Source organism: Camelus bactrianus, chromosome 8, assembly GCF_048773025.1.
Source record: "Camelus bactrianus isolate YW-2024 breed Bactrian camel chromosome 8, ASM4877302v1, whole genome shotgun sequence".
Classification (NCBI taxonomy): Eukaryota; Metazoa; Chordata; class Mammalia; order Artiodactyla; family Camelidae; genus Camelus; species Camelus bactrianus.
Window position 1 is genome coordinate 86,596,209 of NC_133546.1, and position 1,153,433 is coordinate 87,749,641.

The window sequence follows — 1,153,433 nt, forward strand, 5'->3', positions numbered from 1 at the left end:
TTTTCACTTGCAAACTCCACTCCATACATATATATGGGGAGGTACTAGATCCAACTCGGTTTTACAGTGAAAACTGCAGGAACATCCAACAGGCACTAGGAAAAAGACTGAGATACCAGAGTAAAATTTTCTCCTGCAACACGTTCCCTTTGTGCTAGATGAACGAACGTCTCTCCACATGCTCAGTTCTGAGAGATAAGTGTGTGTGAAAGCCGTACTTCACCTAGCTTTTTCGGAACACAAAGTTTCTTTTCATTTTCAAACTCCACTCCATACATATATATGGGGAGGTACTAGCACCAACTCGGTTTTACAGTGAAAACTGCAGGAACGTAAAACCGGCACTAGGAAACAGACTGAGAAAACAGAGTAAAAGTTTCTCCTGCAAACCTTTCCCTTTGTGCTAGATGAACGAACGTCTCTCCACATGCTCAGTTCTGAGAGATAAGTGTGTGTGAAAGCCGTTCTTCAACTAGCTTGTTGGGAACACAATTTTCTTTTCACTTGCAGACTCCACTGCATACATATATTTGGGGAGGTACTAGCTCCAACTCGGTTTTACAGTGAAAACTGCAGGATCTTCAAACCTGCACTAGGAAACAGATTGAGAAACAAGAGTAAAAGTTTCTCCTGCAACCTGTTCCCTTTGTGCTAGATGAACGAACGTCTCTCCACATGCTCAGTTCTGAGAGATAAGTGTGTGTGAAAGCCGTCCTTCACCTAGCTTGTTGGGAACACAAAGTTTCTTTTCAGTTGCAAACTACACTCCATACATATATATGGGGACGTAATAGTTCCAACACGGTTTTTCTGTGGAATCTGCAGGAACTTCAAACCGGCACTTGGAAAGAGACTGAGAAACCAGAGTAAAAGTTTCCCCTGCAACCCGTTCCCTTTGTCCTAGATGAACGAACGTCTCTCCACATGCTCAGTTCAGAGAGAAAAGTGTGTATGAAAGCCGTTCTTCACCTAGCTTGTTGGGAACACAAAGTTTCTTTTCAGTTGCAAACTCCACTCCATACATATATATGGGGAGGTACTAGCTCCTACTCTGTTTTACAGTGAAACCTGCAGGATCTTCAAACCTGCACTAGGAAACAGACTGAGAAACCAGAGTAAAAGTTTCACCTGCACCCCTTTCATTTTGTGCTAGATGAACGAACGTCTCTCCACATGCTCAGTTCTGAGAGATATGTGTGTTTGAAAGCCGTCCTTCACCTAGCTTGTTGGGAACACAAAGTTACTTTTCAGTTGCAAATTCCACTCCAAACATATGTATGGGGACGTACTAGCTCCAAAACGGTTTTACTGTGGAATCTGCAGGAACTTCAAACCGGCACTAGGAAACAGACTGAGAAACCAGAGTAAAAGTTTCTCCTGCAACCCGTTCCTTTTGTGCTAGATGAACGAACGTCTCTCCACATGCCCATTTCTGAGAGATAAGTGTGTGTGAAAGCCGTGCTTCAACTAGTTTGTTGTGAACACAATTTTCTTTTCACTTGCAGACTCCACTGCATACATATATTTGGGGAGGTACTAGCTCCAACTCGGTTTTACAGTGCAAACTGCAGGAACTTCAAACCAGAAATAGGAAACAGACTGAGAAACCAGAGTAAAAGTTTCTCTTGCAACCCGTTCCTTTTGTGCTAGATGAACGAACGTCTCTCCACATGCTCAGTTCTGAGAGATAAGTGTGTGTGAAAGCCGTACTTCACCTAGCTTTTTCGGAACACAAAGTTTCTTTTCATTTTCAAACTCCACTCCATACATATATATGGGGAGGTACTAGCACCAACACGGTTTTACAGTGAAAACTGCAGGAACGTAAAACCGGCACTAGGAAACATACTGAGAAAACAGAGTAAAAGTTTCTCCTGCAACCCGTTCCCTTTGTGCTAGATGAACGAACGTCTCGCCACATGCTCAGTTCTGAGAGATAAGTGTGTGTGAAAGCCGTTCTTCAACTAGCTTGTTGGGAACACAATTTTCTTTTCATTTGCAGACTCCACTGCATACATATATTTGGGGAGGTACTAGCTCCAACTCGGTTTTACAGTGAAAACTGCAGGATCTTCAAACCTGCACTAGGAAACAGATTGAGAAACAAGAGTAAAAGTTTCTCCTGCAAACTGTTCCCTTTGTGCTAGATGAACGAACGTCTCTCCACATGCTCAGTTCTGAGAGATATGTGTGTGTGAAAGCCGTCCTTCACCTAGCTTGTTGGGAACACAAAGTTTCTTTTCAGTTGCAAACTCCACTCCATACATATATTTGGGGACGTAATAGTTCCAACACGGTTTTTCTGTGGAATCTGCAGGAACTTCAAACCGGCACTAGGAAACAGACTGAGAAACCAGAGAAATAATTTCTCCTGCATCCCGTTCCCCTTGTGCTAGATGAAAGAACGTCTCTCCACATGCTCAGTTCTGAGAGATAATTGTGTGTGAAAGCCGTCCTTCACCTAGCTTGTTGGGAACACAAAATTTCTTTTCAGTTGCAAACTCCACTCCATACATATATATGGGGATGTACTAGCTCCAACTCGGTTTTACAGTGAAACCTGCAGGATCTTCAAACCGGCACTAGGAAACAGACTGAGAAACCAGAGTAAAAGTTTCTCCTGCAACCCGTTCCCTTTGTGCTAGATGAACGAACGTCTCTCCACATGCTCAGTTCTGAGAGATAATTGTGTGTGAAAGCCGTCCTTCACCTAGCTTGTTGGGAACACAAAGATTATTTTCACTTGCAAACTCCACTCCATACATATATATGGGGACGTACAAGCTCCAACACGGTTTTACAGTGAAAACTGCAGGAAGTTCAAACCGTTACTAGGAAAAAGACTGAGAAACCAGAGTAAAAGTTTCTCCTACAACCTGTTCCCTTTGTGCTAGATGAACGAATGTCTCTCCACATGCTCAGTCCTGAGGGATAAGTGTGTGTGAAAGCCGTCCTTCACCTAGCTTGTTGGGAACACAAAGTTTCTTTTCACGTGCAAACTCCACTACATACATATATATGGGGAGGTACTAGCTTGAAATCGGTTTTTCAGTGAAAACTGTAGGAACTTCAAACCGGCACTAGGAAACAGACTGAGAAATCAGAGTAAAAGTTTCTCCTGCAACCCGTTCCCTTTTCCTAGATGAACGAAAGTCTCTCCACATGCTCAGTTCTGAGAGATAAGTGTGTGTGAAAGCCGTCCTTCACCTAGCTTGTTGGGAACACAAAGTTTCTTTTCACTTGCAAACTCCACTCCATACATATATATGGGGAGGTACTAGATCCAACTCGGTTTTACACTGAAAACTGCAGGAACATCCAACCGGCACTAGGAAAAAGACTGAGAAACCAGAGTAAAATTTTCTCCTGCAACACGTTCCATTTGTGCTAGATGAACGAACGTCTCTCCACATGCTCAGTTCTGAGAGATAAGTGTGTGTGAAAGCCGTACTTCACCTAGCTTTTTCGGAACACAAAGTTTCTTTTCATTTTCAAACTCCACTCCATACATATATATGGGGAGGTACTAGCACCAACTCGATTTTACAGTGAAAACTGCAGGAACGTAAAACCGGCACTAGGAAACAGACTGAGAAAACAGAGTAAAAGTTTCTCCTGCAACCCGTTCCCATTGTGCTAGATGAACGAACGTCTCTCCACATGCTCAGTTCTGAGAGATAAGTGTGTGTGAAAGCCGTTCTTCAACTAGCTTGTTGGGAACACAATTTTCTTTTCACTTGCAGACTCCACTGCATACATATATTTGGGGAGGTACTAGCTCCTACTCGGTTTTACAGTGAAAACTGCAGGAATTTCAAACCGGCACTAGGAAACAGACTGAGAAACCAGAGTAAAAGTTTCACCTGCAACCCTTTCATTTTGTGCTAGATGAACGAACGTCTCTCCACATGCTCAGTTCTGAGAGATATGTGTGTTTGAAAGCCGTCCTTCACCTAGCTTGTTGGGAACACAAAGTTACTTTTCAGTTGCAAATTCCACTCCACACATATGTATGGGGACGTACTAGCTCCAAAACGGTTTTACTGTGGAATCTGCAGGAACTTCAAACCGGCACTAGGAAACAGACTGAGAAACCTCAATAAAAGTTTCTCCTGCAATCCGTTCCATTTGTGCCAAATGAACGAACGTCTCTCCACACGTTCAGTTCTGAGAGATATGTGTGTGTGAAAGCCGTACTTCACTTAGCTTGTTGGGAACACAAAGTTTCGTTTCACTTGCAAACTCCACTCCATACATATATATGGGGAGGTACTAGCTCCAACTCGGATTTATAGTGAAAACTGCAGGAACTTCAAAAAGGCACTAGGAAACAGACTGAGAATCCCGAGTAAAAGTTTCTCCTTCAACCCGTTCCCTTTGTGCTAGATGAACGAACGTCTCTCCACATGCTCAGTTCTGAGAGATAAGTGTGTGAGAAAGCCGTACTTCACCTAGTTTGTTGGGAACACAAAGTTTCTTTTCACTTGCAAACTCCACTCCATACATATATATGGGGAGGTACTAGCTCCAACTCGGTTTTACAGTGCAAACTGCAGGAACTTCAAACCAGCAATAGGAAACAGACTGAGAAACCAGAGTAAAAGTTTCTCCTGCAACCCGTTCCTTTTGTGCTAGATGAACGAACGTCTCTCCACATGCTCATTTCTGAGAGATAAGTGTGTGTGAAAGCCGTGCTTCAACTAGCTTGATGGGAACACAATTTTCTTTTCATTTGCAGACTCCACTGCATACATATATTTGGGGAGGTACTAGCTCCAACTCGGTTTTACAGTGCAAACTGCAGGAACTTCAAACCAGAAATAGGAAACAGACTGAGAAACCAGAGTAAAAGTTTCTCCTGCAACCCGTTCCTTTTGTGCTAGATGAATGAACGTCTCTCCACATGCTCATTTCTGAGAGATAAGTGTGTGTGAAAGCGGAACTTCACCTAGCTTGTTATGAACACAAAGATTCTTTTCACTTGCAAACTCCACTCCATACATATATATGGGGAGGTACTAGATCCAACTCGGTTTTACAGTGAAAACTGCAGGAACATCCAACAGGCACTAGGAAAAAGACTGAGAAACCAGAGTAAAATTTTCTCCTGCAACACGTTCCCTTTGTGCTAGATGAACGAACGTCTCTCCACATGCTCAGTTCTGAGAGATAAGTGTGTGTGAAAGCCGTACTTCACCTAGCTTGTTATGAACACAAAGATTCTTTTCACTTGCAAACTCCACTCCATACATATATATGGGGAAGTACTAGCTCCAACTCGGTTTTACAGTGAAAACTGCAGGAATTTCAAACCGGCACTAGGAAACAGACTGAGAAACCAGAGTAAAAGTTTCTCCTGCAAACCTTTCATTTTGTGCTAGATGAACGAACGTCTCTCCACATGCTCAGTTCTGAGAGATATGTGTGTTTGAAAGCCGTCCTTCACCTAGCTTGTTGGGAACACAAAGTTACTTTTCAGTTGCAAATTCCACTCCACACATATGTATGGGGACGTACTAGCTCCAAAACGGTTTTACTGTGGAATCTGCAGGAACTTCAAACCGGCACTAGGAAACAGACTGAGAAACCTCAATAAAAGTTTCTCCTGCAATCCGTTCCATTTGTGCCAAATGAATGAACGTCTCTCCACACGTTCAGTTCTGAGAGATATGTGTGTGTGAAATCCGTACTTCACTTAGCTTGTTGGGAACACAAAGTTTCTTTTCACTTGCAAACTCCACTACATACATATATATGGGGAGGTACTAGCTTGAAATCGGTTTTTCAGTGAAAACTGTAGGAACTTCAAACCGGCACTAGGAAACAGACTGAGAAACCAGAGTAAATGTTTCTCCTGCAACCCGTTCCCTTTTCCTAGATGAACGAAAGTCTCTCCACATGCTCAGTTCTGAGAGATAAGTGTGTGTGAAAGCCGTCCTTCACCTAGCTTGTTGGGAACACAAAGTTTCTTTTCACTTGCAAACTCCACTCCATACATATATATGGGGAGGTACTAGATCCAACTCGGTTTTACAGTGAAAACTGCAGGAACATCCAACCGGCACTAGGAAAAAGACTGAGAAACCAGAGTAAAATTTTCTCCTGCAACACGTTCCCTTTGTGCTAGATGAACGAACGTCTCTCCACATGCTCAGTTCTGAGAGATAAGTGTGTGTGAAAGCCGTACTTCACCTAGCTTTTTCGGAACACAAAGTTTCTTTTCATTTTCAAACTCCACTCCATACATATATATGGGGAGGTACTAGCACCAACTCAGTTTTACAGTGAAAACTGCAGGAACGTAAAACCGGCACTAGGAAACAGACTGAGAAAACAGAGTAAAAGTTTCTCCTGCAACCCGTTCCCATTGTGCTAGATGAACGAACGTCTCTCCACATGCTCAGTTCTGAGAGATAAGTGTGTGTGAAAGCCGTTCTTCAACTAGCTTGTTGGGAACACAATTTTCTTTTCACTTGCAGACTCCACTGCATACATATATTTCGGGAGGTACTAGCTCCAACTCGGTTTTACAGTGAAAACTGCAGGATCTTCAAACCTGCACTAGGAAACAGATTGAGAAACAAGAGTAAAAGTTTCTCCTGCAACCTGTTCCCTTTGTGCTAGATGAACGAACGTCTCTCCACATGCTCAGTTCTGAGAGATAACTGTGTGTGAAAGCCGTCCTTCACCTAGCTTGTTGGGAACACAAAATTTCTTTTCAGTTGCAAACTCCACTCCATACATATATATGGGGAGGTACTAGCTCCAACTCGGTTTTACAGTGAAAACTGCAGGAACTTCAAACAGGCACTTGGAAAGAGACTGAGAAACCAGAGGAAAAGTTTCTCCTGCAACCCGTTCCCTTTGTGCTAGATGAACGAACGTCTCTCCACATGCTCAGTTCAGAGAGAAAAGTGTGTATGAAAGCCGTTCTTCACCTAGCTTGTTGGGAACACAAAGTTTCTTTTCAGTTGCAAACTCCACTCCATACATATATATGGGGAGGTACTAGCTCCTACTCGGTTTTACAGTGAAAACTGCAGGAATTTCAAACCGGCACTAGGAAACAGACTGAGAAACCAGAGTAAAAGTTTCACCTGCAACCCTTTCATTTTGTGCTAGATGAACGAACGTCTCTCCACATGCTCAGTTCTGAGAGATATGTGTGTTTGAAAGCCGTCCTTCACCTAGCTTGTTGGGAACACAAAGTTACTTTTCAGTTGCAAATTCCACTCCACACATATGTATGAGGACGTACTAGCTCCAAAACGGTTTTACTGTGGAATCTGCAGGAACTTCAAACCGGCACTAGGAAACAGACTGAGAAACCTCAATAATAGTTTCTCCTGCAATCCGTTCCATTTGTGCCAAATGAACGAACGTCTCTCCACACGTTCAGTTCTGAGAGATATGTGTGTGTGAAAGCCGTACTTCAATTAGCTTGTTGGGAACACAAAGTTTCGTTTCACTTGCAAACTCCAATCCATACATATATATGGGGAGGTACTAGCTCCAACTCGGATTTATAGTGAAAACTGCAGGAACTTCAAAAAGGCACTAGGAAACAGACTGAGAATCCCGAGTAAAAGTTTCTCCTTCAACCCGTTCCCTTTGTGCTAGATGAACGAACGTCTCTCCACATGCTCAGTTCTGAGAGATAAGTGTGTGTGAAAGCCGTTCTTCAACTAGCTTGTTGGGAACACAATTTTCTTTTCACTTGCAGACTCCACTGCATACATATATTTGGGGAGGTACTAGCTCCTACTCGGTTTTACAGTGAAAACTGCAGGAATTTCAAACCGGCACTAGGAAACAGACTGAGAAACCAGAGTAAAAGTTTCACCTGCAACCCTTTCATTTTGTGCTAGATGAACGAACGTCTCTCCACATGCTCAGTTCTGAGAGATATGTGTGTTTGAAAGCCGTCCTTCACCTAGCTTGTTGGGAACACAAAGTTACTTTTCAGTTGCAAATTCCACTCCACACATATGTATGGGGACGTACTAGCTCCAAAACGGTTTTACTGTGGAATCTGCAGGAACTTCAAACCGGCACTAGGAAACAGACTGAGAAACCTCAATAAAAGTTTCTCCTGCAATCCGTTCCATTTGTGCCAAATGAACGAACGTCTCTCCACACGTTCAGTTCTGAGAGATATGTGTGTGTGAAAGCCGTACTTCACTTAGCTTGTTGGGAACACAAAGTTTCGTTTCACTTGCAAACTCCACTCCATACATATATATGGGGAGGTACTAGCTCCAACTCGGATTTATAGTGAAAACTGCAGGAACTTCAAAAAGGCACTAGGAAACAGACTGAGAATCCCGAGTAAAAGTTTCTCCTTCAACCCGTTCCCTTTGTGCTAGATGAACGAACGTCTCTCCACATGCTCAGTTCTGAGAGATAAGTGTGTGAGAAAGCCGTACTTCACCTAGTTTGTTGGGAACACAAAGTTTCTTTTCACTTGCAAACTCCACTCCATACATATATATGGGGAGGTACTAGCTCCAACTCGGTTTTACAGTGCAAACTGCAGGAACTTCAAACCAGCAATAGGAAACAGACTGAGAAACCAGAGTAAAAGTTTCTCCTGCAACCCGTTCCTTTTGTGCTAGATGAACGAACGTCTCTCCACATGCTCATTTCTGAGAGATAAGTGTGTGTGAAAGCCGTGCTTCAACTAGCTTGATGGGAACACAATTTTCTTTTCATTTGCAGACTCCACTGCATACATATATTTGGGGAGGTACTAGCTCCAACTCGGTTTTACAGTGCAAACTGCAGGAACTTCAAACCAGAAATAGGAAACAGACTGAGAAACCAGAGTAAAAGTTTCTCCTGCAACCCGTTCCTTTTGTGCTAGATGAATGAACGTCTCTCCACATGCTCATTTCTGAGAGATAAGTGTGTGTGAAAGCGGAACTTCACCTAGCTTGTTATGAACACAAAGATTCTTTTCACTTGCAAACTCCACTCCATACATATATATGGGGAGGTACTAGATCCAACTCGGTTTTACAGTGAAAACTGCAGGAACATCCAACAGGCACTAGGAAAAAGACTGAGAAACCAGAGTAAAATTTTCTCCTGCAACACGTTCCCTTTGTGCTAGATGAACGAACGTCTCTCCACATGCTCAGTTCTGAGAGATAAGTGTGTGTGAAAGCCGTACTTCACCTAGCTTGTTATGAACACAAAGATTCTTTTCACTTGCAAACTCCACTCCATACATATATATGGGGAAGTACTAGCTCCAACTCGGTTTTACAGTGAAAACTGCAGGAATTTCAAACCGGCACTAGGAAACAGACTGAGAAACCAGAGTAAAAGTTTCTCCTGCAAACCTTTCATTTTGTGCTAGATGAACGAACGTCTCTCCACATGCTCAGTTCTGAGAGATATGTGTGTTTGAAAGCCGTCCTTCACCTAGCTTGTTGGGAACACAAAGTTACTTTTCAGTTGCAAATTCCACTCCACACATATGTATGGGGACGTACTAGCTCCAAAACGGTTTTACTGTGGAATCTGCAGGAACTTCAAACCGGCACTAGGAAACAGACTGAGAAACCTCAATAAAAGTTTCTCCTGCAATCCGTTCCATTTGTGCCAAATGAATGAACGTCTCTCCACACGTTCAGTTCTGAGAGATATGTGTGTGTGAAATCCGTACTTCACTTAGCTTGTTGGGAACACAAAGTTTCTTTTCACTTGCAAACTCCACTACATACATATATATGGGGAGGTACTAGCTTGAAATCGGTTTTTCAGTGAAAACTGTAGGAACTTCAAACCGGCACTAGGAAACAGACTGAGAAACCAGAGTAAATGTTTCTCCTGCAACCCGTTCCCTTTTCCTAGATGAACGAAAGTCTCTCCACATGCTCAGTTCTGAGAGATAAGTGTGTGTGAAAGCCGTCCTTCACCTAGCTTGTTGGGAACACAAAGTTTCTTTTCACTTGCAAACTCCACTCCATACATATATATGGGGAGGTACTAGATCCAACTCGGTTTTACAGTGAAAACTGCAGGAACATCCAACCGGCACTAGGAAAAAGACTGAGAAACCAGAGTAAAATTTTCTCCTGCAACACGTTCCCTTTGTGCTAGATGAACGAACGTCTCTCCACATGCTCAGTTCTGAGAGATAAGTGTGTGTGAAAGCCGTACTTCACCTAGCTTTTTCGGAACACAAAGTTTCTTTTCATTTTCAAACTCCACTCCATACATATATATGGGGAGGTACTAGCACCAACTCGGTTTTACAGTGAAAACTGCAGGAACGTAAAACCGGCACTAGGAAACAGACGGAGAAAACAGAGTAAAAGTTTCTCCTGCAACCCGTTCCCATTGTGCTAGATGAACGAACGTCTCTCCACATGCTCAGTTCTGAGAGATAAGTGTGTGTGAAAGCCGTTCTTCAACTAGCTTGTTGGGAACACAATTTTCTTTTCACTTGCAGACTCCACTGCATACATATATTTCGGGAGGTACTAGCTCCAACTCGGTTTTACAGTGAAAACTGCAGGATCTTCAAACCTGCACTAGGAAACAGATTGAGAAACAAGAGTAAAAGTTTCTCCTGCAACCTGTTCCCTTTGTGCTAGATGAACGAACGTCTCTCCACATGCTCAGTTCTGAGAGATAACTGTGTGTGAAAGCCGTCCTTCACCTAGCTTGTTGGGAACACAAAATTTCTTTTCAGTTGCAAACTCCACTCCATACATATATATGGGGAGGTACTAGCTCCAACTCGGTTTTACAGTGAAAACTGCAGGAACTTCAAACAGGCACTTGGAAAGAGACTGAGAAACCAGAGGAAAAGTTTCTCCTGCAACCCGTTCCCTTTGTGCTAGATGAACGAACGTCTCTCCACATGCTCAGTTCAGAGAGAAAAGTGTGTATGAAAGCCGTTCTTCACCTAGCTTGTTGGGAACACAAAGTTTCTTTTCAGTTGCAAACTCCACTCCATACATATATATGGGGAGGTACTAGCTCCTACTCGGTTTTACAGTGAAAACTGCAGGAATTTCAAACCGGCACTAGGAAACAGACTGAGAAACCAGAGTAAAAGTTTCACCTGCAACCCTTTCATTTTGTGCTAGATGAACGAACGTCTCTCCACATGCTCAGTTCTGAGAGATATGTGTGTTTGAAAGCCGTCCTTCACCTAGCTTGTTGGGAACACAAAGTTACTTTTCAGTTGCAAATTCCACTCCACACATATGTATGAGGACGTACTAGCTCCAAAACGGTTTTACTGTGGAATCTGCAGGAACTTCAAACCGGCACTAGGAAACAGACTGAGAAACCTCAATAATAGTTTCTCCTGCAATCCGTTCCATTTGTGCCAAATGAACGAACGTCTCTCCACACGTTCAGTTCTGAGAGATATGTGTGTGTGAAAGCCGTACTTCAATTAGCTTGTTGGGAACACAAAGTTTCGTTTCACTTGCAAACTCCAATCCATACATATATATGGGGAGGTACTAGCTCCAACTCGGATTTATAGTGAAAACTGCAGGAACTTCAAAAAGGCACTAGGAAACAGACTGAGAATCCCGAGTAAAAGTTTCTCCTTCAACCCGTTCCCTTTGTGCTAGATGAACGAACGTCTCTCCACATGCTCAGTTCTGAGAGATAAGTGTGTGTGAAAGCCGTCCTTCACATTGTTTGTTGGGAACACAAAGTTTCTTTTCACTTGCAAACTCCACTCCATACATATATATGGGGAGGTACTAGCTCCAACTCGGTTTTACAGTGCAAACTGCAGGAAATTCAAACCAGCAATAGGAAACAGACTGAGAAACCAGAGTAAAACTTTCTCCTGCAACCCGTTCCTTTTGTGCTAGATGAACGAACGACTCTCCACATGCTCATTTCTGAGAGATAAGTGTGTGTGAAAGCCGTGCTTCAACTAGCTTGTTGGGAACACAATTTTCTTTTCACTTGCAGAATCCACTGCATACATATATTTGGGGAGGTACTAGCTCCAACTCGGTTTTACAGTGCAAACTGCAGGAACTTCAAACCAGAAATAGGAAACAGACTGAGAAACCAGAGTAAAAGTTTCTCCTGCAACCCGTTCCTTTTGTGCTAGATGAATGAACGTCTCTCCACATGCTCATTTCTGAGAGACAAGTGTGTGTGAAAGCGGAACTTCACCTAGCTGGTTATGAACACAAAGTTTCTTTTCACTTGCAAACTCCACTCCATACATATATATGGGGAGGTACTAGATCCAACTCGGTTTTACAGTGAAAACTGCAGGAACATCCAACAGGCACTAGGAAAAAGACTGAGAAACCAGAGTAAAATTTTCTCCTGCAACACGTTCCCTTTGTGCTAGATGAACGAACGTCTCTCCACATGCTCAGTTCTGAGAGATAAGTGTGTGTGAAAGCCGTACTTCACCTAGCTTTTTCGGAACACAAAGTTTCTTTTCATTTTCAAACTCCACTCCATATATATATATGGGGAGGTACTAGCAGCAACTCGGTTTTCAAGTGAAAACTGCAGGAACGTAAAACCGGCAGTAGGAAACAGACTGAGAAAACAGAGAAAAAGTTTCTCCTGCAACCCGTTCCCTTTGTGCTAGATGAACGAACGTCTCTCCACATGCTCAGTTCTGAGAGATAAGTGTGTGTGAAAGCCGTTCTTCAACTAGCTTGTTGGGAACACAATTTTCTTTTCACTTGCAGACTCCACTGCATACATATATTTGGGGAGGTACTAGCTCCAACTCGGTTTTACAGTGAAAACTGCAGGATCTTCAAACCTGCACTAGGAAACAGATTGAGAAACAAGAGTAAAAGTTTCTCCTGCAACCTGTTCCCTTTGTGCTAGATGAACGAACGTCTCTCCACATGCTCAGTTCTGAGAGATAACTGTGTGTGAATGCCGTCCTTCACCTAGCTTGTTGGGAACACAAAATTTCTTTTCAGTTGCAAACTCCACTCCATACATATATATGGGAAGGTACTAGCTCCAGCTCGGTTTTACAGTGAAAACTGCAGGAACTTCAAACAGGCATTTGGAAAGAGACTGAGAAACCAGAGTAAAAGTTTCTCCTGCAAACCGTTCCCTTTGTGCTAGATGAACGAACGTCTCTCCACATGCTCAGTTCAGAGAGAAAATTGTGTATGAAAGCCGTTCTTCACCTAGCTTGTTTGGAACACAAAGTTTCTTTTCAGTTGCAAACTCCACTCCATACATATATGTGGGGAGGTACTAGCTCCTACTCGGTTTTACAGTGAAAACTGCAGGAACTTAAAACCGGCACTAGGAAACAGACTGAGAAACCAGAGTAAAAGTTTCTCCTGGAAACCTTTCATTTTGTGCTAGATGAACGAACGTCTCTCCACATGCTCAGTTCTGAGAGATATGTGTGTTTTAAATCCGTCCTTCACCTAGCTTGTTGGGAACACAAAGTTACTTTTCAGTTGCAAATTCCACACCACACATATGTATGGGGACGTACTAGCTCCAAAACGGTTTTACTGTGGAATCTGCAGGAACTTCAAACCGGCACTAGGAAACAGACTGAGAAACCTCAATAAAAGTTTCTCCTGCAATCCGTTCCATTTGTGCCAAATGAACGAACGTCTCTCCACACGTTCAGTTCTGAGAGATATGTGTGTGTGAAAGCCGTACTTCACTTAGCTTGTTGGGAACACAAAGTTTCGTTTCACTTGCAAACTCCACTCCATACATATATATGGGGAGGTACTAGCTCCAACACGGATTTACAGTGAAAACTGCAGGAACTTCAAAAAGGCACTAGGAAACAGACTGAGAATCCCGAGTAAAAGTTTCTCCTTCAACCCGTTCCCTTTGTGCTAGATGAACGAACGTCTCTCCACATGCTCATTTCTGAGAGATAAGTGTGTGTGAAAGCCGTCCTTCACCTAGCTTGTTGGGAACACAAAGTTTCTTTTCAGTAGCAAACTCCACTCCATACATATATATGGGGAGGTACTAGCTCCAACTCGGTTTTACAGTGAAAACTGCAGGAACTTAAAACCGGCACTAGGAAACAGACTGAGAAACCAGAGTAATAGTTTCTCCTGCAAACCGTTCCATTTGTGCTAGATGAACGAACGTCTCTCCACATGCTCAGTTCTCAGAGATAAGTGTGTGTGAAAGCCGTTCTTCACCTAGCTGGTTGGGAACACAAAGTTTCTTTTCACTTGCAGACTCCACTCCATACATATATTTGGGGAGGTACTAGCTCCAACTCGGTTTTACAGTGAAAACTGCAGGAACTTCAAACTTGCACTAGGAAACAGATTGAGAAACCAGAGTAAATGTTTCGCCTGCAACCAGTTCCCTTTGTGCTAGATGAATGAACGTCTCTCCACATGCTCAGATCTGAGAGATAAGTGTGTGTGAAAGCCGTCCTTCAACTAGCTTGTTGGGAAAACAAAGTTTCTTTTCAGTTTCCAACTCCACTCCATACATATATATGGGGAAGTACTAGCTCCAAATCGGTTTTATAGTGAAAAGTGCAGGAACTTCTAACCGGCACTAGGAAACAGACTGAGAAACCAGAGTAAAAGTTTCTCCTGCAACCCGTTCCATTTGTCCTAGATGAACGAACGTCTCTCCACATGCTCAGTTCTGAGAGATAAGTGTGTGTGAAAGCCGTCATTCACATACCTTGTTGGGAACACAAAGTTTCTTTTCACTTGCTATCTCCACTCCATACATATATATGGGGAGGTACTAGCTCCAACTCGGTTTTACAGTGAAAAGTGCAGGAACTTCAAACCGGCACTAGGAAACAGACTGAGAAACCAGAGTAAAAGTTTCTCCTGCAACCCGTTCCCTTTGTCCTAGATGAACGAACGTCTCTCCACATGCTCATTTCTGAGAGATATGTGTGTGTGAAAGCCGTTCTTCATGTAGCTGGTTGGGAACACAAAGTTTGTTTTCAGTTGCAAATTCAACTCCATACATATTTATTGGGAGGTACTAGCTAAAAATCGGTTTTACAGTGAATACTGAAGGATCTTCAAACCGGCACTAGGAAACAGACTGAGAAACCAGAGTAAAAGTTTCTCCAACTAACCTTTCCTTTGTGCTAGATGAACTAACGTCTCTCCACATGCTCAGTTCTGAGAGATATGTGTGTGTGAAAGCCGTCCTTCAACTAGCTTGTTGGGAAAACACAGTTTCATTTCACTTGCAAACTGCACTATATACATATATATGGGGAAGTACTAGCTCCAACTCTGTTTTACAGTGAAAACTGTAGGAACTTCAAACCGGCACTAGGAAACAGACTGAGAAACCAGAATAAAAGTTTTTCCTGCATACCCTTCCATTTGTGCCATATGAACGAACGTCTCTCCACATGCTCAGTTCTGAGAGATAAGTGTGTGTGAAATCCGTCCGTCACCTAGCTTGTTGGGAACACAAAGTTTCTTTTCACTTGCAAACTCCACCCGATACATATATATGGGGAGGTACTAGCTCCAACTCTGTTTTACAGTGAAAACTGCAGGAACTTCAAACCGGCACTAATAAACAGACTGACAAACCAGAGAAAAAGTTTCTCCTGCAACCCGTTCCCTTTTTGCTAGATGAATGAACGTCTCACCACATGCTCATTTCTGAGAGATAAGTGTGTGTGAAAGCAGAACTTCACCTAGCTTGTTGGGAACACAAAGTTTCTTTTCATTGCAAACTCCACTCCATGCATATATATGGGGAGGTTCTAGCTCAAACTCGGTTTTACAGTGAAAACTGCAGGAACATCCAACTGGCACTAGGAAAAAGACTGAGAATCCAGAGTAAAATTTTCTCCTGCAAAGCGTTCCCTTTGTGCTAGATGAACGAACGTCTCTCCACATGCTCAGTTCTGAGAGATAAGTGTGTGTGAAAGCCGTCCTTCACATAGCTTGTTCGGAACACAAAGTTTCCTTTCATTTGCAAACTCCACTCCATACATACATATGGGGAGGTACTAGCTCCAACTCGATTTTACAGTGAAAACTGCAGGAACTTAAAACCGGCACTAGGAAACAGACTGAGAAACCAGAGTAAAAGTTTCTCCTGCAACCCGTTCCCTTTGTGCTAGATGAACGAAAGTCTCTCCACATGCTCAGTTCTGAGAGATAAGTGTGTGTGAAAGCCGTTCTTCACCTAGCTTGTTGGGAACACAAAGTTTCTTTTCACTTGCAGACTCCACTCCATACATATATTTGGGGAGGTACTAGCCCCAACTCGGTTTTACAGTGAAAACTGCAGGAACTTCAAACCTGCACTAGGAAACAGATTGAGAATCCAGAGTAAAAGTTTCTCCTGCAACCAGTTCCCTTTGTGCTAGATGAACGAACGTCTCTCCACATGCTCAGTTCTGAGAGATAAGTGTGTGTGAAAGCCGTCCTTCACCTAGCTTGTTGGGAACACAAAGTTTCTTTTCAGTTTCCAAATCCACTCCATACATATATATGGGGATGTACTAGCTCCAACTCGGTTTTACAGTGAAATGTGCAGGAACTTCTAACCGGCACTAGGAAACAGACTGAGAAACCAGAGTAAAAGTTTCTCCTGCAACCCGTTCCATTTGTCCTAGATGAACGAACGTCTCTCCTCATGCTCAGTTCTGAGAGATAAGTGTGTGTGAAAGCCGTCCTTCACATAGCTTGTTGGGAACACAAAGTTTCTTTTCACTTGCTATCTCCACTCCATACATATATATGGGGTGGTACTAGCTCCAACTCGGTTTTACAGTGAAAAGTGCAGGAACTTTAAACCGGCACTAGGAAACAGACTGAGAAACCAGAGTAAAAGTTTCTCCAGCAACCCGTTCCCTTTGTCCTAGATGAACGAACGTCTCTCCACATGCTCAGTTCTGAGAGATATGTGTGTGTGAAAGCCATTCTTCATCTAGCTGGTTGGGAACACAAAGTTTGTTTTCAGTTGCAAATTCCACTCCATACACATTTATGAGGAGGTACTAGCTCCAACTCGGTTTTAAGTGAAAACTGCAGGCACTTCAAACTGGCAGTAGGAAACAGAATGGAAACCAGAGTAAAAGTTTCTCCTGCAACCCGTTCCCATTGTGCTAGATGAACGAACGTCTTTCCACATGCTCAGTTCTGAGAGATAAGTGTGTGTGAAATCCGTCCTTCACCTAGCTTGTTGGGAACTCAAAGTTACTTTTCAGTTGCAAACTCCACTCCATACATATTTATGGGGAGGTACTACCTCCAACTCCGTTTTACATTGAAAACTGCAGAATATTCAAACCGGCACTTGGAAACAGACTGAGAAACCAGAGTAAAATTTTCTCCTGCAACCCGTTTCCTTTGTGCTAGATGAACGAACGTCTCTCCACATGCTCAGTTCTGAGTGATAAGTGTGTGTGGAAGCCGTTTTCACATAGCTTGTTGGGATCACAAAGTTTCTTTTCAATTGCATACTCCACTCCTTACATATATATGGGGAGGTACTAGCTCCAACTCGGTTTTACAGTGAAAACTGCAGGAACTTCAAACCGGCACTAGGAAACAGACTGAGAAACCAGAGTAAAAGTTTCTCCTACAAACCGTTCATTTGTGCTAGATGAACTAACGTCTCTCCACATGCTCAGTTCTGAGAGATATGTGTGTGTGAAAGCCGTCCTTCAACAAGCTTGTTGGGAACACAAAGTTTCTTTTCACTTGCAAACTGCACTATATACATATATATGGGGAGATACAAGCTCCAACTAGGTTTTACTGTGAAAACTGCAGGAACTTCAAACCGGCACTAGGAAACATACTGAGAATCCAGAGTAAAAGTTTCTCCTGCAACCCGTTCCCTTTGTGCTAGATGAACGAACGTCTCTCCACATGCTCAGTTCTGAGAGATATGTGTGTGTTAATGCCGTCCTTCAACTAGCTTGTTAGGAACACAAAGTTTCTTTTCACATGCAAACTGCACAATATACATATATATGGGGAGATAAAAGCTCCAACACTGTTTTACAGTGAAAACTGCAGGAACTTCAAACCGGCACTAGGAAACAGACTGAGAAACCAGAGAAATAATTTCTCCTGCAATCCGTTCCCTTTGTGCTAGATGAAAGAAAGTCTTTCCACATGCTCAGTTCTGAGAGATAATTGTGTGTGAAAGCCGTCCTTCACCAAGCTTGTTGAGATCACAAAATTTCTTTTAAGTTGCAAATTCCATTCCATACATATATTTGGGGAGGTACTAGCTCCAACTCTGTTTTACAGTGAAAACTGCAGGAACTTCAAACAGGCACTTGGAAAGAGACTGAGAAACAAGAGTAAAAGTTTCCCCTGCCACCCGTTCCCTTTGTGCTAGATGAACGAACGTCTCTCCACATGCTCAGTTCAGAGAGATATGTGTGTGTGAAAGCCGTCCTTCAACTAGCTTGTTGGGAACACACAGTTTCATTTCACTTGCAAACTGCACTATATACATATATATGGGGAGGTTCTATCTCCAACTCTGTTTCACAGTGAAAACTGCAGGAACTTCAAACCGGCATTAGGAAACAGACAGAGAAACCAGAGAAATAATTTCTCCTGCAACCCGTTCCCTTTGTGCTAGATGAACGAACGTCTCTCCACATGCTCAGTTCTGAGAGATAAGTGTGTGTGAAAGCCGTCCTTCACCTAGCTTGTTGGGAACACAAAGTTTCTTTTCAGTTGCAAACTCCACTCCATACATATATATGGGGACGTAATAGTTCCAACACTTTTTTTCTGTGGAATCTGCTGGAACTTCAAACCGGCACTAGGAAACAGACTGAGAAACCAGAATAAAAGTTTTTCCTGCATCCCCTTCCATTTGTGCCATATGAACGAACGTCTCTCCACATGCTCAGTTCTGAGAGATAAGTGTGTGTGAAAGCCGTCCTTCACCTAGCTTGTTGGGAACACAAAGTTTCTTTTCAGTTGCAAACTACACTCCATACATATATATGGGGAGGTACTTGCTCCAACTCGGTTTTACAGTGAAAACTGCAGGAACATCAAACCGGCAGTAGGAAACAGACTAAGAAACCAGAGTAAAAGTTTCTCCTGCAACCCGTTCCATTTGTGATAGATGAACGAACGTCTCTACACATGCTCATTTCTGAGAGATAAGTGTGTGTGAAATCCGTCCGTCACCTAGCTTGTTGGGAACACAAAGTTTCTTTTCACTTGCAAACTCCACCCGATACATATATATGGGGAGGTACTAGCTCCAACTCTGTTTTACAGTGAAAACTGCAGGAACTTCAAACCGGCACTAGGAAACAGACTGACAAACAGAGTAAAAGTTTCTCCTGCAACCCGTTCCCTTTTTGCTAGATGAATGAACGTCTCACCACATGCTCATTTCTGAGAGATAAGTGTGTGTGAAAGCGGAACTTCACCAAGCTTGTTGGGAACACAAAGTTTCTTTTCACTTGCAAACTCCACTCCATAGATATATATGGGGAGGTTCTAGCTCAAACTCGGTTTTACATTGAAAACTGCAGGAACATCCAACTGGCACTAGGAAAAAGACTGAGAATCCAGAGTAAAATTTTCTCCTGCAAAGCGTTCCCTTTGTGCTAGATGAACGAACGTCTCTCCACATGCTCAGTTCTGAGAGATAAGTGTGTGTGAAAGCCGTCCTTCACATAGCTTGTACGGAACACAAAGTTTCTTTTCATTTGCAAACTCCACTCCATACATATATATGGGGAGGTAGTAGCTCCAACTCGATTTTACAGTGAAAACTGCAGGAACTTAAAACCGGCACTAGGAAACAGACTGAGAAACCAGAGTAAAAGTTTCTCCTGCAACCCGTTCCATTTGTGCTAGATGAACGATCGTCTCTCCACATGCTCAGTTCTGAGAGATAAGTGTGTGTGAAAGCCGTTCTTCACCTAGCTTGTTGGGAACACAAAGTTACTTTTCACTTGCAGACTCCACTCCATACATATATTTCGGGAGGTACTAGCCCCAACTCTGGTTTACAGTGAAAATTGCAGGAACTTCAAACCTGCCCTAGGAAACAGATTGAGAAACCAGAGTAAAAATTTCTCCTGCAACCTGTTCCCTTTGTGCTAGATGAACGAACGTCTCTCCACATGCTCAGTTCTGAGAGATAAGTGTGTGTGAAAGCCGTCCTTCACCTAGCTTGTTGGGAACACAAAGTTTCTTTTCAGTTTCCAACTCCATTCCATACATATATATGGGGAGGTACTAGCTCCAACTCGGTTTTACAATGAAATGTGCAGGAACTTCTAACCGGCACTAGGAAACAGACTGAGATACCAGAGTAAAAGTTTCTCCTGCAACCCGTTCCATTTGTCCTAGATGAACGAATGTCTCTCCACATGCTCAGTTCTGAGAGATAAGTGTGTGTGAAAGCCGTCCTTCACCTAGCTTGTTGGGAACACAAAGTTTCTTTTCATTTGCAAACTCCACTCCATACATATTTATGGGGAGGTACTACCTCCAACTCCGTTTTACATTGAAAACTGCAGGAAATTCAAACCGGCACTTGGAAACAGACTGAGAAACCAGGGTAAAATTTCTTCCTGCAACCCGTTCCCTTTGTGCTAGATGAACGAACGTCTCTCCACATGCTCAGTTCTGAGTGATAAGTCTGTGTGAAAGCCGTCTTTCACATAGCTTGTTGGGAACACAAAGTTTCTTTTCAGTTGCAATCTCCACTCCTTACATATACATGGGGAGGTACTAGCTCCAACTCGATTTTACAGTGAAAACTGCAGGAACTTAAAACCGGCACTAGGAAACAGACTGAGAAACCAGAGTAAAAGTTTCTCCAACAAACCTTTCCTTTGTGCTAGATGAACGAACGTCTCTACACATGCTCATTTCTGAGAGATAAGTGTGTGTGAAATCCGTCCGTCACCTAGCTTGTTGGGAACACAAAGTTTCTTTTCACTTGCAAATTCCACCCGATACATATATATGGGGAGGTACTAGCTCCAACTCTGTTTTACAGTGAAAACTGCAGGAACTTCAAACCGGCACTAGGAAACAGACTGACAAACCAGAGTAAAAGTTTCCCCTGCAACCCGTTCCCTTTTTGCTAGATGAATGAACGTCTCACCACATGCTCATTTCTGAGAGATAAGTGTGTGTTAAAGCGGAACTTCACCTAGCTTGTTGGGAACACAAAGTTTCTTTTCACTTGCAAACTCCACTCCATACATATATATGGGGAGGTTCTAGCTCAAACTCGGTTTTACAGTGAAAACTGCAGGAACATCCAACTGGCACTTGGAAAAAGACTGAGAATCCAGAGTAAAATTTTCTCCTGCAAAGCGTTCCCTTTGTGCTAGATGAACGAACGTCTCTCCACATTCTCAGTTCTGAGAGATAAGTGTGTGTGAAAGCCGTTCTTCACCTAGCTTGTTGGGAACACAAAGTTTCTTTTCACTTGCAGACTCCACTCCATACATATATTTGGGGAGGTACTAGCCCCAACTCGGGTTTACAGTGAAAACTGCAGGAACTTCAAACCTGCACTAGGAAACAGACTGAGAAACAAGAGTAAAAGTTTCTCCTGCAACCAGTTCCCTTTGTGCTAAATGAACGAACGTCTCTCCACATGCTCAGTTCTGAGAGATAAGTGTGTGTGAAAGCCGTCCTTCACCTAGCTTGTTGGGAACACAAAGTTTCTTTTCAGTTTCCAACTCCACTCCATACATATATATGGGGAGGTACTAGCTCCAACTCGGTTTTACAGTGAAATGTGCAGGAAATTCTAACCGGCACTAGGAAACATACTGAGAAACCAGAGTAAAAGTTTCTCCTGCAACCCGTTCCATTTGTCCTAGATGAACGAAGGTCTCTCCACATGCTCAATTCTGAGAGATAATTGTGTGTGAAAGCCGTCCTTCACATAGCTTGTTCGGAACACAAAGTTTCTTTTCACTTGCTATCTCCACTCCATACATATATATGGGGAGGTACTAGCTCCAACTCTGTTTTACAGTGAAAAGTGCAGGAACTTTAAACCTGCACTAGGAAACAGACTGAGAAACCAGTGTAAAAGTTTCTCCTGCAACCCGTTCCCTTTGTCCTAGATGAACGAACGTCTCTCCACATGCTCAGTTCTGAGAGATATGTGTGTGTGAAAGCCATTCTTCATCTAGCTGGTTGGGAACACAAAGTTTGTTTTCAGTTGCTAATTCCACTCCATACATATTTATGGGGAGGTACTAGCTCCAACTCGGTTTTAAGTGAAAACTGCAGGAACTTCAAACTGGCACTAGGAAACAGAATGAGAAACCAGAGTAAAAGTTTCTCCTGCAACCCATTCCCATTGTGCTAGATGAACGAACGTCTCTCTACATGCTCAGTTCTGAGAGATAAGTGTGTGTGAAAGCCGTCCTTCACCTAGCTTGTTGGGAAATCAAAGTTTCTTTTCAGTTGCAAACTCCACTCCATACATATTTATGGGGAGGTACTAGCTCCAACTCCGTTTTACATTGAAAACTGCAGGATATTCAAACCGGCACTTGGAAACAGACTGAGAAACCAGAGTAAAATTTTCTCCTGCAACCCGTTCCCTTTGTGCTAGATGAACGAACGTCTCTCCACATGCTCAGTTTTGAGAGATATGTGTGTGTTAATGCCGTCCTTCAACTACCTTGTTGGGAACACAAAGTTTCTTTTCACATGCAAACTGCACAATATACATATATATGGGTAGATAAAAGCTCCAACTCTGTTTTACAGTGAAAACTGCAGGAACTTCAAACCGGCACTAGGAAACAGACTGAGAAACCAGAGAAATAATTTCTCCTGCAATCCGTTCACTTTTTGCTAGATGAAAGAACGTCTTTCCACATGCTCAGTTCTGAGAGATAATTGTGTGTGAAAGCCGTCCTTCACCAAGCTTGTTGAGAACACAAAATTTCTTTTCAGTTGCAAACTCCACTCCATACATATATATGGGGAGGTACAAGCTCCAAATCGGTTTTACAGTGAAAACTGCAGGAACTTCAAACAGGCACTTGGAAAGAGACTGAGATACAAGAGTAAAAGTTTCCCCTGCAACCCGTTCCCTTTGTGCTAGATGAGCGAACGTCTCTCCACATGCTCAGTTCAGAGAGAAAAGTGTGTATGAAAGCCGTTCTTCACCTAGCTTGTTGGGAACACAAAGTTTCGTTTCACTTGCTAACTCCAGTCCATACATATATATGGGGAGGTACAAGCTCCAACTCGGCTTTACAGTGAAAACTGCAGCAACTTCAAACTGGCACTAGGAAACAGAATGAGTAACCAAAGAAATAGTTTCTCATGCAACCCGTTCCCTTTGTGCTAGATGAACGAACGTCTCTCCACATGCTCAGTTCTGAGAGATATGTGTGTGTGAAAGCCGTCCTTCAACTAGCTTGTTGGGAACACAAAGTTTCTTTTCACTTGCAAACTGCACTATATACATATATATGGGCTGATAGAAGCTAAAACTAAGTTTTACTGTGAAAACTGCAGGAACTTCAAACCGGCACTAGGAAACAGACTGAGAAACCAGAGTAAAAGTTTCTCCTGCAACCCGTTCCCTTTGTGCTAGATGAACGAACGTCTCTCCACATGCTCAGTTCTGAGAGATATGTGTGTGTTAATGACGTCCTTCAACTACCTTGTTGGGAACACAAAGTTTCTTTTCACATGCAAACTGCACAATATACATATATATGGGTAGATAAAAGCTCCAACTCGGTTTTACAGTGAAAACAGCAGGAACTTCAAACCGGCACTAGGAAACAGACTGAGAAACCAGAGAAATAATTTCTCCTGCAATCCGTTCCCTTTGTGCTAGATGAAAGAACGTCTTTCCACATGCTCAGTTCTGAGAGATAATTGTGTGTGAAAGCCGTCCTTCACCAAGCTTGTTGAGAACACAAAATTTCTTTTCAGTTGCAAACTCCACTCCATATATATATATGGGGAGGTACAAGCTCCAACTCGGTTTTACAGTGAAAACTGCAGGAACTTCAAACAGGCACTTGGAAAGAGACTGAGAAACAAGAGTAAAAGTTTCCCCTGCAACCCGTTCCCTTTGTGCTAGATGAACGAACGTCTCTCCACATGCTCAGTTCAGAGAGAAAAGTGTGTATGAAAGCCGTTCTTCACCTAGCTTGTTGGGAACACAAAGTTTCTTTTCAATTGCAAACTCCACTCCATACATATATATGGGGAGGTACTAGCTCCAACACTGTTTTACAGTGAAAACTGCAGGAACTTCAAACCGGCACTAGGAAACAGACTGAGAAACCAGAGTAAAAGTTTCTCCTGCAACCCGTTCCCTTTTTGCTAGATGAACGAACGTCTCTCCACATGCTCAGTTCTGAGAGATAAGTGTGTGTGAAAGCCGTCCTTCACCTAGCTTGTTGGGAACACAAAGATTATTTTCACTTGCAAACTCCACTCCATACATATATATGGGGACGTACTTGCTCCAACACGGTTTTACAGTGAAAACTGCAGGAACTTCAAACCGGTACTTGGAAACAGACTGAGAAACCAGAGTTAAAGTTTCTCCTGCAACCCGTTCCCTTTGTGCTAGATGAACGAACGTCTCTCCACATGCTCAGTTCTGAGAGGTAAATGTGTGTGAAAGCCGTCCTTCACCTAGCTAGTTGGGAACACAAAGATTCTTTTCAGATGCCAACTCCAATCCATACATATATATGGGGAGGTACAAACTCCAAATCGGTTTTACAGTGAAAACTGCAGGAACTTCAAACCGGCACTAGGAAACGGGCTGAGAAACCAGAATAAAACTTTCTCCTGCAACCCGTTCCATTTGTGCTAGATGAACGAACGTCTCTCCACATGCTCAGTTTTGAGTGATAATTGTGTGTGAAAGCCGTCCTTCACCTAGCTTGTTGGGAACACAAAGTTTCTTTTCAGTTGCAAACTCCACTCCATACATATATATGGGGAAGTACTAGCTCCTATTCGGTTTTACAGTGAAAACTGCAGGAATTTCAAACCGGCACTAGGAAACAGAATGAGAAACCAGAGTAAAAGTTTCTCCTGCAACCCGTTCCTTTTGTGCTAGATGAACGAAATTCTCTACACATGCTCAGTTCTGAGAGATAAGTGTGTGTGAAAGCCGTTCTTCACCCATCTTGTTGGGAACACAAAGTTTCGTTTCACTTGCAAACCCCACTCCTTACATATATATGGGGAGGTACTAGCTCCAACTCGGTTTTACAGTGAAAACTGCAGGAACTTCAAACCGGTACTAGGAAACAGACTGAGAAACCAGAGTAAAAGTTTCTTCTGCAACCCGTTCGCTTTGTGCTAGATGAACGAAAGTCTCTCCACATGCTCAGTTCTGAGAGATAAGTGTGTGTGAAAGCCGTCTTTCACCTAGCTTGTTGGGAACACAAAGTTTCTTTACAGTTGCAAACTCCACTCCATACATATATATGGGGACGTACTAGCTCCAACTCGGTTTTACAGTGAAAACTGCAGGAACATCAAACCGGCACTAGGAAACAGACTGAGAAACCAGAGTAAAAGTTTCTCCTGCAATCCGTTCCATTTTTGCTAGATGAACGAACGTCTCTCCACATGCTCATTTCTGAGAGATAAGTGTGTGTGAAAGTGGACCTTCACCTAGCTTGTTTTGAACACAAAGTTTCTTTTCACTTGCAAACTCCAATCCATACATATATATGGGGAGATACTAGATCCAAATCTGTTTTACAGTGAAAACTGCAGGAAATTCAAACCGGCACTAGGAAACAGACTGAGAAACCAGAGTAAAATTTCTCCTGCAAACCGTTCCCTTTGTGCTAGATGAACGAACGTCTCTCCACCTGCTCAGTTCTGAGAGATAAGTGTGTGTGAAAGCCGTCCTTCACCTATCTTGTTGGGAACACAAAGTTTCTTTTCAGTTGCAAACTCCACTCCATACATATATATGGGGACGTAATAGTTCCAACACGGTTTTTCTGTGGAATCTGCAGGAACTTCAAACCGGTTCTAGGAAACAGACTGAGAAACCAGAATAAAATTTTCTCCTGCAACCCGTTCCATTTGTGCCATATGAACGAACGTCTCTCCACATGCTCAGATCTGAGAGATAATTGTGTGTGAAAGCCGTCTTTCACATAGCTTGTTGGGATCACAAAGTTTCTTTTAAGTTGCAAACTCCACTCCTTACATATATATGGGTAGGTACTAGATCCAACTCGGTTTTACAGTGAAAACTGCAGGAACTTCAAACCGGCACTAGGAAACAGACTGAGAAACCAGAGTAAAAGTTTCTCCTACAAACCGTTACTTTGTGCTAGATGAACTAACGTCTCTCCACATGCTCAGTTCTGAGAGATATGTGTGTGTGAAAGCCGTCCTTCAACTAGCTTGTTGGGAACACAAAGTTTCTTTTCACTTGCAAACTGCACTATATACATATATATGGGCTGATACAAGCTCCAACTAGGTTTTACTGTGAAAACTGCAGGAACTTCAAACCGGCACTAGGAAACAGACTGAGAAACCAGAGTAAAATTTTCTCCTGCAACCCGTTCCCTTTGTGCTAGATGAACGAACGTCTCTCCACATGCTCAGTTCTGAGAGATATGTGTGTGTTAATGCCGTCCTTCAACTACCTTGTTGGGAACACAAAGTTTCTTTTCACATGCAAACTGCACAATATACATATATATGGGTAGATAAAAGCTCCAACTCTGTTTTACAGTGAAAACTGCAGGAACTTCAAACCGGCACTAGGAAACAGACTGAGAAACCAGAGAAATAATTTCTCCTGCAATCCGTTCCCTTTGTGCTAGATGAAAGAACGTCTTTCCACATGCTCAGTTCTGAGAGATAATTGTGTGTGAAAGCCGTCCTTCACCAAGCTTGTTGAGAACACAAAATTTCTTTTCAGTTGCAAACTCCACTCCATACATATATATGGGGAGGTACAAGCTCCAACTCGGTTTTACAGTGAAAACTGCAGGAACTTCAAACAGGCATTTGGAAAGAGACTGAGAAACAAGAGTAAAAGTTTCCCCTGCAAACCGTTCCCTTTGTGCTAGATGAACGAACGTCTCTCCACATGCTCAGTTCAGAGAGAAAAGTGTGTATGAAAGCCGTTCTTCACCTAGCTTGTTGGGAACACAAAGTTTCGTTTCACTTGCTAACTCCAGTCCATACATATATATGGGGAGGTACAAGCTCCAACTCGGCTTTACAGTGAAAACTGCAGGAACTTCAAACTGGCACTAGGAAACAGAATGAGTAACCAAAGTAATAGTTTCTCATGCAACCCATTCCCTTTGTGCTAGATGAACGAACGTCTCTCCACATGCTCAGTTCTGAGAGATAAGTGTGTGTGAAAGCCGTCCTTCACCTAGCTTGTTGGGAACACAAATTTACTTTTCAATTGCAAACTCCACTCCATACATATATATGGGGAGGTACTAGCTCCAACACGGTTTTACAGTGAAAACTGCAGGAACTTCAAACCGGCACTAGGAAACAGACTGAGAAACCAGAATAAAACTTTCTCTTGCAACCCGTTTCATTTGTGCTAGATGAACGAACGTCTCTCCACATGCTCAGTTCTGAGTGATAATTGTGTGTGAAAGCCGTCCTTCACCTAGCTTGTTGGGAACACAAAGTTCTTTTCAGTTGCAAACTCCACTCCATACATATATATGGGGAGGTACTAGCTCCTAATCGGCTTTACAGTGAAACCTGCAGGAATTTCAAACCGGCACTAGGAAACAAACTGAGAAACCAGAGTAAAAGTTTCTCCTGCAACCATTTCATTTTGTGCTAGATGAACGAACGTCTCTCCACATGCTCAGTTCTGAGAGATATGTGTGTGTGAAAGCCGTCCTTCACCTAGCTTGTTGGGAACACAAAGTTTCTTTTCAGTTGCAAACTCCACTCCATACATATATATGGGGAGGTACTATCTCCAACTCGGTTTTACAGTGAAAACTGCAGAAACTTCAAACCGGCAGTAGGAAACAGACTGAGAAACCAGAGTAAAATTTTCTCCTGCAACCCGTTCCATTTGTGCTAGATGAACGAACGTCTCTCCAAATGCTCAGATCAGAAAGATAACTGTGTGTGAAAGCTGTCCTTCACCTAGCTTGTTGGGAACACAAAGTATCTTTTCAGTTGCAAATTCCACTCCACATATATGTATGGGGACGTACTAGCTCCAACACGGATTTACTGTGGAATTTGCAGGAACTTCAAACCGGCACTAGGAAACAGACTGAGAAACCTGAATAAAAGTTTCTCCTGCAATCCGTTCCAATTGTGCCAAATGAACGAACGTCTCTCCACACGTTCAGTTCTGAGAGATAATTGTGTGTGAAAGCCGTCCTTCACCTAGCTTGTTGGGAACACAAAGTTTCTTTCCACTTGCAAACTCCACTCCATACATATATATGGGGAGGTACTAGCTCCAACACGGTTTTCCAGTGAAAACTGCAGGAACTTCAAAAAGGCACTAGGAAACAGACTGAGAATCCCGAGTAAAAGTTTCTCCTTCAACCCGTTCCCTTTGTGCTAGATGAACGAAAGTCTCTCCACATGCTCATTTCTGAGAGATAAGTGTGTTTGAAAGCCGTCTTTCACCTAGTTTGTTGGGAACACAAAGTTTCTTTTCACTTGCAAACTCCATTCCATACATATATATCGGGAGGTACTAGCTCCAACTCGGTTTTACAGAGCAAACTGCTGGAACTTCAAACCAGCCATAGGAAACAGACTGAGAAACCAGAGTAAAAGTTTCTCCTGCAACCCGTTCTTTTTGTGCTAGATGAACGAAAGTCTCTACAAATGCTCAGTTCTGAGAGATAAGTGTGTGTGAAAGCCGTGCTTCACCTAGCTTGTTGGGAACACAAAGTTTCTTTTCACTAGCAAACTCCACTACATACATATATATGGGGAGGTACTAGCTCCAACTCGGTTTTACAGTGAAAATTACAGGAACTACAAACAGGCACTAGGAAACAGACTGAGAATCCAGAGTAAAAGTTTCTCCTGCAACCCGCTCCCTTTGTGCTAGATGAACGAACGTCTCTCCACATGCACAGTTCTGAGAGTTAAGTGTGTGTGAAAGCCGTCCTTCCCCAAGCTTGTTGGGAACACAAAGTTTCTTTTCAGTTTCCAACTCCACTCCATACATATATATGGGGAGGTACTAGCTCCAACTCGGTTTTACAGTGATAACTGCAGGAACTTCTAACCGGCACCAGGAAACAGACTGAGAAACAAGAGTATAAGTTTCTCCTGCAACCCGTTACATTTGTCCTAGATGAACGAACGTCTCTCCACATGCTCAGTTCTGAGAGATAAGTGTGTGTGAAAGCCGTCCTTCACATAGCTTGTTGGGAACACAAAGTTTCTTTTCACTTGCTATCACCACTCCATACATATATATGGGGAGGTACAAGCTCCAACTCGTTTTTACAGTGAAAAGTGCAGGAACTTCAAACCGGCACTAGGAAACAGACTGAGAAACCAGAGTAATAGTTTCTGCTGCAACCCGTTCCCTTTGTCCTAGATGAACGAACGTCTCTCCACATGCTCAGTTCTGAGAGATATGTGTGTGTGAAAGCCGTTCTTCATCTAGCTGATTGGGAACACAAAGTTTGCTTTCAGTTGCAAATTCCAATCCATACATATTTATGGGGAGGTACTAGCTCCAACTCGGTTTTACAGTGAAAACTGCAGGAACTTCAAACTGGCACTAGGAAACAGACTGAGAAACCAGAGTAAAAGTTTCTCCTGCAACCCGTTCCCTTTGTGCTAGATGAACGAACGTCTCTCCACATGCTCAGTTCTGAGAGGTAAATGTGTGTGAAAGCCGTCCTTCACCTAGCTAGTTGGGAACACACAGATTCTTTTCAGATGCCAACTCCAATCCATACATATATATGGGGAGGTACAAACTCCAAATCGGTTTTACAGTGAAAACTGCAGGAACTTCAAACCGGCACTAGGAAACAGGCTGAGAAACCAGAATAAAACTTTCTCCTGCAACCCGTTCCATTTGTGCTAGATGAACGAACGTCTCTCCACATGCTCAGTTTTGAGTGATAATTGTGTGTGAAAGCCGTCCTTCACCTAGCTTGTTGGGAACACAAAGTTTCTTTTCAGTTGCAAACTCCACTCCATACATATATATGGGGAAGTACTAGCTCCTATTCGGTTTTACAGTGAAAACTGCAGGAATTTCAAACCGGCACTAGGAAACAGAATGAGAAACCAGAGTAAAAGTTTCTCCTGCAACCCGTTCCTTTTGTGCTAGATGAACGAAATTCTCTACACATGCTCAGTTCTGAGAGATAAGTGTGTGTGAAAGCCGTTCTTCACCCATCTTGTTGGGAACACAAAGTTTCGTTTCACTTGCAAACCCCACTCCTTACATATATATGGGGAGGTACTAGCTCCAACTCGGTTTTACAGTGAAAACTGCAGGAACTTCAAACCGGTACTAGGAAACAGACTGAGAAACCAGAGTAAAAGTTTCTTCTGCAACCCGTTCGCTTTGTGCTAGATGAACGAAAGTCTCTCCACATGCTCAGTTCTGAGAGATAAGTGTGTGTGAAAGCCGTCTTTCACCTAGCTTGTTGGGAACACAAAGTTTCTTTACAGTTGCAAACTCCACTCCATACATATATATGGGGACGTACTAGCTCCAACTCGGTTTTACAGTGAAAACTGCAGGAACATCAAACCGGCACTAGGAAACAGACTGAGAAACCAGAGTAAAAGTTTCTCCTGCAATCCGTTCCATTTTTGCTAGATGAACGAACGTCTCTCCACATGCTCATTTCTGAGAGATAAGTGTGTGTGAAAGTGGACCTTCACCTAGCTTGTTTTGAACACAAAGTTTCTTTTCACTTGCAAACTCCAATCCATACATATATATGGGGAGATACTAGATCCAAATCTGTTTTACAGTGAAAACTGCAGGAAATTCAAACCGGCACTAGGAAACAGACTGAGAAACCAGAGTAAAATTTCTCCTGCAAACCGTTCCCTTTGTGCTAGATGAACGAACGTCTCTCCACATGCTCAGTTCTGAGAGATAAGTGTGTGTGAAAGCCGTCCTTCACCTATCTTGTTGGGAACACAAATTTTCTTTTCAGTTGCAAACTCCACTCCATACATATATATGGGGACGTAATAGTTCCAACACGGTTTTTCTGTGGAATCTGCAGGAACTTCAAACCGGTTCTAGGAAACAGACTGAGAAACCAGAATAAAATTTTCTCCTGCAACCCGTTCCATTTGTGCCATATGAACGAACGTCTCTCCACATGCTCAGATCTGAGAGATAATTGTGTGTGAAAGCCGTCTTTCACATAGCTTGTTGGGATCACAAAGTTTCTTTTAAGTTGCAAACTCCACTCCTTACATATATATGGGTAGGTACTAGATCCAACTCGGTTTTACAGTGAAAACTGCAGGAACTTCAAACCGGCACTAGGAAACAGACTGAGAAACCAGAGTAAAAGTTTCTCCTACAAACCGTTACTTTGTGCTAGATGAACTAACGTCTCTCCACATGCTCAGTTCTGAGAGATATGTGTGTGTGAAAGCCGTCCTTCAACTAGCTTGTTGGGAACACAAAGTTTCTTTTCACTTGCAAACTGCACTATATACATATATATGGGCTGATACAAGCTCCAACTAGCTTTTACTGTGAAAACTGCAGGAACTTCAAACCGGCACTAGGAAACAGACTGAGAAACCAGAGTAAAATTTTCTCCTGCAACCCGTTCCCTTTGTGCTAGATGAACGAACGTCTCTCCACATGCTCAGTTCTGAGAGATATGTGTGTGTTAATGCCGTCCTTCAACTACCTTGTTGGGAACACAAAGTTTCTTTTCACATGCAAACTGCACAATATACATATATATGGGTAGATAAAAGCTCCAACTCTGTTTTACAGTGAAAACTGCAGGAACTTCAAACCGGCACTAGGAAACAGACTGAGAAACCAGAGAAATAATTTCTCCTGCAATCCGTTCCCTTTGTGCTAGATGAAAGAACGTCTTTCCACATGCTCAGTTCTGAGAGATAATTGTGTGTGAAAGCCGTCCTTCACCAAGCTTGTTGAGAACACAAAATTTCTTTTCAGTTGCAAACTCCACTCCATACATATATATGGGGAGGTACAAGCTCCAACTCGGTTTTACAGTGAAAACTGCAGGAACTTCAAACAGGCAATTGGAAAGAGACTGAGAAACAAGAGTAAAAGTTTCCCCTGCAACCCGTTCCCTTTGTGCTAGATGAACGAACGTCTCTCCACATGCTCAGTTCAGAGAGAAAAGTGTGTATGAAAGCCGTTCTTCACCTAGCTTGTTGGGAACACAAAGTTTCGTTTCATTTGCTAACTCCAGTCCATACATATATATGGGGAGGTACAAGCTCCAACTCGGCTTTACAGTGAAAACTGCAGGAACTTCAAACTGGCACTAGGAAACAGAATGAGTAACCAAAGTAATAGTTTCTCATGCAACCCATTCCCTTTGTACTAGATGAACGAACGTCTCTCCACATGCTCAGTTCTGAGAGATAAGTGTGTGTGAAAGCCGTCCTTCACCTAGCTTGTTGGGAACACAAATTTACTTTTCAATTGCAAACTCCACTCCATACATATATATGGGGAGGTACTAGCTCCAACTCGGTTTTACAGTGAAAACTGCAGGAACTTCAAACCGGCACTAGGAAAAAGACTGAGAAACCAGAGTAAAAGTTTCTCCTGCAACCCGTTCCCTTTTTGCTAGATGAACGAACGTCTCTCCACATGCTCAGTTCTGAGAGATAAGTGTGTGTGAAAGCCGTCCTTCACCTAGCTTGTTGGGAACAAAAAGATTATTTTCACTTGCAAACTCCACTCCATACATATATATGGGGACGTACTTGCTCCAACACGGTTTTACAGTGAAAACTGCAGGAACTTCAAACCGGCACTAGGAAACAGACTGAGAAACCAGAATAAAACTTTCTCTTGCAACCCGTTTCATTTGTGCTAGATGAACGAACGTCTCTCCACATGCTCAGTTCTGAGTGATAATTGTGTGTGAAAGCCGTCCTTCACCTAGCTTGTTGGGAACACAAAGTTCTTTTCAGTTGCAAACTCCACTCCATACATATATATGGGGAGGTACTAGCTCCTAATCGGCTTTACAGTGAAACCTGCAGGAATTTCAAACCGGCACTAGGAAACAGACTGAGAAACCAGAGTAAATGTTTCTCCTGCAACCATTTCATTTTGTGCTAGATGAACGAACGTCTCTCCACATGCTCAGTTCTGAGAGATATGTGTGTGTGAAAGCCGTCCTTCACCTAGCTTGTTGGGAACACAAAGTTTCTTTTCAGTTGCAAACTCCACTCCATACATATATATGGGGAGGTACTATCTCCAACTCGGTTTTACAGTGAAAACTGCAGAAACTTCAAACCGGCAGTAGGAAACAGACTGAGAAACCAGAGTAAAATTTTCTCCTGCAACCCGTTCCATTTGTGCTAGATGAACGAACGTCTCTCCAAATGCTCAGTTCAGAAAGATAACTGTGTGTGAAAGCTGTCCTTCACCTAGCTTGTTGGGAACACAAAGTATCTTTTCAGTTGCAAATTCCACTCCACACATATGTATGGGGACGTACTAGCTCCAACACGGATTTACTGTGGAATTTGCAGGAACTTCAAACCGGCACTAGGAAACAGACTGAGAAACCTGAATAAAAGTTTCTCCTGCAATCCGTTCCAATTGTGCCAAATGAACGAACGTCTCTCCACACGTTCAGTTCTGAGAGATAATTGTGTGTGAAAGCCGTCCTTCACCTAGCTTGTTGGGAACACAAAGTTTCTTTCCACTTGCAAACTCCACTCCATACATATATATGGGGAGGTACTAGCTCCAACACGGTTTTCCAGTGAAAACTGCAGGAACTTCTAAAGGCACTAGGAAACAGACTGAGAATCCCGAGTAAAAGTTTCTCCTTCAACCCGTTCCCTTTGTGCTAGATGAACGAACGTCTCTCCACATGCTCATTTCTTAGAGATAAGTGTGTTTGAAAGCCGTCTTTCACCTAGTTTGTTGGGAACACAAAGTTTCTTTTCACTTGCAAACTCCATTCCATACATATATATCGGGAGGTACTAGCTCCAACTCGGTTTTACAGAGCAAACTGCTGGAACTTCAAACCAGCAATAGGAAACAGACTGAGAAACCAGAGTAAAAGTTTCTCCTGCAACCCGTTCTTTTTGTGCTAGATGAACGAAAGTCTCTACAAATGCTCAGTTCTGAGAGATAAGTGTGTGTGAAAGCCGTGCTTCACCTAGCTTGTTGGGAACACAAAGTTTCTTTTCACTAGCAAACTCCACTACATACATATATATGGGGAGGTACTAGCTCCAACTCGGTTTTACAGTGAAAATTACAGGAACTACAAACAGGCACTAGGAAACAGACTGAGAATCCAGAGTAAAAGTTTCTCCTGCAACCCGCTCCCTTTGTGCTAGATGAACGAACGTCTCTCCACATGCACAGTTCTGAGAGTTAAGTGTGTGTGAAAGCCGTCCTTCCCCAAGCTTGTTGGGAACACAAAGTTTCTTTTCAGTTTCCAACTCCACTCCATACATATATATGGGGAGGTACTAGCTCCAACTCGGTTTTACAGTGATAACTGCAGGAACTTCTAACCGGCACCAGGAAACAGACTGAGAAACAAGAGTAAAAGTTTCTCCTGCAACCCGTTACATTTGTCCTAGATGAACGAACGTCTCTCCACATGCTCAGTTCTGAGAGATAAGTGTGTGTGAAAGCCGTCCTTCACATAGCTTGTTGGGAACACAAAGTTTCTTTTCACTTGCTATCACCATTCCATACATATATATGGGGAGGTACAAGCTCCAACTCGTTTTTACAGTGAAAAGTGCAGGAACTTCAAACCGGCACTAGGAAACAGACTGAGAAACCAGAGTAAAAGTTTCTGCTGCAACCCGTTCCCTTTGTCCTAGATGAACGAACGTCTCTCCACATGCTCAGTTCTGAGAGATATGTGTGTGTGAAAGCCGTTCTTCATCTAGCTGATTGGGAACACAAAGTTTGCTTTCAGTTGCAAATTCCAATCCATACATATTTATGGGGAGGTACTAGCTCCAACTCGGTTTTACAGTGAAAACTGCAGGAACTTCAAACTGGCACTAGGAAACAGACTGAGAAACCAGAGTAAAAGTTTCTCCTGCAACCAGTTCCCAATGTGCTAGATGAACGAACGTCTCTCCACATGGTCAGTTCTGAGAGATAAGTGTGTGTGAAAGCCGGCCTTCACTTAGCTTGTTGGGAACACAAAGTTTCTTTTCAGTTGCCAACTCCACTCCATACATATTTATGGGGAGGTACTAGCTCCAACTCCGTTTTACATTGAAACCTGCAGGAAATTCAAACCGGCACTTGGAAACAGACTGAGAAACCAGAGTAAAATTTTCTCCTGCAACCCGTTCCCTTTGTGCTAGATGAACGAACGTCTCTCCAAATGCTAAGTTCTGAGTGATATATGTGTGTGAAAGCCGTCTTTCAAATAGCTTGTTGGGATCACAAAGTTTCTTTTCAGTTGCAAACACCACTCCTTACATATATATGGGGAGGTACTAGCTGCAACTCGGTTTTACAGTGAAAACTGCAGGAACTTCAAACCGGCACTAGGAAACAGACTGAGAAACCAGAGTAAAAGTTTCTCCTGCAACCCGTTCCCTTTGTGCTAGATGAACGAACGTCTCTCCACATGCTCATTTCTGAGAGATAAGTGTGTGTGAAAGCCGTTCTTCACCTAGCTTGTTGGGAAGTCAAAGTTACTTTTCACTTGCTGATTCCACTCCATACATATATTTGAGTAGGTACTAGCTCCAACTGTGTTTTACAGTGAAAACTGCAGGAACTTCAAAATTGCACTAGGAAACAGATTGAGAAACCAGAGTAAATGTTTCTCCTGCAACCATTTCCCTTTGTGCTAGATGAACGAACTTCTCTCCACATGCTCAGTTTTGAGAGATAAGTGTGTGTGAAAGCCGTCCTTCACCTATCTTGTTGGGAACACAAAGTTTCTTTTCAGTTTCCAACTCCACTCCATACATATATATTTGGAGGTACTAGCTCCAACTCGGTTTTACAGTGAAAAGTGCAGGAACTTCTAACCGGCACTAGGAAACAGACTGAGAAACCAGAGTAAAAGTTTCTCCTACAAACCGTTCCTTTGTGCTAGATGAACTAACGTCTCTCCACATGCTCAGTTCTGAGAGATTTGTGTGTGTGAAAGCCGTCCTTCAACTAGCTTGTTGGGAACACAATGTTTCTTTTCACTTGCAAACTGCACTATATACATATATATGGGGAGATACAAGCTCCAACTCGGTTTTACAGTGAAAAGTGCAGGAACTTCAAACCGGCACTGGGAAACAGACTGAGAAACCAGAGAAATAATTTCTCCTGCACACCGTTCCCTTTGTGCTAGATGAACGAACGTCTCTCCACATGCTCAGTTCAGAGAGAAAAGTGTGTATGAAAGCCTTTATTCATCTAGCTTTGTTGGGAACACCGAGTTTCTTTTCATTTGTTAACTCCACTCCATACATATATATGGGGATGTACTAGCTCCATCTCGGCTTTACAGTGAAAACTGCAGGAACATCAAACTGGCACTAGGAAACAGACTGAGTAACCAAAGTAATAGTTTCTCATGCAACCCGTTCCCTTTGTGCTAGATGAACGAACACCTCTCCACATGCTCAGTTCGGAGAGATAAGTGTGTGTGAAAGCCGTCCTTCACCAACTTGTTGGGAACACAAATTTTCTTTTCAATTGCAAACTCCACTCCATACATATATATGGAGAGGTGCTAGCTCCAACTCGGTTTTACAGTGAAAACTGCAGGAACTTCAAACCGGCACTAGGAAACAGACTGAGAATCCAGAGTAAAAGTTTCTCCTGCAACCCGTTCCCTTTTTGCTAGATGAACGAACGTCTCTCCACATGCTCAGTTCTGAGAGATAAGTGTGTGTGAAAGCCGTCCTTCACCTAACTTGTTGGGATCACAAAGACTATTTTCACTTGCAAACTCCACTCCATACATATATATGCGTACGTCCTAGCTCCAACACTGTTTTACAGTGAAAACTGCAGGAACTTCAAACCGGTACTAGGAAACAGACTGAGAAACCAGAGATAAAGTTTCTCCTGCAAACCGTTCCCTTTGTGCTAGATGAACGAACGTCTCACCACATGCTCAGTTCTGAGAGATAAATGTGTGTGAAAGCCGTCCTTCACCTTGCTAGTTGGGAACACAAAGATTCTTTTCAGATGCAAACTCCACTCCATACATATATATGGGGAGGTACAAACTCCAAATCGGTTTTACAGTGAAAACTGCAGGAACTTCAAACCGGCACTAGGAAACGAACTGAGAAACCAGAATAAAACTTTCCCCTGCAACCCGTTCCATTTGTGCTAGATGAACGAACGTCTCTCCACATGGTCAGTTCTGAGTGATAATTGTGTGTGAAAGCCGTCCTTCACCTATCTTGTTGGGAACACAAAGTTTCGTTTCACTTGCAAACTCCACTCCATACATATATATGGGGAGGTACTAGCTCCAACTCGGTTTTACAGTGAAAACTGCAGGAACTTCAAAAATGCACTAGGAAACAGACTGAGAATCCCGAGTAAAAGTTTCTCCTTCAACCCGTTCCCTTTGTGCTAGATGAACGAACATCTCTCCACATGCTCATTTCCGAGAGATAAGTGTGTGTGAAAGCCGTACTTCACCCAGTTTGTTGGGAAAACAAAGTTTCTTTTCACTTGCAAACTCCACTCCATACATATCTATGGGGAGGTACTAGCTCCAACTCGGGTTTACAGTGCAAACTGCAGGAATTCAAACCAGCAATAGGAAACAGACTGAGAAACCAGAGTAATAGTTTCTCCTGCAACCCGTTCCTTTTGTGCTAGATGAAAGAACGTCTCTACACATGCTCAGTTCTGAGAGATAAGTGTGTGTGAAAGCCGTCCTTCACCTAGCTTGTTTGGAACACAAAGTTTCTTTTCACTTGCAAACTCCACTCCATAAATATATATGGTGAGGTACTAGCTCCAACTCGGTTTTACAGTGAAAACTGCAGGAACTTCAAACCGGCACTAGGAATCAGACTGAGAAACCAGAGTAAAATTTTCTCCTGCAACCCGTTCCCTTTGTGCTAGATGAAAGAAAGTCTCTCCACATGCTCAGTTCTGAGAGATAAGTGTGTGTGAAAGCCGTCCTTCACCTAGCTTGTTGGGAACACAAAGTTTCTTTACAGTTGCTATCTCCACTCCATACATATATATGGGGAGGTACTAGCTCCAACTCGGTTTTACAGTGAAAACTGCAGGAACATCAAACCGGCACTAGGAAACCTACTGAGTAACCAGAGTAAAAGTTTCTCCTGCAATCCGTTCCATTTGTGCTAGATGAACGAACGTCTCTCCACATGCTCATTTCTGAGAGATAAGTGTGTTTGAAAGCCGTCCTTCACCTAGCTTGTTGGGAACACAAAGTTTCTTTTCACTTGCAAACTCCACCCCATACATATATATAGGGAGGTAATAGCTCCAACTCCGTTTTACAGTGAAAACTGCAGGTACTTCAAAACGGCTCTAGGAAACCGACTGAGAAACCAGAGTAAAAGTTTCTCCTGCAACCCATTCCCTTTGTGCTAGATGAAAGAACGTCTCTCCACATGCTCAGTTCTGAGAGATAAGTGTGTGTGAAAGCGGACCTTCACCTAGGTTGTTGGGAACACAAAGTTTCTTTTCACTTGCAAACTCCACTCCATACATATATATGGGGAGATAATAGCTCCAAATCTGTTTTACAGTGAAAACTGCAGGAACTTCAAACCGGCACTAGGAAACAGACTGAGAAACCAGAGTAAAATTTCTCCTGCAACCCGTTCCCTTTGTGCTAGATGAACGAACGTCTCTCCACATGCTCAGTTCTGAGAGATAAGTGTGTGTGAAAGCCGTCCTTCACCTAGCTTGTTGGGAACACAAAGTTTCTTTTCAGTTGCAAACTCCACTCCATACATATATATGGGGACGTAATAGTTCCAACACGGTTTTTCTGTGGAATCTGCAGGAACTTCAAACCGGCACTAGGAAACAGACTGAGAAACCAGAGAAATAATTTCTCCTGCATCCCGTTCCCTTTGTGCTAGATGAAAGAACGTCTCTCCACATGCTCAGTTCTGAGAGATATTTGTGTGTGAAAGCCGTCCTTCACCTAGCTTGTTGGGAACACAAAATTTCTTTTCAGTTGCAAACTCCACTCCATACATATATATGGGGAGGTACTAGCTCCAACTCGGTTTTACAGTGAAACCTGCAGGATCTTCAAACCGGCACTAGGAAACAGACTGAGAAACCAGAGTAAAAGTTTCTCCTGCAACCCGTTCCCTTTGTGCTAGATGAACGAACGTCTCTCCACATGCTCAGTTCTGAGAGATAAGTGTGTGTGAAAGCCGTCCTTCACCTAGCTTGTTGGGAACACAAAGATTATTTTCACTTGCAAACTCCACTCCATACATATATATGGGGACGTACTAGCTCCAACACGGTTTTACAGTGAAAACTGCAGGAAGTTCAAACCGGTACTAGGAAAAAGACTGAGAAACCAGAGTAAAAGTTTCTTCTACAACCTGTTCCCTTTGTGCTAGATGAACGAATGTCTCTCCACATGCTCACTCCTGAGGGATAAGTGTGTGTGAAAGCCGTCCTTCACTTAGAATGTTGGGAACACAAAGTTTCTTTTCACTTGAAATCTCCACTCCATATATAAATATGGTGTGGTACAAGCTCCAACTCAGTTTTACAGTGAAAACTGCAGGAAATTCAAACTGGCACTAGGAAAAAGACTGAGAAACCAGAGTAAAAGTTTCTCCTGCAACCCGTTCCCTTTGTGCTAGATGAACGAACGTCTCTCCACATGCTCATTTCTGAGAGATATGTGTGTATGAAAGCCGTCCTTCACCTAGCTTGTTGGGAACACAAAGTTTCTTTTCACTTACAAACTCCACTCCATACATATATATGGGGAGGTACTTTCTCCAACTCATTTTTATAGTGAAAACTGCAGGAACTTCAAACCGGCACTAGGAAACAGACCTAGAAACTAGAGTAATACTTTCTCCTGCAACCCGATCCTTTTGTGCTAGATGAAAGAACGTCTCTACACATGCTCAGTTCTGAGAGATAAGTGTGTGTGAAAGCCGTCCTTCACCTAGCTTGTTGGGAACACAAAGTTTCTTTTCACTTGCAAACTCCACTCCATAAATATATATGGTGAGGTACTAGCTCCAACTCGGTTTACAGTGAAAAATGCAGGAACTTCAAACCGGCACTAGGAAACAGACTGAGAAACCAGAGTAAAAGTTTCTCCTGCAACCCGTTCCCTTTGTGCTAGATGAACGAAAGTCTCTCCACAGGCTCAGTTCTTAGAAATAAGTGTGTGTGAAAGCCGTCCTTCACCTAGCTTGTTGGGAACACAAAGTTTCTTTACAGTTGCAAACTCCACTCCATACATATATATGGGGAGGTACTAGCTCCAACTCTGTTTTACAGTGAAAACTGCAGGAACATCAAACCGGCACTAGGAAACCTACTGAGGAACCAGAGTAAAAGTTTCTCCTGCAATCCGTTCCATTTGTGCTAGATGAACGAACGTCTCTCCACATGCTCATTTCTGAGAGATAAGTGTGTTTGAAAGCCGTCCTTCACCTAGCTTGTTGGGAACACAAAGTTTCTTTTCACTTGCAAACTCCACCCCATACATATATATGGGGAGGTAATAGTTCCAACTCTGTTTTACAGTGAAAACTGCAGGTACTTCAAAACGGCACTAGGAAACAGACTGAGAAACCAGAGTAAAAGTTTCTCCTGCAACCCATTCCCTTTGTGCTAGATGAAAGAACGTCTCTCCACATGCTCAGTTCTGAGAGATAAGTGTGTGTGAAAGCGGACCTTCACCTAGCTTGTTGGGAACACAAAGTTTCTTTTCACTTGCAAACTCCACTCCATACATATATATGGGGAGATAATAGCTCCAACTCTGTTTTACAGTGAAAACTGCAGGAACTTCAAACCGGCACTAGGAAACAGACTGAGAAACCAGAGTAAAATTTCTCCTGCAACCCGTTCCCTTTGTGCTAGATGAACGAACGTCTCTCCACATGCTCAGTTCTGAGAGATAATTGTGTGTGAAAGCCGTCCTTCACCTAGCTTGTTGGGAACACAAAGTTTCTTTTCAGTTGCAAACTCCACTCCATACATATATATGGGGACGTAAAAGTTCCAACACGGTTTTTCTGTGGAATCTGCAGGATCTTCAAACCGGCACTAGGAAACAGACTGAGAAACCAGAGAAATAATTTCTCCTGCATCCCGTTCCCTTTGTGCTAGATGAAAGAACGTCTCTCCACATGCTCAGTTCTGAGAGATAATTGTGTGTGAAAGCCGTCCTTCACCTAGCTTGTTGGGAACACAAAATTTCTTTTCAGTTGCAAACTCCACTCCATACATATATATGGGGAGGTACTAGCTCCAACTCGGTTTTACAGTGAAACCTGCAGGATCTTCAAACCGGCACTAGGAAACAGACTGAGAAACCAGAGTAAAAGTTTCTCCTGCAACCCGTTCCCTTTGTGCTAGATGAACGAACGTCTCTCCACATGCTCAGTTCTGAGAGATAAGTGTGTGTGAAAGCCGTCCTTCACCTAGCTTGTTGGGAACACAAAGATTATTTTCACTTGCAAACTCCACTCCATACATATATATGGGGACGTACTAGCTCCAACACGGTTTTACAGTGAAAACTGCAGGAAGTTCAAACCGGTACTAGGAAAAAGACTGAGAAACCAGAGTAAAACTTTCTCCTACAACCTGTTCCCTTTGTGCTAGATGAACGAATGTCTCTCCACATGCTCACTCCTGAGGGATAAGTGTGTGTGAAAGCCGTCCTTCACTTAGATTGTTGGGAACACAAAGTTTATTTTCACTTGAAATCTCCACTCCATATATAAATATGGTGAGGTACAAGCTCCAACTCAGTTTTACAGTGAAAACTGCAGGAAATTCAAACAGGCACTAGGAAAAAGACTGAGAAACCAGAGTAAAAGTTTCTCCTGCAACCCGTTCCCTTTGTGCTAGATGAACGAACGTCTCTCCAAATGCTCATTTCTGAGAGATATGTGTGTGTGAAAGCCGTCCTTCACCTAGCTTGTTGGGAACACAAAGTTTCTTTTCACTTACAAACTCCACTCCATACATATATATGGGAAGGTACTTTCTCCAACTCTTTTTTATAGTGAAAACTGCAGGAACTTCAAACCGGCACTAGGAAACAGACTGAGAAACCAGAGTAATAGTTTCTCCTGCAACCCGTTCCTTTTGTGCTAGATGAAAGAAAGTCTCTACACATGCTCAGTTCTGAGAGATAAGTGTGTGTGAAAGCCGTCCTTCACCTAGCTTGTTGGGAACACAAAGTTTCTTTTCACTTGCAAACTCCACTCCATAAATATATATGGTGAGGTACTAGCTCCAACTCGGTTTTACAGTGAAAACTGCAGGAACTTCAAACCGGCACTAGGAAACCTACTGAGGAACCAGAGTAAAAGTTTCTCCTGCAATCCGTTCCATTTGTGCTAGATGAACGAACGTCTCTCCACATGCTCATTTCTGAGAGATAAGTGTGTTTGAAAGCCGTCCTTCACCTAGCTTGTTGGGAACACAAAGTTTCTTTTCACTTGCAAACTCCACCCCATACATATATATGGGGAGGTAATAGTTCCAACTCTGTTTTACAGTGAAAACTGCAGGTACTTCAAAACGGCACAAGGAAACAGACTGAGAAACCAGAGTAAAAGTTTCTCCTGCAACCCATTCCCTTTGTGCTAGATGAAAGAACGTCTCTCCACATGCTCAGTTCTGAGAGATAAGTGTGTGTGAAAGCGGACCTTCACCTAGCTTGTTGGGAACACAAAGTTTCTTTTCACTTGCAAACTCCACTCCATACATATATATGGGGAGATAATAGCTCCAACTCTGTTTTACAGTGAAAACTGCAGGAACTTCAAACCGGCACTAGGAAACAGACTGAGAAACCAGAGTAAAATTTCTCCTGCAACCCGTTCCCTTTGTGCTAGATGAACGAACGTCTCTCCACATGCTCAGTTCTGAGAGATAAGTGTGTGTGAAAGCCGTCCTTCACCTAGCTTGTTGGGAACACAAAGTTTCTTTTCAGTTGCAAACTCCACTCCATACATATATATGGGGACGTAAAAGTTCCAACACGGTTTTTCTGTGGAATCTGCAGGAACTTCAAACCGGCACTAGGAAACAGACTGAGAAACCAGAGAAATAATTTCTCCTGCATCCCGTTCCCTTTGTGCTAGATGAAAGAACGTCTCTCCACATGCTCAGTTCTGAGAGATAATTGTGTGTGAAAGCCGTCCTTCACCTAGCTTGTTGGGAACACAAAATTTCTTTTCAGTTGCAAACTCCACTCCATACATATATATGGGGAGGTACTAGCTCCAACTCGGTTTTACAGTGAAACCTGCAGGATCTTCAAACCGGCACTAGGAAACAGACTGAGAAACCAGAGTAAAAGATTCTCCTGCAACCCGTTCCCTTTGTGCTAGATGAACGAACGTCTCTCCACATGCTCAGTTCTGAGAGATAAGTGTGTGTGAAAGCCGTCCTTCACCTAGCTTGTTGGGAACTCAAAGATTATTTTCACTTGCAAACTCCACTCCATACATATATATGGGGACGTACTAGCTCCAACACGGTTTTACAGTGAAAACTGCAGGAAGTTCAAACCGGTACTAGGAAAAAGACTGAGAAACCAGAGTAAAAGTTTCTCCTACAACCTGTTCCCTTTGTGCTAGATGAACGAATGTCTCTCCACATGCTCACTCCTGAGGGATAAGTGTGTGTGAAAGCCGTCCTTCACTTAGATTGTTGGGAACACAAAGTTTATTTTCACTTGAAATCTCCACTCCATATATAAATATGGTGAGGTACAAGCTCCAACTCAGTTTTACAGTGAAAACTGCAGGAAATTCAAACCGGCACTAGGAAAAAGACTGAGAAACCAGAGTAAAAGTTTCTCCTGCAACCCGTTCCCTTTGTGCTAGATGAACGAACGTCTCTCCAAATGCTCATTTCTGAGAGATATGTGTGTGTGAAAGCCGTCCTTCACCTAGCTTGTTGGGAACACAAAGTTTCTTTACAGTTGCAAACTTCACTCCATACATATATATGGGGAGGTACTAGCTCCAACTCGGTTTTACAGTGAAAACTGCAGGAACATCAAACCGGCACTAGGAAACCTACTGAAGAACCAGAGTAAAAGTTTCTCCTGCAATCCGTTCCATTTGTGCTAGATGAAAGAACGTCTCTCCACATGCTCATTTCTGAGAGATAAGTGTGTTTGAAAGCCGTCCTTCACCTAGCTTGTTGGGAACACAAAGTTTCTTTTCACTTGCAAACTCCAATCCATACATATATATGGGGAGGTAATAGCTCCAACTCTGTTTTACAGTGAAAACTGCAGGAACTTCAAAACGGCACCAGGAAACAGACTGAGAAATAAGAGTAAATGTTTCTCCTGCAACCAATTCCCTTTGTGCTAGATGAAAGAACGTCTCTCCACATGCTCAGTTCTGAGAGATAAGTGTGTGTGAAAGCGGACCTTCACCTAGCTTGTTGGGAACACAAAGTTTCTTTTCACTTGCAAACTCCACTCCATACATATATATGGGGAGATAATAGCTCCAACTCTGTTTTACAGTGAAAACTGCAGGAACTTCAAACCGGCACTAGGAAACAGACTGAGAAACCAGAGTAATAGTTTCTCCTGCAACCCGTTCCTTTTGTGCTAGATGAAAGAAAGTCTCTACACATGCTCAGTTCTGAGAGATAAGTGTGTGTGAAAGCCGTCCTTCACCTAGCTTGTTGGGAACACAAAGTTTCTTTTCACTTGCAAACTCCACTCCATAAATATATATGGTGAGGTACTAGCTCCAACTCGGTTTTACAGTGAAAACTGCAGGAACTTCAAACCGGCACTAGGAAACAGACTGAGAAACCAGAGTAAAAGTTTCTCCTGCAACCCATTCCCTTTGTTCTAGATGAACGAAAGTCTCTCCACATGCTCAGTTCTTAGAAATAAGTGTGTGTGAAAGCCGTCCTTCACCTAGCTTGTTGGGAACACAAAGTTTCTTTACAGTTGCAAACTCCACTCCATACATATATATGGGGAGGTACTAGCTCCAACTCTGTTTTACAGTGAAAACTGCAGGAACATCAAACCGGCACTAGGAAACCTACTGAGGAACCAGAGTAAAAGTTTCTCCTGCAATCCGTTCCATTTGTGCTAGATGAACGAACGTCTCTCCACATGCTCATTTCTGAGAGATAAGTGTGTTTGAAAGCCGTCCTTCACCTAGCTTGTTGGGAACACAAAGTTTCTTTTCACTTGCAAACTCCACCCCATACATATATATGGGGAGGTAATAGTTCCAACTCTGTTTTACAGTGAAAACTGCAGGTACTTCAAAACGGCACTAGGAAACAGACTGAGAAACCAGAGTAAAAGTTTCTCCTGCAACCCATTCCCTTTGTGCTAGATGAAAGAACGTCTCTCCACATGCTCAGTTCTGAGAGATAAGTGTGTGTGAAAGCGGACCTTCACCTAGCTTGTTGGGAACACAAAGTTTCTTTTCACTTGCAAACTCCACTCCATACATATATATGGGGAGATAATAGCTCCAACTCTGTTTTACAGTGAAAACTGCAGGAACTTCAAACCGGCACTAGGAAACAGACTGAGAAACCAGAGTAAAATTTCTCCTGCAACCCGTTCCCTTTGTGCTAGATGAACGAACGTCTCTCCACATGCTCAGTTCTGAGAGATAAGTGTGTGTGAAAGCCGTCCTTCACCTAGCTTGTTGGGAACACAAAGTTTCTTTTCAGTTGCAAACTCCACTCCATACATATATATGGGGACGTAAAAGTTCCAACACGGTTTTTCTGTGGAATCTGCAGGAACTTCAAACCGGCACTAGGAAACAGACTGAGAAACCAGAGAAATAATTTCTCCTGCATCCCGTTCCCTTTGTGCTAGATGAAAGAACGTCTCTCCACATGCTCAGTTCTGAGAGATAATTGTGTGTGAAAGCCGTCCTTCACCTAGCTTGTTGGGAACACAAAATTTCTTTTCAGTTGCAAACTCCACTCCATACATATATATGGGGAGGTACTAGCTCCAACTCGGTTTTACAGTGAAACCTGCAGGATCTTCAAACCGGCACTAGGAAACAGACTGAGAAACCAGAGTAAAAGATTCTCCTGCAACCCGTTCCCTTTGTGCTAGATGAACGAACGTCTCTCCACATGCTCAGTTCAGAGAGATAAGTGTGTGTGAAAGCCGTCCTTCACCTAGCTTGTTGGGAACACAAAGATTATTTTCACTTGCAAACTCCACTCCATACATATATATGGGGACGTACTAGCTCCAACACGGTTTTACAGTGAAAACTGCAGGAAGTTCAAACCGGTACTAGGAAAAAGACTGAGAAACCAGAGTAAAAGTTTCTCCTACAACCTGTTCCCTTTGTGCTAGATGAACGAATGTCTCTCCACATGCTCACTCCTGAGGGGTAAGTGTGTGTGAAAGCCGTCCTTCACTTAGATTGTTGGGAACACAAAGTTTATTTTCACTTGAAATCTCCACTCCATATATAAATATGGTGAGGTACAAGCTCCAACTCAGTTTTACAGTGAAAACTGCAGGAAATTCAAACCGGCACTAGGAAAAAGACTGAGAAACCAGAGTAAAAGTTTCTCCTGCAACCCGTTCCCTTTGTGCTAGATGAACGAACGTCTCTCCAAATGCTCATTTCTGAGAGATATGTGTGTGTGAAAGCCGTCCTTCACCTAGCTTGTTGGGAACACAAAGTTTCTTTACAGTTGCAAACTTCACTCCATACATATATATGGGGAGGTACTAGCTCCAACTCGGTTTTACAGTGAAAACTGCAGGAACATCAAACCGGCACTAGGAAACCTACTGAAGAACCAGAGTAAAAGTTTCTCCTGCAATCCGTTCCATTTGTGCTAGATGAAAGAACGTCTCTCCACATGCTCATTTCTGAGAGATAAGTGTGTTTGAAAGCCGTCCTTCACCTAGCTTGTTGGGAACACAAAGTTTCTTTTCACTTGCAAACTCCAATCCATACATATATATGGGGAGGTAATAGCTCCAACTCTGTTTTACAGTGAAAACTGCAGGAACTTCAAAACGGCACTAGGAAACAGACTGAGAAATAAGAGTAAATGTATCTCCTGCAACCAATTCCCTTTGTGCTAGATGAAAGAACGTCTCTCCACATGCTCAGTTCTGAGAGATAAGTGTGTGTGAAAGCGGAACTTCACCTAGCTTGTTGGGAACACAAAGTTTCTTTTCACTTGCAAACTCCACTCCATACATATATATGGGGAGATAATAGCTCCAACTCTGTTTTACAGTGAAAACTGCAGGAACTTCAAACCGGCACTAGGAAACAGACTGAGAAACCAGAGTAAAATTTCTCCTGCAACCCGTTCCCTTTGTGCTAGATGAACGAACGTCTCTCCACATGCTCAGTTCTGAGAGATAAGTGTGTGTGAAAGCCGTCCTTCACCTAGCATGTTGGGAACACAAAGTTTCTTTTCAGTTGCAAACTCCACTCCATACATATATATGGGGACGTAATAGTTCCAACACGGTTTTTCTGTGGAATCTGCAGGAACTTCAAACCGGCACTAGGAAACAGACTGAGAAACCAGAGAAATAATTTCTCCTGCATTGTTCCCCTTGTGCTAGATGAAAGAACGTCTCTCCACATGCTCAGTTCTGAGAGATAATTGTGTGTGAAAGCCGTCCTTCACCTAGCTTGTTGGGAACACAAAATTTCTTTTCAGTTGCAAACTCCACTCCATACATATATATGGGGAGGTACTAGCTCCAACTCGGTTTTACAGTGAAACCTGCAGGATCTTCAAACCGGCACTAGGAAACAGACTGAGAAACCAGAGTAAAAGTTTCTCCTGCAACCCGTTCCCTTTGTGCTAGATGAACGAACGTCTCTCCACATGCTCAGTTCTGAGAGATAAGTGTGTGTGAAAGCCGTCCTTCACCTAGCTTGTTGGGAACACAAAGATTATTTTCACTTGCAAACTCCACTACATACATATATATGGGGAGGTACTAGCTCCAACTCGGTTTTACAGTGAAAACTGCAGGAAGTTCAAACCGGTACTAGGAAAAAGACTGAGAAACCAGAGTAAAAGTTTCTCCTACAACCTGTTCCCTTTGTGCTAGATGAACGAATGTCTCTCCACATGCTCAGTCCTGAGGGATAAGTGTGTGTGAAAGCCGTCCTTCACCTAGCTTGTTGGGAACACAAAGTTTCTTTTCACTTGCAAACTCCACTACATATATATATATGGGGAGGTACTAGCTTGAAATCGGTTTTTCAGTGAAAACTGTAGGAACTTCAAACCGGCACTAGGAAACAGACTGAGAAATCAGAGTAAAAGTTTCTCCTGCAACCCGTTCCCTTTTCCTAGATGAACGAAAGTCTCTCCACATGCTCAGTTCTGAGAGATAAGTGTGTGTGAAAGCCGTCCTTCACCTAGCTTGTTGGGAACACAAATTTTCTTTTCACTTGCAAACTCCACTCCATACATATATATGGGGAGGTACTAGATCCAACTCGGTTTTACAGTGAAAACTGCAGGAACATCCAACCGGCACTAGGAAAAAGACTGAGAAACCAGAGTAAAATTTTCTCCTGCAACACGTTCCCTTTGTGCTAGATGAACGAAAGTCTCTCCACATGCTCAGTTCTGAGAGATAAGTGTGTGTGAAAGCCGTACTTCACCTAGCTTTTTCGGAACACAAAGTTTCTTTTCATTTTCAAACTCCACTCCATACATATATATGGGGAGGTACTAGCACCAACTCGGTTTTACAGTGAAAACTGCAGGAACGTAAAACCGGCACTAGGAAACAGACTGAGAAAACAGAGTAAAAGTTTCTCCTGCAACACGTTCCCATTGTGCTAGATGAACGAACGTCTCTCCACATGCTCAGTTCTGAGAGATAAGTGTGTGTGAAAGCCGTTCTTCAACTAGCTTGTTGGGAACACAATTTTCTTTTCACTTGCAGACTCCACTGCATACATATATTTGGGGAGGTACTAGCTCCAACTCGGTTTTACAGTGAAAACTGCATGATCTTCAAACCTGCACTAGGAAACAGATTGAGAAACAAGAGTAAAAGTTTCTCCTGCAACCTGTTCCCTTTGTGCTAGATGAACGAACGTCCCTCCACATGCTCAGTTCTGAGAGATAACTGTGTGTGAAAGCCGCCCTTCACCTAGCTTGTTGGGAACACAAAATTTCTTTTCATTTGCAAACTCCACTCCATACATATATATGGGGAGGTACTAGCTCCAGCTCGGTTTTACAGTGAAAACTGCAGGAACTTCAAACAGGCACTTGGAAAGAGACTGAGAACCCAGAGTAAAAGTTTCTCCTGCAACCCGTTCCCTTTGTGCTAGATGAACGAACGTCTCTCCACATGCTCAGTTCAGAGAGAAAAGTGTGTATGAAAGCCGTTCTTCACCTAGCTTGTTGGGAACACAAAGTTTCTTTTCAGTTGCAAACTCCACTCCATACATATATATGGGGAGGTACTAGCTCCAACTCGGTTTTACAGTGAAAACTGCAGGATCTTCAAACCTGCACTAGGAAACAGATTGAGAAAGAAGAGTAAAAGTTTCTCTTGCAACCTGTTCCCTTTGTGCTAGATGAACGAACGTCTCTCCACATGCTCAGTTCTGAGAGATAACTGTGTGTGAAAGCCGCCCTTCACCTAGCTTGTTGGGAACACAAAATTTCTTTTCATTTGCAAACTCCACTCCATACATATATATGGGGAGGTACTAGCTCCAGCTCGGTTTTACAGTGAAAACTGCAGGAACTTCAAACAGGCACTTGGAAAGAGACTGAGAAACCAGAGTAAAAGTTTCTCCTGCAACCCGTTCCCTTTGTGCTAGATGAACGAACGTCTCTCCACATGCTCAGTTCAGAGAGAAAAGTGTGTATGAAAGCCGTTCTTCACCTAGCTTGTTGGGAACACAAAGTTTCTTTTCAGTTGCAAACTCCACTCCATACATATATATGGGGAGGTACTAGATCCTACTCGGTTTTACAGTGAAAACTGCAGGAATTTCAAACCGGAACTAGGAAACAGACTGAGAAACCAGAGTAAAAGTTTCACCTGCAACCCTTTCATTTTGTGCTAGATGAACGAACGTCTCTCCACATGCTCAGTTCTGAGAGATATGTGTGTTTGAAAGCCGTCCTTCACCTAGCTTGTTGGGAACACAAAGTTACTTTTCAGTTGCAAATTCCACTCCACACATATGTATGGGGACGTACTAGCTCCAAAACGGTTTTACTGTGGAATCTGCAGGAACTTCAAACCGGCACTAGGAAACAGACTGAGAAACCTCAATAAAAGTTTCTCCTGCAATCCGTTCCGTTTGTGCCAAATGAACGAACGTCTCTCCACACGTTCAGTTCTGAGAGATATGTGTGTGTGAAAGCCGTACTTCACTTAGCTTGTTGGGAACACAAAGTTTCGTTTCACTTGCAAACTCCACTCCATACATATATATGGGGAGGTACTAGCTCCAACACGGATTTATAGTGAAAACTGCAGGAACTTCAAAAAGGCACTAGGAAACAGACTGAGAATCCCGAGTAAAAGTTTCTCCTTCAACCCGTTCCCTTTGTGCTAGATGAACGAACGTCTCTCCACATGCTCAGTTCTGAGAGATAAGTGTGTGTGAAAGCCGTCCTTCACCTAGTTTGTTGGGAACACAAAGTTTCTTTTCACTTGCAAACTCCAATCCATACATATATATGGGGAGGTACTAGCTCCAACTCTGTTTTACAGTGCAAACTGCAGGAACTTGAAACCAGCAATAGGAAACAGACTGTGAAACCAGAGTAAATGTTTCTCCTGCAACCCGTTCCTTTTGTGCTAGATGAACGAACGTCTCTCCACATGCTCATTTCTGAGAGATAAGTGTGTGTGAAAGCCGTGCTTCAACGAGCTTGTTGGGAACACAATTTTCTTTTCACTTGCAGACTCCACTGCATACATATATTTGGGGAGGTACTAGCTCCAACTCGGTTTTACAGTGCAAACTGCAGGAACTTCAAACCAGAAATAGGAAACAGACTGAGAAACCAGAGTAAAAGTTTCTCCTGCAACCCGTTCCTTTTGTGCTAGATGAATGAACGTCTCTCCACATGCTCATTTCTGAGAGATAAGTGTGTGTAAAAGCGGTACTTCACCTAGCTTGTTATGAACACAAAGTTTCTTTTCACTTGCAAACTCCACTCCATACATATATATGGGGAGGTACTAGATCCAACTCGGTTTTACAGTGAAAACTGCAGGAACATCCAACAGGCACTAGGAAAAAACTGAGAAACCAGAGTAAAATTTTCTCCTGCAACACGTTCCCTTTGTGCTAGATGAACGAACGTCTCTCCACATGCTCAGTTCTGAGAGATAAGTGTGTGTGAAAGCCGTACTTCACCTAGCTTTTTCGGAACACAAATTTTCTTTTCATTTTCAAACTCCACTCCATACATATATATGGGGAGGTACTAGCACCAACTCGGTTTTACAGTGAAAACTGCAGGAACGTAAAACCGGCACTAGGAAACAGACTGAGAAAACAGAGTAAAAGTTTCTCCTGCAACACGTTCCCTTTGTGCTAGATGAACGAACGTCTCTCCACATGCTCAGTTCTGAGAGATAAGTGTGTGTGAAAGCCGTTCTTCAACTAGCTTGTTGGGAACACAATTTTCTTTTCACTTGCAGACTCCACTGCATACATATATTTGGGGAGGTACTAGCTCCAACTCGGTTTTACAGTGAAAACTGCAGGATCTTCAAACATGCACTAGGAAACAGATTGAGAAACAAGAGTAAAAGTTTCTCCTGCAACCTGTTCCCTTTGTGCTAGATGAACGAACGTCTCTCCACATGCTCAGTTCTGAGAGATAAGTGTGTGTGAAAGCCGTCCTTCACCTAGCTTGTTGGGAACACAAAGTTTCTTTTCAGTTGCAAACTCCACTCCATACATATATATGGGGACGTAATAGTTCCAACACGGTTTTTCTGTGGAATCTGCAGGAACTTCAAACCGGCACTAGGAAACAGACTGAGAAACCAGAGAAATAATTTCTCCTGCATCCCGATCCCCTTGTGCTAGATGAAAGAACGTCTCTCCACATGCTCAGTTCTGAGAGATAATTGTGTGTGAAAGCCGTCCTTCACCTAGCTTGTTGGGAACACAAAATTTCTTTTCAGTTGCAAACTCAACTCCATACATATATATGGGGAGGTACTAGCTCCAACTCTGTTTTACAGTGAAACCTGCAGGATCTTCAAACCGGCACTAGGAAACAGACTGAGAAACCAGAGTAAAAGTTTCTCCTGCAACCCGTTCCCTTTGTGCTAGATGAACGAACGTCTCTCCACATGCTCAGTTCTGAGAGATAAGTGTGTGTGAAAGCCGTCCTTCACCTAGCTTGTTGGGAACACAAAGATTATTTTCACTTGCAAACTCCACTCCATACATATATATGGGGACGTACTAGCTCCAACACGGTTTTACAGTGAAAACTGCAGGAAGTTCAAACCGGTACTAGGAAAAAGACTGAGAAACCAGAGTAAAAGTTTCTCCTACAACCTGTTCCCTTTGTGCTAGATGAACGAATGTCTCTCCACATGCTCAGTCCTGAGGGATAAGTGTGTGTGAAAGCCGTCCTTCACCTAGCTTGTTGGGAACACAAAGTTTCTTTTCACTTGCAAACTCCACTACATACATATATATGGGGAGGTACTAGCTCCAACTCGGATTTATAGTGAAAACTGCAGGAACTTCAAAAAGGCTCTAGGAAACAGACTGAGTATCCCGAGTAAAAGTTTCTCCTTCAACCCGTTCCCTTTGTGCTAGATGAACGAACGTCTCTCCACATGCTCAGTTCTGAGAGATAAGTGTGTGTGAAAGCCGTCCTTCACCTAGTTTGTTGGGAACACAAAGTTTCTTTTCACTTGCAAACTCCACTCCATACATATATATGGGGAGGTACTAGCTCCAACTCGGTTTTACAGTGCAAACTGCAGGAACTTCAAACCAGCAATAGGAAATAGACTGAGAAACCAGAGTAAAAGTTTCTCCTGCAACCCGTTCCTTTTGTGCTAGATGAACGAACGTCTTTCCACATGCTCATTTCTGAGAGATAAGTGTGTGTGAAAGCCGTGCTTCAACTAGTTTGTTGTGAACACAATTTTCTTTTCACTTGCAGACTCCACTGCATACATATATTTGGGGAGGTACTAGCTCCAACTCGGTTTTACAGTGCAAACTGCAGGAACTTCAAACCAGAAATAGGAAACAGACTGAGAAACCAGAGTAAAAGTTTCTCCTGCAACCCGTTCCTTTTGTGCTAGATGAATGAACGTCTCTCCACATGCTCAGTTCTGAGAGATAAGTGTGTGTGAAAGCCGTACTTCACCTAGCTTTTTCGGAACACAAAGTTTCTTTTCATTTTCAAACTCCACTCCATACATATATATGGGGAGGTACTAGCACCAACTCGGTTTTACAGTGAAAACTGCAGGAACGTAAAACCGGCACTAGGAAACAGACTGAGAAAACAGAGTAAAAGTTTCTCCTGCAACCCGTTCCCTTTGTGCTAGATGAACGAACGTCTCTCCACATGCTCAGTTCTGAGAGATAAGTGTGTGTGAAAGCCGTTCTTCAACTAGCTTGTTGGGAACACAATTTTCTTTTCACTTGCAGACTCCACTGCATACATATATTTGGGGAGGTACTAGCTCCAACTCGGTTTTACAGTGAAAACTGCAGGATCTTCAAACCTGCACTAGGAAACAGATTGAGAAACAAGAGTAAAAGTTTCTCCTGCAACCTCTTCCCTTTGTGCTAGATGAACGAACGTCTCTCCACATGCTCAGTTCTGAGAGATATGTGTGTGTGAAAGCCGTCCTTCACCTAGCTTGTTGGGAACACAAAGTTTCTTTTCAGTTGCAAACTTCACTCCATACATATATATGGGGACGTAATAGTTCCAACACGGTTTTTCTGTGGAATCTGCAGGAACTTCAAACCGGCACTAGGAAACAGACTGAGAAACCAGAGAAATAATTTCTCCTGCATCCCGTTAACCTTGTGCTAGATGAAAGAACGTCTCTCCACATGCTCAGTTCTGAGAGATAATTGTGTGTGAAAGCCGTCCTTCAACTAGCTTGTTGGGAACACAAAATTTCTTTTCAGTTGCAAACTCCACTCCATACATATATATGGGGAGGTACTAGCTCCAACTCGGTTTTACAGTGAAACCTGCAGGATCTTCTAACCGGCACTAGGAAACAGACTGAGAAACCAGAGTAAAAGTTTCTCCTGCAACCCGTTCCCTTTGTGCTAGATGAACGAACGTCTCTCCACACGCTCAGTTCTGAGAGATAAGTGTGTGTGAAAGCCGTCCTTCACCTAGCTTGTTGGGAACACAAAGATTATTTTCACTTGCAAACTCCACTCCATACATATATATGGGGACGTACTAGCTCCAACACGGTTTTACAGTGAAAACTGCAGGAATTTCAAACCGGTACTAGGAAAAAGACTGAGAAACCAGAGTAAAAGTTTCTCCTACAACCTGTTCCCTTTGTGTGAGATGAACGAATGTCTCTCCACATGCTCAGTCCTGAGGGATAAGTGTGTGTGAAAGCCGTCCTTCACCTAGCTTGTTGGGAACACAAAGTTTCTTTTCACGTGCAAACTCCACTACATACATATATATGGGGAGGTACTAGCTTGAAATCGGTTTTTCAGTGAAAACTGTAGGAACTTCAAACCGGCACTAGGAAACAGACTGAGAAATCAGAGTAAAAGTTTCTCCTGCAACCCGTTCCCTTTTCCTAGATGAACGAAAGTCTCTCCAAATGCTCAGTTCTGAGAGATAAATGTGTGTGAAAGCCGTCCTTCACCTAGCTTGTTGGGAACACAAAGTTTCTTTTCACTTGCAAACTCCACTCCACACATATGTATGGGGACGTACTAGCTCCAAAACGGTTTTACTGTGGAATCTGCAGGAACTTCAAACCGGCACTAGGAAACAGACTGAGAAACCTCAATAAAAGTTTCTCCTGCAATCCGTTCCATTTGTGCCAAATGAACGAACGTCTCTCCACACGTTCAGTTCTGAGAGATAAGTGTGTGTGAAAGCCGTCCTTCACCTAGCTTGTTGGGAACACAAAGATTATTTTCACTTGCAAACTCCACTCCATACATATATATGGGGACGTACTAGCTCCAACACGGTTTTACAGTGAAAACTGCAGGAATTTCAAACCGGTACTAGGAAAAAGACTGAGAAACCAGAGTAAAAGTTTCTCCTACAACCTGTTCCCTTTGTGTGAGATGAACGAATGTCTCTCCACATGCTCAGTCCTGAGGGATAAGTGTGTGTGAAAGCCGTCCTTCACCTAGCTTGTTGGGAACACAAAGTTTCTTTTCACGTGCAAACTCCACTACATACATATATATGGGGAGGTACTAGCTTGAAATCGGTTTTTCAGTGAAAACTGTAGGAACTTCAAACCGGCACTAGGAAACAGACTGAGAAATCAGAGTAAAAGTTTCTCCTGCAACCCGTTCCCTTTTCCTAGATGAACGAAAGTCTCTCCAAATGCTCAGTTCTGAGAGATAAATGTGTGTGAAAGCCGTCCTTCACCTAGCTTGTTGGGAACACAAAGTTTCTTTTCACTTGCAAACTCCACTCCACACATATGTATGGGGACGTACTAGCTCCAAAACGGTTTTACTGTGGAATCTGCAGGAACATCAAACCGGCACTAGGAAACAGACTGAGAAACCTCAATAAAAGTTTCTCCTGCAATCCGTTCCATTTGTGCCAAATGAACGAACGTCTCTCCACACGTTCAGTTCTGAGAGATATGTGTGTGTGAAAGCCGTACTTCACTTAGCTTGTTGGGAACACAAAGTTTCGTTTCACTTGCAAACTCCACTCCATACATATATATGGGGAGGTACTAGCTCCAACTCGGATTTATAGTGAAAACTGCAGGAACTTCAAAAAGGCTCTAGGAAACAGACTGAGTATCCCGAGTAAAAGTTTCTCCTTCAACCCGTTCCCTTTGTGCTAGATGAACGAACGTCTCTCCACATGCTCAGTTCTGAGAGATAATTGTGTGTGAAAGCCGTCCTTCACCTAGTTTGTTGGGAACACAAAGTTTCTTTTCACTTGCAAACTCCACTCCATACATATATATGGGGAGGTACTAGCTCCAACTCGGTTTTACAGTGCAAACTGCAGGAACTTCAAACCAGCAATAGGAAACAGACTGAGAAACCAGAGTAAAAGTTTCTCCTGCAACCCGTTCCTTTTGTGCTAGATGAACGAACGTCTCTCCACATGCTCATTTCTGAGAGATAAGTGTGTGTGAAAGCCGTGCTTCAACTAGTTTGTTGTGAACACAATTTTCTTTTCACTTGCAGACTCCACTGCATACATATATTTGGGGAGGTACTAGCTCCAACTCGGTTTTACAGTGCAAACTGCAGGAACTTCAAACCAGAAATAGGAAACAGACTGAGAAACCAGAGTAAAAGTTTCTCCTGCAACCCGTTCCTTTTGTGCTAGATGAATGAACGTCTCTCCACATGCTCATTTCTGAGAGATAAGTGTGTGTGAAAGCGGAACTTCACCTAACTTGTTATGAACACAAAGTTTCTTTTCACTTGCAAACTCCACTCCATACATATATATGGGGAGGTACTAGATCCAACTCGGTTTTACAGTGAAAACTGCAGGAACATCCAACAGGCACTAGGAAAAAGACTGAGAAACCAGAGTAAAATTTTCTCCTGCAACACGTTCCCTTTGTGCTAGATGAACGAACGTCTCTCCACATGCTCAGTTCTGAGAGATATGTGTGTGTGAAAGCCGTCCTTCACCTAGCTTGTTGGGAACACAAAGTTTCTTTTCAGTTGCAAACTCCACTCCATACATATATATGGGGACGTAATAGTTCCAACACGGTTTTTCTGTGGAATCTGCAGGAACTTCAAACCGGCACTAGGAAACAGACTGAGAAACCAGAGAAATAATTTCTCCTGCATCCCGTTAACCTTGTGCTAGATGAAAGAACGTCTCTCCACATGCTCAGTTCTGAGAGATAATTGTGTGTGAAAGCCGTCCTTCAACTAGCTTGTTGGGAACACAAAATTTCTTTTCAGTTGCAAACTCCACTCCATACATATATATGGGGAGGTACTAGCTCCAACTCGGTTTTACAGTGAAACCTGCAGGATCTTCAAACCGGCACTAGGAAACAGACTGAGAAACCAGAGTAAAAGTTTCTCCTGCAACCCGTTCCCTTTGTGCTAGATGAACGAACGTCTCTCCACATGCTCAGATCTGAGAGATAAGTGTGTGTGAAAGCCGTCCTTCACCTAGCTTGTTGGGAACACAAAGTTTCTTTTCACGTGCAAACTCCACTACATACATATATATGGGGAGGTACTAGCTCCAACTCTGTTTTACAGTGAAACCTGCAGGATCTTCAAACCGGCACTAGGAAACAGACTGAGAAATCAGAGTAAAAGTTTCTCCTGCAACCCGTTCCCTTTTCCTAGATGAACAAAAGTCTCTCCAAATGCTCAGTTCTGAGAGATAAATGTGTGTGAAAGCCGTCCTTCACCTAGCTTGTTGGGAACACAAAGTTTCTTTTCACTTGCAAACTCCACTCCATACATATATATGGGGAGGTACTAGATCCAACTCGGTTTTACACTGAAAACTGCAGGAACATCCAACCGGCACTAGGAAAAAGACTGAGAAACCAGAGTAAAATTTTCTCCTGCAACACGTTCCTTTTGTGCTAGATGAACGAACGTCTCTCCACATGCTCAGTTCTGAGAGATAAGTGTGTGTGAAAGCCGTACTTCACCTAGCTTTTTCGGAACACAAAGTTTCTTTTAATTTTCAAACTCCACTCCATACATATATATGGGGAGGTACTAGCACCAACTCGGTTTTACAGTGAAAACTGCAGGAACGTAAAACCGGCACTAGGAAACAGACTGAGAAAACAGAGTAAAAGTTTCTCCTGCAACCCGTTCCCATTGTGCTAGATGAACGAACGTCTCTCCACATGCTCAGTTCTGAGAGATAAGTGTGTGTGAAAGCCGTTCTTCAACTAGCTTGTTGGGAACACAATTTTCTTTTCACTTGCAGACTCCACTGCATACATATATTTGGGGAGGTACTAGCTCCTACTCGGTTTTACAGTGAAAACTGCAGGAATTTCAAATCGGCACTAGGAAACAGACTGAGAAACCAGAGTAAAATTTTCACCTGCAACCCTTTCATTTTGGGCTAGATGAGCGAACGTCTCTCCACATGCTCAGTTCTGAGAGATATGTGTGTTAGAAAGCCGTCCTTCACCTAGCTTGTTGGGAACACAAAGTTACTTTTCAGTTGCAAATTCCACTCCACACATATGTATGGGGACGTACTAGCTCCAAAACGGTTTTACTGTGGAATCTGCAGGAACTTCAAACCGGCACTAGGAAACAGACTGAGAAACCTCAATAAAAGTTTCTCCTGCAATCCGTTCCATTTGTGCCAAATGAACGAACGTCTCTCCACACGTTCAGTTCTGAGAGATATGTGTGTGTGAAAGCCGTACTTCACTTAGCTTGTTGGGAACACAAAGTTTCGTTTCACTTGCAAACTCCACTCCATACATATATATGGGGAGGTACTAGCTCCAACTCGGATTTATAGTGAAAACTGCAGGAACTTCAAAAAGGCACTAGGAAACAGACTGAGAATCCCGAGTAAAAGTTTCTCCTTCAACCCGTTCCCTTTGTGCTAGATGAACGAACGTCTCTCCACATGCTCAGTTCTGAGAGATAAGTGTGTGTGAAAGCCGTCCTTCACCTAGTTTGTTGGGAACACAAAGTTTCTTTTCACTTGCAAACTCCACTCCATACATATATATGGGGAGGTACTAGCTCCAACTCGGTTTTACAGTGCAAACTGCAGGAACTTCAAACCAGCAATAGGAAACAGACTGAGAAACCAGAGTAAAAGTTTCTCCTGCAACCCGTTCCTTTTGTGCTAGATGAATGAACGTCTCTCCACATGCTCATTTCTGAGAGATAAGTGTGTGTGAAAGCAGTGCTTCAACTAGCTTGTTGGGAACACAATTTTCTTTTCACTTGCAGACTCCACTGCATACATATATTTGGGGAGGTACTAGCTCCAACTCGGTTTTACAGTGCAAACTGCAGGAACTTCAAACCAGAAATAGGAAACACACTGAGAAACCAGAGTAAAAGTTTCTCCTGCAACCCGTTCCTTTTGTGCTAGATGAATGAACGTCTCTCCACATGCTCATTTCTGAGAGATAAGTGTGTGTGAAAGCGGAACTTCACCTAGCTTGTTATGAACACAAAGTTTCTTTTCACTTGCAAACTCCACTCCATACATATATATGGGGAGGTACTAGATCCAACTCGGTTTTACAGTGAAAACTGCAGGAACATCCAACAAGCACTAGGAAAAAGACTGAGAAAACAGAGTAAAATTTTCTCCTGCAACACGTTCCCTTTGTGCTAGATGAACGAACGTCTCTCCACATGCTCAGTTCTGAGAGATAAGTGTGTGTGAAAGCCGTACTTCACCTAGCTTTTTCGGAACACAAAGTTTCTTTTCATTTTCAAACTCCACTCCATACATATATATGGGGAGGTACTAGCACCAACTCGGTTTTACAGTGAAAACTGCAGGAACGTAAAACCGGCACTAGGAAACAGACTGAGAAAACAGAGTAAAAGTTTCTCCTGCAACCCGTTCCCTTTGTGCTAGATGAACGAACGTCTCTCCACATGCTCAGTTCTGAGAGATAAGTGTGTGTGAAAGCCGTTCTTCAACTAGCTTGTTGGGAACACAATTTTATTTTCACTTGCAGACTCCACTGCATACATATATTTGGGGAGGTACTAGCTCCAACTCGGTTTTACAGTGAAAACTGCAGGATCTTCAAACCTGCACTAGGAAACAGATTGAGAAACAAGAGTAAAAGTTTCTCCTGCAACCTGTTCCCTTTGTGCTAGATGAACGAACGTCTCTTCACATGCTCAGATCTGAGAGATATGTGTGTGTGAAAGCCGTCCTTCACCTAGCTTGTTGGGAACACAAAGTTTCTTTTCAGTTGCAAACTCCACTCCATACATATATATTGGGACGTAATAGTTCCAACACGGTTTTTCTGTGGAATCTGCAGGAACTTCAAACCGGCACTAGGAAACAGACTGAGAAACCAGAGAAATAATTTCTCCTGCATCCCGTTCCCCTTGTGCTAGATGAAAGAACGTCTCTCCACATGCTCAGTTCTGAGAGATAACTGTGTGTGAAAGCCGTCCTTCACCTAGCTTGTTGGGAACACAAAATTTCTTTTCAGTTGCAAACTCCACTCCATACATATATATGGGGAGGTACTAGCTCCAACTCGGTTTTACAGTGAAACCTGCAGGATCTTCAAACCGGCACTAGGAAACAGAATGAGAAACCAGAGTAAAAGTTTCTCCTGCAACCCGTTCCCTTTGTGCTAGATGAACGAACGTCTCTCCACATGCTCAGTTCTGAGAGATAAGTGTGTGTGAAAGCCGTCCTTCACCTAGCTTGTTGGGAACACAAAGATTATTTTCACTTGCAAACTCCACTCCATACATATATATGGGGACGTACTAGCTCCAACACGGTTTTACAGTGAAAACTGCAGGAAGTTCAAACCTGTACTAGGAAAAAGACTGAGAAACCAGAGTAAAAGTTTCTCCTACAACCTGTTCCCTTTGTGCTAGATGAACGAATGTCTCTCCACATGCTCAGTCCTGAGGGATAAGTGTGTGTGAAAGCCGTCCTTCACCTAGCTTGTTGGGAACACAAAGTTTCTTTTCACGTGCAAACTCCACTACATACATATATATGGGGAGGTACTAGCTTGAAATCGGTTTTTCAGTGAAAACTGTAGGAACTTCAAACCGGAACTAGGAAACAGACTGAGAAATCAGAGTAAAAGTTTCTCCTGCAACCCGTTCCCTTTTCCTAGATGAACGAAAGTCTCTCCACATGCTCAGTTCTGAGAGATAAGTGTGTGTGAAAGCCGTCCTTCACCTAGCTTGTTGGGAAAACAAAGTTTCTTTTCACTTGCAAACTCCACTCCATACATATATATGGGGAGGTACTAGATCCAACTCGGTTTTACACTGAAAACTGCAGGAACATCCAACCGGCACTAGGAAAAAGACTGAGAAACCAGAGTAAAATTTTCTCCTGCAACACGTTCCCTTTGTGCTAGATGAACGAACGTCTCTCCACATGCTCAGTTCTGAGAGATAAGTGTGTGTGAAAGCCGTACTTCACCTAGCTTTTTCGGAACACAAAGTTTCTTTTAATTTTCAAACTCCACTCCATACATATATATGGGGAGGTACTAGCACCAACTCGGTTTTACAGTGAAAACTGCAGGAACGTAAAAGCGGCACTAGGAAACAGACTGAGAAAACAGAGTAAAAGTTTCTCCTGCAACCCGTTCCCATTGTGCTAGATGAACGAACGTCTCTCCACATGCTCAGTTCTGAGAGATAAGTGTGTGTGAAAGCCGTTCTTCAACTAGCTTGTTGGGAACACAATTTTCTTTTCACTTGCAGACTCCACTGCATACATATATTTGGGGAGGTACTAGCTCCTACTCGGTTTTACAGTGAAAACTGCAGGAATTTCAAATCGGCACTAGGAAACAGACTGAGAAACCAGAGTAAAAGTTTCACCTGCAACTCTTTCATTTTGTGCTAGATGAACGAACGTCTCTCCACATGCTCAGTTCTGAGAGATATGTGTGTTTGAAAGCCATCCTTGACCTAGCTTGTTGGGAACACAAAGTTACTTTTCAGTTGCAAATTCCACTCCACACATATGTATGGGGACGTACTAGCTCCAAAACGGTTTTACTGTGGAATCTGCAGGAACTTCAAACCGGCACTAGGAAACAGACTGAGAAACCTCAATAAAAGTTTCTCCTGCAATCCGTTCCATTTGTGCCAAATGAACGAACTTCTCTCCACACGTTCAGTTCTGAGAGATATGTGTGTGTGAAAGCCGTACTTCACTTAGCTTGTTGGGAACACAAAGTTTCGTTTCACTTGCAAACTCCACTCCATACATATATATGGGGAGGTACTAGCTCCAACTCGGATTTATAGTGAAAACTGCAGGAACTTCAAAAAGGCACTAGGAAACAGACTGAGAATCCCGAGTAAAAGTTTCCCCTTCAACCCATTCCCTTTGTGCTAGATGAACGAACGTCTCTCCACATGCTCAGTTCTGAGAGATAAGTGTGTGAGAAAGCCGTCCTTCACCTAGTTTGTTGGGAACACAAAGTTTCTTTTCACTTGCAAACTCCACTCCATACATATATATGGGGAGGTACTAGCTCCAACTCGGTTTTACAGTGCAAACTGCAGGAACTTCAAACCAGCAATAGGAAACAGACTGAGAAACCAGAGTAAAAGTTTCTCCTGCAACCCGTTCCTTTTGTGCTAGATGAAAGAACGTCTCTCCACATGCTCATTTCTGAGAGATAAGTGTGTGTGAAAGCCGTGCTTCAACTAGCTTGTTGGGAACACAATTTTCTTTTCACTTGCAGACTCCACTGCATACATATATTTGGGGAGGTACTAGCTCCAACTCGGTTTTACAGTGCAAACTGCAGGAAATTCAAACCAGAAATAGGAAACAGACTGAGAAACCAGAGTAAAAGTTTCTCCTGCAACCCGTTCCTTTTGTGCTAGATGAATGAACGTCTCTCCACATGCTCATTTCTGAGAGATAAGTGTGTGTGAAAGCGGAACTTCACCTAGCTTGTTATGAACACAAAGTTTCTTTTCACTTGCAAACTCCACTCCATACATATATATGGGGAGGTACTAGATCCAACTCGGTTTTACAGTGAAAACTGCAGGAACATCCAACAGGCACTAGGAAAAAGACTGAGAAACCAGAGTAAAATTATCTCCTGCAACACGTTCCCTTTGTGCTAGATGAACGAACGTCTCTCCACATGCTCAGTTCTGAGAGATAAGTGTGTGTGAAAGCCGTACTTCACCTAGCTTTTTCGGAACACAAAGTTTCTTTTCATTTTCAAACTCCACTCCATACATATATATGGGGAGGTACTAGCACCAACTCGGTTTTACAGTGAAAACTGCAGGAACGTAAAACCGGCACTAGGAAACAGACTGAGAAAACAGAGTAAAAGTTTCTCCTGCAACCCGTTCCCTTTGTGCTAGATGAACGAACGTCTCTCCACATGCTCAGTTCTGAGAGATAAGTGTGTGTGAAAGCCGTTCTTCAACTAGCTTGTTGGGAACACAATTTTCTTTTCACTTGCAGACTCCACTGCATACATATATTTGGGGAGGTACTAGCTCCAACTCGGTTTTACAGTGAAAACTGCAGGATCTTCAAACCTGCACTAGGAAACAGATTGAGAAACCAGAGTAAAAGTTTCTCCTGCAACCTGTTCCCTTTGTGCTAGATGAACGAACGTCTCTCCACATGCTCAGTTCTGAGAGATAACTGTGTGTGAAAGCCGTCCTTCACCTAGCTTGTTGGGAACACAAAATTTCTTTTCAGTTGCAAACTCCACTCCATACATATATATGGGGAGGTACTAGCTCCAACTCGGTTTTACAGTGAAAACTGCAGGAACTTCAAACAGGCATTTGGAAAGAGACTGAGAAACCAGAGTAAAAGTTTCTCCTGCAACCCGTTCCCTTTCTGCTAGATGAACGAACGTCTCTCCACATGCTCAGTTCAGAGAGAAAATTGTGTATGAAAGCCGTTCTTCACCTAGCTTGTTGGGAACACAAAGTTTCTTTTCAGTTGCAAACTCCACTCCACACATATATATGGGGACGTACTAGCTCCCAAACGGTTTTACTGTGGAATCTGCAGGAACTTCAAACCGGCACTAGGAAACAGACTGAGAATCCTCAATAAAAGTTTCTCCTGCAATCCGTTCCATTTGTGCCAAATGAACGAACGTCTCTCCACACGTTCAGTTCTGAGAGATATGTGTGTGTGAAAGCCGTACTTCACTTAGCTTGTTGGGAACACAAAGTTTCGTTTCACTTGCAAACTCCACTCCATACATATATATGGGGAGGTACTAGCTCCAACTCGGATTTACAGTGAAAACTGCAGGAACTTCAAAAAGGCACTAGGAAACAGACTGAGAATCCCGAGTAAAAGTTTCTCCTTCAACCCGTTCCCTTTGTGCTAGATGAACGAACATCTCTACACATGCTCATTTCTGAGAGATAAGTGTGTGTGAAACCCGTCCTTCACCTAGTTTGTTGGGAACACAAAGTTTCTTTTCACTTGCAAACTCCACTCCATACATATATATGGGGAGGTACTAGCACCAACTCGGTTTTACAGTGAAAACTGCAGGAACGTAAAATCGGCACTAGGAAACAGACTCAGAAAACAGAGTAAAAGTTTCTCCTGCAACCCGTTCCCTTTGTGCTAGATGAACGAACGTCTCTCCACATGCTCAGTTCTGAGAGATAAGTGTGTGTGAAAGCCGTTCTTCAACTAGCTTGTTGGGAACACAATTTTCTTTTCACTTGCAGACTCCACTGCATACATATATTTGGGGAGGTACTAGCTCCAACTCGGTTTTACTGTGAAAACTGCAGGATCTTCAAACCTGCACTAGGAAACAGATTGAGAAACAAGAGTAAAAGTTTCTCCTGCAACCTGTTCCCTTTGTGCTAGATGAACGAACGTCCCTCCACATGCTCTGTTCTGAGAGATAACTGTGTGTGAAAGCCGTCCTTCACCTAGCTTGCTGGGAACACAAAATTTCTTTTCAGTTGCAAACTCCACTCCATACATATATATGGGGAGGTACTAGCTCCAACTCGGTTTTACATTGAAAACTGCAGGAACTTCAAACAGGCATTTGGAAAGAGACTGAGAAACCAGAGTAAAAGTTTCTCCTGCAACCCGTTCCCTTTGTGCTAGATGAACGAACGTCTCTCCACATGCTCAATTCAGAGAGAAAAGTGTGTATGAAACCCGTTCTTCACCTAGCTTGTTGGGAACACAAAGTTTCTTTTCAGTTGCAAACTCCACTCCATACATATATATGGGGAAGTACTAGCTCCAACTCGGTTTTACAGTGAAAACTGCAGGAATTTCAAACCGGCACTAGGAAACAGACTGAGAAACCAGAGTAAAAGTTTCTCCTGCAAACCTTTCATTTTGTGCTAGATGAACGAACGTCTCTCCACATGCTCAGTTCTGAGAGATATGTGTGCTTGAAAGCCGTCCTTCACCTAGCTTGTTGGGAACACAAAGTTACTTTTCAGTTGCAAATTCCACTCCACACATATGTATGGGGACGTACTAGTTCCAAAACGGTTTTACTGTGGAATCTGCAGGAACTTCAAACCGGCACTAGGAAACAGACTGAGAAACCTCAATAAAAGTTTCTCCTGCAATCCGTTCCATTTGTGCCAAATGAACGAACGTCTCTCCACACGTTCAGTTCTGAGAGATATGTGTGTGTGAAAGCCGTACTTCACTTAGCTTGTTGGGAACACAAAGTTTCTTTTCACTTGCAAACTCCACTACATACATATATATGGGGAGGTACTAGCTTGAAATCGGTTTTTCAGTGAAAACTGTAGGAACTTCAAACCGGCACTAGGAAACAGACTGAGAAACCAGAGTAAAAGTTTCTCCTGCAACCCGTTCCCTTTTCCTAGATGAACGAAAGTCTCTCCACATGCTCAGTTCTGAGAGATAAGTGTGTGTGAAAGCCGTCCTTCACCTAGCTTGTTGGGAACACAAAGTTTCTTTTCACTTGCAAACTCCACTCCATACATATATATGGGGAGGTACTAGATCCAACTCGGTTTTACAGTGAAAACTGCAGGAACATCCAACCGGCACTAGGAAAAAGACTGAGAAACCAGAGTAAAATTTTCTCCTGCAACAAGTTCCCTTTGTGCTAGATGAACGAACGTCTCTCCACATGCTCAGTTCTGAGAGATAAGTGTGTGTGAAAGCCGTACTTCACCTAGCTTTTTCGGAACACAAAGTTTCTTTTCATTTTCAAACTCCACTCCATACATATATATGGGGAGGTACTAGCACCAACTCGGTTTTACAGTGAAAACTGCAGGAACGTAAAACCGGCACTAGGAAACAGACTGAGAAAACAGAGTAAAAGTTTCTCCTGCAACCCGTTCCCATTGTGCTAGATGAACGAACGTCTCTCCACATGCTCAGTTCCTAGAGATATGTGTGTGTGAAAGCCGTCCTTCACCTAGCTGTTTGGGAACACAATTTTCTTTTCACTTGCAGACACCACTGCATACATATATTTGGGGAGGTACTAGCTCCAACTCGGTTTTACAGTGAAAACTGCAGGATCTTCAAACCTGCACTAGGAAACAGATTGAGAAACAAGAGTAAAAGTTTCTCCTGCAACCTGTTCCCTTTGTGCTAGATGAACGAACGTCTCTCCACATGCTCAGTTCTGAGAGATAACTGTGTGTGAAAGCCGTCCTTCACCTAGCTTGTTGGGAACACAAAATTTCTTTTCAGTTGCAAACTCCACTCCATACATATATATGGGGAGGTACTAGCTCCAAATCGGTTTTACAGTGAAAACTGCAGGAACTTCAAACAGGCACTTGGAAAGAGACTGAGAAACCAGAGTAAAAGTTTCTCCTGCAACCCGTTCCCTTTGTGCTAGATGAACGAACGTCTCTCCACATGCTCAGTTCAGAGAGAAAAGTGTGTATGAAAGCCGTTCTTCACCTAGCTTGTTGGGAACACAAAGTTTCTTTTCAGTTGCAAACTCCACTCCATACATATATATGGGGAGGTACTAGCTCCTACTCTGTTTTACAGTGAAAACTGCAGGAATTTCAAACCGGCACTAGGAAACAGACTGAGAAACCAGAGTAAAAGTTTCACCTGCAACCCTTTCATTTTGTGCTAGATGAACGAACGTCTCTCCACATGCTCAGTTCTGAGAGATATGTGTGTTTGAAAGCCGTCCTTCACCTAGCTTGTTGGGAACACAAAATTTCTTTTCAGTTGCAAACTCCACTCCATACATATATATGGGGAGGTACTAGCTCCAACTCGGTTTTACAGTGAAAACTGCAGGAACTTCAAACAGGCACTTGGAAAGAGACTGAGAAACCAGAGTAAAAGTTTCTCCTGCAACCCGTTCCCTTTGTGCTAGATGAACGAACGTCTCTCCACATGCTCAGTTCAGAGAGAAAAGTGTGTATGAAAGCCGTTCTTCACCTAGCTTGTTGGGAACACAAAGTTTCTTTTCAGTTGCAAACTCCACTCCATACATATATATGGGGAGGTACTAGCTCCTACTCTGTTTTACAGTGAAAACTGCAGGAATTTCAAACCGGCACTAGGAAACAGACTGAGAAACCAGAGTAAAAGTTTCACCTGCAACCCTTTCATTTTGTGCTAGATGAACGAACGTCTCTCCACATGCTCAGTTCTGAGAGATATGTGTGTTTGAAAGCCGTCCTTCAACTAGCTTGTTGGGAACACAAAGTTACTTTTCAGTTGCAAATTCCACTCCACACATATGTATGAGGACGTACTAGCTCCAAAACGGTTTTACTGTGGAATCAGCAGGAACTTCAAACCGGCACTAGGAAACAGACTGAGAAACCTCAATAAAAGTTTCTCCTGCAATCCGTTCCATTTGTGCCAAATGAACGAACGTCTCTCCACACGTTCAGTTCTGAGAGATATGTGTGTGTGAAAGCCGTACTTCAATTAGCTTGTTGGGAACACAAAGTTTCGTTTCACTTGCAAACTCCACTCCATACATATATATGGGGAGGTACTAGCTCCAACTCGAATTTATAGTGAAAACTGCAGGAACTTCAAAAAGGCACTAGGAAACAGACTGAGAATCCCGAGTAAAAGTTTCTCCTTCAACCCGTTCCCTTTGTGCTAGATGAACGAACGTCTCTCCACATGCTCAGTTCTGAGAGATAAGTGTGTGTGAAAGCCGTCCTTCACATAGTTTGTTGGGAACACAAAGTTTCTTTTCACTTGCAAACTCCACTCCATACATATATATGGGGAGGTACCAGCTCCAACTCGGTTTTACAGTGCAAACTGCTGGAACTTCAAACCAGCAATAGGAAACAGACTGAGAAACCAGAGTAAAACTTTCTCCTGCAACCCGTTCCTTTTGTGCTAGATGAACGAACGTCTCTCCACATGCTCATTTCTGAGAGATAAGTGTGTGTGAAAGCCGTGCTTCAACTAGCTTGTTGGGAACACAATTTTCTTTTCACTTGCAGACTCCACTGCATACATATATTTGGGGAGGTACTAGCTCCAACTCGGTTTTACAGTGCAAACTGCAGGAACTTCAAACCAGAAATAGGAAACAGACTGAGAAACCAGAGTAAAAGTTTCTCCTGCAACCCGTTCCTTTTGTGCTAGATGAATGAACGTCTCTCCACATGCTCATTTCTGAGAGATAAGTGTGTGTGAAAGCGGAACTTCACCTAGCTTGTTATGAACACAAAGTTTCTTTTCACTTGCAAACTCCACTCCATACATATATATGGGGAGGTACTAGATCCAACTCGGTTTTACAGTGAAAACTGCAGGAACATCCAACAGGCACTAGGAAAAAGACTGAGAAACCAGAGTAAAATTTTCTCCTGCAACACGTTCCCTTTGTGCTAGATGAACGAACGTCTCTCCACATGCTCAGTTCTGAGAGATAAGTGTGTGTGAAAGCCGTACTTCACCTAGCTTTTTCGGAACACAAAGTTTCTTTTCATTTTCAAACTCCACTCCATACATATATATGGGGAGGTACTAGCACCAACTCGGTTTTCAAGTGAAAACTGCAGGAACGTAAAACCGGCACTAGGAAACAGACTGAGAAAACAGAGAAAAAGTTTCTCCTGCAATCCGTTCCCTTTGTGCTAAATGAACGAACGTCTCTCCACATGCTCAGTTCTGAGAGATAAGTGTGTGTGAAAGCCGTTCTTCAACTAGCTTGTTGGGAACACAATTTTCTTTTAACTTGCAGACTCCACTGCATACATATATTTGGGGATGTACTAGCTCCAACTCGGTTTTACAGTGAAAACTGCAGGATCTTCAAACCTGCACTAGGAAACAGATTGAGAAACAAGAGTAAAAGTTTCTCCTGCAACCTGTTCCCTTTGTGCTAGATGAACGAACGTCTCTCCACATGCTCAGTTCTGAGAGATAACTGTGTGTGAAAGCCGTCCTTCACCTAGCTTGTTGGGAACACAAAATTTCTTTTCAGTTGCAAACTCCACTCCATACATATATATGGGTAGGTACTAGCTCCAGCTCGGTTTTACAGTGAAAACTGCAGGAACTTCAAACAGGCATTTGGAAAGAGACTGAGAAACCAGAGTAAAAGTTTCTCTTGCAACCCATTCCCTTTGTGCTAGATGAACGAACGTCTCTCCACATGCTCAGTTCAGAGAGAAAATTGTGTATGAAAGCCGTTCTTCACCTAGCTTGTTTGGAACACAAAGTTTCTTTTCAGTTGCAAACTCCACTCCATACATATATATGGGGAGGTACTAGCTCCTACTCGGTTTTACAGTGAAAACTGCAGGAATTTCAAACCGGCACTAGGAAACAGACTGAGAAACCAGAGTAAAAGTTTCTCCTGGAAACCTTTCATTTTGTGCTAGATGAACGAACGTCTCTCCACATGCTAAATTCTGAGAGATATGTGTGTTTGAAAGCCGTCCTTCACCTAGCTTGTTGGGAACACAAAGTTACTTTTCAGTTGCAAATTCCACTCCACACATATGTATGGGGACGTACTAGCTCCAAAACGGTTTTACTGTGGAATCTGCAGGAACTTCAAACCGGCACTAGGAAACAGACTGAGAAACCTCAATAAAAGTTTCTCCTGCAATCCGTTCCATTTGTGCCAAATGAACGAACGTCTCTCCACACGTTCAGTACTGAGAGATATGTGTGTGTGAAAGCCGTACTTCACTTAGCTTGTTGGGAACACAAAGTTTCGTTTCACTTGCAAACTCCACTCCATACATATATATGGGGAGGTACTAGCTACAACTCGGATTTACAGTGAAAACTGCAGGAACTTCAAAAAGGCACTAGGAAACAGACTGAGAATCCCGAGTAAAAGTTTCTCCTTCAACCCGTTCCCTTTGTGCTAGATGAACGAACGTCTCTCCACATGCTCATTTCTGAGAGATAAGTGTGTGTGAAAGCCGTCCTTCACCTAGTTTGTTGGGAACACAAAGTTACTTTTCACTTGCAAACTCCACTCCATACATATATATGGGGAGGTACTAGCACCAACTCGGTTTTACAGTGAAAACTGCAGGAACGTAAAATCGGCACTAGGAAACAGACTGAGAAAACAGAGTAAAAGTTTCTCCTGCAACCCGTTCCCTTTGTGCTAGATGAACGAACGTCTCTCCACATGCTCAGTTCTGAGAGATAAGTGTGTGTGAAAGCCGTTCTTCAACTAGCTTGTTGGGAACACAATTTTCTTTTCACTTGCAGACTCCACTGCATACATATATTTGGGGAGGTACTAGCTCCAACTCGGTTTTACAGTGAAAACTGCAGGATCTTCAAACCTGCACTAGGAAACAAATTGAGAAACAAGAGTAAAAGTTTCTCCTGCAACCTGTTCCCTTTGTGCTAGATGAACGAACGTCTCTCCACATGCTCAGTTCTGAGAGATAACTGTGTGTGAAAGCCGTCCTTCACCTAGCTTGTTGGGAACACAAAATTTCTTTTCAGTTGCAAACTCCACTCCATACATTTATATGGGGAGGTACTAGCTCCAACTCGGTTTTACAGTGAAAACTGCAGGAACTTCAAACAGGCATTTGGAAAGAGACTGAGAAACCAGAGTAAAAGTTTCTCCTGCAAACCTTTCATTTTGTGCTAGATGAACGAACGTCTCTCCACATGCTCATTTCTGAGAGATATGTGTGTTTGAAAGCCGTCCTTCACCTAGCTTGTTGGGAACACAAAGTTACTTTTCAGTTGCAAATTCCACTCCACACATATGTATGGGGACGTACTAGCTCCAAAACGGTTTTACTGTGGAATCTGCAGGAACTTCAAACCGGCACTAGGAAACAGACTGAGAAACCTCAATAAAAGTTTCTCCTGCAATCCGTTCCATTTGTGCCAAATGAACGAACGTCTCTCCACACGTTAAGTTCTGAGAGATAAGTGTGTGTGAAAGCCGTTCTTCATGTAGCTGGTTGGGAACACAAAGTTTGTTTTCAGTTGCTAATTCAACTCCATACATATTTATTGGGAGGTACTAGCTAAAAATCGGTTTTACAGTGAATACTGAAGGATCTTCAAACCGGCACTAGGAAACAGACTGAGAAACCAGAGTAAAAGTTTCTCCAACTAACCTTTCCTTTGTGCTAGATGAGCTAACGTCTCTCCACATGCTCAGTTCTGAGAGATATGTGTGTGTGAAAGCCGTCCTTCAACTAGCTTGTTGGGAAAACACAGTTTCATTTCACTTGCAAACTGCACTATATACATATATATGGGGAAGTACTAGCTCCAACTCTGTTTTACAGTGAAAACTGCAGGAACTTCAAACCGACATTAGGAAACAGACAGAGAAACCAGAGAAATAATTTCTCCTGCAAACCGTTCCCTTTGTGCTAGATGAACGAACGTCTCTCCACATGCACAGTTCTGAGAGATAAGTGTGTGTGAAAGCCGTCCTTCACCTAGCTTGTTGGGAACACAAAGTTTCTTTTCAGTTGCAAACTCCACTCCATACATATATATGGGGACGTAATAGTTCCAACACTGTTTTTCTGTGGAATCTGCTGGAACTTCAAACCGGCACTAGGAAACAGACTGAGAAACCAGAATAAAAGTTTTTCCTGCATCCCCTTCCATTTGTGCCATATGAACGAACGTCTCTCCACATGCTCAGTTCTGAGAGATATGTGTGTGTGAAATCCGTCCGTCACCTAGCTTGTTGGGAACACAAAGTTTCTTTTCACTTGCAAACTCCACCCGATACATATATATGGGGAGGTACTAGCTGCAACTCAGTTTTACAGTGAAAACTGCAGGAACTTCAAACCGGCACTAATAAACAGACTGACAAATCATAGTAAAAGTTTCTCCTGCAACCCGTTCCCTTTTTGCTAGATGAATGAACGTCTCACCACATGCTCATTTCTGAGAGATAAGTGTGTGTGAAAGCGGAACTTCACCTAGCTTGTTGGGAACACAAAGTTTCTTTTCATTGCAAACTCCACTCCATGCATATATATCGGGAGGTTCTAGCTCAAACTCGGTTTTACAGTGAAAACTGCAGGAACATCCAACTGGCACTAGGAAAAAGACTGAGAATCCAGAGTAAAATTTTCTCCTGCAAAGCGTTCCCTTTGTGCTAGATGAACGAACGTCTCTCCACATGCTCAGTTCTGAGAGATAAGTGTGTGTGAAAGCCGTCCTTCACATAGCTTGTTCGGAACACAAAGTTTCCTTTCATTTGCAAACTCCACTCCATACATATATATGGGGATGTACAAGCTCCAACTCGATTTTACAGTGAAAACTGCAGGAACTTAAAACCGGCACTAGGAAACAGACTGAGAAACCAGAGTAAAAGTTTCTCCTGCAACCCGTTCCCTTTGTGCTAGATGAACGAACGTCTCTCCACATGCTCAGTTCTGAGAGATAAGTGTGTGTGAAAGCCGTTCTTCACCTAGCTTGTTGGGAACACAAAGTTTCTTTTCACTTGCAGACTCCACTCCATACATTTATTTGGGGAGGTACTAGCCCCAACACGGTTTTACAGTGAAAACTGCAGGAACTTCAAACCTGCACTAGGAAACAGATTGAGAAACCAGAGTAAAAGTTTCTCCTGCAACCAGTTCCCTTTGTGCTAGATGAACGAACGTCTCTCCACATGCTCAGTTCTGACAGATAAGTGTGTGTGAAAGCCGTCCTTCACCTAGCTTGTTGGGAACACAAAGTTTCTTTTCAGTTTCCAAATCCACTCCATACATATATATGGGGATGTACTAGCTCCAACTCGGTTTTACAGTGAAATGTGCAGGAACTTCTAACCGGCACTAGGAAACAGACTGAGAAACCAGAGTAAAAGTTTCTCCTGCAACCCGTTCCATTTGTCCTAGATGAACGAACGTCTCTCCTCATGCTCAGTTCTGAGAGATAAGTGTGTGTGAAAGCCGTCCTTCACATAGCTTGTTGGGAACACAAAGTTTCTTTTCACTTGCTATCTCCACTCCATACATATATATGGGGAGGTACTAGCTCCAACTCGGTTTTACAGTGAAAAGTGCAGGAACATTAAACCGGCACTAGGAAACAGACTGAGAAACCAGAGTAAAAGTTTCTCCTGCAACCCGTTCCCTTTGTCCTATATGAACGAACGTCACTCCACATGCTCAGTTCTGAGAGATATGTGTGTGTGAAAGCCATTCTTCATCCAGCTGGTTGGGAACACAAAGTTTGTTTTCAGTTGCAAATTCCACTCCATACACATTTATGGGGAGGTACTAGCTCCAACTCGGTTTTAAGTGAAAACTGCAGGAACTTCAAACTGGCAGTAGGAAACAGAATGGAAACCAGAGTAAAAGTTTCTCCTGCAACCCGTTCCCATTGTGCTAGATGAACGAACGTCTTTCCACATGCTCAGTTCTGAGAGATATGTGTGTGTGAAAGCCGTCCTTCAACTAGCTTGTTGGGAACACAAAGTTTCTTTTCACTTGCAAACTGCACTATATACATATATATGGGGAGATACAAGCTCCAACTAGGTTTTACTGTGAAATCTGCAGGAACTTCAAACCGGCACTAGGAAACAGACTGAGAAACCAGAGTAAAAGTTTCTCCTGCAACCCGTTCCCTTTGTGCTAGATGAACGAACGTCTCTCCACATGCTCAGTTCTGAGAGATATGTGTGTGTTAATGCCGTCCTTCAACTAGCTTGTTAGGAACACAAAGTTTCTTTTCACATGCAAACTGCACAATATACATATATATGGGGAGATAAAAGCTCCAACTCTGTTTTACAGTGAAAACTGCAGGAACTTCAAACCGGCACTAGGAAACAGACTGAGAAACCAGAGAAATAATTTCTCCTGCAATCCGTTCCCTTTGTGCTAGATGAAAGAAAGTCTTTCCACATGCTCAGTTCTGAGAGATAATTGTGTGTGAAAGCCGTCCTTCACCAAGCTTGTTGAGATCACAAAATTTCTTTTAAGTTGCAAACTCCATTCCATACATATATTTGGGGAGGTACTAGCTCCAACCCTGTTTTACAGTGAAAACTGCAGGAACTTCAAACAGGCACTTGGAAAGAGACTGAGAAACAAGAGTAAAAGTTTCCCCTGCCACCCGTTCCCTTTGTGCTAGATGAACGAACGTCTCTCCACATGCTCAGTTCAGAGAGAAAAGTGTGTATGAAAGCCGTTCTTCACCTAGCTTGTTGGGAACACAAAGTTTCGTTTCACTTGCTAACTCCAGTCCATACATATATATGGGGAGGTACAAGCTCCAACTCGGCTTTACAGTGAAAACTGCAGGAACTTCAAACCGGCACTAGGAAACATACAGAGTAACCAAAGTAATAGTTTCTCATGCAACCCGTTCCCTTTGTGCTAGATGAACGAACGTCTCTCCACATGCTCAGTTCTGAGAGATAAGTGTGTGTGAAAGCCGGCCTTCACCTAGCTTGTTGGGAACACAAATTTTCTTTTCAATTGCAAACTCCACTCCATACATATATATGGGGAGGTACTAGCTCCAACTCGGTTTTACAGTGAAAACTGCAGGAACTTCAAACCGGTACTTGGAAACAGACTGAGAAACCAGAGTTAAAGTTTCTCCTGCAACCCGTTCCGTTTGTGCTAGATGAACGAACGTCTCTCCACATGCTCAGTTCTGAGAGATAAATGTGTGTGAAAGCCGTCCTTCATCTAGCTAGTTGGGAACACAAAGATTCTTTTCAGATGCAAACTCCAATCCATACATATATATGGGGAGGTACAAACTCCAAATCGGTTTTACAGTGAAAACTGCAGGAACTTCAAACCGGCACTAGGAAACAGACTGAGAAACCAGAATAAAACTTTCTCTTGCAACCCGTTCCATTTGTGCTAGATGAACGAACGTCTCTCCACATGCTCAGTTCTGAGTGATAATTGTGTGTGAAAGCCGTCCTTCACCTAGCTTTTTGGGAACACAAAGTTTCTTTTCAGTTGCAAACTCCACTCCATACATATATATGGGGAAATACTAGCTCCTATTCGGTTTTACATTGAAAACTGCCGGAATTTCAAACCGGCACTAGGAAACAGACTGAGAAACCAGACTAAAAGTTTCTCCTGCAACCCTTTCATTTTGTGCTAGATGAACGAACGTCTCTCCACATGCTCAGTTCTGAGAGATATGTGTGTGTGAAAGCCGTCCTTCACCTAGCTTGTTGGGAACACAATGTTTCTTTTCAGTTGCAAAATCCACTCCATACATATATATGGGGAGGTACTATCTCCAACTCCGTTTTACAGTGAAAAATGCAGAAACTTCATACCGTCACTAGGAAACAGACTGAAAAACTAGAGCAAATTTTCTCCTGCAACCCGTTCCCTTTGTGCTAGATGAACGAACGTCTCTCCAAATGCTCAGTTCAGAGAGATAAATGTGTGTGAAAGCCGTCCTTCACCTAGCTTGTTGGGAACACAAAGTATCTTTTCAGTTGCAAATTCCACTTCACACATATGTATGGGGACGTACTAGCTCCAAAACAGTTTTACTGTGGAATTTGCAGGAACTTCAAACCGGCACTAGGAAACAGACTGAGAAACCTGAATAAAAGTTTCTCCTGCACTCCGTTCCATTTGTGCCAATTGAACGAACGTCTCTCCACACGTTCAATTCTGAGAGAAAAATGTGTGTGAAAGCCGTCCTTCACCTAGCTTGTTGGGAACACAAAGTTTCGTTTCACTTGCAAACTCCACTCCATACATACATATGGGGAGGTACCAGCTCCAACTCGGTTTTACAGTGAAAATTGCAGGAACTTAAAACCGGCACTAGGAAACAGACTGAGAAACCAGAGTAATAGTTTCTCCTGCAACCCGTTCCCTTTGTGCTAGATGAACGAACGTCTCTCCACATGCTCAGTTCTGAGAGATAAGTGTGTGTAAAAGCAGTTCTTCACCTAGCTGGTTGGGAACACAAAGTTTCTTTTCACTTGCAGACTCCACTCCATACATATATTTGGGGAGGTACTAGCTCCAACTCGGTTTTACAGTGAAAACTGCAGGAACTTCAAACCTGCACTAGGAAACAGATTGAGAAACCAGAGTAAATGTTTCGCCTGCAACCAGTTCCCTTTGTGCTAGATGAACGAACGTCTCTCCACATGCTCAGTTCTGAGAGATAAGTGTGTGTGAAAGCCGTCCTACACCTAGCTTGTTGGGAACACAAAGTTTCTTTTCAGTTTCCAACTCCACTCCATACATATATATGGGGAGGTACTAGCTCCAACTCGGTTTTATAGTGAAAAGTGCAGGAACTTCTGACCGGCACTAGGAAACAGACTGAGAAACCAGAGTAAAAGTTTCTCCTGCAAACCGTTCCATTTGTCCTAGATGAACGAACGTCTCTCCACATGCTCAGTTCTGAGAGATAAGTGTGTGTGAAAGCCGTCCTTCACATACCTTGTTGGGAACACAAAGTTTCTTTTCACTTGCTATCTCCACTCCATACATATATATGGGGAGGTACAAGTTCCAACTCGGTTTTACAGTGAAAAGTGCAGGAACTTCAAACCGGCACTAAGAAACAGACTGAGAAACCAGAGTAAAAGTTTATCCTGCAACCCGTTCCCTTTGTCCTAGATGAACGAACGTCTCTCCACATGCTCATTTCTGAGAGATATGTGTGTGTGAAAGCCGTAATTCATGTAGCTGGTTGGGAACACAAAGTTTGTTTTCAGTTGCAAATTCAACTCCATACATATTTATTGGGAGGTACTAGCTAAAAATCGGTTTTACAGTGAATGCTGAAGGATCTTCAAACCGGCACTAGGAAACAGACTGAGAAACCAGAGTAAAAGTTTCCCCTGCAACACTTTCCCATTGTGCTAGATGAACGTACGTCTCTCCACATGCTCAGTTCTGAGAGATAAGTGTGTGTGAAAGCCGTCCTTCACCTAGCTTGTTGGGAACACAAAGTTTCTTTTCATTTGCAAACTCCACTCCATACATATTTATGGGGAGGTACTAGCTCCAACTCCGTTTTACATTGAAAACTGCAGGAAATTCAAACCGGCACTTGGAAACAGACTGAGAAACCAGAGTAAAAGTTTCCCCTGCAACACTTTCCCTTTGTGCTAGATGAACGAACGTCTCTCCACATGCTCAGTTCTGAGTGATAAGTCTGTGTGAAACCCGTCTTTCACATAGCTTGTTGGGAACACAAAGTTTCTTTTCAGTTGCAATCTCCACTCCTTACATATATATGGGGAGGTACTAGCTCCAACTCGATTTTACAGTGAAAACTGCAGGAACTTAAAACCGGCACTAGGAAACAGACTGAGAAACCAGAGTAAAAGTTTCTCCAACAAACCTTTCTTTGTGCTAGATGAACTAACGTCTCTCCACATGCTCAGTTCTGAGAGATATGTGTGTGTGAAAGCCGTTCTTCAACTAGCTTGTTGGGAACACACGGTTTCATTTCACTTGCAAACTGCACTATATACATATAAATGGGGAAGTACTAGCTCCAACTCTGTTTTACAGTGAAAATTGCAGGAACTTCAAACTGGCACTAGGAAACAGACTGAGAAACCAGAGTAAAAGTTTCTCCTGCAACCCGTACCCTTTGTGCTAGATGAACGAACGTCTCTCCACATGCTCAGTTCTGAGAGATATGTGTGTGTTAAAGCCGTCCTTCAACTAGCTTGTTGGGAACACAAAGTTTCTTTTCACATGCAAACTGCACAATATACATATATATGGGGAGATAAAAGCTCCAACTCTGTTTCACAGTGAAAACTGCAGGAACTTCAAACCGGCATTAGGAAACAGACAGAGAAACCAGAGAAATAATTTCACCTGCAAACCGTTCCCTTTGTGCTAGATGAACGAACGTCTCTCCACATGCTCAGTTCTGAGAGATAAGTGTGTGTGAAAGCCGTCCTTCACCTAGTTTGTTGGGAACACAAAGTTTCTTTTCAGTTGCAAAATCCACTCCATACATATATATGGGGACGTAAAAGTTCCAAAACTGTTTTTCTGTTGAATCTGCTGGAACTTCAAACCGGCACTAGGAAACAGACTGAGAAACCAGAATAAAAGTTTTTCCTGCATCCCCTTCCATTTGTGCCATATGAACGAACGTCTCTCCACATGCACAGTTCTGAGAGATAAGTGTGTGTGAAAGCCGTCCTTCACCTAGCTTGTTGGGAACACAAAGTTTCTTTTCAGTTGCAAACTCCACTCCATACATATATATGGGGAGGTACTTGCTCCAACTCGGTTTTACAGTGAAAACTGCAGGAACATCAAACCGGCAGTAGGAAACAGACTAAGAAACCAGAGTAAAAGTTTCTCCTGCAACCCGTTCCATTTGTGCTAGATGAACGAACGTCTCTACACATGCTCATTTCTGAGAGATAAGTGTGTGTGAAATCCGTCCGTCACCTAGCTTGTTGGGAACACAAAGTTTCTTTTCACTTGCAAACTCCACCCGATACATATATATGGGGAGGTACTAGCTCCAACTCTGTTTTACAGTGAAAACTGCAGGAACTTCAAACCGGCACTAGGAAACAGACTGACAAACCAGAGTAAAAGTTTCTCCTGCAACCCGTTCCCTTTTTGCTAGATGAATGAACGTCTCACCACATGCTCATTTCTGAGAGATAAGTGTGTGTGAAAGCGGAACTTCACCTAGCTTGTTGGGAACACAAAGTTTCTTTTCATTGCAAACTCCACTCCATGCATATATATGGGGAGGTTCTAGCTCAAACTCGGTTTTACAGTGAAAACTGCAGGAACATCCAACTGGCACTAGGAAAAAGACTGAGAATCCAGAGTAAAATTTTCCCCTGCAAAGCGTTCCCTTTGTGCTAGATGAACGAACGTCTCTCCACATGCTCAGTTCTGAGAGATAAGTGTGTGTGAAAGCCGTCCTTCACATAGCTTGTTCGGAACACAAAGTTTCTTTTCATTTGCAAACTCCACTCCATACATATATATGGGGAGGTACTAGCTCCAACTCGATTTTACAGTGAAAACTGCAGGAACTTAAAACCGGCACTAGGAAACAGACTGAGAAACCAGAGAAATAATTTCACCTACAAACCGTTCATTTGTGCTAGATGAACTAACGTCTCTCCACATGCTCAGTTCTGAGAGATATGTGTGTGTGAAAGCCGTCCTTCAACTAGCTTGTTGGGAACACACAGTTTCCTTTCACTTGCAAACTGCACTATATACATATATATGGGGAGGTACTAGCTCCAACTCTGTTTTACAGTGAAAACTGCAGGAACTTCAAACTGGCACTAGGAAACAGACTGAGAAACCAGAGTAAAAGTTTCTCCTGCAAACCGTTCCCTTTGTGCTAGATGAACGAACGTCTCTCCACATGCTCAGTTCTGAGAGATAAGTGTGTGTTAAAGCCGTCATTCACATAGCTTGTTCGGAACACAAAGTTTCTTTTCATTTGCAAACTCCACTCCATACATATATATGGGGAGGTACTAGCTCCAACTCGATTTTACAGTGAAAACTGCAGGAACTTAAAACCGGCACTAGGAAACAGACTGAGAAACCAGAGTAAAAGTTTCTCCTGCAACCCGTTCCCTTTGTGCTAGATGAACGAACGTCTCTCCACATGCTCAGTTCTGAGAGATAAGTGTGTGTGAAAGCCGTTCTTCACCTAGCTTGTTGGGAACACAAAGTTTCTTTTCACTTGCAGACTCCACTCCATACATATATTTGGGGAGGTACTAGCCCCAACTCGGTTTTACACTGAAAACTGCAGGAACTTCAAACCTGCACTAGGAAACATATTGAGAAACCAGAGAAAAAGTTTCTCCTGCAACCAGTTCCCTTTGTGCTAGATGAACGAACGTCTCTCCACATGCTCAGTTCTGAGAGATAAGTGTGTGTGAAAGCCGTCCTTCACCTAGCTTGTTGGGAACACAAAGTTTCTTTTCAGTTTCCAACTCCACTCCATACACATATATGGGGATGTACTAGCTCCAACTCGGTTTTACAGTGAAATGTGCAGGATCTTCTAAACGGCACTAGGAAACAGACTGAGAAACAAGTGTAAAAGTTTCTCCTGCAACCCGTTCCATTTGTCCTAGATGAACGAACGTCTCTCCACATGCTCAGTTCTGAGTGATAAGTGTGTGTGGAAGCCGTTTTCACATAGCTTGTTGGGATCACAAAGTTTCTTTTCAATTGCATACTCCACTCCTTACATATATATGGGGAGGTACTAGCTCCAACTCGGTTTTACAGTGAAAACTGCAGGAACTTCAAACCGGCACTAGGAAACAGACTGAGAAACCAGAGTAAAATTTTCTCCTACAAACCGTTCATTTGTGCTAGATGAACTAACGTCTCTCCACATGCTCAGTTCTGAGAGATATGTGTGTGTGAAAGCCGTCCTTCAAATAGCTTGTTGGGAACACAAAGTTTCTTTTCATTTGCAAACTCCACTCCATGCATATATATGGGGAGGTACTAGCTCCAACTCGGTTTTACAGTGAAAATTGCAGGAACTTAAAACCGGCACTAGGAAACAGACTGAGAAACCAGAGTAATAGTTTCTCCTGCAACCCGTTCCCTTTGTGCTAGATGAACGAACGTCTCTCCACATGCTCAGTTCTGAGAGATAAGTGTGTGTGAAAGCCGTTCTTCACCTAGCTGGTTGGGAACACAAAGTTTCTTTTCACTTGCAGACTCCACTCCATACATATATTTGGGGAGGTACCAGCTCCAACTCGGTTTTACAGTGAAAACTGCAGGAACTTCAAACCTGCACTAGGAAACAGATTGAGAAACCAGAGTAAAAGTTTCGCCTGCAACCATTTCCCTTTGTGCTAGATTAACGAACGTCTCTCCACATGCTCAGTTCTGAGAGATAAGTGTGTGTGAAAGCCGTCCTTCACCTAGCTTGTTGGGAACACAAAGTTTCTTTTCAGTTTCCAACTCCACTCCATACATATATATGGGGAGGTACTAGCTCCAACTCGGTTTTACAGTGAAAAGTGCAGGAACTTCTAACCGGCACTAGGAAACAGACTGAGAAACCAGAGTAAAAGTTTCTCCTGCAACCCGTTCCATTTGTCCTAGATGAACGAACGTCTCTCCACATGCTCATTTCTGAGAGATATGTGTGTGTGAAAGCCGTTCTTCATGTAGCTGGTTGGGAACACAAAGTTTGTTTTCAGTTGCAAATTCAACTCCATACATATTTATGGGGAGATACTAGCTCAAACTCCGTTTTACATTGAAAACTGCAGGAAATTCAAACCGGCACTTGGAAACAGACTGAGAAACCAGGGTAAAATTTCTTCCTGCAACCCGTTCCCTTTGTGCTAGATGAACGAACTTCTCTCCACATGCTCAGTTCTGAGTGATAAGTCTGTGTGAAAGCCGTCTTTCACATAGCTTGTTGGGAACACAAAGTTTCTTTTCAGTTGCAATCTCCACTCCTTACATATACATGGGGAGGTACTAGCTCCAACTCGATTTTACAGTGAAATCTGCAGGAACTTAAAACCGGCACTAGGAAACAGACTGAGAAACCAGAGTAAAAGTTTCTCCAACAAACCTTTCCTTTGTGCTAGATGAACTAACGTCTCTCCACATGCTCAGTTCTGAGAGATATGTGTGTGTGAAAGCCGTCCTTCAACTAGCTTGTTGGGAACACACAGTTTCATTTCACTTGCAAACTGCACTATATACATATATATGGGGAGGTACTAGCTCCAACTCTGTTTTACAGTGAAAACTGCAGGAACTTCAAACTGGCACTAGGAAACAGACTGAGAAACCAGAGTAAAAGTTTCTCCTGCAACCCGTTCCCTTTGTGCTAGATGAACGAACGTCTCTCCACATGCTCAGTTCTGAGAGATATGTGTGTGTTAAAGCCGTCCTTCAAGTAGCTTGTTGGGAACACAAAGTTTCTTTTCAAATGCAAACTGCACAATATACATATATATGGGGAGATAAAAGCTCCAACTCTGTTTCACAGTGAAAACTGCAGGAACTTCAAACCGGCATTAGGAAACAGACAGAGAAACCAGAGAAATAATTTCTCCTGCAACCCGTTCCCTTTGTGCTAGATGAACGAACGTCTCTCCACATGCTCAGTTCTGAGAGATAAGTGTGTGTGAAAGCCGTCCTTCACCTAGCTTGTTGGGAACACAAAGTTTCTTTTCAGTTGCAAACCCCACTCCATACATATATATGGGGACGTAATAGTTCCAACACTTTTTTCTGTGGAATCTGCTGGAGCTTCAAACCGGCACTAGGAAACAGACTGAGAAACCAGAATAAAAGTTTTTCCTGCATCCCCTTCCATTTGTGCCATATGAACGAACGTCTCTCCACATGCTCATTTCTGAGAAATAAGTGTGTGTGAAAGCCGTCCTTCACATAGCTTGTTGGGAACACAAAGTTTCTTTTCAGTTGCAAACTACACTCCATACATATATATGGGGAGGTACATGCTCCAACTCGGTTTTACAGTGAAAAATGCAGGAACATCAAACCGGCAGTAGGAAACAGACTAAGAAACCAGAGTAAAAGTTTCTCCTGCAACCCGTTCCATTTGTGCTAGATGAACGAACGTCTCTACACATGCTCATTTCTGAGAGATAAGTGTGTGTGAAATCCGTCCGTCACCTAGCTTGTTGGGAACACAAAGTTTCTTTTCACTTGCAAACTCCACCCGATACATATATATGGGGAGGTACTAGCTCCAACTCTGTTTTACAGTGAAAACTGCAGGAAATTCAAACCGGCACTAGGAAACAGACTGACAAACCACAGTAAAAGTTTCTCCTGCAACCCGTTCCCTTTTTGCTAAATGAATGAACGTCTCACCACATGCTCATTTCTGAGAGATAAGTGTGTGTGAAAGCGGAACTTCACCAAGCTTGTTGGGAACACAAAGTTTCTTTTCACTTGCAAACTCCACTCCATACATATATATGGGGAGGTTCTAGCTCAAACTCGGTTTTACAGTGAAAACTGCAGGAACATCCAACTGGCACTAGGAAAAAGACTGAGAATCCAGAGTAAAATTTTCTCCTGCAAAGCGTTCCCTTTGTGCTAGATGAATGAACGTCTCTCCACATGCTCAGTTCTGAGAGATAAGTGTGTGTGAAAGCCGTCCTTCACCTAGCTTGTTCGGAACACAAAGTTCCTTTTCATTTGCAAACTCCACTCCATAAATATATATGGGGAGGTAGTAGCTCCAACTCGATTTTACAGTGAAAACTGCAGGAACTTAAAACCGGCACTAGGAAACAGACTGAGAAACCAGAGTAAAAGTTTCTCCTGCAACCCGTTCCCTTTGTGCTAGATGAACGAACGTCTCTCCACATGCTCAGTTCTGAGAGATAAGTGTGTGTGAAAGCCGTTCTCCACCTAGCTTGTTGGGAACACAAAGTTTCTTTTCACTTGCAGACTCCTCTCCATACATATATTTGGGGAGGTACTAGCCCCAACTCGGGTTTACAGTGAAAACTGCAGGAACTTCAAACCTGCACTAGGAAACAGATTGAGAAACCAGAGTAAAAGTTTCTCCTGCAACCAGTTCCCTTTGTGCTAGATGAACGAACGTCTCTCCACATGCTCAGTTCTGAGAGATAAGTGTGTGTGAAAGCCGACCTTCACCTAGCTTGTTGGGAACACAAAGATTCTTTTCAGTTTCCAACTCCACTCCATACATATATATGGGGAGGTACTAGCTCCAACTCTGTTTTACAGTGAAATGTGCAGGAACTTCTAACCGGCACTAGGAAACAGACTGAGAAACCAGAGTAAAAGTTTCTCCAACAAACTTTTCCTTTGTGCTAGATGAACTAACGTCTCTCCACATGCTCAGTTCTGAGAGATATGTGTGTGTGAAAGCCGTCCTTCAACTAGCTTGTTGGGAACACACAGTTTCATTTTACTTGCAAACTGCACTATATATATATATATGGGGAGGTACTAGCTCCAACTCTGTTTTACAGTGAAAACTGCAGGAACTTCAAACTGGCACTAGGAAACAGACTGAGAAACCAGAGTAAAAGTTTCTCCTGCAACCCGTTCCCTTTGTGCTAGATGAACGAACGTCTCTCCACATGCTCAGTTCTGAGAGATATGTGTGTGTTAAATCCGTCCGTCACCTAGCTTGTTGGGAACACAAAGTTTCTTTTCACTTGCAAACTCCACCCGATACATATATATGGGGAAGTACTAGCTCCAACTCTGTTTTACAGTGAAAACTGCAGGAACTTCAAACCGGCACTAGGAAACAGACTGACAATCCAGAGTAAAAGTTTCTCCTGCAACTCGTTCCCTTTTTGCTAGATGAATGAACGTCTCACCACATGCTCATTTCTGAGTGATAAGTGTGTGTGAAAGCGGAACTTCACCTAGCTTGTTGGGAACACAAAGTTTCTTTTCACTTGCAAACTCCACTCCATACATATATATGGGGAGGTTCTAGCTCAAACTCGGTTTTACAGTGAAAACTGCAGGAACATCCAACTGGCACTAGGAAAAAGACTGAGAATCCAGAGTAAAATTTTCTCCTGCAAAGCGTTCCCTTTGTGCTAGATGAACGAACGTCTCTCCACATTCTCAGTTCTGAGAGATAAGTGTGTGTGAAAGCCGTCCTTCACATAGCTTGTTCGGAACACAAAGTTTCTTTTCATTTGCAAACTCCACTCCATACATATATATGGGGAGGTAGTAGCTCCAACTCGATTTTACAGTGAAAACTGCAGGAACTTTAAACCGGCACTAGGAAACAGACTGAGAAACCAGAGTAAAAGTTTCTCCTGCAACCCGTTCCCTTTGTCCTAGATGAACGAACGTCTCTCCACATGCTCAGTTCTGAGAGATATGAGTGTGTGAAAGCCATTCTTCATCTAGCTTGTTGGGAACACAAAGTTTGTTTTCAGTTGCAAATTGCACTCCATACATATTTATGGGGAGGTACTAGCTCCAACTCGGTTTTAAGTGAAAACTGCAGGAACTTCAAACAGGCACTAGGAAACAGAATGAGAAACCAGAGTAAAAGATTCTCCTGCAACCCGTTCCCATTGTGCTAGATGAACGAACGTCTCTCTACATGCTCAGTTCTGAGAGATAAGTGTGTGTGAAAGCCGTCCTTAACCTAGCTTGTTGGGAAATCAAAGTTTCTTTTCAGTTGCAAACTCCACTCCATACATATTTATGGGGAGGTACTAGCTCCAACTCCGTTTTACATTGAAAACTGCAGGATATTCAAACCGGCACTTGGAAACAGACTGAGAAACCAGAGTAAAATTTTCTCCTGCAACCCGTTCCCTTTGTGCTAGATGAACGAATGTCTCTCCACATGCTCAGTTCTGAGTGATAAGTGTGTGTGAAAGCCGTCTTTCACATAGCTTGTTGGGATCACAAAGTTTCTTTTCAGTTGCAAACTCCACTCCATATATAAATATGGTGAGGTACTAGCTCCAACTCGGTTTTACAGTGAAAACTGCAGGAAATTCAAACCGGCACTAGGAAACAGACTGAGAAACCAGAGTAAAAGTTTCTCCTACAACCCGTTCCCTTTGTGCTAGATGAACTAACGTCTCTCCACATGCTCAGTTCTGAGAGATATGTGTGTGTGAAAGCCGCCCTTCAACTAGCTTGTTGGGAACACAAAGTTTCTTTTCACTTGCAAACTGCACTATATACATATATATGGGGAGATACAAGCTCCAACTAGGTTTTACTGTGAAAACTGCAGGAACTTCAAACCGGCACTAGGAAACAGACTGAGAAACCAGAGTAAAAGTTTCTCCTGCAACCCGTTCCATTTGTGCTAGATGAAAGAACGTCTCTCCACATGCTCAGTTCTGAGAGATATGTGTGTGTTAATGCCGTCCTTCAACTACCTTGTTGGGAACACAAAGTTTCTTTTCACATGCAAACTGCAAAATATACATATATATGGGTAGATAAAAGCTCCAACTCTCTTTTACAGTGAAAACTGCAGGAACTTCAAACCGGCACTAGGAAACAGACTGAGAAACCAGAGAAATAATTTCTCCTGCAATCCGTTCCCTTTGTGCTAGATGAAAGAACGTCTTTCCACATGCTCAGTTCTGAGAGATAATTGTGTGTGAAAGCCGTCCTTCACCTAGCTTGTTGGGAACACAAAGTTTCTTTTCAGTTGCAAACTCCACTCCATACATATATATGGGGAAGTACTAGCTCCTATTCGGTTTTACAGTGAAAACTGCAGGAATTTCAAACCGGCACTAGGAAACAGACTGAGAAACCAGAGTAAAATTTTCTCCTGCAACCCGTTCCTTTTGTGCTAGATGAACGAAATTCTCTACACATGCTCAGTTCTGAGAGATAAGTGTGTGTGAAAGCCGTTCTTCACCTATCTTGTTGGGAACACAAAGTTTCGTTTCACTTGCAAACCCCACTCCTTACATATATAAGGGGAGGTACTAGCCCCAACTCGGTTTTACATTGAAAACTGCAGGAACTTCAAACCGGCACTAGGAAACAGACTGAGAAACCAGAGTAAAAGTTTCTTCTGCAACCCGTTCCCTTTGTGCTAGATGAACGAAAGTCTCTCCACATGCTCAGTTCTGAGAGATAAGTGTGTTTGAAAGCCGCCTTTCACCTAGCTTGTTGGGAACACAAAGTTTCTTTACAGTTGCAAACTCCACTCCATACATATATATGGGACGTACTAGCTCCAACTCGGTTTTACAGTGAAAACTGCAGGAACATCAAACCGGCACTAGGAAACAGACTGAGAAACCAGAGTAAAAGTTTCTCCTGCAATCCGTTCCATTTGTGCTAGATGAACGAACGTCTCTCCACATGCTCATTTCTGAGAGATAAGTTTGTGTGAAAGCCGTCCATCACCTAGCTTGTTGGGAACACAAAGTTTCTTTTCACTTGCAAACTCCAATCCATACATATATATGGGGAGATACTAGATCCAAATCTCTTTTACAGTGAAAACTGCAGGTACTTCAAAACGGCACTAGAAAACAGACTGAGAAACCAGAGTAAAAGTTTCTCCTGCAACCCATTCCCTTTGTGCTAGATGAAAGAACGTCTCTCCACATGCTCAGTTCTGAGAGATAAGTGTGTGTGAAAGCGGACCTTCACCTACCTTGTTGGGAACACAAAGTTTCTTTTCACTTGCAAACTCCACTCCATACATATATATGGGGAGATAAGAGCTCCAACTCTGTTTTACAGTGAAAACTGCAGGAAATTCAAACCGGTACTAGGAAACAGACTGAGAAACCAGAGTAAAAGTTTCTCCTGCAACCCGTTCCTTTGTGCTAGATGAACGAACGTCTCTCCACATGCTCAGTTCTGAGAGATAAGTGTGTGTGAAAGCCGTTCTTCACCTAGCTTGTTGGGAAGTCAAAGTTACTTTTCACTTGCAGATTCCACTCCATACATATATTTGAGTAGGTACTAGCTCCAACTCTGTTTTACAGTGAAAACTGCAGGAACTTCAAACTGCACTAGGAAACAGATTGAGAAACCAGAGTAAATGTTTCTCCTGCAACCATTTCCCTTTGTGCTAGATGAACGAACTTCTCTCCACATGCTCAGTTCCGAGAGATAAGTGTGTGTGAAAGCCGTCCTTCACCTATCTTGTTGAGAACACAAAGTTTCTTTTCAGTTTCCAACTCCACTCCATACATATATATGGGGAGGTACTAGCTCCAACTCGGTTTTACAGTGAAAAGTGCAGGAACTTCTAACCGGCACTAGGAAACAGACTGAGAAACCAGAGTAAAAGTTTCTCCTACAAACCGTTCCTTTGTGCTAGATGAACTAACGTCTCTCCACATGCTCAGTTCTGAGAGATATGTGTGTGTGAAAGCCGTCCTTCAACTAGCTTGTTGGGAACACAAAGTTTCTTTTCACTTGCAAACTGCACTATATACATATATATGGGGAGATACAAGCTCCAACTCGGTTTTACAGTGAAAACTGCAAGAACTTCAAACCGGCACTAGGAAACAGACTGAGAATCCAGAGAAATAATTTCTCCTGCAACCCGTTCCCTTTGTGCTAGATGAACGAAAGTCTCTCCACATGCTCAGTTCAGAGAGAAAAGTGTGTATGAAAGCCTTTATTCACCTAGCTTTGTTGGGAACACAGAGTTTCTTTTCATTTGCTAACTCCACTCCATACATATATATGGGGAGGTACTAGCTCCAACTCGGCTTTACAGTGAAAACTGCAGGAACTTCAAACTGGCACTAGGAAACAGACTGAGTAACCAAAGTAATAGTTTCTCATGCAACCCGTTCCCTTTGTGCTAGATGAACGAACACCTCTCCACATGCTCAGTTCTGAGAGTTAATGTGTGTGAAAGCCGTCCTTCACCAACTTGTTGGGAACACAAATTTTCTTTTCAATTGCAAACTCCACTCCATACATATATAGGGAGGTGCTAGCTCCAACTCGGTTTTACAGTGAAAACTGCAGGAACTTCAAACCGGCACTAGGAAACAGACTGAGAATCCAGAGTAAAAGTTTCTCCTGCAACCCGTTCCCTTTTTGCTAGATGAACGAACGTCTCTCCACATGCTCAGTTCTGAGAGATAAGTGTGTGTGAAAGCCGTCCTTCACCTAGCTTGTTGGGAACACAAAGATTATTTTCACTTGCAAACTCCACTCCATACATATATATGGGGACGTACTAGCTCCAACACGGTTTTACAGTGAAAACTGCAGGAAGTTCAAACCGGTACTAGGAAAAAGACTGAGAAACCAGAGTAAAAGTTTCTCCTATAACCTGTTCCCTTTGTGCTAGATGAACGAATGTCTCTCCACATGCTCACTCCTGAGGGATAAGTGTGTGTGAAAGCCGTCCTTCACTTAGATTGTTGGGAACACAAAGTTTCTTTTCACTTGCAATCTCCACTCCATATATAAATATGGTGAGGTACAAGCTCCAACTAAGTTTTACAGTGAAAACTGCAGGAAGTTCAAACCGGTACTAGGAAAAAGACTGAGAAACCAGAGTAAAAGTTTCTCCTACAACCCTTTCCCTTTGTGCTAGATGAACGAACGTCTCTCCACATGCTCATTTCTGAGAGATATGTGTGTGTGAAAGCCGTCCTTCACCTAGCTTGTTGGGAACACAAAGTTTCTTTTCAATTGCAAACTCCACTCCATACATATATATGGGGAGGTACTTCTCCAACTCTTTTTTATAGTGAAAACTGCAGGAACTTCAAACCGGCACTAGGAAACAGACTGAGAAACCAGAGTAATAGTTTCTCCTGCAACCCGTTCGTTTTGTGCTAGATGGAAGAACGTCTCTCCACATGCTCAGATCTGAGAGATAAGTGTGTGTGAAAGCCGTTCTTCACCTAGCTTGTTGGGAACTCAAAGATTATTTTCACTTGCAAACTCCACCCCATACATATATATGGGGACGTACTAGCTCCAACACGGTTTTACAGTGAAAACTGCAGGAAGTTCAAACCGGTACTAGGAAAAAGACTGAGAAACCAGAGTAAAAGTTTCTCCTACAACCTGTTCCCTTTGTGCTAGATGAACGAATGTCTCTCCACATGCTCAGTCCTGAGGGATAAGTGTGTGTGAAAGCCGTCCTTCACTTAGATTGTTGGGAACACAAAGTTTCTTTTCACTTGCAATCTCCACTCCATATATAAATATGGTGAGGTACAAGCTCCAACTCAGTTTTACAGTGAAAACTGCAGGAAATTCAAACCGGCACTAGGAAAAAGACTGAGAAACCAGAGTAAAAGTTTCTCCTGCAACCCGTTCCCTTTGTGCTAGATGAACGAACGTCTCTCCACATGCTCATTTCTGAGAGATATGTGTGTGTGAAAGCCGTCCTTCACCTAGCTTGTTGGGAACACAAAGTTTCTTTTCACTTACAAACACCACTCCATACATATATATGGGGAGGTACTTTCTCCAACTCTTTTTTATAGTGAAAACTGCAGGAACTTCAAACCGGCACTAGGAAACAGACTGAGAAACCAGAGAAAATTTCTCCTGCAACCCTATCCCTTTGTGCTTGATGAACGAACGTCTCTCCACATTCTCAGTTCTGAGAGATAAGTGTGTGTGACAGCAGTCCTTCACCTAGATTGTTGGGAACACAAAGTTTCTTTTCAGTTGCAAACTCCAATCCATACATATATATGGGGAAGTACTTGCTCCAACTTGGTTTTACAGTGAAAACTGCAGGAAATTCAAACCCGCTATAAGAAACAGACTGAGAAACCAGAGTAAAAGATTCTACTGCAAACCGTTCCATTTTTGCTAGATGAACGAACGTCTCTCCACATGCTCAGATCTGAGAGATAAGTGTGTGTGAAAGTCGTCCTTTACCTAGCTTGTTTTGAACACAAAGATTCTTTTCAGTTGCAAACTACACTCCATACATATATATGGGGTGGTACTAACTCCAACACGGTTTTACAGTGAAAACTGCAGGAACATCAAACCGGCACTAGGAAACAGACTGAGAAACCAGAGTAAAAGTTTCTCCTACAACCTTTTCCCTTTGTGCTAGATGAACGAATGTCTCTCCACATGCTCAATCCTGAGAGATAAGTGTGTGTGAAAGCCGTCCTTCACCTAGCTTGTTGGGAACACAAAGTTTCTTTTCAGTTGCAAACTCAACTCCATACATATATATGGGGAGGTACTAGCTCCAACTCGGTTTTACAGTGAAAACTGCAGGAACTTCAAACCGGCACTAGGAAACAGACTGAGAAACCAGAGTAAAAGTTTCTCCTGAAACCCGTTCCCTTTGTGCTAGGAGAACGAACGTCTCTCCACATGCTCAGTTCTGAGAGATAAGTGTGTGTGAAAGCCGTCCTTCACCTAGATTGTTGGGAACACAAAGATTCTTTTCACTTGCAAACTGCAATATATACATATATATGGGGAGGTACTAGCTCCAACTCGGTTTCACAGTGAAAACTGCAGGAACATCTAACCGGAACTAGGAAACAGATTGAGAAACAAGAGTAAAAGTTTCTCCTGCAACCTGTTCCCTTTGTGCTAGATGAACGAACGTCTCTCCACATGCTCAGTTCTGAGAGATAACTGTGTGTGAAAGCCGTCCTTCACCTAGCTTGTTGGGAACACAAAATTTCTTTTCAGTTGCAAACTCCACTCCATACATATATATGGGGAGGTACTAGCTCCAACTCGGTTTTACAGTGAAAACTGCAGGAACTTCAAACAGGCACTTGGAAAGAGACTGAGAAACCAGAGTAAAAGTTTCTCCTGCAACCCGTTCCCTTTGTGCTAGATGAACGAACGTCTCTCCACATGCTCAGTTCAGAGAGAAAAGTGTGTATGAAAGCCGTTCTTCACCTAGCTTGTTGGGAACACAAAGTTTCTTTTCAGTTGCAAACTCCACTCCATACATATATATGGGGAGGTACTAGCTCATACTCGGTTTTACAGTGAAAACTGCAGGAATTTCAAACCGGCAGTAGGAAACAGACTGAGAAACCAGAGTAAAAGTTTCACCTGCAACCCTTTCATTTTGTGCTAGATGAACGAACGTCTCTCCACATGCTCAGTTCTGAGAGATATGTGTGTTTGAAAGCCGTCCTTCACCTAGCTTGTTGGGAACACAAAGTTACTTTTCAGTTGCAAATTCCACTCCACACATATGTATGGGGACGTACTAGCTCCAAAACGGTTTTACTGTGGAATCTGCAGGAACTTCAAACCGGCACTAGGAAACAGACTGAGAAACCTCAATAAAAGTTTCTCCTGCAATCCGTTCCATTTGTGCCAAATGAACGAACGTCTCTCCACACGTTCAGTTCTGAGAGATATGTGTGTGTGAAAGCCGTACTTCACTTAGCTTGTTGGGAACACAAAGTTTCGTTTCACTTGCAAACTCCACTCCATACATATATATGGGGAGGTACTAGCTCCAACTCGGATTTACAGTGAAAACTGCAGGAACTTCAAAAAGGCACTAGGAAACAGACTGAGAATCCCGAGTAAAAGTTTCTCCTTCAACCCGTTCCCTTTGTGCTAGATGAACGAACGTCTCTCCACATGCTCATTTCTGAGAGATAAGTGTGTGTGAAAGCCGTCCTTCACCTAATTTGTTGGGAACACAAAATTTCTTTTCACTTGCAAACTCCATTACATACATATATATATGGGGATGTACTAGCTCCAACTCGGTTTTACAGTGCAAACTGCAGGAACTTCAAACCAGAAGTAGGAAACAGACTGAGAAACCAGAGTAAAAGTTTCTCCTGCAACCCGTTCCTTTTGTGCTAGATGAACGAACGTCTCTCCACATGCTCATTTCTGAGAGATAAGTGTGTGTGAAATCCGTTCTTCAACTAGCTTGTTGGGAACACAATTTTCTTTTCACTTGCAGACTCCACTGCATACATATATTTGGGGAGGTACTAGCTCCAACTCGGTTTTACAGTGCAAACTGCAGGAACTTCAAACAAGAAATAGGAAACAGACTGAGAAACCAGAGTAAAAGTTTCTCCTGCAACCCGTTCCTTTTGTGCTAGATGAATGAACGTCTCTCCACATGCTCATTTCTGAGAGATAAGTGTGTGTGAAAGCGGAACTTCACCTTGCTTGTTATGAACACAAAGTTTCTTTTCATTTGCAAACTCCACTCCATACATATATATGGGGAGGTACTAGATCCAACTCGGTTTTACAGTGAAAACTGCAGGAACATCCAACCGGCACTAGGAAAAAGACTGAGAAACCAGAGTAAAATTTTCTCCTGCAACCCGTTCCCTTTTTGCTAGATGAACGAACGTCTCTCCACATGCTCAGTTCAGAGAGAAAAGTGTGTATGAAAGCCGTTCTTCACCTAGCTTGTTGGGAACACAAAGTTTCTTTTCAGTTGCAAACTCCACTCCATACATATATATGGGGAGGTACTAGCTCATACTCGGTTTTACAGTGAAAACTGCTGGAATTTCAAACCGGCACTAGGAAACAGACTGAGAAACCAGAGTAAAAGTTTCACCTGCAACCCTTTCATTTTGTGCTAGATGAACGAACGTCTCTCCACATGCTCATTTCTGAGAGATATGTGTGTTTGAAAGCCGTCCTTCACCTAGCTTGTTGGGAACACAAAGTTACTTTTCAGTTGCAAATTCCAATCCACACATATGTATGGGGACGTACTAGCTCCAAAACGGTTTTACTGTGGAATCTGCAGGAACTTCAAACCGGCACTAGGAAACAGACTGAGAAACCTCAATAAAAGTTTCTCCTGCAATCCGTTCCATTTGTGCCAAATGAACGAACGTCTCTCCACACGTTCAGTTCTGAGAGATATGTGTGTGTGAAAGCCGTACTTCACTTAGCTTGTTGGGAACACAAAGTTTCGTTTCACTTGCAAACTCCACTCCATACATATATATGGGGAGGTACTAGCTCCAACTCGGATTTACAGTGAAAACTGCAGGAACTTCAAAAAGGCACTAGGAAACAGACTGAGAATCCCGAGTAAAAGTTTCTCCTTCAACCCGTTCCCTTTGTGCTAGATGAACGAACGTCTCTCCACATGCTCATTTCTGAGAGATAAGTGTGTGTGAAAGCCGTCCTTCACCTAGTTTGTTGGGAACACAAAATTTCTTTTCACTTGCAAACTCCACTAAATACATATATATATGGGGATGTACTAGCTCCAACTCGGTTTTATAGTGAAAAGTGCAGGATCTTCTAACCGGCACTAGGAAACAGACTGAGAAACCAGAGTAAAAGTTTCTCCTGCAACCCGTTCCATTTGTCCTAGATGAACGAACGTCTCTCCACATGCTCAGTTCTGAGAGATAAGTGTGTGTGAAAGCCGTCCTTCACCTAGCTTGTTAGGAACACAAAGTTTCTTTTCAGTTGCAAACTCCACTCCATACATATATATGGGGACGTAATAGTTCCAAAAGTGTTTTTCTGTGGAATTTGCTGGAACTTCAAACCGGCACTAGGAAACAGACTGAGAAACCAGAATAAAAGTTTTTCCTGCATCCCCTTCCATTTGTGCCATATGAACGAACGTCTCTCCACATGCTCAGTTCTGAGAGATAAATGTGTGTGAAATCCGTCCGTCACCTAGCTTGTTGGGAACACAAAGTTTCTTTTCACTTGCAAACTCCACCCGATACATATATATGGGGAGGTACTAGCTCCAACTCTATTTTACAGTGAAAACTGCAGGAACTTCAAACCGGCACTAGGAAACAGACTGACAAACCAGAGTAAAAGTTTCTCCTGCAACCCGTTCCCTTTTTTCTAGATGAATGAACGTCTCACCACATGCTCATTTCTGAGAGATAAGTGTGTGTGAAAGCGGAACTTCACCTAGCTTGTTGGGAACATAAAGTTTCTTTTCATTGCAAACTCCACTCCATGCATATATATGGGGAGGTTCTAGCTCAAACTCGGTTTTACAGTGAAAACTGCAGGAACATCCAAATGGCACTAGGAAAAAGACTGAGAATCCAGAGTAAAATTTTCTCCTGCAAAGCGTTCCGTTTGTGCTAGATGAACGAACGTCTCTCCACAGGCTCAGTTCTGAGAGATAAGTGTGTGTGAAAGCCGTCCTTCACATAGCTTGTTCGGAACACAAAGTTTCTTTTCATTTGCAAACTCCACTCCATACATATATTTGGGGAGGTACTAGACCCAACTCGGTTTTACAGTGAAAACTGCAGGAACTTCAAACCTGCACTAGGAAACAGATTGAGAAACCAGAGTAAAAGTTTCTCCTGCAACCAGTTCCCTTTGTGCTAGATGAACGAACGTCTCTCCACATGCTCAGTTCTGAGAGATAAGTGTGGGTGAAAGCCGTCCTTCACCTAGCTTGTTGGGAACACAAAGTTTCTTTTCAGTTTCCAACTCCACTCCATATATATATATGGGGATGTACTAGCTCCAACTCGGTTTTACAGTGAAATGTGCAGGAACTTCTAACCGGCACTAGGAAACAGACTGAGAAACCAGAGTAAAAGTTTCTCCTGCAACCCGTTCCATTTGTCCTAGATGAACGAACGTCTCTCCTCATGCTCAGTTCTGAGAGATAAGTGTGTGTGAAAGCCGTCCTTCACATAGCTTGTTGGGAACACAAAGTTTCTTTTCACTTGCTATCTCCACTCCATACATATATATGGGGAGGTACTAGCTCCAACTCGGTTTTACAGTGAAAAGTGCAGGAACTTTAAACCGGCACTAGGAAACAGACTGAGAAACCAGAGTAAAAGTTTCTCCTGCAACCCGTTCCCTTTGTCCTAGATGAACGAACGTCTCTCCACATGCTCAGTTCTGAGAGATATGTGTGTGTGAAAGCCATTCTTCATCTAGCTTTTTGGGAACACAAAGTTTGTTTTCAGTTGCAAATTCCACTCCATACATATTTATGGGGAGGTACTAGCTCCAACTCGGTTTTAAGTGAAAACTGTAGGAACTTCAAACTGGCAGTAGGAAACAGAATGGAAACCAGAGTAAAAGTTTCTCCTGCAACCCGTTCCCATTGTGCTAGATGAACGAACGTCTCTCCACATGCTCAGTTCTGAGAGATAAGTGTGTGTGAAATCCGTCCTTCACCTAGCTTGTTTGGAACTCAAAGTTTCTTTTCAGTTGCAAACTCCACTCCATACATATTTATGGGGAGGTACTAGCTCCAACTCCGTTTTACATTGAAAACTGCAGGATATTCAAACCGGCACTTAGAAACAGACTGAGAAACCAGAGTAAAATTTTCTCCTGCAACCCGTTCCCTTTGTGCTAGATGAACGAACGTCTCTCCACATGCTCAGTTCTGAGTGATAAGTGTGTGTGGAAGCCGTTTTCACATAGCTTGTTGGGATCACAAAGTTTCTTTTCAATTGCATACTCCACTCCTTACATATATATGGGGAGGTACTAGCTCCAACTCGGTTTTACAGTGAAAACTGCAGGAACTTAAAACCGGAACTAGGAAACAGACTGAGATACCAGAGTAAAAGTTTCTCCTGCAACCCGTTCCCTTTGTGCTAGATGAACGAACGTCTCTCCACATGCTCAGTTTTGAGAGATATGTGTGTGTTAATGCCGTCCTTCAACTAGCTTGTTGGGAACACAAAGTTTCTTCTCACATGCAAACTGCACAATATACATATATATGGGGAGATAAAAGCTCCAACTCTGTTTTACAGTGAAAACTGCAGGAACTTCAAACCGGCACTAGGAAACAGACTGAGAAACCAGAGAAATAATTTCTCCTGCAATCCGTTCCCTTTGTGCTAGATGAAAGAAAGTCTTTCCACATGCTCAGTTCTGAGAGATAATTGTGTGTGAAAGCCGTCCTTCACCAAGCTTGTTGAGAACACAAAATTTCTTTTAAGTTGCAAACTCCATTCCATACATATATTTGGGGAGGTACTAGCTCCAACTCTGTTTTACAGTGAAAACTGCAGGAACTTCAAACAGGCACTTGGAAAGAGACTGAGAAACAAGAGTAAAAGTTTCCCCTGCCACCCGTTCCCTTTGTGCTAGATGAACGAACGTCTCTCCACATGCTCAGTTCAGAGAGAAAAGTGTGTATGAAAGCCGTTCTTCACCTAGCTTGTTGGGAACACAAAGTTTCGTTTCACTTGCTAACTCCAGTCCATACATTTATATGGGGAGGTACAAGCTCCAACTCGGCTTTACAGTGAAAACTGCAGGAACTTCAAACCGGCACTAGGAAACAGACAGAGTAACCAAAGTAATAGTTTCTCATGCAACCCGTTCCCTTTGTGCTAGATGAACGAACGTCTCTCCACATGCTCAGTTCTGAGAGATATGTGTGTGTGAAAGCCGGCCTTCACCTAGCTTGTTGGGAACACAAATTTTCTTTTCAATTGCAAACTCCACTCCATACATATATATGGGGAGGTACTAGCTCCAACTCGGTTTTACAGTGAAAACTGCAGGAACTTCAAACCGGCACTAGGAAACAGACTGAGAAACCAGAGTAAAAGTTTCTCCTGCAACCCGTTCCCTTTTTGCTAGATGAACGAACGTCTCTCCACATGCTCAGTTCTGAGAGATAAGTGTGTGTGAAAGCCGTCCTTAACCTAGCTTGTTGGGAACACAAAAATTATTTTCACTTGCAAACTCCACTCCATACATATATATGGGGACGTACTAGCTCCAACACGGTTTTACAGTGAAAACTGCAGGAACTTCAAACCGGTACTTGGAAACAGACTGAGAAACCAGAGTTAAAGTTTCTCCTGCAACCCGTTCCCTTTGTGCTAGATGAACGAAAGTCTCTCCACATGCTCAGTTCTGAGAGATAAATGTGTGTGAAAGCCGTCCTTCACCTAGCTAGTTGGGAACACAAAGATTCTTTTCAGATGCAAACTCCAATCCATACATATATATGGGGAGGTACAAACTCCAAATCGGTTTTACAGTGAAAAATGCAGAAACTTCATACCGGCACTAGGAAACAGACTGAAAAACTAGAGTAAAATTTTCTCCTGCAACCCGTTCCCTTTGTGCTAGATGAACGAACGTCTCTCCAAATGCTCAGTTCAGAGAGATAAATGTGTGTGAAAGCCGTCCTTCACCTAGCTTGTTGGGAACACAAAGTATCTTTTCAGTTGCAAATTCCACTTCACACATATGTATGGGGACGTACTAGCTCCAACACGGTTTTACTGTGGAATTTGCAGGAACTTCAAACCGGCACTAGGAAACAGACTGAGAAACCTGAATAAAAGTTTACCCTGCAATCCGTTCCATTTGTGCCAATTGAACGAACGTCTCTCCACACGTTCAGTTCTGAGAGATAAATGTGTGTGAAAGCCGTCCTTCACCTAGCATGTTGGGAACACAAAGTTTCGTTTCACTTGCAAACTCCATTCCATACATTTATATGGGGAGGTACTAGCTCCAACTCGGTTTTACAGTGAAAACTGCAGGAACTTCAAACCGGTACTAGGAAACATATTGAGAAACCAGAGTAAATGTTTCGCCTGCAACCAGTTCCCTTTGTGCTAGATGAACGAACGTCTCTCCACATGCTCAGTTCTGAGAGATAAGTGTGTGTGAAAGCCGTCCTTCACCTAGCTTGTTGGGAACACAAAGTTTCTTTTCAGTTTCCAACTCCACTCCATACATATATATGGGGAGGTACTAGCTCCAACTCGGTTTTATAGTGAAAAATGCAGGAACTTCTAACTGGCACTAGGAAACAGACTGAGAAACCAGAGTAAAAGTTTCTCCTGCAACCCGTTCCATTTGTCCTAGATGAACGAACGTCTCTCCACATGCTCAGTTCTGAGAGATAAGTGTGTGTGAAAGCCGTCCTTCACTTACCTTGTTGGGAACACAAAGTTTCTTTTCACTTGCTATCTCCAATCCATACATATATATGGGGAGGTACTAGCTCCAACTCGGTTTTACAGTGAAAAGTGCAGGAACTTCAAACCGGCACTAGGAAACAGACTGAGAATCCAGAGTAAAAGTTTCTCCTGCAACCCGTTCCCTTTTTGCTAGATGAACGAACTTCTCTCCACATGCTCATTTCTGAGAGATATGTGTGTGTGAAAGCCGTACTTCATGTAGCTGGTTGGGAACACAATGTTTGTTTTCAGTTGCAAATTCAACTCCATACATATTTATTGGGAGGTACTAGCTAAAAATCGGTTTTACAGTGAATACTGAAGGATCTTCAAACCGGCACTAGGAAACAGACTGAGAAACCAGAGAAAAAGTTTCTCCTGCAACCCGTTCCCATTGTGGTAGATGAACGAACGTCTCTCCACATGCTCAGTTCTGATCGATAAGTGTGTGTGAAAGCCGTCCTTCACCTAGCTTGTTGGGAACACAAAGTTTCTTTTCATTTGCAAACTCCACTCCATACATATTTATGGGGAGGTACAAGCTCCAACTCCGTTTTACATTGAAAACTGCATTAAATACAAACCGGCACTTGGAAACAGACTGAGAAACCAGAGTAAAATTTTCTCCTGCAACCCGTTCCCTTTTTGCTAGATGAACGAACTTCTCTCCACATGCTCAGTTCTGAGAGATATGTGTGTGTGAAAGCCGTCCTTCAACTAGCTTGTTGGGAACACACGGTTTCATTTCACTTGCAAACTGCACTATATACATATATATGGGGAAGTACTAGCTCCAACTCTGTTTTACAGTGAAAACTGCAGGAACTTCAAACTGGCACTAGGAAACAGACTGAGAAACCAGAGTAAAAGTTTCTCCTGCAACCCGTTCCCTTTGTGCTAGATGAACGAACGTCTCTCCACATGGTCAGTTCTTAGAGATATGTGTGTGTTAAAGCCGTCCTTCAACTAGCTTGTTGGGAACACAAAGTTTCTTTTCACATGCAAACTGCACAATATACATATATATGGGGAGATAAAAGCTCCAACTCTGTTTCACAGTGAAAACTGCAGGAACTTCAAACCGGCATTAGGAAACAGACAGAGAAACCAGAGAAATAATTTCTCCTGCAAACCGTTCCCTTTGTGCTAGATGAACGAACGTCTCTCCACATGCTCATTTCTGAGAGATCAGTGTGTGTGAAATCCGTCCGTCACCTAGCTTGTTGGGAACACAAAGTTTCTTTTCACTTGCAAACTCCACCCAATACATATATATGGGGAGGTACTAGCTCCAACTCTGTTTTACAGTGAAAACTGCAGGAACTTCAAACGGGCACTAGGAAACAGACTGACAAACCAGAGTAAAAGTTTCTCCTGCAACCCGTTCCCTTTGTGCTAGATGAATGAACGTCTCACCACATGCTCATTTCTGAGAGATAAGTGTGTGTGAAAGCCGTCCTTCACCTAGCTTGTTGGGAACACAAAGTTTCTTTTCATTGCAAACTCCACTCCATGCATATATATGGGGAGGTTCTAGCTCAAACTCGGTTTTACAGTGAAAACTGCAGGAACATCCAACTGGCACTAGGAAAAAGACTGAGAATCCAGAGTAAAATTTTCCCCTGCAAAGCGTTCCCTTTGTGCTAGATGAACGAACGTCTCTCCACATGCTCAGTTCTGAGAGATAAGTGTGTGTGAAAGCCGTCCTTCACATAGCTTGTTCGGAACACAAAGTTTCTTTTCATTTGCAAACTCCACTCCATACATATATATGGGGAGGTACTAGCTCCAACTCGATTTTACAGTGAAAACTGCAGGAACTTCAAACCGGCACTAGGAAACAGACTGAGAAACCAGAGTAAAAGTTTCTCCTGCAACCCGTTCCCTTTGTGCTAGATGAACGAACGTCCCTCCACATGCTCAGTTCTGAGAGATATGTGTGTGTGAAAGCCATTCTTCATCTAGCTGGTTGGGAACACAAAGTTTGTTTTCAGTTGCAAATTCCACTCCATACATATTTATGGGGAGGTACTAGCTCCAACTCGGTTTTAAGTGAAAACTGCAGGAACTTCAAACTGGCACTAGGAAACAGAATGGAAACCAGAGTAAAAGTTTCTCCTGCAACCCGTTCCCATTGTGCTAGATGAACGAACGTCTCTCCACATGCTCAGTTCTGAGAGATAAGTGTGTGTGAAATCCGTCCTTCACCTAGCTTGTTGGGAACTCAAAGTTTCTTTTCAGTTGCAAACTCCACTCCATACATATTTATGGGGAGGTACTAGCTCCAACTCCGTTTTACACTGAAAACTGCAGGATATTCAAACCGGCACTTGGAAACAGACTGAGAAACCAGAGTAAAATTTTCTCCTGCAACCCGTTCCCTTTGTGCTAGATGAACGAACGTCTCTCCACATGCTCAGTTCTGAGTGATAAGTGTGTGTGGAAGCCGTTTTCACATAGCTTGTTGGGATCACAAAGTTTCTTTTCAATTGCATACTCCTCTCCTTACATATATATGGGGAGGTACTAGCTCCAACTCGGTTTTACAGTGAAAACTGCAGGAAATTCAAACCGTCACTAGGAAACAGACTGAGAAACCAGAGTAATAGTTTCTCCTGCAACCCGTTCCCTTTGTGCTAGAAGAACGAACGTCTCTCCACATGCTCAGTTCTGAGAGATAAGTGTGTGTGAAAGCCGTTCTTCAACTAGCTGGTTGGGAACACAAAATTTCTTTTCACTTGCAGACTCCAATCCATACATATATTTGGGGAGTTACTAGCTCCAACTCGATTTTACAGTGAAAAGTGCAGGAACTTCAAACCGGCACTAGGAAACAGACTGAGAAACCAGAGTAAAAGTTTATCCTGCAACCCGTTCCCTTTGTCCTAGATGAACGAACGTCTCTCCACATGCTCATTTCTGAGAGATATGTGTGTGTGAAAGCCGTTCTTCATGTAGCTGGTTGGGAACACAAAGTTTGTTTTCAGTTGCAAATTCAACTCCATACATATTTATGGGGAGGTACTAGCTCCAACTCCGTTTTACATTGAAAACTGCAGGAAATTCAAACCGGCACTTGGAAACAGACTGAGAAACCAGAGTAAAATTTTCTCCTGCAACCCGTTCCCTTTGTGCTAGATGAACGAACGTCTCTCCACATGCTCAGTTCTGAGTGATAAGTCTGTGTGAAACCCGTCTTTCACATAGCTTGTTGGGAACACAAAGTTTCTTTTCAGTTGCAATCTCCACTCCTTACATATATATGGGGAGGTACTAGCTCCAACTCGATTTTACAGTGAAAACTGCAGGAACTTAAAACCGGCACTAGGAAACAGACTGAGAAACCAGAGTAAAAGTTTCTCCAACAAACCTTTCCGTTGTGCTAGATGAACTAACGTCTCTCCACATGCTCAGTTCTGAGAGATATGTGTGTGTGAAAGCCGTCCTTCAACTAGCTTGTTGGGAAAACACGGTTTCATTTAACTTGCAAACTGCACTATATACATATATATGGGGAAGTACTAGCTCCAACTCTGTTTTACAGTGAAAACTGCAGGAACTTCAAACTGGCACAAGGAAACAGACTGAGAAACCAGAATAAAAGTTTCTCCCGCAACCCGTTCCCTTTGTGCTAGATGAACGAACGTCTCTCCACATGCTCAGTTCTGAGAGATATGTTTGTGTTAAAGCCGTCCTTCAACTAGCTTGTTGGGAACACAAAGTTTCTTTTCACATGCAAACTGCACAATATACATATATATGGGGAGATAAAAGCTCCAACTCTGTTTCACAGTGAAAACTGCAGGAACTTCAAACCGGCATTAGGAAACAGACAGAGAAACCAGAGAAATAATTTCTCCTGCAAACCGTTCCCTTTGTGCTAGATGAACGAACGTCTCTCCACATGCTCAGTTCTGAGAGATAAGTGTGTGTGAAAGCCGTCCTTCACCTAGCTTGTTGGGAACACAAAGTTTCTTTTCAGTTGCAAACTCCACTCCATACATATATATGGGGACGTAATAGTTCCAACACTGTTTTTCTGTGGAATCTGCTGGAACTTCAAACCGGCACTAGGAAACAGACTGAGAAACCAGAATAAAAGTTTCTCCTGCATCCCCTTCCATTTGTGCCATATGAACGAACGTCTCTCCACATGCTCAGTTCTGAGAGATAAGTGTGTGTGAAAGCCGTCCTTCACCTAGCTTGTTGGGAACACAAAGTTTCTTTTCAGTTGCAAACTCCACTCCATACATATATATGGGGAGGTACTTGCTCCAACTCGGTTTTACAGTGAAAACTGCAGGAACATCAAACCGGCAGTAGGAAACAGACTAAGAAACCAGAGTAAAAGTTTCACCTGCATACTGTTCCATTTGTGCTAGATGAACGAACGTCTCTACACATGCTCATTTCTGAGAGATAAGTGTGTGTGAAATCCGTCCGTCACCTAGCTTGTTGGGAACATAAAGTTTCTTTTCACTTGCAAACTCCACCCGATACATATATATGGGGAGGTACTAGCTCCAACTCTGTTTTACAGTGAAAACTGCAGGAACTTCAAACCGGCACTAGGAAACAGACTGACAAACCAGAGTAAAAGTTTCTCCTGCAACCCGTTCCCTTTTTGCTAGATGAATGAACGTCTCACCACATGCTCATTTCTGAGAGATAAGTGTGTGTGAAAGCGGAACTTCACCTAGCTTGTTGGGAACACAAAGTTTCTTTTCATTGCAAACTCCACTCCATGCATATATATGGGGAGGTTCTAGCTCAAACTCGGTTTTACAGTGAAAACTGCAGGAACATCCAACTGGCACTAGGAAAAAGACTGAGAATCCAGAGTAAAATTTTCCCCTGCAAAGCGTTCCCTTTGTGCTAGATGAACGAACGTCTCTCCACATGCTCAGTTCTGAGAGATAAGTGTGTGTGAAAGCCGTCCTTCACATAGCTTGTTCGGAACACAAAGTTTCTTTTCATTTGCAAACTCCACTTCATACATATATATGGGGAGGTACTAGCTCCAACTCGATTTTACAGTGAAAACTGCAGGAACTTAAAACCGGCACTAGGAAACAGACTGAGAAACCAGAGTAAAAGTTTCTCCTGCAACCCGTTCCCTTTGTGCTAGATGAACGAACGTCTCTCCACATGCTCAGTTCTGAGAGATAAGTGTGTGTGAAAGCCTTTCTTCACCTAGCTTGTTGGGAACACAAAGTTTCTTTTCACTTGCAGACTCCACTCCATACATATATTTGGGGAGGTACTAGCCCCAACTCGGTTTTACAGTGAAATGTGCAGGAACTTCTAACCGGCACTAGGAAACAGACTGAGAAACCAGAGTAAAAGTTTCTCCTGCAACCCGTTCCATTTGTCCTAGATGAACGAACGTCTCTCCACATGCTCAGTTCTGAGAGATAAGTGTGTGTGAAAGCCTTCCTTCACATAGCTTCTTGGGAACACAAAGTTTCTTTTCACTTGCTATCTCCACTCCATACATATATATGGGGAGGTACTAGCTCCAACTCTGTTTTACAGTGAAAAGTGCAGGAACTTTAATCCGGCACTAGGAAACAGACTGAGAAACCAGAGTAAAAGTTTCTCCTGCAACCCGTTCCCTTTGTCCAAGATGAACGAACGTCCCTCCACATGCTCAGTTCTGAGAGATATGTGTGTGTGAAAGCCATTCTTCATCTAGCTTGTTGGGAACTCAAAGTTTCTTTTCAGTTGCAAACTCCACTCCATACATATTTATGGGGAGGTACTAGCTCCAACTCCGTTTTACATTGAAAACTGCAGGATATTCAAACCGGCACTTGGAATCAGACTGAGAAACCAGAGTAAAATTTTCTCCTGCAACCCGTTCGCTTTGTGCTAGATGAACGAACGTCTCTCCACATGCTCAGTTCTGAGTGATAAGTGTGTGTGGAAGCCGTTTTCACATAGCTTGTTGGGATCACAAAGTTTCTTTTCAATTGCATACTCCACTCCTTACATATATATGGGGAGGTACTAGCTCCAACTCGGTTTTACAGTGAAAACTGCAGGAACTTCTAACCGGCACTAGGAAACAGACTGAGAAACCAGAGTAAAAGTTTCTCTACAAACCGTTCATTTGTGCTAGATGAACTAACGTCTCTCCACATGCTCAGTTCTGAGAGATATGTGTGTGTGAAAGCCGTCCTTCAACAAGCTTGTTGGGAACACAAAGTTTCTTTTCACTTGCAAACTGCACTATATACATATATATGGGGAGATACAAGCTCCAACTAGGTTTTACTGTGAAAACTGCAGGAACTTCAAACCGGCACTAGGAAACAGACTGAGAAACCAGAGTAATAGTTTCTCCTGCAACCCGTTCCCTTTGTGCTAGATGAACGAACGTCTCTCCACATGCTCAGTTCTGAGAGATATGTGTGTGTTAATGCCGTCCTTCAACTAGCTTGTTGGGAACACAAAGTTTCTTTTCACATGCAAACTGCACAATATACATATATATAGGGAGATAAAAGCTCCAACTCTGTTTTACAGTGAAAACTGCAGGAACTTCAAACCGGCACTAGGAAACAGACTGAGAAACCAGAGAAATAATTTCTCCTGCAATCCGTTCCCTTTGTGCTAGATGAAAGAACGTCTTTCCACATGCTAAGTTCTGAGAGATAATTGTGTGTGAAAGCCGTCCTTCACCAAGCTTGTTGAGAACACAAAATTTCTTTTAAGTTGCAAACACCATTCCATACATATATTTGGGGAGGTACTAGCTCCAACTCTGTTTTACAGTGAAAACTGCAGGAACTTCAAACAGGCACTTGGAAAGAGACTGAGAAACAAGAGTAAAAGTTTCCCCTGCCACCCGTTCCCTTTGTGCTAGATGAACGAACGTCTCTCCACATGCTCAGTTCAGAGAGGAAAGTGTGTATGAAAGCCGTTCTTCACCTAGCTTGTTGGGAACACAAAGTTTCGTTTCACTTGCTAACTCCAGTCCATACATATATACGGGGAGGTACAAGCTACAACTCGGCTTTACAGTGAAAACTGCAGGAACATCAAACCGGCATTAGGAAACAGACAGAGTAACCAAAGTAATAGTTTCTCATGCAATCCGTTCCCTTTGTGCTAGATGAACGAACGTCTCTCCACATGCTCAGTTCTGAGAGATATGTGTGTGTGAAAGCCGTCCTTCAGCTAGCTTGTTGGGAACACAATGTTTCTTTTCAGTTGCAAAATCCACTCCATACATATATATGGGGAGGTACTATCTCCAACTCGGTTTTACAGTGAAAAATGCAGAAACATCATACCGGCACTAGGAAACAGACTGAGAAACTAGAGTAAAATTTTCTCCTGCAACCCGTTCCCTTTGTGCTAGATGAACGAACTTCTCTCCAAATGCTCATTTCAGAGAGATAAATGTGTGTGAAAGCCGTCCTTCACCTAGCTTGTTGGGAACACAAAGTATCTTTTCAGTTGCAAATTCCACTTCACACATATGTATGGGGACGTAAAAGCTCCAACACGGTTTTACTGTGGAATTTGCAGGAACTTCAAACCGGCACTAGGAAACACACTGAGAAACCTGAATAAAAGTTTCTCCTGCAATCCGTTCCATTTGTGCCAAATGAACGAACGTCTCCCACACGTTCAGTTCTGAGAGATAAATGTGTGTGAAAGCCGTACTTCACCTAGCTTGTTGGGAACACAAAGTTTCGTTTCACTTGCAAACTCCACTCCATACATATATATGGGGAGGTACTAGCTCCAACTCGGTTTTACAGTGAAAACTGCAGGAACTTCAAACCGGTACTAGGAAACAGACTGAGAAACCAGAGTTAAAGTTTCTTCTGCAACCCGTTCCTTTTGTGCTAGATGAACGAATGTCTCTCCACATGCTCAGTTCTGAGAGATAAATGTGTGGGAAAGCCGTCCTTCACCTAGCTAGTTGGGAACACAAAGATTCTTTTCAGATGCAAACTCCACTCCATACATATATATGGGGAGGTACACACTCCAAATCGGTTTTACAGTGAAAACTGCAGGAACTTCAAACCGGCACTAGGAAACAGACTGAGAAACCAGAGTAAAAGTTTCTCCTGCAACCCGTTCCCTTTGTGCTAGATGAACGAACGTCTCTCCACATGCTCAGTTCTGAGAGATAAGTGTGTGTGAAAGCCGTCCTTCACCTAGCTTGTTGGGAACACAAAGTTTCTTTTCACTTGCAAACTCCACTCCATACATATATATGGGGAGATACTAGATCCAAATCTGTTTTACAGTGAAAACTGCAGGAACTTCAAACCGGCACTAGGAAACAGACTGAGAAACCAGAGTAAAATTTCTCCTGCAAACCGTTCCCTTTGTGCTAGATGAACGAACGTCTCTCCACATGCTCAGTTCTGAGAGATAAGTGTGTGTGAAAGCCGTCCTTCACCTAGCTTGTTGGGAACACAAAGTTACTTTTCAGTTGCAAACTCCACACCATACATATATATGGGGACGTAATAGTTCCAACACGGTTTTTCTGTGAAATCTGCAGGAACTTCAAACCGGCACTAGGAAACAGACTTAGAATCCAGAATAAAAGTTTCACCTGCAACCCGTTCCATTTGTGCCATATGAACGAACGTCTCTCCACATGCTCAGATCTGAGAGATAATTGTGTGTGAAAGCCGTCCTTCACCTATCTTGTTGTGAACACAAAGTTTCTTTTCAGTTGCAAACTCCACTCCATACATATATATGGGGAGGTAATAGCTCCAACTCTGTTTTACAGTGAAAACTGCAGGAACATCAAACCGGCACTAGGAAACAGACTGTGAAACCAGAGTAAAAGTTTCTCCTGCAACCCGTTCCCTTTGTGCTAGATGAACGAACGTCTCTCCACATGCTCAGTTCTGAGAGATAAGTGTGTGTGAAAGCGGACCTTCACCTAGCTTGTTGGGAACACAAAGTTTCTTTTCACTTGCAAACTCCACTCCATACATACATATGGGGAGATACTAGCTCCAAATCTATTTTACAGTGAAAACTGCAGGAACTTCAAACCGGCACTAGGAAACAGACTGAGAAACCAGAGTAAAAGTTTCTCCTGCAACCCGTTACATTTGTCCTAGATGAACGAACGTCTCTCCACATGCTCAGTTCTGAGAGATAAGTGTGTGTGAAAGCCGTCCTTCACATAGCTTGTTGGGAACACAAAGTTTCTTTTCACTTGCTATCTCCACTCCATACATATATATGGGGAGGTACAAGCTCCAACTCGGTTTTACAGTGAAAACTGCAGGAACTTCAAACTGGCACTAGGAAACAGACTGAGAAACCAGAGTAAACGTTTCTCCTGCAACCCGTTCCCATTGTGCTAGATGAACGAACGTCTCTCCACATGCTCAGTTCTGAGAGATAAGTGTGTGTGAAAGCCGTCCTTCAACTAGCTTGTTGGGAACACAAAGTTTCTTTTCAGTTGCAAACTCCACTCCATACATATTTAGGGGGAGGTACTAGCTCCAACTCCGTTTTACATTGAAAACTGCAGGAAATTCAAACCGGCACTTGGAAACAGACTGAGAAACCAGAGTAAAATTTTCTCCTGCAACCCGTTCTTTTTTGCTAGATGAACGAACGTCTCTCTAAATGCTAAGTTCTGAGTGATACGTGTGTGTGAAAGCCGACTTTCAAATAGCTTGTTGGGATCACAAAGTTTCTTTTCAGTTGCAAACACCACTCCTTACATATATATGGGGAGGTACTAGCTCCAACTCGGTTTTACAGTGAAAACTGCAGGAACTTCAAACCGGCACTAGGAAACAGACTGAGAAACCAGAGTAAAAGTTTCTCCTGCAACCCGTTCCCTTTGTGCTAGATGAACGAACGTCTCTTCACATGCTCACTTCTGAGAGATAAGTGTGTGTGAAAGCCGTTCTTCAACTAGCTTGTTGGGAACACAAAGTTTCTTTTCAGTTGCAAACTCCACTCCATACATATTTAGGGGGAGGTACTAGCTCCAACTCCGTTTTACATTGAAAACTGCAGGAAATTCAAACCGGCACTTGGAAACAGACTGAGAAACCAGAGTAAAATTTTCTCCTGCAACCCGTTCTTTTTTGCTAGATGAACGAACGTCTCTCTAAATGCTAAGTTCTGAGTGATACGTGTGTGTGAAAGCCGACTTTCAAATAGCTTGTTGGGATCACAAAGTTTCTTTTCAGTTGCAAACACCACTCCTTACATATATATGGGGAGGTACTAGCTCCAACTCGGTTTTACAGTGAAAACTGCAGGAACTTCAAACCGGCACTAGGAAACAGACTGAGAAACCAGAGTAAAAGTTTCTCCTGCAACCCGTTCCCTTTGTGCTAGATGAACGAACGTCTCTTCACATGCTCACTTCTGAGAGATAAGTGTGTGTGAAAGCCGTTCTTCACCAGCTTGTTGGGAACTCAAAGTTTCTTTTCACTTGCAGATTCCACTCCATACATATATTTGGGTAGGTACTAGCTCCAACTCGGTTTTACAGTGAAAACTGCAGGAACTTCAAACATGCACTAGGAAACAGATTGAGAACCAGAGTAATTGTTTCTCCTGCAACCATTTCCCTTTGTGCTAGATGAACGAACTTCTCTCCACATGCTCAGTTCTGAGAGATAAGTGTGTGTGAAAGCCGTCCTTCACCTAGCTTGTTGGGAACACAAAGTTTCTTTTCAGTTTCCAACCCCACTCCATACATTTATATGGGGAGGTACTAGCTCCAACTCGGTTTTACAGTGAAAACTGCAGGAACTTCAAACCAGCACTAGGAAACAGACTGAGAAACCAGAGTAAAAGTTTCTCCTGCAACCCGTTCTCTTTGTGCTAGATGAACGAACGTCTCTCCACATGCTCAGTTCTGAGAGATATGTGTGTGTTAAAGCCGTCCTTCAACTAGCTTGTTGGGAACACAAAGTTTCTTTTCACATGCAAACTGCACAATATACATATATATGGGGAGATAAAAGCTCCAACTCTCTTTTACAGTGAAAACAGCAGGAACTTCAAACCGGCACTAGGAAATAGACTGAGAAACCAGAGAAATAATTTCTCCTGCAACCCGTTCCCTTTGTGCTAGATGAACGAACGTCTCTCCACATGCTCAGTTCAGAGAGAAAAGTGTGTATGAAAGCCGTTATTCACCTAGCTTGTTGGGAACACAGAGTTTCTTTTCATTTGCTAACTCCACTCCATACATATATATGGGGAGGTACTAGCTCCAACTCGGTTTTACAGTGAAAACTGCAGGAACTTCAAACCGGCACTAGGAAACAGACTGAGAATCCAGAGTAAAAGTTTCTCCTGCAACCCGTTCCCTTTTTGCTAGATGAACGAACGTCTCTCCACATGCTCAGTTCTGAGAGATAAGTGTGTGTTAAAGCCGCCCTTCACCTAGCTTGTGGGATCACAAAGATTATTTTCACCTGCAAACTCCACTCCATACATTTATATGGGTACGTCCTAGCTCCAACACTGTTTTACAGTGAAAACTGCAGGAACTTCAAACCGGTACTAGGAAACAGACTGAGAAACCAGAGATAAAGTTTCTCCTGCAAACCGTTCCCTTTGTGCTAGATGAACGAAAGTCTCTCCACATGCTCAGTTCTGAGAGATAAATGTGTGTGAAAGCCGTCCTTCACCTTGCTAGTTGGGAACACAAAGATTCTTTTCAGATGCAAACTCCACTCCATACATATATATGGGAAGGTACAAACTCCAAATCGGTTTTACAGTGAAAACTGCAGGAACTTCAAACCGGCACTAGGAAACAGTCTGAGAAACCAGAATAAAACTTTCCCCTGCAACCCGTTCCATTTGTGCTAGATGAACGAACGTCTCTCCACATGCTCAGTTCTGAGTGATAATTGTGTGTGAAAGCCGTAGTTCAACAAGCTTGTTGGGAACACAAAGTTTCTTTTCAGTTGCAAACTCCACTCCATACATATATATAGGGAGGTATTAGCTCCTACTCGCTTTTACAGTGAAAACTGCAGGAATTTCAAACCGGCACTAAGAAACAGACTGAGAAACCAGAGTAAAAATTTCTCCTGCAACCCTTTCATTTTGTTCTAGATGAACGAACGTCTCTCCACATGCTAAGTTCTGAGTGATAAGTGTGTGTGAAAGCCGTCCTTCACCTAGCTTGTTGGGAACAGAAAGTTTCTTTTCAGTTGCAAATTCCACTCCACACATATGTATGGGGCGTACTATCTCCAACACGGTTTTACTGTGGAATCTGCAGGAATTTCAAACCGGCACTAGGAAACAGACTGAGAAACCTGAATAAAAGTTTCTCCTGCAATCCGTTCCATTTGTGCCAAATGAACGAACGTCTCTCCACACGTTAAGTTCTGAGTGATAAGTGTGTGTGAAAGCCGTACTTCACCTAGCTTGTTGGGAACACAAAGTTTCGTTTCACTTGCAAATTCCACTCCATACATATATATGGGGAGGTACTAGCTCCAACTCGGTTTTACAGTGAAAACTGCAGGAACTTCAAAAAGGCACTAGGAAACAGACTGAGAATCCCGAGTAAAAGTTTCTCCTTCAACCCGTTCCCTTTGTGCTAGATGAACGAACGTCTCTCCACATGCTCATTTCTGAGAGATAAGTGTGTGTGAAAGCCGTCCTTCACCTAGTTTGTTGGGAACACAAAGTTTCTTTTCACTTGCAAACTCCACTCCATACATATATATGGGGAGGTACTAGCTCCAACTCGGGTTTACAGTGCAAACTGCAGGAACTTCAAACCAGCAATAGGAAACAGACTGAGAAACCAGAGTAATAGTTTCTCCTGCAACCCGTTCCTTTTGTGCTAGATGAAAGAACGTCTCTACACATGCTCAGTTCTGAGAGATAAGTGCGCGTGAAAGCCGTCCTTTACCTAGCTTGTACGGAACACAAAGTTTCTTTTCACTTGCAATCTCCACCCCATACATATATATGGTGAGGTACTAGCTCCAACTCGGTTTTACAGTGAAAACTGCAGGAACTTCAAAACGGCACTAGGAAACAGACTGAGAAACCAGAGTAAAAGTTTCTCCTGCAACCCATTCCCTTTGTGCTAGATGAAAGAACGTCTCTCCACATGCTCAGTTCTCAGAGATAAGTGTGTGTGAAAGCGGAACTTCACCAATCTTGTTGGGAACACAAAGTTTCTTTTCACTTGCAAACTCCACTCCATACATATATATGGGGAGATAAGAGCTCCAACTCTGTTTTACAGTGAAAACTGCAGGAACATCAAACCGGCACTAGGAAACAGACTGAGAAACCAGAGTAAAATTTCTCCTGCAACCCGTTCCCTTTGTGCTAGATGAACGAACGTCTCTCCACATGCTCAGTTCTGAGATATAAGTGTGTGTGAAAGCCGTCCTTCACCTAGCTTGTTGGGAACACAAAGTTTCTTTTCAGTTGCAAACTCCACTCCATACATATATATGGGGACGTAATAGTTCCAACACGGTTTTTCTGTGGATTCTGCAGGAACTTCAAACCAGCACTAGGAAACAGACTGAGAAACCTGAGAAATAATTTCTCCTGCATCCCTTTCCCTTTGTGCTAGATGAAAGAACGTCTCTCCACATGCTCAATTCTGAGAGATAATTGTGTGTGAAAGCCGTCCTTCACCTAGCTTGTTGGGAACAGAAAATTTCTTTTCAGTTGCAAACTCCACTGCATACACATATATGGGGAGGTACTAGCTCCAACTCTGTTTTAAAGTGATACCTGCAGGATCTTCAAACCGGCACTAGGAAACAGACTGAGAAACCAGAGTAAAAGATTCTCCTGCAACCCGTTCCCCTTGTGCTAGATGAACGAACGTCTCTCCACATGCTCAGTTCTGAGAGATAAGTGTGTGTGAAAGCCGTCCTTCACCTAGCTTGTTGGGAACACAAAGGTTATATTCACTTGCAAACTCCACTCCATACATATATATGGGGACGTACTAGCTCCAACACGGTTTTACAGTGAAAACTGCAGGAACTTCAAAACGGCACTAGGAAACAGACTGAGAAACCAGAATAAAACTTACCCCTGCAACCCGTTCCATTTGTGCTAGATGAACGAACGTCTCTCCACATGCTCACTTCTGAGTGATAAGTGTGTGTGGAAGCCGTTTTCACATAGCTTGTTGGGATCACAAAGTTTCTTTTCAATTGCATACTCCTCTCCTTACATATATATGGGGAGGTACTAGCTCCAACTCGGTTTTACAGTGAAAACTGCAGGAAATTCAAACCGTCACTAGGAAACAGACTGAGAAACCAGAGTAATAGTTTCTCCTTCAACCCGTTCCCTTTGTGCTAGAAGAACGAACGTCTCTCCACATGCTCAGTTCTGAGAGATAAGTGTGTGTGAAAGCCGTTCTTCAACTAGCTGGTTGGGAACACAAAATTTCTTTTCACTTGCAGACTCCAATCCATACATATATTTGGGGAGTTACTAGCTCCAACTCGATTTTACAGTGAAAAGTGCAGGAACTTCAAACCGGCACTAGGAAACAGACTGAGAAACCAGAGTAAAAGTTTATCCTGCAACCCGTTCCCTTTGTCCTAGATGAACGAACGTCTCTCCACATGCTCATTTCTGAGAGATATGTGTGTGTGAAAGCCTTTCTTCATGTAGCTGGTTGGGAACACAAAGTTTGTTTTCAGTTGCAAATTCAACTCCATACATATTTATTGGGAGGTACTAGCTAAAAATCGGTTTTACAGTGAATACTGAAGGATCTTCAAACCGGCACTAGGAAACAGACTGAGAAACCAGAGTAAAAGTTTCTCCTGCAACCCGTTCCCATTGTGCTAGATGAACGAACGTCTCTCCACATGCTCAGTTCTGAGAGATAAGTGTGTGTGAAAGCCGTCCTTCACCTAGCTTGTTGGGAACACAAAGTTTCTTTTCATTTGCAAACTCCACTCCATACATATTTATGGGGAGGTACTAGCTCCAACTCCGTTTTACATTGAAAACTGCAGGATATTCAAACCGGCACTTGGAATCAGACTGAGAAACCAGAGTAAAATTTTCTCCTGCAACCCGTTCGCTTTGTGCTAGATGAACGAACGTCTCTCCACATGCTCAGTTCTGAGTGATAAGTCTGTGTGAAACCCGTCTTTCACATAGCTTGTTGGGAACACAAAGTTTCTTTTCAGTTGCAATCTCCACTCCTTACATATATATGGGGAGGTACTAGCTCCAACTCGATTTTACAGTGAAAACTGCAGGAACTTAAAACCGGCACTAGGAAACAGACTGAGAAACCAGAGTAAAAGTTTCTCCAACAAACCTTTCCGTTGTGCTAGATGAACTAACGTCTCTCCACATGCTCAGTTCTGAGAGATATGTGTGTGTGAAAGCCGTCCTTCAACTAGCTTGTAGGGAACACACGGTTTCATTTAACTTGCAAACTGCACTATATACATATATATGGGGAAGTACTAGCTCCAACTCTGTTTTACAGTGAAAACTGCAGGAACTTCAAACTGGCACAAGGAAACAGACTGAGAAACCAGAATAAAAGTTTCTCCCGCAACCCGTTCCCTTTGTGCTAGATGAACGAACGTCTCTCCACATGCTCAGTTGTTAGAGATATTTGTGTGTTAAAGCCGTCCTTCAACTAGCTTGTTGGGAACACAAAGTTTCTTTTCACATGCAAACTGCACAATATACATATATATGGGGAGATAAAAGCTCCAACTCTGTTTCACAGTGAAAACTGCAGGAACTTCAAACCGGCATTAGGAAACAGACAGAGAAACCAGAGAAATAATTTCTCCTGCAAACCGTTCCCTTTGTGCTAGATGAACGAACGTCTCTCCACATGCTCAGTTCTGAGAGATAAGTGTGTCTGAAAGCCGTCCTTCACCTAGCTTGTTGGGAACACAAAGTTTCTTTTCAGTTGCAAACTCCACTCCATACATATATATGGGGACGTAATAGTTCCAAAACTGTTTTTCTGTGGAATCTGCTGGAACTTCAAACTGGCACTAGGAAACAGACTGAGAAACCAGAATAAAAGTTTTTCCTGCATCCCCTTCCATTTGTGCCATATGAACGAACGTCTCTCCACATGCTCATTTCTGAGAGATAAGTGTGTGTGAAAGCCGTCCTTCACCTAGCTTGTTGGGAACACAAAGTTTCTTTTCAGTTGCAAACTCCACTCCATACATATATATGGGGAAGAACTTGCTCCAACTCGGTTTTACAGTGAAAACTGCAGGAACATCAAACCGGCAGTAGGAAACAGACTAAGAAACCAGAGTAAAAGTTTCTCCTGCAACCCGTTCCATTTGTGCTAGATGAACGAACGTCTCTACACATGCTCATTTCTGAGAGATAAGTGTGTGTGAAATCCGTCCATCACCTAGCTTGTTGGGAACACAAAGTTTCTTTTCACTTGCAAACTCCACCCGATACATATATATGGGGAGGTACTAGCTCCAACTCTGTTTTACAGTGAAAACTGCAGGAACTTCAAACCGGCACTAGGAAACAGACTGACAAACCAGAGTAAAAGTTTCTCCTGCAACCCGTTCCCTTTTTGCTAGATGAATGAACGTCTCACCACATGCTCATTTCTGAGAGATAAGTGTGTGTGAAAGCGGAACTTCACCTAGCTGGTTGGGAACACAAAGTTTCTTTTCATTGCAAACTCCACTCCATGCATATATATGGGGAGGTTCTAGCTCAAACTCGGTTTTACAGTGAAAACTGCAGGAACATCCAACTGGCACTAGGAAAAAGACTGAGAATCCAGAGTAAAATTTTCCCCTGCAAAGCGTTCCCTTTGTGCTAGATGAACGAACGTCTCTCCACATGCTCAGTTCTGAGAGATAAGTGTGTGTGAAAGCCGTCCTTCACATAGCTTGTTTGGAACACAAAGATTCTTTTCATTTGCAAACTCCACTCCATACATATATATGGGGAGGTACAAGCTCCAACTCGATTTTACAGTGAAAACTGCAGGAACTTAAAACCGGCACTAGGAAACAGACTGAGAAACCAGAGTAAAAGTTTCTCCTGCAACCCGTTCCCTTTGTGCTAGATGAACGAACGTCCCTCCACATGCTCAGTTCTGAGAGATATGTGTGTGTGAAAGCCATTCTTCATCTAGCTGGTTGGGAACACAAAGTTTGTTTTCAGTTGCAAATTCCACTCCATACATATTTATGGGGAGGTACTAGCTCCAACTCGGTTTTAAGTGAAAACTGCAGGAACTTCAAACTGGCACTAGGAAACAGAATGGAAACCAGAGTAAAAGTTTCTCCTGCAACCCGTTCCCATTGTGCTAGATGAACGAACGTCTCTCCACATGCTCAGTTCTGAGAGATAAGTGTGTGTGAAATCCGTCCTTCACCTAGCTTGTTGGGAACTCAAAGTTTCTTTTCAGTTGCAAACTCCACTCCATACATATTTATGGGGAGGTACTAGCTCCAACTCCGTTTTACATTGAAAACTGCAGGATATTCAAACCGGCACTTGGAAACAGACTGAGAAACCAGAGTAAAATTTTCTCCTGCAACCCGTTCCCTTTGTGCTAGATGAACGAACGTCTCTCCACATGCTCAGTTCTGAGTGATAAGTGTGTGTGGAAGCCGTTTTCACATAGCTTGTTGGGATCACAAAGATTCTTTTCAATTGCATACTCCACTCCTTACATATATATGGGGAGGTACTAGCTCCAACTCGGTTTTACAGTGAAAAGTGCAGGAAATTCTAACCGGCACTAGGAAACAGACTGAGAAACCAGAGTAAAAGTTTTTCCTGCAACCCGTTCCATTTGTCCTAGATGAACGAACGTCTCTCCACATGCTCAGTTCTGAGAGATATGTGTGTGTGAAAGCCGTCCTTCACATACCTTGTTGGGAACACCAAGTTTATTTTCACTTGCTATCTCCACTCCATACATATATATGGGGAAGTACTAGCTCCAACTCGGTTTTACAGTGAAAAGTGCAGGAACTTCAAACCGGCACTAGGAAACAGACTGAGAAACCAGAGTAAAAGTTTATCCTGCAACCCGTTCCCTTTGTCATAGATGAACGAACGTCTCTCCACATGCTCATTTCTGAGAGATATGTGTGTGTGAAAGCCGTTCTTCATGTAGCTGGTTGGGAACACAAAGTTTGTTTTCAGTTGCAAATTCAACTCCATACATATTTATTGGGAGGTACTAGCTAAAAATCGGTTTTACAGTGAATACTGAAGGATCTTCAAACCGGCACTAGGAATCAGACTGAGAAACCAGAGTTAAAGTTTCTCCTGCAACACGTTCCCATTGTGCTAGATGAACGAACGTCTCTCCACATGCTCAGTTCTGAGAGATAAGTGTGTGTGAAAGCCGTCCTTCACCTAGCTTGTTGGGAACACAAAGATTCTTTTCATTTGCAAACTCCACTCCATACAAATTTATGGGGAGGTACTAGCTCCAACTCCGTTTTACATTGAAAACTGCAGGAAATTCAAACCGGCACTTGGAAACAGACTGAGAAACCAGAGTAAAATTTTCTCCTGCAACCCGTTCCCTTTGTGCTAGATGAACGAACGTCTCTCCACATGCTCAGTTCTGAGTGATAAGTCTGTGTGAAACCCGTCTTTCACATACCTTGTTGGGAACACAAAGATTCTTTTCAGTTGCTATCTCCACTCCTTACATATATATGGGGAGGTACTAGCTCCAACTCGATTTTACAGTGAAAACTGCAGGAAATTAAAACCGTCACTATGAAACAGACTGAGAAACCAGAGTAAAAGTTTCTCAAACAAACCTTTCCTTTGTGCTAGATGAACTAACGTCTCTCCACATGCTCAGTTCTGAGAGATATGTGTGTGTGAAAGCCGTCCTTCAACTAGCTTGTTGGGAACACACGGTTTCATTTCATTTGCAAACTGCACTATATACATATATATAGGGAAGTACTAGCTCCAACTCTGTTTTACACTGAAAACTGCAGGAACTTCAAACTGGCACTTGGAAACAGACTGAGAAACCAGAGTAAAAGTTTCTCCTGCAACCCGTTCCCTTTGTGTTAGATGAACGAACGTCTCTCCACATGCTCAGTTCTGAGAGATATGTGTGTGTTAAAGCCGTACTTCAACTAGCTTGTTGGGAACACAAAGTTTCTTTTCACATGCAAACTGCACAATATACATATATATGGGGAGATAAAAGCTCCAAATCTGTTTCACAGTGAAAACTGCAGGAACTTCAAACCGGCATTAGGAAACAGACAGAGAAACCAGAGAAATAATTTCTCCTGCAAACCGTTCCCTTTGTGCTAGATGAACGAACGTCTCTCCACATGCTCAGTTCTGAGAGATAAGTGTGTGTGAAAGCCGTCCTTCACCTAGCTTGTTGGGAACACAAAGTTTCTTTTCAGTTGCAAACTCCACTCCATACATATATATGGGGACGTAATAGTTCCAACACTGTTTTTCTGTGGAATCTGCTGGAACTTCAAACCGGCACTAGGAAACAGACTGAGAAACCAGAATAAAAGTTTCTCCTGCATCCCCTTCCATTTGTGCCATATGAACGAACGTCTCTCCACATGCTCAGTTCTGAGAGATATGTGTGTGTGAAAGCCGTCCTTCACCTAGCTTGTTGGGAACACAAAGTTTCTTTTCAGTTGCAAACTCCACTCCATACATATATATGGGGAGGTACTTGCTCCACCTCGGTTTTACAGTGAAAACTGCAGGAACATCAAACCGGCAGTAGGAAACAGACTAAGAAACCAGAGTAAAAGTTTCACCTGCAAACCGTTCCATTTGTGCTAGATGAACGAACGTCTCTACACATGCTCATTTCTGAGAGATAAGTGTGTGTGAAATCCGTCCGTCACCTAGCTTGTTGGGAACACAAAGTTTCTTTTCACTTGCAAACTCCACCCGATACATATATATGGGGAGGTACTAGCTCCAACTCTGTTTTACAGTGAAAACTGCAGGAACTTCAAACCGGCACTAGGAAACAGACTGACAAACCAGAGTAAAAGTTTCTCCTGCAACCCGTTCCATTTTTGCTAGATGAATGAACGTCTCACCACATGCTCATTTCTGAGAGATAAGTGTGTGTGAAAGCGGAACTTCACCTAGCTTGTTGGGAACACAAAGTTTCTTTTCATTGCAAACTCCACTCCATGCATATATATGGGGAGGTTCTAGCTCAAACTCGGTTTTACAGTGAAAACTGCAGGAACATCCAACTGGCACTAGGAAAAGGACTGAGAATCCAGAGTAAAATTTTCCCCTGCAAAGCGTTCCCTTTGTGCTAGATGAACGAACGTCTCTCCACATGCTCAGTTCTGAGAGATAAGTGTGTGTGAAAGCCGTCCTTCACATAGCTTGTTCGGAACACAAAGTTTCTTTTCATTTGCAAACTCCACTCCATACATATATATGGGGAGGTACTAGCTCCAACTCGATTTTACAGTGAAAACTGCAGGAACTTAAAACCGGCACTAGGAAACAGACTGAGAAACCAGAGTAAAAGTTTCTCCTGCAACCCTTTCCCTTTGTGCTAGATGAACGAACGTCTCTCCACATGCTCAGTTCTGAGAGATAAGTGTGTGTGAAAGCCTTTCTTCACCTAGCTTGTTGGGAACACAAAGTTTCTTTTCACTTGCAGACTCCACTCCATACATATATTTGGGGAGGTACTAGCCCCAACTCGGTTTTACAGTGAAATGTGCAGGAACTTCTAACCAGCACTAGGAAACAGACTGAGAAACCAGAGTAAAACTTTCTCCTGCAACCCGTTCCATTTGTCCTAGATGAACGAACGTCTCTCCACATGCTCAGTTCTGAGAGATAAGTGTGTGTGAAAGCCTTCCTTCACATAGCTTCTTGGGAACACAAAGTTTCTTTTCACTTGCTATCTCCACTCCATACATATATATGGGGAGGTACTAGCTCCAACTCTGTTTTACAGTGAAAAGTGCAGGAACTTTAATCCGGCACTAGGAAACAGACTGAGAAACCAGAGTAAAAGTTTCTCCTGCAACCCGTTCCCTTTGTCCTAGATGAACGAACGTCCCTCCACATGCTCAGTTCTGAGAGATATGTGTGTGTGAAAGCCATTCTTCATCTAGCTTGTTGGGAACTCAAAGTTTCTTTTCAGTTGCAAACTCCACTCCATACATATTTATGGGGAGGTACTAGCTCCAACTCCGTTTTACATTGAAAACTGCAGGATATTCAAACCGGCACTTGGAATCAGACTGAGAAACCAGAGTAAAATTTTCTCCTGCAACCCGTTCGCTTTGTGCTAGATGAACTAACGTCTCTCCACATGCTCAGTTCTGAGAGATATGTGTGTGTTAATGCCGTCCTTCAACTAGCTTGTTGGGAACTCAAAGTTTCTTTTCACATGCAAACTGCACAATATACATATATATAGGGAGATAAAAGCTCCAACTCTGTTTTACAGTGAAAACTGCAGGAACTTCAAACAGGCACTTGGAAAGAGACTGAGAAACAAGAGTAAAAGTTTCCCCTGCCACCCGTTCCCTTTGTGCTAGATGAACGAACGTCTCTCCACATGCTCAGTTCAGAGAGGAAAGTGTGTATGAAAGCCGTTCTTCACCTAGCTTGTTGGGAACACAAAGTTTCGTTTCACTTGCTAACTCCAGTCCATACATATATACGGGGAGGTACAAGCTCCAGCTCGGCTTTACAGTGAAAACTGCAGGAACTTCAAACCGGCACTAGGAAACAGACAGAGTAACCAAAGTAATAGTTTCTCATGCAATCCGTTCCCTTTGTGCTAGATGAACGAACGTCTCTCCACATGCTCAGTTCTGAGAGATATGTGTGTGTGAAAGCCGTCCTTCAGCTAGCTTGTTGGGAACACAATGTTTCTTTTCAGTTGCAAAATCCACTCCATACATATATATGGGGAGGTACTATCTCCAACTCGGTTTTACAGTGAAAAATGCAGAAACATCATACCGGCACTAGGAAACAGACTGAGAAACTAGAGTAAAATTTTCTCCTGCAACCCGTTCCCTTTGTGCTAGATGAACGAACTTCTCTCCAAATGCTCATTTCAGAGAGATAAATGTGTGTGAAAGCCGTCCTTCACCTAGCTTGTTGGGAACACAAAGTATCTTTTCAGTTGCAAATTCCACTTCACACATATGTATGGGGACGTACAAGCTCCAACACGGTTTTACTGTGGAATTTGCAGGAACTTCAAACCGGCACTAGGAAACACACTGAGAAAACTGAATAAAAGTTTCTCCTGCAATCCGTTCCATTTGTGCCAAATGAACGAACGTCTCCCACACGTTCAGTTCTGAGAGATAAATGTGTGTGAAAGCCGTCCTTCACCTAGCTTGTTGGGAACACAAAGTTTCGTTTCACTTGCAAACTCCACTCCATACATATATATGGGGAGGTACTAGCTCCAACTCGGTTTTACAGTGAAAACTGCAGGAACTTCAAACCGGTACTAGGAAACACACTGAGAAACCAGAGTTAAAGTTTCTTCTGCAACCCGTTCCCTTTGTGCTAGATGAACGAATGTCTCTCCACATGCTCAGTTCTGAGAGATAAATGTGTGGGAAAGCCGTCCTTCACCTAGCTTGTTGGGAACACAAAGATTCTTTTCAGATGCAAAAACCACTCCATACATATATATGGGGAGGTACACACTCCAAATCGGTTTTACAGTGAAAACTGCAGGAACTTCAAACCGGCACTAGGAAACAGACTGAGAAACCAGAGTAAAAGTTTCTCCTGCAACCCGTTCCCTTTGTGCTAGATGAACGAACGTCTCTCCACATGCTCAGTTCTGAGAGATAAGTGTGTGTGAAAGCCGTCCTTCACCTAGCTTGTTGGGCACACAAAGTTTCTTTTCACTTGCAAACTCCACTCCATACATATATATGGGGAGATACTAGATCCAAATCTGTTTTACAGTGAAAACTGCAGGAACTTCAAACCGGCACTAGGAAACAGACTGAGAAACCAGAGTAAAATTTCTCCTGCAAACCGTTCCCTTTGTGCTAGATGAACGAACGTCTCTCCACATGCTCAGTTCTGAGAGATAAGTGTGTGTGAAAGCCGTCCTTCACCAAGCTTGTTGGGAACACAAAGTTACTTTTCAGTTGCAAACTCCACACCATACATATATATGGGGACGTAATAGTTCCAACACGGTTTTTCTGTGAAATCTGCAGGAACTTCAAACCGGCACTAGGAAACAGACTTAGAAACCAGAATAAAAGTTTCACCTGCAACCCGTTCCATTTGTGCCATATGAACGAACGTCTCTCCACATGCTCAGATCTGAGAGATAATTGTGTGTGAAAGCCGTCCTTCACCTATCTTGTTGTGAACACAAAGTTTCTTTTCAGTTGCAAACTCCACTCCATACATATATATGGGTAGGTACTTGCTCCAACTCGGTTTTACAGTGAAAACTGCAGGAACATCAAACCGGCAGTAGGAAACAAACTGAGAAACCAGAGTAAAAGTTTCTCCTGCAACCCGTTCCATTTGTGCTAGATGAACGAACGTCTCTACACATGCTCATTTCTGAGAGATAAGTGTGTGTGAAATCCGTCCTTCACATAGCTTGTTGGGAACACAAAGTTTCTTTTCACTTGCAAACTCCACCCCATACATATATATGGGGAGGTACAAGCTCCAACTCTGTTTTACAGTGAAAACTGCAGGAACTTCAAACCGGCACTAGGAAACAGACTGAGAAACCAGAGTAAAATTTCTCCTGAAACCCGTTCCATTTGTGCCATATGAACGAACTTCTCTCCACATGCTCATATCTGAGAGATAATTGTGTATGAAAGCCGTCCTTCACCTAGCTAGTTGGGAACACAAAGATTCTTTTCAGATGCAAACTCCAATCCATACACATATATGGGAAGGTACAAACCCCAAATCAGTTTTACAGTGAAAACTGCAGGAACTTCAAACCGGCACTAGGAAACAGACAGAGAAACCAGAATAAAACTTTCTCCTGCAACCCGTTTCATTTGTGCTAGATGAACGAACGTCTCTCCACATGCTCAGTTCTGAGTGATAATTGTGTGTGAAATCCGTCCTTCACATAGCTTGTTGGGAACACAAAGTTTCTTTTCACTTGCAAACTCCACCCCATACATATATATGGGGAGGTACAAGCTCCAACTCTGTTTTACAGTGAAAACTGCAGGAACTTCAAACCGGCACTAGGAAACAGACTGAGAAAACAGAGTAAATGTTTCTCCTGCAACCCGTTCCATTTGTGCCATATGAACGAACGTATCTCCACATGCTCAGATCTGAGAGATAATTGTGTGTGAAAGCCGTCTTTCACCTAGCTAGTTGGGAACACAAAGATTCTTTTCAGATGCAAACTCCAATCCATACATATATATGGGGAGGTACAAACTCCAAATCGGTTTTACAGTGAAAACTGCAGGAACTTCAAACCGGCACTAGGAAACAGACTGAGAAACCAGAATAATACTTTCTCCTTCAACCCGGTTCATTTGTGCTAGATGAACGAACGTCTCACCACATGCTCAGTTCTGAGTGATAATTGTGTGTGAAAGCCGTCCTTCACCTAGCTTGTTGGGAACACAAAGTTTCTTTTCAGTTGCAAACTCCACTCCATACAAATATATGGGGTGGTACTAGATCCTAATCGGTTTTACAGTGAAAACTGCAGGAATTTCAAACCTGCACTAGGAAACAGACTGAGAAACCAGAGTAAAAGTTTCCCCAGCAACCCTTTCATTTTTTGCTAGATGAACGAACGTCTCTCCACATGCTCAGTTCTGAGAGATATGTGTGTGTGAAAGCCGTCCTTCAACTTGCTTGTTGGGAAAACAAAGTAACTTTTCAGTTGCAAATTCCACTCCACACATATGTATGGGGACGTACTAGCTCCAACACGGTTTTACTGTGGAATTTGCAGGAACTTCAAACCGGCACTAGGAAACAGACTGAAAAACCTGAATAAAAGTTTCTCCTGCAATCCGTTCCATTTGTGCCAAATGAACGAACGTCTCTCCACACGTTCAATTCTGAGAGATAATTGTGTGTGAAAGCCGTTCTTCACCTAGCTTGTTGGGAACACAAAGTTTCTTTTCACTTGCAAACTCCACTCCATACATATATATGGGGAGGTACTAGCTCCAACTCGGTTTTACAGTGAAAATTGCAGGAACTTCAAAAAGGCACTAGGAAACAGACTGAGAATCCCGAGTAAAAGTTTCTCCTTCAACCCGTTCCCTTTGTGCTAGATGAACGAACGTCTCTCCACATGCTCATTTCTGAGAGATAAGTGTGTGTGAAAGCCGTATTTCACCTAGTTTGTTGGGAACACAAAGGTTATATTCACTTGCAAACTCCACTCCATACATATATATGGGGACGTACTAGCTCCAACACGGTTTTACAGTGAAAACTGCAGGAACTTCAAACCGGTACTAGGAAACAGACTAAGAAACCAGAGTTAAAGTTTCTCCTGCAAACCGTTCCCTTTGTGCTAGATGAACGAACGTCTCTCCACATGCTCAGTTCTGAGAGATAAATGTGTGTGAAAGCCGTCCTTCACCTTGCTAGTTGGGAACACAAAGATTCTTTTCAGATGCAAACTCCAATCCATATATATATATGGGGAGGTACAAACACCAAATCGGTTTTACAGTGAAAACTGCAGGAACTTCAAACCGGCACTAGGAAACAGACTGAGAAACCAGAATAAAACTTACCCCTGCAACCCGTTCCATTTGTGCTAGATGAACGAACGTCTCTCCACATGCTCACTTCTGAGTGATAAGTGTATTTGAAAGCCGTACTTCATCTAGCTTGTTGGGAACACAAAGATTCTTTTCAGTTGCAAACTCCACTCCATAAATATATATGGGGAGTTACTAGCTCCTACTCGGTTTTACAATGAAAACTGCAGGAACTTCAAACCGGCACTAGGAAACAGACTGAGAAACCAGAGTAAAAGTTTCTCCTGCAAACCTTTCATTTTGTGCTAGATGAACGAACGTCTCTCCACATGCTCAGTTCTGAGAGATATGTGTATTTGAAAGCCGTCCTTCACCTAGCTTGTTGGGAACACAAAGTTTCTTTTCAGTTGCAAACTCCACTCCATACATATATATGGGGAGGTACTGTCTCCAACACGGTTTTACAGTGAAAACTGCAGGAACTTCAAACCGGCACTAGGAAACAGACTGAGAAACCAGAGTAAAATTTTCTCCTGCAACCCGTTCCCTTTGTGCTAGATGAACGAACGTCTCTCCACATGCTCAGTTCAGAGAGATAACTGTGTGTGAAATCCGTCCTTCACATAGCTTGTTGGGAACACAAAGTTTCTTTTCAGTTGCAAATTCCACCCCACACATATGTATGGGGACGTACTAGCTCCAATACGGTTTTACTGTGGAATCTGCAGGAACTTCAAACGGGCACTAGGAAACAGACTGAGAAACCTGAATAAAAGTTTCTCCTGCAATCCTTTCCATTTGTGCCAAATGAACGAACGTCTCTCCACACGTTAAAGTCTGAGAGATAATTGTGTGTGAAAGCCGTCCTTCACCTAGCTTGTTGGGAACACAAAGTTTCGTTTCACTTGCAAACTCCACTCCATACATATATATGGGGAGGTACTAGCTCCAACTCGGTTTTACAGTGAAAATTGCAGGAACTTCAAAAAGGCTCTAGGAAACAGACTGAGAATCCCGAGTAAAAGTTTCTCCTTCACCCCGTTCCCTTTGTGCTAGATGAACGAACGTCTCTCCACATGCTCATTTCTGAGAGATAAGTGTGTGTGAAAGCCGTCCTTCACATAGTTTGTTGGGAACACAAATTTTCTTTTCACTTGCAAACTCCACTCCATACATATAAATGGGAAGGTACTAGCTCCAACTCGGTTTTACAATGCAACCTGCAGGAACTTCAAACCAGCAATAGGAAACAGACTGAGAAACCAGAGTAAAAGTTTCTCCTGCAACCCGTTCCTTTTGTGCTAGATGAACGAACATCTCTACACATGCTCAGTTCTGAGAGATAAGTGTGTGTGAAAGCCGTCTTTCACCTAGCTTGTTGGGAACACAAAGTTCCTTTTCACTTGCAAACTCCACTCCATACATATATATGGGGAGGTAATAGCTCCAACTCGGTTTTACAGTGAAAACTGCAGGAACTTCAAACCGGCACTAGGAAACAGACTGAGAAACCAGAGTAATAGTTTCTCCTGCAACCCGTTCCCTTTGTGCTAGATGAACGAACGTCTCTCCACATGCTCAGTTCTGAGATAAGTTTGTGTGAAAGCCGTCCTTCACATAGCTTGTTGGGAACACAAAGTTTCTTTACAGTTGCAAACTCCACTCCATACATATATATGGGGAGGTACTAGCTCCAACTCGGTTTTACAGGGAAAACTGCAGGAACATCAAACCGGCACTAGGAAACAGACTGAGAAACCGGAGTAAAAGTTTCTCCTGCAATCTGTTCCATTTGTGCTAGATGAACGAACGTCTCTACACTTGCCCATTTCTGAGAGATAAGTGTGTTTGAAAGCCGTCCTTCACCTAGCTTGCTGGGAACACAAAGTTTCTTTTCACTTGCAAACTCCACCCCATACATATATATGGGGAGGTACTAGCTCCAACTCTGTTTTACAGTGAAAACTGCAGGATTTTCAAAACGGCACTAGGAAACAGACTGAGAAACCACAGAAAAAGTTTCCCCTGCAACCCGTTCCTTTTGTGCTAGATGAACGTACGTCTCTCCACATGCTCAGTTCTGAGAGATAAGTGTGTGTGAAAGCGGACCTTCACCTAGCTTGTTGGGAACACAACGTTTCTTTACAGTTGCAAACTCCACTCCATACATATATATGGGGAGGTACTAGCTCCAACTCGGTTTTACAGTGAAAACTGCAGGAACATCAAACCGGCACTAGGAAACAGACTGAGAAACCAGAGTAAAAGTTTCTACAGCAATCTGTTCCATTTGTGCTAGATGAACGAACGTCTCTCCACATGCTCATTTCTGAGAGATAAGTGTGTTTTAAAGCCGTCCTTCACCTAGCTTGCTGGGAACACAAAGTTTCTTTTCACTTGCAAACACCATCCCATACATATATATATCGGGAGGTACTAGCTCCAACTCTGTTTTACAGTGAAAACTGCAGGAACTTCAAAACGGCACTAGGAAACAGACTGAGAAACCAGAGTAAAAGTTTCTCCTGCAACCCGTTCCCTTTGTGCTAGATGATAGAACGTCTCTCCACATGCTCAGTTCTGAGAGATAAGTGTGTGTGGAAGCCGTCCTTCACCTAGTTTGTTGGGAACACAAAGTTTCTTTTCACTTGCAAACTCCACTCCATACATATATATGGGTAGGTACTAGCTCCAACTCAGTTTTACAGTGCAACCTGCAGGAACTTCAAACCAGCAATAGGAAACAGACTGAGAAACCAGAGTAAAAGTTTCTCCTGCAACCCGTTCCTTTTGTGCTAGATGAACGAACATCTCTACACATGCTCAGTTCTGAGAGATAAGTGTGTGTGAAAGCCGTCCTTCACCTAGCTTGCTGGGAACACAAAGTTTCTTTTCACTTGCAAACTCCACCCCATACATATATATGGGGAGGTACTAGCTCCAACTCTGTTTTACAGTGAAAACTGCAGGATCTTCAAAACGGCACTAGGAAACAGACTGAGAAACCAGAGTAAAAGTTTCTCCTACAACCCGTTCCCTTTGTGCTAGATGAACGAACGTCTCTCCACATGCTCAGTTCTGAGAGATAAGTGTATGTGAAAGCGGACCTTCACCTAGCTTGTTGGGAACACAAAGTTTCTTTTCACTTGCAAACTCCACTCCATACATATATATGGGGAAATACTAGCTCGAACTCTGTTTTACAGTGAAAACTGCAGGAACTTCAAACCGGCACTAGGAAACAGACTTAGAAACCATAGTAAAATTTCTCCTGCAACCCGTTCCCTTTCTGCTAGATGAACGAAAGTCTCTCCACATGCTCAGTTCTGAGACATATGTGTGTGTGAAAGCCGTCCTTCACATAGCTTGTTGGGAACACAAAGTTTCTTTTCAGTTGCAAACTCCACTCCATACATATATATGGGGACGTACTAGCTCCAACACGGTTTTACAGTGAAAATTGCAGGAACTTCAAACCGGTACTAGGAAACAGACTGAGAAACCAGAGTTAAAGTTTCTCCTACAAACCGTTCCCTTTGTGCTAGATGAACGAACGTCTCTCCACATGCTCAGTTCTGAGAGATAAATGTGTGTGAAAGCCGCCCTTCACCTAGCTAGTTGGGAACACAAAGTTTCTTTTCAGATGCAAACTCCACTTCATACATATATATGGGGAGGTACAAACTCCAAATCGGTTTTACAGTGAAAACTGCAGGAACTTAAACCCGGCACTAGGAAACAGACTGAGAAACCAGAGTAAAAGTTTCTCCTGCAACCCTTTCATTTTGTGCTAGATGAACGAACGTCTCTCCACATGCTCATTTCTGAGAGATAAGTGTGTGTGGAAGCCGTCCTTCACCTAGTTTGTTGGGAACACAAAGTTTCTTTTCACTTGCAAACTCCACTCCGTACATATATATGGGGAGGTACTAGCTCCAAATCAGTTTTACAGTGAAAACTGCAGGAACTTCAAACCGGCACTAGGAAACAGACTGAGAAACCAGAGTATTAGTTTCTCCTGCAACCCGTTCCCTTTGTGCTAGATGAACGAACGTCTCTCCACATGCTCAGTTCTGAGAGATAAGTTTGTGTGAAATCCGTCCTTCACCTAGCTTGTTGGGAACACAAAGTTTCTTTACAGTTGCATACTCCACTCCATACATATATATGGGGAGGTACTAGCTCCAACTCGGTTTTACAGTGGAAACTGCAGGAACTTCAAACCGGCACTAGGAAACAGACTGAGAAACCAGAGTAAAAGTTTCTCCTGCAATCTGTTCCATTTGTGCTAGGTGAACGAACGTCTCTCCACATGCTCATTTCTGAGAGATAATTGTGTTTGAAAGCCGTACTTCACCTAGCTTGCTGGGAACACAAAGTTTCTTTTCACTTGCAAACTCCACCCCATACATATATATGGGGAGGTACTAGCTCCAACTCTGTTTTACAGTGAAAACTGCAGGAACTTCAAAACGGCACTTGGAAACAGACTGAGAAACCAGAGTAAAAGTTTCTCCTGCAACCCGTTCCCTTTTTGCTAGATGAACGAATGTCTCCCCACATGCTCAGTTCTGAGAGATAAGTGTGTGTGGAAGCCGTCCTTCACCTAGTTTGTTGGGAACACAAAGATTCTTTTCACTTGCAAACTCCACTCCATACATATATATGGGGAGGTACTAGCTCCAACTCAGTTTTACAGTGCAACCTGCAGGAACTTCAAACCAGCAATAGGAAACAGACTGAGATACCAGAGTAAAAGTTTCTCCTGCAATCCGTTCCTTTTCTGCTAGATGAACGAACATCTCTACACATGCTCAGTTCTGAGAGATAAGTGTGTGTGAAAGCCGTACTTCACCTAGCTTGTTGGGAACACAAAGTTTCTTTTCACTTGCAAACTCCACTAAATACATATATATGGGAAGGTACTAGCTCCAAATCAGTTTTACAGTGAAAACTGCAGGAACTTCAAACCGGCACTAGGAAACAGACTGAGAAACCAGAGTAATAGTTTCTCCAGCAACCCGTTCCCTTTGTGCTAGATGAACGAACGTCTCTCCACATGCTCAGTTCTGAGAGATAAGTGTGTGTGAAAGCCGTCCTTCACCTAGCTTGTTGGGAACACAAAGTTTCTTTACAGTTGCAAACTCCACTCCATACATGTATATGGGGAGGTACTAGCTCCAACTCGGTTTTACAGTGAAAACTGCAGGAACATCAAACCGGCACTAGGAAACAGACTGAGAAACCAGAGTAAAAGTTTCTCCAGCAATCTGTTCCATTTGTGCTAGATGAAAGAACGTCTCTCCACATGCTCATTTCTGAGAGATAAGTGTGTTTGAAAGCCGTCCTTCACCTAGCTTGCTGGGAACACAAAGTTTCTTTTCACTTGCAAACACCACCCCATACATATATATGGGGAGGAACTAGCTCCAACTCTGTTTGACAGTGAAAACTGCAGGAACTTCAAAACGGCACTAGGAAACAGACTGAGAAACCAGAGTAAAAGTTTCTCCTGCAACCCGTTCCCTTTGTGCTAGATGAACGAAAGTCTCTCCACATGCTCAGTTCTGAGAGATAAGTGTGTGTGTAAGCCGTCCTTCACCTAGTATGTTGGGAACACAAAGTTTCTTTTCACTTGCCAACTCCACTCCATACATATATATGGGGAGGTACTAGCTCCAACTCAGTTTTACAGTGCAACCTGCAGGAACTTCAAACAAGCAATAGGAAACAGACTGAGAAACCAGAGTAAAAGTTTCTCCTGCAACCCGTTCCTTTTGTGCTAGATGAACGAACATCTCTACACATGCTCAGTTTTGAGAGATAAGTGTGTATGAAAGCCGTAATTCACCTAGCTTGTTGGGAACACAAAGTTTCTTTTCACTTGCTAACTCCACTCCATATATATATATGGGGAGGTACAAGCTCCAACTCGGCTTTACAGTGAAAACTGCAGGAACTTCAAACTGGCACTAGGAAACAGACTGAGTAACCAAAGTAAAAGTTACTCCTGCAACCCTTTCCCTTTGTGCTAGATGAACGAACGTCTCTCCACATGCTCAGTTCTGAGAGATATGTTTGTGTGAAAGCCGTCCTTCACCTAGCTTGTTGGGAACACAAAGTTTCTTTACAGTTGCATACTCCACTCCATACATATATATGGGGAGGTACTAGCTCCAACTCGGTTTTACAGTGAAAACTGCAGGAACATCAAACCGGCACTAGGAAACAGACTGAGAAACCAGAGTAAAAGTTTCTCCTGCAATCTGTTCCATTTGTGCTAGATGAACGAACGTCTCTCCACATGCTCATTTCTGAGAGATAAGTGTGTTTGAAAGCCGTCCTTCACCTAGCTTGCTGGGAACACAAAGTTTCTTTTCACTTGCAAACCCCACCCCTTACATATATATGGGGAGGTACTAGCTCAAACTCTGTTTTACAGTGAAAACTGCAGGAACTTCAAAACGGCACTAGGAAACAGACTGAGAAACCAGAGTAAAAGTTTCCCCTGCAACCCGTTCCCTTTGTGCTAGATGAACGAACGTCTCTCCACATGCTCAGTTCTGACAGATAAGTGTGTGTGGAAGCCGTCCTTCACCTAGTTTGTTGGGAACACAAAGTTTCTTTTCACTTGCAAACTCCACTCCATACATATATATGGGGAGGTACTAGCTCCAACTCAGTTTTACAGTGCAACCTGCAGGAACTTCAAACCAGCAATAGGAAACAGACTGAGAAACCAGAGTAAAAGTTTCTCCTGCAACCCGTTCCTTTTGTGATAGATGAACGAACATCTCTACACATGCTCTGTTCTGAGAGATAAGTGTGTGTGAAAGCCGTTCTTCACCTAGCTTGTTGGGAACACAAAGTTTCTTTTCACATGCAAACTCCACTCCATACATATATATGGGGAGGTAATAGCTCCAACTAGGTTTTACAGTGAAAACTGCAGGAACTTCAAACCGGCACTAGGAAACAGACTGAGAAACCAGAGTAATAGTTTCTCCTGCAACCCGTTCCCTTTGTGCTAGATGAACGAACGTCTCTCCACATGCTCAGTTCTGAGAGATAAGTTTGTGTGAAAGCCGTTCTTCACCTAGCTTGTTGGGAACACAAAGTTTCTTTACAGTTGCAAACTCCACTCCATACATATATATGGGGAGGTACTAGCTCCTACTCGGGTTTACAGTGAAAACTGCAGGAACATCAAACCGGCACTAGGAAACAGACTGAGAAACCAGAGTAAAAGTTTCCCCTACAATCTGTTCCATTTGTGCTAGATGAACGAACGTCTCTACACATGCTCATTTCTGAGAGATAAGTGTGTTTGAAAGCCGTCCTTCACCTAGCTTGCTGGGAACACAAAGTTTCTTTTCACTTGCAAACTCCACCCCATTCATATATATGGGGAGGTACTAGCTCCAACTCTGTTTTACAGTGAAAACTGCAGGATCTTCAAAACGGCACTAGGAAACAGACTGAGAAACCAGAGTAAATGTTTCTCCTGCAACCCGTTCCTTTTGTGCTAGATGAACGAACATCTCTACACATGCTCAGTTCTGAGATATAAGTGTGTGTGAAAGCCGTCCTTCACCTAGCTTGTTGGTAACACAAAGTTTCTTTTCACTTGCAAATTCCACTCCATACATATATATGGGGAGGTAATAGCTCCAACTCGGTTTTACAGTGAAAACTGCAGGAACTTCAAACCGGCACTATGAAACAGACTGAAAAATCAGAGTAATAGTTTCTCCTGCAACCCGTTCCCTTTGTGCTAGATGAACGAACGTCTCTCCACATGCTCAGTTCTGAGAGATAACTTTGTGTGAAAGCCGTCCTTCACCTAGCTTGTTGGGAACACAAAGTTTCTTTACAGTTGCAAACTCCACTCCATACATATATATGGGGAGGTACTAGCTCCAACTCGGTTTTACAGTGAAAACTGCAGGAACATTCAAACCGGCACTAGGAAACAGACTGAGAAACCAGAGTAAAAGTTTCTCCTGCAATCTGTTCCATTTGTGCTAGATGAACGAACGTCTCTACACATGCTCATTTCTGAGAGATAAGTGCGTTTGAAAGCCGTCCTTCACCTAGCTTGCTGGGAACAATAAGTTTCTTTTCACTTGCAAACTCCACCCCATAAATATATATGGGGAGATGCTAGCTCCAACTCTGTTTTACAGTGAAAACTGCAGGATCTTCAAACCGGCACTAGGAAACAGACTGAGAAACCAGAGTAAAAGTTTCTCCTGCAACCCTTTCATTTTGTGCTAGATGAACGAAAGTCTCTCCACATGCTCATTTCTGAGAGATAAGTGTGTGTGGAAGCCGTCCTTCACCTAGTTTGTTGGGAACACAAAGTTTCTTTTCACTTGCAAACTCCACTCCATACATATATATGGGGAGGTACTAGCTCCAAATCAGTTTTACAGTGAAAACTGCAGGAACTTCAAACCGGCACTAGGAAACAGACTGAGAAACCAGAGTAATAGTTTCCCCTGCAACCCGTTCCCTTGTGCTAGATGAACGAACGTCTCTCCACATGCTCAGTTCTGAGAGATAAGTGTGTGTGAAAGCCGTCCTTCAACTAGCTTGTTGGGAACACAAAGTTTCTTTACAGTTGCAAACTCCACTCCATACATATATATGGGGAGGTACTAGCTCCAACTCGGTTTTACAGTGAAAACTGCAGGAACTTCAAAACGGCACTAGGAAACAGACTGAGAAACCATAGTAAAAGTTTCTCCTGCAACCCGTTCCCTTTGTGCTAGATGAACGAACGTCTCTCCACATGCTCAGTTCTGAGAGATAAGTGTGTGTGGAAGCCGTCCTTCACCTAGTTTGTTGGGAACACAAAGTTTCTTTTTACTTGCAAATTCCACTCCATACATATTTATGGGGAGGTACTAGCTCCAACTCTGTTTTACAGTGAAAACTGCAGGAACTTCAAACCGGCACTAGGAAAAAGAGTGAGAAACCAGAGTAAAACTTTCTCCTGCAAAACGTTCCGTTTGTGCTAGATGAATGAACGTCTCTCCACATGCTCATTTCTGAGGTATAAGTGTGTGTGAAAGCCGTCCTTCACCTAGCTTGTTGGGAACACAAAGTTTCTTTTCAATTGCAAACTCCATTCCATACATATATATGGGGAGGTAATAGCTCCAACTCTGTTTTACAGTGAAAACTGCAGGAACTTCAAAACGGCACTAGGAAACAAAGTGAGAAACCAGAGTAAAGATTCTCCTGCAACACGTTCCCTTTGTGCTAGATGAAAGAACGTCTCTCCACATGCTCATTTCTGAGAGATATGTGTGTGTGAAAGCCGTCATTCACCTAGCTTGTTGGGAACACAAAGTTTCCTTTCACTTGCTAACTCCACTCCATACATATATATGGGGAGTTACTAGCTCCAACTCGGCTTTACAGTGAAAACTGCAGGAACTTCAAACCGGCACTAGGAAACAGACTGAGTAACCAAAGTAAAAGTTTCTCCTGCAACCCGTTCCCTTTGTGCTAGATGAAAGAACGTCTCTCCACATGCTCAGTTCTGAGAGATAAGTGTGTGTGAAAGCCGTCCTTCACCTAGCTTGTTGGGAACACAAAGTTTCTTTACAGTTGCAAACTCCACTCCATACATATATATGGGGAGGTACTAGCTCCAACTCGGTTTTACAGTGAAAACTGCAGGAACATCAACCCGGCACTAGGAAACAGACTGAGAAACCAGAGTAAAAGTTTCTCCTGCAACCCGTTCCCTTTGTGCTAGATGAACGAACGTCTCTCCACATGCTCAGTTCTGAGAGATAAGTGTGTGTGAAAGCCGTCCTTCACCTAGCTTGTTGGGAACACAAAGTTTCTTTTCACTTGCAAACTCCACCCCACACATATATATGGGGAGGTACTAGCTCCAACTCTGTTTTGCAGTGAAAACTGCAGGAACTTCAAACCGGCACTAGGAAACAGACAGAGAAACCAGAGTAAAAGTTTTTCCTGCAACCCGTTCCCTTTGTGCTAGATGAATGAAAGTCTCTCCACATGCTCATTTCTGAGAGATAAGTGTGTGTGAAAGCGGAACTTCACCTAGCTTGTTGGGAACACAAAGTTTCTTTTCACTTGCAAACTCCACTCCATACATATATATGGGGAGGTTCTAGCTCAAACTCGGTTTTACAGTGAAAACTGCAGGAAGTTCAAACCGGCACTATGAAACAGACTGAGAATCCAGAGTAAAAGTTTCTCCTGCAACCCGTTCCCTTTGTGCTAGATGAACGAACGTCTCTCCACATGCTCAGTTCTGAGAGATAAGTGTGTGTGAAAGCCGTCCTTCACCTAGATTGTTGGGAACACAAAGTTTCTTTTCACTTGCAAATTCCACTCCATACATATATATGGGGAGGTACTAGCTCCAACTCTGTTTTACAGTGAAAACTGCAGGAACTTCAAACCGGCACTAGGAAACAGAGTGAGAAACTAGAGTAAAAGTTTCTCCTGCTACACGTTCCGTTTGAGCTAGATGAATGAACGTCTCTTCACATGCTCATTTCTGAGGGATAAGTGTGTGTGAAAGCCGTCCTTCACCTAGCTTGTTGGGAACACAAAGTTTCCTTTCACTTGCAAACTTCACTCCATACATATATATGGGGAGGTTCTAGCTCAAACTCGGTTTTACAGTGAAAACTGCAGGAACTTCAAACCGGCACTAGGAAAGAGATTGAGAATCCAGAGTAAAAGTTTCTCCTGCAACCTGTTCCCTTTGTGCTAGATGAACGAACGTCTCTCCACATGCTCAGTTCTGAGAGATAAGTGTGTGTGAAAGCCGTCCTTCACCTAGCTTGTTGGGAACACAAAGTTTCTTTTCAATTGCAAACTCCACTCCATACATATATATGGGGAGGTAATAGCTCCAAATCTGTTTTACAGTGAAAACTGCAGGAACTTCAAACCGGCACTAGGAAACAAAGTGAAAACCAGAGTAAAGATTCTCCTGCAACACGTTCCCTTTGTGCTAGATGAAAGAACGTCTATCCACATGCTCATTTCTGAGAGATATGTGTGTGTGAAAGCCGTCATTCACCTAGCTTGTTGGAAACACAAAATTTCCTTTCACTTGCAAACTCCACTCCATACATATATATGGGTAGGTACTAGCTCCAACTCGGTTTTACAGTGAAAACTGCAGGAACTTCAAACCGGCACTAGGAAACAGACTGAGAAACCAGAGTAAAAGTTTATCCTGCAAACCGTTCCCTTTGTGCTAGATGAACGAACGTCTCTCCACATGCTCAGTTCAGAGAGAAAAGTGTGTATGAAAGCCGTAATTCACCTAGCTTGTTGGGAACACAAAGTTTCTTTTCACTTGCTAACTCCACTCCATACATATATATGGGGAGTTACTAGCTCCAACTCGGCTTTACAGTGAAAACTGCAGGAACTTCAAACCAGCACTAGGAAACAGACTGAGTAACCAAAGTAAAAGTTTCTCCTGCAACCCGTTCCCTTTGTGCTAGATGAACGAACGTCTCTCCACATGCTCATTTCTGAGAGATAAGTGTGTGTGAAAGCCGTACTTCAACTAGCTTGTTGGGAACACAAATTTTCTTTTCAATTGCAAACTCCACTCCATACATATATATGGGAAGGTACTAGCTCCAACTCGGATTTACTGTGAAAACTGCAGGAACTTCAAACCGGCACTAGGAAACAGACTGAGATACCAGAGTAAAAGTTTCTCCTGCAAACCGTTCCTATTGTGCTAGATGAACGAACGTCTCTCCGCATGCTCAGTTCTGAGAGATATGTGTGTGTGAAAGCCGTCCTTCAACTAGCTTGTTGGGAACACAAAGTTTCTTTTTACTTGCAAACTCCACTCCATACATATATATGGGGAGGTTCTAGCTCCAACTCGGTTTTACAGTGAAAACTGCAGGAACTTCAAACCGGCACTAGGAAACAGACTGAGAATCCAGAGTAATAGTTTATCCTGCAAACCGTTCCCTTTGTGCTAGATGAACGAACGTCTCCCCACATGCTCAGTTCAGAGAGAAATGTGTGTATGAAAGCCGTTCTTCACCTAGCTTGTTGGGAACACAAAGTTTCTTTTCAATTGCTTACTCCACTCCATACATATATATAGGTAGATACTAGCACCAACTCGGCTTTACAGTGAAAACTGCAGGAACTTCAAACTGGCACTAGGAAACAGACTGAGTAACGAAAGTAAAAGTTTCTCCTGCAACCCGTTCCTTTTGTGCTAGATGAACGAACGTCTCTCCACATGCTCAGTTCTGAGAGATAAGTGTGTGTGAAAGCCGTTCTTCACCTAGCTTGTTGGGAACACAAATTTTCTTTTCAAGTGCAAACTCCTCTCCATACATATATATGGGAAGGTACTAGCTCCAACTCGGTTTTACAGTGAAAACTGCAGGAAATTCAAACCGGCACTAGGAAACAGACTGAGATACCAGAGTAACAGTTTCTCCTGCAACCCGTTCCTTTTGTGCTAGATGAACGAACGTCTCTCCACATGCTCAGTTCTGAGAGATAAGTGTGTGTGAAAGCCGTCCTTCAACTAGCTTGTTGGGAACACCAAGTTTCTTTTCACTTGCAAACTCCACTCCATACATATATATGGGGACGTACTTGCTCCAACACGGTTTTACAGTGAAAACTGCAGTAACTTCAAACCGGTACTAGGAAACAGACTTAGAAAACAGAGTAAAAGTTTCTCCTGCCACCCTTTCCCTTTGTGCTAGATGAACGAACGTCTCTCCACATGCTCAGTTCTGAGAGATAATTGTGTTTGAAAACCGTCCTTCACCTAGCTTGTTGGGAACACAAAGTTTCCTTTCACTTGCAAACTCCACTCCATACATATATATGGGGAGGTACTAGCTCCAACTCGGTTTTACAGTGAAAACTGCAGGAACGTAAAAACGGCACTAAGAAACAGACTGAGAAACCAGAGAAAAACTTGCTCCGTCAACTCATTCCCTTTGTGGTAGATGAACGAACGTCTCTCCACATGCTCAGTTCTGAGAGATATGTGTGTGTGAAAGCCGTCCTTCAACAAGCTTGTTGGGAACACAAAGTTTCTTTTCACTTGCAAACTCCACTCCATACATATATATGGGGAGGTACTAGCTCCAACTCGTTTTTACAGTGAAAACTGCTGGAACTTCAAACCGGCACTAGGAAACAGACTGAGAAACGAGAGAAAAAGTTTCTCCTGCAACCTGTTCCCTTTGTGCTAGATGAACGAACATCCCTCCACATGCTCAGATCTGAGAGATAAGTGTGTGTGAAAGCCGTACTTCACCTTGCTTGTTGGGAACACAAAGTTTCCTTTCACTTGCAAACTCCAGTCCATACATATATATGGGGAGGTACTATCTCCAACTCGGCTTTACAGTGAAAAGTGCAGGAACTTCAAACCGGCACTAGGAAACAGAATGAGAAACCAGAGTAAAAGATTCTCCTGCAAACCTTTCTCTTTGTGCTAGATGAACGAACGTCTTTCCACATACTCAGTTCTGAGACATAAGTGTGTGTGAAGCCGTCATTCACCTAGCTTGTTGGGAACACAAAGTTTCCTTTCACTTGCAAACTCCACTCCATACATATATATGGGGAGGTACTAGCTCCAACTCGGTTTTACAGTGAAAACTGCAGGAACTTAAAAACGGCACTAGGAAACAGACTGAGAAACCAGAGTAAAAGTTTCTCCTTCAACCCGTTCCCTTTGTGCTAGATGAACGAACGTCTCTCCACATGCTCAGTTCTGAGAGATAATTGTGTGTGAAAGCCGACCTTCACAAAGTTTGTTGGGAACACAAAGTTTTTTTCACTTGCAAAGTCCACTCCATACATATATTTGGGGAAGTTCTAACTCCAACTCTGTTTTACAGTGAAAACTGCAGGAACTTCAAACCGGCACTAGGAAACAGACTGAGAAACCAGAGTAAAAGTTTCTCCTGCAACCCGTTCCATTTGTGCTAGATGAACGAACGTCTCTCCACATGCTCAGTTCTGATAGATAAGTGTGTGTGAAAGCCGTCCTTCACCTAGCTTGTTGGGAACACAAAGTTTCTTTTCACTTGCAAACACCACTCCATACATATATATGCGGAGGTACTAGCTCCAACACTGTTTACAGTGAAAACTGCAGGAACTTCAAACCGGTACAAGGAAACAGACTTAAAAAACAGAGTAAAAATTTCTCCTGCCACCCGTTCCCTTTGTGCTAGATGAACTAACGTCTCTCCACATGCTCAGTTCTGAGAGATAAGTGTGTGTGAAAGCCGTCCTTCACCTTGCTTGTTGGGAACACAAAGTTTCCTTTCACTTGCAAACTCCAGGCCATACATATATATGGGGAGGTACTATCTCCAACTCGGTTTTACAGTGAAAACTGCAGGAACTTCCAACCGGCACTAGGAAACAGACTGAGAAACCAGAGTAAAAATTCTCCTGCAAACCGTTCCCTTTGTGCTAGATGAACGAACGTCTCTCCACATGCTCAGTTCTGAGAAATAAGTGTGTGTGAAAGCCGTCCTTCACCTTGCTTGTTGGGAACACAAAGTTTCCTTTCACTTGCAAACTCCAGTCCAAACATATATATGGGGAGGTACTATCTCCAACTCGGTTTTACAGTGAAAACTGCAGGAACTTCAAACCGGCTCTAGGAAACAGACTGAGAAACCAGAGTAACAGATTCTCCTGCAAAACGTTCCCTTTGTGCTAGATGAACGAAAGTCTCTCCACATGCTCAGTTCTGAGAGATATGTGTGTGTGAAAGCCGTACTTCAACTAGCTTGTTGGGAACACAAAGTTTCTTTTCACTTGCAAACTCCACTCCATACATATATATGAGGAGGTACTAGCTCCAACTCGTTTTTACAGTGAAAACTGCAGGAACTTCAAACCGGCACTAGGAAACAGACTGAGAATCCAGAGAAAAAGTTTCTGCTGCAACCTGTTCCTTTTGTGCTAGATGAATGAACGTCTCTCCACATGCTCAGTTCTGAGAGATAAGTGTGTGTGAAAGCCGTCCTTCACATTGCTTGTTGGGAACACAAAGTTTCCTTTCACTTGCAAACTCCACTCCATACATATATATGGGGAGGTACTAGCTCCAATTCGGTTTCACAGTGAAAACTGCAGGAACTTCAAAACGGCACTAGGAAACAGACTGAGAAACCAGAGTAAAAGTTTCTCCTGCAACTCATTCCCTTTGTGGTAGATGAACGAACGTCTCTCCACATGCTCAGTTCTGAGAGATATGTGTGTGCGAAAGCCGTCCTTCAAATAGCTTGTTGGGAACACAAAGTTTCTTTTCACTTGCAAACTCCACTCCATACATATATATGGGGAGGTACTAGCTCCAACTCGTTTTTATATTGAAAACTGCAGGAACTTCAAACCGGCACTAGGAAACAGACTGAGAAACCAGAGAAATAGTTTCTCCTGCAACCTGTTCCCTTTGTGCTAGATGAACGAACGTCTCTCCACATGCTCAGTTCTGAGAGATAAGTGTGTGTGAAAGCCGTCCTTCACCTTGCTTGTTGGGAACACAAAGATTCCTTTCACTTGCAAACTCCAGTCCATACATATATATGGGGAGGTACTATCTCCAACTCGGTTTTACAGTGAAAACTGCAGGAACTTCAAACCGGCACTAGGAAACAGACTGAGAAACCAGAGTAAAAATTCTCCTGCAAACCGTTCCCTTTGTGCTAGATGAACGAACGTCTCTCCACATGCTCAGTTCTGAGAAATAAGTGTGTGTGAAAGCCGTCCTTCACCTTGCTTGTTGGGAACACAAAGTTTCCTTTCACTTGCAAACTCCAGTCCAAACATATATATGGGGAGGTACTATCTCCAACTCGGTTTTACAGTGAAAACTGCAGGAACTTCAAACCGGCTCTAGGAAACAGACTGAGAAACCAGAGTAACAGATTCTCCTGCAAACCGTTCCCTTTGTGCTAGATGAACGAACGTCTCTCCACATGCTCAGTTCTGAGAGATATGTGTGTGTGAAAGCCGTCCTTCAACTAGCTTGTTGGGAACACAAAGTTTCTTTTCACTTGCAAACTCCACTCCATACATATATATGGGGAGGTACTAGCTCCAACTCGTTTTTACAGTGAAAACTGCAGGAACTTCAAACCGGCACTAGGAAACAGACTGAGAAACCCGAGTAAAAGTTTCTCCTGCAACCCGTTCCCTTTGTGCTAGATGAACGAACGTCTCTCCACATGCTCAGTTCTGATAGATAAGTGTGTGTGAAAGCCGTCCTTCACCTAGCTTGTTGGGAACACAAAGTTTCTTTTCACTTGCAAACACCACTCCATACATATATATGCGGAGGTACTAGCTCCAACACGGTTTTACAGTGAAAACTGCAGGAACTTCAAACCGGTACAAGGAAACAGACTTAAAAACCAGAGTAAAAATTTCCCCTGCCACCCGTTCCCTTTGTGCTAGATGAACGAACGTCTCTCCACATGCTCAGTTCTGAGAGATAAGTGTGTTTGAAAGCCGTCCTTCACCTAGCTTGTTGGGAACAGAAAGTTTCCTTTCACTAGCAAACTCCACTCCATACATATATATGGGGAGGTACTAGCTCCAACTCGGTTTTACAGTGAAAACTGCAGGAACATCAAAACGGCACTAGGAAACAGACTGAGAAACCAGAGTAAAAGTTTCTCCTGCAAATCATTCCCTTTGTGGTAGATGAACGAACGTCTCTCCACATGCACAGTTCTGAGAGATATGTGTGTGTGAAAGCCGTCCTTCAACTAGCTTGTTGGGAACACAAAGTTTCTTTTCACTTGCAAACTCCACTCCTTACATATATATGGGGAGGTACTAGCTCCAACTCGTTTTTACATTGAAAACTGCAGGAACTTCAAACCGGCACTAGGAAACAGACTGAGAAACCAGAGAAATAGTTTCTCCTGCAACCTGTTCCCTTTTTGCTAGATGAACGAACGTCTCTCCACATGCTCAGTTCTGAGAGATAAGTGTGTGTGAAAGCCGTCCTTCACCTTGGTTGTTGGGAACACAAAGTTTCCTTTCACTTGCAAACTCCAGTCCATACATATATATGGGGAGGTACTATCTCCAACTCGGTTTTACAGTGAAAACTGCAGGAACTTCAAACCGGCACTAGGAAACAGACTGAGAAACCAGAGTAAAAATTCTCCTGCAAACCGTTCCCTTTGTGCTAGATGAACGAACGTCTCTCCACATGCTCAGTTCTGAGAAATAAGTGTGTGTGAAAGCCGTCCTTCACCTTGCTTGTTGGGAACACAAAGTTTCCTTTCACTTGCAAACTCCAGTCCAAACATATATATGGGGAGGTACTGTCTCCAACTCGGTTTTACAGTGAAAACTTCAGGAACTTCAAACCGGCACTAGGAAACAGACTGAGAAACCAGAGTAAAAGTTTCTCCTGCAACTCATTCCCTTTGTGGTAGATGAACGAACGTCTCTCCACATGCTCAGTTCTGAGAGATATGTGTGTGTGAAAGCCGTCCTTCAACTAGCTTGTTGGGAACACAAAGTTTCTTTTCACTTGCAAACTCCACTCCATACATATATATGGGGAGGTACTAGCTCCAACACGTTTTTACAGTGAAAACTGCAGGAACTTCAAACCGGCACTAGGAAACAGACTGAGAAACCAGAGAAAAAGTTTCTCCTGCAACCTGTTCCATTTGTGCTAGATGAACGAACGTCTCTCCACATGCTCAGTTCTGAGAGATAAGTGTGTGTGAAAGCCGTTCTTCACCTTGCTTGTTGGGAACACAAAGTTTCCTTTCACTTGCAAACTCCAGTCCATACATATATATGGGGAGGTACTATCTCCAACTCGGTTTTACAGTGAAAACTGCAGGAACTTCAAACCGGCACTAGGAAACAGACTGAGAAACCAGAGTAAAAGATTCTCCTGCAAACCATTCCCTTTGTGCTAGATGAACAAACGTCTCTCCACATGCTCAGTTCTGAGAGATAAGTGTGTGTGAAATCCGTCCTTCACCTTGCTTGTTGGGAACACAAAGTTTCCTTTCACTTGCAAACTCCAGTCCATACATATATATGGGGAGGTACTATCTCCAACTCAGTTTTACAGTGAAAACTGCAGGAATATCAAAACGGCACTAGGAAACAGACTGAGAAAACAGAGTAACAGATTCTCCTGCAAACCGTTCCCATTGTGCTAGATGAACGAACGTCTCTCCACATGCTCAGTTCTGAGAGATATGTGTGTGTGAAAGCCGTACTTCAACTAGCTTGTTGGGAACACAAAGTTTCTTTTCACTTGCAAACTTCACTCCATACATATATATGAGGAGGTACTAGCTCCAACTCCTTTTTTCAGTGAAAACTGCAGGAACATCAAACCGGCACTAGGAAACAGACTGAGAATCCAGAGAAAAAGTTTCTCCTGCAACCTGTTCCTTTTGTGCTAGATGAATGAACGTCTCTCCACATGCTCAGTTCTGAGAGATAAGTGTGTGTGAAAGCCGTCCTTCACATTGCTTGTTGGGAACACAAAGTTTCCTTTCACTTGCAAACTCCACTCCATACATATATATGGGGAGGTACTAGCTCTAACTCGGTTTTACAGTGAAAACTGCAGGAACTTCAAAACGGCACTAGGAAACAGACTGAGAAACCAGAGTAAATGTTTCTCCTGCAACCCGTTCCCTTTGTGCTAGATGAACGAACGTCTCTCCACATGCTCAGTTCTGAGAGATAAGTGTGTGTGAAAGCCGACCTTCACAAATTTTGTTGGGAACACAAAGTTTTTTTCACTTGCAAACTCCACTCCATACATATATAAGGGTAGGTTCTAGCTCCAACTCTGTTTTACAGTGAAAACTGCAGGAACTTCAAACCGGCACTAGGAAACAGACTGAGAAACCAGAGTAAAAGTTTCTCCTGCAACCCTTTCCCTTTGTGCTAGATGAACGAACGTCTCTCCACATGCTCAGTTCTGAGAGATAAGTGTGTGTGAAAGCCGACCTTCACCTAGCTTGTTGGGAACAGAAAGATTCCTTTCACTTGCAAACTCCACTCCTTAAATATATATGGGGAGGTACTAGCTCCAACACGGTTTTACAGTGAAAACTGCAGGAACTTCAAAACGGCACTAGGAAACAGACTGAGAAACCAGAGTAAAAGTTTCTCCTGCAACCCGTTCCCTTTGTGCTAGATGAACGAACGTCTCTCCACATGCTCAGTTCTGAGAGATAAGTGTGTGTGAAAGCCGACCTTCACCAAGCTTGTTGGGAACACAAAGTTTCTTTTCACTTGCAAACTCCACTCCATACATATATATGGGGAGGTACTTGCTCCAACTCGGTTTTACAGTGAAAACTGCAGGAACTTCAAACCGGCACTAGGAAACAGACTGAGAAACCAGAGTAAATTTTCTCCTGCAAACCGTTCTCTTTGTGCTAGATGAAAGAACGTCTCTCCACATGCTCTGTTCTGAGAGATAAGTGTGTGTGAAAGCTGTCCTTCACCTAGCTTGTTGGGAACACAAAGTTTCATTTCACTTGCAAACTCCACTCCATACATATATATGGGGAGGTACTAGCTCCAAGTCGGTTTTACAGTGCAAACTGCAGGAACTTCAAACCGGCACTAGGAAACAGACTGAGAAACCAGAGTAAAAGTTTCTCCTGCAACCCGTTCCCTTTGTGCTAGATGAACGAACGTCTCTCCACATGCTCATTTCTGAGAGATAAGTGTGTGTGAAAGCCGTCCTTCACCTAGCTTGTTGGGAACACATAGTTTTTTTCACTTTCAAACTCCACTCCATACATATGTATGGGTTGGTACTAGCTCCAAATCGGTTTTAAAGTGAAAACTGAAGGAACTTCAAACCGGCACTAGGAAACAGACTGAGAAACCTGAGTAAAAGTTTCTCCTGCAACCCGTTCCCATTGTGCTAGATGAACGAACGTCTCTCCACATGCTCAGTTCTGAGAGATAAGTGTGTGTGAAAGCCGTCCTTCACCTAGCTTGTTGGGAACACAAAGTTTCTTTTCACTTGCAAACTCCAATCCATACATATATATGGGGAGGTACTAGCTCCAACTCGGTTTTACAGTGAAAACTGCAGGAACTTCAAACCAGCACTAGGAAATAGACTGAGAATCCAGAGTAAAAGTTTCTCCTGCAAACCGTTCCCTATGTGCTAGATGAACGAACGTCTCACCTCATGCTCAGTTCTGAGAGTTAAATGTGTGTGAAAGCCGTCCTTCACCTAGCTTGTTGGGAACACAAAGTTTTTTTCACTTGCAAACTCCACTCCATACATATATAAGGGGAGGTTCTAGCTCCAACTCTGTTTACAGTGAAAACTGCAGGAACTTCAAACCGGCACTAGGAAACAGACTGAGAAACCAGAGTAAAAGTTTCTCCTGCAACCCTTTCCCTTTGTGCTAGATGAACGAACGTCTCCCACATGCTCAGTTCTGATAGATAAGTGTGTGTGAAAGCCGCCTTCACCTAGCTTGTTGGGAACACAAAGTTTCTTTTCACTTGCAAACACCACTCCATACATATATATGCGGAGGTACTAGCTCCAACACTGTTTTACAGTGAAAACTGCAGGAACTTCAAACCGGCACTAGGAAACAAACTGAGAAACAAGAGTAAAAGTTTCTCCTGCAACCCGTTCCCTTTGTGCTAGATGAACGAAAGTCTATCCACATGCTCAGTTCTGAGAGATAAGTGTGTGTGAAAGCCGTCCTTCACCTAGCTTGTTGGGAACAGAAAGTTTCCTTTCACTTGCAAACTCCACTCCATACATATATATGGGGAGGTACTAGTTCCAACTCGGTTTTACAGTGAAAACTGAAGGAACTTCAAACCGGCACTAGGAAACAGACTCAGAATCCAGAGTAAAATATTCTCCTGCAACCCGTTCCCTTTGTGCTAGATGAACGAACGTCTCTCCACATGCTCAGTTCTGAGAGATAAGTGTGTGTGAAAGCCGTCCTTCAACTAGCTTGTTGGGAACACAAAGTTTCTTTTCACTTGCAAATTCCATTCCATACATATATATGGGGAGGTACTATCTCCAACTCGTTTTTACAGAGAAAGCTGCAGGAACTTCAAACCGGCACTAGGAAACAGACTGAGAAACCAGAGAAAACGTTTCTCCTGCAACCTTTTCCCTTTGTGCTAGATGAACGAACGTCTCTCCACATGCTCATTTCTGTGAGATAAGTGTGTGTGAAAGCCGTCCTTCACCTTGCTTGTTGGGAACACAATGTTTCCTTTCACTTGAAAACACCACTCCTTAAATATATATGGGGAGGTACTAGCTCCAACTCGGTTTTACAGTCAAAACTGCAGGAACTTCAAAACGGCACTAGGAAACAGACTGAGAAACCAGAGTAAAAGTTTCTCCTGCAACCCGTTCCCTTGGTGCTAGATGAACGAACGTCTCTCCACATGCTCAGTTCTGAGAGATAAGTGTGTGTGAAAGCCGACCTTCACCAAGCTTGTTGGGAACACAAAGTTTCTTTTCACTTGCAAACTCCAATCCATACATATATATAGGGAGGTACTAGGTCCAAGTCGGTTTTACAGTGAAAACTGCAGGAACTTCAAACCGGCACTAGGAAACAGACTGAGAAACCAGAGTAAATTTTCTCCTGCAAACCGTTCTCTTTGTGCTAGATGAAAGAACGTCTCTCCACATGCTCAGTTCTGAGAGATAAGTGTGTGTGAAAGCCGTCCTTCACCTAGCTTGTTGGGAACACAAAGTTTCATTTCACTTGCAAACTCCACTCCATACATATATATGGGGAGGTACCAGCTCCAAGTCGGTTTTACAGTGCAAACTGCAGGAACTTCAAACCGGCACTAGGAAACAGACTGAGAAACCAGAGTAAAAGTTTCTCCTGCAACCCGTTCCCTTTGTGCTAGATGAACGAACGTCTCTCCACATGCTCAGTTCTGAGAGATAAGTGTGTGTGAAAGCCGTCCTTCACCTAGCTTTTTGGGAACACAAAGTTTCTTTTCACTTGCAAACTCCACTCCATAGATATATATGGGGAGGTAGAAGCTCAAAGTCGGTTTTACAGTGAAAACTGCAGGAACTTCAAACCGGCACTAGGTAACAGACTGAAAAATCAGAGTAAAAGTTTCTCCTGCAAACTTTTCCCTTTGTGCTAGATGAACGAACGTCTCTCCACATGCTCAGTTCTGAGAGATAAGTGTTTGTGAAAGCCGTCCTTCACCTAGCTTGTTGGGAACACAAAGTTTCTTTTCACTTGCAAACTCCACTCCATACATATATATGGGGAGGTACTAGCTCCAACTCGGTTTTACAGTGAAAACTGCAGGAACTTCAAACCAGCACTAGGAAATAGACTGAGAAACCAGAGAAAAAGTTTCTCCTTCAACCCGTTCCATTTGTGCTAGATGAACGAACGTCTCTCCACAAGCTCAGTTCTGAGAGATAAGTGTGTGTGAAAGCCGTCCTTCACCTAGCTTGTTGGGAACACAAAGTTTCTTTTCACTTGCAAACTCCACTCCATACATATATATGGGGAGGTACTAGCTCCAAGTCGGTTTTACAGTGCAAACTGCAGGAACTTCAAACCGGCACTAGGAAACAGACTGAAAATCCAGAGTAAATGTTTCTCCTGCAACCCGTTCCCTTTGTGCTAGATGAACGAACGTCTCTCCACATGCTCAGTTCTGAGAGTTAAGTGTGTGTGAAAGCCGTCCTTCATATAGCTTGTTGGGAACACAAAGTTTCTTTTCACTTGCAATCTCCACTCCATACATATATATGGGGAGGTACTAGCTCCAACTCGGTTTTACAGTGAAAACTGCAGGAACTTCATACCGGCACTAGGAAACAGACTGAGAAACCAGAGTAAAAGTTTCCCCTTCAACCCGTTCCCTTTGTGCTAGATGAACGAACGTCTCTCCACATGCTCAGTTCTGAGAGATAAGTGTGTGTGAAAGCCGTCCTTCACCTAGCTTGTTGGGAACACAAAGTTTCTTTTCACTTCCAAACTCCACTCCATACATATATATGGGGAGGTACTAGCTCCAACTCGGTTTTACAGGGAAAACTGCAGAAAATTCAAACCGGCACTAGGAAACAGACTGAGAAACCAGAGTAAAAGTTTCTCCTGCAAACCGTTCCATTTGTGCTTGATGAACGAACGTCTCTCCACATGCTCAGTTCTGAGAGTTAAGTGTGTGTGAAAGCCGTCCTTCAACTAACTTGTTGGGAACACAAAGTTTCTTTTCACTTGCAAACCCCACTCCATACATATATATGGGGAGGTACTAGCTCCAACTCGGTTTTACTGTGCAAACTGCAGGAACTTCAAACCGGCACTAGGAAACAGACTGAGAAACCAGAGTAAAAGTTTCTCCTGCAACCCGTTCCATTTGTGCTAGATGAACGAACGTCTCTCCACATGCTCAGTTCTGAGAGATAAGTGTGTGTGAAAGCCGTCCTTCACATAGCTTGTTGGGAACACAAAGTTTCTTTTCACTTGCAAACTCGACTCCATATATATGTATGGGGAGGTACAAGCTCAAAGTCGGTTTTACAGTGAAAACTGCAGGAACTTCAAACCGGCACTAGGAAACAGACTGAAAAAACAGAGTAAAAGTTTCTCCTGCAACCCTTTCCCTTTGTGCTAGATGAACGAACGTCTCTCCACATGCTCATTTCTGAGAGATAACTGTGTGTGAAAGCCGTCCTTCACCTAGCTTGTTGGGAACACAAAGTTTCTTTTCACTTGCAAACTCCACTCCATACATATATATGGGGAGATACTAGCTCCAACTCGGTTTTACAGTGAAAACTGCAGGAACTTCAAACCAGCACTAGGAAATAGACTGAGAAACCAGAGAAAAAGTTTCTCCTTCAACCCGTTCCATTTGTGCTAGATGAACGAACGTCTCTCCACAAGCTCAGTTCTGAGAGATAAGTGTGTGTGAAAGCCGTCCTTCACCTAGCTTGTTGGGAACACAAAGTTTCTTTTCACTTGCAAACTTCACTCCATATATATATATGGGGAAGTACAAGCTCCATCACGGTTTTACAGTGAAAACTGCAGGAACTTCAGACCGGAACTAGGAAACAGACTGAGAAACCAGAGTAAAATTTTCTCCTGCAACCCGTTCCCTTTGTGCTAGATGAACGAACGTCTCTCCACATGCTCAGTTCTGAGAGATAAGTGTGTGTGAAAGCCGTCCTTCACCTAGCTTGTTGGGAACACAAAGTTTCTTTTCACTTGCAAACACCACTCCATACATATATTTGGGGAGGTACTAGCTCCAACTCGGTTTTACAGTGATAACTGCAGGAACTTCAAACCGGCACTAGGAAACAGACTGAGAATCCAGAGTAAATATTTCTCCTGCAACCCGTTCCATTTGTGCTAGATGAACGAACGTCTCTCCTCATGCTCAGTTCTGAGAGATATGTGTGTGTGAAGCCGTACTTCACCTAGCTTGTTGGGAACACAAAGTTTCTTTTCACTTGCAAACTCCACTCCATACATATATATGGGGAGGTACTAGCTCCAACTCGGTTTTACTGTGCAAACTGCAGGAACTTCAAACCGGCACTAGGAAACAGGCTGAGTAACCAGAGTAAATATTTCTCCTGCAACCCGTTCCATTTGTGCTAGATGAACGAACGTCTCTCCTCATGCTCAGTTCTGAGAGATATGTGTGTGTGAAGCCGTCATTCACCTAGCTTGTTGGGAACACAAAGTTTCTTTTCACTTGCAATCTCCACTCCATACATATATATGGGGAGGTACTAGCTCCAAAACGGTTTTACAGAGAAAACTGCAGGAAATTCATACCGGCACTAGGAAACAGACTGAGAAACCAGAGTAAAAGTTTCTCCTGCAACCCGTTCCCTTTGTGCTAGATGAACGAACGTCTCTCCACATGCTCAGTTCTGAGAGAGAATTGTGTGTGAAAGCCGTCCTTCACCTAGCTTGTTGGGAACACAAAGTTTCTTTTCACTTGCAAACTCCACTCCATACATATATATGGGGAGGTACTAGATCCAAGACTGTTTTACAGTGAAAACTGCAGGATTTTCAAACCGGCACTAGGAAACAGACTGAGAAACCAGAGTAAATTTTCTCCTGCAAATCGTTCTCATTGTGCTAGATGAAAGAACGTCTCTCCACATGCTCAATTCTGAGAGATAAGAGTGTGTGAAAGCCGTCCTTCACCTAGCTTGTGGGGAACACAAAGTTTCATTTCACTTGCAAAATCCACTCCATACATATATATGGGTAGGTACTAGCTCCAAGTCGGTTTTACAGTGCAAACTGCAGGAACTTCAAACCGGCACTAGGAAACAGACTAAGAAACCAGAGTAAAAGTTTCTCCTGCAACCCGTTCCCTTTGTGCTAGATGAACGAACGTCTCTCCACATGCTCAGTTCTGAGAGTTAAGTGTGTGTGAAAGCCGAACTTCACATAACTTGTTTGGAACACAAAGTTTCTTTTCACTTGCAAACTCCACTCCATACATATATATGGGTAGGTACTAGCTCCAACTCGGTTTTACAGTGAAAACTGCAGGAACTTCAAACCGGCACTAGGAAACAGACTGAAAAACCAGAGTAAAAGTTTCTCCTGCAACCCTTTCCCTTTGTGCTAGATGAACGAACGTCTCTCCACATGCTCCTTTCTGAGAGATAAGTGTGTGTGAAAGCCGTCCTTCACCTAGCTTGTTGGGAACACAAAGTTTCTTTTCACTTGCAAACTCCACTCCATACATATATATGGGGAGGTACAAGCTCCAACTCGGTTTTACAGTGAAAACTGCAGGAACTTCAAACCAGTACTAGGAAATAAACTTAGAAACCAGAGAAAAAGTTTCTCCTGCAACCCGTTCCATTTGTGCTAGATGAACGAACGTCTCTCCACAAGCTCAGATCTGAGAGATAAGTGTGTGTGAAAGCCGTCCTTCACCTAGCTTGTTGGGAACACAAAGTTTCTTTTCACTTGCAAACTCCACTCCATACATATATATGGGGAGGTACTAGCTCCAACTCGGTTTTACAGTGAAAACTGCAGGAACTTCAAACCAGCACTAGGAAATAGACTGAGAAACCAGAGAAAAAGTTTCTCCTGCAACCCGTTCCATTTGTGCTAGATGAACGAACGTCTCTCCACAAGCTCAGTTCTGAGAGATAAGTGTGTGTGAAAGCCGTCCTTCACCTAGCTTGTTGGGAACACAAAGTTTCTTTTCACTTGCAAACTCCACTCCATATATATATATGGGGAAGTACAAGCTCCATCACGGTTTTACAGTGAAAACTGCAGGAACTTCAGACCGGAACTAGGAAACAGACTGAGAAACCAGAGTAAAATTTTCTCCTGCAACCCGTTCCCTTTGTGCTAGATGAACGAACGTCTCTCCACACGCTCAGTTCTGAGAGATAAGTGTGTGTGAAAGCCGTCCTTCACCAAGCTTGTAGGGAACACAAAGTTTCTTTTCACTTGCAAACACCACTCCATACATATATTTGGGGAGGTACTAGCTCCAACTCGGTTTTACAGTGAAAACTGCAGGAAATTCAAACCGGCACTAGGAAACAGACTGAGAATCCAGAATAAATATTTCTCCTGCAACCCGTTCCATTTGTGCTAGATGAACGAACGTCTCTCCTCATGCTCAGTTCTGAGAGATATGTGTGTGTGAAGCCGTCCTTCACCTAGCTTGTTGGGAACACAAAGTTTCTTTTCACTTCCTATCTCCACTCCATACATATTTATGGGGAGGTACTAGCTCCAAAACGGTTTTACAGAGAAAACTGCAGGAAATTCATACCGGCACTAGGAAACAGACTGAGAAACCAGAGTAAAAGTTTCTCCTGCAACCCGTTCCCGTTGTGCTAGATGAACGAACGTCTCTCCACATGCTCAGTTCTGAGAGAGAAGTGTGTGTGAAAGCCGTCCTTCACCTAGCTTGTTGTGAACACAAAGTTTCTTTTCACTTGCAAACTCCACTCCATACATATATATGGGGAGGTACTAGCTCCAAGTCGGTTTTACAGTGAAAACTGCAGGATCTTCAAACCGGCACTAGGAAACAGACTGAGAAACCAGAGTAAATTTTCTCCTGCAAACCTTTCTCTTTGTGCTAGATGAAAGAACGTCTCTCCACATGCTCAGTTCTGAGAGATAAGAGTGTGTGAAAGCCGTCCTTCACCTAGCTTGTGGGGGACACAAAGTTTCATTTCACTTGCAAAATCCACTCCATACATATATATGGGGAGGTACTAGCTCCAAGTCGGTTTTACAGTGAAAACTGCAGGAACTTCAAACCGGCACTAGGAAACAGACTGAGAAACCAGAGTAAAAGTTTCCCCTGCAAACCGTTCCCTTTGTGCTAGATGAACGAACGTCTCTCCACATGCTCAGTTCTGAGAGATAAGTGTGTGTGAAAGCCGTTCTTCACCTAGCTTGTTGGGAACACATAGTTTTTTTCAATTTCAAACTCCACTCCATACATATGTATGGGTTAGTACTAGCTCCAAATCGGTTTTAAAGTGAAAACTGAAGGAACTTCAAACCGGCACTAGGAAACAGACTGAGAAACCAGAGTAAAATTTCTCCTGCAACCCGTTCCCATTGTGCTAGATGAACGAACGTCTCTCCACATGCTCAGTTCTGAGAGATAAGTGTGTGTGAAAGCCGTCCTTCACCTAGCATGTTGGGAATACAAAGTTTCTTTTCACTTACAAACTCCACTCCATACATATATATGGGGAGGTACTAGCTCCAACTCGGTTTTACAGTGAAAACTGCAGGAACTTCAGACCGGAACTAGGAAACAGACTGAGAAACCAGAGTAAAATTTTCTCCTGCAACCCGTTCCCTTTGTGCTAGATGAACGAACGTCTCTCCACATGCTCAGTTCTGAGAGATTAGTGTGTGTGAAAGCCGTCCTTCACCTAGCTTGTTGGGAACACAAAGTTTCTTTTCACTTGCAAACACCACTCCATACATATATTTGGGGAGGTACTAGCTCCAACTCGGTTTTACAGTGAAAACTGCAGGAACTTCAAACCGACACTAGGAAACAGACTGAGAATCCAGAGTAAATATTTCTCCTGCAACCCGTTCCATTTGTGCTAGATGAACGAACTTCTCTCCTCATGCTCAGTTCTGAGAGATATGTGTGTGTGAAGCCGTCCTTCACCAAGCTTGTTGGGAACACAAAGTTTCTTTTCACTTGCAAACTCCACTCCATACATATATATGGGGAGGTACTAGCTCCAAAACGGTTTTACAGTGAAAACTGCAGGATCTTCAAACCGGCACTAGGAAACAGACTGAGAAACCAGAGTAAATTTTCTCCTGCAAACCGTTCTCTTTGTGCTAGATGAAAGAACGTCTCTCCACATGCTCATTTCTGAGAGATAAGAGTGTGTGAAAGCCGTCCTTCACCCAGCTTGTGGGGAACACAAAGTTTCATTTCACTTGCAAAATACACTCCATACATATATATGGGGAGGTACTAGCTCCAAGTCGGTTTTACAGTGAAAACTGCAGGAACTTCAAACCGGCACTAGGAAACAGACTGAGAAACCAGAGTAAAAGTTTCTCCTGCAACCCGTTCCCTTTGTGCTAGATGAACGAACGTCTCTCCACATGCTCAGTTCTGAGAGATAAGTGGGTGTGAAAGCCGTTCTTCACCTAGCTTGTTGGGAACACATAGTTTTTTTCAATTTCAAACTCCACTCCATACATATGTATGGGTTGGTACTAGCTCCAAATCGGTTTTAAAGTGAAAACTGAAGGAACTTCAAACCGGCACTAGGAAATAGACTGAGAATCCAGAGTAAAAGTTTCTCCTGCAAACCGTTCCCTATGTGCTAGATGAACGAACGTCTCACCTCATGCTCAGTTCTGAGAGTTAAGTGTGTGTGAAAGCCGAACTTCACCTAACTTGTTTGGAACACAAAGTTTCTTTTCACTTGCAAACTACACTCCATACATATATATGGGTAGGTACTAGCTCCAACTCTGTTTTACAGGGAAAATTGCAGGAACTTCAAACCGGCACTAGGAAACAGACTGAGAATCCAGAGTAAATATTTCTCCTGCAACCCGTTCCATTTGTGCTAGATGAACGAACGTCTCTCCTCATGCTCAGTTCTGAGAGATATGTGTGTGTGAAGCCGTACTTCACCTAGCTTGTTGGGAACACAAAGTTTCTTTTCACTTGCAAAATCCACTCCATACATATATATGGGGAGTTACTAGCTCCAAGTCGGATTTACAGTGAAAACTGCAGGAACGTCAAACCGGCACTAGGAAACAGACTGAGAAACCAGAGTAAATGTTTCTCCTGCAAACCGTTCCCTTTGTGCTAGATGAACGAACGTCTCTCCACATGCTCAGTTCTGAGAGTTAAGTGTGTGTGAAAGCCGTCCTTCACCTAGCTTGTTGGGAACACAAAGTTTCTTTTCACTTGCAAACTCCACTCCATACATATATATGGGGAGGTACTAGCTCCAAATCTGTTTTACAGTGCAAACTGCAGGAACTTCAAACCGGCACTAGGAAACAGACTGAGAAACCAGAGTAAAAGTTTCTCCTGCAACCCGTTCCCTTTGTGCTAGATGAACGAACGTCTCTCCACATGCTCAGTTCTGAGAGATAAGTGTGTGTGAAAGCCGTCCTTCACCTAGCTTGTTGGGAACACAAAGTTTCTTTTCACTTGCAAACTCCACTCCATACATATATATGGGGAGGTACTAGCTCCAAGTCGGTTTTACAGTGCAAACTGCAGGAACTTCAAACCGGCAGTAGGAAACAGACTGAGAAACCAGAGTAAAAGTTTCCCTGCAACCCGTTCCCTTTGTGCTAGATGAACGAACGTCTCTCCAAATGCTCAGTTCTGAGAGATAAGTGTGTGTGAAAGCCGTCCTTCACCTAGCTTGTAGGGAACACAAAGTTTCTTTTCACTTGCAAACACCACTCCATACATATGTATGGGATGGTACAAGCTCCAACTCGGTTTTAAAGTGAAAACTGAAGGAACTTCAAACCGGCACTAGGAAACAGACTGAGAAACTAGAGTAAAAGTTTCTCCTGCAAACCGTTCCCTTTGTGCTAGATGAACGAACTTCTCTCAACATGCTCAGTTCTGAGAGATAAGTGTGTGTGAAAGCCGTCCTTCACCTAGCTTGTTGGGAACACATAGTTTTTTTCACTTTCAAACTCCACTCCATACATATGTATGGGTTGGTACTAGCTCCAAATCGGTTTTAAAGTGAAAACTGAAGGAACTTCAAACCGGCACTAGAAAACAGACTGAGAAACCAGAGTAAAAGTTTCTCCTGCAACCCGTTCCCATTGTGCTAGATGAACGAACGTCTCTCCACATGCTCAGTTCTGAGAGATAAGTGTGTGTGAAAGCCGTCCTTCACCTAACTTGTTGGGAACACAAAGTTTCATTTCACTTGCAAACTCCACTCCATACATATATATGGGGAGGTACTAGCTCCAAGTCGGTTTTACAGTGCAAATTGCAGGAACTTCAAACCGGCAGTAGGAAACAGACTGAGAAACCAGAGTAAGAGTTTCTCCTGCAACCCGTTCCCTTTGTGCTAGATGAACGAACGTCTCTCCACATGCTCAGTTCTGAGAGATAAGTATGTGTGAAAGCCGTCCTTCACCTAGCTTGTTGGGAACACAAAGTTTCTTTTCACTTGCAAACTCCACTCCATACATATATATGGGGAGGTACTAGCTCCAAGTCGGTTTTACAGTGCAAACTGCAGGAACTTCAAACCGGCAGTAGGAAACAGACTGAGAAACCAGAGTAAAAGTTTCCCTGCAACCCGTTCCCTTTGTGCTAGATGAACGAACGTCTCTCCAAATGCTCAGTTCTGAGAGATAAGTGTGTGTGAAAGCCGTCCTTCACCTAGCTTGTAGGGAACACAAAGTTTCTTTTCACTTGCAAACACCACTCCATACATATGTATGGGATGGTACAAGCTCCAACTCGGTTTTAAAGTGAAAACTGAAGGAACTTCAAACCGGCACTAGGAAACAGACTGAGAAACTAGAGAAAAAGTTTCTCCTGCAAACCGTTCCCTTTGTGCTAGATGAACGAACTTCTCTCAACATGCTCAGTTCTGAGAGATAAGTGTGTGTGAAAGCCGTCCTTCACCTAGCTTGTTGGGAACACATAGTTTTTTTCACTTTCAAACTCCACTCCATACATATGTATGGGTTGGTACTAGCTCCAAATCGGTTTTAAAGTGAAAACTGAAGGAACTTCAAACCGGCACTAGAAAACAGACTGAGAAACCAGAGTAAAAGTTTCTCCTGCAACCCGTTCCCATTGTGCTAGATGAACGAACGTCTCTCCACATGCTCAGTTCTGAGAGATAAGTGTGTGTGAAAGCCGTCCTTCACCTAGCTTGTTGGGAACACAAAGTTTCTTTTCACTTGCAAACTCCACTCCATACATATATATGGGGAGGTACTAGCTCCAACTCGGTTTTACAGTGAAAATTGCAGGAAATTCAAACCAGCACTAGGAAATAGACTGAGAATCCAGAGTAAAAGTTTCTCCTGCAAACCGTTCCCTATGTGCTAGATGAACGAACGTCTCACCTCATGCTCAGTTCTGAGAGTTAAGTGTGTGTGAAAGCCGAACTTCACCTAACTTGTTTGGAACACAAAGTTTCTTTTCACTTGCAAACTCCACTCCATACATATATATGGGTAGGTATTAGTTCCAACTCGGTTTTACAGGGAAAAATGCAGGAACTTCAAACCGGCACTAGGAAACAGACTGAGAATCCAGAGTAAATATTTCTCCTGCAACCCGTTCCATTTGTGCTAGATGAACGAACGTCTCTCCTCATGCTCAGTTCTGAGAGATATGTGTGTGTGAAGCCGTACTTCACCTAGCTTGTTGGGAACACAAAGTTTCTTTTCACTTGCAAAATCCACTCCATACATATATATGGGGAGTTACAAGCTCCAAGTCGGTTTTACAGTGAAAACTGCAGGAACGTCAAACCGGCACTAGGAAACAGACTGAGAAACCAGAGTAAATGTTTCTCCTGCAAACCGTTCCCTTTGTGCTAGATGAACGAACGTCTCTCCACATGCTAAGTTCTGAGAGATAAGTGTGTGTGAAAGCCGTCGTTCACCTAGCTTGTTGGGAACACAAAGTTTCTTTTCACTTGCAAACTCCACTCCATACATATATATGGGGAGGTACTAGCTCCAAATCTGTTTTACAGTGCATACTGCAGGAACTTCAAACCGGCACTAGGAAACAGACTGAGAAACCAGAGTAAAAGTTTCCCCTTCAACACGTTCCCTTTGTGCTAGATGAACGAACGTCTCTCCACATGCTCAGTTCTGAGAGATAAGTGTGTGTGAAAGCCGTCCTTCACCTAGCTTGTAGGGAACACAAAGTTTCTTTTCACTTGCAAACACCACTCCATACATATGTATGGGATGGTACAAGCTCCAACTCGGTTTTAAAGTGAAAACTGAAGGAACTTCAAACCGGCACTAGGAAACAGACTGAGAAACTAGAGTAAAAGTTTCTCCTGCAAACCGTTCCCTTTGTGCTAGATGAACGAACTTCTCTCCACATGCTCAGTTCTGAGAGATAAGTGTGTGTGAAAGCCGTCCTTCACCTAGCTTGTTGGGAACACATAGTTTTTTTCACTTTCAAACTCCACTCCATACATATGTATGGGTTGGTACTAGATCCAAATCGGTTTTAAAGTGAAAACTGAAGGAACTTCAAACCGGCACTAGAAAACAGACTGAGAAACCAGAGTAAAAGTTTCTCCTGCAACCCGTTCCCATTGTGCTAGATGAACGAACGTCTCTCCACATGCTCAGTTCTGAGAGATAAGTGTGTGTGAAAGCCGTCCTTCACTTAGCTTGTTGGGAACACAAAGTTTCTTTTCACTTGCAAACTCCACTCCATACATATATATGGGGAGGTACTAGCTCCAACTCGGTTTTACAGTGAAAACTGCAGGAACTTCAAACCAGCACTAGGAAATAGACTGAGAATCCAGAGAAAAAGATTCTCCTGCAAACCGTTCCCTATGAGCTAGATGAACGAACGTCTCACCTCATGCTCAGTTCTGAGAGTTAAGTGTGTGTGAAAGCCGAACTTCACCTAACTTGTTTGGAACACAAAGTTTCTTTTCACTTGGAAACTCCACTCCATACATATATATGGGTAGGTATTAGCTCCAACTCGGTTTTACAGGGAAAACTGCAGGAACTTCAAACCGGCACTAGGAAACAGACTGAGAATCCAGAGTAAATATTTCTCCTGCAACCCGTTCCATTTGTGCTAGATGAACGAACGTCTCTCCTCATGCTCAGTTCTGAGAGATATGTGTGTGTGAAGCCGTACTTCACCTAGCTTGTAGGGAACACAAAGTTTCTTTTCACTTGCAAACACCACTCCATACATATGTATGGGATGGTACAAGCTCCAACTCGGTTTTAAAGTGAAAACTGAAGGAACTTCAAACCGGCACTAGGAAACAGACTGAGAAACTAGAGTAAAAGTTTCTCCTGCAAACCGTTCCCTTTGTGCTAGATGAACGAACTTCTCTCAACATGCTCAGTTCTGAGAGATAAGTGTGTGTGAAAGCCGTCCTTCACCTAGCTTGTTGGGAACACATAGTTTTTTTCACTTTCAAACTCCACTCCATACATATGTATGGGTTGGTACTAGCTCCAAATCGGTTTTAAAGTGAAAACTGAAGGAACTTCAAACCGGCACTAGAAAACAGACTGAGAAACCAGAGTAAAAGTTTCTCCTGCAACCCGTTCCCATTGTGCTAGATGAACGAACGTCTCTCCACATGCTCAGTTCTGAGAGATAAGTGTGTGTGAAAGCCGTCCTTCACCTAGCTTGTTGGGAACACAAAGTTTCTTTTCACTTGCAAACTCCACTCCATACATATATATGGGGAGGTACTATCTCCAACACGGTTTTACAGTGAAAACTGCAGGAACTTCTTACCGGCACTAGGGAACAGACTGAGAAACCAGAGTAAAAGTTTCCCCTTCAACACGTTCCCTTTGTGCTAGATGAACGAAGGTCTCTCCACATGCTCAGTTCTGAGAGATAAGTGTGTGTGAAAGCCGTCCTTCACCTAGCTTGTAGGGAACACAAAGTTTCTTTTCACTTGCAAACACCACTCCATACATATGTATGGGATGGTACAAGCTCCAACTCGGTTTTAAAGTGAAAACTGAAGGAACTTCAAACCGGCACTAGGAAACAGACTGAGAAACTAGAGTAAAAGTTTCTCCTGCAAACCGTTCCCTTTGTGCTAGATGAACGAACTTCTCTCCACATGCTCAGTTCTGAGAGATAAGTGTGTGTGAAAGCCGTCCTTCACCTAGCTTGTTGGGAACACATAGTTTTTTTCACTTTCAAACTCCACTCCATACATATGTATGGGTTGGTACTAGAACCAAATCGGTTTTAAAGTGAAAACTGAAGGAACTTCAAACCGGCACTAGAAAACAGACTGAGAAACCAGAGTAAAATTTTCTCCTGCAACCCGTTCCCATTGTGCTAGATGAACGAACGTCTCTCCACATGCTCAGTTCTGAGAGATAAGTGTGTGTGAAAGCCGTCCTTCACTTAGCTTGTTGGGAACACAAAGTTTCTTTTCACTTGCAAACTCCACTCCATACATATATATGGGGAGGTACTAGCTCCAACTCGGTTTTACAGTGAAAACTGCAGGAACTTCAAACCAGCACTAGGAAATAGACTGAGAATCCAGAGAAAAAGATTCTCCTGCAAACCGTTCCCTATGTGCTAGATGAACGAACGTCTCACCTCATGCTCAGTTCTGAGAGTTAAGTGTGTGTGAAAGCAGAACTTCACCTAACTTGTTTGGAACACAAAGTTTCTTTTCACTTGGAAACTCCACTCCATACATATATATGGGTAGGTATTAGCTCCAACTCGGTTTTACAGGGAAAACTGCAGGAACTTCAAACCGGCACTAGGAAACAGACTGAGAATCCAGAGTAAATATTTCTCCTGCAACCCGTTCCATTTGTGCTAGATGAACGAACGTCTCTCCTCATGCTCAGTTCTGAGAGATATGTGTGTGTGAAGCCGTACTTCACCTAGCTTGTAGGGAACACAAAGTTTCTTTTCACTTGCAAACACCACTCCATACATATGTATGGGATGGTACAAGCTCCAACTCGGTTTTAAAGTGAAAACTGAAGGAACTTCAAACCGGCACTAGGAAACAGACTGAGAAACTAGAGTAAAAGTTTCTCCTGCAAACCGTTCCCTTTGTGCTAGATGAACGAACTTCTCTCAACATGCTCAGTTCTGAGAGATAAGTGTGTGTGAAAGCCGTCCTTCACCTAGCTTGTTGGGAACACATAGTTTTTTTCACTTTCAAACTCCACTCCATACATATGTATGGGTTGGTACTAGCTCCAAATCGGTTTTAAAGTGAAAACTGAAGGAACTTCAAACCGGCACTAGAAAACAGACTGAGAAACCAGAGTAAAAGTTTCTCCTGCAACCCGTTCCCATTGTGCTAGATGAACGAACGTCTCTCCACATGCTCAGTTCTGAGAGATAAGTGTGTGTGAAAGCCGTCCTTCACCTAGCTTGTTGGGAACACAAAGTTTCTTTTCACTTGCAAACTCCACTCCATACATATATAAGGGGAGGTACTAGCTCCAACTCGGTTTTACAGTGAAAATTGCAGGAACTTCAAACCAGCACTAGGAAATAGACTGAGAATCCAGAGTAAAAGTTTCTCATGCAAACCGTTCCCTATGTGCTAGATGAACGAACGTCTCACCTCATGCTCAGTTCTGAGAGTTAAGTGTGTGTGAAAGCCGAACTTCACCTAACTTGTTTGGAACACAAAGTTTCTTTTCACTTGCTAACTCCACTCCATACATATATATGGGTAGGTATTAGCTCCAACTCGGTTTTACAGGGAAAACTGCAGGAACTTCAAACCGGCACTAGGAAACAGACTGAGAATCCAGAGTAAATATTTCTCCTGCAACCCGTTCCATTTGTGCTAGATGAACGAACGTCTCTCCTCATGCTCAGTTCTGAGAGATATGTGTGTGTGAAGCCGTACTTCACCTAGCTTGTTGGGAACACAAAGTTTCTTTTCACTTGCAAAATCCACTCCATACATATATATGGGGAGTTACAAGCTCCAAGTCGGTTTTACAGTGATAACTGCAGGAACGTCAAACCGGCACTAGGAAACAGACTGAGAAACCAGAGTAAATGTTTCTCCTGCAAACCGTTCCCTTTGTGCTAGATGAACGAACGTCTCTCCACATGCTAAGTTCTGAGAGATAAGTGTGTGTGAAAGCCGTCCTTCACCTAGCTTGTTGGGAACACAAAGTTTCTTTTCACTTGCAAACTCCACTCCATACATATATATGGGGAGGTACTAGCTCCAACTCTGTTTTACAGTGCAAACTGCAGGAAATTCAAACCGGCACTAGGAAACAGACTGAGAAACCAGAGTAAAAGTTTCTCCTGCATCCCGTTCCCTTTGTGCTAGATGAACGAACGTCTCTCCACATGCTCAGTTCTGAGAGATAAGTGTGTGTGAAAGCCGTCCTTCACATAGCTTGTTGGGAACACAAAGTTTCTTTTCACTTGCAAACTCCACTCCATAGATATATATGGGGAGGTACTAGCTCCAAGTCGGTTTTACAGTGAAAACTGCAGGAACTTCAAACCGGCACTAGGAAACAGACTGAGAAACCAGAGTAAAAGTTTCTCCTGCAACCCGTTCCCTTTGTGCTAGATGAACGAACGTCTCTCCACATGCTCAGTTCTGAAAGAAAAGTGTGTGTGAATGCCGTCCTTCACCAGCTTATAGGGAACACAAAGTTTCTTTTCACTTGCAAACTCCACTCCATACATATATAAGGGATGGTACTAGCTCCAAATCGGTTTTAAAGTGAAAACTGAAGGAACTTCAAACCGGCACTAGGAAACAGACTGAGAAACCAGAGTAAAAGTTTCTCCTGCAACCCGTTCCCTTTGTGCTAGATGAACGAACGTCTCTCCACATGCTCAATTCTGAGAGATAAGTGTGTGTGAAAGCCGTCCTTCACCTAGCTTGTTGGGAACACAAAGTTACTTTCCACTTGCAAACTCCACTCCATACTTATATATGGGGAGGTACTAGCTCCAAGATGTTTTTACAGTGAAAACTGCAGGAACTTGAAACCGGCACTAGGAAACAGACTAAGAAACCAGAGTAAAAGTTTCTCCTGCAAACCGTTCCATATGTGCTAGATGAACGAACGTCTCTCCTCATGCTCAGTTCTGAGAGTTAATTGAGTGTGAAAGCCGAACTTAACCTAACTTGTTGGGAACACAAAGTTTCTTTTCAATTGCAAACTCCACTCCATACATATATATGGGGAGGTACTAGCTCCAAATCGGTTTTACAGTGAAAACTGCAGGACCTTCAAACCGGCACTAGGAAGCAGACTGAGAAACCAGAGTAAAAGTTTCCCCTGCAACCAGTTCCCTTTGTGCTAGATGAACGAACGTCTCTCCACATGCTCAGTTCTGAGAGATAAGTGTGTGTGAAAGCCGTCCTTCACCTAGCTTGTTGGGAACACAAAGTTTCTTTTCACTTGCAAACACCAATCCATACATATATATGGGGAGGTACTAGATCCAACTCGGTTTTACAGTGAAAACTGCAGGAACTTCAAACCGGCACTAGGAAACAGACTGAAAAACCAGAGTAAATGTTTCTCCTGCAACCCGTTCCCTTTGTGCTAGATGAACGAAAGTCTCTCCACATGCTCAGTTCTGAGAGATAATTGTGTGTGAAAGCCGTCCTTCACCTAGCTTGTTGGGAACACAAAGTTTCTTTTCACTTGCAAACTCCACTCCATACATATATATGGGGAGGTACTAGCTCCAACTCGGATTTACAGTGAAAACTGCAGGAACTTCAAACCGGCACTAGGAAACAGACTGAGAAACCAGAGTAAAAGTTCCTCCTGCAAACCGTTCCGTTTCTGCTAGATGAACGAACGTCTCTCCACATGCTCAGTTCTGAGAGATAAGTGTGTGTGAAAGCCGTCCTTCAACTAGCTTGTTGGGAACACAAAGTTTCTTTTCACTTGCAAACTCCACTCCATACATATATATGGGGAGGTACTATCTCCAACACGGTTTTACAGTGAAAACTGCAGGAACTTCTTACCGGCACTAGGGAACAGACTGAGAAACCAGAGAAAAAGTTTCCCCTTCAACACGTTCCCTTTGTGCTAGATGAACGAACGTCTCTCCACATGCTCAGTTCTGAGAGATAAGTGTGTGTGTAAGCCGTCCTTCACCTAGCTTGTAGGGAACACAAAGTTTCTTTTCACTTGCAAACACCACTCCATACATATGTATGGGATGGTACAAGCTCCAACTCGGTTTTAAAGTGAAAACTGAAGGAACTTCAAACCGGCACTAGGAAACAGACTGAGAAACTAGAGTAAAAGTTTCTCCTGCAAACCGTTCCCTTTGTGCTAGATGAACGAACTTCTCTCCACATGCTCAGTTCTGAGAGATAAGTGTGTGTGAAAGCCGTCCTTCACCTAGCTTGTTGGGAACACATAGTTTTTTTCACTTTCAAACTCCACTCCATACATATGTATGGGTTGGTACTAGATCCAAATCGGTTTTAAAGTGAAAACTGAAGGAACTTCAAACCGGCACTAGAAAACAGACTGAGAAACCAGAGTAAAAGTTTCTCCTGCAACCCGTTCCCATTGTGCTAGATGAACGAACGTCTCTCCACATGCTCAGTTCTGAGAGATAAGTGTGTGTGAAAGCCGTCCTTCACTTAGCTTGTTGGGAACACAAAGTTTCTTTTCAGTTGCAAACTCCACTCCATACATATATATGGGGAGGTACTAGCTCCAACTCGGTTTTACAGTGAAAACTGCAGGAACTTCAAACCAGCACTAGGAAATAGACTGAGAATCCAGAGTAAAAGATTCTCCTGCAAACCGTTCCCTATGTGCTAGATGAACGAACGTCTCACCTCATGCTCAGTTCTGAGAGTTAAGTGTGTGTGAAAGCCGAACTTCACCTAACTTGTTTGGAACACAAAGTTTCTTTTCACTTGGAAACTCCACTCCATACATATATATGGGTAGGTATTAGCTCCAACTCGGTTTTACAGGGAAAATTGCAGGAACTTCAAACCGGCACTAGGAAACAGACTGAGAATCCAGAGTAAATATTTCTCCTGCAACCCGTTCCATTTGTGCTAGATGAACGAACGTCTCTCCTCATGCTCAGTTCTGAGAGATATGTGTGTGTGAAGCCGTACTTCACCTAGCTTGTTGGGAACACAAAGTTTCTTTTCACTTGCAAAATCCACTCCATACATATATATGGTGTGTTACTAGCTCCAAGTCGGTTTTACAGTGAAAACTGCAGGAACGTCAAACCGGCACTAGGAAACAGACTGAGAAACCAGAGTAAATGTTTCTCCTGCAAACCGTTCCCTTTGTGCTAGTTGAACGAACATCTCTCCACATGCTAAGTTCTGAGAGGTAAGTGTGTGTGAAAGCCGTCCTTCACCTAGCTTGTTGGGAACACAAAGTTTCTTTTCACTTGCAAACTCCACTCCATACATATATATGGGGAGGTACTAGCTCCAACTCTGTTTTACAGTGCAAAATGCAGGAACTTCAAACCGGCACTAGGAAACAGACTGAGAAACCAGAGTAAAAGTTTCTCCTGCAACCCGTTCCCTTTGTGCTAGATGAACGAACGTCTCTCCACATGCTCAGTTCTGAAAAAAAGTGTGTGTGAATGCTGTCCTTCACCAGCTTATAGGGAACACAAAGTTTCTTTTCACTTGCAAACTCCACTCCATACATATATAAGGGATGGTACTAGCTCCAAATCGGTTTTAAAGTGAAAACTGAAGGAACTTCAAACCGGCACTAGGAAACAGACTGAGAAACCAGAGTAAAAGTTTCTCCTGCAACCCGTTCCCTTTGTGCTAGATGAACGAACGTCTCTCCACATGCTCAATTCTGAGAGATAAGTGTGTGTGAAAGCCGTCCTTCACCTAGCTTGTTAGGAACACAAAGTTACTTTTCACTTGCAAACTCCACTCCATAAATATATATGGGGAGGTACTAGCTCCAAGATGTTTTTACAGTGAAAACTGCAGGAACTTGAAACCGGCACTAGGAAACAGACTAAGAAACCAGAGTAAAAGTTTCTCCTGCAAACCGTTCCATATGTGCTAGATGAACGAACGTCTCTCCTCATGCTCAGTTCTGAGAGTTAATTGAGTGTGAAAGCCGAACTTAACCTAACTTGTTGGGAACACAAAGTTTCTTTTCACTTGCAAACTCCACTCCATACATATATATGGGGAGGTACTAGCTCCAACTCGGTTTTACAGTGAAAACTGCAGGACCTTCAAACCGGCACTAGGAAACAGACTGAGAAATCAGAGTAAAAGTTTCTCCTGCAACCCGTTCCCTTTGTGCTAGATGAACGAACGTCTCTCCACATGCTCAGTTCTGAGAGATAAGTGTGTGTGAAAGCCGTCCTTCACCTAGCTTGTTGGGAACACAAAGTTTCTTTCACTTGCAAACTCCACTCCATAGATATATATGGGGAGGTACTAGCTCCAAGTCGGTTTTACAGTGAAAACTGCAGGAACTTCAAACCGGCACTAGGAAACAGACTGAGAAACCAGAGTAAATGTTTCTCCTGCAACCCGTTCCCTTTGTGCTAGATGAACGAACGTCTCTCCACATGCTCAGTTCTGAGAGTAAAGTGTGTGTGAAAGCCGTCCTTCACCTAGCTTTTTGTGAACACAAAGTTTCTTTTCACTTGCAAACTCCACTCAATAGATATATATGGGGAGGTACTAGCTCCAAGTCTGTTTTACAGTGAAAACTGCAGGAATTTCAAACCGGCACTAGGAAACAGACTGAAAAACCAGAGTAAATGTTTCTCCTGCAACCCGTTCCCTTGTGCTAGATTAACGAACGTCTCTCCACATGCTCAGTTCTGAGAGATAAGTGTGTGTGAAAGCCGTCCTTCATCTAGCTTGTTGGGAACACAAAGTTTCTTTTCACTTGCAAACTCCATTCCATACATATATATGGGGAGGTACTAGCTCCAACTCGGTTTTACAGTGAAAACTGCAGGAACTTCAAACCGGCACTAGGAAACAGATTGAGAAACCAGAGTAAAAGTTCCTCCTGCAAACCGTTCCCTTAGTGCTAGATGAACGAACGTCTCTCCACATGCTCAGTTCTGAGAGATAAGTGTGTGTGAAAGCCGTCTTTCACCTAGCTTGTTGGGAACACAAAGTTTCTTTTCACTTGCAAACTCCACTCCATACATATATATGGGGAGGTACTATCTCCAACACGGTTTTACAGTGAAAACTGCAGGAACTTCATTACGGCACTAGGAAACAGACTGAGAAACCAGAGTAAAAGTTTCTCCTGCAACCCGTTCCCTTTGTGCTAGATGAACGAACGTCTCTCCACATGTTCAGTTCTGAGAGAGAAGTGTGTGTGAAAGCCGTCCTTCACCTAGCTTGTTGGGAACACAAAGTTTCTTACACTTGCAAACTCCACTCCATACATATATATTGGGGGGTACTAGCTCCAAGTCTGTTTCACAGTGAAATCTGCAGGAACATCAAACCGGCACTAGGAAACAGACTGAGAAACCAGAGTAAAAGTTTCTCCTACAACCCGTTCCCTTTGTGCTAGATGAAAGAACGTCTCTCCACATGCTCTGTTCTGAGAGATATGTGTGTGTGAAAGCCGTACTTCACCTAGCTTGTTGGGAACACAAAGTTTCATTTCACTTGCAAACTCCACTCCTTACATATATATGGGGAGGTACTACCTCCAAGTCGGTTTTACAGTGAAAACTGCAGGAACTTCAAACCGGCACTAGGAAACAGACTGAGAAACCAGAGTAAAAGTTTCTCCTGCAACCCGTTCCCTTTGTGCTAGATGAACGAACGTCTCTCCACATGCTCAGTTCTGAGAGATAAGTATGTGTGAAAGCCGTCCTTCACCTAGCCTGTTGGGAACACAAAGTTTCTTTTCACTTGCAAACTCCACTCCATACATATATATGGGGAGGTACTAGCTCCAAGTCGGTTTTACACTGCAAACTGCAGGAACTTCAAACCGGCAGTATGAAACAGACTGAGAAACCAGAGTAAAAGTTTCCCTGCAACCCGTTCCCTTTGTGCTAGATTAACGAACGTCTCTCCACATGCTCAGTTCTGAGAGATAAGTGTGTGTGAAAGCCGTCCTTCACCTAGCTTGTAGGGAACACAAAGTTTCTTTTCACTTGCAAACTCCATTCCATACATATATATGGGGAGGTACATGCTCCAACTCGGTTTTACAGTGAAAACTGCAGGAACTTCAAACCGGCACTAGGAAACAGATTGAGAAACCAGAGTAAAAGTTCCTCCTGCAAACCGTTCCCTTAGTGCTAGATGAACGAACGTCTCTCCACATGCTCAGTTCTGAGAGATAAGTGTGTGTGAAAGCCGTCTTTCACCTAGCTTGTTGGGAACACAAAGTTTCTTTTCACTTGCAAACTCCACTCCATACATATATATGGGGAGGTACTATCTCCAACACGGTTTTACAGTGAAAACTGCAGGAACTTCATTACGGCACTAGGAAACAGACTGAGAAACCAGAGTAAAAGTTTCTCCTGCAACCCGTTCCCTTTGTGCTAGATGAACGAACGTCTCTCCACATGCTCAGTTCTGAGAGATAAGTATGTGTGAAAGCCGTCCTTCACCTAGCTTGTAGGGAACACAAAGTTTCTTTTCAGTTGCAAACACCACTCCATACATATGTATGGGATGGTACTAGCTCCAACTCTGTTTTAAAGTGAAAACTGAAGGAACTTCAAACCGGCACTAGGAAACAGACTGAGAAACTAGAGTAAAAGTTTCTCCTGCAACCCGTTCCCTTTGTGCTAGATGAACGAACGTCTCTCCACATGCTCAGTTCTGAGAGATAATTATGTGTGAAAGCCGTCCTTCACCTAGCTTGTTGGGAACACAAAGTTTCTTTTCACTTCAAAATCCACTCCATACATATATATGGGGAGGTGCTAGCTCCAAGTCGGTTTTACAGTGCAAACTGCAGGAACTTCAAACCGGCACTAGGAAACAGACTGAGAAACCAGAGTAAAAGTTTCTCCTGCAACCCGTTCCCTTTTTGCTAGATGAACGAACGTCTCTCCACATGCTCAGTTCTGAGAGATAAGTGTGTGTGAAAGCCGCCCTTCACATAGCTTGTTGGGAACACAAAGTTTCTTTTCACTTGCAAACTCTACTCCTTAGATATATATGGGGAGGTACTAGCTCCAAGTCGGTTTTACAGTGAAAACTGCAGGAACTTCAAACCGGCACTAGGAAACAGACTGAAAAACCAGAGTAAATGTTTCTCCTGCAACCCGTTCCCTTTGTGCTAATTGAACGAACGTCTCTCCACATGCTCAGTTCTGAGAGTAAAGTGTGTGAAAGCCGTCCTTCAACTAGCTTGTTGGGAACACAAAGTTTCTTTTCAGTTGCAAACTCCACTCCATACATATATATGGGGAGGTACTAGCTCCAACTCGGTTTTACAGTGAAAACTGCAGGAACTTCAAACCGGCACTACGAAACAGACTGAGAAACCAGAGTAAAAGTTCCTCCTGCAAACCGTTCCATTTGTGCTAGATGAACGAACGTCTCTCCACATGCTCAGTTCTGAGAGAGAAGTGTGTGTGAAAGCCGTCCTTCACCTAGCTTGTTGGGAACACAAAGTTTCTTACACTTGCAAACTCCACTCCATACATATATATTGGGTGGTACTAGCTCCAAGTCTGTTTTACAGTGAAATCTGCAGGAACATCAAACCGGCACTAGGAAAGAGACTGAGAAACCAGAGTAAAAGTTTCTCCTGCAACCCGTTCCCTTTGTGCTAGATGAAAGAACGTCTCTCCACATGCTCTGTTCTGAGAGATATGTGTGTGTGAAAGCCGTCCTTCACCTAGCTTGTTGGGAACACAAAGTTTCATTTCACTTGCAAACTCCACTCCATACATATATATGGGGAGGTACTACCTCCAAGTCGGTTTTACAGTGATAACTGCAGGAACTTCAAACCGGCACTAGGAAACAGACTGAGAAACCAGAGTAAAAGTTTCTCCTGCAACCCGTTCCCTTTGTGCTAGATGAACGAACGTCTCTCCACATGCTCAGTTCTGAGAGATAAGTATGTGTGAAAGCCGTCCTTCACCTAGCTTGTTGGGAACACAAAGTTTCTTTTCACTTGCAAACTCCACTCCATACATATATATGGGGAGGTACTAGCTCCAAGTCGGTTTTACACTGCAAACTGCAGGAACTTCAAACCGGCAGTAGGAAACAGACTGAGAAACCAGAGTAAAAGTTTCCCTCCAACCCGTTCCCTTTGTGCTAGATGAACGAACGTCTCTCCACATGCTCAGTTCTGAGAGATAAGTGTGTGTGAAAGCCGTCCTTCACCTAGCTTGTAGGGAACGCAAAGTTTCTTTTCAGTTGCAAACACCACTCCATACATATGTATGGGATGTTACTAGCTCCAACTCGGTTTTAAATTGAAAACTGAAGGAACTTCAAACCGGCACTAGGAAACAGACTGAGAAACTAAAGTAAAATTTTCTCCTGCAACCCGTTCCCTTTGTGCTAGATGAACGAACGTCTCTCCACATGCTCAGTTCTGATAGATAATTATGTGTGAAAGCCGTCCTTCACCTAGCTTGTTGGGAACACAAAGTTTCTTTTCACTTGCAAAATCCACTCCATACATATATATGGGGAGGTGCTAGCTCCAAGTCGGTTTTACAGTGCAAACTGCAGGAACTTCAAACTGGCACTAGGAAACAGACTGAGAAACCAGAGTAAAAGTTTCACCTGCAACCCGTTCCCTTTGTGCTAGATGAACGAACGTCTCTCCACATGCTCAGTTCTGAGAGATAAGTATGTGTGAAAGCCGTCCTTCACTTAGCTTATAGGGAACACAAAGTTTCTTTTCACTTGCATACTCCACTCCATACATATATAAGGGATGGTACTAGCTCCAAATCGGTTTTAAAGTGAAAACTGAAGGAACTTCAAACCGGCACTAGGAAACAGACTGAGAAACCAGAGTAAAAGTTTCTCCTGCAACCCGTTCCCTTTGTGCTAGATGAACGAACGTCTCTCCACATGCTCAGTTCTGAGAGATAAGTGTGTGTGAAAGCCGTCCTTCACCTAGCTTGTTGGGAACACAAAGTTTCTTTTCACTTGCAAACTCCACTCCATACATATATATGGGGAGGTACTAGCTCCAAGATGTTTTTACAGTGAAAACTGCAGGAACTTGAAACCGGCACTAGGAAACAGACTAAGAAACCAGAGTAAAAGTTTCTCCTGCAAACCGTTCCATATGTGCTAGATGAACGAACGTCTCTCCACATGCTCAGTTCTGAGAGATAAGTGTGTGTGAAAGCCGTCCTTCACCTAGCTTGTTGGGAACACAAAGTTTCTTTTCACTTGCAAACTCCTCTCCATACATATATATGGGGAGGTACTATCTCCAACACGGTTTTACAGTGAAAACTGCAGAAACTTCATACCGGCACTAGAAAACAGACTGAGAAACCAGAGTAAAAGTTTCCCCTTCAACCCGTTCCCTTTGTGCTAGATGAACGAACGTCTCTCCACATGCTCAGTTCTGAGAGAGAAGTGTGTGTGAAAGCCGTCCTTCACCTAGCTTGTTGGGAACACAAAGTTTCTTACACTTGCAAACTCCACTCCATACATATATATTGGGTGGTACTAGCTCCAAGTCTGTTTTACAGTGAAATCTGCAGGAACATCAAACCGGCACTAGGAAAGAGACTGAGAAACCAGAGTAAAAGTTTCTCCTGCAACCCGTTCCCTTTGTGCTAGATGAAAGAACGTCTCTCCACATGCTCTGTTCTGAGAGATATGTGTGTGTGAAAGCCGTCCTTCACCTAGCTTGTTGGGAACACAAAGTTTCATTTCACTTTCAAACTCCACTCCATACATATATATGGGGAGGTACTACCTCCAAGTCGGTTTTACAGTGATAACTGCAGGAACTTCAAACCGGCACTAGGAAACAGACTGAGAAACCAGAGTAAAAGTTTCCCCTGCAACCCGTTCCCTTTGTGCTAGATGAACGAACGTCTCTCCACATGCTCAGTTCTGAGAGATAAGTATGTGTGAAAGCCGTCCTTCACCTAGCTTGTTGGGAACACAAAGTTTCTTTTCACTTGCAAACTCCACTCCATACATATATATGGGGAGGTACTAGCTCCAAGTCGGTTTTACACTGCAAACTGCAGGAACTTCAAACCGGCAGTAGGAAACAGACTGAGAAACCAGAGTAAAAGTTTCCCTGCAACCCGTTCCCTTTGTGCTAGATGAACGAACGTCTCTCCACATGCTCAGTTCTGAGAGATAAGTGTGTGTGAAAGCCGTCCTTCACCTAGCTTGTAGGGAACGCAAAGTTTCTTTTCAGTTGCAAACACCACTCCATACATATGTATGGGATGGTACTAGCTCCAACTCGGTTTTAAATTGAAAACTGAAGGAACTTCAAACCGGCACTAGGAAACAGACTGAGAAACTAAAGTAAAATTTTCTCCTGCAACCCGTTCCCTTTGTGCTAGATGAACGAACGTCTCTCCACATGCTCAGTTCTGATAGATAATTATGTGTGAAAGCCGTCCTTCACCTAGCTTGTTGGGAACACAAAGTTTCTTTTCACTTGCAAAATCCACTCCATACATATATATGGGGAGGTGCTAGCTCCAAGTCGGTTTTACAGTGCAAACTGCAGGAACTTCAAACTGGCACTAGGAAACAGACTGAGAAACCAGAGTAAAAGTTTCACCTGCAACCCGTTCCCTTTGTGCTAGATGAACGAACGTCTCTCCACATGCTCAGTTCTGAAAGAAAAGTGTGTGTGAAAGCCGTCCTTCACTTAGCTTATAGGGAACACAAAGTTTCTTTTCACTTGCATACTCCACTCCATACATATATAAGGGATGGTACTAGCTCCAAATCGGTTTTAAAGTGAAAACTGAAGGAACTTCAAACCGGCACTAGGAAACAGACTAAGAAACCAGAGTAAAAGTTTCTCCTGCAAACCGTTCCATATGTGCTAGATGAACGAACGTCTCTCCACATGCTCAGTTCTGAGAGATAAGTGTGTGTGAAAGCCGTCCTTCACCTAGCTTTTTGGGAACACAAAGTTTCTTTTCACTTGCAAAATCCACTCCATACATCTATAAGGGGAGGTACTAGCTCCAACAGGGTTTAACAGTGAAAACTGCAGGAATTTCAAACCGGCACTAGGAAACAGACTGAGAAACCAGAGTAAAATTTCTCCTGCAACCCTTTCCCTTTCTGCTAGATGAACGAATGTCTCTCCACATGCTCAGTTCTGAGAGATAAGTGTGTGTGAAAGTCGTCCTTCACCTAGCTTGTTGGGAACACAAAGTTCTTTTCACTTGCAAACTCCACTACATACATATATATGAGGAGGTACTAGCTCCAACTCGGTTTTACAGTGCAAACTGCAGGAACTTCAAACCGGCACTAGGAAACAGACTGAGAAACCAGAGTAAAAGTTTCCCCTGCAACCAGTTCCCTTTGTGCTAGATGAACGAACGTCTCTCCACATGCTCAGTTCTGAGAGATAAGTGTGTGTGAAAGCCGTCCTTCACCTAGCTTGTTGGGAACACAAAGTTTCTTTTCACTTGCAAACTCCAATCCATACATATATATGGGGAGGTACTAGCTCCAACTCGGTTTTACAGTGAAAACTGCAGGAACTTCAAACCGGCACAAGGAAACAGACTGAGAAACCAGAGTAAAAGTTTCTCCTGCAACCCGTTCCCTTTGTGCTAGATGAACGAACGTCTCTCCACATGCTCATTTCTGAGAGTAAAGTGTGTGTGAAAGCCGTCCTTCACCTAGATTGTTGGGAACATAAAGTTTCTTTTCACTTGCAAACTCCACTCCATACATATATATGAGGAGGTACTAGCTCCAACTCGGTTTTACAGTGCAAACTGCAGGAACTTCAAACCGGCACTAGGAAACAGACTGAGAAACCAGAGTAAAAGTTTCTCCTGCAACCCGTTCCATTTGTGCTAGATGAACGAACGTCTCTCCACATGCTCAGTTCTGAGAGATAATTGTGTGTGAAAGCCGTCCTTCACCTAGCTTGTTGGGAACACAAAGTTTCTTTTCACTTGCAAACTCCACTCCATACATATATATGGGGAGGTACTAGCTCCAACTCGGTTTTACAGGGAAAACTGCAGAAAGTTCAAACCGGCACTAGGAAACTGACTGAGAAACCAGAGTAAAAGTTTCTCCTGCAACCCGTTCCCTTTGTGCTAGATGAACGAAAGTCTCTCCACATGCTCAGTTCTGAGATTAAATTGTGTGTGAAAGCCGTCCTTCACCTAGCTTGTTGGGAACATAAAGTTTCTTTTCACTTGCAAACTCCACTACATACATATATATGAGGAGGTACTAGCTTCAACTCGGTTTTACAGTGCAAAATGCAGGAACTTCAAACCGGCACTAAGAAACAGACTGAGAAACCAGAGTAAAAGTTTCTCCTGCAACCCGTTCCCTTTGTGCTAGATGAACGAACGTCTCACAACATGCTCAGTTCTGAGAGATAAGTGTGTGTGAAAGCCGTCCTTCACCTAGCTTGTTGGGAACACAAAGTTTCTTTTCACTTGCAAACTCCACTCTATACATATGTAAGGGAGGTACTAGCTCCAACTCGGTTTTACAGTGAAAACTGCAGGAACTTCAAACCGGCACTAGGAAACAGACTGAGAAACCAGAGTAAAAGTTTCTCCTGCAACCCATTCCCTTTGTGCAAGATGAACGAACGTCTCTCCACATGCTCAATTCTGAGAGTAAAGTGTGTGTGAAAGCCGTCCTTCACCTAGCTTGTTGGGAACATAAAGTTTCTTTTCACTTACAAACTCCACTACATACATATATATGAGGAGGTACTAGCTTCAACTCGGTTTTACAGTGCAAAATGCATGAACTTCAAACCGGCACTAGGAAACAGACTGAGAAACCAGAGTAAAAGTTTCTCCTGCAACCCGTTCCCTTTGTGCTAGATGAACGAACGTCTCTCCACATGCTCAGTTCTGAGAGATAAGTGTGTGTGAAAGCCGTCCTTCACATAGCTTGTTGGGAACACAAAGTTTCTTTTCACTTGCCAATTCCACTCCATACATATATAAGGGGAGGTACTAGCTCCAACTCTGTTTTACAGGGAAAACTGCAGGAACTTCAAACCGGCACTAGAAAACAGACTGAGAAACCAGTGTAAAAGTTTCTCCTGCAACCCTTTCCCTTTGTGCTAGATGAACGAACGTCTCTCCACATGCTCAGTTCTGAGAGATAAGGGTGTGTGAAAGCCGTTCTTCACCTATCTTGTTGGGAACACAAAGCTTCTTTTCACTTGCAAACTCCACTCCATACATATATAAGGGGATGTACTAGCTCCAACTCTGTTTTACAGGGAAAACTGCAGGAAATTCAAACCGGCACTAGGAAACAGACTGAGAAACCAGAGTAAAAGTTTCCCCTGCAACCCTTTCCCTTTGTGCTAGATGAACGAACGTCACTCCACATGCTCAGTTCTGAGACATAAGTGTGTGTGAAAGCCGACCTTCACCTAGCTTGTTGGGAAAACAAAGTTTCTTTTCACATGCAAACCCCACTCCATATATATATATGGGAGGTACTAGCTCCAACTCGGTTTTACAGTGCAAACTGCAAGAACTTCCAACCGGCACTAGGAAACAGACTGAGAAACCAGAGTAAAAGTTTCTCCTGCAACCCGTTCCCTTAGTGCTAGATGAACGAACGTCTCTCCACATGCTCAGTTCTGAGAGATAAGTGTGTGTGAAAGCCGTCCTTCACCTAGCTTGTTGGGAACACAAAGTTTCTTTTCACTTGCAAACTCCACTCCATACATATATATGGGAGGTACTAGCTCCAACTCGGTTTTACAGTGAAAACTGCAGGAACTTCAAACCGGCACTAGGAAACAGACTGAGAAACCAGAGTAAAAGATTCTCCTGCAAACCATTCCCTTTGTGCTAGATGAACGAACGTCTCTCCACATGCTCAGTTCTGAGAGTAAAGTGTGTGTGAAAGCCGTCCTTAACATAGCTTGTTGGAAACATAAAGTTTCTTTTCACTTGCAAACTCCACTACATACATATATATGAGGAGGTACTAGCTCCAACTCGGTTTTACAGTGCAAACTGCAGGAACTTCAAACCGGCACTAGGAAACAGACTGAGAAACCAGAGTAAAAGTTTCTCCTGCAACCCTTTCCCTTTGTGCTAGATGAACGAACGTCTCTCCACATGCTCAGTTCTGAGAGATAAGTGTGTGTGAAAGCCGTCCTTAACATAGCTTGTTGGGAACACAAAGTTTCTTTTCACTTGCAAACTCCACTCCATACATATATAAGGGGAGGTACTAGCTCCAACTCTGTTTTACAGGGAAAACTGCAGGAAATTCAAACCGGCACTAGGAAACAGACTGAGAAACCAGAGTAAATGTTTCTCCTGCAACCCTTTCCCTTTGTGCTAGATGAACGAACGTCTCTCCACATGCTCAGTTCTGAGACATAAGTGTGTGTGAAAGCCGTCCTTCACCTAGCTTGTTGGGAATACAAAGTTTCTTTTCAATTGCAAACTCCACTCCATACATATATATGGGGAGGTACTAGCTCCAACTCGGTTTTACAGTGAAAACTGCAGGAAATTCAAACAGGCACTAGGAAACAGACTGAGAAACCAGAGTAAAAGTTTCTCCTTCAACCCTTTCCCTTTGTGCTATATGAACGAACGTCTCTCCACATGCTCAGTTCTGAGAGATAAGTGTGTGTGAAAGCCGTCCTTCACCTAGCTTGTTGGGAACACAAAGTTTCTTTTCACTTGCAAACTCCAATCCATACATATATATGGGGAGGTACTAGCTCCAAATCTGTTTTACAGGGAAAACTGCAGGAACTTCAAACCGGCACTAGGAAACAGACTGAGAAACCAGAGTAAAAGTTTCTCCTGCAACCCGTTCCCTTTGTGCTAGATGAACGAACGTCTCTCCACATGCTTAGTTCTGAGAGTTAAGTGTGTGTGAAAGCCGTCCTTCACCAAGCTAGTAGGGAACACAAAATTTCTTTTCACTTGCAAACTCCAATCCATACATATATATGTGGAGGTACTAACTCCAACTCGGTTTTACAGGGAAAATTGCAGGAACTTCAAACCGGCACTAGGATACAGACTGAGAAACCAGAGTAAAAGTTTCTACTGCTACCCGTTCCCTTTGTGCTAGATGAACGAACGTCTCTCCACATGCTTAGTTCTGAAAGATAAGTGTGTGTGAAAGCCGTCCTTCACCTAGCTGGTTGGGAACACAAAGTTTCTTTTCACTTGCAAACTCCACTCCATACATATATATGGGGAGGTACTAGCTCCAAGTCGGTTTTACAGTGAAAACTGCAGGAACTTCAAACCGGCACTAGGAAACAGACTGAGAAACCAGAATAAAAGTTCCTCCTGCAACCCGTTCCCTTTGTGCTAGATGAACGAACGTCTCTCCACATGCTCAGTTCTGAGAGATAAGTGTGTGTGGAAGCCGTCCTTCAACTAGCTTGTTGGGAACACAAAGTTTCTTTTCACTTGCAAACTCCACTCCATACATATATATGGGGAGGTACTAGCTCCAAGTCGGTTTTACAGTGAAAACTGCAGGAACTTCAAACCGGCACTAGGAAACAGACTGAGAAACCAGAGTAAAAGTTTCTCCTGCAACCCGCTCCCTTTGTGCAAGATGAACGAACGTCTCTCCACATGCTCAGTTCTGAGAGTTAATTGTGTGTGAAAGCCGTCCTTCACCTAGCTTGTTGGGAACACAAAGTTTGTTTTCACTTGCAAACTCCACTCCATACATATATATGGGGAGGTACTAGCTCCAACTCGGTTTTACAGTGCAAATTTCAGGAACTTCAAACCGGCACTAGGAAACAGACTGGGAAACCAGAGTAAAAGTTTCTCCTGCAACCCTTTCCTTTTGTGCTAGATGAACGAACGTCTCCCCACATGCTCAGTTCTGAGAGATAAGTGTGTGTGAAAGCCGTCCTTCACCTAGCTAGTTGGGAAAACAAAGTTTCTTTTCACATGCAAACTCCACTCCATACATATATATGGGAGGTACTAGCTCCAAGTCGGTTTTACTGTGCAATCTGCAGGAAATTCAAACCGGCACTAGGAAACAGACTGAGAAACCAGAGTAAAAATTTCTCCTGCAACCCGTTCCTTTTGTGCTAGATGAACGAACGTCTCTCCACATGCTCAGTTCTGAGAGATAAGTGTGTGTGAAAGCCGTCCTTCACCTAGCTTGTTGGGAACACAAAGTTTCTTTTCACTTGCAAACTCCACTCCATACATATATATGGGAGGTACTAGCTCCAAGTCGGTTTTACTGTGCAATCTGCAGGAAATTCAAACCGGCACTAGGAAACAGACTGAGAAACCAGAGTAAAAGTTTCTCCTGCAACACGTTCCCTTTTTGCTAGATGAACGAACGTCTCTCCACATGCTCAGTTCTGAGAGTTAAGTGTGTGTGAAAGCCGTACTTCACCTAGCTTGTTGGGAACATAAAGTTTCTTTTCACTTGCAAACTCCACTCCATACATATATATGGGGAGGTACTAGCTCCAACTCGGTTTTACAGTGCAAACTGCAGGAACTTCAAACCGGCACTAGGAAACAGACTGAGAAACCAGAGTAAAAGTTTCTCCTGCAACCCGTTCCCTTTGTGCTAGATGAACGAACGTCTCTCCACATGCTCAGTTCTGAGAGATAATTGTGTGTGAAAGCCGTCCTTCACCTAGCTTGTTGGGAACACAAAGTTTCTTTTCACTTGCAAACTCCACTCCATACATATATATGGGGAGGTACTAGCTCCAAGTCGGTTTTACATTGAAAACTGCAGGAACTTCAAACCGGCACTAGGAAACAGACTGAGAAACCAGAGTAAAAGTTTCTCATGCAACCCGTTCCCTTTGTGCTAGATGAACGAACGTCTCTCCACATGCTCAGTTCTGAGAGATAATTGTGTGTGAAAGCCGTCCTTCTCCTAGCTTGCTAGGAACACAAAGTTTCTTTTCACTTGCAAACTCCACTCCATACATATATATGGGAGGTACTAGCTCCAAGTCGGTTTTACTGTGCAATCTGCAAGAACTTCAAACCGGCACTAGGAAACAGACTGAGAAACCAGAGTAAAAGTTTCTCCTGCAACCCGTTCCCTTTGTGCTAGATGAACGAACGTCTCTCCACATGCTCAGTTCTGAGAGTTAAGTGTGTGTGAAAGCCGTACTTCACCTAGCTTGTTGGGAACATAAAGTTTCTTTTCACTTGCAAACTCCACTCCATACATATATATGGGGAGGTACTAGCTCCAAGTCGGTTTTACATTGAAATCTGCAGGAACTTCAAACCGGCAGTAGGAAACAGACTGAGAAACCAGAGTAAAGTTTCTCCTGCAACCCGTTCCCTTTGTGTTAGATGAACGAACGTCTCTCCACATGCTCAGTTCTGAGAGATAAGTGTGTGTGAAAGCCGTCCTTCTCCTAGCTTGCTGGGAACACAAAGTTTCTTTTCACTTGCAAATCCCACTCCATACATATATATGGGAGGTACTAGCTCCAAGTCGGTTTTACTGTGCAATCTGCAAGAACTTCAAACCGGCACTAGGAAACAGACTGAGAAACCAGAGTAAAAGTTTCTCCTGCAACCCGTTCCTTTTGTGCTAGATGAACGAACGTCTCTCCACATGCTCAGTTCTGAGAGATAAGTGTGTGTGAAAGCCGTCCTTCTCCTAGCTTGCTGGGAACACAAAGTTTCTTTTCACTTGCAAACTCCACTCCATACATATATATGGGAGGTACTAGCTCCAAGTCGGTTTTACTGTGCAATCTGCAAGAACTTCAAACCGGCACTAGGAAACAGACTGAGAAACCAGAGTAAAAGTTTCTCCTGCAACCCGTTCCCTTTGTGCTAGATGAACGAACGTCTCTCCACATGCTCAGTTCTGAGAGTTAAGTGTGTGTGAAAGCCGTACTTCACCTAGCTTGTTGGGAACATAAAGTTTCTTTTCACTTGCAAACTCCACTCCATACATATATATGGGGCGGTACAAGCTCCAACTCGGTTTTACAGTGAAAACTGCAGGAACTTCAAACAGGCACTAGGAAACAGACTGAGAAACCAGAGTAAAAGTTCCTCCTGCAACCCGTTCCCTTTGTGCTAGATGAACGAACGTCTCTCCACATGTTCAGTTCTGAGAGATAAGTGTGTGTGAAAGCCGTCCTTCACCTAGCATGTTGGGAACACAAAGTTTCTTTTCACTTGCAATCCTCACTCCATACATATGTATGGGGAGGTACTAGCTCCAACTCGGTTTTACAGGGAAAACTGCAGGAACTTCAAACCGGCACTAGGAAACAGACTGAGAAACCAGAGTAAAAGTTCCTCCTGCAACCCGTTCCCTTTGTGCTAGATGAACGAACGTCTCTCCACATGCTCAGTTCTGAGAGATAAGTGTGTGTGAAAGCCGTCCTTCACCTAGCTTGTTGGGAACACAAAGTTTCTTTTCACATGCAAACTCCACTCCATACATATATACGGGAGGTACTAGCTCCAACTAGGTTTTACAGTGAAAACTGCAGGAACTTCAAACCGGCACTAGGAAACAGACTGAGAAACCAGAGTAAAAGTTTCTCCTTCAACCCGTTCCCTTTGTGCTAGATGAACGAACGTCTCACCACATGCTCAGTTCTGAGAGATAAGTGTGTGTGAAAGCTGCCCTTCACCAAGCTTGTTGGGAACAAAAGTTTCTTTTCAATTGCAAACTCCAATACAAACATATATATGAGGAGGTACTAGCTCCAACTCGGTTTTACAGTGAAAACTGCAGGAACTTCAAACCGGCACTAGGAAACAGACTGAGAAACCAGAGTAAAAGTTTCTCCTGCAACCCGTTCCCTTTGTGCTAGATGAACGAACATCTCTCCACATGCTCAGTTCTGAGAGATAAGTGTGTGTGAAAGCCGTCCTTCACCTAGCTTGTTGGGAACACAAAGTTTCTTTTCAATTGCAAACTCCACTCCATACATATATATGGGGAGGTACTAGCTCCAACTCGGTTTTACAGTGAAAACTGCAGGAAATTCAAACAGGCACTAGGAAACAGACTGAGAAACCAGAGTAAAAGTTTCTCCTTCAATCCGTTCCCTTTGGGCTAGATGAACGAACGTCTCTCCACATGCTCAGTTCTGAGAGATAAGTGTGTGTGAAAGCCGTCCTTCACCTAGCTTGTTGGGAACACAAAGTTTCTTTTCACTTGCAAACTCCAATCCATACATATATATGGGGAGGTACTAGCTCCAAATCTGTTTTACAGGGAAAACTGCAGGAAATTCAAACCGGCACTAGGAAACAGACTGAGAAACCAGATTAAAAGTTTCTCCTGCAACCCGTTCCCTTTGTGCTAGATGAACGAACGTCTCTCCACATGCTCAGTTCTGAGAGATAATTGTGTGTGAAAGCCGTCCTTCACCTAGCTTGTTGGGAACACAAAGTTTCTTTTCACTTGCAAACTCCACTCCATACATATATATGGGGAGGTACTAGCTCCAAGTCGGTTTTACATTGAAAACTGCAGGAACTTCAAACCGGCACTAGGAAACAGACTGAGAAACCAGAGTAAAAGTTTCTCATGCAACCCGTTCCCTTTGTGCTAGATGAACGAACGTCTCTCCACATGCTCAGTTCTGAGAGATAATTGTGTGTGAAAGCCGTCCTTCTCCTAGCTTGCTGGGAACACAAAGTTTCTTTTCACTTGCAAACTCCACTCCATACATATATATGGGAGGTACTAGCTCCAAGTCGGTTTTACTGTGCAATCTGCAAGAACTTCAAACCGGCACTAGGAAACAGACTGAGAAACCAGAGTAAAAGTTTCTCCTGCAACCCGTTCCCTTTGTGCTAGATGAACGAACGTCTCTCCACATGCTCAGTTCTGAGAGTTAAGTGTGTGTGAAAGCCGTACTTCACCTAGCTTGTTGGGAACATAAAGTTTCTTTTCACTTGCAAACTCCACTCCATACAAATATATGGGGAGGTACTAGCTCCAAGTCGGTTTTACATTGAAATCTGCAGGAACTTCAAACCGGCAGTAGGAAACAGACTGAGAAACCAGAGTAAAGTTTCTCCTGCAACCCGTTCCCTTTGTGTTAGATGAACGAACGTCTCTCCACATGCTCAGTTCTGAGAGATAAGTGTGTGTGAAAGCCGTCCTTCTCCTAGCTTGCTGGGAACACAAAGTTTCTTTTCACTAGCAAATCCCACTCCATACATATATATGGGAGGTACTAGCTCCAAGTCGGTTTTACTGTGCAATCTGCAAGAACTTCAAACCGGCACTAGGAAACAGACTGAGAAACCAGAGTAAAAGTTTCTCCTGCAACCCGTTCCTTTTGTGCTAGATGAACGAACGTCTCTCCACATGCTCAGTTCTGAGAGATAAGTGTGTGTGAAAGCCGTCCTTCTCCTAGCTTGCTGGGAACACAAAGTTTCTTTTCACTTGCAAACTCCACTCCATACATATATATGGGAGGTACTAGCTCCAAGTCGGTTTTACTGTGCAATCTGCAAGAACTTCAAACCGGCACTAGGAAACAGACTGAGAAACCAGAGTAAAAGTTTCTCCTGCAACCCGTTCCCTTTGTGCTAGAAGAACGAACGTCTCTCCACATGCTCAGTTCTGAGAGTTAAGTGTGTGTGAAAGCCGTACTTCACCTAGCTTGTTGGGAACATAAAGTTTCTTTTCACTTGCAAACTCCACTCCATACATATATATGGGGAGGTACTAGCTCCAAGTCGGTTTTACATTGAAATCTGCAGGAACTTCAAACCGGCAGTAGGAAACAGACTGAGAAACCAGAGTAAAGTTTCTCCTGCAACCCGTTCCCTTTGTGTTAGATGAACGAACGTCTCTCCACATGCTCAGTTCTGAGAGATAAGTGTGTGTGAAAGCCGTACTTCACCTAGCTTGTTGGGAACACAAAGTTTCTTTTCACTTGCAAACTCCACTCCATACATATATATGGGGCGGTACAAGCTCCAACTCGGTTTTACAGTGAAAACTGCAGGAACTTCAAACCGGCACTAGGAAACAGACTGAGAAACCAGAGTAAAAGTTCCTCCTGCAACCCGTTCCCTTTGTGCTAGATGAACGAACGTCTCTCCACATGTTCAGTTCTGAGAGATAAGTGTGTGTGAAAGCCGTCCTTCACCTAGCTTGTTGGGAACACAAAGTTTCTTTTCACTTGCAATCCTCACTCCATACATATGTATGGGGAGGTACTAGCTCCAACTCGGTTTTACAGGGAAAACTGCAGGAACTTCAAACCAGCACTAGGAAACAGACTGAGAAACCAGAGTAAAAGTTCCTCCTGCAACCCGTTCCCTTTGTGCTAGATGAACGAACGTCTCTCCACATGCTCAGTTCTGAGAGATAAGTGTGTGTGAAAGCCGTCCTTCACCTAGCTTGTTGGGAACACAAAGTTTCTTTTCACATGCAAACTCCACTCCATACATATATATGGGAGGTACTAGCTCCAACTAGGTTTTACAGTGAAAACTGCAGGAACTTCAAACCGGCACTAGGAAACAGACTGAGAAACCAGAGTAAAAGTTTCTCCTTCAACCCGTTCCCTTTGTGCTAGATGAACGAACGTCTCACCACATGCTCAGTTCTGAGAGATAAGTGTGTGTGAAAGCTGCCCTTCACCAAGCTTGTTGGGAACAAAAGTTTCTTTTCAATTGCAAACTCCAATACACACATATATATGAGGAGGTACTAGCTCCAACTCGGTTTTACAGTGAAAACTGCAGGAACTTCAAACCGGCACTAGGAAACAGACTGAGAAACCAGAGTAAAAGTTTCTCCTGCAACCCGTTCCCTTTGTGCTAGATGAACGAACATCTCTCCACATGCTCAGTTCTGAGAGATAAGTGTGTGTGAAAGCCGTCCTTCACCTAGCTTGTTGGGAACACAAAGTTTCTTTTCAATTGCAAACTCCACTCCATACATATATATGGGGAGGTACTAGCTCCAACTCGGTTTTACAGTGAAAACTGCAGGAAATTCAAACAGGCACTAGGAAACAGACTGAGAAACCAGAGTAAAAGTTTCTCCTTCAACCCGTTGCCTTTGTGCTAGATGAACGAACGTCTCTCCACATGCTCAGTTCTGAGAGATAAGTGTGTGTGAAAGCCGTCCTTCACCTAGCTTGTTGGGAACACAAAGTTTCTTTTCACTTGCAAACTCCAATCCATACATATATATGGGGAGGTACTAGCTCCAAATCTGTTTTACAGGGAAAACTGCAGGAAATTCAAACCGGCACTAGGAAACAGACTGAGAAACCAGAGTAAAAGTTTCTCCTGCAACCCGTTCCCTTTGTGCTAGATGAACGAACGTCTCTCCACAGGCTCCGTTCTGAGAGATAAGTGTGTGTGAAAGCCGTCCTTCACCTAGCTAGTAGGGAACACAAAATTTCTTTTCACTTGCAAACTCCAATCCATACATATATATGTGGAGGTACTAACTCCAACTCGGTTTTACAGGGAAAACTGCAGGAACTTCAAACCGGCACTAGGATACAGACTGAGAAATCAGAGTAAAAGTTTCTACTGCTACCCGTTCCCTTTGTGCTAGATGAACGAACGTCTCTCCACATGCTTAGTTCTGAAAGATAAGTGTGTGTGAAAGCCGTCCTTCACCAAGCTGGTTGGGAACACAAAGTTTCTTTTCACTTGCAAACTCCACTCCATACATATATATGGGGAGGTACTAGCTCCAAGTCGGTTTTACAGTGTAAATTTCAGGAACTTCAAACCGGCACTAGGAAACAGCCTGGAAAACCAGAGTAAAAGTTTCTCCTGCAAACCTTTCCTTTTGTGCTAGATGAACGAACGTCTCCCCACATGCTCAGTTCTGAGAGATAAGTGTGTGTGAAAGCCGTCCTTCACCTACCTAGTTGGGAAAACAAAGTTTCTTTTCACTTGCAAACTCCACTCCATACATATATATGGGAGGTACTAGCTCCAAGTCGGTTTTACTGTGCAATCTGCAGTAAATTCAAACCGGCACTAGGAAACAGACTGAGAAACCAGAGTAAAAGTTTCTCCTGCAACCCGTTCCTTTTGTGCTAGATGAACGAACGTCTCTCCACATGCTCAGTTCTGAGAGATAAGTGTGTGTGAAAGCCGTCCTTCACCTAGCTTGTTGGGAACACAAATTTTCTTTTCACTTGCAAACTCCACTCCATACATATATATGGGAGGTACTAGCTCCAAGTCGGTTTTACTGTGCAATCTGCAGGAAATTCAAACCGGCACTAGGAAACAGACTGAGAAACCAGAGTAAAAGTTTCTCCTGCAACCCGTTCTCTTTTTGCTAGATGAACGAACGTCTCTCCACATGCTCAGTTCTGTGAGTTAAGTGTGTGTGAAAGCCGTACTTCACCTAGCTTGTTTGGAACATAAAGTTTCTTTTCACTTGCAAACTCCACTCCATACATATATATGGGGAGGTACTAGCTCCAACTCGGTTTTACAGTGCAAACTGCAGGAACTTCAAACCGGCACTAGGAAACAGACTGAGAAACCAGAGTAAAAGTTTCTCCTGCAACCCGTTCCCTTTGTGCTAGATGAACGAACGTCTCTCCACATGCTCAGTTCTGAGAGATAATTGTGTGTGAAAGCCGTCCTTCACCTAGCTTGTTGGGAACACAAAGTTTCTTTTCACTTGCAAACTCCACTCCATACATATATATGGGGAGGTACTAGCTCCAAGTCGGTTTTACATTGAAAACTGCAGGAACTTCAAACCGGCACTAGGAAACAGACTGAGAAACCAGAGTAAAAGTTTCTCATGCAACCCGTTCCCTTTGTGCTAGATGAACGAACGTCTCTCCACATGCTCAGTTCTGAGAGATAATTGTGTGTGAAAGCCGTCCTTCTCCTAGCTTGCTAGGAACACAAAGTTTCTTTTCACTTGCAAACTCCACTCCATACATATATATGGGAGGTACTAGCTCCAAGTCGGTTTTACTGTGCAATCTGCAAGAACTTCAAACCGGCACTAGGAAACAGACTGAGAAACCAGAGTAAAAGTTTCTCCTGCAACCCGTTCCCTTTGTGCTAGATGAACGAACGTCTCTCCACATGCTCAGTTCTGAGAGTTAAGTGTGTGTGAAAGCCGTACTTCACCTAGCTTGTTGGGAACATAAAGTTTCTTTTCACTTGCAAACTCCACTCCATACATATATATGGGGAGGTACTAGCTCCAAGTCGGTTTTACATTGAAATCTGCAGGAACTTCAAACCGGCAGTAGGAAACAGACTGAGAAACCAGAGTAAAGTTTCTCCTGCAACCCGTTCCCTTTGTGTTAGATGAACGAACGTCTCTCCACATGCTCAGTTCTGAGAGATAAGTGTGTGTGAAAGCCGTCCTTCTCCTAGCTTGCTGGGAACACAAAGTTTCTTTTCACTTGCAAATCCCACTCCATACATATATATGGGAGGTACTAGCTCCAAGTCGGTTTTACTGTGCAATCTGCAAGAACTTCAAACCGGCACTAGGAAACAGACTGAGAAACCAGAGTAAAAGTTTCTCCTGCAACCCGTTCCTTTTGTGCTAGATGAACGAACGTCTCTCCACATGCTCAGTTCTGAGAGATAAGTGTGTGTGAAAGCCGTCCTTCTCCTAGCTTGCTGGGAACACAAAGTTTCTTTTCACTTGCAAACTCCACTCCATACATATATATGGGAGGTACTAGCTCCAAGTCGGTTTTACTGTGCAATCTGCAAGAACTTCAAACCGGCACTAGGAAACAGACTGAGAAACCAGAGTAAAAGTTTCTCCTGCAACCCGTTCCCTTTGTGCTAGATGAACGAACGTCTCTCCACATGCTCAGTTCTGAGAGTTAAGTGTGTGTGAAAGCCGTACTTCACCTAGCTTGTTGGGAACATAAAGTTTCTTTTCACTTGCAAACTCCACTCCATACATATATATGGGGCGGTACAAGCTCCAACTCGGTTTTACAGTGAAAACTGCAGGAACTTCAAACAGGCACTAGGAAACAGACTGAGAAACCAGAGTAAAAGTTCCTCCTGCAACCCGTTCCCTTTGTGCTAGATGAACGAACGTCTCTCCACATGTTCAGTTCTGAGAGATAAGTGTGTGTGAAAGCCGTCCTTCACCTAGCTTGTTGGGAACACAAAGTTTCTTTTCACTTGCAATCCTCACTCCATACATATGTATGGGGAGGTACTAGCTCCAACTCGGTTTTACAGGGAAAACTGCAGGAACTTCAAACCGGCACTAGGAAACAGACTGAGAAACCAGAGTAAAAGTTCCTCCTGCAACCCGTTCCCTTTGTGCTAGATGAACGAACGTCTCTCCACATGCTCAGTTCTGAGAGATAAGTGTGTGTGAAAGCCGTCCTTCACCTAGCTTGTTGGGAACACAAAGTTTCTTTTCACATGCAAACTCCACTCCATACATATATACGGGAGGTACTAGCTCCAACTAGGTTTTACAGTGAAAACTGCAGGAACTTCAAACCGGCACTAGGAAACAGACTGAGAAACCAGAGTAAAAGTTTCTCCTTCAACCCGTTCCCTTTGTGCTAGATGAACGAACGTCTCACCACATGCTCAGTTCTGAGAGATAAGTGTGTGTGAAAGCTGCCCTTCACCAAGCTTGTTGGGAACAAAAGTTTCTTTTCAATTGCAAACTCCAATACAAACATATATATGAGGAGGTACTAGCTCCAACTCGGTTTTACAGTGAAAACTGCAGGAACTTCAAACCGGCACTAGGAAACAGACTGAGAAACCAGAGTAAAAGTTTCTCCTGCAACCCGTTCCCTTTGTGCTAGATGAACGAACATCTCTCCACATGCTCAGTTCTGAGAGATAAGTGTGTGTGAAAGCCGTCCTTCACCTAGCTTGTTGGGAACACAAAGTTTCTTTTCAATTGCAAACTCCACTCCATACATATATATGGGGAGGTACTAGCTCCAACTCGGTTTTACAGTGAAAACTGCAGGAAATTCAAACAGGCACTAGGAAACAGACTGAGAAACCAGAGTAAAAGTTTCTCCTTCAATCCGTTCCCTTTGGGCTAGATGAACGAACGTCTCTCCACATGCTCAGTTCTGAGAGATAAGTGTGTGTGAAAGCCGTCCTTCACCTAGCTTGTTGGGAACACAAAGTTTCTTTTCACTTGCAAACTCCAATCCATACATATATATGGGGAGGTACTAGCTCCAAATCTGTTTTACAGGGAAAACTGCAGGAAATTCAAACCGGCACTAGGAAACAGACTGAGAAACCAGATTAAAAGTTTCTCCTGCAACCCGTTCCCTTTGTGCTAGATGAACGAACGTCTCTCCACATGCTCAGTTCTGAGAGATAATTGTGTGTGAAAGCCGTCCTTCACCTAGCTTGTTGGGAACACAAAGTTTCTTTTCACTTGCAAACTCCACTCCATACATATATATGGGGAGGTACTAGCTCCAAGTCGGTTTTACATTGAAAACTGCAGGAACTTCAAACCGGCACTAGGAAACAGACTGAGAAACCAGAGTAAAAGTTTCTCATGCAACCCGTTCCCTTTGTGCTAGATGAACGAACGTCTCTCCACATGCTCAGTTCTGAGAGATAATTGTGTGTGAAAGCCGTCCTTCTCCTAGCTTGCTGGGAACACAAAGTTTCTTTTCACTTGCAAACTCCACTCCATACATATATATGGGAGGTACTAGCTCCAAGTCGGTTTTACTGTGCAATCTGCAAGAACTTCAAACCGGCACTAGGAAACAGACTGAGAAACCAGAGTAAAAGTTTCTCCTGCAACCCGTTCCCTTTGTGCTAGATGAACGAACGTCTCTCCACATGCTCAGTTCTGAGAGTTAAGTGTGTGTGAAAGCCGTACTTCACCTAGCTTGTTGGGAACATAAAGTTTCTTTTCACTTGCAAACTCCACTCCATACAAATATATGGGGAGGTACTAGCTCCAAGTCGGTTTTACATTGAAATCTGCAGGAACTTCAAACCGGCAGTAGGAAACAGACTGAGAAACCAGAGTAAAGTTTCTCCTGCAACCCGTTCCCTTTGTGTTAGATGAACGAACGTCTCTCCACATGCTCAGTTCTGAGAGATAAGTGTGTGTGAAAGCCGTCCTTCTCCTAGCTTGCTGGGAACACAAAGTTTCTTTTCACTAGCAAATCCCACTCCATACATATATATGGGAGGTACTAGCTCCAAGTCGGTTTTACTGTGCAATCTGCAAGAACTTCAAACCGGCACTAGGAAACAGACTGAGAAACCAGAGTAAAAGTTTCTCCTGCAACCCGTTCCTTTTGTGCTAGATGAACGAACGTCTCTCCACATGCTCAGTTCTGAGAGATAAGTGTGTGTGAAAGCCGTCCTTCTCCTAGCTTGCTGGGAACACAAAGTTTCTTTTCACTTGCAAACTCCACTCCATACATATATATGGGAGGTACTAGCTCCAAGTCGGTTTTACTGTGCAATCTGCAAGAACTTCAAACCGGCACTAGGAAACAGACTGAGAAACCAGAGTAAAAGTTTCTCCTGCAACCCGTTCCCTTTGTGCTAGAAGAACGAACGTCTCTCCACATGCTCAGTTCTGAGAGTTAAGTGTGTGTGAAAGCCGTACTTCACCTAGCTTGTTGGGAACATAAAGTTTCTTTTCACTTGCAAACTCCACTCCATACATATATATGGGGAGGTACTAGCTCCAAGTCGGTTTTACATTGAAATCTGCAGGAACTTCAAACCGGCAGTAGGAAACAGACTGAGAAACCAGAGTAAAGTTTCTCCTGCAACCCGTTCCCTTTGTGTTAGATGAACGAACGTCTCTCCACATGCTCAGTTCTGAGAGATAAGTGTGTGTGAAAGCCGTACTTCACCTAGCTTGTTGGGAACACAAAGTTTCTTTTCACTTGCAAACTCCACTCCATACATATATATGGGGCGGTACAAGCTCCAACTCGGTTTTACAGTGAAAACTGCAGGAACTTCAAACCGGCACTAGGAAACAGACTGAGAAACCAGAGTAAAAGTTCCTCCTGCAACCCGTTCCCTTTGTGCTAGATGAACGAACGTCTCTCCACATGTTCAGTTCTGAGAGATAAGTGTGTGTGAAAGCCGTCCTTCACCTAGCTTGTTGGGAACACAAAGTTTCTTTTCACTTGCAATCCTCACTCCATACATATGTATGGGGAGGTACTAGCTCCAACTCGGTTTTACAGGGAAAACTGCAGGAACTTCAAACCAGCACTAGGAAACAGACTGAGAAACCAGAGTAAAAGTTCCTCCTGCAACCCGTTCCCTTTGTGCTAGATGAACGAACGTCTCTCCACATGCTCAGTTCTGAGAGATAAGTGTGTGTGAAAGCCGTCCTTCACCTAGCTTGTTGGGAACACAAAGTTTCTTTTCACATGCAAACTCCACTCCATACATATATATGGGAGGTACTAGCTCCAACTAGGTTTTACAGTGAAAACTGCAGGAACTTCAAACCGGCACTAGGAAACAGACTGAGAAACCAGAGTAAAAGTTTCTCCTTCAACCCGTTCCCTTTGTGCTAGATGAACGAACGTCTCACCACATGCTCAGTTCTGAGAGATAAGTGTGTGTGAAAGCTGCCCTTCACCAAGCTTGTTGGGAACAAAAGTTTCTTTTCAATTGCAAACTCCAATACACACATATATATGAGGAGGTACTAGCTCCAACTCGGTTTTACAGTGAAAACTGCAGGAACTTCAAACCGGCACTAGGAAACAGACTGAGAAACCAGAGTAAAAGTTTCTCCTGCAACCCGTTCCCTTTGTGCTAGATGAACGAACATCTCTCCACATGCTCAGTTCTGAGAGATAAGTGTGTGTGAAAGCCGTCCTTCACCTAGCTTGTTGGGAACACAAAGTTTCTTTTCAATTGCAAACTCCACTCCATACATATATATGGGGAGGTACTAGCTCCAACTCGGTTTTACAGTGAAAACTGCAGGAAATTCAAACAGGCACTAGGAAACAGACTGAGAAACCAGAGTAAAAGTTTCTCCTTCAACCCGTTGCCTTTGTGCTAGATGAACGAACGTCTCTCCACATGCTCAGTTCTGAGAGATAAGTGTGTGTGAAAGCCGTCCTTCACCTAGCTTGTTGGGAACACAAAGTTTCTTTTCACTTGCAAACTCCAATCCATACATATATATGGGGAGGTACTAGCTCCAAATCTGTTTTACAGGGAAAACTGCAGGAAATTCAAACCGGCACTAGGAAACAGACTGAGAAACCAGAGTAAAAGTTTCTCCTGCAACCCGTTCCCTTTGTGCTAGATGAACGAACGTCTCTCCACAGGCTCCGTTCTGAGAGATAAGTGTGTGTGAAAGCCGTCCTTCACCTAGCTAGTAGGGAACACAAAATTTCTTTTCACTTGCAAACTCCAATCCATACATATATATGTGGAGGTACTAACTCCAACTCGGTTTTACAGGGAAAACTGCAGGAACTTCAAACCGGCACTAGGATACAGACTGAGAAATCAGAGTAAAAGTTTCTACTGCTACCCGTTCCCTTTGTGCTAGATGAACGAACGTCTCTCCACATGCTTAGTTCTGAAAGATAAGTGTGTGTGAAAGCCGTCCTTCACCAAGCTGGTTGGGAACACAAAGATTCTTTTCACTTGCAAACTCCACTCCATACATATATATGGGGAGGTACTAGCTCCAAGTCGGTTTTACAGTGTAAATTTCAGGAACTTCAAACCGGCACTAGGAAACAGCCTGGAAAACCAGAGTAAAAGTTTCTCCTGCAAACCTTTCCTTTTGTGCTAGATGAACGAACGTCTCCCCACATGCTCAGTTCTGAGAGATAAGTGTGTGTGAAAGCCGTCCTTCACCTACCTAGTTGGGAAAACAAAGTTTCTTTTCACTTGCAAACTCCACTCCATACATATATATGGGAGGTACTAGCTCCAAGTCGGTTTTACTGTGCAATCTGCAGGAAATTCAAACCGGCACTAGGAAACAGACTGAGAAACCAGAGTAAAAGTTTCTCCTGCAACCCGTTCCTTTTGTGCTAGATGAACGAACGTCTCTCCACATGCTCAGTTCTGAGAGATAAGTGTGTGTGAAAGCCGTCCTTCACCTAGCTTGTTGGGAACACAAATTTTCTTTTCACTTGCAAACTCCACTCCATACATATATATGGGAGGTACTAGCTCCAAGTCGGTTTTACTGTGCAATCTGCAGGAAATTCAAACCGGCACTAGGAAACAGACTGAGAAACCAGAGTAAAAGTTTCTCCTGCAACCCGTTCTCTTTTTGCTAGATGAACGAACGTCTCTCCACATGCTCAGTTCTGTGAGTTAAGTGTGTGTGAAAGCCGTACTTCACCTAGCTTGTTTGGAACATAAAGTTTCTTTTCACTTGCAAACTCCACTCCATACATATATATGGGGAGGTACTAGCTCCAACTCGGTTTTACAGTGCAAACTGCAGGAACTTCAAACCGGCACTAGGAAACAGACTGAGAAACCAGAGTAAAAGTTTCTCCTGCAACCCGTTCCCTTTGTGCTAGATGAACGAACGTCTCTCCACATGCTCAGTTCTGAGAGATAATTGTGTGTGAAAGCCGTCCTTCACCTAGCTTGTTGGGAACACAAAGTTTCTTTTCACTTGCAGACTCCACTCCATACATATATATGGGGAGGTACTAGCTCCAAGTCGGTTTTACATTGAAAACTGCAGTAACTTGAAACCGGCACTAGGAAACAGTCTGAGAAACCAGAGTAAAAGTTTCTCATGCAACCCGTTCCCTTTGTGCTAGATGAACGAACGTCTCTCCACATGCTCAGTTCTGAGAGATAAGTGTGTGTGAAAGCCGTCCTTCATCTCGCTTGTTGGGAACACAAAGTTTCTTTTCACTTGCAAACTCCACTCCATACATATATATGGTGTGGTACTAGCTCCAAATCTGTTTTACAGTGAAAACTGCAGGAACTTCAATCCGGCACTAGGAAACAGACTGAGAAACCAGAGTAAAAATTTCCCTTGCAACCCGTTCCCTTTGTGCTAGATGAACGAACGTCTCTCCACATGCTCAGTTCTGAGAGATATGTGTGTGTGAAAGCCGTCCTTCAACTAGCTTGTTGGGAACACAAAGTTTCTTTTCACTTGCAAACACCACTCCATACATTAGTATGGGGAGGTACTAGCTCCAACTCGGTTTTACAGGGAAAACTGCAGGAACTTCAAACCGGCACTAGGAAACAGACTGAGAAACCAGAGTAAAAGTTCCTCCTGCAACCGGTTCCCTTTGTGCTAGATGAACGAACGTCTCTCCACATGCTCAGTTCTGAGAGATAAGTGTGTGTGAAAGCCGTACTTCACCTAGCTTGTTGGGAACACAAAGTTTCTTTTCACTTGCAAACTCTACTCCATACATATATATGGGGAGGTACTAGCACCAAGTCGGTTTTACAGTGAAAACTGCAGGAACTTCAAACCGGCACTAGGAAACAGACTGAGAAACCAGAGTAAAAGTTCCTCCTGCAACCCGTTCCCTTTGTTCTAGATGAACGAACGTCTCTCCACATGCTCAGTTCTGAGAGATAAGTGTGTGTGAAAGCCGTCCTTCATCTCGCTTGTTGGGAACACAAAGTTTCTTTTCACTTGCAAACTCCACTCCATACATATATATGGTGAGGTACTAGCTCCAAATCTGTTTTACAGTGAAAACTGCAGGAACTTCAATCCGGCACTAGGAAACAGACTGAGAAACCAGAGTAAAAATTTCCCTTGCAACCCGTTCCCTTTGTGCTAGATGAACGAACGTCTCTCCACATGCTCAGTTCTGAGAGATAAGTGTGTGTGGAAGCCGTCCTTCAACTAGCTTGTTGGGAACACAAAGTTTCTTTTCACTTGCAAACACCACTCCATACATTAGTATGGGGAGGTACTAGCTCCAACTCGGGTTTACAGGGAAAACTGCAGGAACTTCAAACCGGCACTAGGAAACAGACTGAGAAACCAGAGTAATAGTTTCTCATGCAACCCGTTCCCTTTGTGCTAGATGAACGAACGTCTCTCCACATGCTCAGTTCTGAGAGATAAGTGTGTGTGAAAGCCGTACTTCACCTAGCTTGTTGGGAACACAAAGTTTCTTTTCACTTGCAAACTCCACTCCATACATATATATTGGGAGGTACTAGCTCAAACTCGGTTTTACAGTGAAAATTGCAGGAACTTCAAACCGGCACTAGGAAACAGACTGAGAAACCAGAGTAAAAGTTTCTCCTGCAACCCTTTCCCTTTCTGCTAGATGAACGAACGTCTCTCCACATGCTCAGTTCTGAGAGATAAGTGTGTGTGAATGCCGTCCTTCACCTAGATTGTTGGGAACACAAAGTTTCTTTTAACTAGCAAACTCCACTCCATACATATATATGGGGAGGTACTAGCTCCAAGTCGGTTTTACAGTGAAAACTGCAGGAACTTCAAACCGGCACTGGGAAACAGACTGAGAAACCAGAGTAAAAGTTCCTCCTGCAACCCGTTCCCTTTGTTCTAGATGAACGAACGTCTCTCCACATGCTCAGTTCTGAGAGATAAGTGTGTGTGAAAGCCGTCCTTCATCTAGCTTGTTGGGAACACAAAGTTTCTTTTCACTTGCAAACTCCACTCCATACATATATATGGGGAGGTACTAGCTCCAAATCTGTTTTACAGTGAAAACTGCAGGAACTTCAATCCGGCACTAGGAAACAGACTGAGAAACCAGAGAAAAAATTCCCCTGCAACCCGTTCCCTTTGTGCTAGATGTACGAACGTCTCTACACATGCTCAGTTCTGAGAGATAATTGTGTGTGAAAGCCGTGCTTCACCCAGCTTTTTGGGAACACAAAGTTTCTTTTCACTTGCAAACTCCACTCCATAAATATATATGGGGATGTACTAACTCCAACTCGGTTTTACAGTGCAAACTGCAGGAACTTCAAACCGGCACTAGGAAACAGACTGAGAAACCAGAGTAAAAGTTTCCACTGCAACCCGTTCCCTTTGTGCTAGATGAACGAACGTCTCTCCACATGCTCAGTTCTGAGAGATAAGTGTGTGTGAAAGCCGTCCTTCACCTAGCTTGTTGGGAACACAAAGTTTCTTTTCACTTGCAAACTCCACTCCATACATATATATGGGGAGGTACTAGCTCCAAGTCGGTTTTACAGTGAAAACTGCAGGAACTTCAAACCGGCACTAGGAAACAGACTGAGAAACCAGAGTAAAATTTTCTCCTGCAACCCGTTCCCTTTGAGCTAGATGAACGAACGACTCTCCACATGCTCAGTTCTGAGAGATAAGTGTGTGTGAAAGCCGTCCTTCACCTAGCTTGTTTGGAACACAAAGTTTCTTTTCATTTGCTAACTCCACTCCATACATATATACGGGGTTATAATAGCTCCAAATCGATTTTACAGTGCAAAATGCAGGAACTTCAAACCGGCACTAGGAAACAGACTGAGAAACCAGAGTAAAAGTTTCTCCTGCAACACTTTCCCTTTGTGCTAGATGAACGAACATCTCTCCACATGCTCAGTTCTGAGAGATAAGTGTGTGTGAAAGCCGTCCTTCACCTAGCTTGTTGGGAACACAAAGTTTCTTTTAACTAGCAAACTCCACTCCATACATATATATGGGGAGGTACTAGCTCCAAGACGGTTTTACAGTGAAAACTGCAGGAACTTCAAACCGGCACTAGGAAACAGACTGAGAAACCAGAGTAAAAGTTCCTCCTGCAACCCGTTCCCTTTGTTCTAGATGAACGAACGTCTCTCCACATGCTCAGTTCTGAGAGATAAGTGTGTGTGAAAGCCGTACTTCACCTAGCTTGTTGGGAACACAAAGTTTCTTTTCACTTGCAAACTCCACTCCATAAATATATATGGGGCGGTACTAGCTCCAACTCGGTTTTACAGTGAAAACTGCAGGAACTTCAAACCGGCACTAGGAAAAATACTGAGAAACCAGAGTAAAAGTTCCTCCTGCAACCCGTTCCCTTTGTGCTAGATGAACGAACGTCTCTCCACATGCTGTGTTCTAAGAGATAAGTGTGTGTGAAAGCCGTCCTTCAACTAGCTTGTTGGGAACACAAAGTTTCTTTTCACTTGCAAACACCACTCCATACATTAGTATGGGGAGGTACTAGCTCCAACTCGGTTTTACAGGGAAAACTGCAGGAACTTCAAACCGGCACTAGGAAACAGACTGAGAAACCAGAGTAAATGTTCCTCCTGCAACCCGTTCCCTTTGTGCTAGATGAACGAACGTCTCTCCACATGCTCAGTTCTGAGAGATAAGTGTGTGTGAAAGCCGTACTTCACCTAGCTTGTTGGGAACACAAAGTTTCTTTTCACTTGCAAACTCTACTCCATACATATATATGGGGAGGTACTAGCACCAAGTCGGTTTTACAGTGAAAACTGCAGGAAATTCAAACCGGCACTAGGAAACAGACTGAGAAACCAGAGTAAAATTTCTCCTGCAACCCGTTCCCTTTGTGCAAGATGAATGAACGTCTCTCCACATGCTCAGTTCTGAGAGTTAAGTGTGTGTGAAAGCCGTCCTTCACCTAGCTTGTTGGGAACACAAAGTTTGTTTTCACTTGCAAACTCCACTCCATACATATATATGGGGAGGTACTAGCTCAAACTCGGTTTTACATTGAAAATTGCAGGAACTTCAAACCGGCACTAGGAAACAGACTGAGAAACCAGAGTAAAAGTTTCTCCTGCAACCCTTTCCCTTTGTGCTAGATGAACGAACGTCTCTCCACATGCTCACTTCTGAGAGATAAGTGTGTGTGAATGCCGTCCTTCACCTAGATTGTTGGGAACACAAAGTTTCTTTTAACTAGCAAACTCCACTCCATACATATATATGGGGAGGTACTACCTCCAAGTCGGTTTTACAGTGAAAACTGCAGGAACTTCAAACCGGCACTAGGAAACAGACTGAGAAACCAGAGTAAAAGTTCCTCCTGCAAACCGTTCCCTTTGTTCTAGATGAACGAACGTCTCTCCACATGCTCAGTTCTGAGAGATAAGTGTGTGTGAAAGCCGTCCTTCATCTAGCTTGTTGGGAACACAAAGTTTCTTTTCACTTGCAAACTCCACTCCATACATATATATGGGGAGGTACTAGCTCCAAATCTGTTTTACAGTGAAAACTGCAGGAACTTCAATCCGGCACTAGGAAACAGACTGATAAACCAGAGAAAAAATTCCCCTGCAAACCGTTCCCTTTATGCTAGATGAACGAACGTCTCTACACATGCTCAGTTCTGAGAGATAAGTGTGTGTGAAAGCCGTCCTTCACCTAGCTTTTTGGGAACACAAAGTTTCTTTTCACTTGCAAACTCCACTCCATACATATATATGGGGAGGTACTAACTCCAACTCGGTTTTACTGTGCAAACTGCAGGAACTTCAAACCGGCACTACGAAACAGAATGAGAAACCAGAGTAAAAGTTTCCACTGCAACCCGTTCCCTTTGTGCTAGATGAACGAACGTCTCTCCTCATGCTCAGTTCTGAGAGATAAGTGTGTGTGAATGCCTTCGTTCACCTACCTTGTTGGGAACACAAAGATTCTTTTCACTTGCAAACTCTACTCCATACATATATATGGGGAGGTACTAGCTCCAAGTCGGTTTTACAGTGAAAACTGCAGGAACTTCAAACCGGCACTAGGAAACAGACTGAGAAACCAGAGTAAAAGTTTCTCCTGCAACCCGTTCCCTTTGTGCTAGATGAACGAACGACTCTCCACATGCTCAGTTCTGAGAGATAAGTGTGTGTGAAAGCCGTCCTTCACCTAGCTTGTTGGGAACACAAAGTTTCTTTTCATTTGCTAACTCCACTCCATACATATATATGGGGTTATAATAGCTCCAAATCGATTTTACAGTGCAAAATGCAGGAACTTCAAACCGGCACTAGGAAACAGACTGAGAAACCAGAGTAAAAGTTTCTCCTGCAACCCTTTCCCTTTGTGCTAGATGAACGAACATCTCTCCACATGCTCAGTTCTGAGAGATAAGTGTGTGTGAAAGCCGTCCTTCACCTAGCTTGTTGGGAACACAAAGTTTCTTTTAACTAGCAAACTCCACTCCATACATATATATGGGGAGGTACTAGCTCCAAGACGGTTTTACAGTGAAAACTGCAGGAACTTCAAACCGGCACTAGGAAACAGACTGAGAATCCAGAGTAAAAGTTCCTCCTGCAACCCGTTCCCTTTGATCTAGATGAACGAACGTCTCTCCACATGCTCAGTTCTGAGAGATAAGTGTGTGTGAAAGCCGTCCTTCATCTCGCTTGTTGGGAACACAAAGTTTCTTTTCACTTGCAAACTCCACTCCATACATATATATGGTGTGGTACTAGCTCCAAATCTGTTTTACAGTGAAAACTGCAGGAACTTCAATCCGGCACTAGGAAACAGACTGAGAAACCAGAGTAAAAATTTCCCTTGCAACCCGTTCCCTTTGTGCTAGATAAACGAACGTCTCTCCACATGCTCAGTTCTGAGAGATATGTGTGTGTGAAAGCCGTCCTTCAACTAGCTTGTTGGGAACACAAAGTTTCTTTTCACTTGCAAACACCACTCCATACATTAGTATGGGGAGGTACTAGCTCCAACTCGGTTTTACAGGGAAAACTGCAGGAACTTCAAACCGGCACTAGGAAACAGACTGAGAAACCAGAGTAAAAGTTCCTCCTGCAACCGGTTCCCTTTGTGCTAGATGAACGAACGTCTCTCCACATGCTCAGTTCTGAGAGATAAGTGTGTGTGAAAGCCGTACTTCACCTAGCTTGTTGGGAACACAAAGTTTCTTTTCACTTGCAAACTCTACTCCATACATATATATGGGGAGGTACTAGCACCAAGTCGGTTTTACAGTGAAAACTGCAGGAAATTCAAACCGGCACTAGGAAACAGACTGAGAAACCAGAGTAAAATTTCTCCTGCAACCCGTTCCCTTTGTGCAAGATGAATGAACGTCTCTCCACATGCTCAGTTCTGAGAGTTAAGTGTGTGTGAAAGCCGTCCTTCACCTAGCTTGTTGGGAACACAAAGTTTGTTTTCACTTGCAAACTCCACTCCATACATATATATGGGGAGGTACTAGCTCAAACTCGGTTTTACATTGAAAATTGCAGGAACTTCAAACCGGCACTAGGAAACAGACTGAGAAACCAGAGTAAAAGTTTCTCCTGCAACCCTTTCCCTTTGTGCTAGATGAACGAACGTCTCTCCACATGCTCACTTCTGAGAGATAAGTGTGTGTGAATGCCGTCCTTCACCTAGATTGTTGGGAACACAAAGTTTCTTTTAACTAGCAAACTCCACTCCATACATATATATGGGGAGGTACTAGCTCCAAGTCGGTTTTACAGTGAAAACTGCAGGAACTTCAAACCGGCACTAGGAAACAGACTGAGAAACCAGAGTAAAAGTTCCTCCTGCAAACCGTTCCCTTTGTTCTAGATGAACGAACGTCTCTCCACATGCTCAGTTCTGAGAGATAAGTGTGTGTGAAAGCCGTCCTTCATCTAGCTTGTTGGGAACACAAAGTTTCTTTTCACTTGCAAACTCCACTCCATACATATATATGGGGAGGTACTAGCTCCAAATCTGTTTTACAGTGAAAACTGCAGGAACTTCAATCCGGCACTAGGAAACAGACTGATAAACCAGAGAAAAAATTCCCCTGCAAACCGTTCCCTTTATGCTAGATGAACGAACGTCTCTACACATGCTCAGTTCTGAGAGATAAGTGTGTGTGAAAGCCGTCCTTCACCTAGCTTTTTGGGAACACAAAGTTTCTTTTCACTTGCAAACTCCACTCCATACATATATATGGGGAGGTACTAACTCCAACTCGGTTTTACTGTGCAAACTGCAGGAACTTCAAACCGGCACTACGAAACAGAATGAGAAACCAGAGTAAAAGTTTCCACTGCAACCCGTTCCCTTTGTGCTAGATGAACGAACGTCTCTCCTCATGCTCAGTTCTGAGAGATAAGTGTGTGTGAATGCCTTCGTTCACCTACCTTGTTGGGAACACAAAGATTCTTTTCACTTGCAAACTCTACTCCATACATATATATGGGGAGGTACTAGCTCCAAGTCGGTTTTACAGTGAAAACTGCAGGAACTTCAAACCGGCACTAGGAAACAGACTGAGAAACCAGAGTAAAAGTTTCTCCTGCAACCCGTTCCCTTTGTGCTAGATGAACGAACGACTCTCCACATGCTCAGTTCTGAGAGATAAGTGTGTGTGAAAGCCGTCCTTCACCTAGCTTGTTGGGAACACAAAGTTTCTTTTCATTTGCTAACTCCACTCCATACATATATATGGGGTTATAATAGCTCCAAATCGATTTTACAGTGCAAAATGCAGGAACTTCAAACCGGCACTAGGAAACAGACTGAGAAACCAGAGTAAAAGTTTCTCCTGCAACCCTTTCCCTTTGTGCTAGATGAACGAACATCTCTCCACATGCTCAGTTCTGAGAGATAAGTGTGTGTGAAAGCCGTCCTTCACCTAGCTTGTTGGGAACACAAAGTTTCTTTTAACTAGCAAACTCCACTCCATACATATATATGGGGAGGTACTAGCTCCAAGACGGTTTTACAGTGAAAACTGCAGGAACTTCAAACCGGCACTAGGAAACAGACTGAGAATCCAGAGTAAAAGTTCCTCCTGCAACCCGTTCCCTTTGATCTAGATGAACGAACGTCTCTCCACATGCTCAGTTCTGAGAGATAAGTGTGTGTGAAAGCCGTCCTTCATCTCGCTTGTTGGGAACACAAAGTTTCTTTTCACTTGCAAACTCCACTCCATACATATATATGGTGTGGTACTAGCTCCAAATCTGTTTTACAGTGAAAACTGCAGGAACTTCAATCCGGCACTAGGAAACAGACTGAGAAACCAGAGTAAAAATTTCCCTTGCAACCCGTTCCCTTTGTGCTAGATAAACGAACGTCTCTCCACATGCTCAGTTCTGAGAGATATGTGTGTGTGAAAGCCGTCCTTCAACTAGCTTGTTGGGAACACAAAGTTTCTTTTCACTTGCAAACACCACTCCATACATTAGTATGGGGAGGTACTAGCTCCAACTCGGTTTTACAGGGAAAACTGCAGGAACTTCAAACCGGCACTAGGAAACAGACTGAGAAACCAGAGTAAAAGTTCCTCCTGCAACCGGTTCCCTTTGTGCTAGATGAACGAACGTCTCTCCACATGCTCAGTTCTGAGAGATAAGTGTGTGTGAAAGCCGTACTTCACCTAGCTTGTTGGGAACACAAAGTTTCTTTTCACTTGCAAACTCTACTCCATACATATATATGGGGAGGTACTAGCACCAAGTCGGTTTTACAGTGAAAACTGCAGGAACTTCAAACCGGCACTAGGAAACAAACTGAGAAACCAGAGTAAAATTTCTCCTGTAACCCGTTCCCTTTTTGCAAGATGAACGAACGTCTCTCCACATGCTCAGTTCTGAGAGTTAAGTGTGTGTGAAAGCCGTCCTTCACCTAGCTTGTTGGGAACACAAAGTTTGTTTTCACTTGCAAACTCCACTCCATATATATATATGGGGAGGTACTAGCTCAAACTCGGTTTTACAGTGAAAATTGCAGGAACTTGAAACCGGCACTAGGAAACAGACTGAGAAACCAGAGTAAAAGTTTCTCCTGCAACCCTTTCCCTTTGTGCTAGATGAACGAACGTCTCTCCACATGCTCAGTTCTGAGAGATAAGTGTGTGTGAATGCCGTCCTTCACCTAGATTGTTGGGAACACAAAGTTTCTTTTATCTAGCAAACTCCACTCCATACATATATATGGGGATGTACTAGCTCCAAGTCGGTTTTACAGTGAAAACTGCAGGAACTTCAAACCGGCACTAGGAAACAGACTGAGAAACCAGAGTAAAAGTTCCTCCTGCAACCCGTTCCCATTGTTCTAGATGAACGAACGTCTCTACACATGCTCAGATCTCAGAGATAAGTGTGTTTGAAAGCCGTCCTTCACCTAGCTTTTTGGGAACACAAAGTTTCTTTTCACTTGCAAACTCCACTCCATACATATATATGGGGAGGTACTAACTCCAACTCGGTTTTACAGTGCAAACTGCAGGAACTTCAAACCGGCACTACGAAGCAGACTGAGAAACCAGAGTAAAAGTTTCCACTGCAACCCGTTCCCTTTGTGCTAGATGAACGAACGTCTCTCCACATGCTCAGTTCTGAGAGATAAGTGTGTGTGAAAGCCGTCCTTCACCTAGCTTGTTGGGAACACAAAGTTTCTTTTCACTTGCAAACTCCAATCCATACATATATATGGGGAGGTACTAGCTCCAAGTCGGTTTTACAGTGAAAACTGCAGGAACTTCAAACCGGCACTAGGAAACAGACTGAGAAACCAGAGTAAAAGTTTCTCCTGCAACCCGTTCCCTTTGTGCTAGATGAACGAACGTCTCTCCACATGCTCAGTTCTGAGAGATAAGTGTGTGTGAAAGCCGTCCTTCACCTAGCTTGTTGGGAACACAAAGTTTCTTTTCATTTGCTAACTCCACTCCATACATATATATGGGGTTATAATAGCTCAAAATCGATTTTACAGTGCAAAATGCAGGAACTTCAAACCGGCACTAGGAAACAGACTGAGAAACCAGAGTAAAAGTTTCTCCTGCAACCCTTTCCCTTTGTGCTAGATGAACGAACATCTCTCCACATGCTCAGTTCTGAGAGATAAGTGTGTGTGAAAGCCGTCCTTCACCTAGATTGTTGGGAACACAAAGTTTCTTTTAACTAGCAAACTCCACTCCATACATATATATGGGGTGGTACTAGCTCCAAGACGGTTTTACAGTGAAAACTGCAGGAACTTCAAACCGGCAGTAGGAAACAGACTGAGAAACCAGAGTAAAAGTTCCTCCTGCAACCCGTTCCCTTTGTTCTAGATGAACGAACGTCTCTCCACATGCTCAGTTCTGAGAGATAAGTGTGTGTGAAAGCCGTCCTTCATCTAACTTGTTGGGAACACAAAGTTTCTTTTCACTTGCAAATTCCACTCCATACATATATATGGGGAGGTACTAGCTTCAAAACTGTTTTACAGTGAAAACTGCAGGAACTTCAATCCGGCACTAGGAAACAGACTGAGAAACCAGAGAAAAATTTCCCCTGCAACCCGTTCCCTTTGTGCTAGATGAACGAACGTCTCTACACATGCTCAGTTCTGAGAGATAAGTGTGTTTGAAAGCCGTCCTTCACCTAGCTTTTTGGGAACACAAAGTTTCTTTTCACTTGCAAACTCCACTCCATACATATATATGGGGAGGTACTAACTCCAACTCGGTTTTACAGTGCAAACTGCAGGAAATTCAAACCGGCACTACGAAACAGACTGAGAAACCAGAGTAAAAGTTTCCACTGCAACCCGTTCCCTTTGTGCTAGATGAACGAATGTCTCTCCACATGCTCAGTTCTGAGAGATAAGTGTGTGTGAAAGCCGTCCTTCACCTTGCTTGTTGGGAACACAAAGTTTCTTTTCACTTGCAAATTCCACTCCATACATATATATGGGGAGGTACTAGCTCCAAGTCGGTTTTACAGTGAAAACTGCAGGAACTTCAAACCGGCACTAGGAAACAGACTGAGAAACCAGAGTAAAAGTTTCTCCTGCAACCCGTTCCCTTTGTGCTAGATGAAAGAACGACTCTCCACATGCTCAGTTCTGAGAGATAAGTGTGTGTGAAAGCCGTCCTTCACCTAGCTTGTTGGGATCACAAAGTTTCTTTTCATTAGCTAACTCCACTCCATACATATATATGGGGTTATAATAGCTCCAAATCGATTTTACAGTGCAAAATGCAGGAACTTCAAACCGGCACTAGGAAACAGACTGAGAAACCAGAGTTAAAGTTTCTCTTGCAACCCGTTCCCTTTGTGCTAGATGAACGAACTTCTCTCCACATGCTCAGTTCTGAGAGATAAATGTGTGTGAAAGCCGTACTTCACCTAGATTGTGGGGACACAAAGTTTCTTTTCACTTGCAAACTCCACTCCATACATATATATGGGGAAGTACTAGCTCCAACTCGGTTTTACAGTGAAAACTTCAGGATCTTCAAACCGGCACTAGGAAACAGACTGAGAAACCAGAGTAATTGTTTCTCCTGCAACCCGTTCCCTTTGTGCTAGATGAACGAACGTCTCTCCACATGCTCATTTCTGAGAGATAATTGTGTGTGAAAGCCGTCCTTCACATATCTTGTTGGAAACACAAAGTTTCTTTTCACTTGCAAACTCCACTCCATACATATATATGGGGAGGTACTAGCTCCAACTCGGTTTACCATTGAAAACTGCAGGAACTTCAAACCGGCACTAGGAATCAGACTGAGAAACCAGAGTAAAAGTTTCTCCTGCAACCCGTTCCCTTTGTGCTAGATGAACGAACGTCTCTCCACATGCTCAGTTCTGAGAGATAAGTGTGTGTGAAAGCCGTCCTTCACCTAGCTTGTTGGGAACACAAAGTTTCTTTTCACTTGCAAACTCCACTCCATACATATATATGGGGAGGTACAATCTCCAACTCGGTTTTACAGTGAATACTGCAGGAACTTCAAACCGGCACTAGGAAACAGACTCAGAATCCAGAGTAAAATATTCCCCTGCAACCCGTTCCCTTTGTGCTAGATGAACGAAATTCTATCCACATGCTCAATTCTGAGAGATAAGTGTGTGTGAAAGCCATCCTTCACCTAGCTTGTTGGGAACGCAAAGTTTCTTTTCACTTGCAAACTCCACTCCATACATATATATGGGGAGGTACTAGCTCCAACTCGGTTTTACAGTGCAAACTGCAGGTACTTCAAACCGGCACTAGGAAACAGACTGGGAAACCAGAGTAAAGTTTCTCCTGCAACCCGTTCCCTTTGTGCTAGATGAACGTACGTCTCTCCACATGCTGAGTTCTGAGAGATATGTGTGTGTGAAAGCCGTCCTTCACCTAGCTTGTTGGGAACACAAAGTTTCTTTTCACTTGCAAACTCCATTCCATACATATATATGTGGAGGTACTAGCTCCAACTCTGTTTTACAGTGAAAACTGCAGGAACTTCAAACCGGCACTAGGAAACAGACTGAGAAACCAGAGTAAATGTTTCTCCTGCAACCCGTTCCCTTTGTGCTAGATGAACGTACGTCTCTCCACATGCTCAGTTCTGAGAGATAAGTGTGTGTGAAAGCCGTCCTTCACCTAGCTTGTTGGGAACACAAAGTTTCTTTTCACTTGCAAACTCCAATCCATACATGTATATGGGGAGGTACTAGCACCAAGTCGGTTTTACAGTGAAAACTGCAGGAACTTCAAACCGGCACTAGGAAACAGACTGAGAATCCAGAGTAAAATTTCTCCTGTAACCCGTTCCCTTTTTGCAAGATGAACGAACGTCTCTCCACATGCTCAGTTCTGAGAGTTAAGTGTGTGTGAAAGCCGTCCTTCACCTAGCTTGTTGGGAACACAAAGTTTGTTTTCACTTGCAAACTCCACTCCATACATATATATGGGGAGGTACTAGCTCAAATTCGGTTTTACAGTGAAAATTGCAGGAACTTCAAACCGGCACTAGGAAACAGACTGAGAAACCAGAGTAAAAGTTTCTCCTGCAACCCTTTCCCTTTGTGCTAGATGAACGAACGTCTCTCCACATGCTCAGTTCTGAGAGATAAGTGTGTGTGAATGCCGTCCTTCACCTAGATTGTTGGGAACACAAAGTTTCTTTTCACTTGCAAACTCCACTCCATACATATATATGGGGAGGTACTAACTCCAACTCGGTTTTACAGTGCAAACTGCAGGAACTTCAAACCGGCACTACGAAGCAGACTGAGAAACCAGAGTAAAAGTTTCCACTGCAACCCGTTCCCTTTGTGCTAGATGAACGAACGTCTCTCCACATGCTCAGTTCTGAGAGATAAGTGTGTGTGAAAGCCGTCCTTCACCTAGCTTGTTGGGAACACAAAGTTTCTTTTCACTTGCAAACTCCAATCCATACATATATATGGGGAGGTACTAGCTCCAAGTCGGTTTTACAGTGAAAACTGCAGGAACTTCAAACCGGCACTAGGAAACAGACTGAGAAACCAGAGTAAAAGTTTCTCCTGCAACCCGTTCCCTTTGTGCTAGATGAACGAACGACTCTCCACATGCTCAGTTCTGAGAGATAAGTGTGTGTGAAAGCCATCCTTCACCTAGCTTGTTGGGAACACAAAGTTTCTTTTCATTTGCTAACTCCACTCCATACATATATATGGGGTTATAATAGCTCAAAATCGATTTTACAGTGCAAAATGCAGGAACTTCAAACCGGCACTAGGAAACAGACTGAGAAACCAGAGTAAAAGTTTCTCCTGCAACCCATTCCTTTTGTGCTAGATGAACGAACATCTCTCCACATGCTCAGTTCTGAGAGATAAGTGTGTGTGAAAGCCGTCCTTCACCTAGCTTGTTGGGAACACAAAGTTTCTTTTAACTAGCAAACTCCACTCCATACATATATATGGGGAGGTACTAGCTCCAAGACGGTTTTACAGTGAAAACTGCAGGAACTTCAAACCGGCACTAGGAAACAGACTGAGAAACCAGAGTAAAAGTTCCTCCTGCAACCCGTTCCCTTTGTTCTAGATGAACGAACGTCTCTCCACATGCTCAGTTCTGAGAGATAAGTGTGTGTGAAAGCCGTCCTTTATCTAACTTGTTGGGAACACAAAGTTTCTTTTCACTTGCAAATTCCACTCCATACATATATATGGGGAGGTACTAGCTTCAAAACTGTTTTACAGTGAAAACTGCAGGAACTTCAATCCGGCACTAGGAAACAGACTGAGAAACCAGAGAAAAATTTCCCCTGCAACCCGTTCCCTTTGTGCTAGATGAACGAACGTCTCTACACATGCTCTGTTCTGAGAGATAAGTGTGTTTGAAAGCCGTCCTTCACCTAGCTTTTTGGGAACACAAAGTTTCTTTTCACTTGCAAACTCCACTCCATACATATATATGGGGAGGTACTAACTCCAACTCGGTTTTACAGTGCAAACTGCAGGAACTTCAAACCGGCACTACGAAACAGACTGAGAAACCAGAGTAAAAGTTTCCACTGCAACCCGTTCCCTTTGTGCTAGATGAACGAATGTCTCTCCACATGCTCAGTTCTGAGAGATAAGTGTGTGTGAAAGCCGTCCTTCACCTAGCTTGTTGGGAACACAAAGTTTCTTTTCACTTGCAAATTCCACTCCATACATATATATGGGGAGGTACTAGCTCCAAGTCGGTTTTACAGTGAAAACTGCAGGAACTTCAAACCGGCACTAGGAAACAGACTGAGAAACCAGAGTAAAAGTTTCTCCTGCAACCCTTTCCCTTTGTGCTAGATGAACGAACATCTCTCCACATGCTCAGTTCTGAGAGATAAGTGTGTGTGAAAGCCGTCCTTCACCTAGCTTGTTGGGAACACAAAGTTTCTTTTAACTAGCAAACTCCACTCCATACATATATATGGGGAGGTACTAGCTCCAAGACCGTTTTACAGTGAAAACTGCAGGAACTTCAAACCGGCACTAGGAAACAGACTGAGAAACCAGAGTAAAAGTTCCTCCTGCAACCCGTTCCCTTTTTTCTAGATGAACGAACGTCTCTCCACATACTCAGTTCTGAGAGATAAGTGTGTGTGAAAGCCGTCCTTCATCTCGCTTGTTGGGAACACAAAGTTTCTTTTCACTTGCAAACTCCACTCCATACATATATATGGGGAGGTACTAGCCCCAAATCTGTTTTACAGTGCAAACTGCAGGAACTTCAAACTGGCACTAGGAAACAGACTGAGAAACCAGAGTAAAAGTTTCCACTGCAACCCGTTCCCTTTGTGCTAGATGAACGAACGTCTCTCCACATGCTCAGTTCTGAGAGAAAAGTGTGTGTGAAAGCCGTCCTTCACCTAGCTTGTTGGGAACACAAAGATTCTTTTCACTTGCAAACTCCACTCCAAACATATTTATGGGGAGCTACTAGCTCCAACTCGTTTTTACTGTGCAAACTGCAGGAACTTCAAAACGGCACAGGAAACAGACTGAGAAACCAGAGTAAAAGTTTCTCCTACAAAACTTTCCCTTTGTGCTAGATGAACGAACGTCTCTCCACATGCTCAGTCCTGAGAGATAAGTGTGTGTGAAAGCCGTCCTTCACCTATCTTGTTGGAAACACAAAGTTTCTTTTCACTTGCAAACTCCACTCCATACATATATATGGGGAGGTACTAGCTTCAACACGGTTTTACATTGAACACTGCAGGAACTTCAAACAGGCACTAGGAAACAGACTGAGAAACCAGAGTTAAAGTTTCTCTTGCAACCCGTTCCCTTTGTGCTAGATGAACGAACTTCTCTCCACATGCTCAGTTCTGAGAGATAAGTGTGTGTGAAAGCCGTACTTCATCTAGATTGTGGGGACACAAAGTTTCTTTTCACTTGCAAACTCCACTCCATACATATATATGGGGAGGTACTAGCTCCAACTCGGTTTTACAGTGCAAACTGCAGGTACTTCAAACCGGCACTAGGAAACAGACTGAGAAACCAGAGTAAAGTTTCTCCTGCAACCCGTTCCCTTTGTGCTAGATGAACGTACGTCTCTCCACATGCTCAGTTCTGAGAGATAAGTGTGTGTGAAAGCCGTCCTTCACCTAGCTTGTTGGGAACACAAAGTTTCTTTTCACTTGCAAACTCCAATCCATACATGTATATGGAGAGGTACTAGCTCCAACTCGGTTTTACAGTGAAAAATGCAGGAACTTCAAACCGGCACTAGGAAACAGACTGAGAAACCAGAGTAAAAGTTTCTCCTGCAACCCGTTCCCTTTGTGCTAGATGAACGAAAGTCTCTCCACATGCTCAGTTCTGAGAGATAAGTGTTTGTGAAAGCCGTCCTTCACCTAGCTTGTTGGGAACACAAAGTTTCTTTTCACTTGCAAACTCCATTCCATACATATATATGTGGAAGTACTAGCTCCAACTCTGTTTTACAGTGAAAACTGCAGGAACTTCAAACCGGCACTAGGAAACAGACTGAGAAACCAGAGTAAAAGTTACTCCTGCAACCCGTTCCCTTTGTGCTAGATGAACGAACGTCTCTCCACATGCTCATTTCTGAGAGATAATTGTGTGTGAAAGCCGTCCTTCACCTATCTTGTTGGAAACACAAAGTTTCTTTTCACTTGCAATCTCCACTCCATACATATATATGGGGAGGTACTAGCTTCAACCAGGTTTTACACTGAAAACTTCAGGAACTTCAAACCGGCACTAGGAAACAGACTGAGAAACCAGAGTAAAAGTTTCTCCTGCAACCCGTTCCCTTTGTGCTAGATGAACGAACGTCTCTCCACATGCTCAGTTCTGAGAGATAAGTGTGTGTGAAAGCCGTCCTTCACTTAGCTTGTTGGGAACACAAAGTTTCTTTTCACTTGCAAACTCCACTCCATACATATATATGGGGAGGTACTAGCTCCAACTCGGTTTTACAGTGAAAACTGCAGGAACTTCCAACCGGCACTAGGAAACAGACTGAGAAACCAGAGTAAAATTTCTCCTGCAACCCGTTCCCATTGTGCTAGATGAACGAACGTCTCCCCACATGCTCATTTCTGAGATATAATTGTGTGTGAAAGCCGTCCTTCACCTATCTTGTTGGAAACACAAAGTTTCTTTTCACTTGCAAACTCCACTCCATACATATATATGGGGAGGTACTAGCTCCAACTCGGTTTTACATTGAAAACTGCAGGAACTTCAAACCGGCACTAGGAAACAGACTGAGAAACCAGAGTAAAAGTTTCTCCTGCAACCCGTTCCCTTTGTGCTAGATGAACGAACGTCTCTCCACATGCTCAGTTCTGAGAGAAAAGTGTGTGTGAATGCCGTGCTTCACCTATCTTGTTTGGAACACAAAGTTTCTTTTCACTTGCAAACTCCACTCCATACATATATATGGGGTTATAATAGCTCCAACTCGGATTAACCGTGAAAACTGCAGGAACTTCAAACAGGCACTAGGAAACAGACTGAGAAACCAGAGTAAAAGTTTCTCCTGCAACCCATTCCCTTTGTGCTAGATGAACGAACGTCTCTCCACATGCTCAGTTCTGAGAGATAAGTGTGTGTGAAAGCCGTTCTTCACTAGCTTGTAGGGAACACAAAGTTTCTTTTCACTTGATAACTCCACTCCATACATATATATGGGGAGGTACTAGCTCCAACTCGGTTTTACAGTGAAAACTGCAGGAACTTCAAACCGGCACTAGGAAACAGACTGAGAAACCAGAGTAAAAGTTTCTCTTGCAACCCGTTCCCTTTGTGCTAGATGAACGAACGTCTCTCCACATGCTCATTTCTGAGAGATAATTGTGTGTGAAAGCCGTCCTTCATCTATCTTGTTGGAAACACAAAGTTTCTTTTAACTTGCAATCTCCACTCCATACATATATATGGGGAGGTACTAGCTTCAACCAGGTTTTACATTGAAAACTGCAGGAACTTCAAACCGGCACTAGGAAACAGACTGATAAACCAGAGTAAAAGTTTCTCCTGCAACCCGATCCCTTTGTGCTAGATGAAAGAACGTCTCTCCACATGCTAAGTTCTGAGAGATAAGTGAGTGTGAAAGCCGTCCTTCACTTAGCTTGATGGGAACACAAAGTTTCTTTTCACTTGCAAACTCCACTCCATACATATATATGGGGAGGTACTAGCTCCAACTCGGTTTTACACTGAAAAATGCAGGAACTTCCAACCGGCACTAGGAAACAGACTGAGAAACCAGAGTAAAAGTATCTCCTGCAACCCGTTCCCTTTGTGCTAGATGAACGAACGTCTCTCCACATGCTCAGTTCTGAGAGATAAGTGTGTGTGAAAGCCGTCCTTCACCTATCTTGTTGGGAACACAAAGTTTCTTTTCACTTGCAAACTCCACTCCATACATATATATGGGGAGGTACTAGCTCCAACTCGGTTTTACAGTGAAAAATGCAGGAACTTCAAACCGGCACTAGGAAACAGACTGAGAAACCAGAGTAAAAGTTTCTCCTGCAAACTGTTCCCTTTGTGCTAGATGAACGAACGTCTCTCCACATGCTCAGTTCTGAGAGATAAGTGTTTTTGAAAGCCGTCCTTCACCTAGCTTGTTGGGAACACAAAGTTTCTTTTCACTTCCAAACTCCAATCCATACATATATATGTGGAGGTACTAGCTTCAACTCGGTTTTACAGTGAAAACTGCAGGAACGTCAAACCGGCACTAGGAAACAGACTTAGAAACCAGAGTAAAAGTTTCTCCTGCAACGCGTTCCCTTTGTGCTAGATGAACGAACGTCTCTCCACATGCTCAGTTCTGACAGAAAAATGTGTGTGAAAGCCGTCCTTAACCTAGCTTGTTGGGAACACAAAGTTTCTTTTCACTTGCAAACTCCACTCCATACATTAGTATGGGGAGGTACTAGCTCCAACTCGGTTTTACAGGGAAAACTGCAGGAACTTCAAACCGGCACTAGGAAACAGACTGAGAAACCAGAGTAAAAGTTCCTCCTGCAACCCGTTCCCTTTGTGCTAGATGAACGAACATCTCTCCACATGCTCAGTTCTGAGAGATAAGTGTGTGTGAAAGCCGTACTTCACCTAGCTTGTTGGGAACACAAAGTTTCTTTTCACTTGCAAACTCTACTCCATACATATATATGGGGAGGTACTAGCACCAAGTCTGTTTTACAGTGAAAATTGCAGGAACTTCAAACCGGCACTAGGAAACAGACTGAGAAACCAGAGTAAAATTTCTCCTGCAACCCGTTCCCTTTGTGCAAGATGAACGAACGTCTCTCCACATGCTCAGTTCTGAGAGTTAAGTGTGTGTGAAAGCCGTCCTTCACCTAGCTTGTTGGGAACACAAAGTTTGTTTTCACTTGCAAACTCCACTCCATACATATATATGGGGAGGTACTAGCTCAAACTCGGTTTTACAGTGAAAATTGCAGGAACTTCAAACCGGCACTAGGAAACAGACTGAGAAACCAGAGTAAAAGTTTCTCCTGCAACCCTTTCCCTTTGTGCTAGATGAACGAACGTCTCTCCACATGCTCAGTTCTGAGAGATAAGTGTGTGTGAATGCCGTCCTTCACCTAGATTGTTGGGAACACAAAGTTTCTTTTAACTAGCAAACTCCACTCCATACATATATATGGGGAGGTACTAGCTCCAAGTCGGTTTTACAGTGAAAACTGCAGGAACTTCAAACCGGCACTAGGAAACAGACTGAGAAACCAGAGTAAAAGTTCCTACTGCAACCCGTTCCCTTTGTTCTAGATGAACGAACGTCTCTCCACATGCTCAGTTCTGAGAGATAAGTGTGTGTGAAAGCCGTCCTTCATCTAGCTTGTTGGGAACACAAAGTTTCTTTTCACTTGCAAACTCCACTCCATACATATATATGGGGAGGTACTAGCTCCAAATCTGTTTTACAGTGAAAACTGCAGGAACTTCAATCCGGCACTAGGAAACAGACTGAGAAACCAGAGAAAAAATTCCCCTGCAACCCGTTCCCTTTATGCTAGATGAACGAACGTCTCTACACATGCTCAGTTCTGAGAGATAAGTGTGTGTGAAAGCCGTCCTTCACCGAGCTTTTTGGGAACACAAAGTTTCTTTTCACTTGCAAACTCCACTCCATACATATATATGGGGAGGTACCAACTCCAACTCGGTTTTACAGTGCAAACTACAGGAACTTCAAACCGGCACTACGAAACAGACTGAGAAACCAGAGTAAAAGTTTCCACTGCAACCCGTTCCCTTTGTGCTAGATGAACGAACTTCTCTCCACATGCTCATTTCTGAGAGATAAGTGTGTGTGAATGCCTTCCTTCACCTAACTTGTTGGGAACACAAAGTTTCTTTTCACTTGCAAACTCTACTCCATACATATATATGGGGAGGTACTAGCTCCAAGTCGGTTTTACAGTGAAAACTGCAGGAACATCAAACCGGCACTAGGAAACAGACTGAGAAACCAGAGTAAAAGTTTCTCCTGCAACCCGTTCCCTTTGTGCTAGATGAACGAACGACTCTCCACATGCTCAGTTCTGAGAGATAAGTGTGTGTGAAAGCCGTCCTTCACCTAGCTTGTTGGGAACACAAAGTTTCTTTTCATTTGCTAACTCCACTCCATATATATATATGGGGTTATAATAGCTCCAAATCGATTTTACAGTGCAAAATGCAGGAACTTCAAACCGGCACTAGGAAAAAGACTGTGAAACCAGAGTAAAAGTTTCTCCTGTAACCCTTTCCCTTTGTGCTAGATGAACGAACGTCTCTCCACATGCTCAGTTCTGAGAGATAAGTGTGTGTGAAAGCCGTCCTTCAACTAACTTGTTGGGAACACAAAGTTTCTTTTCACTTGCAAACACCACTCCATACATTAGTATGGGGAGGTACTAGCTCCAACTCGGTTTTACAGGGAAAACTGCAGGAACTTCAAACCGGCACTAGGAAACAGACTGAGAAACCAGAGTAAAAGTTTCTCATGCAACCCGTTCCTTTTGTGCTAGATGAACGAACGTCTCTCCACATGCTCAGTTCTGAGAGATAAGTGTGTGTGAAAGCCGTACTTCACCTAGCTTGTTGGGAACACAAAGTTTCTTTTCACTTGCAAACTCCACTCCATAAATATATATGGGGCGGTACTAGCTCCAACTCGGTTTTACAGTGAAAACTGCAGGAACTTCAAACCGGCACTAGGAAAAATACTGAGAAACCAGAGTAAAAGTTCCTCCTGCAACCCGTTCCCTTTGTGCTAGATGAATGAACGTCTCTCCACATGCTCAGTTCTAAGAGATAAGTGTGTGTGAAAGCCGTCCTTCAACTAGCTTGTTGGGAACACAAAGTCTCTTTTCACTTGCAAACACCACTCCATACATTAGTATGGGGAGGTACTAGCTCCAACTCGGTTATACAGGGAAAACTGCAGGAACTTCAAACCGGCACTAGGAAACAGACTGAGAAACCAGAGTAAAAGTTCCTCCTGCAACCCGTTCCCTTTGTGCTAGATGAACGAAAGTCTCTCCACATGCTCAGTTCTGAGAGATAAGTGTGTGTGAAAGCCGTACTTCACCTAGCTTGTTGGGAACACAAAGTTTCTTTTCACTTGCAAACTCTACTCCATACATATATATGGGGAGGTACTAGCACCAAGTCGGTTTTACAGTGAAAACTGCAGGAACTTCAAACCGGCACTAGGAAACAGACTGAGAAACCAGAGTAAAAGTTCCTCCTGCAACCCGTTCCCTTTGTTCTAGATGAACGAACGTCTCTCCACATGCTCAGTTCTGAGAGATAAGTGTGTGTGAAAGCCGTCCTTCATCTATCTTGTTGGGAACACAAAGTTTCTTTTCACTTGCAAACTCCACTCCATACATATATATGGGGAGGTACTAACTCCAAATCTGTTTTACAGTGAAAACTGCAGGAACTTCAATCCGGCACTAGGAAACAAACTGAGAAACCAGAGAAAAATTTCCCCTGCAACCCGTTCCCTTTGTGCTAGATGAACGAACGTCTCTACACATGCTCAGTTCTGAGAGATAAGTGTGTTTGAAAGCCGTACTTCACCTAGCTTTTTGGGAACACAAAGTTTCTTTTCACTTGCAAACTCCACTCCATACATATATATGGGGAGGTACTAACTCCAACTCGGTTTTACAGTGCAAACTGCAGGAACTTCAAACCGACACTACGAAACAGACTGAGAAACCAGAGTAAAAGTTTCCACTGCAACCCGTTCCCTTTGTGCTAGATGAACGAACGTCTCTCCACATGCTCATTTCTGAGAGATAAGTGTGTGTGAAAGCCGTCCTTCACCTAGCTTGTTGGGAACACAAAGTTTCTTTTCACTTGCAAACTCCACTCCATACATATATATGGGGAGGTACTAGCTCCAAGTCGGTTTTACAGTGAAAACTGCAGGAACTTCAAACCGGCACTAGGAAACAGACTGAGAAACCAGAGTAAAAGTTTCTCCTGCAACCCGTTCCCTTTGTGCTAGATGAACGAACGACTCTCCACATGCTCAGTTCTGAGAGATAAGTGTGTGTGAAAGCCGTCCTTCACCTAGCTTGTTGGGAACACAAAGTTTCTTTTCATTTTCTAACTCCACTCCATACATATATATGGGGTTATAATAGCTCCAAATCGATTTTACAGTGCAAAATGCAGGAACTTCAAACCGGCACTAGGAAACAGACTGAGAAACCAGAGTAAAAGTTTCTCCTGCAACCCTTTCCTTTGTGCTAGATGAACGAACATCTCTCCACATGCTCTGTTCTGAGAGATAAGTGTGTGTGAAAGCCGTCCTTCACCTAGCTTGTTGGGAACACAAAGTTTCTTTTCACTTGCAAATTCCACTCCATACATATATATGGGGAGGTACTAGCTCCAAAACTGTTTTACAGTGAAAACTGCAGGAACTTCAATCCGGCACTAGGAAACAGACTGAGAAACCAGAGAAAAATTTCCCCTGCAACCCGTTCCCTTTGTGCTAGATGAACGAACGTCTCTACACATGCTCATTTCTGAGAGATAAGTGTGTTTGAAAGCCGTCCTTCACCTAGCTTTTTGGGAACACAAAGTTTCTTTTCACTTGCAAACTCCACTCCATATATATATATGGGGAGGTACTAACTCCAACTCGGTTTTACAGTGCAAACTGCAGGAACTTCAAACCGGCACTACGAAACAGACTGAGAAACCAGAGTAAAAGTTTCCAATGCAACCCGTTCCCTTTGTGCTAGATGAACGAATGTCTCTCCACATGCTCAGTTCTGAGAGATAAGTGTGTGTGAAAGCCGTCCTTCACCTAGCTTGTTGGGAACACAAAGTTTCTTTTCACTTGCAAACTCCACTCCATACATATATATGGGGAGGTACTAGCTCCAAGTCGGTTTTACAGTGAAAACTGCAGGAACTTCATACCGGCACTAGGAAACAGACTGAGAAACCAGAGTAAAAGTTTTTCCTGCAACCCGTTCCCTTTGTGCTAGATGAACGAACGACTCTCCACATACTCAGTTCTGAGAGATATGTGTGTGTGAAAGCCGTCCTTCATCTCGCTTGTTGGGAACACAAAGTTTCTTTTCACTTGCAAACTCCAATCCATACATATATATGGGGAGGTACTAGCTCCAAATCTGTTTTACAGTGCAAACTGCAGGAACTTCAAACTGGCACTAGGAAACAGACTGAGAAACCAGAGTAAAAGTTTCCACTGCAACCCGTTCCCTTTGTGCTAGATGAACGAACGTCTCTCCACATGCTCAGTTCTGAGAGATAAGTGTGTGTGAAAGCCGTCCTTCACCTAGCTTGTTGGGAACACAAAGTTTCTTTTCACTTGCAAACTCCTCTCCAAACATATTTATGGGGAGGTACTAGCTCCAACTCATTTTTACTGTGCAAACTGCAGGAACTTCAAAACGGCACAGGAAACAGACTGAGAAACCAGAGTAAAAGTTTCTCCTACAAAACTTTCCCTTTGTGCTAGATGAACGAACGTCTCTCCACATGCTCAGTTCTGAGAGATAAGTGTGTGTGAAAGCCGTCCTTCACCTAGCTTGTTGGGAACACAAAGTTTCTTTTCACTTGCTAACTCCACTCCATACATATATATGGGGTTATAATAGCTCCAAATCGATTTTACAGTGCAAAATGCAGGAACTTCAAACCGGCACTAGGAAACAGACTGTGAAACCAGAGTAAAAGTTTCTCCTGCAACCCGTTCCTTTTCTGCTAGATGAACGAACGTCTCTCCACATGCTCAGTACTGAGAGATAAGTGTGTGTGAAAGCCGTCCTTCACCTAGCTTGTTGGGAACACAAAGTTTCTTTTCACTTGCAAACTCCAATCCATACATATATATGGGGAGGTACTAGCACCAACTCGGTTTTACAGTGAAAACTGCAGGAAATTCAAAACGGCACTAGGAAACAGACTGAGAAACCAGAGTAAAAGTTTCCCCTGCAACCCGTTCCCTTTGTGCTAGATGAACGAACGTCTCTCCACATGCTCAGTTCTGAAAGATAAGTGTGTGTGAAAGCCGTCCTTCACCTAGCTTGTTGGGAACACAAAGTTTCTTTTCACTTGCAAACCCCACTCCATACATATGTATGGGGAGGTACTAGCTCCAACTCGGTTTTACAGTGCAAACTGCAGGAACTTCAAAACGGCACTAGGAAACAGACTGAGAAACCAGAGTAAAAGTTTCTCCTGCAACCCGTTCCCTTTGGGCTAGATGAACGAACGTCTCTCCACATGCTCAGTTCTGAGAGAGATGTGTGTGTGAAAGCCGTCCTTCACCTAGCTTTTTGGGAACACAAAGTTTCTTTTCACTTGCTATCTCCAATCCATACATATATATGGGTAGGTTCTAGCACCAACACGGTTTTACAGTGAAAACTGCAGGAACTTCAAACCGACACTCTGAAACAGACTGAGAAACCAGAGTAAAAGTTTCTCCTGCAACCCGTTCCCTTTGTGCTAGATGAACGAACGTCTATCCACATGCTCAGATCTGAGAGATAATTGTGTGTGAAAGCCGTCCTTCACCTAGCTTGTTGGGAACACAAAGTTTCTTTTCACTTGCAAACTCCACTCCATACATATATATGGGGAGGTACTAGCTCCAAGTCGGTTTTACAGTGAAAACTGCAGGAACTTCAAACCGGCACTAGGAAACAGACTGAGAAACCAGAGTAAAAGTTTCTCCTGCAAACCGTTCCCTTTGTGCTAGATGAACGAACGTCTCTCCACATGCTCAGTTCTGAGAGATAAGTGAGTGTGAAAGCCGTCATTCACCTAGCTTGTTGGGAACACAAGTCTCTTTTCACTTGCAAACTCCACTCCATATATATATATGGGGAGGTACTAGCTCCAACACTTTTTTACAGTGAAAAGTGCAGATACTTTAAACCGGCACTAGGAAACAGACTGAGAAACCAGAGTAAAAGTTTCTCCTGCAAACCGTTCCCTTTGTGCTAGATGAACGAACGTCTCTCGACATGCTCAGTTCTGAGAGATAAGTGTGTGTGAAAGCCGTCCTTCACCTATCTTGTTGGAAACACAAAGTTTCTTTTCACTTGCAAACTCCACTCCATACATATATATGGGGAGGTACTAACTTCAACACGGTTTTACATTGAACACTGCAGGAACTTCAAACAGGCACTAGGAAACAGACTGAGAAACCAGAGTAAAAGTTTCTCCTGCAACCCGATCCCTTTGTGCTAGATGAACGAACGTCTCTCCACATGCTCAGTTCTGAGAGATAAGTGTGTGTGAAAGCCGTCCTTCACCTAGCTTGTTGGGAACACAAAGTTTCTTTTCACTTGCAAACTCCACTCCATACATATATATGGGGAGGTACTAGCTCCAACTCGGTTTTACAGTGAAAACTGCAGGAAATTCCAACCGGCACTAGGAAACAGACTGAGAAACCAGAGTAATTGTTTCTCCTTCAACCCGTTCCCATTGTGCTAGATGAACGATCGTCTCCCCACATGCTCATTTCTGAGAGATAATTGTGTGTGAAAGCCGTCCTTCAACTATCTTGTTGGAAACACAAAGTTTCTTTTCACTTGCAAACTCCACTCCATACATATATATGGGGAGGTACAAGCTCCAACTCGGTTTTACATTGAAAACTGCAGGAACTTCAAACCGGCAATAGGAAACAGACTGAGAAACCAGAGTAAAATTTTCTCCTGCAACCCGTTCCCTTTGTGCTAGATGAACGAACGTCTCTCCACATGCTCAGTTCTGAGAGAAAAGTGTGTGTGAATGCCGTGCTTCACCTAGCTTGTTTGGAACACAAAGTTTCTTTTCACTTGCAAACTCCACTCCATACATATATATGGGGTTATAATAGCTCCAACTCGGTTAAACCGTGAAAACTGAAGGAACTTCAAACAGGCTCTAGGAAACAGACTGAGAAACCAGAGTAAAAGTTTCTACTGCAACCCATTCCCTTTGTGCTAGATGAACGAACGTCTCTCCACATGCTCAGTTCTGAGAGATAAGTGTGTGTGAAAGCCGTTCTTCACTAGCTTGTAGGGAACACAAAGTTTCTTTTCACTTGTTAACTCCACTCCATACATATATATGGGAGGTACTAGCTCCAACTCGGTTTTACAGTGAAAACTGCAGGAACTTGAAACCGGCACTAGGAAACAGACGGAGAAACCAGAGTAAAGGTTTCTACCGCAACCCGTTCCCTTTGTGCTAGATGAACGTACGTCTCTCCACATGCTCAGTTCTGAGAGATAAGTGTGTGTGAAAGCCGTCCTTCACCTAGCTTGTTGGGAACACAAAGTTTCTTTTCACTTGCAAACTCCAATCCATACATATATATGGGGAGGTACTAGCTCCAACTCGGTTTTACAGTGAAAAATGCAGGAACTTCAAACCGGCACTAGGAAACAGACTGAGAAACCAGAGTAAAAGTTTCTCCTGCAAACCGTTCCCTTTGTGCTAGATGAACGAACGTCTCTCCACATGCTCAGTCCTGAGAGATAAGTGTTTGTGAAAGCCGTCCTTCACCTAGCTTGTTGGGAACACAAAGTTTCTTTTCACTTGCAAACAACATTCCATACATATATATGTGGTGGTACTAGCTCCAACTCTGTTTTACAGTGAAAACTGCAGGAACTTCCAACCGGCACTAGGAAACAGACTGAGAAACCAGAGTAAAAGTTTCTCCTGCAACCCGTTCCCTTTGTGCTAGATGAACGAACGTCTCTCCACATGCTCATTTCTGAGAGATAATTGTGTGTGAAAGCCGTCCTTCACCTATCTTGTTGGAAACACAAAGTTTCTTTTAACTTGCAATCTCCACTCCATACATATATATGGGGAGGTACTAGCTTCAACCAGGTTTTACATTGAAAACTGCAGGAACTTCAAACCGGCACTAAGAAACAGACTGATAAACCAGAGTAAAAGTTTCTCCTGCAACCCGATCCCTTTGTGCTAGATGAACGAACGTCTCTCCACATGCTCAGTTCTGAGAGATAAGTGTGTGTGAAAGCCGTCCTTCATTAGCTTGATGGGAACACAAAGTTTCTTTTCATTTGCAAACTCCACTCCATACATATATATGGGGAGGTACTAGCTCCAACTCGGTTTTACAGTGAAAACTGCAGGAACTTCCAACCGGCACTAGGAAACAGACTGAGAAACCAGAGTAAAAGTATCTCCTGCAACCCGTTCCCTTTGTGCTAGATGAACGAACGTCTCTCCACATGCTCAGTTCTGAGAGATAAGTGTGTGTGAAAGCCGTCCTTCACCTAGCTTGTTGGGAACACAAAGTTTCTTTTCACTTGCAAACTCCACTCCATACATATATATGGGGAGGTACTAGCTCCAACTCGGTTTTACAGTGAAAAATGCAGGAAATTCAAACCGGCACTAGGAAACAGACTGAGAAACCAGAGTAAAAGTTTCTCCTGCAAACTGTTCCCTTTGTGCTAGATGAACGAACGTCTCTCCACATTCTCAGTTCTGAGAGATAAGTGTTTGTGAAAGCCGTCCTTCACCTAGCTTGTTGGGATCACAAAGTTTCTTTTCACTTCCAAACTCCAATCCATACATATATATGTGGAGGTACTAGCTCCAACTCGGTTTTACAGTGAAAACTGCAGGAACTTCAAACCGGCACTAGGAAACAGACTGAGAAACCAGAGTAAAAGTTTCTCCTGCAACACGTTCCCTTTGTGCTAGATGAACGAACGTCTCTCCACATGCTCAGTTCTGAGAGATAATTGTGTGTGAAAGCCGTCCTTCACCTATCTTGTTGGAAACACAAAGTTTCTTTTAACTTGCAATCTCCACTCCATACATATATATGGGGAGGTACTAGCTTCAACCAGGTTTTACACTGAAAACTTCAGGAACTTCAAACCGGCACTAGGAAACAGACTGAGAAACCAGAGTAAAAGTTTCTCCTGCAACCCGATCCCTTTGTGCTAGATGAACGAACGTCTCTCCACATGCTCAGTTCTGAGAGATAAGTGTGTGTGAAAGCCGTCCTTCACCTAGCTTGTTGGGAACACAAAGTTTCTTTTCACTTGCAAACTCCACTCCATACATATATATGGGGAGGTACTAGCTCCAACTCGGTTTTACAGTGAAAACTGCAGGAACTTCCAACCGGCACTAGGAAACAGACTGAGAAACCAGAGTAATTGTTTCTCCTTCAACCCGTTCCCATTGTGCTAGATGAACGAACGTCTCCCCACATGCTCATTTCTGAGAGATAATTGTGTGTGAAAGCCGTCCTTCAACTATCTTGTTGGAAACACAAAGTTTCTTTTCACTTGCAAACTCCACTCCATACATATATATGGGGAGGTACAAGCTCCAACTCGGTTTTACATTGAAAACTGCAGGAACTTCAAACCGGCAATAGGAAACAGACTGAGAAACCAGAGTAAAATTTTCTCCTGCAACCCGTTCCCTTTGTGCTAGATGAACGAACGTCTCTCCACATGCTCAGTTCTGAGAGAAAAGTGTGTGTGAATGCCGTGCTTCACCTAGCTTGTTTGGAACACAAAGTTTCTTTTCACTTGCAAACTCCACTCCATACATATATATGGGGTTATAATAGCTCCAACTCGGTTAAACCGTGAAAACTGAAGGAACTTCAAACAGGCTCTAGGAAACAGACTGAGAAACCAGAGTAAAAGTTTCTACTGCAACCCATTCCCTTTGTGCTAGATGAACGAACGTCTCTCCACATGCTCAGTTCTGAGAGATAAGTGTGTGTGAAAGCCGTTCTTCACTAGCTTGTAGGGAACACAAAGTTTCTTTTCACTTGTTAACTCCACTCCATACATATATATGGGAGGTACTAGCTCCAACTCGGTTTTACAGTGAAAACTGCAGGAACTTGAAACCGGCACTAGGAAACAGACGGAGAAACCAGAGTAAAGGTTTCTACCGCAACCCGTTCCCTTTGTGCTAGATGAACGTACGTCTCTCCACATGCTCAGTTCTGAGAGATAAGTGTGTGTGAAAGCCGTCCTTCACCTAGCTTGTTGGGAACACAAAGTTTCTTTTCACTTGCAAACTCCAATCCATACATATATATGGGGAGGTACTAGCTCCAACTCGGTTTTACAGTGAAAAATGCAGGAACTTCAAACCGGCACTAGGAAACAGACTGAGAAACCAGAGTAAAAGTTTCTCCTGCAAACCGTTCCCTTTGTGCTAGATGAACGAACGTCTCTCCACATGCTCAGTCCTGAGAGATAAGTGTTTGTGAAAGCCGTCCTTCACCTAGCTTGTTGGGAACACAAAGTTTCTTTTCACTTGCAAACAACATTCCATACATATATATGTGGTGGTACTAGCTCCAACTCTGTTTTACAGTGAAAACTGCAGGAACTTCCAACCGGCACTAGGAAACAGACTGAGAAACCAGAGTAAAAGTTTCTCCTGCAACCCGTTCCCTTTGTGCTAGATGAACGAACGTCTCTCCACATGCTCATTTCTGAGAGATAATTGTGTGTGAAAGCCGTCCTTCACCTATCTTGTTGGAAACACAAAGTTTCTTTTAACTTGCAATCTCCACTCCATACATATATATGGGGAGGTACTAGCTTCAACCAGGTTTTACATTGAAAACTGCAGGAACTTCAAACCGGCACTAGGAAACAGACTGATAAACCAGAGTAAAAGTTTCTCCTGCAACCCGATCCCTTTGTGCTAGATGAACGAACGTCTCTCCACATGCTCAGTTCTGAGAGATAAGTGTGTGTGAAAGCCGTCCTTCATTAGCTTGATGGGAACACAAAGTTTCTTTTCATTTGCAAACTCCACTCCATACATATATATGGGGAGGTACTAGCTCCAACTCGGTTTTACAGTGAAAACTGCAGGAACTTCCAACCGGCACTAGGAAACAGACTGAGAAACCAGAGTAAAAGTATCTCCTGCAACCCGTTCCCTTTGTGCTAGATGAACGAACGTCTCTCCACATGCTCAGTTCTGAGAGATAAGTGTGTGTGAAAGCCGTCCTTCACCTAGCTTGTTGGGAACACAAAGTTTCTTTTCACTTGCAAACTCCACTCCATACATATATATGGGGAGGTACTAGCTCCAACTCGGTTTTACAGTGAAAAATGCAGGAAATTCAAACCGGCACTAGGAAACAGACTGAGAAACCAGAGTAAAAGTTTCTCCTGCAAACTGTTCCCTTTGTGCTAGATGAACGAACGTCTCTCCACATGCTCAGTTCTGAGAGATAAGTGTTTGTGAAAGCCGTCCTTCACCTAGCTTGTTGGGATCACAAAGTTTCTTTTCACTTCCAAACTCCAATCCATACATATATATGTGGAGGTACTAGCTCCAACTCGGTTTTACAGTGAAAACTGCAGGAACTTCAAACCGGCACTAGGAAACAGACTGAGAAACCAGAGTAAAAGTTTCTCCTGCAACCCGTTCCCTTTGTGCTAGATGAACGAACGTCTCTCCACATGCTCAGTTCTGAGAGATACGTGTGTGTGAAAGCCGTCCTTCACCTAGCTTGTTGGGAACACAAAGTTTCTTTTCACTTGCAAACTCCACTCTTTACATATATATGGGAGGTACTAGCTCCAACTCGGTTTTACAGTGAAAACTGCAGGAAATTCAAACCTGCACTAGGAAACAGACTGAGAAACCAGAGTAAATGTTTCTCCTGCAAACCGTTCCATTTGTGCTAGATGAACGAACGTCTCTCCACATGCTCAGTTCTGAGAGATAAGTGTGTGTGAAACCCGTCCTTCACCTAGCTTGTTGGGAACACAAAGTTTCTTTTCACTTGCAAAATCCACTCCATACATATATATGGGGAGGTACTAGCTCCAACTCGGTTTTACAGTGAAAACTGCAGGAACTTCCAACCGGCACTAGGAAACAGACTGAGAAACCAGAGTAAAAGTATCTCCTGCAACCCGTTCCCTTTGTGCTAGATGAACGAACGTCTCTCCACATGCTCAGTTCTGAGAGATAAGTGTGTGTGAAAGCCGTCCTTCACCTAGCTTGTTGGGAACACAAAGTTTCTTTTCACTTGCAAACTCCACTCCATACATATATATGGGGAGGTACTAGCTCCAACTCGGTTTTACAGTGAAAAATGCAGGAAATTCAAACCGTCACTAGGAAACAGACTGAGAAACCAGAGTAAAAGTTTCTCCTGCAAACTGTTCCCTTTGTGCTAGATGAACGAACGTCTCTCCACATGCTCAGTTCTGAGAGATAAGTGTTTGTGAAAGCCGTCCTTCACCTAGCTTGTTGGGATCACAAAGTTTCTTTTCACTTCCAAACTCCAATCCATACATATATATGTGGAGGTACTAGCTCCAAATCGGTTTTACACTGAAAACTGCAGGAACTTCAAACCGGCACTAGGAAACAGACTGAGAAACCAGAGTAAAAGTTTCTCCTGCAACTCGTTCCCTTTATGTTAGATGAACTAACGTCTCTCCACATGCTCATTTTAGGGATTATTGTGTGTGAAAGCCGCCCTTCACCAAGCTTGTAGGGAACACCAAGTTTCTTTTCACTTGCAAACCACAATCCATACATATATATGGGGAGGTACTAGCTCCAAGTCGGTTTTACAGTGAAACCTGCAGGAATTTCAAACCGGCACTAGGAAACAGACTGAGAAACCAGAGTAAAAGTTTCTTCTGCAACCCGTTCCCTTTGTGCTAGATGAACGAACGTCTCTCCACATGCTCAGTTCTGAGAGATAAGTGTGTGTGAAAGCCGTCCTTCACCTAGCTTGTTGGGAACACAAAGTTTCTTTTCACTTGCAAACTCCACTACATACATATATATTCGGAGGTAGAAGCTCCAACTCGGTTTTACAATGAAAACTGCAGGAACTTCAAACCGGCACTAGGAAACAGACTGAGAAACCAGAGTAAAAGTTTCTCCTGCAACCCGTTCCCCTTGTGCTAGATGAACGAACGTCTCTCCACATGCTCATTTCTGAGAGATATGTGTGTGTGAAAGCCGTCCTTCACCTAGCTTGTTGGGAACACAAAGTATCTTTTCATTGCAAACTCCACTCCATACATATATATGGGGAGGTACTAGCTCCAACTCGGTTTTACAGGGAAAATTGCAGGAACTTCAAACCGGCACTAGGAAACAGACTGAGAAACCAGGGTAAAAGTTTCACCTGCAACCCGATCCCTTTGTGCTAGATGAACGAACGTCTCTCCACATGCTCAGTTCTGAGAGATATGTGTGTGTGAAAGCCGTCCTTCACCTAGCTTCTTGGGAACACAAAGTTTCTTTTCACTTGCAAACTCCACTCCATTCATATATATGGGGAGGTACTAGCTCCAACTCGATTTTACAGTGAAAACTGCAGGAACGTCAAACCGGCACTAGGAAACAGACTTAGAAACCAGAGTAAAAGTTTCTCCTGCAACGCGTTAACTTTGTGCTAGATGAACGAACGTCTTTCCACATGCTCAGTTCTGAGAGATAAATGTGTGTGAAAGCCGTCCTTCACCTAGCTTGTTGGGAACACAAAGTTTCTTTTCACTTTCCAACTCCAATACATACATATATATGGGGAGGTACTAGCTCCAACTTGGTTTTACAGTGAAAACTGCAGGAACTTCAAACCGGCACTAGGAAACAGACTGAGAAACCAGAGTAAAAGTTTCTCCTGCAACCCGTTCCTTTTGTGCTAGATGAACGAAGGTCTCTCCACATGCTCAGTTCTGAGAGATAAGTGTGTGTGAAAGCCGTCCTTCACCTAGCTTGTTGGGAACACAAAGTTTCTTTTCACTTGCAAACTCCACTCCATACATATATATGGGGAGGTACTAGCTCCAACTCGGTTTTACAGTGAAAACTGCAGGAACTTCAAACCGGCACTAGGAAACAGACTGAGAAACCAGAGTAAAAGTTTCTCCTGCAACCCGTTCCCTTTGTGCTAGATGAACGAACGTCTCTCCAAATGCTCAGTTCTGAGAGATAAGTGTGTGTGAAAACCGTCCTTCACCTAGCTTGTTTTGAACACAAAGTTTCTTTTCAATTGCAAACTCCACTCCATACATATATATGGGGAGGTACTAGCTCCAACTCGGTTTTACAGTGCAAACTGCAGGAACTTCAAACCGGCACTAGGAAACAGACTGAGAAACCAGAGTAAAAGTTTCTCCTGCAACACTTTCCCTTTGTGCTAGATGAACGAACGTCTCTCCACATGCTCAGTTCTGAGAGATAAGTGTGTGTGAAAGCCGTCCTTCACCTAGCTTGTTGGGAACACAAAGATTCTTTTCACTTGCAAACTCCACACCATACATATATATGGGGAGGTACTAGCTGCAACTCGGTTTTACAGTGAAAACTGCAGGAACTTCAAACCGGCACTAGGAAACAGACTGAGAAACCAGAGTAAAAGTTTCTCCTGCAACCCGTTCCATTTGTTCTAGATGAACGAACGTCTCTCCACATGCTGAGTTCTGAGAGATATTTGTGTGTGAAAGCCTTCCTTCACATAGTTTGTTGGAAACACAAAGTTTCTTTTCACTTGCAAACTCCACTCCATACATATATATGGGGAGGTACTAGCTCCAACTCGGTTTTACAGTGAAAACTGCAAGAAACTCAAACCGGCACCAGGAAACAGACTGAGAAACCAGAGTAAATGTTTCTCCTGCAAACCGTTCCCTTTGTGCTAGATGAACGAACGTCTCTCCACATGCTCAGTTCTGAGAGATAAGTGTGTGTGAAAGCCGTCCTTCACCTAGCTTGTTGGGAACACAAAGTTTCTTTTCACTTGCAAACGGCACTCCATACATATATATGGGGAAGTACTAGCTCCAACTCGGTTTTACAGTGAAAACTGCAGGAACTTCCAACCGGCACTAGGAAACAGACTGAGAAACCAGAGTAAAAGTTTCTCCTGCAACCCGTTCCCTTTGTGCTAGATGAACGAACGTCTCTCCACATGCTCAGTTCTGAGAGATAAGTGTGTGTGAAAGCCGTCCTTCACCTAGCTTGTTGGGAACACAAAGTTTCTTTTCACTAGCAAACTCCACTCCATACATATATATGGGGAGGTACTAGCTCCAACTCGGTTTTACAGTGAAAACTGCAGGAACTTCAAACCGGCACTAGGAAACAGACTGAGAAACCAGAGTAAAAGTTTCTCCAGCATCCCATTCCCTTTGTGCTAGATGAACGAACGTCTCTCCACATGCTAAGTTCTGAGAGATAAGTGTGTTTGAAAGCCGTCCTTCACCTAGCTTGTTGGGAACACAAAGTTTCTTTTCACTTGCAAACTCCACTCCATACATATATATGGGGAGGTACTAGCTCCAACTCGGTTTTACAGTGAAAAATGCAGGAAATTCAAACCGGCACTAGGAAACAGACTGAGAAACCAGAGTAAAAGTTTCTCCTGCAAACTGTTCCCTTTGTGCTAGATGAACGAACGTCTCTCCACATGCTCAGTTCTGAGAGATAAGTGTTTGTGAAAGCCGTCCTTCACCTAGCTTGTTGGGATCACAAAGTTTCTTTTCACTTCCAAACTCCAATCCATACATATATATGTGGAGGTACTAGCTCCAACTCGGTTTTACAGTGAAAACTGCAGGAACTTCAAACCGGCACTAGGAAACAGACTGAGAAACCAGAGTAAAAGTTTCTCCTGCAACCCGTTCCCTTTGTGCTAGATGAACGAACGTCTCTCCACATGCTCAGTTCTGAGAGATACGTGTGTGTGAAAGCCGTCCTTCACCTAGCTTGTTGGGAACACAAAGTTTCTTTTCACTTGCAAACTCCACTCTTTACATATATATGGGAGGTACTAGCTCCAACTCGGTTTTACAGTGAAAACTGCAGGAAATTCAAACCTGCACTAGGAAACAGACTGAGAAACCAGAGTAAATGTTTCTCCTGCAAACCGTTCCATTTGTGCTAGATGAACGAAAGTCTCTCCACATGCTCAGTTCTGAGAGATAAGTGTGTGTGAAAGCCGTCCTTCACCTAGCTTGTTGGGAACACAAAGTTTGTTTTCACTTGCAAACTCCACTCCATACATATATATGGGGAGGTACTAGCTCCAACTCGGTTTTACAGTGAAAACTGCAGGAACTTCCAACCGGCACTAGGAAACAGACTGAGAAACCAGAGTAAAAGTATCTCCTGCAAACCGTTCCCTTTGTGCTAGATGAACGAACGTCTCTCCACATGCTCAGTTCTGAGAGATAAGTGTGTGTGAAAGCCGTCCTTCACCTAGCTTGTTGGGAACACAAAGTTTCTTTTCACTTGCAAACTCCACTCCATACATATATATGGGGAGGTACTAGCTCCAACTCGGTTTTACAGTGAAAAATGCAGGAAATTCAAACCGGCACTAGGAAACAGACTGAGAAACCAGAGTAAAAGTTTCTCCTGCAAACTGTTCCCTTTGTGCTAGATGAACGAACGTCTCTCCACATGCTCAGTTCTGAGAGATAAGTGTGTGTGAAAGCCGTCCTTCACCTAGCTTGTTGGGAACACAAAGTTTCTTTTCACTTGCAAAATCCACTCCATACATATATATGGGAAGGTACTAGCTCCAACTCGGTTTTACAGTGAAAACTGCAGGAACTTCAAACCGGCACTAGGAAACAGACTGAGAAACCAGAGTAAAAGTTTCTCCTTCAACCCGTTCCCTTTGTGCTAGATGAACGAACTTATCACCACATGCTTAGTTCTGAGAGATAAGTGTGTGTGAAAGCCGTCCTTCACCTAGCTTGTTGGGAACACAAAGTTTCTTTTCACTTGCAAACTCCACTCCATACATATATATGGGGAGGTACTAGCTCCAACTCGGTTTTACAGTGAAAACTGCAGGAACTTCAAACCGGCACTAGAAAAAAGACTGAGAAACAAGAGTAAAAGTTTCTCCTGCAACTCGTTCCCTTTATGCTAGATGAACTAACGTCTCTCCACATGCTCATTTTAGGGATTATTGTGTGTGAAAGCCGCCCTTCACCAAGCTTGTAGGGAACACCAAGTTTCTTTTCACTTGCAAACCCCAATCCATACATATATATGGGGAGGTACTAGCTCCAAGTCGGTTTTACAGTGAAACCTGCAGGAACTTCAAACCGGCACTAGGAAACAGACTGAGAAACCAGAGTAAAAGTTTCTCCTGCAACCCGTTCCCTTTGTGCTAGATGAACGAACGTCTCTCCACATGCTCAGTTCTGAGAGATAAGTGTGTGTGAAAGCCGTCCTTCACCTAGCTTGTTGGGAACTCAAAGATTCTTTTCACTTGCAAACTCCACTACATACATATATATTCGGAGGTAGAAGCTCCAACTCGGTTTTACAATGAAAACTGCAGGAACTTCAAACCGGCACTAGGAAACAGACTGAGAAACCAGAGTAAAAGTTTCTCCTGCAACCCGTTCCCCTTGTGCTAGATGAACGAACGTCTCTCCACATGCTCATTTCTGAGAGATATGTGTGTGTGAAAGCCGTCCTTCACCTAGCTTGTTGGGAACACAAAGTATCTTTTCATTGCAAACTCCACTCCATACATATATATGGGGAGGTACTAGCTCCAACTCGGTTTTACAGGGAAAATTGCAGGAACTTCAAACCGGCACTAGGAAACAGACTGAGAAACCAGGGTAAAAGTTTCACCTGCAACCCGATCCCTTTGTGCTAGATGAACGAACGTCTCTCCACATGCTCAGTTCTGAGAGATATGTGTGTGTGAAAGCCGTCCTTCAACTAGATTGTTGGGAACACAAAGTTTCTTTTCACTTGCAAACTCCACTCCATTCATATATATGGGGAGGTACTAGCTCCAACTCGATTTTACAGTGAAAACTGCAGGAACGTCAAACAGGCACTAGGAAACAGACTTAGAAACCAGAGTAAAAGTTTCTCCTGCAACGCGTTAACTTTGTGCTAGATGAACGAACGTCTTTCCACATGCTCAGTTCTGAGAGATAAATGTGTGTGAAAGCCGTCCTTCACCTAGCTTGTTGGGAACACAAAGTTTCTTTTCACTTTCCAACTCCAATACATACATATATATGGGGAGGTACTAGCTCCAACTCGGTTTTACAGTGAAAACTGCAGGAACTTCAAACCGGCACTAGGTAACAGACTGAGAAACCAGAGTAAAAGTTTCTCCTGCAACCCGTTCCCTTTGTGCTAGATGAACGAACGTCTCTCCAAATGCTCAGTTCTGAGAGATAAGTGTGTGTGAAAACCGTCCTTCACCTAGCTTGTTTTGAACACAAAGTTTCTTTTCAATTGCAAACTCCACTCCATACATATATATGGGGAGGTACTAGCTCCAACTCGGTTTTACAGTGCAAAGTGCAGGAACTTCAAAACGGCACTAGGAAACAGACTGAGAAACCAGAGTAAAAGTTTCTCCTGCAAACCTTTCCCTTTGTGCTAGATGAACGAACGTCTCTCCACATGCACAGTTCTGAGAGATAAGTGTGTGTGAAAGCCGTCCTTCACCTAGCTTGTTGGGAACACAAAGATTCTTTTCACTTGCAAACTCCACACCATACATATATATGGGGAGGTACTAGCTGCAACTCGGTTTTACAGTGAAAACTGCAGGAACTTCAAACCGGCACTAGGAAACAGACTGAGAAACCAGAGTAAAAGTTTCTCCTGCAACCCGTTCCATTTGTTCTAGATGAACGAACGTCTCTCCACATGCTGAGTTCTGAGAGATAATTGTGTGTGAAAGCCTTCCTTCACCTAGTTTGTTGGAAACACAAAGTTTCTTTTCACTTGCAAACTCCACTCCATACATATATATGGGGAGGTACTAGCTCCAACTCGGTTTTACAGTGAAAACTGCAAGAAACTCAAACCGGCACCAGGAAACAGACTGAGAAACCAGAGTAAAAGTTTCTCCTGCAACCCGTTCCCTTTGTGCTAGATGAACGAACGTCTCTCCACATGCTCAGTTCTGAGAGATAAGTGTGTGTGAAAGCCGTCCTTCACCTAGCTTGTTGGGAACACAAAGTTTCTTTTCACTTGCAAACGGCACTCCATACATATATATGGGGAAGTACTAGCTCCAACTCGGTTTTACAGTGAAAACTGCAGGAACTTCCAACCGGCACTAGGAAACAGACTGAGAAACCAGAGTAAAAGTTTCTCCTGCAACCCGTTCCCTTTGTGCTAGATGAACGAACGTCTCTCCACATGCTCAGTTCTGAGAGATAAGTGTGTGTGAAAGCCGTCCTTCACCTAGCTTGTTGGGAACACAAAGTTTCTTTTCACTAGCAAACTCCACTCCATAAATATATATGGGGAGGTACTAGCTCCAACTCGGTTTTACAGTGAAAACTGCAGGAACTTCAAACCGGCACTAGGAAACAGACTGAGAAACCAGAGTAAAAGTTTCTCCAGCATCCCATTCCCTTTGTGCTAGATGAACGAACGTCTCTCCACATGCTCATTTCTGAGGGATTATTGTGTGTGAAAGCCGTCCTTCACCTAGCTTGTTGGGAACACCAAGTTTCTTTTCACTTGCAAACTCCAATCCATACATATATATGGGGAGGTACTAGCTCCAAGTCGGTTTTACATGAAAACTGCAGGAACTTCAAACCGGCACTAGGAAAAAGACTGAGAAACCAGAGTAAAAGTTTCTCCTGCAACCCGATCCCTTTGTTCTAGATGAACGAACGTCTCTCCACATGATCAGTTCTGAGAGATAAGTGTGTGTGAAAGCCGTCCTTCACCTAGCTTGTTGGGAACACAAAGTTTCTTTTCAATTGCAAACTCCACTCCATACATATATATTCGGAGGTAGAAGCTCCAACTCGATTTTACAATGAAAACGGCAGGAACTTCAAACCGGCACTAGGAAACAGACTGAGAAACCAGAGTAAAAGTTTCTCCTGCAACCCGTTCCCTTTGTGCTAGATGAACGAACGTCTCTCCACATGCTCAGTTCTGAGATATAAGTGTGTGTGAAAGCCGTCCTTCACCTAGCTTGTTGGGAACACAAAGATTCTTTTCACTTGCAAACTCCACACCACACATATATATGGGGAGGTACTAGCTGCAACTCGTTTTTACAGAGAAAACTGCAGGAACTTCAAACCGGCACTAGGAAACAGACTGAGAAACCAGAGTAAAAGTTTCTCCTGCAACCCGTTCCATTTGTTCTAGATGAACGAACGTCTCTCCACATGCTGAGTTCTGAGAGATAATTGTGTGTGAAAGCCGTCCTTCACCTAGCTTGTTGGGAACACAAAGTTTCTTTTCACTTGCAAACTCCACTCCATACATATATATGGGGAGGTACTAGCTCCAAGTCGGTTTTACAGTGAAAACTGCAGGAACTTCAAACCGGCACTAGGAAACATACTGAGAAACCAGAGTAAAAGTTTCTCCTGCAACCCGTTCCCTTTGTGCTAGATGAACGAACGTCTCTCCACATGCTCATTTCTGAGAGATAAGTGTGTGTGAAAGCCGTCCTTCCCCCAGCTTGTTGGGAACACAAAGTTTCTTTTCACTTGCAAACTCCACTCCATACATATATATGGGGATGTACTAGCTCCAACTCGGTTTTACACTGAAAAATGCAGGAACTTCCAACCGGCACTAGGAAACAGACTGAGAAACCAGAGTAAAAGTTTCTCCTGCAACCCGTTCCCTTTGTGCTAGATGAACGAACGTCTCTCCACATGCTCAGTTCTGAGAGATAAGTGTGTGTGAAAGCCGTCCTTCACCAAGCTTGTTGGGAACACAAAGTTTCTTTTCACTTGCAAATTCCACTCCATACATATATATGGGGAGGTACTAGCTCCAACTCGGTTTTACAGTGAAAACTGCAGGAACTTCAAATCGGCACTAGGAAACAGACTGAGAAACCAGAGTAAAAGTTTCTCCTGCAACCCGTTCCCTTTGTGCTAGATGAATGAACGTCTCTCCACATGCTCATTTCTGAGGGATTATTGTGTGTGAAAGCTGTCCTTCACCTAGCTTGTTGGGAACACGAAGTTTCTTTTCACTTGCAAACTCCACTCCATACATATATATGGGGAGGTACTAGCTCCAACTCGGTTTTACAGGGAAAACTGCAGGAACTTCAAACCGGCACTATGAAACAGACTGAGAAACCAGAGTAAAAGTTTCTCCTGCAACCCGTTCCATTTGTGCTAGATGAACGAACGTCTCTCCACATGCTCAGTTCTGAGAGTTAAGTGTGTGTGAAAGCCGTCCTTCACCTAGCTTGTTGGGAACACAAAGTTTCTTTTCACTTGCAAACTCCACTCCATACATATACATGGGGAGGTACTAGCTCCAACTCGATTTTACATTGAAAACTGCAGGAACTTCAAACCGGCACTAGGAAACAGACTGAGAAACCAGAGTAAAAGTTTCTCCTGCAACGCGTTCCCTTTGTGCTAGATGAACGAACGTCTCCCCACATGCTCAGTTCTGAGAGATAAATGTGTGTGAAAGCCGTCATTCACATAGCTTGTTGGGAACACAAAGTTTCTTTTCACTTGCAAACTCCACTCCATACATATATATGGGGAGGTACTAGCTCCAACTCGGTTTTACAGTGAAAACTGCAGGAACTTCAAACCGGCACTAGGAAACAGACTGAGAAACCAGAGTAAAAGTTTCTCCTGCAACCCGTTCCATTTGTTCTAGATGAACGAACGTCTCTCCACATGCTGAGTTCTGAGAGATAAGTGTGTGTGAAAGCCGTCCTTCACCTAGATTGTTGGGAACACAAAGTTTCTTTTCACTTGCTAACTCCACTCCATAAATATATAAGGGGAGGTATTAGGTCCAACTCGGTTTTACAGTGAAAACTGCAGGAACTTCAACCCGGCACTAGGAAACAGACTGAGAAACCAGAGTAAAAGTTTCTCCTGCAAACCATTCCATTTGTTCTAGATGAACGAACGTCTCTCCACATGCTGAGTTCTGAGAGATAATTATGTGTGAAAGGCGTCCTTCACCTAGCTTGTTGGAAACACAAAGTTTCTTTTCACTTGCAAACTCCACTCCATATATATATATCGGGAGGTACTAGCTCCAACTCGGTTTTACAGTGAAAAGTGCAGGAACTTCAAACCGGCACTAGGAAACAGACTGAGAATCCAGAGTAAAATTTCTCCTGCAACCCGTTCCCTTTGTGCTAGATGAACGAAAGTCTCTCCACATGCTCAGTTCTGAGAGATAATTGTGTGTGAAAGCCGTCCTTCACCTAGCTTGTTGGGAACACAAAGTTTCTTTTCACTTGCAAAATTCCACTCCATACATATATATGGGGAGGTACTAGCTCCAACTCGGTTTTACAGTGAAAACTGCAAGAAATTCAAACCGGCACTAGGAAACAGACTGAGAAACCAGAGTAAAAGTTTCTCCTGCAACCCGTTCCCTTTGTGCTAGATGAACGAACGTCTCTCCACATGCTCAGTTCTGAGAGATAAGTGTGTGTGAAAGTCGTCCTTTACCTAGCTTGTTGGGAACACAAAGTTTCTTTTCACTTGCAAACGGCACTCCATACATATATATGGGGAAGTACTAGCTCCAAATCTGTTTTACAGTGAAAACTGCAGGAACTTCCAACCGGCACTAAGAAACAGACTGAGAAACCAGTGTAAAAGTTTCCCCTTCAACCCGACCCTTTGTGCTAGATGAACGAACGTCTCTCCACATGCTCAGTTCTGATAGATATGTGTGTGTGAAAGCCGTCCTTCACCTAGCTTGTTGGGAACACAAAGTTTCTTTTCACTTGCAAACTCCACACCATACATATATATGGGGAGGTACTAGCTCCAACTCGATTTTACAGTGAAAACTGCAGGAACTTCAAACCGGCACTAGGAAACAGACTGAGAATCCAGAGTAAAAGTTTCTCCTGCAACCCGTTCCCTTTGTGCTAGATGAACGAACGTCTCTCCACATACTCAGTTCTGAGAGATATGTGTGTGTGAAAGCCGCCCTTCACCTAGCTTGTTGGGAACACAAAGTTTCTTTTCACTTGCAAACTCCACTCCATACATATATATGGGGAGGTACTAGCTCCAACTCGGTTTTACAGTGAAAACTGCAGGAACTTCAAACCGGCACTAGGAAACAGACTGAGAAACCAGAGTAAAAGTTTCTCCTGCAACCCGTTCCCTTTGTGCTAGATGAACGAACGTCTCTCCACATGCTGAGTTCTGAGAGATAAGTGTGTGTGAAAGCCGTCCTTCACCTAGATTGTTGGGAACACAAAGTTTCTTTTCACATGCAAACTCCACTCCATACATATATATGGGGAGGTACTAGCTCCAACTCGGTTTTACAGTGAAACTTGCAGGAATTTCAAACCGGCACTAGGAAACAGACTGGGAATCCAGAGAAATAGTTTCTCCTGCAACCCGTTCCCTTTGTGCTAGGTGAACGAACGTCTCTCCACATGCTCAGTTCTGAGAGATAAGTGTGTGTGAAAGCCGTCCTTCCCCTAGCTTGTTGGGAACACAAAGTTTCTTTTCACTTGCAAACTCCACTCCATACATATATATGGGGAGGTACTAGCTCCAACTCGGTTTTACAGTGAAAATTGCAGGAACTTCAAACCGGCACTAGGAAACAGACTGAGAAACCTGAGTAAAAGTTTCTCCTGCAACCCGTTCCATTTGTTCTGGATGAACGAACGTCTCTCCACATGCTGAGTTCTGAGAGATAAGTGTGTGTGAAAGCCGTCCTTCACCTAGATTGTTGGGAACACAAAGTTTCTTTTCACATGCAAACTCCACTCCATACATATATATGGGGAGGTACTAGCTCCAACTCGGTTTTACAGTGAAACTTGCAGGAATTTCAAACCGGCACTAGGAAACAGACTGGGAATCCAGAGAAATAGTTTCTCCTGCAACCCGTTCCCTTTGTGCTAGATGAACGAACGTCTCTCCACATGCTCATTTCTGAGAGATAAATGTGTGTGAAAGCCGTACTTCACCTAGCTTGTTGGGAACACAAAGTTTCTTTTCACTTGCAAACTCCACTCCATACATATATATGGGGAGGTACTAGCTCCAACTCGGTTTTACAGTGAAAACTGCAGGAACTTCAAACCGGCACTAGGAAACAGACTGAGAAACCAGAGTAAAAGTTTCTCCTGCAACCCGTTCCATTTGTTCTAGATGAACGAACGTCTCTCCACATGCTGAGTTCTGAGAGATAAGTGTGTGTGAAAGCCGTCCTTCACCTAGATTGTTGGGAACACAAAGTTTCTTTTCACATGCAAACTCCACTCCATACATATATATGGGTTGGTACTAGCTCCAACTCGGTTTTACAGTGAAACTTGCAGGAATTTCAAACCGGCACTAGGAAACAGACTGGGAATCCAGAGAAATAGTTTCTCCTGCAACCCGTTCCCTTTGTGCTAGATGAACGAACGTCTCTCCACATGCTCATTTCTGAGAGATAAATGTGTGTGAAAGCCGTACTTCACCTAGCTTGTTGGGAACACAAAGTTTCTTTTCACTTGCAAACTCCACTCCATAGATATATATGGGGAGGTACTAGCTCCAAGTCGGTTTTACAGTGAAAACTGCAGGAACTTCAAACCGGCACTAGGAAACATACTGAGAAACCAGAGTAAAAGATTCTCCTGCAAACCGTTCCCTTTGTGCTAGATGAACGAACGTCTCCCCACATGCTCAGTTCTGAGAGATAAATGTGTGTGAAAGCCGTCATTCACATAGCTTGTTGGGAATACAAAGTTTCTTTTCACTTGCAAACTCCACTCCATACATATATATGGGGAGGTACTAGCTCCAACTCGGTTTTACAGTGAAACCTGCAGGAACTTCAAATCGGCACTAGGAAACTGACTGAGAAACCAGAGTAAAAGTTTCTCCTGCAACCCGTTCCTTTTGTGCTAGATGAACGAACTTCTCTCCACATGCTCAGTTCTGAGAGATAAGTGTGTGTGAAAGCCGTCCTTCACCTAGCTTGTTGGGAACACAAAGTTTCTTTTCACTTGCAAACTCCACTCCATACATATATATGGGGAGGTACTAGCTCCAACTCGGTTTTACAGTGAAAACTGCAGGAACTTCAAACCGGCACTAGGAAACAGACTGAGAAACCAGAGTAAAAGTTTCTCCTGCAACCCGTTCCATTTGTTCTAGATGAACGAACGTCTCTCCACATGCTGAGTTCTGAGAGATAAGTGTGTGTGAAAGCCGTCCTTCACCTAGATTGTTGGGAACACAAAGTTTCTTTTCACTTGTTACTCCACTCCAAAAATATATAAGGGGAGGTATTAGGTCCAACTCGGTTTTACAGTGAAAACTGCAGGAACTTCAACCCGGCACTAGGAAACAGACTGAGAAACCAGAGTAAAAGTTTCTCCTGCAAACCGTTCCATTAGTTCTAGATGAACGAACGTCTCTCCACATGCTGAGTTCTGAGAGATAATTGTGTGTGAAAGGCGTCCTTCACTTGGCTTGTTGGAAACACAAAGTTTCTTTTCACTTGCAAACTCCACTCCATATATATATATGGGGAGGTACTAGCTCCAACTCGGTTTTACAGTGAAAAGTGCAGGAACTTCAAACCGGCACTAGGAAACAGACTGAGAATCCAGAGTAAAATTTCTCCTGCAACCCGTTCCCTTTGTGCTAGATGAACGAAAGTCTCTCCACATGCTCAGTTCTGAGAGATAATTGTGTGTGAAAGCCGTCCTTCACCTAGCTTGTTGGGAACACAAAGTTTCTTTTCACTTGCAAAATTCCACTCCATACATATATATGGGGAGGTACTAGCTCCAACTCGGTTTTACAGTGAAAACTGCAAGAAATTCAAACCGGCACTAGGAAACAGACTGAGAAACCAGAGTAAAAGTTTCTCCTGCAACCCGTTCCATTTGTTCTGGATGAACGAACGTCTCTCCACATGCTGAGTTCTGGGAGATAAGTGTGTGTGAAAGCCGTCCTTCACCTAGATTGTTGGGAACACAAAGTTTCTTTTCACATGCAAACTCCACTCCATACATATATATGGGGAGGTACTAGCTCCAATTCGGTTTTACAGTGAAACTTGCAGGAATTTCAAACCGGCACTAGGAAACAGACTGGGAATCCAGAGAAATAGTTTCCCCTGCAACCCGTTCCCTTTGTGCTAGATGAACGAACGTCTCTCCACATGCTCAGTTCTGAGGGATAAATGTGTGTGAAAGCCGTACTTCACCTAGCTTGTTGGGAACACAAAGTTTCTTTTCACTTGCAAACTCCACTCCATACATATATATGGGGAGGTACTAGCTCCAACTCGGTTTTACAGTGAAAACTGCAGGAACTTCAAACCGGCACTAGGAAACAGACTGAGAAACCAGAGTAAAAGTTTCTCCTGCAACCCGTTCCATTTGTTCTAGATGAACGAACGTCTCTCCACATGCTGAGTTCTGAGAGATAAGTGTGTGTGAAAGCCGTCCTTCACCTAGATTGTTGGGAACACAAAGTTTCTTTTCACATGCAAACTCCACTCCATACATATATATGGGGAGGTACTAGCTCCAACTCGGTTTTACAGTGAAACTTGCAGGAATTTCAAACCGGCACTAGGAAACAGACTGGGAATCCAGAGAAATAGTTTCTCCTGCAACCCGTTCCCTTTGTGCTAGATGAACGAACGTCTCTCCACATGCTCATTTCTGAGAGATAAATGTGTGTGAAAGCCGTACTTCACCTAGCTTGTTGGGAACACAAAGTTTCTTTTCACTTGCAAACTCCACTCCATAGATATATATGGGGAGGTACTAGCTCCAAGTCGGTTTTACAGTGAAAACTGCAGGATCTTCAAACCGGCACTAGGAAACATACTGAGAAACCAGAGTAAAAGTTTCTCCTGCAACCCGTTCCCTTTGTTCTAGATGAACGATCGTCTCTCCACATGCTCAGTTCTGAGAGATAAGTGTGTGTGAAAGCCGTCCTTCCCCTAGCTTGTTGGGAACACAAAGTTTCTTTTCACTTGCAAACTCCACTCCATACATATATATGGGGAGGTAATAGCTCCAACTCGGTTTTACAGTGAAAACTGCAGGAACTTCAAACCGGCACTAGGAAACAGACTGAGAAACCAGAGTAAAAGTTTCTCCTGCAACCCGTTCCATTTGTTCTAGATGAACGAACGTCTCTCCACATGCTGAGTTCTGAGAGATAAGTGTGCGTGAAAGCCGTCCTTCACCTAGATTGTTGGGAACACAAAGTTTCTTTTCACTTGCTAACTCCACTCCATAAATATATAAGGGGAGGTATTAGGTCCAACTCGGTTTTACAGTGAAAACTGCAGGAACTTCAACCCGGCACTAGGAAACAGACTGAGAAACCAGAGTAAAAGTTTCTCCTGCAAACCGTTCCATTTGTTCTAGATGAACGAACGTCTCTCCACATGCTGAGTTCTGAGATATAATTGTGTGTGAAAGGCGTCCTTCACCTAGCTTGTTGGAAACACAAATTTCTTTTCACTTGCAAACTCCACTCCATATATATATATGGGGAAGTACTAGCTCCAACTCGGTTTTACAGTTAAAAGTGCAGGAACTTCAAACCGGCACTAGGAAACAGACTGAGAATCCAGAGTAAAATTTCTCCTGCAACCCGTTCCCTTTGTGCTAGATGAACGAACGTCTCTCCACATGCTCATTTCTGAGAGATAAGTGTGTGTGAAAGCCGTCCTTCCCCCAGCTTGTTGGGAACACAAAGTTTCTTTTCACTTGCAAACTCCACTCCATACATATATATGGGGAGGTACTAGCTCCAACTCGGTTTTACAGTGAAAACTGCAGGAAATTTAAACCGGCACTAGGAAACAGACTGAGAAACCAGAGTATAAGTTTCTCCTGCAACCCGTTCCTTTGTGCTAGATGAACGAACGTCCCTCCACATGCTCAGTTCTGAGAGATAAGTGTGTGGGAAAGCCGTCCTTCACCTAGCTTGTTGGGAACACAAAGTTTCTTTTCACTTGCAAACTCCATTCCATAAATATATATGGGGAGGTTCTAGCTCCAACTCGATTTTACGGTGAAATCTGCAGGAACTTCAAACCGGCACTAAGAAACTGACTGAGAAACCAGAGTAAACGTTTCTCCTGCAACACGTTCCATTTGTGCTAGATGAACGAACGTCTCTCCACATGCTCAGTTCTGAGAGATAAGTGTGTGTGAAAGCCGTCCTTCACCTAGCTTGTTGGGAACACAAAGTTTCTTTTCACTTGCAAACTACAATCCATACATATATATGGGGAGGTTCTAGCTCCAACTCGGTTTTACAGTGAAAACAGCATTAACTTCAAACCGGCACTAGGAAACAGACTGAGAAACCAGAGTAAAAGTTTCTCCTGCAACCCGTTCCATTTGTTCTAGATGAACGAACGTCTCTCCACATGCTGAGTTCTGAGAGATAAGTGTGTGTGAAAGCCGTCCTTCACCTAGATTGTTGGGAACACAAAGTTTCTTTTCACATGCAAACTCCACTCCATACATATATATGGGGAGGTACTAGCTCCAACTCGGTTTTACAGTGAAACTTGCAGGAATTTCAAACCGGCACTAGGAAACAGACTGGGAATCCAGAGAAATAGTTTCTCCTGCAACCCGTTCCCTTTGTGCTAGATGAACGAACGTCTCTCCACATGCTCATTTCTGAGAGATAAATGTGTGTGAAAGCCGTACTTCACCTAGCTTGTTGGGAACACAAAGTTTCTTTTCACTTGCAAACTCCACTCCATAGATATATATGGGGAGGTACTAGCTCCAAGTCGGTTTTACAGTGAAAACTGCAGGAACTTCAAACCGGCACTAGGAAACATACTGAGAAACCAGAGTAAAAGTTTCTCCTGCAACCCGTTCCCTTTGTGCTAGATGAACGAACGTCTCTCCACATGCTCAGTTCTGAGAGATAAGTGTGTGTGAAAGCCGTCCTTCCCCTAGCTTGTTGGGAACACAAAGTTTCTTTTCACTTGCAAACTCCACTCCATACATATATATGGGGAGGTACTAGCTCCAAATCGGTTTTACAGTGAAAACTGCAGGAACTTCAAACCGGCACTAGGAAACAGACTGAGAAACCAGAGTAAAAGTTTCTCCTGCAACCCGTTCCATTTGTTCTAGATGAACGAACGTCTCTCCACATGCTGAGTTCTGAGAGATAAGTGTGTGTGAAAGCCGTCCTTCACCTAGATTGTTGGGAACACAAAGTTTCTTTTCACTTGCTAACTCCACTCCATAAATATATAAGGGGAGGTATTAGGTCCAACTCGGTTTTACAGTGAAAACTGCAGGAACTTCAACCCGGCACTAGGAAACAGACTGAGAAACCAGAGTAAAAGTTTCTCCTGCAAACCGTTCCAATTGTTCTAGATGAACGAACGTCTCTCCACATGCTGAGTTCTGAGATATAATTGTGTGTGAAAGGCGTCCTTCACCTAGCTTGTTGGAAACACAAAGTTTCTTTTCACTTGCAAACTCCACTCCATATATATATATGGGGAAGTACTAGCTCCAACTCGGTTTTACAGTGAAAAGTGCAGGAACTTCAAACCGGCACTAGGAAACAGACTGAGAATCCAGAGTAAAATTTCTCCTGCAACCCGTTCCCTTTGTGCTAGATGAACGAACGTCTCTCCACATGCTCATTTCTGAGAGATAAGTGTGTGTGAAAGCCGTCCTTCCCCCAGCTTGTTGGGAACACAAAGTTTCTTTTCACTTGCAAACTCCACTCCATACATATATATGGGGAGGTACTAGCTCCAACTCGGTTTTACAGTGAAAACTGCAGGAAATTTAAACCGGCACTAGGAAACAGACTGAGAAACCAGAGTAAAAGTTTCTCCTGCAACCCGTTCCTTTGTGCTAGATGAACGAACGTCCCTCCACATGCTCAGTTCTGAGAGATAAGTGTGTGTGAAAGCCGTCCTTCACCTAGCTTGTTGGGAACACAAAGTTTCTTTTCACTTGCAAACTCCACTCCATAAATATATATGGGGAGGTTCTAGCTCCAACTCGATTTTACGGTGAAATCTGCAGGAACTTCAAACCGGCACTAAGAAACTGACTGAGAAACCAGAGTAAACGTTTCTCCTGCAACACGTTCCATTTGTGCTAGATGAACGAACGTCTCTCCACATGCTCAGTTCTGAGAGATAAGTGTGTGTGAAAGCCGTCCTTCACATAGCTTGTTGGGAACACAAAGTTTCTTTTCACTTGCAAATTCCACTCCATACATATATATGGGGAGGTACTAGCTCCAACTCGGTTTTACAGTGAAAACTGCAGGAACTTCAAAACGGCACTAGGAAACAGACTGAGAAACCAGAGTAAAAGTTTCTCCTGCAACCCGTTCCCTTTGTGCTAGATGAACGAACGTCTCTCCACATGCTCATTTCTGAGAGAAAATTGTGTGTGAAAGCCGTCCTTCACCTAGCTTGTTGGAAACACAAAGTTTCTTTTCACATGCAAACTCCACTCCATACATATATATGGGGAGGTACTAGCTCCAACTCTGTTTTACAGTGAAACTTGCAGGAATTTCAAACCGGCACTAGGAAACAGACTGGGAATCCAGAGAAATAGTTTCTCCTGCAACCCGTTCCCTTTGTGCTAGATGAATGAACGTCTCTCCACATGCTCAGTTCTGAGAGATAAGTGTGTGTGAAAGTCGTCCTTTACCTAGCTTGTTGGGAACACAAAGTTTCTTTTCACTTGCAAACGGCACTCCATACATATATATGGGGAAGTACTAGCTCCAAATCTGTTTTACAGTGAAAACTGCAGGAACTTCCAACCGGCACTAAGAAACAGACTGAGAAACCAGTGTAAAAGTTTCCCCTTCAACCCGACCCTTTTTGCTAGATGAACGAAAGTCTCTCCACATGCTCAGTTCTGATAGATATGTGTGTGTGAAAGCCGTCCTTCACCTAGCTTGTTGGGAACACAAAGTTTCTTTTAACTTGCAAACTCCACACCATACATATATATGGGGAGGTACTAGCTCCAACTCGATTTTACAGTGAAAACTGCAGGAACTTCAAACCGGCACTAGGAAACAGACTGAGAATGCAGAGTAAAAGTTTCTCCTGCAACCCGTTCCCTTTGTGCTAAATGAACGAACGTCTCTCCACATACTCAGTTCTGAGAGATATGTGTGTGTGAAAGCCGCCCTTCACCTAGCTTGTTGGGAACACAAAGTTTCTTTTCAATTGCAAACTACACTCCATACATATATATGGGGAGGTACTAGCTCCAACTCGGTTTTACAGTGAAAACTGCAGGAAATTTAAACCGGCACTAGGAAACAGACTGAGAAACCAGAGTAAAAGTTTCTCCTGCAACCCGTTCCTTTGTGCTAGATGAACGAACGTCTCTCCACATGCTCAGTTCTGAGAGATAAGTGTGTGTGAAAGCCGTCCTTCACCTAGCTTGTTGGGAACACAAAGTTTCTTTTCACTTGCAAACTCCACTCCATAAATATATATGGGGAGGTTCTAGCTCCAACTCGATTTTACAGTGAAATCTGCAGGAACTTCAAACCGGCACTAAGAAACTGACTGAGAAACCAGAGTAAAAGTTTCTCCTGCAACCCGTTCCATTTGTGCTAGATGAACGAACGTCTCTCCACATGCTCAGTTCTGAGAGATAAGTGTTGTGAAAGCCGTCCTTCACCTAGCTTGTTGGGAACACAAAGTTTCTTTTCACTTGCAAACTACAATCCATACATATATATGGGGAGGTTCTAGCTCCAACTCGGTTTTACAGTGAAAACAGCATTAACTTCAAACCGGCACTAGGAAACAGACTGAGAAACCAGAGTAAAAGTTTCTCCTGCAACCCGTTCCCTTTGTGCTAAATGAACGAACGTCTCTCCACATGCTCAGTTCTGAGAGATAATTGTGTGTGAAAGCCGTCCTTCACATAGCTTGTTGGGAACACAAAGTTTCTTTTCACTTGCAAATTCCACTCCATACATATATATGGGGAGGTACTAGCTCCAACTCGGTTTTACAGTGAAAACTGCAGGATCTTCAAAACGGCACTAGGAAACAGACTGAGAAACCAGAGTAAAAGTTTCTCCTGCAACCCGTTCCCTTTTTGCTAGATGAACGAACGTCTCTCCACATGCTCATTTCTGAGAGAAAATTGTGTGTGAAAGCCGTCCTTCACCTAGCTTGTTGGAAACACAAAGTTTCTTTTCACTTGCAAACTCCACTTCATACATATATATGGGGAGGTACTAGCTCCAACTCGGTTTTACAGTGAAACCTGCAGGAATTTCAAACCGGCACTAGGAAACACACTGGGAATCCAGAGAAATAGTTTCTCCTGCAACCCGTTCCCTTTGTGCTAGATGAACGAACGTCTCTCCACATGCTCATTTCTGAGAGATAAATGTGTGTGAAAGCCGTACTTCACCTAGCTTGTTGGGAACACAAAGTTTCTTTTCACTTGCAAACTCCACTCCATAGATATATATGGGGAGGTACTAGCTCCAAGTCGGTTTTAAAGTGAAAACTGCAGGAAATTCAAACCGGCACTAGGAAACATACTGAGAAACCAGAGTAAAAGTTTCTCCTGCAACCCGTTCCCTTTGTGCTAGATGAACGAACGTCTCTCCACATGCTCATTTCTGAGAGATAAGTGTGTGTGAAAGCCGTCCTTCCCACAGCTTGTTGGGAACACAAAGTTTCTTTTCACTTGCAAACTCCACTCCATACATATATATGGGGAGGTACTAGCTCCAACTCGGTTTTACAGTGAAAACTGCAGGAAATTTATACCGGCACTAGGAAACAGACTGAGAAACCAGAGTAAAAGTTTCTCCTGCAACCCGTTCCTTTGTGCTAGATGAACGAACGTCCCTCCACATGCTCAGTTCTGAGAGATAAGTGTGTGTGAAAGCCGTCCTTCACCTAGCTTGTTGGGAACACAAAGTTTCTTTTCACTTGCAAACTCCACTCCATAAATATATATGGGGAGGTTCTAGCTCCAACTCGATTTTACGGTGAAATCTGCAGGAACTTCAAACCGGCACTAAGAAACTGACTGAGAAACCAGAGTAAAAGTTTCTCCTGCAACACGTTCCATTTGTGCTAGATGAACGAACGTCTCTCCACATGCTCAGTTCTGAGAGATAAGTGTGTGTGAAAGCCGTCCTTCACCTAGATTGTTGGGAACACAAAGTTTCTTTTCACTTGCTAACTCCACTCCATAAATATATAAGGGGAGGTATTAGGTCCAACTCGGTTTTACAGTGAAAACTGCAGGAACTTCAACCCGGCACTAGGAAACAGACTGAGAAACCAGAGTAAAAGTTTCTCCTGCAAACCGTTCCATTTGTTCTAGATGAACGAACGTCTCTCCACATGCTGAGTTCTGAGAGATAATTGTGTGTGAAAGGCGTCCTTCACCTAGCTTGTTGGAAACACAAAGTTTCTTTTCACTTGCAAACTCCACTCCATATATATATATGGGGAGGAACTAGCTCCAACTCGGTTTCACAGTGAAAAGTGCAGGAACTTCAAACCGGCACTATGAAACAGACTGAGAATCCAGAGTAAAATTTCTCCTGCAACCCGTTCCCTTTGTGCTAGATGAACGAACGTCTCTCCACATGCTCATTTCTGAGAGATAAATGTGTGTGAAAGCCGTCCTTCACCTAGCTTGTTGGAAACACAAAGTTTCTTTTCACTTGCAAACTCCACTTCATACATATATATGGGGAGGTACTAGCTCCAACTCGGTTTTACAGTGAAACCTGCAGGAATTTCAAACCGGCACTAGGAAACAGACTGGGAATCCAGAGAAATAGTTTCTCCTGCAACCCGTTCCCTTTGTGCTAGATGAACGAACGTCTCTCCACATGCTCATTTCTGAGAGATAAATGTGTGTGAAAGCCGTACTTCACCTAGCTTGTTGGGAACACAAAGTTTCTTTTCACTTGCAAACTCCACTCCATAGATATATATGGGGAGGTACTAGCTCCAAGTCGGTTTTACAGTGAAAACTGCAGGAAATTCAAACCGGCACTAGGAAACATACTGAGAAACCAGAGTAAAAGTTTCTCCTGCAACCCGTTCCCTTTGTGCTAGATGAACGAACGTCTCTCCACATGCTCATTTCTGAGAGATAAGTGTGTGTGAAAGCCGTCCTTCCCCCAGCTTGTTGGGAACACAAAGTTTCTTTTCACTTGCAAACTCCACTCCATACATATATATGGGGAGGTACTAGCTCCAACTCGGTTTTACAGTGAAAACTGCAGGAAATTTAAACCGGCACTAGGAAACAGACTGAGAAACCAGAGTAAAAGTTTCTCCTGCAACCCGTTCCTTTGTGCTAGATGAACGAACGTCCCTCCACATGCTCAGTTCTGAGAGATAAGTGTGTGTGAAAGCCGTCCTTCACCTAGCTTGTTGGGAACACAAAGTTTCTTTTCACTTGCAAACTCCACTCCATAAATATATATGGGGAGGTTCTAGCTCCAACTCGATTTTACGGTGAAATCTGCAGGAACTTCAAACCGGCACTAAGAAACTGACTGAGAAACCAGAGTAAAAGTTTCTCCTGCAACACGTTCCATTTGTGCTAGATGAACGAACGTCTCTCCACATGCTCAGTTCTGAGAGATAAGTGTGTGTGAAAGCCGTCCTTCACCTAGCTTGTTGGGAACACAAAGTTTCTTTTCACTTGCAAACTACAATCCATACATATATATGGGGAGGTTCTATCTCCAACTCGGTTTTACAGTGAAAACAGCATTAACTTCAAACCGGCACTAGGAAACAGACTGAGAAACCAGAGTAAAAGTTTCTCCTGCAACCCGTTCCCTTTGTGCTAGATGAACGAACGTCTCTCCACATGCTCAGTTCTGAGAGATAATTGTGTGTGAAAGCCGTCCTTCACATAGCTTGTTGGGAACACAAAGTTTCTTTTCACTTGCAAATTCCAGTCCATACATATATATGGGGAGGTACTAGCTCCAACTCGGTTTTACAGTGAAAACTGCAGGAACTTCAAAACGGCACTAGGAAACAGACTGAGAAACCAGAGTAAAAGTTTCTCCTGCAACCCGTTCCCTTTGTGCTAGATGAACGAACGTCTCTCCACATGCTCATTTCTGAGAGAAAATTGTGTGTGAAAGCCGTCCTTCACCTAGCTTGTTGGAAACACAAAGTTTCTTTTCACATGCAAACTCCACTCCATACATATATATGGAGAGGTACTAGCTCCAACTCGGTTTTACAGTGAAACTTGCAGGAATTTCAAACCGGCACTAGGAAACAGACTGGGAATCCAGAGAAATAGTTTCTCCTGCAACCCGTTCCCTTTGTGCTAGATGAACGAACGTCTCTCCACATGCTCATTTCTGAGAGATAAATGTGTGTGAAAGCCGTACTTCACCTAGCTTGTTGGGAACACAAAGTTTCTTTTCACTTGCAAACTCCACTCCATAGATATATATGGGTAGGTACTAGCTCCAAGTCGATTTTACAGTGAAAACTGCAGGAACTTCAAACCGGCACTAGGAAACATACTGAGAAACCAGAGTAAAAGTTTCTCCTGCAACCCGTTCCCTTTGTGCTAGATGAACGAACGTCTCTCCACATGCTCAGTTCTGAGAGATAAGTGTGTGTGAAAGCCGTCCTTCACCTAGCTTGTTGGGAACACAAAGTTTCTTTTCACTTGCAAACTCCACTCCATACATATATATGGGGAGGTACTAGCTCCAACTCGGTTTTACAGTGAAAACTGCAGGAACTTCAAACCGGCACTAGGAAACAGACTGAGAAACCAGAGTAAAAGTTTCTCCTGCAACCCGTTCCATTTGTTCTAGATGAACGAACGTCTCTCCACATGCTGAGTTCTGAGAGATAATTGTGTGTGAAAGCCGTCCTTCACCTAGATTGTTGGGAACACAAAGTTTCTTTTCACTTGCTAACTCCACTCCATAAATATATAAGGGGAGGTATTAGGTCCAACTCGGTTTTACAGTGAAAAATGCAGGAACTTCAACCCGGCACTAGGAAACAGACTGAGAAACCAGAGTAAAAGTTTCTCCTGCAAACCGTTCCATTTGTTCTAGATGAACGAACGTCTCTCCACATGCTGAGTTCTGAGAGATAATTGTGTGTGAAAGGCGTCCTTCACCTAGCTTGTTGGAAACACAAAGTTTCTTTTCACTTGCAAACTCCACTCCATATATATATATGGGGAGGAACTAGCTCCAACTCGGTTTTACAGTGAAAAGTGCAGGAACTTCAAACCGGCACTAGGAAACAGACTGAGAATCCAGAGTAAAATTTCGCCTGCAACCCGTTCCCTTTGTGCTAGATGAACGAACGTCTCTCCACATGCTCATTTCTGAGAGATAAATGTGTGTGAAAGCCGTACTTCACCTAGCTTGTTGGGAACACAAAGTTCCTTTTCACTTGCATACTCCACTCCATAGATATATATGGGGAGGTACTAGCTCCAAGTCGGTTTTACAGTGAAAACTGCAGGAACTTCAAACCGGCACTAGGAAACATACTGAGAAACCAGAGTAAAAGTTTCTAATGCAACCCGTTCCCTTTGTGCTAGATGAACGAACGTCTCTCCACATGCTCAGTTCTGAGAGATAAGTGTGTGTGAAAGCCGTCCTTCCCCTAGCTTGTTGGGAACACAAAGTTTCTTTTCACTTGCAAACTCCACTCCATACATATATATGGGGAGGTACTAGCTCCAACTCGGTTTTACTGTGAAAACTGCAGGAACTTCAAACCGGCACTAGGAAACAGACTGAGAAACCAGAGTAAAAGTTTCTCCTGCAACCCGTTCCATTTGTTCTAGATGAACGAACGTCTCTCCACATGCTGAGTTCTGAGAGATAAGTGTGTGTGAAAGCCGTCCTTCACCTAGATTGTTGGGAACACAAAGTTTCTTTTCACTTGCTAACCCCACTCCATAAATATATAAGGGGAGGTATTAGGTCCAACTCGGTTTTACAGTGAAAACTGCAGGAACTTCAACCCGGCACTAGGAAACAGACTGAGAAACCAGAGTAAAAGTTTCTCCTGCAAACCGTTCCATTTGTTCTAGATGAATGAACGTCTCTCCACATGCTGAGTTCTGAGAGATAATTGTGTGTGAAAGGCGTCCTTCACCTAGCTTGTTGGAAACACAAAGTTTCTTTTCACTTGCAAACTCCACTCCATATATATATATGGGGAGGTACTAGCTCCAACTCGGTTTTACAGTGAAAACTGCAGGAACTTCAAACCGGCACTAGGAAACAGACTGAGAATCCAGAGTAAAATTTCTCCTGCAACCCGTTCCCTTTGTGCTAGATGAACGAAAGTCTCTCCACATGCTCAGTTCTGAGAGATAATTGTGTGTGAAAGCCGTCCTTCACCTAGCTTGTTGGAAACACAAAGTTTCTTTTCACTTGCAAACTCCACTCCATATATATATATGGGGAGGTACTAGCTCCAACTCGGTTTTACATTGAAAACTGCAGGAAATTTAAACCGGCACTAGGAAACAGACTGAGAAACCAGAGTAAAAGTTTCTCCTGCAACCCGTTCCTTTGTGCTAGATGAACGAACGTCCCTCCACATGCTCAGTTCTGAGAGATAAGTGTGTGTGAAAGCCGTCCTTCACCTAGCTTGTTGGGAACACAAAGTTTCTTTTCACTTGCAAACTCCACTCCATAAATATATATGGGGAGGTTCTAGCTCCAACTCGATTTTACGGTGAAATCTGCAGGAACTTCAAACCGGCACTAAGAAACTGACTGAGAAACCAGAGTAAAAGTTTCTCCTGCAACACGTTCCATTTGTGCTAGATGAACGAACGTCTCTCCACATGCTCAGTTCTGAGAGATAAGTGTGTGTGAAAGCCGTCCTTCACCTAGCATGTTGGGAACACAAAGTTTCTTTTCACTTGCAAACTACAATCCATACATATATATGGGGAGGTTCTAGCTCCAACTCGGTTTTACAGTGAAAACAGCATTAACTTCAAACCGGCACTAGGAAACAGACTGAGAATCCAGAGTAAAAGTTTCTCCTGCAACCCGTTCCCTTTGTGCTAGATGAACGAACGTCTCTCCACATGCTCAGTTCTGAGAGATAATTGTGTGTGAAAGCCGTCCTTCACATAGATTGTTGGGAACACAAAGTTTCTTTTCACTTGCAAATTCCACTCCATACATATATATGGGGAGGTACTAGCTCCAACTCGGTTTTACAGTGAAAACTGCAGGAACTTCAAAACGGCACTAGGAAACAGACTGAGAAACCAGAGTAAAAGTTTCACCTGCAACCCGTTCCCTTTGTGCTAGATGAACGAACGTCTCTCCACATGCTCATTTCTGAGAGAAAATTGTGTGTGAAAGCCGTCCTTCACCTAGCTTGTTGGAAACACAAAGTTTCTTTTCACATGCAAACTCCACTCCATACATATATATGGGGAGGTACTAGCTCCAACTCGGTTTTACAGTGAAACTTGCTGGAATTTCAAACCGGCACTAGGAAACAGACTGGGAATCCAGAGAAATAGTTTCTCCTGCAACCCGTTCCCTTTGTGCTAGATGAACGAACGTCTCTCCACATGCTCATTTCTGAGAGATAAATGTGTGTGAAAGCCGTACTTCACCTAGCTTGTTGGGAACACAAAGTTTCTTTTCACTTGCAAACTCCACTCCATAGATATATATGGGGAGGTACTAGGTCCAAGTCGGTTTTACAGTGAAAACTGCAGGAACTTCAAACCGGCACTAGGAAACATACTGAGAAACCAGAGTAAAAGTTTCTCCTGCAACCCGTTCCCTTTGTGCTAGATGAACGAACGTCTCTCCACATGCTCAGTTCTGAGAGATAAGTGTGTGTGAAAGCCGTCCTTCCCCTAGCTTGTTGGGAACACAAAGTTTCTTTTCACTTGCAAACTCCACTCCATACATATATATGGGGAGGTACTAGCTCCAACTCGGTTTTACAGTGAAAACTGCAGGAACTTCAAACCGGCACTAGGAAACAGACTGAGAAACCAGAGTAAAAGTTTCTCCTGCAACCCGTTCCATTTGTTCTAGATGAACGAACGTCTCTCCACATGCTGAGTTCTGAGAGATAAGTGTGTGTGAAAGCCGTCCTTCACCTAGATTGTTGGGAACACAAAGTTTCTTTTCACTTGCTAACTCCACTCCATAAATATATAAGGGGAGGTATTAGGTCCAACTCGGTTTTACAGTGAAAACTGCAGGAACTTCAACCCGGCACTAGGAAACAGACTGAGAAACCAGAGTAAAAGTTTCTCCTGCAAACCGTTCCATTTGTTCTAGATGAACGAACGTCTCTCCACATGCTGAGTTCTGAGAGATAATTGTGTGTGAAAGGCGTCCTTCACCTAGCTTGTTGGAAACACAAAGTTTCTTTTCACTTGCAAACTCCACTCCATATATATATATGGGGAGGTACTAGCTCCAACTCGGTTTTACAGTGAAAAGTGCAGGAACTTCAAACCGGCACTAGGAAACAGACTGAGAATCCAGAGTAAAATTTCCCCTGCAACCCGTTCCCTTTGTGCTAGATGAACGAACGTCTCTCCACATGCTCATTTCTGAGAGATAAATGTGTGTGAAAGCCGTACTTCACCTAGCTTGTTGGGAACACAAAGTTTCTTTTCACTTGCAAACTCCACTCCATAGATATATATGGGGAGGTACTAGCTCCAAGTCGGTTTTACAGTGAAAACTGCAGGAACTTCAAACCGGCACTAGGAAACATACTGAGAAACCAGAGTAAAAGTTTCTCCTGCAACCCGTTCCCTTTGTGCTAGATGAACGAACGTCTCTCCACATGCTCAGTTCTGAGAGATAAGTGTGTGTGAAAGCCGTCCTTCCCCTAGCTTGTTGGGAACACAAAGTTTCTTTTCACTTGCAAACTCCACTCCATACATATATATGGGGAGGTACTAGCTCCAACTCGGTTTTACAGTGAAAACTGCAGGAACTTCAAACCGGCACTAGGAAACAGACTGAGAAACCAGAGTAAAAGTTTCTCCTGCAACCCGTTCCATTTGTTCTAGATGAACGAACGTCTCTCCACATGCTGAGTTCTGAGAGATAAGTGTGTGTGAAAGCCGTCCTTCACCTAGATTGTTGGGAACACAAAGTTTCTTTTCACTTGCTAACTCCACTCCATAAATATATAAGGGGAGGTATTAGGTCCAACACGGTTTTACAGTGAAAACTGCAGGAACTTCAACCCGGCACTAGGAAACAGACTGAGAAACCAGAGTAAAAGTTTCTCCTGCAAACCGTTCCATTTGTTCTAGATGAACGAACGTCTCTCCACATGCTGAGTTCTGAGAGATAATTGTGTGTGAAAGGCGTCCTTCACCTAGCTTGTTGGAAACACAAAGTTTCTTTCACTTGCAAACTCCACTCCATATATATATATGGGGAGGTACTAGCTCCAACTCGGTTTTACAGTGAAAAGTGCAGGAACTTCAAACCGGCACTAGGAAACAGACTGAGAATCCAGAGTAAAATTTCTCCTGCAACCCGTTCACTTTGTGCTAGATGAACGAAAGTCTCTCCACATGCTCAGTTCTGAGAGATAATTGTGTGTGAAAGCCGTCCTTCACCTAGCTTGTTGGGAACACAAAGTTTCTTTTCACTTGCAAAATTCCACTCCATACATATATATGGGGAGGTACTAGCTCCAAATCGGTTTTACAGTGAAAACTGCAAGAAATTCAAACCGGCACTAGGAAACAGACTGAGAAAACAGAGTAAAAGTTTCTCCTGCAACCCGTTCCCTTTGTGCTAGATGAACGAACGTCTCTCCACATGCTCAGTTCTGAGAGATAAGTGTGTGTGAAAGTCGTCCTTTACCTAGCTTGTTGGGAACACAAAGTTTCTTTTCACTTGCAAACGGCACTCCATACATATATATGGGGAAGTACTAGCTCCAAATCTGTTTTACAGTGAAAACTGCAGGAACTTCCAACCGGCACTAAGAAACAGACTGAGAAACCAGTGTAAAAGTTTCCCCTTCAACCCGACCCTTTGTGCTAGATGAACGAACGTCTCTCCACATGCTCAGTTCTGATAGATATCTGTGTGTGAAAGCCGTCCTTCACCTAGCTTGTTGGGAACACAAAGTTTCTTTTCTCTTGCAAACTCCACACCATACATATATATGGGGAGGTACTAGCTCCAACTCGATTTTACAGTGAAAACTGCAGGAACTTCAAACCGGCACTAGGAAACAGACTGAGAATCCAGAGTAAAAGTTTCTCCTGCAACCCGTTCCCTTTGTGCTAGATGAACGAACGTCTCTCCACATACTCAGTTCTGAGAGATATGTGTGTGTGAAAGCCGCCCTTCACCTAGCTTGTTGGGAACACAAAGTTTCTTTTCACTTGCAAACTCCACTCCATACATATATATGGGGAGGTACTAGCTCCAACTCGGTTTTACAGTGAAAACTGCAGGAAATTTAAACCGGCACTAGGAAACAGACTGAGAAACCAGAGTAAAAGTTTCTCCTGCAACCCGTTCCTTTGTGCTAGATGAACGAACGTCTCTCCACATGCTCAGTTCTGAGAGATAAGTGTGTGTGAAAGCCGTCCTTCACCTAGCTTGTTGGGAACACAAAGTTTCTTTTCACTTGCAAACTCCACTCCATAAATATATATGGGGAGGTTCTAGCTCCAACTCGATTTTACAGTGAAATCTGCAGGAACTTCAAACCGGCACTAAGAAACTGACTGAGAAACCAGAGTAAAAGTTTCTCTTGCAACCCGTTCCATTTGTGCTAGATGAACGAACGTCTCTCCACATGCTCAGTTCCGAGAGATAAGTGTGTGTGAAAGCCGTACTTCACCTAGCTTGTTGGGAACACAAAGTTTCTTTTCACTTGCAAACGGCACTCCATACATATATATGGGGAGGTACTAGCTCCAACTCGTTTTTACAGTGAAAACTGCAGGAACTTCCAACCGGCACTAGGAAACAGACTGAGAAACCAGAGTAAAAGTTTCTCCTGCAACCCGTTCCCTTTGTGCTAGGTGAACGAACGTCTCTCCACATGCTCAGTTCTGAGAGATAAGTGTGTGTGAAAGCCGTCCTTCACCTAGCTTGTTGGAACACAAAGTTTCTTTTCACTTGCAAACTCCACTCCATACATATATATGGGGAGGTACTAGCTCCAACTCGGTTTTACAGGGAAAACTGCAGGAACTTCAAACCGGCACTAGGAAAAAGACTGAGAAACCAGAGTAAAAGTTTCTCCTGCAACCCGTTCCCTTTGTGCTAGATGAACGAACGTCTCTCCACATGCTCATTTCTGAGGGATTATTGTGTGTGAAAGCCGTCCTTCACCTAGCTTGTTGGGAACACCAAGTTTCTTTTCACTTGCAAACTCCAATCCATACATATATATGCTGAGGTACTAGCTCCAAGTCGGTTTTACAGTGAAAACTGCAGGAACTTCAAACCGGCACTAGGAAACAGACTGAGAAACAAGAGTAAATGTTTCCCCCGCAACCCGTTCCCTTTGTGCTAGATGAACGAACGTCTCTCCAAATGCTCAGTTCTGACAGATAAGTGTGTGTGAAACCCGTCCTTCACCTAGCTTGTTGGGAACACAAAGTTTCTTTTCACTTGCAAACTCCACTCCATACATATATATGGGGAGGTACTAGCTCCAACTCGGTTTTACAGTGCAAACTGCAGGAACTTCAAACCGGCACTAGGAAACAGACTGAGAAACCAGAGTAAAAGTTTCTCCTGCAACCCGTTCCCTTTGTGCTAGATGAACGATCGTCTCTCCACATGCTCAGTTCTTAGAGATAAGTGTGTGTGAAAGCCGTCCTTCACCTAGCTTGTTGGGAACACAAAGTTTCTTTTCACTTGCAAATTCCACACCATACATATATATGGGGAGGTACTAGCTGCAACTCGGTTTTACAGAGAAAACTGCAGGAACTTCAAACCGGCACTAGGAAACAGACTGAGAAACCAGAGTAAAAGTTTCTCCTGCAACCCGTTCCATTTTTGCTAGATGAATGAACGTCTCTCCACATGCTCAGTTCTGAGAGATAATTGTGTGTGAAAGCCGTCCTTCACCTAGCTTGTTGGAAACACAAAGTTTCTTTTCACTTGCAAACTCCACTCCATACATATATATGGGGAGGTACTAGCTCCAAATCGGTTTTACAGTGAAAAGTGCAAGAAACTCAAACCGGCACTAGGAAACAGACTGAGAAACCAGAGTAAAAGTTTCTCCTGCATCCCGTTCCCTTTGTGCTAGATGAACGAACGTCTCTCCACATGCTCAGTTCCGAGAGATAAGTGTGTGTGAAAGCCGTACTTCACCTAGCTTGTTGGGAACACAAAGTTTCTTTTCACTTGCAAACGGCACTCCATACATATATATGGGGAGGTACTAGCTCCAACTCGTTTTTACAGTGAAAACTGCAGGAACTTCCAACCGGCACTAGGAAACAGACTGAGAAACCAGAGTAAAAGTTTCTCCTGCAACCCGTTCCCTTTGTGCTAGGTGAACGAACGTCTCTCCACATGCTCAGTTCTGAGAGATAAGTGTGTGTGAAAGCCGTCCTTCACCTAGCTTGGTGGGAACACAAAGTTTCTTTTCACTTGCAAACTCCACTCCATACATATATATGGGGAGGTACTAGCTCCAACTCGGTTTTACAGGGAAAACTGCAGGAACTTCAAACCGGCACTAGGAAACAGACTGAGAAACCAGAGTAAAAGTTTCTCCTGCAACCCGTTCCCTTTGTTCTAGATGAACGAACGTCTCTCCACATGCTCATTTCTGAGGGATTATTGTGTGTGAAAGCCGTCCTTCACCTAGCTTGTTGGGAACACCAAGTTTCTTTTCACTTGCAAACTCCAATCCATACATATATATGGTGAGGTACTAGCTCCAAGTCGGTTTTACTGTGAAAACTGCAGGAACTTCAAACCGGCACTAGGAAACAGACTGAGAAACCAGAGTAAAAGTTTCTCCCGCAAACCGTTCCCTTTGTGCTAGATGAACGAACGTCTCTCCAAATGCTCAGTTCTGAGAGATAAGTGTGTGTGAAACCCGTCCTTCACCTAGCTTGTTGGGAACACAAAGTTTCTTTTCACTTGCAAAACTCCACTCCATACATATATATGGGGAGGTACTAGCTCCAACTCGGTTTTACAGTGCAAACTGCAGGAACTTCAAACCGGCACTAGGAAACAGACTGAGAAACCAGAGTAAAAGTTTCTCCTGCAACCCGTTCCCTTTGTGCTAGATGAACGATCGTCTCTCCACATGCTCAGTTCTGAGAGATAAGTGTGTGTGAAAGCCGTCCTTCACCTAGCTTGTTGGGAACACAAAGATTCTTTTCACTTGCAAATTCCACACCATACATATATATGGGGAGGTACTAGCTGCAACTCGGTTTTACAGAGAAAACTGCAGGAACTTCAAACCGGCACTAGGAAACAGACTGAGAAACCAGAGTAAAAGTTTCTCCTGCAACCCGTTCCATTTGTTCTAGATGAACGAACGTCTCTCCACATGCTGAGTTCTGAGAGATAATTGTGTGTGAAAGCCGTCGTTCACCTAGCTTGTTGGGAACACAAAGTTTCTTTTCACTTGCAAACTCCACTCCATACATATATATGGGGAGGTACTAGCTCCAACTCGGTTTTACAGTGAAAACTGCAGGAACTTCAAACCGGCACTAGGAAACAGACTGAGAATCCAGAGTAAAAGTTTCTCCTGCAACCCGTTCCATTTGTGCTAGATGAACGAACGTCTCTCCACATGCTCAGTTCTGAGAGATAATTGTGTGTGAAAGCCGCCCTTCACCTAGCTTGTTGGAAACACAAAGTTTCTTTTCACTTGCAAACTCCACTCCATACATATATATGGGGATGTACTAGCTCCAAATCGGTTTTACAGTGAAAACTGCAAGAAACTCAAACCGGCACTAGGAAACAGACTGAGAAACCAGAGTAAAAGTTTCTCGTGCAACCCGTTCCATTTGTGCTAGATGAACGAACGTCTCTCCACATGCTCAGTTCCGAGAGATAAGTGTGTGTGAAAGCCGTACTTCACCTAGCTTGTTGGGAACACAAAGTTTCTTTTCACTTGCAAACGGCACTCCATACATATATATGGGGAGGTACTAGCTCCAACTCCTTTTTACAGTGAAAACTGCAGGAACTTCCAACCGGCACTAGGAAACAGACTGAGAAACCAGAGTAAAAGTTTCTCCTGCAACCCGTTCCCTTTGTGCTAGATGAACGAACGTCTCTCCACATGCTCAGTTCTGAGAGATAAGTGTGTGTGAAAGCCGTCCTTCACCTAGCTTGTTGGGAACACAAAGTTTCTTTTCACTTGCAAACTCACTCCATACATATATATGGGGAGGTACTAGCTCCAACTCGGTTTTACAGGGAAAACTGCAGGAAATTCAAACCGGCACTAGGAAACAGACTGAGAAACCAGAGTAAAAGTTTCTCCTGCAACCCGTTCCCTTTGTGCTAGATGAACGAACGTCTCTCCACATGCTCATTTCTGAGGGATTATTGTGTGTGAAAGCCGTCCTTCACCTAGCTTGTTGGGAACACCAAGTTTCTTTTCACTTGCAAACTCCAATCCATACATATATATGGGGAGGTACTAGCTCCAAGTCGGTTTTACATTGAAAACTGCAGGAACTTCAAACCGGCACTAGGAAACAGACTGAGAAACCAGAGTAAAAGTTTCTCCTGCAACCCGATCCCTTTGTGCTAGATGAACGAACGTCTCTCCACATGCTCAGTTCTGAGAGATAAGTGTGTGTGAAAGCCGTCCTTCACCTAGCTTGTTGGGAACACAAAGATTCTTTTCACTTGCAAATTCCACACCATACATATATATGGGGAGGTACTAGCTGCAACTCGGTTTTACAGAGAAAACTGCAGGAACTTCAAACCGGCACTAGGAAACAGACTGAGAAACCAGAGTAAAAGTTTCTCCTGCAACCCGTTCCATTTTTGCTAGATGAACGAACGTCTCTCCACATGCTCAGTTCTGAGAGATAATTGTGTGTGAAAGCCGTACTTCACCTAGCTTGTTGGAAACACAAAGTTTCTTTTCACTTGCAAACTCCACTCCATACATATATATGGGGAGGTACTAGCTCCAAATCGGTTTTACAGTGAAAACTGCAAGAAACTCAAACCGGCACTAGGAAACAGACTGAGAAACCAGAGTAAAAGTTTCTCCTGCATCCCGTTCCCTTTGTGCTAGATGAACGAACGTCTCTCCACATGCTCAGTTCCGAGAGATAAGTGTGTGTGAAAGCCGTACTTCACCTAGCTTGTTGGGAACACAAAGTTTCTTTTCACTTGCAAACGGCACTCCATACATATATATGGGGAGGTACTAGCTCCAACTCGTTTTTACAGTGAAAACTGCAGGAACTTCCAACCGGCACTAGGAAACAGACTGAGAAACCAGAGTAAAAGTTTCTCCTGCAACCCGTTCCCTTTGTGCTAGGTGAACGAACGTCTCTCCACATGCTCAGTTCTGAGAGATAAGTGTGTGTGAAAGCCGTCCTTCACCTAGCTTGTTGGGAACACAAAGTTTCTATTCAATTGCAAACTCCACTCCATACATATATATGGGGAGTTACTAGCTCCAACTCGGTTTTACAGGGAAAACTGCAGGAACTTCAAACCGGCACTAGGAAACAGACTGAGAAACCAGAGTAAAAGTTTCTCCTGCAACCCGTTCCCTTTGTGCTAGATGAACGAACGTCTCTCCACATGCTCATTTCTGAGGGATTATTGTGTGTGAAAGCCGTCCTTCACCTAGCTTGTTGGGAACACCAAGTTTCTTTTCACTTGCAAACTCCAATCCATACATATATATGGTGAGGTACTAGCTCCAAGTCGGTTTTACAGTGAAAACTGCAGGAACTTCAAACCGGCACTAGGAAACAGACTGAGAAACCAGAGTAAAAGTTTCTCCCGCAACCCGTTCCCTTTGTGCTAGATGAACGAACGTCTCTCCAAATGCTCAGTTCTGAGAGATAAGTGTGTGTGAAACCCGTCCTTCACCTAGCTTGTTGGGAACACAAAGTTTCTTTTCACTTGCAAACTCCACTCCATACATATATATGGGGAGGTACTAGCTCCAACTCGGTTTTACAGTGCAAACTGCAGGAACTTCAAACCGGCACTAGGAAACAGACTGAGAAACCAGAGTAAAAGTTTCTCCTGTAACCCGTTCCCTTTGTGCTAGATGAACGATCGTCTCTCCACATGCTCAGTTCTGAGGGATAAGTGTGTGTGAAAGCCGTCCTTCACCTAGCTTGTTGGGAACACAAAGATTCTTTTCACTTGCAAATTCCACACCATACATATATATAGGGAGGTACTAGCTGCAACTCGGTTTTACAGAGAAAACTGCAGGAACTTCAAACTGGCACTAGGAAACAGACTGAGAAACCAGAGTAAAAGTTTCTCCTGCAACCCGTTCCATTTGTTCTAGATGAACGAACGTCTCTCCACATGCTGAGTTCTGAGAGATAATTGTGTGTGAAAGCCGTCCTTCACCTAGCTTGTTGGGAACACAAAGTTTCTTTTCACTTGCAAACTCCACTCCATACATATATATGGGGAGGTACTAGCTCCAACTCGGTTTTACAGTGAAAACTGCAGGAACTTCAAACCGGCAATAGGAAACAGACTGAGAATCCAGAGTAAAAGTTTCTCCTGCAACCCGTTCCATTTGTGCTAGATGAACGAACGTCTCTCCACATGCTCAGTTCTGAGAGATAATTGTGTGTGAAAGCCGTCCTTCACCTAGCTTGTTGGAAACACAAAGTTTCTTTTCACTTGCAAACTCCACTCCATACATATATATGGGGATGTACTAGCTCCAAATCGGTTTTACAGTGAAAACTGCAAGAAACTCAAACCGGCACTAGGAAACAACTGAGAAACCAGAGTAAAAGTTTCTCCTGCAACCCGTTCCCTTTGTGCTAGATGAACGAACGTCTCTCCACATGCTCAGTTCCGAGAGATAAGTGTGTGTGAAAGCCGTACTTCATCTAGCTTATTGGGAACACAAAGTTTCTTTTCACTTGCAAACGGCACTCCATACATATATATGGGGAGGTACTAGCTCCAACTCCTTTTTACAGTGAAAACTGCAGGAACTTCCAACCGGCACTAGGAAACAGACTGAGAAACCAGAGTAAAAGTTTCTCCTGCAACCCGTTCCCTTTGTGCTAGATGAACGAACGTCTCTCCACATGCTCAGTTCTGAGAGATAAGTGTGTGTGAAAGCCGTCCTTCACCTAGCTTGTTGGGAACACAAAGTTTCTTTTCACTTGCAAACTCCACTCCATACATATAAATGGGGAGGTACTAGCTCCAACTCGGTTTTACAGGGAAAACTGCAGGAAATTCAAACCGGCACTAGGAAACAGACTGAGAAACCAGAGTAAAAGTTTCTCCTGCAACCCGTTCCTTTTGTGCTAGATGAACGAACTTCTCTCCACATGCTCATTTCTGAGAGATAAGTGTGTGTGAAATCCGTCCTACACCTAGCTTGTTGGGAACACAAAGTTTTTTTCACTTGCAAACACCACTCCATACATATATATGGGGAGGTACTAGCTCCAACTCGGTTTTACAGTGAAAACTGCAGGAACTTCAAACCGGCAGTAGGAAAGAGACTGAGAAACCAGAGTAAAAGTTTCTCCTGCAACCCGTTCCCTTTGTTCTAGATGAACGAACGTCTCTCTACATGCTCAGTTCTGAGAGATAATTGTGTGTGAAAGCCGTCCTTCACCTAGATTGTTGGGAACACAAAGTTTCTTTTCACTAGCTAACTCCACTCCATAAATATATAAGGGGAGGTATTAGGTCCAACTCGGTTTTACAGTGAAAACTGCAGGAACTTCAAACCGGCACTAGGAAACAGACTGAGAAACCAGAGAAAAGTTTCCCCTGCAACCCGTTCCATTTGTTCTAGATGAACGAACGTCTCTCCACATGCTGAGTTCTGAGAGATAATTGTGTGTTGAAGCCGTCCTTCACCTAGCTTGTTGGAAACACAAAGTTTCTTTTCACTTGCAAACTCCACTCCATATATATATATGGGGAGGTACTAGCTCCAACTCGGTTTTACAGTGAAAACTGCAGGAACTTCAAACCGGCACTAGGAAACAGACTGAGAATCCAGAGTAAAATTTCTCCTGCAACCCATTCCCTTTGTGCTAGATGAACGAACGTCTCTCCACATGCTCAGTTCTGAGAGATAATTGTGTGTGAAAGCCGTCCTTCACCTAGCTTGTTGGAAACACAAAGTTTCTTTTCACTTGCAAAACTCCACTCCATACATATATATGGGGAGGTACTAGCTCCAACTCGGTTTTACAGTGAAATCTGCAGGAACTTCAAACCGGCACTAGGAAACAGACTGAGAATCCAGAGTAAAAGTTTCTCCTGCAACCCGTTCCTTTTGTGCTGGATGAACGAACGTCTCTCCACATGCTCAGTTCTGAGAGATATGTGTGTGTGAAAGCCGCCCTTCACCTAGCTTGTTGGGAACACAAAGTTTCTTTTCACTTGCAAACTCCACACCATACATATATATGGGGAGGTACTATCTCCAACTCGGTTTTACAGTGCAAACTGCAGGAAATTCAAACCGGCACTAGGAAACAGACTGAGAATCCAGAGTAAAAGTTTCTCCTGCAACCCGTTCCCTTTGTGCTAGATGAACGAACGTCTCTCCACATGCTCAGTTCTGAGAGATATGTGTGTTTGAAATCCGTACTTCACCTAGCTTGTTGGGAACACAAAGTTTCTTTTCAATTGCAAACTCCACTCCATACATATATATGGGGAGGTACTAGCTCCAACTCGGTTTTACAGTGAAAACTGCAGGAACTTCAAAACGGCACTAGGAAACAGACTGAGAAACCAGAGTAAAAGTTTCTCCTGCAACCCGTTCTCTTTGTGCTAGATGAACGAACTTCTCTCCACATGCTAATTTCTGAGAGAAAATTGTGTGTGAAAGCCGTCCTTCACCTAGCTTGTTGGAAACACAAAGTTTCTTTTCACTTGCAAACTCCACTCCATACATATATATGGGGAGGTACTAGCTCCAACTCGGTTTTACAGTGAAAACTGCAGGAAATTTAAACCGGCACTAGGAAACAGACTGAGAAACCAGAGTAAAAGTTTCTCCTGCAACCCGTTCCTTTGTGCTAGATGAACGAACGTCTCTCCACATGCTCAGTTCTGAGAGATAAGTGTGTGTGAAAGCCGTACTTCACCTAGCATGTTGGGAACACAATGTTTCTTTTCACTTGCAAACTCCACTCCATAAATATATATGGGGAGGTACTAGCTCCAACTCGATTTTACAGTGAAATCTGCAGGAACTTCAAACCGGCACTAAGAAACTGACTGAGAAACCAGAGTAAAAGTTTCTCCTGCAACCCGTTCCATTTGTGCTAGATGAACGAACGTCTCTCCACATGCTCAGTTCTGAGAGATAAGTGTGTGTGAAAGCCGTCCTTCACCTAGCTTGTTGGGAACACAAAGTTTCTTTTCACTTGCAAACTACAATCCATACATATATATGGGGAAGTACTAGCTCCAACTCGGTTTTACAGTGAAAACTGCAGGAACTTCAAACCGGCACTAGGAAACAGACTGAGAAACCAGAGTAAAAGTTTCACCTGCAACCCGTTCCCTTTGTTCTAGATGAACGAACGTATCTCCTCATGCTCATTTCAGAGAGATAAATGTGTGTGAAAGCCGTCCTTCACCTAGATTGTTGGGAACACACAGTTTCTTTTCACTAGCTAACTCCACTCCATAAATATATAAGGGGAGGTATTAGGTCCAACTCGGTTTTACAGTGAAAACTGCAGGAACTTCAAACCGGCACTAGGAAACAGACTGAGAAACCAGAGTAAAAGTTTCCCCTGCAACCCGTTCCATTTGTTCTAAATGAACGAACGTCTCTCCACATGCTGAGTTCTGAGAGATAATTGTGTGTGAAAGCCGTCCTTCACCTAGCTTGTTGGAAACTCAAAGTTTCTTTTCTCTTGCAAACTCCACTCCGTATATATATATGGGTTGGTACTAGCTCCAACTCGGTTTTACAGTGAAAACTGCAGGAACTTCAAACCGGCACTAGGAAACAGACTGAGAAACCAGAGTAAAATTTCTCCTGCAATCCGTTCCCTTTGTGCTAGATGAACGAACGTCTCTCCACATGCTCAGTTCTGAGAGATAATTGTGTGTGAAAGCCGTCCTTCACCTAGCTTGTTGGAAACACAAAGTTTCTTTTCACTTGCAAAACTCCACTCCATACATATATATGGGTAGGTACTAGCTCCAACTCGGTTTTACAGTGAAAACTGCAAGAAATTCAAACCGGCACTAGGAAACAGACTGAGAAACCGGAGTAAAAGTTTCTCCTGCAACCCGTTCCCTTTGTGCTAGATGAACGAACGTCTCTCCACATGCTCAGTTCTGAGAGATAGTGTGTGTGAAAGCCGTCCTTTACCTAGCTTGTTGGGAACACAAAGTTTCTTTTCACTTGCAAACGGCACTCCATACATATATATGGGGAAGTACTAGCTCCAAATCTGTTTTACAGTGAAAACTGCAGGAACTTCCAACCGGCACTAGGAAACAGACTGAGAAACCAGTGTAAAAGTTTCCCCTTCAACCCGACCCTTTGTGCTAGATGAACGAACGTCTCTCCACATGCTCAGTTCTGAGAGATATGTGTGTGTGAAAGCCGCCCTTCACCTAGCTTGTTGGGAACACAAAGTTTCTTTTCACTTGCAAATTCCACACCATACATATATATGGGGAGGTACTATCTCCAACTCGGTTTTACAGTGCAAACTGCAGGAAATTCAAACCGGCACTAGGAAACAGACTGAGAATCCAGAGTAAAAGTTTCTCCTGCAACCCGTTCCCTTTGTGCTAGATGAACGAACGTCTCTCCATATGCTCAGTTCTGAGAGATATGTGTGTTTGAAATCCGTACTTCACCTAGCTTGTTGGGAACACAAAGTTTCTTTTCAATTGCAAACTCCACTCCATACATATATATGGGGAGGTACTAGCTCCAACTCGGTTTTACAGTGAAAACTGCAGGAACTTCAAAACGGCACTAGGAAACAGACTGAGAAACCAGAGTAAAAGTTTCTCCTGCAACCCGTTCTCTTTGTGCTAGATGAACGAACTTCTCTCCACATGCTCATTTCTGAGAGAAAATTGTGTGTGAAAGCCGTCCTTCACCTAGCTTGTTGGAAACACAAAGTTTCTTTTCACTTGCAAACTACAATCCATACATATATATGGGGAAGTACTAGCTCCAACTCGGTTTTACAGTGAAAACTGCAGGAACTTCAAACCGGCACTAGGAAACAGACTGAGAAACCAGAGTAAAAGTTTCACCTGCAACCCGTTCCCTTTGTTCTAGATGAACGAACGTCTCTCCTCATGCTCATTTCAGAGAGATAAATGTGTGTGAAAGCCGTCCTTCACCTAGATTGTTGGGAACACACAGTTTCTTTTCACTAGCTAACTCCACTCCATAAATATATAAGGGGAGGTATTAGGTCCAACTCGGTTTTACAGTGAAAACTGCAGGAACTTCAAACCGGCACTAGGAAACAGACTGAGAAACCAGAGTAAAAGTTTCCCCTGCAACCCGTTCCATTTGTTCTAAATGAACGAACGTCTCTCCACATGCTGAGTTCTGAGAGATAATTGTGTGTGAAAGCCGTCCTTCACCTAGCTTGTTGGAAACTCAAAGTTTCTTTTCTCTTGCAAACTCCACTCCGTATATATATATGGGTTGGTACTAGCTCCAACTCGGTTTTACAGTGAAAACTGCAGGAACTTCAAACCGGCACTAGGAAACAGACTGAGAAACCAGAGTAAAATTTCTCCTGCAATCCGTTCCCTTTGTGCTAGATGAACGAACGTCTCTCCACATGCTCAGTTCTGAGAGATAATTGTGTGTGAAAGCCGTCCTTCACCTAGCTTGTTGGAAACACAAAGTTTCTTTTCACTTGCAAAACTCCACTCCATACATATATATGGGTAGGTACTAGCTCCAACTCGGTTTTACAGTGAAAACTGCAAGAAATTCAAACCGGCACTAGGAAACAGACTGAGAAACCGGAGTAAAAGTTTCTCCTGCAACCCGTTCCCTTTGTGCTAGATGAACGAACGTCTCTCCACATGCTCAGTTCTGAGAGATAGTGTGTGTGAAAGCCGTCCTTTACCTAGCTTGTTGGGAACACAAAGTTTCTTTTCACTTGCAAACGGCACTCCATACATATATATGGGGAAGTACTAGCTCCAAATCTGTTTTACAGTGAAAACTGCAGGAACTTCCAACCGGCACTAGGAAACAGACTGAGAAACCAGTGTAAAAGTTTCCCCTTCAACCCGACCCTTTGTGCTAGATGAACGAACGTCTCTCCACATGCTCAGTTCTGAGAGATATGTGTGTGTGAAAGCCGCCCTTCACCTAGCTTGTTGGGAACACAAAGTTTCTTTTCACTTGCAAATTCCACACCATACATATATATGGGGAGGTACTATCTCCAACTCGGTTTTACAGTGCAAACTGCAGGAAATTCAAACCGGCACTAGGAAACAGACTGAGAATCCAGAGTAAAAGTTTCTCCTGCAACCCGTTCCCTTTGTGCTAGATGAACGAACGTCTCTCCATATGCTCAGTTCTGAGAGATATGTGTGTTTGAAATCCGTACTTCACCTAGCTTGTTGGGAACACAAAGTTTCTTTTCAATTGCAAACTCCACTCCATACATATATATGGGGAGGTACTAGCTCCAACTCGGTTTTACAGTGAAAACTGCAGGAACTTCAAAACGGCACTAGGAAACAGACTGAGAAACCAGAGTAAAAGTTTCTCCTGCAACCCGTTCTCTTTGTGCTAGATGAACGAACTTCTCTCCACATGCTCATTTCTGAGAGAAAATTGTGTGTGAAAGCCGTCCTTCACCTAGCTTGTTGGAAACACAAAGTTTCTTTCACTTGCAAACTCCACTCCATACATATATATGGGGAGGTAGTAGCTCCAACTCGGTTTTACAGTGAAAACTGCAGGAAATTTAAACCGGCACTAGGAAACAGACTGAGAAACCAGAGTAAAAGTTTCTCCTGCAACCCGTTCCTTTGTGCTAGATGAACGAACGTCTCTCCACATGCTCAGTTCTGAGAGATAAGTGTGTGTGAAAGCCGTCCTTCACCTAGCATGTTGGGAACACAAAGTTTCTTTTCACTTGCAAACTCCACTCCATAAATATATATGGGGAGGTACTAGCTCCAACTCGATTTTACAGTGAAATCTGCAGGAACTTCAAACCGGCACTAAGAAACTGACTGAGAAACCAGAGTAAAAGTTTCTCCTGCAACCCGTTCCATTTGTGCTAGATGAACGAACGTCTCTCCACATGCTCAGTTCTGAGAGATAAGTGTGTGTGAAAGCCGTCCTTCACCTAGCTTGTTGGGAACACAAAGTTTCTTTTCACTTGCAAACTACAATCCATACATATATATGGGGAGGTACTAGCTCCAACTCGGTTTTACAGTGAAAACTGCAGGAACTTCAAACCGGCACTAGGAAACAGACTGAGAAACCAGAGTAAAAGTTTCACCTGCAACCCGTTCCCTTTGTTCTAGATGAACGAACGTCTCTCCTCATGCTCATTTCAGAGAGATAAATGTGTGTGAAAGTCGTCCTTCACCTAGCTTGTTGGGAACACAAAGTTCCTTTTCACTTGCAAACTCCACACTATATATATATATGGGGAGGTACTAGCTCCAACTCTGTTTTACAGTGAATACTGCAGGAACTTCAAACCTGCACTAGGAAACAGACTGAGAAACCAGAGTAATAGTTTCTCCTGCAACCCATTCCATTTGTGCTAGATGAACGAACGTCTCTCCACATGCTCTGTTCTGAGAGAGATGTGTGTGTGAAAGCCGTATTTCACCTAGCTTGTTGGGAACACAAAGTTTATTTTCACTTGCAAACTCCACTCCATAAATATATATATGGGGAGGTACAAGCTCCAACTCGTTTTTACAGTGAAAACTGCTGGAACATCAAATCGGAAGTAGGAAACAGACTGAGAAACCAGAGTAAAAGTTTCTCCTGCAACCCGTTCCTTTTGTGCTAGATGAACGAACGTCTCTCCACATGCTCAGTTCTGAGAGATAAGTGTGTGTGAATGTCGTCCATCACCTAGCTTGTTGGGAACACAAAGTTTCTTTTCACTTGCAAACTCCACTCCATACATATATATGGGGAGGTACTAGCTCCAACTCTGTTTTACAGGGAAAACTGCAGGAACTTCAAAACGGCACTAGGAAACAGACTGAGAAACCAGAGTAAATTTTTCTCCTGCAACCCGTTCCCTTTTTGCTAGATGAACGAACGTCTCTCCACATGCTCAGTTCTGAGAGAGAATTGTGTGTGAAAGCCGTCCTTCACCTAGCTTGTTGGGAACACAGTTTCTTTTCACTTGCAAACTCCACTCAATACATATATATGGGGAGGTACTAGCTCCAACTCGGTTTTACAGTGAAAACTGCAGGAACTTCAAACCGGCACTAGGAAACAGACTGAGAAACCAGAGTAAAAGTTTCTCCTGCAACCCGTTCCCTTTGTGCTAGATGAACGAACGTCTCTCCACATGCTCAGTTCTGAGAGTGAAGTGTGTGTGAAAGCCGTCCTTCACCTAGCTTGTTGGGAACACAGAGATTCTTTTCAATTGCAAACTCCACTCCATACATATATATGGGGAGGTACTAGCTCCAACTCGGTTTTACAGTGAAAACTGCAGGAACTTCAAACCGGCACTAGGAAACAGACTGAGAAACCAGAGTAAAAGTTTCTCCTGCAACCCGTTCCCTTTGTGCTAGATGAACGAATGTCTCTCCACATGTTCAGTTCTGAGAGATAAGTGTGTGTGAAAGCCGTCTTTCACATAGCTTGTTGGGAACACAAAGTTTCTTTTCACTTGCAAACTCCACTCCATACATATATATGGGGAGGTACTAGCTCCAACACGGTTTTACAGGGAAAACTGCAGGAAATTCAAACCGGCACTAGGAAACAGACTGAGAAACCAGAGTAAAAGTTTCTCCTGCAACCCGTTCCCTTTTTGCTAGATGAACGAACGTCTCTCCACATGCTCAGTTCTGAGAGAGAATTGTGTGTGAAAGCCGTCCTTCACCTAGCTTGTTGGGAACACAGTTTCTTTTCACTTGCAAACTCCACTCCATACATATATATGGGGAGGTACTAGCTCCAACTCGGTTTTACAGTGAAAACTGCAGGAACTTCAAACCGGCACTAGGAAACAGACTGAGAAACCAGAGTAAAAGTTTCTCCTGCAACCCGTTCCGTTTGTGCTAAATGAACGAACGTCTCTCCACATGCTCAGTTCTGAGAGTTAAGTGTGTGTGAAAGCCGTACTTCACCTAGCTTGTTTGGAACACAAAGTTTCTTTTCACTTGCAAACTCCACTGCATACATATATATGGGGAGGTACTAGCTCCAACTCGGTTTTACAGTGAAAACTGCAGGAACTTCAAACCGGCACTAGGAAACAGACTGAGAAAACAGAGAAAAGTTTCCCCTGCAACCAGTTCCCCTTGTGCTAGATGAACGAACGTCTCTCCACATGCTCAGTTCTGAGAGAAAAGTGTGTGTGAAATCCGTCCTTCACCTTGCTTGTTGGGAGCACAAAATTTCTTTTTTCTTGCAAACTCCTCTCCATACATATATATGGTGAAGTACTAGGTCCAACTCGGTTTTACAGTGAAAACTGCAGGAACTTCAACCCGGCACTAGGAAACAGACTGAGAAACCAGAGTAAAAGTTTCTCCTGCAACACGTTCCATTTGTGCTAGATGAACGAACGTCTCTCCACATGCTCAGTTCTGAGAGATAAGTGTGTGTGATAGCCGTCCTTCAACTAGCTTTTTGGGAACACAAAGTTCCTTTTCACTTGCAATCTCCACTTTATACATATATATGGGTCGGTACTAGTTCCAACTCGGTATTACAGTGAAAACTGCAGGAACTTCAAACCGGCACTAGGAAACAGACTGAGAAGCCAGAGTAAAAGTTTCTCCTGCAACCCGTTCCCTTTGTGCTAGATGAACGAATGTCTCTCCACATGTTCAGTTCTGAGAGATAAGTGTGTGTGAAAGCCGTCTTTCACATAGCTTGTTGGAAACACAAAGTTTCTTTTCACTTGCAAACTCCACTCCATACATATATATGGGGAGGTACTAGCTCCAACTCGGTTTTACAGGGAAAACTGCAGGAACTTCAAAACGGCACTAGGAAACAGACTGAGAAACCAGAGTAAAAGTTTCTCCTGCAACCCGTTCCCTTTTTGCTAGATGAACGAACGTCTCTCCACATGCTCAGTTCTGAGAGAGAATTGTGTGTGAAAGCCGTCCTTCACCTAGCTTGTTGGGAACACAGTTTCTTTTCACTTGCAAACTCCACTCCATACATATATATGGGGAGGTACTAGCTCCAACTCGGTTTTACAGTGAAAATTGCAGGAACTTCAAACCGGCACTAGGAAACAGACTGAGAAACCAGAGTAAAAGTTTCTCCTGCAACCCGGTCCCTTTGTGCTAGATGAACGAACGTCTCTCCACATGCTCAGTTCTGAGAGTGAAGTGTGTGTGAAAGCCGTCCTTCACCTAGCTTGTTGGGAACACAGAGATTCTTTTCAATTGCAAACTCCACTCCATACATATATATGGGGAGGTACTAGCTCCAACTCGGTTTTACAGTGAAAACTGCAGGAACTTCAACCCGGCACTAGGAAACAGACTGAGAAACCAGAGTAAAAGTTTCTCCTGCAACCCGTTCCCTTTGCGCTAGATGAACGAATGTCTCTCCACATGTTCAGTTCTGAGAGATAAGTGTGTGTGAAAGCCGTCTTTCACATAGCTTGTTGGGAACACAAAGTTTCTTTTCACTTGCAAACTCCACTCCATACATATATATGGTGAGGTACAAACTCCAACTCGGTTTTACAGGGAAAACTGCAGGAACTTCAAAACGGCACTAGGAAACAGACTGAGAAACCAGAGTAAAAGTTTCTCCTGCAACCCGTTCCCTTTTTGCTAGATGAACGAACGTCTCTCCACATGCTCAGTTCTGAGAGAGAATTGTGTGTGAAAGCCGTCCTTCACCTAGCTTGTTGGGAACACAGTTTCTTTTCACTTGCAAACTCCACTCCATACATATATATGGGGAGGTACTAGCTCCAACTCGGTTTTACAGTGAAAACTGCAGGAACTTCAAACCGGCACTAGGAAACAGACTGAGAAACCAGAGTAAAAGTTTCTCCTGCAACCCGTTCCCTTTGTGCTAAATGAACGAACGTCTCTCCACATGCTCAGTTCTGAGAGTTAAGTGTGTGTGAAAGCCGTCCTTCACCTAGCTTGTTTGGAACACAAAGTTTCTTTTCAATTGCAAACTCCACTCCATACATATATATGGGGAGGTACTAGCTCCAAATCGGTTTTACAGTGAAAAATGCAGGAACTTCAAACCGGCACTAGGAAACAGACTGAGAAAACAGAGAAAAGTTTCCCCTGCAACCAGTTCCCCTTGTGCTAGATGAACGAACGTCTCTCCACATGCTCAGTTCTGAGAGAAAAGTGTGTGTGAAATCCGTCCTTCACCTTGCTTGTTGGGAACACAAAATTTCTTTTTTCTTGCAAACTCCACTCCATACATATATATGGGGAGTTACTAGCTCCAACTCGGTTTTACAGTGAAAACTGCAGGAACTTCAACCCGGCACTAGGAAACAGACTGAGAAACCAGAGTAAAAGTTTCTCCTGCAACACGTTCCATTTGTGCTAGATGAACGAACGTCTCTCCACATGCTCAGTTCTGAGAGATAAGTGTGTGTGATAGCCGTCCTTCAACTAGCTTTTTGGGAACACAAAGTTCCTTTTCACATGCAATCTCCACTTTATACATATATATGGGTCGGTACTAGTTCCAACTCGGTATTACAGTGAAAACTGCAGGAAATTCAAACCGGCACTAGGAAACAGACTGAGAAACCAGAGTAAAACTTTCTCCTGCAACCCGTTCCCTTTGTGCTAGATGCACGAAAGTCTCTCCACATGCTCAGTTCTGAGAGATACGTGTGTGTGAAAGCCGTACTTCACCTAGCTTGTTGGGAACACAAAGTTTCTTTACACTTGCAAAATCCACTGCATACATATATATGGGGAGGTACTAGCTCCAACTCGGTTTTACAGTGAAAACTGCAGGAACTTCAAACCGGCACTAGGAAACAGACTGAGAAAACAGAGAAAAGTTTCCCCTGCAACCAGTTCCCCTTGTGCTAGATGAACGAACGTCTCTCCACATGCTCAGTTCTGAGAGAAAAGTGTGTGTGAAATCCGTCCTTCACCTTGCTTGTTGGGAGCACAAAATTTCTTTTTTCTTGCAAACTCCTCTCCATACATATATATGGTGAAGTACTAGGTCCAACTCGGTTTTACAGTGAAAACTGCAGGAACTTCAACCCGGCACTAGGAAACAGACTGAGAAACCAGAGTAAAAGTTTCTCCTGCAACACGTTCCATTTGTGCTAGATGAACGAACGTCTCTCCACATGCTCAGTTCTGAGAGATAAGTGTGTGTGATAGCCGTCCTTCAACTAGCTTTTTGGGAACACAAAGTTCCTTTTCACTTGCAATCTCCACTTTATACATATATATGGGTCGGTACTAGTTCCAACTCGGTATTACAGTGAAAACTGCAGGAACTTCAAACCGGCACTAGGAAACAGACTGAGAAGCCAGAGTAAAAGTTTCTCCTGCAACCCGTTCCCTTTGTGCTAGATGAACGAATGTCTCTCCACATGTTCAGTTCTGAGAGATAAGTGTGTGTGAAAGCCGTCTTTCACATAGCTTGTTGGAAACACAAAGTTTCTTTTCACTTGCAAACTCCACTCCATACATATATATGGGGAGGTACTAGCTCCAACTCGGTTTTACAGGGAAAACTGCAGGAACTTCAAAACGGCACTAGGAAACAGACTGAGAAACCAGAGTAAAAGTTTCTCCTGCAACCCGTTCCCTTTTTGCTAGATGAACGAACGTCTCTCCACATGCTCAGTTCTGAGAGAGAATTGTGTGTGAAAGCCGTCCTTCACCTAGCTTGTTGGGAACACAGTTTCTTTTCACTTGCAAACTCCACTCCATACATATATATGGGGAGGTACTAGCTCCAACTCGGTTTTACAGTGAAAATTGCAGGAACTTCAAACCGGCACTAGGAAACAGACTGAGAAACCAGAGTAAAAGTTTCTCCTGCAACCCGGTCCCTTTGTGCTAGATGAACGAACGTCTCTCCACATGCTCAGTTCTGAGAGTGAAGTGTGTGTGAAAGCCGTCCTTCACCTAGCTTGTTGGGAACACAGAGATTCTTTTCAATTGCAAACTCCACTCCATACATATATATGGGGAGGTACTAGCTCCAACTCGGTTTTACAGTGAAAACTGCAGGAACTTCAACCCGGCACTAGGAAACAGACTGAGAAACCAGAGTAAAAGTTTCTCCTGCAACCCGTTCCCTTTGCGCTAGATGAACGAATGTCTCTCCACATGTTCAGTTCTGAGAGATAAGTGTGTGTGAAAGCCGTCTTTCACATAGCTTGTTGGGAACACAAAGTTTCTTTTCACTTGCAAACTCCACTCCATACATATATATGGTGAGGTACAAACTCCAACTCGGTTTTACAGGGAAAACTGCAGGAACTTCAAAACGGCACTAGGAAACAGACTGAGAAACCAGAGTAAAAGTTTCTCCTGCAACCCGTTCCCTTTTTGCTAGATGAACGAACGTCTCTCCACATGCTCAGTTCTGAGAGAGAATTGTGTGTGAAAGCCGTCCTTCACCTAGCTTGTTGGGAACACAGTTTCTTTTCACTTGCAAACTCCACTCCATACATATATATGGGGAGGTACTAGCTCCAACTCGGTTTTACAGTGAAAACTGCAGGAACTTCAAACCGGCACTAGGAAACAGACTGAGAAACCAGAGTAAAAGTTTCTCCTGCAACCCGTTCCCTTTGTGCTAAATGAACGAACGTCTCTCCACATGCTCAGTTCTGAGAGTTAAGTGTGTGTGAAAGCCGTCCTTCACCTAGCTTGTTTGGAACACAAAGTTTCTTTTCAATTGCAAACTCCACTCCATACATATATATGGGGAGGTACTAGCTCCAAATCGGTTTTACAGTGAAAAATGCAGGAACTTCAAACCGGCACTAGGAAACAGACTGAGAAAACAGAGAAAAGTTTCCCCTGCAACCAGTTCCCCTTGTGCTAGATGAACGAACGTCTCTCCACATGCTCAGTTCTGAGAGAAAAGTGTGTGTGAAATCCGTCCTTCACCTTGCTTGTTGGGAACACAAAATTTCTTTTTTCTTGCAAACTCCACTCCATACATATATATGGGGAGTTACTAGCTCCAACTCGGTTTTACAGTGAAAACTGCAGGAACTTCAACCCGGCACTAGGAAACAGACTGAGAAACCAGAGTAAAAGTTTCTCCTGCAACACGTTCCATTTGTGCTAGATGAACGAACGTCTCTCCACATGCTCAGTTCTGAGAGATAAGTGTGTGTGATAGCCGTCCTTCAACTAGCTTTTTGGGAACACAAAGTTCCTTTTCACATGCAATCTCCACTTTATACATATATATGGGTCGGTACTAGTTCCAACTCGGTATTACAGTGAAAACTGCAGGAAATTCAAACCGGCACTAGGAAACAGACTGAGAAACCAGAGTAAAACTTTCTCCTGCAACCCGTTCCCTTTGTGCTAGATGCACGAAAGTCTCTCCACATGCTCAGTTCTGAGAGATACGTGTGTGTGAAAGCCGTACTTCACCTAGCTTGTTGGGAACACAAAGTTTCTTTACACTTGCAAAATCCACTCAATACTTTTATATGGGGAGGTATTAGCTCCAACTCGGTTTTACAGTGAAAATTGCAGGAACTTCAAACCGGCACTAGGAAACAGACTGAGAAACCAGAGTAAAAGTTTCTCCTTCAACCCGTTCCCTTTGTGCTAGATGAACGAACGTCTCTCCACATGCTCAGTTCTGAGAGATAAGTGTGTGTGAAAGCCGTCCTTCACCTAGCTTGTTGGGAACACAGTTTCTTTTCACTTGCAAACTCCACTCCATACATATATATGGGGAGGTACTAGCTCCAACTCGGTTTTACAGTGAAAACTGCAGGAACTTCAAACCGGCACTAGGAAACAGACTGAGAAACCAGAGTAAAAGTTTCTCCTGCAACCCGTTCCCTTTGTGCTAGATGAACGAACGTCTCTCCACATGCTCAATTCTGAGAGTGAAGTGTGTGTGAAAGCCGTCCTTCACCTTGCTTGTTGGGAACACAGAGATTCTTTTCAATTGCAAACTCCACTCCATACATATATATGGGGAGGTACTAGCTCCAACTCGGTTTTACAGTGAAAACTGCAGGAACTTCAACCCGGCACTAGGAAACAGACTGAGAAACCAGAGTAAAAGTTTCTCCTGCAACCCGTTCCCTTTGTGCTAGATGAACGAATGTCTCTCCACATGTTCAGTTCTGAGAGAAAAGTGTGTGTGAAATCCGTCCTTCACCTTGCTTGTTGGGAACACAAAATTTCTTTTTTCTTGCAAACTCCACTCCATACATATATATGGGGAGGTACTAGCTCCAACTCGGTTTTACAGTGAAAACTGCAGGAACTTCAAACCGGCACTAGAAAACAGACTGAGAAACCAGAGTAAAAGTTTCTCCTGCAACACGTTCCATTTGTGCTAGATGAACGAACGTCTCTCCACATGCTCAGTTCTGAGAGATAAGTGTGTGTGATAGCCGTCCTTCAACTAGCTTTTTGGGAACACAAAGTTCCTTTTCACATGCAATCTCCACTTTATACATATATATGGGTCGGTACTAGTTCCAACTCGGTATTACAGTGAAAACTGCAGGAAATTCAAACCGGCACTAGGAAACAGACTGAGAAACCAGAGTAAAACTTTCTCCTGCAACCCGTTCCCTTTGTGCTAGATGCACGAAAGTCTCTCCACATGCTCAGTTCTGAGAGATACGTGTGTGTGAAAGCCGTACTTCACCTAGCTTGTTGGGAACACAAAGTTTCTTTACACTTGCAAAATCCACTCAATACTTTTATATGGGGAGGTATTAGCTCCAACTCGGTTTTACAGTGAAAATTGCAGGAACTTCAAACCGGCACTAGGAAACAGACTGAGAAACCAGAGTAAAAGTTTCTCCTGCAACCCGTTCCCTTTGTGCTAGATGAACGAACGTCTCTCCACATGCTCAGTTCTGAGAGATAAGTGTGTGTGAAAGCCGTCCTTCACCTAGCTTGTTGGGAACACAGTTTCTTTTCACTTGCAAACTCCACTCCATACATATATATGGGGAGGTACTAGCTCCAACTCGGTTTTACAGTGAAAACTGCAGGAACTTCAAACCGGCACTAGGAAACAGACTGAGAAACCAGAGTAAAAGTTTCTCCTGCAACCCGTTCCCTTTGTGCTAGATGAACGAACGTCTCTCCACATGCTCAGTTCTGAGAGTGAAGTGTGTGTGAAAGCCGTCCTTCACCTTGCTTGTTGGGAACACAGAGATTCTTTTCAATTGCAAACTCCACTCCATACATATATATGGGGAGGTACTAGCTCCAACTCGGTTTTACAGTGAAAACTGCAGGAACTTCAACCCGGCACTAGGAAACAGACTGAGAAACCAGAGTAAAAGTTTCTCCTGCAACCCGTTCCCTTTGTGCTAGATGAACGAATGTCTCTCCACATGTTCAGTTCTGAGAGAAAAGTGTGTGTGAAATCCGTCCTTCACCTTGCTTGTTGGGAACACAAAATTTCTTTTTTCTTGCAAACTCCACTCCATACATATATATGGGGAGGTACTAGCTCCAACTCGGTTTTACAGTGAAAACTGCAGGAACTTCAACCCGGCACTAGAAAACAGACTGAGAAACCAGAGTAAAAGTTTCTCCTGCAACACGTTCCATTTGTGCTAGATGAACGAACGTCTCTCCACATGCTCAGTTCTGAGAGATAAGTGTGTGTGATAGCCGTCCTTCAACTAGCTTTTTGGGAACACAAAGTTCCTTTTCACATGCAATCTCCACTTTATACATATATATGGGTCGGTACTAGTTCCAACTCGGTATTACAGTGAAAACTGCAGGAAATTCAAACCGGCACTAGGAAACAGACTGAGAAACCAGAGTAAAACTTTCTCCTGCAACCCGTTCCCTTTGTGCTAGATGCACGAAAGTCTCTCCACATGCTCAGTTCTGAGAGATACGTGTGTGTGAAAGCCGTACTTCACCTAGCTTGTTGGGAACACAAAGTTTCTTTACACTTGCAAAATCCACTCAATACTTTTATATGGGGAGGTATTAGCTCCAACTCGGTTTTACAGTGAAAATTGCAGGAACTTCAAACCGGCACTAGGAAACAGACTGAGAAACCAGAGTAAAAGTTTCTCCTGCAACCCGTTCCCTTTGTGCTAGATGAACGAACGTCTCTCCACATGCTCAGTTCTGAGAGATAAGTGTGTGTGAAAGCCGTCCTTCACCTAGCTTGTTGGGAACACAGTTTCTTTTCACTTGCAAACTCCACTCCATACATATATATGGGGAGGTACTAGCTCCAACTCGGTTTTACAGTGAAAACTGCAGGAACTTCAAACCGGCACTAGGAAACAGACTGAGAAACCAGAGTAAAAGTTTCTCCTGCAACCCGTTCCCTTTGTGCTAGATGAACGAACGTCTCTCCACATGCTCAGTTCTGAGAGTGAAGTGTGTGTGAAAGCCGTCCTTCACCTTGCTTGTTGGGAACACAGAGATTCTTTTCAATTGCAAACTCCACTCCATACATATATATGGGGAGGTACTAGCTCCAACTCGGTTTTACAGTGAAAACTGCAGGAACTTCAACCCGGCACTAGGAAACAGACTGAGAAACCAGAGTAAAAGTTTCTCCTGCAACCCGTTCCCTTTGTGCTAGATGAACGAATGTCTCTCCACATGTTCAGTTCTGAGAGAAAAGTGTGTGTGAAATCCGTCCTTCACCTTGCTTGTTGGGAACACAAAATTTCTTTTTTCTTGCAAACTCCACTCCATACATATATATGGGGAGGTACTAGCTCCAACTCGGTTTTACAGTGAAAACTGCAGGAACTTCAACCCGGCACTAGAAAACAGACTGAGAAACCAGAGTAAAAGTTTCTCCTGCAACACGTTCAATTTGTGCTAGATGAACGAACGTCTCTCCACATGCTCAGTTCTGAGAGATAAGTGTGTGTGATAGCCGTCCTTCAACTAGCTTTTTGGGAACACAAAGTTCCTTTTCACATGCAATCTCCACTTTATACATATATATGGGTCGGTACTAGTTCCAACTCGGTATTACAGTGAAAACTGCAGGAAATTCAAACCGGCACTAGGAAACAGACTGAGAAACCAGAGTAAAACTTTCTCCTGCAACCCGTTCCCTTTGTGCTAGATGCACGAAAGTCTCTCCACATGCTCAGTTCTGAGAGATACGTGTGTGTGAAAGCCGTACTTCACCTAGCTTGTTGGGAACACAAAGTTTCTTTACACTTGCAAAATCCACTCAATACTTTTATATGGGGAGGTATTAGCTCCAACTCGGTTTTACAGTGAAAATTGCAGGAACTTCAAACCGGCACTAGGAAACAGACTGAGAAACCAGAGTAAAAGTTTCTCCTGCAACCCGTTCCCTTTGTGTAAGATGAACGAACGTCTCTCCACATGCTCAGTTCTGAGAGAGAAGTGTGTGTGAAAGCCGTCCTTCACCTAGTTTGTTGGGAACACAAAGTTTCTTTTCAATTGCAAACTCCAATCCATACATATATATGGGGAGGTTCTAGCTCCAACTCGGTTTTACAGTGAAAACTGCAGGAACTTCAAACCGGCACTAGGAAACAGACTGAGAAACCAGAGTAAAAGTTTCTCCTGCAACCCGTTCCCTTTGTGCTAGATGAACGAACGTCTCTCCACATGCTCAGTTCTGAGAGATAAGTGTGTGTGAAAGCCGTCCTTCACCTAGCTTGTTGGGAACACAGTTTCTTTTCACTTGCAAACTCCACTCCATACATATATATGGGGAGGTACTAGCTCCAACTCGGTTTTACAGTGAAAACTGCAGGAACTTCAAACCGGCACTAGGAAACAGACTGAGAAACCAGAGTAAAAGTTTCTCCTGCAACCCGTTCCCTTTGTGCTAGATGAACGAACGTCTCTCCACATGCTAAGTTCTGAGAGTGATGTGTGTGTGAAAGCCGTCCTTCACCTAGCTTGTTGGGAACACAGAGATTCTTTTCAATTGCAAACTCCACTCCATACATATATATGGGGAGGTACTAGCTCCAACTCGGTTTTACAGTGAAAACTGCAGGAACTTCAACCCGGCACTAGGAAACAGACTGAGAAACCAGAGTAAAAGTTTCTCCTGCAACCCGTTCCCTTTGTGCTAGATGAACGAATGTCTCTCCACATGTTCAGTTCTGAGAGAAAAGTGTGTGTGAAATCCGTCCTTCACCTTGCTTGTTGGGAACACAAAATTTCTTTTTTCTTGCAAACTCCACTCCATACATATATATGGGGAGGTACTAGCTCCAACTCGGTTTTACAGTGAAAACTGCAGGAACTTCAAACCGGCACTAGAAAACAGACTGAGAAACCAGAGTAAAAGTTTCTCCTGCAACACGTTCCATTTTTGCTAGATGAACGAACGTCTCTCCACATGCTCAATTCTGAGAGAAAAGTGTGTGTGATAGCCGTACTTCAACTAGCTTTTTGGGAACACAAAGTTCCTTTTCACTTGCAATCTCCACTTTATACATATATATGGGTCGGTACTAGTTCCAACTCGGTATTACAGTGAAAACTGCAGGAACTTCAAACCGGCACTAGGAAACAGACTGAGAAACCAGAGTAAAAGTTTCTCCTGCAACCCGTTCCCTTTGTGCTAGATGAACGAACGTCTCTCCACATGCTCAGTTCTGAGAGAAAAGTGTTTGTGATAGCCGTCCTTCAACTAGCTTTTTGGGAACACAAAGTTCCTTTTCACTTGCAATCTCCACTTTATACATATATATGGGTCGGTACTAGTTCCAACTCGGTATTACAGTGAAAACTGCAGGAACTTCAAACCGGCACTAGGAAACAGACTGAGAAACCAGAGTAAAAGTTTCTCCTGCAACCCGTTCCCTTTGTGCTTGATGAACGAATGTCTCTCCACATGCTCAGTTCTGAGAGAGAATTGTGTGTGAATGCCGTCCTTCACCTAGCTTGTTGTGAACACAGTTTCTTTTCACTTGCAAACTCCACTCCATACATATATATGGGGAGGTACTAGCTCCAACTCGGTTTTACAGTGAGAACTGCAGGAACTTCAAACCGGCACTAGGAAACAGACTGAGAAACCAGAGTAAAAGTTTCTCCTGCAACCCGTTCCCTTTGTGCTAGATGAACGAACGTCTCTCCACATGCTCAGTTCTGAGAGTGAAGTGTGTGTGAAAGCCGTCCTTCACCTAGCTTGTTGGGAACACAGAGATTCTTTTCAATTGCAAACTTCACTCCATACATATATATGGGGAGGTACTAGCTCCAACTCGGTTTTACAGTGAAAACAGCAGGAACTTCAAACCGGCACTAGGAAACAGACTGAGAAACCAGAGTAAAAGTTTCTCCTGCAACCCGTTCCCTTTGTGCTAGATGAACGAATGTCTCTCCACATGTTCAGTTCTAAGAGATAAGTGTGTGTGAAAGCCGTCTTTCACATAGCTTGTTGGGAACACAAAGTTCTTTTCACTTGCAAACTCCACTCCATAAATATATATGGGGAGGTACTAGCTCCAACTCGGTTTTACAGGGAAAACTGCAGGAACTTCAAACCGGCACTAGGAAACAGACTGAGAAACCAGAGTAAAAGTTTCTCCTGCAACACGTTCCCTTTTTGCTAGATGAACGATCGTCTCTCCACATGCTCAGTTCTGAGAGAGAATTGTGTGTGAAAGCCGTCCTTCACCTAGCTTGTTGGGAACACAGTTTCTTTTCACTTGCAAACTCCACTCCATACATATATATGGGGAGGTACAAGCTCCAACTCGATTTTACAGTGAAAACTGCAGGAACTTCAAACCGGCACTAGGAAACAGACTGAGAAACCAGAGTAAAAGTTTCTCCTGCAACCCGTTCCCTTTGTGCTAAATGAACGAACGTCTCTCCACATGCTCAGTTCTGAGAGTTAAGTGTGTGTGAAAGCCGTCCTTCACCTAGCTTGTTTGGAACACAAAGTTTCTTTTCAATTGCAAACTCCACTCCATACATATATATGGGGAGGTACTAGCTCCAACTCGGTTTTACAGTGAAAAATGCAGGAACTTCAAACCGGCACTAGGAAACAGACTGAGAAACCAGAGAAAAGTTTCCCCTGCATCCAGTTCCCCTTGTGCTATATGAACGAACGTCTCTCCACATGCTCAGTTCTGAGAGAAAAGTGTGTGTGAAATCCGTCCTTCACCTTGCTTGTTGGGAACACAAAATTTCTTTTTTCTTGCAAACTCCACTCCATACATATATATGGGGAAGTACTAGCTCCAACTCGGTTTTACAGTGAAAACTGCAGGAACTTCAACCCGGCACTAGGAAACAGACTGAGAAACCAGAGTAAAACTTTCTCCTGCAACACGTTCCATTTGTGCTAGATGAACGAACGTCTCTCCACATGCTCAGTTCTGAGAGATAAGTGTGTGTGATAGCCGTCCTTCAACTAGCTTTTTGGGAACACAAAGTTCCTTTTCACATGCAATCTCCACTTTATACATATATATGGGTCGGTACTAGTTCCAACTCGGTATTACAGTGAAAACTGCAGGAAATTCAAACCGGCACTAGGAAACAGACTGAGAAACCAGAGTAAAACTTTCTCCTGCAACCCGTTCCCTTTGTGCTAGATGCACGAAAGTCTCTCCACATGCTCAGTTCTGAGAGATACGTGTGTGTGAAAGCCGTGCTTCACCTAGCTTGTTGGGAACACAAAGTTTCTTTACACTTGCAAAATCCACTCAATATTTTTATATGGGGAGGTATTAGCTCCAACTCGGTTTTACAGTGAAAATTGCAGGAAATTCAAACCGGCACTAGGAAACAGACTGAGAAACCAGAGTAAAAGTTTCTCCTGCAACCCGTTCCCTTTGTGTTAGATGAACGAACGTCTCTCCACATGCTCAGTTCTGAGAGATAAGTGTGTGTGAAAGCCGTCCTTCACCTAGTTTGTTGGGAACACAAAGTTTCTTTTCAATTGCAAACTCCAATCCATACATATATATGGGGAGGTTCTAGCTCCAACTCGGTTTTACAGTGAAAACTGCAGGAACTTCAAACCGGCACTAGGAAACAGACTGAGAAACCAGAGTAAAAGTTTCTCCTGCAACCCGTTCCCTTTGTGCTAGATGAACGAACGTCTCTCCACATGCTCAGTTCTGAGAGATAAGTGTGTGTGAAAGCCGTCCTTCACCTAGCTTGTTGGGAACACAAAGTTTCTTTTTAATTGCAAACTCCACTCCATACATATATATAGGGTGGTACTAGCTCCAACTCGGTTTTACAGTGAAAACTGCAGGAACTTCAAACCGGCACTAGGAAACAGACTGAGAAACCAGAGTAAAAGTTTCCCCTGCAACCCGTTCCCATTGTGCTAGATGAACGAACGTCTCTCCACATGCTCAGTTCTGAGAGATAAGTGTGTGTGAAAGCCGTCCTTCAACTAGCTTGTTGGGAACACAAAGTTTCTTTTCACTTGCAAACCCCACTCCATACATATATATGGGGAGGTACTAGCTCCAACTCGTTTTTACAGTGAAAACTGCAGGAACTTCAAACCGGCACTAGGAAACAGACTGAGAAACCAGAGTAAAAGTTTCTCCTGCAACCCGTTCCCTTTGTGCTAGATGAACGAACGTCTATCCACATGCTCAGTTCTGAGAGAGAATTGTGTGTGAAAGCCGTACTTCACCTAGCTTTTTGGGAACACAAAGTTTCTTTTCACTTGCAAACTCCACTCCATACATATATATGGGGAGATACAAGCTCCAACTCGTTTTTACAGTGAAAACTGCAGGAACTTCAAACCGGCACTAGGAAACAGACTGAGAAACCAGAGTAAAAGTTTCTCCTGCAACCCGTTCCCTTTGTGCTAGATGAACGAACGTCTCTCCACATGCTAAGTTCTGAGAGAGAAGTGTGTGTGAAAGCCGTGCTTCACCTAGCTTGTTCGGAACACAAAGTTGCTTTTCATTTGCAAACTCCACTCCATAAATATATATGGGGAGGTTCTAGCTCCAACTTGGTTTTAGAGTGAAAACTGCAGGAACTTCAAACCGGCACTAGGAAACAGACTGAGAAACCAGAGTAAAAGTTTCTCCTGCAACCCGTTCCCTTTGTGTTAGATGAACGAAAGTCTCTCCACATGCTGAGTTCTGAGAGATAAGTGTGTGTGAAAGCCGTCCTTCACCTAGCTTGTTGGGAACACAAAGTTGCTTTTCATTTGCAAACTCCACTCCATAAATATATATGGGGAGGTTCTAGCTCCAACTTGGTTTTACAGTGAAAACTGCAGGAACTTCAAACCGGCACTAGGAAACAGACTGAGAAACCAGAGTAAAAGTTTCTCCTGCAACCCGTTCCATTTGTGCTAGATGAACGAACGTCTCTCCACATGCTCAGTTCTGAGAGAGAAGTGTGTGTGAAAGCCGTCCTTCACCCAGCTTGTTGGGAACACAAAGTTTCTTTTCACTTGGAAACTCCATTCCATACATAAATATGGGGAGGTGCTAGCGCCAACTCGGTTTTACAGTGAAAACTGCAGGAACTTCAAACCGGCACTAGGGAACAGACTGAGAAACCAGAGTAAAAGTTTCTCCTGCAACCCGTTCCCTTTGTGCTAGATGAACGAACGTCTCTCCACATGCTCAGTTCTGAGAGATAAGTGTGTGTGAAAGCCGTCCTTCACCTAGCTTGTTGGGAACACAGAGATTCTTTTCAATTGCAAACTCCACTCCATACATATATATGGGGTGGTACTAGCACCAACTCGGTTTTACAGTGAAAACGGCAGGAACTTCAAACCGGCACTAGGAAACAGACTGAGAAACCAGAGTAAAAGTTTCCCCTGCAACCCGTTCCCATTGTGCTAGATGAACGAACGTCTCTCCACATGCTCAGTTCTGAGAGATAACTGTGTGTGAAAGCCGTCCTTCACCGAGGTTGTTGGGAACACAAAGTTTCTTTTCAATTGCAAACCCCACTTCATACATATATATGGGGAGGTACGAGCTCCAACTCGGTTTTACAGTGAAAACTGCAGGAAATTCAAACCGGCACTAGGAAACAGACTGAGAAACCAGAGTAAAATTTTCTCCTGCAACCCGTTCCTTTGTGCTAGATGAACGAACGTCTCTCCACATGCTCAGTTTGAAAGATACTTGTGTGTGAAAGCCATACTTCACCTAGCTTGTTGGGAACACAAACTTTCTTTTCACTTGCAAACTCCACTCCATACATTTATATGGGGAGGTACTAGCTCCAACTCGGTTTTACAGTGAAAATTGCAGGAACTTCAAACCGGCACTAGGAAACAGACTGAGAAACCAGAGTAAAAGTTTCTCCTGCAACCCGTTCCCTTTGTGCTAGATGAACGAACGTCTCTCCACATGCTCAGTTCTGAGAGATAAGTGTGTGTCAAAGCCGTCCTTCACCTAGCTTGTTGGGAACACAAAGTTTCTTTTCACTTGCAAACACCACTCCATACATATATATGGGGAGGAACTAGCTCCAACTCGGTTTTACAGTGAAAACTGCAGGAACTTCAACACGGCACTAGGAAACAGACTGAGAAACCAGAGTAAAAGTTTCTCCTGCAACCCGTTCCCTTTGTGCTAGATGAACGAACGTATCTCCACATGCTTAGTTCTGAGAGAGAAGTGTGTGTGAAAGCCGTCCTTCACCTAGCTTGTTGGGAACACAAAGTTTCTTTTCACTTTCAAACTCCATTCCATACATATATATGGGGAGGTACTAGCTCCAACTCGGTTTTACAGTGAAAACTGCAGGATCTTCAAACCGGCACTAGGAAACAGACTGAGAAACCAGAGTAAAAGTTTCCCTGCAACCCGTTCCCTTTGCGCTAGATGAACGAACGTCTCTCCACATGCTCAGTTCTGAGAGAAAAGTGTGTGTGAAAGCCGTCCTTCACCTAGCTTGTTGGGAACACAAAGTTTCTTTTCACTTGCAAACTCCACTCCATACATATATATGGGGAGGTACTAGCTCCAACTCGGTTTTACAGTGAAAAATGCAGGAACTTCAAACCGGCACTAGGAAACAGACTGAGAAACCAGAGTAAAAGTTTCTCCTGCAACCAGTTCCCTTTGTGCTAGATGAACGAACGTCTCTCCACATGCTCAGTTCTGAGAGAGAAGTGTGTGTGAAAGCCGTACTTCACCTAGCTTGTTGGGAACACAAAGTTTCTTTTCACTTGCAAACTCCACTCCATACATATATATGGGGAGGTACAATCTCCAACTCGTTTTTACAGTGAAAACTGCAGGAACTTCAAACCGGCACTAGGAAACAGACTGAGAGACCAGAGTAAAAGTTTCTCCTGCAACCCGTTCCCTTTGTGTTAGATGAACGAACGTCTCTCCACATGCTCAGTTCTGAGAGAGAAGTGTGTGTGAAAGCCGTCCTTCACCTAGCATGTTGGGAACACAAAGTTTCTTTTCACTTGCTAACTCCACTCCATACATATATATGGGGAGGTACTAGCTCCAACTCGGTTTTACAGTGAAAACTGCAGGAACTTCAAACCGGCACTAGGAAACAGACTGAGAAACCAGAGTAAAAGTTTCTCCTGCAACCCGTTCCCTTTGTGCTAGATGAACGAACGTCTCTTCACATGCTCAGTTCTGAGAGATATGTGTGTGTGAAAGCCGTCCTTCACATAGCTTGTTGGGAACACAAAGTTTCTTTTCACTTGCAAACTCCACTCCATACATATATATGGGGAGGTACTAGCTCCAACTCGGTTTTACAGTGCAAACTGCAGGAACTTCAAATCGGCACTAGGAAACAGACTGAGAAACCAGAGTAAAAGTTTCTCCTGCAACCCTTTCCCTTTGTGTTAGATGAACGAACGTCTCTCCACATGCTTAGTTCTGAGAGATAATTATGTGTGAAAGCCGTACTTCAACTAGCTTGTTGGGAACACAAAGTTTCTTTTCACCTGCAAACTCCACTCCATACATATATATGGGGAGGTACTAGCACCAACTCGGGTTTACAGTGAAAACTGCAGGAACTTCAAACCGGCACTAGTAAACAGACTGAGAAACCAGAGTAAAAGTTTCTCCTGCAACCCGTTCCCTTTGTGCTAGATGAACGAACGTCTCTCCACATGCTCAGTTCTGAGAGAGAAGTGTGTGTGAAAGCCGTCCTTCACCTAGCTTGTTGGGAACACAAAGTTTCTTTTCACTTGCAAACTCCACCCCATACATAAATATGGGGAGGTGCTAGCGCCAACTCGGTTTTACAGTGAAAACTGCAGGAACTTCAAAAAGGCACTAGGAAACAGACTGAGAAACCAGAGTAAAAGTTTCTCCTGCAACCCGTTCCCTTTGTGCTAGATGAACGAACATCTCTCCACATGCTCAGTTCTGAGAGAGAAGTGTGTGTGAAAGCCGTCCTTCACCTAGCTTGTTGGGAACACAAAGTTTCTTTTCACTTGCAAACTCCACTCCATACATATATATGGGGATGTGCTACTTCCAACTCGGTTTTAAAGTGCAAACTGCAGGAACTTCAAACCGGCACTAGGAAACAGGCTGAGAAACCAGAGTAAAAGTTTCTCCTGCAACCCTTTCCCTTTGTGCTAGATGAACGAACGTCTCTCCACATGCTCAGTTCTGAGAGATAAGTGTGTGTGAAAGCCGTCTTTAACCTAGCTTGTTGGGAACACAAAATTTCTTTCCACTTGCAAACTCCACTCCATACATATATATGGGGAGGTACTAGCTCAAACTCGGTTTTACAGTGAAAACTGCAGGTACTTCAAACCGGCACTAGGAAACAAACTGAGAATCCAGAGTAAAAGTTTCTCGTGCAACCCGTTCCCTTTGTGCTAGATGAACGAACGTCTCTCCACATGCTCATTTCTGAGAGATAAGTGTGTGTGAAAGCCGTTCTTCACCTAGCCTGTAGGGAACACAAAGATTCTTTTCAATTGCAAATTCCACTCCATACATATATATGGGGAGGAACTAACTCCAACTCGGTTTTACAGTGAAAACTGCAGGAACTTCAACCCGGCACTAGGAAACAGACTGAGAAACCAGAGTAAAAGTTTCTCCTGCAACCCGTTCCCTTTGTGCTAGATGAACGAACGTCTCTCCACATGCTCAGTTCTGAGAGATAAGTGTGTGTGAAAGCCGTCCTTCACCTAGCTTGTTGGGAACACAAAGTTTCTTTTCACTTGCAAACTCCACTACATACATATATATGGGGAGGTACTAGCTCCAACTCGGTTTTACAGTGAAACATACAGGAACTTCAAACCGGCACTAGGAAACAGACTGAGAAACCAGAGTAAAAGTTTCTCCTGCAACCCGTTCCCTTTGTTCTAGATGAACGAACGTCTATCCACATGCTCAGTTCTGAGAGAGAAGTGTGTGTGAAATCCGTACTTCACCTAGCTTGTTGGGAACACAAAGTTTCTTTTCACTTGCAAACTCCACTCAATAAATATATATGGGGAGGTACTAGCTCCAACTCGGTTTTACAGTGAAAAATGCAGGAAATTCAAACCGGCACTAGGAAACAGACTGAGAAACCAGAGTAAAAGTTTCTCCTGCAACCCGTTCCCTTTGTGCTAGATGAACGAACGTCTCTTCACATGCTCAGTTCTGAGGGATATGTTTGTGTGAAAGCCGTCCTTCACCTAGCTTGTTGGGAACACAAAGTTTCTTTTCACTTGCAAACTCCACTCCATACATATATATGGGGAGGTACTAGCTCCAACTCGGTTTTACAGTGCAAACTGCAGGAACTTCAAACCGGCTCTTGGAAACTGAGAAACCAGAGTAAAAGTTTCCCCTGCAACCCGTTCCCTTTGTGTTAGATGAACGAAAGTCTCTCCACATGCTGAGTTCTGAGAGATAAGTGTGTGTGAAAGCCGTCCTTCACCTAGCTTGTTGGGAACACAAAGTTTCTTTTCACTTGCAAACTCCACTCCATACATATATATGGGGAGGTACTAGCTCCAACTCGGTTTTACAGTGAAAACTGCAGGAACTTCAAACCGGCACTAGTAAACAGACTGAGAAACCAGAGTAAAATTTTCTCCTGCAACCCGTTCCTTTTGTGCTAGATGAACGAACGTCTCTCCACATGCTCAGTTCTGAGAGAGAAGTGTGTGTGTAAGCCGTCCTTCACCTAGCTTGTTGGGAACACAAAGTTTCTTTTCACTTGCAAACTCCACTCCATACATAAATATGGGGAGGTGCTAGCGCCAACTCGGTTTTACAGTGAAAACTGCAGGAACTTCAAACCGGCACTAGGAAACAGACTGAGAAACCAGAGTAAAAGTTTCTCCTGCAACCCGTTCCCTTTGTGCTAGATGAACGAACATCTCTCCACATGCTCAGTTCTGAGAGAGAAGTGTGTGTGAAAGCCGTTCTTCACCTAGCTTGTTGGGAACACAAAGTTTCTTTTCACTTGCACACTCCACTCCATTCATATATATGGGGAGGTGCTACCTCCAACTCGGTTTTACAGTGCAAACTGCAGGAACTTCAAACCGGCACTAGGAAACAGGCTGAGAAACCAGAGTAAAAGTTTCTCCTGCAACCCTTTCCTTTTGTGCTAGATGAACGAACGTCTCTCCACATGCTCAGTTCTGAGAGACAAGTGTGTGTGAAAGCCTTCCTTCACCTAGCTTGTAGGGAACACAAAGATTCTTTTCACTTGCAATCTCCACTCCATACATATATATGGGGAGGTACTAGCTCCAAATCGGTTTTACAGTGAAAACTGCAGGTACTTCAAACCGGCATTAGGAAACAGACTGAGAAACCAGAGTAAAAGTTTCTCCTGCAATCCGTTCCCTTTTTGCTAGATGAACGAACGTCTCTCCACATGCTCAGTTCTGAGAGATAAGTGTGTGTGAAAGCCGTCCTTCACCTAGCTTGTTGGGAACACAAAGTTTCTTTTCATTGCAAACTCCAATCCATACATATATATGGGGAGGTACTAGCTCCAACTCGGTTTTACAGTGAAAAATGCAGGTACTTCAAACCGGCACTAGGAAACAGACTGAGAAACAAGAAAAAATCTTTCTCTTGCAACCCGTTCCATTTGTGCTAGATGAATGTACGTCTCTCCACATGCTCAGTTCTGAGAGATAAGTGAGTGTGAAAGCCGTCCTTCACCCAGCTTGTTGGGAACACAAAGTTCCTTTTCACTTGCAAACTCCACTCCATACATATATATGGTGAGGTACTATCTCCAACTCGGTTTTACAGTGAAAACTGCAGGAACTTCAAACCGGCACTAGGAAAAAGACTGAGAAACCAGAGTAAAAGTTTCTACTGCAACCCGTTCCCTTTGTGCTAGATGAACGAAAGTCTCTCCACATGCTCAATTCTGAGATATAAGTGTGTGTGAAAGCCGTGCTTCACCTAGCTTGTTGGGAACACAAAGTTTCTTTTCAATTGCAAACTCCACTCCATACATATATATGGGGATGTACTAGCTCCAACTCTGTTTTACAGTGCAAACTGCATTCACTTTAAACCGGCACTAGGAAACAGACTGAGAAACCAGAGTAATAGTTTCTCCTGCTACCCGTTCCCTTTTTACTAGATGAACGAACGTCTTTCCACATGCTCAGTTCTGAGAGATAAGTGTGTGTGAAAGCCGTCCTTCACCTCGCTTGTTGGGAACACAAAGTTTCTTTTCAATTGCAAACTCCACTCTATACATATATATGGGGATGTACTAGCTCCAACTCGTTTTTACAGTGCAAACTGCAGGAACTTCAAACCGGCACTAGGAAACAGACTGAGAAACCAGAGAAAAAGTTTCTCCTGCAACCCGTTCCCTTTGTGCTAGATGAACGAAAGTCTCTCCACATGCTCATTTCTGAGAGATATGTGTGTGTGAATGCCGTCCTTCAACTAACTTGTTGGGAACACAAAGTTTCTTTTCATTTGCAAACTCCACTCCATACATATATATTTGGAGGTACAAGCTCCAAATCGGTTTTACAGTGAAAACGGCAGGAACATCAAACCGGCACTAGGAAACAGATGAGAAACCAGAGTAAAAGTTTCTCCTGTTACCCGTTCCATTTTTGCTACATGAATGAACGTCTCTCCACATGCTCAGTTCTGAGAGATAAGTGTGTGTGAAAGCCGTCCTTCACCTCGCTTGTTGGGAACACAAAGTTTCTTTTCAATTGCAAACTCCACTCCATACATATATATGGGGATGTACTAGCTCCAACTCGGTTTTACAGTGCAAACTGCAGGAACTTCAAACCGGCACTAGGAAACCGACTGAGAAACCAGAGTAAAGTTTCTCCTGCAAACCATTCCCTTTGTGCTAGATGAACGAAGGTCTCGCCACATGCTAATTTCTGAGAGATATGTGTGTGTGAAAGCCGTCCTTCACATAGCTTGTTGGGAACACAAAGTTTCTTTTCACTTGCAAACTCCACTCCATACATGTATATGGGGAGGTACAAGCTCCAACTCGCTTTTACAGTGAAAACTTCAGGAACATCAAACCGGCACTAGGAAACAGACTGAGAAATCAGAGTAAAAGTTTCTCCTGCAACCCGTTCCCTTTGTGCTACATGAACGAACTTCTCTCCACATGCTCAGTTCTGAGAGATAAGTGTGTGTGAAAGCCGTCCTTCACCTAGCTTGTTGGGAACACAAAGTTTCTTTTCACTTGCAAACTCCACTCCATACATATATATGGGGAGCTACTAGCTCCAACTCGGTTTTACAGTGAAAACTGCAGGAACTTCAAACCGGCACTAGGAAACAGACTGAGAAACCAGAGTAAAAGTTTCTACTGCAACCCGTTCCCTTTGTGCTAGATGAACGAACGTCTCTCCACATGCTCATTTCTGAGATATAAGTGTGTGTGAAAGCCGTCCTTCACCTAGCTTGTTAGGAACACAAAGATTCTTTTCACATGCAAACTCCACTCCATACATATATATGGGGAGGTATTAGCTCCAACTCGGTTTTACAGTGAAAACTGCAGAACTTCAAACCGGCACTAGGAAACAGACTGAGAAACCAGAGTAAAAGTTTCTCCTGCAACCCGTTCCCATTGTGCTAGATGAACGAACGTCTCTCCACATGCTCAGTTCTGAGATATAAGTGTGTGTGAAAGCCGTCCTTCACCTAGCTTGTTGGGAACACAAAGTTTCTTTTCACTTGCAAACTCCACTCCATACATATATATGGGGAGGTACTAGCTCCAACTCGGTTTTACAGTGAAAACTGCAGGAAATTCAAACCGGCACTAGGAAACAGACTGAGAAACCAGAGTAATAGTTTCTCCGGCCACCCGTTCCCATTTTTCTAGATGAACGAACGTCTCTCCACATGCTCAGTTCTGAGAGAAAAGTGTGTGTGAAAGCCGTCCTTCACATAGATTGTTGGGAACACAAAGTTTCTTTTCACTTGCAAACTCCACTCCATACATATATATGGGGAGGTACTAGCTCCAACTCGGTTTTACAGAGAAAACTGCAGGAACTTCAAACCGGCACTAGGAAACAGACTGAGAAACCAGAGTAAAAGTTTCTCCTGCAACCCGTTCCCTTTGTGCTAGATGAAAGAACGTCTCTCCACATGCTCATTTCTGAGAGATATGTCTGTGTGAATGCCGTCCTTCACCTAACTTGTTGGGAACACAAAGTTTCTTTTCATTTGCAAACTCCACTCCATACATATATATGGGGATGTACTAGCTCCAACTCGGTTTTACAGTGCAAACTGCAGGAACTTTAAACCGGCACTAGGAAACCGACTGAGAAACCAGAGTAAAGTTTCTCCTGCAACCCATTCCCTTTGTGCTAGATGAACGAACGTCTCTCCACATGCTCATTTCTGAGAGATATGTGTGTGTGAAAGCCGTCCTTCACATAGCTTGTTGGGAAAACAAAGTTTCTTTTCACTTGCAAACTCCACTCCATACATATATATGGGGAGGTACAAGCTCCAACTTGCTTTTACAGTGAAAACTGCAGGAACATCAAACCGGCACTAGGAAACAGACTGAGAAATCAGAGTAAAACTTTCTCCTGCAACCCGTTCCCTTTGTGCTAGATGAACGAACGTCTCTCCACATGCTCAGTTCTGAGATATAAGTGTGTGTGAAAGCCGTCCTTCACCTAGCTTGCTGGGAACACAAAGTTTCTTTTCACTTGCAAACTCCACTCCATACATATATATGGGGAGCTACTAGCTCCAACTCGGTTTTACAGTGAAAACTGCAGGAACTTCAAACCGGCACTAGGAAACAGACTGAGAAACCAGAGTAAAAGTTTCTACTGCAACCCGTTCCCTTTGTGCTAGATGAACGAACGTCTCTCCACATGCTCATTTCTGAGATATAAGTGTGTGTGAAAGCCGTCCTTCACCTAGCTTGTTGGGAACACAAAGATTCTTTTCACATGCAAACTCCACTCCATACATATATATGGGGAGGTATTAGCTCCAACTCGGTTTTACAGTGAAAACTGCAGGAACTTCAAACCGGCACTAGGAAGCAGACTGAGAATCCAGAGTAAAAGTTTCTCCTGCAACCCGTTCCCATTGTGCTAGATGAACGAACGTCTCTCCACATGCTCAGTTCTGAGAGATAAGTGTGTGTGAAAGCCGTCCTTCACCTAGCTTGTTGGGAACACAAAGTTTCTTTTCACTTGCATACTCCACTCCATATATATATATGGGGAGGTGCAGGCTCCAAATCGGTTTTACAGTGAAAACTGCAGGAACTTCAAACCGGCACTAGTAAACAGACTGAGAAACCAGAGTAAAAGTTTCTCCTGCAACCCGTTCCATTTGTGCTAGATGAACGAAAGTCTCTCCACATGCTCAGTTCTGAGATATAACTGTGTGTGAAAGCCGTCCTTCACCTAGCTTGTTGGGAACACAAAGTTTCTTTTCACTTGCAAACTCCACTCCATACATATATATGGGGAGGTACTAGCTCCAACTCGGTTTTACAGTGAAAACTGCAGGAAATTCAAACCGGCACTAGGAAACAGACTGAGAAACCAGAGTAATAGTTTCTCCGGCCACCCGTTCCCATTTTTCTAGATGAACGAACGTCTCTCCACATGCTCAGTTCTGAGAGAAAAGTGTGTGTGAAAGCCGTCCTTCACATAGCTTGTTGGGAACACAAAGTTTCTTTTCACTTGCAAACTCCACTCCATACATATATATGGGGAGGTACTAGCTCCAACTCGGTTTTACAGTGAAAACTGCAGGAACTTCAAACCGGCACTAGGAAACAGACTGAGAAACCAGAGTAATAGTTTCTCCTGCAACCCGTTCCCATTTTGCTAGATGAACGAACGTCTCTCCACATGCTCAGTTCTGAGAGATAAGTGTGTGTGAAAGCCGTCTTTCACCTAGCTTGTTGGGAACACAAAGTTTATTTTCACTTGCAAACTCCACTCCATACATATATATGGGGAGGTACTAGCTCCAAGTCGGTTTTACAGTGAAAACTGCAGGAACTCCTAACCGGCACTAGGAAACAGACTGAGAAACCAGAGTAAAAGTTTCTCCTCCAACCCGTTCCATTTGTGCTAGATGAACGAACGTCTCTCCACATGCTCATTTCTGAGAGATATGTGTGTGTGAAAGCCGTCCTTCACCTAGCTTGTTGGGAACACAAAGTTTCTTTTCACTTGCAAACTCCAATCCATACATATATATGGGGAGGTACTAGCTCCAACTCGGTTTTACAGTGAAAAATGCAGGAACTTCAAACCGGCACTAGGAAACAGACTGAGAAACCAGAGTAAAAGTTTCTCCTGCAACACGTTCCATTTGTGCTAGATGAACGAACGTCTCTCCACATGCTCAGTTCTGAGATATAAGTGTGTGTGAAAGCCGTCCTTCACCAAGCTTGTTGGGAACACAAAGTTTCTTTTCACTTGCAAACTCCACTCCATACATATATATGGGGAGGTTCTAGCTCCAAATCGGTTTTACAGTGAAAACTGCAGGAAATTCAAACCGGCACTAGGAAACAGACTGAGAATCCAGAGTAAAAGTTTCTCCTGCAACCCGTTCCCTTTGTGCTAGATGAACGAACGTCACTCCACATGCTCAGTTCTGAGAGATAAGTGTGTGTGAAAGCCGTCCTTCACCAAGCTTGTTGGGAACACAAAGATTCTTTTCACTTGCAAACTCAACTCCATACATATATATGGGGAGGTAATAGCTCCAACTCGATTTTACTGTGCAAACTGCAGGAACTTCATACAGGCACTAGGAAACAGACTGAGAAACCAGAGTAAAAGTTTCTCCTGCAACCCGTTCCCTTTGTGCAAAATGAACGAACGTCTCTCCACATGCTCAGTTGTGAGAGATAATTGTGTGGGAAAGCCGTCCTTCAGCTATCTTGTTGGGAATACAAAGTTTCTTTTCAATTGCAAACTCCAGTCCATACATATATAAGGGGTGGTACTATCTCCAACTCGGTTTTACAGTGAAAACTGCTGGAACTTCAAACCGGCACTAGGAAACAGACTGAGAAACCAGAGTAAAAGTTTCTCCTGCAACCCGTTCCCTTTGTGCTAGATGAACGAACGTCTCTCCACATGCTCAGTTCTGAGAGATAAGTGTGTGTGAAAGCCGTCCTTCACCTAGATTGTTGGGAACACAAAGTATCTTTTCACTTGCTAACCCCACTCCATATATATATATGGGGAGGTACTAGCTCCAACTCGGTTTTACAGTGAAAACTGCAGGAACTTCAAACCGGCACTAGGAAACAGACTGAGAAACCAGAGTAAAAGTTTCTCCTGCAAACCGTTCCCTTTGTCCTAGATGAACGAACGTCTCTCCACATGCGCAGTTCTGAGAGATAAGTGTGTGTGAAAGCCGTCCTTCACCTAGCTTGTTGGGAACACAAAGCTTCTTTTCACTTGCAAACTCCACTCTATAGATATATATGGGGAGGTACTAGCTCCAACTCGGTTTTACAGTGAAAACTGCAGGAACTTCAAACCGGCACTAGGAAACAGACTGAAAAACCAGAGTAAAAGTTTTTCCTGCAACCCGTTCCTTGTGTGCTAGATGAACGAACGTCTCTCCACATGCTCAGTTCTGAGAGATATGTGTGTGTGAAAGCCTTCCTTCACATAGCTTGGTGGGAACACAAAATTTCTTTTTACATGCAAACTCCACTCCATACATATATATGGGGAGGTACTAGCTCCAACTCTGTTTTACAGTGAAAACTGCAGGAACTTCAAACAGGCACTAGGAAACAGACTGAGAAACCAGAGTAAAATTTTCTCCTGCAAACCGTTCCTTTTTGCTAGATGAACGAACTTCTATATACATGCTAAGTTCTGAGAGATAAGAGTGTTGAAAGCCGTCCTTCACCTAGCTTGTTGGGAACACAAAGTTTCTTTTCACTTGCAAACTCCAGTCCATACATATATATGGAGAGGTACAAGCTCCAACTCGGTTTTACAGTGAAAACTGCAGGAACATCAAACCGGCACTAGGAAACAGACTGAGAAATCAGAGTAAAACTTTCTCCTGCAACCCGTTCCCTTTGTGCTAGATGAACGAACGTCTCTCCACATGCTCAGTTCTGAGATATAAGTGTGTGTGAAAGCCGTCCTTCACCTAGCTTGCTGGGAACACAAAGTTTCTTTTCACTTGCAAACTCCACTCCATACATATATATGGGGAGCTACTAGCTCCAACTCGGTTTTACAGTGAAAACTGCAGGAACTTCAAACCGGCACTAGGAAACAGACTGAGAAACCAGAGTAAAAGTTTCTACTGCAACCCGTTCCCTTTGTGCTAGATGAACGAACGTCTCTCCACATGCTCATTTCTGAGATATAAGTGTGTGTGAAAGCCGTCCTTCACCTAGCTTGTTGGGAACACAAAGATTCTTTTCACATGCAAACTCCACTCCATACATATATATGGGGAGGTATTAGCTCCAACTCGGTTTTACAGTGAAAACTGCAGGAACTTCAAACCGGCACTAGGAAGCAGACTGAGAATCCAGAGTAAAAGTTTCTCCTGCAACCCGTTCCCATTGTGCTAGATGAACGAACGTCTCTCCACATGCTCAGTTCTGAGAGATAAGTGTGTGTGAAAGCCGTCCTTCACCTAGCTTGTTGGGAACACAAAGTTTCTTTTCACTTGCATACTCCACTCCATATATATATATGGGGAGGTGCAGGCTCCAAATCGGTTTTACAGTGAAAACTGCAGGAACTTCAAACCGGCACTAGTAAACAGACTGAGAAACCAGAGTAAAAGTTTCTCCTGCAACCCGTTCCATTTGTGCTAGATGAACGAAAGTCTCTCCACATGCTCAGTTCTGAGATATAACTGTGTGTGAAAGCCGTCCTTCACCTAGCTTGTTGGGAACACAAAGTTTCTTTTCACTTGCAAACTCCACTCCATACATATATATGGGGAGGTACTAGCTCCAACTCGGTTTTACAGTGAAAACTGCAGGAAATTCAAACCGGCACTAGGAAACAGACTGAGAAACCAGAGTAATAGTTTCTCCGGCCACCCGTTCCCATTTTTCTAGATGAACGAACGTCTCTCCACATGCTCAGTTCTGAGAGAAAAGTGTGTGTGAAAGCCGTCCTTCACATAGCTTGTTGGGAACACAAAGTTTCTTTTCACTTGCAAACTCCACTCCATACATATATATGGGGAGGTACTAGCTCCAACTCGGTTTTACAGTGAAAACTGCAGGAACTTCAAACCGGCACTAGGAAACAGACTGAGAAACCAGAGTAATAGTTTCTCCTGCAACCCGTTCCCATTTTGCTAGATGAACGAACGTCTCTCCACATGCTCAGTTCTGAGAGATAAGTGTGTGTGAAAGCCGTCTTTCACCTAGCTTGTTGGGAACACAAAGTTTATTTTCACTTGCAAACTCCACTCCATACATATATATGGGGAGGTACTAGCTCCAAGTCGGTTTTACAGTGAAAACTGCAGGAACTCCTAACCGGCACTAGGAAACAGACTGAGAAACCAGAGTAAAAGTTTCTCCTCCAACCCGTTCCATTTGTGCTAGATGAACGAACGTCTCTCCACATGCTCATTTCTGAGAGATATGTGTGTGTGAAAGCCGTCCTTCACCTAGCTTGTTGGGAACACAAAGTTTCTTTTCACTTGCAAACTCCAATCCATACATATATATGGGGAGGTACTAGCTCCAACTCGGTTTTACAGTGAAAAATGCAGGAACTTCAAACCGGCACTAGGAAACAGACTGAGAAACCAGAGTAAAAGTTTCTCCTGCAACACGTTCCATTTGTGCTAGATGAACGAACGTCTCTCCACATGCTCAGTTCTGAGATATAAGTGTGTGTGAAAGCCGTCCTTCACCAAGCTTGTTGGGAACACAAAGTTTCTTTTCACTTGCAAACTCCACTCCATACATATATATGGGGAGGTTCTAGCTCCAAATCGGTTTTACAGTGAAAACTGCAGGAAATTCAAACCGGCACTAGGAAACAGACTGAGAATCCAGAGTAAAAGTTTCTCCTGCAACCCGTTCCCTTTGTGCTAGATGAACGAACGTCACTCCACATGCTCAGTTCTGAGAGATAAGTGTGTGTGAAAGCCGTCCTTCACCAAGCTTGTTGGGAACACAAAGATTCTTTTCACTTGCAAACTCAACTCCATACATATATATGGGGAGGTAATAGCTCCAACTCGATTTTACTGTGCAAACTGCAGGAACTTCATACAGGCACTAGGAAACAGACTGAGAAACCAGAGTAAAAGTTTCTCCTGCAACCCGTTCCCTTTGTGCAAAATGAACGAACGTCTCTCCACATGCTCAGTTGTGAGAGATAATTGTGTGGGAAAGCCGTCCTTCAGCTATCTTGTTGGGAATACAAAGTTTCTTTTCAATTGCAAACTCCAGTCCATACATATATAAGGGGTGGTACTATCTCCAACTCGGTTTTACAGTGAAAACTGCTGGAACTTCAAACCGGCACTAGGAAACAGACTGAGAAACCAGAGTAAAAGTTTCTCCTGCAACCCGTTCCCTTTGTGCTAGATGAACGAACGTCTCTCCACATGCTCAGTTCTGAGAGATAAGTGTGTGTGAAAGCCGTCCTTCACCTAGATTGTTGGGAACACAAAGTATCTTTTCACTTGCTAACCCCACTCCATATATATATATGGGGAGGTACTAGCTCCAACTCGGTTTTACAGTGAAAACTGCAGGAACTTCAAACCGGCACTAGGAAACAGACTGAGAAACCAGAGTAAAAGTTTCTCCTGCAAACCGTTCCCTTTGTCCTAGATGAACGAACGTCTCTCCACATGCGCAGTTCTGAGAGATAAGTGTGTGTGAAAGCCGTCCTTCACCTAGCTTGTTGGGAACACAAAGCTTCTTTTCACTTGCAAACTCCACTCTATAGATATATATGGGGAGGTACTAGCTCCAACTCGGTTTTACAGTGAAAACTGCAGGAACTTCAAACCGGCACTAGGAAACAGACTGAAAAACCAGAGTAAAAGTTTTTCCTGCAACCCGTTCCTTGTGTGCTAGATGAACGAACGTCTCTCCACATGCTCAGTTCTGAGAGATATGTGTGTGTGAAAGCCTTCCTTCACATAGCTTGGTGGGAACACAAAATTTCTTTTTACATGCAAACTCCACTCCATACATATATATGGGGAGGTACTAGCTCCAACTCTGTTTTACAGTGAAAACTGCAGGAACTTCAAACAGGCACTAGGAAACAGACTGAGAAACCAGAGTAAAATTTTCTCCTGCAAACCGTTCCTTTTTGCTAGATGAACGAACTTCTATATACATGCTAAGTTCTGAGAGATAAGAGTGTTGAAAGCCGTCCTTCACCTAGCTTGTTGGGAACACAAAGTTTCTTTTCACTTGCAAACTCCAGTCCATACATATATATGGAGAGGTACAAGCTCCAACTCGGTTTTACAGTGCAAACTACAGGAACTTCAAACCGGCACTAGGAAACAGACTGAGGAACCAGAGTAAAAGTTTCTCCTGCAACACGTTCCCTTTGTGCTAGATGAACGAACGTCTCTCCACATGCTAATTTCTGAGAGATAAGTGTGTGTGAAAGCCGTCCTTCACCTAGCTTGTTGGGAACAAAAGTTTTTTTCACTTGCAAAATCCACTCCATATATATATATGGGGAGGTACAAGCTCCAACTCGTTTTTACAGTGAAAAGTGCAGGAACTTCAAACCGGCACTAGGAAACAGACTGAGAAACCAGAGTAAAAGTTTCTCCTGCAACCCGTTCCCTTTGTGCTAGATGAACGAACGTCTCTCCACATGCTCAATTCTGAGAGATAAGTGTGTGTGAAAGCCGTCCTTCACCTAGCTTGTTGGGAACCCAAAGTTTCTTTTCAATTGCAAACTCCAGTCCTTACATATATATGGGGAGGTACAAGCTCCAAGACGGTTTTACAGTGAAAACTGCAGGAACTTCAAACCGGCACTAGGATGTAGACTGAGAAACCAGAGTAAAAGATTCTCCTGCAACCCGTTCCCTTTGTGCTAGATGAACGAACGTCTCTCCACATGCTCAGTTCTGAGAGATAAGTGTGTGTGAAAGCCGTACTTCACCTAGCTTGTTGGGAACACAAAGTTTCTTTTCACTTGCAAACTCCAGTCCATACATATATATTCGAAGGTACAAGCTCCAACTCGGTTTTACAGAGCAAACTGCAGGAACTTCAAACCGGCACTAGGAAACAGACTGAGAAACCAGAGTAAAAGTTTCTCCTGCAACCCGTTAACTTTGTGCTAGATGAACGAACGTCTCTCCACATGCTCAATTCTGAGAGATAAGTGTGTGTAAAAGCCGTCCTTCACCTAGCTTGTTGGGAAAACAAAGTTTCTTTTCACTTTCAAAATCCACTCCATACATATATATGGGGAGGTATTAGCTCCAACTCGGTTTTACAGTGAAAACTGCAGGAACTTCAAACCGGCACTAGGAAACAGACTGAGAAACCAGAGTAATAGTTTCTACTGCAACCCGTTCCCTTTGTGCTAGATGAACGAACGTCTCTCCACATGCTCAGTTCTGAGAGATAAGTGTTGTGAAAGCCGTCCTTCCCCTAGCTTGTTGGGAACACAAAGTTTCTTTTCACTTGCAAACTCCACTGCACACATATATATGGGGAGGTACTAGCTCCAACTCGGTTTTATAGTGCAAACTGCAGGAACTTCAAACCGGCACTAGGAATCAGACTGAGAAACCAGAGTAAAAGTTTTTCCTGCAACCCGTTCCCTTTGTGCTAGATGAACGAACGTCTCTCCACATGCTCAGATCTGAGAGATAAGTGTTGTGAAAGCCGTCCTTCACCTAGCTTGTTGGGAACACAAAGTTTCTTTTCACTTGCAAACTCCACTGCATACATATATATGGGGAGGTACTAGCTCCAACTCGGTTTTATAGTGCAAACTGCAGGAACTTCAAACCGGCACTAGGAATCAGACTGAGAAACCAGAGTAAAAGTTTTTCCTGCAAGCCGTTCCCTTTGTGCTAGATGAACGAACGTCTCTCCACATGCTCAGTTCTGAGAGATAAGTGTTGTGAAAGCCTTCCTTCACATAGCTTGTTGGGAACACAAAGTTTCTTTTTACTTGCAAACTCCACTCCATACATATATATTGGGAGGTACTAGCTCCAACTCGATTTTACATTGAAAACTGCAGGAACTTCAAACCGGCACTAGGAAACAGACTGAGAAACCAGAGTAAAAGTTTCTCCTGCAAACCGTTCCTTTTTGCTAGATGAACGAACTTCTCTACACATGCTCAGTTCTGAGAGATAAGTGTGTTGAAAGCCGTCCTTCACCTAGCTTGTTGGGAACACAAAGTTTCTTTTCACTTGCAAACACCAGTCCATACATATATATGGAGAGGTACAAGCTCCAACTCGGTTTTACAGTGCAAACTACAGGAACTTCAAACCAGCACTAGGAAACAACTGAGAAACCAGAGTAAAAGTTTCTCCTGCAACACGTTCCCTTTGTGCTAGATGAACGAACGTCTCTCCACATGCTCAGTTCTGAGAGATAAGTGTGTGTGAAAGCCGTCCTTCACCGAGCTTGTTGGGAACACAATGTTTTTTTCACTTGCAAACTCCACTCCATACATATATATGGGGAGGTACAAGCTCCAACTCGTTTTTACAGTGAAAAGTGCAGGAACTTCAAACCGGCACTAGGAAACAGACTGAGATACCAAGGTAAAAGTTTCTCCTGCAACCCGTTCCCTTTGTGCTAGATGAACGAACGTCTCTCCACAATCTCAATTCTGAGAGATAAGTGTGTGTGAAAGCCGTCCTTCACCTAGCTTGTTGGGAACCCAAAGATTCTTTTCAATTGCAAACTCCACTCCTTACATATATATGGGGAGGTAGAAGCTCCAACACGCTTTTACAGTGAAAACTGCAGGAACTTCAAACCGACACTAGGAAACAGACTGAGAAACCAGAGTAAAAGTTTCTCCTGCAACCCGTTCCCTATGTTCTAGATGAACGAACGTCTCTCCACATGCTCAGTTCTGAGAGATAAGTGTGTGTGAAAGCCGTACTTCACCTATCTTGTTGGGAACACAAAGTTTCTTTTCACTTGCAAACTCCAGTCCATACATATATATTCGGAGGTACAAGCTCCAACTCGGTTTTACAGTGCAAACTGCAGGAACTTCAAACCGGCACTAGGAAACAGACTGAGAAACCAGAGTAAAAGTTTCTCCTGCAACCCTTTAACTTTGTGCTAGATGAACGAACGTCTCTCCACATGCTCAATTCTGAGAGATAAGTGTGTGGGAAAGCCGTCCTTCACCTATCTTGTTGGGAATAGAAAGTTTCTTTTCAGTTTCAAACTCCACTCCATACATATATATGGGGAGGTATTAGCTCCAACTCGGTTTTACAGTGAAAAATGCAGGAACTTCAAACCGGCACTAGGAAACAGACTGAGAAACCAGAGAAAAAGTTTCTCCTGCAACCCGTTCCCTTTGTGCTAGATGAACGAACGTCTCTCCACATGCTCAGTTATGAGAGATAAGTGTTGTGAAAGCCGTCCTTCACCTAGCTTGTTGGGAACACAAAGTTTCTTTTCACTTGCAAACTCCACTGCATACATATATATGGGGAGGTACTAGCTCCAACTCGGTTTTATAGTGCAAACTGCAGGAACTTCAAACCGGCACTAGGAAACAGACTGAGAAACCAGAGTAAAAGTTTCTCCTGCAACCCTTTCCATTTGTGCTAGATGAACGAACGTCTCTCCACATGCTCAGTTCTGAGAGATAAGTGTTGTGAAAGCCGTCCTTCACCTAGCTTGTTGGGAACACAAAGATTCTTTTCAATTGCAAACTCCACTCCATACATATATATGGGGAGGTACTAGCTCCAACTCGGTATTACAGTGTAAACTGCAGGAACTTCAAACTGGCACTAGGAAACAGACTGAGATACCAGAGTAAAAGTTTCTCCTGCATCCCGTTCATTTTGTGCTAGATGAACGAACGTTTCTCCACATGCTCAGTTCTGAGAGATAAGTGTGTGTGAAAGCCGCCCTTCAACTAGCTTGTTGGGAACACAAAGATTCTTTTCACTTGGAAACTCCACTCCATACATATATATGGGGAGGTACTAGCTCCAACTCGGTTTTACAGTGAAAACTGCAGGAAATTCAAACCGGCACTAGGAAACAGACTGAGAAACCAGAGTAAAAGTTTCTCCTGAATCCGTTCCCTTTATGTAAGATGAACGAACGTCTCTCCACATGCTCAGTTCTGAGAGATAAGTGTGTGTGAAAGCCGTACTTCACCTAGCTTGTTGGGAACACAAACTTTCTTTTCACTTGCAAACTCCACTCCATACATATATATGGGGAGGTACTAGCTCCAACTCGGTTTTACAGTGAAAACTGCAGGAACTTCAAACTGGCACTAGGAAACAGACTGAGAAACCAGAGTAAAAGTTTCTCCTGCAACCCGTTCCCTTTGTGTTAGATGAACGAACGTCTCTCCACATGCTCAGTTCTGAGAGACAAGTGTGTGTGAATGCCGTCATTCACCTAGCTTTTTGGGAACACAAAGTTTATTTTCACTTGCAAACTCCACTCCATACAAATATATGGGGAGGTACAAGCTCCAACTCGGTTTTACAGTGAAAACTGCAGGAACATCAAAACGACACTAGGAAAATCTGAGAAACCAGAGTAAAAGTTTCTCCTGCAACCCGTTCCCTTTGTGCTAGATGAACAAACTTCTCTCCACATGCTGAGTTCTGAGAGATAAGTGTGTGTGAAAGCCTTCCTTCACCTAGCTTGTTGGGAACACAAAGTTTCTTTTCACTTGCAAACTCAACTCCATACATATATAAGGGGACGTACTAGCTCCAACTCGGTTTTACAGTGAAAACTGCAGGAACTTCAAACCGGCACTAGGAAACAGACTGAGACACCAGAGTAAAAGTTTCTCCTGCAACCCGTTCCCTTTGTGCTAGATGAACGAAAGTCTCTCCACATGCTAAGTTATGAGAGATAAGTGTGTGTAAAAGCCGTCCTTCACCTAGCTTGTTGGGAACACAAAGTTTCTTTTCACTTGCAAAATCCACTCCATACATATATATGGGGAGGTACTAGCTCCAAATCGGTTTTACAGTGAAAACTGCAGGAATTTCAAACCGGCACTAGGAAACAGACTGAGAAACCAGAGTAAAATTTCACCTGCAACCCGTTCCCATTTTGCTAGATGAACGAAAGTCTCTCCACATGCTCAGGTCTGAGAGATAAGTGTGTGTGAAAGCCGTCCTTCACCTAACTTGTTGGGAATACAAAGTTTCTTTTCACTTGCAAACTACAGTTAGTACATATATATGGGGAGGTACTAGCTCCAACTCGATTTTACAGTGAAAACTGCAGGAACTTCAAACCGGCACTAGGAAACAGACTGAGAAACCAGAGTAAAACTTTCTCCTGCAAACCGTTCCCTTTGTGCTAGATGAACGAACGTCTCTCCACATGCTCAGTTCTGAGAGATAAGTGTGTGTGAAAGCCATCCTTCACATAGCTTCTTGGGAACACAAAGTTTCTTTTCACTTGCACTCCCCACTCCATACATATATATGGGGAGGTACTAGCTCCAACTCGGTTTTACAGTGAAAACTGCAGGAACTTGTAACCGGCACTAGGAAACAGACTGAGACCCAGAGTAAAAGTTTCTCCTGCAACCCTTTCCCTTTTTGCTAGATGAACGAACGTCTCTCCACATGCTCAGTTCTGAGAGATAAGTGTGTGTGAAAGCCGTCCTTCACCTAGCTTGTTGGGAACACAAAGTTACTTTTCACTTGCAAACTCCACTCCATACATATATATGGGGAGGTACTAGCTCCAAATCGGTTTTACAGTGAAAACTGCAGGAACTTCAAAACGGCACTAGGGAACAGACTGAGAAACCAGAGTAAAATTTCACCTGCAACCCGTTCCCATTGTGCTAGATGAACGAAAGTCTCTCCACATGCTCAGGTCTGAGAGATAAGTGTGTGTGAAAGCCGTACTTAAAATAGCTTGTTGGGAACACAAAGTTTCTTTTCACTTGCAAACTCCAGTCCATACATATATATGGGGAGGTACTAGCTCCAACTCGGTTTTACAGTGAAAACTGCAGGAACTTCAAACCGGCACTAGGAAACAGACTGAGAAACCAGAGTAAAAGTTTCTCCTGCAACCCGTTCCCTTTGTGCTAGATGAACGAACGTCTCTCCACATGCTCAATTCTGAGAGATAAGTGTGTGTGAAAGCCGTCCTTCACCTAGCTTGTTGGGAACACAAAGTTTCTTTTCCCTTGCAAACTCCACTCCATACATATATATGGGGAGGTACTAGCTCCAACTCCGTTTTACTGTGTAAAATGCAGGAACTTCAAACCGGCACTATTAAACAGACTGAGATCCCAGAGTAAAAGTTTCTCCTGCAACCCGTTCAGTTTGTGCTAGATGAACGAAAGTCTCTCCACATGCTCAGTTCTGAGAGATAAGTGTGTGTGAAAGCCGCCTTCACCTAGCTTGTTGGGAACACAAAGTTTCTTTTCCCTTGCAAACTCCACTCCATACATATATATGGGGATTTACTAGCTCCAACTCCGTTTTACTGTGTAAAATGCAGGAACTTCAAACCGGCACTATTAAACAGACTGAGATCCCAGAGTAAAAGTTTCTCCTGCAACCCGTTCAGTTTGTGCTAGATGAACGAAAGTCTCTCCACATGCTCAGTTCTGAGAGATAAGTGTGTGTGAAAGCCGTCCTTCACCTAGCTTCTTGGGAACACAAAGTTTCTTTTCACTTGCACTCCCCACTCCATACATATATATGGGGAGGTACTAGCTCCAACTCGGTTTTACAGTGAAAACTGCAGGAACTTGTAACCGGCACTAGGAAACAGACTGAGACCCAGAGTAAAAGTTTCTCCTGCAACCCTTTCCCTTTTTGCTAGATGAACGAACGTCTCTCCACATGCTCAGTTCTGAGAGATAAGTGTGTGTGAAAGCCGTCCTTCACCTAGCTTGTTGGGAACACAAAGTTACTTTTCACTTGCAAACTCCACTCCATACATATATATGGGGAGGTACTAGCTCCAAATCGGTTTTACAGTGAAAACTGCAGGAACTTCAAAACGGCACTAGGAAACAGACTGAGAAACCAGAGTAAAATTTCACCTGCAACCCGTTCCCATTGTGCTAGATGAACGAAAGTCTCTCCACATGCTCAGGTCTGAGAGATAAGTGTGTGTGAAAGCCGTACTTAAACTAGCTTGTTGGGAACACAAAGTTTCTTTTCACTTGCAAACTCCAGTCCATACATATATATGGGGAGGTACTAGCTCCAACTCGGTTTTACAGTGAAAACTGCAGGAACTTCAAACCGGCACTAGGAAACAGACTGAGAAACCAGAGTAAAAGTTTCTCCTGCAACCCGTTCCCTTTGTGCTAGATGAACGAACGTCTCTCCACATGCTCAATTCTGAGAGATAAGTGTGTGTGAAAGCCGTCCTTCACCTAGCTTGTTGGGAACACAAAGTTTCTTTTCCCTTGCAAACTCCACTCCATACATATATATGGGGAGGTACTAGCTCCAACTCCGTTTTACTGTGTAAAATGCAGGTACTTCAAACCGGCACTATTAAACAGACTGAGATCCCAGAGTAAAAGTTTCTCCTGCAACCCGTTCAGTTTGTGCTAGATGAACGAAAGTCTCTCCACATGCTCAGTTCTGAGAGATAAGTGTGTGTGAAAGCCGTCCTTCACCTAGCTTGTTGGGAACACAAAGTTTCTTTTCCCTTGCAAACTCCACTCCATACATATATATGGGGATTTACTAGCTCCAACTCCGTTTTACTGTGTAAAATGCAGGAACTTCAAACCGGCACTATTAAACAGACTGAGATCCCAGAGTAAAAGTTTCTCCTGCAACCCGTTCAGTTTGTGCTAGATGAACGAAAGTCTCTCCACATGCTCAGTTCTGAGAGATAAGTGTGTGTGAAAGCCGTCCTTCACCTAGCTTGTTGGGAACACAAAGTTTCTTTTCACTTGCAAACTCCACTCCATACATATATATGGGGATTTACTAGCTCCAACTCGGTTTTACAGTGTAAAATGCAGGAACTTCAAACCGGCACTATTAAACAGACTGAGAACCCAGAGAAAAAGTTTCTCCTGCAACCCGTTCAGTTTGTGCTAGATGAACGAAAGTCTCTCCACATGCTCAGTTCTGAGAGATAAGTGTGTGTGAAAGCCGTCCTTCACCTAGCTTGTTGGGAACACAAACTTTCTTTTCACTTGCAAACTCCAGTCCATATGTATATATATAGGGAGGTACTAGCTCAAACTCGGTTTTACAGTGAAAACTGCAGGAAATTCAAAACGGCACTAGGAAAAAGACTGAGAAACCAGAGTAAAAGTTTCCCCTGCAACCCGTTCCCTTTGTGCTAGATGAACAAACTTCTCTCCACATGCTCAGTTCTGAGAGATAAGTGTGTGTGAAAGCCTTCCTTCACCTAGCTTGTTGGGAACACAAAGTTTCTTTTCACTTGCAAACTCCACTCCATACATATATATGGGGACGTACTAGCTCCAACTCGGTTTTACAGTGAAAAATGCAGGAACTTCAAACCGGCACTAGGAAACAGACTGAGATACCAGAGTAAAAGTTTCCCCTGCAAGACGTTCCCTTTGTGCTAGATGAACGAACGTCTCTCCACATGCTCAGTTCTGAGAGATAAGTGTGTGTGAAAGCCGTCCTTCACCTAGCTTGTTGGGAACACAAAGTTTCTTTTCCCTTGCAAACTCCACTCCATACATATATATGGGGATTTACTAGCTCCAACTCCGTTTTACTGTGTAAAATGCAGGAACTTCAAACCGGCACTATTAAACAGACTGAGATCCCAGAGTAAAAGTTTCTCCTGCAACCCGTTCAGTTTGTGCTAGATGAACGAAAGTCTCTCCACATGCTCAGTTCTGAGAGATAAGTGTGTGTGAAAGCCGTCCTTCACCTAGCTTGTTGGGAACACAAAGTTTCTTTTCACTTGCAAACTCCACTCCATACATATATATGGGGATTTACTAGCTCCAACTCGGTTTTACAGTGTAAAATGCAGGAACTTCAAACCGGCACTATTAAACAGACTGAGAACCCAGAGAAAAAGTTTCTCCTGCAACCCGTTCAGTTTGTGCTAGATGAACGAAAGTCTCTCCACATGCTCAGTTCTGAGAGATAAGTGTGTGTGAAAGCCGTCCTTCACCTAGCTTGTTGGGAACACAAACTTTCTTTTCACTTGCAAACTCCAGTCCATATGTATATATATAGGGAGGTACTAGCTCAAACTCGGTTTTACAGTGAAAACTGCAGGAAATTCAAAACGGCACTAGGAAAAAGACTGAGAAACCAGAGTAAAAGTTTCCCCTGCAACCCGTTCCCTTTGTGCTAGATGAACAAACTTCTCTACACATGCTCAGTTCTGAGAGATAAGTGTGTGTGAAAGCCTTCCTTCACCTAGCTTGTTGGGAACACAAAGTTTCTTTTCACTTGCAAACTCCACTCCATACATATATATGGGGACGTACTAGCTCCAACTCGGTTTTACAGTGAAAAATGCAGGAACTTCAAACCGGCACTAGGAAACAGACTGAGATACCAGAGTAAAAGTTTCCCCTGCAAGACGTTCCCTTTGTGCTAGATGAACGAAAGTCTCTCCAAATGCTAATTTATGAGAGATAAGTGTGTGTAAAAGCCGTCCTTCACCTAGCTTGTTGGGAACACAAAGTTTCTTTTCACTTGCAAACTCCACTCCATACATATATATGGGGAGGTACTAGCTCCAAATCCGTTTTACAGTGAAAACTGCAGGAACTTCAAACCGGCACTAGGAAACAGACTGAGAAACCAGAGTAAAATTTCACCTGCAAACGGTTCCCATTGTGCTAGATGAACGAAAGTCTCTCCACACGCTCAGGTCTGAGAGATAAGTGTTGTGAAAGCCGTCCTTCACCTAGCTTGTTGGGAACACAAAGTTTCTTTTCACTTGCAAACTCCACTCCATACATATATATGGGGAGGTACTAGCTCCAACTCGGTTTTATAGTGCAAACTGCAGGAAATTCAAACTGGCACTAGGAAACAGACTGAGAAACCATAGTAAAAGTTTCTCCTGCAACCCGTTCCCTTTGTGCTAGATGAACGAACGTCTCTCCACATGCTCAGTTCTGAGAGAAAATTGTGTGGGAAAGCCGTCCTTCACCAAGCTTGTTGGGAACACAAAGTTTCTTTTCACTTGCAATCCCCACTCCATAAAAATATATGGGGAAGTACTAGTTCCAACTCGGTTTTACAGTGAAAACTGCAGGAACTTGTAACCGGCACTAGGAAACAGACTGAGACCCAGAGTAATAGTTTCTCCTGCAACCCGTTCCGTTTTTGCTAGATGAACGAACGACTCTCCACATACTCAGTTCTGAGAGATAAGTGTGTGTGAAAGCCGTCCTTCACCTAGCTTGTTGGGAACACAAAGTTTATTTTCACTTGCAAACTCCACTCCATACATATATATGGGGAGGTACAAGCTCCAACTCGGTTTTACAGTGAAAACTGCAGGAACATCAAAACGGCACTAGGAAAAAGACTGAGAAACCAGAGTAAAAGTTTCTCCTGCAACCCGTTCCCTTTGTGCTAGATGAACGAACGTCTCTCCACATGCTCAGTTCTGAGAGATAATTGTGTGTGAAAGCCGTCCTTCACCTAGCTTCTTGGGAACACAAAGTTTCTTTTCACTTGCAAACTCCACTCCATACATATATATGGGGATTTACTAGCTCCAACTCGGTTTTACAGTGAAAAATGCAGGAACTTCAAACCGGCACTATTAAACAGACTGAGAACCCAGAGTAAAAGTTTCTCCTGCAACCCGTTCAGTTTGTGCTAGATGAACGAACGTCTCTCCACATGCTCAGTTCTGAGAGATAAGTGTGTGTGAAAGCCGTCCTTCACCTAGCTTGTTGGGATCACAAACTTTCTTTTCACTTGCAAACTCCAGTCCATATGTATATATATAGGGAGGTACTAGCTCAAACTCGGTTTTACAGAGAAAACTGCAGGAAATTCAAACTGGCACTAGGAAACAGACTGAGAAACCAGAGTAAAAGTTTCTCCTGCAACCCGTTCCCTTTGTGCTAGATGAACGAACGTCTCTCCACATGCTCAGTTCTGAGAGATAAGTGTGTGTGAAAGCCGTCCTTCACCTAGCTTGTTGGGAACACAAAGTTTCTTTTCACTTGAATTCCCCACTCCATACATATATATGGGGAAGTACTAGCTCCAACTCGGTTTTACAGTGAAAACTGCAGGAACTTGTAACCGGCACTAGGAAACAGACTGAGACCCAGAGTAAAAGTTTTTCCTGCAACCCGTTCCGTTTTTGCTAGATGAACGAACGTCTCTCCACATGCTCAGTTCTGAGAGATAAGTGTGTGTGAAAGCCGTCCTTCACCTAGCTTGTTGGGAACACAAACTTTCTTTTCACTTGCAAACTCCACTCCATACATATATATGGGGATTTACTAGCTCCAACTCGGTTTTACAGTGTAAAATGCAGGAACTTCAAACCGACACTATTAAACAGACTGAGATCCCAGAGTAAAAGTTTCCCCTGCAACCCGTTCATTTGTGCTAGATGAACGAAAGTCTCTCCACATGCTCAGTTCTGAGAGATAAGTGTGTTTGAAAGCCGTCCTTCACCTTGCTTATTGGGAACACAATCTTTCTTTTCACTTGCAAACTCCAGTCCATATGTATATATATAGGGAGGTACTAGCTCAAACTCGGTTTTACAGTGAAAACTGCAGGAAATTCACACTGGCACTAGGAAACAGACTGAGAAACCAGAGTAAAAGTTTCTCCTGCAACCCGTTCCCTTTGTGCTAGATGAACGAACGTCTCTCCACATGCTCAGTTCTGAGAGTTAAGTGTGTGTGAAAGCCGTCCTTCACCTAGCTTGTTGGGAACACAAACTTTCTTTTCACTTGCAAACTCCAGTCCATATGTATATATATAGGGAGGTACTAGCTCAAACTCGGTTTTACAGTGAAAACTGCAGGAACTTCAAAACGGCACTAGGAAACAGACTGAGACCCAGAGTAAAAGTTTCTCCTGCAACCCTTTCCCTTTTTGCTAGATGAACGAACGTCTCTCCACATGCTCAGTTCTGAGAGATAAGTGTGTGTGAAAGCCGTCCTTCACCTAGCTTGTTGGGAACACAAAGTTTCTTTTCACTTGCAAACTCCACTCCATACATATATATGGGGAGGTACTAGCTCCAAATCGGTTTTACAGTGAAAACTGCAGGAACTTCAAAACGGCACTAGGAAACAGACTGAGAAACCAGAGTAAAATTTCACCTGCCACCAGTTCCCATTGTGCTAGATGAACGAAAGTCTCTCCACATGCTCAGGTCTGAGAGATAAATGTGTGTGAAAGCCGTACTTAAACTAGCTTGTTGGGAACACAAAGTTTCTTTTCACTTGCAAACTCCAGTCCATACATATATATGGGGAGGTACTAGCTCCAACTCGGTTTTACAGTGAAAACTGCAGGAACTTCAAACCGGCACTAGGAAACAGACTGAGAAACCAGAGTAAAAGTTTCTCCTGCAACCCGTTCCCTTTGTGCTAGATGAACGAAAGTCTCTCCACATGCTCAGTTCTGAGAGATAAGTGTGTGTGAAAGCCGTCCTTCACCTAGCTTGTTGGGAACACAAAGTTTCTTTTCACTTGCAAACTCCACTCCATACATATATATGGGGATTTACTAGCTCCAACTCGGTTTTACAGTGTAAAATGCAGGAACTTCAAACCGGCACTATTAAACAGACTGAGATCCCAGAGTAAAAGTTTCTCCTGCAACCCGTTCAGTTTGTGCTAGATGAACGAAAGTCTCTCCACATGCTCAGTTCTGAGAGATAAGTGTGTGTGAAAGCCGTCCTTCACCAAGCTTGTTGGGAACACAAACTTTCTTTTCACTTGCAAACTCTAGTCCATATGTATATATATAGGGAGGTACTAGCTCAAACTCGGTTTTACAGTGAAAACTGCAGGAAATTCAAACTGGCACTAGGAAACAGACTGAGAAACCAGAGTAAAAGTTTCTCCTGCAACCCGTTCCTTTGTGCTAGATGAACGAACGTCTCTCCACATGCTCACTTCTGAGAGTTAATTGTGTGTGAAAGCCGTCCTTCACCTAGCTTGTTGGGAACACAAAGTTTCTTTTCACTTGCAAACTCCAGTCCATATTTATATATATAGGGAGGTACTAGCTGAAACTCGGTTTTACAGTGAAAACTGCAGGAAATTCAAAACGGCACTAGGAAAAAGACTGAGAAACCAGAGTAAAAGTTTCTCCTGCAACCTGTTCCCTTTGTGCTAGATGAACAAACTTCTCTCCACATGCTCAGTTGTGAGAGATAAGTGTGTGTGAAAGCCGTCATTCACCTAGCTTGTTGGGAACACAAAGTTTCTTTTCACTTGCAAACTCCACTCCATACATATATATGGGGAGGTACTAGCTCCAAATCGGTTTTACAGTGAAAACTGCAGGAACTTCAAAACGGCACTAGGAAACAGACTGAGAAACCAGAGTAAAATTTCACCTGCAACCCGTTCCCATTGTGCTAGATGAACGAAAGTCTCTCCACATGCTCAGGTCTGAGAGATAAGTGTGTGTGAAAGCCGTACTTAAATTAGCTTGTTGGGAACACAAAGTTTCTTTTCACTTGCAAACTCCAGTCCATACATATATATGGGGAGGTACTAGCTCCAACTCGGTTTTACAGTGAAAACTGCAGGAACTTCAAACCGGCACTAGGAAACAGACTGAGAAACCAGAGTAAAAGTTTCTCCTGCAACCCGTTCCCTTTGTGCTAGATGAACGAAAGTCTCTCCACATGCTCAGTTCTGAGAGATAAGTGTGTGTGAAAGCCGTCCTTCACCTAGCTTGTTGGGAACACAAAGTTTCTTTTCACTTGCAAACTCCACTCCATACATATATATGGGGATTTACTAGCTCCAACTCGGTTTTACAGTGTAAAATGCAGGAAATTCAAACCGGCACTATTAAACAGACTGAGATCCCAGAGTAAAAGTTTCTCCTGCAACCCGTTCAGTTTGTGTTAGATGAACGAAAGTCTCTCCACATGCTCAGTTCTGAGAGATAAGTGTGTGTGAAAGCCGTCCTTCACCTAGCTTGTTGGGAACACAATCTTTCTTTTCACTTGCAAACTCCAGTCCATATGTATATATATAGGGAGGTACTAGCTCAAACTCGGTTTTACAGTGAAAACTGCAGGAAATTCAAACTGGCACTAGGAAACAGACTGAGAAACCAGAGTAAAAGTTTCTCCTGCAACCCGTTCCCTTTGTGCTAGATGAACGAACGTCTCTCCACATGCTCAGTTCTGAGAGTTAAGTGTGTGTGAAAGCCGTCCTTCACCTAGCTTGTTGGGAACACAAAGTTTCTTTTCACTTGCAAACTCCAGTCCATATGTATATATATAGGGAGGTACTAGCTCAAACTCGGTTTTACAGTGAAAACTGCAGGAACTTCAAAACGGCACTAGGAAACAGACTGAGAAACCAGAGTAAAATTTCAACTTCAACCCGTTCCCATTGTGCTAGATGAACGAAAGTCTCTCCACATGCTCAGGTCTGAGAGATAAGTGTGTGTGAAAGCCGTACTTAAACTAGCTTGTTGGGAACACAAAGTTTCTTTTCACTTGCAAACTCCAGTCCATACATATATATGGGGAGGTACTAGCTCCAACTCGGTTTTACAGTGAAAACTGCAGGAACTTCAAACCGGCACTAGGAAACAGACTGAGAAACCAGAGTAAAAGTTTCTCCTGCAACCCGTTCCATTTGTGCTAGATGAACGAAAGTCTCTCCACATGCTCAGTTCTGAGAGATAAGTGTGTGTGAAAGCCGTCCTTCACCTAGCTTGTTGGGAACACAAAGTTTCTTTTCACTTGCAAACTCCACTCCATACATATATATGGGGATTTACTAGCTCCAACTCGTTTTTACAGTGTAAAATGCAGGAACTTCAAACCGGCACTATTAAACAGACTGAGAACCCAGAGTAAAAGTTTCTCCTGCAACCCGTTCAGTTTGTGCTAGATGAACGAAAGTCTCTCCACATGCTCAGTTCTGAGAGATAAGTGTGTGTGAAAGCCGTCTTTCACCTAGCTTGTTGGGAACACAAACTTTCTTTTCACTTGCAAACTCCAGTCCATATGTATATATATAGGGAGGTACTAGCTCAAACTCGGTTTTACAGTGAAAACTGCAGGAAATTCAAACTGGCACTAGGAAACAGACTGAGAAACCAGAGTAAAAGTTTCTCCTGCAACCCGTTCCCTTTGTGCTAGATGAACGAACGTCTCTCCACATGCTCACTTCTGAAGAGTTAAGTGTGTGTGAAAGCCGTCCTTCACCTAGCTTGTTGGGAACACAAAATTTCTTTTCACTTGCAAACTCCAGTCCATATGTATATATATAGGGAGGTACTAGCTCAAACTCGGTTTTACAGTGAAAACTGCAGGAAATTCAAAACGGCACTAGGAAAAAGACTGAGAAACCAGAGTAAAAGTTTCTCCTGCAACCCGTTCCCTTTGTGCTAGATGAACAAACTTCTCTCCACATGCTCAGTTCTGAGAGATAAGTGTGTGTGAAAGCCTTCCTTCACCTAGCTTGTTGGGAACACAAAGTTTCTTTTCACTTGCAAACTCCACTCCATACATATATATGGGGACGTACTATCTCCAACTCGGTTTTACAGTGAAAAATGCAGGAACTTCAAACTGGCACTAGGAAACAGACTGAGAAACCAGAGTAAAAGATTCTCCTGCAACCCGTTCCTTTGTGCTAGATGAACGAACGTCTCTCCACATGCTCACTTCTGAGAGTTAATTGTGTGTGAAAGCCGTCCTTCACCTAGCTTGTTGGGAACACAAAGTTTCTTTTCACTTGCAAACTCCAGTCCATATTTATATATATAGGGAGGTACTAGCTGAAACTCGGTTTTACAGTGAAAACTGCAGGAAATTCAAAACGGCACTAGGAAAAAGACTGAGAAACCAGAGTAAAAGTTTCTCCTGCAACCTGTTCCCTTTGTGCTAGATGAACAAACTTCTCTCCACATGCTCAGTTCTGAGAGATAAGTGTGTGTGAAAGCCGTCCTTCACCTAGCTTGTTGGGAACACAAAGTTTCTTTTCACTTGCAAACTCCACTCCATACATATATATGGGGAGGTACTAGCTCCAAATCGGTTTTACAGTGAAAACTGCAGGAACTTCAAAACGGCACTAGGAAACAGACTGAGAAACCAGAGTAAAATTTCACCTGCAACCCGTTCCCATGGTGCTAGATGAACGAAAGTCTCTCCACATGCTCAGGTCTGAGAGACAAGTGTGTGTGAAAGCCGTACTTAAATTAGCTTGTTGGGAACACAAAGTTTCTTTTCACTTGCAAACTCCAGTCCATACATATATATGGGGAGGTACTAGCTCCAACTCGGTTTTACAGTGAAAACTGCAGGAACTTCAAACCGGCACTAGGAAACAGACTGAGAAACCAGAGTAAAAGTTTCTCCTGCAACCCGTTCCCTTTGTGCTAGATGAACGAAAGTCTCTCCACATGCTCAGTTCTGAGAGATAAGTGTGTGTGAAAGCCGTCCTTCACCTAGCTTGTTGGGAACACAAAGTTTCTTTTCACTTGCAAACTCCACTCCATACATATATATGGGGATTTACTAGCTCCAACTCGGTTTTACAGTGTAAAATGCAGGAACTTCAAACCGGCACTATTAAACAGACTGAGATCCCAGAGTAAAAGTTTCTCCTGCAACCCGTTCAGTTTGTGTTAGATGAACGAAAGTCTCTCCACATGCTCAGTTCTGAGAGATAAGTGTGTGTGAAAGCCGTCCTTCACCTAGCTTGTTGGGAACACAATCTTTCTTTTCACTTGCAAACTCCAGTCCATATGTATATATATAGGGAGGTACTAGCTCAAACTCGGTTTTACAGTGAAAACTGCAGGAAATTCAAAACGGCACTAGGAAAAAGACTGAGAAACCAGAGTAAAAGTTTCTCCTGCAACCCGTTCCCTTTGTGCTAGATGAACAAACTTCTCTCCACATGCTCAGTTCTGAGAGATAAGTGTGTGTGAAAGCCTTCCTTCACCTAGCTTGTTGGGAACACAAAGTTTCTTTTCACTTGCAAACTCCACTCCATACATATATATGGGGACGTACTAGCTCCAACTCGGTTTTACAGTTAAAAATGCAGGAACTTCAAACCGGCACTAGGAAACAGACTGAGATACCAGAGTAAAAGTTTCCCCTTCAACCCGTTCCCTTTGTGCTAGACGAACGAAAGTCTCTCCACATGCTCAGTTCTGAGAGATAAGTGTGTGTGAAAGCCGTCCTTCACCTAGCTTGTTGGGAACACAAAGTTTCTTTTCACTTGCAAACTCCACTCCATACATATATATGGGGATTTACTAGCTCCAACTCGGTTTTACAGTGTAAAATGCAGGAACTTCAAACCGGCACTATTAAACAGACTGAGATCCCAGAGTAAAAGTTTCTCCTGCAACCCGTTCAGTTTGTGTTAGATGAACGAAAGTCTCTCCACATGCTCAGTTCTGAGAGATAAGTGTGTGTGAAAGCCGTCTTTCACCTAGCTTGTTGGGAACACAATCTTTCTTTTCACTTGCAAACTCCAGTCCATATGTATATATATAGGGAGGTACTAGCTCAAACTCGGTTTTACAGTGAAAACTGCAGGAAATTCAAACTGGCACTAGGAAACAGACTGAGAAACCAGAGTAAAAGTTTCTCCTGCAACCCGTTCACTTTGTGCTAGATGAACGAACGTCTCTCCACATGCTCAGTTCTGAGAGTTAAGTGTGTGTGAAAGCCGTCCTTCACCTAGCTTGTTGGGAACACAAAGTTTCTTTTCACTTGCAAACTCCAGTCCATATGTATATATATAGGGAGGAACTAGCTCAAACTCGGTTTTACAGTGAAAACTGCAGGAACTTCAAAACGGCACTAGGAAACAGACTGAGAAACCAGAGTAAAATTTCACCTTCAACCCGTTCCCATTGTGCTAGATGAACGAAAGTCTCTCCACATGCTCAGGTCTGAGAGATAAGTGTGTGTGAAAGCCGTACTTAAACTAGCTTGTTGGGAACACAAAGTTTCTTTTCACTTGCAAACTCCAGTCCATACATATATATGGGGAGGTACTAGCTCCAACTTGGTTTTACAGTGAAAACTGCAGGAACTTCAAACCGGCACTAGGAAACAGACTGAGAAACCAGAGTAAAAGTTTCTCCTGCAACCCGTTCCATTTGTGCTAGATGAACGAAAGTCTCTCCACATGCTCAGTTCTGAGAGTTAAGTGTGTGTGAAAGCCGTCCTTCACCTAGCTTGTTGGGAACACAAAGTTTCTTTTCACTTGCAAACTCCACTCCATACATATATATGGGGATTTACTAGCTCCAACTCGGTTTTACAGTGTAAAATGCAGGAACTTCAAACCGGCACTAGGAAACAGACTGAGATAACAGAGTAAAAGTTTCTCCTGCAACCCGTTCCCTTTGTGCTAGATGAACGAACGTCTCTCCACATGCTCACTTCTGAAGAGTTAAGTGTGTGTGAAAGCCGTCCTTCACCTAGCTTGTTGGGAACACAAAGTTTCTTTTCACTTGCAAACTCCACTCCATACATATATATGGGGAGGTACTAGCTCCAACTCGATTTTACAGTGAAAACTGCAGGAACTTCAAACCGGCACTAGGAAACAGACTGAGAACCCAGAGTAAAAGTTTCTCCTGCAACCCGTTCAGTTTGTGCTAGATGAACGAAAGTCTCTCCACATGCTCAGTTCTGAGAGATAAGTGTGTGTGAAAGCCGTCTTTCACCTAGCTTGTTGGGAACACAAAGTTTCTTTTCACTTGCAAACTCCAGTCCATATGTATATATATAGGGAGGTACTAGCTCAAACTCGGTTTTACAGTGAAAACTGCAGGAAATTCAAACTGGCACTAGGAAACAGACTGAGAAACCAGAGTAAAAGTTTCTCCTGCAACCCGTTCCCTTTGTGCTAGATGAACGAACGTCTCTCCACATGCTCACTTCTGAAGAGTTAAGTGTGTGTGAAAGCCGTCCTTCACCTAGCTTGTTGGGAACACAAAATTTCTTTTCACTTGCAAACTCCAGTCCATATGTATATATATAGGGAGGTACTAGCTCAAACTCGGTTTTACAGTGAAAACTGCAGGAAATTCAAAACGGCACTAGGAAAAAGACTGAGAAACCAGAGTAAATGTTTCTCCTGCAACCCGTTCCCTTTGTGCTAGATGAACAACTTCTCTCCACATGCTCAGTTCTGAGAGATAAGTGTGTGTGAAAGCCTTCCTTCACCTAGCTTGTTGGGAACACAAAGTTTCTTTTCACTTGCAAACTCCACTCCATACATATATATGGGGACGTACTAGCTCCAACTCGGTTTTACAGTGAAAAATGCAGGAACTTCAAACCGGCACTAGGAAACAGACTGAGATACCAGAGTAAAAGTTTCCCCTTCAACCCGTTCCCTTTGTGCTAGACGAACGAAAGTCTCTCCACATGCTAAGTTATGAGAGATAAGTGTGTGTAAAAGCCGTCCTTCACCTAGCTTGTTGGGAACACAAAGTTTCTTTTCACTTGCAAACTCCACTCCATACATATATATGGGGAGGTACTAGCTCCAACTCGATTTTACAGTGAAAACTGCAGGAACTTCAAACCGGCACTAGGAAACAGACTGAGAAACCAGAGTAAAAGTTTCTCCTGCAACCCGTTCCATTTGTGCTAGATGAACGAACGTCTCTCCACATGCTCAGTTCTGAGAGATAAGTGTTGTGAAAGCCGTCCTTCACCTAGCTTGTTGGGAACACAAAGTTTCTTTTCAATTGCAAACTCCACTCCATACATATATATGGGGAGGTACTAGCTCCAACTCGGTTTTATAGTGAAAACTGCAGGAACTTCAAAACGGCACTAGGAAACAGACTGAGATACCAGAGTAAAAGTTTCTCCTGCATCCCGTTCATTTTGTGCTAGATGAACGAACGTTTCTCCACATGCTCTGTTCTGAGAGATAAGTGTGTGTGAAAGCCGTACTTCAACTAGCTTGTTGGGAACACAAAGTTTCTTTTCACTTGGAAACTCCACTCCATACATATATATGGGGAGGTACTAGCTCCAACTCGGTTTTACAGTGAAAACTGCAGGAACTTCAAACCGGCACTAGGAAACAGACTGAGAAACCAGAGTAAATGTTTCTCCTACAACCGGTTCCCTTTGTGCTAAATGAACGAACGTCTCTCCACATGGTCAGTTCTGAGAGATAAGTGTGTGTGAAAGCCGTCCTTCACCTAGCTTGTTGGGAACACAAACTTTCTTTTCACATGCAAACTCCAGTCCATACTTATATATGGGGAGGTACTAGATCCAACTCGGTTTTACAGTGAAACCTGCAGGAACTTCAAACTGGCACTAGGAAACAGACTGAGAAACCAGAGTAAAAGTTTCTCCTGCAAACCGTTCCCTTTGTGTTAGATGAACGAACGTCTCTCCACATGCACAGTTCTGAGAGATAAGTGTGTGTGAAAGCCGTCCTTCACCTAACTTGTTGGGAATACAAAGTTTCTTTTCACTTGCAAACTACAGTTAGTACATATATATGGGGAGGTACTAGCTCCAACTCGATTTTACAGTGAAAACTGCAGGAACTTCAAACCGGCACTAGGAAACAGACTAAGAAACCAGAGTAAAACTTTCTCCTGCAAAACGTTCCCTTTGTGCTAGATGAACGAACGTCTCTCCACATGCTCAGTTCTGAGAGATAATTGTGTGTGAAAGCCGTCCTTCACATAGCTTTTGGGAACACAAAGTTTCTTTTCACTTGCACTCCCCACTCCATACATATATATGGGGAGGTACTAGCTCCAACTCGATTTTACAGTGAAAACTGCAGGAACTTGTAACCGGCACTAGGAAACAGACTGAGACCCAGAGTAAAAGTTTCTCCTGCAACCCTTTCCCTTTTTGCTAGATGAACGAACGTCTCTCCACATTCTCAGTTCTGAGAGATAAGTGTGTGTGAAAGCCGTCCTTCACCTAGCTTGTTGGGAAACAAAGTTTCTTTTCACTTTCAAACTCCACTCCATACATATATATGGGGAGGTACTATCTCCAAATCGGTTTTACAGTGAAAACTGCAGGAACTTCAAAACGGCACTAGGAAACAGACTGAGAAACCAGAGAAAAATTTCACCTGCAACCCGTTCCCATTGTGCTAGATGAACGAAAGTCTCTCCACATGCTGAGGTCTGAGAGATAAGTGTGTGTGAAAGCCGTACGTAAACTAGCTTGTTGGGAACACAAAGTTCCTTTTCACTTGCAAACTCCAGTCCATACATATATATGGGGAGGTACTAGCTCCAACTCGGTTTTACAGTGAAAACTGCAGGAACTTCAAACCGGCACTAGGAAACAGACTGAGAAACCAGAGTAAAAGTTTCTCCTGCAACCCGTTCCCTTTGTGCTAGATGAACGAAATTCTCTCCACATGCTCAGTTCTGAGAGATAAGTGTGTGTGAAAGCCGTCCTTCACCTAGCTTGTCGGGAACACAAAGTTTCTTTTCACTTGCAAACTCCACTCCATACATATATATGGGGATTTACTAGCTCCAACTCCGTTTTACTGTGTAAAATGCAGGAACTTCAAACCGGCACTATTAAACAGACTGAGATCCCAGAGTAAAAGTTTCTCCTGCAACCCGTTCAGTTTGTGCTAGATGAACGAAAGTCTCTCCACATGCTCAGTTCTGAGAGATAAGTGTGTGTGAAAGCAGTCCTTCACCTAGCTTGTTGGGAACACAAAGTTTCTTTTCACTTGCAAACTCCACTCCATACATATATATGGGGATTTACTAGCTCCAACTCGGTTTTACAGTGTAAAATGCAGGAACTTCAAACCGGCACTATTAAACAGACTGAGAACCCAGAGTAAAAGTTTCTCCTGCAACCCGTTCAGTTTGTGCTAGATGAACGAAAGTCTCTCCACATGCTCAGTTCTGAGAGATAAGTGTGTGTGAAAGCCGTCCTTCACCTAGCTTGTTGGGAACACAAACTTTCTTTTCACTTGCAAACTCCAGTCCATATGTATATATATATAGGGAGGTACTAGCTCAAACTCGGTTTTATAGTGAAAACTGCAGGAAATTCAAAACGGCACTAGGAAAAAGACTGAGAAACCAGAGTAAAAGTTTCCCCTGCAACCCGTTCCCTTTGTGCTAGATGAACAAACTTCTCTCCACATGCTCAGTTCTGAGAGATAAGTGTGTGTGAAAGCCTCCCTTCACCTAGCTTGTTGGGAACACAAAGTTTCTTTTCACTTGCAAACTCCACTCCATACATATATATGGGGACGTACTAGCTCCAACTCGGTTTTACAGTGAAAAATGCAGGAACTTCAAACCGGCACTAGGAAACAGACTGAGATACCAGAGTAAAAGTTTCCCCTGCAAACCGTTCCCTTTGTGCTAGATGAACGAAAGTCTCTCCACACGCTCAGGACTGAGAGATAAGTGTTGTGAAAGCCGTCCTTCACCTAGCTTGTTGAGAACACAAAGTTTCTTTTCACTTGCAAACTCCACTCCATACATATATATGGGGAGGTACTAGCTCCAACTCGGTTTTATAGTGCAAACTGCAGGAAATTCAAACTGGCACTAGGAAACAGACTGAGAAACCAGAGTAAAAGTTTCTCCTGCAACCAATTCCCTTTGTGCTAGATGAACGAACGTCTCTCCACATGCTCAGTTCTGAGAGATAATTGTGTGGGAAAGCCGTCCTTCACCAAGCTTGTTGGGAACACAAAGTTTCTTTTCACTTGCAATCCCCACTCCATAAAAATATATGGGGAAGTACTAGCTCCAACTCGGTTTTACATTGAAAACTGCAGGAACTTGTAACCGGCACTAGGAAACAGACTGAGACCCAGAGTAATAGTTTCTCCTGCAACCCGTTCCGTTTTTGCTAGATGAACGAACGTCTCTCCACATGCTCAGTTCTGAGAGATAAGTGTGTGTGAAAGCCGTCCTTCACCTAGCTTGTTGGGAACACAAAGTTTATTTTCACTTGCAAATTCCACTCCATACATATATATGGGGAGGTACAAGCTCCAACTCGGTTTTACAGTGAAAACTGCAGGAACATCAAAACGGCACTAGGAAAAAGACTGAGAAACCAGAGTAAAAGTTTCTCCTGCAACCCGTTCCCTTTGTGCTAGATGAACGAACGTCTATCCACATGCTCAGTTCTGAGAGATAATTGTGTGTGAAAGCCGTCCTTCACCTAGCTTCTTGGGAACACAAAGTTTCTTTTCACTTGCAAACTCCACTCCATACATATATATGGGGATTTACTAGCTCCAACTCGGTTTTACAGTGAAAAATGCAGGAACTTCAAACCGGCACTATTAAACAGACTGAGAACCCAGAGTAAAATTTCTCCTGCAACCCGTTCAGTTTGTGCTAGATGAACGAACGTCTCTCCACATGCTCAGTTCTGAGAGATAAGTGTGTGTGAAAGCCGTCCTTCACCTAGCTTGTTGGGAACACAAACTTTCTTTTCACTTGCAAACTCCAGTCCATATGTATATATATAGGGAGGTACTAGCTGAAACTCGGTTTTACAGAGAAAACTGCAGGAAATTCAAACTGGCACTAGGAAACAGACTGAGAAACCAGAGTAAAAGTTTCTCCTGCAACCCGTTCCCTTTGTGCTAGATGAACGAACGTCTCTCCACATGCTCAGTTCTGAGAAATAAGTGTGTGTGAAAGCCGTCCTTCACCTAGCTTGTTGGGAACACAAAGTTTCTTTTCACTTGCAAACTCCAGTCCATATGTATTTATATAGGGAGGTACTAGCTCAAACTCGGTTTTACAGTGAAAACTGCAGGAAATTCAAACTGGCACTAGGAAACAGACTGAGAAACCAGAGTAAAAGTTTCTCCTGCAACCCGTTCCCTTTGTGCTAGATGAACGAACGTCTCTCCACATGCTCAGTTCTGAGAGATAATTGTGTGGGAAAGCCGTCCTTCACCAAGCTTGTTGGGAACACAAAGTTTCTTTTCACTTGCAATCCCCACACCATACATATATATGGGGAAGTACTAGTTCCAACTCGGTTTTACAGTGAAAACTGCAGGAACTTGTAACCGGCACTAGGAAACAGACTGAGACCCAGAGTAAAAGTTTCTCCTGCAACCCGTTCCGTTTTTGCTAGATGAACGAACGTCTCTCCACATGCTCAGTTCTGAGAGATAAGTGTGTGTGAAAGCCGTCCTTCACCTAGCTTGTTGGGAACACAAAGTTTATTTTCACTTGCAAACTCCACTCCATACATATATATGGGGAGGTACAAGCTCCAACTCGGTTTTACAGTGAAAACTGCAGGAACATCAAAACGACACTAGGAAAATCTGAGAAACCAGAGTAAAAGTTTCTCCTGCAACCCGTTCCCTTTGTGCTAGATGAACAAACTTCTCTCCACATGCTCAGTTCTGAGAGATAAGTGTGTGTGAAAGCCTTCCTTCACCTAGCTTGTTGGGAACACAAAGATTCTTTTCACTTGCAATGTCAAGTCCATACATATATATGGGGACGTACTTGCTCCAACTCGGTTTTACAGTGAAAACTGCAGGAACTTCAAACCGGCACTAGGAAACAGTCTGAGATACCAGAGTAAAAGTTTCTCCTGCAAACCGTTCCTTTTGTGCTACATGAACGAAAGTCTCTCCACATGCTAAGTTATGAGAGATAAGTGTGTGTAAAAGCCGTCCTTCACCTAGCTTGTTGGGAACACAAAGTTTCTTTTCACTTGCAAACTCCACTCCATACATATATATGGGGAGGTACTAGCTCCAAATCGGTTTTACAGTGAAAACTGCAGGAATTTCAAACCGGCACTAGGAAACAGACTGAGAAACCAGAGTAAAATTTCACCTGCAACCCGTTCCCATTTTGCTAGATGAACGAAAGTCTCTCCACATGCTCAGGTCTGAGAGATAAGTGTTGTGAAAGCCGTCCTTCACCTAGCTTGTTGGGAACACAAAGTTTCTTTTAACTTGCAAACTCCACTCCATACATATATATGGGGAGGTACTAGCTCCAACTCGGTTTTATAGTGCAAACTGCAGGAACTTCAAACCGGCACTAGGAAACAGACTGAGATACCAGAGTAAAAGTTTCTCCTGCATCCCGTTCATTTTGTGCTAGATGAACGAACGTTTCTCCAAATGCTCAGTTCTGAGAGATAAGTGTGTGTGAAAGCCGTCCTTCAACTAGCTTGTTGGGAACACAAAGTTTCTTTTCACTTGGAAACTCCACTCCATACCTATATATGGGGAGGTACTAGCTCCAACTCGGTTTTACAGTGAAAACTGCAGGAAATTCACACCGGCACTAGGAAACAGACTGAGAAACCAGAGTAAAAGATTTTCCTGCAACCCGTTCCTTTGTGCTAGATGAACGAACGTCTCTCCACATGCTCAGTTCTGAGAGATAAGTGTGTGTGAAAGCCGTCCTTCACCTAACTTGTTGGGAATACAAAGTTTCTTTTCACTTGCAAACTACAGTTAGTACATATATATGGGGAGGTACTAGCTCCAACTCGATTTTACAGTGAAAACTGCAGGAACTTCAAACCGGCACTAGGAAACAGACTGAGAAACCAGAGTAAAACTTTCTCCTGCAAACCGTTCCCTTTGTGCTAGATGAACGAACGTCTCTCCACATGCTCAGTTCTGAGAGATAAGTGTGTGTGAAAGCCGTCCTTCACATAGCTTCTTGGGAACACAAAGTTTCTTTTCACTTGCACTCCCCACTCCATACATATATATGGGGAGGGACTAGCTCCAACTCGGTTTTACAGTGTAAAATGCAGGAACTTCAAACCGGCACTATTAAACAGACTGAGATCCCAGAGTAAAAGTTTCTCCTGCAACCCGTTCATTTGTGCTAGATGAACGAAAGTCTCTCCACATGCTCAGTTCTGAGAGATAAGTGTGTTTGAAAGCCGTCCTTCACCTAGCTTGTTGGGAACACAATCTTCCTTTTCACTTGCCAACTCCAGTCCATATGTATATATATAGGGAGGTACTAGCTCAAACTCGGTTTTACAGTGAAAACTGCAGGAAATTCAAACTGGCACTAGGAAACAGACTGAGAAACCAGAGTAAAAGTTTCCCCTGCAACCCGTTCCCTTTGTGCTAGATGAACGAACGTCTCTCCACATGCTCAGTTCTGAGAGATAAGTGTGTGTGAAAGCCGTCCTTCACCTAGCTTGTTGGGAACACAAAGTTTCTTTTCACTTGCAAACTCCAGCCCATATGTATATATATAGGGAGGTACTAGCTCAAACTCGGTTTTACAGTGTAAAATGCAGGAACTTCAAACCGGCACTATTAAACAGACTGAGATCCCAGAGTAAAAGTTTCTCCTGCAACCCGTTCATTTGTGCTAGATGAACGAAAGTCTCTCCACATGCTCAGTTCTGAGAGATAAGTGTGTTTGAAAGCCGTCCTTCACCTAGCTTGTTGGGAACACAATCTTCCTTTTCACTTGCCAACTCCAGTCCATATGTATATATATAGGGAGGTACTAGCTCAAACTCGGTTTTACAGTGAAAACTGCAGGAAATTCAAACTGGCACTAGGAAACAGACTGAGAAACCAGAGTAAAAGTTTCCCCTGCAACCCGTTCCATTTGTGCTAGATGAACGAACGTCTCTCCACATGCTCAGTTCTGAGAGATAAGTGTGTGTGAAAGCCGTCCTTCACCTAGCTTGTTGGGAACACAAAGTTTCTTTTCACATGCAAACTCCAGTCCATATGTATACATATAGGGAGGTACTAGCTCAAACTCGGTTTTACAGTGAAAACTGCAGGAACTTGTAACCGGCACTAGGAAACAGACTGAGACCCAGAGTAAAAGTTTCCCCTGCAAACCTTTCCTTTTTGCTAGATGAACGAACGTCTCTCCACATGCTCAGTTCTGAGAGATAAGTGTGTGTGAAAGCCGTCCTTCACCTAGCTTGTTGGGAACACAAAGTTTCTTTTCACTTGCAAACTCCACTCCATACATATATATGGGGAGGTACTAGCTCCAAATCGGTTTTACAGTGAAAACTGCAGGAACTTCAAAACGGCACTAGGAAACAGACTGAGAAACCAGAGTAAAATTTCACCTGCAACCCGTTCCCATTGTGCTAGATGAACGAAAGTCTCTCCACATGCTCAGGTCTGAGAGATAAATGTGTGTGAAAGCCGTACTTAAACTAGCTTGTTGGGAACACAAAGTTTCTTTTCACTTGCAAACTCCAGTCCATACATATATATGGGGAGGTACTAGCTCCAACTCGGTTTTACAGTGAAAACTGCAGGAACTTCAAACCGGCACTAGGAAACAGACTGAGAAACCAGAGTAAAAGTTTCTCCTGCAACCCGTTCCCTTTGTGCTAGATGAACGAAAGTCTCTCCACATGCTCAGTTCTGAGAGATAAGTGTGTGTGAAAGCCGTCCTTCACCTAGCTTGTTGGGAACACAAAGTTTCTTTTCACTTGCAAACTCCACTCCATACATATATATGGGGATTTACTAGCTCCAACTCGGTTTTACAGTGTAAAATGCAGGAACTTCAAACCGGCACTATTAAACAGACTGAGATCCCAGAGTAAAAGTTTCTCCTGCAACCCGTTCAGTTTGTGCTAGATGAACGAAAGTCTCTCCACATGCTCAGTTCTGAGAGATAAGTGTGTGTGAAAGCCGTCCTTCACCTAGCTTGTTGGGAACACAAACTTTCTTTTCACTTGCAAACTCCAGTCCATATGTATATATATAGGGAGGTACTAGCTCAAACTCGGTTTTACAGTGAAAACTGCAGGAAATTCAAACTGGCACTAGGAAACAGACTGAGACACCAGAGTAAAAGTTTCTCCTGCAACCCGTTCACTTTGTGCTAGATGAACGAACGTCTCTCCACATGCTCACTTCTGAGAGTTAATTGTGTGTGAAAGCCGTCCTTCACCTAGCTTGTTGGGAACACAAGGTTTCTTTTCACTTGCAAACTCAAGTCCATATTTATATATATAGGGAGGTACTAGCTGAAACTCGGTTTTACAGTGAAAACTGCAGGAAATTCAAAACGGCACTAGGAAAAAGACTGAGAAACCAGAGTAAAAGTTTCTCCTGCAACCTGTTCCCTTTGTGCTACATGAACAAACTTCTCTCCACATGCTCAGTTCTGAGAGATAAGTGTGTGTGAAAGCCGTCCTTCACCTAGCTTGTTGGGAACACAAAGTTTCTTTTCACTTGCAAACTCCACTCCATACATATATATGGGGAGGTACTAGCTCCAAATCGGTTTTACAGTGAAAACTGCAGGAACTTCAAAACGGCACTAGGAAACAGACTGAGAAACCAGAGTAAAATTTCACCTGCAACCCGTTCCCATTGTGATAGATGAACGAAAGTCTCTCCACATGCTCTGGTCTGAGAGATAAGTGTGTGTGAAAGCCGTACTTAAATTAGCTTGTTGGGAACACAAAGTTTCTTTTCACTTGCAAACTCCAGTCCATACATATATATGGGGAGGTACTAGCTCCAACTCGGTTTTACAGTGAAAACTGCAGGAACTTCAAACCGGCACTAGGAAACAGACTGAGAAACCAGAGTAAAAGTTTCTCCTGCAACCCGTTCCCTTTGTGCTAGATGAACGAATGTCTCTCCACATGCTCAGTTCTGAGAGATAAGTGTGTGTGAAAGCCGTCCTTCACCTAGCTTCTTGGGAACACAAAGTTTCTTTTCACTTGCAAACTCCACTCCATACATATATATGGGGATTTACTAGCTCCAACTCGGTTTTACAGTGAAATCTGCAGGAACTTCAAACCGGCACTATTAAACAGACTGAGATCCCAGAGTAAAAGTTTCTCCTGCAACCCGTTCAGTTTGTGCTAGATGAACGAAAGTCTCTCCACATGCTCAGTTCTGAGAGATAAGTGTGTGTGAAAGCCGTCCTTCACCTAGCTTGTTGGGAACACAATCTTTCTTTTCACTTGCAAACTCCAGTCCATATGTATATATATAGGGATGTACTAGCTCAAACTCGGTTTTACAGTGAAAACTGCAGGAAATTCAAACTGGCACTAGGAAACAGACTGAGAAACCAGAGTAAAAGTTTCTCCTGCAACCCGTTCCCTTTGTGCTAGATGAACGAACGTCTCTCCACATGCTCAGTTCTGAGAGTTAAGTGTGTGTGAAAGCCGTCCTTCACCTAGCTTGTTGGGAACACAAAGTTTCTTTTCAATTGCAAACTCCAGTCCATATGTATATATATAGGGAGGTACTAGCTCAAACTCGGTTTTACAGTGAAAACTGCAGGAACTTCAAAACGGCACTAGGAAACAGACTGAAAAACCAGAGTAAAATTTCACCTTCAACCCGTTCCCATTGTGCTAGATGAACGAAAGTCTCTCCACATGCTCTGGTCTGAGAGATAAGTGTGTGTGAAAGCCGTACTTAAACTAGCTTGTTGGGAACACAAAGTTTCTTTTCACTTGCAAACTCCAGTCCATACATATATATGGGGAGGTACTAGCTCCAACTCGGTTTTACAGTGAAAACTGCAGGAATTTCAAACCGGCACTAGGAAACAGACTGAGAAACCAGATTAAAAGTTTCTCCTGCAACCCGTTCCCTTTGTGCTAGATGAACGAAAGTCTCTCCACATGCTCAGTTCTGAGAGATAAGTGTGTGTGAAAGCCGTCCTTCACCTAGCTTGTTGGGAACACAAAGTTTCTTTTCACTTGCAAACTCCACTCCATACATATATATGGGGATTTACTAGCTCCAACTCGGTTTTACAGTGTAAAATGCAGGAACATCAAACCGGCACTGTTAAACAGACTGAGAACCCAGAGTAAAAGTTTCTCCTGCAACCCGTTCAGTTTGTGCTAGATGAACGAAAGTCTCTCCACATGCTCAGTTCTGAGAGATAAGTGTATGTGAAAGCCGTCTTTCACCTAGCTTGTTGGGAACACAAACTTTCTTTTCACTTGCAAACTCCAGTCCATATGTATATATATAGGGAGGTACTAGCTCAAACTCGGTTTTACAGTGAAAACTGCAGGAAATTCAAACTGGCACTAGGAAACAGACTGAGAAACCAGAGTAAAAGTTTCTCCTGCAACCCGTTCCCTTTGTGCTAGATGAACAAACTTCTCTCCACATGCTCAGTTCTGAGAGATAAGTGTGTGTGAAAGCCTTCCTTCACCTAGCTTGTTGGGAAGACAAAGTTTCTTTTCACTTGCAAACACCACTCCATACATATATATGGGGACGTACTAGCTCCAACTCGGTTTTACAGTGAAAAATGCAGGAACTTCAAACCGGCACTAGGAAACAGACTGAGATACCAGAGTAAAAGTTTCCCCTGCAACCCGTTCCCTTTGTGCTAGACGAACGAAAGTCTCTCCACATGCTAAGTTATGAGAGATAAGTGTGTGTAAAAGCCGTCCTTCACCTAGCTTGTTGGGAACACAAAGTTTCTTTTCACTTGCAAACTCCACTCCATACATATATATGGGGAGGTACTAGCTCCAAATCGGTTTTACAGTGAAAACTGCAGGAACTTCAAACCGGCACTAGGAAACAGACTGAGAAACCAGAGTAAAAGTTCCTCCTGCAACCCGTTCCATTTGTGCTAGATGAACGAACGTCTCTCCACATGCTCAGTTCTGAGAGATAAGTGTTGTGAAAGCCGTCCTTCACCTAGCTTGTTGGGAACACAAAGTTTCTTTTCAATTGCAAACTCCACTCCATACATATATATGGGGAGGTACTAGCTCCAACTCGGTTTTATAGTGAAAACTGCAGGAACTTCAAAACGGCACTAGGAAACAGACTGAGATACCAGAGTAAAAGTTTCTCCTGCATCCCGTTCATTTTGTGCTAGATGAACGAACGTTTCTCCACATGCTCTATTCTGAGAGATAAGTGTGTGTGAAAGCCGTACTTCAACTAGCTTGTTGGGAACACAAAGTTTCTTTTCACTTGGAAACTCCACTCCATACATATATATGGGGAGGTACTAGCTCCAACTCGGTTTTACAGTGAAAACTGCAGGAACTTCAAACCGGCACTAGGAAACAGACTGAGAAACCAGAGTAAATGTTTCTCCTGCAACCCGTTCCCTTTGTGCTAGATGAACGAACGTCTCTCCACATGGTCAGTTCTGAGAGATAAGTGTGTGTGAAAGCCGTACTTCACCTAGCTTGTTGGGAACACAAACTTTCTTTTCACTTGCAAACTCCAGTCCATACCTATATATGGGGAGGTACTAGCTCCAACTCGGTTTTACAGTGAAACCTGCAGGAACTTCAAACTGGCACTAGGAAACAGACTGAGAAACCAGAGTAAAAGTTTCTCCTGCAACCCGTTCCCTTTGTGTTAGATGAACGAACGTCTCTCCACATGCACAGTTCTGAGAGATAAGTGTGTGTGAAAGCCGTCCTTCACCTAACTTGTTGGGAATACAAAGTTTCTTTTCACTTGCAAACTATAGTTAGTACATATATATGGGGAGGTACTAGCTCCAACTCGATTTTACAGTGAAAACTGCAGGAACTTCAAACCGGCACTAGGAAACAGACTAAGAAAACAGAGTAAAACTTTCTCCTGCAAACCGTTCCCTTTGTGCTAGATGAACGAAAGTCTCTCCACATGCTCAGTTCTGAGAGATAAGTGTGTGTGAAAGCCGTCCTTCACATAGCTTCTTGGGAACACAAAGTTTCTTTTCACTTGCACTCCCCATTCCATACATATATATGGGGAGGTACTAGCTCCAACTCGGTTTTACAGTGAAAACTGCAGGAAATTGTAACCGGCACTAGGAAACAGACTGAGACCAAGAGTAAAAGTTTCTCCTGCAACCCTTTCCATTTTTGCTAGATGAACGAACGTCTTTCCACATGCTCAGTTCTGAGAGATAAGTGTGTGTGAAAGCCGTCCTTCACCTAGCTTGTTGGGAACACAAAGTTTCTTTTCACTTGCAAACTCCACTCCATACATATATATGGGGAGGTACTAGCTCCAAATCGGTTTTACAGTGAAAACTGCAGGAACTTCAAAACGGCACTAGGAAACAGACTGAGAAACCAGAGTAAAATTTCACCTGCAACCCGTTCCCATTGTGCTAGATGAACGAAAGTCTCTCCCATGCTCAGGTCTGAGAGATAAGTGTGTGTGAAAGCCGTACTTAAACTAGCTTGTTGGGAACACAAAGTTTCTTTTCACTTGCAAACTCCAGTCCATACATATATATGGGGAGGTACTAGCTCCAACTCGGTTTTACAGTGAAAACTGCAGGAACTTCAAACCGGCACTAGGAAACAGACTGAGAAACCAGAGTAAAAGTTTCTCCTGCAACCCGTTCCCTTTGTGCTAGATGAACGAAAGTCTCTCCACATGCTCAGTTCTAAGAGATAAGTGTGTGTGAAAGCCGTCCTTCACCTAGCTTGTTGGGAACACAAAGTTTCTTTTCACTTGCAAACTCCACTCCATACATATATATAGGGATTTACTAGCTCCAACTCCGTTTTACTGTGTAAAATGCAGGAACTTCAAACCGGCACTATTAAACAGACTGAGATCCCAGAGTAAAAGTTTATCCTGCAACCCGTTCAGTTTGTGCTAGATGAACGAAAGTCTCTCCACATGCTCAGTTCTGAGAGATAAGTGTGTGTGAAAGCCGTCCTTCACCTAGCTTGTTGGGAACACAAAGTTTCTTTTCACTTGCAAACTCCACTCCATACATATATATGGGGATTTACTAGCTCCAACTCGGTTTTACAGTGTAAAATGCAGGAACTTCAAACCGGCACTATTAAACAGACTGAGAACCCAGAGTAAAAGTTTCACCTGCAACCCGTTCAGATTGTGCTAGATGAACGAAAGTCTCTCCACATGCTCAGTTCTGAGAGATAAGTGTGTGTGAAAGCCGTCCTTCACCTAGCTTGTTGGGAACACAAACTTTCTTTTCACTTGCAAACTCCAGTCCATATGTATATATATAGGGAGGTACTAGCTCAAACTCGGTTTTATAGTGAAAACTGCAGGAAATTCAAAACGGCACTAGGAAAAATACTGAGAAACCAGAGTAAAAGTTTCCCCTGCAACCCGTTCCCTTTGTGCTAGATGAACAAACTTCTCTCCACATGCTCAGTTCTGAGAGATAAGTGTGTGTGAAAGCCTTCCTTCACCTAGCTTGTTGGGAACACAAAGTTTCTTTTCACTTGCAAACTCCACTCCATACATATATATGGGGACGTACTAGCTCCAACTCGGTTTTACAGTGAAAAATGCAGGAACTTCAAACCGGCACTAGGAAACAGACAGAGATACCAGAGTAAAATTTTCCCCTGCAAACCGTTCCCTTTGTGCTAGATGAACGAAAGTCTCTCCACATGCTAAGTTATGAGAGATAAGTGTGTGTAAAAGCCGTCCTTCACCTAGCTTGTTGGGAACACAAAGTTTCTTTTCACTTGCAAACTCCACTCCATACATATATATGGGGAGGTACTAGCTCCAAATCGGTTTTACAGTGAAAACTGCAGGAACTTCAAACCGGCACTAGGAAACAGACTGAGAAACCAGAGTAAAATTTCACCTGCAATCGGTTCCCATTGTGCTAGATGAACGAAAGTCTCTCCACACGCTCAGGTCTGAGAGATAAGTGTTGTGAAAGCCGTCCTTCACCTAGCTTGTTGGGAACACAAAGTTTCTTTTCACTTGCAAACTCCACTCCATACATATATATGGGGAGGTACTAGCTCCAACTCGGTTTTATAGTGCAAACTGCAGGAAATTCAAACTGGCACTAGGAAACAGACTGAGAAACCATAGTAAAAGTTTCTCCTGCAACCAATTCCCTTTGTGCTAGATGAACGAACGTCTCTCCACATGCTCAGTTCTGAGAGATAATTGTGTGGGAAAGCCGTCCTTCACCAAGCTTGTTGGGAACACAAAGTTTCTTTTCACTTGCAATCCCCACTCCATAAAAATATATGGGGAAGTACTAGCTCCAACTCGGTTTTACAGTGAAAACTGCAGGAACTTGTAACCGGCACTAGGAAACAGACTGAGACCCAGAGTAATAGTTTCTCCTGCAACCCGTTCCGTTTTTGCTAGATGAACGAACGTCTCTCCACATGCTCAGGTCTGAGAGATAAGTGTGTGTGAAAGCCGTCCTTCACCTAGCTTGTTGGGAACACAAAGTTTATTTTCACTTGCAAACTCCACTCCATACATATATATGGAGAGGTACAAGCTCCAACTCGGTTTTACAGTGAAAACTGCAGGAACATCAAAACGGCACTAGGAAAAAGACTGAGAAACCAGAGTAAAAGTTTCTCCTGCAACCCGTTCCCTTTGTGCTAGATGAACGAACGTCTCTCCACATGCTCAGTTCTGAGAGATAATTGTGTGTGAAAGCCGTCCTTCACCTAGCTTCTTGGGAACACAAAGTTTCTTTTCACTTGCAAACTCCACTCCATACATATATATGGGGATTTACTAGCTCCAACTCGGTTTTACAGTGAAAAATGCAGGAACTTCAAACCGGCACTATTAAACAGACTGAGAACCCAGAGTAAAAGTTTCTCCTGCAACCCGTTCAGTTTGTGCTAGATGAACGAACGTCTCTCCACATGCTCAGTTCTGAGAGATAAGTGTGTGTGAAAGCCGTCCTTCACCTAGCTTGTTGGGAACACAAACTTTCTTTTCACTTGCAAACTCCAGTCCATATGTATATATATAGGGAGGTACTAGCTGAAACTCGGTTTTACAGAGAAAACTGCAGGAAATTCAAACTGGCACTAGGAAACAGACTGAGAAACCAGAGTAAAAGTTTCTCCTGCAACCCGTTCCATTTGTGCTAGATGAACGAACGTCTCTCCACATGCTCAGTTCTGAGAGATAAGTGTGTGTGAAAGCCGTCCCTCACCTAGCTTGTTGGGAACACAAAGTTTCTTTTCACTTGCAAACTCCAGTCCATATGTATTTTTATAGGGAGGTAGTAGCTCAAACTCGGTTTTACAGTGAAAACTGCAGGAAATTCAAACTGGCACTAGGAAACAGACTGAGAAACCAGAGTAAAAGTTTCTCCTGCAACCCGTTCCCTTTGTGCTAGATGAACGAACGTCTCTCCACATGCTCAGTTCTGAGAGATAATTGTGTGGGAAAGCCGTCCTTCACCAAGCTTGTTGGGAACACAAAGTTTCTTTTCACTTGCAATCCCCACTCCATACATATATATGGGGAAGTACTAGCTCCAACTCGGTTTTACAGTGAAAACTGCAGGAACTTGTAACCGGCACTAGGAAACAGACTGAGACCCAGAGTAAAAGTTTCTCCTGCAACCCGTTCCGTTTTTGCTAGATGAACGAACGTCTCTCCACATGCTCAGTTCTGAGAGATAAGTGTGTGTGAAAGCCGTCCTTCACCTAGCTTGTTGGGAACACAAAGTTTATTTTCACTTGCAAACTCCACTCCATACATATATATGGGGAGGTACAAGCTCCAACTCGGTTTTACAGTGAAAACTGCAGGAACATCAAAACGACACTAGGAAAATCTGAGAAACCAGAGTAAAAGTTTCTCCTGCAACCCGTTCCCTTTGTGCTAGATGAACAAACTTCTCTCCACATGCTCAGTTCTGAGAGATAAGTGTGTGTGAAAGACTTCCTTCACCTAGCTTGTTGGGAACACAAAGTTTCTTTTCACTTGCAAACTCAACTCCATACATATATATGGGGACGTACTAGCTCCAACTCGGTTTTACAGTGAAAACTGCAGGAACTTCAAACCGGCACTAGGAAACAGACTGAGATACCAGAGAAAAAGTTTCTCCTGCAAACCGTTCCCTTTGTGCTACATGAATGAAAGTCTCTCCACATGCTAAGTTATGAGAGATAAGTGTGTGTAAAAGCCGTCCTTCACCTAGCTTGTTGGGAACACAAAGTTTCTTTTCACTTGCAAACTCCACTCCATACATATATATGGGGAGGTACTAGCTCCAAATCGGTTTTACAGTGAAAACTGCAGGAATTTCAAACCGGCACTAGGAAACAGACTGAGAAACCAGAGTAAAATTTCACCTGCAACCCGTTCCCATTTTGCTAGATGAACGAAAGTCTCTCCACATGCTCAGGTCTGAGAGATAAGTGTTGTGAAAGCCGTCCTTCACCTAGCTTGTTGGGAACACAAAGTTTCTTTTAACTTGCAAACTCCACTCCATACATATATATGGGGAGGTACTAGCTCCAACTCGGTTTTATAGTGCAAACTGCAGGAACTTCAAACCGGCACTAGGAAACAGACTGAGATACCAGAGTAAAAGTTTCTCCTGCATCCCGTTCATTTTGTGCTAGATGAACGAACGTTTCTCCAAATGCTCAGTTCTGATAGATAAGTGTGTGTGAAAGCCGTCCTTCAACTAGCTTGTTGGGAACACAAAGTTTCTTTTCACTTGGAAACTCCACTCCATACATATATATGGGGAGGTACTAGCTCCAACTCGGTTTTACAGTGAAAACTGCAGGAACTTCAAACCGGCACTAGGAAACAGACTGAGAAACCAGAGTAAAAGTTTCTCCTGCAACCCGTTCCTTTGTGCTAGATGAACGAACATCTCTCCACATGGTCAGTTCTGAGAGATAAGTGTGTGTGAAAGCCATACTTCACCTAGCTTGTTGGGAACACAAACTTTCTTTTCACTTGCAAACTCCACTCCATGCATATATATGGGGAGGTACTAGCTCCAACTCGGTTTTACAGTGAAACCTGCAGGAACTTCAAACTGGCACTAGGAAACAGACTGAGAAACCAGAGTAAAAGTTTATCCTGCAACCCGTTCCCTTTGTGTTAGATGAACGAACGTCTCTCCACATGCTCAGTTCTGAGAGATAAGTGTGTGTGAAAGCCGTCCTTCACATAACTTGTTGGGAATACAAAGTTTCTTTTCACTTGCAAACTACAGTTAGTACATATATATGGGGAGGTACTAGCTCCAACTCGATTTTACAGTGAAAACTGCAGGAACTTCAAACCGGCACTAGGAAACAGACTGAGAAACCAGAGTAAAACTTTCTCCTGCAAACCGTTCCCTTTGTGCTAGATGAAAGAACGTCTCTCCACATGCTCAGTTCTGAGAGATAAGTGTGTGTGAAAGCCGTCCTTCACATAGCTTCTTGGGAACACAAAGTTTCTTTTCACTTGCACTCCCCACTCCATACATATATATGGGGAGGTACTAGCTCCAACTCGATTTTACAGTGAAAACTGCAGGAACTTGTAACCGGCACTAGGAAACAGACTGAGACCCAGAGTAAAAGTTTCTCCTGCAACCCTTTCCCTTTTTGCTAGATGAACGAAAGTCTCTCCACATGCTCAGTTCTGAGAGATAAGTGTGTGTGAAAGCCGTCCTTCACCTAGCTTGTTGGGAACACAATCTTTCTTTTCACTTGCAAACTCCAGTCCATATGTATATATATAGGGAGGTACTAGCTCAAACTCGGTTTTACAGTGAAAACTGCAGGAAATTCAAACTGGCACTAGGAAACAGACTGAGAAACCAGAGTAAAAGTTTCTCCTGCAACCCGTTCCCTTTGTGCTAGATGAACGAACGTCTCTCCACATGCTCAGTTCTGAGAGTTAAGTGTGTGTGAAAGCCGTCCTTCACCTAGCTTGTTGGGAACACAAAGTTTCTTTTCACTTGCAAACTCCAGTCCATATGTATATATATAGGGAGGTACTAGCTCAAACTCGGTTTTACAGTGAAAACTGCAGGAACTTCAAAACGGCACTAGGAAACAGACTGAGACACAGAGTAAAAGTTTCTCCTGCAACCCTTTCCATTTTTGCTAGATGAACGAACGTCTCTCCACATGCTCAGTTCTGAGAGATAAGTGTGTGTGAAAGCCGTCCTTCACCTAGCTTGTTGGGAACACAAAGTTTCTTTTCACTTGCAAACTCCACTCCATACATATATATGGGGAGGTACTAGCTCCAAATCGGTTTTACAGTGAAAACTGCAGGAACTTCAAAACGGCACTAGGAAACAGACTGAGAAACCAGAGTTAAATTTCACCTGCAACCCGTTCCCATTGTGCTAGATGAACGAAAGTCTCTCCACATGCTCTGGTCTGAGAGATAAGTGTGTGTGAAAGCCGTACTTAAACTAGCTTGTTGGGAACACAAAGTTTCTTTTCACTTGCAAACTCCAGTCCATACATATATATGGGGAGGTACTAGCTCCAACCCGGTTTTACAGTGAAAACTGCAGGAACTTCAAACCGGCACTAGGAAACAGACTGAGAAACCAGAGTAAAAGTTTCTCCTGCAACCCGTTCCCTTTGTGCTAGATGAACGAAAGTCTCTCCACATGCTCAGTTCTGAGAGATAAGTGTGTGTGAAAGCCGTCCTTCACCTAGCTTGTTGGGAACACAAACTTTCTTTTCACTTGCAAACTCCAGTCCATATGTATATATATAGGGAGGTACTAGCTCAAACTCGGTTTTACAGTGAAAACTGCAGGAAATTCAAACTGGCACTAGGAAACAGACTGAGAAACCAGAGTAAAAGTTTCACCTGCAACCCGTTCCCTTTGTGCTAGATGAACGAACGTCTCTCCACATGCTCACTTCTGAGAGTTAATTGTGTGTGAAAGCCGTCCTTCACCTAGCTTGTTGGGAACACAAAGTTTCTTTTCACTTGCAAACTCCAGTCCATATTTATATATATAGGGAGGTACTAGCTCAAACTCGGTTTTACAGTGAAAACTGCAGGAAATTCAAAACGGCACTAGGAAAAAGACTGAGAAACCAGAGTAAAAGTTTCTCCTGCAACCTGTTCCCTTTGTGCTAGATGAACAAACTTCTCTCCACATGCTCAGTTCTGAGAGATAAGTGTGTGTGAAAGCCGTCCTTCACCTAGCTTGTTGGGAACACAAAGTTTCTTTTCACTTGCAAACTCCACTCCATACATATATATGGGGAGGTACTAGCTCCAAATCGGTTTTACAGTGAAAACTGCAGGAACTTCAATCCGGCACTAGGAAACAGACTGAGAAACCAGAGTAAAATTTCACCTGCAACCCGTTCCCATTGTGCTAGATGAACGAAAGTCTCTCCACATGCTCAGGTCTGAGAGATAAGTGTGTGTGAAAGCCGTACTTAAACTAGCTTGTTGGGAACACAAAGTTTTTTTTCACTTGCAAACTCCAGTCCATACATATATATGGGGAGGTACTAGCTCCAACTCGGTTTTACAGTGAAATCTGCAGGAACTTCAAACCGGCACTAGGAAACAGACTGAGAAACCAGAGTAAAAGTTTCTCCTGCAACCCGTTCCCTTTGTGCTAGATGAATGAAAGTCTCTCCACATGCTCAGTTCTGAGAGATAAGTGTGTGTGAAAGCCGTCCTTCACCTTGCTTGTTGGGAACACAAAGTTTCTTTTCACTTGCAAACTCCACTCCATACATATATATGGGGATTTACTAGCTCCAACTCGGTTTTACAGTGTAAAATGCAGGAACTTCAAACCGGCACTATTAAACAGACTGAGATCCCAGAGTAAAAGTTTCTCCTGCAACCCGTTCAGTTTGTGCTAGATGAACGAAAGTCTCTCCACATGCTCAGTTCTGAGAGATAAGTGTGTGTGAAAGCCGTCCTTCACCTAGCTTGTTGGGAACACAATCTTTCTTTTCACTTGCAAACTCCAGTCCATATGTATATATATAGGGAGGTACTAGCTCAAACTCGGTTTTACAGTGAAAACTGCAGGAAATTCAAACTGGCACTAGGAAACAGACTGAGAAACCAGAGTAAAAGTTTCTCCTGCAACCCGTTCCCTTTGTGCTAGATGAACGAACGTCTCTCCACATGCTCAGTTCTGAGAGTTAAGTGTGTGTGAAAGCCGTCCTTCACCTAGCTTGTTGGGAACACAAAGTTTCTTTTCACTTGCAAACTCCAGTCCATATGTATATATATAGGGAGGTACTAGCTCAAACTCGGTTTTACAGTGAAAACTGCAGGAAATTCAAACTGGCACTAGGAAACAGACTGAGAAACCAGAGTAAAAGTTTCTCCTGCAACCCGTTCCCTTTGTGCTAGATGAACGAACGTCTCTCCACATGCTCACTTCTGAAGAGTTAAGTGTGTGTGAAAGCCGTCTTTCACCTAGCTTGTTGGGAACACAAAGTTTCTTTTCACTTGCAAACTCCAGTCCATATGTATATATATAGGGAGGTACTAGCTCAAACTCGGTTTTACAGTGAAAACTGCAGGAAATTCAAAACGGCACTAGGAAAAAGACTGAGAAACCAGAGTAAAAGTTTCTCCTGCAACCCGTTCCCTTTGTGCTAGATGAACAAACTTCTCTCCACATGCTCAGTTCTGAGAGATAAGTGTGTGTGAAAGCCTTCCTTCACCTAGCTTGTTGGGAACACAAAGTTTCTTTTCACTTGCAAACTCCACTCCATACATATATATGGGGACGTACTAGCTCCAGCTCGGTTTTACAGTGAAAACTGCTGGAACTTCAAAACGGCACTAGGAAAGAGACTGAGAAACCAGAGTAAAAGTTTCTCCTGCAACCCGTTCCCTTTTTGCTAGATGAACGAACGTCTCTCCACATGCTCAGTTCTGAGAGATAAGTGTGTGTGAAAGCCGTCCTTCACTTAGCTTGTTGGGAACACAAAGTTTCTTTTCACTTGCAAACTCCAGTCCATACATATATATGGGGAGGTACTAGCTCCAACTCGGTTTTATAGAGAAAACTGCAGGAACTTTAAACCGGCACTAGGAAACAGACTGGAAACCAGAGTAAAAGTTTCACCTGCAACCCGTTCCCCTTGTGCTAGATGAACGAACGTCTCTCCACATGCTCAGTTCTGAGAGATAAGTGTTGTGAAAGCCGTCCTTCACCTATCTTGTTGGGAATACAAAGTTTCTTTTCACTTGCAAACTCCAATCCATACATATATATGGGGAAGTACTAGCTCCAACTCGGTTTTATAGTGAAAACTGCAGGAACTTTAAACCGGCACTAGGAAACAGACTGAGAAACCAGAGTAAATGTTTCTCCTGCAACCCGTTCCATTTGTGCTAGATGAACGAACGTCTCTCCACATGCTCAGTTCTGAGAGCTAAATGTTGTGAAAGCCGTCCTTCACCTAGCTTGTTGGGAACACAAAGTTTCTTTTCACTTGCAAACTCCAGTCCATATATATATGTGGGGAGGTTCTAGCTCCAACTCGGTTTTATAGGGAAAACTGCAGGAACTTCAAACCGGCACTAGGAAACAGACTGAGAAACCAGAGTAAAAGTTTCTCCTGCATCCCGTTTCCTTTGTGCTAGATGAACGAATGTCTCTCCACATGCTCACTTCTGAAGAGTTAAGTGTGTGTGAAAGCCGTCTTTCACCTAGCTTGTTGGGAACACAAAGTTTCTTTTCACTTGCAAACTCCAGTCCATATGTATATATATAGGGAGGTACTAGCTCAAACTCGGTTTTACAGTGAAAACTGCAGGAAATTCAAAACGGCACTAGGAAAAAGACTGAGAAACCAGAGTAAAAGTTTCTCCTGCAACCCGTTCCCTTTGTGCTAGATGAACAAACTTCTCTCCACATGCTCAGTTCTGAGAGATAAGTGTGTGTGAAAGCCTTCCTTCACCTAGCTTGTTGGGAACACAAAGTTTCTTTTCACTTGCAAACTCCACTCCATACATATATATGGGGACGTACTAGCTCCAGCTCGGTTTTACAGTGAAAAATGCTGGAACTTCAAACCGGCACTAGGAAACAGACTGAGATACCAGAGTAAAAGTTTCCCCTGCAACCCGTTCCCTTTGTGCTAGACGAACGAAAGTCTCTCCACATGCTAAGTTATGAGAGATAAGTGTGTGTAAAAGCCGTACTTCACCTAGCTTGTTGGGAACACAAAGTTTCTTTTCACTTGCAAACTCCACTCCATACATATATATGGGGAGGTACTAGCTCCAACTCGGTTTTACAGTGAAAACTGCAGGAACATCAAAACGGCACTAGGAAACAGACTGAGAAACCAGAGTAAAAGTTTCTCCTGCAACCCGTTCCCTTTGTGCTAGATGAACGAACGTCTCTCCACATGCTCACTTCTGAAGAGTTAAGTGTGTGTGAAAGCCGTCTTTCACCTAGCTTGTTGGGAACACAAAGTTTCTTTTCACTTGCAAACTCCAGTCCATATGTATATATATAGGGAGGTACTAGCTCAAACTCGGTTTTACAGTGAAAACTGCAGGAAATTCAAAACGGCACTAGGAAAAAGACTGAGAAACCAGAGTAAAAGTTTCTCCTGCAACCCGTTCCCTTTGTGCTAGATGAACAAACTTCTCTCCACATGCTCAGTTCTGAGAGATAAGTGTGTGTGAAAGCCTTCCTTCACCTAGCTTGTTGGGAACACAAAGTTTCTTTTCACTTGCAAACTCCACTCCATACATATATATGGGGACGTACTAGCTCCAGCTCGGTTTTACAGTGAAAAATGCTGGAACTTCAAACCGGCACTAGGAAACAGACTGAGATACCAGAGTAAAAGTTTCCCCTGCAACCCGTTCCCTTTGTGCTAGACGAACGAAAGTCTCTCCACATGCTAAGTTATGAGAGATAAGTGTGTGTAAAAGCCGTACTTCACCTAGCTTGTTGGGAACACAAAGTTTCTTTTCACTTGCAAACTCCACTCCATACATATATATGGGGAGGTACTAGCTCCAACTCGGTTTTACAGTGAAAACTGCAGGAACATCAAAACGGCACTAGGAAACAGACTGAGAAACCAGAGTAAAAGTTTCTCCTGCAACCCGTTCCCTTTGTGCTAGATGAACGAACGTCTCTCCACATGCTCAGTTCTGAGAGATAAGTGTGTGTGAAAGCCGTCCTTCACCTAGCTTGTTGGGAACACAAAGTTTATATTCACTTGCAAACTCCACTCCATACATATATATGGGGAGGTACAAGCTCCAACTCGGTTTTACAGTGAAAACTGCAGGAACATCAAAACGGCACTAGGAAAAAGACTGAGAAACCAGAGTAAAAGTTTCTCCTGCAACCCGTTCCCTTTGTGCTAGATGACCAAACTTCTCTCCACATGCTCAGTTCTGAGAGATAAGTGTTGTGAAAGCCGTCCTTCACCTAGCTTGTTGGGAACACAAAGTTTCTTTTCACTTGCAAACTCCACTCCATACATATATATGGGGAGGTACTAGCTCCAACTCGGTTTTACAGTGAAAACTGCAGGAACTTCAAACCGGCTCTAGGAAACAGACTGAGATACCAGGGTAAAAGTTTCTCCTGCAAACCGTTCCCTTTGTGCTAGATGAACGAAAGTCTCTCCACATGCTAAGTTATGAGAGATAAGTGTGTGTAAAAGCCGTACTTCACCTTGCTTGTTGGGAGCACAAAGTTTCTTTTCACTTGCAAACTCCACTCCATACATATATATGGGGAGGTACTAGCTCCAAATCGGTTTTACAGTGAAAACTGCAGGAAATTCAAACCGGCACTAGGAAACAGACTGAGAAACTAGAGTAAAATTTCACCTGCAACCCGTTCCCATTGTGCTAGATGAACGAAAGTCTCTCCACATGCTCAGGTCTGAGAGATAAGTGTGTGTGAAAGCTGTACTTAAACTAGCTTGTTGGGAACACAAAGTTTCTTTTCACTTGCAAACTCCAGTCCATACATGTATATGGGGAGGTACTAGCTCCAACTCGGTTTTACAGTGAAAACTGCAGGAACTTCAAACAGGCACTAGGAAACAGACTGAGAAACCAGAGTAAAAGTTTCTCCTGCAACCCGTTCCCTTTGTGCTAGATGAACGAAAGTCTCTCCACATGCTCAGTTCTGAGAGATAAGTGTGTGTGGAAGCCGTCCTTCACCTAGCTTGTTGGGAACACAAAGTTTCTTTTCCCTTGCAAACTCCACTCCATACATATATATGGGGAGGTACTAGATCCAACTCGGTTTTACAGTGAAAACTGCAGGAACTTCAAACCGGCACTAGGAACAGACTGAGAAACCAGAGTAAAATTTCTCCTGCAACCCGTTCCCTTTGTGCTAGATGAAGGAACGTCTCTCCACATGCTCAGTTCTGAGAGATAAGTGTGTGTGAAAGCCGTCCTTCACCTAGCTTGTTGGGAACACAAAGTTTCTTTTCACTTGCAAACTCCACTCCGTACATATATATGGGGAGGTACTAGCTCCAACTCGGTTTTACAGTGCAAATTGCAGGAACTTCAAACAGGCACTAGGAAACAGACTGAGAAACCAGAGTAAATGTTTCTCCTGCAACCCGTTCCCTTTGTGCTAAATGAACGAACGTCTCTCCACATGCTCATTTCTGAGAGATAATTGTGTGTGAAAGCCGTACTTCAAATAGCTTGTTGGGAACACAAAGTTTCTTTTCACTTGCAAACTCCACTCCATAGATATATATGGGGAGGTACTAGCTCCAACTCGGTTTTACAGTGAAAACTGCAGGAACTTCAAAAAGGCACTAGGAAACAGACTGTGAAACCAGAGTAAAATTTCACCTGCAACCCGTTCCCATTGTGCTAGATGAACGAAAGTCTCTCCACATGCTCAGTTCTGAGAGATAAGTGTGTGTGTAAGCCGTCCTTCACCTAGCTTGTTGGGAACACAAAGTTTCTTTTCACTTGCAAACTCCACTCCATACATATATATGGGGAGGTACTAGCTCCAACTCGGTTTTACAGTGAAAACTGCAGGAACTTCAAAACGGCACTAGGAACAGTCTGAGAAACCAGAGTAAAAGTTTCTCCTGCAACCCGTTCCCTTTGTGCTAGATGAAGGAACGTCTCTCCACATGCTCAGTTCTGAGAGATAAGTGTGTGTGAAAGCCGTCCTTCACCTAGCTTGTTGGGAACACAAAGTTACTTTTCACTTGCAAACTCCAATCCATACATATATATGGGGAGGTACTAGCTCCAACTCGGTTTTACAGTGCAAACTGCAGGAACTTCAAACAGGCACTAGGAAACAGACTGAGAAACCAGAGTAAAAGTTTCTCCTGCAAACCGTTCCATTTTTCTAGATGAACGAACTTCTCTACACATGCTCAGTTCTGAGAGATAAGTGTGTTGAAAGCCGACCTTAGACTAGCTTGTTGGGAACACAAAGTTTCTTTTCACTTGCAAACTCCAGTCCATACATATATATGGGGAGGACAAGCTCCAACTCGGTTTTACAGTTAAAACTGCAGGAACTTCAAACCGGCACTAGGAAACAGACTGAGAAACCAGAGTAAAAGTTTCTCCTGCAACACGTTCCCTTTGTGCTAGATGAACGAACGTCTCTCCACATGCTCAGTTCTGAGAGATAAGTGTGTGTGAAAGCCGTCCTTCACCTAGCTTGTTGGGAACACAAAGTTTTTTTCACTTGCAAACTCCACTCCATACTTATATATGGGGAGGTACAAGCTCCAACTCGTTTTTACAGTGAAAAGTGCAGGAAATTCAAACCGGAACTAGGAAACAGACTGAGAAACCAGAGTAAAAGATTCTCCTGCAACCCGTTCCCTTTGTGCTAGATGAACGAACGTCTCTCCACATGCTCAATTCTGAGAGATAAGTGTGTGTGAAGCCGTCCTTCACCTAGCTTGTTGGGAACACAAAGTTTCTTTTCAATTGCAAACTCCACTCCTTACATATATATGGGGAGGTACCAGCTCCAACACGGTTTTACAGTGAAAACTGCAGGAATTTCAATCCGGCACTAGGAAACAGACTGAGAAACCAGAGTAAAAGTTTCTCCTGCAACCCGATCCCTTTGTGCTAGATGAACGAACGTCTCTCCACATGCTCAGTTCTGATAGATTATTGTGTGTGAAAGCCGTCCTTCACCTATCTTGTTGGGAACACAAAGTTTCTTTTCACTTGCAAACTCCACTCCATACATATATATGGGGATTTACTAGCTCCAAATAGGTTTTACAGTGAAAAATGCAGGAACTTCAAACCGGCGCTAGGAAACAGACTGAGAGCCCAGAGTAAAAGTTTCTCCTGCAACCCGTTCCAAATATGCTAGATGAACGAACGTCTCTCCACATGCTCAGTTCTGAGAGATAAGTGTGTGTTAAAGCCGTCCTTCACCTAGCTTGTTGGGAACACAAACTTTCTTTTCACTTGCCAACTCCAGTCCATATGTATATATATGGAGGTACTAGCTCAAACTCGGTTTTACAGTGAAAACTGCAGGAAGTTCAAACTGGCACTAGGAAACAGACTGAGAAACCAGATTAAAAGTTTCTCCTGCAACCCGTTCCCTTTGTGCTAGATGAACGAACGTCTCTCCACATGCTCACTTCTGAGAGAAAAGTGTGTGTATGCCGTCCTTCACCTAGCTTGTTGGGAATACAAAGTTTCTTTTCTCTTGCAAACCCCACTCCATACATATATATGGGGAGGTACTAGCTCAAACTCGGTTTTACAGTGAAAATTGCAGGAACTTCAAACCGACACTAGGAAACAGACTGAGAAAGCAGAGTAAAAGTTTCTCCTGCAACCCGTTCCGTTTGTGCTAGATGAACGAACGTCACTCCACATGCTCAGTTCTGAGAGATATTTGTGTGGGAAAGCCGTTCTTCACAAAGATTGTTAGGAACACAAAGTTTCTTTTTACTTGCAATCCCCACTCCATACATATATATGGGGAAGTACTAGCTCCATCTCGGTTTTACAGTGAAAACTGCAGGAACTTGTAACCGGCACTAGGAAACAGACGGAGACCCAGAGTTAAAGTTTCTCCTGCAACCCTTTCCCTTTTTGCTAGATGAACGAACGTCTCTCCACATGCTCAGATCTGAGAGATAAGTGTGTGTGAAAGCCGTCCTTCAAATAGCTTGTTGGGAACACAAAGTTTATTTTCACTTGCAAACTCCACTCCATACATATATATGGGGAAGTACAAGCTCCAACTCGGTTTTACAGTGAAAACTGCAGGAACATCAAAACGGCACTAGGAAAAATACTGAGAAACCAGAGTAAAAGTTTCTCCTGCAACCCGTTCCCTTTGTGCTAGATGAACGAACGTCTCTCCACATGCTCAGTTCTGAGAGATAAGTGTGTGTGAAAGCCGTCCTTCACCTAGCTTGTTGGGAACACAAAGTTTCTTTTCAATTGCAAACTCCACTCCATACATATATATGGGGACGTACTAGCTCCAACTCGGTTTTACAGTGAAAACTGCAGGAAATTCAAACCGGCACTAGGAAACAAACTGAGATACCAGAGTAAAAGTTTCTCCTGCAACCCGCTCCCTTTGTGCTAGATGAACGAACGTCTCTCCACATGCTAAGTTATTAGAGATAAGTGTGTGTAAAAGCCGTACTTCACCTAGCTTGTTGGGAACACAAAGTTTCTTTTCACTTGCAAACTCCACTCCATACATATATATGGGGAGGTACTAGCTCCAAATCGGTTTTACAGTGAAAACTGCAGGAACTTCAAAACGGCACTAGGAAACAGACTGAGAAACCAGAGTAAAATTTCACCTGCAACCCGTTCCCATTGTGCTGGATGAACGAAAGTCTCTCCACATGCTCAGGTCTGAGAGATAAGTGTGTGTGAAAGCCGCACTTAAACTAGCTTGTTGGGAACACAAAGTTTTTTTTCACTTGCAAACTCCAGTCCATACATATATATGGGGAGGTACTAGCTCCAACTCGGTTTTACAGTGAAAACTGCAGGAACTTCAAACCGGCACTAGGAAACAGACTGAGAAACCAGAGTAAAAGTTTCTCCTGCAACCCGTTCCCTTTGTGCTAGATGAACGAACGTCTCTCCACATGCTCAGTTCTGAGAGATAAGTGTGTGTGAAAGCCGTCCTTCACCTAGCTTGTTGGGAACACAAAGTTTCTTTTCACTTGCAAACTCCACTCCATACATATATATGGGGAGGTACTAGCTCCAACTCGGTTTTACAGTGAAAACTGCAGGAACTTCAAACCGGCACTAGGAACAGACTGAGAAACCAGAGTAAAAGTTTCTACTGCAACCCGTTCCCTTTGTGCTAGATGAAGGAACGTCTCTCCACATGCTCAGTTCTGAGAGATAAGTGTGTGTGAAATCCGTACTTCACCTAGCTTGTTGGGAACACAAAGTTTCTTTTCACTTGCAAACCCCAATCCATACATATATATGGGGAGGTACTAGCTCCAACTAGGTTTTACAGTGAAAACTGCAGGAACTTCAAACAGGCACTAGGAAACAGACTGAGAAACCAGAGTAAATGTATCTCCTGCAACCCGTTCCCTTTGTGCTAAATGAAAGAACGTCTCTCCACATGCTCATTTCTGAGAGATAAGTGTGTGTGAAATCCGTACTTCACCTAGCTTGTTGGGAACACAAAGTTTCTTTTCACTTGCAAACTCCAATCCATACATATATATGGGGAGGTACTAGCTCCAACTCGGTTTTACAGTGCAAACTGCAGGAACTTCAAACAGGCACTAGGAAACACACTGAGAAACCAGAGAAAAAGTTTCTCCTGCAACCCGTTCTCTTTGTGCTAGATGAACGAACGTCTCTCCACATGCTCAGTTCTGAGAGATAAGTGTGTGTGAAAGCCGTCCTTCACCTAGCTTGTTGGGAACACAAAGTTTCTTTTCACTTGCAAACTCCACTGCATACATATATATGGGGAAGTACTAGCTCCAACTCGGTTTTACAGTGAAAACTGCAGGAACTTGTAACCGGCACTAGGAAACAGACGGAGACCCAGAGTTAAAGTTTCTCCTGCAACCCTTTCCCTTTTTGCTAGATGAACGAACGTCTCTCCACATGCTCAGATCTGAGAGATAAGTGTGTGTGAAAGCCGTCCTTCACCTAGCTTGTTGGGAACACAAAGTTTATTTTCACTTGCAAACTCCACTCCATACATATATATGGGGAAGTACAAGCTCCAACTCGGTTTTACAGTGAAAACTGCAGGAACATCAAAACGGCACTAGGAAAAATACTGAGAAACCAGAGTAAAAGTTTCTCCTGCAACCCGTTCCCTTTGTGCTAGATGAACGAACGTCTCTCCACATGCTCAGGTCTGAGAGATAAGTGTGTGTGAAAGCCGTCCTTCACCTAGCTTGTTGGGAACACAAAGTTTCTTTTCACTTGCAAACTCCACTCCATACATATATATGGGGAGGTACTAGCTCCAACTCGGTTTTACAGTGAAAACTGCAGGAACTTCAAACCGGCACTAGGAACAGACTGAGAAACCAGAGTAAAAGTTTCTACTGCAACCCGTTCCCTTTGTGCTAGATGAAGGAACGTCTCTCCACATGCTCAGTTCTGAGAGATAAGTGTCTGTGAAATCCGTCCTTCACCTAGCTTGTTGGGAACACAAAGTTTCTTTTCACTTGCAAACTCCAATCCATACATATATATGGGGAGGTACTAGCTCCAACTCGGTTTTACAGTGAAAACTGCAGGAACTTCAAAAAGGCACTAGGAAACAGACTGAGAAACCAGAGTAAATGTTTCTTCTGCAACCCGTTCCCTTTGTGCTATATGAACGAACGTCTCTCCACATGCTCATTTCTGAGAGATAAGTGTGTGTGAAACCCGTACTTCACCTAGCTTGTTGGGAACACAAAGTTTCTTTTCACTTGCAAATCCAATCCATACATATATATGGGGAGGTACTAGCTCCAACTCGGTTTTACAGTGCAAACTGCAGGAACTTCAAACAGGCACTAGGAAACACACTGAGAAACCAGAGTAAAAGTTTCTCCTGCAACCCGTTCTCTTTGTGCTAGATGAACGAACGTCTCTCCACATGCTCAGTTCTGAGAGATAATTGTGTTTGAAAAGCGTCCTTCACCTAGCTTGTTGGGAACACAAAGTTTATTTTCACTTGCAAACTCCAATCCATACATATATATGGGGAGGTACTAGCTCCAACTCGGTTTTACAGTGAAAACTGCAGGAACATCAAACAGGCACTAGGAAACAGACTGAGAAACCAGAGTAAAAGTTTCTCATGCAACCCGTTCCCTTTGTGCTAGATGAACGAACGTCTCTCCACATGCGCATTACTGAGAGATAAGTGTGTGTGAAAGCCGTCCTTCACCTAGCTTGTTGGGAACACAAAGTTTCTTTTCACTTGAAACTCCACTCCTTACATATATACAGGGAGGTACAAGCTCCAAATCGGTTTTACAGTGAAAACTGCAGGAACTTCAAACCGGCACTAGGAAACAGACTGAGAAACCAGAGTAAAAGTTTCTCCTGCAACCCGTTCCATTTGTGCTAGATGAACGAACGTCTCTCCACATGCTCAGTTCTGAGAGATATGTGTGTGTGAAATCCGTACTTCAACTAGCTTGTTGGGAACACAAAGTTTCTTTTCACTTGCAAACTCCACTCCATACATATATATGGGGAGGTACTAGCTCCAACTCGGTTTTACAGTGAAAACTGCTGGAACTTCAAACCGGCACTAGGAAACAGACTGAGAAACCAGAGTAAAAGTTACTCCTGCAACCCCTTCCCTTTGTGCTAGATGAACGAACGTCTCTCCACATGCTCATTTGTGAGAGAAAATTGTGTGAGAAAGCCGTCCTTCAGCTAGCTTGTTGGGAATACAAAGTTTCTTTTCACTTGCAAACTCCAGTACATACATATATATGGGGAGGTACTAGCTCCAACTCGGTTTTACTGTGAAAACTGCAGGAACTTCAAACCGGCACTAGGAAACAGACTGAGAACCCAGAGTAAAAGTTTCACCTGCAACCCGTTCCCTTTGTGCTAGATGAACGAACCTCTCTCCACATGCTCAGTTCTGATAGATAAGTGTGTGGAAAAGCCGTCCTTCACCTAGCTTGTTGGGAACACAAAGTTTCTTTTAACTTGCAAACTCAACTCCATACATATATATGGGGAGGTACTAGCTCCAAATCGGTTTTACAGTGAAAACTGCAGGAATTCAAAACGGCACTAGGAAACAGACTGAGAAACCAGAGTAAAATTTCACCTGCAACCCGTTCCCTTTGTGCTAGATGAACGAAAGTCTCTCCACATGCTCAGGTCTGAGAGATAACTGTGTGTGAAAGCCGCACTTTAACTAGCTTGTTGGGAACACAAAGTTTCTTTTCACTTGCAAACTCCAGTCCATACATATATATGGGGAGGTACTAGCTCCAACTCGGTTTTACAGTGAAAACTGCAGGAACTTCAAACCGGCACTAGGAAACAGACTGAGAAACCAGAGTAAAAGTTTCTCCTGCAACCCGTTCCCTTTGTGCTAGATGAACGAACGTCTCTCCACATGCTCAGTTCTGAGAGATAAGTGTGTATGAAAGCCGTCCTTCACCTAGCTTGTTGGGAACACAAAGTTTCTTTTCACTTGCAAACTCCACTCCATACATATATATGGGGAGGTACTAGCTCCAACTCGGTTTTACAGTGAAAACTGCAGGAACTTCAAACCGGCACTAGGAACAGACTGAGAAACCAAAGTAATAGTTTCTCCTGCAACCCGTTCCCTTTGTGCTAAATGAACGAACGTCTCACCACATGCTCATTTCTGAGAGATAAGTGTGTGTGAAATCCGTACTTCACCTAGCTTGTTGGGAACACAAAGTTTCTTTTCACTTGCAAACTCCAATCCATACATATATATGGGGAGGTACTAGCTCCAACTCGGTTTTACAGTGCAAACTGCAGGAACTTCAAACAGGCACTAGGAAACAGACTGAGAAACCAGAGTAAAAGTTTCTCCTGCAACCCGTTCTCTTTGTGCTAGATGAACGAACGTCTCTCCACATGCTCAGTTCTGAGAGATAATTGTGTTTGAAAACCGACCTTCACCTAGCTTGTTGGGAACACAAAGTATATTTTCACTTGCAAACTCCACTCCATACATATATATGGGTGGTACTAGATCCAACACGGTTTTACACTGAAAAATGCAGGAACTTCAAACCGGTTCTAGGAAAGAGACTGAGAAACCAGAGTAAAAGTTCCCCCTGCAACCCGTTCCCTTTGTGCTAGATGAACGAACGTCTCTCCACATGCCCAGTTCTGAGAGATAAGTGTGTGAGAAAGCCGTCCTTCACCTAGCTTGTTGGGAACACAAAGTTTCTTTTCACTTACAAACTCCACTCCATACATATATATGGGGAGGTACTAGCTTCAACTCGGTTTTACAGTGAAAACTGCAGGAACTTCAAACCGGCACTAGGAAACAGACTGAGAAACCTGAGTAAAAGTTACTCCTGCATCCCGTTCTCTTTGTGCTAGATGAACGAACGTCTCACCACATGCTCAGTTCCGAGTGATAAGTGTGTGTGAAAGCCGTCATTCACCTAGCTTGTTGGGAACAGAAAGTTTCTTTTCACTTGCAAACTCCACTCCATACATATATATGGGGATTTACTAGCTCCAAATCGGTTTTACAGTGAAAACTGCAGGAACTTCAAACCGGCACTAGGAAACAGACTGAGAACCCAGAGTAAAAGTTTCTCCTGCATCCCGTTCAGTTTGTGCTAGATGAACGATCGTCTCTCCACATGCTCAGTTCTGAGAGATAAGAGTGTGTGAAAGCCGTCCTTCACCTAGCTTGTTGGGAACACAAACTTTCTTTTCACTTGCAAACTCCAGTCCATATGTATATATATAGGGAGGTACTAGCTCAAACTCGGTTTTACAGTGAAAACTGCAGGAAATTCAAACTGGCACTAGGAAACAGACTGAGAAACCAGAGTAAAAGTTTCTCCTGCAACCCGTTCCCTTTGTGCTAGATGAACGAACGTCTCTCCACATGCTCACTTCTGAGAGATAAGTGTGTGTAAGCCGTCCTTCACCTAGCTTGTTGGGAATACAAAGTTTCTTTTCACTTGCAAACCCCACTCCATACATATATATGGGGAGGTACTAGCTCAAACTCGATTTAACAGTGAAAACTGCAGGAACTTGTAACCGGCACTAGGAAACAGACTGAGACCCAGAGTAAAAGTTTCTCCTGCAACCCGTTCTGTTTGTGCTAGATGAACGAACGTCTCTCCACATGCTCAGTTCTGAGAGATATTTGTGTGGGAAAGCCCTTCTTCACAAAGCTTGTTGGGAACACAAAGTTTCTTTTTACTTGCAATCCCCACTCCATATATATATATGGGGAAGTACTAGCTCCAACTCGGTTTTACAGTGAAAACTGCAGGAACTTGTAACAGGCACTAGGAAACAGACTGAGACCCAGAGTAAAAGTTTCTCCTGCAACCCTTTCCCTTTTTGCTAGATGAACGAACGTCTCTCCACATGCTCAGATCTGAGAGATAAGTGTGTGTGAAAGCCGTCCTTCACCTAGCTTGTTGGGAACACAAAGTTTATTTTCACTTGCAAACTTCACTCCATACATATATATGGGGAAGTACAAGCTCCAACTCGGTTTTACAGTGAAAACTGCAGGAACATCAAAACGGCACTAGGAAAAATACTGAGAAACCAGAGTAAAAGTTTCTCCTGCAACCCGTTCCCTTTGTGCTAGATGAACGAACTTCTCTCCACATGCTCAGTTCTGAGAGATAAGTGTGTGTGAAAGCCGTCCTTCACCTAGCTTGTTGGGAACACAAAGTTTCTTTTCAATTGCAAACTTCACTCCATACATATATATGGGGACGTACTAGCTCCAACTCGGTTTTACAGAGAAAACTGCAGGAAATTCAAACCGGCACTAGGAAACAGACTGAGATACCAGAGTAAAAGTTTCTATTGCAACCCGCTCCCTTTGAGCTAGATGAACGAACGTCTCTCCACATGCTAAGTTATGAGAGATAAGTGTGTGTAAAAGCCGTCCTTCACCTAGCTTGTTGGGAACACAAAGTTTCTTTTCACTTGCAAACTCCACTCCATACATATATATGGGAAGGTACTAGCTCCAAATCGGTTTTACAGTGAAAACTGCAGGAATTTCAAAACGGCACTAGGAAACAGACTGAGAAACCAGAGTAAAATTTCACCTGCAACCCGTTCCCATTGTGCTAGATGAACGAAAGTCTCTCCACATGCTCAGGTCTGAGAGATAACTGTGTGTGAAAACCGCACTTAAACTAGCTTGTTGGGAAAACAAAGTTTCTTTTCACTTGCAAACTCCAGTCCATACATATATATGGGGAGGTACTAGCTCCAACTCGGTTTTACAGTGAAAACTGCAGGAACTTCAAACCGGCACTAGGAAACAGACTGAGAAACCAGAGTAAAAGTTTCTCCTGCAACCCGTTCCCTTTGTGCTAGATGAACGAACGTCTCTCCACATGCTCAGTTCTGAGAGATAAGTGTGTGTGAAAGCCGTCCTTCACCTAGCTTGTTGGGAACACAAAGTTTCTTTTCAGTTGCAAACTCCACTCCATACATATATATGGGGAGGTACTAGCTCCAACTCGGTTTTACAGTGAAAACTGCAGGAAATTCATACCGGCACTAGGAACAGACTGAGAAACCAGAGAAAATGTTTCTACTGCAACCCGTTCCCTTTGTGCTAGATGAAGGAACGTCTCTCCACATGCTCAGTTCTGAGAGATAAGTGTGTGTGAAATCCGTCCTTCACCTAGCTTGTTGGGAACACAAAGTTTCTTTTCACTTGCAAACCCCAATCCATACATATATATGGGGAGGTACTAGCTCCAACTCTGTTTTACAGTGCAAACTGCAGGAACTTCAAACAGGTACTAGGAAACAGACTGAGAAACCAGAGTAAAAGTTTCTCCTGCAACCTGTTCCCTTTGTGCTAAATGAACGAACGTCTCTCCACATGCTCATTTCTGAGAGATAAGTGTGTGTGAAATCCGTACTTCACCTAGCTTGTTGGGAACACAAAGTTTCTTTTCACTTGCAAACTCCAATCCATATATATATATGGGGAGGTACTAGCTCCAACTCGGTTTTACAGTGCAAACTGCAGGAACTTCAAACCGGTTCTAGGAAAGAGACTGAGAAACCAGAGTAAAAGTTCCTCCTGCAACCCGTTCCCTTTGTGCTAGATGAACGAACGTCTCTCCACATGCTCAGTTCTGAGAGATAAGTGTGTGAGAAAGCCGTCCTTCACCTAGCTTGTTAGGAACACAAAGTTTCTTTTCACTTACAAACTCCACTCCATACATATATATGGGGAGGTACTAGCTCCAACTCGGTTTTACAGTGAAAACTGCAGGAACTTCAAACCGGCACTAGGAAACAAACTGAGAAACCTGAGTAAATGTTACTCCTCCATCCCGTTCTCTTTGTGCTAGATGAACTAACGTCTCACCACATGCTCAGTTCCGAGTGATAAGTGTGTGTGAAAGCCGTCCTTCACCTAGCTTGTTGGGAACAAAAAGTTTCTTTTCACTTGCAAACTCCACTCAATATATATATATGGGGAGGTACAAGCTCCAACTCGATTTTACAGTGAAAACTGCAGGAACTTCAAACCGGCACTAGGAAACAGACTGATAAACCAGAGTAAAAGTTTCTCCTGCAACCCTTTCCCTTTGTGCTAGATGAACGAACGTCTCTCCACATGCTCAGTTGTGAGAGAAAATTGTGTGAGAAAGCCGTCCTTCAGCTAGCTTGTTGGGAATACAAAGTTTCTTTTCACTTGCAAACTCCAGTCCATACATATATACGGGGAGGTACTAGCTCCAACTCGGTTTTACTGTGAAACTGCAGGAACTTCAAACCGGCACTAGGAAACAGACTGAGAACCCAGAGTAAAAGTTTCTCCTGCAACCCTTTCCCTTTGTGCTAGATGAACGAACCTCTCTCCACATGCTCAGTTCTGAGAGATAAGTGTGTGGGAAAGCCGTCCTTCACCTAGCTTGTTGGGAACACAAAGATTCTTTTCACTTGCAAACTCAACTCCATACATATATATGGGGAGGTACTAGCTCCAACTCGGTTTTACAGTGAAAACTGCAGGAACATCAAACCGGCACTAGGAAACAGACTGAGAAACCAGAGTAAAAGTTTCCCCTGCAACCCGTTCCCTTTGTGCTAGATGAACGAACGTCTCTCCACATGCGCATTTCTGAGAAATAAGTGTGTGTGAAAGCCGTCCTTCACCTAGCTTGTTGGGAAAACAAAGTTTCTTTTCACTTGCAAAATCCACTCCATACATATATATCGGGAGGTACAAGCTCCAAATCGGTTTTACAGTGAAAACTGCAGGAAATTCAAACCGGCACTAGGAAACAGACTGAGAAACCAGAGTAAAAGTTTCTCCTGCAACCCGTTCCCTTTGTGCTAGATGAACGAACGTCTCCCCACATGCTCAGTTCTGAGAGAGATGTGTGTGTGAAAGCCGTCCTTCACCTAGCTTGTTGAGAACACAAAGTTTCTTTTCACTTGCAAACTCCACTCCATACATATATATGGGGAGGTACTAGCTCCAACTCGATTTTACAGTGAAAACTGCAGGAAATTCAAACCGGGACTAGGAAACAAACTGAGAAACCAGAGTAAAAGTTACTCCTGCAACCCGTTCCTTTGTGCTAGATGAACGAACCTCTCTCCCCATGCTCAGTTCTGAGAGATAATTGTGTTTGAAAACCGACCTTCACCTAACTTGTTGGGAACACAAAGTTTCTTTTCACTTGCAAACTCCAATCCATACATATATATGGGGAGGTACTAGCTCCAACTCGGTTTAACAGTGAAAACTGCAGGAACTTCAAACCGGCAGTAGGAACAGACTGAGAAACCAGAGTAAAAGTTTCTCCTGCAACCCGTTCCCTTTGTGCTAGATGAAGGAACGTCTCTCCACATGCTCAGCTCTGAGAGATAAGTGTGTGTGAAAGCCGTCCTTCACCTAGGTTGTTGGGAACACAAAGTTTCTTTTCACTTGCAAACTCCAATCCATACATATATATGGGGAGGTACTAGCTCCAACTCGGTTTTACAGTGCAAACTGCAGGAACTTTAAACAGGCACTAGGAAACAGATTTAGAAACAGAGTAAATGTTTCTCCTGCAACCCGTTCCCTTTGTGCTAAATGAACGAACGTCTCTCCACATGCTCATTTCTGAGAGATAAGTGTGTGTGAAATCCGTACTTCACCTAGCTTGTTGGGAACACAAAGTTTCTTTTCACATGCAAATTCCAATCCATACATATATATGGGGAGGTACAAGCTCCAACTCGCTTTTACAGTGAAAACTGCAGGAACATCAAACCGGCACTAGGAAACAGACTGAGAAACCAGAGTAAAAGTTTCTACTGCAACCCGTTCCCTTTGTGCTAGATGAACGAACGTCTCTCCACATGCTCAGTTCTGAGAGATAAGTGTGTGTGAAAGCCGTCCTTCACCTAGCTTGTTGGGAACACAAAGTTTCTTTTCACTTGCAAACTCCACTCCATACATATATATGGGGAGGTACAAGCTCCAAATCGGTTTTACACTGAAAACTGCAGGAACTTCAAACCGGCACTAGGAAACAGACTGAGAAACCAGAGTAAAAGTTTCTCCTGCAACCCGTTCCTTTGTGCTAGATGAACGAACGTCTCTCCACATGCTCAGTTCTGAGAGATATGTGTGTGTGAAAGCCGTACTTCAACTAGCTTGTTGGGAACACATAGATTCTTTTCACTTGCAAACTCCACTCCATACATATATATGGGGAGGTACTAGCTCCAACTCGGTTTTACAGTGAAAACTGCAGGAACTTCAAACCGGCACTAGGAAACAGACTGAGAAACCAGAGTAAAAGTTTCTCCTGCAACCCGTTCCCTTTGTGCTAGATGAACGAACGTCTCCCCACATGCTCAGTTCTGAGAGAGATGTGTGTGTGAAAGCCGTCCTTCACCTAGCTTGTTGGGAACACAAAGTTTCTTTTCACTAGCAAACTCCAGTCCATACATATATATGGGGAGGTACTAGCTCCAACTCGATTTTACAGTGAAAACTGCAGGAAATTCAAACCGGCACTAGGAAACAAACTGAGAAACCAGAGTAAAAGTTACCATTGCAACCCGTTCCCTTTGTGCTAGATGAACGAACCTCTCTCCCCATGCTCAGTTCTGAGAGATAATTGTGTTTGAAAACCGACCTTCAACTAACTTGTTGGGAACACAAAGTTCCTTTTCACTTGCAAACTCCACTCCATACATATATATGGGTGGTACTAGCTCCAACACTGTTTTAGAGTGAAAACTGCAGGAAATTCAAACCAGCGCTAGGAAAGAGACTGAGAAACCAGAGTAAAAATTCCTCCTGCAACCCGTTCCCTTTGTGCTAGAAGAACGAACGTCTCTCCACATGCTCATTTCTGAGAAATAAGTGTGTGTGAAAGCCGTCCTTCACCTAGCTTGTTGGGAACACAAAGTTTCTTTTCACTTACAAACTCCACTCCATACATATGTATGGTGAGGTACTAGCTCCAACTCGGTTTTACAGTGAAAACTGCAGGAAATTCAAACCGGCACTAGGAAACAAACTGAGAATCCAGAGTAAAAGTTACCCCTGCAACCCGTTCCCTTTGTGCTAGATGAACGAACGTCTCTCCACATGCTCAGTTCTGAGAGATAAGTGTGTGTGAAAGCCGTCCTTCACCTAGCTTGTTGGGAACACAAAGTTTCTTTTCACTTACAAACTCCACTCCTTACATATATATGGGGAGGTACTAGCTCCAACTAGGTTTTACAGTGAAAACTGCAGGAACTTCAAACCGGCACTAGGAAACAGACTGAGAAACCAGAGTAAAAGTTTCTCCTGCATCACGTTCCCTTTGTGCTAGATGAACGAACGTCTCACCACATGCTCAGTTCCGAGTGATAAGTGTGTGTGAAAGCCGTACTTCACCAAGCTTGTTGGGAAGACAAAGTTTCTTTTCACTTGCAAACTCCACTCCATACATATATATGGGGAGGTACAAGCTCCAAATCGGTTTTACACTGAAAACTGCAGGAACTTCAAACCGGCACTAGGAAACAGACTGAGAAACCAGAGTAAAAGTTTCTCCTGCAACCCGTTCCTTTGTGCTAGATGAACGAACGTCTCTCCACATGCTCAGTTCTGAGAGATATGTGTGTGTGAAAGCCGTACTTCAACTAGCTTGTTGGGAACACAAAGATTCTTTTCAATTGCAAACTCCACTCCATACATATATATGGGGAGGTACTAGCTCCAACTCGGTTTTACAGTGAAAACTGCAGGAACTTCAAACCGGCACTAGGAAACAGACTGAGAAACCAGAGTAAAAGTTTCTCCTGCAACCCGTTCCCTTTGTGCTAGATGAACGAACGTCTCCCCACATGCTCAGTTCTGAGAGAGATGTGTGTGTGAAAGCCGTCCTTCACCTAGCTTGTTGGGAACACAAAGTTTCTTTTCACTAGCAAACTCCAGTCCATACATATATATGGGGAGGTACTAGCTCCAACTCGATTTTACAGTGAAAACTGCAGGAAATTCAAACCGGCACTAGGAAACAAACTGAGAAACCAGAGTAAAAGTTACCATTGCAACCCGTTCCCTTTGTGCTAGATGAACGAACGTCTCTCCCCATGCTCAGTTCTGAGAGATAATTGTGTTTGAAAACCGACCTTCAACTAACTTGTTGGGAACACAAAGTTCCTTTTCACTTGCAAACTCCACTCCAAACATATATATGGGTGGTACTAGCTCCAACACTGTTTTAGAGTGAAAACTGCAGGAAATTCAAACCAGCGCTAGGAAAGAGACTGAGAAACCAGAGTAAAAATTCCTCCTGCAACCCGTTCCCTTTGTGCTAGAAGAACGAACGTCTCTCCACATGCTCATTTCTGAGAAATAAGTGTGTGTGAAAGCCGTCCTTCACCTAGCTTGTTGGGAACACAAAGTTTCTTTTCACTTACAAACTCCACTCCATACATATATATGGTGAGGTACTAGCTCCAACTCGGTTTTACAGTGAAAACTGCAGGAAATTCAAACCGGCACTAGGAAACAAACTGAGAATCCAGAGTAAAAGTTACCCCTGCAACCCGTTCCCTTTGTGTTAGATGAACGAACGTCTCTCCACATGCTCAGTTCTGAGAGATAAGTGTGTGTGAAAGCCGTCCTTCACCTAGCTTGTTGGGAACACAAAGTTTCTTTTCACTTACAAACTCCACTCCTTACATATATATGGGGAGGTACTAGCTCCAACTCGGTTTTACAGTGAAAACTGCAGGAACTTCAAACCGGCACTAGGAAACAGACTGAGAAACCAGAGTAAAAGTTTCTCCTGCATCCCGTTCCCTTTGTGCTAGATGAACGAACGTCTCACCACATGCTCAGTTCCGAGTGATAAGTGTGTGTGAAAGCCGTACTTCACCAAGCTTGTTGGGAACACAAAGTTTCTTTTCACTTGCAAACTCCACTCCATACATATATATGGGGAGGTACAAGCTCCAAATCGGTTTTACACTGAAAACTGCAGGAACTTCAAACCGGCACTAGGAAACAGACTGAGAAACCAGAGTAAAAGTTTCTCCTGCAACCCGTTCCTTTGTGCTAGATGAACGAACGTCTCTCCACATGCTCAGTTCTGAGAGATATGTGTGTGTGAAAGCCGTACTTCAACTAGCTTGTTGGGAACACAAAGATTCTTTTCACTTGCAAACTCCACTCCATACATATATATGGGGAGGTACAAGCTCCAAATCGGTTTTACACTGAAAACTGCAGGAACTTCAAACCGGCACTAGGAAACAGACTGAGAAACCAGAGTAAAAGTTTCTCCTGCAACCCGTTCCTTTGTGCTAGATGAACGAACGTCTCTCCACATGCTCAGTTCTGAGAGATATGTGTGTGTGAAAGCCGTACTTCAACTAGCTTGTTGGGAACACAAAGATTCTTTTCACTTGCAAACTCCACTCCATACATATATATGGGGAGGTACTAGCTCCAACTCGATTTTACAGTGAAAACTGCAGGAAATTCAAACCGGCACTAGGAAACAGACTGAGAAACCAGAGTAAAAGTTTCTCCTGCAACCCGTTCCCTTTGTGCTAGATGAACGAACGTCTCCCCACATGCTCAGTTCTGAGAGAGATGTGTGTGTGAAAGCCGTCCTTCACCTAGCTTGTTGGGAACACAAAGTTTCTTTTCACTAGCAAACTCCAGTCCATACATATATATGGGGAGGTACTAGCTCCAACTCGATTTTACAGTGAAAACTGCAGGAAATTCAAACCGGCACTAGGAAACAAACTGAGAAACCAGAGTAAAAGTTACCATTGCAACCCGTTCCCTTTGTGCTAGATGAACGAACGTCTCTCCCCATGCTCAGTTCTGAGAGATAATTGTGTTTGAAAACCGACCTTCAACTAACTTGTTGGGAACACAAAGTTCCTTTTCACTTGCAAACTCCACTCCAAACATATATATGGGTGGTACTAGCTCCAACACTGTTTTAGAGTGAAAACTGCAGGAAATTCAAACCAGCGCTAGGAAAGAGACTGAGAAACCAGAGTAAAAATTCCTCCTGCAACCCGTTCCCTTTGTGCTAGAAGAACGAACGTCTCTCCACATGCTCATTTCTGAGAAATAAGTGTGTGTGAAAGCCGTCCTTCACCTAGCTTGTTGGGAACACAAAGTTTCTTTTCACTTACAAACTCCACTCCATACATATATATGGTGAGGTACTAGCTCCAACTCGGTTTTACAGTGAAAACTGCAGGAAATTCAAACCGGCACTAGGAAACAAACTGAGAATCCAGAGTAAAAGTTACCCCTGCAACCCGTTCCCTTTGTGTTAGATGAACGAACGTCTCTCCACATGCTCAGTTCTGAGAGATAAGTGTGTGTGAAAGCCGTCCTTCACCTAGCTTGTTGGGAACACAAAGTTTGTTTTCACTTACAAACTCCACTCCTTACATATATATGGGGAGGTACTAGCTCCAACTCGGTTTTACAGTGAAAACTGCAGGAACTTCAAACCGGCACTAGGAAACAGACTGAGAAACCAGAGTAAAAGTTTCTCCTGCATCCCGTTCCCTTTGTGCTAGATGAACGAACGTCTCACCACATGCTCAGTTCCGAGTGATAAGTGTGTGTGAAAGCCGTACTTCACCAAGCTTGTTGGGAACACAAAGTTTCTTTTCACTTGCAAACTCCACTCCATACATATATAAGGGGAGGTACAAGCTCCAACTCGGTTTTACAGTGAAAACTGCAGGAACTTCAAACAGGCACTAGGAAACAGACTGAGAAACCAGAGTAAAATTTCCCCTGCAAACCGTTCCCTTTGGGCTTGATGAACGAACGTCTCTCCACATGCTCAGTTGTGAGACATAATTGTGTGGGAAAGCCGTCCTTCAGCTAGCTTGTTGGGAATACATAGTTTCCTTTCACTGGCAAACTCCAGTCCATACATATATATGGGGTGGTTCTAGCTCCAACTCGGTTTTACTGTGAAAACTGCAGGAACATCAAACCGGCACTAGGAAACAGACTGAGAAACCAGAGTAAAAGTTTCTCCTGCAACCCGTTCCCTTTGTGCTAGATGAACGAACCTCTCTCCACATGCTCAGTTCTGAGAGATAAGTGTGTGGGAAAGCCGTCCTTCACCTAGCTTGTTGGGAACACAAAGTTTCTTTTCACTTGCAAACTCCAATCCATACATATATATGGGGAGGTACTAGCTCCAACTCGGTTTTACAGTGCAAACTGCAGGAACTTCAAACAGGCACTAGGAAACAGATTTAGAAACCAGAGAAAATGTTTCTCCTGCAACCCGTTCCCTTTGTGCTAAATGAACGAACGTCTCTCCACATGCTCATTTCTGAGAGATAAGTGTGTGTGAAATCCGTACTTCACCTAGCTTGTTGGGAACACAAAGTTTCTTTTCACTTGCAAACTCCAATCCATACATATATAGGGGGAGGTACTAGCTCCAACTCGGTTTTACAGTGCAAACTGCAGGAACATCAAACAGGCACTAGGAAACAGACTGCGAAACCAGAGTAAAAGTTTCTCCTGCAACCCGTTCCCTTTGTGCTAGATGAACGAACGTCTCTCCACATGCTCATTTGTGAGAGAAAATTGTGTGAGAAAGCCGTCCTTCAGCTAGCTTGTTGGGAATACAAAGTTTCTTTTCACTTGCAAACTCAGTACATACATATATATGGGGAGGTACTAGCTCCAACTCGGTTTTACTGTGAAAACTGCAGGAACTTCAAACCGGCACTAGGAAACAGACTGAGAACCCAGAGTAAAATTTTCTCCTACAACCCGTTCCCTTTGTGCTAGATGAACGAACCTCTCTCCACATGCTCAGTTCTGATAGATAAGTGTGTGGAAAGCCGTCCTTCACCTAGCTTGTTGGGAACAAAAAGTTTCTTTTCACTTGCAAACTCCACTCCATACATATATATGGGGAGGTACAAGCTCCAACTCGGTTTTACAGTGAAAACTGCAGGAACATCAAACCGGCACTAGGAAACAGACTGAGAAACCAGAGTAAAAGTTTCTCCTGCAACCCGTTCCCTTTGTGCTAGATGAACGAACGTCTCTCCACATGTGCATTTCTGAGAGATAAGTGTGTGTGAAAGCCGTCCTTCACCTAGCTTGTTGGGAACACAAAGTTTCTTTTCACTTGCAAACTCCACTCCATACATATATATGGGGAGGTACAAGCTCCAAATCGGTTTTACAGTGAAAACTGCAGGAACTTCAAAACGGCACTAGGAAACAGACTGAGATACCAGAGTAAAAGTTTCTCCTGCAACCCGTTCCCTTTGTGCTAGATGAACGAACGTCTCTACACATGCTCAGTTCTGAGAGATATGTGTGTGTGAAAGCCGTACTTCAACTAGCTTGTTGGGAACACAAAGTTTCTTTTCACTTGCAAACTCCACTCCATACATATATATGGGGAGGTACTAGCTCCAACTCGGTTTTAGAGTGAAAACTGCAGGAACTTCAAACCGGCACTAGGAAACAGACTGAGAAACCAGAGTAAAAGTTTCTCCTGCAACCCGTTCCCTTTGTGCTAGATGAACGAACGTCTCCCCACATGCTCAGTTCTGAGAGAGATGTGTGTGTGAAAGCCGTCGTTCACCTAGCTTGTTGGGAACACAAAGTTTCTTTTCACTTGCAAACTCCAGTCCATACATATATATGGGGAGGTACAAGCTCCAACTCGATTTTACAGTGAAAACAGCAGGAAATTCAAACCGGCACTAGGAAACAAACTGAGAAACCAGAGTAAAAGTTTCCCCTGCAACCAGTTCCCTTTGTGCTAGATGAACGAACGTCTCTCCCCATGCTCAGTTCTGAGAGATAATTGTGTTTGAAAACCGACCTTCACCTAACTTGTTGGGAACACAAAGTTTCTTTTCACTTGCAAACTCCACTCCATACATATATATGGGTGGTACAAGCTCCAACTCTGTTTTAGGGTGAAAACTGCAGGAAATTCAAACCGGCGCTAGGAAAGAGACTGAGAAACCAGAGAAAAAATTCCTCCTGCAACCCGTTCCCTTTGTGCTAGAAGAACGACCGTCTCTCCACATGCTCAGTTCCGAGTGATAAGTGTGTGTGAAAGCCGTACTTCACCAAGCTTGTTGGGAACACAAAGTTTCTTTTCACTTGCAAACTCCACTCCATACATATATAAGGGGAGGTACAAGCTCCAACTCGGTTTTACAGTGAAAACTGCAGGAACTTCAAACCGGCACTAGGAAACAGACTGAGAATACAGAGTAAAATTTCCCCTGCAAACCGTTCCATTTGGGCTAGATGAACGAACGTCTCTCCACATGCTCAGTTGTGAGAGATAATTGTGTGGGAAATCCGTCCTTCAGCTAGCTTGTTGGGAATACAAAGTTTCCTTTCACTTGCAAACTCCAGTCCATACATATATATGGGGAGGTACAAGCTCCAACTCGGTTTTACTGTGAAAACTGCAGGAACTTCAAACCGGCACTAGGAAAAAGACTGAGAAACCAGAGTAAAAGTTTCTCCTGCAACCCGTTCCCTTTGTGCTAGATGAACGAACGTCTCTACACATGCTCAGTTCTGAGAGATAAGTGTGTGTGAAAGCCGTACTTCAACTAGCTTGTTCGGAACACAAAGTTTCTTTTCACTTGCAAACTCCACTCCATACATATATATGGGGAGGTACTAGCTCCAACTCGGTTTTACAGTGAAAACTGCAGGAACTTCAAACCGGCACTAGGAAACAAACTGAGAAACCAGAGTAAAAGTTACCCCTGCAACCAGTTCCCTTTGTGCTAGATGAACGAACGTCTCTCCCCATGCTGAGTTCTGAGAGATAATTGTGTTTGAAAACCGACCTTCACCTAACTTGTTGGGAACACAAAGTTTCTTTTCACTTGCAAACTCCACTCCATACATATATATGGGTGGTACAAGCTCCAACACTGTTTTAGGGTGAAAACTGCAGGAAATTCAAACCGGCGCTAGGAAAGAGACTGAGAAACCAGAGTAAAAATTCCTCCTGCAACCCGTTCCCTTTGTGCTAGAAGAACGAACGTCTCTCCACATGCTCAGTTCTGAGAGATAAGTGTGTGTGAAAGCCGTCCTTCACATAGCTTGTTGGGAACACAAAGTTTCTTTTCACTTACAAACTCCACTCTATACATATATATGGGGAGGTACTAGCTCCAACTCGGTTTTACAGTGAAAACTGCAGGAAATTCAAACCGGCACTAGGAAACAAACTGAGAATCCAGAGTATAAGTTACCCTGCAACCCGTTCCCTTTGTGCTAGATGAACGAACGTCTCTCCACATGCCCAGATCTGAGAGATAAGTGTGTGTGAAAGCCGTCCTTCACCTAGCTTGTTGGGAAAACAAAGTTTCTTTTCATTTACAAACTCCACTCCTTACATATATATGGGGAGATTCTAGCTCCAACTCGGTTTTACAGTGAAAACTGCAGGAACTTCAAACCGGCACTAGGAAACAGACTGAGAAACCAGAGTAAAAGTTTCTCCTGCATCCCGTTCCCTTTGTGCTAGATGAACGAACGTCTCACCACATGCTCAGTTCCGAGTGATATGTGTGTGTGAAAGCCGTACTTCACCAAGCTTGTTGGGAACACAAAGTTTCTTTTCACTTGCAAACTCCACTCCATACATATATAAGGGGAGGTACAAGCTCCAACTCGGTTTTACAGTGAAAACTGCAGGAAGTTCAAACCGGCACTAGGAAACAGACTGAGAAACCAGAGTAAAATTTCCCCTGCAAACCGTTCCAATTGGGCTAGATGAACGAACGTCTCTCCACATGCTCAGTTGTGAGAGATAATTGTGTGGGAAAGCCGTCCTTCAGCTAGCTTGTTGGGAATACAAAGTTTCCTTTCACTTGCAAACTCCAGTCCATACATATATATGGGGTGGTACAAGCTCCAACTCGGTTTTACTGTGAAAACTGCAGGAACTTCAAACCGGCACTAGGAAACAGACTGAGAAACCAGAGTAAAACTTTCTCCTGCATCCCGTTCCCTTTGTGCTAGATGAACGAACGTCTCACCACATGCTCAGTTCCGAGTGATAAGTGTGTGTGAAAGCCGTACTTCACCAAGCTTGTTGGGAACACAAAGTTTCTTTTCACTTGCAAACTCCACTCCATACATATATAAGGGGAGGTACAAGCTCCAACTCGGTTTTACAGTGAAAACTGCAGGAACTTCAAACCGGCACTAGGAAACAGACTGAGAAACCAGAGTAAAATTTCCCCTGCAAACCGTTCCATTTGGGCTAGATGAACGAACGTCTCTCCACATGCTCAGTTGTGAGAGATAATTGTGTGGGAAAGCCGTCCTTCAGCTAGCTTGTTGGGAATACAAAGTTTCCTTTCACTTGCAAACTCCAGTCCATACATATATATGGGGTGGTACAATCTCCAACTTGGTTTTACTGTGAAAACTGCAGGAACTTCAAACCGGCACTAGGAAACAGACTGAGAAACCAGAGTAAATGTTTCTCCTGCAACCCGTTCCCTTTGTGCTAGATGAACGAACCTCTCTCCACATGCTCAGTTCTGAGAGATAAGTGTGTGGGAAAGCCGTCCTTCTCCTAGCTTGTTGGGAACACAAAGTTTCTTTTCACTTGCAAACTCCACTCCATACATATATATGGGGATATACTAGCTCCAACTCAGTTTTACAGTGAAAACTGCAGGAACATCAAAACGGCACTAGGAAACAGACTGAGAAACCAGAGTAAAAGTTTCTCCTGCAACCCGTTCCCTTTGTGCTAGATGAACGAACGTCTCTCCACATGCGCAGTTCTGAGAGATAAGTGTGTGTGAAAGCCGTCCTTCACCTAGCTTGTTGGGAACACAAAGTTTCTTTTCACTTGCAAACTCCACTCCATACATATATATGGGGAGGTATAAGCTCCAAATCGGTTTTACAGTGAAAACAGCAGGAACTTGAAAACGGCACTAGGAAACAGACTGAGAAACCAGAGTAAAAGTTTCTACTGCAACCCGTTCCTTTGTGCTAGATGAACGAACGTCTCTCCACATGCTCAGTTCTGAGAGATAAGTGTGTGTGAAAGCCGTAGTTCAACTAGCTTGTTCGGAACACAAAGTTTCTTTTCACTTGCAAACTCCACTCCATACATATATATGGGGAGGTACTAGCTCCAACTCGGTTTTACAGTGAAAACTGCAGGAACTTCAAACCGGCACAAGAAACAGACTGAGAAACCAGAGTAAAAGTTTCTACCGCAACACGTTCCATTTGTGCTAGATGAACGAACGTCTCTCCACATGCTCATTTCTGAGATAAGTGTGTGTGAAAGCCGTCCTTCAACTAGCTTGTTGGGAACACAAAGTTTCTTTTCACTTGCAAACTCCAATCCTTACATATACATGGGTAGGTACTAGCTCCAACTCGGTTTTACACTGCAAACTGCAGGAACTTCAAACCGGCACTAGGAAACAGACTGAGAAACCAGAGTAAAAGTTTCTCCTGCAACACGTTCCCTTTGTGCTAGATGAACGAACTTCTCTCAACATGCTCAGTTCTGAGAGATAAGTGTGTGTGAAAGCCGTACTTCACCTAGCTTGTTGGGAACACAAAGTTTCTTTTCACTTGCAAACTCCAATCCATACATATATATGGGGAGGTACTAGCTCCAACCCGGTTTTACAGTGAAAACTGCAGGAATTTCAAACCGGCACTATTAAAAAGACTGAGAAACCAGAGTAAAAGTTTCTCCTGCAACCCGTTCCCTTTGTGCTAGATGAACGAAAGTCTCTCCACATGCTCAGTTCTGAGAGATAAGTGTGTGTGAAAGCCGTCCTTCACCTATCTTGTTGGGAGCACAAAGTTTCTTTTCACTTGCAAACTCCACTCCATACATATATATGGGGAGGTACAAGCTCCAAATCATTTTTACAGTTAAAACTGCAGGAACATCAAACCGGCACTAGGAAACAGACTGAGAAACCAGAGTAAAAGTTTCTCCTGAAACCCGTTCCCTTTTTCCTAGATGAAAGAAAGTCTCACCACATGCCCAGTTCCGAGTGATAAGTGTGTGTGAAAGCCGTCCTTCACCTAGCTTGTTGGGAACACAAAGTTTCTTTTCACTTGCAAACTACACTCCATACATATATATGGGGAGGTACAATCTCCAACTCGGTTTTACAGTGAAAACTGCAGGAACTTCAAACCGGCACTAGGAAACAGACTGAGAAACCAGAGTAAAAGTTTCCCCTGCAACCCGTTCCCTTTGTGCTAGATGAACGAACGTCTCTTCACATGCGCAGTTCTGAGAGATAAGTGTGTGTGAAAGCCGTCCTTCACCTAGCTTGTTGGGAACACAAAGTTTCTTTTCACTTGCTAACTCCACTCCATACATATATATGGGGAGGTACAAGCTCCAAATCGGTTTTACAGTGAAAACTGCAGGAACTTCAAACCGGCACTAGGAAACAGACTGAGAAAACAGAGTAAAAGTTTCTCCTGCAACCCATTCCCTTTGTGCTAGATGAACGAACGTCTCTCCACATGCTCATTTCTGAGAGATAAGTGTGTGTGAAAGCCGTACTTCACCTAGCTTGTTGGGAACACAAAGTATCTTTTCACTTGCAAACTCCACTCCATACATATATATGGGTAGATACTAGCTCCAACTCGGTTTTACAGTGAAAAATGCAGGAACATCAAACCGGCACTAGGAAACAGACTGAGAAACCAGAGTAAAAGTTTCTCCTTCAACCCGTTCCCTTTGTGCTAGATGAACGAACGTCTATCCACATGCGCATTTCTGAGAGATAAGTGTGTGTGAAAGCCGTCCTTCACCTAGCTTGTTGGCAACACAAAGTTTCTTTTCACTTGCAAACTCCACTCCATACATATATATGGGGAGGTACAAGCTCCAACTCGGTTTTACAGTGAAAATTGCAGGAACTTCAAACCGGCACTAGGAAACAGACTGAGAAACCAGAGTAAAAGTTTCCCCTGCAACCCGTTCCCTTTGTGCTAGATGAACGAACGTCTCTCCACATGCTCAGTTGTGAGAGAAAATTGTGTGGGAAAGCCGTCCTTCAGCTAGCTTGTTGGGAATACAAAGTTTCTTTTCACTTGCAAACTCCAGTCCATACATATATATTGGGAGGTACTAGCTCCAACTCGGTTTTACAGTGAAAACTGCAGGAACTTCAAAACGGCAATAGGAAACAGACTGAGAAACCAGTGTAAAATTTTCTCCTACTACCCGTTAACTTTGTGCTAGATGAACGAACGTCTCTCCACATGCTCAGTTCTGAGAGATAAGTGTGTGTGAAAGCCGTCCTTCACCTAGATTGTTGGGAACACAAAGTTTCTTTTCAGTTTCAAACTCCACTCCATACATATATATGGAGAGGTACTAGCTCCAACTCGGTTTTACAGTGAAAACTGCAGGAACTTCAAACCGGCACTAGGAAACAGACTGAGAAACCAGAGTAAAAGTTTCTCCTGCAACACTTTCCCTTTGTGCTAGATGAACGAACGTCTCTCCACATGCTCATTTCTGAGATATAAGTGTGTGTGAAAGCCGTCCTTCACCTAGCTTGTTGGGAACACAAAGTTTCTTTTCACTTGCAAACTCCAATCCATACATATATATGGGGAGGTACTAGCTCCAACTCGGTTTTACAGTGAAAACTGCAGGAACTTCAAACCGGCACTAGGAAACAAACTGAGAAACCAGAGTAAAAGTTTCACCTGCAACCCGTTCCCTTTGTGCTAGATGAACGAACGTGTCTCCACATGCTCAGTTCTGAGAGATAAGTGTGTGTGAAAGACGTCCTTCACCTATCTTGTTGGGAACACAAAGTTTATTTTCACTTGCAAAGTCCACTCCATACATATATATGGGGAGGTACAAGCTCCAACTCCGTTTTACAGTGAAAACTGCAGGAACTTCAAACCGGCACTAGGAAACAAACTGAGAAACCAGAGTAAAAGTTTCACCTGCAACCCGTTCCCTTTTTGCTAGATGAACGAACGTCTCTCCACATGCTCAGTTGTGAGAGATAATTGTGTGGGAAAGCCGTCCTTCAGCTAGCTTGTTGGGAATACAAAGTTTCTTTCACTTGCAAACTCCAGTCCATATACATATATGGGTTGGTTCTAGCTCCAACTCGTTTTTACAGTGAAAACTGCAGGAATTTCAAACAGGCACTAGGAAACAAACTGAGAAACCAGAGTAAAAGTTTCTCCTGCCACCCGTTCCCTTTGTGCTAGATGAACGAACGTCTCTCCACATGCTCAGTTCTGAGAGATAAGTGTGTGGGAAAGCGGCCCTTCACCTAGCTTGTTAGGAACAAAAAGTTTCTTTTCACTTGCAAACTCCACTCCATACATATATATGGGGAGGTACTAGCTCCAAATTTCTTTTACAGTGAAATAAGCAGGAACTTCAAACCGGCACTAGGAAACAGACTGAGAAACCAGAGTAAAAGTTTTTCCCGCAACCCGTTCCTTTTGTGCTAGATGAACGAACGTCTCTCCACATGCTCAGTTCTGAGAGATAAATGTGTGTGAAACCCTTCCTTCACCTAGCTTGTTGGGAACACAAAGTTTCTTTTCACTTGCAAACTCCACTCCATACATATATATGGGGAGGTACTATCTCCAACTCGGTTTTACAGTGAAAACTGCAGGAACTTCCAACCGGAACTAGGAAACAGACTGAGAAACCAGAGTAAAACTTTCTCCTGCAACCCTTTCCTTTGTGCTAGATGAACGAACGTCTCTCCACATGCTCAGTTGTGAGAGACAATTGTGTGGGAAAGCCGTCCTTCAGCTAGCTTGTTGGGAATACAAAGTTTCTTTTCACTTGCAAACTCCAGTCCATACATATATATTGGGAGGTACTAGCTCCAACTCGGTTTTACAGTGAAAACTGCAGGAACTTCAAAACGGCAATAGGAAACAGACTGAGAAACCAGAGTAAAATTTTCTCCTACTACCCGTTAACTTTGTGCTAGATGAACGAACGTCTCTCCACATGCTCAGTTCTGAGAGATAAGTGTGTGTGAAAGCCGTCCTTCACCTAGATTGTTGGGAACACAAAGTTTCTTTTCAGTTTCAAACTCCACTCCATACATATATATGGGGAGGTACTAGCTCCAACTCGGTTTTACAGTGAAAACTGCAGGAACTTCAAACCGGCACTAGGAAACAGACTGAGAAACCAGAGTAAAAGTTTCTCCTGCAACACGTTCCCTTTGTGCTAGATGAACGAACGTCTCTCCACATGCTCATTTCTGAGATATAAGTGTGTGTGAAAGCCGTCCTTCACCTAGCTTGTTGGGAACACAAAGTTTCTTTTCACTTGCAAACTCCAATCCATACATATATATGGGGAGGTACAAGCTCCAACTCCGTTTTACAGTGAAAACTGCAGGAACTTCAAACCGGCACTAGGAAACAAACTGAGAAACCAGAGTAAAAGTTTCACCTGCAACCCGTTCCCTTTGTGCTAGATGAACGAACGTCTCTCCACATGTTCAGTTGTGAGAGATAATTGTGTGGGAAAGCCGTCCTTCAGCTAGCTTGTTGGGAATACAAAGTTTCTTTTCACTTGCAAACTCCAGTCCATACATATATATGGGTTGGTTCTAGCTCCAACTCGTTTTTACAGTGAAAACTGCAGGAATTTCAAACAGGCACTAGGAAACAAACTGAGAAACCAGAGTAAAAGTTTCTCCTGCCACCCGTTCCCTTTGTGCTAGATGAACGAACGTCTCTCCACATGCTCAGTTCTGAGAGATAAGTGTGTGGGAAAGCGGCCCTTCACCTAGCTTGTTAGGAACAAAAAGTTTCTTTTCACTTGCAAACTCCACTCCATACATATATATGGGGAGGTACTAGCTCCAAATCTCTTTTACAGTGAAAAAAGCAGGAACTTCAAACCGGCACTAGGAAACAGACTGAGAAACCAGAGTAAAAGTTTTTCCCGCAACCCGTTCCCTTTGTGCTAGATGAACGAACGTCTCTCCACATGTTCAGTTGTGAGAGAAAATTGTGTGGGAAAGCCGTCCTTCAGCTAGCTTGTTGGGAATACAAAGTTTCTTTTCACTTGCAAACTCCAGTCCATACATATATATTGGGAGGTACTAGCTCCAACTCGGTTTTACAGTGAAAACTGCAGGAACTTCAAAACGGCAATAGGAAACAGACTGAGAAACCAGTGTAAAATTTTCTCCTACTACCCGTTAACTTTGTGCTAGATGAACGAACGTCTCTCCACATGCTCAGTTCTGAGAGATAAGTGTGTGTGAAAGCCGTCCTTCACCTAGATTGTTGGGAACACAAAGTTTCTTTTCAGTTTCAAACTCCACTCCATACATATATATGGAGAGGTACTAGCTCCAACTCGGTTTTACAGTGAAAACTGCAGGAACTTCAAACCGGCACTAGGAAACAGACTGAGAAACCAGAGTAAAAGTTTCTCCTGCAACACTTTCCCTTTGTGCTAGATGAACGAACGTCTCTCCACATGCTCATTTCTGAGATATAAGTGTGTGTGAAAGCCGTCCTTCACCTAGCTTGTTGGGAACACAAAGTTTCTTTTCACTTGCAAACTCCAATCCATACATATATATGGGGAGGTACTATCTCCAACTCGGTTTTACAGTGAAAACTGCAGGAACTTCAAACCGGCACTAGGAAACAAACTGAGAAACCAGAGTAAAAGTTTCACCTGCAACCCGTTCCCTTTGTGCTAGATGAACGAACGTGTCTCCACATGCTCAGTTCTGAGAGATAAGTGTGTGTGAAAGACGTCCTTCACCTATCTTGTTGGGAACACAAAGTTTATTTTCACTTGCAAAGTCCACTCCATACATATATATGGGGAGGTACAAGCTCCAACTCCGTTTTACAGTGAAAACTGCAGGAACTTCAAACCGGCACTAGGAAACAAACTGAGAAACCAGAGTAAAAGTTTCACCTGCAACCCGTTCCCTTTTTGCTAGATGAACGAACGTCTCTCCACATGCTCAGTTGTGAGAGATAATTGTGTGGGAAAGCCGTCCTTCAGCTAGCTTGTTGGGAATACAAAGTTTCATTCACTTGCAAACTCCAGTCCATATACATATATGGGTTGGTTCTAGCTCCAACTCGTTTTTACAGTGAAAACTGCAGGAATTTCAAACAGGCACTAGGAAACAAACTGAGAAACCAGAGTAAAAGTTTCTCCTGCCACCCGTTCCCTTTGTGCTAGATGAACGAACGTCTCTCCACATGCTCAGTTCTGAGAGATAAGTGTGTGGGAAAGCGGCCCTTCACCTAGCTTGTTAGGAACAAAAAGTTTCTTTTCACTTGCAAACTCCAATCCATACATATATATGGGGAGGTACTAGCTCCAACTCTGTTTTACAGTGCAAACTGCAGGAACTTCAAACCGGCACTAGGAAACAGACTGAGAAACCAGAGTAAAAGTTTCTCCTGCAACCCGTTCCCTTTGTGCTAGATGAACGAACGTGTCTCCACATGCTCAGTTCTGAAAGATAAGTGTGTGTGAAAGACGTACTTCACCTATCTTGTTGGGAACACAAAGTTTCTTTTCACTTGCAAAATCCACTCCATACATATATATGGGGAGGTACAAGCTCCAACTCCGTTTTACAGTGAAAACTGCAGGAACTTCAAACCGGCACTAGGAAACAAACTGAGAAACCAGAGTATAAGTTTCTCCTGCAACCCGTTCCCTTTGTGCTAGATGAACGAACGTCTCTCCACATGCTCAGTTGTGAGAGATAATTGTGTGGGAAAGCCGTCCTTCAGCTAGCTTTTTGGGAATACAAAGTTTCTTTTCACTTGCAAACTCCACTCCATACATATATATGGGTTGGTTCTAGCTCCAACTCGGTTTTACAGTGAAAACTGCATGAACTTCAAACCGGCACTAGGAAACAAACTGAGAAACCAGAGTAAAAGTTTCTCCTGCCACCCGTTCCCTTTGTGCTAGATGAACGAACGTCTCTCCACATGCTCAGTTCTGAGAGATAAGTGTGTGGGAAAGCCGCCCTTCACCTAGCTTGTTAGGAACAAAAAGTTTCTTTTCACTTGCAAACTCCACTCCATACATATATATGGGGAGGTACTAGCTCCAAATCTCTTTTACAGTGAAAAAAGCAGGAAATTCAAACAGGCACTAGGAAAAAGACTGAGAAACCAGAGTAAAAGTTTCTCCGGCAACCCGTTCCTTTTGTGCTAGATGAACGAACGTCTCTCCACATGCTCAGTTCTGAGAGATAAGTGTGTGTGAAAGCCGTCCTTCACCTAGCTTGTTGGGAACACAAAGTTTCTTTTCACTTGCAAACTCCACTCCATACATATATATAGGGAGGTACTATCTCCAACTCGGTTTTACAGTGAAAACTGCAGGAACTTCCAACCGGCACTAGGAAACAGACTGAGAAACCAGAGTAAAAGTTTCTCCTGCAACCCGTTCCCTTTATTCTAGATGAACGAAAGTCTCTCCACATGCTCAGTTCTGAGAGATAAGTGTGTGTGAAAGCCGTCCTTCACTTAACTTGTTGGGAACACAAAGATTCTTTTCACTTACAAACACCAATCCATACATATATATGGGGAGGTCGGTTTGACAGTGAAACCTGCAGGAACTTCAAACCGGCACTAGGAAACAGACTGAGAAACCAGAGTAAAAGTTTCTCCTGTAACCCGTTCCCTTTGTGCTAGATGAACGAACGTCTCTCCACATGCTCAGTTCTGAGAGATATGTGTGTGTGAAAGCCGTGTTTCACCTAACTTGTTGAGAACACAAAGTTTCTTTTCACTTGCAAACTCCACTCCATACATATTTATGGGGAGGTACTAGCACCCACTCGGTTTTACAGTGAAAACTGCAGGAACTTCAAACAGGCACTAGGAAACAGACTGAGAAACCAGAGTAAAATTTCTCCTGCAACCCGTTCCCTTTGTTCTAGGTGAACGAACGTCTCTCCACATGCTCAGTTCTGAGAGATAAGTGTGTGTGAAAGCCGTCCTTCAACTAGCTTGTTGGGAACACAATGTTACTTTTCACTTGCAAACTCCACTACATACATATATATGGGGAGGTACTAGCTCCAACTCGGTTTTACAGTGAAAACTGCAGGAACTTTAAACCGGCACTAGGAAACAGACTGAGAAACCAGAGTAAAAGTTTCTCCTGCAACCCGTTCCCTTTGTGCTAGATGAACAAACGTCTCTCCACATGCTCAGTTGTGAGAGATAATTGTGTGGGAAAGCCGTCCTTCAGCTAGCTTGTTGGGAATACAAAGTTTCTTTTCACTTGCTAACTCCAGTCCATACATATATATGGGGTGGTACTAGCTCCAACTCGGTTTTACAGTGAAAACTGCAGGAACTTCAAACCGGCACTAGGAAACAAACTGAGAAACCAGAGTCAAAGTTTCTCCTGCAACCCGTTCCCTTTGTGCTAGATGAACGAACATCTCTCCACATGCTCAGTTCTGAGATATAAGTGTGTGTGAAAGCCGTCCTTCACCTAGCTTGTTGGGAACACAAAGTTTCTTTTCACTTGCAAACTCCACTCCATACATATATATGGGGAGGTACAAGCTCCAACACGTTTTTACAGTGAAAACTGCAGGAACATCAAACCGGCACTAGGAAACAGACTGAGAAACCAGAGTAAAAGTTTCTCCTGCAACCCGTTCCCTTTGTGCTAGATGAACGAACGTCTCACCACATGCTCAGTTCCGAATGATAAGTGTGTGTGAAAGCCGTCCTTCAACTAGCTTGTTGGGAACACAAAGTTTCTTTTCACTTGCAAACTCCACTCCATACATATATATGGGGAGGTACAAGCTCCAACTCGGTTTTACAGTGAAAAGTGCAGGAACTTCAAACCGGCACTAGGAAACAGACTGAGAAACCAGAGTAAAAGTTTCTCATGCAACCCGTTCCCTTTGTGCTAGATGAACGAACTTCTCTCCACATGCTCAGTTGTGAGAGATAATTGTGTGGGAAAGCCGTCCTTCAGCTAGCTTGTTGGGAATACAAAGTTTCTTTTCACTTGCAAACACCAGTCCATACATATATATGGGTTGGTTCTAGCTCCAACTCGGTTTTACAGTGAAAACTGCAGGAACTTCAAACCGGCACTAGGAAACAAACTGAGAAACCAGAGTAAAAGTTTCTCCTGCCACCCGTTCCCTTTGTGCTAGATGAACGAACGTCTCTCCACATGCTCAGTTCTGAGAGATAAGTGTGTGGGAAAGCCGCCCTTCACCTAGCTTGTTAGGAACAAAAAGTATCTTTTCACTTGCAAACACCAATCCATACATATATATGGGGAGGTCGGTTTGACAGTGAAAACTGCAGGAACTTCAAACCGGCACTAGGAAACAGACTGAGAAACCAGAGTAATAGTTTCTCCTGCAAACCGTTCCCTTTGTGCTAGATGAACGAACGTCTCTCCACATGCTCAGTTCTGAGAGATAAGTGTGTGTGAAAGCCGTCTTTCACCTAGCTTGTTGGGAACACAAAGTTTCTTTTCCCTTGCAAACTCCACTCCATACATATATATGGGGAGGTACTAGCACCCACTCGGTTTTACAGTGAAAACTGCAGGAACTTCAAACCGGCACTAGGAAACAGACTGAGAAACCAGAGTAAAAGTTTCTCCTGCAACCCGTTCCCTTTGTGCCAGATGAACAAACGTCTCTCCACATGCTCAGTTCTGAGAGATAAGTGTGTGTGAAAGCCGTCCTTCAACTAGCTTGTTGGGAACACAAAGTTACTTTTCACTTGCAAACTCCACTACATAAATATATATGGGGAGGTAGTAGCTCCAACTCGGTTTTACAGTGAAAACTGCAGGAACTTCCAACCGGCACTAGGAAACAGACTGAGAAACCAGAGTAAAAGTTTCTCCTGCAACCCGTTCCCTTTGTGCTAGATGAACGAACGTCTCACCACATGCTCAGTTCCGAGTGATAAGTGTGTGTGAAAGCCGTCCTTCACCTAGCTTGTTGGGAACACAAAGTTTCTTTTCACTTGCAAACTCCACTCCATACATATATATGGGGAGGTACAAGCTCCAACTCGGTTTTACAGTGAAAACTGCAGGAACTTCAAACCGGCACTAGGAAACAGACTGAGAAACCAGAGTAAAAGTTTCTCCTGCAACCCGTTCCCTTTGTGCTAGATGAACGAACGTCACTCCACACGCTCAGTTGTGAGAGATAATTGTGTGGGAAAGCCGTTCTTCAGCTAGCTTGTTTGGAACACAAAGTTTCTTTTCACTTGCTAACTTCAGTCCATACATATATATGGGGTGGTACTAGCTCCAACTCGGTTTTACAGTGAAAACTGCAGGAACTTCAGACCGGCACTATGAAACAAACTGAGAAACCAGAGTAAAATTTCTCCTGCAACCCGTTCCCTTTGTGCTAGATGAACGAACGTCTCTCCACATGCTCAGTTCTGAGATATAAGTGAGTGTGAAAGCCGTCCTTCACCTAGCTTGTTGGGAACACAAATATTCTTTTCACTTGCAAACACCACTCCATACATATATATGGGGAGGTCGGTTTGACAGTGAAAACTGCAGGAACTTCAAACCGGCACTAGGAAACAGACTGAGAAACCAGAGTAAAAGTTTCTCCTGCAACCCGTTCCCTTTGTGCTTGATGCACGAACGTCTCTCCACTTGCTCAGTTCTGAGAGATAATTGTGTGTGAATGCCGTCCTTCACCTAGCTTGTTGGCAACACAAAGTTTCTTTTCACTTGCAAACTCCACTCCATACATTTATATGGGATTTTACTAGCTCCAACTCGGTTTTACACTGAAAAATGCAGGAACTTCCAACCGGCTCTAGGAAACAGACTGAGAAACCAGAGTAAATGTTTCTCCTGCAACCCGTTCCCTTTGTGCTAAATGAACGAACGTCTCTCCACATGCTCTGTTCTGAGAGATAAGTGTGTGTGAAAGCCGTACTTCACGTAGCTTGTTGGGAACACAAAGTTTCTTTTCACTAGCAAACTCCACTCCAAACATATATATGGGGAGATACTAGCTCCAACTGGGTTTTACAGTGAAAACTGCAGGAACTTCAAACCGCTCTAGGAAACAGGCTGAGAAACCAGAGTAAAAGTTTCTCCTGCAACACGTTCCCTTTGTGCTAGATGAACGAACGTCTCTCCACATGCTCAGTTCTGAGAGATAAGTGTGTGGGAAAGCCGTCCTTCACCTAGCTTGTTGGGAACACAAAGTTTCTTTTCAGTTGCAAACTCCACTCCATACATATATATGGGGAGGTACTAGCTCCAACTCGGTTTTACAGTGAAAACTGCAGGAACTTCCAACCGGCACTAGGAAACAGACTGAGAAACCAGAGTAAAAGTTTCTCCTGCAACCCGTTCCCTTTGTGCTAGATGAACGAACGTCTCTCCACATGCTCAGTTCTGAAAGATAAGTGTGTGTGTAAGCCGTCCTTCACCTAGCTTGTTGGGAACACAAAGTTTCTTTTCACTTGCAAACTCCACTCCATACATATATATGGGGAGGTACTAGCTCCAACTCGGCTTTACAGTGAAAACTGCAGGAACTTCCAACCGGCACTAGGAAACAGACTGAGAAACCAGAGTAAAAGTTTCTCCTGCAACCCGTTCCCTTTGTGCTAAATGAACGAACGTCTCTCCACATGCTCAGTTCTGAGAGATAAGTGTGTGTGAAAGCCGTCCTTCACCTAGCTTCTTGGGAACACAAAGTTTCTTTTCAGTTGCAAACACCACTCCATACATATATATGGGGAGGTACTAGCTCCAACTCGGTTTTACAGTGAAAACTGCAGGAACTTCCAACCGGCACTAGGAAACAGACTGAGAAACCAGAGTAAAAGTTTCTCCTGCAAACCGTTCCCTTTGTGCTAGATGAACGAACGTCTCTCCACATGCTAAGTTCTGAGAGATAGGTGTGTGTGAAAGCCGTCCTTCACCTAGCTTGTTGGGAACACAAAGTTCCTTTTCACTTGCAAACTCCACTCCATACATATATATGGGGAGGTACTAGCTCCAACTCGGTTTTACAGTGAAAACTGCAGGAACTTCAAACCGGCACTAGGAAACAAACTGAGAAACCAGAGTAAAATTTCTCATGCAACCCGTTCCCTTTGTGCTAGATGAACGAACGTCTCTCCACATGCTCAGTTCTGAGAGATAAGTGAGTGTGAAAGCCGTCCTTCACCTAGCTTGTTGGGAACAAAAAGTTTCTTTTCACTTGCAAACTCCACTCCATACATATATATGGAGAGGTTCTACCTCCAACTCGATTTTACACTGAAATCTGCAGGAAGTTCATACCGGCACAAGGAAACAAACTGAGAAAACAGAGTATAATTTCTCCTGCAACCCGTTAGCTTTGTGCTAGATGAACGAAAGTCTCTCCACATGCTCAGTTCTGAGAGAAAATTGTGTGTGAAAGTCGTCCTTCACCTAGCTTGTTGGGAACACAAAGATTCTTTCACTTGCATACACCACTCCATACATATATATGGGGAGGTCGGTTTGACAGTGAAATCTGCAGGAACTTCAAACCGGCACTAGGAAACAGACTGAGAAACCAGAGTAAAAGTTTCTCCTGCAACCCGTTCCCTTTGTGCTAGATGAACGAACGTCTCTCCACATGCTCAGTTCCGAGTGATAAGTGTGTGTGAAAGCCGTCCTTCACCTAGCTTGTTGGGAACACAAAGTTTCTTTTCACTTGCAAACTCCACTCCATACATATATATGGGGAGGTACAAGCTCCAACCCGCTTTTACAGTGAAAACTGCAGGAACTTCAAACCGGCACTAGGAAACAGACTGAGAAACCAGAGTAAAAGTTTCTCCTGCAAACCGTTCCCTTTTTGCTAGATGAACGAACGTCTCTCCACATGCTCAGATGTGAGAGATAATTGTGCGGGAAAGCCGTCCTTCAGCTAGCTTGTTGGGAATACAAAGTTTCTTTTCACTTGCAAACTCCAGTCCATACATATATATGGGGTGGTACTAGCTCCAACTCGGTTTTACAGTGAAAACTGCAGGAACTTAAAACCGGCACTAGGAAACAGACTGAGAAACCAGAGTAAAATTTTCTCCTGCAAACCGTTCCCTTTGTGCTAGATGAACGAACGTCTCTCCACATGCTCAGTTCTGAGAGATAAGTGTGTGGGAAAGCCGTCCTTCACCTAGCTTGTTGGGAACAAAAAGTTTCTTTTCACTTGCAAACTCCACTCCATACATATATATTGGGAGGTACTATCTCCAACTCGCTTTTACATTGAAAATTGCAGGAACTTCCAACAGGCACTAGGAAACAGAATGAGAAACCAGAGTAAAAATTTCCCCTGCAACCCGTTCCCTTTGTGCTAGATGAACGAAAGTCTCTCCACATGCTCAGTTCTGAGAGATAATTGTGTGTGAAAGCCGTCCTTCACCTAGCTTGTTGGGAACACAAAGATTCTTTCACTTGCAAACACCACACCATACATATATATGGGGAGGTCGGTTTGACAGAGAAAACTGCAGGAACTTCAAACCGGCACTAGGAAACAGACTGAGAAACCAGAGTAAAAGTTTCTCCTGCAACCCGTTCCCTTTTTGCTAGATGAACGAACGTCTCTCCACATGCTCAGTTCTGAGAGATAAGTGTGTGTGAAAGCCGTCCTTCACATAGCTTGTTGGCAACACAAAGTTTCTTTTCACTTGCAAACTCCACTCCATACATATATATGGGGTGGTACTAGCTCCAACTCGGTTTTACAGTGAAAACTGCAGGAACTTCATACCGACTCTAGGAAACAGACTGTGAAACCAGAGTAAATGTTTCTCCTGCAACCCGTTCACTTTGTGCTAGATGAACGAACGTCTCTCCACATGCTCAGTTCTGAGAGATAAGTGTGTGGGAAAGCCGCCCTTCACCTAGCTTGTTAGGAACAAAAAGTTTCTTTTCACTTGCAAACTCCACTCCATACATATATATGGGGAGGTACTAGCTCCAAATCTCTTTTACAGTGAAAAAAGCAGGAAATTCAAACAGGCACTAGGAAACAGACTGAGAAACCAGAGTAAAAGTTTCTCCGGCAACCCGTTCCTTTTGTGCTAGATGAACGAACGTCTCTCCACATGCTCAGTTCTGAGAGATAAGTGTGTGTGAAAGCCGTCCTTCACCTAGCTTGTTGGGAACACAAAGTTTCTTTTCACTTGCAAACTCCACTCCATACATATATATAGGGAGGTACTATCTCCAACTCGGTTTTACAGTGAAAACTGCAGGAACTTCCAACCGGCACTAGGAAACAGACTGAGAAACCAGAGTAAAAGTTTCTCCTGCAACCCGTTCCCTTTATTCTAGATGAACGAAAGTCTCTCCACATGCTCAGTTCTGAGAGATAAGTGTGTGTGAAAGCCGTCCTTCACATAACATGTTGGGAACACAAAGATTCTTTTCACTTACAAACACCAATCCATACATATATATGGGGAGGTCGGTTTGACAGTGAAAACTGCAGGAACTTCAAACCGGCACTAGGAAACAGACTGAGAAACCAGAGTAAAAGTTTCTCCTGTAACCCGTTCCCTTTGTGCTAGATGAACGAACGTCTCTCCACATGCTCAGTTCTGAGAGATATTTGTGTGTGAAAGCCGTCTTTCACCTAGCTTGTTGAGAACACAAAGTTTCTTTTCACTTGCAAACTCCACTCCATACATATATATGGGGAGGTACTAGCACCCACTCGGTTTTACAGTGAAAACTGCAGGAACTTCAAACAGGCACTAGGAAACAGACTGAGAAACCAGAGTAAAATTTCCCCTGCAACCCGTTCCTTTGTGTTAGATGAACAAACGTCTCTCCACATGCTCAGTTCTGAGAGATAAGTGTGTGTGAAAGCCGTCCTTCAACTAGCTTGTTGGGAACACAATGTTACTTTTCACTTGCAAACTCCACTACATACATATATATGGGGAGGTACTAGCTCCAACTCGGTTTTACAGTGAAAACTGCAGGAACTTCAAACCGGGACTAGGAAACAGACTGAGAAACCAGAGTAAAAGTTTCTCCTGCAACCCGTTCCCTTTGTGCTAGATGAACAAACGTCTCTCCACATGCTCAGTTGTGAGAGATAATTGTGTGGGAAAGCCGTCCTTCAGCTAGCTTGTTGGGAATACAAAGTTTCTTTTCACTTGCTAACTCCACTCCATACATATATATGGGGTGGTACTAGCTCCAACTCGGTTTTACAGTGAAAACTGCAGGAACTTCAAACCGGCACTAGGAAACAAACTGAGAAACCAGAGTCAAAGTTTCTCCTGCAACCCGTTCCCTTTGTGCTAGATGAACGAACATCTCTCCACATGCTCAGTTCTGAGATATAAGTGTGTGTGAAAGCCGTCCTTCACCTAGCTTGTTGGGAACACAAAGTTTCTTTTCACTTGCAAACTCCACTCCATACATATATATGGGGAGGTACAAGCTCCAACACTTTTTTACAGTGAAAACTGCAGGAACATCAAACCGGCACTAGGAAACAGACTGAGAAACCAGAGTAAAAGTTTCTCCTGCAACCCGTTCCCTTTGTGCTAGATGAACGAACGTCTCACCACATGCTCAGTTCCGAATGATAAGTGTGTGTGAAAGCCGTCCTTCATCTAGCTTGTTGGGAACACAAAGTTTCTTTTCACTTGCAAACTCCACTCCATACATATATATGGGGAGGTACAAGCTCCAACTCGGTTTTACAGTGAAAAGTGCAGGAACTTCAAACCGGCACTAGGAAACAGACTGAGAAACCAGAGTAAAAGTTTCTCATGCAACCCGTTCCCTTTGTGCTAGATGAACGAACTTCTCTCCACATGCTCAGTTGTGAGAGATAATTGTGTGGGAAAGCCGTCCTTCAGCTAGCTTGTTGGGAATACAAAGTTTCTTTACACTTGCAAACACCAGTCCATACATATATATGGGTTGGTTCTAACTCCAACTCGGTTTTACAGTGAAAACTGCAGGAACTTCAAACCGGCACTAGGAAACAGACTGAGAAACCAGAGTAATAGTTTCTCCTGCAAACCGTTCCCTTTGTGCTAGATGAACGAACGTCTCTCCACATGCTCAGTTCTGAGAGATAAGTGTGTGTGAAAGCCGTCTTTCACCTAGCTTGTTGGGAACACAAAGTTTCTTTTCCCTTGCAAACTCCACTCCATACATATATATGGGGAGGTACTAGCACCCACTCGGTTTTACAGTGAAAACTGCAGGAACTTCAAACCGGCACTAGGAAACAGACTGAGAAACCAGAGTAAAAGTTTCTCCTGCAACCCGTTCCCTTTGTGCCAGATGAACAAACGTCTCTCCACATGCTCAGTTCTGAGAGATAAGTGTGTGTGAAAGCCGTCCTTCAACTAGCTTGTTGGGAACACAAAGTTACTTTTCACTTGCAAACTCCAATACATAAATATATATGGGGAGGTAGTAGCTCCAACTCGGTTTTACAGTGAAAACTGCAGGAACTTCAAACCGGCACTAGGAAACAGACTGAGAAACCAGAGTAAAAGTTTCTCCTGCAACCCGTTCCCTTTGTGCTAGATGAACGAACGTCACTCCACACGCTCAGTTGTGAGAGATAATTGTGTGGGAAAGCCGTCCTTCAGCTAGCTTGTTGGGAACACAAAGTTTCTTTTCACTTGCTATCTCCAGTCCATACATATATATGGGGTGGTACTAGCTCCAACTCGGTTTTACAGTGAAAACTGCAGGAACTTCAGACCGGCACTAGGAAACAAACTGAGAAACCAGAGTAAAATTTCTCCTGCAACCCGTTCTCTTTGTGCTAGATGAACGAACGTCTCTCCACATGCTCAGTTCTGAGATATAAGTGAGTGTGAAAGCCGTCCTTCACCCAGCTTGTTGGGAACACAAATATTCTTTTCACTTGCAAACACCACTCCATACATATATATGGGGAGGTCGGTTTGACAGTGAAAACTGCAGGAACTTCAAACGGGCACTAGGAAGCAGACTGAGAAACCAGAGTAAAAGTTTCTCCTGCAACCCGTTCCCTTTGTGCTTGATGCACGAACGTCTCTCCACTTGCTCAGTTCTGAGAGATAATTGTGTGTGAATGCCGTCCTTCACCTAGCTTGTTGGCAACACAAAGTTTCTTTTCACTTGCAAACTCAACTCCATACATTTATATGGGATTTTACTAGCTCCAACTCGGTTTTACAGTGAAAAATGCAGGAAATTCAAACCGGCTCTAGGAAACAGACTGAGAAACCAGGGTAAATGTTTCTCCTGCAACCCGTTCCCTTTGTGCTAAATGAACGAACGTCTCTCCACATGCTCTGTTCTGAGAGATAAGTGTGTGTGAAAGCCGTACTTCACGTAGCTTGTTGGGAACACAAAGTTTCTTTTCACTAGCAAACTCCACTCCAAACATATATATGGGGAGATACTAGCTCCAACTGGGTTTTACAGTGAAAACTGCAGGAACTTCAAACCGCTCTAGGAAACAGGCTGAGAAACCAGAGTAAAAGTTTCTCCTGCAACCCGTTCCCTTTGTGCTAGATGAACGAACGTCTCTCCACATGCTCAGTTCTGAAAGATAAGTGTGTGTGTAAGCCGTCCTTCACCTAGCTTGTTGGGAACACAAAGTTTCTTTTCACTTGCAAACTCCACTCCATACATATATATGGGGAGGTACTAGCTCCAACTCGGTTTTACAGTGAAAATTGCATTAACTTCAAACCGGCACTAGGAAACAGACTGAGAAACCAGAGTAAAAGTTTCTCCTGCAACCCGTTCCCTTTGTGCTAGATGAACGAACGTCTCTCCACATGCTCAGTTCTGAGAGATAAGTGTGTGTGAAAGCCGTCCTTCACCTAGCTTGTTGGGAACACAAAGTTTCTTTTCAGTTGCAAACTCCACTCCATACATATATATGGGGAGGTACTAGCTCCAACTCGGTTTTACAGTGAAAACTGCAGGAACTTCCAACCGGCACTAGGAAACAGACTGAGAAACCAGAGTAAAAGTTTCTCCTGCAATCCGTTCCCTTTGTGCTAGATGAACGAACGTCTCTCCACATGCTAAGTTCTGAGATATAGGTGTGTGTGAAAGCCGTCCTTCACCTAGCTTGTTGGGAACACAAAGTTCCTTTTCACTTGCAAACTCCACTCCATACATATATATGGGGAGGTACTAGCTCCAACTCGGTTTTCCAGTGAAAACTGCAGGAACTTCAAACCGGCACTAGGAAACAAACTGAGAAACCAGAGTAAAATTTCTCATGCAACCCGTTCCCTTTGTGCTAGATGAACGAACGTCTCTCCACATGCTCAGTTCTGAGAGATAAGTGAGTGTGAAAGCCGTCCTTCACCTAGCTTTTTGGGAACAAAAAGTTTCTTTTCACTTGCAAACTCCGCTCCATACATATATATGGGGAGGTTCTACCTCCAACTCGATTTTACAGTGAAATCTGCAGGAAGTTCATACCGGCACAAGGAAACAAACTGAGAAACCAGAGTATAATTTCTCCTGCAACCCGTTAGCTTTGTGCTAGATGAACGAAAGTGTCTCCACATGCTCAGTTCTGAGAGATAATTGTGTGTGAAAGTCGTCCTTCACCTAGCTTGTTGGGAACATAAAGATTCTTTCACTTGCATACACCACTCCATACATATATATGGGGAGGTCGGTTTGACAGTGAAAACTGCAGGAACTTCAAACCGGCACTAGGAGTCAGACTGAGAAACCAGAGTAAAAGTTTCTCCTGCAACCCGTTCCCTTTGTGCTAGATGAACGAACGTCTCTCCACATGCTCAGTTCCGAGTGATAAGTGTGTGTGAAAGCCGTCCTTCACCTAGCTTGTTGGGAACACAAAGTTTCTTTTCACTTGCAAACTCCACTCCATACATATATATGGGGAGGTACAAGCTCCAACTCGCTTTTACAGTGAAAACTGCAGGAACTTCAAACCGGCACTAGGAAACAGACTGAGAAACCAGAGTAAAAGTTTCTCCTGCCAACCGTTCCCTTTGTGCTAGATGAACGAACGTCTCTCCACATGCTCAGATGTGAGAGATAATTGTGTGGGAAAGCCGTCCTTCAGCTAGCTTGTTGGGAATACAAAGTTTCTTTTCACTTGCAAACTCCAGTCCATACATATATATGGGGTGGTACTAGCTCCAACTCGGTTTTACAGTGAAAACTGCAGGAACTTAAAACCGGCTCTAGGAAACAGACTGAGAAACCAGAGTAAAATTTTCTCCTGCAAACCGTTCCCTTTGTGCTAGATGAACGAACGTCTCTCCACATGCTCAGTTCTGAGAGATAAGTGTGTGGGAAAGCCGTCCTTCACCTAGCTTGTTGGGAACAAAAAGTTTCTTTTCACTTGCAAACTCCACTCCATACATATATATTGGGAGGTACTATCTCCAACTCGCTTTTACATTGAAAACTGCAGGAACTTCCAACAGGCACTAGGAAACACAATGAGAAACCAGAGTAAAAATTTCCCCTGCAACACGTTCCCTTTATGCTAGATGAACGAAAGTCTCTCCACATGCTCATTTCTGCGAGATAAGTGTGTGTGAAAGCCGTCCTTCACCTAGCTTGTTGGGAACACAAAGTTTCTTTTCACTTGCAAACTCCACTCCATACATATATATGGGGAGGTTCTAGCTCCAACTCGGTTTTACAGTGAAAACTGCAGGAAGTTCATACCGGAACAAGGAAACAAACTGAGAAACCAGAGTATAATTTCTCCTGCAACCCTTTACCTTTGTGCTAGATGAACGAAAGTCTCTCCACATGCCCAGTTCTGAGAGATAATTGTGTGTGAAAGCCGTCCTTCACCTAGCTTGTTGGGAACACAAAGATTCTTTCACTTGCAAACACCACACCATACATATATATGGGGAGGTCGGTTTGACAGTGAAAACTGCAGGAACTTCAAACCGGCACTAGGAAACAGACTGAGAAACCAGAGTAAAAGTTTCTCCTGCAACCCGTTCCCTTTTTGCTAGATGAACGAACGTCTCTCCACATGCTCAGTTCTGAGAGATAAGTGTGTGTGAAAGCCGTCCTTCACATAGCTTGTTGGCAACACAAAGTTTCTTTTCACTTGCAAACTCCACTCCATACATATATATGGGGTGGTACTAGCTCCTACTCGGTTTTACAGTGAAAACTGCAGGAACTTCATACCGGCTCTAGGAAACAGACTGTGAAACCAGAGTAAAAGTTTCCCCTGCAACCCGTTCCCTTTGTGCTAGATGAACGAACGTCTCTCCACATGCTCTGTTCTGAGAGATAAGTGTGTGTGAAAGCCGTCCTTCACCTAGCTTGTTGGGAACACAAAGTTTCTTTCACTAGCAAACTCCACTCCATACATATATATGGGGAGATACTAGCTCTAACTGGGTTTTACAGTGAAAACTGCAGGAATTTCAAACCGGCTCTAGGAAACAGGCTGAGAAACCAGAATAAAAGTTTCTCCTGCAACCCTTTCCATTTGTGCTAGATGAACAAACCTCTCTCCACATGCTCAGTTCTGAGAGATAAGTGTGTGTGAAAGCCGTCCTTCACCTAGCTTGTTGGGAACACAAAGTTTCTTTTCACTTGCAAACTCCACTCCATGCATATATATGGGGAGTTACTAGCTCCAACTCGGATTTACAGTGAAAACTACAGGAACTTCAAACCGGCACAAGGAAACAAACTGAGAAACCAGAGTAAAATTTCTCCTGCAAACCGTTCCCTTTGTGCTAGATGAACGAAAGTCTCTCCACATGCTCAGTTCTGAGAGATAAGTGTGTGTGAAAGCCTTCCTTCACCTAGCTTGTTGGGAACACAAAGATTCTTTTCACTTGCAAACACCACTCCATACATATATATGGGGAGGTCCGTTTGACAGTGAAAACTGCAGGAACTTGAAACCGGCACTAGGAAACAGACTGAGAAACCAGAGTAAAAGTTTCTACTGCAACCCGTTCATTTTGTGCTAGATGAACGAACGTCTCTCCACATGCTCAGTTCTGAGAGATAAGTGTGTGTGAAAGCCGTCCTTCACCTAGCTTGTTGGCAACAGAAAGTTTCTTTTCACTTGCAAACTCCAATCCATACATATATATGGGGTGGTACTAGCTCCAACGCGGTTTTACAGTGAAAACTGGAGGAACTACAAACCGGCTCTAGGAAACAGGCTGAGAAACCAGAGTAAAAGTTTCTCCTGCAACCCGTTCCCTTTGTGCTAGATGAACGAACGTCTCTCCACATGCTCAGTTCTGAGAGATAAGTGTGTGTGAAAGCCGTCCTTCACCTAGCTTGTTGGCAACAGAAAGTTTCTTTTCACTTGCAAACTCCAATCCATACATATATATGGGGTGGTACTAGCTCCAACGCGGTTTTACAGTGAAAACTGGAGGAACTACAAACCGGCTCTAGGAAACAGGCTGAGAAACCAGAGTAAAAGTTTCTCCTGCAACCCGTTCCCTTTGTGCTAGATGAACGAACGTCTCTCCACATGCTCAGTTCTGAGAGATAAGTGTGTGTGAAAGCCGTCCTTCACCTAGCTTGTTGGCAACAGAAAGTTTCTTTTCACTTGCAAACTCCAATCCATACATATATATGGGGTGGTACTAGCTCCAACGCGGTTTTACAGTGAAAACTGGAGGAACTACAAACCGGCTCTAGGAAACAGGCTGAGAAACCAGAGTAAAAGTTTCTCCTGCAACCCGTTCCCTTTGTGCTAGATGAACGAACGTCTCTCCACATGCTCAGTTCTGAGAGATAAATTTGTGTGAAAGCCGTCCTTCACCTAGCTTGTTGGGAACACAAAGTTTCTTTCACTAGCAAACTCCACTCCATACATATATATGGGGAGGTCGGTTTGACAGTGAAAACTGCAGGAACTTCAAACCGGCACTAGGAAACAGACTGAGAAACCAGAGTAAAAGTTTCTCCTGCAACCCGTTCCCTTTTTGCTAGATGAACGAACGTCTCTCCACATGCTCAGTTCTGAGAGATAAGTGTGTGTGAAAGCCGTCCTTCACATAGCTTGTTGGCAACACAAAGTTTCTTTTCACTTGCAAACTCCACTCCATACATATATATGGGGTGGTACTAGCTCCAACTCGGTTTTACAGTGAAAACTGCAGGAACTTCATACCGGCTCTAGGAAACAGACTGTGAAACCAGAGTAAAAGTTTCCCCTGCAACCCGTTCCCTTTGTGCTAGATGAACGAACGTCTCTCCACATGCTCTGTTCTGAGAGATAAGTGTGTGTGAAAGCCGTCCTTCACCTAGCTTGTTGGGAACACAAAGTTTCTTTCACTAGCAAACTCCACTCCATACATATATATGGGGAGATACTAGCTCTAACTGGGTTTTACAGTGAAAACTGCAGGAATTTCAAACCGGCTCTAGGAAACAGGCTGAGAAACCAGAATAAAAGTTTCTCCTGCAACCCGTTCCATTTGTGCTAGATGAACAAACCTCTCTCCACATGCTCAGTTCTGAGAGATAAGTGTGTGTGAAAGCCGTCCTTCACCTAGCTTGTTGGGAACACAAAGTTTCTTTTCACTTGCAAACTCCACTCCATGCATATATATGGGGAGTTACTAGATCCAACTCGGATTTACAGTGAAAACTACAGGAACTTCAAACCGGCACAAGGAAACAAACTGAGAAACCAGAGTAAAATTTCTCCTGCAAACCGTTCCCTTTGTGCTAGATGAACGAAAGTCTCTCCACATGCTCAGTTCTGAGAGATAAGTGTGTGTGAAAGCCTTCCTTCACCTAGCTTGTTGGGAACACAAAGATTCTTTTCACTTGCAAACACCACTCCATACATATATATGGGGAGGTCCGTTTGACAGTGAAAACTGCAGGAACTTGAAACCGGCACTAGGAAACAGACTGAGAAACCAGAGTAAAAGTTTCTACTGCAACCCGTTCATTTTGTGCTAGATGAACGAACGTCTCTCCACATGCTCAGTTCTGAGAGATAAGTGTGTGTGAAAGCCGTCCTTCACCTAGCTTGTTGGCAACAGAAAGTTTCTTTTCACTTGCAAACTCCAATCCATACATATATATGGGGTGGTACTAGCTCCAACGCGGTTTTACAGTGAAAACTGGAGGAACTTCAAACCGGCTCTAGGAAACAGGCTGAGAAACCAGAGTAAAAGTTTCTCCTGCAACCCGTTCCCTTTGTGCTAGATGAACGAACGTCTCTCCACATGCTCAGTTCTGAGAGATAAATTTGTGTGAAAGCCGTCCTTCACCTAGCTTGCTGGGAACACAAAGTTTCTTTTCACTTGCCAACTCCACTCCATACATATATATTGGGAGGTACTAGCTCCAACACTGTTTTACAGTGAAAACTGCAGGAATTTCAAACCGGCACTAGGAAACAGACTGAGAAACCAGAGTAAAAGTTTCTCCTGCAAACCGTTCCATTTGTGCTAGATGAACGAACGTCTCTCCACATGCTCAGTTCCGAGTGATATGTGTGTGTGAAAGCCGTCCTTCACCTAGCTTGTTGGGAACACAAAGTTTCTTTTCACTTGCAAACTCCACTCCATACATATATATGGGGAGGTACAAGCTCCAACTCGCTTTTACAGTGAAAACTGCAGGAACTTCAAACCGGCACTAGGAAACAGACTGAGAAACCAGAGTAAAAGTTTCTCCTGCAAACCGTTCCATTTGTGCTAGATGAACAAACCTCTCTCCACATGCTCAGTTCTGAGAGATAAGTGTGTGTGAAAGCCGTCCTTCACCTAGCTTGTTGGGAACACAAAGTTTCTTTTCACTTGCAAACTCCACTCCATGCATATATATGGGGAGTTACTAGCTCCAACTCGGATTTACAGTGAAAACTACAGGAACTTCAAACCGGCACAAGGAAACAAACTGAGAAACCAGAGTAAAATTTCTCCTGCAAACCGTTCCCTTTGTGCTAGATGAACGAAAGTCTCTCCACATGCTCAGTTCTGAGAGATAAGTGTGTGTGAAAGCCTTCCTTCACCTAGCTTGTTGGGAACACAAAGATTCTTTTCACTTGCAAACACCACTCCATACATATATATGGGGAGGTCCGTTTGACAGTGAAAACTGCAGGAACTTGAAACCGGCACTAGGAAACAGACTGAGAAACCAGAGTAAAAGTTTCTACTGCAACCCGTTCATTTTGTGCTAGATGAACGAACGTCTCTCCACATGCTCAGTTCTGAGAGATAAGTGTGTGTGAAAGCCGTCCTTCACCTAGCTTGTTGGCAACAGAAAGTTTCTTTTCACTTGCAAACTCCAATCCATACATATATATGGGGTGGTACTAGCTCCAACGCGGTTTTACAGTGAAAACTGGAGGAACTTCAAACCGGCTCTAGGAAACAGGCTGAGAAACCAGAGTAAAAGTTTCTCCTGCAACCCGTTCCCTTTGTGCTAGATGAACGAACGTCTCTCCACATGCTCAGTTCTGAGAGATAAATTTGTGTGAAAGCCGTCCTTCACCTAGCTTGCTGGGAACACAAAGTTTCTTTTCACTTGCCAACTCCACTCCATACATATATATTGGGAGGTACTAGCTCCAACACTGTTTTACAGTGAAAACTGCAGGAATTTCAAACCGGCACTAGGAAACAGACTGAGAAACCAGAGTAAAAGTTTCTCCTGCAAACCGTTCCATTTGTGCTAGATGAACGAACGTCTCTCCACATGCTCAGTTCCGAGTGATATGTGTGTGTGAAAGCCGTCCTTCACCTAGCTTGTTGGGAACACAAAGTTTCTTTTCACTTGCAAACTCCACTCCATACATATATATGGGGAGGTACAAGCTCCAACTCGCTTTTACAGTGAAAACTGCAGGAACTTCAAACCGGCACTAGGAAACAGACTGAGAAACCAGAGTAAAAGTTTCTCCTGCAAACCGTTCCATTTGTGCTAGATGAACGGACGTCTCTCCACATGCTCAGATGTGAGAGATAATTGTGTGGGAAAGCCGTCCTTCAGCTAGCTTGTTGGGAATACAAAGTTTCTTTTCACTTGCAAACTCCAGTCCATACATATATATGGGGTGGTACTAGCTCCAACTCGGTTTTACATTGAAAACTGCAGGAACTTCAAACCGGCACTAGGAAACAGAATGAGAAACCAGAGTAAAATTTTCTCCTGCAACCCGTTCCCTTTGTGCTAGATGAACGAACGTCTCTCCACATGCTCAGTTCTGAGAGATAAGTGTGTGGGAAAGCCGTCCTTCACCTAGATTGTTGGGAACAAAAAGTTTCTTTTCACTTGCAAACTCCACTCCATACATATATATTGGGAGGTACTATCTCCAACTCTCTTTTACATTGAAAACTGCAGGAACTTCCAACAGGCACTAGGAAACAGAATGAGAAACCAGAGTAAAAATTTCCCCTGCAACCCGTTCCCTTTGTGCTAGATGAACAAAAGTCTCTCCACATGCTCATTTCTGCGAGATAAGTGTGTGTGAAAGCCGTTCTTCACCTAGCTTGTTGGGAACACAAACTTTCTTTTCACTTGCAAACTCCACTCCATACATATATATGGGGAGGTTCTAGCTCCAACTCGGTTTTACAGTGAAAACTGCAGGAAGTTCATACCGGAACAAGGAAACAAACTGAGAAACCAGAGTATAATTTCTCCTGCAACCCTTTCCCTTTGTGCAAGATGAACGAAAGTCTCTCCACATGCTCTGTTCTGAGAGAAAATTGTGTGTGAAAGCCGTCCTTCACCTAGCTTGTTGGGAACACAAAGATTCTTTCACTTGCAAACACCACACCATACATATATATGGGGAGGTCGGTTTGACAGTGAAAACTGCAGGAACTTCAAACCGGCACTAGGAAACAGACTGAGAAACCAGAGTAAAAGTTTCTCCTGCAACCCGTTCCCTTTGTGCTAGGTGAACGAACGTCTCTCCACATTCTCAGTTCTGAGAGATAAGTGTGTGTGAAAGCCGTCCTTCACATAGCTTGTTGGCAACAGAAAGTTTCTTTTCACTTGCAAACTCCAATCCATACATATATATGGGGTGGTACTAGCTCCAACTCGGTTTTACAGTGAAAACTGGAGGAACTTCAAACCGGCTCTAGGAAACAGGCTGAGAAATCAGAGTAAAAGTTTCTCCTGCAACCCGTTCCCTTTGTGCTAGATGAACGAACGTCTCTCCACATGCTCAGTTCTGAGAGATAAGTGTCTGTGTAAGCCGCCCTTCACATAGATTGTTGGGAACACAAAGTTTCTTTTCACTTGCCAACTCCACTCCATACATATATATTGGGAGGTACTAGCTCCAACACTGTTTTACAGGGAAAACTGCAGGAATTTCAAACCGGCACTAGGAAACAGACTGAGAAACCAGAGTAAAAGTTTCTCCTGCAACCCGTTCCCTTTGTGCTAGGTGAACGAACGTCTCTCCACATTCTCAGTTCTGAGAGATAAGTGTGTGTGAATGCCGTCCTTCACATAGCTTGTTGGCAACACAAAGTTTCTTTTCACTTGCAAACTCCAATCCATACATATATATGGGGTGGTACTAGCTCCAACTCGGTTTTACAGTGAAAACTGGAGGAACTTCAAACCGGCTCTAGGAAACAGGCTGAGAAACCAGAGTAAAAGTTTCTCCTGCAACCCGTTCCCTTTGTGCTAGATGAACGAACGTCTCTCCACATGCTCAGTTCTGAGAGATAAGTGTCTGTGTAAGCCGTCCTTCACATAGATTGTTGGGAACACAAAGTTTCTTTTCACTTGCCAACTCCACTCCATACATATATATTGGGAGGTACTAGCTCCAACACTGTTTTACAGTGAAAACTGCAGGAATTTCAAACCGGCACTAGGAAACAGACTGAGAAACCAGAGTAAAAGTTTCTCCTGCAACCCGTTCCCTTTGTGCTAGGTGAACGAACGTCTCTCCACATTCTCAGTTCTGAGAGATAAGTGTGTGTGAATGCCGTCCTTCACATAGCTTGTTGGCAACACAAAGTTTCTTTTCACTTGCAAACTACACTCCATACATATATATGGGGTGGTACTAGCTCCAACTCGGTTTTACAGTGAAAACTGCAGGAACTTCATACCGGCTCTAGGAAACAGACTGTGAAACCAGAGTAAATGTTTCTCCTGCAACCGGTTCCCTTTGTGCTAGATGAACGAACGTCTCTCCACATGCTCTGTTCTGAGAGATAAGTGTGTGTGAAAGCCGTCCTTCACCTAGCTTGTTTGGAACACAAAGTTTCTTTCACTAGCAAACTCCACTCCATACATATATATGGGGAGATACTAGCTCTAACTGGGTTTTACTGTGAAAACTGCAGGAATTTCAAACCGGCTCTAGGAAACAGGCTGAGAAACCAGAATAAAAGTTTCTCCTGCAACCCGTTCCTTTGTTCTAGATGAACAAACGTCTCTCCACATGCTCAGTTCTGAGAGATAAGTGTGTGTGAAAGCCGTCCTTCACCTAGCTTGTTGGGAACACAAAGTTTCTTTTCACTTGCAAACTCCAATCCATGCATATATATGGGGAGGTACTAGCTCAACTCGGTTTTACAGTGAAAACTACAGGAACTTCAAACCGGCACAAGGAAACAAACTGAGAAACCAGAGTAAAATTTCTCCTGCAACCCGTTCCCTTTGTGCTAGATGAACGAAAGTCTCTCCACATGCTCAGTTCTGAGAGATAAGTGTGTGTGAAAGCCGTCCTTCACCTATCTTGTTGGGAACACAAAGATTCTTTTCACTTGCAAACACCACTCCATACATATATATGGGGAGGTCGGTTTGACAGTGAAAACTGCAGGAACTTCAAACCGGCACTAGGAAACAGACTGAGAAACCAGAGTAAAAGTTTCTACTGCAACCCGTTCCCTTTGTGCTAGATGAACGAAAGTCTCTCCACATGCTCAGTTCTGAGAGATAAGTGTGTGTTAAAGGCGTCCTTCACCTAGCTTGTTGGGAACACAAAGTTTCTTTTCACTTGCAAAATCCACTCCATACATATATATGGGGAGGTACTATCTCCAATTCGGTTTTACAGTGAAAACTGCAGGAACTTCCAACCGGCACTAGGAAACAGACTGAGAAACCAGAGTAAAAGTTTCTCCTGCAACCCGTTCCCTTTGTGCTAGATGAACGAACGTCTCTCCACATGCTCAGTTCTGAGAGATAAGTGTCTGTGTAAGCCGTCCTTCACATAGATTGTTGGGAACACAAAGTTTCTTTTCACTTGCCAACTCCACTCCATACATATATATTGGGAGGTACTAGCTCCAACACTGTTTTACAGTGAAAACTGCAGGAATTTCAAACCGGCACTAGGAAACAGACTGAGAAACCAGAGTAAAAGTTTCTCCTGCAACCCGTTCCCTTTGTGCTAGGTGAACGAACGTCTCTCCACATTCTCAGTTCTGAGAGATAAGTGTGTGTGAATGCCGTCCTTCACATAGCTTGTTGGCAACACAAAGTTTCTTTTCACTTGCAAACTACACTCCATACATATATATGGGGTGGTACTAGCTCCAACTCGGTTTTACAGTGAAAACTGCAGGAACTTCATACCGGCTCTAGGAAACAGACTGTGAAACCAGAGTAAATGTTTCTCCTGCAACCGGTTCCCTTTGTGCTAGATGAACGAACGTCTCTCCACATGCTCTGTTCTGAGAGATAAGTGTGTGTGAAAGCCGTCCTTCACCTAGCTTGTTTGGAACACAAAGTTTCTTTCACTAGCAAACTCCACTCCATACATATATATGGGGAGATACTAGCTCTAACTGGGTTTTACTGTGAAAACTGCAGGAATTTCAAACCGGCTCTAGGAAACAGGCTGAGAAACCAGAATAAAAGTTTCTCCTGCAACCCGTTCCTTTGTTCTAGATGAACAAACGTCTCTCCACATGCTCAGTTCTGAGAGATAAGTGTGTGTGAAAGCCGTCCTTCACCTAGCTTGTTGGGAACACAAAGTTTCTTTTCACTTGCAAACTCCAATCCATGCATATATATGGGGAGGTACTAGCTCAACTCGGTTTTACAGTGAAAACTACAGGAACTTCAAACCGGCACAAGGAAACAAACTGAGAAACCAGAGTAAAATTTCTCCTGCAACCCGTTCCCTTTGTGCTAGATGAACGAAAGTCTCTCCACATGCTCAGTTCTGAGAGATAAGTGTGTGTGAAAGCCGTCCTTCACCTATCTTGTTGGGAACACAAAGATTCTTTTCACTTGCAAACACCACTCCATACATATATATGGGGAGGTCGGTTTGACAGTGAAAACTGCAGGAACTTCAAACCGGCACTAGGAAACAGACTGAGAAACCAGAGTAAAAGTTTCTACTGCAACCCGTTCCCTTTGTGCTAGATGAACGAAAGTCTCTCCACATGCTCAGTTCTGAGAGATAAGTGTGTGTTAAAGGCGTCCTTCACCTAGCTTGTTGGGAACACAAAGTTTCTTTTCACTTGCAAAATCCACTCCATACATATATATGGGGAGGTACTATCTCCAATTCGGTTTTACAGTGAAAACTGCAGGAACTTCCAACCGGCACTAGGAAACAGACTGAGAAACCAGAGTAAAAGTTTCTCCTGCAACCCGTTCCCTTTGTGCTAGATGAACGAACGTCTCTCCACATGCTCAGTTCTGAGAGATAAATGTGTGTGAAAGCCGTCCTTCACATAGCTTGTTGGGAACACAAAGTTTCTTTTCACTTGCAAACTCCACTCCATACATATATATGGGGAGGTACTAGCTCCAAGTCGGTTTTACAGTGAAAACTGCAGGAACTTAAAACCGGCACAAGGAAACAAACTGAGAAACCAGAGTAAAATTTCTCCTGCAACACGTTCCCTTTGTGCTAAATTTACGAAAATCTCTCCACATGCTCAGTTCTGAGAGATAAGTGTGTGTGAAAGCCGTCCTTCACCTAGCTTGTTGGGAAGACAAAGATTCTTTTCACTTGCAAACACCACTCCATACATATATATGGGGAGGTCGGTTTGACAGTGAAAACTGCAGGAACTTCAAACCGGCACTAGGAAACAGACTGAGAAACCAGAGTAAAAGTTTCTCCTGCATCCCGTTCCCTTTGTGCAAGATGAACGAACGTCTCTCCACATGCTCAGTTCTGAGAGATAAGTGTGTGTTTAAGCCGACCTTCACCTAGCTTGTTGGGAACACAAAGTTTCTTTTCACTTGCAAACTCCACTCCATACATATATATGGGGAGGTACTAGCTCCAACTCGGTTTTACAGTGAAAACTGCAGGAACTTCAAACCGGCACTAGGAAAAAGACTTAGAAATCAGAGTAAAAGTTTCTCTTGCAACCCGTTCCATTTTTGCTAGATGAACGAACGTCTCTCCACATGCTCAGTTCTGAGAGATAAGTGTGTGTGAAAGCCGTCCTTCACCTAGCTTGTTGGGAACACAAAGTTTCTTTCCACTTGCAAACTCCACTCCATACATATATATGGGGAGGTACTAGCTCCAAGTCTTTTTTACAGTGAAAACTGCAGGAACTTCAAACCGGCACTAGGAAACAGCCTGAGAAACCAGAGTAAAAGTTTCTCCTGCTACCCGTTCCCTTTGTGCTAGATGAACGAAAGTCTCTCCACATGCTCAGTTCTGAGAGAGAAATGGGTGTGAAAGCCGTCTTTCACCTAGCTTGTTGGGAACACAAAGTTTCTTTTCACTTGCAAACTCCACTCCATACATATATATGGGTAGGTACAAGCTCCAAATCGGTTTTACAGTGCAAACTACAGGAACTTCAAACCGGCACTAAGAAACAGACTGAGAAACCAGAGTAAAAGTTTCTCCTGCAACCCGTTCCCTTTGTGCTAGATGAACGAACGTCTCTCCACATGCTCAGTTCTGAGAGATAATTGTTGTGAAAGCCGTCCTTCACCTAGCTTCTTGGGAACACAAAGTTTCTTTTCACTTGCAAACTCCACTCCATACATATATATGGGGAGGTACTAGCTCCAACTCGGTTTTATAGTGAAAACTGCAGGAACTTCAAACCGGCACTGGGAAACAGACTGAGAAACCAGAGTACAAGTTTCTCCTGCATCCCGTTCCCTTTGTGCTAGATGAACGAACGTCTCTCCACATGCTCAGTTCTGAGAGATAAGTGTGTGTGAAAGCCGTCCTTCAACTAGCTTGTTGGGAACACAAAGTTTCTTTTCACTTGCAAACCCCACTCCATACATATATATGAGGAGGTACTAGCTCCAAATCGGTTTTACAGTGAAAACTGCAGGAACTTCTAACCGGAACTAGGAAACAGACTGAGAAACCAGAGTAAATGTTACTCCTGCAACCCGTTCCATTTGTGCTAGATGAACGAACGTCTCTCCACATTCTCAGTTCTGAGAGATAAGTGTGTGTGAAAGCCGTCTTTCACCTAGCTTGTTGGGAATACAAAGTTTCTTTTCACTTGAAAACTCCACTCCATACATATATATGGGGAGGTACTAGTTCCAACTCGGTTTTACAGTGAAAACTGCAGGAACATCAAACTGGCTCAAGGAAAAAGACTGAGAAACCAGAGTAATAGTTTCTCCTGCAACCCGTTCCGTTTTTGCTAGATGAACGAACGTCTCTCCACATGCTCAGTTCTGAGAGATAAGTGTGTGTGAAAGGCGTCCTTCACCTAGTTTGTTGGGAACACAAAGTTTTTTTCACTTGCAAACTCCACTCCATACATATATATGGGGAGGTACTATCTCCAATTCGATTTTACATTGAAAACTGCAGGAACTTCCAACAGGCACTAGGAAACAGAATGAGAAACCAGAGTAAAAATTTCCCCTGCAACCCGTTCCCTTTGTGCTAGATGAACAAAAGTCTCTCCACATGCTCATTTCTGCGAGATAAGTGTGTGTGAAAGCCGTTCTTCACCTAGCTTGTTGGGAACACAAACTTTCTTTTCACTTGCAAACTCCACTCCATACATATATATGGGGAGGTTCTAGCTCCAACTCGGTTTTACAGTGAAAACTGCAGGAAGTTCATACCGGAACAAGGAAACAAACTGAGAAACCAGAGTATAATTTCTCCTGCAACCCTTTCCCTTTGTGCTAGATGAACGAAAGTCTCTCCACATGCTCAGTTCTGAGAGAAAATTGTGTGTGAAAGCCGTCCTTCACCTAGCTTGTTGGGAACACAAAGATTCTTTCACTTGCAAACACCACACCATACATATATATGGGGAGGTCGGTTTGACAGTGAAAACTGCAGGAACTTCAAACCGGCACTAGGAAACAGACTGAGAAACCAGAGTAAAAGTTTCTCCTGCAACCCGTTCCCTTTGTGCTAGGTGAACGAACGTCTCTCCACATTCTCAGTTCTGAGAGATAAGTGTGTGTGAAAGCCGTCCTTCACATAGCTTGTTGGCAACAGAAAGTTTCTTTTCACTTGCAAACTCCAATCCATACATATATATGGGGTGGTACTAGCTCCAACTCGGTTTTACAGTGAAAACTGGAGGAACTTCAAACCGGCTCTAGGAAACAGGCTGAGAAACCAGAGTAAAAGTTTCTCCTGCAACCCGTTCCCTTTGTGCTAGATGAACGAACGTCTCTCCACATGCTCAGTTCTGAGAGATAAGTGTCTGTGTAAGCCGTCCTTCAGATAGATTGTTGGGAACACAAAGTTTCTTTTCACTTGCCAACTCCACTCCATACATATACATTGGGAGGTACTAGCTCCAACACTGTTTTACAGTGAAAACTGCAGGAACTTCAAACCGGCACTAGGAAACAGACTGAGAAACCAGAGTAAAAGTTTCTCCTGCAACCCGTTCCCTTTGTGCTAGGTGAACGAACGTCTCTCCACATTCTCAGTTCTGAGAGATAAGTGTGTGTGAATGCCGTCCTTCACATAGCTTGTTGGCAACACAAAGTTTCTTTTCACTTGCAAACTACACTCCATACATATATATGGGGTGGTACTAGCTCCAACTCGGTTTTACAGTGAAAACTGCAGGAACTTCATACCGGCTCTAGGAAACAGACTGTGAAACCAGAGTAAATGTTTCTCCTGCAACCGGTTCCCTTTGTGCTAGATGAACGAACGTCTCTCCACATGCTCTGTTCTGAGAGATAAGTGTGTGTGAAAGCCGTCCTTCACCTAGCTTGTTGGGAACACAAAGTTTCTTTCACTAGCAAACTCCACTCCATACATATATATGGGGAGATACTAGCTCTAACTGGGTTTTACTGTGAAAACTGCAGGAATTTCAAACCGGCTCTAGGAAACAGGCTGAGAAACCAGAATAAAAGTTTCTCCTGCAACCCGTTCCTTTGTTCTAGATGAACAAACGTCTCTCCACATGCTCAGTTCTGAGAGATAAGTGTGTGTGAAAGCCGTCCTTCACCTAGCTTGTTGGGAACACAAAGTTTCTTTTCACTTGCAAACTCCAATCCATGCATATATATGGGGAGGTACTAGCTCAACTCGGTTTTACAGTGAAAACTGCAGGAACTTCCAACCGGCACTAGGAAACAGACTGAGAAACCAGAGTAAAAGTTTCTCCTGCAACCCGTTCCCTTTGTGCTAGATGAACGAACGTCTCTCCACATGCTCAGTTCTGAGAGATAAATGTGTGTGAAAGCCGTCCTTCACATAGCTTGTTGGGAACACAAAGTTTCTTTTCACTTGCAAACTCCACTCCATACATATATATGGGGAGGTACTAGCTCCAAGTCGGTTTTACAGTGAAAACTGCAGGAACTTAAAACCGGCACAAGGAAACAAACTGAGAAACCAGAGTAAAATTTCTCCTGCAACACGTTCCCTTTGTGCTAAATTTACGAAAATCTCTCCACATGCTCAGTTCTGAGAGATAAGTGTGTGTGAAAGCCGTCCTTCACCTAGCTTGTTGGGAAGACAAAGATTCTTTTCACTTGCAAACACCACTCCATACATATATATGGGGAGGTCGGTTTGACAGTGAAAACTGCAGGAACTTCAAACCGGCACTAGGAAACAGACTGAGAAACCAGAGTAAAATTTTCTCCTGCATCCCGTTCCCTTTGTGCAAGATGAACGAACGTCTCTCCACATGCTCAGTTCTGAGAGATAAGTGTGTGTTTAAGCCGACCTTCACCTAGCTTGTTGGGAACACAAAGTTTCTTTTCACTTGCAAACTCCACTCCATACATATATATGGGGAGGTACTAGCTCCAACTCGGTTTTACAGTGAAAACTGCAGGAACTTCAAACCGGCACTAGGAAAAAGACTTAGAAATCAGAGTAAAAGTTTCTCTTGCAACCCGTTCCATTTTTGCTAGATGAACGAACGTCTCTCCACATGCTCAGTTCTGAGAGATAAGTGTGTGTGAAAGCCGTCCTTCACCTAGCTTGTTGGGAACACAAAGTTTCTTTCCACTTGCAAACTCCACTCCATACATATATATGGGGAGGTACTAGCTCCAAGTCTTTTTTACAGTGAAAACTGCAGGAACTTCAAACCGGCACTAGGAAACAGCCTGAGAAACCAGAGTAAAAGTTTCTCCTGCTACCCGTTCCCTTTGTGCTAGATGAACGAAAGTCTCTCCACATGCTCAGTTCTGAGAGAGAAATGGGTGTGAAAGCCGTCTTTCACCTAGCTTGTTGGGAACACAAAGTTTCTTTTCACTTGCAAACTCCACTCCATACATATATATGGGTAGGTACAAGCTCCAAATCGGTTTTACAGTGCAAACTACAGGAACTTCAAACCGGCACTAAGAAACAGACTGAGAAACCAGAGTAAAAGTTTCTCCTGCAACCCGTTCCCTTTGTGCTAGATGAACGAACGTCTCTCCACATGCTCAGTTCTGAGAGATAATTGTTGTGAAAGCCGTCCTTCACCTAGCTTCTTGGGAACACAAAGTTTCTTTTCACTTGCAAACTCCACTCCATACATATATATGGGGAGGTACTAGCTCCAACTCGGTTTTATAGTGAAAACTGCAGGAACTTCAAACCGGCACTGGGAAACAGACTGAGAAACCAGAGTACAAGTTTCTCCTGCATCCCGTTCCCTTTGTGCTAGATGAACGAACGTCTCTCCACATGCTCAGTTCTGAGAGATAAGTGTGTGTGAAAGCCGACCTTCAACTAGCTTGTTGGGAACACAAAGTTTCTTTTCACTTGCAAACCCCACTCCATACATATATATGAGGAGGTACTAGCTCCAAATCGGTTTTACAGTGAAAACTGCAGGAACTTCTAACCGGAACTAGGAAACAGACTGAGAAACCAGAGTAAATGTTACTCCTGCAACCCGTTCCATTTGTGCTAGATGAACGAACGTCTCTCCACATTCTCAGTTCTGAGAGATAAGTGTGTGTGAAAGCCGTCTTTCACCTAGCTTGTTGGGAATACAAAGTTTCTTTTCACTTGAAAACTCCACTCCATACATATATATGGGGAGGTACTAGTTCCAACTCGGTTTTACAGTGAAAACTGCAGGAACATCAAACTGGCTCAAGGAAAAAGACTGAGAAACCAGAGTAATAGTTTCTCCTGCAACCCGTTCCGTTTTTGCTAGATGAACGAACGTCTCTCCACATGCTCAGTTCTGAGAGATAAGTGTGTGTGAAAGGCGTCCTTCACCTAGTTTGTTGGGAACACAAAGTTTTTTTCACTTGCAAACTCCACTCCATACATATATATGGGGAGGTACAATCTCCAATTCGATTTTACAATGAAAACTGCAGGAACTTCCAATCGGCACTAGGAAACAGACTGAGAAACCAAAGTAAAAGTTTCTCCTGCAAACCGTTCCCTTTGTGCTAGATAAACGAACGTCTCTCCACATGCTCAGTTCTGAGAGATAAGTGTGTGTGAAAGCCGTCCTTCACCTAGCTTGTTGGGAACACAAAGTTTCTTTTCACTTGCAAACTCCACTCCATACATATATATGGGGAAGTACTAGCTCCAACTCGGTTTTACAGTGAAAACTGCAGGAATTTAAAACCGGCACAAGGAAACAAACTGAGAAACCAGAGTAAAATTTCTCCTGCAACACGTTCCCTTTGTGCTAGATTTACGAAAATCTCTCCACATGCTCAGTTCTGAGAGATAAGTGTGTGTGAAAGCCGTCCTTCACCTAGCTTGTTGGGAACACAAAGATTCTTTTCACTTGCAAACACCACTCCATACATATATATGGGGAGGTCTGTTTGACAGTGAAAACTGCAGGAACTTCAAACCGGCACTAGGAAACAGACTGAGAAACCAGAGTAAAAGTTTCTACTGCATCTCGTTCCATTTGTGCTAGATGAACGAACGTCTATCCACATGCTCAGTTCTGAGAGATAGGTGTGAGTGAAAGCCGTCCTTCACTTAGCTTGTTGGCAACACAAAGTTTCTTTTCACTTGCAAACTCCACTCCAAACATATATATAGGGTGGTACTAGCTCCAACTCGGTTTTACAGTGAAAACTGCAGGAACATCAAACTGGTTCTAGGAAAAAGACTGAGAAACCATAGTAAAAGTTTCTCCTGCAACCCGTTCCCTTTGTGTTAGAGGAACGAACGTCTCTCCACATGCTCTGTTCTGAGAGAAATGTGTGTGTGAAAGCCGCCCTTCACCTAGCTTGTTGGCAACACAAAGTTTCTTTTCACTTGCAAACTCCACTCCATACATATATATGGGTAGGTACAAGCTCCAAATCGGTTTTACAGTGCAAACTACAGGAACTTCAAACCGGCACTAAGAAACAGACTGAGAAACCAGAGTAAAAGTTTCTCCTGCAACCCGTTCCCTTTGTGCTAAATGAACGAACGTCTCTCCACATGCTCAGTTCTGAGAGATAATTGTTGTGAAAGCCGTCCTTCACCTAGCTTCTTGGGAACACAAAGTTTCTTTTCACTTGCAAACTCCACTCCATACATATATATGGGGAGGTACTAGCTCCAACTCGGTTTTATAGTGAAAACTGCAGGAACTTCAAACCGGCACTGGGAAACAGACTGAGAAACCAGAGTACAAGTTTCTCCTGCATCCCGTTCCCTTTGTGCTAGATGAACGAACGTCTCTCCACATGCTCAGTTCTGAGAGATAAGTGTGTGTGAAAGCCGTCCTTCAACTAGCTTGTTGGGAACACAAAGTTTTTTTTCACTTGCAAACTCCACTCCATACATATATATGGGGAGGTACTATCTCCAATTCGATTTTACAATGAAAACTGCAGGAACTTCCAACCGGCACTAGGAAACAGACTGAGAAACCAAAGTAAAAGTTTCTCCTGCAAACCGTTCCCTTTGTGCTAGATAAACGAACGTCTCTCCACATGCTCAGTTCTGAGAGATAAGTGTGTGTGAAAGCCGTCCTTCACCTAGCTTGTTGGGAACACAAAGTTTCTTTTCACTTGCAAACTCCACTCCATACATATATATGGGGAAGTACTAGCTCCAACTCGGTTTTAAAGTGAAAACTGCAGGAATTTAAAACCGGCACAAGGAAACAGACTGAGAAACCAGAGTAAAAGTTTCTCCTGCCACCCGTTCCATTTGTGCTAGATGAACGAACGTCTCTCCACATGCTCAGTTCTGAGAGATAATTGTGTGTGAAAGCCGTCCTTCACCTAGCTTGTTGGGAACACAAAGATTCTTTTCACTTGCAAACACCACTACATACATATATATGGGGAGGTCGGTTTGACAGTGAAAACTGCAGGAACTTCAAACCGGCACTAGGAAACAGACTGAGAAACCAGAGTAAAAGTTTCTACTGCATCTCGTTCCATTTGTGCTAGATGAACGAACGTCTATCCACATGCTCAGTTCTGAGAGATAGGTGTGAGTGAAAGCCGTCCTTCACCTAGCTTGTTGGCAACACAAAGTTTCTTTTCACTTGCAAACTCCACTCCAAACATATATATAGGGTGGTACTAGCTCCAACTCGGTTTTACAGTGAAAACTGCAGGAACATCAAACTGGTTCTAGGAAAAAGACTGAGAAACCAGAGTAAAAGTTTCTCCTGCAACCCGTTCCCTTTGTGTTAGAGGAACGAACGTCTCTCCACATGCTCTGTTCTGAGAGAAATGTGTGTGTGAAAGCCGCCCTTCACCTAGCTTGTTGGGAGCACAAATTTTCTTTTCACTAGCAAACTCCACTGCTTAAATATATATGGGGAGATACTAGCTCCAACTGTGTTTTACAGTGAAAACTGCAGGAACTTCAAACCGGCTCTAGGAAACAGGCTGAGAAACCAGAGTAAAAGTTTCTCCTGCAACCCGTTCCCTTTGTGCTTGATGAACGAACGTCTCTCCACATGCTCAGATCTGAGTGATAAGTGTGTGTGTAAGCCGTCCTTCACCTAGCTTGTTGGGAACACAAAGTTTCTTTTCACTTGCAAACTCCAATCCATACATATATATGGGGAGGTACTAGCTCCAACTCGGTTTTACAGTGAAAACTGCAGGAACTTCAAACCGGCACTAGGAAAAAGACTGAGAAATCAGAGTAAAATTTCTCCTGCAACCCATTCCCTTTTTGCTAGATGAACGAACGTCTCTCCACATGCTCAGTTCTGAGAGATAAGTGTGTGTGAAAGCCGTCCTTCACCTAGCTTGTAGGGAACACAAAGTTTCTTTCCACTTTCAAACTCCACTCCATACATATATATGGGTAGGTACTAGCTCCAAGTCGTTTTTACAGTGCAAACTACAGGAACTTCAAACCGGCACTAGGAAACAGACTGAGAAACCAGAGTAAAAGTTTCTCCTGCAACCCGTTCCATTTGTGCTAGATGAACGAACGTCTCTCCACATGCTCGGTTCTGAGAGATAATTGTTGTGAAATCCGTCCTTCACCTAGCTTTTTGGGAATACAACGTTTCTTTTCACTTGCAAACTCCACTCCATACATATATATGGGGAGGTACTAGCTCCAACTCTGTTTTATAGTGAAAACTGCAGGAACTTCAAACCGGCACTGGGAAACAGACTGAGAAACCAGAGTACAAGTTTCTCCTGCATCCCGTTCCCTTTGTGCTAGATGAAGGAACGTCTCTCCACATGCTCAGTTCTGAGAGATAAGTGTGTGTGAAAGCCGTCCTTCAACTAGCTTGTTGGGAACACAAAGTTTCTTTTCACTTGCAAACCCCACTCCATACATATATATGAGGAGGTACTAGCTCCAAATCGGTTTTACAGTGAAAACTGCAGGAACTTCAAACCGGAACTAGGAAAAAGACTGAGAAACCAGAGTAAATGTTACTCCTTCAAACCGTTCTATTTTTGCTAGATGAACGAACGTCTCTCCACATGCTCAGTTCTGAGAGATAAGTGTGTGTGAAAGCCGTCCTTCACCTAGCTTGTTGGGAATACAAAGTTTCTTTTCACTTGCAAACACCAGTCCATACATATATATGGGGAGGTACTAGCTCCAACTCGGTTTTACAGTGAAAACTGCAGGAACTTCAAACCGGCACTAGGAAATAGACTGAGAAACCAGAGTAAAAGTTTCTACTGCAACCAATTTCCTTTGTGCTAGATGAACGAACGTCTCTCCACATGCTCAGTTCTGAGAGATAAGTGTGTGGGAAAGCCGTCCTTCACCTAGCTTGTTGGGAACACAAAGTTTCTTTTCAGTTGCAAACACTACTCCATACATATATATGGGGAGGTACTAGCTCCAACTCTGTTTTACAGGAAAAATGCAGGAACTTGTAACCGGCACTAGGAAACAGAGTGAGACACCAGAGTAAATGTTTCTCCTGCAAACCGTTCCCTTTGTGCTAGATGAACGAACGTCTCTCCACGTGCTCAGTTCTGAGAGAAAAGTGTGTGTGAAAGGCGTCCTTCACCTAGCTAGTTGGGAACACAAAGTTTCTTTTCACTTGCAAACTCCACTCCATACATGTATATGGGGAGGTACAACTCCAACTCGGTTTTACAGTGAAAACTGCAGGAAATTCAAACCGGCACTATGAAACAGACTGAGAAACCAGAGTAAAAGTTTCACCTGCAACCCGTTCCATTTGAGGTAGATGAACGAACGTCTCTCCACATGCTCAGTTCTGAGAGAGAAGTGTGTGTGAAAGCCGTACTTCACCTAGCTAGTTGGGAACACAAAGTTTCTTTTCACTTGCAAACTCCACTCTATACATATATATGGGGAGGTACTATCTCCAACACGGTATTACAGTGAAAACTGCAAGAACTTCAAACCCGCACTAGGAAACAGACTGAGAAACCAGAGTAAATGTTTCCCCTGCAACACGTTCCCTTTGTGCTAGATGAACGAACGTCTCTCCACATGCTCAGATCTGAGAGATAATTGTGTGTCAAAGCCGTCCTTCAATAGCTTGTTGGGAACACAAAGTTTCTTTTCACTTGCAAACTCCAGTCCATACATATATATGGGGAGGTACTAGCACCAACTCGGTTTTACAGTGAAAACTGCAGGAACTTCAAACCGGCACTAGGAAACAGACTGAGAAACCAGAGTAAAAGTTTCTCCTGCAACCCGTTCCATTTGTGCTAGATGAACGAACGTCTCCCCACATGCTCAGTTCTGAGAGAGAAGTGTGTGTGAAAACCGTCCTTCACCTAGATTGTTGGGAACACAAAGTTTCTTTTCACTTGCAAACTCCACTCAATACATATATATGGGGAGGTACTAAATCCAACTCGTTATTACAGTGAAAACTACAGGAACTTCAAACCGGCACTAGGAAACAAACTGAGAAACCAAAGTAACTGTTTCTCCTGCAACCCGTTCCATTTGTGCTAGATGAACGAACGTCTCTCCACATGCTCAGATCTGAGAGATAATTGTGTGTGAAAGCCGTTCTTCACTAGCTTGTTGGGAACACAAAGTTTCTTTTCACTTGCAAACTCCACTCCATACATATATATGGGGAGGTACTAGCTCCAACACGGTTTTACAGTGAAAACTTCAGGAAATTCATAACGGCACTAGGAAAAACACTGAGAAAGCAGAGTAAATTTTCTCCTGCAACCCGTTCCCTTTGTGCTAGATGAACTAAAGTCTCTACACATGTTAAGTTCTGAGAGATAAGTGTGTGTGAAAGCCGTCCTTCACCTAGCTTGTTGGGAACACAAAGTTTCTTTTAAGTTGCAAACTCCAGTCCATACATATATATGGGGAGGTACAAGCTCCAACTCGGTTTTACAGTGCAAACTGCAGGAACTTCAAACCGGCACTAGGAAACAGACTGAGAAACCAGAGTAAAAGTTTCTCCTGCAACCCGTTCCATTTGTGCTAGATGAACGAACGTCTCTCCACATGCTCAGTTCTGAGCGATAAGTGTGTGTGAAAGCCGTCCTTCACCTAGCATGTTGGGAACACAAAGTTTCTTTTCACTTGCAAACTCCAGTCCATACATATATATGGGGAGGTACTAGCTCCAACTCGGTTTTACAGTGAAAACTGCAGGAACTTCAAACCGGCACTAGGAAATAGACTGAGAAACCTGAGTAAAAGTTTCTCCTGCAACCCATTTCCTTTGTGCTAGATGAACGAACGTCTCTCCACATGCTCAGTTCTGAGAGATATGTGTGTGGGAAAGCCGTCCTTCACCTAGCTTGTTGGGAACACAAAGTTTCTTTTCACTTGCAAACACTACTCCATACATATATATGGGGAGGTACTAGCTCCAACTCAGTTTTACAGGAAAACTGCAGGAACTTGTAACCGGCACTAGGAAACAGAGTGAGAAACCAGAGTAAATGTTTCTCCTGCAACCCGTTCCCTTTGTGCTAGATGAACGAACGTCTCTCCACGTGCTCAGTTCTGAGAGAAAAGTGTGTGTGAAAGCCGTCCTTCACCTAGCTAGTTGGGAACACAAAGTTTCTTTTCACTTGCAAACTCCACTCCATACATGTATATGGGGAGGTACAAGCTCCAACTCGGTTTTACAGTGAAAACTGCAGGAAATTCAAACCGGCACTAGGAAACAGACTGAGAAACCAGAGTAAAAGTTTCACCTGCAACCCGTTCCATTTGAGGTAGATTAACGAACGTCTCTCCACATGCTCAGTTCTGAGAGAGAAGTGTGTGTGAAAGCCGTACTTCACCTAGCTAGTTGGGAACACAAAGTTTCTTTTCACTTGCAAACTCCACTCTATACATATATATGGGGAGGTACTATCTCCAACACGGTATTACAGTGAAAACTGCAAGAACTTCAAACCCGCACTAGGAAACAGACTGAGAAACCAGAGTAAATGTTTCCCCTGCAACACGTTCCCTTTGTGCTAGATGAACGAACGTCTCTCCACATGCTCAGATCTGAGAGATAATTGTGTGTCAAAGCCGTCCTTCAATAGCTTGTTGGGAACACAAAGTTTCTTTTCACTTGCAAACTCCACTCCATACATATATATGGGGAGGTACTAGCACCAACTCGGTTTTACAGTGAAAACTGCAGGAACTTCAAACCGGCACTAGGAAACAGACTGAGAAACCAGAGTAAAAGTTTCTCCTGCAACCCGTTCCATTTGTGCTAGATGAACGAACGTCTCCCCACATGCTCAGTTCTGAGAGAGAAGTGTGTGTGAAAGCCGTCCTTCACCTAGATTGTTGGGAACACAAAGTTTCTTTTCACTTGCAAACTCCACTCAATACATATATATGGGGAGGTACTAAATCCAACTCGTTATTACAGTGAAAACTACAGGAACTTCAAACCGGCACTAGGAAACAGACTGAGAATCCAGAGTAACTGTTTCTCCTGCAACCCGTTCCATTTGTGCTAGATGAACGAACGTCTCTCCACATGCTCAGATCTGAGAGATAATTGTGTGTGAAAGCCGTTCTTCACTAGCTTGTTGGGAACACAAAGATTCTTTTCACTTGCAAACTCCACTCCATACATATATATGGGGAGGTACTAGCTCCAACACGGTTTTACAGTGAAAACTTCAGGAAATTCATAATGGCACTAGGAAAAAGACTGAGAAAGCAGAGTAAATTTTCTCCTGCAACCAGTTCCCTTTGTGCTAGATGAACTAAAGTCTCTACACATGTTAAGTTCTGAGAGATAAGTGTGTGTGAAAGCCGTCCTTCACCTAGCTTGTTGGGAACACAAAGTTTCTTTTAAGTTGCCAACTCCAGTCCATACATATATATGGGGAGGTACAAGCTCCAACTCGGTTTTACAGTGCAAACTGCAGGAACTTCAAACCGGCACTAGGAAACAGACTGAGAAACCAGAGTAAAAGTTTCTCCTGCAACCCGTTCCATTTGTGCTAGATGAACGAACGTCTCTCCACATGCTCAGTTCTGAGCGATAAGTGTGTGTGAAAGCCGTCCTTCACCTAGCATGTTGGGAACACAAAGTTTCTTTTCACTTGCAAACTCCTCTCCATACATATATATGGGGAGGTACTAGCTCCAACTCGATTTTACAGTGAAAACTGCAGGAAATTGTAACCGGCACTAGGAAAAAGACTGAGAAACCAGATTAAAAGTTTCTCCTGCAACCCGTTCCCTTTTTGCTAGATGAACGAACGTCTCTCCACATGCTCAGTTCTGAGAGATAAATGTTATGAAAGCCGTCATTCACCTAGCTTGTTGGGAACACAAAGTTTCTTTTCACTTGCAAACTCCAGTCCATATATATATATGGGGAGGTTGTAGCTCCAACTCGGTTTTATAGTGAAAACTGCAGGAACTTCAAACCGGCACTAGGAAACAGACTGAGAAAACAGAGTAAATGTTTCTCCTGCATCCCGTTTCCTTTGTGCTAGATGAACGAAAGTCTCTAAACATGCTAAGTTCTGAGAGATAAGTGTGTGTGAAAGCCGTCCTTCAACTAGCTTGTTGGGAACACAAAGTTTCTTTTCACTTGCAATCTCCACTCCATACATATATATGGGGAGGTACTAGCTCCAAATCGGTTTTACAGTGAAAACTGCAGGAACTTCAAACCGGCACTAGGAAACAGACTGAGAAACCAGAGTAAAAGTTTTTCCTGCAACCCATTATATTTGTGCTAGATGAACGAACGTCTCTCCACATGCCAAGTTCTCAGAGATATGTGTGTGGGAAAGCCGTCATTCACCTAGCTTGTTTGGAACACAAAGTTTCTTTTCACTTGGAAACTCCACTCCATACATATATATGGGGAGGTAATAGCTCCTACTCGGTTTTACAGGAAAACTGCAGGAACTTGTAACCGGCACTTGGAAACAGACTGAGAAACCAGAGTAAAAGTTTCTCCTGCAACCCGTTCCCTTTGTGCTAGATGAACGAACGTCTCTCCACATGCTCAGTTCTGAGAGAGAAGTGTGTGTGAAAGCCGTCCTTCACCTAGCTTGTTGGGAACACAAAGTTTCTTTTCACTTGCAAACTCCACTCCATACACATATATGGGGAGGTACACCCTCCAACTCTGTTTTACAGTGAAAACTGTAGGAACTTCAAACCGGCACTAGGAAACAGACTGAGAAACCAGAGTAAAAGTTTCTACTGCAACCAGTTCCCTTTGTGCTAGATGAACGAACGTCTCTCCACATGCTCAGATCTGAGGGATAAGTGTGTGTGAAAGACGTCCTTCACTAGCTTGTTGGGAACACAATGTTTCTTTTCACTTGCAAACTCCACTCCATTCATATATATGGGGAGTTACTAGCTCCAACTCGGTTTTACAGTGAAAACTGCAGGAACTTCAAAACGGCACTAGGAAACATACTGTGAAAACAGAGTAAATTTTCTCCTGCAATCCGTTCCCTTTGTGCTAGATGAACTAACGTCTCTACACATGCTAAGTTCTGAGAGATAAGTGTGTGTGAAAGCCGTCCTTCACCTAGCTTGTTGGGAACACAAAGTTTCTTTTAACTTGCAAAATTCAGTCCATACATATATATGGGGAGGTTCAAGCTCCAACTCGTTTTTACAGTGCAAACTACAGGAACTTCAAACCGGCACTAGGAAACAGACTGAGAAACCAGTGTAAAAGTATTTCCTGCAACCCGTTCCCTTTGTGCTAGATGAACGAACGTCTCTCCACATGCTCAGTTCTGAGCGATAAGTGTGTGTGAAAGCCGTCCTTCAACTATCTTGTTGGGAACAGGAAGTTTCTATTCACTTGCAAACTCCATTCCATACATATATACGGGGAGGTTCAAGCTCCAACTCGGTTTTACATTGAAAACTGCAGGAACTTCAAACCGGCACTAGGAAACCGACTGAGAAACCAGAGTAAAAGTTTCTCCTGCAAACCGTTCCCTTTGTGCTAGATGAACGAACGTCTCTCCACATGCTCAGTTCTGAGAGATATGTGTGTGGGAAAGCTGTCCTTCACATAGCTTCTTGGGAACACAAAGTTTCTTTCCACTTGCAAACTCCAATCCATACATATATATGGGGAGGTACTAGCTCCAACTCGGTTTTACAGTGAAAACTGCAGGAACTTTAAACCGTCACTAGGAAACAGACTGAGAAACCAGAGTAAATGTTTCTCCTGCAACCCGTTCCCTTTGTGCTAGATGAACGAAATTCTCTCCACATGCTAAGTTCTGAGATATAAGTGTGTGTGAAAGCCGTCCTTCACCTAGCTTGTTGGGAACACAAAGTTTCTTTTCACATGCAAACTGCACTCCATACATATATATGGGGAGGTACTAGCTCCAACTCGGTTTTACAGTGAAAACTGCAGGAACTTCAAACCGGCACTAGGAAACAGACTGAGAAACCAGTGTAAAAGTATTTCCTGCAACCCGTTCCCTTTGTGCTAGATGAACGAACGTCTCTCCACATGCTCAGTTCTGAGCGATAAGTGTGTGTGAAAGCCGTCCTTCAACTATCTTGTTGGGAACACGAAGTTTCTATTCACTTGCAAACTCCATTCCATACATATATACGGGGAGGTTCAAGCTCCAACTCGGTTTTACAGTGAAAACTGCAGGAACTTCAAACCGGCACTAGGAAACCGACTGAGAAACCAGAGTAAAAGTTTCTCCTGCAAACCGTTCCCTTTGTGCTAGATGAACGAACGTCTCTCCACATGCTCAGTTCTGAGAGATATGTGTGTGGGAAAGCTGTCCTTCACATAGCTTCTTGGGAACACAAAGTTTCTTTCCACTTGCAAACCCCAATCCATACATATATATGGGGAGGTACTAGCTCCAACTCGGTTTTACAGTGAAAACTGCAGGAACTTCAAACCGTCACTAGGAAACAGACTGAGAAACCAGAGTAAATGTTTCTCCTGCAACCCGTTCCCTTTGTGCTAGAAGAACGAAATTCTCTCCACATGCTAAGTTCTGAGAGATAAGTGTGTGTGAAAGCCGTCCTTCACCTAGCTTGTTGGGAACACAAAGTTTCTTTTCACATGCAAACTGCACTCCATACATATATATGGGGAGGTACTAGCTCCAACTCGGTTTTACAGTGAAAACTGCAGGAACTTCAAACCGGCACTAGGAAAGATACTGAGAAACCAGAGTAAAAGTTTCTCCTGCAACCCGTTCCCTTTTTGCTAGATGAACGAACGTCTCTCCACATGCTCAGTTCTGAGAGATAAGTGTGTGTGAAGCCGTACTTCACCTAGCTTGTTGGGAACACAAAGTTTCTTTTCACTTGCAAACTCCACTCCATACATATATATGGGGAGGTACTAGCTCCAACTCGATTGTACAGTGAAAACTGCAGGAACTTGTTACCGGCACTAGGAAACAGACTGAGAAACCAGAGTAAAAGTTTCTCCTGCAACTCGTTCCCTTTGTGCTAGATGAACGAACGTCTCACCACATGCTCAGTTCTGAGAGATAAGTGTGTGTGAAAGCCGTCCTTCACCTAGCTTGTTGGGAACACAAAGTTTCTTTTCACTTGCAAACTCCACTCCATACATATATATAGGGAGGTTCAAGCTCCAACTCTTTTTTACAGTGCAAACTGCAGGAACTTCAAACCGGCTCTAGGAAACCGACTGAGAAACCAGAGTAAAAGTTTCTCCTGCAACCAGTTCCCTTTGTGCTAGATGAACGAACGTCTCTCCAAATGCTCAGTTCTGAGAGATAAGTGTGTGTGAAAGCCGTCCTTCACCTAGCTTTCTTTGAACACAAAGTTTCTTTTCAATTGCAAACACCACTCCATACATATATATGGGGAGGTACAAGCTCCAACACGGTTTTACAGTGAAAACTGCTGGAACTTCAAAACGGCACTAGGAAAGAGACTGAGAAACCAGAGTAAAAGTTTCTCCTGCAACCCGTTCCCTTTTTGCTAGATGAACGAACGTCTCTCCACATGCTCAGTTCTGAGAGATAAGTGTGTGTGAAAGCCGTCCTTCACTTAGCTTGTTGGGAACACAAAGTTTCTTTTCACTTGCAAACTCCAGTCCATACATATATATGGGGAGGTACTAGCTCCAACTCGGTTTTATAGAGAAAACTGCAGGAACTTTAAACCGGCACTAGGAAACAGACTGGAAACCAGAGTAAAAGTTTGTCCTGCAACCCGTTCCCCTTGTGCTAGATGAACGAACGTCTCTCCACATGCTCAGTTCTGAGAGATAAGTGTTGTGAAAGCCGTCCTTCACCTATCTTGTTGGGAATACAAAGTTTCTTTTCATTTGCAAAATCCAGTCCATACATATATATGGGGGGTACTAGCTCCAACTCGGTTTTACAGTGCAAACTGCAGGAACTTCAAACCGGCACTAGGAAACAGACTGAGAAACCAGAGTAAATGTTTTTCCTGCAACCCGTTCCCTTTGTGCTAGGTGAACGAACGTCTCTCCACATGCTCAGTTCTGAGAGATATGTGTGTGGGAAAGCTGTCGTTCACCTAGCTTGTTTGGAACACAAAGTTTCTTTTCACTTGGAATCTCCACTCCATACATATATATGGGGAGGTACTAGCTCCAACTCGGTTTTACAGGAAAACTGCAGGAAATTGTAACCAGCACTTGGAAACAGACTGAGAAACCAGAGTAAAAGTTTCTCCTGCAACCCGTTCCCTTTGTGCTAGATGAACGAAAGTCTCTCCACATGCTCAGTTCTGAGAGATATGTGTGTGGGAAAGCCGTCCTTCACATATCATGTTGGGAACACAAAGTTTCCTTTCATTTGCAAACTCCACTCCGTACATATATATGGGGAGGTACTAGCTCCAACTCGGTTTTACAGTGAAAACTGCAGGAAATTCAAACCGGCACTAGGAAACACACTGAGAAACCAGAGTAAAAGTTTCTCCTGCAACCCGTTCCTTTGTGCTAGATGAACGAACGTCTCTCCACATGCTCAGTTCTGAGAGATAAATGTGTGTGAAAGCCGTCCTTCACCTAACTTGTTGGGAAGACAAAGTTTGTTTTCACTTGCAAACTCAACTCCATAAATATATATGGGGAGGTACTAGCTCCAACTCGGTTTTACAGTGAAAATTGCAGGAACTTCAAACCGGCACTATGAAAAAGACTGAGATACCAGAGTAAAAGCTTCTCCTGCAACCCGTTACCATTTTGCTAGATGAACGAACGTCTCTCCACATGCTCAGTTCTGAGAGATAAGTGTGTGTAAAAGCCGTCCTTCAACTAGCTTGTTGGGAACACAAAGTTTCTTTTCAATTGCAAACTCCACTCCATACATTTATATGGGGAGGTACTAGCTCCAAATCGATTTTACAGTGAAAACTGCAGGAACTTGAAACCGGCACTAGGAAACAGACTGAGAAACCAGAGTAAAAGTTTCTCATGCAACCCGTTCCCTTTGTGCTAGATGAACGAACGTCTCTCCACATGCTCAGTTCTGAGAGATATGTGTTTGTGAAAGCCGTCCTTCACTTAGCTTGTTGGGAACACAAAGTTTCTTTTCACTAGCCAACTCCACTCCATACATATATATGGGTAGGTACAAGCTCCAAATCGATTTTACAGTGAAAACTGCAGGAACTTCAAACCGGCTCTAGGAAACAGGCTGATAAACCAGAGTAAAAGTTTCTCCTGCAAACCGTTCCCTTTGTGCTAGATGAACGAACGTCTCTCCACATGCTCAGTTCTGAGAGATATGTGTGTGGCAATGCCGTCTTTCACATATTTTGTTGGGAACACAAAGTTTCCTTTCACTTGCAAACTCCACTCCATACATATATATGGGAAGGTACTAGCTCCAACTCGGTTTTACAGTGAAAACTGCAGGAAATTCAAACCGGCTCTAGGAAACACACTGAGAAACCAGAGTAAAAGTTTCTCATGCAACCCGTTCCTTTGTGCTAGATGAACGAACGTCTCTCCACATGCTCAGTTCTAAGATATGTGTTTGTGAAAGCCGTCCTTCACTTAGCTTGTTGGGAACACAAAGTTTCTTTTCACTAGCAAACTCCACTCCATACATATATATGGGGAGGTACAAGCTCCAACTCGATTTTACAGTGAAAACTGCAGGAACTTCAAACCGGCTCTAGGAAACAGGCTGATAAACCAGAGTAAAAGTTTCTCCTGCATACCGTTCCCTTTGTGCTAGATGAACGAACGTCTCTCCACATGCTCAGTTCTGAGAGATATGTGTGTGGGAATGCCGTCCTTCACATATCTTGTTGGGAACACAAAGTTTCCTTTCACTTGCAAACTCCACTCCATACATATGTATGGGGAGGTACTAGCTCCAACTCGGTTTTACAGTGAAAACTGCAGGAAATTCAAACCTGCACTAGGAAACACACTGAGAAACCACAGTAAAAGTTTCTCCTGCAACCCGTTCCTTTGTGCTAGATGAACGAACGTCTCTCCACATGCTCAGTTCTGAGAGATAAATGTGTGTGAAAGCCGTCCTTCACCTAGCTTGTTGGGAACACAATGTTTGTTTTCACTTGCAAACTCCACTCCATAAATATATATGGGGAGGTACTAGCTCCAACTCGGTTTTACAGTGAAAATTGCAGGAACTTCAAACCGGCACTATGAAAAAGACTGAGATACCAGAGTAAAAGTTTCTCCTGCAACCCGTTCCCTTTGTGCTAGATGAATAAACGTCTCTCCACATGCTCAGTTCTGAGATATGTGAGTGTAAATGCCGTCCTTCACCTAGCTTGTTGGGAACACTAAGTTTCTTTTCAATTGCAAACTAGAATCCATACATTTATATGGGGAGGTACTAGATCCAACTCGATTTTACAGTGAAAACTGCAGGAAATTCAAACCGGCACTAGGAAACAGACTGAGAAACCAGAGTAAAAGTTTCTCCTGCAACCCGTTCCCTTTGTGCTAGATGAACGATCGTCTCACCACATGCTCAGTTCTGAGAGATAAGTGTTTGTGAAAGCCGTCCTTCACCTAGCTTGTTGGGAACACAAAGTTTTTTTCACTTTCAAACTCCACACCATACATATATATGGGGTGGTACTAGCTCCAACTCGGTTTGACAGTGAAAACTGCAGGAACTTCAAACCGGCACTATGAAAAAGACTGAGATACCAGAGTAAAAGTTTCTCCTGCAACCCTTTCCTTTTGTGCTAGATGAACGAACGTCTCTCCACATGCTCAGTTCTGAGAGATATGTGTGTGTAAAAGCCGTCCTTCACCTAGCTTGTTGGGAACACAAAGTTTCTTTTCAATTGCAAACTCCACTCCATACATTTATATGGGGAGGTACTAGATCCAACTCGATTTTACAGTGAAAACTGCAGGAACTTCAAACCGGCACTAGGAAACAGACTGAGAAACCAGAGTAAAAGTTTCTACTGCAACCCGTTCCCTTTGTGCTAGATGAACGATCGTCTCTCCACATGCTCTGTTCTGAGAGATATGTGTTTGTGAAAGCCGTCCTTCACCTAGCTTGTTGGGAACACAAAGTTTCTTTTCACTTGCAAACTCCACTCCATACATATATAAAGGGTGGTACTAGCTCCAACTCGGTTTGACAGTGAAAACTGCAGGAACTTCAAACCGGCACTAGGAAACAGACTGAGATACCAGAGTAAAAGTTTCTCCTGCAACACGTTCCCTATGTGCTAGATGAACGAACGTCTCTCCACATGCTCAATTCTGAGAGATAAGTGTGTGTAAAAGCCGTCCTTCAACTAGCTTGTTGGGAACACAAAGTTTCTTTTCACTTGCAAACTCGACTCCATACATATATATGGGGAGGTACTAGCTCCAACACGGTATGACAGTGAAAACTGCAGGAACTTCAAACCGGCACTAGGAAAGAAACTGAGAAACCAGAGTAAAAGTTCCTCCTGCAACCCGTTCACTTTTTGCTAGATGAACGAATGTCTCTCCACATGCTCAGTTCTGAGAGATATGTGTGTGGGAAAGCCGTCATTCACCTAGCTTGTTGGGAACGCAAAGTTTCTTTTCACTTGCAAACTCCACTCCATACATATATATGGGGAGGTACTAGCTCCAACTCGATTTTACAGTGAAAACTGCAGGAACTTGTAACCGGCACGAGTAAACAGACTGAGAAACCAGACTAAAAGTTTCTCCTGCAACCCGTTCCCTTTGTGCTAGATGAACGAACGTCTCTCCACATGCTCAGTTCTGAGAGATATGTGTGTGTGAAAGCCGTCCTTCACCTAGCTTGTTGGGAACAAAAAGTTCTTTTCACTTGCAAACTCCACTCCATACATACATATGGGGAGGTTCAAGCTCCAACACGGTTTTACAGTGAAAACTGCAGGAACTTCAATCCGGCACTAGGAAACCGACTGAGAAACCAGAGTAAAAGTTTCTCCTGCAACCAGTTCCCTTAGTGCTAGATGAACGAACGTCTCTCCACATGCTCAGTTCTGAGAGATAAGTGTGTGGGAAAGCCGTCCTTCACCTAGCTTGTTGGGAACACAAAGATTCTTTACATTTGCAAACTCCACATCATACATATATATGGGGAGGTACTAGCTCCAACTCGGTTTGACAGTGAAAACTGCAGAAACTTCAAACCGGCACTAGGACACAGACTGAGAAACCAGAGTAAAAGTTTCTCCTGCAACCCGTTCCCTTTGTGCTAGATGAACGATCGTCTCTCCACATGCTCAGTTCTGAAGGATAAGTGTTTGTGAAAGCCGTCCTTCAACTAGCTTGTTGGGAACACAAAGTTTCTTTTCACTTGCTAACTCCACTCCATACATATAAATGGGGTGGTACTAGCTCCAACTCGGTTTGACAGTGAAAACTGCAGGAACTTCAAACCGGTACTAGGAAACAAACTGAGATAAAAGAGTAAAAGATTCTCCTGCAACACGTTCCCTTTTTGCTAGATGAACGAACGTCTCTCCACATGCTCAGTTCTGAGAGATAAGTGTGTGTAAAAGCCGTCCTTCAACTAGCTTGTTGGGAACACAAAGTTTCTTTTCACTTGCAAACCCCACTCCATACATATATATGGGTAGGTACTAGCTCCAACACGGTATGACAGTGAAAACTGCAGGAACTTCAAACCGGCACTAGGAAAGAAACTGAAAAACCAGAGTAAAAGTTCCTCCTGCAACCCGTTCCCTTTTTGCTAGATGAACGAACGTCTCTCCAAATGCTCATTTCTGTGAGATATGTGTGAGGGAAAGCCGTCATTCACCTAGCTTGTTGGGAACACAAAGTTTCTTTTCACTTGCAAACTCCACTCCATACATATATATGGGGAGGTACTAGCTCCAACTCGATTTTACAGTGAAAACTGCAGGAACTTGTAACCGGCACTAGGAAACAGCCTGAGAAACCAGAGTAAAAGTTTCTCCTGCAACCCGTTCCCTTTTTGCTAGATGAAAGAACGTCTCTCAACATGCTCAGTTCTGAGAGATATGTGTGTGTGAAAGCCGTCCTTCACATAGCTTGTTGGGAAAACAAAGTTCTTTTCACTTGCAAAATCCACTCCATACATATATATGTGGAGGTTCAAGCTCCAACAAGATTTTACAGTGAAAACTGCAGGAACTTCAAACCGGCACATGGAAACCGACTGAGAAACCACAGTAAAATTTCTCCTGCAACCAGTTCCCTTTGTGCTAGATGAACGAACGTCTCTCCACATGCTCAGTTCTGAGAGATATGTGTGTGGGAAAGCCGTCCTTCACCTAGCTTCTTGGGAACACAAAGTTTCTTTCCACTTGCAAACTCCAATCCATACATATATATGAGTAGGTACTACCTCCAACTCGGTTTTACAGTGAAAACTGCAGGAACTTCAAACCGGCACTAGGAAACAGACTGAGAAACCAGAGTAAAAGTTTCTCCTGCAACCCATTCCCTTTGTGCTAGATGAACGAACGTCTCTCCACATGCTCAGTTTTGAGAGATAAGTGTGTGTGAAAGCCCTCTTTCACTTAGATTTTTGGGAACCCAAAGTTTATTTTCAGTTGCAAATTCCACTTCATACATATATAATGGGAGGAACAAGCTCCAACTCTGTTTTACAGTGAAAACTGCAGGAACTTCAAACCGGCACTAGGAAACAGACTGAGAAACCAGAGTAAAAGTTTCTCCTGCAACCCATTCCCATTGTGCTAGATGAACGAACGTCTCTTCACATGATCAGTTCTGAGGGATAATTGTGTGTGAAAGCCGTACTTCACCTAGTTTGTTGGGAACACAAAGATTCTTTTCACTTGCAAACTCCACTCCATACATTTATATGGGGAGGTACTAGCTCCAAATCCGTTTTACTGTGAAATCTGCAGGAATTTCAAACCGGCACTAGGATACAGAATGACAAACCAGAGTAAAAGTTTCTTCTGAAACCCGTTCCATTTTTGCTAGATGAACGAACGTCTCTCCACATGCTCATTTCTGAGAGATAAGTGTGTGTGATACCGTCCTTCACCAGGCTTGTTGGGAACACAAAGTTTCTATTCAATTGCAAACTCCACTCCACACATATATATGGGGAGGTACTAGCCACAACACGGTTTTACAGTGAAAACTGCAGGAACTTCAAACCGGCACTAGGAAACAGACTGAGAAACCAGAGTAAAAGTTTCTCCTGCAACCCGTTCCCTTTGTGCTAGATGAACGAACGTCTCTCCACATACTCAGTTCTGAGAGATAAGTGTGTGTGAAAGCCGTCCTTCACCTAGCTTGTTGGGAACACAAAGTTTCTTTTCATTTGCAAACTCCACATCATACATATATATGGGGAGGTACTAGCTCCAACTCGGTTTGACAGTGAAAACTGCAGTAACTTCAAACCGGCACTAGGAAACAGACTGAGAAACCAGAGTAAAAGTTTCTCCTGCAACCCGTTCCCTTTGTGCTAGATGAACGAACTTCTCTCCACATGCTCAGATCTGAGAGATAATTGTGTGTGAAAGCCGTTCTTCACTAGCTTGTTGGGAACACAAAGTTTCTTTTCACTTGCAAACTCCACTCCATACATATATATGGGGAGGTACTAGCTCCAACACGGTTTTACAGTGAAAACTTCAGGAAATTCATAACGGCACTAGGAAAAAGACTGAGAAAGCAGAGTAAATTTTCTCCTGCAACCCGTTCCCTTTGTGCTAGATGAACTAAAGTCTCTACACATGCTAAGTTCTGAGAGATAAGTGTGTGTGAAAGCCGTCCTTCACCTAGCTTGTTGGGAACACAAAGTTTCTTTTAAGTTGCAAACTCCAGTCCATACATATATATGGGGAGGTACAAGCTCCAACTCGGTTTTACAGTGCAAACTGCAGGAACTTCAAACCGGCACTAGGAAACAGACTGAGAAACCAGAGTAAAAGTTTCTCCTGCAACCCGTTCCCATTGTGCTAGATGAACGAACGTCTCTCCACATGCTCAGTTCTGAGCGATAAGTGTGTGTGAAAGCCGTCCTTCACCTAGCATGTTGGGAACACAAAGTTTCTTTTCACTTGCAAACTCCACTCCATACATATATATGGGGAGGTACTAGCTCCAACTCGATTTTACAGTGAAAACTGCAGGAAATTGTAACCGGCACTAGGAAAAAGACTGAGAAACCAGAGTAAAAGTTTCTCCTGCAACCCGTTCCCTTTTTGCTAGATGAACGAACGTCTCTCCACATGCTCAGTTCTGAGAGATAAATGTTATGAAAGCCGTACTTCACCTAGCTTGTTGGGAACACATAGTTTCTTTTCACTTGCAAACTCCAGTCCATATATATATATGGGGAGGTTCTAGCTCCAACACGGTTTTATAGTGAAAACTGCAGGAACTTCAAACCGGCACTAGGAAACAGACTGAAAATCCAGAGTAAATGTTTCTCCTGCATCCCGTTTCCTTTGTGCTAGATGAACGAACGTCTCTAAACATGCTAAGTTCTGAGAGATAAGTGTGTGTGAAAGCCGCCTTCAACTAGCTTGTTGGGAACACAAAGTTTCTTTTCACTTGCAATCTCCACTCCATACATATATATGGGGAGGTACTAGCTCCAAATCGGTTTTACAGTGAAAACTGCAGGAACTTCAAACCGGCACTAGGAAACAGACTGAGAAACCAGAGTAAAAGTTTCTCCTGCAACCCATTATATTTGTGCTAGATGAACGAACGTCTCTCCACATGCCATGTTCTGAGAGATATGTGTGTGGGAAAGCCGTCATTCACCTATCTTGTTTGGAACACAAAGTTTCTTTTCATTTGGAAACTCCACTCCATACATATATATGGGGAGGTAATAGCTCCTACTCGGTTTTACAGGAAAACTGCAGGAACTTGTAACCGGCACTTGGAAACAGACTGAGAAACCAGAGTAAAAGTTTCTCCTGCAACCCGTTCCCTTTGTGCTAGATGAACGAACGTCTCTCCACATGCTCAGTTCTGAGAGAGGAGTGTGTGTGAAAGCCGTCCTTCACCTAGCTTGTTGGGAACACAAAGTTTCTTTTCACTTGCAAACTCCACTCCATACATATATATGGGGAGGTACTACCTCCAACTCTGTTTTACAGTGAAAACTGCAGGAACTTCAAACCGGCACTAGGAAACAGACTGAGAAACCAGAGTAAAAGTTTCTCCTGCAACCAGTTCCCTTTGTGCTAGATGAACGAACGTCTCTCCACATGCTCAGATCTGAGGGATAACTGTGTGTGAAAGCCGTCCTTCACTAGCTTGTTGGGAACACAATGTTTCTTTTCACTTGCAAACTCCACTCCATACATATATATGGGGAGGTACTAGCTCCAACTCGTTTTTACAGTGAAAACTGCAGGAACTTCAAAACGGCACTAGGAAACAGACTGTGAAACCAGAGTAAATTTTCTCCTGCAACCCGTTCCCTTTGTGCTAGATGAACTAACGTCTCTACACATGCTAAGTTCTGAGAGATAATTGTGTTTGAAAGCCGTCCTTCACCTAGCTTGTTGGGAACACAAAGTTTCTTTTAACTTGCAAAATTCAGTCCATACATATATATGGGGAAGTTCAAGCTACAACTCGTTTTTACAGTGCAAACTACAGGAACTTCAAACCGGCACTAGGAAACAGACTGAGAAACCAGTGTAAAAGTATTTCCTGCAACCCGTTCTCTTTGTGCTAGATGAACGAACTTCTCTCCACATGCTCAGTTCTGAGCGATAATTGTGTGTCTAAGCCGTCCTTCACCTATCTTTTTGGGAACACGAAGTTTCTATTCACTTGCAAACTCCATTCCATACATATATATGGGGAGGTTCAAGCTCCAACTCGGTTTTACAGTGAAAACTGCAGGAACTTCAAACCGGCACTAGGAAGCCGACTGAGAAACCAGAGTAAAAGTTTCTCCTGCAAACCGTTCCCTTTGTGCTAGATGAACGAACGTCTCTCCAAATGCTCAGTTCTGAGAGATAAGTGTGTGTGAAAGCCGTCCTTCACCTAGCTTTCTGGGAACACAAAGTTTCTTTTCAATTGCAAACACCACTCCATACATATATATGGGGAGGTACAAGCTCCAACACGGTTTTACAGTGAAAACTGCTGGAACTTCAAAACGGCACTAGGAAAGAGACTGAGAAACCAGAGTAAAAGTTTCTCCTGCAACCCGTTCCCTTTTTGCTAGATGAACGAACGTCTCTCCACATGCTCAGTTCTGAGAGATAAGTGTGTGTGAAAGCCGTCCTTCACTTAGCTTGTTGGGAACACAAAGTTTCTTTTCACTTGCAAACTCCAGTCCATACATATATATGGGGAGGTACTAGCTCCAACTCGGTTTTATAGAGAAAACTGCAGGAACTTTAAACCGGCACTAGGAAACAGACTGGAAACCAGAGTAAAAGTTTCACCTGCAACCCGTTCCCCTTGTGCTAGATGAACGAACGTCTCTCCACATGCTCAGTTCTGAGAGATAAGTGTTGTGAAAGCCGTCCTTCACCTATCTTGTTGGGAATACAAAGTTTCTTTTCACTTGCAAACTCCAATCCATACATATATATGGGGAAGTACTAGCTCCAACTCGGTTTTATAGTGAAAACTGCAGGAACTTTAAACCGGCACTAGGAAACAGACTGAGAAACCAGAGTAAATGTTTCTCCTGCAACCCGTTCCATTTGTGCTAGATGAACGAACGTCTCTCCACATGCTCAGTTCTGAGAGCTAAATGTTGTGAAAGCCGTCCTTCACCTAGCTTGTTGGGAACACAAAGTTTCTTTTCACTTGCAAACTCCAGTCCATATATATATGTGGGGAGGTTCTAGCTCCAACTCGGTTTTATAGGGAAAACTGCAGGAACTTCAAACCGGCACTAGGAAACAGACTGAGAAACCAGAGTAAAAGTTTCTCCTGCATCCCGTTTCCTTTGTGCTAGATGAACGAATGTCTCTAAACATGCTAAGTTCTGAGAGATAAGTGTGTGTGAAAGCCGTCCTTCAACTAGCTTGTTGGGAACACAAAGTTTCTTTTCACTTGCAATCTCCACTCCATACATATATATGGGGAAGTACTAGCTCCAAATCGGTTTTACAGTGAAAACTGCAGGAACTTCAAACCGGCACTAGGAAAAAGACTGAGAAACCAGAGTAAAAGTTTCTCCTGCAACCCGTTACATTTGTGCTAGATGAACGAACGTCTCTCCACATGCTCAGTTCTGAGAGATAAGTGTGTGTGAAAGCCGTCCTTCACCTAGCTTGTTGGGAATACAAATTTTCTTTTCATTTGCAAAATCCAGTCCATACATATATATGTGGGGTACTAGCTCCAACTCGGTTTTACAGTGCAAACTGCAGGAACTTCAAACCGGCACTAGGAAACAGACTGAGAAACCAGAGTAAATGTTTATCCTGCAACCCGTTCCCTTTGTGCTAGGTGAACGAACGTCTCTCCACATGCTCAGTTCTGAGAGATATGTGTGTGGGAAAGCCGTCGTTCACCTAGCTTGTTTGGAACACAAAGTTTCTTTTCACTTGGAATCTCCACTCCATACATATATATGGGGGGTACTATCTCCAACTCGGTTTTACAGGAAAACTGCAGGAACTTGTAACCAGCACTTGGAAACAGACTGAGAAACCAGAGTAAAAGTTTCTCCTGCAACCCGTTCCCTTTGTGCTAGATGAACGAAAGTCTCTCCACATGCTCAGTTCTGAGAGATATGTGTGTGGGAAAGACGTCCTTCACATATCATGTTGGGAACACAAAGTTTCCTTTCATTTGCAAACTCCATTCCGTACATATATATGGGGAGGTACTAGCTCCAACTCGGTTTTACAGTGAAAACTGCAGGAAATTCAAACCGGCACTAGGAAACACACTGAGAAACCAGAGTAAAAGTTTCTCCTGCAACCCGTTCCTTTGTGCTAGATGAACGAACGTCTCTCCACATGCTCAGTTCTGAGAGATAAATGTGTGTGAAAGCCGTCCTTCACCTAACTTGTTGGGAAGACAAAGTTTGTTTTCACTTGCAAACTCAACTCCATAAATATATATGGGGAGGTACTAGCTCCAACTCGGTTTTACAGTGAAAATTGCAGAAACTTCAAACCGGCACTATGAAAATGACTGAGATACCAGAGTAAAAGCTTCTCCTGCAACCCGTTCCCTTTTTGCTAGATGAACGAACTTCTCTCCACATGCTCAGTTCTGAGAGATAAGTGTGTGTAAAAGCCGTCCTTCACCTAGCTTCTTGGGAACACAAAGTTTCTTTTCAATTGCAAACTCCACTCCATACATTTATATGGAGAGGTAATAGCTCCAACTCGATTTTACAGTGAAAACTGCAGGAAATTCAAACCAGCACTAGGAAAAAGACTGAGAAACCAGAGTAAAAGTTTCTCCTGCAACCCGTTCCCTTTGTGCTAGATGAACGAAAGTCTCTCCACATGCTCAGTTCTGAGAGATAAGTGTTTGTGAAAGCCGTCCTTCACCTAGCTTGTTGGGAACACAAAGTTTCTTTACACTTGCAAACTCCACTCCATACATATATATGGGGTGGTACTAGCTCCAACTCGGTTTGACAGTGAAAACTGCAGGGACTTCAAACCGGCACTAGGAAACAGACTGAGATACCAGAGTAAAAGTTTCTCCTGCAATAAGTTCCCTTTGTGCTAGATGAACGAACGTCTCTCCACATGCTAAGTTCTGAGAGATAAGTGTGTGTGAAAGCCGTCCTTCACCTAGCTTGTTGGGAACACAAAGTTTCTTTTCACATGCAAACTGCACTCCATACATATATATGGGGAGGTACTAGCTCCAACTCGGTTTTACAGTGAAAACTGCAGGAACTTCAAACCGGCACTAGGAAAGAAACTGAGAAACCAGAGTAAAAGTTTCTACTGCAACCCGTTCCCTTTTTGCTAGATGAACGAACGTCTCTCCACATGCTCAGTTCTGAGAGATAAGTGTGTGTGAAGCCGTACTTCACCTAGCTTGTTGGGAACACAAAGTTTCTTTTCACTTGCAAACTCCACTCCATACATATATATGGGGAGGTACTAGCTCCAACTCGATTGTACAGTGAAAACTGCAGGAACTTGTTACCGGCACTAGGAAACAGACTGAGAAACCAGAGTAAAAGTTTCTCCTGCAACCCGTACCCTTTGTGCTATATGAACGAACGTCTCACCACATGCTCAGTTCTGAGAGATAAGTGTGTGTGAAAGCCGTCCTTCACCTAGCTTGTTGGGAACACAAAGTTCTTTTCACTTGCAAACTCCACTCCATACATATATATAGGGAGGTTGAAGCTCCAACTCGGTTTTACAGTGCAAACTGCAGGAACTTCAAACCGGCACTAGGAAACCGACTGAGAAACCAGAGTAAAAGTTTCTCCTGCATCCCGTTTCCTTTGTGCTAGATGAACGAACGTCTCACCACATGCTCAGTTCTGAGAGATAAGTGTGTGTGAAAGCCGTCCTTCACCTAGCTTTCTGGGAACACAAAGTTTCTTTTCACTTGCAAACACCACTCCATACATATATATGGGGAGGTACAAGCTCCAACACGGTTTTACAGTGAAAACTGCAGGAACTTCAAACCGGCACTAGGAAACAGACTGAGAAACCAGAGTAAAAGTTTCTCCTGCAACCCATTCCAATTGTGCTAGATGAACGAACGTCTCTTCACATGATCAGTTCTGAGGGATAATTGTGTGTGAAAGCCGTACTTCACCTAGTTTGTTGGGAACACAAAGATTCTTTTCACTTGCAAACTCCACTCCATACATTTATATGGGGAGGTACTAGCTCCAAATCCGTTTTACTGTGAAATCTGCAGGAATTTCAAACCGGAACTAGGATACAGAATGACAAACCAGAGTAAAAGTTCCTTCTGAAACCCGTTCCATTTTTGCTAGATGAACGAACGTCTCTCCACAAGCTCATTTCTGAGAGATAAGTGTGTGTGATACCGTCCTTCACCAGGCTTGTTGGGAACACAAAGTTTCTATTCAATTGCAAACTCCACTCCACACATATATATGGGGAGGTACTAGCCACAACACGGTTTTACAGTGAAAACTGCAGGAACTTCAAACCGGCACTAGGAAACAGACTGAGAAACCAGAGTAAAAGTTTCTCCTGCAACCCGTTCCCTTTGTGCTAGATGAACGAACGTCTCTCCACATACTCAGTTCTGAGAGATAAGTGTGTGTGAAAGCCGTCCTTCACCTAGCTTGTTGGGAACACAAAGTTTCTTTTCATTTGCAAACTCCACATCATACATATATATGGGGAGGTACTAGCTCCAACTCGGTTTGACAGTGAAAACTGCAGTAACTTCAAACCGGCACTAGGAAACAGACTGAGAAACCAGAGTAAAAGTTTCTCCTGCAACCCGTTCCCTTTGTGCTAGATGAACGAACTTCTCTCCACATGCTCAGATCTGAGAGATAATTGTGTGTGAAAGCCGTTCTTCACTAGCTTGTTGGGAACACAAAGTTTCTTTTCACTTGCAAACTCCACTCCATACATATATATGGGGAGGTACTAGCTCCAACACGGTTTTACAGTGAAAACTTCAGGAAATTCATAACGGCACTAGGAAAAAACTGAGAAAGCAGAGTAAATTTTCTCCTGCAACCCGTTCCCTTTGTGCTAGATGAACTAAAGTCTCTACACATGCTAAGTTCTGAGAGATAAGTGTGTGTGAAAGCCGTCCTTCACCTAGCTTGTTGGGAACACAAAGTTTCTTTTAAGTTGCAAACTCCAGTCCATACATATATATGGGGAGGTACAAGCTCCAACTCGGTTTTACAGTGCAAACTGCAGGAACTTCAAACCGGCACTAGGAAACAGACTGAGAAACCAGAGTAAAAGTTTCTCCTGAAACCCGTTCCCATTATGCTAGATGAACGAACGTCTCTCCACATGCTCAGTTCTGAGCGATAAGTGTGTGTGAAAGCCGTCCTTCACCTAGCATGTTGGGAACACAAAGTTTCTTTTCACTTGCAAACTCCACTCCATACATATATATGGGGAGGTACTAGCTCCAACTCGATTTTACAGTGAAAACTGCAGGAAATTGTAACCGGCACTAGGAAAAAGACTGAGAAACCAGAGTAAAAGTTTCTCCTGCAACCCGTTCCCTTTTTGCTAGATGAACGAACGTCTCTCCACATGCTCAGTTCTGAGAGATAAATGTTATGAAAGCCGTACTTCACCTAGCTTGTTGGGAACACATAGTTTCTTTTCACTTGCAAACTCCAGTCCATATATATATATGGGGAGGTTCTAGCTCCAACACGGTTTTATAGTGAAAACTGCAGGAACTTCAAACCGGCACTAGGAAACAGACTGAAAATCCAGAGTAAATGTTTCTCCTGCATCCCGTTTCCTTTGTGCTAGCTGAACGAACGTCTCACCACATGCTCAGTTCTGAGAGATAAGTGTGTGTGAAAGCCGTCCTTCAACTAGCTTGTTGGGAACACAAAGTTTCTTTTCACTTGCAATCTCCACTCCATACATATATATGGGGAGGTACTAGCTCCAAATCGGTTTTACAGTGAAAACTGCAGGAACTTCAAACCGGCACTAGGAAACAGACTGAGAAACCAGAGTAAAAGTTTCTCCTGCAACCCATTATATTTGTGCTAGATGAACGAACGTCTCTCCACATGCCATGTTCTGAGAGATATGTGTGTGGGAAAGCCGTCATTCACCTATCTTGTTTGGAACACAAAGTTTCTTTTCATTTGGAAACTCCACTCCATACATATATATGGGGAGGTAATAGCTCCTACTCGGTTTTACAGGAAAACTGCAGGAACTTGTAACCGGCACTTGGAAACAGACTGAGAAACCAGAGTAAAAGTTTCTCCTGCAACCCGTTCCCTTTGTGCTAGATGAACGAACGTCTCTCCACATGCTCAGTTCTGAGAGAGGAGTGTGTGTGAAAGCCGTCCTTCACCTAGCTTGTTGGGAACACAAAGTTTCTTTTCACTTGCAAACTCCACTCCATACATATATATGGGGAGGTACTACCTCCAACTCTGTTTTACAGTGAAAACTGCAGGAACTTCAAACCGGCACTAGGAAACAGACTGAGAAACCAGAGTAAAAGTTTCTCCTGCAACCAGTTCCCTTTGTGCTAGATGAACGAACGTCTCTCCACATGCTCAGATCTGAGGGATAAGTGTGTGTGAAAGCCGTCCTTCACTAGCTTGTTGGGAACACAATGTTTCTTTTCACTTGCAAACTCCACTCCATACATATATATGGGGAGGTACTAGCTCCAACTCGGTTTTACAGTGAAAACTGCAGGAACTTCAAAACGGCACTAGGAAACAGACTGTGAAACCAGAGTAAATTTTCTCCTGCAACCCGTTCCCTTTGTGCTAGATGAACTAACGTCTCTACACATGCTAAGTTCTGAGAGATAAGTGTGTTTGAAAGCCGTCCTTCACCTAGCTTGTTGGGAACACAAAGTTTCTTTTAACTTGCAAAATTCAGTCCATACATATATATGGGGAAGTTCAAGCTACAACTCGTTTTTACAGTGCAAACTACAGGAACTTCAAACCGGCACTAGGAAACAGACTGAGAAACCAGTGTAAAAGTATTTCCTGCAACCCGTTCTCTTTGTGCTAGATGAACGAACTTCTCTCCACATGCTCAGTTCTGAGCGATAAGTGTGTGTGAAAGCCGTCCTTCACCTATCTTTTTGGGAACACGAAGTTTCTATTCACTTGCAAACTCCATTCCATACATATATATGGGGAGGTTCAAGCTCCAACTCGGTTTTACAGTGAAAACTGCAGGAACTTCAAACCGGCACTAGGAAGCCGACTGAGAAACCAGAGTAAAAGTTTCTCCTGCAAACCGTTCCCTTTGTGCTAGATGAACGAACGTCTCTCCAAATGCTCAGTTCTGAGAGATAAGTGTGTGTGAAAGCCGTCCTTCACCTAGCTTTCTGGGAACACAAAGTTTCTTTTAAATTGCAAACACCACTCCATACATATATATGGGGAGGTACAAGCTCCAACACGGTTTTACAGTGAAAACTGCTGGAACTTCAAAACGGCACTAGGAAAGAGACTGAGAAACCAGAGTAAAAGTTTCTCCTGCAACCCGTTCCCTTTTTGCTAGATGAACGAACGTCTCTCCACATGCTCAGTTCTGAGAGATAAGTGTGTGTGAAAGCCGTCCTTCACTTAGCTTGTTGGGAACACAAAGTTTCTTTTAACTTGCAAACTCCAGTCCATACATATATATGGGGAGGTACTAGCTCCAACTCGGTTTTATAGAGAAAACTGCAGGAACTTTAAACCGGCACTAGGAAACAGACTGGAAACCAGAGTAAAAGTTTCACCTGCAACCCGTTCCCCTTGTGCTAGATGAACGAACGTCTCTCCACATGCTCAGTTCTGAGAGATAAGTGTTGTGAAAGCCGTCCTTCACCTATCTTGTTGGGAATACAAAGTTTCTTTTCACTTGCAAACTCCAATCCATACATATATATGGGGAAGTACTAGCTCCAACTCGGTTTTATAGTGAAAACTGCAGGAACTTTAAACCGGCACTAGGAAACAGACTGAGAAACCAGAGTAAATGTTTCTCCTGCAACCCGTTCCATTTGTGCTAGATGAACGAACGTCTCTCCACATGCTCAGTTCTGAGAGCTAAATGTTGTGAAAGCCGTCCTTCACCTAGCTTGTTGGGAACACAAAGTTTCTTTTCACTTGCAAACTCCAGTCCATATATATATGTGGGGAGGTTCTAGCTCCAACTCGGTTTTATAGGGAAAACTGCAGGAACTTCAAACCGGCACTAGGAAACAGACTGAGAAACCAGAGTAAAAGTTTCTCCTGCATCCCGTTTCCTTTGTGCTAGATGAACGAATGTCTCTAAACATGCTAAGTTCTGAGAGATAAGTGTGTGTGAAAGCCGTCCTTCAACTAGCTTGTTGGGAACACAAAGTTTCTTTTCACTTGCAATCTCCACTCCATACATATATATGGGGAAGTACTAGCTCCAAATCGGTTTTACAGTGAAAACTGCAGGAACTTCAAACCGGCACTAGGAAAAAGACTGAGAAACCAGAGTAAAAGTTTCTCCTGCAACCCGTTACATTTGTGCTAGATGAACGAACGTCTCTCCACATGCTCAGTTCTGAGAGATAAGTGTGTGTGAAAGCCGTCCTTCACCTAGCTTGTTGGGAATACAAATTTTCTTTTCATTTGCAAAATCCAGTCCATACATATATATGTGGGGTACTAGCTCCAACTCGGTTTTACAGTGCAAACTGCAGGAACTTCAAACCGGCACTAGGAAACAGACTGAGAAACCAGAGTAAATGTTTTTCCTGCAACCCGTTCCCTTTGTGCTAGGTGAACGAACGTCTCTCCACATGCTCAGTTCTGAGAGATATGTGTGTGGGAAAGCCGTCGTTCACCTAGCTTGTTTGGAACACAAAGTTTCTTTTCACTTGGAATCTCCACTCCATACATATATATGGGGAGGTACTATCTCCAACTCGGTTTTACAGGAAAACTGCAGGAACTTGTAACCAGCACTTGGAAACAGACTGAGAAACCAGAGTAAAAGTTTCTCCTGCAACCCGTTCCCTTTGTGCTAGATGAACGAAAGTCTCTCCACATGCTCAGTTCTGAGAGATATGTGTGTGGGAAAGACGTCCTTCACATATCATGTTGGGAACACAAAGTTTCCTTTCATTTGCAAACTCCATTCCGTACATATATATGGGGAGGTACTAGCTCCAACTCGGTTTTACAGTGAAAACTGCAGGAAATTCAAACCGGCACTAGGAAACACACTGAGAAACCAGAGTAAAAGTTTCTCCTGCAACCCGTTCCTTTGTGCTAGATGAACGAAAGTCTCTCCACATGCTCAGTTCTGAGAGATAAATGTGTGTGAAAGCCGTCCTTCACCTAACTTGTTGGGAAGACAAAGTTTGTTTTCACTTGCAAACTCAACTCCATAAATATATATGGGGAGGTACTAGCTCCAACTCGGTTTTACAGTGAAAATTGCAGAAACTTCAAACCGGCACTATGAAAATGACTGAGATACCAGAGTAAAAGCTTCTCCTGCAACCCGTTCCCTTTTTGCTAGATGAACGAACTTCTCTCCACATGCTCAGTTCTGAGAGATAAGTGTGTGTAAAAGCCGTCCTTCACCTAGCTTCTTGGGAACACAAAGTTTCTTTTCAATTGCAAACTCCACTCCATACATTTATATGGAGAGGTAATAGCTCCAACTCGATTTTACAGTGAAAACTGCAGGAAATTCAAACCGGCACTAGGAAAAAGACTGAGAAACCAGAGTAAAAGTTTCTCCTGCAACCCGTTCCCTTTGTGCTAGATGAACGAAAGTCTCTCCACATGCTCAGTTCTGAGAGATAAGTGTTTGTGAAAGCCGTCCTTCACCTAGCTTGTTGGGAACACAAAGTTTCTTTACACTTGCAAACTCCACTCCATACATATATATGGGGTGGTATTAGCTCCAACTCGTTTTGACAGTGAAAACTGCAGGGACTTCAAACCGGCACTAGGAAACAGACTGAGATACCAGAGTAAAAGTTTCTCCTGCAATAAGTTCCCTTTGTGCTAGATGAACGAACGTCTCTCCACATGCTAAGTTCTGAGAGATAAGTGTGTGTGAAAGCCGTCCTTCACCTAGCTTGTTGGGAACACAAAGTTTCTTTTCACATGCAAACTGCACTCCATACATATATATGGGGAGGTACTAGCTCCAACTCGGTTTTACAGTGAAAACTGCAGGAACTTCAAACCGGCACTAGGAAAGAAACTGAGAAACCAGAGTAAAAGTTTCTACTGCAACCCGTTGCCTTTTTGCTAGATGAACGAACGTCTCTCCACATGCTCAGTTCTGAGAGATAAGTGTGTGTGAGCCGTACTTCACCTAGCTTGTTGGGAACACAAAGTTTCTTTTCACTTGCAAACTCCACTCCATACATATATATGGGGAGGTACTAGCTCCAACTCGATTGTACAGTGAAAACTGCAGGAACTTGTTATCGGCACTAGGAAACAGACTGAGAAACCAGAGTAAAAGTTTCTCCTGCAACCCGTTCCCTTTGTGCTATATGAACGAACGTCTCACCACATGCTCAGTTCTGAGAGATAAGTGTGTGTGAAAGCCGTCCTTCACCTAGCTTGTTGGGAACACAAAGTTCTTTTCACTTGCAAACTCCACTCCATACATATATATAGGGAGGTTGAAGCTCCAACTCGGTTTTACAGTGCAAACTGCAGGAACTTCAAACCGGCACTAGGAAACCGACTGAGAAACCAGAGTAAAAGTTTCTCCTGCATCCCGTTTCCTTGTGCTAGATGAACGAACGTCTCACCACATGCTCAGTTCTGAGAGATAAGTGTGTGTGAAAGCCGTCCTTCACCTAGCTTTCTGGGAACACAAAGTTTCTTTTCAATTGCAAACACCACTCCATACATATATATGGGGAGGTACAAGCTCCAACACGGTTTTACAGTGAAAACTGCTGGAACTTCAAAACGGCACTAGGAAAGAGACTGAGAAACCAGAGTAAAAGTTTCTCCTGAAACCCGTTCCCTTTTTGCTAGATGAACGAACGTCTCTCCACATGCTCAGTTCTGAGAGATAAGTGTGTGTGAAAGCCGTCCTTCACTTAGCTTGTTGGGAACACAAAGTTTCTTTTCACTTGCAAACTCCAGTCCATACATATATATGGGGAGGTACTAGCTCCAACTCGGTTTTATAGAGAAAACTGCAGGAACTTTAAACCGGCACTAGGAAACAGACTGAGAAACCAGAGTAAATGTTTCTCCTGCAACCCGTTCCATTTGTGCTAGATGAACGAACGTCTTTCCACATGCTCAGTTCTGAGAGCTAAATGTTGTGAAAGCCGTCCTTCACCTAGCTTGTTGGGAACACAAAGTTTCTTTTCACTTGCAAACTCCAGTCCATATATATATATGGGGAGGTTCTAGCTCCAACTCGGTTTTATAGTGAAAACTGCAGGAACTTCAAACCGGCACTAGGAAACAGACTGAGAAACCAGAGTAAAAGTTTCTCCTGCATCCCGTTTCCTTTGTGCTAGATGAACGAACGTCCCTAAACATGCTAAGTTCTGAGAGATAAGTGTGTGTGAAAGCCGTCCTTCAACTAGCTTGTTGGGAACACAAAGTTTCTTTTCACTTGCAATCTCCACTCCATACATATATATGGTGTGGTACTAGCTCCAACTCGGTTTGACAGTGAAAACTGCAGGGACTTCAAACCGGCACTAGGAAACAGACTGAGATACCAGAGTAAAATTTTCTCCTGCAACCCGTTCCCTTTGTGCTAGATGAACGAACGTCTCTCCACATGCTCAGTTCTGAGAGATAAGTGTGTGTAAAAGCCATACTTCACCTAGCATGTTGGGAACACAAAGTTTCTTTTCACTTGCAAACTCCAATGCTTACATATATATGGGGAGGTACTAGCTCCAACACTGTATGACAGTGAAAACTGCAGGATCTTCAAACCGGCACTAGGAAACAGACTGAGAAACCGGAGTAAAAGTTTCTCCTGCAACCCGTTCCCTTTTTGCTAGATGAACGAACGTCTCTCCACATGCTCAGTTCTGAGAGATATGTGTGTGTGGAAGCCGTCCTTCACTTAGCTTGTTGGGAACACAAAGTTTCTTTTCACTAGCCAACTCCACTCCATACATATATATGGGTAGGTACAAGCTCCAAATCGATTTTACAGTGAAAACTGCAGGAACTTCAAACCGGCTCTAGGAAACAGGCTGATAAACCAGAGTAAAAGTTTCTCCTGCAAACCGTTCCCTTTGTGCTAGATGAACGAACGTCTCTCCACATGCTCAGTTCTGAGAGATATGTGTGTGGCAATGCCGTCTTTCACATATCTTGTTGGGAACACAAAGTTTCCTTTCACTTGCAAACTCCACTCCATACATATATATGGGAAGGTACTAGCTCCAACTCGGTTTTACAGTGAAAACTGCAGGAAATTCAAACCGGCTCTAGGAAACACACTGAGAAACCAGAGTAAAAGTTTCTCATGCAACCCGTTCCTTTGTGCTAGATGAGCGAACGTCTCTCCACATGCTCAGTTCTAAGATATGTGTTTGTGAAAGCCGTCCTTCACTTAGCTTGTTGGGAACACAAAGTTTCTTTTCACTAGCAAACTCCACTCCATACATATATATGGGGAGGTACAAGCTCCAACTCGATTTTACAGTGAAAACTGCAGGAACTTCAAACCGGCTCTAGGAAACAGGCTGATAAACCAGAGTAAAAGTTTCTCCTGCATACCGTTCCCTTTGTGCTAGATGAACGAACGTCTCTCCACATGCTCAGTTCTGAGAGATATGTGTGTGGGAAAGCCGTCCTTCATATATCTTGTTGGGAACACAAAGTTTCCTTTCACTTGCAAACTCCACTCCATACATATGTATGGGGAGGTACTAGCTCCAACTCGGTTTTACAGTGAAAACTGCAGGAAATTCAAACCTGCACTAGGAATCACACTGAGAAACCACAGTAAAAGTTTCTCCTGCAACCCGTTCCTTTGTGCTAGATGAACGAACGTCTCTCCACATGCTCAGTTCTGAGAGATAAATGTGTGTGAAAGCCGTCCTTCACCTAGCTTGGTGGGAACACAATGTTTGTTTTCACTTGCAAACTCCACTCCATAAATGTATATGGGGAGGTACTAGCTCCAACTCGGTTTTACAGTGAAAATTGCAGGAACTTCAAACCGGCACTATGAAAAAGACTGAGATACCAGAGTAAAAGTTTCTCCTGCAACCCGTTCCCTTTGTGCTAGATGAATGAACGTCTCTCCACATGCTCAGTTCTGAGAGATATGTGAGTGTAAATGCCGTCCTTCACCTAGCTTGTTGGGAACACTAAGTTTCTTTTCAATTGCAAACTCCAATCCATACATTTATATGGGGAGGTACTAGATCCAACTCGATTTTACAGTGAAAACTGCAGGAACTTCAAACCGGCACTAGGAAACAGACTGAGAAACCAGAGTAAAAGTTTCTCCTGCAACCCGTTCCCTTTGTGCTAGATGAACGATCGTCTCTCCACATGCTCAGTTCTGAGAGATAAGTGTTTGTGAAAGCCGTCCTTTACCTAGCTTGTTGGGAACACAAAGTTTCTTTTCATTTTCAAACTCCACTCCATACATATATATGGTGTGGTACTAGCTCCAACTCGGTTTGACAGTGAAAACTGCAGGAACTTCAATCCGGCACTATGAAAAAGACTGAGATACCAGAGTAAAAGTTCCTCCTGCAACCCGTTCCCTTTGTGCTAGATGAACGAACGTCTCTCCACATGCTCAGTTCTGAGAGATATGTGTTTGTGAAAGCCGTCCTTCAAATAGCTTGTTGGGAACACAAAGCTTCTTTTCACTTGCAAACTCCACTCCATACATATATATCGGGAGGTACTAGCTCCAACTCGATTTTACAGTGAAAACTGCAGGAACTTGTAACCGGCACTAGGAAACAGACTGAGAAACCAGAGTAAAAGTTTCTCCTGCAACCCGTTCCCTTTGTGCTAGATGAACGAACGTCTCTCCACATGCTCAGTTCTGAGAGATATGTGTGTGTGAAAGCCGTCCTTCACCTAGCTTGTTGGGAACACAAAGTTCTTTTCACTTGCAAACTCCACTCAATACATACATATGGGGAGGTTCAAGCTCCAACACGGTTTTACAGTGAAAACTGCAGGAACTTCAATCCGGCACTAGGAAACCGACTAAGAAACCAGAGTAAAAGTTTCTCCTGCAAACAGTTCCCTTTGTGCTAGATGAACGAACGTCTCTCCACATGCTCAGTTCTGAGAGATATGTGTGTGGGAAAGCCGTCCTTCACCTAGCTTGTTGGGAACACAAAGTTTCTTTACATTTGCAAACTCCACATCATACATATATATGGGGAGGTACTAGCTCCATCTCGGTTTGACAGTGAAAACTGCAGGAACTTCAAACCGGCACTAGGACACAGACTGAGAAACCAGAGTAAAAGTTTCTCCTGCAACCCGTTCCCTTTGTGCTAGATGAACGATCGTCTCTTCACATGCTCAGTTCTGAGAGATAAGTGTGTGTGACAGCCGTCCTTCACCTAGCTTGTTGGGAACACAAAGTTTCTTTTCACTTGCAAACTCCACTCCATACACATATATGGGGAGGTACTACCTCCAACTCTGTTTTACAGTGAAAACTGTAGGAACTTCAAACCGGCTCTAGGAAACAGACTGAGAAACCAGAGTAAAAGTTTCTCCTGCAACCAGTTCCCTTTGTGCTAGATGAACGAACGTCTCTCCACATGCTCAGATCTGAGGGATAAGTGTGTGTGAAAGACGTCCTTCACTAGCTTGTTGGGAACACAATGTTTCTTTTCACTTGCAAACTCCACTCCATTCATATATATGGGGAGTTACTAGCTCCAACTCGGTTTTACAGTGAAAACTGCAGGAACTTCAAAACGGCACTAGGAAACATACTGTGAAAACAGAGTAAATATTCTCCTGCAATCCGTTCCCCTTGTGCTAGATGAACTAACGTCTCTACACATGCTAAGTTCTGAGAGATAAGTGTGTGTGAAAGCCGTCCTTCACCTAGCTTGTTGGGAACACAAAGTTTCTTTTAACTTGCAAAATTCAGTCCATACATATATATGGGGAGGTTCAAGCTCAAACTCGTTTTCACAGTGCAAACTACAGGAACTTCAAACCGGCACTAGGAAACAGACTGAGAAACCAGTGTAAAAGTATTTCCTGCAACCCGTTCCCTTTGTGCTAGATGAACGAACGTCTCTCCACATGCTCAGTTCTGAGCGATAAGTGTGTGTGAAAGCCGTCCTTCAACTATCTTGTTGGGAACACGAAGTTTCTATTCACTTGCAAACTCCATTCCATACATATATACGGGGAGGTTCAAGCTCCAACTCGGTTTTACAGTGAAAACTGCAGGAACTTCAAACCGGCACTAGGAAACCGACTGAGAAACCAGAGTAAAAGTTTCTCCTGCAAACCGTTCCCTTTGTGCTAGATGAACGAACGTCTCTCCACATGCTCAGTTCTGAGAGATATGTGTGTGGGAAAGCTGTCCTTCACATAGCTTCTTGGGAACACAAAGTTTCTTTCCACTTGCAAACTCCAATCCATACATATATATGGGAAGGTACTAGCTCCAACTCGGTTTTACAGTGAAAACTGCACTAACTTCAAACCGTCACTAGGAAACAGACTGAGAAACCAGAGTAAATGTTTCTCCTGCAACCCGTTCCCTTTGTGCTAGATGAACGAAATTCTGTCCACATGCTTAGTTCTGAGAGATAAGTGTGTGTGAAAGCCGTCCTTCACCTAGCTTGTTGGGAACACAAAGTTTCTTTTCACATGCAAACTGCACTCCATACATATATATGGGGAGGTACTAGCTCCAAATCGGTTTTACAGTGAAAACTGCAGGAACTTCAAACCGGCACTAGGAAAGATACTGAGAAACCAGAGTAAAAGTTTCTCCTGCAACCCGTTCCCTTTTTGCTAGATGAACGAACGTCTCTCCACATGCTCAGTTCTGAGAGATAAGTGTGTGTGAAGCCGTACTTCACCTAGCTTGTTGGGAACACAAAGTTTCTTTTCACTTGCAAACTCCACTCCATACATATATATGGGGAGGTACTAGCTCCAACTCGATTGTACAGTGAAAACTGCAGGAACTTGTTACCGGCACTAGGAAACAGACTGAGAAACCAGAGTAAAAGTTTCTCCTGCAACTCGTTCCCTTTGTGCTAGATGAACGAACGTCTCACCACATGCTCAGTTCTGAGAGATAAGTGTGTGTGAAAGCCGTCCTTCACCTAGCTTGTTGGGAACACAAAGTTACTTTTCACTTGCAAACTCCACTCCATACATATATATAGGGAGGTTCAAGCTCCAACTCGGTTTTACTGTGCAAACTGCAGGAACTTCAAACCGGCACTAGGAAACCGACTGAGAAACTAGAGTAAAAGTTTCTCCTGCAACCAGTTCCCTTTGTGCTAGATGAACGAACGTCTCTCCAAATGCTCAGTTCTGAGAGATAAGTGTGTGTGAAAGCCGTCCTTCACCTAGCTTTCTGGGAACACAAAGTTTCTTTTCAATTGCAAACACCACTCCATACATATATATGGGGAGGTACAAGCTCCAACACGGTTTTACAGTGAAAACTGCTGGAACTTCAAAACGGCACTAGGAAAGAGACTGAGAAACCAGAGTAAAAGTTTCTCCTGCAACCCGTTCCCTTTTTGCTAGATGAACGAACGTCTCTCCACATGCTCAGTTCTGAGAGATAAGTGTGTGTGAAAGCCGTCCTTCACTTAGCTTGTTGGGAACACAAAGTTTCTTTTCACTTGCAAACTCCAGTCCATACATATATATGGGGAGGTACTAGCTCCAACTCGGTTTTATAGAGAAAACTGCAGGAACTTTAAACCGGCACTAGGAAACAGACTGGAAACCAGAGTAAAAGTTTGTCCTGCAACCCGTTCCCCTTGTGCTAGATGAACGAACGTCTCTCCACATGCTCAGTTCTGAGAGATAAGTGTTGTGAAAGCCGTCCTTCACCTATCTTGTTGGGAATACAAAGTTTCTTTTCATTTGCAAAATCCAGTCCATACATATATATGGGGGGTACTAGCTCCAACTCGGTTTTACAGTGCAAACTGCAGGAACTTCAAACCGGCACTAGGAAACAGACTGAGAAACCAGAGTAAATGTTTTTCCTGCAACCCGTTCCCTTTGTGCTAGGTGAACGAACGTCTCTCCACATGCTCAGTTCTGAGAGATATGTGTGTGGGAAAGCTGTCGTTCACCTAGCTTGTTTGGAACACAAAGTTTCTTTTCACTTGGAATCTCCACTCCATACATATATATGGGGAGGTACTAGCTCCAACTCGGTTTTACAGGAAAACTGCAGGAAATTGTAACCAGCACTTGGAAACAGACTGAGAAACCAGAGTAAAAGTTTCTCCTGCTACCCGTTCCCTTTGTGCTAGATGAACGAAAGTCTCTCCACATGCTCAGTTCTGAGAGATATGTGTGTGGGAAAGCCGTCCTTCACATATCATGTTGGGAACACAAAGTTTCCTTTCAATTGCAAACTAGAATCCATACATTTATATGGGGAGGTACTAGATCCAACTCGATTTTACAGTGAAAACTGCAGGAACTTCAAACCGGCACTAGGAAACAGACTGAGAAACCAGAGTAAAAGTTTCTCCTGCAACCCGTTCCCTTTGTGCTAGATGAACGATCGTCTCTCCACATGCTCAGTTCTGAGAGATAAGTGTTTGTGAAAGCCGTACTTCACCTAGCTTGTTGGGAACACAAAGTTTCTTTTCACTTTCAAACTCCACACCATACATATATATGGGGTGGTACTAGCTCCAACTCGGTTTGACAGTGAAAACTGCAGGAACTTCAAACCGGCACTAAGAAAAAGACTGAGATACCAGAGTAAAAGTTTCTCCTGCAACCCTTTCCTTTTGTGCTAGATGAACGAACGTCTCTCCACATGCTCAGTTCTGAGAGATATGTGTGTGTAAAATCCGTCCTTCACCTAGCTTGTTGGGAACACAAAGTTTCTTTTCAATTGCAAACTCCACTCCATACATTTATATGGGGAGGTACTAGATCCAACTCGATTTTACAGTGAAAACTGCAGGAACTTCAAACCGGCACTAGGAAACAGACTGAGAAACCAGAGTAAAAGTTTCTACTGCAACCCGTTCCCTTTGTGCTAGATGAACGATCGTCTCTCCACATGCTCTGTTCTGAGAGATATGTGTTTGTGAAAGCCGTCCTTCACCTAGCTTGTTGGGAACACAAAGTTTCTTTTCACTTGCAAACTCCACTCCATACATATATAAAGGGTGGTACTAGCTCCAACTCGGTTTGACAGTGAAAACTGCAGGAACTTCAAACCGGCACTAGGAAACAGACTGAGATACCAGAGTAAAAGTTTCTCCTGCAGCACGTTCCCTATGTGCTAGATGAACGAACGTCTCTCCACATGCTCAATTCTGAGAGATAAGTGTGTGTGAAAGCCGTCCTTCAACTAGATTGTTGGGAACACAAAGTTTCTTTTCACTTGCAAACTCCACTCCATACATATATATGGGGAGGTACTAGCTCCAACACGGTATGACAGTGAAAACTGCAGGAACTTCAAACCGGCACTAGGAAAGAAACTGAGAAACCAGAGTAAAAGTTTCTCCTGCAACCCGTTCCCTTTTTGCTAGATGAACGAACGTCTCTCCACATGCTCAGTTCTGAGAGATAAATGTTATGAAAGCCGTACTTCACCTAGCTTGTTGGGAACACATAGTTTCTTTTCACTTGCAAACTCCAGTCCATATATATATATGGGGAGGTTCTAGCTCCAACACGGTTTTATAGTGAAAATTGCAGGAACTTCAAACCGGCACTAGGAAACAGACTGAGAATCCAGAGTAAATGTTTCTCCTGCATCCCGTTTCCTTTGTGCTAGATGAACGAACGTCTCTAAACATGCTAAGTTCTGAGAGATAAGTGTGTGTGAAAGCCGTCCTTCAACTAGCTTGTTGGGAACACAAAGTTTCTTTTCACTTGCAATCTCCACTCCATACATATATATGGGGTGGTACTAGCTCCAAATCGGTTTTACAGTGAAAACTGCAGGAACTTCAAACCGGCACTAGGAAACAGACTGAGAAACCAGAGTAAAAGTTTCTCCTGCAACCCATTATATTTGTGCTAGATGAACGAACGTCTCTCCACATGCCATGTTCTGAGAGATATGTGTGTGGGAAAGCCGTCATTCACCTAGCTTGTTTGGAACACAAAGTTTCTTTTCATTTGGAAACTCCACTCCATACATATATATGGGGAGGTAATAGCTCCTACTCGGTTTTACAGGAAAACTGCAGGAACTTGTAACCGGCACTTGGAAACAGACTGAGAAACCAGAGTAAAAGTTTCTCCTGCAACCCGTTCCCTTTGTGCTAGATGAACGAACGTCTCTCCACATGCTCAGTTCTGACAGAGGAGTGTGTGTGAAAGCCGTCCTTCACCTAGCTTGTTGGGAACACAAAGTTTCTTTTCACTTGCAAACTCCACTCCATACATATATATGGGGAGGTACTACCTCCAACTCTGTTTTACAGTGAAAACTGCAGGAACTTCAAACCGGCACTAGGAAACAGACTGAGAAACCAGATTAAAAGTTTCTCCTGCAACCAGTTCCCTTTGTGCTAGATGAACGAACGTCTCTCCACATGCTCAGATCTGAGGGTTAAGTGTGTGTGAAAGCCTTCCTTCACTAGCTTGTTGGGAACACAATGTTTCTTTTCACTTGCAAACTCCACTCCATACATATATATGGGGAGGTACTAGCTCCAACTCGGTTTTACAGTGAAAACTGCAGGAACTTCAAAACGGCACTAGGAAACAGACTGTGAAACCAGAGTAAATTTTCTCCTGCAACCCGTTCCCTTTGTGCTAGATGAACTAACGTCTCTACACATGCTAAGTTCTGAGAGATAAGTGTGTTTGAAAGCCGTCCTTCACCTAGCTTGTTGGGAACACAAAGTTTCTTTTAACTTGCAAAATTCAGTCCATACATATATATGGGGAGGTTCAAGCTACAACTCGTTTTTACAGTGCAAACTACAGGAACTTCAAACCGGCACTAGGAAACAGACTGAGAAACCAGTGTAAAAGTATTTCCTGCAACCCGTTCCCTTTGTGCTAGATGAACGAACTTCTCTCCACATGCTCAGTTCTGAGCGATAAGTGTGTGTGAAAGCCGTCCTTCACCTATCTTGTTGGGAACACGAAGTTTCTATTCACTTGCAAACTCCATTCCATACATATATATGGGGAGGTTCAAGCTCCAACTCGGTTTTACAGTGAAAACTGCAGGAACTTCAAACCGGCACTAGGAAGCCGACTGAGAAACCAGAGTAAAAGTTTCTCCTGCAAACCGTTCCCTTTGTGCTAGATGAACGAACGTCTCTCCAAATGCTCAGTTCTGAGAGATAAGTGTGTGTGAAAGCCGTCCTTCACCTAGCTTTCTGGGAACACAAAGTTTCTTTTCAATTGCAAACACCACTCCATACATATATATTTGGAGGTACAAGCTCCAACACGGTTTTACAGTGAAAACTGCTGGAACTTCAAAACGGCACTAGGAAAGAGACTGAGAAACCAGAGTAAAAGTTTCTCCTGCAACCCGTTCCCTTTTTGCTAGATGAACGAACGTCTCTCCACATGCTCAGTTCTGAGAGATAAGTGTGTGTGAAAGCCGTCCTTCACTTAGCTTGTTGGGAACACAAAGTTTCTTTTCACTTGCAAACTCCAGTCCATACATATATATGGGGAGGTACTAGCTCCAACTCGGTTTTATAGAGAAAACTGCAGGAACTTTAAACCGGCACTAGGAAACAGACTGGAAACCAGAGTAAAAGTTTCACCTGCAACCCGTTCCCCTTGTGCTAGATGAACGAACGTCTCTCCACATGCTCAGTTCTGAGAGATAAGTGTTGTGAAAGCCGTCCTTCACCTATCTTGTTGGGAATACAAAGTTTCTTTTCACTTGCAAACTCCAATCCATACATATATATGGGGAAGTACTAGCTCCAACTCGGTTTTATAGTGAAAACTGCAGGAACTTTAAACCGGCACTAGGAAACAGACTGAGAAACCAGAGTAAATGTTTCTCCTGCAACCCGTTCCATTTGTGCTAGATGAACGAACGTCTCTCCACATGCTCAGTTCTGAGAGCTAAATGTTGTGAAAGCCGTCCTTCACCTAGCTTGTTGGGAACACAAAGTTTCTTTTCACTTGCAAACTCCAGTCCATATATATATGTGGGGAGGTTCTAGCTCCAACTCGGTTTTATAGGGAAAACTGCAGGAACTTCAAACCGGCACTAGGAAACAGACTGAGAAACCAGAGTAAAAGTTTCTCCTGCATCCCGTTTCCTTTGTGCTAGATGAACGAATGTCTCTAAACATGCTAAGTTCTGAGAGATAAGTGTGTGTGAAAGCCGTCCTTCAACTAGCTTGTTGGGAACACAAAGTTTCTTTTCACTTGCAATCTCCACTCCATACATATATATGGGGAAGTACTAGCTCCAAATCGGTTTTACAGTGAAAACTGCAGGAACTTCAAACCGGCACTAGGAAAAAGACTGAGAAACCAGAGTAAAAGTTTCTCCTGCAACCCGTTACATTTGTGCTAGATGAACGAACGTCTCTCCACATGCTCAGTTCTGAGAGATAAGTGTGTGTGAAAGCCGTCCTTCACCTAGCTTGTTGGGAATACAAATTTTCTTTTCATTTGCAAAATCCAGTCCATACATATATATGTGGGGTACTAGCTCCAACTCGGTTTTACAGTGCAAACTGCAGGAACTTCAAACCGGCACTAGGAAACAGACTGAGAAACCAGAGTAAATGTTTATCCTGCAACCCGTTCCCTTTGTGCTAGGTGAACGAACGTCTCTCCACATGCTCAGTTCTGAGAGATATGTGTGTGGGAAAGCCGTCGTTCACCTAGCTTGTTTGGAACACAAAGTTTCTTTTCACTTGGAATCTCCACTCCATACATATATATGGGGGGTACTATCTCCAACTCGGTTTTACAGGAAAACTGCAGGAACTTGTAACCAGCACTTGGAAACAGACTGAGAAACCAGAGTAAAAGTTTCTCCTGCAACCCGTTCCCTTTGTGCTAGATGAACGAAAGTCTCTCCACATGCTCAGTTCTGAGAGATATGTGTGTGGGAAAGACGTCCTTCACATATCATGTTGGGAACACAAAGTTTCCTTTCATTTGCAAACTCCATTCCGTACATATATATGGGGAGGTACTAGCTCCAACTCGGTTTTACAGTGAAAACTGCAGGAAATTCAAACCTGCACTAGGAAACATACTGAGAAACCAGAGTAAAAGTTTCTCCTGCAACCCGTTCCTTTGTGGTAGATGAACGAACGTCTCTCCACATGCTCAGTTCTGAGAGATAAATGTGTGTGAAAGCCGTCCTTCACCTAACTTGTTGGGAAGACAAAGTTTGTTTTCACTTGCAAACTCAACTCCATAAATATATATGGGGAGGTACTAGCTCCAACTCGGTTTTACAGTGAAAATTGCAGAAACTTCAAACCGGCACTATGAAAATGACTGAGATACCAGAGTAAAAGCTTCTCCTGCATCCCGTTTCTTTGTGCTAGATGAACGAACGTCTCTAAACATGCTAAGTTCTGAGAGATAAGTGTGTGTGAAAGCCGTCCTTCAACTAGCTTGTTGGGAACACAAAGTTTCTTTTCACTTGCAATCTCCACTCCATACATATATATGGGGAAGTACTAGCTCCAAATCGGTTTTACAGTGAAAACTGCAGGAACTTCAAACCGGCACTAGGAAAAAGACTGAGAAACCAGAGTAAAAGTTTCTCCTGCAACCCGTTCCCTTTTTGCTAGATGAACGAACGTCTCTCCACATGCTCAGTTCTGAGAGATAAGTGTGTGTAAAAGCCGTCCTTCACCTAGCTTGTTGGGAACACAAAGTTTCTTTTCAATTGCAAACTCCACTCCATACATTTATATGGGGAGGTACTAGCTCCAACTCGATTTTACAGTGAAAAGTGCAGGAACTTCAAACCGGCACTAGGAAAAAGACTGAGAAACCAGAGTAAAAGTTTCTCCTGCAACCCGTTCCCTTTGTGCTAGATGAACGAAAGTCTCTCCACATGCTCAGTTCTGAGAGATAAGTGTTTGTGAAAGCCGTCCTTCACCTAGCTTGTTGGGAACACAAAGTTTCTTTACACTTGCAAACTCCACTCCATACATATATATTTGGTGGTACTAGATCCAACTCGGTTTGACAGTGAAAACTGCAGGGACTTCAAACCGGCACTAGGAAACAGACTGAGATACCAGAGTAAAATTTTCTCCTGCAACCCGTTCCCTTTGTGCTAGATGAACGAACGTCTCTCCACATGCTCAGTTCTGAGAGATAAGTGTGTGTAAAAGCCATACTTCACCTAGCTTGTTGGGAACACAAAGTTTCTTTTCACTTGCAAACTCCACTGCTTACATATATATGGGGAGGTACTAGCTCCAACACTGTATGACAGTGAAAACTGCAGGATCTTCAAACCGGCACTAGGAAACAGACTGAGAAACCGGAGTAAATGTTTCTCCTGCAACCCGTTCCCTTTTTGCTAGATGAACGAACGTCTCTCCACATGCTCAGTTCTGAGAGATATGTGTGTGTGAAAGCCGTCCTTCACTTAGCTTGTTGGGAACACAAAGTTTCTTTTCACTAGCCAACTCCACTCCATACATATATATGGGTAGGTACAAGCTCCAAATCGATTTTACAGTGAAAACTGCAGGAACTTCAAACCGGCTCTAGGAAACAGGCTGATAAACCAGAGTAAAAGTTTCTCCTGCAAACCGTTCCCTTTGTGCTAGATGAACGAACGTCTCTCCACATGCTCAGTTCTGAGAGATATGTGTGTGGCAATGCCGTCTTTCACATATCTTGTTGGGAACACAAAGTTTCCTTTCACTTGCAAACTCCACTCCATACATATATATGGGAAGGTACTAGCTCCAACTCGGTTTTACAGTGAAAACTGCAGGAAATTCAAACCGGCTCTAGGAAACACACTGAGAAACCAGAGTAAAAGTTTCTCATGCAACCCGTTCCTTTGTGCTAGATGAGCGAACGTCTCTCCACATGCTCAGTTCTAAGATATGTGTTTGTGAAAGCCGTCCTTCACTTAGCTTGTTGGGAACACAAAGTTTCTTTTCACTAGCAAACTCCACTCCATACATATATATGGGGAGGTACAAGCTCCAACTCGATTTTACAGTGAAAACTGCAGGAACTTCAAACCGGCTCTAGGAAACAGTCTGATAAACCAGAGTAAAAGTTTCTCCTGCATACCGTTCCCTTTGTGCTAGATGAACGAACGTCTCTCCACATGCTCAGTTCTGAGAGATATGTGTGTGGGAAAGCCGTCCTTCATATATCTTGTTGGGAACACAAAGTTTCCTTTCACTTGCAAACTCCACTCCATACATATGTATGGGGAGGTACTAGCTCCAACTCGGTTTTACAGTGAAAACTGCTGGAACTTCAAAACGGCACTAGGAATCACACTGAGAAACCACAGTAAAAGTTTCTCCTGCAACCCGTTCCTTTGTGCTAGATGAACGAACGTCTCTCCACATGCTCAGTTCTGAGAGATAAATGTGTGTGAAAGCCGTCCTTCACCTAGCTTGGTGGGAACACAATGTTTGTTTTCACTTGCAAACTCCACTCCATAAATGTATATGGGGAGGTACTAGCTCCAACTCGGTTTTACAGTGAAAATTGCAGGAACTTCAAACCGGCACTATGAAAAAGACTGAGATACCAGAGTAAAAGTTTCTCCTGCAACCCGTTCCCTTTGTGCTAGATGAATGAACGTCTCTCCACATGCTCAGTTCTGAGAGATATGTGAGTGTAAATGCCGTCCTTCACCTAGCTTGTTGGGAACACTAAGTTTCTTTTCAATTGCAAACTCCAATCCATACATTTATATGGGGAGGTACTAGATCCAACTCGATTTTACAGTGAAAACTGCAGGAACTTCAAACCGGCACTAGGAAACAGACTGAGAAACCGGAGTAAAAGTTTCTCCTGCAACCCGTTCCCTTTTTGCTAGATGAACGAACGTCTCTCCACATGCTCAGTTCTGAGAGATATGTGTGTGTGGAAGCCGTCCTTCACTTAGCTTGTTGGGAACACAAAGTTTCTTTTCACTAGCCAACTCCACTCCATACATATATATGGGTAGGTACAAGCTCCAAATCGATTTTACAGTGAAAACTGCAGGAACTTCAAACCGGCTCTAGGAAACAGGCTGATAAACCAGAGTAAAAGTTTCTCCTGCAAACCGTTCCCTTTGTGCTAGATGAACGAACGTCTCTCCACATGCTCAGTTCTGAGAGATATGTGTGTGGCAATGCCGTCTTTCACATATCTTGTTGGGAACACAAAGTTTCCTTTCACTTGCAAACTCCACTCCATACATATATATGGGAAGGTACTAGCTCCAACTCGGTTTTACAGTGAAAACTGCAGGAAATTCAAACCGGCTCTAGGAAACACACTGAGAAACCAGAGTAAAAGTTTCTCATGCAACCCGTTCCTTTGTGCTAGATGAGCGAACGTCTCTCCACATGCTCAGTTCTAAGATATGTGTTTATGAAAGCCGTCCTTCACTTAGCTTGTTGGGAACACAAAGTTTCTTTTCACTAGCAAACTCCACTCCATACATATATATGGGGAGGTACAAGCTCCAACTCGATTTTACAGTGAAAACTGCAGGAACTTCAAACCGGCTCTAGGAAACAGGCTGATAAACCAGAGTAAAAGTTTCTCCTGCATACCGTTCCCTTTGTGCTAGATGAACGAACGTCTCTCCACATGCTCAGTTCTGAGAGATATGTGTGTGGGAAAGCCGTCCTTCATATATCTTGTTGGGAACACAAAGTTTCCTTTCACTTGCAAACTCCACTCCATACATATGTATGGGGAGGTACTAGCTCCAACTCGGTTTTACAGTGAAAACTGCAGGAAATTCAAACCTGCACTAGGAATCACACTGAGAAACCACAGTAAAAGTTTCTCCTGCAACCCGTTCCTTTGTGCTAGATGAACGAACGTCTCTCCACATGCTCAGTTCTGAGAGATAAATGTGTGTGAAAGCCGTCCTTCACCTAGCTTGGTGGGAACACAATGTTTGTTTTCACTTGCAAACTCCACTCCATAAATGTATATGGGGAGGTACTAGCTCCAACTCGGTTTTACAGTGAAAATTGCAGGAACTTCAAACCGGCACTATGAAAAAGACTGAGATACCAGAGTAAAAGTTTCTCCTGCAACCCGTTCCCTTTGTGCTAGATGAATGAACGTCTCTCCACATGCTCAGTTCTGAGAGATATGTGAGTGTAAATGCCGTCCTTCACCTAGCTTGTTGGGAACACTAAGTTTCTTTTCAATTGCAAACTCCAATCCATACATTTATATGGGGAGGTACTAGATCCAACTCGATTTTACAGTGAAAACTGCAGGAACTTCAAACCGGCACTAGGAAACAGACTGAGAAACCAGAGTAAAAGTTTCTCCTGCAACCCGTTCCCTTTGTGCTAGATGAACGATCGTCTCTCCACATGCTCAGTTCTGAGAGATAAGTGTTTGTGAAAGCCGTCCTTTACCTAGCTTGTTGGGAACACAAAGTTTCTTTTCATTTTCAAACTCCACTCCATACATATATATGGTGTGGTACTAGCTCCAACTCGGTTTGACAGTGAAAACTGCAGGAACTTCAATCCGGCACTATGAAAAAGACTGAGATACCAGAGTAAAAGTTCCTCCTGCAACCCGTTCCCTTTGTGCTAGATGAACGAACGTCTCTCCACATGCTCAGTTCTGAGAGATATGTGTTTGTGAAAGCCGTCCTTCAAATAGCTTGTTGGGAACACAAAGCTTCTTTTCACTTGCAAACTCCACTCCATACATATATATCGGGAGGTACTAGCTCCAACTCGATTTTACAGTGAAAACTGCAGGAACTTGTAACCGGCACTAGGAAACAGACTGAGAAACCAGAGTAAAAGTTTCTCCTGCAACCCGTTCCCTTTGTGCTAGATGAACGAACGTCTCTCCACATGCTCAGTTCTGAGAGATATGTGTGTGTGAAAGCCGTCCTTCACCTAGCTTGTTGGGAACACAAAGTTCTTTTCACTTGCAAACTCCACTCAATACATACATATGGGGAGGTTCAAGCTCCAACACGGTTTTACAGTGAAAACTGCAGGAACTTCAATCCGGCACTAGGAAACCGACTAAGAAACCAGAGTAAAAGTTTCTCCTGCAAACAGTTCCCTTTGTGCTAGATGAACGAACGTCTCTCCACATGCTCAGTTCTGAGAGATATGTGTGTGGGAAAGCCGTCCTTCACCTAGCTTGTTGGGAACACAAAGTTTCTTTACATTTGCAAACTCCACATCATACATATATATGGGGAGGTACTAGCTCCATCTCGGTTTGACAGTGAAAACTGCAGGAACTTCAAACCGGCACTAGGACACAGACTGAGAAACCAGAGTAAAAGTTTCTCCTGCAACCCGTTCCCTTTGTGCTAGATGAACGATCGTCTCTTCACATGCTCAGTTCTGAGAGATAAGTGTGTGTGACAGCCGTCCTTCACCTAGCTTGTTGGGAACACAAAGTTTCTTTTCACTTGCAAACTCCACTCCATACACATATATGGGGAGGTACTACCTCCAACTCTGTTTTACAGTGAAAACTGTAGGAACTTCAAACCGGCTCTAGGAAACAGACTGAGAAACCAGAGTAAAAGTTTCTCCTGCAACCAGTTCCCTTTGTGCTAGATGAACGAACGTCTCTCCACATGCTCAGATCTGAGGGATAAGTGTGTGTGAAAGACGTCCTTCACTAGCTTGTTGGGAACACAATGTTTCTTTTCACTTGCAAACTCCACTCCATTCATATATATGGGGAGTTACTAGCTCCAACTCGGTTTTACAGTGAAAACTGCAGGAACTTCAAAACGGCACTAGGAAACATACTGTGAAAACAGAGTAAATATTCTCCTGCAATCCGTTCCCCTTGTGCTAGATGAACTAACGTCTCTACACATGCTAAGTTCTGAGAGATAAGTGTGTGTGAAAGCCGTCCTTCACCTAGCTTGTTGGGAACACAAAGTTTCTTTTAACTTGCAAAATTCAGTCCATACATATATATGGGGAGGTTCAAGCTCAAACTCGTTTTCACAGTGCAAACTACAGGAACTTCAAACCGGCACTAGGAAACAGACTGAGAAACCAGTGTAAAAGTATTTCCTGCAACCCGTTCCCTTTGTGCTAGATGAACGAACGTCTCTCCACATGCTCAGTTCTGAGCGATAAGTGTGTGTGAAAGCCGTCCTTCAACTATCTTGTTGGGAACACGAAGTTTCTATTCACTTGCAAACTCCATTCCATACATATATACGGGGAGGTTCAAGCTCCAACTCGGTTTTACAGTGAAAACTGCAGGAACTTCAAACCGGCACTAGGAAACCGACTGAGAAACCAGAGTAAAAGTTTCTCCTGCAAACCGTTCCCTTTGTGCTAGATGAACGAACGTCTCTCCACATGCTCAGTTCTGAGAGATATGTGTGTGGGAAAGCTGTCCTTCACATAGCTTCTTGGGAACACAAAGTTTCTTTCCACTTGCAAACTCCAATCCATACATATATATGGGAAGGTACTAGCTCCAACTCGGTTTTACAGTGAAAACTGCACTAACTTCAAACCGTCACTAGGAAACAGACTGAGAAACCAGAGTAAATGTTTCTCCTGCAACCCGTTCCCTTTGTGCTAGATGAACGAAATTCTGTCCACATGCTTAGTTCTGAGAGATAAGTGTGTGTGAAAGCCGTCCTTCACCTAGCTTGTTGGGAACACAAAGTTTCTTTTCACATGCAAACTGCACTCCATACATATATATGGGGAGGTACTAGCTCCAACTCGGTTTTACAGTGAAAACTGCAGGAACTTCAAACCGGCACTAGGAAAGATACTGAGAAACCAGAGTAAAAGTTTCTCCTGCAACCCGTTCCCTTTTTGCTAGATGAACGAACGTCTCTCCACATGCTCAGTTCTGAGAGATAAGTGTGTGTGAAGCCGTACTTCACCTAGCTTGTTGGGAACACAAAGTTTCTTTTCACTTGCAAACTCCACTCCATACATATATATGGGGAGGTACTAGCTCCAACTCGATTGTACAGTGAAAACTGCAGGAACTTGTTACCGGCACTAGGAAACAGACTGAGAAACCAGAGTAAAAGTTTCTCCTGCAACTCGTTCCCTTTGTGCTAGATGAACGAACGTCTCACCACATGCTCAGTTCTGAGAGATAAGTGTGTGTGAAAGCCGTCCTTCACCTAGCTTGTTGGGAACACAAAGTTACTTTTCACTTGCAAACTCCACTCCATACATATATATAGGGAGGTTCAAGCTCCAACTCGGTTTTACTGTGCAAACTGCAGGAACTTCAAACCGGCACTAGGAAACCGACTGAGAAACTAGAGTAAAAGTTTCTCCTGCAACCAGTTCCCTTTGTGCTAGATGAACGAACGTCTCTCCAAATGCTCAGTTCTGAGAGATAAGTGTGTGTGAAAGCCGTCCTTCACCTAGCTTTCTTTGAACACAAAGTTTCTTTTCAATTGCAAACACCACTCCATACATATATATGGGGAGGTACAAGCTCCAACACGGTTTTACAGTGAAAACTGCTGGAACTTCAAAACGGCACTAGGAAAGAGACTGAGAAACCAGAGTAAAAGTTTCTCCTGCAACCCGTTCCCTTTTTGCTAGATGAACGAACGTCTCTCCACATGCTCAGTTCTGAGAGATAAGTGTGTGTGAAAGCCGTCCTTCACTTAGCTTGTTGGGAACACAAAGTTTCTTTTCACTTGCAAACTCCAGTCCATACATATATATGGGGAGGTACTAGCTCCAACTCGGTTTTATAGAGAAAACTGCAGGAACTTTAAACCGGCACTAGGAAACAGACTGGAAACCAGAGTAAAAGTTTGTCCTGCAACCCGTTCCCCTTGTGCTAGATGAACGAACGTCTCTCCACATGCTCAGTTCTGAGAGATAAGTGTTGTGAAAGCCGTCCTTCACCTATCTTGTTGGGAATACAAAGTTTCTTTTCATTTGCAAAATCCAGTCCATACATATATATGGGGGGTACTAGCTCCAACTCGGTTTTACAGTGCAAACTGCAGGAACTTCAAACCGGCACTAGGAAACAGACTGAGAAACCAGAGTAAATGTTTTTCCTGCAACCCGTTCCCTTTGTGCTAGGTGAACGAACGTCTCTCCACATGCTCAGTTCTGAGAGATATGTGTGTGGGAAAGCTGTCGTTCACCTAGCTTGTTTGGAACACAAAGTTTCTTTTCACTTGGAATCTCCACTCCATACATATATATGGGGAGGTACTAGCTCCAACTCGGTTTTACAGGAAAACTGCAGGAAATTGTAACCAGCACTTGGAAACAGACTGAGAAACCAGAGTAAAAGTTTCTCCTGCTACCCGTTCCCTTTGTGCTAGATGAACGAAAGTCTCTCCACATGCTCAGTTCTGAGAGATATGTGTGTGGGAAAGCCGTCCTTCACATATCATGTTGGGAACACAAAGTTTCCTTTCAATTGCAAACTAGAATCCATACATTTATATGGGGAGGTACTAGATCCAACTCGATTTTACAGTGAAAACTGCAGGAACTTCAAACCGGCACTAGGAAACAGACTGAGAAACCAGAGTAAAAGTTTCTCCTGCAACCCGTTCCCTTTGTGCTAGATGAACGATCGTCTCTCCACATGCTCAGTTCTGAGAGATAAGTGTTTGTGAAAGCCGTACTTCACCTAGCTTGTTGGGAACACAAAGTTTCTTTTCACTTTCAAACTCCACACCATACATATATATGGGGTGGTACTAGCTCCAACTCGGTTTGACAGTGAAAACTGCAGGAACTTCAAACCGGCACTAAGAAAAAGACTGAGATACCAGAGTAAAAGTTTCTCCTGCAACCCTTTCCTTTTGTGCTAGATGAACGAACGTCTCTCCACATGCTCAGTTCTGAGAGATATGTGTGTGTAAAATCCGTCCTTCACCTAGCTTGTTGGGAACACAAAGTTTCTTTTCAATTGCAAACTCCACTCCATACATTTATATGGGGAGGTACTAGATCCAACTCGATTTTACAGTGAAAACTGCAGGAACTTCAAACCGGCACTAGGAAACAGACTGAGAAACCAGAGTAAAAGTTTCTACTGCAACCCGTTCCCTTTGTGCTAGATGAACGATCGTCTCTCCACATGCTCTGTTCTGAGAGATATGTGTTTGTGAAAGCCGTCCTTCACCTAGCTTGTTGGGAACACAAAGTTTCTTTTCACTTGCAAACTCCACTCCATACATATATAAAGGGTGGTACTAGCTCCAACTCGGTTTGACAGTGAAAACTGCAGGAACTTCAAACCGGCACTAGGAAACAGACTGAGATACCAGAGTAAAAGTTTCTCCTGCAGCACGTTCCCTATGTGCTAGATGAACGAACGTCTCTCCACATGCTCAATTCTGAGAGATAAGTGTGTGTGAAAGCCGTCCTTCAACTAGATTGTTGGGAACACAAAGTTTCTTTTCACTTGCAAACTCCACTCCATACATATATATGGGGAGGTACTAGCTCCAACACGGTATGACAGTGAAAACTGCAGGAACTTCAAACCGGCACTAGGAAAGAAACTGAGAAACCAGAGTAAAAGTTTCTCCTGCAACCCGTTCCCTTTTTGCTAGATGAACGAACGTCTCTCCACATGCTCAGTTCTGAGAGATAAATGTTATGAAAGCCGTACTTCACCTAGCTTGTTGGGAACACATAGTTTCTTTTCACTTGCAAACTCCAGTCCATATATATATATGGGGAGGTTCTAGCTCCAACACGGTTTTATAGTGAAAATTGCAGGAACTTCAAACCGGCACTAGGAAACAGACTGAGAATCCAGAGTAAATGTTTCTCCTGCATCCCGTTTCCTTTGTGCTAGATGAACGAACGTCTCTAAACATGCTAAGTTCTGAGAGATAAGTGTGTGTGAAAGCCGTCCTTCAACTAGCTTGTTGGGAACACAAAGTTTCTTTTCACTTGCAATCTCCACTCCATACATATATATGGGGTGGTACTAGCTCCAAATCGGTTTTACAGTGAAAACTGCAGGAACTTCAAACCGGCACTAGGAAACAGACTGAGAAACCAGAGTAAAAGTTTCTCCTGCAACCCATTATATTTGTGCTAGATGAACGAACGTCTCTCCACATGCCATGTTCTGAGAGATATGTGTGTGGGAAAGCCGTCATTCACCTAGCTTGTTTGGAACACAAAGTTTCTTTTCATTTGGAAACTCCACTCCATACATATATATGGGGAGGTAATAGCTCCTACTCGGTTTTACAGGAAAACTGCAGGAACTTGTAACCGGCACTTGGAAACAGACTGAGAAACCAGAGTAAAAGTTTCTCCTGCAACCCGTTCCCTTTGTGCTAGATGAACGAACGTCTCTCCACATGCTCAGTTCTGACAGAGGAGTGTGTGTGAAAGCCGTCCTTCACCTAGCTTGTTGGGAACACAAAGTTTCTTTTCACTTGCAAACTCCACTCCATACATATATATGGGGAGGTACTACCTCCAACTCTGTTTTACAGTGAAAACTGCAGGAACTTCAAACCGGCACTAGGAAACAGACTGAGAAACCAGATTAAAAGTTTCTCCTGCAACCAGTTCCCTTTGTGCTAGATGAACGAACGTCTCTCCACATGCTCAGATCTGAGGGTTAAGTGTGTGTGAAAGCCTTCCTTCACTAGCTTGTTGGGAACACAATGTTTCTTTTCACTTGCAAACTCCACTCCATACATATATATGGGGAGGTACTAGCTCCAACTCGGTTTTACAGTGAAAACTGCAGGAACTTCAAAACGGCACTAGGAAACAGACTGTGAAACCAGAGTAAATTTTCTCCTGCAACCCGTTCCCTTTGTGCTAGATGAACTAACGTCTCTACACATGCTAAGTTCTGAGAGATAAGTGTGTTTGAAAGCCGTCCTTCACCTAGCTTGTTGGGAACACAAAGTTTCTTTTAACTTGCAAAATTCAGTCCATACATATATATGGGGAGGTTCAAGCTACAACTCGTTTTTACAGTGCAAACTACAGGAACTTCAAACCGGCACTAGGAAACAGACTGAGAAACCAGTGTAAAAGTATTTCCTGCAACCCGTTCCCTTTGTGCTAGATGAACGAACTTCTCTCCACATGCTCAGTTCTGAGCGATAAGTGTGTGTGAAAGCCGTCCTTCACCTATCTTGTTGGGAACACGAAGTTTCTATTCACTTGCAAACTCCATTCCATACATATATATGGGGAGGTTCAAGCTCCAACTCGGTTTTACAGTGAAAACTGCAGGAACTTCAAACCGGCACTAGGAAGCCGACTGAGAAACCAGAGTAAAAGTTTCTCCTGCAAACCGTTCCCTTTGTGCTAGATGAACGAACGTCTCTCCAAATGCTCAGTTCTGAGAGATAAGTGTGTGTGAAAGCCGTCCTTCACCTAGCTTTCTGGGAACACAAAGTTTCTTTTCAATTGCAAACACCACTCCATACATATATATTTGGAGGTACAAGCTCCAACACGGTTTTACAGTGAAAACTGCTGGAACTTCAAAACGGCACTAGGAAAGAGACTGAGAAACCAGAGTAAAAGTTTCTCCTGCAACCCGTTCCCTTTTTGCTAGATGAACGAACGTCTCTCCACATGCTCAGTTCTGAGAGATAAGTGTGTGTGAAAGCCGTCCTTCACTTAGCTTGTTGGGAACACAAAGTTTCTTTTCACTTGCAAACTCCAGTCCATACATATATATGGGGAGGTACTAGCTCCAACTCGGTTTTATAGAGAAAACTGCAGGAACTTTAAACCGGCACTAGGAAACAGACTGGAAACCAGAGTAAAAGTTTCACCTGCAACCCGTTCCCCTTGTGCTAGATGAACGAACGTCTCTCCACATGCTCAGTTCTGAGAGATAAGTGTTGTGAAAGCCGTCCTTCACCTATCTTGTTGGGAATACAAAGTTTCTTTTCACTTGCAAACTCCAATCCATACATATATATGGGGAAGTACTAGCTCCAACTCGGTTTTATAGTGAAAACTGCAGGAACTTTAAACCGGCACTAGGAAACAGACTGAGAAACCAGAGTAAATGTTTCTCCTGCAACCCGTTACATTTGTGCTAGATGAACGAACGTCTCTCCACATGCTCAGTTCTGAGAGCTAAATGTTGTGAAAGCCGTCCTTCACCTAGCTTGTTGGGAACACAAAGTTTCTTTTCACTTGCAAACTCCAGTCCATATATATATATGGGGAGGTTCTAACTCCAACTCGGTTTTATAGGGAAAACTGCAGGAACTTCAAACCGGCACTAGGAAACAGACTGAGAAACCAGAGTAAAAGCTTCTCCTGCATCCCGTTTCCTTTGTGCTAGATGAACGAATGTCTCTAAACATGCTAAGTTCTGAGAGATAAGTGTGTGTGAAAGCCGTCCTTCAACTAGCTTGTTGGGAACACAAAGTTTCTTTTCACTTGCAATCTCCACTCCATACATATATATGGGGAAGTACTAGCTCCAAATCGGTTTTACAGTGAAAACTGCAGGAACTTCAAAACGGCACTAGGAAAAAGACTGAGAAACCAGAGTAAAAGTTTCTCCTGCAACCCGTTACATTTGTGCTAGATGAACGAACGTCTCTCCACATGCGCAGTTCTGAGAGATAAGTGTGTGTGAAAGCCGTCCTTCACCTAGCTTGTTGGGAATACAAATTTTCTTTTCATTTGCAAAATCCAGTCCATACATATATATGTGGGGTACTAGCTCCAACTCGGTTTTACAGTGCAAACTGCAGGAACTTCAAACCGGCACTAGGAAACAGACTGAGAAACCAGAGTAAATGTTTTTCCTGCAACCCGTTCCCTTTGTGCTAGGTGAACGAACGTCTCTCCACATGCTCAGTTCTGAGAGATATGTGTGTGGGAAAGCCGTCGTTCACCTAGCTTGTTTGGAACACAAAGTTTCTTTTCACTTGGAATCTCCACTCCATACATATATATGGGGAGGTACTATCTCCAACTCGGTTTTACAGGAAAACTGCAGGAACTTGTAACCAGCACTTGGAAACAGACTGAGAAACCAGAGTAAAAGTTTCTCCTGCAACCCGTTCCCTTTGTGCTAGATGAACGAAAGTCTCTCCACATGCTCAGTTCTGAGAGATATGTGTGTGGGAAAGACGTCCTTCACATATCATGTTGGGAACACAAAGTTTCCTTTCATTTGCAAACTCCATTCCGTACATATATATGGGGAGGTACTAGCTCCAACTCGGTTTTACAGTGAAAACTGCAGGAAATTCAAACCTGCACTAGGAAACATACTGAGAAACCAGAGTAAAAGTTTCTCCTGCAACCCGTTCCTTTGTGGTAGATGAACGAACGTCTCTCCACATGCTCAGTTCTGAGAGATAAATGTGTGTGAAAGCCGTCCTTCACCTAACTTGTTGGGAAGACAAAGTTTGTTTTCACTTGCAAACTCAACTCCATAAATATATATGGGGAGGTACTAGCTCCAACTCGGTTTTACAGTGAAAATTGCAGAAACTTCAAACCGGCACTATGAAAATGACTGAGATACCAGAGTAAAAGCTTCTCCTGCATCCCGTTTCTTTGTGCTAGATGAACGAACGTCTCTAAACATGCTAAGTTCTGAGAGATAAGTGTGTGTGAAAGCCGTCCTTCAACTAGCTTGTTGGGAACACAAAGTTTCTTTTCACTTGCAATCTCCACTCCATACATATATATGGGGAAGTACTAGCTCCAAATCGGTTTTACAGTGAAAACTGCAGGAACTTCAAACCGGCACTAGGAAAAAGACTGAGAAACCAGAGTAAAAGTTTCTCCTGCAACCCGTTCCCTTTTTGCTAGATGAACGAACGTCTCTCCACATGCTCAGTTCTGAGAGATAAGTGTGTGTAAAAGCCGTCCTTCACCTAGCTTGTTGGGAACACAAAGTTTCTTTTCAATTGCAAACTCCACTCCATACATTTATATGGGGAGGTACTAGCTCCAACTCGATTTTACAGTGAAAAGTGCAGGAACTTCAAACCGGCACTAGGAAAAAGACTGAGAAACCAGAGTAAAAGTTTCTCCTGCAACCCGTTCCCTTTGTGCTAGATGAACGAAAGTCTCTCCACATGCTCAGTTCTGAGAGATAAGTGTTTGTGAAAGCCGTCCTTCACCTAGCTTGTTGGGAACACAAAGTTTCTTTACACTTGCAAACTCCACTCCATACATATATATTTGGTGGTACTAGCTCCAACTCGGTTTGACAGTGAAAACTGCAGGGACTTCAAACCGGCACTAGGAAACAGACTGAGATACCAGAGTAAAATTTTCTCCTGCAACCCGTTCCCTTTGTGCTAGATGAACGAACGTCTCTCCACATGCTCAGTTCTGAGAGATAAGTGTGTGTAAAAGCCATACTTCACCTAGCTTGTTGGGAACACAAAGTTTCTTTTCACTTGCAAACTCCACTGCTTACATATATATGGGGAGGTACTAGCTCCAACACTGTATGACAGTGATAACTGCAGGATCTTCAAACCGGCACTAGGAAACAGACTGAGAAACCGGAGTAAATGTTTCTCCTGCAACCCGTTCCCTTTTTGCTAGATGAACGAACGTCTCTCCACATGCTCAGTTCTGAGAGATATGTGTGTGTGAAAGCCGTCCTTCACTTAGCTTGTTGGGAACACAAAGTTTCTTTTCACTAGCCAACTCCACTCCATACATATATATGGGTAGGTACAAGCTCCAAATCGATTTTACAGTGAAAACTGCAGGAACTTCAAACCGGCTCTAGGAAACAGGCTGATAAACCAGAGTAAAAGTTTCTCCTGCAAACCGTTCCCTTTGTGCTAGATGAACGAACGTCTCTCCACATGCTCAGTTCTGAGAGATATGTGTGTGGCAATGCCGTCTTTCACATATCTTGTTGGGAACACAAAGTTTCCTTTCACTTGCAAACTCCACTCCATACATATATATGGGAAGGTACTAGCTCCAACTCGGTTTTACAGTGAAAACTGCAGGAAATTCAAACCGGCTCTAGGAAACACACTGAGAAACCAGAGTAAAAGTTTCTCATGCAACCCGTTCCTTTGTGCTAGATGAGCGAACGTCTCTCCACATGCTCAGTTCTAAGATATGTGTTTGTGAAAGCCGTCCTTCACTTAGCTTGTTGGGAACACAAAGTTTCTTTTCACTAGCAAACTCCACTCCATACATATATATGGGGAGGTACAAGCTCCAACTCGATTTTACAGTGAAAACTGCAGGAACTTCAAACCGGCTCTAGGAAACAGTCTGATAAACCAGAGTAAAAGTTTCTCCTGCATACCGTTCCCTTTGTGCTAGATGAACGAACGTCTCTCCACATGCTCAGTTCTGAGAGATATGTGTGTGGGAAAGCCGTCCTTCATATATCTTGTTGGGAACACAAAGTTTCCTTTCACTTGCAAACTCCACTCCATACATATGTATGGGGAGGTACTAGCTCCAACTCGGTTTTACAGTGAAAACTGCTGGAACTTCAAAACGGCACTAGGAATCACACTGAGAAACCACAGTAAAAGTTTCTCCTGCAACCCGTTCCTTTGTGCTAGATGAACGAACGTCTCTCCACATGCTCAGTTCTGAGAGATAAATGTGTGTGAAAGCCGTCCTTCACCTAGCTTGGTGGGAACACAATGTTTGTTTTCACTTGCAAACTCCACTCCATAAATGTATATGGGGAGGTACTAGCTCCAACTCGGTTTTACAGTGAAAATTGCAGGAACTTCAAACCGGCACTATGAAAAAGACTGAGATACCAGAGTAAAAGTTTCTCCTGCAACCCGTTCCCTTTGTGCTAGATGAATGAACGTCTCTCCACATGCTCAGTTCTGAGAGATATGTGAGTGTAAATGCCGTCCTTCACCTAGCTTGTTGGGAACACTAAGTTTCTTTTCAATTGCAAACTCCAATCCATACATTTATATGGGGAGGTACTAGATCCAACTCGATTTTACAGTGAAAACTGCAGGAACTTCAAACCGGCACTAGGAAACAGACTGAGAAACCAGAGTAAAAGTTTCTCCTGCAACCCGTTCCCTTTGTGCTAGATGAACGATCGTCTCTCCACATGCTCAGTTCTGAGAGATAAGTGTTTGTGAAAGCCGTCCTTCACCTAGCTTGTTGGGAACACAAAGTTTCTTTTCACTTTCAAACTCCACTCCATACATATATATGGTGTGGTACTAGCTCCAACTCGGTTTGACAGTGAAAACTGCAGGAACTTCAAACCGGCACTATGAAAAAGACTGAGATACCAGAGTAAAAGTTCCTCCTGCAACCCGTTCCCTTTTTGCTAGATGAACGAACGTCTCTCCACATGCTCAGTTCTGAGAGATATGTGTTTGTGAAAGCCGTCCTTCACCTAGCTTGTTGGGAACACAAAGCTTCTTTTCACTTGCAAACTCCACTCCATACATATATATCGGGAGGTACTAGCTCCAACTCGATTTTACAGTGAAAACTGCAGGAACTTGTAACCGGCACTAGGAAACAGACTGAGAAACCAGAGTAAAAGTTTCTCCTGCAACCCGTTCCCTTTGTGCTAGATGAACGAACGTCTCTCCACATGCTCAGTTCTGAGAGATATGTGTGTGTGAAAGCCGTCCTTCACCTAGCTTGTTGGGAACACAAAGTTCTTTTCACTTGCAAACTCCACTCAATACATACATATGGGGAGGTTCAAGCTCCAACACGGTTTTACAGTGAAAACTGCAGGAACTTCAATCCGGCACTAGGAAACCGACTAAGAAACCAGAGTAAAAGTTTCTCCTGCAACCAGTTCCCTTTGTGCTAGATGAACGAACGCCTCTCCACATGCTCAGTTCTGAGAGATATGTGTGTGGGAAAGCCGTCCTTCACCTAGCTTGTTGGGAACACAAAGTTTCTTTACATTTGCAAACTCCACATCATACATATATATGGGGAGGTACTAGCTCCAACTCGGTTTGACAGTGAAAACTGCAGGAACTTCAAACCGGCACTAGGACACAGACTGAGAAACCAGAGTAAAAGTTTCTCCTGCAACCCGTTCCATTTGTGCTAGATGAACGATCGTCTCTTTACATGCTCAGTTCTGAGAGATAAGTGTGTGTGACAGCCGTCCTTCACCTAGCTTGTTGGGAACACAAAGTTTCTTTTCACTTGCAAACTCCACTCCATACACATATATGGGGAGGTACTACCTCCAACTCTGTTTTACAGTGAAAACTGTAGGAACTTCAAACCGGCACTAGGAAACAGACTGAGAAACCAGAGTAAAAGTTTCTCCTGCAACCAGTTCCCTTTGTGCTAGATGAACGAACGTCTCTCCACATGCTCAGATCTGAGGGATAAGTGTGTGTGAAAGACGTCCTTCACTAGCTTGTTGGGAACACAATGTTTCTTTTCACTTGCAAACTCCACTCCATTCATATATATGGGGAGTTACTAGCTCCAACTCGGTTTTACAGTGAAAACTGCAGGAACTTCAAAACGGCACTAGGAAACATACTGTGAAAACAGAGTAAATATTCTCCTGCAATCCGTTCCCTTTGTGCTAGATGAACTAACGTCTCTACACATGCTAAGTTCTGAGAGATAAGTGTGTGTGAAAGCCGACCTTCACCTAGCTTGTTGGGAACACAAAGTTTCTTTTAACTTGCAAAATTCAGTCCATACATATATATGGGGAGGTTCAAGCTCAAACTCGTTTTCACAGTGCAAACTACAGGAACTTCAAACCGGCACTAGGAAACAGACTGAGAAACCAGTGTAAAAGTATTTCCTGCAACCCGTTCCCTTTGTGCTAGATGAACGAACGTCTCTCCACATGCTCAGTTCTGAGCGATAAGTGTGTGTGAAAGCCGTCCTTCAACTATCTTGTTGGGAACACGAAGTTTCTATTCACTTGCAAACTCCATTCCATACATATATACGGGGAGGTTCAAGCTCCAACTCGGTTTTACAGTGAAAACTGCAGGAACTTCAAACCGGCACTAGGAAACCGACTGAGAAACCAGAGTAAAAGTTTCTCCTGCAAACAGTTCCCTTTGTGCTAGATGAACGAACGTCTCTCCACATGCTCAGTTCTGAGAGATATGTGTGTGGGAAAGCTGTCCTTCACATAGCTTCTTGGGAACACAAAGTTTCTTTCCACTTGCAAACTCCAATCCATACATATATATGGGGAGGTACTAGCTCCAACTCGGTTTTACAGTGAAAACTGCAGGAACTTCAAACCGTCACTAGGAAACAGACTGAGAAACCAGAGTAAATGTTTCTCCTGCAACCCGTTCCCTTTGTGCTAGATGAACGAAATTCTCTCCACATGCTAAGTTCTGAGAGATAAGTGTGTGTGAAAGCCGTCCTTCACCTAGCTTGTTGGGAACACAAAGTTTCTTTTCACATGCAAACTGCACTCCATACATATATATGGGGAGGTACTAGCTCCAACTCGCTTTTACAGTGAAAACTGCAGGAACTTCAAACCGGCACTAGGAAAGATACTGAGAAACCAGAGTAAAAGTTTCTCCTGCAACCCGTTCCCTTTTTGCTAGATGAACGAACGTCTCTCCACATGCTCAGTTCTGAGAGATAAGTGTGTGTGAAGCCGTACTTCACCTAGCTTGTTGGGAACACAAAGTTTCTTTTCACTTGCAAACTCCACTCCATACATATATATGGGGAGGTACTAGCTCCAACTCGATTGTACAGTGAAAACTGCAGGAACTTGTTACCGGCACTAGGAAACAGACTGAGAAACCAGAGTAAAAGTTTCTCCTGCAACTCGTTCCCTTTGTGCTAGATGAACGAACGTCTCACCACATGCTCAGTTCTGAGAGATAAGTGTGTGTGAAAGCCGTCCTTCACCTAGCTTGTTGGGAACACAAAGTTTCTTTTCACTTGCAAACTCCACTCCATACATATATATAGGGAGGTTCAAGCTCCAACTCGGTTTTACAGTGCAAACTGCAGGAACTTCAAACCGGCACTAGGAAACCGACTGAGAAACTAGAGTAAAAGTTTCTACTGCAACCAGTTCCCTTTGTGCTAGATGAACGAACGTCTCTCCAAATGCTCAGTTCTGAGAGATAAGTGTGTGTGAAAGCCGTCCTTCACCTAGCTTTCTTTGAACACAAAGTTTCTTTTCAATTGCAAACACCACTCCACACATATATATGGGGAGGTACAAGCTCCAACACGGTTTTACAGTGAAAACTGCTGGAACTTCAAAACGGCACTAGGAAAGAGACTGAGAAACCAGAGTAAAAGTTTCTCCTGCAACCCGTTCCCTTTTTGCTAGATTAACGAACGTCTCTCCACATGCTCAGTTCTGAGAGATAAGTGTGTGTGAAAGCCGTCCTTCACTTAGCTTGTTGGGAACACAAAGTTTCTTTTCACTTGCAAACTCCAGTCTATACATATATATGGGGAGGTACTAGCTCCAACTCGGTTTTATAGAGAAAACTGCAGGAACTTTAAACCGGCACTAGGAAACAGACTGGAAACCAGAGTAAAAGTTTGTCCTGCAACCCATTCCCCTTGTGCTAAATGAACGAACGTCTCTCCACATGCTCAGTTCTGAGAGATAAGTGTTGTGAAAGCCGTCCTTCACCTATCTTGTTGGGAATACAAAGTTTCTTTTCATTTGCAAAATCCAGTCCATACATATATATGGGGGGTACTAGCTCCAACTCGGTTTTACAGTGCAAACTGCAGGAACTTCAAACCGGCACTAGGAAACAGACTGAGAAACCAGAGTAAATGTTTTTCCTGCAACCCGTTCCCTTTGTGCTAGGTGAACGAACGTCTCTCCACATGCTCAGTTCTGAGAGATATGTGTGTGGGAAAGCTGTCGTTCACCTAGCTTGTTTGGAACACAAAGTTTCTTTTCACTTGGAATCTCCACTCCATACATATATATGGGGAGGTACTAGCTCCAACTCGGTTTTACAGGAAAACTGCAGGAAATTGTAACCAGCACTTGGAAACAGACTGAGAAACCAGAGTAAAAGTTTCTCCTGCTACCCGTTCCCTTTGTGCTAGATGAACGAAAGTCTCTCCACATGCTCAGTTCTGAGAGATATGTGTGTGGGAAAGCCGTCCTTCACATTTCATGTTGGGAACACAAAGTTTCCTTTCATTTGCAAACTTCACTCCGTACATATATATGGGGAGGTACTAGCTCCAACTCGGTTTTACAGTGAAAATTGCAGGAACTTCAAACCGGCACTAGGAAACACACTGAGAAACCAGAGTAAAAGTTTCTCCTGCAACCCGTTCCTTTGTGCTAGATGAACGAACGTCTCTCCACATGCTCAGTTCTGAGAGATATGTGTGTGGGAAAGCCGTCCTTCATATATCTTGTTGGGAACACAAAGTTTCCTTTCACTTGCAAACTCCACTCCATACATATGTATGGGGAGGTACTAGCTCCAACTCGGTTTTACAGTGAAAACTGCAGGAAATTCAAACCTGCACTAGGAATCACACTGAGAAACCACAGTAAAAGTTTCTCCTGCAACCCGTTACTTTGTGCTAGATGAACGAACGTCTCTCCACATGCTCAGTTCTGAGAGATAAATGTGTGTGAAAGCCGTCCTTCACCTAGCTTGGTGGGAACACAATGTTTGTTTTCACTTGCAAACTCCACTCCATAAATGTATATGGGGAGGTACTAGCTCCAACTCGGTTTTACAGTGAAAATTGCAGGAACTTCAAACCGGCACTATGAAAAAGACTGAGATACCAGAGTAAAAGTTTCTCCTGCAACCCGTTCCCTTTGTGCTAGATGAATGAACGTCTCTCCACATGCTCAGTTCTGAGAGATATGTGAGTGTAAATGCCGTCCTTCACCTAGCTTGTTGGGAACACTAAGTTTCTTTTCAATTGCAAACTCCAATCCATACATTTATATGGGGAGGTACTAGATCCAACTCGATTTTACAGTGAAAACTGCAGGAACTTCAAACCGGCACTAGGAAACAGACTGAGAAACCAGAGTAAAAGTTTCTCCTGCAACCCGTTCCCTTTGTGCTAGATGAACGAACGTCTCTCCACATGCTCAGTTCTGAGAGATATGTGTGTGTGAAAGCCGTCCTTCACCTAGCTTGTTGGGAACACAAAGTTCTTTTCACTTGCAAACTCCACTCAATACATACATATGGGGAGGTTCAAGCTCCAACACGGTTTTACAGTGAAAACTGCAGGAACTTCAATCCGGCACTAGGAAACCGACTAAGAAACCAGAGTAAAAGTTTCTCCTGCAACCAGTTCCCTTTGTGCTAGATGAACGAACGTCTCTCCACATGCTCAGTTCTGAGAGATATGTGTGTGGGAAAGCCGTCCTTCACCTAGCTTGTTGGGAACACAAAGTTTCTTTACATTTGCAAACTCCACATCATACATATATATGGGGAGGTACTAGCTCCAACTCGGTTTGACAGTGAAAACTGCAGGAACTTCAAACCGGCACTAGGACACAGACTGAGAAACCAGAGTAAAAGTTTCTCCTGCAACCCGTTCCCTTTGTGCTAGATGAACGATCGTCTCTTTACATGCTCAGTTCTGAGAGATAAGTGTGTGTGACAGCCGTCCTTCACCTAGCTTGTTGGGAACACAAAGTTTCTTTTCACTTGCAAACTCCACTCCATACACATATATGGGGAGGTACTACCTCCAACTCTGTTTTACAGTGAAAACTGTAGGAACTTCAAACCGGCACTAGGAAACAGACTGAGAAACCAGAGTAAAAGTTTCTCCTGCAACCAGTTCCCTTTGTGCTAGATGAACGAACGTCTCTCCACATGCTCAGATCTGAGGGATAAGTGTGTGTGAAAGACGTCCTTCACTAGCTTGTTGGGAACACAATGTTTCTTTTCACTTGCAAACTCCACTCCATTCATATATATGGGGAGTTACTAGCTCCAACTCGGTTTTACAGTGAAAACTGCAGGAACTTCAAAACGGCACTAGGAAACATACTGTGAAAACAGAGTAAATATTCTCCTGCAATCCGTTCCCTTTGTGCTAGAATAACTAACGTCTCTACACATGCTAAGTTCTGAGAGATAAGTGTGTGTGAAAGCCGACCTTCACCTAGCTTGTTGGGAACACAAAGTTTCTTTTAACTTGCAAAATTCAGTCCATAAATATATATGGGGAGGTTCAAGCTCAAACTCGTTTTCACAGTGCAAACTACAGGAACTTCAAACCGGCACTAGGAAACAGACTGAGAAACCAGTGTAAAAGTATTTCCTGCAACCCGTTCCCTTTGTGCTAGATGAACGAACGTCTCTCCACATGCTCAGTTCTGAGCGATAAGTGTGTGTGAAAGCCGTCCTTCAACTATCTTGTTGGGAACACGAAGTTTCTATTCACTTGCAAACTCCATTCCATACATATATACGGGGAGGTTCAAGCTTCAACTCGGTTTTACAGTGAAAACTGCAGGAACTTCAAACCGGCACTAGGAAACCGACTGAGAAACCAGAGTAAAAGTTTCTCCTGCAAACAGTTCCCTTTGTGCTAGATGAACGAACGTCTCTCCACATGCTCAGTTCTGAGAGATATGTGTGTGGGAAAGCTGTCCTTCACATAGCTTCTTGGGAACACAAAGTTTCTTTCCACTTGCAAACTCCAATCCATACATATATATGGGGAGGTACTAGCTCCAACTCGGTTTTACAGTGAAAACTGCAGGAACTTCAAACCGTCACTAGGAAACAGACTGAGAAACCAGAGTAAATGTTTCTCCTGCAACCCGTTCCCTTTGTGCTAGATGAACGAAATTCTCTCCACATGCTAAGTTCTGAGAGATAAGTGTGTGTGAAAGCCGTCCTTCACCTAGCTTGTTGGGAACACAAAGTTTCTTTTCACATGCAAACTGCACTCCATACATATATATGGGGAGGTACTAGCTCCAACTCGGTTTTACAGTGAAAACTGCAGGAACTTCAAACCGGCACTAGGAAAGATACTGAGAAACCAGAGTAAAAGTTTCTCCTGCAACCCGTTCCCTTTTTGCTAGATGAACGAACGTCTCTCCACATGCTCAGTTCTGAGAGATAAGTGTGTGTGAAGCCGTACTTCACCTAGCTTGTTGGGAACACAAAGTTTCTTTTCACTTGCAAACTCCACTCCATACATATATATGGGGAGGTACTAGCTCCAACTCGATTGTACAGTGAAAACTGCAGGAACTTGTTACCGGCACTAGGAAACAGACTGAGAAACCAGAGTAAAAGATTCTCCTGCAACTCTTTCCCTTTGTGCTAGATGAACGAACGTCTCACCACATGCTCAGTTCTGAGAGATAAGTGTGTGTGAAAGCCGTCCTTCACCTAGCTTGTTGGGAACACAAAGTTTCTTTTCACTTGCAAACTCCACTCCATACATATATATAGGGAGGTTCAAGCTCCAACTCGGTTTTACAGTGCAAACTGCAGGAACTTCAAACCGGCACTAGGAAACCGACTGAGAAACTAGAGTAAAAGTTTCTACTGCAACCAGTTCCCTTTGTGCTAGATGAACGAACGTCTCTCCAAATGCTCAGTTCTGAGAGATAAGTGTGTGTGAAAGCCGTCCTTCACCTAGCTTTCTTTGAACACAAAGTTTCTTTTCAATTGCAAACACCACTCCATACATATATATGGGGAGGTACAAGCTCCAACACGGTTTTACAGTGAAAACTGCTGGAACTTCAAAACGGCACTAGGAAAGAGACTGAGAAACCAGAGTAAAAGTTTCTCCTGCAACCCGTTCCCTTTTTGCTAGATGAACGAACGTCTCTCCACATGCTCAGTTCTGAGAGATAAGTGTGTGTGAAAGCCGTCCTTCACTTAGCTTGTTGGGAACACAAAGTTTCTTTTCACTTGCAAACTCCAGTCCATACATATATATGGGGAGGTACTAGCTCCAACTCGGTTTTATAGAGAAAACTGCAGGAACTTTAAACCGGCACTAGGAAACAGACTGGAAACCAGAGTAAAAGTTTGTCCTGCAACCCGTTCCCCTTGTGCTAGATGAACGAACGTCTCTCCACATGCTCAGTTCTGAGAGATAAGTGTTGTGAAAGCCGTCCTTCACCTATCTTGTTGGGAATACAAAGTTTCTTTTCATTTGCAAAATCCAGTCCATACATATATATGGGGGGTACTAGCTCCAACTCGGTTTTACAGTGCAAACTGCAGGAACTTCAAACCGGCACTAGGAAGCAGACTGAGAAACCAGAGTAAATGTTTTTCCTGCAACCCGTTCCCTTTGTGCTAGGTGAACGAACGTCTCTCCACATGCTCAGTTCTGAGAGATATGTGTGTGGGAAAGCCGTCCTTCATATATCTTGTTGGGAACACAAAGTTTCCTTTCACTTGCAAACTCCACTCCATACATATGTATGGGGAGGTACTAGCTCCAACTCGGTTTTACAGTGAAAACTGCAGGAAATTCAAACCTGCACTAGGAATCACACTGAGAAACCACAGTAAAAGTTTCTCCTGCAACCCGTTCCTTTGTGCTAGATGAACGAACGTCTCTCCACATGCTCAGTTCTGAGAGATAAATGTGTGTGAAAGCCGTCCTTCACCTAGCTTGGTGGGAACACAATGTTTGTTTTCACTTGCAAACTCCACTCCATAAATGTATATGGGGAGGTACTAGCTCCAACTCGGTTTTACAGTGAAAATTGCAGGAAATTCAAACCGGCACTATGAAAAAGACTGAGATACCAGAGTAAAAGTTTCTCCTGCAACCCGTTCCCTTTGTGCTAGATGAATGAACGTCTCTCCACATGCTCAGTTCTGAGAGATATGTGAGTGTAAATGCCGTCCTTCACCTAGCTTGTTGGGAACACTAAGTTTCTTTTCAATTGCAAACTCCAATCCATACATTTATATGGGGAGGTACTAGATCCAACTCGATTTTACAGTGAAAACTGCAGGAACTTCAAACCGGCACTAGGAAACAGACTGAGAAACCAGAGTAAAAGTTTCTCCTGCAACCCTTTCCATTTGTGCTAGATGAACGATCGTCTCTCCACATGCTCAGTTCTGAGAGATAAGTGTTTGTGAAAGCCGTCCTTCACCTAGCTTGTTGGGAACACAAAGTTTCTTTTCACTTTCAAACTCCACTCCATACATATATATGGTTTGGTACTAGCTCCAACTCGGTTTGACAGTGAAAAGCAGGAACTTCAAACCGGCACTATGAAAAAGACTGAGATACCAGAGTAAAAGTTCCTCCTGCAACCCGTTCCCTTTTTGCTAGATGAACGAACGTCTCTCCACATGCTCAGTTCTGAGAGATATGTGTTTGTGAAAGCCGTCCTTCACCTAGCTTGTTGGGAACACAAAGCTTCTTTTCACTTGCAAACTCCACTCCATACATATATATCGGGAGGTACTAGCTCCAACTCGATTTTACAGTGAAAACTGCAGGAACTTGTAACCGGCACTAGGAAACAGACTGAGAAACCAGAGTAAAAGTTTCTCCTGCAACCCGTTCCCTTTGTGCTAGATGAACGAACGTCTCTCCACATGCTCAGTTCTGAGAGATATGTGTGTGTGAAAGCCGTCCTTCACCTAGCTTGTTGGGAACACAAAGTTCTTTTCACTTGCAAACTCCACTCAATACATACATATGGGGAGGTTCAAGCTCCAACACGGTTTTACAGTGAAAACTGCAGGAACTTCAATCCGGCACTAGGAAACCGACTAAGAAACCAGAGTAAAAGTTTCTCCTGCAACCAGTTCCCTTTGTGCTAGATGAACGAACGTCTCTCCACATGCTCAGTTCTGAGAGATATGTGTGTGGGAAAGCCGTCCTTCACCTAGCTTGTTGGGAACACAAAGTTTCTTTACATTTGCAAACTCCACATCATACATATATATGGGGAGGTACTAGCTCCAACTCGGTTTGACAGTGAAAACTGCAGGAACTTCAAACCGGCACAGGACACAGACTGAGAAACCAGAGTAAAAGATTCTCCTGCAACCCGTTCCCTTTGTGCTAGATGAACGATCGTCTCTTTACATGCTCAGTTCGGAGAGATAAGTGTGTGTGACAGCCGTCCTTCACCTAGCTTGTTGGGAACACAAAGTTTCTTTTCACTTGCAAACTCCACTCCATACACATATATGGGGAGGTACTACCTCCAACTCTGTTTTACAGTGAAAACTGTAGGAACTTCAAACCGGCACTAGGAAACAGACTGAGAAACCAGAGTAAAAGTTTCTCCTGCAACCAGTTCCCTTTGTGCTAGATGAACGAACGTCTCTCCACATGCTCAGATCTGAGGGATAAGTGTGTGTGAAAGACGTCCTTCACTAGCTTGTTGGGAACACAATGTTTCTTTTCACTTGCAAACTCCACTCCATTCATATATATGGGGAGTTACTAGCTCCAACTCGGTTTTACAGTGAAAACTGCAGGAACTTCAAAACGGCACTAGGAAACATACTGTGAAAACAGAGTAAATATTCTCCTGCAATCCGTTCCCTTTGTGCTAGAATAACTAACGTCTCTACACATGCTAAGTTCTGAGAGATAAGTGTGTGTGAAAGCCGACCTTCACCTAGCTTGTTGGGAACACAAAGTTTCTTTTAACTTGCAAAATTCAGTCCATACATATATATGTGGAGGTTCAAGCTCAAACTCGTTTTCACAGTGCAAACTACAGGAACTTCAAACCGGCACTAGGAAACAGACTGAGAAACCAGTGTAAAAGTATTTCCTGCAACCCGTTCCCTTTGTGCTAGATGAACGAACGTCTCTCCACATGCTCAGTTCTGAGCGATAAGTGTGTGTGAAAGCCGTCCTTCAACTATCTTGTTGGGAACACGAAGTTTCTATTCACTTGCAAACTCCATTCCATACATATATACGGGGAGGTTCAAGCTTCAACTCGGTTTTACAGTGAAAACTGCAGGAACTTCAAACCGGCACTAGGAAACCGACTGAGAAACCAGAGTAAAAGTTTCTCCTGCAAACAGTTCCCTTTGTGCTAGATGAACGAACGTCTCTCCACATGCTCAGTTCTGAGAGATATGTGTGTGGGAAAGCTGTCCTTCACATAGCTTCTTGGGAACACAAAGTTTCTTTCCACTTGCAAACTCCAATCCATACATATATATGGGGAGGTACTAGCTCCAACTCGGTTTTACAGTGAAAACTGCAGGAACTTCAAACCGTCACTAGGAAACAGACTGAGAAACCAGAGTAAATGTTTCTCCTGCAACCCGTTCCCTTTGTGCTAGATGAACGAAATTCTCTCCACATGCTAAGTTCTGAGAGATAAGTGTGTGTGAAAGCCGTCCTTCACCTAGCTTGTTGGGAACACAAAGTTTCTTTTCACATGCAAACTGCACTCCATACATATATATGGGGAGGTACTAGCTCCAACTCGGTTTTACAGTGAAAACTGCAGGAACTTCAAACCGGCACTAGGAAAGATACTGAGAAACCAGAGTAAAAGTTTCTCCTGCAACCCGTTCCCTTTTTGCTAGATGAACGAACGTCTCTCCACATGCTCAGTTCTGAGAGATAAGTGTGTGTGAAGCCGTACTTCACCTAGCTTGTTGGGAACACAAAGTTTCTTTTCACTTGCAAACTCCACTCCATACATATATATGGGGAGGTACTAGCTCCAACTCGATTGTACAGTGAAAACTGCAGGAACTTGTTACCGGCACTAGGAAACAGACTGAGAAACCAGAGTAAAAGTTTCTCCTGCAACTCGTTCCCTTTGTGCTAGATGAACGAACGTCTCACCACATGCTCAGTTCTGAGAGATAAGTGTGTGTGAAAGCCGTCCTTCACCTAGCTTGTTGGGAACACAAAGTTTCTTTTCACTTGCAAACTCCACTCCATACATATATATAGGGAGGTTCAAGCTCCAACTCGGTTTTACAGTGCAAACTGCAGGAACTTCAAACCGGCACTAGGAAACCGACTGAGAAACTAGAGTAAAAGTTTCTACTGCAACCAGTTCCCTTTGTGCTAGATGAACGAACGTCTCTCCAAATGCTCAGTTCTGAGAGATAAGTGTGTGTGAAAGCCGTCCTTCACCTAGCTTTCTTTGAACACAAAGTTTCTTTTCAATTGCAAACACCACTCCATACATATATATGGGGAGGTACAAGCTCCAACACGGTTTTACAGTGAAAACTGCTGGAACTTCAAAACGGCACTAGGAAAGAGACTGAGAAACCAGAGTAAAAGTTTCTCCTGCAACCCGTTCCCTTTTTGCTAGATGAACGAACGTCTCTCCACATGCTCAGTTCTGAGAGATAAGTGTGTGTGAAAGCCGTCTTTCACTTAGCTTGTTGGGAACACAAAGTTTCTTTTCACTTGCAAACTCCAGTCCATACATATATATGGGGAGGTACTAGCTCCAACTCGGTTTTATAGAGAAAACTGCAGGAACTTTAAACCGGCACTAGGAAACAGACTGGAAACCAGAGTAAAAGTTTGTCCTGCAACCCGTTCCCCTTGTGCTAGATGAACGAACGTCTCTCCACATGCTCAGTTCTGAGAGATAAGTGTTGTGAAAGCCGTCCTTCACCTATCTTGTTGGGAATACAAAGTTTCTTTTCATTTGCAAAATCCAGTCCATACATATATATGGGGGGTACTAGCTCCAACTCGGTTTTACAGTGCAAACTGCAGGAACTTCAAACCGGCACTAGGAAACAGACTGAGAAACCAGAGTAAATGTTTTTCCTGCAACCCGTTCCCTTTGTGCTAGGTGAACGAACGTCTCTCCACATGCTCAGTTCTGAGAGATATGTGTGTGGGAAAGCTGTCGTTCACCTAGCTTGTTTGGAACACAAAGTTTCTTTTCACTTGGAATCTCCACTCCATACATATATATGGGGAGGTACTAGCTCCAACTCGGTTTTACAGGAAAACTGCAGGAAATTGTAACCAGCACTTGGAAACAGACTGAGAAACCAGAGTAAAAGTTTCTCCTGCTACCCGTTCCCTTTGTGCTAGATGAACGAAAGTCTCTCCACATGCTCAGTTCTGAGAGATATGTGTGTGGGAAAGCCGTCCTTCACATTTCATGTTGGGAACACAAAGTTCCCTTTCATTTGCAAACTTCACTCCGTACATATATATGGGGAGGTACTAGCTCCAACTCGGTTTTACAGTGAAAATTGCAGGAACTTCAAACCGGCACTAGGAAACACACTGAGAAACCAGAGTAAAAGTTTCTCCTGCAACCCGTTCCTTTGTGCTAGATGAACGAACGTCTCTCCACATGCTCAGTTCTGAGAGATAAATGTGTGTGAAAGCCGTCCTTCACCTAACTTGTTGGGAAGACAAAGTTTGTTTTCACTTGCAAACTCAACTCCATAAATATATATGGGGAGGTACTAGCTCCAACTCGGTTTTACAGTGAAAATTGCAGGAACTTCAAACCGGCACTATGAAAAAGACTGAGATACCAGAGTAAAAGCTTCTCCTGCAACCCGTTCCCATTTTGCTAGATGAACGAACGTCTCTCCACATGCTCAGTTCTGAGAGATAAGTGTGTGTAAAAGCCGTCCTTCAACTAGCTTGTTGGGAACACAAAGTTTCTTTTCAATTGCAAACTCCACTCCATACATTTATATGGGGAGGTACTAGCTCCAAATCGATTTTACAGTGAAAACTGCAGGAAATTCAAACCGGCACTAGGAAACAGACTGAGAAACCAGAGTAAAAGTTTCTCCTGCAACCCGTTCCCTTTGTGCTAGATGAACGAAAGTCTCTCCACATGCTCAGTTCTGAGAGATAAGTGTTTGTGAAAGCCGACCTTCACCTAGCTTGTTGGGAACACAAAGTTTCTTTACACTTGCAAACTCCACTCCATACATATATATGGGGTGGTACTAGCTCCAACTCGTTTTGACAGTGAAAACTGCAGGGACTTCAAACCGGCACTAGGAAACAGACTGAGATACCAGAGTAAAAGTTTCTCCTGCAATAAGTTCCCTTTGTGCTAGATGAACGAACGTCTCTCCACATGCTCAGTTCTGAGAGATATGTGTTTGTGAAAGCCGTCCTTCACTTAGCTTGTTGGGAACACAAAGTTTCTTTTCACTAGCCAACTCCACTCCATACATATATATGGGTAGGTACAAGCTCCAAATCGATTTTACAGTGAAAACTGCAGTAACTTCAAACCGGCTCTAGGAAACAGGCTGATAAACCAGAGTAAAAGTTTCTCCTGCAAACCGTTCCCTTTGTGCTAGATGAACGAACGTCTCTCCACATGCTCAGTTCTGAGAGATATGTGTGTGGCAATGCCGTCTTTCACATATTTTGTTGGGAACACAAAGTTTCCTTTCACTTGCAAACTCCACTCCATACATATATATGGGAAGGTACTAGCTCCAACTCGGTTTTACAGTGAAAACTGCAGGAAATTCAAACCGGCTCTAGGAAACACACTGAGAAACCAGAGTAAAAGTTTCTCATGCAACCCGTTCCTTTGTGCTAGATGAACGAACGTCTCTCCACATGCTCAGTTCTAAGATATGTGTTTGTGAAAGCCGTCCTTCACTTAGCTTGTTGGGAACACAAAGTTTCTTTTCACTAGCAATCTCCACTCCATACATATATATGGGGAGGTACAAGCTCCAACTCGATTTTACAGTGAAAACTGCAGGAACTTCAAACCGGCTCTAGGAAACAGGCTGATAAACCAGAGTAAAAGTTTCTCCTGCATACCATTCCCTTTGTGCTAGATGAACGAACGTCTCTCCACATGCTCAGTTCTGAGAGTTATGTGTGTGGGAAAGCCGTCCTTCACATATCTTGTTGGGAACACAAAGTTTCCTTTCACTTGCAAACTCCACTCCATACATATGTATGGGGAGGTACTAGCTCCAACTCGGTTTTACAGTGAAAACTGCAGGAAATTCAAACCTGCACTAGGAAACACACTGAGAAACCACAGTAAAAGTTTCTCCTGCAACCCGTTCCTTTGTGCTAGATGAACGAACGTCTCTCCACATGCTCAGTTCTGAGAGATAAATGTGTGTGAAAGCCGTCCTTCACCTAGCTTGTTGGGAACACAATGTTTGTTTTCACTTGCAAACTCCACTCCATAAATATATATGGGGAGGTACTAGCTCCAACTCGGTTTTACAGTGAAAATTGCAGGAACTTCAAACCGGCACTATGAAAAAGACTGAGATACCAGAGTAAAAGTTTCTCCTGCAACCCGTTCCCTTTGTGCTAGATGAATGAACGTCTCTCCACATGCTCAGTTCTGAGATATGTGAGTGTAAATGCCGTCCTTCACCTAGCTTGTAGGGAACACTAAGTTTCTTTTCAATTGCAAACTAGAATCCATACATTTATATGGGGAGGTACTAGATCCAACTCGATTTTACAGTGAAAACTGCAGGAACTTCAAACCGGCACTAGGAAACAGACTGAGAAACCAGAGTAAAAGTTTCTCCTGCAACCCGTTCCCTTTGTGCTTGATGAACGATCGTCTCTCCACATGCTCTGTTCTGAGAGATATGTGTTTGTGAAAGCCGTCCTTCACCTAGCTTGTTGGGAACACAAAGTTTCTTTTCACTTGCAAACTCCACTCCATACATATATAAAGGGTGGTACTAGCTCCAACTCGGTTTGACAGTGAAAACTGCAGGAACTTCAAACCGGCACTAGGAAACAGACTGAGATACCAGAGTAAAAGTTTCTCCTGCAACACGTTCCCTATGTGCTAGATGAACGAACGTCTCTCCACATGCTCAATTCTGAGAGATAAGTGTGTGTAAAAGCCGTCCTTCAACTAGCTTGTTGGGAACACAAAGATTCTTTTCACTTGCAAACTCCACTCCATACATATATATGGGGAGGTACTAGCTCCAACACGGTATGACAGTGAAAACTGCAGGAACTTCAAACCGGCACTAGGAAAGAAACTGAGAAACCAGAGTAAAAGTTCCTCCTGCAACCCGTTCACTTTTTGCTAGATGAACGAACGTCTCTCCACATGCTCAGTTCTGAGAGATATGTGTGTGGGAAAGCCGTCATTCACCTAGCTTGTTGGGAACACAAAGTTTCTTTTCACTTGCAAACTCCACTCCATACATATATATGGGGAGGTACTAGCTCCAACTCGATTTTACAGTGAAAACTGCAGGAACTTGTAACCGGCACGAGGAAACAGACTGAGAAACCAGAGTAAAAGTTTCTCCTGCAACCCGTTCCCTTTGTGCTAGATGAACGAACGTCTCTCCACATGCTCAGTTCTGAGAGATATGTGTGTGTGAAAGCCGTCCTTCACCTAGCTTGTTGGGAACAAAAAGTTCTTTTCACTTGCAAACTCCACTCCATACATACATATGGGGTGGTTCAAGCTCCAACACGGTTTTACAGTGAAAACTGCAGGAACTTCAATCCGGCACTAGGAAACCGACTGAGAAACCAGAGTAAAAGTTTCTCCTGCAACCAGTTCCCTTTGTGCTAGATGAACGAACGTCTCTCCACATGCTCATTTCTGAGAGATAAGTGTGTGGGAAAGCCGTCCTTCAACTAGCTTGTTGGGAACACAAAGTTTCTTTACATTTGCAAACTCCAAATCATACATTTATATGGGGAGGTACTAGCTCCAACTCGGTTTGACAGTGAAAACTGCAGAAACTTCAAACCGGCACTAGGACACAGACTGAGAAACCAGAGTAAAAGTTTCTCCTGCAACCCGTTCCCTTTGTGCTAGATGAACGATCGTCTCTCCACATGCTCAGTTCTGAGGGATAAGTGTTTGTGAAAGCCGTCCTTCAACTAGCTTGTTGGGAACACAAAGTTTCTTTTCACTTGCAAACTCCACTCCATACATATAAATGGGTTGGTACTAGCTCCAACTCGGTTTGACAGTGAAAACTGCAGGAACTTCAAACCGGCACTAGGAAACAAACTGAGATAAAAGAGTAAAAGATTCTCCTGCAACACGTTCCCTTTTTGCTAGATGAACGAACGTCTCTCCACATGCTCAGTTCTGAGAGATAAGTGTGTGTAAAAGCCGTCCTTCAACTAGCTTGTTGGGAACACAAAGTTTCTTTTCACTTGCAAACCCCACTCCATACATATATATGGGTAGGTACTAGCTCCAACACGGTATGACAGTGAAAACTGCAGGAACTTCAAACCGGCACTAGGAAAGAAACTGAAAAACCAGAGTAAAAGTTCCTCCTGCAACCCGTTCCCTTTTTGCTAGATGAACGAACGTCTCTCCAAATGCTCATTTCTGAGAGATATGTGTGAGGGAAAGCCGTCATTCACCTAGCTTGTTGGGAACACAAAGTTTCTTTTCACTTGCAAACTCCACTCCATACATATATATGGGGAGGTACTAGCTCCAACTCGATTTTACAGTGAAAACTGCAGGAACTTGTAACCGGCACTAGGAAACAGCCTGAGAAACCAGAGTAAAAGTTTCTCCTGCAACCCGTTCCCTTTTTGCTAGATGAAAGAACGTCTCTCAACATGCTCAGTTCTGAGAGATATGTGTGTGTGAAAGCCGTCCTTCACATAGCTTGTTGGGAAAACAAAGTTCTTTTCACTTGCAAAATCCACTCCATACATATATATGTGGAGGTTCAAGCTCCAACATGATTTTACAGTGAAAACTGCAGGAACTTCAAACCGGCACATGGAAACCGACTGAGACACCAGAGTAAAAATTTCTCCTGCAACCAGTTCCCTTTGTGCTAGATGAACGAACGTCTCTCCACATGCTCAGTTCTGAGAGATATGTGTGTGGGAAAGCCGTCCTTCACCTAGCTTCTTGGGAACACAAAGTTTCTTTCCACTTGCAAACTCCAATCCATACATATATATGAGTAGGTACTACCTCCAACTCGGTTTTACAGTGAAAACTGCAGGAACTTCAAACCGGCACTAGGAAACAGACTGAGAAACCAGAGTAAAAGTTTCTCCTGCAACCCGTTCCCTTTGTGCTAGATGAACGAACGTCTCTCCACATGCTCAGTTTTGAGAGATAAGTGTGTGTGAAAGCCCTCTTTCACTTAGATTGTTGGGAACCCAAAGTTTATTTTCAGTTGCAAACTCCACTCCATACATATATATGGGGAGGAACAAGCTCCAAATCTGTTTTACAGTGAAAACTGCAGGAACTTCAAACCGGCACTAGGAAACAGACTGAGAAACCAGAGTAAAAGTTTCTCCTGCAACCCATTCCCATTGTGCTAGATGAACGAACGTCTCTTCACATGATCAGTTCTGAGGGATAATTGTGTGTGAAAGCCGTACTTCACCTAGTTTGTTGGGAACACAAAGATTCTTTTCACTTGCAAACTCCACTCCATACATTTATATGGGGAGGTACTAGCTCCAAATCCGTTTTACTGTGAAATCTGCAGGAATTTCAAACCGGCACAAGGATACAGAATGACAAACCAGAGTAAAAGTTCCTTCTGAAACCCGTTCCATTTTTGCTAGATGAACGAACGTCTCTCCACATGCTCATTTCTGAGAGATAAGTGTGTGTGATACCGTCCTTCACCAGGCTTGTTGGGAACACAAAGTTTCTATTCAATTGCAAACTCCACTCCACACATATATATGGGGAGGTACTAGCCACAACACGGTTTTACAGTGAAAACTGCAGGAACTTCAAACCGGCACTAGGAAACAGACTGAGAAACCAGAGTAAAAGTTTCTCCTGCAACCCGTTCCCTTTGTGCTAGATGAACGAACGTCTCTCCACATACTCAGTTCTGAGAGATAAGTGTGTGTGAAAGCCGTCCTTCACCTAGCTTGTTGGGAACACAAAGTTTCTTTTCATTTGCAAACTCCACATCATACATATATATGGGGAGGTACTAGCTCCAACTCGGTTTGACAGTGAAAACTGCAGTAACTTCAAACCGGCACTAGGAAACAGACTGAGAAACCAGAGTAAAAGTTTCTCCTGCAACCCGTTCCCTTTGTGCTAGATGAACGAACGTCTCTCCACATGCTCAGATCTGAGAGATAATTGTGTGTGAAAGCCGTTCTTCACTAGCTGGTTGGGAACACAAAGTTTCTTTTCACTTGCAAACTCCACTCCATACATATATATGGGGAGGTACTAGCTCCAACACGGTTTTACAGTGAAAACTTCAGGAAATTCATAACGGCACTAGGAAAAAGACTGAGAAAGCAGAGTAAATTTTCTCCTGCAACCCGTTCCCTTTGTGCTAGATGAACTAAAGTCTCTACACATGCTAAGTTCTGAGAGATAAGTGTGTGTGAAAGCCGTCCTTCACCTAGCTTGTTGGGAACACAAAGTTTCTTTTAAGTTGCAAACTCCAGTCCATACATATATATGGGGAGGTACAAGCTCCAACTCGGTTTTACAGTGCAAACTGCAGGAACTTCAAACCGGCACTAGGAAACAGACTGAGAAACCAGAGTAAAAGTTTCTCCTGCAACCAGTTCCCTTTGTGCTAGATGAACGAAAGTCTCTCCACATGCTCAGTTCTGAGCGATAAGTGTGTGTGAAAGCCGTCCTTCACCTAGCATGTTGGGAACACAAAGTTTCTTTTCACTTGCAAACTCCACTCCATACATATATATGGGGAGGTACTAGCTCCAACTCGATTTTACAGTGAAAACTGCAGGAACTTGTAACCGGCACTAGGAAACAGCCTGAGAAACCAGAGTAAAAGTTTCTCCTGCAACCCGTTCCCTTTTTGCTAGATGAAAGAACGTCTCTCAACATGCTCAGTTCTGAGAGATATGTGTGTGTGAAAGCCGTCCTTCACATAGCTTGTTGGGAAAACAAAGTTCTTTTCACTTGCAAAATCCACTCCATACATATATATGTGGAGGTTCAAGCTCCAACATGATTTTACAGTGAAAACTGCAGGAACTTCAAACCGGCACATGGAAACCGACTGAGACACCAGAGTAAAAATTTCTCCTGCAACCAGTTCCCTTTGTGCTAGATGAACGAACGTCTCTCCACATGCTCAGTTCTGAGAGATATGTGTGTGGGAAAGCCGTCCTTCACCTAGCTTCTTGGGAACACAAAGTTTCTTTCCACTTGCAAACTCCAATCCATACATATATATGAGTAGGTACTACCTCCAACTCGGTTTTACAGTGAAAACTGCAGGAACTTCAAACCGGCACTAGGAAACAGACTGAGAAACCAGAGTAAAAGTTTCTCCTGCAACCCGTTCCCTTTGTGCTAGATGAACGAACGTCTCTCCACATGCTCAGTTTTGAGAGATAAGTGTGTGTGAAAGCCCTCTTTCACTTAGATTGTTGGGAACCCAAAGTTTATTTTCAGTTGCAAACTCCACTCCATACATATATATGGGGAGGAACAAGCTCCAAATCTGTTTTACAGTGAAAACTGCAGGAACTTCAAACCGGCACTAGGAAACAGACTGAGAAACCAGAGTAAAAGTTTCTCCTGCAACCCATTCCCATTGTGCTAGATGAACGAACGTCTCTTCACATGATCAGTTCTGAGGGATAATTGTGTGTGAAAGCCGTACTTCACCTAGTTTGTTGGGAACACAAAGATTCTTTTCACTTGCAAACTCCACTCCATACATTTATATGGGGAGGTACTAGCTCCAAATCCGTTTTACTGTGAAATCTGCAGGAATTTCAAACCGGCACAAGGATACAGAATGACAAACCAGAGTAAAAGTTCCTTCTGAAACCCGTTCCATTTTTGCTAGATGAACGAACGTCTCTCCACATGCTCATTTCTGAGAGATAAGTGTGTGTGATACCGTCCTTCACCAGGCTTGTTGGGAACACAAAGTTTCTATTCAATTGCAAACTCCACTCCACACATATATATGGGGAGGTACTAGCCACAACACGGTTTTACAGTGAAAACTGCAGGAACTTCAAACCGGCACTAGGAAACAGACTGAGAAACCAGAGTAAAAGTTTCTCCTGCAACCCGTTCCCTTTGTGCTAGATGAACGAACGTCTCTCCACATACTCAGTTCTGAGAGATAAGTGTGTGTGAAAGCCGTCCTTCACCTAGCTTGTTGGGAACACAAAGTTTCTTTTCATTTGCAAACTCCACATCATACGTATATATGGGGAGGTACTAGCTCCAACTCGGTTTGACAGTGAAAACTGCAGTAACTTCAAACCGGCACTAGGAAACAGACTGAGAAACCAGAGTAAAAGTTTCTCCTGCAACCCGTTCCCTTTGTGCTAGATGAACGAACGTCTCTCCACATGCTCAGATCTGAGAGATAATTGTGTGTGAAAGCCGTTCTTCACTAGCTGGTTGGGAACACAAAGTTTCTTTTCACTTGCAAACTCCACTCCATACATATATATGGGGAGGTACTAGCTCCAACACGGTTTTACAGTGAAAACTTCAGGAAATTCATAACGGCACTAGGAAAAAGACTGAGAAAGCAGAGTAAATTTTCTCCTGCAACCCGTTCCCTTTGTGCTAGATGAACTAAAGTCTCTACACATGCTAAGTTCTGAGAGATAAGTGTGTGTGAAAGCCGTCCTTCACCTAGCTTGTTGGGAACACAAAGTTTCTTTTAAGTTGCAAACTCCAGTCCATACATATATATGGGGAGGTACAAGCTCCAACTCGGTTTTACAGTGCAAACTGCAGGAACTTCAAACCGGCACTAGGAAACAGACTGAGAAACCAGAGTAAAAGTTTCTCCTGCAACCAGTTCCCTTTGTGCTAGATGAACGAAAGTCTCTCCACATGCTCAGTTCTGAGCGATAAGTGTGTGTGAAAGCCGTCCTTCACCTAGCATGTTGGGAACACAAAGTTAACTTTCACTTGCAAACTCCACTCCATACATATATATGGGGAGGTACTAGCTCCAACTCTATTTTACAGTGAAAATTGCAGGAAATTGTAACCGGCACTAGGAAAAAGACTGAGAAACCAGAGTAAAAGTTTCTCCTGCAACCCGTTCCCTTTTTGCTAGATGAACGAACGTCTCTCCACATGCTCAGTTCTGAGAGATAAATGTTATGAAAGCCGTACTTCACCTAGCTTGTTGGGAACACAAACTTTCTTTTCACTTGCAAACTCCAGTCCATATATATATATGGGGAGGTTCTAGCTCCAACACGGTTTTATAGTGAAAACTGCAGGAACTTCAAACCGGCACTAGGAAACAGACTGAGAATCCAGAGTAAATGTTTCTCCTGCATCCCGTTTCCTTTGTGCTAGATGAACGAACGTCTCTAAACATGCTAAGTTCTGAGAGATAAGTGTGTGTGAAAGCCGTCCTTCAACTAGCTTGTTGGGAACACAAAGTTTCTTTTCACTTGCAATCTCCACTCCATACATATATATGGGGGGGTACTAGCTCCAAATCGATTTTACAGTGAAAACTGCAGGAACTTCAAACCGGCACTAGGAAACAGACTGAGAAACCAGAGTAAAAGTTTCTCCTGCAACCCATTATATTTGTGCTAGATGAACGAACGTCTCTCCACATGCCATGTTCTGAGAGATATGTGTGTGGGAAAGCCGTCATTCACCTAGCTTGTTTGGAACACAAAGTTTCTTTTCACTTGGAAACTCCACTCCATACATATATATGGGGAGGTAATAGCTCCTACTCGGTTTTACAGGAAAACTGCAGGAACTTGTAACCGGCACTTGGAAACAGACTGAGAAACCAGAGTAAAAGTTTCTCCTGCAACCCGTTCCCTTTGTGCTAGATGAACGAACGTCTCTCCACATGCTCAGTTCTGAGAGAGGAGTGTGTGTGAAAGCCGCCCTTCACCTAGCTTGTTGGGAACACAAAGTTTCTTTTCACTTGCAAACTCGACTCCATACATATATATGGGGAGGTACTACCTCCAACTCTGTTTTACAGTGAAAACTGCAGGAACTTCAAACCGGCACTAGGAAACAGACTGAGAAACCAGAGTAAAAGTTTCTCCTGCAACCAGTTCCCTTTGTGCTAGATGAACGAACGTCTCTCCACATGCTCAGATCTGAGGGATAAGTGTGTGTGAAAGCCGTCCTTCACTAGCTTGTTGGGAACACAATGTTTCTTTTCACTTGCAAACTCCACTCCATACATATATATGGGGAGGTACTAGCTCCAACTCGGTTTTACAGTGAAAACTGCAGGAACTTCAAAACGGCACTAGGAAACAGACTGTGAAACCAGAGTAAATTTTCTCCTGCAACCCGTTCCCTTTGTGCTAGATGAACTAACGTCTCTACACATGCTAAGTTCTGAGAGATAAGTGTGTTTGAAAGCCGTCCTTCACCTAGCTTGTTGGGAACACAAAGTTTCTTTTAACTTGCAAAATTCAGTCCATACATATATATGGGGAGGTTCAAGCTACAACTCGTTTTTACAGTGCAAACTACAGGAACTTCAAACCGGCACTAGGAAACAGACTGAGAAACCAGTGTAAAAGTATTTCCTGCAACCCGTTCCCTTTGTGCTAGATGAACGAACTTCTCTCCACATGCTCAGTTCTGAGCGATAAGTGTGTGTGAAAGCCGTCCTTCACCTATCTTGTTGGGAACACGAAGTTTCTATTCACTTGCAAACTCCATTCCATACATATATATGGGGAGGTTCAAGCTCCAACTCGGTTTTACAGTGAAAACTGCAGGAGCTTCAAACCGGCACTAGGAAGCCGACTGAGAAACCAGAGTAAAAGTTTCTCCTGCAAACCGTTCCCTTTGTGCTAGATGAACGAACGTCTCCCAAATGCTCAGTTCTGAGAGATAAGTGTGTGTGAAAGCCGTCCTTCACCTAGCTTTCTGGGAACACAAAGTTTCTTTTCAATTGCAAACACCACTCCATACATATATATGGGGAGGTACAAGCTCCAACACGGTTTTACAGTGAAAACTGCTGGAACTTCAAAACGGCACTAGGAAAGAGACTGAGAAACCAGAGTAAAAGTTTCTCCTGCAACCCGTTCCCTTTGTGCTAGATGAACGAACGTCTCTCCACATGCTCAGTTTTGAGAGATAAGTGTGTGTGAAAGCCCTCTTTCACTTAGATTGTTGGGAACCCAAAGTTTATTTTCAGTTGCAAACTCCACTCCATACATATATATGGGGAGGAACAAGCTCCAACTCTGTTTTACAGTGAAAACTGCAGGAACTTCAAACCGGCACTAGGAAACAGACTGAGAAACCAGAGTAAAAGTTTCTCCTGCAACCCATTCCCATTGTGCTAGATGAACGAACGTCTCTTCACATGATCAGTTCTGAGGGATAATTGTGTGTGAAAGCCGTACTTCACCTAGTTTGTTGGGAACACAAAGATTCTTTTCACTTGCAAACTCCACTCCATACATTTATATGGGGAGGTACTAGCTCCAAATCCGTTTTACTGTGAAATCTGCAGGAATTTCAAACCGGCACAAGGATACAGAATGACAAACCAGAGTAAAAGTTCCTTCTGAAACCCGTTCCATTTTTGCTAGATGAACGAACGTCTCTCCACATGCTCATTTCTGAGAGATAAGTGTGTGTGATACCGTCCTTCACCAGGCTTGTTGGGAACACAAAGTTTCTATTCAATTGCAAACTCCACTCCACACATATATATGGGGAGGTACTAGCCACAACACGGTTTTACAGTGAAAACTGCAGGAACTTCAAACCGGCACTAGGAAACAGACTGAGAAACCAGAGTAAAAGTTTCTCCTGCAACCCGTTCCCTTTGTGCTAGATGAACGAACGTCTCTCCACATACTCAGTTCTGAGAGATAAGTGTGTGTGAAAGCCGTCCTTCACCTAGCTTGTTGGGAACACAAAGTTTCTATTCAATTGCAAACTCCACTCCACACATATATATGGGGAGGTACAAGCTCCAACACGGTTTTACAGTGAAAACTGCTGGAACTTCAAAACGGCACTAGGAAAGAGACTGAGAAACCAGAGTAAAAGTTTCTCCTGCAACCCGTTCCCTTTGTGCTAGATGAACGAACGTCTCTCCACATGCTCAGTTTTGAGAGATAAGTGTGTGTGAAAGCCCTCTTTCACTTAGATTGTTGGGAACCCAAAGTTTATTTTCAGTTGCAAACTCCACTCCATACATATATATGGGGAGGAACAAGCTCCAACTCTGTTTTACAGTGAAAACTGCAGGAACTTCAAACCGGCACTAGGAAACAGACTGAGAAACCAGAGTAAAAGTTTCTCCTGCAACCCATTCCCATTGTGCTAGATGAACGAACGTCTCTTCACATGATCAGTTCTGAGGGATAATTGTGTGTGAAAGCCGTACTTCACCTAGTTTGTTGGGAACACAAAGATTCTTTTCACTTGCAAACTCCACTCCATACATTTATATGGGGAGGTACTAGCTCCAAATCCGTTTTACTGTGAAATCTGCAGGAATTTCAAACCGGCACAAGGATACAGAATGACAAACCAGAGTAAAAGTTCCTTCTGAAACCCGTTCCATTTTTGCTAGATGAACGAACGTCTCTCCACATGCTCATTTCTGAGAGATAAGTGTGTGTGATACCGTCCTTCACCAGGCTTGTTGGGAACACAAAGTTTCTATTCAATTGCAAACTCCACTCCACACATATATATGGGGAGGTACTAGCCACAACACGGTTTTACAGTGAAAACTGCAGGAACTTCAAACCGGCACTAGGAAACAGACTGAGAAACCAGAGTAAAAGTTTCTCCTGCAACCCGTTCCCTTTGTGCTAGATGAACGAACGTCTCTCCACATACTCAGTTCTGAGAGATAAGTGTGTGTGAAAGCCGTCCTTCACCTAGCTTGTTGGGAACACAAAGTTTCTTTTCATTTGCAAACTCCACATCATACGTATATATGGGGAGGTACTAGCTCCAACTCGGTTTGACAGTGAAAACTGCAGTAACTTCAAACCGGCACTAGGAAACAGACTGAGAAACCAGAGTAAAAGTTTCTCCTGCAACCCGTTCCCTTTGTGCTAGATGAACGAACGTCTCTCCACATGCTCAGATCTGAGAGATAATTGTGTGTGAAAGCCGTTCTTCACTAGCTGGTTGGGAACACAAAGTTTCTTTTCACTTGCAAACTCCACTCCATACATATATATGGGGAGGTACTAGCTCCAACACGGTTTTACAGTGAAAACTTCAGGAAATTCATAACGGCACTAGGAAAAAGACTGAGAAAGCAGAGTAAATTTTCTCCTGCAACCCGTTCCCTTTGTGCTAGATGAACTAAAGTCTCTACACATGCTAAGTTCTGAGAGATAAGTGTGTGTGAAAGCCGTCCTTCACCTAGCTTGTTGGGAACACAAAGTTTCTTTTAAGTTGCAAACTCCAGTCCATACATATATATGGGGAGGTACAAGCTCCAACTCGGTTTTACAGTGCAAACTGCAGGAACTTCAAACCGGCACTAGGAAACAGACTGAGAAACCAGAGTAAAAGTTTCTCCTGCAACCAGTTCCCTTTGTGCTAGATGAACGAAAGTCTCTCCACATGCTCAGTTCTGAGCGATAAGTGTGTGTGAAAGCCGTCCTTCACCTAGCATGTTGGGAACACAAAGTTTCTTTTCACTTGCAAACTCCACTCCATACATATATATGGGGAGGTACTAGCTCCAACTCGATTTTACAGTGAAAATTGCAGGAAATTGTAACCGGCACTAGGAAAAAGACTGAGAAACCAGAGTAAAAGTTTCTCCTGCAACCCGTTCCCTTTTTGCTAGATGAACGAACGTCTCTCCACATGCTCAGTTCTGAGAGATAAATGTTATGAAAGCCGTACTTCACCTAGCTTGTTGGGAACACAAAGTTTCTTTTCACTTGCAAACTCCAGTCCATATATATATATGGGGAGGTTCTAGCTCCAACACGGTTTTATAGTGAAAACTGCAGGAACTTCAAACCGGCACTAGGAAACAGACTGAGAATCCAGAGTAATTGTTTCTCCTGCATCCCGTTTCCTTTGTGCTAGATGAACGAACGTCTCTAAACATGCTAAGTTCTGAGAGATAAGTGTGTGTGAAAGCCGTCCTTCAACTAGCTTGTTGGGAACACAAAGTTTCTTTTCACTTGCAATCTCCACTCCATACATATATATGGGGAGGTACTAGCTCCAAATCGATTTTACAGTGAAAACTGCAGGAACTTCAAACCGGCACTAGGAAACAGACTGAGAAACCAGAGTAAAAGTTTCTCCTGCAACCCATTATATTTGTGCTAGATGAACGAACGTCTCTCCACATGCCATGTTCTGAGAGATATGTGTGTGGGAAAGCCGTCATTCACCTAGCTTGTTTGGAACACAAAGTTTCTTTTCACTTGGAAACTCCACTCCATACATATATATGGGGAGGTAATAGCTCCTACTCGGTTTTACAGGAAAACTGCAGGAACTTGTAACCGGCACTTGGAAACAGACTGAGAAACCAGAGTAAAAGTTTCTCCTGCAACCCGTTCCCTTTGTGCTAGATGAACGAACGTCTCTCCACATGCTCAGTTCTGAGAGAGGAGTGTGTGTGAAAGCCGTCCTTCACCTAGCTTGTTGGGAACACAAAGTTTCTTTTCACTTGCAAACTCCACTCCATACATATATATGGGGAGGTACTACCTCCAACTCTGTTTTACAGTGAAAACTGCAGGAACTTCAAACCGGCACTAGGAAACAGACTGAGAAACCAGAGTAAAAGTTTCTCCTGCAACCAGTTCCCTTTGTGCTAGATGAACGAACGTCTCTCCACATGCTCAGATCTGAGGGATAAGTGTGTGTGAAAGCCGTCCTTCACTAGCTTGTTGGGAACACAATGTTTCTTTTCACTTGCAAACTCCACTCCATACATATATATGGGGAGGTACTAGCTCCAACTCGGTTTTACAGTGAAAACTGCAGGAACTTCAAAACGGCACTAGGAAACAGACTGTGAAACCAGAGTAAATTTTCTCCTGCAACCCGTTCCCTTTGTGCTAGATGAACTAACGTCTCTACACATGCTAAGTTCTGAGAGATAAGTGTGTTTGAAAGCCGTCCTTCACCTAGCTTGTTGGGAACACAAAGTTTCTTTTAACTTGCAAAATTCAGTCCATACATATATATGGGGAGGTTCAAGCTACAACTCGTTTTTACAGTGAAAACTACAGGAACTTCAAACCGGCACTAGGAAACAGACTGAGAAACCAGTGTAAAAGTATTTCCTGCAACCCGTTCCCTTTGTGCTAGATGAACGAACTTCTCTCCACATGCTCAGTTCTGAGCGATAATTGTGTGTGAAAGCCGTCCTTCACCTATCTTGTTGGGAACACGAAGTTTCTATTCACTTGCAAACTCCATTCCATACATATATATGGGGAGGTTCAAGCTCCAACTCGGTTTTACAGTGAAAACTGCAGGAACTTCAAACCGGCACTAGGAAGCCGACTGAGAAACCAGAGTAAAAGTTTCTCCTGCAAACCGTTCCCTTTGTGCTAGATGAACGAACGTCTCCCAAATGCTCAGTTCTGAGAGATAAGTGTGTGTGAAAGCCGTCCTTCACCTAGCTTTCTGGGAACACAAAGTTTCTTTTCAATTGCAAACACCACTCCATACATATATATGGGGAGGTACAAGCTCCAACACGGTTTTACAGTGAAAACTGCTGGAACTTCAAAACGGCACTAGGAAAGAGACTGAGAAACCAGAGTAAAAGTTTCTCCTGCAACCCGTTCCCTTTTTGCTAGATGAATGAACGTCTCTCCACATGCTCAGTTCTGAGAGATAAGTGTGTGTGAAAGCCGTCCTTCACTTAGCTTGTTGGGAACACAAAGTTTCTTTTCACTTGCAAACTCCAGTCCATACATATATATGGGGAGGTACTAGATCCAACTCGGTTTTATAGAGAAAACTGCAGGAACTTTAAACCGGCACTAGGAAACAGACTGGAAACCAGAGTAAAAGTTTCACCTGCAACCCGTTCCCCTTGTGCTAGATGAACGAACGTCTCTCCACATGCTCAGTTCTGAGAGATAAGTGTTGTGAAAGCCGTCCTTCACCTATCTTGTTGGGAATACAAAGTTTCTTTTCACTTGCAAACTCCAATCCATACATATATATGGGGAAGTACTAGCTCCAACTCGGTTTTATAGTGAAAACTGCAGGAACTTTAAACCGGCACTAGGAAACAGACTGAGAAACCAGAGTAAATGTTTCTCCTGCAACCCGTTCCATTTGTGCTAGATGAACGAACGTCTCTCCACATGCTCAGTTCTGAGAGCTAAATGTTGTGAAAGCCGTCCTTCACCTAGCTTGTTGGGAACACAAAGTTTCTTTTCACTTGCAAACTCCAGTCCATATATATATATGGGGAGGTTCTAGCTCCAACTCGGTTTTATAGTGAAAACTGCAGGAACTTCAAACCGGCACTAGGAAACAGACTGAGAAACCAGAGTAAAAGTTTCTCCTGCATCCCGTTTCCTTTGTGCTAGATGAACGAACGTCTCTAAACATGCTAAGTTCTGAGAGATAAGTGTGTGTGAAAGCCGTCCTTCAACTAGCTTGTTGGGAACACAAAGTTTCTTTTCACTTGCAATCTCCACTCCATACATATATATGGGGAAGTACTAGCTCCAAAACGGTTTTACAGTGAAAACTGCAGGAACTTCAAACCGGCACTAGGAAAAAGACTGAGAAACCAGAGTAAAAGTTTCTCCTGCAACCCGTTACATTTGTGCTAGATGAACGAACGTCTCTCCACATGCTCATTTCTGAGAGATAAGTGTGTGTGAAAGCCGTCCTTCACCTAGCTTGTTGGGAATACAAATTTTCTTTTCATTTGCAAAACCCAGTCCATACATATATATGTGGGGTACTAGCTCCAACTCGGTTTTACAGTGCAAACTGCAGGAACTTCAAACCGGCACTAGGAAACAGACTGAGAAACCAGAGTAAATGTTTTTCCTGCAACCCGTTCCCTTTGTGCTAGGTGAACGAACGTCTCTCCACATGCTCAGTTCTGAGAGATATGTGTGTGGGAAAGCCGTCGTTCACCTAGCTTGTTTGGAACACAAAGTTTCTTTTCACTTGGAATCTCCACTCCATACATATATATGGGGAGGTACTATCTCCAACTCGGTTTTACAGGAAAACTGCAGGAACTTGTAACCAGCACTTGGAAACAGACTGAGAAACCAGAGTAAAAGTTTCTCCTGCAACCCGTTCCCTTTGTGCTAGATGAACGAACGTCTCTCCACATGCTCAGTTCTGAGAGATATGTGTGTGGGAAAGCCGTCCTTCACATATCATGTTGGGAACACAAAGTTTCCTTTCATTTGCAAACTCCATTCCGTACATATATATGGGGAGGTACTAGCTCCAACTCGGTTTTACAGTGAAAACTGCAGGAAATTCAAACCGGCACTAGGAAACACACTGAGAAACCAGAGTAAAAGTTTCTCCTGCAACCCGTTCCTTTGTGCTAGATGAACGAACGTCTCTCCACATGCTCAGTTCTGAGAGATAAATGTGTGTGAAAGCCATCCTTCACCTAACTTGTTGGGAAGACAAAGTTTGTTTTCACTTGCAAACTCAACTCCATAAATATATATGGGGAGGTACTAGCTCCAACTCGGTTTTACAGTGAAAATTGCAGAAACTTCAAACCGGCACTATGAAAAAGACTGAGATACCAGAGTAAAAGCTTCTCCTGCAACCCGTTCCCTTTTTGCTAGATGAACGAACGTCTCTCCACATGCTCAGTTCTGAGAGATAAGTGTGTGTAAAAGCCGTCCTTCACCTAGCTTCTTGGGAACACAAAGTTTCTTTTCAATTGCAAACTCCACTCCATACATTTATATGGGGAGGTAATAGCTCCAACTCGATTTTACAGTGAAAACTGCAGGAACTTCAAACCGGCACTAGGAAAAAGACTGAGAAACCAGAGTAAAAGTTTCTCCTGCAACCCGTTCCCTTTGTGCTAGATGAACGAAAGTCTCTCCACATGCTCAGTTCTGAGAGATAAGTGTTTGTGAAAGCCGTCCTTCACCTAGCTTGTTGGGAACACAAAGTTTCTTTACACTTGCAAACTCCACTCCATACATATATATGGGGTGGTACTAGCTCCAACTCGGTTTGACAGTGAAAACTGCAGGGACTTCAAACCGGCACTAGGAAACAGACTGAGATACCAGAGTAAAAGTTTCTCCTGCAATAAGTTCCCTTTGTGCTAGATGAACGAACGTCTCTCCACATGCTAAGTTCTGAGAGATAAGTGTGTGTGAAAGCCGTCCTTCACCTAGCTTGTTGGGAACACAAAGTTTCTTTTCACATGCAAACTGCACTCCATACATATATATGGGGAGGTACTAGCTCCAACTCGGTTTTACAGTGAAAACTGCAGGAACTTCAAACCGGCACTAGGAAAGAAACTGAGAAACCAGAGTAAAAGTTTCTACTGCAACCCGTTCCCTTTTTGCTAGATGAACGAACGTCTCTCCACATGCTCAGTTCTGAGAGATAAGTGTGTGTGAAGCCGTACTTCACCTAGCTTGTTGGGAACACAAAGTTTCTTTTCACTTGCAAACTCCACTCCATACATATATATGGGGAGGTACTAGCTCCAACTCGATTGTACAGTGAAAACTGCAGGAACTTGTTACCGGCACTAGGAAACAGACTGAGAAACCAGAGTAAAAGTTTCTCCTGCAACCCGTTCCCTTTGTGCTATATGAACGAACGTCTCTCCACATGCTCAGTTCTGAGAGATAAGTGTGTGTGAAAGCCGTCCTTCACCTAGCTTGTTGGGAACACAAAGTTCTTTTCACTTGCAAACTCCACTCCATACATATATATAGGGAGGTTGAAGCTCCAACTCGGTTTTACAGTGCAAACTGCAGGAACTTCAAACCGGCACTAGGAAACCGACTGAGAAACCAGAGTAAAAGTTTCTCCTGCATCCCGTTTCCTTTGTGCTAGATGAAAGAACGTCTCACCACATGCTCAGTTCTGAGAGATAAGTGTGTGTGAAAGCCGTCCTTCACCTAGCTTTCTGGGAACACAAAGTTTCTTTTCAATTGCAAACACCACTCCATACATATATATGGGGAGGTACAAGCTCCAACACGGTTTTACAGTGAAAACTGCTGGAACTTCAAAACGGCACTAGGAAAGAGACTGAGAAACCAGAGTAAAAGTTTCTCCTGTAACCCGTTCCCTTTTTGCTAGATGAACGAACGTCTCTCCACATGCTCAGTTCTGAGAGATAAGTGTGTGTGAAAGCCGTCCTTAACTTAGCTTGTTGGGAACACAAAGTTTCTTTTCAATTGCAAACTCCAGTCCATACATATATATGGGGAGGTACTAGCTCCAACTCGATTTTATAGAGAAAACTGCAGGAACTTTAAACCGGCACTAGGAAACAGACTGAGAAACCAGAGTAAATGTTTCTCCTGCAACCCGTTCCATTTGTGCTAGATGAACGAACGTCTTTCCACATGCTCAGTTCTGAGAGCTAAATGTTGTGAAAGCCGTCCTTCACCTAGCTTGTTGGGAACACAAAGATTCTTTTCACTTGCAATCTCCACTCCATACATATATATGGGGAAGTACTAGCTCCAAATCGGTTTTACAGTGAAAACTGCAGGAACTTCAAACCGGCACTAGGAAAAAGACTGAGAAACCAGAGTAAAAGTTTCTCCTGCAACCCGTTCCCATTTTGCTAGATGAACGAACGTCTCTCCACATGCTCAGTTCTGAGAGATAAGTGTGTGTAAAAGCCGTCCTTCACCTAGCTTGTTGGGAACACAAAGTTTCTTTTCAATTGCAAACTCCACTCCATACATTTATATGGGGAGGTACTAGCTCCAACTCGATTTTACAGTGAAAAGTGCAGGAACTTCAAACCGGCACTAGGAAAAAGACGGAGAAACCAGAGTAAAAGTTTCTCCTGCAACCCGTTCCCTTTGTGCTAGATGAACGAAAGTCTCTCCACATGCTCAGTTCTGAGAGATAAGTGTTTGTGAAAGCCGTCCTTCACCTAGCTTGTTGGGAACACAAAGTTTCTTTACACTTGCAAACTCCACTCCATACATATATATGGGGTGGTACTAGCTCCAACTCGGTTTGACAGTGAAAACTGCAGGGACTTCAAACCGGCACTAGGAAACAGACTGAGATACGAGAGTAAAATTTTCTCCTGCAACCCGTTCCCTTTGTGCTAGATGAACGAACGTCTCCCACATGCTCAGTTCTGAGAGATAAGTGTGTGTAAAAGCCATACTTCACCTAGCTTTTTGGGAACACAAAGTTTCTTTTCACTTGCAAACTCCACTGCTTACATATATATGGGGAGGTACTAGCTCCAAAACTGTATGACAGTGAAAACTGCAGGAAATTCAAACCGGCACTAGGAAACAGACTGAGAAACCGGAGTAAAAGTTTCTCCTGCAACCCGTTCCCTTTTTGCTAGATGAACGAACGTCTCTCCACATGCTCAGTTCTGAGAGATATGTGTGTGTGAAAGCCGTCCTTCACTTAGCTTGTTGGGAACACAAAGTTTCTTTTCACTAGCCAACTCCACTCCATACATATATATGGGTAGGTACAAGCTCCAAATCGATTTTACAGTGAAAACTGCAGGAACTTCAAACCGGCTCTAGGAAACAGGCTGATAAACCAGAGTAAAAGTTTCTCCTGCAAACCGTTCCCTTTGTGCTAGATGAACGAACGTCTCTCCACATGCTCAGTTCTGAGAGATATGTGTGTGGCAATGCCGTCTTTCACATATCTTGTTGGGAACACAAAGTTTCTTTTCACTTGCAAACTCCAGTCCTTACATATATATGGGGAGGTACTAGCTCCAACTCGGTTTTATAGAGAAAATTGCAGGAACTTTAAACCGGCACTAGGAAACAGACTGAGAAACCAGAGTAAATGTTTCTCCTGCAACCCGTTCCATTTGTGCTAGATGAACGAACGTCTTTCCACATGCTCAGTTCTGAGAGCTAAATGTTGTGAAAGCCGTCCTTCACCTAGCTTGTTGGGAACACAAAGTTTCTTTTCACTTGCAAACTCCAGTCCATATATATATATGGGGAGGTTCTAGCTCCAACTCGGTTTTATAGTGAAAACTGCAGGAACTTCAAACCGGCACTAGGAAACAGACTGAGAAACCAGAGTAAAAGTTTCTCCTGCATCCCGTTTCCTTTGTGCTAGATGAACGAACGTCTCTAAACATGCTAAGTTCTGAGAGATAAGTGTGTGTGAAAGCCGTCCTTCAACTAGCTTGTTGGGAACACAAAGTTTCTTTTCACTTGCAATCTCCACTCCATACATATATATGGGGAAGTACTAGCTCCAAATCGGTTTTACAGTGAAAACTGCAGGAACTTCAAACCGGCACTAGGAAAAAGACTGAGAAACCAGAGTAAAAGTTTCTCCTGCAACCCGTTCCCTTTTTGCTAGATGAACGAACGTCTCTCCACATGCTCAGTTCTGAGAGATAAGTGTGTGTAAAAGCCGTCCTTCACCTAGCTTGTTGGGAACACAAAGTTTCTTTTCAATTGCAAACTCCACTCCATACATTTATATGGGGAGGTACTAGCTCCAACTCGATTTTACAGTGAAAAGTGCAGGAACTTCAAACCGGCACTAGGAAAAAGACTGAGAAACCAGAGTAAAATTTCTCCTGCAACCCGTTCCCTTTGTGCTAGATGAACGAAAGTCTCTCCACATGCTCAGTTCTGAGAGATAAGTGTTTGTGAAAGCCGTCCTTCACCTAGCTTGTTGGGAACACAAAGTTTCTTTACACTTGCAAAATCCACTCCATACATATATATGGGGTGGTACTAGCTCCAACTCGGTTTGACAGTGAAAACTGCAGGGACTTCAAACCGGCACTAGGAAACAGACTGAGATACCAGAGTAAAATTTTCTCCTGCAACCCGTTCCCTTTGTGCTAGATGAACGAACGTCTCTCCACATGCTCAGTTCTGAGAGATAAGTGTGTGTAAAAGCCATACTTCACCTAGCTTGTTGGGAACACAAAGTTTCTTTTCACTTGCAAACTCCACTGCTTACATATATATGGGGAGGTACTAGCTCCAACACTGTATGACAGTGAAAACTGCAGGATCTTCAAACCGGCACTAGGAAACAGACTGAGAAACCGGAGTAAAAGTTTCTCCTGCAACCCGTTCCCTTTTTGCTAGATGAACGAACGTCTCTCCACATGCTCAGTTCTGAGAGATATGTGTGTGTGAAAGCCGTCCTTCACTTAGCTTGTTGGGAACACAAAGTTTCTTTTCACTAGCCAACTCCACTCCATACATATATATGGGTTGGTACTAGCTCCAACTCGGTTTGACAGTGAAAACTGCAGGGACTTCAAACCGGCACTAGGAAACAGACTGAGATACGAGAGTAAAATTTTCTCCTGCAACCCGTTCCCTTTGTGCTAGATGAACGAACGTCTCTCCACATGCTCAGTTCTGAGAGATAAGTGTGTGTAAAAGCCATACTTCACCTAGCTTGTTGGGAACACAAAGTTTCTTTTCACTTGCAAACTCCACTGCTTACATATATATGGGGAGGTACTAGCTCCAAAACTGTATGACAGTGAAAACTGCAGGATCTTCAAACCGGCACTAGGAAACAGACTGAGAAACCGGAGTAAAAGTTTCTCCTGCAACCCGTTCCCTTTTTGCTAGATGAACGAACGTCTCTCCACATGCTCAGTTCTGAGAGATATGTGTGTGTGAAAGCCGTCCTTCACTTAGCTTGTTGGGAACACAAAGTTTCTTTTCACTAGCCAACTCCACTCCATACATATATATGGGTAGGTACAAGCTCCAAATCGATTTTACAGTGAAAACTGCAGGAACTTCAAACCGGCTCTAGGAAACAGGCTGATAAACCAGAGTAAAAGTTTCTCCTGCAAACCGTTCCCTTTGTGCTAGATGAACGAACGTCTCTCCACATGCTCAGTTCTGAGAGATATGTGAGTGGCAATGCCGTCTTTCACATATCTTGTTGGGAACACAAAGTTTCTTTTCACTTGCAAACTCCAGTCCTTACATATATATGGGGAGGTACTAGCTCCAACTCGGTTTTATAGAGAAAATTGCAGGAACTTTAAACCGGCACTAGGAAACAGACTGAGAAACCAGAGTAAATGTTTCTCCTGCAACCCGTTCCATTTGTGCTAGATGAACGAACGTCTTTCCACATGCTCAGTTCTGAGAGCTAAATGTTGTGAAAGCCGTCCTTCACCTAGCTTGTTGGGAACACAAAGTTTCTTTTCACTTGCAAACTCCAGTCCATATATATATATGGGGAGGTTCTAGCTCCAACTCGGTTTTATAGTGAAAACTGCAGGAACTTCAAACCGGCACTAGGAAACAGACTGAGAAACCAGAGTAAAAGTTTCTCCTGCATCCCGTTTCCTTTGTGCTAGATGAACGAAAGTCTCTAAACATGCTAAGTTCTGAGAGATAAGTGTGTGTGAAAGCCGTCCTTCAACTAGCTTGTTGGGAACACAAAGTTTCTTTTCACTTGCAATCTCCACTCCATACATATATATGGGGAAGTACTAGCTCCAAATCGGTTTTACAGTGAAAACTGCAGGAACTTAAAACCGGCACTAGGAAAAAGACTGAGAAACCAGAGTAAAAGTTTCTCCTGCAACCCGTTCCCTTTTTGCTAGATGAACGAACGTCTCTCCACATGCTCAGTTCTGAGAGATAAGTGTGTGTAAAAGCCGTCCTTCACCTAGCTTGTTGGGAACACAAAGTTTCTTTTCAATTGCAAACTCCACTCCATACATTTATATGGGGAGGTACTAGCTCCAACTCGATTTTACAGTGAAAAGTGCAGGAACTTCAAACCGGCACTAGGAAAAAGACTGAGAAACCAGAGTAAAATTTCTCCTGCAACCCGTTCCCTTTGTGCTAGATGAACGAAAGTCTCTCCACATGCTCAGTTCTGAGAGATAAGTGTTTGTGAAAGCCGTCCTTCACCTAGCTTGTTGGGAACACAAAGTTTCTTTACACTTGCAAACTCCACTCCATACATATATATGGGGTGGTACTAGCTCCAACTCGGTTTGACAGTGAAAACTGCAGGGACTTCAAACCGGCACTAGGAAACAGACTGAGATACCAGAGTAAAATTTTCTCCTGCAACCCGTTCCCTTTGTGCTAGATGAACGAACGTCTCTCCACATGCTCAGTTCTGAGAGATAAGTGTGTGTAAAAGCCATACTTCACCTAGCTTGTTGGGAACACAAAGTTTCTTTTCACTTGCAAACTCCACTGCTTACATATATATGGGGAGGTACTAGCTCCAACACTGTATGACAGTGAAAACTGCAGGATCTTCAAACCGGCACTAGGAAACAGACTGAGAAACCGGAGTAAAAGTTTCTCCTGCAAACCGTTCCCTTTTTGCTAGATGAACGAACGTCTCTCCACATGCTCAGTTCTGAGAGATATGTGTGTGTGAAAGCCGTCCTTCACTTAGCTTGTTGGGAACACAAAGTTTCTTTTCACTAGCCAACTCCACTCCATACATATATATGGGTAGGTACAAGCTCCAAATCGATTTTACAGTGAAAACTGCAGGAACTTCAAACCGGCTCTAGGAAACAGGCTGATAAACCAGAGTAAAAGTTTCTCCTGCAAACCGTTCCCTTTGTGCTAGATGAACGAACGTCTCTCCACATGCTCAGTTCTGAGAGATATGTGTGTGGCAATGCCGTCTTTCACATATCTTGTTGGGAACACAAAGTTTCCTTTCACTTGCAAACTCCACTCCATACATATATATGGGAAGGTACTAGCTCCAACTCGGTTTTACAGTGAAAACTGCAGGAAATTCAAACCGGCTCTAGGAAACACACTGAGAAACCAGAGTAAAAGTTTCTCATGCAACCCGTTCCTTTGTGCTAGATGAGCGAACGTCTCTCCACATGCTCAGTTCTAAGATATGTGTTTGTGAAAGCCGTCCTTCACTTAGCTTGTTGGGAACACAAAGTTTCTTTTCACTAGCAAACACCACTCCATACATATATATGGGGAGGTACAAGCTCCAACTCGATTTTACAGTGAAAACTGCAGGAACTTCAAACCGGCTCTAGGAAACAGGCTGATAAACCAGAGTAAAAGTTTCTCCTGCATACCGTTCCCTTTGTGCTAGATGAACGAACGTCTCTCCACATGCTCAGTTCTGAGAGATATGTGTGTGGGAAAGCCGTCCTTCATATATCTTGTTGGGAACACAAAGTTTCCTTTCACTTGCAAACTCCACTCCATACATATGTATGGGGAGGTACTAGCTCCAACTCGGTTTTACAGTGAAAACTGCAGGAAATTCAAACCTGCACTAGGAATCACACTGAGAAACCACAGTAAAAGTTTCTCCTGCAACCCGTTCCTTTGTGCTAGATGAACGAACGTCTCTCCACATGCTCAGTTCTGAGAGATAAATGTGTGTGAAAGCCGTCCTTCACCTAGCTTGGTGGGAACACAATGTTTGTTTTCACTTGCAAACTCCACTCCATAAATGTATATGGGGAGGTACTAGCTCCAACTCGGTTTTACAGTGAAAATTGCAGGAACTTCAAACCGGCACTATGAAAAAGACTGAGATACCAGAGTAAAAGTTTCTCCTGCAACCCGTTCCCTTTGTGCTAGATGAATGAACGTCTCTCCACATGCTCAGTTCTGAGAGATATGTGAGTGTAAATGCCGTCCTTCACCTAGCTTGTTGGGAACACTAAGTTTCTTTTCAATTGCAAACTCCAATCCATACATTTATATGGGGAGGTACTAGATCCAACTCGATTTTACAGTGAAAACTGCAGGAACTTCAAACCGGCACTAGGAAACAGACTGAGAAACCAGAGTAAAAGTTTCTCCTGCAACCCGTTCCCTTTGTGCTAGATGAACGATCGTCTCTCCACATGCTCAGTTCTGAGAGATAAGTGTTTGTGAAAGCCGTCCTTCACCTAGCTTGTTGGGAACACAAAGTTTCTTTTCACTTTCAAACTCCACTCCATACATATATATGGTGTGGTACTAGCTCCAACTCGGTTTGACAGTGAAAACTGCAGGAACTTCAAACCGGCACTATGAAAAAGACTGAGATACCAGAGTAAAAGTTTCTCCTGCAACCCTTTCCCTTTGTGCTAGATGAACGAACGTCTCTCCACATGCTCAGTTCTGAGAGATATGTGTGTGTAAAAGCCGTCCTTCACCTAGCTTGTTGGGAACACAAAGTTTCTTTTCAATTGCAAACTCCACTCCATACATTTATATGGGGAGGTACTAGATCCAACTCGATTTTACAGTGAAAACTGCAGGAACTTCAAACCGGCACTAGGAAACAGACTGAGAAACCAGAGTAAAAGTTTCTCCTGCAACCCGTTCCCTTTGTGCTAGATGAACGATCGTCTCTCCACATGCTCAGTTCTGAGAGATATGTGTTTGTGAAAGCCGTCCTTCACCTAGCTTGTTGGGAACACAAAGTTTCTTTTCACTTGCAAACTCCACTCCATACATATATAAAGGGTGGTACTAGCTCCAACTCGGTTTGACAGTGAAAACTGCAGGAAATTCAAACCGGCACTAGGAAACAGACTGAGATACCAGAGTAAAAGTTTCTCCTGCAACACGTTCCCTATGTGCTAGATGAACGAACGTCTCTCCACATGCTCAGTTCTGAGACATATGTGTGTGGGAAAGCCGTCATTCACCTATCTTCTTGGGAACACAAAGTTTCTTTTCACTTGCAAACTCCACTCCATACATATATATGGGGAGGTACTAGCTCCAACTCGATTTTACAGTGAAAACTGCAGGAACTTTTAACCGGCACTAGGAAACAGACTGAGAAACCAGAGTAAAAGTTTCTCCTGCAACCCGTTCCCTTTGTGCTAGATGAACGAACGTCTCTCCACATGCTCAGTTCTGAGAGATATGTGTGTGTGAAAGCCGTCCTTCACCTAGCTTGTTGGGAACACAAAGTTCTTTTCACTTGCAAACTCCACTCCATGTATACATATGGGGAGGTTCAAGCTCCAACACGGTTTTACAGTGAAAACTGCAGGAACTTCAATCCGGCACTAGGAAACCGACTGAGAAACCAGAGTAAAAGTTTCTCCTGCAACCAGTTCCCTTTGTGCTAGATGAACGAACGTCTCTCCACATGCTCAGTTCTGAGAGATATGTGTGTGGGAAAGCCGTCCTTCACCTAGCTTCTTGGGAACACAAAGTTTCTTTCCACTTGCAAACTCCAATCCATACATATATATGAGGAGGTACTAGCTCCAACTCGGTTTTACAGTGAAAACTGCAGGAACTTCAAACCGGCACTAGGAAACAGACTGAGAAACCATAGTAAAAGTTTCTCCTGCAACCCGTTCCCTTTGTGCTAGATGAACGAACGTCTCTCCACATGCTCAGTTCTGAGAGATAAGTGTGTGTGAAAGCCGTCCTTCACCTACCTTTCTGGGAACACAAAGTTTCTTTTCAATTGCAAACTCCACTCCATACATTTATATGGGGAGGTACTAGATCCAACTCGATTTTACAGTGAAAACTCAGGAACTTCAACCCGGCACTAGGAAACAGACTGAGAAACCAGAGTAAAAGTTTCTCCTGCAACCCGTTCCCTTTGTGCTGGAGGAACGATCGTCTCTCCACATGCTCAGTTCTGAGAGATATGTGTTTGTGAAAGCCGTCCTTCACCTAGCTTGTTGGGAACACAAAGTTTCTTTTCACTTGCAAACTCCACTCCATACATATATATGGGGTGGTACTAGCTCCAACTCGGTTTGACAGTGAAAACTGCAGGTACTTCAAACCGGCACTAGGAAACAGACTGAGATACAAGAGTAAAAGTTTCTCCTGCAAAACGTTCCCTTTGTGCTAGATGAACGAACGTCTCTCCACATGCTCAGTTCTGAGAGATAAGTGTGTGTAAAAGCCGTCCTTCAACTAGCTTGTTGGGAACACAAAGTTTCTTTTCACTTGCAAACTCCACTCCATACATATATATGGGGAGGTACTAGCTCCAACACGGTATGACAGTGAAAACTGCAGGAACTTCAAACCGGCACTAGGAAAGAAACTGAGAAACCAGAGTAAAAGTTCCTCCTGCAACCCGTTCCCTTTTTGCAAGATGAACGAACGTCTCTCCACATGCTCAGTTCTGAGAGATATGTGTGTGGGAAAGCCGTCATTCACCTAGCTTGTTGGGAACACAAAGCTTCTTTTCACTTGCAAACTCCACTCCATACATATATATCGGGAGGTACTAGCTCCAACTCGATTTTACAGTGAAAACTGCAGGAACTTGTAACCGGCACTAGGAAACAGACTGAGAAACCAGAGTAAAAGTTTCTCCTGCAACCCGTTCCCTTTGTGCTAGATGAACGAACGTCTCTCCACATGCTCAGTTCTGAGAGATATGTGTGTGTGAAAGCCGTCCTTCACCTAGCTTGTTGGGAACACAAAGTTCTTTTCACTTGCAAACTCCACTCAATACATACATATGGGGAGGTTCAAGCTCCAACACGGTTTTACAGTGAAAACTGCAGGAACTTCAATCCGGCACTAGGAAACCGACTAAGAAACCAGAGTAAAAGTTTCTCCTGCAACCAGTTCCCTTTGTGCTAGATGAACGAACGTCTCTCCACATGCTCAGTTCTGAGAGATATGTGTGTGGGAAAGCCGTCCTTCACCTAGCTTGTTGGGAACACAAAGTTTCTTTACATTTGCAAACTCCACATCATACATATATATGGGGAGGTACTAGCTCCAACTCGGTTTGACAGTGAAAACTGCAGGAACTTCCAACCGGCACTAGGACACAGACTGAGAAACCAGAGTAAAAGTTTCTCCTGCAACCCGTTCCCTTTGTGCTAGATGAACGATCGTCTCTTCACATGCTCAGTTCTGAGAGATAAGTGTTTGTGAAAGCCGTCGTTCAACTAGCTTGTTGGGAACACAAAGTTTCTTTTCACTTGCAAACTCCACTCCATACATATAGATGGGGTGGTACTAGCTCCAACTCGGTTTGACAGTGAAAACTGCAGGAACTTCAAACCGGCACTAGGAAACAAACTGAGATACCAGAGTAAAAGATTCTCCTACAACACGTTCCCTTTGTGCTAGATGAACGAACGTCTCTCCACATGCTCAGTTCTGAGAGATAAGTGTGTGTAAAAGCCGTCCTTCAACTAGCTTGTTGGGAACACAAAGTTTCTTTTCACTTGCAAACCCCAATCCATACATATATATGGGTAGGTACTAGCTCCAACACGGTATGACAGTGAAAACTGCAGGAACTTCAAACCGGCACTAGGAAAGAAACTGAAAAACCAGAGTAAAAGTTCCTCCTGCAACCCGTTCCCTTTTTGCTAGATGAACGAACGTCTCTCCATATGCTCATTTCTGAGAGATATGTGTGAGGGAAAGCCGTCATTCACCTAGCTTGTTGGGAACACAAAGTTTCTTTTCACTTGCAAACTCCACTCCATACATATATATGGGGAGGTACTAGCTCCAACTCGATTTTACAGTGAAAACTGCAGGAACTTGTAACCGGCACTAGGAAACAGCCTGAGAAACCAGAGTAAAAGTTTCTCCTGCAACCCGTTCCCTTTTTGCTAGATGAAAGAACGTCTCTCAACATGCTCAGTTCTGAGAGTTATGTGTGTGTGAAAGCCGTACTTCACATAGCTTGTTGGGAAAACAAAGTTCTTTTCACTTGCAAAATCCAATCCATACATATATATGGGGAGGTTCAAGCTCCAACACGGTTTTACAGTGAAAACTGCAGGAACTTCAATCCGGCACAAGGAAACCGACTGAGAAACCAGAGTAAAAGTTTCCCCTGCAACCATTTCCCTCTGGGCTAGATGAACGAACGTCTCTCCACATGCTCAGTTCTGAGAGATATGTGTGTGGGAAAGACGTCCTTCACCTAGCTTCTTGGGAACACAAAGTTTCTTTCCACTTGCAAACTCCAATCCATACATATATATGAGTAGGTACTACCTCCAACTCGGTTTTACAGTGAAAACTGCAGGAACTTCAAACTGGCACTAGGAAACAGACTGAGAAACCAGAGTAAAAGTTTCTCCTGCAACCCGTTCCCTTTGTGCTAGATGAACGAAAGTCTCTCCACATGCTCAGTTTTGAGAGATAAGTGTGTGTGAAAGCCCTCCTTCAACTAGATTTTTGGGAACCCAAAGTTTATTTTCAGTTGCAAACTCCCATCCATACATATATATGGGGAGGAACAAGCTCCAACTCAGTTTTACAGTGAAAACTGCAGGAACTTCAAACCGGCACTAGGAAACAGACTGAGAAAACAGAGTAAAAGTTTCTCCTGCAACCCATTCCCATTGTGCTAGATGAACGAACGTCTCTTCACATGATCAGTTCTGAGGGATAATTGTGTGTGAAAGCCGTACTTCACCTAGTTTGTTGGGAACACAAAGATTCTTTTCACTTGCAAACTCCACTCCATACATTTATATGGGGAGGTACTAGCTCCAAATTTGTTTTACTGTGAAATCTGCAGGAATTTCAAACCGGCACTAGGATACACAATGACAAACCAGAGTAAAAGTTCCTTCTGAAACCCGTTCCATTTTTGCTAGATGAACGAACGTCTCTCCACATGCTCATTTCTGAGTGATAAGTGTGTGTGATACCGTCCTTCACCAGGCTTGTTGGGAACACAAAGGTTCTATTCAATTGCAAACTCCACTCCACACATATATATGGGGAGGTAGTAGCCACAACACGGTTTTACAGTGAAAACTGCAGGAACTTCAAACCGGCACTAGGAAACAGACTGAGAAACCAGAGTAAAAGTTTCTCCTGCAACCCGTTCCCTTTGTGCTAGATGAACGAACGTCTCTCCACATACTCAGTTCTGAGAGATAAGTGTGTGTGAAAGCCGTCCTTCACCTAGCTTGTTGGGAACACAAAGTTTCTTTTCATTTGCAAACTCCACATCATACTTATATATGGGGAGGTACTAGCTCCAACTCGGTTTGACAGTGAAAACTGCAGTAACTTCAAACCGGCACTAGGAAACAGACTGAGAAACCAGAGTAAAAGTTTCTCCTGCAACCCGTTCCCTTTGTGCTAGATGAACGAACGTCTCTCCACATGCTCAGTTCTGAGAGATAAGTGTGTGTGAAAGCCGTCCTTCAACTAGCTTGTTGGGAACACATAGTTGCTTTTCAATTGCAAACTCCACTCCATACATATATATGGGAAGGTACTAGCTCCAACTCGGTTTTACAGTGAAAACTGCTGGAACTTCAAACCGGCATTAGGAAACAGACTGAGAAACCAGAGTAAAAGTTGCTCCTGCAACCCGTTCCTTTTGTGCTAAATGAACGAACGTCTCTCCACATGCTCAGTTCTGAGAGATAAGTGTGTGTGAAAGCCGTCCTTCATCAAGCCTGTTGGGAACACAAAGTTTCTTTTCACTTAAAACTCCAATCCATACATATATATGGGGAGGTACTAGCTCCAACTCTGTTTTACAATGAAAACTGCAGGAACTTCAAACCGGCACTAGGAATACAGACTGAGAAACCAGAGCAAAAGTTTCTCCTGAAAACCGTTCCCATTGTGCTAGATGAACGAACGTCTCTCCACATTCTAATTTCTAGAGAGATAAGTGTGTGTGAAAGCCGTCCTTCACCTAGCTTGTTGGGAACACAAAGTTTCTTTTCAATTGCAAACCCCACTCCATACATATATATGGGGAGGTACAAGCACCAACTCGGTTTTACTGTGAAATCTGGAGGAAATTCAAACCGGCACAAGGAAACAGACTGAGAAACCAGAGTAAAAGTTTCTCCTGCAACTCGTTCCATTTGTGCTAGATGAACGAACGTCTCTCCACATGCTCAGGTCTGAGAGATAATAGTGGTGTGTGTGAAAGCCGTCCTTCACCTAGCTTGTTGGGAACACAAACTTTCTTTTCAGTAGCAAACTCCACTCAAAACATATATATGGGGAGGTACTAACTCCTACTCGGATTTACAGTGAAAACTTCAGGAACTTCAAACTGGCACTAGGAAACAGACTGAGAAACCAGAGTAAAAGTTTCTCCTGCAACACGTTCCATTTTGCTATATGAACGAACGTCTCACCACATGCTCAGTTCTGAGAGATAAGTGTGTGTGAAAGCCGTCCTTCACCTAGATTGTTGGGAAACGAAAGTTTCTTTTTAGTTGCAAGCCCCACTCCATACAGATATATGGGGAGGTACTAGCTCCAACTCGGTTTTACAGTGCAAACTGCAGGAATTTCAAACCAGCACTAGGAAACAGACTGAGAAACCAGAATAATAGTTTCTCCTGCAAACCGTTCCCTTTGTGCTAGATGAACGAACGTCTCTCCACATGCTCAGTTCTCAAAAATAAGTGTGTGTGAAAGCCGTCCTTCACCTAGATTGCTGGGAACCCAAAGTTTCTTTTCAGTTGCAAACTCCAAACCGTACATATATATGGGGATGTACAATTTCCAACTCTGTTTTGCAGTGAAAACTGCAGGAACTTCAAACCGGCACTGGAAAACAGACTGAGAAACAAGAGCAAAAGTTTCTCCTGAAAACCGTTCCCATTGTGCTAGATGAATGAACGTCTCTCCACATTCTAATTTCTGAGAGATAAGTGTGTGTGAAAGCCGTCCTTCACCTAGCTTGTTGGGAACACAAAGTTTCTTTTCAATTGCAAAATCCACTCCATACATATATATGGGGAGGTACAAGCTCCAACTCGGTTTTACTGTGAAATCTGGAGGGAATTCAAACCGGCACAAGGAAACAGACTGAGAAACCAGAGTAAAAGTTTCTCCTGCAACCCGTTCCATTTGTGCTAGATGAACGAACGTCTCTCCACATGCTCAGTTCTGAGAGATAATTGTGGTGTGTTTGAAAGCCGTCCTTCACCTACCTTGTTGGGAACACAAACTTTCTTTTCAGTAGCAAACTGCACTCAAAACATATATATGGGGAGGTACTAACTCCTACTCGGTTTTACAGTGAAAACTGCAGGAACTTCAAACAGGCACTAGGAAACAGACTGAGAAACCAGAGTAAAAGTTTCTCCTGCAACACATTCCATTTTGCTATATGAACGAACGTCTCTCCACATGCTCAGTTCTGAGTGATAAGTGTGTGTGAAAGCCGTCCTTCACCTAGCTTGTTGGGATCACAAAGTTTCTTTTCATTTGCAAACCCCAGTCCATATATATATATGGGGAGGTACTAGTTCCAACTCGGTTTACTGTGAAATCTGCAGGAAATTCAAACCGGCACTAGGAAACTGACTGAGAAACCAGAGTAAAACTTTCTCCTGCAACCCGTTCCATTTGTGCTAGATGAACGAACGTCTCACCACATGCTCAGTTCTGAGAGATAAGTGTGTGTGAAAGCCGTCCTTCACCTAGATTGTTGGGAAACGAAAGTTTCTTTTCAGTTGCAAACTCCACTCCATACAGATATATGGGGAGGAACAAGCTCCAACACTGTTTTACAGTGAAAACTGCAGGAAATTCAAACCGGCACTAGGAAACAGACTGAGAAAACAGAGTTAAAGTTTCTCCTGCAACCCATTCCCATTGTGCTAGATGAACGAACGTCTCCCCACATGCTCAGATCTGAGGGATAATTGTGTGTGAAAGCCGTCCTTCACCTAGATTGTTGGGAACACAAAGTTTCTTTTCACTTGCAAACTCCACTTCATACATATATATGGGGAGGTACTAGCTCCAAATCCTTTTTACTGTGAAATCTGCAGGAATTTCAAACCGGCACTAGGAAACAGACTGACAAACCAGAGTAAAAGTTCCTCCTGCAACCCGTTCCCTTTGTGCTAGATGAACGAACGTCTCTCCACATGCTCAGTTCTGAGAGACAAGTGTGTGTGAAAGCCGTCCTTCACCTAGCTTGTTGGGAACACAAAGTTTCTTTTAAATAGCAAACTCCACTCCATACATATATGGGGAGGTACTAACTCCTACTCGATTTTACAGTGAAAACTGCAAGGAACTTCAAACCGGCACTAGGAAACTGACTGAGAAACAGAGTAAAAGTTTCTCCTGCTACACGTTCCATTTGTGCTAGATGAACGAACGTCTCTCCACATGCTCAGTTCTGAGAGATAAGTGTGTGTAAAAGCCGTCCTTCAACTAGCTTGTTGGGAACCCAAAGTTTCTTTTCAGTTACAAACTCCACTCCATACATATATATGGGGAGGAACAAGCTCCAACTCTGTTTTACTGTGAAAACTGCAGGAACTTCAAACCGGCACTAGGAAACAGACTGAGAAACCAGAGTAAAAGTTTCTCCTGCAACCCATTCCCATTGGGCTAGATGAACGAACGTCTCTCCACATGCTCAGTTCTGAGGGATAATTGTGTGTGAAAGCCGTCCTTCACCTAGCTTGTTGGGAAGACAAAGTACCTTTTCAGTTGCAAACTCCACTACATACATATATATGAGGAGGTACTAGCTCCAACTCGGTTTTACAGTGAAAACTGCAGGAAATTCAAACCGGCACTAGGAAACAGGCTGAGAAACCAGAGTAAAATTTTCTCCTGCAACCCGTTCCCTTTGTGCTAGATGAACGAACGTCTCTCCACATGCTCATTTCTGAAGAGATAAGTGGGTGTGAAAGCCATCCTTCACCTAGCTTGTTGGGAACACAAAGTTTCTTTTCACTTGCAAACCCCACTCCATACATATATATGGGGAGGTACTAGCTCCAACTCGGTTTTACAGTGTAAACTGCAGGAATTTCAAACCAGCACTAGGAAACAGACTGAGAAACCAGAATAATAGTTTCTCCTTCAAACCGTTCCCATTGTGCTAGATGAACGAACGTCTCTCCACATGCTCAGTTCTCAAAGATAAGTGTGTGTGAAAGCCGTCCTTCACCTAGATTGCTGGGAACCCAAAGTTTCTTTTCAGTTGCAAACTCCAAACCATACATATATATGGGGAGGTACTAGCTCCAACTCGGTTTTACAGTGAAAACTGCAGGAACTTCAAACCGGCACTAGGAAAAAGACTGAGAAACCAGAGTAAAAGTTTCTCCTGCAACCCGTTCCCTTTTTGCTAGATGAACGAACGTCTCTCCACATGCTCAGTTCTGAGAGATAAGTGTGTGTAAAAGCCGTCCTTCACCTAGCTTGTTGGGAACACAAAGTTTCTTTTCAATTGCAAACTCCACTCCATACATTTATATGGGGAGGTACTAGCTCCAACTCGATTTTACAGTGAAAAGTGCAGGAACTTCAAACCGGCACTAGGAAAAAGACTGAGAAACCAGAGTAAAATTTCTCCTGCAACCCGTTCCCTTTGTGCTAGATGAACGAAAGTCTCTCCACATGCTCAGTTCTGAGAGATAAGTGTTTGTGAAAGCCGTCCTTCACCTAGCTTGTTGGGAACACAAAGTTTCTTTACACTTGCAAACTCCACTCCATACATATATATGGGGTGGTACTAGCTCCAACTCGGTTTGACAGTGAAAACTGCAGGGACTTCAAACCGGCACTAGGAAACAGACTGAGATACCAGAGTAAAATTTTCTCCTGCAACCCGTTCCCTTTGTGCTAGATGAACGAACGTCTCTCCACATGCTCAGTTCTGAGAGATAAGTGTGTGTAAAAGCCATACTTCACCTAGCTTGTTGGGAACACAAAGTTTCTTTTCACTTGCAAACTCCACTGCTTACATATATATGGGGAGGTACTAGCTCCAACACTGTATGACAGTGAAAACTGCAGGATCTTCAAACCGGCACTAGGAAACAGACTGAGAAACCGGAGTAAAAGTTTCTCCTGCAACCCGTTCCCTTTTTGCTAGATGAACGAACGTCTCTCCACATGCTCAGTTCTGAGAGATATGTGTGTGTGAAAGCCGTCCTTCACTTAGCTTGTTGGGAACACAAAGTTTCTTTTCACTAGCCAACTCCACTCCATACATATATATGGGTAGGTACAAGCTCCAAATCGATTTTACAGTGAAAACTGCAGGAACTTCAAACCGGCTCTAGGAAACAGGCTGATAAACCAGAGTAAAAGTTTCTCCATCAAACCGTTCCCTTTGTGCTAGATGAACGAACGTCTCTCCACATGCTCAGTTCTGAGAGATATGTGTGTGGCAATGCCGTCTTTCACATATCTTGTTGGGAACACAAAGTTTCCTTTCACTTGCAAACTCCACTCCATACATATATATGGGAAGGTACTAGCTCCAACTCGGTTTTACAGTGAAAACTGCAGGAAATTCAAACCGGCTCTAGGAAACACACTGAGAAACCAGAGTAAAAGTTTCTCATGCAACCCGTTCCTTTGTGCTAGATGAGCGAACGTCTCTCCACATGCTCAGTTCTAAGATATGTGTTTGTGAAAGCCGTCCTTCACTTAGCTTGTTGGGAACACAAAGTTTCTTTTCACTAGCAAACTCCACTCCATACATATATATGGGGAGGTACAAGCTCCAACTCGATTTTACAGTGAAAACTGCAGGAACTTCAAACCGGCTCTAGGAAACAGGCTGATAAACCAGAGTAAATGTTTCTCCTGCATACCGTTCCCTTTGTGCTAGATGAACGAACGTCTCTCCACATGCTCAGTTCTGAGAGATATGTGTGTGGGAAAGCCGTCCTTCATATATCTTGTTGGGAACACAAAGTTTCCTTTCACTTGCAAACTCCACTCCATACATATGTATGGGGAGGTACTAGCTCCAACTCGGTTTTACAGTGAAAACTGCAGGAAATTCAAACCTGCACTAGGAATCACACTGAGAAACCACAGTAAAAGTTTCTCCTGCAACCCGTTCCTTTGTGCTAGATGAACGAACGTCTCTCCACATGCTCAGTTCTGAGAGATAAATGTGTGTGAAAGCCGTCCTTCACCTAGCTTGGTGGGAACACAATGTTTGTTTTCACTTGCAAACTCCACTCCATAAATGTATATGGGGAGGTACTAGCTCCAACTCGGTTTTACAGTGAAAATTGCAGGATCTTCAAACCGGCACTATGAAAAAGACTGAGATACCAGAGTAAAAGTTTCTCCTGCAACCCGTTCCCTTTGTGCTAGATGAATGAAAGTCTCTCCACATGCTCAGTTCTGAGAGATATGTGAGTGTAAATGCCGTCCTTCACCTAGCTTGTTGGGAACACTAAGTTTCTTTTCAATTGCAAACTCCAATCCATACATTTATATGGGGAGGTACTAGATCCAACTCGATTTTACAGTGAAAACTGCAGGAACTTCAAACCGGCACTAGGAAACAGACTGAGAAACCAGAGTAAAAGTTTCTCCTGCAACCCGTTCCCTTTGTGCTAGATGAACGATCGTCTCTCCACATGCTCAGTTCTGAGAGATAAGTGTTTGTGAAAGCCGTCCTTCACCTAGCTTGTTGGGAACACAAAGTTTCTTTTCACTTTCAAACTCCACTTCATACATATATATGGTGTGGTACTAGCTCCAACTCGGTTTGACAGTGAAAACTGCAGGAACTTCAAACCGGCACTATGAAAAAGACTGAGATACCAGAGTAAAAGTTTCTCCTGCAACCCTTTCCCTTTGTGCTAGATGAACGAACGTCTCTCCACATGCTCAGTTCTGAGAGATATGTGTGTGTAAAAGCCGTCCTTCACCTAGCTTGTTGGGAACACAAAGTTTCTTTTCAATTGCAAACCCCACTCCATACATATATATGGGGAGGTACAAGCACCAACTCGGTTTTACTGTGAAATCTGGAGGAAATTCAAACCGGCACAAGGAAACAGACTGAGAAACCAGAGTAAAAGTTTCTCCTGCAACTCGTTCCATTTGTGCTAGATGAACGAACGTCTCTCCACATGCTCAGGTCTGAGAGATAATAGTGGTGTGTGTGAAAGCCGTCCTTCACCTAGCTTGTTGGGAACACAAACTTTCTTTTCAGTAGCAAACTCCACTCAAAACATATATATGGGGAGGTACTAACTCCTACTCGGTTTTACAGTGAAAACTGCAGGAACTTCAAACTGGCACTAGGAAACAGACTGAGAAACCAGAGTAAAAGTTTCTCCTGCAACACGTTCCATTTTGCTATATGAACGAACGTCTCACCACATGCTCAGTTCTGAGAGATAAGTGTGTGTGAAAGCCGTACTTCACCTAGATTGTTGGGAAACGAAAGTTTCTTTTTAGTTGCAAGCTCCACTCCATACAGATATATGGGGAGGTACTAGCTCCAACTCGGTTTTACAGTGCAAACTGCAGGAATTTCAAACCAGCACTAGGAAACAGACTGAGAAACCAGAATAATAGTTTCTCCTGCAAACCGTTCCCTTTGTGCTAGATGAACGAAGGTCTCTCCACATGCTCAGTTCTCAAAAATAAGTGTGTGTGAAAGCCGTCCTTCACCTAGATTGCTGGGAACCCAAAGTTTCTTTTCAGTTGCAAACTCCAAACCATACATATATATGGGGATGTACAATTTCCAACTCTGTTTTGCAGTGAAAACTGCAGGAACTTCAAACCGGCACTGGAAAACAGACTGAGAAACAAGAGCAAAAGTTTCTCCTGAAAACCGTTCCCATTGTGCTAGATGAATGAACGTCTCTCCACATTCTAATTTCTGAGAGATAAGTGTGTGTGAAAGCCGTCCTTCACCTAGCTTGTTGGGAACACAAAGTTTCTTTTCAATTGCAAAATCCACTCCATACATATATATGGGGAGGTACAAGCTCCAACTCGGTTTTACTGTGAAATCTGGAGGGAATTCAAACCGGCACAAGGAAACAGACTGAGAAACCAGAGTAAAAGTTTCTCCTGCAACCCGTTCCATTTGTGCTAGATGAACGAACGTCTCTCCACATGCTCAGTTCTGAGAGATAATTGTGGTGTGTTTGAAAGCCGTCCTTCACCTACCTTGTTGGGAACACAAACTTTCTTTTCAGTAGCAAACTGCACTCAAAACATATATATGGGGAGGTACTAACTCCTACTCGGTTTTACAGTGAAAACTGCAGGAACTTCAAACAGGCACTAGGAAACAGACTGAGAAACCAGAGTAAAAGTTTCTCCTGCAACACATTCCATTTTGCTATATGAACGAACGTCTCTCCACATGCTCAGTTCTGAGTGATAAGTGTGTGTGAAAGCCGTCCTTCACCTAGCTTGTTGGGATCACAAAGTTTCTTTTCATTTGCAAACCCCAGTCCATATATATATATGGGGAGGTACTAGTTCCAACTCGGTTTACTGTGAAATCTGCAGGAAATTCAAACCGGCACTAGGAAACTGACTGAGAAACCAGAGTAAAACTTTCTCCTGCAACCCGTTCCATTTGTGCTAGATGAACGAACGTCTCACCACATGCTCAGTTCTGAGAGATAAGTGTGTGTGAAAGCCGTCCTTCACCTAGATTGTTGGGAAACGAAAGTTTCTTTTCAGTTGCAAACTCCACTCCATACAGATATATGGGGAGGAACAAGCTCCAACACTGTTTTACAGTGAAAACTGCAGGAAATTCAAACCGGCACTAGGAAACAGACTGAGAAAACAGAGTTAAAGTTTCTCCTGCAACCCATTCCCATTGTGCTAGATGAACGAACGTCTCCCCACATGCTCAGATCTGAGGGATAATTGTGTGTGAAAGCCGTCCTTCACCTAGATTGTTGGGAACACAAAGTTTCTTTTCACTTGCAAACTCCACTTCATACATATATATGGGGAGGTACTAGCTCCAAATCCTTTTTACTGTGAAATCTGCAGGAATTTCAAACCGGCACTAGGAAACAGACTGACAAACCAGAGTAAAAGTTCCTCCTGCAACCCGTTCCCTTTGTGCTAGATGAACGAACGTCTCTCCACATGCTCAGTTCTGAGAGACAAGTGTGTGTGAAAGCCGTCCTTCACCTAGCTTGTTGGGAACACAAAGTTTCTTTTAAATAGCAAACTCCACTCCATACATATATGGGGAGGTACTAACTCCTACTCGATTTTACAGTGAAAACAGCAAGGAACTTCAAACCGGCACTAGGAAACTGACTGAGAAACAGAGTAAAAGTTTCTCCTGCTACACGTTCCATTTGTGCTAGATGAACGAACGTCTCTCCACATGCTCAGTTCTGAGAGATAAGTGTGTGTAAAAGCCGTCCTTCAACTAGCTTGTTGGGAACCCAAAGTTTCTTTTCAGTTACAAACTCCACTCCATACATATATATGGGGAGGAACAAGCTCCAACTCTGTTTTACTGTGAAAACTGCAGGAACTTCAAACCGGCACTAGGAAACAGACTGAGAAACCAGAGTAAAAGTTTCTCCTGCAACCCATTCCCATTGGGCTAGATGAACGAACGTCTCTCCACATGCTCAGTTCTGAGGGATATTTGTGTGTGAAAGCCGTCCTTCACCTAGCTTGTTGGGAAGACAAAGTACCTTTTCAGTTGCAAACTCCACTCCATACATATATATGGGGAGGTACTAGCTCCAACTCGGTTTTACAGTGAAAACTGCAGGAAATTCAAACCGGCACCAGGAAACAGGCTGAGAAACCAGAGTAAAATTTTCTCCTGCAACCCGTTCCCTTTGTGCTAGATGAACGAACGTCTCTCCACATGCTCATTTCTGAAGAGATAAGTGGGTGTGAAAGCCATCCTTCACCTAGCTTGTTGGGAACACAAAGTTTCTTTTCACTTGCAAACACCACTCCATACATATATATGGGGAGGTACTAGCTCCAACTCGGTTTTACAGTGTAAACTGCAGGAATTTCAAACCAGCACTAGGAAACAGACTGAGAAACCAGAATAATAGTTTCTCCTTCAAACCGTTCCCATTGTGCTAGATGAACGAACGTCTCTCCACATGCTCAGTTCTCAAAGATAAGTGTGTGTGAAAGCCGTCCTTCACCTAGATTGCTGGGAACCCAAAGTTTCTTTTCAGTTGCAAATTCCAAACCATACATATATATGGGTAGGTACAATTTCCAACTCTGTTTTGCAGTGAAAACTGCAGGAACTTCAAACCGGCACTGGAAAACAGACTGAGAAACAAGAGAAAAAGTTTCTCCTCCAACCCATTCTTTTTGTGCGAGATGAACGAACGTCTATCCACATTCTAAGTTCTGAGAGATAAATGTGTGTGAAAGCCATCCTTCACCTATCTTGTTGGGAACACAAAGTTTCTTTTCACTTGCCAACCCCACTCCATACATATATATGGGGAGGTACTAGCTCCAACTCGGTTTTACAGTGCAAACTGCAGGACTTCAAACCAGCACTAGGAAACAGACTGAGAAACCATAGTAAAAGTTTCCCCTGCAAACATTTCCCTTTGTGCTAGATGAAAGAACGTCTCTCCACATGCTCAGTTCTGAAAGATAAGTGTGTGTGAAAGCCGTCCTTCACCTAGATTGTTGGGAACCCAAAGTTTCTTTTCAGTTGCAAACTCCACTCCATACATATATATGGGGATGTACAAGCTCCAAATCTGTTTTACAGTGGAAACTGCAGGAACTTCAAAACGGCACTAGGAAACAGACTGAGAAACCAGAGTAAAAGTTCCTCCTGCAACACGTTCCATTTGTGCTAGATGAACGAACGTCTCTCCACATGCTCAGATCTGAGAGATAAGTGTGTGTGAAAGCCGTCCTTCACCTAGCTTGTTGGGAAGACAAAGGATTTTTTCAGTTGCAAACTCCACTCCATACATATATATGGGGAGGTACTAGCTCCAACTCGGTTTTACAGAGAAAACTGCAGGAAATTCAAACCGGCACTAGGAAACAGGCTGAGAAACCAGAGTAAAAGTTTCTCCTGCAACCCGTTCCCTTTGTGCTAGATGAACGAACGTCTCTAAACATGCTCATTTCTGAAGAGATAAGTGGGTGTGAAAGCCATCTTTCACCTAGCTTGTTGGGAACACAAAGTTTCTTTCCACTTGCAAACACCACTCCATACATATATATGGGGAGGTACTAGCTCCAACTCGGTTTTACAGTGCAAACTGCAGGAATTTCAAACCAGCACTAGGAAACAGACTGAGAATCCAGAATAAATGTTTCTCCTGCAAACCGTTCCCTTTGTGCTAGATGAACGAACGTCTCTCCACATGCTCAGTTCTGAAAGATAAGTGTGTGTGAAAGCCGTCCTTCACCTAGATTGCTGGGAACCCAAAGTTTCTTTTCAGTTGCAAACTCCAAACCATACATATATATGGGGAGGTACAATTTCCAACTCTGTTTTGCAGTGAAAACTGCAGGAAATTCAAACCGGCACTGGAAAACAGACTGAGAAACAAGAGAAAAATTTTCTCCTCCAACCCATTCCCTTTGTGCGAGATGAACGAACGTCTATCCACATTCTAAGTTCTGAGAGATAAATGTGTGTGAAAGCCGCCTTCACCTAGCTTGTTGGGAAGACAAAGTTTCTTTTCACTTGCAAACTCCACTAAATACATATATATGGGGAGGTACAAGCTCCAACTCGGTTTTACTGTGAAATCTGCAGGAAATTCAAACCGGCACTAGGAAACAGACTGAGAAACCAGAGTAAAAGTTTCTCCTGCAACCCGTTCCCTTTGTGCTAGATGAACGAACGTCTCTCCACATGCTCAGTTCTGAGAGATAAGTGTGTGTGAATGCCGTCTTTCACCTAGCTTGTTGGGAACACAAAGTTTCTTTTCACTTACAAACTCCAATCCATACATATATATGGGGAGGTACTAGCTCCAAATCTGTTTTACAATGAAAACTGCAGGAACTTCAAACTGGCATTAGGAAACAGACTGGGAAACCAGAGCAAATGTTTCTCCTGCAACCCGTTCCTTTTGTGCTAGATGAACGAACGTCTCTCCACATTCTAAGTTCTGAGAGATAAGTGTGTGTGAAAGCCGTCCTTCACCTAGCTTGTTTGGAACACAAAGTTTCTTTTCATTTGCAAAATCCACTCCATACATATATATGGGGAGGTACTAGCTGCATCTCTGTTTTACAGTGAAAACTGCAGGAACTTCAAACCGGCACTAGGAAACAGACTGAGAAACCAGAGTAAAAGTTTCTCCTGCAACCCGTTCCCTTTGTGCTAGATGAACGAACGTCTCTCCACATGCTCTGTTCTGAGAGATAAATGTGTGTGAAAGCCGTCCTTCACCTAGCTTGTTGGGAACACAAAGTTTCTTTTCAATTGTAAACTCCACTCCATACATTTATATGGGGAGGTACTAGATCCAACTCGATTTTACAGTTAAAACTGCAGGAACATCAAACCGGAACTAGGAAACAGACTGAGAAACCAGAGTAAAAGTTTCTCCTGCAACCCGTTCCATTTGTGCTAGATGAACGATCGTCTCTCCACATGCTCAGTTCTGAGAGATAAGTGTATGTGAAAGCCGTCCTTCACCTAGCTTGTTGGGAACACAAAGTTTCTTTTCACTTGCAAACTCCACTCCATACATATATATGGGGTGGTACTAGCTCCAACTCGGTTTGACAGTGAAAACTGCAGGAACTTCAAACCGGCACTATGAAAAAGACTGAGATACCAGAGTAAAAGTTTCTCCTGCAACCCGTTCCCTTTGTGCTAGATGAACGAACGTCTCTCCACATGCTCAGTTCTGAGAGATATGTGTGTGTAAAAGCCGTCCTTCACCTAGCTTGTTGGGAACACAAAGTTTCTTTTCAATTGCAAACTCCACTCCATACAATTATATGGGGAGGTACTAGATCCAACTCGATTTTAAAGTGAAAACTGCAGGAACTTCAAACCGGCACTAGGAAACAGACTGAGAAACCAGAGTAAAAGTTTCTCCTGCAACCCGTTCCCTTTGTGCTAGATGAACGATCGTCTCTCCACATGCTCAGTTCTGAGAGATATGTGTTTGTGAAAGCCGTCCTTCACCTAGCTTGTTGGGAACACAAAGTTTCTTTTCACTTGGAAACTCCACTCCATACATATATATAGGGTGGTACTAGCTCCAACTCGGTTTGACAGTGAAAACTGGAGGAACTTCAAACCGGCACTAGGAAACAGACTGAGATACCAGAGTAAAAGTTTCTCCTGCAACCCGTTCCCTTTGTGCTAGATGAACGAACGTCTCTCCACATGCTCAGTTCTGAGAGATAAGTGTGTGTAAAAGCCGTCCTTCAACTAGCTTGTTGGGAACACAAAGTTTCTTTTCACTTGCAATCTCCACTCCATACATATATATGGGGAGGTACTAGCTCCAACACGGTATGACATTGAAAACTGCAGGAACTTCAAACCGGCACTAGGAAAGAAACTGAGAAACCAGAGTAAAAGTTCCTCCTGCAACCCGTTCCCTTTTTGCTAGATGAACGAACGTCTCTCCACATGCTCAGTTCTGAGAGATATGTGTGTGGGAAAGCCGTCATTCACCTAGCTTGTTGGGAACACAAAGTTTCTTTTCACTTGCAAACTCCACTCCATACATATATATGGGGAGGTACTAGCTCCAACTCGATTTTACAGTGAAAACTGCAGGAACTTGTAACCGGCACTAGGAAACAGACTGAGAAACCAGAGTAAAAGTTTCTCCTGCAACCCGTTCCCTTTTTGCTAGATGAACGAACGTCTCTCCACATGCTCAGTTCTGAGAGATATGTGTGTGGGAAAGCCGTCCTTCACCTAGCTTCTTGGGAACACAAAGTTTCTTTCCACTTGCAAACTCCAATCCATACATATATATGAGGAGGTACTAGCTCCAACTCGGTTTTACAGTGAAAACTGCAGGAAATTCAAACCGGCACTAGGAAACAGACTGAGAAACCAGAGTAAAAGTTTCTCCTGCAACCCGTTACATTTGTGCTAGTTGAACGAACGTCTCTCCACATGCTCAGTTCTGAGAGATAAGTGTGTGTGAAAGCCGTCCTTCACCTACATTTCTGGGAACACAAAGTTTCTTTTCAATTGCAAACTCCACTACATACATATATATGGGGAGGTACAAGCTCCAACACGGTTTTACAGTGAAAACTGCAGGAACTTCAAACCGGCACTAGGAAACTGACTGAGAAACCAGAGTAAATGTTTCTCTTGAAACCCGTTCCATTTGGCTAGATGAACGAACGTCTCTCCACATGCTCAGTTTTGAGAGATAAGTGTGTGTGAAAGCCCTCCTTCACCTAGATTGTTGGGAACCCAAAGTTTCTTTTCAGTTGCAAACTCCACTCCATATATGTATATGGGTAGGAACAAGCTCCAACTCTGTTTTACAGTGAAAACTGCAGGAACTTCAAACCGGCACTAGGAAATAGACTGAGAAACCAGAGTAAAAGTTTCTCCTGCATCCCATTCCCATTGTGCTAGATGAACGAACGTCTCTTCACATGCTCAGTTCTGAGGGATAATTGTGTGTGAAAGCCGTACTTCACCTAGTTTGTTGGGAACACAAAGTTTCTTTTCACTTGCAAACTCCACTCCATACATTTATATGGGGAGGTACTAGCTCAAAATCCGTTTTACTGTGAAATCTGCAGGAATTTCAAACCGGCACTAGGATACAGAATGACAAACCAGAGTAAAAGTTCCTTCTGAAACCCGTTCCATTTTTGCTAGATGAACGAACGTCCCTCCACATGCTCATTTCTGAGAGATAAGTGTGTGTGATACCTTCCTTCACCAGGCTTGTTGGGAACACAATGTTTCTATTCAATTGCAAACTCCACTCCACACATATATATGGGGAGGTACTAGCCCCAAAACGGTTTTACAGTGAAAACTGCAGGAACTTCAAACCGGCACTAGGAAACAGACTGAGAAACCAGAGTAAAACTTTCTCCTGCAACCCATTCCCATTGTGCTAGTTGAACGAACGTCTCTTCACATGATCAGTTCTGAGGGATAATTGTGTGTGAAAGCCGTACTTCACCTAGTTTGTTGGGAACACAAAGTTTCTTTTCACTTGCAAACTCCACTCCATACATTTATATGGGGAGGTACTAGCTCCAAATCCGTTTTACTGTGAAATCTGCAGGAATTTCAAACCGGCACTAGGATACAGAATGACAAACCAGAGTAAAAGTTCCTTCTGAAACCCGTTCCATTTTTGCTAGATGAACGAACGTCTCTCCACATGCTCATTTCTGAGAGATAAGTGTGTGTGATACCTTCCTTCACCAGGCTTGTTGGGAACACAAAGTTTCTATTCAATTGCAAACTCCACTCCACACATATATATGGGGAGGTACTAGCCCCAACACGGTTTTACAGTGAAAACTGCAGGAACTTCAAACCGGCACTAGGAAACAGACTGAGAAACTAGAGTAAAAGTTTCTCCTGCAAACCGTTCCCTTTGTGCTAGATGAACGAACGTCTCTCCACATGCTCAGTTCTGAGAGATAAGTGTGTGTGAAAGCCGTCCTTCACCTAGCTTGTTTGGAACACAAAGTTTCTTTTCATTTGCAAACTCCACATCATACATATATATGGGGATGTACTAGCTCCAACACGGTTTTACAGTGAAAACTGCAGGAACTTCAAACCGGCACTAGGAAACAGACTGAGAAACCAGAGTAAATGTTTCTCCTGCAACCCGTTCATTTGTGCTAGATGAACGATCGTCTCTCCACATGCTCAGTTCTGAGAGATAAGTGTTTGTGAAACCCGTCCTTCAACTAGCTTGTTGGGAACACAAAGTTTCTTTTCACTTGCAAACTCCACTCCATACATATATATGGGGTGGTACTAGCTCCAACTCGGTTTGACAGTTAAAACTGCAGGAACTTCAAACCGGCACTAGGAAACAAACTGAGATACCAGAGTAAAAGATTCTCCTGCAACACGTTCCCTTTGTGCTAGATGAACGAACGTCTCTCCACATGCTCAGTTCTGAGAGATAAGTGTGTGTAAAAGCCGTCCTTCAACTAGCTTGTTGGGAACACAAAGTTCTTTTCACTTGCAAACTCCACTCCATACATATATATGGGGAGGTTCAAGCTCCAACACGGTTTTACAGTGAAAACTGCAGGAACTTCAATCCGGCACAAGGAAACCGACTGAGAAACCAGAGTAAAAGTTTCTCCTGCAACCAGTTCCCTCTGTACTAGATGAACGAACGTCTCTCCACATGCTCAGTTCTGAGAGATATGTGTGTGGGAAAGCCGACCTTCACCTATCTTGTTGGGAACACAATGTTTCTTTCCACTTGCAAACTCCAATCCATACATATATATGAGTAGGTACTACCTCCAACTCGGTTTTACAGTGAAAACTGCAGGAACTTCAAAACGGCACTAGGAAACAGACTGAGAATCCAGAGTAAAAGTTTCTCCTGCAACCCGTTCCCTTTGTGCTAGATGAACGAACGTCTCTCCACATGCTCAGTTTTGAGAGATAAGTGTGTGTGAAAGCCCTCCTTCACCTAGATTGTTGGGAACCCAAAGTTTATTTTCAGTTGCAAACTCCACTCCATACATATATATGGGGAGGAACAAGCTCCAACTCTGTTTTACAGTGAAAACTGCAGGAACTTCAAAGCGGCACTAGGAAACAGACTGAGAAACCAGAGTAAAACTTTCTCCTGCAACCCATTCCCATTGTGCTAGTTGAACGAACGTCTCTTCACATGATCAGTTCTGAGGGATAATTGTGTGTGAAAGCCGTACTTCACCTAGTTTGTTGGGAACACAAAGTTTCTTTTCACTTGCAAACTCCACTCCATACATTTATATGGGGAGGTACTAGCTCCAAATCCGTTTTACTGTGAAATCTGCAGGAATTTCAAACCGGCACTAGGATACAGAATGACAAACCAGAGTAAAAGTTCCTTCTGAAACCCGTTCCATTTTTGCTAGATGAACGAACGTCTCTCCACATGCTCATTTCTGAGAGATAAGTGTGTGTGATACTGTCCTTCACCAGGCTTGTTGGGAACAAAAAGTTTCTTTTCATTTGCAAACTCCACATCAAACATATATATGGGGAGGTACTAGCTCCAACTCGGTTTGACAGTGAAAACTGCAGTAACTTCAAACCGGCACTAGGAAACAGACTGAGAAACCAGAGTAAAAGTTTCTCCTGCAACCCGTTCCCTTTGTGCTAGATGAACGAACGTCTCTCCACATGCTCAGTTCTGAGAGATAAGTGTGTGTGAAAGCCGTCCTTCAACTAGCTTGTTGGGAACACATAGTTGCTTTTCACTTGCAAACTCCACTCCATACATATATATGGGAAGGTACTAGCTCCAACTCGGTTTTACAGTGAAAACTGCTGGAACTTCAAACCGGCATTAAGAAACAGACTGAGAAACCAGAGTAAAAGTTGCTCCTGCAACCCGTTCCTTTTGTGCTAAATGAACGAACGTCTCTCCACATGCTCAGTTCTGAGAGATAAGTGTGTGTGAAAGCCGTCCTTCACCAAGCCTGTTGGGAACACAAAGTTTCTTTTCACTTACAAACTCCAATCCATACATATATATGGGGAGGTACTAGCTCCAACTCTGTTTTACAATGAAAACTGCAGGAAGTTCAAACCGGCACTAGGAATACAGACTGAGAAACCAGAGCAAAAGTTTCTCCTGAAAACCGTTCCCATTGTGCTGGATGAACGAACGTCTCTCCACATTCTAATTTCTAGAGAGATAAGTGTGTGTGAAAGCCGTCCTTCACCTAGCTTGTTGGGAACACAAAGTTTCTTTTCAATTGCAAACTCCACTCCATACATATATATGGGGAGGTACAAGCTCCAACTCGGTTTTACTGTGAAATCTGGAGGAAATTCAAACCGGCACAAGGAAACAGACTGAGAAACCAGAGAAAAGTTTCTCCTGCAACCCGTTCCATTTGTGCTAGATGAACGAACGTCTCTCCACATGCTCAGGTCTGAGAGATAATTGTGGTGTGTGTGAAAGCCGTCCTTCACCTAGCTTGTTGGGAACACAAACTTTCTTTTCAGTAGCAAACTCCACTCAAAACATATATATGGGGAGGTACTAACTCCTACTCGGTTTTACAGTGAAAACTGCAGGAACTTCAAACCGGCACTTGGAAACAGACTGAGAAACCAGAGTAAAAGTTTCTCCTGCAACACGTTCCATTTTGCTATATGAACGAACGTCTCTCCACATGCTCAGTTCTGAGTGATAAGTGTGTGTGAAAGCCGTCCTTCTCCTAGCTTGTTGGGAACACAAAGTTTCTTTTCATTTGCAAACTCCAGTCCATATATATATATGGGGAGGTACTAGTTCCAACTCCGTTTACTGTGAAATCTGCAGGAAATTCAAACCGGCACTAGGAAACTGACTGAGAAACCAGAGTAAAACTTTCTCCAGCAACCCGTTCCATTTGTGCTAGATGAACGAACGTCTCTCCACATGCTCATTTCTGAGAGATAAGTGTGTGTGATAACGTCCTTCACCAGGCTTGTTGGGAACACAAAGTTTCTATTCAATTGCAAACTCCACTCCACACATATATATGGGGAGGTACTAGCCCCAACACGGTTTTACAGTGAAAACTGCAGGAACTTCAAACCGGCACTAGGAAACAGACTGAGAAACCAGAGTAAAAGTTTCTCCTGCAACCCGTTCCCTTTGTGCTAGATGAACGAACGTCTCTCCACATGCTCAGTTCTGAGAGATAAGTGTGTGTGAAAGCCGTCCTTCAACTAGCTTGTTGGGAACACATAGTTGCTTTTCACTTGCAAACTCCACTCCATACATATATATGGGAAGGTACCTGCTCCAACTCGGTTTTACAGTGAAAACTGCTGGAACTTCAAACCGGCATTAGGAAACAGACTGAGAAACAAGAGTAAAAGTTTCTCCTGCAACCCGTTCCTTTTGTGCTAAATGAACGAACGTCTCTCCACATGCTCAGTTCTGAGAGATAAGTGTGTGTGAAAGCCGTCCTTCACCTAGATTGTTGGGAAACGAAAGTTTCTTTTCAGTTGCAAACTCCACTCCATACAGATATATGGGGAGGAACAAGCTCCAACAGTGTTTTACAGTGAAAACTGCAGGAACTTCAAACCGGCACTAGGAAACAGACTGAGAAACCAGAGTAAAATTTCTCCTGCAACACGTTCCATTTTGCTATATGAACGAACGTCTCTCCACATGCTCAGTTCTGAGTGATAAGTGTGTGTGAAAGCCGTCCTTCACCTAGCTTGTTGGGAACACAAAGTTTCTTTTCATTTGCAAACCCCAGTCCATATATATATATGGGGAGGTACTAGTTCCAACTCGGTTTACTGTGAAATCTGCAGGAAATTCAAACCGGCACTAGGAAACTGACTGAGAAACCAGAGTAAAACTTTCTCCAGCAACCCGTTCCATTTGTGCTAGATGAACGAACGTCTCACCACATGCTCAGTTCTGAGAGATAAGTGTGTGTGAAAGCCGTCCTTCACCTAGATTGTTGGGAAACGAAAGTTTCTTTTCAGTTGCAAACTCCACTCCATACAGATATATGGGGAGGAACAAGCTCCAACAGTGTTTTACAGTGAAAACTGCAGGAAATTCAAACCGGCACTAGGAAACAGACTGAGAAAACAGAGTTAAAGTTTCTCCTGCAACCCATTCCCATTGTGCTAGATGAACGAACGTCTCCCCACATGCTCAGATCTGAGGGATAATTGTGTGTGAAAGCCGTCCTTCACCTAGATTGTTGGGAACACAAAGTTTCTTTTCACTTGCAAACTCCACTCCATACATATATATGGGGAGGTACTAGCTCCAAATCCTTTTTACTGTGAAATCTGCAGGAATTTCAAACCGGCACTAGGAAACAGACTGACAAACCAGAGTAAAAGTTCCTCCTGCAACCCGTTCCATTTGTGCTAGATGAACGAACGTCTCTCCACATGCTCAGTTCTGAGAGACAAGTGTTTGTGAAAGCCGTCCTTCACCTAGCTTGTTGGGAACACAAAGTTTCTTTTCAGTAGCAAACTCCACTCCATACATATATATGGGGAGGTACTAACTCCTACTCGATTTTACAGTGAAAACTGCAAGGAATTTCAAACCGGCACTAGGAAACTGACTGAGAAAGCAGAGTAAAAGTTTCTCCTGCTACACGTTCCATTTGTGCTAGATGAACGAACGTCTCTCCACATGCTCAGTTCTGAGAGATAAGTGTGTGTGAAAGCCGTCCTTCACCTAGCTTGTTGGGAACACAAAGTTTCTTTTCACTTGCAAACCCCACTCCATACATATATATGGGGAGGTACTAGCTCCAACTCGGTTTTACAGTGCAAACTGCAGGAATTTCAAACCAGCACTAGGAAACAGACTGAGAAACCAGAATAATAGTTTCTCCTGCAAACCGTTCCCTTTGTGCTAGATGAACGAACGTCTCTCCACATGCTCAGTTCTCAAAGATAAGTGTGTGTGAAAGCCGTCCTTCACCTAGATTGCTGGGAACCCAAAGTTTCTTTTCAGTTGCAAACTCCAAACCATACATATATATGGGGATGTACAATTTCCAACTCTGTTTTGCAGTGAAAACTGCAGGAACTTCAAACCGGCACTGGAAAACAGACTGAGAAACAAGAGCAAATGTTTCTCCTGGAAACCGTTCCCATTGTGCTAGATGAACGAACGTCTCTCCACATTCTAATTTCTGAGAGATAAGTGTGTGTGAAAGCCGTCCTTCACCTAGCTTGTTGGGAACACAAAGTTTCTTTTCAATTGCAAACTCCACTCCATACATATATATGGGGAGGTACAAGCTCCAACTCGGTTTTACTGTGAAATCTGGAGGAAATTCAAACCGGCACAAGGAAACAGACTGAGAAACAAGAGTAAAAGTTTCTCCTGCAACCCGTTCCATTTGTGCTAGATGAACGAACGTCTCTCCACATGCTCAGTTCTGAGAGATAATTGTGGTGTGTGTGAAAGCCGTCCTTCACCTACCTTGTTCTGAACACAAACTTTCTTTTCAGTAGCAAACTCCACTCAAAACATATATATGGGGAGGTATTAACTCCTACTCGGTTTTACAGTGAAAACTGTAGGAACTTCAAACTGGCACTAGGAAACAGACTGAGAAACCAGAGTAAAAGTTTCTCCTGCAACACGTTCCATTTTGCTATATGAACGAACGTCTCTCCACATGCTCAGTTCTGAGTGATAAGTGTGTGTGAAAGCCGTCCTTCACCTAGCTTGTTGGGAACACAAAGTTTCTTTTCATTTGCAAACCCCAGTCCATATATATATATGGGGAGGTACTAGTTCCAACTCGGTTTACTGTGAAATCTGCAGGAAATTCAAACCGGCACTAGGAAACTGACTGAGAAACCAGAGTAAATCTTTCTCCTGCAACCCGTTCCATTTGTGCTAGATGAAAGAACGTCTCACCACATGCTCAGTTCTGAGAGATAAGTGTGTGTGAAAGCCGTCCTTCACCTAGATTGTTGGGAAACGAAAGTTTCTTTTCAGTTGCAAACTCCACTCCATACAGATATATGGGGAGGAACAAGCTCCAACAGTGTTTTACAGTGAAAACTGCAGGAAATTCAAACCGGCACTAGGAAACAGACTGAGGAAACAGAGTTAAAGTTTCCCCTGCAACCCATTCCCATTGTGCTAGATGAACGAACGTCTCCACACATGCTCAGATCTGAGGGATAATTGTGTGTGAAAGCCGTCCTTCACCTAGATTGTTGGGAACACAAAGTTTCTTTTCACTTGCAAACTCCACTCCATACATATATATGGGGAGGTACTAACTCCTACACGATTTTACAGTGAAAACTGCAAGGAACTTCAAACCGGCACTAGGAAACTGACTGAGAAAGCAGAGTAAAAGTTTCTCCTGCTACACGTTCCATTTGTGCTAGATGAACGAACGTCTCTCCACATGCTCAGTTCTGAGAGATAAGTGTGTGTGAAAGCCGTACTTCACCTAGCTTGTTGGGAACACAAAGTTTCTTTTCAATTGCAAACCCCACTCCATACATATATATGAGGAGGTACTAGCTCCAACTCGGTTTTACAGTGCAAACTGCAGGAATTTCAAACCAGCACTAGGAAACAGACTGAGAAACCAGAATAATAGTTTCTCCTGCAAACCGTTCCCTTTGTGCTAGATGAACGAACGTCTCTCCACATGCTCAGTTCTCAAAGATAAGTGTGTGTGAAAGCCGTCCTTCACCTAGATTGCTGGGAACCCAAAGTTTCTTTTCAGTTGCAAACTCCAAACCATACATATATATGGGGATGTACAATTTCCAACTCTGTTTTTCAGTGAAAACTGCAGGAACTTCAAACCGGCACTGGAAAACAGACTGAGAAACAAGAGCAAATGTTTCTCCTGGAAACCGTTCCCATTGTGCTAGATGAACGAACGTCTCTCCACATTCTAATTTCTGAGAGATAAGTGTGTGTGAAAGCCGTCCTTCACCTAGCTTGTTGGGAACACAAAGTTTATTTCAATTGCAAACTCCACTCCATACATATATATGGGGAGGTACAAGCTCCAACTCGGTTTTACTGTGAAATCTGGAGGAAATTCAAACCGGCACAAGGAAACAGACTGAGAAACAAGAGTAAAAGTTTCTCCTGCAAACCTTTCCATTTGTGCTAGATGAACGAACGTCTCTCCACATGCTCAGTTCTGAGAGATAATTGTGGTGTGTGTGAAAGCCGTACTTCACCTACCTTGTTGGGAACACAAACTTTCTTTTCAGTAGCAAACTCCACTCAAAACATATATATGGGGAGGTACTAACTCCTACTCGGTTTTACAGTGAAAACTGTAGGAACTTCAAACTGGCACTAGGAAACAGACTGAGAAACCAGAGTAAAAGTTTCTCCTGCAACACGTTCCATTTTGCTATATGAACGAACGTCTCTCCACATGCTCAGTTCTGAGAGATAAGTGTGTGTGAAAGCCGTCCTTCACCTAGCTTGTTGGGAACACAAAGTTTCTTTTCATTTGCAAACCCCAGTCCATATATATATATGGGGAGGTACTAGTTCCAACTCGGTTTACTGTGAAATCTGCAGGAAATTCAAACCGGCACTAGGAAACTGACTGAGAAAACAGAGTAAAACTTTCTCCTGCAACCCGTTCCATTTGTGCTAGATGAAAGAACGTCTCACCACATGCTCAGTTCTGAGAGATAAGTGTGTGTGAAAGCCGTCCTTCACCTAGATTGTTGGGAAACAAAAGTTTCTTTTCAGTTGCAAACTCCACTCCATACAGATATATGGGGAGGAACAAGCTCCAACAGTGTTTTACAGTGAAAACTGCAGGAAATTCAAACCGGCACTAGGAAACAGACTAAGAAAACAGAGTTAAAGTTTCTCCTGCAACCCATTCCCATTGTGCTAGATGAACGAACGTCTCCACACATGCTCAGATCTGAGGGATAATTGTGTGTGAAAGCCGTCCTTCACCTAGATTGTTGGGAACACAAAGTTTCTTTTCACTTGCAAACTCCACTCCATACATATATATGGGGACGTACTAGCTCCAAATCCTTTTTACTGTGAAATCTGCAGGAATTTCAAACCGGCACTAGGAAACAGACTGACAAACCAGAGTAAAAGTTCCTCCTGCAACCCGTTCCATTTGTGCTAGATGAACGAACTTCTCTCCACAAGCTCAGTTCTGAGAGACAAGTGTGTGTGAAAGCCGTCCTTCACCTAGCTTGTTGGGAACACAAAGTTTCTTTTCAGTAGCAAACTCCACTCCATACATATATGGGGAGGTACTAACTCCTAATCAATTTTACAGTGAAAACTGCAAGGAACTTCAAACCGGCACTAGGAAACTGACTGAGAAAGCAGAGTAAAAGTTTCTCCTGCTACACGTTCCATTTGTGCTAGATGAACGAACGTCTCTCCACATGCTCAGTTCTGAGAGATAAGTGTGTGTGAAAGCCGTCCTTCACCTAGATTGTTGGGAACCCAAAGATTCTTTTCAGTTACAAACTCCACTCCATACATATATATGGGGAGGAACAAGCTCCAAATCTGTTTTACTGTGAAAACTGCAGGAACTTCAAACCGGCACTAGGAAACAGACTGAGAAACCAGAGTAAAAGTTTCTCCTGCAACCCATTCCCATTGTGCTAGATGAACGAACGTCTCTCCACATGCTCAGTTCTGAGGGATAATTGTGTGTGAAAGCCGTCCTTCACCTAGTTTGTTGGGAACACAAAGTTTCTTTTCACTTGCAAACTCCACTCCATACATATATATGGGGAGGTACTAACTCCAACTCGGTTTTACTGTGAAATCTGCAGGAACTTCAAACCGGCACTAGGAAACAGACTGAGAAACCAGAGTAAAAGTTTCTCCTGCAACCCGTTCCCTTTGTGCTAGATGAACGAACGTCTCTCCACATGCTCAGTTCTGAGAGATAAGTGTGTGTGAAAGCCGTCCTTCACATACCTTTCTGGGAACACAAAGTTTCTTTTCACTTTCAAACTCCAATCCATACATATATATGGGGAGGTACTAGCTCCAAATCTGTTTTACAATGAAAACTGCAGGAACTTCAAACTGGCATTTGGAAACAGACTGGGAAACCAGAGCAAAAGTTTCTCCTGCAACCCGTTCCCTTTGTGCTAGATGAACGAACGTCTCTCCACATTCTAAGTTGTGAGAGATAAGTGTGTGTGAAAGCCGTCCTTCACCTAGCTTGTTTGGAACACAAAGTTTCTTTTCATTTGCAAAATCCACTCCATACATATATATGGGGAGGTACTAGCTGCATCTCTGTTTTACAGTGAAAACTGCAGGAACTTCAAACCGGCACTAGGAAACAGACTGAGAAACCAGAGTAAAAGTTTCTCCTGCAACCCGTTCCCTTTGTGCTAGATGAACGAACGTCTCTCCACATGCTCAGTTCTGAGAAATAAATGTGTGTGAAAGCCGTACTTCACCTAGCTTGTTGGGAACACAATGTTTCTTTTCACTTGCAAACTCCACTCCATAAATATATATGGGGAGGTACTAGCTCCAACTCGGTTTTACAGTGAAAATTGCAGGAAATTCAAACCGGCACTATGAAAAAGACTGAGATACCAGAGTAAAAGTTTCTCCTGCAACCCGTTCCCTTTGTGCTAGATGAATGAACGTCTCTCCACATGCTCAATTCTGAGAGATATGTGAGTGTAAATGCCGTCCTTCACCTAGCTTGTTGGGAACACAAAGTTTCTTTTCAATTGCAAACTCCACTCCATACATTTATATGTGGAGGTACTAGATCCAACTCGATTTTACAGTGAAAACTGCAGGAACTTCAAACCGGCACTAGGAAACAGACTGAGAAACCAGAGTAAAAGTTTCTCCTGCAACCCGTTCCCTTTGTGCTAGATGAACGATCGTCTCTCCACATGCTCAGTTCTGAGAGATAAGTGTTTGTGAAAGCCGTCCTTCACCTAGCTTGTTGGGAACACAAAGTTTCTTTTCACTTGCAAACTCCACTCCATACATATATGTGGGGTGGTACTAGCTCCAACTCGGTTTGACAGTGAAAACTGCAGGAACTTCAAACCGGCACTATGAAAAAGACTGAGATACCAGAGTAAAAGTTTCTCCTGCAACCCGTTCCCTTTGTGCTAGATGAACAAACGTCTCTCCACATGCTCAGTTCTGAGAGATATGTGTGTGTAAAAGCCGTCCTTCACCTAGCTTGTTGGGAACACAAAGTTTCTTTTCAATTGCAAACTCCACTCCATACATTTATATGGGGAGGTACTAGATCCAACACGATTTTACAGTGAAAACTGCAGGAACTTCAAACCGGCACTAGGAAACAGACTGAGAATCCAGAGTAAAAGTTTCTCCTGCAACCCGTTCCCTTTGTGCTAGATGAACGATCGTCTCTCCACATGCTCAGTTCTGAGAGATATGTGTTTGTGAAAGCCGTCCTTCACCTAGCTTATTGGGAACACAAAGTTTCTTTTCACTTGCAAACTCCACTCCATACATATATATGGGGTGGTACTAGCTCCAACTCGGTTTGACAGTGAAAACTGCAGGAACTTCAAACCGGCACTAGGAAACAGACTGAGATACCAGAGTAAAAGTTTCCCTGCAACACGTTCCCTTTGTGCTAGATGAACGAACGTCTCTCCACATGCTCAGTTCTGAGAGATAAGAGTGTGTAAAAGCCGTCCTTCAACTAGCGTGTTGGGAACACAAAGTTTCTTTTCACTTGCATACTCCACTCCATACATATATATGGGGAGGTACGAGCTCCAACTCGATTTTACAGTGAAAACTGCAGGAACTTGTAACCGGCACTTGGAAACAGACTGAGAAACCAGAGTAAAGGTTTCCCCTGCAACCCGTTCCCTTTGTGCTAGATGAACGAACGTCTCTCCACATGCTCAGTTCTGAGAGATATGTGTGTGTGAAAGCCGTCCTTCACCTAGCTTGTTGGGAACACAAAGTTCTTTACACTTGCAAACTCCACTCCATACATACATATGGGGAGGTTCAAGCTCCAACACGGTTTTACAGTGAAAACTGCAGGAACTTCAATCCGGCACTAGGAAACCGACTGAGAAACCAGAGTAAAAGTTTCTCCTGCAACCAGTTCCTTTTGTGCTAGATGAACGAACGTCTCTCCACATGCTCAATTCTGAGAGATATGTGTGTGGGAAAGCCGTCCTTCACCTAGCTTCTTGGGAACACAAAGTTTCTTTCCACTTGCAAACTCCACTCCATACATATATATGGGGAGGAACAAGCTCCAAATCTGTTTTACTGTGAAAACTGCAGGAACTTCAAACCGGCACTAGGAAACAGACTGAGAAACCAGAATAAAAGTTTCTCTTGCATCCCATTCCCATTGTGCTAGATGAACGAACGTCTCTTCACATGCTCAGTTCTGAGGGATAATTGTGTGTGAAAGCCGTACTTCACCTAGTTTGTTGGGAACACATAGTTTCTTTTCACTTGCAAACTCCACTCCATACATATATATGGGGAGGTACTAGCTCCAAATCCGTATTACTGTGAAATCTGCAGGAATTTCAAACCGGCACTAGGATACAGAATGACAAACCAGAGTAAGAGTTCCTTCTGAAACCCGTTCCATTTTTGCTAGATGAACGAACGTCTCTCCACATGCTCATTTCTGAGAGATAAGTGTGTGTGAAACCGTCCTTCACCAGGCTTGTTGGGAACACAAAGTTTCTATTCAATTGCAAACTCCACTCCACACATATATATGGGGAGGTACTAGCCCCAACTCGGTTTTACAGTGAAAACTGCAGGAACTTCAAACCGGCACTAGGATACAGACTGAGAAACCAGAGTAAAAGTTTCTCCTGCAACCCGTTCCTTTGTGCTAGATGAACGAACGTCTCTCCACATGCTCAGTTCTGAGAGATAAATGTGTGTGAAAGCCGTCCTTCACCTAGCTTGTTGGGAACACAATGTTTCTTTTCACTTGCAAACTCCACTCCATACATATATATGGGTAGGTACTAGCTCCAACTCGGTTTTACAGTGAAAATTGCAGGAAATTGAAACCGGCACTATGAAAAAGACTGAGAAACCAGAGTAAAAGTTTCTCCTGCAACCCGTTCCCTTTGTGCTAGATGAACGATCGTCTCTCCACATGCTCAGTTCTGAGAGATATGTGTTTGTGAAAGCCGTCCTTCACCTAGCTTGTTGGGAACACAAAGTTTCTTTTCACTTGCAAACTCCACTCCATACATTTATATGGGGACGTACTCGATCCAACTCGATTTTACAGTGAAAACTGCAGGAACTTCAAACCGGCACTAGGAACCAGTCTGAGAAACCAGAGTAAAAGTTTCTCCTGCAACCCGTTCCCTTTGTGCTAGATGAACGATCGTCTCTCCACATGCTCAGTTCTGAGAGATAAGTGTTTGTGAAAGCCGTCCTTCACCTAGCTTGTTGGGAACACAAAGTTTCTTTTCACTTGCAAACTCCACTCCATACATATATATGGGGTGGTACTAGCTCCAACTCGGTTTGACAGTGAAAACTGCAGGAATTTCAAACCAGCAGTAGGAAACAGACTGAGATACCAGAGTAAAAGATTCTCCTGCAACACGTTCCCTTTGTGCTAGATGAACGAACGTCTCTCCACATGCTCAGTTCTGAGAGATAAGTGTGTGTAAAAGCCGTCCTTCAACTAGCTTGTTGGGAACACAAAGTTTCTTTTCACTTGCAAACTCCACTCCATACATATATATGGGGTGGTACTAGCTCCAACTCGGTTTGACAGTGAAAACTGCAGGAACATCAAACCGGCACTAGGAAACAGACTGAGATACCAGAGTAAAAGTTTCTCCTGCAACACGTTCCCTTTGTGCTAGATGAACGAACGTCTCTCCACATGCTCAGTTCTGAGAGATAAGAGTGTGTAAAAGCCGTCCTTCAACTAGCTTGTTGGGAACACAAAGTTTCTTTTCACTTGCATACTCCACTCCATACATATATATGGGGAGGTTCTAGCTCCAACTCGATTTTACAGTGAAAACTGCAGGAACTTGTAACCAGCACTAGGAAACAGACTGAGAAACCAGAGTAAAGGTTTCCCCTGCAACCCGTTCCCTTTGTGCTAGATGAACGAACGTCTCTCCACATGCTCAGTTCTGAGAGATATGTGTGTGTGAAAGCCGTCCTTCACCTAGCTTGTTGGGAACACAAAGTTCTTTTCACTTGCAAACTCCACTCCATACATACATATGGGTAGGTTCAAGCTCCAACACGGTTTTACAGTGAAAACTGCAGGAACTTCAATCCGGCACTAGGAAAACGACTGAGAAACCAGAGTAAAAGTTTCTCCTGCAACCAGTTCCCTCTGTGCTAGATGAACGATCGTCTCTCCACATGCTCAGTTCTGAGAGATATGTGTGTGGGAAAGCCGTCCTTCACCTAGCTTCTTGGGAACACAAAGTTTCTTTCCACTTGCAAACTCCACTCCATACATATATGTGGGGTGGTACTAGCTCCAACTCGTTTTGATAGTGAAAACTGCAGGAACTTCAAACCGGCACTAGGAAACTGACTGAGATACCACAGTAAAAGTTTCTCCTGCAACCCGTTCCCTTTGGCTAGATGAACGAACGTCTCTCCACATGCTCAGTTTTGAGAGATATGTGTGTGTAAAAGCCGTCCTTCACCTAGCTTGTTGGGAACACAAAGTTTCTTTTCAGTTGCAAACTCCACTCCATACATTTATATGGGGAGGTACTAGATCCAACACGATTTTACAGTGAAAACTGCAGGAACTTCAAACCGGCACTAGGAAACAGACTGAGAATCCAGAGTAAAAGTTTCTCCTGCAACCCGTTCCCTTTGTGCTAGATGAACGATCGTCTCTCCACATGCTCAGTTCTGAGGGATAATTGTGTGTGAAAGCCGTCCTTCACCTAGCTTGTTGGGAACACAAAGTTTCTTTTCACTTGCAAACTCCACTCCATACATTTATATGGGGTGGTACTAGCTCCAACTCGGTTTGACAGAGAAAACTGCAGGAACTTCAAACCGGCACTAGGAAACATACTGAGATACCAGAGTAAAAGTTTCTCCTGCAACCCGTTCCCTTTGTGCTAGATGAACGAACGTCTCTCCACATGCTCAGTTCTGAGAGATAAGTGTTTGTGAAAGCCGTCCTTCACCTAGCTTCTTGGGAACACAAAGTTTCTTTTCACTTGCAAACCCCACTCCATACATATATATGGGGTGGTACTAGCTCCAACTCGGTTTGACAGTGAAAACTGCAGGAACTTCAAACCGGCACTATGAAAAAGACTGAGATACCAGAGTAAAAGTTTCTCCTGCAACCCGTTCCCTTTGTGCTAGATGAACGAACGTCTCTCCACATGCTCAGTTCTGAGAGATATGTGTGTGTAAAAGCCGTCCTTCACCTAGCTTGTTGGGAACACAAAGTTTCATTTCAATTGCAAACTCCACTCCATACATTTATATGGGGAGGTACTAGATCCAACTCGATTTTACAGTGAAAACTGCAGGAACTTCAAACCGGCACTAGGAAACAGACTGAGAAACCAGAGTAAAAGTTTCTCCTGCAACCCGTTCCCTTTGTGCTAGATGAACGATCGTCTCTCCACATGCTCAGTTCTGAGAGATATGTGTTTGTGAAAGCCGTCCTTCACCTAGCTTGTTGGGAACACAAAGTTTCTTTTCACTTGCAAACTCCACTCCATACATATATATGGGGAGGTACTAGCTCCAACTCGATTTTACAGTGAAAACTGCAGGAACTTGTAACCGGCACTAGGAAACAGACTGAGAAACCAGAGTAAAAGTTTCTCCTGCAACCCGTTCCCTTTGTGCTAGATGAACGAACGTCTCTCCACATGCTCAGTTCTGAGAGATATGTGTGTGTGAAAGCCGTCCTTCACCTAGCTTGTTGGGAACACAAAGTTCTTTTCACTTGCAAACTCCACTCCAAACATACATATGGGGAGTTTCAAGCTCCAACACGGTTTTACAGTGAAAACTGCAGGAACTTCAATCCGGCACTAGGAAACCGACTGAGAAACCAGAGTAAAAGTTTCTCCTGCAACCAGTTCCCTTTGTGCTAGATGAACGAACATCTCTCCACATGCTCAGTTCTGAGAGATATGTTTGTGGGAAAGCCGTCCTTCACCTAGCTTCTTGGGAACACAAAGTTTCTTTCCACTTGCAAACTCCAATCCATACATATATATGAGGAGGTACTAGCTCCAACTCGGTTTTACAGTGAAAACTGCAGGAACTTCAAACCGGCACTAGGAAACAGACTGAGAAACCAGAGTAAAAGTTTCTCCTGCAACCCGTTCCCTTTGTGCTAGATGAACGAACTTTTCTCCACATGCTCAGTTCTGAGAGATAAGTGTGTGTGAAAGCCGTCCTTCACCTACATTTCTGGGAACACAAAGTTTCTTTTCAATTGCAAACTCCACTCCATACATATATATGGGGAGGTACAAGCTCCAACACGGTTTTACAGTGAAAACTGCAGGAACTTCAAACCGGCACTAGGAAACTGACTGAGAAACCAGAGTAAATGTTTCTCCTGAAACCCGTTCCATTTGGCTAGATGAACGAACGTCTCTCCACATGCTCAGTTTTGAGAGATAAGTGTGTGTGAAAGCCCACCTTCACCTAGATTGTTGGGAACCCAAAGTTTCTTTTCAGTTGCAAACTCCACTCCATATATATTTATGGGGAGGAACAAGCTCCAACTCTGTTTTACAGTGAAAACTGCAGGAACTTCAAACCGGCACTAGGAAACAGACTGAGAAACCAGAGTAAAAGTTTCTCTTGCATCCCATTCCCATTGTGCTAGATGAACGAACGTCTCTTCACATGCTCAGTTCTGACTGATAATTGTGTGTGAAAGCCGTACTTCACCTAGTTTGTTGTGAACACAAAGTTTCTTTTCACTTGCAAACTCCACTCCATACATATATATGGGGAGGTACTAGCTCCAAATCCGTATTACTGTGAAATCTGCAGGAATTTCAAACCGGCACTAGGATACAGAATGACAAACCAGAGTAAGAGTTCCTTCTGAAACCCGTTCCATTTTTGCTAGATGAACGAACGTCTCTCCACATGCTCATTTCTGAGAGATAAGTGTGTGTGAAACCGTCCTTCACCAGGCTTGTTGGGAACACAAAGTTTCTATTCAATTGCAAACTCCACTCCACACATATATATGGGGAGGTACTAGCCCCAACTCGGTTTTACAGTGAAAACTGCAGGAACTTCAAACCGGCACTAGGATACAGACTGAGAAACCAGAGTAAAAGTTTCTCCTGCAACCCGTTCCTTTGTGCTAGATGAACGAATGTCTCTCCACATGCTCAGTTCTGAGAGGTAAATGTGTGTGAAAGCCGTCCTTCACCTAGCTTGTTGGGAACACAATGTTTCTTTTCACTTGCAAACTCCACTCCATACATATATATGGGTAGGTACTAGCTCCAACTCGGTTTTACAGTGAAAATTGCAGGAAATTGAAACCGGCACTATGAAAAAGACTGAGATACCAGAGTAAAAGTTTCTCCTGCAACCCGTTCCCTTTGTGCTAGATGAACGAACGTCTCTCCACATGCTCAGTTCTGAGAGATATGTGTGTGTAAAATCCGTCCTTCACCTAGCTTGTTGGGAACACAAAGTTTCTTTTCAATTGCAAACTCCACTCCATACATTTATATGGGGACGTACTAGATCCAACTCGATTTTACAGTGAAAACTGCAGGAACTTCAAACCGGCACTAGGAACCAGTCTGAGAAACCAGAGTAAAAGTTTCTCCTGCAACCCGTTCCCTTTGTGCTAGATGAACGATCGTCTCTCCACATGCTCAGTTCTGAGAGATAAGTGTTTGTGAAAGCCGTCCTTCACCTAGCTTGTTGGGAACACAAAGTTTCTTTTCACTTGCAAACTCCACTCCATACATATATATGGGGTGGTACTAGCTCCAACTCGGTTTGACAGTGAAAACTGCAGGAACTTCAAACCAGCACTAGGAAACAGACTGAGATACCAGAGTAAAAGATTCTCCTGCAACACGTTCCCTTTGTGCTAGATGAACGAACGTCTCTCCACATGCTCAGTTCTGAGAGATAAGTGTGTGTAAAAGCCGTCCTTCAACTAGCTTGTTGGGAACACAAAGTTTCTTTTCACTTTCAAACCCCCCTCCATACATATATATGGGTAGGTACTAGCTCCAACACGGTATGACACTGAAAACTGCAGGAACTTCAAACCGGCACTAGGAAAGAAACTGAAAAACCAGAGTAAAAGTTCCTCCTGCAACCCGTTCCCTTTTTGCTAGATGAACGAACGTCTCTCCACATGCTCATTTCTGAGAGATATGTGTGTGGGAAAGCCATCATTCACCTAGCTTGTTGGGAACACAAAGTTTCTTTTCACTTACAAACTCCACTCCATACATATATATGGGGAGGTACTAGCTCCAACTCGATTTTACAGTGAAAACTGCAGGAACTTGTAACCGGCACTAGGAAACAGCCTGAGAAACCAGAGTAAAAGTTTCTCCTGCAACCCGTTCCCTTTTTGCTAGATGAACGAACGTCTCTCAACATGCTCAGTTCTGAGAGATATGTGTGTGTGAAAGCCGTCCTTCACCTAGCTTGTTGGGAACACAAAGTTCTTTTCACTTGCAAACTCCACTCCATAGATATATATGGGGAGGTTCAAGCTCCAACACGGTTTTACAGTGAAAACTGCAGGAACTTCAATCCGGCACAAGGAAACCGACTGAGAAACCAGAGTAAAAGTTTCTCCTGCAACCAGTTCCCTCTGTGCTAGATGAACGAACGTCTCTCCACATGCTCAGTTCTGAGAGATATGTGTGTGGGAAAGCCGTACTTCACCTAGCTTCTTGGGAACACAAAGTTTCTTTCCACTTGCAAACTCCAATCCATACATATATATGAGTAGGTACTACCTCCAACTCGGTTTTACAGTGAAAACTGCAGGAACTTCAAACCGGCACTAGGAAACAGACTGAGAAACCAGAGTAAAAGTTTCTCCTGCAACCCGTTCCCTTTGTGCTAGATGAACGAACGTCTCTCCACATGCTCAGTTTTGAGAGATAAGTGTGTGTGAAAGCCCTCCTTCACCTAGATTGTTGGGAACCCAAAGTTTATTTTCAGTTGCAAACTCCACTCCATACATATATATGGGGAGGAACAAGCTCCAACTCTGTTTTACAGTGAAAACTGCAGGAACTTCATACCGGCACTAGGAAACAGACTGAGAAACCAGAGTAAAAGTTTCTCCTGCAACCCATTCCCATTGTGCTAGATGAACGAACGTCTCTTCAGATGATCAGTTCTGAGGGATAATTGTGTGTGAAAGCCGTACTTCACCTAGTTTGTTGGGAACACAAAGTTTCTTTTCACTTGCAAACTCCACTCCATACATTTATATGGGGAGGTACTAGCTCCAAATCCGTTTTACTGTGAAATCTGCAGGAATTTCAAACCGGCACTAGGATACAGAATGACAAACCAGAGTAAAAGTTCCTTCTGAAACCCGTTCCATTTTTGCTAGATGAACGAACGTCTCTCCACATGCTCATTTCTGAGAGATAAGTGTGTGTGATACCGTCCTTCACCAGGCTTGTTGGGAACACAAAGTTTCTATTCAATTGCAAACTCCACTCCACACATATATATGGGGAGGTTCTAGCCCCAACACGGTTTTACAGTGAAAACTGCAGGAACTTCAAACCGGCACTAGGAAAGAGACTGAGAAACCAGAGTAAAAGTTTCTCCTGCAACCCGTTCCCTTTGTGCTTGATGAACGAACGTCTCTCCACATGCTCAGTTCTGAGAGATAAGTGTGTGTGAAAGCCGTCCTTCAACTAGCTTGTTGGGAACACAAAGTTTCTTTTCATTTGCAAACTCCACATCATACATATATATGGGGAGGTACTAGCTCCAACTCGGTTTGACAGTGAAAACTGCAGTAACTTCAAACCGGCACTAGGAAACAGACTGAGAAACCAGAGTAAAAGTTTCTCCTGCAAACCGTTCCCTTTGTGCTAGATGAACGAACGTCTCTCCACATGCTCATTTTTGAGAGATAAGTGTGTGTGAAAGCCCTCCTTCACCTAGATTGTTGGGAACCCAAAGTTTCTTTTCAGTTGCAAACTCCACTCCATATATATTTATGGGGAGGAACAAGCTCCAACTCTGTTTTTCAGTGAAAACTGCAGGAACTTCAAACCGGCACTAGGAAACAGAATGAGAAACCAGAGTAAAAGTTTCTCTTGCATCCCATTCCCATTGTGCTAGATGAACGAACGTCTCTTCACATGCTCAGTTCTGAGGGATAATTGTGTGTGAAAGCCGTACTTCACCTAGTTTGTTGGGAACACAAAGTTTCTTTTCACTTGCAAACTCCACTCCATACATATATATGGGGAGGTACTAGCTCCAAATCCGTATTACTGTGAAATCTGCAGGAATTTCAAACCGGCACTAGGATACAGAATGACAAACCAGAGTAAGAGTTCCTTCTGAAACCCGTTCCCTTTGTGCTAGATGAACGAACGTCTCTCCACATGCTCAGTTCTGAGAGATAAGTGTTTGTGAAAGCCGTCCTTCACCTAGCTTCTTGGGAACACAAAGTTTCTTTTCACTTGCAAACCCCACTCCATACATATATATGGGGTGGTACTAGCTCCAACTCGGTTTGACAGTGAAAACTGCAGGAACTTCAAACCGGCACTATGAAAAAGACTGAGATACCAGAGTAAAAGTTTCTCCTGCAACCCGTTCCCTTTGTGCTAGATGAACGAACGTCTCTCCACATGCTCAGTTCTGAGAGATATGTGTGTGTAAAAGCCGTCCTTCACCTAGCTTGTTGGGAACACAAAGTTTCATTTCAATTGCAAACTCCACTCCATACATTTATATGGGGAGGTACTAGATCCAACTCGATTTTACAGTGAAAACTGCAGGAACTTCAAACCGGCACTAGGAAACAGACTGAGAAACCAGAGTAAAAGTTTCTCCTGCAACCCGTTCCCTTTGTGCTAGATGAACGATCGTCTCTCCACATGCTCAGTTCTGAGAGATATGTGTTTGTGAAAGCCGTCCTTCACCTAGCTTGTTGGGAACACAAAGTTTCTTTTCACTTGCAAACTCCACTCCATACATATATATGGGGAGGTACTAGCTCCAACTCGATTTTACAGTGAAAACTGCAGGAACTTGTAACCGGCACTAGGAAACAGACTGAGAAACCAGAGTAAAAGTTTCTCCTGCAACCCGTTCCCTTTGTGCTAGATGAACGAACGTCTCTCCACATGCTCAGTTCTGAGAGATATGTGTGTGTGAAAGCCGTCCTTCACCTAGCTTGTTGGGAACACAAAGTTCTTTTCACTTGCAAACTCCACTCCATACATACATATGGGGAGGTTCAAGCTCCAACACGGTTTTACAGTGAAAACTGCAGGAACTTCAATCCGGCACTAGGAAACCGACTGAGAAACCAGAGTAAAAGTTTCTCCTGCAACCAGTTCCCTTTGTGCTAGATGAACGAACGTCTCTCCACATGCTCAGTTCTGAGAGATATGTTTGTGGGAAAGCCGTCCTTCACCTAGCTTCTTGGGAACACAAAGTTTCTTTCCACTTGCAAACTCCAATCCATACATATATATGAGGAGGTACTAGCTCCAACTCGGTTTTACAGTGAAAACTGCAGGAACTTCAAACCGGCACTAGGAAACAGACTGAGAAACCAGAGTAAAAGTTTCTCCTGCAACCCGTTCCCTTTGTGCTAGATGAACGAACTTTTCTCCACATGCTCAGTTCTGAGAGATAAGTGTGTGTGAAAGCCGTCCTTCACCTACATTTCTGGGAACACAAAGTTTCTTTTCAATTGCAAACTCCACTCCATACATATATATGGGGAGGTACAAGCTCCAACACGGTTTTACAGTGAAAACTGCAGGAACTTCAAACCGGCACTAGGAAACTGACTGAGAAACCAGAGTAAATGTTTCTCCTGAAACCCGTTCCATTTGGCTAGATGAACGAACGTCTCTCCACATGCTCAGTTTTGAGAGATAAGTGTGTGTGAAAGCCCTCCTTCACCTAGATTGTTGGGAACCCAAAGTTTCTTTTCAGTTGCAAACTCCACTCCATATATATTTACGGGGAGGAACAAGCTCCAACTCTGTTTTACAGTGAAAACTGCAGGAACTTCAAACCGGCACTAGGAAACAGACTGAGAAACCAGAGTAAAAGTTTCTCTTGCATCCCATTCCCATTGTGCTAGATGAACGAACGTCTCTTCACATGCTCAGTTCTGACTGATAATTGTGTGTGAAAGCCGTACTTCACCTAGTTTGTTGTGAACACAAAGTTTCTTTTCACTTGCAAACTCCACTCCATACATATATATGGGGAGGTACTAGCTCCAAATCCGTATTACTGTGAAATCTGCAGGAATTTCAAACCGGCACTAGGATACAGAATGACAAACCAGAGTAAGAGTTCCTTCTGAAACCCGTTCCATTTTTGCTAGATGAACGAACGTCTCTCCACATGCTCATTTCTGAGAGATAAGTGTGTGTGAAACCGTCCTTCACCAGGCTTGTTGGGAACACAAAGTTTCTATTCAATTGCAAACTCCACTCCACACATATATATGGGGAGGTACTAGCCCCAACTCGGTTTTACAGTGAAAACTGCAGGAACTTCAAACCGGCACTAGGATACAGACTGAGAAACCAGAGTAAAAGTTTCTCCTGCAACCCGTTCCTTTGTGCTAGATGAACGAATGTCTCTCCACATGCTCAGTTCTGAGAGATAAATGTGTGTGAAAGCCGTCCTTCACCTAGCTTGTTGGGAACACAATGTTTCTTTTCACTTGCAAACTCCACTCCATACATATATATGGGTAGGTACTAGCTCCAACTCGGTTTTACAGTGAAAATTGCAGGAAATTGAAACCGGCACTATGAAAAAGACTGAGATACCAGAGTAAAAGTTTCTCCTGCAACCCGTTCCCTTTGTGCTAGATGAACGAACGTCTCTCCACATGCTCAGTTCTTAGAGATATGTGTGTGTAAAATCCGTCCTTCACCTAGCTTGTTGGGAACACAAAGTTTCTTTTCAATTGCAAACTCCACTCCATACATTTATATGGGGACGTACTAGATCCAACTCGATTTTACAGTGAAAACTGCAGGAACTTCAAACCGGCACTAGGAACCAGTCTGAGAAACCAGAGTAAAAGTTTCTCCTGCAACCCGTTCCCTTTGTGCTAGATGAACGATCGTCTCTCCACATGCTCAGTTCTGAGAGATAAGTGTTTGTGAAAGCCGTCCTTCACCTAGCTTGTTGGGAACACAAAGTTTCTTTTCACTTGCAAACTCCACTCCATACATATATATGGGGTGGTACTAGCTCCAACTCGGTTTGACAGTGAAAACTGCAGGAACTTCAAACCAGCACTAGGAAACAGACTGAGATACCAGAGTAAAAGATTCTCCTGCAACACGTTCCCTTTGTGCTAGATGAACGAACGTCTCTCCACATGCTCAGTTCTGAGAGATAAGTGTGTGTAAAAGCCGTCCTTCAACTAGCTTGTTGGGAACACAAAGTTTCTTTTCACTTTCAAACCCCCCTCCATACATATATATGGGTAGGTACTATCTCCAACACGGTATGACACTGAAAACTGCAGGAACTTCAAACCGGCACTAGGAAAGAAACTGAAAAACCAGAGTAAAAGTTCCTCCTGCAACCCGTTCCCTTTTTGCTAGATGAACGAACGTCTCTCCACATGCTCATTTCTGAGAGATATGTGTGTGGGAAAGCCATCATTCACCTAGCTTGTTGGGAACACAAAGTTTCTTTTCACTTACAAACTCCACTCCATACATATATATGGGGAGGTACTAGCTCCAACTCGATTTTACAGTGAAAACTGCAGGAACTTGTAACCGGCACTAGGAAACAGCCTGAGAAACCAGAGTAAAAGTTTCTCCTGCAACCCGTTCCCTTTTTGCTAGATGAACGAACGTCTCTCAACATGCTCAGTTCTGAGAGATATGTGTGTGTGAAAGCCGTCCTTCACCTAGCTTGTTGGGAACACAAAGTTCTTTTCACTTGCAAACTCCACTCCATAGATATATATGGGTAGGTTCAAGCTCCAACACGGTTTTACAGTGAAAACTGCAGGAACTTCAATCCGGCACAAGGAAACCGACTGAGAAACCAGAGTAAAAGTTTCTCCTGCAACCAGTTCCCTCTGTGCTAGATGAACGAACGTCTCTCCACATGCTCAGTTCTGAGAGATATGTGTGTGGGAAAGCCGTACTTCACCTAGCTTCTTGGGAACACAAAGTTTCTTTCCACTTGCAAACTCCAATCCATACATATATATGAGTAGGTACTACCTCCAACTCGGTTTTACAGTGAAAACTGCAGGAACTTCAAACCGGCACTAGGAAACAGACTGAGAAACCAGAGTAAAAGTTTCTCCTGCAACCCGTTCCCTTTGTGCTAGATGAACGAACGTCTCTCCACATGCTCAGTTTTGAGAGATAAGTGTGTGTGAAAGCCCTCCTTCACCTAGATTGTTGGGAACCCAAAGTTTATTTTCAGTTGCAAACTCCACTCCATACATATATATGGGGAGGAACAAGCTCCAACTCTGTTTTACAGTGAAAACTGCAGGAACTTCATACCGGCACTAGGAAACAGACTGAGAAACCAGAGTAAAAGTTTCTCCTGCAACCCATTCCCATTGTGCTAGATGAACGAACGTCTCTTCAGATGATCAGTTCTGAGGGATAATTGTGTGTGAAAGCCGTACTTCACCTAGTTTGTTGGGAACACAAAGTTTCTTTTCACTTGCAAACTCCACTCCATACATTTATATGGGGAGGTACTAGCTCCAAATCCGTTTTACTGTGAAATCTGCAGGAATTTCAAACCGGCACTAGGATACAGAATGACAAACCAGAGTAAAAGTTCCTTCTGAAACCCGTTCCATTTTTGCTAGATGAACGAATGTCTCTCCACATGCTCATTTCTGAGAGATAAATGTGTGATACCGTCCTTCACCAGGCTTGTTGGGAACACAAAGTTTCTATTCAATTGCAAACTCCACTCCACACATATATATGGGGAGGTTCTAGCCCCAACACGGTTTTACAGTGAAAACTGCAGGAACTTCAAACCGGCACTAGGAAAGAGACTGAGAAACCAGAGTAAAAGTTTCTCCTGCAACCCGTTCCCGTTGTGCTTGATGAACGAACGTCTCTCCACATGCTCAGTTCTGAGAGATAAGTGTGTGTGAAAGCCGTCCTTCAACTAGCTTGTTGGGAACACAAAGTTTCTTTTCATTTGCAAAGTCCACATCATACATATATATGGGGAGGTACTAGCTCCAACTCGGTTTGACAGTGAAAACTGCAGTAACTTCAAACCGGCACTAGGAAACAGACTGAGAAACCAGAGTAAAAGTTTCTCCTGCAAACCGTTCCCTTTGTGCTAGATGAACGAACGTCTCTCCACATGCTCAGTTCTGAGGGATAATTGTGTGTGAAAGCCGTACTTCACCTAGTTTGTTGGGAACACAAAGTTTCTTTTCACTTGCAAACTCCACTCCATACATATATATGGGGAGGTACTAGCTCCAAATCCGTATTACTGTGAAATCTGCAGGAATTTCAAACCGGCACTAGGATACAGAATGACAAACCAGAGTAAGAGTTCCTTCTGAAACCCGTTCCATTTTTGCTAGATGAACGAACGTCTCTCCACATGCTCATTTCTGAGAGATAAGTGTGTGTGAAACCGTCCTTCACCAGGCTTGTTGGGAACACAAAGTTTCTATTCAATTGCAAACTCCACTCCACACATATATATGGGGAGGTACTAGCCCCAACTCGGTTTTACAGTGAAAACTGCAGGAACTTCAAACCGGCACTAGGATACAGACTGAGAAACCAGAGTAAAAGTTTCTCCTGCAACCCGTTCCTTTGTGCTAGATGAACGAATGTCTCTCCACATGCTCAGTTCTGAGAGATAAATGTGTGTGAAAGCCGTCCTTCACCTAGCTTGTTGGGAACACAATGTTTCTTTTCACTTGCAAACTCCACTCCATACATATATATGGGTAGGTACTAGCTCCAACTCGGTTTTACAGTGAAAATTGCAGGAAATTGAAACCGGCACTATGAAAAAGACTGAGATACCAGAGTAAAAGTTTCTCCTGCAACCCGTTCCCTTTGTGCTAGATGAACGAACGTCTCTCCACATGCTCAGTTGTGAGAGATATGTGTGTGTAAAATCCGTCCTTCACCTAGCTTGTTGGGAACACAAAGTTTCTTTTCAATTGCAAACTCCACTCCATACATTTATATGGGGACGTACTAGATCCAACTCGATTTTACAGTGAAAACTGCAGGAACTTCAAACCGGCACTAGGAACCAGTCTGAGAAACCAGAGTAAAAGTTTCTCCTGCAACCCGTTCCCTTTGTGCTAGATGAACGATCGTCTCTCCACATGCTCAGTTCTGAGAGATAAGTGTTTGTGAAAGCCGTCCTTCACCTAGCTTGTTGGGAACACAAAGTTTCTTTTCACTTGCAAACTCCACTCCATACATATATATGGGGTGGTACTAGCTCCAACTCGGTTTGACAGTGAAAACTGCAGGAACTTCAAACCAGCACTAGGAAACAGACTGAGATACCAGAGTAAAAGATTCTCCTGCAACACGTTCCCTTTGTGCTAGATGAACGAAAGTCTCTCCACATGCTCAGTTCTGAGAGATAAGTGTGTGTAAAAGCCGTCCTTCAACTAGCTTGTTGGGAACACAAAGTTTCTTTTCACTTTCAAACCCCCCTCCATACATATATATGGGTAGGTACTAGCTCCAACACGGTATGACACTGAAAACTGCAGGAACTTCAAACCGGCACTAGGAAAGAAACTGAAAAACCAGAGTAAAAGTTCCTCCTGCAACCCGTTCCCTTTTTGCTAGATGAACGAACGTCTCTCCACATGCTCATTTCTGAGAGATATGTGTGTGGGAAAGCCATCATTCACCTAGCTTGTTGGGAACACAAAGTTTCTTTTCACTTACAAACTCCACTCCATACATATATATGGGGAGGTACTAGCTCCAACTCGATTTTACAGTGAAAACTGCAGGAACTTGTAACCGGCACTAGGAAACAGCCTGAGAAACCAGAGTAAAAGTTTCTCCTGCAACCCGTTCCCTTTTTGCTAGATGAACGAACGTCTCTCAACATGCTCAGTTCTGAGAGATATGTGTGTGTGAAAGCCGTCCTTCACCTAGCTTGTTGGGAACACAAAGTTCTTTTCACTTGCAAACTCCACTCCATAGATATATATGGGGAGGTTCAAGCTCCAACACGGTTTTACAGTGAAAACTGCAGGAACTTCAATCCGGCACAAGGAAACCGACTGAGAAACCAGAGTAAAAGTTTCTCCTGCAACCAGTTCCCTCTGTGCTAGATGAACGAACGTCTCTCCACATGCTCAGTTCTGAGAGATATGTGTGTGGGAAAGCCGTACTTCACCTAGCTTCTTGGGAACACAAAGTTTCTTTCCACTTGCAAACTCCAATCCATACATATATATGAGTAGGTACTACCTCCAACTCGGTTTTACAGTGAAAACTGCAGGAACTTCAAACCGGCACTAGGAAACAGACTGAGAAACCAGAGTAAAAGTTTCTCCTGCAACCCGTTCCCTTTGTGCTAGATGAACGAACGTCTCTCCACATGCTCAGTTTTGAGAGATAAGTGTGTGTGAAAGCCCTCCTTCACCTAGATTGTTGGGAACCCAAAGTTTATTTTCAGTTGCAAACTCCACTCCATACATATATATGGGGAGGAACAAGCTCCAACTCTGTTTTACAGTGAAAACTGCAGGAACTTCATACCGGCACTAGGAAACAGACTGAGAAACCAGAGTAAAAGTTTCTCCTGCAACCCATTCCCATTGTGCTAGATGAACGAACGTCTCTTCAGATGATCAGTTCTGAGGGATAATTGTGTGTGAAAGCCGTACTTCACCTAGTTTGTTGGGAACACAAAGTTTCTTTTCACTTGCAAACTCCACTCCATACATTTATATGGGGAGGTACTAGCTCCAAATCCGTTTTACTGTGAAATCTGCAGGAATTTCAAACCGGCACTAGGATACAGAATGACAAACCAGAGTAAAAGTTCCTTCTGAAACCCGTTCCATTTTTGCTAGATGAACGAACGTCTCTCCACATGCTCATTTCTGAGAGATAAGTGTGTGTGATACCGTCCTTCACCAGGCTTGTTGGGAACACAAAGTTTCTATTCAATTGCAAACTCCACTCCACACATATATATGGGGAGGTTCTAGCCCCAACACGGTTTTACAGTGAAAACTGCAGGAACTTCAAACCGGCACTAGGAAAGAGACTGAGAAACCAGAGTAAAAGTTTCTCCTGCAACCCGTTCCCTTTGTGCTTGATGAACGAACGTCTCTCCACATGCTCAGTTCTGAGAGATAAGTGTGTGTGAAAGCCGTCCTTCAACTAGCTTGTTGGGAACACAAAGTTTCTTTTCATTTGCAAACTCCACATCATACATATATATGGGGAGGTACTAGCTCCAACTCGGTTTGACAGTGAAAACTGCAGTAACTTCAAACCGGCACTAGGAAACAGACTGAGAAACCAGAGTAAAAGTTTCTCCTGCAAACCGTTCCCTTTGTGCTAGATGAACGAACGTCTCTCCACATGCTCAGTTCTGAGGGATAATTGTGTGTGAAAGCCGTACTTCACCTAGTTTGTTGGGAACACAAAGTTTCTTTTCACTTGCAAACTCCACTCCATACATATATATGGGGAGGTACTAGCTCCAAATCCGTATTACTGTGAAATCTGCAGGAATTTCAAACCGGCACTAGGATACAGAATGACAAACCAGAGTAAGAGTTCCTTCTGAAACCCGTTCCATTTTTGCTAGATGAACGAACGTCTCTCCACATGCTCATTTCTGAGAGATAAGTGTGTGTGAAACCGTCCTTCACCAGGCTTGTTGGGAACACAAAGTTTCTATTCAATTGCAAACTCCACTCCACACATATATATGGGGAGGTACTAGCCCCAACTCGGTTTTACAGTGAAAACTGCAGGAACTTCAAACCGGCACTAGGAACCAGTCTGAGAAACCAGAGTAAAAGTTTCTCCTGCAACCCGTTCCCTTTGTGCTAGATGAACGATCGTCTCTCCACATGCTCAGTTCTGAGAGATAAGTGTTTGTGAAAGCCGTCCTTCACCTAGCTTGTTGGGAACACAAAGTTTCTTTTCACTTGCAAACTCCACTCCATACATATATATGGGGTGGTACTAGCTCCAACTCGGTTTGACAGTGAAAACTGCAGGAACTTCAAACCAGCACTAGGAAACAGACTGAGATACCAGAGTAAAAGATTCTCCTGCAACACGTTCCCTTTGTGCTAGATGAACGAACGTCTCTCCACATGCTCAGTTCTGAGAGATAAGTGTGTGTAAAAGCAGTCCTTCAACTAGCTTGTTGGGAACACAAAATTTCTTTTCATTTGCAAACTCCACATCATACATATATATGGGGAGGTACTAGCTCCAACTCGGTTTGACAGTGAAAACTGCAGTAACTTCAAACCGGCACTAGGAAACAGACTGAGAAACCAGAGTAAAAGTTTCTCCTGCAAACCGTTCCCTTTGTGCTAGATGAACGAACGTCTCTCCACATGCTCAGTTTTGAGAGATAAGTGTGTGTGAAAGCCCTCCTTCACCTAGATTGTTGGGAACCCAAAGTTTCTTTTCAGTTGCAAACTCCACTCCATATATATTTATGGGGAGGAACAAGCTCCAACTCTGTTTTACAGTGAAAACTGCAGGAACTTCAAACCGGCACTAGGAAACAGACTGAGAAACCAGAGTAAAAGTTTCTCTTGCATCCCATTCCCATTGTGCTAGATGAACGAACGTCTCTTCACATGCTCAGTTCTGAGGGATAATTGTGTGTGAAAGCCGTACTTCACCTAGTTTGTTGGGAACACAAAGTTTCTTTTCACTTGCAATCTCCACTCCATACATATATATGGGGAGGTACTAGCTCCAAATCCGTATTACTGTGAAATCTGCAGGAATTTCAAACCGGCACTAGGATACAGAATGACAAACCAGAGTAAGAGTTCCTTCTGAAAACCGTTCCATTTTTGCTAGATGAACGAACGTCTCTCCACATGCTCATTTCTGAGAGATAAGTGTGTGTGAAACCGTCCTTCACCAGGCTTGTTGGGAACACAAAGTTTCTATTCAATTGCAAACTCCACTCCACACATATATATGGGGAGGTACTAGCCCCAACTCGGTTTTACAGTGAAAACTGCAGGAACTTCAAACCGGCACTAGGATACAGACTGAGAAACCAGAGTAAAAGTTTCTCCTGCAACCCGTTCCTTTGTGCTAGATGAACGAACGTCTCTCCACATGCTCAGTTCTGAGAGATAAATGTGTGTGAAAGCCGTCCTTCACCTAGCTTGTTGGGAACACAATGTTTCTTTTCACATGCAAACTCCACTCCATAAATATATATGGGGAGGTACTAGCTCCAACTCGGTTTTACAGTGAAAATTGCAGGAAATTGAAACCGGCACTATGAAAAAGACTGAGATACCAGAGTAAAAGTTTCTCCTGCAACCCGTTCCCTTTGTGCTAGATGAACGAACGTCTCTCCACATGCTCAGTTCTGAGAGATATGTGTGTGTAAAATCCGTCCTTCACCTAGCTTGTTGGGAACACAAAGTTTCTTTTCAATTGCAAACTCCACTCCATACATTTATATGGGGACGTACTAGATCCAACTCGATTTTACAGTGAAAACTGCAGGAACTTCAAACCGGCACTAGGAACCAGTCTGAGAAACCAGAGTAAAAGTTTCTCCTGCAACCCGTTCCCTTTGTGCTAGATGAACGATCGTCTCTCCACATGCTCAGTTCTGAGAGATAAGTGTTTGTGAAAGCCGTCCTTCACCTAGCTTGTTGGGAACACAAAGTTTCTTTTCACTTGCAAACTCCACTCCATACATATATATGGGGTGGTACTAGCTCCAACTCGGTTTGACAGTGAAAACTGCAGGAACTTCAAACCAGCACTAGGAAACAGACTGAGATACCAGAGTAAAAGATTCTCCTGCAACACGTTCCCTTTGTGCTAGATGAACGAACGTCTCTCCACATGCTCAGTTCTGAGAGATAAGTGTGTGTAAAAGCCGTCCTTCAACTAGCTTGTTGGGAACACAAAGTTTCTTTTCACTTTCAAACCCCCCTCCATACATATATATGGGTAGGTACTAGCTCCAACACGGTATGACACTGAAAACTGCAGGAACTTCAAACCGGCACTAGGAAAGAAACTGAAAAACCAGAGTAATAGTTCCTCCTGCAACCCGTTCCCTTTTTGCTAGATGAACGAACGTCTCTCCACATGCTCATTTCTGAGAGATATGTGTGTGGGAAAGCCGTCATTCACCTAGCTTGTTGGGAACACAAAGTTTCTTTTCACTTGCAAACTCCACTCCATACATATATATGGGGAGGTACTAGCTCCAACTCGATTTTACAGTGAAAACTGCAGGAACTTATAACCGGCACTAGGAAACAGCCTGAGAAACCAGAGTAAAAGTTTCTCCTGCAACCCGTTCCCTTTTTGCTAGATGAACGAACGTCTCTCCACATGCTCAGTTTTGAGAGATAAGTGTGTGTGAAAGCCCACCTTCACCTAGATTGTTGGGAACCCAAAGTTTATTTTCAGTTGCAAACTCCACTCCATACATATATATGGGGAGGAACAAGCTCCAACTCTGTTTTACAGTGAAAACTGCAGGAAATTCATACCGGCACTAGGAAACAGACTGAGAAACCAGAGTAAAAGTTTCTCCTGCAACCCATTCCCATTGTGCTAGATGAACGAACGTCTCTTCAGATGATCAGTTCTGAGGGATAATTGTGTGTGAAAGCCGTACTTCACCTAGTTTGTTGGGAACACAAAGTTTCTTTTCACTTGCAAACTCCACTCCATACATTTATATGGGGAGGTACTAGCTCCAAATCCGTTTTACTGTGAAATCTGCAGGAATTTCAAACCGGCACTAGGATACAGAATGACAAACCAGAGTAAAAGTTCCTTCTGAAACCCGTTCCATTTTTGCTAGATGAACGAACGTCTCTCCACATGCTCATTTCTGAGAGATAAGTGTGTGTGATACCGTCCTTCACCAGGCTTGTTGGGAACACAAAGTTTCTATTCAATTGCAAACTCCAATCCACACATATATATGGGGAGGTTCTAGCCCCAACACGATTTTACAGTGAAAACTGCAGGAACTTCAAACCGGCACTAGGAAACAGACTGAGAAACCAGAGAAAAGTTTCTCCTGCAACCCGTTCCCTTTGTGCTTGATGAACGAACGTCTCTACACATGCTCAGTTCTGAGATATAAGTGTGTGTGAAAGCCGTCCTTCAAATAGCTTGTTGGGAACACAAAGTTTCTTTTCATTTGCAAACTCCACATCATACATATATATGGGGAGGTACTAGCTCCAACTCGGTTTGACAGTGAAAACTGCAGTAACTTCAAACCGGCACTAGGAAACAGACTGAGAAACCAGAGTAAAAGTTTCTCCTGCAAACCGTTCCCTTTGTGCTAGATGAACGAACGTCTCTTCACATGCTCAGTTCTGAGGGATAATTGTGTGTGAAAGCCGTACTTCACCTAGTTTGTTGGGAACACAAAGTTTCTTTTCACTTGCAAACTCCACTCCATACATTTATATGGGGAGGTACTAGCTCCAAATCCGTTTTACTGTGAAATCTGCAGGAATTTCAAACCGGCACTAGGATACAGAATGACAAACCAGAGTAAAAGTTCCTTCTGAAACCCGTTCCATTTTTGCTAGATGAACGAACGTCTCTCCACATGCTCATTTCTGAGAGATAAGTGTGTGTGATACCGTCCTTCACCAGGCTTGTTGGGAACACAAAGTTTCTATTCACTTGCAAACTCCACTCCACACATATATATGGGGAGGTATTAGCTCCAACACGGATTTACAGTGAAAACCGCAGGAATTTCAAACCGGTACTAGGAAACAGACTGAGAAACCAGAGTAAAAGTTTCTCCTGCAACCCGTTCCCTTTGTGCTATATGAACGAACGTCTCTCCACATGCTCAGTTCTGAGAGATATGTGTGTGTGAAAGCCGTCCTTCACCTAGCTTGTTTGGAACACAAAATTTCTTTTATTTGCAAAATCTCTCCATACATATATATGGGGAGGTACTAGCTCCAAATCCGTATTACAGTGAAAACTGCAGGAACTGCAAACCGGCACTAGGAAACAGACTGAGAAACCAGAGTAAAAGTTTCTCCTGCAACCCGTTCCCTTTGTGCTAGATGAACGAACGTCTCTCCACATGCTCAGTTCTGAGAGATAAGTGTGTGTGAAAGCCGTTCTTCAACTAGCTTGTTGGGAACACAAAGTTTCTTTTCACTTACAAACTCCAATCCATACATATATATGGGGAGGTACTAGCTCCAACTCTATTTTACAATGAAAACTGCAGGAACTTCAAACCGGCACTAGGAATACAGACTGAGAAACCAGAGCAAAAGTTTCTCCTGAAAACCGTTCCCATTGTGCTAGATGAACGAACGTCTCTCCACATTCTAATTTCTGAGAGATAAGTGTGTGTGAAAGCCGTCCTTCACCTAGCTTGTTGGGAACACAAAGTTTCTTTTCAATTGCAAACTCCACTCCATACATATATATGGGGAGGTACAAGCTCCAACTCGGTTTTACTGTGAAATCTGGAGGAAATTCAAACCGGCACAAGGAAACAGACTGAGAAACCAGAGTAAAAGTTTCTCCTGCAACCCGTTCCATTTGTGCTAGATGAACGAACGTCTCTCCTCATGCTCAGTTCTGAGAGATAATTGTGGTGTGTGTGAAAGCCGTCCTTCACCTAGCTTGTTGGGAACACAAACTTTCTTTTCAGTAGCAAATTCCACTCAAAACATATATATGGGGAGGTACTAACCCCTACTCGGTTTTACAGTGAAAACTGCAGGAACTTCAAACTGGCACTAGGAAACAGACAGAGAAACCAGAGTAAAAGTTTCTCCTGCAACACGTTCCATTTTGCTATATGAACGAACGTCTCTCCACATGCTCAGTTCTGAGTGATAAGTGTGTGTGAAAGCCGTCCTTCAACTAGCTTGTTGGGAACACAAAGTTTCTTTTCATTTGCAAACTCCAGTCCATATATATATATGGGGAGGTACTAGTTCCAACTCTGTTTACTGTGAAATCTGCAGGAAATTCAAACCGGCACTAGGAAACTGACTGAGAAACCAGAGTAAAACTTTCTCCTGCAACCCGTTCCATTTGTGCTAGATGAACGAACGTCTCACCACATGCTCAGTTCTGAGAGATAAGTGTGTGTGAAAGCCGTCCTTCACCTAGATTGTTGGGAAACGAAAGTTTCTTTTCAGTTGCAAACTCCAATCCATACAGATATATGGGGAGGAACAAGCTCCAACACTCTTTTACAGTGAAAACTGCAGGAAATTCAAACCGGCACTAGGAAACAGACTGAGAAAACAGAGTTAAAGTTTCTCCTGCAACCCTTTCCCATTGTGCTAGATGAACGAACGTCTCCCCACATGCTCAGATCTGAGGGATAATTGTGTGTGAAAGCCGTCCTTCACCTAGATTGTTGGGAACACAAAGTTTCTTTTCACTTGCAAACTCCACTCCATACATATATATGGGGAGGTACTAGCCCCAAATCCTTTTTACTGTGAAATCTGCAGGAATTTCTAACCGGCACTAGGAAACAGACTGACAAACCAGAGTAAAAGTTCCTCCTGCAACCCGTTCCAATTGTGCTAGATGAACGAAAGTCTCTCCACATGCTCAGTTCTAAGAGACAAGTGTTTGTGAAAGCCGTCCTTCACCTAGCTTGTTGGGAACACAAAGTTTCTTTTCAGTAGCAAACTCCACTCCATACATATATATGGGGAAGTACTAACTCCTACTCGATTTTACAGTGAAAACTGCAAGGAACTTCAAACCGGCACTAGGAAACTGACTGAGAAAGCAGAGTAAAAGTTTCTCCTGCTACACGTTCCATTTGTGCTAGATGAACGAACGTCTATCCACATGCTCAGTTCTGAGAAATAAGTGTGTGTGAAAGCCGTCCTTCACCTTGATTGTTGGGAACCCAAAGTTTCTTTTCAGTTACAAACTCCACTCCATACATATATATGGGGAGGAACAAGCTCCAACTCTGTTTTACTGTGAAAACTGCAGGAACTTCAAACCGGCACTAAGAAACAGACTGAGAAACCAGAGTAAAAGTTTCTCCTGCAACCCATTCCCATTGTGCTAGATGAACGAACGTCTCTCCACATGCTCAGTTCTGAGGGATAATTGTGTGTGAAAGCCGTCCTTCACCTAGTTTGTTGGGAACACAAAGTTTCTTTTCACTTGCAAACTCCACTCCATACATATATATGGGGAGGTACTAGATCCAAATCCGTTTTACTTTGAAATCTGCAGGAACTTCAAAACGGCACTAGGAAACAGACTGAGAACCAGAGTAAAAGTTCTTCCTGCAAACCGTTCCATTTGTGCTAGATGAACGAACGTCTCTCCACATGCTCAGATCTGAGAGTTAAGTGTGTGTGAAAGCCGTCCTTCACCTAGCTTGTTGGGAAGACAAAGTATCTTTTCAGTTGCAAACTCCACTACATACATATATATGGGGAGGTACTAGCTCCAACTCGGTTTTACAGTGAAAACTGCAGGAAATTCAAACCGGCACTAGGAAACAGGCTGAGAAACCAGAGTAAAAGTTTCTCCTGCAACCCGTTCCCTTTGGGCTAGATGAACGAACGTCTTTCCACATGCTCATTTCTGAAGAGATAAGTGGGTGTGAAAGCCATCCATCACCTAGTTTGTTGGGAACACAAAGTTTCTTTTCACTTGCAAACCACACTCCATACATATATATGGGGAGGTACTAACTCCTACTCGGTTTTACAGTGAAAACTGCAGGAACTTCAAACTGGCACTAGGAAACAGACTGAGAAACCAGAGTAAAAGTTTCTCCTGCAACACGTTCCATTTTGCTATATGAACGAACGTCTCTCCACATGCTCAGATCTGAGTGATAAGTGTGTGTGAAAGCCGTCCTTCACCTAGCTTGTTGGGAACACAAAGTTTCTTTTCACTTGCAAACTCCACTCCATACATATATATGGGGTGGTACTACCTCCAACTCGGTTTGACAGTGCAAACTGCAGGAACTTCAAACCAGCACTAGGAAACAGACTGAGATACCAGAGTAAAAGATTCTCCTGCAACACGTTCCCTTTGTGCTAGATGAACGAACGTCTCTCCACATGCTCAGTTCTGAGAGATAAGTGTGTGTAAAAGCCGTCCTTCAACTAGCTTGTTGGGAACACAAAGTTTCTTTTCACTTTCAAACCCCCCTCCATACATATATATGGGTAGGTACAAGCTCCAACACGGTATGACACTGAAAACTGCAGGAACTTCAAACCGGCACTAGGAAAGAAACTGAAAAACCAGTGTAAAAGTTCCTCCTGCAACCCGTTCCCTTTTTGCTAGATGAACGAACGTCTCTCCACATGCTCATTTCTGAGAGATATGTGTGTGGGAAAGCCATCATTCACCTAGCTTGTTGGGAACACAAAGTTTCTTTTCACTTACAAACTCCACTCCATACATATATATGGGGAGGTACTAGCTCCAACTCGATTTTACAGTGAAAAATGCAGGAACTTGTAACCGGCACTAGGAAACAGCCTGAGAAACCAGAGTAAAAGTTTCTCCTGCAACCCGTTCCCTTTTTGCTAGATGAACGAACGTCTCTCAACATGCTCAGTTCTGAGAGATATGTGTGTGTGAAAGCCGTCCTTCACCTAGCTTGTTGGGAACACAAAGTTCTTTTCACTTGCAAACTCCACTCCATAGATATATATGGGGAGGTTCAAGCTCCAACACGGTTTTACAGTGAAAACTGCAGGAACTTCAATCCGGCACAAGGAAACAGACTGAGAAACCAGAGTAAAAGTTTCTCCTGCAACCAGTTCCCTCTGTGCTAGATGAACGAACGTCTCTCCACATGCTCAGTTCTGAGAGATATGTGTGTGGGAAAGCCGTACTTCACCTAGCTTCTTGGGAACACAAAGTTTCTTTCCACTTGCAAACTCCAATCCATACATATATATGAGTAGGTACTACCTCCAACTCGGTTTTACAGTGAAAACTGCAGGAACTTCAAACCGGCACTAGGAAACAGACTGAGAAACCAGAGTAAAAGTTTCTCCTGCAACCCGTTCCCTTTGTGCTAGATGAACGAACGTCTCTCCACATGCTCAGTTTTGAGAGATAAGTGTGTGTGAAAGCCCTCCTTCACCTAGATTGTTGGGAACCCAAAGTTTATTTTCAGTTGCAAACTCCACTCCATACATATATATGGGGAGGAACAAGCTCCAACTCTGTTTTACAGTGAAAACTGCAGGAACTTCATACCGGCACTAGGAAACAGACTGAGAAACCAGAGTAAAAGTTTCTCCTGCAACCCATTCCCATTGTGCTAGATGAACGAACGTCTCTTCAGATGATCAGTTCTGAGGGATAATTGTGTGTGAAAGCCGTACTTCACCTAGTTTGTTAGTAACACAAAGTTTCTTTTCACTTGCAAACTCCACTCCATACATTTATATGGGGAGGTACTAGCTCCAAATCCGTTTTACTGTGAAATCTGCAGGAATTTCAAACCGGCACTAGGATACAGAATGACAAACCAGAGTAAAAGTTCCTTCTGAAACCCGTTCCATTTTTGCTAGATGAACGAACGTCTCTCCACATGCTCATTTCTGAGAGATAAGTGTGTGTGATACCGTCCTTCACCAGGCTTGTTGGGAACACAAAGTTTCTATTCAATTGCAAACTCCACTCCACACATATATATGGGGAGGTTCTAGCCCCAACACGGTTTTACAGTGAAAACTGCAGGAACTTCAAACCGGCACTAGGAAACAGACTGAGAAACCAGAGTAAAAGTTTCTCCTGCAACCCGTTCCCTTTGTGCTTGATGAACGAACGTCTCTCCACATGCTCAGTTCTGAGAGATAAGTGTGTGTGAAATCCGTCCTTCAACTAGCTTGTTGGGAACACAAAGTTTCTTTTCATTTGCAAACTCCACATCATACATATATATGGGGAGGTACTAGCTCCAACTCGGTTTGACAGTGAAAACTGCAGTAACTTCAAACCGGCACTAGGAAACAGACTGAGAAACCAGAGTAAAAGTTTCTCCTGCAAACCGTTCCCTTTGTGCTAGATGAACGAACGTCTCTCCACATGCTCAGTTTTGAGAGATAAGTGTGTGTGAAAGCCCTCCTTCACCTAGATTGTTGGGAACCCAAAGTTTCTTTTCAGTTGCAAACTCCACTCCATATATATTTATGGGGAGGAACAAGCTCCAACTCTGTTTTACAGTGAAAACTGCAGGAACTTCAAACCGGCACTAGGAAACAGAATGAGAAACCAGAGTAAAAGTTTATCTTGCATCCCATTCCCATTGTGCTAGATGAACGAACGTCTCTTCACATGCTCAGTTCTGAGGGATAATTGTGTGTGAAAGCCGTACTTCACCTAGTTTGTTGGGAACACAAAGTTTCTTTTCACTTGCAAACTCCACTCCATACATATATATGGGGAGGTACTAGCTCCAAATCCGTATTACTGTGAAATCTGCAGGAATTTCAAACCGGCACTAGGATACAGAATGACAAACCAGAGTAAGAGTTCCTTCTGAAACCCGTTCCATTTTTGCTAGATGAACGAACGTCTCTCCACATGCTCATTTCTGAGAGATAAGTGTGTGTGAAACCGTCCTTCACCAGGCTTGTTGGGAACACAAAGTTTCTATTCAATTGCAAACTCCACTCCACACATATATATGGGGAGGTACTAGCCCCAACTCGGTTTTACAGTGAAAACTGCAGGAACTTCAAACCGGCACTAGGATACAGACTGAGAAACCAGAGTAAAAGTTTCTCCTGCAACCCGTTCCTTTGTGCTAGATGAACGAACTTCTCTCCACATGCTCAGTTCTGAGAGATAAATGTGTGTGAAAGCCGTCCTTCACCTAGCTTGTTGGGAACACAATGTTTCTTTTCACTTGCAAACTCCACTCCATAAATATATATGGGGAGGTACTAGCTCCAACTCGGTTTTACAGTGAAAATTGCAGGAAATTGAAACCGGCACTATGAAAAAGACTGAGATACCAGAGTAAAAGTTTCTCCTGCAACCCGTTCCCTTTGTGCTAGATGAACGAACGTCTCTCCACATGCTCAGTTCTGAGAGATATGTGTGTGTAAAATCCGTCCTTCACCTAGCTTGTTGGGAACACAAAGTTTCTTTTCAATTGCAAACTCCACTCCATACATTTATATGGGGACGTACTAGATCCAACTCGATTTTACAGTGAAAACTGCAGGAACTTCAAACCGGCACTAGGAACCAGTCTGAGAAACCAGAGTAAAAGTTTCTCCTGCAACCCGTTCCCTTTGTGCTAGATGAACGATCGTCTCTCCACATGCTCAGTTCTGAGAGATAAGTGTTTGTGAAAGCAGTCCTTCACCTAGCTTGTTGGGAACACAAAGTTTCTTTTCACTTGCAAACTCCACTCCATACATATATATGGGGTGGTACTAGCTCCAACTCGGTTTGACAGTGAAAAATGCAGGAACTTCAAACCAGCACTAGGAAACAGACTGAGATACCAGAGTAAAAGATTCTCCTGCAACACGTTCCCTTTGTGCTAGATGAACGAACGTCTCTCCACATGCTCAGTTCTGAGAGATAAGTGTGTGTAAAAGCCGTCCTTCAACTAGCTTGTTGGGAACACAAAATTTCTTTTCATTTGCAAACTCCACATCATACATATATATGGGGAGGTACTAGCTCCAACTCGGTTTGACAGTGAAAACTGCAGTAACTTCAAACCGGCACTAGGAAACAGACTGAGAAACCAGAGTAAAAGTTTCTCCTGCAAACCGTTCCCTTTGTGCTAGATGAACGAACGTCTCTCCACATGCTCAGTTTTGAGAGATAAGTGTGTGTGAAAGCCCTCCTTCACCTAGATTGTTGGGAACCCAAAGTTTCTTTTCAGTTGCAAACTCCACTCCATATATATTTATGGGGAGGAACAAGCTCCAACTCTGTTTTACAGTGAAAACTGCAGGAACTTCAAACCGGCACTAGGAAACAGACTGAGAAACCAGAGTAAAAGTTTCTCTTGCATCCCATTCCCATTGTGCTAGATGAACGAACGTCTCTTCACATGCTCAGTTCTGAGGGATAATTGTGTGTGAAAGCCGTACTTCACCTAGTTTGTTGGGAACACAAAGTTTCTTTTCACTTGCAAACTCCACTCCATACATATATATGGGGAGGTACTAGCTCCAAATCCGTATTACTGTGAAATCTGCAGGAATTTCAAACCGGCACTAGGATACAGAATGACAAACCAGAGTAAGAGTTCCTTCTGAAAACCGTTCCATTTTTGCTAGATGAACGAACGTCTCTCCACATGCTCATTTCTGAGAGAAAATTGTGTGTGAAACCGTCCTTCACCAGGCTTGTTGGGAACACAAAGTTTCTATTCAATTGCAAACTCCACTCCACACATATATATGGGGAGGTACTAGCCCCAACTCGGTTTTACAGTGAAAACTGCAGGAACTTCAAACCGGCACTAGGATACAGACTGAGAAACCAGAGTAAAAGTTTCTCCTGCAACCCGTTCCTTTGTGCTACATGAACGAACGTCTCTCCACATGCTCAGTTCTGAGAGATAAATGTGTGTGAAAGCCGTCCTTCACCTAGCTTGTTGGGAACACAATGTTTCTTTTCACTTGCAAACTCCACTCCATAAATATATATGGGGAGGTACTAGCTCCAACTCGGTTTTACAGTGAAAATTGCAGGAAATTGAAACCGGCACTATGAAAAAGACTGAGATACCAGAGTAAAAGTTTCTCCTGCAACCCGTTCCCTTTGTGCTAGATGAACGAACGTCTCTCCACATGCTCAGTTCTGAGATATATGTGTGTGTAAAATCCGTCCTTCACCTAGCTTGTTGGGAACACAAAGTTTCTTTTCAATTGCAAACTCCACTCCATACATTTATATGGGGACGTACTAGATCCAACTCGATTTTACAGTGAAAACTGCAGGAACTTCAAACCGGCACTAGGAACCAGTCTGAGAAACCAGAGTAAAAGTTTCTCCTGCAACCCGTTCCCTTTGTGCTAGATGAACGATCGTCTCTCCACATGCTCAGTTCTGAGAGATAAGTGTTTGTGAAAGCCGTCCTTCACCTAGCTTGTTGGGAACACAAAGTTTCTTTTCACTTGCAAACTCCACTCCATACATATATATGGGGTGGTACTAGCTCCAACTCGGTTTGACAGTGAAAACTGCAGGAACTTCAAACCAGCACTAGGAAACAGACTGAGATACCAGAGTAAAAGATTCTCCTGCAACACGTTCCCTTTGTGCTAGATGAACGAACGTCTCTCCACATGCTCAGTTCTGAGAGATAAGTGTGTGTAAAAGCCGTCCTTCAACTAGCTTGTTGGGAACACAAAGTTTCTTTTCACTTTCAAACCCCCCTCCATACATATATATGGGTAGGTACTAGCTCCAACACGGTATGACACTGAAAACTGCAGGAACTTCAAACCGGCAATAGGAAAGAAACTGAAAAACCAGAGTAAAAGTTCCTCCTGCAACCCGTTCCCTTTTTGCTAGATGAACGAACGTCTCTCCACATGCTCATTTCTGAGAGATATGTGTGTGGGAAAGCCGTCATTCACCTAGCTTGTTGGGAACACAAAGTTTCTTTTCACTTGCAAACTCCACTCCATACATATATATGGGGTGGTACTAGCTCCAACTCGGTTTGACAGTGAAAACTGCAGGAACTTCAAACCAGCACTAGGAAACAGACTGAGATACCAGAGTAAAAGATTCTCCTGCAACACGTTCCCTTTGTGCTAGATGAACGAACGTCTCTCCACATGCTCAGTTCTGAGAGATAAGTGTGTGTAAAAGCCGTCCTTCAACTAGCTTGTTGGGAACACAAAGTTTCTTTTCACTTTCAAACCCCCCTCCATACATATATATGGGTAGGTACTAGCTCCAACACGGTATGACACTGAAAACTGCAGGAACTTCAAACCGGCAATAGGAAAGAAACTGAAAAACCAGAGTAAAAGTTCCTCCTGCAACCCGTTCCCTTTTTGCTAGATGAACGAACGTCTCTCCACATGCTCATTTCTGAGAGATATGTGTGTGGGAAAGCCGTCATTCACCTAGCTTGTTGGGAACACAAAGTTTCTTTTCACTTGCAAACTCCACTCCATACATATATATGGGGAGGTACTAGCTCCAACTCGATTTTACAGTGAAAACTGCAGGAACTTGTAACCGGCACTAGGAAACAGCCTGAGAAACCAGAGTAAAAGTTTCTCCTGCAACCCGTTCCCTTTTTGCTAGATGAACGAACGTCTCTCCACATGCTCAGTTTTGAGAGATAAGTGTGTGTGAAAGCCCACCTTCACCTAGATTGTTGGGAACCCAAAGTTTATTTTCAGTTGCAAACTCCACTCCATACATATATATGGGGAGGAACAAGCTCCAACTCTGTTTTACAGTGAAAACTGCAGGAACTTCATACCGGCACTAGGAAACAGACTGAGAAACCAGAGTAAAAGTTTCTCCTGCAACCCATTCCCATTGTGCTAGATGAACGAACGTCTCTTCAGATGATCAGTTCTGAGGGATAATTGTGTGTGAAAGCCGTACTTCACCTAGTTTGTTGGGAACACAAAGTTTCTTTTCACTTGCAAACTCCACTCCATACATTTATATGGGGAGGTACTAGCTCCAAATCCGTTTTACTGTGAAATCTGCAGGAATTTCAAACCGGCACTAGTATACAGAATGACAAACCAGAGTAAAAGTTCCTTCTGAAACCCGTTCCATTTTTGCTAGATGAACGAACGTCTCTCCACATGCTCATTTCTGAGAGATAAGTGTGTGTGATACCGTCCTTCACCAGGCTTGTTGGGAACACAAAGTTTCTATTCAATTGCAAACTCCAATCCACACATATATATGGGGAGGTTCTAGCCCCAACACGATTTTACAGTGAAAACTGCAGGAACTTCAAACCGGCACTAGGAAACAGACTGAGAAACCAGAGAAAAGTTTCTCCTGCAACCCGTTCCCTTTGTGCTTGATGAACGAACGTCTCTCCACATGCTCAGTTCTGAGAGATAAGTGTGTGTGAAAGCCGTCCTTCAACTAGCTTGTTGGGAACACAAAGTTTCTTTTCATTTGCAAACTCCACATCATACATATATATGGGGAGGTACTAGCTCCAACTCGGTTTGACAGTGAAAACTGCAGTAACTTCAAACCGGCACTAGGAAACAGACTGAGAAACCAGAGTAAAAGTTTCTCCTGCAAACCGTTCCCTTTGTGCTAGATGAACGAACGTCTCTCCACATGCTCAGTTTTGAGAGATAAGTGTGTGTGAAAGCCCTCCTTCACCTAGATTGTTGGGAACCCAAAGTTTATTTTCAGTTGCAAACTCCACTCCATATATATATATGGGGAGGAACAAGCTCCAACTCTGTTTTACAGTGAAAACTGCAGGAACTTCATACCGGCACTAGGAAACAGACTGAGAAACCAGAGTAAAAGTTTCTCCTGCAACCCATTCCCATTGTGCTAGATGAACGAACGTCTCTTCACATGCTCAGTTCTGAGGGATAATTGTGTGTGAAAGCCGTACTTCACCTAGTTTGTTGGGAACACAAAGTTTCTTTTCACTTGCAAACTCCACTCCATACATTTATATGGGGAGGTACTAGCTCCAAATCCGTTTTACTGTGAAATCTGCAGGAATTTCAAACCGGCACTAGGATACAGAATGACAAACCAGAGTAAAAGTTCCTTCTGAAACCCGTTCCATTTTTGCTAGATGAACGAACGTCTCTCCACATGCTCATTTCTGAGAGATAAGTGTGTGTGATACCGTCCTTCACCAGGCTTGTTGGGAACACAAAGTTTCTATTCACTTGCAAACTCCACTCCACACATATATATGGGGAGGTATTAGCTCCAACACGGATTTACAGTGAAAACCGCAGGAATTTCAAACCGGTACTAGGAAACAGACTGAGAAACCAGAGTAAAAGTTTCTCCTGCAACCCGTTCCCTTTGTGCTATATGAACGAACGTCTCTCCACATGCTCAGTTCTGAGAGATATGTGTGTGTGAAAGCCGTCCTTCACCTAGCTTGTTTGGAACACAAAATTTCTTTTATTTGCAAAATCTCTCCATACATATATATGGGGAGGTACTAGCTCCAAATCCGTATTACAGTGAAAACTGCAGGAACTGCAAACCGGCACTAGGAAACAGACTGAGAAACCAGAGTAAAAGTTTCTCCTGCAACCCGTTCCCTTTGTGCTAGATGAACGAACGTCTCTCCACATGCTCAGTTCTGAGAGATAAGTGTGTGTGAAAGCCGTTCTTCAACTAGCTTGTTGGGAACACAAAGTTTCTTTTCACTTACAAACTCCAATCCATACATATATATGGGGAGGTACTAGCTCCAACTCTATTTTACAATGAAAACTGCAGGAACTTCAAACCGGCACTAGGAATACAGACTGAGAAACCAGAGCAAAAGTTTCTCCTGAAAACCGTTCCCATTGTGCTAGATGAACGAACGTCTCTTCACATTCTAATTTCTGAGAGATAAGTGTGTGTGAAAGCCGTCCTTCACCTAGCTTGTTGGGAACACAAAGTTTCTTTTCAATTGCAAACTCCACTCCATACATATATATGGGGAGGTACAAGCTCCAACTCGGTTTTACTGTGAAATCTGGAGGAAATTCAAACCGGCACAAGGAAACAGACTGAGAAACCAGAGTAAAAGTTTCTCCTGCAACCCGTTCCATTTGTGCTAGATGAACGAACGTCTCTCCTCATGCTCAGTTCTGAGAGATAATTGTGGTGTGTGTGAAAGCCGTCCTTCACCTAGCTTGTTGGGAACACAAACTTTCTTTTCGGTAGCAAATTCCACTCAAAACATATATATGGGGAGGTAATAACTCCTACTCGGTTTTACAGTGAAAACTGCAGGAACTTCAAACTGGCACTAGGAAACAGACAGAGAAACCAGAGTAAAAGTTTCTCCTGCAACACGTTCCATTTTGCTATATGAACGAACGTCTCTCCACATGCTCAGTTCTGAGTGATAAGTGTGTGTGAAAGCCGTCCTTCAACTAGCTTGTTGGGAACACAAAGTTTCTTTTCATTTGCAAACTCCAGTCCATATATATATATGGGGAGGTACTAGTTCCAACTCTGTTTACTGTGAAATCTGCAGGAAATTCAAACCGGCACTAGGAAACTGACTGAGAAACCAGAGTAAAACTTTCTCCTGCAACCCGTTCCATTTGTGCTAGATGAACGAACGTCTCACCACATGCTCAGTTCTGAGAGATAAGTGTGTGTGAAAGCCGTCCTTCACCTAGATTGTTGGGAAACGAAAGTTTCTTTTCAGTTGCAAACTCCAATCCATACAGATATATGGGGAGGAACAAGCTCCAACACTGTTTTACAGTGAAAACTGCAGGAAATTCAAACCGGCACTAGGAAACAGACTGAGAAAACAGAGTTAAAGTTTCTCCTGCAACCCTTTCCCATTGTGCTAGATGAACGAACGTCTCCCCACATGCTCAGATCTGAGGGATAATTGTGTGTGAATGCCGTCCTTCACCTAGATTGTTGGGAACACAAAGTTTCTTTTCACTTGCAAACTCCACTCCATACATATATATGGGGAGGTACTAGCCCCAAATCCTTTTTACTGTGAAATCTGCAGGAATTTCTAACCGGCACTAGGAAACAGACTGACAAACCAGAGTAAAAGTTCCTCCTGCAACCCGTTCCAATTGTGCTAGATGAACGAAAGTCTCTCCACATGCTCAGTTCTAAGAGACAAGTGTTTGTGAAAGCCGTCCTTCACCTAGCTTGTTGGGAACACAAAGTTTCTTTTCAGTAGCAAACTCCACTCCATACATATATATGGGGAAGTACTAACTCCTACTCGATTTTACAGTGAAAACTGCAAGGAACTTCAAACCGGCACTAGGAAACTGACTGAGAAAGCAGAGTAAAAGTTTCTCCTGCTACACGTTCCATTTGTGCTAGATGAACGAACGTCTATCCACATGCTCAGTTCTGAGAAATAAGTGTGTGTGAAAGCCGTCCTTCACCTTGATTGTTGGGAACCCAAAGTTTCTTTTCAGTTACAAACTCCACTCCATACATATATATGGGGAGGAACAAGCTCCAACTCTGTTTTACTGTGAAAACTGCAGGAACTTCAAACCGGCACTAAGAAACAGACTGAGAAACCAGAGTAAAAGTTTCTCCTGCAACCCATTCCCATTGTGCTAGATGAACGAACGTCTCTCCACATGCTCAGTTCTGAGGGATAATTGTGTGTGAAAGCCGTCCTTCACCTAGTTTGTTGGGAACACAAAGTTTCTTTTCACTTGCAAACTCCACTCCATACATATATATGGGGAGGTACTAGATCCAAATCCGTTTTACTTTGAAATCTGCAGGAACTTCAAAACGGCACTAGGAAACAGACTGAGAACCAGAGTAAAAGTTCTTCCTGCAAACCGTTCCATTTGTGCTAGATGAACGAACGTCTCTCCACATGCTCAGATCTGAGAGTTAAGTGTGTGTGAAAGCCGTCCTTCACCTAGCTTGTTGGGAAGACAAAGTATCTTTTCAGTTGCAAACTCCACTACATACATATATATGGGGAGGTACTAGCTCCAACTCGGTTTTACAGTGAAAACTGCAGGAAATTCAAACCGGCACTAGGAAACAGGCTGAGAAACCAGAGTAAAAGTTTCTCCTGCAACCCGTTCCCTTTGGGCTAGATGAACGAACGTCTTTCCACATGCTCAATTCTGAAGAGATAAGTGGGTGTGAAAGCCATCCATCACCTAGTTTGTTGGGAACACAAAGTTTCTTTTCACTTGCAAACCACACTCCATACATATATATGGGGAGGTACTAACTCCTACTCGGTTTTACAGTGAAAACTGCAGGAACTTCAAACTGGCACTAGGAAACAGACTGAGAAACCAGAGTAAAAGTTTCTCCTGCAACACGTTCCATTTTGCTATATGAACGAACGTCTCTCCACATGCTCAGATCTGAGTGATAAGTGTGTGTGAAAGCCGTCCTTCACCTAGCTTGTTGGGAACACAAAGTTTCTTTTCATTTGCAAACTCCAGTCCATATATATATATGGGGAGGTACTAGTTCCAACTCGGTTTACTGTGAAATCTGCAGGAAATTCAAACCGGCACTAGGAAACTGACTGAGAAACCAGAGTAAAACTTTCTCCTGCAACCCGTTCCATTTGTGCTAGATGAACGAACGTCTCACCACATGCTCAGTTCTGAGAGATAAGTGTGTGTGAAAGCCGTCCTTCACCTAGATTGTTGGGAAACCAAAGTTTCTTTTCAGTTGCAAACTCCAATCCATACAGATATATGGGGAGGAACAAGCTCCAACACTGTTTTACAGTGAAAAATGCAGGAAATTCAAACCGGCACTAGGAAACAGACTGAGAAAAGAGAGTTAAAGTTTCTCCTGCAACCCATTCCCATTGTGCTAGATGAACGAACGTCTCCCCACATGCTCAGATCTGAGGGATAATTGTGTGTGAAAGCCGTCCTTCACCTAGATTGTTGGGAACACAAAGTTTCTTTTCACTTGCAAACTCCACTCCATACATATATATGGGGAGGTACTAGCTCCAAATCCTTTTTACTGTGAAATTTGCAGGAATTTCATAACGGCACTAGGAAACAGACTGACACACCAGAGTAAAAGTTCCTCCTGCAACCCGTTCCATTTGTGCTAGATGAACGAAAGTCTCTCCACATGCTCAGTTCTGAGAGATAAGTGTGTGTGAAAGCCGTCCTTCACCTAGATTGTTGGGAACCCAAAGTTTCTTTTCAGTTGCAAACTCCACTCCATACATATATATGGGTAGGTACAAGCTCCAAATCTGTTTTACAGTGAAAACTGCAGGAAATTCAAAACGGCACTAGGAAACAGACTGAGAAACAAGAGTAAAAGTTTCCCCTGCATCCCGTTCCCTTTGTGCTAGATGAACGAACGTCTCTCCACATGCTCAGTTCTGAGAGATAAGTGTGTGTGAAAGCCGTCCTTCACCTTGCTTGTTGGGAACACAAATTTCTTTTCATTTGCAAACTCCAGTCCATATGTATATATGGGGAGGTACTAGTTCCAACTCGGTTTACTGTGAAATCTGCAGGAACTTCCAACCGGCACTAGGAAACTGACTGAGAAACCAGAGTAAATGTTCCTCCTGCAACCCGTTCCATTTGTGCTAGATGAACGAACGTTTCTCCACATGCTCAGTTCTGAGAGACAAGTGAGTGTGAAAGCCGTCCTTCACCTAGCTTGTTGGGAACACAAAATTTCTTTTCAGTAGCAAACTCCACTCCATACATATATATGGGGAGGTACTAACTCCTACTCGATTTTACAGTGAAAACTGCAGGAACTTCAAACCGGCACTAGGAAACTGACTGAGAAAGCAGAGTAAAAGTTTCTCCTGCTACACGTTCCATTTGTGTTAGATGAACGAATGTCTCTCCACATGCTCAGTTCTGAGAGATAAGTGTGTGTGAAAGCCGTCCTTCACCTAGATTGTTGGGAACCCAAAGTTTCTTTTCAGTTACAAACTCCACTCCATACATATATATGCGGAGGAACAAGCTCCAACTCAGTTTTACTGTGAAAACTGCAGGAACTTCAAACCGGCACTAGGAAACAGACTGAGAAACCAGAGTAAAAGTTTCTCCTGCAAACCGTTCCCTTTGTGCTAGATGAACGAACGTCTCTCCACATGCTCAGATGTGAGAGATAATTGTATGGGAAAGCCGTCCTTCAGCTAGCTTGTTGGGAACACAAAGTTTCTTTTCAATTGCAAACTCCACTCCATACATATATATGGGGAGGTACAAGCTCCAACTCGGTTTTACTGTGAAATCTGGAGGAAATTCAAACCGGCACAAGGAAACAGACTGAGAAACCAGAGTAAAAGTTTCTCCTGCAACCCGTTCCATTTGTGCTAGATGAACGAACGTCTCTCCTCATGCTCAGTTCTGAGAGATAATTGTGGTGTGTGTGAAAGCCGTCCTTCACCTAGCTTGTTGGGAACACAAACTTTCTTTTCAGTAGCAAATTCCACTCAAAACATATATATGGGGAGGTAATAACTCCTACTCGGTTTTACAGTGAAAACTGCAGGAACTTCAAACTGGCACTAGGAAACAGACAGAGAAACCTGAGTAAAAGTTTCTCCTGCAACACGTTCCATTTTGCTATATGAACGAACGTCTCTCCACATGCTCAGTTCTGAGTGATAAGTGTGTGTGAAAGCCGTCATTCAACTAGCTTGTTGGGAACACAAAGTTTCTTTTCATTTGCAAACTCCAGTCCATATATATATGTGGGGAGGTACTAGTTCCAACTGTGTTTACTGTGAAATCTGCAGGAAATTCAAACCGGCACTAGGAAACTGACTGAGAAACCAGAGTAAAACTTTCTCCTGCAACCCGTTCCATTTGTGCTAGATGAACGAACGTCTCACCACATGCTCAGTTCTGAGAGATAAGTGTGTGTGAAAGCCGTCCTTCACCTAGATTGTTGGGAAACGAAAGATTCTTTTCAGTTGCAAACTCCAATCCATACAGATATATGGGGAGGAACAAGCTCCAACACTGTTTTACAGTGAAAACTGCAGGAAATTCAAACCGGCACTAGGAAACAGACTGAGAAAACAGAGTTAAAATTTCTCCTGCAACCCTTTCCCATTGTGCTAGATGAACGAACGTCTCCCCACATGCTCAGATCTGAGGGATAATTGTGTGTGAAAGCCGTCCTTCACCTAGATTGTTGGGAACACAAAGTTTCTTTTCACTTGCAAACTCCACTCCATACATATATATGGGGAGGTACTAGCCCCAAATCCTTTTTACTGTGAAATCTGCAGGAATTTCTAACCGGCACTAGGAAACAGACTGACAAACCAGAGTAAAAGTTCCTCCTGCAACCCGTTCCAATTGTGCTAGATGAACGAACGTCTCTCCACATGCTCAGTTCTAAGAGACAAGTGTTTGTGAAAGCCGTCCTTCACCTAGCTTGTTGGGAACACAAAGTTTCTTTTCAGTAGCAAACTCCACTCCATACATATATATGGGGAGGTACTAACTCCTACTCGATTTTACAGTGAAAACTGCAAGGAACTTCAAACCGGCACTAGGAAACTGACTGAGAAAGCAGAGTAAAAGTTTCTCCTGCTACACGTTCCATTTGTGCTAGATGAACGAACGTCTCTCCACATGCTCAGTTCTGAGAGATAAGTGTGTGTGAAAGCCGTCCTTCACCTTGATTGTTGGGAACCCAAAGTTTCTTTTCAGTTACAAACTCCACTCCATACATATATATGGGGAGGAACAAGCTCCAACTCTGTTTTACTGTGAAAACTGCAGGAACTTCAAACCGGCACTAGGAAACAGACTGAGAAACCAGAGTAAAAGTTTCTCCTGCAACCCATTCCCATTGTGCTAGATGAACGAACGTCTCTCCACATGCTCAGTTCTGAGGGATAATTGTGTGTGAAAGCCGTCCTTCACCTAGTTTGTTGGGAACACAAAGTTTCTTTTCACTTGCAAACTCCACTCCATACATATATATGGGGAGGTACTAGATCCAAATCCGTTTTACTGTGAAATCTGCAGGAACTTCAAAACGGCACTAGGAAACCGACTGAGAACCAGAGTAAAAGTTCTTCCTGCAAACCGTTCCATTTGTGCTAGATGAACGAACGTCTCTCCACATGCTCAGATCTGAGAGTTAAGTGTGTGTGAAAGCCGTCCTTCACCTAGCTTGTTGGGAAGACAAAGTATCTTTTCAGTTGCAAACTCCACTACATACATATATATGGGGAGGTACTAGCTCCAACTCGGTTTTACAGTGAAAACTGCAGGAAATTCAAACCGGCACTAGGAAACAGGCTGAGAAACCAGAGTAAAAGTTTCCCCTGCAACCCGTTCCCTTTGTGCTAGATGAACGAACGTCTCTCCACATGCTCATTTCTGAAGAGATAAGTGGGTGTGAAAGCCATCCATCAACTAGTTTGTTGGGAACACAAAGTTTCTTTTCACTTGCAAACCCCACTCCATACATATATATGGGGAGGTACTAACTCCTACTCGGTTTTACAGTGAAAACTGCAGGAACTTCAAACTGGCACTAGGAAACAGACTGAGAAACCAGAGTAAAAGTTTCTCCTGCAACACGTTCCATTTTGCTATATGAACGAACGTCTCTCCACATGCTCAGTTCTGAGTGATAAGTGTGTGTGAAAGCCGTCCTTCACCTAGCTTGTTGGGAACACAAAGTTTCTTTCCATTTGCAAATTCCAGTCCATATATATATATGGGGAGGTACTAGTTCCAACTCGGTTTACTGTGAAATCTGCAGGAAATTCAAACCGGCACTAGGAAACTGACTGAGAAACCAGAGTAAAACTTTCTCCTGCAACCCGTTCCATTTGTGCTAGATGAACGAACGTCTCACCACATGCTCAGTTCTGAGAGATAAGTGTGTGTGAAAGCCGTCCTTCACCTAGATTGTTGGGAAACCAAAGTTTCTTTTCAGTTGCAAACTCCAATCCATACAGATATATGGGGAGGAACAAGCTCCAACACTGTTTTACAGTGAAAAATGCAGGAAATTCAAACCGGCACTAGGAAACAGGCTGAGAAAAGAGAGTTAAAGTTTCTCCTGCAACCCATTCCCATTGTGCTAGATGAACGAACGTCTCCCCACATGCTCAGATCTGAGGGATAATTGTGTGTGAAAGCCGTCCTTCACCTAGATTGTTGGGAACACAAAGTTTCTTTTCACTTGCAAACTCCACTCCATACATATATATGGGGAGGTACTAGCTCCAAATCCTTTTTACTGTGAAATCTGCAGGAATTTCATACCGGCACTAGGAAACAGACTGACAAACCAGAGTAAAAGTTCCTCCTGCAACCCGTTCCATTTGTGCTAGATGAACGAAAGTCTCTCCACATGCTCAGTTCTGAGAGATAAGTGTGTGTGAAAGCCGTGCTTCACCTAGATTGTTGGGAACCCAAAGTTTCTTTTCAGTTGCAAACTCCACTCCATACATATATATGGGTAGGTACAAGCTCCAAATCTGTTTTACAGTGAAAACTGCAGGAAATTCAAAACGGCACTACGAAACAGACTGAGAAACAAGAGTAAAAGTTTCTCCTGCATCCCGTTCCCTTTGTGCTAGATGAACGAACGTCTCTCCACATGCTCAGTTCTGAGAGATAAGTGTGTGTGAAAGCCGTCCTTCACCTTACTTGTTGGGAACACAAAGTTTCTTTTCATTTGCAAACTCCAGTCCATATGTATATATGGGGAGGTACTAGTTCCAACTCGGTTTACTGTGAAATCTGCAGGAACTTCCAACCGGCACTAGGAAACTGACTGAGAAACCAGAGTAAATGTTCCACCTGCAACCCGTTCCATTTGTGCTAGATGAACGAACGTTTCTCCACATGCTCAGTTCTGAGAGACAAGTGAGTGTGAATGCCATCCTTCACCTAGCTTGTTGGGAACACAAAATTTCTTTTCAGTAGCAAACTCCACTCCATACATATATATGGGGAGGTACTAACTCCTACTCGATTTTACAGTGAAAACTGCAGGATCTTCAAACCGGCACTAGGAAACTGACTGAGAAAGCAGAGTAAATGTTTCTCCTGCTACACGTTCCATTTGTGCTAGATGAAAGAACGTCTCTCCACATGCTCAGTTCTGAGAGATGTGTGTGTGAAAGCCGTCCTTCACCTAGATTGTTGGGAACCCAAAGTTTCTTTTCAGTTACAAACCCCACTCCATACATATATATGCGGAGGAACAAGCTCCAACTCAGTTTTACTGTGAAAACTGCAGGAACTTCAAACCGGCACTAGGAAACAGACTGAGAAACCAGAGTAAAAGTTTCTCCTGCAAACCGTTCCCTTTGTGCTAGATGAACGAACGTCTCTCCACATGCTCAGATGTGAGAGATAATTGTGTGGGAAAGCCGTCCTTCAGCTAGCTTGTTGGGAATACAAAGTTTCTTTTCACTTGCAAACTCCAGTCCATACATATATATGGGGTGGTACTAGCTCCAACTCGGTTTTACAGTGAAAACTGCAGGAACTTCAAACCGGCACTAGGAAACAGACTGAGAAACCAGAGTAAAATTTTCTCCTGCAAACCGTTCCCTTTGTGCTAGATGAACGAACGTCTCTCCACATGCTCAGTTCTGAGAGATAAGTGTGTGGGAAAGCCGTCCTTCACCTAGCTTGTTGGGAACAAAAAGTTTCTTTTCACTTGCAAACTCCACTCCATACATATATATTGGGAGGTACTATCTCCAACTCGCTTTTACATTGAAAACTGCAGGAACTTCCAACAGGCACTAGGAAACAGAATGAGAAACCAGAGTAAAAATTTCCCCTGCAACCCGTTCCCTTTGTGCTAGATGAACGAAAGTCTCTCCACATGCTAATTTCTGCGAGATAAGTGTGTGTGAAAGCCGTCCTTCACCTAGCTTGTTGGGAAAACAAAGTTTCTTTTCACTTGCAAACTCCACTCCATACATATATATGGGGAGGTTCTAGCTCCAACTCGGTTTTACAGTGAAAACTGCAGGAAGTTCATACCGGAACAAGGAAACAAACTGAGAAACCAGAGTATAATTTCTCCTGCAACCCTTTCCCTTTGTGCTAGATGAACGAAAGTCTCTCCACATGCTCAGTTCTGAGAGATAATTGTGTGTGAAAGCCGTCCTTCACCTAGCTTGTTGGGAACACAAAGATTCTTTCACTTGCAAACACGACACCATACATATATATGGGGAGGTCGGTTTGACAGTGAAAACTGCAGGAACTTCAAACCGGCACTAGGAAACAGACTGAGAAACCAGAGTAAAAGTTTCTTCTGCAACCCGTTCCCTTTTTGCTAGATGAACGAACGTCTCTCCACATGCTCAGTTCTGAGAGATAAGTGTGTGTGAAAGCCGTCCTTCACATAGCTTGTTTGCAACACAAAGTTTCTTTTCACTTGCAAACTCCACTCCATACATATATATGGGGTGGTACAAGCTCCAACTCTGTTTTACAGTGAAAACAGCAGGAACTTCATACCGGCTGTAGGAAACAGACTGTGAAACCAGAGTAAATGTTTCTCCTGCAACCCGTCCCCTTTGTGCTAGATGAACGAACGTCTCTCCACATGCTCATTTCTGAAGAGATAAGTGGGTTTGAAAGCCATCCATCACCTAGTTTGTTGGGAACACAAAGTTTCTTTTCACTTGCAAACTCCACTCCATACATATATATGGGGAGGTACAAGCTCCATCTCGGTTTTACTGTGAAATCTGGAGGAAATTCAAACCGGCACAAGGAAACAGACTGAGAAACCAGAGTAAAAGTTTCCCCTGCATCCCGTTCCCTTTGTGCTAGATGAACGAACGTCTCTCCACATGCTCAGTTCTGAGAGATAAGTGTGTGTGAAAGCCGTCCTTCACCTTGCTTGTTGGGAACACAAAGTTTCTTTTCATTTGCAAACTCCAGTCCATATGTATATATGGGGAGGTACTAGTTCCAACTCGGTTTACTGTGAAATCTGCAGGAACTTCCAACCGGCACTAGGAAACTGACTGAGAAACCAGAGTAAAAGTTCCTCCTGCAACCCGTTCCACTTGTGCTAGATGAACGAACGTTTCTCCACATGCTCAGTTCTGAGAGTCAAGTGTGTGTGAAAGCCGTCCTTCACCTAGCTTGTTGGGAACACAAAATTTCTTTTCAGTAGCAAACTCAACTCCATACATATATATGGGGAGGTACTAACTCCTACTCGATTTTACAGTGAAAACTGCAGGAACTTCAAACCGGCACTAGGAATCTGACTGAGAAAGCAGAGTAAAAGTTTCTCCTGCTACACGTTCCATTTGTGCTAGATGAACGAACGTCTCTCCACATGCTCAGTTCTGAGAGATAAGTGTGTGTGAAAGCCGTCCTTCACCTAGATTGTTGGGAACCCAAAGTTTCTTTTCAGTTACAAACTCCACTCCATACATATATATGGGGAGGAACAAGCTCCCACTCTGTTTTACTGTGAAAACTGCAGGAACTTCAAACCGGCACTAGGAAACAGACTTAGAAACCAGAGTAAAAGTTTCTCCTGCAACCCATTCCCATTGTGCTAGATGAACGAACGTCTCTCCACATGCTCAGTTCTGAGGGATAATTGTGTGTGAAAGCCGTCCTTCACCTAGTTTGTTGGGAACACAAAGTTTCTTTTCACTTGCAAACTCCACTCCATACATATATATGGGGAGGTACTAGCTCCAAATCCGTTTTACTGTGAAATCTGCAGGAACTTCAAACCGGCACTAGGAAACAGACTTAGAAACCAGAGTAAAAGTTCCTCCTGCAACCCGTTCCATTTGTGCTAGATGAACGAACGTCTCTCCACATGCTCAGATCTGAGAGATAAGTGTGTGTGAAAGCCGTCCTTCACCTAGCTTGTTGGGAAGACAAAGTATCTTTTCAGTTGCAAACTCCACTCCATACATATATATGGGGAGGTACTAGCTCCAACTCGGTTTTACAGAGAAAACTGCAGGAAATTCAAACCGGCACTAGGAAACAGGCTGAGAAACCAGGGTAAAAGTTTCTCCTGCAACCCGTTGCCTTTGTGCTAGATGAACGAACGTCTCTAAACATGCTCATTTCTGAAGAGATAAGTGGGTGTGAAAGCCATCTTTCACCTAGCTTGTTGGGAACACAAAGTTTCTTTTCACTTGCAAACACCACTCCATACATATATATGGGGAGGTACTAGCTCCAACTCGGTTTTACAGTGCAAACTGCAGGAATTTCAAACCAGCACTAGGAAACAGACTGAGAAACCAGAATAAAAGTTTTTCCTGCAAACCGTTCCCTTTGTGCTAGATGAACGAACGTCTCTCCACATGCTCAGTTCTGAAAGATAAGTGTGTGTGAAAGCCGTCCTTCACCTATATTGCTGGGAACCCAAAGTTTCTTTTCAGTTGCAAACTCCAAACCATACATATATTTGGGGAGGTACAATTTCCAACTCTGTTTTGCAGTGAAAACTGCAGGAACTTCAAACCGGCACTGGAAAACAGACTGAGAAACAAGAGAAAAATTTTCTCCTCCAACCCATTCCCTTTGTGCGAGATGAACGAACGTCTATCCACATTCTAAGTTCTGAGAGATAAATGTGTGTGAAAGCCGTTCTTCACCTAGCTTGTTGGGAACACAAAGTTTCTTTTCACTTGCAAACTCCACTAAATACATATATATGGGGAGGTACAAGCTCCAACTCTGTTTTACTGTGAAATCTGAGGAAATTCAAACCGGCACTAAGAAACAGACTGAGAAACCAGAGTAAAAGTTTCTCCTGCAACCCGTTCCCTTTGTGCTAGATGAACGAACGTCTCTCCACATGATCAGTTCTGAGAGATAAGTGTGTGTGAAAGCCGTCCTTCACCAAGCTTGTTGGGAACACAAAGTTTCTTTTCACTTACAAACTCCAATCCATACATATATATGGGGAGGTGCTAGCTCCAAATCTGTTTTACAATGAAAACTGCAGGAACTTCAAAATGGCACTAGGTAACAGACTGGGAAACCAGAGCAAATGTTTCTCCTGCCACCCTTTCCCATTGTGCTAGATGAACGAACGTCTCCTCACATGCTCAGATCTGAGGGATAATTGTGTGTGAAAGCCGTACTTCACCTAGATTGTTGGGAACACAAAGTTTCTTTTCACTTGCAAACTCCACTCCATACATATATATGGGGAGGTACTAGCTCCAAATCCTTTTTACTGTGAAATCTGCAGGAATTTCAAACCGGCACTAGGAAACAGACTGACAAACCAGAGTAAAAGTTCCTCCTGCAACCCGTTCCATTTGTGCTAGATGAACGAACGTCTCTCCACATGCTCAGTTCAGAGAGATAAGTGTGTGTGAAAGCCGTCCTTCACCTAGCTTGTTGGGAACACAAAGTTTCTTTTCACTTACAAACTCCAATCCATACATATATATGGGGAGGTACTAGCTCCAAATCTGTTTTACAATGAAAACTGCAGGAACTTCAAACTGGCACTAGGAAACAGACTGGGAAACCAGAGCAATAGTTTCTCCTGCAACCAGTTCCCTTTGTGCTAGATGAACGAACGTCTCTCCACATTCTAATTTCTGAGAGATAAGTGTGTGTGAAAGCCGTCCTTCACCTAGCTTGTTTGGAACACAAAGTTTCTTTTCATTTGCAAAATCCACTCCATAAATATATATGGGGAGGTACTAGCTGCATCTCTGTTTTACAGTGAAAACTGCAGTAACTTCAAACCGGCACTAGGAAACAGACTGAGAAACCAGAGTAAAAGTTTCCCCTGCAACCCGTTCCTTTTGAGCTAGATGAACGAACGTCTCTCCACATGCTCATTTCTGAGAGATAAGTGAGTGTGAAAGCCGTCATTCACCTAGCTTGTTGGGAGCACAAAGTTTCTTTTCACTTGCCAACCCCACTCCATACATATATATGGGGAGGTACTAGCTCCAACTCGGTTTTACAGTGCAAACTGCAGGAACTTAAAACCGGCACTAGGAAACAGACTGAGAAACCAGAGTAAAATTTTCTCCTGCAAACCGTTCCCTTTGTGCTAGATGAACGAACGTCTCTCCACATGCTCAGTTCTGAGAGATAAGTGTGTGGGAAAGCCGTCCTTCACCTAGCTTGTTGGGAACAAAAAGTTTCTTTTCACTTGCAAACTCCACTCCATACATATATATTGGGAGGTACTATCTCCAACTCGCTTTTACATTGAAAACTGCAGGAACTTCCAACAGGCACTAGGAAACAGAATGAGAAACCAGAGTAAAAATTTCCCCTGCAACCCGTTCCCTTTGTGCTAGATGAACGAAAGTCTCTCCACATGCTAATTTCTGCGAGATAAGTGTGTGTGAAAGCCGTCCTTCACCTAGCTTGTTGGGAAAACAAAGTTTCTTTTCACTTGCAAACTCCACTCCATACATATATATGGGGAGGTTCTAGCTCCAACTCGGTTTTACAGTGAAAACTGCAGGAAGTTCATAACGGAACAAGGAAACAAACTGAGAAACCAGAGTATAATTTCTCCTGCAACCCTTTCCCTTTGTGCTAGATGAACGAAAGTCTCTCCACATGCTCAGTTCTGAGAGATAATTGTGTGTGAAAGCCGTCCTTCACCTAGCTTGTTGGGAACACAAAGATTCTTTCACTTGCAAACACCACACCATACATATATATGGGGAGGTCGGTTTGACAGTGAAAACTGCAGGAACTTCAAACCGGCACTAGGAAACAGACTGAGAAACCAGAGTAAAAGTTTCTCCTGCAACCCGTTCCCTTTTTGCTAGATGAACGAACGTCTCTCCACATGCTCAGTTCTGAGAGATAAGTGTGTGTGAAAGCCGTCCTTCACATAGCTTGTTTGCAACACAAAGTTTCTTTTCACTTGCAAACTCCACTCCATACATATATATGGGGTGGTACAAGCTCCAACTCTGTTTTACAGTGAAAACAGCAGGAACTTCATACCGGCTCTAGGAAACAGACTATGAAACCAGAGCAATTGTTTCTCCTGCAACCCGTCCCCTTTGTGCTAGATGAACGAACGTCTCTCCACATGCTCAGTTCTGAGAGATAAGTGTGTGTGAAAGCCGTCCTTCACCTAGATTGTTGGGAACCCAAAGTTTCTTTTCAGTTACAAACTCCACTCCATACATATATATGGGGAGGAACAAGCTCCAACTCTGTTTTACTGTGAAAACTGCAGGAACTTCAAACCGGCACTAGGAAACAGACTGAGAAACCAGAGTAAAAGTTTCTCCTGCAACCCATTCCCATTGTGCTAGATGAACGAACGTCTCTCCACATGCTCAGTTCTGAGGGATAATTGTGTGTGAAAGCCGTCCTTCACCTAGTTTGTTGGGAACACAAAGTTTCTTTTCACTTGCAAACTCCACTCCATACATATATATGGGGAGGTACTAGCTCCAAATCCGTTTTACTGTGAAATCTGCAGGAACTTCAAACCGGCACTAGGAAACAGACTGAGAAACCAGAGTAAAAGTTCCTCCTGCAACCCGTTCCATTTGTGCTAGATGAACGAACGTCTCTCCACATGCTCAGATCTGAGAGATAAGTGTGTGTGAAAGCCGTCCTTCACCTAGCTTGTTGGGAAGACAAAGTATCTTTTCAGTTGCAAACTCCACTCCATACATATATATGGGGAGGTACTAGCTCCAACTCGGTTTTACAGAGAAAACTGCAGGAAATTCAAACCGGCACTAGGAAACAGGCTGAGAAACCAGGGTAAAAGTTTCTCCTGCAACCCGTTGCCTTTGTGCTAGATGAACGAACGTCTCTAAACATGCTCATTTCTGAAGAGATAAGTGGGTGTGAAAGCCATCTTTCACCTAGCTTGTTGGGAACACAAAGTTTCTTTTCACTTGCAAACACCACTCCATACATATATATGGGGAGGTACTAGCTCCAACTCGGTTTTACAGTGCAAACTGCAGGAATTTCAAACCAGCACTAGGAAACAGACTGAGAAACCAGAATAAAAGTTTTTCCTGCAAACCGTTCCCTTTGTGCTAGATGAACGAACGTCTCTCCACATGCTCAGTTCTGAAAGATAAGTGTGTGTGAAAGCCGTCCTTCACCTATATTGCTGGGAACCCAAAGTTTCTTTTCAGTTGCAAACTCCAAACCATACATATATTTGGGGAGGTACAATTTCCAACTCTGTTTTGCAGTGAAAACTGCAGGAACTTCAAACCGGCACTGGAAAACAGACTGAGAAACAAGAGAAAAATTTTCTCCTCCAACCCATTCCCTTTGTGCGAGATGAACGAACGTCTATCCACATTCTAAGTTCTGAGAGATAAATGTGTGTGAAAGCCGTCCTTCACCTAGCTTGTTGGGAACACAAAGTTTCTTTTCACTTGCAAACTCCACTAAATACATATATATGGGGAGGTACAAGCTCCAACTCTGTTTTACTGTGAAATCTGAGGAAATTCAAACCGGCACTAAGAAACAGACTGAGAAACCAGAGTAAAAGTTTCTCCTGCAACCCGTTCCCTTTGTGCTAGATGAACGAACGTCTCTCCACATGATCAGTTCTGAGAGATAAGTGTGTGTGAAAGCCGTCCTTCACCAAGCTTGTTGGGAACACAAAGTTTCTTTTCACTTACAAACTCCAATCCATACATATATATGGGGAGGTGCTAGCTCCAAATCTGTTTTACAATGAAAACTGCAGGAACTTCAAAATGGCACTAGGTAACAGACTGGGAAACCAGAGCAAATGTTTCTCCTGCCACCCTTTCCCATTGTGCTAGATGAACGAACGTCTCCTCACATGCTCAGATCTGAGGAATAATTGTGTGTGAAAGCCGTACTTCACCTAGATTGTTGGGAACACAAAGTTTCTTTTCACTTGCAAACTCCACTCCATACATATATATGGGGAGGTACTAGCTCCAAATCCTTTTTACTGTGAAATCTGCAGGAATTTCAAACCGGCACTAGGAAACAGACTGACAAACCAGAGTAAAAGTTCCTCCTGCAACCCGTTCCATTTGTGCTAGATGAACGAACGTCTCTCCACATGCTCAGTTCAGAGAGATAAGTGTGTGTGAAAGCCGTCCTTCACCTAGCTTGTTGGGAACACAAAGTTTCTTTTCACTTACAAACTCCAATCCATACATATATATGGGGAGGTACTAGCTCCAAATCTGTTTTACAATGAAAACTGCAGGAACTTCAAACTGGCACTAGGAAACAGACTGGGAAACCAGAGCAATAGTTTCTCCTGCAACCAGTTCCCTTTGTGCTAGATGAACGAACGTCTCTCCACATTCTAATTTCTGAGAGATAAGTGTGTGTGAAAGCCGTCCTTCACCTAGCTTGTTTGGAACACAAAGTTTCTTTTCATTTGCAATATCCACTCCATAAATATATATGGGGAGGTACTAGCTGCATCTCTGTTTTACAGTGAAAACTGCAGTAACTTCAAACCGGCACTAGGAAACAGACTGAGAAACCAGAGTAAAAGTTTCCCCTGCAACCCGTTCCTTTTGAGCTAGATGAACGAACGTCTCTCCACATGCTCATTTCTGAGAGATAAGTGAGTGTGAAAGCCGTCATTCACCTAGCTTGTTGGGAGCACAAAGTTTCTTTTCACTTGCCAACCCCACTCCATACATATATATGGGGAGGTACTAGCTCCAACTCGGTTTTACAGTGCAAACTGCAGGAACTTCAAACCAGCACTAGGAAACAGACTGAGAAACAAGAGTAAAAGTTTCTCCTGCAAACATTTCCCTTGTGCTAGATGAAAGAACGTCTCTCCACATGCTCAGTTCTGAAAGATAAGTGTGTGTGAAAGCCGTCCTTCACCTAGATTGTTGGGAAAACAAAGTTTCTTTTCAGTTGCAAACCCCACTCCATACATATATATGGGTATGTACAAGCTCCAAATCTGTTTTACAGTGAAAACTGCAGGAACTTCAAAACGGCACTAGGAAACTGACTGAGAAAGCAGAGTAAAAGTTTCTCCTGCATCCCGTTCCCTTTGTGCTAGATGAACGAACGTCTCTCCACATGCTCAGTTCTGAGAGATAAGTGTGTGTGAAAGCCGTCTTTCACCTTGCTTGTTGGGAACACAAAGTTTCTTTTCATTTGCAAACTCCAGTCCATATGTATATATGGGGAGGTACTAGTTCCAACTCGGTTTACTGTGAAATGTGCAGGAACTTCCAAACGGCACTAGGAAACTGACTGAGAAACCAGAGTAAAAGTTTCTCCTGCAACCCATTCCCATTGTGCTAGATGAACGAACGTCTCTCCACATGCTCAGTTCTGAGGGATAATTGTGTGTGAAAGCCGTCCTTCACCTAGTTTGTTGGGAACACAAAGTTTCTTTTCACTTGCAAACTCCACTCCATACATATATATGGGGAGGTACTAGCTCCAAATCCGTTTTACTGTGAAATCTGCAGGAACTTCAAACCGGCACTAGGAAACAGACTGAGAAACCAGAGTAAAAGTTCCTCCTGCAACCCGTTCCATTTGTGCTAGATGAACGAACGTCTCTCCACATGCTCAGATCTGAGAGATAAGTGTGTGTGAAAGCCGTCCTTCACCTAGCTTGTTGGGAAGACAAAGTATCTTTTCAGTTGCAAACTCCACTCCATACATATTTATGGGGAGGTACTAGCTCCAACACGGTTTTACAGAGAAAACTGCAGGAAATTCAAACCGGCACTAGGAAACAGGCTGAGAAACCAGAGAAAAAGTTTCTCCTGCAACCCGTTGCCTTTGTGCTAGATGAACGAACGTCTCTAAACATGCTCAATTCTGAAGAGATAAGTGGGTGTGAAAGCCATATTTCACCTAGCTTGTTGGGAACACAAAGTTTCTTTTTACTTGCAAACACCACTCCATACATATATATGGGGAGGTACTAGCTCCAACTCGGTTTTACAGTGCAAACTGCAGGAATTTCAAACGAGCACTAGGAAACAGACTGAGAAACCAGAATAAAAGTTTTTCCTGCAAACCGTTCCCTTTGTGCTAGATGAACGAACGTCTCTCCACATGCTCAGTTCTGAAAGATAAGTGTGTGTGAAAGCCGTCCTTCACCTAGATTGCTGCGAACCCAAAGTTTCTTTTCAGTTGCAAACTCCAAACCATACATATATATGGGGAGGTACAATTTCCAACTCTGTTTTGCAGTGAAAACTGCAGGAACTTCAAACCGGCACTGGAAAACAGACTGAGAAACAAGAGAAAAATTTTCTCCTCCAACCCATTCCCTTTGTGCGAGATGAACGAACGTCTATCCACATTCTAAGTTCTGAGAGATAAATGTGTGTGAAAGCCGTCCTTCACCTAGCTTGTTGGGAAGACAAAGTTTCTTTTCACTTGCAAAATCCACTAAATACATATATATTGGGAGGTACAAGCTCCAACTCGGTTTTACTGTGAAATCTGCAGGAAATTCAAACCGGCACTAGGAAACAGACTGAGAAACCAGAGTAAAAGTTTCTGCTGCAACCCGTTCCCTTTGTGCTAGATGAACGAACGTCTCTCCACATGCTCAGTTCTGAGAGATAAGTGTGTGTGAAAGACGTCATTCACCTAGCTTGTTGGGAACACAAAGTTTCTTTTCACTTGCAAACCCCACTCCATACATATATATGGGGAGGTACTAGCTCCAACTCGGTTTTACAGTGCAAACTGCAGGAATTTCAAACCAGCACTAGGAAACAGACTGAGAAACCAGAATAAAAGTTTTTCCTGCAAACCGTTCCCTTTGTGCTAGATGAACGAACGTCTCTCCACATGCTCAGTTCTGAAAGATAAGTGTGTGTGAAAGCCGTCCTTCTCCTATATTGCTGGGAACCCAAAGTTTCTTTTCAGTTGCAAACTCCAAACCATACATATATATGGGGAGGTACAATTTCCAACTCTGTTTTGCAGTGAAAACTGCAGGAACTTCAAACCGGCACTGGAAAACAGACTGAGAAACAAGAGAAAAATTTTCTCCTCCAACCCATTCCCTTTGTGCGAGATGAACGAACGTCTATCCACATTCTAAGTTCTGAGAGATAAATGTGTGTGAAAGCCGTCCTTCACCTAGCTTGTTGGGAACACAAAGTTTCTTTTCACTTGCAAACTCCACTAAATACATATATATGGGGAGGTACAAGCTCCAACTCTGTTTTACTGTGAAATCTGAGGAAATTCAAACCGGCACTAAGAAACAGACTGAGAAACCAGAGTAAAAGTTTCTCCTGCAACCCGTTCCCTTTGTGCTAGATGAACGAACGTCTCTCCACATGATCAGTTCTGAGAGATAAGTGTGTGTGAAAGCCGTCCTTCACCAAGCTTGTTGGGAACACAAAGTTTCTTTTCACTTACAAACTCCAATCCATACATATATATGGGGAGGTGCTAGCTCCAAATCTGTTTTACAATGAAAACTGCAGGAACTTCAAAATGGCACTAGGTAACAGACTGGGAAACCAGAGCAAAAGTTTCTCCTGCCACCCTTTCCCATTGTGCTAGATGAACGAACGTCTCCCCACATGCTCAGATCTGAGGGATAATTGTGTGTGAAAGCCGTACTTCACCTAGATTGTTGGGAACACAAAGTTTCTTTTCACTTGCAAACTCCACTCCATACATATATATGGGGAGGTACTAGCTCCAAATCCTTTTTACTGTGAAATCTGCAGGAATTTCAAACCGGCACTAGGAAACAGACTGACAAACCAGAGTAAAAGTTCCTCCTGCAACCCGTTCCATTTGTGCTAGATGAACGAACGTCTCTCCACATGCTCAGTTCTGAGAGATAAGTGTGTGTGAAAGCCGTCCTTCACCTAGCTTGTTGGGAACACAAAGTTTCTTTTCACTTACAAACTCCAATCCATACATATATATGGGGAGGTACTAGCTCCAAATCTGTTTTACAATGAAAACTGCAGGAAATTCAAACTGGCACTAGGAAACAGACTGGGAAACCAGAGCAATAGTTTCTCCTGCAACCATTTCCCTTTGTGCTAGATGAACGAACGTCTCTCCACATTCTAATTTCTGAGAGATAAGTGTGTGTGAAAGCCGTCCTTCACCTAGCTTGTTTGGAACACAAAGTTTCTTTTCATTTGCAAAATCCACTCCATACATATATATGGGGAGGTACTAGCTGCATCTCTGTTTTACAGTGAAAACTGCAGTAACTTCAAACCGGCACTAGGAAACAGACTGAGAAACCAGAGTAAAAGTTTCTCCTGCAACCCGTTCCTTTTGAGCTAGATGAACGAACGTCTCTCCACATGCTCATTTCTGAGAGATAAATGAGTGTGAAAGCCGTCATTCACCTAGCTTGTTGGGAGCACAAAGTTTCTTTTCACTTGCCAACCCCACTCCATACATATATATGGGGAGGTACTAGCTCCAACTCGGTTTTACAGTGCAAACTGCAGGAACTTCAAACCAGCACTAGGAAACAGACTGAGAAACAAGAGTAAAAGTTTCTCCTGCAAACATTTCCCTTGTGCTAGATGAAAGAACGTCTCTACACATGCTCAGTTCTGAAAGATAAGTGTGTGTGAAAGCCGTCCTTCACCTAGATTGTTGGGAAAACAAAGTTTCTTTTCAGTTGCAAACTCCACTCCATACATATATATGGGTATGTACAAGCTCCAAATCTGTTTTACAGTGAAAACTGCAGGAACTTCAAAACGGCACTAGGAAACTGACAGAGAAAGCAGAGTAAAAGTTTCTCCTGCATCCCGTTCCCTTTGTGCTAGATGAACGAACGTCTCTCCACATGCTCAGTTCTGAGAGATAAGTGTGTGTGAAAGCCGTCTTTCACCTTGCTTGTTGGGAACACAAAGTTTCTTTTCATTTGCAAACTCCAGTCCATATGTATATATGGGGAGGTACTAGTTCCAACTCGGTTTACTGTGAAATGTGCAGGAACTTCCAAACGGCACTAGGAAACTGACTGAGAAACCAGAGTAAAAGTTTCTCCTGCAACCCATTCCCATTGTGCTAGATGAACGAACGTCTCTCCACATGCTCAGTTCTGAGGGATAATTGTGTGTGAAAGCCGTCCTTCACCTAGTTTGTTGGGAACACAAAGTTTCTTTTCACTTGCAAACTCCACTCCATACATATATATGGGGAGGTACTAGCTCCAAATCCGTTTTACTGTGAAATCTGCAGGAACTTCAAACCGGCACTAGGAAACAGACTGAGAAACCAGAGTAAAAGTTCCTCCTGCAACCCGTTCCATTTGTGCTAGATGAACGAACGTCTCTCCACATGCTCAGATCTGAGAGATAAGTGTGTGTGAAAGCCGTCCTTCACCTAGCTTGTTGGGAAGACAAAGTATCTTTTCAGTTGCAAACTCCACTCCATACATATATATGGGGAGGTACTAGCTCCAACTCGGTTTTACAGAGAAAACTGCAGGAAATTCAAACCGGCACTAGGAAACAGGCTGAGAAACCAGAGTAAAAGTTTCTCCTGCAACCCGTTGCCTTTGTGCTAGATGAACGAACGTCTCTAAACATGCTCAATTCTGAAGAGATAAGTGGGTGTGAAAGCCATATTTCACCTAGCTTGTTGGGAACACAAAGTTTCTTTTCACTTGCAAACACCACTCCATACATATATATGGGGAGGTACTAGCTCCAACTCGGTTTTACAGTGCAAACTGCAGGAATTTCAAGCGAGCACTAGGAAACAGACTGAGAAACCAGAATAAAAGTTTTTCCTGCAAACCGTTCCCTTTGTGCTAGATGAACGAACGTCTCTCCACATGCTCAGTTCTGAAAGATAAGTGTGTGTGAAAGCCGTCCTTCACCTAGATTGCTGCGAACCCAAAGTTTCTTTTCAGTTGCAAACTCCAAACCATACATATATATGGGGAGGTACAATTTCCAACTCTGTTTTGCAGTGAAAACTGCAGGAACTTCAAACCGGCACTGGAAAACAGACTGAGAAACAAGAGAAAAATTTTCTCCTAAAACCCATTCCCTTTGTGCGAGATGAACGAACGGCTATCCACATTCTAAGTTATGAGAGATAAATGTGTGTGAAAGCCGTCCTTCACCTAGCTTGTTGGGAAGACAAAGTTTCTTTTCACTTGCAAACTCCACTAAATACATATATATGGGGAGGTACAAGCTCCAACTCGGTTTTACTGTGAAATCTGCAGGAAATTCAAACCGGCACTAGGAAACAGACTGAGAAACCAGAGTAAAAGTTTCTGCTGCAACCCGTTCCCTTTGTGCTAGATGAACGAACGTCTCTCCACATGCTCAGTTCTGAGAGATAAGTGTGTGTGAAAGACGTCATTCACCTAGCTTGTTGGGAACACAAAGTTTCTTTTCACTTGCAAACCCCACTCCATACATATATATGGGGAGGTACTAGATCCAACTCGGTTTTACAGTGCAAACTGCAGGAACTTCAAACCAGCACTAGGAAACAGACTGAGAAACCAGAGTAAAAGTTTCTCCTGCAAACATTTCCCTTTGTGCTAGATGAACGAACGTCCCTCCACATGCTCAGTTCTGAAAGATAAGTGTGTGTGAAAGCCGTCCTTCACCTAGATTGTTGGGAACCCAAAGTTTCTTTTCAGTTGCAAACTCCAATCCATACATATATATGGGGATGTACAAGCTCCAAATCTGTTTTACAGTGAAAACTGCAGGAACTTCAAAACGGCACTAAGAAACAGACTCAGAAACAAAAGTAAAAGTTTCTCCTGCATCCCGTTCCCTTTGTGCTAGATGAACGAACGTCCCTCCACATGCTCATTTCTGAGAGATAATTGTGTGTGAAAGCCGTCCTTCACCTAGCTTGTTGGGAACACAAAGTTTCTTTTCACTCGCAAATTCCACTCCATACATATATATGGGGAGGTACTAGCTACAACACGATTTTACAGTGAAAACTGCAGGAATTTCAAACCGGCACTAGGATACAGACTGAGAAACCAGAGTAAAAGTTTCTCCTGCAACCGGTTCCTTTTGTGCTAGATGAACGAACGTCTATCCACATGCTCATTTCTGAGTGTTAAGTTTGTGGAAAGCCGTCCTTCACCTAGCTTGTTGGGAACACAAAATTTCTTTTCACTTGCAAACTCCTCTCCATACATATATATGGGGAGGTACTAGCTCCAACTCGGTTTTACAGTGAAAACTGCAGGAAAATCAAACCGGCACTAGGAAACAGGCTGAGAAACCAGAGCAAATGTTTCTCCTGCCACCCTTTCCTTTTGTGCTAGATGAACGAAAGTCTCTCCACATTCTAAGATCTGAGAGATAAGTGTGTGTGAAAGCCGTCCTTCACCTAGATTGTTGGGAACACAAAGTTTCTTTTCATTTGCAAACTCCACTTCATATATATATATGGGGATGTACTAGCTCCAAATCCGTTTTACTGTGAAATCTGTGGGAACTTCAAACCGGCACTAGGAAACAGACTGACAAACCAGAGTAATATTTCTACTAGCAACCTGTTCCATTTGTGCTAGATGAACGAACGTCTCTCCACATGCTCAGTTTTCAGAGATAAGTGTGTGTGAAAGCCGTCCTTCACCTAACTTGTTGGGAACACAAAGTATCTTTTCAGTTGCAAACTCCACTCCATACATATATATGGGGAATTACTAACGCCAACTCTGTTTTACAGTGAAAACTGCAGGAACTTCAAACCGGCACTAGGAATCAGACTGACATACCAGAGTAAAAGTTCCTCCTGCAACCCTTTCCATTTGTGCTAGATGAACGAACGTCTCTTCACATGCTCAGTTCTGAGAGAAAAGTGTGTGTGAAAGCCGTCCTTCACCTAGCTTGTTGGGAACAGAAAGTATCATTTCAGTTGCAAACTCCACTCCATACATATATATGTGGAGGTACTAACTCCAAATCCGTTTTACAGTGAAAACTGCAGGAAATTCAAATCGGCACTAGGAAACAGACTGAGAAACCAGAGTAAAATTTTCTCCTGCAAACCGTTCCCTTTGTGCTAGATGAACGAACGTCTCTCCACATGCTCAGTTCTGAGAGATAGGTGTGTGTGAAAGCCGTCCTTCACCTAGCTTGTTGGGAACAGAAAGTTTCTTTTCATTTGCAAACTCCACTCCATACATATATATGTGGTGGTACTAGCTCCAATTCTGTTTTACAGTGAAAACTGCAGGAACTTCAAACCGGCACTAGGAAACAGACTGAGAAACCGGAGAAAATGTTTCTCCTGCAACCCGTTCCCTTTGTGCTAGATGAACGAACGTCTCTCCACATGCTCATTTCTGAGAGATAATTGTGTGTGAAAGCCGTACTTCACCTAGCTTGTTGGGAACACAAAGTTTCTTTTCACATGCAAAATCCACTCCATACATATATATGGGGAGGTACTAGCTCCAACTCGGTTTTACAGTGAAAAATGCAGGAACTTCAAACCGGCACTAGGAAACAGAATGAGAAACCAGAGTAAAAGTTTCTCCTGCAACCCTTTCTCTTTGTGCTAGATGAAAGAACGTCTCTCCACATGCTCCGTTCTGAGAGATAAGTGTGTGAGAAAGCCTTCCTTCACCTAGCTTGTTGGGAACACAAAGTTTCTTTTCACTTGCAAACCCCACTCCATACATATATATGGGGAGGTACTAGATCCAACTCGGTTTTACAGTGCAAACTTCAGGAACTTCAAACCGGCACTAGGAAACAGACTGAGAAACCAGAGTAAAAGTTCCTCCTGCAACCCTTTCCATTTGTGCTAGATGAACGAACGTCTCTCTACATGCTCAGTTCTGAGAGATAAGTGTGTGTGAAAGCCGTCCTTCACCTAGCTTGTTGGGAAGACAAAGTATCTTTTCAGTTGCAAACTCCACTCTATACATATATATGGGGAGGTACTAACACGAATTCTGTTTTACAGTGAAAACTGCAGGAACTTCAAACCGGCACTAGGAAACAAACTGAGAAACCAGAGTAAAAGTTTCTCCTGCAACCCGTTCCCTTTGTGCTAGATGAACGAACGTCTCTCCACATGCTCATTTCTGAGATAAAAGTGGGTGTGAAAGCCGTACTTCACCTAGCTTGTTGGGAACACAAAGTTTCTTTTCACTTGCAAACTCCACTCCATACATATATATGGGGAGGTTCTAGATCCAACTCGGTTTTACAGTGAAAACTGCAGGAACTTCAAACCGGCACTAGGAAACAGACTGAGAAAACAGAGTAAAAGTTTCCCCTGCAACCCGTTCCCTTTTTGCTAGATGAACGAACGTCTCACCACATGCTCAGTTCTGAGAGATAAGTGTGTGAGAAAGCCGTACTTCACCTAGCTTGTTGGGAACACAAAGTTTCTTTTCACTTGCAAACCCCACTCCATACATATATATGGGGAGGTACTAGATCCAACACGGTTTTACAGTGCAAACTGCAGGAAATTCAAACCGGCACTAGGAAACAGACTGAGAAACCAGAGTAAAAGTTCCGCCTGCAACCCTTTCCATTTGTGCTAGATGAACGAACGTCTCGCCACATGCTCAGTTCTGAGAGATAAGTGTGTGTGAAAGCCGTCCTTCACCTAGCTTGTTGGGAAGACAAAGTATCTTTTCAGTTGCAAACTCCACTCCATACATATATATGGGGAGGTACTAACTCCAATTATGTTTTACAGTGAAAACTGCAGGAACTTCAAACCGGCACTAGGAAACAGACTGAGAAACCCGAGTAAAAGTTTCTCCTGCAACCCGTTCCCTTTGTGCTAGATGAACGAACGTCTCTCCACATGCTCATTTCTGAGATATAAGTGTGTGTGAAAGCCGTTCTTCACCTAGCTTGTTGGGAACACAAAGTTTCTTTTCACTTGCAAATCCCACTCCATACATATATATGGGGAGGTACTCGATCCAACTAGGTTTTACAGTGCAAACTGCAGGAACGTAAAACAGGCACTAGGAAACAGACTGAGAAACCAGAGTAAAAGTTTCTCCTGCAACCCTTTCCCTTTGTGCTAGATGAACCAACGTCTCTCCACATGCTCAGTTCTGAGATATAAGTGTGTGTGAAAGCCGTCCTTCACCTATCTTGTTGGGAACACAAAGTTTCTTTTCACTTGCAAACTCCACTCCATACATATATATGGGGAGGTTCTAGCTCCAACTCGGTTTTACAGTGCAAACTGCAGGAACTTCAAACCGGCACTAGGAAACAGACTGACAAACCAGAGTAAAAGTTCCTCCTGCAACCCGTTCCATTTGTGCTAGATGAACGAAAGTCTCTCCACATGCTCAGTTCTGAGAGATAAATGTGTGTGAAAGCCGTCCTTCACATATCTTGTTGGGAACACAAAGTTTCTTTTCACTTGCAAACTCCACTCCATACATATATATGGTGAGGTAATAGCTCCAACTCGGTTTTACAGTGAAAACAGCAGGAACTTCAAAACGGCACTAGGAAATAGACTGAGAATCCAGAGTAAAAGTTTCCCCTGCAACCCGTTCCCTTTGTGCTAGATGAACGAACGTCTCTGCACATGCTCAGTTCTGAGAGATAAGTTTGGGTGAAAGCCGTCCTTCACCTAGCTTCTTGGGAACACAAAGTTTATTTTCACTTGCAAACTCCACTCCATACATATATATGGGGAGGTACTAGCTCCAATTCCGTTTTACAGTGAAAACTGCAGGAACATCAAACTTGCACTAGGAAACAGACTGAGAACCAGAGTAAAAGTTTCTCCTGCAACCCATTCCCTTTGTGCTAGATGAACGAACGTCTCTCCACATGCTCAGTTTTGAGAGATAAGTGTGTGTGAAAGCCGTCCTCCACCTAGCTTGTTGGGAACACAAAGTATCTTTTCAGTTGCAAACTCCTCTCCATACATATATATGTGGGGGTACTAACTCCAACTCGGTTTTACACTGAAAACTGCAGGAACGTAAAACCGGCACTAGGAAACAGACTGAGAAACCAGAGTAAAAGTTTCTCCTGCAACCCGTTCCTTTTGTGCTAGATGAACGAACATCTCTCCACATGCTCAGTTCTGAGATATACGTGTGTGTGAAAGCCGTACTTCACCTAGCTTGTTGGGAGCACAAAGTTTCTTTTCACTTGCAAACTCCACTCCATACATATATATGGGGAGGTACTACCTCCAAATCGGTTTTACAGTGCAAACTGCAGGAACTTCAAACCGGCACTAGGATACAGACTGAGAAACCACAGTAAAAGTTTCTCCTGAAACCCTTTCCCTTTGTGCTAGATGAACGAACATCTCTCCACATGCTCAGTTTTGAGAGATAAGTGTGTGTGAATGCCGTCCTTCACATAGCTTGTTGGGAACACAAAGATTCTTTTCACTTGCAAACTCCATTCCATACATATATATGGGGAGGTACTAGCTCCAACTCGGTTTTACACGGAAAACTGCAGGAAATTCAAACCGGCACTAGGAAACAGACTGAGAAACCAGAGTAATAGTTTCTCCTGCAACCCGTTTCCTTTCTGCTAGATGAACGAACGTCTCTCCACATGCTCAGTTCTGAGAGATAAGTGTGTGTGAAAGCCGTCCTTCACATAGCTTGTTGGGAACACAAAGTTTATTTTCAATTGCAAATTCCACTCCATACATATATATGGGGAGGTAATAGCTCCAACTCGGTTTTACAGTGAAAACTGCAGGAACTTCAAAACGGCACTAGGAAATAGACTGAGAATCCAGAGTAAAAGTTTCCCCTGCAACCCGTTCCCTTTGTGCTAGATGAACGAACGTGCTGCACATGCTCAGTTCTGAGAGATAAGTTTGGTTGAAAGCCGTCCTTCACCTAGCTTCTTGGGAACACAAAGATTCTTTTCACTTGCAAACTCCACTCCATACATATATATGGGGAGGTACTAGCTCGAACTCGGTTTTACACTGAAAACTGCAGGAACTTCAAACCGGCACTAGGAAACAGACTGAGAAACCAGAGTAAAAGTTTCTCCTGCATCCCGTTCCATTTGTGCTAGATGAACGAACGTCTCTCCACATACTCAGTTCTGAGAGATAAGTGTGTGTGAAAGCCGTCTTTCACCTAGCTTGTTGGGAACACAAAGTTTCTTTCCAATTGCAAACTCCACTCCATACATATATATGGGAGGTACTAGCTCCAAATCGGTTTTACAGTGAAAACTGCAGGAACTTCAAACCGGCACTAGGAAACTGACTGAGAATCCAGAGTAAATGTTTCTCCTGCACCCCGTTCCCTTTGTGCTAGATGAACGAACGTCTCTCCACATGCTCAGTTCTGAGAGATAAGTGTGTGTGAAAGCCGTCCTTCACCCAGCTTGTTGGGAACACAAAGTTTCTTTTCACTTGCCAATTCCACTCCATACATATATATGGGGAGGTACTAGATCCAATTCCGTTTTACAGTGAAAACTGCAGGAAAATCAAACCGGCACTAGGAAGCAGACTGAGAACCAGAGTAAAAGTTTCTCCTGCAACCCGATATTTTTTGCTAGATGAACGAACGTCTGTGCACATGTTCAGTTCTGAGAGATAAGTGTGTGTGAAAGCCGTCCTCCACCTAGCTTGTTGGGAACACAAAGTATCTTTTCAGTTGTAAACTCCAGTCCATACATATATATGTGCAGGTACTAACTCCAACTCGGTTTTACAGTGAAAAATGCAGGAACTTAAAACCGGCACTAGGAAACAGAATGAGAAACCAGAGTAAAAGTTTATCCTGCAACCCGTTCCCTTTGTGCTAGATGAACGAACGTCTCTCCACATGCTCAGTTCTGAGAGATAAATGTGTGTTAAAGCCGTCCTTCAACTATCTTGTTGGGAACACCAAGTTGTTTTCATTTGCAAACCCCACTCCATACATATATATGGGGAGGTACTAGCTCCAACTCGGTTTTACAGTGAAAACTGCAGGAACTTCAAACCGGCACTAGGAAACAGACTGAGAAACCAGAGAAAAAGTTTCTCCTGCAACCCGTTCCCTTTGTGCTAGATGAACGAACGTCTCTCCACATGCTCAGTTCTGAGAGATAAGTGTGTGTGAAAGCCGTCCTTCACCTAGCTTGTTTGGAACACAAAGTTTCTTTTCACTTGCAAACTCCACTCCATACATATATTTGGGAGGTACTAGCTCCAACTCGGTTTTACAGTGAAAACTGCAGGAACTTCAAACCGGCACTAGGAAACAGACTGAGAAACCAGAGTAAAAGTTTCTCCTGCAATACGTTCCCTTTGTGCTAGATGAATGAAAGTCTCTCCTCATGCTCAGTTCTGAGAGATAAGTGTGTGTGAAAGCCGCCCTTCACCTAGCTTGTTGGGAACACAAAGTTTCTTTTCCCTTGCAAACTCCACTCCATACATATATATGGGGAGGTACTAGCTCCAACTCGGTTTTACAGTGCAAACTGCAGGAACTTCAAAACGACACTAGGAAATAGACTGTGAATACAGAGCAATAGTTTCCCATGCAACCCGTTCCCTTTGTGCTAGATGAACGAACGTCTCTGCACATGCTCAGTTCTGAGAGATAAGTTTGGGTGAAAGCCGTCCTTCACCAAGCTTGTAGGGAACACAAAGTTTCTTTTCACTTGCAAACTCCACTCCATACATATATATGGGGAGGTACTAGCTCCAACTCGGTTTTACAGTGAAAACTGCAGGAACTTCAAACCGGCACTAGGAAACAGAATGAGAAACCAGAGTAAAAGTTTCTCCTGCATCCCATTCCATTTTTGCTAGTTGAAAGAACGTCTCTCCACATGCTCAGTTCTGAGAGATAAGTGTGTGTTAAACCCGTCTTTCACCTAGCTTGTTGGGAACACAAAGTTTCTTTCCAATTGCAAACTCCACTCCATACAAATATGTGGGAGGTACTAGCTCCAACTCGGTTTTACAGTGAAAACTGCAGGAACTTCAAACAGGCACTAGGAAACAGACTGAGAAACCAGAGTAAAAGTTTCTCATGCAACCCGTTCCCTTTGTGCTAGATGAATGAACGTCTCTCCACATGCTCAGTTCTGAGAGATAAGTGTGTGTGAAAGCCGTCCTTCACCTAGCTTTTTGGGAACACACAGTTTCTTTTCACTTGCAAACTACACTCCATACATATATATGGGGAGGTACTAACTCCAACTCGGTTTTACAGTGAAAAATGCAGGAACTTAAAACCGGCACTAGGAAACAGACTGAGAAACCATAGAAAAAGTTTCTCCTGCAACCCGTTCCCTTTGTGCTAGATGAACGAACGTCTCTCCACATGCTCAGTTCTGAGAAATAAATGTGTGTGAAAGCCGTCCTTCATCTATCTTGTTGGGAACACCAAGTTGTTTTCATTTGCAAACTCCACTCCATACATATATATGGGGAGGTACTAGCTCCAACTCTGTTTTACAGTGCAAATTGCAGGAACTTCAAACCGGCACTAGGAAACAGACTGAGAAACCAGAGTAAACGTTTCTCCTGCAACCCGTTCCCTTTGTGCTAGATGAACGAACGTCTCTCCACATGCTCAGTTCTGAGAGATATGTGTGTGTGAAAGCCATCCTTCACCCAGCTTGTTGGGAGCACAAAGTTTCTTTTCACTTGCAAACTCCACTCCATACATATATTTGGGAGGTAGTAGCTCCAACTCGGTTTTACAGTGAAAACTGCAGGAACTTCAAACCGGCACTAGGAAACAGACTGAGAAACCAGAGTAAAAGTTTCTCCTTCAACCCGTTCCCTTTGTGCTAGATGAATGAACGTCTCTCCTCATGCTCAGTTCTGAGAGATAAGTGTGTGTGAAAGCCGTCCTTCACCTAGCTTGTTTGGAACACAAAGTTTCTTTTCACTTGCAAACTCCAATCCATACATATATTTGGGAGGTACTAGCTCCAACTCGGTTTTACAGTGCAAACGGCAGGAACATCAAACCGGCACTAGGATACAGACTGAGAATCCACAGTAAAAGTTTCTCCTGCAACCCGTTCCCTTTGTGCTAGATGAACGAACGTCTCTCCACATGCTCATTTCTGAGAGATAAGTGTGTGTGAAAGCCGTCCTTCACCTAGCTTGTTGGGAACACAAAGTTTCTTTTCACTTGCAAACGCCACTCCTTACATATATATGGGGAGGTACTAGATCCAACTCGTTTTTACAGTGCAAACTGCAGGAATTTCAAACCGGCATTAGGAAACAAAATGACAAACCAGAGTAAAAGTTCCTCCTGCAACCCGTTCCATTTGTGCTAGATGAACGAACGTCTCTCCACATGCTCAGTTCTGAGAGATATTTGTGTGTGAAAGCCGTCCTTCACCAAGCTTGTTGGGAACACAAAGTTTCTTTTCACTTGCAAACACCACTCCATACATATATATGGGGAGGTACTAGATCCAACTCTGTTTTACAGTGCAAACGGCAGGAACTTCAAACCGGCACTAGGAAACAGAATGACAAACCAGAGTAAAAGTTCCTCCTGCAACCCGTTCCATTTGTGGTAGATGAACGAATGTCTCTGCACATGCTCAGTTCTGAGAGATAAGTTTGGGTGAAAGCCGTCCTTCACCTAGCTTGTTGGGAACACAAAGTTTCTTTTCACTTGCAAACTCCACTCCATACATATATATGGGGAGGTACTAGCTCCAACTCTATTTTACAGTGAAAACTGCAGGAACTTCATACAGGCACTAGGAAACAGACTGAGAAACCAGAGTAAAAGTTTCTCCTGCATCCCGTTCCCTTTGTGCTAGTTGAACGAACGTCTCTCCACATGCTCAGTTCTGAGAGATAAGTGTCTGTTAAAGCCGTCTTTCACCTAGCTTGTTGGGAACACAAAGTTTCTTTCAAATTGCAAACTCCACTCCATAAATATATATGGGAGGTACTAGCTCCAACTCGGTTTTACTGTGAAAACTGCAGGAACATCAAACAGGCACTAGGAAACAAACTGTGAAACCAGAGTAAAAGTTTCTCCTGCAACCCGTTCCCTTTGTGCTAGATGAATGAACGTCTCTCCACATGCTCAGTTCTGAGAGATAAGTGTGTGTGAAAGCTTTCCTTCACCTAGCTTTTTGGGAACACACAGTTTCTTTTCACTTGCAAACTCCACTCCATACATATATATGGGGAGGTACTAGCTCCAAATCCGTTTTATTGTGAAATCTGCGGGAAATTCAAACCGGCACTAGGAAACAGACTGACATACCAGAGTAAAAGTTCTTCCTGCATACCGTTCCCTTTTTGCTAGTTGAACGAACGTCTCTCCACATGCTAAGTTCTGAGAGATAAGTGAGTGTTAAAGCCGTCTTTCAACTAGCTTGTTGGGAACACAAAGTTTCTTTCCAATTGCAAACTCCAATCCATACATATATATTATAGGTACTAGCTCCAACTCGGTTTTACAGTGAACACTGCAGGAACTTCCCAACAGGCACTAGGAAACAGACTGAGAAACCAGAGTAATAGTTTCTCCTGCAACCCGTTCCCTTTTTGCTAGATGAATGAACGTCTCTCCACATGCTCAGTTCTGAGAGATAAGTGTGTGTGAAAGCCGTCCTTCACCTAGCTTTTTGTGAACACACAGTTTCTTTTCACTTGCAAACTCCACTCCATACATATATATGTGGAGGTACTAACTCCAACTCGGTTTTACAGTGAAAAATGCAGGAATTTAAAACCGGCACTAGGAAACAGACTGAGAAACCAGAGAAAAAGTTTCTCCTGCAACCCGTTCCCTTTGTGCTAGATGAACGAACGTCTCTCCACATGCTCAGTTCTGAGATATAAGTGTGTGTGAAAGCCGTCCTTCACCTAGCTTGTTGGGAACACAAAGTTTCTTTTCACTTGCAAACTCCACTCCATACATATATATGGGGAGGTACTAGATCCAACACGGTTTTACAGTGCAAACTGCAGGAACTTCAAACCGGCACTAGGAAACAGAATGACAAACCAGAGTAAAAGTTCCACCTGCAACCCGTTCCATTTGTGCTAGATGAACGAACGTCTCTCCACATGCTCAGTTCTGAGAAATAAATGTGCGTGAAAGCCGTCCTTCACCTATCTTGTTGGGAACACCAAGTTGTTTTCATTTGCAAACTCCACTCCATACATATATATGGGGAGGTACTAGCTCCAACTCTGTTTTACAGTGCAAACTGCAGGAACTTCAAACCGGCACTAGGAAACAGACTGAGAAACCAGAGTAAACGTTTCTCCTGCAACCCGTTCCCTTTGTGCTAGATGAACGAACGTCTCTCCACATGTTCAGTTCTGAGAGATATGTGTGTGTGAAAGCCGTCCTTCACCCAGCTTGTTGGGAGCACAAAGTTTCTTTTCACTTGCAAACTCCACTCCATACATATATTTGGGAGGTAGTAGCTCCAACTCGGTTTTACAGTGAAAATTGCAGAAACTTCAAACCGGCACTAGGAAACAGACTGAGAAACCAGAGTAAAAGTTTCTCCTTCAACCCGTTCCCTTTGTGCTAGATGAATGAACGTCTCTCCTCATGCTCAGTTCTGAGAGATAAGTGTGTGTGAAAGCCGTCCTTCACCTAGCTTGTTTGGAACACAAAGTTTCTTTTCACTTGCAAACTCCAATCCATACATATATTTGGGAGGTACTAGCTCCAACTCGGTTTTACGTGAAAACTGCAGGAACTTCAAACAGGCACTAGGAAACAGACTGAGAAACCAGAGTAAAAGTTTCTCCTTCAACCCGTTCCCTTTGTGCTAGATGAATGAACGTCTCTCCTCATGCTCAGTTCTGAGAGATAAGTGTGTGTTAAAGCTGTACTTCACCAAGCTTTTTGGGAACACAAAGTTTCTTTTCACTTGCAAACTTCACTCCATACATATATATGGGGAGGTACTAGCTCCAACTCGGTTTTACAGTGCAAACTGCAGGAACATCAAACCGGCACTAGGATACAGACTGAGAATCCACAGTAAAAGTTTCTCCTGCAACCCGTTCCATTTGTGCTAGATGAACGAACGTCTCTCCACATGCTCAGTTCTGAGAGATATTTGTGTGTGAAAGCCGTCCTTCACATAGCTTGTTGGGAACACAAAGTTTCTTTTCACTTGCAAACACCACTCCATACATATATATGGGGAGGTACTAGATCCAACTCTGTTTTACAGTGCAAACGGCAGGAACTTCAAACCAGCACTAGGAAACAGAATGACAAACCAGAGTAAAAGTTCCTCCTGCAACCCGTTCCATTTGTGGTAGATGAACGAACGTCTCTGCACATGCTCAGTTCTGAGAGATAAGTTTGGGTGAAAGCCGTCCTTCACCTAGCTTGTTGGGAACACAAAGTTTCTTTTCACTTGCAAACTCCACTCCATACATATATATGGGGAGGTACTAGCTCCAACTCTATTTTACAGTGAAAACTGCAGGAACTTCATACAGGCACTAGGAAACAGACTGAGAAACCAGAGTAAAAGTTTCTCCTGCATCCCGTTCCCTTTGTGCTAGTTGAACGAACGTCTCTCCACATGCTCAGTTCTGAGAGATTAGTGTCTGTTAAAGCCGTCTTTCAACTAGCTTGTTGGGAACACAAAGTTTCTTTCAAATTGCAAACTCCACTCCATAAATATATATGGGAGGTACTAGCTCCAACTCGGTTTTACAGTGAAAACTGCAGGAACATCAAACAGGCACTAGGAAACAAACTGTGAAACCAGAGTAAAAGTTTCTCCTGCAACCCGTTCCCTTTGTGCTAGATGAATGAACGTCTCTCCACATTCTCATTTCTGAGAGATAAGTGTGTGTGAAAGCCGTCCTTCACCTTGATTTTTGGGAACACACAGTTTCTTTTCACTTGCAAACTCCACTCCATACATATATATGGGGAGGTACTAGCTCCAAATCCGTTTTATTGTGAAATCTGCGGGAAATTCAAACCGGCACTAGGAAACAGACTGACATACCAGAGTAAAAGTTCTTCCTGCATACCGTTCCCTTTTTGCTAGTTGAACGAACGTCTCTCCACATGCTCAGTTCTGAGAGATAAGTGAGTTTTAAAGCCGTCTTTCACCTAGCTTGTTGGGAACACAAAGTTTCTTTCCAATTGCAAACTCCAATCCATACATATATATGGGAGGTACTAGCTCCAACTCGGTTTTACAGTGAAAACTGCAGGAACTTAAAACAGGCACTAGGAAACAGACTGAGAAACCAGAGTAATAGTTTCTCCTGCAACCCGTTCCCTTTTTGCTAGATGAATGAACGTCTCTCCACATGCTCAGTTCTGAGAGATAAGTGTGTGTGAAAGCCGTCCTTCACCTATCTTTTTGGGAACAGACAGTTTCTTTTCACTTACAAACTCCACTCCATACATATATATGTGGAGGTACTAACTCCAACTCGGTTTTACAGTGAAAAATGCAGGAACTAAAAACCGCCACTAGGAAACAGACTGAGAAACCAGAGTAAAAGTTTCTCCTGCAACACGTTCCCTTTGTGCTAGATGAACGAACGTCACTCCACATACTCAGTTCTGAGATATAAGTGTGTGTGAAAGCCGTCCTTCACCTAGCTTGTTGGGAACACAAAGTTTCTTTTCACTTGCAAACTCCACTCCATACATATATATGGGGAGGTACTAGATCCAACACTGTTTTACAGTGCAAACTGCAGGAACTTCAAACCGGCACTAGGAAACAGAATGACAAACCAGAGAAAAAGTTCCTCCTGCAACCCGTTCCATTTGTGGTAGATGAACGAACGTTTCTCCACATGCTCAGTTCTGAGAAATAAATGTGTGTGAAAGCCGTCCTTCACCTATCTTGTTGGGAACACCATGTTGTTTTCATTTGCAAACTCCACTCCATACATATATATGGGGAGGTACTAGCTCCAACTCTGTTTTACAGTGCAAACTGCAGGAACTTCAAACCGGCACTAGGAAACAGACTGAGAAACCAGAGTAAACGTTTCTCTTGCAACCCGTTAACTTTGTGCTAGATGAACGAACGTCTCTCCACATGCTCAGTTCTGAGAGATAAGTGTGTGTGAAAGCCTGCCTTCACCCAGCTTGTTGGGAGCACAAAGTTTCTTTTCACTTGCAAACTCCACTCCATACATATATATGGGGAGGTACTAGCTCCAATTCCGTTTTACAGTGAAAACTGCACGAACATCAAACCGGCACTAGGAAACAGACTGAGAACCAGAGTAAAATTTCTCCTGCAACCCATTCCATTTTTGCTAGATGAACGAACGTCTCTGCACATGCTCAGTTCTGAGAGATAAGTGTGTGTGAAAGCCGACCTTCAACTAGATTGCTGGGAAACAAAGATTCTTTTCTCTTGAAAACTCCACTCCATAAATTTATATGGGGAAGTACTAGCTCCAACTCGGTTTTACAGTGAAAATTGCAGGAACTTCAAACCGGCACTAGGAAACAGACTGAGAAACCAGAGTAAAAGTTTCTCCTGCAACCCGTTCCCTTTGTGCTAGATGAACGAACGTCTTTCCACATGCTCAGTTCTGAGAGATAAGTGTGTGTGAAAGCCGTCCTTCACCTAGCTTGTTTGAAACACAAAGTTTCTTTTCACTTGCAAACTCCAATCCATACATATATTTGGGAGGTACTAGCTCCAACTCGGTTTTACAGTGAAAACTGCAGGAACTTCAAACCGGCACTAGGAAACAGACTGAGAAACCAGAGTATAAGTTTCTCCTTCAACCCGTTCCCTTTGTGCTAGATGAATGAACGTCTCTCCTCATGCTCAGTTCTGAGAGATAAGTGTGTGTGAAAGCCGTCCTTCACCAAGCTTTTTGGGAACACAAAGTTTCTTTTCACTTGCAAACTCCACTCCATACAAATATATGGGGAGGTACTAGCTCCAACTCGGTTTTACAGTGCAAACTGCAGGAACATCAAACCGGCACTAAGATACAGACTGAGAATCCACAGTAAAATTTCTCCTGCAACCCGTTCCCTTTGTGCTAGATGAACGAACGTCTCTCCACATGCTCAGTTCTGAGAGATAAGTGTGTGTGAAAGCCGTCCTTCACCTAGCTTGTTGGGAACACAAAGTTTCTTTTCACTTGAAAAATCCACTCCATACATATATATGGGGAGGTACTAGATCCAACTCGGTTTTACAGTGCAAACTGCAGGAACTTCAAACCGGCACTAGGAATCAGAATGACAAACCAGAGTAAAAGTTCCTCCAGGAACCCGTTCCATTTGTGCTAGATGAACGAACGTCTCTCCACATGCTCAGTTCTGAGAAATAAATGTGTGTGAAAGCCGTCCTTCACCTATCTTGTTGGGAACACCAAGTTGTTTTCATTTGCAAACTCCACTCCATACATATATATGGGGAGGTACAATCTCCAACTCTGTTTTACAGTGCAAACTGCAGGAACTTCAAACCGGCACTAGGAAACAGACTGAGAAACCAGAGTAAACGTTTCTCCTGCAACCCGTTCCCTTTGTGCTAGATGAACGAACGTCTCTCCACATGCTCAGTTCTGAGAGATAAGTGTGTGTCTAAGCCTTCCTTCACCCAGCTTGTTGGGAACACAAAGTTTCTTTTCACTTGCAAACTCCACTCCATACATATATATGGGGAGATACTAGCTCCAATTCCGTTTTACAGTGAAAACTGCAGGAACATCAAACCGGCACTAGGAAACAGACTGAGAACCAGAGTAAAATTTCTCCTGTAACACATTCCCTTTGTGCTAGATGAACGAACGTCTCTCCACATGCTCAGTTCTGAGAGATAAGTGTGTGTGAAAGCCGTCCTTCACCTAGCTTGTTGGGAACACAAAGTTTCTTTTCACTTGCAAACACCACTCCATACATATATATGGGGAGGTAATAGCTCCAACTCGATTTTACAGTGAAAACTGCAGGAACTTCAAAACGGCACTAGGAAATAGACTGTGAATACAGAGTAAAAGTTTCCCATGCAACCCGTTCCTTTTGTGCTAGATGAACGAACTTCTCTGCACATGCTCAGTTCTGAGAGATAAGTATGGGTGAAAGCCGTCCTTCACCTAGCTTGTTGGGAACACAAAGTTTCTTTTCACTTGCAAACTCCACTCCATAAATATATATGGGAGGTACTAGCTCCAACTCGGTTTTACAGTGAAAACTGCAGGAACTTCAAACAGGCACTAGGAAACAAACTGAGAAACCAGAGTAAAAGTTTCTCCTGCAACCCGTTCCCTTTGTGCTAGATGAATGAACGTCTCTCCACATGCTCAGTTCTGAGAGATAAGTGTGTGTGAAAGCCGTCCTTCACCTAGCTTTTTGGGAACACACAGTTTCTTTTCACTTGCAAACTCCACTCCATACATATATATGGGAAGGTACTAGCTCCAAATCCGTTTTACTGTGAAATCTGCGGGAAATTCAAACCGGCACTAGGAAACAGACTGACATACCAGAGTAAAAGTTCTTCCTGCAACCCGTTCCATTTTTGCTAGATGAACGAACGTCTCTCCACATGCTCAGTTTTGAGAGATAAGTGTGTGTGAAAGCCGTACTCCACCTAGCTTGTTGGGAACACAAAGTATCTTTTCAGTTGCATACACCACACCATACATATATATGTGGAGGTACTAACTCCAAATCGTTTTTACAGTGAAAAATGCAGGAACTTAAAACCGGCACTAGGAAACAGACTGAGAAACCAGAGTAAAAGTTTCTCCTGCAACCCGTTCCCTTTGTGCTAGATGAACGAATTTCTCTCCACATGCTCAGTTCTGAGATATAAGTGTGTGTGAAAGCCGTCCTTCACCTAACTTGTTGGGAACACAAAGTTTCTTTTCACTTGCAAAATCCACTCCATACATATATATGGGGAGGTACTAGCTCCAACTCGGTTTTACAGTGCAAACTGGAGGAATTTCAAACCGGCACTTGGAAACAGACTGACAAACCAGGGTAAAAGTTCTTCCTGCAACCCGTTCCATTTGTGCTAGATGAACGAACGTCTCTCCACATGCTCAGTTCTGAGAGATAAATGTGTGTGAAAGCCGTCCTTCACCTATCTTGTTGGGAACACCAAGTTTGTTTTCATTTGCAAACTGCACTCCATACGTATATATGGGGAGATACTAGCTCCAAATTTGTTTTACAGAGAAAACTGCAGGAACTTCAAACCGGCACTAAGAAACAGACTGAGAAACCAAAATAAACGTTTCTCCTGCAACCCGTTCCCTTTGTGCTAGATGAACGAACGTCTCACAAAATGCTCAGTTCTGAGAGATAAGTGTGTGTGAAAGCCGTACTTCACATAGCTATTTGGGTACACAAAGTTTCTTTTCACTTGCAAACTCCAATCCATACATATATTTGGGAGGTACTAGCTCCAACTCGGTTTTACGTGAAAACTGCAGGAACTTCAAACAGGCACTAGGAAACAGACTGAGAAACCAGAGTAAAAGTTTCTCCTTCAACCCGTTCCCTTTGTGCTAGATGAATGAACGTCTCTCCTCATGCTCAGTTCTGAGAGATAAGTGTGTGTTAAAGCTGTACTTCACCAAGCTTTTTGGGAACACAAAGTTTCTTTTCACTTGCAAACTTCACTCCATACATATATATGGGGAGGTACTAGCTCCAACTCGGTTTTACAGTGCAAACTGCAGGAACATCAAACCGGCACTAGGATACAGACTGAGAATCCACAGTAAAAGTTTCTCCTGCAACCCGTTCCATTTGTGCTAGATGAACGAACGTCTCTCCACATGCTCAGTTCTGAGAGATATTTGTGTGTGAAAGCCGTCCTTCACATAGCTTGTTGGGAACACAAAGTTTCTTTTCACTTGCAAACACCACTCCATACATATATATGGGGAGGTACTAGATCCAACTCTGTTTTACAGTGCAAACGGCAGGAACTTCAAACCAGCACTAGGAAACAGAATGACAAACCAGAGTAAAAGTTCCTCCTGCAACCCGTTCCATTTGTGGTAGATGAACGAACGTCTCTGCACATGCTCAGTTCTGAGAGATAAGTTTGGGTGAAAGCCGTCCTTCACCTAGCTTGTTGGGAACACAAAGTTTCTTTTCACTTGCAAACTCCACTCCATACATATATATGGGGAGGTACTAGCTCCAACTCTATTTTACAGTGAAAACTGCAGGAACTTCATACAGGCACTAGGAAACAGACTGAGAAACCAGAGTAAAAGTTTCTCCTGCATCCCGTTCCCTTTGTGCTAGTTGAACGAACGTCTCTCCACATGCTCAGTTCTGAGAGATTAGTGTCTGTTAAAGCCGTCTTTCAACTAGCTTGTTGGGAACACAAAGTTTCTTTCAAATTGCAAACTCCACTCCATAAATATATATGGGAGGTACTAGCTCCAACTCGGTTTTACAGTGAAAACTGCAGGAACATCAAACAGGCACTAGGAAACAAACTGTGAAACCAGAGTAAAAGTTTCTCCTGCAACCCGTTCCCTTTGTGCTAGATGAATGAACGTCTCTCCACATTCTCATTTCTGAGAGATAAGTGTGTGTGAAAGCCGTCCTTCACCTTGATTTTTGGGAACACACAGTTTCTTTTCACTTGCAAACTCCACTCCATACATATATATGGGGAGGTACTAGCTCCAAATCCGTTTTATTGTGAAATCTGCGGGAAATTCAAACCGGCACTAGGAAACAGACTGACATACCAGAGTAAAAGTTCTTCCTGCATACCGTTCCCTTTTTGCTAGTTGAACGAACGTCTCTCCACATGCTCAGTTCTGAGAGATAAGTGAGTTTTAAAGCCGTCTTTCACCTAGCTTGTTGGGAACACAAAGTTTCTTTCCAATTGCAAACTCCAATCCATACATATATATGGGAGGTACTAGCTCCAACTCGGTTTTACAGTGAAAACTGCAGGAACTTAAAACAGGCACTAGGAAACAGACTGAGAAACCAGAGTAATAGTTTCTCCTGCAACCCGTTCCCTTTTTGCTAGATGAATGAACGTCTCTCCACATGCTCAGTTCTGAGAGATAAGTGTGTGTGAAAGCCGTCCTTCACCTATCTTTTTGGGAACAGACAGTTTCTTTTCACTTACAAACTCCACTCCATACATATATATGTGGAGGTACTAACTCCAACTCGGTTTTACAGTGAAAAATGCAGGAACTAAAAACCGCCACTAGGAAACAGACTGAGAAACCAGAGTAAAAGTTTCTCCTGCAACACGTTCCCTTTGTGCTAGATGAACGAACGTCACTCCACATACTCAGTTCTGAGATATAAGTGTGTGTGAAAGCCGTCCTTCACCTAGCTTGTTGGGAACACAAAGTTTCTTTTCACTTGCAAACTCCACTCCATACATATATATGGGGAGGTACTAGATCCAACACTGTTTTACAGTGCAAACTGCAGGAACTTCAAACCGGCACTAGGAAACAGAATGACAAACCAGAGAAAAAGTTCCTCCTGCAACCCGTTCCATTTGTGGTAGATGAACGAACGTTTCTCCACATGCTCAGTTCTGAGAAATAAATGTGTGTGAAAGCCGTCCTTCACCTATCTTGTTGGGAACACCATGTTGTTTTCATTTGCAAACTCCACTCCATACATATATATGGGGAGGTACTAGCTCCAACTCTGTTTTACAGTGCAAACTGCAGGAACTTCAAACCGGCACTAGGAAACAGACTGAGAAACCAGAGTAAACGTTTCTCTTGCAACCCGTTAACTTTGTGCTAGATGAACGAACGTCTCTCCACATGCTCAGTTCTGAGAGATAAGTGTGTGTGAAAGCCTGCCTTCACCCAGCTTGTTGGGAGCACAAAGTTTCTTTTCACTTGCAAACTCCACTCCATACATATATATGGGGAGGTACTAGCTCCAATTCCGTTTTACAGTGAAAACTGCACGAACATCAAACCGGCACTAGGAAACAGACTGAGAACCAGAGTAAAATTTCTCCTGCAACCCATTCCATTTTTGCTAGATGAACGAACGTCTCTGCACATGCTCAGTTCTGAGAGATAAGTGTGTGTGAAAGCCGACCTTCAACTAGATTGCTGGGAAACAAAGATTCTTTTCTCTTGAAAACTCCACTCCATAAATTTATATGGGGAAGTACTAGCTCCAACTCGGTTTTACAGTGAAAATTGCAGGAACTTCAAACCGGCACTAGGAAACAGACTGAGAAACCAGAGTAAAAGTTTCTCCTGCAACCCGTTCCCTTTGTGCTAGATGAACGAACGTCTTTCCACATGCTCAGTTCTGAGAGATAAGTGTGTGTGAAAGCCGTCCTTCACCTAGCTTGTTTGAAACACAAAGTTTCTTTTCACTTGCAAACTCCAATCCATACATATATTTGGGAGGTACTAGCTCCAACTCGGTTTTACAGTGAAAACTGCAGGAACTTCAAACCGGCACTAGGAAACAGACTGAGAAACCAGAGTATAAGTTTCTCCTTCAACCCGTTCCCTTTGTGCTAGATGAATGAACGTCTCTCCTCATGCTCAGTTCTGAGAGATAAGTGTGTGTGAAAGCCGTCCTTCACCAAGCTTTTTGGGAACACAAAGTTTCTTTTCACTTGCAAACTCCACTCCATACAAATATATGGGGAGGTACTAGCTCCAACTCGGTTTTACAGTGCAAACTGCAGGAACATCAAACCGGCACTAAGATACAGACTGAGAATCCACAGTAAAATTTCTCCTGCAACCCGTTCCCTTTGTGCTAGATGAACGAACGTCTCTCCACATGCTCAGTTCTGAGAGATAAGTGTGTGTGAAAGCCGTCCTTCACCTAGCTTGTTGGGAACACAAAGTTTCTTTTCACTTGAAAAATCCACTCCATACATATATATGGGGAGGTACTAGATCCAACTCGGTTTTACAGTGCAAACTGCAGGAACTTCAAACCGGCACTAGGAATCAGAATGACAAACCAGAGTAAAAGTTCCTCCAGGAACCCGTTCCATTTGTGCTAGATGAACGAACGTCTCTCCACATGCTCAGTTCTGAGAAATAAATGTGTGTGAAAGCCGTCCTTCACCTATCTTGTTGGGAACACCAAGTTGTTTTCATTTGCAAACTCCACTCCATACATATATATGGGGAGGTACAATCTCCAACTCTGTTTTACAGTGCAAACTGCAGGAACTTCAAACCGGCACTAGGAAACAGACTGAGAAACCAGAGTAAACGTTTCTCCTGCAACCCGTTCCCTTTGTGCTAGATGAACGAACGTCTCTCCACATGCTCAGTTCTGAGAGATAAGTGTGTGTCTAAGCCTTCCTTCACCCAGCTTGTTGGGAACACAAAGTTTCTTTTCACTTGCAAACTCCACTCCATACATATATATGGGGAGATACTAGCTCCAATTCCGTTTTACAGTGAAAACTGCAGGAACATCAAACCGGCACTAGGAAACAGACTGAGAACCAGAGTAAAATTTCTCCTGTAACACATTCCCTTTGTGCTAGATGAACGAACGTCTCTCCACATGCTCAGTTCTGAGAGATAAGTGTGTGTGAAAGCCGTCCTTCACCTAGCTTGTTGGGAACACAAAGTTTCTTTTCACTTGCAAACACCACTCCATACATATATATGGGGAGGTAATAGCTCCAACTCGATTTTACAGTGAAAACTGCAGGAACTTCAAAACGGCACTAGGAAATAGACTGTGAATACAGAGTAAAAGTTTCCCATGCAACCCGTTCCTTTTGTGCTAGATGAACGAACTTCTCTGCACATGCTCAGTTCTGAGAGATAAGTATGGGTGAAAGCCGTCCTTCACCTAGCTTGTTGGGAACACAAAGTTTCTTTTCACTTGCAAACTCCACTCCATAAATATATATGGGAGGTACTAGCTCCAACTCGGTTTTACAGTGAAAACTGCAGGAACTTCAAACAGGCACTAGGAAACAAACTGAGAAACCAGAGTAAAAGTTTCTCCTGCAACCCGTTCCCTTTGTGCTAGATGAATGAACGTCTCTCCACATGCTCAGTTCTGAGAGATAAGTGTGTGTGAAAGCCGTCCTTCACCTAGCTTTTTGGGAACACACAGTTTCTTTTCACTTGCAAACTCCACTCCATACATATATATGGGAAGGTACTAGCTCCAAATCCGTTTTACTGTGAAATCTGCGGGAAATTCAAACCGGCACTAGGAAACAGACTGACATACCAGAGTAAAAGTTCTTCCTGCAACCCGTTCCATTTTTGCTAGATGAACGAACGTCTCTCCACATGCTCAGTTTTGAGAGATAAGTGTGTGTGAAAGCCGTACTCCACCTAGCTTGTTGGGAACACAAAGTATCTTTTCAGTTGCATACACCACACCATACATATATATGTGGAGGTACTAACTCCAAATCGTTTTTACAGTGAAAAATGCAGGAACTTAAAACCGGCACTAGGAAACAGACTGAGAAACCAGAGTAAAAGTTTCTCCTGCAACCCGTTCCCTTTGTGCTAGATGAACGAATTTCTCTCCACATGCTCAGTTCTGAGATATAAGTGTGTGTGAAAGCCGTCCTTCACCTAACTTGTTGGGAACACAAAGTTTCTTTTCACTTGCAAAATCCACTCCATACATATATATGGGGAGGTACTAGCTCCAACTCGGTTTTACAGTGCAAACTGGAGGAATTTCAAACCGGCACTTGGAAACAGACTGACAAACCAGGGTAAAAGTTCTTCCTGCAACCCGTTCCATTTGTGCTAGATGAACGAACGTCTCTCCACATGCTCAGTTCTGAGAGATAAATGTGTGTGAAAGCCGTCCTTCACCTATCTTGTTGGGAACACCAAGTTTGTTTTCATTTGCAAACTGCACTCCATACGTATATATGGGGAGATACTAGCTCCAAATTTGTTTTACAGAGAAAACTGCAGGAACTTCAAACCGGCACTAAGAAACAGACTGAGAAACCAAAATAAACGTTTCTCCTGCAACCCGTTCCCTTTGTGCTAGATGAACGAACGTCTCACAAAATGCTCAGTTCTGAGAGATAAGTGTGTGTGAAAGCCGTACTTCACATAGCTATTTGGGTACACAAAGTTTCTTTTCACTTGCAAACTCCTTTCCATACATATATATGGGGAGGTACTAGCTCCAACTCCGTTTTACAGTGAAAACTGCAGGAACTTCAAACCGGCACTAGGAAACAGACTGAGAAACCAGAGTAAAAGTTTCTCCTGCAACCCGTTTCCTTTTTGCTAGATGAATGAACGTCTCTCCACATGCTCAGTTCTGAGAGATAAGTGTGTGTGAAAGCCGTCCTTCACCCAGCTTGTTGGGAACACAAAGTTTCTTTTCACTTGCAATCTCCACTCCATACATATATATGGGGAAGTACTAGCTAAAACTCGGTTTTACAGTGCAAACTGCAGGAACTTCAAACCGGCACTAGGATACAGACTGTGAAACCACAGTAAAAGTTTCTCCGGCAACCCGTTCACTTTGTGCTAGATGAACGAACGTCTCTCCACATGCTCAGTTCTGAGAGATAAGTGAGTGTGAAAGCCTTCCTTCACCTAGCTTGTTGGGAACACAAAGTTTCTTTTTACTTGTAAACTCCACTCCATACATATATATGGGGAGGTACGAGCTCATACTCGGTTTAAAAGTGAAAACTGCAGGAACTTCAAACCTGCACTAGGAAACAGACTGAGAAACCAGAGTAAAATATTCTCCTGCAACCCGTTCCCTTTGTGCTAGATGAATGAACGTCTCTCCACATGCTCAGTTCTGAGAGATAAGTCTGTGTGAAATCCGTCCTTCAACTAGCTTGTTGGGAACACAAAGTTTCTTTTGACTTGCAAACTCCACTCCATACATATATATGGGGAGGTACTAGCTCCTACTCGGTTTTACAGTGGAAACTGAAGGAACTTCAACCCGGCACTAGGAAACAGACTGAGAACCCACAGTAAAAGTTTCTCCTGCAACCCGTTCCCTTTGTGCTAGATGAACGAACGTCTCTCCACATGCTCAGTTCTGAGAGATAAGTGTGCGTGAAACCCGTACTTCAACTAGCTTGTTAGGAACACAAAGTTTCTTTTTACTTGCAAACTCCACTCCATACATATATATGGGGAGGTGCGAGCTCATACTCGGTTCAAAAGTGAAAACTGCAGGAACTTAAAACCGGCACTAGGAAATAGACAGAGAAACCAGAGTAAAATTTTCTCCTGCAACCCGTTCCCTTTGTGCTACATGAACGAACGTCTCTCCACATGCTCAGTTCTGAGAGATAAGTGTGTGTGAAAGCCGTACTTCACCTAGCTTTTTGGGAGCACACAGTTTCTTTTCACTTGCAAACTCCACTCCATACATATATATGGGGAGGTACTAGCTCCAAATCCGTTTTACTGTGAAATCTGCGGGAACTTCAAACCGGCACTAGGAAACAGACTGACATACCAGAGTAAAAGTTCTTCCTGCAACCCGTTCCATTTTTGCTAGATGAACGAACGTCTCTCCACATGCTCAGTTCTGAGAAATAAGTGTGTGTGAAAGCCGTCCTTCACCTAGCTTGTTGGGAACACAGAGCTTCTTTTCACTTGCAAACTCCACTCCATACATATATATGGGTAGTTACTAGCTCCAACACGGTTTTACAGTGAAAACTGCAGGAACTTCAAACCGGCACTAGGAAACAGACTGAGAAACCAGAGTAAAAGTTTCTCCTTCAACCCGTTCCCTTTGTGCTAAATGAATGAACGTGTCTCCTAATCCTCAGTTCTGAAAGATAATTGTGTGTGAAAGCCGTTTTCACCAAGCTTTTTGGGAACACAAAGTTTCTTTTCACTTGCAAACTCCACTCCATACATATATATGGGGAGGTACAAGTTCCAACTCGGTTTTACAGTGCAAACTGCAGGAACTTCAAACCGGCACTAGGATACAGACTGAGAAACCACAGTATAAGTTTTTCCTGCAACCCGTTCCCTTTGTTCTAGATGAACGAACGTCTCTCCACATGCTCATTTCTGAGAGATAAGTGTGTGTGAAAGCCGTCCTTCATCTAGCTTGTTGGGAACACAAAGTTTCTTTTCACATGCAAACTGCATTCCATACATATATATGGGGAGGTACTAGCTCCAACTCGTTTTTACAGTGAAAACTGCAGGAAATTCAAACCGGCACTAGGAAACAGACTGAGAAACCAGAGTAAAAGTTTCTCCTGCAACCCGTTCCATTTGTGCTAGATGAACGATCGTCTCTCCACATGCTCAGTTTTGAGAGTTAAGTGTGTGTGAAAGCCGTCCTCCACCTAGCTTGTTGGGAACACAAAGTTTCTTTTCAGTTGCAAAATCCACTCCATACATATATATCTGCAGGTACTAACTCCAACTCGGTTTTACAGTGAAAAATGCAGGAAATTAAAACCGGCACTAGGAAACAGAATGAGAAACCAGAGTAAAAGTTTCTCCTGAAACCCGTTCCCTTTGTGCTAGATGAACGAAAGTCTCTCCACATGCTCAGTTCTGAGATATAAGTGTGTGTGAAAGCCGTCCTTCACCTAGCTTGTTGGGAACACAAAGTTTCTTTTCACTTGCAAACTCCATTCCATACATATATATGGGGAGGTACTAGATCCAACTCGGTTTTACAGTGCAAACTGCAGGAACTTCAAACCGGCACTAGGAAACAGAATGACAAACCAGAGTAAAAGTTCCTCCTGCAACCCGTTCCATTTGTGCTAGATGAACGAACGTCTCTTCACATGCTCAGTTCTGAGAAATAAATGTGTGTGAAAGCCGTCCTTCACCTATCTTGTTGGGAACACCAAGTTGTTTTCATTTGCAAACTCCACTCCATACATATATATGGGGAGGTACAAGCTCCAACTCGGTTTTACAGTGAAAACTGCAGGAACTTCAAACCGGCACTAGGAAACAGACTGAGAAACCAGAGAAAAAGTTTCTCCTGCAACCCGTTCCCTTTCTGCTAGATGAACGAACGTCTCTCCACATGCTCAGTTCTGAGAGATAAGTGTGTGTGAAAGCCGTCCTTCACCTAGCTTGTTTGGAACACAAAGTTTCTTTTCACTTGCAAACTCCACTCCATGCATATATTTGGGAGGTACTAGCTCCAACTCGGTTTTACAGTGAAAACTGCAGGAACTTCAAACCGGCACTAGGAAACAGACTGAGAAACCAGAGTAAAAGTTTCTCCTGCAATACGTTCCCTTTGTGCTAGATGAATGAAAGTCTCTCCTCATGCTCAGTTCTGAGAGATAAGTGTGTGTGAAAGCCGTCCTTCACCAAGCTTTTTGGGAACACAAAGTTTCTTTTCACTTGCAAATTCCACTCAATACATATATAAGTGGAGGTACTAGCTCCAACTCGGTTTTACAGTGCAAACTGAAGGAACTTCAAAACGGCACTAGGAAATAGACTGTGAATACAGAGTAAAAGTTTCCCATGCAACCCGTTCCCTTTGTGCTAGATGAACAACGTCTCTGCACATGCTCAGTTCTGAGAGATAAGTTTGGGTGAAAGCCGTCCTTCACCTAGTTTGTTGGGAACACAAAGTTTCTTTTCACTTGCAAACTCCACTCCATACATATATATGGGGAGGTACTAGCTCCAACTCGGTTTTACAGTGAAAACTGCAGGAACTTCAAACCGGCACTAGGAAACAGACTGAGAAACCAGAGTAAAAGTTTCTCCTGCATCCCATTCCATTTTTGCTAGTTGAAAGAACGTCTCTCCACATGCTCAGTTCTGAGAGATAAGTGTGTGTTAAAGCCGTCTTTCACCTAGCTTGTTGGGAACACAAAGTTTCTTTCCAATTGCAAACTCCACTCCATACATATATGTGGGAGGTACTAGCTCCAACTCGGTTTTACAGTGAAAACTGCAGGAACTTCAAACAGGCACTAGGAAACAGACTGAGAAACCAGAGTAAATGTTTCTCCTGCAACCCGTTCCCTTTGTGCTAGATGAATGAAAGTCTCTCCACATGCTCAGTTCTGAGAGATAAGTGTGTGTGAAAGCCGTCCTTCACCTAGCTTTTTGGGAACACACAGTTTCTTTTCACTTGCAAACTCCACTCCATACATATATATGTGGAGGTACTAACTCCAACTCGGTTTTACAGTGAAAAATGCAGGAACTTAAAACCGGCACTAGGAAACAGACTGAGAAACCAGAGAAAAAGTTTCTCCTGCAACCCGTTCCCTTTGTGCTAGATGAACGAACGTCTCTCCACATGTTCAGTTCTGAGATATAATTGTGTGTGAAAGCCGTCCTTCACCTAGCTTGTTGGGAACACAAAGTTTCTTTTCACTTGCAAACTCCACTCCATACATATATATGGGGAGGTACTAGATCCAACTCTGTTTTACAGTGCAAACTGCAGGAACTTCAAACCGGCACTAGGAAACAGAATGACAAACCAGAGTAAAAGTTCCTCCTGCAACCCGTTCCATTTGTGCTAGATGAACGAACGTCTCTCCACATGCTCAGTTCTGAGAAATAAATGTGTGTGAAAGCCGTCCTTCACCTATCTTGTTGGGAACACCAAGTTGTTTTCATTTGCAAACTTCACTCCATACATATATATGGGGAGGTATTAGATCCAACTCTGTTTTACAGTGCAAACTGCAGGAACTTCAAACCGGCACTAGGAAACAGACTGAGGAGCCAGAGTAAACGTTTCTCCTGCAACCCGTTCCCTTTGTGCTAGATGAACGAACGTCTCTCCACATGCTCAGTTCTGAGAGATATGTGTGTGTGAAAGCCTTCCTTCACCCAGCTTGTTGGGAGCACAAAGTTTCTTTTCACTTGCAAACTCCACTCCATACATATATTTGGGAGGTACTAGCTCCAACTCGGTTTTACAGTGAAAACTGTAGGAACTTCAAACCGGCACTAGGAAACAGACTGAGAAACCAGAGTAAAAGTTTCTCCTTCAACCCGTTCCCTTTGTGCTAGATGAATGAACGTCTCTCCTCATGCTCAGTTCTGAGAGATAAGTGTGTGTGAAAGCCGTCCTTCACCAAGATTTTTGGGAACACAAAGTTTCTTTTCACTTGCAAACTTCACTCCATACATATATATGGGGAGATACTAGCTCCAACTCTGTTTTACAGTGCAAACTGCAGGAACATCAAACCGGCACAAGGATACAGACTGAGAATCCACAGTAAAAGTTTCTCCTGCAACCCGTTCCCTTTGTGCTAGATGAACGAACGTCTCTCCACATGCTCATTTCTGTGAGATAAGTGTGTGTGAAAGCCGTCCTTCACCTAGCTTGTTGGGAACACAAAGTTTCTTTTCACTTGCAAACGCCACTCCATACATATATATGGGGAGGTACTAGATCCAAATCGGTTTTACAGTGCAAACTGCAGGAACTTCATACCGGCACTAGGAAACAGACTGAGAAACCAGAGTAAAAGTTTCTCCTGCATCCCGTTCCCTTTGTGCTAGTTGAACGAACGTCTCTCCACATGCTCAGTTCTGAGAGATAAGTGTCTGTTAAAGCCGTCTTTCACCTAGCTTGTTGGGAACACAAAGTTTCTTTTCACTTGCAAACTCCACTCCATACATATATATGGGGAGGTACTAGCTCCAACTCTATTTTACAGTGAAAACTGCAGGAACTTCATGCCGGCACTAGGAAACAGACTGAGAAACCAGAGTAAAAGATTCTCCTGCATCCCGTTCCCTTTGTGCTAGTTGAACGAACGTCTCTCCACATGCTCAGTTCTGAGAGATAAGTGTCTGTTAAAGCCGTCTTTCACCTAGCTTGTTGGGAACACAAAGTTTCTTTTCACTTGCAAACTCCACTCCATACATATATATGGGGAGGTACTACCTCCAAATCCGTTTTATTGTGAAATCTGCGGGAAATTCAAACCGGCACTAGGAAACAGACTGACATACCAGAGTAAAAGTTCTTCCTGCATACAGTTCCCTTTTTGCTAGTTGAACGAACGTCTCTCCACATGCTCAGTTCTGAGAGATAAGTGAGTGTTAAAGCCGTCTTTCACCTAGCTTGTTGGGAACACAAAGTTTCTTTCCAATTGCAAACTCCAATCCATACATATATATGGGAGGTACTAGCTCCAACTCGGTTTTACAGTGAAAACTGCAGGAACTTCAAACAGGCACTAGGAAACAGACTGAGAACCCAGAGTAAAAGTTTCTCCTGCAACCCGTTCCCTTTGTGCTAGATGAACGAACGTCTCTCCACATGTTCAGTTCTGAGAGATAAGTGTGCGTTAAACCCGTACTTCACCTAGCTTGTTGGGAACACAAAGTTTCTTTTCACTTGCAAACTCCACACCATACATATATATGGGGAGGTACTAGCTCCAACTCGGTTTTACAGTGAAAACTTCAGGAAAATCAAACCGGCACTAGGAAACAGACTGAAATCCCAGAGTAAAAGTTTCTTCTGGAACCCGTTCCTTTTGTGCTAGATGAAAGAACGTCTCTCCACATGCTCAGATCTGAGAGATAAGTGAGTGTGAAAGCCTTCCTTCACCTAGCTTGTTGGGAACACAAAGTTTCTTTTTACTTGCAAACTCCACTCCATACATATATATGGGCAGGTGCGAGCTCATACTCGGATTAAAAGTGAAAACTGCAGGAACTTAAAACCGGCACTAGGAAATAGACTGAGAAACCTGAGTAAAATTTTCTCCTGCAACCCGTTCCCTTTGTGCTACATGAACGAACGTCTCTCCACATGCTCAGTTCTGAGAAATAAGTGTGTGTGAAAGCCGTACTTCACCTAGCTTGTTGGGAACACAAAGCTTCTTTTCTCTTGCAAACTCCACTCCATACATATATATGGGGAGGTACTAGCTCCAACTCGGTTTTACAGTGCAAACTGCAGGAACTTCAAACCGGCACTAGGAAACAGAATGACAAACCAGAGTAAAAGTTCCTCCTGCAACCCGTTCCATTTGTGCTAGATGAACGAACGTCTCTCCACATGCTCAGTTCTGAGAGATAAATGTGTGTGAAAGCCGCCTTCACATATCTTGTTGGGAACACCAAGTTTGTTTTCATTTGCAAACTCCAATTCATACATATATATGGGGAGGTACTAACTCCAACTCGGTTTTACAGGGAAAACTGCAGGAACTTCAAACCGGCACTAGGAAACAGACTGAGAAAACGTTTCTCCTGCACCCCGTTCCCTTTGTGCTAGTTGAACGAACGTCTCTCCACATGCTCAGTTCTGAGAGATAAGTGTCTGTTAAAGCCGTCTTTCACCTAGCTTGTTGGGAACACAAAGTTTCTTTTCACTTGCAAACTCCACTCCATACATATATATGGGGAGGTACTAGCTCCAACTCGTTTTTACAGTGAAAACTGCAGGAAATTCAAACCGGCACTAGGAAACAGACTGAGAAACCAGAGTAAAAGTTTCTCCTGAAACCCGTTCCATTTGTGCTAGATGAACGATCGTCTCTCCACCTGCTCAGTTTTGAGAGTTAAGTGTGTGTGAAAGCCGTCCTCCACCTAGCTTGTTGGGAACACAAAGTATCTTTACATTTGCAAACTCCACTCCATACATATATATGGGGAGGTACTAGCTCCAACTCGGTTTTACAGTGAAAACTGCAGGAACTTCAAACCGGCACTAGGAAACAGACTGAGAAACCAGAGAAAAAGTTTCTCCTGCAACCCGTTCCCTTTGTGCTAGATGAACGAACGTCTCTCCACATGCTCAGTTCTGAGAGATAAGTGTGTGTGAAAGCCGTCCTTCACCTAGCTTGTTTGGAACACAAAGTTTCTTTTCACTTGCAAACTCCACTCCATACATATATTTGGGAGGTACTAGCTCCAACTCGGTTTTACTGTGAAAACTGCAGGAACTTCAAACCGGCACTAGGAAACAGACTGAGAAACCAGAGTAAAAGTTTCTCCTTCAACCCGTTCCCTTTGTGCTAGATGAATGAAAGTCTCTCCTCATTCTCAGTTCTGAGAGATAAGTGTGTGTGAAAGCCGTCCTTCACCAAGCTTTTTGGGAACACAAAGTTTCTTTTCACTTGCAAACTCCACTCCATACATATATATGGGGAGGTACTAACTCCAACTCGATTTTACAGTGCAAACTGCAGGAACTTCAAAACGGCACTAGGAAATAGACTGTGAATACAGAGTAAAAGTCTCCCATGCAACCCGTTCCCTTTGTGCTAGATGAACGAACGTCTCTCCACATGCTCAGTTCTGAGATATAAGTGTGTGTGAAAGCCGTCCTTCACCTAGCTTGTTGGGAACACAAAGTTTCTTTTCACTTGCAAATTCCACTCCATACATATATATGGGGAGGTACTAGATCCAACTCGGTTTTACAGTGCAAACTGCAGGAACTTCAAACCGGCACTAGGAAACAGAATGACAAACCAGAGTAAAAGTTCCTCCTGCAACCCGTTCCATTTGTGCTAGATGAACGAACGTCTCTCCACATGCTCAGTTCTTAGAAATAAATGTGTGTGAAAGCAGTCCTTCACCTATCTTGTTGGGAACACCAAGTTGTTTTCATTTGCAAACTCCACTCCATACATATATATGGGGAGGTACTAGCTCCAACTCGGTTCTACAGTGAAAACTGCAGGAACTTCAAACCGGCACTAGGAAACAGACTGAGAAACCAGAGAAAAAGTTTCTCCTGCAAACCGTTCCCTTTGTGCTAGATGAACGAACGTCTCTCCACATGCTCAGTTCTGAGAGATATGTGTGTGTGAAAGCCGTCCTTCACCTAGCTTGTTTGGAACACAAAGTTTCTTTTCACTTGCAAACTCCACTCCATACATATATTTGGGAGGTACTAGCTCCAACTCGGTTTTACAGTGAAAACTGCAGGAATATCAAACCGGCACTAGGAAACAGACTGAGAAACCAGAGTAAAAGTTTCTCCTTCAACCCGTTCCCTTTGTGCTAGATGAATGAATGTCTCTCCTCATTCTCAGTTCTGAGAGATAAGTGTGTGTGAAAGCCGTCCTTCACCAGGCTTTTTGGGAACACAAAGTTTCTTTTCACTTGCAAACTCCACTCCATACATATATATGGGGAGGTACTAACTCCAACTCGGTTTTACAGTGCCAACTGCAGGAACATCAAAACGGCACTAGGAAATAGACTGTGAATACAGAGTAAAAGTTTCCCATGCAACCCGTTCCCTTTGTGCTAGATGAACGAACGTCTCTCCACATGCTCAGTTCTGAGAGATAAGTGTGTGTGAAAGCCGTCCTTCACCTAGCTTGTTTGGAACACAAAGTTTCTTTTCACTTGCAAACTCCACTCCATACATATATTTGGGAGGTACTAGCTCCAACTCGGTTTTACTGTGAAAACTGCAGGAACTTCAAACCGGCACTAGGAAACAGACTGAGAAACCAGAGTAAAAGTTTCTCCTTCAACCCGTTCCCTTTGTGCTAGATGAATGAAAGTCTCTCCTCATTCTCAGTTCTGAGAGATAAGTGTGTGTGAAAGCCGTCCTTCACCAAGCTTTTTGGGAACACAAAGTTTCTTTTCACTTGCAAACTCCACTCCATACATATATATGGGGAGGTACTAACTCCAACTCGATTTTACAGTGCAAACTGCAGGAACTTCAAAACGGCACTAGGAAATAGACTGTGAATACAGAGTAAAAGTCTCCCATGCAACCCGTTCCCTTTGTGCTAGATGAACGAACGTCTCTCCACATGCTCAGTTCTGAGATATAAGTGTGTGTGAAAGCCGTCCTTCACCTAGCTTGTTGGGAACACAAAGTTTCTTTTCACTTGCAAATTCCACTCCATACATATATATGGGGAGGTACTAGATCCAACTCGGTTTTACAGTGCAAACTGCAGGAACTTCAAACCGGCACTAGGAAACAGAATGACAAACCAGAGTAAAAGTTCCTCCTGCAACCCGTTCCATTTGTGCTAGATGAACGAACGTCTCTCCACATGCTCAGTTCTTAGAAATAAATGTGTGTGAAAGCAGTCCTTCACCTATCTTGTTGGGAACACCAAGTTGTTTTCATTTGCAAACTCCACTCCATACATATATATGGGGAGGTACTAGCTCCAACTCGGTTCTACAGTGAAAACTGCAGGAACTTCAAACCGGCACTAGGAAACAGACTGAGAAACCAGAGAAAAAGTTTCTCCTGCAAACCGTTCCCTTTGTGCTAGATGAACGAACGTCTCTCCACATGCTCAGTTCTGAGAGATATGTGTGTGTGAAAGCCGTCCTTCACCTAGCTTGTTTGGAACACAAAGTTTCTTTTCACTTGCAAACTCCACTCCATACATATATTTGGGAGGTACTAGCTCCAACTCGGTTTTACAGTGAAAACTGCAGGAATATCAAACCGGCACTAGGAAACAGACTGAGAAACCAGAGTAAAAGTTTCTCCTTCAACCCGTTCCCTTTGTGCTAGATGAATGAATGTCTCTCCTCATTCTCAGTTCTGAGAGATAAGTGTGTGTGAAAGCCGTCCTTCACCAGGCTTTTTGGGAACACAAAGTTTCTTTTCACTTGCAAACTCCACTCCATACATATATATGGGGAGGTACTAACTCCAACTCGGTTTTACAGTGCCAACTGCAGGAACATCAAAACGGCACTAGGAAATAGACTGTGAATACAGAGTAAAAGTTTCCCATGCAACCCGTTCCCTTTGTGCTAGATGAACGAACGTCTCTGCACATGCTCAGTTCTGAGAGATAAATTTGGGTGAAAGCCGTCCTTCACCTAGCTTGTTGGGAACACAAAGTTTCTTTTCACTTGCAAACTCCACTCCATACATATATATGGGGAGGTACTAACTCCAAATCGGTTTTACCGTGAAAACTGCAGGAACTTCAAAACGGCACTAGGAAACAGACTGAGAAACCAGAGTAAAAGTTTCTCCTTCAACCCGTTCCCTTTGTGCTAGATGAATGAATGTCTCTCCTCATGCTCAGTTCTGAGAGATAAGTGTGTGTGAAAGCCGTCCTTCACCAAGCTTTTTGGGAACGCAAAGTTTCTTTTCACTTGCAAACTTCACTCCATACATATATATGGGGAGGTACTAGCTCCAACTCGGTTTTACAGTGAAAACTGCAGGAACATCAAACCGGCACTAGGATACAGACTGAGAATCCACAGTAAAAGTTTCTACTGCAACCCGTTCCCTTTGTGCTAGATGAACGAACGTCTCTCCACATGCTCATTTCTGAGAGATAAGTGTGTGTGAAAGTCGTCCTTCACCTAGCTTGTTGGGAACACAAAGTTTCTTTTCACTTGCCAACGCCACTCCATACATATATATGGGGAGGTACTAGACCCAACTCGGTTTTACAGTGCAAACTGCAGGAACTTCAAACCGGCACTAGGAAACAAAATGACAAACCAGAGTAAAAGTTCCTCCTGCAACCCGTTCCATTTGTGCTAGATGAACGAACGTCTCTCCACATGCTCAGTTCTGAGAGATAAGTGTGTGTGAAAGCCGTCCTTCACCTAGCTTGTTGGGAACACAAAGTTTCTTTTCACTTGCAAACTTCATTCCATACATATATATGGGGAGGTACTAGATCCATCTCTGTTTTACACTGCAAACGGCAGGAACTTCAAACCGGCACAGGGAAACAGAATGACAAACCAGAGTAAAAGTTCCTCCTGCAACCCTTTCCATTTGTGGTAGATGAACGAACGTCTCTGCACATGCTAAGTTCTGAGAGATAAGTTTGGGTGAAAGCCGTCCTTCACCTAGCTTGTTGGGAACACAAAGTTTCTTTACACTTGCAAACTCCACTCCATACATATATATGGGGTGGTACTAGCTCCAACTCTATTTTACAGTGAAAACTGCAGGAACTTCAAACAGGCACTAGGAAACAGACTGAGAAACCAGAGTAATAGTTTCTCCTGCAACCCGTTCCCTTTGTGCTAGATGAATGAACGTCTCTCCACATGCTCATTTCTGAGAGATAAGTGTGTGTGAAAGCCGTTCTTCACCTAGCTTTTTGGGAACACACAGTTTCTTTTCACTTGCAAACTCCACTCCATACATATATATGGGGAGGTACTAGCTCCAAATCCGTTTTATTGTGAAATCTGCGGGAAATTCAAACCGGCACTAGGAAACAGACTGACATACCAGAGTAAAAGTTCTTCCTGCATACCGTTCCCTTTTTGCTAGTTGAACGAACGTCTCTCCACATGCTCAGTTCTGAGAGATAAGTGAGTGTTAAAGCCGTCTTTCACCTAGCTTGTTGGGAACACAAAGTTTCTTTCCAATTGCAAACTCCTATCCATACATATATTTGGGAGGTACTAGCTCCAACTCGGTTTTACCGTGAAAACTGCAGGAACTTCAAACCGGCACTAGGTAACAGACTGAGAAACCAGAGTAAAAGTTTCTCCATCAACCCGTTCCCTTTGTGCTAGATGAATGAACGTCTCTCCTCATGCTCAGTTCTGAGAGATAAGTGTGTGTGAAAGCCGTTCTTCACCAAGCTTTTTTTGAACACAAAGTTTCTTTTCACTTGCAAACTTCACTCCATACATATATATGGGGAGGTACTAGCTCCAACTCGGTTTTACAGTGCAAACTGCAGGAACATCAAACCGGCACTAGGATACAGACTGAGAATCCACAGTAAAAGTTTATCCTGCAACCCGTTCCCTTTGTGCTAGATGAACGAACGTCTCTCCACATGCTCATTTCTGAGAGATAAGTGTGTGTGAAAGCCGTCCTTCACCTAGCTTGTTGGGAACACATAGTTTCTTTTCACTTGCAAACGCCACTCCATACATATATATGGGGAGGTACTAGAACCAACTCGGTTTTACAGTGCAAACTGCAGGAACTTCAAACCGGCACTAGGAAACAAAATGACAAACCAGAGTAAAAGTTCCTCTTGCAACCCGTTCCATTTGTGCTAGATGAACGAACGTCTCTCCACATGCTCAGTTCTGAGAGATAATTGTGTGTGAAAGCCGTCCTTCACCTAGCTTGTTGGGAACTCAAAGTTCCTTTTCACTTGCAAACTCCACTCCATACATATATATGGGGAGGTACTAGATCCAACTCTGTTTTACAGTTCAAACGGCAGGAACTTCAAACCGGCACTAGGAAACAGAAAGACAAACCAGAGTAAAAGTTCCTCCTGCAACCCGTTCCATTTGTGGTAGATGAACGAACGTCTCTGCACATGCTCAGTTCTGAGAGATAAGTTTGGGTGAAAGCCGTCCTTCACCTAGCTTGTTGGGAACACAAAGTTTCTTTTCACTTGCAAACTCCACTCCATACATATATATGGGGAGGTACTAGCTCCAACTCTATTTTACAGTGAAAACTGCAGGAACTTCATACTGGCACTAGTAAACAGACTGAGAAACCAGAGTAAATGTTTACCCTGCATCCCGTTCCCTTTGTGCTAGTTGAACGAACGTCTCTCCACATGCTCAGTTCTGAGAGATAATTGTCTGTTAAAGCCGTCTTTCACCTAGCTTGTTGGGAACACAAAGTTTCTTTCAAATTGCAAACTCCACTCCATAAATATATATGGGAGGTACTAGCTCCAACTCGGTTTTACAGTGAAAACTGCAGGAACTTCAAACAGGCACTAGGAAACAGACTGAGAAACCAGAGTAATAGTTTCTCCTGCAACCCGTTCCCTTTGTGCTAGATGAATGAACGTCTCTCCACATGCTCAGTTCTGAGAGATAAGTGTGTGTGAAAGCCGTCGTTCACCTAGCTTGTTGGGAACACAAAGTTTCTTTTCACTTGCAAACTTCACTCCATACATATATATGGGGAGGTACTAGCTCCAAATCCGTTTTATTGTGAAATCTGCGGGAAATTCAAACCGGCACTAGGAAACAGACTGACATACCAGAGTAAAAGTTCTTCCTGCATACCGTTCCCTTTTTGCTAGTTGAACGAACGTCTCTCCACATGCTCAGTTCTGAGAGATACGTGAGTGTTAAAGCCGTCTTTCACCTAGCTTGTTGGGAACACAAAGTTTCTTTCCAATTGCAAACTCAAATCCATACATATATATGGGTGGTACTAGCTCCAACTCGGTTTTACAGTGAAAACTGCAGGAACTTAAAACCGGCACTAGGAAACAGACTGAGAAACCAGAGTAAAAGTTTCTCCTTCAACCCGTTCCCTTTGTGCTAGATGAACGAACGTCACTCCACATGCTCAGTTCTGAGATATAAGTGTGTGTGAAAGCCGTCCTTCACCTAGCTGGTTGGGAACACAAAGTTTCTTTTCACTTGCAAACACCACTACATACATATATATGGGGAGGTACTAGATCCAACTCTGTTTTACAGTGCAAACTGCAGGAACTTCAAACCGGCACTAGGAAACAGAATGACAAACCAGAGTGAAAGTTCCTTCTGCAACCCGTTCCATTTGTGGTAGATGAACGAACGTCTCTCCACATGCTCAGTTCTGAGAAATAAATGTGTGTGAAAGCCGTCCTTCACCTAGCTTCTTGGGAACACCATGTTGTTTTCATTTGCAAACCCCACTCCATACATATATATGGGGAGGTACTAGCTCCAAATCTGTTTTACAGTGCAAACTGCAGGAACTTCAAACCGGCACTAGGAAACAGACTGAGAAACCAGAGTAAACGTTTCTCCTGCAACCAGTTCCCTTTGTGCTAGATGAACGAACGTCTCTCCACATGCTCAGTTCTGAGAGATAAGTGTGTGTGAAAGCCTTCCTTCACACAGCTTGTTGGGAGCACAAAGTTTCTTTTCACTTGCAAACTCCACTCCATACATATATATGGGGAGGTACTAGCTCCAATTCCGTTTTACAGTGAAAAATGCACGAACATCAAACCGGCACTAGGAAACAGACTGAGAACCAGAGTAAAATTTCTACTGCAACCCATTCCATTTTTTCTAGATGAACGAACGTCTCTGCACATGCTCAGTTCTGAGAGATAAGTGTGTGTGAAAGCCGTCCTTCAACTAGATTGTTGGGAACACAAAGATTCTTTTCACTTGAAAACTCCACTCCATACATTTATATGGGAAGGTACTAGCTCCAACTCGGTTTTACAGTGAAAACTGCAGGAACTTCAAACTGGCACTAGGTAACAGACTGAGAAACCAGAGTAATAGTTTCTCCTTCAACCCGTTCCCTTTGTGCTAGATGAATGAACGTCTCTCCTCATGCTCAGTTCTGAGAGATAAGTGTGTGTGAAAGCCGTCCTTCACCAAGCTTTTTGGGAACACATAGTTTCTTTTCACTTGCAAACTCCAATCCATACATATATATGGGGAGGTACTAGCTCCAACTCGGTTTTACAGTGCAAACTGCAGGAACATCAAACCGGCACTAGGATACAGACTGAGAATCCACAGTAAAAGTTTCTCCTGCAACCCGTTCCCTTTGTGCTAGATGAACGAACGTCTCTCCACATGCTCAGTTCTGAGAAATAAATGTGTGTGAAAGCTGTCCTTCATCTTTCTTGTTGGGAACACCAAATTGTTTTCATTTGCAAACTCCACTCCATACATATATATGGGGAGGTACTAGCTCCAACTCTGTTTTACAGTGCAAACTGCAGGAACTTCAAACCGGCACTAGGAAACAGACTGAGAAACCAGAGTAAACGTTTTTCCTGCAACCCGTTCCCTTTGTGCTAGACGAACGAACGTCTCTCCACATGCTCAGTTCTGAGAGATAAGTGTGTGTGTAAGCCTTCCTTCGCCCAGCTTGTTGGGAGCACAAAGTTTCTTTTCACTTGCAAACTCCACTCCATACATATATATGGGGAGATACTAGCTCCAATTCCGTTTTACAGTGAAAACTGCAGGAACATCAAACCGGCACTAGGAAACAGACTGAGAACCAGAGTAAAATTTCTCCTGCAACCCATTCCCTTTGTGCTAGTTGAACGAACGTCTCTCCACATGCTCAGTTCTGAGAGATAAGTGTCTGTTAAAGCCGTCTTTCACTTAGCTTGTTGGGAACACAAAGTTTCTTTCAAATTGCAAACTCCACTCCATAAATATATATGGGAGGTAATAGCTCCAACTCGGTTTTACAGTGAAAACTGCAGGAACTTCAAACCGGCACTAGGAAAAAGACTGAGAAACCAGAGGAAAGTTTCTCCTGCAACCCGTTCCCTTTGTGCTAGATGAACGAATGTCTCTCCACATGCTCAGTTCTGAGAGATAAATGTGTGGGAAAGCCGTCCTTCACCTAGCTTTTTGGGAACCCAAAGTTTCTTTTCAGTTGAAAACTCCACTCCATACATATATATGGGGAGGTACAAGCTCCAAATCTGTTTTACAGTGAAAATTGCAGGAACTTCAAACCAGCACTAGGAAACAGACAGAGAAACCAGAGTAAAAGTTTCTCCTGCAACCCGTTCCCTTTGTGCTAGATGAACGAACGTCTCTCCACATGCTCAGTTCTGAGAGACAAGTGTGTGTGAAAGCCGTCCTTCACCTAGCTTGTTGGGAACACAAAGATTCTTTTCACTTGCAAACTCCATTCCATACATATATATGGGGAGTTACTAGCAACAAATCTGTTTTACTGTGAAATCTGCAGGAACTTCAAACCAGCACTAGGAAACATACTGAGAAACCAGAGTAAAAGTTTCTCCTGAAACCCGTTCCCTTTGTGCTAGATGAACGAACGTCTCTCCACATGCTCATTTCTGAGATTTAAGTGTGTGTGAAAGCCGTCCTTCACCTAGCTTGTTGGGAACACAAAGTTTCTTTTCACTTGCAAACTCCAACCATACATTTATATGGGGAGGTACTAGCTCCAACTCGGTTTACAGTGCAAACTGCAGGAACATCAAACCGGCACTAGGAAACAGATTGAGAATCCAGAGTAAAAGTTTCTCCTGCAACCCGTTCCCTTTGTGCTAGATGAACGAACGTCTCTCCACATGCTAAGTTCTGAGAGATAAGTGTGAGTGAAAGCCGTCCTTCACCTAGCTTGTTGGGAACACAAAGTTTCTTTTTACATGCAGACTCCAAGGCATACATATATATGGGGAGGTACTAGCTCCAACTCGGTTTTACAGTGAGAACTGCAGGAAATTCAAACCGGCACAAGGAAACAGACTGAGAAACCAGAGTAAAAGTTTCACCAGCAACACGTTCCCTTTGTGCTAGATGAACGAACGTCTCTCCACATGCTCAGTTCTGAGAGATAAGTGTGTGTGAAAGCCGTCCTTCACCTAGCTTGTTGGGAACACAAAGTTTCTTTTCACTTGCAAACTCCATTCCATATATATATATGGGGAGTTACTAGCCCCAAATCGGTTTTACTGTGAAATCTGCAGGAACTTCAAACCAGCACTAGGAAACATACTTACAAACCAGAGTAAAAGTTTCTCCTGCAACCCGTTCCATTTTTGCTAGATGAACGAACGTCTCTCCACATGCTCAGTTCTGAGAGATAAGTGTGTGTGAAAGCCGTCCTTCAAGTAGCTTGTTGGGAAGACAAAGTTTCTTTTCATTTGCCAACTCCACTCGATACATATATAAGGGGAGGTACTAACTCCAACTCGGTTTTACAGTGAAAACTGCAGGAACTTCAAACCGGCACTAGGAAAAAGACGGGGAAACCAGAGGAAAGTTTCTCCTGCAACCCGTTCCTTTTGTGCTAGATGAACGAACGTCTCTCCACATGCTAATTTCAGAGAGATATGTGTGTGTGAAAGCCGTCCTTCACCTAGCTTGTTGGGAACACAAAGTTTCTTTTCACTTGCATACTCCACACCATACATATATATGGGGAGGTACTAGCTCCAACTCGGTTTTACAGTGAGAACTGCAGGAAATTCAAACCGGCACTAGGAAACAGACTGAGAAACCAGAGTAAAAGTTTCTCCTGCAACCCGTTCCCTTTGTGCTAGATGAACGAACGTCTCTCCACATGCTCAGTTCTGAGAGATAAGTTTGTGTGAAAGCCGTACTTCACCTAGCTTGTTGGGAACACAAAGTTTCTTTTCACTTGCAAACACCATTCCATATATATATATGGGGAGTTACTAGCCCCAAATCGGTTTTACTGTGAAATCTGCAGGAACTTCAAACCAGCACTAGGAAACATACTTACAAACCAGAGTAAAAGTTTCTCCTGCAACCCGTTCCATTTTTGCTAGATGAACGAACGTCTCTCCACATGCTCAGCTCTGAGAGATAAGTGTGTGTGAAAGCCGTCCTTCAACTAGCTTGTTGGGAAGACAAAGTTTCTTTTCATTTCCCAACTCCACTCCATACATATATAAGGGGAGGTACTAACTCCAACTCGGTTTTACAGTGAAAACTGCAGGAACTTTAAACCGGCACTAGGAAAAAGACTGAGAAACCAGAGGAAAAGTTTCTCCTGCAACCCGTTCCTTTTGTACTAGATGAACAAACTTCTCTCCACATGCTCAGTTCTGAGAGATAAGTGTGTGTGAAAGCCGTCCTTCACCTAGCTTTTTGGGAACACAAAGTTTCTTTTCACTTACAAACCACACTCCATACATATATATGGGGAGGTACTAGCTCAAACTCTGTTTTACAGTGCAAACTGCAGGAAGTTCAAACCAGCACTACGAAACAGACTGAGATACCAGAGTAAAAGTTTCTCCTGCAACCCGTTCCCTTTATGCTAGATGAACGAAAGTCTCTCCACATGCTCAGTTCTGAGAGATAAGTGTGTGTGAAAGCCGTCCTTCACCTAGCTTGTTGGGAACACAAAGTTTCTTTTCACTTGCAAACTCCACTCCATACATATATATTGGGAGGTACTAGCTCCAACTCGGTTTTACAGTGAAAACTGCAGGATCTTCAAACCGACACTAGGAAACATACTGAGAAACCAGAGTAAAAGTTTCTCCTGCAACACGTTCCCTTTATGCTAGATGAAAGAACGTCTATCCACATGCTCAGTTCTGAGAGATAAGTGTGTGGGAAAGCCGTCCTTCACCTAGCTTGTTGGGAACACAAAGTTTCTTTTCAATTGCAAAAACCACTCCATATATATATATGGTGAGGTACTAGCTCCAACTCGGTTTTACAGTGAAAACTGCAGGAACTTCAAACCGGCACTAGGAAACAGACTGAGAATCCAGAGTAAAAGTTTCTAGTGCAACCCGTTCCCTTTGTGCTAGATGAACGAACGTCTCTCCACATGCTCAGTTCTGAGAGATAAGTGAGTGTGAAAGCCGTACTTCACCTAGCTTGTTGGGAACACAAAGTTTCTTTTAACTTGCAAACTCCAATCCATACATATATATTTGGAGGTACTAGCTCCAACACGGTTTTACAGTGAAAACTGCAGGAACTTCAAACCGGCACTAGGAAACAGACTGAGAAACCAGAGTAAAATTTCTCCTGCAACCCGTTCCCTTTGTGCTAGATGAACGAACGTCTCTGCACATGCTCAGTTCTGAGAGATAATTGTGTGTGAAGCCGTCCGTCACGTAGCTTGTTTGGAACACAAAGTTTCTTTTCACTTGCAAACTCCACTCCATACAAATATATGGGGAGGTACTAGCTCCAAGTCGGTTTTACAGTGAAAACTGCAGGAACTTCAAACCGGCACTAGGAAACAGAGTGGGAAACCAGAGAAAATGTTTCTCCTACAACTCGTTCCCTTTGAGCTAGATGAACGAACGTCTCTCCACATGCTCATTGCTGAGAGATAAGTGTGTGTGAAAGCCGCCCTTCACCTAGCTTGTTGGGAACACAAAGTTTCTTTTCACTTGCAGACTATACACCATACATATATATGGGGAGGTACTAGCTCCAACTCGGTTTTACAGTAAAAACTGCAGGAACTTCAAACCGGCACTAGGAAACAGACTGAGAAACCAGAGTAATAGTTTGTCCTGCAACCCGTTCCATTTGTGCTACATGAACGAATGTCTCTCCACATGCTCAGTTCTGAGAGATAAATGTGTGGGAAAGCCGTCCTTCACCTAGCTTTTTGGGAATCCAAAGTTTCTTTTCAGTTGAAAACTCCACTCCATACATATATATGGGGAGGTACAAGCTCCAACTCTGTTTTACAGTGAAAATTGCAGGAACTTCAAACCAGCACTAGGAAACAGACAAAGAAACCAGAGTAAAAGTTTCTCCTGCAACCCGTTCCCTTTGTGCTAGATGAACGAACGTCTCTCCACATGCTCAGTTCTGAGAGACAAGTGTGTGTGAAAGCCGTCCTTCACCAAGCTTGTTGGGAACACAAAGATTCTTTTCACTTGCAAACTCCATTCCATACATATATATGGGGAGTTACTAGCAACAAATCTGTTTTACTGTGAAATCTGCAGGAACATCAAACTAGCACTAGGAAACATACTGAGAAACCAGAGTAAAAGTTTCTCCTGAAACCCGTTCCCTTTGTGCTAGATGAACGAACGTCTCTCCACATGCTCATTTCTGAGAGATAAATGTTTGTGAAAGCCGTCCTTCACCTAGCTTGTTGGGAACACAAAGTTTCTTTTCACTTGCAAACTCCAACCATACATTTATATGGGGAGGTACTAGCTCCAACTCGGTTTACAGTGCAAACTGCAGGAACATCAAACCGGCACTAGGAAACAGATTGAGAATCCAGAGTAAAAGTTTCTCCTGCAACCCGTTCCCTTTGTGCTAGATGAACGAACGTCTCTCCACATGCTCAGTTCTGAGAGATAAGTGTGTGTGAAAGCCGTCCTTCACCTAGCTTGTTGGGAACACAAAGTTTCTTTTCACATGCAAACTCCATTCCATATATATATATGGGGAGTTACTAGCCCCAAATCGGTTTTACTGTGAAATCTGCAGGAACTTCAAACCAGCACTAGGAAACATACTTACAAACCAGAGTAAAAGTTTCTCCTGCAACCAGTTCCATTTTTGCTAGATGAACGAACGTCTCTCCACATGCTCAGTTCTGAGAGATAAGTGTGTGTGAAAGCCGTCCTTCAAGTAGCTTGTTGGGAAGACAAAGTTTCTTTTCATTTGCCAACTCCACTCGATACGTATATAAGGGGAGGTACTAACTCCAACTCGGTTTTACAGTGAAAACTGCAGGAACTTCAAACCGGCACTAGGAAAAAGACTGAGAAACCAGAGGAAAAGTTTCTCCTGCAACCCGTTCCTTTTGTGCTAGATGAACGAACGTCTCTCCACATGCTCAGTTCTGAGAGATATGTGTGTGTGAAAGCCGTCCTTCACCTAGGTTGTTGGGAAAACAAAGTTTCTTTTCAGTTGCAAACTCCACTCCATAAATATATATTGGGAGGTACTAGCTCCAACTCTGTTTTACAGTGAAAATTTCAGGAACTTCAAACCGGCACTAGGAAACAGACTGAGAAATCAGAGTAAAAGTTTCTACTGCAACCCGTTCCCTTTGTGCTAGATGAACGAAAGTCTCTCCACATGCTCAGTTCTGAGAGATAAGTGTGTGTGAAAGCCGTCCTTCACCTAGCTTGTTGGGAACACAAAGTTTCTTTTCACTTACAAACCACACTCCATACATATATATGGGGAGGTACTAGCTCAAACTCTGTTTTACAGTGCAAACTGCAGGAAGTTCAAACCAGCACTACGAAACAGACTGAGAAACCAGAGTAAAAGTTTCTCCTGCAACCCGTTCCCTTTATGCAAGATGAACGAACTTCTCTCCACATGCTCAGTTCTGAGATATAAGTTTGTGTGAAAGCCGTACTTCATCTAGCTTGTTAGGAACACAAAGTTTCTTTTCACTTGCAAACTCCACTCCATACATATATATGGGGAGGTACTAGCCCCAAATCTGTTTTACTGTGAAGTCTGCAGGAACTTCAAACCAGCACTAGGAAACATACTGAGAAACCAGAGAAAAATTTCTCCTGCAATCCGTTCCATTTTTGCTAGATGAACGAACGTCTCTCCACATGCTCAGTTCTGAGAGATAAATGTGTGTGAAAGCCGTCCTTCAACTAGCTTGTTGGGAAGACAAAGTTTCTTTGAGTTGCAAACTCCACTCCATACATATAAATGGGGAGGTACTAACTCCAAATCGGTTTACAGTGAAAACTGCAGGAACTTCAAAACGGCACTAGGAAACAGACTGAGAATCCAGAGAAAAAGTTTCTCCTGCAACCCGTTTCCTTTGTGCTAGATGAACGAACGTCTCTCCACATGCTCAGTTCTGAGAGATAAGTGTGTGTGAAAGCCGTACTTCACCTAGCTTGTTGGGGACACAAAGTTTCTTTTCACTTGCAAACTCCATTCCATACATATATATGAGGAGTTACTAGCCCCAAATCGGTTTTATTGTGAAATCTGCAGGAACTTCAAACCAGCACTAGGAAACATACTGACAAACCAGTGTAAATGTTTCTCCTGCAACCCGTTCCATTTGTGCTAGATGAACGAACGTCTCTCCACATGCTCAGTTCTGAGAGATAAGTGTGTGTGAAAGCCGTCCTTCACGCAGCTTGTTGGGAACACAAAGTTTCTTTTCACTTGCAAACTCCACTCCATACATATATATGGGGAGGAAATATCTCCAACTCGGTTTTACAGTGAAAACTGCAGGAACTTCAAAACAGCACTACGAAACAAACTGAGAAACCAGAGGAAAAGTTTCTCCTGAAACCTGTTCCCTTTGTGCTAGATGAACGAACGTCTCTCCACATGCTCAGTTCTGAGAGATAAGTGTGTGGGAAAGCCGTCCTTCACCTAGCTTGTTTGGAACACAAAGTTTCTTTTCATTTGCAAAATCCATTCCATACATATATATGGGGAGGTACTAGCTCCAAGTCGGTTTTACAGTGAAAACTGCAGGAACTTCAAACCGGCACTAGGAAACAGACTGGGAAACCAGAGAAAATGTTTCTCCTTCAACCCGTTCCCTTTGTGCTAGATGAACGAACGTCTCTCCACATGCTCAGTTCTGAGAGATAAGTGTGTGTGAAAGCCGTCCTTCAAATAGCTTGTTGGGAAGACAAATTTTCTTTTCAGTTGCAAACTCCACTCCATACATATATATGGGGAGGTACTAACTCCAACTCGGTTTTACAGTGAAAACTGCAGGAACTTCAAAACGGCACTAGGAAACAGACTGAGAAACCAGAGAAAAAGTTTCTCCTGCAACCCGTTCCCTTTGTGCTAGATGAACGAACGTCTCTCCACATGCTCAGTTCTGAGAGTTAAGTGTGTGTGAAAGCCGTCCTTCACCTAGCTTGTTGGGAAAACAAAGTTTCTTTTCAGTTGCAAACTCCACTCCATAAATATATATGGGGAGGTACTAGCTCCAACTCTGTTTTACAGTGAAAAGTTCAGGAACTTCAAACCGGCACTAGGAAACAGACTGAGAAATCAGAGTAAATGTTTCTACTGCAACCCGTTCCCTTTGTGCTAGATGAACGAACGTCTCTCCACATGCTCAGTTCTGAGAGATAAGTGTGTGTGAAAGCCGTCCTTCACCTAGCTTGTTGGGAATACAAAGTTTCTTTTCACTTACTAACCCCACTCCATACATATATATGGGGAGGTACTAGCTCCAACTCGGTTTTACAGAGCAAACTGCAGGAACTTCAAACCGGCACTAGGAAACAGACTGAGAAACCAGAGTAAAGGTTTCTCCTGCAACCCGTTCCATTTGTGCTAGATGAACGAACGTCTCTCCACATGCTCATTTCTGAGATATAAGTTTGTGTGAAAGCCGTACTTCACCTAGCTTGTTGGGAACACAAAGTTAGTTTTCAATTGCAAATTCCACACCATACATATATATGGGGAGGTACTATCTCCAACTTATTTTTACAGTGCAAACTGCAGGAACTTCAAACCGGCACTAGGATACAGACAGAGAAACCAGAGTAAAAGTTTCTACTGCTACCCGTTCCCTTTGTGCTAGATGAACGAACGTCTCTCCACATGCTCAGTTCTGAGAGATAATTGTGTGTGAAAGCCGTCCTTCACCTAGCTTGTTGGGAACACAAAGTTTATTTTTACGTGCAAACTCCACTACATACATATATATGGGGAGGTACTAGCTCCTACTCGGTTTTACAGTGAAAACTGCAGGAAATTCAAACCGGCCCTAGGAAACAGACTGAGAAACCAGAGTAAACGTTTCTCCTGCAACCCGTTCCCTTTGTGCTAGATGAACGAACGTCTCTGCACATGCTCAGTTCTGAGAGATAAGTGTGTGTGAAAGCCGTCCTTCACGCAGCTTGTTGGGAACACAAAGTTTCTTTTCACTTGCAATCTCCACTCCATACATATATATGGGGAGGAAATATCTCCAACTCGGTTTTACAGTGAAAACTGCAGAAACTTCAAAACTGCACTACGAAACATACTGAGAAACCAGAGGAAAAGTTTCTCCTGAAACCTGTCCCCTTTGTGCTAGATGAACGAACGTCTCTCCACATGCTCAGTTCTGAGAGATAAGTGTGTGGGAAAGCCGTCCTTCACCTAGCTTGTTTGGAACACAAAGTTTCTTTTCATTTGCAAAATCCATTCCATACATATATATGGGGAGGTACTAGCTCCAAGTCGGTTTTACAGTGAAAACTGCAGGAACTTCAAACCGGCACTAGGAAACAGACTGGGAAACCAGAGAAAATGTTTCTCCTTCAACCCGTTCCCTTTGTGCTAGATGAACGAACGTCTCTCCACATGCTCAGTTCTGAGAGGTAAGTGTGTGTGAAAGCCGCACTTCACCTAGCTTGTTGGGAACACAAAGTTTCTTTTCACTTGCAGACTATACACCATACATATATATGGGGAGGTACTAGCTCCAACTCGGTTTTACAGTGAAAACTGCAGGAAATTCAAACCGGCACTAGGAAACAGACTGAGAAACCAGAGTAAAAGTTTGTCCTGCAACCCGTTCCCTTTGTGCTAGATGAACGAATGTCTCTCCACATGCTCAGTTCTGAGAGATAAGTGTGTGGGAAAGCCGTCCTTCACCTATCTTTTTGGGAAACCAAAGTTTCTTTTCAGTTGCAAACTCACCTCCATACATATATATGGGGAGGTACAAGCTCCAACTCTGTTTTACAGTGAAAACTGCAGGAACTTCAAACCAGCACTAGGAAACAGACAGAGAAACCAGAGTAAAGTTTCTCCTGCAACCCGTTCCCTTTGTGCTAGATGAACGAACTTCTCTCCACATGCTCAGTTCTGAGATACAAATGTGTGTGAAAGCCGTCCTTCACCTAGCTTGTTGGGAACACAAAGTTTCTTTTCACTTGCAGACTCCACACCATACATATATATGGGGAGGTACTAGCTCCAACTCTGTTTTACAGTGAGAACTGCAGGAAATTCAAACCGGCACTAGGAAACAGACTGAGAAACCAGAGTAAAAGTTTCTCCTGCAACCCGTTCCCTTTTTGCTAGATGAACGAACGTCTCTGCACATGCTCAGTTCTGAGAGATAAGTGTGTGTGAAAGCCGTTCTTCACCCAGCTTGTTGGGAACACAAAGTTTCTTTCCACTTGCAAACTCCACTCCATACATATATATGGGGAGGTACTAGCTTCAACTCGGTTTTACAGTGAAAACTGCAGGAAGTTCAAACCGGCACTAGGAAACAGACTGAGAAATCAGAGTAAAAATTTCTACTGCAACCTGTTCCCTTTGTTCTAGATGAACGAACGTCTCTCCAGATGCTCAGTTCAGAGAGATAAGTGTGTGGGAATGCCTTACTTCACCTAGCTTTTTGGGAACACAAAGTTTCTTTTTACTTGCAAACTCCACTCCATACATATATATGGGAAGGTACTAGCTCCTACTCGATTTTACAGTGAAAATTGCAGGAACTTCAAACCGGCACTAGGAAACAGACTGAGAACCCAGAGTAAAATTTTCTCCTGCAACCCTTTCCCTTTGTGCTAGATGAACGAACGTCTCTCCACATGCTCAGTTCTGAGAGATGAGTGTGTGTGAAAGCCGTCCTTCACCTTGCTTGTTGGGAACAGAAAGTTTAGTTTAAATTGCAAACTCCAATCCATACATATATATCGGGAGGTAAAAGCTCCTACTCGGTTTTACAGTGAAAACTGCAGGAACTTCAAACCGGCACTAGGAAATAGAATGAGAACCCAGAGTAATAGTTTATCCTGCAACCCGTTCCCTTTGTGCTACATGAACGAACGTCTCTCCACATGCTCAGTTCTGAGAGATAATTGTGTGTGAAAGCCGTTCTTCACCTAGCTTGTTGGGAACACAAAGTTTCTTTTCACTTGCAAACTCCAATCCATACATATATATGGGGAGGTACAAGCTCAAACTCGGTTTTACAGTGAAAACTGCAGGAACTTCAAACCGGCACTAGGAAACAGACTGAGAAACCAGAGTAAAAGTTTCTCCTGCAAACCGTTCCCTTTGTGATAGATGAACGAACGTCTCTCCACATGCTCAGTTCTGAGAGATAAATGTGTGGGAAAGCCGTCCTTCACCTAGCTTGTTTGGAACACAAAGTTTCTTTTCATTTGCAAAATCCATTCCATACATATATATGGGGAGGTACTAGCTCCAAGTCGGTTTTACAGTGAAAACTGCAGGAACTTCAAACCGGCACTAGGAAACAGACTGGGAAACCAGAGAAAATGTTTCTCCTTCAACCCGTTCCCTTTGTGCTAGATGAACGAACGTCTCTCCACATGCTCAGTTCTGAGAGGTAAGTGTGTGTGAAAGCCGCACTTCACCTAGCTTGTTGGGAACACAAAGTTTCTTTTCACTTGCAGACTATACACCATACATATATATGGGGAGGTACTAGCTCCAACTCGGTTTTACAGTGAGAACTGCAGGAACTTCAAACCAGCACTAGGAAACAGACAGAGAAACCAGAGTAAAGTTTCTCCTGCAACCCGTTCCCTTTGTGCTAGATGAACGAACTTCTCTCCACATGCTCAGTTCTGAGATACAAATGTGTGTGAAAGCCGTCCTTCACCTAGCTTGTTGGGAACACAAAGTTTCTTTTCACTTGCAGGCTCCACACCATACATATATATGGGGAGGTACTAGCTCCAACTCGGTTTTACAGTGAGAACTGCAGGAAATTCAAACCGGCACTAGGAAACAGACTGAGAAACCAGAGTAAAAGTTTCTCCTGCAACCCGTTCCCTTTTTGCTAGATGAACGAACGTCTCTGCACATGCTCAGTTCTGAGAGATAAGTGTGTGTGAAAGCCGTCCTTCACCCAGCTTGTTGGGAACACAAAGTTTCTTTCCACTTGCAAACTCCACTCCATACATATATATGGGGAGGTACTAGCTCCAACTCGGTTTTACAGTGAAAACTGCAGGAAGTTCAAACCGGCACTAGGAAACAGACTGAGAAATCAGAGTAAAAATTTCTACTGCAACCCGTTCCCTTTGTTCCAGATGAACGAACGTCTCTCCACATGCTCAGTTCAGAGAGATAAGTGTGTGGGAATGCCTTACTTCACCTAGCTTTTTGGGAACACAAAGTTTCTTTTTACTTGCAAACTCCACTCCATACATATATATGGGAAGGTACTAGCTCCTACTCGATTTTACTGTGAAAATTGCAGGAACTTCAAACCGGCACTAGGAAACAGACTGAGAACCCAGAGTAAAATTTTCTCCTGCAACCCTTTCCCTTTGTGCTAGATGAACGAACGTCTCTCCACATGCTCAGTTCTGAGAGATGAGTGTGTGTGAAAGCCGTCCTTCACCTAGCTTGTTGGGAACAGAAAGTTTAGTTTAAATTGCAAACTCCAATCCATACATATATATGGAGAGGTAAAAGCTCCTACTCGGTTTTACAGTGAAAACTGCAGGAAGTTCAACCCGGCACTAGGAAATAGAATGAGAACCCAGAGTAATAGTTTATCCTGCAACCCGTTCCCTTTGTGCTAGATGAACGAACGTCTCTCCACATGCTCAGTTCTGAGAGATAATTGTGTGTGAAAGCCGTTCTTCACCTAGCTTGTTGGGAACACAAAGTTTCTTTTCACTTGCAAACTCCAATCCATACATATATATGGGGAGGTACAAGCTCAAAATCGGTTTTACAGTGAAAACTGCAGGAACTTCAAACCGGCACTAGGAAACAGACTGAGAAACCAGAGTAAAAGTTTCTCCTGCAAACCGTTCCCTTTGTGATAGATGAACGAACGTCTCTCCACATGCTCAGTTCTGAGAGATAAATGTGTGTGAAAGCCGTCCATCACCTAGCTTGTTGGGAACACAAAGTTTCTTTTCACTTGCAAACTCCACTCCATACATATATATGGGGAGGTACTTGCTCCAACTCGGTTTTACAGTGCAAACTGCAGGAACTTCAAACCAGCACTAGGAAACAGACTGACAAACCAGATGAAAAGTTCCTCCTGCAACCCGTTCAATTTGTGCTAGATGAACGAACGTCTCTCCACATGCTCACTTCTGAGAGATAAGTGTGTGTGAAAGCCGTCCTTCACCTAGCTTGTTGGGAACACAAAGTTTCTTTTCACTTGCAAACTCCACTCCACACATATATATGGGGAGGTACTATCTCCAACTTGGTTTTACAGTGCAAACTGCAGGAACTTCAAACCGGCACTAGGATACAGACTGAGAAACCAGAGTAAAAGTTTCTACTGCTACCCGTTCCCTTTGTGCAAGATGAACGAACGTCTCTCCACATGCTCAGTTCTGAGAGATAAGTGTGTGTGAATGCCGTCCTTCACCTAGCTTGTTGGGAACACAAAGTTTCTTTCCAATTGCAAACTCCACTCCATACATATATATGGGAGGTACTAGCTCCAACTCGATTTTACAGTGAAAACTGCCGGAACTTCAAACCGGCACAAGGAAACAGACTGAGAAAACAGAGTAAAAGATTCTACTGCAACCCGTTCCATTTGTGCTAGATGAATGAACGTCTCTCCACATGCTCAGTTCTGAGAAATATGTGTGTGTGAAAGCCGTCCTTCACATAGCTTGTTGGGAACACAAAGTTTCTTTTAATTTGCAAACTCCACTCCATACATATATATCGGGAGGTACTAGCTCCAACTCGGTTTTACAGTGCAAACTGCAGAAACTTCAAAACGGCACTAGGATACAGACTGTGAAACCACAGTAAAAGATTCTCCGTCTACCCGTTCACTTTGTGCTAGATGAACGAACGTCTCTCCACATGCTCATTTCTGAGAGATAAGTGAGTGTGAAAGCCTTCCTTCACCTAGCTTGTTGGGAACACAAAGTTTCTTTTTACTTGCAAACTCCACTCCATACATATATATGGGGAGGTACGACCTCATACTCGGTTTAAAAGTGAAAACTGCAGGAACTTCAAACCGGCACTAGGAAACAGACTGAGAAACCAGAGTAAAATTTTCTCCGGCAACCCGTTCCCTTTGTGCTAGATGAACGAACGTCTCTCCACATGCTCAGTTCTGAGAGATAAGTGTGTGTGAAAGCCGTCCTTCAACTAGCTTGTTGGGAACACAAAGTTTTTTTTACTTGCAAACCCCACTCCTTACATATATATGGGGAGGTACTAGCTCCTACTCGGTTTTACAGTGAAAACTGCAGGAAATTCATACCGGCTCTAGGAAACAGAGTGAGAGCACAGAGTAAAAGTTTCTCCTGCAACCCGTTCCCTTTGTGCTAGATGAACGAACGTCTCTCCACATGCTCAGTTCTGAGAGATAAGTGTGTGTGAAAGCCGTCCTTCACCTAGCTTGTTGGGAACACAAAGTTTATTTTTACGTGCAAACTCCACTACATACATATATATGGGGAGGTACTAGCTCCTACTCGGTTTTACAGTGAAAACTGCAGGAAATTCAAACCGGCCCTAGGAAACAGACTGAGAAACCAGAGTAAACGTTTCTCCTGCAACCCGTTCCCTTTGTGCTAGATGAACGAACGTCTCTGCACATGCTCAGTTCTGAGAGATAAGTGTGTGTGAAAGCCGTCCTTCACGCAGCTTGTTGGGAACACAAAGTTTCTTTTCACTTGCAAACTCCACTCCATACATATATATGGGGAGGAAATATCTCCAACTCGGTTTTACAGTGAAAACTGCAGGAACTTCAAAACTGCACTACGAAACAAACTGAGAAACCAGAGGAAAAGTTTCTCCTGAAACCTGTTCCCTTTGTGCTAGATGAACGAACGTCTCTCCACATGCTCAGTTCTGAGAGATAAGTGTGTGGGAAAGCCATCCTTCACCTAGCTTGTTTGGAACACAAAGTTTCTTTTCATTTGCAAAATCCATTCCATACATATATATGGGGAGGTACTAGCTCCAAGTCGGTTTTACAGTGAAAACTGCAGGAACTTCAAACCGGCACTAGGAAACAGACTGGGAAACCAGAGAAAATGTTTCTCCTTCAACCCGTTCCCTTTGTGCTAGATGAACGAACGTCTCTCCACATGCTCAGTTCTGAGAGGTAAGTGTGTGTGAAAGCCGCCCTTCACCTAGCTTGTTGGGAACACAAAGTTTCTTTTCACTTGCAGACTATACACCATACATATATATGGGGAGGTACTAGCTCCAACTCGGTTTTACAGTGAAAACTGCAGGAAATTCAAACCGGCACTAGGAAACAGACTGAGAAACCAGAGTAAAAGTTTGTCCTGCAACCCGTTCCCTTTGTGCTAGATGAACGAATGTCTCTCCACATGCTCAGTTCTGAGAGATAAGTGTGTGGGAAAGCCGTCTTTCACCTATCTTTTTGGGAACCCAAAGTTTCTTTTCAGTTGCAAACTCCCCTCCATACATATATATGGGGAGGTACAAGCTCCAACTCTGTTTTACAGTGAAAACTGCAGGAACTTCAAACCAGCACTAGGAAACAGACAGAGAAACCAGAGTAAAAGTTTCTCCTGCAACCCGTTCCCTTTGTGCTAGATGAACGAAATTCTCTCCACATGCTCAGTTCTGAGATACAAATGTGTGTGAAAGCCGTCCTTCACCTAGCTTGTTGGGAACACAAAGTTTCTTTTCACTTGCAGACTCCACACCATACATATATATGGGGAGGTACTAGCTCCAACTCGGTTTTACAGTGAGAACTGCAGGAAATTCAAACCGGCACTAGGAAACAGACTGAGAAACCAGAGTAAAAGTTTCTCCTGCAACCCGTTCCCTTTTTGCTAGATGAACGAACGTCTCTGCACATGCTCAGTTCTGAGAGGTAAGTGTGTGTGAAAGCCGTCCTTCACCCAGCTTGTTGGGAACACAAAGTTTCTTTCCACTTGCAAACTCCACTCCATACATATATATGGGGAGGTACTAGCTCCAACTCGGTTTTACAGTGAAAACTGCAGGAAGTTCAAACCGGCACTAGGAAACAGACTGAGAAATCAGAGTAAAAATTTCTACTGCAACACGTTCCCTTTGTTCTAGATGAACGAACGTCTCTCCACATGCTCAGTTCAGAGAGATAAGTGTGTGGGAATGCCTTACTTCACCTAGCTTTTTGGGAACACAAAGTTTCTTTTTACTTGCAAACTCCACTCCATACATATATATGGGAAGGTACTAGCTCCTACTCGATTTTACAGTGAAAACTGCAGGAACTTCAAACCGGCACTAGGAAACAGACTGAGAACCCAGAGTAAAATTTTCTCCTGCAACCCTTTCCCTTTGTGCTAGATGAACGAACGTCTCTCCACATGCTCAGTTCTGAGAGATGAGTGTGTGTGAAAGCCGTCCTTCACCTAGCTTGTTGGGAACAGAAAGTTTAGTTTAAATTGCAAACTCCAATCCATACATATATATGGGGAGGTAAAAGCTCCTACTCGGTTTTACAGTGAAAATTGCAGGAACTTCAAACCGGCACTAGGAAATAGAATGAGAACCCAGAGTAATAGTTTATCCTGCAACCCGTTCCCTTTGTGCTAGATGAACGAACGTCTCTACACATGCTCAGTTCTGAGAGATAATTGTGTGTGAAAGCCGTTCTTCACCTAGCTTGTTGGGAACACAAAGTTTCTTTTCACTTGCAAACTCCAATCCATACATATATATGGGGAGGTACAAGCTCAAACTCGGTTTTACAGTGAAAACTGCAGGAACTTCAAACCGGCACTAGGAAACAGACTGAGAAACCAGAGTAAAAGTTTCTCCTGCAAACCGTTCCCTTTGTGATAGATGAACGAACGTCTCTCCACATGCTCAGTTCTGAGAGATAAATGTGTGTGAAAGCCGTCCTTCACCTAGCTTGTTGGGAACACAAAGTTTCTTTTCACTTGCAAACTCCACTCCATACATATATATGGGGAGGTACTTGCTCCAACTCGGTTTTACAGTGCAAACTGCAGGAACTTCAAACCAGCACTAGGAAACAGACTGACAAACCAGATGAAAAGTTCCTCCTGCAACCCGTTCAATTTGTGCTAGATGAACGAACGTCTCTCCACATGCTCACTTCTGAGAGATAAGTTTGTGTGAAAGCCGTCCTTCACCTAGCTTGTTGGGAACACAAAGTTTCTTTTCACTTGCAAACTCCACTCCACACATATATATGGGGAGGTACTATCTCCAACTTGGTTTTACAGTGCAAACTGCAGGAACTTCAAACCGGCACTAGGATACAGACTGAGAAACCAGAGTAAAAGTTTCTACTGCTACCCCTTCCCTTTGTGCTAGATGAACGAACGTCTCTCCACATGCTCAGTTCTGAGAGATAAGTGTGTGTGAATGCCGTCCTTCACCTAGCTTGTTGGGAACACAAAGTTTCTTTCCAATTGCAAACTCCACTCCATACATATATATGGGAGGTACTAGCTCCAACTCGATTTTACAGTGAAAACTGCCGGAACTTCAAACCGGCACAAGGAAACAGACTGAGAAAACAGAGTAAAAGATTCTCCTGCAACCCGTTCCATTTGTGCTAGATGAATGAACGTCTCTCCACATGCTCAGTTCTGAGAAATATGTGTGTGTGAAAGCCGTCCTTCACATAGCTTGTTGGGAACACAAAGTTTCTTTTAATTTGCAAACTCCACTCCATACATATATATCGGGAGGTACTAGCTCCAACTCGGTTTTACAGTGCAAACTGCAGGAACTTCAAAACGGCACTAGGATACAGACTGTGAAACCACAGTAAAAGTTTCTCCGTCTACCCGTTCAATTTGTGCTAGATGAACGAACGTCTCTCCACATGCTCATTTCTGAGAGATAAGTGAGTGTGAAAGCCTTCCTTCACCTAGCTTGTTGGGAACACAAAGTTTCTTTTTACTTGCAAACTCCACTCCATACATATATATGGGGAGGTACGACCTCATACTCGGTTTAAAAGTGAAAACTGCAGGAACTTCAAACCGGCAATAGGAAACAGACTGAGAAACCAGAGTAAAATTTTCTCCGGCAACCCGTTCCCTTTGTGCTAGATGAACGAACGTCTCTCCACATGCTCAGTTCTGAGAGATAAGTGAGTGTGAAAGCCGTCCTTCAACTAGCTTGTTGGGAACACAAAGTTTTTTTTACTTGCAAACCCCACTCCATACATATATATGGGGAAGTACTAGCTCCTACTCGGTTTTACAGTGAAAACTGCAGGAAATTCATACCGGCTCTAGGAAACAGAGTGAGAGCCCAGAGTAAAAGTTTCTCCTGCAACCCGTTCCCTTTGTGCTAGATGAACGAACGTCTCTCCACATGCTCAGTTCTGAGAGATAAGTGTGTGTGAAAGCCGTCCTTCACCTAGCTTGTTGGGAACACAAAGTTTATTTTAAATTGCAAACTCCAATCCATACATATTTATGGGGAGGTAAAAGCTCCTACTCGATTTTACAGTGAAAACTGCAGGAACTTCAAACCGGCACTAGGAAATAGACTGAGAACCCAGAGTAAGAGTTTATCCTGCAACCCGTTCCCTTTGTGCTAGATGAACGAACGTCTCTCCACATGCTCAGTTCTGAGAGATAATTGTGTGAAAGCCGTTCTTCACCTAGCTTGTTGGGAACACAAAGTTTCTTTTCACTTGCAAACTCCACTCCATACATATATATGGGGAGGTACAAGCTCCAACTCGGTTTTACAGTGAAAACTGCAGGAACTTCAACCCGGCACTAGGAAACAGACTGAGAAACCATAGTAAAAGTTTCTCCTGCAACCCGTTCCCTTTGTGATAGATGAACGAACGTCTCTCCTCATGCTTAGTTCTGAGAGATAAGTGTGTGTGAAAGCCGTCTTACACCCAGCTTGTTGGGAACACAAAGTTTCTTTTCACTTGCAAACTCCACTCCATACATATATATGAGGAGGTACTAGCTCCAATTCGGTTTTACAGTGAAAACTGCAGGAACTTCAAACCGGCACTAGGAAACAAACTGAGAACCCAGAGTAAAATTTTCCCTTCAACCCTTTCCTTTTGTGCTAGATGAACGAACGTCTCTCCACATGCTCATTTCTGAGAGATAAGTGTGTGTGAAAGCCGTCCTTCACCTAGCTTGTTGGGAACACAAAGTTTCTTTTCACTTGCAAACTCCACTCCATACATATATATGGGGAGGTACTAGCTCCAACTCGGTTTTACAGTGCAAACTGCAGGAAATTCAAACCGGCACTAGGAAACAGACTGAGAACCCAGAGTAATAGTTTCTCCTGCAACCCGTTCCCTTTGTGCTAGATGAACGAACGTCTCTCCACATGCTCAGTTCTGAGAGATAAGTGAGTGTGAAAGCCTTAATTCACCTAGCTTGTTGGGAACACAAAGTTTCTTTTTACTTGCAAACTCCACTTCATACATATATATGGGGTGGTACGAGCTCATACTCGGTTTAAAGGTGAAAACTGCAGGAACTTCAAACCGGCACTAGGAAACAGACTGAGAAACCAGAGAAAAGTTTCTCCTGCAACCCGTTCCCTTTGTGATAGATGAACGAAAGTCTCTCCACATGCTCAGTTCTGAGATATAATTTTGTGTGAAAGCCGTCCTTCACCTTGCTTGTTGGGAACACAAAGTTTCTTTTCACTTGCAAACTCCAATCCATACATATATATGGGGAATGTACAAGCTCAAACTCGGTTTTACAGTGAAAACTGCATGAACTTCAAACCGGCACTATGAAACAGACTGAGAAACCAGAGTAAAAGTTTCTCCTGCAAACCGTTCCCTTTGTGATAGATGAACGAACGTCTCTCCACATGCTCAGTTCTGAGAGATAAGTGTGTGTGAAAGCCGTCCTTCACCTAGCTTGTTGGGAACACAAAGTTTCTTTTCACTTGCAAACTCCACTCCATACATATATATGGGGAGGTACTTGCTCCAACTCGGTTTTACACTGCAAACTGCAGGAACTTCAAACCAGCACTAGGAAACAGACTGACAAACCAGATGAAAAGTTCCTCCTGCAACCCGTTCAATTTGTGCTAGATGAACGAACGTCTCTCCACATGCTCACTTCTGAGAGATAAGTGTGTGTGAAAGCCGTCCTTCACCTAGCTTGTTGGGAACACAAAGTTTCTTTTCACTTGCAAACTCCACTCCACACATATATATGGGGAGGTACTATCTCCAACTTGGTTTTACAGTGCAAACTGCAGGAACTTCAAACCGGCACTAGGATACAGACTGAGAAACCAGAGTAAAAGTTTCTACTGCTACCCGTTCCCTTTGTGCTAGATGAACGAACGTCTCTCCACATGCTCAGTTCTGAGAGATAAGTGTGTGTGAATGCCGTCCTTCACCTAGCTTTTTGGGAACACAAAGTTTCTTTTAACTTGCAAAATCCAATCCATACATATATATGGGGTGGTACTAGCTCCAACTCGGTTTTACAGTGAAAACTGCAGGAACTTCAAACCGGCACTAGGAAATAGACTGAGAACCCAGAGTAATAGTTTATCCTGCAACCCGTTCCCTTTGTGCTAGATGAACGAACCTTCTCTCCACATGCTCATTTCTGAGAAATAAGTGTGTGTGAAAGCCGTCCTTCACATAGCTTGTTGGGAACACAAAGTTTCTTTTCACTTGCAAACTCTACTCCATACATATATATGGGGAGGTACTAGCTCCAACTCTGTTTTACAGTGCAAACTGCAGGAAATTCAAACCGGCACTAGGAAACAGACTGAGAAATCAGAGTAATAGTTTCTCCTGCAACCCGTTCCCTTTGTGCTAGATGAACGAACGTCTCTCCACATGCTCAGTTCTGAGAGGTAAGTGAGTGTGAAAGCCTTAATTCACCTAGCTTGTTGGGAACACAAAGTTTCTTTTTACTTGCAAACTCCACTTCATAAATATATATGGGGTGGTACGAGCTCATACTCGGTTTAAAGGTGAAAACTGCAGGAACTTCAAACCGGCACTAGGAAACAGACTGAGAAAACAGAGTAAAAGTTTCTCCTGCAACCCGTTCCCTTTGTTCTAGATGAACGAACGTCTCTCCACATGCTCAGTTCTGAGAGATAAGTGTGTGTGAAAGCCGTCCTTCACATAGCTTGTTGGGAACACAAAGTTTCCTTTTACTTGCAAACTCCACTCCATAAATATATATGGGGAGGTACTAGCTCCAACTCGGTTTTACAGTGAAAACTGCAGGAAGTTCAAACCGGCACTAGGAAACAGACTGAGAAACCAGAGTAAAAGTTTCTACTGCAACCCGGTCCCTTTGTGCTAGATGAACGAACGTCTCTCCACATGCTCAGTTCTGAGAGATAAGTGTGTGTGAAAGCCGTCCTTCACATAGCTTGTTGGGAACACAAAGTTTCTTTTAATTTGCAAAACCCAATCCATACATATATATGGGGAGGTACTAGCTCCAACTCGGTTTTACAGTGAAAACTGCAGGAACTTCAAACCGGCACTAGGAAATAGACTGAGAACCCAGAGTAATAGTTTATCCTGCAACCCGTTCCCTTTGTGCTAGATGAACGAACCTTCTCTCCACATAGTCATTTCTGAGAGATAAGTGTGTTTGAAAGCCGTCCTTCACATAGCTTGTTGGGAACACAAAGTTTCTTTTCACTTGCAAACTCTACTCCATACATATATATGGGGAGGTACTAGCTCCAACTCGGTTTTACAGTGCAAACTGCAGGAAATTCAAACCGGCACTAGAAAACAGACTGAGAAACCAGAGTAATAGTTTCTCCTGCAACCCGTTCCCTTTGTGCTAGATGAACGAACGTCTCTCCACATGCTCAGTTCTGAGAGGTAAGTGAGTGTGAAAACCTTAATTCACCTAGCTTGTTGGGAACACAAAGTTTCTTTTTACTTGCAAACTCCACTTCATAAATATATATGGGTTGGTACGAGATCATACTCGGTTTAAAGGTGAAAATTGCAGGAACTTCAAACCGGCACTAGGAAACAGACTGAGAAAACAGAGTAAAAGTTTCTCCTGCAACCCGTTCCCTTTGTTCTAGATGAACGAACGTCTCTCCACATGCTCAGTTCTGAGAGATAAGTGTGTGTGAAAGCCGTCCTTCACATAGCTTGTTGGGAACACAATGTTTCTTTTCATTTGCAAACTCCACTCCATAAATATATATGGGGAGGTACTAGCTCCTACTCGGTTTTACAGTGAAAACTGCAGGAAGTTCAAACCGGCACTAGGAAACAGACTGAGAAACCAGAGTAAAAGTTTCTACTGCAACCCGGTCCCTTTGTGCTAGATGAACGAACGTCTCTCCACATGCTCAGTTCTGAGAGATAAGTGTGTGTGAAAGCCGTCCTTCACATAGCTTGTTGGGAACACAAAGTTTCTTTTAATTTGCAAACTCCACTCCATACATATATATCGGGAGGTACTAGCTCCAACTCGGTTTTACAGTGCAAACTGCAGGAACTTCAAAACGGCACTAGGATACAGACTGTGAAACCACAGTAAAAGTTTCTCAGTCTACCCATTCACTTTGTGCTAGATGAACGAACGTCTCTCCACATGCTCATTTCTGAGAGATAAGTGAGTGTGAAAGCCTTCCTTCACCTAGCTTGTTGGGAACACAAAGTTTCTTTTTACTTGCAAACTCCACTCCATACATATATATGGGGAGGTACGACCTCATAATCGGTTTAAAAGTGAAAACTGCAGGAAATTCAAACCGGCACTAGGAAACAGACTGAGAAACCAGAGTAAAATTTTCTCCGGCAACCCGTTCCCTTTGTGCTAGATGAACGAACGTCTCTCCACATGCTCAGTTCTAGAGGGATAAGTGTGTGTGAAAGCCGTCCTTCAACTAGCTTGTTGGGAACACAAAGTTTTTTTTACTTGCAAACCCCACTCCATACATATATATGGGGAGGTACTAGCTCCTACTCGGTTTTACAGTGAAAACTGCAGGAAATTCATACCGGCACTAGGAAACAGAGTGAGAGCCCAGAGTAAAAGTTTCTCCTGCAACCCGTTCCCTTTTTGCTAGATGAACGAACGTCTCTCCACATGCTCAGTTCTGAGAGATAATTGTGTGTGAAAGCCGTCCTTCACCTAGCTTGTTGGGAACACAAAGTTTATTTTAAATTGCAAACTCCAATCCATACATATTTATGGGGAGGTAAAAGCTCCTACTCGATTTTACAGTGAAAACTGCAGGAACTTCAAACCGGCACTAGGAAATAGACTGAGAACCCATAGTAAGAGTTTATCCTGCAACCCGTTCCCTTTGTGCTAGATGAACGAACGTCTCTCCACATGCTCAGTTCTGAGAGATAATTGTGTGAAAGCCGTTTTTCACCTAGCTTGTTGGGAACACAAAGTTTCTTTTCACTTGCAAACTCCACTCCATACATATATATGGGGAGGTACAAGCTCCAACTAGGTTTTACAGTGAAAACTGCAGGAACTTCAACCCGGCACTAGGAAACAGACTGAGAAACCAGAGTAAAAGTTTCTCCTGCAACCCTTTCCCTTTGTGATAGATGAAAGAACGTCTCTCCACATGCTTAGTTCTGAGAGATAAGTGTGTGTGAAAGCCGTCTTACACCCAGCTTGTTGGGAACACAAAGTTTCTTTTCACTTGCAAACTCCACTCCATACATATATATGAGGAGGTACTAGCTCCAATTCGGTTTTACAGTGAAAACTGCAGGAACTTCAAACCGGCACTAGGAAACAAACTGAGAACCCAGAGTAAAATTTTCCCTTCAACCCTTTCCTTTTGTGGTAGATGAACGAACGTCTCTCCACATGCTCATTTCTGAGAGATAAGTGTGTGTGAAAGCCGTCCTTCACCTAGCTTGTTGGGAACACAAAGTTTCTTTTCACTTGCAAACTCCACTCCATACATATATATGGGGAGGTACTAGCTCCAACTCGGTTTTACAGTGCAAACTGCAGGAAATTCAAACCAGCACTAGGAAACAGACTGAGAACACAGAGTAATAGTTTCTCCTGCAACCCGTTCCCTTTGTGCTAGATGAACGAACGTCTCTCCACATGCTCAGTTCTGAGAGATAAGTGAGTGTGAAAGCCTTAATTCACCTAGCTTGTTGGGAACACAAAGTTTCTTTTTACTTGCAAACTCCACTTCATACATATATATGGGGTGGTACGAGCTCATACTCGGTTTAAAGGTGAAAACTGCAGGAACTTCAAACCGGCACTAGGAAACAGACTGAGAAACCAGAGAAAAGTTTCTCCTGCAACCCGTTCCCTTTGTGATAGATGAACGAACGTCTCTCCACATGCTCAGTTCTGAGATATAATTTTGTGTGAAAGCCGTCTTTCACCTAGCTTGTTGGGAACACAAAGTTTCTTTTCACTTGCAAACTCCAATCCATACATATATATGGGGAGGTACAAGCTCAAACTCGGTTTTACAGTGAAAACTGCATGAACTTAAAACCGGCACTAGGAAACAGACTGAGAAACCAGAGTAAAAGTTTCTCCTGCAAACCGTTCCCTTTGTGATAGATGAACGAACGTCTCTCCACATGCTCAGTTCTGAGAGATAAGTGTGTGTGAAAGCCGTCCTTCACCTAGCTTGTTGGGAACACAAAGTTTCTTTTCACTTGCAAACTCCACTCCATACATATATATGGGGAGGTACTTGCTCCAACTCGGTTTTACAGTGCAAACTGCAGGAACTTCAAACCAGCACTAGGAAACAGACTGACAAACCAGATGAAAAGTTCCTCCTGCAACCCGTTCAATTTGTCCTAGATGAACGAACGTCTCTCCACATGCTCACTTCTGAGAGATATGTGTGTGTGAAAGCCGTCCTTCACCTAGCTTGTTGGGAACACAAAGTTTCTTTTCACTTGCAAACTCCACTCCACACATATATATGGGGAGGTACTATCTCCAACTTGGTTTTACAGTGCAAACTGCAGGAACTTCAAACCGGCACTAGGATACAGACTGAGAAACCAGAGTAAAAGTTTCTACTGCTACCCGTTCCATTTGTGCTAGATGAACGAACGTCTCTCCACATGCTCAGTTCTGAGAGATAAGTGTGTGTGAATGCCGTTCTTCACCTAGCTTTTTGGGAACACAAAGTTTCTTTTAACTTGCAAAATCCAATCCATACATATATATGGGGAGGTACTAGCTCCAACTCGGTTTACAGTGAAAACTGCAGGAACTTCAAAACGGCACTAGGAAATAGACTGAGAACCCAGAGTAATAGTTTATCCTGCAACCCGTTCCATTTGTGCTAGATGAACGAACCTTCTCTCCACATGCTCATTTCTGAGAGATAAGTGTGTGTGAAAGCCGTCCTTCACCTAGCTTGTTGGGAACACAAAGTTTCTTTTCACTTGCAAACTCCACTCCATACATATATATGGGGAGGTACTAGCTCCAACTCGGTTTTACAGTGCAAACTGCAGGAAATTCAAACCGGCACTAGGAAACAGACTGAGAAACCAGAGTAATAGTTTCTCCTGCAACCCGTTCCCTTTGTGCTAGATGAACGAACGTCTCTCCACATGCTCAGTTCTGAGAGGTAAGTGAGTGTGAAAGCCTTAATTCACCTAGCTTGTTGGGAACACAAAGTTTCTTTTTACTTGCAAACTCCACTTCATAAATATATATGGGGTGGTACGAGCTCATACTCGGTTTAAAGGTGAAAACTGCAGGAACTTCAAACCGGCACTAGGAAACAGACTGAGAAAACAGAGTAAAAGTTTCTCCTGCAACCCGTTCCCTTTGTTCTAGATGAACGAACGTCTCTCCACATGCTCAGTTCTGAGAGATAAGTGTGTGTGAAAGCCGTCCTTCACATAGCTTGTTGGGAACACAAAGTTTCTTTTCACTTGCAAACTCCACTCCATACATATATATGGGGAGGTACTAGCTCCAACTCGGTTTTACAGTGAAAACTGCAGGAAGTTCAAACCGGCACTAGGAAACAGACTGAGAAACCAGAGTAAAAGATTCTACTGCAACCCGTTCCCTTTGTGCTAGATGAACGAACGTCTCTCCACATGCTCAGTTCTGAGAGATATGTGTGTGTGAAAGCCGTCCTTCACCTAGCTTGTTGGGAACACAAAGTTTCTTTCAAATTGCAAACTCCACTCCATACATATATATGGGAGGTACTAGCTCCAACTCGATTTTACAGTGAAAATTGCCGGAACTTCAAACCGGCACAAGGAAACAGACTGAGAAAACAGAGTAAAAGATTCTCCTGCAACACGTTCCATTTGTGCTAGATGAATGAACGTCTCTCCACATGCTCAGTTCTGAGAAATATGTGTGTGTGAAAGCCGTCCTTCACATAGCTTGTTGGGAACACAAAGTTTCTTTTAATTTGCAAACTCCACTCCATACATATATATCGGGAGGTACTAGCTCCAACTCGGTTTTACAGTGCAAACTGCAGGAACATCAAAATGGCACTAGGATACAGACTGTGAAACCACAGTAAAAGTTTCTCCGTCTACCCGTTCACTTTGTGCTAGATGAACGAACGTCTCTCCACATGCTCATTTCTGAGAGATAAGTGAGTGTGAAAGCCTTCCTTCACCTAGCTTGTTGGGAACACAAAGTTTCTTTTTACTTGCAAACTCCACTCCATACATATATATGGGGAGGTACGACCTCATACTCGGTTTAAAAGTGAAAACTGCAGGAACTTCAAACCGGCACTAGGAAACAGACTGAGAAACCAGAGTAAAATTTTCTCCGGCAACCCGTTCCATTTGTGCTAGATGAACGAACGTCTCTCCACATGCTCAGTTCTGAGAGATAAGTGTGTGTGAAAGCCGTCCTTCAACTAGCTTGTTGGGAACACAAAGTTTTTTTTACTTGCAAACCCCACTCCATACATACATATGGGGAGGTACTAGTTCCTACTCGGTTTTACAGTGAAAACTGCAGGAAATTCATACCGGCACTAGGAAACAGAGTGAGAGCCCAGAGTAAAAGTTTCTCCTGCAACCCGTTCCCTTTGTGCTAGATGAACGAACGTCTCTCCACATGCTCATTTCTGAGAGATAATTGTGTGTGAAAGCCGTCCTTCACCTAGCTTGTTGGGAACACAAAGTTTATTTTAAATTGCAAACTCCACTCCATACATATATATGGGGAGGTAAAAGCTCCTACTCGGTTTTACAGTGAAAACTGCAGGAACTTCAAACCGGCACTAGGAAATAGACTGAGAACCCAGAGTAAGAGTTTATCCTGCAACCCGTTCCCTTTGTGCTAGATGAACGAACGTCTCTCCACATGCTCAGTTCTGAGAGATAATTGTGTGAAAGCCGTTCTTCACCTAGCTTGTTGGGAACACAAAGTTTCTTTTCACTTGCAAACTCCACTCCATACATATATATGGGGAGGTACTAGCTCCAACTCGGTTTTACAGTGCAAACTGCAGGAAATTCAAACCGGCACTAGGAAACAGACTGAGAACCCAGAGTAATAGTTTCTCCTGCAACCCGTTCCCTTTGTGCTAGATGAACGAACGTCTCTCCACATGCTCAGTTCTGAGAGATAAGTGAGTGTGAAAGCCTTAATTCACCTAGCTTGTTGGGAACACAAATTTTCTTTTTACTTGCAAACTCCACTTCATACATATATATGGGGTGGTACGAGCTCATACTCGGTTTAAAGGTGAAAACTGCAGGAACTTCAAACCGGCACTAGGAAACAGACTGAGAAACCAGAGAAAAGTTTCTCCTGCAAACCGTTCCCTTTGTGATAGATGAAAGAACGTCTCTCCACATGCTCAGTTCTGAGATATAATTTTGTGTGAAAGCCGTCCTTCACCTAGCTTGTTGGGAACACAAAGTTTCTTTTCACTTGCAAACTCCAATCCATACATATATATGGGGAGGTACAAGCTCAAACTCGGTTTTACAGTGAAAACTGCAGGAACTTCAAACCGGCACTAGGAAACAGACTGAGAAACCAGAGTAAAAGTTTCTCCTGCAAACCGTTCCCTTTGTGATAGATGAACGAACGTCTCTCCACATGCTCAGTTCTGAGAGATAAGTGTGTGTGAAAGCCGTCCTTCACCTAGCTTGTTGGGAACACAAAGTTTCTTTTCACTTGCAAACTCCACTCCATACATATATATGAGGAGGTACTTGCTCCAACTCGGTTTTACAGTGCAAACTGCAGGAACTTCAAACCAGCACTAGGAAACAGACTGACAAACCAGATGAAAAGTTCCTCCTGCAACCCGTTCAATTTGTGCTAGATGAACGAACGTCTCTCCACATGCTCAGTTCTGAGAGATAAGTGTGTGTGAATGCCGTCCTTCAAATAGCTTTTTGGGAACACAAAGTTTCTTTTAACTTGCAAAACCCAATCCATACATATATATGGGGAGGTACTAGCTCCAACTCGGTTTTACAGTGAAAACTGCAGGAACTTCAAACCGGCCCTAGGAAACAGACTGAGAAACCAGAGTAAACGTTTCTCCTGCAACCCGTTCCCTTAGTGCTAGATGAACGAACGTCTCTGCACATGCTCAGTTCTGAGAGATAAGTGTGTGTGAAAGCCGTCCTTCACGCAGCTTGTTGGGAACACAAAGTTTCTTTTCACTTGCAAACTCCACTCCATACATATATATGGGGAGGAAATATCTCCAACTCGGTTTTACAGTGAAAACTGCAGGAACTTCAAAACTGCACTACGAAACAAACTGAGAAACCAGAGGAAAAGTTTCTCCTGAAACCTGTTCCCTTTGTGCTAGATGAACGAACGTCTCTCCACATGCTCAGTTCTGAGAGATAAGTGTGTGGGAAAGCCGTCCTTCACCTAGCTTGTTTGGAACACAAAGTTTCTTTTCATTTGCAAAATCCATTCCATACATATATATGGGGAGGTACTAGCTCCAAGTCGGTTTTACAGTGAAAACTGCAGGAACTTCAAACCGGCACTAGGAAACAGACTGGGAAACCAGAGAAAATGTTTCTCCTTCAACCCGTTCCCTTTGTGCTAGATGAACGAACGTCTCTCCACATGCTCAGTTCTGAGAGGTAAGTGTGTGTGAAAGCCGCCCTTCACCTAGCTTGTTGGGAACACAAAGTTTCTTTTCACTTGCAGACTATACACCATACATATATATGGGGAGGTACTAGCTCCAACTCGGTTTTACAGTGAAAACTGCAGGAAATTCAAACCGGCACTAGGAAACAGACTGAGAAACCAGAGTAAAAGTTTGTCCTGCAACCCGTTCCCTTTGTGCTAGATGAACGAATGTCTCTCCACATGCTCAGTTCTGAGAGATAAGTGTGTGGGAAAGCCGTCCTTCACCTATCTTTTTGGGAACCCAAAGTTTCTTTTCAGTTGCAAACTCCCCTCCATACATATATATGGGGAGGTACAAGCTCCAACTCTGTTTTACAGTGAAAACTGCAGGAACTTCAAACCAGCACTAGGAAACAGACAGAGAAACCAGAGTAAAAGTTTCTCTTGCAACCCGTTCCCTTTGTGCTAGATGAACGAACTTCTCTCCACATGCTCAGTTCTGAGATACAAATGTGTGTGAAAGCCGTCCTTCACCTAGCTTGTTGGGAACACAAAGTTTCTTTTCACTTGCAGACTCCACACCATACATATATATGGGGAGGTACTAGCTCCAACTCTGTTTTACAGTGAGAACTGCAGGAAATTCAAACCGGCACTAGGAAACAGACTGAGAAACCAGAGTAAAAGTTTCTCCTGCAACCCGTTCCCTTTTTGCTAGATGAACGAACGTCTCTGCACATGCTCAGTTCTGAGAGATAAGTGTGTGTGAAAGCCGTCCTTCACCCAGCTTGTTGGGAACACAAAGTTTCTTTCCACTTGCAAACTCCACTCCATACATATATATGGGGAGGTACTAGCTCCAACTCGGTTTTACAGTGAAAACTGCAGGAAGTTCAAACCGGCACTAGGAAACAGACTGACAAATCAGAGTAAAAATTTCTACTGCAACCCGTTCCCTTTGTTCTAGATGAACGAACGTCTCTCCACATGCTCAGTTCAGAGAGATAAGTGTGTGGGAATGCCTTACTTCACCTAGCTTTTTGGGAACACAAAGTTTCTTTTTACTTGCAAACTCCACTCCATACATATATATGGGAAGGTACTAGCTCCTACTCGATTTTACAGTGAAAACTGCAGGAACTTCAAACCGGCACTAGGAAACAGACTGAGAACCCAGAGTAAAATTTTCTCCTGCAACCCTTTCCCTTTGTGCTAGATGAACGAACGTCTCTCCACATGCTCAGTTCTGAGAGATGAGTGTGTGTGAAAGCCGTCCTTCACCTAGCTTGTTGGGAACAGAAAGTTTAGTTTAAATTGCAAACTCCAATCCATACATATATATGGGGAGGTAAAAGCTCCTACTCGGTTTTACAGTGAAAACTGCAGGAACTTCAAACCGGCACTAGGAAATAGAATGAGAACCCAGAGTAATAGTTTATCCTGCAACCCGTTCCCTTTGTGCTAGATGAACGAACGTCTCTCCACATGCTCAGTTCTGAGAGATAATTGTGTGTGAAAGCCGTTCTTCACCTAGCTTGTTGGGAACACAAAGTTTCTTTTCACTTGCAAACTCCAATCCATACATATATATGGGGAGGTACAAGCTCAAACTCGGTTTTATAGTGAAAACTGCAGGAACTTCAAACCGGCACTAGGAAACAGACTGAGAAACCAGAGTAAAAGTTTCTCCTGCAAACCGTTCCCTTTGTGATAGATGAACGAACGTCTCTCCACATGCTCAGTTCTGAGAGATAAATGTGTGTGAAAGCCGTCCTTCACCTAGCTTGTTGGGAACACAAAGTTTCTTTTCACTTGCAAACTCCACTCCATACATATATATGGGGAGGTACTTGCTCCAACTCGGTTTTACAGTGCAAACGGCAGGAACTTCAAACCAGCACTAGGAAACAGACTGACAAACCAGATGAAAAGTTCCTCCTGCAACCCGTTCAATTTGTGCTAGATGAACGAACGTCTCTCCACATGCTCACTTCTGAGAGATAAGTGTGTGTGAAAGCCGTCCTTCACCTAGCTTGTTGGGAACACAAAGTTTCTTTTCACTTGCAAACTCCACTCCACACATATATATGGGGAGGTACAATCTCCAACTTGGTTTTACAGTGCAAACTGCAGGAACTTCAAACCGGCACTAGGATACAGACTGAGAAACCAGAGTAAAAGTTTCTACTGCTACCCGTTCCCTTTGTGCTAGATGAACGAACGTCTCTCCACATGCTCAGTTCTGAGAGATAAGTGTGTGTGAATGCCGTCCTTCACCTAGCTTGTTGGGAACACAAAGTTTCTTTCCAATTGCAAACTCCACTCCATACATATATAAGAGAGGTACTAGCTCCAACTCGATTTTACAGTGAAAACTGCCGGAACTTCAAACCGGCACAAGGAAACAGACTGAGAAAACAAAGTAAAATATTCTCCTGCAACCCGTTCCATTTGTGCTAGATGAATGAACGTCTCTCCACATGCTCAGTTCTGAGAAATATGTGTGTGTGAAATCCGTCCTTCACATAGCTTGTTGGGAACACAAAGTTTCTTTTAATTTGCAAACTCCACTCCATACATATATATCGGGAGGTACTAGCTCCAACTCGGTTTTACAGTGCAAACTGCAGGAACTTCAAAACGGCACTAGGATACAGACTGTGAAACCACAGTAAAAGTTTCTCCGTCTACCCATTCACTTTGTGCTAGATGAACGAACTTCTCTCCACATGCTCATTTCTGAGAGATAAGTGAGTGTGAAAGCCTTCCTTCACCTAGCTTGTTGGGAACACAAAGTTTCTTTTTACTTGCAAACTCCACTCCATACATATATATGGGGAGGTACGACCTCATACTCGGTTTAAAAGTGAAAACTGCAGGAACTTCAAACCGGCACTAGGAAACAGACTGAGAATCCAGAGTAAAATTTTCTCCGGCAACCCGTTCCCTTTGTGCTAGATGAACGAACGTCTCTCCACATGCTCAGTTCTGAGAGATAAGTGTGTGTGAAAGCCGTCCTTCAACTAGCTTGTTGGGAACACAAAGTTTTTTTTACTTGCAAACCCCACTCCATACATATATATGGGGAGGTACTAGCTCCTACTCGGTTTTACAGTGAAAACTGCAGGAAATTCATACCGGCTCTAGGAAACAGAGTGAGAGCCCAGAGTAAAAGTTTCTCCTGCAACCCGTTCCCTTTGTGCTAGATGAACGAACGTCTCTCCACATGCTCAGTTCTGAGAGATAAGTGTGTGTGAAAGCCGACCTTCACCTAGCTTGTTGGGAACACAAAGTTTATTTTAAATTGCAAACTCCACTCCATACATATATATGGGGAGGTAAAAGCTCCTACTCGGTTTTACAGTGAAAACTGCAGGAACTTCAAACCGGCACTAGGAAATAGACTGAGAACCCAGAGTAAGAGTTTATCCTGCAACCCGTTCCCTTTGTGCTAGATGAACGAACGTCTCTCCACATGCTCAGTTCTGAGAGATATTTGTGTGAAAGCCGTTCTTCACCTAGCTTGTTGGGAACACAAAGTTTCTTTTCACTTGCAAACTCCACTCCATACATATATATGGGGAGGTACAAGCTCCAACTCGGTTTTACAGTGAAAACTGCAGGAACTTCAACCCGGCACTAGGAAACAGACTGAGAAACCAGAGTAAAAGTTTCTCCTGCAACCCGTTCCCTTTGTGATAGATGAACGAACGTCTCTCCACATGCTTAGTTCTGAGAGATAAGTGTGTGTGAAAGCCGTCTTACACCCAGCTTGTTGTGAACACAAAGTTTCTTTTCACTTGCAAACTCCACTCCATACATATATATGAGGAGGTACTAGCTCCAATTCGGTTTTACAGTGAAAACTGCAGGAACTTCAAACCGGCACTAGGAAACAAACTGAGAACCCAGAGTAAAATTTTCCCTTCAACCCTTTCCTTTTGTGCTAGATGAACGAACGTCTCTCCACATGCTCATTTCTGAGAGATAAGTGTGTGTGAAAGCCGTCCTTCACCTAGCTTGTTGGGAACACAAAGTTTCTTTTCACTTGCAAACTCCACTCCATACATATATATGGGTAGGTACTAGCTCCAACTCGGTTTTACAGTGCAAACTGCAGGAAATTCAAACCGGCACTAGGAAACAGACTGAGAACCCAGAGTAATAGTTTCTCCTGCAACCCGTTCCCTTTGTGCTAGATGAACGAACGTCTCTCCACATGCTCAGTTCTGAGAGATAAGTGAGTGTGAAAGCCTTAATTCACCTAGCTTGTTGGGAACACAAAGTTTCTTTTTACTTGCAAACTCCACTTCATACATATATATGGGGTGGTACGAGCTCATACTCGGTTTAAAGGTGAAAACTGCAGGAACTTCAAACCGGCACTAGGAAACAGACTGAGAGACCAGAGAAAAGTTTCTCCTGCAACCCGTTCCCTTTGTGATAGATGAACGAACGTCTCTCCACATGCTCAGTTCTGAGATATAATTTTGTGTGAAAGCCGTCCTTCACCTAGCTTGTTGGGAACACAAAGTTTCTTTTCACTTGCAAACTCCAATCCATACATATATATGGGGAGGTACAAGCTCAAACTCGGTTTTACAGTGAAAACTGCAAGAACTTCAAACCGGCACTAGGAAACAGACTGAGAAACCAGAGTAAAAGTTTCTCCTGCAAACCGTTCCCTTTGTGATAGATGAACGAACGTCTCTCCACATGCTCAGTTCTGAGAGATAAGTGTGTGTGAAAGCCGTCCTTCACCTAGCTTGTTGGGAACACAAAGTTTCTTTTCACTTGCAAACTCCACTCCATACATATATATGGGGAGGTACTTGCTCCAACTCGGTTTTACAGTGCAAACTGCAGGAACTTCAAACCAGCACTAGGAAACAGACTGACAAACGAGATGAAAAGTTCCTCCTGCAACCCGTTCAATTTGTGCTAGATGAACGAACGTCTCTCCACATGCTCACTTCTGAGAGATAAGTGTGTGTGAAAGCCGTCCTTCACCTAGCTTGTTGGGAACACAAAGTTTCTTTTCACTTGCAAACTCCACTCCACACATATATATGGGGAGGTACTATCTCCAACTTGGTTTTACAGTGCAAACTGCAGGAACTTCAAACCGGCACTAGGATACAGACTGAGAAACCAGAGTAAAAGTTTCTACTGCTACCCGTTCCCTTTGTGCTAGATGAACGAACGTCTCTCCACATGCTCAGTTCTGAGAGATAAGTGTGTGTGAATGCCGTCCTTCACCTAGCTTTTTGGGAACACAAAGTTTCTTTTAACTTGCGAAATCCAATCCATACATATATATGGGGAGGTACTAGCTCCAACTCGGTTTTACAGTGAAAACTGCAGGAACTTCAAACCGGCACTAGGAAATAGACTGAGAACCCAGAGTAATAGTTTATCCTGCAACCCGTTCCCTTTGTGCTAGATGAACGAAACTTCTCTCCACATGCTCATTTCTGAGAGATAAGTGTGTGTGAAAGCCGTCCTTCACATAGCTTGTTGGGAACACAAAGTTTCTTTTCACTTGCAAACTCTACTCCATACATATATATGGGGAGGTACTAGCTCCAACTCGGTTTTACAGTGCAAACTGCAGGAAATTCAAACCGGCACTAGGAAACAGACTGAGAAACCAGAGTAATAGTTTCTCCTGCAACCCGTTCCCTTTGTGCTAGATGAACGAACGTCTCTCCACATGCTCAGTTCTGAGAGGTAAGTGAGTGTGAAAGCCTTAATTCACCTAGCTTATTGGGAACACAAAGTTTCTTTTTACTTGCAAACTCCACTTCATAAATATATATGGGGTGGTACGAGCTCATACTCGGTTTAAAGGTGAAAACTGCAGGAACTTCAAACCGGCAGTAGGAAACAGACTGAGAAAACAGAGTAAAAGTTTCTCCTGCAACCCGTTCCCTTTTTTCTAGATGAACGAACGTCTCTCCACATGCTCAGTTCTGAGAGATAAGTGTGTGTGAAAGCCGTCCTTCACATAGCTTGTAGGGAACACAAAGTTTCTTTTCACTTGCAAACTCCACTCCATAAATATATATGGGGAGGTACTAGCTCCAACTCGGTTTTACAGTGAAAACTGCAGGAAGTTCAAACCGGCACTAGGAAACAGACTGAGAATCCAGAGTAAAAGTTTCTACTGCAACCCGGTCCCTTTGTGCTAGATGAACGAACGTCTCTCCACATGCTCAGTTCTGAGAGATAAGTGTGTGTGAAAGCCTTCCTTCACATAGCTTGTTGGGAACACAAAGTTTCTATTAATTTGCAAAATCCAATCCATACATATATATGGGGAGGTACTAGCTCCAACTCGGTTTTACAGTGAAAACTGCAGGAACTTCAAACCGGCACTAGGAAATAGACTGAGAACCCAGAGTAATAGTTTATCCTGCAACCCGTTCCCTTTGTGCTAGATGAACGAACCTTCTCTCCACATGCTCATTTCTGAGAGATAAGTGTGTGTGAAAGCCGTCCTTCACATAGCTTGTTGGGAACACAAAGTTTCTTTTCACTTGCAAACTCTACTCCATACATATATATGGGGAGGTACTAGCTCCAACTCGGTTTTACAGTGCAAACTGCAGGAAATTCAAACCGGCACTAGGAAACAGACTGAGAAACCAGAGTAATAGTTTCTCCTGCAACCCGTTCCCTTTGTGCTAGATGAACGAACGTCTCTCCACATGCTCAGTTCTGAGAGGTAAGTGAGTGTGAAAGCCTTAATTCACCTAGCTTGTTGGGAACACAAAGTTTCTTTTTACTTGCAAACTCCACTTCATAAATATATATGGGGTGGTACGAGATCATACTCGGTTTAAAGGTGAAAACTGCAGGAACTTCAAACCGGCACTAGGAAACAGACTGAGAAAACAGAGTAAAAGTTTCTCCTGCAACCCTTTCCCTTTGTTCTAGATGAACGAACGTCTCTCCACATGCTCAGTTCTGAGAGATAAGTGTGTGTGAAAGCCGTCCTTCACATAGCTTGTTGGGAACACAAAGTTTCTTTTCACTTGCAAACTCCACTCCATAAATATATATGGGGTGGTACTAGCTCCAACTCGGTTTTACAGTGAAAACTGCAGGAAGTTCAAACCGGCACTAGGAAACAGACTGAGAAACCAGAGTAAAAGTTTCTACTGCAACCCGGTCCCTTTGTGCTAGATGAACGAACGTCTCTCCACATGCTCAGTTCTGAGAGATAAGTGTGTGTGAAAGCCGTCCTTCACATAGCTTGTTGGGAACACAAAGTTTCTTTTAATTTGCAAACTCCACTCCATACATATATATCGGGAGGTACTAGCTCCAACTCGGTTTTACAGTGCAAACTGCAGGAACTTCAAAACGGCACTAGGATACAGACTGTGAAACCACAGTAAAAGTTTCTCCGTCTACCCATTCACTTTGTGCTAGATGAACGAAAGTCTCTCCACATGCTCATTTCTGAGAGATAAGTGAGTGTGAAAGCCTTCCTTCAGCTAGCTTGTTGGGAACACAAAGTTTCTTTTTACTTGCAAACTCCACTCCATACATATATATGGGGAGGTACGACCTCATAATCGGTTTAAAAGTGAAAACTGCAGGAACTTCAAACCGGCACTAGGAAACAGACTGAGAAACCAGAGTAAAATTTTCTCCGGCAACCCGTTCCCTTTATGCTAGATGAACGAACGTCTCTCCACATGCTCAGTTCTGAGAGATAAGTGTGTGTGAAAGCCGTCCTTCAACTAGCTTGTTGGGAACACAAAGTTTTTTTTACTTGCAAACCCCACTCCATACATATATATGGGGAGGTACTAGCTCCTACTCGGTTTTACAGTGAAAACTGCAGGAAATTCATACCGGCACTAGGAAACAGAGTGAGAGCCCAGAGTAAAAGTTTCTCCTGCAACCCGTTCCCTTTGTGCTAGATGAACGAACGTCTCTCCACATGCTCAGTTCTGACAGATAAGTGTGTGTGAAAGCCGTCCTTCACCTAACTTGTTGGGAACACAAAGTTTATTTTAAATTGCAAACTCCAATCCATACATATTTATGGGGAGGTAAAAGCTCCTACTCGATTTTACAGTGAAAACTGCAGGAACTTCAAACCGGCACTAGGAAATAGACTGAGAACCCAGAGTAAGAGTTTATCCTGCAACCCGTTCCCTTTGTGCTAGATGAACGAACGTCTCTCCACATGCTCAGTTCTGAGAGATAATTGTGTGAAAGCCGTTTTTCACCTAGCTTGTTGGGAACACAAAGTTTCTTTTCACTTGCAAACTCCACTCCATACATATATATGGGGAGGTACAAGCTCCAACTCGGTTTTACAGTGAAAACTGCAGGAACTTCAACCCGGCACTAGGAAACAGACTGAGAAAAAAGAGTAAAAGTTTCTCCTGCAACCCTTTCCCTTTGTGATAGATGAACGAACGTCTCTCCACATGCTTAGTTCTGAGAGATAAGTGTGTGTGAAAGCCGTCTTACACCCAGCTTGTTGGGAACACAAAGTTTCTTTTCACTTGCAAACTCCACTCCATACATATATATGAGGAGGTACTAGCTCCAATTCGGTTTTACAGTGAAAACTGCAGGAACTTCAAACCGGCACTAGGAAACAAACTGAGAACCCAGAGTAAAATTTTCCCTTCAACCCTTTCCTTTTGTGCTAGATGAACGAACGTCTCTACACATGCTCATTTCTGAGAGATAATTGTGTGTGAAAGCCGTCCTTCACCTAGCTTGTTGGGAACACAAAGTTTCTTTTCACTTGCAAACTCCACTCCATACATATATATGGGGAGGTACTAGCTCCAACTCGGTTTTACAGTGCAAACTGCAGGAAATTCAAACCAGCACTAGGAAACAGACTGAGAACACAGAGTAATAGTTTATCCTGCAACCCGTTCCTTTGTGCTAGATGAACGAACGTCTCTCCACATGCTCAGTTCTGAGAGATAAGTGAGTGTGAAAGCCTTAATTCACCTAGCTTGTTGGGAACACAAAGTTTCTTTTTACTTGCAAACTCCACTTCATACATATATATGGGGTGGTACGAGCTCATACTCGGTTTAAAGGTGAAAACTGCAGGAACTTCAAACCGGCACTAGGAAACAGACTGAGAAACCAGAGAAAAGTTTCTCCTGCAACCCGTTCCCTTTGTGATAGATGAACGAACGTCTCTCCACATGCTCAGTTCTGAGATATAATTTTGTGTGAAAGCCGTCTTTCACCTAGCTTGTTGGGAACACAAAGTTTCTTTTCACTTGCAAACTCCAATCCATACATATATAAGGGGAGGTACAAGCTCAAACTCGGTTTTACAGTGAAAACTGCATGAACTTCAAACCGGCACTAGGAAACAGACTGAGAAACCAGAGTAAAAGTTTCTCCTGCAAACCGTTCCCATTGTGATAGATGAACGAACGTCTCTCCACATGCTCAGTTCTGAGAGATAAGTGTGTGTGAAAGCCGTCCTTCACCTAGCTTGTTGGGAACACAAAGTTTCTTTTCACTTGCAAACTCCACCCATACATATATATGGGGAGGTACTTGCTCCAACTCGGTTTTACAGTGCAAACTGCAGGAACTTCAAACCAGCACTAGGAAACAGACTGACAAACCAGATGAAAAGTTCCTCCTGCAACCCGTTCAATTTGTCCTAGATGAACGAACGTCTCTCCACATGCTCACTTCTGAGAGATATGTGTGTGTGAAAGCCGTCCTTCACCTAGCTTGTTGGGAACACAAAGTTTCTTTTCAATTGCAAACTCCACTCCACACATATATATGGGGAGGTACTATCTCCAACTTGGTTTTACAGTGCAAACTGCAGGAACTTCAAACCGGCACTAGGATACAGACTGAGAAACCAGAGTAAAAGTTTCTACTGCTACCCGTTCCCTTTGTGCTAGATGAACGAACGTCTCTCCACATGCTCAGTTCTGAGAGATAAGTGTGTGTGAATGCCGTCCTTCACCTAGCTTTTTGGGAACACAAAGTTTCTTTTAACTTGCAAAATCCAATCCATACATATATATGGGGAGGTACTAGCTCCAACTCGGTTTTACAGTGAAAACTGCAGGAACTTCAAACCGGCACTAGGAAATAGACTGAGAACCAAGAGTAATAGTTTATCCTGCAACCCGTTCCATTTGTGCTAGATGAACGAACCTTCTCTCCACATGCTCATTTCTGAGAGATAAGTGTGTGTGAAAGCCGTCCTTCACCTAGCTTGTTGGGAACACAAAGTTTCTTTTCACTTGCAAACTCCACTCCATACATATATATGGGGAGGTACTAGCTCCAACTCGGTTTTACAGTGCAAACTGCAGGAAATTCAAACCGGCACTAGGAAACAGACTGAGAAACCAGAGTAATAGTTTCTCCTGCAACCCGTTCCCTTTGTGCTAGATGAACGAACGTCTCTCCACATGCTCAGTTCTGAGAGGTAAGTGAGTGTGAAAGCCTTAATTCACCTAGCTTGTTGGGAACACAAAGTTTCTTTTTACTTGCAAACTCCACTTCATAAATATATATGGGGTGGTACGAGCTCATACTCGGTTTAAAGGTGAAAACTGCAGGAACTTCAAATCGGCACTAGGAAACAGACTGAGAAAACAGAGTAAAAGTTTCTCCTGCAACCCGTTCCCTTTGTTCTAGATGAACGAACGTCTCTCCACATGCTCAGTTCTGAGAGATAAGTGTGTGTGAAAGCCGTCCTTCACATAGCTTGTTGGGAACACAAAGTTTCTTTTCACTTGCAAACTCCACTCCATACATATATATGGGGAGGTACTAGCTCCAACTCGGTTTTACAGTGAAAACTGCAGGAAGTTAAAACCGGCACTAGGAAACAGACTGAGAAACCAGAGTAAAATTTTCTCCGGCAACCGGTTCCCTTTGTGCTAGATGAACGAACGTCTCTCCACATGCTCAGTTCTGAGAGATAAGTGTGTGTGAAAGCCGTCCTTCAACTAGCTTGTTGGGAACACAAAGTTTTTTTTACTTGCAAACCCCACTCCATACATACATATGGGGAGGTACTAGTTCCTACTCGGTTTTACAGTGAAAACTGCAGGAAATTCATACCGGCACTAGGAAACAGATTGAGAGCCCAGAGTAAAAGTTTCTCCTGCAACCCGTTCCCTTTGTGCTAGATGAACGAACGTCTCTCCACATGCTCATTTCTGAGAGATAAGTGTCTGTGAAAGCCGTCCTTCACCTAGCTTGTTGGGAACACAAAGTTTATTTTAAATTGCAAACTCCACTCCATACATATATATGGGGAGGTAAAAGCTCCTACTCGGTTTTACAGTGAAAACTGCAGGAACTTCAAACCGGCACTAGGAAATAGACTGAGAACCCAGAGTAAGAGTTTATCCTGCAACCCGTTCCCTTTGTGATAGATGAACGAACGTCTCTCCACAAGCTCAGTTCTGAGAGATAAGTGTGTGTGAAAGCCGTCCTTCACCTAGCTTGTTGGGAACACAAAGTTTCTTTTCACTTGCAAACTCCACTCCATACATATATATGAGGAGATACTTGCTCCAACTCGGTTTTACAGTGCAAACTGCAGGAACTTCAAACCAGCACTAGGAAACAGACTGACAAACCAGATGAAAAGTTCCTCCTGCAACCCGTTCAATTTGTGCTAGATGAACGAACGTCTCTCCACATGCTCAGTTCTGAGAGATAAGTGTGTGTGAATGCCGTCCTTCACCTAGCTTTTTGGGAACACAAAGTTTCTTTTAACTTGCAAAATCCAATCCATACATATATATGGGGAGGTACTAGCTCCAACTCGGTTTTACAGTGAAAACTGCAGGAACTTCAAACCGGCACTAGGAAATAGACTGAGAACCCAGAGTAATAGTTTATCCTGCAACCCGTTCCCTTTGTGCTAGATGAACGAAACTTCTCTCCACATGCTCATTTCTGAGAGATAAGTGTGTGTGAAAGCCGTCCTTCACCAAGCTTGTTGGGAACACAAAGTTTCTTTTCACTTGCAAACTCCACTCCATACATATATATGGGGAGGTACTAGCTCCAACTCGGTTTTACAGTGCAAACTGCAGGAAATTCAAACCGGCACTAGGAAACAGACTGAGAAACCAGAGTAATAGTTTCTAATGCAACCCGTTCCCTTTGTGCTAGATGAACGAACGTCTCTCCACATGCTCAGTTCTGAGAGGTAAGTGAGTGTGAAAGCCTTAATTCACCTAGCTTGTTGGGAACACAAAGTTTCTTTTTACTTGCAAACTCCACTTCATAAATATATATGGGGTGGTACGAGCTCATACTCGGTTTAAAGGTGAAAACTGCAGGAACTTCAAACCGGCACTAGGAAACAGACTGAGAAAACAGAGTAAAAGTTTCTCCTGCAACCCGTTCCCTTTGTTCTAGATGAACGAACGTCTCTCCACATGCTCAGTTCTGAGAGATAAGTGTGTGTGAAAGCCGTCCTTCACATAGCTTGTTGGGAACAAAAAGTTTCTTTTCACTTGCAAACTCCACTCCATACATATATATGGGGAGGTACTAGCTCCAACTCGGTTTTACAGTGAAAACTGCAGGAAGTTCAAACCGGCACTAGGAAACAGACTGAGAAACCAGAGTAAAAGTTTCTCCGGCAACCCGTTCCCTTTGTGCTAGATGAACGAACGTCTCTCCACATGCTCAGTTCTGAGAGATAAGTGTGTGTGAAAGCCGTCCTTCACCTAGCTTGTTGGGAACACAAAGTTTCTTTTAAATTGCAAACTCCACTCCATACATATATATGGGAGGTACTAGCTCCAACTCGATTTTACAGTGAAAACTGCCGGAACTTCAAACCGGCACAAGGAAACAGACTGAGAAAACAGAGTAAAAGATTCTCCTGCAACCCGTTCCATTTGTGCTAGATGAATGAACGTCTCTCCACATGCTCAGTTCTGAGAAATATGTGTGTGTGAAAGCCGTCCTTCACATAGCTTGTTGGGAACACAAAGTTTCTTTTAAATTGCAAACTCCACTCCATACATATATATCGGGAGGTACTAGCTCCAACTCGGTTTTACAGTGCAAACTGCAGGAACTTCAAAACGGCACTAGGATACAGACTGTGAAACCACAGTAAAAGTTTCTCCGTCTACCCGTTCACTTTGTGCTAGATGAACGAACGTCTCTCCACATGCTCATTTCTGAGAGATAAATGAGTGTGAAAGCCTTCCTTCACCTAGCTTGTTGGGAACACAAAGTTTCTTTTTACTTGCAAACTCCACTCCATACATATATATGGGGAGGTACGACCTCATACTCGGTTTAAAAGTGAAAACTGCAGGAACTTCAAACCGGCACTAGGAAACAGACTGAGAAACCAGAGTAAAAGTTTCTCCTGCAACCCTTTCCCTTTGTGATAGATGAACGAACGTCTCTCAACATGCTTAGTTCTGAGAGATAAGTGTGTGTGAAAGCCGTCTTACACCCAGCTTGTTGGGAACACAAAGTTTCTTTTCACTTGCAAACTCCACTCCATACATATATATGAGGAGGTACTAGCTCCAATTCGGTTTTACAGTGAAAACTGCAGGAACTTCAAACCGGCACTAGGAAACAAACTGAGAACCCAGAGTAAAATTTTCCCTTCAACCCTTTCCTTTTGTGCTAGATGAACGAACGTCTCTCCACATGCTCAGTTCTGAGAGATAAGTGAGTGTGAAAGCCTTAATTCACCTAGCTTGTTGGGAACACAAAGTTTCTTTTTACTTGCAAACTCCACTTCATACATATATATGGGGTGGTACGAGCTCATACTCGGTTTAAAGTTGAAAACTGCAGGAACTTCAAACCGGCACTAGGAAACAGACTGAGAAACCAGAGAAAAGTTTCTCCTGCAACCCGTTCCCTTTGTGATAGATGAACGAAAGTCTCTCCACATGCTCAGTTCTGAGATATAGTTTTGTGTGAAAGCCGTCCTTCACCTAGCTTGTTGGGAACACAAAGTTTCTTTTCACTTGCAATCTCCACTCCATACATATATATGGGGAGGTACTTGCTCCAACTCGGTTTTACAGTGCAAACTGCAGGAACTTCAAACCAGCACTAGGAAACAGACTGACAAACCAGATTAAAAGTTCCTCCTTCAACCCGTTCCATTTGTGCTAGATGAACGAACGTCTCTCCACATGCTCAGTTCTGAGAGATAAGTGTGTGTGAAAACCGTCCTTCGCCTAGCTTGTTGGGAACACAAAGTTTCTTTTCACTTGCAAACTCCACTCCACACATATATATGGGGAGGTACTATCTCCAACTTGGTTTTACAGTGCAAACTGCAGGAACTTCAAACCGGCACTAGGATACAGACTGAGAAACCAGAGTAAAAGTTTCTAATGCTACCCGTTCCCTTTGTGCTAGATGAACGAACTTCTCTCCACATGCTCAGGTCTGAGAGATAAGTGTGTGTGAATGCCGTCCTTCACCTAGCTTTTTGGAATCACAAAGTTTCTTTTAACTTGCAAAATCCAATCCATACATATATATGGGGAGGTACTAGCTCCAACTCGGTTTTACAGTGAAAACTGCAGGAACTTCAAACCGGCACTAGGAAACAGACTGAGAAACCAGAGTAAAAGTTTCTCCTGCAACCAGTTCCCTTTGTGCTAGATGAACGAACGTCTCTCCACATGCTAAGTTCTGAGAGATAAGTGTGTGTGAAAGCCGTCCTTCACCTAGCTTGTTGGGAACACAAAGTTTCTTTTCACTGGCAGACTCCAAACCATATATATATATGGGGAGGTACTAGCTCCAACTCGGTTTTGCAGTGAGAAATGCAGGAAATTCAAACCGGCACTAGGAAACAGACTGAGAATCCACAGTAAAAGTTTCACCTGCAACACGTTCCCTTTGTGCTAGATGAACGAACGTCTCTCCACATGCTCAGTTCTGAGAGATAAGTGTGTGTGAAAGCCGTACTACACTTAGCTTGTTGGGAACACAAAGTTTCTTTTCACTTGCAAACTCCATTCCATACATATATATGGGGAGTTACAAGCCCCAAATCGGTTTTACTGTGAAATCTGCAGGAACTTCAAACCAGCACTAGGAAACATACTGACAAACCAGAGTAAATGTTTCTCCTGCAACCCGTTCCATTAGTGCTTGATGAACGAACGTCTCTCCACATGCTCAGTTCTGAGAGATAAGTGTGTGTGAAAGCCGTCCTTCAACTAGCTTGTTGGGAAGACAAAGTTTCTTTTCAGTTGAAAACTCCACTCCATACATATATATGGGGAGGTACTAACTCCAACTCGGTTTTACAGTGAAATCTGCAGGAACTTCAAACCGGCACTAGGAAACAGACTGAGAATCGAGAGGAAAAGTTTCTCCTGCAACCCGTTCCCTTTGTGCTAGATGAACGATCGTCTCTCCACATGCTCAGTTCTGACAGATAATTGTGTGTGAAAGCCGTTCTTCACCTTGATTGTTGGGAAAACAAAGTTTCTTTTCAGTTGCAAACTCCACTCCATAAATATATATGGGGAGGTACTCGCTCCAACTCTGTTTTACAGTGAAAATTTCAGGAACTTCAAACAGGCACTAGGAAACAGACTGAGAAATCAGAGTAAAAGTTTCACCTGCAACCCTTTCCCTTTGTGCTAGATGAACGAACGTCTCTCCACATGCTCAGTTCTGTGAGATAAGTGTGTGTGAAAGCCGTCCTTCACCTAGCTTGTTGGGAATACACAGTTTCTTTTCACTTACAAACCCCATTCCATACATATATATGGGGAGGTACTAGCTCCAACTCGGTTTTACTGTGCAAACTGAAGGAACTTCAAACCGGCACTAGGAAACAAACTGAGAAACCAGAGAAAATTTTCTCCTGCAACCCGTTCCCTTTGTGCTAGATGAACGAACGTCTCTCCACATGCTCAGTTCTGAGATATAAGTTTGTGTGAAAGCCGTCCTTCACCTAGCTTGTTGGGAACACAAAGTTTCTTTTCACTTGCAAACTCCACTCCATACATATATATGGGGAGGTACTTGCTCCAACTCGGTTTTACAGTGCAAACTGCAGGAACTTCAAACAAGCACTAGGAAACAGACTGACAAACCAGATAAAAAGTTCCTCCTTCAACCCGTTCCATTTGTGCTAGATGAACGAATGTCTCTCCACATGCTCAGTTCTGAGAGATAAGTGTGTGTGAAAACCGTCCTTCACCTACCTTGTTGGGAACACAAAGTTTCTTTTCACTTGCAAACTCCACTCCACACATATATATGGAGAGGTACTATCTCCAACTTGGTTTTACAGTGCAAACTGCAGGAACTTCAAACCGACACTAGGATACAGACTGAGAAACCAGAGTAAAAGTTTCTACTGCAACCCGTTCCCTTTGTGCTAGATGAACGAACGTCTCTCCACATGCTCAGTTCTGAGAGATAAGTGTGTGGGAAAGCCTTACTTCACCTAGCTTTTTGGGAACACAAAGTTTCTTTTTACTTGCAAACTCCACTCCATACATATATATGGGAAGGTACTAGCTCCTACTCGATTTTACAGTGAAAACTGCAGGAACTTCAAACCGGCACTAGGAAACATACTGAGAACCCAGAGTAAAATTTTCTCCTGCAACCCTTTCCCTTTGTGCTAGATGAATGAAAGTCTCTCCACATGCTCAGTTCTGAGAGATAAGTGTGTGTGAAAGCCGTCCTTCAACTAGCATGTTGGGAACACAAAGTTTATTTAAAATTGCAAACTCCAATCCATACATATATATGGGGAGGTAAAAGCTCCTATTCGGTTTTACAGTGAAAACTGCAGGAATTTCAAACCGGCACTAGGAAATAGACTGAGAACCCAGAGTAATAGTTTATCCTGCAACCCGTTCCCTTTGTGCTAGATGAACGAACGTCTCTCCACATGCTCAGTTCTGAGAGATAATTGTGTGTGAAAGCCGTTCTTCACCTAGCTTGTTGGGAGCACAAAGTTTCTTTTCACTTGCAAACTCCACTCCATACATATATATGGGGAGGTACAAGCTCCAACTCGGTTTTACAGTGAAAACTGCAGGAACTTCAAACCGGCACTAGGAAACAGACTGAGAAACCAGAGTAAAAGTTTCTCCTGCAACCCTTTCCCTTTGTGATAGATGAACGAACGTCTCTCCACATGCTCATTTCTGAGAGATAAGTGTGTGTGAAAGCCGTCCTACACCCAGCTTGTTGGGAACACAAAGTTTCTTTTCACTTGCAAATTCCAATCCATACATATATATGAGGAGGTACTAGCTCCAACTCGGTTTTACAGTGAAAACTGCAGGAACTTCAAACCGGCACTAGGAAACAAACTGAGAACCCAGAGTAAAATTTTCCCCTTCAAACCTTTCCTTTTGTGCTAGATGAACGAACGTCTCTCCACATGCTCATTTCTGAGACATAAGTGTGTGTGAAAGCCGTCCTTCACCTAGCTTGTTGGGAACACAAAGTTTCTTTTCACTTGCAAACTCCACTCCATACATATATATGGGGAGGTACTAGCTCCAACTCGGTTTTACAGTGCAAACTGCAGGAAAATCAAACCGGCACTAGGAAACAGACTGAGAACCCAGAGTAATAGTTTCTCCTGCAACCCGTTCCCTTTGTGCTAGATGAACGAACGTCTCTCCACATGCTTAGTTCTGAGAGATAAGTGAGTGTGAAAGCCTTAATTCACCTAGCTTGTTGGGAACCCAAAGTTTCTTTTTACTTGCAAACTCCACTCCATACATATATATGGGGAGGTACTAGCTCCAACTCGGTTTTACAGTGAAAACTGCAGGAAGTTCAAACCGGCACTAGGAAACGGACTGAGAAACCAGAGTAAAAGTTACTACTGCAAACCGTTCCCTTTGTGCTAGATGAACGAACGTCTCTCCACATGCTCAGTTCTGAGAGATAAGTGTGTGTGAAAGCCGTCCGTCACCTAGCTTGTTGGGAACACAAAGTTTCTTTCCAATTGCAAACTCCACTCCATACATATATATGGGAGGTACTAGCTCCAACTCGATTTTACAGTGAAAACTGCCGGATCTTCAAACCGGCACTAGGAAACAGACTGAGAAAACAGAGTAAAAGTTTCTCCTGCAAACCGTTCCATTTGTGCTAGATGAATGAACGTCTCTCCACATGCTCAGTTCTGAGAAATAAGTGTGTGTGAAAGCGGTCCTTCACATAGCTTGCTGGGAACACAAAGTTTCTTTTAATTTGCAAACTCCACTCCATACATATATATGGGGAGGTACTAGCTCCAACTCGGTTTTACAGTGCAAACTGCAGGAACTTCAAACCGGCACTAGGATACAGACTGTGAAACCACAGTAAAAGTTTCTCCGTCAACCCGTTCACTTTGTGCTAGATGAACGAACGTATCTCCACATGCTCATTTCTGAGAGATAAGTGAGTGTGAAAGCCTTCCTTCACCTAGCTTGTTGGGAACACAAAGTTTCTTTTTACTTGCAAACTCCACTCCATACATATATATGGGGAGGTACGACCTCATACTCGGTTTAAAAGTGAAAACTGCAGGAACTTCAAACCGGCACTAGGAAACAGACTGAGAAACCAGAGTAAAAGTTTCTCCGGCAACCCGTTCCCTTAGTGCTAGATGAACGAACGTCTCTCCACATGCTCAGTTCTGAGAGATAAGTGTGAGTGAAAGCCGTCCTTCAACTAGCTTGTTGGGAACACAAAGTTTTTTTTACTTGCAAACCCCACTCCATACATATATATGGGGAGGTACTAGCTCCTACTCGATTTTACAGTGAAATCTGCAGGAAATTCAAACCGGCACTAGGAAACAGAGTGAGAGCCCAGAGTAAAAGTTTCTCCTGCAACCAGTTCCCTTTGTGCTAGATGAACGAACGTCTCTCCACATGCTCAGTTCTGAGAGATAAGTGTGTGTGAAAGCCGTCATTCAGCTAGCTTGTTGGGAACACAAAGTTTATTTTAAATTGCAAACTCCAATCCATACATATATATGGGGAGGTAAAAGCTCCTACTCGGTTTTACAGTGAAAACTCCAGGAACTTCAAACCGGCACTAGGAAATAGAGTGAGAACCCAGAGTAATAGTTTATCCTGCAACCCGTTCCCTTTGTGCTAGATGAACGAACGTCTCTCCACATGCTCAGTTCTGAGAGATAATTGTGTGTGAAAGCCGTTCTTCACATAGCTTGTTGGGAACACAAAGTTTCTTTTCACTTGCAAACTCGACTCCATACATATATATGGGGAGTTACAAGCTCCAACTCGGTTTTACAGTGAAAACTGCAGGAACTTCAAACCGGCACTAGGAAACAGACTGAGAAACCAGAGTAAAAGTTTCTCCTGCAACCCGTTCCCTTTGTGATAGATGAACGAACGTCTCTCCACATGCTCAGTTCTGAGAGATAAGTGTGTGTGAAAGCCGTCCTTCACCCAGCTTGTTGGGAACACAAAGTTTCTTTCCACTTGCAAACTCCACTCCATACATATATATGGGGAGGTACTAGCTCCAACTCGGTTTTACTGTGAAATCTGCAGGAACTTCAAACCGGCACTAGGAAACAGACTGAGAAACCAGTGTAAAAGTTTCTCCTGCAACCCGTTCCCTTTGTGCTAGATGAACGAACGTCTCTCCACATGCTCAGTTCTGAGAGATATGTGTGTGGGAAAGCCTTACTTCACCTAGCTTTTTGGGAACACAAAGTTTCTTTTTACTTGCAAACTCCACTCCATACATATATATGGGAAGGTACTAGCTCCTACTCGATTTTACAGTGAAAACTGCAGGAACTTCAAACCGGCACTAGGAAACATACTGAGAACCCAGAGTAAAATTTTCTCCTGCAACCCTTTCCCTTTGTGCTAGATGAACGAACGTCTCTCCACATGCTCAGTTCTGAGAGATAAGTGTGTGTGAAAGCCGTCCTTCAGCTAGCTTGTTGGGAACACAAAGTTTATTTTAAATTGCAAACTCCAATCCATACATATATATGGGGAGGTAAAAGCTCCTACTCGGTTTTACAGTGAAAACTGCAGGAACTTCAAACCGGCACTAGGAAATAGAGTGAGAACCCAGAGTAATAGTTTATCCTGCAACCCGTTCCCTTTGTGCTAGATGAACGAACGTCTCTCCACATGCTCAGTTCTGAGAGATAATTGTGTGTGAAAGCCGTTCTTCACATAGCTTGTTGGGAACACAAAGTTTCTTTTCACTTGCAAACTCCACTCCATACATATATATAGGAGGTACAAGCTCCAACTCGGTTTTACAGTGAAAACTGCAGGAAGTTCAAACCGGCACTAGGAAACAGACTGAGAAACCACAGTAAAAGTTTCTCCTGCAACCCTTTCCCTTTGTGATAGATGAACGAACGTCTCTCCACATGCTCATTTCTGAGAGATAAGTGTGTGTGAAAGCCGTCCTACACCCAGCTTGTTGGGAACAGAAAGTTTCTTTTCACTTGCAAATTCCAATCCATACATATATATGAGGAGGTACTAGCTCCAACTCGGTTTTACAGTGAAAACTGCAGGAACTTCAAACCGGCACTAGGAAACAAACTGAGAACCCAGAGTAAAATTTTCCCCTTCAAACCTTTCCTTTTGTGCTAGATGAACGAACGTCTCTCCACATGCTCATTTCTGAGAGATAAGTGTGTGTGAAAGCCGTCCTTCACCTAGCTTGTTGGGAACACAAAGTTTCTTTTCACTTGCAAACTCCACTCCATACATATATATGGGGAGGTACTAGCTCCAACTCGGTTTTACAGTGCAAACTGCAGGAAAATCAAACCGGCACTAGGAAACAGACTGAGAACCCAGAGTAATAGTTTCTTCTGCAACCCGTTCCCTTTGTGCTAGATGAACGAACGTCTCTCCACATGCTTAGTTCTGAGAGATAAGTGAGTGTGAAAGCCTTAATTCACCTAGCTTGTTGGGAACACAAAGTTTCTTTTTACTTGCAAACTCCACTCCATACATATATATGGGGAGGTACTAGCTCCAACTCGGTTTTACAGTGAAAACTGCAGGAAGTTCAAACCGGCACTAGGAAACAGACTGAGAAACCAGAGTAAAAGTTACTACTGCAAACCGTTCCCTTTGTGCTAGATGAACGAACGTCTCTCCAAATGCTCAGTTCTGAGAGATAAGTGTGTGTGAAAGCCGTCCTTCAACTAGCTTGTTGGGAACACAAAGTTTCTTTCCAATTGCAAACTCCACTCCATACATATATATGGGAGGTACTAGCTCCAACTCGATTTTACAGTGAAAACTGCCGGAACTTCAAACCGGCACTAGGAAACAGACTGAGAAAACAGAGTAAAAGTTTCTCCTGCAAACCGTTCCATTTGTGCTAGATGAATGAACGTCTCTCCACATGCTCAGTTCTGAGAAATAAGTGTGTGTGAAAGCGGTCCTTCACATAGCTTGCTGGGAACACAAAGTTTCTTTTAATTTGCAAACTCCACTCCATACATATATATGGGGAGGTACTAGCTCCAACTCGGTTTTACAGTGCAAACTGCAGGAACTTCAAACCGGCACTAGGATACAGACTGTGAAACCACAGTAAAAGTTTCTCCGTCAACCCGTTCACTTTGTGCTAGATGAACGAACGTATCTCCACATGCTCATTTCTGAGAGATAAGTGAGTGTGAAAGCCTTCCTTCACCTAGCTTGTTGGGAACACAAAGTTTCTTTTTACTTGCAAACTCCACTCCATACATATATATGGGGAGGTACGACCTCATACTCGGTTTAAAAGTGAAAACTGCAGGAACTTCAAACCGGCACTAGGAAACAGACTGAGAAACCAGAGTAAAAGTTTCTCCGGCAACCCGTTCCCTTAGTGCTAGATGAACGAACGTCTCTCCACATGCTCAGTTCTGAGAGATAAGTGTGAGTGAAAGCCGTCCTTCAACTAGCTTGTTGGGAACACAAAGTTTTTTTTACTTGCAAACCCCACTCCATACATATATATGGGGAGGTACTAGCTCCTACTCGATTTTACAGTGAAATCTGCAGGAAATTCAAACCGGCACTAGGAAACAGAGTGAGAGCCCAGAGTAAAAGTTTCTCCTGCAACCAGTTCCCTTTGTGCTAGATGAACGAACGTCTCTCCACATGCTCAGTTCTGAGAGATAAGTGTGTGTGAAAGCCGTCCTTCAGCTAGCTTGTTGGGAACACAAAGTTTATTTTAAATTGCAAACTCCAATCCATACATATATATGGGGAGGTAAAAGCTCCTACTCGGTTTTACAGTGAAAACTGCAGGAACTTCAAACCGGCACTAGGAAATAGAGTGAGAACCCAGAGTAATAGTTTATCCTGCAACCCGTTCCCTTTGTGCTAGATGAACGAACGTCTCTCCACATGCTCAGTTCTGAGAGATAATTGTGTGTGAAAGCCGTTCTTCACATAGCTTGTTGGGAACACAAAGTTTCTTTTCACTTGCAAACTCGACTCCATACATATATATGGGGAGTTACAAGCTCCAACTCGGTTTTACAGTGAAAACTGCAGGAACTTCAAACCGGCACTAGGAAACAGACTGAGAAACCAGAGTAAAAGTTTCTCCTGCAACCCGTTCCCTTTGTGATAGATGAACGAACGTCTCTCCACATGCTCAGTTCTGAGAGATAAGTGTGTGTGAAAGCCGTCCTTCACCTAGCTTGTTGGGAACACAAAGTTTCTTTCCACTTGCAAACTCCACTCCATACATATATATGGGGAGGTACTAGCTCCAACTCGGTTTTACTGTGAAATCTGCAGGAACTTCAAACCGGCACTAGGAAACAGACTGAGAAACCAGTGTAAAAGTTTCTCCTGCAACCCGTTCCCTTTGTGCTAGATGAACGAACGTCTCTCCACATGCTCAGTTCTGAGAGATAAGTGTGTGGGAAAGCCTTACTTCACCTAGCTTTTTGGGAACACAAAGTTTCTTTTTACTTGCAAACTCCACTCCATACATATATATGGGAAGGTACTAGCTCCTACTCGATTTTACAGTGAAAACTGCAGGAACTTCAAACCGGCACTAGGAAACATACTGAGAACCCAGAGTAAAATTTTCTCCTGCAACCCTTTCCATTTGTGCTAGATGAACGAACGTCTCTCCACATGCTCAGTTCTGAGAGATAAGTGTGTGTGAAAGCCGTCCTTCAGCTAGCTTGTTGGGAACACAAAGTTTATTTTAAATTGCAAACTCCAATCCATACATATATATGGGGAGGTAAAAGCTCCTACTCGGTTTTACAGTGAAAACTGCAGGAACTTCAAACCGGCACATGGAAATAGAGTGAGAACCCAGAGTAATAGTTTATCCTGCAACCCGTTCCCTTTGTGCTAGATGAACGAACGTCTCTCCACATGCTCAGTTCTGAGAGATAATTGTGTGTGAAAGCCGTTCTTCACATAGCTTGTTGGGAACACAAAGTTTCTTTTCACTTGCAAACTCCACTCCATACATATATATAGGAGGTACAAGCTCCAACTCGGTTTTACAGTGAAAACTGCAGGAAGTTCAAACCGGCACTAGGAAACAGACTGAGAATCCAGAGTAAAAGTTTCTCCTGCAACCCTTTCCCTTTGTGATAGATGAAAGAACGTCTCTCCACATGCTCAGTTCTGAGAGATAAGTGTGTGTGAAAGCCGTCCTACACCCAGCTTGTTGGGAACACAAAGTTTTTTTTCACTTGCAAATTCCAATCCATACATATATATGAGGAGGAACTAGCTCCAACTCGGTTTTACAGTGAAAACTGCAGGAACTTCAAACCGGCACTAGGAAACAAACTGAGAACCCAGAGTAAAATTTTCCCCTTCAAACCTTTCCTTTTGTGCTAGATGAACGAACGTCTCTCCACATGCTCATTTCTGAGAGATAAGTGTGTGTGAAAGCCGTCCTTCACCTAGCTTGTTGGGAACACAAAGTTTCTTTTCACTTGCAAACTCCACTCCATACATATATATGGGGAGGTACTAGCTCCAACTCGGTTTTACAGTGCAAACTGCAGGAACTTCAAACCGGCACTAGGATACAGACTGTGAAACCACAGTAAAAGTTTCTCCGTCAACCCGTTCACTTTGTGCTAGATGAACGAACGTCTCTCCACACGCTCATTTCTGAGAGGTAAGTGAGTGTGAAAGCCTCCCTTCACCTAGCTTGTTGGGAACACAAAGTTTCTTTTTACTTGCAAACTCCACTCCATACATATATATGGGGAGGTACGACCTCATACTCGGTTTAAAAGTGAAAACTGCAGGAACTTCAAACCTGCACTAGGAAACAGACTGAGAAACCAGAGTAAAATTTTCTCCGGCAACCCGTTCCCTTTGTGCTAGATGAACGAACGTCTCTCCACATGCTCAGTTCTGAGAGATAAGTGTGTTTGAAAGCCGTCCTTCACCTAGCTTGTTGGGAACACAAAGTTTCTTTTCACTTGCAAACTCCACTCCATACATATATTTGGGGAGGTACTAGCTCCAACTCGGTTTTACAGTGAAAACTGCAGGAAGTTCAAACCGGCACTAGGAAACAGACTGAGAAACCAGAGTAAAAGTTTCTCCTGCAACCCGTTCCCTTTGTGATAGATGAACGAACGTCTCTCCACATGCTCAGTTCTGAGAGATAAGTGTGTGTGAAAGCCGTCCTTCACCTAGCTTGTTGGGAACACAAAGTTTCTTTCCACTTGCAAACTCCACTCCATACATATATATGGGGAGGTACTAGCTCCAACTCGGTTTTACTGTGAAATCTGCAGGAACTTCAAACCGGCACTAGGAAACAGACTGAGAAACCAGTGTAAAAGTTTCTCCTGCAACCCGTTCCCTTTGTGCTAGATGAACGAACGTCTCTCCACATGCTCAGTTCTGAGAGATAAGTGTGTGGGAAAGCCTTACTTCACCTAGCTTTTTGGGAACACAAAGTTTCTTTTTACTTGCAAACTCCACTCCATACATATATATGGGAAGGTACTAGCTCCTACTCGATTTTACAGTGAAAACTGCAGGAACTTCAAACCGGCACTAGGAAACATACTGAGAACCCAGAGTAAAATTTTCTCCTGCAACCCTTTCCATTTGTGCTAGATGAACGAACGTCTCTCCACATGCTCAGTTCTGAGAGATAAGTGTGTGTGAAAGCCGTCCTTCAGCTAGCTTGTTGGGAACACAAAGTTTATTTTAAATTGCAAACTCCAATCCATACATATATATGGGGAGGTAAAAGCTCCTACTCGGTTTTACAGTGAAAACTGCAGGAACTTCAAACCGGCACATGGAAATAGAGTGAGAACCCAGAGTAATAGTTTATCCTGCAACCCGTTCCCTTTGTGCTAGATGAACGAACGTCTCTCCACATGCTCAGTTCTGAGAGATAATTGTGTGTGAAAGCCGTTCTTCACATAGCTTGTTGGGAACACAAAGTTTCTTTTCACTTGCAAACTCCACTCCATACATATATATAGGAGGTACAAGCTCCAACTCGGTTTTACAGTGAAAACTGCAGGAAGTTCAAACCGGCACTAGGAAACAGACTGAGAATCCAGAGTAAAAGTTTCTCCTGCAACCCTTTCCCTTTGTGATAGATGAACGAACGTCTCTCCACATGCTCAGTTCTGAGAGATAAGTGTGTGTGAAAGCCGTCCTACACCCAGCTTGTTGGGAACACAAAGTTTTTTTTCACTTGCAAATTCCAATCCATACATATATATGAGGAGGAACTAGCTCCAACTCGGTTTTACAGTGAAAACTGCAGGAACTTCAAACCGGCACTAGGAAACAAACTGAGAACCCAGAGTAAAATTTTCCCCTTCAAACCTTTCCTTTTGTGCTAGATGAACGAACGTCTCTCCACATGCTCATTTCTGAGAGATAAGTGTGTGTGAAAGCCGTCCTTCACCTAGCTTGTTGGGAACACAAAGTTTCTTTTCACTTGCAAACTCCACTCCATACATATATATGGGGAGGTACTAGCTCCAACTCGGTTTTACAGTGCAAACTGCAGGAACTTCAAACCGGCACTAGGATACAGACTGTGAAACCACAGTAAAAGTTTCTCCGTCAACCCGTTCACTTTGTGCTAGATGAACGAACGTCTCTCCACACGCTCATTTCTGAGAGGTAAGTGAGTGTGAAAGCCTCCCTTCACCTAGCTTGTTGGGAACACAAAGTTTCTTTTTACTTGCAAACTCCACTCCATACATATATATGGGGAGGTACGACCTCATACTCGGTTTAAAAGTGAAAACTGCAGGAACTTCAAACCTGCACTAGGAAACAGACAGAGAAACCAGAGTAAAATTTTCTCCGGCAACCCGTTCCCTTTGTGCTAGATGAACGAACGTCTCTCCACATGCTCAGTTCTGAGAGATAAGTGTGTTTGAAAGCCGTCCTTCACCTAGCTTGTTGGGAACACAAAGTTTCTTTTCACTTGCAAACTCCACTCCATACATATATTTGGGGAGGTACTAGCTCCAACTCGGTTTTACAGTGAAAACTGCAGGAAGTTCAAACCGGCACTAGGAAACAGACTGAGAAACCAGAGTAAAAGTTACTACTGCAAACCGTTCCCTTTGTGCTAGATGAACGAACGTCTCTCAACATGCTCAGTTCTGAGAGATAAGTGTGTGTGAAAGCCGTCCTTCACCTAGCTTGTTGGGAACACAAAGTTTCTTTCCAATTGCAAACTCCACTCCATACATATATATGGGAGGTACAAGCTCCAACTCGATTTTACAGTGAAAACTGCCGGAACTTCAAACCGGCACTAGGAAACAGACTGAGAAAACAGAGTAAAAGTTTCTCCTGCAAACCGTTCCATTTGTGCTAGATGAATGAACGTCTTTCCACATGCTCAGTTCTGAGAATTAAGTGTGTGTGAAAGCGGTCCCTCACATAGCTTGCTGGGAACACAAAGTTTCTTTTAATTTGCAAACTCCACTCCATACATATATATGGGGAGTTACTAGCTCCAACTCGGTTTTACAGTGCAAACTGCAGGAACTTCAAACCGGCACTAGGATACAGACTGTGAAACCACAGTAAAAGTTTCTCCGTCAACCCGTTCACTTTATGCTAGATGAACGAACGTATCTCCACATGCTCATCTCTGAGAGATAAGTGAGTGTGAAAGCCTTCCTTCACCTAGCTTGTTGGGAACACAAAGTTTCTTTTTACTTGCAAACTCCACTCCATACATATATATGGGGAGGTACGACCTCATACTCGGTTTAAAAGTGAAAACTGCAGGAACTTCAAACCGGCACTAGGAAACAGACTGAGAATCCAGAGTAAAATTTTCTCCGGCAACCCGTTCCCTTTGTGCTAGATGAACGAACGTCTCTCCACATGCTCAGTTCTGAGAGATAAGTGTGAATGAAAGCCGTCATTCAACTAGCTTGTTGGGAACACAAAGTTTTTTTTACTTGCAAACCCCACTCCATACATATATATGGGGAGGTACTAGCTCCTACTCGGTTTACAGTGAAATCTGCAGGAAATTCAAACCGGCACTAGGAAACAGAGTGAGAGCCCAGAGTAAAACTTTCTCCTGCAACCAGTTCCCTTTGTGCTAGATGAACGAACGTCTCTCCACATTCTCAGTTCTGAAAGATAAGTGTGTGTGAAAGCCGTCCTTCACCTAGCTTGTTGGGAACACAAAGTTTATTTTAAATTGCAAACTCCAATCCATACATATATATGGGGAGGTAAAAGCTCCTACTCGGTTTTACAGTGAAAACTGCAGGAACTTCAAACCGGCACTAGGAAATAGAGTGAGAACCCAGAGTAATAGTTTATCCTGCAACCCGTTCCCTTTGTGCTAGATGAACGAACGTCTCTCCACATGCTCAGTTCTGAGAGATAATTGTGTGTGAAAGCCGTTCTTCACCTAGCTTGTTGGGAACACAAAGTTTCTTTTCACTTGCAAACTCCACTCCATACATATATATGGGGAGTTACAAGTTCCAACTCGGTTTTACAGTGAAAAGTGCAGGAACTTCAAACCGGCACTAGGAAACAGACTGAGAAACCAGAGTAAAAGTTTCTCCTGCAACCCGTTCCCTTTGTGATAGATGAACGAACGTCTCTCCTCATGCTCAGTTCTGAGAGATAAGTGTGTGTGAAAGCCGTCTTACACCCAGCTTGTTGGGAACACAAAGTTTCTTTTCACTTGCAAACTCCACTCCATACATATATATGAGGAGGTACTAGCTCCAACTCGGTTTTACAGTGAAAACTGCAGGAACTTCAAACCGGCACTAGGAAACAAACTGAGAACCCAGAGTAAAATTTTCCCTTCAACCCGTTCCTTTTGTGCTAGATGAACGAACGTCTCTCCACATGCTCATTTCTGAGAGATAAGTGTGTGTGAAAGCCGTCCTTCACCAGCTTGTTGGGAACACAAAGTTTCTTTTCACTTGCAAACTCCACTCCATACATATATATGGGGAGGTACTAGCTCCAACTCGGTTTTACAGTGCAAACTGCAGGAAATTCAAACAGGCCCTAGGAAACAGACTGAGAACCCAGAGTAATAGTTTCTCCTGCAACCCGTTCCCTTTGTGCTAGATGAACGAACGTCTCTCCACATGCTCAGTTCTGAGAGATAAGTGAGTGTGAAAGCCTTAATTCACCTAGCTTGTTGGGAACACAAAGTTTCTTTTTACTTGCAAACTCCACTCCATACATATATATGGGGAGGTACTAGCTCCAACTCGGTTTTACAGTGAAAACTGCAGGAAGTTCAAACCGGCACTAGGAAACAGACTGAGAAACCAGAGTAAAAGTTTCTACTGCAACCCGTTCCCTTTGTGCTAGATGAACGAACGTCTCTCCACATGCTCAGTTCTGAGAGATAAGTGTGTGTGAAAGCCGTCCTTCACCTAGCTTGTTGGGAACACAAAGTTTCTTTCCAATTGCAAACTCCATTCCATACATATATATGGGAGGTACTAACTCCAACTCGATTTTACAGAGAAAACTGCCGGAACTTCAAACCGGCACTAGGAAACAGACTGAGAAAACAGAGTAAAAGTTTCTCCTGCAAACCGTTCCCTTTGTGCTAGATGAATGAACGTCTCTCCACATGCTCAGTTCTGAGAAATAAGTGTGTGTGAAAGCCGTCCTTCACATAGCTTGTTGGGAACACAAAGATTCTTTTAATTTGCAAACTCCACTCCATACATATATATGGGGAGGTACTAGCTCCAACTCGGTTTTACAGTGCAAACTGCAGGAACTTCAAACCGGCACTAGGATATAGACTGTGAAACCACAGTAAAAGTTTCTACGTCAACCCGTTCAATTTGTGCTAGATGAACGAACGTCTCTCCACACGCTCATTTCTGAGAGGTAAGTGAGTGTGAAAGCCTTCCTTCACCTAGCTTGTTGGGAACACAAAGTTTCTTTTTACTTGCAAACTCCACTCCATACATATATATGGGGAGGTACGACCTCATACTCGGTTTAAAAGTGAAAACTGCAGGAACTTCAAACCGGCACTAGGAAACAGACTGAGAAACCAGAGTAAAATTTTCTCCTGCAACCCGTTCCCTTTGTGCTAGATGAACGAACGTCTCTCCACATGCTCAGTTCTGAGAGATAAGTGTGTGTGAAAGCCGTCCTTCACCCAGCTTGTTGGGAACACAAAGTTTCTTTCCACTTGCAAACTCCACTCCATACATATATATGGGGAGGTACTAGCTCCAACTCGGTTTTACTGTGAAATCTGCAGGAACTTCAAACCGGCACTAGGAAACAGACTGAGAAACCAGTGTAAAAGTTTCTCCTGCAACCCGTTCCCTTTGTGCTAGATGAACGAACGTCTCTCCACATGCTCAGTTCTGAGAGATAAGTGTGTGGGAAAGCCTTACTTCACCTAGCTTTTTGGGAACACAAAGTTTCTTTTTACTTGCAAACTCCACTCCATACATATATATGGGAAGGTACTAGCTCCTACTCGATTTTACAGTGAAAACTGCAGGAACTTCAAACCGGCACTAGGAAACATACTGAGAACCCAGAGTAAAATTTTCTCCTGCAACCCTTTCCCTTTGTGCTAGATGAACGAACGTCTCTCCACATGCTCAGTTCTGAGAGATAAGTGTGTGTGAAAGCCGTCCTTCAGCTAGCTTGTTGGGAACACAAAGTTTATTTTAAATTGCAAACTCCAATCCATACATATATATGGGGAGGTAAAAGCTCCTACTCGGTTTTACAGTGAAAACTGCAGGAACTTCAAACCGGCACATGGAAATAGAGTGAGAACCCAGAGTAATAGTTTATCCTGCAACCCGTTCCCTTTGTGCTAGATGAACGAACGTCTCTCCACATGCTCAGTTCTGAGAGATAATTGTGTGTGAAAGCCGTTCTTCACATAGCTTGTTGGGAACACAAAGTTTCTTTTCACTTGCAAACTCCACTCCATACATATATATAGGTGGTACAAGCTCCAACTCGGTTTTACAGTGAAAACTGCAGGAAGTTCAAACCGGCACTAGGAAACAGACTGAGAATCCAGAGTAAAAGTTTCTCCTGCAACCCTTTCCCTTTGTGATAGATGAACGAACGTCTCTCCACATGCTCAGTTCTGAGAGATAAGTGTGTGTGAAAGCCGTCCTACACCCAGCTTGTTGGGAACACAAAGTTTTTTTTCACTTGCAAATTCCAATCCATACATATATATGAGGAGGAACTAGCTCCAACTCGGTTTTACAGTGAAAACTGCAGGAACTTCAAACCGGCACTAGGAAACAAACTGAGAACCCAGAGTAAAATTTTCCCCTTCAAACCTTTCCTTTTGTGCTAGATGAACGAACGTCTCTCCACATGCTCATTTCTGAGAGATAAGTGTGTGTGAAAGCCGTCCTTCACCTAGCTTGTTGGGAACACAAAGTTTCTTTTCACTTGCAAACTCCACTCCATACATATATATGGGGAGGTACTAGCTCCAACTCGGTTTTACAGTGCAAACTGCAGGAACTTCAAACCGGCACTAGGATACAGACTGTGAAACCACAGTAAAAGTTTCTCCGTCAACCCGTTCACTTTGTGCTAGATGAACGAACGTCTCTCCACACGCTCATTTCTGAGAGGTAAGTGAGTGTGAAAGCCTTCCTTCACCTAGCTTGTTGGGAACACAAAGTTTCTTTTTACTTGCAAACTCCACTCCATACATATATATGGGGAGGTACGACCTCATACTCGGTTTAAAAGTGAAAACTGCAGGAACTTCAAACCGGCACTAGGAAACAGACTGAGAAACCAGAGTAAAATTTTCTCCGGCAACCCGTTCCCTTTGTGCTAGATGAACGAACGTCTCTCCACATGCTCAGTTCTGAGAGATAAGTGTGTTTGAAAGCCGTCCTTCACCTAGCTTGTTGGGAACACAAAGTTTCTTTTCACTTGCAAACTCCACTCCATACATATATTTGGGGAGGTACTAGCTCCAACTCGGTTTTACAGTGAAAACTGCAGGAAGTTCAAACCGGCACTAGGAAACAGACTGAGAAACCAGAGTAAAAGTTACTACTGCAAACCGTTCCCTTTGTGCTAGATGAACGAACGTCTCTCCACATGCTCAGTTCTGAGAGATAAGTGTGTGTGAAAGCCGTCCTTCACCTAGCTTGTTGGGAACACAAAGTTTCTTTCCAATTGCAAACTCCACTCCATACATATATATGGGAGGTACAAGCTCCAACTCGATTTTACAGTGAAAACTGCCGGAACTTCAAACCGGCACTAGGAAACAGACTGAGAAAACAGAGTAAAAGTTTCTCCTGCAAACCGTTCCATTTGTGCTAGATGAATGAACGTCTTTCCACATGCTCAGTTCTGAGAATTAAGTGTGTGTGAAAGCGGTCCCTCACATAGCTTGCTGGGAACACAAAGTTTCTTTTAATTTGCAAACTCCACTCCATACATATATATGGGGAGGTACTAGCTCCAACTCGGTTTTACAGTGCAAACTGCAGGAACTTCAAACCGGCACTAGGATACAGACTGTGAAACCACAGTAAAAGTTTCTCCGTCAACCCGTTCACTTTATGCTAGATGAACGAACGTATCTCCACATGCTCATCTCTGAGAGATAAGTGAGTGTGAAAGCCTTCCTTCACCTAGCTTGTTGGGAACACAAAGTTTCTTTTTACTTGCAAACTCCACTCCATACATATATATGGGGAGGTACGACCTCATACTCGGTTTAAAAGTGAAAACTGCAGGAACTTCAAACCGGCACTAGGAAACAGACTGAGAAACCAGAGTAAAATTTTCTCCGGCAACCCGTTCCCTTTGTGCTAGATGAACGAACGTCTCTCCACATGCTCAGTTCTGAGAGATAAGTGTGAGTGAAAGCCGTCATTCAACTAGCTTGTTGGGAACACAAAGTTTTTTTTACTTGCAAACCCCACTCCATACATATATATGGGGAGGTACTAGCTCCTACTCGGTTTACAGTGAAATCTGCAGGAAATTCAAACCGGCACTAGGAAACAGAGTGAGAGCCCAGAGTAAAAGTTTCTCCTGCAACCAGTTCCCTTTGTGCTAGATGAACGAACGTCTCTCCACATTCTCAGTTCTGAAAGATAAGTGTGTGTGAAAGCCGTCCTTCACCTAGCTTGTTGGGAACACAAAGTTTATTTTAAATTGCAAACTCCAATCCATACATATATATGGGGAGGTAAAAGCTCCTACTCGGTTTTACAGTGAAAACTGCAGGAACTTCAAACCGGCACTAGGAAATAGAGTGAGAACCCAGAGTAATAGTTTATCCTGCAACCCGTTCCCTTTGTGCTAGATGAACGAACGTCTCTCCACATGCTCAGTTCTGAGAGATAATTGTGTGTGAAAGCCGTTCTTCACCTAGCTTGTTGGGAACACAAAGTTTCTTTTCACTTGCAAACTCCACTCCATACATATATATGGGGAGTTACAAGTTCCAACTCGGTTTTACAGTGAAAAGTGCAGGAACTTCAAACCGGCACTAGGAAACAGACTGAGAAACCAGAGTAAAAGTTTCTCCTGCAACCCGTTCCCTTTGTGATAGATGAACGAACGTCTCTCCACATGCTCAGTTCTGAGAGATAAGTGTGTGTGAAAGCCGTCTTACACCCAGCTTGTTGGGAACACAAAGTTTCTTTTCACTTGCAAACTCCACTCCATACATATATATGAGGAGGTACTAGCTCCAACTCGGTTTTACAGTGAAAACTGCAGGAACTTCAAACCGGCACTAGGAAACAAACTGAGAACCCAGAGTAAAATTTTCCCTTCAACCCGTTCCTTTTGTGCTAGATGAACGAACGTCTCTCCACATGCTCATTTCTGAGAGATAAGTGTGTGTGAAAGCCGTCCTTCACCAGCTTGTTGGGAACACAAAGTTTCTTTTCACTTGCAAACTCCACTCCATACATATATATGGGGAGGTACTAGCTCCAACTCGGTTTTACAGTGCAAACTGCAGGAAATTCAAACAGGCCCTAGGAAACAGACTGAGAACCCAGAGTAATAGTTTCTCCTGCAACCCGTTCCCTTTGTGCTAGATGAACGAACGTCTCTCCACATGCTCAGTTCTGAGAGATAAGTGTGTGTGAAAGCCGTCCTTCACCTAGCTTGTTGGGAACACAAAGTTTCTTTCCAATTGCAAACTCCATTCCATACATATATATGGGAGGTACTAACTCCAACTCGATTTTACAGAGAAAACTGCCGGAACTTCAAACCGGCACTAGGAAACAGACTGAGAAAACAGAGTAAAAGTTTCTCCTGCAAACCGTTCCCTTTGTGCTAGATGAATGAACGTCTCTCCACATGCTCAGTTCTGAGAAATAAGTGTGTGTGAAAGCCGTCCTTCACATAGCTTGTTGGGAACACAAAGATTCTTTTAATTTGCAAACTCCACTCCATACATATATATGGGGAGGTACTAGCTCCAACTCGGTTTTACAGTGCAAACTGCAGGAACTTCAAACCGGCACTAGGATATAGACTGTGAAACCACAGTAAAAGTTTCTACGTCAACCCGTTCAATTTGTGCTAGATGAACGAACGTCTCTCCACACGCTCATTTCTGAGAGGTAAGTGAGTGTGAAAGCCTTCCTTCACCTAGCTTGTTGGGAACACAAAGTTTCTTTTTACTTGCAAACTCCACTCCATACATATATATGGGGAGGTACGACCTCATACTCGGTTTAAAAGTGAAAACTGCAGGAACTTCAAACCGGCACTAGGAAACAGACTGAGAACCAGAGTAAAATTTTCTCCGGCAACCCGTTCCCTTTGTGCTAGATGAACGAACGTCTCTCCACATGCTCAGTTCTGAGAGATAAGTGTGTGTGAAAGCCGTCCTTCAACTAGCTTGTTGGGAACACAAAGTTTTTTTACTTGCAAACCCCACTCCATACATATATATGGGGAGGTACTAGCTCCTACTCGGTTTTACAGTGAAATCTGCAGGAAATTCAAACCGGCACTAGGAAACAGAATGAGAGCCCAGAGAAAAAGTTTCTCCTGCAACCCGTTCCCTTTGTGCTAGATGAACGAACGTCTCTCCACATGCTCAGTTCTGAGAGATAAGTGTGTGTGAAAGCCGTCCTTCACCTAGCTTGTTGGGAACACAAAGTTTCTTTTCACTTGCAAACTCCACTCCATACATATATATGGGGAGGTACTAGCTCCAACTCTGTTTTACAGTGAAAACTTCAGGAAATTCAAACCGGCACTAGGAAACAGACTGAGAACCCAGAGTAAAAGTTTCTCCTGCAACCCGTTTCCTTTGTGCTAGATGAACGAACGTCTCTCCACATGCTCAGTTCTGAGAGATAAATGAGTGTGAAAGCCTTCCTTCACCTAGCTTGTTGGGAACACAAAGTTTCTTTTTACTTGCAAACTCCACTCCATACTTATATATGGGTTGGTACTAGCTCCTACTCGGTTTTACAGTGAAAACTGCAGGAACTTCAAACCGGCACTAGGAAACAGACTGAGAACCCAGAGTAAAAGTTTCTCCTGCAACCCGTTCCCTTTGTGCTAGGTGAACGAACGTCTCTCCACATGCTCAGTTCTGAGAGATAAGTGTTTGTGAAAGCCGTCCTTCACCTAGCTTGTTGGGAACACAAAGTTTCTTTTCACTTGCAAACTCCACTCCATACAAATATATGGGGAGGTACTAGCTCCAACTCGGTTTTACAGTGAAAACTGCAGGAACTTCAAACCGGCACTAGGAAACAGACTGAGAAACCAGAGTAAAAGTTTCTCCTGCAAAACGTTCCCTTTGTGCTAGATGAAAGAACGTCTATCCACATCCTCAGTTCTGAGAGTTGTGTGTGGGAAAGCCGTACTTCACCTAGCTTGTTGGGAACACAAAGATTCTTTTCACTTGCAAACTCCAATCCATACATATATATGGGGAGGTTCTAGCTCCAACTCAGGTTTACAGTGAAAAGTGCAGGAACCTCAAACCGGCACTAGGAAACAGACTGAGAATCCAGAGTAAAAGTTTCTCCTACAACCCGTTCCCTTTTTGCTAGATGAACGAACGTCTCTTCACATGCTCAGTTCTGAGAGATAAGTGTGTGGGAAAGCCTTACTTCACCTAGCTTGTTTGGAACACAAAGTTTCTTTTCACTTGTAAACTCCACTCCATACATATATATGGGGAGGTACTAGCTCCAACTCGGTTTTATAGTGAAATCTGCAGGAACTTCAAACGGGCACTAGGAAACAGACTGAGAATCCAGAGTAAAAGTTTCTCCTGCAACCCGTTCCCTTTGTGCTAGATGAACGAACGTCTCTCCACATGCTCATATCTGAGAGATAAGTGAGTGTGAAATCCGTCCTTCACCTAGCTTGTTGGGAACACAAATTTTCTTTTAACTTGCAAACTCCACTCCATACATATATATGGGGAGGTACTAGCTCCAACACGGTTTTACAGTGAAAACTGCAGGAACTTCAAACCGGCACTAGGAAACAGACTGAGAAACTAGAGTAAAAGTTTCTCCTGCAACTCGTTCCCTTTGTGCTAAATGAACGAACGTCTCTGCACATGTTCAGTTCTGAAGAGATAAGTGTGTGTGAAAGCCGTCCTTCACCTAGCTTGTTTAGAACACAAAGTTTCTTTTCACTTGCAAACTCCACTCCATACATATATATGGGGAGGTACTAGCTCCAAGTCGGTTTTACAGTGAAAACTGCAGGAACTTCAAATCGGCACTAGGAAACAGACTGGGAAACCAGAGAAAATGTTTCTCCTTCAACCCGTTCCCTTTGTGCTAGATGAACGAACGTCTCTCCACATGCTCAGTTCTGAGAGATAATTGTGTGTGAAAGCCGCCCTTCACCTAGCTTTTTGGGAACACAAAGTTTCTTTTCACTTGCAGACTATACACCATACATATATATGGGGAGGTACTAGCTCCAAATCGGTTTTACAGTGAAAACTGCAGGAAATTCAAACCGGCACTAGGAAACAGACTGAGAAACCAGAGTAAAAGTTTGTCCTGCATCCCGTTCCCTTTGTGCTAGATGAACGAATGTCTCTCCACATGCTCAGTTCTGAGAGATAAGTGTGTGGGAAAGCCGTCCTTCACCTAGCTTTTTGGGAACACAAAGTTTCTTTTCAGTTGCAAACTCCAATCCATACATATATATGGGGAAGTACAAGCTCCAAATCTGTTTTACAGGGAAACTGCAGGAACTTCAAAACAGCACTAGGAAACAGACAGAGAAACCAGAGTAAAAGTTTCTCCTGCAACCCGTTCCCTTTGTGCTAGATGAACGAACTTCTCTCCACATGCTCTGTTCTGAGATACATGTGTGTGTGAAAGCCGTCCTTCACCTAGCTTGTTGGGAACACAAAGTTTCTTTTCACTTGCAAACTCCATTCCATATATATATATGGGGTGTTACTAGATCCAAATCTGTTTTACTGTGAAATCTGCAGGAACTTCAAACAAGCACTAGGAAACATACTGACAAACCAGAGAATAGTTTCTCCTGCAACCCGTTCAATTTGTGCTAGATGAACGAAAGTCTCTCCACATGCTCAGTTCTGAGAGATAAGTGTGTGTGAAAGCCGTACTTCAACTAGCTTGTTGGGAAGACAAATTTTCTTTTCAGTTGCAAACTCCACTCCATACATATATATGGGGAGGTACTAGCTCCAACTCGGTTTTACAGTGCAAACTGCAGGAACTTCAAACTAGCACTAGGAAACAGACTGACAAACCAGAGTAAAAGTTCCTCCTGCAACCCGTTCCATTTGTGCTAGATGAACGAACGTCTCTCCACATGCTCAGTTCTGAGAGATAAGTGTGTGTGAAAGCCGTCCTTCACCTAGCTTGTTGGGAACACAAACTTTCTTTTCACTTGCAAACTCCACTCCATACAAATATATGGGGAGGGTCTAGCTCCAACTCGGTTTTACAGTGAAAACTGTAGGAACTTCAAACCGGCACTAGGAAACAGACTGAGAAACCAGAGTAAAAGTTTCTCCTGCAAAACGTTCCCTTTGTGCTAGATGAAAGAACGTCTATCCACATCCTCAGTTCTGAGAGTTGTGTGTGGGAAAGCCGTACTTCACCTAGCTTGTTGGGAACACAAAGATTCTTTTCACTTGCAAACTCCAATCCATACATATATATGGGGAGGTTCTAGCTCCAACTCAGGTTTACAGTGAAAACTGCAGGAACCTCAAACCGGCACTAGGAAACAGACTGAGAATCCAGAGTAAAAGTTTCTCCTACAACCCGTTCCCTTTTTGCTAGATGAACGAACGTCTCTTCACAGGCTCAGTTCTGAGAGATAAGTGTGTGGGAAAGCCGTACTTCACCTAGCTTGTTGGGAACACAAAGTTTCTTTTCACTTGTAAACTCCACTCCATACATATATATGGGGAGGTACTAGCTCCAACTCGGTTTTATAGTGAAATCTGCAGGAACTTCAAACGGGCACTAGGAAACAGACTGAGAATCCAGAGTAAAAGTTTCTCCTGCAACCCGTTCCCTTTGTGCTAGATGAACGAACGTCTCTCCACATGCTCATATCTGAGAGATAAGTGAGTGTGAAATCCGTCCTTCACCTAGCTTGTTGGGAACACAAATTTTCTTTTAACTTGCAAACTCCACTCCATACATATATATGGGGAGGTACTAGCTCCAACACGGTTTTACAGTGAAAACTGCAGGAACTTCAAACCGGCACTAGGAAACAGACTGAGAAACTAGAGTAAAAGTTTCTCCTGCAACTCGTTCCCTTTGTGCTAAATGAACGAACGTCTCTGCACATGTTCAGTTCTGAAGAGATAAGTGTGTGTGAAAGCCGTCCTTCACCTAGCTTGTTTAGAACACAAAGTTTCTTTTCACTTGCAAACTCCACTCCATACATATATATGGGGAGGTACTAGCTCCAAGTCGGTTTTACAGTGAAAACTGCAGGAAATTCAAATCGGCACTAGGAAACAGACTGGGAAACCAGAGAAAATGTTTCTCCTTCAACCCGTTCCCTTTGTGCTAGATGAACGAACGTCTCTCCACATGCTCAGTTCTGAGAGATAAGTGTGTGTGAAAGCCGCCCTTCACCTAGCTTTTTGGGAACACAAAGTTTCTTTTCACTTGCAGACTATACACCATACATATATATGGGGAGGTACTAGCTCCAAATCGGTTTTACAGTGAAAACTGCAGGAAATTCAAACCGGCACTAGGAAACAGACTGAGAAACCAGAGTAAAAGTTTGTCCTGCATCCCGTTCCCTTTGTGCTAGATGAACGAATGTCTCTCCACATGCTCAGTTCTGAGAGATAAGTGTGTGGGAAAGCCGTCCTTCACCTAGCTTTTTGGGAACACAAAGTTTCTTTTCAGTTGCAAACTCCACTCCATACATATATATGGGGAAGTACAAGCTCCAAATCTGTTTTACAGGGAAACTGCAGGAACTTCAAAACAGCACTAGGAAACAGACAGAGAAACCAGAGTAAAAGTTTCTCCTGCAACCCGTTCCCTTTGTGCTAGATGAACGAACTTCTCTCCACATGCTCTGTTCTGAGATACATGTGTGTGTGAAAGCCGTCCTTCACCTAGCTTGTTGGGAACACAAAGTTTCTTTTCACTTGCAAACTCCATTCCATATATATATATGGGGTGTTACTAGATCCAAATCTGTTTTACTGTGAAATCTGCAGGAACTTCAAACAAGCACTAGGAAACATACTGACAAACCAGAGAATAGTTTCTCCTGCAACCCGTTCAATTTGTGCTAGATGAACGAAAGTCTCTCCACATGCTCAGTTCTGAGAGATAAGTGTGTGTGAAAGCCGTACTTCAACTAGCTTGTTGGGAAGACAAATTTTCTTTTCAGTTGCAAACTCCACTCCATACATATATATGGGGAGGTACTAGCTCCAACTCGGTTTTACAGTGCAAACTGCAGGAACTTCAAACTAGCACTAGGAAACAGACTGACAAACCAGAGTAAAAGTTCCTCCTGCAACCCGTTCCATTTGTGCTAGATGAACGAACGTCTCTCCACATGCTCAGTTCTGAGGGATAAGTGTGTGTGAAAGCCGTCCTTCACCTAGCTTGTTGGGAACACAAACTTTCTTTTCACTTGCAAACTCCACTCCATATATATATATATGGGGAGGTACTAGCTCCAACTTGGTTTTACAGTGTAAACTGCAGGAACTTCAAACTGGCACTAGGATACAGACTGAGAAACCAGAGAAAAGTTTCTCCTGCTACCGGTTCCCTTTGCACTAGATGAATGAACGTCTCTCCACATGCTCAGTTCTGAGAGATAAGTGTGTGTGAAAGCCGTCCTTCACCTATCTTGTTGGGAACACAAAGATTCTTTTCACTTGCAAACTCCATTCCATACATATATATGGGGAGGTACTAGCTCCAACTTGGTTTTACTGTGCAAACTGCAGGAACTTCAAACCGGCACTAGGATACAGACTGAGAAACCAGAGAAACGTTTCTCCTGCTACCCGTTCCCTTTGCACTAGATGAACGAACGACTCTCCACATGCTCAGTTCTGAGAGATAAGTGTGTGTGAAAGCCGTCCTTCACCTATCTTGTTGGGAACACAAAGATTCTTTTCACTTGCAAACTCCATTCCATACATATATATGGGGAGTTACTAGCCTCAAATCTGTTTTACTGTGAAATCTGCAGGAACTTCAAACCAGCGCTAGGAAACATACTGACAAAACAGAGTAAAAGTTTCTCCTGCAACCCGTTCCATTTGTGCTAGATGAACGAACGTCTCTCCACATGCTCAGTTCTGAGAGATAAGTGTGTGTGAAAGCCGTCCTTCAACTAGCTTGTTGGGAAGACAAAGTTTCTTTTCAGTTGCAAACTCCACTCCATACATATATATGGGGTGGTTCTAACTCCAACTCGGTTTTACAGTGAAAACTGCTGGAACTTAAAACCGGCACTAGGAAACAGACTGAGAACCCAGAGTAAAATTTTCTCCTGCAACCCGTTCCCTTTCTGCTAGATGAACAAACGTCTCTCCACATGCTCAGTTCTGAGAGGTAAGTGTGTGTGAAAGCCGTCATTCAACTAGCTTGTTGGGAACATAAAGTTTCTTTTAAATTGCAAACTCCAGTCCATACATATATATGGGGAGTTACTAGCTCCTACTCGGTTTTACAGTGAAAACTGCAGGAACTTCAAACCGGCACTAGGAAATAGACTGAAAACCCAGAGTAAATGTTTCTCCTGGAACCCGTTCCCTTTGTGCTAGATGAAGGAACGTCTCTCCACATGCTCAGTTCTGAGAGAGAATTGTGTGTGAAAGCCGTTCTACACCTAGCTTGTTGGGAACACAAAATTTCTTTTCACTTGCAAACTCCACTCCATACATATATATGAGGAGGTACAAGCTCCAACTCGGTTTTACAGTGAAAACTGCAGGAACTTCAAACCGGCACTAGGAAACAGACTGAGAAACCAGAGTAAAAGTTTCCCCTGCAAACCGTTCCCTTTGTGCTAGATGAACGAACGTCTCTCCACATGCTCAGTTCTGAGAGATAAGTGTGTGTGAAAGCCGTCCTTCACCCAGCTTGTTGGGAACACAAAGTTTTTTTCACTTGCAAACCCCAATCCTTACATATATATGGGGAGGTACTAGCTCCAACTCGGTTTAACTGTGAAAACTGCAGAAACTTCAAACCGGCACTAGGAAACAGACTGAGAACCCAGAGTAATATTTTCTCCTTCAACCCGTTCCTTTTGTGCTAGATGAACGAACGTCTCTCCACATGCTCAGTTCTGAGAGATAAGTGTGTGTGAAAGCCGTCCTTCAACTAGCTTGTTGGGAACACAAAGTTTCTTTTAATTTGCAAACTCCAATCTATACATATATATGGGGAGGTACAAGCTCCAACTCGGTTTTACAGTGAAAACTGCAGGAACTTCAAACCGGCACTAGGAAACAGACTGGGATCCCAGAGTAAAAGTTTCTCCTGCAACCCGTTCCCTTTGTGCTAGATGAACGAACGTCTCTCCACATGCTCAGTTCTGAGAGATAAGTGTGTGTGAAAGCCGTCCTTCACCCAACTTGTTGGGAACACAAAGTTTCTTTTCACTTGCAAACTCCACTCCATAAATATATATGGGGAGGTACTAGCTCCAACTCGTTTTTACAGTGAAAACTGCAGGAACTTCAAACCGGCACTAGGAAACAGACTGAGAAACCAGAGAAAAGTTTCTCCTGCAAACCGTTCCCGTTGTGATAGATGAACGAACGTCTCTGCACATGCTCAGTTCTGAGAGATAATTGTGTTTGAAAGCCGCCTTTCACCTAGCTTGTTGGGAACACAAAGTTCCTTTTCACTTGCAAACTCCACTCCATACATATATATGGGGAGGTACAAGCTCCAACTCGGTTTTACAGTGAAAACTGCAGGAACTTCAAACCGGCACTAGGAAACAGACTGAGAAACCAGAGTAAAGGTTTCTCCTGCAAACCGTTTCATTTGTGCTAGATGAATGAACGTCTCTCTACATGCTAAGTTCTGAGAGATAAGTGTGTGTGAATGCCGTCCTTCACCTAGCTTTTTGGGAACACAAAATTTCTTTTCACTTGCAAACTCCATTACATACATATATATGGGGAGGTACTAGATCCAACACGGTTTTACAGTGCAAACAGCAGGAACTTCAAACCGGCACTAGGATACAGACTGAGAAACCACAGTAAAAGATTCTCCTGCAACCCGTTCACTTTGTGCTAGATGAACGAACGTCTCTCCACATGCTCATTTCTGAGAGATAAGTGTGTGTGAAAGCCGTCCTTCAACTATCTTGTTGGGAACACAAAGTTTCTTTTCACTTGCAAAGTCCACACCATACATATATATGGGGAGGTACTAGCTCCAACTCGTTTTTACAGTGAAAACTGCAGGAATTTCAAACCGGCACTAGGTAACAGACTGAGAACCCAGAGTAAAATTTTCTCCTGCAACCCGTTCCCTTTGTGCTAGATGAACGAACGTCTCTCCACATGCTCAGTTCTGAGAGATAAGTGTGTGTGAAAGCCGTCCTTCACCTAGCTTCTTGGGAACAAAAAGTTTCTTTTTACTTGCAAACTCCACTCCATACATATATATGGGGAGGTACAAGCTCCTACTCGGTTTTACAGTGAAAACTGCAGGAACTTCAAACCTGCACTAGTAAATAGACTGAGAACCCAGAGTAATAGTTTCTCCTGCAACCCGTTCCCTTTGTGCTAGATGAACGAACGTCTCTCCACATGCCCAGTTCTGAGAGATAAGAGTGTGTGAAAGCCGTACTTCAACTAGCTTGTTGGGAACACAAAGTTTCTTTTCACATGCAAACTCCACTCCATACATATATATGGGGAGGTACTAGCTCCAACTCGGTTTTACAGTGAAAACTGCAGGATCTTCATACCGGCACTAGGAAACAGACTGAGAAACCAGAGTAAATGTTTCTCCTGCAACCCGTTCCCTTTGTGCTAGATGAACGAACGTCTCTCCACATGCTCAGTTCTGAGAGATAAGTGTGTGTGAAAGCCGTCCTTCACCTAGATTGTTGGGAACACAAAGTTTCTTTCAAATTGCAAACTCCACTCCATACATATATATGGGAGGTACTAGCACCAACTAGGTTTTACAGTGAAAACTGCAGGAACTTCAAACCGGCACTAGGAAACAGATTGAGAAACCAGAGTAAAAGTTTCTCCTGCAAACCGTTTCCTTTGTGCTAGATGAATGAACGTCTCTCGACATGCTAAGTTCTGAGAGATAAGTGTGTGTGAAAGCCGTCCTTCACCTAGCTTGTTGGGAACACAAAGTTTCTTTTCACTTGCAAACACCATTCCATACATATATATTGGGAGGTACTACCTCCAAATCCATTTTACAGTGAAAACTGCAGGAACTTCAAACCGGCACTAGGAAACAGACTGAGAAACCAGAGTAAAAGTTTCTCCTGCAACCCGTTCTCTTTGTGCTAGATGAACGAACGTATCTCCACATGCTCAGTTCTGAGAGATAAGTGTGTGGGAAAGCCGTACTTCACCTAGCTTGTTGGGAACACAAAGTTTATTTTCTCTTGCAAACTCCACTCCATACATATATATGGGGAGGTACTAGCTCCAACTCGGTTTTACAGTGAAAACTGCAGGAACTTCAAACCAGCACTAGGAAACAGACTGAGAAACCAGAGTAAATGTTTCTCATGCAAACCGTTCCCTTTGTGCTAGATGAACGAACGTCTCTCCACATGCTCAGTTCTGAGAGATAAATGTGTGTGAAAGCCGCCTTCACCTAGCTTGTTGGGAACACAAAGTTTCTTTTCATTAGCATACTCCATTCCATACATATATAAGGGGAGGTACTAGCTCCAACTCGGTTTTACAGTGAAAACTGCAGGAAATTCAAACCGGCACTAGGAAACAGACTGAGAATCCAGAGTAAAAGTTTCTCCTGCAACCCTTTCCCTTTGTGCTAGATGAACGAACGTCTCTCCACATGCTCAGTTCTGAGAGATAATTGTGTGGGAATGCCGTCCTTCAACTTGCTTGTTGGGAACACAAAGATTCTTTTAACTTGCAAACTCCACTCCATACATATATATTGGGAGGTACTAGCTCCAACTCGGTTTTACAGTGAAAAATGCAGGAACTTCAAACCGACACTAGGAAACAGACTGAGAATCCAGAGTAAAAGTTTCTCCTGCAACCCGTTCCCTTTGTGCTAGATGAACGAACGTCTCTGCACATGCTCAGTTCTGAGAGATTAGTGTGTGTGAAAGCCGTCCTTCACTTAGCTTGTTGGGAACACAAAGTTTCTTCCAAATGCAAACTCCAATCCATACATATATATGGGAGGTACTAGCTCCAACTAGGTTTTGCAGTGAAAACTGCAGAAAATTCAAACCGGCACTAGGAAACAGATTGAGAAACCAGAGTAAAAGTTTCTCCTGAAACCCGTTTCCTTTGTGCTAGATGAACGAACGTCTCTCCACATGCTCAGTTCTGAGAGATAAGTGTGTGGGAAAGCCGTACTTCACCTAGCTTGTTGGGAACACAAAGTTTATTTTCACTTGCAAACTCCACTCCATACATATATATGGGGAGGTACTAGCTCCAAATCGGTTTTACAGTGAAAACTGCAGGAACTTCAAACCAGCACTAGGAAACAGCCTGAGAAACCAGAGTAAATGTTTCTCCTGCAAACCGTTCCCTTTGTGCTAGATGAAAGAACGTCTCTCCACATGCTCAGTTCTGAGAGATAAATGTGTGTGAAAGCCGTCCTTCACCTAGCTTGTTGGGAACACAAAGTTTCTTTTCATTAGCATACTCCATTCCATACATATATATGGGGAGGTACTACCTCCAACTCGGTTTTACAGTGAAAACTGCAGGAACTTCAAACCGGCACTAGGAAACAGACTGAGAATCCAGAGTAAAAGTTTCTCCTGCAACCCGTTCCCTTTGTGCTAGATGAACGAACGTCTCTCCACATGCTCAGTTCTGAGAGATAAGTGTGTGGGAATGCCGTCCTTCAACTTGCTTGTTGGGAACACAAAGTTTCTTATAACTTGCAAACTCCACTCCATACATATATATGGGGAGGTACCAGCTCCAACTCGGTTTTACAGTGAAAACTGCAGGAACTTCAAACCGACACTAGGAAACAGACTGAGAATCCAGAGTAAAAGTTTCTCCTGCAACCCGTTCCCTTTGTGCTAGATGAACGAACGTCTCTCCACATGCTCAATTCTGAGAGATAAGTGTGTGTGAAAGCCGTCCTTCACCTAGCTTGTTGGAACACAAAGTTTCTTTTCACTTGCAAACCCCATTCCATACATATATATGGGGAGGTAGTAGCTCCAACTCAGTTTTACAGTGAAAACTGCAGGAACTTCAAACCGGCACTAGGAAACAGACTGAGAAACCAGAGTAATAGTTTCTCCTGCAACCGGTTCCCTTTTTGCTAGATGAACGAACGTTTCTCCACATGCTCAATTCTGGGAGATTAGTGTGTGTGAAAGCCGAACTTCACCTAGCTTGTTGGGAACATAAAGTATCTTTTCACATGCAAACTCCACTCCATACATATAAATGGGGATGTACCAGCTCCATATCGGTTTTACAGTGTAAACTGCAGGAACTTCAAACCGGCACTAGGAAACAGACTGAGAATCCAGAGTAAAAGTTTCTCCTGCAAACCATTCCCTTTTTGCTAGATGAACGAACGTCTCTCCACATGCTCAGTTCTGAGAGATAAGTTTGTGTGAAAGCCGTCCTTCACCTAGCTTGTTGGGAACACAACGTTTCTTTTAACTTGCAAACTCCACTCCATACATATATATGAGGAGGTACAAGCTCCAACTCGGTTTTACAGTGAAAACTGCAGGAACTTCAAACCGGCACTAGGAAACAGACTGAGAAACCAGAGTAAAAGTTTCCCCTGCAACCCGTTCCCTTTGTGCTAGATGAACGAACGTCTCTCCACATGCTCAGTTCTGAGAGATAAGTGTGTGTGAAAGCCGTCCTTCACCCAGCTTGTTGGGAACACAAAGTTTTTTTCACTTGCAAACCCCAATCCTTAAATATATATGGGGAGGTACTAGCTCCAACTCGGTTTAACTGTGAAAACTGCAGAAACTTCAAACCGGCACTAGGAAACAGACTGAGAACCCAGAGTAATATTTTCCCCTTCAACCCGTTCCTTTTGTGCTAGATGAACGAACGTCTCTCCACATGCTCAGTTCTGAGAGATAAGTGTGTGGGAAAGCCTTACTTCACCTAGCTTTTTGGGAACACAAAGTTTCTTTTTAATTGCAAACTCCACTCCATACATATATATGGGGAGGTACTAGCTCCTACTCGATTTTACAGTGAAAACTGCAGGAACTTCAAACCGGCACTAGGAAACAGACTGAGAACCCAGAGTAAAATTTTCTCCTGCAACCCGTTCCCTTTCTGCTAGATGAACAAACGTCTCTCCACATGCTCAGTTCTGAGAGGTAAGTGTGTGTGAAAGCCGTCATTCAACTAGCTTGTTGGGAACATAAAGTTTCTTTTAAATTGCAAACTCCAGTCCATACATATATATGGGGAGTTACTAGCTCCTACTCGGTTTTACAGTGAAAACTGCAGGAACTTCAAACCGGCACTAGGAAATAGACTGAAAACCCAGAGTAAATGTTTCTCCTGCAACCCGTTCCCTTTGTGCTAGATGAAGGAACGTCTCTCCACATGCTCAGTTCTGAGAGATAATTGTGTGTGAAAGCCGTTCTACACCTAGCTTGTTGGGAACACAAAATTTCTTTTCACTTGCAAACTCCACTCCATACATATATATGAGGAGGTACAAGCTCCAACTCGGTTTTACAGTGAAAACTGCAGGAACTTCAAACCGGCACTAGGAAACAGACTGAGAAACCAGAGTAAAAGTTTCCCCTGCAACCCGTTCCCTTTGTGCTAGATGAACGAACGTCTCTCCACATGCTCAGTTCTGAGAGATAAGTGTGTGTGAAAGCCGTCCTTCACCCAGCTTGTTGGGAACACAAAGTTTTTTTCACTTGCAAACCCCAATCATTACATATATATGGGGAGGTACTAGCTCCAACTCGGTTTAACTGTGAAAACTGCAGAAACTTCAAACCGGCACTAGGAAACAGACTGAGAACCCAGAGTAATATTTTCCCCTTCAACCCGTTCCTTTTGTGCTAGATGAACGAACGTCTCTCCACATGCTCAGTTCTGAGAGATAAGTGTGTGTGAAAGCCGTCCTTCAACTAGCTTGTTGGGAACACAAAGTTTCTTTTAATTTGCAAACTCCAATCCATACATATATATGGGGAGGTACTAGCTCCAACTCGGTTTTACAGTGAAAACTGCAGGAACTTCAAACCGGCACTAGGAAACAGACTGGGATCCCAGAGTAAAAGTTTCTCCTGCAACCCGTTCCCTTTGTGCTAGATGAACGAACGTCTCTCCACATGCTAAGTTCTGAGAGATAATTGTGTGTGAAAGCCGTCCTTAACCTAGCTTGTTGGGAACACAAAGTTTCTTTTCACTTGCAAACTCCACTCCATACATATATATGGGGTGGTACTAGCTCCAACTCGGTTTTACAGTGAAAACTGCAGGAACTTCAAACCGGCACTAGGAAACAGACTGAGAAACCAGAGTAACGGTTTCTCCTGCAAACCGTTTCATTTGTGCTAGATGAATGAACGTCTCTCTACATGCTAAGTTCTGAGAGATAAGTGTGTGTGAATGCCGTCCTTCACCTAGCTTTTTGGGAACACAAAATTTCTTTTCACTTGCAAACTCCATTACATACATATATATGGGGAGGTACTAGATCCAACACGGTTTTACAGTGCAAACAGCAGGAACTTCAAACCGGCACTAGGATACAGACTGAGAAACCACAGTAAAAGATTCTCCTGCAACCCGTTCACTTTGTGCTAGATGAACGAACGTCTCTCCACATGCTCATTTCTGAGAGATAAGTGTGTGTGAAAGCCGTCCTTCAACTATCTTGTTGGGAACACAAAGTTTCTTTTCACTTGCAAAGTCCACACCATACATATATATGGGGAGGTACTAGCTCCAACTCGTTTTTACAGTGAAAACTGCAGGAATTTCAAACCGGCACTAGGAAACAGACTGAGAACCCAGAGTAAAATTTTCTCCTGCAACCCGTTCCCTTTGTGCTAGATGAACGAACGTCTCTCCACATGCTCAGTTCTGAGAGATAAGTGTGTGTGAAAGCCGTCCTTCACCTAGCTTCTTGGGAACACAAAGTTTCTTTTTACTTGCAAACTCCACTCCATACATATATATGGGGAGGTACAAGCTCCTACTCGGTTTTACAGTGAAAACTGCAGGAACTTCAAACCTGCACTAGTAAATAGACTGAGAACCCAGAGTAATAGTTTCTCCTGCAACCCGTTCCCTTTGTGCTAGATGAACGAACGTCTCTCCACATGCCCAGTTCTGAGAGATAAGAGTGTGTGAAAGCCGTACTTCACCTAGCTTGTTGGGAACACAAAGTTTCTTTTCACATGCAAACTCCACTCCATACATATATATGGGGAGGTACTAGCTCCAACTCGGTTTTACAGTGAAAACTGCAGGATCTTCATACCGGCACTAGGAAACAGACTGAGAAACCAGAGTAAATGTTTCTCCTGCAACCCGTTCCCTTTGTGCTAGATGAACGAACGTCTCTCCACATGCTCAGTTCTGAGAGATAAGTGTGTGTGAAAGCCGTCTTTAACCTAGATTGTTGGGAACACAAAGTTTCTTTCAAATTGCAAACTCCACTCCATACATATATATGGGAGGTACTAGCACCAACTAGGTTTTACAGTGAAAACTGCAGGAACTTCAAACCGGCACTAGGAAACAGATTGAGAAACCAGAGTAAAAGTTTCTCCTGCAACCCGTTTCCTTTGTGCTAGATGAATGAACGTCTCTCGACATGCTAAGTTCTGAGAGATAAGTGTGTGTGAAAGCCGTCCTTCACCTAGTTTGTTGGGAACACAAAGTTTCTTTTCACTTGCAAACACCTTTCCATACATATATATTGGGAGGTACTACCTCCAAATCCATTTTACAGTGAAAACTGCAGGAACTTCAAACCGGCACTAGGAAACAGACTGAGAAACCAGAGTAAAAGTTTCTCCTGCAACCCGTTCTCTTTGTGCTAGATGAACGAACGTATCTCCACATGCTCAGTTCTGAGAGATAAGTGTGTGGGAAAGCCGTACTTCACCTAGCTGGTTGGGAACACAAAGTTTATTTTCTCTTGCAAACTCCACTCCATACATATATATGGGGAGGTACTAGCTCCAACTCGGTTTTACAGTGAAAACTGCAGGAACTTCAAACCAGCACTAGGAAACAGACTGAGAAACCAGAGTAAAAGTTTCTCCTGCAACCCGTTCCCTTTGTGCTAGATGAACGAACGTCTCTGCACATGCTCAGTTCTGAGAGATTAGTGTGTGTGAAAGCCGTCCTTCACCTAGCTTGTTGGGAACACAAAGTTTCTTCCAAATGCAAACTCCAATCCATACATATATATGGGAGGTACTAGCTCCAACTAGGTTTTACAGTGAAAACTGCAGGAAATTCAAACCGGCACTAGGAAACAGATTGAGAAACCAGAGTAAAAGTTTCTCCTGAAACCCGTTTCCTTTGTGCTAGATGAACGAACGTCTCTCCACATGCTCAGTTCTGAGAGATAAGTGTGTGGGAAAGCCGTACTTCACCTAGCTTGTTGGGAACACAAAGTTTATTTTCACTTGCAAACTCCACTCCATACATATATATGGGGAGGTACTAGCTCCAAATCGGTTTTACAGTGAAAACTGCAGGAACTTCAAACCAGCACTAGGAAACAGCCTGAGAAACCAGAGTAAATGTTTCTGCTGCAAACCGTTCCCTTTGTGCTAGATGAAAGAACGTCTCTCCACATGCTCAGTTCTGAGAGATAAATGTGTGTGAAAGCCGTCCTTCACCTAGCTTGTTGGGAACACAAAGTTTCTTTTCATTAGCATACTCCATTCCATACATATATATGGGGAGGTACTACCTCCAACTCGGTTTTACAGTGAAAACTGCAGGAACTTCAAACCGGCACTAGGAAACAGACTGAGAATCCAGAGTAAAAGTTTCTCCTGCAACCCGTTCCCTTTGTGCTAGATGAACGAACGTCTCTCCACATGCTCAGTTCTGAGAGATAAGTGTGTGGGAATGCCGTCCTTCAACTTGCTTGTTGGGAACACAAAGTTTCTTATAACTTGCAAACTCCACTCCATACATATATATGGGGAGGTACCAGCTCCAACTCGGTTTTACAGTGAAAACTGCAGGAACTTCAAACCGACACTAGGAAACAGACTGAGAATCCAGAGTAAAAGTTTCTCCTGCAACCCGTTCCCTTTGTGCTAGATGAACGAACGTCTCTCCACATGCTCAATTCTGAGAGATAAGTGTGTGTGAAAGCCGTCCTTCACCTAGCTTGTTGGAACACAATGTTTCTTTTCACTTGCAAACCCCATTCCATACATATATATGGGGAGGTAGTAGCTCCAACTCAGTTTTACAGTGAAAACTGCAGGAACTTCAAACCGGCACTAGGAAACAGACTGAGAAACCAGAGTAAAAGTTTCTCCTGCAACACGTTCCTTTGTGCTTGATGAACGAACGTCTCTCCACATGCTCAGTTCTGAGAGATAAGTGTGTGTGAAAGCCGTCCTTCACCCAGCTTGTTGTGAACACAAAGTTTCTTTTCACTTGCAAACTCCACTCCATACATATATATGTGGAGGTACTAGCTCCAACTCGGTTTTACAGTGAAAACTGCAGGAACTTCCAACCGGCACTAGGAAACAAACTGACAAACCAGAGTAAAAGTTCCACCAGCACCCCGTTCCATTTGTGCTAGATGAACGAACGTCTCTCCACATGCTCAGTTCTGAGAGATAAGTGTGTGTGAAAGCCGTCCTTCTCCTAACTTGTTGGGAACACAAACTTTCTTTTCACATGCAAACTCCACTCCATACATATATATGGGGAGGTACTAGCTCCAACTTTGTTTTACAGTGCAAACTGCAGGAACTTCAAACCGGCACTAGGATACAGACTGAGAAACCAGAGTAAAAGTTTCTCCTGAAACCCGTTCCCATTGTGCTAGATGAACGAACGTCTCTCCACATGCTCAGTTCTGAGAGATAAGTGTGTGGGAAAGCCTTACTTCACCTAGTTTTTTGGGAACACAAAGTTTCTTTTTACTTGCAAACTCCAATCCATACATATATATGGGGAGGTACTAGCACCTACTCGATTTTACAGTGAAAACTGCCGGAACTTCAAACCGGCACTAGGAAACAGACTGAGAACCCAGAGTAAAATTTTCTCCTGCAACCCGTTCCCTTTGTGCTAGATGAACGAACATCTCTCCACATGCTCAGTTCTGAGAGGTATGTGTGTGTGAAAGTCGTGCTTCACCTAGCTTGTTGGGAACATAAAGTTTCTTTTAAATTGCAAACTCCAATCCATACATATATATGGGGAGGTACTAGCTCCTACTCGGTTTTACAGTGAAAACTGCAGGAACTTCAAACCGGCACTAGGAAATAGACTGAGAACCCAGAGTAAAAGTTTCTCCTGCAACCCGTTCCCTTTGTGCTAGATGAACGAACGTCTCTCCACATGCTCAGTTCTGAGAGATAATTGTGTGTGAAAGCCGTTCTTCACCTAGCTTGTTGGGAACACAAAATTTCTTTTCACTTGCAAACTCCACTCCATACATATATATGGGGAGGTACAATCTCCAACTCGGTTTTACAGTGAAAACTGCAGGAACTTCAAACCGGCACTAGGAAACAGACTGAGAAATCAGAGTAAAAGTTTCTCCTGCAACCCGTTCCCTTTGTGCTAGATGAACGAACGTCTCTCCACATGCTCAGTTCTGAGAGATAAGTGTGTGTGAAAGCCGTCCTTCACCCAACTTGTTGGGAACACAAAGTTTCTTTTCACTTGCAAACTCCACTCCATACATATATATGGGGAGGTACAAGCTCCTACTCGGTTTTACAGTGAAAACTGCAGGAATTTCAAAACTGCACTAGTAAATAGACTGAGAACCCAGAGTAATAGTTTCTCCTGCAACCCGTTCCCTTTGTGCTAGATGAACGAACGTCTCTCCACATGCTCAGTTCTGAGAGATAAGAGTGTGTGAAAGCCGTACTTCACCTAGCTTGTTGGGAACACAAAGTTTCTTTTCACATGCAAACTCCACTCCATACATATATATGGGGAGGTACTTGCTCCAACTCGATTTTACAGTGAAAACTGCAGGATCTTCAAATCGGCACTAGGAAACAGACTGAGAAACCAGATTAAAAGTTTCTCTTGCAACCCGTTCCCTTTGTGCTAGATGAACGAACGTCTCTCCACATGCTCAGTTCTGAGAGATAATTATGTGTGAAAGCCGTCCTTCACCTAGCTTGTTGGGAACACAAAGTTTCTTTCAAATTGCAAACTCCACTCCATGCATATATATGGGAGGTACTAGCTCCAACTGGTTTTACAGTGTAAACTGCAGGAACTTCAAACCGGCACTAGGAAACAGATTGAGAAACCAGAGTAAAAGTTTCCCCTGCAACCCGTTTCCTTTGTGCTAGATGAATGAACGTCTCTCGACATGCTAAGTTCTGAGAGATAAGTGTGTGTGAAAGCCGTCCTTCACCTAGCTTGTTGGGAACACAAAGTTTCTTTTCACTTGCAAACACTATTCCATACATATATATTGGGAGGTACTAGCTCCAAATCCGTTTTACAGTGAAAACTGCAGGAACTTCAAACCGGCACTAGGAAACAGACTGAGAATCCAGAGTAAAAGTTTCTCCTGCAACCCGTTCTCTTTGTGCTAGATGAACGAACGTCTCTCCACATGCTCAGTTCTGAGAGATAAGTGTGTGGGAAAGCCGTACTTCACCTAGATTGTTGGGAACACAAAGTTTATTTTCACCTGCAAACTCCACTCCATACATATATATGGGGAGGTACTAGCTCCAACTCGGTTTTACAGTGAAAACTGCAGGAACTTCAAACCAGCACTAGGAAACAGACTGAGAAACCAGAGTAAACGTTTCTCCTGCAACCCGTTCCCTTTGTGCTAGATGAACGAACGTCTCTCCACATGCTCAGTTCTGAGAGATAAATGTGTGTGAAAGCCGTCCTTCACCTAGCTTGTTGGGAACACAAAGTTTCTTTTCATTAGCATACTCCATTCCATACATATATATGGGGAGGTACTAGCTCCAACTCGGTTTTACAGTGAAAACTGCAGGAACTTCAAACCGGCACTAGGAAACAGACTGAGAATCCAGAGTAAAAGTTTCACCTGCAACCCGTTCCCTTTGTGCTAGATGAACGAACGTCTCTCCACATGCTCAGTTCTGAGAGGTAAGTGTGTGGGAATGCCGTCCTTCAACTTGCTTGTTGGGAACACAAAGTTTCTTTTAATTTGCAATCTCCACTCCATACATATATATTGGGAGGTACTAGCTCCAACTCGGTTTTACAGTGAAAACTGAAGGAACTTCAAACCGACACTAGGAAACAGACTGAGAATCCAGAGTAAAAGTTTCTCCTGCAACCCGTTCCCTTTGTGCTAGATGAACGAACGTCTCTCCACATGCTCAGTTCTGAGAGATAAGTGTGTGTGAAAGCCGTCCTTCACCTAGCTTGTTGGGAACACAAAGTTTCTTCCAAATTGCAAACTCCACTCCATACATATATAACGGAGGTACTAGCTCCAACTAGGTTTCACAGTGAAAACTGCAGGAACTTCAAACCGGCACTAGGAAACAAATTGAGAAACCAGAGTAAAAGTTTCTCCTGAAACCCGTTTCCTTTTTGCTAGATGAATGAACGTCTCTCGACATGCTAAGTTCTGAGAGATAAGTGTGTGTGAAAGCCGTCCTTCACTTAGCTTGTTGGGAACACAATGTTTCTTTTCACTTGCAAACACCATTCCATACATATATATTGGGAGGTACTAGCTCCAAATCCGTTTTACAGTGAAAACTGCAGGAACTTCAAACCGGCACTAGGAAACAGACTGAGAATCCAGAGTAAAAGTTTCTCCTGCAACCCATTCCCTTTGTGCTAGATGAACGAACGTCTCTCCACATGCTCAGTTCTGAGAGATAAGTGTGTGGGAAAGACGTACTTCACCTAGCTTGTTGGGAACACAAAGTTTCTTTTCACATGCAAACTCCACTCCATACATATATATGGGGAGGTACTTGCTCCAAATCGATTTTACAGTGAAAACTGCAGGATCTTCAAATCGGCACTAGGAAACAGACTGAGAAACCAGAGTAAAAGTTTCTCTTGCAACCCGTTCCCTTTGTGCTAGATGAACGAACGTCTCTCCACATGCTCAGTTCTGAGAGATAAGTGTGTGTGAAAGCCGTCCTTCACCTAGCTTGTTGGGAACACAAAGTTTCTTTCAAATTGCAAAATCCACTCCATGCATATATATGGGAGGTACTAGCTCCAACTAGGTTTTACAGTGTAAACTGCAGGAACTTCAAACCGGCACTAGGAAACAGATTGAGAAACCAGAGTAAAAGTTTCTCCTGCAACCCGTTTCCTTTGTGCTAGATGAATGAACGTCTCTCGACATGCTAAGTTCTGAGAGATAAGTGTGTGTGAAAGCCGTCCTTCACCTAGCTTGTTGGGAACACAAAGTTTCTTTTCACTTGCAAACACCATTCCATACATATATATTGGGAGGTACTAGCTCCAAATCCGTTTTACAGTGAAAACTGCAGGAACTTCAAACCGGCACTAGGAAACAGACTGAGAAACCAGAGTAAAAGTTTCTCCTGCAACCCGTTCTCTTTGTGCTAGATGAACAAACGTCTCTCCACATGCTCAGTTCTGAGAGATAAGTGTGTGGGAAAGCCGTATTTCACGTAGCTTGTTGGGAACACAAAGTTTATTTTCACTTGCAAACTCCACTCCATACATATATATGGGGAGGTACTAGCTCCAACTCGGTTTTACAGTGAAAACTGCAGGAACTTCAAACCAGCACTAGGAAACAGACTGAGAAACCAGAGTAAACGTTTCTCCTGCAACCCGTTCCCTTTGTGCTAGATGAACGAACGTCTCTCCACATGCTCAGTTCTGAGAGATAAATGTGTGTGAAAGCCGTCCTTCACCTAGCTTGTTGGGAACACAAAGTTTCTTTTCATTAGCATACTCCATTCCATAAATATATATGGGGAGGTACTAGCTCCAACTCGGTTTTACAGTGAAAACTGCAGGAACTTCAAACCGGCACTAGGAAACAGACTGAGAATCCAGAGTAAAAGTTTCTCCTGCAACCCGTTCCCTTTGTGCTAGATGAACGAACGTCTCTCCACATGCTCAGTTCTGAGAGATAAGTGTGTGGGAATGCCGTCCTTCAACTTGCTTGTTGGGAACACAAAGTTTCTTTTAACTTGCAAACTCCACTCCATACATATATATTGGGAGGTACTAGATCCAACTCGGTTTTACAGTGAAAACTGAAGGAACTTCAAACCGACACTAGGAAACAGACTGAGAATCCAGAGTAAAAGTTTCTCCTGCAACCCATTCCCTTTGTGCTAGATGAACGAACGTCTCTCCACATGCTCAGTTCTGAGAGATAAGTGTGTGTGAAAGCCGTCCTTCACCTAGCTTGTTGGGAACACAAAGTTTCTTCCAAATTGCAAACTCCACTCCATACATATATAACGGCGGTACTAGCTCCAACTAGGTTTTACAGTGAAAACTGCAGGAACTTCAAACCAGCACTAGGAAACAGATTGAGAAACCAGAGTAAAAGTTTCTCCTGAAACCCGTTTCCTTTTTGCTAGATGAATGAACGTCTCTCGACATGCTAAGTTCTGAGAGATAAGTGTGTGTGAAAGCCGTCCTTCACCTAGCTTGTTGGGAACACAAAGTTTCTTTTCACTTGCAAACACCATTCCATACATATATATTGGGAGGTACTAGCTCCAAATCCGTTTTACAGTGAAATCTGCAGGAACTTCAAACCGGCACTAGGAAACAGACTGAGAAACCAGAGTAATAGTTTCTCCTGCAAACCGTTCCCTTTGTGCTAGATGAAAGAACGTCTCTCCACATACTCAGTTCTGAGAGATAAATGTGTGTGAAAGCCGTCCTTCACCTAGCTTGTTGGGAACACAAAGTTTCTTTTCACTTGCAAACTCCACTCCATACATATATATGGGGAGGTAGTAGCTCCATCTCTGTTTTACAGTGAAAACTGCAGGAACTTCAAACCGGCACTAGGAAACAGACTGAGAAACCAGAGTAAAAGTTTCTCCTGCAACCCGTTCCCTTTGTGCTTGATGAACGAACGTCTCTCCACATGCTCATTTCTGAGAGATAAGTGTGTGTGAAAGCCGTCCTTCACCCAGCTTGTTGTGAACACAAAGTTTCTTTTCACTTGCAAACTCCACTCCATACATATATATGTGGAGGTACTAGCTCCAACTCAGTTTTACAGTGAAAACTGCAGGAACTTCAAACCGGCACTAGGAAACAGACTGACAAACCAGAGTAAAAGTTCCTCCTGCACCCCGTTCCATTTGCTCTAGATGAACGAACGTCTCTCCACATGCTCAGTTCTGTGAGATAAGTGTGTGTGAAAGCCGTCCTTCTCCTAGCTTGTTGGGAACACAAACTTTCTTTTCACATGCAAACTCCACTCCATACATATATATGGGGAAGTACTAGCTCCAAATTGGTTTTACAGTGCAAACTGCAGGAACTTCAAACCGGCACTAGGATACAGACTGAGAATCCAGAGTAAAAGTTTCTCATGCAACCCGTTCCCTTTGTGCTAGATGAACGAACGTCTCTCCACATGCTCAGTTTTGAGAGATATGTGTGTGGGAATGCCGTCCTTCAACTTGCTTGTTGGGAACACAAAGTTTCTTTTAACTTGCAAACTCCACTCCATACATATATATTGGGAGGTAATAGCTCCAACTCGGTTTTACAGTGAAAACTGCAGGAACTTCAAACCGACACTAGGAAACAGACTGAGAAACCAGAGTAAAAGTTTTCCTGCAACCAGTTCCCTTTGTGCTAGATGAACGAACGTCTCTCCACATGCTCAGTTCTGAGAGATAAGTGTGTGTGAAAGCCGACATTCACCTAGCTTGTTGGGAACACAAAGTATCTTTTCACATGCAAACTCCACTCCATACATATATATGGGGATGTACCAGCTCCAACTCGGTTTTACAGTGAAAACTGCAGGAACTTCAAACCGGCACTAGGAAACAGACTGAGAATCCAGAGTAAAAGTTTCTCCTGCAAACCTTTCCATTTTACCTAGATGAACGAACGTCTCTCCACATGCTCAGTTCTGAGAGATAAGTTTGTGTGAAAGCCGTCCTTCACCTAGCTTGTTGGGAACACAACGTTTCTTTTAACTTGCAAACTCCACTCCATACATATATATGGGGAGGTATTAGCTCCAACACGGTTTACTATGAAAACTGCAGGAACTTCAAACCGGCACTAGGAAACAGACTGAGAAACCAGAGTAAAAGTTTTTCCTGCAACCCGTTCCTTTGTGCTAGATGAACGAACTTCTCTGCACATGCTCAATTCTGAGAGATAAGTGAGTGTGAAAGCCGTCCTTCAACTAGCTTGTTGGGAACACAAAGTTTCTTTTCACTTGCAAACTCCACTCCATACATATATATGGGGAGGTACTAGCTCCAACTCGGTTTTACAGTGAAAACTGCAAGAACTTCAAACCGGCAATAGAAAACAGACTGAGAAAACAGAGTAAAAGTTTCTCCTGCAACCCGTTCCTTTGTGCTAGATGAACGAACGTCTCTCCACATGCTCAGTTCTGAGAGAAATGTGTGTGTGAAAGCCGTCCTTCACCCAGCTTGTTGGGAACACAAAGTTTCTTTCCAATTGCAAACTCCACTCCATACATATATATGGGGAAGTACTAGCTCCATGTCGGTTTTACAGTGAAAACTGCAGGAACTTCAAACCGGCACTAGGAAACAGACTGAGAACCCAGAGTAAAATTTTCTCCTGCAACCCGTTCCCTTTGTGGTAGATGAACGAAAGTCTCTCCACATGCTGAGTTCTGAGAGATAATTGTGTGTTAAAGCCGTCCTTCACCTAGCTTGTTGGGAACACAAAGTTTCTTTTCACTTGCAAACTCCACTCCATACATATATATGGGGAGGTACTAGCTCCAACTCTGTTTTACAGTGAAAACTGCATTAACTTCAAACCGGCACTAGGAAACAGACTGAGAAACCAGAGTAAAAGTTTCTCCAGCAAACCGTTCCCTTTGTGCTTGATGAACGAACGTCTCTCCACATGCTCAGTTCTGAGAGATAAGTGTGTGTGAAAGCCGTCCTTCACACAGCTTGTTGTGAACACAAAGTTTCTTTTCACTTGCAAACTCCACTCCATACATATATATGTGGAGGTACTAGCTCCAACTCGGTTTTACAGTGAAAACTGCAGGAACTTCAAACCGGCACTAGGAAACAGACTGACAAAGCAGAGTAAAACTTCCTCCTGCACCCCGTTCCATTTGTGCTAGATGAACGAACGTCTCTCCACATGCTCAGTTCTGAGAGATAAGTGTGTGTGAAAGCCGTCCTTCTCCTAGCTTGTTGGGAACACAAACTTTCTTTTCACATGCAAACTCCACTCCATACATATATATGGGGAAGTACTAGCTCCAACTTGTTTTTACAGTGCAAACTGCAGGAACTTTAAACCGGCACTAGGATACAGACTGAGAAACCAGAGTAAAAGTTTCTACTGCTACCCGTTCCCTTTGTGCTAGATGAACGAACGTCTCTCCACATGCTCATTTCTGAGAGATAAGTGTGTGTGAATGCCGTCTTTCACCTAGCTTTTTGGGAACACAAAGATTCTTTTCACTTGCAAAATCCAATCCATACATATATATGGGGAGGTACTAGCTCCAACTCGGTTTTACAGTGAAAACTGCAGGAATTTCAAACCGGCACTAGGAAACAGACTGAGAAAACAGAGTAAAGTTTCTCCTGCAACCCGTTCCCATTTTGCTAGATGAACGAACGTCTCTCCACATGCTCAGTTCTGAGAGTTAATTGTGTGTGAAAGCCGTCCTTCACCTAGCTTGTTGGGAACACAAAGTTTCTTTTTACGTGCAAACTCCACTCCATACATATATATGGGGAGGTACTAGCTCCTACTCGGTTTTACAGTGAAAACTGCAGGAATTTCAAACCGGCCCTAGGAAACAGACTGAGAAACCTGAGTAAACGTTTCTCCTGCAACCCGTTCCCTTTGTGCCAGATGAACGACGTCTCTGCACATGCTCAGTTCTGAGAGATAAGTGTGTGTGAAAGCCGTCCTTCACCCAGCTTGTTGGGAACACAAAGTTTCTTTTCATTTGCAAACTCCACTCCATACATATATATGGGGATGAAATATCTCCAACTCTGTTTTACAGTGAAAACTGCAGGAACTTCAAAACGGCACTACGAAACAGAGTGAGAAACCAGAGTAAAATTTTCTCCTGAAAACCGTTCCCTTTGTGCTAGATGAACGAACGTCTCTCCACATGCTCAGTTCTGAGAGATAAGTGTGTGGAAAAGCCTTACTTCACCTAGCTTTTTGGGAACACAAAGTTTCTTTTTACTTTCAAACTCCACTCCATACATATATATGGGGAGGTACTAGCTCCTAATCGATTTTAGAGTGAAAACTGCAGGAACTTCAAACCGGCACTAGGAAAAAGACTGAAAACCCAGTGTAAAATTTTCTCCTGCAACCCGTTCCCTTGGTGCTAGATGAACGAACGTCTCTCCACATGCTCAGTTCTGAGAGGTAAGTGTGTGTGAAAGCCGTCCTTCACCTAGCTTGTTGGGAACATATAGTTTCTTTTAAATTGCAAACTCCAATCCATACATATATATGGGGAGGTACTAGCTCCTACTCGGTTTTACAGTGAAAACTGCAGGAACTTCAAACCGGCACTAGGAAATAGACTGAGAACCCAGAGTAAAAGTTTCTCCTGCAACCCGTTCCCTTTGTGCTAGATGAACGAACGTCTCTACACATGCTCAGTTCTGAGAGATAATTGTGTGTGAAAGCCGTTCTTCAGCTAGCTTGTTGGGAACACAAAATTTCTTTTCACTTGCAAACTCCACTCCATACATATATATGGGGAGGTACAAGCTCCAACTCTGTTTTACAGTGAAAACTGCAGGAACTTCAAAACGGCACTAGGAAACAGACTGAGAAACCAGAGTAAAAGTTTCCCCTGCAAACCGTTCCCTTTGTGCCAGATGAACGAACGTCTCTCCACATGCTCAGTTCTGAGAGATAAGTGTGTGTGAAAGCCGTCCTTCACCAAGCTTGTTGGGAACACAAAGTTTCTTTTCACTTGCAAACCCAACTCCATACATATATATGGGGAGGTACTAGCTCCAACTCGGTTTTACTGTGAAAACTGCAGGAACTTCAAACCGGCACTAGGAAACAGACTGAGAACCCAGAGTAAAATTTTCTTCTTCAACCCGTTCCTTTTGTGCTAGATGAACGAACGTCTCTCCACATGCTCAGTTCTGAGAGATAAGTGTGTGTGAAAGACGTCCTTCACCTAGCTTGTTGGGAACACAAAGATTCTTTTAATTTGCAAACTACAATCCATATATATATATGGGGAGGTACTAGCTCCTACTCGGTTTTACAGTGAAAACTGCAGGAACTTCAAACCGGCACTAGGATAAAGACTGAGAAACCAGAGTAAAATTTTCTACTGCTACCCGTTCCCTTTGTGCTAGATGAACGAACGTCTCTCCACATGCTCAGTTCTGAGAGATAAGTGTGTGTGAATGCCGTCTTTCACCTAGCTTTTTGGGAACACAAAGATTCTTTTCACTTGCAAAATCCAATCCATACATATATATGGGGAGGTACTAGCTCCAACTCGGTTTTACAGTGAAAACTGCAGGAATTTCAAACCGGCCCTAGGAAACAGACTGAGAAACCAGAGTGAACGTTTCTCCTGCAACCCGTTCCCTTTGTGCCAGATGAACGACGTCTCTGCACATGCTCAGATCTGAGAGATAAGTGTGTGTGAAAGCCGTCCTTCACCCAGCTTGTTGGGAACACCAAGTTTCTTTTCACTTGCAAACTCCACTCCATACATATATATGGGGAGGAAATATCTCCAACTCGGTTTTACAGTGAAAACTGCAGGAACTTCAAAACGGCACTACGAAACAGAGTGAGAAACCAGAGTAAAAGTTTCTCCTGAAACCCGTTCCATTTGTGCTAGATGAACGAACGTCTCTCCACATGCTCAGTTCTGAGAGATAAGTGTGTGGGAAAGCCTTACTTCACCTAGCTTTTTGGGAACACAAAGTTTCTTTTTACTTGCAAACTCCACTCCATACATATATATGGGGAGGTACTAGCTCCTACTCGATTTTACAGTGAAAACTGCAGGAACTTCAAACCGGCACTAGGAAACAGACTGAGATCCCAGAGTAAAAGTTTCTCCTGCAACCCGTTCCTTTGTGCTAGATGAACGAACGTCTCTCCACATGCTAAGATCTGAGAGATAATTGTGTGTGAAAGCCGTCCTTCAACAAGCTTGTTGGGAACACAAAGTTTCTTTTCACTTGCAAACTCCACTCCCTACATATATATGGGGAGGTACTAGCTCCAACTCGGTTTTACAGTGAAAACTGCAGGAACTTCAAACCGGCACTAGGAAACAGACTGAGAAACCAGAGTAAAAGTTTCTCCTGCAACCCGTTCCTTTTGTGCTAGATGAACGAACCTCTCTCCACATGCTCAGTTCTGAGAGATAAGTGTGTGTGAAAGCCGTACTTCTCCTAGCTTGTTGGGAAAACAAACTTTCTTTTCACATGCAAACTCCACTCCATACATATATATGGGGAAGTACTAGCTCCAACTTATTTTTACAGTGCAAACTGCAGGAACTTTAAACCGGCACTAGGATACAGACTGAGAAACCAGAGTAAAAGTTTCTACTGCTACCCGTTCCCTTTGTGCTAGATGAACGAACGTCTCTCCACATGCTCAGTTCTGAGAGTTAAGTGTGTGTGAATGCTGTCTTTCACCTAGCTTTTTGGGAACACAAAGATTCTTTTCACTTGCAAAATCCAATCCATACATATATATGGGGAGGTACTAGCTCCAACTGGGTTTTACAGTGAAAACTGCAGGAATTTCAAACCGGCACTAGGAAACAGTCTGAGAAAACAGAGTAAAAGTTTCTCCTGCAACCCGTTCCATTTTTGCTAGATGAACGAACGTCTCTCCACATGCTCAGTTCTGAGAAATAATTGTGTGTGAAAGCCGTCCTTCACCTAGCTTGTTGGGAACACAAAGTTTCTTTTTACGAGCAAACTCCACTCCATACATATATATGGAGAGGTACTAGCTCCTACTCGGTTTTACAGTGAAAACTGCAGGAATTTCAAACCGGCCCTAGGAAACAGACTGAGAAACCAGAGTAAACGTTTCTCCTGCAACCCGTTCCCTTTGTGCCAGATGAACGAACGTCTCTGCACATGCTCAGTTCTGAGAGATAAGTGTGTGTGAAAGCCGTCCTTCACCCAACTTGTTGGGAACACAAAGTTTCTTTTCACTTGCAAACTCCACTCCATACGTATATATGGGGAGGAAATATCTCCAACTCGGTTTTTCAGTGAAAACTGCAGGAACATCAAAACGGCACTATGAAACACACTGAGAAACCAGAGTAAAAGTTTCTCCTGAAACCCGTTCCCTTTGTGCTAGATGAACGAACGTCTCTCCACATGCTCAGTTCTGAGAGATAAGTGTGTGGGAAAGCCTTACTTCACCTAGCTTTTTGGGAACACAAAGTTTCTTTTTACTTGCAAACTCCACTCCATACATATATATGGGGAGGTACTAGCTCCTACTCGATTTAACAGTGAAAACTGCAGGAACTTCAAACCGGCACTAGGAAACAGACTGAGAACCCAGATTAAAATTTTCTCCTGCAACCCGTTCCTTTGTGCTAGATGAACGAACGTCTCTCCACATGCTAAGATCTGAGAGATAATTGTGTGTGAAAGCCGTCCTTCAACAAGCTTGTTGGGAACACAAAGTTTCTTTTCACTTGCAAACTCCACTCCCTACATATATATGGGGAGGTACTAGCTCCAACTCGGTTTTACAGTGAAAACTGCAGGAACTTCAAACCGGCACTAGGAAACAGACTGAGAAACCAGAGTAAAAGTTTCTCCTGCAACCCGTTCCCTTTGTGCTAGATGAACGAACCTCTCTCCACATGCTCAGTTCTGAGAGATAAGTGTGTGTGAAAGCCGTACTTCTCCTAGCTTGTTGGGAAAACAAACTTTCTTTTCACATGCAAACTCCACTCCATACATATATATGGGGAAGTACTAGCTCCAACTTATTTTTACAGTGCAAACTGCAGGAACTTTAAACCGGCACTAGGATACAGACTGAGAAACCAGAGTAAAAGTTTCTACTGCTACCCGTTCCCTTTGTGCTAGATGAACGAACGTCTCTCCACATGCTCAGTTCTGAGAGTTAAGTGTGTGTGAATGCTGTCTTTCACCTAGCTTTTTGGGAACACAAAGATTCTTTTCACTTGCAAAATCCAATCCATACATATATATGGGGAGGTACTAGCTCCAACTGGGTTTTACAGTGAAAACTGCAGGAATTTCAAACCGGCACTAGGAAACAGTCTGAGAAAACAGAGTAAAAGTTTCTCCTGCAACCCGTTCCATTTTTGCTAGATGAACGAACGTCTCTCCACATGCTCAGTTCTGAGAAATAATTGTGTGTGAAAGCCGTCCTTCACCTAGCTTGTTGGGAACACAAAGTTTCTTTTTACGAGCAAACTCCACTCCATACATATATATGGAGAGGTACTAGCTCCTACTCGGTTTTACAGTGAAAACTGCAGGAATTTCAAACCGGCCCTAGGAAACAGACTGAGAAACCAGAGTAAACGTTTCTCCTGCAACCCGTTCCCTTTGTGCCAGATGAACGAACGTCTCTGCACATGCTCAGTTCTGAGAGATAAGTGTGTGTGAAAGCCGTCCTTCACCCAACTTGTTGGGAACACAAAGTTTCTTTTCACTTGCAAACTCCACTCCATACGTATATATGGGGAGGAAATATCTCCAACTCGGTTTTTCAGTGAAAACTGCAGGAACATCAAAACGGCACTATGAAACACACTGAGAAACCAGAGTAAAAGTTTCTCCTGAAACCCGTTCCCTTTGTGCTAGATGAACGAACGTCTCTCCACATGCTCAGTTCTGAGAGATAAGTGTGTGGGAAAGCCTTACTTCACCTAGCTTTTTGGGAACACAAAGTTTCTTTTTACTTGCAAACTCCACTCCATACATATATATGGGGAGGTACTAGCTCCTACTCGATTTAACAGTGAAAACTGCAGGAACTTCAAACCGGCACTAGGAAACAGACTGAGAACCCAGATTAAAATTTTCTCCTGCAACCCGTTCCCTTTGTGCTAGATGAACGAACGTCTCTCCACATGCTCAGTTCTGAGAGGTAAGTGTGTGTGAAAGCCGTCCTTCACCTAGCTTGTTGGGAACATAAATTTCTTTTAAATTGCAAACTCCAATCCATACATATATATGGGGAGGTACTAGCTCCTACTCGGTTTCACAGTGAAAACTGCAGGAACTTCAAACCGGCACTAGGAAATAGACTGAGAACCCAGAGTAAAAGTTTCTCCTGCAACCCGTTCCCTTTGTGCTAGATGAACGAACGTCTCTCCACATGCTCAGTTCTGAGAGATAATTGTGTGTGAAAGCCGTTCTTCACCTAGCTTGTTGGGAACACAAAATTTCTTTTCACTTGCAAACTCCACTCCATACATATATATGGGGAGGTACAAGCTCCAACGCTGTTTTACAGTGAAAACTGCAGGAACTTCAAACCGGCACTAGGAAACAGACTGAGAAACCAGAGTAAAAGTTTCCCCTGCAAACCGTTCCCTTTGTGCTAGATGAACGAAAGTCTCTCCACATGCTCAGTTCTGAGAGATAAGTGTGTGTGAAAGCCGTCCTTCACCCAGCTTGTTGGGAACACAAAGTTTCTTTTCACTTGAAAACCCCACTCCATACATATATATGGGGAGGTACTAGCTCCAACTCGGTTTTACTGTGAAAACTGCAGGAACTTCAAACCGGCACTAGGAAACAGACTGAGAACCCAGAGTAAAATTTTCCCCTTCAACCCGTTCCTTTTGTGCTAGATGAACGAACGTCTCTCCACATGCTCAGTTCTGAGAGATAAGTGTGTGTGAAAGCCGTCCTTCACCTAGCTTGTTGGGAACACAAAGTTTCTTTTCACTAGCATACACCACTCCATACATATATATTGGGAGGTACTAGCTCCAACTCGGTTTTACAGTGAAAACTGAAGGAACTTCAAACCGGCACTAGGAAACAGACTGAGAATCCAGAGTAAAAGTTTCCCCTGCAACCCGTTCCCTTTGTGCTAGATGAACGAACGTCTCTCCACATGCTCAGATCTGAGATTTAAGTGTGTGGGAATGCCATACTTCACCTAGCTTTTTGGGAACACAAAGTTTCTTTTAACTTGCAAACTCCACTCCATACATATATATTGGCAGGTACTAGCTCCAACACGGTTTTACAGTGAAAACTGCAGGAACATCAAAACGGCACTAGGAAACAGACTGAGAATCCAGAGTAAAAGTTTCTCCTGCAACCCGTTCCGTTTGTGCTAGATGAACGAACGTCTCTCCACATGCTCAGTTCTGAGAGATAAGTGTGTGTGAAAGCCGTCCTTCACCTAGCTTGTTGGGAACACAAAGTTTCTTTTCACTTGCAAACTCCACTCCATACATATATATGGGGAGGTACTAGCTCCAACTCGGTTTTACAGTGAAAACTGCAGGAACTTCAAACCGGCACTAGGAAACAAACTGAGAAACCAGAGTAATAATTTCTCCTGCAACCCGTTCCCTTTTTGCTAGATGAACGAACGTCTCTCCACATGCTCAGTTCTGGGAGATAAATGTGTGTGAAAGCCGTCCTTCACCTAGCTTGTTGGGAACACAAAGTATCTTTTCACATGCAAACTCCACTCGATACATATATATGGGGAGGTTCAAGCTCCTACTCTGTTTTACAGTGAAAACTGCAGGAATTTCAAACCGGCACTAGGAAACAGACTGAGAATCCAGAGTAAAATTTTCTCCTGCAACCTTTCCCTTTCTGCTAGATGAATGAAAGTCTCTCCACATGCTCAGTTCTGAGAGATAAGTGTGTGTGAAAGCCGTCCTTCATCTAGCTTGTTGGGAACACAAAGTTTCTTTTAACTTGCAAACTCCAATCCATACATATATATGGGGAGGTACTAGCTCCAACACGGTTTTACTATGAAAACTGCAGGAACTTCAAACCGGCACTAGGAAACAGACTGAGAAACCAGAGTAAAAGTTTCTAATGCAACCCGTTCCCTTTGTGCTAGATGAACGAACGTCTCTGCACATGCTCAGTTCTGAGAGATAAGTGTGTGTGAAAGCCGTCCTTCACCTAGCTTGTTTGGAACACAAAGTTACGTTTCACTTGCAAACTCCACTCCATACATATATATGGGGAGGTACTAGCTCCAACTCGGTTTTACAGTGAAAACTGCAGGAAGTTCAAACCGGCACTAGGAAACAGACTGAGAAACCAGAGTAAAAGTTTTTCCTGCAACCCGTTCCCTTTGTGCTAGATGAACGAACGTCTCTCCACATGCTCAGTTCTGAGAGAGATGTGTGTGTGAAAGCCGTCCTTCACCTAGCTTGTTGGGAACACAAAGTTTCTTTCCAATTGCAAACACCACTCCATACATATATATGGGGAGGTACTAGCTCCAAGTCGGTTTTACAGTGAAAACTGCAGGAACTTCAAACCGGCACTAGGAAACAGACTGGAAAACCAGAGTAAAATTTTCTCCTGCAACCCGTTCCCTTTGTGCTAGATGAATGAACGTCTCTCCACATGCTCAGTTCTTAGAGATAAGTGTGAGTGAAAGCCGTCCTTCACCTAGCTTGTTGGGAACACAAAGTTTCTTTTCACTTGCAGAGTCCACACCATACATATATATGGGGAGGTACTAGCTCCAACTCGGTTTTACAGTGAAAACTGCAGGAAATTCAAACCGGCACTAGGAAACAGACTGAGTAACCAGAGTAAAATTTCTCCTGCAACCAGTTCCCTTCGTGTTTGATGAACGAAAGTCTCTCCACAAGCTCAGTTCTGAGAGATAAGTGTGTGGGAAAGCCGTCCTTCACCTAGATTGTTGGGAACCCAAGTTTCTTTTCAGTTGAAAACTCCACTCCATTCATATATATGGGGAGGTACAAGCTCCAACTCTGTTTTAGAGTGAAAATTGCAGGAACTTCAAACCGGCACTAGGAAACAGACAGAGAAACAAGAATAAAAGTTTCTCCTGCAACCCTTTCCCTTTGTGCTAGATGAACGAACGTCTCTCCACATGCTCAGTTCTGAGAGATAAGTTGGTGTGAAATCCGTACTTCAACTATCTTGTTGGGAACACAAAGTTTCTTTTCACTTGCAAACTCCACTCCGTATATATATGGGGAGTTACTAGCCCTAAATCTGTTTTACTGTGAAATCTGAGGGAACTTCAAACCGGCACTAGGAAACAGACTGAAAAACCAGAGTAAAAGTTTCTCCTGCAAACCGTTCCATTTGTGCTAGATGAACGAACGTCTCTCCACATGCTCAGTTCTGAGAGATAAGTGTGTGTGAAAGCCGTCCTTCAACTAGCTTGTTGGGAAGACAAAGTATCTTTTCAGTTGCAAATTCCTCTCCATACATATATATGGGTGGTACTAACTCCAACTCGGATTTACAGTGAAAATTGCAGGAAGTTCAAACCGGCACTAGGAAACAGACTGAGAAACCAGAGTAAAAGTTTCTCCTGCAACCCGTTCCATTTGTGCTAGATGAACGAAAGTCTCTCCACATGCTCATTTCTGAGATTTAAGTGTGTGTGAAAGCCGTACTTCAACTAGCATGTTGGGAACACAAAGTTTCTTTTCACTTGCAAACTCCACTCCATACATATATATGGGGAGGTACTAGCTCCAAATCGATTTTACAGTGAAAACTGCAGGAACTTCAAACCGGCACTAGGAAACAGACTGAGAAACCAGAGTAATAGTTTCTCCTGCAACCCGTTCCATTTTTGCTAGATGAACGAACGTCTCTCCACATGCTCAGTTCTGGGAGATAAGTGTGTGTGAAAGCCGTCCTTCACCTAGCTTGTTGGGAACACAAAGTATCTTTTCACATGCAAACACCACTCGATACATATATATGGGGAGGTTCAAGCTCCAACTCGGTTTTACAGTGAAAACTGCAGGAACTTCAAACCGGCACTAGGAAACAGACTGAGAATCCAGAGTAAAAGTTTCTCCTGCAACCCTTTCCCTTTCTGCTAGATGAACGAACGTCTCTCCACTTGCTCAGTTCTGAGAGATAAGTGTGTGTGAAAGCCGTCCTTCATTTATCTTGTTGGGAACACAAAGTTTCTTTTAACTTGCAAACTCCACTCCATACATATATATGGGGAGGTACTATCTCCAACACAGTTTTACTATGAAAACTTCAGGAACTTCAAACCGGCACTAGGAAACAGACTGAGAAACCAGAGTAAAAGTTTCTCCTGCAACCCGTTCCCTTTGTGCTAGATGAACGAAAGTCTCTGCACATGCTCATTTCTGAGAGATAAGTGTGTGTGAAAGCCGTCCTTCACCTAGCTTGTTTGGAACACAAAGTTACGTTTCACTTGCAAACTCCACTCCATACATATATATGGGAAAGTACTAGCTCCAACTCGGTTTTACAGTGAAAACTGCAGGAACTTCAAACCGGCACTAGGAAACAGACTGAGAAACCAGAGTAAAAGTTTCTCCTGCAACCCGTTCCATTTGTGCTAGATGAACGAACGTCTCTCCACATGCTCAGTTCTGAGAGAGATGTGTGTGTGAAAGCCGTCCTTCACCTAGCTTGTTGGGAACACAAAGTTTCTTTCAAATTGCAAACTCCACTCCATACATATATATGGGGAGGTACAACTCCAAGTCGGTTTTACAGTGAAAACTGCAGGAACTTCAAACCGGCACTAGGAAAAAGACTGGGAAACCAGAGTAAAAGTTTCTCCTGCAACCCGTTCCCTTTGTGCTAGATGAACGAACGTCTCTCCACATGCTCAGTTCTTAGATATAAGTTGTGTGAAAGCCGTCCTTCACCTAGCTTGTTGGGAACACAAAGTTTCTTTTCACTTGCAGAATCCACACCATACATATATATGGGGAGGTACTAGCTCCAACTCGGTTTTACAGTGAAAACTGCAGGAAATTCAAACCGGCACTAGGAAACAGACTGAGTAACCAGAGTAAAAGTTTCTCCTGCAACCAGTTCCCTTCGTGTTAGATGAACGAAAGTCTCTCCACAAGCTCAGTTCTGAGAGATAAGTGTGTGGGAAAGCCGTCCTTCACCTAGATTGTTGGGAACCCAAGTTTCTTTTCAGTTGAAAACTCCACTCCATTCATATATATGGGGAGGTACAAGCTACAACTCTGTTTTACAGTGAAAACTGCAGGAACTTCAAACCGGCACTAGGAAACAGACAGAGAAACATGAGTAAAAGTTTCTCTTGCAACCCGTTCCCTTTGTGCTAGATGAACGAACGTCTCTCCACATGCTCAGTTCTGAGAGATAAGTGGGTGTGAAAGCCGTACTTCAACTAGCTTGTTGGGAACACAAAGTTTCTTTTCACTTGCATACTCCACTCCGTATATATATGGGGAGTTACTAGCTCTAAATCTGTTTTACTGTGAAATCTGCGGGAACTTCAAACCGGCACTAGGAAACAGACTGAAAAACCAGAGTAAAAGTTTCTCCTGCAAACCGTTCCATTTGTGCTAGATGAACGAACGTCTCTCCACATGCTCAGTTCTGAGAGATAAGTGTGTGTGAAAGCCGTCCTTCAACTAGCTTGTTGGGAAGACAAAGTTTCTTTTCAGTTGCAAACTCCACTCCATACATATATATGGGGTGGTACTAACTCCAACTCGGTTTTACAGTGAAAACTGCAGGAAGTTCAAACCGGCACTAGGAAACAGACTGAGAAACCAGAGTAAAAGTTTCTCCTGCAACCCGTTCCATTTGTGCTAGGTGAACGAAAGTCTCTCCACATGCTCATTTCTGAGATTTAAGTGTGTGTGAAAGCCGTCCTTCACCTAGCTTGTTGGGAACACAAAGTATCTTTTCACATGCAAACTCCACTCGATACATATATATGGGGAGGTTCAAGCTCCTACTCTGTTTTACAGTGAAAACTGCAGGAATTTCAAACCGGCACTAGGAAACAGACTGAGAAACCAGAGTAAAATTTCTCCTGCAACCCGTTCCCTTTGTGCTAGATGAACGAACGTCTCTCCACATGCTCAGTTCTGAGAGAGATGTGTGTGTGAAAGCCGTCCTTCACCTAGCTTGTTGGGAACACAAAGTTTCTTTCCAATTGGAAACTCCACTCCATACATATATATGGGGAGGTACTAGCTCCAAGTCGGTTTTACAGTGAAAACTGCAGGAACTTCAAACCGGCACTAGGAAACAGACTGGAAAACCAGAGTAAAATTTCTCCTGCAAACCGTTCCCTTCGTGTTTGATGAACGAAAGTCACTCCACAAGCTCAGTTCTGAGAGATAAGTGTGTGGGAAAGCCGTCCTTCACCTAGATTGTTGGGAACCCAAGTTTCTTTTCAGTTGAAAACTCCACTCCATTCATATATATGGGGAGGTACAAGCTCCAACTCTGTTTTAGAGTGAAAACTGCAGGAACTTCAAACCGGCACTAGGAAACAGACAGAGAAACAAGAGTAAAAGTTTCTCCTGCAACCCTTTCCCTTTGTGCTAGATGAACGAACGTCTCTCCACATGCTCAGTTCTGAGAGATAAGTGGGTGTGAAAGCCGTACTTCAACTAGCTTGTTGGGAACACAAAGTTTCTTTTCACTTGCAAACTCCACTCCGTATATATATGGGGAGTTACTAGCCCTAAATCTGATTTACTGTGAAATCTGTGGGAACTTCAAACCGGCACTAGGAAGCAGACTGAAAAACCAGAGTAAAAGATTCTCCTGCAAACCGTTCCATTTGTGCTAGATGAACGAACGTCTCTCCACATGCTCAGTTCTGAGAGATAAGTGTGTGTGAAAGCCGTCCTTCAACTAGCTTGTTGGGAAGACAAAGTTTCTTTTCAGTTGCAAACTCCTCTCCATACATATATATGGGGTGGTACTGACTCCAACTCGGTTTTACAGTGAAAATTGCAGGAAGTTCAAACCGGCACTAGGAAACAGACTGAGAAACCAGAGTAAAAGTTTCTCCTGCAACCCGTTCCATTTGTGCTAGATGAACGAAAGTCTCTCCACATGCTCATTTCTGAGATTTAAGTGTGTGTGAAAGCCGTCCTTCAACTAGCATGTTGGGAACACAAAGTTTCTTTTCACTTGCAAACTCCACTCCATACATATATATGGGGAGAAACTAGCTCCAACTCGGTTTTACAGTGCAAACTGCAGGAAATTCAAAACGGCACTAGGAAACAGACTGAGAATCCAGAGTAAAAGTTACTCCTGCAACCCGTTCCCTTTGTGCTAGATGAACGAACGTCTCTCCACATGCTCAGTTCTGAGAGATAAATGTGTGTGAAAGCCGTCCTTCACCTAGCTTGTTGGGAACACAAAGTTTCTTTTCACTAGCATACTCCACTCCATACATATATATTGGGAGGTACTAGCTCCAACTCGGTTTTACAGTGAAAACTGAAGGAACTTCAAACCGGCACTAGGAAACAGACTGAGAAACCAGAGTAAAAGTTTCTACTGCAACCCGTTCCCTTTGTGCTAGATGAACGAACGTCTCTCCACATGCTCAGATCTGAGAGATAAGTGTGTGGGAATGCCATACTTCACCTAGCTTTTTGGGAACACAAAATTTCTTTTAACTTGCAAACTCCACTCCATACATATATATTGGCAGGTACTAGCTCCAAAACGGTTTTACAGTGAAAACTGCAGGAACATCAAACCGGCACTAGGAAACAGACTGAGAATCCAGAGTAAAAGTTTCTCCTGCAACCCGTTCCCTTTTTGCTAGATGAACGAACGTCTCTCCACATGCTCAGTTCTGAGAGATAAGTGTGTGTGAAAGCCGTCCTTCACCTAGCTTGTTGGGAACACAAAGTTTCTTTTCACTTGCAAACTCCACTCCATACATATATATGGGGTGGTACTAGCTCCAACTCGGTTTTACAGTGAAAACTGCAGGAACTTCAAACCGGCACTAGGAAACAGACTGAGAAACCAGAGTAATAGTTTCTCCTGCAACCCGTTCCATTTTTGCTAGATGAACGAACGTCTCTCCACATGCTCAGTTCTGGGAGATAAGTGTGTGTGAAAGCCGTCCTTCACCTAGCTTGTTGGGAACACAAAGTATCTTTTCACATGCAAACACCACTCGATACATATATATGGGGAGGTTCAAGCTCCAACTCGGTTTTACAGTGAAAACTGCAGGAACTTCAAACCGGCACTAGGAAACAGACTGAGAATCCAGAGTAAAAGTTTCTCCTGCAACCCTTTCCCTTTCTGCTAGATGAACGAACGTCTCTCCACTTGCTCAGTTCTGAGAGATAAGTGTGTGTGAAAGCCGTCCTTCATTTATCTTGTTGGGAACACAAAGTTTCTTTTAACTTGCAAACTCCACTCCATACATATATATGGGGAGGTACTATCTCCAACACAGTTTTACTATGAAAACTGCAGGAACTTCAAACCGGCACTAGGAAACAGACTGAGAAACCAGAGTAAAACTTTCTCCTGCAACCCGTTCCCTTTGTGCTAGATGAACGAAAGTCTCTGCACATGCTCAGTTCTGAGAGATAAGTGTGTGTGAAAGCCGTCCTTCACCTAGCTTGTTTGGAACACAAAGTTACGTTTCACTTGCAAACTCCACTCCATACATATATATGGGAAAGTACTAGCTCCAACTCGGTTTTACAGTGAAAACTGCAGGAACTTCAAACCGGCACTAGGAAACAGACTGAGAAACCAGAGTAAAAGTTTCTCCTGCAACCCGTTCCATTTGTGCTAGATGAACGAACGTCTCTCCACATGCTCAGTTCTGAGAGAGATGTGTGTGTGAAAGCCGTCCTTCACCTAGCTTGTTGGGAACACAAAGTTTCTTTCAAATTGCAAACTCCACTCCATACATATATATGGGGAGGTACAACTCCAAGTCGGTTTTACAGTGAAAACTGCAGGAACTTCAAACCGGCACTAGGAAACAGACTGGGAAACCAGAGTAAAAGTTTCTCCTGCAACCCGTTCCCTTTGTGCTAGATGAACGAACGTCTCTCCACATGCTCAGTTCTTAGATATAAGTTGTGTGAAAGCCGTCCTTCACCTAGCTTGTTGGGAACACAAAGTTTCTTTTCACTTGCAGAATCCACACCATACATATATATGGGGAGGTACTAGCTCCAACTCGGTTTTACAGTGAAAACTGCAGGAAATTCAAACCGGCACTAGGAAACAGACTGAGTAACCAGAGTAAAAGTTTCTCCTGCAACCAGTTCCCTTCGTGTTAGATGAACGAAAGTCTCTCCACAAGCTCAGTTCTGAGAGATAAGTGTGTGGGAAAGCCGTCCTTCACCTAGATTGTTGGGAACCCAAGTTTCTTTTCAGTTGAAAACTCCACTCCATTCATATATATGGGGAGGTACAAGCTACAACTCTGTTTTACAGTGAAAACTGCAGGAACTTCAAACCGGCACTAGGAAACAGACAGAGAAACATGAGTAAAAGTTTCTCCTGCAACCCGTTCCCTTTGTGCTAGATGAACGAACGTCTCTCCACATGCTCAGTTCTGAGAGATAAGTGGGTGTGAAAGCCGTACTTCAACTAGCTTGTTGGGAACACAAAGTTTCTTTTCACTTGCATACTCCACTCCGTATATATATGGGGAGTTACTAGCTCTAAATCTGTTTTACTGTGAAATCTGCGGGAACTTCAAACCGGCACTAGGAAACAGACTGAAAAACCAGAGTAAAAGTTTCTCCTGCAAACCGTTCCATTTGTGCTAGATGAACGAACGTCTCTCCACATGCTCAGTTCTGAGAGATAAGTGTGTGTGAAAGCCGTCCTTCAACTAGCTTGTTGGGAAGACAAAGTTTCTTTTCAGTTGCAAACTCCACTCCATACATATATATGGGGTGGTACTAACTCCAACTCGGTTTTACAGTGAAAACTGCAGGAAGTTCAAACCGGCACTAGGAAACAGACTGAGAAACCAGAGTAAAAATTTCTCCTGCAACCCGTTCCATTTGTGCTAGATGAACGAAAGTCTCTCCACATGCTCATTTCTGAGATTTAAGTGTGTGTGAAAGCCGTCCTTCAACTAGCTTGTAGGGAACACAAAGTTTCTTTTCACTTGCAAACTCCACTCCATACATATATATGGGGAGGAATTAGCTCCAACTTGGTTTTACAGTGCAAACTGCAGGAAATTCAAACCGGCACTAGGAAACAGACTGAGAACCCAGAGAAAAATTTTCTCCTGCAACCCGTTCTCTTTGTGGTAGATGAACGAACGTCTCTCCACATGCTCAGTTCTGAGAGATAAGTGTGTGGGAAAGCCGTCCTTCAACTAGCTTGTTGGGAACACAAAGTTTCTTTTAACTTGCAAACTGCACTCCATACATATATATGGGGAGGTACTAGCTCCAACTCGGTTTTACAGTGAAAACTGCAGGAACTTCAAAACGGCACTAGGAAACAGACTGAGAATCCAGAGTAAAAGTTACTCCTGCAACCCGTTCCATTTGTGCTAGATGAACGAACGTCTCTCCACATGCTCAGTTCTGAGAGATAAATGTGTGTGAAAGCCGTCCTTCACCTAGCTTGTTGGGAACACAAAGTTTCTTTTCACTAGCATACTCCACTCCATACATATATATTGGGTGGTACTAGCCCCAACTCGGTTTTACAGTGAAAACTGAAGGAACTTCAAACCGGCACTAGGAAACAGACTGAGAATCCAGAGTAAAAGTTTCCCCTGCAACCCGTTCCCTTTGTGCTAGATGAACGAACGTCTCTCCACATGCTCAGATCTGAGAGATAAGTGTGTGGGAATGCCATACTTCACCTAGCTTTTTGGGAACACAAAGTTTCTTTTAACTTGCAAACTCCACTCCATACATATATATTGGCAAGTACTAGCTTCAACACGGTTTTACAGTGAAAACTGCAGGAACATCAAACCGGCACTAGGAAACAGACTGAGAATCCAGAGTAAAAGTTTCTCCTGCAACCCGTTCCCTTTTTGCTAGATGAACGAACGTCTCTCCACATGCTCAGTTCTGAGAGATAAGTGTGTGTGAAAGCCGTCCTTCACTTAGCTTGTTGGGAACACAAAGTTTCTTTTCACTTCCAAACTCCACTCCATACATATATATGGGGAGGTACTAGCTCCAACTCGGTTTTACAGTGAAAACTGCAGGAACTTCAAACCGGCACTAGGAAACAGACTGAGAAACCAGAGTAATAGTTTCTCCTGCAACCCGTTCCCTTTTTGCTAGATGAACGAACGTTTCTCCACATGCTCAGTTCTGGGAGATAAGTGTGTGTGAAAGCCGTCCTTCACCTAGCTTGTTGGGAACACAAAGTATCTTTTCACATGCAAATTCCACTCGATACATATATATGGGGAGGTTCAAGCTCCAACTCGGTTTTACAGTGAAAACTGCAGGAAATTCAAACCGGCACTAGGAAACAGACTGAGAATCCAGAGTAAAATTTCCCCTGCAACCAGTTCCCTTTGTGCTAGATGAACGAACGTCTCTCCACATGCTCAGATCTGAGAGATAAGTGTGTGGGAATGCCATACTTCACCTAGCTTTTTGGGAACACAAAGTTTCTTTTAACTTGCAAACTCCAAACCATACATATATATTGGCAAGTACTAGCTCCAACACGATTTTACAGTGAAAACTGCAGGATCATCAAACCGGCACTAGGAAACAGACTGAGAATCCAGAGTAAAAGTTTCTCCTGCAACCCGTTCCCTTTTTGCTAGATGAACGAACGTCTCTCCACATGCTCAGTTCTGAGAGATAAGTGTGTGTGAAAGCCGTCCTTCACTTAGCTTGTTGGGAACACAAAGTTTCTTTTCACTTCCAAACTCCACTCCATACATATATATGGGGAGGTACTAGCTCCAACTCGGTTTTACAGTGAAAACTGCAGGAACTTCAAACCGGCACTAGGAAACAGACTGAGAAACCAGAGTAATAGTTTCTCCTGCAACCCGTTCCCTTTTTGCTAGATGAACGAACGTTTCTCCACATGCTCAGTTCTGGGAGATAAGTGTGTGTGAAAGCCGTCCTTCACCTAGCTTGTTGGGAACACAAAGTATCTTTTCACATGCAAACTCCACTCGATACATATATATGGGGAGGTTCAAGCTCCAACTCGGTTTTACAGTGAAAACTGCAGGAACTTCAAACCGGCACTAGGAAACAGACTGAGAATCCAGAGTAAAAGTTTCTCCTGCAACCCTTTCCCTTTCTGCTAGATGAACGAACGTCTCTCCACATGCTCAGTTCTGAGAGATAAGTGTGTGTGAAAGCCGTCCTTCATCTAGCTTGTTGGGAACACAAAGTTTCTTTTAAGTTGCAAACTCCACTCCATACATATATATGGGGAGGTACTAGCTCCAACACAGTTTTACTATGAAAATTGCAGGAACTTCAAACAGGCACTAGGAAACAGACTGAGAAACCAGAGTAAAAGTTTCTCCTGCAACCCGTTCCCTTTGTGCTAGATGAACGAAAGTCTCTCCACAAGCTCAGTTCTGAGAGATAAGTGTGTGTGAAAGCCGTACTTCAACTAGCTTGTTGGGAACACAAAGTTTCTTTTCACTTGCATACTCCAGTCCGTATATATATGGGGAGTTACTAGCTCTAAATCTGTTTTACTGTGAAATCTGCGGGAAATTCAAACCGGCACTAGGAAACAGACTGAAAAACCAGAGTAAAAGTTTCTCCTGCATACCGTTCCATTTGTGCTAGATGAACGAAAGTCTCTCCACATGCTCATTTCTGAGATTTAAGTGTGTGTGAAAGCCGCCCTTCAACTAGCTTGTTGGGAACACAAAGTTTCTTTTCACTTGCAAACTCCACTCCATACATATATATGGGGAGGAACTAGCTCCAACTCGGTTTTACAGTGCAAACTGCAGGAACTTCAAACCGGCACTAGGAAACAGACAGAGAAACAAGAGTAAAAGTTTCTCCTGCAACCCTTTCCCTTTGTGCTAGATGAACGAACGTCTCTCCACATGCTCAGTTCTGAGAGATAAGTGGGTGTGAAATCCGTACTTCAAATATCTTGTTGGGAACACAAAGTTTCTTTTAACTTGCAAACTCCACTCCGTATATATATGGGGAGTTACTAGCCCTAAATCTGTTTTACTGTGAAATCTGTGGGAACTTCAAACCGGCACTAGGAAACAGACTGAAAAACCAGAGTAAAAGTTTCTCCTGCAAACCGTTCCATTTGTGCTAGATGAACGAAAGTCTCTCCACATGCTCATTTCTGAGATTTAAGTGTGTGTGAAAGCCGTCCTTCAACTAGCATGTTGGGAACACAAAGTTTCTTTTCACTTGCAAACTCCACTCCATACATATATATGGGGAGGAACTAGCTCCAACTCGGTTTTACAGTGCAAACTGCAGGAAATTCAAACCGGCACTAGGAAACAGACTGAGAACCCAGAGTTAAATTTTCTCCTGCAACCCGTTCTCTTTGTGGTAGATGAACGAACGTCTCTCCACATGCTCAGTTCTGAGAGATAAGTGTGTTGTAAAGCCGTCCTTCAACTAGCTTGTTGGGAACACAAATTTTCTTTTCACTTGCAAACTCCACTCCATACATATATATGGGGAGGTACTAGCTCCAACTCGGTTTTACAGTGAAAACTGCAGGAACTTCAAAACGGCACTAGGAAACAGACTGAGAATCCAGAGTAAAAGTTACTCCTGCAAACCGTTCCCTTTGTGCTAGATGAACGAACGTCTCTCCACATGCTCAGATCTGAGAGATAAGTGTGTGGGAATGCCATACTTCACCTAGCTTTTTGGGAACACAAAGTTTCTTTTAACTTGCAAACTCCACTCCATACATATATATTGGCAGGTACTAGCTCCAACACGGTTTTACAGTGAAAACTGCAGGAACATCAAACCGGCACTAGGAAACAGACTGAGAATCCAGAGTAAAAGTTTCTCCTGCAACCCGTTCCCTTTTTGCTAGATGAACGAACGTCTCTCCACATGCTCAGTTCTGAGAGATAAGTGTGTGTGAAAGCCGTCCTTCACCTAGCTTGTTGGGAACACAAAGTTTCTTTTCACTTGCAAACTCCACTCCATACATATATATGGGGAGGTACTAGCTCCAACTCGGTTTACAGTGAAAACTGCAGGAACTTCAAACCGGCACTAGGAAACAGACTGAGAAACCAGAGTAATAGTTTCTCCTGCAACCCGTTCCATTTTTGCTAGATGAACGAACGTCTCTCCACATGCTCAGTTCTGGGAGATAAGTGTGTGTGAAAGCCGTCCTTCACCTAGCTTGTTGGGAACACAAAGTATCTTTTCACATGCAAACACCACTCGATACATATATATGGGGATGTTCAAGCTCCAACTCGGTTTTACAGTGAAAACTGCAGGAACTTCAAAACGGCACTAGGAAACAGACTGAGAATCCAGAGTAAAAGTTTCTCCTGCAACCCTTTCCCTTTCTGCTAGATGAACGAACGTCTCTCCACTTGCTCAGTTCTGAGAGATAAGTGTGTGTGAAAGCCGTCCTTCATTTATCTTGTTGGGAACACAAAGTTTCTTTTAACTTGCAAACTCCACTCCATACATATATATGGGGAGGTACTATCTCCAACACAGTTTTACTATGAAAACTGCAGGAACTTCAAACCGGCACTAGGAAACAGACTGAGAAACCAGAGTAAAAGTTTCTCCTGCAACCCGTTCCCTTTGTGCTAGATGAACGAAAGTCTCTGCACATGCTCAGTTCTGAGAGATAAGTGTGTGTGAAAGCCGTCCTTCACTAAGCTTGTTTGGAACACAAAGTTACGTTTCACTTGCAAACTCCACTCCATACATATATATGGGAATGTACTAGCTCCAACTCGGTTTTACAGTGAAAACTGCAGGAACTTCAAACCGGCACTAGGAAACAGACTGAGAAACCAGAGTAAAAGTTTCTCCTGCAACCCGTTCCATTTGTGCTAGATGAACGAACGTCTCTCCACATGCTCAGTTCTGAGAGAGATGTGTGTGTGAAAGCCGTCCTTCACCTAGCTTGTTGGGAACACAAAGTTTCTTTCAAATTGCAAACTCCACTCCATACATATATATGGGGAGGTACAACTCCAAGTCGGTTTTACAGTGAAAACTGCAGGAACTTCAAACCGGCACTAGGAAACAGACTGGGAAACCAGAGTAAAAGTTTCTCCTGCAACCCGTTCCCTTTGTGCTAGATGAACGAAAGTCTCTCCACATGCTCATTTCTGAGATTTAAGTGTGTGTGAAAGCCGTCCTTCAACTAGCTTGTTGGGAACACAAAGTTTCTTTTCACTTGCAAACTCCACTCCATACATATATATGGGGAGGAACTAGCTCCAACTTGGTTTTACAGTGCAAACTGCAGGAAATTCAAACCGGCACTAGGAAACAGACTGAGAACCCAGAGTAAAATTTTCTCCTGCAACCCGTTCTCTTTGTGGTAGATGAACGAACGTCTCTCCACATGCTCAGTTCTGAGAGATAAGTGTGTGGGAAAGCCGTCCTTCAACTAGCTTGTTGGGAACACAAAGTTTCTTTTAACTTGCAAACTGCACTCCATAAATATATATGGGGAGGTACTAGCTCCAACTCGGTTTTACAGTGAAAACTGCAGGAACTTCAAAACGGCACTAGGAAACAGACTGAGAATCCAGAGTAAAAGTTACTCCTGCAACCCGTTCCATTTGTGCTAGATGAACGAACGTCTCTCCACATGCTCAGTTCTGAGAGATAAATGTGTGTGAAAGCCGTCCTTCACCTAGCTTGTTGGGAACACAAAGTTTCTTTTCACTAGCATACTCCACTCCATACATATATATTGGGAGGTACTAGCCCCAACTCGGTTTTACAGTGAAAACTGAAGGAACTTCAAACCGGCACTAGGAAACAGACTGAGAAACCAGAGTAATAGTTTCTCCTGCAACCCGTTCCCTTTTTGCTAGATGAACGAACGTTTCTCCACATGCTCAGTTCTGGGAGATAAGTGTGTGTGAAAGCCGTCCTTCACCTAGCTTGTTGGGAACACAAAGTATCTTTTCACATGCAAACTCCACTCGATACATATATATGGGGAGGTTCAATCTCCAACTCGGTTTTACGGTGAAAACTGCAGGAACTTCAAACCGGCACTAGGAAACAGACTGAGAATCCAGAGTAAAAGTTTCTCCTGCAACCCTTTCCCTTTCTGCTAGATGAACGAACGTCTCTCCACATGCTCAGTTCTGAGAGATAAGTGTGTGTGAAAGCCGTCCTTCATCTAGCTTGTTGGGAACTCAAAGTTTCTTTTCAGTTGCAAATTCCACTCCATACATATATATGGCGAGGTACAAGCTCCAACTCTGTTTTACAGTGAAAACTGCAGGAACTTCAATCCGGCACTAGGAAACAGACTGAGAAACCAGAGTAAAAGTTTCACCTGCAACCCGTTCCCTTTGTGCTAGATGAACGAACGTCTCTCCACATGCTCAGTTCTGAGAGATAAGTGTGTGTGAAAGCCGTCCTTCACCTAGCTTGTTGGGAACACAAAGTATCTTTTCAGTTGCAAACTCCACTCCATACATATATATGGGGAGGTACTAACTCCAACTCGGTTTTACAGTGAAAACTGCAGGAACTTAATACCGGCACTAGGAAACAGACTGAGAAACCTGAGTAAAAGTTTCTCCTGCAACCCATTCCCTTTGTGCTAAATGAACGAACGTCTCTGCACATGCTCAGTTCTGAGAGATAATTGTGTGTGAAAGCCGTCCTTCACCTAGCTTGTTGGGAACACAAAGTATATTTTCACATGCAAACTCCACTCCATACATATATATGGGGAGGTACTAGATCCAACTCTGTTTTACAGTGAAAACTGCAGGAACTTCAAACCGGCACTAGGAAAAAGACTGAGAATCCAGAGTAAAATTTCTCCTGCAACCCTTTCCCTTTTTGCTAGATGAACGAACGTCTCTCCACATGCTCAGTTGTGAGAGATAAGTGTGTGTGAAAGCCGTCCTTCAAATTGCTTGTTGGGAAGACAAAGTTTCTTTTCAGTTGCAAACTCCACTCCATACATATATATGGGGAGATACTAACTCCAACTCGGATTTACAGTGAAAACTGCAGGAACTTCAAACCGGCACTAGGAAACAGACTGAGAAACCAGAGTAAAAGTTTCTCCTGCAACCCGTTCCCTTTGTGCTTGATGAACGAACGTCTCTCCACATGCTCAGTTCTGAGAGATAAGTGTGTGTGAAAGCCGTCCTTCACGCAGCTTGTTGGGAACACAAAGTTTCTTTTCACTTGCAAACTCCACTCCATACATATATATGTGGAGGTACTAGCTCCAACTCGGTTTTACAGTGAAAACTGCAGGAACTTCAAACCGGCACTAGGAAACAGACTGAGAATCCAGAGTAAAAGTTTCTCCTGCAACCCTTTCCCTTTCTGCTAGATGAACGAACGTCTCTCCACTTGCTCAGTTCTGAGAGATAAGTTTGTGTGAAAGCCGTCCTTCATTTATCTTGTTGGGAACACAAAGTTTCTTTTAACTTGCAAACTCCACTCCATACATATATATGGGGAGGTACTATCTCCAACACAGTTTTACTATGAAAACTGCAGGAACTTCAAACCGGCACTAGGAAACAGACTGAGAAACCAGAGTAAAAGTTTCTCCTGCAACCCGTTCCCTTTGTGCTAGATGAACGAAAGTCTCTGCACATGCTCAGTTCTGAGAGATAAGTGTGTGTGAAAGCCGTCCTTCACTAAGCTTGTTTGGAACACAAAGTTACGTTTCACTTGCAAACTCCACTCCATACATATATATGGGAATGTACTAGCTCCAACTCGGTTTTACAGTGAAAACTGCAGGAACTTCAAACCGGCACTAGGAAACAGACTGAGAAACCAGAGTAAAAGTTTCTCCTGCAACCCGTTCCATTTGTGCTAGATGAACGAACGTCTCTCCACATGCTCAGTTCTGAGAGAGATGTGTGTGTGAAAGCCGTCCTTCACCTAGCTTGTTGGGAACACAAAGTTTCTTTCAAATTGCAAACTCCACTCCATACATATATATGGGGAGGTACAACTCCAAGTCGGTTTTACAGTGAAAACTGCAGGAACTTCAAACCGGCACTAGGAAACAGACTGGGAAACCAGAGTAAAAGTTTCTCCTGCAACCCGTTCCCTTTGTGCTAGATGAACGAACGTCTCTCCACATGCTCAGTTCTTAGATATAAGTTGTGTGAAAGCCGTCCTTCACCTAGCTTGTTGGGAACACAAAGTTTCTTTTCACTTGCAGAATCCACACCATACATATATATGGGGAGGTACTAGCTCCAACTCGGTTTTACAGTGAAAACTGCAGGAAATTCAAACCGGCACTAGGAAACAGACTGAGTAACCAGAGTAAAAGTTTCTCCTGCAACCAGTTCCCTTCGTGTTAGATGAACGAAAGTCTCTCCACAAGCTCAGTTCTGAGAGATAAGTGTGTGGGAAAGCCGTCCTTCACTTAGATTGTTGGGAACCCAAGTTTCTTTTCAGTTGAAAACTCCACTCCATTCATATATATGGGGAGGTACAAGCTACAACTCTGTTTTACAGTGAAAACTGCAGGAACTTCAAACCGGCACTAGGAAACAGACTGAGAAACATGAGTAAAAGTTTCTCCTGCAACCCGTTCCCTTTGTGCTAGATGAACGAATGTCTCTCCACATGCTCAGTTCTGAGAGATAAGTGGGTGTGAAAGCCGTACTTCAACTAGCTTGTTGGGAACACAAAGTTTCTTTTCACTTGCATACTCCACTCCGTATATATATGGGGAGTTACTAGCTCTAAATCTGTTTTACTGTGAAATCTGCGGGAACTTCAAACCGGCACTAGGAAACAGACTGAAAAACCAGAGTAAAAGTTTATCCTGCAAACCGTTCCATTTGTGCTAGATGAACGAACGTCTCTCCACATGCTCAGTTCTGAGAGATAAGTGTGTGTGAAAGCCGTCCTTCAACTAGCTTGTTGGAAAGACAAAGTTTCTTTTCAGTAGCAAACTCCACTCCATACATATATATGAGGTGGTACTAACTCCAACTCGGTTTTACAGTGAAAACTGCAGGAAGTTCAAACCGGCACTAGGAAACAGACTGAGAACCCAGAGTAAAATTTTCTCCTGCAACCCGTTCTCTTTGTGGTAGATGAACGAACGTCTCTCCACATGCTCAGTTCTGAGAGATAAGTGTGTGTGAAAGCCGTCCTTCACCTAGCTTGTTGGGAATACAAAGTTTCTTTTCACTAGCATACTCCACTCCATACATATATATTGGGAGGTACTAGCCCCAACTCGGTTTTACAGTGAAAACTGAAGGAACTTCAAACCGGCACTAGGAAACAGACTGAGAAACCAGAGTAATAGTTTCTCCTGCAACCCGTTCCCTTTTTGCTAGATGAACGAACGTTTCTCCACATGCTCAGTTCTGGGAGATAAGTGTGTGTGAAAGCCGTCCTTCACCTAGCTTGTTGGGAACACAAAGTATCTTTTCACATGCAAACTCCACTCCATACATATATATGGGGAGGTTCAAGCTCCAACTCGGTTTTACAGTGAAAACTGCAGGAACTTCAAACCGGCACTAGGAAACAGACTGAGAATCCAGAGTAAAAGTTTCTCCTGCAACCCTTTCCCTTTCTGCTAGATGAACGAACGTCTCTCCACATGCTCAGTTCTGAGAGATAAGTGTGTGTGAAAGCCGTCCTTCATCTAGCTTGTTGGGAACTCAAAGTTTCTTTTCAGTTGCAAATTCCACTCCATACATATATATGGCGAGGTACAAGCTCCAACTCTGTTTTACAGTGAAAACTGCAGGAACTTCAATCCGGCACTAGGAAACAGACTGAGAAACCAGAGTAAAAGTTTCACCTGCAACCCGTTCCCTTTGTGCTAGATGAACGAACGTCTATCCACATGCTCAGTTCTGAGAGATAATTGTGTGTGAAAGCCGTCCTTCACATAGTTTGTTGGGAATACAAAGTTTCTTTTCACTTGCAAACTCCACTCCATACATATATATGGGGAGGTACTAGCTCAAAATCCGTTTTACTGTGAAATCTGCAGGAACTTCAAAGCGGCACTTGGAAACAGACTGAAAAACCAGAGTAAAAGTTTCTCCTGCAACCCGTTCCCATTGTGCTAGATGAGCGAACGTCTCTCCACATGCTCAGTTCTGAGAGATAAGTGTGTGTGAAAGCCGTCCTTTACCTAGCTTGTTGGGAACACAAAGTATCTTTTCAGTTGCAAACTCCACTCCATACATATATATGGGGAGGTACTAACTCCAACTCGGTTTTACAGTGAAAACTGCAGGAACTTAATACCGGCACTAGGAAACAGACTGAGAAACCTGAGTAAAAGTTTCTCCTGCAACCCATTCCCTTTGTGCTAAATGAACGAACGTCTCTGCACATGCTCAGTTCTGAGAGATAATTGTGTGTGAAAGCCGTCCTTCACCTAGCTTGTTGGGAACACAAAGTATATTTTCACATGCAAACTCCACTCCATACATATATATGGGGAGGTACTAGATCCAACTCTGTTTTACAGTGAAAACTGCAGGAACTTCAAACCGGCACTAGGAAAAAGACTGAGAATCCAGAGTAAAATTTCTCCTGCAACCCTTTCCCTTTTTGCTAGATGAACGAAAGTCTCTCCACATGCTCAGTTGTGAGAGATAAGTGTGTGTGAAAGCCGTCCTTCAAATTGCTTGTTGGGAAGACAAAGTTTCTTTTCAGTTGCAAACTCCACTCCATACATATATATGGGGAGATACTAACTCCAACTCGGATTTACAGTGAAAACTGCAGGAACTTCAAACCGGCACTAGGAAACAGACTGAGAAACCAGAGTAAAAATTTCTCCTGCAACCCGTTCCCTTTGTGCTTGATGAACGAACGTCTCTCCACATGCTCAGTTCTGAGAGATAAGTGTGTGTGAAAGCCGTCCTTCACGCAGCTTGTTGGGAACACAAAGTTTCTTTTCACTTGCAAACTCCACTCCATACATATATATGTGGAGGTACTAGCTCCAACTCGGTTTTACAGTGAAAACTGCAGGAACTTCAAACCGGCACTAGGAAACAGACTGAGAAACCAGATAAATTTTTCTCATGCAACCCTTTCCCTTTGTGCTAGATGAACGAAAGTCTCTGCACATGCTCAGTTCTGAGAGATAAGTGTGTGTGAAAGCCGTCCTTCACCTAGCTTGTTGGGAACACAAAGTTTCTTTTCACTTACAAACTCCACTACATACATATATATGGGGATGTACTAGCTCCAACTCGGTTTTACAGTGAAAACTGCAGGAACTTCAAACCGGCACTAGGAAACAGACTGAGAAACCAGAGTAAAAGTTTCAACTACAACCCGTTCCCTTTGTGCTAGATGAACGAACGTCTATCCACATGCTCAGTTCTGAGAGATAAGTGTGTGTGAAAGCCGTCCTTCACCTAGCTTGTTGGGAACACAAAGTTTCTTTTAACTTGCAAACTCCACTCCATACATATATATGGGGAGGTACTAGCTCCAACACGGTTTTACTATGAAAACTGCAGGAACTTCAAACCGGCACTAGGAAACAGACTGAGAAACCAGAGTAAAAGTTTCTCCTGCAACCCGTTCCCTTTGTGCTAGATGAACGAACGTCTCTGCACATGCTCAGTTCTGAGAGATAAGTGTGTGTGAAAGCCGTCCTTCACCTAGGTTGTTTGGAACACAAAGTTACGTTTCACTTGCAAACTCCACTCCATACATATATATGGGGAGGTACTAGCTCCAACTCGGTTTTACAGTGAAAACTGCAGGAACTTCAAACCGGCACTAGGAAACAGACTGAGAAACAAGAGTAAAAGATTCTCCTGCAACCCGTTCCCTTTGTGCTAGATGAACGAACGTCTCTCCACATGCTCAGTTCTGAGAGAGATGTGAGTGTGAAAGCCGTCCTTCACCTAGCTTGTTGGGAACACAAAGTTTCTTTTCATTTGCAAACTCCACTCCATACATATATATGGGGAGGTACTAGCTCCAACACGGTTTTACTATGAATACTGCAGGAACTTCAATCCGGCACTAGGAAACAGACCGAGAAACCAGAGTAAAAGTTTCCCCTGCATACCGTTTCAGCTTTGGTATTTGGACTTACGTCTCTCAACATGCTAATTTCTGAGATGTATGTGTGTTTTTAAGCTGTCTTTCACCTAATATTTTTGGAATAGAAAGCTTCTTTTCACTTAAAAACTACACTTTATACACATGTATGTTGAAGTAAAAGCTTCAAATTGAATATCCAGTGAAAAGTGCAGGAGTTTCAACACAGCATTACGAAACAGACAGGGAAACCAGAGTAAAATTTTCCCACAAACTATTCTCTTTCAGCTAGATGAACAAAAGCCTCTATATATGCTCACTTCTGAGAGATAACTGTGTGTGAATGCCGTCTTTCACCTAGCTTGTTGGGAATACATAGTTTCTTATCAGGTGCAAACTGCACACCAAAAATTTATAGGGAATTCCAAACTCCAGCTCAGATTTACTGTGAAAACTGCAGGAATTTCAAACCGACACTAGGAAACACAGTGAGAAACCAGAGTAAAAGATTCTCCTGCAAACCATTCCCTTAGTGCTAGATGAAATCATGTCTCTCCTTATGCTCCTAATTTCAGGGATATTAGTGTTTGTGAAACCCGCACTTCACAAAGGATGTTGTGAACATAAAGTTTCTTTTCAGTTGCAAAGTACGCCCCAAATATACATATGGGGAAATTCAAGCACCAACTCAGATTTACTGTGTAAACTGCAGGCAATTCAAACCGACACTAGGAAACAGAATGAGAAACCAGAGTAAATGTTTCTCCTGCAACCAGTTACATTTGTGGTAGATGAACGAATGTCTCTCCACATGATCAGTTTTGAAATGTAAGTTTGTGTTTAAGCCATACTTCACTTAGCGTGTTGGGAAGGGAAAGTAAATTTTCCGTTCAATACTACACTCTATACATATATAAAGGGAGGTAAAAGCTCCAACACGGTTTTCCAGTGAAAACTGCTGGAACTTCAATCCAGCAGTAGGAAACAGACTGAGAAACGAGAATAAAAATTTCTCCTGCAACTCGTTCCCTTTTTGCTAGATGTGTGATGGTCTCTCCAAAGCATCAGTTCTGAGAGATATGTGTGTGTGAAAGCCATACTTTACCTAGAATGTTGGGAAAACAAAGAGAGTATTCAATTGCAATCTACACTCCATACATATATAGGGGAGGTTCCAAATCCAACTCAATTTTACAGTGAAAACTACAGGATGTTCATAGAGACACTAGGAAACACAATGAGAAACCAGAGTAAAAGTTTCCCCTGCAAACATTTAGCTTTGTGCTAGATGAAATTACGTCTCTCCACATGTTAAGTTCTGAGAGATATATGTGTGTGAATGCCGTCCTTCACCTAGCATGTCTGCAACACAGAGTTCCATTTCAATTGAAATCTGCACTCCATATATATATATATATATTTATGTGGAAGTACTGGCTCCAACTCGGTTTTCCAGTGAAAACTGCAGGAATTTCAAACAGGCACTAGGAATCAGACTGAGAAACCAGAGTAAAAATTTTCCCTGCAAAATATTCTCTTGGAGCAAATGAAAGAAATTCTCTTCACATGCTCATATCTGAGAGATATATGTGTGTGTGAGCCATCCTTCACCTAGGTTTATGGGTACACAGAGTTTTGTTTTATTTGAATACTACAATACATACATATATATGGGGAGGTTCGAGCTCCAACTCATGTTTACAGTGAACAGTGCAGGAACTTCATACCGACACTTGGAAACAGACACAGAGAACAGAGTAAAAATTTCTCCTGCAAACTTTTCCCTTTGTTTTGGATGAACTAATGTCGCTCCACATGCTCATCTGTTCTGTGAGATATGTGTGTGTGAAAGCCTTACTTCACCCAGCTTGTTGGGAACAGAAATTTTCTTTTCTGTTGCAAACTACACTCCATAAATATATAAAGGGAATTAGTAACTCCAACTCAGTTTACCAATGCAAACTGCAGGAACATCAAACCGGCACAAGGAAAAAGACTGTGAAACCAGAGTAAAATTTCCCCTGCAAAATATTCCATTTGTGTTTGATGAACTTATGTCTCTCCACATGCTTAGTTCTGAGAGATATGTGTGTTTGAAAGCCGTCCTTCAACTAAAATATTTGGAATACAAAGCTAATTTTCACTTGGAATCTACAATTTATATATATGTATGGGAATTACGGGCTTCAAATCGGTTATCCAGTTAAAAGTGCAGGAATTTCAAAAAAAACTAGGAAACAGACTGGTAACAGTAGTAAAAGTTTCCCTGCAAACTTTTCTCTTTGAAATAGATGAATGAAAATCTCTACATATGATCAGTTCTGTGAGATACCTGTGTGTGAATGCCATCCTTCACCTAGCTTGTTGGGAACACAAAGTTTCTTTTCAGGTTCAAACTGCACCCAAAACATTCTTATGGGGAATTTCAAGCTCCAACGCAGATTTACTGTGAAAACTGCAGGAACTTCAAACCCACACTAGGAAACAGCCTGAGAAAGCAGAATAAATGTTTCTTCTGCAAATCGTTCCCTTTGTGCTAGATGAACGAAAGTCTCTCCACAGCATCATTTCTGAGATATAAGTGTGTGTGAAAGCCATACTTTATGTAGCATGTTGGGAACACAAAAATAGTATCCAAATGCTATCTAAAGTCAATACATACATAGGAGAGTTTCTAAATCCAACTCTCCATTACAGTGAAAACTGGAGGAAGTTCATACAGACACTAGGAAACACAGTGAGATACCAGAGTAAAAGATTCTTCTGCAAACTATTCCCATTGGCTACATGAAAATATTTCCCTCCATATGCTCCTATTTTCAGAGATATAAGTGTCTTTGAAAACCGCACTTCACACAGCTTGTTGGGAACCCAAATTTCTTTTCAGTTGCAAACTACACTCCATAAATATATATGAGAAATTACTAGCCCCAATTCGGTATTCCAGGGAAAACAGCAGGAACTTCAAACTGGCACTAGGAAACAAACTGAGAAACCAGAGTAAAAGTTTCTCCTGAAAACCTCCCCCATTGTATTAGGTGAATGAATGCCTCTCCAAATGCTCCTTAATTCTGAGAGATAAGTGTTTGTGAAAGCGGCCATTCACCCAGCTTGTTGGGAACACAAATTTTATTTTCAGTTTAAAACTACATTCCATAAGTATATATGGGGCACTAATATCTCCAACAGAGTTTTCCAGTGAAAACTGCAGGAAATTCAAACCGGCACTATGAAACAGACTGGGAAATAAGAGAAAAGCTTCTCCTGCAAACTGTTCCCTTTTTGCTAGATGAACCAAAGTCTCTCCACATGATCTTTTCTGAGAGAAAGTGTGTGTGAAAGCCTTCCTTCACCTACCTTGTTGGGAACACATAGTATCTATTCAGTTGCAATCTACACTGAAAATATAAATTTTAGGAAAATTTAGCACCAACTGACATTTACAGAGAAAACTGCAGGGACTTCATACAGACACTAGGAAATACAGTGAATAACCATAATAAAATTTTCTCCGGCAAACAGTTCACCTTGCATTAGATGAACGAACGACGTTCCAAAAGTTCCTCATTTATGAGAGTTAAGTGTGTTCGAAAGCCGCCCTTAAACTAGCTTGTTAGGAACACAAATTTTCTTTTAAATTGCAAACTATATTCCATGCATATATATGGGGTGGTACTATCTCCAACACGGTTTTCCAGTGAAAACTGCAGGAACGTGAAAACGGCACTAGGAAAAGGACTGAGAAACCAGAGTAAAAGTTTCTCCTGAAACCTCTTCCATTAATGGTACATGAAAGAAATTCTTTCCACATGTACAGGCCCCAGAGATAAGTGTGTGAAAGCCGTCCTTCACCTAACTTGAAGGGAAAACAAAGTTTCGTTTCAGTGCAAACAACTCTCCATATATATTTAGGGGACACACAAAATCCACCTCATCTTTCCAGTGAAATCTGAAGGAATTTGAAACCGGCATTGTGAAATGTACTGAGATTCCACTGTAAAAGTGTCTCCTGCAAACACTCCCCTTTGTTCTAGATGAACTTGCATCTTTCCACATGCTAATTTCTGAGAGATATGTGTGTGTGAATGCCGTCCTTCACCAAGCATGTATTGAACACTAAGATTCTTTTCACTTGAAAACTACTCTCCATAGATATATATCGGGAAGTACTGGCTCAAACACAGTTTTCCAGTGAAAATTGCAGGAATTTCAAAAAGGCACTAGGAATCAGACTGAGAAATCAGAGATAAGTTTCCCCTGCATACTGTTCTCTTTGAGCTAGATGAATGAAAGTCTCTATATATTCTCATTTCTGAGAGATATCTTTCTGGGAATGCCGTCCTTCAGCTAGCTTGTTGGGAACACAAAGCTTATTTTCAGGGGCAAAATGCACCCCAAACATATATATAGGGAATTTCAAGCTCCAATGCAGATTTACTCTGAACTGCAGGAACTTCATACCGACACTAGAAAACAGAATGATGAAGCAAAGAATAATTTTCTCCAGCTAACTCTTCCCTTTGGGCTAGATGAACAAATGCCTCCCAACATGAGCGTCTATTCTGAGAGATAAGTGTGTGTGAAAGCCGCACTTAACCTAGCTTGTTGGGAACACAAATTTCCTTTTATGTTGCAAACGACATTCCATAAATATAAATGGGGAGTTAATAGCTCCAACACGGTTTTCCCGTGAAAATTGCTGGAACTTCAAACCGGCACTAGGAAACAGACTGGGAAACCAGAGTAAAAGTTACTCCTGCAACCCGTTCCCTTTGTGCAAAATGAAACAACTTCTCTTCACAAAATGTGTTCTGAGAGATAAGTGTGTGTGAAACCCGTCCTTCACCTAGCGTGTTGGGAACAGAAAGTATCTATTTAGTTGCAATCTACACTCCATGCATATATATTGGGAGATTTTAGTACCAACTGAGATTAACAGATAAAACTGCAGGAACTTCATACAGACACTAGGAAACAGAGTGAATAACTAGAACAATGGATTCTCCTGCAAACCGTTCACCTTGTGCTATATGAACGAATGTTTTTCCACATGCTCCTCAGTTCTGAGAGTTAAGTGTGTGTGAAAGCCGCACTTAAACCAGCTTGTTGGGAACACAACTTTTCTTTTCATTTGCAAACTACAATCCATGCATATATACGGGTTGGTACTAGCTCCAACACGGTTTTCCAGGGAAAACTGCAGGAACTTGAAACCGGCACTAGGAAAAGGACTGAGAAACCAGAATAAAAGTTTCTCCTGATTTATTCCATTATTGGTACATGAAAGAAAGTCTTTCCACATGTACATTTCCTAGAGATAAATGTGTGTGAAGGCCGACCTTCACCTACCTTGAAGGGAATACAAAGTTTCTTTCCAGTTGCAAACTACAATTCATATATATGTAGGGGAAATATTAGCTCCAACTCGGTTTTCCAGTGAATACTGCAATATCTTGAAACCAGCATTAGGAAATGTACTGAGAAACCAATGTAAAAGTTTCTATGGCAAAAATTTCCTTTTGTGCTTGATGAACTTTCATCTCTCCACATGATTCGTTCTGAGAGATATGTGTGTGTGAGAGCCGTCCTTCACCTAGCTTGATGGGAAAACAAAATTTTTTTCTGTTGAAACTACACTACATAAATATAAATGTGGAGGTTCTAGCTTCAAATCAGGTTTACAGTGAAAACTACAGTAACTTCATACCGACCCTAGGAAACATACACCGAGAACAGAGTAAAAATTTCTCTTGCATACATTTCCCTTTGTTCTAGATGAATGAATGTCGCCCCACATGCTCCTCCATTCTGTGATATAGGTGTCTGTGAAAGACTTACTTCACCCAGCTTGTTGGGAACAGAAATTTTCTTTTCAGTTGTAAATTACACTCAATACATTTATATGGGGAGGTCGTAACTCCAAATCTCTTTTCCAGTGAAAACTGCAGGAACTTCAAACTGGCACTAGGAAACAGACTGAGAAACCAGAGTAAAAATTTCCCCTGCATACCATTTCAGCTTTGGTATTTGGACTTACGTCTCTCAACATGCTAATTTCTGAGATGTATGTGTGTTTTTAAGCTGTCTTTCACCTAACATTTTTGGAATAGAAAGCTTCTTTTCACTTAAATACTACACTTTATACACATGTATGTTGAAGTAAAAGCTTCAAATTGAATATCCAGTGAAAAATGCAGGAGTTTCAAAACAGCATTACGAAACAGACAGGGAAACCAGAGTAAAATTTTACCACAAACTATTCTCTTTCAGCTAGATGAACAAAAGCCTCTATATATGCTCACTTCTGAGAGATAACTGTGTGTGAATGCCGTCCTTCACCTAGCTTGTTGGGAATACATAGTTTCTTTTCAGGTGCAAACTGCACACCAAAAATTTATAGGGAATTCCAAACTCCAGCTCAGATTTACTGTGAAAACTGCAGGAATTTCAAACCGACACTAGGAAACACAGTGAGAAACCAGAGTAAAAGATTCTCCTGCAAACCATTCCCTTTTTGCTAGATGAAATCATGTCTCTCCTTATGCTCCTAATTTCAGGGATATTAGTGTTTGTGAAACCCGCACTTCACAAAGGTTGTTGTGAACATAAAGTTTCTTTTCAGTTGCAAAGTACGCCCCAAATATACATATGGGGAAATTCAAGCACCAACTCAGATTTACTGGGTAAACTGCAGGCAATTCAAACCGACACTAGGAAACAGAATGAGAAACCAGAGTAAATGTTTCTCCTGCAACCAGTTACATTTGTGGTAGATGAACGAATGTCTCTCCACATGATCAGTTTTGAAATGTAAGTTTGTGTTTAAGCCATACTTCACTTAGCGTGTTGGGAAGGGAAAGTAAATTTTCCGTTCAAAAATACACTCTATACATATATAAAGGGAGGTAAAAGCTCCAACACGGTTTTCCAGTGAAAACTGCTGGAACTTCAAACCAGCAGTAGGAAACAGACTGAGAAACGAGAATAAAAATTTCTCCTGCAACTCATTCCCTTTTTGCTAGATGAGTGAAGGTCTCTCCACAGCATCAGTTCGGAGAGATATGTGTGTGTGAAAGCCATACTTTACCTAGAATGTTGGGAAAACAAAGAGAGTATTCAATTGCAATCTACACTCCATACATATATAGGGGAGTTTCCAAATCCAACTCAATTTTACAGTGAAAACTACAGGATGTTCATAGAGACACTAGGAAACAAAATGAGAAACCAGAGTAAAAGTTTCCCCTGCAAACATTTAGCTTTGTGCTAGATGAAATTACGTCTCTCCACATGTTAAGTTCTGAGAGATATATGTGTGTGAATGCCGTCCTTCACCTAGCATGTCTGCAACACAGAGTTCCATTTCAATTGAAATCTGCACTCCATATATATATATATATTTATGTGGAAGTACTGGCTCCAACTCGGTTTTCCAGTGAAAACTGCAGGAATTACAAAAAGGCACTAGGAATCAGACTGAGAAACCAGAGTAAAAATTTTCCCTGCAAAATATTCTCTTGGAGCAAATGAAAGAAATTCTCTTCACATGCTCATATCTGAGAGATATATGTGTGTGTGAGCCATTCTTCGCCTAGGTTTATGGGTACACAGAGTTTTGTTTTAGTTCAATACTACAATACATACATATATATGGGGAGGTTCTAGCTCGAACTCAGGTTTACAGTGAACAGTGCATGAACTTCATACCGACACTTGGAAACAGACACAGAGACCAGAGTAAAAATTTCTCCTGCAAACTTTTCCCTTTGTTTTGGATGAACTAATGTCGCTCCACATGCTCATCTGTTCTGTGAGATAAGTGTGTGTGAAAGCCTTACTTCACCCAGCTTGTTGGGAACAGAAATTTTCTTTTCTGTTGCAAACTACACTCCATAAATACATAAAGGGAATTAGTAACTCCAACTCAGTTTACCAATGCAAACTGCATGAACATCAAACCGGCACAAGGAAAAAGACTGTGAAACCAGAGTAAAATTTCCCCCGCAAAATATTCCATTTGTGTTTGATGAACTTATGTCTCTCCACATGCTTAGTTCTGAGACATATGTGTGTTTGAAAGCCGTCCTTCAACTAAAATATTTGGAATACAAAGCTAATTTTCACTTGGAATCTACACTTTATATATATGTATGGGAAGTACTGGCTTCAAATCCGCTATCCAGTTAAAAGTGCAGGAATTTGAAAAAAAACTAGGAAACAGACTGGTAACATAGTAAAAGTTTCCCTGCAAACTTTTCTCTTTGAGATAGATGAATGAAAATCTCTACATATGATCAGTTCTGTGAGATACCTGTGTGTGAATGCCATCCTTCACCTAGCTTGTTGGGAACACAAAGTTTCTTTTCAGGTTCAAACTGCACCCAAAACATACTTATGGGGAATTTCAAGCTCCAACGCAGATTTACTGTGAAAACTGCAGGAACTTCAAACCCACACTAGGAAACAGCCTGAGAAAGCAGAATAAATGTTTCTTCTGCAAATCGTTCCCTTTGTGCTAGATGAACGAAAGTCTCTCCACAGCATCATTTCTGAGATATAAGTGTGTGTGAAAGCCATACTTTATGTAGCATGTTGGGAACACAAAAATAGTATTCAAATGCTATCTAAAGTCCATATATACATAGGAGAAGTTCTAAATCCAACTCTCCATTACAGTGAAAACTGGAGGAAGTTCATACAGACACTAGGAAACACAGTGAGATACCAGAGTAAAAGATTCTTCTGCAAACCATTCCCATTGGCTACATGAAAATATTTCCCTCCATATGCTCCTATTTTCAGAGATATAAGTGTCTTTGAAAACCGCACTTCACACAGCTTGTTGGGAACCCAAATTTCTTTTCAGTTGCAAACTACACTCCATAAATATATATGAGAAATTACTAGCCCCAATTCGGTATTCCAGGGAAAACAGCAGGAACTTCAAACTGGCACTAGGAAACAAACTGAGAAACCAGAGTAAAAGTTTCTCCTGAAAACCTCTCCCTTTGTATTAGGTGAATGAATGCCTCTCCAAATGCTCCTTAATTCTGAGAGATAAGTGTTTGTGAAAGCGGCCATTCACCCAGCTTGTTGGGAACACAAATTTTATTTTCAGTTTAAAACTACATTCCATAAGTATATATGGGGCACTAATATCTCCAACAGAGTATTCCAGTGAAAACTGCAGGAAATTCAAACCGGCACTATGAAACAGACTGGGAAATAAGAGAAAAGCTTCTCCTGCAAACTGTTCCCTTTTTGCTAGATGAACCAAAGTCTCTCCACATGATCTTTTCTGAGAGAAAGTGTGTGTGAAAGCCGTCCTTCACCTACCTTGTTGGGAATACATAGTATCTATTCAGTTGCAATCTACACTAAAATTATAAATTTTAGGAAAATTTAGCACCAACTGACATTTACAGAGAAAACTGCAGGGACTTCATACAGACACTAGGAAATACAGTGAATAACCATAATAAAATTTTCTCCGGCAAACGGTTCACCTTGCATTAGATGAACGAACGACGTTCCACAAGTTCCCCATTTCTGAGAGTTAAGTGTGTTCGAAAGCCGCCCTTAAACTAGCTTGTTAGGAACACAAATTTTCTTTTCATTTGCAAACTATATTCCATGTTTATATATGGGGTGGTACTATCTCCAACACGGTTTTCCAGTAAAACGGCAGGAACGTGAAAACGACACTAGGAAAAGGACTGAGAAACCAGAGTAAAATTTCTCCTGAAACCTGTTCCATTAATGGTACATGAAAGAAAGTCTTTCCACATGTACAGGCCCCAGAGATAAGTGTGTGAAAGCCGTCCTTCACCTAACTTGAAGGGAAAACAAAGTTTCTTTTCAGTGCAAACAACTCTCCATATATATTTAGGGGACACACAAAACCCACCTCATTTTTCCAGTGAAATCTGAAGGAACTTGAAACCGGCATTGTGAAATGTACTGAGATTCCACTGTAAAAGTGTCTCCTGCAAACACTTCCCTTTGTTCTAGATGAACTTGCATCTCTCCACATGCTAATTTCTGAGAGATATGTGTGTGTGAATGCCGTCCTTCACCAAGCATGTATTGAACACTAAGATTCTTTTCACTTGAAAACTACTCTCCATATATATATATCGGGAAGTACTGGCTCAAACACAGTTTTCCAGTGAAAAGTGCAGGAATTTCAAAAAGGCACTAGGAATCAGACTGAGAAGTCAGAGATTAATTTCCCCTGCAAACTGTTCTCTTTGAGCTAGATGAATGAAAGTCTCTATATATTCTCATTTCTGAGAGATATCTTTCTGGGAATGCCGTCCTTCAGCTAGCTTGTTGGGAACACAAAGCTTATTTTCAGGGGCAAAATGCACCCCAAACATATATATAGGGAATTTCAAGCTCCAATGCAGATTTACTCTGAACTGCAGGAACTTCATACCGACACTAGAAAACAGAATGATGAAGCAAAGTATAATTTTCTCCAGCTAACTCTTCCCTTTGGGCTAGATGAACAAATGCCTCCCAACATGAGCGTCTATTCTGAGAGATAAGTGTGTGTGAAAGCCGCACTTAACCTAGCTTGTTGGGAACACAAATTTCCTTTTATGTTGCAAACGACATTCCATAAATATAAATGGGGAGTTAATAGCTCCAACACGGTTTTCCCGTGAAAATTGCTGGAACTTCAAACCGGCACTAGGAAACAGACTGGGAAACCAGAGTAAAAGTTACTCCTGCAACCCGTTCCCTTTGTGCAAAATGAAACAACTTCTCTTCACAAAATGTGTTCTGAGAGATAAGTGTGTGTGAAACCCGTCCTTCACCTAGCGTGTTGGGAACAGAAAGTATCTATTTAGTTGCAATCTACACTCCATGCATATATATTGGGAGATTTTAGTACCAACTGAGATTAACAGATAAAACTGCAGGAACTTCATACAGACACTAGGAAACAGAGTGAATAACTAGAACAATGGATTCTCCTGCAAACCGTTCACCTTGTGCTATATGAACGAATGTTTTTCCACATGCTCCTCAGTTCTGAGAGTTAAGTGTGTGTGAAAGCCGCACTTAAACCAGCTTGTTGGGAACACAACTTTTCTTTTCATTTGCAAACTACAATCCATGCATATATACGGGTTGGTACTAGCTCCAACACGGTTTTCCAGGGAAAACTGCAGGAACTTGAAACCGGCACTAGGAAAAGGACTGAGAAACCAGAATAAAAGTTTCTCCTGATTTATTCCATTATTGGTACATGAAAGAAAGTCTTTCCACATGTACATTTCCTAGAGATAAATGTGTGTGAAGGCCGACCTTCACCTACCTTGAAGGGAATACAAAGTTTCTTTCCAGTTGCAAACTACAATTCATATATATGTAGGGGAAATATTAGCTCCAACTCGGTTTTCCAGTGAATACTGCAATATCTTGAAACCAGCATTAGGAAATGTACTGAGAAACCAATGTAAAAGTTTCTATGGCAAAAATTTCCTTTTGTGCTTGATGAACTTTCATCTCTCCACATGATTCGTTCTGAGAGATATGTGTGTGTGAGAGCCGTCCTTCACCTAGCTTGATGGGAAAACAAAATTTTTTTCTGTTGAAACTACACTACATAAATATAAATGTGGAGGTTCTAGCTTCAAATCAGGTTTACAGTGAAAACTACAGTAACTTCATACCGACCCTAGGAAACATACACCGAGAACAGAGTAAAAATTTCTCTTGCATACATTTCCCTTTGTTCTAGATGAATGAATGTCGCCCCACATGCTCCTCCATTCTGTGATATAGGTGTCTGTGAAAGACTTACTTCACCCAGCTTGTTGGGAACAGAAATTTTCTTTTCAGTTGTAAATTACACTCAATACATTTATATGGGGAGGTCGTAACTCCAAATCTCTTTTCCAGTGAAAACTGCAGGAACTTCAAACTGGCACTAGGAAACAGACTGAGAAACCAGAGTAAAAATTTCCCCTGCATACCATTTCAGCTTTGGTATTTGGACTTACGTCTCTCAACATGCTAATTTCTGAGATGTATGTGTGTTTTTAAGCTGTCTTTCAACTAATATTTTTGATATAGAAAGCTTCTTTTCACTTAAAAACTACACTTTATACACATGTATGTTGAAGTAAAAGCTTCAAATTGAATATCCAGTGAAAAATGCAGGAGTTTCAAAACAGCATTACGAAACAGACAGGGAAACCAGAGTAAAATTTTCCCACAAGCTGTTCTCTTTCAGCTAGATGAACAAAAGCCTCTATATATGCTCACTTCTGAGAGATAACTGTGTGTGAATGCCGTCCTTCACCTAGCTTGTTGGGAATACATAGTTTCTTTTCAGGTGCAAACTGCACACCAAAAATTTATAGGGAATTCCAAACTCCAGCTCAGATTTACTGTGAAAACTGCAGGAATTTCAAACCGACACTAGGAAACACAGTGAGAAACCAGAGTAAAAGATTCTCCTGCAAACCATTCCCTTTTTGCTAGATGAAATCATGTCTCTCCTTATGCTCCTAATTTCAGGGATATTAGTGTTTGTGAAACCCGCACTTCACAAAGGTTGTTGTGAACATAAAGTTTCTTTTCAGTTGCAAAGTACGCCCCAAATATACATATGGGGAAATTCAAGCACCAACTCAGATTTACTGGGTAAACTGCAGGCAATTCAAACCGACACTAGGAAACAGAATGAGAAACCAGAGTAAATGTTTCTCCTGCAACCAGTTACATTTGTGGTAGATGAACGAATGTCTCTCCACATGATCAGTTTTGAAATGTAAGTTTGTGTTTAAGCCATACTTCACTTAGCGTGTTGGGAAGGGAAAGTAAATTTTCCGTTCAAAAATACACTCTATACATATATAAAGGGAGGTAAAAGCTCCAACACGGTTTTCCAGTGAAAACTGCTGGAACTTCAAACCAGCAGTAGGAAACAGACTGAGAAACGAGAATAAAAATTTCTCCTGCAACTCATTCCCTTTTTGCTAGATGAGTGAAGGTCTCTCCACAGCATCAGTTCGGAGAGATATGTGTGTGTGAAAGCCATACTTTACCTAGAATGTTGGGAAAACAAAGAGAGTATTCAATTGCAATCTACACTCCATACATATATAGGGGAGGTTCCAAATCCAACTCAATTTTACAGTGAAAACTACAGGATGTTCATAGAGACACTAGGAAACACAATGAGAAACCAGAGTAAAAGTTTCCCCTGCAAACATTTAGCTTTGTGCTAGATGAAATTACGTCTCTCCACATGTTAAGTTCTGAGAGATATATGTGTGTGAATGCCGTCCTTCACCTAGCATGTCTGCAACACAGAGTTCCATTTCAATTGAAATCTGCACTCCATATATATATATATATATTTATGTGGAAGTACTGGCTCCAACTCGGTTTTCCAGTGAAAAATGCAGGAATTACAAAAAGGCACTAGGAATCAGACTGAGAAACCAGAGTAAAAATTTTCCCTGCAAAATATTCCCTTGGAGCAAATGAAAGAAATTCTCTTCACATGCTCATATCTGAGAGATATATGTGTGTGTGAGCCATTCTTCGCCTAGGTTTATGGGTACACAGAGTTTTGTTTTAGTTCAATACTACAATACATACATATATATGGGGAGGTTCTAGCTCCAACTCAGGTTTACAGTGAACAGTGCAGGAACTTCATACCGACACTTGGAAACAGACACAGAGACCAGAGTAAAAATTTCTCCTGCAAACTTTTCCCTTTGTTTTGGATGAACTAATGTCGCTCCACATGCTCATCTGTTCTTTGAGATAAGTGTGTGTGAAAGCCTTACTTCACCCAGCTTGTTGGGAACAGAAATTTTCTTTTCTGTTGCAAACTACACTCCATAAATATATAAAGGGAATTAGTAACTCCAACTCAGTTTACCAATGCAAACTGCATGAACATCAAACCGGCACAAGGAAAAAGACTGTGAAACCAGAGTAAAATTTCCCCCGCAAAATATTCCATTTGTGTTTGATGAACTTATGTCTCTCCACATGCTTAGTTCTGAGAAATATGTGTGTTTGAAAGCCGTCCTTCAACTAAAATATTTGGAATACAAAGCTAATTTTCACTTGGAATCTACACTTTATATATATGTATGGGAAGTACTGGCTTCAAATCGGCTATCCAGTTAAAAGTGCAGGAATTTCAAAAAAAACTAGGAAACAGAATGTTAACAGTAGTAAAAGATTCCCTGCAAACTTTTCTCTTTGAGATAGATGAATGAAAATCTCTACATATGATCAGTTCTGTGAGATACCTGTGTGTGAATGCCATCCTTCACCTAGCTTGTTGGGAACACAAAGTTTCTTTTCAGGTTCAAACTGCACCCAAAACATACTTATGGGGAATTTCAAGCTCCAACGCAGATTTACTGTGAAAACTGCAGGAACTTCAAACCCACAGTAGGAAACAGCCTGAGAAAGCAGAATAAATATGTCTTCTGCAAATCGTTCCCTTTGTGCTAGATGAACGAAAGTCTCTCCACAGCATCATTTCTGAGATATAAGAGTGTGTGAAAGCCATACTATATGTAGCATGTTGGGAACACAAAAATAGTATTCAAATGCTATCTAAAGTCCATATATACATAGGAGAAGTTCTAAATCCAACTCTCCATTACAGTGAAAACTGGAGGAAGTTCATACAGACACTAGGAAACACAGTGAGATACCAGAGTAAAAGATTCTTCTGCAAACCATTCCCATTGGCTACATGAAAATATTTCCCTCCATATGCTCCTATTTTCAGAGATATAAGTGTCTTTGAAAACCGCACTTCACACAGCTTGTTGGGAACCCAAATTTCTTTTCAGTTGCAAACTACACTCCATAAATATATATGAGAAATTACTAGCCCCAATTCGGTATTCCAGGGAAAACAGCAGGAACTTCAAACTGGCACTAGGAAACAAACTGAGAAACCAGAGTAAAAGTTTCTCCTGAAAACCTCTCCCTTTGTATTAGGTGAATGAATGCCTCTCCAAATGCTCCTTAATTCTGAGAGATAAGTGTTTGTGAAAGCGGCCATTCACCCAGCTTGTTGGGAACACAAATTTTATTTTCAGTTTAAAACTACATTCCATAAGTATATATGGGGCACTAATATCTCCAAAAGAGTTTTCCAGTGAAAACTGCAGGAAATTCAAACCGGCACTATGAAACAGACTGGGAAATAAGAGAAAAGCTTCTCCTGCAAACTGTTCCCTTTTTGCTAGATGAACCAAAGTCTCTCCACATGATCTTTTCTGAGAGAAAGTGTGTGTGAAAGCCGTCCTTCACCTACCTTGTTGGGAATACATAGTATCTATTCAGTTGCAATCTACACTAAAAATATAAATTTTAGGAAAATTTAGCACCAACTGACATTTACAGAGAAAACTGCAGGGACTTCATACAGACACTAGGAAATACAGTGAATAACCATAATAAAATTTTCTCCGGCAAACAGTTCACCTTGCATTAGATGAACGAACGACGTTCCAAAAGTTCCCCATTTCTGAGAGTTAAGTGTGTTCGAAAGCCGCCCTTAAACTAGCTTGTTAGGAACACAAATTTTCTTTTCATTTGCAAACTACATTCCATGTTTATATATGGGGTGGTACTATCTCCAACACGGTTTTCCAGTAAAACGGCAGGAACGTGAAAACCACACTAGGAAAAGGACTGAGAAACCAGAGTAAAATTTCTCCTGAAACCTGTTCCATTAATGGTACATGAAAGAAAGTCTTTCCACATGTACAGGCCCCAGAGATAAGTGTGTGAAAGCCGTCCTTCACCTAACTTGAAGGGAAAACAAAGTTTCTTTTCAGTGCAAACAACTCTCCATATATATTTAGGGGACACACAAAACCCACCTCATTTTTCCAGTGAAATCTGAAGGAACTTGAAACCGGCATTGTGAAATGTACTGAGATTCCACTGTAAAAGTGTCTCCTGCAAACACTTCCCTTTGTTCTAGATGAACTTGCATCTCTCCACATGCTAATTTCTGAGAGATATGTGTGTGTGAATGCCGTCCTTCACCAAGCATGTATTGAACACTAAGATTCTTTTCACTTGAAAACTACTCTCCATATATATATATCGGGAAGTACTGGCTCAAACACAGTTTTCCAGTGAAAAGTGCAGGAATTTCAAAAAGGCACTAGGAATCAGACTGAGAAGTCAGAGATTAATTTCCCCTGCAAACTGTTCTCTTTGAGCTAGATGAATGAAAGTCTCTATATATTCTCATTTCTGAGAGATATCTTTCTGGGAATGCCGTCCTTCAGCTAGCTTGTTGGGAACACAAAGCTTATTTTCAGGGGCAAAATGCACCCCAAACATATATATAGGGAATTTCAAGCTCCAATGCAGATTTACTCTGAACTGCAGGAACTTCATACCGACAGTAGAAAACAGAATGCTGAAGCAAAGTATAATTTTCTCCAGCTAACTCTTCCCTTTGGGCTAGATGAACAAATGCCTCCCAACATGAGCGTCTATTCTGAGAGATAAGTGTGTGTGAAAGCCGCACTTAACCTAGCTTGTTGGGAACACAAATTTCCTTTTATGTTGCAAACGACATTCCATAAATATAAATGGGGAGTTAATAGCTCCAACACGGTTTTCCCGTGAAAATTGCTGGAACTTCAAACCGGCACTAGGAAACAGACTGGGAAACCAGAGTAAAAGTTACTCCTGCAACCCGTTCCCTTTGTGCAAAATGAAACAACTTCTCTTCACAAAATGTGTTCTGAGAGATAAGTGTGTGTGAAACCCGTCCTTCACCTAGCGTGTTGGGAACAGAAAGTATCTATTTAGTTGCAATCTACACTCCATGCATATATATTGGGAGATTTTAGTACCAACTGAGATTAACAGATAAAACTGCAGGAACTTCATACAGACACTAGGAAACAGAGTGAATAACTAGAACAATGGATTCTCCTGCAAACCGTTCACCTTGTGCTATATGAACGAATGTTTTTCCACATGCTCCTCAGTTCTGAGAGTTAAGTGTGTGTGAAAGCCGCACTTAAACCAGCTTGTTGGGAACACAACTTTTCTTTTCATTTGCAAACTACAATCCATGCATATATACGGGTTGGTACTAGCTCCAACACGGTTTTCCAGGGAAAACTGCAGGAACTTGAAACCGGCACTAGGAAAAGGACTGAGAAACCAGAATAAAAGTTTCTCCTGATTTATACCATTATTGGTACATGAAAGAAAGTCTTTCCACATGTACATTTCCTAGAGATAAATGTGTGTGAAGGCCGACCTTCACCTACCTTGAAGGGAATACAAAGTTTCTTTCCAGTTGCAAACTACAATTCATATACATGTAGGGGAAATATTAGCTCCAACTCGGTTTTCCAGTGAATACTGCAATATCTTGAAACCAGCATTAGGAAATGTACTGAGAAACCAATGTAAAAGTTTCTATGGCAAAAATTTCCTTTTGTGCTAGATGAACGAACGTCTCTCCACATGCTCTGTTCTGAGAGATAAGTGTGTGTGAAAGCCGTCCTTCACCTAGCTTGTTGGGAACACAAAGTTTCTTTCCAATTGCAAACTCCACTCCATACATATATATGGGGAGGTACTAGCTCCAAGTCGGTTTTACAGTGAAAACTGCAGGATCTTCAAACCGGTACTAGGAAACAGACTGAGTAACCAGAGTAAAAGTTTCTCCTGCAAACCGTTCCATTTGTGCTAGATGAACGAACGTCTCTCCACATGCTCAGTTCTGAGAGATAAGTGTGTGGGAAAGCCGTCCTTAAACTAGCTTGTTGGGAACACAAAGTTTCTTTTCACTTGCAAACTCCACTCCATACATATATATGGGGAGGTACTAGCTCCAACTCGGTTTTACAGTGAAAACTGCAGGAACTTCAAAACGGCACTAGGAAACAGACTGAGAATCCAAAGTAAAAGTTACTCCTGCAACCCGTTCCCTTTGTGCTAGATGAACGAACGTCTCTCCACATGCTCAGTTCTGAGAGATAAATGTGTGTGAAAGCCGTCCTTCACCTAGCTTGTTGGGAACACAAAGTTTCTTTTCACTAGCATACTCCACTCCATAAATATATATTGGGAGGTACTAGCTCCAACTCGGTTTTACAGTGAAAACTGAAGGAACTTCAAACCGGCACTAGGAAACAGACTGAGAATCCAGAGTAAAAGTTTCCCCTGCAACCCGTTCCCTTTGTGCTAGATGAACGAACGTCTCTCCACATGCTCAGATCTGAGAGATAAGTGTGTGGGAATGCCATACTTCACCTAGCTTTTTGGGAACACAAAGTTTCTTTTAACTTGCAAACTCCACTCCATACATATATATTGGCAGGTACTAGCTTCAACACGGTTTTACAGTGAAAACTGCAGGAACATCAAACCGGCACTAGGAAACAGACTGAGAATCCAGAGTAAAAGTTTCTCCTGCAACCCGTTCCCTTTGTGCTAGATGAACGAACGTCTCTCCACATGCTCAGTTCTGAGAGATAAGTGTGTGTGAAAGCCGTCCTTCACCTAGCTTGTTGGGAACACAAAGTTTCTTTTCACTTGCAAACTCCACTCCATACATATATGTGGGGAGGTACTAGCTTCAACTCGGTTTTACAGTGAAAACTGCAGGAACTTCAAACCGGCACTAGGAAACAGACTGGGAAACCAGAGTAAAAGTTACTCCTGCAACCCGTTCCCTTTGTGCAAAATGAAACAACTTCTCTTCACAAAATGTGTTCTGAGAGATAAGTGTGTGTGAAACCCGTCCTTCACCTAGCGTGTTGGGAACAGAAAGTATCTATTTAGTTGCAATCTACACTCCATGCATATATATTGGGAGATTTTAGTACCAACTGAGATTAACAGATAAAACTGCAGGAACTTCATACAGACACTAGGAAACAGAGTGAATAACTAGAACAATGGATTCTCCTGCAAACCGTTCACCTTGTGCTATATGAACGAATGTTTTTCCACATGCTCCTCAGTTCTGAGAGTTAAGTGTGTGTGAAAGCCGCACTTAAACCAGCTTGTTGGGAACACAACTTTTCTTTTCATTTGCAAACTACAATCCATGCATATATACGGGTTGGTACTAGCTCCAACACGGTTTTCCAGGGAAAACTGCAGGAACTTGAAACCGGCACTAGGAAAAGGACTGAGAAACCAGAATAAAAGTTTCTCCTGATTTATACCATTATTGGTACATGAAAGAAAGTCTTTCCACATGTACATTTCCTAGAGATAAATGTGTGTGAAGGCCGACCTTCACCTACCTTGAAGGGAATACAAAGTTTCTTTCCAGTTGCAAACTACAATTCATATATATGTAGGGGAAATATTAGCTCCAACTCGGTTTTCCAGTGAATACTGCAATATCTTGAAACCAGCATTAGGAAATGTACTGAGAAACCAATGTAAAAGTTTCTATGGCAAAAATTTCCTTTTGTGCTAGATGAACGAACGTCTCTCCACATGCTCTGTTCTGAGAGATAAGTGTGTGTGAAAGCCGTCCTTCACCTAGCTTGTTGGGAACACAAAGTTTCTTTCCAATTGCAAACTCCACTCCATACATATATATGGGGAGGTACTAGCTCCAAGTCGGTTTTACAGTGAAAACTGCAGGATCTTCAAACCGGTACTAGGAAACAGACTGAGTAACCAGAGTAAAAGTTTCTCCTACAAACCGTTCCATTTGTGCTAGATGAACGAACGTCTCTCCACATGCTCAGTTCTGAGAGATAAGTGTGTGGGAAAGCCGTCCTTAAACTAGCTTGTTGGGAACACAAAGTTTCTTTTCACTTGCAAACTCCACTCCATACATATATATGGGGAGGTACTAGCTCCAACTCGGTTTTACAGTGAAAACTGCAGGAACTTCAAAACGGCACTAGGAAACAGACTGAGAATCCAAAGTAAAAGTTACTCCTGCAACCCGTTCCCTTTGTGCTAGATGAACGAACGTCTCTCCACATGCTCAGTTCTGAGAGATAAATGTGTGTGAAAGCCGTCCTTCACCTAGCTTGTTGGGAACACAAAGTTTCTTTTCACTAGCATACTCCACTCCATAAATATATATTGGGAGGTACTAGCTCCAACTCGGTTTTACAGTGAAAACTGAAGGAACTTCAAACCGGCACTAGGAAACAGACTGAGAATCCAGAGTAAAAGTTTCCCCTGCAACCCGTTCCCTTTGTGCTAGATGAACGAACGTCTCTCCACATGCTCAGATCTGAGAGATAAGTGTGTGGGAATGCCATACTTCACCTAGCTTTTTGGGAACACAAAGTTTCTTTTAACTTGCAAACTCCACTCCATACATATATATTGGCAGGTACTAGCTTCAACACGGTTTTACAGTGAAAACTGCAGGAACATCAAACCGGCACTAGGAAACAGACTGAGAATCCAGAGTAAAAGTTTCTCCTGCAACCCGTTCCCTTTGTGCTAGATGAACGAACGTCTCTCCACATGCTCAGTTCTGAGAGATAAGTGTGTGTGAAAGCCGTCCTTCACCTAGCTTGTTGGGAACACAAAGTTTCTTTTCACTTGCAAACTCCACTCCATACATATATGTGGGGAGGTACTAGCTTCAACTCGGTTTTACAGTGAAAACTGCAGGAACTTCAAACCGGCACTGGGAAACAGACTGAGAAACCAGAGTAAAAGTTTCTCCTGCAACCCGTTCCCTTTGTGCTATATGAACGAACGTCTCTCCACATGCTCAGTTCTGAGAGAGATGTGTGTGTGAAAGCCGTCCTTCACCTAGCTTGTTGGGAACACAAAGTTTCTTTCCAATTGCAAACTCCACTCCATACATATATATGGGGAGGTACAACTCCAAGTCGGTTTTACAGTGAAAACTGCAGGAACTTCAAACCAGCACTAGGAAACAGACTGGGAAACCAGAGTAAAATTTTCTCCTGCAACCCGTTCCCTTTGTGCTAGATGAACGAACGTCTCTCCACATGCTCAGTTCTTAGAGATAAGTTGTGTGAAAGCCGTCCTTCACCTAGCTTGTTGGGAACACAAAGTTTCTTTTCACTTGCAGACTCCACACCATACATATATATGGGGAGGTACTAGTTCCAACTCGGTTTTACAGTGAAAACTGCAGGAAATTCAAACCGGCACTAGGAAACAGACTGAGTAACCAGAGTAAAAGTTTCTCCTGCAACCAGTTCCCTTCGTGTTAGATGAACGAAAGTCTCTCCACAAGCTCAGTTCTGAGAGATAAGTGTGTGGGAAAGCCGTCCTTCACCTAGATTGTTGGGAACCCAAGTTTCTTTTCAGTTGAAAACTCCACTCCATTCATATATATGGGGAGGTACAAGCTACAACTCTGTTTTACAGTGAAAACTGCAGGAACTTCAAACCAGCACTAGGAAACAGACAGAGAAACCAGAGTAAAAGTTTCTCCTGCAACCCGTTCCCTTTGTGCTAGATGAACGAACGTCTCTCCACATGCTCAGTTCTGAGAGATAAGTGGGTGTGAAAGCCGTACTTCAAATAGCTTGTTGGGAACACAAAGTTTCTTTTCACTTGCATACTCCACTCCGTATATATATGGGGAGTTACTAGCTCTAAATCTGTTTTACTGTGAAATCTGCGGGAACTTCAAACCGGCACTAGGAAACAGACTGAAAAACCAGAGTAAAAGTTTCTCCTGCAACCCGTTCCATTTGTGCTAGATGAACGAACGTCTCTCCACATGCTCAGTTCTGAGAAATAAGTGTGTGTGAAAGCCGTCCTTCAAATAGCTTGTTGGGAAGACAAAGTTTCTTTTCAGTTGCAAATTCCACTTCATACATATATATGGGGTGGTACTAACTCCAACTCGGTTTTACAGTGAAAACTGCAGGAAGTTCAAACCGGCAATAGGAAACAGACTGAGAAACCAGAGTAAAAGTTTCTCCTGCAACCCTTTCCATTTGTGCTAGATGAACAAAAGTCTCTCCACATGCTCATTTCTGAGATTTAAGTGTGTGTGAAAGCCGCCCTTCAACTAGCTTGTTGGGAACAGAAAGTTTCTTTTCACTTGCAAACTCCACTCCATACATATATATGGGGAGGAACTAGCTCCAACTCGGTTTTACAGTGCAAACTACAGGAACTTCAAACCGGCACTAGAAAACAGACTGAGATACCAGAGTAAAAGTTTCTCTTGCAACCCATTCCCTTTGTGCTAGATGAACGAACGTCTCTCCACATGCTCAGTTCTGAGAGATAAGTGTGAGTGAAAGCCGTCCTTCACTTAAATTGTTGGGAACTCAAAGTTTCTTTTCAGTTGCAAATTCCACTCCATACATATATATGGGGAGGTACAAGCTCCAACTCTGTTTTACAGTGAAAACTGCAGGAACTTCAATCCGGCACTAGGAAACAGACTGAGAAACCAGAGTAAAATTTTCACCTGCAACCCGTTCCCTTTGAGCTAGATGAACGAACCTCTTTCCACATGCTCAGTTCTGAGAGATAATTGTGTGTGAAAGCCGTCCTTCACATAGTTTGTTGGGAACACAAAGTTTCTTTTCACTTGCAAACTCCACTCCATACATATATATGGGGAGGTACTAGCTCAAAATCCGTTTTACTGTGAAATCTGCAGGAACTTCAAAGCGGCACTTGGAAACAGACTGAGAAACTAGAGTAAAAGTTTCTCCTGCAACCCGTTCCCATTGTGCTAGATGAACGAACGTCTCTCCACATGCTCAGTTCTGAGAGATAAGTGTGTGTGAAAGCCGTCCTTCACATAGCTTGTTGGGAACACAAAGTATCTTTTCAGTTGCAAACTCCACTCCATACATATATATGGGGAGGTACTAACTCCAACTCGGTTTTACAGTGAAAACTGCAGGAACTTAATACCGGCACTAGGAAACAGACTGAGAAACCTGAGTAAAAGTTTCTCCTGCAACCCGTTCCCTTTGTGCTAGATGAACGAACGTCTCTCCACATGCTCAGTTCTGAGAGATAAGTGGGTGTGAAAGCCGTCCTTCACCTAGCTTGTTGGGAACACAAAGTTTCTTTTCACTTGCAAACTCCACTCCATACATATATATGGGGAGGTACTGCTCCAAACCGATTTTACAGTGAAAACTGCAAGAACTTCAAACCGGCACTAGGATACATACTGAGAAACCAGAGTAAAAATTTCTCCTGCAACCCTTTCCCTTTTTGCTAGATGAACGAACGTCTCTCCACATGCTCAGTTCTGAGAGATAAGTGTGTGTGAAAGCCGTCCTTCAAATTGCTTGTTGGGAAGACAAAGTTTCTTTTCAGTTGCAAACTCCACTCCATACATATATATGGGGAGATACTAACTCCAACTCGGATTTACAGTGAAAACTGCAGGAACTTCAAACCGGCACTAGGAAACAGACTGAGAAACCAGAGTAAAAGTTTCTCCTGCAACCCGTTCCCTTTGTGCTTGATGAACGAACGTCTATCCACATGCTCAGTTCTGAGAGATAAGTGTGTGTGAAAGCCGTCCTTCACCCAGCTTGTTGGGAACACAAAGTTTCTTTTCACTTGCAAACTCCACTCCATACATATATATGTGGAGGTACTAGCTCCAACTCGGTTTTACAGTGAAAACTGCAGGAACTTCAAACCGGCACTAGGAAACAGACTGAGAAACCAGAGAAAAATTTTCTCCTGCAAACCTTTCCCTTTGTGCTAGATGAACGAAAGTCTCTGCACATGCTCATTTCTGAGAGATAAGTGTGTGTGAAAGCCGTCCTTCAAATAGCTTGTTGGGAACACAAAGTTTCTTTTCACTTACAAACTCCACTCCATACATATATATGGGGATGTACTAGCTCCAACTCGGTTTTACAGTGAAAACTGCAGGTACTTCAAACCGGCACTAGGAAACAGACTGAGAAACCAGAGTAAAAGTTTCAACTACAACCCGTTCCCTTTGTGCTAGATGAACGAACGTCTCTCCACATGCTCAGTTCTGAGAGATAAGTGTGTGTGAAAGCCGTCCTTCACCTAGCTTGTTGGGAACACAAAGTTTCTTTCCAATTGCAAACTCCACTCCATACATATATATGGGGAAGTACGAGCTCCAACTCGGTTTTACAGTGAAAATGGCAGGAACTTCAAACCGGCACTAGGAAACAGACTGAGAATCCAGAGTAAAAGTTTCTCCTGCAACCCGTTCCCTTTGTGCTAGATGAACGAACGTCTCTCCACATGCTCAGTTCTTAGAGATAAGTGTGTGTGAAAGCCGTCCTTCACCTAGCTTGTTGGGAACACAAAGTATCTTTTCACTTGCAGACTCCACACCATACATATATATGGGGAGGTACTAGCTCCAACTCGGTTTTACAGTGAAATCTGCAGGAAATTCAAACCGGCACTAGGAAACAGACTGAGTAACCAGAGTAAAAGTTTCTCCTGCAACCCGTTCCCTTCGTGTTAGATGAACGAAAGTCTCTCCACAAGCTCAGTTCTGAGAGATAAGTGTGTGGGAATGCGGTCCTTCACCTAGATTGTTGGGAACCCAAGTTTCTTTTCAGTTGAAAACTCCACCCCATTCATATATATGGGGAGGTACAAGCTCCAACTCTGTTTTACAGTGAAAACTGCAGGAATTTCAAACCGGCACTAGGAAACAGACAGAGAAACAAGAGTAAAAGTTTCTCCTGCAACCCGTTCCCTTTGTGCTAGATGAACGAACGTCTCTCCACATGCTCAGTTCTGAGAGATAAGTGGGTGTGAAAGCCGTACTTCAACTAGCTTGTTGGGAACACAAAGTTTCTTTTCACTTGCAAACTCCACTCCGTATATATATGGGGAGTTACTAGCCCTAAATCTGTTTTACTGTGAAATCTGCGGGAACTTCAAACCGGCACTAGGAAACAGACTGAAAAACCAGAGAAAATGTTTCTCCTGCAAATCGTTCCATTTGTGCTAGATGAACGAACGTCTCTCCACATGCTCAGTTCTGAGAGATAAGTATGTGTGAAATCCGTCCTTCAACTAGCTTGTTGGGAAGACAAAGTTTTTTTTCAGTTGCAAACTCCACTCCATACATATATATGGGGTGGTACTAAATCCAACTCGGTTTTACATTGAAAACTGCAGGAAGTTCAAACCGGCACTAGGAAACAGACTGAGAAACCAGAGTAAAAGTTTCTCCTGCAACCCGTTCCATTTGTGCTAGATGAACGAAAGTCTCTCCACATGCTCATTTCTGAGATTTAAGTGTGTGTGAAAGCCGTCCTTCACCTAGCTTGTTGGGAACACAAAGTTTCTTTTCACTTGCAAACTCCACTCCATACATATATATGGGGAGGAACTAGCTCCAACTCGGTTTTACAGTGCAAACTGCAGGAACTACAAACCGGCACTAGGAAACAGACTGAGAACCCAGAGTAAAATTTTCTCCTGCAACCCGTTCTCTTTGTGCTAGATGAACGAACGTCTCTCCACATGCTCAGTTCTGAAAGATAAGTGTGTGGGAAAGCCGTCCTTCAACTATCTTGTTGGGAACACAAAGTTTCTTTTCACTTGCAAACTCCACTCCATACATATATATGGGGAGGTACTAGCTCCAACTCGGTTTTACAGTGAAAACTGCAGGAACTTCAAAACGGCACTAGGAAACAGACTGAGAATCCAGAGTAAAAGTTACTCCTGCAACCCGTTCCCTTTGTGCTAGATGAACGAACGTCTCTCCACATGCTCAGTTCTGAGAGATAAATGTGTGTGAAAGCCGTCCTTCACCTAGCTTGTTGGGAACACAAATTTTCTTTTCACTAGCATACTCCACTCCATACATATATATTGGGAGGTACTAGCTCCAACTCGGTTTTACAGTGAAAACTGAAGGAACTTCAACCCGGCACTAGGAAACAGACTGAGAATCCAGAGTAAAAGTTTCCCCTGCAACCCGTTCCCTTTGTGCTAGATGAACGAACGTCTCTCCACATGCTCAGATCTGAGAGATAAGTGTGTGGGAATGCCATACTTCACCTAGCTTTTTGGGAACACAAAGTTTCTTTTAACTTGCAAACTCCACTCCATACATATATATTGGCAGGTACTAGCTCCAACACCATTTTACAGTGAAAACTGCAGGAACATCAAACCGGCACTAGGAAACAGACTGAGAATCCAGAGTAAAAGTTTCTCCTGCAACCCGTTCCATTTTTGCTAGATGAACGAACGTCTCTCCACATGCTCAGTTCTGGGAGATAAGTGTGTGTGAAAGCCGTCCTTCACCTAGCTTGTTGGGAACACAAAGTATCTTTTCACATGCAAACTCCACTCGATGCATATATATGGGGAGGTTCAAGCTCCAACTCGTTTTTACAGTGAAAACTGCAGGAACTTCTAACCGGCACTAGGAAACAGACTGAGAATCCAGAGTAAAAGTTTCTCCTGCAACCCTTTCCCTTTCTGCTACATGAACGAACGTCTCTCCAAATGCTCAGTTCTGAGAGATAAGTGTGTGTGAAAGCCGTCCTTCATCTAGCTTGTTGGGAACACAAAGTTTCTTTTAACTTGCAAACTCCACTCCATACATATATATGGGGAGGTACTAGCTCCAACACGGTTTTACTATGAAAACTGCAGGAACTTCAAACCGGCACTAGGAAACAGACTGAGAAACCAGAGTAAAAGTTTCCCCTGCAAACCGTTCCCTTTGTGCTAGATGAACGAACGTCTCTGCACATGCTCAGTTCTGAGAGATAAGTGTGTGTGAAAGCCGTCCTTCACCTAGCTTGTTTGGAACACAAAGTTACGTTTCACTTGCAAACCCCACTCCATACATATATATGGGAAAGTACTAGCTCCAACTCGGTTTTACAGTGAAAACTGCAGGAACTTCAAACCGGCACTAGGAAACAGACTGAGAAACCAGAGTAAAAGTTTCTCCTGCAACCCGTTCCCTTTGTGCTAGATGAACGAACGTCTCTCCACATGCTCAGTTCTGAGAGAGATTTGTGTGTGAAAGCCGTCCTTCACCCAGCTTGTTGGGAACACAAAGTTTCTTTCCAATTGCAAACTCCACTCCATACATATATATGGGGAGGTACAAGCTCCAAGTCGGTTTTAGAGTGAAAACTGCAGGAACTTCAAACCGGCACTAGGAAACAGACTGGGAAACCAGAGTAAAATTTTCTCCTGCAACCCGTTCCCTTTGTGCTAGATGAACGAAAGTCTCTCCACATGCTCAGTTCTTAGAGATAAGTGTGTGTGAAAGCCGTCCTTCACCTAGCTTGTTGGGAACACAAAGTTTCTTTTCACTTGCAGACTCCACACCATACATATATATGGGGAGGTTCAAGCTCCAACTCGGTTTTACAGTGAAAACTGCAGGAAATTCAAACCGGCACTAGGAAACAGACTGAGTAACCAGAGTAAAAGTTTCTCCTGCAACCCGTTCCCTTCGTGTTAGATGAACGAAAGTCTCTCCACAAGCTCAGTTCTGAGAGATAAGTGTGTGGGAAAGCCGTCCTTCACCTAGATTGTTGGGAACCCAAGTTTCTTTTCAGTTGAAAACTCCACTCCATTCATATATATGGGGAGGTACAAGCTCCAACTCTGTTTTACAGTGAAAACTGCAGGAACTTCAAACCGGCACTAGGAAACAGACAGAGAAACAAGAGTAATAGTTTCTCCTGCAACCCGTTCCCTTTGTGCTAGATGAACGAACGTCTCTCCAAATGCTCAGTTCTGAGAGATAAGTGGGTGTGAAAGCCGTACTTCAACTAGCTTGTTGGGAACACAAAGTTTCTTTTCACTTGCAAACTCCACTCCGTATATATATGGGGAGTTACTAGCTCTAAATCTGTTTTACTGTGAAATCTGCGGGAACTTCAAACCGGCACTAGGAAACAGACTGAAAAACCAGAGAAAATGTTTCTCCTGCAAATCGTTCCATTTGTGCTAGATGAACGAACGTCTCTCCACATGCTCAGTTCTGAGAGATAAGTATGTGTGAAATCCGTCCTTCAACTAGCTTGTTGGGAAGACAAAGTTTCTTTTCAGTTGCAAACTCCACTCCATACATATATATGGGGTGGTACTAAATCCAACTCGGTTTTACATTGAAAACTGCAGGAAGTTCAAACCGGCACTAGGAAACAGACTGAGAAACCAGAGTAAAAGTTTCTCCTGCAACCCGTTCCATTTGTACTAGATGAACAAAAGTCTCTCCACATGCTCATTTCTGAGATTTAAGTGTGTGTGAAAGCCGTCCTTCACCTAGCTTGTTGGGAACACAAAGTTTCTTTTCACTTGCAAACTCCACTCCATACATATATATGGGGAGGAACTAGCTCCAACTCGGTTTTACAGTGCAAACTGCAGGAACTTCAAACCGGCACTAGGAAACAGACTGAGAACCCAGAGTAAAATTTTCTCCTGCAACCCGTTCTCTTTGTGCTAGATGAACGAACGTCTCTCCACATGCTCAGTTCTGAAAGATAAGTGTGTGGGAAAGCCGTCCTTCAACTATCTTGTTGGGAACACAAAGTTTCTTTTCACTTGCAAACTCCACTCCATACATATATATGGGGAGGTACTAGCTCCAACTCGGTTTTACAGTGAAAACTGCAGGAACTTCAAAACGGCACTAGGAAACAGACTGAGAATCCAGAGTAAAAGTTACTCCTGCAACCCGTTCCCTTTGTGCTAGATGAACGAACGTCTCTCCACATGCTCAGTTCTGAGAGATAAATGTGTGTGAAAGCCGTCCTTCACCTAGCTTGTTGGGAACACAAATTTTCTTTTCACTAGCATACTTCACTCCATACATATATATTGGGAGGTACTAGCTCCAACTCGGTTTTACAGTGAAAACTGAAGGAACTTCAACCCGGCACTAGGAAACAGACTGAGAATCCAGAGTAAAAGTTTCCCCTGCAACCCGTTCCCTTTGTGCTAGATGAACGAACGTCTCTCCACATGCTCAGATCTGAGAGATAAGTGTGTGGGAATGCCATACTTCACCTAGCTTTTTGGGAACACAAAGTTTCTTTTAACTTGCAAACTCCACTCCATACATATATATTGGCAGGTACTAGCTCCAACACCATTTTACAGTGAAAACTGCAGGAACATCAAACCGGCACTAGGAAACAGACTGAGAATCCAGAGTAAAAGTTTCTCCTGCAACCCGTTCCCTTTTTGCTAGATGAACGAACGTCTCTCCACATGCTCAGTTCTGAGAGATAAGTGTGTGTGAAAGCCGTCCTTCATCTAGCTTGTTGGGAACACAAAGTTTCTTTTAACTTGCAAACTCCACTCCATACATATATATGGGGAGGTACTAGCTCCAACACGGTTTTACTATGAAAACTGCAGGAACTTCAAACCGGCACTAGGAAACAGACTGAGAAACCAGAGTAAAAGTTTCCCCTGCAAACCGTTCCCTTTGTGCTAGATGAACGAACGTCTCTGCACATGCTCAGTTCTGAGAGATAAGTGTGTGTGAAAGCCGTCCTTCACCTAGCTTGTTTGGAACACAAAGTTACGTTTCACTTGCAAACCCCACTCCATACATATATATGGGAAAGTACTAGCTCCAACTCGGTTTTACAGTGAAAACTGCAGGAACTTCAAACCGGCACTAGGAAACAGACTGAGAAACCAGAGTAAAAGTTTCTCCTGCAACCCGTTCCCTTTGTGCTAGATGAACGAACGTCTCTCCACATGCTCAGTTCTGAGAGAGATTTGTGTGTGAAAGCCGTCCTTCACCCAGCTTGTTGGGAACACAAAGTTTCTTTCCAATTGCAAACTCCACTCCATACATATATATGGGGAGGTACAAGCTCCAAGTCGGTTTTAGAGTGAAAACTGCAGGAACTTCAAACCGGCACTAGGAAACAGACTGGGAAACCAGAGTAAAATTTTCTCCTGCAACCCGTTCCCTTTGTGCTAGATGAACGAAAGTCTCTCCACATGCTCAGTTCTTAGAGATAAGTGTGTGTGAAAGCCGTCCTTCACCTAGCTTGTTGGGAACACAAAGTTTCTTTTCACTTGCAGACTCCACACCATACATATATATGGGGAGGTTCAAGCTCCAACTCGGTTTTACAGTGAAAACTGCAGGAAATTCAAACCGGCACTAGGAAACAGACTGAGTAACCAGAGTAAAAGTTTCTCCTGCAACCCGTTCCCTTCGTGTTAGATGAACGAAAGTCTCTCCACAAGCTCAGTTCTGAGAGATAAGTGTGTGGGAAAGCCGTCCTTCACCTAGATTGTTGGGAACCCAAGTTTCTTTTCAGTTGAAAACTCCACTCCATTCATATATATGGGGAGGTACAAGCTCCAACTCTGTTTTACAGTGAAAACTGCAGGAACTTCAAACCGGCACTAGGAAACAGACAGAGAAACAAGAGTAATAGTTTCTCCTGCAACCCGTTCCCTTTGTGCTAGATGAACGAACGTCTCTCCAAATGCTCAGTTCTGAGAGATAAGTGGGTGTGAAAGCCGTACTTCAACTAGCTTGTTGGGAACACAAAGTTTCTTTTCACTTGCAAACTCCACTCCGTATATATATGGGGAGTTACTAGCTCTAAATCTGTTTTACTGTGAAATCTGCGGGAACTTCAAACCGGCACTAGGAAACAGACTGAAAAACCAGAGAAAATGTTTCTCCTGCAAATCGTTCCATTTGTGCTAGATGAACGAACGTCTCTCCACATGCTCAGTTCTGAGAGATAAGTATGTGTGAAATCCGTCCTTCAACTAGCTTGTTGGGAAGACAAAGTTTCTTTTCAGTTGCAAACTCCACTCCATACATATATATGGGGTGGTACTAAATCCAACTCGGTTTTACATTGAAAACTGCAGGAAGTTCAAACCGGCACTAGGAAACAGACTGAGAAACCAGAGTAAAAGTTTCTCCTGCAACCCGTTCCATTTGTACTAGATGAACGAAAGTCTCTCCACATGCTCATTTCTGAGATTTAAGTGTGTGTGAAAGCCGTCCTTCACCTAGCTTGTTGGGAACACAAAGTTTCTTTTCACTTGCAAACTCCACTCCATACATATATATGGGGAGGAACTAGCTCCAACTCGGTTTTACAGTGCAAACTGCAGGAACTTCAAACCGGCACTAGGAAACAGACTGAGAACCCAGAGTAAAATTTTCTCCTGCAACCCGTTCTCTTTGTGCTAGATGAACGAACGTCTCTCCACATGCTCAGTTCTGAAAGATAAGTGTGTGGGAAAGCCGTCCTTCAACTATCTTGTTGGGAACACAAAGTTTCTTTTCACTTGCAAACTCCACTCCATACATATATATGGGGAGGTACTAGCTCCAACTCGGTTTTACAGTGAAAACTGCAGGAATTTCAAAACGGCACTAGGAAACAGACTGAGAATCCAGAGTAAAAGTTACTCCTGCAACCCGTTCCCTTTGTGCTAGATGAACGAACGTCTCTCCACATGCTCAGATCTGAGAGATATGTGTGTGTGAAAGACGTCCTTCAAATAGCTTGCTGGGAAGACAAAGTTTCTTTTCAGTTGCAAACTCCACTCCATACATATATATGGGGTGGTACTAACTTCAACTCGGTTTTACAGTGAAAACTGCAGAAAGTTCAAACCGGCACAAGGAAACAGACTGAGAAACCAGAGTAAAAGTTTCTCCTGCAACCCGTTCCATTTGTGCTAGATGAACGAACGTCTCTCCACATGCTCAGATCTGAGAGATATGTGTGTGTGAAAGACGTCCTTCAAATAGCTTGCTGGGAACACAAAGTTTCTTTTCACTTGCAAATTCCACTCCATACATATATATGGGGAGGAACTATCTCCTACTCGGTTTTACAGTGCAAACTGCAGGAAATTCAAACCGGCACTAGGAAACAGACTGAGATACCAGAGTAAAAGTTTCTCTTGCAACCCATTCCCTTTGTGCTAGATGAACGAACGTCTCTCCACATGCTCAGTTCTGAGAGATAAGTGTGAGTGAAAGCCATCCTTCACCTAAATTGTTGGGAACTCAAAGTTTCTTTTCAGTTGCAAATTCCATTCCATACATATATATGGGGAGGTACAAGCTCCAACTCTGTTTTACAGTGAAAACTGCAGGAACTTCAATCCGGCAGTAGGAAACAGACTGAGAAACCAGAGTAAAAGTTTCACCTTCAACCCGTTCCCTTTGTGCTAGATGAATGAACGTCTCTCCTCATGCTCAGTTCTGAGAGATAATTGTGTGTGAAAGCCGTCCTTCACATAGTTTGTTGGGAACACAAAGTTTCTTTTCACTTGCAAATTCCACTCCATACATATATATGGAGAGGTACTAGCTCAAAATCCGTTTTACTGTGAAATCTGCAGGAACTTCAAAGCGGCACTTGGAAACAGACTGAGAAACCAGAGTAAAAGTTTCTCCTGCAACCCGTTCCCATTGTGCTAGATGAACGAACGCCTCTCCACATGCTCAGTTCTGAGTGATAAATGTGTGTGAAAGCCGTCCTTCACCTAGCTTGTTGGGAACACAAAGTATCTTTTCAGTTGCAAACTCCACTCCATACATATATAAGGGGAGGTACTAACTCCAACTCGGTTTTACAGTGAAAACTGCAGGAACTTAATACCGGCACTAGGAAACAGACTGAGAAACCTGAGTAATAGTTTCTCCTGCAACCCGTTCCCTTTGTGCTAGATGAACGAACGTCTCTGCACATGCTCAGTTCTGAGAGATAATTGTGTGTGAAAGCCGTCCTTCACCTAGCTTGTTGGGAACACAAAGTTTCTTTTCACTTGCAAACTCCACTCCATACATATATATGGGGAGGTACTGCTCCAACCCGGTTTTACAGTGAAAACTGCAGGAACTTCAAACCGGCACTAGGAAACATAATGAGAAACCAGAGTAAAAATTTCTCCTGCAACCCGTTCCATTTTTGCTACATGAACGAACGTCTCTCCACATGCTCAGTTCTGAGAGATAGGTGTGAGTGAAAGCCGTCCTTCACCTAGCTTGTTGGGAACACAAAGTATCTTTTCACATGCAAACACCTCTCCATACATATATATGGGGAGGTACTAGATCCAACTCTGTTTTACAGTGAAAACTGCAGGAACTTCAAACCGGCACTAGGAAACAGACTGAGAATCCAGAGTAAAAGTTTCTCCTGCAACCCTTTCCCTTTTTGCTAGATGAACGAACGTCTCTCCACCTGCTCAGTTCTGAGAGATAAGTGTGTGTGAAAGCCGTCCTTCAACTTGCTTGTTGGGAAGACAAAGTTTCTTTTCAGTTGCAAACTCCACTCCATACATATATATGGGGAGATACTAACTCCAACTCGGATTTACAGTGAAAAATGCAGGAAGTTCAAACCGGCACTAGGAAACAGACTGAGTAACCAGAGTAAAAGTTTCTCCTGCAACCCGTTCCCTTCGTGTTAGATGAACGAAAGTCTCTCCACAAGCTCAGTTCTGAGAGATAAGTGTGTGGGAAAGCCGTCCTTCACCTAGATTGTTGGGAACCCAAGTTTCTTTTCAGTTGAAAACTCCACTCCATTCATATATATGGGGAGGTACAAGCTCCAACTCTGTTTTACAGTGAAAACTGCAGGAACTTCAAACCGGCACTAGGAAACAGACAGAGAAACAAGAGTAAAAGTTTCTCCTGCAACCCGTTCCCTTTGTGCTAGATGAACGAACGTCTCTCCACATGCTCAGTTCTGAGAGATAAGTGGGTGTGAAAGCCGTACTTCAACTAGCTTGTTGGGAACACAAAGTTTCTTTTCACTTGCAAACTCCACTCCGTATATATATGGGGAGTTACTAGCTCTAAATCTGTTTTACTGTGAAATCTGCGGGAACTTCAAACCGGCACTAGGAAACAGACTGAAAAACCAGAGAAAATGTTTCTCCTGCAAATCGTTCCATTTGTGCTAGATGAACGAACGTCTCTCCACATGCTCAGTTCTGAGAGATAAGTATGTGTGAAATCCGTCCTTCAACTAGCTTGTTGGGAAGACAAAGTTTCTTTTCAGTTGCAAACTCCACTCCATACATATATATGGGGTGGTACTAAATCCAACTCGGTTTTACATTGAAAACTGCAGGAAGTTCAAACCGGCACTAGGAAACAGACTGAGAAACCAGAGTAAAAGTTTCTCCTGCAACCCGTTCCATTTGTACTAGATGAACGAAAGTCTCTCCACATGCTCATTTCTGAGATTTAAGTGTGTGTGAAAGCCGTCCTTCACCTAGCTTGTTGGGAACACAAAGTTTCTTTTCACTTGCAAACTCCACTCCATACATATATATGGGGAGGAACTAGCTCCAACTCGGTTTTACAGTGCAAACTGCAGGAACTTCAAACCGGCACTAGGAAACAGACTGAGAACCCAGAGTAAAATTTTCTCCTGCAACCCGTTCTCTTTGTGCTAGATGAACGAACGTCTCTCCACATGCTCAGTTCTGAAAGATAAGTGTGTGGGAAAGCCGTCCTTCAACTATCTTGTTGGGAACACAAAGTTTCTTTTCACTTGCAAACTCCACTCCATACATATATATGAGGAGGTACTAGCTCCAACTCGGTTTTACAGTGAAAACTGCAGGAATTTCAAAACGGCACTAGGAAACAGACTGAGAATCCAGAGTAAAAGTTACTCCTGCAACCCGTTCCCTTTGTGCTAGATGAACGAACGTCTCTCCACATGCTCAGATCTGAGAGATATGTGTGTGTGAAAGACGTCCTTCAAATAGCTTGCTGGGAAGACAAAGTTTCTTTTCAGTTGCAAACTCCACTCCATACATATATATGGGGTGGTACTAACTTCAACTCGGTTTTACAGTGAAAACTGCAGAAAGTTCAAACCGGCACAAGGAAACAGACTGAGAAACCAGAGTAAAAGTTTCTCCTGCAACCCGTTCCATTTGTGCTAGATGAACGAAAGTCTCTCCACATGCTCATTTCTGAGATTTAAGTGTGTGTGAAAGCCGTCGTTCAACTAGCTTGTTGGGAACACAAAGTTTCTTTTCACTTGCAAATTCCACTCCATACATATATATGGGGAGGAACTATCTCCTACTCGGTTTTACAGTGCAAACTGCAGGAAATTCAAACCGGCACTAGGAAACAGACTGAGATACCAGAGTAAAAGTTTCTCTTGCAACCCATTCCCTTTGTGCTAGATGAACGAACGTCTCTCCACATGCTCAGTTCTGAGAGATAAGTGTGAGTGAAAGCCATCCTTCACCTAAATTGTTGGGAACTCAAAGTTTCTTTTCAGTTGCAAATTCCACTCCATACATATATATGGGGAGGTACAAGCTCCAACTCTGTTTTACAGTGAAAACTGCAGGAACTTCAATCCGGCAGTAGGAAACAGACTGAGAAACCAGAGTAAAAGTTTCACCTTCAACCCGTTCCCTTTGTGCTAGATGAATGAACGTCTCTCCTCATGCTCAGTTCTGAGAGATAATTGTGTGTGAAAGCCGTCCTTCACATAGTTTGTTGGGAACACAAAGTTTCTTTTCACTTGCAAATTCCACTCCATACATATATATGGAGAGGTACTAGCTCAAAATCCGTTTTACTGTGAAATCTGCAGGAACTTCAAAGCGGCACTTGGAAACAGACTGAGAAACCAGAGTAAAAGTTTCTCCTGCAACCCGTTCCCATTGTGCTAGATGAACGAACGCCTCTCCACATGCTCAGTTCTGAGTGATAAATGTGTGTGAAAGCCGTCCTTCACCTAGCTTGTTGGGAACACAAAGTTTCTTTTCACTTGCAGACTCCACACCATACATATATATGGGGAGGTACTAGCTCCAACTCGGTTTTACAGTGAAATCTGCAGGAAATTCAAACCGGCACTAGGAAACAGACTGAGTAACCAGAGTAAAAGTTTCTCCTGCAACCCGTTCCCTTCGTGTTAGATGAACGAAAGTCTCTCCACAAGCTCAGTTCTGAGAGATAAGTGTGTGGGAATGCCGTCCTTCACCTAGATTGTTGGGAACCCAAGTTTCTTTTCAGTTGAAAACTCCACCCCATTCATATATATGGGGAGGTACAAGCTCCAACTCTGTTTTACAGTGAAAACTGCAGGAATTTCAAACCGGCACTAGGAAACAGACAGAGAAACAAGAGTAAAAGTTTCTCCTGCAACCCGTTCCCTTTGTGCTAGATGAACGAACGTCTCTCCACATGCTCAGTTCTGAGAGATAAGTGGGTGTGAAAGCCGTACTTCAACTAGCTTGTTGGGAACACAAAGTTTCTTTTCACTTGCAAACTCCACTCCGTATATATATGGGGAGTTACTAGCCCTAAATCTGTTTTACTGTGAAATCTGCGGGAACTTCAAACCGGCACTAGGAAACAGACTGAAAAACCAGAGAAAATGTTTCTCCTGCAAATCGTTCCATTTGTGCTAGATGAACGAACGTCTCTCCACATGCTCAGTTCTGAGAGATAAGTATGTGTGAAATCCGTCCTTCAACTAGCTTGTTGGGAAGACAAAGTTTTTTTTCAGTTGCAAACTCCACTCCATACATATATATGGGGTGGTACTAAATCCAACTCGGTTTTACATTGAAAACTGCAGGAAGTTCAAACCGGCACTAGGAAACAGACTGAGAAACCAGAGTAAAAGTTTCTCCTGCAACCCGTTCCATTTGTGCTAGATGAACGAAAGTCTCTCCACATGCTCATTTCTGAGATTTAAGTGTGTGTGAAAGCCGTCCTTCACCTAGCTTGTTGGGAACACAAAGTTTCTTTTCACTTGCAAACTCCACTCCATACATATATATGGGGAGGAACTAGCTCCAACTCGGTTTTACAGTGCAAACTGCAGGAACTACAAACCGGCACTAGGAAACAGACTGAGAACCCAGAGTAAAATTTTCTCCTGCAACCCGTTCTCTTTGTGCTAGATGAACGAACGTCTCTCCACATGCTCAGTTCTGAAAGATAAGTGTGTGGGAAAGCCGTCCTTCAACTATCTTGTTGGGAACACAAAGTTTCTTTTCACTTGCAAACTCCACTCCATACATATATATGGGGAGGTACTAGCTCCAACTCGGTTTTACAGTGAAAACTGCAGGAACTTCAAAACGGCACTAGGAAACAGACTGAGAATCCAGAGTAAAAGTTACTCCTGCAACCCGTTCCCTTTGTGCTAGATGAACGAACGTCTCTCCACATGCTCAGTTCTGAGAGATAAATGTGTGTGAAAGCCGTCCTTCACCTAGCTTGTTGGGAACACAAATTTTCTTTTCACTAGCATACTCCACTCCATACATATATATTGGGAGGTACTAGCTCCAACTCGGTTTTACAGTGAAAACTGAAGGAACTTCAACCCGGCACTAGGAAACAGACTGAGAATCCAGAGTAAAAGTTTCCCCTGCAACCCGTTCCCTTTGTGCTAGATGAACGAACGTCTCTCCACATGCTCAGATCTGAGAGATAAGTGTGTGGGAATGCCATACTTCACCTAGCTTTTTGGGAACACAAAGTTTCTTTTAACTTGCAAACTCCACTCCATACATATATATTGGCAGGTACTAGCTCCAACACCATTTTACAGTGAAAACTGCAGGAACATCAAACCGGCACTAGGAAACAGACTGAGAATCCAGAGTAAAAGTTTCTCCTGCAACCCGTTCCCTTTTTGCTAGATGAACGAACGTCTCTCCACATGCTCAGTTCTGGGAGATAAGTGTGTGTGAAAGCCGTCCTTCACCTAGCTTGTTGGGAACACAAAGTATCTTTTCACATGCAAACTCCACTCGATGCATATATATGGGGAGGTTCAAGCTCCAACTCGTTTTTACAGTGAAAACTGCAGGAACTTCTAACCGGCACTAGGAAACAGACTGAGAATCCAGAGTAAAAGTTTCTCCTGCAACCCTTTCCCTTTCTGCTACATGAACGAACGTCTCTCCAAATGCTCAGTTCTGAGAGATAAGTGTGTGTGAAAGCCGTCCTTCATCTAGCTTGTTGGGAACACAAAGTTTCTTTTAACTTGCAAACTCCACTCCATACATATATATGGGGAGGTACTAGCTCCAACACGGTTTTACTATGAAAACTGCAGGAACTTCAAACCGGCACTAGGAAACAGACTGAGAAACCAGAGTAAAAGTTTCCCCTGCAAACCGTTCCCTTTGTGCTAGATGAACGAACGTCTCTGCACATGCTCAGTTCTGAGAGATAAGTGTGTGTGAAAGCCGTCCTTCACCTAGCTTGTTTGGAACACAAAGTTACGTTTCACTTGCAAACCCCACTCCATACATATATATGGGAAAGTACTAGCTCCAACTCGGTTTTACAGTGAAAACTGCAGGAACTTCAAACCGGCACTAGGAAACAGACTGAGAAACCAGAGTAAAAGTTTCTCCTGCAACCCGTTCCCTTTGTGCTAGATGAACGAACGTCTCTCCACATGCTCAGTTCTGAGAGAGATTTGTGTGTGAAAGCCGTCCTTCACCCAGCTTGTTGGGAACACAAAGTTTCTTTCCAATTGCAAACTCCACTCCATACATATATATGGGGAGGTACAAGCTCCAAGTCGGTTTTAGAGTGAAAACTGCAGGAACTTCAAACCGGCACTAGGAAACAGACTGGGAAACCAGAGTAAAATTTTCTCCTGCAACCCGTTCCCTTTGTGCTAGATGAACGAAAGTCTCTCCACATGCTCAGTTCTTAGAGATAAGTGTGTGTGAAAGCCGTCCTTCACCTAGCTTGTTGGGAACACAAAGTTTCTTTTCACTTGCAGACTCCACACCATACATATATATGGGGAGGTTCAAGCTCCAACTCGGTTTTACAGTGAAAACTGCAGGAAATTCAAACCGGCACTAGGAAACAGACTGAGTAACCAGAGTAAAAGTTTCTCCTGCAACCCGTTCCCTTCGTGTTAGATGAACGAAAGTCTCTCCACAAGCTCAGTTCTGAGAGATAAGTGTGTGGGAAAGCCGTCCTTCACCTAGATTGTTGGGAACCCAAGTTTCTTTTCAGTTGAAAACTCCACTCCATTCATATATATGGGGAGGTACAAGCTCCAACTCTGTTTTACAGTGAAAACTGCAGGAACTTCAAACCGGCACTAGGAAACAGACAGAGAAACAAGAGTAATAGTTTCTCCTGCAACCCGTTCCCTTTGTGCTAGATGAACGAACGTCTCTCCAAATGCTCAGTTCTGAGAGATAAGTGGGTGTGAAAGCCGTACTTCAACTAGCTTGTTGGGAACACAAAGTTTCTTTTCACTTGCAAACTCCACTCCGTATATATATGGGGAGTTACTAGCTCTAAATCTGTTTTACTGTGAAATCTGCGGGAACTTCAAACCGGCACTAGGAAACAGACTGAAAAACCAGAGAAAATGTTTCTCCTGCAAATCGTTCCATTTGTGCTAGATGAACGAACGTCTCTCCACATGCTCAGTTCTGAGAGATAAGTATGTGTGAAATCCGTCCTTCAACTAGCTTGTTGGGAAGACAAAGTTTCTTTTCAGTTGCAAACTCCACTCCATACATATATATGGGGTGGTACTAAATCCAACTCGGTTTTACATTGAAAACTGCAGGAAGTTCAAACCGGCACTAGGAAACAGACTGAGAAACCAGAGTAAAAGTTTCTCCTGCAACCCGTTCCATTTGTACTAGATGAACGAAAGTCTCTCCACATGCTCATTTCTGAGATTTAAGTGTGTGTGAAAGCCGTCCTTCACCTAGCTTGTTGGGAACACAAAGTTTCTTTTCACTTGCAAACTCCACTCCATACATATATATGGGGAGGAACTAGCTCCAACTCGGTTTTACAGTGCAAACTGCAGGAACTTCAAACCGGCACTAGGAAACAGACTGAGAACCCAGAGTAAAATTTTCTCCTGCAACCCGTTCTCTTTGTGCTAGATGAACGAACGTCTCTCCACATGCTCAGTTCTGAAAGATAAGTGTGTGGGAAAGCCGTCCTTCAACTATCTTGTTGGGAACACAAAGTTTCTTTTCACTTGCAAACTCCACTCCATACATATATATGGGGAGGTACTAGCTCCAACTCGGTTTTACAGTGAAAACTGCAGGAATTTCAAAACGGCACTAGGAAACAGACTGAGAATCCAGAGTAAAAGTTACTCCTGCAACCCGTTCCCTTTGTGCTAGATGAACGAACGTCTCTCCACATGCTCAGATCTGAGAGATATGTGTGTGTGAAAGACGTCCTTCAAATAGCTTGCTGGGAAGACAAAGTTTCTTTTCAGTTGCAAACTCCACTCCATACATATATATGGGGTGGTACTAACTTCAACTCGGTTTTACAGTGAAAACTGCAGAAAGTTCAAACCGGCACAAGGAAACAGACTGAGAAACCAGAGTAAAAGTTTCTCCTGCAACCCGTTCCATTTGTGCTAGATGAACGAACGTCTCTCCACATGCTCAGATCTGAGAGATATGTGTGTGTGAAAGACGTCCTTCAAATAGCTTGCTGGGAACACAAAGTTTCTTTTCACTTGCAAATTCCACTCCATACATATATATGGGGAGGAACTATCTCCTACTCGGTTTTACAGTGCAAACTGCAGGAAATTCAAACCGGCACTAGGAAACAGACTGAGATACCAGAGTAAAAGTTTCTCTTGCAACCCATTCCCTTTGTGCTAGATGAACGAACGTCTCTCCACATGCTCAGTTCTGAGAGATAAGTGTGAGTGAAAGCCATCCTTCACCTAAATTGTTGGGAACTCAAAGTTTCTTTTCAGTTGCAAATTCCATTCCATACATATATATGGGGAGGTACAAGCTCCAACTCTGTTTTACAGTGAAAACTGCAGGAACTTCAATCCGGCAGTAGGAAACAGACTGAGAAACCAGAGTAAAAGTTTCACCTTCAACCCGTTCCCTTTGTGCTAGATGAATGAACGTCTCTCCTCATGCTCAGTTCTGAGAGATAATTGTGTGTGAAAGCCGTCCTTCACATAGTTTGTTGGGAACACAAAGTTTCTTTTCACTTGCAAATTCCACTCCATACATATATATGGAGAGGTACTAGCTCAAAATCCGTTTTACTGTGAAATCTGCAGGAACTTCAAAGCGGCACTTGGAAACAGACTGAGAAACCAGAGTAAAAGTTTCTCCTGCAACCCGTTCCCATTGTGCTAGATGAACGAACGCCTCTCCACATGCTCAGTTCTGAGTGATAAATGTGTGCGAAAGCCGTCCTTCACCTAGCTTGTTGGGAACACAAAGTATCTTTTCAGTTGCAAACTCCACTCCATACATATATAAGGGGAGGTACTAACTCCAACTCGGTTTTACAGTGAAAACTGCAGGAACTTAATACCGGCACTAGGAAACAGACTGAGAAACCTGAGTAATAGTTTCTCCTGCAACCCGTTCCCTTTGTGCTAGATGAACGAACGTCTCTGCACATGCTCAGTTCTGAGAGATAATTGTGTGTGAAAGCCGTCCTTCACCTAGCTTGTTGGGAACACAAAGTTTCTTTTCACTTGCAAACTCCACTCCATACATATATATGGGGAGTTACTGCTCCAACCCGGTTTTACAGTGAAAACTGCAGGAACTTCAAACCGGCACTAGGAAACATAATGAGAAACCAGAGTAAAAATTTCTCCTGCAACCCGTTCCATTTTTGCTACATGAACGAACGTCTCTCCACATGCTCAGTTCTGAGAGATAGGTGTGAGTGAAAGCCGTCCTTCACCTAGCTTGTTGGGAACACAAAGTATCTTTTCACATGCAAACACCTCTCCATACATATATATGGGGAGGTACTAGATCCAACTCTGTTTTACAGTGAAAACTGCAGGAACTTCAAACCGGCACTAGGAAACAGACTGAGAATCCAGAGTAAAAGTTTCTCCTGCAACCCTTTCCCTTTTTGCTAGATGAACGAACGTCTCTCCACCTGCTCAGTTCTGAGAGATAAGTGTGTGTGAAAGCCGTCCTTCAACTTGCTTGTTGGGAAGACAAAGTTTCTTTTCAGTTGCAAACTCCACTCCATACATATATATGGGGAGATACTAACTCCAACTCGGATTTACAGTGAAAAATGCAGGAAGTTCAAACCGGCACTAGGAAACAGACTGAGTAACCAGAGTAAAAGTTTCTCCTGCAACCCGTTCCCTTCGTGTTAGATGAACGAAAGTCTCTCCACAAGCTCAGTTCTGAGAGATAAGTGTGTGGGAAAGCCGTCCTTCACCTAGATTGTTGGGAACCCAAGTTTCTTTTCAGTTGAAAACTCCACTCCATTCATATATATGGGGAGGTACAAGCTCCAACTCTGTTTTACAGTGAAAACTGCAGGAACTTCAAACCGGCACTAGGAAACAGACAGAGAAACAAGAGTAAAAGTTTCTCCTGCAACCCGTTCCCTTTGTGCTAGATGAACGAACGTCTCTCCACATGCTCAGTTCTGAGAGATAAGTGGGTGTGAAAGCCGTACTTCAACTAGCTTGTTGGGAACACAAAGTTTCTTTTCACTTGCAAACTCCACTCCGTATATATATGGGGAGTTACTAGCTCTAAATCTGTTTTACTGTGAAATCTGCGGGAACTTCAAACCGGCACTAGGAAACAGACTGAAAAACCAGAGAAAATGTTTCTCCTGCAAATCGTTCCATTTGTGCTAGATGAACGAACGTCTCTCCACATGCTCAGTTCTGAGAGATAAGTATGTGTGAAATCCGTCCTTCAACTAGCTTGTTGGGAAGACAAAGTTTCTTTTCAGTTGCAAACTCCACTCCATACATATATATGGGGTGGTACTAAATCCAACTCGGTTTTACATTGAAAACTGCAGGAAGTTCAAACCGGCACTAGGAAACAGACTGAGAAACCAGAGTAAAAGTTTCTCCTGCAACCCGTTCCATTTGTACTAGATGAACGAAAGTCTCTCCACATGCTCATTTCTGAGATTTAAGTGTGTGTGAAAGCCGTCCTTCACCTAGCTTGTTGGGAACACAAAGTTTCTTTTCACTTGCAAACTCCACTCCATACATATATATGGGGAGGAACTAGCTCCAACTCGGTTTTACAGTGCAAACTGCAGGAACTTCAAACCGGCACTAGGAAACAGACTGAGAACCCAGAGTAAAATTTTCTCCTGCAACCCGTTCTCTTTGTGCTAGATGAACGAACGTCTCTCCACATGCTCAGTTCTGAAAGATAAGTGTGTGGGAAAGCCGTCCTTCAACTATCTTGTTCGGAACACAAAGTTTCTTTTCACTTGCAAACTCCACTCCATCCATATATATGGGGAGGTACTAGCTCCAACTCGGTTTTACAGTGAAAACTGCAGGAATTTCAAAACGGCACTAGGAAACAGACTGAGAATCCAGAGTAAAAGTTACTCCTGCAACCCGTTCCCTTTGTGCTAGATGAACGAACGTCTCTCCACATGCTCAGATCTGAGAGATATGTGTGTGTGAAAGACGTCCTTCAAATAGCTTGCTGGGAAGACAAAGTTTCTTTTCAGTTGCAAACTCCACTCCATACATATATATGGGGTGGTACTAACTTCAACTCGGTTTTACAGTGAAAACTGCAGAAAGTTCAAACCGGCACAAGGAAACAGACTGAGAAACCAGAGTAAAAGTTTCTCCTGCAACCCGTTCCATTTGTGCTAGATGAACGAAAGTCTCTCCACATGCTCATTTCTGAGATTTAAGTGTGTGTGAAAGCCGTCGTTCAACTAGCTTGTTGGGAACACAAAGTTTCTTTTCACTTGCAAATTCCACTCCATACATATATATGGGGAGGAACTATCTCCTACTCGGTTTTACAGTGCAAACTGCAGGAAATTCAAACCGGCACTAGGAAACAGACTGAGATACCAGAGTAAAAGTTTCTCTTGCAACCCATTCCCTTTGTGCTAGATGAACGAACGTCTCTCCACATGCTCAGTTCTGAGAGATAAGTGTGAGTGAAAGCCATCCTTCACCTAAATTGTTGGGAACTCAAAGTTTCTTTTCAGTTGCAAATTCCACTCCATACATATATATGGGGAGGTACAAGCTCCAACTCTGTTTTACAGTGAAAACTGCAGGAACTTCAATCCGGCAGTAGGAAACAGACTGAGAAACCAGAGTAAAAGTTTCACCTTCAACCCGTTCCCTTTGTGCTAGATGAATGAACGTCTCTCCTCATGCTCAGTTCTGAGAGATAATTGTGTGTGAAAGCCGTCCTTCACATAGTTTGTTGGGAACACAAAGTTTCTTTTCACTTGCAAATTCCACTCCATACATATATATGGAGAGGTACTAGCTCAAAATCCGTTTTACTGTGAAATCTGCAGGAACTTCAAAGCGGCACTTGGAAACAGACTGAGAAACCAGAGTAAAAGTTTCTCCTGCAACCCGTTCCCATTGTGCTAGATGAACGAACGCCTCTCCACATGCTCAGTTCTGAGTGATAAATGTGTGTGAAAGCCGTCCTTCACCTAGCTTGTAGGGAACACAAAGTTTCTTTTCACTTGCAAACTCCACTCCATACATATATATGGGGAGGTACTGCTCCAACCCGGTTTTACAGTGAAAACTGCAGGAACTTCAAACCGGAACTAGGAAACATAATGAGAAACCAGAGTAAAAATTTCTCCTGCAACCCGTTCCATTTTTGCTACATGAACGAACGTCTCTCCACATGCTCAGTTCTGAGAGATAGGTGTGAGTGAAAGCCGTCCTTCACCTAGCTTGTTGGGAACACAAAGTATCTTTTCACATGCAAACACCTCTCCATACATATATATGGGGAGGTACTAGATCCAACTCTGTTTTACAGTGAAAACTGCAGGAACTTCAAACCGGCACTAGGAAACAGACTGAGAATCCAGAGTAAAAGTTTCTCCTGCAACCCTTTCCCTTTTTGCTAGATGAACGAACGTCTCTCCACCTGCTCAGTTCTGAGAGATAAGTGTGTGTGAAAGCCGTCCTTCAACTTGCTTGTTGGGAAGACAAAGTTTCTTTTCAGTTGCAAACTCCACTCCATACATATATATGGGGAGATACTAACTCCAACTCGGATTTACAGTGAAAAATGCAGGAAGTTCAAACCGGCACTAGGAAACAGACTGAGAAACCAGAGTAAAAGTTTCTCCTGCAACCCCTTCACTTTGTGCTAGATGAACGAACGTCTCTCCACATGCTCATTTCTGAGATTTAAGTGTGTGTGAAAGCCGTCCTTCAACTAGCTTGTTGGGAACACAAAGTTTCTTTTCATTTGCAAACTCCACTCCATACATATATATGGGGAGGAACTAGCTCCAACTCGGTTTTACAGTGCAAACTGCAGGAACTTCAAACAGGCACTAGGAAACAGACTGAGAAACCAGAGTAAAAGTTTCTCCTGCAACCCATTCCCTTTGTGCTAGATGAACGAACGTCTCTCCACATGCTCAGTTCTGAGAGATAAGTGTGTGTGAAAGCCGTCCTTCACCTAGCTTGTTGGGAACACAAAGTTTCTTTTCACATGCAAAATCCACTCCATACATATATATGGGGAGGTACGAGCTCCAACTCGGTTTTACAGTGAAAACTGCAGGAACTTAAAACCGGCACTAGGAAACAGACTGAGAAACCAGAGTAATAGTTTCTCCTGCAAACCGTTCCCTTTTTGCTAGATGAACGAAAGTCTCTCCACATGCTCAGTTCTGGGAGATAAGTGTGTGTGAAAGCCGTCCTTCACCTAGCTTGTTGGGAACACAAAGTATCTTTTCACATGCAAACTCCACTTGATACATATATATGGGGAGGTTCAAGCTCCAACTCGGTTTTACAGTGAAATCTGCAGGAACTTCAAACCGGCACTAGGAAACAGACTGAGAATCCAGAGTAAAATTTCTCCTGCAACCCTTTCCCTTTCTGCTAGATGAACGAACGTCTCTCCACATGCTCAGTTCTGAGAGATAAGTGTGTGTGAAAGCCGTCCTTCATCTAGCTTGTTGGGAACACAAAGTTTCTTTTAACTTGCAAACTCCACTCCATACATATATATGGGGAGGTACTAGCTCCAACACTGTTTTACTATGAAAACTGCAGGAACTTCAAACCGGCACTAGGAATCAGACTGAGTAACCAGAGTAAAAGTATCTCCTGCAACCCGTTCCCTTCGTGTTAGATGAACGAATGTCTCTCCACAAGCTCAGTTCTGAGAGATAAGTGTGTGGGAAGCCGTCCTTCACCTAGATTGTTGGGAACCCAAGTTTCTTTTCAGTTGAAAATTCCACTCCATTCATATATATGGGGAGGTACAAGCTCCAACTCTGTTTTACAGTGAAAACTGCAGGAACTTCAAACCGGCACTAGGAAACAGACAGAGAAACAAGAGAAAAAGTTTCTCCTGCAACCCGTTCCCTTTGTGCTAGATGAACGAACATCTCTCCACATGCTCAGTTCTGAGAGATAAGTGGGTGTGAAAGCCGTACTTCAACTAGCTTGTTGGGAACACAAAGTTTCTTTTCACTTGCAAACTCCACTCCATACATATATATGGGGAGGTACTAGCTCCAACTCGGTTTTAGAGTGCAAACTGCAGGAACTTCAAAACGGCACTAGGAAACAGACTGAGAAACCAGAGTAAAATTTTCTCCTGCAACCCGTTCCCTTTGTGCTAGATGAACGAACGTCTCTCCACATGCTCAGTTCTGAGAGATAATTGTGTGTGAATGCCGTCCTTCACATAGTTTGTGGGGAACACAAAGTTTCTTTTCACTTGCAAACTCCACTCCATATATATATATTGGGAGGTACTAGCTCAAAAACTGTTTTACTGTGAAATCTGCAGGAACTCCAAACCGGCTCTAGGAACCGGACTGACAAACCAGAGTAAAAGTTCCTCCTGCAACCCGTTCCATTTGTGCTAGATGAACGAACGTCTCTCCACATGCTCAGTTCTGAGAGATAAGTGTGTGTGAAAGCCGTCCTTCAAATAGCTTGTTGGGAAGACAAAGTTTCTTATCAGTTGCAAACTCCAATCCATACATATATATGTCGAGGTACTAACTCCAACTCGGTTTTACAGTGAAAACTGCAGGAAATTCAAACCGGCACTAGGAAACAGACAGAGAAACCAGAGTAAAAGTTTCTCCTGCAACCCGTTCCCTTTGGGCTAGATGAACGAACGTCTCTCCACATGCTCATTTCTGAGACTTAAGTGTGTGTGAAAGCCGTCCTTCACCTAGCTTGTTGGGAACACAAAGTTTCTTTTCACTTGCAAACTCCACTCCATACATATATATGGGGAGGTACTAGCTCCAACTCGGTTTTACAGTGCAAACTGCAGGAACTTCAAAACGGCACTAGGAAACAGACTGAGAAACCAGAGTAAAAGTTTCTCCTGCAACCCATTCCATTTGTGCTAGATGAACGAACGTCTCTCCACATGCTCAGTTCTGAGAGATAAGTGTGAGTGAAAGCCGTCCTTCACCTAGATTGTTGGGAATCCAAAGTTTCTTTTCAGTTGCAAACTCCACTCCATACATATATATGCGGAGATTCAAGCTCCAACTCTGTTTTACAGTGAAAACTGCAGGAACTTCAAACCGGCACTAGGAAACAGACTGAGAAACCAGAGTAAAAGTTTCTCCTGCAACCCGTTCCCTTTGTGCTAGATGAACGAACGTCTCTCCACATGCTCAGTTCTGAGACATAATTGTGTGTGAATGCCGTCCTTCACCTAGGTTGTTGGGAACACAAAGTTTCTTTTCACTTGCAAACTCCACTCCATATATATATATTGGGAGGTACTAGCTCAAAAACAGTTTTACTGTGAAATCTGCAGGAACTTCAAACCGGCACTAGGAACCGGACTGACAAACCAGAGTAAAAGTTCCTACAGCAACCCGTTCCATTTGTGCTAGATGTACGAACGTCTCTCCACATGCTCAGATCTGAGAGATATATGTGTGTGAAAGCCGTACTTCACCTAGCTTGTTGGGAACACAAAGTATCTTTTCAGTTGCAAACTCCACTCCATACATATATATGGGGAGGTACTAACTCCAACACTGTTTTACAGTGAAAACTGCAGGAACTTCAAACTGCACTAGGAAACAGACTGAGAAACCAGAGTAGAAGTTTCTCCTGCAACCCGTTCCCTTTGTGCTAGATGAACGAACGTCTCTGCACATGCTCAGTTCTGAGAGATAAGTGTGAGTGAAAGCCGTACTTCACCCAGATTGTTGGGAACACAAAGTTCCTTTTCAGTTGCAAACTCCACTTCATACATATATATGGGGAGATAAAAGCTCCAAATCTGTTTTACAGTGAAAACTGCAGGAACTTCAAACCGGCACTAGGAAACAGACTGAGAAACCAGAGTAAAAGTTTCTCCTGCAACCCGTTCCCTTTGTGCTAGATGAACGAACGTCTCTCCACATGCTAAGTTCTGAGAGATATTTGTGTGTGAATGCCGTCCTTCACCTAGTTTGATGGGAACACAAAGTTTCTTTTCACTTGCAAACTCCACTCCATATATATATATTGAGAGGTACTAGCACAAAAACTGTTTTACTGTGAAATCTGCAGGAACTTCAAACCGGTACTAGGAACCGGACTGACAAACCAGAGTAAAAGTTCCTCCTGCAACCCGTTCCATTTGTGCTAGATGAACGAACGTCTCTCCACATGCTCATTTCTCAGATTTAAGTGTGTGTGAAAGCCGTCCTTCAACTAGCTTGTTGGGAATACAAAGATTCTTTTCACTTGCAAACTCCACTCCATACATATATATGGGGAGGAACTAGCTCCAACTCGGTTTTACAGTGCAAACTGCAGGAACTTCAAACCGGCACTAGGAAACAGACTGAGAAACCAGAGTAAAAGTTTCTCCTTCAACCCATTCACTTTGTGCTAGATGAACGAACGTCTCTCCACATGCTCAGTTCTGAGAAATATGTGTGAGTGAAAGCCGTCCTTCACCTAGATTGTTGGGAACACAAAGTTTCTGTTCATTTGCAAATTCCACTCCATACATATCTATGAGGAGGTACAAGCTCCAACTCTGTTTTACAGTGAAAACTGCAGGAACTTTAAACCGGCACTAGGAAACAGACTGAGAAACCAGAGTAAAAATTTCTCCTGCAACCCGTTCCCTTTGTGCTAGATGAACGAACGTCTCTCCACATGCTCAGTTCTGAGAGATAATTGTGTGTGAAAGCCGTCCTTCAAATAGTTTGTTGGGAACACAAAGTATCTTTTCAGTTGCAAACTACACTCCATACATATATATGGGGTGGTACTAGCTCCAAAACGGCTTTACAGTGAAAACTGCAGGAACTTCAAACCGGCACTAGGAAACAGACTGAGAAACCAGAGTAAAAGTTTCTCCTGCAACCCGTTCCGTTTTTGCAAGATGAACGAAAGTATCTCAACATGCTAAGTTCTGAGAGATAAGTGTGTGTGAAAGCCGTCCTTCACCTAGCTTGTTGGGAACACAAAGTATCTTTTCACATGCAAACTCCACTACATACATATATATGGGGAGGTACAAGCTCCAACACGGTTTTACAGTGAAAACTGCAGGAACTTCAAACAGGCACTTGGAAACAGACTGAGAAACCAGAGTAAAAGTTTCTCCTGCAAAACGTTCCCTTTGTGCTAGATGAACGAACGTCTCTGCACCTGCTCAGTTCTGAGAGATATGTGTGTGTGAAAGCCGTCCTTCACCTATCTTGTTTGGAACACAAAGTTTCTTTTTACTTGCAAACTCCACTCCATACATATATATGGGGAGGTACTAGCTCCAACTCGGTTTTACAGTGAAAACTGCAGGAACTTCAAACCGGCACTAGGAAACAGACTGAGAAACCAGAGTAAAAGTTTCCCCTGCCACCCGTTCCCTTTGTGCTAGATGAACGAACGTCTCTCCACATGCTCAGTTCTGAGAGATGTGTGTGTGAAAGCCGTCCTTCACCAAGCTTGTTGGGAACACAAAGTTTCTTTCCAAATGCAAACTCCACTCCATACATATATATGGGGAGGTAGTAGCTCCAAGTCTGTTTTACAGAGAAAACTGCAGGAACTTCAAAACGGCACTAGGAAACAGACTGAGAAACGAGAGTAATAGTTTCTCCTGCAACCCGTTCACTTTGTGCTAGATGAAAGAACGTCTCTCCACATGCTCAGTTCTGAGAGATAAGTGTGTGTGAAAGCCGTCATTCACCTAGCTTGTTGGGAACACAAAGTTTCTTTTCACTTGCAGACTTCACACCATACATATATATGGGGAGGTATTAGCTATAACTCGGTTTTACAGTGAAAATTGCAGGAAATTCCAACCGGCACTAGGAAACAGACTGAGAAACCAGAGTAAAAGTTTCTCCTGCAACCCGTTCCCTTTGTGCTGGATGAACGAAAGTCTCTCCACATGCTCAGTTCTGAGAGATAAGTTTTTGGGAAAGCCGTCCTTCACCTAGATTGTTGGGAACCCAATTTTCTTTTCAGTTGCAAACTCCATTCAATACATATATATGGGGAGGTACAAGCTCCAACTTTGTTTTACAGTGAAACCTGCAGGAACTTCAAACCGGCACTAGGAAACAGACAGAGAAACCAGAGTAAAAGTTTCTCCTGCAACCCAATCCCATTGTGCTAGATGAACGAAAGTCTCTCCACATGCTCAGTTCTGAGAGATAATTGTGTGTGAATGCCGTCCTTCACATAGTTTCTTGGGAACACAAAGTTTCTTTTCACTTGCAAACTGCACTTCATATATATATATTGGGAGGTACTAGCTCAAAAACTGTTTTACTGTGAAATCTGCAGGAACTTCAAACCGGCTCTAGGAACCGGACTGACAAACCAGAGTAAAAGTTCCTCCTGCAACCCGTTCCATTTGTGCTAGATGAACGAACGTCTCTCCACATGCTCAGTTCTGAGAGATAAGTGTGTGTGAAAGCCGTCCTTCAAATAGCTTGTTGGGAAGACAAAGTTTCTTATCAGTTGCAAACTCCACTCCATACATATATATGGGGAGGTACTAACTCCAACTCGGTTTTACAGTGAAAACTGCAGGAAATTCAAACCGGCACTAGGAAACAGACTGATAAACCAGAGTAAAAGTTTCTCCTGCAACACGTTCCCTTTGGGCTAGATGAACGAACGTCTCTCCACATGCTCATTTCAGAGACATAAGTGTGTGTGATAGCCGTCCTTCACCTAGCTTGTTGGAAACACAAAGTTTCTTTTCACTTGCAAACTCCACTCCATAAATATATATGGGGAGGTACTAGCTCCAACTCTGTTTTACAGTGAAAACTGCAGGAACTTCAAACCGGCACTAGGAAACAGACTGAGAAACCAGAGTAAAATTTCAACTGCAACCCGTTCCCTTTGTGCTAGATGAACGAACGTCTCTCCACATGCTCAGTTCTGAGATTTAAGTGTGTGTGAAAGCCGTAATTCACCTAGCTTGTTGGGAACACAAAGTTTCTTTTCACTTGCAAACTCCACTCCATACATATATATGGGGAGGTACTAGCTCCACCTCGGTTTTACAGTGAAAACTGCAGGAACTTCAACCCGGCACTAGGAAACAGACTGAGAATCCAGAGTAAAAGTTTCTCCTGAAACCCGTTCCCTTTGTGCTAGAAGAACGAACGTCTCTCCACATGCTCAGTTCTGAGAGATAAGTGTGTGGGAATGCCATTCTTCACCTAGGTTTTTGGGAACACAAAGTATCTTTTAACTTGCAAACTCCACTCCATACATATAAATTGGGGGGTACTAGCTCCAACTCGGTTTTACAGTGAAAACTGCAGGAACTTCAAACCGGCACTAGGAAACAGACTGAGAATCCAGAGTAAAAGTTTCTCCTGCAAACCGTTCCCTTTGTGTTAAATGAACGAACGTCTCTCCACATGCTCAGATCTGAGAGATATGTGTGTGTGAAAGCCGTCCTTCACCTAGCTTGTTGGTAACACAAAGTTTCTTTTCACTTGCAAACTCCACTCCATACATATATATGGGGAGGTACTAGCTTCAACTCGGTTTTACAGTGAAAACTGCCGGAAGTTCAAACCGGCACTAGGAAACAGACTGAGAAACCAGAGTAATAGTTTCTCCTGCAACCCATTCCCTTTGTGCTAGATGAACGAACGTCTCTCCACATGCTCAGTTCTGGGAGATAAGTGTGTGTGAAAGCCGTCCTTCACCTAGCTTGTTGGGAACACAAAGTATCTTTTCACATGCAAACTCCACTCGATACATATATATGGGGAGTTACTAGCTCCAACTCGGTTTTACAGTGAAAAATGCAGGAACTTCAAACCGGCACTAGGAAACAGACTGAGAATCCAGAGTAAAAGTTTCTCCTGCAACCCTTTCCTTTTTTGCTAGATGAACGAACGTCTCTCCACATGCTCAGTTCTGAGAGATAAGTGTGTGTGAAAGCCGTCCTTCACCTAGCTTGTTGGGAACACAAAGTTTCTTTTAACTTGCAAACCCCACTCCATACATTTATATGGGGAGGTACTAGCTCCAACACGGTTTTACTATGAAAACTGCAGGAACTTCAAACCGGCACTAGGAAACAGACTGAGAAACCAGAATAATAGTTTCCCTGCAACCCATTCCCTTTGTGCTAGATGAACGAACGTCTCTGCACATGCTCAGTTCTGAGAGATAAGTGTGTGTGAAAGCAGAACTTCACCTAGCTTGTTGGGAACACAAAGTTTCTTTTCACTTGCAAACTCCACTCCATACATATATATGGGTAGGTACAAGCTCCAAGTCGGTTTTACAGTGAAAACTGCAGGAACTTCAAACCGGCACTAGGAAACAGACTGGGAAACCAGAGTAAAATTTTCTCCTGCCACTCGTTCCCTTTGTGCTAGATGAACGAACGTCTCTCCACATGCTCAGTTCTGAGAGATAAGTGGGTGTGAATGCCGTACTTCAACTAGCTTGTTGGGAACACAAAGTTTCTTTTCACTTGCAAACTCCACTCCGTACATATATATGGGGAGTTACTAGCTCCAAATCTGTTTTACTGTGAAATCTGCAGGAACTTCAAACCGGCACTAGGAAACAGACTGAAAATCCAGAGTAATAGTTTCTCCTACAACCCGTTCCATTTGTGCTAGATGAAAGAAAGTCTCTCCACATGCTCAGTTCTGAGAGATAAGAGTGTGTGAAAGCCGTCCTTCAACTAGCTTGTTGGGAACACAAAGATTCTTTTCACTTGCAAACTCCACTCCATACATATATATGGGGAGGAACTAGCTCCAACTCGGTTTTACAGTGCAAACTGCAGGAACTTCAAACCGGCACTAGGAAACAGACTGAGAAACCAGAGTAAAAGTTCCTCCTTCAACCCATTCCCTTTGTGGTAGATGAACGAACGTCTCTCCACATGCTCAGTTCTGAGAGATATGTGTGAGTGAAAGCCGTCCTTCACCTAGATTGTTGGGAACACAAAGTTTCTTTTCATTTGCAAATTCCTCTCCATACATATATATGGGGAGGTACAAGCTCCAACTCTGTTTTACAGTGAAAACTGCAGGAACTTCCAACCGGCACTAGGAAACAGACTGAGAAACCAGAGTAAAAATTTCTCCTGCAACCCGTTCCCTTTGTGCTAGATGAACGAACGTCTCTCCACATGCTCAGTTCTGAGAGATAAGAGTGTGTGAAAGCCGTCCTTCAAATAGCTTGTTGGGAAGACAAAGTTTCTTTTCATTTGCAAACTCCACTCCATACATATATATGGGGAGATACTAACTCCAACTCGCTTTTACAGTGAAAACTGCAGGAACTTAATACAGGCACTAGGAAAAAGACTGAGAATCCAAATTAAAAGTTTCTCCTGCAACCCGTTCACTTTGTGCTAGATGAAAGAACGTCTCTCCACATGCTCAGTTCTGAGAGATAAGTGTGTGTGAAAGCCGTCCTTCACCTAGCTTGTTGGGAACACAAAGTTTCTTTTCACTTGAAGACTCCACACCATACATATATATGGGGAGGTATTAGCTCCAACTCGATTTTACAGTGAAAATTGCAGGAAATTCAAACCGGCACTAGGAAACAGACTGAGAAACCAGAGTAAAAGTTTCTCCTGCAAACCGTTCCCTTTGTGCTGGATGAACGAAATCTCTCCACATGCTCAGTTCTGAGAGATAAGTTTTTGGGAAAGCCGTCCTTCACCTAGATTGTTGGGAACCCAATTTTCTTTTCAGTTGCAAACTCCATTCCATACATATATATGGGGAGGTACAAGCTCCAACTCTGTTTTACAGTGAAAACTGCAGGAACTTCAAACCGGCACTAGGGAACAGACAGAGAAACCAGAGTAAAAGTTTCTCCTGCAACCCAATCCCTTTGTGCTAGATGAACGAACGTCTCTCCACATGCTCAGTTCTGAGAGAAAAGTGTGTGTGAAAGCCGTACTTCACCTAGCTTGTTGGGAACACAAAGTTTCTTTTCACTTGCAAACTCCACTCCATACATATATATGGGGAGTTACTAGCTCCAAATCGGTTTTACTGTGAAATCTGCAGGAACTTCTAACCGGCACTAGGAAACAGACTGACAAACCAGAGAAAAAGTTTCTCCTGAAACCCGTTCCATTTGTGCTAGATCAACGAACGTCTCTCCACATGCTCAGTTCTGAGAGATAAGTGTGTGTGAAAGCCGTCCTTCAACTAGCTTGTTGGGAAGACAAAGTTTCTTATCAGTTGCAAATTCCACTCCATATATATATATGGGGAGGTACTAACTCCAACTCGGTTTTAGAGGGAAAAATGCAGGAAATTCAAACCGGCACTAGGAAAAAGACTGAGAAACCAAAGTAAAAGTTTTTCCTGCAACCCGTTCCATTTGGGCTAGATGAACGAACGTCTCTCCACATTTTCATTTCTGAGATTTAAGTGTGTGTGAAAGCCGTCCTTCACCTAGCTTGTTGGGAACACAAAGTTTCTTTTCACTTGCAAACTCCACTCCATACATATATATGGGGAGGTACTAGCTCCAACTCGGTTTTACAGTGCAATATGCAGGAACTTCAAAACGGCACTAGGAAACAGACTGAGAAACCAGAGTAAAAGTTTCTCCGGCAACCCATTCCATTTGTGCTAGATGAACGAACGTCTCTCCACATGCTCAGTTCTGAGAGATAAGTGTGAGTGAAAGCCGTCCTTCACCTAGATTGTTGGGAACCCAAAGTTTCTTTTCAGTTGCAAACTCCACTCCATACATATATATGGGGAGATACAAGCTCCAAATCTGTTTTACAGTGAAAACTGCAGGAACTTCAAACCGGCACTAGGAAACAGACTGAGAAACCAGAGTAAAACTTTCTCCTGCAACCCGTTCCCTTTGTGCTAGATGAACGAACGTCTCTCCACATGCTCAGTTCTGAGAGATAATTGTGTGTGAATGCCGTCCTTCACATAGTTTGTTGGGAACACAAAGTTTCTTTTCACTTGCAAACTCCACTCCATATATATATATATGGAGGTACTAGCACAAAAACAGTTTTACTGTGAAATCTGCAGGAACTCCAAACCGGCTCTAGGAACCGGACTGACAAACCAGAGTAAAAGTTCCTCCTGCAACCCGATCCATTTGTGCTAGATGAACGAACGTCTCTCCACATGCTCAGTTCTGAGAGATAAGTGTGTGTGAAAGCCGTCCTTCAAATAGCTTGTTGGGAAGACAAAGTTTCTTATCAGTTGCAAACTCCACTCCATACATATATATGGGGAGGTACTAACTCCAACTCGGTTTTACAATGAAAACTGCAGGAAATTCAAACCGGCACTAGGAAACAGACTGAGAAACCAGAGTAAAAGTTTCTCCTGCAACCCGTTCCCTTTGGGCTAGATGAACGAACGTCTCTCCACATGCTCATTTCTGAGACTTAAGTGTGTGTGAAAGCCGTCCTTCACCTAGCTTGTTGGGAACACAAAGTTTCTTTTCACTTGCAAACTCCACTCCATACATATATATGGGGAGGTACTAGCTCCAACTCGGTTTTACAGTGCAAACTGCAGGAACTTCAAAACGGCACAAGGAAACAGACTGAGAAACCAGAGTAAAAGTTTCTCCTGCAACCCATTCCATTTGTGCTAGATGAACGAACGACTCTCCACATGCTCAGTTCTGAGAGATAAGTGTGAGTGAAAGCCGTCCTTCACCTAGATTGTTGGGAACCCAAAGTTTCTTTTCAGTTGCAAACTCCACTCCATACATATATATGGGGAGATTCAAGCTCCAACTCTGTTTTAGAGTGAAAACTGCAGGAACTTCAAACCGGCACTAGGAAACAGACTGAGAAACCAGAGTAAAAGTTTCTCCTGCAACCCGTTCCCTTTGTGCTAGATGAACGAACGTCTCTCCACATGCTCAGTTCTGAGACATAATTGTGTGTGAATGCCGTACTTCACCTAGGTTGTTGGGAACACAAAGTTTCTTTTCACTTGCAAACTCCACTCCATATATATATATTGGGAGGTACTAGCTCAAAAACAGTTTTACTGTGAAATCTGCAGGAACTTCAAACCGGCACTAGGAACCGGACTGACAAACTAGAGTAAAAGTTCCTACTGCAAACCGTTCCATTTGTGCTAGATGTACGAACGTCTCTCCACATGCTCAGTTCTGAGAGATAAGTGTGTGTGAAAGCCATCCTTCACCTAGCTTGTTGGGAACACATAGTATCTTTTCATTTGCAAACTCCACTCCATACATATATATGGGGAGATACTAAATCCAACACGGTTTTACAGTGAAAACTGCAGGAACTTCAAACCGGCACAAGGAAACAGACTGAAAAACCAGAGTAGAAGTTTCTCCTGCAACCCGTTCCCTTTGTGCTAGATGAACGAACGTCTCTCCACATGCTCAGTTCTGAGAGATAAGTGTGAGTGAAAGCCGTACTTCACCCAGCTTGTTGGGAACACAAAGTTTCTTTTCAGTTGCAAACTCCAATCCATACATATATATGGGGAGGTACTAGCTCCAACTAGGTTTTACAGTGCAAACTGCAGGTACTTCAAACCGGCACTAGGAAACAGACTGAGAAACCAGAGTAAAAGTTTCTCCTGCAACCCGTTCCATTTGTGCTAGATGAAAGAAAGTCTCTCCACATGCTCAGTTCTGAGAGATAAGAGTGTGTGAAAGCCGTCCTTCAACTAGCTTGTTGGGAACACAAAGATTCTTTTCACTTGCAAACTCCACTCCATACATATATATGGGGAGGTACTAGCTCCAACTCGGTTTTACAGTGCAAACTGCAGGTACTTCAAACCGGCACTAGGAAACAGACTGAGAAACCAGAGTAAAAGTTTCTCCTGCAACCCGTTCCATTTGTGCTAGATGAAAGAAAGTCTCTCCACATGCTCAGTTCTGAGAGATAAGAGTGTGTGAAAGCCGTCCTTCAACTAGCTTGTTGGGAACACAAAGATTCTTTTCACTTGCAAACTCCACTCCATACATATATATGGGGAGGTACTAGCTCAAAATCCGTTTTACTGTGAAATCTGCAGGAACTTCAAAGCGGCACTAGGAAACAGACTGAGAAACCAGAGAAAAAGTTTCTCCTGCAAACCGTTCCCTTTGTGCTAGATGAACGAACGTCTCTCCACATGCTCAGTTCTGAGAGATAAATGTGTGTGAAAGCCGTCCTTCACCTAGCTTGTTGGGAACACAAAGTATCTTTTCAGATGCAAACTCCACTCCATACATATATATGGGGAGATACTAACTCCAACTCGCTTTTACAGTGAAAACTGCAGGAACTTAATACAGGCACTAGGAAAAAGACTGAGAATCCAAATTAAAAGTTTCTCCTGCAACCCGTTCACTTTGTGCTAGATGAAAGAACGTCTCTCCACATGCTCAGTTCTGAGAGATAAGTGTGTGTGAAAGCCGTCCTTCACCTAGCTTGTTGGGAACACAAAGTTTCTTTTCACTTGCAGACTCCACACCATACATATATATGGGGAGGTATTAGCTCCAACTCGGTTTTACAGTGAAAATTGCAGGAAATTCAAACCGGCACTAGGAAACAGACTGAGAAACCAGAGTAAAAGTTTCTCCTGCAAACCGTTCCCTTTGTGCTGGATGAACGAAATCTCTCCACATGCTCAGTTCTGAGAGATAAGTTTTTGGGAAAGCCGTCCTTCACCTAGATTGTTGGGAACCCAATTTTCTTTTCAGTTGCAAACTCCATTCCATACATATATATGGGGTGGTACAAGCTCCAACTCTGTTTTACAGTGAAAACTGCAGGAACTTCAAACCGGCACTAGGGAACAGACAGAGAAAAGAGAGTAAAAGTTTCTCCTGCAACCCAATCCCTTTGTGCTAGATGAACGAACGTCTCTCCACATGCTCAGTTCTGAGAGAAAAGTGTGTGTGAAAGCCGTACTTCACCTAGCTTGTTGGGAACACAAAGTTTCTTTTCACTTGCAAACTCCACTCCGTACATATATATGGGGAGTTACTAGCTCCAAATCGGTTTTACTGTGAAATCTGCAGGAACTTCAAACCGGCACTAGGAAACAGACTGACAAACCAGAGAAAAAGTTTCTCCTGAAACCCGTTCCATTTGTGCTAGATCAACGAACGTCTCTCCACATGCTCAGTTCTGAGAGATAAGTGTGTGTGAAAGCCGTCCTTCAACTAGCTTGTTGGGAAGACAAAGTTTCTTATCAGTTGCAAACTCCACTCCATATATATATATGGGGAGGTACTAACTCCAACTCGGTTTTAGAGGGAAAAATGCAGGAAATTCAAACCGGCACTAGGAAACAGACTGAGATACCAGAGTAAAAGTTTCTCCTGCAACCCGTTCCCTTTGGGCTAGATGAACGAACGTCTCTCCACATGCTCATTTCTGAGACTTAAGTGTGTGTGAAAGCCGTCCTTCACCTAGCTTGTGGGAACACAAAGTTTCTTTTCACTTGCAAACTCCACTCCATACATATATATGGGGAGGTACTAGCTCCAACTCGGTTTTACAGTGCAAACTGCAGGAACTTCAAAACGGCACAAGGAAACAGACTGAGAAACCAGAGTAAAAGTTTCTCCTGCAACCCATTCCATTTGTGCTAGATGAACGAACGACTCTCCACATGCTCAGTTCTGAGAGATAAGTGTGAGTGAAAGCCGTCCTTCACCTAGATTGTTGGGAACCCAAAGTTTCTTTTCAGTTGCAAACTCCACTCCATACATATATATGGGGAGATTCAAGCTCCAACTCTGTTTTACAGTGAAAACTGCAGGAACTTCAAACCGGCACTAGGAAACAGACTGAGAAACCAGAGTAAAAGTTTCTCCTGCAACCCGTTCCCTTTGTGCTAGATGAACGAACGTCTCTCCACATGCTCAGTTCTGAGACATAATTGTGTGTGAATGCCGTACTTCACCTAGGTTGTTGGGAACACAAAGTTTCTTTTCACTTGCAAACTCCACTCCATATATATATATTGGGAGGTACTAGCTCAAAAACAGTTTTACTGTGAAATCTGCAGGAACTTCAAACCGGCACTAGGAACCGGACTGACAAACTAGAGTAAAAGTTCCTACTGCAACCCGTTCCATTTGTGCTAGATGTACGAACGTCTCTCCACATGCTCAGTTCTGAGAGATAAGTGTGTGTGAAAGCCGTCCTTCACCTAGCTTGTTGGGAACTCAAAGTATCTTTTCAGTTGCAAACTCCACTCCATACATATATATGGGGAGATACTAAATCCAACACGGTTTTACAGTGAAAACTGCAGGAACTTCAAACCGGCACTAGGAAACAGACTGAGAAACCAGAGTAGAAGTTTCTCCTGCAACCCGTTCCCTTTGTGCTAGATGAACGAACGTCTCTCCACATGCTCAGTTCTGAGAGATAAGTGTGAGTGAAAGCTGTACTTCACCCAGCTTGTTGGGAACACAAAGTTTCTTTTCAGTTGCAAACTCCACTCCATACATATATATGGGGAGATAAAAGCTCCAAATCTGTTTTACAGTGAAAACTGCAGGAACTTCAAACAGGCACTAGGAAACAGACTGAGAAACCAGAGTAAAATTTTATCCTGCAACCCGTTTCCTTTGTGCTAGATGAACGAACGTCTCTCCACATGCTCAGTTCTGAGAGATAATTGTGTGTGAATGCCGTCCTTCACCTAGTTTGTTGGGAACACAAAGTTTCTTTTCATTTGCAAACTCCACTCCATATATATATATTGGGAGGTACTAGCTCAAAAACACTTTTACTGTGAAATCTGCAGGAACTTCAAACCGGCACTAGGAACCGGACTGACAAACCAGAGTAAAAGTTCCTCCTGCAACCCGTTCCATTTGTGCTAGATGAACGAACGTCTCTCCACATGCTCAGTTCTGAGAGATAAGTGTGTGTGAAAGCCGTCCTTCAAATAGCTTGTTGGGAAGACAAAGTTTCTTATCAGTTGCAAATTACACTCCATACATATATATGGGGAGGTACTAACTCCAACTCGGTTTTACAGTGAAAACTGCAGGAAATTCAAACCGGCACTAGGAAACAGACTGAGAAACCAGAGTAAACGTTTCTCCTGCAACCCGTTCCCTTTGTGCCAGATGAACGAACGTCTCTGCACATGCTCAGTTCTGAGAGATAAGTGTGTGTGAAAGCCGTCCTTCACCCAACTTGTTGGGAACACAAAGTTTCTTTTCACTTGCAAACTCCACTCCATACGTATATATGGGGAGGAAATATCTCCAACTCGGTTTTTCAGTGAAAACTGCAGGAACATCAAAACGGCACTATGAAACACACTGAGAAACCAGAGTAAAAGTTTCTCCTGAAACCCGTTCCCTTTGTGCTAGATGAACGAACGTCTCTCCACATGCTCAGTTCTGAGAGATAAGTGTGTGGGAAAGCCTTACTTCACCTAGCTTTTTGGGAACACAAAGTTTCTTTTTACTTGCAAACTCCACTCCATACATATATATGGGGATGTACTAGCTCCTACTCGATTTAACAGTGAAAACTGCAGGAACTTCAAACCGGCACTAGGAAACAGACTGAGAACCCAGATTAAAATTTTCTCCTGCAACCCGTTCCCTTTGTGCTAGATGAACGAACGTCTCTCCACATGCTCAGTTCTGAGAGGTAAGTGTGTGTGAAAGCCGTCCTTCACCTAGCTTGTTGGGAACATAAAGTTTCTTTTAAATTGCAAACTCCAATCCATACATATATATGGGGAGGTACTAGCTCCTACTCGGTTTCACAGTGAAAACTGCAGGAACTTCAAACCGGCACTAGGAAATAGACTGAGAACCCAGAGTAAAAGTTTCTCCTGCAACCCGTTCCCTTTGTGCTAGATGAACGAACGTCTCTCCACATGCTCAGTTCTGAGAGATAATTGTGTGTGAAAGCCGTTCTTCACCTAGCTTGTTGGGAACACAAAATTTCTTTTCACTTGCAAACTCCACTCCATACATATATATGGGGAGGTACAAGCTCCAACGCTGTTTTACAGTGAAAACTGCAGGAACTTCAAACCGGCACTAGGAAACAGACTGAGAAACCAGAGTAAAAGTTTCCCCTGCAAACCGTTCCCTTTGTGCTAGATGAACGAACGTCTCTCCACATGCTCAGTTCTGAGAGATAAGTGTGTGTGAAAGCCGTCCTTCACCCAGCTTGTTGGGAACACAAAGTTTCTTTTCACTTGAAAACCCCACTCCATACATATATATGGGGAGGTACTAGCTCCAACTCGGTTTTACTGTGAAAACTGCAGGAACTTCAAACCGGCACTAGGAAACAGACTGAGAACCCAGAGTAAAATTTTCCCCTTCAACACGTTCCTTTTGTGCTAGATGAACGAACGTCTCTCCACATGCTCAGTTCTGAGAGATAAGTGTGTGTGAAAGCCGTCCTTCACCTAGCTTGTTGGGAACACAAAGTTTCTTTTCACTAGCATACACCACTCCATACATATATATTGGGAGGTACTAGCTCCAACTCGGTTTTACAGTGAAAACTGAAGGAACTTCAAACCGGCACTAGGAAACAGACTGAGAATCCAGAGTAAAAGTTTCCCCTGCAACCCGTTCCCTTTGTGCTAGATGAACGAACGTCTCTCCACATGCTCAGATCTGAGATTAAATTGTGTGGGAATGCCATACTTCACCTAGCTTTTTGGGAACACAAAGTTTCTTTTAACTTGCAAACTCCACTCCATACATATATATTGGCAGGTACTAGCTCCAACACGGTTTTACAGTGAAAACTGCAGGAACATCAAAACGGCACTAGGAAACAGACTGAGAATCCAGAGTAAATGTTTCTCCTGCAACCCGTTCCGTTTGTGCTAGATGAACGAACGTCTCTCCACATGCTCAGTTCTGAGAGATAAGTGTGTGTGAAAGCCGTCCTTCACCTAGCTTGTTGGGAACACAAAGTTTCTTTTCACTTGCAAACTCCACTCCATACATATATATGTGGAGGTACTAGCTCCAACTCGGTTTTACAGTGAAAACTGCAGGAACTTCAAACCGGCACTAGGAAACAAACTGAGAAACCAGAGTAATAATTTCTCCTGCAACCCGTTCCCTTTTTGCTAGATGAACGAACGTCTCTCCACATGCTCAGTTCTGGGAGATAAATGTGTGTGAAAGCCGTCCTTCACCTAGCTTGTTGGGAACACAAAGTATCTTTTCACATGCAAACTCCACTCGATACATATATATGGGGAGGTTCAAGCTCCTACTCTGTTTTACAGTGAAAACTGCAGGAATTTCAAACCGGCACTAGGAAACAGACTGAGAATCCAGAGTAAAATTTTCTCCTGCAACCTTTCCCTTTCTGCTAGATGAACGAAAGTCTCTCCACATGCTCAGTTCTGAGAGATAAGTGTGTGTGAAAGCCGTCCTTCATCTAGCTTGTTGGGAACACAAAGTTTCTTTTAACATGCAAACTCCACTCCATACATATATATGGGGAGGTACTAGCTCCAACACGGTTTTACTATGAAAACTGCAGGAACTTCAAACCGGCACTAGGAAACAGACTGAGAAACCAGAGTAAAAGTTTCTAATGCAACCCGTTCCCTTTGTGCTAGATGAACGAACGTCTCTGCACATGCTCAGTTCTGAGAGATAAGTGTGTGTGAAAGCCGTCCTTCACCTAGCTTGTTTGGAACACAAAGCTACGTTTCACTTGCAAACTCCACTCCATACATATATATGGGGAGGTACTAGCTCCAACTCGGTTTTACAGTGAAAACTGCAGGAAGTTCAAACCGGCACTAGGAAACAGACTGAGAAACCAGAGTAAAAGTTTCTCCTGCAACCCGTTCCCTTTGTGCTAGATGAACGAACGTCTCTCCACATGCTCAGTTCTGAGAGAGATGTGTGTGTGAAAGCCGTCCTTCACCTAGCTTGTTGGGAACACAAAGTTTCTTTCCAATTGCAAACACCACTCCATACATATATATGGGGAGGTACTAGCTCCAAGTCGGTTTTACAGTGAAAACTGCAGGAACTTCAAACCGGCACTAGGAAACAGACTGGAAAACCAGAGTAAAATTTTCTCCTGCAACCCGTTCCCTTTGTGCTAGATGAATGAACGTCTCTCCACATGCTCAGTTCTTAGAGATAAGTGTGAGTGAAAGCCGTCCTTCACCTAGCTTGTTGGGAACACAAAGTTTCTTTTCACTTGCAGAGTCCACACCATACATATATATGGGGAGGTACTAGCTCCAACTCGGTTTTACAGTGAAAACTGCAGGAAATTCAAACCGGCACTAGGAAACAGACTGAGTAACCAGAGTAAAATTTCTCCTGCAACCAGTTCCCTTCGTGTTTGATGAACGAAAGTCTCTCCACAAGCTCAGTTCTGAGAGATAAGTGTGTGGGAAAGCCGTCCTTCACCTAGATTGTTGGGAACCCAAGTTTCTTTTCAGTTGAAAACTCCACTCCATTCATATATATGGGGAGGTACAAGCTCCAACTCTGTTTTAGAGTGAAAACTGCAGGAACTTCAAACCGGCACTAGGAAACAGACTGAGAATCCAGAGTAGAAGTTTCTCCTGCAACCCTTTCCCTTTGTGCTAGATGAACGAACGTCTCTCCACATGCTCAGTTCTGAGAGATAAGTTGGTGTGAAATCCGTACTTCAACTATCTTGTTGGGAACACAAAGTTTCTTTTCACTTGAAAACTCCACTCCGTATATATATGGGGAGTTACTAGCCCTAAATCTGTTTTACTGTGAAATCTGTGGGAACTTCAAACCGGCACTAGGAAACAGACTGAAAAACCAGAGTAAAAGTTTCTCCTGCAAACCGTTCCATTTGTGCTAGATGAACGAACGTCTCTCCACATGCTCAGTTCTGAGAGATAAGTGTGTGTGAAAGCCGTCCTTCAACTAGCTTGTTGGGAAGACAAAGTATCTTTTCAGTTGCAAATTCCTCTCCATACATATATATGGGTGGTACTAACTCCAATTCGGATTTACAGTGAAAATTGCAGGAAGTTCAAACCGGCACTAGGAAACAGACTGAGAAACCAGAGTAAAAGTTTCTCCTGCAACCCGTTCCCTTTGTGCTGGATGAACGAAAGTCTCTCCACATGCTCAGTTCTGAGAGATAAGTTTTTGGGAAAGCCGTCCTTCACCTAGATTGTTGGGAACCCAATTTTCTTTTCAGTTGCAAACTCCATTCAATACATATATATGGGGAGGTACAAGCTCCAACTTTGTTTTACAGTGAAACCTGCAGGAACTTCAAACCGGCACTAGGAAACAGACAGAGAAACCAGAGTAAAAGTTTCTCCTGCAACCCAATCCCATTGTGCTAGATGAACGAAAGTCTCTCCACATGCTCAGTTCTGAGAGATAATTGTGTGTGAATGCCGTCCTTCACATAGTTTCTTGGGAACACAAAGTTTCTTTTCACTTGCAAACTCCACTTCATATATATATATTGGGAGGTACTAGCTCAAAAACTGTTTTACTGTGAAATCTGCAGGAACTTCAAACCGGCTCTAGGAACCGGACTGACAAACCAGAGTAAAAGTTCCTCCTGCAACCCGTTCCATTTGTGCTAGATGAACGAACGTCTCTCCACATGCTCAGTTCTGAGAGATAAGTGTGTGTGAAAGCCGTCCTTCAAATAGCTTGTTGGGAAGACAAAGTTTCTTATCAGTTGCAAACTCCACTCCATACATATATATGGGGAGGTACTAACTCCAACTCGGTTTTACAGTGAAAACTGCAGGAAATTCAAACCGGCACTAGGAAACAGACTGATAAACCAGAGTAAAAGTTTCTCCTGCAACACGTTCCCTTTGGGCTAGATGAACGAACGTCTCTCCACATGCTCATTTCAGAGACATAAGTGTGTGTGATAGCCGTCCTTCACCTAGCTTGTTGGAAACACAAAGTTTCTTTTCACTTGCAAACTCCACTCCATAAATATATATGGGGAGGTACTAGCTCCAACTCTGTTTTACAGTGAAAACTGCAGGAACTTCAAACCGGCACTAGGAAACAGACTGAGAAACCAGAGTAAAATTTCAACTGCAACCCGTTCCCTTTGTGCTAGATGAACGAACGTCTCTCCACATGCTCAGTTCTGAGATTTAAGTGTGTGTGAAAGCCGTAATTCACCTAGCTTGTTGGGAACACAAAGTTTCTTTTCACTTGCAAACTCCACTCCATACATATATATGGGGAGGTACTAGCTCCACCTCGGTTTTACAGTGAAAACTGCAGGAACTTCAACCCGGCACTAGGAAACAGACTGAGAATCCAGAGTAAAAGTTTCTCCTGAAACCCGTTCCCTTTGTGCTAGAAGAACGAACGTCTCTCCACATGCTCAGTTCTGAGAGATAAGTGTGTGGGAATGCCATTCTTCACCTAGGTTTTTGGGAACACAAAGTATCTTTTAACTTGCAAACTCCACTCCATACATATAAATTGGGGGGTACTAGCTCCAACTCGGTTTTACAGTGAAAACTGCAGGAACTTCAAACCGGCACTAGGAAACAGACTGAGAATCCAGAGTAAAAGTTTCTCCTGCAAACCGTTCCCTTTGTGTTAAATGAACGAACGTCTCTCCACATGCTCAGATCTGAGAGATATGTGTGTGTGAAAGCCGTCCTTCACCTAGCTTGTTGGTAACACAAAGTTTCTTTTCACTTGCAAACTCCACTCCATACATATATATGGGGAGGTACTAGCTTCAACTCGGTTTTACAGTGAAAACTGCCGGAAGTTCAAACCGGCACTAGGAAACAGACTGAGAAACCAGAGTAATAGTTTCTCCTGCAACCCATTCCCTTTGTGCTAGATGAACGAACGTCTCTCCACATGCTCAGTTCTGGGAGATAAGTGTGTGTGAAAGCCGTCCTTCACCTAGCTTGTTGGGAACACAAAGTATCTTTTCACATGCAAACTCCACTCGATACATATATATGGGGAGTTACTAGCTCCAACTCGGTTTTACAGTGAAAAATGCAGGAACTTCAAACCGGCACTAGGAAACAGACTGAGAATCCAGAGTAAAAGTTTCTCCTGCAACCCTTTCCTTTTTTGCTAGATGAACGAACGTCTCTCCACATGCTCAGTTCTGAGAGATAAGTGTGTGTGAAAGCCGTCCTTCACCTAGCTTGTTGGGAACACAAAGTTTCTTTTAACTTGCAAACCCCACTCCATACATTTATATGGGGAGGTACTAGCTCCAACACGGTTTTACTATGAAAACTGCAGGAACTTCAAACCGGCACTAGGAAACAGACTGAGAAACCAGAATAATAGTTTCCCTGCAACCCATTCCCTTTGTGCTAGATGAACGAACGTCTCTGCACATGCTCAGTTCTGAGAGATAAGTGTGTGTGAAAGCAGAACTTCACCTAGCTTGTTGGGAACACAAAGTTTCTTTTCACTTGCAAACTCCACTCCATACATATATATGGGTAGGTACAAGCTCCAAGTCGGTTTTACAGTGAAAACTGCAGGAACTTCAAACCGGCACTAGGAAACAGACTGGGAAACCAGAGTAAAATTTTCTCCTGCCACTCGTTCCCTTTGTGCTAGATGAACGAACGTCTCTCCACATGCTCAGTTCTGAGAGATAAGTGGGTGTGAATGCCGTACTTCAACTAGCTTGTTGGGAACACAAAGTTTCTTTTCACTTGCAAACTCCACTCCGTACATATATATGGGGAGTTACTAGCTCCAAATCTGTTTTACTGTGAAATCTGCAGGAACTTCAAACCGGCACTAGGAAACAGACTGAAAATCCAGAGTAATAGTTTCTCCTACAACCCGTTCCATTTGTGCTAGATGAAAGAAAGTCTCTCCACATGCTCAGTTCTGAGAGATAAGAGTGTGTGAAAGCCGTCCTTCAACTAGCTTGTTGGGAACACAAAGATTCTTTTCACTTGCAAACTCCACTCCATACATATATATGGGGAGGAACTAGCTCCAACTCGGTTTTACAGTGCAAACTGCAGGAACTTCAAACCGGCACTAGGAAACAGACTGAGAAACCAGAGTAAAAGTTCCTCCTTCAACCCATTCCCTTTGTGGTAGATGAACGAACGTCTCTCCACATGCTCAGTTCTGAGAGATATGTGTGAGTGAAAGCCGTCCTTCACCTAGATTGTTGGGAACACAAAGTTTCTTTTCATTTGCAAATTCCTCTCCATACATATATATGGGGAGGTACAAGCTCCAACTCTGTTTTACAGTGAAAACTGCAGGAACTTCCAACCGGCACTAGGAAACAGACTGAGAAACCAGAGTAAAAATTTCTCCTGCAACCCGTTCCCTTTGTGCTAGATGAACGAACGTCTCTCCACATGCTCAGTTCTGAGAGATAAGAGTGTGTGAAAGCCGTCCTTCAAATAGCTTGTTGGGAAGACAAAGTTTCTTTTCATTTGCAAACTCCACTCCATACATATATATGGGGAGATACTAACTCCAACTCGCTTTTACAGTGAAAACTGCAGGAACTTAATACAGGCACTAGGAAAAAGACTGAGAATCCAAATTAAAAGTTTCTCCTGCAACCCGTTCACTTTGTGCTAGATGAAAGAACGTCTCTCCACATGCTCAGTTCTGAGAGATAAGTGTGTGTGAAAGCCGTCCTTCACCTAGCTTGTTGGGAACACAAAGTTTCTTTTCACTTGAAGACTCCACACCATACATATATATGGGGAGGTATTAGCTCCAACTCGATTTTACAGTGAAAATTGCAGGAAATTCAAACCGGCACTAGGAAACAGACTGAGAAACCAGAGTAAAAGTTTCTCCTGCAAACCGTTCCCTTTGTGCTGGATGAACGAAATCTCTCCACATGCTCAGTTCTGAGAGATAAGTTTTTGGGAAAGCCGTCCTTCACCTAGATTGTTGGGAACCCAATTTTCTTTTCAGTTGCAAACTCCATTCCATACATATATATGGGGAGGTACAAGCTCCAACTCTGTTTTACAGTGAAAACTGCAGGAACTTCAAACCGGCACTAGGGAACAGACAGAGAAACCAGAGTAAAAGTTTCTCCTGCAACCCAATCCCTTTGTGCTAGATGAACGAACGTCTCTCCACATGCTCAGTTCTGAGAGAAAAGTGTGTGTGAAAGCCGTACTTCACCTAGCTTGTTGGGAACACAAAGTTTCTTTTCACTTGCAAACTCCACTCCATACATATATATGGGGAGTTACTAGCTCCAAATCGGTTTTACTGTGAAATCTGCAGGAACTTCTAACCGGCACTAGGAAACAGACTGACAAACCAGAGAAAAAGTTTCTCCTGAAACCCGTTCCATTTGTGCTAGATCAACGAACGTCTCTCCACATGCTCAGTTCTGAGAGATAAGTGTGTGTGAAAGCCGTCCTTCAACTAGCTTGTTGGGAAGACAAAGTTTCTTATCAGTTGCAAATTCCACTCCATATATATATATGGGGAGGTACTAACTCCAACTCGGTTTTAGAGGGAAAAATGCAGGAAATTCAAACCGGCACTAGGAAAAAGACTGAGAAACCAAAGTAAAAGTTTTTCCTGCAACCCGTTCCATTTGGGCTAGATGAACGAACGTCTCTCCACATTTTCATTTCTGAGATTTAAGTGTGTGTGAAAGCCGTCCTTCACCTAGCTTGTTGGGAACACAAAGTTTCTTTTCACTTGCAAACTCCACTCCATACATATATATGGGGAGGTACTAGCTCCAACTCGGTTTTACAGTGCAATATGCAGGAACTTCAAAACGGCACTAGGAAACAGACTGAGAAACCAGAGTAAAAGTTTCTCCGGCAACCCATTCCATTTGTGCTAGATGAACGAACGTCTCTCCACATGCTCAGTTCTGAGAGATAAGTGTGAGTGAAAGCCGTCCTTCACCTAGATTGTTGGGAACCCAAAGTTTCTTTTCAGTTGCAAACTCCACTCCATACATATATATGGGGAGATACAAGCTCCAAATCTGTTTTACAGTGAAAACTGCAGGAACTTCAAACCGGCACTAGGAAACAGACTGAGAAACCAGAGTAAAATTTTCTCCTGCAACCCGTTCCCTTTGTGCTAGATGAACGAACGTCTCTCCACATGCTCAGTTCTGAGAGATAATTGTGTGTGAATGCCGTCCTTCACATAGTTTGTTGGGAACACAAAGTTTCTTTTCACTTGCAAACTCCACTCCATATATATATATATGGAGGTACTAGCACAAAAACAGTTTTACTGTGAAATCTGCAGGAACTCCAAACCGGCTCTAGGAACCGGACTGACAAACCAGAGTAAAAGTTCCTCCTGCAACCCGATCCATTTGTGCTAGATGAACGAACGTCTCTCCACATGCTCAGTTCTGAGAGATAAGTGTGTGTGAAAGCCGTCCTTCAAATAGCTTGTTGGGAAGACAAAGTTTCTTATCAGTTGCAAACTCCACTCCATACATATATATGGGGAGGTACTAACTCCAACTCGGTTTTACAATGAAAACTGCAGGAAATTCAAACCGGCACTAGGAAACAGACTGAGAAACCAGAGTAAAAGTTTCTCCTGCAACCCGTTCCCTTTGGGCTAGATGAACGAACGTCTCTCCACATGCTCATTTCTGAGACTTAAGTGTGTGTGAAAGCCGTCCTTCACCTAGCTTGTTGGGAACACAAAGTTTCTTTTCACTTGCAAACTCCACTCCATACATATATATGGGGAGGTACTAGCTCCAACTCGGTTTTACAGTGCAAACTGCAGGAACTTCAAAACGGCACAAGGAAACAGACTGAGAAACCAGAGTAAAAGTTTCTCCTGCAACCCATTCCATTTGTGCTAGATGAACGAACGACTCTCCACATGCTCAGTTCTGAGAGATAAGTGTGAGTGAAAGCCGTCCTTCACCTAGATTGTTGGGAACCCAAAGTTTCTTTTCAGTTGCAAACTCCACTCCATACATATATATGGGGAGATTCAAGCTCCAACTCTGTTTTACAGTGAAAACTGCAGGAACTTCAAACCGGCACTAGGAAACAGACTGAGAAACCAGAGTAAAAGTTTCTCCTGCAACCCGTTCCCTTTGTGCTAGATGAACGAACGTCTCTCCACATGCTCAGTTCTGAGACATAATTGTGTGTGAATGCCGTACTTCACCTAGGTTGTTGGGAACACAAAGTTTCTTTTCACTTGCAAACTCCACTCCATATATATATATTGGGAGGTACTAGCTCAAAAACAGTTTTACTGTGAAATCTGCAGGAACTTCAAACCGGCACTAGGAACCGGACTGACAAACTAGAGTAAAAGTTCCTACTGCAAACCGTTCCATTTGTGCTAGATGTACGAACGTCTCTCCACATGCTCAGTTCTGAGAGATAAGTGTGTGTGAAAGCCATCCTTCACCTAGCTTGTTGGGAACACATAGTATCTTTTCATTTGCAAACTCCACTCCATACATATATATGGGGAGATACTAAATCCAACACGGTTTTACAGTGAAAACTGCAGGAACTTCAAACCGGCACAAGGAAACAGACTGAAAAACCAGAGTAGAAGTTTCTCCTGCAACCCGTTCCCTTTGTGCTAGATGAACGAACGTCTCTCCACATGCTCAGTTCTGAGAGATAAGTGTGAGTGAAAGCCGTACTTCAACCAGCTTGTATGGAACACAAAGTTTCTTTTCAGTTGCAAACTCCACTCCATACATATATATGGGGAGGTACTAGCTCCAACTAGGTTTTACAGTGCAAACTGCAGGTACTTCAAACCGGCACTAGGAAACAGACTGAGAAACCAGAGTAAAAGTTTCTCCTGCAACCCGTTCCATTTGTGCTAGATGAAAGAAAGTCTCTCCACATGCTCAGTTCTGAGAGATAAGAGTGTGTGAAAGCCGTCCTTCAACTAGCTTGTTGGGAACACAAAGATTCTTTTCACTTGCAAACTCCACTCCATACATATATATGGGGAGGTACTAGCTCCAACTCGGTTTTACAGTGCAAACTGCAGGTACTTCAAACCGGCACTAGGAAACAGACTGAGAAACCAGAGTAAAAGTTTCTCCTGCAACCCGTTCCATTTGTGCTAGATGAAAGAAAGTCTCTCCACATGCTCAGTTCTGAGAGATAAGAGTGTGTGAAAGCCGTCCTTCAACTAGCTTGTTGGGAACACAAAGATTCTTTTCACTTGCAAACTCCACTCCATACATATATATGGGGAGGTACTAGCTCAAAATCCGTTTTACTGTGAAATCTGCAGGAACTTCAAAGCGGCACTAGGAAACAGACTGAGAAACCAGAGAAAAAGTTTCTCCTGCAAACCGTTCCCTTTGTGCTAGATGAACGAACGTCTCTCCACATGCTCAGTTCTGAGAGATAAATGTGTGTGAAAGCCGTCCTTCACCTAGCTTGTTGGGAACACAAAGTATCTTTTCAGATGCAAACTCCACTCCATACATATATATGGGGAGATACTAACTCCAACTCGCTTTTACAGTGAAAACTGCAGGAACTTAATACAGGCACTAGGAAAAAGACTGAGAATCCAAATTAAAAGTTTCTCCTGCAACCCGTTCACTTTGTGCTAGATGAAAGAACGTCTCTCCACATGCTCAGTTCTGAGAGATAAGTGTGTGTGAAAGCCGTCCTTCACCTAGCTTGTTGGGAACACAAAGTTTCTTTTCACTTGCAGACTCCACACCATACATATATATGGGGAGGTATTAGCTCCAACTCGGTTTTACAGTGAAAATTGCAGGAAATTCAAACCGGCACTAGGAAACAGACTGAGAAACCAGAGTAAAAGTTTCTCCTGCAAACCGTTCCCTTTGTGCTGGATGAACGAAATCTCTCCACATGCTCAGTTCTGAGAGATAAGTTTTTGGGAAAGCCGTCCTTCACCTAGATTGTTGGGAACCCAATTTTCTTTTCAGTTGCAAACTCCATTCCATACATATATATGGGGTGGTACAAGCTCCAACTCTGTTTTACAGTGAAAACTGCAGGAACTTCAAACCGGCACTAGGGAACAGACAGAGAAAAGAGAGTAAAAGTTTCTCCTGCAACCCAATCCCTTTGTGCTAGATGAACGAACGTCTCTCCACATGCTCAGTTCTGAGAGAAAAATGTGTGTGAAAGCCGTACTTCACCTAGCTTGTTGGGAACACAAAGTTTCTTTTCACTTGCAAACTCCACTCCGTACATATATATGGGGAGTTACTAGCTCCAAATCGGTTTTACTGTGAAATCTGCAGGAACTTCAAACCGGCACTAGGAAACAGACTGACAAACCAGAGAAAAAGTTTCTCCTGAAACCCGTTCCATTTGTGCTAGATCAACGAACGTCTCTCCACATGCTCAGTTCTGAGAGATAAGTGTGTGTGAAAGCCGTCCTTCAACTAGCTTGTTGGGAAGACAAAGTTTCTTATCAGTTGCAAACTCCACTCCATATATATATATGGGGAGGTACTAACTCCAACTCGGTTTTAGAGGGAAAAATGCAGGAAATTCAAACCGGCACTAGGAAACAGACTGAGATACCAGAGTAAAAGTTTCTCCTGCAACCCGTTCCCTTTGGGCTAGATGAACGAACGTCTCTCCACATGCTCATTTCTGAGACTTAAGTGTGTGTGAAAGCCGTCCTTCACCTAGCTTGTGGGAACACAAAGTTTCTTTTCACTTGCAAACTCCACTCCATACATATATATGGGGAGGTACTAGCTCCAACTCGGTTTTACAGTGCAAACTGCAGGAACTTCAAAACGGCACAAGGAAACAGACTGAGAAACCAGAGTAAAAGTTTCTCCTGCAACCCATTCCATTTGTGCTAGATGAACGAACGACTCTCCACATGCTCAGTTCTGAGAGATAAGTGTGAGTGAAAGCCGTCCTTCACCTAGATTGTTGGGAACCCAAAGTTTCTTTTCAGTTGCAAACTCCACTCCATACATATATATGGGGAGATTCAAGCTCCAACTCTGTTTTACAGTGAAAACTGCAGGAACTTCAAACCGGCACTAGGAAACAGACTGAGAAACCAGAGTAAAAGTTTCTCCTGCAACCCGTTCCCTTTGTGCTAGATGAACGAACGTCTCTCCACATGCTCAGTTCTGAGACATAATTGTGTGTGAATGCCGTACTTCACCTAGGTTGTTGGGAACACAAAGTTTCTTTTCACTTGCAAACTCCACTCCATATATATATATTGGGAGGTACTAGCTCAAAAACAGTTTTACTGTGAAATCTGCAGGAACTTCAAACCGGCACTAGGAACCGGACTGACAAACTAGAGTAAAAGTTCCTACTGCAACCCGTTCCATTTGTGCTAGATGTACGAACGTCTCTCCACATGCTCAGTTCTGAGAGATAAGTGTGTGTGAAAGCCGTCCTTCACCTAGCTTGTTGGGAACTCAAAGTATCTTTTCAGTTGCAAACTCCACTCCATACATATATATGGGGAGATACTAAATCCAACACGGTTTTACAGTGAAAACTGCAGGAACTTCAAACCGGCACTAGGAAACAGACTGAGAAACCAGAGTAGAAGTTTCTCCTGCAACCCGTTCCCTTTGTGCTAGATGAACGAACGTCTCTCCACATGCTCAGTTCTGAGAGATAAGTGTGAGTGAAAGCTGTACTTCACCCAGCTTGTTGGGAACACAAAGTTTCTTTTCAGTTGCAAACTCCACTCCATACATATATATGGGGAGATAAAAGCTCCAAATCTGTTTTACAGTGAAAACTGCAGGAACTTCAAACAGGCACTAGGAAACAGACTGAGAAACCAGAGTAAAATTTTATCCTGCAACCCGTTTCCTTTGTGCTAGATGAACGAACGTCTCTCCACATGCTCAGTTCTGAGAGATAATTGTGTGTGAATGCCGTCCTTCACCTAGTTTGTTGGGAACACAAAGTTTCTTTTCATTTGCAAACTCCACTCCATATATATATATTGGGAGGTACTAGCTCAAAAACACTTTTACTGTGAAATCTGCAGGAACTTCAAACCGGCACTAGGAACCGGACTGACAAACCAGAGTAAAAGTTCCTCCTGCAAACCGTTCCATTTGTGCTAGATGAACGAACGTCTCTCCACATGCTCAGTTCTGAGAGATAAGTGTGTGTGAAAGCCGTCCTTCAAATAGCTTGTTGGGAAGACAAAGTTTCTTATCAGTTGCAAATTACACTCCATACATATATATGGGGAGGTACTAACTCCAACTCGGTTTTACAGTGAAAACTGCAGGAAATTCAAACCGGCACTAGGAAACAGACTGAGAAACCAGAGTAAACGTTTCTCCTGCAACCCGTTCCCTTTGTGCCAGATGAACGAACGTCTCTGCACATGCTCAGTTCTGAGAGATAAGTGTGTGTGAAAGCCGTCCTTCACCCAACTTGTTGGGAAAACAAAGTTTCTTTTCACTTGCAAACTCCACTCCATACGTATATATGGGGAGGAAATATCTCCAACTCGGTTTTTCAGTGAAAACTGCAGGAACATCAAAACGGCACTATGAAACACACTGAGAAACCAGAGTAAAAGTTTCTCCTGAAACCCGTTCCCTTTGTGCTAGATGAACGAACGTCTCTCCACATGCTCAGTTCTGAGAGATAAGTGTGTGGGAAAGCCTTACTTCACCTAGCTTTTTGGGAACACAAAGTTTCTTTTTACTTGCAAACTCCACTCCATACATATATATGGGGAGGTACTAGCTCCTACTCGATTTAACAGTGAAAACTGCAGGAACTTCAAACCGGCACTAGGAAACAGACTGAGAACCCAGATTAAAATTTTCTCCTGCAACCCGTTCCCTTTGTGCTAGATGAACGAACGTCTCTCCACATGCTCAGTTCTGAGAGGTAAGTGTGTGTGAAAGCCGTCCTTCACCTAGCTTGTTGGGAACATAAAGTTTCTTTTAAATTGCAAACTCCAATCCATACATATATATGGGGAGGTACTAGCTCCTACTCGGTTTCACAGTGAAAACTGCAGGAACTTCAAACCGGCACTAGGAAATAGACTGAGAACCCAGAGTAAAAGTTTCTCCTGCAACCCGTTCCCTTTGTGCTAGATGAACGAACGTCTCTCCACATGCTCAGTTCTGAGAGATAATTGTGTGTGAAAGCCGTTCTTCACCTAGCTTGTTGGGAACACAAAATTTCTTTTCACTTGCAAACTCCACTCCATACATATATATGGGGAGGTACAAGCTCCAACGCTGTTTTACAGTGAAAACTGCAGGAACTTCAAACCGGCACTAGGAAACAGACTGAGAAACCAGAGTAAAAGTTTCCCCTGCAAACCGTTCCCTTTGTGCTAGATGAACGAACGTCTCTCCACATGCTCAGTTCTGAGAGATAAGTGTGTGTGAAAGCCGTCCTTCACCCAGCTTGTTGGGAACACAAAGTTTCTTTTCACTTGAAAACCCCACTCCATACATATATATGGGGAGGTACTAGCTCCAACTCGGTTTTACTGTGAAAAATGCAGGAACTTCAAACCGGCACTAGGAAACAGACTGAGAACCCAGAGTAAAATTTTCCCCTTCAACACGTTCCTTTTGTGCTAGATGAACGAACGTCTCTCCACATGCTCAGTTCTGAGAGATAAGTGTGTGTGAAAGCCGTCCTTCACCTAGCTTGTTGGGAACACAAAGTTTCTTTTCACTAGCATACACCACTCCATACATATATATTGGGAGGTACTAGCTCCAACTCGGTTTTACAGTGAAAACTGAAGGAACTTCAAACCGGCACTAGGAAACAGACTGAGAATCCAGAGTAAAAGTTTCCCCTGCAACCCGTTCCCTTTGTGCTAGATGAACGAACGTCTCTCCACATGCTCAGATCTGAGATTTAATTGTGTGGGAATGCCATACTTCACCTAGCTTTTTGGGAACACAAAGTTTCTTTTAACTTGCAAACTCCACTCCATACATATATATTGGCAGGTACTAGCTCCAACACGGTTTTAAAGTGAAAACTGCAGGAACATCAAAACGGCACTAGGAAACAGACTGAGAATCCAGAGTAAATGTTTCTCCTGCAACCCGTTCCGTTTGTGCTAGATGAACGAACGTCTCTCCACATGCTCAGTTCTGAGAGATAAGTGTGTGTGAAAGCCGTCCTTCACCTAGCTTGTTGGGAACACAAAGTTTCTTTTCACTTGCAAACTCCACTCCATACATATATATGTGGAGGTACTAGCTCCAACTCGGTTTTACAGTGAAAACTGCAGGAACTTCAAACCGGCACTAGGAAACAAACTGAGAAACCAGAGTAATAATTTCTCCTGCAACCCGTTCCCTTTTTGCTAGATGAACGAACGTCTCTCCACATGCTCAGTTCTGGGAGATAAATGTGTGTGAAAGCCGTCCTTCACCTAGCTTGTTGGGAACACAAAGTATCTTTTCACATGCAAACTCCACTCGATACATATATATGGGGAGGTTCAAGCTCCTACTCTGTTTTACAGTGAAAACTGCAGGAATTTCAAACCGGCACTAGGAAACAGACTGAGAATCCAGAGTAAAATTTTCTCCTGCAACCTTTCCCTTTCTGCTAGATGAACGAAAGTCTCTCCACATGCTCAGTTCTGAGAGATAAGTGTGTGTGAAAGCCGTCCTTCATCTAGCTTGTTGGGAACACAAAGTTTCTTTTAACATGCAAACTCCACTCCATACATATATATGGGGAGGTACTAGCTCCAACACGGTTTTACTATGAAAACTGCAGGAACTTCAAACCGGCACTAGGAAACAGACTGAGAAACCAGAGTAAAAGTTTCTAATGCAACCCGTTCCCTTTGTGCTAGATGAACGAACGTCTCTGCACATGCTCAGTTCTGAGAGATAAGTGTGTGTGAAAGCCGTCCTTCACCTAGCTTGTTTGGAACACAAAGCTACGTTTCACTTGCAAACTCCACTCCATACATATATATGGGGAGGTACTAGCTCCAACTCGGTTTTACAGTGAAAACTGCAGGAAGTTCAAACCGGCACTAGGAAACAGACTGAGAAACCAGAGTAAAAGTTTCTCCTGCAACCCGTTCCCTTTGTGCTAGATGAACGAACGTCTCTCCACATGCTCAGTTCTGAGAGAGATGTGTGTGTGAAAGCCGTCCTTCACCTAGCTTGTTGGGAACACAAAGTTTCTTTCCAATTGCAAACACCACTCCATACATATATATGGGGAGGTACTAGCTCCAAGTCGGTTTTACAGTGAAAACTGCAGGAACTTCAAACCGGCACTAGGAAACAGACTGGAAAACCAGAGTAAAATTTTCTCCTGCAACCCGTTCCCTTTGTGCTAGATGAATGAACGTCTCTCCACATGCTCAGTTCTTAGAGATAAGTGTGAGTGAAAGCCGTCCTTCACCTAGCTTGTTGGGAACACAAAGTTTCTTTTCACTTGCAGAGTCCACACCATACATATATATGGGGAGGTACTAGCTCCAACTCGGTTTTACAGTGAAAACTGCAGGAAATTCAAACCGGCACTAGGAAACAGACTGAGTAACCAGAGTAAAATTTCTCCTGCAACCAGTTCCCTTCGTGTTTGATGAACGAAAGTCTCTCCACAAGCTCAGTTCTGAGAGATAAGTGTGTGGGAAAGCCGTCCTTCACCTAGATTGTTGGGAACCCAAGTTTCTTTTCAGTTGAAAACTCCACTCCATTCATATATATGGGGAGGTACAAGCTCCAACTCTGTTTTAGAGTGAAAACTGCAGGAACTTCAAACCGGCACTAGGAAACAGACAGAGAAACAAGAATAAAAGTTTCTCCTGCAACCCTTTCCCTTTGTGCTAGATGAACGAACGTCTCTCCACATGCTCAGTTCTGAGAGATAAGTTGGTGTGAAATCCGTACTTCAACTATCTTGTTGGGAACACAAAGTTTCTTTTCACTTGAAAACTCCACTCCGTATATATATGGGGAGTTACTAGCCCTAAATCTGTTTTACTGTGAAATCTGTGGGAACTTCAAACCGGCACTAGGAAACAGACTGAAAAACCAGAGTAAAAGTTTCTCCTGCAAACCGTTCCATTTGTGCTAGATGAACGAACGTCTCTCCACATGCTCAGTTCTGAGAGATAAGTGTGTGTGAAAGCCGTCCTTCAACTAGCTTGTTGGGAAGACAAAGTATCTTTTCAGTTGCAAATTCCTCTCCATACATATATATGGGTGGTACTAACTCCAATTCGGATTTACAGTGAAAATTGCAGGAAGTTCAAACCGGCACTAGGAAACAGACTGAGAAACCAGAGTAAAAGTTTCTCCTGCAACCCGTTCCATTTGTGCTAGATGAACGAAAGTCTCTCCACATGCTCATTTCTGAGATTTAAGTGTGTGTGAAAGCCGTCCTTCAACTAGCATGTTGGGAACACAAAGTTTCTTTTCACTTGCAAACTCCACTCCATAAATATATATGGGGAGGTACTAGCTCCAACTCAGTTTTACAGTGAAAACTGCAGGAACTTCAAACCGGCACTAGGAAACAGACTGAGAAACCAGAGTAATAGTTTCTCCTGCAACCCGTTCCATTTTTGCTAGATGAACGAACGTCTCTCCACATGCTCAGTTCTGGGAGATAAGTGTGTGTGAAAGCCGTCCTTCACCTAGCTTGTTGGGAACACAAAGTATCTTTTCACATGCAAACACCACTCGATACATATATATGGGGAGGTTCAAGCTCCAACTCGGTTTTACAGTGAAAACTGCAGGAACTTCAAACCGGCACTAGGAAACAGGCTGAGAATCCAGAGTAAAAGTTTCTCCTGCAACCCTTTCCCTTTCTGCTAGATGAACGAACGTCTCTCCACTTGCTCAGTTCTGAGAGATAAGTGTGTGTGAAAGCCGTCCTTCATTTATCTTGTTGGGAACACAAAGTTTCTTTTAACTTGCAAACTCCACTCCATACATATATATGGGGAGGTACTATCTCCAACACAGTTTTACTATGAAAACTTCAGGAACTTCAAACCGGCACTAGGAAACAGACTGAGAAACCAGAGTAAAAGTTTCTCCTGCAACCCGTTCCCGTTGTGCTAGATGAACGAAAGTCTCTGCACATGCTCAGTTCTGAGAGATAAGTGTGTGTGAAAGCCGTCCTTCACCTAGCTTGTTTGGAACACAAAGTTACGTTTCACTTGCAAACTCCACTCCATACATATATATGGGAAAGTACTAGCTCCAACTCGGTTTTACAGTGAAAACTGCAGGAACTTCAAACCGGCACTAGGAAACAGACTGAGAAACCAGAGTAAAAGTTTCTCCTGCAACCCGTTCCATTTGTGCTAGATGAACGAACGTCTCTCCACATGCTCAGTTCTGAGAGAGATGTGTGTGTGAAAGCCGTCCTTCACCTAGCTTGTTGGGAACACAAAGTTTCTTTCAAATTGCAAACTCCACTCCATACATATATATGGGGAGGTACAACTCCAAGTCGGTTTTACAGTGAAAACTGCAGGAACTTCAAACCGGCACTAGGAAACAGACTGGGAAACCAGAGTAAAAGTTTCTCCTGCAACCCGTTCCCTTTGTGCTAGATGAACGAACGTCTCTCCACATGCTCAGTTCTTAGATATAAGTTGTGTGAAAGCCGTCCTTCACCTAGCTTGTTGGGAACACAAAGTTTCTTTTCACTTGCAGAATCCACACCATACATATATATGGGGAGGTACTAGCTCCAACTCGGTTTTACAGTGAAAACTGCAGGAAATTCAAACCGGCACTAGGAAACAGACTGAGTAACCAGAGTAAAAGTTTCTCCTGCAACCAGTTCCCTTCGTGTTAGATGAACGAAAGTCTCTCCACAAGCTCAGTTCTGAGAGATAAGTGTGTGGGAAAGCCGTCCTTCACCTAGATTGTTGGGAACCCAAGTTTCTTTTCAGTTGAAAACTCCACTCCATTCATATATATGGGGAGGTACAAGCTACAACTCTGTTTTACAGTGAAAACTGCAGGAACTTCAAACCGGCACTAGGAAACAGACAGAGAAACATGAGTAAAAGTTTCTCCTGCAACCCGTTCCCTTTGTGCTAGATGAACGAACGTCTCTCCACATGCTCAGTTCTGAGAGATAAGTGGGTGTGAAAGCCGTACTTCAACTAGCTTGTTGGGAACACAAAGTTTCTTTTCACTTGCATACTCCACTCCGTATATATATGGGGAGTTACTAGCTCTAAATCTGTTTTACTGTGAAATCTGCGGGAACTTCAAACCGGCACTAGGAAACAGACTGAAAAACCAGAGTAAAAGTTTCTCCTGCAAACCGTTCCATTTGTGCTAGATGAACGAACGTCTCTCCACATGCTCAGTTCTGAGAGATAAGTGTGTGTGAAAGCCGTCCTTCAACTAGCTTGTTGGGAAGACAAAGTTTCTTTTCAGTTGCAAACTCCACTCCATACATATATATGGGGTGGTACTAACTCCAACTCGGTTTTACAGTGAAAACTGCAGGAAGTTCAAACCGGCACTAGGAAACAGACTGAGAAACCAGAGTAAAAGTTTCTCCTGCAACCCGTTCCATTTGTGCTAGATGAACGAAAGTCTCTCCACATGCTCATTTCTGAGATTTAAGTGTGTGTGAAAGCCGTCCTTCACCTAGCTTGTTGGGAACACAAAGTATCTTTTCACATGCAAACTCCACTCGATACATATATATGGGGAGGTTCAAGCTCCTACTCTGTTTTACAGTGAAAACTGCAGGAATTTCAAACCGGCACTAGGAAACAGACTGAGAATCCAGAGTAAAAGTTTCTCCTGCAACCCTTTCCCTTTCTGCTAGATGAACGAAAGTCTCTCCACATGCTCAGTTCTGAGAGATAAGTGTTTGTGAAAGCCGTCCTTCATCTAGCTTGTTGGGAACACAAAGTTTCTTTTAACTTGCAAACTCCACTCCATACATATATATGGGGAGGTACTAGCTCCAACTCGGTTTTACAGTGAAAACTGCAGGAACTTCAAACCGGCACTAGGAAACAGACTGAGAAACCAGAGTAAAAGTTTCTCCTGCAACCCGTTCCCTTTGTGCTAGATGAACGAACGTCTCTCCACATGCTCAGTTCTGAGAGAGATGTGTGTGTGAAAGCCGTCCTTCACCTAGCTTGTTTGGAACACAAAGTTACGTTTCACTTGCAAACTCCACTCCATACATATATATGGGAAAGTACTAGCTCCAACTCGGTTTTACAGTGAAAACTGCAGGAACTTCAAACCGGCACTAGGAAACAGACTGAGAAACCAGAGTAAAAGTTTCTCCTGCAACCAGTTCCATTTGTGCTAGATGAACGAAAGTCTCTCCACATGCTCATTTCTGAGATTTAAGTGTGTGTGAAAGCCGTCCTTCACCTAGCTTGTTGGGAACACAAAGTATCTTTTCACATGCAAACTCCACTCGATACATATATATGGGGAGGTTCAAGCTCCTACTCTGTTTTACAGTGAAAACTGCAGGAATTTCAAACCGGCACTAGGAAACAGACTGAGAATCCAGAGTAAAAGTTTCTCCTGCAACCCTTTCCCTTTCTGCTAGATGAACGAAAGTCTCTCCACATGCTCAGTTCTGAGAGATCAGTGTTTGTGAAAGCCGTCCTTCATCTAGATTGTTGGGAACACAAAGTTTCTTTTAACTTGCAAACTCCACTCCATACATATATATGGGGAGGTACTAGCTCCAACTCGGTTTTACAGTGAAAACTGCAGGAACTTCAAACCGGCACTAGGAAACAGACTGAGAAACCAGAGTAAAACTTTCTCCTGCAACCCGTTCCCTTTGTGCTAGATGAACGAACGTCTCTCCACATGCTCAGTTCTGAGAGAGATGTGTGTGTGAAAGCCGTCCTTCACCTAGCTTGTTGGGAACACAAAGTTTCTTTCCAATTGGAAACTCCACTCCATACATATATATGGGGAGGTACTAGCTCCAAGTCGGTTTTACAGTGAAAACTGCAGGAACTTCAAACCGGCACTAGGAAACAGACTGGAAAACCAGAGTAAAAGTTTCTCCTGCAACCCGTTCCCTTCGTGTTTGATGAACGAAAGTCACTCCACAAGCTCAGTTCTGAGAGATAAGTGTGTGGGAAAGCCGTCCTTCACCTAGATTGTTGGGAACCCAAGTTTCTTTTCAGTTGAAAACTCCACTCCATTCATATATATGGGGAGGTACAAGCTCCAACTCTGTTTTAGAGTGAAAACTGCAGGAACTTCAAACCGGCACTAGGAAACAGACAGAGAAACAAGAGTAAAAGTTTCTCCTGCAACCCTTTCCCTTTGTGCTAGATGAACGAACGTCTCTCCACATGCTCAGTTCTGAGAGATAAGTGGGTGTGAAATCCGTACTTCAACTATCTTGTTGGGAACACAAAGTTTCTTTTCACTTGCAAACTCCACTCCGTATATATATGGGGAGTTACTAGCCCTAAATCTGATTTACTGTGAAATCTGTGGGAACTTCAAACCGGCACTAGGAAGCAGACTGAAAAACCAGAGTAAAAGATTCTCCGGAAAACCGTTCCATTTGTGCTAGATGAACGAACGTCTCTCCACATGCTCAGTTCTGAGAGATAAGTGTGTGTGAAAGCCGTCCTTCAACTAGCTTGTTGGGAAGACAAAGTTTCTTTTCAGTTGCAAACTCCTCTCCATACATATATATGGGGTGGTACTAACTCCAACTCGGTTTTACAGTGAAAATTGCAGGAAGTTCAAACCGGCACTAGGAAACAGACTGAGAAACCAGAGTAAAAGTTTCTCCTGCAACCCGTTCCATTTGTGCTAGATGAACGAAAGTCTCTCCACATGCTCATTTCTGAGATTTAAGTGTGTTTGAAAGCCGTCCTTCAACTAGCATGTTGGGAACACAAAGTTTCTTTTCACTTGCAAACTCCACTCCATACATATATATGGGGAGAAACTAGCTCCAACTCGGTTTTACAGTGCAAACTGCAGGAACTTCAAACCGGCACTAGGAAACAGACTGAGAACCCAGAGTTAAATTTTCTCCTGCAACCCGTTCTCTTTGTGGTAGATGAACGAACGTCTCTCCACATGCTCAGTTCTGAGAGATAAGTGTGTTGTAAAGCCGTCCTTCAACTAGCTTTTGGGAACACAAATTTTCTTTTCACTTGCAAACTCCTCTCCATACATATATATGGGGAGGTACTAGCTCCAACTCGGTTTTACAGTGAAAACTGCAGGAACTTCAAAACGGCACTAGGAAACAGACTGAGAATCCAGAGTAAAAGTTACTCCTGCAACCCGTTCCCTTTGTGCTAGATGAACGAACGTCTCTCCACATGCTCAGTTCTGAGAGATAAATGTGTGTGAAAGCCGTCCTTCACCTAGCTTGTTGGGAACACAAAGTTTCTTTTCACTAGCATACTCCACTCCATACATATATATTGGGAGGTACTAGCTCCAACTCGGTTTTACAGTGAAAACTGAAGGAACTTCAAACCGGCACTAGGAAACAGACTGAGAAACCAGAGTAAAAGTTTCTCCTGCAACCCGTTCCCTTTGTGCTAGATGAACGAACGTCTCTCCACATGCTCAGATCTGAGAGATAAGTGTGTGGGAATGCCATACTTCACCTAGCTTTTTGGGAACACAAAGTTTCTTTTAACTTGCAAACTCCACTCCATACATATATATTGGCAGGTACTAGCTCCAACACGGTTTTACAGTGAAAACTGCAGGAACATCAAACCGGCACTAGGAAACAGACTGAGAATCCAGAGTAAAAGTTTCTCCTGCAACCCGTTCCCTTTTTGCTAGATGAACGAACGTCTCTCCACATGCTCAGTTCTGAGAGATAAGTGTGTGTGAAAGCCGTCCTTCACCTAGCTTGTTGGGAACACAAAGTTTCTTTTCACTTGCAAACTCCACTCCATACATATATATGGGGAGGTACTAGCTCCAACTCGGTTTTACAGTGAAAACTGCAGGAACTTCAAACCGGCACTAGGAAACAGACTGAGAAACCAGAGTAATAGTTTCTCCTGCAACCCGTTCCATTTTTGCTAGATGAACGAACGTCTCTCCACATGCTCAGTTCTGGGAGATAAGTGTGTGTGAAAGCCGTCCTTCACCTAGCTTGTTGGGAACACAAAGTATCTTTTCAAATGCAAACACCACTCGATACATATATATGGGGAGGTTCAAGCTCCAACTCGGTTTTACAGTGAAAACTGCAGGAACTTCAAACCGGCACTAGGAAACAGACTGAGAAACCAGAGTAAAAGTTTCTCCTGCAACCCGTTCCCCTTGTGCTAGATGAACGAACGTCTCTCCACATGCTCAGTTCTGAGAGATAAGTGTGTGGGAAAGCCGTCCTTCAACTAGCTTGTTGGGAACACAAATTTTCTTTTCACTTGCAAACTCCTCTCCATACATATATATGGGGAGGTACTAGCTCCAACTCGGTTTTACAGTGAAAACTGCAGGAACTTCAAAACGGCACTAGGAAACAGACTGAGAATCCAGAGTAAAAGTTACTCCTGCAACCCGTTCCCTTTGTGCTAGATGAACGAACGTCTCTCCACATGCTCAGTTCTGAGAGATAAATGTGTGTGAAAGCCGTCCTTCACCTAGCTTGTTGGGAACACAAAGTTTCTTTTCACTAGCATACTCCACTCCATACATATATATTGGGAGGTACTAGCTCCAACTCGGTTTTACAGTGAAAACTGAAGGAACTTCAAACCGGCACTAGGAAACAGACTGAGAAACCAGAGTAAAAGTTTCTCCTGCAACCCGTTCCCTTTGTGCTAGATGAACGAACGTCTCTCCACATGCTCAGATCTGAGAGATAAGTGTGTGGGAATGCCATACTTCACCTAGCTTTTTGGGAACACAAAGTTTCTTTTAACTTGCAAACTCCACTCCATACATATATATTGGCAGGTACTAGCTCCAACACGGTTTTACAGTGAAAACTGCAGGAACATCAAACCGGCACTAGGAAACAGACTGAGAATCCAGAGTAAAAGTTTCTCCTGCAACCCGTTCCCTTTTTGCTAGATGAACGAACGTCTCTCCACATGCTCAGTTCTGAGAGATAAGTGTGTGTGAAAGCCGTCCTTCACCTAGCTTGTTGGGAACACAAAGTTTCTTTTCACTTGCAAACTCCACTCCATACATATATATGGGGAGGTACTAGCTCCAACTCGGTTTTACAGTGAAAACTGCAGGAACTTCAAACCGGCACTAGGAAACAGACTGAGAAACCAGAGTAATAGTTTCTCCTGCAACCCGTTCCATTTTTGCTAGATGAACGAACGTCTCTCCACATGCTCAGTTCTGGGAGATAAGTGTGTGTGAAAGCCGTCCTTCACCTAGCTTGTTGGGAACACAAAGTATCTTTTCAAATGCAAACACCACTCGATACATATATATGGGGAGGTTCAAGCTCCAACTCGGTTTTACAGTGAAAACTGCAGGAACTTCAAACCGGCACTAGGAAACAGACTGAGAATCCAGAGTAAAAGTTTCTCCTGCAACCCTTTCCCTTTCTGCTAGATGAACGAACGTCTCTCCACTTGCTCAGTTCTGAGAGATAAGTGTGTGTGAAAGCCGTCCTTCATTTATCTTGTTGGGAACACAAAGTTTCTTTTAACTTGCAAACTCCACTCCATACATATATATGGGGAGGTACTATCTCCAACACAGTTTTACTATGAAAACTGCAGGAACTTCAAACCGGCACTAGGAAACAGACTGAGAAACCAGAGTAAAACTTTCTCCTGCAACCCGTTCCCTTTGTGCTAGATGAACGAAAGTCTCTGCACATGCTCAGTTCTGAGAGATAAGTGTGTGTGAAAGCCGTCCTTCACCTAGCTTGTTTGGAACACAAAGTTACGTTTCACTTGCAAACTCCACTCCATACATATATATGGGAAAGTACTAGCTCCAACTCGGTTTTACAGAGAAAACTGCAGGAACTTCAAACCGGCACTAGGAAACAGACTGAGAAACCAGAGTAAAAGTTTCTCCTGCAACCCGTTCCATTTGTGCTAGATGAACGAACGTCTCTCCACATGCTCAGTTCTGAGAGAGATGTGTGTGTGAAAGCCGTCCTTCACCTAGCTTGTTGGGAACACAAAGTTTCTTTCAAATTGCAAACTCCACTCCATACATATATATGGGGAGGTACAACTCCAAGTCGGTTTTACAGTGAAAACTGCAGGAACTTCAAACCGGCACTAGGAAACAGACTGGGAAACCAGAGTAAAAGTTTCTCCTGCAACCCGTTCCCTTTGTGCTAGATGAACGAACGTCTCTCCACATGCTCAGTTCTTAGATATAAGTTGTGTGAAAGCCGTCCTTCACCTAGCTTGTTGGGAACACAAAGTTTCTTTTCACTTGCAGAATCCACACCATACATATATATGGGGAGGTACTAGCTCCAACTCGGTTTTACAGTGAAAACTGCAGGAAATTCAAACCGGCACTAGGAAACAGACTGAGTAACCAGAGTAAAAGTTTCTCCTGCAACCAGTTCCCTTCGTGTTAGATGAACGAAAGTCTCTCCACAAGCTCAGTTCTGAGAGATAAGTGTGTGGGAAAGCCGTCCTTCACCTAGATTGTTGGGAACCCAAGTTTCTTTTCAGTTGAAAACTCCACTCCATTCATATATATGGGGAGGTACAAGCTACAACTCTGTTTTACAGTGAAAACTGCAGGAACTTCAAACCGGCACTAGGAAACAGACAGAGAAACATGAGTAAAAGTTTCTCCTGCAACCCGTTCCCTTTGTGCTAGATGAACGAACGTCTCTCCACATGCTCAGTTCTGAGAGATAAGTGGGTGTGAAAGCCGTACTTCAACTAGCTTGTTGGGAACACAAAGTTTCTTTTCACTTGCATACTCCACTCCGTATATATATGGGGAGTTACTAGCTCTAAATCTGTTTTACTGTGAAATCTGCGGGAACTTCAAACCGGCACTAGGAAACAGACTGAAAAACCAGAGTAAAAGTTTCTCCTGCAAACCGTTCCATTTGTGCTAGATGAACGAACGTCTCTCCACATGCTCAGTTCTGAGAGATAAGTGTGTGTGAAAGCCGTCCTTCAACTAGCTTGTTGGGAAGACAAAGTTTCTTTTCAGTTGCAAACTCCACTCCATACATATATATGGGGTGGTACTAACTCCAACTCGGTTTTACAGTGAAAACTGCAGGAAGTTCAAACCGGCACTAGGAAACAGACTGAGAAACCAGAGTAAAAATTTCTCCTGCAACCCGTTCCATTTGTGCTAGATGAACGAAAGTCTCTCCACATGCTCATTTCTGAGATTTAAGTGTGTGTGAAAGCCGTCCTTCAACTAGCTTGTTGGGAACACAAAGTTTCTTTTCACTTGCAAACTCCACTCCATACATATATATGGGGAGGAATTAGCTCCAACTTGGTTTTACAGTGCAAACTGCAGGAAATTCAAACCGGCACTAGGAAACAGACTGAGAACCCAGAGAAAAATTTTCTCCTGCAACCCGTTCTCTTTGTGGTAGATGAACGAACGTCTCTCCACATGCTCAGTTCTGAGAGATAAGTGTGTGGGAAAGCCGTCCTTCAACTAGCTTGTTGGGAACACAAAGTTTCTTTTAACTTGCAAACTGCACTCCATACATATATATGGGGAGGTACTAGCTCCAACTCGGTTTTACAGTGAAAACTGCAGGAACTTCAAAACGGCACTAGGAAACAGACTGAGAATCCAGAGTAAAAGTTACTCCTGCAACCCGTTCCATTTGTGCTAGATGAACGAACGTCTCTCCACATGCTCAGTTCTGAGAGATAAATGTGTGTGAAAGCCGTCCTTCACCTAGCTTGTTGGGAACACAAAGTTTCTTTTCACTAGCATACTCCACTCCATACATATATATTGGGTGGTACTAGCCCCAACTCGGTTTTACAGTGAAAACTGAAGGAACTTCAAACCGGCACTAGGAAACAGACTGAGAATCCAGAGTAAAAGTTTCCCCTGCAACCCGTTCCCTTTGTGCTAGATGAACGAACGTCTCTCCACATGCTCAGATCTGAGAGATAAGTGTGTGGGAATGCCATACTTCACCTAGCTTTTTGGGAACACAAAGTTTCTTTTAACTTGCAAACTCCACTCCATACATATATATTGGCAAGTACTAGCTTCAACACGGTTTTACAGTGAAAACTGCAGGAACATCAAACCGGCACTAGGAAACAGACTGAGAATCCAGAGTAAAAGTTTCTCCTGCAACCCGTTCCCTTTTTGCTAGATGAACGAACGTCTCTCCACATGCTCAGTTCTGAGAGATAAGTGTGTGTGAAAGCCGTCCTTCACTTAGCTTGTTGGGAACACAAAGTTTCTTTTCACTTCCAAACTCCACTCCATACATATATATGGGGAGGTACTAGCTCCAACTCGGTTTTACAGTGAAAACTGCAGGAACTTCAAACCGGCACTAGGAAACAGACTGAGAAACCAGAGTAATAGTTTCTCCTGCAACCCGTTCCCTTTTTGCTAGATGAACGAACGTTTCTCCACATGCTCAGTTCTGGGAGATAAGTGTGTGTGAAAGCCGTCCTTCACCTAGCTTGTTGGGAACACAAAGTATCTTTTCACATGCAAACTCCACTCGATACATATATATGGGGAGGTTCAAGCTCCAACTCGGTTTTACAGTGAAAACTGCAGGAACTTCAAACCGGCACTAGGAAACAGACTGAGAATCCAGAGTAAAATTTCCCCTGCAACCCGTTCCCTTTGTGCTAGATGAACGAACGTCTCTCCACATGCTCAGATCTGAGAGATAAGTGTGTGGGAATGCCATACTTCACCTAGCTTTTTGGGAACACAAAGTTTCTTTTAACTTGCAAACTCCACACCATACATATATATTGGCAAGTACTAGCTCCAACACGATTTTACAGTGAAAACTGCAGGATCATCAAACCGGCACTAGGAAACAGACTGAGTATCCAGAGTAAAAGTTTCTCCTGCAACCCGTTCCCTTTTTGCTAGATGAACGAACGTCTCTCCACATGCTCAGTTCTGAGAGATAAGTGTGTGTGAAAGCCGTCCTTCACTTAGCTTGTTGGGAACACAAAGTTTCTTTTCACTTCCAAACTCCACTCCATACATATATATGGGGAGGTACTAGCTCCAACTCGGTTTTACAGTGAAAACTGCAGGAACTTCAAACCGGCACTAGGAAACAGACTGAGAAACCAGAGTAATAGTTTCTCCTGCAACCCGTTCCCTTTTTGCTAGATGAACGAACGTTTCTCCACATGCTCAGTTCTGGGAGATAAGTGTGTGTGAAAGCCGTCCTTCACCTAGCTTGTTGGGAACACAAAGTATCTTTTCACATGCAAACTCCACTCGATACATATATATGGGGAGGTTCAAGCTCCAACTCGGTTTTACAGTGAAAACTGCAGGAACTTCAAACCGGCACTAGGAAACAGACTGAGAATCCAGAGTAAAAGTTTCTCCTGCAACCCTTTCCCTTTCTGCTAGATGAACGAACGTCTCTCCACATGCTCAGTTCTGAGAGATAAGTGTGTGTGAAAGCCGTCCTTCATCTAGCTTGTTGGGAACACAAAGTTTCTTTTAAGTTGCAAACTCCACTCCATACATATATATGGGGAGGTACTAGCTCCAACACAGTTTTACTATGAAAATTGCAGGAACTTCAAACAGGCACTAGGAAACAGACTGAGAAACCAGAGTAAAAGTTTCTCCTGCAACCCGTTCCCTTTGTGCTAGATGAACGAAAGTCTCTCCACAAGCTCAGTTCTGAGAGATAAGTGTGTGTGAAAGCCGTACTTCAACTAGCTTGTTGGGAACACAAAGTTTCTTTTCACTTGCATACTCCACTCCGTATATATATGGGGAGTTACTAGCTCTAAATCTGTTTTACTGTGAAATCTGCGGGAAATTCAAACCGGCACTAGGAAACAGACTGAAAAACCAGAGTAAAAGTTTCTCCTGCATACCGTTCCATTTGTGCTAGATGAACGAAAGTCTCTCCACATGCTCATTTCTGAGATTTAAGTGTGTGTGAAAGCCGCCCTTCAACTAGCTTGTTGGGAACACAAAGTTTCTTTTCACTTGCAAACTCCACTCCATACATATATATGGGGAGGAACTAGCTCCAACTCGGTTTTACAGTGCAAACTGCAGGAACTTCAAACCGGCACTAGGAAACAGACAGAGAAACAAGAGTAAAAGTTTCTCCTGCAACCCTTTCCCTTTGTGCTAGATGAACGAACGTCTCTCCACATGCTCAGTTCTGAGAGATAAGTGGGTGTGAAATCCGTACTTCAAATATCTTGTTGGGAACACAAAGTTTCTTTTCACTTGCAAACTCCACTCCGTATATATATGGGGAGTTACTAGCCCTAAATCTGTTTTACTGTGAAATCTGTGGGAACTTCAAACCGGCACTAGGAAACAGACTGAAAAACCAGAGTAAAAGTTTCTCCTGCAAACCGTTCCATTTGTGCTAGATGAACGAAAGTCTCTCCACATGCTCATTTCTGAGATTTAAGTGTGTGTGAAAGCCGACCTTCAACTAGCATGTTGGGAACACAAAGTTTCTTTTCACTTGCAAACTCCACTCCATACATATATATGGGGAGGAACTAGCTCCAACTCGGTTTTACAGTGCAAACTGCAGGAAATTCAAACCGGCACTAGGAAACAGACTGAGAACCCAGAGTTAAATTTTCTCCTGCAATCCGTTCTCTTTGTGGTAGATGAACGAACGTCTCTCCACATGCTCAGTTCTGAGAGATAAGTGTGTTGTAAAGCCGTCCTTCAACTAGCTTGTTGGGAACACAAATTTTCTTTTCACTTGCAAACTCCACTCCATACATATATATGGGGAGGTACTAGCTCCAACTCGGTTTTACAGTGAAAACTGCAGGAACTTCAAAACGGCACTAGGAAACAGACTGAGAATCCAGAGTAAAATTTTCTCCTGCAACCCGTTCCCTTTGTGCTAGATGAACGAACGTCTCTCCACATGCTCAGATCTGAGAGATAAGTGTGTGGGAATGCCATACTTCACCTAGCTTTTTGGGAACACAAAGTTTCTTTTAACTTGCAAACTCCACTCCATACATATATATTGGCAGGTACTAGCTCCAACACGGTTTTACAGTGAAAACTGCAGGAACATCAAACCGGCACTAGGAAACAGACTGAGAATCCAGAGTAAAAGTTTCTCCTGCAACCCGTTCCCTTTTTGCTAGATGAACGAACGTCTCTCCACATGCTCAGTTCTGAGAGATAAGTGTGTGTGAAAGCCGTCCTTCACCTAGCTTGTTGGGAACACAAAGTTTCTTTTCACTTGCAAACTCCACTCCATACATATATATGGGGAGGTACTAGCTCCAACTCGGTTTACAGTGAAAACTGCAGGAACTTCAAACCGGCACTAGGAAACAGACTGAGAAACCAGAGTAATAGTTTCTCCTGCAACCCGTTCCATTTTTGCTAGATGAACGAACGTCTCTCCACATGCTCAGTTCTGGGAGATAAGTGTGTGTGAAAGCCGTCCTTCACCTAGCTTGTTTGGAACACAAAGTTACGTTTCACTTGCAAACTCCACTCCATACATATATATGGGAAAGTACTAGCTCCAACTCGGTTTTACAGTGAAAACTGCAGGAACTTCAAACCGGCACTAGGAAACAGACTGAGAAACCAGAGTAAAAGTTTCTCCTGCAACCCGTTCCATTTGTGCTAGATGAACGAACGTCTCTCCACATGCTCAGTTCTGAGAGAGATGTGTGTGTGAAAGCCGTCCTTCACCTAGCTTGTTGGGAACACAAAGTTTCTTTCAAATTGCAAACTCCACTCCATACATATATATGGGGAGGTACAACTCCAAGTCGGTTTTACAGTGAAAACTGCAGGAACTTCAAACCGGCACTAGGAAACAGACTGGGAAACCAGAGTAAAAGTTTCTCCTGCAACCCGTTCCCTTTGTGCTAGATGAACGAACGTCTCTCCGCATGCTCAGTTCTTAGATATAAGTTGTGTGAAAGCCGTCCTTCACCTAGCTTGTTGGGAACACAAAGTTTCTTTTCACTTGCAGAATCCACACCATACATATATATGGGGAGGTACTAGCTCCAACTCGGTTTTACAGTGAAAACTGCAGGAAATTCAAACCGGCACTAGGAAACAGACTGAGTAACCAGAGTAAAAGTTTCTCCTGCAACCAGTTCCCTTCGTGTTAGATGAACGAAAGTCTCTCCACAAGCTCAGTTCTGAGAGATAAGTGTGTGGGAAAGCCGTCCTTCACCTAGATTGTTGGGAACCCAAGTTTCTTTTCAGTTGAAAACTCCACTCCATTCATATATATGGGGAGGTACAAGCTACAACCCTTTTTTACAGTGAAAACTGCAGGAACTTCAAACCGGCACTAGGAAACAGACAGAGAAACATGAGTAAAAGTTTCTCTTGCAACCCGTTCCCTTTGTGCTAGATGAACGAAAGTCTCTCCACATGCTCAGTTCTGAGAGATAAGTGGGTGTGAAAGCCGTACTTCAACTAGCTTGTTGGGAACACAAAGTTTCTTTTCACTTGCATACTCCACTCCGTATATATATGGGGAGTTACTAGCTCTAAATCTGTTTTACTGTGAAATCTGCGGGAACTTCAAACCGGCACTAGGAAACAGACTGAAAAACCAGAGTAAAAGTTTCTCCTGCAAACCGTTCCATTTGTGCTAGATGAACGAACGTCTCTCCACATGCTCAGTTCTGAGAGATAAGTGTGTGTGAAAGCCGTCCTTCAACTAGCTTGTTGGGAAGACAAAGTTTCTTTTCAGTTGCAAACTCCACTCCATACATATATATGGGGTGGTACTAACTCCAACTCGGTTTTACAGTGAAAACTGCAGGAAGTTCAAACCGGCACTAGGAAACAGACTGAGAAACCAGAGTAAAAGTTTCTCCTGCAACCAGTTCCATTTGTGCTAGATGAACGAAAGTCTCTCCACATGCTCATTTCTGAGATTTAAGTGTGTGTGAAAGCCGTCCTTCACCTAGCTTGTTGGGAACACAAAGTATCTTTTCACATGCAAACTCCACTCGATACATATATATGGGGAGGTTCAAGCTCCTACTCTGTTTTACAGTGAAAACTGCAGGAATTTCAAACCGGCACTAGGAAACAGACTGAGAATCCAGAGTAAAAGTTTCTCCTGCAACCCTTTCCCTTTCTGCTAGATGAACGAAAGTCTCTCCACATGCTCAGTTCTGAGAGATAAGTGTTTGTGAAAGCCGTCCTTCATCTAGATTGTTGGGAACACAAAGTTTCTTTTAACTTGCAAACTCCACTCCATACATATATATGGGGAGGTACTAGCTCCAACTCGGTTTTACAGTGAAAACTGCAGGAACTTCAAACCGGCACTAGGAAACAGACTGAGAAACCAGAGTAAAAGTTTCTCCTGCAACCCGTTCCCTTTGTGCTAGATGAACGAACGTCTCTCCACATGCTCAGTTCTGAGAGAGATGTGTGTGTGAAAGCCGTCCTTCACCTAGCTTGTTGGGAACACAAAGTTTCTTTCCAATTGGAAACTCCACTCCATACATATATATGGGGAGGTACTAGCTCCAAGTCGGTTTTACAGTGAAAACTGCAGGAACTTCAAACCGGCACTAGGAAACAGACTGGAAAACCAGAGTAAAAGTTTCTCCTGCAACCCGTTCCCTTCGTGTTTGATGAACGAAAGTCACTCCACAAGCTCAGTTCTGAGAGATAAGTGTGTGGGAAAGCCGTCCTTCACCTAGATTGTTGGGAACCCAAGTTTCTTTTCAGTTGAAAACTCCACTCCATTCATATATATGGGGAGGTACAAGCTCCAACTCTGTTTTAGAGTGAAAACTGCAGGAACTTCAAACCGGCACTAGGAAACAGACAGAGAAACATGAGTAAAAGTTTCTCTTGCAACCCGTTCCCTTTGTGCTAGATGAACGAAAGTCTCTCCACATGCTCAGTTCTGAGAGATAAGTGGGTGTGAAAGCCGTACTTCAACTAGCTTGTTGGGAACACAAAGTTTCTTTTCACTTGCATACTCCACTCCGTATATATATGGGGAGTTACTAGCTCTAAATCTGTTTTACTGTGAAATCTGCGGGAACTTCAAACCGGCACTAGGAAACAGACTGAAAAACCAGAGTAAAAGTTTCTCCTGCAAACCGTTCCATTTGTGCTAGATGAACGAACGTCTCTCCACATGCTCAGTTCTGAGAGATAAGTGTGTGTGAAAGCCGTCCTTCAACTAGCTTGTTGGGAAGACAAAGTTTCTTTTCAGTTGCAAACTCCACTCCATACATATATATGGGGTGGTTCTAACTCCAACTCGGTTTTACAGTGAAAACTGCAGGAAGTTCAAACCGGAACTAGGAAACAGACTGAGAAACCAGAGTAAAAGTTTCTCCTGCAACCAGTTCCATTTGTGCTAGATGAACGAAAGTCTCTCCACATGCTCATTTCTGAGATTTAAGTGTGTGTGAAAGCCGTCCTTCACCTAGCTTGTTGGGAACACAAAGTATCTTTTCACATGCAAACTCCACTCGATACATATATATGGGGAGGTTCAAGCTCCTACTCTGTTTTACAGTGAAAACTGCAGGAATTTCAAACCGGCACTAGGAAACAGACTGAGAATCCAGAGTAAAAGTTTCTCCTGCAACCCTTTCCCTTTCTGCTAGATGAACGAAAGTCTCTCCACATGCTCAGTTCTGAGAGATAAGTGTTTGTGAAAGCCGTCCTTCATCTAGATTGTTGGGAACACAAAGTTTCTTTTAACTTGCAAACTCCACTCCATACATATATATGGGGAGGTACTAGCTCCAACTCGGTTTTACAGTGAAAACTGCAGGAACTTCAAACCGGCACTAGGAAACAGACTGAGAAACCAGAGTAAAAGTTTCTCCTGCAACCCGTTCCCTTTGTGCTAGATGAACGAACGTCTCTCCACATGCTCAGTTCTGAGAGAGATGTGTGTGTGAAAGCCGTCCTTCACCTAGCTTGTTGGGAACACAAAGTTTCTTTCCAATTGGAAACTCCACTCCATACATATATATGGGGAGGTACTAGCTCCAAGTCGGTTTTACAGTGAAAACTGCAGGAACTTCAAACCGGCACTAGGAAACAGACTGGAAAACCAGAGTAAAAGTTTCTCCTGCAACCCGTTCCCTTCGTGTTTGATGAACGAAAGTCACTCCACAAGCTCAGTTCTGAGAGATAAGTGTGTGGGAAAGCCGTCCTTCACCTAGATTGTTGGGAACCCAAGTTTCTTTTCAGTTGAAAACTCCACTCCATTCATATATATGGGGAGGTACAAGCTCCAACTCTGTTTTAGAGTGAAAACTGCAGGAACTTCAAACCGGCACTAGGAAACAGACAGAGAAACAAGAGTAAAAGTTTCTCCTGCAACCCTTTCCCTTTGTGCTAGATGAACGAACGTCTCTCCACATGCTCAGTTCTGAGAGATAAGTGGGTGTGAAATCCGTACTTCCACTATCTTGTTGGGAACACAAAGTTTCTTTTCACTTGCAAACTCCACTCCGTATATATATGGGGAGTTACTAGCCCTAAATCTGATTTACTGTGAAATCTGTGGGAACTTCAAACCGGCACTAGGAAGCAGACTGAAAAACCAGAGTAAAAGATTCTCCTGCAAACCGTTCCATTTGTGCTAGATGAACGAACGTCTCTCCACATGCTCAGTTCTGAGAGATAAGTGTGTGTGAAAGCCGTCCTTCAACTAGCTTGTTGGGAAGACAAAGTTTCTTTTCAGTTGCAAACTCCTCTCCATACATATATATGGGGTGGTACTAACTCCAACTCGGTTTTACAGTGAAAATTGCAGGAAGTTCAAACCGGCACTAGGAAACAGACTGAGAAACCAGAGTAAAAGTTTCTCCTGCAACCCGTTCCATTTGTGCTAGATGAACGAAAGTCTCTCCACATGCTCATTTCTGAGATTTAAGTGTGTGTGAAAGCCGTCCTTCAACTAGCATGTTGGGAACACAAAGTTTCTTTTCACTTGCAAACTCCACTCCATACATATATATGGGGAGAAACTAGCTCCAACTCGGTTTTACAGTGCAAACTGCAGGAAATTCAAACCGGCACTAGGAAACAGACTGAGAACCCAGAGTTAAATTTTCTCCTGCAACCCGTTCTCTTTGTGGTAGATGAACGAACGTCTCTCCACATGCTCAGTTCTGAGAGATAAGTGTGTTGTAAAGCCGTCCTTCAACTAGCTTGTTGGGAACACAAATTTTCTTTTCACTTGCAAACTCCTCTCCATACATATATATGGGGAGGTACTAGCTCCAACTCGGTTTTACAGTGAAAACTGCAGGAACTTCAAAACGGCACTAGGAAACAGACTGAGAATCCAGAGTAAAAGTTACTCCTGCAACCCGTTCCCTTTGTGCTAGATGAACGAACGTCTCTCCACATGCTCAGTTCTGAGAGATAAGTGTGTGTGAAAGCCGTCCTTCACCTAGCTTGTTGGGAACACAAAGTTTCTTTTCACTTGCAAACTCCACTCCATACATATATATGGGGAGGTACTAGCTCCAACTCGGTTTTACAGTGAAAACTGCAGGAACTTCAAACCGGCACTAGGAAACAGACTGAGAAACCAGAGTAATAGTTTCTCCTGCAACCCGTTCCATTTTTGCTAGATGAACGAACGTCTCTCCACATGCTCAGTTCTGGGAGATAAGTGTGTGTGAAAGCCGTCCTTCACCTAGCTTGTTGGGAACACAAAGTATCTTTTCACATGCAAACACCACTCGATACATATATATGGGGAGGTTCAAGCTCCAACTCGGTTTTACAGTGAAAACTGCAGGAACTTCAAACCGGCACTAGGAAACAGACTGAGAATCCAGAGTAAAAGTTTCTCCTGCAACCCTTTCCCTTCTGCTAGATGAACGAACGTCTCTCCACTTGCTCAGTTCTGAGAGATAAGTGTGTGTGAAAGCCGTCCTTCATTTATCTTGTTGGGAACACAAAGTTTCTTTTAACTTGCAAACTCCACTCCATACATATATATGGGGAGGTACTATCTCCAACACAGTTTTACTATGAAAACTGCAGGAACTTCAAACCGGCACTAGGAAACAGACTGAGAAACCAGAGTAAAACTTTCTCCTGCAACCCGTTCCCTTTGTGCTAGATGAACGAAAGTCTCTGCACATGCTCAGTTCTGAGAGATAAGTGTGTGTGAAAGCCGTCCTTCACCTAGCTTGTTTGGAACACAAAGTTACGTTTCACTTGCAAACTCCACTCCATACATATATATGGGAAAGTACTAGCTCCAACTCCGTTTTACAGAGAAAACTGCAGGAACTTCAAACCGGCACTAGGAAACAGACTGAGAAACCAGAGTAAAAGTTTCTCCTGCAACCCGTTCCATTTGTGCTAGATGAACGAACGTCTCTCCACATGCTCAGTTCTGAGAGAGATGTGTGTGTGAAAGCCGTCCTTCACCTAGCTTGTTGGGAACACAAAGTTTCTTTCAAATTGCAAACTCCACTCCATACATATATATGGGGAGGTACAACTCCAAGTCGGTTTTACAGTGAAAACTGCAGGAACTTCAAACCGGCACTAGGAAACAGACTGGGAAACCAGAGTAAAAGTTTCTCCTGCAACCCGTTCCCTTTGTGCTAGATGAACGAACGTCTCTCCACATGCTCAGTTCTTAGATATAAGTTGTGTGAAAGCCGTCCTTCACCTAGCTTGTTGGGAACACAAAGTTTCTTTTCACTTGCAGAATCCACACCATACATATATATGGGGAGGTACTAGCTCCAACTCGGTTTTACAGTGAAAACTGCAGGAAATACAAACCGGCACTAGGAAACAGACTGAGTAACCAGAGTAAAAGTTTCTCCTGCAACCAGTTCCCTTCGTGTTAGATGAACGAAAGTCTCTCCACAAGCTCAGTTCTGAGAGATAAGTGTGTGGGAAAGCCGTCCTTCACCTAGATTGTTGGGAACCCAAGTTTCTTTTCAGTTGAAAACTCCACTCCATTCATATATATGGGGAGGTACAAGCTACAACTCTGTTTTACAGTGAAAACTGCAGGAACTTCAAACCGGCACTAGGAAACAGACAGAGAAACATGAGTAAAAGTTTCTCCTGCAACCCGTTCCCTTTGTGCTAGATGAACGAACGTCTCTCCACATGCTCAGTTCTGAGAGATAAGTGGGTGTGAAAGCCGTACTTCAACTAGCTTGTTGGGAACACAAAGTTTCTTTTCACTTGCATACTCCACTCCGTATATATATGGGGAGTTACTAGCTCTAAATCTGTTTTACTGTGAAATCTGCGGGAACTTCAAACCGGCACTAGGAAACAGACTGAAAAACCAGAGTAAAAGTTTCTCCTGCAAACCGTTCCATTTGTGCTAGATGAACGAACGTCTCTCCACATGCTCAGTTCTGAGAGATAAGTGTGTGTGAAAGCCGTCCTTCAACTAGCTTGTTGGGAAGACAAAGTTTCTTTTCAGTTGCAAACTCCACTCCATACATATATATGGGGTGGTACTAACTCCAACTCGGTTTTACAGTGAAAACTGCAGGAAGTTCAAACCGGCACTAGGAAACAGACTGAGAAACCAGAGTAAAAATTTCTCCTGCAACCCGTTCCATTTGTGCTAGATGAACGAAAGTCTCTCCACATGCTCATTTCTGAGATTTAAGTGTGTGTGAAAGCCGTCCTTCAACTAGCTTGTTGGGAACACAAAGTTTCTTTTCACTTGCAAACTCCACTCCATACATATATATGGGGAGGAATTAGCTCCAACTTGGTTTTACAGTGCAAACTGCAGGAAATTCAAACCGGCACTAGGAAACAGACTGAGAACCCAGAGAAAAATTTTCTCCTGCAACCCGTTCTCTTTGTGGTAGATGAACGAACGTCTCTCCACATGCTCAGTTCTGAGAGATAAGTGTGTGGGAAAGCCGTCCTTCAACTAGCTTGTTGGGAACACAAAGTTTCTTTTAACTTGCAAACTGCACTCCATACATATATATGGGGAGGTACTAGCTCCAACTCGGTTTTACAGTGAAAACTGCAGGAACTTCAAAACGGCACTAGGAAACAGACTGAGAATCCAGAGTAAAAGTTACTCCTGCAACCCGTTCCATTTGTGCTAGATGAACGAACGTCTCTCCACATGCTCAGTTCTGAGAGATAAATGTGTGTGAAAGCCGTCCTTCACCTAGCTTGTTGGGAACACAAAGTTTCTTTTCACTAGCATACTCCACTCCATACATATATATTGGGTGGTACTAGCCCCAACTCGGTTTTACAGTGAAAACTGAAGGAACTTCAAACCGGCACTAGGAAACAGACTGAGAATCCAGAGTAAAAGTTTCCCCTGCAACCCGTTCCCTTTGTGCTAGATGAACGAACGTCTCTCCACATGCTCAGATCTGAGAGATAAGTGTGTGGGAATGCCATACTTCACCTAGCTTTTTGGGAACACAAAGTTTCTTTTAACTTGCAAACTCCACTCCATACATATATATTGGCAAGTACTAGCTTCAACACGGTTTTACAGTGAAAACTGCAGGAACATCAAACCGGCACTAGGAAACAGACTGAGAATCCAGAGTAAAAGTTTCTCCTGCAACCCGTTCCCTTTTTGCTAGATGAACGAACGTCTCTCCACATGCTCAGTTCTGAGAGATAAGTGTGTGTGAAAGCCGTCCTTCACTTAGCTTGTTGGGAACACAAAGTTTCTTTTCACTTCCAAACTCCACTCCATACATATATATGGGGAGGTACTAGCTCCAACTCGGTTTTACAGTGAAAACTGCAGGAACTTCAAACCGGCACTAGGAAACAGACTGAGAAACCAGAGTAATAGTTTCTCCTGCAACCCGTTCCCTTTTTGCTAGATGAACGAACGTTTCTCCACATGCTCAGTTCTGGGAGATAAGTGTGTGTGAAAGCCGTCCTTCACCTAGCTTGTTGGGAACACAAAGTATCTTTTCACATGCAAACTCCACTCGATACATATATATGGGGAGGTTCAAGCTCCAACTCGGTTTTACAGTGAAAACTGCAGGAACTTCAAACCGGCACTAGGAAACAGACTGAGAATCCAGAGTAAAATTTCCCCTGCAACCCGTTCCCTTTGTGCTAGATGAACGAACGTCTCTCCACATGCTCAGATCTGAGAGATAAGTGTGTGGGAATGCCATACTTCACCTAGCTTTTTGGGAACACAAAGTTTCTTTTAACTTGCAAACTCCAGACCATACATATATATTGGCAAGTACTAGCTCCAACACGATTTTACAGTGAAAACTGCAGGATCATCAAACCGGCACTAGGAAACAGACTGAGTATCCAGAGTAAAAGTTTCTCCTGCAACCCGTTCCCTTTTTGCTAGATGAACGAACGTCTCTCCACATGCTCAGTTCTGAGAGATAAGTGTGTGTGAAAGCCGTCCTTCACTTAGCTTGTTGGGAACACAAAGTTTCTTTTCACTTCCAAACACCACTCCATACATATATATGGGGAGGTACTAGCTCCAACTCGGTTTTACAGTGAAAACTGCAGGAACTTCAAACCGGCACTAGGAAACAGACTGAGAAACCAGAGTAATAGTTTCTCCTGCAACCCGTTCCCTTTTTGCTAGATGAACGAACGTTTCTCCACATGCTCAGTTCTGGGAGATAAGTGTGTGTGAAAGCCGTCCTTCACCTAGCTTGTTGGGAACACAAAGTATCTTTTCACATGCAAACTCCACTCGATACATATATATGGGGAGGTTCAAGCTCCAACTCGGTTTTACAGTGAAAACTGCAGGAACTTCAAACCGGCACTAGGAAACAGACTGAGAATCCAGAGTAAAAGTTTCTCCTGCAACCCTTTCCCTTTCTGCTAGATGAACGAACGTCTCTCCACATGCTCAGTTCTGAGAGATAAGTGTGTGTGAAAGCCGTCCTTCATCTAGCTTGTTGGGAACACAAAGTTTCTTTTAAGTTGCAAACTCCACTCCATACATATATATGGGGAGGTACTAGCTCCAACACAGTTTTACTATGAAAATTGCAGGAACTTCAAACAGGCACTAGGAAACAGACTGAGAAACCAGAGTAAAAGTTTCTCCTGCAACCCGTTCCCTTTGTGCTAGATGAACGAAAGTCTCTCCACAAGCTCAGTTCTGAGAGATAAGTGTGTGTGAAAGCCGTACTTCAACTAGCTTGTTGGGAACACAAAGTTTCTTTTCACTTGCATACTCCACTCCGTATATATATGGGGAGTTACTAGCTCTAAATCTGTTTTACTGTGAAATCTGCGGGAAATTCAAACCGGCACTAGGAAACAGACTGAAAAACCAGAGTAAAAGTTTCTCCTGCATACCGTTCCATTTGTGCTAGATGAACGAAAGTCTCTCCACATGCTCATTTCTGAGATTTAAGTGTGTGTGAAAGCCGCCCTTCAACTAGCTTGTTGGGAACACAAAGTTTCTTTTCACTTGCAAACTCCACTCCATACATATATATGGGGAGGAACTAGCTCCAACTCGGTTTTACAGTGCAAACTGCAGGAACTTCAAACCGGCACTAGGAAACAGACAGAGAAACAAGAGTAAAAGTTTCTCCTGCAACCCTTTCCCTTTGTGCTAGATGAACGAACGTCTCTCCACATGCTCAGTTCTGAGAGATAAGTGGGTGTGAAATCCGTACTTCAAATATCTTGTTGGGAACACAAAGTTTCTTTTCACTTGCAAACTCCACTCCGTATATATATGGGGAGTTACTAGCCTTAAATCTGTTTTACTGTGAAATCTGTGGGAACTTCAAACCGGCACTAGGAAACAGACTGAAAAACCAGAGTAAAAGTTTCTCCTGCAAACCGTTCCATTTGTGCTAGATGAACGAAAGTCTCTCCACATGCTCATTTCTGAGATTTAAGTGTGTGTGAAAGCCGTCCTTCAACTAGCATGTTGGGAACACAAAGTTTCTTTTCACTTGCAAACTCCACTCCATACATATATATGGGGAGGAACTAGCTCCAACTCGGTTTTACAGTGCAAACTGCAGGAAATTCAAACCGGCACTAGGAAACAGACTGAGAACCCAGAGTTAAATTTTCTCCTGCAACCCGTTCTCTTTGTGGTAGATGAACGAACGTCTCTCCACATGCTCAGTTCTGAGAGATAAGTGTGTTGTAAAGCCGTCCTTCAACTAGCTTGTTGGGAACACAAATTTTCTTTTCACTTGCAAACTCCACTCCATACATATATATGGGGAGGTACTAGCTCCAACTCGGTTTTACAGTGAAAACTGCAGGAACTTCAAAACGGCACTAGGAAACAGACTGAGAATCCAGAGTAAAAGTTACTCCTGCAACCCGTTCCCTTTGTGCTAGATGAACGAACGTCTCTCCACATGCTCAGATCTGAGAGATAAGTGTGTGGGAATGCCATACTTCACCTAGCTTTTTGGGAACACAAAGTTTCTTTTAACTTGCAAACTCCACTCCATACATATATATTGGCAGGTACTAGCTCCAACACGGTTTTACAGTGAAAACTGCAGGAACATCAAACCGGCACTAGGAAACAGACTGAGAATCCAGAGTAAAAGTTTCTCCTGCAACCCGTTCCCTTTTTGCTAGATGAACGAACGTCTCTCCACATGCTCAGTTCTGAGAGATAAGTGTGTGTGAAAGCCGTCCTTCACCTAGCTTGTTGGGAACACAAAGTTTCTTTTCACTTGCAAACTCCACTCCATACATATATATGGGGAGGTACTAGCTCCAACTCGGTTTACAGTGAAAACTGCAGGAACTTCAAACCGGCACTAGGAAACAGACTGAGAAACCAGAGTAATAGTTTCTCCTGCAACCCGTTCCATTTTTGCTAGATGAACGAACGTCTCTCCACATGCTCAGTTCTGGGAGATAAGTGTGTGTGAAAGCCGTCCTTCACCTAGCTTGTTGGGAACACAAAGTATCTTTTCACATGCAAACACCACTCGATACATATATATGGGGAGGTTCAAGCTCCAACTCGGTTTTACAGTGAAAACTGCAGGAACTTCAAAACGGCACTAGGAAACAGACTGAGAATCCAGAGTAAAAGTTTCTCCTGCAACCCTTTCCCTTTCTGCTAGATGAACGAACGTCTCTCCACTTGCTCAGTTCTGAGAGATAAGTGTGTGTGAAAGCCGTCCTTCATTTATCTTGTTGGGAACACAAAGTTTCTTTTAACTTGCAAACTCCACTCCATACATATATATGGGGAGGTACTATCTCCAACACAGTTTTACTATGAAAACTGCAGGAACTTCAAACCGGCACTAGGAAACAGACTGAGAAACCAGAGTAAAAGTTTCTCCTGCAACCCGTTCCCTTTGTGCTAGATGAACGAAAGTCTCTGCACATGCTCAGTTCTGAGAGATAAGTGTGTGTGAAAGCCGTCCTTCACCTAGCTTGTTTGGAACACAAAGTTACGTTTCACTTGCAAACTCCACTCCATACATATATATGGGAATGTACTAGCTCCAACTCGGTTTTACAGTGAAAACTGCAGGAACTTCAAACCGGCACTAGGAAACAGACTGAGAAACCAGAGTAAAAGTTTCTCCTGCAACCCGTTCCATTTGTGCTAGATGAACGAACGTCTCTCCACATGCTCAGTTCTGAGAGAGATGTGTGTGTGAAAGCCGTCCTTCACCTAGCTTGTTGGGAACACAAAGTTTCTTTCAAATTGCAAACTCCACTCCATACATATATATGGGGAGGTACAACTCCAAGTCGGTTTTACAGTGAAAACTGCAGGAACTTCAAACCGGCACTAGGAAACAGACTGGGAAACCAGAGTAAAAGTTTCTCCTGCAACCCGTTCCCTTTGTGCTAGATGAACGAACGTCTCTCCACATGCTCAGTTCTTAGATATAAGTTGTGTGAAAGCCGTCCTTCACCTAGCTTGTTGGGAACACAAAGTTTCTTTTCACTTGCAGAATCCACACCATACATATATATGGGGAGGTACTAGCTCCAACTCGGTTTTACAGTGAAAACTGCAGGAAATTCAAACCAGCACTAGGAAACAGACTGAGTAACCAGAGTAAAAGTTTCTCCTGCAACCAGTTCCCTTCGTGTTAGATGAACGAAATTCTCTCCACAAGCTCAGTTCTGAGAGATAAGTGTGTGGGAAAGCCGTCCTTCACCTAGATTGTTGGGAACCCAAGTTTCTTTTCAGTTGAAAACTCCACTCCATTCATATATATGGGGAGGTACAAGCTACAACTCTGTTTTACAGTGAAAACTGCAGGAACTTCAAACCGGCACTAGGAAACAGACAGAGAAACATGAGTAAAAGTTTCTCCTGCAACCCGTTCCCTTTGTGCTAGATGAACGAATGTCTCTCCACATGCTCAGTTCTGAGAGATAAGTGTGTGTGAAAGCCGTCCTTCAACTAGCTTGTTGGGAAGACAAAGTTTCTTTTCAGTAGCAAACTCCACTCCATACATATATATGGGGTGGTACTAACTCCAACTCGGTTTTACAGTGAAAACTGCAGGAAGTTCAAACCGGCACTAGGAAACAGACTGAGAAACCAGAGTAAAAGTTTCTCCTGCAACCCGATCCATTTGTGCTAGATGAACGAAAGTCTCTCCACATGCTCATTTCTGAGATTTAAGTGTGTGTGAAAGCCGTCCTTCAACTAGCTTGTTGGGAACACAAAGTTTCTTTTCACTTGCAAACTCCACTCCATACATATATATGGGGAGGAACTAGCTCCAACTTGGTTTTACAGTGCAAACTGCAGGAAATTCAAACCGGCACTAGGAAACAGACTGAGAACCCAGAGTAAAATTTTCTCCTGCAACCCGTTCTCTTTGTGGTAGATGAACGAACGTCTCTCCACATGCTCAGTTCTGAGAGATAAGTGTGTGGGAAAGCCGTCCTTCAACTAGCTTGTTGGGAACACAAAGTTTCTTTTAACTTGCAAACTGCACTCCATAAATATATATGGGGAGGTACTAGCTCCAACTCGGTTTTACAGTGAAAACTGCAGGAACTTCAAAACGGCACTAGGAAACAGACTGAGAATCCAGAGTAAAAGTTACTCCTGCAACCCGTTCCATTTGTGCTAGATGAACGAACGTCTCTCCACATGCTCAGTTCTGAGAGATAAATGTGTGTGAAAGCCGTCCTTCACCTAGCTTGTTGGGAACACAAAGTTTCTTTTCACTAGCATACTCCACTCCATACATATATATTGGGAGGTACTAGCCCCAACTCGGTTTTACAGTGAAAACTGAAGGAACTTCAAACCGGCACTAGGAAACAGACTGAGAAACCAGAGTAATAGTTTCTCCTGCAACCCGTTCCCTTTTTGCTAGATGAACGAACGTTTCTCCACATGCTCAGTTCTGGGAGATAAGTGTGTGTGAAAGCCGTCCTTCACCTAGCTTGTTGGGAACACAAAGTATCTTTTCACATGCAAACTCCACTCGATACATATATATGGGGAGGTTCAATCTCCAACTCGGTTTTACAGTGAAAACTGCAGGAACTTCAAACCGGCACTAGGAAACAGACTGAGAATCCAGAGTAAAAGTTTCTCCTGCAACCCTTTCCCTTTCTGCTAGATGAACGAACGTCTCTCCACATGCTCAGTTCTGAGAGATAAGTGTGTGTGAAAGCCGTCCTTCATCTAGCTTGTTGGGAACTCAAAGTTTCTTTTCAGTTGCAAATTCCACTCCATACATATATATGGCGAGGTACAAGCTCCAACTCTGTTTTACAGTGAAAACTGCAGGAACTTCAATCCGGCACTAGGAAACAGACTGAGAAACCAGAGTAAAAGTTTCACCTGCAACCCGTTCCCTTTGTGCTAGATGAACGAACGTCTCTCCACATGCTCAGTTCTGAGAGATAAGTGTGTGTGAAAGCCGTCCTTCACCTAGCTTGTTGGGAACACAGAGTATCTTTTCAGTTGCAAACTCCACTCCATACATATATATGGGGAGGTACTAACTCCAACTCGGTTTTACAGTGAAAACTGCAGGAACTTAATACCGGCACTAGGAAACAGACTGAGAAAACTGAGTAAAAGTTTCTCCTGCAACCCATTCCCTTTGTGCTAAATGAACGAACGTCTCTGCACATGCTCAGTTCTGAGAGATAATTGTGTGTGAAAGCCGTCCTTCACCTAGCTTGTTGGGAACACAAAGTATATTTTCACATGCAAACTCCACTCCATACATATATATGGGGAGGTAATAGATCCAACTCTGTTTTACAGTGAAAACTGCAGGAACTTCAAACCGGCACAAGGAAAAAGACTGAGAATCCAGAGTAAAATTTCTCCTGCAACCCTTTCCCTTTTTGCTAGATGAACGAACGTCTCTCCACATGCTCAGTTGTGAGAGATAAGTGTGTGTGAAAGCCGTCCTTCAAATTGCTTGTTGGGAAGACAAAGTTTCTTTTCAGTTGCAAACTCCACTCCATACATATATATGGGGAGATACTAACTCCAACTCGGATTTACAGTGAAAACTGCAGGAACTTCAAACCGGCACTAGGAAACAGACTGAGAAAGCAGAGTAAAAGTTTCTCCTGCAACCCGTTCCCTTTGTGCTTGATGAACGAACGTCTCTCCACATGCTCAGTTCTGAGAGATAAGTGTGTGTGAAAGCCGTCCTTCACGCAGCTTGTTGGGAACACAAAGTTTCTTTTCACTTGCAAACTCCACTCCATACATATATATGTGGAGGTACTAGCTCCAACTCGGTTTTACAGTGAAAACTGCAGGAACTTCAAACCGGCACTAGGAAACAGACTGAGAATCCAGAGTAAAAGTTTCTCCTGCAACCCTTTCCCTTTCTGCTAGATGAACGAACGTCTCTCCACTTGCTCAGTTCTGAGAGATAAGTGTGTGTGAAAGCCGTCCTTCATTTATCTTGTTGGGAACACAAAGTTTCTTTTAACTTGCAAACTCCACTCCATACATATATATGGGGAGGTACTATCTCCAACACAGTTTTACTATGAAAACTGCAGGAACTTCAAACCGGCACTAGGAAACAGACTGAGAAAACAGAGTAAAAGTTTCTCCTGCAACCCGTTCCCTTTGTGCTAGATGAACGAAAGTCTCTGCACATGCTCAGTTCTGAGAGATAAGTGTGTGTGAAAGCCGTCCTTCACCTAGCTTGTTTGGAACACAAAGTTACGTTTCACTTGCAAACTCCACTCCATACATATATATGGGAATGTACTAGCTCCAACTCGGTTTTACAGTGAAAACTGCAGGAACTTCAAACCGGCACTAGGAAACAGACTGAGAAACATGAGTAAAAGTTTCTCCTGCAACCCGTTCCCTTTGTGCTAGATGAACGAATGTCTCTCCACATGCTCAGTTCTGAGAGATAAGTGTGTGTGAAAGCCGTCCTTCATCTAGCTTGTTGGGAACTCAAAGTTCCTTTTCAGTTGCAAATTCCATTCCATACATATATATGGCGAGGTACAAGCTCCAACTCTGTTTTACAGTGAAAACTGCAGGAACTTCAATCCGGCACTAGGAAACAGACTGAGAAACCAGAGTAAAAGTTTCACCTGCAACCCGTTCCCTTTGTGCTAGATGAACGAACGTCTCTCCACATGCTCAGTTCTGAGAGATAATTGTGTGTGAAAGCCGTCCTTCACATAGTTTGTTGGGAATACAAAGTTTCTTTTCACTTGCAAACACCACTCCATACATATATATGGGGAAGTACTAGCTCAAAATCCGTTTTACTGTGAAATCTGCAGGAACTTCAAAGCGGCACTTGGAAACAGACTGAGAAACCAGAGTAAAAGTTTCTCCTGCAACCCGTTCCCTTTGTGCTAGATGAACGAAAGTCTCTGCACATGCTCAGTTCTGAGAGATAAGTGTGTGTGAAAGCCGTCCTTCACCTAGCTTGTTTGGAACACAAAGTTACGTTTCACTTGCAAACTCCACTCCATACATATATATGGGAATGTACTAGCTCCAACTCGGTTTTACAGTGAAAACTGCAGGAACTTCAAACCGGCACTAGGAAACAGACTGAGAAACCAGAGTAAAAGTTTCTCCTGCAACCCGTTCCATTTGTGCTAGATGAACGAACGTCTCTCCACATGCTCAGTTCTGAGAGAGATGTGTGTGTGAAAGCCGTCCTTCACCTAGCTTGTTGGGAACACAAAGTTTCTTTCAAATTGCAAACTCCACTCCATACATATATATGGGGAGGTACAACTCCAAGTCGGTTTTACAGTGAAAACTGCAGGAACTTCAAACCGGCACTAGGAAACAGACTGGGAAACCAGAGTAAAAGTTTCTCCTGCAACCCGTTCCCTTTGTGCTAGATGAACGAACGTCTCTCCACATGCTCAGTTCTTAGATATAAGTTGTGTGAAAGCCGTCCTTCACCTAGCTTGTTGGGAACACAAAGTTTCTTTTCACTTGCAGAATCCACACCATACATATATATGGGGAGGTACTAGCTCCAACTCGGTTTTACAGTGAAAACTGCAGGAAATTCAAACCGGCACTAGGAAACAGACTGAGTAACCAGAGTAAAAGTTTCTCCTGCAACCAGTTCCCTTCGTGTTAGATGAACGAAAGTCTCTCCACAAGCTCAGTTCTGAGAGATAAGTGGGTGTGAAAGCCGTACTTCAACTAGCTTGTTGGGAACACAAAGTTTCTTTTCACTTGCATACTCCACTCCGTATATATATGGGGAGTTACTAGCTCTAAATCTGTTTTACTGTGAAATCTGCGGGAACTTCAAACCGGCACTAGGAAACAGACTGAAAAACCAGAGTAAAAGTTTCTCCTGCAAACCGTTCCATTTGTGCTAGATGAACGAACGTCTCTCCACATGCTCAGTTCTGAGAGATAAGTGTGTGTGAAAGCCGTCCTTCAACTAGCTTGTTGGAAAGACAAAGTTTCTTTTCAGTAGCAAACTCCACTCCATACATATATATGGGGTGGTACTAACTCCAACTCGGTTTTACAGTGAAAACTGCAGGAAGTTCAAACCGGCACTAGGAAACAGACTGAGAAACCAGAGTAAAAGTTTCTCCTGCAACCCGTTCCATTTGTGCTAGATGAACGAAAGTCTCTCCACATGCTCATTTCTGAGATTTAAGTGTGTGTGAAAGCCGTCCTTCAACTAGCTTGTTGGGAACACAAAGTTTCTTTTCACTTGCAAACTCCACTCCATACATATATATGGGGAGGAACTAGCTCCAACTTGGTTTTACAGTGCAAACTGCAGGAAATTCAAACCGGCACTAGGAAACAGACTGAGAACCCAGAGTAAAATTTTCTCCTGCAACCCGTTCTCTTTGTGGTAGATGAACGAACGTCTCTCCACATGCTCAGTTCTGAGAGATAAGTGTGTGGGAAAGCCGTCCTTCAAATAGCTTGTTGGGAACACAAAGTTTCTTTTAACTTGCAAACTGCACTCCATACATATATATGGGGAGGTACAAGCTCCAACTCGGTTTTACAGTGAAAACTGCAGGAACTTCAAAACGGCACTAGGAAACAGACTGAGAATCCAGAGTAAATGTTACTCCTGCAACCCGTTCCATTTGTGCTAGATGAACGAACGTCTCTCCACATGCTCAGTTCTGAGAGATAAATGTGTGTGAAAGCCGTCGTTCACCTAGCTTGTTGGGAACACAAAGTTTCTTTTCACTAGCATACTCCACTCCATACATATATATTGGGAGGTACTAGCCCCAACTCGGTTTTACAGTGAAAACTGAAGGAACTTCAAACCGGCACTAGGAAACAGACTGAGAAACCAGAGTAATAGTTTCTCCTGCAACCCGTTCCCTTTTTGCTAGATGAACGAACGTTTCTCCACATGCTCAGTTCTGGGAGATAAGTGTGTGTGAAAGCCGTCCTTCACCTAGCTTGTTGGGAACACAAAGTATCTTTTCACATGCAAACTCCACTCCATACATATATATGGGGAGGTTCAAGCTCCAACTCGGTTTTACAGTGAAAACTGCAGGAACTTCAAACCGGCACTAGGAAACAGACTGAGAATCCAGAGTAAAAGTTTCTCCTGCAACCCTTTCCCTTTCTGCTAGATGAACGAACGTCTCTCCACATGCTCAGTTCTGAGAGATAAGTGTGTGTGAAAGCCGTCCTTCATCTAGCTTGTTGGGAACTCAAAGTTTCTTTTCAGTTGCAAATTCCACTCCATACATATATATGGCGAGGTACAAGCTCCAACTCTGTTTTACAGTGAAAACTGCAGGAACTTCAATCCGGCACTAGGAAACAGACTGAGAAACCAGAGTAAAAGTTTCACCTGCAACCCGTTCCCTTTGTGCTAGATGAACGAACGTCTCTCCACATGCTCAGTTCTGAGAGATAATTGTGTGTGAAAGCCGTCCTTCACATAGTTTGTTGGGAATACAAAGTTTCTTTTCACTTGCAAACTCCACTCCATACATATATATGGGGAGGTACTAGCTCAAAATCCGTTTTACTGTGAAATCTGCAGGAACTTCAAAGCGGCACTTGGAAACAGACTGAGAAACCAGAGTAAAAGTTTCTCCTGCAACCCGTTCCCATTGTGCTAGATGAGCGAACGTCTCTCCACATGCTCAGTTCTGAGAGATAAGTGTGTGTGAAAGCCGTCCTTCACCTAGCTTGTTGGGAACACAAAGTATCTTTTCAGTTGCAAACTCCACTCCATACATATATATGGGGAGGTACTAACTCCAACTCGGTTTTACAGTGAAAACTGCAGGAACTTAATACCGGCACTAGGAAACAGACTGAGAAACCTGAGTAAAAGTTTCTCCTGCAACCCATTCCCTTTGTGCTAAATGAACGAACGTCTCTGCACATGCTCAGTTCTGAGAGATAATTGTGTGTGAAAGCCGTCCTTCACCTAGCTTGTTGGGAACACAAAGTATATTTTCACATGCAAACTCCACTCCATACATATATATGGGGAGGTACTAGATCCAACTCTGTTTTACAGTGAAAACTGCAGGAACTTCAAACCGGCACTAGGAAAAAGACTGAGAATCCAGAGTAAAATTTCTCCTGCAACCCTTTCCCTTTTTGCTAGATGAACGAAAGTCTCTCCACATGCTCAGTTGTGAGAGATAAGTGTGTGTGAAAGCCGTCCTTCAAATTGCTTGTTGGGAAGACAAAGTTTCTTTTCAGTTGCAAACTCCACTCCATACATATATATGGGGAGATACTAACTCCAACTCGGATTTACAGTGAAAACTGCAGGAACTTCAAACCGGCACTAGGAAACAGACTGAGAAACCAGAGTAAAAGTTTCTCCTGCAACCCGTTCCCTTTGTGCTTGATGAACGAACGTCTCTCCACATGCTCAGTTCTGAGAGATAAGTGTGTGTGAAAGCCGTCCTTCACGCAGCTTGTTGGGAACACAAAGTTTCTTTTCACTTGCAAACTCCACTCCATACATATATATGTGGAGGTACTAGCTCCAACTCGGTTTTACAGCGAAAACTGCAGGAACTTCAAACCGGCACTAGGAAACAGACTGAGAAACCAGATAAATTTTTCTCATGCAACCCTTTCCCTTTGTGCTAGATGAACGAAAGTCTCTGCAAATGCTCAGTTCTGAGATATAAGTGTGTGTGAAAGCCGTCCTTCACCTAGCTTGTTGGGAACACAAAGATTCTTTTCACTTACAAACTCCACTACATACATATATATGGGGATGTACTAGCTCCAACTCGGTTTTACAGTGAAAACTGCAGGAACTTCAAACCGGCACTAGGAAACAGACTGAGAAACCAGAGTAAAAGTTTCAACTACAACCCGTTCCCTTTGTGCTAGATGAACGAACGTCTATCCACATGCTCAGTTCTGAGAGATAAGTGTGTGTGAAAGCCGTCCTTCACCTAGCTTTTTGGGAACACAAAGTTTCTTTCCAATTGCAAACTCCACTCCATACATATATATGGGGAAGTACGAGCTCCAACTCGGTTTTACAGCGAAAACTGCAGGAACTTCAAACCGGCACTAGGAAACAGACTGAGAATCCAGAGTAAAAGTTTCTCCTGCAACCCTTTCCCTTTCTGCTAGATGAACGAACGTCTCTCCACATGCTCAGTTCTGAGAGATAAGTGTGTGTGAAAGCCGTCCTTCATCTAGCTTGTTGGGAACACAAAGTTTCTTTTAACTTGCAAACTCCACTCCATACATATATATGGGGAGGTACTAGCTCCAACACGGTTTTACTATGAAAACTGCAGGAACTTCAAACCGGCACTAGGAAACAGACTGAGAAACCAGAGTAAAAGTTTCTCCTGCAACCCGTTCCCTTTGTGCTAGATGAACGAACGTCTCTGCACATGCTCAGTTCTGAGAGATAAGTGTGTGTGAAAGCCGTCCTTCACCTAGGTTGTTTGGAACACAAAGTTACGTTTCACTTGCAAACTCCACTCCATACATATATATGGGGAGGTACTAGCTCCAACTCGGTTTTACAGTGAAAACTGCAGGAACTTCAAACCGGCACTCGGAAACAGACTGAGAAACAAGAGTAAAAGATTCTCCTGCAACCCGTTCCCTTTGTGCTAGATGAACGAACGTCTCTCCACATGCTCAGTTCTGAGAGAGATGTGAGTGTGAAAGCCGTCCTTCACCTAGCTTGTTGGGAACACAAAGTTTCTTTTCACTTGCAAACTCTACTCCATACATATATATGGGGAGGTACTAGCTCCAACACGGTTTTACTATGAAAACTGCAGGAACTTCAATCCGGCACTAGGAAACAGACCGAGAAACCAGAGTAAAAGTTTCCCCTGCATACCGTTTCAGCTTTGGTATTTGGACTTACGTCTCTCAACATGCTAATTTCTGAGATGTATGTGTGTTTTTAAGCTGTCTTTCACCTAATATTTTTGGAATAGAAAGCTTCTTTTCACTTAAAAACTACACTTTATACACATGTATGTTGAAGTAAAAGCTTCAAATTGAATATCCAGTGAAAAGTGCAGGAGTTTCAACACAGCATTACGAAACAGACAGGGAAACCAGAGTAAAATTTTCCCACAAACTATTCTCTTTCAGCTAGATGAACAAAAGCCTCTATATATGCTCACTTCTGAGAGATAACTGTGTGTGAATGCCGTCTTTCACCTAGCTTGTTGGGAATACATAGTTTCTTTTCAGGTGCAAACTGCACACCAAAAATTTATAGGGAATTCCAAACTCCAGCTCAGATTTACTGTGAAAACTGCAGGAATTTCAAACCGACACTAGGAAACACAGTGAGAAACCAGAGTAAAAGATTCTCCTGCAAACCATTTCTTAGTGCTAGATGAAATCATGTCTCTCCTTATGCTCCTAATTTCAGGGATATTAGTGTTTGTGAAACCCGCACTTCACAAAGGATGTTGTGAACATAAAGTTTCTTTTCAGTTGCAAAGTACGCCCCAAATATACATATGGGGAAATTCAAGCACCAACTCAGATTTACTGTGTAAACTGCAGGCAATTCAAACCGACACTAGGAAACAGAATGAGAAACCAGAGTAAATGTTTCTCCTGCAACCAGTTACATTTGTGGTAGATGAACGAATGTCTCTCCACATGATCAGTTTTGAAATGTAAGTTTGTGTTTAAGCCATACTTCACTTAGCGTGTTGGGAAGGGAAAGTAAATTTTCCGTTCAATACTACACTCTATACATATATAAAGGGAGGTAAAAGCTCCAACACGGTTTTCCAGTGAAAACTGCTGGAACTTCAATCCAGCAGTAGGAAACAGACTGAGAAACGAGAATAAAAATTTCTCCTGCAACTCGTTCCCTTTTTGCTAGATGTGTGATGGTCTCTCCAAAGCATCATTTCTGAGAGATATGTGTGTGTGAAAGCCATACTTTACCTAGAATGTTGGGAAAACAAAGAGAGTATTCAATTGCAATCTACACTCCATACATATATAGGGGAGGTTCCAAATCCAACTCAATTTTACAGTGAAAACTACAGGATGTTCATAGAGACACTAGGAAACACAATGAGAAACCAGAGTAAAAGTTTCCCCTGCAAACATTTAGCTTTGTGCTAGATGAAATTACGTCTCTCCACATGTTAAGTTCTGAGAGATATATGTGTGTGAATGCCGTCCTTCACCTAGCATGTCTGCAACACAGAGTTCCATTTCAATTGAAATCTGCACTCCATATATATATATATATATTTATGTGGAAGTACTGGCTCCAACTCGGTTTTCCAGTGAAAACTGCAGGAATTTCAAACAGGCACTAGGAATCAGACTGAGAAACCAGAGTAAAAATTTTCCCTGCAAAATATTCTCTTGGAGCAAATGAAAGAAATTCTCTTCACATGCTCATATCTGAGAGATATATGTGTGTGTGAGCCATCCTTCACCTAGGTTTATGGGTACACATAGTTTTGTTTTATTTGAATACTACAATACATACATATATATGGGGAGGTTCGAGCTCCAACTCATGTTTACAGTGAACAGTGCAGGAACTTCATACCGACACTTGGAAACAGACACAGAGAACAGAGTAAAAATTTCTCCTGCAAACTTTTCCCTTTGTTTTGGATGAACTAATGTCGCTCCACATGCTCATCTGTTCTGTGAGATATGTGTGTGTGAAAGCCTTACTTCACCCAGCTTGTTGGGAACAGAAATTTTCTTTTCTGTTGCAAACTACACTCCATAAATATATAAAGGGAATTAGTAACTCCAACTCAGTTTACCAATGCAAACTGCAGGAACATCAAACCGGCACAAGGAAAAAGACTGTGAAACCAGAGTAAAATTTCCCCTGCAAAATATTCCATTTGTGTTTGATGAACTTATGTCTCTCCACATGCTTAGTTCTGAGAGATATGTGTGTTTGAAAGCCGTCCTTCAACTAAAATATTTGGAATACAAAGCTAATTTTCACTTGGAATCTACAATTTATATATATGTATGGGAATTACGGGCTTCAAATCGGTTATCCAGTTAAAAGTGCAGGAATTTCAAAAAAAACTAGGAAACAGACTGGTAACAGTAGTAAAAGTTTCCCTGCAAACTTTTCTCTTTGAAATAGATGAATGAAAATCTCTACATATGATCAGTTCTGTGAGATACCTGTGTGTGAATGCCATCCTTCACCTAGCTTGTTGGGAACACAAAGTTTCTTTTCAGGTTCAAACTGCACCCAAAACATTCTTATGGGGAATTTCAAGCTCCAACGCAGATTTACTGTGAAAACTGCAGGAACTTCAAACCCACACTAGGAAACAGCCTGAGAAAGCAGAATAAATGTTTCTTCTGCAAATCGTTCCCTTTGTGCTAGATGAACGAAAGTCTCTCCACAGCATCATTTCTGAGATATAAGTGTGTGTGAAAGCCATACTTTATGTAGCATGTTGGGAACACAAAAATAGTATCCAAATGCTATCTAAAGTCAATACATACATAGGAGAGTTTCTAAATCCAACTCTCCATTACAGTGAAAACTGGAGGAAGTTCATACAGACACTAGGAAACACAGTGAGATACCAGAGTAAAAGATTCTTCTGCAAACTATTCCCATTGGCTACATGAAAATATTTCCCTCCATATGCTCCTATTTTCAGAGATATAAGTGTCTTTGAAAACCGCACTTCACACAGCTTGTTGGGAACCCAAATTTCTTTTCAGTTGCAAACTACACTCCATAAATATATATGAGAAATTACTAGCCCCAATTCGGTATTCCAGGGAAAACAGCAGGAACTTCAAACTGGCACTAGGAAACAAACTGAGAAACCAGAGTAAAAGTTTCTCCTGAAAACCTCCCCCATTGTATTAGGTGAATGAATGCCTCTCCAAATGCTCCTTAATTCTGAGAGATAAGTGTTTGTGAAAGCGGCCATTCACCCAGCTTGTTGGGAACACAAATTTTATTTTCAGTTTAAAACTACATTCCATAAGTATATATGGGGCACTAATATCTCCAACAGAGTTTTCCAGTGAAAACTGCAGGAAATTCAAACCGGCACTATGAAACAGACTGGGAAATAAGAGAAAAGCTTCTCCTGCAAACTGTTCCCTTTTTGCTAGATGAACCAAAGTCTCTCCACATGATCTTTTCTGAGAGAAAGTGTGTGTGAAAGCCTTCCTTCACCTACCTTGTTGGGAACACATAGTATCTATTCAGTTGCAATCTACACTGAAAATATAAATTTTAGGAAAATTTAGCACCAACTGACATTTACAGAGAAAACTGCAGGGACTTCATACAGACACTAGGAAATACAGTGAATAACCATAATAAAATTTTCTCCGGCAAACAGTTCACCTTGCATTAGATGAACGAACGACGTTCCAAAAGTTCCTCATTTATGAGAGTTAAGTGTGTTCGAAAGCCGCCCTTAAACTAGCTTGTTAGGAACACAAATTTTCTTTTAAATTGCAAACTATATTCCATGCATATATATGGGGTGGTACTATCTCCAACACGGTTTTCCAGTGAAAACTGCAGGAACGTGAAAACGGCACTAGGAAAAGGACTGAGAAACCAGAGTAAAAGTTTCTCCTGAAACCTCTTCCATTAATGGTACATGAAAGAAATTCTTTCCACATGTACAGGCCCCAGAGATAAGTGTGTGAAAGCCGTCCTTCACCTAACTTGAAGGGAAAACAAAGTTTCGTTTCAGTGCAAACAACTCTCCATATATATTTAGGGGACACACAAAATCCACCTCATCTTTCCAGTGAAATCTGAAGGAATTTGAAACCGGCATTGTGAAATGTACTGAGATTCCACTGTAAAAGTGTCTCCTGCAAACACTCCCCTTTGTTCTAGATGAACTTGCATCTTTCCACATGCTAATTTCTGAGAGATATGTGTGTGTGAATGCCGTCCTTCACCAAGCATGTATTGAACACTAAGATTCTTTTCACTTGAAAACTACTCTCCATAGATATATATCGGGAAGTACTGGCTCAAACACAGTTTTCCAGTGAAAATTGCAGGAATTTCAAAAAGGCACTAGGAATCAGACTGAGAAATCAGAGATAAGTTTCCCCTGCATACTGTTCTCTTTGAGCTAGATGAATGAAAGTCTCTATATATTCTCATTTCTGAGAGATATCTTTCTGGGAATGCCGTCCTTCAGCTAGCTTGTTGGGAACACAAAGCTTATTTTCAGGGGCAAAATGCACCCCAAACATATATATAGGGAATTTCAAGCTCCAATGCAGATTTACTCTGAACTGCAGGAACTTCATACCGACACTAGAAAACAGAATGATGAAGCAAAGAATAATTTTCTCCAGCTAACTCTTCCCTTTGGGCTAGATGAACAAATGCCTCCCAACATGAGCGTCTATTCTGAGAGATAAGTGTGTGTGAAAGCCGCACTTAACCTAGCTTGTTGGGAACACAAATTTCCTTTTATGTTGCAAACGACATTCCATAAATATAAATGGGGAGTTAATAGCTCCAACACGGTTTTCCCGTGAAAATTGCTGGAACTTCAAACCGGCACTAGGAAACAGACTGGGAAACCAGAGTAAAAGTTACTCCTGCAACCCGTTCCCTTTGTGCAAAATGAAACAACTTCTCTTCACAAAATGTGTTCTGAGAGATAAGTGTGTGTGAAACCCGTCCTTCACCTAGCGTGTTGGGAACAGAAAGTATCTATTTAGTTGCAATCTACACTCCATGCATATATATTGGGAGATTTTAGTACCAACTGAGATTAACAGATAAAACTGCAGGAACTTCATACAGACACTAGGAAACAGAGTGAATAACTAGAACAATGGATTCTCCTGCAAACCGTTCACCTTGTGCTATATGAACGAATGTTTTTCCACATGCTCCTCAGTTCTGAGAGTTAAGTGTGTGTGAAAGCCGCACTTAAACCAGCTTGTTGGGAACACAACTTTTCTTTTCATTTGCAAACTACAATCCATGCATATATACGGGTTGGTACTAGCTCCAACACGGTTTTCCAGGGAAAACTGCAGGAACTTGAAACCGGCACTAGGAAAAGGACTGAGAAACCAGAATAAAAGTTTCTCCTGATTTATTCCATTATTGGTACATGAAAGAAAGTCTTTCCACATGTACATTTCCTAGAGATAAATGTGTGTGAAGGCCGACCTTCACCTACCTTGAAGGGAATACAAAGTTTCTTTCCAGTTGCAAACTACAATTCATATATATGTAGGGGAAATATTAGCTCCAACTCGGTTTTCCAGTGAATACTGCAATATCTTGAAACCAGCATTAGGAAATGTACTGAGAAACCAATGTAAAAGTTTCTATGGCAAAAATTTCCTTTTGTGCTTGATGAACTTTCATCTCTCCACATGATTCGTTCTGAGAGATATGTGTGTGTGAGAGCCGTCCTTCACCTAGCTTGATGGGAAAACAAAATTTTTTTCTGTTGAAACTACACTACATAAATATAAATGTGGAGGTTCTAGCTTCAACTCAGGTTTACAGTGAAAACTACAGTAACTTCATACCGACCCTAGGAAACATACACCGAGAACAGAGTAAAAATTTCTCTTGCATACATTTCCCTTTGTTCTAGATGAATGAATGTCGCCCCACATGCTCCTCCATTCTGTGATATAGGTGTCTGTGAAAGACTTACTTCACCCAGCTTGTTGGGAACAGAAATTTTCTTTTCAGTTGTAAATTACACTCAATACATTTATATGGGGAGGTCGTAACTCCAAATCTCTTTTCCAGTGAAAACTGCAGGAACTTCAAACTGGCACTAGGAAACAGACTGAGAAACCAGAGTAAAAATTTCCCCTGCATACCATTTCAGCTTTGGTATTTGGACTTACGTCTCTCAACATGCTAATTTCTGAGATGTATGTGTGTTTTTAAGCTGTCTTTCACCTAACATTTTTGGAATAGAAAGCTTCTTTTCACTTAAATACTACACTTTATACACATGTATGTTGAAGTAAAAGCTTCAAATTGAATATCCAGTGAAAAATGCAGGAGTTTCAAAACAGCATTACGAAACAGACAGGGAAACCAGAGTAAAATTTTACCACAAACTATTCTCTTTCAGCTAGATGAACAAAAGCCTCTATATATGCTCACTTCTGAGAGATAACTGTGTGTGAATGCCGTCCTTCACCTAGCTTGTTGGGAATACATAGTTTCTTTTCAGGTGCAAACTGCACACCAAAAATTTATAGGGAATTCCAAACTCCAGCTCAGATTTACTGTGAAAACTGCAGGAATTTCAAACCGACACTAGGAAACACAGTGAGAAACCAGAGTAAAAGATTCTCCTGCAAACCATTCCCTTTTTGCTAGATGAAATCATGTCTCTCCTTATGCTCCTAATTTCAGGGATATTAGTGTTTGTGAAACCCGCACTTCACAAAGGTTGTTGTGAACATAAAGTTTCTTTTCAGTTGCAAAGTACGCCCCAAATATACATATGGGGAAATTCAAGCACCAACTCAGATTTACTGGGTAAACTGCAGGCAATTCAAACCGACACTAGGAAACAGAATGAGAAACCAGAGTAAATGTTTCTCCTGCAACCAGTTACATTTGTGGTAGATGAACGAATGTCTCTCCACATGATCAGTTTTGAAATGTAAGTTTGTGTTTAAGCCATACTTCACTTAGCGTGTTGGGAAGGGAAAGTAAATTTTCCGTTCAAAAATACACTCTATACATATATAAAGGGAGGTAAAAGCTCCAACACGGTTTTCCAGTGAAAACTGCTGGAACTTCAAACCAGCAGTAGGAAACAGACTGAGAAACGAGAATAAAAATTTCTCCTGCAACTCATTCCCTTTTTGCTAGATGAGTGAAGGTCTCTCCACAGCATCAGTTCGGAGAGATATGTGTGTGTGAAAGCCATACTTTACCTAGAATGTTGGGAAAACAAAGAGAGTATTCAATTGCAATCTACACTCCATACATATATAGGGGAGTTTCCAAATCCAACTCAATTTTACAGTGAAAACTACAGGATGTTCATAGAGACACTAGGAAACAAAATGAGAAACCAGAGTAAAAGTTTCCCCTGCAAACATTTAGCTTTGTGCTAGATGAAATTACGTCTCTCCACATGTTAAGTTCTGAGAGATATATGTGTGTGAATGCCGTCCTTCACCTAGCATGTCTGCAACACAGAGTTCCATTTCAATTGAAATCTGCACTCCATATATATATATATATTTATGTGGAAGTACTGGCTCCAACTCGGTTTTCCAGTGAAAACTGCAGGAATTACAAAAAGGCACTAGGAATCAGACTGAGAAACCAGAGTAAAAATTTTCCCTGCAAAATATTCTCTTGGAGCAAATGAAAGAAATTCTCTTCACATGCTCATATCTGAGAGATATATGTGTGTGTGAGCCATTCTTCGCCTAGGTTTATGGGTACACAGAGTTTTGTTTTAGTTCAATACTACAATACATACATATATATGGGGAGGTTCTAGCTCGAACTCAGGTTTACAGTGAACAGTGCATGAACTTCATACCGACACTTGGAAACAGACACAGAGACCAGAGTAAAAATTTCTCCTGCAAACTTTTCCCTTTGTTTTGGATGAACTAATGTCGCTCCACATGCTCATCTGTTCTGTGAGATAAGTGTGTGTGAAAGCCTTACTTCACCCAGCTTGTTGGGAACAGAAATTTTCTTTTCTGTTGCAAACTACACTCCATAAATACATAAAGGGAATTAGTAACTCCAACTCAGTTTACCAATGCAAACTGCATGAACATCAAACCGGCACAAGGAAAAAGACTGTGAAACCAGAGTAAAATTTCCCCCGCAAAATATTCCATTTGTGTTTGATGAACTTATGTCTCTCCACATGCTTAGTTCTGAGACATATGTGTGTTTGAAAGCCGTCCTTCAACTAAAATATTTGGAATACAAAGCTAATTTTCACTTGGAATCTACACTTTATATATATGTATGGGAAGTACTGGCTTCAAATCCGCTATCCAGTTAAAAGTGCAGGAATTTGAAAAAAAACTAGGAAACAGACTGGTAACATAGTAAAAGTTTCCCTGCAAACTTTTCTCTTTGAGATAGATGAATGAAAATCTCTACATATGATCAGTTCTGTGAGATACCTGTGTGTGAATGCCATCCTTCACCTAGCTTGTTGGGAACACAAAGTTTCTTTTCAGGTTCAAACTGCACCCAAAACATTCTTATGGGGAATTTCAAGCTCCAACGCAGATTTACTGTGAAAACTGCAGGAACTTCAAACCCACACTAGGAAACAGCCTGAGAAAGCAGAATAAATGTTTCTTCTGCAAATCGTTCCCTTTGTGCTAGATGAACGAAAGTCTCTCCACAGCATCATTTCTGAGATATAAGAGTGTGTGAAAGCCATACTTTATGTAGCATGTTGGGAACACAAAAATAGTATTCAAATGCTATCTAAAGTCCATATATACATAGGAGAAGTTCTAAATCCAACTCTCCATTACAGTGAAAACTGGAGGAAGTTCATACAGACACTAGGAAACACAGTGAGATACCAGAGTAAAAGATTCTTCTGCAAACCATTCCCATTGGCTACATGAAAATATTTCCCTCCATATGCTCCTATTTTCAGAGATATAAGTGTCTTTGAAAACCGCACTTCACACAGCTTGTTGGGAACCCAAATTTCTTTTCAGTTGCAAACTACACTCCATAAATATATATGAGAAATTACTAGCCCCAATTCGGTATTCCAGGGAAAACAGCAGGAACTTCAAACTGGCACTAGGAAACAAACTGAGAAACCAGAGTAAAAGTTTCTCCTGAAAACCTCTCCCTTTGTATTAGGTGAATGAATGCCTCTCCAAATGCTCCTTAATTCTGAGAGATAAGTGTTTGTGAAAGCGGCCATTCACCCAGCTTGTTGGGAACACAAATTTTATTTTCAGTTTAAAACTACATTCCATAAGTATATATGGGGCACTAATATCTCCAACAGAGTATTCCAGTGAAAACTGCAGGAAATTCAAACCGGCACTATGAAACAGACTGGGAAATAAGAGAAAAGCTTCTCCTGCAAACTGTTCCCTTTTTGCTAGATGAACCAAAGTCTCTCCACATGATCTTTTCTGAGAGAAAGTGTGTGTGAAAGCCGTCCTTCACCTACCTTGTTGGGAATACATAGTATCTATTCAGTTGCAATCTACACTAAAATTATAAATTTTAGGAAAATTTAGCACCAACTGACATTTACAGAGAAAACTGCAGGGACTTCATACAGACACTAGGAAATACAGTGAATAACCATAATAAAATTTTCTCCGGCAAACGGTTCACCTTGCATTAGATGAACGAACGACGTTCCACAAGTTCCCCATTTCTGAGAGTTAAGTGTGTTCGAAAGCCGCCCTTAAACTAGCTTGTTAGGAACACAAATTTTCTTTTCATTTGCAAACTATATTCCATGTTTATATATGGGGTGGTACTATCTCCAACACGGTTTTCCAGTAAAACGGCAGGAACGTGAAAACGACACTAGGAAAAGGACTGAGAAACCAGAGTAAAATTTCTCCTGAAACCTGTTCCATTAATGGTACATGAAAGAAAGTCTTTCCACATGTACAGGCCCCAGAGATAAGTGTGTGAAAGCCGTCCTTCACCTAACTTGAAGGGAAAACAAAGTTTCTTTTCAGTGCAAACAACTCTCCATATATATTTAGGGGACACACAAAACCCACCTCATTTTTCCAGTGAAATCTGAAGGAACTTGAAACCGGCATTGTGAAATGTACTGAGATTCCACTGTAAAAGTGTCTCCTGCAAACACTTCCCTTTGTTCTAGATGAACTTGCATCTCTCCACATGCTAATTTCTGAGAGATATGTGTGTGTGAATGCCGTCCTTCACCAAGCATGTATTGAACACTAAGATTCTTTTCACTTGAAAACTACTCTCCATATATATATATCGGGAAGTACTGGCTCAAACACAGTTTTCCAGTGAAAAGTGCAGGAATTTCAAAAAGGCACTAGGAATCAGACTGAGAAGTCAGAGATTAATTTCCCCTGCAAACTGTTCTCTTTGAGCTAGATGAATGAAAGTCTCTATATATTCTCATTTCTGAGAGATATCTTTCTGGGAATGCCGTCCTTCAGCTAGCTTGTTGGGAACACAAAGCTTATTTTCAGGGGCAAAATGCACCCCAAACATATATATAGGGAATTTCAAGCTCCAATGCAGATTTACTCTGAACTGCAGGAACTTCATACCGACACTAGAAAACAGAATGATGAAGCAAAGTATAATTTTCTCCAGCTAACTCTTCCCTTTGGGCTAGATGAACAAATGCCTCCCAACATGAGCGTCTATTCTGAGAGATAAGTGTGTGTGAAAGCCGCACTTAACCTAGCTTGTTGGGAACACAAATTTCCTTTTATGTTGCAAACGACATTCCATAAATATAAATGGGGAGTTAATAGCTCCAACACGGTTTTCCCGTGAAAATTGCTGGAACTTCAAACCGGCACTAGGAAACAGACTGGGAAACCAGAGTAAAAGTTACTCCTGCAACCCGTTCCCTTTGTGCAAAATGAAACAACTTCTCTTCACAAAATGTGTTCTGAGAGATAAGTGTGTGTGAAACCCGTCCTTCACCTAGCGTGTTGGGAACAGAAAGTATCTATTTAGTTGCAATCTACACTCCATGCATATATATTGGGAGATTTTAGTACCAACTGAGATTAACAGATAAAACTGCAGGAACTTCATACAGACACTAGGAAACAGAGTGAATAACTAGAACAATGGATTCTCCTGCAAACCGTTCACCTTGTGCTATATGAACGAATGTTTTTCCACATGCTCCTCAGTTCTGAGAGTTAAGTGTGTGTGAAAGCCGCACTTAAACCAGCTTGTTGGGAACACAACTTTTCTTTTCATTTGCAAACTACAATCCATGCATATATACGGGTTGGTACTAGCTCCAACACGGTTTTCCAGGGAAAACTGCAGGAACTTGAAACCGGCACTAGGAAAAGGACTGAGAAACCAGAATAAAAGTTTCTCCTGATTTATTCCATTATTGGTACATGAAAGAAAGTCTTTCCACATGTACATTTCCTAGAGATAAATGTGTGTGAAGGCCGACCTTCACCTACCTTGAAGGGAATACAAAGTTTCTTTCCAGTTGCAAACTACAATTCATATATATGTAGGGGAAATATTAGCTCCAACTCGGTTTTCCAGTGAATACTGCAATATCTTGAAACCAGCATTAGGAAATGTACTGAGAAACCAATGTAAAAGTTTCTATGGCAAAAATTTCCTTTTGTGCTTGATGAACTTTCATCTCTCCACATGCTTTGTTCTGAGAGATATGTGTGTGTGAGAGCCGTCCTTCACCTAGCTTGATGGGAAAACAAAATTTTTTTCTGTTGAAACTACACTACATAAATATAAATGTGGAGGTTCTAGCTTCAAATCAGGTTTACAGTGAAAACTACAGTAACTTCATACCGACCCTAGGAAACATACACCGAGAACAGAGTAAAAATTTCTCTTGCATACATTTCCCTTTGTTCTAGATGAATGAATGTCGCCCCACATGCTCCTCCATTCTGTGATATAGGTGTCTGTGAAAGACTTACTTCACCCAGCTTGTTGGGAACAGAAATTTTCTTTTCAGTTGTAAATTACACTCAATACATTTATATGGGGAGGTCGTAACTCCAAATCTCTTTTCCAGTGAAAACTGCAGGAACTTCAAACTGGCACTAGGAAACAGACTGAGAAACCAGAGTAAAAATTTCCCCTGCATACCATTTCAGCTTTGGTATTTGGACTTACGTCTCTCAACATGCTAATTTCTGAGATGTATGTGTGTTTTTAAGCTGTCTTTCAACTAATATTTTTGGAATAGAAAGCTTCTTTTCACTTAAAAACTACACTTTATACACATGTATGTTGAAGTAAAAGCTTCAAATTGAATATCCAGTGAAAAATGCAGGAGTTTCAAAACAGCATTACGAAACAGACAGGGAAACCAGAGTAAAATTTTCCCACAAGCTGTTCTCTTTCAGCTAGATGAACAAAAGCCTCTATATATGCTCACTTCTGAGAGATAACTGTGTGTGAATGCCGTCCTTCACCTAGCTTGTTGGGAATACATAGTTTCTTTTCAGGTGCAAACTGCACACCAAAAATTTATAGGGAATTCCAAACTCCAGCTCAGATTTACTGTGAAAACTGCAGGAATTTCAAACCGACACTAGGAAACACAGTGAGAAACCAGAGTAAAAGATTCTCCTGCAAACCATTCCCTTTTTGCTAGATGAAATCATGTCTCTCCTTATGCTCCTAATTTCAGGGATATTAGTGTTTGTGAAACCCGCACTTCACAAAGGTTGTTGTGAACATAAAGTTTCTTTTCAGTTGCAAAGTACGCCCCAAATATACATATGGGGAAATTCAAGCACCAACTCAGATTTACTGGGTAAACTGCAGGCAATTCAAACCGACACTAGGAAACAGAATGAGAAACCAGAGTAAATGTTTCTCCTGCAACCAGTTACATTTGTGGTAGATGAACGAATGTCTCTCCACATGATCAGTTTTGAAATGTAAGTTTGTGTTTAAGCCATACTTCACTTAGCGTGTTGGGAAGGGAAAGTAAATTTTCCGTTCAAAAATACACTCTATACATATATAAAGGGAGGTAAAAGCTCCAACACGGTTTTCCAGTGAAAACTGCTGGAACTTCAAACCAGCAGTAGGAAACAGACTGAGAAACGAGAATAAAAATTTCTCCTGCAACTCATTCCCTTTTTGCTAGATGAGTGAAGGTCTCTCCACAGCATCAGTTCGGAGAGATATGTGTGTGTGAAAGCCATACTTTACCTAGAATGTTGGGAAAACAAAGAGAGTATTCAATTGCAATCTACACTCCATACATATATAGGGGAGGTTCCAAATCCAACTCAATTTTACAGTGAAAACTACAGGATGTTCATAGAGACACTAGGAAACACAATGAGAAACCAGAGTAAAAGTTTCCCCTGCAAACATTTAGCTTTGTGCTAGATGAAATTACGTCTCTCCACATGTTAAGTTCTGAGAGATATATGTGTGTGAATGCCGTCCTTCACCTAGCATGTCTGCAACACAGAGTTCCATTTCAATTGAAATCTGCACTCCATATATATATATATATTTATGTGGAAGTACTGGCTCCAACTCGGTTTTCCAGTGAAAAATGCAGGAATTACAAAAAGGCACTAGGAATCAGACTGAGAAACCAGAGTAAAAATTTTCCCTGCAAAATATTCCCTTGGAGCAAATGAAAGAAATTCTCTTCACATGCTCATATCTGAGAGATATATGTGTGTGTGAGCCATTCTTCGCCTAGGTTTATGGGTACACAGAGTTTTGTTTTAGTTCAATACTACAATACATACATATATATGGGGAGGTTCTAGCTCCAACTCAGGTTTACAGTGAACAGTGCAGGAACTTCATACCGACACTTGGAAACAGACACAGAGACCAGAGTAAAAATTTCTCCTGCAAACTTTTCCCTTTGTTTTGGATGAACTAATGTCGCTCCACATGCTCATCTGTTCTTTGAGATAAGTGTGTGTGAAAGCCTTACTTCACCCAGCTTGTTGGGAACAGAAATTTTCTTTTCTGTTGCAAACTACACTCCATAAATATATAAAGGGAATTAGTAACTCCAACTCAGTTTACCAATGCAAACTGCATGAACATCAAACCGGCACAAGGAAAAAGACTGTGAAACCAGAGTAAAATTTCCCCCGCAAAATATTCCATTTGTGTTTGATGAACTTATGTCTCTCCACATGCTTAGTTCTGAGAAATATGTGTGTTTGAAAGCCGTCCTTCAACTAAAATATTTGGAATACAAAGCTAATTTTCACTTGGAATCTACACTTTATATATATGTATGGGAAGTACTGGCTTCAAATCGGCTATCCAGTTAAAAGTGCAGGAATTTCAAAAAAAACTAGGAAACAGAATGTTAACAGTAGTAAAAGATTCCCTGCAAACTTTTCTCTTTGAGATAGATGAATGAAAATCTCTACATATGATCAGTTCTGTGAGATACCTGTGTGTGAATGCCATCCTTCACCTAGCTTGTTGGGAACACAAAGTTTCTTTTCAGGTTCAAACTGCACCCAAAACATACTTACGGGAATTTCAAGCTCCAACGCAGATTTACTGTGAAAACTGCAGGAACTTCAAACCCACAGTAGGAAACAGCCTGAGAAAGCAGAATAAATGTGTCTTCTGCAAATCGTTCCCTTTGTGCTAGATGAACGAAAGTCTCTCCACAGCATCATTTCTGAGATATAAGAGTGTGTGAAAGCCATACTATATGTAGCATGTTGGGAACACAAAAATAGTATTCAAATGCTATCTAAAGTCCATATATACATAGGAGAAGTTCTAAATCCAACTCTCCATTACAGTGAAAACTGGAGGAAGTTCATACAGACACTAGGAAACACAGTGAGATACCAGAGTAAAAGATTCTTCTGCAAACCATTCCCATTGGCTACATGAAAATATTTCCCTCCATATGCTCCTATTTTCAGAGATATAAGTGTCTTTGAAAACCGCACTTCACACAGCTTGTTGGGAACCCAAATTTCTTTTCAGTTGCAAACTACACTCCATAAATATATATGAGAAATTACTAGCCCCAATTCGGTATTCCAGGGAAAACAGCAGGAACTTCAAACTGGCACTAGGAAACAAACTGAGAAACCAGAGTAAAAGTTTCTCCTGAAAACCTCTCCCTTTGTATTAGGTGAATGAATGCCTCTCCAAATGCTCCTTAATTCTGAGAGATAAGTGTTTGTGAAAGCGGCCATTCACCCAGCTTGTTGGGAACACAAATTTTATTTTCAGTTTAAAACTACATTCCATAAGTATATATGGGGCACTAATATCTCCAACAGAGTTTTCCAGTGAAAACTGCAGGAAATTCAAACCGGCACTATGAAACAGACTGGGAAATAAGAGAAAAGCTTCTCCTGCAAACTGTTCCCTTTTTGCTAGATGAACCAAAGTCTCTCCACATGATCTTTTCTGAGAGAAAGTGTGTGTGAAAGCCGTCCTTCACCTACCTTGTTGGGAATACATAGTATCTATTCAGTTGCAATCTACACTAAAAATATAAATTTTAGGAAAATTTAGCACCAACTGACATTTACAGAGAAAACTGCAGGGACTTCATACAGACACTAGGAAATACAGTGAATAACCATAATAAAATTTTCTCCGGCAAACAGTTCACCTTGCATTAGATGAACGAACGACGTTCCAAAAGTTCCCCATTTCTGAGAGTTAAGTGTGTTCGAAAGCCGCCCTTAAACTAGCTTGTTAGGAACACAAATTTTCTTTTCATTTGCAAACTACATTCCATGTTTATATATGGGGTGGTACTATCTCCAACACGGTTTTCCAGTAAAACGGCAGGAACGTGAAAACGACACTAGGAAAAGGACTGAGAAACCAGAGTAAAATTTCTCCTGAAACCTGTTCCATTAATGGTACATGAAAGAAAGTCTTTCCACATGTACAGGCCCCAGAGATAAGTGTGTGAAAGCCGTCCTTCACCTAACTTGAAGGGAAAACAAAGTTTCTTTTCAGTGCAAACAACTCTCCATATATATTTAGGGGACACACAAAACCCACCTCATTTTTCCAGTGAAATCTGAAGGAACTTGAAACCGGCATTGTGAAATGTACTGAGATTCCACTGTAAAAGTGTCTCCTGCAAACACTTCCCTTTGTTCTAGATGAACTTGCATCTCTCCACATGCTAATTTCTGAGAGATATGTGTGTGTGAATGCCGTCCTTCACCAAGCATGTATTGAACACTAAGATTCTTTTCACTTGAAAACTACTCTCCATATATATATATCGGGAAGTACTGGCTCAAACACAGTTTTCCAGTGAAAAGTGCAGGAATTTCAAAAAGGCACTAGGAATCAGACTGAGAAATCAGAGATAAATTTCCCCTGCAAACTGTTCTCTTTGAGCTAGATGAATGAAAGTCTCTATATATTCTCATTTCTGAGAGATATCTTTCTGGGAATGCCGTCCTTCAGCTAGCTTGTTGGGAACACAAAGCTTATTTTCAGGGGCAAAATGCACCCCAAACATATATATAGGGAATTTCAAGCTCCAATGCAGATTTACTCTGAACTGCAGGAACTTCATACCGACAGTAGAAAACAGAATGCTGAAGCAAAGTATAATTTTCTCCAGCTAACTCTTCCCTTTGGGCTAGATGAACAAATGCCTCCCAACATGAGCGTCTATTCTGAGAGATAAGTGTGTGTGAAAGCCGCACTTAACCTAGCTTGTTGGGAACACAAATTTCCTTTTATGTTGCAAACGACATTCCATAAATATAAATGGGGAGTTAATAGCTCCAACACGGTTTTCCCGTGAAAATTGCTGGAACTTCAAACCGGCACTAGGAAACAGACTGGGAAACCAGAGTAAAAGTTACTCCTGCAACCCGTTCCCTTTGTGCAAAATGAAACAACTTCTCTTCACAAAATGTGTTCTGAGAGATAAGTGTGTGTGAAACCCGTCCTTCACCTAGCGTGTTGGGAACAGAAAGTATCTATTTAGTTGCAATCTACACTCCATGCATATATATTGGGAGATTTTAGTACCAACTGAGATTAACAGATAAAACTGCAGGAACTTCATACAGACACTAGGAAACAGAGTGAATAACTAGAACAATGGATTCTCCTGCAAACCGTTCACCTTGTGCTATATGAACGAATGTTTTTCCACATGCTCCTCAGTTCTGAGAGTTAAGTGTGTGTGAAAGCCGCACTTAAACCAGCTTGTTGGGAACACAACTTTTCTTTTCATTTGCAAACTACAATCCATGCATATATACGGGTTGGTACTAGCTCCAACACGGTTTTCCAGGGAAAACTGCAGGAACTTGAAACCGGCACTAGGAAAAGGACTGAGAAACCAGAATAAAAGTTTCTCCTGATTTATACCATTATTGGTACATGAAAGAAAGTCTTTCCACATGTACATTTCCTAGAGATAAATGTGTGTGAAGGCCGACCTTCACCTACCTTGAAGGGAATACAAAGTTTCTTTCCAGTTGCAAACTACAATTCATATATATGTAGGGGAAATATTAGCTCCAAATCGGTTTTCCAGTGAATACTGCAATATCTTGAAACCAGCATTAGGAAATGTACTGAGAAACCAATGTAAAAGTTTCTATGGCAAAAATTTCCTTTTGTGCTAGATGAACGAACGTCTCTCCACATGCTCTGTTCTGAGAGATAAGTGTGTGTGAAAGCCGCCCTTCACCTTGCTTGTTGGGAACACAAAGTTTCTTTTCAGTTGCAAACTCCACTCCATACATATATATTGGCAGGTACTAGCTCCAACACGGTTTTACAGTGAAAACTGCAGGAACATCAAACCGGCACTAGGAAACAGACTGAGAATCCAGAGTAAATGTTTCTCCTGCAACCCTTTCCCTTTCTGCTAGATGAACGAACGTCTCTCCACATGCTCAGTTCTGAGAGATAAGTGTGTGTGAAAGCCGTCCTTCATCTAGCTTGTTGGGAACACAAAGTTTCTTTTAACTTGCAAACTCCACTCCATACATATATATGGGGAGGTACTAGCTCCAACACGGTTTTACTATGAAAACTGGAGGAACTTCAAACCGGCACTAGGAAACAGACTGAGAAACCAGAATAAAAGTTTCTCCTGCAACCCGTTCCCTTTGTGCTAGATGAACGAACGTCTCTGCACATGCTCAGTTCTGAGAGATAAGTGTGTGTGAAAGCCGTCCTTCACCTAGCTTGTTTGGAACACAAAGTTACGTTTCACTTGCAAACTCCACTCCATACATATATATGGGGAGGTACTAGCTCCAACTCGGTTTTACAGTGAAAACTGCAGGAAGTTCAAACCGGCACTAGGAAACAGACTGAGAAACCACAGTAAAAGTTTCTCCTGCAACCCGTTCCCTTTGTGCTAGATGAACGAACGTCTCTCCACATGCTCAGTTCTGAGAGAGATGTGTGTGTGAAAGCCGTCCTTCACCTAGCTTGTTGGGAACACAAAGTTTCTTTCCAATTGCAAACTCCACTCCATACATATGTATGGGGAGGTACTAGCTCCAAGTCGGTTTTACAGTGAAAACTGCAGGATCTTCAAACCGGTACTAGGAAACAGACTGTGTAACCAGAGTAAAAGTTTCTCCTGCAAACCGTTCCATTTGTGCTAGATGAACGAACGTCTCTCCACATGCTCAGTTCTGAGAGATAAGTGTGTGGGAAAGCCGTCCTTAAACTAGCTTGTTGGGAACACAAAGTTTCTTTTCACTTGCAAACTCCACTCCATACATATATATGGGGAGGTACTAGCTCCAACTCGGTTTTACAGTGAAAACTGCAGGAACTTCAAAACGGCACTAGGAAACAGACTGAGAATCCAAAGTAAAAGTTACTCCTGCAACCCGTTCCCTTTGTGCTAGATGAACGAACGTCTCTCCACATGCTCAGTTCTGAGAGATAAATGTGTGTGAAAGCCGTCCTTCACCTAGCTTGTTGGGAACACAAAGTTTCTTTTCACTAGCATACTCCACTCCATACATATATATTGGGAGGTACTAGCTCCAACTCGGTTTTACAGTGAAAACTGAAGGAATTTCAAACCGGCACTAGGAAACAGACTGAGAATCCAGAGTAAAAGTTTCCCCTGCAACCCGTTCCCTTTGTGCTAGATGAACGAACGTCTCTCCACATGCTCAGATCTGAGAGATAAGTGTGTGGGAATGCCATACTTCACCTAGCTTTTTGGGAACACAAAGTTTCTTTTAACTTGCAAACTCCATTCCATACATATATATTGGCAGGTACTAGCTTCAACACGGTTTTACAGTGAAAACTGCAGGAACATCAAACCGGCACTAGGAAACAGACTGAGAATCCAGAGTAAAAGTTTCTCCTGCAACCCGTTCCCTTTGTGCTAGATGAACGAACGTCTCTCCACATGCTCAGTTCTGAGAGATAAGTGTGTGTGAAAGCCGTCCTTCACCTAGCTTGTTGGGAACACAAAGTTTCTTTTCACTTGCAAACTCCACTCCATACATATATGTGGGGAGGTACTAGCTTCAACTCGGTTTTACAGTGAAAACTGCAGGAACTTCAAACCGGCACTAGGAAACAGACTGAGAAACCAGAGTAAAAGTTTCTCCTGCAACCCGTTCCCTTTGTGCTATATGAACGAACGTCTCTCCACATGCTCAGTTCTGAGAGAGATGTGTGTGTGAAAGCCGTCCTTCACCTAGCTTGTTGGGAACACAAAGTTTCTTTCCAATTGCAAACTCCACTCCATACATATATATGGGGAGGTACAACTCCAAGTCGGTTTTACAGTGAAAACTGCAGGAACTTCAAACCAGCACTAGGAAACAGACTGGGAAACCAGAGTAAAATTTTCTCCTGCAACCCGTTCCCTTTGTGCTAGATGAACGAACGTCTCTCCACATGCTCAGATCTGAGAGATAAGTGTGTGGGAATGCCATACTTCACCTAGCTTTTTGGGAACACAAAGTTTCTTTTAACTTGCAAACTCCACTCCATACATATATATTGGCAGGTACTAGCTCCAACACCATTTTACAGTGAAAACTGCAGGAACATCAAACCGGCACTAGGAAACAGACTGAGAATCCAGAGTAAAAGTTTCTCCTGCAACCCGTTCCCTTTTTGCTAGATGAACGAACGTCTCTCCACATGCTCAGTTCTGGGAGATAAGTGTGTGTGAAAGCCGTCCTTCACCTAGCTTGTTGGGAACACAAAGTATCTTTTCACATGCAAACTCCACTCGATGCATATATATGGGGAGGTTCAAGCTCCAACTCGTTTTTACAGTGAAAACTGCAGGAACTTCTAACCGGCACTAGGAAACAGACTGAGAATCCAGAGTAAAAGTTTCTCCTGCAACCCTTTCCCTTTCTGCTACATGAACGAACGTCTCTCCAAATGCTCAGTTCTGAGAGATAAGTGTGTGTGAAAGCCGTCCTTCATCTAGCTTGTTGGGAACACAAAGTTTCTTTTAACTTGCAAACTCCACTCCATACATATATATGGGGAGGTACTAGCTCCAACACGGTTTTACTATGAAAACTGCAGGAACTTCAAACCGGCACTAGGAAACAGACTGAGAAACCAGAGTAAAAGTTTCCCCTGCAAACCGTTCCCTTTGTGCTAGATGAACGAACGTCTCTGCACATGCTCAGTTCTGAGAGATAAGTGTGTGTGAAAGCCGTCCTTCACCTAGCTTGTTTGGAACACAAAGTTACGTTTCACTTGCAAACCCCACTCCATACATATATATGGGAAAGTACTAGCTCCAACTCGGTTTTACAGTGAAAACTGCAGGAACTTCAAACCGGCACTAGGAAACAGACTGAGAATCCAGAGTAAATGTTTCTCCTGCAACCCTTTCCCTTTCTGCTAGATGAACGAACGTCTCTCCACATGCTCAGTTCTGAGAGATAAGTGTGTGTGAAAGCCGTCCTTCATCTAGCTTGTTGGGAACACAAAGTTTCTTTTAACTTGCAAACTCCACTCCATACATATATATGGGGAGGTACTAGCTCCAACACGGTTTTACTATGAAAACTGGAGGAACTTCAAACCGGCACTAGGAAACAGACTGAGAAACCAGAATAAAAGTTTCTCCTGCAACCCGTTCCCTTTGTGCTAGATGAACGAACGTCTCTGCACATGCTCAGTTCTGAGAGATAAGTGTGTGTGAAAGCCGTCCTTCACCTAGCTTGTTTGGAACACAAAGTTACGTTTCACTTGCAAACTCCACTCCATACATATATATGGGGAGGTACTAGCTCCAACTCGGTTTTACAGTGAAAACTGCAGGAAGTTCAAACCGGCACTAGGAAACAGACTGAGAAACCACAGTAAAAGTTTCTCCTGCAACCCGTTCCCTTTGTGCTAGATGAACGAACGTCTCTCCACATGCTCAGTTCTGAGAGAGATGTGTGTGTGAAAGCCGTCCTTCACCTAGCTTGTTGGGAACACAAAGTTTCTTTCCAATTGCAAACTCCACTCCATACATATGTATGGGGAGGTACTAGCTCCAAGTCGGTTTTACAGTGAAAACTGCAGGATCTTCAAACCGGTACTAGGAAACAGACTGAGTAACCAGAGTAAAAGTTTCTCCTGCAAACCGTTCCATTTGTGCTAGATGAACGAACGTCTCTCCACATGCTCAGTTCTGAGAGTTAAGTGTGTGGGAAAGCCGTCCTTAAACTAGCTTGTTGGGAACACAAAGTTTCTTTTCACTTGCAAACTCCACTCCATACATATATATGGGGAGGTACTAGCTCCAACTCGGTTTTACAGTGAAAACTGCAGGAACTTCAAAACGGCACTAGGAAACAGACTGAGAATCCAAAGTAAAAGTTACTCCTGCAACCCGTTCCCTTTGTGCTAGATGAACGAACGTCTCTCCACATGCTCAGTTCTGAGAGATAAATGTGTGTGAAAGCCGTCCTTCACCTAGCTTGTTGGGAACACAAAGTTTCTTTTCACTAGCATACTCCACTCCATACATATATATTGGGAGGTACTAGCTCCAACTCGGTTTTACAGTGAAAACTGAAGGAATTTCAAACCGGCACTAGGAAACAGACTGAGAATCCAGAGTAAAAGTTTCCCCTGCAACCCGTTCCCTTTGTGCTAGATGAACGAACGTCTCTCCACATGCTCAGATCTGAGAGATAAGTGTGTGGGAATGCCATACTTCACCTAGCTTTTTGGGAACACAAAGTTTCTTTTAACTTGCAAACTCCACTCCATACATATATATTGGCAGGTACTAGCTTCAACACGGTTTTACAGTGAAAACTGCAGGAACATCAAACCGGCACTAGGAAACAGACTGAGAATCCAGAGTAAAAGTTTCTCCTGCAACCCGTTCCCTTTGTGCTAGATGAACGAACGTCTCTCCACATGCTCAGTTCTGAGAGATAAGTGTGTGTGAAAGCCGTCCTTCACCTAGCTTGTTGGGAACACAAAGTTTCTTTTCACTTGCAAACTCCACTCCATACATATATGTGGGGAGGTACTAGCTTCAACTCGGTTTTACAGTGAAAACTGCAGGAACTTCAAACCGGCACTAGGAAACAGACTGAGAAACCAGAGTAAAAGTTTCTCCTGCAACCCGTTCCCTTTGTGCTATATGAACGAACGTCTCTCCACATGCTCAGTTCTGAGAGAGATGTGTGTGTGAAAGCCGTCCTTCACCTAGCTTGTTGGGAACACAAAGTTTCTTTCCAATTGCAAACTCCACTCCATACATATATATGGGGAGGTACAACTCCAAGTCGGTTTTACAGTGAAAACTGCAGGAACTTCAAACCAGCACTAGGAAACAGACTGGGAAACCAGAGTAAAATTTTCTCCTGCAACCCGTTCCCTTTGTGCTAGATGAACGAACGTCTCTCCACATGCTCAGATCTGAGAGATAAGTGTGTGGGAATGCCATACTTCACCTAGCTTTTTGGGAACACAAAGTTTCTTTTAACTTGCAAACTCCACTCCATACATATATATTGGCAGGTACTAGCTCCAACACCATTTTACAGTGAAAACTGCAGGAACATCAAACCGGCACTAGGAAACAGACTGAGAATCCAGAGTAAAAGTTTCTCCTGCAACCCGTTCCCTTTTTGCTAGATGAACGAACGTCTCTCCACATGCTCAGTTCTGGGAGATAAGTGTGTGTGAAAGCCGTCCTTCACCTAGCTTGTTTGGAACACAAAGTTACGTTTCACTTGCAAACCCCACTCCATACATATATATGGGAAAGTACTAGCTCCAACTCGGTTTTACAGTGAAAACTGCAGGAACTTCAAACCGGCACTAGGAAACAGACTGAGAATCCAGAGTAAATGTTTCTCCTGCAACCCTTTCCCTTTCTGCTAGATGAACGAACGTCTCTCCACATGCTCAGTTCTGAGAGATAAGTGTGTGTGAAAGCCGTCCTTCATCTAGCTTGTTGGGAACACAAAGTTTCTTTTAACTTGCAAACTCCACTCCATACATATATATGGGGAGGTACTAGCTCCAACACGGTTTTACTATGAAAACTGGAGGAACTTCAAACCGGCACTAGGAAACAGACTGAGAAACCAGAATAAAAGTTTCTCCTGCAACCCGTTCCCTTTGTGCTAGATGAACGAACGTCTCTGCACATGCTCAGTTCTGAGAGATAAGTGTGTGTGAAAGCCGTCCTTCACCTAGCTTGTTTGGAACACAAAGTTACGTTTCACTTGCAAACTCCACTCCATACATATATATGGGGAGGTACTAGCTCCAACTCGGTTTTACAGTGAAAACTGCAGGAAGTTCAAACCGGCACTAGGAAACAGACTGAGAAACCACAGTAAAAGTTTCTCCTGCAACCCGTTCCCTTTGTGCTAGATGAACGAACGTCTCTCCACATGCTCAGTTCTGAGAGAGATGTGTGTGTGAAAGCCGTCCTTCACCTAGCTTGTTGGGAACACAAAGTTTCTTTCCAATTGCAAACTCCACTCCATACATATGTATGGGGAGGTACTAGCTCCAAGTCGGTTTTACAGTGAAAACTGCAGGATCTTCAAACCGGTACTAGGAAACAGACTGAGTAACCAGAGTAAAAGTTTCTCCTGCAAACCGTTCCATTTGTGCTAGATGAACGAACGTCTCTCCACATGCTCAGTTCTGAGAGTTAAGTGTGTGGGAAAGCCGTCCTTAAACTAGCTTGTTGGGAACACAAAGTTTCTTTTCACTTGCAAACTCCACTCCATACATATATATGGGGAGGTACTAGCTCCAACTCGGTTTTACAGTGAAAACTGCAGGAACTTCAAAACGGCACTAGGAAACAGACTGAGAATCCAAAGTAAAAGTTACTCCTGCAACCCGTTCCCTTTGTGCTAGATGAACGAACGTCTCTCCACATGCTCAGTTCTGAGAGATAAATGTGTGTGAAAGCCGTCCTTCACCTAGCTTGTTGGGAACACAAAGTTTCTTTTCACTAGCATACTCCACTCCATACATATATATTGGGAGGTACTAGCTCCAACTCGGTTTTACAGTGAAAACTGAAGGAATTTCAAACCGGCACTAGGAAACAGACTGAGAATCCAGAGTAAAAGTTTCCCCTGCAACCCGTTCCCTTTGTGCTAGATGAACGAACGTCTCTCCACATGCTCAGATCTGAGAGATAAGTGTGTGGGAATGCCATACTTCACCTAGCTTTTTGGGAACACAAAGTTTCTTTTAACTTGCAAACTCCACTCCATACATATATATTGGCAGGTACTAGCTTCAACACGGTTTTACAGTGAAAACTGCAGGAACATCAAACCGGCACTAGGAAACAGACTGAGAATCCAGAGTAAAAGTTTCTCCTGCAACCCGTTCCCTTTGTGCTAGATGAACGAACGTCTCTCCACATGCTCAGTTCTGAGAGATAAGTGTGTGTGAAAGCCGTCCTTCACCTAGCTTGTTGGGAACACAAAGTTTCTTTTCACTTGCAAACTCCACTCCATACATATATGTGGGGAGGTACTAGCTTCAACTCGGTTTTACAGTGAAAACTGCAGGAACTTCAAACCGGCACTAGGAAACAGACTGAGAAACCAGAGTAAAAGTTTCTCCTGCAACCCGTTCCCTTTGTGCTATATGAACGAACGTCTCTCCACATGCTCAGTTCTGAGAGAGATGTGTGTGTGAAAGCCGTCCTTCACCTAGCTTGTTGGGAACACAAAGTTTCTTTCCAATTGCAAACTCCACTCCATACATATATATGGGGAGGTACAACTCCAAGTCGGTTTTACAGTGAAAACTGCAGGAACTTCAAACCAGCACTAGGAAACAGACTGGGAAACCAGAGTAAAATTTTCTCCTGCAACCCGTTCCCTTTGTGCTAGATGAACGAACGTCTCTCCACATGCTCAGATCTGAGAGATAAGTGTGTGGGAATGCCATACTTCACCTAGCTTTTTGGGAACACAAAGTTTCTTTTAACTTGCAAACTCCACTCCATACATATATATTGGCAGGTACTAGCTCCAACACCATTTTACAGTGAAAACTGCAGGAACATCAAACCGGCACTAGGAAACAGACTGAGAATCCAGAGTAAAAGTTTCTCCTGCAACCCGTTCCCTTTTTGCTAGATGAACGAACGTCTCTCCACATGCTCAGTTCTGGGAGATAAGTGTGTGTGAAAGCCGTCCTTCACCTAGCTTGTTGGGAACACAAAGTATCTTTTCACATGCAAACTCCACTCGATGCATATATATGGGGAGGTTCAAGCTCCAACTCGTTTTTACAGTGAAAACTGCAGGAACTTCTAACCGGCACTAGGAAACAGACTGAGAATCCAGAGTAAAAGTTTCTCCTGCAACCCTTTCCCTTTCTGCTACATGAACGAACGTCTCTCCAAATGCTCAGTTCTGAGAGATAAGTGTGTGTGAAAGCCGTCCTTCATCTAGCTTGTTGGGAACACAAAGTTTCTTTTAACTTGCAAACTCCACTCCATACATATATATGGGGAGGTACTAGCTCCAACACGGTTTTACTATGAAAACTGCAGGAACTTCAAACCGGCACTAGGAAACAGACTGAGAAACCAGAGTAAAAGTTTCCCCTGCAAACCGTTCCCTTTGTGCTAGATGAACGAACGTCTCTGCACATGCTCAGTTCTGAGAGATAAGTGTGTGTGAAAGCCGTCCTTCACCTAGCTTGTTTGGAACACAAAGTTACGTTTCACTTGCAAACCCCACTCCATACATATATATGGGAAAGTACTAGCTCCAACTCGGTTTTACAGTGAAAACTGCAGGAACTTCAAACCGGCACTAGGAAACAGACTGAGAAACCAGAGTAAAAGTTTCTCCTGCAACCCGTTCCCTTTGTGCTAGATGAACGAACGTCTCTCCACATGCTCAGTTCTGAGAGAGATTTGTGTGTGAAAGCCGTCCTTCACCCAGCTTGTTGGGAACACAAAGTTTCTTTCCAATTGCAAACTCCACTCCATACATATATATGGGGAGGTACAAGCTCCAAGTCGGTTTTAGAGTGAAAACTGCAGGAACTTCAAACCGGCACTAGGAAACAGACTGGGAAACCAGAGTAAAATTTTCTCCTGCAAACCGTTCCCTTTGTGCTAGATGAACGAACGTCTCTCCACATGCTCAGTTCTTAGAGATAAGTGTGTGTGAAAGCCGTCCTTCACCTAGCTTGTTGGGAACACAAAGTTTCTTTTCACTTGCAGACTCCACACCATACATATATATGGGGAGGTTCAAGCTCCAACTCGGTTTTACAGTGAAAACTGCAGGAAATTCAAACCGGCACTAGGAAACAGACTGAGTAACCAGAGTAAAAGTTTCTCCTGCAACCCGTTCCCTTCGTGTTAGATGAACGAAAGTCTCTCCACAAGCTCAGTTCTGAGAGATAAGTGTGTGGGAAAGCCGTCCTTCACCTAGATTGTTGGGAACCCAAGTTTCTTTTCAGTTGAAAACTCCACTCCATTCATATATATGGGGAGGTACAAGCTCCAACTCTGTTTTACAGTGAAAACTGCAGGAACTTCAAACCGGCACTAGGAAACAGACAGAGAAACAAGAGTAAAAGTTTCTCCTGCAACACGTTCCCTTTGTGCTAGATGAACGAACGTCTCTCCACATGCTCAGTTCTGAGAGATAAGTGGGTGTGAAAGCCGTACTTCAACTAGCTTGTTGGGAACACAAAGTTTCTTTTCACTTGCAAACTCCACTCCGTATATATATGGGGAGTTACTAGCTCTAAATCTGTTTTACTGTGAAATCTGCGGGAACTTCAAACCGGCACTAGGAAACAGACTGAAAAACCAGAGAAAATGTTTCTCCTGCAAATCGTTCCATTTGTGCTAGATGAACGAACGTCTCTCCACATGCTCAGTTCTGAGAGATAAGTATGTGTGAAATCCGTCCTTCAACTAGCTTGTTGGGAAGACAAAGTTTCTTTTCAGTTGCAAACTCCACTCCATACATATATATGGGGTGGTACTAAATCCAACTCGGTTTTACATTGAAAACTGCAGGAAGTTCAAACCGGCACTAGGAAACAGACTGAGAAACCAGAGTAAAAGTTTCTCCTGCAACCCGTTCCATTTGTACTAGATGAACGAAAGTCTCTCCACATGCTCATTTCTGAGATTTAAGTGTGTGTGAAAGCCGTCCTTCACCTAGCTTGTTGGGAACACAAAGTTTCTTTTCACTTGCAAACTCCACTCCATACATATATATGGGGAGGAACTAGCTCCAACTCGGTTTTACAGTGCAAACTGCAGGAACTTCAAACCGGCACTAGGAAACAGACTGAGAACCCAGAGTAAAATTTTCTCCTGCAACCCGTTCTCTTTGTGCTAGATGAACGAACGTCTCTCCACATGCTCAGTTCTGAAAGATAAGTGTGTGGGAAAGCCGTCCTTCAACTATCTTGTTGGGAACACAAAGTTTCTTTTCACTTGCAAACTCCACTCCATACATATATATGGGGAGGTACTAGCTCCAACTCGGTTTTACAGTGAAAACTGCAGGAATTTCAAAACGGCACTAGGAAACAGACTGAGAATCCAGAGTAAAAGTTACTCCTGCAACCCGTTCCCTTTGTGCTAGATGAACGAACGTCTCTCCACATGCTCAGATCTGAGAGATATGTGTGTGTGAAAGACGTCCTTCAAATAGCTTGCTGGGAAGACAAAGTTTCTTTTCAGTTGCAAACTCCACTCCATACATATATATGGGGTGGTACTAACTTCAACTCGGTTTTACAGTGAAAACTGCAGAAAGTTCAAACCGGCACAAGGAAACAGACTTAGAAACCAGAGTAAAAGTTTCTCCTGCAACCCGTTCCATTTGTGCTAGATGAACGAAAGTCTCTCCACATGCTCATTTCTGAGATTTAAATGTGTGTGAAAGCCGTCGTTCAACTAGCTTGTTGGGAACACAAAGTTTCTTTTCACTTGCAAATTCCACTCCATACATATATATGGGGAGGAACTATCTCCTACTCGGTTTTACAGTGCAAACTGCAGGAAATTCAAACCGGCACTAGGAAACAGACTGAGATACCAGAGTAAAAGTTTCTCTTGCAACCCATTCCCTTTGTGCTAGATGAACGAACGTCTCTCCACATGCTCAGTTCTGAGAGATAAGTGTGAGTGAAAGCCATCCTTCACCTAAATTGTTGGGAACTCAAAGTTTCTTTTCAGTTGCAAATTCCACTCCATACATATATATGGGGAGGTACGAGCTCCAACTCGGTTTTACAGTGAAAACTGCAGGAACTTAAAACCGGCACTAGGAAACAGACTGAGAAACCAGAGTAATAGTTTCTCCTGCAACCCGTTCCCTTCGTGTTAGATGAACGAATGTCTCTCCACAAGCTCAGTTCTGAGAGATAAGTGTGTGGGAAGCCGTCCTTCACCTAGATTGTTGGGAACCCAAGTTTCTTTTCAGTTGAAAATTCCACTCCATTCATATATATGGGGAGGTACAAGCTCCAACTCTGTTTTACAGTGAAAACTGCAGGAACTTCAAACCGGCACTAGGAAACAGACAGAGAAACAAGAGAAAAAGTTTCTCCTGCAACCCGTTCCCTTTGTGCTAGATGAACGAACATCTCTCCACATGCTCAGTTCTGAGAGATAAGTGGGTGTGAAAGCCGTACTTCAACTAGCTTGTTGGGAACACAAAGTTTCTTTTCACTTGCAAACTCCACTCCATACATATATATGGGGAGGAACTAGCTCCAACTCGGTTTTACAGTGCAAACTGCAGGAACTTCAAACCGGCACTAGGAAACAGACTGAGATACCAGAGTAAAAGTTTCTCTTGCAACCCATTCCCTTTGTGCTAGATGAACGAACGTCTCTCCACATGCTCAGTTCTGAGAGATAATTGTGAGTGAAAGCCGTACTTCACCTAAATTGTTGGGAACACAAAGTTTCTTTTCAGTTGCAAATTCCACTCCATACATATATATTGGGAGGTATAAGCTCCAACTCTGTTTTACAGTGAAAACTGCAGGAACTTCAATCCGGCACTAGGAAACAGACTGAGAAACCAGAGTAAAAGTTTCACCTGCAACCCGTTCCCTTTGTGCTAGATGAACGAACGTCTCTCCACATGCTCAGTTCTGAGAGATAATTGTGTGTGAAAGCCGTCCTTCACATAGTTTGTTTGGAACACAAAGTTTCTTTTCACTTGCAAACTCCACTTCATACATATATATGGGGAGGTACTAGCTCAAAATCCGTTTTACTGTGAAATCTGCAGGAACTTCAAAGCGGCACTAGGAAACAGACTGAGAAACCAGAGTAAAAGTTTCTCCTGCAACCCGTTCCCATTGTGCTAGATGAACGAACGTCTCTCCACATGCTCAGTTCTGTGTGATAAATGTGTGTGAAAGCCGTCCTTCACATAGCTTGTTGGGAACACAAAGTATCTTTTCAGTTGCAAACTCCACTCCATACATATATATGGGGAGTTACTAACTCCAACTCGGTTTTACAGTGAAAACTGCAGGAACTTAATACCGGCACTAGGAAACAGACTGAGAAACCTGAGTAAAAGTTTCTCCTGCAACCCGTTCCCTTTGTGCTAGATGAACGAACGTCTCTGCACATGCTCAGTTCTGAGAGATAGGTGTGTGTGAAAGCCGTCCTTCACCTAGCTTGATGGGAACTCAAAGTATCTTTTCACATGCAAATTCCACTCCATACATATATATGGGGAGGTACTAGATCCAACTCTGTTTTACAGTGAAAACTGCAGGTACTTCAAACCGGCACTAGGAAACAGACTGAGAATCCAGAGTAAAAGATTCTCCTGCAACCCTTTCCCGTTTTGCTAGATGAACGAACGTCTCTGCACATGCTCAGTTCTGAGAGATGTGTGTGTGAAAGCCGTCCTTCACCTAGCTTGTTGGGAACACAAAGTTTCTTTCCAATTGCAAACTCCACTCCATACATATATATGGGGAAGTACTAGCTCCAAGTCGGTTTTACAGTGAAAACTGCAGGAACTTCAAAACGGCACTAGGAAACAGACTGAAAAACCAGAGTAAAGTTTCTCCTGCAACCCGTTCCATTTGTGCTAGATGAACGAACGTCTCTCCACATGCTCAGTTCTGAGAGATAAGTGTGTGTGAAAGCCGTTCTTCAACTAGCTTGTTGGGAAGACAAAGTTTCTTATCAGTTGCAAACTCCACTCCATACATATATATGGGGAGGTACTAACTCCATCTCGGTTTTAGAGTGAAAACTGCAGGAAATTCAAACCGGCACTAGGAAAAATACTGAGAAACCAAAGTAAAAGTTTTTCCTGCAACCCGTTCCCTTTGGGCTAGATGAACGAACGTCTCTCCACATTTTCATTTCTGAGATTTAAGTGTGTGTGAAAGCCGTCCTTCACCTAGCTTGTTGGGAACACAAAGTTTCTTTTCACTTGCAAACTCCACTCCATACATATATATGGGGAGGTACTAGCTCCAACTCGGTTTTAGAGTGCAAACTGCAGGAACTTCAAAACGGCACTAGGAAACAGACTGAGAAACCAGAGTAAAATTTTCTCCTGCAACCCGTTCCCTTTGTGCTAGATGAACGAACGTCTCTCCACATGCTCAGTTCTGAGAGATAATTGTGTGTGAATGCCGTCCTTCACATAGTTTGTGGGGAACACAAAGTTTCTTTTCACTTGCAAACTCCACTCCATATATATATATTGGGAGGTACTAGCTCAAAAACTGTTTTACTGTGAAATCTGCAGGAACTCCAAACCGGCTCTAGGAACCGGACTGACAAACCAGAGTAAAAGTTCCTCCTGCAACCCGTTCCATTTGTGCTAGATGAACGAACGTCTCTCCACATGCTCAGTTCTGAGAGATAAGTGTGTGTGAAAGCCGTCCTTCAAATAGCTTGTTGGGAAGACAAAGTTTCTTATCAGTTGCAAACTCCAATCCATACATATATATGGGGAGGTACTAACTCCAACTCGGTTTTACAGTGAAAACTGCAGGAAATTCAAACCGGCACTAGGAAACAGACAGAGAAACCAGAGTAAAAGTTTCTCCTGCAACCCGTTCCCTTTGGGCTAGATGAACGAACGTCGCTCCACATGCTCATTTCTGAGACTTAAGTGTGTGTGAAAGCCGTCCTTCACCTAGCTTGTTGGGAACACAAAGTTTCTTTTCACTTGCAAACTCCACTCCATACATATATATGGGGAGGTACTAGCTCCAACTCGGTTTTACAGTGCAAACTGCAGGAACTTCAAAACGGCACTAGGAAACAGACTGAGAAACCAGAGTAAAAGTTTCTCCTGCAACCCATTCCATTTGTGCTAGATGAACGAACGTCTCTCCACATGCTCAGTTCTGAGAGATAAGTGTGAGTGAAAGCCGTCCTTCACCTAGATTGTTGGGAATCCAAAGTTTCTTTTCAGTTGCAAACTCCACTCCATACATATATATGCGGAGATTCAAGCTCCAACTCTGTTTTACAGTGAAAACTGCAGGAACTTCAAACCGGCACTAGGAAACAGACTGAGAAACCAGAGTAAAAGTTTCTCCTGCAACCCGTTCCCTTTGTGCTAGATGAACGAACGTCTCTCCACATGCTCAGTTCTGAGACATAATTGTGTGTGAATGCCGTCCTTCACCTAGGTTGTTGGGAACACAAAGTTTCTTTTCACTTGCAAACTCCACTCCATATATATATATTGGGAGGTACTAGCTCAAAAACAGTTTTACTGTGAAATCTGCAGGAACTTCAAACCGGCACTAGGAACCGGACTGACAAACCAGAGTAAAAGTTCCTACAGCAACCCGTTCCATTTGTGCTAGATGTACGAACGTCTCTCCACATGCTCAGATCTGAGAGATATATGTGTGTGAAAGCCGTACTTCACCTAGCTTGTTGGGAACACAAAGTATCTTTTCAGTTGCAAACTCCACTCCATACATATATATGGGGAGGTACTAACTCCAACACTGTTTTACAGTGAAAACTGCAGGAACTTCAAACTGCACTAGGAAACAGACTGAGAAACCAGAGTAGAAGTTTCTCCTGCAACCCGTTCCCTTTGTGCTAGATGAACGAACGTCTCTCCACATGCTCAGTTCTGAGAGATAAGTGTGAGTGAAAGCCGTACTTCACCCAGATTGTTGGGAACACAAAGTTCCTTTTCAGTTGCAAACTCCACTTCATACATATATATGGGGAGATAAAAGCTCCAAATCTGTTTTACAGTGAAAACTGCAGGAACTTCAAACCGGCACTAGGAAACAGACTGAGAAACCAGAGTAAAATTTTCTCCTGCAACCCGTTCCCTTTGTGCTAGATGAACGAACGTCTCTCCACATGCTAAGTTCTGAGAGATATTTGTGTGTGAATGCCGTCCTTCACCTAGTTTGATGGGAACACAAAGTTTCTTTTCACTTGCAAACTCCACTCCATATATATATATTGGGAGGTACTAGCACAAAAACTGTTTTACTGTGAAATCTGCAGGAACTTCAAACCGGCACTAGGAACCGGACTGACAAACCAGAGTAAAAGTTCCTCCTGCAACCCGTTCCATTTGTGCTAGATGAACGAACGTCTCTCCACATGCTCATTTCTCAGATTTAAGTGTGTGTGAAAGCCGTCCTTCAACTAGCTTGTTGGGAATACAAAGTTTCTTTTCACTTGCAAACTCCACTCCATACATATATATGGGGAGGAACTAGCTCCAACTCGGTTTTACAGTGCAAACTGCAGGAACTTCAAACCGGCACTAGGAAACAGACTGAGAAACCAGAGTAAAAGTTTCTCCTTCAACACATTCACTTTGTGCTAGATGAACGAACGTCTCTCCACATGCTCAGTTCTGAGAAATATGTGTGAGTGAAAGCCGTCCTTCACCTAGATTGTTGGGAACACAAAGTTTCTGTTCATTTGCAAATTCCACTCCATACATATCTATGAGGAGGTACAAGCTCCAACTCTGTTTTACAGTGAAAACTGCAGGAACTTTAAACCGGCACTAGGAAACAGACTGAGAAACCAGAGTAAAAATTTCTCCTGCAACCCGTTCCATTTGTGCTAGATGAACGAACGTCTCTCCACATGCTCAGTTCTGAGAGATAATTGTGTGTGAAAGCCGTCCTTCAAATAGTTTGTTGGGAACACAAAGTATCTTTTCAGTTGCAAACTACACTCCATACATATATATGGGGTGGTACTAGCTCCAAAACGGCTTTACAGTGAAAACTGCAGGAACTTCAAACCGGCACTAGGAAACAGACTGAGAAACCAGAGTAAAAGTTTCTCCTGCAACCCGTTCCGTTTTTGCAAGATGAACGAAAGTATCTCAACATGCTAAGTTCTGAGAGATAAGTGTGTGTGAAAGCCGTCCTTCACCTAGCTTGTTGGGAACACAAAGTATCTTTTCACATGCAAACTCCACTACATACATATATATGGGGAGGTACAAGCTCCAACACGGTTTTACAGTGAAAACTGCAGGAACTTCAAACAGGCACTTGGAAACAGACTGAGAAACCAGAGTAAAAGTTTCTCCTGCAAAACGTTCCCTTTGTGCTAGATGAACGAACGTCTCTGCACCTGCTCAGTTCTGAGAGATATGTGTGTGTGAAAGCCGTCCTTCACCTATCTTGTTTGGAACACAAAGTTTCTTTTTACTTGCAAACTCCACTCCATACATATATATGGGGAGGTACTAGCTCCAACTCGGTTTTACAGTGAAAACTGCAGGAACTTCAAACCGGCACTAGGAAACAGACTGAGAAACCAGAGTAAAAGTTTCCCCTGCCACCCGTTCCCTTTGTGCTAGATGAACGAACGTCTCTCCACATGCTCAGTTCTGAGAGATGTGTGTGTGAAAGCCGTCCTTCACCAAGCTTGTTGGGAACACAAAGTTTCTTTCCAAATGCAAACTCCACTCCATACATATATATGGGGAGGTAGTAGCTCCAAGTCTGTTTTACAGAGAAAACTGCAGGAACTTCAAAACGGCACTAGGAAACAGACTGAGAAACGAGAGTAATAGTTTCTCCTGCAACCCGTTCAATTTGTGCTAGATGAAAGAACGTCTCTCCACATGCTCAGTTCTGAGAGATAAGTGTGTGTGAAAGCCGTCATTCACCTAGCTTGTTGGGAACACAAAGTTTCTTTTCACTTGCTGACTTCACACCATACATATATATGGGGAGGTATTAGCTATAACTCGGTTTTACAGTGAAAATTGCAGGAAATTCCAACCGGCACTAGGAAACAGACTGAGAAACCAGAGTAAAAGTTTCTCCTGCAACCCGTTCCCTTTGTGCTGGATGAACGAAAGTCTCTCCACATGATCAGTTCTGAGAGATAAGTTTTTGGGAAAGCCGTCCTTCACCTAGATTGTTGGGAACCCAATTTTCTTTTCAGTTGCAAACTCCATTCAATACATATATATGGGGAGGTACAAGCTCCAACTTAGTTTTACAGTGAAACCTGCAGGAACTTCAAACCGGCACTAGGAAACAGACAGAGAAACCAGAGTAAAAGTTTCTCCTGCAACCCAATCCCATTGTGCTAGATGAACGAAAGTCTCTCCACATGCTCAGTTCTGAGAGATAATTGTGTGTGAATGCCGTCCTTCACATAGTTTCTTGGGAACACAAAGTTTCTTTTCACTTGCAAACTCCACTTCATATATATATATTGGGAGGTACTAGCTCAAAAACTGTTTTACTGTGAAATCTGCAGGAACTTCAAACCGGCTCTAGGAACCGGACTGACAAACCAGAGTAAAAGTTCCTCCTGCAACCCGTTCCATTTGTGCTAGATGAACGTACGTCTCTCCACATGCTCAGTTCTGAGAGATAAGTGTGTGTGAAAGCCGTCCTTCAAATAGCTTGTTGGGAAGACAAAGTTTCTTATCAGTTGCAAACTCCACTCCATACATATATATGGGGAGGTACTAACTCCAACTCGGTTTTACAGTGAAAACTGCAGGAAATTCAAACCGGCACTAGGAAACAGACTGATAAACCAGAGTAAAAGTTTCTCCTGCAACCCGTTCCCTTTGGGCTAGATGAACGAACGTCTCTCCACATGCTCATTTCAGAGACATAAGTGTGTGTGATAGCCGTCCTTCACCTAGCTTGTTGGGAACACAAAGTTTCTTTTCACTTGCAAACTCCACTCCATAAATATATATGGGGAGGTACTAGCTCCAACTCTGTTTTACAGTGAAAACTGCAGGAACTTCAAACCGGCACTAGGAAACAGACTGAGAAACCAGAGTAAAATTTCAACTGCAACCCGTTCCCTTTGTGCTAGATGAACGAACGTCTCTCCACATGCTCAGTTCTGAGATTTAAGTGAGTGTGAAACCCGTAATTCACCTAGCTTGTTGGGAACACAAAGTTTCTTTTCACTTGCAAACTCCACTCCATACATATATATGGGGAGGTACTAGCTCCACCTCGGTTTTACAGTGAAAACTGCAGGAACTTCAACCCGGCACTAGGAAACAGACTGAGAATCCAGAGTAAAAGTTTCTACTGAAACCCGTTCCCTTTGTGCTAGAAGAACGAACGTCTCTCCACATGCTCAGTTCTGAGAGATAAGTGTGTGGGAATGCCATTCTTCACCTAGGTTTTTGGGAACACAAAGTATCTTTTAACTTGCAAACTCCACTCCATACATATAAATTGGGGGGTACTAGCTCCAACTCGGTTTTACAGTGAAAACTGCAGGAACTTCAAACCGGCACTAGGAAACAGACTGAGAATCCAGAGTAAAAGTTTCTCCTGCAAAACGTTCCCTTTGTGTTAAATGAACGAACGTCTCTCCACATGCTCAGATCTGAGAGATATGTGTGTGTGAAAGCCGTCCTTCACCTAGCTTGTTGGTAACACAAAGTTTCTTTTCACTTGCAAACTCCACTCCATACATATATATGGGGTGGTACTAGCTTCAACTCGGTTTTACAGTGAAAACTGCAGGAAGTTCAAACCGGCACTAGGAAACAGACTGAGAAACCAGAGTAATAGTTTCTCCTGCAACCCATTCCCTTTGTGCTAGATGAACGAACGTCTCTCCACATGCTCAGTTCTGGGAGATAAGTGTGTGTGAAAGCCGTCCTTCACCTAGCTTGTTGGGAACACAAAGTATCTTTTCACATGCAAACTCCACTCGATACATATATATGGGGAGTTACTAGCTCCAACTCGGTTTTACAGTGAAAAATGCAGGAACTTCTAACCGGCACTAGGAAACAGACTGAGAATCCAGAGTAAAAGTTTCTCCTGCAACCCTTTCCTTTTTTGCTAGATGAACGAACGTCTCTCCACATGCTCAGTTCTGAGAGATAAGTGTGTGTGAAAGCCGTCCTTCACCTAGCTTGTTGGGAACACAAAGTTTCTTTTAACTTGCAAACCCCACTCCATACATTTATATGGGGAGGTACTAGCTCCAACACGGTTTTACTATGAAAACTGCAGGAACTTCAAACCGGCACTAGGAAACAGACTGAGAAACCAGAATAATAGTTTCCCTGCAACCCATTCCCTTTGTGCTAGATGAACGAACGTCTCTGCACATGCTCAGTTCTGAGAGATAAGTGTGTGTGAATGCCGTACTTCAACTAGCTTGTTGGGAACACAAAGTTTCTTTTCACTTGCAAACTCCACTCCGTACATATATATGGGGAGTTACTAGCTCCAAATCTGTTTTACTGTGAAATCTGCAGGAACTTCAAACCGGCACTAGGAAACAAACTGAAAAACCAGAGTAAAAGTTTCTCCTACAACCCGTTCCATTTGTGCTAGATGAAAGAAAGTCTCTCCACATGCTCAGTTCTGAGAGATAAGAGTGTGTGAAAGCCGTCCTTCAACTAGCTTGTTGGGAACACAAAGATTCTTTTCACTTGCAAACTCCACTCCATACATATATATGGGGAGGAACTAGCTCCAACTCGGTTTTACAGTGCAAACTGCAGGAACTTCAAACCGGCACTAGGAAACAGACTGAGAAACCAGAGTAAAAGTTTCTCCTTCAACCCATTCCCTTTGTGGTAGATGAACGAACGTCTCTCCACATGCTCAGTTCTGAGAGATATGTGTGAGTGAAAGCCGTCCTTCACCTAGATTGTTGGGAACACAAAGTTTCTTTTCATTTGCAAATTCCACTCCATACATATATATGGGGAGGTACAAGCTCCAACTCTGTTTTACAGTGAAAACTGCAGGAACTTCCAACCGGCACTAGGAAACAGACTGAGAAACCAGAGTAAAAATTTCTCCTGCAACCCGTTCCCTTTGTGCTAGATGAACGAACGTCTCTCCACATGCTCAGTTCTGAGAGATAAGAGTGTGTGAAAGCCGTCCTTCAAATAGCTTGTTGGGAAGACAAAGTTTCTTTTCATTTGCAAACTCCACTCCATACATATATATGGGGAGATACTAACTCCAACTCGGTTTTACAGTGAAAACTGCAGGAATTTCAAACCGGCACTAGGAAACAGACAGAGAAACCAGAGTAAAAGTTTCCCCTGCAACCCGTTCCATTTGTGCTAGATGAAAGAAAGTCTCTCCACATGCTCAGTTCTGAGAGATAATTGTGTGTGAATGCCGTCCTTCAAATAGTTTGTTGGGAACACAAAGTATCTTTTCAGTAGCAAACTCCACTCCATACATATATATGGGGAGGTACTAGCTCAAAATCCGTTTTACTGTGAAATCTGCAGGAACTTCAAAGCGGCACTAGGAAACAGACTGAGAAACCAGAGAAAAAGTTTCTCCTGCAAACCGTTCCCTTTGTGCTAGATGAACGAACGTCTCTCCACATGCTCAGTTCTGAGAGATAAATGTGTGTGAAAGCCGTCCTTCACCTAGCTTGTTGGGAACACAAAGTATCTTTTCAGATGCAAACTCCACTCCATACATATATATGGGGAGATACTAACTCCAACTCGCTTTTACAGTGAAAACTGCAGGAACTTAATACAGGCACTAGGAAAAAGACTGAGAATCCAAATTAAAAGTTTCTCCTGCAACCCGTTCACTTTGTGCTAGATGAAAGAACGTCTCTCCACATGCTCAGTTCTGAGAGATAAGTGTGTGTGAAAGCCGTCCTTCACCTAGCTTGTTGGGAACACAAAGTTTCTTTTCACTTGCAGACTCCACACCATACATATATATGGGGAGGTATTAGCTCCAACTCGGTTTTACAGTGAAAATTGCAGGAAATTCAAACCGGCACTAGGAAACAGACTGAGAAACCAGAGTAAAAGTTTCTCCTGCAAACCGTTCCCTTTGTGCTGGATGAACGAAATCTCTCCACATGCTCAGTTCTGAGAGATAAGTTTTTGGGAAAGCCGTCCTTCACCTAGATTGTTGGGAACCCAATTTTCTTTTCAGTTGCAAACTCCATTCCATACATATATATGGGGAGGTACAAGCTCCAACTCTGTTTTACAGTGAAAACTGCAGGAACTTCAAACCGGCACTAGGGAACAGACAGAGAAACCAGAGTAAAAGTTTCTCCTGCAACCCAATCCCTTTGTGCTAGATGAACGAACGTCTCTCCACATGCTCAGTTCTGAGAGAAAAGTGTGTGTGAAAGCCGTACTTCACCTAGCTTGTTGGGAACACAAAGTTTCTTTTCACTTGCAAACTCCACTCCGTACATATATATGGGGAGTTACTAGCTCCAAATCGGTTTTACTGTGAAATCTGCAGGAACTTCTAACCGGCACTAGGAAACAGACTGACAAACCAGAGAAAAAGTTTCTCCTGAAACCCGTTCCATTTGTGCTAGATCAACGAACGTCTCTCCACATGCTCAGTTCTGAGAGATAAGTGTGTGTGAAAGCCGTCCTTCAACTAGCTTGTTGGGAAGACAAAGTTTCTTATCAGTTGCAAATTCCACTCCATATATATATATGGGGAGGTACTAACTCCAACTCGGCTTTAGAGGGAAAAATGCAGGAAATTCAAACCGGCACTAGGAAAAAGACTGAGAAACCAAAGTAAAAGTTTTTCCTGCAACCCGTTCCATTTGGGCTAGATGAACGAACGTCTCTCCACATTTTCATTTCTGAGATTTAAGTGTGTGTGAAAGCCGTCCTTCACCTAGCTTGTTGGGAACACAAAGTTTCTTTTCACTTGCAAACTCCACTCCATACATATATATGGGGAGGTACTAGCTCCAACTCGGTTTTACAGTGCAATATGCAGGAACTTCAAAACGGCACTAGGAAACAGACTGAGAAACCAGAGTAAAAGTTTCTCCGGCAACCCATTCCATTTGTGCTAGATGAACGAACGTCTCTCCACATGCTCAGTTCTGAGAGATAAGTGTGAGTGAAAGCCGTCCTTCACCTAGATTGTTGGGAACCCAAAGTTTCTTTTCAGTTGCAAACTCCACTCCATACATATATATGGGGAGATACAAGCTCCAAATCTGTTTTACAGTGAAAACTGCAGGAACTTCAAACCGGCACTAGGAAACAGACTGAGAAACCAGAGTAAAATTTTCTCCTGCAACCCGTTCCCTTTGTGCTAGATGAACGAACGTCTCTCCACATGCTCAGTTCTGAGAGATAATTGTGTGTGAATGCCGTCCTTCACATAGTTTGTTGGGAACACAAAGTTTCTTTTCACTTGCAAACTCCACTCCATATATATATATATGGAGGTACTAGCACAAAAACAGTTTTACTGTGAAATCTGCAGGAACTCCAAACCGGCTCTAGGAACCGGACTGACAAACCAGAGTAAAAGTTCCTCCTGCAACCCGATCCATTTGTGCTAGATGAACGAACGTCTCTCCACATGCTCAGTTCTGAGAGATAAGTGTGTGTGAAAGCCGTCCTTCAAATAGCTTGTTGGGAAGACAAAGTTTCTTATCAGTTGCAAACTCCACTCCATACATATATATGGGGAGGTACTAACTCCAACTCGGTTTTACAATGAAAACTGCAGGAAATTCAAACCGGCACTAGGAAACAGACTGAGAAACCAGAGTAAAAGTTTCTCCTGCAACCCGTTCCCTTTGGGCTAGATGAACGAACGTCTCTCCACATGCTCATTTCTGAGACTTAAGTGTGTGTGAAAGCCGTCCTTCACCTAGCTTGTTGGGAACACAAAGTTTCTTTTCACTTGCAAACTCCACTCCATACATATATATGGGGAGGTACTAGCTCCAACTCGGTTTTACAGTGCAAACTGCAGGAAATTCAAAACGGCACAAGGAAACAGACTGAGAAACCAGAGTAAAAGTTTCTCCTGCAACCCATTCCATTTGTGCTAGATGAACGAACGACTCTCCACATGCTCAGTTCTGAGAGATAAGTGTGAGTGAAAGCCGTCCTTCACCTAGATTGTTGGGAACCCAAAGTTTCTTTTCAGTTGCAAACTCCACTCCATACATATATATGGGGAGATTCAAGCTCCAAATCTGTTTTACAGTGAAAACTGCAGGAACTTCAAACCGGCACTAGGAAACAGACTGAGAAACCAGAGTAAAAGTTTCTCCTGCAACCCGTTCCCTTTGTGCTAGATGAACGAACGTCTCTCCACATGCTCAGTTCTGAGACATAATTGTGTGTGAATGCCGTACTTCACCTAGGTTGTTGGGAACACAAAGTTTCTTTTCACTTGCAAACTCCACTCCATATATATATATTGGGAGGTACTAGCTCAAAAACAGTTTTACTGTGAAATCTGCAGGAACTTCAAACCGGCACTAGGAACCGGACTGACAAACTAGAGTAAAAGTTCCTACTGCAACCCGTTCCATTTGTGCTAGATGTACGAACGTCTCTCCACATGCTCAGTTCTGAGAGATAAGTGTGTGTGAAAGCCATCCTTCACCTAGCTTGTTGGGAACACATAGTATCTTTTCATTTGCAAACTCCACTCCATACATATATATGGGGAGATACTAAATCCAACACGATTTTACAGTGAAAACTGCAGGAACTTCAAACCGGCACAAGGAAACAGACTGAAAAACCAGAGTAGAAGTTTCTCCTGCAACCCGTTCCCTTTGTGCTAGATGAACGAACGTCTCTCCACATGCTCAGTTCTGAGAGATAAGTGTGAGTGAAAGCCGTACTTCACCCAGCTTGTTGGGAACACAAAGTTTCTTTTCAGTTGCAAACTCCACTCCATACATATATATGGGGAGGTACTAGCTCCAACTCGGTTTTACAGTGCAAACTGCAGGTACTTCAAACCGGCACTAGGAAACAGACTGAGAAACCAGAGTAAAAGTTTCTCCTGCAACCCGTTCCATTTGTGCTAGATGAAAGAAAGTCTCTCCACATGCTCAGTTCTGAGAGATAAGAGTGTGTGAAAGCCGTCCTTCAACTAGCTTGTTGGGAACACAAAGATTCTTTTCACTTGCAAACTCCACTCCATACATATATATGGGGAGGAACTAGCTCCAACTCGGTTTTACAGTGCAAACTGCAGGATCTTCAAACCGGCACTAGGAAACAGACTGAGAAACCAGAGTAAAAGTTTCTCCTTCAACCCATTCCCTTTGTGCTAGATGAACGAACGTCTCTCCACATGCTCAGTTCTGAGAGATAATTGTGTGTGAATGCCGTCCTTCAAATAGTTTGTTGGGAACACAAAGTATCTTTTCAGTAGCAAACTCCACTCCATACATATATATGGGGAGGTACTAGCTCAAAATCCGTTTTACTGTGAAATCTGCAGGAACTTCAAAGCGGCACTAGGAAACAGACTGAGAAACCAGAGAAAAAGTTTCTCCTGCAAACCGTTCCCTTTGTGCTAGATGAACGAACGTCTCTCCACATGCTCAGTTCTGAGAGATAAATGTGTGTGAAAGCCGTCCTTCACCTAGCTTGTTGGGAACACAAAGTATCTTTTCAGATGCAAACTCCACTCCATACATATATATGGGGAGATACTAACTCCAACTCGCTTTTACAGTGAAAACTGCAGGAACTTAATACAGGCACTAGGAAAAAGACTGAGAATCCAAATTAAAAGTTTCTCCTGCAACCCGTTCACTTTGTGCTAGATGAAAGAACGTCTCTCCACATGCTCAGTTCTGAGAGATATGTGTGTGTGAAAGCCGTCCTTCACCTAGCTTGTTGGGAACACAAAGTTTCTTTTCACTTGCAGACTCCACACCATACATATATATGGGGAGGTATTAGCTCCAACTCGGTTTTACAGTGAAAATTGCAGGAAATTCAAACCGGCACTAGGAAACAGACTGAGAAACCAGAGTAAAAGTTTCTCCTGCAAACCGTTCCCTTTGTGCTGGATGAACGAAATCTCTCCACATGCTCAGTTCTGAGAGATAAGTTTTTGGGAAAGCCGTCCTTCACCTAGATTGTTGGGAACCCAATTTTCTTTTCAGTTGCAAACTCCATTCCATACATATATATGGGGTGGTACAAGCTCCAACTCTGTTTTACAGTGAAAACTGCAGGAACTTCAAACCGGCACTAGGGAACAGACAGAGAAACCAGAGTAAAAGTTTCTCCTGCAACCCAATCCCTTTGTGCTAGATGAACGAACGTCTCTCCACATGCTCAGTTCTGAGAGAAAAGTGTGTGTGAAAGCCGTACTTCACCTAGCTTGTTAGGAACACAAAGTTTCTTTTCACTTGCAAACTCCACTCCGTACATATATATGGGGAGTTACTAGCTCCAAATCGGTTTTACTGTGAAATCTGCAGGAACTTCAAACCGGCACTAGGAAACAGACTGACAAACCAGAGAAAAAGTTTCTCCTGAAACCCGTTCCATTTGTGCTAGATCAACGAACGTCTCTCCACATGCTCAGTTCTGAGAGATAAGTGTGTGTGAAAGCCGTCCTTCAACTAGCTTGTTGGGAAGACAAAGTTTCTTATCAGTTGCAAACTCCACTCCATATATATATATGGGGAGGTACTAACTCCAACTCGGTTTTAGAGGGAAAAATGCAGGAAATTCAAACCGGCACTAGGAAAAAGACTGAGATACCAGAGTAAAAGTTTCTCCTGCAACCCGTTCCCTTTGGGCTAGATGAACGAACGTCTCTCCACATGCTCATTTCTGAGACTTTAGTGTGTGTGAAAGCCGTCCTTCACCTAGCTTGTGGGAACACAAAGTTTCTTTTCACTTGCAAACTCCACTCCATACATATATATGGGGAGGTACTAGCTCCAACTCGGTTTTACAGTGCAAACTGCAGGAACTTCAAAACGGCACAAGGAAACAGACTGAGAAACCAGAGTAAAAGTTTCTCCTGCAACCCATTCCATTTGTGCTAGATGAACGAACGACTCTCCACATGCTCAGTTCTGAGAGATAAGTGTGAGTGAAAGCCGTCCTTCACTTGATTGTTGGGAACCCAAAGTTTCTTTTCAGTTGCAAACTCCACTCCATACATATATATGGGGAGATTCAAGCTCCAACTCTGTTTTACAGTGAAAACTGCAGGAACTTCAAACCGGCACTAGGAAACAGACTGAGAAACCAGAGTAAAAGTTTCTCCTGCAACCCGTTCCCTTTGTGCTAGATGAACGAACGTCTCTCCACATGCTCAGTTCTGAGACATAATTGTGTGTGAATGCCGTACTTCACCTAGGTTGTTGGGAACACAAAGTTTCTTTTCACTTGCAAACTCCACTCCATATATATATATTGGGAGGTACTAGCTCAAAAACAGTTTTACTGTGAAATCTGCAGGAACTTCAAACCGGCACTAGGAACCGGACTGACAAACTAGAGTAAAAGTTCCTACTGCAACCAGTTCCATTTGTGCTAGATGTACGAACGTCTCTCCACATGCTCAGTTCTGAGAGATAAGTGTGTGTGAAAGCCGTCCTTCACCTAGCTTGTTGGGAACTCAAAGTATCTTTTCAGTTGCAAACTCCACTCCATACATATATATGGGGAGATACTAAATCCAACACGGTTTTACAGTGAAAACTGCAGGAACTTCAAACCGGCACTAGGAAACAGACTGAGAAACCAGAGTAGAAGTTTCTCCTGCAACCCGTTCCCTTTGTGCTAGATGAACGAACGTCTCTCCACATGCTCAGTTCTGAGAGATAAGTGTGAGTGAAAGCCGTACTTCACCCAGCTTGTTGGGAACACAAAGTTTCTTTTCAGTTGCAAACTCCACTCCATACATATATATGGGGAGATAAAAGCTCCAAATCTGTTTTACAGTGAAAACTGCAGGAACTTCAAACCGGCACTAGGAAACAGACTGAGAAACCAGAGTAAAATTTTATCCTGCAACCCGTTTCCTTTGTGCTAGATGAACGAACGTCTCTCCACATGCTCAGTTCTGAGAGATAATTGTGTGTGAATGCCGTCCTTCACCTAGTTTTTTGGGAACACAAAGTTTCTTTTCATTTGCAAACTCCACTCCATATATATATATTGGGAGGTACTAGCTCAAAAACACTTTTACTGTGAAATCTGCAGGAACTTCAAACCGGCACTAGGAACCGGACTGACAAACCAGAGTAAAAGTTCCTCCTGCAACCCGTTCCATTTGTGCTAGATGAACGAACGTCTCTCCACATGCTCAGTTCTGAGAGATAAGTGTGTGTGAAAGCCGTCCTTCAAATAGCTTGTTGGGAAGACAAAGTTTCTTATCAGTTGCAAATTACACTCCATACATATATATGGGGAGGTACTAACTCCAACTCGGTTTTACAGTGAAAACTGCAGGAAATTCATACCGGCACTAGGAAACAGACTGAGAAACCAGAGTAAAAGTTTCTCCTGCCACCCGTTCCTTTTGGGCTAGATGAACGAACGTCTCTCCACATGCTCATTTCTGAGACTTAAGTGTGTGTGAAAGCCGTCCTTCACCTAGCTTCTTGGGAACACAAAGTTTCTTTTCACTTGCAAGCTCCACTCCATACATATATATGGGGAGGTACTAGCTCCAACTCGCTTTTACAGTGCAAAATGCAGGAACTTCAAAACGGCACTAGGAAACAGACTGAGAAAGCAGAGTAAATGTTTCTCCTGCAACCCGTTCCATTTGTGCTAGATGAACGAACGTCTCTCCACATGCTCAGTTCTGAGAGATAATTGTGTGTGAAAGCCGTCCTTCAAAAATTTTGTTGGGAACACAAAGTATCTTTTCAGTTGCAAACTCCACTCCATACATATATATGGGGAGGTACTAGCTCAAAATACGTTTTACTGTGAAATCTGCAGGAACTTCAAAGCGGTACTAGGAAACAGACTGAGAAACCAGAGTAAAAGTTTCTCCTGCAAACCGTTCCCTTTGTGCTAGATGAACGAACGTCTCTCCACATGCTCAGTTCTGAGAGATAATTGTGTGTGAAAGCCGTCCTTCACCTAGCTTGTTGGGAACACAAAGTTTCTTTTCACTTGCAATCTCCAATCCATACATATATATGGGGAGGTACTAGCTCCAAAACGGTTTTACAGTGAAAACTGCAGGAACTTCAAACCGGCACTAGGAAACAGACTGAGAAACCAGAGTAAAAGTTTCTCCTGCAACCCGTTCCGTTTTTGCAAGATGAACGAAAGTATCTCAACATGCTAAGTTCTGAGAGATAAGTGTGTGTGAAAGCCGTCCTTCACCTAGCTTGTTGGTAACACAAAGTATCTTTTCACATGCAAACTCCACTCCATACATATATATGGGGAGGTACTAGATCCAACTCGGTTTTACAGTGAAAACTGCAGGAACTTCAAACCGGCAATAGGAAACAGACTGAGAAACCAGAGTAAAAGTATCTCCGGCCACCCGTTTCCATTGTGCTAGATGAACGAACGTCTCTCCACATGCTCAGTTCTGAGAGATGTGTGTGTGAAAGCCGTCCTTCACCTAGCTTGTTGGGAACACAAAGTTTCTTTCCAATTGCAAACTCCACTCCATACATATATATGGGGATGTACTAGCTCCAAGTCGGTTTTACAGTGAAAACTGCAGGAACTTCAAAACGGCACTAGGAAACAGACTGAGAAACCAGAGTAAAAGTTTCTCTTGCAACCCGTTCACTTTGTGCTAGATGAAAGAACGTCTCTCCACATGCTCAGTTCTGAGAGATAAGTGTGTGTGAAAGCCGTCCTTCACCTAGCTTGTTGGGAACACAAAGTTTCTTTTCACTTGCAGACTCCAAACCATACATATATATGGGGAGGTATTAGCTCCAACTCGGTTTTACAGTGAAAATTGCAGGAAATTCAAAACGGCACTAGGAAAAAGACTGAGAAACCAGAGTAAAAGTTTCTCCTGCAACCCGTTCCCTTTGTGCTGGATGAACGAAAGTCTCCCCACATGCTCAGTTCTGAAGGATAATTTTTTGGGAAAGCCGTCCTTCACCTAGATTGTTGGGAACCCAATTTTCTTTTCAGTTGCAAACTCCATTCCATACATATATATGGGGAGGTAAAAGCTTCAACTCTGTTTTACAGTGAAAACTGCCGGAACTTCAAACCGGCACTAGGAAACAGACAGAGAAACCAGAGTAAAAGTTTCTCCTGCAACCCAATCCCTTTGTGCTAGATGAACGAACGTCTCTCCACATGCTCAGTTCTGAGAGATAAGTGTGTGTGAAAGCCGTCCTTCACCTAGCTTGTTGGGAACACAAAGTTTCTTTTCACTTGCAATCTCCAATCCATACATATATATGGGGAGGTACTAGCTCCAAAACGGTTTTACAGTGAAAACTGCAGGAACTTCAAACCGGCACTAGGAAACAGACTGAGAAACCAGAGTAAAAGTTTCTCCTGCAACCCGTTCCGTTTTTGCAAGATGAACGAAAGTATCTCAACATGCTAAGTTCTGAGAGATAAGTGTGTGTGAAAGCCGTCCTTCACCTAGCTTGTTGGTAACACAAAGTATCTTTTCACATGCAAACTCCACTCCATACATATATATGGGGAGGTACTAGATCCAACTCGGTTTTACAGTGAAAACTGCAGGAACTTCAAACCGGCAATAGGAAACAGACTGAGAAACCAGAGTAAAAGTATCTCCGGCCACCCGTTTCCATTGTGCTAGATGAACGAACGTCTCTCCACATGCTCAGTTCTGAGAGATGTGTGTGTGAAAGCCGTCCTTCACCTAGCTTGTTGGGAACACAAAGTTTCTTTCCAATTGCAAACTCCACTCCATACATATATATGGGGATGTACTAGCTCCAAGTCGGTTTTACAGTGAAAACTGCAGGAACTTCAAAACGGCACTAGGAAACAGACTGAGAAACCAGAGTAAAAGTTTCTCTTGCAACCCGTTCACTTTGTGCTAGATGAAAGAACGTCTCTCCACATGCTCAGTTCTGAGAGATAAGTGTGTGTGAAAGCCGTCCTTCACCTAGCTTGTTGGGAACACAAAGTTTCTTTTCACTTGCAGACTCCAAACCATACATATATATGGGGAGGTATTAGCTCCAACTCGGTTTTACAGTGAAAATTGCAGGAAATTCAAAACGGCACTAGGAAAAAGACTGAGAAACCAGAGTAAAAGTTTCTCCTGCAACCCAATCCCTTTGTGCTAGATGAACGAACGTCTCTCCACATGCTCAGTTCTGAGAGATAAGTGTGTGTGAAAGCCGTCCTTCACCTAGCTTGTTGGGAACACAAAGTTTCTTTTCACTTGCAATCTCCAATCCATACATATATATGGGGAGGTACTAGCTCCAAAACGGTTTTACAGTGAAAACTGCAGGAACTTCAAACCGGCACTAGGAAACAGACTGAGAAACCAGAGTAAAAGTTTCTCCTGCAACCCGTTCCGTTTTTGCAAGATGAACGAAAGTATCTCAACATGCTAAGTTCTGAGAGATAAGTGTGTGTGAAAGCCGTCCTTCACCTAGCTTGTTGGTAACACAAAGTATCTTTTCACATGCAAACTCCACTCCATACATATATATGGGGAGGTACTAGATCCAACTCGGTTTTACAGTGAAAACTGCAGGAACTTCAAACCGGCAATAGGAAACAGACTGAGAAACCAGAGTAAAAGTATCTCCGGCCACCCGTTTCCATTGTGCTAGATGAACGAACGTCTCTCCACATGCTCAGTTCTGAGAGATGTGTGTGTGAAAGCCGTCCTTCACCTAGCTTGTTGGGAACACAAAGTTTCTTTCCAATTGCAAACTCCACTCCATACATATATATGGGGATGTACTAGCTCCAAGTCGGTTTTACAGTGAAAACTGCAGGAACTTCAAAACGGCACTAGGAAACAGACTGAGAAACCAGAGTAAAAGTTTCTCTTGCAACCCGTTCACTTTGTGCTAGATGAAAGAACGTCTCTCCACATGCTCAGTTCTGAGAGATAAGTGTGTGTGAAAGCCGTCCTTCACCTAGCTTGTTGGGAACACAAAGTTTCTTTTCACTTGCAGACTCCAAACCATACATATATATGGGGAGGTATTAGCTCCAACTCGGTTTTACAGTGAAAATTGCAGGAAATTCAAAACGGCACTAGGAAAAAGACTGAGAAACCAGAGTAAAAGTTTCTCCTGCAACCCGTTCCCTTTGTGCTGGATGAACGAAAGTCTCCCCACATGCTCAGTTCTGAAGGATAATTTTTTGGGAAAGCCGTCCTTCACCTAGATTGTTGGGAACCCAATTTTCTTTTCAGTTGCAAACTCCATTCCATACATATATATGGGGAGGTAAAAGCTTCAACTCTGTTTTACAGTGAAAACTGCCGGAACTTCAAACCGGCACTAGGAAACAGACAGAGAAACCAGAGTAAAAGTTTCTCCTGCAACCCAATCCCTTTGTGCTAGATGAACGAACGTCTCTCCACATGCTCAGTTCTGAGAGATAAGTGTGTGTGAAAGCCGTACTTCACCTAGCTTGTTGGGAACACAAAGTTTCTTTTCACTTGCAAACTCCACTCCGTACATATATATGGGGAGTTACTAGCTCCAAATCGGGTTTCCTGTGAAATCTGCAGGAACTTCAAACCGGCACTAGGAAACAGACTGACAAACCAGAGAAAAAGTTTCTCCTGAAACCCGTTCCATTTGTGCTAGATGAACGAACGTCTCTCCACATGCTCAGTTCTGAGAGATAAGTGTGTGTGAAAGCCGTCCTTCAACTAGCTTGTTGGGAACACAAAGTTTCTTTTCACTTGCGAACTCCACTCCATATATATATATTGGTAGGTACTAGCTCAAAAACAGTTTTACTGTGAAATCTGCAGGAACTTCAATCCGGCACTAGGAACCGGACTGACAAACCAGTGTAAATGTTCCTACTGCAACCCATTCCATTTGTGCTAGATGTACGAACGTCCCTCCACATGCTCAGATCTGAGAGATAAATGTGTGTGAAAGCCGTCCTTCACCTAGCTTGTTGGGAACACAAAGTATCTTTTCAGTTGCAAACTCCACTCCATACATTTATATGGGGAGGTACTAACTCCAACACTGTTTTACAGTGAAAACTGCAGGAACTTCAAACCGGCACTAGGAAACAGCCTGAGAAACCAGAGTAGAAGTTTCTCCTGCAACCCGTTCCCTTTGTGCTAGATGAACGAACGTCTCTCCACATGCTCAGTTCTGAGAGATAAGTGTGAGTGAAAGCCGTACTTCACCCAGCTTGTTGGGAACACAAAGTTTCTTTTCACTTGGAAACTCCACTCCATACATATATATGGGGAGATACAAGCTCCAAATCTGTTTTACAGTGAAAACTGCAGGAACTTCAAACCGGCACTAGGAAACAGACTGAGAAAGCAGAGTAAAATTTTCTCCTGTAACCCGTTCCCTTTGTGCTAGATGAACGAACGTCTCTCCACATGCTCAGTTCTGAGAGATAATTGTGTGTGAATGCCGTCCTTCACCTAGTTTGTGGGGAACACAAAGTTTCTTTTCACTTGCAAACTCCACTCCATATATATATATAGGGAGGTTCTAGCTCAAAAACAGTTTTACTGTGAAATCTGCAGGAACTTCAAACCGGCACTAGGAACCGGACTGACAAACCAGAGTAAAAGTTCCTCCTGCAACCCGTTCCATTTGTGCTAGATGAACGAACGTCTCTCCACATGCTCAGTTCTGAGAGATAAGTGTGAGTGAAAGCCGTCCTTCACATAGTTTGTTGGGAACACAAAGTTTCTTTTCACTTGCAAACTCCACTTCATACATATATATGGGGAGGTACTAGCACAAAATCCGTTTTACTGTGAAATCTGCAGGAACTTCAAAGCGGCACTAGGAAACAGACTGAGAAACCAGAGTAAAAGTTTCTCCTGCAACCCGTTCCCATTGTGCTAGATGAACGAACGTCTCTCCACATGCTCAGTTCTGAGTGATAAATGTGTGTGAAAGCCGTCCTTCACCTAGCTTGTTGGGAACACAAAGTATCTTTTCAGTTGCAAACTCCACTCCATACATATATATGGGGAGGTACTAACTCCAACTCGGTTTTACAGTGAAAACTGCAGGAACTTAATACCGGCACTAGGAAACAGACTGAGAAACCTGAGTAAAAGTTTCTCCTGCAACCCGTTCCCTTTGTGCTAGATGAACGAACGTCTCTGCACATGCTCAGTTCTGAGAGAGAGGTGTGTGTGAAAGCCGTCCTTCACCTAGCTTGATGGGAACTCAAAGTATCTTTTCACATGCAAATTCCACTCCATACATATATATGGGGAGGTACTAGATCCAACTCTGTTTTACAGTGAAAACTGCAGGTACTTCAAACCGGCACTAGGAAACAGACTGAGAATCCAGAGTAAAAGATTCTCCTGCAACCCTTTCCCGTTTTGCTAGATGAACGAACGTCCCTCCACATGCTCAGTTCTGAGAGATAAGTGTGTGTAAAAGCAGTCCTTCAACTAGCTTGTTGGGAAGACAATGTTTCTTTTCAGTTGCAAACTCCACTCCATACATATATATGGGGAGATACTAACTCCAACTCGGTTTTACAGTGAAAAATGCAGGAAGTTCAAACCGGCACTAGGAAACAGACTGAGAAACCAGAGTAAAAGTTTCTCCTGCAACCCTTTCCCTTTGTGCTAGATGAACGAAAGTCTCTCCACATGCTCAGTTCTGAGAGATATGTGTGAGTGAAAGCTGTCCTTCACCTTGATTGTTGGGAACACAAAGTCTCTTTTCAGTTGCAAATTCCACTTCATACATATATATGGGGAGGTACTAACTCCAACTCGGTTTTACAGTGAAAACTGCAGGAACTTAATACCGGCACTAGGAAAAAGACTGAGAAACCAAAGTAAAAGTTTCTCCTGCAACCCGTTCCCTTTGTGCTAGATGAACGAACGTCTCTGCACATGCTCAGTTCTGAGAGATAATTGTGTGTGAAAGCCGTCCTTCACCTAGCTTGTTGGGAACACAAAGTTTCTTTTCACTTGCAATCTCCAATCCATACATATATATGGGGAGGTTCTAGCTCCAAAACGGTTTTACAGTGAAAACTGCAGGAACTTCAAACCGGCACTAGGAAACAGACTGAGAAACCAGAGTAAAAGTTTCTCCTGCAACCCGTTCCGTTTTTGCAAGATGAACGAATGTATCTCAACATGCTAAGTTCTGAGATATAAGTGTGTGTGAAAGCCGTCCTTCACCTAGCTTGTTGGGAACACAAAGTATCTTTTCACATGCAAACTCCACTACATACATATATATGGGGAGGTACTAGCTCCAACACGGTTTTACAGTGAAAACTGCAGGAACTTCAAACAGGCACTTGGAAACAGACTGAGATACCAGAGTAAAAGTTTCTCCTGCAAAACGTTCCCTTTGTGCTAGATGAACGAACGTCTCTGCACATGCTCAGTTCTGAGAGATATGTGTGTGTGAAAGCCGTCCTTCACCTATCTTGTTTGGAACACAAAGTTTCTTTTTACTTGCAAACTCCACTCCATACATATATATGGGGAGGTACTAGCTCCAACTCGGTTTTACAGTGAAAACTGCAGGAACTTCAAACCGGCACTAGGAAACAGACTGAGAAACCAGAGTAAAAGTTTCCTCTGCCACCCGTTCCCTTTGTGCTAGATGAACGAACGTCTCTCCAAATGCTCAGTTCTGAGAGATGTGTGTGTGAAAGCCGTCCTTCACCTAGCTTGTTGGGAACACAAAGTTTCTTTCCAATTGCAAACTCCACTCCATACATATATATGGGGAGGTACTAGCTCCAAGACGGTTTTACAGAGAAAACTGCAGGAACTTCAAAACGGCACTAGGAAACATACTGAGAAAGCAGAGTAAAAGTTTCTCCTGCAACCCGTTCACTTTGTGCTAGATGAAAGAACGTCTCTCCACATGCTCAGTTCTGAGAGATAAGTGTGTGTGAAAGCCGTCCTTCACCTAGCTTGTTGGGAACACAAAGTTTCTTTTCACTTGCAGACTCCACACCATACATATATATGGGGAGGTATTACCTATAAATCGGTTTTACATTGAAAATTGCCGGAAATTCAAACCGGCACTAGGAAACAGACTGAGAAACCAGAGTAAAAGTTTCTCCTGCAACCCGTTCCCTTTGTGCTAGATGAACGAACGTCTCTCCACATGCTCAGTTCTGAGAGATAATTGTGAGTGAAAGCCGTACTTCACCCAGCTTGTTGGGAACACAAAGTTACTTTTCACTTGGAAACTCCACTCCATACATATATATGGGGAGATACAAGCTCCAAATCTGTTTTACAGTGAAAACTGCAGGAACTTCAAACCGGCACTAGGAAACAGACTGAGAAAGCAGAGTAAAATTTTCTCCTGCAACCCGTTCCCTTTGTGCTAGATGAACGAACGTCTCTCCACATGCTCAGTTCTGAGAGATAATTGTGTGTGAATGCCGTCCTTCACCTAGTTTGTGGGGAACACAAAGTTTCTTTTCACTTGCAAACTCCACTCCATATATATATATAGGGAGGTTCTAGCTCAAAAACAGTTTTACTGTGAAATCTGCAGGAACTTCAAACCGGCACTAGGAACCGGACTGACAAACCAGAGTAAAAGTTCCTCCTGCAACCCGTTCCATTTGTGCTAGATGAACGAACGTCTCTCCACATGCTCAGTTCTGAGAGATAAGTGTGAGTGAAAGCCGTCCTTCACATAGTTTGTTGGGAACACAAAGTTTCTTTTCACTTGCAAACTCCACTTCATACATATATATGGGGAGGTACTACCTCAAAATCCGTTTTACTGTGAAATCTGCAGGAACTTCAAAGCGGCACTAGGAAACAGACTGAGAAACCAGAGTATAAGTTTCTCCTGCAACCCGTTCCCATTGTGCTAGATGAACGAACGTCTCTCCACATGCTCAGTTCTGAGTGATAAATGTGTGTGAAAGCCGTCCTTCACCTAGCTTGTTGGGAACACAAAGTATCTTTTCAGTTGCAAACTCCACTCCATACATATATATGGGGAGGTACTAACTCCAACTCGGTTTTACAGTGAAAACTGCAGGAACTTAATACCGGCACTAGGAAACAGACTGAGAAACCTGAGTAAAAGTTTCTCCTGCAACCCGTTCCCTTTGTGCTAGATGAACGAACGTCTCTGCACATGCTCAGTTCTGAGAGAGAGGTGTGTGTGAAAGCCGTCCTTCACCTAGCTTGATGGGAACTCAAATTCACTTTTCACATGCAAATTCCACTCCATACATATATATGGGGAGGTACTAGATCCAACTCTGTTTTACAGTGAAAACTGCAGGTACTTCAAACCGGCACTAGGAAACAGACTGAGAATCCAGAGTAAAAGATTCTCCTGCAACCATTTCCCGTTTTGCTAGATGAACGAACGTCCCTCCACATGCTCAGTTCTGAGAGATAAGTGTGTGTAAAAGCCGTCCTTCAACTTGCTTGTTGGGAAGACAATGTTTCTTTTCAGTTGCAAACTCCAGTCCATACATATATATGGGGAGATACTAACTCCAACTCGGTTTTACAGTGAAAAATGCAGGAAGTTCAAACCGGCACTAGGAAACAGACTGAGAAACCAGAGTAAAAGTTTCTCTTGCAACCCGTTCCCTTTGTGCTAGATGAACGAACGTCTCTCCACATGCTCAGTTCTGAGAGATATGTGTGAGTGAAAGCTGTCCTTCACCTTGATTGTTGGGAACACAAAGTCTCTTTTCAGTTGCAAATTCCACTCCATACATATATATGGGGAGGTACAAGCTCCAACTCTGTTTTACAGTGAAAACTGCAGGAAATTCAAACCGGCACTAGGAAACAGACTGAGAAACCAGAGTAAAAGTTTCTCCTGCAACCCGTTCCCTTTGTGCTAGATGAACGAACGTCTCTCCACATGCTCAGTTCTGAGAGATAAATGTGTGTGAAAGCCGTCCTTCACCTAGCTTGTTGGGAACACAAAGTATCTTTTCACTTGCAAACTCCACTCCATACATATATATGGGGAGGTACTAACTCCAACTCGGTTTTACAGTGAAAACTGCAGGAACTTAATACCGGCACTAGGAAAAAGACTGAGAAACCAAAGTAAAAGTTTCTCCTGCAACCCGTTCCCTTTGTGCTAGATGAACGAACGTCTCTGCACATGCTCAGTTCTGAGAGATAATTGTGTGTGAAAGCCGTCCTTCAACTAGCTTGTTGGGAACACAAAGTTTCTTTTCACTTGCAATCTCCAATCCATACATATATATGGGGAGGTACTAGCTCCAAAACGGTTTTACAGTGAAAACTGCAGGAACTTCAAACCGGCACTAGGAAACAGACTGAGAAACCAGAGTAAAAGTTTCTCCTGCAACCCGTTCCGTTTTTGCAAGATGAACGAAAGTATCTCAACATGCTAAGTTCTGAGAGATAAGTGTGTGTGAAAGCCGTCCTTCACCTAGCTTGTTGGGAACACAAAGTATCTTTTCACATGCAAACTCCACTACATACATATATATGGGGAGGTACTAGCTCCAACACGGTTTTACAGTGAAAACTGCAGGAACTTCAAACAGGCACTTGGAAACAGACTGAGATACCAGAGTAAAAGTTTCTCCTGCAAAACGTTCCCTTTGTGCTAGATGAACGAACGTCTCTGCACATGCTCAGTTCTGAGAGATATGTGTGTGTGAAAGCCGTCCTTCACCTATCTTGTTTGGAACACAAAGTTTCTTTTTACTTGCAAACTCCACTCCATACATATATATGGGGAGGTACTAGCTCCAACTCGGTTTTACAGTGAAAACTGCAGGAACTTCAAACCGGCACTAGGAAACAGACTGAGAAACCAGAGTAAAAGTTTCCCCTGCCACCCGTTCCCTTTGTGCTAGATGAACGAACGTCTCTCCACATGCTCAGTTCTGAGAGATGTGTGTGTGAAAGCCGTCCTTCACCTAGCTTGTTGGGAACACAAAGTTTCTTTCCAATTGCAAACTCCACTCCATACATATATATGGGGAGGTACTAGCTCCAAGACGGTTTTACAGAGAAAACTGCAGGAACTTCAAAACGGCACTAGGAAACAGACTGAGAAACGAGAGTAAAAGTTTCTCCTGCAACCCGTTCACTTTGTGCTAGATGAAAGAACGTCTCTCCACATGCTCAGTTCTGAGAGATAAGTGTGTGTGAAAGCAGTCCTTCACCTCGCTTGTTGGGAACACAAAGTTTCTTTTCACTTGCAGACTCCACACCATACATATATATGGGGAGGTATTAGCTATAACTCGGTTTTACATTGAAAATTGCCGGAAATTCAAACCGGCACTAGGAAACAGACTGAGAAACCAGAGTAAAAGTTTCTCCTGCAACCCGTTCCCTTTGTGCTAGATGAACGAACGTCTCTCCACATGCTCAGTTCTGAGAGATAAGTTTTTGGGAAAGCCTTCCTTCACCTAGATTGTTGGGAACCCAATTTTCTTTTCAGTTGCATATTCAATTCAATACATATATATGGGGAGGTACAAGCTCCAACTCTGTTTTACAGTGAAAACTGCAGGAACTTCAAAACGGCACTAGGAAACAGACAGAGAAACCAGAGTAAAAGTTTCTCCTGCAACCCAATCCCTTTGTGCTAGATGAACGAACGTCTCTCCACATGCTCAGTTCTGAGAGATAATTGTGTGTGAATGCCGTCCTTCACATAGTTTGTTGGGAACACAAAGTTTCTTTTCACTTGCAAACTCCACTCCATATATATATATTGGGAGGTACTAGCTCAAAAACTGTTTTACTGTGAAATCTGCAGGAACTTCAAACCGGCTCTAGGAACCGGACTGACAAACCAGAGTAAAAGTTCCTCCTGCAACCCGTTCCATTTGTGCTAGATGAACGAACGTCTCTCCACATGCTCAGTTCTGAGAGATAAGTGTGTGTGAAAGCCGTCCTTCAAATAGCTTGTTGGGAAGACAAAGTTTCTTATCAGTTGCAAACTCCACTCCAAACATATATATGGGGAGGTACTAACTCCAACTCGGTTTTACAGTGAAAACTGCAGGAAATTCAAACCGGCACTAGGAAACAGACTGAGAAACCATAGTAATAGTTTCTCCTGCAACCCGTTCCCTTTGGGCTAGATGAACGAACGTCTCTCCACATGCTCATTTCTGAGACATAAGTGTGTGTGATAGCCGTCCTTCACCTAGCTTGTTGGGAACACAAAGTTTCTTTTCACTTGCAAACTCCACTCCATAAATATAAATGGGGAGGTACTAGCTCCAACTCTGTTTTACAGTGAAAACTGCAGGAACTTCAAACCGGCACTAGGAAACAGACTGAGAAACCAGAGTAAAATTTCAACTGCAACCCGTTCCCTTTGTGCTAGATGAACGAACGTCTCTCCACATGCTCAGTTCTGAGAGTTAAGTGTGTGTGAAAGCCGTAATTCACCTAGCTTGTTGGGAACACAAAGTTTCTTTTCACTTGCAAACTCCACTCCATACATATATATGGGGAGGTACTAGCTCCATCTCGGTTTTACAGTGAAAACTGCAGGAACTTCAACCCGGCACTAGGAAACAGACTGAGAATCCAGAGTAAAAGTTTCTCCTGAAACCCGTTCCCTTTGTGCTAGATGAACGAACGTCTCTCCACATGCTCAGTTCTGAGAGATAAGTGGGTGTGAATGCCGTACTTCAACTAGCTTGTTGGGAACACAAAATTTCTTTTCCCTTGCAAACTCCACTCCGTACATATATATGGGGAATTACTAGCTCCAAATCTGTTTTACTGTGAAATCTGCAGGAACTTCAAACCGGCACTAGGAAACAGACTGAAAAACCAGAGTAAAAGTTTCCCCTGCAACCCGTTCCATTTGTGCTAGATGAAAGAAAGTCTCTCCACATGCTCAGTTCTGAGAGATAAGAGTGTGTGAAAGCCGTCCTTCAACTAGCTTGTTGGGAAGACAAAGTTTCTTTTCATTTGCAAACTCCACTCCATACATATATATGGGGAGATACTAACTCCAACTCGGTTTTACAGTGAAAACTGCAGGAACTTAATACCGGCACTAGGAAACAGACTGAGAAACCTGAGTAAAAGTTTCTCCTGCAACCCGTTCCCTTTGTGCTACATGAACGAACGTCTCTGCACATGCTCAGTTCTGAAAGAGAGGTGTGTGTGAAAGCCGTCCTTCACCTAGCTTGATGGGAACTCAAATTATCTTTTCACATGCAAATTCCACTCCATACATATATATGGGGAGGTACTAGATCCAACTCTGTTTTACAGTGAAAACTGCAGGTACTTCAAACCGGCACTAGGAAACAGACTGAGAATCCAGAGTAAAAGATTCTCCTGCAACCATTTCCCGTTTTGCTAGATGAACGAACGTCCCTCCACATGCTCAGTTCTGAGAGATAAGTGTGTGTAAAAGCCGTCCTTCAACTTGCTTGTTGGGAAGACAATGTTTCTTTTCAGTTGCAAACTCCAGTCCATACATATATATGGGGAGATACTAACTCCAACTCGGTTTTACAGTGAAAAATGCAGGAAGTTCAAACCGGCACTAGGAAATAGACTGAGAAACCAGAGTAAAAGTTTCTCTTGCAACCCGTTCCCTTTGTGCTAGATGAACGAACGTCTCTCCACATGCTCAGTTCTGAGAGATATGTGTGAGTGAAAGCTGTCCTTCACCTTGATTGTTGGGAACACAAAGTCTCTTTTCAGTTGCAAATTCCACTCCATACATATATATGGGGAGGTACAAGCTCCAACTCTGTTTTACAGTGAAAACTGCAGGAAATTCAAACCGGCACTAGGAAACAGACTGAGAAACCAGAGTAAAAGTTTCTCCTGCAACCCGTTCCCTTTGTGCTAGATGAACGAACGTCTCTCCACATGCTCAGTTCTGAGAGATAAATGTGTGTGAAAGCCGTCCTTCACCTTGCTTGTTGGGAACACAAAGTATCTTTTCACTTGCAAACTCCACTCCATACATATATATGGGGAGGTACTAACTCCAACTCGGTTTTACAGTGAAAACTGCAGGAACTTAATACCGGCACTAGGAAAAAGACTGAGAAACCAAAGTAAAAGTTTCTCCTGCAACCCGTTCCCTTTGTGCTAGATGAACGAACGTCTCTGCACATGCTCAGTTCTGAGAGATAATTGTGTGTGAAAGCCGTCCTTCAACTAGCTTGTTGGGAACACAAAGTTTCTTTTCACTTGCAATCTCCAATCCATACATATATATGGGGAGGTACTAGCTCCAAAACGGTTTTACAGTGAAAACTGCAGGAACTTCAAACCGGCACTAGGAAACAGACTGAGAAACCAGAGTAAAAGTTTCTCCTGCAACCCGTTCCGTTTTTGCAAGATGAACGATAGTATCTCAACATGCTAAGTTCTGAGAGATAAGTGTGTGTGAAAGCCGTCCTTCACCTAGCTTGTTGGGAACACAAAGTATCTTTTCACATGCAAACTCCACTACATACATATATATGGGGAGGTACTAGCTCCAACACGGTTTTACAGTGAAAACTGCAGGAACTTCAAACAGGCACTTGGAAACAGACTGAGATACCAGAGTAAAAGTTTCTCCTGCAAAACGTTCCCTTTGTGCTAGATGAACGAACGTCTCTGCACATGCTCAGTTCTGAGAGATATGTGTGTGTGAAAGCCGTCCTTCACCTATCTTGTTTGGAACACAAAGTTTCTTTTTACTTGCAAACTCCACTCCATACATATATATGGGGAGGTACTAGCTCCAACTCGGTTTTACAGTGAAAACTGCAGGAACTTCAAACCGGCACTAGGAAACAGACTGAGAAACCAGAGTAAAAGTTTCCCCTGCCACCCGTTCCCTTTGTGCTAGATGAACGAACGTCTCTCCACATGCTCAGTTCTGAGAGATGTGTGTGTGAAAGCCGTCCTTCACCTAGCTTGTTGGGAACACAAAGTTTCTTTCCAATTGCAAACTCCACTCCATACATATATATGGGGAGGTACTAGCTCCAAGACGGTTTTACAGAGAAAACTGCAGGAACTTCAAAACGGCACTAGGAAACAGACTGAGAAACGAGAGTAAAAGTTTCTCCTGCAACCCGTTCACTTTGTGCTAGATGAAAGAACGTCTCTCCACATGCTCAGTTCTGAGAGATAAGTGTGTGTGAAAGCAGTCCTTCACCTAGCTTGTTGGGAACACAAAGTTTCTTTTCACTTGCAGACTCCACACCATACATATATATGGGGAGGTATTAGCTATAACTCGGTTTTACATTGAAAATTGCCGGAAATTCAAACCGGCACTAGGAAACAGACTGAGAAACCAGAGTAAAAGTTTCTCCTGCAACCCGTTCCCTTTGTGCTAGATGAACGAACGTCTCTCAACATGCTCAGTTCTGAGAGATAAGTTTTTGGGAAAGCCTTCCTTCACCTAGATTGTTGGGAACCCAATTTTCTTTTCAGTTGCATATTCAATTCAATACATATATATGGGGAGGTACAAGCTCCAACTCTGTTTTACAGTGAAAACTGCAGGAACTTCAAAACGGCACTAGGAAACAGACAGAGAAACCAGAGTAAAAGTTTCTCCTGCAACCCAATCCCTTTGTGCTAGATGAACGAACGTCTCTCCACATGCTCAGTTCTGAGAGATAATTGTGTGTGAATGCCGTCCTTCACATAGTTTGTTGGGAACACAAAGTTTCTTTTCACTTGCAAACTCCACTCCATATATATATATTGGGAGGTACTAGCTCAAAAACTGTTTTACTGTGAAATCTGCAGGAACTTCAAACCGGCTCTAGGAACCGGACTGACAAACCAGAGTAAAAGTTCCTCCTGCAACCCGTTCCATTTGTGCTAGATGAACGAACGTCTCTCCACATGCTCAGTTCTGAGAGATAAGTGTGTGTGAAAGCCGTCCTTCAAATAGCTTGTTGGGAAGACAAAGTTTCTTATCAGTTGCAAACTCCACTCCATACATATATATGGGGAGGTACTAACTCCAACTCGGTTTTACAGTGAAAACTGCAGGAAATTCAAACCGGCACTAGGAAACAGACTGAGAAACCATAGTAATAGTTTCTCCTGCAACCCGTTCCCTTTGGGCTAGATGAACGAACGTCTCTCCACATGCTCATTTCTGAGACATAAGTGTGTGTGAAAGCCGTAATTCACCTAGCTTGTTGGGAACACAAAGTTTCTTTTCACTTGCAAACTCCACTCCATACATATATATGGGGAGGTACTAGCTCCATCTCGGTTTTACAGTGAAATCTGCAGGAACTTCAACCCGGCACTAGGAAACAGACTGAGAATCCAGAGTAAAAGTTTCTCCTGAAACCCGTTCCCTTTGTGCTAGATGAACGAACGTCTCTCCACATGCTCAGTTCTGAGAGATAAGTGGGTGTGAATGCCGTACTTCAACTAGCTTGTTGGGAACACAAAATTTCTTTTCCCTTGCAAACTCCACTCCGTATATATATATGGGGAATTACTAGCTCCAAATCTGTTTTACTGTGAAATCTGCAGGAACTTCAAACCGGCACTAGGAAACAGACTGAAAAACCAGAGTAAAAGTTTCCCCTGCAACCCGTTCCATTTGTGCTAGATGAAAGAAAGTCTCTCCACATGCTCAGTTCTGAGAGATAAGAGTGTGTGAAAGCCGTCCTTCAACTAGCTTGTTGGGAAGACAAAGTTTCTTTTCAGTTGCAAACTCCACTCCATACATATATATGGGGAGATACTAACTCCAACTCGGTTTTACAGTGAAAACTGCAGGAATTTCAAACCGGCACTAGGAAACAGACTGAGAAACCAGAGTAAAAGTTTCTCCTGCAACCCGTTCCCTTTGTGCTAGATGAACGAACGTCTCTCCACATGCTCATTTCTCAGATTTAAGTGTGTGTGAAAGCCGTCCTTCAACTAGCTTGTTGGGAACACAAAGATTCTTTTCACTTGCAAACTCCACTCCATACATATATATGGGGAGGAACTAGCTCCAACTCGGTTTTACAGTGCAAACTGCAGGAACTTCAAACCGGCACTAGGAAACAGACTGAGAAACCAGAGTAAAAGTTTCTCCTTCAACCCATTCCCTTTGTGCTAGATAAACGAACGTCTCTCCACATGCTCAGTTCTGAGAGATATGTGTGAGTGAAAGCCGTCCTTCACCTAGATTGTTGGGAACACAAAGTTTCTTTTCATTTGCAAATTCCACTCCATACATATATATGGGGAGGTACAAGCTCCAACTCTGTTTTACAGTGAAAACTGCAGGAACTTCAAACCGGCACTAGGAAACAGACTGAGAAACTAGAGTAAAAATTTCTCCTGCAACCCGTTCCCTTTGTGCTAGATGAACGAACGTCTCTCCACATGCTCAGTTCTGAGAGATAATTGTGTGTGAAAGCCGTCCTTCAATTAGTTTGTTGGGAACACAAAGTATCTTTTCAGTAGCAAACTCCACTCCATACATATATATGGGGAGGTACTAGCTCAAAATCCGTTTTACTGTGAAATCTGCAGGAACTTCAAAGCGGCACTAGGAAACAGACTGAGAAACCAGAGAAAAAGTTTCTCCTGCAAACCGTTCCCTTTGTGCTAGATGAACGAACGTCTCTGCACATGCTCAGTTCTGAGAGATATGTGTGTGTGAAAGCCGTCCTTCACCTATCTTGTTTGGAACACAAAGTTTCTTTTTACTTGCAAACTCCACTCCATACATATATATGGGGAGGTACTAGCTCCAACTCGGTTTTACAGTGAAAACTGCAGGAACTTCAAACCGGCACTAGGAAACAGACTGAGAAACCAGAGTAAAAGTTTCCCCTGCCACCCGTTCCCTTTGTGCTAGATGAACGAACGTCTCTCCACATGCTCAGTTCTGAGAGATGTGTGTGTGAAAGCCGTCCTTCACCTAGCTTGTTGGGAACACAAAGTTTCTTTCCAATTGCAAACTCCACTCCATACATATATATGGGGAGGTACTAGCTCCAAGACGGTTTTACAGAGAAAACTGCAGGAACTTCAAAACGGCACTAGGAAACAGACTGAGAAACGAGAGTAAAAGTTTCTCCTGCAACCCGTTCACTTTGTGCTAGATGAAAGAACGTCTCTCCACATGCTCAGTTCTGAGAGATAAGTGTGTGTGAAAGCAGTCCTTCACCTAGCTTGTTGGGAACACAAAGTTTCTTTTCACTTGCAGACTCCACACCATACATATATATGGGGAGGTATTAGCTATAACTCGGTTTTACATTGAAAATTGCCGGAAATTCAAACCGGCACTAGGAAACAGACTGAGAAACCAGAGTAAAAGTTTCTCCTGCAACCCGTTCCCTTTGTGCTAGATGAACGAACGTCTCTCAACATGCTCAGTTCTGAGAGATAAGTTTTTGGGAAAGCCTTCCTTCACCTAGATTGTTGGGAACCCAATTTTCTTTTCAGTTGCATATTCAATTCAATACATATATATGGGGAGGTACAAGCTCCAACTCTGTTTTACAGTGAAAACTGCAGGAACTTCAAAACGGCACTAGGAAACAGACAGAGAAACCAGAGTAAAAGTTTCTCCTGCAACCCAATCCCTTTGTGCTAGATGAACGAACGTCTCTCCACATGCTCAGTTCTGAGAGATAATTGTGTGTGAATGCCGTCCTTCACATAGTTTGTTGGGAACACAAAGTTTCTTTTCACTTGCAAACTCCACTCCATATATATATATTGGGAGGTACTAGCTCAAAAACTGTTTTACTGTGAAATCTGCAGGAACTTCAAACCGGCTCTAGGAACCGGACTGACAAACCAGAGTAAAAGTTCCTCCTGCAACCCGTTCCATTTGTGCTAGATGAACGAACGTCTCTCCACATGCTCAGTTCTGAGAGATAAGTGTGTGTGAAAGCCGTCCTTCAAATAGCTTGTTGGGAAGACAAAGTTTCTTATCAGTTGCAAACTCCACTCCATACATATATATGGGGAGGTACTAACTCCAACTCGGTTTTACAGTGAAAACTGCAGGAAATTCAAACCGGCACTAGGAAACAGACTGAGAAACCATAGTAATAGTTTCTCCTGCAACCCGTTCCCTTTGGGCTAGATGAACGAACGTCTCTCCACATGCTCATTTCTGAGACATAAGTGTGTGTGAAAGCCGTAATTCACCTAGCTTGTTGGGAACACAAAGTTTCTTTTCACTTGCAAACTCCACTCCATACATATATATGGGGAGGTACTAGCTCCATCTCGGTTTTACAGTGAAATCTGCAGGAACTTCAACCCGGCACTAGGAAACAGACTGAGAATCCAGAGTAAAAGTTTCTCCTGAAACCCGTTCCCTTTGTGCTAGATGAACGAACGTCTCTCCACATGCTCAGTTCTGAGAGATAAGTGGGTGTGAATGCCGTACTTCAACTAGCTTGTTGGGAACACAAAATTTCTTTTCCCTTGCAAACTCCACTCCGTATATATATATGGGGAATTACTAGCTCCAAATCTGTTTTACTGTGAAATCTGCAGGAACTTCAAACCGGCACTAGGAAACAGACTGAAAAACCAGAGTAAAAGTTTCCCCTGCAACCCGTTCCATTTGTGCTAGATGAAAGAAAGTCTCTCCACATGCTCAGTTCTGAGAGATAAGAGTGTGTGAAAGCCGTCCTTCAACTAGCTTGTTGGGAAGACAAAGTTTCTTTTCAGTTGCAAACTCCACTCCATACATATATATGGGGAGATACTAACTCCAACTCGGTTTTACAGTGAAAACTGCAGGAATTTCAAACCGGCACTAGGAAACAGACTGAGAAACCAGAGTAAAAGTTTCTCCTGCAACCCGTTCCCTTTGTGCTAGATGAACGAACGTCTCTCCACATGCTCATTTCTCAGATTTAAGTGTGTGTGAAAGCCGTCCTTCAACTAGCTTGTTGGGAACACAAAGATTCTTTTCACTTGCAAACTCCACTCCATACATATATATGGGGAGGAACTAGCTCCAACTCGGTTTTACAGTGCAAACTGCAGGAACTTCAAACCGGCACTAGGAAACAGACTGAGAAACCAGAGTAAAAGTTTCTCCTTCAACCCATTCCCTTTGTGCTAGATAAACGAACGTCTCTCCACATGCTCAGTTCTGAGAGATATGTGTGAGTGAAAGCCGTCCTTCACCTAGATTGTTGGGAACACAAAGTTTCTTTTCATTTGCAAATTCCACTCCATACATATATATGGGGAGGTACAAGCTCCAACTCTGTTTTACAGTGAAAACTGCAGGAACTTCAAACCGGCACTAGGAAACAGACTGAGAAACTAGAGTAAAAATTTCTCCTGCAACCCGTTCCCTTTGTGCTAGATGAACGAACGTCTCTCCACATGCTCAGTTCTGAGAGATAATTGTGTGTGAAAGCCGTCCTTCAATTAGTTTGTTGGGAACACAAAGTATCTTTTCAGTAGCAAATTCCACTCCATACATATATATGGGGAGGTACTAGCTCAAAATCCGTTTTACTGTGAAATCTGCAGGAACTTCAAAGCGGCACTAGGAAACAGACTGAGAAACCAGAGAAAAAGTTTCTCCTGCAAACCGTTCCCTTTGTGCTAGATGAACGAACGTCTCTCCACATGCTCAGTTCTGAGAGATAAATGTGTGTGAAAGCCGTCCTTCACCTAGCTTGTTGGGAACACAAAGTATCTTTTCAGTTGCAAACTCCACTCCATACATATATATGGGGAGATACTAACTCCAACTCGCTTTTACAGTGAAAACTGCAGGAACTTAATACAGGCACTAGGAAAAAGACTGAGAAACCAAAGTAAAAGTTTCTCCTGCAACCCGTTCCCTTTGTGCTAGATGAACGAACGTCTCTGCACATGCTCAGTTCTGAGAGATAATTGTGTGTGAAAGCCGTCCTTCACCTAGCTTGTTGGGAACACAAAGTTTCTTTTCACTTGCAATCTCCAATCCATACATATATATGGGGAGGTACTAGCTCCAAAACGGTTTTACAGTGAAAACTGCAGGAACTTCAAACCGGCACTAGGAAACAGACTGAGAAACCAGAGTAAATGTTTCTCCTGCAACCCGTTCCGTTTTTGCAAGATGAACGAAAGTATCTCAACATGCTAAGTTCTGAGAGATAAGTGTGTGTGAATGCCGTCCTTCACCTAGCTTGTTGGGAACACAAAGTATCTTTTCACATGCAAATTCCACTCCATACATATATATGGGGAGGTACTAGATCCAACTCGGTTTTACAGTGAAAACTGCAGGAACTTCAAACCGGCACTATGAAACAGACTGAGAAACCAGAGTAAAAGTTTCCCCTGCCACCAGTTCCCTTTGTGCTAGATGAACGAACGTCTCTCCACATGCTCAGTTCTGAGAGATGTGTGTGTGAAAGCCGTCCTTCACCTAGCTTGTTGGGAACACAAAGTTTCTTTCCAATTGCAAACTCCACTCCATACATATATATGGGGAGGTAATAGCTCCAAGTCGGTTTTACAGTGAAAACTGCAGGAACTTCAAAACGGCACTAGGAAACAGACTGAAAAACCAGAGTAAAAGTTTCTCCTGCATCCCGTTCCATTTGTGCTAGATGAACGAACGTCTCTCCACATGCTCAGTTCTGAGAGATAAGTGTGTGTGAAAGCCGTCCTTCAACTAGCTTGTTGGGAAGACAAAGTTTCTTATCAGTTGCAAACTCCACTCCATACATATATATGGGGAGGTACTAACTCCAACTCGGTTTTAGAGTGAAAACTGCAGGAAATTCAAACCGGCACTAGGAAAAAGACTGAGAAACCAAAGTAAAAGTTTTTCCTGCAACCCGTTCCCTTTGGGCTAGATGAACGAACGTCTCTCCACATTTTCATTTCTGAGAATTAAGTGTGTGTGAAAGCCGTCCTTCAACTAGCTTGTTGGGAACACAAAGTTTCTTTTCACTTGCAAACTCCACTCCATACATATATATGGGGAGGTACTAGCTCCAACTCGGTTTTACAGTGCAAACTGCAGGAACTTCAAAACGGCACTAGGAAACAGACTGAGAAACCAGAGTAAATGTTTCTCCGGCCACCCATTCCATTTGTGCTAGATGAACGAACGTCTCTCCACATGGTCAGTTCTGAGAGATAAGTGTGAGTGAAAGCCGTCCTTCACCTAGATTGTTGGGAACCCAAAGTTTCTTTTCAGTTGCAAACTCCACTCCATACATATATATGGGGAGATACAAGCTCCAAATCTGTTTTACAGTGAAAACTGCAGGAACTTCAAACCGTCACTTGGAAACAGACTGAGAAACCAGAGTAAAATTTTCTCCTGCAACCCGTTCCCTTTGTGCTAGATGAACGAACGTCTCTCCACATGCTCAGTTCTGAGAGATAAGTGTGAGTGAAAGCCGTCCTTCACCTAGATTGTTGGGAATCCAAAGTTTCTTTTCAGTTGCAAACTCCACTCCATACATATATATGGGGAGATGCAAGCTCCAACTCTGTTTTACAGTGAAAACTGCAGGAACTTCAAACCGGCACTAGGAAACAGACTGAGAAACCAGAGTAAAAGTTTCTCCTGCAACCCGTTCCCTTTGTGCTAGATGAACGAACGTCTCTCCACATGCTCAGTTCTGAGACATAATTGTGTGTGAATGCCGTCCTTCACCTAGGTTGTTCGGAACACAAAGTTTCTTTTCACTTGCAAACTCCACTCCATATATATATATTGGGAGGTACTAGCTCAAAAACAGTTTTACTGTGAAATCTGCAGGAACTTCAAACCGGCACTAGGAACCGGACTGACAAACCAGAGTAAAAGTTCCTCCAGCAACCCGTTCCATTTGTGCTAGATGTACGAACGTCTCTCCACATGCTCAGATCTGAGAGACATATGTGTGTGAAAGCCGTACTTCACCTAGCTTGTTGGGAACACAAAGTATCTTTTCAGTTGCAAACTCCACTCCATACATATATATGGGGAGGTACTAACTCCAACACGGTTTTACAGTGAAAACTGCAGGAACTTCAAACTGCACTAGGAAACAGACTGAGAAACCAGAGTAGAAGTTGCTCCTGCAACCCGTTCCCTTTGTGCTAGATGAACGAACGTCTCTCCACATGCTCAGTTCTGAGAGATAAGTGTGAGTGAAAGCCGTACTTCACCCAGCTTGTTGGGAACACAAAGTTTCTTTTCAGTTGCAAACTCCACTCCATACATATATATGGGGAGATAAAAGCTCCAAATCTGTTTTACAGTGAAAACTGCAGGAACTTCAAACCGGCACTAGGAACCGGACTGACAAACCAGAGTAAAAGTTCCTCCTGCAACCCGTTCCATTTGTGCTAGATGAACGAACGTCTCTCCACTTGCTCATTTCTCAGATTTAAGTGTGTGTGAAAGCCGTCCTTCAACTAGCTTGTTGGGAACACAAAGATTCTTTTCACTTGCAAACTCCACTCCATACATATATATGGGGAGGAACTAGCTCCAACTCGGTTTTACAGTGCAAACTGCAGGAACTACAAACCGGCACTAGGAAACAGACTGAGAAACCAGAGTAAAAGTTTCTCCTTCAACCCATTCACTTTGTGCTAGATGAACGAACGTCTCTCCACATGCTCAGTTCTGAGAAATATGTGTGAGAGAAAGCCGTCCTTCACCTAGATTGTTGGGAACACAAAGTTTCTGTTCATTTGCAAATTCCACTCCATACATATATATGGGGAGGTACAAGCTCCAACTCTGTTTTACAGTGAAAACTGCAGGAACTTTAAACCGGCACTAGGAAACAGACTGAGAAACCAGAGTAAAAATTTCTCCTGCAACCCGTTCCCTTTTTGCTAGATGAACGAACGTCTCTCCACATGCTCAGTTCTGAGAGATAATTGTGTGTGAAAGCCGTCCTTCAAATAGTTTGTTGGGAACACAAATTATCTTTTCAGTTGCAAACTACACTCCATACATATATATGGGGAGGTACTAGCTCCAAAACGGCTTTACAGTGAAAACTGCAGGAACTTCAAACCGGCACTAGGAAACAGACTGAGAAACCAGAGTAAAAGTTTCTCCTGCAACCCGTTCCGTTTTTGCAAGATGAACGAAAGTATCTCAACATGCTAAGTTCTGAGAGATAAGTGTGTGTGAAAGCCGTCCTTCACCTAGCTTGTTGGGAACACAAAGTATCTTTTCACATGCAAACTCCACTACATACATATATATGGGGAGGTACTAACTCCAACACGGTTTTACAGTGAAAACTGCAGGAACTTCAAACAGGCACTTGGAAACAGACTGAGAAACCAGAGTAAAAGTTTCTCCTGCAAAACGTTCCCTTTGTGCTAGATGAACGAACGTCTCTACACCTGCTCAGTTCTGAGAGATATGTGTGTGTGAAAGCCGTCCTTCACCTATCTTGTTTGGAACACAAAGTTTCTTTTTACTTGCAAACTCCACTCCATACATATATATGGGGAGGTACTAGCTCCAACTCGGTTTTACAGTGAAAACTGCAGGAACTTCAAACCGGCACTAGGAAACAGACTGAGAAACCAGAGTAAAAGTTTCCCCTGCCACCCGTTCCCTTTGTGCTAGATGAACGAACGTCTCTCCACATGCTCAGTTCTGAGAGATGTGTGTGTGAAAGCCGTCCTTCACCTAGCTTGTTGGGAACACAAAGTTTCTTTCCAAATGCAAACTCCACTCAATACATATATATGGGGAGGTATTAGCTCCAAGTCTGTTTTACAGAGAAAACTGCAGGAACTTCAAAATGGCACTAGGAAACAGACTGAGAAACGAGAGTAATAGTTTCTCCTGCAACCCGTTCACTTTGTGCTAGATGAAAGAACGTCTCTCCACATGCTCAGTTCTGAGAGATAAGTGTGTGTGAAAGCCGTCCTTCACCTAGCTTGTTGGGAACACAAAGTTTCTTTTCACTTGCAGACTCCACACCATACATATATATGGGGAGGTATTAGCTATAACTCGGTTTTACAGTGAAAATTGCAGGAAATTCCAACCGGCACTAGGAAACAGACTGAGAAACCAGAGTAAAAGTTTCTCCTGCAACCCGTTCCATTTGTGCTGGATGAACGAAAGTCTCTCCACATGCTCAGTTCTGAGAGATAAGTTTTTGGGAAAGCCGTCCTTCACCTAGATTGTTGGGAACCCAATTTTCTTTTCAGTTGCAAACTCCATTCAATACATATATATGGGGAGGTACAAGCTCCAACTCTGTTTTACAGTGAAACCTGCAGGAACTTCAAACCGGCACTAGGAAACAGACAGAGAAACCAGAGTAAAAGTTTCTCCTGCAACCCAATCCCTTTGTGCTAGATGAACGAAAGTCTCTCCACATGCTCAGTTCTGAGAGATAATTGTGTGTGAATGCCGTCCTTCACAGAGTTTCTTGGGAACACAAAATTTCTTTTCACTTGCAAACTCCACTTCATATATATATATTGGGAGGTACTAGCTCAAAAACTGTTTTACTGTGAAATCTGCAGGAACTTCAAACCGGCTCTAGGAACCGGACTGACAAACCAGAGTAAAAGTTCCTCCTGCAACCCGTTCCATTTGTGCTAGATGAACGAACGTCTCTCCACATGCTCAGTTCTGAGAGATAAGTGTGTGTGAAAGCCGTCCTTCAAATAGCTTGTTGGGAAGACAAAGTTTCTTATCAGTTGCAAACTCCACTCCATACATATATATGGGGAGGTACTAACTCCAACTCGGTTTTACAGTGAAAACTGCAGGAACTTCAAACCGGCACTAGGAAACAGACTGATAAACCAGAGTAAAAGTTTCTCCTGCAACCCGTTCCCTTTGGGCTAAATGAACGAACGTCTCTCCACATGCTCATTTCAGAGACATAAGTGTGTGTGATAGCCGTTCTTCACCTAGCTTGTTGGGAACACAAAGTTTCTTTTCACTTGCAAACTCCACTCCATAAATATATATGGGGAGGTACTAGCTCCAACTCTGTTTTACAGTGAAAACTGCAGGAACTTCAAACAGGCACTAGGAAACAGACTGAGAAACCAGAGTAAAATTTCAACTGCAACCCGTTCCCTTTGTGCTAGATGAACGAACGTCTCTCCACATGCTCAGTTCTGAGAGTTAAGTGTGTGTGAAAGCCGAAATTCACCTAGCTTGTTGGGAACACAAAGTTTCTTTTCACTTGCAAACTCCACTCCATACATATATATGGGGAGGTACTAGCTCCACCTCGGTTTTACAGTGAAAACTGCAGGAACTTCAACCCGGCACTAGGAAACAGACTGAGAATCCAGAGTAAAATTTTCTCCTGCAACCCGTTCCCTTTGTGCTAGATGAACGAACGTCTCTCCACATGCTCAGTTCTGAGAGATAATTGTGTGTGAATGCCGTCCTTCACATAGTTTGTGGGGAACACAAAGTTTATTTTCACTTGCAAACTCCACTCCATATATATATATTGGGAGGTACTAGCTCAAAAACAGTTTTACTGTGAAATCTGCAGGAACTCCAAACCGGCTCTAGGAACCGGACTGACAAACCAGAGTAAAAGTTCCTCCTGCAACCCGTTCCATTTGTGCTAGATGAACGAACGTCTCTAAACATGCTCAGTTCTGAGAGATAAGTGTGTGTGAAAGCCGTCCTTCAAATAGCTTGTTGGGAAGACAAAGTTTCTTAACAGTTGCAAACTCCACTCCATACATATATATGGGGAGGTACTAACTCCAACTCGGTTTTACAGTGAAAACTGCAGGAAATTCAAACCGGCACTAGGAAACAGACTGAGAAACCAGAGTAAAAGTTTCTCCTGCAACCCGTTCCCTTTGGGCTAGATGAACGAACGTCTCTCCACATGCTCATTTCTGAGACTTATGTGTGTGTGAAAGCCGTCCTTAACCTAGCTTGTTGGGAACACAAAGTTTCTTTTCACTTGCAAACTCCACTCCATACATATATATGGGGAGGTACTAGCTCCAACTCGGTTTTACAGTGCAAACTGCAGGAACTTCAAAACGGCACTAGGAAACAGACTGAGAAACCAGAGTAAAAGTTTCTCCTGCAACCCATTCCATTTGTGCTAGATGAACGAACGTCTCTCCACATGCTCAGTTCTGAGAGATAAGTGTGAGTGAAAGCCGTCCTTCACCTAGATTGTTGGGAATCCAAAGTTTCTTTTCAGTTGCAAACTCCACTCCATACATATATATGGGGAGATTCAAGCTCCAACTCTGTTTTACAGTGAAAACTGCAGGAACTTCAAACCGGCACTAGGAAACAGACTGAGAAACCAGAGTAAAAGTTTCTCCAGCAACCCGTTCCCTTTGTGCTAGATGAACGAACGTCTCTCCACATGCTCAGTTCTGAGACATAATTGTGTGTGAATGCCGTCCTTCACCTAGGTTGTTGGGAACACAAAGTTTCTTTTCACTTGCAAACTCCACTCCATATATATATATTGGGAGGTACTAGCTCAAAAACAGTTTTACTGTGAAATCTGCAGGAACTTCAAACCGGCACTAGGAACCGGACTGACAAACCAGAGTAAAAGTTCCTCCAGCAACCCGTTCCATTTGTGCTAGATGTACGAACGTCTCTCCACATGCTCAGATCTGAGAGATATATGTGTGTGAAAGCCGTACTTCACCTAGCTTGTTGGGAACACAAAGTATATTTTCAGTTGCAAACTCCACTCCATACATATATATGGGGAGGTACTAACTCCAACACGGTTTTACAGTGAAAACTGCAGGAACTTCAAACTGCACTAGGAAACAGACTGAGAAACCAGAGTAGAAGTTGCCCCTGCAACCCGTTCCCTTTGTGCTAGATGAACGAACGTCTCTCCACATGCTCAGTTCTGAGAGATAAGTGTGAGTGAAAGCCGTACTTCACCCAGCTTGTTGGGAACACAAAATTTCTTTTCAGTTGCAAACTCCACTCCATACATATATATGGGGAGATAAAAGCACCAAATCTGTTTTACAGTGAAAACTGCAGGAACTTCAAACCGGCACTAGGAACCGGACTGACAAACCAGAGTAAAAGTTCCTCCTGCAACCCGTTCCATTTGTGCTAGATGAACGAACGTCTCTCCACTTGCTCATTTCTCAGATTTAAGTGTGTGTGAAAGCCGTCCTTCAACTAGCTTGTTGGGAACACAAAGTTTCTTTTCACTTGCAAACTCCACTCCATACATATATATGGGGAGGAACTAGCTCCAACTCGGTTTTACAGTGCAAACTGCAGGAACTTCAAACCGGCACTAGGAAACAGACTGAGAAACCAGAGTAAAAGTTTCTCCTTCAACCCATTCACTTTGTGCTAGATGAACGAACGTCTCTCCACATGCTCAGTTCTGAGAAATATGTGTGAGAGAAAGCCGTCCTTCACCTAGATTGTTGGGAACACAAAGTTTCTGTTCATTTGCAAATTCCACTCCATACATATATATGGGGAGGTACAAGCTCCAACTCTGTTTTACAGTGAAAACTGCAGGAACTTTAAACCGGCACTAGGAAACAGACTGAGAAACCAGAGTAAAAATTTCTCCTGCAACCCGTTCCCTTTTTGCTAGATGAACGAACGTCTCTCCACATGCTCAGTACTGAGAGATAATTGTGTGTGAAAGCCGTCCTTCAAATAGTTTGTTGGGAACACAAAGTATCTTTTCAGTTGCAAACTACACTCCATACATATATATGGGGAGGTACTAGCTCCAAAACGGCTTTACAGTGAAAACTGCAGGAACTTCAAACCGGCACTAGGAAACAGACTGAGAAACCAGAGTAAAAGTTTCTCCTGCAACCCGTTCCGTTTTTGCAAGATGAACGAAAGTATCTCAACATGCTAAGTTCTGAGAGATAAGTGTGTGTGAAAGCCGTCCTTCACCTAGCTTGTTGGGAACACAAAGTATCTTTTCACATGCAAACTCCACTACATACATATATATGGGGAGGTACTAACTCCAACACGGTTTTACAGTGAAAACTGCAGGAACTTCAAACAGGCACTTGGAAACAGACTGAGAAACCAGAGTAAAAGTTTCTCCTGCAAAACTTTCCCTTTGTGCTAGATGAACGAACGTCTCTACACCTGCTCAGTTCTGAGAGATATGTGTGTGTGAAAGCCGTCCTTCACCTATCTTGTTTGGAACACAAAGTTTCTTTTTACTTGCAAACTCCACTCCATACATATATATGGGGAGGTACTAGCTCCAACTCGGTTTTACAGTGAAAACTGCAGGAACTTCAAACCGGCACTAGGAAACAGACTGAGAAACCAGAGTAAAAGTTTCCCCTGCCACCCGTTCCCTTTGTGCTAGATGAACGAACGTCTCTCCACATGCTCAGTTCTGAGAGATGTGTGTGTGAAAGCCGTCCTTCACCTAGCTTGTTGGGAACACAAAGTTTCTTTCCAAATGCAAACTCCACTCCATACATATATATGGGGAGGTAGTAGCTCCAAGTCTGTTTTACAGAGAAAACTGCAGGAACTTCAAAATGGCACTAGGAAACAGACTGAGAAACGAGAGTAATAGTTTCTCCTGCAACCCGTTCACTTTGTGCTAGATGAAAGAACGTCTCTCCACATGCTCAGTTCTGAGAGATAAGTGTGTGTGAAAGCCGTCCTTCACCTAGCTTGTTGGGAACACAAAGTTTCTTTTCACTTGCAGACTCCACACCATACATATATATGGGGAGGTATTAGCTATAACTCGGTTTTACAGTGAAAATTGCAGGAAATACCAACCGGCACTAGGAAACAGACTGAGAAACCAGAGTAAAAGTTTCTCCTGCAACCCGTTCCCTTTGTGCTGGATGAACGAAAGTCTCTCCACATGCTCAATTCTGAGAGAGAAATTTTTGGGAAAGCCGTCCTTCACCTAGATTGTTGGGAACCCAATTTTCTTTTCAGTTGCAAACTCCATTCAATACATATATATGGGGAGGTACAAGCTCCAACTCTGTTTTACAGTGAAACCTGCAGGAACTTCAAACCGGCACTAGGAAACAGACAGAGAAACCAGAGTAAAAGTTTCTCCTGCAACCCAATCCCTTTGTGCTAGATGAACGAAAGTCTCTCCACATGCTCAGTTCTGAGAGATAATTGTGTGTGAATGCCGTCCTTCACAGAGTTTCTTGGGAACACAAAATTTCTTTTCACTTGCAAACTCCACTTCATATATATATATTGGGAGGTACTAGCTCAAAAACTGTTTTACTGTGAAATCTGCAGGAACTTCAAACCGGCTCTAGGAACCGGACTGACAAACCAGAGTAAAAGTTCCTCCTGCAACCCGTTCCATTTGTGCTAGATGAACGAACGTCTCTCCACATGCTCAGTTCTGAGAGATAAGTGTGTGTGAAAGCCGTCCTTCAAATAGCTTGTTGGGAAGACAAAGTTTCTTATCAGTTGCAAACTCCACTCCATACATATATATGGGGAGGTACTAACTCCAACTCGGTTTTACAGTGAAAACTGCAGGAAATTCAAACCGGCACTAGGAAACAGACTGATAAACCAGAGTAAAAGTTTCTCCTGCAACCCGTTCCCTTTGGGCTAAATGAACGAACGTCTCTCCACATGCTCATTTCAGAGACATAAGTGTGTGTGATAGCCGTTCTTCACCTAGCTTGTTGGGAACACAAAGTTTCTTTTCACTTGCAAACTCCACTCCATAAATATATATGGGGAGGTACTAGCTCCAACTCTGTTTTACAGTGAAAACTGCAGGAACTTCAAACCGGCACTAGGAAACAGACTGAGAAACCAGAGTAAAATTTCAACTGCAACCCGTTCCCTTTGTGCTAGATGAACGAACGTCTCTCCACATGCTCAGTTCTGAGATATAAGTGTGTGTGAAAGCCGTCCTTCACCTAGCTTGTTGGGAACACAAAGTTTCTTTTCACTTGCAAACTCCACTCCATACATATATATGGGGAGGTACTAGCTCCACCTCGGTTTTACAATGAAAAATGCAGGAACTTCAAACCGGCACTAGGAAACAGACTGAGAATCCAGAGTAAAAGTTTCTCCTGAAACCCGTTCCCTTTGTGCTAGATGAACGAACGTCTCTCCACATGCTCAGTTCTGAGAGATAAGTGTGTGGGAATGCCATTCTTCACCTAGGTTTTTGGGAACACAAAGTATCTTTTAACTTGCAAACTCCACTCCATACATATAAATTGGGAGGTACTAGCTCCAACTCGGTTTTACAGTGAAAACTGCAGGAACTTCAAACCGGTACTAGGAAACAGACTGAGAATCCAGAGTAAAAGTTTCTCCTGCAAACCGTTCCCTTTGTGTTAAATGAACGAACGTCTCTCCACATGCTCAGATCTGAGAGATAAGTGTGTGTGAAAGCCGTCCTTCACCTAGCTAGTTGGGAACACAAAGTTTCTTTTCAATTGCAAACTCCACTCCATACTTATATATGGGGAGGTACTAGCTCCAACTCGGTTTTACAGTGAAAAATGCAGGAACTTCAAACCGGCACTAGGAAACAGACTGAGAATCCAGAGTAAAAGTTTCTCCTGCAACCCTTTCCCTTTTTGCTAGATGAACGAACGTCTCTCCACATGCTCAGTTCTGAGAGATAAGTTTGTGTGAAAGCCGTCCTTCACCTAGCTTGTTGGGAACACAATGTTTCTTTAAACTTGCAAACTCCACTCCATACATTTATATGGGGAGGTACTAGCTCCAACACGGTTTCCTATGAAAACTGCAGGAACTTCAAACCGGCACTAGGAAACAGACTGAGAATCCAGAGTAAAAGTTTCTCCTGCAAACCGTTCCCTTTGTGTTAAATGAACGAACGTCTCTCCACATGCTCAGATCTGAGAGATAAGTGTGTGTGAAAGCCGTCCTTCACCTAGCTAGTTGGGAACACAAAGTTTCTTTTCACTTGCAAACTCCACTCCATACTTATATATGGGGAGATACTAGCTTCAACTCGGTTTTACAGTGAAAACTGCAGGAAGTTCAAACCGGCACTAGGAAACAGACTGAGAAACCAGAGTAATAGTTTCTCCTGCAACCCATTCCCTTTGTGCTAGATGAACGAACGTTTCTCCACATGCTCAGTTCTGGGAGATAAGTGTGTGTGAAAGCCGTCCTTCACCTAGCTTGTTGGGAACACAAAGTATCTTTTCACATGCAAACTCCACTCGATACATATATATGGGGAGTTACTAACTCCAACTCGGTTTTACAGTGAAAAATGCAGGAACATCAAACCGGCACTAGGAAACAGACTGAGAATCCAGAGTAAAAGTTTCTCCTGCAACCCTTTCCCTTTTTGCTAGATGAACGAACGTCTCTCCACATGCTCAGTTCTGAGAGATAAGTGTGTGTGAAAGCCGTCCTTCACCTAGCTTGTTGGGAACACAAAGTTTCTTTTAACTTGCAAACTCCACTCCATACATTTATATGGGGAGGTACTAGCTCCAACACGGTTTTCCTATGAAAACTGCAGGAACTTCAAACCGGCACTAGGAAACAGACTGAGAAACCAGAATAATAGTTTCCCTGCAACCCATTCCCTTTGTGCTAGATGAACGAACGTCTCTGCACATGCTCAGTTCTGAGAGATAAGTGTGTGTGAAAGCAGTCCTTCACCTAGCTTGTTTGGAACACAAAGTTTCTTTTCACTTGCAAACTCCACTCCATACATATATATGGGTAGGTACAAGCTCCAAGTCGGTTTTACAGTGAAAACTGCAGGAACTTCAAACCGGCACTAGGAAACAGACTGGGAAACCAGAGTAAAATTTTCTCCTGCACCCGTTCCCTTTGTGCTAGATGAACGAACGTCTCTCCACATGCTCAGTTCTGAGAGATAAGTGGGTGTGAATGCTGTACTTCAACTAGCTTGTTGGGAACACAAAGTTTCTTTTCACTTGCAAACTCCACTCCGTACATATATATGGGGAGTTACTAGCTCCAAATCAGTTTTACTGTGAAATCTGCAGGAAATTCAAACCGGCACTAGGAAACATACTGAAAAACCAGAGTAAAAGTTTCTCCTGAAACCCGTTCCATTTGTGCTAGATGAAAGAAAGTCTCTCCACATGCTCAGTTCTGAGAGATAAGTGTGTGTGAAAGCCGTCCTTCAACTAGCTTGTTGGGAAGACAAAGTTTCTTTTCATTTGCAAACTCCACTCCATACATATATATGGGGAGATACTAACTCCAACTCGGTTTTACAGTGAAAACTGCAGGAATTTCAAACCGGCACTAGGAAACAGACTGAGAAACCAGAGTAAAAGTTTCTCCTGCAACCCGTTCCCTTTGTGCTAGATGAACGAACGTCTCTCCACATGCTCATTTCTCAGATTTAAGTGTGTGTGAAAGCCGTCCTTCAACTAGCTTGTTGGGAACACAAAGATTCTTTTCACTTGCAAACTCCACTCCATACATATATATGGGGAGGAACTAGCTCCAACTCGGTTTTACAGTGCAAACTGCAGGAACTTCAAACCGGCACTAGGAAACAGACTGAGAAACCAGAGTAAAAGTTTCTCCTTCAACCCATTCCCTTTGTGCTAGATGAACGAACGTCTCTCCACATGCTCAGTACTGAGAGATATGTGTGAGTGAAAGCCGTCCTTCACCTAGATTGTTGGGAACACAAAGTTTCTTTTCATTTGCAAATTCCACTCCATACATATATATGGGGAGGTACTAGCTCAAAATCCGTTTTACTGTGAAATTTGCAGGAACTTCAAAGCGGCACTAGGAAACAGACTGAGAAACCAGAGTAAAAGTTTCTCCTGCATACCGTTCCGTTTTTGCAAGATGAAAGAAAGTATCTCAACATGCTAAGTTCTGAGAGATAAGTGTGTGTGAAAGCCGTCCTTCACCTAGCTTGTTGGGAACACAAAGTATCTTTTCACATGCAAACTCCACTCCATACATATATATGGGGAGGTACTAGATCCAACTCGGTTTTACAGTGAAAACTGCAGGAACTTCAAACCGGCACTAGGAAACAGACTGAGAAACCAGAGTAAAAGTTTCCCCTGCCACCCGTTCCATTTGTGCTAGATGAACGAACGTCTCTCCACATGCTCAGTTCTGAGAGATGTGTGTGTGAAAGCCATCCTTCACCTAGCTTGTTGGGAACACAAAGTTTCTTTCCAATTGCAAACTCCACTCCATACATATATATGGGGAGGTACTAGCTCCAAGTCGGTTTTACAGTGAAAACTGCAGGAACTTCAAAACGGCACTAGGAAACAGACTGAGAAACCAGAGTAAATGTTTCTCCTGCAACCCGTTCACTTTGTGCTAGATGAAAGAACGTCTCTCCACATGCTCAGTTCTGAGAGATAAGTGTGTGTGAAAGCCGTCCTTCACCTAGCTTGTTGGGAACACAAAGTTTCTTTTCACTTGCAGACTCCACACCATACATATATATGGGGAGGTATTAGCTCCAACTCGGTTTTACATTGAAAATTGCAGGAAATTCAAACCGGCACTAGGAAACAGACTGAGAAACCAGAGTAAAAGTTTCTCCTGCAAACCGTTCCCTTTGTGCTGGATGAACGAAATCTCTCCACATGCTCAGTTCTGAGAGATAAGTTTTTGGGAAAGCCGTCCTTCACCTAGATTGTTGGGAACCCAATTTTCTTTTCAGTTGCAAACTCCATTCCATACATATATATGGGGAGGTACAAGCTCCAACTCTGTTTTACAGTGAAAACTGCAGGAACTTCAAACCGGCACTAGGGAACAGACAGAGAAACCAGAGTAAAAGTTTCTCCTGCAACCCAATCCCTTTGTGCTAGATGAACGAACGTCTCTCCACATGCTCATTTCTGAGAGAAAATTGTGTGTGAAAGCCGTACTTCACCTAGCTTGTTGGGAACACAAAGTTACTTTTCACTTGCAAAGTCCACTCCATACATATATATGGGGAGGTACTAGCTCCAACTCGGTTTTACAGTGCAATATGCAGGAACTTCAAAACGGCACTAGGAAACAGACTGAGAAACCAGAGTAAAAGTTTCTCCGGCAACCCATTCCATTTGTGCTAGATGAACGAACGTCTCTCCACATGCTCAGTTCTGAGTGATAAGTGTGAGTGAAAGCCGTCCTTCACCTAGATTGTTGGGAACCCAAAGTTTCTTTTCAGTTGCAAACTCCACTCCATACATATATATGGGGAGATACAAGCTCCAAATCTGTTTTACAGTGAAAACTGCAGGAACTTCAAACCGGCACTAGGAAACAGACTGAGAAAACAGAGAAAAATTTTCTCCTGCAACCCGTTCCCTTTGTGCTAGATGAACGAACGTCTCTCCACATGCTCAGTTCTGAGAGATAATTGTGTGTGAATGCCGTCCTTCACAAAGTTTGTTGGGAACACAAAGTTTCTTTTCACTTGCAAACTCCACTCCATATATATATATTGGGAGGTACTAGCTCAAAAACAGTTTTACTGTGAAATCTGCAGGAACTTCAAACCGGCACTAGGAACCGGACTGACAAACTAGAGTAAAAGTTCCTACTGCAACCCGTTCCATTTGTGCTAGATGTACGAACGTCTCTCCACATGCTCAGATCTGAGAGATAAATGTGTGTGAAAGCCGTCCTTCAACTAGCTTGTTGGGAACACAAAGTATCTTTTCAGTTGCAAACTCCACTCCATACATATATATGGGGTGATACTAAATCCAACACGGTTTTACAGTGAAAACTGCAGGAACTTCAAACCGGCACTAGGAAACAGACTGAGAAACCAGAGTAGAAGTTTCTCCTGCAACCCGTTCCCTTTGTGCTAGATGAACGAACGTCTCTCCACATGCTCAGTTCTGAGAGATAAGTGTGAGTGAAAGCCGTACTTCACCCAGCTTGTTGGGAACACAAAGTTTCTTTTCATTTGCAAACTCCACTCCATACATATATATGGGGAGATAAAAGCTCCAAATCTGTTTTACAGTGAAAACTGCAGGAACTTCAAACCGGCACTAGGAAACAGACTGAGAAACCAGAGTAAAATTTTATCCTGCAACCCGTTTCCTTTGTGCTAGATGAACGAACGTCTCTCCACATGCTCAGTTCTGAGAGATAAGTGTGTGTGAAAGCCGTCCTTCACCTAGTTTGTGGGGAACACAAAGTTTCTTTTCACTTGCAAACTCCACTCCATACATATATATGGGGAGGTACTAGCTCCAACACGGTTTTACAGTGAAAACTGCAGGAACTTCAAACAGGCACTTGGAAACAGACTGAGAAACCAGAGTAAAAGTTTCTCCTGCAAAACGTTCCCTTTGTGCTAGATGAACGAACGTCTCTGCACATGCTCAATTCTGAGAGATATGTGTGTGTGAAAGCCGTCCTTCACCTATCTTGTTTGGAACACAAAGTTTCTTTTCACTTGCAAACTCCACTCCATACATATACATGGGGAGGTATTAGCTCCAACTCGGTTTTACAGTGAAAATTGCAGGAAATTCAAAACGGCACTAGGAAACAGACTGAGAAACCAGAGTAAAAATTTCTCCTGCAACCCGTAACCTTTGTGCTGGATGAACGAAAGTCTCTCCACATGCTCAGTTCTGAAGGATAATTTTTTGGGAAAGCCGTCCTTCACCTAGATTGTTGGGAACCCAATTTTCTTTTCAGTTGCAAACTCCATTCCATACATATATATGGGGAGGTACAAGCTTCAAATCTGTTTTACAGTGAAAACTGCAGGAACTTCAAACCGGCACTAGGAATCAGACAGAGAAACCAGAGTAAAAGTTTCTCCTGCAACCCAATCCCTTTGTGCTAGATGAACGAACGTCTCTCCACATGCTCAGTTCTGAGAGATAAGTGTGTGTGAAAGCCGTACTTCACCTAGCTTGTTGGGAACACAAAGTTTCTTTTCACTTGCAAACTCCACTCCGTACATATATATGGGGAGTTACTAGCCCCAAATCGGTTTTCCTGTGAAATCTGCAGGAACTTCAAACCGGCACTAGGAAACAGACTGACAAACCAGAGAAAAAGTTTCTCCTGAAACCCGTTCCATTTGTGCTAGATGAACGAACGTCTCTCCACATGCTCAGTTCTGAGAGATAAGTGTGTTTGAAAGCCGTCCTTCAACTAGCTTGTTGGGAACACAAAGTTTCTTTTCACTTGCGAACTCCACTCCATATATATATATTGGTAGGTACTAGCTCAAAAACAGTTTTACTGTGAAATCTGCAGGAACTTCAATCCGGCACTAGGAACCGGACTGACAAACCAGTGTAAATGTTCCTACTGCAACCCGTTCCATTTGTGCTAGATGTACGAACGTCCCTCCACATGCTCAGATCTGAGAGATAAATGTGTGTGAAAGCCGTCCTTCACCTAGCTTGTTGGGAACACAAAGTATCTTTTCAGTTGCAAACTCCACTCCATACATATATATGGGGAGGTACTAACTCCAACACGGTTTTACAGTGAAAATTGCAGGAACTTCAAACCGGTACTAGGAAACAGCCTGAGAAACCAGAGTAGAAGTTTCTCCTGCAACCCGTTCCCTTTGTGCTAGATGAACGAACGTCTCTCCACATGCTCAGTTCTGAGAGATAAGTGTGAGTGAAAGCCGTACTTCACCCAGCTTGTTGGGAACACAAAGTTTCTTTTAACTTGCAAACTCCACTCCATACATATATATGGGGAGATACAAGCTCCAAATCTGTTTTACAGTGAAAACTGCAGGAACTTCAAACCGGCACTAGGAAACAGACTGAGAAATCAGAGTAAAATTTTCTCCTGCAACCCGTTCCCTTTGTGCTAGATGAACGAACGTCTCTCCACATGCTCAGTTCTGAGAGATAATTGTGTGTGAATGCCGTCCTTCACCTAGTTTGTGGGGAACACAAAGTTCCTTTTCACTTGCAAACTCCACTCCATATATATATATAGGGAGGTTCTAGCTCAAAAACAGTTTTACTGTGAAATCTGCAGGAACTTCAAACCGGCACTAGGAACTGGACTGACAAACCAGAGTAAAAGTTCCTCCTGCAACCCGTTCCACTTGTGCTAGATGAACGAACGTCTCTCCACATGCTCAGTTCTGAGAGATAAGTGTGTGTGAAAGCCGTCCTTCAAATAGCTTGTTGGGAAGACAAAGTTTCTTTTCACTTGCAAGCTCCACTCCATACATATATATGGGGAGGTACTAGCTCCAACTCGCTTTTACAGTGCAAAATGCAGGAAATTCAAAACGGCACTAGGAAACAGACTGAGAAACCAGAGTAAAAGTTTCTCCTGCAACCCATTCCCTTGGTGCTAGATGAACGAACGTCTCTCCACATGCTCAGTTCTGAGAGATAATTGTGTGTGAAAGCCGTCCTTCACCTAGCTTGTTGGGAACACAAAGTTTCTTTTCACTTGCAATCTCCAATCCATACATATATATGGGGAGGTACTAGCTCCAAAACGGTTTTACATTGAAAACGGCAGGAACTTCAAACCGGCACTAGGAAACAGACTGAGAAACCAGAGTAAAAGTTTCTCCTGCAACCCGTTCCGTTTTTGCAAGATGAACGAAAGTATCTCAACATGCTAAGTTCTGAGAGATAAGTGTGTGTGAAAGCCGTCCTTCACCTAGCTTGTTGGTAACACAAAGTATCTTTTCACATGCAAACGCCACTCCATACATATATATGGGAAGGTACTAGATCCAACTCGGTTTTACAGTGAATACTGCAGGAAATTCAAACCGGCACTAGGAAACAGACTGAGAATCCAGAGTAGAAGTTTCTCCTGCAACCCTTTCCCTTTGTGCTAGATGAACGAACGTCTCTCCACATGCTCAGTTCTGAGAGATAAGTGTGTGTGAAAGCCGTCCTTCACCTAGCTTGTTGGGAACACAAAGTTTCTTTTCACTTGCAAACTCCACTCCGTACATATATATGGGGAGTTACTAGCTCCAAATCGGTTTTACTGTGAAATCTGCAGGAACTTCAAACCGGCACTGGGAAACAGACTGACAAACCAGAGAAAAAGTTTCTCCTGAAACCCGTTCCATTTGTACTAGATGAACGAACGTCTCTCCACATGCTCAATTCTGAGAGATAAGTGTGTGTGAAAGCCGTCCTTCAACTAGCTTGTTGGGAACACAAAGTTTCTTTTCACTTGCGAACTCCACTCCATATATATATATTGGTAGGTACTAGCTCAAAAACAGTTTTACTGTGAAATCTGCAGGAACTTCAATCCGGCACAAGGAACCGGACTGACAAACCAGTGTAAATGTTCCTACTGCAACCCGTTCCATTTGTGCTAGATGTACGAAAGTCCCTCCACATGCTCAGATCTGAGAGATAAATGTGTGTGAAAGCCGTCCTTCTCCTAGCTTGTTGGGAACACAAAGTATCTTTTCAGTTGCAAACTCCACTCCATACATATATATGGGGAGGTACTAACTCCAACACGGTTTTACAGTGAAAACTGCAGGAACTTCAAACCGGCACTAGGAAACAGACTGAGAAAGCAGAGTAAAATTTTCTCCTGCAACCCGTTCCCTTTGTGCTAGATGAACGAACGTCTCTCCACATGCTCAGTTCTGAGAGATAATTGTGTGTGAATGCCGTCCTTCACCTAGTTTGTTGGGAACACAAAGTTTCTTTTCACTTGCAAACTCCACTCCATATATATATATAGGGAGGTTCTAGCTCAAAAACAGTTTTACTGTGAAATCTGCAGGAACTTCAAACCGGCACTATGAACCAGACTGACAAACCAGAGTAAAAGTTCCTCCTGCAACCCGTTCCATTTGTGCTAGATGAACGAACGTCTCTCCACATGCTCAGTTCTGAGAGATAAGTGTGTGTGAAAGCCGTCCTTCAAATAGCTTGTTGGGAAGACAAAGTTTCTTATCAGTTGCAAACTACACTCCATACATATATAAGGGGAGGTACTAACTCCAACTCGGTTTTACAGTGAAAACTGCAGGAAATTCAAACCGGCACTAGGAAACAGACTGAGAAACCAGAGTAAAAGTTTCTCCTGCCACCCGTTCCTTTTGGGCGAGATGAACGAACGTCTCTCCACATGCTCATTTCTGAGAATTAAGTGTGTGTGAAAGCCGTACTTCACCTAGCTTGTTGGGAACACAAAGTTTCTTTTCACTTGCAAGCTCCACTCCATACATATATATGGGGAGGTACTAGCTCCAACTCGCTTTTACAGTGCAAAATGCAGGAACTTCAAACCGGCACTAGGAAACAGACTGAGAAACCAGAGTAAAAGTTTCTCCTGCAACCCGTTCCGTTTTTGCAAGATGAACGAAAGTATCTCAACATGCTAAGTTCTGAGAGATAAGTGTGTGTGAAAGCCGTCCTTCACCTAGCTTGTTGGGAACACAAAGTATCTTTTCACATGCAAACTCCACTCCATACATATATATGGGGAGGTACTAGATCCAACTCGGTTTTACAGTGAAAACTGCAGGAACTTCAAACCGGCACTAGGAAACAGACTGAGAATCCAGAGTAGTAGTTTCTCCTGCAACCCTTTCCCTTTGTGCTAGATGAACGAACGTCTCTCCACATGCTCAGTTCTGAGAGATAAGTGTGTGTGAAAGCCGTACTTCACCTAGCTTGTTGGGAACACAAAGTTTCTTTTCACTTGCAAACTTCACTCCATACATATATATGGGGAGGTACTAGCTCCAACACGGTTTTACAGTGAAAACTGCAGGAACTTCAAACAGTCACTTGGAAACAGACTGAGAAACCAGAGTAAAATTTTCTCCTGCAAAACGTTCCCTTTGTGCTAGATGAACGAACGTCTCTGCACATGCTCAGTTCTGAGAGATATGTGTGTGTGAAAGCCGTCCTTCACCTATCTTGTTTGGAACACAAAGTTTCTTTTCACTTGCAAACTCCACTCCATACATATATATGGGGAGGTACTAGTTCTAACTCGGTTTTACAGTGAAAACTGCAGGAACTTCAAACCGGCACTAGGAAACAGACTGAGAAACCAGAGTAAAAGTATCTCCTGCCACCCGTTCCCATTGTGCTAGATGAACGAACGTCTCTCCACATGCTCAGATCTGAGAGATGTGTGTGTGAAAGCCGTCCTTCTCCTAGCTTGTTGGGAACACAAAGTTTCTTTCCAATTGCAAACTCCACTCCATACATATATATGGGGAGGTACTAGCTCCAAGTCGGTTTTACAGTGAAAAGTGCAGGAACTTCAAAACGGCACTAGGAAACAGACTGAGAAACCAGAGTAAAAGTTTCTCTTGCAACCCGTTCACTTTGTGCTAGATGAAAGAACGTCTCTCCACATGCTCAGTTCTGAGAGATAAGTGTGTGTGAAAGCCGTCCTTCACCTAGCTTGTTGGGAACACAAAGTTTCTTTTCACTTGCAGACTCCACACCATACATATATATGGGGAGGTATTAGCTCCAACTCGGTTTTACAGTGAAAATTGCAGGAAATTCAAAACGGCACTAGGAAACAGACTGAGAAACCAGAGTAAAAGTTTCTCCTGCAACCCGTTCCCTTTGTGCTGGATGAACGAAAGTCTCTCCACATGCTCAGTTCTGAAGGATAATTTTTTGGGAAAGCCGTCCTTCACCTAGATTGTTGGGAACCCAATTTTCTTTTCAGTTGCAAACTCCATTCCATACATATATATGGGGAGGTACAAACTTCAACTATGTTTTACAGTGAAAACTGCAGGAACTTCAAACCGGCACTAGGAAACAGACAGAGAAACCAGAGTAAAAGTTTCTCCTGCAACCCAATCCCTTTGTGCTAGATGAACGAACGTCTCTCCACATGCTCAGTTCTGAGAGATAAGTGTGTGTGAAAGCCGTCCTTCACCTAGCTTGTTGGGAACACAAAGTTTCTTTTCACTTTCAAGCTCCACTCCATACATATATATGGGGAGGTACTAGCTCCAACTCGCTTTTACAGTGCAAAATGCAGGAACTTCAAACCGGCACTAGGAAACAGACTGAGAAACCAGAGTAAAAGTTTCTCCTGCAACCCGTTCCGTTTTTGCAAGATGAACGAAAGTATCTCAACATGCTAAGTTCTGAGAGATAAGTGTGTGTGAAAGCCGCCTTCACCTAGCTTGTTGGGAACACAAAGTATCTTTTCACATGCAAACTCCACTCCATACATATATATGGGGAGGTACTAGATCCAACTCGGTTTTACAGTGAAAACTGCAGGAACTTCAAACCGGCACTAGGAAACAGACTGAGAATCCAGAGTAGTAGTTTCTCCTGCAACCCTTTCCCTTTGTGCTAGATGAACGAACGTCTCTCCACATGCTCAGTTCTGAGAGATAAGTGTGTGTGAAAGCCGTACTTCACCTAGCTTGTTGGGAACACAAAGTTTCTTTTCACTTGCAAACTTCACTCCATACATATATATGGGGAGGTACTAGCTCCAACACGGTTTTACAGTGAAAACTGCAGGAACTTCAAACAGGCACTTGGAAACAGACTGAGAAACCAGAGTAAAAGTTTCTCCTGCAAAACGTTCCCTTTGTGCTAGATGAACGAACGTCTCTGCACATGCTCAGTTCTGAGAGATATGTGTGTGTGAAAGCCGTCCTTCACCTATCTTGTTTGGAACACAAAGTTTCTTTTCACTTGCAAACTCCACTCCATACATATATATGGGGAGGTACTAGCTCTAACTCGGTTTTACAGTGAAAACTGCAGGAACTTCAAACCGGCACTAGGAAACAGACTGAGAAACCAGAGTAAAAGTATCTCCTGCCACCCGTTCCCATTGTGCTAGATGAACGAACGTCTCTCCACATGCTCAGTTCTGAGAGATGTGTGTGTGAAAGCCGTCCTTCTCCTAGCTTGTTGGGAACACAAAGTTTCTTTCCAATTGCAAACTCCACTCCATACATATATATGGGGAGGTACTAGCTCCAAGTCGGTTTTACAGTGAAAAGTGCAGGAACTTCAAAACGGCACTAGGAAACAGACTGAGAAACCAGAGTAAAAGTTTCTCTTGCAACCCGTTCACTTTGTGCTAGATGAAAGAACGTCTCTCCACATGCTCAGTTCTGAGAGATAAGTGTGTGTGAAAGCCGTCCTTCACCTAGCTTGTTGGGAACACAAAGTTTCTTTTCACTTGCAGACTCCACACCATACATATATATGGGGAGGTATTAGCTCCAACTCGGTTTTACAGTGAAAATTGCAGGAAATTCAAAACGGCACTAGGAAACAGACTGAGAAACCAGAGTAAAAGTTTCTCCTGCAACCCGTTCCCTTTGTGCTGGATGAACGAAAGTCTCTCCACATGCTCAGTTCTGAAGGATAATTTTTTGGGAAAGCCGTCCTTCACCTAGATTGTTGGGAACCCAATTTTCTTTTCAGTTGCAAACTCCATTCCATACATATATATGGGGAGGTACAAACTTCAACTCTGTTTTACAGTGAAAACTGCAGGAACTTCAAACCGGCACTAGGAAACAGACAGAGAAACCAGAGTAAAAGTTTCTCCTGCAACCCAATCCCTTTGTGCTAGATGAACGAACGTCTCTCCACATGCTCAGTTCTGAGAGATAAGTGTGTGTGAAACCCGTACTTCACCTAGCTTGTTGGGAACACAAAGTTTCTTTTCACTTGAAAACTCCACTCCGTACATATATATGGGGAGTTACTAGCTCCAAATCGGTTTTCCTGTGAAATCTGCAGGAACTTCAAACCGGCACTAGGAAACAGACTGACAAACCAGAGTAGAAGTTTCTCCTGAAACCCGTTCCATTTGTGCTAGATGAACGAACGTCTCTCCACATGCTCAGTTCTGAGAGATAAGTGTGTGTGAAAGCCGTCCTTCAACTAGCTTGTTGGGAACACAAAGTTTCTTTTCACTTGCGAACTCCACTCCATACATATATATTGGTAGGTACTAGCTCCAAATCTGTTTTACAGTGAAAACTGCAGGAACTTCAAACCGGCACTAGGAAACAGACTGAGAAAGCAGAGTAAAATTTTCTCCTGCAACCCGTTCCATTTGTGCTAGATGAACGAACGTCTCTCCTCATGCTCAGTTCTGAGAGATAAGTGTGTGTGAAAGCCGTCCTTCAAATAGCTTGTTGGGAAGACAAAGTTTCTTATCAGTTGCAAACTACACTCCATACATATATATGGGGAGGTACTAACTCCAACTCGGTTTTACAGTGAAAACTGCAGGAAATTCAAACCGGCACTAGGAAACAGACTGAGAAACCAGAGTAAAAGTTTCTCCTGCCACCCGTTCCTTTTGGGCTAGATGAACGAACGTCTCTCCACATGCTCATTTCTGAGACTTAAGTGTGTGTGAAAGCCGTCCTTCACCTAGCTTGTTGGGAACACAAAGTATCTTTTCACATGCAAACTCCACTCCATACATATATATGGGGAGGTACTAGATCCAACTCGGTTTTACAGTGAATACTGCAGGAACTTCAAACCGGCACTAGGAAACAGACTGAGAATCCAGAGTAGAAGTTTCTCCTGCAACCCTTTCCCTTTGTGCTAGATGAACGAACGTCTCTCCACATGCTCAGTTCTGAGAGATAAGTGTGTGTGAAAGCCGTACTTCACCTAGCTTGTTGGGAACACAAAGTTTCTTTTCACTTGCAATCTCCAATCCATACATATATATGGGGAGTTACTAGCTCCAAATCGGTTTTACTGTGAAATCTGCAGGAATTCAGACCGGCACTAGGAAACAGACTGACAAACCAGAGAAAAAGTTTCTCCTGAAACCCGTTCCATTTGTGCTAGATGAACGAACGTCTCTCCACATGCTCAGTTCTGAGAGATAAGTGTGTGTGAAAGCCGTCCTTCAACTAGCTTGTTGGGAACACAAAGTTTCTTTTCACTTGCGAACTCCACTCCATATATATATATTGGGAGGTACTAGCTCAAAAACAGTTTTACTGTGAAATCTGCAGGAATTTCAATCCGGCACTAGGAACCGGACTGACAAACCAGTGTAAATGTTCCTACTGCAACCCGTTCCATTTGTGCTAGATGTACGAACGTCCCTCCACATGCTCATATCTGAGAGATAAATGTGTGTGAAAGCCGTCCTTCACCTAGCTTGTTGGGAACACAAAGTATCTTTTCAGTTGCAAACTCCACTCCGTACATATATATGGGGAGGTACTAACTCCAACACGGTTTTAAAGTGAAAACTGCAGGAACTTCAAACCGGCACTAGGAAACAGACTGAGAAAGCAGAGTAAAATTTTCTCCTGCAACCCGTTCCCTTTGTGCTAGATGAACGAACGTCTCTCCACATGCTCAGTTCTGAGAGATAATTGTGTGTGAATGCCGTCCTTCACCTAGTTTGTTGGGAACACAAAGTTTCTTTTCACTTGCAAACTCCACTCCATACATATATATGGGGAGGTACTAGATCCAACTCGGTTTTACAGTGAATACTGCAGGAAATTCAAACCGGCACTAGGAAACAGACTGAGAATCCAGAGTAGAAGTTTCTCCTGCAACCCTTTCCCTTTGTGCTAGATGAACGAACGTCTCTCCACATGCTCAGTTCTGAGAGATAAGTGTGTGTGAAAGCCGTCCTTCACCTAGCTTGTTGGGAACACAAAGTTTCTTTTCACTTGCAAACTCCACTCCGTACATATATATGGGGAGTTACTAGCTCCAAATCGGTTTTACTGTGAAATCTGCAGGAACTTCAAACCGGCACTGGGAAACAGACTGACAAACCAGAGAAAAAGTTTCTCCTGAAACCCGTTCCATTTGTGCTAGATGAACGAACGTCTCTCCACATGCTCAGTTCTGAGAGATAAGTGTGTGTGAAAGCCGTCCTTCAACTAGCTTGTTGGGAACACAAAGTTTCTTTTCACTTGCGAACTCCACTCCATATATATATATTGGTAGGTACTAGCTCAAAAACAGTTTTACTGTGAAATCTGCAGGAACTTCAATCCGGCACAAGGAACCGGACTGACAAACCAGTGTAAATGTTCCTACTGCAACCCGTTCCATTTGTGCTAGATGTACGAACGTCCCTCCACATGCTCAGATCTGAGAGATAAATGTGTGTGAAAGCCGTCCTTCACCTAGCTTGTTGGGAACACAAAGTATCTTTTCAGTTGCAAACTCCACTCCATACATATATATGGGGAGGTACTAACTCCAACACGGTTTTACAGTGAAAACTGCAGGAACTTCAAACCGGCACTAGGAAACAGACTGAGAAAGCAGAGTAAAATTTTCTCCTGCAACCCGTTCCCTTTGTGCTAGATGAACGAACGTCTCTCCACATGCTCAGTTCTGAGAGATAATTGTGTGTGAATGCCGTCCTTCACCTAGTTTGTTGGGAACACAAAGTTTCTTTTCACTTGCAAACTCCACTCCATATATATATATAGGGAGGTTCTAGCTCAAAAACAGTTTTACTGTGAAATCTGCAGGAACTTCAAACCGGCACTAGGAACCGGACTGACAAACCAGAGTAAAAGTTCCTCCTGCAACCCGTTCCATTTGTGCTAGATGAACGAACGTCTCTCCACATGCTCAGTTCTGAGAGATAAGTGTGTGTGAAAGCCGTCCTTCAAATAGCTTGTTGGGAAGACAAAGTTTCTTATCAGTTGCAAACTACACTCCATACATATATATGGGGAGGTACTAACTCCAACTCGGTTTTACAGTGAAAACTGCAGGAAATTCAAACCGGCACTAGGAAACAGACTGAGAAACCAGAGTAAAAGTTTCTCCTGCCACCCGTTCCTTTTGGGCTAGATGAACGAACGTCTCTCCACATGCTCATTTCTGAGAATTAAGTGTGTGTGAAAGCCGTCCTTCACCTAGCTTGTTGGGAACACAAAGTTTCTTTTCACTTGCAAGCTCCACTCCATACATATATATGGGGAGGTACTAGCTCCAACTCGCTTTTACAGTGCAAAATGCAGGAACTTCAAACCGGCACTAGGAAACAGACTGAGAAACCAGAGTAAAAGTTTCTCCTGCAACCCGTTCCGTTTTTGCAAGATGAACGAAAGTATCTCAACATGCTAAGTTCTGAGAGATAAGTGTGTGTGAAAGCCGTCCTTCACCTAGCTTGTTGGGAACACAAAGTATCTTTTCACATGCAAACTCCACTCCATACATATATATGGGGAGGTACTAGATCCAACTCGGTTTTACAGTGAAAACTGCAGGAACTTCAAACCGGCACTAGGAAACAGACTGAGAATCCAGAGTAGTAGTTTCTCCTGCAACCCTTTCCCTTTGTGCTAGATGAACGAACGTCTCTCCACATGCTCAGTTCTGAGAGATAAGTGTGTGTGAAAGCCGTACTTCACCTAGCTTGTTGGGAACACAAAGTTTCTTTTCACTTGCAAACTTCACTCCATACATATATATGGGGAGGTACTAGCTCCAACACGGTTTTACAGTGAAAACTGCAGGAACTTCAAACAGGCACTTGGAAACAGACAGAGAAACCAGAGTAAAAGTTTCTCCTGCAAAACGTTCCCTTTGTGCTAGATGAACGAACGTCTCCGCACATGCTCAGTTCTGAGAGATATGTGTGTGTGAAAGCCGTCCTTCACCTATCTTGTTTGGAACACAAAGTTTCTTTTCACTTGCAAACTCCACTCCATACATATATATGGGGAGTTACTAGCTCTAACTCGGTTTTACAGTGAAAACTGCAGGAACTTCAAACCGGCACTAGGAAACAGACTGAAAAACCAGAGTAAAAGTATCTCCTGCCACCCGTTCCCATTGTGCTAGATGAACGAACGTCTCTCCACATGCTCAGTTCTGAGAGATGTGTGTGTGAAAGCCGTCCTTCTCCTAGCTTGTTGGGAACAAAAAGTTTCTTTCCAATTGCAAACTCCACTCCATACATATATATGGGGAGGTACTAGCTCCAAGTCGGTTTTACAGTGAAAAGTGCAGGAACTTCAAAACGGCACTAGGAAACAGACTGAGAAACCAGAGTAAAAGTTTCTCTTGCAACCCGTTCACTTTGTGCTAGATGAAAGAACGTCTCTCCACATGCTCCGTTCTGAGAGATATGTGTGTGTGAAAGCCGTCCTTCACCTAGCTTGTTGGGAACACAAAGTTTCTTTTCACTTGCAGAATCCACACCATACATATATATGGGGAGGTATTAGCTCCAACTCGGTTTTACAGTGAAAATTGCAGGAAATTCAAAACGGCACTAGGAAACAGACTGAGAAACCAGAGTAAAAGTTTCTCCTGCAACCCGTTCCCTTTGTGCTGGATGAACGAAAGTCTCTCCACATGCTCAGTTCTGAAGGATAATTTTTTGGGAAAGCCGTCCTTCACCTAGATTGTTGGGAACCCAATTTTCTTTTCAGTTGCAATCTCCATTCCATACATATATATGGGGAGGTACAAGCTTCAACTCTGTTTTACAGTGAAAACTGCAGGAACTTCAAACCGGCACTAGGAAACAGACAGAGAAACCAGAGTAAAAGTTTCTCCTGCAACCCAATCCCTTTGTGCTAGATGAACGAACGTCTCTCCACATGCTCAGTTCTGAGAGATAAGTGTGTGTGAAACCCGTACTTCACCTAGCTTGTTGGGAACACAAAGTTTCTTTTCACTTGAAAACTCCACTCCGTACATATATATGGGGAGTTACTAGCTCCAAATCGGTTTTCCTGTGAAATCTGCAGGAACTTCAAACCGGCACTAGGAAACAGACTGACAAACCAGAGTAGAAGTTTCTCCTGAAACCCGTTCCATTTGTGCTAGATGAACGAACGTCTCTCCACATGCTCAGTTCTGAGAGATAAGTGTGTGTGAAAGCCGTCCTTCAACTAGCTTGTTGGGAACACAAAGTTTCTTTTCACTTGCGAACTCCACTCTATACATATATATTGGTAGGTACTAGCTCCAAATCTGTTTTACAGTGAAAACTGCAGGAACTTCAAACCGGCACTAGGAAACAGACTGAGAAACCAGAGTAAAAGTTTCTCCTGCCACCCGTTCCTTTTGGGCTAGATGAACGAACGTCTCTCCACATGCTCATTTCTGAGACTTAAGTGTGTGTGAAAGCCGTCCTTCACCTAGCTTGTTGGGAACACAAAGTTTCTTTTCACTTGCAAGCTCCACTCCATACATATATATGGGGAGGTACTAGCTCCAACTCGCTTTTACAGTGCAAAATGCAGGAACTTCAAAACGGCACTAGGAAACAGACTGAGAAACCAGAGTAAAAGTTTCTCCTGCAACCCATTCCATTTGTGCTAGATGAACGAACGTCTCTCCACATGCTCAGTTCTGAGAGATAATTGTGTGTGAAAGCCGTCCTTCAAAAAGTTTGTTGGGAACACAAAGTATCTTTTCAGTTGCAAACTCCACTCCATACATATATATGGGGAGGTACTAGCTCAAAATCCGTTTTACTGTGAAATCTGCAGGAACTTCAAAGCGGCACTAGGAAACAGACTGAGAAACCAGACTAAACGTTTCTCCTGCAAACCGTTCCCTTTGTGCTAGATGAACGAACGTCTCTCCACATGCTCAGTTCTGAGAGATAAATGTGTGTGAAAGCCGTCCTTCACCTAGCTTGTTGGGAACACAAAGTATCTTTTCAGTTGCAAACTCCACTCCATACATATATATGGGGAGATACTAACTCCAACTCGGTTTTACAGTGAAAACTGCAGGAACTTAATACCGGCACTAGGAAAAAGACTGAGAAACCAAAGTAAAAGTTTCTCCTGCAACCCGTTACCTTTGTGTTAGATGAACGAACGTCTCTGCACATGCTCAGTTCTGAGAGATAATTGTGTGTGAAAGCCGTCCTTCACCTAGCTTGTTGGGAACACAAAGTTTCTTTTCACTTGCAATCTCCAATCCATACATATATATGGGGAGGTACTAGCTCCAAAACGGTTTTACAGTGAAAACTGCAGGAACTTCAAACCGGCACTAGGAAACAGACTGAGAAACCAGAGTAAAAGTTTCTCCTGCAACCCGTTCCGTTTTTGCAAGATGAACGAAAGTATCTCAACATGCTAAGTTCTGAGAGATAAGTGTGTGTGAAAGCCGTCCTTCACCTAGCTTGTTGGGAACACAAAGTATCTTTTCACATGCAAACTCCACTCCATACATATATATGGGGAGGTACTAGATCCAACTCGGTTTTACAGTGAATACTGCAGGAACTTCAAACCGGCACTAGGAAACAGACTGAGAATCCAGAGTAGAAGTTTCTCCTGCAACCCTTTCCCTTTGTGCTAGATGAACGAACGTCTCTCCACATGCTCAGTTCTGAGAGATAAGTGTGTGTGAAAGCCGTACTTCACCTAGCTTGTTGGGAACACAAAGTTTCTTTTCACTTGCAAACTCCACTCCGTACATATATATGGGGAGTTACTAGCTCCAAATCGGTTTTACTGTGAAATCTGCAGGAATTCAGACCGGCACTAGGAAACAGACTGACAAACCAGAGAAAAAGTTTCTCCTGAAACCCGTTCCATTTGTGCTAGATGAACGAACGTCTCTCCACATGCTCAGTTCTGAAAGATAAGTGTGTGTGAAAGCCGTCCTTCAACTAGCTTGTTGGGAACACAAAGTTTCTTTTCACTTGCGAACTCCACTCCATATATATATATTGGTAGGTACTAGCTCAAAAACAGTTTTACTGTGAAATCTGCAGGAACTTCAATCCGGCACTAGGAACAGGACTGACAAACCAGTGTAAATGTTCCTACTGCAACCCGTTCCATTTGTGCTAGATGTACGAACGTCCCTCCACATGCTCAGATCTGAGAGATAAATGTGTGTGAAAGCCGTCCTTCACCTAGCTTGTTGGGAACACAAAGTATCTTTTCAGTTGCAAACTCCACTCCGTACATATATATGGGGAGGTACTAACTCCAACACGGTTTTAAAGTGAAAACTGCAGGAACTTCAAACCGGCACTAGGAAACAGACTGAGAAAGCAGAGTAAAATTTTCTCCTGCAACCCGTTCCCTTTGTGCTAGATGAACGAACGTCTCTCCACATGCTCAGTTCTGAGAGATAATTGTGTGTGAATGCCGTCCTTCACCTAGTTTGTTGGGAACACAAAGTTTCTTTTCACTTGCAAACTCCACTCCATATATATATAAAGGGAGGTTCTAGCTCAAAAACAGTTTTACTGTGAAATCTGCCGGAACTTCAAACCGGCACTAGGAACCGGACTGACAAACCAGAGTAAAAGTTTCTCCTGCAACCCGTTCCATTTGTGCTAGATGAACGAACGTCTCTCCACATGCTCAGTTCTGAGAGATAAGTGTGTGTGAAAGCCGTCCTTCAAATAGCTTGTTGGGAAGACAAAGTTTCTTATCAGTTGAAAACTACACTCCATACATATATATGGGGAGGTACTAACTCCAACTCGGTTTTACAGTGAAAACTGCAGGAAATTCAAACCGGCACTAGGAAACAGACAGAGAAACCAGAGTAAAAGTTTCTCCTGCAACCCAATCCCTTTGTGCTAGATGAACGAACGTCTCTCCACATGCTCAGTTCTGAGAGATAAGTGTGTGTGAAACCCGTACTTCACCTAGCTTGTTGGGAACACAAAGTTTCTTTTCACTTGAAAACTCCACTCCGTACATATATATGGGGAGTTACTAGCTCCAAATCGGTTTTCCTGTGAAATCTGCAGGAACTTCAAACCGGCACTAGGAAACAGACTGACAAACCAGAGTAGAAGTTTCTCCTGAAACCCGTTCCATTTGTGCTAGATGAACGAACGTCTCTCCACATGCTCAGTTCTGAGAGATAAGTGTGTGTGAAAGCCGTCCTTCAACTAGCTTGTTGGGAACACAAAGTTTCTTTTCACTTGCGAACTCCACTCTATACATATATATTGGTAGGTACTAGCTCCAAATCTGTTTTACAGTGAAAACTGCAGGAACTTCAAACCGGCACTAGGAAACAGACTGAGAAACCAGAGTAAAAGTTTCTCCTGCCACCCGTTCCTTTTGGGCTAGATGAACGAACGTCTCTCCACATGCTCATTTCTGAGACTTATGTGTGTGTGAAAGCCGTCCTTCACCTAGCTTGTTGGGAACACAAAGTTTCTTTTCACTTGCAAGCTCCACTCCATACATATATATGGGGAGGTACTAGCTCCAACTCGCTTTTACAGTGCAAAATGCAGGAACTTCAAAACGGCACTAGGAAACAGACTGAGAAACCAGAGTAAAAGTTTCTCCTGCAACCCATTCCATTTGTGCTAGATGAACGAACGTCTCTCCACATGCTCAGTTCTGAGAGATAATTGTGTGTGAAAGCCGTCCTTCAAAAAGTTTGTTGGGAACACAAAGTATCTTTTCAGTTGCAAACTCCACTCCATACATATATATGGGGAGGTACTAGCTCAAAATCCGTTTTACTGTGAAATCTGCAGGAACTTCAAAGCGGCACTAGGAAACAGACTGAGAAACCAGAGTAAAAGTTTCTCCTGCCACCCGTTCCTTTTGGGCTAGATGAACGAACGTCTCTCCACATGCTCATTTCTGAGACTTAAGTGTGTGTGAAAGCCGTCCTTCACCTAGCTTGTTGGGAACACAAAGTTTCTTTTCACTTGCAAGCTCCACTCCATACATATATATGGGGAGGTACTAGCTCCAACTCGCTTTTACAGTGCAAAATGCAGGAACTTCAAAACGGCACTAGGAAACAGACTGAGAAACCAGAGTAAAATTTCTCCTGCAACCCGTTCCCTTTGTGCTGGATGAACGAAAGTCTCTCCACATGCTCAGTTCTGAAGGATAATTTTTTGGGAAAGCCTTCCTTCACCTAGATTGTTGGGAACCCAATTTTCTTTTCAGTTGCAAACTCCATTCCATACATATATATGGGGAGGTACAAGCTTCAACTCTGTTTTACAGTGAAAACTGCAGGAACTTCAAACCGGCACTAGGAAACAGACAGAGAAACCAGAGTAAAAGTTTCTCCTGCAACCCAATCCCTTTGTGCTAGATGAACGAACGTCTCTCCACATGCTCAGTTCTGAGAGATAAGTGTGTGTGAAAGCCGTCCTTCAACTAGCTTGTTGGGAACACAAAGTTTCTTTTCACTTGCGAACTCCACTCCATATATATATATTGGGAGGTACTAGCTCAAAAACAGTTTTACTGTGAAATCTGCAGGAACTTCAATCCGGCACTAGGAACCGGACTGACAAACCAGTGTAAATGTTCCTACTGCAACCCGTTCCATTTGTGCTAGATGTACGAACGTCCCTCCACATGCTCAGATCTGAGAGATAAATGTGTGTGAAAGCCGTCCTTCACCTAGCTTGTTGGGAACACAAAGTATCTTTTCAGTTGCAAACTCCACTCCATACATATATATGGGGAGGTACTAACTCCAACACGGTTTTACAGTGAAAACTGCAGGAACTTCAAACCGGCACTAGGAAACAGCCTGAGAAACCAGAGTAGAAGTTTCTCCTGCAACCCGTTCCCTTTGTGCTAGATGAACGAACGTCTCTCCACATGCTCAGTTCTGAGAGATAAGTGTGAGTGAAAGCCGTACTTCACCCAGCTTGTTGGGAACACAAAGTTTCTTTTCACTTGCAAACTCCACTCCATACATATACATGGGGAGATACAAGCTCCAAATCTGTTTTACAGTGAAAACTGCAGGAACTTCAAACCGGCACTAGGAAACAGACTGAGAAAGCAGAGTAAAATTTTCTCCTGCAACCCGTTCCCTTTGTGCTAGATGAACGAACGTCTCTCCACATGCTCTGTTCTGAGAGATAATTGTGTGTGAATGCCGTCCTTAACCTAGTTTGTTGGGAACACAAAGTTTCTTTTCACTTGCAAACTCCACTCCATATATATATATAGGGAGGTTCTAGCTCAAAAACAGTTTTACTGTGAAATCTGCAGGAACTTCAAACCGGCACTAGGAAGCGGACTGACAAACCAGAATAAAAGTTCCTCCTGCAACCCGTTCCATTTGTGCTAGATGAACGAACGTCTCTCCACATGCTCAGTTCTGAGAGATAAGTGTGTGTGAAAGCCGTCCTTCAAATAGCTTGTTGGGAAGACAAAGTTTCTTATCAGTTGCCAACTACACTCCATACATATATATGGGGAGGTACTAACTCCAACTCGGTTTTACAGTGAAAACTGCAGGAACTTCAAACCGGCACTAGGAACCGGACTGACAAACCACAGTAAAAGTTCCTCCTGCAACCCGTTCCATTTGGACTAGATGAACGAACGTCTCTCCACATGCTCATTTCTGAGACTTAAGTGTGTGGGAAAGCCGTCCTTCACCTAGCTTGTTGGGAACACAAAGTTTCTTTTCACTTGCAAGCTCCACTCCATACATATATATGGGGAGGTACTAACTCCTACTCGATTTTACAGTGCAAAATGCAGGAACTTCAAAACGGCACTAGGAAACAGACTGAGAAACCAGAGTAAAAGTTTCTCCTGCAACCCATTCCATTTGTGCTAGATGAACGAACGTCTCTCCACATGCTCAGTTCTGAGAGATAATTGTGTGTGAAAGCCGTCCTTCAAAAAGTTTGTTGGGAACACAAAGTACCTTTTCAGTTGCAAACTCCACTCCATACATATATATGGGGAGGTACTAGCTCAAAATCCGTTTTACTGTGAAATCTGCAGGAACTTCAAAGCGGCACTAGGAAACAGACTGAGAAACCAGAGTAAAAGTTTCTCCTGCAAACCGTTCCCTTTGTGCTAGATGAACGAACGTCTCTCCACATGCTCAGTTCTGAGAGATAAGTGTGTGTGAAAGCCGTCCTTCACCTAGCTTGTTGGGAACACAAAGTTTCTTTTCACTTGCAGACTCCACACCATACATATATATGGGGAGGTATTAGCTCCAACTCGGTTTTACAGTGAAAATTGCAGGAAATTCAAACCGGCACTAGGAAACAGACTGAGAAACCAGAGTAAAAGTTTCTCCTGCAACCCGTTCCCTTTGTGCTGGATGAACGAAAGTCTCTCCACATGCTCAGTTCTGAAGGATAATTTTTTAGGAAAGCCGTCCTTCACCTAGATTGTTGGGAACCCAATTTTCTTTTCAGTGGCAAACTCCATTCCATACATATATATGGGGAGGTACAAGCTTCAACTCTGTTTTACAGTGAAAACTGCAGGAACTTCAAACCGGCACTAGGAAACAGACAGAGAAACCAGAGTAAAAGTTTCTCCTGCAACCCAATCCCTTTGTGCTAGATGAACGAACGTCTCTCCACATGCTCAGTTCTGAGAGATAAGTGTGTGTGAAAGCCGTACTTCACCTAGCTTGTTGGGAACACAAAGTTTCTTTTCACTTGCAAACTCCACTCCGTACATATATATGGGGAGTTACTAGCTCCAAATCGGTTTTACTGTGAAATCTGCAGGAACTTCAAACCGGCACTAGGAAACAGACTGACAAACCAGAGAAAAAGTTTCTCCTGAAACCCGTTCCATTTGTGCTAGATGAACGAACGTCTCTCCACATGCTCAGTTCGGAGAGATAAGTGTGTGTGAAAGCCGTCCTTCAACTAGCTTGTTGGGAACACAAAGTTTCTTTTCACTTGCAAACTCCACTCCATATATATATATTGGTAGGTACTAGCTCAAAAACAGTTTTACTGTGAAATCTGCAGGAACTTCAATCCGGCACTAGGAACCGGACTGACAAACCAGTGTAAATGTTCCTACTGCAACCCGTTCCATTTGTGCTAGATGTACGAACGTCCCTCCACATGCTCAGATCTGAGAGATAAATGTGTGTGAAAGCCGTCCTTCACCTAGCTTGTTGGGAACACAAAGTATCTTTTCAGTTGCAAACTCCACTCCATACATATATATGGGGTGGTACTAACTCCAACACGGTTTCACAGTGAAAACTGCAGGAACTTCAAACCGGCACTAGGAAACAGCCTGAGAAACCAGAGTAGAAGTTTCTCCTGCAACCCGTTCCCTTTGTGCTAGATGAACGAACGTCTCTCCACATGCTCAGTACTGAGAGATAAGTGTGAGTGAAAGCCGTACTTCACCCAGCTTGTTGGGAACACAAAGTTTCTTTTCACTTGCAAACTCCACTCCATACATATATATGGGGAGATACAAGCTCCAAATCTGTTTTACAGTGAAAACTTCAGGAACTTCAAACCGGCACTAGGAAACAGACTGAGAAAGCAGAGTAAAATTTTCTCCTGCAACCCGTTCCCTTTGTGCTAGATGAACGAACGTGTGTCCACATGCTCAGTTCTGAGAGATAATTGTGTGTGAATGCCGTCCTTCACCTAGTTTGTTGGGAACACAAAGTTTCTTTTCACTTGCAAACTCCACTCCATATATATATATAGGGAGGTTCTAGCTCAAAAACTGTTTTACTGTGAAATCTGCAGGAACTTCAAACCGGCACTAGGAACCGGACTGACAAACCAGAGTAAAAGTTCCTCCTGCAACCCGTTCCATTTGTGCTAGATGAACGAACGTCTCTCCACATGCTCAGTTCTGAGAGATAAGTGTGTGTGAAAGCCGTCCTTCAAATAGCTTGTTGGGAAGACAAAGTTTCTTATCAGTTGCAAACTACACTCCATACATATATATGGGGAGGTACTAACTCCAACTCGGTTTTACAGTGAAAACTGCAGGAAATTCAAACCGGCACTAGGAAACAGACTGAGAAACCAGAGTAAAAGTTTCTCCTGCCACCCGTTCCTTTTGGGCTAGATGAACGAACGTCTCTCCACATGCTCATTTCTGAGACTTAAGTGTGTGTGAAAGCCGTCCTTCACCTAGCTGTTGGGAACACAAAGTTTCTTTTCACTTGCAAGCTCCACTCCATACATATATATGGGGAGGTACTAGCTCCAACTCGCTTTTACAGTGCAAAATGCAGGAACTTCAAAACGGCACTAGGAAACAGACTGAGAAACCAGAGTAAAAGTTTCTCCTACAACCCATTCCATTTGTGATAGATGAACGAACGTCTCTCCACATGCTCAGTTCTGAGAGATAATTGTGTGTGAAAGCCGTCCTTCAAAAAGTTTGTTGGGAACACAAAGTATCTTTTCAGTTGCAAACTACACTCCATACATATATAAGGGGAGGTACTAGCTCAAAATCCGTTTTACTGTGAAATCTGCCGGAACTTCAAAGCGGCACTAGGAAACAGACTGAGAAACCAGAGTAAAAGTTTCTCCTGCAAACCGTTCCCTTTGTGCTAGATGAACGAACGTCTCTCCACATGCTCAGTTCTGAGAGATAAATGTGTGTGAAAGCCGTCCTTCACCTAGCTTGTTGGGAACACAAAGTATCTTTTCAGTTGCAAACTCCACTCCATACATATATATGGGGAGATACTAACTCCAACTCGGTTTCACAGTGAAAACTGCAGGAACTTAATACCGGCACTAGGAAAAAGACTGAGAAACCAAAGTAAAAGTTTCTCCTGCAACCCGTTACATTTTTGTTAGATGAACGAACGTCTCTGCACATGCTCAGTTCTGAGAGATAATTGTGTGTGAAAGCCGTCCTTCACCTAGCTTGTAGGGAACACAAAGTTTCTTTTCACTTGCAATCTCCAATCCATACATATATATGGGGAGGTACTAGCTCCAAAACGGTTTTACAGTGAAAACTGCAGGAACTTCAAACCGGCACTAGGAAACAGACTGAGAAAGCAGAGTAAAATTTTCTCCTGCAACCCGTTCCCTTTGTGCTAGATGAACGAACGTCTCTCCACATGCTCAGTTCTGAGAGATAATTGTGTGTGAATGCCGTCCTTCACCTAGTTTGTTGGGAACACAAAGTTTCTTTTCACTTGCAAACTCCACTCCATATATTTATATAGGGAGGTTCTAGCTCAAAAACAGTTTTACTGTGAAATCTGCAGGAACTTCAAACCGGCACTAGGAACCGGACTGACAAACCAGAGTAAAAGTTCCTCCTGCAACCCGTTCCATTTGTGCTAGATGAACGAACGTCTCTCCACATGCTCAGTTCTGAGAGATAAGTGTGTGTGAAAGCCGTCCTTCAAATAGCTTGTTGGGAAGACAAAGTTTCTTATCAGTTGCAAACTACACTCCATACATATATATGGGGAGGTACTAACTCCAACTCGGTTTTACAGTGAAAACTGCAGGAAATTCAAACCGGCACTAGGAAACAGACTGAGAAACCAGAGTAAAAGTTTCTCCTGCCACCCGTTCCTTTTGGGCTAGATGAACGAACGTCTCTCCACATGCTCATTTCTGAGACTTAAGTGTGTGTGAAAGCCGTCCTTCACCTATCTTGTTGGGAACACAAAGTTTCTTTTCACTTGCAAGCTCCACTCCATACATATATATGGGGAGGTACTAGCTCCAACTCGCTTTTACAGTGCAAAATGCAGGAACTTCAAAACGGCACTAGGAAACAGACTGAGAAACCAGAGTAAAAGTTTCTCCTACAACCCATTCCATTTGTGATAGATGAACGAACGTCTCTCCACATGCTCAGATCTGAGAGATAATTGTGTGTGAAAGCCGTCCTTCAAAAAGTTTGTTGGGAACACAAAGTATCTTTTCAGTTGCAAACTACACTCCATACATATATATGGGGAGGTACTAGCTCAAAATCCGTTTTACTGTGAAATCTGCCGGAACTTCAAAGCGGCACTAGGAAACAGACTGAGAAACCAGAGTAAAAGTTTCTCCTGCAAACCGTTCCCTTTGTGCTAGATGAACGAACGTCTCTCCACATGCTCAGTTCTGAGAGATAAATGTGTGTGAAAGCCGTCCTTCACCTAGCTTGTTGGGAACACAAAGTATCTTTTCAGTTGCAAACTCCACTCCATACATATATATGGGGAGATACTAACTCCAACTCGGTTTCACAGTGAAAACTGCAGGAACTTAATACCGGCACTAGGAAAAAGACTGAGAAACCAAAGTAAAAGTTTCTCCTGCAACCCGTTACCTTTTTGTTAGATGAACGAACGTCTCTGCACATGCTCAGTTCTGAGAGATAATTGTGTGTGAAAGCCGTCCTTCACCTAGCTTGTAGGGAACACAAAGTATCTTTTCACATGCAAACTACACTCCATACATATATATGGGGAGGTACTAGATCCAACTAGGTTTTACAGTGAAAACTGCAGGAACTTCAAACAGGCACTAGGAAACAGACTGAGAATCCAGAGTAGAAGTTTCTCCTGCAACCCTTTCCCTTTGTGCTAGATGAACGAACGTCTCTCCACATGCTCAGTTCTGAGAGATAAGTGTGTGTGAAAGCCGTACTTCACCTAGCTTGTTGGGAACACAAAGTTTCTTTTCACTTGCAAACTCCACTCCGTACATATATATGGGGAGTTACTAGCTCCAAATCGGTTTTACTGTGAAATCTGCAGGAACTTCAAACCGGCACTAGGAAACAGACTGACAAACCAGAGAAAAAGTTTCTCCTGAAACCCGTTCCATTTGTGCTAGATGAACGAACGTCTCTCCACATGCTCAGTTCTGAGAGATAAGTGTGTGTGAAAGCCGTCCTTCAACTATCTTGTTGGGAACACAAAGTTTCTTTTCACTTGCGAACTCCACTCCATATATATATATTGGTAGGTACTAGCTCAAAAACAGTTTTACTGTGAAATCTGCAGGAACTTCAATCCGGCACAAGGAACCGGACTGACAAACCAGTGTAAATGTTCCTACTGCAACCCGTTCCATTTGTGCTAGATGTACGAACGTCCCTCCACATGCTCAGATCTGAGAGATAAATGTGTGTGAAAGCCGTCCTTCACTTAGCTTGTTGGGAACACAAAGTATCTTTTCAGTTGCAAACTCCACTCCGTACATATATATGGGGAGGTACTAACTCCAACACGGTTTTACAGTGAAAACTGCAGGAACTTCAAACCGGCACTAGGAAACAGCCTGAGAAACCAGAGTAGAAGTTTCTCCTGCAACCCGTTCCCTTTGTGCTAGATGAACGAACGTCTCTCCACATGCTCAGTTCTGAGAGATAAGTGTGAGTGAAAGCCGTACTTCACCCAGCTTGTTGGGAACACAAAGTATCTTTTCACTTGCAAACTCCACTCCATACATATATATGGGGAGCTACAAGCTCCAAATCTGTTTTACAGTGAAAACTGCAGGAACTTCAAACCGGCACTAGGAAACAGACTGAGAAAGCAGAGTAAAATTTTCTCCTGCAACCCGTTCCTTTGTGCTAGATGAACGAACGTGTGTCCACATGCTCAGTTCTGAGAGATAATTGTGTGTGAAAGCCGTCCTTCACCTAGTTTGTTGGGAACACAAAGTTTCTTTTCACTTGCAAACTCCACTCCATATATATATATAGGGAGGTTCTAGCTCAAAAACAGTTTTACTGTGAAATCTGCAGGAACTTCAAACCGGCACTAGGAACAGGACTGACAAACCAGAGTAAAAGTTCCTCCTGCAACCCGTTCCATTTGTGCTAGATGAACGAACGTCTCTCCACATGCTCAGTTCTGAGAGATAAGTGTGTGTGAAAGCCGTCCTTCAAATAGCTTGTTGGGAAGACAAAGTTTCTTATCAGTTGCAAACTACACTCCATACATATATATGGGGAGGTACTAACTCCAACTCGGTTTTACAGTGAAAACTGCAGGAAATTCAAACCGGCACTAGGAAACAGACTGAGAAACCAGAGTAAAAGTTTCTCCTGCCACCCGTTCCTTTTGGGCTAGATGAACGAACGTCTCTCCACATGCTCATTTCTGAGACTTAAGTGTGTGTGAAAGCCGTCCTTCACCTAGCTTGTTGGGAACACAAAGTTTCTTTTCACTTGCAAGCTCCACTCCATACATATATATGGGGAGGTACTAGCTCCAACTCGCTTTTACAGTGCAAAATGCAGGAACTTCAAATCGGCACTAGGAAACAGAATGAGAAACCAGAGTAAAAGTTTCTCCTGCAACCCATTCCATTTGTGCTAGATGAACGAACGTCTCTCCACATGCTCAGTTCTGAGAGATAATTGTGTGTGAAAGCCGTCCTTCAAAAAGTTTGTTGGGAACACAAAGTATCTTTTCAGTTGCAAACTCCACTCCATACATATATATGGGGAGGTACTAGCTCAAAATCCGTTTTACTGTGAAATCTGCAGGAACTTCAAAGCGGCACTAGGAAACAGACTGAGAAACCAGAGTAAAAGTTTCTCCTGCAAACCGTTCCCTTTGTGCTAGATGAACGAACGTCTCTCCACATGCTCAGTTCTGAGAGATAAATGTGTGTGAAAGCCGTCCTTCACCTAGCTTGTTGGGAACACAAAGTATCTTTTCAGTTGCAAACTCCACTCCATACATATATATGGGGAGATACTAACTCCAACTCGGTTTCACAGTGAAAACTGCAGGAACTTAATACCGGCACTAGGAAAAAGACTGAGAAACCAAAGTAAAAGTTTCTCCTGCAACCCGTTACCTTTTTCTTAGATGAACGAACGTCTCTGCACATGCTTAGTTCTGAGAGATAATTGTGTGTGAAAGCCGTCCTTCACCTAGCTTGTAGGGAACACAAAGTTTCTTTTCACTTGCAATCTCCAATCCATACATATATATGGGGAGGTACTAGCTCCAAAACGGTTTTACAGTGAAAACTGCAGGAACTTCAAACCGGCACTAGGAAACAGACTGAGAAACCAGAGTAAAAGTTTCTCCTGCAACCCGTTCCGTTTTTGCAAGATGAACGAAAGTATCTCAACATGCTAAGTTCTGAGAGATAAGTGTGTGTGAAAGCCGTCCTTCACCTAGCTTGTTGGGAACACAAAGTATCTTTTCACATGCAAACTACACTCCATACATATATATGGGGAGGTACTAGATCCAACTCGGTTTTACAGTGAAAACTGCAGGAACTTCAAACAGGCACTAGGAAACAGACTGAGAATCCAGAGTAGAAGTTTCTCCTGCAACCCTTTCCCTTTGTGCTAGATGAACGAACGTCTCTCCACATGCTCAGTTCTGAGAGATAAGTGTGTGTGAAAGCCGTACTTCACCTAGCTTGTTGGGAACACAAAGTTTCTTTTCACTTGCAAACTCCACTCCGTACATATATATGGGGAGTTACTAGCTCCAAATCGGTTTTACTGTGAAATCTGCAGGAACTTCAAACCGGCACTAGGAAACAGACTGACAAACCAGAGAAAAAGTTTCTCCTGAAACCCGTTCCATTTGTGCTAGATGAACGAACGTCTCTCCACATGCTCAGTTCTGAGAGATAAGTGTGTGTGAAAGCCGTCCTTCAACTATCTTGTTGGGAACACAAAGTTTCTTTTCACTTGCGAACTCCACTCCATATATATATATTGGTAGGTACTAGCTCAAAAACAGTTTTACTGTGAAATCTGCAGGAACTTCAATCCGGCACTAGGAACCGGACTGACAAACCAGTGTAAATGTTCCTACTGCAACCCGTTCCATTTGTGCTAGATGTACGAACGTCCCTCCACATGCTCAGATCTGAGAGATAAATGTGTGTGAAAGCCGTCCTTCACTTAGCTTGTTGGGAACACAAAGTATCTTTTCAGTTGCAAACTCCACTCCGTACATATATATGGGGAGGTACTAACTCCAACACGGTTTTACAGTGAAAACTGCAGGAACTTCAAACCGGCACTAGGAAACAGCCTGAGAAACCAGAGTAGAAGTTTCTCCTGCAACCCGTTCCCTTTGTGCTAGATGAACGAACGTCTCTCCACATGCTCAGTTCTGAGAGATAAGTGTGAGTGAAAGCCGTACTTCACCCAGCTTGTTGGGAACACAAAGTATCTTTTCACTTGCAAACTCCACTCCATACATATATATGGGGAGCTACAAGCTCCAAATCTGTTTTACAGTGAAAACTGCAGGAACTTCAAACCGGCACTAGGAAACAGACTGAGAAAGCAGAGTAAAATTTTCTCCTGCAACCCGTTCCCTTTGTGCTAGATGAACGAACGTGTGTCCACATGCTCAGTTCTGAGAGATAATTGTGTGTGAAAGCCGTCCTTCACCTAGTTTGTTGGGAACACAAAGTTTCTTTTCACTTGCAAACTCCACTCCATATATATATATAGGGAGGTTCTAGCTCAAAAACAGTTTTACTGTGAAATCTGCAGGAACTTCAAACCGGCACTAGGAACCGGACTGACAAACCAGAGTAAAAGTTCCTCCTGCAACCCGTTCCATTTGTGCTAGATGAACGAACGTCTCTCCACATGCTCAGTTCTGAGAGATAAGTGTGTGTGAAAGCCGTCCTTCAAATAGCTTGTTGGGAAGACAAAGTTTCTTATCAGTTGCAAACTACACTCCATACATATATATGGGGAGGTACTAACTCCAACTCGGTTTTACAGTGAAAACTGCAGGAAATTCAAACCGGCACTAGGAAACAGACTGAGAAACCAGAGTAAAAGTTTCTCCTGCCACCCGTTCCTTTTGGGCTAGATGAACGAACGTCTCTCCACATGCTCATTTCTGAGACTTAAGTGTGTGTGAAAGCCGTCCTTCACCTAGCTTGTTGGGAACACAAAGTTTCTTTTCACTTGCAAGCTCCACTCCATACATATATATGGGGAGGTACTAGCTCCAACTCGCTTTTACAGTGCAAAATGCAGGAACTTCAAATCGGCACTAGGAAACAGAATGAGAAACCAGAGTAAAAGTTTCTCCTGCAACCCATTCCATTTGTGCTAGATGAACGAACGTCTCTCCACATGCTCAGTTCTGAGAGATAATTGTGTGTGAAAGCCGTCCTTCAAAAAGTTTGTTGGGAAAACAAAGTATCTTTTCAGTTGCAAACTCCACTCCATACATATATATGGGGAGGTACTAGCTCAAAATCCGTTTTACTGTGAAATCTGCAGGAACTTCAAAGCGGCACTAGGAAACAGACTGAGAAACCAGAGTAAAAGTTTCTCCTGCAAACCGTTCCCTTTGTGCTAGATGAACGAACGTCTCTCCACATGCTCAGTTCTGAGAGATAAATGTGTGTGAAAGCCGTCCTTCACCTAGCTTGTTGGGAACACAAAGTATCTTTTCAGTTGCAAACTCCACTCCATACATATATATGGGGAGATTCTAACTCCAACTCGGTTTTACAGTGAAAACTGCAGGAACTTAATACCGGCACTAGGAAAAAGACTGAGAAACCAAAGTAAAAGTTTCCCTGCAACCCGTTACCTTTGTGTTAGATGAACGAACGTCTCTGCACATGCTCAGTTCTGAGAGATAATTGTGTGTGAAAGCCGTCCTTCACCTAGCTTGTTGGGAACACAAAGTTTCTTTTCACTTGCAATATCCAATCCATACATATATATGGGGAGGTACTAGCTCCAAAACGGTTTTACAGTGAAAACTGCAGGAACTTCAAACCGGCACTAGGAAACAGACAGAGAATCCAGAGTAGAAGTTTCCCCTGCAACCCTTTCCCTTTGTGCTAGATGAACGAACGTCTCTCCACATGCTCAGTTCTGAGAGATAAGTGTGTGTGAAAGCCGTCCTTCACCTAGCTTGTTGGGAACACAAAGTTTCTTTTCACTTGCAAACTCCACTCCATACATATATATGGGGAGGTACTAGCTCCAACACGGTTTTACAGTGAAAACTGCAGGAACTTCAAACAGGCACTTGGAAACAGACTGAGAAACCAGAGTAAAAGTTTCTCCTGCAAAACGTTCCATTTGTGCTAGATGAACGAACGTCTCTGCACATGCTCAGTTCTGAGAGATATGTGTGTGTGAAAGCCGTCCTTCACCTATCTTGTTTGGAACACAAAATTTCTTTTCACTTACAAACTCCACTCCATACATATATATGGGGAAGTACTAGCTCTAACTCGGTTTTACAGTGAAAACTGCAGGAACTTCAAACCGGCACTAGGAAACAGACTGAGAAACCAGAGTAAAAGTATCTCCTGCCACCCGTTCCCATTGTGCTAGATGAACGAACGTCTCTCCACATGCACAGTTCTGAGAGATATGTGTGTGAAAGCCGTCCTTCACCTAGCTTGTTGGGAACACAAAGTTTCTTTCCAATTGCAAACTCCACTCCATACATATATATGGGGAGGTACTAGCTCCAAGTCGGTTTTACAGTGAAAACTGCAGGAACTTCAAAAATGCACTAGGAAACAGACTGAGAAACCAGAGTAAAAGTTTCTCTTGCAACCCGTTCACTTTGTGCTAGATGAAAGAACGTCTCTCCACATGCTCAGTTCTGAGAGATAAGTGTGTGTGAAAGCCGTCCTTCACCTAGCTTGTTGGGAACACAAAGTTTCTTTTCACTTGCTGACTCCACACCATACATATATATGGGGAGGTATTAGCTCCAACTCGGTTTTACAGTGAAAATTGCAGGAAATTCAAACCGGCACTAGGAAACAAACTGAGAAACCAGAGTAAAAGTTTCTCCTGCAAACCGTTCCCTTTGTGCTGGATGAACGAAAGTCTCTCCACATGCTCAGTTCTGAAGGATAATTTTTTGGGAAAGCCGTCCTTCACCTAGATTGTTGGGAACCCAATTTTCTTTTCAGTTGCATACTCCATTCCATACATATATATGGGGAGGTACAAGCTTCAACTCTGTTTTACAGTGAAAACTGCAGGAACTTCAAACCGGCACTAGGAAACAGACAGAGAAACCAGAGTAAAAGTTTCTCCTGCAACCCATTCCATTTGTGCTAGATGAACGAACGTCTCTCCACATGCTCAGTTCTGAGAGATAATTGTGTGTGAAAGCCGTCCTTCAAAAAGTTTGTTGGGAACACAAAGTATCTTTTCAGTTGCAAACTCCACTCCATACATATATATGGGGAGGTACTAGCTCAAAATCCGTTTTACTGTGAAATCTGCAGGAACTTCAAAGCGGCACTAGGAAACAGACTGAGAAACCAGAGTAAAAGTTTCTCCTGCAAACCGTTCCATTTGTGCTAGATGAACGAACGTCTCTCCACATGCTCAGTTCTGAGAGATAAATGTGTGTGAAAGCCGTCCTTCACCTAGCTTGTTGGGAACACAAAGTATCTTTTCAGTTGCAAACTCCACTCCATACATATATATGGGGAGATTCTAACTCCAACTCGGTTTTACAGTGAAAACTGCAGGAACTTAATACCGGCACTAGGAAAAAGACTGAGAAACCAAAGTAAAAGTTTCCCTGCAACACGTTACCTTTGTGTTAGATGAACGAACGTCTCTGCACATGCTCAGTTCTGAGAGATAATTGTGTGTGAAAGCCGTCCTTCACCTAGCTTGTTGGGAACACAAAGTTTCTTTTCACTTGCAATATCCAATCCATACATATATATGGGGAGGTACTAGCTCCAAAACGGTTTTACAGTGAAAACTGCAGGAACTTCAAACCGGCACTAGGAAACAGACAGAGAATCCAGAGTAGAAGTTTCCCCTGCAACCCTTTCCCTTTGTGCTAGATGAACGAACGTCTCTCCACATGCTCAGTTCTGAGAGATAAGTGTGTGTGAAAGCCGTCCTTCACCTAGCTTGTTGGGAACACAAAGTTTCTTTTCACTTGCAAACTCCACTCCATACATATATATGGGGAGGTACTAGCTCCAACACGGTTTTACAGTGAAAACTGCAGGAACTTCAAACAGGCACTTGGAAACAGACTGAGAAACCAGAGTAAAAGTTTCTCCTGCAAAACGTTCCATTTGTGCTAGATGAACGAACGTCTCTGCACATGCTCAGTTCTGAGAGATATGTGTGTGTGAAAGCCGTCCTTCACCTATCTTGTTTGGAACACAAAATTTCTTTTCACTTACAAACTCCACTCCATACATATATATGGGGAAGTACTAGCTCTAACTCGGTTTTACAGTGAAAACTGCAGGAACTTCAAACCGGCACTAGGAAACAGACTGAGAAACCAGAGTAAAAGTATCTCCTGCCACCCGTTCCCATTGTGCTAGATGAACGAACGTCTCTCCACATGCACAGTTCTGAGAGATGTGTGTGTGAAAGCCGTCCTTCACCTAGCTTGTTGGGAACACAAAGTTTCTTTCCAATTGCAAACTCCACTCCATACATATATATGGGGAGGTACTAGCTCCAAGTCGGTTTTACAGTGAAAACTGCAGGAACTTCAAAAATGCACTAGGAAACAGACTGAGAAACCAGAGTAAAAGTTTCTCTTGCAACCCGTTCACTTTGTGCTAGATGAAAGAACGTCTCTCCACATGCTCAGTTCTGAGAGATAAGTGTGTGTGAAAGCCGTCCTTCACCTAGCTTGTTGGGAACACAAAGTTTCTTTTCACTTGCTGACTCCACACCATACATATATATGGGGAGGTATTAGCTCCAACTCGGTTTTACAGTGAAAATTGCAGGAAATTCAAACCGGCACTAGGAAACAAACTGAGAAACCAGAGTAAAAGTTTCTCCTGCAAACCGTTCCCTTTGTGCTGGATGAACGAAAGTCTCTCCACATGCTCAGTTCTGAAGGATAATTTTTTGGGAAAGCCGTCCTTCACCTAGATTGTTGGGAACCCAATTTTCTTTTCAGTTGCATACTCCATTCCATACATATATATGGGGAGGTACAAGCTTCAACTCTGTTTTACAGTGAAAACTGCAGGAACTTCAAACCGGCACTAGGAAACAGACAGAGAAACCAGAGTAAAAGTTTCTCCTGCAACCCAATCCCTTTGTGCTAGATGAACGAACGTCTCTCCACATGCTCAGTTCTGAGAGATAAGTGTGTGTGAAAGCCGTACTTCACCTAGCTTGTTGGGAACACAAAGTTTCTTTTCACTTGCAAACTCCACTCCGTACATATATATGGGGAGTTACTAGCTCCAAATCGGTTTTACTGTGAAATCTGCAGGAACTTCAAACCGGCACTAGGAAACAGACTTACAAACCAGAGAAAAAGTTTCTCCTGAAACCCGTTCCATTTGTGCTAGATGAACGAACGTCTCTCCACATGCTCAGTTCTGAGAGATAAGTGTGTGTGAAAGCCGTCCTTCACCTAGCTTGTTGGGAACACAAAGTATCTTTTCACATGCAAAATCCACTCCATACATATATATGGGGAGGTACTAGATCCAACTCGGTTTTACAGTGAAAACTGCAGGAACTTCAAACAGGCACTAGGAAACAGACTGAGAATCCAGAGTAGAAGTTTCTCCTGCAACCCTTTCCCTTTGTGCTAGATGAACGAACGTCTCTCCACATGCTCAGTTCTGAGAGATAAGTGTGTGTGAAAGCCGTACTTCACCTAGCTTGTTGGGAACACAAAGTTTCTTTTCACTTGCAAACTCCACTCCGTACATATATATGGGGAGTTACTAGCTCCAAATCGGTTTTACTGTGAAATCTGCAGGAACTTCAAACCGGCACTAGGAAACAGACTGACAAACCAGAGAAAAAGTTTCTCCTGAAACCCGTTCCATTTGTGCTAGATGAACGAACGTCTCTCCACATGCTCAGTTCTGAGAGATAAGTGTGTGTGAAAGCCGTCCTTCAACTATCTTGTTGGGAACACAAAGTTTCTTTTCACTTGCGAACTCCACTCCATATATATATATTGGTAGGTACTAGCTCAAAAACAGTTTTACTGTGAAATCTGCAGGAACTTCAATCCGGCACTAGGAACCGGACTGACAAACCAGTGTAAATGTTCCTACTGCAACCCGTTCCATTTGTGCTAGATGTACGAACGTCCCTCCACATGCTCAGATCTGAGAGATAAATGTGTGTGAAAGCCGTCCTTCACTTAGCTTGTTGGGAACACAAAGTATCTTTTCAGTTGCAAACTCCACTCCATACATATATATGGGGAGGTACTAACTCCAACACGGTTTTACAGTGAAAACTGCAGGAACTTCAAACCGGCACTAGGAAACAGCCTGAGAAACCAGAGTAGAAGTTTCTCCTGCAACCCGTTCCCTTTGTGCTAGATGAACGAACGTCTCTCCACATGCTCAGTTCTGAGAGATAAGTGTGAGTGAAAGCCGTACTTCACCCAGCTTGTTGGGAACACAAAGTATCTTTTCACTTGCAAACTCCACTCCATACATATATATGGGGAGCTACAAGCTCCAAATCTGTTTTACAGTGAAAACTGCAGGAACTTCAAACCGGCACTAGGAAACAGAATGAGAAATCAGAGTAAAATTTTCTCCTGCAACCCGTTCCCTTTGTGCTAGATGAACGAACGTGTGTCCACATGCTCAGTTCTGAGAGATAATTGTGTGTGAAAGCCGTCCTTCACCTAGTTTGTTGGGAACACAAAGTTTCTTTTCACTTGCAAACTCCACTCCATATATATATATAGGGAGGTTCTAGCTCAAAAAGAGTTTTACTGTGAAATCTGCAGGAACTTCAAACCGGCACTAGGAACCGGACTGACAAACCAGAGTAAAAGTTCCTCCTGCAACCCGTTCCATTTGTGCTAGATGAACGAACGTCTCTCCACATGCTCAGTTCTGAGAGATAAGTGTGTGTGAAAGCCGTCCTTCAAATAGCTTGTTGGGAAGACAAAGTTTCTTATCAGTTGCAAACTACACTCCATACATATATATGGGTAGGTACTAACTCCAACTCGGTTTTACAGTGAAAACTGCAGGAAATTCAAACCGGCACTAGGAAACAGACTGAGAAACCAGAGTAAAAGTTTCTCCTGCCACCCGTTCCTTTTGGGCTAGATGAACGAACGTCTCTCCACATGCTCATTTCTGAGACTTAAGTGTGTGTGAAAGCCGTCCTTCACCTAGCTTGTTGGGAACACAAAGTTTCTTTTCACTTGCAAGCTCCACTCCATACATATATATGGGGAGGTACTAGATCCAACTCGCTTTTACAGTGCAAAATGCAGGAACTTCAAATCGGCACTAGGAAACAGAATGAGAAACCAGAGTAAAAGTTTCTCCTGCAACCCATTCCATTTGTGCTAGATGAACGAACGTCTCTCCACATGCTCAGTTCTGAGAGATAATTGTGTGTGAAAGCCGTCCTTCAAAAAGTTTGTTGGGAACACAAAGTATCTTTTCAGTTGCAAACTCCACTCCATACATATATATGGGGAGGTACTAGCTCAAAATCCGTTTTACTGTGAAATCTGCAGGAACTTCAAAGCGGCACTAGGAAACAGACTGAGAAACCAGAGTAAAAGTTTCTCCTGCAAACCGTTCCCTTTGTGCTAAATGAACGAACGTCTCTCCACATGCTCAGTTCTGAGAGATAAATGTGTGTGAAAGCCGTCCTTCACCTAGCTTGTTGGGAACACAAAGTATCTTTTCAGTTGCAAACTCCACTCCATACATATATATGGGGAGATTCTAACTCCAACTCGGTTTTACAGTGAAAACTGCAGGAACTTAATACCGGCACTAGGAAAAAGACTGAGAAACCAAAGTAAAAGTTTCCCTGCAACCCGTTACCTTTGTGTTAGATGAACGAACGTCTCTGCACATGCTCAGTTCTGAGAGATAATTGTGTGTGAAAGCCGTCCTTCACCTAGCTTGTTGGGAACACAAAGTTTCTTTTCACTTGCAATCTCCAATCCATACATATATATGGGGAGGTACTAGCTCCAAAACGGTTTTACAGTGAAAACTGCAGGAACTTCAAACCGGCACTAGGAAACAGCCTGAGAAACCAGAGTAAAAGTTTCTCCTGCAACCCGTTCCGTTTTTGCAAGATGAACGAACGTCTCTGCACATGCTCAGTTCTGAGAGATATGTGTGTGTGAAAGCCGTCCTTCACCTATCTTGTTTGGAACACAAAATTTCTTTTCACTTACAAACTCCACTCCATACATATATATGGGGAAGTACTAGCTCTAACTCGGTTTTACAGTGAAAACTGCAGGAACTTCAAACCGGCATTAGGAAACAGACTGAGAAACCAGAGTAAAAGTATCTCCTGCCACCCGTTCCCATTGTGCTAGATGAACGAACATCTCTCCACATGCACAGTTCTGAGAGATGTGTGTGTGAAAGCCGTCCTTCACCTAGCTTGTTGGGAACACAAAGTTTCTTTTCACTTGCAGACTCAACACCATACATATATATGGGGAGGTATTAGCTCCAACTCGGTTTTACAGTGAAAATTGCAGGAAATTCAAACCGGCACTAGAAAACAAACTGAGAAACCAGAGTAAAAGTTTCTCCTGCAACCCGTTCCCTTTGTGCTGGATGAACGAAAGTCTCTCCACATGCTCAGTTCTGAAGGATAATTTTTTGGGAAAGCCGTCCTTCACCTAGATTGTTGGGAACCCAATTTTCTTTTCAGTTGCATACTCCATTCCATACATATATATGGGGAGGTACAAGCTTCAACTCTGTTTTACAGTGAAAACTGCAGGAACTTCAAACCGGCACTAGGAACCGGACTGAAAAACCAGTGTAAATGTTCCTACTGCAACCCGTTCCATTTGTGCTAGATGTACGAACGTCCCTCCACATGCTCAGATCTGAGAGATAAATGTGTGTGAAAGCCGTCCTTCACCTAGCTTGTTGGGAACACAAAGTATCTTTTCAGTTGCAAACTCCACTCCATACATATATATGGGGAGGTACTAACTCCAACACGGTTTTACAGTGAAAACTGCAGGAACTTCAAACCGGCACTAGGAAACAGCCTGAGAAACCAGAGAAGAAGTTTCTCCTGCAACCCGTTCCCTTTGTGCTAGATGAACGAACGTCTCTCCACATGCTCAGTTCTGAGAGATAAGTGTGTGTGAAAGCCGTCCTTCAAATAGCTTGTTGGGAAGACAAAGTTTCTTATCAGTTGCAAACTACACTCCATACTTATATATGGGGAGGTACTAACTCCAACTCGGTTTTACAGTGAAAACTGCAGGAAATTCAAACCGGCACTAGGAAACAGACTGAGAAACCAGAGTAAAAGTTTCTCCTGCCACCCGTTCCCTTTGGGCTAGATGAACGAAGGTCTCTCCACATGCTAATATCTGAGACTTAAGTGTGTGTGAAAGCCGTCCTTCACCTAGCTTGTTGGGAACACAAAGTTTCTTTTCACTTGCAAGCTCCACTCCATACATATATATGGGGAGGTACTAGCTCCAACTCGCTTTTACAGTGAAAACTGCAGGAACTTCAAACCGGCACTAGGAAACAGACTGAGAAACCAGAGTAAAAGTATCTCCTGCCACCCGTTCCCATTGTGCTAGATGAAAGAACGTCTCTCCACATGCTCAGTTCTGAGAGATGTGTGTGTGAAAGCCGTCCTTCACCTAGCTTGTTGGGAACACAAAGTTTCTTTCCAATTGCAAACTCCACTCCATACATATATATGGGGAGGTACTAGCTCCAAGTCGGTTTTACAGTGAAAACTGCAGGAACTTCAAAAATGCACTAGGAAACAGACTGAGAAACCAGAGTAAAAGTTTCTCTTGCAACCCGTTCACTTTGTGCTAGATGAAAGAACGTCTCTCCACATGCTCAGTTCTGAGAGTTAAGTGTGTGTGAAAGCCGTCCTTCACCTAGCTTGTTGGGAACACAAAGTTTCTTTTCACTTGCAGACTCCACACCATACATATATATGGGGAGGTATTAGCTCCAACTCGGTTTTACAGTGAAAATTGCAGGAAATTCAAACCGGCACTAGGAAACAGACTGAGAAACCAGAGTAAAAGTTTCTCCTGCAACCAGTTCCCTTTGTGCTGGATGAACGAAAGTCTCTCCACATGCTCAGTTCTGAAGGATAATTTTTTGGGAAAGCCATCCTTCACCTAGATTGTTGGGAACCCAATTTTCTTTTCAGTTGCAAACTCCATTCCATACATATATATGGGGAGGTACAAGCTTCAACTCTGTTTTACAGTGAAAACTGCAGGAACTTCAAACCGGCACTAGGAAACAGACAGAGAAACCACAGTAAAAGTTTCTCCTGCAACCCAATCCCTTTGTGCTAGATGAACGAACGTCTCTCCACATGCTCAGTTCTGAGAGATAAGTGTGTGTGAAAGCCGTACTTCACCTAGCTTGTTGGGAACACAAAGTTTCTTTTCACTTGCAAACTCCACTCCGTACATATATATGGGGAGTTACTAGCTCCAAATCGGTTTTACTGTGAAATCTGCAGGAACTTCAAACCGGCACTAGGAAACAGACTGACAAACCAGAGAAAAAGTTTCTCCTGAAACCCGTTCCATTTGTGCTAGATGAACGAACGTCTCTCCACATGCTCAGTTCTGAGAGATAAGTGTGTGTGAAAGCCGTCCTTCAAATAGCTTGTTGGGAACACAAAGTTTCTTTTCACTTGCGAACTCCACTCCATATATATATATTGGTAGGTACTAGCTCAAAAACAGTTTTACTGTGAAATCTGCAGGAACTTCAATCCGGCACTAGGAACCGGACTGACAAACCAGTGTAAATGTTCCTACAGCAACCCGTTCCATTTGTGCTAGATGTACGAACGTCCCTCCACATGCTCAGATCTGAGAGATAAATGTGTGTGAAAGCCGTCCTTCACCTAGCTTGTTGGGAACACAAAGTTTCTTTTCACTTGCAAACTCCACTCCATACATATATATGGGGAAGTACTAGCTCTAACTCGGTTTTACAGTTAAAACTGCAGGAACTTCAAACCGGCACTAGGAAACAGACTGAGAAACCAGAGTAAAAGTATCTCCTGCCACCCGTTCCCATTGTGCTAGATGAAAGAACGTCTCTCCACATGCTCAGTTCTGAGAGATGTGTGTGTGAAAGCCGTCCTTCACCTAGCTTGTTGGGAACACAAAGTTTCTTTCCAATTGCAAACTCCACTCCATACATATATATGGGGAGGTACTAGCTCCAAGTCGGTTTTACAGTGAAAACTGCAGGAACTTCAAAAATGCACTAGGAAACAGACTGAGAAACCAGAGTAAAAGTTTCTCCTGCAACCCAATCCCTTTGTGCTAGATGAACGAACGTCTCTCCACATGCTCAATTCTGAGAGATAAGTGTGTGTGAAACCCGTCCTTCAACTAGCTTGTTGGGAAGACAAAGTTTCTTATCAGTTGCAAACTCCACTCCATACATATATATGGGGAGGTACTAACTCCAACTCGGTTTTAGAGTGAAAACTGCAGGAAATTCAAACCGGCACTAGGAAACAGACTGATAAACCAGAGTAAAAGTTTTTCCTGCAACCCGTTCCCTTTGGGCTAGATGAACGAACGTCTCTCCACATTTTCATTTCTGAGATTTAAGTGTGTGTGAAAGCCGTCCTTTACCTAGCTTGTTGGGAACACAAAGTTTCTTTTCACTTGCAAACTCCACTCCGTACATATATATGGGGAGTTACTAGCTCCAAATCGGTTTTACTGTGAAATCTGCAGGAACTTCAAACCGGCACTAGGAAACAGACTGACAAACCAGAGAAAAAGTTTCTCCTGAAACCCGTTCCATATGTGCTAGATGAACGAACGTCTCTCCACATGCTCAGTTCTGAGAGATAAGTGTGTGTGAAAGCCGTCCTTCAAATAGCTTGTTGGGAACACAAAGTTTCTTTTCACTTGCGAACTCCACTCCATATATATATATTGGTAGGTACTAGCTCAAAAACAGTTTTACTGTGAAATCTGCAGGAACTTCAATCCGGCACTAGGAACCGGACTGACAAACCAGTGTAAATGTTCCTACAGCAACCCGTTCCATTTGTGCTAGATGTACGAACGTCCCTCCACATGCTCAGATCTGAGAGATAAATGTGTGTGAAAGCCGTCCTTCACCTAGCTTGTTGGGAACACAAAGTATCTTTTCAGTTGCAAACTCCACTCCATACATATATATGGGGAGGTACTAACTCCAACACGGTTTTACAGTGAAAACTGCAGGAATTTCAAACCGGCACTAGGAAACAGCCTGAGAAACCAGAGTAGAAGTTTCTCCTGCAACCCGTTCCCTTTGTGCTAGATGAACGAACGTCTCTCCACATGCTCAGTTCTGAGAGATAAGTGTGTGTGAAAGCCGTCCTTCAAATAGCTTGTTGGGAAGACAAAGTTTCTTATCAGTTGCAAACTACACTCCATACATATATATGGGGAGGTACTAACTCCAACTCGGTTTTACAGTGAAAACTGCAGGAAATTCAAACCGGCACTAGGAAACAGACTGAGAAACCAGAGTAAAAGTTTCTCCTGCCACCCGTTCCCTTTGGGCTAGATGAACGAAGGTCTCTCCACATGCTCATTTCTGAGACTTAAGTGTGTGTGAAAGCCGTCCTTCACCTAGCTTGTTGGGAACACAAAGTTTCTTTTCACTTGCAAGCTCCACTCCATACATATATATGGGGAGGTACTAGCTCCAACTCGCTTTTACAGTGCAAAATGCAGGAACTTCAAAACGGCACTAGGAAACAGACTGAGAAACCAGAGTAAAAGTTTCTCCTGCAACCCATTCCATTTGTGCTAGATGAACGAACGTCTCTCCACATGCTCAGTTCTGAGAGATATGTGTGAGTGAAAGCCGTCCTTCACCTAGATTGTTGGGAACCCAAAGTTTCTTTTCAGTTGCCAACACCACTCCATACATATATATGGGGAGATACAAGCTCCAAATCTGTTTTACAGTGAAAACTGCAGGAACTTCAAACCGGCACTAGGAAACAGACTGAGAAACCAGAGTAAAATTTTCTCCTGCAACCCGTTCCCTTTGTGCTAGATGAACGAACGTCTCTCCACATGCTCAGTTCTGAGACATAATTGTGTGTGAAGGCCGTTCTTCACCTATTTGTTGGGAACACAAAGTTTCTTTTCACTTGCAAACTCCACTCCATATATATATATTGGGATGTACTAGCTCAAAAACAGTTTTACTGTGAAATCTGCAGGAACTTCAAACTGGCACTAGGAACCGGACTGACCAACCAGAATAATAGTTCCTCCTGCAACCCGTTCCATTTGTGCTAGATGAACGAAAGTCTCTCCACATGCTCAGTTCTGAGTGATAAATGTGTGTGAAAGCCGTCCTTCACCTAGCTTGTTTGGAACACAAAGTATCTTTTCAGTTGCAAACTCCACTCCATACATATATATGGGGAGGTACTAACTCCAACACGGTTTTACAGTGAAAACTGCAGGAACTTAAAACCGGCACTAGGAAACAGACTGAGAAACCAGAGTAGAAGTTTCCCCTGCAACCCGTTCCCTTTGTGCTAGATGAACGAACGTCTCTCAACATGCTCAGTTCTGAGAGATAAGTGTGTGTGAAAGCCGTACTTAACCCAGCTTGTTGGGAACACAAAGTTTCTTTTCACTTGCAAACTCCACTCCATACATATATATGGGGAGGTACTAGCTCCAACTCGGTTTTACAGTGAAAACTGCAGGAACTTAAAACCGGCACTAGGAAACAGACTGAGAAACCAGAGTAAAAGTTTCTCCTGCAACCCGTTCCCTTTGTGCTAGATGAACGAACGTCTATGCACATGATCAGTTCTGAGAGATAAGTCTGTGTGAAAGCCGTACTTCACCTAGCTTGTTGGAAACACAAAGTTTCTTTTCACTTGCAAACTCCACTCCATACATTTATATGGGGAGGTACTATCTCCAACTCGGTTTTACAGTGCAAACGGCAGGAACTTCAAACCGGCACTAGGAAACAGACTGAGAAGCCAGAGTAAATGTTTCTCCTGCCACCAGTTCCCTTTGTGCTAGATGAACGAACGTCTCTCCACATGCTCAGTTCTGAGAGATGTGTGTGTGAAAGCCGTCCTTCACCTATCTTGTTGGGAACACAAAGTTTCTTTCCAATTGCAAACTCCACTCCATACATATATATGGGGAGGTACTAGCTCCAAGTCGATTTTACAGTGAAAACTGCAGGAACTTCAAACCGGCACTAGGAAACAGACTGAGAAACCAGAGTAAAAGTTTCTCCTGCAACCCTTTCCATTTGTGCTGGATGAACGAAAGTCTCTCCACATGCTCAGTTCTGAGAGATAAGTTTTTGGGAAAGCCGTCCTTCACCTAGATTGTTGGGAACCCAATTTTCTTTTCAGTTGCAAACTCCATTCCATACATATATATGGGGAGGTACAAGCTCCAACTCTGTTTTACAGTGAAAACTGCAGGAACTTCAAACCGGCACTAGGAAACAGACAGAGAAATCAGAGTAAATGTTTCTCCAGCAACCCAATCCTTTTGTGCTAGATGAACGAACGTCTCTCCACATGCTCAATTCTGAGAGATAATTGTGTGTGAAACCCGTCCTTCAACTAGCTTGTTGGGAAGACAAAGTTTCTTATCAGTTGCAAACTCCACTCCATACATATATATGGGGAGGTACTAACTCCAACTCGGTTTTAGAGTGAAAACTGCAGGAAATTCAAACCGGCACTAGGAAACAGACTGATAAACCAGAGTAAAAGTTTTTCCTGCAACCCGTTCCCTTTGGGCTAGATGAACGAACGTCTCTCCACATTTTCATTTCTGAGATTTAAGTGTGTGTGAAAGCCGTCCTTTACCTAGCTTGTTGGGAACACAAAGTTTCTTTTCACTTGCAAACTCCACTCCGTACATATATATGGGGAGTTACTAGCTCCAAATCGGTTTTACTGTGAAATCTGCAGGAACTTCAAACCGGCACTAGGAAACAGACTGACAAACCAGAGGAAAAGTTTCTCCTGAAACCCGTTCCATTTGTGCTAGATGAACGAACGTCTCTCCACATGCTCAGTTCTGAGAGATAAGTGTGTGTGAAAGCCGTCCTTCAAATAGCTTGTTGGGAACACAAAGTTTCTTTTCACTTGCGAACTCCACTCCATATATATATATTGGTAGGTACTAGCTCAAAAACAGTTTTACTGTGAAATCTGCAGGAACTTCAATCCGGCACTAGGAACCGGACTGACAAACCAGTGTAAATGTTCCTACAGCAACCCGTTCCATTTGTGCTAGATGTACGAACGTCCCTCCACATGCTCAGATCTGAGAGATAAATGTGTGTGAAAGCCGTCCTTCACCTAGCTTGTTGGGAACACAAAGTATCTTTTCAGTTGCAAACTCCACTCCATACATATATATGGGGAGGTACTAACTCCAACACGGTTTTACAGTGAAAACTGCAGGAATTTCAAACCGGCACTAGGAAACAGCCTGAGAAACCAGAGTAGAAGTTTCTCCTGCAACCCGTTCCCTTTGTGCTAGATGAACGAACGTCTCTCCACATGCTCAGTTCTGAGAGATAAGTGTGTGTGAAAGCCGTCCTTCAAATAGCTTGTTGGGAAGACAAAGTTTCTTATCAGTTGCAAACTACACTCCATACATATATATGGGGAGGTACTAACTCCAACTCGGTTTTACAGTGAAAACTGCAGGAAATTCAAACCGGCACTAGGAAACAGACTGAGAAACCAGAGTAAAAGTTTCTCCTGCCACCCGTTCCCTTTGGGCTAGATGAACGAAGGTCTCTCCACATGCTCATTTCTGAGACTTAAGTGTGTGTGAAAGCCGTCCTTCACCTAGCTTGTTGGGAACACAAAGTTTCTTTTCACTTGCAAGCTCCACTCCATACATATATATGGGGAGGTACTAGCTCCAACTCGCTTTTACAGTGCAAAATGCAGGAACTTCAAAACGGCACTAGGAAACAGACTGAGAAACCAGAGTAAAATTTTCTCCTGCAACCCGTTCCCTTTGTGCTAGATGAACGAACGTCTCTCCACATGCTCAGTTCTGAGAGATATGTGTGAGTGAAAGCCGTCCTTCACCTAGATTGTTGGGAACCCAAAGTTTCTTTTCAGTTGCCAACACCACTCCATACATATATATGGGGAGATACAAGCTCCAAATCTGTTTTACAGTGAAAACTGCAGGAACTTCAAACCGGCACTAGGAAACAGACTGAGAAACCAGAGTAAAATTTTCTCCTGCAACCCGTTCCCTTTGTGCTAGATGAACGAACGTCTCTCCACATGCTCAGTTCTGAGACATAATTGTGTGTGAAGGCCGTTCTTCACCTATTTGTTGGGAACACAAAGTTTCTTTTCACTTGCAAACTCCACTCCATATATATATATTGGGATGTACTAGCTCAAAAACAGTTTTACTGTGAAATCTGCAGGAACTTCAAACTGGCACTAGGAACCGGACTGACCAACCAGAATAATAGTTCCTCCTGCAACCCGTTCCATTTGTGCTAGATGAACGAAAGTCTCTCCACATGCTCAGTTCTGAGTGATAAATGTGTGTGAAAGCCGTCCTTCACCTAGCTTGTTTGGAACACAAAGTATCTTTTCAGTTGCAAACTCCACTCCATACATATATATGGGGAGGTACTAACTCCAACACGGTTTTACAGTGAAAACTGCAGGAACTTAAAACCGGCACTAGGAAACAGACTGAGAAACCAGAGTAGAAGTTTCCCCTGCAACCCGTTCCCTTTGTGCTAGATGAACGAACGTCTCTCAACATGCTCAGTTCTGAGAGATAAGTGTGTGTGAAAGCCGTACTTAACCCAACTTGTTGGGAACACAAAGTTTCTTTTCACTTGCAAACTCCACTCCATACATATATATGGGGAGGTACTAGCTCCAACTCGGTTTTACAGTGAAAACTGCAGGAACTTAAAACCGGCACTAGGAAACAGACTGAGAAACCAGAGTAAAAGTTTCTCCTGCAACCCGTTCCCTTTGTGCTAGATGAACGAACGTCTATGCACATGATCAGTTCTGAGAGATAAGTGTGTGTGAAAGCCGTACTTCACCTAGCTTGTTGGAAACACAAAGTTTCTTTTCACTTGCAAACTCCACTCCATACATTTATATGGGGAGGTACTAGCTCCAACTCGGTTTTACAGTGCAAACGGCAGGAACTTCAAACCGGCACTAGGAAACAGACTGAGAAGCCAGAGTAAATGTTTCTCCTGCCACCAGTTCCCTTTGTGCTAGATGAACGAACGTCTCTCCACATGCTCAGTTCTGAGAGATGTGTGTGTGAAAGCCGTCCTTCACCTATCTTGTTGGGAACACAAAGTTTCTTTCCAATTGCAAACTCCACTCCATACATATATATGGGGAGGTACTAGCTCCAAGTCGATTTTACAGTGAAAACTGCAGGAACTTCAAACCGGCACTAGGAAACAGACTGAGAAACCAGAGTAAAAGTTTCTCCTGCAACCCTTTCCATTTGTGCTGGATGAACGAAAGTCTCTCCACATGCTCAGTTCTGAGAGATAAGTTTTTGGGAAAGCCGTCCTTCACCTAGATTGTTGGGAACCCAATTTTCTTTTCAGTTGCAAACTCCATTCCATACATATATATGGGGAGGTACAAGCTCCAACTCTGTTTTACAGTGAAAACTGCAGGAACTTCAAACCGGCACTAGGAAACAGACAGAGAAATCAGAGTAAATGTTTCTCCAGCAACCCAATCCTTTTGTGCTAGATGAACGAACGTCTCTCCACATGCTCAATTCTGAGAGATAAGTGTGTGTGAAACCCGTCCTTCAACTAGCTTGTTGGGAAGACAAAGTTTCTTATCAGTTGCAAACTCCACTCCATACATATATATGGGGAGGTACTAACTCCAACTCGGTTTTAGAGTGAAAACTGCAGGAAATTCAAACCGGCACTAGGAAACAGACTGATAAACCAGAGTAAAAGTTTTTCCTGCAACCCGTTCCCTTTGGGCTAGATGAACGAACGTCTCTCCACATTTTCATTTCTGAGATTTAAGTGTGTGTGAAAGCCGTCCTTTACCTAGCTTGTTGGGAACACAAAGTTTCTTTTCACTTGCAAACTCCACTCCATACATATATATGGGGAGGTACTAGCTCCAACTCGGTTTTACAGTGCAAACTGCAGGAACTTCAAAACGGCACTAGGAAACAGACTGAGAAACCAGAGTAAAAGTTTCTCCGGCAACCCGTTCCATTTTTGCTAGATGAACGAACGTCTCTCCACATGCTCAGTTCTGAGAAATAATTGTTTGTGAATGCCGTCCTTCACATAGTTTGTTGGGAACACAAAGTTTCTTTTCACTTGCAAACTCCACTCCATATGTATATATTGGGAGGAACTAGCTCAAAAACAGTTTTACTGTGAAATCTGCAGGAACTTCAAACCGGCTCTAGGAACCGGACTGACAAACCAGAGTAAAAGTTCCTACTGCAACCCGTTCCATTTGTGCTAGATGAACGAACGTCTCTCCACATGCTCAGTTCTGAGAGATAAGTGTGTGTGAAAGCCGTCCTTCAAATAGCTTGTTGGGAAGACAAAGTTTCTTATCAGTTGAAAACTCCACTCCATACATATATATGGGGAGGTACTAACTCCAACTCTGTTTTACAGTGAAAACATCAGGAAATTCAAACCGGCACTAGGAAACAGACTGAGAAACCAGAGTAAAAGTTTCTCCTACTACCCGTTCCCTTTGGGCTAGATGAACGAACGTCTCTCCACATGCTCATTTCTGAGACTTAAGTGTGTGTGAAAGCCGTCCTTCACCTAGCTTGTTGGGAACACATAGTTTCTTTTCACTTGCAAACTCCACTCCATACATATATATGGGGAGGTACTAGTTCCAACTCGGTTTTACAGTGCAAACTGCAGGAACTTCAAAACGGCACTAGGAAACAGACTGAGAAACCAGAGTAAAAGTTTCTCCTGCAACCCATTCCATTTGTGCTAGATGAACGAACGTCTCTCCACATGCTCAGTTCTGAGAGATAAGTGTGAGTGAAAGCCGTCCTTCACCTAGATTGTTGGGAACCCAAAGTTTCTTTTCAGTTGCTAACTCCACTCCATACATATATATGGGGATATACAAGCTCCAACTCTGTTTTACAGTGAAAACTGCAGGAACTTCAAACCGGCACTAGGAAACAGACTGAGAAACCAGAGTAAAATTTTCTCCTGCAACCCGTTCCCTTTGTGCTAGATGAACGAACGTCTCTCCACATGCTCAGTTCTGAGAGATAATTGTGTGTGAATGCCGTCGTTCACCTAGTTTGTTGGGAACACAAAGTTTCTTTTCACTTGCAAACTCCACTCCACATATATATATTGGGAGGTACTAGCTCAAAAACAGTTTTACTGTGAAATTTGCAGGAACTTCAAACCGGCACTAGGAACCGGACTGACAAACCAGACTAAAAGTTCAACCTGCAACCCGTTCCATTTGTGCTAGATGAACGAACGTCTCTCCACATGCTCAGTTCTGAGAGATAAGTGTGTGTGAAAGCCGTCTTTCACATAGCTTGTTGGGAAGACAAAGTTTCTTATCAGTTGCAAACTCCTCTCCATACATTTATATGTGTAGGTACTAACTCCAACTCGGTTTTACAGTGAAAACTGCAGGAACTTAAATCCGGCACTAGGAAACAGACTGAGAAACCAGAGTAGAAGTTTCCCCTGCAACCCGTTCCTTTTGTGCTAGATGAACGAACGTCTCTCCACATGCTCAGTTCTGAGAGATAAGTGTGTGTGAAAGCCGTACTTCACCCAGCTTGTTGGGAACACAAAGTTTCTTTTCACATGCAAACTCCACTCCATACATATATATGAGGAGGTACTAGCTCCAACTCGGTTTTACAGTGAAAACTGCAGGAACTTAAAACCGGCACTAGGAAACAGACTGAGAAACCAGAGTAAAACTTTCTCCTGCAAACCGTTCCCTTTGTGCTAGATGAACGAACGTCTCTGCACATGATCAGTTCTGAGAGATAATTGTGTGTGAAAGCCGTACTTCACCCAGCTTGTTGGGAACACAAAGTTTCTTTTCACTTGCAAACTCCACTCCATACATATATATGGGGAGGTAATAGCTAGAACTCGGTTTTACATTGCAAACGGCAGGAACTTCAAACCGGCACTAGGAAACAGACTGAGAAACCAGAGTAAAAGTTTCTCCTGCAACCCGTTCCCTTTGTGCTAGATGAACGAACGTCTCTCCACATGCTCAGTTCTGAGAGATTAGTGTGTCTGAAAGCCGTCCTTCACCTAGCTTGTTGGGAACACAAAGTATCTTTTCAGTTGCAAACTCCACTCCATACATATATATGAGGAGGTACTAACTCCAAGTCGATTTTACAGTGAAAACTGCAGGAACTTCAAACCGGCACTAGGAAACAGACTGAGAAACCAGAGTAAAACTTTCTCCTGCAACCCGTTCCCTTTGTGCTAGATGAACGAACGTCTCTCCACATACTCAATTCTGAGAGATAAGTGTGTGTGAAAGCCGTCCTTAAACTATCTTGTTGGGAACACAAAGTATCTTTACACTTGCAAAATCCAATCCATACATATATCAGGGGAGGTACTAGCTCCAACTCGGTTTTACAGTGAAAACTACAGGAACTTCAAACCGGCCCTAGGTAACAGACTGAGAAACCAGAGTAAAAGTTTCTCCTGCAAACCGTTCCATTTGTGCTAGTTGAACGAACGTCTCTCCACATGCTCAGTTCTGAGATATAAGTGTGTCTGAAAGCCGTCCTTCACCTAGCTTGTTGGGAACACAAAGTATCTTTTCAGTTGCAAACTCCGCTCCATACATATATATGAGGAGGTACTAACTCCAAGTCGGTTTTACAGTGAAAACTGCAGGAACTTAAAACCGGCACTAGGAAACAGACTGAGAAACCAGAGTAAAACTTTCTCCTGCAACCCGTTCCCATTGTGCTAGATGAACGAACGTCTCTCCACATGCTAAGTTCTGAGATATAAGTGTGAGTGAAAGCCGTCCTTCACCTAGCTTGTTGGGAACACAAAGATTCTTTTCATTTGCAAACCCCTCTCCATACATATATATGGGGTGGTACTATCTCCAACTCTGTTTTACAGTGCAAACTGCAGGAACTTCAAACCGGCACTAGGAAACAGACTGAGAAACCAGAGTAAAATTTCTCCTGCAACCCGTTCCCTTTGTGCTAGATGAACGAACGTCTCTCCACATGCTCAGTTCTGAGAGATAAGTGTGTGTGAAAGCCGTCCTTCACCTAGCTTGTTGGGAACACAAAGTTTCTTTTCATTTGCAAAATCCACTCCATACATATATATGGGGAGGTACTAGCTCCAACTCTCTTTTACAGTGAAAACTGCAGGAACTTCAAACCGGCATTAGGAAGCAGACTGAGAAACCAGTGTAAAAGTTTCTCCTGCAACCCGTTCCTTTGTGCTAGATGAACGAACGTCTCTCCACATGCTCAGTTCTGAGATATAAGTGTGTGGGAAATCCGTACTTCACCTAGCTTGTTGGGAACACAAAGTTTCTTTTCACTTGCAAACTCCACTCCATACATATATATGGGTGGTACTAGCTCCAAATCCTTTTTACTGTGAAATCTGCAGGAACTTCAAAGCGGCACTAGGAAACAGACTGAAAAACCAGAGTAAAAGTTACGCCTGTATCCCGTTCCATTTGTGCTAGATGAACGAACGTCTCTCCACATGCTCAGTTCAGAGAGATAAGTGTGTGTGAAAGCCGTCCTTCACCTAGCTTGTTGGGAACACAAAGTATCTTTTCAGTTGCAAACTCCACTCCATACATATATATGAGGAGGTACTAACTCCACGTCGGTTTTACAGTGAAAACTTCAGGAACTTCAAACCGGCACTAGGAAACAGACTGAGAAACCAGAGTATAACTTTCTCCTGCAACCCGTTCCCTTTGTGCTAGATGAACGAACGTCTCTCCACATGCTAAGTTCTGAGATATAAGTGTGTGTGAAAGCCGTCCTTCACCTAGCTTTTTGGGAACACAAAGTTTCTTTTCACTTGCAAATTCCACTCCATACATATATATGGGGAGGTACTAGCTCCAACTCTGTTTTAGAGTGCAAACTGCAGGAACTTCAAACCAGCACTAGGAAACAGACTGAGATACCAGAGTAAAAGTTTCTCCAGCAAAACTTTCTTTTGTGCTAGATGAACGAACGTCTCTCCACATGCTCAGTTCTGAGAGATAAGTGTGTGTGAAAGCCGTCCTTCACCTAGCTTGTTGGGAACACAAAGTTTCTTTTCACATGCAAAATCAACTCCATACATATATATGGGGAGGTACTAGCTACAACTCGGTTTTACAGTGAAAACTGCAGGAACTTCAAACCGGCACTAGGAAACAGACTGAGAAACGAGAGTAAAAGTTTCTCCAGCAACCCGTTCCCCTTGTGCTAGATGAACGAACGACTCACCACATGCTCAGTTCTGAGAGATAATTGTGTGTGAAAGCCGTCTTTCACCTAGCTTGTTGGGAACACAAAGTTTCTTTTCACTTGCAAACTCCACTCCATACATATATATGGGGAGGTACAAGCTTCAATTCCGTTTTACTGTGAAATCTGCAGGAACTTCAAACCGGCAATAGGAAACAGCCTGACAAACCAGAGTAAATGTTATTCCTGCATGCCGTTCCCTTTGTGCTAGATGAACGAACGTCTCTCCTCATGCTGAGTTCTGAGAGATAAGTGTGTGTGAAAGCCGTCCTTCACCTAGCTTGTTGGGAACACAAAGTATATTTTCAGTTGCAAACTCCACTCCATATATATATATGTGGAGGTACTAACTCCAAGTCGGTTTTACAGTGAAAACTGCAGGAACTTCAAACCGACACTAGGAAACTGACTGAGAAACCAGAGTAAAAGTTTCTCCTGCAAACCGTTCCCTTTGTGCTAGATGAACGAACGTCTCTCCACATGCTAATTTCTGAGATATAAGTGTGTGTGAAAGCCGTCCTTCACCTAGCTTGTTGGGAACACAAAGTTTCTTTTCACTTGCAAACTCCTCTCCATACATATATATGGGGTGGTACTATCTCCAACTCTGTTTTACAGTGCAAACTGCAGGAACTTCAAACCGGCACTAGGAAACAGACTGAGAAACCAGAGTAAAAGTTTCTCCTGCAACCCTATCCTTTGTGCTAGATGAACGAACGTCTCTCCACATACTCAATTCTGAGGAATAAGTGTGTGTGAAAGCCGTCATTAAACTAACTTTTTGGGAACACAAAGTATCTTTACACTTGCAAAATCCAATCCATATATATATATATGGGGAGGTACTAGCTCCAACTCGGTTTTACAGTGAAAACTGCAGGAACTTCAAACCGGCCCTAGGTAACAGACTGAGAAACAAGAGTAAAAGTTTCTCCTGCAAACCGTTCCCTTTGTGCTAGTTGAACGAACGTCTCTCCACATGCTCAGGTCTGAGAGATAAGTGTGTCTGAAAGCCGTCCTTCACCTAGCTTGTTGGGAACACAAAGTATCTTTTCAGTTGCAAACTCCACTGCATACATATATATGAGGAGGTACTAACCCAAGTCGGTTTTACAGTGAAAACTGCAGGAACTTCAAACCGGCATTACGAAACAGACTGAGAAACCAGTGTAAAAGTTTTTCCTGCAACCCGTTCCTTTGTGCTAGATGAACGAACGTCTCTCCACATACTCAATTCTGAGAGATAAGTGTGTGTGAAAGCCGTCCTTAAACTATCATGTTGGGAACACAAAGTATCTTTACACTTGCAAAATCCAATCCATACATATATGTCGGGAGGTACTAGCTCCAACTCGGTTTTACAGTGAAAACTGCAGGAACTTCAAACCGGCCCTAGGTAACAGACTGAGAAACCAGAGTAAAAGTTTCTCCTGCAAACCGTTCCCTTTGTGCTAGTTGAACGAACGTCTCTCCACATGCTCAGTTCTGAGAGATAAGTGTGTGTGATAGCCGTACTTCACCTAGCTTTTTGGGAACACAAAGTTTCTTTTCACTTGCAAATTCCACTCCATACATATATATGGGGAGGTACTAGCTCCAACTCTGTTGTAGAGTGCAAACTGCAGGAACTTCAAACCGGCACTAGGAAACAGACTGAGATACCAGAGTAAAAGTTTCTCCAGCAAAACTTTCTTTTGTGCTAGATGAACGAACGTCTCTCCACATGCTCAGTTCTGAGAGATAAGTGTGTGTGAAAGCCGTCCTTCACCTAGCTTGTTGGGAACACAAAGTTTCTTTTCACATGCAAAATCTCTCCATACATATATATTTGGAGGTACTAGCTACAACTCGGTTTTACAGTGAAAACTGCAGGAACTTCAAACCGGCACTAGGAAACAGACTGAGAAACGAGAGTAAAAGTTTCTCCTGCAACCCGTTCCCCTTGTGCTAGATGAACGAACGTCTCACCACATGCTCAGTTCTGAGAGATAATTGTGTGTGAAAGCCGTCTTTCACCTAGCTTGTTGGGAACACAAAGTTTCTTTTCACTTGCAAACTCCAATCCATACATATAAATGGGGAGGTACTTGCTCCAAATCCGTTTTACTGTGAAATCTGCAGGAACTTCAAACCGGCACTAGGAAACAGACTGACAAGCCAGAGCAAAAGTTACTCCTGCATCCCGTTCCATTTGTGCTAGATGAACGAACGTCTCTCCACATGCTCAGTTCTGAGAGATATGTGTGTGTGAAAGCCGTCCTTCAACTAGCTTGTTGGGAACACAAAGTTTCTTTTTACTTGCATACTCCACTCCATACATATATATGTGGAGGTACTAACTCCAAGTCGGTTTTACAGTGAAAAATGCAGGAACTTAAAACTGGCACTAGGAAACAGACTGAGAAACCAGAGTAAAACTTTCTCCTGCAACCCGTTCCCCTTGTGCTAGATGAACGAACGTCTCTCCACATGCTCAGTTCTGAGAGATAAGTGTGTGTGAAAGCCGTCCTTCACCTTGCTTTTTGGGAACACAAAGTTTCTTTTCACTTGCAAACTCCACTCCATACATATATATGGGGAGGTACTAGCTCCAACTCGGTTTTACAGTGAAAACTGCAGGAACTTCAAACCGGCACTAGGAAACAGACTGACATACCAGAGTAAAAGTTTCTCCTGCAAACCATTCCATTTGTGCTAGATGAACGAACGTCTCTCAACATGCTCAGTTCTGAGAGATAAGTGTGTGTGAAAGCCGTCCTTCACCTATCTTGTTGGGAACACAAAGTTTCTTTTTACATGCAAACTCCACTCCATACATTTATATGGGGAGGTACTAGCTCCAACTCGGTTTTACAGTGCAAACGGCAGGAACTTCAAACCGGCACTAGGAAACAGACTGAGAAGCCAGAGTAAATGTTTCTCCTGCCACCAGTTCCCTTTGTGCTAGATGAACGAACGTCTCTCCACATGCTCAGTTCTGAGAGATGTGTGTGTGAAAGCCGTCCTTCACCTATCTTGTTGGGAACACAAAGTTTCTTTCCAATTGCAAACTCCACTCCATACATATATATGGGGAGGTACTAGCTCCAAGTCGGTTTTACAGTGAAAACTGCAGGAACTTCAAACCGGCACTAGGAAACAGACTGAGAAACCAGAGTAAAAGTTTCTCCTGCAACCCGTTCCATTTGTGCTGGATGAACGAAAGTCTCTCCACATGCTCAGTTCTGAGAGATAAGTTTTTGGGAAAGCCGTCCTTCACCTAGATTGTTGGGAACCCAATTTTCTTTTCAGTTGCAAACTCCATTCCATACATATATATGGGGAGGTACAAGCTCCAACTCTGTTTTACAGTGAAAACTGCATTAACTTCAAACCGGCACTAGGAAACAGAGAAACCAGAGTAAATGTTTCTCCAGCAACCCAATCCTTTTGTGCTAGATGAACGAACGTCTCTCCACATGCTCAATTCTGAGAGATAAGTGTGTGTGAAACCCGTCCTTCAACTAGCTTGTTGGGAAGACAAAGTTTCTTATCAGTTGCAAACTCCACTCCATACATATATATGGGGACTTACTAACTCCAACTCGGTTTTAGAGTGAAAACTGCAGGAAATTCAAACCGACAGTAGGAAACAGACTGATAAACCAGAGTAAAAGTTTTTCCTGCAACCCGTTCCCTTTGGGCTAGATGAACGAAAGTCTCTCCACATTTTCATTTCTGAGATTTAAGTGTGTGTGAAAGCCGTCCTTCACCTAGCTTGTTGGGAACACAAAGTTTCTTTTCACTTGCAAACTCCACTCCATACATATATATGGGGAGGTACTAGCTCCAACTCGGTTTTACAGTGCAAACTGCAGGAACTTCAAAACGGCACTAGGAAACAGACTGAGAAACCAGAGTAAAAGTTTCTCCGGCAACCCGTTCCATTTGTGCTAGATGAACGAACGTCTCTCCACATGCTCAGTTCTGAGAGATAATTGTGTGTGAATGCCGTCCTTCACATAGTTTGTTGGGAACACAAAGTTTCTTTTCACTTGCAAACTCCACTCCATATGTATATATTGGGAGGAACTAGCTCAAAAACAGTTTTACTGTGAAATCTGCAGGAACTTCAAACCGGCTCTAGGAACCGGACTGACAAACCAGAGTAAAAGTTCCTACTGCAACCCGTTCCATTTGTGCTAGATGAACGAACGTCTCTCCACATGCTCAGTTCTGAGCGATAAGTGTGTGTGAAAGCCGTGCTTCAAATAGCTTGTTGGGAAGACAAAGTTTCTTATCAGTTGAAAACTCCACTCCATAAATATATATGGGGAGGTACTAACTCCAACTCTGTTTTACAGTGAAAACTGCAGGAAATTCAAACCGGCACTAGGAAACAGACTGAGAAACCAGAGTAAAAGTTTCTCCTGCTACCCGTTCCCTTTGGGCTAGATGAACGAACGTCTCTCCACATGCTCATTTCTGAGACTTAAGTGTGTGTGAAAGCCGTCCTTCACCTAGCTTGTTGGGAACACAAAGTTTCTTTTCACTTGCAAACTCCACTCCATACATATATATGGAGAGGTACTAGTTCCAACTCGGTTTTACAGTGCAAACTGCAGGAACTTCAAAACGGCACTAGGAAACAGACTGAGAAACCAGAGTAAAAGTTTCTCCTGCAACCCATTCCATTTGTGCTAGATGAACGAACGTCTCTACACATGCTCAGTTCTGAGAGATAAGTGTGAGTGAAAGCCGTCCTTCACCTAGATTGTTGGGAACCCAAAGTTTCTTTTCAGTTGCAAACTCCACTCCATACATATATATGGGGATATACAAGCTCCAACTCTGTTTTACAGTGAAAACTGCAGGAACTTCAAACCGGCACTAGGAAACAGACTGAGAAACCAGAGTAAAATTTTCTCCTGCAACCCGTTCCCTTTGTGCTAGATGAACGAACGTCTCTCCACATGCTCAGTTCTGAGAGATAATTGTGTGTGAATGCCTTCGTTCACCTAGTTTGTTGGGAACACAAAGTTTCTTTTCACTTGCAAACTCCACTCCACATATATATATTGGGAGGTACTAGCCCAAAAACGGTTTTACTGTGAAATTTGCAGGAACTTCAAACCGGCACTAGGAACCGGACTGACAAACCAGACTAAAAGTTCAACCTGCAACCCGTTCCATTTGTGCTAGATGAACGAACGTCTCTCCACATGCTCAGTTCTGAGAGATAAGTGTGTGTGAAAGCCGTCTTTCACATAGCTTGTTGGGAAGACAAAGTTTCTTATCAGTTGCAAACTCCTCTCCATAAAATTATATGTGTAGGTACTAACTCCAACTCGGTTTTACAGTGAAAACTGCAGGAACTTAAAACCGGCACTAGGAAACAGACTGAGAAACCAGAGTAGAAGTTTCCCCTGCAACCCGTTCCCTTTGTGCTAGATGAACGAACGTCTCTCCACATGCTCAGTTCTGAGAGATAAGTGTGTGTGAAAGCCGTACTTCACCCAGCTTGTTGGGAACACAAAGTTTCTTTTCACTTGCAAACTCCACTCCATACATATATATGAGGAGGTACTAGCTCCAACTCGGTTTTACAGTGAAAACTGCAGGAACTTAAAACCGGCACTAGGAAACAGACTGAGAAACCAGAGTAAAACTTTCTCCTGCAAACCGTTCCCTTTGTGCTAGATGAACGAACGTCTCTGCACATGATCAGTTTTGAGAGATAATTGTGTGTGAAAGCCGTACTTCACCTAGCTTGTTGGAAACACAAAGTTTCTTTTCACTTGCAAACTCCACTCCATACATATATATGGGGAGGTAATAGCTAGAACTCGGTTTTACAGTGCAAACGGCAGGAACTTCAAACCGGCACTAGGAAACAGACTGAGAAACCAGAGTAAAAGTTTCCCCTGCAACCCGTTCCTTTTTTTGCTACATGAACGAACGTCTCTCCACATTCTCAGTTCTGAGAGATAAGAGTGTGTGAAAGCCGCCCTTCACCGAGATTTTGGGAACACAAAGTTTCTTTTCAGTTGCAAACTCCACTCCATAAATATATATGTGTAGGTACTAGCTCCAACTCGGTTTTACAGTGCAAACTGCAGGAACTTCAAACCGGCACTAGGAAAAAGACTGAGAAACCAGAGTAAAAGTTTCTCCTGCAACCCGTTCCCTTTGTGCTAGATGAACGTACGTCTCTCCACATGCTCAGTTCTGAGAGATAAGTGTGGGTGAAAACCGTCCTTCACCTAGATTGTTGGGAACACATAGTTTCTTTTCAGTTGCAAACTCCAATCCATACATATATATGGGGAGGTTCTAGCTCCAACTCGGTTTTACAGTGCACACTGCAGGAACTTCAAAACGGCACTAGGAATCAGACTGAGGAACCAGAGTAAAATTTTTTCCTGCATCCCGTTCCATTTATGCTGGATGAACGAACGTCTCTCCACATGCTCAGTTCTGAGAGATAAGTGTGTGTGAAAGCCGTCCTTCACCTAGCTTGTTGGGAACACAAAGTTTCTTTTCAGTTGCAAACTCCACTCCGTACATATATATGGTGAGGTACTAGCTCCAAGTCGGTTTTACAGTGAAAACTGCGGGAACTTCAAACCGGCATTAGGAAACAGACTGAGAAACCAGTGTAAAAGTTTCTCCTGCAACCCGTTCCTTTGTGCTAGATGAACGAACGTCTCTCCACATACTGAATTCTGAGAGATAAGTGTGTGTGAAAGCCGTCCTTAAACTATTATGTTGGGAACACAAAGTATCTATACACTTGCAAAATCCAATCCATACATATATCTGGGGAGGTACTAGCTCCAACTCGGTTTTACAGTGAAAACTACAGGAACTTCAAACCGGCCCTAGGGAACAGACTGAGAAACCAGAGTAAAAGTTTCTCCTGCAAACCGTTCCCTTTGTGCTAGTTGAACGAACGTCTCTCCACATGCTCAGTTCTGAGAGATAAGTGTGTCTGAAAGCCGTCCTTCACCTAGCTTGTTGGGAACACAAAGTATCTTTTCAGTTGCAAACTCCACTCCATACATATATATGAGGAGGTACAAACTCCAAGTCGGTTTTACAGTGAAAACTGCAGGAACTTAAAACCGGCACTAGGAAACAGACTGAGAAACCAGAGTAAAACTTTCTCCTGCAACCCGTTCCCTTTGTGCTAGATGAACGAACGTCTCTCCACATGCTAAGTTCTGAGATATAAGTGTGAGTGAAAGCCGTCCTTCACCTAGCTTGTTGGGAACACAAAGATTCTTTTCACTTGCAAACCCCTCTCCATACATATATATGGGGTGGTACTATCTCCAACTCTGTTTTACAGTGCAAACTGCAGGAACTTCAAACCGGCACTAGGAAACAGACTGAGAAACCAGAGTAAAAGTTTCTCCTGCAACCCGTTCCCTTTGTGCTAGATGAACGAACGTCTCTCCACATGCTCAGTTCTGAGAGATAAGTGTGTGTGAAAGCCGTCCTTCACCTAGCTTGTTGGGAACACAAAGTTTCATTTCATTTGCAAAATCCACTCCATACATATATATGGGGAGGTAATAACTCCAACTCTCTTTTACAGAGAAAACTGCAGGAACTTCAAACCGGCATTAGGAAACAGACTGAGAAACCAGTGTAAAAGTTTCTCCTGCAACCCGTTGCTTTGTGCTAGATGAACGAACGTCTCTCCACATGATCAGTTCTGAGATATAAGTGTGTGGGAAATCCGTCCTTCACCTAGCTTGTTGGGAACACAAAGTTTCTTTTCACTTGCAAACTCCAATCCATACATCTATATGGGGTGGTACTAGCTCCAAATCCGTTTTACTGTGAAATCTGCAGGAACTTCAAAGAGGCACTAGGAAACAGACTGACAAACCAGAGTAAAAGTTACGCCTGTATCCGTTCCATTTGTGCTAGATGAACAAAAGTCTCTCCACATGCTCAGTTCAGAGAGATAAGTGTGTCTGAAAGCCGTCCTTCACCTAGCTTGTTGGGAACACAAAGTATCTTTTCAGTTGCAAACTCCACTCCATACATATATATGGGGTGGTACTATCTCCAACTCTGTTTTACAGTGCAAACTGCAGGAACTTCAAACCGGCACTAGGAAGCAGACTGAGAAACCAGAGTAAAAGTTTCTCCTGCAACCCGTTCCTTTGTGCTAGATGAACGAACGTCTCTCCACATACTAAATTCTGAGGGATAAGTGTGTGTGAAAGCCGTCATTAAACTAACTTGTTGGGAACACAAAGTATCTTTACACTTGCAAAATCCAATCCATATATATATATTTGGGAGGTACTAGCTCCAACTCGGTTTTACAGTGAAAACTGCAGGAACTTCAAAACGGCATTAGGAAACAGACTGAGAAACCAGTGTAAAAGTTTCTCCTGCAACCCGTTCCTTTGTGCTAGATGAACGAACGTCTCTCCACATACTCAATTCTGAGAGATAAGTGTGTGTGAAAGCCGTCCTTAAACTATCTTGTTGGGAACACAAAGTATCTTTACACTTGCAAAATCCAATCCATACATATATCAGGGGAGGTACTAGCTCCAACTCTCTTTTACAGTGAAAACTGCAGGAACTTCAAACCGGCATTAGGAAACAGACTGAGAAACCAGTGTAAAAGTTTCTCCTGCAACACGTTCCTTTGTGCTAGATGAACGAACGTCTCTCCACATGCTCAGTTCTGAGATATAAGTGTGTGGGAAATCCGTACTTCACCTAGCTTGTTTGGAACACAAAGTTTCTTTTCACTTGCAAACTCCAATCCATACATATATATGGGTGGTACTAGCTCCAAATCCGTTTTACTGTGAAATCTGCAGGAACTTCAAAGCGGCACTAGGAAACAGACTGAAAAACCAGAGTAAAAGTTACGCCTGTATCCCGATCCATTTGTGCTAGATGAACGAACGTCTCTCCACATGCTCAGTTCAGAGAGATAAGTGTGTCTGAAAGCCGTCCTTCACCTAGCTTGTTGGGAACACAAAGTATCTTTTCAGTTGCAAACTCCACTCCATACATATATATGAGGAGGTACTAACTCCAAGTCGGTTTTACAGTGAAAACTTCAGGAACTTCAAACCGGCACTAGGAAACAGACTGAGAAACCAGAGTAAAAGTTTCTCCTGCAACCCGTTCCCTTTATGCTAGATGAACGAACGTCTCTCCACATGCTAAGTTCTGAGATATAATTGTGTGTGAAAGCCGTCCTTCACCTAGCTTTTTGGGAACACAAAGTTTCTTTTCACTTGCAAATTCCACTCCATACATATATATGGGGAGGTACTAGCTCCAACTCTGTTGTAGAGTGCAAACTGCAGGAACTTCCAACCGGCACTAGGAAACAGACTGAGATACCAGAGTAAAATTTTCTCCAGCAAAACGTTCTTTTGTGCTAGATGAACGAACGTCTCTCCACATGCTCAGTTCTGAGAGATAAGTGTGTGTGAAAGCCGTCCTTCACCTAGCTTGTTGGGAACACAAAGTTTCTTTTCACTTGCAAACTCCACTCCATACATATATATGGGGAGGTACAAGCTTCAATTCCGTTTTACTGTGAAATCTGCAGGAACTTCAAACCGGCAATAGGAAACAGCCTGACAAACCAGAGTAAATGTTATTCCTGCATGCCGTTCCCTTTGTGCTAGATGAACGAACGTCTCTCCACATGCTGAGTTCTGAGAGATAATTGTGTGTGAAAGCCGTCCTTCACCTAGCTTGTTGGGAACACAAAGTATATTTTCAGTTGCAAACTCCACTCCATATATATATATGTGGAGGTACTAACTCCAAGTCGGTTTTACAGTGAAAACTGCAGGAACTTCAAACCGACACTAGGAAACTGACTGAGAAACCAGAGTAAAAGTTTCTCCTGCAACCCGTTCCCTTTGTGCTAGATGAACGAACGTCTCTCCACATGCTAAGTTCTGAGATATAAGTGTGTGTGAAAGCCGTCCTTCACCTAGCTTGTTGGGAACACAAAGTTTCTTTTCACTTGCAAACTCCTCTCCATACAGATATATGGGGTGGTACTATCTCCAACTCTGTTTTACAGTGCAAACTGCAGGAACTTCAAACCGGCACTAGGAAACAGACTGAGAAACCAGAGTAAAAGTTTCTCCTGCAACCCTATCCTTTGTGCTAGATGAACGAACGTCACTCCACATACTCAATTCTGAGGAATAAGTGTGTGTGAAAGCCGTCATTAAACTAACTTTTTGGGAACACAAAGTATCTTTACACTTGCAAAATCCAATCCATATATATATATATGGGGAGGTACTAGCTCCAACTCGGTTTTACAGTGAAAACTGCAGGAACTTCAAACCGGCCCTAGGTAACAGACTGAGAAACAAGAGTAAAAGTTTCTCCTGCAAACCGTTCCCTTTGTGCTAGTTGAACGAACGTCTCTCCACATGCTCAGTTCTGAGAGATAAGTGTGTCTGAAAGCCGTCCTTCACCTAGCTTGTTGGGAACACAAAGTATCTTTTCAGTTGCAAACTCCACTGCATACATATATATGAGGAGGTACTAACTCCAAGTCGGTTTTACAGTGAAAACTGCAGGAACTTCAAACCGGCATTACGAAACAGACTGAGAAACCTGTTTAAAATTTTTCCTGCAACCCGTTCCTTTGTGCTAGATGAACGAACGTCTCTCCACATACTCAATTCTGAGAGATAAGGGTGTGTGAAAGCCGTCCTTAAACTATCTTGTTGGGAACACAAAGTATCTTTACACTTGCAAAATCCAATCCATACATATATGTGGGGAGGTACTAGCTCCAACTCGGTTTTACAGTGAAAACTGCAGGAACTTCAAACCGGCCCTAGGTAACAGACTGAGAAACCAGAGTAAAAGTTTCTCCTGCAAACCGTTCCCTTTGTGCTAGTTGAACGAACGTCTCTCCACATGCTCAGTTCTGAGAGATAAGTGTGTGTGATAGCCGTACTTCACCTAGCTTTTTGGGAACACAAAGTTTCTTTTCACTTGCAAATTCCACTTCATACATATATATGGGGAGGTACTAGCTCCAACTCTGTTGTAGAGTGCAAACTGCAGGAACTTCAAACCGGCACTAGGAAACAGACTGAGATACCAGAGTAAAAGTTTCTCCAGCAAAACTTTCTTTTGTGCTAGATGAACGAACGTCTCTCCACATGCTCAGTTCTGAGAGATAAGTGTGTGTGAAAGCCGTCCTTCACCTAGCTTGTTGGGAACACAAAGTTTCTTTTCACATGCAAAATCAACTCCATACATATATATGGGGAGGTACTAGCTACAACTCGGTTTTACAGTGAAAACTGCAGGAACTTCAAACCGGCACTAGGAAACAGACTGAGAAACGAGAGTAAAAGTTTCTCCTGCAACCCGTTCCCCTTGTGCTAGATGAACGAACGTCTCACCACATGCTCAGTTCTGAGAGATAATTGTGTGTGAAAGCCGTCTTTCACCTAGCTTGTTGGGAACACAAAGTTTCTTTTCACTTGCAAACTCCACTCCATACATATATATGGGGAGGTACGAGCTTCAATTCCTTTTTACTGTGAAATCTGCAGGAACTTCAAACCGGCAATAGGAAACAGCCTGACAAACCAGAGTAAATGTTATTCCTGCATGCCGTTCCCTTTGTGATAGATGAACGAACGTCTCTCCACATGCTGAGTTCTGAGAGATAAGTGTGTGTGAAAGCCGTCCTTCACCTAGCTTGTTGGGAACACAAAGTATATTTTCAGTTGCAAACTCCACTCCATATATATATATGTGGAGGTACTAACTCCAAGTCGGTTTTACAGTGAAAACTGCAGGAACTTCAAACCGACACTAGGAAACTGACTGAGAAACCAGAGTAAAAGTTTCTCCTTCAACACGTTCCCTTTGTGCTAAATGAAAGAACGTCTCACCACATGCTCAGTTCTGAGAGATAAGTGTGTGGGAAAGCCGTCCTTCACCTTGCTTGTTGGGAACACAAAGTTTCTTTTCACTTGCAAACTCCAATCCATACATATATATGGGGAGGTACTTGCTCCAAATCCGTTTTACTGTGAAATCTGCAGGAACTTCAAACCGGCACTAGGAAACAGACTGACAAGCCAGAGCAAAAGTTACTCCTGCATCCCGTTCCATTTGTGCTAGATGAACGAACGTCTCTCCACATGCTCAGTTCTGAGAGATATGTGTGTGTGAAAGCCGTCCTTCACCTAGCTTGTTGGGAACACAAAGTTTCTTTTACTTGCATACTCCACTCCATACATATATATTTGGAGGTACTAACTCCAAGTCGGTTTTACAGTGAAAAATGCAGGAACTTAAAACTGGCACTAGGAAACAGACTGAGAAACCAGAGTAAAAGTTTCTCCTGCAACCCGTTCCCCTTGTGCTAGATGAACGAACGTCTCTCCACATGCTCAGTTCTGAGAGATAAGTGTGTGTGAAAGCCGTCCTTCACCTTGCTTTTTGGGAACACAAAGTTTCTTTTCACTTGCAAACTCCAATCCATACATATATATGGGGAGGTACTAGCTGCAACTACGTTTTACAGTGAAAACTGCAGGAACTTCAAACCGGCACTAGGAAACAGACTGAGATACCAGAGTAAAAGTTTCTCCTGCAAAACCTTCCATTTGTGCTAGATGAACGAACGTCTCTCAACATGCTCAGTTCTGAGAGATAAGTGTGTGTGAAAGCCGTCCTTCACCTATCTTGTTGGGAACACAAAGTTTCTTTTTACTTGCAAACTCCACTCCAAACTTATATATGGGGTGGTACTAGCTCCTACTCGGTTTTACAGTGAAAACTGCAGGAACTTCAAACCGGCACTAGGAAACAGAATGAGAAACCAGAGTAAAAGTTTCTCCTGCAACCCGTTTCCTTTTCTGCTTGTTGAACGAACGTCTCTCCACATGCTCAGTTCTGAGAGATAAGTGTGTGTGAAAGCCGTCCTTCACCTAGCTTGTTGGGAACACAAAGTTTCTTTTCACTTGCAAACTCCACTCCATACATATATATGGGGAGGTACTAGCTCCAACTCTGTTTTACAGTGCAAACTGCAGGAACTTCAAAACGGCACTAGGAAACAGACTGAGATACCAGAGTAAAAGTTTCTCCAGCATAAATTTCTTTTGAGCTTGATGAACGAACGTCTCTCCACATGCTCAGTTCTGAGACATAAGTGTGTGTGAAAGCCGTCATTCACCTAGATTGTTATGAACACAAAGTTTCTTTTCACTTGCAAACTCCACTCCATACATATATATGGGGACGTACTACCTCCAACTCGGTTTTACAGTGCAAACTGCAGGAAATTCAAACGGGCACTAGGAAACAGACTGAGAAACCAGAGTTAAAGTTTCTCCTGCAACCCGTTCCCTTTGTGCTAGATGAGCGAAAGTCTCTGCACATGCTCAGTTCTGAGAGATAAGTTTGTGGGAAAGCCGTCCTTCACCTAGCTTGTTGTTCACACAAAGTTTCTTTTCACTTGCAAACTCCAATCCATACATATATATGGGGAGGTACTAGCACCAAATCCGTTTTACTGTGAAATCTGCAGGAACTTCAAACCGGCACTAGGAAACAGACTGACAAACCAGAGCAAAAGTTACTCCTGCATCCCGTTCAATTTGTTCTAGATGAACGAACGTCCCTCCACATGCTCAGTTCTGAGAGATAAGTGTGTGTGAAAGCCGTCCTTCAACAAGCTTGTTGGGAACACAAAGTTTCTTTTCACTTGCAAACTCCACTCCATACATATATATGGGGTGGTACTACCTCCAACTCTGTTTTACAGTGAAAAGTGCAGGAACTTCAAACCGGAACTAGGAAACAGACTGAGAATCCAGAGTAAAAGTTTCTCCTGCAACCCGTTCCCTTTGTGCTAGATGAACGAACGTATCTGCACATGCTCAGTTCTGAGAGATAAGTGTGTGTGAAAGCCGCCCTTCACGTAGCTTGTTGGGAACACAAAGTTTCTTTTCACTTGCAAACTCCACTCCATACATATATATGGGTAGGTACTAGCTCCAAATCGGTTTTACAGTGAAAACTGCAGGAACTTCAAACCGGCACTAGGAAACAGACTGAGATACCAGAGTAAAAGTTTCTCCTGCATCCTCTTCCATTTGTGCTAGATGAACGAACGTCTCTCCACATGCTCAGTTCTGAGAGATAATTGTGTGTGAAAGCCGTCCTTCACCTAGATTGTTGGGAAAACATAGTTTCTTTTCACTTGCAAACCCCGTTCCATACATATATATGGGGAGGTACTAGCTCCAACTCGGTGTTACAGTGCAAACTGCAGGAACTTCAAACCGGCACTAGGAAACAGACTGAGAATCCAGAGTTAAAGTTTCTCCTGCAACCCGTTCCCTTTGTGCTAGATGAACGAACGTCTCTGCACATGCTCAGTTCTGAGAGATAAGTGTGTGTGAAAGCCGTCCTTCACCTAACTTGTTTGGAACACAAAGTTTCTTTTCACTTGCAAACTCCAATCCATACATATATATGGGATGGTACTAGCTCCAAATCGGTTTTACAGTGAAAACTGCAGGAACTTCAAACCGGCACTAGGAAACAGACTGAGAATCCAGAGTTAAAATTTCTCCTGCAACCCGTTCCCTTTGTGCTAGATGAACGAACGTCTGTCCACATGCTCAGTTCTTAGATATAAGTGTGTGTGAAAGCCGTCCTTCACCTAGCTTGTTGGGAACACAAAGTTTCTTTTCACTTGCAATCTCCACTCCATACATAAATATGTGGAGGTACTAGATCCAACTCGGTTTTACAGTGAAAACTGCAGGAACTTCAAACCGGCACTAGGAAACAGACTGAGGAACCAGAGTAAAAGTTTCTCCTGCAACCCGTTCCCTTTGTGCTAGATGAACGAACGTTTCTCCACATGCTCAGTTCTGAGAGATAAGTGTGTGGGAAAGCCGTCCTTCACCTAGCTTGTAGGGAACACAAAGTTTCTTTTCACTTGCAAACTCCACTCCATACATATATATGGGGAGGTACTAGCTCCAACTCAGTTTTACAGTGAAAACTGCAGGAACTTCAAACAGGAACTAGGAAACAGACTGAGAATCCAGAGTAAAAGTTTCTCCTGCAAACCGTTCCCTATGTACTAGATGAACGAACGTCTCTCCACATGCTCAGTTCTGAGAGATAAGTGTGTGTGAAAGCCGTCCTTCACCTAGATTGTTGGGAACACAAAGTTTCTTTTCACTTGCAAATTCCAGTCCATACATATATATGGGGAGGTACTAGCTCCAACTCGGTTTTACAGTGAAAACTGCAGGAACTTCAAACCGGCACTAGGAAACAGATTTAGAAACCAGAGTAAAAGTTTCTCCTGCAACCCGTTCCCTTTGTGCTAGAGGAACGAACGTCTCTGCACATGCTCTGTTCTGAGAGATAAGTGTGTGTGAAAGCCGTCCTTCACCTAGCTTGTTTGGAACACAAAGTTTCTTTTCACTTGCAAACTCCAATCCATACATATATATGGGATGGTACTAGCTCCAACTCGGTTTTACAGTGAAAACTGCAGGAACTTCAAACCGGCACTAGGAAACAGACTGAGAATCCAGAGTTAAAGTTTCTCCTGCAACCCGTTCCCTTTGTGCTAGATGAACGAACGTCTGTCCACATGCTCAGTTCTTAGAGATAAGTGTGTGTGAAAGCCGTCCTTCACCTAGCTTGTTGGGAACACAAAGTTCCTTTTCCCTTGCAATCTCCACTCCATACATAAATATGTGGAGGTACTAGATCCAACTCGGTTTTACAGTGAAAACTGCAGGAACTTCAAACCGGCACTAGGAAACAGACTGAGGAACCAGAGTAAAAGTTTCTCCTGCAACCCGTTCCCTTTGTGCTAGATGAACGAACGTTTCTCCACATGCTCAGTTCTGAGAGATAAGTGTGTGGGAAAGCCGTCCTTCACCTAGCTTGTAGGGAACACAAAGTTTCTTTTCACTTGCAAACTCCACTCCATACATATATATGGGGAGGTACTAGCTCCAACTCAGTTTTACAGTGAAAACTGCAGGAACTTCAAACAGGAACTAGGAAACAGACTGAGAATCCAGAGTAAAAGTTTCTCCTGCAACCCGTTCCCTATGTACTAGATGAACGAACGTCTCTCCACAGGCTCAGTTCTGAGAGATAAGTGTGTGTGAAAGCCGTACTTCACCTAGCTTGTTGGGAACACAAAGTTTCTTTTCACTTGCAAACTCCACTCCATACATATATATTGGGAGGTACTAGCTCCAACTCGGTTTTACAGTGAAAACTGCAGGAACTTCAAACCGGCACTAGGAAACAGACTGAGAAACCAGAGCAAAAGTTTCTCCTGCAACCCGTTCCTTTTGTGCTAGATGAACGACCGTCTCTCCACAAGATCAGTTCTGAGAAAAACGTGTGTGTGAATGCCGTCCTTCACCTAGCTTGTTGGGAACACAAAGATTCTTTTCACTTGCAAACTCCACTCCATACATATACATGGGGAAGTACAAGCTCCAACTCGGTTTTACAGTGAAAACTGCAGGAACTTCAAACCGGCTCTAGGAAACAGACTGAGAAACCAGAGTAAAAGTTTCTCCTGCAACCCGTTCCGTTTGTGCTAGGTGAACGAACGTCTCTCCACATGCTCAGGTCTGAGAGATAAGTGTGTGGGAAAGCCGTACTTCACCTAGCTTGTAGGGAACACAAAGTTTCTTTTCACTTGCAAACTCCACTCCATACATATATATGGGGAGGTACTAGCTAAAACTCAGTTTTACAGTGAAAACTGCAGGAACTTCAAACAGGAACTAGGAAACAGACTGAGAATCCAGAGTAAAACTTTCTCCTGCAACCCTTTCCCTTTGTGCTAGATGAACGAACGTCTCTCCACATGCTCAGTTCTGAGAGATAAGTATGTGTGAAAGCCGTCCTTCACATAGATTGTTGGGAACACAAAGTTTCTTTTCACTTGCAAATTCCACTCCATACATATATATGGGGAGGTACTAGCTCCAACTCGGTTTTACAGTGAAAACTGCAGGAAATTCAAACCGGCACTAGGAAACAGACTTAGAAACCAGAGTAAAAGTTTCTCCTGCAACCCGTTCCCTTTGTGCTAGAGGAACGAACGTCTCTGCACATGCTCAGTTCTGAGAGATAATTGTGTGTGAAAGCCGTCCTTCACCTAGCTTGTTTGGAACACAAAGTTTCTTTTCACTTGCAAACTCCAATCCATACATATATATGGGATGGTACTAGCTCCAAATCGGTTTTACAGTGAAAACTGCAGGAACTTCAAACCGGCACTAGGAAACAGACTGAGAATCCAGAGTTAAAGTTTCTCCTGCAACCCGTTCCCTTTCTGCTAGATGAACAAACGTCTGTCCACATGCTCAGTTCTTAGAGATAAGTGTGTGTGAAAGCCGTCCTTCACCTAGCTTGTTGGGAACACAAAGTTTCTTTACAATTGCAAACTCCATTCCATACATATATATGGGGAGGTACTAGCTCCAAATCTGTTTTACAGTGAAAAATGCAGGAACTACAAACCGGCACTAGGAAACAGAATGGGAAACCAGAGTAATAATTTCTCCTGCAAACCGTTCCATTTGTGCTAGATGAACGAACGTCTCTCCATATGCTCAGTTCTGAGAAATACGTGTGTGTGAATGCCTTCCTTCAACTAGCTTGTTGGGAACACAAAGTTTCTTTTCACTTGCAAACTCCACTCCATACATATAAATGGGGAGGTACTAGCTCCAACTCGGTTTTACAGTGAAAACTGCAGGAACATCAAACCGGCAGTAGGAAACAGACTGAGAAACCAGAGAAAAAGTTTCTCCTGCAACCCGTTCCCTTTGTGCTAGATGAACGAACGTCTCTCCACATGCTCAGTTCTGAGAGATACTTGTGTGGGAAAGCCGTACTTCACCTAGCTTGTAGGGAACACAAAGTTTCTTTTCACTTGCAAACTCCACTCCATACATATATATTTGGAGGTACTAGCTACAACTCAGTTTTACAGTGAAAACTGCAGGAACTTCAAACAGGAACTAGGAAACAGACTGAGAATCCAGAGTAAAACTTTCTCCTGCAACCCTTTACATTTGTGCTAGATGAACGAACGTCTCTCCACATGCTCAGTTCTGAGAGATAAGTGTGTGTGAAAGCCGTCCTTCACCTAGCTTGTTGGGAACACAAAGTTTCTTTCACTTGCAAATTCCAATCCATACATATATATGGGGAAGTACTAGCTCCAACTCGGTTTTACAGTGAAAACTGCAGGAACTTCAAACCGGCACTAGGAAACAGACTTAGAAACCAGAGTAAAAGTTTCTCCTGCAACCCGTTCCCTTTGTGCTAGATGAAAGAACGTCTCTGCACATGCTCAGTTCTGAGAGATAAGTGTGTGTGAAAGCCGTCCTTCACCTAGATTGTTTGGAACACAAAGTTTCTTTTCACTTGCAAACTCCAATCCATACATATATATGGGATGGTACTAGCTCCAAATCGGTTTTACAGTGAAAACTGCAGGAACTTCAAACCGGCACTAGGAAACAGACTGAGAATCCAGAGTTAAAGTTTCTCCTGCAACCCGTTCCCTTTGTGCTAGATGAACGAACGTCTGTCCACATGCTCAGTTCTTAGAGATAAGTGTGTGTGAAAGCCGTCCTTCACCTAGCTAGTTGGGAACACAAAGTTTCTTTACAATTGCAAACTCCATTCCATACATATATATGGGGAGGTACTAGCTCCAAATCTGTTTTACAGTGAAAAATGCAGGAACTACAAACCGGCACTAGGAAACAGAATGGGAAACCAGAGTAATAATTTCTACTGCAAACCGTTCCATTTGTGCTAGATGAACGAACGTCTCTCCATATGCTCAGTTCTGAGAAATACGTGTGTGTGAATGCCGTCCTTCAACTAGCTTGTTGGGAACACAAAGTTTCTTTTCACTTGCAAACTCCACTCCATACATATATATGGGGAGGTACTAGCTCCAACTCGGTTTTACAGTGAAAACTGCAGGAACTTCAAACCGGCAGTAGGAAACAGACTGAGAAACCAGAGAAAAAGTTCCTCCTGCAAACCGTTCCCTTTGTGCTAGATGAACGAACGTCTCTCCACATGCTCAGTTCTGAGAGATACGTGTGTGGGAAAGCCGTACTTCACCTAGCTTGTAGGGAACACAAAGTTTCTTTTCACTTGCAAACTCCACTCCATATATATATATGGGGAGGTACTAGCTACAACTCAGTTTTACAGTGAATACTGCAGGAACTTTAAACAGGAACTAGGAAACAGACTGAGAATCCAGAGTAAAACTTACTCCTGCAACCCTTTACCTTTGTGCTAGATGAACGAACGTCTCTCCACATGCTCAGTTCTGAGAGATATGTGTGTGTGAAAGCCGTCCTTCACCTAGCTTGTTGGGAACACAAAGTTTCTTTTCACTTGCAAATTCCAATCCATACATATATATGGGGAGGTACTAGCTCCAACTCGGTTTTACAGTGAAAACTGCAGGAACTTCAAACCGGCACTAGGAAACAGACTGAGATACCAGAGTAAAAGTTTCTCCTGCATACCCTTCCATTTGTGCTAGATGAACGAACGTCTCTCAACATGCTCAGTTCTGAGAGATAAGTGTGTGTGAAAGCCGTCCTTCACCTATCTTGTTGGGAACACAAAGTTTCTTTTTACTTGCAAACTCCACTCCAAACTTATATATGGGGTGGTACTAGCTCCTACTCGGTTTTACAGTGAAAACTGCAGGAACTTCAAACCGGCACTAGGAAACAGACTGAGAAACCAGAGTAAAAGTTTCTCCTGCAACCCGTTTCCTTTTCTGCTTGTTGAACGAACGTCTCTCCACATGCTCAGTTCTGAGAGATAAGTGTGTGTGAAAGCCGTCCTTCACCTAGCTTGTTGGGAACACAAAGTTTCTTTTCACTTGCAAACTCCACTCCATACATATATATGGGGAGGTACTAGCTCCAACTCTGTTTTACAGTGCAAACTGCAGGAACTTCAAAACGGCACTAGGAAACAGACTGAGATACCAGAGTAAAAGTTTCTCCAGCATAAAGTTCTTTTGAGCTTGATGAACGAACGTCTCTGCACATGCTCAGTTCTGAGACATAAGTGTGTGTGAAAGCCGTCATTCACCTAGATTGTTATGAACACAAAGTTTCTTTTCACTTGCAAACTCCACTCCATACATATATATGGGGACGTACTAGCTCCAACTCGGTTTTACAGTGCAAACTGCAGGAAATTCAAACGGGCACTAGGAAACAGACTGAGAAACCAGAGTTAAAGTTTCTCCTGCAACCCGTTCCCTTTGTGCTAGATGAGCGAAAGTCTCTGCACATGCTCAGTTCTGAGAGATATGTTTGTGGGAAAGCCGTCCTTCACCTAGCTTGTTGTTCACACAAAGTTTCTTTTCACTTGCAAACTCCAATCCATACATATATATGGGGAGGTACTAGCACCAAATCCGTTTTACTGTGAAATCTGAAGGAACTTCAAACCGGCACTAGGAAACAGACTGACAAACCAGAGCAAAAGTTACCCCTGCATCCCGTTCAATTTGTTCTAGATGAACGAACGTCCCTCCACATGCTCAGTTCTGAGAGATAAGTGTGTGTGAAAGCCGTCCTTCAACAAGCTTGTTGGGAACACAAAGTTTCTTTTCACTTGCAAACTCCACTCCATACATATATATGGGGTGGTACTACCTCCAACTCGGTTTTACAGTGAAAAGTGCAGGAACTTCAAACCGGAACTAGGAAACAGACTGAGAATCCAGAGTAAAAGTTTCTCCTGCAACCCGTTCCCTTTGTGCTAGATGAACGAACGTATCTGCACATGCTCAGTTCTGAGAGATAAGTGTGTGTGAAAGCCGCCCTTCACGTAGCTTGTTGGGAACACAAAGTTTCTTTTCTCTTGCAAACTCCACTCCATACATATTTATGGTTAGGTACTAGCTCCAAATCGGTTTTACAGTGAAAACTGCAGGAACTTCAAACCGGCACTAGGAAACAGACTGAGATACCAGAGTAAAAGTTTCTCCTGCATCCTCTTCCATTTGTGCTAGATGAACGAACGTCTCTCCACATGCTCAGTTCTGAGAGATAATTGTGTGTGAAAGCCGTCCTTCACCTAGATTGTTGGGAAAACATAGTTTCTTTTCACTTGCAAACCCCGTTCCATACATATATATGGGGAGGTACTAGCTCCAACTCGGTGTTACAGTGCAAACTGCAGGAACTTCAAACCGGCACTAGGAAACAGACTGAGAATCCAGAGTTAAAGTTTCTCCTGCAACCCGTTCCCTTTGTGCTAGATGAACGAACGTCTCTGCACATGCTCAGTTCTGAGAGATAAGTGTGTGTGAAAGCCGTCCTTCACCTAGCTTGTTTGGAACACAAAGTTTCTTTTCACTTGCAAACTCCAATCCATACATATATATGGGATGGTACTAGCTCGAAATCGGTTTTACAGTGAAAACTGCAGGAACTTCAAACCGGCACTAGGAAACAGACTGAGAATCCAGAGTTAAAGTTTCTCCTGCAACCCGTTCCCTTTGTGCTAGATGAACGAACGTCTGTCCACATGCACAGTTCTTAGAGATAAGTGTGTGTGAAAGCCGTACTTCACCTAGCTTGTTGGGAACACAAAGTTTCTTTTCAATTGCAAACTCCACTCCATACATATATATTGGGAGGTACTAGCTCCAACTCGGTTTTACAGTGAAAACTGCAGGAACTTCAAACCGGCACTAGGAAACAGACTGAGAAACCAGAGCAAAAGATTCTCCTGCAACCCGTTCCTTTTGTGCTAGATGAACGACCGTCTCTCCACAAGATCAGTTCTGAGAAAAACGTGTGTGTGAATGCCGTCCTTCACCTAGCTTGTTGGGAACACAAAGTTTCATTTCACTTGCAAACTCCACTCCATACATATATATGGGGAAGTACAAGCTCCAACTCGGTTTTCCAGTGAAAACTGCAGGAACTTCAAACCGGCACTAGGAAACAGACTGAGAAACCAGAGTAAAAGTTTCTCCTGCAACCCGTTCCGTTTGTGCTAGATGAACGAACGTCTCTCCACATGCTCAGGTCTGAGAGATAAGTGTGTGGGAAAGCCATACTTCACCTAGCTTGTAGGGAACACAAAGTTTCTTTTCACTTGCAAACTCCACTCCATACATATATATGGGGAGGTACTAGCTACAACTCAGTTTTACAGTGAAAACTGCAGGAACTTCAAACAGGAACTAGGGAACAGACTGAGAATCCAGAGTAAAACTTTCTCCTGCAACCCTTTCCCTTTGTGCTAGATGAACGAACATCTCTCCACATGCTCAGTTCTGAGAGATAAGTGTGTGTGAAAGCCGTCCTTCACCTAGATTGTTGGGAACACAAAGTTTCTTTTCACTTGCAAATTCCACTCCATACATATATATGGGGAGGTACTAGCTCCAACTCGGTTTTACAGTGAAAACTGCAGGAACTTCAAACCGGCACTAGGAAACAGACTTAGAAACCAGAGTAAAAGTTTCTCCTGCAACCCGTTCCCTTTGTGCTAGAGGAACGAACGTCTCTGCACATGCTCAGTTCTGAGAGATAAGTGTGTGTGAAAGCCGTCCTTCACCTAGCTTGTTTGGAACACAAAGTTTCTTTTCACTTGCAAACTCCAATCCATACATATATATGGGATGGTACTAGCTCCAAATCGGTTTTACAGTGAAAACTGCAGGAACTTCAAACCGGCACTAGGAAACAGACTGAGAATCCAGAGTTAAAGTTTCTCCTGCAACCCGTTCCCTTTGTGCTAGATGAACGAACGTCTGTCCACATGCTCAGTTCTTAGAGATAAGTGTGTGTGAAAGCCGTCCTTCACCTAGCTTGTTGGGAACACAAAGTTCCTTTTCTCTTGCAATCTCCACTCCATACATAAATATGTGGAGGTACTAGATCCAACTCGGTTTTACAGTGAAAACTGCAGGAACTTCAAACAGGAACTAGGAAACAGACTGAGAATCCAGAGTAAAAGTTTCTACTGCAACCCGTTCCCTATGTACTAGATGAACGAACGTCTCTCCACATGCTCAGTTCTGAGAGATAAGTGTGTGTGAAAGCCGTACTTCACCTAGCTTGTTGGGAACACAAAGTTTCTTTCCACTTGCAAACTCCACTCCATAAATATATATTGGGAGGTACTAGCTCCAACTCGGTTTTACAGTGAAAACTGCAGGAACTTCAAACCGGCACTAGGAAACAGACTGAGAAACCAGAGCAAAAGTTTCTCCTGCAACCCGTTCCTTTTGTGCTACATGAACGACCGTCTCTCCACAAGATCAGTTCTGTGAAAAACGTGTGTGTGAATGCCGTCCTTCACCTAGCTTGTTGGGAACACAAAGTTTCTTTTCACTTGCAAACTCCACTCCATACATATATATGGGGACGTACTAGCTCCAACTCGGTTTTACAGTGCAAACTGCAGGAAATTCAAACGGGCACTAGGAAACAGACTGAGAAACCAGAGTTAAAGTTTCTCCTGCAACCCGTTCCCTTTGTGCTAGATGAGCGAAAGTCTCTGCACATGCTCAGTTCTGAGAGATAAGTTTGTGGGAAAGCCGTCCTTCACCTAGCTTGTTGTTCACACAAAGTTTCTTTTCACTTGCAAACTCCAATCCATACATATATATGGGGAGGTACTAGCACCAAATCCGTTTTACTGTGAAATCTGAAGGAACTTCAAACCGGCACTAGGAAACAGACTGACAAACCAGAGCAAAAGTTACCCCTGCATCCCGTTCAATTTGTTCTAGATGAACGAACGTCCCTCCACATGCTCAGTTCTGAGAGATAAGTGTGTGTGAAAGCCGTCCTTCAACAAGCTTGTTGGGAACACAAAGTTTCTTTTCACTTGCAAACTCCACTCCATACATATATATGGGGTGGTACTACCTCCAACTCGGTTTTACAGTGAAAAGTGCAGGAACTTCAAACCGGAACTAGGAAACAGACTGAGAATCCAGAGTAAAAGTTTCTCCTGCAACCCGTTCCCTTTGTGCTAGATGAACGAACGTATCTGCACATGCTCAGTTCTGAGAGATAAGTGTGTGTGAAAGCCGCCCTTCACGTAGCTTGTTGGGAACACAAAGTTTCTTTTCTCTTGCAAACTCCACTCCATACATATTTATGGGTAGGTACTAGCTCCAAATCGGTTTTACAGTGAAAACTGCAGGAACTTCAAACCGGCACTAGGAAACAGACTGAGATACCAGAGTAAAAGTTTCTCCTGCATCCTCTTCCATTTGTGCTAGATGAACGAACGTCTCTCCACATGCTCAGTTCTGAGAGATAATTGTGTGTGAAAGCCGTCCTTCACCTAGATTGTTGGGAAAACATAGTTTCTTTTCACTTGCAAACCCCGTTCCATACATATATATGGGGAGGTACTAGCTCCAACTCGGTGTTACAGTGCAAACTGCAGGAACTTCAAACCGGCACTAGGAAACAGACTGAGAATCCAGAGTTAAAGTTTCTCCTGCAACCCGTTCCCTTTGTGCTAGATGAACGAACGTCTCTGCACATGCTCAGTTCTGAGAGATAAGTGTGTGTGAAAGCCGTCCTTCACCTAGCTTGTTTGGAACACAAAGTTTCTTTTCACTTGCAAACTCCAATCCATACATATATATGGGATGGTACTAGCTCGAAATCGGTTTTACAGTGAAAACTGCAGGAACTTCAAACCGGCACTAGGAAACAGACTGAGAATCCAGAGTTAAAGTTTCTCCTGCAACCCGTTCCCTTTGTGCTAGATGAACGAACGTCTGTCCACATGCACAGTTCTTAGAGATAAGTGTGTGTGAAAGCCGTACTTCACCTAGCTTGTTGGGAACACAAAGTTTCTTTTCACTTGCAAACTCCACTCCATACATATATATTGGGAGGTACTAGCTCCAACTCGGTTTTACAGTGAAAACTGCAGGAACTTCAAACCGGCACTAGGAAACAGACTGAGAAACCAGAGCAAAAGATTCTCCTGCAACCCGTTCCTTTTGTGCTAGATGAACGACCGTCTCTCCACAAGATCAGTTCTGAGAAAAACGTGTGTGTGAATGCCGTCCTTCACCTAGCTTGTTGGGAACACAAAGTTTCATTTCACTTGCAAACTCCACTCCATACATATATATGGGGAAGTACAAGCTCCAACTCGGTTTTCCAGTGAAAACTGCAGGAACTTCAAACCGGCACTAGGAAACAGACTGAGAAACCAGAGTAAAAGTTTCTCCTGCAACCCGTTCCGTTTGTGCTAGATGAACGAACGTCTCTCCACATGCTCAGGTCTGAGAGATAAGTGTGTGGGAAAGCCATACTTCACCTAGCTTGTAGGGAACACAAAGTTTCTTTTCACTTGCAAACTCCACTCCATACATATATATGGGGAGGTACTAGCTACAACTCAGTTTTACAGTGAAAACTGCAGGAACTTCAAACAGGAACTAGGGAACAGACTGAGAATCCAGAGTAAAACTTTCTCCTGCAACCCTTTCCCTTTGTGCTAGATGAACGAACATCTCTCCACATGCTCAGTTCTGAGAGATAAGTGTGTGTGAAAGCCGTCCTTCACCTAGATTGTTGGGAACACAAAGTTTCTTTTCACTTGCAAATTCCACTCCATACATATATATGGGGAGGTACTAGCTCCAACTCGGTTTTACAGTGAAAACTGCAGGAACTTCAAACCGGCACTAGGAAACAGACTTAGAAACCAGAGTAAAAGTTTCTCCTGCAACCCGTTCCCTTTGTGCTAGAGGAACGAACGTCTCTGCACATGCTCAGTTCTGAGAGATAAGTGTGTGTGAAAGCCGTCCTTCACCTAGCTTGTTTGGAACACAAAGTTTCTTTTCACTTGCAAACTCCAATCCATACATATATATGGGATGGTACTAGCTCCAAATCGGTTTTACAGTGAAAACTGCAGGAACTTCAAACCGGCACTAGGAAACAGACTGAGAATCCAGAGTTAAAGTTTCTCCTGCAACCCGTTCCCTTTGTGCTAGTTGAACGAACGTCTGTCCACATGCTCAGTTCTTAGAGATAAGTGTGTGTGAAAGCCGTCCTTCACCTAGCTTGTTGGGAACACAAAGTTCCTTTTCTCTTGCAATCTCCACTCCATACATAAATATGTGGAGGTACTAGATCCAACTCGGTTTTACAGTGAAAACTGCAGGAACTTCAAACAGGAACTAGGAAACAGACTGAGAATCCAGAGTAAAAGTTTCTACTGCAACCCGTTCCCTATGTACTAGATGAACGAACGTCTCTCCACATGCTCAGTTCTGAGAGATAAGTGTGTGTGAAAGCCGTACTTCACCTAGCTTGTTGGGAACACAAAGTTTCTTTCCACTTGCAAACTCCACTCCATAAATATATATTGGGAGGTACTAGCTCCAACTCGGTTTTACAGTGAAAACTGCAGGAACTTCAAACCGGCACTAGGAAACAGACTGAGAAACCAGAGCAAAAGTTTCTCCTGCAACCCGTTCCTTTTGTGCTACATGAACGACCGTCTCTCCACAAGATCAGTTCTGTGAAAAACGTGTGTGTGAATGCCGTCCTTCACCTAGCTTGTTGGGAACACAAAGTTTCTTTTCACTTGCAAACTCCACTCCATACATATATATGGGGAAGTACAAGCTCCAACTCGGTTTTACAGTGAAAACTGCAGGAACTTCAAACCGGCACTAGGAAACAGACTGAGAAACCAGAGTAAAAGTTTCTCCTGCAACCCGTTCTGTTTGTGCTAGAAGAACGAACGTCTCTCCACATGCTCAGGTCTGAGAGATAAGTGTGTGGGAAAGCCGTACTTCACCTAGCTTGTAGGGAACACAAAGTTTCTTTTCACTTGCAAACTCCACTCCATACATATATATGGGGAGGTACTAGCTACAACTCAGTTTTACAGTGAAAACTGCAGGAACTTCAAACAGGAACTAGGAAACAGACTGAGAATCCAGAGTAAAACTTTCTCCTGCAACCCTTTACCTTTGTGCTAGATGAACGAACGTCTCTCCACATGCTCAGTTCTGAGAGATAAGTGTGTGTGAAAGCCGTCCTTCACCTAGCTTGTTGGGAACACAAAGTTTCTTTTCACTTGCAAATTCCAATCCATACATATATATGGGGAAGTACTAGCTCCAACTCGGTTTTACAGTGAAAACTGCAGGAACATCAAACCGGCACTAGGAAACAGACTTAGAAACCAGAGTAAAAGTTTCTCCTGCAACCCGTTCCCTTTGTGCTAGATGAAAGAACGTCTCTGCACATGCTCAGTTCTGAGAGATAAGTGTGTGTGAAAGCCGTCCTTCAACTAGCTTGTTTGGAACACAAAGTTTCTTTTCACTTGCAAACTCCAATCCATACATATATATGGGATGGTACTAGCTCCAAATCGGTTTTACAGTGAAAACTGCAGGAACTTCAAACCGGCACTAGGAAACAGACTGAGAATCCAGAGTTAAAGTTTCTCCTGCAACCCGTTCCCTTTGTGCTAGATGAACGAACGTCTGTCCACATGCTCAGTTCTTAGAGATAAGTGTGTGTGAAAGCCGTCCTTCACCTAGCTAGTTGGGAACACAAAGTTTCTTTACAATTGCAAACTCCATTCCATACATATATATGGGGAGGTACTAGCTCCAAATCTGTTTTACAGTGAAAAATGCAGGAACTACAAACCGGCACTAGGAAACAGAATGGGAAACCAGAGTAATAAATTCTCCTGCAAACCGTTCCATTTGTGCTAGATGAACGAACGTCTCTCCATATGCTCAGTTCTGAGAAATACGTGTGTGTGAATGCCGTCCTTCAACTAGCTTGTTGGGAACACAAAGTTTCTTTTCACTTGCAAACTCCACTCCATACATATATATGGGGAGGTACTAGCTCCAACTCGGTTTTACAGTGAAAACTGCAGGAACTTCAAACCGGCAGTAGGAAACAGACTGAGAAACCAGAGAAAAAGTTTCTCCTGCAACCCGTTCCCTTTGTGCTAGATGAACGAACGTCTCTCCACATGCTCAGTTCTGAGAGATACGTGTGTGGGAAAGCCGTACTTCACCTAGCTTGTAGGGAACACAAAGTTTCTTTTCACTTGCAAACTCCACTCCATACATATATATGGGGAGGTACTAGCTACAACTCAGTTTTACAGTGAATACTGCAGGAACTTTAAACAGGAACTAGGAAACAGACTGAGAATCCAGAGTAAAACTTTCTCCTGCAACCCTTTACCTTTGTGCTAGATGACCGAACGTCTCTCCACATGCTCAGTTCTGAGAGATAAGTGTGTGTGAAAGCCGTCCTTCACCTACCTTGTTGGGAACACAAAGTTTCTTTTCACTTGCAAACTCCACTCCATACATATATATGGGGAGGTACTAGCACCAACTCGGTTTCACAGTGAAAATTGCAGGAACTTCAAACCGGCACTAGGAAACAGACTGAGAAACCACAGTAAAAGTTTCTCCTGCAACCCGTTCAATTTGTGCTAGATGAACGAACGTCTCTGCACATGCTAAATTCTGAGAGATAATTGTGTGAAAGCCGTCCTTCACATAGCTTGTTTGGAACACATAGATTCTTTTCACTTGCAAACTCCACTCCATACATATATATGGGGAGGTACAAGCTCCAACTCGGTTTAACAGTGCAAATTGCAGGAACTTCAAACCGGCACTAGGAAACAGACTGAGAAACCAGAGTAAAAGTTTCTCCTGCAACCCGTTCCTTTTGTGCTACATGAACGACCGTCTCTCCACAAGATCAGTTCTGTGAAAAACGTGTGTGTGAATGCCGTCCTTCACCTAGCTTGTTGGGAACACAAAGTTTCTTTTCACTTGCAAACTCCACTCCATACATATATATGGGGAAGTACAAGCTCCAACTCGGTTTTACAGTGAAAACTGCAGGAACTTCAAACCGGCACTAGGAAACAGACTGAGAAACCAGAGTAAAAGTTTCTCCTGCAACCCGTTCTGTTTGTGCTAGATGAACGAACGTCTCTCCACATGCTCAGGTCTGAGAGATAAGTGTGTGGGAAAGCCGTACTTCACCTAGCTTGTAGGGAACACAAAGTTTCTTTTCACTTGCAAACTCCACTCCATACATATATATGGGGAGGTACTAGCTACAACTCAGTTTTACAGTGAAAACTGCAGGAACTTCAAACAGGAACTAGGAAACAGACTGAGAATCCAGAGTAAAACTTTCTCCTGCAACCCTTTACCTTTGTGCTAGATGAACGAACGTCTCTCCACATGCTCAGTTCTGAGAGATAAGTGTGTGTGAAAGCCGTCCTTCACCTAGCTTGTTGGGAACACAAAGTTTCTTTTCACTTGCAAATTCCAATCCATACATATATATGGGGAAGTACTAGCTCCAACTCGGTTTTACAGTGAAAACTGCAGGAACATCAAACCGGCACTAGGAAACAGACTTAGAAACCAGAGTAAAAGTTTCTCCTGCAACCCGTTCCCTTTGTGCTAGATGAAAGAACGTCTCTGCACATGCTCAGTTCTGAGAGATAAGTGTGTGTGAAAGCCGTCCTTCAACTAGCTTGTTTGGAACACAAAGTTTCTTTTCACTTGCAAACTCCAATCCATACATATATATGGGATGGTACTAGCTCCAAATCGGTTTTACAGTGAAAACTGCAGGAACTTCAAACCGGCACTAGGAAACAGACTGAGAATCCAGAGTTAAAGTTTCTCCTGCAACCCGTTCCCTTTGTGCTAGATGAACGAACGTCTGTCCACATGCTCAGTTCTTAGAGATAAATGTGTGTGAAAGCCGTCCTTCACCTAGCTAGTTGGGAACACAAAGTTTCTTTACAATTGCAAACTCCATTCCATACATATATATGGGGAGGTACTAGCTCCAAATCTGTTTTACAGTGAAAAATGCAGGAACTACAAACCGGCACTAGGAAACAGAATGGGAAACCAGAGTAATAAATTCTCCTGCAAACCGTTCCATTTGTGCTAGATGAACGAACGTCTCTCCATATGCTCAGTTCTGAGAAATACGTGTGTGTGAATGCCGTCCTTCAACTAGCTTGTTGGGAACACAAAGTTTCTTTTCACTTGCAAACTCCACTCCATACATATATATGGGGAGGTACTAGCTCCAACTCGGTTTTACAGTGAAAACTGCAGGAACTTCAAACCGGCAGTAGGAAACAGACTGAGAAACCAGAGAAAAAGTTTCTCCTGCAACCCGTTCCCTTTGTGCTAGATGAACGAACGTCTCTCCACATGCTCAGTTCTGAGAGATACGTGTGTGGGAAAGCCGTACTTCACCTAGCTTGTAGGGAACACAAAGTTTCTTTTCACTTGCAAACTCCACTCCATACATATATATGGGGAGGTACTAGCTACAACTCAGTTTTACAGTGAATACTGCAGGAACTTTAAACAGGAACTAGGAAACAGACTGAGAATCCAGAGTAAAACTTTCTCCTGCAACCCTTTACCTTTGTGCTAGATGACCGAACGTCTCTCCACATGCTCAGTTCTGAGAGATAAGTGTGTGTGAAAGCCGTCCTTCACCTACCTTGTTGGGAACACAAAGTTTCTTTTCACTTGCAAACTCCACTCCATACATATATATGGGGAGGTACTAGCACCAACTCGGTTTCACAGTGAAAATTGCAGGAACTTCAAACCGGCACTAGGAAACAGACTGAGAAACCACAGTAAAAGTTTCTCCTGCAACCCGTTCAATTTGTGCTAGATGAACGAACGTCTCTGCACATGCTAAATTCTGAGAGATAATTGTGTGAAAGCCGTCCTTCACATAGCTTGTTTGGAACACATAGATTCTTTTCACTTGCAAACTCCACTCCATACATATATATGGGGAGGTACAAGCTCCAACTCGGTTTTACAGTGCAAATTGCAGGAACTTCAAACCGGCACTAGGAAACAGACTGAGAAACCAGAGTAAAAGTTTCTCCTGCAACCCGTTCCCTTTGTGCTAGATGAACGAACGTCTGTCCACATGCTCAGTTCTGAGAGATAATTGTGTGTGAAAGCCGTCCTTCACCTAGCTTGTTGGGAACACAAAGTTTCTTTCCAATTGCAAACTCCACTCCATACATATATATGGGGAGGTACTAGCTCCAAGACTTTTTTACAGTGATAACTGCAGGAACTTCAAACCGGCACTAGGAAACAGAATGGGAAACCAGAGAAAATGTTTCTCCTGCAAATCGTTCCCTTTGTGCTAGATGAACGAACTTCTCTCCATATGCTCAGTTCTGAGAGATAAGTGTGTGTGAAATCCGTCCTTAACCTAGCTTGTTGGGAACACAAAGTTTCTTTTCACTTGCAAATTCCACTCCATAAATATATATGGGGAGGTACTAGCTCCAACTCGGTTTTACAGTGAAAACTGCAGGAACTTCAAACCGGCACTAGGAAACAGACTGAGATACAAGAGTAAAAGTTTCTCCTGCAACCCGATCCCTTTGTGCTAGATGAACGAACGTCTCTCCACATGCTAAGTTCTGAGAGATAAGTGTGTGTGTAAGCCGTCCTTCACCTAGCTTGTTGGGAACACAAAGTTTCTTTTCACTTGAAAACTCCACATCATACATATATATGGGGAGGTACAAGCTCCAATTAAATTTTACAGTGAAAACTGCAGGAACTTCAAACCGGCACTAGGAAACAGACTGAGAATCCAGAGTAAAATTTACTCCTGCAACCCGTTCCCATTGTGCTAGATGAACGAACGTCTCTCCAAATGCTCAGATCTGAAAGATAAGTGTGTGTGAAAGCCGTACTTCACCTAGCTTGTTGGGAACACTAAGTTTTTTTTCACTTGCAAACTCCACTCCATATATATATATGGGGAGGTAGTAGCTCCAATTCGGTTTTACAGTGCAAACTGCAGGAACTTCAAACCGGCACTAGGAAACAGACTGAGAAACCAGAGTAAAAGTTTCTCCAGCAAACAGTTCCCTTTGTGCTAGATGAACGAACGTCTCTCCACATGCTCAGTTCTGAGATATAAGTGTGTGTGAAAGCCGTCCTTCAACTAGCTTGTTGGGAATACAAAGTTTCTATTTACTTGCAAACTCCACTCCATACATATATATGGGGAGGTACTAGCTCCAACTCGGTTTTACAGTGAAAACTGCAGGAACTTCAAACTGGCACTAGGAAACAGACTGAGAATCCAGAGTAAAAGTTTCTCCTGCAACCCGTTCCCTTTGTGCTAGATGAACGAACGTTTCTCCACATGCTCAGTTCTGAGAGATAAGTGTGTGGGAAAGCCGTCCTTCACCTAGCTTGTAGGGAACACAAAGTTTCTTTTCACTTTCAAACTCCACTCCATACATATATATGGGGAGGTACTAGCTCCAACTCAGTTTTACAGTGAAAACTGCAGGAACTTCAAACAGGAACTAGGAAACAGACTGAGAATCCAGAGTAAAAGTTTCTCCTGCAACCCGTTCCCTATGTACTAGATGAACGAACGTCTCTCCACATGCTCAGTTCTGAGAGATAAGTGTGTGTGAAAGCCGTACTTCACCTAGCTTGTTGGGAACACAAAGTTTCTTTCCACTTGCAAACTCCACTCCATACATATATATTGGGAGGTACTAGCTCCAACTCGGTTTTACAGTGAAAACTGCAGGAACTTCAAACCGGCAGTAGGAAACAGACTGAGAAACCAGAGCAAAAGTTTCTCCTGCAACCCGTTCCTTTTGTGCTAGATGAACGACCGTCTCTCCACAAGATCAGTTCTGAGAAAAACGTGTGTGTGAATGCCGTCCTTCACCTAGCTTGTTGGGAACACAAAGTTTCTTTTCACTTGCAAACTCCACTCCATACATATATATGGGGAAGTACAAGCTCCAACTCGGTTTTACAGTGAAAACTGCAGGAACTTCAAACCGGCACTAGGAAACAGACTGAGAAACCAGAGTAAAAGTTTCTCCTGCAACCCGTTCCGTTTGTGCTAGATGAACGAACGTCTCTCCACATGCTCAGGTCTGAGAGATAAGTGTGTTGGAAAGCCGTACTTCACCTAGCTTGTAGGGAACACAAAGTTTCTTTTCACTTGCAAACTCCACTCCATACATATATATGGGGAGGTACTAGCTACAACTCAGTTTTACAGTGAAAACTGCAGGTACTTCAAACAGGAACTAGGAAACAGACTGAGAATCCAGAGTAAAACTTTCTCCTGCAACCCTTTACCTTTGTGCTAGATGAACAAACGTCTCTCCACATGCTCAGTTCTGAGAGATAAGTGTGTGTGAAAGCCGTCCTTCACCTAGCTTGTTGGGAACACAAAGTTTCTTTTCACTTGCAAATTCCAATCCATACATATATATGGGGAAGTACTAGCTCCAAATCGGTTTTACAGTGAAAACTGCAGGATCTTCAAACCGGCACTAGGAAACAGACTTAGAAACCAGAGTAAAAGTTTCTCCTGCAACCCGTTCCCTTTGTGCTAGATGAAAGAACGTCTCTGCACATGCTCAGTTCTGAGAGATAAGTGTGTGTGAAAGCCGTCCTTCACCTAGCTTGTTTGGAACACAAAGTTTCTTTTCACTTGCAAACTCCAATCCATACATATATATGGGATGGTACTAGCTCCAAATCGGTTTTACAGTGAAAACTGCAGGAACTTCAAACCGGCACTTGGAAACAGACTGAGAATCCAGAGTTAAAGTTTCTCCTGCAACCCGTTCCCTTTGTGCTAGATGAACGAACGTCTGTCCACATGCTCAGTTCTTAGAGATAAGTGTGTGTGAAAGCCGTCCTTCACCTAGCTAGTTGGGAACACAAAGTTTCTTTACAATTGCAAACTCCATTCCATACATATATATGGGGAGGTACTAGTTCCAAATCTGTTTTACAGTGAAAAATGCAGGAACTACAAACCGGCACTAGGAAACAGAATGGGAAACCAGAGTAATAATTTCTCCTGCAAACCGTTCCATTTGTGCTAGATGAACGAACGTCTCTGCACATGCTAAATTCTGAGAGATAATTGTGTGAAAGCCGTCCTTCACATAGCTTGTTTGGAACACATAGTTTCTTTTCACTTGCAAACTCCACTCCATACATATATATGGGGAAGTACAAGCTCCAACTCGGTTTTACAGTGAAAACTGCAGGAACTTCAAACCGGCACTAGGAAACAGACTGAGAAACCAGAGTAAAAGTTTCTCATGCAACCCGTTCCGTTTGTGCTAGATGAACGAACGTCTTTCCACATGCTCAGGTCTGAGAGATAAGTGTGTGGGAAAGCCGTACTTCAGCTAGCTTGTAGGGAACACAAAGTTTCTTTTCACTTGCAAACTCCACTCCATACATATATATGGGGAGGTACTAGCTACAACTCAGTTTTACAGTGAAAACTGCAGGAAATTCAAACAGGAACTAGGAAACAGACTGAGAATCCAGAGTAAAACTTTCTCCTGCAACCCTTTACCTTTGTGCTAGATGAACGAACGTCTCTCCACATGCTCAGTTCTGAGAGATAAGTGTGTGTGAAAGCCGTCCTTCACCTAGCTTGTTGGGAACACAAAGTTTCTTTTCACTTGCAAATTCCAATCCATACATATATATGGGGAAGTACTAGCTCCAACTCGGTTTTACAGTGAAAACTGCAGGAACTTCAAACCGGCACTAGGAAACAGACTTAGAAACCAGAGTAAAAGTTTCTCCTGCAACCCGTTCCCTTTGGGCTAGAGGAAAGAACGTCTCTGCACATGCTCAGTTCTGAGAGATAAGTGTGTGTGAAAGCCGTCCTTCACCTAGCTTGTTTGGAACACAAAGTTTCTTTTCACTTGCAAACTCCAATCCATACATATATATGGGATGGTAATAGCTCCAAATCGGTTTTACAGTGAAAACTGCAGGAACTTCAAACCGGCACTAGAAAACAGACTGAGAATCCAGAGTTAAAGTTTCTCCTACAACCCGTTCCCTTTGTGCTAGATGAACGAACGTCTGTCCACATGCTCAGTTCTTAGAGATAAGTGTGTGTGAAAGCCGTCCTTCACCTAGCTAGTTGGGAACACAAAGTTTCTTTACAATTGCAAACTCCATTCCATACATATATATGGGGAGGTACTAGCTCCAAATCTGTTTTACAGTGAAAAATGCAGGAACTACAAACCGGCACTAGGAAACAGAATGGGAAACCAGAGTAATAATTTCTCCTGCAAACCGTTCCATTTGTGCTAGATGAACGAACGTCTCTCCATATGCTCAGTTCTGAGAAATACGTGTGTGTGAATGCCGTCCTTCAACTAGCTTGTTGGGAACACAAAGTTTCTTTTCACTTGCAAACTCCACTCCATACATATATATGGGGAGGTACTAGCTCCAACTCGGTTTTACAGTGAAAACTGCAGGAACTTCAAACCGGCAGTAGGTAACAGACTGAGAAACCAGAGAAAAAGTTTCTCCTGCAACCCGTTCCCTTTGTGCTAGATGAACGAACGTCTCTCCACATGCTCAGTTCTGAGAGATACGTGTGTGGGAAAGCCGTACTTCACCTAGCTTGTAGGGAACACAAAGTTTCTTTTCACTTGCAAACTCCACTCCATACATATATATGGGGAGGTACTAGCTACAACTCAGTTTTACAGTGAATACTGCAGGAACTTTAAACAGGAACTAGGAAACAGACTGAGAATCCAGAGTAAAACTTTCTCCTGCAACCCTTTACCTTTGTGCTAGATGAACGAACGTCTCTCCACATGCTCAGTTCTGAGAGATAAGTGTGTGTGAATGCCGTCCTTCACCTACCTTGTTGGGAACACAAAGTTTCTTTTCACTTGCAAACTCCACTCCATACATATATATGGGGAGGTACTAGCACCAACTCGGTTTCACATTGAAAATTGCAGGAACTTCAAACCGGCACTAGGAAACAGACTGAGAAACCACAGTAAAAGTTTCTCCTGCAACCCGTTCAATTTGTGCTAGATGAACGAACGTCTCTGCACATGCTAAATTCTGAGAGATAATTGTGTGAAAGCCGTCCTTCACATAGCTTGTTTGGAACACATAGTTTCTTTTCACTTGCAAACTCCACTCCATACATATATATGGGGAGGTACAAGCTCCAACTCGGTTTTACAGTGCAAATTGCAGGAACTTCAAACCGGCACTAGGAAACAGACTGAGAAACCAGAGTAAAAGTTTCTCCTGCAACCCGTTCCCTTTGTGCTAGATGAACGAACGTCTGTCCACATGCTCAGTTCTGAGAGATAATTGTGTGTGAAAGCCGTCCTTCACCTAGCTTGTTGGGAACACAAAGTTTCTTTCCAATTGCAAACTCCACTCCATACATATATATGGGGAGGTACTAGCTCCAAGACTTTTTTACAGTGATACCTGCAGGAACTTCAAACCGGCACTAGGAAACAGAATGGGAAACCAGAGAAAAAGTTTCTCCTGCAAACCGTTCCCTTTGTGCTAGATGAACGAACTTCTCTCCATTTGCTCAGTTCTGAGAGATAAGTGTGTGTGAAATCCGTCCTTAACCTAGCTTGTTGGGAACACAAAGTTTCTTTTCACTTGCAAACTCCACTCCATAAATATATATGGGGAGGTACTAGCTCCAACTCGGTTTTACAGTGAAAACTGCAGGAACTTCAAACCGGCACTAGGAAACAGACTGAGATACAAGAGTAAAAGTTTCTCCTGCAACCCGATCCCTTTGTGCTAGATGAACGAACGTCTCTCCACATGCTAAGTTCTGAGAGATAAGTGTGTGTGTAAGCCGTCCTTCACCTAGCTTGTTGGGAACACAAAGTTTCTTTTCACTTGAAAACTCCACTTCATACATATATATGGGGAGGTACAAGCTCCAATTAAATTTTACAGTGAAAACTGCAGGAACTTCAAACCGGCACTAGGAAACAGACTGAGAATCCAGAGTAAAATTTACTCCTGCAACCCGTTCCCATTGTGCTAGATGAACGAACGTCTCTCCAAATGCTCAGATCTGAGAGATAAGTGTGTGTGAAAGCCGTACTTCACCTAGCTTGTTGGGAACACTAAGTTTTTTTTCACTTGCAAACTCCACTCCATATATATATATGGGGAGGTAGTAGCTCCAATTCGGTTTTACAGTGCAAACTGCAGGAACTTCAAACCGGCACTAGGAAACAGACTGAGAAACCAGAGTAATAGTTTCTCCAGCAAACAGTTCCCTTTGTGCTAGATGAACGAACGTCTCTCCACATGCTCAGTTCTGAGATATAAGTGTGTGTGAAAGCCGTCCTTCAACTAGCTTGTTGGGAATACAAAGTTTCTATTTACTTGCAAACTCCACTCCATACATATATATGGGGAGGTACTAGCTCCAACTCGGTTTTACAGTGAAAACTGCAGGAACTTCAAACCGGCACTAGGAAACAGACTGAGAATCCAGAGTAAAAGTTTCTCCTGCAACCCGTTCCCTTTGTGCTAGATGAACGAACGTTTCTCCACATGCTCAGTTCTGAGAGATAAGTGTGTGGGAAAGCCGTCCTTCACCTAGCTTGTAGGGAACACAAAGTTTCTTTTCACTTTCAAACTCCACTCCATACATATATATGGGGAGGTACTAGCTCCAACTCAGTTTTACAGTGAAAACTGCAGGAACTTCAAACAGGAACTAGGAAACAGACTGAGAATCCAGAGTAAAAGTTTCTCCTGCAACCCGTTCCCTATGTACTAGATGAACGAACGTCTCTCCACATGCTCAGTTCTGAGAGATAAGTGTGTGTGAAAGCCGTTCTTCACCTAGCTTGTTGGGAACACAAAGTTTCTTTCCACTTGCAAAATCCACTCCATACATATATATTGGGAGGTACTAGCTCCAACTCGGTTTTACAGTGAAAACTGCAGGAACTTCAAACTGGCACTAGGAAACAGACTGAGAAACCAGAGCAAAAGTTTCTCCTGCAACCCGTTCCTTTTATGCTAGATGAACGACCGTCTCTCCACAAGATCAGTTCTGAGAAAAACGTGTGTGTGAATGCCGTCCTTCACCTAGCTTGTTGGGAACACAAAGTTTCTTTTCACTTGCAAACTCCACTCCATACATATATATGGGGAAGTACAAGCTCCAACTCGGTTTTACAGTGAAAACTGCAGGAACTTCAAACCGGCACTAGGAAACAGACTGAGAAACCAGAGTAAAAGTTTCTCCTGCAACCCGTTCCGTTTGTGCTAGATGAACGAACGTCTCTCCACATGCTCAGGTCTGAGAGATAAGTGTGTGGGAAAGCCGTACTTCACCTAGCTTGTAGGGAACACAAAGTTTCTTTTCACTTGCAAACTCCAATCCATACATATATATGGGGAGGTACTAGCTACAACTCAGTTTTACAGTGAAAACTGCAGGAAATTCAAACAGGAACTAGGAAACAGACTGAGAATCCAGAGTAAAACTTTCTCCTGCAACCCTTTACCTTTGTGCTAGATGAACGAACGTCTCTCCACATGCTCAGTTCTGAGAGATAAGTGTGTGTGAAAGCCGTCCTTCACCTAGCTTGTTGGGAACACAAAGTTTCTTTTCACTTGCAAATTCCAATCCATACATATATATGGGGAAGTACTAGCTCCAACTCGGTTTTACAGTGAAAACTGCAGGAACTTCAAACCGGCACTAGGAAACAGACATAGAAACCAGAGTAAAAGTTTCTCCTGCAACCCGTTCCCTTTGTGCTAGATGAAAGAACGTCTCTGCACATGCTCAGTTCTGAGAGATAAGTGTGTGTGAAAGCCGTCCTTCACCTAGCTTGTTTGGAACACAAAGTTTCTTTTCACTTGCAAACTCCAATCCATACATATATATGGGATGGTACTAGCTCCAAATCGGTTTTACAGTGAAAACTGCAGGAACTTCAAACCGGCACTAGGAAACAGACTGAGAATCCAGAGTTAAAGTTTCTCCTGCAACCCGTTCCCTTTGTGCTAGATGAACGAACGTCTGTCCACATGCTCAGTTCTTAGAGATAAGTGTGTGTGAAAGCCGTCCTTCACCTAGCTAGTTGGGAACACAAAGTTTCTTTACAATTGCAAACTCCATTCCATACATATATATGGGGAGGTACTAGCTCCAAATCTGTTTTACAGTGAAAAATGCAGGAACTACAAACCGGCACTAGGAAACAGAATGGGAAACCAGAGTAATAATTTCTCCTGCAAACCGTTCCATTTGTGCTAGATGAACGAACGTCTCTCCATATGCTCAGTTCTGAGAAATACGTGTGTGTGAATGCCGTCCTTCAACTAGCTTGTTGGGAACACAAAGTTTCTTTTCACTTGCAAACTCCACTCCATACATATATATGGGGAGGTACTAGCTCCAACTCGGTTTTACAGTGAAAACTGCAGGAACTTCAAACCGGCAGTAGGAAACAGACTGAGAAACCAGAGAAAAAGTTTCTCCTGCAACCCGTTCCCTTTGTGCTAGATGAACGAACGTCTCTCCACATGCTCAGTTCTGAGAGATACGTGTGTGGGAAAGCCGTACTTCACCTAGCTTGTAGGGAACACAAAGTTTCTTTTCACTTGCAAACTCCACTCCATACATATATATGGGGAGGTACTAGCTACAACTCAGTTTTACAGTGAATACTGCAGGAACTTTAAACAGGAACTAGGAAACAGACTGAGAATCCAGAGTAAAACTTTCTCCTGCAACCCTTTACCTTTGTGCTAGATGAACGAACGTCTCTCCACATGCTCAGTTCTGAGAGATAAGTGTGTGTGAATGCCGTCCTTCACCTACCTTGTTGGGAACACAAAGTTTCTTTTCACTTGCAAACTCCACTCCATACATATATATGGGGAGGTACTAGCACCAACTCGGTTTCACAGTGAAAATTGCAGGAACTTCAAACCGGCACTAGGAAACAGACTGAGAAACCACAGTAAAAGTTTCTCCTGCAACCCGTTCAATTTGTGCTAGATGAACGAACGTCTCTGCACATGCTAAATTCTGAGAGATAATTGTGTGAAAGCCGTCCTTCACATAGCTTGTTTGGAACACATAGTTTCTGTTCACTTGCAAACTCCACTCCATACATATATATGGGGAGGTACAAGCTCCAACTCGGTTTTACAGTGCAAATTGCAGGAACTTCAAACCGGCACTAGGAAACAGACTGAGAAACCAGAGTAAAAGTTTCTCCTGCAACCCGTTCCCTTTGTGCTAGATGAACGAACGTCTGTCCACATGCTCAGTTCTGAGAGATAATTGTGTGTGAAAGCCGTCCTTCACCTAGCTTGTTGGGAACACAAAGTTTCTTTCCAATTGCAAACTCCACCCCATACATATATATGGGGAGGTACTAGCTCCAAGACTTTTTTACAGTGATAACTGCAGGAACTTCAAACCGGCACTAGGAAACAGAATGGGAAACCAGAGAAAAAGTTTCTCCTGCAAACCGTTCCCTTTGTGCTAGATGAACGAACTTCTCTCCATATGCTCAGTTCTGAGAGATAAGTGTGTGTGAAATCCGTCCTTAACCTAGCTTGTTGGGAACACAAAGTTTCTTTTCACTTGCAAACTCCACTCCATAAATATATATGGGGAGGTACTAGCTCCAACTCGGTTTTACAGTGAAAACTGCAGGAACTTCAAACCGGCACTAGGAAACAGACTGAGATACAAGAGTAAAAGTTTCTCCTGCAACCCGATCCCTTTGTGCTAGATGAACGAACGTCTCTCCACATGCTAAGTTCTGAGAGATAAGTGTGTGTGTAAGCCGTCCTTCACCTAGCTTGTTGGGAACACAAAGTTTCTTTTCACTTGAAAACTCCACTTCATACATATATATGGGGAGGTACAAGCTCCAATTAAATTTTACAGTGAAAACTGCAGGAACTTCAAACCGGCACTAGGAAACAGACTGAGAATCCAGAGTAAAATTTACTCCTGCAACCCGTTCCCATTGTGCTAGATGAAAGAACGTCTCTCCAAATGCTCAGATCTGAGAGATAAGTGTGTGTGAAAGCCGTACTTCACCTAGCTTGTTGGGAACACTAAGTTTTTTTTCACTTGCAAACTCCACTCCATATATATATATGGGGAGGTAGTAGCTCCAATTCGGTTTTACAGTGCAAACTGCAGGAACTTCAAACCGGCACTAGGAAACAGACTGAGAAACCAGAGTAAAAGTTTCTCCAGCAAACAGTTCCCTTTGTGCTAGATGAACGAACGTCTCTCCACATGCTCAGTTCTGAGATATAAGTGTGTGTGAAAGCCGTCCTTCAACTAGCTTGTTGGGAATACAAAGTTTCTATTTACTTGCAAACTCCACTCCATACATATATATGGGGAGGTACTAGCTCCAACTCGGTTTTACAGTGAAAACTGCAGGAACTTCAAACCGGCACTAGGAAACAGACTGAGAATCCAGAGTAAAAGTTTCTCCTGCAACCCGTTCCCTTTGTGCTAGATGAACGAACGTTTCTCCACATGCTCAGTTCTGAGAGATAAGTGTGTGGGAAAGCCGTCCTTCACCTAGCTTGTAGGGAACACAAAGTTTCTTTTCACTTTCAAACTCCACTCCATACATATATATGGGGAGTTACTAGCTCCAACTCAGTTTTACAGTGAAAACTGCAGGAACTTCAAACAGGAACTAGGAAACAGACTGAGAATCCAGAGTAAAAGTTTCTCCTGCAACCCGTTCCCTATGTACTAGATGAACGAACGTCTCTCCACATGCTAAGTTCTGAGAGATAAGTGTGTGTGAAAGCCGTACTTCACCTAGCTTGTTGGGAACACAAAGTTTCTTTCCACTTGCAAAATCCACTCCATACATATATATTGGGAGGTACTAGCTCCAACTCGGTTTTACAGTGAAAACTGCAGGAACTTCAAACCGGCACTAGGAAACAGACTGAGAAACCAGAGCAAAAGTTTCTCCTGCAACCCGTTCCTTTTGTGCTAGATGAACGACCGTCTCTCCACAAGATCAGTTCTGAGAAAAACGTGTGTGTGAATGCCGTCCTTCACCTAGCTTGTTGGGAACACAAAGTTTCTTTTCACTTGCAAACTCCACTCCATACATATATATGGGGAAGTACAAGCTCCAACTCGGTTTTACAGTGAAAACTGCAGGAACTTCAAACCGGCACTAGGAAACAGACTGAGAAACCAGAGTAAAAGTTTCTCCTGCAACCCATTCCGTTTGTGCTAGATGAACGAACGTCTCTCCACATGCTCAGGTCTGAGAGATAAGTGTGTGGGAAAGCCGTACTTCACCTAGCTTGTAGGGAACACAAAGTTTCTTTTCACTTGCAAACTCCACTCCATACATATATATGGGGAGGTACTAGCTACAACTCAGTTTTACAGTGAAAACTGCAGGAACTTCAAACAGGAACTAGGAAACAGACTGAGAATCCAGAGTAAAACTTTCTCCTGCAACCCTTTACCTTTGTGCTAGATGAACGAACGTCTCTCCACATGCTCAGTTCTGAGAGATAAGTGTGTGTGAAAGCCGTACTTCACCTAGCTTGTTGGGAACACAAAGTTTCTTTTCACTTGCAAATTCCAATCCATACATATATATGGGGAAGTACTAGCTCCAACTCGGTTTTACAGTGAAAACTGCAGGAACTTCAAACCGGCACTAGGAAACAGACATAGAAACCAGAGTAAAAGTTTCTCCTGCAACCCGTTCCCTTTGTGCTAGATGAAAGAACGTCTCTGCACATGCTCAGTTCTGAGAGATAAGTGTGTGTGAAAGCCGTCCTTCACCTAGCTTGTTTGGAACACAAAGTTTCTTTTCACTTGCAAACTCCAATCCATACATATATATGGGATGGTACTAGCTCCAAATCGGTTTTACAGTGAAAACTGCAGGAACTTCAAACCGGCACTAGGAAACAGACTGAGAATCCAGAGTTAAAGTTTCTCCTGCAACCCGTTCCCTTTGTGCTAGATGAACGAACGTCTGTCCACATGCTCAGTTCTTAGAGATAAGTGTGTGTGAAAGCCGTCCTTCACCTAGCTAGTTGGGAACACAAAGTTTCTTTACAATTGCAAACTCCATTCCATACATATATATGGGGAGGTACTAGCTCCAAATCTGTTTTACAGTGAAAAATGCAGGAACTACAAACCGGCACTAGGAAACAGAATGGGAAACCAGAGTAATAATTTCTCCTGCAAACCGTTCCATTTGTGCTAGATGAACGAACGTCTCTCCATATGCTCAGTTCTGAGAAATACGTGTGTGTGAATGCCGTCCTTCAACTAGCTTGTTGGGAACACAAAGTTTCTTTTCACTTGCAAACTCCACTCCATATATATATATGGGGAGGTACTAGCTCCAACTCGGTTTTACAGTGAAAACTGCAGGAACTTCAAACCGGCAGTAGGAAACAGACTGAGAAACCAGAGAAAAAGTTTCTCCTGCAACCCGTTCCCTTTGTGCTAGATGAACGAACGTCTCTCCACATGCTCAGTTCTGAGAGATACGTGTGTGGGAAAGCCGTACATCACCTAGCTTGTAGGGAACACAAAGTTTCTTTTCACTTGCAAACGCCACTCCATACATATATATGGGGAGGTACTAGCTACAACTCAGTTTTACAGTGAATACTGCAGGAACTTTAAACAGGAACTAGGAAACAGACTGAGAATCCAGAGTAAAACTTTCTCCTGCAACCCTTTACCTTTGTGCTAGATGAACGAACGTCTCTCCACATGCTCAGTTCTGAGAGGTAAGTGTGTGTGAAAGCCGTCTTTCACCTACCTTGTTGGGAACACAAAGTTTCTTTTCACTTGCAAACTCCACTCCATACATATATATGGGGAGGTACTAGCACCAACTCGGTTTCACAGTGAAAATTGCAGGAACTTCAAACCGGCACTAGGAAACAGACTGAGAAACCACAGTAAAAGTTTCTCCTGCAACCCGTTCAATTTGTGCTAGATGAACGAACGTCTCTGCACATGCTAAATTCTGAGAGATAATTGTGTGAAAGCCGTCCTTCACATAGCTTGTTTGGAACACATAGATTCTTTTCACTTGCAAACTCCACTCCATACATATATATGGGGAGGCACTAGCTCCAACTCGGTTTTACAGTGCAAATTGCAGGAACTTCAAACCGGCACTAGGAAACAGACTGAGAAACCAGAGTAAAAGTTTCTCCTGCAACCCGTTCCCTTTGTGCTAGATGAACGAACGTCTGTCCACATGCTCAGTTCTGAGAGATAATTGTGTGTGAAAGCCGTCCTTCACCTAGCTTGTTGGGAACACAAAGTTTCTTTCCAATTGCAAACTCCACTCCATACATATATATGGGAAGGTACTAGCTCCAAGACTTTTTTACAGTGATAACTGCAGGAACTTCAAGCCGGCACTAGGAAACAGACTGAGAATCCAGAGTAAAAGTTTCTCCTGCAACCCGTTCCCTTTGTGCTAGATGAACGAACGTCTCTCCACATGCTCAGTTCTGAGATATAAGTGTGTGGGAAAGCCGTCCTTCACCTAGCTTGTTGGGAACACAAAGTTTCTTTTCACTTGCAAACTCCACTCCATACTTATATATGGGGAGGTAGTAGCTCCAAATCGGTTTTACAGTGAAAACTGCAGGAACTTCAAACCGGCACTAGGAAACAGACTGAGAAACCAGAGAAGTAGTTTATCCTTCAACCCGTTCCCTTTGTGCTAGATGAACGAACGTGTGTCCACATGCTCAGTTCTGAGAGATAAGTGTGTGTGAAAGCCGTCCTTCACCTAGCTTGTTGGGAACACAAAGTTTCTTTCCAATTGCAAACTCCACTCTATACATATATATGGGGAGGTACTAGCTCCAAGTCTTTTTTACAGTGAAAACTGCAGGAACTTCAAACCGGCACTAGGAAACAGAATGGTAAACAAGAGAAATAGTTTCTCCTGCAAACCGTTCCCTTTGTGCTAGATGAACGAACGTCTCTCCATATGCTCAGTTCTGAGAGATAAGTGTGTGTGAAAACCGTCCTTCACCTAGCTTCTTGGGATCACAAAGTTTCTTTTCACTTGCAAACTCCACTTCATAAATTTATATGGGGAGGTACCAGCTCCAGGTCGGTTTTACAGTGAAAACTGCAGGAACTTCAAACCGGCACTAGGAAACAGACTGCAAATCCAGAGAAAAAGTTTCTCCTGCAACAACTTCCCTTTGTGCTAGATGAACGAACGTCTCTCCACATGCTCATTTCTGAGAGATAAGTGTGTGTGAAAGCCGTCCTTCACCTAGCTTGTTGGGAACACAAAGTTTCTTTTCACTTGCCAACTCCATACCATACATATATATGGGGAGGTTCTAGCTGCAACTCGGTTTTACAGTGAAAACTGCAGGAACTACAAACCGGCACTAGGAAACAGACTGAGAAACCAGAGTAAAGTTTCCCCTGCAAACCGTTCCATTTGTGCTAGAGTAACGAACGTCTCTCCACATGCTCAGTTCTGAGAGATAAGTGTGTGTGAAAGCCGTCCTACAACAAGCTTGTTGGGAACACAAAGTTTCTTTTTATTTTCAAACTCCACTCCATACATATAAATGGGGAGGTACTAGCTCCAACTCGGTTTTACAGTGAAAACTTCAGGAACTTCAAACCGGCACTAGGAAACAGACTGAGAAACAAGAGTAAAAGTTTCTCCTGCAACCCGTTCCCTTTGTGCTACATGAACGAACGTCTCTCCACATACTCAGTTCTGAGAGATATGTGTGTGTGAAAGCCGTCCTTCACCTAACTTGTTGGGAACACAAAGTTTCTTTTCACTTTCAAACTCCACTCCATACATATATATGGGGAGGTACTAGCTCCAACTCGATTTTACACTGCAAACTTCAGGAACTTCAAACCGGCACTAGGAAACAGACTTAGAAACCAGAGTAAATGTTTCTCCTGCAACCCGTTTCCTTTGTGCTAGATGAACGAACGTCTCTCCACATGCTCGGTTCTGAGAGATAAGTGTGTGTGAAAGCCGTCCTTCACCTAGCTTGTTGGGAACACAAAGTTTCTTTTCACTTGCAAACTCCACTCCATACATATATATGGGGAAGTACTAGCTCCAACTCGGTTTTACAGTGAAAACTGCAGGAACTTCAAACCGGCACTAGGAAGCAGACTGAGAAACCAGAGTAAAAGTTTCCCCTGCAAACCTTTCCCTTTGTGCTGGATGAACGAACGTCTCTGCACATGCTAAATTCTGAGAGATAATTGTGTGTGAAAGCCGTCCTTCACCTAGCTTGTTTGGAACACATAGTTTCTTTTCACTTGCAAATTCCACTCCATACATATATATGGGGAGGTACTAGCTCCAACTCGGTTTTACAGTGCAAACTGCAGGAACTTCAAACCGGCACTGGGAAACAGACTGAGAAACCAGAGTAAAAGTTTCTCCTGCAACCAGTTCCCTTTGTGCTAGATGAACGAAAGTCTCTAGACATGCTCAGTTCTGAGAGATAAGTGTGTGTGAAAGCCGTCCTTCACCTAGCTTGTTGGGAACACAAAGTTTCTTTCCAATTGCAAACTCCACTCCATAAATACATATGGGAAGGTACTAGCTCCAAAACTCTTTTACAGTGAAAACTGCAGGAACTTCAAACCGGCACAAGGAAACAGAATGGGAAACCAGAGAAATAGTTTCTCCTGCAAACCGTTCCCTTTGTGCTAGATGAAAGAACGTCTCTCCATATGCTCAGTTCTGAGAGATAAGTGTGTGTGAAAGCCGTCCTTCACCTGGCTTGTTGGGAACACAAAGTTTCTTTTCACTTTCAAACTCCACTCCATACATATATATGGGGAGGTACTAGCTCCAACTCGATTTTACAGTGCAAACTTCAGGAACTTCAAACCGGCACTAGGAAACAGACTTAGAAACCAGAGTAAATGTTTCTCCTGCAACCCGTTTCCTTTGTGCTAGATGAACAAACGTCTCTCCACATGCTCAGTTCAGAGAGATAAGTGTGTGTGAAAGCCGTCCTTCACCTAGCTTGTTGGGAACACAAAGTTTCTTTTCACTTGCAAACTCCACTCCATACATATATATGGGGAAGTACTAGCTCCAACTCGGTTTTACAGTGAAAACTGCAGGAACTTCAAACCGGCACTAGGAAGAAGACTGAGAAACCAGAGTAAAAGTTTCTCCTGCAAACAGTTCCCTTTGTGCTGGATGAACGAACGTCTCTGCACATGCTAAATTCTGAGAGATAATTGTGTGTGAAAGCCGTCCTTCACCTAGCTTGTTTGGAAAACATAGTTTCTTTTCACTTGCAAACTCCACTCCATACATATATATGGGGAGGTACTAGCTCCAACTGGGTTTTACAGTGCAAACTGCAGGAACTTCAAACCGGCACCAGGAAACAGACTGAGAAACCAGAGTAAAAGTTTCTCCTGCAACCCGTTCCCTTTGTGCTAGATGAACGAACGTCTGTCCACATCCTCAGTTCTGAGAGATAAGTGTGTGTGAAAGCCGTCCTTCACCTAGCTTGTTGGGAACACAAAGTTTCTTTCCAATTTCAAACTCCACTCCATACATATATATGGGGAGGTACTAGCTCCAAGACTATTGTACAGTGATAACTGCAGGAACTTCAAACCGGCACTAGGAAACAGAATGGGAAACAAGAGAAAAAGTTTCTCCTGCAAACAGTTCCCTTTGTGCTAGATGAACGAACTTCTCTCCATATGCTCAGTTCTGAGAGATAAGTGTGTGTGAAATCCGTCCTTAACCTAGCTTGTTGGGAACACAGTTTCTTTTCACTTGCAAACTCCACTCCATAAATATATATGGGGAGGTACTAGCTCCAACTCGGTTTTACAGTGCAAACTGCAGGAACTTCAAACCGGCACTAGGAAACATACTGAGATACAAGAGTAAAAGTTTCTCCTGCAACCCGATCCCTTTGTGCTAGATGAACGAACGTCTCTCCACATGCTAATTTCTGAGAGATAAGTGTGTGTGTAAGCCGTCCTTCACCTAGCTTGTTGGGAACACAAAGTTTCTTTTCACTTGCCAACTCCAATTCATACATATATATGGGGAGGTACAAGCTCCAATTAAGTTTTACAGTGAAAACTGCAGGAACTTCAAACCGGCACTAGGAAACAGACTGAGAATCCAGAGTAAAATTTACTCCTGCAAACCGTTCCCATTGTGCTAGATGAACGAACGTCTCTCCACATGCTCAGATCTGAGAGATAAGTGTGTGTGAAAGCCGTACTTCACCTAGCTTGTTGGGAACACAAAGTTTCTTTTCACTTGCAAACTCCACTCCATATATATATATGGGGAGGTAGTAGCTCCAACTCGGTTTTACAGTGCAAACTGCAGGAACTTCAAACCGGCACTAGGAAACAGACTGAGAAACCAGAGTAAAAGTTTCTCCAGCAAACAGTTCCCTTTGTGCTAGATGAACGAAAGTCTCTCCACATGCTCAGTTCTGAGATATAAGTGTGTGTGAAAGCCGTCCTTCAACTAGCTTGTTGGGAATACAAAGTTTCTATTTACTTGCAAACTCCACTCCATACATATATATGGGGAGGTACTAGCTCCAACTCGGTTTTACAGTGAAAACTGCAGGAACTTCAAACCGGCACTAGGAAACAGACTGAGAATCCAGAGTAAAAGTTTCTCCTGCAACGCGTTCCCTTTGTGGTAGATGAACAAACGTCTCTCCACATGCTCATGTCTGAGATATAAGTGTGTGGGAAAGCCGTACTTCACCTAGCTTGTTGGGAAAACAAAGTTTCTTTTCAGTTGCAAATTCCACTTAATACAGATATATGGGGAGGTACTAGCTCCAACTCGGTTTTACAGTGAAAACTGCAGGAACTTCAAACCGGCACTAGGAAACAGACTGAGAAACCAGAGTAAACATTTCTCCTGCAACCCGTTCCCTTTGTGCTAGATGAACGAACGTCTGTCCACATGCTCTGTTCTGAGAGATAAGTGTGTGTGAAAGCCGTCCTTCACCTAGCTTGTTGGGAACACAAAGTATCTTTCCAATTGCAATCTCCAATCCATACATATATATGGGGAGATACTAGCTCCAAGACTGTTTTACAGTGAAAACTGCAGGAACTTCAAACCGTCACAAGGAAACAGAATGGGAAACCAGAGAAATAGTTTCTCCTGCAAACCGTTCCCTTTGTGCTAGATGAAAGAACGTCTCTCCATATGCTCAGTTCTGAGAGATAAGTGTGTGTGAAAACCGTCCTTCACCTAGCTTGTTGGGAACACAAAGTTTCTTTTCACTTGCAAACTCCACTCCATACATATATATGGGGGGGTACTAGCTCCAACTCGGTTTTACAGTGAAAACTGCAGGAACTTCAAACCGGCACTAGGAAACAGGCTGAGATACCAGAGTAAAAGTTTCTAATGCAACACGATCCATTTGTGCTAGATGAACGAACGTCTCTCCACATGCTCAGTTCTGAGAGATAAGTCTGTGTGAAAGCCGTGCTTCACCTAGCTTGTTGGGAACACAAAGTTTCTTTTCACTTGCAAACTCCACTTCATACATTTATATGGGGAGGTACCAGCTCCAAGTCTGTTTTACAGTGAAAACTGCAGGAACTTCAAACCGGCACTAGGAAACAGACTGAGAATCCAGAGTAAAAGTTTCTCCTGCAACCCGTTCCCTTTGTGCTAGATGAACGAACGTCTCTCCACATGCTCAGTTCTGAGAGATAAGTGTGTGTGAAAGCCGTCCTTCACCTAGCTTGTTGGGAACACAAAGTTTCTTTTCTCTTGCAAACTCCACTCCATACATATATATGGGGAGGAACTAGCTCCAACTCGGTTTTACAGTGAAAACTGCAGGAACTTCAAACCGGCACTAGGAAACAGACTGAGAACCCAGAGTAAAAGTTACTCCTGCAACCCGTTCGCTTTGTGCTAGATGAACGAACGTCTCTCCACATGCTCAGTTCTGAGAGATAAGTGTGTGTGAAAGCCGTCCTTCACCTAGCTTGTTGGGAACACAAAGTTTCTTTTTACTTGCAAACTCCACTCCATACATATATATGGGGATGTACTAGCTCCTACTCGGTTTTACAGTGAAAACTGCAGGAATTTCAAACCGGCACTAGGAAACAGAATGAGAACCCAGAGTAAAAGTTTCTCCTGCAAACCGTTCCCTTTGTGCTAGATGAACGAACGTCTCTCCACATGCTCAGTTCTGAGAGATAAGTGTGTGTGAAAGCCGTCCTTCACATAGCTTGTTGGGAACACAAAGTTTCTTTTCACTTGCAAACTCCACTCCATACTTATATATGGGGAGGTACTAGCTCCATCTCGGTTTTACAATGAAAACTGCAGGAACTTCAAACCGGCACTAGGAAACAGACTGACAAACCAGAGTAATAGTTTCTCCTGCAACCCGTTCCCTTTTTGCTAGATGAACGAACGTCTCTCCACATGCTCAGTTCTGAGAGATAATTGTGTGGGAAAGCCGTCCTTCACCTAGCTTGTTGGGAACACAAACTTTCTTTCCAATTGCAAACTCCACTCTATACATATATATGGGGAGGTACTAGCTCCAAGTCTTTTTTACAGTGAAAACTGCAGGAACTTCAAACCGGCACTAGGAAACAGAATGGTAAACCAGAGAAATAGTTTCTCCTGCAAACCGTTCCCTTTGTGCTAGATGAACGAACGTCTCTCCATATGCTCAGTTCTGAGAGATAAGTGTATGTGAAAGCCGTCCTTCACATAGCTCGTTGGGAACACAAAGTTCCTTTTTACTTTCAAACTCCACTCCATACATATATATGGGGAAGTACTAACTCCAACTCGGTTTTCCAGTGAAAACTGCAGGAACTTCAAACCGGCACTAGGAAACAGACTGAGAACACAGAGTAAACGTTTCTCCTGCAACCCGTTCCCTTTGTGCTAGATGAACGAACGTCTCTCCACATGCTCAGTTTAGAGAGATAAGTGTGTGTGAAAGCCGTCCTTCACATAGCTTTTTGGGAACACAAAGTTTCTTTTCACTTGCAAACTCCACTCCATACTTATATATGGGGAGGTACTAGCTCCAACTCGGTTTTACAGTGAAAACTGCAGGAACTTCAAACCGGCACTAGGAAACAGACTGACAAACCAGAGTAAAAGTTTCTCCTGCAACCCGTTCACTTTTTGCTAGATGAACGAACGTCTCTCCACATCCTCAGTTCTGAGAGATAATTGTGTGGGAAAGCCGTCCTTCAACTAGCTTGTTGGGAACACAAAGTTTCTTTTCACTTGCAAACTCCATTCCATACATATACATGTGGAGGTACTAGCTCCAACTCGGTTTTACGGTGAAAACTGCAGGAACTTCAAACCGGAACTAGGAAACAGACTGAGAATCCAGAGTAAAAGTTTCCCCTGCAACCCGTTCCTTTTGTGCTAGAGGAACGAAAGTCTCTCCACATGCTCAGTTCTGAGAGAGAAATGAGTGTGAAAGCCGTCCTTCACCTAGATTGTTGGGAACACAAAGTTTCTTTTCAATTGCAAACTCCATTCCATACATATACATGGGGAGGTACTAGCTCCAACTCGGTTTTACAGTGAAAACTGCAGGAACTTCAAGCCGGCACTAGGAAACAGACTGAGAATCCAGAGTAAAAGTTTCTCCTGCAAACCGTTCCCTTTGTGCTAGATGAACGAACGTCTCTCCACATGCTCAGTTCTGAGATATAAGTGTGTGGGAAAGCCGTCCTTCACCTAGCTTGTTGGGAACACAAAGTTTCTTTTCACTTGCAAACTCCACTCCATACTTATATATGGGGAGGTACTAGCTCCAAATCGGTTTTACAGTGAAAACTGCAGGAACTTCAAACCGGCACTAGGAAACAGACTGAGAAACCAGAGTAAACATTTCTCCTGCAACCCGTTCCCTTTGTGCTAGATGAACGAACGTCTGTCCACATGCTCAGTTCTGAGAGATAAGTGTGTGTGAAAGCCGTCCTTCACCTAGCTTGTTGGGAACACAAAGTTTCTTTCCAATTGCAAAATCCACTCTATACATACATATGGGGAGGTACAAGCTCCAAGCCTTTTTTACAGTGAAAACTGCAGGCACTTCAAACCGGCACTAGGAAACAGAATGGTAAACCAGAGAAATAGTTTCTCCTGCAAACCGTTCCCTTTGTGCTAGATGAACGAACGTCTCTCCATATGCTCAGTTCTGAGAGATAAGTGTATGTGAAAGCCGTCCTTCACCTAGATCGTTGGGAACACAAAGTTCCTTTTGACTTTCAAACTCCACTCCATACATATATATGGGGAGGTACTAGCTCCAACTCGGTTTTACAGTGAAAACTGCAGGAACTTCAAACCGTCACTAGGAAACAGACTGAGAACCCAGAGTAAACGTTTCTCCTGCAACCCGTTCCCTTTTTGCTAGATGAACGAACGTCTCTCCACATGCTCAGTTCTGAGAGATAAGTGTGTGTGAAAGCCGTTCTTCACCTAGCTTATTGGGAACACAAAGTTTCTTTTTACTTGCAAACTCCACTCCATACATATATATGGGGATGTACTAGCTCCTACTCGGTTTTACAGTGAAAACTGCAGGAACTTCAAACCGGCACTAGGAAACAGAATGAGAACCCAGAGTAAAAGTTTCTTCTGCAAACCGTTCCCTTTGTGCTAGATGAACGAACGTCTCTCCACATGCTCAGTTCTGAGAGATAAGTGTGTGTGAAAGCCGTCCTTCACATATCTTGTTGGGAACACAAAGTTTCTTTTCACTTGCAAACTCCACTCCATACTTATATATGGGGAGGTACTAGCTCCAACTCGGTTTTACAGTGAAAACTGCAGGAACTTCAAACCGGCACTAGGAAACAGACTGAGAATCCAGAGTAAAAGTTTCCCCTGCAACCCGTTCCCTTTGTGCTAGATGAACGAACGTGTGTCCACATGCTCAGTTCTGAGAGATAATTGTGTGTGAAAGCCGTCCTTCACCTAGCTTGTTGGGAACACAAAGTTTCTTTCCAATTGCAAACTCCACTCTATACATATATATGGGGAGGTACTAGCTCCAAGTCTTTTTTACAGTGAAAACTGCAGGAACTTCAAACCGGCACTAGGAAACAGAATGGTAAACAAGAGAAATAGTTTCTCCTGCAAACCGTTCCCTTTGTGCTAGATGAACGAACGTCTCTCCATATGCTCAGTTCTGAGAGATAAGTGTGTGTGAAAGCCGTCCTACAACAATCTTGTTGGGAACACAAAGTTTCTTTTTACTTTCAAACTCCACTCCATACATATAAATGGGGAGGTACTAGCTCCAACTCGGTTTTACAGTGAAAACTGCAGGAAATTCAACCCGGCACTAGGACACAGACTGAGAAACCAGAGTAAAAATTTCACCTGCAACCGGTTCCCATTGTGATAGATGAACGAACGTCTCTCCACATGCTCAGTTATGAGAGATTCGTGTGTGTGAAAGCCGTCCTTCACCTAGCTTGTTGGGAGCACAAAGTTTCTTTTTACTTGCAAATTCCACTCCATATATATATATGGGGATGTAGTAGCTCCTACTCGGTTTTACAGTGAAAACTGCAGGAACGTCAAACCGGCACTAGGAAACAGAATGAGAACCCAGAGTAAAAGTTTCTCATGCAAACCGTTCACATTGTGCTAGATGAACGAACGTCTCTCCACATTCTCAGTTCTGAGAGCTAAGTGTGTGTGAAAGCCGTCCTTCACATAGCTTGTTGGGAACACAAAGTTTCTTTTCACTTGCAAACTCCACTCCATACATATATATGGGGAGGTACTAGCTCCAACTCGGTTTTACAGTGAAAACTGCAGGAACTTCAAACAGGCACTAGGAAACAGACTGAGAAAACAGAGTAAAATTTCTACTGCAAACCGTTCCCTTTGTGCTAGATGAACGAACGTCTCTCCACATGCTCAGTTCTGAGAGATAAGTGTGTGTGAAAGCCGTCCTTCACCTAGCTTGTTGGGAACACAAAGTTTCTTTTCACTTGCAAACTCCATTCCATACATATGCATGGGGAGGTACTAGCTCCAACTCGATTTTACAGTGAAAACTGCAGGAAATTCAACCCGGCACTAGGACACAGACTGAGAAACCAGAGTAAAAATTTCACCTGCAACCGGTTCCCTTTGTGCTAGATGAACGAACGTCTCTCCACATGCTCAGTTCTGAGAGATTCGTGTGTGGGAAAGCCGTACTTCACCTAGCTTGTTGGGAACACAAAGTTTCTTTTCACATGCAAACTGCACTCCATACATATATATGGGGAGGTACTAGTTCCCACTCTGTTTTACAGTGCAAACTTCAGGAACTTCAAACCGGCACTAGGAAACAGACTTAGAAACCAGAGTAAATGTTTCTCCTGCAACCCGTTTCCTTTGTGCTAGATGAACGAACGTCTCTCCACATGCTCAGTTCTGAAAGATAAGTGTGTGTGAAAGCCGTCCTTCACCTAGCTTGTTGGGAACACAAAGTTTCTTTTCACTTGCAAACTCCACTCCATACATATATATGGGGAATTACTAGCTCCAACTCGGTTTTACAGTGAAAACTGCAGGAACTTCAAACCGGCACTAGGAAGCAGACTGAGAAACCAGAGTAAAAGTTTCTCCTGCAAACCGTTCCCTTTGTGCTGGATGAACGAACGTCTCTGCACATGCTCAGTTCTCAGAGATAAACGTGTGTGAATGCCGTCCTTCAACTAGCTTGTTTGGAACACAAAGTTTCTTTTCACATGCAAACTCCAATCCATACATATATATTTGGAGGTTCTTGCTCCAACTCGGTTTTACAGTGAAAACTGTAGGAACTTCAAACCGGCACTAGGAAACAGACTGAGAAACCAGAGTAAATGTTTCTCCTGCAACCCGTTCCCTTTGTGCTAGATGAACGAACGTCTCTGCACATGCTCAGTTCTGAGAGATAAGTGTGTGTGAAAGCCGTCCTTCACCTAGCTTTTTGGGAACACAAAGTTTCTTTTCACTTGCAAACTCCACTCCATACATATATATGGGTAGGTACTAGCTCCAAATCGATTTTACAGTGAAAACTGCAGGAACTTCAAACCGGCACTAGGAAACAGACTGAGAAACCAGAGTAAAAGTTTCTCATGCAACCCGTTCCCTTGTGCTAGATGAATGAACGTCAATCCAGATGCTCATTGCTGAGAGATAATTGTGTGTGAAAGCCGTCCTTAAACTAGCTTTTTCGGAACACAAAGTTTCTTTTCACTTGCAAACAACACTCCATACATATATATGGGGAGGTACTAGCTCCAACTCGGTTTTACAGTGCATACTGCAGGAACTTCAAACCGGCACTAGGAAACAGACTGAGAAACCACAGAAATTGTTTATCCTGCAAACAGTTCCCTTTGTGCTAGATGAACGAACGTCTCTCCACATGCTCAGTTCTGAGAGATAAGTTTGTGGGAAAGCCGTCCTTCACCTAGCTTGTTGGGAACACAAAGTTTCTTTCCAATTGCCAACTCCACTCCATACATATATATGGGATGTACTAGCTCCAACACGGTTTTACAGTGAAAACTGCAGGAACTTCAAACCGGCACTAGGAAACAGCATGAGAAATCAGAGTAAAAGTTTCTCCTGCAACCCGAACCCTTTGGGCTAGATGAACGAACGTCTCTCCACATGCTCAGTTCTGAGAAATAATTGTGTTTGAAAGCCGTCCTTCACATAGCTTGTTGGGAACACAAAGTTTCTTTTTACTTGAAAACTCCACTCCATACATATATACGGGGAGGTATTAAATCCAAATCTGTTTTACAGTGCAAACTGCAGGATCTTCAAACCGGCACTAGGAAACAGAATGAGAACCCAGAGTAAAAGTTTCTCCTGCAACCCGTTCCCTTTGTGCTAGATGAACGAACGTCTCTGCACATGCTCAGTTCTGAGAGATAAGTGTGTGTGAAAGCCGTCCTTCACCTAGCTTGTTTGGAACACAAAGTTTCTTTTCACTTGCAAACTCCACTCCATACATATATATGGGGAGGTACTAGCTCCAACTCCGATTTACAGTGAAAACTGCAGGAACTTCAAACCGGCACTAGGAAACAGACTGAGAAACCAGAGTAAAAGTTTCTCCTGCAACCCGTTCCCTTTGTGCTAGATGAACGAAAGTCTCTCCACATGCTCAGTTCTGAGATATAAGTGTGTGGGAAAGCCGTTCTTCACCTAGCTTGTTGGGAACACAAAGTTTCTTTTCATTTGCAAACTCCACTCCATACATATATATGGTCAGGTACAAGCTCCAACTCGGTTTTACAGTGAAAACTGCAGGAACTTCAAACCGGCACTAGGAAACAGACTGAGAAACCAGAGTAAAAGTTTCTCCTTGAACCCGTTCCCTTTGTGCTAGATGAACGAACGTCTCTGCACATGCTCAGTTCTGAGGGATAAGTGTGTGTGAAAGCCGTCTTTCACATAGCTGTTTGGGAACACAAAGTTTCTTTTCACTTGCAAATTCCAATCCATACATATATATGGGGAAGTACTAGCTCCAACTGTGTTTTACAGTGAAAATTGCAGGAACTTCAAACTGGCACTAGGAAACAGACTCAGAAACCAGAGTAAAAGTTTCTCCTGCATCCCGTTCCCTTGTGCTAGATGAATGAACGTCAATCCACATGCTCATTGCTGAGAGATAAGTGTGTGTGAAAGCCGTACTTCACTTAGCTTTTTGGGAACACAAAGTTTCTTTTCACTTGCATTCTCCACTCCATACATATATATGGGTAGGTACTAGCTCCAACTCGGTTTTACAGTGAAAACTGCAGGAACTTCAAACCGGCACTAGGAAACAGACTGAGAAACCACAGTAAAAGTTTCTCCTGCAACCCGTTCCCTTTGTGGTTGATGAACGAACGTCTCTCCACATGCTCAGTTCTGAGAGATAATTGTGTGTGAAAGCCGTCCTTCAACTCGCTTGTTGGGAACACAAAGTTTCTTTTCACTTGCAAACTCCACTCCATACATATATATGGGGAGGTACTAGCTCCAACTCGGTTTTACAGTGAAAACTGCAGGAACTTCAAACCGGCACTAGGAAACAGACTGAGAAACCAGAGTAAAAGTTTCTCCTGCAACCAGTTCCCTTTGAGCTAGATGAACGAATGTCTCTCCACATGCTATGTTCGGAGAGATTAGTGTGTGTGAAAGCCGTCCTTCACATAGCTTGTTGGGACCACAAAGTTTCTTTTCACATGCAAACTCCAATCCATACATATATATGGGGAGGTACTTGTTCCAACTCGGTTTTACAGTGAAAACTGCAGGAACTTCAAACCGGCACTAGGAAACAGACTGAGAAACCAGAGTAAATGTTTCTCCTGCAAACCGTTCCCTTTGTGCTAGATGAACGAACGTCTCTCCACATGCTCAGTTCTGAGAGATAAGTGTGTGTGAAAGCCGTACTTCACCTAGCTTTTTGGGAACACAAAGTTTCTTTTCACTTGCAAACACCACTCCATACATATATATGGGGAGGTACAGACTCCATCTCAATTTTACAGTGAAAACTGCAGGAAATTCAAACCGGCACTAGGAAACAGACTGAGAAACCAGAGTAAAAGTTTCTCCTGCAACCCGTTCCCTTGTGCTAGATGAATGAACGTCAATCCACATGCTCATTGCTGAGAGATAAGTGTGTGTGAAAGCCGTCCTTCACCTAGCTTGTTGGGAACACAAAGGTTCTATTCAATTGCAAACTCCACTCCATACATATATATGGGGAGGTACTAGTTCCAATTCGGTTTTACAGTGCAAACTGCAGGAACTTCAAACCGGCACTAGGAAACAGACTGAGAAACCAGAGTAAAAGATTCTCCTGCATCCAGTTCCGTTTGTGCTAGATGAACGAATGTCTCTCCACATGCTCAGTTCTGAGAGATAAGTGTGTATGAAAGCCGTCCTTCACCTAGCTTGTTGGGAACACAAAGTTTCTTTTCATTTGCAAACTCCAATCCATACATATATATGGTGAGGTACAAGCTCCAACTCGGTTTTACAGTGAAAACTGCAGGAACTTCAAACCGGCACTAGGAAACAGACTGAGAAACCAGAGTAAAAGTTTCTCCTTGAACCCGTTCATTTTGTGCTAGATGAACGAACGTCTCTGCACATGCTCAGTTCTGAGGGATAAGTGTGTGTGAAAGCCGTCCTTCACCTAGCTGTTTGGGAACACAAAGTTTCTTTTCACTTGCAAATTCCAATCCATACATATATATGGGGAAGTACTAGCTCCAACTCTGTTTTACAGTGAAAATTGCAGGAACTTCAAACTGGCACTAGGAAACAGACTGAGAAACCAGAGTAAATGTTTCTCCTGCATCCCGTTCCCTTGTGCTAGATGAATGAATGTCAATCCTCATGCTCATTGCTGAGAGATAAGTGTGTGTGAAAGCCGTCCTTCACCTAGCTTTTTGGGAACACAAAGTTTCTTTTCACTTGCATTCTCCACTCCATACATATATATGGGTAGGTACTAGCTCCAACTCGGTTTTACAGTGAAAACTGCAGGAACTTCAAACCGGCACTAGGAAACAGACTGAGAAACCACAGTAAAAGTTTCTCCTGCAACCCGTTCCCTTTGTGCTTGATGAACGAACGTCTCTCCACATGCTCAGTTCTGAGAGATAAGTGTGTGTGAAAGCCGTCCTTCACCTAGCTTTTTGGGAACACAAAGATTCTTTTCACTTGCAAACACCACTCCATACATATATATGGGGAGGTACAGGCTCCATCTCAATTTTACAGTGAAAACTGCAGGAAATTCAAACCGGCACTAGGAAACAGACTGAGAAACCAGAGTTAAAGTTTCTCCTGCAACCCGTTCCCTTGTGCTAGATGAATGAACGTCAATCCAGATGCTCATTGCTGAGAGATAAGTGTGTGTGAAAGCCGTCCTTAAACTAGCTTTTTCGGAACACAAAGTTTCTTTTCACTTGCAAACAACACTCCATACATATATATGGGGAGGTACTAGCTCCAACTCGGTTTTACAGTGCATACTGCAGGAACTTCAAACCGGCACTAGGAAACAGACTGAGAAACCACAGTAATTGTTTATCCTGCAAACCGTTCCCTTTGTGCTAGATGAACGAACGTCTCTCCACATGCTCAGTTCTGAGAGATAAGTTTGTGGGAAAGCCGTCCTTCACCTAGCTTGTTGGGAACACAAAGTTTCTTTCCAATTGCCAACTCCACTCCATACATATATATGGGATGTACTAGCTCCAACACGGTTTTACAGTGAAAACTGCAGGAACTTCAAACCGGCACTAGGAAACAGCATGAGAAATCAGAGTAATAGTTTCTCCTGCAACCTGAACCCTTTGGGCTAGATGAACGAACGTCTCTCCACATGCTCAGTTCTGAGAGATAATTGTGTTTGAAAGCCGTCCTTCACATAGCTTGTTGGGAACACAAAGTTTCTTTTTACTTGAAAACTCCACTCCATACATATATACGGGGAGGTATTAAATCCAAATCTGTTTTACAGTGCAAACTGCAGGATCTTCAAACCGGCACTAGGAAACAGAATGAGAACCCAGAGTAAAAGTTTCTCCTGCAACCCGTTCCCTTTGTGCTAGATGAACGAACGTCTCTGCACATGCTCAGTTCTGAGAGATAAGTGTGTGTGAAAGCCGTCCTTCACCTAGCTTGTTTGGAACACAGAGTTTCTTTTCACTTGCAAACTCCACTCCATACATATATATGGGGAGGTACTAGCTCCAACTCCGATTTACAGTGAAAACTGCAGGAACTTCAAACCGGCACTAGGAAACAGACTGAGAAACCAGAGTAAAAGTTTCTCCTGCAACCCGTTCCCTTTGTGCTAGATGAACGAACGTCTCTCCACATGCTCAGTTCTGAGATATAAGTGTGTGGGAAAGCCGTCCTTCACCTAGCTTGTTGGGAACACAAAGTTTCTTTTCATTTGCAAACTCCACTCCATACATATATATGGTCAGGTACAAGCTCCAACTCGGTTTTACAGTGAAAACTGCAGGAACTTCAATACGGCACTAGGAAACAGACTGAGAAACCAGAGTAAAAGTTTCTCCTTGAACCCGTTCCCTTTGTGCTAGATGAACGAACGTCTCTGCACATGCTCAGTTCTGAGGGATAAGTGTGTGTGAAAGCCGTCCTTCACAAAGCTGTTTGGGAACACAAAGTTTCTTTTCACTTGCAAATTCCAATCCATACATATATATGGGTAAGTACTAGCTCCAACTCTGTTTTACAGTGAAAATTGCAGGAACTTCAAACTGGCACTAGGAAACAGACTCAGAAACCAGAGTAAAAGTTTCTCCTGCATCCCGTTCCCTTGTGCTAGATGAATGAACGTCAATCCACATGCTCATTGCTGAGAGATAAGTGTGTGTGAAAGCCGTACTTCACTTAGCTTTTTGGGAACACAAAGTTTCTTTTCACTTGCATTCTCCACTCCATACATATATATGGGTAGGTACTAGCTCCAACTCGGTTTTACAGTGAAAACTGCAGGAACTTCAAACCGGCACTAGGAAACAGACTGAGAAACCACAGTAAAAGTTTCTCCTGCAACCCGTTCCCTTTGTGCTTGATGAACGAACGTCTCTCCACATGCTCAGTTCTGAGAGATAAGTGTGTGTGAAAGCCGTCCTTCAACTCGCTTGTTGGGAACACAAAGTTTCTTTTCACTTGCAATCTCCACTCCATACATATATATGGGGAGGTACTACTCCAACTCGGTTTTACAGTGAAAACTGCAGTAACTTCTAACCGGCACTAGGAAACAGACTGAGAAACCAGAGTAAATGTTTCTCCTACAACCAGTTCCCTTTGTGCTAGATGAACGAACGTCTCTCCACATGCTATGTTCGGAGAGATTAGTGTGTGTGAAAGCCGTCCTTCACATAGCTTGTTGGGAACACAAAGTTTCTTTTCACATGCAAACTCCAATCCATACATATATATGGGGAGGTACTTGTTCCAACTCGGTTTTACAGTGAAAACTGCAGGAACTTCAAACCGGCACTAGGAAACAGACTGAGAAACCAGAGTAAATGTTTCTCCTGCAAACCGTTCCCTTTGTGCTAGATGAACGAACGTCTCTCCACATGCTCAGTTCTGAGAGATAAGTGTGTGTGAAAGCCGTACTTCACCTAGCTTTTTGGGAACACAAAGTTTCTTTTCACTTGCAAACACCACTCCATACATATATATGGGGAGGTACAGGCTCCATCTCAATTTTACAGTGAAAACTGCAGGAAATTCAAACCGGCACTAGGAAACAGACTGAGAAACCAGAGTTAAAGTTTCTCCTGCAACCCGTTCCCTTGTGCTAGATGAATGAACGTCAATCCACATGCTCATTGCTGAGAGATAAGTGTGTGTGAAAGCCGTCCTTAAACTAGCTTTTTCGGAACACAAAGTTTCTTTTCACTTGCAAACAACACTCCATACATATATATGGGGAGGTACTAGCTCCAACTCGGTTTTACAGTGCATACTGCAGGAACTTCAAACCGGCACTAGGAAACTGACTGAGAAACCACAGTAATTGTTTATCCTGCAAACCGTTCCCTTTGTGCTAGATGAACGAACGTCTCTCCACATGCTCAGTTCTGAGAGATAAGTTTGTGGGAAAGCCGTCCTTCACCTAGCTTGTTGGGAACACAAAGTTTCTTTCCAATTGCCAACTCCACTCCATACATATATACGGGATGTACTAGCTCCAACACGGTTTTACAGTGAAAACTGCAGGAACTTCAAACCGGCACTAGGAAACAGCATGAGAAATCAGAGTAATAGTTTCTCCTGCAACCTGAACCCTTTGGGCTAGATGAACGAACGTCTCTCCACATGCTCAGTTCTGAGAGATAATTGTGTTTGAAAGCCGTCCTTCACATAGCTTGTTGGGAACACAAAGTTTCTTTTTACTTGAAAACTCCACTCCATACATATATACGGGGAGGTATTAAATCCAAATCTGTTTTACAGTGCAAACTGCAGGATCTTCAAACCGGCACTAGGAAACAGAATGAGAACCCAGAGTAAAAGTTTCTCCTGCAACCCGTTCCCTTTGTGCTAGATGAACGAACGTCTCTGCACATGCTCAGTTCTGAGAGATAAGTGTGTGTGAAAGCCGTCCTTCACCTAGCTTGTTTGGAACACAGAGTTTCTTTTCACTTGCAAACTCCACTCCATACATATATATGGGGAGGTACTAGCTCCAACTCCGATTTACAGTGAAAACTGCAGGAACTTCAAACCGGCACTAGGAAACAGACTGAGAAACCAGAGTAAAAGTTTCTCCTGCAACCCGTTCCCTTTGTGCTAGATGAACGAACGTCTCTCCACATGCTCAGTTCTGAGATATAAGTGTGTGGGAAAGCCGTCCTTCACCTAGCTTGTTGGGAACACAAAGTTTCTTTTCATTTGCAAACTCCACTCCATACATATATATGGTCAGGTACAAGCTCCAACTCGGTTTTACAGTGAAAACTGCAGGAACTTCAAACCGGCACTAGGAAACAGACTGAGAAACCAGAGTAAAAGTTTCTCCTTGAACCCGTTCCCTTTGTGCTAGATGAACGAACGTCTCTGCACATGCTCAGTTCTGAGGGATAAGTGTGTGTGAAAGCCGTCCTTCACATAGCTGTTTGGGAACACAAAGTTTCTTTTCACTTGCAAATTCCAATCCATACATATATATGGGGAAGTACTAGCTCCAACTCTGTTTTACAGTGAAAATTGCAGGAACTTCAAACTGGCACTAGGAAACAGACTCAGAAACCAGAGTAAAAGTTTCTCCTGCATCCCGTTCCCTTGTGCTAGATGAATGAACGTCAATCCACATGCTCATTGCTGAGAGATAAGTGTGTGTGAAAGCCGTACTTCACTTAGCTTTTTGGGAACACAAAGTTTCTTTTCACTTGCATTCTCCACTCCATACATATATATGGGTAGGTACTAGCTCCAACTCGGTTTTACAGTGAAAACTGCAGGAACTTCAAACCGGCACTAGGAAACAGACTGAGAAACCACAGTAAAAGTTTCTCCTGCAACCCGTTCCCTTTGTGCTTGATGAACGAACGTCTCTCCACATGCTCAGTTCTGAGAGATAAGTGTGTGTGAAAGCCGTCCTTCAACTCGCTTGTTGGGAACACAAAGTTTCTTTTCACTTGCAATCTCCACTCCATACATATATATGGGGAGGTACTACTCCAACTCGGTTTTACAGTGAAAACTGCAGTAACTTCTAACCGGCACTAGGAAACAGACTGAGAAACCAGAGTAAATGTTTCTCCTACAACCAGTTCCCTTTGTGCTAGATGAACGAACGTCTCTCCACATGCTATGTTCGGAGAGATTAGTGTGTGTGAAAGCCGTCCTTCACATAGCTTGTTGGGAACACAAAGTTTCTTTTCACATGCAAACTCCAATCCATACATATATATGGGGAGGTACTTGTTCCAACTCGGTTTTACAGTGAAAACTGCAGGAACTTCAAACCGGCACTAGGAAACAGACTGAGAAACCAGAGTAAATGTTTCTCCTGCAAACCGTTCCCTTTGTGCTAGATGAACGAACGTCTCTCCACATGCTCAGTTCTGAGAGATAAGTGTGTGTGAAAGCCGTACTTCACCTAGCTTTTTGGGAACACAAAGTTTCTTTTCACTTGCAAACACCACTCCATACATATATATGGGGAGGTACAGGCTCCATCTCAATTTTACAGTGAAAACTGCAGGAAATTCAAACCGGCACTAGGAAACAGACTGAGAAACCAGAGTAAAAGTTTCTCCTGCAACCCGTTCCCTTGTGCTAGATGAATGAACGTCAATCCACATGCTCATTGCTGAGAGATAAGTGTGTGTGAAAGCCGTCCTTCACCTAGCTTGTTGGGAACACAAAGGATCTATTCAATTGCAAACTCCATTCCATACATATATATGGGGAGGTACTAGCTCCAATTCGGTTTTACAGTGCAAACTGCAGGAACTTCAAACCGGCACTAGGAAACAGACTGAGAAACCAGAGTAAAAGATTCTCCTGCATCCAGTTCCGTTTGTGCTAGATGAACGAATGTCTCTCCACATGCTCAGTTCTGAGAGATAAGTGTGTATGAAAGCCGTCCTTCACCTAGCTTGTTGGGAACACAAAGTTTCTTTCCAATTGCAAAATCCACTCTATACATATATATGGGGAGGTACAAGCTCCAAGCCTTTTTTACAGTGAAAACTGCAGGCACTTCAAACCGGCACTAGGAAACAGAATGGTAAACCAGAGAAATAGTTTCTCCTGCAAACCGTTCCCTTTGTGCTAGATGAACGAACGTCTCTCCATATGCTCAGTTCTGAGAGATAAGTGTATGTGAAAGCCGTCCTTCACCTAGATCGTTGGGAACACAAAGTTCCTTTTGACTTTCAAACTCCACTCCATACATATATATGGGGACGTACTAGCTCCAACTCGGTTTTACAGTGAAAACTGCAGGAACTTCAAACCGTCACTAGGAAACAGACTGAGAACCCAGAGTAAACGTTTCTCCTGCAACCCGTTCCCTTTGTGCTAGATGAACGAACGTCTCTCCACATGCTCAGTTCTGAGAGATAAGTGTGTGTGAAAGCCGTTCTTCACCTAGCTTATTGGGAACACAAAGTTTCTTTTTACTTGCAAACTCCACTCCATACATATATATGGGTATGTACTAGCTCCTACTCGGTTTTACAATGAAAACTGCAGGAACTTCAAACCGGCACTAGGAAACAGAATGAGAACCCAGAGTAAAAGTTTCTTCTGCAAACCGTTCCCATTGTGCTAGATGAACGAACGTCTCTCCACATGCTCAGTTCTGAGAGATAAGTGTGTGTGAAAGCCGTCCTTCACATATCTTGTTGGGAACACAAAGTTTCTTTTCACTTGCAAACTCCACTCCATACTTATATATGGGGAGGTACTAGCTCCAACTCGGTTTTACAGTGAAAACTGCAGGAACTTCAAACCGGCACTAGGAAACAGACTGAGAATCCAGAGTAAAAGTTTCCCCTGCAACCCGTTCCCTTTGTGCTAGATGAACGAACGTGTGTCCACATGCTCAGTTCTGAGAGATAATTGTGTGTGAAAGCCGTCCTTCACCTAGCTTGTTGGGAACACAAAGTTTCTTTCCAATTGCAAACTCCACTCTATACATATATATGGGGAGGTACTACCTCCAAGTCTTTTTTACAGTGAAAACTGCAGGAACTTCAAACCGGCACTAGGAAACAGAATGGTAAACAAGAGAAATACTTTCTCCTGCAAACCGTTCCCTTTGTGCTAGATGAACGAACGTCTCTCCATATGCTCAGTTCTGAGAGATAAGTGTGTGTGAAAGCCGTCCTACAACAATCTTGTTGGGAACACAAAGTTTCTTTTTACTTTCAAACTCCACTCCATACATATAAATGGGGAGGTACTAGCTCCAACTCGGTTTTACAGTGAAAACTGCAGGAAATTCAACCCGGCACTAGGACACAGACTGAGAAACCAGAGTAAAAATTTCACCTGCAACCGGTTCCCATTGTGATAGATGAACGAACGTCTCTCCACATGCTCAGTTATGAGAGATTCGTGTGTGTGAAAGCCGTCCTTCACCTAGCTTGTTGGGAGCACAAAGTTTCTTTTTACTTGCAAATTCCACTCCATATATATATATGGGGATGTAGTAGCTCCTACTCGGTTTTACAGTGAAAACTGCAGGAACGTCAAACCGGCACTAGGAAACAGAATGAGAACCCAGAGTAAAAGTTTCTCCTGCAAACCGTTCACATTGTGCTAGATGAACGAACGTCTCTCCACATTCTCAGTTCTGAGAGCTAAGTTTGTGTGAAAGCCGTCCTTCACATAGCTTGTTGGGAACACAAAGTTTCTTTTCACTTGCAAACTCCACTCCATACATATATATGGGGAGGTACTAGCTCCAACTCGGTTTTACAGTGAAAACTGCAGGAACTTCAAACAGGCACTAGGAAACAGACTGAGAAAACAGAGTAAAATTTCTACTGCAAACCGTTCCCTTTGTGCTAGATGAACGAACGTCTCTCCACATGCTCAGTTCTGAGAGATAAGTGTGTGTGAAAGCCGTCCTTCACCTAGCTTGTTGGGAACACAAAGTTTCTTTTCACTTGCAAACTCCATTCCATACATATGCATGGGGAGGTACTAGCTCCAACTCGATTTTACAGTGAAAACTGCAGGAACTTCAACCCGGCACTAGGACACAGACTGAGAAACCAGAGTAAAAATTTCACCTGCAACCGGTTCCCTTTGTGCTAGATGAACGAAAGTCTCTCCACATGCTCAGTTCTGAGAGATTCGTGTGTGGGAAAGCCGTACTTCACCTAGCTTGTTGGGAACACAAAGTTTCTTTTCACATGCAAACTGCACTCCATACATATATATGGGGAGGTACTAGTTCCCACTCGGTTTTACAGTGCAAACTTCAGGAACTTCAAACCGGCACTAGGAAACAGACTTAGAAACCAGAGTAAATGTTTCTCCTGCAACCCGTTTCCTTTGTGCTAGATGAACGAACGTCTCTCCACATGCTCAGTTCTGAAAGATAAGTGTGTGTGAAAGCCGTCCTTCACCTAGCTTGTTGGGAACACAAAGTTTCTTTTCACTTGCAAACTCCACTCCATACATATATATGGGGAATTACTAGCTCCAACTCGGTTTTACAGTGAAAACTGCAGGAACTTCAAACCGGCACTAGGAAGCAGACTGAGAGACCAGAGTAAAAGTTTCTCCTGCAAACCGTTCCCTTTGTGCTGGATGAACGAACGTCTCTGCACATGCTCAGTTCTGAGAGATAAACGTGTGTGAATGCCGTCCTTCAACTAGCTTGTTTGGAACACAAAGTTTCTTTTCACATGCAAACTCCAATCCATACATATATATTTGGAGGTTCTAGCTCCAACTCGGTTTTACAGTGAAAACTGTAGGAACTTCAAACCGGCACTAGGAAACAGACTGAGAAACCAGAGTAAATGTTTCTCCTGCAACCCGTTCCCTTTGTGCTAGATGAACGAACGTCTCTGCACATGCTCAGTTCTGAGAGATAAGTGTGTGTGAAAGCCGTCCTTCACCTAGCTTTTTGGGAACACAAAGTTTCTTTTCACTTGCAAACTCCACTCCATACATATATATGGGTAGGTACTAGCTCCAAATCGATTTTACAGTGAAAACTGCAGGAACTTCAAACCGGCACTAGGAAACAGACTGAGAAACCAGAGTAAAAGTTTCTCATGCAACCCGTTCCCTTGTGCTAGATGAATGAACGTCAATCCAGATGCTCATTGCTGAGAGATAATTGTGTGTGAAAGCCGTCCTTAAACTAGCTTTTTCGGAACACAAAGTTTCTTTTCACTTGCAAACAACACTCCATACATATATATGGGGAGCTACTAGCTCCAACTCGGTTTTACAGTGCATACTGCAGGAACTTCAAACCGGCACTAGGAAACAGACTGAGAAACCACAGAAATTGTTTATCCTGCAAACCGTTCCCTTTGTGCTAGATGAACGAACGTCTCTCCACATGCTCAGTTCTGAGAGATAAGTTTGTGGGAAAGCCGTCCTTCACCTAGCTTGTTGGGAACACAAAGTTTCTTTCCAATTGCCAACTCCACTCCATACATATATATGGGATGTACTAGCTCCAACACGGTTTTACAGTGAAAACTGCAGGAACTTCAAACCGGCACTAGGAAACAGCATGAGAAATCAGAGTAAAAGTTTCTCCTGCAACCCGAACCCTTTGGGCTAGATGAACGAACGTCTCTCCACATGCTCAGTTCTGAGAGATAATTGTGTTTGAAAGCCGTCCTTCACATAGCTTGTTGGGAACACAAAGTTTCTTTTTACTTGAAAACTCCACTCCATACATATATACGGGGAGGTATTAAATCCAAATCTGTTTTACAGTGCAAACTGCAGGATCTTCAAACCGGCACTAGGAAACAGAATGAGAACCCAGAGTAAAAGTTTCTCCTGCAACCCGTTCCCTTTGTGCTAGATGAACGAACGTCTCTGCACATGCTCAGTTCTGAGAGATAAGTGTGTGTGAAAGCCGTCCTTCACCTAGCTTGTTTGGAACACAAAGTTTCTTTTCACTTGCAAACTCCACTCCATACATATATATGGGGAGGTACTAGCTCCAACTCCGATTTACAGTGAAAACTGCAGGAACTTCAAACCGGCACTAGGAAACAGACTGAGAAACCAGAGTAAAAGTTTCTCCTGCAACCCGTTCCCTTTGTGCTAGATGAACGAACGTCTCTCCACATGCTCAGTTCTGAGATATAAGTGTGTGGGAAAGCCGTCCTTCACCTAGCTTGTTGGGAACACAAAGTTTCTTTTCATTTGCAAACTCCACTCCATACATATATATGGTCAGGTACAAGCTCCAACTCGGTTTTACAGTGAAAACTGCAGGAACTTCAAACCGGCACTAGGAAACAGACTGAGAAACCAGAGTAAAAGTTTCTCCTTGAACCCGTTCCCTTTGTGCTAGATGAACGAACGTCTCTGCACATGCTCAGTTCTGAGGGATAAGTGTGTGTGAAAGCCGTCCTTCACATAGCTGTTTGGGAACACAAAGTTTCTTTTCACTTGCAAATTCCAATCCATACATATATATGGGGAAGTACTAGCTCCAACTCTGTTTTACAGTGAAAATTGCAGGAACTTCAAACTGGCACTAGGAAACAGACTCAGAAACCAGAGTAAAAGTTTCTCCTGCATCCCGTTCCCTTGTGCTAGATGAATGAACTTCAATCCACATGCTCATTGCTGAGAGATAAGTGTGTGTGAAAGCCGTACTTCACTTAGCTTCTTGGGAACACAAAGTTTCTTTTCACTTGCATTCTCCACTCCATACATATATATGGGTAGGTACTAGCTCCAACTCGGTTTTACAGTGAAAACTGCAGGAACTTCAAACCGGCACTAGGAAACAGACTGAGAAACCACAGTAAAAGTTTCTCCTGCAACCCGTTCCATTTGTGCTTGATGAACGAACGTCTCTCCACATGCTCAGTTCTGAGAGATAATTGTGTGTGAAAGCCGTCCTTCAACTCGCTTGTTGGGAACACAAAGTTTCTTTTCACTTGCAAACTCCACTCCATACATATATATGGGGAGGTACTAGCTCCAACTCGGTTTTACAGTGAAAACTGCAGGAACTTCAAACCGGCACTAGGAAACAGACTGAGAAACCAGAGTAAAAGTTTCTCCTGCAACCAGTTCCCTTTGAGCTAGATGAACGAATGTCTCTCCACATGCTATGTTCGGAGAGATTAGTGTGTGTGAAAGCCGTCCTTCACATAGCTTGTTGGGAACACAAAGTTTCTTTTCACATGCAAACTCCAATCCATACATATATATGGGGAGGTACTTGTTCCAACTCGGTTTTACAGTGAAAACTGCAGGAACTTCAAACCGGCACTAGGAAACAGACTGAGAAACCAGAGTAAATGTTTCTCCTGCAAACCGTTCCCTTTGTGCTAGATGAACGAACGTCTCTCCACATGCTCAGTTCTGAGAGATAAGTGTGTGTGAAAGCCGTACTTCACCTAGCTTTTTGGGAACACAAAGTTTCTTTTCACTTGCAAACACCACTCCATACATATATATGGGGAGGTACAGGCTCCATCTCAATTTTACAGTGAAAACTGCAGGAAATTCAAACCGGCACTAGGAAACAGACTGAGAAACCAGAGTAAAAGTTTCTCCTGCAACCCGTTCCCTTGTGCTAGATGAATGAACGTCAATCCACATGCTCATTGCTGAGAGATAAGTGTGTGTGAAAGCCGTCCTTCACCTAGCTTGTTGGGAACACAAAGGTTCTATTCAATTGCAAACTCCACTCCATACATATATATGGGGAGGTACTAGTTCCAATTCGGTTTTACAGTGCAAACTGCAGGAACTTCAAACCGGCACTAGGAAACAGACTGAGAAGCCGGAGTAAAAGATTCTCCTGCATCCAGTTCCGTTTGTGCTAGATGAACGAATGTCTCTCCACATGCTCAGTTCTGAGAGATAAGTGTGTATGAAAGCCGTCCTTCACCTAGCTTGTTGGGAACACAAAGTTTCTTTTCATTTGCAAACTCCAATCCATACATATATATGGTGAGGTACAAGCTCCAACTCGGTTTTACAGTGAAAACTGCAGGAACTTCAAACCGGCACTAGGAAACAGACTGAGAAACCAGAGTAAAAGTTTCTCCTTGAACCCGTTCATTTTGTGCTAGATGAACGAACGTCTCTGCACATGCTCAGTTCTGAGGGATAAGTGTGTGTGAAAGCCGTCCTTCACCTAGCTGTTTGGGAACACAAAGTTTCTTTTCACTTGCAAATTCCAATCCATACATATATATGGGGAAGTACTAGCTCCAACTCTGTTTTACAGTGAAAATTGCAGGAACTTCAAACTGGCACTAGGAAACAGACTGAGAAACCAGAGTAAATGTTTCTCCTGCATCCCGTTCCCTTGTGCTAGATGAATGAACGTCAATCCACATGCTCATTGCTGAGAGATAAGTGTGTGCTAAAGCCGTTCTTCACCTAGCTTTTTGGGAACACAAAGTTTCTTTTCACTTGCATTCTCCACTCCATACATATATATGGGTAGGTACTAGCTCCAACTCGGTTTTACAGTGAAAACTGCAGGAACTTCAAACCGGCACTAGGAAACAGACTGAGAAACCACAGTAAAAGTTTCTCCTGCAACCCGTTCCCTTTGTGCTTGATGAACGAACGTCTCTCCACATGCTCAGTTCTGAGAGATAAGTGTGTGTGAAAGCCGTACTTCACCTAGCTTTTTGGGAACACAAAGATTCTTTTCACTTGCAAACACCACTCCATACATATATATGGGGAGGTACAGGCTCCATCTCAATTTTACAGTGAAAACTGCAGGAAATTCAAACCGGCACTAGGAAACAGACTGAGAAACCAGAGTTAAAGTTTCTCCTGCAAACCGTTCCCTTGTGCTTGATGAATGAACGTCAATCCACATGCTCATTGCTGAGAGATAAGTGTGTGTAAAAGCCGTCCTTCACCTAGCTTTTTGGGAACACAAAGTTTCTTTTCACTTGCAAACTCCACTCCATACATATATATGGGGAGGTACTAGCTCCAACTCGGTTTTACAGTGCAAACTGCAGGAACTTCAAACCGACACTTGGAAACAGAGTGTGAAACCAGAGTAAAAGTTTCTCCTGCAAACCGTTCCCTTTGTGCTAGATGAACGAACGTCTCTACACATGCTCAGTTCTGAGAGATAAGTGTGTGTGAAAGCCGTCCTTCACCTAGCTTGTTGTGAACACAAAGTTTCTTTACACTTGCAAACTCCACTCCATACATATATATGGGGAGGTACTAGCACCAACTCGGTTTTACAGTGAAAACTGCAGGAAATTCAAACCGGCACTAGGAAACAGACTGAGAAACCAGAGTAAAAGTTTCTCATGCAACCCGTTCCCTTGTGCTAGATGAATGAACGTCAATCCAGATGCTCATTGCTGAGAGATAATTGTGTGTGAAAGCCGTCCTTAAACTAGCTTTTTCGGAACACAAAGTTTCTTTTCACTTGCAAACAACACTCCATACATATATATGGGGAGGTACTAGCTCCAACTCGGTTTTACAGTGCATACTGCAGGAACTTCAAACCGGCACTAGGAAACAGACTGAGAAACCACAGTAATTGTTTACCCTGCAAACCGTTCCCTTTGTGCTAGATGAACGAACGTCTCTGCACATGCTCAGTTCTGAGAGATAAGTTTGTGGGAAAGCCGTCCTTCACCTAGCTTGTTGGGAACACAAAGTTTCTTTCCAATTGCCAACTCCACTCCATACATATATATGGGATGTACTAGCTCCAACACGGTTTTACAGTGAAAACTGCAGGAACTTCAAACCGGCACTAGGAAACAGCATGAGAAATCAGAGTAATAGTTTCTCCTGCAACCTGAACCCTTTGGGCTAGATGAACGAACGTCTCTCCACATGCTCAGTTCTGAGAGATAATTGTGTTTGAAAGCCGTCCTTCACATAGCTTGTTGGGAACACAAAGTTTCTTTTTACTTGAAAACTCCACTCCATACATATATACGGGGAGGTATTAAATCCAAATCTGTTTTACAGTGCAAACTGCAGGATCTTCAAACCGGCACTAGGAAACAGAATGAGAACCCAGAGTAAAAGTTTCTCCTGCAACCCGTTCCCTTTGTGCTAGATGAACGAACGTCTCTGCACATGCTCAGTTCTGAGAGATAAGTGTGTGTGAAAGCCGTCCTTCACCTAGCTTGTTTGGAACACAGAGTTTCTTTTCACTTGCAAACTCCACTCCATACATATATATGGGGAGGTACTAGCTCCAACTCCGATTTACAGTGAAAACTGCAGGAACTTCAAACCGGCACTAGGAAACAGACTGAGAAACCAGAGTAAAAGTTTCTCCTGCAACCCGTTCCCTTTGTGCTAGATGAACGAACGTCTCTCCACATGCTCAGTTCTGAGATATAAGTGTGTGGGAAAGCCGTCCTTCACCTAGCTTGTTGGGAACACAAAGTTTCTTTTCATTTGCAAACTCCACTCCATACATATATATGGTCAGGTACAAGCTCCAACTCGGTTTTACAGTGAAAACTGCAGGAACTTCAAACCGGCACTAGGAAACAGACTGAGAAACCAGAGTAAAAGTTTCTCCTTGAACCCGTTCCCTTTGTGCTAGATGAACGAACGTCTCTGCACATGCTCAGTTCTGAGGGATAAGTGTGTGTGAAAGCCGTCCTTCACATAGCTGTTTGGGAACACAAAGTTTCTTTTCACTTGCAAATTCCAATCCATACATATATATGGGGAAGTACTAGCTCCAACTCTGTTTTACAGTGAAAATTGCAGGAACTTCAAACTGGCACTAGGAAACAGACTCAGAAACCAGAGTAAAAGTTTCTCCTGCATCCCGTTCCCTTGTGCTAGATGAATGAACGTCAATCCACATGCTCATTGCTGAGAGATAAGTGTGTGTGAAAGCCGTACTTCACTTAGCTTTTTGGGAACACAAAGTTTCTTTTCACTTGCATTCTCCACTCCATACATATATATGGGTAGGTACTAGCTCCAACTCGGTTTTACAGTGAAAACTGCAGGAACTTCAAACCGGCACTAGGAAACAGACTGAGAAACCACAGTAAAAGTTTCTCCTGCAACCCGTTCCCTTTGTGCTTGATGAACGAACGTCTCTCCACATGCTCAGTTCTGAGAGATAAGTGTGTGTGAAAGCCGTCCTTCAACTCGCTTGTTGGGAACACAAAGTTTCTTTTCACTTGCAATCTCCACTCCATACATATATATGGGGAGGTACTACTCCAACTCGGTTTTACAGTGAAAACTGCAGTAACTTCTAACCGGCACTAGGAAACAGACTGAGAAACCAGAGTAAATGTTTCTCCTACAACCAGTTCCCTTTGTGCTAGATGAACGAACGTCTCTCCACATGTTCAGTTCTGAGAGATAAGTGTGTGTGAAAGCCGTACTTCAACTCGCTTGTTGGGAACACAAAGTTTCTTTTCACTTGCAAACTCCACTCCATACATATATATGGTGAGGTACTTGCTCCAACTCGGTTTTACAGTGAAAACTGCAGGAACTTCAAACCGGCACTAGGAAACAGACTGAGAAACCAGAGTAAAAGTTTCTCCTGCAACCAGTTCCCTTTGAGCTAGATGAACGAATGTCTCTCCACATGCTATGTTCGGAGAGATTAGTGTGTGTGAAAGCCGTCCTTCACATAGCTTGTTGGGAACACAAAGTTTCTTTTCACATGCAAACTCCAATCCATACATATATATGGGGAGGTACTTGTTCCAACTCGGTTTTACAGTGAAAACTGCAGGAACTTCAAACCGGCACTAGGAAACAGACTGAGAAACCAGAGTAAATGTTTCTCCTGCAAACCGTTCCCTTTGTGCTAGATGAACGAACGTCTCTCCACATGCTCAGTTCTGAGAGATAAGTGTGTGTGAAAGCCGTACTTCACCTAGCTTTTTGGGAACACAAAGTTTCTTTTCACTTGCAAACACCACTCCATACATATATATGGGGAGGTACAGGCTCCATCTCAATTTTACAGTGAAAACTGCAGGAAATTCAAACCGGCACTAGGAAACAGACTGAGAAACCAGAGTAAAAGTTTCTCCTGCAACCCGTTCCCTTGTGCTAGATGAATGAACGTCAATCCACATGCTCATTGCTGAGAGATAAGTGTGTGTGAAAGCCGTCCTTCACCTAGCTTGTTGGGAACACAAAGGATCTATTCAATTGCAAACTCCACTCCATACATATATATGGGGATGTACTAGCTCCAATTCGGTTTTACAGTGCAAACTGCAGGAACTTCAAACCGGCACTAGGAAACAGACTGAGAAACCAGAGTAAAAGATTCTCCTGCATCCAGTTCCGTTTGTGCTAGATGAACGAATGTCTCTCCACATGCTCAGTTCTGAGAGATAAGTGTGTATGAAAGCCGTCCTTCACCTAGCTTGTTGGGAACACAAAGTTTCTTTTCATTTGCAAACTCCAATCCATACATATATATGGTGAGGTACAAGCTCCAACTCGGTTTTACAGTGAAAACTGCAGGAACTTCAAACCGGCACTAGGAAACAGACTGAGAAACCAGAGTAAAAGTTTCTCCTTGAACCCGTTCCTTTTGTGCTAGATGAACGAACGTCTCTGCACATGCTCAGTTCTGAGGGATAAGTGTGTGTGAAAGCCGTCCTTCACCTAGCTGTTTGGGAACACAAAGTTTCTTTTCACTTGCAAATTCCAATCCATACATATATATGGGGAAGTACTAGCTCCAACTCTGTTTTACAGTGAAAATTGCAGGAACTTCAAACTGGCACTAGGAAACAGACTGAGAAACCAGAGTAAATGTTTCTCCTGCATCCCGTTCCCTTGTGCTAGATGAATGAACGTCAATCCACATGCTCATTGCTGAGAGATAAGTGTGTGTGAAAGCCGTACTTCACCTAGCTTTTTGGGAACACAAAGTTTCTTTTCACTTGCATTCTCCACTCCATACATATATATGGGTAGGTACTAGCTCCAACTCGGTTTTACAGTGAAAACTGCAGGAACTTCAAACCGGCACTAGGAAACAGACTGAGAAACCACAGTAAAAGTTTCTCCTGCAACCCGTTCCCTTTGTGCTTGATGAACGAACGTCTCTCCACATGCTCAGTTCTGAGAGATAAGTGTGTGTGAAAGCCGTACTTCACCTAGCTTTTTGGGAACACAAAGATTCTTTTCACTTGCAAACACCACTCCATACATATATATGGGGAGGTACAGGCTCCATCTCAATTTTACAGTGAAAACTGCAGGAAATTCAAACCGGCACAAGGAAACAGACTGAGAAACCAGAGTTAAAGTTTCTCCTGCAAACCGTTCCCTTGTGCTAGATGAATGAACGTCAATCCACATGCTCATTGCTGAGAGATAAGTGTGTGTAAAAGCCGTCCTTCACCTAGCTTTTTGGGAACACAAAGTTTCTTTTCACTTGCAAACTCCACTCCATACATATATATGGGGAGGTACTAGCTCCAACTCGGTTTTACAGTGCAAACTGCAGGAAATTCAAACCGACACTTGGAAACAGAGTGTGAAACCAGAGTAAAAGTTTCTCCTTGAACCCGTTCCCTTTGTGCTAGATGAACGAACGTCTCTGCACATGCTCAGTTCTGAGGGATAAGTGTGTGTGAAAGCCGTCCTTCACATAGCTGTTTGGGAACACAAAGTTTCTTTTCACTTGCAAATTCCAATCCATACATATATATGGGGAAGTACTAGCTCCAACTCTGTTTTACAGTGAAAATTGCAGGAACTTCAAACTGGCACTAGGAAAAAGACTCAGAAACCAGAGTAAAAGTTTCTCCTGCAACACGTTCCCTTGTGCTAGATGAATGAACGTCAATCCACATGCTCATTGCTGAGAGATAAGTGTGTGTGAAAGCCGTACTTCACTTAGCTTTTTGGGAACACAAAGTTTCTTTTCACTTGCATTCTCCACTCCATACATATATATGGGTAGGTACTAGCTCCAACTCGGTTTTACAGTGAAAACTGCAGGAACTTCAAACCGGCACTAGGAAACAGACTGAGAAACCACAGTAAAAGTTTCTCCTGCAACCCGTTCCCTTTGTGCTTGATGAACGAACGTCTCTCCACATGCTCAGTTCTGAGAGATAAGTGTGTGTGAAAGCCGTCCTTCAACTCGCTTGTTGGGAACACAAAGTTTCTTTTCACTTGCAATCTCCACTCCATACATATATATGGGGAGGTACTAGCTCCAACTCGGTTTTACAGTGAAAACTGCAGTAACTTCTAACCGGCACTAGGAAACAGACTGAGAAACCAGAGTAAATGTTTCTCCTACAACCAGTTCCCTTTGTGCTAGATGAACGAACGTCTCTCCACATGTTCAGTTCTGAGAGATAAGTGTGTGTGAAAGCCGTACTTCAACTCGCTTGTTGGGAACACAAAGTTTCTTTTCACTTGCAAACTCCACTCCATACATATATATGGTGAGGTACTTGCTCCAACTCGGTTTTACAGTGAAAACTGCAGGAACTTCAAACCGGCACTAGGAAATAGACTGAGAAACCAGAGTAAAAGTTTCTCCTGCAACCAGTTCCCTTTGAGCTAGATGAACGAATGTCTCTCCACATGCTATGTTCGGAGAGATTAGTGTGTGTGAAAGCCGTCCTTCACATAGCTTGTTGGGAACACAAAGTTTCTTTTCACATGCAAACTCCAATCCATACATATATATGGGGAGGTACTTGTTCCAACTCGGTTTTACAGTGAAAACTGCAGGAACTTCAAACCGGCACTAGGAAACAGACTGAGAAACCAGAGTAAATGTTTCTCCTGCAAACCGTTCCCTTTGTGCTAGATGAACGAACGTCTCTCCACATGCTCAGTTCTGAGAGATAAGTGTGTGTGAAAGCCGTACTTCACCTAGCTTTTTGGGAACACAAAGTTTCTTTTCACTTGCAAACACCACTCCATACATATATATGGGGAGGTACTAGCTCCAATTCGGTTTTACAGTGCAAACTGCAGGAACTTCAAACCGGCACTAGGAAACAGACTGAGAAACCAGAGTAAAAGATTCTCCTGCATCCAGTTCCGTTTGTGCTAGATGAACGAATGTCTCTCCACATGCTCAGTTCTGAGAGATAAGTGTGTATGAAAGCCGTCCTTCACCTAGCTTGTTGGGAACACAAAGTTTCTTTTCATTTGCAAACTCCAATCCATACATATATATGGTGAGGTACAAGCTCCAACTCGGTTTTACAGTGAAAACTGCAGGAACTTCAAACCGGCACTAGGAAACAGACTGAGAAACCAGAGTAAAAGTTTCTCCTTGAACCCGTTCCTTTTGTGCTAGATGAACGAACGTCTCTGCACATGCTCAGTTCTGAGGGATAAGTGTGTGTGAAAGCCGTCCTTCACCTAGCTGTTTGGGAACACAAAGTTTCTTTTCACTTGCAAATTCCAATCCATACATATATATGGTGAAGTACTAGCTCCAACTCTGTTTTACAGTGAAAATTGCAGGAACTTCAAACTGGCACTAGGAAACAGACTGAGAAACCAGAGTAAATGTTTCTCCTGCTTCCCGTTCCCTTGTGCTAGATGAATGAACGTCAATCCACATGCTCATTGCTGAGAGATAAGTGTGTGTGAAAGCCGTACTTCACCTAGCTTTTTGGGAACACAAAGTTTCTTTTCACTTGCATTCTCCACTCCATACATATATATGGGTAGGTACTAGCTCCAACTCGGTTTTACAGTGAAAACTGCAGGAACTTCAAACCGGCACTAGGAAACAGACTGAGAAACCACAGTAAAAGTTTCTCCTGCAACCCGTTCCCTTTGTGCTTGATGAACGAACGTCTCTCCACATGCTCAGTTCTGAGAGATAAGTGTGTGTGAAAGCCGTACTTCACCTAGCTTTTTGGGAACACAAAGATTCTTTTCACTTGCAAACACCACTCCATACATATATATGGGGAGGTACAGGCTCCATCTCAATTTTACAGTGAAAACTGCAGGAAATTCAAACCGGCACAAGGAAACAGACTGAGAAACCAGAGTTAAAGTTTCTCCTGCAAACCGTTCCCTTGTGCTAGATGAATGAACGTCAATCCACATGCTCATTGCTGAGAGATAAGTGTGTGTAAAAGCCGTCCTTCACCTAGCTTTTTGGGAACACAAAGTTTCTTTTCACTTGCAAACTCCACTCCATACATATATATGGGGAGGTACTAGCTCCAACTCGGTTTTACAGTGCAAACTGCAGGAACTTCAAACCGACACTTGGAAACAGAGTGTGAAACCAGAGTAAAAGTTTCTCCCTGAACCCGTTCCCTTTGTGCTAGATGAACGAACGTCTCTGCACATGCTCAGTTCTGAGGGATAAGTGTGTGTGAAAGCCGTCCTTCACATAGCTGTTTGGGAACACAAAGTTTCTTTTCACTTGCAAATTCCAATCCATACATATATATGGGGAAGTACTAGCTCCAACTCTGTTTTACAGTGAAAATTGCAGGAACTTCAAACTGGCACTAGGAAACAGACTCAGAAACCAGAGTAAAAGTTTCTCCTGCAACACGTTCCCTTGTGCTAGATGAATGAACGTCAATCCACATGCTCATTGCTGAGAGATAAGTGTGTGTGAAAGCCGTACTTCACTTAGCTTTTTGGGAACACAAAGTTTCTTTTCACTTGCATTCTCCACTCCATACATATATATGGGTAGGTACTAGCTCCAACTCGGTTTTACAGTGAAAACTGCAGGAACTTCAAACCGGCACTAGGAAACAGACTGAGAAACCACAGTAAAAGTTTCTCCTGCAACCCGTTCCCTTTGTGCTTGATGAACGAACGTCTCTCCACATGCTCAGTTCTGAGAGATAAGTGTGTGTGAAAGCCGTCCTTCAACTCGCTTGTTGGGAACACAAAGTTTCTTTTCACTTGCAATCTCCACTCCATACATATATATGGGGAGGTACTAGCTCCAACTCGGTTTTACAGTGAAAACTGCAGTAACTTCTAACCGGCACTAGGAAACAGACTGAGAAACCAGAGTAAATGTTTCTCCTACAACCAGTTCCCTTTGTGCTAGATGAACGAACGTCTCTCCACATGTTCAGTTCTGAGAGATAAGTGTGTGTGAAAGCCGTACTTCAACTCGCTTGTTGGGAACACAAAGTTTCTTTTCACTTGCAAACTCCACTCCATACATATATATGGTGAGGTACTTGCTCCAACTCGGTTTTACAGTGAAAACTGCAGGAACTTCAAACCGGCACTAGGAAATAGACTGAGAAACCAGAGTAAAAGTTTCTCCTGCAACCAGTTCCCTTTGAGCTAGATGAACGAATGTCTCTCCACATGCTATGTTCGGAGAGATTAGTGTGTGTGAAAGCCGTCCTTCACATAGCTTGTTGGGAACACAAAGTTTCTTTTCACATGCAAACTCCAATCCATACATATATATGGGGAGGTACTTGTTCCAACTCGGTTTTACAGTGAAAACTGCAGGAACTTCAAACCGGCACTAGGAAACAGACTGAGAAACCAGAGTAAATGTTTCTCCTGCAAACCGTTCCCTTTGTGCTAGATGAACGAACGTCTCTCCACATGCTCAGTTCTGAGAGATAAGTGTGTGTGAAAGCCGTACTTCACCTAGCTTTTTGGGAACACAAAGTTTCTTTTCACTTGCAAACACCACTCCATACATATATATGGGGAGGTACTAGCTCCAATTCGGTTTTACAGTGCAAACTGCAGGAACTTCAAACCGGCACTAGGAAACAGACTGAGAAACCAGAGTAAAAGATTCTCCTGCATCCAGTTCCGTTTGTGCTAGATGAACGAATGTCTCTCCACATGCTCAGTTCTGAGAGATAAGTGTGTATGAAAGCCGTCCTTCACCTAGCTTGTTGGGAACACAAAGTTTCTTTTCATTTGCAAACTCCAATCCATACATATATATGGTGAGGTACAAGCTCCAACTCGGTTTTACAGTGAAAACTGCAGGAACTTCAAACCGGCACTAGGAAACAGACTGAGAAACCAGAGTAAAAGTTTCTCCTTGAACCCGTTCCTTTTGTGCTAGATGAACGAACGTCTCTGCACATGCTCAGTTCTGAGGGATAAGTGTGTGTGAAAGCCGTCCTTCACCTAGCTGTTTGGGAACACAAAGTTTCTTTTCACTTGCAAATTCCAATCCATACATATATATGGTGAAGTACTAGCTCCAACTCTGTTTTACAGTGAAAATTGCAGGAACTTCAAACTGGCACTAGGAAACAGACTGAGAAACCAGAGTAAATGTTTCTCCTGCTTCCCGTTCCCTTGTGCTAGATGAATGAACGTCAATCCACATGCTCATTGCTGAGAGATAAGTGTGTGTGAAAGCCGTCCTTCACCTAGCTTTTTGGGAACACAAAGTTTCTTTTCACTTGCATTCTCCACTCCATACATATATATGGGTAGGTACAAGCTCCAACTCGGTTTTACAGTGAAAACTGCAGGAACTTCAAACCGGCACTAGGAAACAGACTGAGAAACCACAGTAAAAGTTTCTCCTGCAACCCGTTCCCTTTGTGCTTGATGAACGAACGTCTCTCCACATGCTCAGTTCTGAGAGATAAGTGTGTGTGAAAGCCGTACTTCACCTAGCTTTTTGGGAACACAAAGATTCTTTTCACTTGCAAACACCACTCCATACATATATATGGGGAGGTACAGGCTCCATCTCAATTTTACAGTGAAAACTGCAGGAAAATCAAACCGGCACTAGGAAACAGACTGAGAAACCAGAGTTAAAGTTTCTCCTGCAAACCGTTCCCTTGTGCTAGATGAATGAACGTCAATCCACATGCTCATTGCTGAGAGATAAGTGTGTGTAAAAGCCGTCCTTCACCTAGCTTTTTGGGAACACAAAGTTTCTTTTCACTTGCAAACTCCACTCCATACATATATATGGGGAGGTACTAGCTCCAACTCGGTTTTACAGTGCAAACTGCAGGAACTTCAAACCGACACTTGGAAACAGAGTGTGAAACCAGAGTAAAAGTTTCTCCTGCAAACCGTTCCCTTTGTGCTAGATGAACGAACGTCTCTCCACATGCTCAGTTCTGAGAGATAAGTGTGTGTGAAAGCCGTCCTTCACCTAGCTTGTTGTGAACACAAAGTTTCTTTACACTTGCAAACTCCACTCCATACATATATATGGGGAGGTACTAGCACCAACTCGGTTTTACAGTGAAAACTGCAGGAAATTCAAACCGGCACTAGGAAACAGACTGAGATACCAGAGTAAAAGTTTCTCCTGCAACCCGATGCATTTGTGCTAGATGAACGAAAGTCTCTCCACATGCTCGGTTCTGAGAGATAAGTGTGTGTGAAAGCCGTCCTTCACCTAGCTTGTTGGGAACACAAAGTTTCTTTTCACTTGCAAACTCCATACCATACATATATATGGGGAGGTTCTAGCTCCAACTCGGTTTTACAGTGAATACTGCAGGAACTACAAACCGGCACTAGGAAACAGACTGAGAAACCAGAGTAAAGTTTCCCCTGCAAACCGTTCCATTTGTGCTAGATTAACGAACGTCTCTCCACATGCTCAGTTCTGAGAGATTAGTGTGGGTGAAAGCCGTCCTACAACAAGCTTGTTGGGAACACAAAGTTTCTTTTTACTTTCAAACTCCACTCCATACATATAAATGGGGAGGTACTAGCTCCAACTCGGTTTTACAGTGAAAACTGCAGGAACTTCAACCCGGCACTAGGACACAGACTGAGAAACCAGAGTAAAAATTTCACCTGCAACCGGTTCCATTTGTGATAGATGAACGAACGTCTCTCCACATGCTCAGTTATGAGAGATTCGTGTGTGTGAAAGCCGTCCTTCACCTAGCTTGTTGGGAGCACAAAGTTTCTTTTTACTTGCAAACTCCACTCCATACATATATATGGGGATGTAGTAGCTCCTACTCGGTTTTACAGTGAAAACTGCAGGAACTTCAAACCGGCACTAGGAAACAGAATGAGAACCCAGAGTAAAAGTTTCTCCTGCAAACCGTTCACATTGTGCTAGATGAACGAACGTCTCTCCACATGCTCAATTCTGAGAGCTAAGTGTGTGTGAAAGCCGTCCTTCACCTAGCTTGTTGGGAACACAAAGTTTCTTTTCACTTGCAAACTCCACTCCATACGTATATATGGGGAGGTACTAGCTCCAACTCGGTTTTACAGTGAAAACTGCAGGAACTTCAAACAGGCACTAGGAAACAGACTGAGAAAACAGAGTAAAATTTCTACTGCAAACCGTTCCCTTTGTGCTAGATGAACGAACGTCTCTCCACATGCTCAGTTCTGAGAGATAAGTGTGTGTGAAAGCCGTCCTTCACCTAGCTTGTTGGGAACACAAAGTTTCTTTTCACTTGCAAACTCCATTCCATACATATGCATGGGGAGGTACTAGCTCCAACTCGGTTTTACAGTGAAAACTGCAGGAACTTCAACCCGGCACTAGGACACAGACTGAGAAACCAGAGTAAAAATTTCACCTGCAACCGGTTCCCTTTTTGCTAGATGAACGAACGTCTCTCCACATGCTCAGTTCTGAGAGATTCGTGTGTGGGAAAGCCGTACTTCACCTAGCTTGTTGGGAACACAAAGTTTCTTTTCACATGCAAACTGCACTCCATACATATATATGGGGAGGTACTAGTTCCCACTCGGTTTTACAGTGAAAACTGCAGGAACTTCAAACCGGCACTAGGAAACAGACTGAGAAACCAGAGTAATAGTTTCTCCTGAAACCCGTTCCCTGTGTGCTAGATGAACGAACGTCTCTGCACATGCACAGTTCTGAGAGATAAGTGTGTGTGAAACCGTCCTTCACCTATCTTGTTTGGAACACAAAGTTTCTTTTCATTTGCAAACTCCAGTCCATACATATATATGGGGAGGTACTAGCTCCAACACGGTTTTACAGTGAAAACTGCAGGAAATTCAAACCGGCACTAGGAAACAGACTGAGAAACCAGAGTAAAAGTTTCTCCTGCAACCCGTTCCCTTTGTGCTAGATGAACGAAATTCTCTCCACATACTCAGTTCTGAGAGATATGTGTGTGTGAATGCCGTCCTTCACCTAACTTGTTGGGAACACAAAGTTTCTTTTCACTTTCAAACTCCACTCCATACATATATATGGGGAGGAACTAACTCCTACTCGATTTTACAGTGCAAACTTCAGGAACTTCAAACCGGCACTAGGAAACAGACTTAGAAACCAGAGTAAATGTTTCTCCTGCAACCCGTTTCCTTTGTGCTAGATGAACGAACGTCTCTCCACATGCTCAGTTCTGAGAGATAAGTGTGTGTGAAAGCCGTCCTTCACCTAGCTTGTTGGGAACACAAAGTTTCTTTTCACATGCAAACTCCACTCCATACATATATATGGGGATTACTAGCTCCAACTCGGTTTTACAGTGAAAACTGCAGGAACTTCAAACTGGCACTAGGAAGCAGACTGAGAAACCAGAGTAAAAGTTTCTCCTGCAAACCGTTCCCTTTGTGCTGGATGAACGAACGTCTCTGCACATGCTCAGTTCTGAGAGATAAAAGTGTGTGAATGCCGTCCTTCAACTAGCTTGTTTGGAACACAAAGTTTATTTTCACATGCAAACTCCAATCCATACATATATATGTGGAGGTTCTTGCTCCAACTCGGTTTTACAGTGAAAACTGTAGGAACTTCAAACCGGCACTAGGAAACAGACTGAGAAACCAGAGTAAATGTTTCTCCTGAAACCCGTTCCCTTTGTGCTAGATGAACGAACGTCTCTGCACATGCTCAGTTCTGAGAGATAAGTGTGTGTGAAAGCCGTCCTTCACCTAGCTTTTTGGGAACACAAAGTTTCTTTTCACTTGCAAACTCCACTCCATACATATATTTGGGGAGGTACTAGCTCCAAATAGATTTTACAGTGAAAACTGCAGGAAATTCAAACCGGCACTAGGAAACAGACTGAGAAACCAGAGTAAAAGTTTCTCCTGCAACCCGTTCCCTTGTGCTAGATGAATGAACGTCAATCCAGATGCTCATTGCTGAGAGATAAGTGTGTGTGAAAGCCGTCCTTAAACTAGCTTTTTCGGAACACAAAGTTTCTTTTCACTTGCAAACACCACTCCATACATATATATGGGGAGGTACTAGCTCCAACTCGGTTTTACAGTGCAAACTGCAGGAACTTCAAACCGGCACTAGGAAACAGACTGAGAAACCACAGTAATTGTTTATCCTGCAAACCGTTCCCTTTGTGCTAGATGAACGAACGTCTCTCCACATGCTCAGTTCTGAGAGATAATTTTGTGGGAAAGCCGTCCTTCACCTAGCTTGTTGGGAACACAAAGTTTCTTTCCAATTGCCAACTCCACTCCATACATATATATGGGATGTACTAGCTCCAACACGGTTTTACAGTGAAAACTGCAGGAACTTCAAACCGGCACTAGGAAACAGCATGAGAAATCAGAGTAAAAGTTTCTCCTGCAACCCGAACCCTTTGGGCTAGATGAACGAACGTCTCTCCACATGCTCAGTTCTGAGAGATAATTGTGTTTGAAAGCCGTCCTTCACATAGCTTGTTGGGAACACAAAGTTTCTTTTTACTTGCAAACTCCACTCCATACATATATACGGGGAGGTATTAAATCCAAATCTGTTTTACAGTGCAAACTGCAGGATCTTCAAACCGGCACTAGGAAACAGTCTGAGAACCCAGAGTAAAAGTTTCTCCTGCAACCCGTTCCCTTTGTGCTAGATGAACGAACGTCTCTGCACATGCTCAGTTCTGAGAGATAAGTGTGTGTGAAAGCCGTCCTTCACCTAGCTTGTTTGGAACACAAAGTTTCTTTTCACTTGCAAACTCCACTCCATACATATATATGGGGAGGTACTAGCTCCAACTCCGATTTACAGTGAAAACTGCAGGAATTTCAAACCGGCACTAGGAAACAGACTGAGAAACCAGAGTAAAAGTTTCTCCTGCAACCCGTTCCCTTTGTGCTAGATGAACGAACGTCTCTCCACATGCTCAGTTCTGAGATATATGTGTGTGGGAAAGCCGTCCTTCACCTAGCTTGTTGGGAACACAAAGTTTCTTTTCATTTGCAAACTCCACTCCATACATATATATGGTGAGGTACAAGCTCCAACTCGGTTTTACAGTGAAAACTGCAGGAACTTCAAACCGGCACTAGGAAACAGACTGAGAAACCAGAGTAAAGGTTTCTCCTTGAACCCGTTCCCTTTGTGCTAGATGAACGAACGTCTCTGCACATGCTCAGTTCTGAGGGATAAGTGTGTGTGAAAGCCGTCCTTCACATAGCTGTTTGGGAACACAAAGTTTCTTTTCACTTGCAAATTCCAATCCATACATATATATGGGGAAGTACTAGCTCCAACTCTGTTTTACAGTGAAAATTGCAGGAACTTCAAACTGGCTCTAGGAAACAGACTGAGAAAAGAGAGTAAAACTTTCTCCTGCATCCCGTTCCCTTGTGCTAGATGAATGAACGTCAATCCACATGCTCATTACTGAGAGATAAGTGTGTGTGAAAGCCGTCCTTCACCTAGCTTTTTGGGAACACAAAGTTTCTTTTCACTTGCATTCTCCACTCCATACATATATATGGGTAGGTACTAGCTCCAACTCGGTTTTACAGTGAAAACTGCAGGAACTTCAAACCGGCACTAGGAAACAGACTGAGAAACCACAGTAAAAGTTTCTCCTGCAACCCGTTCCCTTTGTGCTTGATGAACGAACGTCTCTCCACATGCTCAGTTCTGAGAGATAAGTGTGTGTGAAAGCCGTCCTTCAACTCGCTTGTTGGGAACACAAAATTTCTTTTCACTTGCAAACTCCACTCCATACATATATATGGGGAGGTACTAGCTCCAACTCGGTTTTACAGTGAAAACTGCAGTAACTTCTAACCGGCACTAGGAAACAGACTGAGAAACCAGAGTAAATGTTTCTCCTACAACCAGTTCCCTTTGTGCTAGATGAACGAACGTCTCTCCACATGTTCAGTTCTGAGAGATAAGTGTGTGTGAAAGCCGTACTTCAACTCGCTTGTTGGGAAAACAAAGTTTCTTTCCACTTGCAAACTCCACTCCATACATATATATGGTGAGGTACTTGCTCCAACTCGGTTTTACAGTGAAAACTGCAGGAACTTCAAACCGGCACTAGGAAACAGACTGAGAAACCAGAGTAAAAGTTTCTCCTGCAACCAGTTCCCTTTGAGCTAGATGAACGAATGTCTCTCCACATGCTATGTTCGGAGAGATTAGTGTGTGTGAAAGCCGTCCTTCACATAGCTTGTTGGGAACACAAAGTTTCTTTTCACATGCAAACTCCAATCCATACATATATATGGGGAGGTACTTGTTCCAACTCGGTTTTACAGTGAAAACTGCAGGAACTTCAAACCGGCACTAGGAAACAGACTGAGAAACCAGAGTAAATGTTTCTCCTGCAAACCGTTCCCTTTGTGCTAGATGAACGAACGTCTCTCCACATGCTCAGTTCTGAGAGATAAGTGTGTGTGAAAGCCGTACTTCACCTAGCTTTTTGGGAACACAAAGTTTCTTTTCACTTGCAAACACCACTCCATACATATATATGGGGAGGTACAGGCTCCATCTCAATTTTACAGTGAAAACTGCAGGAAATTCAAACCGGCACTAGGAAACAGACTGAGAAACCAGAGTAAAAGTTTCTCCTGCAACCCGTTCCCTTGTGCTAGATGAATGAACGTCAATCCACATGCTCATTGCTGAGAGATAAGTGTGTGTAAAAGCCGTCCTTCACCTAGCTTTTTGGGAACACAAAGTTTCTTTTCACTTGCAAACTCCACTCCATACATATATATGGGGAGGTACTAGCTCCAACTCGGTTTTACAGTGCAAACTGCAGGAACTTCAAACCGGCACTTGGAAACAGAGTGTGAAACCAGAGTAAAAGTTTCTCCTGCAAACCGTTCCCTTTGTGCTAGATGAACGAACGTCTCTACACATGCTCAGTTCTGAGAGATAAGTGTGTGTGAAAGCCGTCCTTCACCTAGCTTGTTGGGAACACAAAGGTTCTATTCACTTGCAAACTCCACTCCATACATATATATGGGGAGGTACTAGCTCCAATTCGGTTTTACAGTGCAAACTGCAGGAACTTCAAACCGGCACTAGGAAACAGACTGAGAAACCAGAGTAAAAGATTCTCCTGTATCCAGTTCCGTTTGTGCTAGATGAACGAATGTCTCTCCACATGCTCAGTTCTGAGAGATAAGTGTGTATGAAAGCCGTCCTTCACCTAGCTTGTTGGGAACACAAAGTTTCTTTTCTTTTGCAAACTCCACTCCATACATATATATGGTGAGGTACAAGCTCCAACTCGGTTTTACAGTGAAAACTGCAGGAACTTCAAACCGGCACTAGGAAACAGACTGAGAAACCAGAGTAAAAGTTTCTCCTTGAACCCGTTCCCTTTGTTCTAGATGAACGAACGTCTCTGCACAAGCTCAGTTCTGAGGGATAAGTGTGTGTGAAAGCCGTCCTTCACCTAGCTGTTTGGGAACACAAAGTTTCTTTTCATTTGCAAATTCCAATCCATACATATATATGGGGAAGTACTAGCTCCAACACTGTTTTACAGTGAAAATTGCAGGAACTTCAAACTGGCACTAGGAAACAGACTGAGAAACCAGAGTAAAAGTTTCTCCTGCATCCCGTTCCCTTGTGCTAGATGAATGAACGTCAATCCACATGCTCATTGCTGAGAGATAAGTGTGTGTGAAAGCCGTCCTTCACCTAGCTTTTGGGAACACAAAGTTTCTTTTCACTTGCATTCTCCACTCCATACATATATATGGGTAGGTACTAGCTCCAACTCGGTTTTACAGTGCAAACTGCAGGAACTTCAAACCGGCACTAGGAAACAGACTGAGAAACCACAGTAAAAGTTTCTCCTGCAACCCGTTCCCTTTGTGCTTGATGAACGAACGTCTCTCCACATGCTCAGTTCTGAGAGATAAGTGTTTGTGAAAGCCGTACTTCACCTAGCTTTTTGGGAACACAAAGTTTCTTTTCACTTGCAAACACCACTCCATACATATATATGGGGAGGTACAGGCTCCATCTCAATTTTACAGTGAAAACTGCAAGAACTTCAAACCGGCACTAGGAAACAGACTGAGAAACCAGAGTTAAAGTTTCTCCTGCAACCCGTTCCCTTGTGCTAGATGAATGAACGTCAATCCACATGCTCATTGCTGAGAGATAAGTGTGTGTAAAAGCCGTCCTTCACCTAGCTTTTTGGGAACACAAAGTTTCTTTTCACTTGCAAACTCCATTCCATACATATATATGGGGAGGTACTAGCTCCAACTCGGTTTTACAGTGCAAACTGCAGGAACTTCAAACCGGCACTTGGAAACAGAGTGTGAAACCAGAGTAAAAGTTTCTCCTGCAAACCGTTCCCTTTGTGCTAGATGAACGAACGTCTCTACACATGCTCAGTTCTGAGAGATAAGTGTGTGTGAAAGCCGTCCTTCACCTAGCTTGTTGGGAACACAAAGGTTCTATTCACTTGCAAACTCCACTCCATACATATATATGGGGAGGTACTAGCTCCAATTCGGTTTTACAGTGCAAACTGCAGGAACTTCAAACCGGCACTAGGAAACAGACTGAGAAACCAGAGTAAAAGATTCTCCTGCATCCAGTTCCGTTTGTGCTAGATGAACGAATGTCTCTCCACATGCTCAGTTCTGAGAGATAAGTGTGTGTGAAAGCCGTCCTTCACCTAGCTTGTTGGGAACACAAAGTTTCTTTTCATTTGCAAACTCCACTCCATACATATATATGGTGAGTTACAAGCTCCAACTCGGTTTTACAGTGAAAACTGCAGGAACTTCAAACCGGCACTAGGAAACAGACTGAGAAACCAGAGTAAAAGTTTCTCCTTGAACCCGTTCCCTTTGTGCTAGATGAACGAACGTCTCTGCACATGCTCAGTTCTGAGGGATAAGTGTGTGTGAAAGCCGTACTTCACCTAGCTGTTTGGGAACACAAAGTTTCTTTTCACTTGCAAATTCCAATCCATACATATATATGGGGAAGTACTAGCTCCAACTCTGTTTTACAGTGAAAATTGCAGGAACTTCAAACTGGCACTAGGAAACAGACTGAGAAACCAGAGTAAAAGTTTCTCCTGCATCCCGTTCCCTTGTGCTAGATGAATGAACGTCAATCCACATGCTCATTGCTGAGAGATAAGTGTGTGTGAAAGCCGTCCTTCACCTAGCTTTTTGGGAACACAAAGTTTCTTTTCACTTGCATTCTCCACTCCATACATATATATGGGTAGGTACTAGCTCCAACTCGGTTTTACAGTGAAAACTGCAGGAACTTCAAACCGGCACTAGGAAACAGACTGAGAAACCAGAGTAAATGTTTCTCCTGCAAACCGTTCCCTTTGTGCTAGATGAACGAACGTCTCTCCACATGCTCAGTTCTGAGAGATAAGTGTGTGTGAAACCCGTACTTCACCTAGCTTTTTGGGAACACAAAGTTTCTTTTCACTTGCAAACACCACTGCATACATATATATGGGGAGGTACAGGCTCCATCTCAATTTTACAGTGAAAACTGCAGGAAATTCAAACCGGCACTAGGAAACAGACTGAGAAACCAGAGTAAAAGTTTCTCCTGCAACCCGTTCCCTTGTGCTAGATGAATGAACGTCAATCCACATGCTCATTGCTGAGAGATAAGTGTGTGTAAAAGCCGTCCTTCACCTAGCTTTTTGGGAACACAAAGTTTCTTTTCACTTGCAAACTCCACTCCATACATATATATGGGGAGGTACTAGCTCCAACTCGGTTTTACAGTGCAAACTGCAGGAACTTCAAACCGGCACTTGGAAACAGAGTGTGAAACCAGAGTAAAAGTTTCTCCTGCAAACCGTTCCCTTTGTGCTAGATGAACGAACGTCTCTACACATGCTCAGTTCTGAGAGATAAGTGTGTGTGAAAGCCGTCCTTCACCTAGCTTAATGGGAACACAAAGGTTCTATTCACTTGCAAACTCCACTCCATACATATATATGGGGAGGTACTAGCTCCAATTCGGTTTTACAGTGCAAACTGCAGGAACTTCAAACCGGCACTAGGAAACAGACTGAGAAACCAGAGTAAAAGATTCTCCTGCATCCAGTTCCGTTTGTGCTAGATGAACGAATGTCTCTCCACATGCTCAGTTCTGAGAGATAAGTGTGTATGAAAGCCGTCCTTCACCTAGCTTTTTGGGAACACAAAGTTTCTTTTCACTTGCAAACTCCACTCCATACATATATATGGGGAGGTACTAGCTGCAACTCGATTTTACAGTGAAAACTGCAGGAAATTCAAACCGGCACTAGGAAACAGAGTGAGAAACCAGAGTAAAAGTTTCTCCTGAAACCCGTTCCCTTGTGCTAGATGAATGAACGTCAATCCACATGCTCATTGCTGGGAGATAAGTGTGTGTGAAAGCCGTCCTTCACCTAGCTTGTTGGGAACACAAAGTTTCTTTTCACTTGCAAACTCCACTCCATACATATATATAGGTAGGTACTATCTCCAACTCGGTTTTACAGTGAAAACTGCAGGAACTTCAAACCGGCACTAGGAAACAGACTGAGAAACCAGAGTAAAAGTTTCTCCTGCAACCCGTTCCCTTTGTGCTAGATGAACGAACGTCTCTCCACATGCTCAGTTCTGAGAGATAAGTGTGTGTGAAAGCCGTCCTTCACCTAGCTTGTTGGGATCACAAAGTTTCTTTTCACATGCAAACCCCAATCCATACATATATATGGGGAGGTACATGCTCCAACTCGGTTTTACAGTGAAAACTGCAGGAAATTCAAACCGGCACTAGGAAACAGACTGAGAAACCAGAGTAAAAGTTTCTCCTGCAAACCGTTCCCTTTGTGCTAGATGAACGAACGTCTCTCCACATGCTAAGTTCTGAGAGATAAATGTGTGTGAAAGCCGTCCTTCACCTAGCTTTTTGGGAACACAAAGATTCTTTTCACTTGCAAACTCCATTCCGTACATATATATTGGGAGGTATTAGCTCCAACTCGATTTTACAGTGAAAACTGCAGGAACTTCAAACCGGCACTAGGAAACAGACTGAGAAACCAGAGTAAAAGTTTCTCCTGCAACACGTTCCATTGTGCTAGATGAATGAACGTGAATCCACATGCTCATTGCTGAGAGATAAGTGTGTGTGAAAGCCGTCCTTCACCTAGCTATTTGGGAACACAAAGTTTCTATTCACTTGCAAACTCCACTCCATACATATATATGGGGAATACTAGCTCCAACTCGGTTTTACAGTGAAAACTGCAGGAACTTCCAACCGGCACTAGGAAACAGACTGAGAAACCAGAGTAAAACTTTCTCCTGCAAACAGTTCCCTTTGTGCTAGATGAACGAATGTCTCTCCCCATGCTCATTTCTGAGAGATAAGGGTGTTGGAAAGCCGTCCTTCACCTAGCTTTTTGGGAACACAAAGTTTCTTTTCACTTGCAAACTCCACTCCATACATATATATGGGGAGGTACTAGCTCCAACTCGGTTTTACAGTGCAAACTGCAGGAACTTCAAACCGGCACTAGGAAACAGACTGAGAAACCACAGTAAAATTTTCTCCTGCAACCGGTTCCCTTTGTGCTATATGAACGAACGTCACTCCACATGCTCAGTTCTGAGAGATAAGTGTGTGGGAAAGCCGTCCTTCACCTAGCTTTTTGGGAACACAAAGTTTCTATTCACTTGCAAACTCCACTCCATACATATATATGGGGAGGTACTAGCTCCAACTCGGTTTTACAGTGCAAACTGCAGGAACTTCAAACCGGCACTAGGAAACAGACTGAGAAACCACAGTAAAATTTTCTCCTGCAACCGGTTCCCTTTGTGCTATATGAACGAACGTCACTCCACATGCTCAGTTCTGAGAGATACGTGTGTGTGAAAGCCGTCCTTCACATAGCTTGTTGGGAACACAAAGTTTCTATTCACTTGCAAACTCCACTCCATACATATATATGGGGTGGTACTAGCTCCAAGTCGGTTTTACAGTGCAAACTGCAGGAACTGCAAACCGGCACTAGGAAACAGACTGAGAAACCAGAGTAAAATTTTCTCCTGCAAACCGATCCCTTTGTGCTAGATGAATGAATGTCTCTCCACATGCTCAGTTCTGAGAGATAAGTGTGTGTGAAAACTTTCCTTCACCTAGCTTGTTGGGTACACAAAGTTTCTTTTCACATGCAAACTCCAATCCATACATATATATGGGGAAGTACTTGCTCCAACTCCATTTTACAGTGAAAAATGCAGGAACTTCATACCGGCACTAGGAAACAGACTGAGAAACCAGAGTAAAAGTTTCTCCTGCAACCCGATCCCTTTGTGCTAGATGAACGAACGTCAATCCACATGCTCAGTTCTGAGAGATAAGTGTGTGTGAAAGCCGTCCTTCACCTAGCTTTTTGGGAACACAAAGTTTCTTTTCACTTGCAAACTCCACTCCATACATATATATGGGGTGGTACTTGCTCCAACTCGGCTTTACAGTGAAAACGGCAGGAACTTCAAACCGGCACTAGGAAACAGACTGAGAAACCACAGTAAAAGTTTCTCCTGCAACCCGTTCCCATTGTGCTAGATGAATGAACGTCTCTCCACATGCTCAGTTCTGAGAGATAAGTGTGTGTGAAAGCAGTCCTTCAAATAGCTTGTTCGCAACACAAAGTTTCTTTTTACTTGCAAACTCCACTCCATACATATATATGGGAATGTACTTGCTCCTACTCGGTTTTACAGTGAAAACTGCAGGAACTTCAAACCGGCACTAGGAAACAGACTGAGAAACCACAGTAAAAGTTTCTCCTGCAACCCGTTCCCATTGTGCTAGATGAACGAACGTCTCTCCACATGCTCAGTTCTGAGAGATAAGTGTGTGTGAAAGCCGTCCTTCACATAGCTTGTTGGGAACACAAAGTTTCTTTTTACTTGCAAACTCCACTCCATACATATATATGGGGAGGTACTAGCTCCAAATCTGTTTTACAGTGCAAACTGCAGGAACTTCAAACCGGCACTAGGAAACAGACTGAGAACCCAGAGTAAAAGTTTCACCTGCAACCCTTTCCCTTTGTGCTAGATGAACGAACGTCTCTCCACATGCTCAGTTCTGAGAGATAAGTGTGTGTGAAATCCGTACTTCACCTAGCTTGTTGGGAACACAAAGTTTCTTTTCACTTGCAAAATCCACTCCACACATATATATGGGGATGTACTAGCTCCTACTCCGTTTTACAGTGAAAACTGCAGGAACTTCAAAACGGCACTAGGAAACAGACTGAGAACCCAGAGTAAAATTTTCACCTTCAACCCGTTCCCTATGTGCTAGATGAACGAACGTCTCTCCACATGCTCAGTTCTGAGAGAAAATTGTGTGTGAAAGCCGCCCTTCACCTAGCTTGTTGGGAACACAAAGTTTCTTTTCACTTGCAAACTCCACTCCATACATATATATGGGGAGGTACTAGCTCCAACTCGGTTTTACAGTGAAAACTGCAGGAACATCAAACCGGCACTAGGAAACAGACTGAGAAACCAGAGTAAAAGTTTCTCCTGAAACCCGTTCTCTTTGTGCTAGATGAACGAACGTCTCTCCACATGCTCAGTTCTGAGAGATACGTGTGTGTGAAAGAAGTCCTTCAACTAGCTTGTTGGGAACAGAAAGTTTCTTTTCACTTGCAAACTCCACTCCATACATATATATGGGGAGGTACTAGCACCAACTCGGTTTTACAGAGAAAACTGCAGGAACTTCAAACCGGCACTAGGAAACAGACTGAGAAACCAGAGTAAATGTTTCACCTGCAAACAGTTCCCTTTGTGCTAGATGAACGAACGTCTCTCCACATGCTCAGTTCTGAGAGATATGTGTGTGTGAAAGCCGTCCTTCACCTAGCTTTTTGGGAACACAAAGTTTCTTTTTACTTGCAAACACCACTCCATACATATATATGGGGAGGTAGTAGCTCCAAATCTGTTTTACATTGCAAACTGCAGGAACTTCAAAATGGCACTAGGAAATAGACTGAGAACACAGAGTAAAAGTTTCTCCTGCAACCCGTTCCCATTGTGCTAGATGAACGAACTTCTCTCCACATGCTCAGTTCTGAGAGATAAGTGTGTGTGAAAGCAGTCCTTCAACTAGCTTTTTCGCAACACAAAGTTTCTTTTTACTTGCAAACTACACTCCATACATATATATGGGGATGTACTTGCTCCTATTCGGTTTTACAGTGAAAACTGCAGGAACTTTAAACCGGCACTAGGAAACAGACTGAGAAATCAGAGTAAAAGTTTCTCCTGCAACCCGTTCCCTTTGTGCTAGATGAAAGAACGTCTCTCCACATGCTCAGTTCTGAGAGATTAGTGTGTGTGAAAGCCGTCCTTCACCTAGCTTTTTGGGAACACAAAGTTTCTTTTCACTTGCCAACTCCACTCCATACATATATATGGGGAGGTACTACCTCCTACTCGATTTTACAGTGAAAACTGCAGGAAATTCAAACCGGCACTAGGAAACAGACTGAGAAACCAGAGTAAATGTTTCTCCTGCAACCCGTTCCCTTGTGCTAGATGAATGAACGTCAATCCACATACTCATTGCTGAGAGATAAGTGTGTGTGAAAGCCGTCCTTCACCTAGCTTTTTGGGAACACAAAGTTTCTTTTCACTTGCAAACTCCACTCCATACATATATATGGGGTGGTACTTGCTCCAACTCGGCTTTACAGTGCAAACTGCAGGAACTTCAAACCGGCACTAGGAAACAGACTGAGAAACCACAGTAAAAGTTTCTCCTGCAACCCGTTCCCATTGTGCTAGATGAATGAACGTCTCTCCACATGCTCAGTTCTGAGAGATAAGTGTGTGTGAAAGCAGTCCTTCAAATAGCTTGTTCGCAACACAAAGTTTCTTTTTACTTGCAAACTCCACTCCATACATATATATGGGGATGTACTTGCTCCTACTCGGTTTTACAGTGAAAACTGCAGGAACTTCAAACCGGCACTAGGAAACAGACTGAGAAACCACAGTAAAAGTTTCTCCTGCAACCCGTTCCCATTGTGCTAGATGAACGAACGTCTCTCCACATGCTCAGTTCTGAGAGATAAGTGTGTGTGAAAGCCGTCCTTCACATAGCTTGTTGGGAACACAAAGTTTCTTTTTACTTGCAAACTCCACTCCATACATATATATGGGGAGGTACTAGCTCCAAATCCGTTTTACAGTGCAAACTGCAGGAACTTCAAACCGGCACTAGGAAACAGACTGAGAACCCAGAGTAAAAGTTTCACCTGCAACCCTTTCCCTTTGTGCTAGATGAACGAACGTCTCTCCACATGCTCAGTTCTGAGAGATAAGTGTGTGTGAAATCCGTACTTCACCTAGCTTGTTGGGAACACAAAGTTTCTTTTCACTTGCAAAATCCACTCCATACATATATATGGGGATGTACTAGCTCCTACTCCGTTTTGCAGTGAAAACTGCAGGAACTTCAAAACGGCACTAGGAAACAGACTGAGAACCCAGAGTAAAATTTTCACCTTCAACCCGTTCCCTATGTGCTAGATGAACGAACGTCTCTCCACATGCTCAGTTCTGAGAGAAAATTGTGTGTGAAAGCCGCCCTTCACCTAGCTTGTTGGGAACACAAAGTTTCTTTTCACTTGCAAACTCCACTCCATACATATATATGGGGAGGTACTAGCTCCAACTCGGTTTTACAGTGAAAACTGCAGGAACATCAAACCGGCACTAGGAAACAGACTGAGAAACCAGAGTAAAAGTTTCTCCTGCAACCCGTTCTCTTTGTGCTAGATGAACGAACGTCTCTCCACATGCTCAGTTCTGAGAGATACGTGTGTGTGAAAGCCGTCCTTCACATAGCTTGTTGGGAACACAAAGTTTCTATTCACTTGCAAACTCCACTCCATACATATATATGGGGTGGTACTAGCTCCAAGTCGGTTTTACAGTGCAAACTGCAGGAACTGCAAACCGGCACTAGGAAACAGACTGAGAAACCAGAGTAAAATTTTCTCCTGCAACCCGTTCTCTTTGTGCTAGATGAACGAACGTCTCTCCACATGCTCAGTTCTGAGAGATACGTGTGTGTGAAAGAAGTCCTTCAACTAGCTTGTTGGGAACAGAAAGTTTCTTTTCACTTGCAAACTCCACTCCATACATATATATGGGGAGGTACTAGCACCAACTCGGTTTTACAGAGAAAACTGCAGGAACTTCAAACCGGCACTAGGAAACAGACTGAGAAACCAGAGTAAATGTTTCACCTGCAAACAGTTCCCTTTGTGCTAGATGAACGAACGTCTCTCCACATGCTCAGTTCTGAGAGATATGTGTGTGTGAAAGCCGTCCTTCACCTAGCTTTTTGGGAACACAAAGTTTCTTTTTACTTGCAAACACCACTCCATACATATATATGGGGAGGTACTAGCTCCAAATCTGTTTTACATTGCAAACTGCAGGAACTTCAAAATGGCACTAGGAAATAGACTGAGAACACAGAGTAAAAGTTTCTCCTGCAACCCGTTCCCATTGTGCTAGATGAACGAACTTCTCTCCACATGCTCAGTTCTGAGAGATAAGTGTGTGTGAAAGCAGTCCTTCAACTAGCTTTTTCGCAACACAAAGTTTCTTTTTACTTGCAAACTACACTCCATACATATATATGGGGATGTACTTGCTCCTATTCGGTTTTACAGTGAAAACTGCAGGAACTTTAAACCGGCACTAGGAAACAGACTGAGAAATCAGAGTAAAAGTTTCTCCTGCAACCCGTTCCCTTTGTGCTAGATGAAAGAACGCCTCTCCACATGCTCAGTTCTGAGAGATTAGTGTGTGTGAAAGCCGTCCTTCACCTAGCTTTTTGGGAACACAAAGTTTCTTTTCACTTGCCAACTCCACTCCATACATATATATGGGGAGGTACTACCTCCTACTCGATTTTACAGTGAAAACTGCAGGAAATTCAAACCGGCACTAGGAAACAGACTGAGAAACCAGAGTAAATGTTTCTCCTGCAACCCGTTCCCTTGTGCTAGATGAATGAACGTCAATCCACATGCTCATTGCTGAGAGATAAGTGTGTGTGAAAGCCGTCCTTCACCTAGCTTTTTGGGAACACAAAGTTTCTTTTCACTTGCAAACTCCACTCCATACATATATATGGGGTGGTACTTGCTCCAACTCGGCTTTACAGTGAAAACTGCAGGAACTTCAAACCGGCACTAGGAAACAGACTGAGAAACCACAGTAAAAGTTTCTCCTGCAACCCGTTCCCATTGTGCTAGATGAATGAACGTCTCTCCACATGCTCAGTTCTGAGAGATAAGTGTGTGTGAAAGCAGTCCTTCAAATAGCTTGTTCGCAACACAAAGTTTCTTTTTACTTGCAAACTCCACTCCATACATATATATGGGGATGTACTTGCTCCTACTCGGTTTTACAGTGAAAACTGCAGGAACTTCAAACCGGCACTAGGAAACAGACTGAGAAACCACAGTAAAAGTTTCTCCTGCAACCCGTTCCCATTGTGCTAGATGAACGAACGTCTCTCCACATGCTCAGTTCTGAGAGATAAGTGTGTGTGAAAGCCGTCCTTCACATAGCTTGTTGGGAACACAAAGTTTCTTTTTACTTGCAAACTCCACTCCATACATATATATGGGGAGGTACTAGCTCCAAATCTGTTTTACAGTGCAAACTGCAGGAACTTCAAACCGGCACTAGGAAACAGACTGAGAACCCAGAGTAAAAGTTTCACCTGCAACCCTTTCCCTTTGTGCTAGATGAACGAACGTCTCTCCACATGCTCAGTTCTGAGAGATAAGTGTGTGTGAAATCCGTACTTCACCTAGCTTGTTGGGAACACAAAGTTTCTTTTCACTTGCAAAATCCACTCCATACATATATATGGGGATGTACTAGCTCCTACTCCGTTTTGCAGTGAAAACTGCAGGAACTTCAAAACGGCACTAGGAAACAGACTGAGAACCCAGAGTAAAATTTTCACCTTCAACCCGTTCCCTATGTGCTAGATGAACGAACGTCTCTCCACATGCTCAGTTCTGAGAGAAAATTGTGTGTGAAAGCCGCCCTTCACCTAGCTTGTTGGGAACACAAAGTTTCTTTTCACTTGCAAACTCCACTCCATACATATATATGGGGAGGTACTAGCTCCAACTCGGTTTTACAGTGAAAACTGCAGGAACATCAAACCGGCACTAGGAAACAGACTGAGAAACCAGAGTAAAAGTTTCTCCTGCAACCCGTTCTCTTTGTGCTAGATGAACGAACGTCTCTCCACATGCTCAGTTCTGAGAGATACGTGTGTGTGAAAGCCGTCCTTCACATAGCTTGTTGGGAACACAAAGTTTCTATTCACTTGCAAACTCCACTCCATACATATATATGGGGTGGTACTAGCTCCAAGTCGGTTTTACAGTGCAAACTGCAGGAACTGCAAACCGGCACTAGGAAACAGACTGAGAAACCAGAGTAAAATTTTCTCCTGCAACCCGATCCCTTTGTGCTAGATGAACGAATGTCTCTCCACATGCTCAGTTCTGAGAGATAAGTGTGTGTGAAAACTTTCCTTCACCTAGCTTGTTGGGTAGACAAAGTTTCTTTTCACATGCAAACTCCAATCCATACATATATATGGGGAAGTACTTGCTCCAACTCCATTTTACAGTGAAAAATGCAGGAACTTCATACCGGCACTAGGAAACAGACTGAGAAACCAGAGTAAAAGTTTCTCCTGCAACCCGATCCCTTTGTGCTAGATGAACGAACGTCAATCCACATGCTCAGTTCTGAGAGATAAGTGTGTGTGAAAGCTGTCCTTCACCTAGCTTTTTGGGAACACAAAGTTTCTTTTCACTTGCAAACTCCACTCCATACATATATATGGGGTGGTACTTGCTCCAACGCGGCTTTACAGTGAAAACGGCAGGAACTTCAAACCGGCACTAGGAAACAGACTGAGAAACCACAGTAAAAGTTTCTCCTGCAACCCGTTCTCATTGTGCTAGATGAACGAACGTCTCTCCACATGCTCAGTTCTGAGAGATAAGTGTGTGTGAAAGCCGTCCTTCACATAGCTTGTTGGGAACACAAAGTTTCTTTTTACTTGCAAACTCCACTCCATACATATATATGGGGAGGTACTAGCTCCAAATCTGTTTTACAGTGCAAACTGCAGGAACTTCAAACCGGCACTAGGAAACAGACTGAGAACCCAGAGTAAAAGTTTCACCTGCAACCCTTTCCCTTTGTGCTAGATGAACGAACGTCTCTCCACATGCTCAGTTCTGAGAGATAAGTGTGTGTGAAATCCGTACTTCACCTAGCTTGTTGGGAACACAAAGTTTCTTTTCACTTGCAAAATCCACTCCACACATATATATGGGGATGTACTAGCTCCTACTCCGTTTTACAGTGAAAACTGCAGGAACTTCAAAACGGCACTAGGAAACAGACTGAGAACCCAGAGTAAAATTTTCACCTTCAACCCGTTCCCTATGTGCTAGATGAACGAACGTCTCTCCACATGCTCAGTTCTGAGAGAAAATTGTGTGTGAAAGCCGCCCTTCACCTAGCTTGTTGGGAACACAAAGTTTCTTTTCACTTGCAAACTCCACTCCATACATATATATGGGGAGGTACTAGCTCCAACTCGGTTTTACAGTGAAAACTGCAGGAACATCAAACCGGCACTAGGAAACAGACTGAGAAACCAGAGTAAAAGTTTCTCCTGCAACCCGTTCTCTTTGTGCTAGATGAACGAACGTCTCTCCACATGCTCAGTTCTGAGAGATACGTGTGTGTGAAAGCCGTCCTTCACATAGCTTGTTGGGAACACAAAGTTTCTATTCACTTGCAAACTCCACTCCATACATATATATGGGGTGGTACTAGCTCCAAGTCGGTTTTACAGTGCAAACTGCAGGAACTGCAAACCGGCACTAGGAAACAGACTGAGAAACCAGAGTAAAATTTTCTCCTGCAACCCGATCCCTTTGTGCTAGATGAACGAATGTCTCTCCACATGCTCAGTTCTGAGAGATAAGTGTGTGTGAAAACCTTCCTTCACCTAGCTTGTTGGGTACAGAAAGTTTCTTTTCACATGCAAACTCCAATCCATACATATATATGGGGAAGTACTTGCTCCAACTCCATTTTACAGTGAAAAATGCAGGAACTTCATACCGGCACTAGGAAACAGACTGAGAAACCAGAGTAAAAGTTTCTCCTGCAACCCGATCCCTTTGTGCTAGATGAACGAACGTCAATCCACATGCTCAGTTCTGAGAGATAAGTGTGTGTGAAAGCCGTCCTTCAACTAGCTTGTTGGGAACAGAAAGTTTCTTTTAACTTGAAAACTCCTCTCCATACATATATATGGGGAGGTACTAGCTCCAACTCGGTTTTACAGTGAAAACTGCAGGAACTTCAAACCGGCACTAGGAAACACACTGAGAAACCAGAGTAAATGTTTCACCAGCAAACAGTTCCCTTTGTGCTAGATGAACGAACGTCTCTCCACATGTTCAGTTCTGAGAGATAAGTGTGTGTGAAAGCCGTCCTTCACATAGCTTGTTGGGAACACAAAGTTTATTTTTACTTGCAAACTCCACTCCATACATATATATGGGGAGGTACTAGCTCCAAATCTGCTTTACCGTGCAAACTGCAGGAACTTCAAACCGGCACTAGGAAACAGACTGAGAACCCAGAGTAAAAGTTTCTCCTGCAACCCTTTCCCATTGTGCTAGATGAACGAACGTCTCTCCACATGCTCAGTTCTGAGAGATAAGTGTGTGTGAAAGCATTCCTTCAACTAGCTTGTTCGCAACAGAAAGTTTCTTTTTAATTGCAAACTCCACTCCATACATATATATGGGGATGTACTTGCTCCTACTCGGTTTTACAGTGAAAACTGCAGGAACTTTAAACCGGCACTAGGAAACAGAAGGAGAAACCAAAGTAAAAGTTTCTCCTGCAACCCGTTCCCTTTGTGCTAGATGAAAGAACGTCTCTCCACATGCTCAGTTCTGAGAGATTAGTGTGTGTGAAAGCCGTCCTTCACCTAGCTTTTTGGGAACACAAAGTTTCTTTTCACTTGCCAACTCCACACCATACATATATATGGGGAGGTACTAGCTCCAACTCGGTTTTACAGTGCAAACTGCAGGAACTTCAAACCGGCACTAAGAAACAGACTGAGAAACCACAGTAAAAATTTCCCCTGCAACCCGTTCCCTTTGTGCTAGATGAACGAACGTCTCTCCACATGCTCAGTTCTGAGAAATAAGTGTGTGGGAAAGCCGTCATTCACCTACCTTGTTGGTAACACAAAGTTTCTTTCCAATTGCCAACTCCACTCCATAAATATATATGGGAGTTACTAACTCCAAATCGGTTTTACAGTGAAAACTGCAGGAACTTCAAACCGGCACTAGGAAACAGACTGAGAAACCAGAGTAAAAGTTTCTCCTGCAAACCGATCCCTTTGTGCTAGATGAACGAACGTCAATCCACATGCTCAGTTCTGAGGGATAAGTGTGTGTGAAAGCCGTCCTTCAACTAGCTTGTTGGGAACACAAAGTTTCTTTTCACTTGCAAACTCCACTCCATACATATATATGGGGAGGTACTAGCTCCAACTCCGTTTTACATTGCAAATGGCAGGAAATTCAAACCGGCACTAGGAAACAGACTGAGAACACAGAGTAAAAGTTTCTCCTGCAACCCGTTCCCATTGTGCTAGATGAACGAACGTCTCTCCACATGCTCAGTTCTGAGAGATAAGTGTGTGTGAAAGCAGTCCTTCAACTAGCTTGTTCGCAACACAAAGTTTCTTTTTACTTGCAAACTCCACTCCATACATATATATGGGGATGTACTAGCTCCTACTCGGTTTTACAGTGAAAACTGCAGGAACTTCAAACCGGCACTAGGAAACAGACTGAGAAACCAGAGTAAAATTTTCTCCTGCAACCCGATCCCTTTGTGCTAGATGAACGAATGTCTCTCCACATGCTCAGTTCTGAGAGATAAGTGTGTGTGAAAACCTTACTTCACCTAGCTTGTTGGTTACACAAAGTTTCTTTTCACATGCAAACTCCAATCCATACATATATATGGGGAGGTACTTGCTCCAACTACGTTTTACAGTGAAAACTGCAGGAACTTCAAACCGGCACTAGGAAACAGACTGAGAAACCAGAGTAAAAGTTTCTCCTGCAACCCGATCCCTTTGTGCTAGATGAACGAACGTCAATCCACATGCTCAGTTCTGAGGGATAAGTGTGTGTGAAAGCCGTCCTTCAACTAGCTTGTTGGGAACACAAAGTTTCTTTTCACTTGCAAACTCCACTCCATACATATATATGGGGAGGTACTAGCTCCAACTCCGTTTTACATTGCAAATGGCAGGAAATTCAAACCGGCACTAGGAAACAGACTGAGAACACAGAGTAAAAGTTTCTCCTGCAAACCGTTCCCATTGTGCTAGATGAACGAACGTCTCTCCACATGCTCAGTTCTGAGAGATAAGTGTGTGTGAAAGCAGTCCTTCAACTAGCTTGTTCGCAACACAAAGTTCCTTTTTACTTGCAAACTCCACCACATACATATATATGGGGATGTACTTGCTCCTACTCGGTTTTACAGTGAAAACTGCAGGAACTTTAAACCGGCACTAGGAAACAGACTGAGAAACCAGAGTAAAAGTTTCTCCTGCAACCCGTTCCCTTTGTGCTAGATGAAAGAACGTCTCTCCACATGCTCAGTTCTGAGAGATTAGTCTGTGTGAAAGCCGTTCTTCACCTAGCTTTTTGGGAACACAAAGTTTCTTTTCACTTGCCAACTCCACTCCATATATATATATGGGGATGTACTTGCTCCTACTCGGTTTTACAGTGAAAACTGCAGGAACTTCAAACCGGCACTAGGAAACAGACTGAGAACCCAGAGTAATAGTTTCACCTGCAACCTTTCCCTTTGTGCTAGATGAACGAACGTCTCTCCACATGCTCAGTTCTGAGAGATTAGTCTGTGTGAAAGCCGTTCTTCACCTAGCTTTTTGGGAACACAAAGTTTCTTTTCACTTGCCAACTCCACTCCATATATATATATGGGGATGTACTTGCTCCTACTCGGTTTTACAGTGAAAACTGCAGGAACTTCAAACCGGCACTAGGAAACAGACTGAGAACCCAGAGTAATAGTTTCACCTGCAACCTTTCCCTTTGTGCTAGATGAACGAACGTCTCTCCACATGCTCAGTTCTGAGAGATAAGTGTGTGTGAAAGCCGTCATTCACATAGCTTGTTGGGAACACAAAGTTTCTTTCCAATAGCAAAATTCACTCCATAAATATATATGGGAAGTACTAGCTCCAACTCGGTTTTACAGTGAAAAATGCAGGAACTTCAAACCGGCACTAGGAAACAGACTGAGAAACCAGAGTAAAAGTTTCTTCTGCAACCCGATCCTTTGTGCTAGATGAACGAACGTCTCTCCACATGCTCAGTTCTGAGAGATAAGTCTGTGTGAAAGCCGTCCTTCACATAGCTTGTTGGGAACACAAAGTTTCTTTTCACTTGCAAACTCCACTCCATACATATATATGGGGATGTACTAGCTCCTACTCCGTTTTACAGTGAAAACTGCAGGAACTTCAAACCGGCACTAGGAAACAGACTGAGAACCCAGAGTAAAAGTTTCACCTTCAACCCGTTCCCTATGTGCTAGATGAACGAACGTCTCTCCACATGCTCAGATCTGAGAGAAAATTGTGTGTGAAAGCCGCCCTTCACCTAGCTTGTTGGGAACACAAAGTTTCTTTTCACTTGCAAACTCCACTCCATACATATATATGGGGTGGTACTAGCTCCAAGTCGGTTTTACAGTGCAAACTGCAGGAACTGCAAACCGGCACTAGGAAACAGACTGAGAAACCAGAGTAAAATTTTCTCCTGCAACCCGATCCCTTTGTGCTAGATGAACGAATGTCTCTCCACATGCTCAGTTCTGAGAGATAAGTGTGTGTGAAAACCTTCCTTCACCTAGCTTGTTGGGTACACAAAGTTTCTTTTCACATGCAAACTCCAATCCATACATATATATGGGGAAGTACTTGCTCCAACTCCATTTTACAGTGAAAAATGCAGGAACTTCATACCGGCACTAGGAAACAGACTGAGAAACCAGAGTAAAAGTTTCTCCTGCAACCCGATCCCTTTGTGCTAGATGAACGAACGTCAATCCACATGCTCAATTCTGAGAGATAAGTGTGTGTGAAAGCCGTCCTTCAACTAGCTTGTTGGGAACAGAAAGTTTCTTTTAACTTGAAAACTCCTCTCCATACATATATATGGGGAGGTACTAGCTCCAACTCGGTTTTACAGTGAAAACTGCAGGAACTTCAAACCGGCACTAGGAAACACACTGAGAAACCAGAGTAAATGTTTCACCAGCAAACAGTTCCCTTTGTGCTAGATGAACGAACGTCTCTCCACATGTTCAGTTCTGAGAGATAAGTGTGTGTGAAAGCCGTCCTTCACATAGCTTGTTGGGAACACAAAGTTTCTTTTTACTTGCAAACTCCACTCCATACATATATATGGGGAGGTACTAGCTCCAAATCTGTTTTACCGTGCAAACTGCAGGAACTTCAAACCGGCACTAGGAAACAGACTGAGAAACCAGAGTAAAAGTTTCTCCTGCAACCCTTTCCCATTGTGCTAGATGAACGAACGTCTCTCCACATGCTCAGTTCTGAGAGATAAGTGTGTGTGAAAGCATTCCTTCAACTAGCTTGTTCGCAACAGAAAGTTTCTTTTTAATTGCAAACTCCACTCCATACATATATATGGGGATGTACTTGCTCCTACTCGGTTTTACAGTGAAAACTGCAGGAACTTTAAACCGGCACTAGGAAACAGAAGGAGAAACCAAAGTAAAAGTTTCTCCTGCAACCCGTTCCCTTTGTGCTAGATGAAAGAACGTCTCTCCACATGCTCAGTTCTGAGAGTTTAGTGTGTGTGAAAGCCGTCCTTCACCTAGCTTTTTGGGAACACAAAGTTTCTTTTCACTTGCCAACTCCACACCATACATATATATGGGGAGGTACTAGCTCCAACTCGGTTTTACAGTGCAAACTGCAGGAACTTCAAACCGGCACTAGGAAACAGACTGAGAAACCACAGTAAAAATTTCCCCTGCAACCCGTTCCCTTTGTGCTAGATGAACGAACGTCTCTCCACATGCTCAGTTCTGAGAAATAAGTGTGTGGGAAAGCCGTCATTCACCTACCTTGTTGGTAACACAAAGTTTCTTTCCAATTGCCAACTCCACTCCATAAATATATATGGGAGTTACTAACTCCAACTCGGTTTTACAGTGAAAACTGCAGGAACTTCAAACCGGCACTAGGAAACAGACTGAGAAACCAGAGTAAAAGTTTCTCCTGCAAACCGATCCCTTTGTGCTAGATGAACGAACGTCAATCCACATGCTCAGTTCTGAGGGATAAGTGTGTGTGAAAGCCGTCCTTCAACTAGCTTGTTGGGAACACAAAGTTTCTTTTGACTTGCAAACTCCACTCCATACATATATATGGGGAGGTACTAGCTCCAACTCCGTTTTACATTGCAAATGGCAGGAAATTCAAACCGGCACTAGGAAACAGACTGAGAACACAGAGTAAAAGTTTCTCTTGCAACCCGTTCCCATTGTGCTAGATGAACGAACGTCTCTCCACATGCTCAGTTCTGAGAGATATGTGTGTGTGAAAGCAGTCCTTCAACTAGCTTGTTCGCAACACAAAGTTTCTATTTACTTGCAAACTCCACTCCATACATATATATGGGGATGTACTAGCTCCTACTCGGTTTTACAGTGAAAACTGCAGGAACTTCAAACCGGCACTAGGAAACAGACTGAGAAACCAGAGTAAAATTTTCTCCTGCAACCCGATCCCTTTGTGCTAGATGAACGAATGTCTCTCCACATGCTCAGTTCTGAGAGATAAGTGTGTGTGAAAACCTTCCTTCACCTAGCTTGTTGGTTACACAAAGTTTCTTTTCACATGCAAACTCCAATCCATACATATATATGGGGAGGTACTTGCTCCAACTACGTTTTACAGTGAAAAATGCAGGAACTTCATACCGGCACTAGGAAACAGACTGAGAAACCAGAGTAAAAGTTTCTCCTGCAACCCGATCCCTTTGTGCTAGATGAACGAACGTCAATCCACATGCTCAGTTCTGAGAGATAAGTGTGTGTGAAAGCCGTCCTTCAACTAGCTTGTTGGGAACAGAAAGTTTCTTTTAACTTGAAAACTCCTTTCCATACATATATATGGGGAGGTACTAGCTCCAACTCGGTTTTACAGTGAAAACTGCAGGAACTTCAAACCGGCACTAGGAAACACACTGAGAAACCAGAGTAAATGTTTCACCAGCAAACAGTTCCCATTGTGCTAGATGAACGAACGTCTCTCCACATGTTCAGTTCTGAGAGATAAGTGTGTGTGAAAGCCGTCCTTCACATAGCTTGTTGGGAACACAAAGTTTCTTTTTACTTGCAAACTCCACTCCATACATATATATGGGGTGGTACTAGCTCCAAATCTGTTTTACCGTGCAAACTGCAGGAACTTCAAACCGGCACTAGGAAACAGACTGAGAACCCAGAGTAAAAGTTTCTCCTGCATCCCTTTCCCATTGTGCTAGATGAACGAAAGTCTCTCCACATGCTAAGTTCTGAGAGATAAGTGTGTGTGAAAGCATTCCTTCAACTAGCTTGTTCGCAACACAAAGTTTCTTTTTAATTGCAAACTCCACTCCATACATATATATGGGGATGTACTTGCTCCTACTCGGTTTTACAGTGAAAACTGCATTAACTTTAAACCGGCACTAGGAAACAGACTGAGAAACCAGAGTAAAAGTTTCTCCTGCAACCCGTTCCCTTTGTGCTAGATGAAAGAACGTCTCTCCACATGCTCAGTTCTGAGAGATTAGTGTGTGTGAAAGCCGTCCTTCACCTAGCTTTTTGGGAACACAAAGTTTCTTTTCACTTGCCAACTCCACACCATACATATATATGGGGAGGTACTAGCTCCAACTCGGTTTTACAGTGCAAACTGCAGGAACTTCAAACCGGCACTAGGAAACAGACTGAGGAACCACAGTAAAAATTTCCCCTGCAACCCGTTCCCTTTGTGCTAGATGAACGAACGTCTCTCCACATGCTCAGTTCTGAGAGATAAGTGTGTGGGAAAGCCGTCATTCACCTACCTTGTTGGTAACACAAAGTTTCTTTCCAATTGCCAACTCCACTCCATAAATATATATGGGAGTTACTAACTCCAACTCGGTTTTACAGTGAAAACTGCAGGAACTTCAAACCGGCACTAGGAAACAGACTGAGAAACCAGAGTAAAATTTTCTCCTGCAACCTGATCCCTTTGTGCTAGATGAACGAACGTCTCTCCACATGCTCAGTTCTGAGAGATAAGTGTGTGTGAAAACCTACCTTCACCTAGCTTGTTGGGAACACAAAGTTTCTTTTCACATGCAAACTCCAATCCATACATATATATGGGGAGGTACTTGCTCCAACTCCGTTTTACAGTGAAAAATGCAGGAACTTCAAACCGGCACTAGGAAACAGACTGAGAAACCAGAGTAAAATTTTCTCCTGCAACCCGATCCCTTTGTGCTAGATGAACGAATGTCTCTCCACATGCTCAGTTCTGAGAGATAAGTGTGTGTGAAAACCTTCCTTCACCTAGCTTGTTGGGTACACAAAGTTTCTTTTCACATGCAAACTCCAATCCATACATATATACGGGGAAGTACTTGCTCCAACTCCATTTTACAGTGAAAAATGCAGGAACTTCATACCGGCACTAGGAAACAGACTGAGAAACCAGAGTAAAAGTTTCTCCTGCAACCCGATCCCTTTGTGCTAGATGAACGAACGTCTCTCCACATGCTCAGTTCTGAGAGATTAGTCTGTGTGAAAGCCGTTCTTCACCTAGCTTTTTGGGAACACAAAGTTTCTTTTCACTTGCCAACTCCACTCCATATATATATATGGGGATGTACTTGCTCCTACTCGGTTTTACAGTGAAAACTGCAGGAACTTCAAACCGGCACTAGGAAACAGACTGAGAACCCAGAGTAATAGTTTCACCTGCAACCTTTCCCTTTGTGCTAGATGAACGAACGTCTCTCCACATGCTCAGTTCTGAGAGATTAGTCTGTGTGAAAGCCGTTCTTCACCTAGCTTTTTGGGAACACAAAGTTTCTTTTCACTTGCCAACTCCACTCCATATATATATATGGGGATGTACTTGCTCCTACTCGGTTTTACAGTGAAAACTGCAGGAACTTCAAACCGGCACTAGGAAACAGACTGAGAACCCAGAGTAATAGTTTCACCTGCAACCTTTCCCTTTGTGCTAGATGAACGAACGTCTCTCCACATGCTCAGTTCTGAGAGATAAGTGTGTGTGAAAGCCGTCATTCACATAGCTTGTTGGGAACACAAAGTTTCTTTCCAATAGCAAAATTCACTCCATAAATATATATGGGAAGTACTAGCTCCAACTCGGTTTTACAGTGAAAAATGCAGGAACTTCAAACCGGCACTAGGAAACAGACTGAGAAACCAGAGTAAAAGTTTCTCTTGCAACCCGTTCCCATTGTGCTAGATGAACGAACGTCTCTCCACATGCTCAGTTCTGAGAGATAAGTCTGTGTGAAAGCCGTCCTTCACATAGCTTGTTGGGAACACAAAGTTTCTTTTCACTTGCAAACTCCACTCCATACATATATATGGGGATGTACTAGCTCCTACTCCGTTTTACAGTGAAAACTGCAGGAACTTCAAACCGGCACTAGGAAACAGACTGAGAACCCAGAGTAAAAGTTTCACCTTCAACCCGTTCCCTATGTGCTAGATGAACGAACGTCTCTCCACATGCTCAGATCTGAGAGAAAATTGTGTGTGAAAGCCGCCCTTCACCTAGCTTGTTGGGAACACAAAGTTTCTTTTCACTTGCAAACTCCACTCCATACATATATATGGGGTGGTACTAGCTCCAAGTCGGTTTTACAGTGCAAACTGCAGGAACTGCAAACCGGCACTAGGAAACAGACTGAGAAACCAGAGTAAAATTTTCTCCTGCAACCCGATCCCTTTGTGCTAGATGAACGAATGTCTCTCCACATGCTCAGTTCTGAGAGATAAGTGTGTGTGAAAACCTTCCTTCACCTAGCTTGTTGGGTACACAAAGTTTCTTTTCACATGCAAACTCCAATCCATACATATATATGGGGAAGTACTTGCTCCAACTCCATTTTACAGTGAAAAATGCAGGAACTTCATACCGGCACTAGGAAACAGACTGAGAAACCAGAGTAAAAGTTTCTCCTGCAACCCGATCCCTTTGTGCTAGATGAACGAACGTCAATCCACATGCTCAATTCTGAGAGATAAGTGTGTGTGAAAGCCGTCCTTCAACTAGCTTGTTGGGAACAGAAAGTTTCTTTTAACTTGAAAACTCCTCTCCATACATATATATGGGGAGGTACTAGCTCCAACTCGGTTTTACAGTGAAAACTGCAGGAACTTCAAACCGGCACTAGGAAACACACTGAGAAACCAGAGTAAATGTTTCACCAGCAAACAGTTCCCTTTGTGCTAGATGAACGAACGTCTCTCCACATGTTCAGTTCTGAGAGATAAGTGTGTGTGAAAGCCGTCCTTCACATAGCTTGTTGGGAACACAAAGTTTCTTTTTACTTGCAAACTCCACTCCATACATATATATGGGGAGGTACTAGCTCCAAATCTGTTTTACCGTGCAAACTGCAGGAACTTCAAACCGGCACTAGGAAACAGACTGAGAAACCAGAGTAAAAGTTTCTCCTGCAACCCTTTCCCATTGTGCTAGATGAACGAACGTCTCTCCACATGCTCAGTTCTGAGAGATAAGTGTGTGTGAAAGCATTCCTTCAACTAGCTTGTTCGCAACAGAAAGTTTCTTTTTAATTGCAAACTCCACTCCATACATATATATGGGGATGTACTTGCTCCTACTCGGTTTTACAGTGAAAACTGCAGGAACTTTAAACCGGCACTAGGAAACAGAAGGAGAAACCAAAGTAAAAGTTTCTCCTGCAACCCGTTCCCTTTGTGCTAGATGAAAGAACGTCTCTCCACATGCTCAGTTCTGAGAGTTTAGTGTGTGTGAAAGCCGTCCTTCACCTAGCTTTTTGGGAACACAAAGTTTCTTTTCACTTGCCAACTCCACACCATACATATATATGGGGAGGTACTAGCTCCAACTCGGTTTTACAGTGCAAACTGCAGGAACTTCAAACCGGCACTAGGAAACAGACTGAGAAACCACAGTAAAAATTTCCCCTGCAACCCGTTCCCTTTGTGCTAGATGAACGAACGTCTCTCCACATGCTCAGTTCTGAGAAATAAGTGTGTGGGAAAGCCGTCATTCACCTACCTTGTTGGTAACACAAAGTTTCTTTCCAATTGCCAACTCCACTCCATAAATATATATGGGAGTTACTAACTCCAACTCGGTTTTACAGTGAAAACTGCAGGAACTTCAAACCGGCACTAGGAAACAGACTGAGAAACCAGAGTAAAAGTTTCTCCTGCAAACCGATCCCTTTGTGCTAGATGAACGAACGTCAATCCACATGCTCAGTTCTGAGGGATAAGTGTGTGTGAAAGCCGTCCTTCAACTAGCTTGTTGGGAACACAAAGTTTCTTTTCACTTGCAAACTCCACTCCATACATATATATGGGGAGGTACTAGCTCCAACTCCGTTTTACATTGCAAATGGCAGGAAATTCAAACCGGCACTAGGAAACAGACTGAGAACACAGAGTAAAAGTTTCTCTTGCAACCCGTTCCCATTGTGCTAGATGAACGAACGTCTCTCCACATGCTCAGTTCTGAGAGATATGTGTGTGTGAAAGCAGTCCTTCAACTAGCTTGTTCGCAACACAAAGTTTCTTTTTACTTGCAAACTCCACTCCATACATATATATGGGGATGTACTAGCTCCTACTCGGTTTTACAGTGAAAACTGCAGGAACTTCAAACCGGCACTAGGAAACAGACTGAGAAACCAGAGTAAAATTTTCTCCTGCAACCCGATCCCTTTGTGCTAGATGAACGAATGTCTCTCCACATGCTCAGTTCTGAGAGATAAGTGTGTGTGAAAACCTTCCTTCACCTAGCTTGTTGGTTACACAAAGTTTCTTTTCACATGCAAACTCCAATCCATACATATATATGGGGAGGTACTTGCTCCAACTACGTTTTACAGTGAAAAATGCAGGAACTTCATACCGGCACTAGGAAACAGACTGAGAAACCAGAGTAAAATTTTCTCCTGCAACCCGATCCCTTTGTGCTAGATGAACGAATGTCTCTCCACATGCTCAGTTCTGAGAGATAAGTGTGTGTGAAAACCTTCCTTCACCTAGCTTGTTGGGTACACAAAGTTTCTTTTCACATGCAAACTCCAATCCATACATATATATGGGGAAGTACTTGCTCCAACTCCATTTTACAGTGAAAAATGCAGGAACTTCATACCGGCACTAGGAAACAGACTGAGAAACCAGAGTAAAAGTTTCTCCTGCAACCCGATCCCTTTGTGCTAGATGAACGAACGTCAATCCACATGCTCAATTCTGAGAGATAAGTGTGTGTGAAAGCCGTCCTTCAACTAGCTTGTTGGGAACAGAAAGTTTCTTTTAACTTGAAAACTCCTCTCCATACATATATATGGGGAGGTACTAGCTCCAACTCGGTTTTACAGTGAAAACTGCAGGAACTTCAAACCGGCACTAGGAAACACACTGAGAAACCAGAGTAAATGTTTCACCAGCAAACAGTTCCCTTTGTGCTAGATGAACGAACGTCTCTCCACATGTTCAGTTCTGAGAGATAAGTGTGTGTGAAAGCCGTCCTTCACATAGCTTGTTGGGAACACAAAGTTTCTTTTTACTTGCAAACTCCACTCCATACATATATATGGGGAGGTACTAGCTCCAAATCTGTTTTACCGTGCAAACTGCAGGAACTTCAAACCGGCACTAGGAAACAGACTGAGAAACCAGAGTAAAAGTTTCTCCTGCAACCCTTTCCCATTGTGCTAGATGAACGAACGTCTCTCCACATGCTCAGTTCTGAGAGATAAGTGTGTGTGAAAGCATTCCTTCAACTAGCTTGTTCGCAACAGAAAGTTTCTTTTTAATTGCAAACTCCACTCCATACATATATATGGGGATGTACTTGCTCCTACTCGGTTTTACAGTGAAAACTGCAGGAACTTTAAACCGGCACTAGGAAACAGAAGGAGAAACCAAAGTAAAAGTTTCTCCTGCAACCCGTTCCCTTTGTGCTAGATGAAAGAACGTCTCTCCACATGCTCAGTTCTGAGAGTTTAGTGTGTGTGAAAGCCGTCCTTCACCTAGCTTTTTGGGAACACAAAGTTTCTTTTCACTTGCCAACTCCACACCATACATATATATGGGGAGGTACTAGCTCCAACTCGGTTTTACAGTGCAAACTGCAGGAACTTCAAACCGGCACTAGGAAACAGACTGAGAAACCACAGTAAAAATTTCCCCTGCAACCCGTTCCCTTTGTGCTAGATGAACGAACGTCTCTCCACATGCTCAGTTCTGAGAAATAAGTGTGTGGGAAAGCCGTCATTCACCTACCTTGTTGGTAACACAAAGTTTCTTTCCAATTGCCAACTCCACTCCATAAATATATATGGGAGTTACTAACTCCAACTCGGTTTTACAGTGAAAACTGCAGGAACTTCAAACCGGCACTAGGAAACAGACTGAGAAACCAGAGTAAAAGTTTCTCCTGCAAACCGATCCCTTTGTGCTAGATGAACGAACGTCAATCCACATGCTCAGTTCTGAGGGATAAGTGTGTGTGAAAGCCGTCCTTCAACTAGCTTGTTGGGAACACAAAGTTTCTTTTCACTTGCAAACTCCACTCCATACATATATATGGGGAGGTACTAGCTCCAACTCCGTTTTACATTGCAAATGGCAGGAAATTCAAACCGGCACTAGGAAACAGACTGAGAACACAGAGTAAAAGTTTCTCTTGCAACCCGTTCCCATTGTGCTAGATGAACGAACGTCTCTCCACATGCTCAGTTCTGAGAGATATGTGTGTGTGAAAGCAGTCCTTCAACTAGCTTGTTCGCAACACAAAGTTTCTTTTTACTTGCAAACTCCACTCCATACATATATATGGGGATGTACTAGCTCCTACTCGGTTTTACAGTGAAAACTGCAGGAACTTCAAACCGGCACTAGGAAACAGACTGAGAAACCAGAGTAAAATTTTCTCCTGCAACCCGATCCCTTTGTGCTAGATGAACGAATGTCTCTCCACATGCTCAGTTCTGAGAGATAAGTGTGTGTGAAAACCTTCCTTCACCTAGCTTGTTGGTTACACAAAGTTTCTTTTCACATGCAAACTCCAATCCATACATATATATGGGGAGGTACTTGCTCCAACTACGTTTTACAGTGAAAAATGCAGGAACTTCATACCGGCACTAGGAAACAGACTGAGAAACCAGAGTAAAAGTTTCTCCTGCAACCCGATCCCTTTGTGCTAGATGAACGAACGTCAATCCACATGCTCAGTTCTGAGAGATAAGTGTGTGTGAAAGCCGTCCTTCAACTAGCTTGTTGGGAACAGAAAGTTTCTTTTAACTTGAAAACTCCTCTCCATACATATATATGGGGAGGTACTAGCTCCAACTCGGTTTTACAGTGAAAACTGCAGGAACTTCAAACCGGCACTAGGAAACACACTGAGAAACCAGAGTAAATGTTTCACCAGCAAACAGTTCCCATTGTGCTAGATGAACGAACGTCTCTCCACATGTTCAGTTCTGAGAGATAAGTGTGTGTGAAAGCCGTCCTTCACATAGCTTGTTGGGAACACAAAGTTTCTTTTTACTTGCAAACTCCACTCCATACATATATATGGGGAGGTACTAGCTCCAAATCTGTTTTACCGTGCAAACTGCAGGAACTTCAAACCGGCACTAGGAAACAGACTGAGAACCCAGAGTAAAAGTTTCTCCTGCATCCCTTTCCCATTGTGCTAGATGAACGAAAGTCTCTCCACATGCTAAGTTCTGAGAGATAAGTGTGTGTGAAAGCATTCCTTCAACTAGCTTGTTCGCAACACAAAGTTTCTTTTTAATTGCAAACTCCACTCCATACATATATATGGGGATGTACTTGCTCCTACTCGGTTTTACAGTGAAAACTGCATTAACTTTAAACCGGCACTAGGAAACAGACTGAGAAACCAGAGTAAAAGTTTCTCCTGCAACCCGTTCCCTTTGTGCTAGATGAAAGAACGTCTCTCCACATGCTCAGTTCTGAGAGATTAGTGTGTGTGAAAGCCGTCCTTCACCTAGCTTTTTGGGAACACAAAGTTTCTTTTCACTTGCCAACTCCACACCATACATATATATGGGGAGGTACTAGCTCCAACTCGGTTTTACAGTGCAAACTGCAGGAACTTCAAACCGGCACTAGGAAACAGACTGAGGAACCACAGTAAAAATTTCCCCTGCAACCCGTTCCCTTTGTGCTAGATGAACGAACGTCTCTCCACATGCTCAGTTCTGAGAGATAAGTGTGTGGGAAAGCCGTCATTCACCTACCTTGTTGGTAACACAAAGTTTCTTTCCAATTGCCAACTCCACTCCATAAATATATATGGGAGTTACTAACTCCAACTCGGTTTTACAGTGAAAACTGCAGGAACTTCAAACCGGCACTAGGAAACAGACTGAGAAACCAGAGTAAAATTTTGTCCTGCAACCCGATCCCTTTGTGCTAGATGAACGAACGTCTCTCCACATGCTCAGTTCTGAGAGATAAGTGTGTGTGAAAACCTACCTTCACCTAGCTTGTTGGGAACACAAAGTTTCTTTTCACATGCAAACTCCAATCCATACATATATATGGGGAGGTACTTGCTCCAACTCCGTTTTACAGTGAAAAATGCAGGAACTTCAAACCGGCACTAGGAAACAGACTGAGAAACCAGAGTAAAAGTTTCACCTGCAACCCTTTCCCTTTGTGCTAGATGAACGAACGTCTCTCCACATGCTCAGTTCTGAGAGATAAGTGTGTGTGAAAGCCGTCATTCACCTAGCTTGTTGGGAACACAAAGTTTCTTTCAAATTGCAAACTTCACTCCATAAATATATATGGGAAGTACTAGCTCCAACTCGGTTTTACAGTGAAAACTGCAGGAACTTCAAACCGGCACTAGGAAACAGACTGAGAAACCAGAGTAAAAGTTTCTTCTGCAACCCGATCATTTGTGCTGGATGAACGAACGTCTCTCCACATGCTCAGTTCTGAGAGATAAGTGTGTGTGAAAGCCGTCCTTCAACTAGCTTGTTGGGAACACAAAGTTTCTTTTCACTTGCAAAATCCACTCCATACATATATATGGGAATGTACTAGCTCCTACTCCGTTTTACAGTGAAAACTGCAGGAACTTCAAACCGGCACTAGGAAACAGACTGAGAACCCAGAGTAAAAGTTTCACCTTCAACCCGTTCCCTATGTGCTAGATGAACGAACGTCTCTCCACATGCTCAGTTCTGAGAGAAAATTGTGTGTGAAAGCCGCCCTTCACCTAGCTTGTTGGGAACACAAAGTTTCTTTTCACTTGCAAAGTCCACTCCATACATATATATGGGGAGGTACTAGCTCCAACTCGGTTTTACAGTGAAAACTGCAGGAACATCAAACCGGCACTAGGAAACAGACTGAGAAACCAGAGTAAAAGTTTCTCCTGCAACCCGTTCACTTTGTGCTAGATGAACGAACGTCTCTCCACATGCTCAGTTCTGAGAGACAAGTGTGTGTGAAAGCCGTCCTTCACATAGCTTGTTGGGAACACAAAGTTTCTATTCACTTGCAAACTCCACTCCATACATATATATGGGGTGGTACTAGCTTCAAGTCGGTTTTACAGTGCAAACTGCAGGAACTTCAAACCGGCACTAGGAAACAGACTGAGAAACCAGAGTAAAATTTTCTCCTGCAACCCGATCCCTTTGTGCTAGATGAACGAATGTCTCTCCACATGCTCAGTTCTGAGAGATAAGTGTGTGTGAAAACCTTCCTTCACCTAGCTTGTTGGGAATACAAAGTTTCTTTTCACATGCAAACTCCAATCCATACATATATATGGGGAGGTACATGCTCCAACTCCGTTTTACAGTGAAAAATGCAGGAACTTCATACCGGCACTAGGAAACAGACTGAGAAACCAGAGTAAAAGTTTCTCCTGCAACCCGATCCCTTTGTGCTAGATGAACGAACGTCAATCCACATGCTCAGTTCTGAGAGATAAGTGTGTGTGAAAGCCGTCCTTCAACTAGCTTGTTGGGAACAGAAAGTTTCTTTTAACTTGAAAACTCCACTCCATACATATATATGGGGAGGTACTAGCTCCAACTCGGTTTTACAGTGAAAACTGCAGGAACTTCAAACCGGCACTAGGAAACAGACTGAGAAACCAGAGTAAATGTTTCACCAGCAAACAGTTCCCTTTGTGCTAGATGAACGAACGTCTCTCCACATGTTCAGTTCTGAGAGATAAGTGTGTGTGAAAGCCGTCCTTCACATAGCTTGTTGGGAACACAAAGTTTCTTTTTACTTGCAAACTCCACTCCATACATATATATGGGGAGGTACTAGCTCCAAATCTGTTTTACCGTGCAAACTGCAGGAACTTCAAACCGGCACTAGGAAACAGACTGAGAACCCAGAGTAAAAGTTTCTCCTGCAACCCTTTCCCATTGTGCTAGATGAACGAACGTCTCTCCACATGCTCAGTTCTGAGAGATAAGTGTGTGTGAAAGCATTCCTTCAACTAGCTTGTTCGCAACACAAAGTTTCTTTTTAATTGCAAACTCCACTCCATACATATATATGGGGATGTACTTGCTCCTACTCGGTTTTACAGTGAAAACTGCAGGAACTTTAAACCGGCACTAGGAAACAGACTGAGAAACCAGAGTAAAAGTTTCTCTTGCAACCCGTTCCCTTTGTGCTAGATGAAAGAACGTCTCTCCACATGCTCAGTTCTGAGAGATTAGTGTGTGTGAAAGCCGTCCTTCACCTAGCTTTTTGGGAACACAAAGTTTCTTTTCACTTGCCAACTCCACACCATACATATATATGGGGAGGTACTAGCTCCAACTCGGTTTTACAGTGCAAACTGCAGGAACTTCAAACCGGCACTAGGAAACAGACTGAGAAACCACAGTAAAAATTTCCCCTGCAACCCGTTCCCTTTGTGCTAGATTAACGAACGTCTCTCCACATGCTCAGTTCTGAGAGATAAGTGTGTGGGAAAGCCGTCATTCACCTACCTTGTTGGTAACACAAAGTTTCTTTCCAATTGCCAACTCCACTCCATAAATATATAAGGGAGTTACTAACTCCAACTCGGTTTTACAGTGAAAACTGCAGGAACTTCAAACCGGCACTAGGAAACAGACTGAGAAACCAGAGTAAAAGTTTCTCCTGCAACCCGATCCCTTTGTGCTAGATGAACGAACGTCAATCCACATGCTCAGTTCTGAGGGATAAGTGTGGGTGAAAGCCGTCCTTCACCTAGCTTGTTGGGAACACAAAGTTTCTTTTCACTTGCAAACTCCACTCCATACATATATATGGGGAGGTACTAGCTCCAACTCCGTTTTACATTGCAAACTGCAGGAAATTCAAACCGGCACTAGGAAACAGACTGAGAACACAGAGTAAAAGTTTCTCCTGCAACCCGTTCCCATTGTGCTAGATGAACGAACGTCTCTCCACATGCTCAGTTCTGAGAGATAAGTGTGTGTGAAAGCAGTCCTTCAACTAGCTTGTTCGCAACACAAAGTTCCTTTTTACTTGCAAACTCCACTCCATACATATATATGGGGATGTACTTGCTCCTACTCGGTTTTACAGTGAAAATTGCAGGAACTTTAAACCGGCACTAGGAAACAGACTGAGAAACCAGAGTAAAAGTTTCTCCTGCAACCCGTTCCCTTTGTGCTAGATGAAAGAACGTCTCTCCACATGCTCAGTTCTGAGAGATAATTGTGTGTGAAAGCCGTCCTTCACCTAGCTTTTTGGGAACACAAAGTTTCTTTTCACTTGCCAACTCCACTCCATACATATATATGGGGAGGTACTACCTCCTACTCGATTTTACAGTGAAAACTGCAGGAAATTCAAACCGGCACTAGGAAACAGACTGAGAAACCAGAGTAAATGTTTCTCCTGCAACCCGTTCCCTTGTGCTAGATGAATGAACGTCAATCCACATGCTCATTGCTGAGAGATAAGTGTGTGTGAAAGCCGTCCTTCACCTAGCTTTTTGGGAACACAAAGTTTCTTTTCACTTGCAAACTCCACTCCATACATATATATGGGGTGGTACTTGTTCCAAGTCGGCTTTACACTGCAAACTGCAGGAACTTCAAACCGGCACTAGGAAACAGACTGAGAAACCACAGTAAAAATTTCTCCTGCAACCCGTTCCCTTTGTGCTAGATGAACGAACGTCTCTCCACATGCTCAGTTCTGAGAGATAAGTGTGTGGGAAAGCCGTCATTCACCTACCTTGTTGGGAACACAAAGTTTCTTTCCAATTGCAAACTCCACTCCATAAATATATATGGGAGTTACTAACTCCAACTCGGTTTTACAGTGAAAACTGCAGGAACTTCAAAACGGCACTAGGAAACAGACTGAGAAACCAGAGTAAAAGTTTCTCCTGCAACCCGATCCCTTTGTGCTAGATGAACGAACGTCAATCCACATGCTCAGTTCTGAGAGATAAGTGTGTGTGAAAGCCGTCCTTCAAATAGCTTGTTGGGAACAGAAAGTTTCTTTTCACTTGCAAACTCCACTCCATACATATATATGGGGAGGTACTAGCTCCAACTCGGTTTTACAGTGAAAACTGCAGGAACTTCAAACCGGCACTAGGAAACAGACTGAGAAACCAGAGTAAATGTTTCACCTGCAAACTGTTCCCTTTGTGCTAGATGAACGAAAGTCTCTCCACATGTTCAGTTCTGAGAGATAAGTGTGTGTGAAAGCCGTCCTTCACATAGCTTGTTGGGAACACAAAGTTTCTTTTTACTTGCAAACTCCACTCCATACATATATATGGGGATGTACTTGCTCCTACTCGGTTTTACAGTGAAAACTGCAGGAACTTTAAACCGGCACTAGGAAACAGACTGAGAAACCAGAGTAAAAGTTTCTCCTGCAACCCGTTCCCTTTGTGCTAGATGAAAGAACGTCTCTCCACATGCTCAGTTCTGAGAGATTAGTGTGTGTGAAAGCCGTCCTTCACCTAGCTTTTTGGGAACACAAAGTTTCTTTTCACTTGCCAACTCCACACCATACATATATATGGGGAGGTACTACCTCCAAATCGATTTTACAGTGCAAACTGCAGGAACTTCATAACGGCCCTAGGAAACAGACTGAGAAACCACAGTAAAAATTTCCCCTGCAACCCGTTCCCTTTGTGCTAGATGAACGAACGTCTCTCCACATGCTCAGTTCTGAGAGATAAGTGTGTGGGAAAGCCGTCATTCACCTACCTTGTTGGGAACACAAAGTTTCTTTCCAATTGCAAACTCCACTCCATAAATATATATGGGAGTTACTAACTCCAACTCGGTTTTACAGTGAAAACTGCAGGAACTTCAAACCGGCACTAGGAAACAGACTGAGAAACCAGAGTAAAAGTATGTCCTGCAACCCGATCCTTTTGTGCTAGATGAACGAACGTCAATCCACATGCTCAGTTCTGAGAGATAAGTGTGTGTGAAAGCCGTCCTTCAACTAGCTTGTTGGGAACAGAAAGTTTCTTTTAACTTGAAAACTCCACTCCATACATATATATGGGGAGGTACTAGCTCCAACTCGGTTTTACAGTGAAAACTGCAGGAACTTCAAACCGGCACTAGGAAACAGACTGAGAAACCAGAGTAAATGTTTCACCAGCAAACAGTTCCCTTTGTGCTAGATGAACGAACGTCTCTCCACATGTTCAGTTCTGAGAGATAAGTGTGTGTGAAAGCCGTCCTTCACATAGCTTGTTGGGAACACAAAGTTTCTTTTTACTTGCAAACTCCACTCCATACATATATATGGGGAGGTACTAGCTCCAAATCTGTTTTACCGTGCAAACTGCAGGAACTTCAAACCGGCACTAGGAAACAGACTGAGAACCCAGAGTAAAAGTTTCTCCTGCAACCCTTTCCCATTGTGCTAGATGAACGAACGTCTCTCCACATGCTCAGTTCTGAGAGATAAGTGTGTGTGAAAGCATTCCTTCAACTAGCTTGTTCGCAACACAAAGTTTCTTTTTAATTGCAAACTCCACTCCATACATATATATGGGGATGTACTTGCTCCTACTCGGTTTTACAGTGAAAACTGCAGGAACTTTAAACCGGCACTAGGAAACAGACTGAGAAACCAGAGTAAAAGTTTCTCTTGCAACCCGTTCCCTTTGTGCTAGATGAAAGAACGTCTCTCCACATGCTCAGTTCTGAGAGATTAGTGTGTGTGAAAGCCGTCCTTCACCTAGCTTTTTGGGAACACAAAGTTTCTTTTCACTTGCCAACTCCACACCATACATATATATGGGGAGGTACTAGCTCCAACTCGGTTTTACAGTGCAAACTGCAGGAACTTCAAACCGGCACTAGGAAACAGACTGAGAAACCACAGTAAAAATTTCCCCTGCAACCCGTTCCCTTTGTGCTAGATTAACGAACGTCTCTCCACATGCTCAGTTCTGAGAGATAAGTGTGTGGGAAAGCCGTCATTCACCTACCTTGTTGGTAACACAAAGTTTCTTTCCAATTGCCAACTCCACTCCATAAATATATAAGGGAGTTACTAACTCCAACTCGGTTTTACAGTGAAAACTGCAGGAACTTCAAACCGGCACTAGGAAACAGACTGAGAAACCAGAGTAAAAGTTTCTCCTGCAACCCGATCCCTTTGTGCTAGATGAACGAACGTCAATCCACATGCTCAGTTCTGAGGGATAAGTGTGGGTGAAAGCCGTCCTTCACCTAGCTTGTTGGGAACACAAAGTTTCTTTTCACTTGCAAACTCCACTCCATACATATATATGGGGAGGTACTAGCTCCAACTCCGTTTTACATTGCAAACTGCAGGAAATTCAAACCGGCACTAGGAAACAGACTGAGAACACAGAGTAAAAGTTTCTCCTGCAACCCGTTCCCATTGTGCTAGATGAACGAACGTCTCTCCACATGCTCAGTTCTGAGAGATAAGTGTGTGTGAAAGCAGTCCTTCAACTAGCTTGTTCGCAACACAAAGTTCCTTTTTACTTGCAAACTCCACTCCATACATATATATGGGGATGTACTTGCTCCTACTCGGTTTTACAGTGAAAATTGCAGGAACTTTAAACCGGCACTAGGAAACAGACTGAGAAACCAGAGTAAAAGTTTCTCCTGCAACCCGTTCCCTTTGTGCTAGATGAAAGAACGTCTCTCCACATGCTCAGTTCTGAGAGATAATTGTGTGTGAAAGCCGTCCTTCACCTAGCTTTTTGGGAACACAAAGTTTCTTTTCACTTGCCAACTCCACTCCATACATATATATGGGGAGGTACTACCTCCTACTCGATTTTACAGTGAAAACTGCAGGAAATTCAAACCGGCACTAGGAAACAGACTGAGAAACCAGAGTAAATGTTTCTCCTGCAACCCGTTCCCTTGTGCTAGATGAATGAACGTCAATCCACATGCTCATTGCTGAGAGATAAGTGTGTGTGAAAGCCGTCCTTCACCTAGCTTTTTGGGAACACAAAGTTTCTTTTCACTTGCAAACTCCACTCCATACATATATATGGGGTGGTACTTGTTCCAAGTCGGCTTTACACTGCAAACTGCAGGAACTTCAAACCGGCACTAGGAAACAGACTGAGAAACCACAGTAAAAATTTCTCCTGCAACCCGTTCCCTTTGTGCTAGATGAACGAACGTCTCTCCACATGCTCAGTTCTGAGAGATAAGTGTGTGGGAAAGCCGTCATTCACCTACCTTGTTGGGAACACAAAGTTTCTTTCCAATTGCAAACTCCACTCCATAAATATATATGGGAGTTACTAACTCCAACTCGGTTTTACAGTGAAAACTGCAGGAACTTCAAAACGGCACTAGGAAACAGACTGAGAAACCAGAGTAAAAGTTTCTCCTGCAACCCGATCCCTTTGTGCTAGATGAACGAACGTCAATCCACATGCTCAGTTCTGAGAGATAAGTGTGTGTGAAAGCCGTCCTTCAAATAGCTTGTTGGGAACAGAAAGTTTCTTTTCACTTGCAAACTCCACTCCATACATATATATGGGGAGGTACTAGCTCCAACTCGGTTTTACAGTGAAAACTGCAGGAACTTCAAACCGGCACTAGGAAACAGACTGAGAAACCAGAGTAAATGTTTCACCTGCAAACTGTTCCCTTTGTGCTAGATGAACGAAAGTCTCTCCACATGTTCAGTTCTGAGAGATAAGTGTGTGTGAAAGCCGTCCTTCACATAGCTTGTTGGGAACACAAAGTTTCTTTTTACTTGCAAACTCCACTCCATACATATATATGGGGATGTACTTGCTCCTACTCGGTTTTACAGTGAAAACTGCAGGAACTTTAAACCGGCACTAGGAAACAGACTGAGAAACCAGAGTAAAAGTTTCTCCTGCAACCCGTTCCCTTTGTGCTAGATGAAAGAACGTCTCTCCACATGCTCAGTTCTGAGAGATTAGTGTGTGTGAAAGCCGTCCTTCACCTAGCTTTTTGGGAACACAAAGTTTCTTTTCACTTGCCAACTCCACACCATACATATATATGGGGAGGTACTACCTCCAAATCGATTTTACAGTGCAAACTGCAGGAACTTCATAACGGCCCTAGGAAACAGACTGAGAAACCACAGTAAAAATTTCCCCTGCAACCCGTTCCGTTTGTGCTAGATGAACGAACGTCTCTCCACATGCTCAGTTCTGAGAGATAACTGTGTGTGAAAGCCGTCCTTCACCTAGCTTGTTGGGAACACAAAGTTTCTTTTCACTTGCAAACTCCACTCCATATATATATATGGGGAGGTACTAGCTCCAACTCCGTTTTACAGTGCAAACTGCAGGAACTTCAAACTGGCACTAGGAAACAGACTGAGAAACCAGAGTAAAAGTTTCTCCTGCAACCCGTTCCGTTTGTGCTAGATGAACGAACGTCTCTCCACATGCTCAGTTCTGAGAGATAAGTGTGCGTGAAAGCCGTCCTTCACTTAGCTGGTTGGGAACAAAAAGTTTCTTTTCACTTGCAAACTCCACTCCATACATATATATGGGGAGGTACTAGCTCCAACTCGGTTTTACAGTGAAAACTGCAGGAACTTCAATACGGCACTAGGAAACAGACTGAGAAACAAGGGTAAAAGTTTCTCCTGCAACCCGTTCCATTTGTGCTAGATGAACGAACGTCTCTCCACATGATCAGTTCTGAGAGATAAGTGTGTGTGAAAGCCGTCCTTCACCTAACTTGTTGGGAACACAAAGTTTCTTTTCACTTGCAAACTCCACTCCTTACATATATATGGGGAGGTACTAGCTCCAACTCGGTTTTACAGTGAAAACTGCAGGAACTTCAAAACGGCACTAGGAAACAGACTGAGAAACAAGAGTAAAATTTTCCCTGCAACCCGTTCCCTTTGTGCTAGATGAACGAACGTCTCTCCACATGCTCAGTTCTGAGAGATAAGTGTGTGTGAAAGCCGTCCTTCACCTAGCTTGTTTCGAACACAAAGTTTCTTCTCACATGTAAACTCCACTCCATACATATATATGGGGAGGTACTAGCTCCAACACGGTTTTACAGTGAAAACTGCAGGAACTTCAAACCGGCACTAGGAAACAGACAGAGAAACCAGAGTAAAAGTTTCTCCTGCAACCCGTTCCCTTTGTGCTAGATGAACGAACGTCTCTCCACATGCTCAGTTCTGAGAGATAACTGTGTGTGAAAGCCGTCCTTCACCTAGCTTGTTGGGAACACAAAGTTTCTTTTCACATGCAAACTCCACTCCATAAATATATATGGGGAGGTACTAGCTCCAACTCCGTTTTACAGTGCAAACTGCAGGAACTTCAAACTGGCACTAGGAAACAGACTGAGAAACCAGAGTAAATGTTTCTCCTGCATCCCGTTCCGTTTGTGCTAGATGAACGAACGTCTCTCCACATGCTCAGTTCTGAGAGATAAGTGTGTGGGAAAGCCGTCATTCACCTACCTTGTTGGGAACACAAAGTTTCTTTCCAATTGCAAACTCCACTCCATAAATATATATGGGAGTTACTAACTCCAACTCGGTTTTACAGTGAAAACTGCAGGAACTTCAAAACGGCACTAGGAAACAGACTGAGAAACCAGAGTAAAAGTTTCTCCTGCAACCCGATCCCTTTGTGCTAGATGAACGAACGTCAATCCACATGCTCAGTTCTGAGAGATAAGTGTGTGTGAAAGCCGTCCTTCAAATAGCTTGTTGGGAACAGAAAGTTTCTTTTCACTTGCAAACTCCACTCCATACATATATATGGGGAGGTACTAGCTCCAACTCGGTTTTACAGTGAAAACTGCAGGAACTTCAAACCGGCACTAGGAAACAGACTGAGAAACCAGAGTAAATGTTTCACCTGCAAACTGTTCCCTTTGTGCTAGATGAACGAAAGTCTCTCCACATGTTCAGTTCTGAGAGATAAGTGTGTGTGAAAGCCGTCCTTCACATAGCTTGTTGGGAACACAAAGTTTCTTTTTACTTGCAAACTCCACTCCATACATATATATGGGGATGTACTTGCTCCTACTCGGTTTTACAGTGAAAACTGCAGGAACTTTAAACCGGCACTAGGAAACAGACTGAGAAACCAGAGTAAAAGTTTCTCCTGCAACCCGTTCCCTTTGTGCTAGATGAAAGAACGTCTCTCCACATGCTCAGTTCTGAGAGATTAGTGTGTGTCAAAGCCGTCCTTCACCTAGCTTTTTGGGAACACAAAGTTTCTTTTCACTTGCCAACTCCACACCATACATATATATGGGGAGGTACTACCTCCAAATCGATTTTACAGTGCAAACTGCAGGAACTTCATAACGGCCCTAGGAAACAGACTGAGAAACCACAGTAAAAATTTCCCCTGCAACCCGTTCCGTTTGTGCTAGATGAACGAACGTCTCTCCACATGCTCAGTTCTGAGAGATAACTGTGTGTGAAAGCCGTCCTTCACCTAGCTTGTTGGGAACACAAAGTTTCTTTTCACTTGCAAACTCCACTCCATATATATATATGGGGAGGTACTAGCTCCAACTCCGTTTTACAGTGCAAACTGCAGGAACTTCAAACTGGCACTAGGAAACAGACTGAGAAACCAGAGTAAAAGTTTCTCCTGCAACCCGTTCCGTTTGTGCTAGATGAACGAACGTCTCTCCACATGCTCAGTTCTGAGAGATAAGTGTGCGTGAAAGCCGTCCTTCACTTAGCTGGTTGGGAACAAAAAGTTTCTTTTCACTTGCAAACTCCACTCCATACATATATATGGGGAGGTACTAGCTCCAACTCGGTTTTACAGTGAAAACTGCAGGAACTTCAATACGGCACTAGGAAACAGACTGAGAAACAAGGGTAAAAGTTTCTCCTGCAACCCGTTCCATTTGTGCTAGATGAACGAACGTCTCTCCACATGATCAGTTCTGAGAGATAAGTGTGTGTGAAAGCCGTCCTTCACCTAACTTGTTGGGAACACAAAGTTTCTTTTCACTTGCAAACTCCACTCCTTACATATATATGGGGAGGTACTAGATCCAACTCGGTTTTACAGTGAAAACTGCAGGAACTTCAAAACGGCACTAGGAAACAGACTGAGAAACAAGAGTAAAATTTTCCCTGCAACCCGTTCCCTTTGTGCTAGATGAACGAACGTCTCTCCACATGCTCAGTTCTGAGAGATAAGTGTGTGTGAAAGCCGTCCTTCACCTAGCTTGTTTCGAACACAAAGTTTCTTCTCACTTGTAAACTCCACTCCATACATATATATGGGGAGGTACTAGCTCCAACACGGTTTTACAGTGAAAACTGCAGGAACTTCAAACCGGCACTAGGAAACAGACAGAGAAACCAGAGTAAAAGTTTCTCCTGCAACCCGTTCCCTTTGTGCTAGATGAACGAACGTCTCTCCACATGCTCAGTTCTGAGAGATAACTGAGTGTGAAAGCCGTCCTTCACCTAGCTTGTTGGGAACACAAAGTTTCTTTTCACATGCAAACTCCACTCCATAAATATATATGGGGAGGTACTAGCTCCAACTCCGTTTTACAGTGCAAACTGCAGGAACTTCAAACTGGCACTAGGAAACAGACTGAGAAACCAGAGTAAATGTTTCTCCTGCAACCCGTTCCGTTTGTGCTAGATGAACGAACGTCTCTCCACATGCTCAGTTCTGAGAGATAAGTGTGCGTGAAAGCCCTCCTTCACTTAGCTGGTTGGGAACAAAAAGTTTCTTTTCACTTGCAAACTCCACTCCATACATATATATGGGGAGGTACTAGCTCCAACTCGGTTTTACAGTGAAAACTGCAGGAACTTCAATAAGGCACTAGGAAACATACTGAGAAACCAGGGTAAAAGTTTCTCCTGCAACCCGTTCCATTTGTGCTAGATGAACGAACGTCTCTCCACATGATCAGTTCTGAGAGATAAGTGTGTTTGAAAGCCGTTCTTCACCTAACATGTTGGGAACACAAAGTTTCTTTTCACTTGCAAACTCCACTCCTTACATATATATGGGGAGGTACTAGCTCCAACTCGGTTTTACAGTGAAAACTGCAGGAAATTCAAAACGGCACTAGGAAACAGACTGAGAGACAAGAGTAAAATTTTCTCCTGCAACCCGTTCCCTTTGTGCTAGATGAACGAACGTCTCTCCACATGCTCAGTTCTGAGAGATAAGTGTGTGTGAAAGCCGTCCTTCACATAGCTTGTTTCGAACACAAAGTTTCTTCTCACTTGTAAACTCCACTCCATACATATATATGGGGAGGTACTAGCTCCAACACGGTTTTACAGTGAAAACTGCAGGAACTTCAAACCGGCACTAGGAAACAGATTGAGAAAACAGAGTAAAAGTTTCTCCTGCAACCCGTTCCCTTTGTGCTAGATGAACGAACGTCTCTCCACATGCTCAGTTCTGAGAGATATGTGTGTGTGAAAGCCGTCCTTCACCTAGCTTGTTGGGAACACAAAGTTTCTTTTCACTTGCAAACTCCACTCCATATATATATATGGGGAGGTACTAGCTCCAACTCGGTTTTACAGTGCAAACTGCAGGAACTTCAAACTGGCACTAGGAAACAGACTGAGAAACCAGAGTAAAAGTTTCTCCTGCAACCCGTTCCGTTTGTGCTAGATGAACGAACGTCTCTCCACATGCTCAGTTCTGAGAGATAAGTGTGTGTGAAAGCCGTCCTTCACCTAGCTTGTTGGGAACACAAAGTTTCTTTTCACTTGCAAACTCCACTCCATACATATATATGGGGAGGTACTAGCTCCAACTCGGTTTTACAGTGAAAACTGCAGGAACTTCAATACGGCACTAGGAAACAGACTGAGAAACCAGGGTAAAAGTTTCTCCTGCAACCCGTTCCCTTTGTGCTAGATGAACGAACGTCTCTCCACATGATCAGTTCTGAGAGATAAGTGTGTGTGAAAGCCGTCCTTCACCTAACTTGTTGGGAACACAAAGTTTCTTTTCACTTGCAAACTCCATTCCTTACATATATATGGGGAGGTACTAGCTCCAACTCGGTTTTACAGTGAAAACTGCAGGAACTTCAAAACGGCACTAGGAAACAGACTGAGAAACAAGAGTAAAATTTTCTCCTGCAACCCGTTCCCTTTGTGCTATATGAACGAACGTCTCTCCACATGCTCAGTTCTGAGAGATAAGTGTGTGTGAAAGCCGTCCTTCACCTAGCTTGTTTCGAACACAAAGTTTCTTCTCACTTGTAAACTCCACTCCATACATATATATGGGGAGGTACTAGCTCCAACACGGTTTTACAGTGAAAACTGCAGGAACTTCAAACCGGCACTAGGAAACAGATTGAGAAACCAGAGTAAAAGTTTCTCCTGCAAACCGTTCCCTTTGTGCTAGATGAACGAACGTCTCTCCACATGCTCAGTTCTGAGAGATATGTGTGTGTGAAAGCCGTCCTTCACCTAGCTTGTTGGGAACACAAAGTTTCTTTTCACTTGCAAACTCCACTCCATACATATATATGGGGAGGTACTAGCTCCAACTCGATTTTACAGTGATAACTGCAGGAACTTCAAAACGGCACTAGGAAACAGACTGAGAAACCACGGAAAAGTTTCTCCTGCAACCCGTTCCCTTTGTGCTAGATGAACGAATGTCTCTCCACGTGCTCAGTTCTGAGAGATAAGTGTGTGTGAAAGCCGTTCTTCACCTAGCTTGTTGGGAACACAAAGTTTCTTTTCACTTGCAAACTTCACTCCATACATATATATGGGGAGGTACTAGCTCCAAGTCGGTTTTACAGTGAAAACTGCAGGAATTTCAAACCGGCACTAGGAAACAGAATGGGAAACCAGAGTAAAAGGTTCTCATGCAACCCGTTCCTTTGTGCTACATGAACGAATGTCTCTCCACATGCTCAGTTCTGAGAGATAAGTGTGTGTGAAAGCGGTCCTTCAACTAGCTTGTTGGGAACACAAAGTTTCTTTTCACTTGCAAACTCCACTCCATATATATATATGGGGAGGTACTAGCTCCAACTCCGTTTTACAGTGCAAACTGCAGGAACTTCAAACTGGCACTAGGAAACAGACTGAGAAACCAGAGTAAAAGTTTCTCCTGCAACCCGTTCCGTTTGTGCTAGATGAACGAACGTCTCTCCACATGCTCAGTTCTGAGAGATAAGTGTGCGTGAAAGCCGTCCTTCACTTAGCTGGTTGGGAACAAAAAGTTTCTTTTCACTTGCAAACTCCACTCCATATATATATATGGGGAGGTACTAGCTCCAACTCTGTTTTACAGTGAAAACTGCAGGAACTTCAATACGGCACTAGGAAACAGACTGAGAAACAAGGGTAAAAGTTTCTCCTGCAACCCGTTCCATTTGTGCTAGATGAACGAACGTCTCTCCACATGATCAGTTCTGAGAGATAAGTGTGTGTGAAAGCCGTCCTTCACCTAACTTGTTGGGAACACAAAGTTTCTTTTCACTTGCAAACTCCACTCCTTACATATATATGGGGAGGTACTAGCTCCAACTCGGTTTTACAGTGAAAACTGCAGGAACTTCAAAACGGCACTAGGAAACAGACTGAGAAACAAGAGTAAAATTTTCCCTGCAACCCGTTCCCTTTGTGCTAGATGAACGAACGTCTCTCCACATGCTCAGTTCTGAGAGATAAGTGTGTGTGAAAGCCGTCCTTCACCTAGCTTGTTTCGAACACAAAGTTTCTACTCACTTGTAAACTCCACTCCATACATATATATGGGGAGGTACTAGCTCCAACACGGTTTTACAGTGAAAACTGCAGGAACTTCAAACCGGCACTAGGAAACAGACAGAGAAACCAGAGTAAAAGTTTCTCCTGCAACCCGTTCCCTTTGTGCTAGATGAACGAACGTCTCTCCACATGCTCAGTTCTGAGAGATAACTGTGTGTGAAAGCCGTCCTTCACCTAGCTTGTTGGGAACACAAAGTTTCTTTTCACATGCAAACTCCACTCCATAAATATATATGGGGAGGTACTAGCTCCAACTCCGTTTTACAGTGCAAACTGCAGGAACTTCAAACTGGCACTAGGAAACAGACTGAGAAACCAGAGTAAATGTTTCTCCTGCAACCCGTTCCGTTTGTGCTAGATGAACGAACGTCTCTCCACATGCTCAGTTCTGAGAGATAAGTGTGCGTGAAAGCCGTCCTTCACTTAGCTGGTTGGGAACAAAAAGTTTCTTTTCACTTGCAAACTCCACTCCATACATATATATGGGGAGGTACTAGCTCCAACTCGGTTTTACAGTGAAAACTGCAGGAACTTCAATACGGCACTAGGAAACATACTGAGAAACCAGGGTAAAAGTTTCTCCTGCAACCCGTTCCATTTGTGCTAGATGAACGAACGTCTCTCCACATGATCAGTTCTGAGAGATAAGTGTGTGTGAAAGCCGTCCTTCACCTAACATGTTGGGAACACAAAGTTTCTTTTCACTTGCAAACTCCACTCCTTACATATATATGGGGAGGTACTAGCTCCAACTCGGTTTTACAGTGAAAACTGCAGGAAATTCAAAACGGCACTAGGAAACAGACTGAGAGACAAGAGTAAAATTTTCTCCTGCAACCCGTTCCCTTTGTGCTAGATGAACGAACGTCTCTCCACATGCTCAGTTCTGAGAGATAAGTGTGTGTGAAAGCCGTCCTTCACATAGCTTGTTTCGAACACAAAGTTTCTTCTCACTTGTAAACTCCACTCCATACATATATATGGGGAGGTACTAGCTCCAACACGGTTTAAAAGTGAAAACTGCAGGAACTTCAAACCGGCACTAGGAAACAGATTGAGAAAACAGAGTAAAATTTTCTCCTGCAACCCGTTCCCTTTGTGCTAGATGAACGAACGTCTCTCCACATGCTCAGTTCTGAGAGATATGTGTGTGTGAAAGCCGTCCTTCACCTAGATTGTTGGGAACACAAAGTTTCTTTTCACTTGCAAACTCCACTCCATATATATATATGGGGAGGTACTAGCTCCAACTCGGTTTTACAGTGCAAACTGCAGGAACTTCAAACTGGCACTAGGAAACAGACTGAGAAACCAGAGTAAAAGTTTCTCCTGCAACCCGTTCCGTTTGTGCTAGATGAACGAACGTCTCTCCACATGCTCAGTTCTGAGAGATAAGTGTGTGTGAAAGCCGTCCTTCACCTAGCTTGTTGGGAACACAAAGTTTCTTTTAACTTGCAAACTCCACTCCATACATATATATGGGGAGGTACTAGCTCCAACTCGGTTTTACAGTGAAAACTGCAGGAACTTCAATACGGCACTAGGAAACAGACTGAGAAACCAGGGTAAAAGTTTCTCCTGCAACCCGTTCCCTTTGTGCTAGATGAACGAACGTCTCTCCACATGATCAGTTCTGAGAGATAAGTGTGTGTGAAAGCCGTCCTTCACCTAACTTGATGGGAACACAAAGTTTCTTTTCACTTGCAAACTCCAATCCTTACATATATATGGGGAGGTACTAGCTCCAACTCGATTTTACAGTGAAAACTGCAGGAACTTCAAAACGGCACTAGGAAACAGACTGAGAAACAAGAGTAAAATTTTCTCCTGCAACCCGTTCCCTTTGTGCTATATGAACGAACGTCTCTCCACATGCTCAGTTCTGAGAGATAAGTGTGTGTGAAAGCCGTCCTTCACCTAGCTTGTTTCGAACACAAAGTTTCTTCTCACTTGTAAACTCCACTCCATACATATATATGGGGAGGTACTAGCTCCAACACGGTTTTACAGTGAAAACTGCAGGAATTTCAAACCGGCACTAGGAAACAGACTGAGAAACCAGAGTAAAAGTTTCTCCTGCAAACCATTCCCTTTGTGCTAGATGAACGAAAGTCTCTCCACATGCTCAGTTCTGAGAGATAAGTGTGTGTGAAAGCCGTCCTTCACCTAGCTTGCTGAGAACACAAAGTTTCTTTCCAATTGGAAACTCCACTCCATACATATATATGGGGAGGTACTAGCTCCAACTCGATTTTACAGTGATAACTGCAGGAACTTCAAACCGGCACTAGGAAACAGACTGAGAAACCACGGAAAAGTTTCTCCTGCAACCCGTTCCCTTTGTGCTAGATGAACGAATGTCTCTCCACGTGCTCAGTTCTGAGAGATAAGTGTGTGTGAAAGCCGTACTTCACCTAGCTTGTTGGGAACACAAAGTTTCTTTTCACTTGCAAACTTCACTCCATACATATATATGGGGAGGTACTAGCTCCAAGTCGGTTTTACAGTGAAAACTGCAGGAATTTCAAACCGGCACTAGGAAACAGAATGGGAAACCAGAGTAAAAGGTTCTCATGCAACCCGTTCCTTTGTGCTACATGAACGAATGTCTCTCCACATGCTCAGTTCTGAGAGATAAGTGTGTGTGAAAGCGGTCCTTCAACTAGCTTGTTGGGAACACAAAGTTTTTTTCACTTGCAAACTCCACGCCATACATATATATGGGGAGGTACTAGCTCCAAGTCGGTTTTACAGTGAAAACTGCAGGAATTTCAAACCGGCACTAGGAAACAGAATGGGAAACCAGAGTAAAAGGTTCTCCTACAACCCGTTCCTTTGTGCTACATGAACGAATGTCTCTCCACATGCTCAGTTCTGAGAGATAATTGTGTGTGAAAGCCGTCCTTCAACTAGCTTGTTGGGAACACAAAGTTTCTTTTCACTTGCAAACTCCACTTCATACATATATATGGGGAGGTACTAGCTCCAAGTCGGTTTTACAGTGAAAACTGCAGGAATTTCAAACCGGCACTAGGAAACAGAATGGGAAACCAGAGTAAAAGGTTCTCCTGCAACCCGTTCCTTTGTGCTACATGAACGAATGTCTCTCCACATGCTCAGTTCTGAGAGATAAGTGTGTGTGAAAGCCGTCCTTCAACTAGCTTGTTGGGAACACAAAGTTTCTTTTCACTTGCAAACTCCACTCCATACATATATATGGGGAGGTACTAGCTCCAAGTCGGTTTTACAGTGAAAACTGCAGGAACTTCAAACCGGCACTAGGAAACAGAATGGGAAACCAGAGTAAAAGTTTCTCCTGCAACTCGTTCCCTTTGTGCTAGATGAACGAACGTCTCTTCACATGCTCAGTTCTGAGAGATAAGTGTGTGTGAAAGCGGTACTTCACCTAGCTTGTTGGGAACACAAAGTTTCTTTTCACTTGCAAACTCCAATCCATACGTATATATGGTGAGCTACTAGCTCCAACTCGGTTTTACAGTGAAAACTGCAGGAGATTCAAACCAGCACTAGGAAACAGACTGAGAAACCAGAGTAAAAGTTTCTCCTGCAAACCGTTCCTTTGTGCTACATGAACGAACGTCTCTCCACATGCTCAGTTCTGAGAGTTAAGTGTGTGTGAAAGCCGTCCTTCACCAGCTTGTTGGGAACACAAAGATTCTTTTCACTTGCAAATTCCACTCCATACATCTATATATGGAGGTACTAGCTCCAACTCTCTTTATAGAGCAAACTACAGGAAATTCAAACCGGCACTAGGAAACAGACTGAGAAACCAGAGTAAAGGTTTCTCCTGCAAACCGTTCCATTTGTGCTAGATGAACGAAAGTCTCTCCACATGCTCAGTTCTGAGAGATAATTGTGTGTGAAAGCCGTCCTTCACTTAGCTTTTTGGGACCACAAATTTTCTTTTCACTTGCAAACTCCACTGCATACATATATATGGGGAGGTACTAGCTCCAACTCGGTTTTACAGTGCAAACTGCAGGAACTTCTAAACCGGCACTAGGAAACAGACTGAGAAACCAGAGTAAAAGTTTCCCCTGTAACACGTTCCCTTTGTGCTAGATGAACGAACGTCTCTCCACATGCTCAGATCTGAGAGATAAGTGTGTGTGAAAGCCGTACTTCAACTAGCATGTTTGGAACACAAAGTTTCTTTTCACTTGTAAACTCCACTCCATACATATATATGGGGAAGTACTAGCTCCAACTCGGTTTTACAGTGAAAACTGCAGGAACTTCAAAACGGCACTAGGAAACAGACTGAGAAACCAGAGTAAAAGTTTCTCCTGCAACCCGTTCCCTTTGTGCTAGATGAACGAACGTCTCTCCACATGCTAATTTCTGAGAGATAAGTGTGTGTGAAAGCCGTCCTTCACCTAGCTTGTTGGGAACACAAAGTTTCTTTTCACTTGCAAACTCCACTCCATACATATATATGGGGAGGTACTAGCTCCAACTCGGTTTTACAGTGAAAACTGCAGGAACTTCAAAACGGCACTAGGAAACAGACTGAGAAACAAGAGTAAAATTTTCTCCTGCAACCCGTTCCCTTTGTGCTAGATGAACGAACGTCTCTCCACATGCTCAGTTCTGAGAGATAATTGTGTGTGAAAGCCGTCCTTCACCTAGCTTGTTTCGAACACAAAGTTTCTTCTCACTTGTAAACTCCACTCCATACATATATATGGGGAGGTACTAGCTCCAACACGGTTTTACAGTGAAAACTGCAGGAACTTCAAACCGGCACTAGGAAACAGACTGAGAAACCAGAGTAAAAGTTTCTCCTGCAAACCGTTCCCTTTGTGCTAGATGAACGAAAGTCTCTCCACATGCTCAGTTCTGAGAGATAAGTGTGTGTGAAAGCCGTCCTTCACCTAGCTTGCTGAGAACACAAAGTTTCTTTCCAATTGGAAACTCCACTCCATACATATATATGGGGAGGTACTGGCTCCAACTCGGTTTTACAGTGATAACTGCAGGAACTTCAAACCGGCACTAGGAAACGACTGAGAAACCACGGAAAAGTTTCTCCTGCAACCCGTTCCCTTTGTGCTAGATGAACGAATGTCTCTCCACGTGCTCAGTTCTGAGAGATAAGTGTGTGTGAAAGCCGTACTTCACCTAGCTTGTTGGGAACACAAAGTTTCTTTTCACTTGCAAACTTCACTCCATACATATATATGGGGAGGTACTAGCTCCAAGTCGGTTTTACAGTGAAAACTGCAGGAATCTCAAACCGGCACTAGGAAACAGAGTGGGAAACCAGAGTAAAAGGTTCTCATGCAACCCGTTCCTTTGTGCTACATGAACGAATGTCTCTCCACATGCTCAGTTCTGAGAGATAAGTGTGTGTGAAAGCGGTCCTTCAACTAGCTTGTTGGGAACACAAAGTTTTTTTCACTTGCAAACTCCACTCCATACATATATATGGGGAGGTACTAGCTCCAAGTCGGTTTTACAGTGAAAACTGCAGGAATTTCAAACCGGCACTAGGAAACAGAATGGGAAACCAGAGTAAAAGGTTCTCCTACAACCCGTTTCTTTGTGCTACATGAACGAATGTCTCTCCACATGCTCAGTTCTGAGAGATAATTGTGTGTGAAAGCCGTCCTTCAACTAGCTTGTTGGGAACACAAAGTTTCTTTTCACTTGCAAACTCCACTCCATACATATATATGGGGAGGTACTAGCTCCAACTCGGTTTTACAGTGAAAACTGCAGGAACTTCAAACCGGCACTAGGAAACAGACTGAGAAACCAGAGTAAATGTTTCACCTGCAAACTGTTCCCTTTGTGCTAGATGAACGAAAGTCTCTCCACATGTTCAGTTCTGAGAGATAAGTGTGTGTGAAAGCCGTCCTTCACATAGCTTGTTGGGAACACAAAGTTTCTTTTTACTTGCAAACTCCACTCCATACATATATATGGGGATGTACTTGCTCCTACTCGGTTTTACAGTGAAAACTGCAGGAACTTTAAACCGGCACTAGGAAACAGACTGAGAAACCAGAGTAAAAGTTTCTCCTGCAACCCGTTCCCTTTGTGCTAGATGAAAGAACGTCTCTCCACATGCTCAGTTCTGAGAGATTAGTGTGTGTGAAAGCCGTCCTTCACCTAGCTTTTTGGGAACACAAAGTTTCTTTTCACTTGCCAACTCCACACCATACATATATATGGGGAGGTACTACCTCCAAATCGATTTTACAGTGCAAACTGCAGGAACTTCATAACGGCCCTAGGAAACAGACTGAGAAACCACAGTAAAAATTTCCCCTGCAACCCGTTCCCTTTGTGCTAGATGAACGAACGTCTCTCCACATGCTCAGTTCTGAGAGATAATTGTGTGGGAAAGCCGTCATTCACCTACCTTGTTGGGAACACAAAGTTTCTTTCCAATTGCAAACTCCACTCCATAAATATATATGGGAGTTACTAACTCCAACTCGGTTTTACAGTGAAAACTGCAGGAACTTCAAACCGGCACTAGGAAACAGACTGAGAAACCAGAGAAAAAGTATCTCCTGCAACCCGATCCTTTTGTGCTAGATGAACGAACGTCAATCCACATGCTCAGTTCTGAGGGATAAGTGTGTGTGAAAGCCGTACTTCAACTAGCTTGTTGGGAACAGAAAGTTTCTTTTCACTTGCAAACTCCACTCCATACATATATATGGGGAGGTACTAGCTCCAACTCGGTTTTACAGTGAAAACTGCAGGAACTTCAAACCGGCACTAGGAAACAGACTGAGAAACCAGAGTAAATGTTTCACCTGCAAACAGTTCCATTTGTGCTAGATGAACGAACGTCTCTCCACATGTTCAATTCTGAGAGATAAGTGTGTGTGAAAGCCGTCCTTCACATAGCTTGTTGGGAACACAAAGTTTCTTTTTACTTGCAAACTCCACTCCATACATATATATGGGGAGGTACTAGCTCCAAATCTGTTTTACAGTGCAAACTGCAGGATCTTCAAACCGGCACTAGGAAACAGACTGAGAACCCAGAGTAAAAGTTTCTCCTGCAACCCGTTACCATTGTGCTAGATGAACGAACGTCTCTCCACATGCTCAGTTCTGAGAGATAAGTGTGTGTGAAAGCAGTCCTTCAACTAGCTTGTTCGCACACAAAGTTTCTTTTTACTTGCAAACTCCACTCCATACATATATATGGGGATGTACTTGCTCCTACTCGGTTTTACAGTGAAAACTGCAGGAACTTCAAACCGGCACTAGGAAACAGACTGAGAACCCAGAGTAAAAGTTTCACCTGCAAACTTTCCCTTTGTGCTAGATGAACGAACGTCTCTCCACATGCTCAGTTCTGAGAGATAATTGTGTGTGAAAGCCGTCATTCACCTAGCTTGTTGGGAACACAAATTTCTTTCCAATTGCAAACTTCACTCCATAAATATATATGGGAAGTACTAGCTCCAACTCGGTTTTACAGTGAAAACTGCAGGAACTTCAAACCGGCACTAGGAAACAGACTGAGAAACCAGAGTAAAAGTTTCTTCTGCAACCCGATCCTTTGTGCTAGATGAACGAACGTCTCTCCACATGCTCAGTTCTGAGAGATAAGTCTGTGTGAAAGCCGTCCTTCACATAGCTTGTTGGGAACACAAAGTTTCTTTTCACTTGCAAACTCCACTCCATACATATATATGGGGATGTACTAGCTCCTACTCCGTTTTACAGTGAAAACTGCAGGAACTTCAAACCGGCACTAGGAAACAGACTGAGAACCGAGAGTAAAAGTTTCACCTTCAACCCTTTCCCTATGTGCTAGATGAACGAACGTCTCTCCACATGCTCAGATCTGAGAGAAAATTGTGTGAGAAAGCCGCCCTTCACCTAGCTTGTTGGGAACACAAAGTTTCTTTTCACATGCAAACTCCAATCCATACATATATATGGGGAGGTACTTGCTCCAACTCCGTTTTACAGTGAAAAATGCAGGAACTTCAAACCGGCACTAGGAAACAGACTGAGAAACCAGAGTAAAAGTTTCTCCTGCAAACCGTTCCCTTTGTGCTAGATGAACGAACGTCTCTCCACATGCTCATTGCTGAGAGTTAATTGTGTGTGAAAGCCGTCCTTCACCTAGCTTTTTGGGAACACAAAGTTTCTTTTCACTTGCAAACTCCACTCCATACATATATATGGGGAGGTACTAGCTCCAACTCGGTTTTACAGTGCAAACTGCAGGAACTTCAAACCGGCACTAGGAAACAGACTGAGAAACCAGAGTAAAAGTTTCTCCAGCAACCCGTTCCCTTTGTGCTAGATGAACGAACGTCTCTCCACATGCCCAGTTCTGAGAGATAAGTGTGTGTGAAAGCCGTCCTTCACCTAGCTTGTTGGGAACACAAAGTTTCTATTCACTTGCAAACTCCACTCCATACATATATATGGGGAGGTACTAACTCCAATTAGGTTTTACAGTGCAAACTGCAGGAAATTCAAACCCGCACTAGGAAAAAGACTGGGAAACCAGAGTAAAAGTTTCTCCTGCAACCCGTTCCCTTTATGCTAGATGAACGAACGTCTCTCCACATGCTCAGTTCTGAGAGATAAGTGTGTGTGAAAGCCGTCCTTCACCTATCTTGTTGGGAACACAAAGTTTCTTTTCAATTGCAAACTCCACTCCATACATATATATGGGGAGGTACTAGCTCCAACTCGGTTTTACAGTGCAAACTGCAGGAAATTCAAACTGGCACTAGGAAACAGACTGAGAACCCAGATTAAAAGTTTCTCCTGCAAACCGTTCCCTTTGTACTAGATGAACGAAAGTCTCTCCACATGCTCAGTTCTGAGAGATAAGTGTGTGTGAAAGCCGCACTTCACCTAGCTTGTTGGGAACAAAAAGTTTCTTTTTACTTGCAAACTCCACTCCATACATATATATGGGGATGTACTAGCTCCTAGTCCGTTTTACAGTGAAAACTGCAGGAACATCAAACCGGCACTCTGAAACAGACTGAGAACCCAGAGTAAAAGTTTCACCTGCAACCCGTTCCCTTTGTGCTAGATGAACGAACGTCTCTCCACATGCTCAGTTCTGAGAGAAAAGTGTGTGTGAAAGCCGTCCTTCACATAGCTTTTTGGGAACACAAAGTTTCTTTTCACTTTCAAACTCCACTCCATAAATATATAATGGGAGGTACTAGCTCCAACTCGGTTTTACAGTGAAAACTGCAGGAACATCAAACCGGCACTAGGAAACAGACTGAGAAACCAGCGTAAAAGTTTCTCCTGCTACCCGTTCCCTTTTTGCTAGATGAACGAACGTCTCTCCACATGCTCAGTTCTGAGAGATATGTGTGTGTGAAAGCCGTCCTTCACCAAGCTTGTTGGGATCACAAAGTTTCTATTCAATGGCAAACTCCACTCCATACATATATATGGGGAGGTACTAGCTCCAATTCGGTTTTACAGTGTAAACTGCAGGAACTTCAAACCGGCACTAGGAAACATACTGAGGATCCAGAGTAAAAGTTTCTCCTGCAATCCGTTCCCTTTTTGCTAGATGAACGAACGTCTCTCCACATGCTCAGTTCTGAGATATAAGTGTGTGGGAAAGCCGTCCTTCCCCTAGCTTGTTGGGAACACAAAGTTTCTTTTCACTTGCAATCTCCACTCCATACATATATATGGGTAGGTACTAGCTCCAACTCGGTTTTACAGTGAAAACTGCAGGAACATCAAACCGGAACTAGGAAACAGACTGAGAATCCAGAGTAAAAGATTCTCCTGCAACCCGTTCCATTTGTGCTAGATGAACGAACGTCTCTCCACATGCTCAGTTCTGAGAGATAAGTGTGTTTGAAAGCCGTCCTTCAACTAGCTTGTTGGGAACACAAAGTTTATTTTCACTTGCAAACTCCACTCCATACATATTTATGGGTAGGTACTAGCTCCAACTCGGTTTTACAGTGAAAACTGCAGGAAATTCAAACCGGCACTAGGAAACAGACTGAGAATCCAGACTAATTGTTTCTCGTGCAACCCGTTCCATTTGTGCTAGATGAATGAACGTCTCTCCAAATGCTCAGTTCTGAGAGATAAGTGTGTGGGAAACCCGTCCTTCACCTAGTTTGTTGGGAACTCAAAGTTTCTTTTCACTTGCAAACTACACTCCATACATATATATGGGGTGGTACTACCTCCAACTCGGGTTTACAGTGAAAAATGCAGGAACTTCAAACCAGCACTAGGAAAAAGAATGAGAATTCAGGGTAAAAATTTCTCCTGCATCCCATTCCCTTTGTGCTAGTTGAACGAACGTCTCTCCACATGCTCATTTCTGAGATATAAGTGTGTGTGAAAGCCGAACTTCACCCAGCTGGTTGGGAACACAAAGTTTCTTTTCACTTGCAAACTGCACTCCATACTTATATATGGGGATGTACTAGCTCCTACTCCGTTTTACAGTGAAAACTGCAGGAACTTCAAACCGGCACTCTGAAACAGACTGAGAACCCAGAGTAAAAGTTTCACCTGCAACCCGTTCCCTTTGTGCTAGAAGAACGAACGTCTCTCCACATGCTCAGTTCTGAGAGAAAAGTGTGTGTGAAAGCCGTCCTTCACCTAGCTTTTTGGGAACACAAAGTTTCTTTTCACTTGCAAACTCCACTCCATAAATATATATGGGGAGGTACTAGCTCCAACTCGGTTTTACAGTGAAAACTGCAGGAACATCAAACCGGCACTAGGAAACAGACTGAGAAACCAGCGTAAAAGTTTCTCCTGTAACCCGTTCCCTTTTTGCTAGATGAACGAACGTCTCTCCACTTGCTCAGTTCTGAGAGATATGTGTGTGTGAAAGCCGTCCTTCACCAAGCTTGTTGGGAACACAAAGTTTCTATTCAATGGCAAACTCCACTCCATACATATATATGGGGAGGTACTAGCTCCAATTCGGTTTTACAGTGTAAACTGCTGGAACTTCAAACCGGCACTAGGAAACAGACTGAGGAACCAGAGTAAAAGTTTCTCCTGCAACCCGTTCCCTTTGTGCTAGATGAACGAACGTCTCTCCACATGCTCAGTTCTGAGAGATAAGTGTGTGTGAAAGCCATCCTTCAACTAGCTTGTTGGGAACACAAAGTTTATTTTCACTTGCAAACACCACTCCATTCATATTTATGGGTAGGTACTAGCTCCAACTCGGTTTTACAGTGAAAACTGCAGGAAATTCAAACCGGCACTAGGAAACAGACTGAGAATCCAGACTAATTGTTTCTCGTGCAACCCGTTCCATTTGTGCTAGATGAATGATCGTCTCTCCAAATGCTCAGTTCTGAGAGATAAGTGTGTGGGAAAGCCGTCCTTCACCTAGTTTGTTGGGAACTCAAAGTTTCTTTTCACTTGCAAACTACAATCCATACATATATATGGGGAGGTACTACCTCCAACTCGGGTTTACAGTGAAAAATGCAAGAACTTCAAACCAGCACTAGGAAAAAGACTGAGAATCCAGGGTAAAAATTTCTCCTGCAACCCATTCCCTTTGTGCTAGTTGAACGAACGTCTCTCCACATGCTCAGTTCTGAGAGATAAGTGTGTGTGAAAGCCGTCCTTCACCTAGCTTGTTGGTAACACAAAGTTTCTTTTCACTTGCAAACTCCACTCCATACATATATATGGGGAGGTACTAGCTCCAACTCGGTTTTACAGTGAAAACTGCAGGAAATTCAAACTGGCACTAGGAAACAGACTGAGAAACAAGAGTAAAAGTTTCTCCTGCAACACGTTCCCTTTGTGCTCGATGAACGAACGTCTCTCCACATGCTCAGTTCTGAGAGATAAGTGTGTGGGAAAGCCGTCCTTCACCTAGCTTGTAGGGAACACAAAGTTTCTTTTAACTTGTAAACACCACTCCATACATATATATTGGGAGGTATTAGCTCCAACTCGGTTTTACAGAGAAAACTGCAGGAACATCAAACCGGCACTAGGAAACAGACTGAGAAACCAGAGTAAAAGTTTCTCCTGCAACCCTTTCCATTTGTGCTAGATGAACGAACGTTTCTGCACATGCTCAGTTCTGAGAGATAAGTGTGTGTGAAAGCCGAACTTCACCTAGCTTGTTTGGAACACAAAGATTCTTTTCAATTGCAACCTCCACTCCATACATATATATGGGGTGGTACTAGCTCCAACTCGGTTTTACAGTGAAAACTGCAGGAACTTCAAACCGGCACTAGGAAACAGACTGAGAAACCAGACTAAAAGTTTCTCCTGCCACCCGTTCCCTTTGTGCTAGATGAACGAACGTCTCTCCACATGCTCAGTTCTGAGAGATAAGTGTGTGTGAAAGCCGCCCTTCACCTAGCTTGTTGGGAACACAAAGTTTCTTTCCAATTGCAAACTCCACTCCTTACATATATATGGAGAGGTGCTAGCTCCAAGTCGGTTTTACAGTGATAACTGCAGGAACTTCAAACCGGCACTAGGAAACAGACTGGGAAACCAGAGTAAAAGTTTCTCCTGCAACCCTTTCCCTTTGTGCTAGATGAACGAACGCCTCTCCACATGCTCAGTTCTGAGAGATAAGTGTGTGTGAAAGCCGTCCTTTAACTAGCTTGTTGGGAACACAAAGTTTCTTTTCACTTGTAAACTCCACTCCATACATATATATGGGGAGGTACCAGCTCAAAGTCGGTTTTACAGTGAAAACTGCAGGATCTTCAAACCGGCACTAGGAAACAGACTGAGAAACCAGAGAATAAGTTTCTCCTGCAACCCGTTCCCTTTGTGCTAGATGAATGAACGTCTCTCCACATGCTCAGTTCTGAGAGATAAGTGTGTGTGAAAGCCGAACTTCACCTAGCTAGTTGGGAACACAAAGTTTCTTTTCACTTGCAAAGTGCACTCCATACTTATATATGGGGAGGTACTAGCTCCAACTCGATTTTACAGTGAAAAATGCAGGAAATTCAAACCGGAACTAGGAAAAAGACTGAGAAACCAGAGTAAAAGATGCTCCTGCAACCCGTTCCGTTTGTGCTAGATGAACGAACGTCTCTCCACATGCTCAGTTCTGAGAGATAATTGTGTGTGAAAGCCGTTCTTCACCAGCTTGTTGGGAACACAAAGTTTCTTTTCACTTGCACACTCCACTCCATACTTATATATGGGGAGGTACTAACACCAACTCTGTTTTACAGAGCAAACTGAAGGAACTTCAAACAGGCACTAGGAAACAGACTGAGAAACCAGAGTAAAAGTTTCTCCTGCAACCCGTTCCCTTTGTGCTAGATGAACGAACGTCTCTCCACATGCTCAGTTCTGAGAGATAACTGTGTGTGAAAGCCGTCCTTCACCTAGCTTGTTGGGAACACAAAGTTTCTTTTCACTTGCAAACTCCACTCCATATATATATATGGGGAGGTACTAGCTCCAACTCCGTTTTACAGTGCAAACTGCAGGAACTTCAAACTGGCACTAGGAAACAGACTGAGAAACCAGAGTAAAAGTTTCTCCTGCAACCCGTTCCGTTTGTGCTAGATGAACGAACGTGTCTCCACATGCTCAGTTCTGAGAGATAAGTGTGCGTGAAAGCCGTCCTTCGCTTAGCTGGTTGGGAACAAAAAGTTTCTTTTCACTTGCAAACTCCACTCCATACATATATATGGGGAGGTACTAGCTCCAACTCGGTTTTACAGTGAAAACTGCAGGAACTTCAATACGGCACTAGGAAACAGACTGAGAAACAAGGGTAAAGGTTTCTCCTGCAACCCGTTCCATTTGTGCTAGATGAACGAACGTCTCTCCACATGATCAGTTCTGAGAGATAAGTGTGTGTGAAAGCCGTCCTTCACCTAACTTGTTGGGAACACAAAGTTTCTTTTCACTTGCAAATTCCACTCCTTACATATATATGGGGAGGTACTAGCTCCAACTCGGTTTTACAGTGAAAACTGCAGGAACTTCAAAACGGCACTAGGAAACAGACTGAGAAACAAGAGTAAAATTTTCCCTGCAACCCGTTCCCTTTGTGCTAGATGAACGAACGTCTCTCCACATGCTCAGTTCTGAGAGATAAGTGTGTGTGAAAGCCGTCCTTCACCTAGCTTGTTTCGAACACAAAGTTTCTTCTCACTTGTAAACTCCACTCCATACATATATATGGGGAGGTACTAGCTCCAACACGGTTTTACAGTGAAAACTGCAGGAACTTCAAACCGGCACTAGGAAACAGACAGAGAAACCAGAGTAAAAGTTTCTCCTGCAACCCGTTCCCTTTGTGCTAGATGAACGAACGTCTCTCCACATGCTCAGTTCTGAGAGATAACTGTGTGTGAAAGCCGTCCTTCACCTAGCTTGTTGGGAACACAAAGTTTCTTTTCACATGCAAACTCCACTCCATAAATATATATGGGGAGGTACTAGCTCCAACTCCGTTTTACAGTGCAAACTGCAGGAACTTCAAACTGGCACTAGGAAACAGACTGAGAAACCAGAGTAAAAGTTTCTCCTGCAACCCGTTCCGTTTGTGCTAGATGAACGAACGTCTCTCCACATGCTCAGTTCTGAGATATAAGTGTGCGTGAAAGCCGTCCTTCACTTAGCTGGTTGGGAACAAAAAGTTTCTTTTCACTTGCAAACTCCACTCCATACATATATATGGGGAGGTACTAGCTCCAACTCGGTTTTACAGTGAAAACTGCAGGAACTTCAATACGGCACTAGGAAACATACTGAGAAACCAGGGTAAAAGTTTCTCCTGCAACCCGTTCCATTTGTGCTAGATGAACGAACGTCTCTCCACATGATCAGTTCTGAGAGATAAGTGTGTGTGAAAGCCGTCCTTCACCTAACATGTTGGGAACACAAAGTTTCTTTTCACTTGCAAACTCCACTCCTTACATATATATGGGGAGGTACTAGCTCCAACTCGGTTTTACAGTGAAAACTGCAGGAAATTCAAAACGGCACTAGGAAACAGACTGAGAGACAAGAGTAAAATTTTCTCCTGCAACCCGTTCCCTTTGTGCTAGATGAACGAACGTCTCTCCACATGCTCAGTTCTGAGAGATAAGTGTGTGTGAAAGCCGTCCTTCACATAGCTTGTTTCGAACACAAAGTTTCTTCTCACTTGTAAACTCCACTCCATACATATATATGGGGAGGTACTAGCTCCAACACGGTTTTACAGTGAAAACTGCAGGAACTTCAAACCGGCACTAGGAAACAGATTGAGAAAACAGAGTAAAAGTTTCTCCTGCAACCCGTTCCCTTTGTGCTAGATGAACGAACGTCTCTCCACATGCTCAGTTCTGAGAGATATGTGTGTGTGAAAGCCGTCCTTCACCTAGCTTGTTGGGAACACAAAGTTTCTTTTCACTTGCAAACTCCACTCCATATATATATATGGGGAGGTACTAGCTCCAACTCGGTTTTACAGTGCAAACTGCAGGAACTTCAAACTGGCACTAGGAAACAGACTGAGAACCCAGAGTAAAAGTTTCTCCTGCAACCCGTTACCATTGTGCTAGATGAACGAACGTCTCTCCACATGCTCAGTTCTGAGAGATAAGTGTGTGTGAAAGCAGTCCTTCAACTAGCTTGTTCGCACACAAAGTTTCTTTTTACTTGCAAACTCCACTCCATACATATATATGGGGATGTACTTGCTCCTACTCGGTTTTACAGTGAAAACTGCAGGAACTTCAAACCGGCACTAGGAAACAGACTGAGAACCCAGAGTAAAAGTTTCACCTGCAAACTTTCCCTTTGTGCTAGATGAACGAACGTCTCTCCACATGCTCAGTTCTGAGAGATAATTGTGTGTGAAAGCCGTCATTCACCTAGCTTGTTGGGAACACAAATTTCTTTCCAATTGCAAACTTCACTCCATAAATATATATGGGAAGTACTAGCTCCAACTCGGTTTTACAGTGAAAACTGCAGGAACTTCAAACCGGCACTAGGAAACAGACTGAGAAACCAGAGTAAAAGTTTCTTCTGCAACCCGATCCTTTGTGCTAGATGAACGAACGTCTCTCCACATGCTCAGTTCTGAGAGATAAGTCTGTGTGAAAGCCGTCCTTCACATAGCTTGTTGGGAACACAAAGTTTCTTTTCACTTGCAAACTCCACTCCATACATATATATGGGGATGTACTAGCTCCTACTCCGTTTTACAGTGAAAACTGCAGGAACTTCAAACCGGCACTAGGAAACAGACTGAGAACCCAGAGTAAAAGTTTCACCTTCAACCCTTTCCCTATGTGCTAGATGAACGAACGTCTCTCCACATGCTCAGATCTGAGAGAAAATTGTGTGAGAAAGCCGCCCTTCACCTAGCTTGTTGGGAACACAAAGTTTCTTTTCACATGCAAACTCCAATCCATACATATATATGGGGAGGTACTTGCTCCAACTCCGTTTTACAGTGAAAAATGCAGGAACTTCAAACCGGCACTAGGAAACAGACTGAGAAACCAGAGTAAAAGTTTCTCCTGCAAACCGTTCCCTTTGTGCTAGATGAACGAACGTCTCTCCACATGCTCATTGCTGAGAGTTAATTGTGTGTGAAAGCCGTCCTTCACCTAGCTTTTTGGGAACACAAAGTTTCTTTTCACTTGCAAACTCCACTCCATACATATATATGGGGAGGTACTAGCTCCAACTCGGTTTTACAGTGCAAACTGCAGGAACTTCAAACCGGCACTAGGAAACAGACTGAGAAACCAGAGTAAAAGTTTCTCCAGCAACCCGTTCCCTTTGTGCTAGATGAACGAACGTCTCTCCACATGCCCAGTTCTGAGAGATAAGTGTGTGTGAAAGCCGTCCTTCACCTAGCTTGTTGGGAACACAAAGTTTCTATTCACTTGCAAACTCCACTCCATACATATATATGGGGAGGTACTAACTCCAATTAGGTTTTACAGTGCAAACTGCAGGAAATTCAAACCCGCACTAGGAAAAAGACTGGGAAACCAGAGTAAAAGTTTCTCCTGCAACCCGTTCCCTTTATGCTAGATGAACGAACGTCTCTCCACATGCTCAGTTCTGAGAGATAAGTGTGTGTGAAAGCCGTCCTTCACCTATCTTGTTGGGAACACAAAGTTTCTTTTCAATTGCAAACTCCACTCCATACATATATATGGGGAGGTACTAGCTCCAACTCGGTTTTACAGTGCAAACTGCAGGAACTTCAAACTGGCACTAGGAAACAGACTGAGAACCCAGATTAAAAGTTTCTCCTGCAAACCGTTCCCTTTGTACTAGATGAACGAAAGTCTCTCCACATGCTCAGTTCTGAGAGATAAGTGTGTGTGAAAGCCGCACTTCACCTAGCTTGTTGGGAACAAAAAGTTTCTTTTTACTTGCAAACTCCACTCCATACATATATATGGGGATGTACTAGCTCCTAGTCCGTTTTACAGTGAAAACTGCAGGAACATCAAACCGGCACTCTGAAACAGACTGAGAACCCAGAGTAAAAGTTTCACCTGCAACCCGTTCCCTTTGTGCTAGATGAACGAACGTCTCTCCACATGCTCAGTTCTGAGAGAAAAGTGTGTGTGAAAGCCGTCCTTCACATAGCTTTTTGGGAACACAAAGTTTCTTTTCACTTGCAAACTCCACTCCATAAATATATAATGGGAGGTACTAGCTCCAACTCGGTTTTACAGTGAAAACTGCAGGAACATCAAACCGGCACTAGGAAACAGACTGAGAAACCAGCGTAAAAGTTTCTCCTGCTACCCGTTCCCTTTTTGCTAGATGAACGAACGTCTCTCCACATGCTCAGTTCTGAGAGATATGTGTGTGTGAAAGCCGTCCTTCACCAAGCTTGTTGGGATCACAAAGTTTCTATTCAATGGCAAACTCCACTCCATACATATATATGGGGAGGTACTAGCTCCAATTCGGTTTTACAGTGTAAACTGCAGGAACTTCAAACCGGCACTAGGAAACATACTGAGGATCCAGAGTAAAAGTTTCTCCTGCAACCCGTTCCCTTTTTGCTAGATGAACGAACGTCTCTCCACATGCTCAGTTCTGAGATATAAGTGTGTGGGAAAGCCGTCCTTCCCCTAGCTTGTTGGGAACACAAAGTTTCTTTTCACTTGCAATCTCCACTCCATACATATATATGGGTAGGTACTAGCTCCAACTCGGTTTTACAGTGAAAACTGCAGGAACATCAAACCGGAACTAGGAAACAGACTGAGAATCCAGAGTAAAAGATTCTCCTGCAACCCGTTCCATTTGTGCTAGATGAACGAACGTCTCTCCACATGCTCAGTTCTGAGAGATAAGTGTGTTTGAAAGCCGTCCTTCAACTAGCTTGTTGGGAACACAAAGTTTATTTTCACTTGCAAACTCCACTCCATACATATTTATGGGTAGGTACTAGCTCCAACTCGGTTTTACAGTGAAAACTGCAGGAAATTCAAACCGGCACTAGGAAACAGACTGAGAATCCAGACTAATTGTTTCTCGTGCAACCCGTTCCATTTGTGCTAGATGAATGAACGTCTCTCCAAATGCTCAGTTCTGAGAGATAAGTGTGTGGGAAACCCGTCCTTCACCTAGTTTGTTGGGAACTCAAAGTTTCTTTTCACTTGCAAACTACACTCCATACATATATATGGGGTGGTACTACCTCCAACTCGGGTTTACAGTGAAAAATGCAGGAACTTCAAACCAGCACTAGGAAAAAGAATGAGAATTCAGGGTAAAAATTTCTCCTGCATCCCATTCCCTTTGTGCTAGTTGAACGAACGTCTCTCCACATGCTCATTTCTGAGATATAAGTGTGTGTGAAAGCCGAACTTCACCCAGCTGGTTGGGAACACAAAGTTTCTTTTCACTTGCAAACTGCACTCCATACTTATATATGGGGATGTACTAGCTCCTACTCCGTTTTACAGTGAAAACTGCAGGAACTTCAAACCGGCACTCTGAAACAGACTGAGAACCCAGAGTAAAAGTTTCACCTGCAACCCGTTCCCTTTGTGCTAGAAGAACGAACGTCTCTCCACATGCTCAGTTCTGAGAGAAAAGTGTGTGTGAAAGCCGTCCTTCACCTAGCTTTTTGGGAACACAAAGTTTCTTTTCACTTGCAAACTCCACTCCATAAATATATATGGGGAGGTACTAGCTCCAACTCGGTTTTACAGTGAAAACTGCAGGAACATCAAACCGGCACTAGGAAACAGACTGAGAAACCAGCGTAAAAGTTTCTCCTGTAACCCGTTCCCTTTTTGCTAGATGAACGAACGTCTCTCCACTTGCTCAGTTCTGAGAGATATGTGTGTGTGAAAGCCGTCCTTCACCAAGCTTGTTGGGAACACAAAGTTTCTATTCAATGGCAAACTCCACTCCATACATATATATGGGGAGGTACTAGCTCCAATTCGGTTTTACAGTGTAAACTGCTGGAACTTCAAACCGGCACTAGGAAACAGACTGAGGAACCAGAGTAAAAGTTTCTCCTGCAACCCGTTCCCTTTGTGCTAGATGAACGAACGTCTCTCCACATGATCAGTTCTGAGAGATAAGTGTGTGTGAAAGCCATCCTTCAACTAGCTTGTTGGGAACACAAAGTTTATTTTCACTTGCAAACACCACTCCATTCATATTTATGGGTAGGTACTAGCTCCAACTCGGTTTTACAGTGAAAACTGCAGGAAATTCAAACCGGCACTAGGAAACAGACTGAGAATCCAGACTAATTGTTTCTCGTGCAACCCGTTCCATTTGTGCTAGATGAATGATCGTCTCTCCAAATGCTCAGTTCTGAGAGATAAGTGTGTGGGAAAGCCGTCCTTCACCTAGTTTGTTGGGAACTCAAAGTTTCTTTTCACTTGCAAACTACAATCCATACATATATATGGGGAGGTACTACCTCCAACTCGGGTTTACAGTGAAAAATGCAGGAACTTCAAACCAGCACTAGGAAAAAGACTGAGAATCCAGGGTAAAAATTTCTCATGCAACCCATTCCCTTTGTGCTAGTTGAACGAACGTCTCTCCACATGCTCAGTTCTGAGAGATAAGTGTGTGTGAAAGCCGTCCTTCACCTAGCTTGTTGGTAACACAAAGTTTCTTTTCACTTGCAAACTCCACTCCATACATATATATGGGGAGGTACTAGCTCCAACTCGGTTTTACAGTGAAAACTGCAGGAAATTCAAACTGGCACTAGGAAACAGACTGAGAAACAAGAGTAAAAGTTTCTCCTGCAACACGTTCCCTTTGTGCTCGATGAACGAACGTCTCTCCACATGCTCAGTTCTGAGAGATAAGTGTGTGGGAAAGCCGTCCTTCACCTAGTTTGTAGGGAACACAAAGTTTCTTTTAACTTGTAAACACCACTCCATACATATATATTGGGAGGTATTAGCTCCAACTCGGTTTTACAGAGAAAACTGCAGGAACATCAAACCGGCACTAGGAAACAGACTGAGAAACCAGAGTAAAAGTTTCTCCTTCAACCCTTTCCATTTGTGCTAGATGAACGAACGTTTCTGCACATGCTCAGTTCTGAGAGATAAGTGTGTGTGAAAGCCGAACTTCACCTAGCTTGTTTGGAACACAAAGATTCTTTTCAATTGCAACCTCCACTCCATACATATATATGGGGTGGTACTAGCTCCAACTCGGTTTTACAGTGAAAACTGCAGGAACTTCAAACCGGCACTAGGAAACAGACTGAGAAACCAGACTAAAAGTTTCTCCTGCCACCCGTTCCCTTTGTGCTAGATGAACGAACGTCTCTCCACATGCTCAGTTCTGAGAGATAAGTGTGTGTGAAAGCCGTCCTTCACCTAGCTTGTTGGGAACACAAAGTTTCTTTCCAATTGCAAACTCCACTCCTTACATATATATGGAGAGGTGCTAGCTCCAAGTCGGTTTTACAGTGATAACTGCAGGAACTTCAAACCGGCACTAGGAAACAGACTGGGAAACCAGAGTAAAAGTTTCTCCTGCAACCCTTTCCCTTTGTGCTAGATGAACGAACGCCTCTCCACATGCTCAGTTCTGAGAGATAAGTGTGTGTGAAAGCCGTCCTTTAACTAGCTTGTTGGGAACACAAAGTTTCTTTTCACTTGTAAACTCCACTCCATACATATATATGGGGAGGTACCAGCTCAAAGTCGGTTTTACAGTGAAAACTGCAGGATCTTCAAACCGGCACTAGGAAACAGACTGAGAAACCAGAGAATAAGTTTCTCCTGCAACCCGTTCCCTTTGTGCTAGATGAATGAACGTCTCTCCACATGCTCAGTTCTGAGAGATAAGTGTGTGTGAAAGCCGAACTTCACCTAGCTAGTTGGGAACACAAAGTTTCTTTTCACTTGCAAAGTGCACTCCATACTTATATATGGGGAGGTACTAGCTCCAACTCGATTTTACAGTGAAAACTGCAGGAAATTCAAACCGGAACTAGGAAAAAGACTGAGAAACCAGAGTAAAAGATGCTCCTGCAACCCGTTCCGTTTGTGCTAGATGAACGAACGTCTCTCCACATGCTCAGTTCTGAGAGATAATTGTGTGTGAAAGCCGTTCTTCACCAGCTTGTTGGGAACACAATGTTTCTTTTCACTTGCACACTCCACTCCATACTTATATATGGGGAGGTACTAACACCAACTCTGTTTTACAGAGCAAACTGAAGGAACTTCAAACAGGCACTAGGAAACAGACTGAGAAACCAGAGTAAAAGTTTCTCCTACAACCCATTCCCTTTGTGCTAGATGAACGAACGTCTCTCCACATGCTCAGTTCTGAGAGATAACTGTGTGTGAAAGCCGTCCTTCACCTAGCTTGTTGGGAACACAAAGTTTCTTTTCACTTGCAAACTCCACTCCATATATATATATGGGGAGGTACTAGCTCCAACTCCGTTTTACAGTGCAAACTGCAGGAACTTCAAACTGGCACTAGGAAACAGACTGAGAAACCAGAGTAAAAGTTTCTCCTGCAACCCGTTCCGTTTGTGCTAGATGAACGAACGTGTCTCCACATGCTCAGTTCTGAGAGATAAGTGTGCGTGAAAGCCGTCCTTCGCTTAGCTGGTTGGGAACAAAAAGTTTCTTTTCACTTGCAAACTCCACTCCATACATATATATGGGGAGGTACTAGCTCCAACTCGGTTTTACAGTGAAAACTGCAGGAACTTCAATACGGCACTAGGAAACAGACTGAGAAACAAGGGTAAAGGTTTCTCCTGCAACCCGTTCCATTTGTGCTAGATGAACGAACGTCTCTCCACATGCTCAGTTCTGAGAGATAAGTGTGTGTGAAAGCCGTCCTTCACCTAGCTTGTTTCGAACACAAAGTTTCTTCTCACTTGTAAACTCCACTCCATACATATATATGGGGAGGTACTAGCTCCAACACGGTTTTACAGTGAAAACTGCAGGAACTTCAAACCGGCACTAGGAAACAGACAGAGAAACCAGAGTAAAAGTTTCTCCTGCAACCCGTTCCCTTTGTGCTAGATGAACGAACGTCTCTCCACATGCTCAGTTCTGAGAGATAACTGTGTGTGAAAGCCGTCCTTCACCTAGCTTGTTGGGAACACAAAGTTTCTTTTCACATGCAAACTCCACTCCATAAATATATATGGGGAGGTACTAGCTCCAACTCCGTTTTACAGTGCAAACTGCAGGAACTTCAAACTGGCACTAGGAAACAGACTGAGAAACCAGAGTAAAAGTTTCTCCTGCAACCCGTTCCGTTTGTGCTAGATGAACGAACGTCTCTCCACATGCTCAGTTCTGAGAGATAAGTGTGCGTGAAAGCCGTCCTTCACTTAGCTGGTTGGGAACAAAAAGTTTCTTTTCACTTGCAAACTCCACTCCATACATATATATGGGGAGGTACTAGCTCCAACTCGGTTTTACAGTGAAAACTGCAGGAACTTCAATACGGCACTAGGAAACATACTGAGAAACCAGGGTAAAAGTTTCTCCTGCAACCCGTTCCATTTGTGCTAGATGAACGAACGTCTCTCCACATGATCAGTTCTGAGAGATAAGTGTGTGTGAAAGCCGTCCTTCACCTAACATGTTGGGAACACAAAGTTTCTTTTCACTTGCAAACTCCACTCCTTACATATATATGGGGAGGTACTAGCTCCAACTCGGTTTTACAGTGAAAACTGCAGGAAATTCAAAACGGCACTAGGAAACAGACTGAGAGACAAGAGTAAAATTTTCTCCTGCAACCCGTTCCCTTTGTGCTAGATGAACGAACGTCTCTCCACATGCTCAGTTCTGAGAGATAAGTGTGTGTGAAAGCCGTCCTTCACATAGCTTGTTTCGAACACAAAGTTTCTTCTCACTTGTAAACTCCACTCCATACATATATATGGGGAGGTACTAGCTCCAACACGGTTTTACAGTGAAAACTGCAGGAACTTCAAACCGGCACTAGGAAACAGATTGAGAAAACAGAGTAAAAGTTTCTCCTGCAACCCGTTCCCTTTGTGCTAGATGAACGAACGTCTCTCCACATGCTCAGTTCTGAGAGATATGTGTGTGTGAAAGCCGTCCTTCACCTAGCTTGTTGGGAACACAAAGTTTCTTTTCACTTGCAAACTCCACTCCATATATATATATGGGGAGGTACTAGCTCCAACTCGGTTTTACAGTGCAAACTGCAGGAACTTCAAACTGGCCCTAGGAAACAGACTGAGAAACCAGAGTAAAAGTTTCTCCTGCAACCCGTTCCGTTTGTGCTAGATGAACGAACGTCTCTCCACATGCTCAGTTCTGAGAGATAAGTGTGTGTGAAAGCCGTCCATCACCTAGCTTGTTGGGAACACAAAGTTTCTTTTCACTTGCAAACTCCACTCCATACATATATATGGGGAGGTACTAGCTCCAACTCGGTTTTACAGTGAAAACTGCAGGAACTTCAATACGGCACTAGGAAACAGACTGAGAAACCAGGGTAAAAGTTTCTCCTGCAACCCGTTCCCTTTGTGCTAGATGAACGAACGTCTCTCCACATGATCAGTTCTGAGAGATAAGTGTGTGTGAAAGCCGTCCTTCACTTAACATGTTGGGAACACAAAGTTTCTTTTCACTTGCAAACTCCATTCCTTACATATATATGGGGAGGTACTAGCTCCAACTCGGTTTTACAGTGAAAACTGCAGGAACTTCAAAACGGCACTAGGAAACAGACTGAGAAACAAGAGTAAAATCTTCTCCTGCAACCCGTTCCCTTTGTGCTAGATGAACGAACGTCTCTCCACATGCTCAGTTCTGAGAGATAAGTGTGTGTGAAAGCCGTCCTTCACCTAGCTTGTTTCGAACACAAAGTTTCTTCTCACTTGTAAACTCCACTCCATACATATATATGGGGAGGTACTAGCTCCAACACGGTTTTACAGTGAAAACTGCAGGAACTTCAAACCGGCACTAGGAAACAGACTGAGAAACCAGAGAAAAAGTTTCTCCTGCAAACCGTTCCCTTTGTGCTAGATGAACGAACGTCTCTTCACATGCTCAGTTCTGAGAGATAAGTGTGTGTGAAAGCCGTACTTCACCTAGCTTGTTGGGAACACAAAGTTTCTTTTCACTTGCAAACTCCACTCCATACTTATATATGGTGAGCTACTAGCTCCAACTCGGTTTTACAGTGAAAACTGCAGGAAATTCAAACCAGCACTAGGAAACAGACTGAGAAACCAGAGTAAAAGTTTCTCCTGCAAACCGTTACCTTTTTGCTACATGAACGAACGTCTCTCCACATGCTCAGTTCTGAGAGTTAAGTGTGTGTGAAAGTCGTCCTTCACCAGCTTGTTGGGAACACAAAGATTCTTTTCACTTGCAAATTCCACTCCATACATCTATATGGGGAGGTACTAGCTCCAACTCTCTTTTATAGAGCAAACTACAGGAAATTCAAACCGGCACTAGGAAACAAACTGAGAAACCAGAGTAATGGTTTCTCCTGCAAAACGTTCCATTTGTGCTAGATGAACGAAAGTCTCTCCACATGCTCAGTTCTGAGAGATAAGTGTGTGTGAAAGCCGTCCTTCACTTAGCTTTTTGGGACCACAAATTTTCTTTTCACTTGCAAACTCCACTGCATACATATATATGGGGAGGTACTAGCTCCAACTCGGTTTTACAGTGCAAACTGCAGGAACTTCAAACCGGCACTAGGAAACAGACTGAGAAACCAGAGTAAAAGTTTCTCCTGTAACCCGTTCCCTTTGTGCTAGATGAACGAACGTCTCTCCACATGCTCAGATCTGAGAGATAAGTGTGTGTGAAAGCCGTACTTCAACTAGCATGTTTGGAACACAAAGTTTCTTTTCACTTGTAAACTCCACTCCATACATATATATGGGGAAGTACTAGCTCCAACTCGGTTTTACAGTGAAAACTGCAGGAACTTCAAAACGGCACTAGGAAACAGACTGAGAATCCAGAGTAAAAGTTTCTCCTGCAACCCGTTCCCTTTGTGCTAGATGAATGAACGTCTCTCCACATGCTAATTTCTGAGAGATAAGTGTGTGTGAAAGCCGTCCTTCACCTAGCTTGTTGGGAACACAAAGTTTCTTTACACTTGCAAACTCCACTCCATACATTTATATGGGGAGGTACTAGCTCCAACTCGGTTTTACAGTGAAAACTGCAGGAACTTCAAACCGGCACTAGGAAACAGACTGAGAAACCAGAGTAAAAGATTCTCCTTCAACCCGTTCCCTTTGTGCTAGATGAACGAACGTCTCTTCACATGCTCAGTTCTGAGAGATAAGTGTGTGTGAATGCCGTACTTAACCTAGCTTGTTGGGAACACAAAGTTTTTTTCACTTGCAAACTCCGCTCCATACATATATATGGGGAGCTACTAGCTCCAACTCCGTTTTACAGTGAAAACTGCAGGAATTTCTAACCGGCACTAGGAAACAGACTGAGAAACCAGAGTAAAAGTTTCTCCTGCAAACCGTTCCCTTTGTGCTAGATGAACGAACGTCTCTCCACATGCTCAGTTCTGAGAGTTAAGTGTGTGTGAAAGCCGGCCTTCACCAGCTTGTTGGGAACACAAAGATTCTTTTCACTTGCAAATTTCACTCCTACATCTATATGGGGAGGTACTAGCTCCAACTCGTTTTTACAGTGAAAACTGCAGGAACTTCAAACCGGCACTAGGAAACAGACTGAGAAACCAGAGTAAAAGTTTCTCCTGCAACCCGTTCCCTTTGTGCTAGATGAACGAACGTCTCTCCACATGGTCAGTTCTGAGAGATAATTTTGTGTGAAAGCCGTCCTTCTCCTAGCTTTGGGAACACAAAGTTTCTTTCAAATTGCAAACTCCACTCCATACATACATATGGGGTGGTACTAGCTCCAAGTCGGTTTTAAAGTGATAACTGCAGGAACTTCAAACCGGCACTAGGAAACATACTGGGAAACCAGATTAAAAGTTTCTCCTGCAACCCGTTCCCTTTGTGCTAGATGAACGAACGTCTCTCCACATGCTCAGTTCTGAGAGATAATTGTGTGTGAAAGCCGTCCTTTACCTAGCTTGTTGGGAACAAAAAGTTTCTTTTCACTTGCAAAATCCACTCCATACATATATATGGGGAGGTACTAGCTCCAACTCTGTTTTACAGAGCAAACTCCAGGATCTTCAAACCGGCACTAGGAAGCAGACTGAGAAACCAGTGTAATAGTTTCTCCTGCAACCCGTTCCCTTTGTGCTAGATGAACGAACGTATCTCCACATGCTCAGTTCTGAGAGATAAGTGTGTGTGAAAGCCGTCCTTCACCTAGCTGGTTGGGAACACAAAGTTACTTTTAACTTGCAAACTCCAATCCATACATATATATGGGGAGGTACTAGCTCCAACTCAGTTTTACAGTGAAAACTGCAGGAACTTCAAAACGGCACTAGGAAACAGACTGAGAAACCAGGGTAAAAGTTTCTCCTGCAACCCGTTCCATTTGTGCTAGATGAACGAAAGTCTCTCCACATGCTCAGTTCTGAGAGATAAGTGTGTGTGAAAGCCGTCCTTCACCTAGCTTGTTTCGAACACAAAGTTTCTTCTCACTTGTAAACTCCACTCCATACATATATATGGGGAGGTACTAGCTCCAACACGGTTTTACAGTGAAAACTGCAGGAACTTCAAACCGGCACTAGGAAACAGACTGAGAAACCAGAGTAAAAGTTTCTCCTGCAACCCGTTCCCTTTGTGCTAGATGAACGAACGTCTCTCCACATGCTCAGTTCTGAGAGATAAGTGTGTGTGAAAGCCGTCCTTCACCTAGCTTGCTGAGAACACAAAGTTTCTTTCCAATTGGAAACTCCACTCCATACATATATATGGTGAGGTACTAGCTCCAACTCGGTTTTACAGTGATAACTGCAGGAACTTCAAACCGGCACTAGGAAACAGACTGAGAAACCACGGAAAAGTTTCTCCTGCAACCCGTTCCCTTTGTGCTAGATGAACGAACGTCTCTCCACGTGCTCAGTTCTGAGAGATAAGTGTGTGTGAAAGCCGTACTTCACCTAGCTTGTTGGGAACACAAAGTTTCTTTTCACTTGCAAACTTCACTCCATACATATATATGGGGAGGTACTAGCTCCAAGTCGGTTTTACAGTGAAAACTGCAGGAATTTCAAACCGGCACTAGGAAACAGAATGGGAAACCAGAGTAAAAGGTTCTCCTGCAACCCGTTCCTTTGTGCTACATGAACGAATGTCTCTCCACATGCTCAGTTCTGAGAGATAAGTGTGTGTGAAAGCCGTCCTTCAACTATCTTGTTGGGAACACAAAGATTCTTTTCACTTGCAAACTCCACTCCATACATATATATGGGGAGGTACTAGCTCCAAGTCGGTTTTACAGTGAAAACTGCAGGAAATTCAAACCGGCACTAGGAAACAGAATGGGAAACCAGAGTAAAAGGTTCTCCTGCAACCCGTTCCTTTGTGCTACATGAACGAATGTCTCTCCACATGCTCAGTTCTGAGAGATAAGTGTGTGTGAAAGCCGTCCTTCAACTAGCTTGTTGGGAACACAAAGTTTCTTTTCACTTGCAAACTCCACTCCATACATATATATTGGGAGGTACTAGCTCCAAGTCGGTTTTACAGTGAAAACTGCAGGAATTTCAAACCGGCACTAGGAAACAGAATGGGAAACCAGAGTAAAAGGTTCTCCTGCAACCCGTTCCTTTGTGCTACATGAACGAATGTCTCTCCACATGCTCAGTTCTGAGAGATAAGTGTGTGTGAAAGCCGCCCTTCAACTAGCTTGTTGGGAACACAAAGTTTCTTTTCACTTGCAAACTCCACTCCATACATATATATGGGGAGGTACTAGCTCCAAGTCGGTTTTACAGTGAAAACTGCAGGAACTTCAAACCGGCACTAGGAAACAGAATGGGAAACCAGAGTAAAAGTTTCTCCTGCAACTCGTTCCCTTTGTGCTAGATGAACGAACTTCTTTTCACATGCTCAGTTCTGAGAGATAAGTGTGTGTGAAAGCCGTACTTCACCTAGCTTGTTGGGAACACAAAGTTTCTTTTCACTTGCAAACTCCACTCCATACAAATATATGGTGAGCTACTAGCTGCAACTCGGTTTTACAGTGAAAACTGCAGGAAATTCAAACCGGCACTAGGAAACAGACTGAGAAACCAGAGTAAAAGTTTCTCCTGCAAACCTTTCCCTTTGTGCTACATGAACGAACGTCTCTCCACATGCTCAGTTCTGAGAGTTAAGTGTGTGTGAAAGCCGTCCTTCACCAGCTTGTTGGGAACACAAAGATTCTTTTCACTTGCAAATTCCACTCCATACATCTATATGGGGAGGTACTAGCTCCAACTCTCTTTTATAGAGCAAACTACAGGAAATTCAAACCGGCACTAGGAAACAGACTGAGAAACCAGAGTAAACGTTTCTCCTGCAAACCGTTCCATTTGTGCTAGATGAACGAAAGTCTCTCCACATGCTCAGTTCTGAGAGATAAGTGTGTGTGAAAGCCGTCCTTCATTTAGCTTTTTGGGAACACAAATTTTCTTTTCACTGGCAAACTCCACTGCATACATATATATGGGGAGGTACTAGCTCCAACTCGGTTTTACAGTGAAAACTGCAGGAACTTCAAAACGGCACTAGGAAACAGACTGAGAAACAAGAGTAAAATTTTCTCCTGCAACCCGATCCCTTTGTGCTAGATGAACGAACGTCTCTCCACATCTCAGTTCTGAGAGATAAGTGTGTGTGAAAGCCGTCCTTCACCTAGCTTTTTTCGAACACAAAGTTTCTTCTCACTTGTAAACTCCACTCCATGTATATATATGGGGAGTTACTAGCTCCAACACGGTTTTACAGTGAAAACTGCAGGAACTTCAAACCGGCACTAGTAAACAGACTGAGAAACCAGAGTAAAAGTTTCTCCTGCAACCCGTTCCCTTTGTGCTAGATGAACGAACGTCTCTCCACGTGCTCAGTTCTGAGAGACAAGTGTGTGTGAAAGTCGTAATTCACCTAGCTTGTTGGGAACACAAAGTTTCTTTTCACTTGCAAACTTCACTCCATACATATATATGGGGAGGTACTAGCTCCAAGTCGGTTTTACAGTGAAAACTGCAGGAACTTCAAACCGGCACTAGGAAACAGAATGGGAAACCAGAGTAAAAGTTTCTCCTGCAACCCGTTCCTTTGTGCTACATGAACGAATGTCTCTCCACATGCTCAGTTCTGAGAGATAAGTGTGTGTGAAAGCCGTCCTTCAACTAGCTTGTTGGGAACACAAAGTTTCTTTTCACTTGCAAACTCCACTCCATACATATATATGGGGAGGTACTAGCTCCAAGTCGGTTTTACAGTGAAAACTGCAGGAATTTCAAACCGGCACTAGGAAACAGAATGGGAAACCAGAGTAAAAGGTTCTCCTGCAACCCGTTCCTTTGTGCTACATGAACGAATGTCTCTCCACATGCTCAGTTCTGAGAGATAAGTGTGTGTGAAAGCCGTCCTTCAACTAGCTTGTTGGGAACAAAAAGTTTCTTTTCACTTGCAAACTCCACTCGATACATATATATGGGGAGGTACTAGCTCCAACTCTGTTTTACAGAGCAAACTCCAGGAACTTCAAACCGGCACTAGGAAGCAGACTGAGAAACCAGTGTAATAGTTTCTCCTGCAACCCGTTCCATTTGTGCTAGATGAACGAACGTCTCTCCACATGCTCAGTTCTGAGAGATAAGTGTGTGTGAAAGCCGTCCTTCACCTAGCTGGTTGGGAACACAAAGTTACTTTTCACTTGCAAACTCCAATCCATACATATATATGGGGAGGTACTAGCTCCAACTCAGTTTTACAGTGAAAACTGCAGGAACTTCAAAACGGCACTAGGAAACAGACTGAGAAACCAGGGTAAAAGTTTCTCCTGCAACCCGTTCCATTTGTGCTAGATGAACGAACGTCTCTCCACATGCTCAGTTCTGAGAGATAATTGTGTGTGAAAGCCGTCCTTCACCTAGCTTGTTTCGAACACAAAGTTTCTTCTCACTTGTAAACTCCACTCCATACATATATATGGGGAGGTACTAGCTCCAACACGGTTTTACAGTGAAAACTGCAGGAACTTCAAACCGGCACTAGGAAACAGACTGAGAAACCAGAGAAAAGTTTCTCCTGCAACCCGTTCCCTTTGTGCTAGATGAACGAACGTCTCTCCACATGCTCAGTTCTGAGAGATAAGTGTGTGTGTAAGCCGTCCTTCACCTAGCTTGCTGAGAACACAAAGTTTCTTTCCAATTGGAAACTCCACTCCATACATATATATGGTGAGGTACTAGCTCCAACTCGGTTTTACAGTGATAACTGCAGGAACTTCAAACCGGCACTAGGAAACATACTGAGAAACCACGGAAAAGTTTCTCCTGCAACCCGTTCCCTTTGTGCTAGATGAACGAACGTCTCTCCACGTGCTCAGTTCTGAGAGATAAGTGTGTGTGAAAGCCGTACTTCACCTAGCTTGTTGGGAACACAAAGTTTCTTTTCACTTGCAAACTTCACTCCATACATATATATGGGGAGGTACTAGCTCCAAGTCGGTTTTACAGTGAAAACTGCAGGAATTTCAAACCGGCACTAGGAAACAGAATGGGAAACCAGAGTAAAAGGTTCTCCTGCAACCCGTTCCTTTGTGCTACATGAACGAATGTCTCTCCACATGCTCACTTCTGAGAGATAAGTGTGTGTGAAAGCCGTCCTTCAACTATCTTGTTGGGAACACAAAGTTTCTTTTCACTTGCAAACTCCACTCCATACATATATATGGGGAGGTACTAGCTCCAAGTCGGTTTTACAGTGAAAACTGCAGGAAATTCAAACCGGCACTAGGAAACAGAATGGGAAACCAGAGTAAAAGGTTCTCCTGCAACCCGTTCCTTTGTGCTACATGAACGAATGTCTCTCCACATGCTCAGTTCTGAGAGATAAGTGTGTGTGAAAGCCGTCCTTCAACTAGCTTGTTGGGAACACAAAGTTTCTTTTCACTTGCAAACTCCACTCCATACATATATATTGGGAGGTACTAGCTCCAAGTCGGTTTTACAGTGAAAACTGCAGGAATTTCAAACCGGCACTAGGAAACAGAATGGGAAACCAGAGTAAAAGGTTCTCCTGCAACCCGTTCCTTTGTGCTACATGAACGAATGTCTCTCCACATGCTCAGTTCTGAGAGATAAGTGTGTGTGAAAGCCGCCCTTCAACTAGCTTGTTGGGAACACAAAGTTTCTTTTCACTTGCAAACTCCACTCCATACATATATATGGGGAGGTACTAGCTCCAAGTCGGTTTTACAGTGAAAACTGCAGGAACTTCAAACCGGCACTAGGAAACAGAATGGGAAACCAGAGTAAAAGTTTCTCCTGCAACTCGTTCCCTTTGTGCTAGATGAACGAACGTCTTTTCACATGCTCAGTTCTGAGAGATAAGTGTGTGTGAAAGCCGTACTTCACCTAGCTTGTTGGGAACACAAAGTTTCTTTTCACTTGCAAACTCCACTCCATACAAATATATGGTGAGCTACTAGCTGCAACTCGGTTTTACAGTGAAAACTGCAGGAAATTCAAACCGGCACTAGGAAACAGACTGAGAAACCAGAGTAAAAGTTTCTCCTGCAAACCTTTCCCTTTGTGCTACATGAACGAACGTCTCTCCACATGCTCAGTTCTGAGAGTTAAGTGTGTGTGAAAGCCGTCCTTCACCAGCTTGTTGGGAACACAAAGATTCTTTTCACTTGCAAATTCCACTCCATACATCTATATGGGGAGGTACTAGCTCCAACTCACTTTTATAGAGCAAACTACAGGAAATTCAAACCGGCACTAGGAAACAGACTGAGAAACCAGAGTAAATGTTTCTCCTGCAAACCGTTCCATTTGTGCTAGATGAACGAAAGTCTCTCCACATGCTCAGTTCTGAGAGATAAGTGTGTGTGAAAGCCGTCCTTCAACTAGCTTGTTGGGAACACAAAGTTTCTTTTCACTTGCAAACTCCACTCCATACATATATATGGGGAGGTACTAGCTCCAAGTCGGATTTACAGTGAAAACTGCAGGAATATCAAACCGGCACTAGGAAACAGAATGGGAAACCAGAGTAAAAGTTTCTCCTGCAACCCGTTCCTTTGTGCTACATGAACGAATGTCTCTCCACATGCTCAGTTCTGAGAGATAAGTGTGTGTGAAAGCCGTCCTTCACTTAGCTTTTTGGGAACACAAATTTTCTTTTCACTGGCAAACTCCACTGCATACATATATATGGGGAGGTACTAGCTCCAACTCGGTTTTACAGTGAAAACTGCAGGAACTTCAAAACGGCACTAGGAAACAGACTGAGAAACAAGAGTAAAATTTTCTCCTGCAACCCGATCCCTTTGTGCTAGATGAACGAACGTATCTCCACATCTCAGTTCTGAGAGATAAGTGTGTGTGAAAGCCGTCCTTCACCTAGCTTTTTTCGAACACAAAGTTTCTTCTCACTTGTAAACTCCACTCCATATATATATATGGGGAGTTACTAGCTCCAACACGGTTTTACAGTGAAAACTGCAGGAACTTCAAACCGGCACTAGTAAACAGACTGAGAAACCAGAGTAAAAGTTTCTCCTGCAACCCGTTCCCTTTGTGCTAGATGAACGAACGTCTCTCCACGTGCTCAGTTCTGAGAGACAAGTGTGTGTGAAAGCCGTACTTCACCTAGCTTGTTGGGAACACAAAGTTTCTTTTCACTTGCAAACATCACTCCATACATATATATGGGGAGGTACTAGCTCCAAGTCGGTTTTACAGTGAAAACTGCAGGAACTTCAAACCGGCACTAGGAAACAGACTGAGAAACCAGAGTAAATGTTTCTCCTGCAAACCGTTCCATTTGTGCTAGATGAACGAAAGTCTCTCCACATGCTCAGTTCTGAGAGATAAGTGTGTGTGAAAGCCGTCCTTCACCTAGCTTTTTGGGAACACAAATTTTCTTTTCACTTGCAAACTCCACTGCATACATATATATGGGGAGGTACTAGCTCCAACTCGGTTTTACAGTGCAAACTGCAGGAACTTCAAACCGGCACTAGGAAACAGACTGAGAAACCAGAGTAAAAGTTTCTCCTGTAACCCGTTCCCTTTGTGCTAGATGAATGAACGTCTCTCCACATGCTCAGTTCTGAGGGATAAGTGTGTGTGAAAGCCGTACTTCACCTAGCATGTTTGGAACACAAAGTTTCTTTTCACTTGTAAACTCCACTCCATACATATATACGGGGAAGTACTAGCTCCAACTCGATTTTACAGTGAAAACTGCAGGAACTTCAAAACGGCACTAGGAAACAGACTGAGAAACCAGAGTAAAAGTTTCTCCTGCAACCCGTTCCCTTTGTGCTAGATGAACGAACGTCTCTCCACATGGTCAGTTCTGAGAGATAAGTTTGTGTGAAAGCCGTCCTTCACCTAGCTTTGGGAACACAAAGTTTCTTTCAAATTGCAAACTCCACTCCATACATACATATGGGGTGGTACTAGCTCCAAGTCGGTTTTACAGTGATAACTGCAGGAACTTCAAACCGGCACTAGGAAACAGACTGGGAAACCAGATTAAAAGTTTCTCCTGCAACCCGTTCCCTTTGTGCTAGATGAACGAACGTCTCTCCACATGCTCAGTTCTGAGAGATAAGTGTGTGTGAAAGCCGTCCTTCACCTAACTTGTTGGGAACACAAAGTTTCTTTTCACTTGAAAACTCCACTCCATACATATATATGGGGAGGTACTAGCTCCAACTCGGTTTTACAGTGAAAACTGCAGGAACTTCAAAACGGCACTAGGAAACAGACTGAGAAACAAGAGTAAAATTTTCTCCTGCAACCCGTTCCCTTTGTGCTAGATGAACGAACGTCTCTCCACATCTCAGTTCTGAGAGATAAGTGTGTGTGAAAGCCGTACTTCACCTAGCTTTTTTCGAACACAAAATTTCTTCTCACTTGTAAACTCCACTCCATATATATATATGGGGAGTTACTAGCTCCAACACGGTTTTACAGTGAAAACTGCAGGAACTTCAAACCGGCACTAGTAAACAGACTGAGAAACCAGAGTAAATGTTTCTCCTGCAAACCGTTCCCTTTGTGCTAGATGAACGAAAGTCTCTCCACATGCTCAGTTTTGAGAGATAAGTGTGTGTGAAAGCCGTCCTTCACCTAGCTTGTTGAGAACACAAAGTTTCTTTCCAATTGGAAACTCCACTCCATACATATATATGGGGAGGTACTAGCTCCAAGTCGGTTTTACAGTGATAACTGCAGGAACTTCAAACCGGCCCTAGGAAACAGACTGGGAAACCAGAGTAAAAGTTACTCCTGCAACCCCTTCACTTTGTGCTAGATGAACGAACGTCTCTCCACATGCTCAGTTCTGAGAGATAAGTGTGTGTGAAAGCCGTCCTTCACCAGCTTGTTGGGAACACAAAGTTTCTTTTCACTTGCAAACTCCACTCCATATATATATATGGGGAGGTACTAGCTCCAACTCGGTTTTACAGTGCAAACTGCAGGAACTTCAAACCGGCACTAGGAAACAGAATGAGAAACCAGAGTAAAAGTTTCTCCTGCAACCCGTTCCCTTTGTGCTAGATGAACGAACGTCTCTCCACATACTCAGTTCTGAGAGATAAGTGTGTGGGAAAGCCGTCCTTCACCTAGCTGGTTGGGAACACAAAGTTTCTTTTCACTTGCAAAGTCCACTCCATATATATATATGGGGAAGTACTAGCTCCAACTCGGTTTTACAGTGAAAACTGCAGGAACTTCAAAACGGCCCTAGGAAACAGACTGAGAAACCACGGTAAAAGTTTCTCCTGCAACCCGTTCCCTTTGTGCTAGATGAACGAACGTCTCTCCACATGCTCAGTTCTGAGAGATAAGTGTGTGTGAAAGCCGTACTTCACCTAGCTTGTTGGGAACACAAAGTTTCTTTTCACTTGCAAATTTCACTCCATACATATCTATGGGGAGGTACTAGCTCCAAGTCGGTTTTACAGTGAAAACTGCAGGAATTTCAAACCGGCACTAGGAAACAGAATGGGAAACCAGAGTAAAAGTTTCTCCTGCAACTCGTTCCTTTGTGCTCATGAACGAATGTCTCTCCACATGCTCAGTTCTGAGAGATAAGTGTGTGTGAAAGCCGTCCTTCAACTAGCTTGTTGGGAACACAAAGTCTCTTTTAACTTGCAAACTCCACTATATACATATATATGGGGGGTACTAGCTCCTACTCGGTTTTACAGTGCACACTGCAGGAAGTTCAAACCGGCACTAGGAAACAGACTGAGAAACCAGAGTAAAAGTTTCTCCTGCAACCCGTTCCCTTTGTGCTAGATGAACGAACGTCTCTCCACATGCTCAGTTCTGAGAGATAAGTGTGTGTGAAAGCCGTCCTTCACCTAGCTTGTTGGGAACACAAAGTTTCTTTCACTTGCAAACTCCACTCCATACATATATATGGCGAGCTACTAGCTCCAACTCCGTTTTACAGTGAAAACTGCAGGAACTTCAAACCGGCACTAGGAAACAGACTGAGACACCACAGTAAAAGTTTCTCCTGCAACCCGTTCCCTTTGTGCTAGATGAACGAACGTCTCTCCACATGCTCAGTTCTGAGAGATAAGTTTGTGTGAAAGCCGTCCTTCACCTAGCTTTGGGAACACAAAGTTTCTTTCAAATTGCAAACTCCACTCCATACATACATATGGGGTGGTACTAGCTCCAAGTCGGTTTTACAGTGATAACTGCAGGAACTTCAAACCGGCACTAGGAAACAGACTGGGAAACCAGATTAAAAGTTTCTCCTGCAACCCGTTCCCTTTGTGCTAGATGAACGAACGTCTCTCCACATGCTCAGTTCTGAGAGATAATTGTGTGTGAAAGCCGTCCTTTACCTAGCTTGTTGGGAACACAAAGTTTGTTTTCACTTGCATAATCCACTCCATACATATATAAGGGGAGGTACTAGCTCCAACTCTGTTTTACAGAGCAAACTCCAGGAACTTCAAACCGGCACTAGGAAGCAGACTGAGAAACCAGTGTAATAGTTCCTCCTGCAACCCGTTCCCTTTGTGCTAGATGAACGAACGTCTCTCCACATGCTCAGTTCTGAGAGATAAGTGTGTGTGAAAGCCGTCCTTCACCTAGCTTGTTGGGAACACAAAGTTTCTTTTCACTTGGAAACTCCAATCCATATATATATATGGGGAGGTACTAGCTCCAACTGCGTTTACAGTGCAAACTGCAGGAACTTCAAAACGGCACTAGGAAACAGACTGAGAAACCAGAGTAAAAGTTTCTCCTGCAACCCGTTCCCTTTGTGCTAGATGAACGAACGTCTCTCCACATGCTAATTTCTGAGTGATAAGTGTGTGTGAAAGCCGTCCTTCACCTAGCTGGTTGGGAACACAAAGTTTCTTTTCACTTGCAAACTCCACTCCATACATATATATGGGGAGGTACTAGCTCCAAGTCGGTTTTACAGTGAAAACTGCAGGAACTTCAAACCGGCACTAGGAAACAGAATGGGAAACCAGAGTAAAAGTTTCTCCTGCAACCCGTTCCCTTTGTGCTAGATGAACGAACGTCTCTCCACATGCTCAGTTCTGAGAGATAAGTGTGTGTGAAAGCCGTCCTTCACCTAGCTTGTTGGGAACACAAAGTTTCTTTTCACTTGCAAACTCCACTACATATATATATATGGGGAGGTACTAGCTCCAACTGCGTTTTACAGTGCAAACTGCAGGAACTTCAAACCGGCACTAGGAAACAGACTGAGAATCCACAGTAAAAGTTTCTACTGCAACCCGTTCCCTTTGTGCTAGATGAACGAACGTCTCTCCACATGCTCAGTTCTGAGAGATAAGTGTGTGGGAAAGCCGTCCTTCACCTAGCTGGTTGGGAACACAAAGTTTCTTTTCACTTGCAAACTCCACTCCATACATATATATGGGGAGGTACTAGCTCCAAGTCGGTTTTACAGTGAAAACTGCAGGAACTTCAAACCGGCACTAGGAAACAAAATGGGAAACCAGAGTAAAAGTTTCTCCTGCAACCCGTTCCCTTTGTGCTAGATGAACGAACGTCTCTCCACATGCTCAGTTCTGAGAGATAAGTGTGTGTGAAAGACGTCCTTCACCTAGCTTGTTGGGAACACAAAGTTTCTTTTTACTTGCAAACTCCACTCCATACATATATATGGGGAGGTACTAGCTCCAACTCGGTTTTACAGTGAAAACTGCAGGAACATCAAACTGGCACTAGGAAACAGACTGAGAAACCAGAGTAAAAGTTTCTCCTTCAACCCGTTCCCTTTGTGCTAGATGAACGAACATCTCTTCACATGCTCAGTTCTGAGAGATAAGTGTGTGTGAAAGCCGTACTTCACCTAGCTTGTTGGGAACACAAAGTTTCTTTTCACTTGCAAACTCCACTCCATACATATATATGGCGAGCTACTAGCTCCAACTCCGTTTTACAGTGAAAACTGCAGGAACTTCAAACCGGCACTAGGAAACAGACTGAGACACCACAGTAAAAGTTTCTCCTGCAACCCGTTCCCTATGTGCTAGATGAACGAACGTCTCTCCACATGCTCAGTTCTGAGAGATAAGTTTGTGTGAAAGCCGTCCTTCACCTAGCTTTGGGAACACAAAGTTTCTTTCAAATTGCAAACTCCACTCCATACATACATATGGGGTGGTACTAGCTCCAAGTCGGTTTTACAGTGATAACTGCAGGAACTTCAAACCGGCACTAGGAAACAGACTGGGAAACCAGATTAAAAGTTTTTCCTGCAACCCGTTCCCTTTGTGCTAGATGAACGAACGTCTCTCCACATGCTCAGTTCTGAGAGATAATTGTGTGTGAAAGCCGTCCTTTACCTAGCTTGTTGGGAACACAAAGTTTGTTTTCACTTGCATAATCCACTCCATACATATATAAGGGGAGGTACTAGCTCCAACTCTGTTTTACAGAGCAAACTCCAGGAACTTCAAACCGGCACTAGGAAGCAGACTGAGAAACCAGTGTAATAGTTTCTCCTGCAACCCGTTCCCTTTGTGCTAGATGAACGAACGTCTCTCCACATGCTCAGTTCTGAGAGATAAGTGTGTGTGAAATCCGTCCTTCACCTAGCTTGTTGGGAACACAAAGTTTCTTTTCACTTGCAAACTCCAATCCATATATATATATGGGGAGGTACTAGCTCCAACTGTGTTTACAGTGCAAACTGCAGGAACTTCAAAACGGCACTAGGAAACAGACTGAGAAACCAGAGTAAAAGTTTCTCCTGCAACCCGTTCCCTTTGTGCTAGATGAACGAACGTCTCTCCACATGCTAATTTCTGAGAGATACGTGTGTGTGAAAGCCGTCCTTCACCTAGCTGGTTGGGAACACAAAGTTTCTTTTCACTTGCAAACTCCACTCCATACATATATATGGGGAGGTACTAGCTCCAAGTCGGTTTTACAGTGAAAACTGCAGGAACTTCAAACCGGCACTAGGAAACAGAATGGGAAACCAGAGTAAAAGTTTCTCCTGCAACCCGTTCCCTTTGTGCTAGATGAACGAACGTCTCTCCACATGCTCAGTTCTGAGAGATAAGTGTGTGTGAAAGCCGTCCTTCACCTAGCTTGTTGGGAACACAAAGTTTCTTTTTACTTGCAAATTCCACTCCATACATATATATGGGGAGGTACTAGCTCCAACTCGGTTTTACAGTGAAAACTGCAGGAACTTCAAACTGGCACTAGGAAACAGACTGAGAAACCAGAGTAAAAGTTTCTCCTTCAACCCGTTCCCTTTGTGCTAGATGAACGAACGTCTCTTCACATGCTCAGTTCTGAGAGATAAGTGTGTGTGAAAGCCGTACTTCACCTAGCTTGTTGGGAACACAAAGTTTCTTTTCACTTGCAAACTTCACTCCATACATATATATGGCGAGCTACTAGCTCCAACTCCGTTTTACAGTGAAAACTGCAGGAACTTCAAACCGGCACTAGGAAACAGACTGAGACACCACAGTAAATGTTTCTCCTGCAACCCGTTCCCTTTGTGCTAGATGAACGAACGTCTCTCCACATGCTCAGTTCTGAGAGATAAGTGTGTTTGAAAGCCGTCCTTCACCTAGCTTGTTGGGAACACAAAGTTTCTATTCACATGCAAACTTCACTCCATACATATATATGGGGAGGTAATAGCTCCAAGTCGGTTTTACAGTGAAAACTGCAGGAAATTCAAACCGGCACTAGGAAACAGAATGGGAAACCAGAGTAAAAGTTTCTCCTGCAACCCGTTCCCTTTGTGCTAGATGAACGAACGTCTCTCCACATGCTCAGTTCTGAGAGATAAGTGTGTGTGAAAGCCGTCCTTCAACTAGCTTGTTGGGAACACAAAGTTTCTTTTCACTTGTAAACACCACTCCATACATATATATGGGGAGGTACTAGCTCCAACTCGGTTTTACAGTGAAAACTGCAGGAATTTCAAACCGGCACTAGGAAACAGACTAAGAAACCAGAGTAAAAGTCTTTCCTGCAACCCGTTCCCTTTGTGCTAGATGAACGAACGGCTCTCCAAATGCTCAGTTGTGAGAGATAAGTGTGTGTGAAAGCCGTCCTTCACCTAGATTTTGGGAACACAAAGTTTCTTTCCAATTGCAAATTCCACTCCATACATATATAAGGGGAGGTACAAGCTCCAAGTCGGTTTTACAGTGATAACTGCAGGAACTTCAAACCGGCACTAGGAAACAGACTGGGAAACCAGATTAAAAGTTTCTCCTGCAACCCGTTCCATTTGTGCTAGATGAACGAACGTCTCTCCACATGCTCAGTTCTGAGATATAATTGTGTGTGAAAGCCGTCCTTTACCTAGCTTGTTGGGAACACAAAGTTTCTTTTTACTTGCAAACTCCAATCCATACATATATATGGGTAGGTACTAGATCCAAATCTGTTTTACAGAGCAAACTGCAGGAACTTCAAACCGGCAATAGTAAACAGACTGAGAAACCAGAGAAAAAGTTTCTCCTGCTACCCGTTCCCTTTTTTGCTAGATGAACGAACGTCTCTCCACATGCTCAGTTCTGAGAGATAAGTGTGTGTGAAAGCCGTCCTTCACCTAGCTTGTTGGGAACACAAAGTTTCTTTTCACTTGCAAACTCCACTACATATATATATATGGGGAGGTACTAGCTCCAACTGCGTTTTACAGTGAAAACTGCAGGAACTTCAAACCGGCACTAGGAAACAGACTGAGAATCCACAGTAAAAGTTTCTACTGCAACCCGTTCCCTTTGTGCTAGATGAACGAACGTCTCTCCACATGCTCAGTTCTGAGAGATAAGTGTGTGGGAAAGCCGTCCTTCACCTAGCTGGTTGGGAACACAAAGTTTCTTTTCACTTGCAAACTGCACTCCATACATATATATGGGGAGGTACTAGCTCCAAATCGGTTTTACAGAGAAAACTGCAGGAACTTCAAAACAGCAGTAGGAAACAGACTGAGAAACCAGAGTAAAAGTTTATCCTGCAACCCGTTCCCTTTGTGCTAGATGAACGAAAGTTTCTCCACATGCTCAGTTCTGAGAGATAAGGGTGTGTGAAAGCCGTACTTCACCTAGCTTGTTTGGAACACAAAGTTTCTTTTCACTAGTAAACTCCACTCCATACATATATATGGGGAGGTACTAGCTCCAACTCGGTATTACAGTGAAAACTGCAGGAACTTCAAACCGGCACTAGGAAACAGACTGAGAAACCAGAGTAAA